General features: G+C 37.4%; 5 protein-coding genes and 1 pseudogene across 19 annotated transcripts; 3 read left to right on the top strand and 3 right to left on the bottom strand.

Moving 5' to 3' along the window:
• Positions 1-324,330: 324,330 nt before the first annotated feature.
• On the bottom strand, positions 324,331-363,895 carry LOC123607757 (V-type proton ATPase subunit S1-like protein). 2 transcript variants are annotated; one of them, XM_045497127.1, is made up of 8 exons: positions 363,511-363,895; positions 360,012-360,323; positions 339,961-340,004; positions 339,646-339,707; positions 337,873-338,108; positions 332,069-332,119; positions 329,467-329,707; positions 324,331-325,077 (listed from the first exon to the last, which is right to left on the bottom strand). In XM_045497127.1, exons 4-8 carry the CDS (start codon positions 339,685-339,687, stop codon positions 324,775-324,777), a joined length of 873 nt encoding a protein of 290 aa, XP_045353083.1. In that variant the 5' UTR covers positions 339,688-339,707; positions 339,961-340,004; positions 360,012-360,323; positions 363,511-363,895; the 3' UTR covers positions 324,331-324,774. The 2 variants fall into 2 exon arrangements, with proteins under 2 accessions (XP_045353083.1, XP_045353082.1); XM_045497126.1 differs by lacking the exons at positions 360,012-360,323; positions 363,511-363,895 and adding an exon at positions 347,060-347,215.
• Positions 363,862-365,768, top strand: RPS23 (ribosomal protein S23). Its single transcript, XM_045497140.1, has 4 exons — positions 363,862-364,096; positions 364,548-364,707; positions 365,332-365,452; positions 365,577-365,768. The coding sequence occupies exons 1-4, from the start codon at positions 363,877-363,879 to the stop codon at positions 365,721-365,723; spliced, it is 648 nt and encodes a 215-aa protein (XP_045353096.1). The 5' UTR covers positions 363,862-363,876; the 3' UTR covers positions 365,724-365,768.
• Positions 365,769-368,281: 2,513 nt separating this feature from the next.
• ATG10 (autophagy related 10) lies at positions 368,282-813,557 on the bottom strand. 10 transcript variants are annotated; one of them, XM_045497134.1, is made up of 11 exons: positions 812,974-813,557; positions 811,738-811,802; positions 728,245-728,381; positions 639,945-640,011; positions 635,230-635,335; positions 618,928-619,047; positions 572,421-572,528; positions 474,857-474,995; positions 459,755-459,852; positions 380,767-380,864; positions 377,303-380,111 (listed from the first exon to the last, which is right to left on the bottom strand). In XM_045497134.1, the coding sequence occupies exons 6-11, from the start codon at positions 619,033-619,035 to the stop codon at positions 380,012-380,014; spliced, it is 651 nt and encodes a 216-aa protein (XP_045353090.1). In that variant the 5' UTR covers positions 619,036-619,047; positions 635,230-635,335; positions 639,945-640,011; positions 728,245-728,381; positions 811,738-811,802; positions 812,974-813,557; the 3' UTR covers positions 377,303-380,011. The 10 variants fall into 10 exon arrangements, with proteins under 10 accessions (XP_045353089.1, XP_045353085.1, XP_045353086.1 ...); XM_045497135.1 differs by having other exon boundaries at positions 811,742-811,802; XM_045497133.1 differs by lacking the exons at positions 635,230-635,335; positions 639,945-640,011; positions 728,245-728,381; positions 811,738-811,802; positions 812,974-813,557 and adding exons at positions 368,282-371,294; positions 630,497-630,575; positions 632,821-632,951 and having other exon boundaries at positions 379,996-380,111.
• LOC123607909 (transcription factor BTF3-like) lies at positions 529,356-532,041 on the bottom strand. The gene has a single exon (XM_045497158.1). The coding sequence runs from the start codon at positions 531,436-531,438 to the stop codon at positions 531,079-531,081; it is 360 nt and encodes a 119-aa protein (XP_045353114.1). The 5' UTR covers positions 531,439-532,041; the 3' UTR covers positions 529,356-531,078.
• SSBP2 (single stranded DNA binding protein 2) lies at positions 812,764-1,126,485 on the top strand. 5 transcript variants are annotated; one of them, XM_045497122.1, is made up of 17 exons: positions 812,764-812,819; positions 904,378-904,450; positions 916,777-916,838; positions 930,983-931,067; positions 1,035,835-1,035,924; positions 1,056,669-1,056,728; positions 1,068,785-1,068,851; positions 1,069,582-1,069,652; positions 1,076,556-1,076,647; positions 1,082,788-1,082,836; positions 1,094,117-1,094,152; positions 1,095,973-1,096,027; positions 1,099,303-1,099,373; positions 1,102,365-1,102,443; positions 1,104,946-1,104,974; positions 1,119,009-1,119,107; positions 1,125,885-1,126,485. In XM_045497122.1, exons 1-17 carry the CDS (start codon positions 812,779-812,781, stop codon positions 1,125,912-1,125,914), a joined length of 1,089 nt encoding a protein of 362 aa, XP_045353078.1. In that variant the 5' UTR covers positions 812,764-812,778; the 3' UTR covers positions 1,125,915-1,126,485. The 5 variants fall into 5 exon arrangements, with proteins under 5 accessions (XP_045353078.1, XP_045353079.1, XP_045353080.1 ...); XM_045497123.1 differs by lacking the exon at positions 812,764-812,819 and adding an exon at positions 813,641-813,931 and having other exon boundaries at positions 1,076,580-1,076,647; XM_045497120.1 differs by lacking the exon at positions 812,764-812,819 and adding an exon at positions 813,754-813,931.
• On the top strand, positions 843,642-845,083 carry LOC123607898 (annotated as a pseudogene).
• Positions 1,126,486-1,153,433: the final 26,948 nt, after the last annotated feature.

Genomic DNA, 1,153,433 nt, shown 5'->3' with positions numbered 1-1,153,433 from the left:
GTCTGACTACAAAAAGGACAAAAACTTCAAAACGATTCCATATCTATCTAGGGTAAAGATGTAGTTTTCAAACACTTTAAAGCCACAGAACTTCTTTCTTTAAGCAAAATCTTATGAGGGAGATAAATATACAAAGCAGATTAAAGCAAGACTGCTGGTTAAAGGCAAGAGGTAGCTTAAAGCCCCATGTGTGGATTCCTCCCCAGTTCTCTGTTCTCCAGCTGCTGTTTCCTCTCCCTCCCCGGCTCCTACCTCAGGCTCTCCACAGAAGCCCTCAGGTTCCTCAAGGCACAGCTGGCAGACTACTCTTCTAAGGAGAACAGATATTTCAAGCAACACATGCAGTCATGTCTTTTCGGTTGAACTTGACTGGAGTGGAGTTTCAGGCACGAATCCAAATTCCCTAAAGCTGCCGAGCTTTTGTTCTGTCACAAACCAGGCACAGACTTTGGCATGTCACTGAAACATTATGAATCGTTTATCACCTCTACCATGATGTCCATAAAAATTGTTTTAACACTTTTTAAAAAAAACCTTGCAAAATTAATTTGCAATAAGCACCATTCAAATATAAAGGGTTCTGAAAATCTGTAGAATTTTCCCTTGATTTATCTGGGGCACAATGCAAACAACTTTAGATCCAGAAAGGTCTGTATTTCAATCTTGGTTCTGCAGTTTACCATATATGTGACTTTGACTGAGTCATTTCATTCTCCTAGACTCTTAGTTTCCTCATTTTCAAAAAATGGAGGTAGTAATAGGAAATAGGGTTTTTGTAAAAGATAAATAACAGTAAGGAGTCCCCACCTAGCCCAATGCTCGGTACGTGACAGGTATCAGATAAATGCTCATCGGATCCAAATGCCTTTATTTAAAAAAAAAAAAGCCACATCATTTCTCTTTAGTATGGATTTTACATCATAGCACTGCACTGTAGCAAATATATTACCAATTGTCTCACCTGAAAAATGGTGCTATATAAATGCAAATTTACTTCCCACAATCACACGTACTCATCAGTATATGCCTCCCCACATCTTTCTTTCTTAAAAGCTATCACATCTACTTCTTTGCTCTGTATAGCAACTCCCTTTAGAATTTAATGGGTAAAATTATTCATTTCTCAGCTTTCTTTTTTTTTTTTTTTGTTAGGACAAGCTCATTTGATCAAAGGTAAGGGTGAAAATTTACAGTCAGATTAAAATGTAGAAATTATCATATCTTTAAAACAAGGAGAACATTTACTGTTTTTTTCTCTTAAATCATTATTTTTATAATATATATTTGTATATTTTCTATTGTATATGATATTTCTATTTTTCTATATCTTATTGACAGTAGACTATCATGGGAAGGCAAAGGCAAAGGAACACAGAAACCAGAGAAAGACCACCCTGCTATCTAGCTCTTCCTTTATTTGTTTGATGACTATTTTTGAAATCTTGAAATATGTGAAATATGTATCTTGCCAAATCTTTATATGTTTTGTCACTTCCAATAAGAAATTAGATCTCACATCTGTTTCTGTTTTGAGAATATATCACTTTTTTTTTTTTTAACAGACTTGAAAATCAGAACATGAAGGGATCAGAAATCTGTGTAGAGAATTTGAGTCTCTGGTTGGGAGAAGGGGGCAGGCTGGGAACTCAGTGGATTTACAGTAGGTTCTTCCTCTGGTAGAGGTTTAACCAATTCCAGCCACCTCTCACTGTCCCATTCAGGGCATTTTTTATCATAAGAGCAACTGGGGCTATCTCACCTGAAAAACTCACTGACTCTTGCACACCAGAAGGAACTTATTTAACAAGTTGCTACCTCATGCCACTAAAATAGGGTGATAATAATTCTATTCAATTAAAATCAATTAAAACTTTATTCAAAGTTTTCTTTATTAGTTCTGCTTGGGAGAAGAGAGAATTCTTATTCCAGCCCATTTAGTTAGTGAGGCTGAACTGAACAGGCAAAACATAGACTTGGTGTAATGCATAGTTTCTGGAGAACAGCTCCAGCAGTCATAACAAACCTAGAATGGGGAAACAGCACATTAGATGCCACACAATCCACCAGCAACAACAATTGCTGTATCCATCTATAAAGGTAGAGTCAATTGACAATGCTAATAACATGTAGAAAATAAGTGTATTTCCATGGCAGGGACTTTGTTATACAATTATAGTTTTTGCATTGATGTTCAGTGGAATAGTCATCACCTAAAAGGATACATATCCTTTCTGTATTCATTCTTGGAGGAGGTGGTAAAGTAGGTAGGCATCAGAATCATCTGTGGCCTTCAAAAGCAAAACTTCCTGAAGTCTGTCTTCTCTCCAGGGAAGTGGGGGATGTAGGAGTGAAATGTGCTTTTGGTTATCACTCCCCAAGTGATGATAATGGTAACTTTACTCCTGTCCTACCCACCTCCTGGAGACTGTTTCATTGAGCACTGCAGAGTATCTACACTATCGTGCTTGGCTTTCCAATATCTCTCTTTTAGAAAAAAAGCAGAATAAGATGATTCACCATGGTTTGTTTAAGTTGTATTTCTTTTTCAAAGGTAAAAAGAAACTGCTACCCACTGGTTGTTTTCATTGTTGGCTTATTTATGCCTCACTATATCCTAAGTAAGCAGTTAAGACCAGAGAGAATTGCTTTATCAGTTCCAAATGCCCAGAAGAGACTCTCACACTTGGATTTGGTCATGTATCCATTCTGATCCAATTGTACAATTGCAGTTGAAAGGGGAGAGGTTCAGCCCTGTGGGCTTCACTACTCAGAGAAAGTGACAAGAGGTGCAGGGTGGGTAGACACCCCAAAACACTACCTACTACTTGTTAAATTTTCTGCAGGCTCTACAGGGATCTGTAGGGCAGACCTAGTATTGATTTATACTCTATCTTCTTTCAGGAAGAATTTTAAATGGTGCAGAAAATGATCACACGAGCAGAAAAGGGCAATTAGGATTGTTCTTATAAGAGATTTTTATGAAATAATGATGAAATGTAAAGAGAAAAGAGATTATACTTTTAAGCTCCTAGGTAATTAGTTAATAGAATTATATGCCAAATTTACATGTGAGTTCCCTAGCAACAAGATAACACAGAAATGTGATAGATTATAGAGTTCTCCTGTCCAGAAAAAGAAGTGATAAAAGGGAAGAATTATTTCCAGGCACTGAACTCTAGAAAGAATTCATAAATTAGGTGTCTACTTATGAAATATCATATGAAATAACTGAAAATAACTTCTATTATAGTTTTACAAATAATTCTTCAAATAGAGATTTCTATTTTGTCTTTGTATGAAAGCTGAAGGAATAAAATTAAACTTTAATTCACTAAACTTACGAGGGTGAAAGATTAATGTGGTTCTGTCTGTAAACACCTTTGGGAACTCCTGATTTTTATATCACAACTTGCTGTGGGGTCTTCACCAGGCCTGAGCTAATCTGGAAGGATAAACTGAGAGGTATGTAGTAATTTTCTAAACATAATATAATATTACATCTTCCAATTACTTTTATTATAGAAGTGTGCAACCATCATAGGTTATTAAAAAAAAAATAACTTCACATTCTCACAGCCCAGTGATCACCACTATAAATTCTTAGGCATATCTTTCCAGATGTTTCTGCAAGCATTAGTATTTTTTTTCAGCCTGCTTTTTTTTTTTGTCCCAATCACCAATCTGAACCTTCCCCTTCCAATAAATTTTTATCTTATCTACTACTAAGACCAAATAATCAATTGTCCCTAAAATAGCTTTATACTTGGTTGGTCCAAAGCCAGATCCAGGAAGATTCATTACACCTGGTTATTAAGGTCTCTTTCAGTCAAGCAGAATCTTTTTATTATGACTTCAGTTTGGTGAAGGGCCAGAGCCAGTAGTCCTGTGGAGGGTAGGGGGATGGGGGGATGCTGTCTCTCATTGGTTAGAAAGGCTCTAGCGGGTGGAACTGCATAAAATTCTAAATCCCGGATGGGTTGTTCTGGGCACTAACTGTCAGAGGAGAATCTCCTCCTGTGATTTTGTGATTAGGATTGCAATCAGCAGAAAGGGGGTGCGCAGCTAGCAGTGGGCCAGGTCTGAATCAGAAACTAGGTGGAGAGCCGTTTATTAGAGCATCTCTTAGAAAACATGCATCAGTGTTTGTGCTGACCAGAGTTTGGCTTTTAGCACTATCCTTTAAATGGAACAATTAGCCATCTGGGTGACAGTCATATTGCAGTGATCCCGGGAAAGGAACGAACTCCCTGTGTTAATGTTTGCATTTTATAGTGGCCATTTCACAAGGGGGTAATTCATTCAAGAGTGGTAACATACACATCTCTGAATCTGCAGTATTTGAACAGTCCTTGGTACAGTTAGGGGCCAGACTTTGGGACTTGTTTGACATCCCTAACATATAACAAGTGTGACTATTCAGAACTGGCATAAGCAAGAAAAACCCTTCGTAAATGCTCTTCTCTGGGCTCCTTCAGTCATGCCTTTCTAGCAGGGTGAGGCATGGCTGGGGCTAAGGGGCATGCCCATCCAGGGCCCCACCGCCATTTCTAGATTAGGCTAAATATACATGAACCCTGGAATTCACTGTGCAAATGGCTCCAAATGCTTTTCGAAGGGTCTGAGTTGACCTTTCTGCAGGTCTGAATTTCTGGGGGCTCTGATTAATCCTAGAGTAATATGCAACCCTAGGCCTGGGGGCTGGTCATGGGATTACTATTTGCAGGAGTTGTAAATGGAGTTTGCACCAGAGGGTTAAGGTGTCCACATGTGAACTCAGGAGATGCCTTGAGATTTGGGATAGAGCTGAGGTTGAAAGAAAGGTAGGACTGCCTGCAGGGAGTAGGAAGGGGAGAGCAGGGCCTAGACCAGCTTTCCTCAGACTGCCACATTCTGTCTGGAAACTTTGAGGCGTCTAAGAGTGCTGAGTTCTAACCTGGCCTTCCAGATTGTTATCAAGGGGTATTTTTCAAGGTATGAGTCAGGAACATCTTACTTAGCAGTATTTTCTCTTAGTGTGTAATGTTTAAGTATTTAAACAAGTGGACTAGGGCCTTCAAGTGTACTCTTGCCCCAGGTTTACAATCACTGGGGGTGAGCCTGTAGCTACTTCTTGCTAACGGAAGTGTTCCTTTATCATTGTTTATTTTTTTCTACAAGTCCTTAAAATCAACTAACCTCTAGAGCCCACTGTTCTGAGTGAGTGGAGCATGAGTCTCAGAAGTCAACCAAATTCATGGGAATCCTTCACAGCTCCTATGTTCCTCTCCAAGACTCTCATTATGGGGCCATAAGTGGATCAAGCTTCAGTCTGAGAAATAGTTCACGGATTATCCAGGCCCCTCACTGCTTCTCCTTTGTTCAACTTTAAAACATTCTATTACCCTTTCCCACCTCCACTGGCATAGTATCGGGAGAAATAAAAAGAAAATGGCTACTAATTTCACTGAGTTAATATCCCTTGTAATGAACATATGTATTGGAAATATAAAAAATGTTATTTTGGTTTTTTTAATTGCCACTATTAAGGATGTATTTCACTGGTTTTGCTCTCCGTTAAAGCTATATAGCCAAAAGTTGACTAAAGACTGATTTTAAGAGAAACAACAAAGAGCTAACACACATCAAAATGAATATTTAGGAAATCATACACTAGAGAAATGCTTTTGCAAAGGAGAAGGGGGAAAATGAACACTTCTATCTTGTCAGCTATGCTATTATTGAGAGAGAAATGAAATATCCTTACTTTCATAAGCAACATTTGTTTTTTTTTTCTTTCCAACCCGAATTACACATCTCAGCCATATCAGAGACACTTCATGCAATAATTTTGTAAGGAAAAAAGATCATGTGCCAGCAAAATTCAATCCTTGGTTTGAAATGTATTTATGCATTATAAGCGAGGTCAGAACAGAATGATTCAGAGAATGGAGGGAAAGTTTCCTTTGAAGTATTTTGAGAATAAAAGAAGCCCCAGTGCCCAGATGGAAGTGCCATTTGCTTTGTATTTTTCATTTTTCTCTCTCCTCTGACAAACTATTGCAGTGATCCTCAGACCTATATTTCATAGGAAGGCCCATAAGTGAAAACATCCGAACCTTGGGAACCTGATCTCCGTTACCAATTCTACATTTCCAAAAGGGCATTTAAATACATCATTGTTTGTTCCCAGTGACTAGTTAATTGCATTTCGATTTCGTAATTGCAAACAGACCCTAGTCTCTCAGCTTTTGTATAAGCATGACAATCTTTAATATGATGGAACCAGAGTTATGCTCACAAATTCCCAAAGAGGTTCATATTAGATTCTCAGATGATTTTTCTGCTCTTCTATTGTTAATGTTAGATCTGGATTTTTTTTCTTTAACTTACAACAATAGTCATTATTGATTCAATGCTGATTTGGTCTATTGGGAAATTGCTCAAAGATGGTGGCAGAAAAGACCACAAAAATGCTCATATTATCACATTTCACACTATAGATTATTTACATTTTCATGCGTTCCAGATCTAGAGAAAGAAAGGATACCTAAAAGAAATGGAAACATTTTCTTTTAAAAAAATGTTTACTTATTTATTTTGAGAGAGAGAGAGAGAGTGAGCAGGAGAGCACCAGGGAAAAGGGCAGAAAGAGAGAATCCCAAACAGGCTCCCCACTGTCAGCACAGAGCCAGATGTGGGGTTTGAACTCACGACTGTGACCTCATGACCTGAGTGGAAATCAAGAGTCAGATGCTTAACTGACTGAGCCACCAAGGTGCCCCAGAAACATTTTTTTTGACTTGGAAAGAAAGGGGAATTATAAGCTGTCTTTGAGAACTCTACTTTCTGGTCATCATGTTTGTACCATCTCTAAAGTGAGATACAGATTATTAGTTAAATTAGTAGGATTGTGAGCAACATGAAACTGACAATAAAAAGTGAAGGAGCTCTACATAGGCAGTAAAAACAATAAACTGCTAACAATAACATGCAACAAAATGGACAAATCTCAGAGACATACATTAAGCAAAGAAGCTAGACATAGTAGCCTACACACCATTATATATAGTTCAAGAACAGGGAAAGCTAATCAATGCTGTTGAAGTCAGAACAGTGGTTATCTCAGGGATAAGGTCTGGACATGTGTGGGAAAGAGCATGAAGGAAACTTCTGGGGTATGGAAATGTTCCATAATTTGACTGAGGTAGTTTTCCAGGTCTGTACATGATAAAGTCATCAAGCTATATAATTCTAAAATTCGTCCATTTTATACACTCTACCGTACGTATTTTTAACTTCAATTAAAAAACGAAGACCGCAAGAGAGCTAGCTTCACTTACTCTCCTCTGTGTAGTTCCTGTTCTATTTTCTTTGATTTAGCTTCCCTCAGCTCTTTTTGTCTCATCTCTTTTTCTTTGTATCTTAAATAGGTGCTGGGAGATTGAAGAATCATTTGAGTTTGTGAGAAAACAAATTGGATTCAAACGTTATTGAATTTGAACCCAAACCAAATTCAAAATATCCTTGAGAGTAAAAGTTTAGGGGGTGCCTGGGTGGGTCAGTCGATTAAGCATCAGACTTTGGCTCAGGTCATGATCTCGGGTTTCATGAGTTCAGGCCTCACATCAGGCTCTGTGCTGACAGCTAGGAGCCTGGAGCCTGCTTCAGATTCTGTGTCTCCCACTCTCTCTTCCCTCCCCTGCTCATTCTCTGTCATTGTCTCTCTCTGTCTCTCAAAAATAAGTAAACATTAAAAAAAAAAGAATAAAGGTTTACATAATAAAATTAGCTAACATTTGTTTATCACTTCATAGTTTACAAAGCCTTCCCATATTCATTATCTCATTTGATCATGAAACACACTATAAAATACATACTCAGGCTTTCATTTTATAAATTAAAAAACGCCAAACTCAGAAAATTAAAATGGCTTGACAAAGTTCACAGTCAGTAAGTGGTAGAACCTTTATTTAAAATAGATTTATGACTCTAATTCAAGAGATCCATGAACTTGGACAAGAAAACCAATTTATATCTCCATTTTATAACTTCTAACTAAGAATTTCTTTCCATTTTAAATGTATGCAACAAACCTCAGTAGTATTCATGATACCTGTGACTATTACTGTCTTAGTCAGCTTGGTCTGTCATAACAAAATACTATAGACTGGATAGACATTTATTTCTCCCAGTTCTGGGGGCTAGAAAGTCCAAGATCAAGGTACTCGCAGATTCAGTATCTGGTAAGGGCCATTTTTTGACTCACAGATGGTTGCCTTCTTTCTGTGTCTTCACATGGCAGAGAAAGAGAAGAGACAGAGCTCTAGTCTCTCTTCCTTTTCTTATAAGGCCACTAATCCCAACATGGGGACTCCTCCCTCCTGACCTCATCTACCTACCTCCTTAATTACCTACCTCCTCCAAATACCATCACATTAGAGAACAGGGATTCAGTATTTGAATGGGGGAAGGATACAATAGTTCATAAGAGTCACTGATAGAAATAACAAATACTTTCATGTCACCTTACAGTTGAAAAAGGTATCTTGAGTGCTCATTTACATACATAACTATTTTATAATCCCTGCTAGATTACACGTGATTGAAGCCTTCTTGCCTATAGATGCTCATAGGCACTATCTAGGAACTACTTTGTGATTTAGTCATCATGATGAATTTGAGGGTTCCCACTCTGGTGACCCAGACATCTTGGTTATTTTCCAGTACTTCATACCTCTAATTGTTGGTGGTCAACAGTTGAAAGGAAGTGAATTAAAGACCACCCCATACATGATGTTCTTATTCTAGACTACACACTGTGCTTTTAAAATATAACATTTAACTTTAACTCTCATATATTTGGGACGCCTGGGTGGCTCAGTCGGTTAAGCATCTGACTTCTGCTCATGTCATGATCTCACAGCTCATGAGTTTGAGCCCCACATTGGGCTCTGCACTGACAGCTCAGAGCCTGGAGCCTGTTTCACATTCTGTGTCTCCCTCTCTCTCTGCCCCTCTCCCACTCACACTCTGTCTTTCTCTCTCCTTCAAAAAATAAATAAACATTAAAAAAGAAAAAGATATTAACTTTAACTCTCATATATTTTAAATATATTGTCTAATTATGTAGTGCATTAATAAAGGAATATATACAATATAGTATTATATTTAAAAACATTCTGATAGCTATATTCCTTATAACTAGTTTTCCTTTGTAGTAATATGAATTTTATTTTATGAATTAAAAACACTTTTCTCAGAAGGTATCCATAGGTTTCTCTAGTCTGCCATTAAGAATCTCTGCTTCAGGCTTGTACTTTTTCCATTATGTGATCACTTTATAATGTTTAAGAATAACAAAAACAAATTTAGGAAAACTATGCTTAAAAAGAAGTGAAAACTCATCATCTATATCACTCATTTTTTCCAGCTATTGCTTAAAAACTAGGTGAAATGTTTCAACTTTTTTCTTCTAGATCTCTGCAATGTAAGGATCCACTCAAGCCAAGCATATTCCATATTGCAAGTTCCCTCCACAGTAATTGGAGGTGTAACCATTAACTTGTCTAAATTTTATGTGTCTAAGTTTCTAATGTTAGTGAAGGCAACTAAACAAAAGTGGGGTGCTATGCCTTCATTCAAACTAGTTCCTTTGCAAGCTAAATGGTGTTATTAGTCCTATGCTGCTTCTTTCTAGAAATGTCAAAGCAGTAGTTTATTTATTAGCCTAGGACTATGAACACTGTGTACAAAGAGTCTTGGAATCTATACTGATGGTACCATCACAGATCAGTGTTTTAGCAGCACACTGCAGAAGCATGTGATTAGATAAGCACATGTGTCAACCCTTACCAATTCTTAAGTATTAGTTTAACAAATAATAATAATCATACTGTAATTATGCTGTGTCTTTCAACGTAAGGAAGGCACAGCTCTATTTTTTAAATGAATCAAATGCTATTACTCCAATTATGTATATGATGGAAATGAAAACAAAACTGGTTAATTTGTTTGAAGAAAAATGCCTAAAAACACTTGAAAATAAAGATGATAGAACCAGCAGCAGGTGCCCAACTGCCTAATTGCACATTTCATTTCTTCCTCTTCACTTTATTGAATAAGCAATTACAAGTTTTGAGCACTTTTAAATGATTAAAATGCATTTACACTGAAATGCTTCCTTAAAAATAAAAGTGTATTTCAAGTGTATTTCACAAGTGTATTTTCAAATCTAGCATTTAATTATTTTATTTCTCATGTCAGTTAACTGTGGTGGTTGAAAGTGTAGAGTTTGAAGCCTTACTAAATCTTAGCTCATGTATATCTAGCTATGTGAAACAGAACAAGTTTCCTAACCTCTCTGGGTCTCATTTTTCTTATAGATTATTTTAAAATTTATCTATCTATCTATCTATTTATTTATTTATTTTTAAAATCTATTTATTTTTTAGAGTTTTTTAATGTTTATTTTTGAGAGAGAGAGCAAGCGAGAGCATGAGAGTATGCACGAGCAGGGGAGGGACAGAGAAAGAGGGAGACACAGAATCCGAAGCAGGCTCCAGACTCCAAGCTGTCAGTGCAGAGCTCTACATAGGGCTCCAACTCACAAAGCGTGAGATCATGACCTGAGCCGAAGTCAGATACTTAACCGACTGAGCAACGCAGACACCCCTCTTTTTAAAGTTAAATTCCAGTGTAGTTAACATACAGAGTTATATTAGTTTCAGGTGTACACTACACTGATTTAACAATTCCATACATTACTCAGTGCTCATCAAGATAAGTATGCTCTTAATGCCCTCTCATTTTAATTAAAGATAACATTAGTACTTCTGTCTTACAACATTGGGCATAGTAAACACTCAACACTGTTAATTATTGTTAACCACTCAAATTTTTAAAAAATAGATGCAAATAAAAATTGATTTTGGTTCCACATAGAAAGTGAAATTTTATAAGGGGTCTTTTTATATATATTTTTGGAATTCATACTTCTAAACAAATATCCAGCTGGTTAATATTAACATTAGGTTCTTAACGCAGTGAATAAAATACCTAAAATATGTGATTTCTACAAGGGAAGACACATTTACATGTCTTTGAAAACTTGATCATTTCCCACTATTCAACATAAATCTTAAAGGGACAAATAACAAAAATATATGATCCATTCTGTCTATATGTAAGAAATCATTTGGTCATCTTGGATATCATAAGTATAATCACCTTTCCCATTGAAATGTTCTGCTATGGCCACAAAAATGTCCTATCATGACCAACCACAAATACCCAGCAGCATATAACAATAATCATCGGTTGCTCACACAACTGGGGTCTGTGGCTAAGCATCTCTGTGATCTAGGCAAGGTTCACTTGCACGTCTAGGGGTTGGCTAGCTAATGGCTGATCTGGGAAATGGCTGTGGCTAAGATGTCTGGGATGATTCAGTTCTACTCCACATGGATCTTATCATTCAGGTTAGCTCACGTGTGTCATTGTCATGGTATCGACGGCAAAGGACAGGAGCATGAATAGAAATGCATGAACATCTTTCCAAGTCTCTGCCTGGTTATATATTCTAAATCCTACCAGCCAAAGTGAGCCACACGGCTGATCTCTGTATCAAGAGGCCAGGAAACATATTACACCACCAGATGACAACAGCTGAAAAGTCACAAGGCAAAGGACATGGGCTTAGGGAAGGGTGAAGAGCTGAGACCATTACCGCTATCAGTCTACCACACCCATGTTCATGTATATCATTGCTACAGAGTCTACCAGGTTAATAGAATTGACAACTCAGATCACTAACTTTCATGCATCATAATCTATTAATGTATGCATGCTTGCCCTTTGAATGCCCCCTTGTACCACCTTCTCCCTTGCCTGAATTTATCAATTTCTCTCACACATTGTCTTACCCAAATTACTGTTTCCATTTCTCCTCTTCTTCTAGAATAAACATTGCCAAATAAAAAATATATACACTTTTCTTTATATTATAGCGTGACTATGTTGACTGCAACCGAAACATTTAAACTTTGCACATCAAATTTAAGTGCATCTAAAACCCAGATTTATTATGAGTATCTAAAGGCAAATACATTTTCTGTTGGTTTTTACTAGGATGAAAGACTCATGAGTGATGGTTTATAATAGTCTCTCATAGTCACAATTGTCTCTCATATTTATATTCTGCTATAAATTCCTCAGATCTGCCTAGTACCACAGCTGACTTCACCATGTCTCTCATGCGTAATGGCCTGGCTAGCAACACCTTCACTTGTAAATAATATATGAACGATACAAATCCTTGTCTTCACGGCAGCACTTTCTGTCGACATGGATTTTCAAAAGTGGGTCAAGACTTTCCCCCGTTCTGTGAACCTTACATCATGTTCTTTCATACTTGGCATTTATGACATTCCTAGTGACTTTCTAATGAAGATGACGACAGGAAAACCCTGAAGGAGGCACTTGATAAATTCTTTCTGATATTGAAATATGAGGATAGTTTTGAGATTGGTTCCTTCTCCCACCAATAATCTTTTTTTCCTCTTTTCTTGGGACAGTAGAAATCATTTCTATCTTTTATTCTTAGTCTGTGGTATATCATTAGCCTGTCAGATCTCACTAAATATATGTTTGTCTGCCTCCAAGAAACATCCTGCAGAGTAAGAATGTTGATAGTAAAAGACAAGTTTTCCAGAAATATCAAATGTATACACTCACATTACAGACCTATAGTAAAAAGTGGAGTGTCAGACACTGGCTTAATTTAAAATGATACAAACTAAGGACAAGAAACAAAATATGACCTTGGATAGCCTTTGTTCTTTTTTCCCTTCTCCATCTCTTCTGCTTTGCTCTCACTACCGTCCCCAGTGAGTCATTAGCATTTTATGTATCACTGTCAGGAGAAAGCATGTCAGAGGTTTGTGCCCACTCTCTTCCTTGTGAAACTTTTTTTTTGTTTCTGTTTCCTCACATAGGTTCTGGTTCCTCCACTCCTCCACTGTACTATACACTCTAATTCTTAGTTTCCTATGGTCTTGAAAGAACTCTTTGGCCGTTTTTTTTTTTTTTTCTTTCTTTCCTTTCATTTTTCAGGTTGTAATGGAAAGCAGACATATTGGCTTATATAAGGTTAGGTCTAACCCTCTCTGTTTCAGAGAAATTTAATTGAAAGTTTCACTCTGGGCTAGAAAAATGGAAACAAAAATCATTTTGTGTGTATCTAATTTATATGTTTGGCCTTTGTTTAATTTTCCTCATATTTAGTTTTGTTGTAAAATGGTCTCCCTGCTATAGGAAATGTTACAGACAGATAGTGACCTCTTTTGCCTTAACATGAAAGACTTTTCAATAACTCAAAATGAAAGGAAAAGATGGCAACCGTAAGAGGGGAGCTAATGGCTAAGAGGTATTACCAGTGATGTGCTTTTGTAGCCTGAAGGACTGAGTGCTTTAGCCCAGAACACTGATTCCTCTAATAAATAATAAGGGTGTATATGAAATTTGAAAATGAGATAGGACACTCATGCTCAATTGCATGGTGACAACAGAACTATCAAAATGTGGATAGGGGTATAAAATAAGTACAAAATTTCTGTTCAAATTATTATTTGTTACCCTATATTATTATTATTCATATTATACATCCCCATAGTCTGCCCTGATAATTTCATATTTGCCTGCCCAGCCTTATTCTTTTTTGAAGTAATAAATAAGCTTTAACTTTTACTTAAAATGAAGGTAATATACGTTCACTGTGGCAATCTGGGATATTTAAGATAAAATATTAAGATAAACCTGGGGTTTTCAGAATAAAAAAAAACAAAAATTAGTATAATTCTAACAACCAAAGATAATCACAATTAGTATTTTAGTTATTTTTTTTGGACTTTACTCGTCTAACTATATGACCCATGAGAGCACCTAAAACTCAGCATAACCAAAATTGAACTTAGTCCATAAGGAGTTCTGATTAAATGTCAGGCATTATGTTAAAAAACAAAAACTAAAACAAAACACTGAGTTTGTGTCCTATGGCAAAGTAATAAGCAAATAGATTAAAAAGAAATCTATCTGTAAGTGTTGTCTTTCCACCCAGACTTCTTTTCATTTTGGGAGAGACTCAAGAAACTTTCTTTTTTCTCATCCTCCTCATCTTATTGTTCTAGTTCAATGAATTATTATCTCCTTAGCAGCCTCCACATCTGATCCTCTTTGTATCCCCATCCCCTCTATCTTCATTCAAACCTTATTGGCTCTTGCCTAAACTATTACAGTAATCTCCTAAACATGCTCCATACCTACAAAGTGTGCTTCCTAAAATCCAAATCTGGTTTTATTGCTTTCCTTCCTCTCTATCAGGTTTTGTTTTGTTTCATTTTGTTTCAATTAGAAAATACTACAACTCTAGCACTTCTTAATTCTTTGATTATATGACACAGGTAAAACCTAACATCTCTGCTATGGTTTTACTACTCAATAAAAAAAGGACAGGACAAAGGCTTGGGAATGTAAAGGATAATTTTTTTTTTGGTAGCTTCATCTTTTATGATATTCTTGGTCCACAATATTCTTCCTGGGCACATTATCTAAGAAAACTGTGAAGTTTCAGATAAGATAGTAATAAATGAAATAATAAATTAATATACTATACTATACTACACTATAATTAATATAGAAAGAAATAAACATGTAATTTAGAATAAATAAGAAGGAAAGGTAACAAGGAATCAAATAAAAAAGTAAGCCTTAAGACCCAGGTAGGTAAAACAATGTAGGTAGAACAATGGTGAGGTTTTAGACTAAGAAAATAATCTATGCTATGAAGAAACAGATGGATTAACCATAACTTTTATAAAATGAAGGCTTAAAATCACATATAATAAACATTCCTGAGTGGAATATTTTTTTTCTCACCTAAAATGTGTTATTTTCTAAAATATGCAGCGTAGCCTTGTAAGGATATCTACATATTCTCACTTAAACAATAACAAATCTTTGCAAACCTGAAAGAAAAAGAATATGGGACTGGCTTATCCAATTCAAAGGAGGGGGTGACTAAGTGGAGCCAGACCAACATGGGTTCAAATCTTGACTGTGCTGCTTATAGCTTGTAAGACTGCGTTAGCTACTTGATTACTGACTGCCAGTGTCTTCATACGGAAAATGGGATCGGTAATATCTATCTTACAGGAATGCTAAAAGATCTGGAAATGCTACATGGCATATGTTTGACACAATTGCTTAGCAGTTTTCTCAATAAATGGTATGTATTGTTAGGATTACTGGAGTCATTGAAAACTCTAGAAACAAGGCAAAGTAATCACATACCAAATCCAAAGCAATCATATGGTTTGGCCTAAATTATAGTATGACTAAAGAAAAGATATGTTAACAGAGAATTCTAAGTAGAAATTACAATGTTAAGAAATAGCTTAAATTAATTATTAAAGCTTTCACCTAGTGTATGTTCTTTAAAGAGGAAATGTAATCTTCAGCATTTATTCTGTTACATGTTATCACTTTTACACTGCATTGTTTGTAAAAGTAGGTTGCTGAGAGAAGCCCAGGGAGAAATGCGTAGAGTATCTGTTTCATTGGAGAATAGGCTAAACACTGTATTTGAAAGACCTCTGCTAAAGTGTTGAAAGCATGGACTCTAGTGATTCATGCTTGGCATGGTAGCTTAGGTCACTTAGAGGTGTTTTGCAACCTGTGTTTTGGCAGAACTGTAACTTCCAGCTTCTTTCAAAGCCCCAGAGAAAAAATATATCCTAACCAAACAATTAAAAAAAAAAAAAAAAAAAGAGGAGAAAACATCTCTCCAAGTAAACACTGAATGAACAGACCAGTGTTTGCGAGGAACTCACTGACTTGTGGCTCATCCAGAAAGTGTGTCAGAACACCAGGTATTTTGTTTCCAAAACATGCTGTACTGGCATGTACCTTTAATAAAAATCACGGAGCAGCCAGCATGCATTCCAGGTGAAGGACAACATGTGCACAGAACCATCAATTTTGTTTCAAACTGGCTAGAAGAGAAGAAGTTTGACTTGATAGGTTCTTTTAGTAGGTTAATTCCCCAAGAGTCTCTTAGCCTTTCCTTGCTTAGGAAGTGAATGCTGTCTGGAAACAAAACCCAGCATTTTTTATAGCCAGTGCACAGCTCTAGCCCAGGGGGGCCTGTGCGGGCCAAGACTAGCAGTGTTTTCAGTATGCGTGTACCTTCCAGTGGCTTTACTCAACACACAATTGAAACTTGAAGGCACTTTGGAGAAAAACTAGAACTAGGCTACTTGAGACCCCCATTTTTCTAAATTTTAATATTTATAAGATTATTTAGAGCATACGAGTACACGATCATCTGTAAAAACATAATCCCAGAAAATATTACTTGACTTTTGTTTCATTTTCCCCTTGTTTCTTTTACTAGGTGTGTGCAGATAAAAATTAGCAAATGTATTGAGATCTTTTGTCAATGATATTTAGCATTTTGCTGCTAAGATTCAATAAATGATTATTCCCAATGATCTATCCTATATCAAATTACTGATAAAAGTGACAATAAAATTTTATATATAAAACTGTATTTCACAATGAAGTATCCCTGTAACAATAATATACATTCATTAATCAGCCTGTTTTTGTACAACTCTCCATTTCAGGCCATATTTCCCCACATTGTCCAATTATCCAATGGGACGTTTTGAGAGATCTTTAAAGTACATCTTAATGAAATCCTGATACAGAGGGTTATAGCATTTCTGAATCTGGTAGATAATAACTCTGTGAGAGGAAGCTAGTCCAATTTGATGTATTTTTAGTAAACTCAGTCTGGGTTCTTACGATCTCTGGTTTCTCTTCCATCTGTTCTAGAACTTATCCTAATGCCTTTAAAAAACACAGCTTTGTTGAGAAATACTTTACATACTACAAAGTTCACCTTTCTTAAAGTATACAAGTCAAAGGTTATTAGTGTATTTATAGAGTTTTACAACCATCATTGCAATCTAACTGTAGAACATTTTCATCACCCCAGAAAGAAATCTTGTACCCATTAGCAGTTACTTCCCATCCCTCCTACCCAATTCCTACCCCCTTCCCTGTAGTCCCAGGCAACTACTTTCCTTTTTATGTATTTGCCTATTCTGGACATTTCCTATGTGGTTTATACAATGTGTTCTCTTGTGACTGACTTCTTTCATTTTATATAATATTTTGAGGATGTTCCATGTGGTAGCATGTATCAGTATTTCATTCATTTATATTGCTAAATAATATTCATTGTATGTAAACACCACATTTAATTCATCCATTTATCAGATGATGGACATCTTGATTATTTCCACTCTTAGCTAGTATGAACTTCTGTGTACAAGTTTGTGAGAGGATGTGTTTTCATCTCTTTTGCCAAAATACTTAAAAGTGAAATTGCTGGGTCATATCTTAATTCTGTATTTTACATTTTGAGGAAATGCCAAACTGTTTTCCAAAGTGGCTGAACCATTTCACATTCCCACAACGAAGAAATGAATTTCAGTTTCTCAACATCCTCACCAACATTTGTTACTGTCTTTTTTATTATAGCCACTCTAGCGGGTGTGACGTATCATCCCATGGTTTTGGTTGGCATTTCCTTAATGACTAATGATGTTCAGCATCTTTTCATGTGCTAATTAGCCACCTCCTTTGGATTAATGCCTGTTCAAATCCTGTGCACATTTTAAAAAATTGATTGTCTTATTACTGTTAAGTTTTAAGAGTCCTTTACATATTCTAACTACAAGTCTCTAACAGAGCTAGGATTTGTAAACATCTTCCCCCATCCTATGGATGGTCTTTTCACTTTCTTGGTGGTATCCTTTGGAGCACAAAAACTTTTAATTTTGATGAAGTCCAGTTTATTAATCTTTTATCACTTGTGGTTTTGGTTTTCTATCCTAAGGAACCATTGACTAACTCAAGATCATGAAGATTTACTCCTGTGTTTTCTTCTAACAGTTTTATATTTTTAACCTTTACATTCATGATCCACTTGGAGTTAACTTTTGTGTATGGTGTGATGAGTAAATTTTTTGTTTTGTTTTGTTTTGTTTTGCATATAGAGATCTCATTGTGTCAGCATCATTTGTTGAAAATACATTTATTCCTCATTGAATTGTCTAGACCCCTCTGTCTAAAACAATTGCACCACAAATGTAAGAGTTTATTTTAATGCCCTTTTTATCTAATTCTGGTATAACAGAATGATAAGAAACTATATCAATTTCATCATATATTTGGGGGGGAATTGCATTTTTTTGTCTTTTTATTGAAAATAGCACATAGTTACCCTATAATTACATACCACTTTCAAATGTCTCAGTCTTACTTACATTTAGAGTCTAAGGATTCTTTTGAATCATTATGGCCTTACCATGTATTCTTTTCACAACCCACACTCATGATCATGTCCTCTTGTTACTTTTAGGCTTGGCTGTTAATAAAATTTCAATATGTATCCTGAAGTTTTTTGACAAGTAGAGGATATGAGATATATTGGTCACACCAAACACTTTGAGCTTTGAAAATTCTATAGTCTATTCCAGAAAACGTGACCATTCTTACCACTCACAACTGCATTCTTTTATAATACGTATTCTTTTCATTCCAGTGCTAGATCATACTTGTTTTTAAGATAATTTGTGTAACAGGAAAAAAAAGGAAAAATTTGGTTTCATATCCAACCACAAGTGTCAAATGCAAAGAACTTAGTGGAAGATTATGTGGTAGCTAATCATCACTAATGCATTTGTAGGTGTAATCTATATTGGGTCTAGTGGGTGGCTAGAGGGTGTACTTTGTCTTTGGTGTATTAGACACTTCCCATTTTCCAAAATGTTAATGTGCTAAAAAGAAAAGGGTGACTTAGAATCAAGGAAATACAATAATATCTCTTAGAATCTTGTCACTCAAAGTAGTTTGTGGAATATATTTTTCTCTTGTTGTAAAACAGCAGATTTACACACACATATCCTTAGTCTTCTAGCAGTTCTCTGTATTCCAAGATTCTAAGATTGCTGCCACTCTTCTTTGAACGTTCTCTTTGCACCTTGTGATTGAATTCATTCAAGACTGTAGGTAGACTTCTTTACAGCTGTTATTTTGTATATATACTGGCTTATTTCCCCTTATCCATATTCATCTCACCATTTTCCATCTCAAGATGATTCTCCTTGATGGAAAAGCAAAACAGAATGCAGAATTCAGCTTTTTGTATCTCCAAAATTGCACCATTGTCCTTGGGCAGCAGACATGTTTTTCCTTTGCTTTTATAGCTTCAAAACGTAATCTAATGCAAGTTTGATTTCTTTCTTTTATTCCATCAACATTTTTACAAAAGATTCCCTGACATAATTCTAATAAGACTATGCCACTCATTTGCACTTGCCTTTAAAGGAGAAACTATATGTGAAATATGTGTACGGTGCCTGGGATATGGTCAGATATAGTCGTAGTCCTTATTGTCCTGATTGTCATCATGATTGTCATTATTAACTGCTATAACTTTTCCTTTTGGAACTGGCTCCTTTAAAACTTGAAATATTTATGCAAATTGAATGCCTTTTTAAAATAGTACAAACCTCTAATAACTGAAGAACCTCTTGACTCTAACCTTCAACACTAATTCATCACCTTAAATTGCCTGTCTCTGTTCCCAGAGAAAACCAGGTTTCTAACAAAGTCTTTGAAAGAGCAATACTATATTTTCAGCAAACAGGAGGAACAAATTAAAAATTGGCTTCCATTCTTAAAGCTTTAAGTGAGTGCACCCTGTTGCCTTCAAAAGACTTTATATAAGATATTTAGACTGGAAAGTTGATCTCACAGGTGTGCACACTGGGTCTACTCAAGCTTTGACAAAGAGGTGGGGAGAGGGGTAAGAGGGGGATCCTGAAAAACTATCAGGTTTAATGCCTAGTCAGAATTGTGGAACCACAGTAAACTAACACAAACTCAAGGCTAAAAAGCAATGATAAAAAGATTCTGGCCAAAAAATGATCCATCACTTTTTTTTCTCCTTAGCTTGCTTCCTTGATCTTCACCATTTTATGAGGTTGCTTTATAAGTAAAAAATACTGGGGTACCTGGGTGACTCAGTCAGTTAAGCGTCCAACTCTTGATTTTGGTTCAGGTCACAATCTCGTGGTTCGTGGGATTGAGTCCTGTGTCCAGCTCTGTGCTAACAGTGTGAAACCTGCTTGGGAATCTCTCTTTCTCCCTCTCTCTGCCCCTCCCCTGCTCATACTGTCTTCTCTCTCCTCTCAAAATAAATAAGTAAACATTTAAAAAATATAGGTTTTGGGGCACCTGGGTGGCTCAGTCAGTTAAGCAGCTGACTTTGGCTCAGGTCATCATCTCATGGTTCGCGGGCTCAAGCCCCGCATCGGGCTCTGTGCTGACACCTCAGAGCCTGGAGTCTGCTTCAGATTCTGTGTCTCCCTCACTCTCTGTCCCCTACCCTGCTCAGGCTATATCTGTCTCTCTCTCTCAAAAATAAACATTAAATTTTTTTAAATACAAAAATAAAACATACAAGTGTTATTGCTATTGATTTGTAAGTGCTTCTACGTTTATAAATTTCTGAATTGTATTCTTTAATGATGATGATAATATTAATAACAATACTAATTATATATACTCATCTTAAGGCAACCTTCTGTACAAACGCTTTTGGACTCTCTTAGGTAATGACAACCACTTCCTCCTTTGTGCCCTCATTGCAACTGTAACGTGTCCATCCTGGCTGCACAGGATAAACACCTCACTGTTTATTTATAGCACCAACCCCCTACTGCTAGATATTAGCTTTTTGTAGTGACAACAGTACGGGAGGATACATGGTATATCTCAATAAATATTTGTAGAATGACTCCAGGAATAAATTATTTCCCCAGCAGTTTACTACTTCTGCATCATTTGTTGTATCTAATTGATACTAAATTTTTCATATAAGAAACTAAAATTTTACACTATCAGGTGTGGATATTTTACAACTCAGATCAGTATTGGTGTAGCAGTTACATCCACTCTTAACCTTGACTTTTTCTATCCCATCAGTACAATAACACTCAGGTAAGTGCTGGTATAGCCCAGGGAATAATTCTCCTTCCCCAGCAATCTGTCTTTGTTACCTACATTCAGAGTAAGCCTCTGAAAATTTAAAAACTAAGACACATGGAAGAGCTATTGTAGTCAACCTACAATTAATTAGCAATTCATAGCATAATTACTAGAGATACATGGTAGGATATGTCAGAGTGCCAGCATTTCTTTTATTTTTTTTAAGTTTAGTTATTTATCCTGAGAGGGACAGAGACAGCGTGAGTGGGGGAGGGGCAGAGAGAGATGGAGACAGAGAGAATCCCAGGCAGGCTTCCTGCTGCACCCACAGAGCCCAACGTGGGGTTTGAACTCATGAAACGGCAAGATCATGACCTGAGATGAAACCAAGAGTGGGATGTTTAACTAACTGAGCCACTAAGGCGCCCTGCCAATATTTCAAATCTTGAAATATCTGACTTGAAGAAATGCTAATAATTCTCTCTAAATCTAGCAGATAATGCTTGCAGGTCTGAACTATTCATATCAGGACTTTTATGAGTGGTGAATTAAGAAAGAAGAGAAATATAAACTTAATACAGCAAATTCTTTGCACATAGCAGGTAACCAAGTCACATATCTCTATGCATACAAAATTGTAACTGTATTACTTTCTTGGTGAAATGAACCTTTTGTCATTATACAGTAACTTTTTATTATTCATGTTTTAGTGTCTTAAAAATGCTTTTGTTTGGCATTAATTTTACATTAGATTTCTTTTGATTAGTGTTTGTCTGGTGTATTCTTTTCCATACCTTAATTTTAGCCTTTTTGTGTTCTTACCCTTTAAGTATATCTCTTTCAAACATTGTAGGCAGACTATTTTTGAAGCCAATATGATAATATCAATCTTTTAAGCACAGTGTTTGGCCTGTTTGTATATAACTTGAATGCTGACCTGTTTGTTATTATTTCTACTATCTCATGTTGTATTTATACTTTGTCCTATTTTTCTTGCCAATTTTTCTACCCTTTTTGGATTGTTCCTGCTATTTTACTTTCATTTTTCCTCTTTTACTATTTTAAGTCATATACAACCTTCGGTACCCCTTAACATTATCACTATCTTTCCTTTATAGATCATTTTTTCTTTTCTCTCCGACTGCTTTCAAAATCTTTAGTTTGGTTTAAGTGTTCTCCAGTTCCACAACAATGAATGGAGACATGGATTTTTAAGAAATTTATCCTCCTTGGGATTTGTTGAGAATCCTGATTTTTGGATTGATGTTTCTCTTGAGCTATGAGACCTTAGCCATTTATCTCTAATATTGGCTCCCATTGTTTTTTCTTTTCATAACTGTAATTAGATATCTTTAAACATTCTCATTCTATCACACTTCCTATGTTTCTTTAACTCATTTTCATATTTTCCCTCAATGTCTCTCTCTCTCTGATGTATGTGTTGGACGATTTTCTCAGATCTATATTCCAGTTTCTTAATTTTTCCTTCAGTTGTATTTAGTTTATTACTTAACCTGTCCATTAAACTTTTATTTTCATTTCTGGAAGTTCTTCTGTGGCCTGATTTTATAGTCTTTCAGTTTCACTCTTATTTCTTTATGTGTTTGAAGATAATCACTTTATGCTTCTTCCATAATATTTTCAAAATTTGAAGTCCAAAGAGGTTTAATTCCTGTGCTTATTTCTGCTATCTTTGAGTTTGTTCTGTTGCTTATAATTTGGGTCGTGTGCTCTTAGGTTGGTCATAATCCTAAACTGAAGAGGCATTCCTCCAGAGAAGTTTTGTATTTGTTTCTTGCACGGACTCTGGAGCATTTAGGGTCACTTTAAATTAATTTCCTATTATGAGTTTCCTCAACTGCACAGGTAGCCCAAATTTTAAACTCCATACTCATGTAATGGTTAGCCTAGGTTACAAATTCTCAGGGGAAAATTCTTTTTTCTGCTGTAAAGACAAATTAATTTGTTGTCTCCCTTTTCAAAATGGCATAAATTTTTATTGCCTACTCTACAGCATTCTTGATACAATCCTCACCTTGCACAGATGACTACATGTTTCTGTCTGGTATGGAGCTGTTAAATCCATAACCCTATGTTTCTGGTGCTGACAAACTCCCTAGCATTAGGACAGGTTTTTGGTTCCATTTTCATTTTTGGTCCCTGGGAATTAAAATATAGCCTTATTTTACTGACATGAAATTAATATTTACACTGATAGAAGAAAGTATATTCTTCATTTGACTTCTTGAGATTCCTTTTCTGTTTCATTTTTATTTGCTTTTCATGTATATGATCCATTTTCATTTTTTTTCTAATGATTACTCATCTTTGAATGGAGTCAGCTTTTTGCTGAAGAATGGTGTCAGGAGCAGTGTTCCTGACTTGGGAATACAAATGCATCTGCATCCCTGGAAAGTAACTAAAGATTGAGATGTTTCTGCTCTTCACTGTCCTATCAGTAATAGACAGCAGTGGCTCTGGTGCAAAATAAGTCCTCAATAAATACTTTTTAAAGTTTTTATTTTAATTCCAGTTAGTTAGCATATTATATTAGTTTCAGGTGTACAATATAGTGATTCAACACTTCCATACATCACCTGGTGCTCATCATGACAAGTGCACTCCTTAATCCCCATCACTTATTTAACCCATCCCCCCACCTACCTTCCCTTTGGTAACCACCAATTTGCTCTCTATAGTTAAGAGTCTGCTTCTTGGTTTGTCTCTTTCTCTCTCTCATTTTTCTTTTTGCTCATTTGTTTTGTTTCTTAAATTCCACACATGACTGAAACCAAATGGTGTCTGTCTTTCTCTGACTTATTTCACCTAGCATTATACTCTATAGCTCCATCCACATAGTTCTAAATGGCAGTATTTCATTATTTTTATGGCTGAGCAATATCCCCCCCTCTCTCTCATATATATATATATATATATATATATATCTTCTTTATGTATATATATAAAATCTTCTTTATGTATTCATCAATCATTGGACACTTGGGCTGTTTCCATAATTTGGATATTGTAAATAATGCTGCTTTAAACATCGGGGTGCATGTATCCCTTTGAATTAGGGTTTTTTTTTTATTTTTTAATTAAATACTCAGTACTGCAAGTGTTGGGTCATAGTGTAGTTCTATTTTTAACTTTCTGAGGAAACTCCATTCTGTTTTCCACTTTGGCTGCACCAGTGTGCCTTCCCAGCAACAGTGCATAAGTGTTCCCCTTTCTCCACATTCTCACCAACACCTGTTATTTCTGGTGTTGTTGATTTTAGTCATCTTGACAGGTGTGAGGTGATATCTCATGGTAGTTTTGATTTGCATTTCCCAGATGATAAGTGATGTTGAGCATCTTCTCATCTGTCTCTTGGCCATCTGCATGTCTTCTTTGGAAAAATGTCTATTCATATCTGTATATTTTTTAAATGGATTATTTGTTTTTGGGTATTGAGTTTTGGAAGTTCTTTATATATTTTGGATACTAACCCTTTATTAGATATGTCATTTGAAAATATCTTCTCCCACTCTGTGGGTTGCCTTTTAGTTTTGTTAATTATTTCCTTCACTGTGCAGAAGCTTTTTATTTTGATATCACCAAAACAGTTTGTTTTCTGTTTTTGTTTCCCTTGCCTCAGGAGACATATCCAGAAAGAAGTTGCTATGGCCAATGTCAGAGAAGTTACTGCTTGTGTACTCTTCTAGAACTTTTATGGTTTCAAGTATCACTTTCAGGTCTTTAATCCATTTTGAATTTATTTTTGTGTAGAATGTAAGAAAGTGGTCCAGTTTCATTCTTTTACATGTTGCTGTCCAGTTTTCCCAAAACCATTTGTTGAAGAAATTGTCTTTTTACCACTGGGTATTCTTCCCTGTTTTATCTAATATTAATTAACCATATAAATTTGGATTCATTTTTTCTGAATTTTCTATTTTGTTCTATTGATCTTTGTGTCTATTTTTGTGCCAATACCATACTGTTTTGATTACTACAGCTTTGGAATATAACTTGAAGTCTGGAATGGTGATGCCTCCAGCTTTGCTTTTCTTCTTCCAGGTTGCTTTGTGATTCTTTGGTAGTTCTATACAAATTTTAGAATTTTTTGTTCTATTTCTGTGAAAAATGCTGTTGGAAAAAAAATGCTGTTGGTATTTTGATAGGGATTGCATTAAATGTGTAGATTCCTCTGGGTACTATAGACGTTTTAACAATATTCATTCTTCTAATCCATGAGCATGGAATGTCTTTCCATTTCTTTGTGTTTTCTTCAATTTGTTTCATCAGTGTTTTATAGTTTTCAGAGTACAGGTCTTTTACCTCTCTGGTTAGGTTTATTCCTAGGTATCTTATTTTTGGTGCAATTGCAAATGGGATTATTTTCTTAATTTCTCTTTTTGCTGCTTCATTATTGGTGTATAGAAATGCAACAGATTTTTGAACATTGATTTTGTATCTTGTGACTTTACTGAATTCATTTACCATTTCTAGCAGTTTTGGGATGCATTCTTTTGAGTTTTCTAGATATAGTGACACATCATATGCAAATAGTAAAAGTTTTACTTCTTCCTTACTGACTTGGATGCCTTTTATTTCTTTTTGTTGTCTGATTGCTGTGTCCATAAGCATTTTTTGAAGGAATAGATGGATAACTCTACAACCAAAGTTTATCTTGGACACTTACTCTCTGTGCCTGTTTTTTCTTCTTATCTGGGTGCATATTTTTTTTCCTTAAGTATGGCATTCAAACATCCAGGCTTCTTCATATAAAATTCCTGGTATGGTAGATTGTTTCTTCTTCGCCTTATCATTTACGTAGGCTAGGAGGCTACAGCAGAGATAATTATCTCCCTGAACATTCTGAGCTTTTTGAGCCAGCTGTCAAGGAACAGTCTTACTTCTAGGTTTGCCCACAACCGAGCTCTTTTGTCTTTATTTAAAGAATTATTGGTGAGGCTTTTCAGGACTGTAACACTTATTTGTAAAGAAATTTTTATCCTGCTTGATGTCTAAAGAAGCTTGCTTGGGCACTCAGCTCCATTTTTTTTTTTTTTTTCATTGGTGTAGAGTTCTTAGTATTTGGAAGGTTTGCTTTATAATTTGGGGTTTCAGGTTGTGTCTATTTCCTTGTTTTATTAAACATGGAACACTTTTCCCTCCGGTTTTCACTAATTTATTATTCACAACTGAGTTTGAGAAAGCATGGGAGTGTTAACCCATGGGGTTCTCTTCTTTTGAAGTTCAATTTACCCATGTATGTCCCTCTCTTTTTGTCATTGTTACCATCATATTTTCACTGCCAGAAAACAATGCATATTTTTCAACATTCAGCTGAGACTTTTCTCCATAACCACATCTCATCCTGCTATCTTAAGGGTTTTTTTTTTATTTTCTTTTTTAAAATTTACATCCAAATTATTTAGCATATAGTGAGACAATGATTTAAGGAGTAGATTCCTTAATGCCCCTTACCCATTTAGCCCATCCCGCCGCCACAACCCCTCCAGTAATCCTCAGTTTGTTCTCCATATTTATGAGTCTCTTCTGATTTGTCCCCCTCCCTGTTTTTATATTATTTTTGCTTCCCTTCTCTTATGTTCATCTGTTTTGTCTCTTAAATTCCTCATATGAGTGAAGTCGTTATTAACTTTAAGTTAGGAACAAGAAGATCATCTGCTGCTTTTCTCCCCGTAATTTGTGCATCAACACATAATATTTCAGTGATTGAGCTCTGGGAAAAATTATACAAAAATGAATCCATGATTATAGTAACGCCTAATGGGCAGCCTAATTGCCTAGATATCTAAGTTGAATTCCTTTATATTATTGATTTACATGCAATAGAGTTTCCAAGTGGTGACAGATTTAAATAATACATAATTTCATAAATTTCCATTCCATTCCATTCTAATACATTCCAAAAGAATGTACTATAACATGGCAGATCTATAGTTTATATTTCCATGTTCTAAACAGGATCAAATTTTTTTTTTTTACTTTGATGAGATCTAATTCATCAATTTTGCTTTCATGGCTCATGCTTTGGTGTCAATGTAAACTAGTTTCAATGGAAACTAGTTAATTAGGCCCTAAGTATCAAACTTATGATCTTTGTTTTATTAAGATTCTGTTTCTACCTAAATGAACCAGTCAACAATGGGCTCAAGTTCCTATTCCATAATAATGTGCTCTAACACTCTATTTATGTTCACATATACTTCAGTAAGTATAATGCTTCCAATAACAAAACATATATAAAATATTTTAAGTTTTAAAAAAGCCATGTCTGATTGTTTTCCACCATGTATAGTTTTTTTCTCTCTTATATCTGTTAGACTAGAGTATAAATAAGATAACCAACAAAATGGAAAAAAAAGCATAAATATTTTGCTCCCAGTATCTCCTCTAAAAGTGTGATAAATCTATGTTCTTTTTACTTTATTTTAGCCTACATCAGATATTACTTTAATACTATCTTTAAGTCAAAATCTAGAAGATTTTATTTATTTTTAAGTGTAACCAATCTACTTTGGGAAAAGAAACAAATCTTGCCAAACTAACATACTTTCCAAGTGTAGAAAGTAGCTTGTAGGGTTACCATGATTCAAAGTTTCTGAAATCTCCAATGGCATTATCTATTGTTGGAAGTGGAATTTTCTTCCCTTTCTAGATAATGTGCAGATAATTATCTGGACATTATGTCACTTTTGTACACTGAATATACAATCAGTTCCACTATAGTGCTTGTTCTGAAAAGTGAAAATTTGTTTCAAAGCAACCAATATATTAGGAAATAATTTGAGAATAACACAGACTTTATGTTTCTTTATGTGTAATTTTGACTGCAAGAAACAGTAGGTAAAGAAATAAAACTGCTCCTAAGCTCAACAACTAGATAAGTAGCAATATACAAAACAAAATACAGACATGTACACATCTCAGTTTTTAAACATCTACCAGCTTCCTCGGTTCCTTGCATGTATTATGAGCCACACCCATACATCATGTGTTACAACTTTTCCTCCCATGTCAATTAACATTCCTTCCTCCACTTCACCGTAACTCACAAGCTGCATCCCTTGCAAAGCCCACTTCCACTAACTAACTTCGGGTCTTTATCAGGGCAAAGAGTCATATTTAGCATGGTATTTATGGGTTCTTTAACCATTTAACAGTGTAAACTGTGCTACTAGCTTTATAAAGTTCTTATTTTTTTTAATACGTCACCGAGTAAAATTTAGAGTGATAGGACCCCCAGCCCATTTTTCACTTAACCCCTATAGGCATTTTGTAAATTAAACTTTTTTTGTTTTGAGATAATTGTAGGTATTTTGTAAATTAAACTTTTTTGTGTTGAGATAATTGTAGATTCTTACAACATGCTGTTGTAAGAAATAATACTGACTTATCCAATGTATACTTTGCCCAAACATCCCCCTAGCCCATAATGCCTTGTAAAACTATAGTACAATATCACAACTAAGGTATTGTCATTGAGATACTCAAGATATAGAATGATTCTAACACCACCGGGATCCTTCCTGTTATTGTTTTTAAGCTATTCCCATTTGCCTCTTGGTTCCTCTTCTCCATCTTTAACCCCTGGCAACTACTAATCTGTTTTTCGTTTCTACAGTTTTGACACTTCAAGGATTTTATATAAATGAAATCTATGGTGTGTAACCTTCTAGGGATTGGCATTTTCACTCAGCATAATTGCCTGGAGAGCCATTAGAGTTATTGCATGTATCAATAGTTTGTTACTTTTTATTGCTGAGAGCATTCTGTGGTATGGTATACCACAGTTCATCTATTCAGGGTTGAAGAGCATCTAGGTTGTTCCCAGTTTGGGGCTATGACAAATAAAACTGCCATGACACCCATGTAGAAGTATTTGTGTGAACATAAGTTTTGGTTTCTCTGGGATAAATGCCCAGGAGTGCAAATTCTGGACATTTTGGAAGTTGCATGCTTAGTTTAAGAAATTGTCAGACTGGCTGTACTATTTTACATTCCCACCAGCACTGTATGAATGACCCCATTTCTCCACATCCTCACTGGCATTTGATATTGTCATTATTTTTTATTTTAGCCATTCTCACAGGTATGTGGTGATAACTTATTGTGATTTTAATTTGCATTTTTCTAATGACTAATGTTGTTGAATATCTTTTTATGTGCTTTTTTACCATCTGTGTACCCCCTTCAGTAAAATGTCTCCTCATGCTTTTTGCTTATTTCCTAATTGGATTGACTTGTTTCCTTTTTTACCGTTATGATTTTAGAGTTCTTTGTATATTCTAGATACTAATCCTTTGTAAGCTATATGGATAGAGAATTTCCCCACCACCCAGTCTATAGCTTATTTTTCTATGTTCTAAACAGGATCAAAAGTTTTTACTTTGATGAGGTTTAATTCATTAATTTTGCTTCCAAGGCTCATGCTTTGGTGTCAAGGCCCTATGGTTTCTGTTAAAACAATTCTTCATAGTGTGTGGTTTTTAGACATGCACATGTCACATTATAGCAGAACTGACTGTACTTTGGAGAAACTGAATAAAAAATATTAGGGTAGCACACTTTTCATCTTAAAATAAGCTGCTGTTGGTTCAATGAAATTCTGAAAGCCCAATTAAATTCTGGGGTTCCAACTAAAACAATTTGGAAAATCCGACTTTAGGTCTGGTTTTGCGTTGCACCAAGTTCACCAGAGATATGGCAATTATCGGCTTAGTTCAACAATACTGCTTAACTCAGGGGAATAGATCTTCACAAGTTTAAATGTGGAGATTCATTCGGTTCACAACAGCACACAATGTTTAGCCACTAGTCCCAGTGGTTAGTAGGAAAATATCTGTCAATGAATTTAGTACTCTTGTTAAAAGATCTTTTTATCTCACGGATTTTCAATTAAGCAAGACCTCTATTACAACAAAAAGCTGAATGTTTTCCAGTCAGCCCCTCAGGAAAGATACCATTTTGGCTCTGAAAGCCATTATGAAAATTTGACCTTTTTACCTTTTCCTGACCAGGGCTTTTCCAGATGCAAATTTAATGGTTTAAACGCTGAATGCTATCGGCCTCATAAAGCATGAAACCTCCTCTCATCAAAGCAGCCATCATAATTTAACTGGTGAGGCTGCCACCGTGCAGTGGGCTCCAGCCGTGTTCCTGCCAGAGAAGCCATCAAATCAGTCCCGCTCTTTCTTCAGCTTTCAGGGGTACTGAGAATTGACCTCGAGTTAGGTCTCTTCCATGTAGAGGAAGGGGAGGGAGGAAAATAAATTATTACATAAAACAAAGACTTCATTATTTGGTACATATGTTATGGTTTACCCCCATTTCATCCTCTGAACAAGGGATTGTCTGCCTTCAACTTTTCCAGGGCTCTTAAAATCCCTCTTTATAGTCTGTGCAGTCAACTTAATGAGGACCATTTGAGGAGCATAAGCGAAATGATGTCATTTGGTCTCTCTCTCTCTCTCTCTCTTTCCTTTCCCCTCTCTAACTACAGGATTTGATCTACCCTGAGTGGGATGTAATATGCACACAGTCTCAGAATTATTAAGATGAAAGCTTTGACTTGCTTCAGAGCACCAAACTAATTCCCGTCTCTTCTACCATTCAGGACCATCCTTCTAGATTCACCCAGAATTCACTGAACACCAATGTGCCAGGCATTATGCTAGACGTTTTCATTTCATAGAGCTTCATCTTACCCTCATGGCAATCTGCAATGCTAACTTACGCAGCTCTGGAAGATTAGTTTTAGACTTGCCTCATTATATTACACCCAGTGGACTACTAGAGCCGGGGTGTGCTGGCTTGTAAGAACTGATGGTTAAATTTTCTGGAATTTTGTGAGCACTTATTCAATACAGCCATTATTAATACTTATATTAAACAAACTTACAAATAAATACATTGTATTTAAAGCAAAGCTAACAAATACTCCTCAAATTCATCACTTCCTAGTTACTTTACTAGTATCTGTTCCCCTGAGGTTGTTTATAGTTATTGTGTCTGTGTGGTAAAAATACTCCTGAATGGTGTGCGACTGAGCATCAACCACCAGTTCCACTTACTGTGATGTGATGATGGTAGCCTGAAATCAGCACTGGTGGGAGTATTTACATTATGGAAATCAACAAATGCTACAAATCAGGGGTTTTGCCTTGCAGAGAGGTGGTTGTTAATAATTTACCAACACACCAACTACACTTTTCCATGGTTTATATGTTATACTATGAAAAATACTTTATTGACTGCAAGTTTTGTGGATAACTGTTCACCAAAATAAATTACCTGCATGACAAAAAGCCTCTCTGTGTCTTGAACTCTGGAAGAAATCAGAACCATATTTAAGTTAAATGCATTCTTTTGTAGTAGAAGAAAAAGACCTCCACTTAGGGACTTGAGCCATGTGCATCACACAAATCCACACTTGTCTGAGCACAGTGGGTGAGGCCTCAAAGACAATGTTGGCATGAGAAAATTAAGAACCCCTATGAACTAACATATTCTAAGGATAGAAAAATGTGATTCATGCAAGTAGGGACCAGCGGCAGTTGTATGAGCACAGGTGGAATGTATACTGGCCTCCAGCTCTTTCCTCCACCTGAGGTTTTGTGCCAAAGTTCTGTGCAATGATGCCTCTTAAAGACAGAAAGCAACATCACGAGAAAATATGCCATTTCACTAAGATCACTATATGATACTGTCAGCATGAGGCAGACCAGCTTTGTGGCCATGTAATAGTGTAGCATGAGCTAGGGTAGAGAATTCTTCTTCACGTCTGCAAGACGCTAAACCAAGATTTAGGCAACCCAACACAAGATACAAAGCAGGAAAGTTCACAATGGCTTGTCTAGTCTGTCTGGTCTACATCTGGAGTTGATTAGAAGTCCTAGAGGACCCACTGCATCATGGAGAATCAGATGGGGTCCAAAGAGTTCAACATCGCTATAAGAGACAAATGGGAGAGGACAAAAAGTGAGAAAGCAAGAGTACTTATGAGATACCTGAACAGCATACCCAAGTGTGTGCTGGAGAAAATGGAAGACTCCACCTAGTGGCCTGGGTATTGTTCACATGACCACATATAGGCCCAAAGGATTTCTTGAACTAACTGGGAGAAATTTAAGAGCGCTAAGGCCCCACTTTTTTCAATATAGGAACCGAGTCAGAAAATACTACCCTTTCACTGTCATTCAGATCTAGTTTTCCTCAGGTTAGTGGGCTGGACTGGGACCAAACTGGTTTCTCATCAGTAGTTCCAATGTCTTATCCATGTTCTAAGATGGGAGGGCTTAAATTCTAAGTGAGAATTTATATTAATGGAATTCTAAGTGAGAAGTATCTGGTACATTCTCTTTGACATTTTCATCATAAAGCATCTCTCTTGATGAGTTAATAAAACAAAGTGTAACAAACTGCAGGTCCTCTGGTTTTGACGAACTGCTATTAAAATATTTAGATTTTAGTCCCAGCTCTGCCCTCTGTCACTGAGTCACCTTTTTCAAGTCACAAAACCTCTGTGTCCCTCCGCTCACCACCAACAATTGGAAGATTCTAACATCCTAGGATTCTAGGGCCAATCCAAAGGAAACCATACCCACAAAGAAAGGTGTTTCCAATTATTCAAATGGCCAAATAGTCAACCACCAGATAATCTTCTTTGGGGAGAAATCTTCATAGAAATCTTTGAAAAACATCTGGCCTAGAGGACAGTGTTAATGACTCTTTTATGTTTTAATGTACCAGGTCTCCTTTTCCATTTGCTACACTGCAGAGAAGACTAATGCCACAGAAACCTCCCCAGTGACTCTCCAAGGTATTTCCATAAAAATGTTTCATACCGTTCAGACTGTACATTTCATGTATGTATGGGAAATACATGTCTGTCTCACAGCTCAGGTCTGAAGTCTTCAAGTACACTTACCCCACTTCATGATTTAGAATAAATCAGGCATAGACTGAGCATTATTTGCATCTTTTCAAGATTCTTTGTCCACTAAGCTTGGTTAAAAATAAGTAAATAGCTTCTAGGTGTGCTTAATTGCTTATTATTTTTAATGTAAAGGAAAGAACTTACCATGGAAGTAATTTTCAGATAAGTTAACATTCAACTGCTGAACCAGGATAAGAAAAACTCCCAGAAAGCTACTACTAATAATAAAGGCATTTTTCTTTTTTTTTTTTAATTTTTTTTTATGTTTATTTATTTTTGAGAGAGACAGAGACAGAATGCAAGTGGGTTGGGACAGAGAGAGAGGGAGACACAGAATCTGAAACAGGCTCCAGGCTCTGAGCTGTCAGCACAGAGCCCGACGTGGGGCTCGAACTCATGAGCTGCGAGATCATGACCTGAGCTGAAGTCGGATGCTCAACTGACTGAGCCACGCAGGCGCCCCAATAAAGGCATTTTTCACACATTGCTACAAAGTAAACAAATAAGGGGTCTGGTACTTCTCTCAAGAGAAGAGCAACTTGTAACAAAAACAAAAAATTGAAGGTAAGTAGCTGTATGGGTCTCCCTCTCCGACCAAGACACTGGGTGGGGCTCATGGGTTGAGCAGTTGCTTGTCTTACCAAGTTGTGTATAGAAATTCTTTACTGATAACTAAATGAGAGAAAGAGATTGTAGTAGAGTACAGGAGAAAAGAGCATATTTATCTTGAGAAAAGCAACAATTTGTAATCCTTAGAGACTGACTACACACCTAACTCAGCCATTCCAAAATACACACTGCTTTGGACATAGCTGCTTAATACTGTGCCATCCATGGCCTCTCTATTTAATCTGGGTGACATTGGCATTCAATCATTTGCTGAGAGAAAATCATGCTGTATGGCCCTTGATGGAAATTAGAGAGGTAAGGGGAACACTTTTCCCTAGGTCTCAGAGTTTTAAAATTTTTTTTTTAACGTTTATTTATTTTTGAGACAGAGAGACACAGAGCATGAACGAGGGTCAGAGAAAGGGAGACACAGAATCCTAAACAGGCTCCAGGCTTTGGGCTGTCAGCACAGAGCCCGACGCGGCACTAGAACCCACGGACCGCGAGATCATGACCTGAGCCGAAGTTGGACACTCAACCGACTGAGCCGCCCAGGCGCCCCTTTTTTTTATTTAATTTTTTTTCCCTTAGGTCTCAGAGGTTTGATTGTGGATCAAAATTTATGGTAAGTAACAGAATAAACACTGGTCCAGGAGTCCAGAAACCTAAGTTCTGGACATATATATCTGCCTACTGTTGGGCTGTGGTTCCTTTGGCAAGCCACCTAACCATTCAGAGTTAGACTAAATAATAATCATGTTCCCTTAAAGTAATCCATATTTTAGAATTCTTGCAAGAAACCATGAATACATTTTGTAGATAAATCATTTTTAAGTCTCTCACTGAGTGAGTGTTAATACTTGGACATTTTGGAATACATATATGCTCTGAGGGCAACTGAAATTAGTGTGATTACCCCACATTCCGTATTAGGAACCTCTGAATTGTTAAAATGGCTGATGGGCAATGAATCTAGAACCCATTTAGTTAGAGAGAAGGAAAAAAAATACAGCTCCACAATCGTCTCAAAAAAATCCTGATTCTTTAATCTCATTCCAGTTTGATTTGAAAAGATAACAGAATGCACAACACAGAATATCAATATGTTATGGGGAGGGGAGAAAATAGAAGTTAAGGATGGGAATTTATATTGGGTCAACTTGTAGTCCTCTACAAATGATTTAGACCTATTCTGTCTAATATTGTGGGCACTAGCCATGTGACTATTGAGCATTTGAAATAGGCCAGTACAAATTGAGATGATCTTTAAGTGTGAATGCACACTGATATTTGAACTTATTATTAAAAGATCAATGTAAAATATCTAAATGATTTTATGTTAATTACATGTTGAAGTGATTATATTTTGTATAAAATATTTTATATTAATTCTACTTTTTCCTTTTTAAAATGTGCTTATTAGAAAACATAAGATTGTATATGTGGTTCCAACGGTATTTCTGATGGACATTGCTGGTTCAGAGATTGTGCTGACCTTTTATGAACCCTGAAAGATTTCTGTTTCTCAGTGCGTAGCCAAGAACCCAAGACTAAGATTGTAGGGTAGAGCTGGGAGTAGAGGAAAGAGGGAGGCAGACTGGAAGGTAAAGAATTTAGCACTGTGCCCAAAACTATAGGTTTGTCATTTTTGTTGTTTTCCAAACATTTTCTCTCTCTTATTAGATTTCCTTTTTTTCTTTTTGAACTCAAGATATCATGATTTATAGACAGGAGTAGGTCTTCATCTCTTCCTCTTATATAATTCCAGAGCAAGGAAACTAGCAAATCATGGAAGACCCACAGGGGCCACGAGCACAAAGTGAGCTTCAGAAACTGACAGGTCCTGATGACTATGGCAGACACTGGGAGTTACCTAACAATTTCCATACCTCCTTACAGCAGTACCGAGTTTGGGTCAGGTATTTAACCTACTGGGCTGTTTACTTTTCAGTATTCATTTGTCAAAGATATCTATTCACAGAGGAGAAAATATGAATTATTAATAAACATATGACAAGATGCTTAAGAGCAGAAATAGTGAGAGATATTTAAGTTAAGACAAAATGAGATGCATTTCAAATTCATCAAATTAAAGTTGTTTAAAGGCTGATAACAGTAAATGTGAGCAAGGATATACAGCCATGGGTAATGTCATGAACTGCTGGTAGACGCATACATTGGTACAACATAGTAGGATAATCCAGCAATATATAGTGTATCATCGTGAATACACTTCAAGCTAGCAACTCCTCTTCTGAAATATTTACCCTGGACACATGGAGAAGAATGTTTATACAGCAGTATTTGCAGTACCCTAATCAGTATAAAAATGTAGTATATTATGTAATGGAACATGATATAGCAATTAAAATAATTAACTGAGATTTCATGTATTAATATTTATATATCTCCTCAATATAGTTGTGATTGAAGAAAACAGTTGGAGACTGACACTTACATGCAATACCATTTATATAAGGTTTGAAGATAATATATTTACTGATATATGTCTGGTATGTATCTGATATATATATATATATATATGTATATATATATATATACACACACACATATATATATACACACACACACACACATACATACACACATATATATGTATATACACACACACACACACACACACACATATGAGATAACAAATTCAGAATAATTCTTACCTCTAAAGAGACCTCTCCATCAGGAAAAGATATAAAGAACTTTCACTTTATATGTAATGTTTTATTTCCTTCGGGGGGGGGGGGGACAAATGTGATAAAATTGGCTAAATAGGGACAAGCTATTCCTAACTTCTGTTTAGCTAAATCAGAAGTATTCACCAATTTCTCAATCATTCATTCATTCATTTATCTATTCATGTAACAAACAAATTGTGTTTGAGTACCTACTCTGTGCTAAGTACTGGGGATGTAAAGGAGGAGAAGAGTACTGGTGAGGGATTTAGAGCGGCAGAGCGGCAGTTGGGGGCATAAAACACAGGCATTTGGTTCTGCCTGGCACAGTGGTTGGGGAGGAGCTCAGAGAAGCCTCCCTAAAGGATCAGTCCCCATAGCTGAGTTTCAGTAATAAAGAGTTAGAGAAGAAAGGGAACACAAGCAATGAGCCTGGACACTTAGGGAAAATGGGCAAGAGAGCAGAAATCCCTGTATGAGCAGAGACTTAGGGATAACAGCAGCACTGTTTCTGATCAGAGACTACATCTAGTTTGGTATGGCTGAGATAGGAAAGACTGGATTGGAAATGGAGGTAGGAGACAGGCAGGTGAACAATGAGGCTGTACGTGGGAGAAGTACAGATTGCTTGGGGCCTTATGGGCCATGTAAGGATCTGTTCTTCACTCACTAGGCAATGGAAGGTCAGTGACATGTTTCATCAGGGAGGGTGCATGATCAGACTTAGATATCATTGTGACAGGTCAGAGAATAAACTGGAAAGGGAGGGCAACCCAAAGCAGCCAAGCAAGTTTAGAAGTAGTCAGCTCTGAATGACAACCTGAACTGGGGCACTGGCAATGTAGGGGATAAAAGGGCATGGGCTCAAGGAACATTTTAGATGAATTAGTATTTGGAAATGAATGGATGTTAGTGCATGATGACAGAGTCAGGGTGACTACTAAGTTTCTCTAATTAAATCCCTGTCATGCACAGATAGCACTTTAGGAAGTCAAACATAATCACATACTGAACCAATCTGGCCTCAGAATCAAGTGTTTCAGCCTCTGTACCACATCCCTGCCTTTACACAAAGATGATGCATTACAAAGGGCCATCAGTATCCCTGGAATCTGTTACTTCTGCCTCAATCCTTTTTTCAAACATGAGGGTAAGTGTAAAACCATATGTGCATGCTAAGACTTCCTTTCTACAGCTGGGATTTATGGGATTTATGGAATTTTCTGAATATATCTGATGTCGTGTAAGGGAAAAGAATCCCAAGATATGGGGTGAATGAAGACCATTAAATATAAATGGCAGAGAAGTTTAATGAACAGGGTTGCTCAAAGTGTCCTTAGCATACTCTACTTGAAAGCCTTCCCCAGTTCTCTTTCAGAAAAACTAAAGAGTGGTAAGTAATTTTAGAAGGACCATAATAAATTACAAATAGTAAGATATTACATAAATAAGATATATGAATTTCCAACATGTGTGTTTGTCTGTTTGATTGGTTCCTTACCAAAAAAAAAAAAAAAAAAAAAAAAAAAAAGACGGGGCAGATATTAACTTGGAAAATATTTAAATGCAATATCCAAATCAAACGTGAACATTTGGTGACTGCTCTCCTTTGGAGATATTTTAGTTTATTTATCTAAGGTTTGAATGTAAAGTTTCATCAGCCTCTCAGAGTTGTTAAAGGTTTTTGCCTTTAGAATCTGTGCTCCATAAAACCCTCCAATCACTCTCTACCAGAGACATAATATTATACAGAGCAGCCTTGTGTTGATTTTTTTCCAACCATCATACACTTTGGGCCAAGAACCACACACTAGGAAAAGCAAACCTCCCCAATGCATCACCAGACTATTATTTTTTAATGTTCCACATTATATGAAAGAGAAAAATGTCTTCATTGTGACTGAATGCATATAGGAACAAAATCTGAAGCCTTCTGAACGGACAAACATCAAGCAAATTCTAGTATGACCAGGAGGAGTCTTAAAGAAGAGACTGAAGCCAGCCCACCCCCACAACTCTGCTTGGCCTTTGATTTCTCTTTCCCACTCCTTTACAGTAAGAGCAATGAATATGGCCTCTTCTGGCTTGAAAGCTGATATTGGAACTGTTTTGTCTGCAATGGAGTGACCTGTGGAAATGTGGATCCGTCGGTTGGAAAGACAGCACTCTTCAAAACGTGAAGGTTTTATAAGCTAAGATGATGAAGGAGACCCTAGTCAAAATCAACTGATGAATCTCCAAGAGTCAAAAGAGCAAGAAGTGCTTGAATATTGGGTATTTACAGTTCTCCCCCTAAGAACTAACAGTCTTCACAGCTGAGAAAAAACTTGGACCAAACTATGAATGTACGTGTCTACAGTGTTCAAACCACCCAAGGCACTTTTCACTGGCTAGCATATTTTGCCACCTAATAAAATCAGGTACTCGGAAGTTACATATTTGCTTTGCCACCTCTTAGTTTACCTACTCCTGATTTGTAATAATCCACTAAAATAATAGGGATAATGATGAAACATTTGGAGAGCTGAGGTTTTCTCTCCTGTCTCTGTGTAGACTATTTTTTCATGGGCCTCTGTGTTTCAGTATCTTTGTGTGTTTCTAAAATTCACTACAATTAGGCTGCCTCTCACCACAGCACCTGTGCCAACACTAGCATTGGCTTTGATTCTCCCTACCTCTGTCTGGGAGCAGGGCCCAATGGAGGAGAGCAGTTTGTTCACTAGAGACCCGGTGGAGTTCTAGACTGACACACTGCTGTTCTGGGCTTATTGCAAATGGCACTGTCAAAGGGCCATTGACCCTGAACTCAGGGTCAGAAATACCTGTGCATAAAAAGCAGCAGGTGGAGAACTGAGACTGACCTAGAGCCTCATATCTCTTATCAAACAAACACACAAGAAAGAGGAACTCACAAATTCCTCTCAATCCACTTTATCTGTGCTACCTCATCTGCAGAGACAGCTCTTCAATTCTATACTTAAAAAGTTAGATATAGGTGTGAGAAAGGGTAGAAACAAGATGAATATTAAATTCATGAGGAAACTAAGTCTTTGTTTTGTCCTGCAACTAGGAGACCTTGAGCAACCAACTGGGGCTTAGACAATGCAGTGAATGGCTCAGGGCTCTCTGGGGCACCACTTGTCACTGGCTTATCAAGTGCCCCTGACTTTTCCCTGGGCACCGATACAACCCTCATGGTTCGCTGTCAGCATGCTTCATGGTCAGAATTCATATTTACACATTGCATCACTGGAGCATGTCAGAAATAGATGTTTTGCACCTGTCTTTTCCTTTTTGGTGCCTCTCTGGCAAATGTCGTTCATTTTTCTCATCTCTCAGGTCCCTGTTTGTCTAACCAAGTAGACAAGCTGATTAGACCCTTAGTTCATAGCTGACAATAGCTTAGAATATTAGTCTTCTTCAGAGACACTTGTACTAGAAAACCTTCACTTATTACCATTTTCTTTTATTTATTTATTTATTTATTTAATTTTTTTTTAATATATGAAATTTATTGTCAAATTGGTTTCCATACAACACCCAGTGCTCATCCCAAAAGGTGCCCTCCTCAATACCCATCACCCACCCTCCCCTCCCTCCCACCCCCCATCAACCCTCAGTTTGTTCTCAGTTTTTAAGAGTCTCTTATGCTTTGGCTCTCTCCCACTCTAACCTCTTTTTTTTTTTTTTTCCTTCCCCTCCCCCATGGGTTTCTGTTAAGTTTCTCAGGATCCACATAAGAGTGAAACCATATGGTATCTGTCTTTTTCTGTATGGCTTATTTCACTTAGCATCACACTCTCCAGTTCCATCCACGTTGCTACAAAAGGCCATATTTCATTCTTTCTCATTGCCACGTAGTATTCCATTGTGTATATAAACCACAATTTCTTTTTTTTTTTTTTTAATTTTTTTTTCAACGTTTATTTATTTTTGGGACAGAGAGAGACAGAGCATGAACGGGGGAGGGGCAGAGAGAGAGGGAGACACAGAATCAGAAACAGGCTCCAGGCTCCGAGCCATCAGCCCAGAGCCCGACGCGGGGCTCGAACTCACGGACCGCGAGATCGTGACCTGGCTGAAGTCGGACGCTTAACCGACTGTGCCACCCAGGCGCCCCTAAACCACAATTTCTTTATGCATTCATCAGTTGATGGACATTTAGGCTCTTTCCATAATTTGGCTATTGTTGAGAGTGCTGCTATAAACATTGGGGTACAAGTGCCCCTATGCATCAGTACTCCTGTATCGCTTGGATAAATTCCTAGCAGTGCTATTGCTGGGTCATAGGGTAGGTCTATTTTTAATTTTCTGAGGAACCTCCACACTGCTTTCCAGAGCAGCTGCACCAATTTGCATTCCCACCAACAGTGCAAGAGGGTTCCCGTTTCTCCACATCCTCTCCAGCATCTATAGTCTCCTGATTTGTTCATTTTGGCCACTCTGACTGGCGTGAGGTGATACCTGAGTGTGGTTTTGATTTGTATTTCCCTGATAAGGAGTGACGTTGAGCATCTTTTCATGTGCCTGTTGGCCATCCGGATGTCTTCTTTAGAGAAGTGTCTATTCATGTTTTCTGCCCATTTCTTCACTGGATTATTTGTTTTTCGGGTGTGGAGTTTGGTGAGCTCTTTATAGATTTTGGATACTAGCCCTTTGTCCGATGTGTCATTTGCAAATATCTTTTCCCATTCTGTTGGTTGCCTTTTAGTTTTGTTGGTTGTTTCCTTTGCTGTGCAGAAGCTTTTTATCTTCATAAGGTCCCAGTAATTCACTTTTGCTTTTAATTCCCTTGCCTTTGGGGATGTGTCGAGTAAGAGATTGCTATGGCTGAGGTCAGAGAGGTCTTTTCCTGCTTTCTCCTCTAAGGTTTTGATGGTTTCCTGTCTCACATTCAGGTCCTTTATCCATTTTGAGTTTATTTTTGTGAATGGTGTGAGAAAGTGGTCTAGTTTCAACCTTCTGCATGTTGCTGTCCAGTTCTCCCAGCACCATTTGTTAAAGAGACTGTCTTTTTTCCATTGGATGTTCTTTCCTGCTTTGTCAAAGATGAGTTGGCCATACGTTTGTGGGTCTAGTTGTGGGGTTTCTATTCTATTCCATTGGTCTATGTGTCTGTTTTTGTGCCAATACCATGCTGTCTTGATGATGACAGCTTTGTAGTAGAGGCTAAAGTCTGGGATTGTGATGCCTCCTGCTTTGGTCTTCTTCTTCAGAATTACTTTGGCTATTCGGGGCCTTTTGTGGTTCCATATGAATTTTAGGATGGCTTGTTCTAGTTTCGAGAAGAATGCTGGTGCAATTTTGATTGGGATTGCATTGAATGTGTAGATAGCTTTGGGTAGTATTGACATTTTGACAATATTTATTCTTCCAATCCATGAGCAGGGAATGTCTTTCCATTTCTTTAAATCTTCTTCAATTACCTTCATAAGCTTTCTATAGTTTTCAGCATACAGATCTTTTACATCTTTGGTTAGATTTATTGCTAGGTATTTTATGCTTCTTGGTGCAATTGTGAATGGGATCAGTTTCTTTATTTGTCTTTCTGTTGCTTCATTGTTAGTGTATAAGAATGCAACTGATTTCTGTACATTGATTTTGTATCCTGCAACTTTGCTGAATTCATGTATCAGTTCTAGCAGACTTTTGGTGGAGTCTATCGGATTTTCCATGTATAATATCATGTCATCTGCAAAAAGCGAAAGCTTGACTTCATCTTTGCCAATTTTGATGCCTTTGATTTCCTTTTGTTGTCTGATTGCTGATGCTAGAACTTCCAGCACTATGTTAAACAACAGCGGTGAGAGTGGGCATCCCTGTCGTGTTCCTGATCTCAGGGAAAAAGCTCTCAGTTTTTCCCCGTTGAGGATGATGTTAGCTGTGGGCTTTTCATAAATGGTTTTTATGATGTTTAAGTATGTTCCTTCTATCCTGACTTTCTCAAGGGTTTTTATTAAGAAAGGGTGCTGGATTTTGTCAAAGGCCTTTTCTGCATCGATTGACAGGATCATATGGTTCTTCTCTTTTTTTTTTTGTTAATGTGATGTATCACGTTGATTGATTTGCGAATGTTGAACCAACCCTGCATCCCAGGAATGAATCCCACTTGATCATGGTGAATAATTCTTTTTATATGCCGTTGAATTCGATTTGCTAGTATCTTATTGAGAATTTTTGCATCCATATTCATCAGGGATATTGGCCTGTAGTTCTCTTTTTTTACTGGGTCTCTGTCTGGTTTAGGAATCAAAGTAATACTGGCTTCATAGAATGAGTCTGGAAGTTTTCCTTCCCTTTCTATTTCTTGGAATAGCTGGAGAAGGATCGGTATTATCTCTGCTTTAAACGTCGGGTAGAACTCCCCTGGGAAGCCATCTGGTCCTGGACTCTTATTTGTTGGGAGATTTTTGATAACCGATTCCATTTCTTCGCTGGTTATGGGTCTGTTCAAGCTTTCTATTTCTTCCTGACTGAGTTTTGGAAGAGTGTGGGTGTTCAGGAATTTGTCCATTTCTTCCAGGTTGTCCAGTTTGTTGGCATATAATTTTTCATAGTATTCCCTGATAATTGTTTGTATCTCTGAGGGATTGGTTGTAATAATTCCATTTTCATTCATGATTTTATCTATTTGGGTCATCTCCCTTTTCTTTTTGAGAAGCCTGGCTAGAGGTTTGTCAATTTTGTTTATTTTTTCAAAAAAACCAACTCTTGGTTTCGTTGATCTGCTCTACAGTTTTTTTAGATTCTATATTGTTTATTTCTGCTCTAATCTTTATTATTTCTCTTCTTCTGCTGGGTTTAGGCTGCCTTTGCTGTTCTGCTTCTAGTTCCTTTAGGTGTGCTGTTAGATTTTGTATTTGGGATTTTTCTTGTTTCTTGAGATAGGCCTGGATTGCAATGTATTTTCCTCTCAGGACTGCCTTCGCTGCATCCCAAAGTGTTTGGATTGTTGTATTTTCATTTTCGTTTGTTTCCATATATTTTTTAATTTCTTCTCTAATTGCCTGGTTGACCCACTCATTCGTTAGTAGGGTGTTCTTTAACCTCCATGCTTTTGGAGGTTTTCCAGACTTTTTCCTGTGGTTGATTTCAAGCTTCATAGCATTGTGGTCTGAAAGTATGCATGGTATAATTTCAATTCTTGTAAACTTATGAAGGGCTGTTTTGTGACCCAGTATATAATCTATCTTGGAGAATGTTCCATGTGCACTCGAGAAGAAAGTATATTCTGTTGCTTTGGGATGCAGAGTTCTAAATATATCCGTCAAGTCCATCTGATCCAATGTATCATTCAGGGCCCTTGTTTCTTTATTGACCGTGTGTCTAGATGATCTATCCATTGGTGTAAGTGGGATGTTAAAGTCCCCTGCAATTACCACATTCTTATCAATAAGGTTGCTTATGTTTGTGAGTAATTGTTTTATATATTTGGGGGCTCCGGTATTCGGCGCATAGACATTTATAATTGTTAGCTCTTCCTGATGGATAGACCCTGTAATTATTATATAATGCCCTTCTTCATCTCTTGTTACAGCCTTTAATTTAAAGTCTAGTTTGTCTGATATAAGTATGGCTACTCCAGCTTTCTTTTGGCTTCCAGTAGCATGATAAATAGTTCTCCATCCCCTCACTCTCAATCTAAAGGTGTCCTCAGGTCTAAAATGAGTCTCTTGTAGACAGCAAATAGATGGGTCTTGTTTTTTTATCCATTCTGATACCCTACGTCTTTTGGTTGGCGCATTTAATCCATTTACCTTCAGTGTTATTATAGAAAGATACGGGTTTAGAGTCATTGTGATGTCTGTATGTTTTATGCTTGTAGTGATGTCTCTGGTACTTTGTCTCACAGGGTCCCCCTTAGGATCTCTTGTAGGGCTGGTTTAGTGGTGACAAATTCCTTCAGTTTTTGTTTGTTTGGGAAGACCTTTATCTCTCCTTCTATTCTAAATGACAGACTTGCTGGATAAAGGATTCTCGGCTGCATATTTTTCCTGTTTAGCACACTGAAAATCTCGTGCCAATTCTTTCTGGCCTGCCAAGTTTCAAAAGAGAGATCAGTCACGAGTCTTATAGGTCTCCCTTTATATGTGAGGGCACGTTTACCCCTTGCTGCTTTCAGAATTTTCTCTTTATCCTTGTATTTTGCCAGTTTCACTGTGATATGTCGTGCAGAAGATCGATTCAAGTTACGTCTGAAGGGAGTTCTCTGTGCCTCTTGGATTTCAATGCCTTTTTCCTTCCCCAGTTCAGGGAAGTTCTCAGCTATAATTTCTTCAAGTACCCCTTCAGCACCTTTCCCTCTCTCTTCCTCCTCTGGGATACCAATTATGCATATATTATTTCTTTTTAGTGTATCACTTAGTTCTCTAATTTTCCCCTCATACTCCTGGATTTTTTTATCTCTCTTTCTCTCAGCTTCCTCTTTTTCCATAACTTTATCTTCTAGTTCACCTATTCTCTCCTCTGCCTCTTCAAGCCGAGCTGTCGTCGTTTCCATTTTGTTTTGCATTTCGTTTAAAGCGCTTTTCAGCTCCTCGTGACTGTTCCTTAGTCCCTTGATCTCTGTAGCAAGAGATTCTCTGCTGTCCTCTATACTGTTTTCAAGCCCAGTGATTAATTTTATGACTATTATTCTAAGTTCACTTTCTGTTATATTATTTAAATCCTTTTTGATCAGTTCATTAGCTGTTGTTATTTCCTGGAGATTCTTCTGAGGGGAATTCTTCCGTTTGGTCATTTTGGATAGTCCCTGGCGTGGTGAGGACCTGCAGGGCACTTCCCCTGTGCTGTGGTGTATAACTGGAGTTGGTGGGCGGGGCCGCAGTCAGTCGTGATGTCTGCCCCCAGCCCACCGCTGGGGCCACAGCCAGACTGGTGTGTGCTTTCTCTTCCCCTCTCCTAGGGGCGGGATTCACTGTGGGGTGGCGTGGCCCGTCTGGGCTACTTGCACACTGCCAGGCTTGTGGTGCTGTGGATCTGGCATATTAGCTGGGGTGGGTAGGCAAGGTGCACAGGGGCAGGAGGGGCAGGCTTAGCTCGCTTCTCCTTAGGTGATCCACTTCAGGAGGGGCCCTGTGGCAGCAGGAGGGAGTCAGATCCGCTGCTGGCGGTTTGGCTCCGCAGAAGCACAGAGTTGGGTGTTTGCGCGGAGCGAGCAAGTTCCCTGGCAGGAACTGGTTCCCTTTGGGATTTTGGCTGGGGGATGGGCGGGGGAGATGGCGCTGGCGAGCGCCTTTGTTCCCCGCCAAGCTGAGCTCTGTCGTCCGGGGGCTCAGCAGCTCTCCCTCCCTTTGTCCTCCAGCCTTCCCGCTTTCTGAGCAGAGCTGTTAACTTATGACCTCCCAGACGCCTAGTCGCGCTTGCTGTCGGAACACAGTCCGTCAGGCCCCTCTGCTTTTGCAAGCCAGACTCCGGGGCTCTGCTTGGCCGGCGAGCCGCCCCTCCGCCCCGGCTCCCTCCCGCCAGTCCGTGGAGCATGCACCGCCTCGCCGCCCTTCCTACCCTCTTCCGTGGGCCTCTCGTCTGCGCTTGGCTCCGGAGACTGTTCTGCTAATCCTCTGGTGGTTTTCTGGGTTATTTAGGCTGGTGTAGGTGGAATCTAAGTGATCAGCAGGACGCGCGGTGAGCCCAGCATCCTCCTATGCTGCCATCTTCCCTCCTCCCCACTTATTACCATTTTCAAAGAAAGTGACCCCTGGTGAACGTTGGGAGGTGGGGGGGAAGGGGCATAATATCAGCATAAGACTGGTTCTGATAGGTATATTTAGAGTGTCCTATACTAACAGAATCAAAAGAAGTCAAAGTTGATTTGAAGCAAGAGCTAGAATGGGGGACTAGACCATTAACCTTTCACCTTCATAGAATGACCTCTCCTTCTTACAGTCTGTGTCATCTTGTGGCTGTCATCTACTCAGCTCCCAGCCTCAAGTCTCCAGTTATGGAATACACTGTCCCAGAGTCATGGTTCTCTTCTCCACTCCCAGCCCTTCTGTCATCCTGGATGACTTCCACAATCATATGTTGGGCAGGGGGCACCTCCATCAACCCCACCCACAGAGCTTCTTACTTCCTCAAACCAACAATCTTCACCTCTACTCCACCCCAACTTCCCATTCTCATGAGCACTTCCCAGGCTCTCTTCATCACTGAGGATTCCTTCATCCAGAAATGCCTGAGCAAAGCCTGAGGCCCTAGCAATCTCACCCTCCTGATTCCCATGTAACAGCTCTTCCATTTGAGGCCTTCAAAGCCTCTTCCTCTCCCTTCTCCTAGGCCATAACCCTCCTCACAGATTTGTCTCCTTCTCTACTCTCAGAGGCCTCATAGAATTACTTCCACTAAATCCTCACTGAGGAGGGGTGGGGAGGGGGTGCCTGGATGGCTCAGTTGGTTATGCAACTAGAATCCTCAGGGTCCTTCTACAACCTGCCCTCCATTTTGGCTCAATCTCCTTATTTACCTCTTAGTTTCTATACACAGAATGCTAAGTATTATTGTATAAGTACACACACACACACACAAACACAGACACACACACACACACACACACAAACATACACAAATACAGAATGAATTCATGAGAAATGCACTGTCTGAATTAACTTGAGTCCAGCAGGCTGCAGTCCTTCTACAGGGTCCTGGTCAGCTTCCTCTACCATTTCTTGAAGTTGCTATCCCAATCATAACCATGTTTTCTAGCCCCTAGCCGTCATCTCTCTGCTATCTGTGTTCTTTGTCCCATCTCTTCTCATCCTTTTCAAAACCAGGACTTTCCATCTTCACTATTTTCTTCCCCATAGTCCATAAGCAGATTTTTCACTATATTTTACATTTTTAAAATGTTCTTCCCACTCTATGTCAGCCTCTAGTTATTTCCCTCATCGCTCTCCTACCCTTTATAGCCAAGATCCTCAACAGAATAGTGTAATATATCAACTTACTCGCATGCCAGTCACTCTTCAAGCCACTGTCACCTGACCTGTCCACATGATACCACTGAAAGAGCTCTGAAAAAAAATAAGTAAAACCTTTAAATTTCACTTTGCAGCATTTGATAACATCAGCTTTTCCTTCTTCTTAGACCCTCTTGTCCACTAATGTCTCTGGCTCCTTCTTCCAGTATTCTTTACCAGTTCCTCTTTTGCTGTCCAACTCTTAAATAATGTTTTTTTTTTCCCTAATGAAACAGCAAGGATCCAATTCCATCACTTCCAGGCTGTGTGACCTTGAAGGGATTTCTTAAACCACCCCAAGCCTTGATTTGCTCCGCTGTAAAATGAGAATAATAGTACCTACCTCCAAGAATTATTTCGAAGGTTAAATTAATTAGCATACAGAATGTGCTTACAATAGCTTCTGGCAAATAGCAAGCACTCAATAAATGCCAGCTATTGTGGTTGTGCTTATTGTGATGATGTACTTGGCACTTTTCCCACCCCATAGCTCATACAGGAAGGTCTCACTTCCACTTCTCCTACAAATATTTGCATCTGATGATTCCTCTCAAACTCAATATGTTAAACACTGAACTTGTTACATTTCCTCCAAAAAATTTACTCCTCCTCTACTAGTGGGAATGTCTATGAATGACATAATTATCATTTATTCATTCTTTCAACAAATATTTATTAGGTGTCTGCTTTCTAACCAGGCACTGATCTCTTTGCTGGGGATAGAGAGGTGAAGGCAAAGTCCCTGCTCTCATAGGTAATAAATAAGCAAACACACAAATGTTCTCTCAGGGAGTAAGGAGGTCTATGAAGAAAATACAGCAAGGGGCAGAAATTGACTTGGCAAAGGTGGAAGACACTTTTTTTTAATAGAAAGGACAGCTAAGGGTATCCTCCTGGAAGAAATTACTTTTGATCAGAGAGGTGCCCAACCCAGGGCACGAATGGATAAGTAAATTCTGACATTCTTGTCTTCTTAACTATCAGGTCAGCGCTCCAATCTCCTTCCCTCTTGCTGCTGTTTCAGGCCCCCATTTCTCCCATGTCAGTTATTCCCAGAATTCCAAGTTTCTAGAATATTTGTTTTTTTTGCACAATGAAACCATGATTCTTTCCTTAGGTGATACATATTAGCATGTTCCAAAGTACATTTCATAGAAAATTCCCCTGGGATCTATAGCCAGATAACTCTGAGAAATATTGGGTTAAAGTTAAACAGGTTTCTTTATAGCAGAACTAATCAGAGTATTTAATAAGCTAAGACACATTATGAATTCCTAAGGTGGGATAATAGTGGCATAATGGAAATCACCATTTCCCAAAAGTATTGTACCATAGAACCCTTTTTTAAGGTGCAACTCATAGGACTAGTGTTCCCTAGGACAAACTTTGGAAAAGGCTTATCAAATGTATATTATGCATCTACCTTACTAATGTAGCCCAGTCCTTAAGAAAAATCTGCACCATTCACCTAGTAAACTCTTATTATTTTATCAATATTTTTGCTGAAAATCCACAATCTAGTTAATTTGATTTCTTCCTGAAGACTATAAATCCATACCCCAGAGTGCTGTCAATAGCAGGTTTCCCATATCTGTCTCTTATCAAATGTGGCCTTTAAAGGTGCTAATCCTTTTCTAATCCGGTTCTCCCTGGAAATATCACATCATTAGAGTGTTAACAGAGCTGTCTATTCTGAATAGACACAATTCTCAGTCATAATTTGTGAAAGATTTCAGTCAAACCCTCAGAATTTAAGTAATTAGATACCGATAATTACGAACATCTATCGGACGTTTTGTTCATTACTTTATCAAATGATCACAGCAACCCGATGAAATAAACAGTATTACTGCTCCCATTTTATAAGTAAGCAAACTGAGAGAGCCTAAGTAACACACAAGTAGGAAGTGACTAAGCTGGGGTTTGAATCTGGTTCAGAGACTATGCCCTTGCTCACTGCACTGGACTGTTGTGCAAAGGAAAAGCTAATGAGATTTGTAGGAATACATCTAAATGTAGACAGCTGCTGGCACAGTCTCCATTTCCTGAATCTCTGCCACGTAGGTATTAATTGGGGCCAGTGAACAGTCTCTAACATACTGGTACTAGGGTTTTTCTCATCCCTCAGGAAGGAGCTGAGCAAAGCTTATTAATATAATGTTGGAGGAGGCCTAGTGCAACTGCATGTTTTCATCCAACACTCTCAACTGCCTCGTCCCATGTTTAGAGTTTGGCTGGACTCAGAGCACACTGAGCCAAGCTTTCTTCTCTTTAATTGCTAAACCCATGTTTATTTGAAAGCAGACTTAATCCATGTATTTCTGATTATCCATCAGAACTCATCAAAATGAGGTCCTGAAAAAAGCCCGTTTGATGTTCAAAAAATAATCTGAAGGCATTGCTCTTATGAACAGGAAGCTGGACTTTGCCAAGAGTGAACTGCCTCCCCATTCTGAAAGACCAGTTTGGTCTGATATTTTATGGGATATTTAAACTTCTTCACTGTAGACTTGGCCCAAACTTCATCCCTTTCTTTTTTCTAGCCCACAAACCATGCTTTTAGTTATTTACCGTGTGATGGTGATTTCTGTCATCAGGGATGAGAACACTGCTAAAAATATACTGTGTAACTAGTAGCAATAAAAACATGTTATTTCCTTCATATGCCAATCCATGGTTTCCACTTTCATGACAGATCATTGTTCTTTGAAGTTTTTTTACTTCTCTTACTTAATACTATATTTTCATCATGGTTAAAGCTATCAACTAGTTAATTAACAAATATGAATATAATAAAGTATTAAACTTATAGGATATTTTTAATAGTAAAGAAAAATCTACTAAATTCAACAGTGTTTTCAACTTGCATACACACACACATGACAGAAGTATATTTATCCCTGGACCTCTATTTTTTTCCATATAAAAAATAAATACACGATCCTACTTTTTGAAATACAACCTTAAAATCCTCTGATTCAGTCAAAAATATTATAAGGTATTAATATAAAGTAATGACACATAAGCCACATTTGAGAATTGCTCTCACGTATAACACTTCAAAATTTTTCTATAGATAAAATGTATAGAATGGCTTCAATACACTTACAAGATAGGTTTGAGAATAAGAAGTTTTATATAAATCTCTTGCAAGGCTACAGCCTCCATAAATATCATGTAAATTTCTGTTTATTCTTTCTTCATTAAGAAGTTAACATCAAATGCTCTGGAGTACAGTATTGCATTTGTTCCTTTAGCCAGTAGGACCTGTTTGGTAGTTTAATTTAATTTAAGGAACATGAGAGTAGATAGAAGATAGTGCAGGTGTATTCATTTTCTTTCTTCACAGAATAAATGTTTCTTTTAGTTCAGTCATCTGTTCCATGGCATGGGAAGGAACTTAATTCTCTCTAACATCTGGATATCTTTATCCTGATGAAAACTACAATTAACTTTCTAAACCAAACTCCCACTTTCACAGAGACCCAGTGTGCCTATGTGCTTTCTGGTGGTACCCAATGCTTTGCAGTCCCTGGTGAAGCAGGAGGCCCAAGCTCAGAAGGGGAAGAAAGGAACCCAGCCAGTGGATGTCCTCATTCAGTGACATCCTAAGTGCCCTTGTGTCTCAGAGGTCTCCAAGTCACAAGGACATAGGTCTGGTGCAGCAAGGATAAGAATTAGGCAGAACATTTCTTGTCTGGGCTTCCTTACTCATCAGGGAAAACAAGGCTCCCAAACCATAGAGAACACTCACGAGAGCATAAGGTGAAGTTGGAGAGGTGAGCTGAGCTCAAAAGTGCCTAGATGGAAGCACCTGGGGAATAGGAACAGGAAGGACAAGGAGCGCCAATCCAAAGGTCTGCAATCAAAACAAAAATGCCCTCCAAGTTGAACTGTGGGGATATGCAGCAGGGCTCTGACTTTAAGACAAAAAACAAGACACATGAATCCCTCTCCAGGCCCTTTTGTCAAAGAATAGGCAGAAAACTACCTTACAAGGTCATCAGTTTTTTGTTTGTTTGTTTATTTGTTTGTTTTTGAGATGGACAGAGAGACAGAGCATGAGAATGGGAGGGGCAGAGAGAGACGGAGACACAGAATCAGAAGAGGGCTCCAGGTTCTGAGCTGTCAGCGCAGAGCCCCACGTGGGGCTCAAACCCACGAACTGTGAGATCATCACCTGAGCCGCAGTCAGACAGCTAACCTATGAACAACCCAGGTTCCCCTTCTTTTTTTTAAGATAACTTTTTTTTTCAGTTATTAAAGTACCATGCTTGTTATAGAAAAGCCTGTACATATAGACGTAAGATGTAAAGAATGAATTAAAAATAACTCCTAATCTCCCTGATAGAGACAAACACGGTAATTTTTTGGAGTATTTTCCTCCACCATTTCTTTTCCATGCATTTATTTGACCAAACTGGCATTATGCTCTATATAGAGTTTGGAAACCTGCTTTTTCACTTACCATAATAGGAGCATTTCCCCCAAATCATTAAATGGTCTTCAAAACATGATTTAGGATAGCAGCATAGTCATTTTCTCTAATGGACCAATGTTGAAATGTTTTTGGCTAGACAAGATCATAGGCCTTTTCTAATAGGCACAAGTAGTTCTCAGATTTTGTTTTATGTATTACATTTTCCATTTTCCATTAGGATTTTTCATGCAATGGGGTGTTAGTACAAGGGCTGGTTCAGCTGGTTCCTGGAGAAGCAAGAGAAGCAGATGTGTAGCCTTCTGGAGATTATAGATCTGAGCTCACCAACTGTGGAATCCATACACAAGTCACTGTACCCTAAAGTAAGAAACAGTAAATGCCAGGCCTCGCCATTTCTCCTCCTCTAATAAGTTTCTGAATTTCTACTTTCTTTTTAGGATGTTATGGAATACTGGCATGTAATGACAAAGTGAAGCAATAAATAAAAGAGCAATCTGAGAATTCACAAGAATTGCATGTATGCTGCTATGTAAAGATGATGACAAACTTGGATTAAAATGATGAATAAATATTCACCATGCAAAGATTAAACAGAGTTTCTATACCGGAAATGTGAAAGTGAAAAGATAAGAATATAAGACAAGACATCGTAGGGGAGATGAAAAAAAATAAGGATCATATTGGCCAAATTAAATTTAATGTATGCACTCATGGATGGTAAAACCATATATTAAAAAGAAATCCAGGGAATAATTAACACAATATTGATAGAGAGGTTACCTATTGGGAGGTAGGAGCTTATAATAAAGGAGAATCCCACAAAGGGTTTTAAGTGCTGGCAGTGTTTGATTTCTTGACCTGAGAGGCTTCACTGGCATGGTAAATAATCTGTAAAGAAGCTTATGTTTATGTACCTTTCTGTAGGATAAATTAATGAGACAAAATTTAACCAATTGTCAGAGCTACTTGGAAGAGTATGTTTGTGTTTGGGCTAATGGAGAATAATTGTTCAACAGGGTAGTATCCAAAGGAGAAACAGCCTTTTATTTAAAGGGAAAAAATGGAAAAAGAATTCACATGTGGGAATTGGGGCTGGGAAGGACAGAGAGATGCTCCTAGTTTGCAAACACTTATATAGGTAGCAAAATTATACAAAATTCTTAAGATTGAGTAAATTAAACTCCTGGCAAAGGTCTTTAAGAATGATACAAGATGTACATACAGCATGATGACTATAATTAATAATATTGTATTGCATACCTGAAATTTGCTAAGATAGTACCAATCTTAAGTGTTCTCACCGTGCACGCACATGCACACACACACAGCAACTATGTGAGGTAAACAATGTGTCAGTTAACCAGATTGTGGTAAATATTTCACAATGCATACATAGATCAAATCACCATGGTGTACATTTTAAATGTGCAAACATTTGTGAATTCTATCTCAACAAAGCTGAGAAAAGAAAGAAGCATTCAAGAAATGAGAAAGGGTCACAACAATGAAGAAGTACTGAGTATATGTGTGTGTGTGTGCATGTGTGTGTGCATAAATATATTTAAAGTCAGCAGTTAATTACTATTGCTCAATCGAATCATTAGTCATAATCATTAATCATCAGCCAAAGCCTGGGAAGGAGAAAATCTGGGTTGCAGTTTACTAGATCACCATGTGATATTTTGCCAGTAATCGAATTTAAAAAATAAAAAGGTAGTATGGTATAGTAGTTAAGCTTTTGCCTTTGCACATGGATTTCTGAGATCAAATTCCACTTCCACATTCACAGATTTGTGTGACTCTGGGCAGGATTCTTAACCTGCTGGTGCCTCAATTTCTCACTGTAAAGTGGGGACTGTAGTCCCTATCTCACAGGATTGTCATAAGGATTAAATGAAATAATCCATGCTATTTGCTCAGCACAGTGTCCATAAATGTTGGCTGTCATTATTATCCTTGTTACTAGTAAGTTTTATGAGTCTTAGCTCTAAAAGAAAGGCAATTGTACTCAATAATGACTAGGGCCCCTTCCAATTAAAAAATGACAGGATTCCATTCCTATGGCTGTGACTTCAATGTGTTAAACTTCCTTGGACTTCCAGGGAGCCAAGTGTGATCAGTAAAACTGTGTTGAAGTGCAAGGGGTTGAGGAAATATGAAGTGGAAATCACTCGCATGATTCTGAGTCCATGATGACATAGCCACCAAGAAGAACCAGAGATGGTTAAAGTTGACGTCCTTCCATGCTGATACCTCCACGACCTCCAACAAACTGACTGAACTAATCTTTCTCTCTTTTATTAAGTTTATTTAGTTTTGAGAGACAGAGAGAAACAGAGTGCAGGTGAGGGAGGGGCAGAGAGAGAGAGGGGGACACAGAATCTGAAGCAGGCTCCAGGCTCCGAGCTGTCAGCACAGAGCCCAACGTGGGGCTCGAACTCATGGACTGCGAGATCATGACCTGAGCTGAAGTCAGATGCTTAATCAACTGAGCCATCCAGGTGCCCCTGAACTAATCTTTCAAAAAAATCTCTGAGAAAACAGAATGCTTGGTGTTCCCTTCCCACAAAGGGTCTGCCAAATAATTCTTTACAAACATATCACTTAAGAAAAAGCAAGCATATGTATTTTAATTTGCTTTAGTTTAATTAAAAGTACGGTCTGAATATTGACTTGGCTTATATTTGCTGGTGACTCACCTTCACCCCATTGTACTGGATGTCCCAGACCCTTTCAGCCACTGACTGCCCATAATACCCTGTAGTCATTGCCATGATACTCTTTAAGGGCGGCTCATAGATTAAACTGGAGATATTTTTCTGTTCCCTACTCTGTGAAAATACTGCTGAATATTTTTGTGACAGTTATGGGTATCTTATGTCTTAAATCATCCAAAGCTAGACTCTATTTGGATAGTTTTCATCTACCTTTTAGGGTAGAACAGGAAGGAAAAAGTGTTGATATCTTTTCTTTAGTCACCCTGATGTTATCCACCTCCAACCCATCCCCTCCATCCAACAACACACAGAAAGCCTCTTACCATATCCTATGTCTGCAGTTCCTTTACAGGCCAAACTAGATCTATGAAGAGCATTAACTGATTTTGGGCTGATGCTCAGTAGGCCACATATAATACAGAACTATTTTTTTTTAAATTATCATGTATATCTTATTTTTTTTGAGGGTCAAAAAAGTGAATGTGTCAAATTTTGTGAATACCGCGTATATTCTTTTGTTACCCTCATAACAAGTGAAAAAGAAAAGAAATAGTGATAAAGATATTCCAGAAAATATAATGAAGTGCATTTTCATGAGTATTTATGTGTCTTATGATTTTTCTAGAGTATATTACAAAGTTTTCTTCAATAAAACAAAGAATTTTTTAAATGGTAAAAAGTAATTTTTAAGTGAAGATCAATCATTTTTACTAAATCACTATTCTTCCAGATAACTTCAAATTGAATCTTGATCATTATCCAAAACCAAAAATACTGTAATTTCATAAATGGAAATCCTTATGAAATACAATATATTTTATGAAAACAACTGCTTCAGTGAAAACATTTGTACAGGCTAATCCAGGGAGGCGCTACTGATATTTTTTGGTGTTGGACAGAGATATTGAAGGTTGTTAGGCAGGAGGTCGGTAGATCCTCGTAAAAATTCAAAAGATTCATAGTGAAGCCTAATAGGGTGAAATGGAACAATCCCATCAAAGGACAAGTGACAGGCAAAGACAATGAGAGCCTCAAAATAAAATCCCCATGAGAAAAGGCTGACCTTGCACCCAGTAGGAAGGTCAAAGTGGGATGGAAATCCCACAGTTGTGAACTACTGGCCCCTAGGACATATTCCAACACCCAAGAGGGAGTCAGCTTATACCCTGAGAACGTGATTTTATGCTCCAAGAAAGAGCTACATCACTGTCCTGACAGTATCATCTCCTTGAACCACCAGCACTGAGGAAAGAATTTACACAGTCTCAATGTCAACCACTGGAACAGAAAGATCAGCCTTAGGCTGAGTACTCAGTATTTAGTATTCAGTACATAGGGCTCAACAGGAGGCAGTGGTGCTTTTTAGTGTTAAAAGAAGTCTTAAGTGCATTTTATGGTGACAGATGGTAATTACACTTGTGATGAGTATAGCATAATGTATAGACTTGCGGAATCGCTATGTTGTACATCTGAAACTATGTAACATTGTGTGTCAACTATATTTCAATTTGAAAAAAAAAGGGCGGTCTTAGTGGTGGATAACTCCATAACCATCTTGGGTTTCAGGGTTTGACCTGAGGTCTTCTGCTTTAATAGCTCCTTCTGAAGCATCCATCTTTAGAGGCAAAGTTCATCAACCTCAGAGATTCACTGACTTAACTGAAGTTGGACCCAGTACCAAGGCAAGGGCGATTCTTTAAAAGACATGACTTAGCATTCTGATAGATATTTGGACACCCAGGGACAGGGTTTGAGAGGAAACCTCTGTAAGGCCTGTTCACCTCCCACACAGGGAAAAGGGACCACAATGTTACATAACACTAAAAGAATACTTAAAGTAAAAACTATTGGTGAATTTACAACATATTTGGCATCACACTGGGAGTCATATTAAGTGAGACAGTTTTGTTGAAACTAGGTTTTTAAAAAAATGTTTATTTAGGTTTTTTTTTTATTGTTTTTTTTTTAACATTTATTTACTTTTGAGACAGAGAGAGACAGAGCATGAATGGGGGAGGGTCAGAGAGAGGGAGACACAGAATCTGAAACAGGCTCCAGGCTCTGAGCTGTAAGCACAGAGCCCAATGTGGGGCTCGAACTCATGGACTGCGAGATCATGACCTGAGCCGAAGTCGGCCGCTTAACTGACTGAGCCACCCAGGCGCCCCAAAAATGTTTATTTAGTTTAGAGACAGCATGAGCAGGAGAGGGGGAGAGAGAGAGAGAGAGAGAGAGGATCTGAAGCTGACTCTGTGCTGATAGAAGAGAGGCTGAGACAGGGCTCGAACTCACAAAACATGAGATCATAACCTGAACTGAAGTCAGACACTTAACTGACCAAGCCACCGAGGCACCCACGAAACTAGTTTTTTTGTTTTTGTTTTTAATTTTTTTTTTAACTTCCTGCTCTCAAGCCAACATAAACAGTATTCAGATTCTCGGTCCAAATATAAATACATGTTCTCACTTGAAGTGAAAATTTAATCATAAACTTCTTGAGATTAAAACACTGATCAACCAGCAAGATTACATAAACATTTTAAGATTTTTTTTTAAGTTTATTTATTTACTTTGATAGAGCACAAGTGAGGGAGGGGAAGAGAAGTGGGAGAGAGAGATTTCCAAGCAGGCTCCATGCTGTCAGAATCTCAGTAACTCTAAGATCATAACCTGAGCTAAAATCAAGAGTGGGACACTTAACCAATTGAGCCACCCAGGTGCCACACCCAGCGTGGAGCTCAGTTCAGGGCTTGAACTCACTACCTTGAGATCAAGACCTGAGCTGAGATAGAGTCAGACGCTTAACCGAATGAGCCACCTTGGTGCCCCTAGGTTTATTTTAAAATGCAGGATAAACATGTTTGTAGTGCAAAAAGATTTTTTTTGACTAAAATTTAGTTTATTAAATCTGTATTAAATATGGTTTTTCTATTACACTGCACCAAAAAATAATAATGTAAAAGGGAACTGTAATGGAATTTTAATCAATCACTGTTACAGTTCATCACTATGTTCTGCTGACACTAAAATTCCTCTATTCCATGGTATCCCATTTTGTTTTTTGACTTGTCACAAAAATAAATACAGTTAGATATTAGAATTTCATTTTACTTGAGTCTTTGAGTGTGCTTTCTAATTTCAAAATTCCTATTATGTTTTCTCCAAAATGATTATCCATCTTCCTCTTAAACTCATGAATTCATTTCTTTCAAGGTTAACCTTGATTTCTGTTTTAAAATAAAATATTCCTCCTTCACATATTTTTAAAAAAAACCAGAGACTGTCCCTGTATTACTGTCCAACATACACACATTTACGTCAAATCCCAGCTAGTGAGGACTCATAAGTTGGTAAAGTTATATAGAACGGCAGCTAGACAGGATGAGTTTGTGTAGTGCATTTAAAGATGCAAAACGGAGAAGAAGGGCTTATTCAGTTCCAGTCCATCAAGTTCATAATAAGCAATTAAATATCTGTAATTAAATCTCCATTTACTCACCAGACCAGAACAGCACGTTCAAATCCAGTCTTCAGGGTAAGTAATAAGCTTTATAAAAACTACATTCATTAATTCTGATCATAAAGAATGTAACAAAAACAATAAAAAATAAATGTGTGTTTAAGAGATCTGGTGGCATTTAAGGTCTAGACAGGCTTAACTGGACTTCAAAATTAATACACACCTGCAGAAATAAAATAAACAACACTAAAAATTAATATGCATTTATTTCAGTACTGGGTAAGGGTAGCAATTAATATGGGCAAAAAGGAGTTTAAGAATGAAACACCTGTGGGCATTAAAAATAGTAACATGCCCCTTTACAATGATTTCTGTTGCTGTGAACAATATTTAAGACATGTGGAAGAGGGAGATTTATAATATAATAAAAGTGTGATTGCTGGACTCGAATAGCATTCTTGGGTCTCAATAATACCCTTCTTCTATATTAGACAAATAGGATTATACAGTTTTCCATCAAAAATAATAAATACAAAATAAAAACAATTTCTAATTCAAGATATATGACTATGAGAGTTACTGATTTAGGGTTTATTGCGTACTTTATGTTTTCAGAGATCAGAATTAGAAACATGGGGTCCAGAAAAAATGAAAACATCACTCCTGCTTTTCAGAAGCTAACATTTGGAGACCCAACATACTCAGAAGAAAGAGAGTAATCACAAAGATGTACACACACATCCATTTACAAGATGCTTTCCTCACATTATTTGACCAGCTCCACAATAATTTTATGATACAAGAGAAGAGTCATTATTGTTATCTGTGGGCTTTTGAGGTTAAAAAACTCCAGTTCTGTCATAAAATAATAATATAACTAAAGAATTAAACACTTTATTATACTAAATACTTCAGGTACTGATATAAGCAGCTGCCAGAAATATCTTAATCACACCTTACAACAATCCTATGAGACAGGAGTATAATGATATGTCCAATTTAGAAACAGGAAAAATAAAGATTATTAAATAAATTTCCCAGTGACACACAGCCAGTAAGTGAGAGAGAGCCAAATAGAGGATTTGAACCTCCACCTGACTGATTCAGAACCCATAGCCTTAACCATTACATCAGCCCACCCTCCTCCATTTGCCTAGGTCTTTGAATTTGACTGGTTACTCAACATCTCTGAGACTCAGTTTCTCCAAGGATAGTATATGGCTAATAACATCTGTCTCTGGGGCTGTTGTATGGATTAAATGGCATGACTTTTGATAAATTCTTGCCTCCAGTAACTGTTGCATTAAAGGTGGGATTCTTTATCACCTTACTCCTAGAGTATTTGCCCAAGGTCACACAACTAGTGAATGGCCAATCTATGGCTCAGACCCATGTCCTCTGTCTCCCTGCTCTCAGACTGCCTTAAACCTCCTTCCAAAATGGCCAGCACTGTACTATATCCACAGTAGGCATTTTATTCTATTCATAAGTGGTAGTGCAGTTCCATTACTTACATGTCGAAAGTCCATGTTACATAATAGGTAAGAGCAAGCAGCTGGTGTTCCTCAACATTCCCTAGGCTCTCATTTGAAATGCTGGTTTCTCTCTAAGCTTCAGAACAATCAATGAGCATTCCATTTTTTTTCTCATTGTTTGGGGGTAAGAGGTAAGATGTGCTAACTAAAATAAAACAAAGTGTTCTACAAACAAAGGAAGTCATGGAGATTAGTTACATGTACACAGATTTGAAAACCATACTGCAAATATATCATTAAAACCATAAGGCAACCAGCTGACAAAGTATTATATCTAAAGGAGCAATAAACTTTAATTTACTTATTCATTGGGGTCTGTCTTCTTTGGGTATTACTTACTGTATTTTAACATTTTTTATTATCTGAAGTGAATTGTTTAGGAAAGTATCATTTAATTGTTAAGCTTGTAAAAGAACACAAAGGTAGTCAAAGATAGCACCATCAGGTAGTAATTTACTGACCAGCCTCATGGGCTAACAGACAGTGAGTTATGTTTTCAAATGCATGAGTTGTGTCTTGATGTCTGAAGACCAGATAATTCAGAATCTTAATAATTACTTGTAAGAATAATCACTTGTAATCACAATAATCACCTGCAATAATGTTAATAACAATAATATTGCAGGGTGACAATTCTTCCAGCTCCCGCAGTAATAGAAAGCCATCCTCCTTTGCTAAGGAACAATAGAAATCAGAGGTGAGAACTCACAGTGGATCTTTGAATTATTTATGAGCTCATACATGTCACTCGCATCTGTATGTTAAAAAAAAAAAAACAGGAACGTGTAATAGCTCATTAGTAATGCAAATTACAAAAAGGCAGACTTTATTCTGGCTTAGTGATGATTTTCGTAATTCAGTCCAAACAGCATTCTTACCAAGAGCTAACTGTCTCTCTTTGTATTCTTTACTATACTACTAGGACTTAGATTGCTTGGCCAGGTCAACATTTTGGGCATCTTTATTTCACTCATCTCTCATTTATCCATTTTTATCAGCTCCTAATGCACACCAGCAACACTGATTAAATCACTGTCATAATGTGTCTGAGATGCAATTCGAGTGAATGTGCATCACCAGCACACTTACAATACAGTTGATTTAATAATATACACACAAAGGAGGGAGAACAATTTTTGAAAACCTACTGTAAAAATACATGAAAGAGAAAAAAATGAAGCGAATGTGTTTAAAATGTTAACCATAGGGAATTCTCTGTACTATTCTTGCAATTTTTCATTAAGTCTGAAATTAAGCCAAAATTAAAAATTAAAAGAAAAAAATTACCATGCAACTCAAATTTGCTATTCCATTTAATAAGCGTAAGCCACAGAATGAGAGAAAGTGGTACATGAGACCCTGAGCTAGCCTCAGTTGACAGGACCCCCAAAGTATGAGCATCATGCCATGCTGAGTGTGGTTCTAGTGTTTTAATATATGTATTTTTGTGTAAAACAGCCTTCAAAAATTTTTGCATATGCATTTTTATTATATACTATGGATTAGTCATGTATGCATACAAATTATTTTCAACAGGATTGCAAAACCCTGTACACCATATTTCAAGGGTGATTTAAGATTTTCAACAGTGATTTTGTCTGTGTGTGATTTTAGCCATACATTGTAACTTTAGGTTTTATCTCTAAGTACACTATAACTCTACTGAACTCTCTCAAGTATAGAAAGAAGTTTCATCATTTAATAAGTTAAGATCTTGTCTTGATGGCTGCTCTATAATTATGAAAATCAAGATAATGAAAATTTGGTTCAGTAATCCTTTCTCCTCTCTGTGCTCTTTGCCCCCTTTTAGATCTCTGCTATCATTGGGAGGCTAAACCCTTACAGTGCCCTCCTGGCTCTGGTCACCAAATGGAAGCATCTGATAAACAAAATGTGCTATGTGTCCCAAGAATGTTTTATTTGGGGAAGGAAATGCTGTCTGGGAAAAGTAACAAACAAAAGGGAATCTGACAAATCTGAGTCTTTAGTGGAGAAGAAGTCCTCAGGCAGGAGCAGTTCCTGTAGATCCATGATTACTAATTATGCTGACATACTTATTCTATTTATTTCTTGACCATTTTAATCTCTACCACCACTGAGTTCACGTTACATTTACTCTAATGTGCCAAGCCTATTATAGGGACTCAACACACATTATAACGGACAAATTTAGCCAAGGAGATTTTCTTTGTCAGAGTATGCATCTTTTAGAGATTTGGTTGTTGTTGTAGCTGTTGTTTTGACTTTGAAGTAAATGTGAAATGTAGTGAAAAGAGTCAAGGACTAAGAGTTGGAAGACCTGATACAAACCGTATGTTTGTTAAGTTACGAAATCTCTCTAAGCCTCATTTTCATAATCTGCAAGAGACATGAAGATCAGAGTCTTAATTACTTATAATCACAGTAACCGCCTGTGATAAATAACCATGTGTTAATGACAGCATGCCCTACCTAGACCACAGGTTGGTAGTAAGGAACAGAAAAAGGAATGTTTATGAAGGCACTTTATGTCTCTAAAGAGTGAGATAAATACAACACAAGAGACTAGCTGTGATGGTTAATTTTATGTATTAACTTGACTGGGCAAAAGGTGCCCAGATATTTGGCTAGACATTATTCTGTGTACATCTGTTGAGAATGTTTCTGGATGAGAGTAACATTTGGATGAGTAGATTGAATAAAGTAGATCACCTTCTCAATACAGGTGTGCCTCAACTCATCCATTCCATTGAAGGCTGAATGGGACAAAAACACTGAATAAGGGAGAGTTTTCTTTCCCTCTCCCTTAACTGTCTGTAAGTTGGGACACTGGTTTTCTCCTGCCTTCAGACTTAGGATTGGACTAAAACTTGTACCATTGGCTTTCTTGTTTCTCAAGCCTTCAGACACAAGCTAGAACTGTATCATAGGCTCTCCTAGGTCTCCAGCTTGCTGGCTGCAGACCTTGGGACTTCTTAGCCCATATAATCAGTGGAGTCATTTCTCCTTATAATAAATCGTATATATATCCTATTGGTTCTGCTTCTCTGGACAACCCTGACACTCTAGCTATGAAAAATATTCATTCCTTACACCTATTAGTTGGGCAAAATAATGGACTGACTAGTGAACAGTTGTGTCAATCAACCAGTTTCGTCATTACAGCCACACTCAATGACTAGTCCGAAAATTCTGCATCTGTCTCCACCACATCTTAAAATTACGAAAAGGGCTGAAGATTCTGAGGTGGTATAAGACCATTTCAGCGAGAATAATGCTGAGTCTATTTCAGGGACAATCCACTCCATGTAGTTTATCTTCTTGGTCTTTAGAGTGTTTCATACTTGCCCAAAGGAAGAAGGAATGAGATTTCATAGTTTAAGAAATGAGAATTTACAGAACACTGTATTAGGCATGAACTGGCATTATGAATCCAATGTATCTTATTGTGATGATGTCTCAAAATGTTCAGCTCCTTTGGAAAAGGTTTCTGTATGTACCTGGACATTAACACTTTCTCATAGTGATACATGTTTTCCATGAACACAGATTGCAATAATCATATGCCATCCAGTATTTTCACAAGCTTTTTGTTGTTTTTATTGTCCTTAAATTTTATCTAAATTAAACATTTAAGATATTAAACGCCCTAAGTCCAAAGTTAAATAAGGCAATTCCATCTGAGGCGCAATCTCCATGAATGACAATGAAATACTGCCACAATTTTAATCACTTGTACGACCCCATTTGTATAATGCATCATGTCAAACACAAAGGATTAAACGCTCACTGGAAGAGAAAAAAAAGTCTAGGTTAGTCTGCCCTCTAGTGTTGCTTACTGGTTCCTAAAATAAACTAGAGAGACGGATCTTGGAAGCCAATTGTGCAATTCTGTCAGCATGGCAACTTGCCAGTCGCCAGCACCAGATTTTCACAGCTCTCCTCTTTGGGAGCTACAGATTCTTCTAGCATTAGGTCACATTTCTAACCTAGTTTTCAAGAGAAATACATACAAAGCCCCACCTTCTTGAACCTATACCTGCTTTAAGTCAATGGACAGCCTTGACCATGGTTTGTGCCATTTGCTACTATTTCAGGAGAACCGGGAGGCAAATAAATAAAAAGGCAGCTCTCTGACTTCAGAAATGAGTGTATTAGGAGAAGCTTCTGAAATGGGGATATTTGGTCTGAGAACTGTTACTAGTGTGAGCTAATCTCTGAGGGACAACCTGGGCTATCTATATAACAAAACACTTTGTCATGGGCTGGCCCTTCTGAAAGTGAGTTTGCAGAGGTATATGCTGGACTCCAAGGTCCATGTTTGCAGTAAAGAAACATCTCTGTGTTCCCTGTTTTGTATCCTTCCTCGAATTCTGCTTTAGAGTTAGAAACTAAAGTGCTTTAGGGGATAGTTTTTTAAAAAATCTGCAGTTTATACTCAACCACATAAACACTCCTTTGTTTTTTAAGAGAAAGTCTAATTCTTGGAATTGGTGGACTTGCGTAGGTTTGAAAGCTTTGTTACACATCAATTTCAAAATTATTTCAAACAAATAACTGCAATGTTGAATTGCTTTCTTAAAAATAATTCAAGCCACCATGTACATATTTACCTGAAAAACTCAAATTTCCTGATTAATTACAATCTGGCCTGTACGTCCTTGCTCTTTCCACAGCCCCTTAGTTCATGCCCCAGAGATATTTAGCTAAGTAGTAACAGTTTGTTTCTAGGCACCCTTAATCAGTACCAATTTCAGGAAATACCGGTCCTGACCTTCACAGATAAAAAAAATAAAGCAAATATTCTTTTTACATATAAATTATACACACACAGAAACATTCTAAACCTACAAAACACAAAAATATCCTCCTATTTATATTTCTGTTGTCATAGTTAGCAGTTCAGTTAGGCTAACAATGAACCAAATGGCATTCCAGCCCCTGAGTCCTCTATCAGACTCCGTGATTCATTGGTGCTGTAAGGGCTTCCTTAAGCCATAAATTTGGGTTCCTTCACAATGGAAGTGTAAATACAACTTTGATCTTTGATCTATTTTCAAATTGTTCATCCCTGACAGTAAGATAACCACAGACATGTAGGCTCTAAAAACATGTTTTAAGCTGAATGGAGAGCAAATGTGAAGTAGTGGACAGAACACTAGGAAATAAGGACCTGATTCTAATTGTGATCATGTCACCAGCTAGACTGTTAACTTGAACACGTCACTTTACTATTATGGAGACTTCTTTTGCTCATCTGTAATAGGTTTGGGCTAGACTTAGATGAAATCAGAGGTATTTAATCTTTCATCACCAAACTGCCTGTTCTAATTACATCTATGCCTTCATATCCACATCTGTGTTGCAATGTGTTTTAGACTAAAAATATAACAAATCTAAGTTTACCAATCAAGAGACAGTGTTACCCAAATACCATGTTCGCAGAGACACTGGTTCTCAGTCTAATCCATACCCAGGACATGTTTGCCATTCGCTGTGCTGATTTTCCTGCTGGTTTTCTTTGCCTAAGTCTCTGAAAGATACTAGGAGCTTAATCACTGTCATAAAAAGAAGATGAAGGATTGAAGGCTTTCTGATTAGCATTTTGCATATTTTTTTCTGAGAATTTTAAGAGCATATAAAACTCACTTGTTCCCTATCAGCATTTCCCTTTACCCCCTTAGTTTGCTGACATGTGATTTTCAAGTCATTTTCTGAAATCTGAAACCTGTTAGAGATCACAGATGCCAAGATCTGCATGACTGCTGTAGTTTTGGCAGAATCTGCTTTTTTAAGACAACAAAGGCAATAAATAGAAATCTGCTTTCCTCTGACTCTATTCTTTTCCAAAAGAAAAAAATGTCTTTGTAGATGCATGTCATTTAATAAGATTTCTAGACTGTCTTGGTTTAGACTGTTTTTGTTCTTAGCTTTGATTCACAATAACATTTGGGCTTTTCATCTTGAGAATTGCAAGCTTATTCCTGTTATCAGCTTTTACTAAGAGCATAGCTTCATATTCTTCTTAATGTCTATGATTATCTTTAATAAAAGTAATCATCTAAGTGCCAATGGTTGGCAGCAGTAAAAATATGTTTTTGCCAATACAATCAAGTATTTGACTAATATGAACCCTAACCCTGGCCAAGTCTCTCAGTCTCCACGCCATTTAAGTCAGCTTCTAAGGGATGGAGCTGGGGGTTGCTGACAAAAGAGGTACAGCCTTATAAATAAGGATAGGAAATGAAAAGGAGATATGACATCTGACTTAAGGCTTGGGGAAATGGAGACACATGAAACCGTCGAGATTGGGTATAACTCTGGTGGAGAGAAATGGGTGAGACAGAAGTGGGGCAGGAATATTAAAAGCAAATGTGAGATGAGAAAAGGACAGCCATGTTGAAGAACAGCCCAAAGTTCAGTTTTGTTATAGATGTAATTTGTGGTAACACGACAAGCTGCGAGACAGAGTTGGAAAGGTGATCTGTAATTAGACTGGAGAGAGTGCAAGAGTGGCCTGGTCTGTCCTTCATCAGTGAACAATGGAGAGTGCCCTGGAGGGGGAAACGGGCCACACCATACCTATCCTGGGTATGAGACACCTTCCAAAATGATACTAATAGACCCAGCCAACTCCAGGAACCAGAGATGGACTTAGACATGCTTAGAGGAAGTCAGTCCAAAGCATAAAGTCCCTGAGATGTGGGTCCCAGAGCCCTGCTCTAAGAGCAGTAACTATGAGGGATGTTCTAAGGAATAAGCAATGGGTTCTAAAGAGTACACAGAAAGTCGAGAGAGAGAAGCATGGATGATGGCATCAACGTTCTGAGCCTGGAGAATGAACTTATCTGTAATGTCCTTTGTCAGGAGCTGCACCTTCCTTTATAACAGTATTTTAGGCCATTTTTACCTCTGAGAACTTTCAACAAAATAAAATAACATAAATGCAACTGCAGCAAAATTACTTAACCTTTCTGTGCCTCAAATTTGTATCTGCAAAATGGGAATAATAAGGCTTTACATGTTTACTAGAAGCATTGAGGGGTGCCTGGGTGGCTCAGTCAGTTAAGCATCTCTTTATTGACTTACAGTTCATGAGTTCAAGCCACACATAGGACTCCACACTGGTGGTGTGGAGCCTGCTTGAGATTCTCTCCCTCCCTGTCTCTCTGCCCTTCTCTCTCTCTCAACATAAATAAATAAACTTAAAAATTTTTAAAAAGCATTGAGTATTTGTAAATAACTTAGAACAGTGCCTGTCACAAAGTAAGTGCTATTTAAGTAGTTGTTAAATACACGTCTTGCTTTTACAGAGCCCTCCTTTACATATAAACAACATAAACAGCAGTTTATAAAGAAGGTTCCAAACAATGTTTATCAAAATATTAGAGTCACAATGTACAACGCAATTACCTTATTCTTCTGGAAGCTTCTTCTTCTTTCCCTTGGGAAGGAGGGCACAGGGAGATGAAATATTATTCTGCCTTAAGTCTCAGACTTCATGTAAATTTGTATCACATCTAATTAATATTTTAGTGGATATCCAGGCTCAAATGCATACTATCTCGTACTTTCAAAGGGCCTCTGCTGTTACAACTCAAGTCTAGAGATCTGGTGTGTCGTTTGTGTCTGTAATGGGACAGACCATAGCATCGATTCCACTTTTCTATAAAGAGCACACCCACAGACATGTCTGTCCACCCTTGTTAGATGGTAAGCTCCTTGCAGCCTGGGGCTGTGTCATTTCCATCGTTCTATTCCTCAGCAGTGTTCAGCATTGTGTTTACACAAAGCACATGTTCTCTAGTTCTTCGCTGAACAAAACTGATTCAGGAAAACCACACAAATGACATGTGTGTACAAACATATTCAAATCGATGAACAACCAGTTTTCTTGTAAAAACCAGAAATGGTCCATGTGCAAGTATCTGGCCAAGACCTCCACTATGACGACATTTGAATCACCTGTTTTGTCTGAAGACTAAACTTTTAACCTTAGTCCCACATCACAGCCCAATGTAACGATGTAAATGAAGCCATGTGGTTGAGCAGGCCTAACAAATAGCAGTCCTATTTCTTCTGTTGCTTTAAACTCTTAAAAGTTTCACATGACTGCAGACTGTTAGAATTATTTGAAATATGTTTCCAAAGTCTTGCCTCTGCTCTCTTTGGAAATAAGTCATAACCAGCTGCAGTTCCTGCCACGTCGTAGTATAGATGAAACACATTTAACTTTGTTGTCTATAAACACAGACAAATCTGAGCTCTGAATCCTGAGCAAGCAACTATAATATCAAAGAGAGTCAAAGCAGAAAAGTCTTCAGAAATCAGCTAGTACAGTTCTTTATTTTTCCTGATGAAGATCTATAAACAGAGGAGTATGGTAGCTAAGCTGTTTATCCGATAGTTCAGCAAATGCCAGTGCAAGGAATATGCAGATGACTGAGAAACTGAATTTTCAATTTAGATATTATATATGAGATTTTTCATCTCAGGATGAAAGTGTTAATATTAAACTTTGTAGGATTTTGTTTTTCAAAGCCCCTTTTTTATTGGTGCCTGCCACCTCATTTTCTCCTGGTTTTCCTCCAACTTTTGGCCCCCTTTTCTAAGTTTGTATCCTTTCCTTCTTGGTGTCTTATAAAGATAGATGATCCTAGGGATGTGTCTCTATCCTATCCTCCTTGTGTCCCACCTTCCCCTCTCTTGGTCAGCCTCCCACATCCATGGCTTCAACAACCACTGTACTTTGACATCTTTCAAATGCCTGTTTCCAACCAAACATTGCCCTCCTGAGACACAGACTCTTTTGTGTTAAAGAACATCTCCACTTGAATACTTTTCCAAAATGCCACATTCAGGATACAGAGAAAAGATCTTTAACTTGGCAGTGAAAGTTCTCATAAATTGACCCTGGCCACTCTCTAGGCTCCTATCTCACCTCCCTTTTGCTGACCTCTACCTGACCATTCTTAACAAACCAACCTGCATTTCCTGAACATGAGGTGTCCTTATATGCCCTCATTCCTTTTATCTGGTACATCTTCTGCCTGGAAGCCTCTGTATCTGGTTAACTCCCACTCCACCTTCCAAGCACAGCTCAAAGGTCATCCCCTTGGAGCATCCAAAATCTGCATATGCAGGGCCTCTCCGGTCTTACATGGTGTCCTGAACCAACTCTGCTACATCATTTATCCCAGATCCATATTTATTAGGTAGTGAATTTCCTGATATCAGAAACCATATATTAGGCTCTATTTCTATAGAGCTGACTGAGCTTAGAACCATTCCTGACACATGGCAAATTTTCAATGAATGGCTGTCAAATTACTAAGAGAATGAAAGATGAAACTAAAAAGAAACCCAGACCTTTTCAAACCAGGTTATTATTATTATTATTATTATTATTATTATTTACAGTTTATGTTGATATAATTTAAAGCATACAGTAGTTACATGACTATTACAAAGAATTCAATGTATACCTTATCCAGACACACTAAAGCTGTGTATTTATACAGCTTTATGATTCTGTGTATGTTTATGCTGTTTCTAAATCATTTGGTAGTAAGTTGAAAACATCATGCTCCTTTTTCTTGATACTTCAGTGTGTATTTTCTAAGAGCAAGGCTATTCTCTTAATTAACCACAATGAAGTTATCAAAATCAGTAAATTTAACACTGATATAATTCTATTATGTAAGTCATAGTCTACTTACAAATTGTGCCTATAATGCCATTTGTTTATAGGTACTTAATAGCTACTATTTTGCCAATAATGTCTTTTATAGCTATTTTTTTCTGACCCAAAGTCCACTCCAAGATCAAAACTTGTATTTTACTATCATTTCTTCTTTGTCTCCTTTAACCCAGACTTCCATTTCCTCAGCCTATCTTGGTTTTGACCTTGATATTTTTTTTGAGACAGAGAAGGGGGTGGGGAGAGAGAGAGAGAAAACATGAGTGGGGGAGGGGCAGAGAGAGAGGGAGACACAGAATCCAAAGCAGGCTCCAGGCTCTGAGCTATCAGTACAGAGCACGACGTGGGGCTTGAACACACGAACCTCAAGATCATGACCTCAGCTGAAGTTGGATGCTCAACGGACTGAGCCACCCAGGAGCCCCTCCAACTCCATTTTAGAAACAGCTTGTCAACTTCACATGCAAAGAAAGGTGCTGAAGTTTTTATTGGAATACCTTGAGTTTATATATCAATTTGAGGAGAACTGATAACTGAAATTTATTTTCTTCTGATTCATGAATATGGCATGCCTCTTCATTTATTTATGTTTTGAAAATATTTCTTCCTTGGGGTACCTGGGTGAATCAGTTGGTTAAGTGTCCCAGTCTTGATTTTGGTTCAGGTCATGATCTCAGGGACATGAGATCGAGCCCTGCCTTGGCCTCTGCACTGATGGTGGAGCCTGCTGGGGATTCTCTCTCTCCCTCTCTTTGCACCTCCCTTGCTCACGCATGCTCTCCCTCTATCAATATAAAATATTTAAATCTTATTTTTAAATATTAAAAAAAATTTTTTTTAACATTTATTCATTTTTGAGAGTGAGAGAGACAGAGCATGAGCAAGGGAGGGGCAGAGAGAGAGGGAGACACAGAATTGGGAACAGGCTCCAGGCTCCGAGCTGTCTGCACAGAGTCGGATGCAGGGCTTGAACTCCCGGAGTGCAAGATCATGACCTGAGCCGAAGTCAGACGCTCAACCAACTGAGCCACCCAGGAGCCCCTATTTTTAAATATTTTTAAAAAATATTTCCTCCTCATTGAGTTTTACTTTTCAGTGTTACAGGTTTCTACATAACTTTTTAATTTTTTTTAATGTTTATTTATTTTTGAGAGAGACAGAGACAGAGTGTGAACAGGGGAGGGGCAGAAAGAGAGGGAAACACAGAATGGGAAGCAGGCTCCAGACTTTGAGCTGTCAGCACAGAGACTGATGTGGGGCTCCAACTCACAAACCACAAGATCATGACCTGAGCCAAAGTTGGAAAATTAACCGACTGAGCCACCAGAGGTGCCCCCGAATTTATCACTAAATATTCTAAAGTTTGATGACATTTACATGGTATTTAAAATTTTCATTTTCCTGTTGTTTCTGACTTATATATAAAAATTAAATTGAATTTTTAAAAACTAATTAATTAAGTAGGCTCCATGCCCAAGAAGTCACACGCTCTACCAACTGAGCCAGTCACCCCAAACTAAACTGAATTTTACATATTGACTTAGTGCCCTTTGATTTTGCTAAACTCAAGGATTATTATTTCAGGTAACTTCAAATAATAGATTGTTTACTTACTGTTTGTGAATAAAAACTTTTATTTCTTTTTCAACTGTTCATACATAAAGATAATCTGTTTTTCAATTAATTTCACAAGAACCTGATATAAAGTGGTGACAGTAGATATTCCAGCTTTGGTTCTGATCTTAGTGGAAAAGTGTTTAGTCATTCACAACTGAATATTAAGTAGCTAAAGTTTTTTTGTAGATGCTTTTTGTTAGGTTAAGTAAATTTCAATCTAATCCTAATTTGCTACGAATATTTTTATCATGAATAAATGTTGAAATTTGTCAAATCCTCATTCTGCATCTCTTGAGATCACACACACACATTTATATATAACCAATTAAATTGATTAATTTATTAATGTAAATTCCCACCTTACATTCCTGGTTTAAAAATCTCTTATGATCTATTATCCATTTTATATATTTCAAGATTTCACTTGCTAAAATCCTGGTGAGGATTTGTTGTTTCTGTTGCTTTTTTTTTTTAACATCAAATCAATATTGGTTTATAGTTTTCTTTGCTTGTATTGCTTTTGTCTGGTTTTAGTATTAGAGTAATTTGAACCTCATAAAATGAGTTAGAAAACACTCTTTGTATTTTCTGGAAAATTTTGTGTAAAAACAATAAAAATTGTATCATTTCTTCACTAACTCTTTACTAAAATTTAACAGTAAAAGTCATTTGAGAATTGGGATTCTTTTCATGGGAAGTTTTTAACTATGAAACCATTTTTTAAAAAATTATATGACTATAGAACTATTTAGGTTATCATTTTTAAGTAAGCTCTGGTAGCTAGTATATTTCAAGAAATTGTTCATTTCCTTTAAGCTGTCACATTTATTGACGTGTTTTTTTCAAATATTCCTTTTAATTAAATTCAATAGGATCTGTGGTGAGGTCCTATCTTTCATTCCTGATATTGGTAAACTGTGTCTTCTGCTTTTCTTCATCAATCTGGATGTAAGTTTATCAGCTTTATTGATTTTATTGACTTTTCAAAGAATCAGCTTTTTATTGTTTCTATTTTATTTATTCCATTCTTTATTTTTTTATATTCTCCTGCTTACTTTACATTTAATTTGTTCTTTTATTCATAGTTTCTGGAAGTGAAATCTTGAGTCATTGATTTAAATTTTTTTTCTCTTCAATTTTATGTAATCCCACAGAGTTCTAAGTGCACAAATTTGGTATGTTGGATTTTTATTATTGTTCTGCTTTAAGGTCTCTCTGATTTTTGGCCCATCAGTTATTTAGAAATGTGTCATTTAATTTCCAAATATTTGGGGATTTTTTTTCATACATCTTTCTGCTAGCAATTTTATTTAATTCCACTGTACTCAGACAACATAATCTGTACAATTTAATACTCTTAAATTTGTTGATTTGGTTTATAAATCAGCATATAGTCTACTTTGATGAATGTTCCATGTGTTTTGGAAAATAATGTGTATTTTTCTTTTGTTGGGTAGAATACTTCGTAAATGTCAGTTATCACTGGATCTTGCTTTTTATAATCCAAAATGACAGTCTCTGCCATCTACTAGGGGTATATGGACCAACTTCATTTAATACAACTATCAATATAGTTAAGTTTTAATCTACCATCTTTGTTTTTGATATTTATCCCATAAGTTCTTTCTTTTTTTCTGTCTTCCTTTGTGGTGAGCATTTTATATTATTTCATTTCTTTTGTTGACTGTCTTAGCTATAACTTTCATTGCGTTATTTTAGTAGTTTCTTCAAGCTTCTTAGTATACATCTTTAACATATCATAGCCTACCTTCCAATAATATTATGTCCCCCTTTCTCTTTTATGCTATTGTTGGTACATATTTCAGTTCTATATGTTAATGAAACTTACAACACACTGTTTATTATTTTTGCTTTATATAGCCAATTACCTTTTAACAAGATTAAAAATGAGAAGTAAAGTATCTTAAAACATACATAATCACTATTTTTCTGTTCTTTACTTTTTTGTGAAGACCCGAGTTTCCACCTGACATCATTTCCTTTTCACCTGAAAAAACTTCCTTTAACATATTTTATTAGAGTAAATCTGCTTGCTATGAATTTTTTCAGATTTGGTTGGATGGAAAAGTCTTTATTTTGCCTTCGTTTTTGAAGGATACTTTTAGTAGGTATAGAATTCTAGGTTGTTGGGGAACCTGGGTGGCTCAGTCAGTTAAATGGCCGACTTCAACTCAGGTAATGATCTCACGGTTCGTGAGTTCCAACCACGCGTTGGGCGCTGTGCTGACAGCTCAGAGCCTGGAGCCTGCTTCAGATTCTGTGCCTCCCTCTCTTTCTGCCCCTCCCCTGATCATGCTCATGCTCTCTGTCTCTGTCTCTCAAAATAAATAAACATTAAAAATAGGAATTCTAGGTTGAAATATTTTGTCTTAGCACTTTACAAATGCTCTCTCACTGTTTTCCTGTTTGTATGTTTTGTGACAATAAGTTCGGTAATTCAATACAACTCAGCACTAGGTTTATCAGAGTTGGTCTCCATGTAGTAGAATCATGGTGAAGAAGAGTTCAGAAGTAACTCTGTTAGGAAATATAGGAGTGATCAGAATTGGTTTATGAAGCCAAGGGCAGTAGAGTCGTTGAGACATACAATTATTTCTTTCATCTGCAGCTTCAAGTCTTAAAAATTCTCCTCCTAAAGACAGGTCCTTTCATCTAGTAACTGAATATAATCACCAGTGTATATGATAAGAATTAATTATACATGGTATCAAGTAACAGAGCCCATGTTGATGCTTCTAGTAGGCACTAGAGACTTATCGAAGAAAGGCTAAAAATGTAGCTATAAAAAATTAATAACATCATGTTATAAAGATTATTTATGTAATCTCCATGCTTCCTATGTGTCAGGTTAATATTTTTGAAAATTCAGTTGTTTGCAATCATCAACTCCTTTCATGACTGCTTATCATATCATTGTTCATATTCTAGTATCTCATATTTAATACCAATATTAAAATAATATGGGAAGAGAACTTTCCTGCTTTAAAACAAAACTATGGTGAATATCTACTGGGAATTTTCCCAAAGAAAATGAAAACATTAATTCGAAAAGATATATGTACCCCTTTGTTTACTGCAGCATTATTCACAACAGTCAAGACATGGAAGCAACATACTCAATAGATGAATAGGTATAAAGAAAATGTGGTATATATAATGGATTATTACTCAGCTTTAAGAAATAATGAGATCTCACCATTTGCAATAACATGGATGGACCTAGAGTGTATTATGCTAGATGAAATGAGTCAGTCAGAGAAAGACAAATACCACATGATTTCACTTATATGTGGAACTTGAAAAACAAAACGAATGAATAAACAAATGAAAACAGAAACAGATTTATAAGTAAAATATAAAAATAGAGAACAAACTGGTAATTGCCAGGGGTGTGGGGAATGGGCACAATAGGTGAAGAGAATTAAGAAGTACAACATTCCGACCATCAAATAAATAAGTCACAGAGATGAGAAGTGAAGCATAGGGAATATAGTCAATAATATTGTAATACCATTGTAGGGTGGTAGATTTTAACTATACTTATCCAGGTGAGCTCTGGGTAACATACAGAATTGTTGAATCACTATGTTGTGCACGTGAAACTAACAGAACATTTATATCTACTAAATTTAAAGAATAAAAATTTAAAAAAATAGGTAAGTCAGGAATTTAAAATAAAGTTCTGCCTAAAATGCCCTAAAACACATGCAAAAAAAAAAAAAAAAAAAAGAAAAGAAAATATAGTGAACATATAAAGATCCTTCTTTTGTGGCTTCAGATACTATGATTTCTCAATGTTCATAATGCCAGTAGCCATTCTCACTGAAGTATTTCAAGTCTAGATGGTTAAGGCAATGGTTCTCAAACTACAGTGTTCATAAAATTACCCGGAGAATTTGTTTAAGATACAGGTTCCCTGCCCTTCCCCAGTCATTCTGATTCAGTATGATAGAGTGAAGCCCAAGAGCAAGTGCCAACAGTAATATTTCTAGAACTTTTTATGCAGGTGATCGTAACAACATGGTTGGAGAAACACTGTTGGCTTTGAACTGATCAAAGGATACATGCAGAGATTCAAGGAATGCAAGGGTTTTTTGTCATTCACTTCTTTCCTCTAAAAAGAAGTCGAAATCAGGATTTGGGAAAACATGGAAGAAAAGCTGTTTATCGTCTCTTATCCAGAGGTAAGTGACTGGATATATGTATGATTAGATGAACTATCAAACTCTCCACATACATTATCTTTGAGTTAGAAATCATTATGTCATTTTGTGGCAAAATATGGCTAGGGATTGAAGGAACTTGTACAAGGTTATGCAACTAATAAATGTGAGGGCTGGAATTCAGCCCCGAAACGTGATCTAAAGCCCATACCTTTCTGCAGCATCTGCTTACCCCTCCTCATGTTCCCTCAGGGCTGTTTGCAGAGACAGCAATCAGAAACTTTTGAGTTGCCACCTTAGAAGTAACTCTGTATCTAGAAAGTCCCATATTCTTATCTTGGAAAACGAAATAAATAAAACCAACAAAAATGTGGCTGTTAGTCTTTGCAGCTTTTTGGAAAGAAAGAAAGCTTTATAGAGCTGTCTAGAATATGCTGATTAATACTTCTCTTTCAGTAGTTATCACTCTGTATTTAATTTACTGTGTAACATATCTATCTTTCCCACTAGAAAATGAATTTCTCCAGTTCAAGATATACATCTTATTTATCTCTGTACCTGGCTACCACTACCAGAATCACATTGGCAAGCTGCCCTGTGATGGATACCAATAACCTACAAGAAATTTCTCTACAAATGTCACTATTTATGTTTAGTAAAACATGTGGTTGAGGACGCTATTCACTATTAACTCAGTATTCTGAGTATATGACACTAATCAAATAATTTTTTTTTCAAATTGAAGTGTCAGGACATTTTTTCCTTTGCCTTAAAAATTAGTATGTTTTCACCTTATAGACAATATGAGTCATACACCTTTAAAATTTATTTTTAGGGGCATCTGAATGGCTCAGTCAGTGAAGTGTCCAACTTCAACTCAGGTTATGATCTCACGGTTCATGGATTTGAGGCCCATGTTGGGCTCTGTGCTGACAGCTCAGAGTCTGGAGCTGCTTTGGATTCTGTGTCTCCCCTGCTCTCTGCCCCTCCCCCCGCTCACACTCTGTCTCTGTCTCTCTCTGAAAAATAAACATTAAATTTTTTTTTAAATTTATTTTTAGAATTGCTTTGGTTTCCAGGAGTCAAGAGCCAAATTTGTGGCTCAATTTAATATTGACGTATAGCCTGAATATTTCTGCTCTAAATTGCCACTGATCTTGGCTTATATTCTAATTTATGTTTTCCTATTTCTATTTCCTTGTTATTTAAATGTGTGTATTCTTAGTAGGTTATATCAAGTATTTTGTGAAACACATAGATTACAAATAAAATCCCAGTGCCTAGTTGTATTACTTAACATCACATCAGTTTCTCTAATAGATAACCCCTCATATCTTAACACAACAGAGCTATATTTCTCAATCCCATTAATTTCCTTGGCTAGTAGCCATCCATATGGTTATTCAGGCTTGGCTCTTTTTACCTTATGGACTCTCCCTCTTCCAGGATCTTACAGACATTCTGATTCAACCAGTATATGGGGATGAGACTGGAGGAGAATACTTCACATCCACTCATGTTTCATGGTCAAGAACTAGAAACTAGTCTCTCCCTATGCCAGGTGTGGCAGAAAATCAAGATCCTAGGTGGGCAGCAGCTTCTTAGGACTCAGCTCTTTCTATGGAGAAGACACACACATTTTTGTTGATCACTTAACTAGCCCCGTTTCCTACTTAACAGGTGTTACAAGATATCTGTTGGGTGATTTAAAGGGATGCTTACAGAGCTAGAACCTTATTGGGCAAAAAATAAAATAACCTCCTTATTTGTGTATAGCTGTCCATGACCTTGCATTAGCATGATTTAATCAACCCATATATAGTGCTTATATGATAGTGTCTATGAGTTGAATTTTTTACAACATAAAAAAATCAAATGTCTTGTATGACCTCAAACTGCCAGTTGAAGTTTCTTGGTCATGGTCATGTAAGCCAACAGAAGGTATTTGTTAATGACCGACTTCCAGTTGCTTAATAGAGAACTATGGCCAGTAGGTTGAGCAGATGGTTGAGAGGGTTTGGGCTACGTGGACCATGAACACAGTTGTAGGCTTGGGGGTAGGAGCTCTATAGAAGTCATCCTGATTCCTTCTCATCCTGCAAAAAACCCACAATGAGGTAGAGGGCCTGAGGCTGATCAGCAAAATTAGGCCAAAAAACCATCAAATTACAACATGAGAAGGACTAAGAGTCCTTGAGTTTTAATATACACCAAAGTTAATTCTTTAAAATGTCAGACTTTTATATTTCAGGTCAGATTCTAAATATACAAAGATACAGCTTGTCTAACTGTGTCATCAGGATCCTCAACATCTCCTATTAATACTTTCCCAAACACAATCTTCTTCTCACATTATGGCCTACTTCTTACTAAAAATTATATTGGTTTAACAGAAAAGACTATAAAAAACAGTCCACTTAATTTAGTTCCTTCAATATTTCCTCAGAGGGGCACCTCAGTCGCTCAGTCAGTTGAGCATCCAACTTTGGTTCAGGTTATGATCTCATGGTTTGTGGGTTTGAGCCTAGCGTTGGGTTCTGTGCTGACAGCTCAGAGCTTGGAACCTGCTTCAGATTCTGGGTCTCCCTCTCTCTCTGCCCCTCTCCTGGTCTCTCTCTCTCTCTCTCTCTCTCTCAAAGATAAATAAGCATTAAAAAAAATTCCCTTAGAAACCCTAATCTTATCTGGGTTTATATCCACAATTGTTGCATTGTTGCTTTCAAATCTCTGCTCTAATCCCAGAAGACATACAGAGATGTTTCTCTGAGAGTTTTCTCCAGCTACAGCTGATAGGATTTATTATCATGACTTCACTTGCATTGTGTATGGTTTCATAGTTCACAGCTCACAAAGTTCTTGTACATATATTATTTCATTATATTTTTACAATAATCCTATAATATAGAGAACTTATTGTTATTTACCTCTTATAAAAGAGGAACTAGAACCTTTAGGAGGTGGATTCGTTTGTCCAAACACACAGTAAGTGGTAGAATGACCATGTATCCCAGTTTTCCAAAGACAGTCTTGGTTTATGCCTATTGTTCTGGTGTAAGTATTACATACCTTTCACCCTCAAGGTGTCATAACTTGAACAATAAATTATTGCCAGTAGTGAATCCAGGACTAGAACACAGTTTCTCACTTATGAATATGAATATCAAGAGGGTGGGGGAACAACCCCTCCTCCGTCCTTCTGGGTTACTAGAAAATTATGGAGCAAAATGTTTACTCACATCAGAATGGAGCCATGAGTCTCCCTTTCTAAGAATTGGGATAAAGTAATCAAATTAGGGTAAAGAAAAAGGCTGTCCTTTCTTTAACCTCAAGGTAAGCTACAACATTTATCCTCAGTTTGGAAATCATGTCAATTCAATTTACAACTAAATTGAAAGAAAGTCCAGAGATTTCCCCCAGGCTCACGAATACACTGCTATTATTCAACCCAGGCTTTTTTTCCTTCAGAAATATGCAAGTAGTAGTCTCACACCACTTCTATCATCTATTGAGAAGATCCTTTAGTGACACAATTTCCTTACTGTTCTCTGTAACGCTGTGTAAGGCCAGAGCATGGCATATTTTTCTTTCCCCAAAAAGTTAGTCAGAATAGACAGTTTAATGTCAATTAATAACCCAGTTATTTGCTGCCATATGTGAAAAAGAATGAAGCTAACAATTTGAGAGTAAATATTAGAACCAGACTATAATGATCTGGAAGTTGAACCCACGCAGGAAGAGGTAAACAGAAGGAATATTCTTTACCTTACCACACATTTTCATTTCTTTATGCTTGTCACTGGTTAAATGTCCTAGAGTTCAATTCCTCTCTCCATCTGTGTACCTTAGGGAGGAAGAGGCTCCTCATGAAGTGGGGGATGGTGAGGCAGGCAGGGTGGGGGTGGTGAGGGGAGACCATCTTGAACAAGTGGCAATAAAAAGCCACTTCACAAAGCCAGAATAGATTTCAGTCTGAAGAAAATGGCAGTGCTTGGGCTTTTTTTTTTTTTTTTTAACAAAAAGTAACTTTGTTCCATAGTTTATCAAGAACAAAAATGTATCTTCACACTTTTGTCATTATATTTATGAACTGTAAATCCTCATTTTATGGAAACACGGCAGGATTTCAAACTCCTAAATCAACCTGGTAAATCTCCAACCTCAGGAGTTCAATTCAAGGAGAACCCCTTCAAAGATACTGACATTTTATAGGGAACTTCAGGAAAAACAAACAATGAGAGTTTTCAGTGTACATTTTTTTGTAACCCTGAAGGCTTGTCATGGGAGACAGCGCACACGTAAAGAGAATAAAGCCTGCTGCTGAGATTGCATTTTCTGAACCCCAGGTCAGTATGACTTAAACAATAACAGTAAGATGGTCTCTTGGGAAATTTGGTCTGGGGCTCCTAACAAACCACCATTGTTTCCTTAAAGGAACATTTTCCTTTTTTATCAGGGTATCATGATGTTTGATATACAAGTAAACTTTTCAAAAGGAAGAAAAATGGCTCTTTAGAAAATCCACTTGCAACTGCAAAGCACTTTATGAATATTGTAGGCTTGAGGCTTTACCTTCCCTCTTACACTATTTCCCATTATTTGCTAGACACAGTCCTGTTATAGTGCTGTATCTTGGTGAACTGTATGCCAACTTCTACTAATGACGCCATTTCAATACGCCCAGCTTTACCAATGTTTAGCCAGCTGGTAGTGCACGGCAGCCAATCCAAATATTTCATTGTTGGATGAAATCGTTTCACAGGCAACCACAGTTCTTAGGCATGTGAATTTTATTAAGGCTTATTCCATACACTAGGACAAAACAGAACACAGAGCAGTTCACTCTGAGTTGCTGAGTGAGACTCATTGCAAACAATTTCCACCCATTCACTGAACAATGTCCAAAAAATTATGGTCTTCATGGAACTGGGAGTTATGGAAGTATGTGAAAGTGCTTAGGTTCCTGAGAGCCAATAGCAACCATGTCTTTTTCTGCTAATGACAAAGTCTTAGTTCACGCGGTGCTTAACAGACATGGAGGCAAATGTCTCTTAATCCCTTAAATAGAAAGCATACATAGAAACTACATAATGAACTATGTCATCTTTTTCTCTCCAATGTATAGTGATAGCTGTGCCAAGCAGTAATGCTCTATTTCTGAAAGTATATACCAAGAGTTTTTAATGGCATTGTCAGCTGAGTGTCCTAGAGTCTCGCCTACATGTGCCATTTTCCACACCCTTAAATGAAAGACTTCCCTTTCATATGCCACTGTGGAAACACATCATTCGCTGCAGCTTGTGCCTCTCCAGGCTGTCATAACTGCTTCAGGGAATATCTTTATCAGCCACTAGAGAATCGGTGCTGGAAAAAGAATTCCAAGGCTGTCCTTGGGTTTACTTACAGAGAGGGTTTTAATGTGCTCAGTGGTGTCACCAACATATAAAAGGGGTCAAACGCTTTTACCAATTCTTTTGGAAAGGGAGTAAAGAATGTTGCAGGGAAGTTGGGCTCAGGCTCAGCCATTTCAAATTCAGAAAGTGCACAGACCACATTGAAACGAAATACTAGTGTCAGCGAGGAGGGGCACAGTCACGGCAAAGATGGCTCAAACAAAACTGACTTTGAAGAAATCAGTGAGGCATTGGCCACAGAGAGAGACTCAGGCCAAGAGTCAACCGTGGGAGATTCTGTTTCCCTCTACCACTACTGACCCGTGAGGTGTCTGGGCACACTCAGCAGGGTTAACCATTCCCCACGCCCATCCAGAATGAGGTCTCAGATGTGAAAACTTATAACAAGGCAGACATATACTCTACACTGTACTGTTCTCTGATTTTTATTATGTGTTCATGAATCTTGTCCCTCCACCCAAATTATAATCACTTTAAGGTCACAAACTACATAAAATATACCCTTTGGATCCCACAGGAAACTTTTCAGAGTACTGAGCACAGAATCAGTACTCAATAAATACTTACTGAAAAATTGAATATAATGATGTTAAAGGAAAGAAATCCATGTATCAATATACTGTGAGTTCCATTAGGAAAATTCTCTGCTCATGGTTTTATCCCCAGTGCATGGCACAAGGACCTTAGTACATTTTTTTATTGAATATGCAGGATTTGTTGAATGAACTCAGGGATGTTAATATATATCTTATAATACTGTGTATTTTTAGTTCTGTTTTAATGTACTAATACATATGACACATTTTTCCAATTAGGAAGTATTCTTTTATAAAAAGCTGACTTTTTAACAGTTGCATTTACTTCATGAATGGATAGTGATCTATTTAATCAACATGCCAGACATGTAAATGCTTTCCTTTTTATTTATGTATTTTTTCATCTCCCTCATCTTGCTTTCTCTTTCCTTTCTTATGATAACTGGACTCTAAAAATTCACCAAGGAAAGCCTGTAGCCTTTTGACTAGACAAAAAAGCCAAATAGCTTCTGAGGACAAGGGTGGGTTTTCTGTTGTTATTCTTTTTAAATGTTTACTCATTTTTGAGAGAGAGAACTGAACAAGGAGCAGGGGAGGGGCAGAGAGAGAGGGAGACAGAGGATCAGAAGCAGGCTCCCATGCTGACAGCAGTGAGCCTGATGTGGGGCTCGAACTCATGAACCATGAGATCATGACCTGGACCGAAGTCAGATGTTCAACCAACTGAGCCACCCAGGTGCCCCTTGCTGTTTTTCAAGAGACAAATTGTATTCTAATCAACCTTTTTGTTTTACGTTATTTGTTTAAGCCTTTTATTTTATTTTATTTATTTTTTTATAAATGTTTATTCATTTTTGAGAGAGAGAGCATGAGTGGGAAAGGGGCAGAGGGTGGGGGCGGGGGGGGGGAGCATGGACAGAGGATCCAAAGCAAGCTCTGAGCTGATAGCAGCAAGCCTGATGCAGGGCTTGAACTCACAAACCATGAGATCATGACCTGAGGTCAGACACTCAACCAACTGAGCCCCTAAGCCTTTTTATTTTAACATAACTATAGATTCACCTGCACAGAGAGAGCCTGTATACCATTTCTCTAGCACTCTCTCCAATAACAACATCTTACAGAACTATAGTACAATATCATGACTAGGATCTTGACATTGATACAGTCAGATACAGGACATTTCCATCAGTCTTTCCTATTGTGCTTTTATAGCTGCATCCTTCCCTCACACCTTACTCTCACCTTAAATCCTGACAGCCACTAATTTGCTCTCCAATTCTAGCTTTTGTCCTTTCGTGAATGTTCTGTAAATGGAATTATACAATATGTAACCTTTTGGGATAGGCTTTTCCATTTGGCATAATTCTCTGGATATTCACTCAGATTACTTCTTGTATTAGCATCTTGTTCTCAGTACTCTCACTGAGTAATATTCCATGGTATGGATCTACTACAGTACATTTAACCATTCACTTATTATAAAACATCTGAGTTGTTTCCAATTTGGGGCTGTTATGAATAAAGCTGCTGCAAGCATTGTATACAGGTTCTTGTGCAAATTTAAGTCTCACTTCTTTGGGATACACAGATAAGAGAGCAAAGTGCAACTATTGGATTATATGGTAATTGCATATTTAGTTTAATGAGAAACTGCCAAATTGTTTTCCAGAATAGCTATGTCATTTTACATTACCATCAGCAATGGATAAGTGATCCAATTTTTTCACATTCTTGACAGCATGTAGTGCTGTCATTTTTTTATTTTAGCCATTCTGATAGGCATGTAGTGATATTTCACTGTGGGGTTGTCTTAATTAGTAAACTTTATTTTTTAGAGCAGTTTTAGGCTCACAGAGAAATTGAATGGAAAGTACAGTTTCCACATACCCTTTGTCCCTACATGTACACAATGTCCCCCACTGTACACATGTACCGTAGTGGTACATTTGTTATAAATGATGAACCTATATTGGCATGTTGTTATCACCTAAAGTCCATAGATTCCATTACAGCTCACTCTTGGTGTTGCACACTCAATGGATCTGGCATATGGACAATGACATGTAACCACCACTGTAGTACCGTGTAGAATAGTTGCAGTGCCCTAAGGTTCATCTGTGTTTTGTCTATTCATCCCCTCCTCTCCCTAACCCCCCTGGCAACCACTAAACTTTTTACTGCCTCTATAGTTTTACCTTTTCCACAATGTCATATAGTTGGAATCATATAGTATGTACACTTTTCAGTTTGGCTTCTTTTACTCAGAAATATGCATTTTAATTTACCTTCATGTCCTTTCATGGACTGACTTCCTTCCTTCCTTCCTTCCTTCCTTCCTTCCTTCCTTCCTTCCTTCCTATCTCTTTTCGCAATGAATAATATTTCATTTTTCTGGATGTACCACAGTTTATTTATCCATTCACCTACAGAAGGACAGTTTGATTGCTTCCAAATTTTGGCAATTTTGGATACATTTTCTATAAATATCCATGTGCAGGTTTTTGTGTAGACATAACTGTTTGATTCACTTTGGTAAATACCACTGAGAAAGACTGCCAGATCGTAAGGCAAGAAACTGGCAAACTTGGGGCACCTCAGTCGGTTGGGCATCTGACTTCAGCTCAGGTCATGATCTCACAGCTCATGGGTTTGAGCCCCATGTCAGGCTCTGGGCTGACAGCTCAGAGCCTGGAGCCTGTTTCAGATTCTGTGTCTTCCTCCCTATCTGCCCCTCTGCTTGCACTCTGTCTCTCTCTCTCTCTCTCTCTCAAAAATAAATAAACAAAAAAAAAAAAAAATCTAAAGGGGCGCCTGGGTGGCTCAGTCGGTTAAGCGTCCGACTTCAGCCAGGTCACGATCTCGCGGTCCGGGAGTTCGAGCCCCGCGTCAGACTCTGGGCTGATGGCTCAGAGCCTGGAGCCTGTTTCCGATTCTGTGTCTCCCTCTCTCTCTGCCCCTCCCCCGTTCATGCTCTGTCTCTCTCTGTCCCAAAAATAAATAAACGTTGAAAAAAAAAAATTAAAAAAAAAAAAAATCTAAAAAAAAAAAACTGGCAAACTTTCTTCCAAAGTGGCTGTACCATTTGGTATTCCATTCAAAACAAATTAGTTCCTGTTGCTCCATATCCTCACTAGCATTTATTTGGCAGTGCTTTGGATTAGGGCCATTCTAATAGGTATGTGGTGGTATCTCGTTGTTTTAATTTGCATATTTCCCTGATGACCTATGATGTAGACCATCTTTTCATACGCTTATTTATCATCTACATATCTTTGGTGAGGTTTCTGTTAAGGATTTTTTGACCCCCCCTTTCTTAAATGTTTATATATATATACATATATATACATATATATATATATATATATATATATATATATATATATATATTTTTTTTTTTTTTTTTTTTTTGGAAAGGGGGAGAAAGGGACAGAGACACAGAGAGAGACCAAGAATTCCAAGCAGCCTCCATGCTATCAACACAGAGCCAAACACGGAGTTCCAACTCATGACCCTTGAGATCATGACCTCATGACCTCATGGATGCTTCACCAACTGATTCACCCAAGCACCCCTGCCCTCTTTTTGAGTTTTTTGTTATCTCATTGAGTTTTAAGAGTTCTTTGTATATTTTGGATAAAAATTCTTTATCAGATGTGTCTGTTGCAAATAATTTTCTCCTAGTCTGTGGCTTATTTGAATATTTCCTTGACATTGGCTTTCACAGAGCAAAGTTTTGTTTTTTTTTTTTATTAATTTTTTTTTCCAACGTTTATTTATTTTTGGGACAGAGAGAGACAGAGCATGAACGGGGGAGGGGCAGAGAGAGAGGGAGACACAGAATCGGAAACAGGCTCCAGGCTCTGAGCCATCAGCCCAGAGCCCGACGCGGGGCTCGAACTCACGGACCACGAGATCGTGACCTGGCTGAAGTCGGACGCTTAACCGACTGCGCCACCCAGGCGCCCTAACAGAGCAAAGTTTTTAACTGATTGAAGTCTAGTTCATCAATTATTTCTTTCATGGATCATGTTTTTGGTACTGTGTCTCAAGAGTCATTGTATACCCAAAGTCATCTAGGTTTTCTACTATATTATCCTCTACACATTTTATAGCCTCTGATAAAATCCCAGCAGGTTAGGCATTGAAAATATAGTTTCTCCTGTGGACAAGCCTTGTTAAGAACAGAATTTTATGCATATTTCAAAATGGTTATTTTTTACTCTCTCCTGTCAGAAGTGCAGGAGATAGGCAGTATGAGAAACTGGAAGTAAAACTCACAAAAGTGTTGGGGCATCCTTCCAATGAGTTGCGTAAGACTTTTTAACTCTCAGACTTTCTCACACTGAACCTCCAGCAATTAGTCAATTAGTTCAGGTATTTTTACCCAGGCATCCAGTCCCTGGGAGGTTTCTGATTGTGGATATCTGCTCCAATAAGTTGTAATTATCTGTATCTGTCTGTCTGTTTCTCCAATACTGGAGGGCAGCAGTTTTTCCTACTATCTTACTTCTTTGATGGATCTAAAAGAAGCTGTTGGGGTGCCTGGGTGGCTCATTCGGTTAAGCATTCGACTTCAGCTCTGGTCATGGTCTCGCAGTTCGTGAGTTCGAGCCCCACGTCGGGCTCTGTGCTGACAGCTGGAAGCCTGGAGCCTGCTTTGGATTCTGTGTCTCACTCTCTTTCTGCCCCTCCCCCATATTCTCTCTCTCTCTCTCTCTCTCTCTCTCAAAAATAAACATTAAAAAATCTTTTTCACAGAAGCTGCTGATTTTTTAGGGTCTTCAGGTTTTAATTTGCTTTTCCCTAATAGCTAATAATGTTGAACACGTTTTCATGTGCTAAAACCAGTTTAAATCATGTTAACTTTTAGTAAACTCAAAATTCTTGGATAAAAATTTTTATCCAAAATATACAAGGAACTTAATTCCTAACTCAAAAGAATAACTGAATTCTCAAAAAGGTTTTACCTAAAGAAACTAGGCGACTGGTATCTTTTCCAGTGAGCACAATGATGTCCACTGAACTTCATTGATCTGTGGAATAGATGACTCAGGGATTGGCAACAGAACTCTAGATAGGAAAGTTTATCACTCTCTTATTTCATGGAAGTAATAGACATCGAAAGGCAAGCCAATGAAAGGTCCCTAAAATCCCCAATAAATTATAGAACTGTATACAGCATTGTGATACAGTTTACTGTTACATGTATCAAGATATTGCCAGTGAAACAGGGGCTTCAACTGCTACAGTTTTTAAAAGCTAAAAATGATTGTATAAGGAGAATGTTTGTCCTACCACAGCCTCGGTCAGCATTGCACATAGCTCTCTGTGCATATGAAGCCAGTACAGCAAATGCTGCATCTAATTGCACCAGGCAGTTCAGTTTTCCTGATGTTAATGACCTAGTTCTCATTTTACCTTGAGTTTCCCAAAAGCATCTTAATAGTGAATTTTTAAGTATGTGATGTTGTTTTCTGACACTTGGAAATTATTTAAATATTTTTCTTGTTATTTTAGAATTAGTTTTGGCTTTTTCATGGATATATACTCATTGGCCTGAATTTAACAACTTGAGAGAGATCAAATCCCTTCATAGAGCTCAGGAATTGCAGTCTGCTTTACCAGACATGCAAAAGCCAGGCTAACCCAAAACACATGCAGTGTCAAATCAGAAGAGGCAGAAGCAACAAGAGATGCAAGCAGTTGTGACTGTCCCCTCCAACCGTAAGGAGATTTTTAAGGGCTCTGGTAGAGCAATCTGTTGTGTAACCATATTAATCACCCATTTCCCACTGCACACATAGTATCTAATACAGTGGATACACTTGGCTCTCAAAGTTCTAATTTTGTTTTGTTTTTGAAGGTTTTGAGGATTACATAAGCTTATAAACATGGGTGATAGACTTCAGTAAGAAAACAAACACGTAAGAATAATATAAAATATGGAGACTACTTTGAGTAAGGGCTCTTGTAGAATTCTAATATCCACGGAGGGTATAAATAGAACAATTAACATCATCTAAGACTAAATGAGATGGCAGAAATATTAGTTTCCAAACTAATGCCTATTTATTCTTTTCTTCTTTTTTTCTTTCAAATAGTTTATTTTTCCGACTCCCTTATAGGTAAGATGACAAATGAGATAGAAGCAGAAAGTATTGCATGGCATTTCAGATAAAACATTTTTGCCAGGAAATGAAAATTGTAACAGGATCTCCAGCATTTCTCTTCATGCTGGAGAAATGAAAGAGATATTAGAAATCTTGGCCAGAACATCCAAGAGGTACTGAACTAAGCCAGCAAATGCCTTCCTGGACATCTTATTACTTGTGTGTGATGAGTTGCTTTTGTTTGAATATTTTGTTATTCGTAATGGAACCTAATCCTTGCTGAAACTATTGATGTTTCAAAGGAATCAAACCCCGTTGGCTGAATCTGAGGACAAAGTTTAACTCTTTCTTATATAAAAGCAATCGATAATAATTTCATACTTACCTTCAGTGGAGAAGAGTATTTGTCACTAATATGTAAAGATATAATAGAGATGCTAGATGCTGACACATACACATTTAGAAATAAGAATAAGGGTGAAGTTAGAACTGAAAAAAACATGGTGGGAGACTCATGAGAGGTCTTGGGAATGATGGACTCACTTGGTGATAGAGATTACACATGGAACTTCTGTTCCAGGAGCCCAAACTAAAATTGTTCATGATTAAATCAACATGACCAAAGTGAAATGAGTATGTTATGTTACTGATAGCGTTTATGAAATAGTCTTATTGATTATTATGATTAACAAATGAGGATATTATCAACAATTTTAAAAAGGGGAGTTCAAAGGTGATTTTTTAAACTTCCTTGATAACTGGTAACAATTGGAAATTATCTCTGAAATGGCTTTAGTTATGTTAGTTAGGTCTTGTTTTGGTTTTATCTAGTCTGTTGGAAGTGAAAAAAAAAATGAACTAATTATGTTGAACATTTACCAAAAGAAAAAAGGTAAAACTTTTATTCAATTAGCAGATATAGTGGGAAGAGAGAAAGAATATAGTTTGAATTACACAAATATGCACTTCAATCTTCTGGGCCAATATTTTCATTTTTAGACAGTTTTCTTATTAGCCTTTAAAACTCTCAATGCAAGATGAAAATAAATTAAACCACAGAATTAATTTCAGAAACAAACAAACAAACAAACAAACAAACAAACAAAAACTGCCACAAAGGGCTCCATAGCCACAGGAGGTAATTTCCTCTGGATAACATTTTCAATGGACTCTTTGTTTTTTGATATAATAAAAAAATGTTAATCTAAACAGGCAACTTTGTCCTTTAACTACTATTATTACTTGTGTAGACATATGAAGTTCAGGTTAAATTATCAGCAATTAATTCTCTGAGCTAGATACCACATCTATAATAAAATATTTTCTACAACAAGGATTTCACATTTTTTTCCTATTAATTGGGAAATTAAGAAGTAGAGGGAGATGGGGCACCTGGGTGGCTCAGTCAGTTAAGCAGCCAACTTTGGCTCAGGTCATCATCTCATGGTTCAGGAGTTCAAGCCCCACATCAGGCTCTTTGCTGTCAGCATGGGAGCCTATTTCAGATCCTCTGTCCCCCCATCTCTCTCTGCCCCTCCAGCACATTCTCTCTCCTTCATTTTCTCTCTCTCTCTTTCTCTCACTCTCTAAAATAAACATTAGAAAAAAAAGTGAGATGAGGGAAGATTATAGTTATAAGTCATTGTTCTCGCTAACAATATTTATCCTATATTGCACATGCACTATGTCCCAGGCATTGTATTAAGAGCTATACTTTTTAAAAAATCTAGTATCAACATCCTTAAAAAGGAGTTACTATTATGATCATCCCCAGATGACTAACGAGGAGGCAGGCACCTGAGGCTCAGACAAGCTTGGTATTTTCCCAAAGTCACATGATTAGAAGTGCCAGAGGGGCACTAAGTGCCTAAGTCCCAGCTGTCTGACACCAAACCATGAAATAATCACCACATGATACAGCTTACACTTTAAGGGAATGTGTGCTACAATGGAAAGAAGGTTTAATACTTCCACAAATGGACAGGAAACCTTAAATAAATGAAAAGGAAAACTTATGGCTGGGTGTACACACTTCCAACTAAAGGATGACTAAACAATTAGTTTGTATTCTGAGGCCATATTGAATGAGGCAGGGCTTTCTGGTTTCATGAAGAGACTCAGTACGTTTCATCATGGATGAAAGATAATGTCTACTTGGCAGAGGAAATAATTTAATATGTAAGATGTAGGCATTTTTTTTATTTCTTAGGAAGTTTTCTCTTAAATAAACTAGTACCTTCCCTCCCTCCCCATCATCTTCCTTCCTATCTTCTGTCCCTCTCTTCCTCAACAGAAGCCATCTTAAAATACAGTGAGACTATAAAACTGAGGTTGTATCTCCTATCCCCCAATAATTCTGGCATCCAAGGATTGATTTAAACAAAAACCAATTCCTAATTATTTTTCTCTTGATCAATATAAATTATTTTTCTACTAACTTTGGCACATTATTTTGTCTGCTCCATAGCCCATAAGTGTATAAGATCACAGTAAGGTCTAACTGAACAGTATAGTGAGCACAAGGAGATCTGTCCGGACTTGGAGTTGAAGTTCTAGCCCTGCTTCTGTACTCAGTAGTTATTTAGCCTTAGGAAAGTAACTTAATTTCTCTGACTTTCAGTTTTCTTATCTTTAAAGTGAAATCCGTGAATTCTACTCCCTCCAGCAGTAAGATTGTGTACTCTCTCTGAGGTGTCACTTAAATTTTCAAGTATCAGTGTGAGTTAGAGAAAAATTTCATCACACACTTTTCTCACCTTGGACAGTGTGTCACCATCCCTCCTAATACTACCTCCTGACACAAGCTCTATCTACATATCCAACAGTGCCCTTTCCAAGCCCCTGAGATGACCATTGCCCAACTATCCCATGTATAAGATCAGCCCCGAGCAAAACCGGCATGTGGTTTGCTGATCAAAGCAGCACTACAACTAGAAATTATCAGAACTTCAATGGAGTATTTCCACAGCACATTTTCTTCCACAATTGATGCCAATTTGCAGGAGCATGAGAAAGGGGGGCTAAGGATATAAAATCAGGTGTCTTCATGATTCAGTAGTAAGTTTAACTACTTCTCAGGGCTCAGAAAGGAGTTATATCACTGAATTCCTATGGGGAAATAAAATCCAACTCACATGATAGAATAGACTTTAATAAAAAAACATTCACAGGGGCACCCGGGTGGCTCAGTCAGTTGAGTGTCCGACTTTGGCTCAGGTCATTATCTCACTGTTTGTGGGTTCGAGCCCCACATTGGTTCTGTGCTGACAGCTCAGAGCTTGGAGTCTGCTTCGGATTCTGTGTCTCCCTCTCTCTCTCTGGCCTTCCCCCACTCACACTCTGTCTCTGTCTCTCAAAAAAATGAATAATGTTATATACATATAAAATCCACTCACAGAGATGCAGGCAGGACTAACAAGCCCCAAATGATGTTGGAATCCCCCAGGAACTAGCAACACAGGAAGCCACTATCATGCATAGACCTGAAGGGGCAAGAGAGACATTAGCATTGAGAAGTCCAGGGAGGGCCATCTAGTAGGACCTCTAGTGGTAGAGGAGTGCTCCCAATACCAGGAGGAAAAAAAAAAAAAAAAAGCCCAAAGTAGGCAGAATCCAGGAAAAAAATGCCCTACCCTTTCTCTTGCTGACTTATCTCTTGTTGGTGCCTGTCATTGGTCAAGGCCATTTATCAAGGAAACAAGAGTGCTTAGGGGTCATTGTTTTGTAGCCCAAAGTAGAGTAGAGAACAGCAGAAAATGAATCTAACTTAGGCAGGAGGCTGGTATCCAAAAAATAATCAACATAGGTACTTAGATTTTCCAAGCCAACTTTTAGTATAATTGGACTATTTTTCATTCCTAATGGAGAGCTGAGTATAAAGAAATGACACTATGATTTAGCAGATAGTCTGTATTTCCCTAGTAATTTTTATAGGCAGATAATTTCCTTTTGATTCATTTTCATTTTGATTTCTCATTTTTATTGGCACTTAGCTGCTAATGAGGAATTGCTCCATTTCCCTCTAATTCTTGCTTTGTCTTGATTGATACATTTCCACATTAGGATCCTGTTAACCATGGTGTAGCTATGGCAGCCACTGGCCAAATTAGACACTTCTCTTCACTCTGTTAAAGCTTAGCATATGAAACTGCAGACTGCTCTCTATCCTCACATTTTGCAAAGTTCTACAAGTTAGCAATTCTGATTTTTAGGTTGTTGAAGCAACAGTGAATTTAGCCTAAGAGAACAACTACTTAATATTTAGGGTGGATACTAGTTCTGAATTTCTGTTTGCAGTCTCTGGAGCATTTACAATGCCATGGGGAGAATGATAATTAAAACATGGACATACCCATGTCATTTGTGAGATGCTCGTACCCAGTGAACCACTATATAGACTGTATAGCTCTTATTAAGCATGATATTTTGGATTATTCTAAAACATGACATTGAAGTGTTAACAGACTGAGAATAAAACTGAGCCCAGTGTGTGCCAAGTCTGGGCAGTTTATAAACCCAATGGAGCATGCTGTTAACATGCAGCTTGGCAAAGTCACTCATGGTCTGAGCTGCAAGTTGGGCTGTTTTCTATCTCATTGCAGCCCTTAAGATTCTGGGATCAGACCAAACCTGTCAGCTTGATTTAGTGAAACAGAATCCAGCTCTCTCTTCCATGCCTTCAGTTTCTTATGAGAAAATTAACTAAAATTTAAACTATATATATTTACATATATGTATCAGAATTGTTAAATGGAAAGAATTTTCAGAGCACAGTAAGACTTTAACATCACCTTTGGATCATACACTAGACCTGTTTTACCATCTTTCCCTTCCTTTACTTTCTGCTCGTGTAAACTTACTTCTAGAAATGTATTCCAATTCCAGATAACAAATTGAACAACAAAGACAATTGAGAAGTGTAGAAAAATATTTACTTTTTAATTTATAGTTTTCTCCCTTAGTCTTATTTGTATCACTACAGCTAACTGGCTTTTAATATAGTACCACAGAAACACACACAAACATATAAACAAACATACAAGCATATGAAACTTTGTGTTCTCCAATTGTAGAGAGGACAGTCAGGATAAATAAGAATTTCTATGTTTACAAGCCAGAAGAAGAGAAATTGAAGAGTTAAAATACCAGGGGGTAAGGGCTATAAAAAACCCCCACATTTCCAAGGAGTTTTGAGGATTAAGTCTGGGAAATCAGAAGTGGCTTCAGAGAGGTAATGCCCTTTGGGATGGGCTTTAAAGGATAAATAGGAGTTCATTTAGTAAACAGGAGAGAAAAGGGATTCCAGACACAGGGAATGTAATCTTCAAGAAATAGTTCTGCTACCTAGAATGTGGCCTTTGCAGAGAGGTTATTATGAGAGATAAGATCAGGGTTCAGTGGAAATCAGATCAACAAGTGTGTTTTGTGCCTGACCGAAGAAGTTGAGACTTATCTGTTAAACAATGTTTAGGTAACTGTGATGTTTTTCAATTATATCTTCATTCGGATTATATAACCAATTAAGAACCTGCAAAAATTTCAAGTTTCAGAATAGTTGAGGGAAAAGGTGAAAATTCACTTATTACAACCTCCACTGCTTACATCCAGAGTTTTTCAATGCTTATATTAATATGAATAAGATCACCTTTTGTACTCCCTCTAACATTGTATCTTGAAGATATTTCCATGTGAGCACATAAAGATCAAACATATTCAATTTAATGCCCATATAATTCCATTCAAAATAATTGCTTAGAAAGGAGGTGGCATACTCACATATGCTTTGGAAAGGTAAAGTTATGGATGGTGTAGGAGGCAAGGATTCAAGCAAACTCATATTGTTCAGGTATCTGGCTTTATCAGTGGTTTTTAAGCTCTCTATATTCTATACCCCTAATGACTGATATTCTTTTTGTAGAACCAAATGCCAGCATCGGGTTCCTGTTGCTAGAAACATACCTGGAGACAATCTGGATTAGCGTCTTTGTTTACCCGTGGGCATTGTCTCAAGAACCGAAGACAAGCTGGGTATATCACAAACGATCTCTGGCTAAGAACAGATCATATATTAGGCCATAACACAAGCCTCAAAAAAATTAAGAAGACAGAAATCATACCATACATCTTTTCTGGTCACAGTGATATGAAACCAGCAATAAATAACAAGAATAAAAAACTGGAAAAAGCACAAACACATGGAGATTGAACATGACACGAAATAACCAATGGTTCAAATGAAGCAATCAAAAAAAGAAATAAAAAAAAATACATGGAGAGAAATGAAAATGAAAACACAATGATCTAAAGTCTTTGGGACATAGTGAAAGGAGTTCTAAGAGGGAAGTAGACAGTAATACAAGCCTGCCTCAAAATACAAGAAAATGATCAAACAAACAATATAAACTTTACACCTAAAGGAACTAGAAAATGAAAACAAAAAAACCCCGAAAAACAAAGCCCAAGGTTAGTAGAAGAAAGGAGGTAATAAATATCAGAGAAGAAATAAATGACAGAGAGATTTAAAAAATAAATAAGTAGAAAAAAATAGATGAAACCAACAGCTGGTTCTTTAAAATGATAGGCAAAATTGGCAAACTTTTAGCTAGGTTCATCAAGAAAAAGAGGACCCAAATAAATAAAATCAGAAATGAGAGAGAAGAAGGAAAAACTGACAATATAGAAATACAAATGATTACAAGAGAATACTACAGAAAATTATATGCCAACAAACTGGAAAACTTAGAAGAAATGGATAAATTCCTAGAAACATATAATCTTCCAAAACTGAACTGGAAAAAACAGAAGATCTGAACAGCCTAAATATAAGTAATGAATTTGAATTGGCAATCAAAAAACTACCAAAAAATAAAAGTCCAGGACCGGATGGAGTCACAGGCAAATTTCACCAAACATTTAAACAAGGGTTAATATGTATCCTCAGCAAACTACTCCAAAAATAGAAGTGGAAGGCAAACTTCCAAATGCATTTATGAGATCAGCATTATCCTGATACCCAAACTAGACAGACACCGCAAAAAAACAAATAAACAAAAAAACAAAAAACAAAAAACAAAAAAAACCTACAGGCCAACATCTCTGATGAACACAGATGCAAAAATTCTCAACAATATAGTAGCAATCTGCTTGCACCAATACATCCACCATGATCAGACAGGATTTATTCCAGGGATACAGAATAGTTCAAAATTCACAAAACAATCAATGTAATATACCATATCAACAAACAAAGGATAAAAATCTTATGATAATCTCAATAAATATAGTAAAAGCATTTGACAAGATTCATGATAAACATCCATTCATGATAAAAAAAAAAAAAAAAACAAAAACCTCTCAACAAAGTAGAGTTAGAGGGAATATATCTCAATATATTAAAGGCCATATATAAAAAAACCCATAGTTAACACCACAGTCAATCATGAAAACTGACAGCTTTCCCTCTAAGGTCAGGAACAAGACAAGGATGTCTACTCTTGCCACTTTTATTCAATGTAGTACAGGAAGTCCTAGCCACAACAGTCAGACAAGAAATAGAAAGGGGACGTTCATATTGGTAAAGAAGTAAACAGTCACTATTTGCAGATGACATAATACTATACATAGACAATCCTAAAGACTCCACCACAAAACTACTATAAGTAATAAACAAATTCAGTAAAGTGGCACGATACAAAATATTCAGAAATTGTTAGTGTTCTGTACACTAATAACAAAGTAGCAGAAAGTGAAATTTAAAAACAACACCATTTACTATTACACCAAAACCAAAACCAAACAAAACAAAAACCATAGAAATAAACTTAACCCAAGAATGAAAGACCTGTACTCCAAAAACTACAAAACACTGATGAGAGAAATTAAAGAGGACACAAATAAGTGGAAAAATATTTCATGCTCCTAGACTGGAAGAATTAATATTGTTAAAATGTCCAAAACAACCTACAGAATCAATGCAATTCTTATCAAAATATCAACAGCATTTTCCACAAAACTAGAACCAGTAATACTAAAATTTGTATGGAACCACAAAAAACCCTGAAGAGCCAAACAAATCCTGAACAAGAAAGAAGGGCAAAGCTGGAAGTATCACAGTCCCAGATTTCAAGATACCTTACAAAGTTGTAGTAATCAAAACAGTATGGGACTGGCTGGCACAAAAAGAAACACATTGATCAATGAAACAAAAGAGAGGCCCCAAATAAACCCATAATTATCTGGTCAATTAATCTATGACAAAGGAGGCAGGACTATACAATGTGGAAAAGACAGTCTTTTTAAAAAATGGTACTGGGACAACTGTGCACCTACACATAAAAGAATAAAACTGGACCACTATCTTATACCACACACAAAAATAAAGTCAAAATGGATTCAAGACCTAAATATGAGAACTGAAATCATGAAAATTCTAGAAGAGAACATAGGCAGTAATTTTTCTGATATCAGTCATAGCATCATTTTTCTAGATATGTCTCCTAAGGCAAGGGAAAGAAGCAAAAGTAAACTATTGGAACTACATCAAAATAAAAACTTTTGTACAGCACAGGAAATAATCACAAAACACAAAGACAACCTACTGAATATGAGAAGATATTTTCAAACAATATAGCCAATAAAGAGGTTAATAATCCAAAATATTTAAAGGACTTAGATAACTCAACACCAAGAAAATAAACAATCCAGTTAAAAAAATGGGTTAAGGACCTGAATAGACATATTTTCAAAGAAGACATACAGATGGCCAACGGACACGTGTAAAGATGCTCAACAACGCTAATCATCAGGGAAATGCAAATCAAAACCACAAGTGGACATCTTACACCAGTAAGAATGACTAAAATCCAAATGACAAGAAATAACCAGTGTCAGCAAGGACGTGAGAAAAAGAAACCCTCAGTCGCTGTTGGTGGAACATAAATTGGTACAGCCACTGTGGAAAAGAGTGTGGAGGTTTCTCAAAAAATTAAAAATAAAAATGTGATATGATCCAATAATTCCACTATTAGATATTTACCCAAAGAAAATGAAAATACTAATTCAAAAAGATACATGTACTTCTATTGCATTATTTATAATAGCCAAGATATGGAAGCAACCTAAGTGTCTATCAATAAATGAATGGATAAAGAACATGTGATATATATACATAATGGGATATCATACGGCCATAAAGAGGATGAGAGAGTGCCATTTGGGAGACGGATGAACCTAAAGGTTATTATGCTAAGTGAAATGAATCAGAAAGAAAGACAAATGCCATATGATTCCATTCATAAGTGGAATCTGCAAAAGAAAAAAGAATACACAAACAAAAAGCAGAATAAGACCTATAAAAACAGAGAACAAACTGATGGTTTGCCAGAGGGGAGTGGGATGGAGGGTTGAGCAAAATGGCTGAAGGAGAAAGGAAGTTATCAGCTTCCAGTTATGATGGAATGAAAAAGTCATGGGAATAAAAGGCACAGAGTAAGGAATACAGTCAGTGATATTGTAATAGCAATGTAATGGGACAGATGGTAGTTACACTTGTGGTGAGCATAGCATAATGCACAAACTTGTCAAATCACTAAGTTGTAAACCTGAAACTAATGTAACATTGTGTTTCAACTCTACTTAATAAAATAAAAATAAAAAGAATATTCTCTGGCTGGACTTATTGTAAATAATGAAGTATAAATAAGCATTAGAAGTAAGTACGGAGAAAAGAAATACATTATAGTTCCAATATAAGAGACAATATTTAGATTAATGGTATAATATTATTTTTAGAGAGTGAGATTAGATCTCATTTTTCCTCATCATGACTTATTATAGAAATGTCTTTGAGACTATTTTTTAGCAACAGCTGAACTGAAAAATTAAGAGATTAAGAAAGTGGACATGAAATGAGAGACTCTGTTCTTATAAGGATGTGCCTTCCAATGCTCCACCATACCATATCATATACCATAGACTAGCGGCAGCCTGGGAGGAACTGAATTCTACCAAGTGAATGAGCTTGGAAGCAGATCTTTCATAGTTGAATCTTTCTTTCTTTCTTCTGTCTCTCTCTCTCTCTCTCTAGGTAGGCTTCATGCCTAGCACTGAGTCCAATGTGGGGCTTGAACTGACAACCCTGAGATCAAGATCTGAACTCAGATCAAGAGTCAGATGCCTAACCAAATGAGGCACCTGGGTACCTCCCAAGTTGAGCCTTTAGATGACCATATCTTAGACCCTGACTGCAGCCTGTGAGAGAAGCAGAAGAGTGATCTAAACCCTACCTGTTTCCTGATCTACACACATGGCAATAATAAATACTGTTGTTTCAAGTCATTAAATTTTGGAGTAACTTGTAACAAACAATATATAACTCTAATACATCCTTCTGTTTCCTGCACAATATTCTCATAGTACATTGTCATTCCAGCTATTGCTATGGCAACCAGCTTTTCACAGGTGTGAACTGATAGCAGCTTACCTTAGCTGTACTGTTTGTTTCTTACTTTGTGCCTTGAATCTTCTGACACTACTGTGTAAGGTGTAAGACTCCTGTTGAGAAGTTACTCAGAATTTCACATAAGCAAATCTGTATACGGAAGGAAAAAATAATTTTCCTCTACCTTTCTAGGTTCTGTGGTTGAAACTCCCTTGTAGTAAAAGACAGATTAACAGGAGAAAAAGATAATTGTAATTATGTACACCCCACAAAGATATGAGATCTAAAAGTGGCCAGATGATTGAGGCTTATATACCATCTTAAGCTAAGGAAAGGGATAAGTCTGAGGCTTCAGGTGGGGGAAGCAAAAAGAGGAAACGTTTGGCAAACAAAGGTTGCCCAGCCATGCAGATAAGTCTCTCAGGTAAAAAAGTTATCTCTGGTAATAGCTCTCTTCCAGGGATATGCCCCCCTTTCTCATGTAAATTTATCTTACAAAATGGTAATTACTACTCCTATTTTCAGAGTTTCTCTTCTGTGTGCAGTTTCTCAAAGTAATCACTTCATATTCCTTATGCCAAAGAGGCATATTTTGGGTGGTAAATTCAGCTACCCTTCTCTTGGAAGTGCAAGGAAGTTACTCCTTGCGGGGTACTTGTTGATCAGTGAAGGACAGACAAGAGCCTGTAGAAATATCTTTCCTCTATGGACACTGCTAATAGTCTACACAGATCCTCAGAAGGCCCCGATAAGATCAAGCACCAGTTGCTTGCAATAACGACCAACTCAGTTATGCATCCGTCTTTGCTTGCCCTCCAACCTGTTAATGTCTCTCCAGAGAAAATTTATTTTGCACAATAAACTCACTGCACTCAAGCCCTTATCCCGGGCTCTGCTTTTGGTTGGGGACTTGGAACCCAAGCTAAGGTACTTTGTCTCCTTTTATCATGGTGTTACCAGGTCAAGGAATTACTAAGATATTTATGTTCTATGTTTCTTATATATTGAAGCAAATTTCTAGCATATTCCAGTAAATACGTACTCTTTCTTTGGGCTACTATTACACATTGTCTTTTACCTCTTATTCATACCATTTCTCACATCACAGACACAAAACCTGTTGAGCCAAATACTCTCTCTGATAGACACGGCCGTAACAGCATGTATACTCAGTCCCAGTTCAAATACACTGTACACTTGGATCAAGATATATTCGTCTGACTTGAAATGTTTGCAGTGCATCAGCCTATCATGTACACTGAAACCCCCAGGAACTACTTTTTTAAAGCTAATTTCACAGTATGGATTTGCATCCCAGTTAATTCTTCTGTCATTTTTACAGAAATGTGAGTAAAAGAACACCTCTGATTACTGCTAGAATCAGATACCAGCACACACTGCAACTAAACTCCAAGATCTCCAGCCCATTTCAGATAACATCCCAAACAACACTGGTTCCTACAGAGCTTGTATAATGTCTGACAGCTTTCTGCAGAAAGAAGGTCAAATCCTAGATCCTAACCCCATGGTCTTTGCCCCAGAATCCAGATAATATTTTTTTTGCAAAAGATGTCTGTGTCTGTATGTGTGAGAGAGAGCATTTTACAAATGCCCTTTCAAGAAATTCCACAGATCTATTCTTTAAGAGGAAAAACATAGTGTCTCCTTCAGCATTTCCTAATTTAGAAAGAAAATTAGTTTTCATTTAACATCATTGGCAAAATTTCTAAGAATGATAAAAGAGATTCCTAAATAAAATGCATTTATTTTTGGATTACATAGCACTCTCTTTCCCTTCCTGATCTCATGCTGAGATAAAACTTCTAATTCTCTCTCTCAACTCTGGAAGATAACTCTTTTGGGATAACTCTTTTATCCCCAAAACCCAATTGATTGGCTCTCAACTCTACTTGGTTTTTATCCCAACACTAATGAGGGATGAAAGCAAAAGGGAGAACTGGGGAGATTTTCCAAAGTAGCCTAAAGAGGCTATTGAAATTACCTCTGAGCCTTTCAGGGCAACTTGGGGCCTTCTAAAAGAATCTAAGTATAAATAAGCAATTTTCACATAGCAACAACCTTGCTGTGGAAACTAAATGAGTTACACAACAGCTTGTGGTCATGTATAAATTTGTTCTTCTCTTATCTTTGTCCTTTGTCTAAAACAGCCAACTCTTTCTTAAAGGGCCAGACACTAAATATGGCTTATAGGCCACAAAGTCTCAGTCACAACTGCTCAACTCTCCCCTTGTAGAGTGAAAATAGCCAAAGACAATACATAAATAAATGAGCATGGCTGTGTTCTAATAAAACTTTATTATAAAAACATGGCCAGCTTGCCAGCTATATTTTTTCCAACCCATAGTCTAGGAAAGGAAATTTAAAGAACTATGGAGTGAGGTTATATCTTTCTGTTTCTATGACATCTTCTTGTCCCATTTCACCACTATATTTTAGCTTATTAAAATATATGGAAAGAGGAGAGATATATTTTGGTACATATGGAAATTGGAACATAATTTTGAAAAACTTCCAGAACAGGAAATACAACTGAAAATAATAAAGGGCTGTCTACACTGATGGATGATCCAAGTTCAGCTTCACAGTATGTCTGCTGTACTTTGAAAGTGCAAGAAAAATGTTATTCTGTGTAATGGATAGTTGTATCAAATGCAGAAATAAATAAAAATGCAAATAGGTCATTGACTCATGCAGATAATGGCTAAATAAGGCTATTTCTAAAATAAGTCTCTCCTTGACCAAAATGTCCCCATCTCACAGTAATCAGTGTGCTATCATACATTCCATAATACAGAGCACAATTCAGTATGTCTGACATGACATTAATAAGCTGAGGTAACATTCAAAAATTCCTCCCTCTCTGCCTTATCCAAAATTTTGTGTAGGATCTTTACAATGTATGAGAACCTCAAAAATCATAAGTGAAAAGTGTATACAAAGTTTCTCAGGAATGTTATACAAATTTTTCTCAGGAGAGTATCCATAACTATCAACAACTTCTCACAGAACTCCGTGATCCCCAAGTAAGAAAAATCACATTGTTTATGAATAAATGAAAAAAAAATGAAACTGTTCACTAAACCTAAATTTTAGTCCAGTTTATAGGGTATGACTGGAAGGACAGCAAGGAGGTAAAAAAATAAAATAAAATCCAAGTAAATAATGTCCTCTCCAATGAAACCTCAAATGTCACCATTACTTGATTCCTTTGTGTTCAGGATTACATTTTGCTTCAACTCCATTTTTAAAACATCTTTTGTTTTAAAATGTTCTTTATATTTGGAACTCGCTTGTGATAGAACGTCATACACACACACACACACACACACACACACACACACACACACACACAGATGATGGAATTTCTACTTCTGCACCATGAATCAGGGAGGCCAAAGTAGGGTTGCTACCTTTAGCAAACAAAAGTATCGAACACCCATTAAAATTTAAATTTTGTATGAGATATACCAAAAAATTACTGCTTATCTGAAATTCCAATTTCACAAGATGTCTTGTATTTTATCTGGCAAAGCTGGAGGGAATGTCACTCCCAACTTTCCAATGAAAAAAAGCTAAAGTAGCTTCAAATACATGACGGTTGAACTGAAGTTGTGGAACAAATAACTGGCTCAGAATTTGAGGGGAAACAGGTACCTACTGGGAGAGAGGAGATGGAAGCATTCACTTACCTGGGTTAAAAGCAACAAAAGTGAGATTCAGCCAGAATAAGTGGTGAATTGGTGAAGGCCAAAGCAGGGCAGGGAAGACAGAATGAAGTCCTCCTTCTCTGCCTTATCCAAAATTTTGTGTAAGATCTTTCCAAGGTAAGAGAACCTTAGAGACACAGAAATTGTGAACGTGCACACCTTCAGCTCCCTTTTCTCTACAAAAACCACCAGATGCTCTCACCCACACAAAAGACAAGGTCTTAAGAACTATCAGTGTTGATGCAAACCTGGTGAGGGGATAGCGGTCATGTGGGGGAAGCACCACACCTCATCTGTTTCCCGCATCTCCCCTACTGAACAAAAGCCTTAATCTTTGGGGAAAGTGGCAGGAGTGACAATGACACCATCCTTAGGGCACAAGTGAAAACTCTGTGAAGCTGGAGAAGGAAAATAGAAAAATAAGAAAGCTTCATCCTGTGTTAGGGGCATGAATACACACTGGGCCCAAAATTACAGCCAGGGAAACAAGTGGAGAGTTCAGAAAGCCATACTCCCAAGATCCTATATAAGACTGAGATTTAATTCCATTCCACTGTCCTCTATAACTAAGAAAAATGTTCCAACAAGTAACAAGAATACTGCGGAGAAAGGGACAACAGAGGAGCAAGAATGGACAAAAAAGAAACTCTTTGAAGCAAAGTAGAAAGAGAAGACCAAATAGACATTGTTCTCCAAACAAACTCACATCTTAAACACCAGGCCCCCCTAAGAAATATGAAGCCCTTGGAACATTGAGGGTAACCATAGCAACAAAAAACCTGAAACCCAGCCCAACTGCTCACAGCATTACCTCCAATCCCCATACTAAAGACCTAATAGAAGGAAAGGTGTGTCCACTTCCAGGCATTAAAAACTATTTACTGCAGTCTCTTCTATCATACATAAGGCATCCAGCTTTCACAAAATATTATGAGGTATGTGAAAACGAAAGAAAGACAGACAAAGAAGAGCAATCATTAGAACCAGACTTAGTTATGACACAGATACAGAACTATCTGACAGGAGATTTTAAAATAACAGTGAAAGGCTACAAACGAAAAAGTAGGCAACATGCAAGATCAGATGAAGAGTCTGATCAGGGAAATATGAATCGAATGCAAATGCTGAAAGTGAAAAAGCACAGTAACAAAGCCAGGAGATGGCACTGCCAAGCTCAAGGAACTCTACCACTGAAATTATCAGTGAACCTGGAGATAAGGCAATATAAATTACCCAAACTGAAACATGGAGGGGGGTGGGGGGGAGGTGGGCGTGGCAAAAACTAAACAAATACCTGTGGGACAATGTCAAACATTTATAACTTACACATTCATAGGAATCCCAACAAGAGAACAGAGAGAGAGAATAATGTAGAAGAAATACTGGAAGAAAAAATGGCCAAGAGTCCCCCAAATTAATACCAGATGCCAGAATGTTCAGAGGAAAGTAAGCAGAATACTAACACACACACACACAGACACACACACACACACACACACACACACACACACACACACTGAGACAGACACATACATCTTCAAATGCTGTATTCAAACTACTGAAAACAAAAAAACACAATTTTGAAACAACCAGCAGAAAAACAAATATTACATACAGCAGAAGAAAGTTTAAGTATTACAACAGATTTCTTATCAGAAGCCATATAAACCAGAAGATGATGAGAGAGATCTTCAATGGGCTTGTGTGGAGGTTGTGGGGAAGCCATCAACCCAGAATTCTACAGTCTATGAAAATAACTTTCAAAACTGAAAATGAAAAAAGGAAGTTTTTCTCGAATAAATAAAAATGAACAGAATTCACTGCCTACAAATCTATTTGACAAGAAATCTTAAAAGAATTTCATTAGGCAGAAGGATATCAGACTGAAACTTGGATATGAAAAAGCAAATAAAGAGCACTAAAGACTGGGAGAAAATATCTGCAGGCCATCCATCTGATAATTAACTTCTATAAAGAATTCTCAAAACCCAACAATAAGAAAACACACAACCCAATTTTTAAAATGAGACACATTTCTCAACAGATTTCTCACCAAAGCAGACATAAGGATGGTAAATAAGCAGATGAGAGGATGCACAACATCAGGAGTCATTACGGAAACATAAGTTCAAACCACAATAAGATACCAATACAGACACTGGTTAACATGAGGGGAAGTGGGGTTAGGGGCAAACCGACTCAATGGCTATGTTTGCAAATCTTCTGTATTACATGATTTCAAAATAAAAAGTGACCCAAAAAAGGCATGGGATGATTTTCCATTCTTGACACTCCAGTAGCAAAGGATAGTGGTTACTAGTAGGGAGGGCATCAGAAGAAAGAGGACATTTTTAGGAGTGCTAAAGACAAACTTTGGCCAGGGAAGACCCTGGTCACAGGACCACCAGTCAGCTCTTCTTATGTGGCCCTTGAGGAAATCTGAATATGTCACCCTAAAATATCCCCCTTTGACATAAAAATTATTTCAAATGGTAGGCAAGTAAGAGGCAACAAATGCAGAAAAAAAGCTACCTCATTTCTGCTTAAAGGCAGGATATAAATTCTTTGAATGGAGAAAGACTCTTATCAGCCCAGAGATGCCTCCAGATGAATCTGCAAACACACTTTACTTCATTGGTTTCCTCCCATATATTTACCTTCCCACAGTTTGCTGCCCTTGGAAAAGCCAAAAACTGTTTCTTTTGATCTGTCATTTCTCTACTAACATTGTTCTTTATTGAAAATGCTATATAAATATAAGCCAGAATTCAAAGTTGCTAGTTTTAGTTACTTTTGGTTTAGGTTTCTCCCACGTGATGTGCACTTCATGCATTAATAAACTGTTTTTTCTCCTATTAATCTTTTTGTTAAATACTCTCAGCTGAAAAGCAAAAGCCTCTCCTCTCCTACACTCTCATAGATTCAAAGATATTCTGGTGGCTCTAGCTGACAGCACAAGTATATTCATGGTAATCACAAACCTGCAAGCTTTGGCAACCACATATGGTCAAATCTGAAGTGATGAGTTTTCCTTCGTTGTTTTCTGCATTGTCCCCCACATTAGGAAGGAAGTATGATAGAATGGAGAAGAAGACAAGGAGTTTCTCAAGGAGAGAACTATCTGGTAAATTTAAGTGACCTCATTGTTGAGTTTGGGTTTATTATAGTGCCCAATGATGAAACAAATTTAAATTAAAAAGTGGTCTATTTTGGTGATGATTGTGCCTGTCTTAATGACTACTTACACTTGCAGTTATGAGCAATTTTCCCTTTCATTTAAGACAATTCTAAGACCCCATGAGGCAGAAGTTGATTTGGGGGCTTCATGTAGATCTGGCATCACTGATTGGGCCTTGGTAAACTCACCTCCTAGACACTTTTATTCATCAGTGATAAGAGTTTAAAAAATTTTTTTTAATGTTTGTTTATTTTTGAGAGAGAGAGAGAGAGAGAAAGAGCATGAGTTGGGGAGGGGCAGAAAGAGAGGGAGACACAATATCTGACAGAGGCTCCAGGCTCTGAGCTGTCAGCACAGAAGCCAACATAGGGCTCGAGCTCACGAGCTGTGAGATCATGACCCAAGCCCAAGTCAAACGCTCAACCGACTGAGCCATCCAGGTGCCCCAGTCTTAAGAGTTTTTTTTTTTTTTAACAAAAATTAAAAATGTTGAAGAATAGCTCTGGATTCAGACTTTAATGTTCAAAATCCTTTTCAGGTGTGCTCACATATAACCACATAACATCTGGTGGATTTCTCAGAAAACGTTGGCCTACACAGTCTTTGAATTCAGCTCATGATTCTATCAATTAAACTTAAAATAACCAAAAATATGACTTATAATTTCCTCCACTCAGCTCCACACATGACCACCTTTTAGGAAAGCCAAATACAACCTTATTTTTGGCTTATGAACCATACATCGAAAACCACATTGCTGCATATGTATAAAATAGAGACCTATGTAAAGAACTTCTAGCAAGTGCTCCAAATAATACTTCCTCACATGGACTAAACATGTAGAAAATCATTCTTTCCTTGGTTGAATTAGTTAGGCATTTTTTTTGAGACACAATTGGCTATATTTCACTCCTCTCTGTATTAGTTACTTTTGCTCCGAAAATGAAAATTATGCCCTGAGAACGATTTCTCCTTTCATCACTCATTTTTTTCTGCACTTAAGAAACACAGGAACAATCTCAATCACAAAGTTCCCAGAGGTGTTCCTTATCCTTCTCATCCTACTTAATTGGCTTAAAATGGATGTTACAGTACTCCACCTGCATGCCACTTTTAACTGCAACCACGCCAGCGACTTTCCCATTCCAGACAGAAAGACTGTCCTGGGGAAGACATCCTCTAACCACAGGCTCCTGTGCCCATGCCTTACTGGGAGCATGAAGAACATCTTGCACATCAGGTCAGTTTCCTCTTCTTAACCCCAAACACGCTCTCAATCGCCTTTCCCATGAGAAGCATGCTTTCACAGGGAGATGCTGCCTTTGGGTATGTCATTTTGTGTGAAGTAGACAGTTACACTGAAATGAAACAGAAAGAGTAGCCAACATCAAGGGCAGGGACCATAACTACTTATTTTACTGTGTGGTGTTTGTCTGTTTATGTCCCTGTTTCTCCCTTTGTATTATGAGGATCTTGAGGGCAGGAACAATGTCTTGGTGTCACTATATTTGACCCAGAATAAATACCCAATACATTACTTACTTAATTAATCATAGTACTGTTTAATCTTGCCACTAACAGCAATAAACATACATGTATATATACAGAAAGAAAGAGGAAGGAAGGAAGGAAGGAAGGAAGGAAGGAAGGAAGGAAGGAAGGAAGGAAGGAAGGAAGGAAAGAAACCCAACAGATAAAAAGCCCAAAGACAAACTAATTGCAGTTTATCTATACTGGGGATTAAGAATAATGAACATTTTGGTCCTCTGGGAAATTTTTCATTTAGATACATGAGATATATTATGTACACACAAGCTTCTAAAATCCAGCAATGGAAAAAAAGCACGAAAAACCAAAGACTGAGGAAGTTCTAACTGCTTCTTGTAAGCAAGACAATGTTTTAATCGTTATGTACCCTATAATAGCCGGTTTGGTCAATTCTCTTTTTCAGCCTGCACTTTGGGCATGATGAGCTTTGCTTTAACCTTGAAATAAGGCAGACTCACCAGGTTTTAAAAAGTAATTATGCACATAAACTTGAGCATCCCTGGTCTTTGAAAAAGAGAAATGAACTCTCAAGCAGGGTTGAACCATAATTTGGTTTTGTGATGAGGAGTAAGAAAAACAACCTGAATGCTGAAGATCCCCACCCATAAATGAAAGTCATTAGCTGTATCTGGAAACCTACTATCCACCTACCAAAAACCTAGTGAACAACTCAATACCTCCGTGATGTGTGCAGTTCTTTAAACAAACAGCCTATCATCCTGGAGAGTACATTTTCACTTGGCTTCTTTAACAGACAGTCAGAGAAGAAAAAATAATATGAAGAACTCCACAGCTCTTCTACATGAGGCAAGGGTTTTCCATCTATACTGTAGTGTTTGGCCCCCAAATCACTTTTTACACTCCACAGTGCGTGTCTGCATAGCAAGGGAGGAAAGGGAGTTGGAACGACATGAGGCCACATGAGAAATGGAATTGCTTCTCTTGGCATCAGGTGCTAGTCAATCTAAGAAACTACTCCCTGGGACACACCAACAGTTCTTTATTGACTTCAAGTGATCTTACTGCTGGAACAGCCAAAGGCGCAATGGATGTTCTTAACATCTTGACACCAAGGGCCCAGCCCTGGAGCTGCCAACAGGAGCTGCCTATTGAACTGTTGGGGCACCCTGATTCTCCTTCCCCACAAGAGCCACTGGGGGGACCCTATAATGTAGTCGTTAATAACTTTGAGGTCAGAGACTTCAGTTTAAATATCAGCTCTACCACTGTCTAATTTATACAGAAGCTTCTCTAAGTCCCAGATTTTTTACCTATAAAAGAGAAATAGTAATATTAACTTTGTAGGCTTACTCAGAGGAGGAAGGGATAAAATGAGGTAAAAGAACCGAAGAGCAAGGCCAGGATATAGTAAGTGCTCAGTGATACTGGCTAATGTTACAATTCCCTCCTCTTTTCCAAGTGTTCTCCAGATTTCTTTCCCTTCTCCTTTCTGTCCCTTTACATGTCTCCCTGGCCATTGCCTCAGGCTTGCCAGACACATCTGAAAAGAACCACTGTCACTGCACAGACAACCTTGCTGCCTGGAGACGCCAGTTCTCATTCAAGACTATCAGCTTCTCCACCACAGGACGCTTTTGCCAACTTGTAAACACCCCCCAAGCACGTTTGCTTGTTTAAAGGGCCCTCTTTTACACTCTTAACTGAAGTTTGCTTTCTACCTGTAGCATTTTCTTAAACAATTTGCTTACAGTGAAGTGCATTGTGCTACCCCCACGGTCATCCAAGTAATAGGATACTGAATAACAGAAAGCCTTAATTTTTTTGGTTTATGCTGAATTTTTAATTATTTCTTTTTACTTTTTGTTTGGAAATACTTTAATACTTACATAAAAGATCTAAGAATAAAAAGAGTATATAGAACCCTTGCATACCCTTTAGCCAAATTCACTTATTGGTAAAATTTTGTACCATTTGCTTTATCATTTATTCTTTTCAGATATAGATATAGATATAGATATAGATATAGATATAGATATAGATATAGATATGAACATATGATGTGTATATATACATCCTATACTCTGAATATTTGTGTTTACATAAAATTCATATGTTGAAACCCAAATCCCAAAAGTAATGGTATTAGGAAGTGGGCCTTTGGGAGGTGATTAGGATTAGTGCACTTAAAAAACGGGCCCAAGAAAGCTCCCTGCTATCAGCACAGAGCTCACTTCGGATGCTCTGCCCGCCCCCCCCTGCCCTTTCCCGGCTTATGCTCTCTCAAAAATAAACATTAAGGGGCACCTGGGTGGCTCAGAAGGTTGAGCCTCTGACTTCAGCTCAGGTCATGATCTCGCGGTCTGTGAGTTCGAGCCCCGCATCAGGCTCTGTGCTGACAGCTCAGAGCCTGAAGCCTGCCACAGATTCTGTGTCTCCCTCTCTCTGCTTCTCCCCTGCTCATGCTCTGTCTCTCTCTCAAAATAATAAATAAGCATTTAAAATAATAATAATATTAAATAAACATTAAAAAAAATAGGTCTGAGAGAGTTCTCCTGCCCCTTCCACCATGTGAAGTTAGAGTGAGAAGACAGCTCTCACTGGACACCAAATCTGCTGGTGTCATGACCTTGGACTTCTCAGCCTTCAGAGCTGTGAAAAATACATTTCTATTGTTTATAAGTCACCCAGCTTATAGTATTTTTGTTATAGTAACCTGAATGAAGACTATATGTGTGTATGTTTGTATTTATATGTGTGTATGTGTATTTATTTATGATGTGTATATATACATTTATGTATAAAAACAGTACAATATTTTTATAATAGCATTTGAATGTAAATTACATACACCATGAATCTTACCTCTAAACACTTTGGTGTATATTTCCTAAGAACAAGGGTATGTTCTTATATAATCATAGTACAGTTTAAACTGAACTATAAATATATATTATTGATACAACTTTGATCTAATCTACTATCCTTTTTCCATGTTTCAAAATTGACCTGATCATGCCCTTTATAGCATTCTTTTCCTTCCACGACAGGATCAAGTCTAGCATTGCCTTAGCTGCTCTATCTCTCTAGACTTCTTTAATCTGGAACATTTCCACAGCCCCTAAGCCTTAATTTTGATAGCAGTGCATTCTTATTCCATTACAGGCCTCATAAACTCAGACTATGTATTGGAGAACAAAGTCTCCCCTCCTCAACCTTTCTCTAAACCTAAGACAATTTAATCAGTCATTTCAAACTGTGTCAGACATGTGATTTCAATTATAGATTATACTTTCCTCAATGTCATCTATTTGAAAGTGAGAGAAATAAAACAAAAAACTCCTCAATCCTATTCTTTAGTATCCCAGAGATAAAAAATAATGAGCATATTGCATGGAATCTGTGAACTTACTGGACCTCATTAGGAATGGCATCATTTAGCATAGTCCTTGAAAAGTTTAAGGTTTTAGGGAACACTTTTTCTGAAAGTCATTATTTTTCAGAGTCTCTTCAGGAAATTTTTAGAAGAGTGATACCCATGTCCCTTTAAATATACTTCATTTGTGTTATAGCTTTAAAGAAGAAATCTTTACTTATTAAAGAACTGTTATAATAAGTGGCAAAAATCAATTGCCAAAGAAATCAAAGATACTGAAGATCAGTAGTACCATTTTTTTTCTAGGTACTAATGAGACAGTCTAAATAACTTATGAATAGCTGCCTTGTTGGTTCTTTCACTGGGGAAAAATCTTCTGGTGACAAATACTAAGCATGTGTTCTCCAACGTCCAGCTCTTTCTCTCATTCCCTCTTCCTCCCTCTCCTTAGGTATGCAAAGAAGGTCTGTTTGCACTGAGGCCTTGAAGTTGCAGCCTGGATACCCATCCACCTTGCAACCCAGAGAGTTATGCCACCCTCCTCTCATGATTGCCCTGGAATGCATGCTCTCTGAGTGAGCCACTCTTAATGAAGACCTGCCTAATTATTCTGCATAGAGACTTGGACAAGAGCCTGTGAGAAAGAGCTAATGGCTTATAAATGTGAATATAAACTTAAATGGGCCAGTGAAACACACAACACTTTCTCAGTCCCACCCAGATTGCAAACAGTGATTTAGAGGTTTCTACCAAAAGAAATATTTTGCCATGACCTAAATTATTTGGCTGTCGTGGCTACACACAAAAGATGAAGAGAGATGCCATCTCTGATGTGTGATACCTGGTTGCATGAATGTATTCTCTCCCTATGGTTTGTGGGTAATAGCCAACACTTATTAAATACTAACCTGTGTCACCTATTATTCTAAGGGCATTTTAAATGGACTAAGTTCTTCAGTGCTCAAGACAACCCTATAAAGGTAGGTAATGTCATTACCCCCATTCTAAAGATGAGAAAACAGATACAGAGAAGTTGAAAAACTTCCCCAAATTCATGACACAATTAAAGTCTCTAATATTTTATTTTTTTGAGAGTGAGGGAGAGAGAGAATCTTTAGCAGGCTCCACGCCCAGCGTGTAGAGCCTGAATGAGGCCTTATCCCACAACAGTGAGCTCATGACCTGAGCCAACATGAAGAGTCGGATTCTCAACTGACTGAGCCACCCTGGCATCCCTCTAATCCTTTCCAATGGAAGGTGCTATGGATGGAGTCCTTGTGTCTTCCACCATAATCCATACGCTGAAGCCCCAACCACTAATGTGATGGTATTCGGAGGTGGGGTCTTTGGGAGGTAATTAGGTTCGGATAAGGTCATGAGAGTAGAGCCCACATGATGGAACTGGTGCCCTTATAAGGGGATGAGGGGACCATAGCTCTCTCTGACATGTACATATATAGCAAGAAGGCAGCAGTCTATAAACCTGGAAGAGGACTCTCGCCAAGAACCCAGCCATGCTGGCATCCTGATCTCAGACTTCAAGCTTACAGAACTGTGAGAAATAAATGTTTACTGTTCAAGCCACCCAGTGTATGATATTCTGGTATAGCAGCCCAAACTGACTAAGACAGAAGGTAAACCTCAACACTCATTAGTCTTTCCAGTCAGAGATGGACACTGAAAGAATGACAGGCTCCAAGAGAACAGGCTCTTAGTAAGAGTCTTGACAAAGATCAATAATGTCTCCCTCTACATATACTTCATCCTGTTATTTTGAGGCCTTCTGACCAAAAGAAAGATTAGAGGACACTAAGAGTAGGGAAGAGCTTCATTTGAGAGTAGGGGCACTGAAGGCCACAGGGGCAAACTGTCATGCCTATGAGCATTGCTAAGTTTTATTTCTAATCTTTTCTCTGAGTGGACCAGATAGCAAATGGAATCAAAATTACTGAACCTGCAATTCTTTTTGCTTTTTCCTTTAAAATTAGTGCTCTTGCATTCTTACTAACCCTTTGCTGTTCCCGAAGAATCTCCATTCCTAAATGAACTAAAAGAATAAGAAATATGGCTAAGGAAGCAGAGTAAGAAAACAAAAAATCTTATAATAGAGACCTATATTGTTCTTAAATTAATTTTTTAATTATTGGAATAAGTGGCTTTTGTAATCCCTCATGGCTTTTCTTTAAATTTTTGAGGTTTGTAATTTATGGGATTGAAGGTTTTTCTAATTATAAAAGTAGCCGTTATGTTTTAACACCTACAAGCATAAGCAATGAACTAAGCTCTGATTGGATTTGAAATGGAGACTTTATACTTATAGCCCAGATATGCTCAAGGGCATTTTTTTTGTTTTGTTTTGTTTTCACAACTTTTTTTCTCAATTCTTGAATGATTCTTTCAATGTCGGATTTTGCATAAAAAACTGAGATTTCTAGTTTCTTATTTAAAAATCCAAACTGGGACAACACTAGAAAAACATTATCCTAGGACAACAATCAAGTTAAGCTGACTAATGGCTGAGTCTATTAAAAAAACTGTTTTGTTCAGTTAAGAGGGCCAGCACTGCTGTGGAGCTGGGTGTGGGAGGTGGGAGAGAAGGGAAAGGAGCAGAACAGCAACCAGGCCTGTGTGATCCAATTTACTTGGTCAGTAGACTTTGGGAGGGAATAAAAATAGCAAACCAGGGAATATTTCAAACAAAACTCTAGGACATGCTCTATGTATGGGCAGAGAAAATAAAAAGTAAGGGACACAGATACTAGACATTCAGGGAGAATGTGAAGATTTTTTTTCTTTTCCATGCAGATTGCAACCAAGTCAGAACTCCTGTCTATTGGACTAAAAATAGGTTGGAGAGGAATAAATAAATTGATAATTCAACTAGAGCCCTTGACCAGTACCTGACACAGAGTAAGCGTTTAATAAATGTAGACAGTCATCATCATCATCCTGATCTAATAGGAAGAGAAGGGAAAATCAGCAAATTGAACATTCTACCATGTAGCTTTACATCAGTAAGTTTAAATATGACCTATGTATTTAGAAATGTTGTCACTTTACATTTAGAAAGCTGACAAATTTTTAGTTTAATTAATACAATCTCCCATGGGTGTTTGGCAACTCAAACAGTATGTTTTGGCTATTTACACACAATTTAAGCTATTGAACTTATAATCTTTCTCCAGCCCACTAATTCTCCCCATCCACTATCCAGAAAAAAAAAAAAAAAAATCACAAAAACCTAATAATCTAGTGAGAAACTTTTCTTCATTTGATGTAAAGTATCCCTTGTAACTCTGCTGTACTGTATAAATGGTGGTTCCCTTCAGTAAATAGTACTTATTAACTGTGGAAACCATATTTACATGCCTTGGTAAACAATGAATTATTCTGAGAACGTGATTTAGTAAATACTGTGGTTTGTGGGATTTCAGTACAAAATTACAACAGCAAATGTAGAAGGAAATCTCTAGAGCTTTTATCTAACTTTCAAGGAAGAGAGAGATTTAAAAGTCCTTTACTGTATACTTGATCAAGTTTCAAAAAATGGAAAATCATTTTTAAATGATATTTAAAGAAAGTAAAACTACTTGGCATGACTTAAGGTTTTAAAAACAGATTTAAACAAAGTAAGGGAAAATTGAATTAGAGATTCCAGACAGGCAACTGACCTCACATTTAATTTCATATTGGTGATTAAAAATAAGAAAATTATTTGTCCAATAGTAATAACACTTATTTTTTAGGCAAAACTTAATTCACAAGCATCATTAATTTATATATAACAAAATGGAACTGTACAGCAATTTAAATGTAACATTTAAAAAGTTCTCTGACATTAACCTCTTTTTTTAAAAAGGCTGAGAAAAAATTTGTAAGACATTCACTTTCAAACAAGTGAAGATTTCAGCTTGGCCTCCTTAAGCATTATAGATTTTCAGATATGGAGATAGTCTTTAACAGATAAGTAAGTTCTCATCTAAATGCACCGCCTTGAAAGTAAATTAAGTGTATTAAATTCACATGTTTATATCCTTTTTCTCTTCTCCAAAGTAATTATGAAATAATGGAAGCAAGTATGGGTTCAGGCATATATGCCTGTGTGAATTTACAAGATCAAAAACTGTATGTGAGAAGAAGATAGCCAGAATCTACACCCCCCTGGGGAAGTTTATCCATAAAAACATCCAAGACACTTCAAAGAGGTCTCTTCTCAGATAATTTCCCTAGCTGTTTAAAAGTTGATAAAGGCCTGTTTTCATCTGAATATGAATTTGTTGTTGCTGTGAAAAGTTGTTATATTTACTTCTATATATTACTATAAGGGCGGGGTGGGGGGAGAAACCTATAATCTGCTGAAAGAACACTATCAGGATATGATTGCTAAATCACCCCCCTCAGCATTTTCCATTTCCCAACACATCATTACATTGAGCAGCATTTTAGGGTAATTGTGAGATACATGTAAAGCCTCTCAGAGTCTCCTTGCTGAATTAACACAAAACACTACCTGTGGTCAATCCACTCCACCCATCATCTTCCAACATAATCATGGGTAACTTGCCCCCAGAGCCACAAGGGCAGCTCCTAGACCACAGGCTCCTGGGGATGCATATTCATTGATGACCCTGGAATGACAATGACTTAGGGAGAGGATTTCATCCTGGTTCCTGTTGGAAAGTGCTAGATTTTATGGGGCAAGGAGGTGAGAGAGGAAGCATAGCATCCCCCAGATGTGAAGGAAAAACAAACTCCTCAATACTCTGGCCAATTTGTGGACAGAAAAGTCAGGCTTTATTCAAGTTGAACAGCTACCAGAAAAGGGGGCTACCTTCTTCCACAGATGGCACACAGGGCTTTCTTTCCTCTGCTGCACTCACTGAGGGCATCAGATGGGAACAAAGCCGGCTCCCCCAGGCCAAATGTTTTCACCCAAGTCCCGCATTGCCAGGAGGTGTGTAAAGCTACACACCTAAACGAGGGTTAGAAAAGAGGAAGGAACTTCCCTAAGTAAGCACGCAAGAGAGGTCTTTTTGCATGTTTGTGACAGGTAACTCTACCTACGGGAGAGTGGCAAGCGTTGTGAAGTTTCCACCAATCCTTCAAAGACATATTAGTCCGTGTCCACAACACTCTGGCATTTCCAGGACACCTCTTGCACATACCTCATCAGACTGATCACTTCCATGAGACTAATATTCTGTTCACATATGAGCATACAAAAACACATTGCTCTATTTTAACCTAATGGCCACTGCTAAACAATTAGTGATTACCTGACAGCATGATTTCTTGACTTAATGAGTTTAACTGAATTGGAACTCAGCCTCCCTTTTATTCACTGACCATTCATGGTAACCTAAATAAATTCATTGGCAATTTACATCAGGGTCCTTTCGAATATTCAGAACACTTATGAAAATCTTTTCTAAAGTCTGAAAACATTCTACAATGCAGACCAAATCTCTTCAGACTGAGAACCTCAAAATCGTTTCACAATAATACAAACACTAAGCAGAGGCATATGACCTTCAAATAAGCTACCTGTGCACAGTCTTCAATTAAAATATTATGTGACCTTATTGAAAGAATGTAGAATTCCTGTTGTTAGTAAGATATAATTTCCCACAGCCACAAAAGCCCTTAAATTCTGGTGATAGTACTTCGGCTTCCCATGGCAAATTAGGAAAAATGAGTTTCCATACAATTTAGAGCCTTCAGTATGTATGTTTGCCTCTGGCAATTTTCAAGAAGTAGAAAAAAAATCTATCCTATTCTGACATAATTAAGATACTCTTGTGTGTGAAGATTTTAAACTTTAGACCATCAGAAGTGTCATTATCATACAGTTAAAGGAACAGAAGTGTCCAAGAGGCCACAATATTTATCTTCTCACATTTGATTGGGTAAGAAAGATCAGATTTTCTATTTCTGATCCCAGAGGCTTCAAACAAAGGTCAAATGGCAAATGTGATAAGGAGACAGATCTGATCAAAAGGATAGTGAGTTGTACACACAAAGTATCTCTGAGAGTGTGTGTGTGTGTTCCGGTATACCTGAAAATAACAGTTGGGGTCAACACAGAACAGATACAGTATTTATCCATTCATTGAGCTTTATTGGAGAACTTGCTATGAGCCACTTGCTGCCTGGAGGAATTGCCAGTGAGCTCCTTTGAGCTGAAGGAGTCCCTCAGAAAATATACATGAAGAGGGGAGTCTGGGTGGCTCAGTCAGTTGAGTGTCTGACTCTTGGTTTCGGCTCAGGACACGATCTCACAGCTTCTTTGTGAATTCAAGCCCTGCAAGGAGCTCTGCGCTGGCAGTGTGAAGCTGCTTGAGATTCTCTCTCTCTGCCCCTCCCTCACTTGCACTCTCTGTCTCTCTCAAAATAAATAAACTTAAAAAAAAGAAAAGAAAAAGAAAAGAAAATACACCCTAAGGATTTCAATGATGCTTTCTCTTTCTACACTTTCTATGGAAATCTATTCCAAATACCAGTAGACAATTTAATAATTGAAAGTATTTATTTTAAACCCATAAGGATCCATCAAGGATCAATAGTATCAGTCTGAATAGAAACATATGTATGTTGAATAAAGGTATTTCCTCTCTCTCTCTCTCTCTCTCTCTCCTCCTTTGCTGTTTCTTTCTATTTTTACATTGATCAACCAACCACATTATAACAAATGTATAATATTTAATAAAAATTCACATGTAATATTTACTTTCACTATTCTTTAGTTTTTATTCAATAAGATTTTCTCTTCTAAAATTTATTATTCTTTTAACTGAAAAAAATCAAAGAACTCAAATTTTCATTTAGCCCTGAAGATATTTTTTGAATGCAGATTAAAAACCAAAATCATGAAAAAAAATTCCAGATTTCCACTTCAAAATTTTTTTTTACTTAAAACATATTCTTTAATTTTTTTTAATGTTTCTTTATTTTTGAGAGAGAGAGAGAGAGACAGAGAGACAGACAGAGTGCAAGGGGGGGGGGGGGAGGCAGAGAGAGAGTGAGACAAAGAATCTGAAGCAGGCTCCTGGCTCCAAGTTGTCAGCACAGAGCCCGACTTGGGGCTCAAACCCACAAACCATGAGATCATGACCTGAGCTGAAGTCGGAAACTAAATTGACTGAGCCACCCAAGTGCCCCTAGTTAATACATATTCAAAAGTCTCTTTCCATCTCAAAGGGTTCTCCCTAGTCCTGGGTAATATATTGGGGCTTTTTTCAGGCAGTATCTTCATGTTATACATTTCTATGAAACAAGAAGACTATAAAACTAGACCTTGTTCTAGACCCATTTACCATCTTGTGTCATGACCTGTGAGAGTTTACACTTTTTGGTTAACATCTCAGATCTTAGATCAGCCTCACAGGACATAAGATAGGTGCTATAATTTTAAAATCTCTAGACAGTGACAGTGGTTAACACGCTGACAGTCTGTCCTTGGAAGGATGAAAATAGAGAATAGCTTGAGTATACAACCTCTTTTCTCAGTTACACTGACAAAACATATGATCTGAAATGTTTCTTAAACTCAGTTTCCTCACTTGTGAACTTGTCCCTTAAGTTCCACATCAGAGTGCTATAAGATAGTAGTCAAAAAAAATGTCTTGGAAAGAAATCAATGTATCCCAGACTCCTGATTTAGATATTTGTGAAGGGAACTATATTTTTTCATCTTTAATTTCATATTAAAGAATTAATGGGGCGCCTGGGTGGCTCAGTCGGTTGCATGCCCGACTTCGGCTCAGGTCATGATCTCGCAGTTTGTGAGTTCGAGCCCTGCATCGGGCTCTGTGCTGCGAGGTCTGAACATGGAGCCTGCTTCAGATTCTGTGTCTCTCCATCTCTCGGCCCCTCCCCTGCTCATGCTCTGTGTCTCTCTGTCTCTCAATAACAAATAAACATTAACAATTTTTTTTTTAAAAAAGAGTCAAAAGAGGGGAACCTGGGAGGCTCAGTCAGTTACGCATCTGACTTCAGCTGAGGTCATGATCTCCCAGTTCATGGGTTCTGCCCCACATCGGGCTCGAGACCACTTAGGATCTTCTGTCTCCCTCTCTCACTTCTCCTCCCCCTAATAGTGCATCCATGCAAATGCTCTCTCTTTCCTCTCAAAAATAAACATTAAAAAAAATAATTGAAAGAATATTGAAACAAATAATGGAATATGAAACTAAAATGATAGAGATGAGCAAAAAAATCAATATAAATTATCAAGAAGCAAATACTAATTAAAAAATTCAAATCATACTAAAAGCAATTCATTAAGAGGGAGATAAACATTTCAAATAAAGTAACCAGTAGGTTCTTAGATTGATAATATAGAGAAGGGTATCATATGAACACATTGGAAAAAATATTTATTTATTTACTTTTAAATATTTATTTATTTATTTTGAGAGAGACAGAGACAGCATGAGCAAGGGAGGGGCAGAGAGAGAAGAGAAAGAATCCCAGACAAGCTCTGCACTGTCAGCACAGAGCTCGATGTGGGACTCGAACCCACAAAACTGTGAGACCATGACCTGAGCCGAAACCAAAAGTTGGACACTTAACCAACTGAGCCACCCAGGCACCCATGGAAAAGTATTTAAATTTGGTGCTGATTTGACTCAAAATTTGATGTCAATATATTTAATATAAAACTCCTAACATGCTACTATAGTAAGGACATTTAAAAAAACAGGTTAATGTATACACTGCCAATTTTAAGAGTGTCTAAGATTAGCCACTGCACAAGTCTTATAGTATATGAAAGAAATTGGATACAGATTTTCCCAAATTGGATGAGAATTCTAAAATTAATATCTTATGACATTAAGAGTAAATTATAAAGCAAACTTTTTGAATCAAATACACTAGAGGAAAGGTTGAATTTTATTTTTATTCTCCTTATAGTCAGTGATACTACAAATTTCATCATGATCAAAGAGTGATTAAAAGCTATTAAGCCAAGGGACATCTGGGTGGCTCAGTGGATTAAGTCCGACTCTTGATTTTGGCTCAGGTCATGATCCCATGGTTCATGGGTTCCAGCCCCATGACGGGCTCTGCACTGGCAGTGTGGAGCCTGCCTAGGATTCTCTCTCTCTCTCTCTCTCTCTCTCTCTCTGCCTCTCCCCAGTCCTCTCTCTCTCTCTCTCTCTCTCTCAACAAAACAAAACAAAAAAACAAAAAAACTATTAAGCCAAAAAATGTTTGAGAAAATTAAGTAAATGTGTCAGGCGGTACACTAATGAAAATATATTATTTTTCCAGATTATGTAATGTTTGTTGAACATCAGCTTTTTATAGAAGTTATGCATTTCAATTTCTGTTCTTACTTTAAAATCTTGTATTTTGTGTCTACTTTTGCAATTGGATTTTTCTTTTTCTTAAAAGGAGCCCTTCAAAATACAAGCTGCAGCCTCACACACCTGGATTTTCTCCTACTGGGAGTCAGGAAAGATTTTACTGGGGAAATTATTTCTAAACTGAGACCATAAAGTTATTGTAGGCATTAACTGGGTGAAGGAGAAGAGGTATGGAAGAGTGCCCTTGCTGTGCAAGAGGAACAGCAACAGGGGATTTTGGAGGAGAGAGCGCCCATAGCATGTTGGAGAAACTGAATGCAGTCCATTATGATAGGGACATGGAGAACATGGAAAAGAAGAACATCAAATGTCGTTGTAACAAATGTGAACATACTACAACATGGATGAATCTCAAAAATCTATGCTAAGTGAAAGAAACCAAACATAAAAGCCATATATTACGTGATTCTATTTACATGAAATACCCGGAACAGGCAGATGTATACAGTCAGAGAGCAGATTAATGGCTGCCACAGACTAAGGGATGGGAGAATGCAGAGTGACTGCTTAGTAAATATGGGGTTTCCTTTTGCGGTGATGAAATGTTCTAGAACCAGATAGTAGTAATGGTTGCACAATATATATTTTTAAATGGTTAAAATCAGGATCCCTGAGGAACTCAAATATCTAAAGTCCAAATAGAGAAGGTAATGCTGAGAAGGAGAACAGTAGCCTGATGGGAGAGGAAACTTAAGGAACTGAACACCGTTCCTCGGAAATGACCACTGAGGTTAGGAGTCCTGGGCAGGAGTGGTTGTGATAAAGTGGTGGAAATGACAAGTCTACTGGAGTTGACTGAGGAATGAAAGGGAGGAGAATAAATGATGAAGTGAAGACAAGACCAAACACAAGGTGTTCCAAAAAGACCAAAGAGAAATGGGGAGAAGGACTGGTGTTCTCCAGGTTGCAGGAACACTAGCCATGTTTTGGAAGAAATAAGAATAGTGTGATTGGGGCCATAAAAAATGGCCAACAGAGAACACTGACTACTTAGGAGATGGTTTCAAAGAATGGAATGTGAAGTAGGTCTCTGGGTCCATACTGCCCAACATAAGTTAAGTCTGGGCTGTGTCATTATGTCTCAGACATCTCTGAAGAGGTGGTGATAACCTCCTGATTTATTTGAAGGTAACATTATTGTTAATAATCTGTCTGCCAGCTCACTGATTCATTAACTAGGATTCTGGGCTTTGCTTTATGCCCCTATTTGCTTTCTACACGTAGGGAGTGGAGAAAGCACAACTTCTAGGGCTGTCTCCTGCCAGAGAGGAAACGGCCTCAGAGCTAACAGAGAAACTCACATTAACATGTGAAAAATTCTGTTGGTTTCTATCCAAATAAATAGGAGTATCATAAAACCCCCAAAACTGTTTGTCACTTATTAAAAAAGCCTTCTATCAGCAGAAAAACTTCTGGACCTCATTTTTTTCTACACAATAGCATGATGTTTCTGCTTTCTTTCCCCATCAATATGTGATTTAATGTAACAGGTACCACTGAAAACTCCAACGTTCATTTGACTGTAACAGCCAAGATTTGCTAATTTGAGCTGCTAAGAAAGGCATTCAGGGGGCCAGCATTCTGCCAACAGTTCTATGGTTTGGAAACACCCCCAAAATTAATCCTTACTCTATTTTCATTCAATAAGCGGCACTGCCAAAATACTGTTCATCTGCTAAAGCTAAGTACTCGTTGAAAGTCAGGGGTAAAATGGCAACCTGGAGAAATAAGAAAAGAATTGAAGTGAGATACACATCTGCCTGGATTGCATTTTTCACTTTTCTCAGCTAGCCTGCCCAATTCATAATAGGTTCATGGTTCACAACTGCTGACCAGTGGGGATTCGATGACATGGCAGTGGCTATGAAATTGAGAGAGTAAGGATGACACTGCCTGCTTTGCTACCCCTGAAATGAATTATATATGGGGAAAAAAGCGGGGGGAGGGTTTCTGCAAGAATTTAGCCCCCATCCTGTGCAGGATTACTTTCTGGTGTGAGGGAACAGAGCTATTCCCAAATCATAGGCTCTAAAGACCAACAATTCACTGTAAAAGTTAAATCTTGACCTAAAGCTCTTGACTTTTTAAATTCAATTAACAAAGGTTTCCCAGTGACATTACACTGAATTCTAGCACTCCACTTAATGCATTAATAGGACATATTGAGAGCCCAGGAGGGTTAAAAAAAAATAGAGATATTTTTTACCTAAAATAAGAGAAATATTAGAATTGAAAGGGGAGGGTAAAGAAGAGTTACTGTATATATTAATCTCACTCTGGATGGACTCAAAGAGATGAATTTTCCCTAAAGTTATAAAGTCTATAGGAGGCTTAGTTTGGGACTGTTATAAAAAAATGACTTCTTAGGGGCGCCTGGGTGGCGCAGTTGGTTAAGCGTCCGACTTCAGCCAGGTCACGATCTCGCGGTCCGTGAGTTCGAGCCCCGCGTCAGGCTCTGGGCTGATGGCTCAGAGCCTGGAGCCTGTATCCGATTCTGTGTCTCCCTCTCTCTCTGCCCCTCCCCCGTTCATGCTCTGTCTCTCTCTGTCCCAAAAAAAATAAATACATGTTGAAAAAAAAAATTAAAAAAAAAAATGACTTCTTAAATGTCAAAATTCTGTAAAAATGATATACCTTAATAATTAGTAAGTTACCTATCTGAGAAAAGTTTCTAAATATTATTAGATTATTGATTACTTTGAATAGGATACAGACACAGTAATTTTATTCTTTCTCATAAATCTCCTCCTTTGACCTGCTTTGTCAACTGTTTTATTCCCACTCCTGGATAAAGCCTCATGAAAATACCTTTGCATTGCTGGGGCACCTGGGTGGCTCAGGTGGTTGAGCGTCCAACTCTTGGTTTCAGCTCAGGTCTTGATCTCACAGTTTGTGGGTTCAAGCCCAGCATCGGGCTCTGCGCTGTCAGTACAGTACCTACTTGGGATTCTCTCTCTCCCTCTCTCTCTCTGCCCCTCCCCCCCATGCTGTACTTGCACTCTCTCTCTCTCAAAATAAATAAATAAACTAAAAAAAAAAAAACAAAAAAAGGAAATACCATCGCATTGTTAAGAAGACCCCACCCAGTTGATTTCAAAGCTTTAATCTCTTATCTAATTTAAAACTTTTCCCCCTCCACAGCTCAGAAGCTTGCAGTGGAGGGAGGAGAGTGAGGCTGGCTGGCTTCTTCACTGCCCTACAGTTCCTCTTGTGCTCAGTACACTTCTTTGGCCCCTCTAGTGTTATTACTAAGGGAGAAAGTGTAGGTGAAATGCAGACATCATACTTGATTAGGACATTCGTCACCTGGTTTCAGGTGGCTATTTGTGTGTACCAAACAGCAAAACATTGTTTGAGCTAGAGTGACATTCCATGTGAATGGCTATCACGTTTTTAAGATTGTTAAAAAATAAAATGTGGAATTTCTCTGTAGAAGAGTTGTTAGAAGAGTGAGAACAATGTAGTTTTGATGATTAAACTCCTTCAGCATTTGTTGATCAAGAGGCTTAGATGAAAACAGAAATGTGTGGGGAAGAAATTTAGTCCAGTAGGAATATACTAAAAATAACATTTACTGATATTATATTCACTTTGTCTAACTAATTGTCATTACCTAAATTGGGTTGTGATTTGCTAAAATAATATTCAGGAAGTATTTGTCATGAGTACCTGCAACATGCAAACATAATTTTTAGAGAATTGTAGTACATTGTTAAACTTGAATAACCTTTTATAAAAATTCACAGCATGCTGTACATACAAGTATAGTCTACATTTTGCTCATTATAAGATTCCCTTTCTATGTATTTCAAGAGAATCTTGCTCCCTTTCCTATGAGAAGCAATTTCAAACCATGGAAAATCAATCCTTCAACCCACCCTACACTCCTGATACTAACACACAGAGAGGATAATTACTGAGAATTCCTTCTATCATGGTTCATATGGTTCTAGCTTCCATTTTAAGTATTGGTCTAGAAAAGTCAACACACTGATAGACATGTATGAAACATGACATGTATGATAGACTAAATGAAACACTTTGACCAAGAACTTTGCTGGTGAAAACATTTGATTCATCTGTTAACAAAGTAAAATGGTCGTTGATTCAAGCCTTTATATAGAAAGAGATACATTGTGTAGAAATTCTTATTTCCTACATTCCAAATGAAATAACTGAATTTGTCCAACTGGAATCATTTCCATGAAGTTGTAGTAATTAACAAACAGTAACACTCAGTTACTAAAGACTGGTCACATTTAAGTACTGTGTCTCCTAGCTCAGAATCAGCTGTGTCCTTCATGCTACCACCACATAGAGGATTCAGTTCCTATATTTCAAGTGTCCCAAATCTTACACAGATACATAATGGTCCATATGTGGAAAGGAAACCCACCAATCTGTAGAATGATGATTCCAGGGACTGAATATAGAATCTCATGGGCAGTGAGTCTTAGGTCCAGTTCTGACAAAGATTCATGCATGGTATGGCATAGGGAAAGTTGCTTCACCTCTTTGGAGGTCAGAATCTTTATCTAAAAAGAAAGTTGGCCAATCATTCCTAAGGATCCTTGCGACTCTAACATTGAACAACTCCAGGAATAAGAGTAAATTTTTTGTACTATTACCAATCAGGAAAATTCCCTGGAGGGATATAAACTAGAGAAAAAAGACAGAAAAAAAGCTGACCAGAATTGTACAGGTTGGCCTTAGAGTTGAAGGAAAAAGCACGCTTCTTTTTGATTTCTAGACAAATGGGCCAAAGTCCTGACATTTATTTGAAAACATCTAAGCCCCTCCAATACTATGGTCAGTCTCAGGCTGGAGTTTTTCTTACAAGTATAATTGAAATTATTAAGTTTTATATTCTTTGACTAAGACTCAGATATCTTTTTTACCAAACATTTTTAAGGATATAGACAAAATGTGACTTCAAAACCCTTTCGCTCCAGAAGAATGTATCCAAACCAAAAAAAAAAAAAAAAAAAAAAAAAAAAAAAAAAAAAAATCTTGATTTTAAAGACAAAAATGTGGGGCGCCTGGGTGGCGCAGTTGGTTGAGTGTCCGACTTCAGCCAGGTCACGATCTCGCGGTCCGTGAGTTCGAGCCCCGCGTCGGGCTCTGGGCTGATGGCTCAGAGCCTGGAGCCTGTTTCCGATTCTGTGTCTCCCTCTCTCTCTGCCCCTCCCCCGTTCATGCTCTGTCTCTCTCTGTCCCGAAAATAAATAAACGTTGAAGAAAAAAAAAAAAAAAAGACAAAAATGTATGCAGAATGGTTTATTCTGCTTAAAATAATGTCTTTCTACCACAAATGAATATATTACACTGAGCTAAGCTATATAAAATATGAACAGAAGATTTTCTTTTGAAAAAAATTATGTACTTAAACTTTGGTGATCTAGTCATAGTTAATAGAAATCTGTAAATATATACCATGTTCTTAATTAACTGAGCACATTATATCCATCTCTTGTTATAACTCTTCTCACCATAGGAAGAAATATTGTTTTGAAATAGAAAAAAGAATTTAATCTAGAAAGATAGCAATGATTATTTTCCACAGTTGCTGATGTGATACTAAGAGTAAATAGTAAGTAAGAATCTGGTCAAGAAAGAGAATGAATTATTGTGGAGATGACGCTTTAGTAATTATCATGCAAAAGGGTATGATCTGTTGCTCTGAATATCTTTAAGAATTAGAAAACTATGTTATTTGCAGTGATGTGGATGGAGCTTAGAGTATAATGCTAAGTGTAATAAGTCAGTCAGAGAAAGACAAATACCCTATGATTTCATTCATATGTGGAATTTAAGAAACAAAACAAATGAACAAAGGAAAGAGAGAGAGAGAGAGAGAGAGAGAGAGAGAGAGAGAGAGAGACTGAGAAACAGACTCCTAACTACAGAGAACAACCTGATGGCTACCAGAGAGGAGGTGGGTGGGGGGATGGGTAAAATAGGTGAGGGGATTAAGAGTACATTTATCATGATGAGCACCGAGTAATGTATAAAATCGTTGAATCACTATGTCGTACACCTGCAACTAATGTAACACTATGCTAACGAGGGGCGCCTGGGTGGCGCAGTCGGTTAAGCGTCCGACTTCAGCCAGGTCATGATCTCGCGGTCCGTGAGTTCGAGCCCCGCGTCGGGCTCTGGGCTGATGGCTCAGAGCCTGGAGCCTGTTTCCGATTCTGTGTCTCCCTCTCTCTCTGACCCTCCCCCGTTCATGCCCTGTCTCTCTCTGTCCCAAAAATAAATAAACGTTGAAAAAAAAATTAAAAAAAAAAAACACTATGCTAACTATACTGGAATTAAAATTTAAAAACTTAATAAAATTTTAAAAATTTCTTTATCAATAAAAAAACAATTAGAAAACTATGTACTGGGTCAGGTGCAATGCCATCTGGAGATGGAAGTATTTAAGCACGACTATATCTTTATGGCTTAAAGATTCTATGTTAGATGGAATTGAAATATAAAATAATTTGGATTTGCTCTGAAAGCAGATTCTAGGGCTCCTTCCTGCAAGGGGGTGAATAAATGGTACATTCTCCAGTTCACAGATTGCCTAAAAGATTCATCACCCTCCAGCTCTACACTGCTTGTCAGATGCTCAAAGGGGAGTAAAGAATAACTGAGCTAACGAAACAAGAGATGTTCTATTTTAATATACGTGACCACTAACAGATTCCAAACTGATATTTCTTTTTCAAAGAATGATTTAAAAGGAAATCAGATAGCATCAAACAACATTTTTAGCAAATGATTCTCCTCTATATTACCTTTCACCAGCTCATTCTCTTGCCCCCATTCCCTCAACCCCCTCAAAACACACCCCAAATCGAAACCACTGGCGCCTTCCCACAGAGGAGAAATGTGTATGCTGCACAGGTGTACTGCTGTCTTTGGGATTTGAATCACCCAAACTATCTGAGTTCATTACATCAACTAATGTAACCTAATTCCTTTAAAAGAGATGTCTGGCTGTGAAGAATTTTGAATGGATATTTAAAGCTTTCCTTAGCCCCCTGGAGAGGATTTGAAATTAGGCAGATATTTTTTGCCTAAGAAAAGCAGTGTATCTTTGGAAATTCAACATTTCCATGCTCTTTACTCATCTTTTTTCTGTATTCTTTTAACATGTTGGACCTTTTATAGAATCCCTTAATAGTGTAGATATGAAACTTTCATTAAAAACAGAAGGGAAGATAGTACTTTGCCAGTAAATCATGTTATAACTTCTATCCCCAGAACCTTAAGATACCCTCCACCAGGAAAAGTCAGTTCTATAAAGCGATTTTTCCCAATTATTTTCTCACAAAGAGTAGGTGATCTCAGTGGTTTCCTGAGCTCTTTTCTGCTGGCTATCTCCAAGTGTTGCTATCAGCTCTATGAATCTGTTTTCTGGTGCACAGATGGTAGGAGTGATTGTTTTGAAAACAATTTCTTGCATGGCCACCCCTCCAAAACCACCCAAAGCAAAATTTATCTCATACTTCTGTATTTACACATTGAGAAAAATCTCCAGAGTTACAAGGATTTATGATATTACCAGCATGTTTTTTGCATAGTGGAGTCAAGCCATCCTAAATATTGCTTAAAACATTTTAATTTGTCTAGCCATGACTGGACTGGAAAATTAGAGCAATGGCCTGGACACTGAACAAAGGAAACAGTATCATTAACATACAATAATTCTATAATTCTGTCCACTAAAACAAATGCATTTTTATGGTACTCAAAATGAAAACCTGCCATGTTGGCAGAGAAGTTGGTGAGAATGAACATGAGCATAAACACGTATCTAGTAAAGATAACTATGGGACTCATCTTGTGAAAATTCCAAACGTGGAATAGGGTTAAATCATAAACACAACTCAGGAGATTCAATTAAAGATAACAGGACATACTTATGTACCCGTAATAAAAAGGGCACAGCTCAGTGAGCTAGGGGAAAGAATGTCAAGTTTAACTTAGCATTCCATGTTTATAATATTCTAAGAATATAGAAAATTTAAAGGGCATCTTTCCTTAAGAAATCCTAACTAATGGGTGGGAGAAGTAGACTGGTGGAAAGCTTTACAGAAAAAGCATTAATGCATTCAGGAAAAACTCACCAATATATAAAGTATAATATCTGATCATACATAGGAGCCATGAAATAATAGGTCAAGAAAAAGTAAATAAATGTCCCATTCAAGCAAAATGACTGGAAAACAGCCAAAGGCAAACAATAACCCTCATTAATATATGATGTTCATGTGTTCGTTTTGAGGGGCTATCAAGGACAGCACCTTTGAGGATATCTGGGCATCTGCTGTTTCGCAAAGCTTCAGGTCAGTTGCCATCTGCTGTGAAGAATGCAAAGATGAGGTTTCTTGAAAATGCTAAGTGACAGTTTGGTGGGGCCGATTTTAGAGCTCTGGATGAATATAATTTCCGGCCATCACAAGCATTCAAATGAAATAATTACCTCACTTTCTGACTTACTTTAAACCTTGGAGGTTGTGGGCAGTTAGCACATTTTTTGTTGCAAGCAACAAAATGCAAGTAAAACCAAGCTTAGGCAAAAATATTTATCAGCTCATATAACTGGGATCTCAAGGGGTAGAACTGAATTTAGGCAAAACTGTACACAGAGATTTCTTGGTATCTCAAATCCAGTTCTCTTTGCTTAATTTTGTTCTGCATGTGGGTTCTCTCCTCTGGGAAGGCAAAGTGATTGCTGATAGATGTAGTCCCCAAATTTTCTAACTTAGCATCAGCTTCCCCTGCCCACCCGAATATAATGAGAGAGGTATAATTCAGTTTTAACTTCCTTTAATTTAGCCTAGCTTCACCTCCACAACTGCACAAAGCAAGAAAAATATACCTCTTCCAAGAAAGGAGTGCTGCCAGTTGAAAACAATAGGTCCACTAGAGTAAGTCTAATGGACCTAAGCCACTTTCAGGACACCTCTTCAGGGAACTAATATCAAGCACAGGCTCAGCATGATTACATCAATATCTCTTCAGAAGAGAGTGGCAAATCAATGCCCCTAACACACGCACCTACACACACACACACACACACACACACACACACACACACACACACACACAGAGGGACACACGTGCACATGCACATGAGTAGGAAATCCCTTGTATAATTGGGCAGGCCACAGTGAACTGTGATTCTCAACAAGATTACCCTTTCCTCCTACTCCACCTTCCTACTTCAACCAGTGAGAAGAGGTGACAAGCAGCCTTGCAACCATACCTATTTTCCTCACAATAATATCTGTACTTACAGGGAAATGTAGAATTCTAAAATTCAACAGTAAGAGTAATTTTGATCTATTGGTGATTAAAGAGAAAAGTGAAAATGTTATACCTAGCGGTCAATTGTGGAATTTGAAATTCAACCTCTATGAAACTGAAAGGCAGAGTGGACCCACATTCCACATGCAGGCAAGAACTTTAGATGGCAAGGTCCCAACACTGCTACTCCACATTTTCAGTTTCCTTTGGGGCCAGATTCTTCCATGCCTTTTCCTAGCCCACAGACAGCTAGTAGAAGCTTTAGCAAACCTATGCATTCAAACAAAGACATTTTTTACCAATGACCTATGATCCCAACAGGTTTACCAGCCAGTTCAGAGAAGGATTTAGATTTGGAATATTTACTTTGAGTCCATCTAATCCAACCAAATGCCATCGAATCTGGCTAGCTAGAAAATCTGCTTCCAGGAAAGATTTGTCTAGCTCAACTATCTGTGGAAAATACCCTGGAAATAGTGTATCTCTAATCAGGATAACAGAACATATCCTCCTGTGTATCCTAGTTCAGGACCATAAGGGATATTTTCAATACTCAGCAGTTACTAGAGTTTTAGGTTAGTGCAAATTCAGTTTTGAGATATGCTCAATTTTCATTCTATTTTGTCTAAAATAATTTCTATCCATTTATGTTCTACCTAATTTCCCTCTTAAATGTCACTACACGCCAGCTTATTTTTTGAGAGGAATTTTTCAAATTAAACTTCTCATTCAGTACTAGTGTAGCTATTCTGTAGCTATGCCTCTACTATTAGTACACAATTCAAAATTAAAATTTACTATCAGAATCGGTACAAGAATACCCAACACCACCAAATCTCATTAAAAATCCCTGAATGGATCAAAAACAAAAAAGAATACAAAAAGCAACTGTCTATAGATAAAGTGCAAAAGGAAAACAATTATATAAAAACTAACAAAGGTTTATTTCATGTACTGGGGAAAATTAATTCTACAACAAAAGTACCCTCAAAATTCACCTTGATAAATGTTTTATTGTGCGGATGAAGAAGGCTTTCTTTGTTACTTATGATACATTAGATTTCAGAAAGGAAGAAGAAGACATTAATGCCTATATGAGGAATTTAACCTGTGTGTGTGTGTATGTGTGTTCATGTATGCCCACATGTGTGTATCTGTCTGCTTTTGCCAATTTTGGCTTATGATATCCTACAAAAATACTATGAGGCAGAGAAGGCTTTTTCTGTGAGAATTTGGCAAAATCAGACCTAAGTTGATGGTCCTATTCTTGGGATTCAGGAGGCATAATCTAAAGTTTTCCACTTTCTAATAAGGCAGTTTTGGAGTGAAATCTGTTATACTTCATACAAACTACACATTCTCATCAAGTTACTTAAGCTCTCTGAACTTTAGTACCTTCAACTGCAAAACAGAGATAAAACTTAACTGATGGTGGTGTTGCAAAAATGGAATACATTAATGCCTTTATGGTGGTTAGCTCATTTTAAATAAATTACTACTATTACTCTTAGAGTTGGCAGAGAGCTCATTTAGTTCTTTTAGTCCAACTTTTGACCCAAGGCAGGAATTACCCACATAAAAATTTCCTGACAGATGATCTTATAACCTCCAGTGAAGGAGAACTCAGCGTCTCAAATGTAGCCATTCCATTTATATAAGTATTTCCCTTGTAATAACCCTCCAAACTACCTCCCTGTAACTCATATCCATAACCCTAATTCAGTCCTCTAACATCAAATAAATAATATACTTAATCCCTTCCCTTTATGATAATTCTTAAAATATTTGAAGACTATCAAATTGGAGAAATTATTAGAGCATTAACTGCCCTAATGAGAAAGTCTTTTCTTAGTAAAACTAAATATTTTTATGCCACTGTTTCAAGACCTTTGGACATCCTGGTTGTTCTTCTTTGGATGTATTCTAGTTGACAAAGTATTTTATTTTTATAATTATAGTATCTTCTGATTAAACATTTTCTCCTTTCTTTTAGTGACTGCACTTAAAAATTTTTGATTTTCATAATTAATGGAGTCTGTGTTATCCACCTTGAAAAACCCACACGTTGGAATATTTTAACTCTATCTCCCTTCAAAGCGTTATGCTTTTATCTGTGTTTTAGTTCTATATTTTCTTAAGCCCACATATTAGGCATTATTGCTTAAAAAAACATTTTGTTTTAATCTTTATTTATTTTTGACAGAGAGAGAGACAGAGTGCAAGCAAGGGAAGAACAGAGAGAGAGGGAGACACAGAATCTGAAGCAGGCTCCAGGCTCTGAGCTGTCAGCACAGAGCCCGACGCAGGGCTGGAACTCATGAACTGTGAGATCATGACCTGAGCCAAAGTCAGACACGCAATGGACTGAGCCACCCAGGAGCCCCATTAGGCATTATTATTGTTGTTGATTTAAACAGTCAGTGTTTCATGGAGTTTTCTGTTCTCCCCATTCATTTTGCATGTCAGACACCCTTTCCGTGACATTTCCTTTCTGGAAGTACAACCTTTAGAGATACCTTTAGTGGTGTTCTATCGATAGTGTAATCTCTCTGTTTCTGGTTTTCTGAATATGTTCTTAAAAGATAACTTTAACAAACAATGAGCATTTACTGTCAGTATTTTGAAGACAGTATTCCACCATCTTCTGTCTTCTACTGTTGCACTTAAAATGACTGTTGTCAGCCCACATAGAATCTTTTTTAAAAACTTCTCTTGTCTCTGATATTCTGTAGTTTGATTGTGATGTGTATGGATATAAATTTCCCTTTATTTATCTTGCTTGGTCTTTTTTGGGGATTCCTAAAGCTATTGACTGATGCCTTTTTCAATTCTGGGAAATCCTCAGCCATTCTATCTTCACATATTTAATTTCCCTCACCTTATTTAGTAGGTCTTTCTGATATTCCAAATTAGATATATATTAAACATTTTGGTTTTCCCCTTTTGTTTTAACCCTTTTTTCATGTCTTCTCTCACTTTGCTTTTCTGTTACATTCTGAGAAATTTCTTCAGCTCTGTTTTGCAATTTACTAATCTCCCTATACCTAATCTGCCATTTAGACTTTCAATGAGTATTTTATTCACTTATTTTTTTTATTTAGTTAGCTTCTAGAGGTTCCACTTCCTTCCTTTTTTATTCTTTTCATATTAAATTCTACCTTTCATTTCTTTAAACATACCAAATATGTATCCAGAATACCAAAAAGTATAACATAATGGTTGGAAGCAGGGCTCTGCTGTTAGACTGTTCAGGTTCAAATACCAACTTTACTACCAAAGCTTTATGGGTCTGGTTCCGCTGTTTGTTATTTCTGCTGATTCTCCCTCATAGTAATTACATTGCTTGTTATTTCTGATTGTGATTACTCATGCAATGAGAATTCACCTATGGAAGTTCTATGAGAGTTGAGTAAAGAGCAGATTCCTCCAGAGAAAATGTTCATTTCCTTCTGACTGGTGCCTGGAGGTTCTACTAATTTGTGGTTATGTTAAAATAGTTCCTCAGAATGGAGTTTTTTTCTGATAGCACGTATTATCTGGCTTTAAACTTTAAACTCAGGTGAGGTAAGCCATTAGATATGAATCATCAGAGGTAACACTTTCCCTACTGCCCTGGTTGTCTTGACATCTCCCTCCATAAAGTAAAATTTTAAGTTTATTCTTTCAATGAAGGTACAGTCTATTACATTTTTGTCATATGAAAGACACTTTAAATTATAATTTTATTACTTAACATATCAATCATCTGTATCAAATTTGTAATATTTATTAATGTCGTCCTCCAAAGCATGGACAAAAACATTGACACTTCTGTTTCGGTCATGGCTAATTATCACTAGATGCCCATTAGACACCCAAATTAGCCTTTATATAAATCACATCAGTAATTACTTTCTTTTCTACTGAATAATTCCCACAATAGATCAAGAGGCTATTATTCTGGGCATCATTAAACACACACACACACACACACACACACAAACGAAAAAAACCTCTTGGGACCTCATACCCCATTTCTCTCCTTTCCTTTATAGCAAAAGTCTGTGAAAGCATTATTTATACCTGTTGTTCTCAACTTATTTGTTCACATTACATCTTAAATCTATTATAATATAATGAACTTTTCCCCTCACTCTTCCACGGAAGTTTCTTTTATGAAAATCATGCATAATCTCCACCTTGTTAATGCACTGTTTTCATTGACCTATCAACTGACTAACAGAGTTTATCCCTTAGTCTTGGATACTACTGTGACCTGGTTTTTTCTAGCTCTCTGCTGAGAGAGAGTCTCCTTTGAGGATTCTTCTGCATCTCCCTGACCTCTGGTGGTAGGCATTGTAAAACAGAGATTTGGGTGTTGATCCTTAATCAAATTATAAAACATTAATTTCATTACTTCTACCATAAGCCAAAGACAATATATAGATTCCGAGGTTTTTCACTATTTTATCTCACGTACTTTTAATGATAACCCAACAAACTAAGTTTTATCAACCCAGTTAATGAATGTTAGCAGATAATTTTGAGCCCTTTTGCAAGCATGTGGTTATCAATTTACCAAGAACAAGTCTTTTTTCCAGGCAAATCTGATCTCCTTTATTGCTAGGTATGTTTGATGTAGAGATCAGAGGAATATTACAGATATAATTAATTGTGTTTTCATCAAGTTTTCACACACTCACTCCTGACATTTTTAGAGAACAAACACTTAAATGGCTAAGAAGTTAAAAAACCAAATGCAATAAATGCTGATGAATGGATATAAATGAAAAACAGAAGGGGGTCTCTAGGGCCATTCTGTGGGTATGTCCTCGCTTTGTTCATTAATTGGTTGATTACTTAAACAAATATTTATTGAGTGCCTATTTCTAGGCACTGTGGTTTTTTAAATAATTTTTTAAGTTTATTTACTCATTTTGAGAGAGAGAGAGAGAGAGCACACGCAGATGAGCAGGGTAGGGGCAGAGAGAGCGGGGAAAGAGAGAATCCCAAGCAGGCTCCATATTGTCAGCACAAATCTAGGCACTATGTTAAGTGCTAGGTATATATAGCTATGAACACATAAAAAAGAAATTTCTGGCTTTAAACTTCCCCACATTATAGTGGGAGAGACAGGCAATAAATAAAACATATCATACATTAGACAGTAATAAGTAGCAAGGATAATAAAAGCAGAAAAGGGTTGTAAGAAGCATGTGTGTGAGGGAGTAATTACAGATAGAGTGGCTTGCATAGGACTTAGTATTATAATACATGTAGGTAAAGAATTGAAGGGAGGGAGGGTGAGACGGAGCTTACTATTGCTTTGCTCACCATTGTACCACTTACCATAATGGCTAGCACAAACTGGTGCTTAGTAATATTTTTGAATAAATGAACAAATAAGTGAAGTTTGTCTACAAAGGCCTTCATCCTATTAACCATATTAGAAACTTACGAGTCATTTCCTATAGAACAAAGTCATCTGGCTTTTATTGTTCACTTGTACTTTCGAATGACTCAACAGAGCCACAGGGTGAAGGAAGTAGTAATTCTTTGGCAACCACACCTGCTCTTGGAGTATCACCTGTTATGTTGTTATTTCCCTTTGTCCTAAAGATGGTTTGAGAAAGGACCCTGAATGCTTTGTTAAGAGCATGTGTTAGCTGGGGGGGGGGGGGGGGGGGGGGGGAGGGTGTGATATACCTTACAGCATGATTCAATAGTAGTGCTTTTATTCTTTTTGAGATTCTGTAGCTGTATCCTGTAGTGATTTGATGTGTAGGCAGTCCTGAGGGTTTTTTGGAGGAGGCAGGGGAGGGGAGGATGAAAGAGGTCTTACTGACTCTACACATTAAATACAACCAAACCAATAACGTCTTTTGAAACAGGGTAAAACAAATATCTCCAATGAATTTCAAAATGTCCTTTAATATCGATAAGATTTTGCCTCAAGTGTTTCACCAAGGTTTCTCAAGCTCACATTTTTTTTTAAAAAACAGCCTGGATTTCCCCAGGAGAGCTGACATGTCCCTGACACTCTTTGTCTTCGTGTCTAGCTCACTGGCAGTACACTCAGCAGGCCCTCTCATTCTTTCTTCTTTGGACTGCTTGAAACGGTAAAAAACTGAAAATGTGAAAAAAAGCTGTTATGACTACCTCTATAACAGTAGCAGCCTTTAGGGAATTATCTTCCATTTCTTGTAATTAAATTGCTTGTGATTTTTTTTTTAAATACACTTACATCATGCTAACCTGCCAAAACAAATCCAACCAAGGTAAATTTTCCTAAAAGACTGACTAAAGATGAAAAGTCAGCAATCCCCAAGCAGGACAAAAGTGACTGAGTTGGCCATGTTGTCTTCCAGAGCTTTACCCAAACCAGCAGAGACTAAGTTGATCCTAAACTGGAGAGGAACAAATCATACAGGTCCTAACACCAATCTATAAGGGCACCGTTCTTCCTGCTCTTTAACATGTCATATGGTCAAAGAACATAAAGGGCTCTTTTCCCTTTAACATATTTATAACCAAGTGATAAATGGTCATTACCCTATTTTATTTCTCACTTTTCTATATCAAACTCCTAAAGAATTAAACAAAAAATTAATGGAAACAGTAGAGTGTGGTCTCTTGCCTAAGGCAGACATTATTAGTCTAAGAATTAGTTTTTAGTGAAACCACCCTATCCATTCCCTATTAGTCCTGACATTCCAATGCCCATCAGCAAAATATAGTCCATAGATAATATTTGTGCTCACCTATTTGTGGCAAAGCATGTTGAGACCTCTGACAGAAATAAATGTTTTTAAAGCCAAAATATTCAAAACTATGTAAACCTTTAAGTTCAGCTCTTCTAAATAAGAATTAGTAGTCTGGAATGAAGTTTAGTTTTGTAATATCCCTTTCTGGACAATTTATACATTCAAAAAGCACAATTTATGAACAAAAAAGCTAATATACTAAGTAATCATCATAGTACATCTCCTTAGGAACACTATTAGATAAATATATTGTTGGCCCAGCATATTTGTTTTATGTACTTGAAGTCCATAAATGTTCTTCCTTGTTCTATAAATTGTTTCTTTTTACCAATTTGGGTTTCTTTCTCAATAAATGAGAGTTTTAGGTGCAATACTAACATTAATATTTTCTACACACTTATGCACTTTTTTTCCATTGATGTAGTCAGAAGTATATTATCAATTTCCATAAAGAAAATTCAAACAGCCTAAACAATGTCAACAATATCACCAAAATTTGGGTAAAGTTATTTCTATTTCACAAGCTAGATGAGGTAAACACTTTAAAACCTACCGGAACATTGAATCATTTATTGTCCTCAGACTTGATTTTTTAATTTTGATTTTAATATATTTGTTTGGAAATTAAACTCTGTTCTTTACCAAGGAACATAGAAGGAAGGGAGGATGTGGGGGAGTAAAGCTTTTAGAGATAATCTGCCAGAATCACTTCATCACTCCTTGAGTGAATTTCTCTAAATTCTCTGTTCTGCATTTAACTACCTCTGTGATTTTGGCCAGGTTGTTTGTTCATGAAATTCTGATCTGTATGATGATGGGATTCATCAATGTACTATCCACGGTTGCTTTCAGCTTCAATGGAAGCTAAATTTGTCTATGTTGTTCTTTAATGAGTTGACATTCAAAGAACTGACAGACCTAAGCAAGCCAGGTTTCTGATCCTACTCTATCCCAAACATGCCAAAGTTTTTAATCACTGCCAGATACATGGCTCCTTCTGAGGGAAAATTCTCTGTTTAGAGCTTTCCAGGCACAGCCTCATGGAACCCAATGTGGACAGTAACTGAATGGTCACTTGGTCCACAGGTAGGAATCCAGACACTGGTTATGACCTGTTGCAGCTAAAAGAGCATGACCGGTAAGAATGTCTGAATACTTGGAAAATTTGAAGCATATGGAGAAAATATTTCAAGTATTCATTTAATTTAGAGATGTATACTCATTACAAGAAGCTCAAGAAATTTAAAACAATTTTATCCAAAGATTAGGGAAGTCTTTCTTCCTTACTTGTACTACCTTAGACTTCTTGGAATTAGCTATCAAATAAAAGGTTTGGAATTCTGAGACAGACATTTTTAGAAGATTAATTCAAAAGCCCCCCACCACATTTTTTTTACTCAAGATAATATTGAAAAATAATGAGTTATTCACCACAAGGCTTGTGATTAGTCACAGTCCTTTGTGGTGAGAGTTCCCTCAATGGCTATTTCAGAAGTGTGAGTACAGACTGAACACATCCCTACCTTAGGAGAATCAAGCTTAGACATGGCCTAAAATGGGTTCTCTTATTTGGAATGACCTGCCTTCCTCTTTCAGACCCAAGATGACCAACAGAAATTATTTCAATTATATCTTCTCCTCTCCCATTTGAAGCATGAAGAGGTGACCTTCCAAGGAGAAATTATAAAGTAACAATATAAAAATTTTCATGACAAGATGTAAAAACTGTCTTTACTATAAACTCCCATTTTCTAAGGCAATCAGTGATTTTCTGATCAGACACTCCCATTTTCTGAGGTAATCAGTGATTTTCTGATCAGACACTTAAAACCAAAAGAGACAAGTTAAAGTAACTCTAAAATAAATAATTTAGGGGTACTTTAATAAGGGAAAATTGAAAAATCATGGACTTAGATGGTCATTAAAGAAATAATTGTTTCCTTTGCCTGCAAACTTACACCATATAAAATGGACGACTGTTGTTCCTATTCTGAGAACACTCTGGTGAGAGTATTCCCAGTGAGTGTAAAAGCTTCCCAAATCATGGTAATTGAAGTGGTCTGGGAAGTGGTCCGGAAGGTCATCTGCCTTCTCATTTCCATAGCTCAGGCTTCCTCCTGCCTAATCCCAAAATGTAGGTCAAGTTGACCACAGAGGTATGAGACTCATCTATGACAACTCTGGGGCTTTGGTCCCAATGCAGAGTTCATCAGTTAAGAACTCAAGGGTTCAAGGCAGAATCCAGAATTACCCTTTATGGGCAGAGAATTTCCTCCATTGCTTCCTTGATTCACTCAGTCAACAGTTGATTGTGAAGTTCTTACACTTTTCCAAACATTGCTCAGAGCACAGCGGGTATAAGATAGTAAGATCTCTGCTATTACAGCTCTTACATTCAACATGTGGATAAAAAAAGAAAAAACAAACAAATGAATACATGAAAATATGTAGAGAATAACACTTATGAGGGCTGGATGTCTTCTTCAGATTATGATGTTGACCTTTTAAGAGGTCAGGGGCTGAAATAAGAGAAAGGCAGACAAGAAAGTTTTAAAATATGCCGTTTGTGTGTGTGTGTGTGTGTGTGTGTGTGTGTGTGTGTGTGTGTGATGTGGTGTTGTGTTTGAGGACCTGTGCCCCAGTGCCTATTTCTAGAGCATCACCTGAGAGCTCCAGGGCAAGTAAGACCAGCAGGCCAGCCTCTTCCCCACAGACACAAATCTGTATATGTCACTAAGATGCCCCTAGCTGCTGTAGACCCCAGAGGACTAGGGAGATGTGAACAAAATGGCTCTTGGCTGGCTGCACACTTTGTGCTCTAAAAGCCTGGATCTAGACTCTCAGGAAGAGGGAGTAAAACAGCACCATTGTCCACTGAAGATAGAGAGGGTACAAAATACCTCTCTAGTTTCTATTTGGTGCCAAACCACCTCGGAAAAAGTAAACGACCTAGGGAATGAAAAGTTGTCCCTTCATTTTCAAGGGTAATCATTTATAATCCCCCATATTAAGGGGCCTACTTTATTATTCCACAACTAAGTTAATTTCAAAATCTTTTCTCCACAGTGTTCCTAATTAGAAGCAGATGTGGGAACCACCTCAGTACCAGGAGAACCCCTCTCTCCTATCTCTCGCAACCTCTGTCTGTTGCAAATAAGCCAAATTTAAACCAGCAATCATGCATGTTTCCAATCAGTCCTCCAACTTTCTCCCCATGGAAGTAACTCCTTGGCTTTGCACAAGGAAAGGAAATGTTTCCTTCAAAAAGCAATGCCAGGACAGGGAGCAGCTTATTCTCACGATATTTAACAGGCTAACCATCCAGTGCAGTGAGAAAAAAAAACCAGTGCAGGAGCAGCCAGAAAAAGACAGCAGAGGCCCCGTGCCAGCAGAAACAATGAGAAAGACAGAATAGGACTGGGGAAAACATTTATAAAGTTTGAGAACATAAAGCTTATCTTCCTAGAAGCCCACCCTTTCGTGGATCCATAAGGAAGTATGTTCATGGTGAGAGGTGCTATCTCTCTTTCATCTGATACAGAAGTAATATTCTGAAATCCACGGAGGTAAGGTTTAGCTTTTGTGATATGTGGAAGAGAGAGCATCACTCTAGTGCACCCAAAAGACAAAAATGTCCTTCATGTGTTTTATGCCAACTCTCCCTCCTCTGTAGTAAGAAAAGGTAAATATCTTGCCATACCATGAAAATTAAGAAAATTCCATGATTGCCCAAAGAAGAGGTCCCCATAAACGAAATCTGTTTGGGAGGGAAAGAAAAGAAAAATGTAGGATATTGCCATTCTCCCTCACAGCCTCACTTATACTTTTTCTCGATCTGCCCCCTTAAATGCTTCTCAGCATTCTTAGGAAATGGATGCACTCATTTGTGAAAAACGTTGAGCTATTAGAGGCATCTGGACAGTCTGTAGAAGAAATAGCCTACATGAAAATACTGTTGTTGACATTGGCTTTTCTTTGGCGTTTCTAAATACACATGCAAGAAAGGGTGACTTGTGAAACTGTTAGAGGCAGTTTCACTGTGGGCAGAGTCTTCATCAACAGTAATTAACACTAAGCTGACCTTCCATTTAACAGCATTTCATTGGAAAAACCGTCAGTTCAGCTGTGTGTGCTTGTCTCTTTCTGACAGCATTTCTCAAAGCAGAGCAAAGCAGCAGCATCCATAGTAACATTCAAAACACCAAGGGGCTGGTAGTTAACTTAATAAAACTCCTCAACACACAAATAGCTAATAGTGTCTAACTGACAGAACAGTGAGTAGCTGACAGTTCTGGGAATTAAACTGAATGTTTATTTTAATCTGTTTAATTTAAAATTGGTACAACATTTTATTGTATGGTAAGTTTATATAAATTTTTTAGAGGTTGGTTAAGTTACATGCTTGTTGTTAGATGGGAATTTTAAAACATTTATCACATGTAGCTTCTTAAGATATTTTCAATTTTCCTAAAGCACTGCAGAAAACAGTTTAATGCAATAAACATAAGAAGTCAACAGACCATCACACTATGTTTAAAAGTCTTCCCGGCAACAAGCAACCTGCATTCAAATCCTGCCTTGGCCACCTACTTGCTCTGCGAGCTTGGGCAAGTTACTCTCTAAGCCTCATTACAACCATCTATGAAATGAGATCAAAATAATTCTGAACTCATAAAATTATTGTGAACATTAACAAAACAAGGCAGGTAGAGCAGGAAGTAGAATGCCTGGCACATAGTCAGTACTCAGTTATTATTACTCACCTCACCTTCTTTTACAACTTGGCATCAGCCAACTAATAGACCTATTTGCCCTGAGTTGTTCACAAACTCTGGCTCTGGAGCCACACTGCTCATCAGAAACCTATCAGCATAGGAATTATTAAGGAGTACATGGATCTTGTCATATACTAAAGTCTAAAATATAGAACCATAGCTATCGACAGAGAAATCTTCCAGCAAGAGCCATTTGGTAAAAAAACATGCTTCAGAACACATTTCGTCTGTATTCTATGCAAGGAGAGCTGCTCATCAAAGACCCGCAGAATGCTAGCCCAGGAAGAGAACTTAGGCAAGCCAAACCCCACCACCCTATCACCTCACCCTCTACTATCTTATTTTAAAAAGGAAAAACAAAAACAAAAACAAAAAACCTCTGAATTGTTATGATTCTCCCTCCTTCATTCATCTAAGTTTAGAAGCAATTCAGAACCAAATCTGGGGTCTCTCAACACATGAGTAAAATTTTTTTGTTTCTCATTTAAAGTGATGATGTTTGATTTAATACAAATGAAAATATGGGATTATTACATACAAACTTGCTCGCTGGCATTACTAGTTAAGTGTGAGCCAGAGGCCACATAGCAGCCATGCCACTGATATGTCAAAGAATCAAAACTATTAGGCTGTCTCAAATTTTCCTTCTCACAAAAAAATAGCATCACCAATGTGGCTGGTGAGGCAGCTTCACAGGTATACCTTCTAGGGGATGAAGTCTGGAGGACACGATTCACTAGACTCCTGTCCCCCTGGCCCCGATTATAGCATGATGTCCCTGGACAAGAGAACCAGACTTCTCTCATTCAAATTCTACCCAGAAACCTGTAGAAATGTCTCTTCTTAGCAGCTCAATGATGCCACCTGCAACTACTCTGGCCACAGGAAAATTTTTAGAAAGAGATTCTTCTGGTTGCATTGGAAATCATCAAAGTTACTTACAGTAACAAAATAATGGGCCCTTTCAGTGAAGCTTTCCCAAACAACTTTTAAAATTCCAAGAAAGAGAGTATTCCACGCCAAGGACCATAATGCAGATATTTCTCCCTGCCATTGTTGCTTTTCTACATAATATGCTCAGAACTCTGATACTGAAGGGATCAAGAGTCTTAGTGTTTCAGGGCACCCATAGCCCTACCTAACCTCTCTACATTTTAGGAGAATGTTCCCTTGAGTGTGTCTCCTGAATTGGCAATTATTAACAGCGCATCCACTTAGACCTTCGCTCGAGTATAGTTAACTAGAGATTTTCTCCACAGAAACCTCATTGCCCCTGCACATCTCAGTAGCCTCTGTACAAAGGCTCATTCAGAAGATGGGGGTTTTGATTCCTCAGTGAGGATACACTTCCTAATCCCTTGTTTACAACACTTGTGCTGTCCTCAATACTGACATCCAGCAGGGCAGACTCCAGACGTCTTCCTATCTCTCAAAACTGGGGAATGGCCACCTTTCTTCTAGGAACTGTCTTGAAGCCACACCACATGTCCATGTAATTACACAAATCTAGGCATACGAACGTGGGAATTGAGTTTGCAATGGAGACTGCAATTGAGGGCAATCTGCTTGCTTTTCCTTCAATAAGAAAATGCCCCAGAGATGTTTGAGGCAAATCTGCTTTCCCCTAAGTATGATTGGAGTATTTAAAAATACATATTTTTGGAAGAGCATGCCCCCACCCCCAAATAAGCCAACCTCTTCATCTGGTGCTCATCTGCTTGAAAACCAGAAGGAAAACTGGCTCTATCTTAGTTTCCAATGGAGCATCTTCCTTAAAGCTTTCCAAGAATTACTCTGCCTCTCTGTGATTCTCACTGACTCACCACCTTTGGAATGTAATCCTCCCTCTAATGTGTGACTCCACTGCAGTCCATTCTTGACCAGGGTTTGATAAATCATTATAGTTCATGACCTGTCATGACATCCATGACAGTCTGATGTCATGAAGCAATACATAAAAACAATCACAACAGACAAGCTACCACTTTTCCCTTCTCAGAATCACCCTGTAAAATCCTAGTGAGTCTGGGGTCTAAGCACCGCCCCCACAGAAGTCCAGAAGTGTGGGTAAAGGACAATGAGTAAACATTTAGAGGTGACATAATTTCTCCTCATTGAAAGAAATGTATCAAGTCCACTCAGCCCTCTGAGTAGCTTTATAACATTTCATAGGTATTGTGAATTCCCTGCTTTCAAAACATATCAGTGCCATTTCTAAATAGCCTTCAAAAGAGGCAGGATTTAGGTGGTTCCAAAAGGCAGTAAAACCATTTTCTGGCTCTTCTCCTGAACTTGGATCCTGAAGTGACCCTACCATGTCTGCTTAGGATTTGCTTTTGTTGTCTCCCTCCAAAAACACAACAGATGGAACCTGAGAATTCACTTAGTTCAGGAGAACGTGAGCAGGATGGATTCTACAATTCAGCCAGGACAGTCATGTGTGAGGAGCTTTATCTGGATCCTTGTGGACATAACCGAAACGTCAAGAAATTTAAAAAGAGAAGGAGAGACAGTAAATGTTGTTGGTACAATAAGTTTCAACACAAACAAGGCAGTGAATTCAAAAGCTTAGCCTGATCAGACTGCACACACCTTTACCATGGCAGAAAAGAAATCTCTTGGGAGATGAGGCTAAAAACTATTATAGACAAAGCCCAAAATGCCTAACGAAAAAATTCTAGGGGTAAAAAGCTTCAATTTGAAAGGAGGAGAAAGCCTCAGCTAATAGAAAGTATTAAGGAAGAACTTCAGTGAGAGAAAGAAAAAAAAAACACATGATATGTCGTTCGCATTTTACCCCAAATCTTCAGCCCAGAAAAACTGTGGTTACTGCATCTGGCATCCTTGCCATTTGCATATTCCTTGGAGCATGACATGAAGTTTGGAGGCTGCAAGGCAGACTGCCTTCTGTCAAACACATAGGAATTTCATGGCCAAGTAGCCCAGGGAGAGCTGGGATCAAAGGTGTAACCTTCCTTTATTGTGATCTAATTTTTTTATTCTTCCTTTTGTAAGAATAATACTGAAAATAGCATTTACTTTAACCCTGAAAATTACTGAGAAAGAAGAGAAGCCAGTGCCAAAGCCAGAACTACCCAATATAGACCATCGTAGCATCTCTTGTTAAATAGCAGCTCTGTCATCCAAGCCATTTCAATGTGGGGAAGCGGTGTTTGCAAAGTTGGCTTCTATGTAAAACATCAGCCTTTACTGGTTGATTCGGAGGGATGGGGAAAATCACAGCATTTATAACACAGTCACAGTTATTACCTATAAGCTACAACTACAACTAACTTTGTTGTTCGTTACTCAATATCCTCAATACTCAACCATCTAAGCATTCATATAAACTTGACCTCTGTTTGAAGGTTCTCAAAGACTGTCATTATAAAGCTGAAATGAATTCCAAAGGCTTGGGCAGGAGTTTACTCCAAATAACAAGTCTGTTTCTAAAAGGTAAGTCCAAAGAGCATATATCCTGAGAATGAGGAGGGCATTTTGCACAAAATCTCCATGTTCTTCAGAATATAAGAGACTATGCTATGTAACGAATAAACACTAAAATTTCAGTGGCTTAACAAAACCACAATTCTTTTGTCTCTCAGGTAAAGTCTGATGTGAATGGGACAAGTTTTCCAGGACAGCATCCCTTCATTCAGTAACTCAGGGATCCAGGTCTCCTCTCCCTTTCCTTAAGCAGAGAACAAGAGACAGAGGAAGAACACTGACTTTTAACTCCTACTCACAGTTCATTGGCCTAAATTTTCACATAGCCCTAAATCCAGGGAAGAGAAGAGATTTAGAAAAGCACAGAAAATATTTAGTTTGTACTAACTGTCTTTGCCACATTCACATTCCTACAGTTATTCACTGATGCTGAGTGAAATTAGGCTTGAGGGAACTTCAAGGATAATGCAAGGGCTCTCTGTATGGTGTAGGTGGCATAGGAGGTCACCTCTATGAGATGGAGATGGTCACCTCCATACTTTGGGTTGCATTTATTACATTATGGTTGCATTTATGTCTTAAAACCACTTTATCAAGGTATGACTGACACGGAAAAAGTTGTACAATTTTTGTAATGTATCTTTTCTCATTTCTGTGTTCCACTAGTGTTGCAACCTCTCATCCGGATTCTAGAGCTCTCATAAATGTATTTTTATACAAGAATGATTGTTAAATAAGTGTTTCTGTGAAGGGATGAGGGCTGGAAACTCCTATTCTGTCACCTCACTGACATCACTTGAGACTGCTTTTAAACACAAATATCATCAAAGAGGAAAATACTTTCAGGTAGGATGCTTACCAAATAAGGACTTTTAGAGTTAAAAATGAAATTTCTCCCTAGATGAGGGGTCATAGACTCACCTTCTGAGATCAAGGCTTATGCTCTGGACACTGGCCTTGATCACACAAGAGCCAAGACAGCAGATCTCAGAAAGAAGAAACACTGGCAGACAAATGGTGGCCCTTCTCCATGCTCTCACTGACTTGACATCAGCCATTAACACCTTGTTTGGAGCTGGTTCATTTGTTGATCTTACCAGACACTCTGCTGGCCTCTGAAGAAGTAAAAAAAATGAAATAGTTAAGTTAGATTGGGAAGCAGCATGTCATGGTAGTAAGCACATGACTGTCAATTAAACAGACCTGGGTTCATATCACTAGTTCCCACTAACTACTAGTGATGTGAGTTGGGTGTTTTGCCTGATATATGTGAGCCTCGTGTGTAACCTGGAAACAATATCTTCTAATATTGCTTGCAGTTTGTTTAAAGAATCAAATCGTGTCAAGCTTCTGGCTCAGAGAAGGATGTAAGATCCTTTCCATCTTGGATAGAAGGAGACAAGGAAGAGTTGAGCTTTAACTAGTTTACTGGGGCAAGACATGACGTGGAGGAATACCAGGTCAACACTGAGTAAGCGAGAGACTAGTCACAGTGAGCAGGGAATACAGAAAAGAGGAGAGGAATTCAGGACAAACTTGGCCAAATTCACGATTTGGGGCAGACCAGTCCAACACTTCAGTCTGATTCTCATCCCCATTCATCATGTTCTCACATTCGGTAACAACTGCTAGAAATGATGATAAATTAGCCCATAGGAAGACTCTGAAGTTTGCTAAAACATTGACAGAGGCTTTTGACTCTATATCCACGTACATTTGACCCTTACTATCTGACACAGAGCGGCGACACTGGGGCATACCTCTTACTATCAGTCACTAGGAAAATGAGGACGGCACTTTGACCAATATAAGACCTGGCTCAAGAGAAAATAATTTACTTCCCAGACTTAAAGATTCTATTTTTCTTGCAGTGTCTCAAATTATGAAAACATAGGGAAACACCCTTAACTAAACAGTGTACTGGCTTAGTTTTCAAATCAAAATTTTATTAAGTATTCCAGGAAATACCTCAAGAACCTTTTAATTTTTTTAAATATCCCATTCTATGATGCTACTTTTGCTAAACACTGTATAAGTTAAAGAATTGTTAAAGAAAATAATCTCCTTTTTGAAGTAAATCCTTCATTATACAATGATAAATTTGATCCAGAAAAATCAGTTAGCCAAAAACAGGTGCTCAAATATATATATGTATTTTTTTATTACAGTTTCAAGTCACCTATATTTAGGAATACTGGATTATACCTAAAATTAAATTATGATAGCCTTTTCTGGAGATACATTTTTTTAGTTTATTAGTTAAAAAACTAATCTATGATTGCCTTTCTGACAGAAATATGCTCTGTTGCAGAATTATACAGAGATCTAGGGAAGGCAAATAAATAGAAAAAAAAAATGGTTCCCTAAAATACAGATTAAAAGTAGCCACAAAGTTTATGTTCCATTGAAAAAAATACATTGTAGTATAAAGAGTTCTGTGTATGCCTTTCACTGGTTACAGTGTCCTGGAACAATGCAAGTCCCTCAAACATTGCTTAAAGGCCAGGGCAGAATTTTTTAGTTTCCTGAAAACAGATATAAAGGCCAAAACAAAAACAAAGAACAAAAAAAAAACTGTTCTCTCTAGAAAAAGTAGATTCATGATTAGATTTAATAATTTGGCTGCTTTATTGAGCAGCTATGTGACACCGGAAAAATTAATTGACTTCTTTGATCCTCGTATTTCTTATTAATAAAGCAAAAATAATAATAGCTCCCTTACAGGATTATTATAGATGAAGTATAAATGTGAAATTCTCGGGGCGCCTGGGTGGGTCAGTCGGCTAAGCGTCCGACTTCAGCTCAGGTCACGATCTTGCAGTTCGTGGGTTTGAGCCCCGTGTTTGGCTCTGTGCTGACAGCTCAGAGCCTGGAGCCTGTTTCAGATTCTGTGTCTCCCTCTCTCTCTGACCCACCCCGTTCATGCTCTATCTCTCTCTGTCTCAAAAATAAATAAACGTTAAAAAAAAATTAAAAATAATGTGAAATTCTCCACCACTGCTTTGGGGCACATAGTAAACATTCAGTTACCCATTATTGCATATTAATCAATCATGTCATTTATATTGCAACTGAACTTTCAGATATTCTCTTTCACCACTGTTATGTTTCATATTGCTCATGAAAGCTACATAAATAAATATGGAGTCATTACATCATGTGAAAACTACTAGGTGAATAGTATGTCTGATGGTCTGACTTATACGCTACGTAATATTTAAGAAATCCACTTTGGAGGGCCTGAGGATGGGAGCTTAGAAGAATGACTCCATGTTTTCCAGAACAGCTGAAACTGGGCCACCAGAGTCCAGCAGGTCTATTAACTGGAAGACATCTTAAGACTGTGGTTTCAAATATAAGCCACAATTGAAAGTCAAAAGCAGCAGTCTCTCAGAATTGGTAATCAAGAGCCTTCTCACATGGGCAAACTGTATGTTTAACAATGGTTAACAATAACTTCCCTTAGTGATGTGGCTAGAGGCAAACATATTCTATTCTATCAAAACATCACTTTAAAGAACCAGTCAACTTTGGGATTGAGGTTACCCCAAATCAAGACCCTGTTAGAGTCATAAGAGGTAATAATAAGAAAGAATGACCCATTCCTCCCTAGCCTTTGAAGGAATATACAGTAGTTCCTCATCAAACACTGCTGGTTCCTTTCAGGTGCCCAGTATGAGAGCACTGGACACACATGCAGTCAGAGTCGCAGACTGTGTCTGTCCATAATTGAAGGCTTTTGACCTAGGCATCACAGAGATTTTTCTAATTCTGTGCCATCTAGAGAGCCACAACTTAAACCTACTTGTGATTTGTTTTGGCTCTTACGATGATGAGCCTTGATTCTTGGTGGGCTGATTCTTGGTGATTGGTTGTTTTTTTCCCACCATTTATTTAGTTTGGTTTGAGTGTGTGTGTGTGTGTGTGTGTTAGGGGCAGGGTGGGGGGCTGTCCTGGAAATGGATGATAAATACACCACATATACCATAATAGCACAAACTCACCACAACAAAAGGTATCTTATTATTGTTATTATTATTAATCATTATTATTAATCATTATTATTGATTGCCTATCCATTATTATCTCCCTTTCCTGATCTTGGATCTTGAAAATCTTCCCTGATAATCCCAACTGTTCATTTTACCCTTCATTGGTTATTCCTTGGGAAAAAAATTAAAATAATTCATATAGAAAAAGGCAATAAGTCTCAATAGAAGAAGTGATGTATTAGAAATTCTTATCTAATCGCTACTTTACCATATTTCTCACATTAAGTTTTCCTCCCTAGATCATAGCTTTTGAAAGCTGGTTGTTCAAATCACTGTGCTATGAATCTACGTAGTCTGAGGCATAAGGAATATTCATGAATAATCACAATAGAATATTAACAATGCTTTGTGTTTTATAAGACATTTCAGGACTCTGGTTTTCATGACCTCCTTGATCCTCACAAAAGTCCTGGGAGAGGATTATGGTACTATTCCCATTTTATAAATGAGGAAATGGAGACTCTCAAGAGTTAAGGAACTTGGTCAAAGGTAGCCAACAGAGAAGTGGGAAGGTCTGGAATAGAACCCAATCTCCCACTCCTAGTCCTATGCCTACAAGAGCCCTGTGTGGGCTCCCCAGCGATCCATTTCGATGACAAAAAACTGGCACAGGGATATGGAGAAGAGAAAAATGACTTCCACCTTGAAAAAGTGGAAAGGAAGGCCTGCTTAAGCACTATTTCATGAATAAATATCCTATTTCCTTACCCAGACTTGAAGTCTGTGGGGCAACAGACTTTAGTAAGGGGGTCTTTAGTAAGAATAGTGGGGTAATTATTTGTTGAGAGACAATTAATAGCAGAGCCATTTTAGGGTAAAATACATAAACATACACACAATCTTATTTCTCATAATAATTCTACAAGGTAAGGATCACTACACCCATCTTACAAATGATGAAACTGAGTTGCAATGAAATGATTCGCATGGGGATATACAACCTACGAGGGACTGGCCCAAATGTCATCACCACGGCCCTTACGAGCCACACTTACCCCACCGCACGACACACCAGTGCTAAGGGCTGAGCACATAGTGTGCTGCACAAACACATGACCGAGGCAAAAACTATAGTGCCTGCTCACTATAAGATGAGTGAAGCTTAATGAGAATGCTGTGTTTTACTCGCACAGAGTTCATTTATTTCCAAAGAGATGCTCTAGAAACCATTGTCCATTTCTACCTTATAGGATTAAGAGGAGTAGTGTATAATTCAGGGTTAACAAAATGTGTAGAAACCACACAAGCCAGAAGAATGGCCCCATTGTTCCTCAGCAGTAGCACGGGACAGCCAAAGGGCTCCTCACCATTTCCTCTCCCACTCTTCCCCACTGGGCAGTTCATGTTCGCCCTGGGGGTTTCCTCAACCAATCAGTACTCCAAGGACTGACAGCATGTGGAGAACAAGGAAGGAGATTTAGGCTATAAGAGTTTTAAGAACTCAGACAGTTTCTAAGAAATGTTATGGAATTACATTCCCTCATTTCAAATAGGACATATTCCTATCTCTAGGGTCACATTGGTTCAATTTGATAAATTGCTCTGTTGGCCCCATACCATACTGTGGTTCATTTTACATATAAGCATTAATTGCTGTTATTTCAATACTGCTGACTGGTAAGTTTTGCCAAGTGGCACAGGTCTGTACATTTAAGGTTAAATTCAGTTTTCTGCTTATTTCCACTGTTTGGCACTATTTAAATGGTTACTTTAGCATTCAGATTTAGAGTGAAAGCAAATTAACCTCATCTTTATTGTTAATGACTACCACTGTGTCTTGTTTCAGATATATCTGGGAATAAGGGAAGTGTGATTCTTTCCTAGCCTTCCTCCAAAAAGTTGATACTGTAATTGAGAGCCTGGCTAATAGTCACTGTTAGTGTGGAAAGCAGGGCTTTGTGCTGGGTCAGCTTATACTCAACCTACTGTTCAGCAGAGACCCAGTTTGAGGGCTACAAGATTTTGCTAGCCATGGATAGGGTGTTAAGTTTTCAAGGAATAGCTTCCTGAAATATATGAAAAGAGACTAAATTTGAGTAGGTTTCTAAGATATAGAGCTGAAAATTCATATCCATTTATTGTCAGATGTAGTACTCAAGACACTTCCATACAGATAAATCCACGAGTATTTTCATTACCTCTCTTGACACCAAGTCCCTTAAAAATAATGTTTGAGGGCTTTCTGCCAGTAATGTGGAGGTTCTTCTCAAGCTTAGTGGCAAGGTTCAGAAAATTACATGCATTGGAGAAGCCACTGCCCGCAATAAAAAATGGTTCCACAAGAACCAAGAGAACATGGAGTTACTTTGCAGAGAGATAGTAAGCACTCAAGCAATTTGGGAGGGAGGGAAGACCAAAGGATCCGTGTCATAGGATTATTTGGATTATTTAATATATTAACACATGATATGTGCTTAAAACGCTGTACAGACGAACACACAATATTAGCTATTAATACTATTGTGTTCTCACAAGGATCCACTTGACCAATGAGGAAACTCAGACATTAAGAAGACAAACAAATGAAATTTTATCTCTTAGATTTTGTCTCCTTTACGAACTTCTTGAGAACTCAGACCTTCAGCTCTGAATCCCAATGTCTAGCACAATCCCTCTGTCTTAGAGCAGCTACTAAGAGAATAAAGAATAGAACCACAACTGTTTTCAGCACTTCCACTTATATTGACTAATACGTAGCTGTAGGTTCTCTGGTCTTTTAGAATTTATAAAATTGTTTTCCTGAAATCTATCTCAGAGGTTATAAAGAAAAATCTAACCAGTAAATTCGAGATCCGGTGATCTACTCAAGTCTTGAGCCTTGTTTTGATATTTGAAATCATATTGTAGGTTGAAAATTAACTAGAAAAAGGAATTTATGGGATATATAGAAAAATTCTATAGCTATATATTTTTTTTCATATAAAAGTTAAGTAAAAACAGTTCATAGGAAAGGTTTGTAAAGTACTTGAATGGTGCTTTTCTTTTCCTTTTTAAAAATAAAAGACAGGAGTAGAATACCAAAATAAGATTTGATCTCTGAGAAATTCCTAACTAATCAGTATCCACAAAACCGGAACAACCCTGGCTTAACAGGCAATGACTGTGATTTTTCCAAAATTTGAAAAAACAGTCCCACTCTGACACAAGGTAGAAGCCTGCAGGTCCCAGGCTTCTTTGAGGAATCCTGTGGAAATGTCACCAAATAATGCAAAGGCTGCCCTTGGCAGAATATTAACATTCCATTTATATCACAAAAAGCCACAACATAATCCCAATCCTACAAGCAAACTACTTTCAACCCCAGGAAAGCCAGAAAACAAAAGCATTTGAAAAAGCCAATGAATGTCTAGGCATCATTTCCTAGGAAAACTGCAAAGATTAAAAGCTTTCAATACTTTGAAAGCTAGCCTGTTCCCAGATTTCATCTCTTTGGCTACATTTTTTTTTATTGTCAGCCTTTTAAAGCAATACATGAAACCCAAAATATGCAAAAGAAAATATTAAATAATCCAACTCTATGAAAATTTAAATTTATTGGAAGTTAAAGAGCAAAAGTCAAAAGCAAAAGTCAAACTATACAGAAATATTCGCAGTGCAAATTACAAGCAAAAGCCCTCTTAGCAAAAAAAGATAACCTGTTATAAAAATGGACAAAGAACACAATTGGAAGTTCATCAAGGAAAAATTTAGATGATTAATAAGCATATGAAAATATTTATAATCTGAACCACAACTAAATATCTACAGATTAAATAAATAGTAAATTTATTTTTCATATTCTAAAATTGGCAAGTATAAAAAAGGATAATATCCAGTATGCTCAATATTATAAAAAAATAACAATAGAAACACATACACTGCTAATGTGACAAAACTGGCATAAATTTTTCACAGATCAACTTGGAATTGTTTCTCAAACTTCAAATTAGAATATTATTTGGCCATCTAAAAATGTGTCTTACTAAAATGCAGTGTGCACAAAATTTGTCCGTATGAAGACATTTATTGCAATACTGTTTATAAAGCAAAATCTGGAAAAGATGAAATGTTCATCACCAGGGAAATGGTTGAATAAAATTTAATCAATTTAAGACACAGATTAGCACATCATTACTAAAAAGAATGAAGCACACAAATATGTTTCTTCAAAGAAATATTTTTAAATTAAAAGGCATGATGCAGAAGAATAAATGTAGCATGGTTCCATTTATATTAAAATACATGTATGTGTATGTGCTATGGATTGAACTGTATCTCTCCAGAAATCCTATGTGGAAGTCCCTAACCCCAGTGTGTCGTATTTAGAGCTGGAGCCTTGGGGAGGTAATTAGGGTTAGATGAGTTTATAAGGGTCAAGCTCTCATGATGGGATTAGTGCCTCATGAGAAGAGACACCAGAGAGCTTGCTCAAAATAGAGAAATCTAGAATATTTCATCTTTGTTTAGAGTTAAATAACATAATAAACCTCAACAGGTTTCTGAAGACATTACTACATTACAGCAAAACATAATCTATGTTGCTTATATAATAATGATCCAAAGTCATAAAGGAAAGGTGAAATGAAGATCAGTATTTTTATTTAAGGGTATACATACATTTATCAGAAATGTACATCAAATTTAGTAAAATTATATTTTTTCATTTGATGGTGATATAAGCTTTGGTTATCTGGAAAATTCATTTTTGTAGAATAGTACATATCCTGACTACCAGATTAAAAAAGCATTACTAAGGGATCCTGGGTAGCTCAGTTTGTTAAGCGACCAACTTTTGATTTCAGCTCTATCTTGATCTTACTGTTCATGAGTTCCAGTCCTGCGTGGGGTTCTGTGCTATGAGTGAAGAACCTGGTTGGGATTCTCTCCCTCCCTCTCTCTCTGCCCCTCCCCCATGTGCATTCTCTCTCTCTCTCTCTCTCTCTCTCTCACACACACACACACACACACACACACATAAAATAAACTTTTAAAATTGTTTAAAAAATTTAAAAGTATTACTGTATTAAAATTAGAACATTTTCAAGAAAGCTACATTGCAACTTCTGGTTTTAAGCTACTTTTTAAATAATTATAAATAAATAAGTAAATAGCACTCACACATAATTGCTGTTATATGATCTCATCAATCCTCATAAAAATCCAGATCACAGGACACTACCTCAGAACCTGTCCCAACCACCTTCGATCACTCCAGTCTGAAGGTAACAGAGTAAAAACCCGTTTCTCCATATTGCCTTGGCCATGTTACATAAAAGCTGAATTTGATAGAAAGTTCTTTCCTCTATTACTTTTCACTCCTCTGATCTACCTTTTACTCCTCTCTCTATACCTTTCTGTGATTCTTTTCTCTCCCTGCTTAACTTTCCATTTATTTATTTATTTATTTATTTATTTATTTATAGTTTGATCTTTGGCTACATTTTTAAAATTACCATGTATGTATCCTTCTTCAGGTCAGGAGTTTGCTTTAATTTTCTGCAGTCTTGAACTTGATTTGGTGAGAAAAAGCGATTAATTAGGATTTTTTAAATAAGAATATTTTTATCTTTCCTCTAGGAATATGGTCCTTAGGGCCCTTGGGACAGTCTCATCTTTCTAGTTCAAGGAACATGAACCCCTACTACCATTAAAAATAAATAAATACCGGCACTCAGATTGGCCACAGCAGGAAAATTACAGAGTTTAAAGACCATTTTTGGATGAAAGAGGTTTTCTAGGTAGGAAATGAATCCACTGGTGATTTATACCCAAATAAGGCAAAGAGGTGCTAATCTAGAAATTCTGTTCTGTCATTAGTAACTGTCCACAGTTATTTGCTCTGCTGCTTGCCAATGTGGTGTAGGTAGAAACTGTGCCATGATGTTAAAGACCCTTCAGTGACACCAGGTTAAAATCGAGGCTCATCCAAGTGGCAGCTTATTCCTCTTTTTACTACTCCTGTACTTAGGTACAGTTCATTTCCTTCCATGGGCCAGAGTGCCAAAGTCAATTTTCCCAGCTCATCTCCACCAGACCACAAGCTGTCCTTTGTCTCTTTTCTGGCTCCACTGAGTTCAGTCAGAGAAATCGATTCTCAAATTACTCCAATGATAAAATCTTTTTGCTGCTAGTAATTCTGGTGAGGTCTCACATTTATTTTCAGTGTTTTTGCACGTGTTGTTTTTAGTAACCCATTCCTGTATTTCTTTCTTAGAATATTAATTTTTCTCTGTTTTTCATTTCTTCTTCAAACGGCAACCCTCCTTCTTTATATCTTTATTTCTGTGGTTGTCCTTATGTCACATATTTCAAACAAGGGGAATGTAACAAAAGAAACTGGTTTATTCAGTGATGGAATAGTTTAAAAGCCAACTAGAGATGGGTGAGGCAACCCAGAGATTAGTAACACAGAAAACCACTACCACCACAAGTAGATACGGAAAAGCTTAGAAATCAGTAAAGCTGGAACCACAGCGGGCTTTCCAGTAGGATGGGGGGCATGGAGGAGATAGAGCCACAGCTAAGAACATTAGCCAAAGCAGAGCCAGGGCAAAATATTGTGGTTCTTTTCTCCCATTCTCCAATCCCTCATTGACCTCTCCTTGGCTGAACTTAGCTGGAAGCCTGGGAAACACAATCTACTGGGTCAGCCTCCTGATCATTCACAGACGACAAGGAATGAATGTGAGGGCAGAAGCCAATGACTGACTGTCACCATTCCTAAGCTACCACCTACTTACTCCACATAACATACAATGCTGCAAATCCCTGCTCACATGTTCACTCTGAACATTTAACTCAAGTCATAAATGGGCCCTGGAGATTGACTAGGCTCCTCCCAGCTCTAAAATTCTATGGTTGTTTGCTTCTAAGACAAAGAAGTAGCCCCTTTTGGCATGTTTACTGCCCTGTGCTAATAAAATATCTTTCCAGGGGCACCTGGGTGGCTCAGTCGGTTAAGCGTCCGACTTCAGCTCAGGTCATGATCTCGCGGTCCGCGAGTTCGAGCCCCGCGTCGGGCTCTGGGCTGATGGCTCGGAGCCTGGAGCCTGCTTCCGATACTGTGTCTCCCTCTCTCTCTCTGCCCCTCCCCCGTTCATGCTCTGTCTCTCTCTGTCTCAAAAATAAGTAAACGTTAAAAAAAAAATTAAAAAAAAATAAAATAAAAAATAAAATAAAATAAAATATCTTTCCAAAATATATTTTATATTTTATATATTTTATATATATCCTTCGAAAATATAAATATATTTTATATTACTAACCACAATACTAGGTACTGTGGGAAATAGATAAGATGACAAGGCCCTTAAAATGTTACTGGTGAGGGGCGCCTGGGTGGCTCGGTCGGTTGAGCATCCGACTTTAGCTCAGGTCACGATCTCGCGGTCCATGAGTTCGAGCCCCACGTCGGGTTCTGGGCTGTTGGCTCGGAGCCTAGAGCCTGCTTCCGATTCTGTGTCTCCCTCTCTCTCTGCCCCTCCCCCGTTCATGCTCTGTCTCAAAAATAAATAAACGTTAAAAAAAATTTAAAAAAAATGTTACTGGTGAAATTAGATAATGCAACTTTATTACTAGTGTGGGATAATGGTTCACAAGGTATCAAAAGTAGTATATGAAAAAAAGCCAAATGAGCAGTGGGCAAACCTGAAGGAGAAATTCTGGAGAAGTAGGGTTTATACTGCTTGTGAAGGAAGGGTAGGATCTCCTGGAGAACTGAAGCTCAGGAAAAAAATGTGGGGGCAGATGACACTAACATTTTAGAAAATTCTGCCTGAAATTTTGACAGAAATTTATTTTGTCCGTTTTGATTTTATTTTCTCCTTTCTTTAGAAATCAGTAAGCTACCAGATATTAACATCTCTACCATACCTAGAGTTGTGCTAGGCTGTTGGCTGGTGACAAATACCTGACAATATAACCACAATTTAAGTTCAAATTTTAGAAAAGCATGGCTGGAGTAACATCCTACGAGTTTTGTGTCACTTCTCTCCTTACACCTTTTCTTTATCCCTGCTGTTCAACACATAGTCACTCAAGGATATTTACTGACCAGCTTAAACCAATGTGGAATACTGCCAAATCCAATGGACACTATCCCATAAGTATTTTATTTGATAATTCTGCAACATTTGACACTGTTGACCTTTCTTCCCTAAAGATACTTTCCTTTTGGTTTCCTTGACACCATATTCTCAGGATTTCTCCCCCACTCTCTAGCATTCATTCTCAGGCTCCTTCAAGATCTCCTTTCTCTACCTGTATTTAAAAATAATAATAACAATGTTGACTTAATTTTGAGAAAGAGAAAGAGAGAGAGAGTGCAAGTGTGAGCGGGGGAAGGGAAGGGAAGAGAGAGAGAGAGGAAGACACAAAAACCAAAGCAGCTTCAGGCTCTGAGTTGTCAGCACAGAGCCCAAACACAGGGCTCGGACTCACAAACCATGAGATCATGACCTAAGCTGAAGTGGGTCACTTAACGAATTGAGCCATCCAAGTGCCCCTCTCTACCTGTATTTTAAATGCTGCTCCCTGGGCATTTAGTGTCAGGACTCTTTTCACATTATGCTACTTACCTCTCAAGTGACCTCATCCCCCACCATGACTTCAGCTACCCCTATACACAACTACAACCTCCAAATTCATAGAGAACCCCAACTTCTTTCTTGAGATCCTGGCCCAAATATGAAACTGGTTAATTGCATGTCTTCCTTAATGTATCTGAATGTCACAAATAAGCCCTGTGGATTGTACATTTTAAATATTTCTCTAACCCACCCTTCCTTTTATTCCCACTGATAATCAATTATCATTGAATTATCAATGACTTTGCATTTCTTATCTGGATTCCCTGTTGTTGCTTCCCTTCCTACAACCTTACCCTTTGATAATCTCACTGCTATCTGATCTTCAAGCCCCTAACCTTTCCATCCAAACATTTTCAGGACCTGTAGGAGTAGAAAACTACATACTGGGGGGCCTGGGTGACTCAGTAGGTTAAGCATCCAATTTCAGCTCAGGTCATAATCTCGTGGTCCGTGAGTTCAAGCCCTCCATCAGGCTCTGTGCTGAGAACTCAGAGCCTGAAGTTACTTCAGATTCTGTGTCTCTTTCTCTCTTTGCCCTTCCCCTGTTTGCGCTCTGTCTCTCTCTCTTTCTCAAAAATAAACATTAAAAATTTTTAAACAAAGAAAACTGTATACTTAACTATTTGAAATCTATAAATCAAGCTAACAAATTATTAAATATATTCTATTTTCTTCTTGACAAACATACTTTCATAATTTGGAATGCCTGGTTCAGATTTGTACTTCTCTGCCAGCACTTAACCTGCACAGGAAGATCCTTCCCCCTACCCAGTTTCCTCCTCCCTTCTTGTCTCATCCCTAGCTCCTGCTAGCATAGCAGGTGTCTCATAGACACTCCACCCCACAATCTCAACTTCTGCCCACATTTCTCTTACATAGCTACCCCTTACCGATCCCTCAGGCCTAGCAGATGCACACAAGTGTCCTCAGGGTATCAAACCCAGGGAAGAGGCTGTGCAGCCCTGGATTTCTAAATCCCAGTGATCCTGAAAGGTCACGTGGTCTACTGGGAGAGGGCCATATGCTGTGGATGAATATACCCCCTTGGCCTTGCAAACTTCTCACCCCACATCAAAGGAAACTGACTGGGTTCTACACCATGATTTACACCATATTCTAGTTTTCTACTTTCTTATCTATCTTCTCTCATTACACTGTGGGTCACTTATAGGGACTAGTGTTATTATTCTGTTTAATACTGTATCTTTCCATTCGTGCTCTTAAAATTAGATTATACATACCACTGAGAGTACACAAAGATTGTCCAAGAAAAATATAGGCATCTGGACCATAATTTCATGGGAATCAATTTCCAGGTCTTCAGCTTCCATTTATGTTTTCTCTAAAATTGATTTGCCTGAGGGCTCACCTGTGTTTTTCTTTTCCATTTTGCCTTTCACAGATGCCTTTTTCTCTCTTTACCACATAACAGTAAACCTCTCTCTCCATCCCAAGCTTTACTATTATGCATCACCTCCAAGGAAAGGTGGTAAATTACTCCAGAAAACCAAACAATGTTTGGTAATTTCTGAAATATAAATACTCTCACAATTTCAAGCCATCAACATGGTGGCTTGACTCAGAGTTGGGAATAGATGATCATAATTAACCCTGCAACTTAGCACACTATAATGCTATGAATATGAACAATTTTAATAGTCCTCTCAAGTATCCCATAATACATGAGGAGGCAGATTCTGTGCAACCCCAGATTCAGTACTTGAGTGCCCTTAGCAACCTACTTAATCTTTCAAGATTTCCACAACAGTATTTTCTGTTTAATAGTATTTACACTGCAGTATTATTTTGTAGAATAAAAAAAAGGTTAAGTATATGAAAATATGTATCACAATATCTGACATAGGAAATTAGTAAATATCGGTGACCTTTTCCTTCTGTTTTTTTCCCCTTCAAATGACTGTCATCAATGCCAGACCAAGCTAATCATGAAAGAAAATGTAAATGTTCCCTTTTCTCCTGTCCTTCCTCCTTCACTCCCTACTGACCCACCTTTAGGCAGGGCATCCTTTCCATGATATCCCCCAAAAGGCCCAGGCTTTGCATATTCCTATCTCCCTTCTCTCATTCAAAAGTCTGAAATTTTGTTACCATTTCTTCACTAAGCTCTGTGCTTAAAACATACTGTGAAAGATGAAACCATTCCTTGATATTCGCCAAAGCATGAAGGCATGGGTTCATGCAAGAGAATTTGGACACCCATACACCACAATTTCCTTTCTGGCCTTGGTAGTCTCGCTGCATGAGAGGAAAGTACAAGAAAGAATAGACATTGGACTTCCCTTAAATAATGAACAAACTGATCATGGCAAAATGTTACAATATAATCTGTCCTACTGATTTACTATTGAGCCACAGATTGGCAAAATTAGAGAGCTATGTGTAAAAAGAGCTGATAACAAAGTTGGAAATGGGTCATACATTTCATAAATCATAAGAGTTTAAATTATAAGGGTATATCAGTGTCCAGAGATTTTTAACTTTTCTTCCAGATTAGGTAACAGTTGGCCCTCTCAAATTGGAGATAAAATTTTTCCCCAGAGTACTGTAACTGGAGAAAGACAACTCCTTTCATCAGTGCTTACTAGGCTTATAAACTTATGCAAGCTTTTTAATATCTCTAAAGCCTCAATTCTATTTCAAGTAGTTGCACTTATATAAAATAAAGATAATAATGGCAGTTACAATAAAAGTTAATATTTATGAGGTATCAGGCATGGTTCAAAGGAATTTATATGAATTGAGTAATTTATCCTCATAATAATTCAGTGAGGTAGATGACTATTATTAGCCCAATTATTTTTATTTTTTTATCTTATTTTTATTTTAATTTTTTTCAATGTTTTTTTATTTTTGAGAGACAGATGAGTATGAAAGGGGCAGAGAGAGAGGGAAACACAAAATCCAAAGCAGGCTTTAGGCTTTAAGCTGGTCAGCACAGAGCCCAATGCGGGGCTCAAACCCACGAACCATGAGATCATGACCCGAGCCAAAGTCGGACACTTAACCTACTGAGCCAACCAGGCACCCCGAGCCCAATTTTTTTTTAGATGAAGAAACTGAGGCACTTAGAGTTTAAGCAACTTTATAAAGATTACACTATTGGTTAAGTAACAGAGCCAAGATTTTGACACAAACTTTACACCTCCAAAAATAACTTTATTATTCAGCCCTACTACATCTCCTAAACCTACTGCAGGTTTACTAAAGGATGTAATGAGATAATCCACATGAAGTAGTTAGCAATGTCTGTAACCTTATTACCCAGGGTCTCTACTTTGAAAACTCAAAGGGACATCATTCACATTGTGTTCTCAGGAGTGCCATACATACAAAATAGGAATTCAGAATGGTGTTGTGTAAAGCAGCCACCAGCTGTTCTCCCAGAGATAATTCTAAGTGATGATAATTTAACAGATAACATACTCCTGTTATTGTGTTTACTCAAGTGTCATCCTCCCCAGCAAGGCCTGTTATATGTGTAAACCAACCAGAAGAGCTTTTTAGGACACATGCAACCAAGGTAGGAAAGCTGTCAAATGGTGTCCTGCTTCACGGCACCACAGCAAACTCAGAGGAGCTGGGGGGTAGGGGAGGACGTATTTTGCAGTATGAGGGAAACCATGATACTCTCCATGTATAGAATACCACAAGACCTACTAACTCGAAGTGGTTCATACTCTCAACAAGAAATCACAATATATTCCTTTCAGTGGCATTAAATCTTTGTGAAGCTGGGTTTTCTGTAAGCACTGTGATAAAAAGCAAGTACCACAGGAAAAACAAAGTAGAACAGGAAATGAAAGTGCAGTGTCTAATCTGATTTCAAAGTGTGTGAAGTTGAGCAGTTCCCAACAGGAACATACATCCTGGTAGGATCCTTGGTAGGAAACTCTGGTTAAGAATGAAAACACTTTTTATTTCAATGTATGTGTATTACCTTTTCAAGCAGCCACTAAGTTGTTGGGACAGAAACATGTATTAAGGTATTTGGACCTAACTACTTAATAAAAGGAAGGTTCTCCTCATGTACTTCCATAATAAGACATACCTGAGATACCCTTGTGTATCCTTACTGTGCCACTGGGTATTTCTTTTGGCTGTGGATAGCATGAAAAATTACTGAGACTCTGAGGACCCTATAAACTGAGAAAGTTTGGGAATATCTAGTATTATCCCTTTACATATTTTATCTTTTATAATCTTTACAGTAACCTAAGGAGTCAAACACTATTAATGTTCCCAATTTACAAATATGGAACTGAGGACTTGAGCAGTAACAGGACTACACTGAGATTATAAAATGTCTAAATGCTAGATCCAGGGTTTAAACCCAGTCTTGTGCTCTGAAGCTACCACACTTAATCACTATATCAAACCTAAGGCTAAATACACAGATAATTTTGTCCAGACAGACCTTTGGGCAAAGATGGCTACTTCCTAAGAGAGCTGAATCCCAACAAAGAACAACCAGCATTTTTTCCTCAGATCTTGTCATAGGACATTAGCTCAGGTTCTCAAAGTTATTTGCTGAAATACCATTTTGCTAAAATTGGAGTCTCTTAAGCTCCTGAAAACTGTGTGTGTGCTCTAGATGAAAGTGACCGTGTATCCAAACAAAGAAAATCAAAGACTGTCTGAAGTGGCAGCTTGAGTTCATCAGCTCTATCAACTTGCTCAACAGACATTACCAAGTACACAGGCCTCTCTCTGAAGGAATTTCTATGGAAATCCCAGATAAAATAGCAGAACTTGGTAAACTGTTCCAAAAGAAACATGACCCATACTTTTTTGACAAGCTTTTAAAATCTGAAATATAGTCAACTCATTGCAAGCTAATGCATAATAGGAGCTACAGCCATAAAAAGTCTCTAGGAAGCTAACAAATGAAGCAGGGGTCAGCAACCTGCAGAGCATATGATTTAGAATTAGACCTCTGCCAGTCTTGGAGAGCTCTAGAGGGACAGACCCAGATTTGAGGTCCTCTAGTGGTCTTGGGTTGGAAGGGGTCCTTGTTAATCTTTCTATCTGAGTCACTACAGTCACTATCTGAGTCACTACAGTTATAACTTATTCTAGAGGTGAGCAAAAGTAGTCAAAGCACTAAGGAACTGACCAATGATGAACCAGTGCCATCCATATCTTTCTACCTTCATCACCCCTGTCTGACATCAGTTCTGATCTCAGCCCATCATGCCAAAGTCCTTCTTGGACAGTCTTTAATTGCGGATATGTGCAAAAGCCAAGTGCACAATGCAAGTATGGCAAATTATTCTCCAAGTAAAACTGCAAAGCTTTTATTTTTTTTTCAATATATGAAATTTATTGGCAAATCGGTTTCCATATAATACCCAGTGCTCATCCCAAAAAGTGCCCTCCTCAATACCCATCACCCACCCTCTCCTCCCTCCCACCCATCAACCCTCAGTTCTCAGTTTTTAAGAGAAAACTGCAAAGCTTTTAAAAGACAAGTTGGATGAAGCCATTGAACATGATCTTGGGGAAACATTCAAATATTACACAAGACCTTGACAAATGAGGATCTGGCAATTAAACTGGTTAGCAACTGAAGCACAGGAAATCAGTAAGGGTTAAAACAATGTAAGTTTTCAAAAGAAAATGGTTTGAATATCAAAAGACTGAAAAGCTCTTTGAGAAAATTGATGACAGTGTCAAAGTTTTTTTGTTGATTGTGTTGTTGTTGTTTTTGCCAAAATGTCTATACTAATCTTTATGCTGCCAAAATCAACATAAAGTCTGTCATATTTCTGTTACAAGTTTAGTCAGATGTATTATGGAAAAAATTCAACACAATATGTCCTTTGTCCTAATAGTGCACAGTTGCAGTTATATTTCATTTTTATTTCATATAATTAAAATTGATTTTTCATAATTTTAGATGAGTTCTCTTTAGGGTAAATGTCAATCAAACTTTTTTTTTAACCTCTTCTATGAAGCTCCTGTTCTGTATGAAATAGATCTGTATGAATAGATGAAGTGGCATTTTACCACCAATAATTATGAGGTACTAACAAAGACCTCTAGGCAACAGCCTATCCAGTCACTCTGAGATCCCTACCCACCAGGTTCTCCAGAGATACAGAACCAATAGGATGTGTATCTATAGAGGAAGAAATGTATTTTAAGAAATTGGCTCATTGCAACTGTGGAGGCTTGGCAACTCCAATATCTGACGCGGCAGGCTGGAGGGCTGAGTCCAAAAGCAGTCTGCTATAGAACCAGGAAGAGCAGATGTCACAGATGAAGTCTGTAAACAATCTGCTGGAAAGTTTCCTCTTGCTCATTAAAGAGGTTAGCCTTTTGTTCTACTCAGATGTTCAGATGATTAGATGAGGCACACCCACATTATGGGGGGCAATCTGATTTACTCAAAGTTCACTGATTTAAATGTAAATCTCTTCCAAAACACCCTCATAGACACATCCAAAATAATATTTGACTAAATATCTGGGTACCATGGCCCACACAAGTTGACACATAAAATTAATCATCACAGCTATTATAGACTGGAAGAGACAAGACCAAATTAATAACCTTAAGTAGATTCTGGGAATCCCAGGGAAGGGCCTGCAAAGAAGTTCTGAGAACCTGATCCAGGCATAACCCCTCCCTCGGATTATGCTTCCTGGCAAATACACCAACTGTAGGTGAAAGAGTGAGGGAGTTTGCTAACGATGTCAGGAGGCAGGTTGTTGGCTTTACGTTAATTCATTAGAAAAATGTACAGTAGTAGACAGCCGGTATGTCACACACTCTTGAGCACCACTTCAAAGTCTTCCTGATCCACCTTACTTCCTACTCCAGCTGCTGCTATAAAGGACAAGGCAGCACAGGCTCTGGACAGCTTCGACCAGGACAACTGCACAGAGACTCTTCCTGCGCCCATAGAGTACACCTCTCCTTCTTGCCTGCAGTTTCTAAAAGTGGACATCTAAGATTGGGCTTAGATCGAAAACCAACTGAGAACTCATGCATGTCCACGTCAAAAGTGAGAGAAAATTATGGGGTGCCTGGGTGGTTCAGTGGGTTAAGTGTCCAACTTCAGTCAGGTTATGTTCGAGCCCTGTGTCGGGCTCTATGCTGTGCTCAGTGTCTGGGGCCTACTTTGAATTGTGTCTCCTTCTCTCTGCCCCTTTCTCTCTCTCTCTCTCTCTCTCTCTCTCTCTCTCTCTCTCTCTCTCTCTCTCAAAAATAAATAAATATTAAAATTCTTTTTTTTTAAGTGACAGAAGATTAATGTCCCTGGGGCCAGCCTTGGTCAGTGGGAAATGGGCTTTCAGACATATTTCATGAGGGTCCCTAGAAGGGAGAGCCACTCGTAGCAGTGGCCAACTTCATAAAAAAATTGCCTCATTTGCTATTTCACTTCCCCTTCCCCACACTCCTGTTCCCCAGGATTGCATTCCCAAATGAACCACCTGCTCTGCAATTCTTAATCTCAGGCTCTATTTTTGTATTTAAATCAGGGTGAACATCTTTCCTCTGCATTTGTAAGGGAGGAATTCAATAAAATATTATAGTCTATTGATTACTAAATAATAGTTTGAACACTATTTTATCCCATGCCACAAAAAATATAATTGAACAAGAAGTACATAGAGAAGCTGGCAGAACTGAAACATGAACAATTTCAAAAGTCCATGAAAAACAATAAACACATTCCATTTTATAAGTGTCTTAGTCCTCCTAGTCTGAGTAACTGTTTTAATAGTCTCCACTTAATTACTAATGCTTATACTGCTACACTCTTTCCATTATTCCTAAATTACATTGGTTTCTCCTGGCTTTTTATCTGGCCAAATTGCTCCCTGATTTAGGAGATTTCCAGGAACCCAATGATGCTCCTAATTATTAATCATTTACTACAAGCCACATCAGAAACAGCTTGTTGTGTTTTTTTCTACAAATGCCCCCAAAGATACAATTATGATCATTTATTAAGGACCCAGAAAAATAGAATTTAAAACACATTTAAAAATTTTTTAATGTTTATTTATTTTTGAGAGAGAGAGAGAGAGAGAAACAGTGCAAGTGGGAGAGGGGCAGAGAGAGGGAAACACAATCCAAAGCAGGTTTCAGGCTGTCAGCACAGAGCCTGACGCAGAGCTTGAACCCACAAACCTTAAGATCATGACCTGGAATTTCTGAGGAGGAGCCAAGATGGCGGAACAGCATGGAAGCTTTTTGTGGGGCTCGCGTCAATGAAATACAGCCAGACCAACACTAAACCATCCTACACACCTAGAAAACCGATTGGAAGATTAACACAACAATCTGCACAACCTGAACCACAGAAGATCATGACCTGAGCCAAAGTCATATGCTTAACCAACTGAGCCACCCAGGTGCCCCTTAAAACACATTTTAAAGGCTAGCCTAAAATATCAAAACTACTGGGAAAGTCACACATGGCCCAATTCAGTCATTCATTCATTCATTCATTCATTCATTCATTCATTCATCATTCATTCATTTATTCATTCAACATTGTGCCAGCCGCTATGCAAGCAAATGAGAGAGAACCTAGGATTCTCCTAGGAACTCAGGAAAAAGATAAGGGACCTCCATGACATGCAGCTGCCTATTATAAAGCCCTATATCTAACTTCAGGGGACAGTAGGTGACACAGCCTGACCATTCCTCCGGCCAAAGAACTGGTTGGGAGGTAGGCATGTGACAAGATGACCAATCAGAGCATCTCCTCATGGTTTTTAGTTGAAAGGTAAGAGAGGGGATTGGGACATCACAGTATGAAGCAAGGCCTGCTTGTGGCTTTTTTTGCCACATGGAGAGAATTTGTGGGCAGTAGAAGAATCTGAATCAGAACAGAATCAATCAGGGATGAGAAACAGAGGCAGATAATTGTGGTTTTAAAAATATCTACACCTTTCACACCTGAGGACTGCTCCATTTAATTCATTTCAGTTATAGGAGTTTGAGATTCTGTTTTCTATTTATGCTAACATTGGATGTCACTGTCAATTGGAGAACCATCACAGTGTCCTATGAGAAAGTCAATTGTGAAGAACACCTCTATACTCCTTGTTTTCTACGAGGGAGGGTTTTCCCTAAATACTCCTGGCTCCTCGCTCTGCCTTTTATTCACTTCATCTCAGAGGATGTAAATCAACTCATTGCATTTGTAAATCTGGTAAGAGTGAATGGGGCAAGCTGAGCTTAGCTACCTTTTTTTGTCTTCTTTGAGGCAAGCTACCTGCAGTGAGGAAATTCTCCTCCAAGCCTCTCTACTGCCTGTGTTACTTGAATAGGCCTCTACTGGTAAGACCTACCTGATCCAGACCTACCATGACTCATGGGGGAAAGTGTAAAATATCCTTAATTCTAGAGTTCAGTAACAGTAGGCCCACTCCTCTACCAAGGTAACCATGTCCTCCAATCGGCACTTTGAAATAATAAGAATAACAATGATAATAGCTAATACTTAGACAATGATTACTATGTCTCAGGTACTTTTTTTTTTTTTTACCTCAGTACTTTCTTAAATCATATACATATAAGAATAAGAAACAGAGATAGTATAAACAACTTTCCCTAGGTTATACCACCAGGAAGTGGCAGACCTGGAACTCAAATGCAGTCCATGTGTCTGGAGTCCTTGATATAAACACTATCCCATATATCATATGTACTAAAGGAGATACATTTGTCACACTCTTTTGTCTTCTATTTGCCTTCCTTTTTTGTTTTAACTCTCAATTTGTTCAAAGTATACTCTTTACAGGGTCTCTTAAAATTTCCAACACTGGGGTGCCTACGTGGCTCAGTTGGTTAAGCTTTTGACTCTTGATTTGGGTTCAGGTCATGATCTCATAATTTGTGGGTTTGAGTCCTGCATCAGGCTCTGCACTGACAGCACAGAGCTTGCTTGAGATTTTTCCTCTCCCTCTCCCTCAAAAATAAATAAACAAACTTTAAATAAACAAACTTTAAAAATTCTCAACACTGATTTGGATGGTCCCTACATTGAAGCCATACATAAAAAAAGAACTATGCCTCAAATTAAAATTCAGCAAATACTGGTCAGCTTCCATTTAATGTATGCCATAATTATAGTATAGTATACCTACACTAGCTAGAAAAATTAAACTTCACAGGCCACAAATTCTTTTCTCTTGATCAACAAAAAAGCAAACTCTGCAATTTTCTTTAGTGGGCTTTAAAATTTTCACTACTGGGCGCCTGGTGGCTCAGTCGGTTAAGCATCCAGCTCTTGGTTTTGGCTCAGGTCATGATCTCACATTTTGTGAGTTCGAACCCCACATCAGGCTCCATGCTGACAGTGGGGAGCCTGCTTGAGATTCTCTCTTTCCCTTGCTCTCTGCCCCTCCCCCGCTCATTCTCTCTCTTCTTCTCTCTCACTCTCTCTTCCTCTCTCTCTCTCCCTCTCTCAAAAATAAATAAATAAACTTTAAAAAATTAAAAAAAATTTTTTTTCACTGCTGGCTTTTATGATGCCCGCCATGAAGTGTCAAAAATTTCAACATATACAATATGACACTATTCATGTACCAGTTAGTTGAGCTTCATTCTGAAGCAGTCAGCTGCCCTGAAGGAGAACAAACAGTCTAGAAATGGTGAGCTAGGAATATATGGAAAGGCTAGACTTCAGAGGTAGCTACTACAAGGGCTTCAGCCAATCCAACCTTGAGCAATACCTCTGTCATTGATAATTAACATAGTGAATATAAGAAACAAATTTCTCCTGATGGAAAAGGGCCTTTTTTGGGGGAGCAGGTAGCATAATAAATGTTGGAAATAGTTTTTCCTTGACTAAATTAAAGTTATTCAAGATATGTCAATTGACTAAAACAATTTAAAGCAAGATATATGAACCTAGCACCAGTTTATGGTCTCCACCTTCAGAATGAACCCTGGGGCTTGATATTTTAAGGCTCACTGACTGATAATAATTTTGCCTCTAGAATGCTGTTGTAGCCACCTTAAGCGAACAGTCCTTATACTGTGTTTCACTTAGAAGAACACAGGCCTACCATTTTATCATGTTAGCTTATTAATGAATGTTGACATAATAAATATCCATTATACAAAATATAATTTATACATGGATATTTATAATTGATATTTATACATAATAAATATCCATTATAACAAAACTTAGAGCCTTGTTTTGATTATAACCTGGTAGCAAGGTTTTAGAGAAACCTGTCACTGGCTACCATAACCAATCCAAAAAAAGGTTAAGAACTGAACATAACCAAATCAGTTTAGGTCAGCTGTAATACAGATAATGGGAGAAAATGGACATTTTCTTTGGTCCTCAAATGAACAAAACACTAATATGATTTCCCTCCCTCACTGAGAAAGAGACGCATGACTCACTACATAGGTTGGTCTTCTTTTTACTGAAACACCTATTGAAAAGAGTTGTCTTACGTGATTTTTTTCTCAAGGCCAGAACCTGAGACATCCTGAAACATCACAAGGAGTTCCAATGAGGGAACAGTTGATAAATTTGAATTCAAAACTGTGTTCAAATGGAATCCTTGTATATCTGTGACAATTTATACCCTACTAGTGACATCTTCATGATTCATTCAGTAATAAATACCAAGAGAGGGAATGCACGAGAATCCTATAAGTATAGTTAGTTGGACTTTTGGTCATTGTTTCATCCCCTATACTCTGAGGCAAAACAAGAGTCATAATATTCCTAAGAAATTTCTTTGAACTAACTAATATGTGATAGATAGAATAGTGGTTCCCCAAAGATGTCCACAACTTAACCCTAGGAATCCGTGACTGTGTTAGGCTACATGGCAAATGGAAATTAAAGCTGTTAATCCAATGACATTCCAATGGGAAAATTATCCTGGACTATCTGGGTGGATCCCATGTAATCTCAAGAGTCCTTATAAGTAGAAGAGGGAGACAAAAGAGGGAGAACCAGGGATATGGTCATGTAAGAAGGACTCAGTCTGATATTGCTGGCTTTGAAGATGGGGGGGGAAGAGGTCATGAGTCAGGGAATGCAGACAGCCTCCAGAAGCTGGAAAAGACATGGAAATGGCTTCTCCCCTTGAGCCTGCAGAAGGAAAGCAGACTCATCATGAATTTAGTCCTGTGAAACTCATTTCAGAATTTTGACCTCAAGAACTGTAATAAAGTTATGTTGCTCTAAGCCACCAAGTTTATAGTAATTTGCTACAGCACCTGTGTTTTAGTTTACTGAAACTAAATAAAAAATAAGGTGAAAAGAAATAAGGAAATATACCCACCTACCCCCAAGAGCCATATACCACATTCTCTACACTGTTATGTACTATGAGGAGCTGACCACCATGACTAAATCATGCAGGTTCCCATGTCTTCTGGCTTCTGGGATATCAGACAGTGAGTAAAAAAAGATGTCAGGATATTTCTTCCCCTACTTTCTTTCTACTTCAGTACCATGATCTTTGCAGTGGCTGTACCCCATGAAGACAACAGTTCCTAAGAGCAGCGCTCATCCACAGTGAAATGTGAATTAATTAACAATAGGATTAAAAGTCAAATAAAACATTCGAATGATAAACTGGAAAACACCTTAGACACAGGGCTATTTGTTTTCTATCTATGATAGGAGAACATTTGGAAGCAGTAGCCATGTATATAAATGGCCTAACTATATGCAGAATCAAGTACCACAAATAAATGAATGAATAATGGAAGTAGCAGAAGGCATGGGTCACAGCCACTTCTGCTCTACTGGTGTTCGCACTGAGCAGTAATATGAATAATACTAAAGACAATTCTATGATGAAAAGACCTTTTATTTGTACAACCTCTTGCTGGGTTCTGGAAGGAACCTACAAATTTATTCATATGGTCACATGTGTCCTGTAATTCACAAAAGTAAGATATCTTAACTGCAGCCAGTTAAGACCATTGTCTTATTTTAATTGTAGCCCAGTGTGGAGTGCCAAAACCCAAGCAAGGGCTCCCCAGAGCAGGAACAGCCTGGTAAGGGTGTCAGAGCACAAGCAGGGTAGAAGGGCATCTATGTACATGGGGTGCCTGAGTGGCTCAGTCGGTGGAGGGTCCAACTGTTGATTTCAGCTCAGGTCATGATCTCACAGTTTCGAGAGAGTAAGTCCCATGTTAGCACAAAGTCTGCTTGGGATACCCCCTTGCCCCTCTCCCATTCACCCACTGTCTCTGAAAAATAAACATTTAAAAAAATATTTTAAAAAAGAAGAACATCTATGTAAGAGGTGTCTAGGCAGAAAATCAGAGCCTGAGCAAGGTGAAGGGGATCTATACAGGAGGACTGCCAATTATGAGGTGTTAGAGCGCCAGCAGGGAGAGGAGGGTGACACAGAGGGCAGGAGGCAGCAATAACAATGGGAGATAGGTTACATACAAAGAAATGAATTACTTACCAAATAATTCATTGTTTTAAGGATAATGGGAGCCAGTTTCCTACTGTCAGTGACTCATGAAGAATGCCAGAGCATCTCACTCATCACAGATGCAATAGATTATCTATTCCATAAATGGCTACGACAGGATTTCTGGACTCACATGCTTGCCAGAACCTCACCACTCCCACCAAAAAATAAAATATTTCCCCTTTCATGACCCTAGGCAGCACTTTGTGACTGAAATATTTTAGGAAGTGCTGCTATTTGATTTTCAAGGATAGATCACAAAAGGCAAAGTGATTTGTCCCTGGCTTTATTTCTTGGGACACCAGCACTTGAAATCCAGTCACCAGGTTGAAAAGATCCCAAGCTACATGAGGCTCTATAGGTTGTCTGGTTGACAATGATAGCTAAGGACTCAACTGACAGACAGTGTCAGGGCCCAGGCACATGAGTGCGTAAGCATTCAGATGACTTCAGGTGCCAGGGTGAGCCATTCTAGCCGATGCTGAGTAGAGCCAGATGGGCCATCCCCACTGAGTCCTGCCCAAATTGCAGATTTACGAGCAAAACAAATGCTGTTATTTCAAACCATTAAGTTGTGTGTCCAGCCACACACAGTACCTATAACAACACTCCAAACTAGAAACAACCCAAATCTCCGTCAGCAGGAAAACAAATAAACAAATGGTGCTATATTGATGCAATGGAATAATACACGACAATAAAAGGAAATGAATTACTGCTGCTCACAGTAATATGGACAATATCTCTAAATATTCTGCTGAGTAAAAGAATTCAGACACATCAGAATATATATCCTATGATTCCACTTACAGGAATTTCTAGAACAGGTAAAAACAGTCTGTGGTGAAAGACATCAAATAATGGTGACTTTTACTTTTGTGGGAGGAGTGAGGAGGGTCTCATGATTGACTGAGAAAGAGCACAAGGAACTTTCTGGAATGTTGGAAATGTTCTATATCTTGATGATATATTGATTTGATTAGTTTACACATTTCTCAACATTAATATAAATATATATACAATATGCATGTTTCACTGTACATAAACTACTTAATTTAAAAATATTTACATGACATTACCAGTGACAATTTGTAAGGCAGAACAAAATTTCCTAAACTATAAATAGTAAAAACAAATTTCACCTAACCATGTTAGAACCTGAGATAGCTTTCTCTTCTCTATATACAAAATTTTGTCATATGAACATGTGATCAAAGTGTATACAGTTAAAAAAATGTAGATTAAAAAATTCTTATACAAGTATAATAGCAGTTAACTATGTTATTTTTTTTCTTTTTTTAATTTTTTTAACATCTATTTATTATTGAGAGACAGAGAGAGACAGAGCATGAGCATGGGGGGTGGGGGGGCGCAGAGAGAGGGGGAGACACAGAATCCGAAGCAAGCTCCAGCACAGAACCCGATGCGGGGCTCTAACTCACAGACGGTGAGATCATGACCTGGGCCAAAGTCAGACGCCCAACCCACTGAGCCACCCAGGTGCCCCAAATGTTATTTTTCTAGATTGGATCTGATGTTTGGTTTCTTCTCAGCTTTTTAAAATCTGCCTTTTATTATTTCTCATTGTAAATGAATATTAATTTTCTTATCTAATTTTGAATTTATAATTTTGAATTGTTTTTTCTTAAAGATGTGTTCCACATTATAAAAGCTTTAGATTCCAAAAATCAGAATCTACTTCTGCTTCTGTTAAATATGTCTCTTGTCAACAGTGTCCTAGATTTGACTATTTAATTGCTTGTGGGAACAATTTTCCATCTCAAAGAAGGCTGTTGTCCTAGGAATCACAGATTCAGGTCATGAAGTAGCAGGCAATTGCAGATCAAACTTTAAATAAAGACAAGGTTTACTTTCTGACTTCACTGTCGTTCTCCAAGCAGAATACTTATATTCCATTCCTTTTTCTTTTCTACAGTTAGAGACCAAGAGACTTAGCTCAGGAAATGGTTTTGAGAGATAGAAATGTCTTAAAGTTTGCATCAAATACAAAAAATCACACTCTGAAAAAGTGAAAAGGTGCAGATGGAGGTGAAAGAAGGGAGGGAGGAATGGAAGGGGAGAGATTGAGAGAGAGGAAGAATGGGGAGGAAAGGAGAGAGAAAGAAGAGAAGGATGGAAGAGAGGGAGGGAAAGAGGAAAGGGAAAGATTTTACCTAGGAACAATAATTGAAACTTATTTCAGTGACAAATCTGACCATGCAGGCGATCTGAAATTCTAAACTCCTGACTTACTTCTATCATCACATGAAATCCTCTCTCAAACAAACAAAAAAAAAAAATTAAGCCTTTCCTGGAAAATGCTACAACTTTATATAAATTTGAGACAATTCCCATCTGTCTGATTAGCCTTAAGGCAGAGTGATTAGTTAATACTAAATCTTTTCTCCTGTTTCTCTTTTAAAAAATTAGCTTAACACCCCCACTAGTAAAACTCCACATGCTGCAGAAATAAAAACAGCGAGGGATTATGCCTTCTTTATTGCCAACACAATGCCAGGGCAGATTCTATTTAAGAGCAACTAATGTGATTGTGAGAATTATTATCAAAGAAAGCCCTACTGCTTTAAAATTGTTCTCTTCTTTTAATTATTTTCTAGCTGTTCTGCTTTGGTTAGTTAAACTTCACCACATAAGTGTTCACAATGTAACTAATAGAAAAGGGCACCCAGATTGTTGTGTATTTTAGTAAACCAATTAGAGAATTTATGGAGAGAAGAAATCAAGTTAACTACCATAGGAAAGAAGAAAGAAAACAAAGTCTTTTGTACTTGAGCCAACTTCTGCATAGTTTTACAGGTGCCCCACAAATGTGATGTCATTTTGATTGGGGCAACCTCTCTCCCACAAAGACAAATGAAAGAGCTCCTTTTAAAATAACCCTCACACCTCACACAGGTGGTCACATCTAAAATAAACCTACAGACTGTGCCTCAGAAACAGTTTTCTAAAGAAACATTCTTTTAGGGCTGCCCAAAGGGCAAAAAAATGATGCCGAATGTGCTGACTGCTCTATTGAAGAAAAATGAAGAACATGGTTTTTCTGCTCTGATCAGAGTGAAAGGCATGTTCCTCAACTAGTAGTTTTATAGTCTACCAAACATGGAGAAACCTTTTCTTGCCTTTTTCAAAATTAATTTCCAATGGGTTTTGAGTGCAAAAATTGGCTCGTGCCCAGAAGCTGGGCAACGGATCATGATTTTTTTTTTTGGGTGACTGACATCAGACTCCTGATTGTCCATCCGTAGTTTCCTTTGATGGTACAGATTCAGTAATGTCCTTTTGGTTGCCCTTTGATTCAGCCTTTAGGGACACCATGTTCTATTAACCATGAGAGTCTAAAGGACTCTCTGTAGGTCTTTTATGGGCCTCCTGTAGCTGCCTCTCTAACTGTGCCACTCATTACAATATGAGCCCACAAAAATATATACTATCACCCTGCCTCTGTCGTTTTGAGGTCCTGTCGTTTTGAGGAAATCAGCTTCAGCAGTGCACTTAACCCACTTTGGCGTGCTACCACTTTTGTGGCTGTGTTGTGCTTTACCTGCTCCTCCATTATAAGAGGTGAGCTTTGTTTCATAGGCTACCAAGGACATCCTCTGGCTTTCACATTTAGCTTTTAATTGTCAGTTAAATGTTTATAGCTTCTCATGTTTTTCCAGAGCATCACTTGAGGTTAACAATGGCCATCCAATTCCATTGTTCTTACACTTACTATTTTTTCCATAGTTTTCAAATGCTGGAAATAGCACACAGACTAATACATTTCCTTCCAGTGGTATGCCATTCCAATTCACCTCCAGGGAAAGTTCTAGCAATTGCACTGCTTGCTATCGCATGCCAAGGACTATCTTTGTTTCACTTACCATCAGGTTTGGAATCTCCAGGACAAACTGAGGGTGGGTGAGACTGCTCCCAAATCTCATCCCCGAACTTGCTTTTCTTGGGTCTTTCTGGTACCATTTGTTGCAGTCTGGGTTTTCCAGGAACCAATGCTGAGACAGAAATGAGTATGTAGGAGATTTATTAGGAAGTGCTTTTGCATTCAACACCTGTGGAAGGGAAGGAAACAGGACTGGCCAGAGAGAGGAGTCAAAATGTGATGTGGTCTCAATGGAATGTCTAAGCTGACCACGTGAGGAGTTCCAAAAATGGACTGACCCTTCAGGGTGTCCCCTGTTGGTCTATCATTTGTTGGTCATTTGTTTTGAGGTGCTGGGGGAAGAGAGTGTGAACTTGGTTAAGGAGGTTCCAATCTCCCTTGTGGACTGATGGCTGAGAGTTACATGCAGATGACATTCTCAGCAGATGAAGTGATAAATCCTTAAATCCTGAAAAGGACTCTATGTAGCACATCACAATCTTCCTCCCAGTGATTTAAAACTTCCATCATTATGTAATGACCCTATAACTCTAGTAATGTTTTTCCCTTAAATTTAAGTCTATTTTATCTACTATAAAAATACCAACTTTCTTTTGGTTTATATTTGCTTGCTATATCATCTCTATTGTTTTACTTAAAACATTTCTGGTCCTTATATTTTAGATGTGATCTTGTAAACAGCACATGGTTGCATTTTTTTAATCCCGTCTTAATGACATATACTTTTTACTGGAGAGATCAGTAATTCACTATTGTTGTTGTTGCTGTTGTTGATATATTCAGAGTTATTTCTACCAATTTAGTTGTTTTTTGTTCCATTGTTGTGATGTTTCTACATTCATTTTTCTCTCCTCTCTTGGCTTTCTGTCTTGGTTTCTTGCCTTTTTAAAAAAAAATATTTTTGTCCTATTGTTTAGAAAATATATATCATTTATATTCATTTAGTTGACATTCATGCAAATTTTAATATACATACTTAATACAATCTAAATGCAGTAAATTACTTTTCCTTTCTCCCAAATAACACAAGAAATTTAGTATGTTTTAAACCTACTCCCTCCTCCTAGTTTACATGATTTATTTTCTTTACTATTTTATCTCTCATTTGTTGTAGGGGTGCTGACAATACTGACTGTATCTCTGGCACTCCACTTCATTCATTTTATTTCTATGACGTCTCTTGGATCTATGTCTTCTGGGCCCCTTGGAGATTAATATACTTACCTTAGAAATGCCTACCAAGGTTGGGATGCAGGAGACTTGTTTTAGCCTCCCATGTATCTGTTAAAGATAACCTAGCCTTACCCTTTCCTGATGTACAGGTCGTACCACAAGACCTAATTCACGGTTAGCTGCCAATTAGCTGCATGGAACCCTTCGACCTTACTACAGGGCCCTCCTACACATCCCCTCACTCAGTAAAATCTGGAACAAGGTCCAGACTTTAAAGAGAATAATTGTGCAGCTGTATCATTATTGCCTGATTCCTCTATCAGTAAGTTACCCCGAATAAACCTTCGTGGAAACTTTATGGAGTGGTCTGCTTCATTCTCTGGTCTCAAATTACCTTCTTATTTTGAGGGACATTTGCCCGTCCCTCCCTCCGGCTTCTAGTATTTTTTAATTACACAAATTAAATCTTAAAATTACTGTTTTATATACTCAATGTAGGTCATTTGTCTTTCATATTTTTTGAGATCTTTGTCTATTATTCAGCTTTACTAAATAATGTCTAGATGAATATGACATTTTACATTTCTTGAATTAGTAGGCTCACATCTTTCATCAATTTTAAAAAGATTACCAGGTGCATCTCTGCATATTTTCTCTTAGTAGTTTTCTCTGTTTTCCTTTTGAAGTGCCACTTAGGTATAGGGCAGCCATCTCTTTTTTTTTTTTTTAACATTTATTCATTTTTTTGAGAGACAGAGAGCACAAGCAGAGGAGGGGCAGAGAGAAGGGGAGACACAAAATCCAAAGCAGGCCCCAGGCTCTGAGCTGTCAGCACAGAGCCCAGTGAGGACATATCCATGGGGCTTCTGAGTGGCTCAGTCAGTTCAGCATCCAAGCCTTGGTTTTGGCTTAGGTCATGATCTCATGGTTTATGTGTTCGCCCCCCACGTCGGGCTCTGCACTGAAAGCACAGAGCCTGCTTGGGATTTTCTTTTCTCCCTCTCTCTCTCTCTCTCAAAATTAATAAATAATATATATGTATATGTATGTGTATATACACACACACACACACACACACACATATATATATATATATATATATATATATATATATATATATATACATACACACATATCTCCAGGCTTCATCATCTGACCTGCAAGGCCTTGAGTGATCAACCTCTAGCCTTGCCTTATAGCACTCTGTGTCTCAGTTACTTGCTCCAAACTCTCTTTCAGTTCCTCAAGGACACAAAATTTTCCTGCATCAGATTCTCTGTTCAGACTGTCCTTTAGGATCCATGCCCCCAGTTCTTTCCCTTTGTAATAGTTACCACAATTTATAATTATGAATTTGTCTCTCTGTTTACCTGTTTGTTGTGTGTTAGCCCAGAATCTCAGTGAGAGTGGAAAAAAGTTTGCTCCCCATTATATATATCTAGTCCTTAGATTTTGATCCTCAGAGGAAATATTTTTGGCTGAATGAACAAGGCGGAGAAAAGATTTTAAGAGATGTTGAGTTTGGAAAAACAAAAGAAGAAGGTACAGGAAATGGTGACATAGAAAGGTAGAGTGTTAACCAGGACAGCCTCAATAAAATACCCTGAGAAGGGATTGGGGGGGCAGAGAGGGGAAGGGCAGGGGAAAGAATCTGGGTTGAAATGATCTGAGGAAAGTGAAATTGTTTTGGGAATTCCAGAGATAGTAGAAGCAACAGATTTTTACATTGCTAATGAAGATATCATTTACCTGACTTAAAAAAAGATAAAGGCAGAGAGAATATGTAATACTCAGATACAAACTGAAATTTGAAAACTTTGCAGGGGCGCCTGGTGGCTCAGTCGGTTGAGCGTCAGACTTCGGCTCAGGTCATGATCTCGCAGTTTGTGAGTTCAAGCCCCACATCCAGCTCTGTGGAGCCTGGAGCCTACTTCAGATTCTGTGTCTCCCCCTTCCTGTCCCTCCCCCAGCTTGCACTCTGTCTTTATCTCTCTCAGATATAAATAAACTTTAAAAAATTAGAAAAAATGAAAACTATCCAAAGTTCACTATTCCTCCACAAAGAAGTCTAGAATGAGACATCAAGATAATGACAAATTTCCACCAGCCTCGCCTGCTGACAACCTAGCAGACCAGACTGGGTGCCATTATCCTGACTTGAGCACCTAACATACTTGGCAGAGGCAGCTGGAATCCTTAATGCTGATGTATTCCTCACTTCCACAGCAGACCACCTCCAGGTGACTCAAGCTGGCCAGGCTCTAAGCCCAGGTAGCTCCAACCAGTCACCAAAACTCTCAGGCCTTGCTGTCCCACTGTGGGAGAGAAAGGGTGGTCTTTTGGCTTTGAAGGGCCTGTTGCCATTTCCCTACGTCAGCCTTATCCCAGGGGTCAGCCTGTACTTGGGCTGCATTAGGCTCCCCAGCCTCCTCCCAAGGGCCAGCCTCTAACTGGGCTGCATCAGGCTCCCCATTTGGCAGAAGAATATCCTATTTAGAGCCTCAACTCTGGTCTCTACTCTACATTTTTTTCTTTGACAATAATATTCTTTAAAAGGAAGTGAAATGCAGTTCTTATTCTTACTTTGCCTTCTCGTTCCTATAACCTTTTCCGGTCTCCTTTGAAGCTGAGGGTTTCTTTTAGCCTCTATGAAAATCATTAAGAAGTTTGAACATTATAAATACTTCAGAAAGTGATTCAACTCATTGGTTAATAATAAAAGTGGTGTAAAATCTACTAAACTAGTGTTTGAGAGTTTAAATGCTTTTATTAGCATCTTTGTTTAAATTTAATGTAGTTTAGGTGTTGGGTTTTGATTTTGGTTTAGTTTTGATTATCTGCAATTAGCCATGAGGTTTATTATTTAAAACCAAAATTAGTTTAGTAAGATTTGCCTTGCTTTAGTCTATGGCAATAAGGAATGTAGTCACAACAACTTATGTTTTCTTTTCTTTTTTCATGTGCAAAGTTTCTGCAAATCCATACGCAGCAAAATGAGGTACAAACCACAGAAGTACTCATTTCTCCATTAAAATGTATTTTTATTTTGGAGTGCCACGGTAGCTCAGTCGGTTAAGCGCCTGACTTCAGCTCGGTCACGATCTCGCAGTTTGTGAGTTCGAGCCCTGCATTGGGCTCTGGACTGACAGCTCGGAGCCTGGAGCCTGCTTTGGATTCTAGGTCGCCCTCTCTCTCTTTGCCCCTCCCATACTCGTGCTCTGTCTCTGTCTCTCAATAATAAGTAAACGCTAAAAAAATTTTTTAATGTATTTTTCCTTCATTCAAATAGTAAATATTAGAATATCTGAACCAACAAAAGGCCCTAAATACTCTAAGGATCTAAAAATACTTTAAAGATATTTCAGAAAAAAAAAAGATATTTCAGTAATCAAATTTTCATTTTTTAATGACTCATACTCCATGAAATAAATTTTTCTTAGAATTTAGTACTGTCAATTTTTAGTAATATTTTAATATTTAGTACCATTTCGTTAATTAGTTTTCCTTTTTGTAGTATCAACTAGATTCTAGTATGTTAAAAGAAGATTTTTTAAAGACACTTTTTTTTTTAATTTTTTTTTCAACGTTTATTTATTTTTGGGACAGAGAGAGACAGAGCATGAACGGGGGAGGGGCAGAGAGAGAGGGAGACACAGAATCGGAAACAGGCTCCAGGCTCTGAGCCATCAGCCCAGAGCCCGACGCGGGGCTCGAACTCACGGACCGCGAGATCATGACCTGGCTGAAGTCGGACGCTTAACCGACTGCACCACCCAGGGGCCCCAAAGACACTTTAAATAAAGTCCAGTTTGAAAGAAATCTTGTTTGAAACAAAACGCTTCATCAATGAAGAGGCATTTGCTAAGTAGACAACATGACATTAGTCCAGTGTTAAGTAATATCAGGCACAAAAGGACAGGTGTCTGACAGGCCATCCCCACTGGCCATCCCCACTGCCACTGCCTGTCTAACCCTTTACCCCTTTACCTCTGCAGGACTGACATAGTCTGATCCTTCTTCCTCCCAGCTCCCGCTGTCACCTTCCAGCTACACCGCATGTGGCAATCTGCATATACTGCCAAACCAATCTTCCTGAAATATTTTTCATTACCTTTTCTTCTCCCTGAAAATGTTTAAGCTAAACTCCCAACTCCTCAGCCTTACATAGAGGGGGAAAGCATTGGTTTTAGAATCAGACCCAGGTTCATACATCTGTTTGGATACGTATGTGAATGACTTAAGTTGCTTGATGTCATGTGTAAAATGGGTATGATCATGATTACCTCACCAGGGTGGGAAAAGGAATCAGTAAATACAGGATGCAAAGCCCTGAGCAAACACCAAACGCTTCTCTAAATTGACTGGCTTCAGACTGGCTTTGCTATGTGACCCTATCTTCTTAATTTATCTCTTTCCATTTGTCTGCACCAACACTCTTTGCCATATTATGTCACCGACACACAGTCTCTACAAGTGCTTTTTGTTTTCCAATTTTCATGCTTTAGTTCATGACTTGAAAAAAAAAACTAACATTTATTTATGTGCTTGTACTGTATTAAGCGGATATATTAGCTCCTTTAATCTTGATAAATAATGTATCATTATAGATGAGGAAAAAGTTTCAAAAGGTTGAGAAACTTAAACTTATTTTTAAATTCAGCCCTTTATTTATTTTTATTTGAGAGAGTGAGAGAGGATGCATGCACGCAGGTGAGAGGCAGAGAGAGAGAGGGAGAAAGAGAATCTCAAACAGGATCCATACTTAGTGCAGAGGCCTACATGGGGCTTGATCCCATGACTCTGGGATGGGTCATGGGATCACAACCCAAGCGGAAATCAAAGAGTCAGAGGCTCAACAGAGTGAGCCACCCAGGGGCTCCAAGAAACTTTAACTGCATTGGTATCCATCATATGGGATGGTACTTTTACTTTTCCCATTTACAGATAAGAAATTTTAAAGAGGTCAGTAAAGAGAGAGAGAGAGAGAGAGAGAGAGAGAAAGAAAGAAACAAAGAAAGAACGAAAGAATAAAGAGGTTAAAAAAAGTGATGAGTAGTAGTTTCAAACAATTTTAATCAGCTTGCTTCAATAACGACAGGATGATTAACCTTTAATTTACATGAAAAAACTAGAAGATATAATTTAAAAATGAAACAGACAACACAATTTTGAAGACAAAGAACAAAATGAGGGTCTTATCCTGCCAAATAACAAGATAGTATAAAACTATAATAATTTGGATGAAGTAGAATTGACAGAGTGATGGGAAATGAGTCAGTGGAACAGAATACAGAGCTCAGAAAATGGGTCCATGCATTCAGAAGAATGTAGTATATGGTTGACATATCTGAATCACTGGGAAAATGATGGACCCTATAATAAATGGTGTCAGGAGAAAAGTGAAATTAAACTTCTACGTGATACTACATGTAAAATAAAAAAATTTCAAGTGTTTTGAAAATCTAAATGTGAAAAACAGTACTGTAAAAATGTGTGTAAGAATATCTTTTTGATTTTGGAGTAGAAAATGATTTCTGAACACCAAAAAGCACAAACGATTTAGGAAAAAAATGTGTTATAAATTTGTCTGAATCAGTATCCAAGTCTGCAAAATTACCCACTTAAAATATCCAACCCAATTTTTTACCTATCTTAAAATCTTTCAAGCAAATAATTCATCATGTTTTTTGATAGGTATATTAGGAGACTATCATTGTTTCCTCTCAAATGAAGGAATATATAGAGCAAGAAAAATAGTAAGATGATTCTTGGATGTCTTACGACTTGGAAACTTTACTCTTCTTTCTGTGAAGTGAACATGTGAAAAGGCATTTCTTTCCAAAAGAGAGCATCTCCTTTCACAAAAATCTTCTGAACTCAGAAAGGAGTTTGCAGCCAAGGAATCAACTCAACACCAGGCCTAAAGCTGGGAAAAAAATAATTCAAATCTCTAGAATTTGTAATGGCTACTCTTGAATTCCCTCCCTTTGGCTCCTTTTAATCCCTCTTCAGAAACATCTGTTTTCTTACCCACACGAAGTAAGATCCAGGCCCATTCACTGGCTCCCAGTTCTGGCCACCACTGTTAACAGTTAGCAGTGGCTTGCTATGGGTCCTCCTCTGTGCCATCTTGGGTTCTAAAACTATTTTTAATAATATAAAATATTTAATTAGATTAAATGTGATATTTATCAATAGAAAAACAGATATAAATAGCATGATTCATGAAATATCAGGCTTTCAATCCTCAGAGTCAGCTTGGAGTTAGTTCTCCACATCTTCAAAGAAGGGCTGATCTTAGTCTCACTTCACTCCAGTCCATAGTACCAATACTGTTAATTACCAATTTCACGTCTAACCAAATGAGTAATCAAAACTTTAAAAAAAAATTTTTTCTGACATTCAGGATCAAGAAAAGGATCAAGAAAACATCTTCATCCTAGAACTAAAGACTGTGCATAATACTATTTGTCTCTATCAATTTTATTCCTTTCCTTATTCATAACCTGCCCTCTTGAGTTCCATATTTTCCCTGATGCTTCACCTCCTATCCAACACGCACTAGTCTTCCAACTTTTCCAAATGCTTTTTGTGTATACCACAATCTTCATTCTTCACCATTCATAATTATTTTCTAATACGTCCTTAACATTGTGGCCTCCACCACAGGTAAAAATTAGCTGGTAACTATTACCATAGTTATCACAAGCTGGAATGCTTAACATGATAGGAATTTAAGTCAAATCAGATCAGAGGATTCTCAAAAATTGGCATCCTAAACACAACTCATTTATTCCCACTACCCAGTGTGATCTATCTCTTCTGAGTCAGAGGATTGTTTGGTGTCTCCACAAGCAATAAGAGCCAGTCAGAATGGATGGAACTCCCATTCATGGAAATGGCTAAAGTACAGCAAAGGAAAACAGCAATTGAGAGAGCTCCTTATGGGGACTTAAACAAGCTTAAATACAGCACAAACATTTTCTGGAAATAAAGAAAATTATCATGAAAATTACTCAGTGGATGAATTGAAAGAGAAGTTAGTCACTTTTGAGACCCATATTAGTGATCTGGAAGAGCATATGGAAGACAGATTGTAAAGCATGGCACAAAAATACAAAAAGATGAAACTGGAAAGAGTAAGAGGAAACAAAGCATAACTCCTGGAAATCTGTACTCTTTTTCTAATTTCTTATGGTGTACATTATGGGTTTTTAAATTTTTTTATCTCTTTAAAAATGAAAGCATATAAAAGCTTAAAATGTTTTTCAAGTCTATTTATCACTGTGTCCCACAGATTTTTTTGTGTAAAGTGCTTTCCTTTTTTTTTTTTTTTAATAGAGAAAGAGAGAACCTGTGAGCTGGGGAGAGGGGCAGCTTGAGAATGAGAGAGAGAATGAATCTTAAGCAGGCTCTACGCTCAGCACAGAGCCTGGCATGGATCACCACCTAAGGATCATGACCTGAGCTGAAATCAAGGGTCGGACGCTCAACCCAGGCACCGCTCCTTTTCTTTGCTTCACAGAAAGTTTTGATTTGACAATTCAATCAAGGGTTGTCTGGGAGTGTGACTCTTATCTTCCAAATAGATAACTTTTTATCATGCTTAATTATTTATTTTAATTTCATTATCTAATGAAGTAAAACAGTTGCCTATAAAGTGTAGACTTTTGGAATTTGTAGCCAGATTTTCAATCAGTTTTTATAAATGTTCAAATGTTGTATTTATGAAAATTTGTATTATGTTTGAGGGTTGTAAGTTTCTTTCTACATACAGCTTATAGGATATATTCAAAATTTTTAAATATAAAGTTCTTTACGTACTTATTAATTTTTAATTTCCATATATGCCTTTATGTATATTTGTCCCATTTGCCTTGTCCTACTATATATAAATGCTTAATACAGTATTAGCAAGTAGCATTCAGCAATATATTTAAAGATTAATAAACTGCAACTAAGAAATTCTGATTTTAGGAAAGCAAGATGTTTTATCAACATAATCTATATTATCAACATAATCAGAAATGTTATCAACATAATCTATTATACCAACAAAACAAAAAATGTCATATCAATAAATGTTGAAACTATATTTGATAAAATTCAACAACCATTCTTGATAAAAAATACTCAGTAAAATAAAATTTATGAGAATCAAGGTATTTATTGAAAATCAAGAATATTATCCATAATGGTAAGCCACTAAAATAACCTTCATTAAAATAACCAAATTATTATTTAAAATTATTTCATAACCTCTATTAATATAAGAAAATTAAATAAATATATAAGCATTAGAACAGAAGAAATAAAAATGTCTCTTGTTGAAATAATTGAATGACTAGAAAATCTAAGATGCTCTTGGAAAAATATAATAGCATTAATAAGAGAATTTGGTAGGGTGTAGAATACAATATAAATACAAATAAAACACTAGTTTTTCTCTACTTAGTCACCTAAAGAAAGGAAATGGTATTCAGAAAGACACTTAAAATAGCATCAAATAATAAAAGTACTTAACAATAAATTTAACAAGAAAAGCTCAAGACGTATATGAAGTAAATTATAAAATTTTATGAACATATGGAAAGTTACACCATATTCATGAATTAGAAAACAACATATTAAAAAGATTAAACTTTCCATAATTAATAAAATAACTTCACTGTCACTCTAATTGAATTTTCAATGGAGGTTGCCATTTCATGTTGTTGGGCAGGGAGCAAGAGGTAGTTGGATAAAATGACCTTCAAGTTTATAGGAAGAATAAAACATCTGACAATAGTCAATAAATTTAAAATATTTTTTAAGTTTATTTACTTATTTTTGAGAGAGACAGAGACAGCATGACTGGGGAGGGACAGAGAGAGGGAGAAAGAGAGAATCCCAAGCAGGCTCTGCACTGACAGTGCAGGGCTAGGTGCAGGACTTCAACTCATGAACCACGAGATCATGACCTAAGCCAAACCCAAAAGAGTCAGATGCTTAACCGAGTGAGCTACCCAGGTGTCCCTTAAATTATTTTTAAAATAATTGATAAGGAACAATTCTAAAAATGAAAGTTTACGATGTTTAAAAATGTTCAACTTTAAGGCAGGATATGGAAAATATCTTCTGTAAAAACAAACAAAAAACATAAACCCATATTTCCACTTCCTTCCTCCTCTTTCCCTCAACCTACCCACTTTGACTTCTGCAGCTTAAAGATACTACCGGCCACCCAAACATAACCCAGTGTAACCCAAATCCATGACCTTTCAGACTTCAATGGCACTACCCTAGTCTAATTCATTCTCATCTCCCCACTAGACTATTACAATAACCTTCTACATGTCCTCTAGCTTCTGCTTTTGCTCCTGCAAACCATTCTCCATAGAGCAAACAAAGTGGTATTTCAAAATCTTCGAGAAGATTTCCCACAGCACTTACATCAGAGCTGAACTCTTCACTTCTCCAAAGTCCTAAAAAATCTTATTCCAGCTATACCGCTTAACTTCTCATTTTAGACCACTCTCTCTTCCACCCTCTGTGCTCCAGCAATAAAGGCCTTCTTTCAGTTCTTACAGCACACTAAGCTTGTTGTTCAGCTGTGGAAACGTTTGACCTGCTGGCCTCTTTGTTTGCCATGCCTTTGCTCTGGTGGGTGCCTGGCTGGCACCTTAAGCATTTCCTCATTGAATAGACATCCCTTTGCCACCTTTCACATTACCCTATTTTGATTATCTGCATAGCACTGTTATTGGACCTTTCTTTTGTCTATTTGTTTGTTCAATGTTTATTCCTACATGAGAATGTAAGCTCCAAGTGTAAGCAATTTATCTAATTCTCAAAAGCACAGTGCCTGACAAAGAGCAAGCACTCAATAAATATTTGTTAAACCAAAGAATGAATTCTTAACCAAAATTTTATTTCAAATAGTGTTTTTCCTAAAAAAAAAAAAAAAAAAAAGTTGAACCTCCAGAATTAGGTTTGCTTCAAAAGGCCATTGAAGGAATATGCTGTATATATCATATACACAGGGCTTTATTATTTCAAAAGGAGGCAATTTTACAGCCTAATTTCAGGAATATTTTAAAAATCTAAATGAAAACACAAAAGCCCTGCCTTAAACCTGAAGTAATCATCATCAAATATAAATTGACTGCCTTCATCTCTCAAATGTCAAAAGACTGATTAGCAGCATCTAACATCTTGACTGTAGGAGACCTTGACGTATATGCTCAGTGGGCTATAATGATTCAAATAAATTAGCTGCCACAAATTGTAAAGACGACATTAATTTCCCACCACCTATTTTAAAATGAACTACTGAATCCTAAATTCATCCTCAATGAGGTGATCAGTCACCCACAAAACTTGATGTCAATGAAAGACTTCATTTGATATTAACATATGTCCTGGCTGAGGACAAATAGGAGAGAAGCCATGATGAACTGGAGGAATGGTTTATCACACTGTGGAATGTTCACCTCCACCAAGATGGCTACTTGGTAAGATTCCCTGTCTTCCTTCTGACTTATAGGTATCAGGAAATGAGTAAGGATTTCTAATTCAAACAGGATTTCTTCAGCCCTGAAGATTTCCCTGAACCTTCCAGGGGCTGACTGACCTCAGTCCCCCAGATAAGTAAGATTATACTCCAAGACTTGGTTTTTCACACAATAAGAAAGTCTAGTTGTTACTCCTGAATCAGGTTACAATTGATTGACAAAGCCATGACAACTGTGAAGAAATGTTGCCTGTGTAGATCTCCATTAGGGACTGAACTATGCCCCACCCCCAAATCCATATGATGGAAACCCTAATCCACAGAATGACTCTATTTGGAGACAGACCCTATAAGGAGGTAATTAAAGTTAAATGAGGTCATAAAGGTGGGGCTAAAATCCAATATGATTAATGTCCATATATGAAGAGAGAGACATACCAGGAATGTGTATATACAGAGAAAAGGCCACCTGAGGACACAGCAAGTAGGGATCTGTCTGCAAGCCAGGAATAAAGGCCTCACCAGAAACCACTGTGCCAGGACCATGATCTTGGACTTCCAGTCTGCAGAACTTCGAGAAAATCAATGTCTCTTGTTTAAGCCATACCCATCCATTCTGGGCCTGGGACTCTAACATTTACCCCATCACCTCACCATATCTCTCTTGTCCAAGGCATATCTGACTTTATTTGGACTGCTACTGTTAGGAAATAGATGCCAGCTTCGGAAAGGGAGGCACAAATAGCTTAAATGGAATTCTTTTTAATGCCATCCTAGAAGTGAAACTGAAATGACAGAATGTACTCAAAAGCTGTGCAAAGCTGTTTTCTTCCAATAACATCTGCTTTAGAGCAATGTTGCAGTTTCTACATACATAACTTCAAATCAAACTTATAGAATACCTTTCCAGTGCCTTTCTTAGACTAAAAACAAAACCTGTTCTAATTAAGTGCTAACAATATGCCTGAAAACACTCTTCTTTCTCCAACTATCAGTGATAGTTATTTAAGTTCTAACAATACAAAATGTATAAACCAGGGGGCTATGACACCAAGTTTGTCTGTCTGCTAAACTACACCTGGAGAAAGGAAGAAGCCAAAACAACAAGAGACATTAGCTATGGGAAAAACAATGAGAGAAAAATACAAATGCACAGTTAAAAAATAACTTGTTCTTCCCTTAAATTTAGCTTTAAAATTTACTTTTGAGGATAATGTAAAATCCTAATCATAACCCTGGGGAATAGGAAAACATGTTCAACTTATATTTCTACCTCTATCATGTAACTCAACGATTAAACTAAAAAATAAAATGTAATTACTTTTTTGGGATATAAGGGTAAAAAGACAACGACAACTTCTACTATTTGGCATCTTAAGGACTAAGAAATTGAGATATCAGAGAAAGCCACTCTCCAAAGAACCAATGGAATCAGAATATCCTCCTTCCCAGGAAGGCCCAGGAAGGCCCAGGAAATGTGGATGCCAGCTATTCACAGGTTACTATACTCCAGGACTCAGAATCACAGCATCCAGATGTTTGGGGTCTAGACCCTGCCTACATGCCTTCCTGGAGTGAGCTGGGTCTTTCAATGAGTCAGAGAACCCTGGAATGTCAGTATTGTTGCCCTATTTAATTGATGAGAAACTAGTACAAGGTTAGGCAGTAAGCAGAATGAGAAACTGTGCCCAGTCTACTACTCCCTTCCTAGTAATGTCAGACCACCTCAATCACTAACTGATACCCAGAAAGAGAGGCTGAAAGCCATTAATAAATCTATTAAAAAGAAGTTCTTTTGTTCTTCATGAATTTAATTTTAATTGAAAAAAATGAAAATCCCCAGCATTGGCATTGGAAACTAAATAGAGAAAATAATATATATACAGTGACTACATCTGACTGAAAAGTCTCTCAAAGAGCCAAACACTGTCATATTTTTTTGGTTTCTTCTACTGGATTCATCCAGAATTTACCTGATTAATCTATATTCTGAAATGTATTTTGAAAGCTAAGAGGAAGCCAATTCCATAGAAAGATGAAAAGGCCCGTCATCAAGTTCTGAAAAAGAAAACCCAGTAACTCAGGCCAAATGACAATCATTCACTTCAACTTCTACACCCCTATGGAATAAAATGACTATTCTCTAAAGGTTCACCCAGTTGTACCTGAGTGCTCTCCAGCTTGTAAAAAGCTAGCAATTCACTATTTACAATTAAAGTTTATTGAAGATTCACTTTATAATTAAGGTAATAAATTATTAAGCAATTGTGCATGGCCGCTGTATTTACAAACCATTAGTATCAGCTTTATCTACCCCATGAGGTACAATGATGAAGGTCAAGTGACCCTAGGGACCCTCAACACACAGTAATAATTTGGTCTGATAAATGGCCTTGAGGTCTTCCTGGCACTCATAGCTGGAACATTATTAACAAAGAGATATTAATGGATTTCAAATTGTTTTCCATTAACTATACATTCCTTCTTGTAAAATAAGAATTTGTTTAAAAAATTAAAAACAGTAAAATGTAGTGTTAAAAATAAAAACACTTACATGGAAATCAGTACCCTTTTATCCCATGTTATTTCTGCTCTTCTCACTAATTCTATGATCTATGTCAAGGCACTTCCCTGGGTGTCATACTCCTCAACTGTTAAATGACAGGGCTAGACCAGAGGATCTCAGGTTTTACTAACCTAAAAATCTTCCACTTGCGTCTCATAATTTGACTTTTTCCCTTTGCTAAAATGCTCCAGGAAAGATCTTTGTATGTTTTCTCCTCTGTGCTCTTTGTAAGAGAACTATAAATGGCATGCTATGCTATAAATGATAGGATGTACTGGGAGAAAGGAGGCTTTTACATGAGTAAAGTTGATGTCGGTCACTTTCAGGCAATTTTTATTTTTTAAGATGCACCTAGTCATTTTTTATAGATTGGTTTTTGAAATTCAAAAGTCAGGGGCACCTGGGTGGCTCAGTCGGTTGAGTGTCCAACTTCGGCTCAGGTCATGATCTCACAGCTCATGAGTTCGAGGCCCATGTCGGGCTCTGTGCTGACAGCTTAGGGCCTGGAGCCTGGTTCGGATCCTGTGTCTCCCTCCCTCTCTCTCTGCCCCTAGCCCACTTGCATTCTGTCTCTGTCTCTCTCAAAAATAAACATTAAAAAAAAATTGAAATTCAAAAGTCAAAGGCTATGTTTAAAATGTTTCATTTTCATTCACTTGACTTTCTCCTCAATTCCATTCTAACTCTCCTTCCTTTCTTGTTCTACTCTTGGGAAAACAAGGACCATGCTTTTTCAGGTTACCACATACATCGGGGGAGCAACATGCCATCTTAGGTCACTCCTTTCAGAACAGTTTCTTAAAGATCTCCCACCAGCTTCAAAGGAATTAGCAAGTGATCAGGATGTATTTACCAAGCACCTTATATGTGCTCAACCCTGTGGACAATAGGAAGCAGGATGTGAGAAACATCATCACTGTTTTAATATCATCAAAGTGCCTGTAATCCAATGTGTGAGATACAAGTAACACATGAGACCAACATGTCAACATTGGCTCCCATAAGATCCTAGTGAAATATATTCATTTTCCAGAGAAGAAAATTTTCTTTTATCTATTAGAAATATAGTTACTACATTAAATGTGCTATATAAATTGTGAAACACAGATGACAAACCTATTTGTTCTCTCATAGTGGGTGTATAACACTTGCCATAAAGATAACAATTTAAAACAACAAAACCTAAACACACTACTGCATAGATCACATATGACCTGTCACCCCCTCCACACACTCTTACCCATTTTAGTTAACCCAAGGCTCTGGGAGAGAAGTTATGAGTGAGCCAACATTAGAGTGTTAAAGTGGAAAGTGGGAATGTTATCAATTAAGAATATTCATCTCTTTTTTAGAGATCCTCTCCAAGTCCCAAATCTAACATTTTATCACTGGAAGTGCTATCTTGCTCCAGGTGATTGCAAGAGAAGAGAGAAGTCAGGAAAGTGAAGTCAGGGTAAGTCATCATTATCTAGGACTTTATGGATATAAAAGGACTTGGAAAAGAAAGGAAGGAATTTACTTCAGTTAAATCAAGTGAAACAAGGAGAGCCTGGATGGCTTAACAGTTAAGTGTCTGACTCTTGATTTGGGCTCAGGTCATGATCTCACAGTTGGTGGCACTGAGCCCCTCTTTGGACTCTGTGATGACAGTGTGGAACCTGCTTGGGCTTGTCTCTCTCCCTCTTTCTCTGTCTGTTCCTACCCCCCATTCGTGCTCTTTTTTTCTCTCTCTTTGTCAAAAATAAATAAACTTTAAAAAAATGAACTGAAATAAGACTGCAGGGGTGCCTGGGTGGCTTAGTCAGTTAAGCATTCAACTTCGGCACAGGTCATGATCTCACGTCTTGTGAGTTCCAGCCCTTTGTCAGGCTCTGTGCTGACAGCTCAGAGCCTGGAGCCTGCTTTAGATTCTGTGTCTCCATCTCTCTCTTCCCTTCCTCCATTCATGCTCTGTTTCTCTCTCTCTCTCACTCTCACTCTCTCTAAACAAACAAACATTAAAAATTTTTAAAAAAAAGAAACAAGATTGCAAAAGTCACAGCAGTATGAATAAACATCAACCTGTCCATCACATCACCTGATAAAATGATAAAAGTGAGTCAACAAAGCTGAGCTGATGAGTGGTTGTAAGGGGTCTTTGTCAATGGGGCTGAGAGGTGAGGTGGGGGCACAATGGGGGAAAGACAGAAGCAGACAAATATGGCAAAAACTGAGTTCAAGAAGGGGTTAATATAAATATAAACACCAAGACCTTTATTAATAAATACCCAAAAGGTGTGAACACTGAATTCACACAAGGGAAAATACAAATAAGAAGCAAATATATGGAAACACATTAAACCTTATAACTTGCAATAAGAAATAAAACTTCAAATGAAAACAATAAGAAAACAGTTAAATTAATGAAAAATTTACAAAAGAAGAAACCTAATCCATGCAAATTTCAGAAAAAATAATATTTACACATGGCTTATGGCATTGAAAATTTGTATAAGCTTTTTAGAGGAGGATTTAGGACTTAGTAACACACATAGACACACACACGCACACACACACACACTGATCATAACCTTTGGCCCATTAATTCTATTATTTGAAATTTCTCCAAAAGAAATAACTGAAAAAAGTCATTTTTGCAATAATATTAGTGGCTGTTACATTAACAAAAAACTGTAACTAGTCCAGCCACTCTTCTGTTATTGGACAGTTAATTACAACACATAATCAATGGAACATTATGTGACCATTAGAAACAAAATAGGAAAACTATGGAATAACATGAAACTGTTTATGAAATATGAAATAAAAATGCATAACACAGAGAAGTGTACACACTTATTATGGCCATGTAAGAATATTCCATGTGTGACTAGATTGGAACATGAATGTTGAGAAAGGAAAAACAATCCCTATTAGGATCCTGGTTAAGTGTGATTTCTTTTCTTAGTTCTTTTAAAATGTTGTTGTAACATTTTTAATAGTATTTTAATAAATTCCCTTTTCTTAAAGACTTGGGGAATGTTAAAAGTTTTTTACATAGGGAATACATATAACGAAAGCAAGGTTGATTGAAGGATTAAGAGTTTAATGTCATATAGTCCAAGCAGGAGGCTGATGACATGCCCTAGACTGGAAGGGGCAAGGGGGTGGATCAGAGTACAGAGTGAGAACAGAAAATAAAGGATGATAATGGAGTTTTATTTTGTCTTGTTTTGTTTTAAGCAATAACAGGGTTGTGTGGTTCTGGCAGAAAAATGAGGAAACTCATCTTTTCTAGCCTTGATGACTAATAACTAGCCTAGATGCTATAAGTTTATTCATTTATTCAACAAACACTTCTTGAGCACATACTGTGTGCCAAGTTCATAGTACTAGGCACTAAAACTTAAAGACAGATTCATGATGTCATGGAGCTTATAATCCATTCCAGTGGAGGAAGAAAGACAAAAAGTAGATTCCTGATAGATTAGAGAGAGAGAATAAAATGGTATTAACTGCTACTGAAAAGATTAGGATAGAATGATTTGTCTGAGAGTGACCTGATGGTTACTTTAGATTGGATGGTCAGAGAGGAAGACATTTGAGGATGTATCATTTGACACAGATCTAAAAGGCAAGAAGGGGCTAGCTATGCAGTATCTGGTGGGGAGTGGGGTGGAAGTAAAGGGATATTCCTTGGCACAGAGAAAGCCGAGTACACAGGTCTAGACTTAAGTTTAGTGCTTTTGAGGAGTCAAAAACAAAAACAAAAACAAAAAACCAGAGTGCCTACAGCACAGTGGTCTAGGAGGAAAGGGGCAAAGGTTGATATAAGATGTAAATCATGCAGGATTAAGAAATTTGAATTTTAAGCTTAGTGGGATGGGAAAAGAAAAAAGAGAGCCATAATTTGATGTACACTCTTTGAAAAGTTGACTACTGCCAAATGAAGAAAAGATTGCAAAGGATAAGAATGGAAGCAGAAATTCCAGTGAGGAAGCTTAGCAATGATTCAGGGGAGGGAAAATCGTGGCCTGAACAAGGCTGATGATAATGGAAACAGAGATAATTAACCAGTCAGGATCCATACTGGAGATAGAGTCTATAGAACTTCAGATGGATCGGATAGCAGGGCCACTGGAGGGAGATGAGTCCTTGAGAGTGGGAGAAGTAGAGAAAATAGACTCAAGGATGAATCTAATTGGATGGAATGCTGCCATAAAGGAAACCCTGCCACAATTGAAGCTGTGAGCAAGCACTGGTAGCAGCACATGAAGGACAGACCAGATTGGGGAGAGTTATTGTTCAGTGTATCTACCCAAGTTAATAATTCCTGAATGCTTTCTCACTAAAAAAAGGAAGAGCTCAATTTTCCACCAGAAAGACTGTTGGGTCATGAATAAATTACAGAGACCTTGAATTGTAACCAGACTACAGCTCCTGGGGAAGAATATGGTCTAGTTTACATAATGCTTAAAGCAACAAGGTCTAGGAATCCATCAGCTTTTTACGCATGACCTCATTGATCCCCACAAAAATCAATCAAGCTTCAGATATCCATATTGACAAGCCATAGAAAATAAGTCTTCCTGTGTTTGTTTTTTCTTTATTCCTATGGGAAATGCTCAGACCAAAGGGTAAACGCTTAAAGACCACCATCATACTATTTTTCCCTTATTTCAATTTTTAAAGGACATTGAGATTTCACAGTGGCCTGAAATTCTCAGTAAATTTTATTGTTTAGAGCTACTCCATGCTGCATTTGGGAACCTTAGTTCCCTGCAAAATAAACTTGTGATTGTTTATGGAGAACAGCACTTGGATAAAATATCTAGACCAAAAGAATCTATCCCTCCTACCAAATAAAAGGCACTTTACATAACATTTGGAAAGTTATACTTGCCAATTTCTTGACTCCTACCCTAAAACTTGCTTTTAAAAAATCTTCTAAAACATGAAGGGTAAAAAGACACTTTCAAGCAGAATTGTTTTATAAATTAATTTTGTATTTGGACATACCAATGTGATGATCAAGACAACCCACAGAATTATTTTTTAGACATTTTTTCAACTTTGAGATTGTAACCAGGCAAATGGATAGATCAAGAGACTGAAAAAAGAGCTTTTTACCACATAAGTCATTGGTTCAAACCCAACCCAACTCACCCAGAAAGCAATTACAATCTGCAGATCTTTATGAAATATACTGGTGGGCTAAATTCAATTTCTAACAGGAAAAATAAACAACTACAATTGTTGGGAGCCTTAGACAGGGGCCAGGGATTAATTTAGTTGTTTCATGTCAGGATTGGTACATAACAGAAATTGCAGGACGGAGATTTTTCATCAACAATACACAAGAGTACAAAAAAAAAATCAAGGAAATTCACATGCATTTATTTACGTGTATATATGTATATCCATGTGTGTTTGTATATATACATATATATGTTAAGTATATACATATATAATGTATGCATGGATATATACATGCATATTTCGAAATATCATAGATCTTAATATTTGTAAGCAACCTTAAAAATTCATGACGGGGTTCTATAGACCCTTACCATTCACAAGGAATATATCCCTGGACATTCAAGAATCCCATATTTACCAATGCACCTCTTGCATAGAATTTCTCCCCTAAAAGCACTATGATACAAATGAAAAAACTGGAGTCACTCCATTAGCCCTTCAAAGAAATATCTGTATGCACTCCTGGATTTTTCCACAACCCATTTCCATTTATGTTTCCTATGCATATCCTTGCACCACAAGTTAACTGTCTTTTCCACTTTCACTGAAGTTTAATCCTTCCCTTGTTGACCAGTTCGTATGCTGGCTGGAGTACTGGCTGGAGTCATTTCATGAAATGTTTTTGTCTTGCTGGCCTAGCAAAATTAATAAATTTCATGGACCTTCAGGGCCATAGTACTTAGCCAAGCCCAGAAAGTTAAATCTGTAAGGGTTCCCTGTAATGTACCATCTTGCTAAGTTGGTAACTTAACACATGCACATTTTCTTGGAAGGAGTAGTTTAGCCAGTGAGTGAGACCAGCTGACTGCCCATGTTTTCCCCTCTGATGCAGCTTTTTATTTTCTCATCTTTAGTAGCATAAAGTTAAATTTGTCTATATTTTATGGGAAAATAATATTTGTAGTTGAAGAGTATTTGAAAACTTACAGGTTATAGAAGTCTAAGGAATCTATCCCAAACAGGTCAATTATCTGCAGATGCAGTACATCATACTCTCCTAACAACTGGCTGGAAGTTGGACAAAAAGGAGATGGCTGGGCGAATGCCTAGATTTCCAAACTGAGCTATTGGAATAATTAAGATGCTATTACCAATAAGACGTAAACTTGTAGGTGGAAGTTGAAATTTCAGTTTTAGACATCTTGACCTTTTTTTTAATGATATGAAGTTTCAAAACTTTATTATTTTTTATATTAAATAGAATTTATTGTCAAGTTGGTTTCCATACGACACCCAGTGCTCATCCCAACAGGTGCCCTCCTCAATGCCCATCACCCACTTTCCCGTCTCCCCCACCCCCCCATCAACCCTCAGTTTGTTCTCAGTATTTAAGAGTCTCTTATGGTTTGCCTCCTTCCCTCTCTGTAACTTCCCCCACTTCCCCTCCCCCATGGTCTTCTGTTAAGTTTCTCAGCATCCACATTAGAGTGAAAACATCTGTCTTTCTCTGCCTGACTTATTTCACTTAGCATAGTACCCTCTAGTTCCATCCACATTGCTACAAATGGCCAGATTTCATTCTTTCTCATTGCCAAGTACTATTCCGTTATATATATAAACCACATCTTCTTTATCCATTCGTCAGTTGATGGACATTTAGGCTCTTTCCATAATTTGGCTATTGTTGAAAGTGCTGCTATAAACACCGGGGTATACGTGCCCCTATGCATCAGCACTCTTGTATCCCTTGGGTAAATTCCTAGCAGTGCTATTGCTGGGTCATAGGATAGATCTATTTTTAATTTTTTGAGGAACCTCCACACTGTTTTCCAGAGCAGCTGCCCCAGTTTGCATTCCCACCAACAGTGCATTTCTCCACATCCTCTCCAGCATCTATAGTCTCCTGATTTGTTCATTTTAGCCACTCTGACCGGTGTGAGATCGTATCTCAGTGTGGTTTTGATTTGTATTTCCCTGATGAGGAGCGACGTTGAGCATCTTTTCATGTGTCTGCTGGCCATCTGGATGTCTTCTTTAGAAAAGTGTCTATTCATGTTTTCTGCCCATTTCTTCACTGGATTATTTGTTTTTTGGGTGTGGAGTTTGGTGACTACTTTATAGATTTTGTGTACTAGCCCTTTATCTGATACAGACATCTTGATTTTAAAGTCTGTTGTGACACCTAGATAAAAGACACGCACTAGGAAGATGAATCTTCAGAAAAAGACTAAAAGATGACTATAACTATAAAAAAGACTAAAAAAATGACTGTAACTATAAATCTGGACATCTTCAGGACAGTGACAAAGGTTGAAATTGGGGTGAAGAGTGTTGAAAATGGCTTTCCCTAAGACAGTGCATGCGAACTCAGCTCTTCATGAATGTCATGTGCATTGACGGTCAGAATTCACAGGCTTAGTCACACACAGTTCAAGATGTCAATTTTGCATTCACTGTTTGTCTTTGTGTTACGCATTTTTTTTTTTTGAGGATATGTGAACTGCATTTTCACACACTAAAGTGACCATTCAATTCAGTAATTTTTTTTAAAAGGCAAAAAAGAGGAAAACACCTTTAGGTGACCATCTAGCCATCTGAAAGCTAAGGCTGAAAGAGAACCTTCTACGAAGGTGCCACAGTCAGTGTCTCTCATCAGTTATGTGTCCACACCTCCATTTAGCTGCCATAGCTGCCATTAAATGGACCTTCATTTTGTTCCAGAGTTGAGGAGAATTCGATTTAACTGCCAAAATACACAAACCAGTTTCTGAAAGCAAAATGTTAATTCATCAAGTCGCGTCCTGTTTCCTTTTCTTTATGGGAAGGTTTTTCATTACAAATTCAATTTCTTTAATAGACATAGGGCTATTTAGATTTTCTATTCTGTTTTCTTTTTATTAAGGGTGGTAGTACAATGATACCAACTTGAGGAAAAAGCTTATATTTTTACAATATTTAACAATAAAGGAGAAAAAGGCTCTCCTTACAAGAAATCTTTTGTTTAAATCTTCCCTTTCTGTTGAAAATTAAGCCACCATGAATGTGAAGCCAAAAAATGTTGGTCTTTCCTTCTAATACAACACAGATGGACAATGTGCCACTCTGAGGCCATGCAGGGGAGCAGCATTTCAGCACTGGAAAGGTCACATTAGAATTACGTTGGTTTCAGTAAAATGAAACCAAATGAAAACTTTGTGTCCACCTCCAAAACTCAGTTTTTTAAGTACTTTCATAAAGGCACAGGGAAGTATAGAGTTGCTATAGTGTTACCACAGGCTCCTTATTCATAATCTGGAAGGATGCAACTGGTTAACTGCCCAGAAAATTTCATCACTAAGCACCTTTAGTTCTTTCATTAGACACTCTGTGTCTCACCCTCAAGAAAGTGCTGAGTGTTGATGAAGCAAACTAATGAATTAAACTACTATTATGCTTTTCCTTCTTGCTTTCTTGCTGAACCTCCCAAAAAGATGTAAAGAAGCTTAGTTTCAAAGTTTTAGTAATTAATATGAGCTCTTTGGTCTGTATCTAATTTAACAAAAGACACCTCAGGTGTGAATGATCCTTCACACTTGTGTAAGGGTTAGGAGAAACAACTTTTGCGGTAAGAAATTATTATGGATCTAACCTCATGATATGGCTGTCAAACAAAAGATTTTAAGAGAATTAATTTTGCTCTCAAAGTTTTTGATGTCATTTGTGGTATTTACTCCAGAATTTATCCTTTGAGGAAATTATTTATAAATTCAGCACCTTCCACTTTTATAGGTAAGCAAATAGTAAAACTCCCTATTATTTATCCTAAAATTACCTCTCCCTTTTATTCAATTATTCCAGAATTTGTATAAATCCACTCATATTCAGCTTACCTAGACTCTGATTCTGTATTGTAATCAACTGTTATAAATTTTTTTAATGTTTATTTATTTTTGAGAGAGAGAGAGAGAGCGACTGAGCGTGAGCAGGGAAGGGGCAGAGAGAGGGGGAGACACAGAATCTGACACAGGCTCCAGGCTCTGAGCTGTCAGCACAGAGCCCAATGCGGGGCTCAAACTCATGAACTGTGAGATCATGACCTGAGCCGAAGTCGGATACTTAATCGACTGAGCCACCCAGACACCCTTGTAATCAACTGTTATAATAAAAAAAGAAGACTTAAGTCAAGACCTAGCTCTTCCACTTAGTGACTATGGATTCTTGTTCAGCCACTTCCTAACTCTAAGCCTCAGTTTTCTTATCTGTCAGATAGAACTAACATGACCTATGCCTCACAGACATAATGTGTGGCAGTGGGAAGTGGTTGAGTACCAATATCAAAGGACTATGTAAACCGTGAAGCCCTTCACAAATACAAAATATTATGATTCTGTCTCCATCAGTCTATCCCCATATCTTGTTATTTGAGAGGTTTCCCTCTGCACTTCCCATGGCTCTAGTAGTCCTTTCCTGGATTTATCTATCAGAACCAGGCACTCTGAGAAATTCACTACTTGTTTACAGTTCCCATTTGATGTTATTAATAACAGTAATGGCTAATTTTTATATAGTGTTTACTATGTGTCAGACGACATTCTAAGCACATTACAGAAATTAGCTCATTTAAACATCATAATAATTTTACAAGCGTTTCACAGATAAGGAAACGGAGGGACATGGAGGTTAGTAACTTACTCAAAGTTACACAGAGAGGGATGGAGCCAGGATGAGGACACAGGCAGCCTGGCTTCAGCACTATTCAACATGTTTTAACACAGGCTCATGTTGGGCACATGTAAAGGAATGAATCACATTCTGTTTTCCAAGTTTCATTTCTTGGATCATAATGTTCTATGCTTTAAGCCAGTAATTCACATCTCGGAAGCCACACTAAAGACATAATCCAAAACATAAAAACTTCTTCATAGCCTAAGATGTTTGTTATAATATTAATAATAATGGTGGATACTTTATAAAAACTAAATGTTTAATAAAAAGGGGTAATTAAAAAAAAGTGCCACTCACAAAATCTCAATGGCCAGTTATATATTCATTTAAAATTATGTTTAGGGACGCCTGGGTGGCTCAGTCAGTTAAGTGACTCTCGGTTTCAACTTGGATCAAGATCTTGGGGTTTCATGGATTTGAGCCCCACATCAGGCTGTGCACTGCCAGCACGGAGCCTGCTTGGGATTCTCTCTCTCCTTCTCTCTCTGCCTCTGCCCCACTTGCACTGTCTCTCTCTCTCTCTCAAAATAAGCTTTAAAAAAATTTTAATAACAATAAAAAAATAAAACTATGCTTAATAACATAAAAACATAAACAATTCTGTTGTCATGTTAAGTGAAAACAGCAATATACAAAGTTTATTATCATAATTATATAAAATACACATGTATACAAAACCATAAAAAAGAATGAGAAATGTGAAATATTTGCTGTCTCTAAGTGATTTTTAAAAATTCCTCTACACTTCCTGTCTCCTATTAATATATATATATATATATATTATATATATATATATATATAATATATATATATACTTTCATAATGGAAATGTGATAAACTTTATTTTTTAATTTTCTGGTGATTTTTTTCCCTAAAATTATTTGTGTTTTCTGTCCCACTCGGGAACTTAATCTGCTATTCTCTACCTACCCTATCAGTGATTAGGAAGGGCAGACTAAAGTATACTTAGTCCTCTAGTCCAAGCTGACACATGGAATCAGGTAAAATGCCTGAAAATTCTTTATTCTAAGTAAAGCATGCAAGCATATGAGACAGAACAATGACACAAGTATTAGGAATCTATGAAGAAGAGGAAGGAAGGAAGCAAGGAAAGGAGGGAGGAAAAAAGAGAGAAAAATAAAAGAGAAAAGAGGGGCACTTGGGTGGCTCAGTCAGTTGAACATCTGACTCTATTTCTGCTCAGGTCAGGATCCCAGGGTCATGGGATCAAGTCCCACGTCAGGCTCCATGCTGAGCGTGGAGGCTGCTTGGAATTCTCTCTCTCTCTCTGCCCCCACCCGACTCTCTCTCTCTCTCTGTCTCTCTCTAAAATAACATTTAAAAAAAGAAAAGAAAAAACAACATGGGAGAATTCTTAGCCGAACTATGTAACAAACGTCTCTCCAAGCTAGGGTCCCATAAGCAGCAAAATGTTACCACTAACAGCAAGGTTCAGAGGACAGGGTCCAAGGATAGACAAGCAAATGACTTGAAAAGACTTGGGTGGGAAATTCCAATAAGTGAAAGCAAAAGGTGCTGGGCGGGGGGGGGGGGGGGGGGGTGGAGAGGAGTATAAACTTCATTATTGTGGGTCTGAAGATCTGTTTTAGTTCAAAGTACAGTCAGAAAAATGGAAGCCACTATGGATGTCAGCCAAAGAAATTTACTGCAGGAATTAAACTGTGAGTTTATTACATGCTTTGTTTTGTTTATTAAACAATAAATGGAAGGGAGTAGTTTAGATTGGCCTCAATATTTCTAACGTCTACTATGGTGATAAATGTTTTAAGAATGCTATCATGATGCAATTATAGACATATAAATAAATGGCTTAGTTTTAAAATCAGTTTTTGGGATGAGATAATGAGAATTTGAGGCAAATAATTACTGAGCCAATTTTACAGGTGAAAAAAGCTGTAACACACACACACACATACACACACACAATTATAACAAAAATAGCTTAAAGTCCAACTCTGCATCCCCAGAGGATCTGCTTCAAGACACTTGGAGAGGCATTTCCCCTAGGCCCTTCAGAACAACCTTAGTAGAGAGTCACTATACCTGGAGACAAGGAGCGATTTTACGATGTTTTCATATACTGGTCAGGCTGGAAGTGCCCTCTGGAGATCAAGTTGCTCAGTACTTCCCAGCTGTTTTCTTTGTGGGACTCACTGGAGAACTCTCCTGAATATATTTATGGAAGAAACACTCCATCACCCAACCCTCACCCAATACAGACCTATAGCAGCCAGCAACTGTCCTTCTGAGTCTTCAGCAGGTCTCAAACTCATGAGGAAACACGAGCTAATATAATAAAACATACTAATAGCCATGGAATCTGCTCAAATTTAACTCCAGTGCCTCAAGTTTTCTCAACCTATAGATTGGGATAATTGAGAAAAACCCAATACTCTGTATTTCCCTAGTATTTCAGTGTTCTTTTACACATCTGTATCCCTCCCCTCACACATGCACACCTAAAAACTCCAAGCCATGAGCTCTTAGAGGGTCATGTCAGTGTCCCAAATACCATGCACAGTCCCTGGTACATGACCATCTCCCAGTAGATATTTGTTGAATAAATAAATGAGAGAAAATAAAACATGTCAGGTATGGGAGAACACTTTGAGAAATGTAATTCCTTAAATGGGACTTTACAGTATCTAAAGTAGATGGAGAGACAGATAAATAGATATGTAATGTCTATATATCTATAAAGTAATATGTATATATTGATTCTCAAAATATAAGCTGGGTAGATATTATTATTCTCATTTTATCAAATGGAAAATAAAGTTCAAAGGAATTGAGTAATTTGTCTAAGCCCCCACTGAGTAACCTATGCTTCACAAACGTAAGGTGTTTTCATTTTTCACATGTGAACATTTTCCTTTCTGGACATTCTCATTGTTTTCCAAAGCAAAGTGAGGAAATGGGAAGATCCCCCACCTCACATTTTCAAAAATGCACTTTACCCAGTGTTATCTACTACATTAACTCCTTTGCAGCCCAGGTTTTCCTTCTGAAGAACTAGAATTTCTAGAATCTGTCTGGAAGACAGGGAGGCACAGACTATCACCCTTCCTTGGTAAAATGGTCCATTATACTTCTGGGTGGTTTTGACTCCAGGAAGAAAAGCTCCGTTGCCTCTCACTAACCGCCTAAGTAATTCTTAATACACTAAAGTCAATACGCCCAAAGGAATAGAGTGTTTTAAGAAGTAACAGTTAAAAGTGCCAAAATACATGGTTGGCATTTAAGGACCACTAATCAGTCACAATCAGTGAGTGGAGGATTTTATCTGCCAGCCTAACTCTAATTGTGCTATAGGAAATAATCTTTGTCTTTTACCTACAAAATAGAGCTCTGGAAATACTGGCAGGGCTGCCTTCTGAACTCATTTATTAGGCTGGGGCATTGTAAAAATGGTAAGAGGACAAAAAGGGAGAGTAGGGGGAAGGACAGGATGGGGAGGAATACAAGTCAACAATGTGTGGCTTCATAGGTGAATGGAGTTTATTGCCTATAAGCTTAGAGGTGGGACACTGAAAGGACAATTGCTCTATGATCCTGGAAAGGAAGGCAGAGACCACTGCCAATCATCTGCAGTAGGGAATGAGGTCATTCAAACACAAGATGCAGTGATCTGGAGCAAAGAACGGGGAAAATCCATGATTGAACTGGTGGAAATTCTGAGCAAAAGGAAGCCTTTGTGAAATGTCCATTGTGACCCGAATGAGAAAAAAGAGTTACCCAACATATCTGCCTACAAATAATTCTAGTAGCTATCCTGTATTGAACACTCCTATGTGAAAATCATTTTAATAACAATCCCATCTTACGACGAGTCAGTTTTCTAAGTACTCTGCTTCTATTATCTCATTTATTCCTAACAAGTCTGTGCAGTAGGAACTATTGTCAGCACTTTACAGATGCAAAAGGGAAGCAGGAAAGGAATAGGTGATTTGGCCAAGGTTCCCCAGCTTGCAGGTAATAGGGTCAGGACAGAGTCCCTGTCCCCAACCCTTTACTATCCAGTCTCTCTCTTGCTCTCATTATCTTATTTAATCCTCACAATGACATGGCTAAGAGGGTATCATAACCTTTATTTTACAGATGAGCAAGCTGAGGCTGAGAGGCACTCAAGTGGGCTCCTCGGACCACGATTCAGATGAGGCCTATGGTAATCCACAGCCCACAAACTTGCTTTCCTCCACATCACCTGCCGGGGAAGAAGTGTCCTTTCCAGAACTAGCGATCTCATAAAGGAAATGGGATCATTCTTAGGTTTTTATGTCTCGGGCTTTTCAGAGCCAGGTTTGATGTGATCCTTTGGCTGAAAAAAGGTGTCTACGTTCCCAAATCCCTGCTCGAAAATTATACTTTTTCCATGTGGAACGTCTATCAGGATTCCCAGGACTAATCAGGAATCAAAGACAAATTGACAAACTCCCTCCTCTTAAAAGGGCTAAGAAAGGGAAGTTAAGGGCTTCTAAGCAGCTGGGGAGAAAAATCTGTTGAAGAAAAGATTCTGTTTTCCATAAAGGCAAACATGGTTGGATTTATTTCAACAGAACAACATTCCCAGAAGTCCCCTTTTTAATATGTTGCAAAACTACTGTTCCCCAAGCTCACTCTTGGATATTTCCTACCTCATCTTTCCTTATTTCTCAACTCAGAAGAATTTAGTTGGAGAATGACAAGAGTAAAATCCAGAAATGAATAAAGGCCCACTTGGGAAAAAATGTCTTTAACAATACAGGCTTATTTGCCTTGGGACTTTACTTTCTCATTCAGGAAGCTCTGACCCCCAATGGTCAGAGCTAGCCCAGACAAAACTATAAATTAGAAAAACTCTTTTTCTGCCCTTATATTGTACCCTTCCCTTCCCTACCTCCCATTTCCAATACCCAGAGCCTCCTTCTATTATCCTCAGATACTGGGTATCTTCATGCTGCTTGCAACTCCTACAGGCTCTTCATAGACTGGAAACCCAGATACCCCTATAAGCGTGCGCATGTGCACACACACACATCAACAAAGCAGCACCAGACAGATGAGTGAGGAATGTACTTTTAATTATATAAGATCATATGATATACACTGCCTAGCTGATGGACTCCTGATCACTGAGTTACCCATTTACACCCTGCAAAGATCAGCCCTGCAAAGACCACATCTCACAGGAAGCCAATAACTAGCTCAGCCTCTAGCCATCTACAGTGGTGAGTTCAGCTTACCTATCAAAGAAGCTGCAAATCTATAGCCAAAATATATAAGGAATCTGACAGTGACTGTGACCCAGTCCCCCATCATCCCATCCTCCCAGCGACCTTTTCTTCCTCCAAGTTTACTCCCTCCTGTACCCTCCTATCTTCAAGCATGTTCCTTTTGTCCAGGAACATGATCCTCTGGACTTTGGAGATAAATGAGCAGCAAACTCTCCCCGTGGCCTGTGATCATGCCCCAAATACTATCAATAGTAGCCGTTGCTCTCCTGTCTCAGAAGAGGGCCCTGCGTTATACTCCTCTTCTACTGCCTATCTTTCTTCTCAGAGTGGCCCATGAGATCCTTTGTGTGTGTGAGCCAGCCAATGGACAGTGAGGGAAGTCCTGGAGTGATTAATGTTTCCCGACACTCTGCATGGACTCATTCACATACAGTAAATCTCCCTGACCGAAGTGCTAAGTTGTCATCCTGGAAAGCTTAGAATATAGCAGACACAGAAAGCCAAGGGTAAGTTCACGAGAAGCCAATGCTTATTTGACATGGAAACTCCTCAAGGATTGTTCCAGAGCACCAAATTCACTGGGTTTAAAGCCAAAACTGTTCCAATTAACTGTGTCTTGTACAAAACTACTGACTACAAGGAAGATATTTTTTACCTATTTAATTCAAGGGGCTCTGCCTTCATGGAAGGGGGTGTGTGTGATTATTTTAATGATTTTGGTATATATATATATATATATGTATATATATATGTGTGTATATATATATATATATGTGTGTGTATATATATATGTGTGTATATATATATATGTGTATATATATATATGTGTGTGTATATATATATATATATATATACATATATATATATTAGAAAATTGCCATTCTTCAATTCCTAATATGTGTTTAATCTATACCAAACCATGGTCTCAAGGAACATCAGTAAATCCTGAGGACTCCCTTGGTGCAAGTCTCTATACTTGCAGGAAGATGGGAAGGTGTTTATTTAATGTAAATAGTCAAGGAAAGAATTCAGACAAGTGTTGATAATTCTGATCCAAAACTAAAACTTCCAGACAATTGGAGGAAGAGTGAGGAACTGCTTAATGTTAAAAAAAATATTCAGATAAAAACGCCAGTTCTATATCTACAAAGCCAAAACTAAAGTGTTAGTTATTCAATTGTTTTGGCTCATGCAGATAATAAATCCAGGCTCCAGGAAACCATACAAGTAGAATGGACCAAAATAAGTAGAAGTGAATGGAAAAGCTGAAAAAATCAGCCTCACCCTACCCACACCCTACCTCCCAAGTACATGCAGTCATCAGTCTATTCTTTCCCCTAGAAAACCTCTCTCCTTTACCCCAACAGTAATATCTTAGTGCGATTACCTAAATAATTATTTCTATAAGTCATTTTTACATTGGTTTTATCTACCCACGCTAAATGAAGAGGAAAAATAATTAAACTTCAAAGTCATCTGTCTAGGGAACTACATGAAGGTGACATTCTGTGCCTGCCTGTATTTGTTATGAAGACCTTGTTTTTGTACTGCAGCCCATCTGGGTAAGGGAACCCCTATCAGACAAGTGGGGTGGGGGGGGGGGGTGTCTGCCATCATGGCTGGAGAAAATCTCTATTGGAAAGCATGCAACACAGAGAATCAAGAATGTCAACATGCCAACTCTATAACCCCCAAGGACTTTTGGTGTGAGCTCCTTTTCTATCTACACTCACTCCTAGATGACCTCATCTAGTTTCATGACTTTTAATAACAAACTATTTCCAAATTTGTGTCTCTAGCAAGGGCCACCCCTAGGGCATTTGGGACCTGGGCGAATGTTTTTTGCCAATGTCTGTCTCTATAAACAATTTGAGTCACCCAAAGTCATACTGTGAGCACCACTCTGGTGGCCCAGTTACACACAATCTGGAAAAGGAAAGAGGCAATAGAGTGATCCTCTTGGGATGATCCCATCCTTGGTGCACTGACATTTCTAGCTGTTCCAAGCACCAGAGAGGTGCTCAGAAAAGCTGGAGAAAGTCCATGCAAAGTCTAGGGCCACTGAGGCACAGGGCTTGACTAGCCCCAATCTTGTTCCAAATTTCCAACTTGTCATAAGTCACTCACTTTCCAGCGTACATCCATCCACCAGTTCAACCACTGGCACATTTATATGTTTTCATTATTCAATGATATATATTCATACATATTTGCATATTGTATGTCTGTCTATCTCTATCCTCTCTCCAATCAGTTACCACTACAAAACTCTACGACAAAGCCCTCATGATGGCAAGACCATCATTATCATGATGGGGACAAGGAGAGTGGTGGTGATGGGGTGGCCACCAAGTACCATTTGATCAATAATCCCTTCCAAAAATAAAAATTTCACAAATCTAGTTTTACCCAAAATCATTGCTTGGAGGAGGGACATTAGCCATGAGCTCTAGGTGGTAGGAGGAAAATTTCCTTTCCTCTGTGCCCTGAATGAGGACACAGCTAATGTTCTCCTGAAACAAATGAGCAAATCAACCTTCTCTTTCAAGATGGTCATACAGAAGTATCAAAAAGAACATAAACCTGAAGAAAAGCTGTTTTCTTTCTCTACCCCCTCCTGCTCTCCCAACTCTATACCATTTACCAGGAAAATTACTGATAGGAAGGACTCACAGCTAAAAGTTATACCTAAGACATCTGGGGGCCACATCTATTGGAACCCAGCAGGTTAAAGAGGGTTGCCACAGTGCTAAATGAAGCATCTGGGGTTGCACTTCCCCAGAAATTAGCATGGAGCTCTTCCAGGAATATTTGATGACTTGGAAGCCCCCCAAAAGAGAAAAACAGTTGTCACAAGTTATAATCAATGGAACTACATAGCATATATTCAGTTAAAACCTCAACTAAAAAAAAAGGACCCCTAATATTTTACTCTCTTGAACAAATATTGTGACCCTTCTGCAGTCTTCAATTCTGCATTCACCTCTTCTGTTTGATGGAGAACAAATAGGCTCCTTTTATTTTACTCAATAAATACTATGACATTTTGCAAATATATGTTATCACTTTCCCCCTTCTTTTTTTTATTTGAGATGGGGGACACTAGAAGGGGAGAGGAGCAGAGGGAGAGAGAGAGGGAGAGGGAGGGAGGGAGGCAGAGGGAGACAGAATCTTAAGCAGGCTCCATGTTCAGTGCAGAGCCTAATGCAGGGCTCAATCCAATGACTCTGAAATAATGACCTGAGCCAAAATCAAGAGTGAGATGCTTAACTGACTGAGCCACCCAGGTACCCTCACTTTTCCCTTTTTTTAAAAAAATTTTTTAATGTTTATTTATTTTTGAGAGAGTGAGAGACAGAGTGCAAGTGGGGGAGGGGAAGAGAGAGAGGGAGACACAGAATCTGAAGCAGGTTCCAGGCTCCAAGCTGCCAGCACAGAGCCCGACATGGGGCTTCAACTCACAAACTGTGAGATCATGAAGCCAGGCGCTTAACTGACTGAGCCATCCAGATGCCCCCACTTTCCCCTTTCTAATGGCCTTTAAAATTGCAAATTTGTGACTCTAGGCCTAGCTTACACACCCCTGTTGAATGCCCTAAGTTTGCCATACCTAAATCCCTAAGTTATAAGGTCCCTCCTCATCTGCTGACTACAGAATAATACTGGGGTGGGAGTAAGCATTCTTAGGTTGTCCATGTATAAAAACAGTCTGTGACTTGCTATGTGAAAAACAGAGGGGTGATCATTCAACTCAACTTTCTCCTGAGTGCAGATGTTCAGAAAACAACCAAAGCCATGCTAAAAATTGAGTCTAGGGACTTCCTTTTCTGAAAAAAAAAAAAAAAATCCAATTGTGTTCCCTTACTAATGACAGCTAATATGCACCAAAAATGTTGTTGACTCACCTTGTACTCCTACCACAGACATATCACAAAAAGAGTTTTCCCTGAATATACTCTCAACAGACTTGCATGACCAGTGACCAGACTTGCAGACTTGCATGACCACTGGACACATTTCTGTTGCTTAATGCTGCACATCCTACATTCCTGTTCATTGATTTTCATATTAACTGTAGAGAGCAATTTGGCAACAGGCCCAGGTAATATTTAACAGAGATCTCGGCTCCCTTATAAAATTCTGACATTCAATAAATAAGAGTAATATCACTGCTCATGAAACACCAACTAATATTCTAAAAAGTGTCCACCCTTCACACCCTCAAAGTCTTTCTTGTTTAAAGAAAACATATTCAGCAAATTATCACACTATGTGCAGACCGTGACTTCATTTATTTTCAAACCAAAGTAAGATAATTGACCTATCCTTGGAGGAATAGGGGACAATCTTGTTCATACTTGTATTATAGACCTTATCACACTATAATCATCTACTTATGGAAAATGAAAATTATACAGAACTTCTTTCACATAGAATTATATAAAAGAAAATCCGATCTAAAGCATATAAAAATATTTAAAAGTATAAAACATAAAACAAAAGACTGTAAAGCCCTTTTCTTTCTCCAATAGCCCATGAGTCTTTCTTCTTTTTCCCTGTGGTTTCTTGCAAGACCTTTGGGTAACCTTTGGCTGATCAGATTTATGAAACAGAGACCAAGGTGGCTGTCTAGCCCCTATTCCCACCCCAAGATCCTGAACCAGAAGGTACCTGCATCACCGTTGCTCACATCCCATTAGCCACACCTAGCTGCAGAGGGGAGAAATGGAGTCTCCAGTTCTATGGCCACAGGCCAAGGTAAACTCAGGGGCTCTCATTCCAAAAGAAGAAGATGAAGATGGAAAAAGATGAAGATAAAGAAGAACAAGAAGAGCAAGAATAAGGGGAGAAAGAGTAGGGAGGAGGGGAGGAAGAAAAAATATATGCTGGAGGATATCTAGTGAGTAACTTAAATAGTGAGAAAAACTAAGGGAGCAAATACAGAAGTTTACAAACACTTAATTCCAGAAATATTTTGAACAAAGTTTCCCATCACCTATTACAGGAAGAAGTGACTGTAGAATTCATGGAGAAATGGAGGAAGAAAATAGAATCAGAACTTGACTATGTTGAATATACTCCTATTTTATAGGAACTGATAACTTATCTCTCAAATGTAAAACATGAGCTTTAGACATAACAGTCTCTGAACTTTTTAACCTCTAGGCTATAATTTAGTAGATATGCATCTACCCTGCTTGTGAAACTTTTCTGTTGGCAGACAGAAGAAGAGCTCAGCATATACAAAGTAGTTTCCTGAGGTTTAACTTAGTAAAAGTAAAGATCGTAACAAGACTACATATGCTGCCAAAACTTAGGGAATTCACTATTTCCCCAATGGCTTCTGTACTTGCTCAGTTTCTGACCAGCATGATCCTAAAAGAAACAACTTACTACCTAAAAATAAACCTTGAGTTTCACAGAAAAATACATTTTGCAATAACTACCCTAAACTTTGATTTCTGAAGTACATACGCATTTTTTTTCTCTTACTGTTGAATATCACAACCATGTCAGAAAGCATTTCCTTTGTACCCTATGTGCTGTTTACTGACCTGGCTCCAAATTGGGCGCAGTCACTATCCTCTAGGAATTAGAGGCAGATCATTACTAGGGACTATACTTGACTTACCTTTAGGAATCACAGAAAAGACTAAGAACAGGAGAAAGGCTGCTATGGCAGAAATCAACTTTAAGATCTACTAGGAGACTCTGATCTCCTGGTTGAAATCCCTGTATTACAAAAGGCCCCGAATAGCCAAAGCAATTCTGAAGAAGAAGACCAAAGCAGGAGGCATCACAATCCCAGACTTTAGCCTCTACTACAAAGCTGTCATCATCAAGACAGCATGGTATTGGCACAAAAACAGACACATAGACCAATGGAATAGAATAGAAACCCCAGAACTAGACCCACAAACTTATGGCCAACTCATCTTTGACAAAGCAGGAAAGAACATCCAATGGAAAAAAGACAGTCTCTTTAACAAATGGTGCTGGGAGAACTGGACAGCAACATGAAGAAGGTTGAAACTAGACCACTTTCTCACACCATTCACAAAAATAAACTCAAAATGGATAAAGGACCTGAATGTGAGACAGGAAACCATCAAAACCCTAGAGGAGAAAGCAGGAAAAGACCTCTCTGACCTCAGCCGTAGCAATCTCTTACTCGACACATCCCCAAAGGCAAGGGAATTAAAAGCAAAAGTGAATTACTGGGACCTTATGAAGATAAAAAGCTTCTGCACAGCAAAGGAAACAACCAACAAAACTAAAAGGCAACCAACGGAATGGGAAAAGATATTTGCAAATGACATATCGGACAAAGGGCTAGTATCCAGAATCTATAAAGAGCTCACCAAACTCCACACCCGAAAAACAAATAACCCAGTGAAGAAATGGGCAGAAAACATGAATAGACACTTCTCTAAAGAAGACATCCGGATGGCCAACAGGCACATGAAAAGATGTTCAACGTCGCTCCTTATCAGGGAAATACAAAGCAAAACCACACTCAGATATCACCTCACGGCAGTCAGAGTGGCCAAAATGAACAAATCAGGAGACTATAGATGCTGGAGAGGATGTGGAGAAACGGGAACCCTCTTGCACTGTTGGTGGGAATGCAAATTGGTGCAGCCGCTCTGGAGAGCAGTGTGGAGGTTCCTCAGAAAATTAAAAATAGACCTACCCTATGACCCAGTAATAGCACTGCTAGGAATTTATCCAAGGGATACAGGAGTACTGATGCATAGGGGCACTTGTACCCCAATGTTTATAGCAGCACTCTCAACAATAGCCAAATTATGGAAAGAGCCTAAATGTCCATCAACTGATGAATGCATAAAGAAATTGTGGTTTATATACACAATGGAATACTACGTGGCAATGAGAAAGAATGAAATATGGCCTTTTGTAGCAACGTGGATGGAACTGGAGAGTGTGATGCTAAGTGAAATAAGCCATACAGAGAAAGACAGATATCATATGGTTTCACTCTTATGTGGACCCTAAGAAACTTAACAGAAACCCATGGGGGAAGGGAAGGAAAAAAAAAAAAAAGAGGTTATAGTGGGAGAGAGCCAAAACATAAGAGACTGTTAAAAACTGAGAACAAACTGAGGGTTGATGGGGGGTGGGAGGGAGGGGTGGGTGGGTGATGGGTATTGAGGAGGGCACCTTTTGGGATGAGCACTGGGTGTTGTATGGAAACCAATTTGACAATAAATTTCATATATTAAAAAAAAAAGAAAAGAAATCCCTGTATTAACTTTTTGAGGTGGAAAAAAAATACATAAATAATAAGTTAAAAAAAATAAATGGCCTGGACAAGATGAGAAAGAAAGTCAGCCACTTACTGGAGAATACGACTTATTGAAAACAACAAGAAAGAGAGAGAAAAGCAGAAAGAAAAAGACACGCAGATAGGCATCTTTGTGGGAAGCTTAGATACAAGAAAAGATAGGTAAACCTCCAGAGCATGGGCATAATTTTGCTCTGTTGGCCAATAAAAAGTCTTTTTTTAGAAAAAAAAAATTTTTAACGTTTATTTATTTTTGAGAGAGAGAGAGGGAGAGAGAGAAAGAGAGAGACAGGGCTGACACAGTTTTAAGAGACAGAGAGGGAGACACAGAATCCAAAGCAGGCTCCAGGCTCTGAGCTGTCAGCACTGAGCCAGGCACGGGGCTCGAACCCACGGACTGTGAGATCATGACCTGAGCCGAAGTTGGATGCTTAAACGGCTGACCCACCCAGGCGCCCCCCAATAAAAAGTCTTGGTAGTAGCTTTACAAAATAATTTATAATATCATGAACTAAATACCCACAGAAACTTCCTGCTTTAGAACACACACACACATACACACACACACACACATTCCCCTTTTAAATGTGTATCTGATTTCACAGACATGTAACAGAAATCTCTAGGGGCCAAAAGTGAAGGAGAAAGTAAAAAATCAGAGTGGTAATCCTTGGAATGATTTGCTGGCCTCAGGAACCCAAAGGGCTTATGTTCGGACAGCTATGCAGGAACAGGAGGGAGACAGAATTAAGACCTTCACATAAAGTTAGAATCTTTAAAGATCTACACCTGCATTGCAAGAGAAAAAAAAACCCTTCTACTAGCTAGGGAAATGACAAGCAAGCTTGTCTATTTGGGCCTAGGATCTGGGTGGTTGAAACAGTCTTCCCTGAAATGCATAACCATAGGCATGCCACACATGGATTTGGGGTTCAAATTTATACTTTCTGTTGGGTTCAGAATCCCCTAAGTCAGAAACAACCTAGACCCAAGGTTAATGATACCCCTGTGGTAACTGGCTAGAAACAGACACAGAACCATTCCTGAAGGACATACTTCCAACACAGAGAAGACAAAAGTCTTTAAGTGAAGCCCCGCTTAAGATTTACTACAATCCAAAATTACGACACACTCAAGAAACTATTCAGAATGAACTAGAGAAGCAGATACAAGAAATATCACTACTAAACATGAAAAACTCCAGATCACAGAACTATTAGAAAGAAACTACAGAATCAGTGTGTTTTTAAATATTTTTTAATGTTTTTTATTTTTTTTGAAAGAGAGAGAGAGAGAGCACATCAGCACGCACAAGCAGGGGATGGTCAGAGAGAGAGAAGGGGACAAAGGACCCAAAGAGGGCTCTGTGCTAACCGCAGAGAGCCCAATGTGGGGTTGAACTCACAAACTGCGAGATCGTGACCTGAGCTGAAATCAGACAATCAACCAAATGAGCCACCCAGGTGACCCCAGAATCAGTATGCCTTTGAAAGGATATATAAAAATAGAGATATAAAAGAAAAATTAAAATCAAGAAAAACATATAAAACAATATCTAAAAGGAATGGGTAGGTTTGAAAAAAAATTAAAATGTACAGAATTTAAAAGTAAAGGCATTGAAATTAAAAGCCCAATCGTTGGTTCAAACTGTATCCAGAAAAAGAATTTGTGAACTAAAATAAGATGTGAGGACTTAATCCCAATTGCAGCACAGAAGGATAGAGAGATAAAAAACATGAAAGAGAGGCTAAGAATCATGAAGGGAAGAGAGAGAAGTTTCAACATAACCAATAATCACATCAGAAGAGAATCAGCGGAAAGACAGCAATTGAAATAACATCTAAAAGTTTTCGGAATTTTTGAGAATTGATAAAAAAAATATAATCCTTGGATATAGCAAGTATAACGAGTTTAAAACACTGATAAATGAAATGTCCCTATGTAGATTTATTATAATGAAACTGTAGAACACCAAAACACATATTTTTTTTAATTTTTTTAAGTTTATTTATTTTGAGAGAGAGAGCAAGAGGGAGAGGGGCAGAGACAGAGGGAGAGAAAGAATCCCAAGCAGGCTCCAAACTGTCAGCACAGAGCCCTACATGGGGCCTGAACTCATGAACCATGAGATCACGACATGAGCCGAAACCAAGAGTCGGACGCTTAACTGGCGCCCCAAAAATGTAGTGATTTTAAGTAACAATCTGAGACTAGAATCACCTGAAGTCTCAACTGGACTACACATCCAAGATGATGTTTTCAATCACATGTATGACAACTTAATTCAAATGGCTGGAACAGGTGAGACTGGGAGAACATCTCTTTCTCTCTACATGGCTAGCTTGAGCTTCCTGTAGCATGGATGTTTTAGTACAGTTAGACTTTTTCACTGGTGGCCTTCTTTCCCAGAACACATAGTCCAAGAAACCGAAATGGCACGTGAGGGGCTTCTTACAACCTTAACCTTGGAAATCATACAGTATCACTTTTTCCACATTGTCTTAGTCAGAAATGAGTCTCAGGCCACCTAGCTTCAAAGGCAGGAAACCACACAGAAGCCTGTAAACACTCAGAAGACATGGTATTTTTTGGGTGAGATTAAGGTATTTTTTGGATGTGATTAATATTTAAGTCAGTACACTGTGAGTAAAGCAAACTGCCCTCCATAATGTGAATAGGACTTATCCAATCAGTTAAAGGCCTTACAGGAAGAAAGTGACCCCCCCCTCTACAGAAGAGGGAATTCTGCCAATAGTCCACCTGCAGATTCTATATGTATATGCATGTATATATTCATTTATATACGTACGTACACACACACACACACAAACACACACACACACACACATACACACACACACACAGTCAGCTCTATATCTCTGGAGAACCCTAACTAATACTATAGCAACTAATATGAAAACTATAGTACTACTAAAAAATAATAACTTACAATAATGAAGGGCCAGACTGGGGGTAAATTGTTATACAGTGGCGTAACATTCATCAGAAATGTAGATACACTGAACAACTTTTGATTTTATTGCATGAATGCAGGTTAGATTTTTTTTCAACCATTAAAAAGAATAGGACTATAATGTGTAACTTCTAAGCTAAGAGAAATAATAAATTGATCAGTATAAAGGATGACAGGAAGAAAAAACACAGAAAATACAGGAAAAAGCAAAAACAAAAATGACAAAAATAAATACATAAATATATCTGTAATAAGTGGACTAAACTTGCCAATTAAAAAGGATTTCTAGGCTAGATTTAAAAATGAAAAAGAGTGAAATTGTTCCTTATACTCTTTAGAATAGACACATGTAAAACATTAGAAGAAAGAAATGTTGAAATTAAAGGCTAAAGAAAAATGTACTGGGCAAATACAAATCAAAAGAAAACTGATATAGCTATAGTAATATTGAACTAATCGGAGTTTGAGTTAAAAAAAAAATTACTGTTCACGGTAAAGATGGTTCTTACATTATGACAAAAGAAACATACACCAAACAGATATAACAATTCTAAGCATACATGCACAGTGACATAGTCTCAGACTATAGAAAGCAGTGAGACTCATACAGATGTCATAGCCACACAGCTAATAATAGAGTTTGAAACATTCTAACATTGAGATTCTTGAGGGAAAGTGGTTAGTCTAACCACAAGAAGACTGAATACAAATGTGTAGAACCAAACAGTTTAACATGGGAATCATGTAGATCCATCTGTGTCGACCCAAGAACCACACGAAGACAAGCTTCCACTGGCTCTGTGAAAAAGCAAACCTTCCTTTTTATTAGCGTTCTGAGGCAGGAGTAAGAAACTTGGAACACAAAGGTCTCCCATCTCCCCAGTCTCACACTTCCTCCCTGGCAATACATCAGACACAAATGTAGGTATTACATTCCTTCAGCAGCTCAAGATAGTCCCATGAGGCACCTGATTCATTTATGGGATGTAGTCTCCACTCAGGGGGACTCTGCTTCAGTACTTCTTTCTTTTTTTTTTTTTTTTTTTAGTTTTAACTTTTATCTATCTATCTATCTATCTATTTACTTTAGAAAGAGGAAGAGTGTGCATGATGGGGGAGGGGCACAGAGAGAGAGAGACAGAGACAAAGAGACAGAGAGAGAATCTTTTTTTTTAATACATGAAATTTATTGTCAAATTGGTTTCCATACAACACCCAGGGCTCATCCCAAAAGGTGCCCTCTTCAATGCCCATCACCCACCCACCCCTCTCTCCCACCCCCCATCAACCCTCAGTTTGTTCTCAGTTTTTAAGAGTCTCTTATGCTTTGGCTCTCTCCCTCTCTAACCTCTGAGACAGAGAGAGAATCTTAAGTAGGCTCCACACTCAGTGCAGAGTTTGACATGGGACTCAATCTCATGACCCTGGGATCATGACCTGAGCCAAAATCAAGAGTCAGATGCTGGGGCGCCTGGGTGGCGCAGTCGGTTGAGCGTCCGACTTCAGCCAGGTCACGATCTCACGGTCCGTGAGTTCGAGCCCCGCGTCGGGCTCTGGGCTGATGGCTCAGAGCCTGGAGCCTGTTTCCGATTCTGTGTCTCCCTCTCTCTCTGCCCCTCCCCCGTTCATGCTCTGTCTCTCTCTGTCCCAAAAATAAATAAACGTTGAAAAAAAAAAAATTTAAAAAAAAAAAAAAAAAAGAGTCAGATGCTTAACCAACTGAGCCACTCAGGTATCCCTTAAGTTTTTGTTTTAATTCCAGTTAGTTAACATATAGTATGCAATATATGTGGTATGCAATATAGTGGATTCCACAATTCCATACATTACCTGGTGCTCATCGCGACAAGTGCCCTCCTTAATCCCCACACCTATTTTACCCATCAGCCCACCCACCTCCCCTCTGGTAACCACAAATTTGTTCTCTATAGTTAAGAGTCTGTTTCTTAGTTTGTCTCTCTCTCTTTTTTCCCCTCTGCGATGAAAGAAAATCGCAGAAACTGAAAGACATTCCATGCTCATGGATTGGAAGAACAATTATTGTTAAAATGTCTATACTACCCAAAGCAATCTACACATTCAGTGCAATCCCTATCAAAATTTCAACATAATTTTCCAAAGAACCAGAATAAACAATCCTAAACTTTGTATGGAACCACAAAAGACCTCACATAGCCAAAGCAATTTTGAAAATGAAAAGCAAAGTTGGAGGCATCACAATTCCAAACTTCAAGTTATATTACAAAGCTGTAGTGATCAAAACAGTATGGTACAGGCCCAAAAGTAGACACATAGCTCAATGGAACAGAATAGAAAATCCAGAAATAAACCCACAATTACATGGTCAATTACTCTTCGACAAAGTAGGAAAGAATATCCAATGGGCAAAAGACAGTCTCTTCAACAAATGATATTGGGAAAAACTGGAAAGCTACATGCAAAAGAATGAAACTGTACCACTTCCTTACACCATACACAAAAATAAATTCAAAATGGATTAAAAACCTAAATGAGAGACTTGAAACCATAAAAATCCTAGGAGAGAACAGAGTCAGTAACTTCTCTAACATCGGCCATAGCAAATTTTTCTAGATAGGTCCCCCCGAGGCAAGGAAAACAAAAGCAAGAATAAACAATTAGGACTACATCAAAAGCAAAAGCTTCTGCACAGTGAAGGAAACAACCAACAAAACTAAAAACCAACCTACAGAATGGGAGAAGATATTTTCAAATGAAATATCCAATAAAGGGTTAGTATCCAAAAGATGGAACTAAAAAATGCTTCAGTACTTTGTAAGATAAAATATAATCAAATGATTTGAAAAAGGCCAAGATCCATTCCAAAGGAAGCTTCTTGGTTCCTTCCTTCAGTTAAGATTATACAATCTGGCTTTTGAGGTAGAATATCATAGTGGCTAAAAGCCCAGGCCTGGCCATCAAGTGGCCATGGGTTCAAATTCTAACTGCAACAAATGAGCTATATAACTATAACTTTGTACTGAAATTTTCCATGCCTCAGTTTCTACATTTTTCAAAAGTGAAGTAATACTTATAAAATACTTAGGACAGTATTTGTCACAGAACAATCATAGAGAGCTATTTTTGCAAAGATTGATTGTAATGATGATGACAATGCTAATGATGATAATTTGACAAGTAGTCTCAGTCTCACTAACATACTCCTTTCCAATTATTCGGATCCAGATGGAATTCTGTAGTCCTACACAAGCTGGGAATATACTTTCTAACAACACCATCCTCCTTTACATACAACTAGTGTGAGTGTTTTATACCAAATCCACTCGTTCTCCCGTTCTCATGCTTTCTCCGTTCAGCACTTGGCACTGCCTTCTGCCCCTGACTGAAGAGAAGGAAGGTCATATTATGATAGCAGAAGTTGCCACTGTGCCCCTTTGCCAGCTAACAGCTTCTGCCCTACAGAAACCAAGCAGTCCTGAGTACTATGCTGTCCCTTTGCCAATAGCAGTGCCTGAAACTTCTCTGCTTTTATCCCTATATTTAGGTCATTCTATAAGAAGAAAAAAATGATCTTCCATTTATCTTTCTTTTGCAGGAAGATCTAGGAAGAACAAGCTATCCTTGGGAAATGCTCCTGGTTCTGGTCAGCTTTTCCTGTGTCTATCTCTTGTCAGCAGAGAAAAGTTGGCTCTTTGAGTCACAACTGCATGGACACCAACTCTTATTCTGATTCACAGCCTTCTGTGAAGGAAACACAGTCAATACAAGAAGATAGGGACATGCCATAAAGTCTGCAGATACCTCTCAGTATCTAAATCCCTTGCCACTCCCTTTCTGTGCTCCAAGAATAGCCCTCTAGTAGGGATGGAGGAAATCAGTTTTCCTCTACAGTACCCCAGGGCCTGTGATTACAGCTCCCCGTGACATATGCAGTCTGTTGACAGAGGCAATAAGTCAAGCTTCCCCATGCCTTGAGTACCCTCAAACTTAAATTCCCTCTGAAGAGTCTCTAGTGCAGGGAGGCCAAGAGGAAGAAAAAAGACCAAGTCTCCTGCTAAAAGAGAAGATCAAATAAATTTCTTCAACAGAATCATTTCTAAATGTATCAAGAAAGAACATTCATTCCGTAGGAGGAAGAAGAATCTATCTTGGTGTGACTACCTCAAGTTCCTTTGTGGATTTGCAATAAACCTGAAATTTTTTAGCTCCTGCTTCCTGCCTTTCTTCCCATTACTTTTTGTTGTTTGTTTGTTTTCTTCATTTATTATTCAAGGTATTTACTTAGCTGACTAGAAAGCAAATCATACCAGAGACATAACCAACTACAGGCAATTGATCGGCTTCCTGTAAACACTATTCATTCTGGCTGCACAGTTCATAGCACAGTCTGTAAGCACAAAAGCCAATTCAGTCTCAAATCATTCTGATATTTTTTATCCCAGCCTTCACTATGATATGAGAACAAGAGAACCTACTTTCATTTTTCTCCTATTTGAAATCATATAAATGCATTCTATTCCCATCTATCTTTGGGAAATGTCCTTTTCTGCTTCTGCATTTCTGACTTTCTTTTACTTGGGCATGGCCCATGAATCAATTAATATGATGACTGGTTTATGAACAGTTGTCTTGAGGCCCTGCAATGGGAATATCTCCCCTGAAACTGCTGCAGCTTCTCAGATTTTAACATGTAGACAAATAATGGTTTGGTTTTTTAGCTGGCTGGAGCTGCGCCCTCTGGGAATTCTATGGGGCTAAACAGATGGAAAGATGGAACAGGCAGTTTTCTTGCAGCACTTTGCCTCTCATATCTGAAAGCAAGGTTATCCATTTGCAGCCCTAACAAGCTAGAACTGCTATTCGGCATACTTCAAATCCCAAAACAGCCAAGACAGGTGAAAATCAGCAAGGGAAAGGGAAAATCAGCAAGAGCAGCAATCTTGAGCTTTCTGCCCAGCTCACTGACGATATCAATAGTGAAGCCTCAGGTGATTCTGGGAAGAAGGGGCATGGAACAGAGGAACAAGAAGATCCTGCTCAGTGCTTCACTGCTCATGCAGGCCTCAGTGTCTTCTCAGGGCACACACAGAACTCCCAAGTTAAGTGTTCCACAGGGGTGATGGAAAAACATGGAAGCCCACACGTATGCAACTTTCTGAGGTTTCCCCAGACATTTTGAATCTGATTCTCTATTTTGCATCCATCCAGATATCAGGCAAGGTCCAAGGGGCTTTGGCCAATTACTCTGGCAGAAGAGCTTCAACTCAAGCAGTTGATGCCAAATATCACATCGTTTCTAACTGTCAGCTGGGCAACCCTCTCAGAACCCAACTCCAAACCTCTGGTTGTACAAGTTGCTGAAATGGGGCAGTTTTGGAATGTGCTGGCCTACCCAGCTCTGATACAGAGAGCCGAAGAGCAGACGGGACTTGCAGGGGTGTCCCATCTGCTTTCTCCTCTGCCCAATGTGGATGAAAAATGCTAGAGGTGAGTCTTGAGAGTCTAATGTCCAATAAATATGAGATTTATCAGGACGATAATAACCACACTTTTTAATTAACAAAAACTAAGCCAGTTAATCAGCTTGAGAATAGCAAGGCACCAGATGAATCACTATTTTAATTAACATTTGTATAGCACCTCATGCTATAACCTCATGCAGTATCTCACCTAAACTGTTCAACACTTCTGAGGCTTTAACGATCATTATGCACTCCTGAGGCATCAGATCCCCAGCTAGACTAAAGGCCCAAGATCGAACAGTTAGTACGTGGCAAAGCATAGACTACAACCCCAGTTTTTGAGCTTGTCAGTCATTATTTCTCTACTTGATCTCAGCTCCCTCACCCAGGAAGTTGCTAAATTTACTTCCAATGCTCCTCACACATTTTACCCCCTTTCATTCTCACACAACTCTGTAAGACATGCACTATTATTATGCTTACTTTTTATAGATGGGAAATTTATGCACAGAAGGATTAAGAGATTTTCCTGAAATCCTCCAACTAATTAATGGCCATGATCCAGGTCTCCTGAGGTGCCAATCCAATGTTCTTTGGGCATTCTGACAACAGCCATCAAATTATTACCCCTCCCCCCTGATAGAATGGGCAATAAAATCGAGCCCTTGCTGGAGCCAGTTAATCCAGAGAGACCACGATACCATCTTTGGCATCAACACATTTGACTTGGAGCAATGGTATTAATACAGTGCTGGATGCATTTTTAAATTCCCAATGGTTCTTGTGCTTCAGATTAAGCTTATTGGCCTTCAAGCTCCACTGCTGGAAACTGCCACCCTGCCAGGCCTGGCCCATGGTTCATATTTCACACCACCTTGTCTCCTCTTCTGTAGATTCAAGAGGTCATAGTATTTCAAAGCTATGGTGATCGGAAGAAGGGGCTTTGAGATTCTACTTCTTGAACCTGGGAGCTGGGCAGAGTGACACATTAATTAGGAAGTACAGATTTCCAGGATCTGTTTCATGTATCATACACATCTAAAATAGTGACCATAACTTTAAAGAATGATAAAGGTTCATTATTTCTAACTAGAAAGCTCCTTCTCCAGTGACATATTTAGCATTAGCCCCTCCATGATCAGGAAAAGGAAAATCTTCTTGGCATCAGGCAAGATCCAACCCAAACAAAATGGCAACCAGTTGCTCCAAATCCCAGACAACCCCAGCTCTGGGTGGATGGAAGGTGCATATGCAGGCTGAAAAAGGAGCCTGTTCACTGGGGACTGGCTGAGAAGAAATCAGCCATGTAGCATCTCACTTCTTTCTCTAGCCTGAGTTATTTCCTTTTCAACAGAACACCTGTGTCACTTCAAGCCAGATGGCAAGTTCTCCAAGTCAGCATCCTGTAGTAGAGTGGTCTAAACACCAGGGACCTTGGCCTTGGGAAGGAAATGCATTTCTTTCTTCACTGGGCTTTTATTATATATTTTTTTCCTGCTGGATGATATCCCAGGTATTAACTATAACTAAAGAAATCTGGGTAGGTGACAGGATAATATGAGAAAGATTTGAGGCAGGGGATAGTTGAGAGTAGACAGTGAAAGCTAGCTTCTACTTTATGACCCTCATGGGCCCCAGGAACTTTCAACTTTGGAAACCACACCCAACCTACATAACAACAAATGTTTTAGAATTCAGCCATGTTTCACATTAATGTTTCACATTGTATGTAACTATGAAAGAGGTCTTATTCAAGATTTATTCAAGAATGTATTATTCAATTCAAGATTTATTAATTTTAATTTTGAAGGTATTTATTTATATGTTATATTTTATAAACAATAAAATTTTTTCAGGACTTAATTTCCTTGTAAGCCTGTGAAAATCTCCAGGTCCTTGATACTGTGCCCAAGGTGCCCAATGGGTTCACAGCCCTGGCTGGAAGAAGGTGGCATGAGATAGGCCATGAGGCAGAAGTGGGTGATGGGCTGGAGGGGCAGGGAGCAGCTACAGTGGAGACGTGGCTGGTGGCAGCCATGAAGTCTGACAGTAGCCAAATTATGACACCCATGGAGAAACAGTTCTGGAGGGGGTCTAAGAATCAGTGGAATCCTCAGTGATCATAGCTCCACAGAGCTAGAAGACAGAGACTTCAGTGGAAGGCAAATAAGATATTAACGTGCTTTCTCCTCTGTGCATTCCCTCCCTTTTGAAATCTGTTATTTTTCCTCCTGTCTATGCAGGTAGAGCCAAAAGAAGGGTTAGGCCAGGCCTCCTTCCACAAAAGGGAGCCCCTCATCCCTTGGAAGACCTAAGAAATCCAGGAGGAAACTCCAAATCGAGAGATAGATGCAACCTAATAATTGGTTACCAGCCCATGACTAGGAAATGAGATTGCACTGCCTTTTTATTCCCAAATCACTATGCTATAAGTTCCCATGATTCCAGTTCCTGGAACCTAGGCCTAGATCTACTTAACAGTGTCCAAGAATGCTCACTAATTTCTGACCTAGCAAAAGTCCTCAGCTTCCTGCACTGGAGACTCTTTGTCAGCTTGCAAAGTTGCTGCCTTTCCTAATCACCCTCAGAGGCTCCTCTACTGGATTCAGCTGTTCTTTGCCGGTGTCCTTAGCCAGAAGTCCCATTCTGGCCTTGTGGAGGAAACAGTGCTCTCCCTTTTGTTAGTCCTTTTGAAAAATGGATCAGGAATCCTCAGTCCCAGAAATTAGCTTGTAACTTTTAATAATACTTTACTGAAGGTTAGGAGATAACAGAAGAATAACAGAGGATGATTCACAGTTCTTGCTCAAACTAGCTTCTCCAGGAGTATGGACCTCAGACACTCTTACTAAGCCAGTTCCCTATCTGGCTCCTGCCCTGTCTCCACACACATCAGTCTCCATGCCTCAGAGTTAGGGCCCAACCTGTCACTGGCCTTACAAAGAAAACAGCATCCTTTCCCACTCAATCTAAGGCTGTCTCATTTTTATTCCAGAAGTAACGTTTTCCTAGAGCGTTTGGCTTTGGGAGTAGACATTCCCTTGGGGTTGTATATCAATCCAAGTGTTTGGTCTGACACCAAAAACTAGGCCAGAAACTCAACAAGAATCTTTAAGTTGGAGAACATATTTTTTAAAGTGTGGCTTAATCAAACTAAGATAAGACCATGTGGGACAATCTAGTGCAGTACATCTCATACCACTTAGTGAATCTCTTGATCTTACCTTTAATAGGAGGTAAGAAAATCAAGTTTCTATGTAACCTTTGTAATAATCAGTTTCCTACTTCCAATTTCTTTTAAGCAAGTGGCTGAATAATGTATATATACAATGTAATACAAACTCACACACACACACACACACACAATACAAATTATAATTTTTAATATATGGTAGTCTTAATCCAAATATAGGAGGAAAAATATCTAATTTTACAGAAGTGAAATTCTTCCAAATGATAAACATAGCATATAAGGGCTGAAGTATCTGTTTTCGGTTATATGAAGGCATTTGGGTTTTGCACCAAAAATTAGGAAAAAAGGTATCTGCCTGAATAAAAGGGCTAACTCAAGTTGCTTTGCCCAAACCAAAAGGTCAGGCTGCTTTGAAAATAAATTATAGTCTGTACTTGAAGAGACATACATGTTCATAAATTTTTAGATGATATTTTTCTATCTTGCGAAGATAAAAATTTTGACGTCAATTTTTCATTAAAATTTTTATTATAAAAAGAGAAAGACAAATCAAGAAACAGACTCTTACCTATCGAGAACAAACTGATGGTTATCAGAGGGGAGGTGGGTGGGCCAATGGGTAAAATAGGTGATGGAGATTAAGGAGGGCACTTACCTCATGATGAGCACCAGGTAATGTATGGAATTGCTGAATCACTGTACTGTACTCCTGAAACTACATAACACTGTATGCTAACAATACTGGAATTAAAATTAAAAACTTAACAAAAAAAAAACCCTTCATTATCATATAGTAGAGCACTTAATCCACCTCTATTTTTGGCCTTATGGGGAAATTTTCTATGTGAACTCACTTTTCTACACTTCCTCTTCCTGAAAAAGGTAAGGTCCACAGGGCTAAGATAAGTAGTGAACCTAGATGAGATGGGCCAAGGAGAGACCTTAGTCAAGAGAGGCAAAAAGAGGGACACCTGGGTGGCTCAGTAGGTTGAGTGTCTGACTTCAGCTCAGGTCATGATCTCACTGTTCCTGAGTTCAGGCCCCACATCGGGCTCTGTGCTGACAGCTCAGAGCCTGGAGCCTGCTTCAGAATCTGTGTCTCCCTCTCTCTCTGCCCCTCCCCCACTCATGCTCTGTCTCTCTCTGCCTCTCAAAAATAAAAGAAAACTAATAAAAAAAATTTTTTTTTAAACAGAGGCAAAAAGAATCGTCTCAATCCACATGAGGTCCTGCCTAGAACCCCAGTGTAACAGGTCCTAGAATTTTCTGGGAACAAAGCTCTCTTGGAACAAAACTCACTGTATAGAAATTGCACCTGGAAAGCATTTTGTATACATGCCTCCTAGGAAAAAGAAACAATGACTGGTGATGGAATGGTGATTTAGAATCTTGGTCAAATATCTTCCTTCAGAGACTCAGTTAACAGGTGGGTAGCATTAAAGCAGGCAATGGTGGTAAGCACACATTCAACAACCAGCTCTTTATTGAGGTGGTCAGGACTGCTTCCCACTTTAAGTCAGTCTTGTGGCCAACCACAACAACTGAGAAGTCACATCATTCCTTTCAATCCAATAGCATGGATAACACTCCTACCACTGCCACCTTAGTTAAGCTACGCAGTAGTTGGTCAGCTATAGGAAGTTGTTTCCCTATATCAGTTGGCCCAGACAAAGCTGTTAACACCAGTATAGCACTTCTACTAATTAGTGCAGTCTATTTCTGTTATCTTATACATCTGGTTAATGTTCAGGCAGTAAAACCACAGAATCAGAGTCAGAAGATTTCTCTCATCAAATGTACCTTCAAGGAAATGATTCTTTGTGTATCTACAGTAACATCCTGAATGGCGTGCTACAAGTAAGTTGTAAATAAGGTCTTATAAGATGCTTTTCCCTGCAAGAAAAGTAGCTGATGGCTAATGGGAGACACTCTTTAAGCAGTCCCCTTCAGGTCTCACCTTGCTATCAGAATACAAGGTTGATATTGTGAGTGGTAGACTAGCGTGCAAAAAAACCCACTGTGAGGCAGCAAAGGACCTAAGTGAATCTTTCTTTCAGTTCTTGAATGTGGATGCTGTTAGCTTAGGATTAGCTTTCTTTATATGCTTTGGAATTTTGGTTTGTAGACTCACCTTCAGTGAAAGGTAAAAACTCTCTCTTGGAGCTCCTGGGTGGCTTCGGTTAAGCCGAAGTCTAACTTGGGCTCAGGTCATGATCTCGCAGTTCATGGGTTCGACTCCTGCATTCGGCTCCATGCTGACAGCTCAGAGCCTGGAGCCTGCTTCAGACTCTGTGTGTATCTCTCTCTACTCCTTCCCCACTCACGCTGTCTCTGTCTCTCAAAAATAAATAAAATGCAGGGGCGCCTGGGTGGCGCAGTCGGTTAAGCGTCCAACTTCAGCCAGGTCACGATCTCGCAGTCCGTGGGTTCGAGCCCCGCGTCGGGCTCTGGGCTGATGGCTCAGAGCCTGGAGCCTGTTTCCGATTCTGTGTCTCCCTCTCTCTCTGCCCCTCCCCCGTTCATGCTCTCTCTCTCTCTCTGTCCCAAAAATAAATAAAAACGTTGAGAAAAAAAATTTTTTAAAAATTAAAAAAAATAAATAAATAAATAAATAAAATGTTTTAAAAAATAAAAACTCTCTCTCTGTCTGTCTCTCTCTCTCTCCCCCCTCTCTTCCTCCTCTAGAGCAGTTTTGCATTGGCCTCCACCCAGCTCCTCAGACCTCCTAGTCTACAACTAGGAAACTTGAGGACTTAAGGCTTTGAATAAAGTTCTTGTCCCTCAAAGACATTAGACATCTCATAGATTTAATCAGAACATTTTGGCTTAATTGCTAATCACAAGGTGGTGTCCACATCCTTACATCGCCCACTCATTGCACATGTAGTAATTAGCACAAATCAATACCTGGGAACAGCTTCCATTAGCGGTCTCCATTCACGAGTGGGTGAATAACTTTCACCCTGGTTTCAAGCACTGAGGTGGCTCTGGTCCTGCCTGGGCAAGTTGTAAGAGGCACTTTTATTCTGTTACCACTTTGAATATATTCATGGTTTGCCTGCTACCCAACTTGACGTTCAGCAGACACGTGGCTTTAGTCCCTCAGACTATTTTGCAAATCTCATCCACTGGGATGTTAAAGAGATGGCTAATTTTAAGACATGGCTAAATATTTTCAGTTTATCCCCGTTCTTTTTTTATTTATCATTTTATGTGTTTGGATATATATATGTGAATGGGGGATGTATTAGTCAGCTAGTGCTGCTATAACAAAGTACCACAGAATGAATGGCTTCAACAACAAAAATTTATTTTCTCACAATATTAGGGGCTAGAAATTCAAGATCAAGGTGTTAGCAGGACACTCTTCCTCTTTTTTAAAAATTTATTTATTTATTTATTTATTTATTTATTAAAAGGTAGAAATGAAAGGGTGAGAAGATGCTGAGAAGGGTATGTGGGGGTTACAATTTTATTTTTTTTTTAATTTTTTTGTAATGTTTGTTTATTGTTGAGACTGGGGAGGGGCACAGAGTGAGGGCAACACAGAATCTGAAGCAGGCTCCAGGCTCCAAGCTGTCAGCAGAGCCCAATACGGGGCTCAAACCCACAAACTGTGAGATTCTGACCTGAGACAAAGTCGGATGTTTAACCAACTCAGCCACTCAAGCACCCCTAACAGGGTATTCTTCTGAGGCCTCTCTCTTTGGCTTGTACATGCTATCTTTTCCCTGTGTCTTCGTGTGGTCTTCCCTCTGTACCTGTCTGTGTTTATATTTCTTCTTCTTAAAAGAACACAAATCATATGGAATTAGAGCTTACCCCAGTGACTTTATTTTAACATAATGACCTCTTTGAAGACCCTGTCTCTAAATTCAGTTACATTCTGAGGTACTGGGAGTTAGGAATTCAACACACAACACTAAGTGGGGATGCAATTCAGCCCTTAAGAGGGGGTGAGGGACAGGATTAAATTGTGAGCTCAGAATGCCTTCTCTATAAGCCTTCCTGGCAAAAGGTTTTACACCACCCCCTAACTATGAAGAGCAGAGGCCTCTCAGCAAAGTAGTTCCATCTAGCTCACAACCCAGATGTCCTCCAGGAGTAGCCATGCATGCCCTTGGAGATACATAGTCACCTTAGTGATGTTGACATAGGACCTTGTAAGAAAATGTTGCCAACAGTCTGCTTAGGCAGCCTCTGTCACAGCAAGAGCCAACCTTCCTTTGACATGAAGGGCCCACAGAGGACTGACTGATGACAAATACTGCCTTCATCTAATACTTAGAACAGGGCACCTGCACTAGGTTATGAATTCTAAGTTTGCTTGTCATTTCAGATTGTTACTGTGACTGTATTTGAAGATAAGATCTTTAAAGAGATAAGTAAATTAAACTGAGGCCCATGGGTTGTTGGTGAGCTAATCTGACTAGAGCCTTTAGAGAAGAAAAGGAGATTAGGACACAGATATGCATGCTTTTGGACACAGGGAACACGATGTGAAGATACCAGGAAAAGATGGCCATCTACAAGCCAAAAAGAGAGGCTTCTAAGGAGAACAACCCTTCTGAAAGCTGGATCTTGAACTTCTAGCTTCCAGGACTGTGATAAAATAAATTTCTGTTTAACCCATCCAGGCTGTGGTACCTTGTTGTGGCAGCCCTAGAAAATGAAGACAAACACTAAGGAGGAATCCACTACTTATAGCATGCCTACTATTCGCCCCAGAGGGAGACACTGCCTCTTCTCTTCAAGTTGCTCTCTGCAAATATAACCTTGAGAAATAGCCCAGGTAGAAAGCACTCAGGGGCTTGAAGTAGGTTCAGAGTGGAGGGGCTCATATAGGACTCCCAACAAGGTGGTGAGCATGCACCTTCCAACATCTCATCTGAAAAATCTCAAAGACTACATTGTTGAGCTAGAAAATTGAATTATATAAATATCCTCATTAGCCTATGGAACCCAACTATAAAATTTAGATCTCTCAATCATAAAGGACTGCCATAGGTGAGCAGTCGTATGTCTTCAAAAATGTTACATCAAAAGTTGTGGTCCTTGGGGAAATAGGAATTGAGAAATACTGGTGGCAGTGCCATAGTGAGGTATGTGCATGTGTCTGGCAGACTGTCAGAAAAATAACAAGGCTAGGTTTATAGCCTTCTATCTTGTTTCAATACATAATGATAGCTCTTTGGGAAAAAAGTACAGGAAGTAGGCAGAGTAAATGGTGCAGTGGACTTGTAATATATCTCCTTGGCTAGGCTAAACTACACTCCCCAGAACCGCCTTTCCTATAAGCAGGACAAGCTTGATGAACATGCAAACAGTGCAAATACACAGAGACATGTGTTCAGAAGGAGAATCGATGCTGGGGTTTAAGGCTTCATGTTGAAATTCTTACTAGTTTTATCTTTGAATTTGTGTTTTATAAGTGAAGTCCACTGGGATAGTGAAACATGTTCTAGAGCCTTGGAGCCTTGGTTCACACGTGTTATCACCTCTTACTGCCTCCCTGCCTCCCTGGGAATACCTTCCCATATAGACTATTGCTACCCCTGGTGGGGTCCAGGGCGTGGGACAAGGAGGCTTGGAAGCAGGCATACACTCTCTGAAGGCCAAGTCATGGGACAGGGCCCAGGGTGCCTGTGAAGTCTGTATACACCCAGTGAGCATCCCATAAGTTAGGGAATGCAGCATTAAATTACAAATAATGAACACCATGACATAACCAAAAAAAGACTTTGAAAGAAAGGAAAAATCAGTTTTCTTGCTCTTTTGAACAGGGGGCTGCACATTTTCAGTTTGTACTGCCCCACAAATGTTATAGCTGACCCTGCCTGTATATTTCATGTACATGATAAAAAGGATGTACCATGAGAGACATATCGTCCCCCACCCCCATGAGAGACATAGCGGCACAAGATTCAGAGCATGGAACAGAAGCAGCAGCCACAATGATTTTCACTTTTGAAAGACAGAAGCAGATGCTTTTGTAGCTCTTGTACATTATCTTCGACCAGCTGGCATCAACGCATTAGCATGTGGCAGCAGGCAGGCTTCCAACTGCTCCACCTCCCCCTAAATTATCGTTCATCGTATCCACTTTCTGGACTCCATGATGAGAGACACCACTTTTCCTACATGACATACACATCATAGCTGGAGACATGAAGAACTGACATGAGCCCCAGTATACGCTTAAAGCTTCCTGTTTGTCCTTGCTTTTCTCCACTCTATATCCATCTTCCCTCCTAGACTGCCCACCTTGGAGACTTTGGGCTCCAGCATCCAACACAAAGACTACTGCTTAACCAGCTACTATAACCGTGAAAAGTTAAATGCCTATAATGACAAGTCTCACATATTATATCTCCTAGTGGTCCTGCTTGTCTAACTGAACTGTGACTAGTAAGTACAGCAAATTAAAAAAAAAAAAATTTCATGTTTATTTATTTTTCACAGAGAGAGGGGGAGAGAGACAGAGTGCTAGTGGGAGAGGGGCAGAGAGAGAGGGAGACATAGAATCTGAGGCAGGCTCCAGGCTCTGAGCTGTCAGCACAGAGCCCAACATGGGGCTCAAACCGACAAGCTGTGAGATCATGCCTGAGCTGAAGTCGGTCACTTAACCAACTGAGCCACCCAGATGCCCCTAGTATGGCAAATTTTTTAAACCTTAGAATAGGTTGGGGAAATAGGACTACATATGTAAAAATGAAAACAGAAAATAACATGATGTCATGAAATTATGTCTTACATTTGCACAATCCTTTGCGATTGACCTACATTGTCTTATTTGGTCATCACCATAAGCTCTATGAGGTAGGTTAGGACAGCTATTACAATTTCCATTTTACAGATGGAAGTGAGACATCAGGGATTAAATGTCTTGGCCAGTGTCACATAATTAGGAAGTGGCAGAGTAGCAAATGGTCCTTTTTTTTTTTAATATTTATTTATTTTGGAGAGAGTGCAAGTGGGGGAGGGGATAGTGAGAGCAGGGCAGAGGATCTGAAGCAGGCTCTGTGCTGACAGGCTGACAACAGCAAGCCTGATGCGGGGTCCGAACTCAGGAACCATAAGATCATGAACTGAGCCTAAGTCAGATACTCAAGTGACTGAGCCACCCAGGTGCCCCTGGAACTGATCTTCTAATGCCTTTCCCAGTGCATTTCCACTGACCTAGAGGGCCTCTTTTAAATATGAAGTAGTAAGACTGACTATGAAGCTCATATCTTTGGTGGAATGAGATCCAATTCAAACAGGAGATAAGGTCTCTAGTTCTCAGTTATGTAATTATATTTTTGCTCCCTGCACATTAGATAAGCAGACTGTGCACCATTCAACGTTTATTTATTTTTGGGACAGAGAGAGAGACAGAGCATGAACGGGGGAGGGGCAGAGAGAGAGGGAGACACAGAATCGGAAACAGGCTCCAGGCTCTGAGCCATCAGCCCAGAGCCTGACGCGGGGCTCAAACTCACGGACCGCGAGATCGTGACCTGGCTGAAGTCGGACGCTTAACCGACTGCGCCACCCAGGCGCCCCATGCTGTTCCTTTTTTAATACTCCCTTCCAGTTTTCAGGGCTCTTTCTCTTTCCCCACAGCCTTCTGTAGTCTCTAGCATCTTCCTGCTGCTCAGGCCTGCCCTTCCTACCTCAAGTACCTGAGTTCACACACCACATACCTCCTGCTTAGTATCAGGAGGAGAAATGTGATTACCAATAAGCTTAGAGGTGTCAGTGGGTAAGAGGTATTTTTCCCTTACAGCTTACTAACTCTAATGGATTTCCTGAAGGAGGACTAATTTTCTGAGTAGAGGAAGCTTCCATGTATGTTTGAAGAACCGGGACCAGCAAGCTTTTATTGCCCTTTGGAAAATGACCTCCTTCAATTTCACATTAATAAACTGGAGACTTCAGGAAACAAGGGGCAAGAAAGAAAAAAAAAGGGACCAAGTGTCAGTCCCCAGGAGTGGTCCCTGCCTCTCCCTGCAGTGATGGAGTCCAGATGGAGAGCAGTGGAAAGGCCTGTATCTTTTTGAAGGATCAGAAGCTCTCTCTTGAAAGTAAGCCATTCAGAATGCTAACAAGGAATGAAAAATATACCACCACTTCTGAGAGTAGGTACTCATATTTTGAAAGATTTCCTTTTGCCCTGATATTGACACTAATATATAAGAAAAAAGTATGCATGTGTGAGTGTGTGTGTGTGGGGGGGGGGGGGGTTGTGTACATTTTTTGTGAGTTGGTAAATGTTCAGAAAATCAATAATTTTCTCAAAAAATTTTATCAAATAAAACTCATGTGTAAAGATTATTGTAAGTAATGGGGCACCTGGGTGGCTCAGTCGGTTGAACGTCCGACTTCGGCTCAGGTCATGATCTCACAGTCCGTGAGTTTGAGCCCCATGTCAGGTTCTGTGCTGACAGCTCAGAGCCTGGAGCCTGCTTCAGATTCTGTGTCTCCCTCTCCCTGCTAAATATCTAAAGGAAGACATTTTTCCTTTCATTCTAAAAGTTCAACAATATATATATTTGATACATTTTATATGACAGCCTATTTTGGAGAAAATCAGGTAGGAGCACCTGGGTGGCTCACTTGGTTAAGCATCTGACCTCAGCTTAGTCCTAATCTCACAGTTCATGGGTTTGAGCCCCATAGTGAGCCGTCTGCTGTCAGCACAGAGCCTCCCTTGGATCCTCTGTCCCCCTCTCTTTCTGCCCCTCCCTCCCTCACTCACTCTCAAAAATAAATAAACATTAAAAATCAAAAAATCAGGTAGAATTCAGGAGATATATATTAGTTCAAATTTATGTCATATTTTAAAGCTATCAAATAAACTACAATTATTTTATTCAAAAAATACTAAATAAGATAAAAAAGAGAAGTGACTGTTATAACTGTTCTGAGCCTTTGAGTAATATATGTGCTACCATTTAGCCCAGTCTCTGCCACAACCTAATAAACTTAATATTTACAGTGCTGGAGTGATGATCCATTAAAGGCTTGATTTTGTTGGTTAGGGCTGCCATAACAAAGAACCACAGATGGAATGGTTTAAACAACAGAAATGTATTTCCTCACAGTCCTGGTAGCTAGAAGTTTGAGATCAAGGTGTTAGCAGAGTTGGTCTCATCTTAGGCTTCTCTCTTTGGCTTAGATGTGACATCTTCTCCTTGTGTCTTCACATAGTTCTCTCTCTCTCTCTCTCTGCACCTATCTGTGTTCAAAACTCCTCTTCTAGTAAGAATTCCAGTTATGAGGGCCCACCTTAATGATCTCATTTTAACTTAATTACTTCTTGAAAAACCCTATTTCCAAGGACAGTCACATTCTGAGGTGCAAGTGGTTAGGGTTCAACAAATGAATTCTGAGGTGATATAGCTCAGTCCAGACAAGAAGCAATGATGCATGAATTAAGAAGAAGCCACTCAAATACATACAGGAATATGGCTAAGAAGCTGTGAGACCAACCTGGGCAGAAACCCACCATTATGTGCCCTGTCCCTGTAGAGACTAAACCCAAAGTATGGAAGAGAAAGCTCAGAATAGCTGTCCAACTTTACTACTTTCTGAATGGGAAAAAAAATACTTTATGGTTACAGGTAGTATACTTGAGAGGATAAAACTGGCTGAAACTCCTGTTTCCCTCCCCTAATTGTGGCCTTAAGTTATTTGATCCTCTTGAATTAGCTGAGAATTCAGACAGGAAGGTCCATCCAGCCGTGCTGATGGTGGATATTAACAAGCCCAGTTCTACTTCTCAGGCTTTTAAAGGACATTGTTTGGCTATATAGGTAGGAGCCAATTCTAGTGATATCTCTGGCATTGTTAACACATTTCTCTTCAGAAACAAATACAGCATGGCTTGTCTAACTAAAGTAAAATAGGCATTAATCCTAAAAGTCAGAAATCTGTGGGTTTTTTCATTTGCTTTTTAAATTAACTATCCATTTTAACTTTCAGTGCTCTTTAAAATATTTGCCAACTTACTTTGCATGAAATGTGTTTTACTTTTAAAATTAAAAAGAAAACTTTTAAACAATTACATCATTCTAAAAGTTCCTTTCTGGGGAAAAAAATAGTCTTCAGTTTTTGTTGTTTTAATTTGCTCAGTAATTTTTACTTCCCCTAATTAAATAAGTATGATCCTAAACCGGGTAAAATAAATTTTTGGTGAGTGAATCACATGTTCCAATTATAACTTCAGAGGAGTGTCTATAAGGGGAATAGTTTGGGGGCCACAAGCAATGTAAACTTCATTCTGTAAATGTCTCTCCTCTTGTCAATAGCAAACATAGCCATTTTTGAAAGAGGAAGACATTATAACAAATACTATAATTAGCACGAGGCAGATACCAGAACTCCTCTCCTGAAGAAATTTTACTTTTAATGAACTGGCTCTGTAGTTTTCCACACAGTGGGGAAAAAAATATTTGCTATACATGCTATACATCTGAGAAAGAAGATCCTTGTGTCTCAACACAGATAGTTCCCAATTTATGATGGTTTGACGTAAAGATTTTTCTGAACTTACCATGGTGCAAAAGCAATATCCATTCAGTAGAAACCATACTCCTAATTTTGAATTTTGATCTTTTCCCAGGCTAGCAATATGTGATACGATACTCTTTCATGATGCTGGACAACAGCAACAAGCCACAACTCTGGTCAGCCATTCCACCACGAGGGTAAACAACTCATCTGCTTACAACCATTCCGTACCCACACAACCATTCTGTTTTTTACTTTCAGTGCAATATTCAATAAATTACATAAGATAGCCAATACTCTATTATAAAATAGGCTTGTGTTAGATGATTTTGCCCAACTGTAGGCTAAGTAAGTGTTCTGAGCACATTTAAAGCAGGCTGGGCTAAACTATGATGTTCAGTAGGTCAGGTGTATTAAATGCATTTTCAATGGTTTATTGGTATGTAACCTCCTTGTAAGTTGAGCAAGATTCACATATGAAGAACTTCCACAATCAATAATAGACAACCCAATTTAAAAAATTAACAAAGCTTTCAACGGTCAGTTTACAAAAGAAAATATACTAAGGCCAATAAGCCCATACTAATATACCTAACACCAGTAATTATCAAATAAGTACAAATTAAAACCACAGCGATCTACCAATTCACACCCACTGGAATAGCTAAAACCAACAGCTGATGGCAAGGATGCGGAACAACTAGAACTCTCAGATATTCACGATGTGAAATATATACAACAATTTTAAAAAACTATTTGGCAGTTTCTTTTTAAACTAAACATAGCTCATGACTTAGCAATTCCAATCCTAGGTCTTGAGAGACATGAAAAATTTTGTCCACAAAAGACTTGTGCAATAATGTTTAGAGTAGCTCTATTCAATAACTCCAAACTGGAAGCATCCCCAAAGTCCAACAATAAAGGAATGGAATAATAAATTGTGGTGCATTCTGATAATATAATACTACACAGAATAATAAAGAATGAATTACTAATAAACATAACAGTGAGGATACATCTCAAAAACAGTGCACTGTACAAAAAAAGCCAGACAAAGAACAGTGCATCCTGTTTAATTCCATTTTTATGACACTCAAGAACCAGCAAAACTAAATAAACTATGGAGAGAGAACTGAGAAAAATGGTGCCTATGGGATGAGGTTTGACAGGAAGGTGGTAAGCGTGGTAAGTATGTAGTGCATAATTCTTGTCAAAATTCATCAAATCAGGCATTTAAGATCTTTGATTTTTATTGTATACAAATTTTATTTCTATTTAAATGTTACAAAGAGCTTTTTAAGGGCCCCTGGGTTGCTCAGTAGGTTAGGCATCTGACTGTCCATTTTGGCTCAGGTCATGGTCTCAAGGTTCTTGGACTCAAGCCCAACATCAGGCTCTATGCTGATAGCACAAAGCCTGCTTGGGATTCTATCTCTCCCTCTCTCTCTGCCCCTTCCCAGGTCATGCTCCCCTGCTCTCTCAAAAATAAATAAGCATTAAAAAAATGTTAAAAAAGATTTTTTAAACAAAAGTCACTTTGCACTTTTCCAACATTTCATGTACACCCCATTGCACTAATTTCATTTGCAACTTATAGAACTTGCCCAATGGCTGCTCATATGTCTCCTGCACACAGTGATACAACCCTTCTAGGGAGGTAAAAGGGAAAGGCACCCGTGAGCCCACTCCAGGGCAGGGCTTTTCCTGTTTGCAAGGCCAATACAACACAGGGCCTGTGACAAACAGATTAAAATCTAAAGACTTTAAGAGCCATTAGGCCCCACAATGAGAACAGAGGCCCTGGAGCCATTCAGACCAGGGTTTAAGTCCCAGCTCAAGCATTCTGCAGATTTGAGCAGGTTAGTTAGCATCTCTGAATCTCCATTCCTTCATTTATAAGAACTGACTATTCTGCAAAATCAAACACCATGTTAGTAACATGCCTAGATTGGGACTTTGCACATAGTAGGCCATTGATAAGGTACAACTGCCACTGGCCAATCAGCTCCTGAAAGGAAGGAACCATGACTGTGTAACACATAGTAGGTATTCAATAAATATTTAATAAATGAGTGAGTAGCCTGAGAAATTTCTATTTTAATTCCTATAAGAAAATGCCAAGAGATAAAACCAAGAAGCAGCAGGACAGATCAAACAGCAGTATTTTTGCCAATATACTGTCTTATCTGAGCATACATCCAGTACTTTATCTGAAATCCTTGGGATGAGATGTGTTTCAGAATTCAGAAATTTTCTGATTTTGTAAATGTAATGGTGCCTACACCATATGTATGTAACCTATCCTATAGACTGGGCAGCACTCCACATCAAACATATTAATACTTCCACAGCAAAACTTACAAATATTCACATTAAATGGCATAAATGAAGATAAAACTAGTCTCATATCAGTTTAGGTTCAGTGTTTGTTTTTTATTTTTTTTTAATGTTTATTTTCGAGAGAGAGAGAGAGACAGAGAGAGAGAATCAGAGTATGAGTAGGGGAGGGACAGAGAAAGACAGAGATGCAGAATCTAAAGCAGGCTCTAGGCTCTGAGCTGTCAGCTCAGAGCCCATCGCGAGGCTAGAACTCATGAATCATGAGATCATGACCTGAGTCGAAGTCGGATGCTTAACTGACTGAGCCACCCAGGCGCCCCAGCTTAGGTTCAATTCTGACATCAAATAAATTTGTTTAAAAATAAAAAATTTTAAAAAGCTGTTAGGATTGTATAATTGTTGGGAACCCTCTAACAGCTAACATTCAGGTAGCACCAACAAAGTACCATGCACTCTAGCCTAAGCACTTTGTGTGTATCAACCCATTTACTCTTCACAACAATGTTACAAAGTAAGTGTTAGTATTATTTCCATTTTAATGGCAAGGAAACTGAGGCACAGATGGGGTAGGTAATTTGACCAAGGTCATATACTTCATCCTGGAATCTTTACTCTTCATCACTGTCCTAGAATACCCTCAGCCTCTCCCTTTGTCAGTATGTGCAATATGGGCTTTGAGGAAGTATCCATCCTCACTCCACCATCATGCCCCCAAATCAAAAAATACTAAAGAAAATAGGTACTCAGCTTTCCATCTTTTCCATCTTTTCCATCCTCCACTTGGAAAACTGAAGGTTATTGAAAGCAGTGACTTTAAAAGATCTGTTCTCCTTAAAAGACTCAAAAATGATATTCTCATTTGCCTGAGATAATCAAACTAAAGCAGAAGCAAGAAATCCAGCTTTACAAAAAAATTATTTCAAGCAGATTACAAATAAAAGGACACATTCACAAAAGGTGAACTTTTTCAGCAATGTAAGCTGTACAAGAAAAGCCAAAAAGCCTACAAAGCAGAATAACACTCTTTCAGCAGCCACCAGGTCATTAAAAAATACAAATTTATGGGTAGCCCAGCCACCTTATCAAGGGAAAACAATATAAAAACCTCACAGCTCTGAGGGGTAAAAAGTAGAGCCTACTTGCAGAAGAGAGGAAAGTTCCTGCATCAATCATGCAGCCCGCCCAGTGTTAACAACTTCTAAACAGTGAAGGTGAAAGAACATTTGTTTGCCAAAAGGTCACTTTCCCAATTCAAGGGGGGAAGGTTTAGGAGCACATGTTGGAAACTTTGCCTCAGCATGCCTGTTATTTTACCCTGGGGCACAGTTTGCCTATGAAACAAGGTTGGTGGTAGAGAGCAATTAGTCTGGTGGCTAATCAGTGTCATTTGGCTGTAACTTTTCAGTAAACCATCCCAACCTAAAGGAACTATGCTTCAACACTGGTTTTGTTTCTATGGAAAATCTCAACCACTGAGGATGCAGCCCCCGGAGTATACACATCCCCTCAGTCAGTCAATATTTACTGAGTCTTTAAGGTACTTAGACTATAATATGTGCTTGGGAACACTTGTTAAACCCAGTCTCCTCCCTACAAATGGTTTAAAATCTTATTTAGGGGAAATTAAAAAGGTACAGAGAATATACATGGATGCAAGAGTTGGCAAATTATTTTGAGTTATATTTCTGTTTCATATTCCAACCTCACTGAACTCTCAGAAAATAGCCAAATATACTTAGGTCAAGTAGGTTCAATTTCCAAACAGTGATGTTTGTCAAAAACAATTTCTTTACTCCTCACACTACCTCAACACATAATAAAGAGCAATTCCTACATACAGGGCAGGGCAAAAAGAAATGCAGGTCTTACTCAACAAGTGGTTGCTGAATTAAATTGAAATCCTGCTACACTCAACGTAGAGGGTTTTGTTCATGCATCTTAACTGGGAATGATTCACTAACCACCAGTGGCATGTGCTTTTACGATTTAGAAAAACATTCTCCTCAATACAACCTACATTCATTCCAGTGGGAAAGCTTCTGAGTTCACAGCCATGATTTCTAAGTTAACCTTTCACATCCACAAAATGCGAAATTGCTACTGCTAAAGGTAACTTGTTTTTCAGTATTGGCCTGGCCTGATTTTTTAGTATTGTTTTCAGAATGCCACCCCAAGATTTTCTGTTGCCTCGGGCATGTTTTGAAGTGGAGAGTGGAAAGACAGTGAGAGATGGTGAGAAGAAAACCAGTTAAGGGATTAAGGTGACTTGGGCAGAGCAGAAAGAACGCGCCAGCCCCCTATCCCCAGTCCCACCTCATGCAGGGTGGGGAACAACTTTCACCCTAAGAAGTTCAGCTCCTTAACAGCTCAGGCTGACTGAAGCAAAGAAAGTTCCTTACCTTTTCTGAGGTGACCCAGCCTTTCTTAAAGCGAGCCAGGTATGAATATATTGATGTGAGGTATCAGGCCATGAACTTCATGTTCTCACAATGTGGTAGAGTACTTCTTCAGTAATTAACGAATTAATTAAGAAGAAAATTTTAAGCCAGATATGAGCTGAAGTCAGCCAAACTTTTAAGGGGTAAGTAAAAAGGACCCCAAATCTATCCTATGACCAGCAAAAATAAACAAACAAACAAACAAACAAACAAACAAACAAATTCCTCTCATCCCCCTGCTTACCCTTTATGGAGTCTTTGCCCCTTAGGTTCCTCCTCTTTCCCAAATCAATTACTATCATAACAAATACTTACAAAGAGCCTAGTAGATGCCTCTTGGGCAGTGGGGGATGTTATGTGAACAAAACAGGTGCGGTGTTCCCACTTTACAGTCTGGTGAGGACAACAGGCTTCAAACAGGGACATTCACAGCCTGTGGGGCTCACAGAACAAAAATGAAGTGACAGAGGCTTATATTGAGCCCCTGTAGGAAGAAAGAAAGCTACAGTAGATGATTTTTCCATGGAAAGGAATGATGCCATGCAGCTGAGAGTGCTAAAGTGGTTTCCAACAACGAAGACCAATGGACCACATCAAAGGCAGTTTGCCAAAAGCACTGCTATGGCCATGACAGCAACCAACGAAATTGTCACCAATATGGACAGTACTTCAAAAATGAATAACTGTATTTGAGAAGAGCTGCTAAATTATGGCCCTGTATTGCAAACCTTTTACAAACAGACCACTTACTCATGATAGATTGATACTGCTTTATACAGTATTCTAGCAAGTATGGTTATCTAGCACTGTTTTCTAACTTTTTTCACCACATGGACATAGTGATAATGACCATATTTATATACTGCTCACTTAGGTCAGCTGACAAAACTGCCAATAAAAGCAATGCCTGAAGGCTCTGACTACCCAGCCCCTCCTATGTGCCCTGAGGAGCAGCTCCAACCTATAATTTACATGCTTCCCACCACACCCTGGTTGCCTGCTTCCTTCTGTTTCCCTCACTGTAACCAGAAAGTCTTGCAAAGGTGGCCATTTTCCCCACTCAACAACAACAAGTTGTTTCGTTTGTGTTAAATTTGCATATACCCTAGTCCCATTGGCATCTAGATGGTAGAGACCAAGGATGCTGCTAAAATAAACATCTTGCAAGGCATAGGACAGTCCTTGCTTCTTGTTATGACCTCTGGCTTATATCCCTTCCCCTCACTAAAGGAATTTTTGGCAGGTTATTACTATGCTCTTGTTTTAATTGTAATTAATCCAAATCATGCTCAGTTTAATATGAGAAGATCACCAACCAGTTGAGGAGGAGGCTACTACAGAGAAATTTACCTGGATATTCAGTGTATGAGTTCAGAATGACCAAGCATTAGGTGACTGACCTGGCTTAGGTGACAAAAAGCCTAGTAGCTTCTACAAAACCTGGTGGGGGGGGGGGGGGAGGGCAGTGCGCGGAAGGAATACGGGAGTAGGAAAGAAAGAAGAGAAGGAAGATGAGGGCAGAGACTAAGTATAGATACAACTAGTAGGAAACAAAACTATTTTTAAACTAGGCCAGGGATGACTGACTTCGTTATGGGATACTATTCTAACTATTCTAACATTATGCCTGTCTCCCCAGTAATTCACTAGCATTCTATCAATGCTTTCAGAATGCTTCCCTCCCTCCTTCCCATCTTGAGGCCTTGCACATACCATTCCTTTTTCACCTTCACCAGTGGCTCTAACTCAGGTGATTTTGCCCCCCAGGGAACATTTAGCAATGTCTGAAGACAATGATGGTTGTCACAGCTAGAGAAGGTACCATTGGCACTTAGCTGGTAGAAATCTCAGATGGTACTAAATATCCCCTAATGCACAGGACAGCTCCAAACCAAAGAATTACCCGGTTCAAATGTCAGTAGTGCAGAGGCTGAGAAATACTGCTCTACCTTCATGCTCTCTTCCCCTACCACTTGGCAATTTACTCAGGAAAGACTTCTGATTCCTCTAAGACACAGCACTTATCCCAGCCTGGATGTCTCCTACACACTACTGCATGTCTCACAAATGTAATAAAAACCCAGTTTGTTCTATCTGTGTTCACTGCAAGGTTGAGAGTTCCATAAGAACCAGACTCATGCCTGTCTTTTTGGTCACCATACATTCAGTGATTGACACATGTCCTAACATTTGTTGGATGAAACAAAAGTGTCTAGGGATGCCACCTGGAGAGCAGTCTTCAGAACAGTTAAAAAGCCACAATGTACCAGTCTCAACACTTACACTCATATCTCCTTTTTCATTGACAATGGCCCTTCGTAACATGATTATCCATCTTCTTAACTGAATTGGCCTACAAATACCTTTGGCTGCTTTAAAGTCAAATACTTTCTCAGAAAACAAAAAAGTTTCTGCATTACAGGCATTCAAGAGAATGGGACTCAGCCCTGTAGACAATATGCTGAGTAATAGAAAGCACATCTTTACAAGATCAACACTTTGAAAGGGACAACACTAGTGTAGACGTGCAAGCTTAAACATGCTTGTTTAGATGTCAGTTTCATTACTTAATAACCGTAACATCATTCTTTGTATCACTCTAGGGGACATGCACAAAAATAGGATGCCTGACTATTTTGTGAATGAAAAGAACAAGAAACAAAAGTGTTGCAGGATTTTTTACCACAATACCCAAGATTCGTTGTCTCACCACTTCAAAGAATGAAGAGGTGGACACTAAACAAGCAGCAGGCAAAAGTTTGTTAAGAGTATAAGATTAGAAGAATAGTAGGAAATCTCTCTTTACAGAGGGGGGACACTTTAAAGTAAATGCCAGAGGACTACAGAGAAGGGGTCCTTGTTTTATAAGGTTCTGATCATCCCCCCTCTTCCCTTCCTCCTTGTTCCTTCTCAGGTTCTACCCTTAATGGCTGGACAACTTTAGGTGCTGGATTGTCCATTCCTGATTGGCTCGTTTCCATTGTATGAGGGGTGGCCTATGGCCAAACTGTTCCTTGTGGGTCATAGGTTTTATGGTCTACTACTTATTTTTAGTTAGGCCTTTTGTCCAATTCCTCGGGGATACCTGAGGGGGAGTAGGTGGTGTCTGTTACATTTTTAAGAGGAACTTTACACCTGGGGGAGGGGGGGGTTGGTGTGGTCAGACACTCCCAGCATCGTTCCAAAATATGTCTTCTCTATTTTATTCTATCCTTTCCTATCAAAAAGGGTATGAAAAACAGGCGATATTTTAGAGGTTTCCAAAGTCTACTGAAAAATACATCCTTTGGAAATCAGGTAGAGCTGGGTTCAAATACTGGCTCTGTCTCTTACTAAGTGTGTGACCTTAGGCAGTTTTCCTAAATTCTCTGACAGTTTACTAATCTAAAATGCAAATGAAAATCACTGTAAGGATTAGTTGAACAATACTCTTAAAGTACTAGCATAACACTTAACTCTATACTCTGAAGAAGCTGTATATGATAAAGGTCTACTTCCCATAAAAGAATTAAAACACCATTGTAACTCCAAAATGATGTAAACAGAGAAGGCAGGCTGAGAATACTCTGCCATTAATTTGGCAAATGTTTATAGAGCCTGGGGTCTTCTACTACGTTACAGTAGTGAAGAAGAGTGAGGATCTTACCACAATGGAAGTTCTCTAAATAGTTGCTGCTCACTGATCCTGATAGTAGGTAGGATAGCAGGTCCAAAAAATAATGCATACCACACCCCACCACAGTTTTCTAGCCTTGAAAAATTGGTCCTAATCATATTTATTCATATATATTCATATATATATTCATATTATTTTGCATTATTTGATTGTAAAAAAAAAAAACCCTACTCTGAGTAATTTTAACAAATGATAATTCAATGCAAAAATGTGGTGTGCCTCAGAGAACCAAAGGCCTAAAGAACCAGGCTCAAGACTGGTAGAGAACAGAGCATGAGTTTTCCCACCTCATCAAAGCTGCCACAGAATGAATCTGTTACAGGCATTGGTTAGTTTAATCTCTGTTCCTGAATCTTCAGGCATCAAGATTTCAGAAGAGAGAGAGTAAACTATTTTAGGACACACACTAACCTCTTAGCTAGGGAAGGTTAAATTACCTTAAATTACAATCCCAGCAAGACTGCCCACAATAGCAGACAGGTCTTTCATAAAATGGAAATTGGGGTAGTGCTACCAAAAGAGAAAGAATGGATGCTGATGGCTACAATGCAACAAATATCACCATCAATGACAAAAACAGGAGCTAGCTTTTTGAGTGCTTACCACGTACTAGATGCTCTATTAAACACCTTTATCTCCTATCTTATTGAATTATTACCACAATTCTATGAGATAGAAAGTATTATTACCACCACTTTAAAGATTAACAAATTGAGCTCATATATGTTAAATAATGTGGCCTGGGTTACACAGCCAGAAAGTGAAATATGATCTGATACCAAAAATGCACTTGACCACTATGGTTTCTACTTTTCCTTATCTCTGGGCAGTAAATGAGTGCTCAACACTCCAAATTTCAGTATTAAAAAGAAAACCCTAAAAACTTCTATGCTATGCTATGGTAAGTATATTTGGTGTTGGCCACAGTGAACAGTAATCTAGTTATAGGATAGCAGGCAACAGCACCCACAGAGCTAATAAATGAAATGTAGAAAGCCAGAATTATGGTATTCAAAATGGGGAGAATAGTGATTTATTGACTACAAATTCTTTCCTTATCTCTCAGTAGCTTAGAAACTGTTAACCTTGGCAATAAACAAACAACTTACTGCAAATTGGATTCCAACCACCAGCATGAGCAGGTTTTCAATGAAATGTCTATGAATTAGTCAAACTCAATAAAGAACTAAGAATACACAAATATCATCTATCATGATGTTAGTTTTACCTTTAAATTGAATTCTCTGATGCTGAATTGATGCAGAGAAGTTGAGGTTTCCTGCAAAATGTGGAATAAAATAGTAACTATTTCTAATTATGTTATACTTTTCAAAATTTAAAATAATCTTATACAACTTCAACAATACTAATAAATAACAGTCAGTGTGCAGAATTGGACACCAGCCACCCCTCCCTAAGTGTCCATTCATGAAGGTCATGCTCACTGTCCTGTCAGCCAGATGCAGACCTGACCCCGGATGCAGTATGTGTGGTGGGGCAGAGCCTTGGCACAGATCAGACTGCCTCCATGTAAATCTCAGCACACAATGAGTTCTTGCATGTGCCAGGGGCCCCTCCTTTAAAATTATGCTGCCCAGCCCTGCTCCCCTCCCCAGCCCCAATCCCTTGTCTTTGCACTCTGGGCCTGTGATGGGAGTGGCAGTCCTGATTATCTCCCAATGACTTCAGGGTCATTTTTCCACTGACTTGGAGAACAGCTCCTGGCTTCTGCTGAGATGGCTGATCCATACTAACTTCCTTATCAGGGGCACCTGGGTGGCTCAGTCAGTTAAGTGTCCTACTTCACCTCAGGTCGTGATCTCGCAGTCCGTGAGTTCGAGCCCCATATCGGGCTCTGTGCTGACAGCTCAGAGCCTGGAGCCTGTTTCAGATTCTGTGTCTCCCTCTCTCTCTGACCCTCCCCCCGTTCATGCTCTGTCTCTCTCTGTCTCAAAAATAAATAAACGTTAAAAAAAAAAAAAAAACTTCCTTATCAAACGGTCACTTGGTCACACCCTTAGTGTTCTCATTTTTTGCAATATGGATAAGCTGATAATTTTCAAATCTTTTAAGTTCTGTTTTCTTCTTGCTTAATTTTTTCATCTTTAAGTCATTTCTCTCTTCTAGAATTTTACTAGAAGAAGTCAGGAGTCAAGCCATCCCTTCAACACTTTGCTTAGAAATTATCCACTTTCACCACTTGCAAATTCTACCTTACACAAAACACCAGAAGATTAACACAATTCAGCCAAATTCTTTGCCACGCAATAATAAGGATGGCCTTTCCTCGACTGTCTAATACCCTGTTCCTCACTTCCATCTAACACCACAGCAGATCTTTACCGTCCACATTCCTGCCACCATGCCAGTCAGGATTACTTAGGGATTGTCTAAGAAGACTGAGGCCTTTCTCTACAGCTCTCCCCTTTCTTTTTGAACCCTCAGCAGAATCATTTTTAAAGGTCATCTGTGTCCATGTTAGCCCTTTTCAGCATGTGCCTCAAACTCCACCCAGCATCCAGCTCCAAAGCTGCTTCCACATCTTTAGATATTTGTTACAGCAGTGCCCCAACTTCTTGGCACCAATTTTTGTCTTTTTTATAAGCCTCTTAGTCTGTGATACTCTGTTTTGGCAGCCTAAACTAAGACAATATCTAAGGAACAAAAGGAAGAAGACAATTTGGGGTGACCTAAAGGAAAACAGTGTTAATATGCTGTAGGAAAATCTCAGATTTGAATAATGTTTACTTACACTGCACTTCTCTTTAATAACTTTTATTGAGGTATTTATATACAACAAGTTTCACCAGTTTTTAGGTGTACAATGTGATGAGTTTTGATGAATGCATATAATAGAGTAACCAACAACACAATCAATATGAAGTACACATTCCCCCTATAAACCAACAATGAAGCAACAGAAACAGAAATCAAGGAATCAATCCCATTTATAGTTGCACAAAAAAACATAAAATACCTAGAATAAATCTAACCAAAGAGGTAAAAAATCTATACGCTGAAAACTACAGAAAGCTTATGAAAGAAATTGAAGAAGACACAAAAAAATGGAAAAAGATTCCATGCTCCTAGATAGGAAGAACAATTATTGTTAAAATGTCAATACTACCCAAAGCAATATACATATTCAATGCAATCCCTATCAAAATAGCACCAGCATTCTTCACAGAACTAGAACAAATAATCCTAAAATTTGTATGGAACCAGAAAAGACCCCGAATAGCCAAAGCAATCTTGAAAAAGAAAACCAAAGCAGGAGGCATCACAATCCCAGACTTCAAGCTATACTACAAAGTTGTAACCATCAAGACAGTATGGTACTGGCACAAGAACAGACACTCAGATCCATGGAACAGAATAGAGAACCCATAAATGGACCCACAAACGTATGGCCAATTAATCTTTGACAAAGCAGGAAAGAATATCCAACGGAATAAAGACAGTCTCTTCAGCAAGTGGTGCTGGGAAAACTGAACAGCGACATGCAGAAGAATGAACCTGGACCACTTTCTTACACCATTCACAATAAGAAACTCAAAATGGATGAAAGACCTCAACGTAACATAGGAAACCATCAAAATCCTCGAGGAGAAAGCAGGCAAAACCCTCTTTGATCTTGGTCGCAGATACTTCTTATTCAACATGTCTCTGGAGGCAAGGGAAACAAAAGCAAAAATGAACTACTGGGACCTCATCAAAATAAAAAGCCTCTGCACAGCAAAGGAAACAATCAGCAAAACTAAAAGGCAACCGACAGAATGGGAGAAGATATTTGCAAATATCTGACATGTCAGATAAAGGGTTAGTATCCAAAATCTATAAAGAACTTATCAAACTCCACACCCAAAAAACAAATAATCCAGTGAAGAAATGGGCAAAAGATATGAATAGACACTTCTCCAAAGAAGACATCCAGATGGCCAACCAACACATGAAAAAAGGCTCAACATCACTCATCATCAGGGAAATACAAATCAAAACTACCATGAGATACCACCTTACACCTCTCAGAATAACTAACATTAACAACTCAGGCAACAACAGATGTTGGCGAGGATGCGGAGAAAGAGGATCTCTTTTGCATTGTTGGTGGCAATGCAAGCTGGTGCAGCCACTCTAGAAAACAGTATGGAGGTTCCTCAAAAAACTAAAAAGAGAACTACCCTACGACCCAGCAATTGCACTACTAGTCATTTATCCACGGGATACAGGTGTGCTGTTTCAAAGGGACGCATGCACATCCATGTTTATAGCAGCACTATCAACTATAGCCAAAGTATGGAAAGAGCCCAAATGTCCATCGACTGATGAATGGATAAAGGAGATGTGGTATAGATATATACAATGGAGTATTACTTGACAATCAAAAAGAATGAAATCTTGCCATTTGCAACTACGTAGATGGAACTGGAGGGTATTATGCTAAGTGAAATTAGTCAGTCAGAGAAAGACAAAAAACATATGACTTCACTCATAGGAGGACTTTAAGAGACAAAACAGGTGAACAGAAGGGAAATAAAAATAATATAAAAACAGGGAGAGAGACAAAAGAGAAGAGACTCATAAATATGGAGAACAAACTGAGGGTTACGGGAGAGGTTGTGGAAGGGGGGATGGGCTAAATGGGTAAGGGGCACTAAGGAATCTACTCCTGAAATCATTGTTGCACTACATGCTAACTAATTTGGATGTAAATTTTAAAAAATTAAAAATAAAATTTAAAAAAAACACCAGAAAATCAAAAAAATAAAGAACACATTCCCCACATCACAAAGTTCCACAAGTCCCTTTTATTTACCATTATGTTTTAAAGCAAGTATTGAGATTGATAGCATTAAGACTGATCAATTTAGCCACTGGTATTAAAACCAAGTAAGCTAAAGACAAATGCTGTTACCTGGAATTGTGATCTCTTAAATTAATCTTTCAATAAATGTACCCAAGATGAATGATAAAAAAATCAAGAGGTGATGCTTAACAACAAAATCACAGATTCAAAAAGATAAACTTTCTCCAGAAAAGTAATAGAACAGTTCACTTATATAATACATCTTAATTTTATCCATATCAGTTTGATCAGTGCCTACACAGTGATATTCTCTTTGGAGACAGAGATTTTTTTGAGGTGGGGGAGTGGTCTAATGACAAACTCTGTTCCCTGAGTAACTTCTTTGAACCAGTACCAACCAGAGAGACCAAAGAAGAAAATGACCTGAACATTCTCGCAGCATCTACAAGTCACAGAAACTTGTATATAAGTTTCTATATAAGTAGTTCTATATAAGTAGTTATCACAGACTCCAGTTCCACACAAGAAGAGAAACCTTACTCTAAAAAACCAACTCGTCATGAGGATGACTATATAAGTTTCAGACAGATGTTTTAAAAAGACAGAGAGAAAGAAAGAAGCCAGATGGGAGTATTAAAGGCAGGAACCAAATTAAGCCCAAGATTACCCAGGAAGATAAAAAGATGACTAGGAGAATAACAGCTAGTGCTGACCAGAGTCGGAGCACAGCCGGCCAGCCCATGCAGACAGACGTGGCTCAGACTTGGCTGGGACCCAAAGCAAGCACAATGCACCCATATCGAGAGCAGTCAGGGAGTGAACTGTGTCCTAAGCAACTGAATCATCGCATGTTACAATAACATCTACATTCTGAGGAAGAATCCTTCAAGAATAAGAAGAAATCTCATACTGTTAGGTAGATGAACCCCATATACGCTTGCCCAGAGGCAAGAGACAAGACAACAATGAATACAGCTTTGACACACACACCCCAGACTGTTTTCAATAAAATTTCAAAGGAAGTAAAATATGTAAAGAAAACACAATTTTAAATTTTCACACCCCCCCCCAAAATAACTAGATCAAAGGGTTTCTATTGTATAGTTTTAAAAATGTTAGTCCCACTTAAACATTTTCTGGCCTGAATGAACCTATTCCATAATAATCAATGTCCTAGAGGTCAAGCCTCTGATGTCTCAGGGAATATCAGCTACCAAAAATCCCTCAGCTGTGAATTTGAATGGTGTTTGTTTCCAGGTTGTTTTCTCATGGGACTGAGACTTAAAAATAAGTGCTAATTTACCTAATTGGTTTGCTTGCTGTATGCAACGCATAGAAACACCACAAAATGCCACAGATCTTGCTAAACATTCACAAATCTGACTATGACCAGTATCTAATGTATTCCTCAGCAATGAACTAGGGAGGACCCAGCTAGAAAGGATCCCTCAGGTCCCTGCCAGCTGCTCTCACCATGAATATCCATCTTCACTCCTCCCAGCTTACCCATCATCCTGCAAGACGTCCTTCCTTTGATTCTATTTTTTTTTTTATTTTTTAACATTCATTTATTTTTGAGAGATGGAGGGATACAGAGCACGAGTGAGGGAGGAGCAGAGAGAGAGAGAGAGAGAGACAGACAGACAGACAGAATCCAAAGTAGGCTCCAGACTCAGCTGTCAGCACAGAGCCTGATGCTGGACTCAAACTCACAGACTGTGAGATCATGACCTGAGCCAAAGTCAGAAGTTTAACCAACTGAGCCACCCGGGCACCCCTCTCCTTCCTTTGATTCTAACTCAAGTTAAACTTGAAAAAGTGGTGAACACCCTCCTGAATGTCAGTGAAAATATTAAAGCCCCAAGAAGGAAGAGAAGAAAGGACAAGAGATGGTAGTGGGAAGCTACCGCCACTGGCTCTGAGTGGATTGCTGTAATTAAGAGCAGCTAGATGGTGTGTTACCAAAAAAAAATGGTCCCAGAAACAATTATAAGATCACCTAACCCAGTGATTCTTGAATCACCTGGAGATCTCATCTCTATGTGTATTGAGACTCAGGAGGTCTGAGGTGGGCCCGAGAGTTTTCATTTCTAGTAAGCTCTCAGGTGGTGTCTATGTTGCTGGTCCATGGGCTACACTGGAGTAGCAAGTTCTTAGAGTCCTTGTTTAAAAATTCAGATCTCTAGGCTCCACTCTGAACAATGCAGGCTATGGAAATCAGTACTTTTTGAACACCTCTGATGATACTCGTACTCTAAATTTTGAGAAGTGGTTCACTCTCACCCCCTGCCTGCTCTCTGCCACCTCTGGGAAAATAACACCTGAGTCTACACCAGTTAACTCTGGTGACAGCCGCCTGCCAAAGCCAGAGTAGCAACGGTGGGATGGAGGAGGTATATTCCACATCCAGGAAGTTTGGATGGCGGCTCAGGAATACCATCAGCAAGCTAAGTTAATCTGCTTTACCCCTCTTGACTACCAATCTTTATCCAGCTGCTGGTAAGTGACTTTTACCTGGTGGTGGTAGTGAAGATGGGAGTTTATTTTATTTGGTACCTTAAGGAAGGAAGTAAAATTAGTGGGGGTGGTAAGGTGCCACATACTAATTAGGTTGGAGTTTCTTTATACTTTTCTATAATTTTCTAATTTTCTACGAGAACATCTATTAGTTTTATAAACAGAAGAAGAAAAGAGAATTAAAGTCTTTAAACGGGGATCTACAACATTCTTAAGAAACTACCACAGAATTTAATACTTCCTAAATCAGGAAACTACCTGAAAATGTCCTTCCCTTGAAGTTTACTTTTTATATACATTCTAACTCGATTTTCTGATTCTTGAAATTTACCTCTGGATTTTATTTACTAGAAATTTTTGTGCACTATTTTCTTCTTCACTCCTTGCCTACTAACCAGGCAGATTTCAGTCTTATAAATAAATGTACCAATTTTTTTTTCATAAGAAATTTTTCAGACTTAGCTACCAGGGGATATTCCTGGTATTTTCTCTCTTTTGATTTTTAGGTGTTTAGTTTTACTAAACTATACTTATTTTAACTAAACTGTCCCACATCATCTCTTCCCCAGAGGTAAGCACTTCTGACCAGTCTGATTCCCTCTGTTGTTTACCTCATTTTTTAACTCATCAAAGATAAGCTTATGAAAAATGAGCATTGAGCTCACTTCTTTCATCCGTTCCCTCATCCTCCCTACATGTTGTTGCTGTTGTTATTACCATTTATTAATTACTCTACTGGTCACATTTGAAATGTTAAAGAGTTTTAAATCTGTTTCTTATTCTGCCAACTTCTGACATGGCCTAGTAACTTCTCACTGTAGCAAGTGGTGAAGATATTAGCCCCCTACTATTTACTTCACTTTTCCCTCCTCCTGCTCTCTTCTAAATCCTGTTATCTAAACCTTTAATTTTGTCATTTATATTCCATATGACCATCCTTGTCTTTAATGTTTTGGGTATAGATGCTAAAAATTAAAATCCGTATTTATTTCATTGTAACTATCTAAATATTATTTACTGCAAAGCCAAGAAACATGCTAGCTTGTCTTTAGTTCTCAACAAGTCCTCTGTCACTTATGTTGGGTGACTCCAAAGACAGCATCACTGTCAAATGGACTCCTTTATCATGTGGCCTTGACTGCCCTAAATCCTGTCACATTTCTGTTTGCTTCATATTTGGAACATGACTCTCTTGTACTTTTTTTGCATTTGATTTGGTTTGGAGGACAGAGAGGAGGAGATTTTTAATTGTCTTATTTTCACCTTGTAAATAGAAGATATATATGTCTCTACCATATCCTGAAATTTACTCTCAACCATATAACAAAATCTGCTTTTCCCAAGAGACACTTCTCCTCTAGACCTGATGACTTGGAGGCCTCTCACCCTTCACTCTCCTTTACTAAACGTGTGGCTGAGAACATCTCCTCTTTCTTGGTTCTCTCCCTCATTTTGCTTTCACTGAGAAAAAAGCCTTCAAAAAGGATACACCTGGTAGCCAAATTTTCTGAATCCTTACATGTCTAAAATTGTCTTTATTCTACCTTAATACTTGATTCACAGATTGGCTATGAAACTTTGGTGTCATAGCCAATAACTTTTCCTCAGAATTTTGAAACCATAACTCTATTATATTCAAACACCCCGTGTGACTGAGCAGATGTCTGATACCAGTGTGATTTGCCATTCTTTTTAGGGGAGCTTTTTTTTCTTTTTTAAAACTTCTTAGGATCTTGTCTGAATCCCAAATGTTCTGAAATTTCATAAGAATGTACCTATGTGGATATTTTTAGTCATCTTTTGAAGTACTTGATGAATTCTCTTAATCTGATATTCAGCTCTGGGAATTTTTCTTTGACTCCTCTTAATTTCTTCCTCTGTCTTTCCTCTGCCTTCCATTTCTGGTATTCTTACTAACCTGATTTTGCATCTTTCAGATTCATCATATCTTTTCTTTCATATTTTGGTGGCTCTGTCTGATTTTGTCTGATGTTCTTGGAGTTTTACTTTTCAGCAATCATTTGTAATTTGTAAGACTCATTTCTCATTTTGCTTATTCTTTTTTTCATGGAATCCTGCTTGTTTTATGGATGTAATATCTATATTACATCCATAATATAAAATATAACATAATATAATATAATATAATATAATATAATATAATGTAATATCTAATTAGATATATGTAATATAGATACATAATATGTAATATCTAATATTAAAGTTTTTAAGTTCTAATTTTTAAGTTTTAATTTTTAAGTTGTTTTCTATTGTCATAAGATCAAGGCCCGCATTGGGCTCTGTGCTGAGCAGGGAGCCTGCGTAGGATTCTCTTTCTCCCTCTCTCTTTGCCCCTCCCTCAAAATAAATAAATAAACATTAAAAAAAAAGGTGTACACTTCCATTTATAAAATAAATAAGACACAGGACTGCAAAGTACAGCATAGGGAATGTAGTTAATATTGTAACAATCATGTATGGTGACAGATACTAACTAGATTATGATAATCACTTTGTAATTTACATAAATGTTGAATCACTATGTTGTACACCTGAAACTCATATAATATTGTATGTAAATAGACTTCAATTTTTTTAAAAAAAAGCTTTCTTCTGTTCCCTAAATGACCTTTATTTCCTCCAGGGCCAATACATATTGTTATATATTTTATATATATTTAACATGTATTTTTATAAATATTTGCTATCTTGATTTTTTTTTTTCAAAACCACTCCTTTTCCTCTACTGCCTGGTATCTTGGATGTCCATTCATATTTAAGAATGAAGACCTGGGTATATTATTCTAGATAAGTGACTGAGGTTGCCTCTGCACCATTTCCACATATGGCTTTTCCCCTGAGTGGGAAGAATGATCACAAACTGTGTGTTCAGGGGCTGTGAGGTTTTTGAATGTTGAGTAGACAGGAAGGGAACCAGAGTGAGGACAGGGATAGAAGCCTTAGTTATCTCCAGACAGTTTCAGTTCTGCAGAGCACTACTTGCTAAACTCTCACATCATCAAATATATGAGGAAAAAATTTTATTGGGGTATTTGGACTGCTCTCAGCTGGAGAGCACCAGCCTGTCTAGCTGCTCTGTACCCCTTAGGCCTCCTAGCTGCTTTACATGTGGAGGTAGGGGAGGTTGGACGTTTGGCATTGCATTGACCAACGTTCAAACCATCACTTCAGTTTTCTGCAGTCCATTAAGGCCAGCCTGAGCCCAGACTTCTTCCTTTTCATGTCCCACATGGCTACCAGTCAGCTATTTCCTCCATTCCATCTCCTTCTTCCCACTTCTCTGTGTTCTATCTTCCAGAAATTTGTTAAACTCTTATCTTTTTATGACCTCTGCATCCCTTTCTCCTGGTTGTTATGAATTTCTAGCCCAAATGCTTTGCTGTGATCTCAGAGGAATTAGAGATAGGGGGCAGGTAAGTAAACATGTGTGGTTTGCTCTCTTGAAATCTCAGACCCAAATATACTAGACTTCAAGCAACCAGAATAACTCTTCCTATTTTGCTTTCTCCATGTTTTGCTTTGTTTTAAGAAATATCTTATCCTTTAGTTAACAAAGACTTATATCATGAAATTATCCTTACTTCCTCCTGAACTTTGATCCCCATATCTGGTCAGTTCTTGAACTGACTATCCGTACACTTGGTGAGAAGTCTAAAACCTATCTCCTATTAAACATTCCCATTGTCCATGCAAGAATTGTGGACTGATAAGAGGCTAATTAAGAACTTAGTAGGAACTATGCAAGGTAAGGATGTGGTAACTAATCTTATTGTAACAATCATTTTGCAATATGTACATATATCAAATCATCTTAAACTTACACAATGCTATCTTCAATTATATCTCAATAAAGCTGAGGGGAGAAAAGAACTTACTAGTTCTGACCCTCATAGACCGCCCCCTTACACTACCATGACAGTTCCTAAGTGTTCTTCTCTTCTGTAACTTCCTCTTTCTAATTCACCCACCCAATCTTCTCCTGCCCTAGTAATTCCCCAGGGTACAGTTCTTTTTTTCTCTCCCTCATTTAAAAGTTTATTCATTTATTTTTGAAAGAGATAGATAGAGACAGAGACAGACAGAGAGAGAGAATCCCAAGCAGGCTCTGCACAGTCAGCACAGAGCCCAAGGCGGGGCTCGATCCCAGGAACCGTGAGATCATGACCTGAGCAGAAATCAAGAGTCAGGTGCTTAAGTAACTGAGCCACCCAGGCATGCCCCCCCTACCCCCAAGGTTCAGTTCTTATCATTCACCATATGTATCAACTACCAGGACATGAACCCCTGGAGGTGCTTCTGAAAACTTAACTGGGGGGTGAGGTCTTTTTTAAGCTCCACCCTCTCCCCAGCCATTCCTGGTGGAGAAATAAGAGGCTATCAATGAAGTTGCTGCATATGTAAATGGTATGGAAGTATGAAAAAAAAAAACACAACAAACCAAGCAACATAGGGAATCCCTGGAAAGAATAAAGAGCAAGCTTCTTAACTTTGCATTAAAGCCCTTCCGTGTCCAGGCCTCATTCCACATTTCTGCCCTTACCTCTCACTCCTCCTCCTTATGCTCTTTGGATTCTAGCCAAGTTAAACTACTTTTTAGGCTTTAATTTGTTCTGCAATTTCCTACTCCTATGCCCTTGGTTTTCCTATTTAAAAAGCATTTTCCCCTCATGGAGGGAAGGTGTTGTCAAAATTTCCTCCATCTTTCAAGGCCCAATTGAAATATTGGTCTCTCTCCTGAAATATTCCTTAATCCTCCCAGCTGGAAATAATTTCTCTTCCCCTGTTTTATCTTTATACTCGGTATACACTTCTCTTACTTGTAACTTCTGTCATATTCTGACTTAGTCAATAGCCATTTGTGTACATGTATTTTCTCCTCTATAATAGACTATAAACTGCTTGAGGGCAGAATTCATAATTGTTCATTTCTTACTTTCTTAAAAACACTTAGCACAGCACCTCTTACAAATAGCTGATGCTCAATAAATGTACTTTGTAATAAACCTTCTGATGAGAAATGGCCATTGTTACCCTTGATAAATTTTCACTGCTCAAGTTCATTACTCTAATATTCAAAGTTCTCCACAGTGTATCTCCAACTTAGCTTCCTGCTCTCCTCCTACAGGAATCTTGATTCAAGCCAAAAGATTCTTTTATTTCATTTTGTTTTTTAATGTTTATTTATTTTTGAGAGAGAGACAGAGTGTGAGTGGGGGAGGAGCATAAAGAGAGGGAGACACAGAATCCGAAGCAGGCTCCAGGTTCTGAGCTGTCAGCACAGTGCCCAACGCAGGGCTCGAACTCACGAACTGCGAGATCATGACCTGAGTCAAAGTCGGATGCTTACCGACTGAGCCTCCCAGGCACCCCTCAAGCCAAAAGAGTCTATTCACAGACTGCCAAGCTGGTAAGCATGCTGTGACCCTCACCTCTACCACACTGATCTTTATGAATCAGTTCAAGTGTTTCCCTATAAACCCAATTGACACCATTCAACCTACAATGCTCTTTCCATCTGCTGATTTTGGCAATGTTCCCATCAACTGTAATTTTTTTCTTGTTACTTAAATTTAATAATTATTAAATACCTCCCCTTTTTATTTGCACATGACAAAGCTTAAGAAATATTTGATTTATTGAAAATTTATCATTCATTCAAAATAATCAGTAATACTAGCATTCTAATATATCCAACAATGTTAATTACATAATTTTAAAGTATGATTTAGTATTTTCAGCTATATTAGCATAAGCTATATTAATGAAGAACAATATACTAGTATATATGCTGATTATTTTAATGTATTTAAATAAGTCTTTTAAATAGGTTAAATTATATGTCATCATTTTGATACTATGTATGTGTTTTGCATATATGCCATAATTAATTCTAGATCCATGTAAGTTATTATCAGCCTCCAATCACTAGTCTATCATATAATTAAAGCTTGTTTGTAAAATAAATCATAGAGAAATCTCTTCTCAATATATTTCTATAATTTTTTCTGGAAATAATTTTATAGCTGATTTGAATTCACTCTAACAGAAAGATTTCATACATAGGAACAAAACACAACAAAATCAAGATATGTTGCAATATACTTTTCAGTATACTCAAGATTCTTGTCACCTCATCAAAAACAAGCTACTTATTCTTGCTTATTTATTTTCCAGAATTTTACTTCTATTTTACAAATGTATTTCTACCCTATCTTAATTCTTTCTTTTATATCATCCTATCATATTGTGTAAGTCAGAAATCCTCTTTAAAATTACTTGAACTATCTTATAATAAAATATAAATATACAAATGGATTATTAATACAAAGACAAAAAAAGTCACATAGTAGGGAGACAGCTTTGTAGAAAATAAATGTACTAGAGAACCTACAGTAAGGATGTTACTATTAGATCCCAGAGGAAGCTCTCAATGGCCAGAAAGGAAAATTGTGGGTCATGTAGTTTTCATCACATGATACAAGTTTTTCACAGAAGTATTAGTTTTTCACAGAGTAAGTCCTAAGAGAAAGATGGCATCATGTAAGAAAAAAAGTCCCAAAAAGAATTTGGTTTTGAAGGTTAACAACAAGGTCATTTCAAACAAGTCAAGTGTAAATGAATGGCGGGCAGAAGTGCACAGTATGGGAAATCTCTGGACTTTATGAGATTTACGATATCTTACTTTCACTTCTTTTTTACTCTGGAGTGTATATAACTCTGACTTATCTCCACAGGGAGAATGTGAGAGACCATTCCCTGAAGACAAGATGCTTGATGTCTCTGAATTTGGGATTCCTATTAGAAAAAACTAAGAGCTAGGGATGTGTGGATGGCTCAGTCGGTTGAGCGTGGGACTCCTGATTTCCACCCATGCCATGCATGATCTCAGGGTCATGAGCTTGAAATGAGCCCCACATCACTCCATGCTCAGCTTGGAGCCTGCTTAGGACTCACTCACTCTCTCTTTCTCTCTCTCTCTCTCTCTCTCTCTCTTCTACCTCTGTCCCCTCTCCCCAACTTGCATGCTCTCTCTAAAATAAAAAAAAAATTATGAGCTAAAATTAAAATGCACTATTTTTTTTTTACAAACACATGTTGTCTAATTATGCTACAGAAATAGAGGTTTTCTTAACAGGTAACAGCCCCTTCACAGTCTATATTCACTATTACATCAAGCACCAAAAAACAAGACAGAGAATGCTCAGAGCCCATGTATATGAAGCTGACCACCAACCCAGCAACACTGAGAGGTGAACAGCTACCCATAGCCCCTCTGGTCAGTAGCGGGGCTCTGCTCCCTAACCACAATCCACCCCCTCTCCTTTCCTCCTATGCTTTCCACGCCCAGGCAGGAGAGCTTCAGCCAACTATAAACCCAAAATCTAATCCATAGGTCAGATAGTTTGGCCACAATTTTCCTTTGGGAATAAAAAAATAAATAAAGGAGGCAAAAGAAAAAATGATAGCTGTGTTACTGTCCCAGACAATGTTCTCAGGCAAAGAAACTGACTCACAGCTGAGCAACTTCCTGAAAGAAATTTTTCCATAAGATAGCAGTGATGCCACAGAATCAAAAAATGAACAAGCAAAAAGTAATAAGAAAAAGTTGTGCCTTGGGGTTCCATAACTCCATCTTTTCTCCCTACCATCTATATGAACCTGATGACTCATCATTTTACTGTCAGATCTAGTGTTTTAAGCACTTTGTTGAAGGAGCACATGAAGGGCAGAGCCTTGCCTGAAATGATGATTTCCCAAATAGCTTCACCAGAACATAACCAATATTTTCAATGCAAACAGATGAGCTTGTCCACACTGCCCTGGGATGAGAAGGATGATCTACAGAAGGCTACTATGTTGGGTCCTCAGATCTGGTGCAGGCAGCATCTCGTAAATATGTTAATGCTGAAGTCATAATGCAGGCTGAGAAAAAGCAAGAAAAACAGCCAAAATGATCCCAAAACATGACTGATGAAAGGAGGAGATAATAAGAAAACACCCAATAGGCATGCAAGTACATTAGACGGCATCAGTTAGGTTGAAAGGCTCCAGCTGGAAAATGTCAGAGGTTAAGAGCTCTCAATTTGGTAACACGGGGTGTGTGGGAGCAAAGTGATCTTCTAAGAGAAGGGGGTCGGTACTCAGCTTGGTAGACCACAGGAGCTTTGAAGAAACTCTCAGGGAGACCGAGAAGGAGTTCAGGGAAGGAGGCTGGCTTGGGGGTGACCACACACTCAGAGCCAGGAGGAGGTAATAAGACCTGGCACAGAAGTCTTGTATGAAGCCAAAGTGAGTCAAAGTCTGGAATATCACGTGGATGAGGTAAAGAGAGAGATACCATTGAATGCGAAAAGAATTTGAAAGATAAATGTGGTCAGAGAGGCAGATAACTTTTATAAGAGCATTCCAGAATGAGCAGATGAGAAAAGCAGTTTGAATAAGTAGGGAAATAATCTATTTATTTTCATGGGCAATTGTAGGCTTAAAAGGAAATGTTGGAGATTTTTAGCCTTAAATAGACAAACAGTATAGTAGTTTCTAGTCAACCACCAAATATAACCTGGTATCTGGAATACAATTCGGCATGCAATTCCCAGAATAAATTATGTTGACCTAGCTATATTTTTGTAGCCTTAGGAAAGGCTATATGTATTTGTCCCTCCAGAAGTACACCAAATTTTTTACTAACTTTCAGCCTCCTGCTTCTCCCTTGCTGTCCGGTGTTAGATGGGCAGTCCCCAAAATGAATCCCAAAGCTCCAGCAAAGGGGCTCATCACTCTGCTCCCCACTGCAAGTGTGCCTTCCCACAGATAGGATTCTTTCCAGTCTGACACTCTTCCTGGGAAGCCAAAGTTGCATGACCAGTTTTCTTGGCACCTAATGGCAACTAAACCATCCCAAAAGACAAATACAAATGGGTAGGACTCACATATGCAGGATTTACACACTTGATACCATATCAAACATAGAAAATGTCTCCCAGTTTCATAATTTTTGTTGAGTTTCATGCTATCACATACCTCAATTCTATTTGCAGGAAACATATTAAAAAATGTCCTACTTCAAAAACCAACAAATTACTTTGATGCTATTTCAAATTCTATTTTTTCGGTTCTCCCACATTTTTGCCTTGATCCTCGGATAAGAAACCAATATATCAGGGTGAATACCTTGTTGTGTTTATCATTGTTATCTTTATGAGAAGACATTAACCTTTGCCCTTTGAGATAGCAGAATCAGTCATCCTCAGATCAAACAAACTGAACTAAAAAACATCTGAGACACTGAAGATTCATCTCTCTGATGTTGGTTTTCGGTGGCCCTATCCAGCTTTGCAAAACTAACCCCCCCCCGATCCCCCAAGGCATTCAGAAATTATTTTATTTGCTCTCATTCACCAGCAAAGGAAAAGTAGCAAACTCCAGAGCCAATGACTGTTCATCCCAGCCTGTGATAACCCTGACCCTAGTAAAGCCAACATCTGTCTTGTGTTTGGGGTGGATGACGGCCAACTGGGGATCAGAAAACAACAATTTCCCTGGTCAGATGTAAACCTTGCCCAGCATGTTGACTTTATAAACCACCCTGTAAGCTCAGTAAATTTAATTGGTAGATAGGGTTGTCTTTCCTTGGCTCACTTCCCACTGATTAATATTACTGCTATGAGTACACGTATGATCAGACATACACTAACAAGACTCTGTCTAGACAGGCAGAGGTTTTTCCTCTTCCCCACCTCCTAGAATTAGGCATTAAAATATGCTACTTGTGAATGGGACAAATGTTTACATAAATCATACTGGCAAAATAAATACGGTTCTCAATTACTTCTAGTGGAGATACTATAGACAGAATCAGGTATAGGAACTACCATGTCAGAGTGTTCCCTGTGTACCTCAAAGTCGTATGAGCCAACAAGAGGGAAAGCAGCAGTATGTTAAGAAATCTGAGTATCAAGACTATAAATCAGTGCTTGTGACAGGTTGATTCCATCTAGCTTTGCTTCAACCAACATTCAACCTCAATTTATGGTTGTGAGGAGGTCTCAAGCATAGCTAATCGTGTTGAAAATGACACTGGCCATTCATACAATGTGATATGAAAAATTATAAAGAATTACTTTGAAAATTACTTGGAAAATCTCAAGTGAGGTATATCATGCAGGAAAATATGTTATTCCAAATCTAAGATTCTTGTTTCCTTAAGAGAATTTTTTCAAAGCACCACCTCAAATAAACAAAAACAAAACAGACAAACCGTTAAATAACTCCTAACATATAAATAAAACTGCAAACTAACTTTCCCCTAACCGCAAAGCCCACTCACAACCTTACCCCATGCTTGTTTAATATTTTCTTATACAGAGCACATTATGAAACTAAATCTGCTAGAGAAGACCAAACCCATAAGGTTTCCTGTAAGTAACCCCAACATTATCCTTGATTATTATATTATGAATCTATCATCACAACTTATCAAACCAAGTCAATAGCACATTTTTAAAACTCTCCTTGCAAGAACAAAGGATACAGAAGTCTTATAAAATGTAATCCCTACCTTCAAGGAGTTTCTAATCAAATTATCTATTCCAATTTAGTTCTTAAAATTACTAATCTAGAAAACTGAAGTGTAACAGATCACTTTGCATTGAAAAGGAAGATTTTCATTAGTTGGATGGACAGTAACAAAATACATTCTTATTTTGAAGGGAGGAACTTCTGCCTGGCTCTAACATAAGGTTCTACTGGAGCTGCCAATCATAATATCCATTCCTTCCAGACCCAAACTGGGCCAATGGTAGTCCTGTCCTTGGATGTTGTTTACATGAAACTAAAGGGATCAGCCATACTCCTGCCCTTCCCATACTTGGATTATATTTGCCAGTAAATTCTCTTCTTGGTAAGCTAGTTGGAGTTGGCCTTCTGTCATTTGGAACAAAAACAAATCTTAGTTATGTTATTAATTGTTCTCCATCTCCATAGCACCTAACAACAGAAGTGGTTTTGGACTTCAGCAAGAGTTACACTGATGAATATGACTACTATTTTATGTATAAATTTTGACTCTAAAGAAGCTCAAACACTAAACTTGCTATAAAGCATGAATGTGGAACCCATCCTGATCTTAATTATCTGGAACAACTGTCTTATATAACCTAACACCCAGACACAGAATGTTACCTGTGTCACCTACAGGAGATGAGTGATTTTCAACCCACTTGTTCTACAAATTTTGCAACTGCTGTAATGATACAAGGGCCACCCATCCCCTTCAGCAATGAAAATTCCTCTTCCTACTTTCTCATCCCAAATGCCTTTCACTTATTGTCATCCTGCTACTTCTACACCTTCACACATAAAACACATTCTAGTGTCAACCACAAATATACATGATAATCATACCACGTTTAGCTTTTTCTTTTTTTTTTTCTTTTTTTTTTTACATGTATGTATTTATTTTTGAGAGACAGAGAGAGACAGCATGAGCAGGGGAGGGGCAGAGAGAGAGGGAGACACAGAATCCGAAGCAGGCTCCAGGCTCTGAGCTGTCATCACAGAGCCCGACACAGGGTTCAAACCCACGAACCGTGAGATCATGACCTGAGCCGAAGTCAGACGCTTAACGGACTGAGCCACCCAGGCGCCCCCACGTTTAACTTTTTCAAAGCAACCTAGTCAAACCCCTCTTCCCTCCTGGCCCAGCTGGGCATCCACATAGCTGGACCTCCAACCATTCCTTCATAGGATCCTCCCAACTCAGAATACCTGGTGTCACAATAAGGACCACATTTTGAGAACTATTAGACACTAAAACTTCTAATATTCCTCGAAACAGTATCATCTCTACAAAATAGGACAGGTTTTTGTGTGTGTGTTTTTTTTCCATGACGTTTTGGGCATTTATATGGTCAGAGTTTGGAAGTTCTCTCCCTTTCCTATCCTAAAGTTACAGAAAACAAAAAATGGGCATTACATGAACATCAACCAAGAATACTGTTTTTTCAGCTGCTTTTCCTTAACCTTGAGATTCCTGGATTGAAATGGGGAGAGGGAGAATAATTAGATATGATGCTGAGAAATTGATTCCTAATAGTTTGTGAGGTCGAGGGTATTCGTCACTTCACCCACTAGTCAAGTATTTCTTCATGGTTTGCTCCACAAAGAAAAGGGTTCTTGGGAGGGAAATCTGTTTGAAATTATTCAGTTCAAGACTGACACGTGAAATTAGAAAGAAAGAGGTCAAATAACCTTATGGCAAAAGTATCAGTGGATTTCCAGAATAAAGTGTGCTCTAGGATCATGTAGAGGTTTTAAGATGGCCACAGATGCTAAAGAGACAAAACGAATTAAAAAAAAACAAATAGAGGGATATTCCTTACAGTAGAAGATATCCAAGTCCCACCCGCACCATTTTCTCTCTCTCTCTTTTTTTTTTTTTTTCTTTGCCTTGACCTTCAGCTGCTAACACGGCATCAAAATTAGTGCACACACAGAAGAGTTTGGAATCTCCCTTAGTATTTACATAATTTGCCACCCAGGCTATGACCCACCCTCCTGCTACGGAATGATAAATTCATCTGTCTCCACTGAGGACTGAGAAGTCTTATTTCACTGGGGAATAAGCATAATTTCTGCTCTACACATGATATGATTACCGTGTCTAGTTTATTAGTCTGCCTATCTCTTGAGGCTACTTCATGGTAAAAATGTATTTAATAAAACTTTGGAATGACCAAGATTATGTAGCTTTCTCCAAAAGTCTTATTTCCTTAGTAACTGTTAATATCACTAAAATTCAAGTAGGCACAAGGCCAATAGGAAACAAGAAGTAACCATTCTACAACACAGGGCCCCCTCTAAATGAGGAATGCACTCAATAGCAGCTAGATGCAGAGATGCATTTCCTCCCAGTAGCTCTCCATTCCAACGATAGGTTATTCTGTCCTTCGTTGAAAAGAAAAATTGAAAACATTTGCTGTTTTGATCATTTTGTTTAAAAATAAACAAATTAGAATCCCTTAGTTTTAAGAACCAAAATCTGTAAGGAAGCTAAACCACATTATTTCTAAGGTCTCTTCCAGATATCAAATTCAAAATAACATGCAGTCAAATGATAAATCTCTATTCGGTATTGATGGGTGCAATGGGAATTCAGGAAAGGGAAGAAAAGTATGGCAAAGTGTCGCCAAATACGGTAGATGTTGGGGCTGCCCACATATATTTTGTTTTTCCTTCTGGCAGAAGAGAGGCTTGCATATTCCCTCTTCCTGAAGTTAGGTGTAGCCAGGTGGCCAGTTTTAAGCAAAATGTCTTAAGCAAATGTGACTTATGTTACTTCTGGGCTACAGCACGTCATTGCCAGTGTTTGCTGTCCTTGTGCCCTCTTCCTCCGACACCATGACCAGCCATATTCCAGAGAGATGAACAGCTGCCAAGCTAGATCCTGGAGTGAAGAAGCCAGAGAGCGGGTCCCTGCATACTGTGGGATGACACACAGTGCCAAAAGAAATAAACCTTTGTTCTTTTCAGCCACTGAAACTTGGGAGCTGTAGAACTCCAGCTCTCCTAACTGAGAAATCAGGGATAGTTTGGTAGGAGTGGTAAGAATTGATTAATTGGTTATGGAGTAGAAACAAGAGAGAACAAAGGGGTTGAGGTTTCTAGAAATGAGATTTAGTCCAGAGATTCTCAACAAATCAAATAAATATGAATATCCAGGGGGTAGGGCTCAGGTATCACAGATTTTATTATTTTAGAATGTTTATTATTTTACTTCTATTTTTTTAATGTTTATTTTTTGAGAGAGAGAGAGAGACAGTGTGAGTGGGGGAGGGCCGGAGAGAGGAGACACAGAATCTGAAGCAGGTTCCAGGCTCTGACCTGTCAGCACAGAGTCCAACACGGGGCTCAAACTCATGAACGGTGAGATCATGATCTGAGCCGAAGTCGGACGCACAACCAACTGAGCCACCCAGGCACCCCTTTATTATTTTATGTTTAAATTGAAGTACAGTTGATGTATAACATTACATTAGTTTCAGGTGTACACCTTAATGATTCAATATCTATATATATTGGGAAATGATTGCTGCAAGTCTGGTTAACATCTGTCACCATACAAAGTTATAGAGTTTTTTTCTTGTAATAAGAACTTTTAAGATTTACTCTCTTAGCAATATTCAAATATGCAATACTATAATATTAACTTTAGTCACCATGCTGTACGTGATATCCCCATGACTTATTTATTTTATAAGTGGAAGTTTGTATCTTTTGACTCCCTTTACCCATTTCACCCCACTCCCCCTCACTTCTGGCAACCACAAATCTGTTCTCTGTTATCTATAAGCATGTTTTGTTATGGTTGTGGGAGTTGTTTGTCTCCTGTTTTTCGTATTCCACATATAAGTATGATCATATGTTTGTCTTTCTCTGACTTATTTCACTTAGCATAATGCCTTCAAGGTCCATCTGTGCTGTCACAAATGATAAATTTTATCCTTTTTATGGATGAATAATATTCCACTATATATATATATATAAATGTATATATATATATATACACACACACACCACATCTTCTTTATTCATGCATCCATTGATGGACATTTAGGCTTTTTCCATATCTTGGCTGTTGTACATAATGTTGCTATGAACATGTGGGTGCATATATCTTTTCAAGTTAGTGCTTTTGTTTTCTTCACATATATACCCAAAACTGAAATTGCTGGATTATATCATAGTTCTATTTTTAATTTTTTGAGGATCCTCCATACTGTTTTCTATAGTGGCTGCACCAATTTACATTCTCACCAATAGTGCACAAGGGTTCCCTTTTCTCTACATCTTCACCAATACTTGTTATTGTCTTTTTGATAACAACCATTCTAAAAGGTGTGAAATGATATCTCATTGTGGTTTTGAGTTGCATTTCCCCAATGATTAGTAATGATGAGAATGTTTTCGGTACCTATTGGCCATCTGTATGTCTTTTTTAGAAAAATGTCTACTCAGCTCTTCCATTTTTAATCAGATTTCTTTTGCTACTGAGTTGTATGAATTCCTCATATAGTTTGGATATTAACCCTTTATCATACATATGATTTGCAAATATTTTTTCCCAGGTGATACTAAAGGGCATCCAGAGTTGAAAACTGCTGGTCTAAATGGTAGGGATAAGAATACAAGAAGAAGGAAAGGACATAAATTTGCAATTTCTATATGCTTAATAAGTCCCAGATTGGGTTTCCCAATAACTTCAACAAAGAAAGAAAATGTACTTGTTAAAATTTTGTACAACCAAAAGAAAAAAAAATATTGCACGATGTTCAATAGGTTATAACTGTCATTTCTCTTTTATCACTTATATTATACGTTATATAAATCAAGTGTAAGCTTTTCAAAAACAATCTTTTTTTTTATTCAAAGAAAAAGGAAGATTTAAAACCCCACCAAAAGCTCCCCTCTATGTGATTCAAATGTCAGTCTATCAGGTTCACATATCCATGACACCAATAACACTATTACTAATAACATTAGCAGCTAACATTTATTGAGCATGTACTATGAGCAAGGCATTGTACTAATTTGTGATTATAACCTCACTTAATACAAACAATAACCTTGTCAGAGAGTTACTACTATTACCAACATTTTGCAGAAGGGGAAACTGACAAGATGAAGTAATTTACCAAGAATACACAATATCAGAAGAGTAGACTATAACAGACAGACAAGATCACAAGACTGACAAACAGGTTAATGACACTACTACCAATTCACTTCAAACCCTTCACAGGTCTGCCACCAAATTTTAATGAATATATATGTAATCCATAAAAATCCAGAAATCCTATGTGGTCCAAGCTTAGAGTAACATTATATTCAAGGAAATAAAACCCAAATACCAAAAGTAATTTTAAAAGTAACTCAAATAATTTATTTGCATTTCCATTCATAATATGCAATGATACATTTTATTTTATTTTAAAGGTTATTTATTTATTTTTGAGAGAGATAGACAGCATGAGCAGGGCAGGGGTAGAGAGAAAGAGGAAGAGAGAGAATCCCAAGCAGGCTCCGCACTGCGAGTGTACAGCCATAGGCAGTGCTCAATCCCCCAAACTGTGAGATCATGACCTGAGCCAAAATCAAGAGTTGGACTCTCAACTGACTGAGCCATCCAGGCACACGGCACCAACAAATTTTACATTTTATTTCTCCCCTTTTCCAATTCTCTAGGGCCCAGGACTACTCCCAGAGTAAGCATCACTAAATTTTTTAAAACTCTCTACTGAAACACAGCCATGAATGCTAGGTTGCATTCTTGATCCACTTTCTCCTTTCTGACTCTTACTCTGTGGGAAGAGTATACTTCCCCATCCCACTCACAATGGGCCTTGGCCCTATGATTTGCTTTGACTAATGAAATGAGAGCAGATACAATGTATCCTACATGCCACAACCAAGCAGCAGCTTTGAATGTACTTGTATGGGGGGTGACTGTGCAGCTCAGTCCGTTAGGCTTCTCCCTTCAGCTCAGGTCATGCTCTCGGATTCTTGAGTTTGAGCCCCATGTCAGGCTCTGTGCTGACAGCTGAGAGCCTGGAGCCTGTTTCGGATTCTGTGTCTCCTCTCTCTGTCCCTCCCCTGCTGGCGTTCTGTCTCTCTCTCAAAAATAAACATTAAAAAAAAAAATTTTAATGTACTTGTATGGTTTGACTTGGTTTCTTGTGCTTACTTCTGTTTTCCTTCTGCCATGAGAAGAGAAAGCCCCAAGTAGCCTCAAAATGAGAGACACATGGAACAGACAGGAATTTGACCCGAAAGCTAGAACACAGCCATCAGAGCTGACCACAAACCTGTGTGTGAGAAATTAATGTTTGATTTTGTAGAACCCTGAGGTTTGGTATTGTTTGTTATACAACATATTACAGCAAAAGCTAATACATAATGTGGCTTTTCTACTTTCCTTGCTTCTTCTCCATGCCCAGTAAGAAGCACTCTGTGTTTTGTTTTTTGTTTTGTTTTGTTTTGTTTTGTTTTTTCAGGAGGAAATAGGAGAGAGAAATTGGAATGGGCAATACAAGGTTAGTTTGGGATAAGGAAAAAGTATTACCTAGGTAAAGGCTGGAAAATGGCATCACACAACATCTAAAATGGCACTCTCTAAGACTGAGAGATACAACAAACATGGTCATCAGTGAGACCTGCAGTCAACAAAAACTTGGCACAGCCAATATCATCTAATGTCTAGATGGAGTACTATAATCATCTCAAGTAAAAATATAAGCCACCTTAGCTTACTTTCTTCTCAGGAAGAAGGGGCATTTAGAGCCTGGTATGAGGAATTACATGGCAGGAACATAAACAAGAGGTGTTTCTGACTACTGTCATACCTACCTGATTGTAGTCTGTGTTAGCCTGAGAACCCTGTGTGGCCCATGGACATGGCCTTAAAATGAAATGTTGATATTATCTCTCATATGAAACTCATATGTAACTAAATACATAATTAAGAAATTGTTGTCTATTAACTAGGCCAATGCATTTGTCACATCAATTGCCTTTGTGCTTCCATTCTGCTGTGTGGCCAAGGACTAGTATAGTCTAGTTCTCAACACGTGAGATCCTTTCGTAACTAGTATGGGATGTTGGTGATTATTATTTAACTGAATTACCAATTAGAATGTTCTTAGAAATGACTGGAAGCTGGGAGCATCTCTGCCTCCACACAGACGGAGGATCATAAACCTTGATGAGCAAAGTAGCCACCTAAAGGTCCACAGCATCCTCACTGATCAGGAGTCACGGTGAGTTCTGAGAGCAGACTGTCCCTTTGATCAGATCCAATGTTGATAAGCCGGAATTTCTTTCAGGTTCCGAAAGGTCAGAATCAATATGGGCCCGGGGTAAAGAACTTTCACTGTTGTTGCTTACACTGACCTGTCTTAGGAACGTATAAAATCCTTTTGAGGCTTTTCTTTGCTATTGTTCACCATGTTAATGCCACCACAGAACTCAAAGCAATAAAAAATTAAACCATGTGCCATTGTTCAAGCACCATGTCCCCCTGCTGCTGTCTCAAGGAGGCCTGTGTAAATGCTTTTGCTTTGTTTTTTCTTAGTCCTTTCCTATTCAAAATACCATGCCTTTCTAACAAATTAATATAGCAAGTCATTTTCACCAATTGAAAATTACCAATATAGGACAACTCTTTGCAAGCAGCTGATAAGGCAATTGTAAGGAATGAGGGATGAATTCTAACATTTATACCCTGTCTGATTGATTAAGATTTATAACTGTAAACCTGCAAGTCTGTGGCTTATGTATGCAAATGTGGGGCCAATTAGCGATTCACCTGCAAGTGCTAATTAAAGGGCCTGGGGTGATGGATTGCCACAAAGCCTGCAGACTGGGCCTGGCTGTCCAGCAACATCTATTCCCACACAAAGGACAGCCCAAGGAGAGAATATCTGAAGATTAGCTCCCTAAAGAGCCATCAGAATTTTATATCTACTAATTTGGAAGGAAAAAAAATAAGTTGTGTGGGAAAATGTAATTATAATGCAGCTAGAAAATAAAAACAGGCAAAGCAAACCAAGCATTGTTGCATCATTAAAGGAGAAAATAACCCTTCTGGGTAATTTTCCCATGGAATTCAGAACAGAAAAAAAAAATTGGAAAAAGGTTTGGAAGAAACCACATGTGATTCTTTCCCCTCCAATTACAACAAATTTCCACAGTTTTCAACTCAGCAAAATGCCTGAACCAAAGCTTGGCAAATAGCAGAGAATAAAGTTGTTAATAAAATAAAAAATTTGAGACCAAGTCTTCTAGACAGCTCTGTTGAATAGGTTCTCATATTACTTAAGTTAGGAGATATTTATTCAATCTCTGACTTCCAGTTTCAGCTGAAATGATCTAATTAAAATTCAGATTCAAATAAACCAACAAATAAAAATGCCCTGCTTCTCAGAGTCCACAGGGTGCATGGACCTCCAGTTCCCTCTGATATCAAGTGCTAGGCTACCCCTTCCTTTTGTCACCCCTTTGGCTCCATCACAGACACACATTACCAAATCACTGCTGTGGCCACAGTGCTTTATGATCTACTGTCCCTCAAACCCACATCTCTTCATGATTCTCATGCCTCAGCCCAAAGCACAACCACAGGATCAGCTACTTGGACCAAGGACCAGGCCTGTGGCCACACAGACCTCACCTTCAAAGGGGTGATAAATGCAGGGTCTTATTTGGTCAGAAGCATTTATTCCAGGCAGCCCTAGAGGGTTTGGGATGTACCAGGGTTCCTGCTGAATGGCTTTCTGCATATGGCATCCCAGAGGTATCAAGAGCCTAATGAGGTGTCATATAAAAAATACTCCTTAATGAGGTGACCTCAGAGGAGAAACAGCAGGTGGGCAATGTCAGTGCGCTCCTGGCAGAAAAATCTAGTAGATGCTCATTAGGTTTACCTCATCAGTAAATATCACTACCTTGGAGAAAGAAGAATAACACTTAGCCAAGGTATGTTGAAATTCTCGACAGCCTCACAGCTACATCACCCGGTCTCCTATTTGCTCAGCCTTATTTACAGTCCCTTATGTCCAACTTGTAAACTATCGAGTCTTATTCTCATTAAGTACTTTTTATAGTAAAAGCATATCTTTACAGCAAAAATATATCTTCCCAGATTAAATGTATTTAAATATTTGCTGAGTGCCTACTCTGTGTCAGGTGTTTCTTGCTGCACTATCTTCATGAATCTTTCCAACAACAAGATAGGATTGTGCCTTGCTTTAAGTCATTAAATTTTCAAGTAGGAGAGCAGGCATTCAAGCTCCAAATCCAGTTCTTTCCATTCCACTGCAGTTGCCACCCACTATTTGGAGACCCATTTTCTCCCCTTGCTTTGTCTTCTATTACTTTTCATTTGAATGTGCTTCCGATGCGTTTTGAGATCATCGTTTTGTGGCTTGCTTCATGCCTCTGTTTTTGCTCTTTTTCTCAGTTTTCTACACTTCTTTCTTTATACTCTTGATTCTTTACCCACCCCCTTCCAATCACTTTCCCTTTGACACTAGGAACCCCAAATCCTCACATCAAGTGAAGATACACAGACTTCCCGTACTGTCTATCATCCTCACCTATATTTAAAGAAACTGGGCAGCGGAGAAGTTATGCAACAAATCCAAAGACCTGTTAATAGTCGAAAGTTGGACTCAGTCAAGAAACTAATGTGAATTCTTACCTTGATATTATTTCTATCTCCGAATTTTTCTCACATGCTTCTTAATCATAATCACTCAGCTCAAGTCCACTGTTCATCACTGAAGTTTTCCTGCATATCTCTAACCCCACCTGTGCTGTATTGTCCAACACTTTTCAACACAGATGCTCCAGACTTGAATCCTTGAGGCCAGAACCCTCAGTTTATTGTCTTAGTTATCTCCAGTACTTGGCACTGAGCTGGAGTTCCATATATGATAATTAAACAAATGAATGGATACTGTTTGTTCTAGATGTCTTCACAGGTCCCAGCATACGCTTCCCTATTCCTACCTATTTTATCTTAAAGTCCTCCCTTACTGGAATACTTGCCCCCAAACCCACCATTCTCATGGTTTATTTTACCTGACTTTAAATAACAAGCTCAAAACTGTTCTCTTTCACAGAGCATTCAGTTAACACTTCATTTTACCTGGATTTTTCTCATCCCTGGGCCCCTACATGAATGACATCTACATAACCCAATTTAGAATTCAATTACATGCCATTTTGCCTCATTCATGTTAGTTTTGTCATTAGATCTTTTGGAACAAGTGCCAATTGTTATGTTATGCTAACTAGAGTTCTGTAGCTTTCAAAGTACTTTTCTCACCTGATAATATCCCTTTAATCCTCTCAGCAACCCCAGGAGATGGGTGAGTCTGCACCTAACTAGTTTTGTGTACCTGAGAACCAGTGCTCTTCCTTCATCTGCCCTTTGGTGGTCAGTACTAATACTCATGTCAAGGATGAAGAACTGACATATACATTCAGTAGCAGTTTACATTTTCTCTTTAAGCATATGTTTTTGAAGGGTAGCAGGAAATGCCACCCCGAAATACGCGTCTTTGGCATAAGGATTATTGTGAGTTACAGACAGAAGCTCTAAAACAGAATAAAATTTACCACTTCATAAGGGAAGTTTACCTTAGAAAGAGGACATGTACCAGAAAGAGAGCTATTACCAGAAATCACTTTTTCACCTGAGAGATTTATCTGCATGGCAAGGCAACATTTGTTTTTGTTTTTTGTTTATTTATACTGAGATATAATTGATTTATAATATGACACTAGTTGCACATGTACCACATAATGATTCAATATTTGTCTATATTGTGAAATGGTCACAGCGATTTATGTAGTTAACACCCATCACCTTACATAGTTACAATTTTTTTTTTCTTCTGATAAGAACTTTTAAAATCTATTCAGGGACACCTTTGTTTACCAAACATTTCTTCCTCTCACCACGATTTTCCTTGCCTTGCCAGGAATTGCCTTCCCCACTCTGAAGCTCAGACTCCTATCCCTTTCCTTGGCTCAAGATGGTATATGAGCCTCAATCTTCTGGCCGTCTTTCAAATATTATATCTTTTGGGGTTCCTTTATGTATGTAATTAACTTTTTTTCCTCCTGCTAATCTATTTTTACAAGGGGCAGAGTAGTCTCAAGCAAGAACAATGAAGAGTAGAGATAAAATTATTTTTCCTCCCCTTCACTTGTGGCATTTATTGTCCTACCACTTTCCTAATCATTATTTTTCTATCCTTCATTTAATCTGAATCCTCTATTTCCCCTTTATCTCTGTCACAACAAATTAAATACATAAGGGGTCTAGATTTCCCAAATTTGGCCTTTAGGTCATCAATTCATTACACAGCTGGAATCTTAGGGTAACTAAGATGACTAACATGTATCCACTGTCAAGTAGACTTTTAGCATTTGGTCAATTAGGCTGCCTAAGATTATCCTAGCACCACTTGGAGAAATTAAAGGTACTGGTGCTTGTTCCACCATAAACTAATATGAATCAGATTGACTGGAACTCATTCCAACGTGAGTATGTTTTGAAAGAGCCTGGGCGACAGAAGTTCAAAAGGAGCTCTTAAGAAATTCTTGTAAAAGCATTTCTGAAGCTGTTGCCTGGTGGCCTCTATTCAGATCAATAACCAATAATGGTCTTGAATTTAAGGAGCCCTCTACTTTGACTGAACACACACCAATATCCTCATTCTGTCAGTGGATTTTATTGTTTGGGAAAACAGCTTTACATTTCAAACTTCTTTTCCTCCTTATTCACTAAGCGTATGCTCTAACAAAAATTTTTAGTCTAACTGCACTTTTTATAAAATGCACTTCTGTACACATTGTAACATGCAATCACCACGAACACTGCTTGGTTTGAAGACAAATCGGGGTAGCCTAAGAGAATAAAACTGATGCAAGAATTTAGGTTTTTAAAAATGAAATCCTGCAACTATCCTGTATGATACTATAATTGTAAATACATGTCATTACACATTTGTCAAAACCCACGGAATATACAATGCCAAAAATGAACGCTAATGTAAATTATGGACTTCAGGTGATAATGATGTATCAGTGTAGGTTCACTGATTGTAACAAATGTACCACTCTGATGCAGGATGTTGACAGCTGGGGAGTCTGTTCATATAGGGGGGTAAGGGCTATATGAGAAATCTTTGTACCTTCCAATCAATATTTCTGTGCATCTAAATTAAAACTGCTCTAAAAAGTAAACTCCATTTAAAAATTAAATCAAACTTCTCTTAATATATATACACATAGGAACATGTTCTAGAAAACTTGTGTTTTTTAATAACATGTCAGAAATACTCACGCACATTGATTGCAGATTGTTTTTACATTGACATCATAACATTTCAATGAAAAGAAAACAATGAAAATTCTGCTCCAATAAAGAAAAAAAAAGCCAAGAAATCCACTGAAAGAATTAAGTCTGATTCCCACTAACAGTGGGGAAACCTAAACAAATTCAGCCAGCATATGGTCAATTTTAAATTTAACAAATACATCTTCAAGATTTACTGGCTTGAAGAGATGAGTTGTAGGAATTGATACTTGCACAGCCTTTTTCAATCTTCGGCTATAACCATCCTTTAGCAAAGAACACTTTCTTTTATTTTCTGCCTTTGATCCACATGGACCCAGGCTTACTACCTGTCAACAACCTCTTCCATGCAACCAGCAAGTGAAAACCCTCTGTTGATAAACAGCTCACAACCCTTGTCTACAGCCTCAGAGCAGCTCCCTTCTCAGGCTCTCCACAGGCATAAAGGACCAGGCTTTATCATGGGCAGTTCCAATAAAGTAGCTGCAACCAATTTATTATAAAATAGCTAGACAATAACCCAGACAGAGTTGTTTCTCTTCTGTTATTATATCTACTCCTCCCTCAGCACTGACTTTCTGAAGCTCCCAATGGTCTAATTTTTCAAGTTATTTGTCTACTTCCAACTAACCCTGGTAGAAGTTTCTAGTGATAAATATATAATGACTGAACTGAGTCTTTCCTGGCTTATTCATTCATCCTGAATTATTAATTTTCCAAACATGGTCTTCCTGGGGCTGCATTACTTATTCTTTCAGCTCCAGGTGGTCAAGACCTCACATCTGTATTATCTTTGGAATTACAACAGTAAGAAGGAACACACAATGGCTAGAAAGTAGAGAGAAGGAAACCTGCTATTCTCAGAAAAAGGTCAGAGGCCATCACTTATCCCAAATACCTAAAGACAGTAAAAGGGAAAAAAAAGGAGAAAGAAAAAAAGTACATAGGCCGTTAATCCATCACTGTAAACACAGTAAAACTATCATAAGAAGGCCTAAGCTTATTTAAGGAAGTTTCTTTGCCCATCAAATAAGAGTCAAGACTGATTTTATTGGAGTAGTGACAAGCCTTTCTCTTAGTCTGGAAGATAATTTAGAATCTGTACCCACAATCATCCTGATTTTTTGTTCCTGTACCTCTGAACAGAAAGAAAAAGCCCAGGGGATAAGAAGTATTTAGGCAGCAAAGAATATTAAGCTCCTTTGATAGGAAACCTGTAACACTTCTCATCTTCTTGTTCCATCACCAGCTCTTCATTTTAGGAGTGGGAGATAAAAAGATCTTGGGATTAATCAGAATACAGATCCCATGTAACGCATTTCATGTGTCTTCAAATGACTCCTACTATTTCCTAACATGTTAGGGAAAGTGGTCACAGCTGCTGTGCCTTTCGTATGTCAGAAACCTTTTCCCCAGTCCCTGGTGAATTTGTTTGTTTGTTTCCTAGGCCACATTCAACATTTACCCAATTAACTAAGTCTTTAAAACTTCCCCTACCTCTAGGGGGAAGGGAATGGGGGTGCAAATGAAACAAGGTTGGCCATAATTTAATAATTGTTACTCTGAGTGATGAGTAAAAGAGTTTATTATACTATTCTCTCAACTTATATATATGTATATATACATAAACATATATATTTGAAATTTTACCTAATAAGTTTTCTATAATAAAAGTTTAACCCTCCATCATCTCAGTGAAATGCTATATTTTAAATAAGTTCTAAAAAGTATCTCCCAGAAAACATTATAGAATCATAGTTTTTCTAAGCAATACAGCAGAGTCCTTCCTTGTCGCTTACTGCAGGTAGTTCCGTTTACATGCTCTTTCCTCACCTCTGCTCTGACCTTCTTTTGCACTTAAAAAACATAACCAGCTGTTTTGACTATTGGGTTGTGAATTATTAGTTCTCTGCCGCCCAATATTGTGCATTTTAAAAGAGGCTAGGAAAAGCAAACCCTACTTGCCAAGTGACAAGTTAGTTTGGGAGATCATCTGTGGGTAGGTCTTCTATAGCCCCAAAGTAGTAGATGCCATTGGTGCCCTTCCCAGATCTCCTTCACCAGCCAGGGCATCACCTCTTAGCTGCCAGGAGTGTTACCCCAGAGGGGTGCTGGTCAGTGTTTAACAACTGGCTCTTGGTGGGGGTATAAGAGCCCCCAATTTGTGGCTTTTGTTGATTTTCCAGGTGCAAATGCTCTCATCAAAGCTATCAGGGTGAAGTCACTTAGTGGGGAGTTGGGACACAATGCACACAGTCAGCTCTTGTGAACTGTAGGAGCTGTGACTCCAGCACATCACTTGATGCACACAATTCACAACTGTTTTTTTCTCTGGAGAACTGCCCCCCTCTTTCCTTCCCACTCCCACTAAAGAGAGTCACCTCCCAGACTTTGTGCAGGAAGAGCCTACAGACGATGACTAACTGATATAGAGGTACAAACTCCCAGCCACCTTACCCCAAGGAGGAGGGTCAACTACATAATGTAATTTATTCACCTTATTTCTTGAGACCACATCATTGCCTTTCCTACCCAGTTCCCCTCACTTATTAGCAACATTTTTGTTTTCCTTAAAGAGCATGCCCTCAGTAAATTGCATGCAGCTGAATGCTTGTCTCCAATTCTGCTTCTAGGGAATTTAACATTCAAAACATACCTCAAGGGTTAAATTTCCCCAAACTTTCCTTCCAAAGGAGTCTTCCATTAGGGGTCTAGTGCCATGAAGAAATACTGTGAATCCCAGAAAATCTAGAAGTATAACTTAGAGCATCCAACTATAAACCCCACATTTTTGAAATATTATTTCACAATAAAAAAATGCATGCAAAAATTTAAATTATGTACCATAATATCTGTGTTTAACATAAAAAATGTGTTTGTTTCCCCCTAAATTCTTAAGTAGAATCAATGCTCCAAAACAGTGGGCTATACTGGTCCCATGGCTGTTCCATCTCTGGGAGTAGGCATGCCCCAGTCTGGAAATCCTATACAGAGAAGTAGGGGAGGTCTACGCTCAAACCACAGGCGTTCAGCTTCCCACTCTACAATGTGTAGTGTGCTTTGCACACTGTCTCTTCAGCACTACAAGCTCTTAACAGACCTACCCCAAACACAGTATTGGTAAAATCCCCATTTCTCCTTTAGTTTAATCAAAAAAGGAAAGGAGAGATGGAGATGGGTCAAAGGAAGGAATTCAATCACTTACTGGTAAAACTTAATCTGTCTAGTCTTCTGTTTTACAGATGACAAAAACTAAGATTGAGGACATGAAGTTTAGTTTGCTGAAACTCCAGAAATCAGTTAAAGCTGGAGCCAAATTCCACATGTCTCTGGGTTTCCAGGCCAGGGGTCTTTCTGCCTGCCCAGCTTTTGAGAACAACATTGGTATCAGTACAGGAACAGAAAGATCTGAAGACATGGCCACTCAGTAAAATGTCTCTGCTGATCCCCCAATGTTGGGTAGTGGTTTATTTAGCAAGGCAGTCTTCAGACTCCGAGTGTTTCCAAGTGAGTTAGAAACTGCCTCTTCATCCAAAAGGAGACCTAAATGAGAAGTGTCTGGTTCATCCCAGCTGTAGTCCCTTGATAATAAATGGTCAGAGTATGCCCTCTAGTGACTTTCTGCTGCCTGTTCAGGCAATTTAGAGACAGGAGGTGGTTGTGGGAGAGGAGGAAGAGAAGCTGGACTCCTGGAAACGGTTTTCTCTCGCAACAAATGTGGTGTGGGTGTTCTGTCAGCAAACTGTGGCAGAAGTCGGGTGAAAACGAAATACAGGGCTACGCCTCTGTTGCATTTGTCTTTTGTTCTGTAACAGTGACTATAATTCTCTTTAATTGCACAATCATTTCAATACTTACTCAACTCCTATTATATTAATACAAGGCATAGAAACAAACAAATTGGTAGGCATAAAAATCTCTAACACAATTTTAATTTAGGCATATCCTTTCCTGGTTTACTGTATAATATGATCGCCATTTCCCAAGCAAATGGGCAAAAGCCCACCCATAGGTCCTCAGAAAGGAAGCCCATCTTCTCAAGGCCACTGCCACTTTTTGGTGACACATATTTGAGAAAAAGAAAACCAACACTTGGGCTCCAGGATATACCCCTTAAAGAAACTGAAAGGAGCACTGAGTAGGAGAAATGGGAAGAAGAGAGACTCAAATGCAATTAAAGGTTTTCTAGGACTAGGGTCCAGATACGTTTGTCCCTTTTAAACCGCATACAGATCAGAACTATAAAATGCTGGGTTTGGAAAGCAGAGCATCTCTTTCAACAGTCCCTCACACCAGGACTAGTAACAGCAGTAACTGTCACTTGTTGAGTATTTGCTAGGTACTCAGTAACCTAGAGTGTACAGAACTTTACATGGATTATTTAACAAGTAAACATAGGAGAAAGGAACTACTATTATACAGATGAGAAATCTGAGACATGGAGATATTAAAGAAATTGCCCAAGTTTCACACAGCCACTAGCAAAACCAGAACCACATATCAACCAGTTTGTCAACCCCCAAGCCCATATTTTTAGCCATCCTGCCATACGGCCTGTACAACCTTCCTAGGCAGCCATCCTGTCCCTTCTTCTTGAATTTCTCCAATAATGAGCAAATCGTTCTATTCTCTAACAGCTCTCACTGCTTAAAGAAGTCCTGTTGTCCCACGTCTTGCACCGTTTGGTCCAATCCACTTTTCTACTGGAACTATGCAGAAGGCCAATTCCTGTTCTGCTTGATATTCCTTTAAATACTTGAAACCAGGTGTCAGGTCACTAGCCCCATCTCCCAGCCCTCTTTTCTCCAAACAGCCCCAGATCCTCCAACTCTTTCTAGTTTCCCAGACTTTTCACTATCGGGGTTTGCTCTAGCTTGTCATCATCTCTCCCGACAAAATGAAAACACACTGTCTAGTGCTGAACCACACTCTCAGTGGTCTTACTATAGCAGAGCAGAGTGAGACTATTATTTACTTGCTTTCAAACCACATTTCTAATTAAAGGCGGCCGAAGATCACTTTAATTCACACAGCAGCTATGTCACATTGACAATCAGACATAGCTCAGAGTCAACAAGAATCTTCACACAAAGTGAGATCTCCCCCAGACTATAAATGCATGCCGCATGTTTCATTGAAATGAGGATTTTAAACTTCATATTCTTATTTGTTCTCATTTCCAAATTTTCCTCTCTATTGAGATCATCCAAACCTCACATCAAGATGTGGAAAAGGCAGGGTAAAAAAATGGAGCCTGAAGACTCCTTCCTGAGTGCCGTTTCCATATCACCATCAACTAGCCATGAATCCTACTAGCTTAACTATCACTCAGCTCACATATCTTCATCTTTCCCACAAGGAGTCACAGAGACTCTGTCAAATGTCTTCCTGAAATCCAGACACATTTTGTCTGTGGCATTTCCCCTCCCCACCAGTCTCTCCTTTCTATCAAAAAAGGAAATGAGGTTAGTTGGGCATATCTTGTTTTTAAGCAAATCCACATTTAGTGAATCCATATTTATATGTACCAATAGGCTCAAGTGGGATATTTATTTCAGAAAATATGAAGTTCCTCCAAGAAACTGAATTTTAAACAGATTATAAAGAATCAGTATTTTAACTACATTTTTTCGTTTCATTTTTAAAAAAGAACTTGATAAAAATGTATTTTCAGGACCATCAATATCATCATGGAACTTGGCACTGGTGAGAGTGAAAACACCACTTAAATACTACATTTCCAAACCACACTCACACTTTGACTACAACTGCCTTAACAGGGTTAGAGCATTTTCTGCATCATACCTCCACCAGAGAGAGAAATCTCACCAAAGCAATTCGCTACTTGAGTTGAAATCTGCATTTAGCACACTTACTACTAAAAGTACATTTAGTACTTTTAGAACTGTCATTCTGGACACAGTGAAAGTTGACCTGGCACTGAAAAATTTCTGTATCATAGACAAAGATTCCATTGTGTAAGCATGCCATACATACCTTAAACCAAAAAACTGGATGAAGACGGTTTAAAAAGTATATTACTTATTAAAATAATATAGCACTTGGAATATATTAGGCATGTTCTGAGAGCTTGACAAATGTTAACTCATTTAATCCCCATAACACCAACAACCCTTTATGATGGTTACTTTTATTTTCTTCATTTCAACAGAAGGGAAAACAAAGGCACAGAGAGGTTAAGTGACAGCTACGAAGTGGCCAGGAGCACCCACAGGCTGCCAAACTCAAACAAACAAAAAATCACAGACATTTCATTACCTCTCTGAGCATTGCCAAAAATGTCCTAATCACTTTTATATTTCTCTTTAAATCAAGTGGCAAGGTTATATTCATCTTCATAAAATAATAGGATTAAAAGGTAGAGAATAAAAAAATTAAGCAACTCCTGGCTAGTTTTAGTTTTAAATTCTTGTATCATTTAGTTTCAATTCATTGACTTTATTTCAACTCGTGATCCCAATGTCTGCTACACTGCCTGGTCCTTGGTACGTACTAAATAAACCTTTACTGAATTCAATTGATTTCTTTTTGAGACATTTTCAAGCTGCCATACGTAAAGGTAGTAATAACAGCCCAACATCAATCTCAAAATACTTCCCAAGTCCTATTAGCTTGCCCTCTTGCTTACAAAATATTTAGACTTGTATTTCTGTAAGCAGGAGTTAGGATATTTGGCCTTACAAATTACACATTAAAAAATTAAAAGGGGTGCCAGACATAAACCCCAATAGAATACTTCAGTGTGGTTACATTTTACACACATTTGAAATGGTGTAATGCTAAAAAAAATTAATAAAATCTCTTCATGGTCAAAATCTGAAGTAAGGTAAATCCCCCAAATTTAAGTTCTTTTCACGATAACATCATTTCAAAGCCAGCAGGCCAAATGAATTATAAAACTGAATTGAGGCTATTGCCTAAATATTGCAGGTTTTGAATTAGGTGAAGTTTTCAGGGCCATATCCTTTTCATTAAAGGCCACGGGCCTCTACCCATTACCAAGGGGCAACACAAATGAAGCACTACTTTACAGCTTGATGGTTGCAGTCTTGGAGGCGAAACAGACTCAGAAGCCTCAAGCCACAAAGCTGCCCTCCACTTCTCAAAAATCTATGGGGCTACAGAGAAGAATGCTGGAACCCATAATGTACAAGGAAAATTAAGCTGAAGAGCCTCAATACTGATTTGCACCTACGTGTCCAAATGTCAGTGGTGACAGCCCTGAGACGACAGGTCTCCGGGAACTCAGAGGACAGTTATCCACCAAAATATCCAACCTCCATAAAATCATAAGCTCTCATACTTCACATGGATGAGAAACCATGGCTCTTTCAGAAGACACACTGTCTGAGGGCAAGAAATGCCAACAGATAAACCAAGTACTAAATGACCAAGTGCACCAAGCCTGTTGCGCTCCACAGCAACGTCTGGAGATGCCCCCGACCAGCCCCACACCACCAGGCAAACACACTCAGAGCCAGCTAGAGAATGGGGAGAACAACAGTCTATCATGTCCCCTCCTTCATCATATGCTCACTGGAATTGTTCCTGGTCCCTATTTCATGGAGTCATGAGAAAGCAAGAACAGGAAAAGAAGCCTAAGAAAGGAACTGGGGTAAAGATTAGGGGTGGCAATGAAACTAATAGGGCTGGAAGTCTTTTACATGTATGCACAAATCTGAAATAACACATTGCTCCTTTTCTTTGGTTTTATCCTTCCAGTAGCCTTCCTAATTAGGAAAAAACTAAATCCAGTCACTTTTGGTGCCTGTATCAACCTTGTAAGACATACTAAATTTTCCCTGTAATGCATAACTGTCAGCCTTCCTCACTCATCTGAAGTGATTTTTCCAATTAACCATGACAGGCATTTCACTCAAGCCCCCTATTCTAACTCAGAGGCCTGGTCCTGAAGAATGAGACCTCAGGCGGCTGCTGACACTTCTTTTGTCATACAAGCTGCTCTAGACAAACAATATTGACTACAAATTTGTCAGGACTTTCTATGACCATCAATCATTCCTGCCCTTTTGCCTTCTTGTGCGCCCCTGAATTTCCTCTCACTCCTACCCTTAAAACAAAACAAAATAAAGCAAAAAAACTAAAATCCCTCAAAGTTTGAGTCAGTACACATCCCAGAATATCTGGAATTTGAAGATTCATTTGCTACAAGTAAATGTACCCCTTACTAGGAAAACCCAAAGTTTAAAATGTTATACTGACTCAGAGATGAACACTCTAAGGTCCACATCAGAATGCTTGGGGTGTTTTTCATTCTCATACAAGATCTCAGAAAGTACAAGAGAAGCAAAGGTTTAATTCACAGATCCCCAAACTGAACATCTTCAATGATCAGAATTATAGATTATAGGAAATAAGGATCTATGGGAAACCAGAGTGTGCGTCCCCACTCAGTTTTTCTCCAAAAAATTCTGAAACACCGTACTGACCAAAGTTACAATGCATTAACCAAACAAAGTGCCCCTGAGGGACCAAATCACGGCAGAGACCCTCAGTTTGCAACCCCTGGCTTGGTGCACACACACACACACATACACACACACATCACACACATCTAGTACTAAAACTCCTCTTTTCTCCCCTATGGACACGTGTAGATATTGTTTTCAGACAAAGTTAGAGTAAAGGAGAAAGAACAGAAAAAATAATAGACTCTCAGTTTATATTTTGCTCATGCAGGCACAATTCAGAAACCCCAGTTTCTGCTAAAAACAAAAACAAAACAAAAAACAACAACAAAAAAAACCCCAAGCTCCTACACCTATATTCCTTAATATTAATCAGGATTCCCACAGCAGTAAAAACTTTAAACTCTGCCCCCATCTCTACTCTATGAGCACTGAAGCAATGCCAGCGGCCAGAACCACAGCTCTCCCTACTTAATCCTTAAACAGCCAGGGGTATAGTTACTCCTTCTTAGCAAAGGCAATGACCATTTCCCAGAGCTCCTCTGCAGGGCTCAGATTAGGACAAGGGCCTCCCCACGGCGGGCTCTTCGGAGGTCTGATTTGTGTCTACTGACAAAATGGCTAATACTAGCACTAGAACTTCCAAAGTTACAACTTCTCTCTTTTGATTCTTTTTTTTTTTTTTTTAATTTTTTTTTTTCAACGTTTATTTATTTTTGGGACAGAGAGAGACAGAGCATGAACGGGGGAGGGGCAGAGAGAGAGGGAGACACAGAATCGGAAACAGGCTCCAGGCTCTGAGCCATCAGCCCAGAGCCTGACGCGGGACTCGAACTCACGGACCGCGAGATCGTGACCTGGCTGAAGTCAGACGCTTAACCGACTGCACCACCCAGGCGCCCCTCTCTTTTGATTCTTGAATGAGAAGGAATTTGGTTGTTTTTGTTCGTTTGTTTGTTTGTTTGTTTGTAATTAAAGTTTAACACTTTCTTCTTTCTCTAAGGTTTTCTCAGTTCACATGCTGGTTGTCTAGTGGCTCAGTTGACAGGTTAACAGGGATGGAACACAGATACCCTTTTACTTACTGCCCCCCTCCTGCACCTCTGCCACTTGTAGACACAAACCGCCTTTTTTTTTTTTAATTTTTTAATGTTTATTTATTTTTGAGAGAGAAAGAGACAGAGAGTACAAGTGGGAAGGGGCAGAGAGAGAGGGAGACACAGAATCCGAAGCAGGCTCCAGGCTCTGAGCTGTCAGCACAGAGTCTGACATGGGGCTTGAACACATGAACCAGGAGATCATGACCTGAGCCAAGGTCGGACACTCAACCAACTGAGCCATCCAGGTGCCCCACAAACTGTTTTGATATGGTGAAACATCAGCTGCTTCCTCAGCACGTTTGGGGGTATAAGCGCAACGTCTGTTTCACAATAAAAGTTAAAATAAAAATATTTAAAGATAAAGCAGAAATTTCAAAGCACATCTAGTTAACAGAGAAGCTAATTTCATCTTTTTCCCCCCTCATTTATGAAAACAACTTGTCTCAAACTGATGTAGATTCAAAGCAGGGGGTAGGTGTGGGGGTAATGGGTCTCAGGATTTGGCCCTTTGGGAGCTGGTGCCTGAACCACAAAGAAAAAGGATCTGGTCTGAAGCCAGTGGCAGAACTGTCATAAAAGACAATACAACCAATTTGTATAATGGGGGAGAAGTTAGGCAACCTACTAAAAACCACAGACCTAATCTACATTTTTAAAACTTATGACCATGCCTAGAAAAGGCATGCTGTGCTGTGTTCTTTTTTTTTTTTTTTTTTTTTGAACGGGGGAGGGGCAGAGAGAGAGGGAGACACAGAATTGGAAACAGGCTCCAGGCTCTGAGCCATCAGCCCAGAGCCTGACGCGGGGCTCGAACCCACGGACCGCGAGATCGTGACCTGGCTGAAGTCGGACGCTTAACCGACTGCGCCACCCAGGCGCCCCTGTGCTGTGTTCTTTTAAGTCTCAGAGGTCAATCTCTGCCCCTTGTCTACTTGAGATATAAGTGATGGTGCCCAAACTGACGCAACTATCAGAATAACACAGAAAGAAAAACTTTTTTAAAAAAATGAAGATTCCCAGATCTCACCCTTGGCCTACTAAGTCAGAAATCTGTAGCATGAGAAAATTTTACCAAGTTATCCCTATGAATCTAAAGAACAACCAGACTTATGAATCACTAGGCAAACATATGGCACAGAAGTCAATTCTCTTACTCCTCTATCCAAGGCAGACATTAATAATCAATACCAGTGCTCCTTCCCACTGAGCCTAGCCAAAGACACAGAACGTTCTCCGTGTGGAGCTCCAGGTAGCCACCACCAGTCAGTGACAGTTGGCTCACAAACTGAAATCTGTCTGCCATCCCCCAGTGAGAGTCAAGCGGCCCACCCACATTTTGTGCTCAGTTGTACCTTTTAGCCCAGCATCTAGAACAGCTCATCGGAAAATTCTTTTAGGTTTACAAAATCTTTTGCAAATACCTGATTTCCTTTGAACCTCCCAAAAACCATATGAGGTGAGATGGGCATGTACTATTACAGATTCGAGAGGTGAGGAAACTGGATGTCACATAGCTTTCTCTTAACCAGGATCAGAGCTGATGAAGAATAAAGACAAAAAAAAAAAAAAAATCAATCCTGATCTCTTGCCTCCCAAGCCAGCATTCTTCCTTCTAGATCAAGCTGGGCATGGGGTGTTAAGGGCAATATTACTACCTGAGCCTAGCAAGAAACAGACAATAGGGTGAATGGTGAAGAAAAGGATACATAAGGCCCAAGAGATTTAATCAATTGGCCAAGGTCACAAAGCTGGAGAGGCAGAACTCTAACCAGGTCTTACTCTAAATTCTGTGCTTTTTCTGCTTACAGTGTAGGGATCTCACACCAGCACATACTAGAGAAGGCCTCTCCTCTTCTCTCCCCTCCCCTCCCCCAAACTCCCTCATTCCTGTTCCTCCTGCCATCCTCTCAGTCTATTTCCCTCTCTTCCACTCTGACATGCTCTCAGCCACAAATACCTCTCCACAGCCTGCCCCTCCTGCCCCCGAACCTCCCTTCCAAATGCAGAAAGGAAACCGCCCAGCTTACTCAGAGCAGCCTCAGCCAACTGACTTAAGATAAGACAAGCACCTTGGCAGTGAGATGCAAATATAAAATTGCAAACAGCTTTTGAAGTTGCAGCTCCATAATCTTCTAAGCCAAAGAAGAGGGCTTTGTGTCCTCTCCCTCTCATCTAAATCAACACACCAAAGGACTGAAAGGAGTCCAGCCAGCCTTCGGATGTGATCTCACAAGCCTGCCTGCCACACACATGCATTTCCAGCCTGTCGCCTGAGCAAAGCTCACATGTGGCTTGTCACCACTTGATACAGGGGACATGTTTCTGTGGAAATCAAAGGGAAGGGATGTGATTTGCTGCTCTTTCATGTGTTCAAAATGCCCTACTGATATGGCTAGGACCTTATCTCTTTAAGAAACTAAGCACTGTCAAGTTTAGGAGAAGGTTGCTGAGGGTTTCAGAACACAGGTGCTGCTCAGAATCCCACCTACCATTTACTAGTGTGTAACCTTGGTCAAATTACTTAATACAATAGCGACCGCCCCCCTTTACCTGCAGGGGATGGTCCGAGACCTCCGGGGGATGCCTGAAAAGGCAGATAGTACTGAACCCTGTATATACTGTGTTTTTTTTCCTATACATATCTATGACAAAGTTTATTTTACAAACTAGGCACAGTAAGAGCTTAACAAAAATAAATAATAAAATAGAAAAATTGGGGCACCTGGGTGGCTCAGTCGGTTAAGCATCCAGTTCTTCATTTCGGCTCAGGTCATGATCTCAGGGTTCCTCAGTTCGAGCCCTGTGTCGGGCTTCACTGACAGCACGCAGCCTCCTTGAGATTCTCTCTCCCGGTCTCTCTGCCCCTCCCCCACGTGTGCTCGCTCGTTCTCTCTCAAATAAACTTAAAACAAAATAAAATAGAACAACTGTAACAATTCATGTAATAAGAGTGACGTGAACAAGGTATCTATCTCTCTTTCTCAAAGTATCTTATACTGCCTTTCTCCTTGTGAGGATGTGAGAAGATAAAAAGCCTACGCGGTGAGACGAGGCGGGGTAAATGACTTAGGGAACATAAGGTAGAGTTAGGATACTATTGACCTTCCAAAGATTCGTCAGGAGAATCACCCGCTTCCAGACTACGGTTGAGGCAAGGCCGGCACCGAAACTGCGGAAAGCGAAACTGCCGATGAGGGGACTGCTGTATCTCTCAACTCTACTTTTCCACCTGTAAAATAGAAATCTACCAATGGTACTTATATTATAAGGTTGTCGTAAGTATTAAAGTACTTAATCCACGTAAAGAATTTAGTACAGTGGCTGGTACACAGTAAGGAATAAGTATTAACTATCACTTTTCAATTTTAAAGAAAAGGGGAAGATTCAGAACATATCACATAACCTTTGGACTTTATTTTTTCAAGTTTGTTTCTTTACTTATTTTGAGAGAGAGAGGAGAGAGAAAATGAGAGAGTGCAAGCAGGGGGAGGGGCAGAGAGAGAGGGAGAAAGAGAATTCAATTCTTAGCAGGCTGCATACTGTCACGGCAGAGCCCATGGTGGAGCTCGGTCATGACCTGAGCCGAATTCAAGAGTCTGACGCTTAATCAACTGAGCCATCCAGGTGCCCCATGGACTTTAGATGGTATCTCAACAGGTCCCTTTAGTATTTTAGGGTCACAAAAAATAGGTATAGATGGTCAACCATAAAACTCATAAAAATGTGTGTGTTAGCATTTTCATTGAAATGATTGCACTGTGAAAATTAATAAAACTTATTTCAGAATTAAGTCAGCTTAAAATAACAGTGCTGAGATTGTGCATGATTTTTTAGCTTCTTTATACATTTCTATACTTTCCAAGTTTTCTACAAAAAGCATGTATTATTATTTTATAACCAGAAAAATTAAAACAAAAATGCATATATAGTGAAATGAAGCAAAATATGTCTTACAGTATATAAACACAGGTATCTACAGGAAATAGCAATTAAAGAATAAATAAGAATAGGATGATTGCATCAGACTTCCCCTACTGGCCCAATTTCTTTTGGAAATTTTTAGAAACCTCAATCTCCAAATCCAAATGGAAATGGGCCTCAGACATTGCTCAGATAATATCGGCAGTACTTTCAGCCCAGAGAAAGGCAAAACAAAAAATTTGTTGTAATTGGAGGCTACCACTTGAGCTAGTTCCATTTGAGGATCAATAAAGCCTCAGCCACACAACTGTTGCACAAAGATACACAGACCAGCACACAGACAGATGCACATACACACACATACTCCTTCTCACACACAGACCAAACACTGTTTCATTTTCATTGCTTTGTTCATACGGAGTACTAGATGGATACTGGCAGACCCCATTTCACTTTTGTGCACTCTGGGAATATCATCCCCCCCCCTTCCTCCTGCCACTTTCAATAGTTAGAAATGTCCCCAACTGAGGCACTGTTTCAATGGGTAAAATATTAATTCTCATAAGTGAAAAAGGTGCTAGTGTCCTATAAGCATGCAGAGCAAAGTTTAAAAGCTGATGTAAAATAAAACATTTTGAAATACTCATACAAGAAAGATCAAGGGGAGCCTGGATGGCTCTGTGGATTAAGCATCCAGCTCTTGATTTCGGCTCAGGTCATGATCTCACAGTTGGTTCGTGAGTTCAAGCCCCACATTGGGTTCTGCACTGTCAGTGCTTAGGATTCTCTGTCCCCCTCTCTCTCTGCCCTTCCCCTACTTGGGTTCTCTTTCTCTCAAAAATAAATAAATAAACATTTTTTTAAAAAGAAAGAAAGATCAAGATGTGTAGTGAATTTAATATGCTCTTTGGATCTATTAACAGAGGGACAAGCTGGGTCATTTGGCCCAGAACAAAAGTCCAGGGAACCTCAAATGTTGGTTGCTGTTTGGTGGTAAACTCAGAACCTCTGGTAAATTCAGAATCTCAGCCAATTCCAAAATTGGAAACTTAACATATTTTTAAAAATGAATAAATGCCAAAACACTGTTAACAAAAATTAGGATATGTTTCGTATACTTACATTTAGCAAGTAAATGTTTTTGACCCAAGATTAATTTTAATAACCATATGTACACCTTCTTTTAGAGCTTCAGAAGTCAAATTTTGAGGCCCATCATTAATGTGAGGCTAAAGCCCAATGATCCCCTCTTCCCAACCCTGTGACAAAGCTGAGCAAATCTGAGCAAAGAATAGGGTGAGGGCTGTCCTTTAAACGTTGATCTGCACTCAACTCCATTACTTTGGGTCCTGGATACATCAGAGGTATGGGAAACTGACAGGCAGGATAAGAGACCTTGAATCAAGGGCTGTGCAGACCTTATTTGGCCCCTGAGCCCGTCTTTCTAAAACTTGGACTGATGTGACATTCAATATAAGAAAAACCTATCCTGAAAGAACTTTCTCTGCTCTTCGGTTACCAAGCTCCCAGTGGCCTCATTCTCTTCTCCCACCTCCCTCTAGATTTTCTAATTTCCATACACAACAGATTTGTTCTAAGGCCCCAGCATCTAAAGACATCAAAGAGGGGAATTAGTTCCTCCAAGATGATGATGAGTGGTCTTAGAACCAGTGTCTCTCAAGTTGCACTGGGGTAGGAAAAACTAAAATGATCACAGCAGCTTATGTAAATGTATGTCCACAGGATGCAGATATAATTACATACTCAGAGCTTTAGTGGACATCAATGTGATGATTACCTGACACAAGGTACCCTGAAGCACAGAAGCAGAAAGACAAAGAAAAGGCCTCTGGAATTTCTAACTTGTGCTAATAATGAAAGCGAGATAGGGAAGGTGATGCACGGGCCTTCTGTGAATGGTCTCATGACAAACTCATCCCTTCCTCTGTTCAGCACATAAAAACAATAACTCGGCAACTATTAATCTCAGATTCCCACATTCTCCATAATATGGTCTCAAAATGCCTAGTGCATAGTACATGTGGTAAATGTTAGCTGACCTACAGTTGAAAATGAGTTCAAGCTTAGATTCAGAAATCCTTTTTAATTCTTGGTTGGTGAGTTACCCACTCAGGTCTCCATATGCATTCAGTTGTTTAATAGGCTGGTCTACATGTCATCAGAACATGAGGGTTATATTTATCCACTGCTCACCTCTCCCCTCACCCATGGCGCACGCTCGCACGCGCATGCACACACACACACACACACACACACACACACACACACACAATCTTCCCAGTTGTAAGAACGCTGTTTCCTGTTGTTTCACTTTGTGGTTTGGAGGTTTGGAAATATATTTTTTCCAGGAAAAGAATCACAGGAAAGAAAATAGAGAATGATGGATCTATTTAATTTTAAAAGGAACAAAAGTGATTCTCCAAGGAAAAAGGGCGGTCTGGGATTAATAAAAGTCCATGCCCACCGAAAAGTAAAAAGTCAAAAGGACTACTTCATTGTGATCTACGTGTTTTTACAAAAATCAAAAAGAGGACGTGAAATTTGCTCTCACATGAAGAGAGCTGAACACAATGCTATTTAGTTCAGAAATAAAACAAGTCCACACCACATCTCAGTAAACGATTTTAGCAGCAGAGACGGCCTACTGAGAAGACTGGTCCCAGAGTGGTGATAAGCATCCACCCCATCTCTCTGCTCAAAGGACAGGGTTTATTCTCTCCCCTTCTGTAGATTCACACTTCCAAATCTCAGACACTCACCTAATTGTCTGTTTTGTAAGCAAGTCTCCAAAAGGATAGGTTACTGAGAGATGGCCACATTCCTTGAAAAACTGCAGAACATAGGCACTTTATAACATTCCCTTCAGTAAGGAATTGTCTGTGTTCCAGCAATACTGACCCAGGATTTGCAGGATATCTATTGTGAAAGCCTGGGCAGCCCCACTGGTCACTGGTCCCCCTCAAAATAGATGAGAGGTCACTGCTGCTCAATGAGTTACACCAGCAGGACTTGGCTAGATTGCTTCTCATACGCTCTCCCCTATCATGCTGTGATCACTGCCTTTTAAAGCAGCTTGGAGCAATTTAAAAATGTATCAAAGGCATCAAGTTTATCATTAGACTAGTGTTCTCTGATAAAAAAAAAATAATAGTAACAACAACAATAACAGATGGTTGCTTTCAAACTAGCTGAGAAAAAGAACTTCACTTTTTTAAAAGTTCTTTTTTCTTGGTCCCAAAGCACTTTGTACTTTTCTATTCATCATGCATTTTCTAACTGCCTTTCCGCATCTGTCTCTCCTACTGGTTGATAGACTTCATAAGAGCCCTGTCCCATGCTTATTCATCTTTATATCCATAGAGCTTTCAGGGTAGGTAGAAAGTAAAAGACTCTCAATAAATGTTTAATAGTTGGAAAAATGTATGAGAAATTAGTGTGCACCAGAGGACATACATCAGGAAACATCCAAAATTTTGAGATAAAAATGAGACAGCATCAAAATAAAATTTCCCACAGCATATAATCCAAAGATGATGAGAAAGGACTCCATTATTCCCTAGATTTCGGCACTGATTCATTCCAAATAATTACAGGAGTATTTAAAAGAATGTTAAAATGCATACCTGTCATCACCAACACTATCAAAAATGCCGGTCACGTCCAAAATAGCTACAGTCTGTGTGACCAGGAAGAGTCAAACTAAGGACTCTGGAGGTGATATTGTCAATGTCCCTGGAAAGTCTGGAAATCATCCTCTCAAACAGGAGGGCTTAAGGAAACTGAGGGCAATTTGCTCTCTTGACCCCAGGGTTAGTATTTTCCTATGGGCAGGAAGTTGGAAGAGGACCCTGAGTGGGCCAGGCTTCTGCAATGGTGTGAAGTGAATGAAATTTGTCTTCACCTCTTAACTGTCCCCAGCTGACTCTGATCTGTCCTTAATAAGCACCCTGGGAAATTCCAATGAAAGAATAAGTCGTACTAAGTTATAAATAACTTATAATGATTGTATAAATTAGTTCCCCATGGTATTTGCCTTTGTGATAGGAAGCAGTATTGTTACTCCAAGAAATAATAGTGAAATCGTACAATTTCTACCATCAATACAGCAAATATACTTGATCATCAATATATTTGAGGGATGACAGTGCCAGCTTGGAATTCAGTAAGTAGCTACCCACTGAAATAGCTACATACAGTTTTTTAACTTCAGGAATACACAATTCAGGCATTGGATCTCCTGTGGCTAATCCTGTTGGAAAAACTAAACACTTCTACCTCTTCCAGGAACTGATAACCAAAAGGTTATCAGGCTTCAGACACTGATCAGTGATTCTCTAGAGACCCCAAGTGGTCAGAACAGGTACTCATCTTTGTAATGAATGGAAAGATGGAAGGACAAAATTAAGACCTATAACTTGGTTATCTTTATTAGAGAAACATTTGAAACTTTCAATATTGGTAAATTTGAGTCATTTACTTTCATACTTTTGTTTCTTTCTCCTTTTTCTTCTTTTTCTATGCTATAATCCCATTTGGCCTAAATGCTTTAGAGGGCACTAGTCCTTGTTGGGCCCTCGTCCATTCTCCTCACTTTACCTGGGTTGTCCACACAACAAAAATCACCTTGCCCTTCAAGGGATCCAATCAAGCCTGAATTTCTGCCATGCATTACAAGGTCTCCTACATCTTGTTTCATTCTGATAGTCACCTGGTTTTTTGTTAGCTGATTCTCATACCAGCATACACTTTCAGGTAAGTACAAGAATATGCTACTGCTGCTTGAGATTTCCACCCTCATTCTGAAATGGACTATCCCAGGAGATAAAATTTTAAGGGCTGGATTCAAATTACTCTAGTTTGTTTGTTCATTGTGAAGGTCAGGAAATACAGTCATATATATATGGAAGATTCTAAAAGAGTAGAATAAACAATGCCAAAATTCACAGGAAATTTAGAGATGACCCTTCCCAACAAATAAAAAATCATTTCCACAGGGGTTTCTGGGTGGCTGAGTTGGTTAAGCATCTGACTTCAGCTCGGGTCATGATCTCACAGTTCATGAGTTTGAGCCCCACATCGGGTTCTGTGCTGATAGCTTGGAGCCTGGGGCCTGCTTCAGATTCTGTGTCTCCCTCTCTCTCTCTGCCCATCCCCCACTCATACTCTGTCTCTCAATGTCCCAAAAATAATAATAAAAAAATCTTTTCCACATATTTATATTAAAAGCAATATAAGTACAGTACCTGTTTTAACATGTACCTTTATTATTTATACATTTTAGTTGGCAATTGTTTTCCTCTTGCAAATTTTCTTATGCAACTACTAAAATTACTTAGATATATATCACATATTAAATATATATGCTCACCAAACTATACTAGGACATTTCTTTGGCGTTATATTATAATTCCTCCCGGCTTTGAACTAATCACACCTCAGTCACTGAAAGAGGTGAATCACATCAATAGGAATAGGTGAGGGCTGAAAGCACATCATGTATAAATCTTATCTAAGCTCCCACTTCACCTTGAAGTTCTAGTCCAGGATCACAAACAGGTTTCTTTAATTCATCTTTGAAAATCCCCACTTCAGATGAAGCTCTTTCCATTTAATTCTGAGTGACCTAGATGTGAAACTGAGAGTCAGGCCAGTGATAGAAGCAGCAGGTCCAGAAGGAACTATTTAATTTGGACCCCCATTTGGGCAATCTGCTCTTAATCATAGAAGTATATGACGTCTCAGAAGACCTATCAAATTAATGGCTGGTCCATAAAATAAATACATACATAGTTACAAATGGCTAGTTAATGGATAGCTGTGTCCTAGATATGTATGGTATCAGAGAGCTTTTTAATCAAAGGCTCAAGGAGAGGGGGTAAAAAAGCATATTGCTTTTTGCTTTGGTTTGCTTCCTCAGATCAGTCCAACTTGGAAATAGCAGAGAGAACTGAATAAACTTAGTAATATCTTTATTGTGTAGTTCAAATCCAAGACGATAATCTTAGTGTAAAAGCAAGCAAGTTTTTCAGCCATTGTTATGGACTGTGTTTTATTCCTCCACTTCATGCATTGAAGTTCTGCCCTCCAAGATGATGGTATTTAAAGATGGAGCCCTTAGGAGATAACGAAGCTTAGATGAGGTCATGAGCATGGAATCCTCATAAAGGGATTAGTGCCCATATAAGAAAAGACACCAGACAGTTTGCACTCTCTCCCCTCCATGTAAGGGCACAGCAAGGAGGTGATCATCAGAAAGATGGCCGTATTGGTACCCTATCTCAGACTTCCAGAACTGTGATAAAGTTAATTTCTGTTTTTTAAGACAGCCATTCTATGGCATTTTGTCATGGTCCAAGCAGACTAGATAGCCAATTGCATACACGATGCACATACCACCAGTCTAGAAGTTAATCCCACCAAGACCTGATTGACACTGACCAGAGACACTGATCTAGATCCCTCTCCATGTAGGCACTTTCTCACTATTAGGTCTTTTGTCTTTGCTCTCAAAACCTAAGTAAATCCTTCAAATCCTATTATTTATATTTATATATAAATAATATATATAAATTATACATATCACAAGATAATTTTAAATTTGCAAGATAAGCCCTGATATCTAATATTCTCATCTTCTGTCCAAAAAACTTATAGCCTGGTGCCCCCCAGTCCCAATTGCCACACTTGAGGATTTTGAGAAGTCAGGGAAGGCCAGACAAAAATCCTTATTTACTAACAAGAGCTTCTGTGTCAGTCCCCTAATCTTATCTCCCAATCTGCTGAGCTCAGTTTTCTCTTCCTCGCCTAAGAACTAGGGTAAAGCCAAGGTTAAGCAGTCTGCTATGACTTTAGAAGGAAGAGGGTAGAGAACTATCACATTATTTCATTACAAAACACAACCCCTTGTTAATTACTAACATATTTGAGTGCTTAATATATGAAGGCTATCACATTGGATTTGCAAAAATTTGAAAAAAAAAAAATTTCCCCAAATTGTAAGAGTGTGCTTATGAGTAGAAAATTTATAATTATTATTACCTGAAGAACTGGTACCATAATTGCTGTTAGGGAAGAAACAATTTTTCCTTTGGATAGTCTTTTGTGGTAGAAGGTAGACTGAAAGTACAAGGATCATCAGAAACAAAAGCAATAAAAGAGACAGCTAAAGAGACTATTCTGCTAGTGCTCTGCAGGAGAAAATGAGAGAGATCTGGTGTTTCTCCAAAATGAGAGGGGAAAAGAGATGAAGAACCAAACAAATGACATGGTAGGAGGACAGGAACTGTGTTAAGTCAAGGTAGCCAGTGTAGAATACACCTTGGTGAGCCTTTAAACACAAGAATGGGAAAACGTAAGAAGTGGCTTAAAAACAAGAGTTGAATAGTCAGAACTGCTCTGTATTTCAGCAGTGAATGCTTGAATAATTCCCCACCCATTTATCTAATGCACATCACAGTCTCGCCAGGGGCGCTCCCTAGAGGCTCCTGTGTGCTACCTGCAGGCCTGTTTCCAGGGACCATTGCCCTGGACTCCCCAGAGCTTTTTCAAGCCCAGCAGACCCAGCCTGTGCCATTTGTTCAAGTCTTTAAAATACATAAACACAATTTGATAAATTAGTAAATTTGGTAAACTGAGCAAATTGGGTGTTCAACAATTGGCAAATTGGTTTTTGGCAAGTTGGACCAATCGTCCTAGTACTAGGAGAAGGAAATCATCTCAGGCTTCAGCAAGTCAGACCACCAACGCATTCAGTACAGCACTTTGATGTTCACTCCTTCCATTCTCCTACTCTCCTCCAAAGTGTCCGAAACTGAAGAACCAGTCCTCATTCTCTGAGAGACGGTCAATGGTTTAGACTTAGGCCTGGAGAGATCACCTCTGACAAAAGATCATACCTACAGGTCTCCTTTAAGCAAAAAGTTAAGAGGAAATGATTAGCTAGGATTTACCTATAAGAAGAAATTTCCATACAAGAGAGTGGCTACTATCAACCTCGGTAAGAAGATCACATTCAGAAGTAGGGCACAGATCAGTGGTTAGAATTCACAAAACTTTGAGATTATAAGTGTGGCCCAGGGCATGATTGCAAAGTGGATATGTACACATGCCAAAGGAGGATAAAAATGGTGTGGTGTGCAGTGAGGGCTAGATGCTTAGCTCCACCTCTCATCTCAAGCGCATCATCTGGGGAATGAAGAAGACATACTACAGAAGAATCAAGCTCATATATGTCTCCTTTTTTCCCCCATCATTCTCCCATTGCATCATTTAGGAATTCAGCTGCAGATGCCCTGAAGGAGGCAGGGTTCAAAATCATTTTTGGTGAAGGCATTCTCTGCCCTTCAGAGAGACTATCCCCTACTCTGTTCTCAATGGGAGACCACAATGCTCCTATGGGGGATTCTCTGCCCATGTATCCAGAGCTGAGCTCCAAAACAGAGCCCGGATGTGGCCAGCCATTTCCCAGGCTTGGACTGCTCAGAACAGAGCTGGTTCCTGCCAGGAAAAACACGGCAGAAGGCATGTTGGTTGGTGGGGGAAGGAGGTGAGAGAGCATCTGCTCTTCTTTCTTTCCTTATTCAGTTCTCTTATAACCAATTATTTCCTTCATCAAGACAGAAAAAAGCTAAACATATACTGAAGAGAGTCCTTATTGCAATCAGCATGAAAACTCCAGCTGGGAACATTAAAATCACACACACACACACACACACACACACACACACACACACACACACTACACAGAACACATGACACCCCTGTTGGCAGCCCCCAGCACTGGACCAGCCAACACTCTGCATCTTGAGAGCCAAAGACACATCTGCAGAAATGCATGCTGTACAGCAGCCACAGTCGAGTCTGATGCTGGAGAAGAGGGTAGAGGTAAGTGTGTGTCTCCTCCAGCACTCCATCCACAGGTCCCAAAGGCTTTCCCAGCACCAAGCCAAGGAGGGGGCTGTCAGCCTGTATCCATCCAGGTAGGGGGCAGTGGAATGACCAATGGACACAACATCAAACCTGGGATCCTCCTCCTACAGGCCACCTGAGAGGTAGGAATTTATCTTAAGGCTGGCTTCCAAATACAGAGTGGGGCTACATGAATGAGGGCTTGCAACTCTATTCTCAAGTTAAAAAAAAAAAGCGGTGCTATCATAAAGAAACAAAGACTCTCTTGGGCCCTCTTACCAGATTTAGGTAGGGAGTAGATTTGCACAACTAAACAAATATGGAATTTAAAACAAAGGCCAAAAGACTGGCTCATGACTAGCTCTCTCCAGCAACCCTTGGAGAGAAACAACCTCATATTAATAATATGCCTTAACCTGCTTCAGGGTATGGCCAGCACACCGGCTGTAGAATCGAGTGCTCAGCACACAGCTATGATAGATACCCCTGGCATCATCTGCAGCTGTATGAGCACTTTTCAGAAACCACCCAATTCAATATCCCAAACAACTAAGGTTGAATCCTCAGGAAGAGGCTGATTCAGCCTGTGGTCATGTTTGATGAGTTGCTCTAATTTGGAAAAGAGGTTGACATTTCTGACACTGAACAGGTTGGAGTGAGCCTGACAGTGGTCAGCAGAAAAAGTCCCATGGCCCTGTGGGGACCTTCCAGAAACAGCTTGCTCTACTATCTCCCAGACTTCAGCTCAATCCACTTCTTGGCTTTGGCAAGAACAAGGCAAGAAAACAGAAGTGGTTCGTATTTCATCTTCTGGCCCTGGAGCTACAAATGCCCTCAGTCACACATCTTCCTCCTGGATTGGCGAAGAGTAGTGACCCTGGATGGGCCTGGATCACCCCTCTGTCACCCCTGGCTAGGCCCTGGTATGGTGTGCAGTAAGGCCCTTCCTATGCAGACAGCTCCTGCCTAGAGTGCTCCCACCCTAATGGCACACTCAGTTTCAATGGTTTCAAATCAAGTCATAAAAGCTGAATGCATCCTCTTCCCCAGGAAACAAGAGTGTGAGTTTGAGAGGGAATCTGGCTTTCTAGGGGGGGCCTTATCTCTCTGTACTGGGAGAGACTTCTAAGTATGAGAGATCATAAGCAAAACCTTTCTCAGGGATTCCTTCTTTGACCATCATACCCCAAACCTCCTTGCTCTTCATCTGGGGATCTGCTGAGTTCCTGTCCCCAAGCACTAAGGACACTCCTGGGAGTAATGCTAGAGTGTGTCAGGGAAAGGAGAGTAAGAGCAGGATTCAGTTTTGGAATGCCCTTGGCTCTTCATGAGGCACCCTCTCACAGAACCTCAAAGACCAAAACCATAACAAGGATACACAGCAAGCTTGCAGATAACCCGGCTATCGTTCTCCCCATGGCTGTGCAGGCAGCAGAAAGGGCAGGAGAGTGGGAGGCTTGAGATAGAAAAGAGTTCATCTTGAACCACCTTTTTCCTCTGGCCAAACAATGTCAGGTGGATGCTAAGACTGAGAAGCTGGTCTCCTTCCACGGGAAGGTAAGTGCCATCCATTAGTGCCAACTCATATTTGTTGATCACCTCTGATGGCCCTCACTGAGGTCTGCCCTGGAAAGAAGACAGGACCACAAGGTATGGTCCTCAAAGGGATGGCATCCACAAGCGACCCAGCACAGGTAAGGCAAGATGGTGTAGGGGTGAGTGCATGGGCTCCAAATCTAGTTGGCTTGGGTTTAAATCCAGATTCCAGCACTTCAGCCAGAATTTAGGGCAGGTTTTTTAGGTTGCCATTTTCTCATTTGTAAAATAAAAATGGCATTGGGGGGTCAACCTTATGTACACAAGGGCACTAACTTATATAAATGTCAGCTATTCATGAGATAAGAAAAAAATATCAAATATAAAACAACAACAAAAAGATAATGTGACAGCCATGGAACAGTCTACAAACCTAGGTGGGTAAGAGGGGACACTTCTCCTATTTTCTTTTTTTTCTTTTTTTTTTTTTTTCAACGTTTATTTATTTTTGGGACAGAGAGAGACAGAGCATGAACGGGGGAGGGGCAGAGAGAGGGAGACACAGAATCGGAAACAGGCTCCAGGCTCTGAGCCATCAGCCCAGAGCCCGACGCGGGGCTCGAACCCACGGACCGCGAGATCGTGACCTGGCTGAAGTCGGACGCTTAACCGACTGCGCCACCTAGGCGCCCCTATTTTCTTTTTTTTCTATTATTTTTTAAATTTTTAAAAATGTTTTTATTTATTTTTGAGACAGAGAGAGACAGAGCATGAGCAGGGGAGGGGCAGAGAGAGAGGAAGACACAGAATCCAAAGCAGGGTACAGGCTCTGAGCTGTCAGCACAGAGCCTGACGCTGGGCTTGAACTCATGGACTGTGAGATCATGACCTGAGCTGAAGTTGGATGCTTAACTGACTGAGCCACCCAGGCACCCCTCTCCCATTTTCTGTCAATCAATTTAAGTACAGCTCAAGCTCCCAGTAAATGTAACACAGTTGCTTTTGGACTCCCTACCACTCAGGGCTGAGCCTTACATAGCTTCAGGACACTGGGAGACCTTCTTCATCTACACTTGCCCTGCTCTGGCACTCTGGATTCTGCTCAGATGTTTCATTTCTCAGCCCAAATGATTCCATCAGGCCAGAAGCTCTGCCACCTCCTGGCCTCTCTTGGGGATCAGCAGACTTTGCCATGGTTGGAGACCTTGTGATAAACAACACACCATGCAGCCTCCTCTGAGGTGTTTCTGCTGGTCCAGGGCCTGCCCATATTTACCAGCCCCCTCCCCATATCCCCTTGTGAGAGTCTCTCTTTTCCCTTTCTGCTTGTCCACAAAGGAGCCTCCACAACTTTCATTTTTGTTACATCAGGATTTCCAGTTAAAAAGAAAAAAATGAAGTGCATTTTTCAAAGTCATCCAGTAATACACACACACATTTCCAACAAAAGATTTGCAAGCATCACTTACCCTCTCTATGGGAGAATCATTGTTTTCTAGTCTATTCTATCCTAATGTATCCTATTTAACTTTCTTTAAAGCTCTGATCACAAATGACTAAATAGATTTCATAACCCACTGATGGGTTCCCACCCATGGTATGAACATTGCTGCCATAATTGGGGTAGAGACATCACAAAAAATTAGCCTGGTTGTATTTGTGTTTGTAATAAATCTCCTCTGGGCTATGTGGAGTTTGACTTTGAGAATGATAAATGGAAGGATGCAGATCAGACAGGTGGTTCTTTTATTTCTCAAGGTGGTTCACAATAAAGGCATGGCACTAAAACAGAAATAATAGGGATAAAGAAGAGGTAATGATCACAAGTTAGGAACCAGAATCAGTAGAATTTAATACTGGATTGGACATAGACCTGAAAAGACTGGAAAAAGACTGGAATGGCTCCCAAGTTTCTGCCTCAGGACTGGGTCTACCATTAACTGAGGCACACACATCTAGATGGGCAACACCTTTGTTCACCTTAAATTTGAGGTTCTTGAGCCATACCTACATGGAGGGCCCAGAAGGCATTTTCATGCACAAGTCTGAAAAAAGAGAACTATAGACTAATATTTTGGAACCATCAGCATAAGGGTAGCATTTAAAGCTTTAAAAGTGTGTGTGCAATCCCCCAGGGAGACTTCTACGTGTGCCTGGTACATAGAAGATTGTTTCATTCTGTCTTTGTATATGTGATTATATGTACACAGTATTTTACACACAGAATTAATTGCTGTCATATTTCCCCCCGCTCCCACACATAACACTTGTTGACAACAAAATTAGCAAGATAACCTCTGACCTCACAATGGAACTCAGAGTGGGCCAGTGTCATCTGGCCCATTAAACCAATGCACATCTCTCCTTTGGTACTTGGCTGTAGCCCCAGGAGACTAAGGGCACATCTGTTGGCTTATTGCTACATTCACACATCCAATCCTGTGCTCGGCATAGAAAACGGGTACATAGTAGGCACTCAGGGGGAATTACAGAGGAATGAGGCAGGTCATCCTGCCTCCACATTTAACCATCACATTATACATCTATCTAATCTGAAGTCAGGATTTGTGCATGGCTGACAAAGGGGAGACCTTTTTATAATAGAAAAAAATGCTCAGAGTATGAATAATAATGCAATTGCTTAGAAATGTGGCCAATTTTTTTGGCAAGATATGACAGAAATTAGTTTTGTATCTAAAATCACATAATGACAGAATAAAAGAATCTTCTACTATGAAAATAGAATTACCATACTCTTAACAAATGTAACAGTCATGCTTGAATGAGTTAGATGAAATTTCCCTGCTGTGACTAAAACACATTGCCTTATATGAATACATGGTTTCACAAAGATGGCATTTTATATCATTTTAAAAACCATCAAAATAACTTTTCAAAAATATTTCATTTTAAGACTTTGAAAATATCTAGGGTGCCTATGTGGCTCGGTTGGTTAAGCATCCAACTCTTGATTTCTGCTCAGGTCATGATTTCATGGTTTGTGAGATCAAACCCTGCATGTGGAATGTGGAGCCTGCTTGGGATTCTCTCTCTCCCTCTCTCTCTGCCCCTCTCCTGCTTGCGCGTGCTTTCCCTCTCTTACAAAATAAATGAATAAACTTCAAAAATTAAATCAAAATAAAATAAACACATAACAAACAGCACATGCCTGAGATCAGTGTGATATTGTTGGGTTTTTTTTAATGTTTATTTTATTTTTGAGAGAGAGAGAGACAGAGTGTGAGCAGGAGAGGAGCAGAGAGAGAGGGAAATATGGAATCCAAAGCAGGTTCCAGGCTCTGAGCTGTCAGCACAGAGCCTGATGTGGGGCTCGAACCCACGAACTGTGAGATCATGATCTGAGCCAAAGTTGGACACTTAACCGACTGAGCCACCAAGGTGCCCCAGATATTATTGGATGTTAAGTTAAGGAACTATGAAAAATCTTCCAGCCAGGGTTCAAAACTGTTTTAATTTACCATTTTAGTCTTTTACATATGTATGGAAGGATCCTAATCCCATCTTTATTGATAGGATCTTAAAAATTATCAGTTTGCAATGCTATGTTATAATGTCTAATTTATTCTAAACCCCTTGCACAAAAACAGGGCAATAGATTTGTATGAGAACTTTAACGTGAACTCCTCAAAGGGTGTTCATTTAATCAGGCATTCTCTGAGAAGCCTACTGTAAGCAGCTTTCAATGTGGCTTTCCAAATCTGCACTAGAAGATATAACCCATGTAAACATGTTAAATAATATTTTCATTGGTGAAATAACAGGTGTTCTAGATAATGGTCAGATGGAAATTGTATGCAGGCACCTTAAACTTTGCATGAACAAAGTATGAAAATTTGTCACATTCCCCCTCAATGTGAGACCCTAGATCTGGTCCAGTGTTCCACCACTTGAGGAAGGACATTTTTGTCTGTTCAAACTAGGCAGCTTTTTTTCCCTTTGAAGAATACTGTTTTATCTGCCTTGAAATGAATATTTATCCAAAGTGTTTGGCATGAGTGCCTAGAAAGCCAAAGACTTCCTCAGGCCAATTACATAACTGCTTGCTAATAAATGTTAAATTATGGTAGAATTCTGCCTGAGACTTGCTTTCACTATTCCTAACACCTGGTAACTAGGGTGAGGGAAAGAGCTATCCAGTTCCCAATTACCTATAACTGTTGGAAGCGACCAGTAATCACCAAAAAAGTCTGACATTGTCATTGGCTAACCTGACTTACATGAATTCCCAAAAATGTAGTAGACACGCAAGTAGGCCAGAAAAAGACTGTATCCCTCTCCCAAATAACCTGAAGCTGAATAATTTCTGAGGCCTGACTATCCTCAGAAAAAGTGACATAAAATGAAAGGTGTAGATATAATGACTGAACTAGTCTAAATATCCCATTACAGAGGTGAGAACTTCAACCCACGGATAAAAGACCAGAATCACACAGGAAACAAGTGGGGCCATACACACTGCTTCAGCACAAAGGCAAGCCAATCAGCAAAGAAAGGTCAGCCTCATTCTGTCCCAAGTGTAGGACATTTCCTACATTTCCCATACTCCCTGGGTGACTGGAGGGTAGTTGAAAGACTTCCACTCAAAAACAATAAAAGAGACATTTGTCATCTGTCACCTCATGTTGTCACCTGGCCTAGGGAAGTGGCATGTTCTCAGTAGGAACTTCATAGGATTTAATTTATCTCAAGTTTTCCTAGACCTGGCCTAGACCTGGGCCAGTTTCTGAGCAGAGGGAAAGAGCTAAAAGTAAATGCCAAAGGGCAACAAGAAGGAGAAAGATACTAAAAGATGTTCCTTTTGGTGGCAGCCTTCCCTGCATCACTACATTACCCTAGGGCCAGCACTAACCCCCAATGAGGAAACCCCCAATGAGTGGCGGGTTAGCTCTTGTCTTGGAAACAACAGAAGCATAATACTTCTCTGAACATTCATGCTCTTTAATATGTTTATCCCAAATCCTTACAATGAAGAGAGACTTCTTCCTTTCCATTTCCTTGACCAGATGAACTCACAGTCGTCCGGGGTTTGCATCACACAATGTCTCCAATGAAGCAGAGGTAGATGAAAGTAAAACACATCCTGTATCTCCTGCCAACTTAGAAAACAGGCCCAGATTGGGGCCAGATGTATAAATCATGCCAAATCATATTTTACCCTTCCAGAGCTCCACTCCCCTGAGACACTTAGAAACAGGAGCAGGTAGATGCTGACTGCTAAAAAATAAAAATAAAAATAAATTCCCTGAGATGTAAGCAAGTGTTTTAGACTCAAGAAAAAAAACCTGAATTTTCTGGTGCTGGGCATTAGATTTGCCCTTGGCAAAGCATTTAGGATGATTTGGAAAAAGTCAAAAGACTTGTGAGACATCAAAAACTGTGAACAATGCTTTAATGATTTAAGTGTAAATGAATCTTCAACACATCTGGATTAAATTTCCCATACAAGGCACATGCTAAAACACTGAGGAAAAACGTTTCTGACAAGCCAAATGTTCCAAATGAGTCCAAACTATGTGATAGATCATCTGTGAAGACCAATGGTGTACCATCCTACAGGATATGTGCTGCCTACAGGTGGATGCATCTCAGGCCCTTACCCAATAAATGGTGGTGGGAAAAATGGATATCTATATGGAAAAGAATGAAACCTGGACCTTTACCTCACACCATACACAAATACACAAAAATCGAGTCAAATGGATTAGAAATTCAAACATAAGACCTAAAACTAAATACTAAATGCTATATAGAGAAAGCCCTAAAGACTCCACCAAAAAACTACTAGGATTGATAAATGAATTCAGTAAGGCAGCAGAATACAAAATCAATATTCAGAAATCTGTTGTAATTCTATATACTACTAATGAAGCAATGGAAAGAGAAATTAAGAAACCAATCCCATTTACAACTGCACCAAAAATAATAAAATACCTACTAATAAACTTAACCAGAGGTGAAAGACTTTGTACTCTAAACACTATAAAACATTGATGAAAGAAATTAAGGATGTCACAAAGAAATGGAAAGATATTCCATGCTCATGGATTGGAAGAACAAATATTATTAAAATGTCTACACTATCCAAAGCAATCTACATATTCAATGCAACAAAATACCAAAAGCATTTTTCACAAAACTAGAATAAAAATTCTAAAATTTGTATGGAACCACAAAAGACTCTGAATAGCCAAAGCAATCTTGAAAAAGAAAAAAAACAAAACTGGAGGCATCACAATTCCAGATTAATTCAAGTTATATTACAAGGCTATAGTAATCAAAACAGCACGGAAACTTGCACAAAAATAGCCATATAGATCAATGGAACAGAATAGAAGGCCCAGAAATAAACCCACAATTATATGGTCAATTAATCTTCAACAAAGGAGACAAGAATATGCAATGGGAAAGAGGCAGGTCTCTTCAATAAACGGTGCTGAGAAAATTGGACAGCTACATGCAAAAAATGAAACTGGATCACTATCTTACACCAAACACAAAAACAAACTCAAAATGAATTAAGGACCTAAATATGAGACCTGAAACCATAAAAGTTTTGTAAGAGAGCACAGGCAGTAATTTCTCTGACATCGGCCATAACATCTTTCTAGATATGTCTCCTGAGGAAAGGGAACCAGAGCAAAAATAAACTACTGGGACTGCATCAAAATAAAAAGCTCTGCACAGCAAAGGAAAAAAGCAACAAAACCAAAAGACAACCTACTGAATGGGAGAATAGATTTGCAAATGATATATCCAATAAAGGTTTAGAATCCAAAATATATTAAAAAAAAAGTGATATGACTCAAGACCAAAAAACAAACAACCCAATTTAAAAAATGAGCAAAATATATGAACTGACATTTCTCCAAAAAAGACATACACATGGCCAACAGACACACAAAAAGATGCTCAACATCACTCATCATTGGGGAAATGCAAACCAAAACCACAATGAGATACCGTCTCATACCTATCAGGATGACTGAAATAAAAAAAACACAAGAAACAACAAGTGTTGGTGGGGATATGGAGAAATAGGAATTCTTGTGCACTGCTGGTGGGAATGCAAACTGGTACAGCCACTGTGGAAGACAGTATGGAGGTTCCTCAAAAAATTAAAAATAGAACTACCCTATGAACCAGAAATCACACTACTTGGTATTTACCCAAAGAATACAAAAACACTACTTCAAAAGGATATATGCACCCTTATGCTTATCACAATATTGTTTACAATAGCTAAATTATGGAAGCAACCAAGTGTCCATTGATAGATAAATAGATAAAGATGTGATACACACACACACTCACACACACTGGGATATTATTCAGCCATAAAAAAGAATGGAATCTTGACATTTGCAACAACATGTATGGATCCAAGAGTATAATGCTGAAAGAAATAAGCCAGTCAGAGAAAAACAAATATCATATGATTTCACTCATATGTGGAATTTAAGAAACAAATGAACAAAGGAAAAAAGAGATAAACCAAATAAATAGATTCTTAACTATAGAGAACAGACTGATGGTTGCCAAAGGGGAGGTGGGAATAGTGGATAGGGGAAACAGGTGGAGGGGATTACAAATACACTTATCTTGAAGAAAACTGAGCAATATAAGGAACTTTTGAATGACTATATAGTACACCCGAAACAAATATAATGCTGTATGTTAATGACAATGGAATTAAAATTTTAAAAATGGGTTAAAAATTTAAACATAAGACATAAAACCATAAAACTCTTAGAAAAAAGCATAGGGAAAAAGCTGATCAACATCATTTTTGGTGATGATTTTCTGGATTTCAGATGAAAAGCACAAGCAACAAAAGCAAAAATAAATAATTGGAATTACATCAAACTAAAAAGCTTCTGCATAGCAAAAGAAACAATCAATAAAATGAAAAGGCAACCTATGCAATGGAAGAAAGTATTTACAAACCATATACCCATCAAGCGATTAGTATACAAAATATATAAAGAACTCATATAACTCAACAGCAAACATAAACAAAAAACAACAATAGCAACAACAAATACCCAGAGTAAAAAGTGGGCAAAAAACCTAAATAGATATTTTTCCAAATAAGATATACAAATGGCCAAGAGGTATATGATAAAGTGCTCAACATCACTAATCATCAGGTAAATGCAAATCAATACCATAATGAAATATCTCCTCACACTTAGTAGGATGATTATTATTAAAAAGTCAAAATATAACAAGTTTTGGCAAAGATATGGTGGTGAAAAGGGAACACTTTTACACTTTAGTAGTAAGGAAGCAGTAAGGAAGTTCCTCAAAAAATTAAAAATAGAACTACTATATAATCTAGCAATTCCATTTCTGGGTATAAATCCAAAGGAAATAAAATCACTACTTCAAAGAGCTATCTGCACTCCCAGGACACAGGAATTGTTTACAATAGATAAGATATGAAAACAACCTAAGTGTCTGTCAACAGATGAATGAATAAATAAAATGTAACACACACACACACACACACACACACACACACACACACACACAGAGTGGAATATTATTAAACCTTAAAAAAGAAAGAAATGGTGTCATTTGCAACAACATGGTTGAACTGAGGACATTATGCTAAGTGAAATAAACCAGAGAGAGAAAGACAAATACTGCCTGGTACCACTTATAAGTTGAACAGAACTTTTTACAGAAGCAGAGAGAATGGTAATTATTCTAGGCTGGGGGGTGGAGAAATGGGGAAATGTTGGTTAAAGGGTACAAAGGCTCAGGTATGAGTACATGTGGAGACCTACTGTACAGCATGATGACTGTAGTTAATGGTAATGTAATGTATACTTGAAATTTGCTAAAAGAATAAATCTTAAGCATCTTGCCACACACACTTCGTGGTAAATCATTTCACAGTATATAAAATTAACACATTCTACTTTAAATATATACTTTTTATTTGTCAATGATACCTGAATAAAGTTGAAAAAAAATAGGGGTCCAATAGGGCAAAACATGAAATAAAAAGTAAGGAAAGGAAAGGAAAGGAAATAGACCAAAAACCCCACCAAAAAAACTCCCCCAAAATATGAGCTATGAACCACAGACTTGTGAATCTTCCCTTTGATTCAGTGGGTCCTGCCATGGTCTCCTTGGCAAGGGAACACTCAACATTTTGAAAACTGATCAGTCTAGGTTCAGCCTGGAACGGAAGCTAAGACTGCCTTATTGAAAAAAATACAGAAACAGCCCAAGGGCTGCCATATAAGCTTAAAATCCATAATTTTGTGACATAATTTGTGCACATAAGAGAAAGTATGCCAGAAATATGAGTCTCAAAGACCAAGAGAGAACAAAATTATTCTGGGTAAAAAATAATTAAATTTTGGGGCTTTTTAAAAATGTTTTATTTATTTTTGAGAAAGAGAGAGCAAGCAATGGAGGGGCAGAGACAGAGAGAGACACAGAATCCAAAGCAGCTCCAGGCTCTAAGCTGTCAGCACAGAGCCCAACATGGGGCTGGAACTCATAGGCCATGGGATCATGACCTCAGCCGAAGTGGGACACTTAACCAAGTGAGCCACCCAGGTGCCCCATTAAATTTTAAGTTTGTAAAAATCCACAATAATTCACAGTAGACTAAGATAGTCAACTTTAAAATAAAGAAACCAAGGTCTCTTTTAAAGTAGCAATAAGGCTGACACATTCCGAACCTGGCTGAGTGACTAAATCCATTAATCTAAATCTAAATCTGAGTCAGGGCAGGAAATGTGGTATCATGAGGTCTACAGACTATTGAAGAGCGAGAACAGCTGCAGAACTGCCCGCCTGTTCTCCAGATTGAGGTCCATAACACTCTTCAAACCACATATAAAAGCTGTGAAAACAAGAAAATGCATTAAGAAAAAAAGTCAGCAATCATTATATATTAAATGGGTTTAGTGTATCATCTTTGGATTCAGCCTGACTTCTATTTCTACATCTTCTAGAAAAGGTAACAGTAACTATCACTAATCCCAAACAGCCTGCCCTAAGAATTTCTATGTTAGTTTGTGCACAAAAAGGAAGGAAAAAAGACAGGGAAGGAGGGAGGGAGGGATAGGAGGGAGGGAGGGAGGGCGAGTATCACACCAGATTTGGAGCATTTGAAGAATTACAAATGATTGGACTGGCTATACAGGGCTTTATCATTAGACTGTGTACTTGAAAATCAGAAGATAAAAAACGTAGAGGAAAGCTGAGTAAAGACATAAAAGGCAACTAAGAATGGTTTATTTTAGGATATAATCATTCTTATGGAATGAACTGGAAGGCGGGGGGGGGGGGGGTTAGATGGAAGAAAGGGTGAAGAAATCCCAGCTAATTGATTTTGATATTTTAAAAAAATTTTTACAGTTTCACCACTAAATGTCAAAGAAATTTTAAACTGCCCACACTATTCCCAAACTATTTTATTCATGTTTCATCATTTGGTGAATTTAATCAGTTCCATAAAGGAAGCAGAAATGATGGTGAAATGAAAATATAAACTTCAAGAGCTTGGGAATCATCATTGAGGAGCCCTGCTTCTTCCCAGTAAGCCTGATCAGCTGTGGGCTTGGATAGAACGAGAATCTCTTCTGAACTTACATAACCTTAAGTTAGAAGATGAGAAGTGGCTAATAGGAGACAGATCGAAAAGGATGAGCTCTCAGTAATTACTCAGCCAAAGTTTTTATAAAAAGTAGCAAGAAAGGTTTCATGTATTTCACACTTTTCCCTAGAATAGGTTTTACCAAATTTTAGCAAAGACACATGGAAAGATTTCTTTCTGGGCATTAACTTAAATCTCATTTTCAATTCTTATTTTTAGACGTCAAGTCCTGTGGTTGGCATTACAGAAGTGTTTCTGGAGGGTGGCCATGTTGCTGATGATTTTTAATGGATGCCAAAGAAGAAAAAACATTCCAACTTGGAAGGAATAATTTAGGGCAGAGAAGAAAGCACAGGCAGTCTAAACACAAACCATCTATGTTAAACAAATGCAGCCATCCTGAAACAATAGTTTGTACTTCAGACAAAAGAAAAAAAAAAAAAAAAAAAAATATATATATATATATATATATATATATATATATATATAGTGATACTCTCATGGGTTACAGAGAATCATATAAGAAATATTATAGAAATGATCCTTTCTGGTACTAGGAAAAATTAGAACATTTGCCTCAAATATTGTGCTGTGGTTAGCAGCAAGGCTAACCATTCCTAGCCCCAAGGCCCTTTTCTCTTGCCAAACTAAAGTGGATAGACACACGAGCAGGAGGAGGAGGGGGACCAGCCCTTGGACACTTAGGTATGTGGGAAAAAATTGGATTAAATAATAGGAATATCACACAAGGAATTCCAAAGACCTGGGGTCTAGTTCAAAATCTGCTATTTACTAAATATGAAGCATGAATAGGTATCTTATCTGAGCCTCCATTTCTCATTAATAGAAATGGGATGATAATTCCTTCTCTTTCAAAGTCCTGGGGAAGATCAAACGCTATATCAGGTGCAAGGTTATAATAAATTTGGGGACTAATCATAAGTCCTTGTAAACTGAAATTCCTAAGAAGAAAACATGTTTTTCTGGCTTAAAGAAGCAAGATGAAGCTTTAACTTTTCAACAAACTGTAGCAGAACAAGTGGGAGAGGTATCATAGAGTACCAACTAATGTTTAAGAAATGCAAGATAGGAGCATGTGATGGCTCCATCAGTTGAGCGTCTAGCTCTTGATTTTGGCTCAGGTCATGATTCCAGGGTTGTGGGATCAAGTCCCTCCACACTAAGCATGGAGCCTGCTTAAGATTCATTCTCTCTCTCTCTCTCTCTCTCTCTCTCTCTCCCTTCCTCTGCCCCTCTCCCCCACTCATGTGCGCTCTCTTTCTCTCCCTTTCTCTCTCTCAAATAAAAAAAATAAGTAAAAAAAAAAAAAAAGAAAAAGAAAGAAAAAAGACAAAAAAGAAATGCAAGATAGTAAAAATGAAACTTTAATTTGATTTTTGGACAGTTCATTAAAGTTGCTTTCATGCCCAAGGAACTGACAGGTAGTCAATTCAGCATTTAGGCATGCCCACAGTCACTTCTGGTCTCATATAGCATCACTCAATGCCATGTCACAGACTCCCAGTCAACCTGAGTCTTTCTCAGACTCCAACCTTCTCAGTGTCACTTGGACAAAGCTCTCAAAAAAAATGTCAGCTTATCTGACTCCAATAGGGTGTTAAGTTCCTCATGTCAGAGCTCTACAAGTAAGACACTATTCTTAGCAGGGCTTACTTGAGGAATATTTAGCAGTGGTTGTTAGCTATTCTAGGAACGACACTGAATTTGGATGGGATCAGGTTGGCGTCTCCACTAGAAGAATGTCTATTCTGGTAAGGAATGGAGCATGGGGATTGTAATTTCAATTAGAATATTTTAAACCATCTTGTGGGTAAACAGAAGTTCTTGCAGTCCAATTCCTCAACATAATTCACCCATGGCTCTGAATTTTCTGATGAAAGGTGAGGGGTACTTCTAGTCAGTATTATCACCTTAACCATCATGGTAATTGGTTACATTCATATCTTCCATTGATAAAGACAGAAACTAGATGCAAGGAGAGTCAGTAGACCCCTTCTCAAAACACATCCAAGGTATCTCCCTGAATAGTTCACCATAATTTTTGGCACCCAATACTGGCATCATTGCATGGTCTAAGCTGGTGTTTCAGGTAGAAAAACTCAATCAGGAAACCAGAATGAGGCACTTGAGAAGGCAAAAAACAAAACTTAGGCTAGTTGATATCTGAGGGCTGAATAACATGTGAACAAATGTTGCTTACCTGACAAATTTTCATAGAGTGGGCTCTGGACATGAAAAACAGTGTATCACAGTCCATTTCTAGGCTTTCGTGTGTTCACAGTATATATCCAACCTTTTGTATTCCCTCTGTTCAAGAAGGCTTATCTACAAAAGTTCTTCCTAAATGCACTTCCAGGGGCGCCTGGTGGCTCAGTTGGTAGAGCATCTGACTTCAGCTAAGGTTATGATCTTGCCTTTTGGGTTCAAGCCCTGCATCAGGCTCTGTGTTGACAGCTCAGAGCCTGGAGGCTGCTTTAGATTCTGTGTTTCTCTCTCTCTCTGCCCCTCTCCTACTTGTACTTTGTCTCTGTCTCTCAAAAAATAAAACGTTTAAAAAAATTAAACAAATAAGTAAATAAATGTACTTCCAATCACTGGGTCATTTAATCTAGATGAATATAGGAGCTAGTATCTATAAAGCACTTAGAAAAATCCCTGGCACATAGTATTATCTATATAAATGTTTGTTAAATAAAAAATTTAAACGTTTAGTACATCCATTTTTAAACAAGTCAACAAAATTATAAACTCCTTGGAAATTAAAAAAAAATTCCTTACAGCTCTATCAGAGTTTTGGGAACATACCAGACATGTAATAAACTGTCTCCTTTCTAATATTTATCATCTGTCAGGTTATCCAATAGGAATTGAACACTTTTAGAGACCTATTGTTCAGTATCTTGTATGTGAACATGCAGACAAACCAATTTGTAAAGAAACCACTGGAGTTTCTTTACTCTTGCAGACGCTCATTATGCATCTTGCATGTCACTTGGCAGGCCTCAAACCTGCATCTAATTCATTTCAGAAGCTGTGTAGCAGCACACCGTCATTGGCAGCCTTGATGCAGTCCTTCATGCCATCAGATTTGAGAGGATGAAGGGGTCAGAAGACAAGGTTCTTGACTTACCCCCAAAAGAAGTCACATGGTGTGTGATCTAGGAGGTCAGGAGGCCACTGTTGCTGAGATGCGTACGGGAAAGCTCTATATGTGGGACCACATGGTGGATTCCTTGATCCCTGATAGTGTTACCTATCATGTGAGCTACAATAGCCCTCCTCTTGAAGGAACTTTACTCTGAGTCTTAAATGCTATTACTCTTTCTCCTTCTTCACATACTTACCCTATTTAAGGTACCCTATTCCTCCTGGGTGGTGGGGGGAAATATATATATATTAATATATATATATATATATATATAAATGTACTAGATTAAGGCAGATAATGAGTTCTTTATGCTCCTATTTTCACCTTTAATTCTTCCATTTACTTGTTTCTTTGAAACACTTCTTACTTTCCCCATTTGAATTGCTTCTTTCTGAAACTTCTCTCTGTCCATTTGCTCTTCTTGGGAATCAAGGTTCAGGTTAAAAGAGTCATTTTCCCAGTACATATAGTTTGCAATTCATCAGTGTCCACATAAGGAACAGCTTCGTTGTCCAATTAATTCATCAAATCTTATCCTGCCTTCCCTCTTCTTCAGATGAACTACATTTTCCAAAAATTATCTCCCAAGCTTCAGACTTTGTTGTCTCCCTGTGCTCACTGACACTAAAAGGCTTTCCTAATGTGACTCTTTACCCAGTATCAGTTATGTGTTATTGACTTCTTTCACCAAATATTTCCAAAGATGTTCAATAAGCCTGCACCTCAGAACCTCTTTAATGACTGAGACATCTCTCTACAATGGAGTGGACATCTATGTAGTCTCAGACCTCAATTCTCATGGTCTGTTTCCACCCATGGATCAGAAAGTCCATACAACTTAACATATCTGTAACTCACTTAATAGGTGATAGTTCATCAAATCCCAAAAAGAATGCTGCACTAAAATCTAATCAAATAATCTATCATTACTCTCTTTAGTCCTGTAACATATCTTCTGTACCAAGGACGGTTCTCAGCATGTCCAAATAAGTTGCTCACTTAGAAACACAACTATGTGCAAGACTGTTACTCATTCCTTTAGTGGCAAGCCCAAGGAATTCCAGAGATGAGAGAGGGGTTACCACATGAATTCCCTTCAGAAAACTGACTTCCTTTATTTCATTGCCCTCAAGGAATCTCCTTTACTTCTCATTCCATGCAATAAAGAGATCTCAGAGGAAACACATTTTTTAGGCAAGGAAAGAAATGCAAAGACCTCAAAACAAAAAGACCTCAGAAGTGTTTTTCTGGAGTTGATATTTTCCAAGCTGGTGCTGACTTTCCTTCAGTCACTGAAAGACAAGGATATTTGAGCTTTGCTTTTCATTAATCTAAATATGACCAGCACCTTCATAGTACCCCTCACACATATATAGCTACCTTCACCCTTCAACAAAAATAAACCCATTCCTACCACCAGCAGCTACCTACTCTTCCACTAACATTGTCATCATGTTCCCTTTCACAGCCCTCTGCTCTCCGGGTGAAAGGGTGTGGGCAAGAAATAGGAAGACTTTCATCACTCTAACACCAGTATTACAGACTCCACATTATAACTGAATAGCTGTTAGATTCATGGATTAGCGAAATTCTCAAGGTAACTGGAGATTAGATGCTTAATAAATGTTACTTACTATTCCACCAGACTCTAGGCAAGGCCTGTATCTACATTTTCTCATTAATGTGTCTCAGCATCTACCAGAGTATTTGATGTATAATAAGTGCTTAATATCTATTTGTTGAATAAATGAACAAATAAATGAGTAAATGAGTGAATGAGTAAATGAGAGATCACTTATTACAAATAAGTATTTTAAGGATGACAAATGCTATCTCGCATTAATAAGAGACATTTCATATTTACTTTGTCTTATGGCATTTGCAGTCTTAAATAATATAAAACTAATTTAAATGACTTGCTCAGTTTCTCACACTTTTTTTTTTTTTTCAACGTTTATTTATTTTTGGGACAGAGAGAGACAGAGCATGAACGGGGGAGGGGCAGAGAGAGAGGGAGACACAGAATCGGAAACAGGCTCCAGGCTCTGAGCCATCAGCCCAGAGCCCGACGCGGGGCCCAAACTCACGGACCGCGAGATCGTGACCTGGCTGAAGTCGGACGCCCAACTGACTGCGCCACCCAGGAGCCCCTTTATTTTATTTTATTTTATTTATTTATTTTTTTTTTCAGTTTCTCATACTTCTAACACCAACTTTTTAGTGCTCTTAAGCTCAAAAAAATGTTGTATCTGGGAATTCAGCTCCAGCAACAAATTATTAAATATAATAATAGGGCCATGTGAATCTATATGAGCTTATAAGCACAGATACTGAAATCAAAAATGTGTGTGATGTTAATAAAATATATGAATATTAACAAAATATGAGTATAATTTATGATATGAACTATAATTTAGATGCTATTTTCCTACTCAGGCATTTGATAATCCCTGACTGCATAATCAATATCACCTTGACATTAATAAGAGAATGCCAAGCTGATGACAATTTTGATGGTTGATCAATGTTTGCTGATGAAAATTTTGCTAGTTGTTCAATATTGATAATTTCTTTCAAATTAGCTATAAAAGCAAGATGTCCTATGGGAAAAATACAAATTATGGGGAGACTAAAAAAACAGAAATAAGATGTTTTTATATCAGCAAGTGAAACAGTTATATCTATTTCAAAATTGCAGGGTTAGTTTCTATATCCACTAAAGAAAAAAGTAGAGAATTTCACCAATTATCCAAGTATTTCAAAGGAGGAACTGTGTTTTGCTTAGTCTACTAAATATCTCATTTTAACTGAGGGCCGGTTTTGTTTCACATGATCTCAGAAATAGCCCCAGTTTTCTCCCAAAAAGCCGGTAGTTAGGTGTCATGGGCAATCTTTATGCCACGGGAAAACTTAGTTTTAGCGTGATTCACTGGTCTCCTATGCGTTGCATTTATTACAAATGGGTTATATTTTATTATATTACTAATTAGAAATTAAAAAGCACATATAATGAATATGTTGATCTAGAGACAGGAAGGAAATAGCACTGCTTATTTACCCAAGTATTACATAAGTACCATTTCCTTGACTCTAAATACAAATGAGTCTGCCTTATTCTAGTCTTTGTTAATTGTCATGTGGACTTTAAGAAATCCACCATCCACACGATGGAGATAAGGTCTGCTTCATCCTGCTCTGAATCAAGTACTAGCTGATGGAAAAGCAATGCATCATTAACTTAGTTTTCTCTGAGTAAGGAAGAAACAGATTGTGTGTGTTAATCCATCTATTTAAAAGGGAAATATTCTGAAATTTTTTAAAACAAGGCTTGGATCCCCAAAACAAATAAACGCAAATTTGGGGGAATCATTTATAGGAAAAGACTGGGTGTGTCTACATTTTCTGTACTGATGACAACCACTTAAATGATTTAATTGGCAAAACTTGTTAGTAGGACAAAACTGGAAACAAATTTACTTATTCTGACAAGTTTTCTATTAGAAATATCAGGAAATAACTGATGTCTCTTGGAAAGGACTAAAGACACAAGCCCTCTTTGGCAATCAATTGTGTCGCCTTTTGTTTGATTTTCCCTGGTTTCCCCATGGCAAACAAAATTTGCTTAAAGACACCTCTCCCTAATCTGTCCCGTAATCTCCATGGGAATCAGAGCTCCTTATGTGGTGATGGGTCTGGTTTCCCACAGCAAATGCGAATGACATCCTGAGGCCTGTTCCTCCAGGGCAATGGGCACTTGAGTATAGGAACCGTAGAAACAAAAAAGGTCTTCTATTCCCGAAAGCAAATACAGAAAACCAGAAGAAAGGAGAAACCCTTAGTTCTGTGGTTGTGGAGGTTTGTTGCAATAATATCTGCCTTGTAAAGAGCATATAATGGAGGACACAATCTTTTTGTCTCAATGGCCATCTCACAAGGCCTACACTGTAAGGTCCCAAAGAAACTGTGAGTATGAGAACACAGGGCAGAAGCCTAATTCAGTTTCAGTTTTGACATTCAAACAAAGAAATGGGGCTGTCTGGGAGAACTTTCCTGACTACAAAGGAATCATCTGGGACTAATTATGACATCCAACCTTATTTAAAACCATCATTTCATTTTGATTTTGAATTCCTCTAATGTAGTTAGTTAAGGTTTCCCCTATCCCTACCATAATCATATACATATATTTCATAATCATATATATTTCATAATCACATATATATTATCTCTAACTATATCTCCAAAGCATTTGTAGACCTGTGTCAAGATTCCTGCTATGAGTGGCAGAGAGTTGCAAAATTCTCCGTGATTTTTTTAAACTGTAAGTCATTTTCTAAGTCTTGTTCAACAGATAACAATAATAGTTCCAGAACAAATGAATGGGTTACATCATTGGAGCATCACATCCGGACACCACGAGTGCGATGCACTCTTATCCTGGCAAGCATGTGAGTTCTTTGCATTCAGGAAATACTGCAGATCCAGATTAAGTGAGGCCCTGCCCCCCCCCCACCCCCTGTCTACTGAAAACCTGTGCGGAAGCCAAGAGTCACTCCATAAAGAGCATGTTTATCATCTCCTCTCCCAAAGGGTCAGGGACTGAACCAGGTAAAATAAAAATCTTCTTCTTGCAGGCTACTAACTAGAAGTAGATGGTTCTGTGGTGGCATTCTTCCCATTCAACTATATTTCAAATCTTCCATTCTTTAGAGAATAGCTTTAAAAGGCTTCAGAATTATCTGAAAACTGTCTACTTCTTTTTTCAGTTATTAACTGAAAACTGAATTTGGAAAGGAGTTAACATGAATTTCGGTGGATGTTTATCTATTAAATCATAAGGTAGGACAAGACGCCTTACCAAAGGAGTAGAAAGCTCCCACCTATGAGTTGTAGTCAACATGTTGAGAAAATCAAATGACCTTTAGATTTGTGAATAGGTCTTTTGATTCTACCCTTCTTTTCTGCTGGCCGTTTCTTCACCCCAGACTCTGGCTGAGCAAGCAGGGGAGAGAAGAACAACTGGACTACTTGTGGATCTCTGGCAGGTTTAGTGAAGAACAAGGTTCAACTTAACTTCTAAAATAACTTTTTCAAATATTATTTGGTACAAACTCAGTCTGTTCCCCATTACCACAGATACCAGGAATTAACTGTAATTTTGCTTCTATGTGATTCCCCGTAGGGACAAAACCACACTTTTAATGCCAACACATGCACATTCTAACATTACAGTAAACGTTTTTCTGACGCATTTGCAGATTCACAAAAAAAGAAAGATAAACTGAAACATTTGGCTGAGGCTTAGTTACTTCAGAGAGAATCACTAATATTTCAGAAAATGGTGCAATGTAGAAATTACTAAATCTATTCTTTAAAAACCCTCAGGTTAGAGTTTGAATTCCTAGAAAAAGAAAGAAATGCAAATTGTTTATTGTTTTCACATGTACAGTAAATTCAGAAACTCATACTTCTTTACAGAACCATATGGGAGAGAGACTTTCTTTTCATCAGGAGTGGTTTTGCTTGTTGTGCCAAGAGCTAAAAAGATGTTTTTAATAGCCAAAGCTAGTTTGTTATACAATCTGTCTGGACCTTGCTTATATAAGAGACATGAAGATCCCTTGGGTAGGAAATAGAGGGTGATGAGGGAGTTGTCAGAGATGACAGAAAAGTTGTGCAAAAAAAAAATAATAATAATAATCCAAAGGGAAGAATCTTTACCACAGAGTTGATAGAAAAATTGGTTTGCATATTTCATTGAGGAGCCATGGGAGGGTACGGAAACTCCTTTTGTAAATGTGACCATTTACTCTAAGAGGGGGAATGTGGCAATGAGCTCAGTGTTGCAAACATGTCTCCCAAATTCCCAAGGTTGGAATCCCAAGTGAAGGATTCACCCAACAGCTTGAGATCTCAGAGAACATGACTGCTTCTTTGAGCATGACTTTGAAGCACGGGTAGGTCAGAACCCTACCTCAGAGTCTAGGAAAAAAGCACTCTGAGGAATGAAAGTGATGCTAGGGGATCACACAGACATATTTGACTAGACCAGGGTTTTAAAAACGGACATGGTGTTAACTAACTGGACTTTAAATAAAAACTTATAACAAATGAAATGAAATGAAATGAAATGAAATAAAAATTGTTTAAAGACACATCAAAAACTAGCACCATGTATGAAGAAGTTTTCATGGTCCATCATGAAACAAGAAAATTAAGGAAAGTATAGTACATTCTTCATAAAGCTAAATAAATTCATTGTAAAGGCTAATCCTTTTTTCTAAGATTATATCCTTTGAATAGTTTTCAAGTTAAAATATGATTTCCTATATCACACTGAACCACAGGAAACTGCCAATATTCAACCATTTTTGACCTATAAAAAATAGCAATTTCCTATGTTTCAGTCCAACATTAAATGATGATGAGTGAATATGGGAGCTTGTAATGACCTTATGTGGCAAAATATAGACCTGGTAACCATATGTCAACACCCAGATTTATTTTTGAAAAATTTCTAGTCCATAAAATCTATGTAACCATAAACTGCCACTAGAGAGTGTGTCAATCAGCAGCCTTTTGGATTTTGACTGTTATAAAACAAAACAAAACAAAACAAAAATAGAATAAAAAAAAGACAGATGCAGGTGCTGAATAGAACACTATAGGCACTAGAAGCTAGTTTTATATGAAGGAGAGGCTATAACTGCTGAATCTTGGGAGCACCAATAAATGCATATGAGGCAGGGTGCTGGGCTAAGAAAAGTGTTCTAATCCCTGCCCCAGCCTGATTAAGAAAGGAAATTGCGGATCATTAGCATTCATATTCCACAAAGGAAGGATACAGAAGTTGATCTTCTACTCAAAGACAAAGGTAAAAATCTATTGGTGACTTGCAGAAAAGGAGTTCCAGAAACTCAGGGTGGTGACTCCTGCCAGCTGTAGACATTAAGTAAAGAAATCCAATCCTCTGGTTCTAACAAAAGATGCTTGCCTGCCCAGTGTCCACAGAAGGGTATTTTTATTGGCCCTGCCAATTACTGTTTAAGCATATGTAACTGGACCACAGAGAACCAAGTGGATTCTCTCTGATTGGGAATTTGAATTTATGGAAAGTGAGCTAAAAGGTCATGAAGACTTGAGGCTGAGGCTGCTATTTCAGAATAGGCATGTCAAAGCTATGTGCAAGCAGAGAACTGAAAAGAGAAAAAGTGAAACAAATGGGCAGAAGTGATGCAATATCTTCTACCAAAGAGAAAGAGATGGAAACACTGCAAAGCAGAGGAAGCAGCTTCCTTGATTCCAGACCATATGCCAGTCCCAGGTTTAGTCATTCAAGACAGCCTGGCTAGATCTTGGGATCCAGACCCTTGAGATCCATGAGATACCCCTGAAACTAAGGTACTTAAGGCAGGGTGGGAGTTTCTGAGTCTTATAAACAAAAGATTTCTCCTGCATTGTAAGGATTTAGTGGAAGAAGAAACTGAATTACAACCAGAACGGGCTGAGAGTAATAGCAGCCTGACTATATGTTCCTTCTTTTATCTCTCTTCTCCTCCATATATGCTTCATCCTCTGTTATTTCTTTCCTTTTATGTGGTAGGTATGATCATTCAGACATGGATTTAACTCCTAATTTGAGAGCACTTCTAGCCTTGATGACAAATTAGGAAGTTTTGGCTGCAAAACAAACCACTCCAAGACATAGTGACTAAAACAACCATTTTCCAGCTCACAATTCCCCAGGTGGGCAATTAGGTAGACTTCATTCAGCTTGGCACTTCTTCAAGTCTCAGTCTCACTTAGACATCTATGGTCAGCTGCTGGGTCAGCTGGAGGCTGGTTAGTCTAGCATGGCCTCAGCTCAGATGGCTCACCTCTCTTCCAGGTGGCCTCTCATTCTCTAGCAGGCTCTGCCCCATAATTGTTTACATGGACACTGAACAGGATTCCAGCAGAACAAGTGGGTACTTAGGCTCAGAATCAGCCCTGCATCACTTCTGCTGCTTTCTATTGGCCTAGGTAAATCATCAGGCCAGGCCAGATTCAAATGATGGGGAAGTAAATATATTCCACTTTTTAAGGGAAGAGATATCACAAGGGATAGAGATGAAAAGAGGGGAATAATAGTGGCAATTTGCAAACAATCTACTACAGATAGCCTTCCCGGCCCAGGGTAGGGTCTATTAACAAAAGAGATGGGGAACGGCAGCTTAGTACATCTCTGCTCTAAGACCTAAGGAGAAGATCTATTTTCCATTTCCCTACTGGCTTCCTGCTGTCACATACTGAGTCACAGGACACAGAGGACCAAAATCAGGGCATAGACTCACAAGGCTGACCTGTGTACTGGGAGGTTGTGAGACTGGAGACTAAAAGCTGGAAAAAATAGACACAGCTGGTTTTAATAGTCTAAGAAAAGACTTCACTCAAAGAGCATGGGGACCTAATGTACATGTTTATTATAGTTAATGATACTATATTATATACTTGAAAGTTGCTAAGTGTTTTTATTCTATTTGTTCTCACCACAAAAAACAAATGGTAATTATGTGACGTGATGGAGGTGTTAGCTAACACTATGGTGATAATCATTCCGTAGTATGAAAGAGTACCAAATCAACACACTGTATACTTTAAACTCACAAAATGCTATATGTCAATTATATTTCAATAAAACTGAAATAAAAAAGAGAGTAAGTACAAAAAAAAAGTATCTCTTTTGTGTACTATTTCTCTTAAAATCCCTTGGCTATAAAGATGGAAGTTCATCTTCTTTAAGTACCTCTCCCATTCCTGCATAAACTCACAGTCCTTCTAGAGACATGATCACAAACTCTACTTTATCCAGGATATCCAGTCTTGAGACCAGCAACACTGCTTTGAGAGATATAGAGCATGGAGCAGCTGAAAATGTCTCACCATCATGTCTCCATATCTTCAGAGTCAAACAAACTACACAAGAAAACTTAGTCATTTCAATGGGTGGTGGATCCTAAATCATATCCCTAACACAAGTTTGTACTTGAAGGACACAAACCTTTGAAGATTTTGTAATCTGCCAGACCCAACAACAGGAAACATTGGTGGGCATCAGGGATAAGCAATAAAGGTCAGATAATGTCCTGCACATAGATAAGCATCTACCTGATGTAATTTGATAGCTTCAAAATTCCTAAGATTGGCCTGCCACAACACTGACATTTCTCCCATTAGAGTAATTCTTTATAAGGCTAAGACAATATGCAAAAGACAAACACTACAAAAACATAAATATGTTCTAAATATATTTTAAAATGTAAGTCACTGCTTCATTAATTAGCAATCATTTTTCCATTAGAGTTCAAATCCTAAGCAATAAAAAAAATTAAAAAGGAAGCTTGATGAAAGAAGTTGATGGGACAAAGGGACCACTTAGTAGGGACCTCAAGTAGCCAGGGGTTTACGTAAGGACATGGGGCACAGAAGAAGGGGTAGAAGGAAAAGACTTGCAATGAGGACCCACTCACCATCCTTCATTAGTTTTCCTAGAGCCAATCTTACGGAGAATGATGGAGACTGGGGAGGGAAGGAAGCATTCACGGTGAGAGATTGAGAGAGAGAGAGAGAGAGGCCTCTGCTTAGGCACTTCATTTTCTTTTGGGTCCAGTTTCACATCAGAGTTTCCTACTGACACTGTGACATAGTGCCACAAACTCAGTGGCTATAAGCAATACAAAGTTATTATCTGATGGTTCTGGAGGTCAGAAGTGCTAGAATCAAATGCATTTCTTCTGGAGGCTCTAGGGGAGAATTTGTTCCTTTGCATTTTCCTACTTCTAGAGTCCATCTACATTCTTGCTTTATAGTGCCTTTCTTGTATCACTCTAACTTCTACTTCTGTTGTCACATCCATCTCTTCCCCTCTCTTTCCTGTCTCCCTTTTCCTCTTAAAAGAACTTTTATGGTTACATTGGGTCCACCTGGGATAATCCCCCATCTTAAATCCCTTAATTACATCTGCAAAGCCCCTTTTGCCATGAAAGCCAACATACTCACAGGTTCTAGGAGTTAGAATTTGGACAGCCATGAGGGAGAGGCATTATTCTTCTTACCACAGGGTCTACATCAAACATACACACACCGAGTGTTTAGGGATTATGTACTCTTCCCCTAGAACTAAATATAATTACCAGTAACAAGGAGCAAAAGTGGCAGTTTTGTGATGTTGTGCATAAAGAATCTGCTCAAAGTGTCAGTGGTGGAGAGGCATGTTGTATGGAGCCTGTGACAGGCCCCTATTAGTGAATCACAATGAGGACCCTAGGAATTTTGCAGCAGAGCCATGCCATCCTATGAAGATAACTACTCTCCTTTTCAGAAACAGCTTTTGGCTTTTTTACTTTCTACTTGACCTTAGTACAGATTGAACATCTGACCATGGGCCATCAAGTTACTAAGTGGCCTGAGGTGCCTATCATGAAATAAATATCATCTGACTCACCAAGCCCACAAAGCTAGACATTCACAACAGCAGCAATCCATCATCAAATGAAAGTTATATATGGAAGGAAGGCTCAACCAAGTCTTTGAGGCACAAGTCAGCTGCATGAGGAAGTAGCCAAGATGCCCATGCCCCCACTCTTACTAACTGTTGTCTCTCTCTGTCAACTCATACCTATGGTCTAATGGGCATTCCTCTCTGAGAAGCTGCTAAGGAAGAAAAAAACTCAAGCTTGGGTTACAGATGGTTATACTTAATATATGCAGGCAAAACCTGAAAGTGGGAGGCTATAACACTAACAACCCATGCCAGGTTAGCCTTGATGGACAGAGTAAAAGGAAATGCTCCCTCTGGACAAGACTTTTAGCAAGGTACCTGGCTGCTCATTTTGCCTGGAAGGAAAATATAGCTAAGCTAAACTGTGTTTCCCAGAATTAATTTCCCTGTATGTTTCTGGTTAAGGTGGGCCACATTAGGAAGACCTATTTGCATGATTTAGAAGGTTGAAGTGAAGCAGCAGCCATATTGTTTTTAACCTTCAAATGGTGGAGTCAAGGTACGTTTGTAGCTCAAGCAAATTATCATTTACCTGCTGGCCCACCTTGGTGGCACACGGCAACACCCAGGCTGGCAGGTGCTCCAGCTTCTCGTGGATCTTTCTTCAACATCTTCAGTCCCTGGGCCATTCATTCAGCTCCGGGCCATTTGTTTTGACAAAGGACACTACTTTATCAACGTTGGAGGCAGTGAAAACGGACACAAGTTCCAGTTCATTCCTACAGTTCTAGCTCCTCTTCGTGGATTCTAGCTTGTCCCTGCTCTCCACCACTTTATATCCATTTTCCCTTTCCAAGTGTCTGCTATGCAAGCTTTAGCATCCAAGTTGGCGACAACAAGCTCACACAGACTGGTTAGCCAGGGTCCACCATTGTGTATGAGGTCAAATCTGTGTAAAAATACACACACACACACACACACACACACACACACACACACTCATTTATATAGGTCTCTTCCATGGCCCTGGAAGGGTTCTTGGCATTACATTCTAATAACTACGCTTTTTTTTTAAAGCTGTAAAAACAAGCTATTTTTCTTTTTTTTTTTTTAATTTTTTTTTTCAACGTTTATTTATTTTTGGGACAGAGAGAGACAGAGCATGAACGGGGGAGGGGCAGAGAGAGAGAGGGAGACACAGAATCGGAAACAGGCTCCAGGCTCTGAGCCATCAGCCCAGAGCCTGACGCGGGCTCGAACTCCGGGACCGCGAGATCGTGACCTGGCTGAAGTCGGACGCTTAACCGACTGCGCCACCCAGGCGCCCCAAAACAAGCTATTTTTCAAATGCAGTCAACTTTCCCTGTTTGCCTGTTACTGCTTGTCTTAGTTTGGATTTTCTGAGAAGCGGATCCTGAGACAAGGATTTAAACACAAGTAGCTTATTCTGGAGGTAATGCCAACATCATTAGGAAATATCACTATGGGAGCAAGGAAGAGAAGGGAGTTTATCAAGTGAACATTATCAAGCACGATATCACAACGGGCAAAAGAGCTAAGTCCTGCTGTGGCGCTCTAGGAAATGGTGTAAAACACACTCTAGAATTATTCTAGTCAAGGGACAAATGAGCTGGGGTGTTTATTCACAATTCCTGAGAGTCAGTCCATAAGGGCTGCCCCTGGGAGAAATTAATTCTTCAGCATTTCCAGCCTGCCATGAACACAGGGAGAGTAGCCTCAGAGGGCAGTAACTAACAATGGAGAGATGGGTCAGGATGCAATACAGGAATATGGGTAGGACACTGAAAGCCAACTGCTACATTTCCAAATTTCTAGTCCAGACCTCTTTATTTTGCCCCAGATTCATATACCAAACTGCCTGCTTGGACCTCTATTGTAGGACCTTGCCTACAAGCATCTCCCATCTCAAACTCCTACCCTCTGCTCTTTCTCCCTGATTGCAGAAATTGGTATTACCATCCACTCAGCACCCCCAATAAGATACCTAACGTCATTTGTGACTTTCCAATTGGTTCCCAAGATTTATTGAACCAACTTCCTAAATACCTCTTCTTGTTCTTTCCTCTCATCCCATTGTCTTAGTTTAGGTTCTATTATTTTTCATCTGAATGATTCCAATTATCTCCTAAATGGTGTATGTATCTCTATTCTACCCACACTTATATGCCACACAACCCTCTTGCTTCATATATTCCAAAATCCCCTCAAGGGCCTCTCCATCGCCTCAAGATTGTAAGGCGTTAGTTGAGCACAATGACCTGTTCCCCCTCTTCATTTCCAGCTCCATCTCTCTTTCACTCCTTGAAATACATTCTATGTGCCTGCCCACAGAAATTTAGTCATAGTTCTCCACACATGATAAAGTCCAGTCTTTGCATATATGTTTCCTTCTGCCACATCTGTCCTTCCCACATTACCTTCCCAGTCAACTCCTACTCAGGTCAAACATTGCCATATTGTTCCAGACTTCCCAGAAAAACCAACATCTCTTAGGCTTACTCCTGCAGCACTAAAAATTACATGGCAATAATCACATACCTGATGGGTTAATAATAAAGATATCTATGGAAATAGCATAAGTTCTTTACCTGAAGTGATACCAAAAAAAAAAAAAAAAAGGCACCTAATGGACAAGCATAAAATTATTCATGATAATGCTCAACATTAGATATGAAACCAAAAACCCTTTTTAAGGAGGTCTGTCTCTTCAGTTAAGAGCTGTCTAATTGAGTCATTACCAGACTCAACTTTGGGAATCCACCATGATGGGTGAAATAAGGCATTTTTATATGAGGATCGATTTTATTATGATTATACAGATGAATGAGTACTGTATGGGCTGCCCTGCTACAGGTGTCATAGATCACTTTACTATTAACAAACATGATCTAACCTGAGTAACATTCCTGCCCTACAGTCCCTTAAGGTTGCTATGTTGCTATCTGACCTCTGCCACTCCAGGATCCTAGCATCCCCACTGAGACTAAGGAATCACAAATAGTAAGTATCTCTTACCTTCATCCACAGCCTGCAGAGGACAGCCACTAGAGCACTTTTCAAAAATGCTAGTGCTATGTTCCCAATGTATTTTTCAGTTCACTGCTATGACAACAGAAGTGTCCTCTGGGCCTTCACAGAAAATAGTTTTGGGGATGGAGAGAAGGACATGCATGATAAATCCATTCCCACATCCCAATTCTCTAAATTGCTAAATTTATTTTCTTCCTCTATATTATACTGATGAATTTCTGGTCTATTTCACGTAGTGCATGTCACTGTTGAGTCCAGATTTTAATCAACCAGATGAGTAAAATGTTAGAAATACTCCCAGCTGCTCAAACCAGAATATTTAACCTCAAAATCGGTAAGAGAACCTATTTAAAAAGTTCAGCCCAAACTAAAATTATACACTTCCCTCTCTGAGCTAGCACCTGCAGAATCCATTCCCCTCATGTATTCCTCCAACTCTTTCGTTGAATAAATTAGAAAAACCTTGAGATTTTTATTCTCCCATATTTGACTTTGCGATTGGTTCCCTGGGATATGCTAGAGTGTGACTCCTATTGCCTACAGACACTGAGGAAAACTGACATCCCCTGGCAAGGTAACTATCTTTGGTGAGGTCAGAATAGCTTCATTTCACACGATTGTTTCTGCTAGCAAGAAAAACTTAGTGGAATTTGGAATTCAATATCCTTAAAGATGTTTAAGTTCTCCCAAAGTTAGCATTCTTATTTCAATTTTCTTCTATTTTGTAATCGATGTGCTCATATTCATTAAGAGACCCAGCAAGGTGGCTGTGAATTCCACCCACAAGGCAGTTTACCAATGTGCAGAATCAGACCTGTGTGTCTGATCTCCAATATGTCAGTTCTTTGGTAAGAGGTAAGAGATCCTTGTAGATCAGTCACAGAAACTCTCTCTGGCTTTTTTTTTTTTTAACTATGCCTTGAGCTGTGAATGTTTTGTTTCTTTGTTTATTAGTAGGCTCCATACACAGCATGGAGCCCAACACAGGGCTTGTACTCACAACCGTAAGATCAAGACCTGAGGAGAGATCAAAAGACAGACACTGAATCAACTGAGCCACCCAAGTGCCCTGAGCCGTGAATTTTAAATCTTAAGCTATTATTTTCTTTCTGTAAGCCCTCCAGTACAGTTAGAAAGAGACAGCTTGGGTGCCTGGGTGACTCAGTAGGTTAAGCATCTGACTTCAACTCAGGTCATGATCTTGCAGTTTGTGAGTTCAAGCCCCGCATGGGACTCTGTGCTGACGGTTCAGAGCCTGGAGCCTGCTTCCGATTCTGTGTCTCCTTTCTCTGGCCTTCCCCTGCTCATGCTCTCTCTCTCTCTCTCTCTCTCTCTCTCTCTCTCTCTAAAAATTAAATAAACATTAAAAAAATTTAAAAAGAAAAAAATAAAAGAAAGAGCCACCTTACCTTACAGGGTATCGCCCTGTATGGTATTATTATATCTAGGGTGACTATTTATCCCAGTTTGTCTAGCACCATCCTGCTTATATCTGTTACACTGGAATTGCTAATGACATGTTCACTTTTAAAAGTGTCTCAGTTGAACCATAAGTTATGTTTACCCTTCAAGTACCTTTGGCCTACCACAACAATCATTTCTACTACCAATGGACACTCAAGGCGACCACAATGAAAATTTCATTACAGAATGACATGATCTTTCCTTTTCCCACTCTCTAATGCTAACAGAGTCCCCAATGGTTTTAGACTAAACAGATAAAATAATCAATCCTAGATTCCTATTCTTGAGGGTGTGTTCCCTATGATCAACTTTGGTATAAATAAGTACATGAATCAAGATTCTTAGTTATAGACCACAGAATTGACTGTAAACTCATTACCAGAGCTGCCCAAAAGATTCAATTTCTCTGTGCATGACCTGTATCCCACATAGTTCCCATCAGCTTTCTAAGTTTTGCGCAGATCACGTATGGAACCCTCTTTAGGGAAATGCAATTTACTCTCTACACATGATATCTCTTTAATATACAAGGCATGTTAGAGAAGCTTTGGTGAAAATCCAGAGCAAGTCAATCTTTAGTATCTGTCAAGAACTGGAAAAGACTATCGAGAAATCCATACGGAAAAAGGTGGTTGTAAGAAGAGTAATGGTAACTGCAGAATTTCTATTAAAGAAGAGTTGGAGGAACACTATTTCATTGGAAGGGAGTTTACAGAATTTGCCTTGAAGCTGTTTGCATAGCAAGCACCCTGTTCTTAGCTCAGTTGTTTATTTCAGGCGGTACCTAGGAGGGTTAATGCAGGTCTGCACCAGACAAACGAGACAAGCCTGGCCACCACAGCCAGAAGGAAAACGTAAGAAACTCCAAGACTATTACCCCTCCTTCACAAATTGAACTGGACTGCCTCTGAACAGCAAAGTAAAATGACAAGACAGCCTTTGAATAGAGCATTCTACCATATTGGCAATACTCTTCCCTAAACATCTCTGTAAAAGAGACTAATTTTTAAAACAAAATTGGGATATAATTGCTAAAAATACAAACTGTGATGGGGTGCCTGGGTGACTCAGTCAGTTGAACATCCGACTTCGGCTCAGGTCATGATCTCACAGCTCGTGGGTTTGAGCCCCGGTGGGACTCTGTACTGACAGCTGGGAGCCTGGCGCCTGCTTTGGATTCTGTGTCTCCCTCTCTCTCTGTCCCTAACCCACTCGCATTCTGTCTCAAAAATAAATAAACAGTAAAAAAATTAAAAATACAAACTGTTACAAAATACTTAAAATTCAGAACTTCCAGATAACCTTTGTTTTTATTATTTCTGTACTTAGCACATCCAAACTGGTACAGACAAGGAGGACCAAATTTGTTTTCCCTGCTCTAAATGGCATCATTGGTTTTAGGTTTTGTTGCTGTTGCTATTGTTGTTGTTGTTGTTGTTGTTGTTGTTTGGGTTTTGGCATGGTTTTTTTTTGTCTTAATTTGAAATACCCCTTTGCTTTCAAAGTACGTTTGGGGCAACAATCATATTTATTTCTGCGGGGTTCCTGGGATAACTTTTTCATTGCCTCAAGTAGGCCAGCGGACGCTCCAAAATGTATTTTTTGCATGTATTTCCTTTTTTTTTAAATCAAGCCATAAGGTAAAAATTTTATATCATAAGTCAAAGAGGACACAACAGAAATCACTCCTTTCATTGGCCATTGTGGACTTCGTGAGGAAGAGGGGTCTGTGCTGTTACACATAAATTTTGCAGATCTGCTGGCTTCTCAGTTCATAGCACTCGACCCCCTGGCTCCTCAGCAGCTCCTTCTCTTCTGCGGCATCTCGAGGTTTCAAGTGGGGGAAGTGGGCCGGAGAGGTGATAAAATCATAGTGCCGCTCCAGATATCGCAGGTAGATGAGCATGTGCAGAGCGTAGGCTAGCACCAGCAGCAGGATCAGGGACATGGCCAGGCCAATCAGAATTGCTGGTGAGAAGGAAGAGGCACAATCTCGGGCCTTGGCAAACTGCTTCCCCTTGATGGTAAAGCCTTGGATCTGTCAAGGAGAAAAACCTGAAGTGACATACTCTTTCTCTCCTAAGATCTACTTGTCAGTTGGGCTGAGGCTTCTGGGCTCCTAATTAATCAAATTTAAGGCACTGGAGCCATACTTCACTGAATGCTTTGAGCACATGATCCAACAAATGTGAGTGTGCTTATGGGCACAGTGAAACAATTTTTAATCAAAACTGACCCAGACACTCTGCGATGTATGTTTACCATAATTAAGAGGCTCAAGAAGTTCAAGGCTCTGAAATAAAACCTCTTGTCATCTGATCCTCATAAATACTCTAGTTCATCTAAAAACATAACTTAGTGGTGTCACTAAAATTTAAAGTGCACTCAAAATTTTATAAACATTAGTTATAATTTCACAAAGAATAATACGTCTCAGTTCCTCTGCCTTTGATTCTGTTGACAGGATGTGGACAGGAAGAATCTCTTAAGAGTAGATATTATGATTCCCAATGAGGCAAAATATAGCTAATAGTAAAGACTAACAGTTACTGAAGATTTTTTATGTATTAGATATTGCCCTAACTCATTTAAAAACCACAAAAGCCTATGAATAAGTTACTGTTTCATGGATGAAGAAACTAAGGCACAGAAAAGTTAAGTAACTTGCCCAGAGTCACTCGGCATTAAGTGGAGTGAAGTTATTTTTTATTTATTTTATTCATGTATTGATTCTTTTAAGTGCAATGAAGTTATAATTCGAACCCAGGAAGTTTGCCTTCAGAGTCACTTCTCAGTTTACAATTCCACAGCTCCTGGTATGTTCTGTCTCTTCTTCCTCCAGACGCTACCTCCCCCTCTTTATCAGTTGTACCATACAGACTTGGTATTGTTTTTGGAAGCGCTGTATACCAGCCCTTGTTTTACATCCTGCCCAGAGCATGGAAAGAAGAGCTTTCTCATATGTGCAGATGAAGTGGCTCAAATAGTTGGAACTACAAGAGGTTCAAATCGACAACTGGCTCTGTATCTAAATACTGTCGCAGTGAAAGAAACTGGGCTACAGACTACTCTAAATAAGACCAATCTTTCGTGGAAGGCAGCTCCCACACTTAGCTGGCTTTTGAAAAAGAATCCTACATAGCATCACCTTGGTCACCTAGTTGGTTTTAAAGGGATACATCAAAAAACTGAATTATCCATGAAGGCTTTAAGTGACAACTCATTTTTATGACTTAAGTAGGTGCTCTTGCATATTTTCATGCTGAAATGACTGTAGCCATAGACTTTAGAGGCCTTGCTTGCCCAGTTATCTGTGCACTAGACTGAATCTAAAACAGCTCCTGAAGGAGACTTTTGGCCTGGTTTCTGGGATCCCTGGCCCGCCTTTCTATGACGAGGCAAAGTGAGGGGCACCTGGGTGGCTCAGTAGGTTTAGGGTCTGACTTTGGCTCAGGTCATGGTCTCACAGTTTATGGGTTTAAGCCCCACATCAGGCTGTCTGCTGTCAGCATGGAGCCCACTCTGGATCCTCTGTCTCTCTCTCGCCCCAGGTGCGTGTTCCCTCTCTCTTCTCTCTCTTTCTCTCTCAAAAATTAATTAATTAATTAATTAATTTAAAAAAAAAAAAAGGAAAGAAAAGAAAGAGGCAAAGGGTCCTCAAAGGGCTAGTGCCTGAAGAGTCAAGCTCTTGACAAAATGACAAAAGATGGCAACACTGAGCCTGCACTCCAAAGAAGCAAAAATTAGCCCGTGTTGAATAAATACACTCCTTGTGATGCCGGCTACACTTTAGCAGTCCTTCAGTTTGCCATGCACGTGACATCACTCTGTACTTCTTAGAATAAGTCAGACGGGCAAAGCCACATCTGTGGAATGCAGCCTTTTGTGTACGTACTTTAACCACTATGGACACCGCCACCTCTCGCCTGCACTGAGCTCGCATTCCGCCATCTGCTCACATTCAGGATGGCCTAGAAAGGCCCACTTCTGACATCCACTGCTGTGTTCACCATAGACTGCTGAAGACACTGGCACATGCGGCCCCAGACCAGGGATGAAAGTGCTCCTCGCAAGCACATTTTCAGTAGTCTTACGGACCTCAAGAACATGTAACTGAGCGATTCTTTCATATACTAGACGCTCCAAAGCTTTAGAGCCAAGTCACTGTGCTGCTTCTAGCCAGGTCAGACAGATGGCCTCGTGGATTTGTGTAATGGCCTCACTGGTGGCTGTAACTAATCTTTTCTTCCTTTTTCTTAAGCCCCATGTCTTTAACCCCTTTTTTGTTTGTAAAATATAAATAACATAAAATCTACCACCCTAACCATTTTTAGGTGTACAGTTCGCTGGTATTAAGTCCATTCAGATTATTGTGCAACTATCACCACCACCCATCTCCAAAACACTTTTTCATCTTGCAAAACTCAGCCATTAAACACTAACTCCCCATTCCCCTCTTCCCTCAGGCCCCTGCAAACACCATTTTATTTTTTTGTTTCCAAATAGGACTACTGTAGATACTTCATTTAAGTGAAATCATACAAATATTTGTCCTTTTGTGTCTGCTTTATTTCACATAGCGTAATGTCAAGGTTCATTCATGCTGTTGCCCGTATCTGAATTTCCTCCCTTTGTAAGGCTAATATTCCATCGCACATATACACTAGGCTTTGTTTTTCATTCATCCATTGATGGACATTTGGGTTGTTTCCACCCATCTTTTGGCTTTTGTCAATGATGCTACTGTGAATACACAAATATCTGTTCAAGCTCCTGCTTCCAATTCTTTTAGTAAATACCCAGAAGTAGAATTGCTGAGTTACACGGTAATTCTGTTTATTTTCTGAGGGAATACCATACCATTTTCCAGAGAGGCTACACCATTTTCAATTCTTACTAGCAATGTACAAGTTTCTAATTTCTCCACATCCTTGCCAACATGTGTTATTTTCTGTTTGGGGTTTGCTTGTTTTTGTTTGTTTGTTTGTTTGTTTTTAAATAATAACCATCCTAATAGGTATGAAGTGGTTTGTACATTTTTCAAAGTTAATTTCCATACAGTGTTTCTGTAAGTCACCTTAAAAGTCACTTCTGAAACAGGTAGAGGTATAAATCAGGCAATTCCTCTGTTCCAATCAGGCAGGATAATGTGTGAATTATTCCATGTGTTCATTATTACTTCCTGCCCTTTGTGCCTACTTCTCTTTCTAAAGGGCAAGTGAGAGAAATCTATATAATATATACTTTATAAACATTGATAAATACATCTGCATTATGTATGCTATAATGTGCCCTTGAAGTCAAATAGTCCAGAATTCAAACTCTGCCTCTAACGTTTACCAGTTATATCACTTTGAGAAATTATGCAACCATCAGAGCTTCAGGCAACTCGTTTGTAAAACAGGGATAACAACAACAATCTTGTGACATTATGATGAGGTTTGAAAACAAAGTATGTAAAATAACCACAACAGTGCTGGCAGACACAGAGGACTCAAAAGTAGTAGTTACTGTTAATCCAGGGCTGACACAGTCCTGGGTGTTGTCACATATCTTAGGCCATGATTTCTTTACATCCGTAAAAGAAAGGTCAGAAATTAAGAGGGTGAAGTAGCTGACCCAGGTAGGTGACAAGCAATTTGAAACCAAGACTTTCTTTCAAACGTTAAAATGCAAGCTCCTTCCCTATCCCAAACTGCCTCTCAACACCACCCGTTTCCAAGCTGGGAGGAGAGGAAGTAAATCTATTTACTTTTGGAAAAGATTGGAAAGTGTCCACAAAAGGGCAAGCAAAACCCTGCCTATTTCAGTGAGTTGGAAGAACAAGGGAAGTTTTTTTAAACAGGTAAACAGGACAGAGGAAGTTGACAGATGTCTCTAAGCCTTTCCCCATGCCTTTCCCCAAGTACTTTCAAGAGGATCTTCTGGGATAGTTGTGACTCCCTGGCTGACAGTTCCATTCCTATGTTAACTGCCAAAGCTGTCACTCAGGCTACAAATGTACTTCTTATCTGTCTGGATAGGATCACTGTTCCACCCCCAGAAGGAAATAAAATCATTGCCCAGCAGCTCCTCTCCCCAGAAGGGCCTCTCCCTCCAGGAAGTGTCAGTCACGGGACTTCACTCCACAGCTTCACTCCACTTTCAACTGCTGGCGTTTCTCATTGGTAGTTATTAGTGACTGCATAAATGTGAATGTAAAGGCAAGTGGGGAGGAGGCATAGGCGTGGGTCGTGCACAGGGAGAGGAAACATTCTATCCGATTCCATTTCAAAACTTAGAAGATAAAGAAAAAAATACCAACATTATTTTAAAGGTATCCATTCCTCTCTTTTCCCTAAACATGTATATTACAGGTGTTTTCAAACACTGAGGTTTTTTGGCACCAAATGTACAGGTGCACTGAGCACCTGTTTTAGTTTATTACCTGGAAATCAACAAAAGTGACCTCCCACAGGCTTGAAGTATCATCCACGTAGCTGGGCAACAAGAGGGCATCATAACGCTGCAGGCTGCTGACATGCTGGCAGTGGTAGGAATAACTCGATGGAGCATATATGCCAGTGGCATTAAAAGTTGCTTGGATCGAATTATTGAAAATAATCTCAACTCTGTGCAAACTAAACCAGCTCTGGATGTACGACTTTTTGTAATTGGTAAGGGTGAATCTGAAAAAGATTACAACAGTATCACTCCTAAAGCACTTGATTTTTGCTACACAGGAAATCATCTATTAACAGAGCAATTGCACCCTCTTTTGTCAGGTAGTAGAACTGGCTCAGTGAGAGTTTACTTCTAGTTCTGGAGAAGAGTTTCCTGATGGGTAGGAATAAAAGTGAATTTTAGAATTTTAGAAGTGAACTCCTTCAAAAAGAAAAACACAAAGAAACCTGTTTTATTTTCTTTTGTAATCAAAACTTGATTTTACTTTGCAAAAGGTTGAGGAAAACTAAATGGACAATAACACAGAATTAGTTAAATAAATAAGGGTCAAAACTAATAATAAAAGCTTTTACTGTGTCAAGCACCCTTCTATTATTTAACATGAGATATACAATATTATTACCCTCATGTCATAGGTGATGAATCAAGACACAGTGGAGTTAAGGAAAGAACCTGTGCAAATTTACTCAGAGATTAAGTATGGGAGCAGAGCTTTGAATCCAATTTGAGACCAGAGCCCTTACTCTTAGCCATTTTGGAATGGAATACTCTCTAGCAATAAAAAAGTTATAATATGTCATGATCATTTCTTCATTAAAAAAATGTATGACTACATAGAAAAAATTCTGGAAGGACAGAGATCAAAATATTAATGATTACAAATGGAGGTTAAATTATGAATAATTTTCACGTTCTTTTCATAGATTAACATTTTCTGATTTTTCTGTTTTCTGGACATGTATTGGGCCCCTACAGAAGCAGACCCTGAGACAATGATGTGAATAGAAGTATTTGGGGAGGTGGTCCCAAACTTATTTGGCAATTTAGTCACTCAAAATATGTCAAACGGGAAAAACAGAAATGACAGAGTAGAAGGCACCCCAAAAGGACACATTGTGAAGCAAGTTTCCACTATGGGCAAGTGGGGTTTGATGCCCATGGGGTACCCTGGGAGACAGGGTAGTTCACATGCCTGTTATCTGATCTGAGGGTGAGGGAGCTGGGGTGTTTATACACTTCTTTCAGTCACTGACTGAGAGCTGCTGAGGTAGGGATAAGAGGCAGTGGACCTCTCTGACTAAAGAAAGCTTTTAGGTAACGAAGGGCTGACAATTCAAAGTTGAGCTGGTGGACTACAGTACTCTCAAATGGAAATGCCCAAAGTGACACAGCTAGGGTACTGACAGTGTCTGCCACATACCCTTATCATCAGAAAAAATAAGAATCATAAAGCTAATTTCCTTTTGGGGAAAAAAAGGTGCTATTTGAATAAAAACTATTCCTCATTCCTATATGAAATAGATGTGTATTTGGGTTTGTATACATGTTTACTCACCTTGTGGGATTCTATTTTCCTCATAAAGTTTCTCTGAAATATAATGATATGTATTTTTTAAATTATGATCAGTGAAACACTAGTGTTCCATGACATGTAGACAAATATTCTGAGGAAAGAGCTTTCCGAGATAAACACAGGAAACATGAGGTTAATCAAATTTACCAAGTGCAGGAATCTTCCTTAAGAGCATGTCTTCATAGTAACTTTAATTTTATACATTAAATTTAATAAATTTAAGTTTAATACAAATTTATAGTGTCAATCTCCAAGAGGAGGACGTGGAGTGCAGTCTTTCTCAAACACATCTGACCACAGAACCCCTTTCCTAGGGATCTTGTAAATATTTTTACAGAGCAGAAGTGTTCCATGGAACACAGCTTAGGAAAGACTACCCTACCACATCCTGCTGGTGTTTCAAGTAATGTTAAAGACACAGCTGTTTGTCTCCATGAAAAGGTTGGTCCTATAGAAATGGAAACATTTCATTATTATAAGAAAAAGTATATAATGCCTTCAAATTGTGCCCCACTCCTGGAGCAGTTCCTAACTGCTTGGCAGATATATTCTTCCATACATAAGCAGAGCAAGATGTAAGCCTGTGTTGTCTGCTGGGAAATTCAGCTAACAGAGACTTTTTTGCTGTTATTAAATGACGTGTGATTCACTGTAAGGTATTATATAGAAAATAACTTCAAACCAGAGTCACAGCTTCGGAGCTTTACATATATTTTAGTCTTTGCTCAGAAGAAAAAGACTATTACATTCTCAGGTTCATGTGATTTCTAGGTCTTAACTGAGGAAAGAAAAACTACACAGATGCTTTGGTAGAAACTGAAGAAAGCATTATGATAGGATCCTACCATAAAATCACTGACTTTGTACAGTTAGTTAAATGTGGCATTTCACGTGTCACAGTGGTTGGCACATAGGAGGTCCTTGATACTTACTACATGTTGAATGAGTAAATTATATGGAACTAAACTAGAGTGCTGAATTTATGACCTTTTAAAGTAGTATCCATACTTACCTTATATCAAGACCTTTGGGACTTTCAGCATCACCAAACTTCATAGATAAACTAAGGAAACAGAAAGAACATAATCCATCAAAATACAAATAACCTTTACATAACACTCTACTACAAAATTACCTCAAAATGGAACAACTAAAGCTATAAAACTTATAGAATAAACATATAGCAGTTTTGGAATCTTGGGGTAGCCAATGGTTTCTTGAAAAAAAAATAGAAGTATGAAATATAAAGAAAAATTGATAAACTGTACTTTATTAAATTCAAAATTTTACTCTTCAGAAATACTCTTAACAGTGTTAAGAAACAAAAAAAAGGCAAGCCACAGAACAAGAGAAAATATTCACAATACATATACACAAAGAACTAGTATCCAGAATATAATAAATAACACTAACAATTCAATAATAAGAAGGCAACCAACCTAATTTAAAAATGGTGAAAAGACAGGCACTTCACAAAGGAAAATACACAAATAGCTAATAAGTACATGAAAAGATGCTCAGCACATTATTAGCTATCAGCAAAATATAAAATAAGACCACAATAAGATAAAAGCACCATGATACAGTAATTGAAATGGCTAATTTTTTTTTTAAGAACCGACTCTTAAGCTTTTAAAATCCATATTTATTCACACTTCTGTAAAAGTTAACAGGAGATTTCTGGGAGCAGAGACAGATTATTACTAACTCATAGCAATAACCATATTGGTTCCCCTTTTTTCTTAAAGAATTTTTAAAAAATATTTACTTATTTTTGAGAGGGGAGGAGCAGAGAGAAGGAGACACAGAATCAGAAACAGTCTCCAGGCTCTGAGCTATCAGCACAGAGCCTGATGCGGGGCTTGAACTCTAGAGCTGTGAGATCATGACCTGAGCCAAAGTCGGACACTGAGCCACCCAGGTGCCCTGATTCCCCTTTTAACCGAATTATTCTGCCTTAGAAACATGATGAGAGCCAGATATCATCCTGTACATACTGAGATTTGTAATACAGATGAGGAACACCAAAATTATGAATCTGGGAGTTTATATAAGAGGGAGACTGTGGTACCCCTTCACCTCCTGAGAGAGGAAGAAAACATTTGCTTCCAAATGTCAAAAACTGTCCTGGAAACATGAAAAGAGAAGGGCACTAGTTACCTACCTCACAATGTAAGCAGATGAGTTTTATTAGCCTTTGAATGGGAGCAAATAGCGCATCTTAAAGGAGACAAACGGCTGCATGTCTAATACCCATGAATGTAAATAATTATTTCTAAGAGGAAGACAAGAAGTCTCTCTGGGTTTCCAAACCCTGCAATATGTCCATGGTCCTGAGGTTCAGTACTCCTGACAGGTAAACACTTTCTTCTAAGGAGATGAATCTAACTAAATTACTAACTCCAAGGCTTATTTTTTAACCCAAGTCCCAGTAAAATTTGTCCAGAAATTGCTAACCATGCAGAAACAATAAAAATATTTTCTTTACAGTCTTACATTGACCATTCCAAGTGTTGGTGAGGATGTAAAGCAACCAGAACCTCCTCACACAAAGCTGGTGGGAAGGTAAATGGTACAAAAAAACAATTTGGTGGTTTCTTAAAAAGCCAAACATACATATACCATATGATCTGACCATTCCCCTCCTAGGTATTTATCTAAGAGAAATGAAAATATATGTTCGTATACAGACTTACACATGAACGTTTAACACGACTTTATTTGGAAAGCTATCCAAAAACTGGGGCAAAAACCAAATTTCCATCAAGAGGTGGATGGATACATAAGTAGTGGTATATCCATACTATGGAGTACTTACTACTCAGCGGTAAAAAGGAACATAACTTTGACACATGCAACAAAGCAGAAGAATATCAAAATAATTATGCTAAGTGAAAGAAGCCAGACTAAACAAGAGTATACACTATATGAGTATATTTATATAAAATATTCTAGAAAATTCAAACTCATCTATAATGATAGAGAGCAGATCAGTGGTTACCTGGAGGGGTGGGAGTGGCAGGAGAGAAAGATCACAAAAGGGCACAAAGAAACTTTTCAGGGTGATGAAAATGTTTGCTGTTTTGATTATAGTAATGGTTTCATGGGTGTACAAACACATCAAAATTGATCAAAGTGTGTACTTTAAACATGTGCAGTTTAGTGTATTTTATTATATTTCAATAAGGTTGAAAAATAAAAATGAGAAAAAGCTAAATAACTGAAATGAGAAAATGTGAAAAATGTAAATACAGAAAGGATGGTGCTGCATCCTTTTATATATTATATATTATAAATATATATTATATAAATATATATAAATATTATAATATATTATGTATTATATATTATCTATATAATAGACATTATAATGTCTAGAAGTTATAACACCTCAACATATGCCATAACACCAAAAAAGCAAAAGTGGGTAGCCATAAAATGTAAAATTACAAACTTGAAAAAAAACCCCACAAATATAATCTCATTAATTTGGTCCTACTTATCAAGAAATAGAAACGTCAGTGATTGAGCTAAAGTTTATCTTCATACTATCTATGGGGTAAGGGATATTTATAAAATAAACCTGGTAAATAAAGTCATTAAGAGAATTATCTTTATTTCCTAACATTATAAGCACAGGCACCTTAAAAGCACTCATTTATAAATACTTTATAAGGTAATTTACTCAGTTAAGCAAGTCTCCAAAAGGCCTTTCTCTAATAATATTCTAATAGTTAACACATTACTTAAAACTTCTAAGAAATAAATTGTACTCCTTGAATAGTATTTTATGAATTTGATTGGTCACTTACTCTAACAGACATTTCTCTACTTCTTCCAAGGAATCAGAATAGCTTAGTTATCTATAAACTGGCTCTGTAGCTGATGAACTAAAATTCAAAGCAAGGCCACACTGAGCCCACCCTAACGGCTCTCCCCTTCTGATGGAGCAGCTCAATGGCCTCTATGCTTCTGACCCTGCAAGAGTTCTCTCCAGCAGTCCTGGTTTTGGTGAAAGCTGTTAACATGCTCTGCTGCAGAGTAAAGAACATGCTTGATTTCAACAAAGCAAATTCGACAATCATTCAGTGAGGCTCTTAACTGCCAGCCACGGCACCATTACCTGAGAACACGAAGGAGAAATACAATCTAGTAAGTCACTCAAAAAAGAGCTGCTTTTACTCTTCCAAGTGCCCTAACCTCCCACGTTTCAAACGGACTCTGAATTCTTCAGACTATAATTAATTGCCTAAACTCAAAATACACACAGATGCTCAGATTATGCTCTATTTGTAGGGCTTTCACTATTTAAAAAGACTTCCGTAGCAAATCTGTCTGCCAACAATTCGCCTTTCCCTGAACATTTTGTTTCCAGGCACTAAAACAAGGTCATATTTTTTTAATCTGTGCTTTTGACCCTACATGGTTATGTCTTTACTTGGGTTTGTTCTTTCAGTTACTCCCTTTCTGGTTCTTGAGAATAGAAGATTTCCTTGCCAGCACAGCAAATGTCCACTAATATCCACAATTCACAGGAATGAGGGACAGACTCAATATCTGGTCCCTGCATGCTTCGTGTACTGGGAAGCCTCCCACTCATGCCCTTGGGTGGGCTGTCCTGGATGTGGGCACACTTGCCTGAGCAGTACTCCAGGAGGTGGGGACTATTCACTCAGAACTTGTCCCAGTAGAATTATTACATTGGTGGCCAAGAAGAAAAGTCAGGTTCCACCCAATTATTCCTTTGTGCATTATGAAAACCAAAGCTTCCCTAGGTCCTTCCACCAGCAAACTAGGCACTATTTTACTCTAGTTTATCATTAGCATGTTAGGAAGATAATACTACCACTTTGAGTAGCCCCTGACAAGTTCTCATGCATACAATTCCCCATTTGATTTTAATGGTTATTTTTTTTTTTTTGAGAGAGAGAGAGAGAGAGAAAGAAAGAGCACTCACATGCAATCAGGGTAGGAGGAGGAGGAGAGGGAGAGAGACAGAGAGAGAGAGAGGATCTGAAGCAGGCTCTGCACTGACAGCTCAGAGCTAAAAGCGGGGCTCGAACTCACAAACTGAGATCGTGACCTGAGCTGAAGTTGGACATTTAGCTGAATGAGCCGGTAACTGAGTCACCCAGGTGCCCCTCCCCATTTGATTTTCATGATGCTATGAGATAGCGCCAAGAGAGAGGAGGTAAAATGCCACTATTAAAAACATTGTAGACCTCAGCTCTACTAGCAAACAAGCTGTATGATCTTATCAAATTTCCTAACCTCTACGAAGTTTGATTTCAGATGGTAATGGTCTGTGACTCAGGGACTTTTTCACAATAGTATTGTAAGGAATAACAAATATTGTGCCCGTGAAGTCCTTGCTCTGTGCCTGATCCATGGCAAATGCTCCAGGCCTGTTACAATTAATAGATGCCATCACCTCCATTCACAGATATGATCCTATGGCAGCTCCTATTTGTAAAGTCACAAAGCTCACCAGCAGCACTGGGCCTAGAAGCCAAGTTGTCATTTTTTCTGTTTCTGGGTTCCCAGTGATCATTAAGATTTCTAAAGCCCAGCAAAAAAACTGTGGTGCTCTGATCTCCCCCACAAATATCCTGTGGTCAGAATAAATGGAATCAAGAAGGGCCAGTCAGCCACAGACAGGCAAGATGATCCCTAGGCAATCAGCCTCTCTCCAGGCAGCTGACCACAAATAAAGAGCCCTGTAGGGAATTAATTAGAGCCCAAGGAACAAGTCCTGAGCTCTCAGCAGTGCTGGAGTCTCTTTGGTAGTCTGTGCTGTAACAGAATAAACAAATCTGGGAGGACTCTGGATGCTTATACTTAGAATCCTCTAATTCTCTAATAAGAGACAATCATTCTGAATGGCAAGATGCTTACTAAAACTTGTAATATAACTTGTAATACTAATACAATCCATTTTCACCCATCATCAATAATTTTTAAATGAAATGTCAAGTTCTGGAGTAAAAATGCCACACACACACACACACACACACACACGCGCGCACACACACACAAATACACAGTATACATTAGCATTCTGCCCATCTCAACCAGGCCAGAACAAATGCAGACAATCTTCCAAAAGCCTTCATTATACCAGCAAATGTTGAAAGCAAGGAGATTTACAGAAAGCAAGTGGGACATGCCAGACTTACTCCTTCTTGACCAAAACAAATACAAGCAAAAAATTTTTGCTCAGATGACTAAAAGCAGAGAAAGGTACTGGACATTGATTTCCTCCTTAAAAGGGATATTTGTTTAATCTGCTTAAATCAAAAGCAATTATTATAATCATTTTGAAGAACTGTTCTAAAGAATTCTCTGAAATTTGGCCATTCAAAGATACCCCTGCAGACTGGCAACGTTCCACAACTTCAGAACACTCTCTAGAATTGGGACTCTTCCTTGGCTAGAGTCAGCCTTCATGGTTTCCCCCAGTGGAAGACGTAGGACTCGGCTTGCTGATACACGATTTCCTCCCTGCTGGGACAAAAGTAGTTGGACACCTCACATCTGGAGGTTGATACCAAGCCTGGGGTCCTCTTCAGTTTTCAGAATGAGTTTGGAAAACCTCCTCTTTCACAACTCTGATTTTCCTTGAGGTATTATAACAAGAAAATAGCTAGGAAAAGTAGTTTTTAAATTAATTTCTGATTTTTCTTTCATTGTAGACCTTAAACATTTCCTCAGAGATGTGTTTCAAGTTAACTACAAATGAACCTACTTCCATCTTCTGAAATGTCAGAAAACTCGAACGCCCAGTTAACAGACTACAATACCCTAATGGCAACTTACATGGCACTTTCTTCACTGCAATTTGAGTTGCTAGTGTCCACTGCTGCCTTCTGGCCAAAAGCTTCATCTGTAAAATCCAGCCAGGTCTGATTCTTAAATTTTATTGTTATTCTTTTGGCCCAGAAAAGAATGCAAGGAATTCCATCCATAGAGACATTAACTGGGCTATGATGGCTGAATGCATTCCAAGCTTCTTTTTCCAAATGTCCTTGTCTGCTCAGAGTGTAGTTGAGAGTCTAGTTAACCAAATAAACAAAATTTAAGAGATGGATTTGTTTCCATGGGACAAAAGGCTTCTCAGAAGTAAAAGGATTAATTCACAACCTATTGAAGCTCTGATCTCTCCAGCTCCAGAGTCCATACTACTGTGGGACAAAGGAGACAAGTAGACCCATCTTAATCATAACAAGCTAAAATGACAGGTATGTCTGAAAAGTATATGAAACTAGTTCCACAAAGCACCCAAATTGGAAAGGACCAAATTGTTAAAAAAAAAAAAAGATCCAATTTTGCAAATGATAATATTAGCAATATAGACTTTAAAAAGTCACCAGGCTGGGAGAGAAAGTGGGGATGAATAGGTAGAGCATAGATTTTTAGGGCCATGAAACAATTATTCTGTAAAACACTATTAACAGTAATAGATAACATTATACATTTGTCAAAACTCATAAAATGTACAACACAAAGAGTGAATCCTAGTGTAAACTATGGACTTTAGTTAATAATAATCTATCAATATTGGTTCATCAACTTTAACAAACATACCAAACTAACACAAAATGTTAAATAAAGGGGAAACTGGAGTGGGGAGGGATTGAGAAAGCGTATAGGAAACTTATATTTTGTTCAGTTTTTTTCTGTAAACCTAAAGCTGCTCAAAAAAAAAAGTCTAGTAATTAAAAACAAAAATTCAACATGCCATGAAAATAAGAACCTAAATAACACAGGACTTTAAAATAAAGAAATTAACATGTTAAACAAAAAAACAAACCAACAAACAAGAGGCTTCTAGATACCAAGCATAATTCTCCAGACCATTAGTGCCCAATAGAACATTCTGCAATACTGGATATGTTTAATATCTGCAGTGTCCAGCGCAGCAGGCCCTAGCTATATATAGCTCTTATGGCACCAAATGTGGCCAGTGCAACTGAGGACATTAATTTTTAATTTTACTTAACTCATTTCATTTGAGTTTAAATGTAAATAGCCACACGTGGCTACTGGCTACTGCTTAGGACAGTGCAGCTCCAGATCATTTACTACACATAAACTAACAGGGTATTCTAATATCAGTCTTCATTTTATGAAACCCTTGCTGATTTCTAGGAAGCTCAAGACAATGCACTTTGGTACTTGACCCTGGAAGTCACAAAGGCAGGTCTATATCTGAAAGAAGATCTACTTATCTACATCAACTATTTCATACCAATTACTCCAGGGTAAGTACAGATAAAAGAGAAATTAAAGAGGCAGCAGCAATCCAAGCTTACCAGTAACCAAAGATAAACCGTTACTATAGTAATCCTGCCTAGAAAGTAACAAAAGTAAAACTGAATATTGTAATGAAAATATACTAGAGCAAGTAAAACTTTAGTTTTTTTCTTTACCATAAGACTATTGTAATGTATTCTCCCACCCAAAGCTTAAGCAAGAATGTTAGTTATTAACAGAATTATTATTTATGTTTTCACAGTGGCTCTGACCTGATTGAAACGTGTTTAATTTTTTTTTTTTAAGATACAATCTAGTTTCCTAACATATCCATACCTGTGTGATTGGTACTGTTGTACAATTCTGGATTTGTTTCATATCTCCATTACTCTGCTGATCTGTCAAATAAATGATACGAATACAAAGGTTAAATGTAACTTATTTATTAATATAACCGAATGACAATAAAATGCTAAGCCATGTGAAATATACCAGGCTTGAGCCTCTTCTGACTGATAATTTAGAATATACTAGTTTAAGAGATTTTACATAAGAGACTGCTGTTCCAATCACCAGTGTTCAGGGAAGCCCATGACAGACAATAACCTTCTCAACTCTTCAAGGAATCATAAGGACAAATACAGATCTTACCGTTTACAACCACTTGTTTATTTGAAGATGTCTGAGAGATGAAACTAGAAAAAAACAAAAAGATGCTGAATAGCTAAATTTCAGATTTAATAAGAAGTTTTAAGGAGGATATTTCAGTTTATGATACATCAAAGTAGAAGGCAAAGTACCTGTCAAAACTGTTTACTTTTCCATAGCAAATTTCTGATTTTAAAAAGTAATACATGTTCGTCAAAGAAAACATGAAAAATTAAGATTTTTTTAAATTTGTAAATATCAACCCTAATCCTTATCCAGTGAATATTATTATTGAAGGCCTACTATGTGCCAAGCAGTGTGCTAAACACTGAGGTTTAACCAAAAATAACCAAATAATAAACCAAATAGTCAAACAATAAAACATAATAAAATATTTTACCATGAAATTTTATACTCACTGTACTCTTAGTATATGAGAGCAAAAATATTCAATCATTTTTATTAAAAAAAAAAAAAAAAAAAAGATGGACTTGGAATGCCTGAGTGGGGTTTGGGCGTCAGACTCCTAATTTTGGCTCACATTATGATCTCACCATTCGTGAAATTGACCTCCATGTCAGGATCCACGATGAGTGTGGAGCCCATTTGAGGCTCTCTCTCCCTCTCCCTCTCTCCCTCGTCCCCACTTGCGCACTCACTAGCTCTCTCAAATGAAATAAGCACTTTAATTAAATAAAAATTTAAAAAAGACCCAATTGCCAAAAAGCTATTTCTGAAAATTATGAAGATGTAAATTTTTTTAAGTTTATTTTATTTATTTTGAGAGACAGAGAGAGAGCGTGCGCATGCAAGAGAGGGGCAGAGAGAGAGGGAGAGAAGGAATTCCAAGCAGGCTCCACGCTATCAGCACAGAAGATCCAGATGTGGGCTGGATCCCACCAACCATGAGATCATGACTTGAGTCGAAATCAAGAGTAGGATGCTTAACTGACTGAGCCACCCAGCCACCCCTAGGATATAAATTATAATATATATCCTTCTGTTGTTTCACTGTACACACACACAAACACAGAGATGCACACACACAACACATATAAGTTACTTTTTATAATACTTAAAAATAGTGCAAATTTTTTTCCACTTAAACGTATATCACAAATATTTTCTCATGTAATTATATATTTTTCTTACGTAATTTTTAAGTTTTTATTTTACTTCCCATTAGCTAACATATAGGGTCATATTAGTTTCAGATGTACAATATAGTGATTGAATAATTCTATATCACCCAGTGCTCATCATGATTTTCTGATATAATTTTGAATTCCATGTTAGTATTTATATCATACAAATGTATCAATTTATTTGACCAAATTCCTTTAAGTATTTAGATTGTTTCCAATTAATAAACAGTACTACACTGAACATTATTGTAGATTGTTTGTTCATATCCCCAAGAAGTTCCTTAAGATAAATTCCTAGAAGTGAAATTGCTAACTTAGAAAATCTACACATCTTTCTAACATGGAATATTATAAACACACATAAATATAATCATGGAATATTGAGAGCACACACATACAAACAGAAAAACAGAAGTCCTCTTCCCACCCGCATGTACTTGTACCCAACATCCAGCTTTAGTAATTATCAAGTCATAAGCAATCTTTTTTCACTTATGAGTTCACCTACTTCTCCTCTGTGGTATTATTTTGAAGAAAATATCAGAAATTATTTGACTTAAGTATGGATGTCTAAAAGATAAGGACTTTTAAAAATAATAGGCCAGTTATATCTAGAAAATATCAATAATTCTTTAATATTAAATATGTCAATTGCTTAAATCTCTAATTGTGTCATAAATGTTATAAATTTTAGTTTATTGCATATTTAAAATTTTTCATAACTTGAACCTATAGTATAGGAGAGTACAGATTAAACTCTATACTTAAGAGACTGCTAAGACCTATATGTACATATGATATTACATAAACTTAATATATTTACAATTAGGGATATATTACATACCATTATCCATATGTAAAACATAATTTTAGCTAAAGAGTTACTAAATCTGTATCACAGTAAAGTGCTTTAAAATGAATTACACGGAACCAATTACAAACTGAATGTACCATTCTCTTGGTAATACAGTCTCTATTAACTAATGAGAATTTCTAAAGAGGACAAATAACTGACCATGCTATCTACTCATTGCTATTAATAAATTCATGCATATATACAACTTTTTCTCACTTTATCAAGTTTACTGAGGTATAATTTAAGTACAATAAACTACATTCACTCAGTGTGTACAATCCGATAAGTTTGAGCATATGCATACCACCATAATAAAGGTACAGAATATTTACATCACACAAAAGTTTCCCCATGCACTTTTGCAGGAGAGAGATGTTCCCTCCATTCTCAGCCACAGGAAAACTAACGACTGTCACTTTAGATTAGTTTGCATTTTCTAGAACTATAAATAGAATAATACATATTCTTTAGTGTTTGGCTTTTTTCAATCTTAACACAATGATAGGGATTCATTGATGTTACATATGTCAATATTTCGTTCCCTTTTATTACTGAGAAATATTTCATTGTATGGATATACCACATTTTGTTTGTCTGAGCATCCACCAATGGACAGATTTAAATGAAAGTAATAATGTAAATAATAATATATTGGAGGGCTGGAGGGGATAAAGAAAGAAAGGTGAGGGAAGTGTTGGAGACTAAAACTTTGTCAATAGTAATTGGAAGTTGTTAGATAATGTCTAAAATGTATTATTTGAGAAATCCGCTATGCATATTTTAATACCGTGGTAGTATGGTGGAGTGTATGATTGTTCCCAACTCCCTGGAAACAATCCCAGAGATGTATATATCCCTGCCCTTGGCCATATACCTTGCAGCATCTCCCTGTAGGTGGAGAAGATTCCCTGCCCCAGAGTTAAGTCTTGGCTATGCATCTTGGTTGAGACAGTGGCATATGAATGGAAGCAATAGTGTGCCAGTTCTCTAGAAATTTTCAGAGGTATTGCATGTGTCTGCCACCTCTTGCCCTTTCCCTCTGCCATGACAATGGCATGCCCAAATAGGGGTGCTCTTTTAATCTAGGTCTTGGAATGACAAGACATGGGAAACAGCTAGAGCAGGGCTATGACAGCCCAGTTGTAGCTATCAACATGTAATATGAGTGAGAAATAAATGTTTGAGATCATGAGATTCTGGAAAGCTGGAGTTGTTTGTTACTAAAGATAAACTGACTAAATTTGTCTAATTTAGTCTTTTTAAAAAGATGCCTTCCTTTAAAAATTTATAAACTTGTATTCTGATTTATAGTAACTCTCATTTGAGTAGGGTTAGCATGAATCAGTCCTCTGAGCCCAATTACACCTAGGACCATTAAGAAATTTAATTTCCTGTAAATTTACTTTAATTTTCCAATCAGTAATCATGTAACCACAATAGAGATGTGCTTTAGCTAAAAGATCTCTATCTTACCTAAACTCCAAACTCTGTAGTGAAAGTTACAAAGTAACTGAATATGTGAAAGAAACACTAATACCCAGGCAATACTGCTTAAAGAGCTTCAAGCTTTCCAATAACATCATCATACACAAACAGACTTTAAAATTTAACTTGAATCTCATTGATCAAAAAATCATATATCATGATACAGGGTTAAGTACTCAATCTTAAAATGTCTTAATGAACAAAAACTGAAAATTCTGAGATATAGTTTACCTAAATGAGATAAAAATGTATTAAGTCATTGTTACCAGGTCACTCGGTTCTCATCCCAGATGTATCAAAGAACTGGAGACCCAAGACCAGACTGGGGAGATAGAGTTTACTGAGTAGATCCGTATAGTACACTTTCAAGAGTGAAAGCGGACCAGAGCCGGAGCAAGGCTGGCAATGGCACCAAGAAGCTCTAGCTGCATCCTTTTAAGCCTGCTTTCTGCACATGTAAGTTTGGCTTGGATTGACACTTTAAAAAAGTGTTTATTTTTGAGATAGAGAATGGGAGAGAGCAGGGGATGGGCAGAGAGTAGGGGGACAGAAGATCCCAAACAGACCCCATGCTGACAGCAGTGAGCTGACGTGGGCTTCGAACTCACAAACCATGAGATCAGGACCTGAGCCGAAGTCCAAGGCTCAACAAACTGAGCCACTCAGGTACCCCTGATTGACATTTTTGATTGACAGCTGGTGGTTATATCGTATTTTGGCTTCTGCGCATGCACCTACCCATGATGCATTCTGTGATAATTGTACTTATTTATGTATTGTATATTTACGAGTGTGTAACGAGTTTTTGTTCTGACCTTAAAGGTTCTAAGGGGCAAGTTACACCTTTTGTGCTCATGCTCAGTGCTTCAAAGTCCCCTTATGGCTTTTGAACCAGCACTGTGGTTAGGCCTTTGCTGTTGTGTTTAGCCCTTAGACTTGGCTCTGAATTTGGTGTTAACCCTCAGGGGTGGCTCGGAAGGTGTGGCCAGCATCTGCTTTACCTCTCCTAGCTCATGCCTAACTAACTGCCTAACAATTTGTAAATATAGTATCTGGTTTGCAAAACAGTTTAATATTCCTGAATAAAAGTATATGAAGGAAGGAAGGAAGGAATGCATGGATGGATGGATAGATGAATGGATAAGCTACCATACTGATAATATGCTTGGCTTGACACTTTGCTCTACTCATTAAGAATTTCCACGTGTTCGCAAATGAAAAACTTTTAGAAGACAACACAGGCTTATTTTCATTTCAATGAATCTATGGTCGTGAATATACAATAGCACTGCTATACTTCTTTTTTAAAATGACTGTAATTTAGATATGCCTTTCCCATACCCATAAGACTAAATTAATCAGGATTTATGGGATACCATAATCTCAACTAAAGATAAAATCAATATGCATTTTCACATCACTACATAATCTCTTAACTAAAATAAGAGCTAAAGAACTACTGGTTAAAGTTACCTATGTGAATAAATTAAGAAATGCTGGTTGAAAAGAAATTAAAAAAATAAAAAAAATAAAAAACCTACACTGTCTCTAAAATATTCAGATCCTTGTCCAGTAAAAGAGATCTCTGCAATACCTTTGAAAAGTAATCAAGAGCCCTAAGTTTGTGGTGAGTGGCTGGTGCCATATTTTTGATACAGCAGGAAGTCCATCATGAGGCTGCCAAGAATGCCTTCATGAAAGTGAAGGTGAAGCAGCCCCATCATGGTTCTATTCAGGATGAAGACCACATTCCCACCATGACCTCTAAGGCCCTGAAAGACCTGCTAACTGTGCTCCCCTCATTTGACCTATTCCCCTGACTGTTCTAGCCAGACTAGCTTTCTTTTGTTGAGTTCCTTGAATGCTTCATCTTCCTTTCTTCTCTCATAAAAGTTTTAGCCTTGTTATTTCCTCTACCTGAAATGTTCTCTATCCTCCCCTTCCCCCTACCTCCTGGTAGTATCCTCCAAATACTGCAGATCACAGCTTAAATGTCACTTCCTTAAGAACACTATTCTTACCATCTCAGAGCAGTTCAGATCCCCCTATTTATATGTGCTCATAGCCTCCCATACTTTTCTTTCAAAATATGACTCACATTTGATTAGTGAGAGAACCTCCCCCACTAGACTTAAAGCTCCATGAAGGCAGGGGCTCTATCTGTTTTACCCACCACTGTAGACCCAGAACCTGGCACAGTGCCTAGCTATTTAAAAGCATCAAGTGTTAAAAATATATGTGTTACATATATGAATAAACTAACAGATTGATGAATGAACAAAGTCTGACAGGGAAGGGGAAAATAGGAGATCACACAGGAAGCTGTGTGAAAAGAAAAATATTTCCTTTTTGTTCAAGGAATTGCTTAAACCCAATTTGAGGAAGCGATATGTAAGGGAAGAGTGGTGACTCCTAGTCTCTCTTAAGCTCAGGAAACAAGTACTAAGCTTAAAATACAATCAACCTTCCCAGAGATGTAAGAACCTTGAATTGACCCATAGGACTGAAAGGTATTTTAAATTTCAGATCCATGATTTGAAAGACATTCATAAAACAGCAAGTGTTGTTTCTTTCATAATGAATTAATATGCTATATTTTTAGATTCAAATGATCATTGATTAATGTGATTTCTAGGATCCCTTCTGAAGCTAAGATTATTTAAACCTAATAAATTTGCTTCAGAAACAGAATTGGGACTTTATAGTACTTGCTGTACATTTTACCAGTGTAATATAGAAATCAGTCATTTCTGTATAAACAAGGTAAGGAAACATTACTAAGCTTTAACAATCTAAGGAGTACAGGTCACCTATTATTTGAGAATGAACTTAAAGCACTGATTTACAAACAATGGGGAAAACAAACAGAAAATGCCTGTACTTCTAGTTTTTATTAGCTGGCGACAAAGATTCTTTAACACAAGTTCTGGCAGACCACCCTGCGTGGCAGTTCACACTAAATTCCCTGATGTATTTGTTGGGATGGCACATAATAAGTAATTAGGAGATTTGACATAAGTTAACTGCTATTCAGATTCTGAATATTCTCCCTTATATATAAATCTCTATAGTTTCCCTTATATGGTATGGAAAGAGCCAAAGGGACAAAGGAAACAGAAATAGAAATTTTGCTTGTTAATTTTAAACGGTATGTAATCTAAACAATTACCATCTCCTACCAGCTAAAATGATTCAACACCTTTTCTTTGAAGGACAGGTTATATATTTCTGAGGTTTTTAAATTCTTCCTTGTTCTATTCTCTCATAATAATGGCAGGAGAAAACCACGAAATCAACATTTACTTGTAAGTGTAAAAGAAACCTGAACACTGATTTGGGTCATTTTCTCATAGATACATACTTTGATACACAATACAAATATTTCTTGTGCATTTTGAATAACTCTTGCCTCTTATAATAAAGATTATATTTTCATCTCTTATTTATAAACTCTGGTTCAATGATTTTATTAGCTACTGAATGATCTAATCTATCCAATTTGAATTATAAACAAATATAGCTATGCAACAATAAAAAGAAATTACAGAACCATCTAGTTCCACACTTGCATCGAAGTTAACAGATGCACTGAATTTAAAAATGTGCAATTACTCACCTTACATTCTTCCTGGCAAGTATCTGGTCAAAAGTTAGAGAAAATCCCATACATAAAAAAATGAGTGAAAAACTAAACAAGATTTTTCTTCCCATCAAGAAATTAATCAGTTTCTTCTAACCAAGCACATCTCCTAATTCATAAATGCAAACAGGGCAGAGGCAGTACTTTCCATGCCTTGTGACTGACAATACATTCAACCAATAAAAAAACCACGTTCCCAGGATGTATTATGTGGGGGAGAGGGTGGAGGGAGGGTCCTGATACTGCTTAATTTAGAGTATAGAGTGAAATCAGTGGGTCTATTTAAGATGTTTGCTTTTTCATGAAAAATTATTGGGGAGCAGATTTTCAATTAACCTCTTTTCAGAAACTGGCATTGCTTTGATACTCTAACTCTTAATAAGAATCTCATACTGCTTTTCAGGTAGCTATTAAATTGCCCTCAAAAATCTATAAGATATACATTATTATATGTATTTTTCAGGTGTATAAGTGAGTAAAAATCTCTGAAACTTATCTAATTTTACACGTGTCCTAGTTCACGGTGTACTGTTAAATTCATGATTCTCCACGTGCTGAGAGATATGGAAGGTAATGGTAAAGAGCACTGACTTTGGAGTCAGACAGCCCTCAAGTGCATTCCCAGCTCCAGTTTCCTCATCTGCTGAGTGGGGACAAAAGTACTTAACTCAAATAATTGTTGTGAAGATATATTGAGGTCCTAAATAGCCAAATCTATCTTGGGAAAGAACAAAGCTGGATGTATCACACTTCCTATTTAAAAATACATTGCAAAGCTACAGTAATTAAAATGGTACAGTACTGCCATTAGAAACTGACATAAAGACCAACAGAACAGAATACAGCACCTAGAAACAGATTCACACATACAGTTAACTGCTCTTCAGCAAGGGTGCCAAGAACACACAATGGGAAAAGGACAAATGGTGCTGGGAAAACTGGATATCCACATGCAAAAAATGAAATCAGAGCCTGATTTCACACCAGACAGAAAAATCAACTCAAAACAGATTAAAGACTTAAAACCTAGATGAAACCACAGGGCAAATCTTCATGACACTGGTCTTGGCAATGATTTCATGGATATGATACCAAAGCACAGACAATAAAAGCAAAAACAGACAAGCAGAACTACATCAGAATAAAAATCTTCTGTACAGCAAAGGAAACCATCAACAGAGTGAAAGGCAACCCACAGAATGGGAGAAGATATTTGCAAAACATATATCTGATAAATCATTACTTTCCAAAATATTTGAGGTACTCTTACAACTCAATAGCGGAAACAACACAAATAACCCAACCTAAAAATGGGCTTGAATAGACAGTTCTCCAAAGATGACATACAGATGGCCAACATCATATAAAAAGGTGCTCAATGTCACTAATCATCAGGGAAATGCAAATCAAAACCACAAAGAGATATGACTTAATGCCTGTCAGGATGTGGAAACAACCAAAGTATCTGCTGATGGCTGAATGGATAAGGAATATGGAGTATATACAAACAACAGAATATTATGCAGCCTTTAAAAAAAGGAAATTCTGTAATATGTGACAACATGGATGAACTTTGAGGACATTATTATAAGTGAAAGAAGCCAGTCACAAATACTACATGATTCCATTTTCATGAGCGTTCTACAACAGGCAAATTCATAGAAAGCAAAGACTGAATGGTGGTTACCAGGGGCTGGAGGTTGAGGAGGAGGAAATAGGTAGTTGCTAATCAACAGGCATAAAGTTTCAGTTAAGCAAGATTAATAAATTCTAGAGATCTGCTGTATAAGATTATACCTGTAGTTAACAATACTGTATTATACACTTTAAAAATTGTTAAGAGGGTGGATCTCACGTTAAATGTTCTTACTACAATAAAATAAAATTTTAAATAAATAATAGAATAGATGAAAGCCTTTCCTTACTTCAATGCCTGGCTAAATAGAGAATATCTAGAGGTGCCTGGGTGGCTCAGTCAGTTGAGCATCTAACTCTTGATTTCAGCTCAGGTCATGATCCCAGAGTCATGGGATAGAGCCCCGCCTAGGAGCTTGAGATTCTCTCTCTCTCTCTCTCTCTCTCTCTCTCTCTCTCTGTCCCTCTTCCCAACTTGCCCACTCTCTCCCTCTCTCTCTCTTTCTCTAAAATTAAAAAAAAAAAGAAAGAATATCTATGGTTATTCTTTCCTTGCCAGCCTCCACTTCCACTCCCTTGCCACCTAAAAAACATGCAAAACACAAACCAAAGAACAAAATCCCTAAGAGTCGTTTTACATTTTAAAAAATACAATTAAAATGCCACAATAAAGAAAATCTTCCAAAATGAACATGTCAGCATTTTCGGCACTTAAGAACCGTGATGACTTTAATGGCAAAGTACTGGTAGCTGAAAGGCATCATATTTTAAGTGACACTTCAGGGATGATGGATTATAGGAAGGCTGGGGACGTGACCCTGAGGACATGTACTTTGTACACACACCATCCTCTAACATGGCTCTAGGAAGCCCTATAGAGAAGTGAAGAGGAGATGAACACACAACTAGGGATGGGGGAGGGGGATGGAGAAATAAGGAAGATGCTAAGAAATATTATAAAACAGAAGAGGTCATCACCATCAATGTGTCCTTTCCATGCTCATCTTATTTCTACTTCCCATATTTCCTTTTCTTCTCTGTTCTTTCACTCTGCCCAACTTCTACTCCCTACCTCTCCTGTCACCTTCCTGTCTTTTTCCTGATTTTGTGGAATTTCTGGTAGTAAGATGGGCCTGGACAGGAGGAGTTTAGTCGTAGGCAGGCTGGCCAAATAATACATAGGACACCCGGTAACAGGTGAATTTCAAATAAACAATAAATAGTTTTAATAAGTATGTTCCATGCAATATTTGGATATGCTGTATTAAAAAATCATTTGTTGTTTATCTGAAATTAAATTTAACTGGACATCTTGTATTTTTATTTGCTAAATCAGGCAATCCTAGTCTTAGGGCTCTGCTACTCAACTCTGAACATGCATACAAATCACATGAGATTTTGTTAAAATGCAAATTCTGATCCAGTCTGGGGTGGGGCATGAGCTTCTTTGTTTCTAACAAGTTTCCACATGATGCTGATGCTGCTTGTCTGTGAGGAGCAAGGACCTAGAATAGCACTGTTCAACAGAAATATAATGAGAGCTATGTATATAATTTAAAATTTTCTAGTAGCCACACTGAAAGAAGCACAAACAGGTGAGGTACATTTTAATAATATATTTTCTTTAGCCTAATATATCTATAATACTATTTCAAACATAAAAATTAATAAGATATTTTACCTTCCTTTTCTGCTCTAAGTCTGAAACCTGGTATACAATTTACATTTATACACATCTCAATTCGAACTAACCAAAATTTCCAGTGGTTAGTAACCACATGTGGCTAACGGTGATCGTACTGGCCAGTGCAAATGTAGTACATTGCCTCCAGCTGCCAGAGCAATAGCTCATAGTCTCCCATAGCAGCAGCAGTAGGGTCTGATCCCAGTGCTCCTCAGATCCCTGGTCAGGGGAAGGTAAGAGGCCAAGCCCATGAAGACCCCAGTACTGTGATAATAATGGTTCAGTTAACACTCAGAGACCACAGTGTTACCTCCTTGGTGCTTACCATGTAAGTTATATTTCCAGTTATATTTTCAGGTGCACAATGTATACACAATTTTTATTTTTAAATCAAGTTTCACTTCAATATATTTTATGTCTTGATTCCTAAATTTTTAACACAGCATTCCTTCTGTTGTTGAAATTTTCCTCCACTTGGTGAAGACTATTTAAGGTAGAATAATTAGTAGCTAGTAGGTTTCACACATGTATTTTAAAATAGAAGTCACACTTAAGATGTGATTGTCAGAGAATAGCTCATCTGTAACTTTAGAAAAGCAATGATAAAAATGTTAATGTGATAATTTGCAGGCTGCAAGGCACTAAGATATCACCTGCTTGGCATTGTACCTCCCCGCTGATATGGCTGAAGGGTCCTTGTCCAGAAGTGTGAAGGGTCTGACATTTTACCCAACAGATAAGCTAACAAGTCAGCTTGTTAGTTTCATGGATTCTGGCAGAAGACACAAGACTCCAGGGCCAGAGACAAAGAAGTTTATTACTCACCACATAGCAAGGAGCATAAGCATCAGTATATTGTGACAATACCCCTTGCCCATAGAGCAATACATCTAGGCCCACATGGACGTTTGTACACACAATGGGTTTCATTTCATGAGACAAATCCTGAGTTTCCAAGGCTGTAAGTAAACCTGCCCTTTGTAAGAGGAAGACACTATTTCTACCTATCAAGGCTGTTCACTATACATACATCCTAAAGATAATCCAAAACAAAACACAGTTTTGGATCCTAAAGATAATCCAAAACAAAACGCATTCTAATATTTGCCTGAAGGAACATCGAGCATTTGCCAGACCACAGTTTCTATTCATCCAAATGCTCTTAAACCAAAAATCACTTTAGTCAAATGTTCAAATCAATTATAGTAGTCTTTGCTAAGTTTGCAAACTGATACAAAATCTAAATCCATCCACCTCCTACAGTCTTGCATGGCCTGGCCCTTGCTGGTCTCTCTTGCTTCATTTTATGCTAACCTTTCTCCCAACCATGCTCCAGGACACTGGCTTAGATTCAGCTTTTCTCAACACCCTCCACATGCCAACATTTTTACACCTCAGTGACTGTACATATTGTTCCTTCTGTGGAGATTACCTCATCCCCTCCTAACCCTCCCTGCATTCTGTTCACCCTCATCATAACATATATCACATTTGTACTGAGATATTTACTTTCTTGTTACCTATTTATGGTGTGTTTCTTCACCAGAAGGTCTGCTCCATGGCAGCAGGGACTGCATCTAATTAACTGATACACCTAGAGTCTAAGGTGCTGCTGGTCCAAGATGATGCTCAATAAGATGTATAGAGTAATGAATAAGCCCAGCAAAAATGTCACATAATTAATTCTCACTTTGTGCACATGGTTGTGACTCCCAGAGCCTGACTATCTAGGCAGCCATAACTAGAAAATCAACTAATTCAAGTATTTCATCAAATTCAGTAGCTTGAAATGCAAATATACAAAACCCAAGTTACATCAGTTCATTAGCAAAATACCAGAGTAGTACTTCTTGCTCTGTATAGGGGAGTGTGATTCTCTAATGGTTAATACATGTCAACTTGACTGGGATACAACGTGCCCAAATATTTTGCTAAACATTATCTGGCCTTGTCTCTGACAGTGTTTCTAAATGAGATTAATATTTGTATCAGTAGACTGAGTGAACTGCCTTCCCTAATGTGAGTGGGCCTCACCCAATCCACTGAAGGTCTGAGTAAAATAAAAACGTGGAGTAAGGGAGTTTTTACTTTCTCTACTTGTCTTGGAGCAGAGAATTCAGTGTTCTCCTGCCTTCACATTTCCTAGGACTGGAGTTATACCATTGGCTCTCCTGGGTCTCCAGCTTGCTGACCACAGATATTGGGATATCTCAGCCTCCATAACTGCACGAACCAATTCCTATAACAAATCACATATAGGATTAATTTTATATATATATATATATATATATATATATATATATATACACACACACACACATATATATACACAAACATACACATATATATGAATTTCATATATATACATACATATATATACATTCTATTCATATACATATATATGTATATATATGAAATTCATATATGTGTGTGTGTGTGTGTGCATATATATATATATATAATTTTTCTGGAAAATCCAGACTAATGCAGACTCTTTATTAAATTCAGAGTCCAACTGTTGCCATGATTTCTACTAATTTTCATCAAATCAACTTCTGAGTTGATTAGAATCAGATTAGTAAATGAAATACTTATAAGTGCTTTTGCTTTAAAATGTTAATTTGTCTTACTTTTGATTCCCCATTGACTTCTTGGAACATAAGTGATATACCAAATTAGTGGCATACATTTCTGTTCTTGGATCTCAAGCTTCACTGAAACAATAGTCCTGCTCTTTCATAAATTTGTCCATTAGACAAATATTGATTGCCATATGCTACCTGCCAGGAATACAAGATGAACAGGACACTGCCCTGATCCCCATGAGACTAGTAGCTCAGTGATGTGCAGAAATGTAAACAAATAATTGGAGTAAACACCTTAGGGATGCTTCACGTAGCAAACCAATGACGTCCACTGATATTGGCCACAACTCCACTCCAGGCAATGGCTGATAAGGACTGGAGGAAGGCAGTTATTTAATAGACTAGAGACAAGAGATGAGACATAACTCTTTTGAAAAGCTGAAGCAGCTTTCCAGTTCTTGACTCTACTTTCTTATGAGGTCAGTGTGTATCTTTTGGTGCTGAAGTGTGTGAGTTATCCCAGTGTCCTCCCAATAACTTGGCTTTTGGTCTTAACACAGCTTGAAATGGGTTTCCGTTACTTATAGTGCAAAGGAAACTTTATTGGAAGGGTTTGCTAAGTACCAAATTTACTGTGATAATTAGAGGCATGGACTAGGAAGGGAGGTCTAAGTGTTAAGAAGGACCTAACAGACCTGGGTTCTAAGGAGGAGAAGGCCTCCACCACTTGAAAAATGCTCTCACCAGGAAGATGCAGGACCCACCTTGACAGAGATAGGGTTTTAATTCACTAAGTAAAACTCATATTGAAAATATGTGCCATTTTGATGTTGCCATATACTTCAGGCCATCATTTATAATAGGCACAAAATAGATTCTTTGGACAAAAATTAACCAGCACAGTTAGTTTCTAAGAGAGTATAGCATACAACCACCTGGTACAAATCCAAAATGTTGTCTGCTAAATTAGTTAATATAAATTTGGAAATTTTAACTGAAAACCTATCTGGGTAAATTTTAGATATTCACTGGCACATAAGCGCATTATTCCATACTATGAAAAATGATACCCATGGTGGGGTTCTCGTTTAAGATGGTGATATTCTAAGATCTTGAACTTCTTTCCTCAGACATGCTGAGTGTACCACTACATATGAAACAATTTCCTATTAAAAAACCTAAAGCCTGGCTGAGTCATGGTTACACATCAGGCAAATGAAAAGAAAACCAAATCAAAGTGGGTAGGAAAAGCTGGGACACAATTTCACCATAAACCCTACCACAGGTGTGGCAACCCACAATCAGGAGGGAACTCAAACCCAGAGCTTCCTCCTGAGTGGTAAAGAGTTCAAAGTCCACATCAGACACCTCAACTTTTAAGATATGTACTTGAGAGATGAGCCCCCAAAACATCTAACTTTGAAAACCAACGGGGTTCCTGTTTGAGACCCACAAGACAGCAGCGATCTAAGAAATGTCTCTTAAACAGCCCTCTCACTTGGACTGACTCACTTCAGGGCCCCCAGCTCAGAGGCAGCTGATCACCTCCGAACTTAAAATGAAGGAGGCTCACCTGCTTATATTAAAACCTTGACGTGAGGGGCAGGCATCTGCTTTAATACACACATCTCTCTATGTTTATATATATTTGTTGATGGAAGGTTTTTAACTATGATGGATAAATGGATAAAGAAAATATGGTATATTTATATGGAATATTATATAGCCATAAAAAATAGTGAAATCTTTACATTTGCAGAAACAGGGATAGACCTCAAGGGCATTAAGCTAAGTGAAATAAGTCATAGAAAGACAAATGTATATGGAATCTAAAACACAAAACAACCAAGTTCATAGATACAGAGAACAGATTAGTGATTGCAAGGGGCAATGGGTAGTGGAGGATGGGGAAAATGGGTAAACTGTGTTGTTTGGGTTTTTTAGTTTCAATAAATTTAATAAAAAATCCTTTAAAAATGAAAAAGACCATATCTATGAACTGGTTTCAGATTCATTCATTTGGGTTATCTTAATAATCAGTAATGTCTGTGGCACCCGGGTGGCTCAGTCAGTTAAGCATCTGACTCTTGATTTCGGCTCAGGTCATGATCTCATGGTTTGTGAGATGGAGCTTCGAGGTGGGCTCCTTACTGTCAGCTTGAGATTCTCTCTCCCTATCTCTCTGCCTCTCCCCTGCTTGTGCTCTCGCTCTCTCTCTCTCTCTCTCTCAAAATAAATAAATAAATAATTGTCGTAGACTCTAAGTCTAAAGTTCTTTTTTGTCTAGCAAAAGAGTGGGACGCAGGATTGAAAGCGAGAGATGGCTAATGTCCGGGAAAAGACAAGAGCGCCGAATAAGGGTCCTTTGCCCGTTTTTATTAGGATCAGAAGGCTTACAAACATGGCGATGGACATGCACAAAGGGACAATGAATCTGTGATCATTAATTTGTGGACATAAGGGAAAGGGAGTCTTGAGGATATTTGTGGTTAGGGGTTTGGGTTAATACCAAACAAACTCCGGGAGCTGGGCAGTCAGGAGGAAGGTTGTTTACAGCGGACATGAGGCAGCAGCTCTGTTTATCTTAGCTAGCCTAGAGGATGAGACAGATAGGGTAGTAACCTCAGGGTTGACAAGGCACCTTTTCTTTTGTTAACCATCTCCACTCTGGGCTGCTTTGCCTGCAGCATAGTGGTGCATAGTCCAATTCACCAATTTACCTAACCTGGCCCTACTGTCCTGTGAAAGCAGCTTTTCTGCTATAGTACTAAATTGGGAGTGCTTCCACCCTGAATATCTAATCTTGTTTATTTCATATACCTATGTACTGGGCACCTTTGCATGGTTTCTATTTCAGGCCTTTGCCTCTCCCTCTTTATTTTGGGGGCTCTGCACCCCCTCTCTATTTTGGGGTGCCTTTGCACCTCCCTATTCCTAGAACCTTTATGCCTCCCTATTCTCGGGGTGTCTTTACACCCCCCTATTCTTGGGGTGCCAATCTGATTTTCCCAAACTCGGGTGTGAGCATTTTATGGCTTTGTATTTCTTTATGCCTTGTTAACCCATTGGTGTAAGCCTTGGGGATTCCTAAGCTTATCCCCCACAAATAATACATACATACACACATACATACATACATACAAATGAACAAAGAAGCTCTTAACAATCAGTACAGACTGCTAGAACCAACAAAAAGTAGTATCAGTGGAAAAATTACTCTTGTCCTTTTCTCTTCTTCCCTCATTTCTTTTCTTCCTCCCTTCCTCTAGCTCCTCACTCCTTTTTCTCTCTTGTTATTTGTTCTTTCAGTTTAAGGGGTGGGAGGGGGGAATCCTGCTTTATCTTATTTAAAGTCCTTTAAGCAATAAAGTCTTAGTGATATAAAATGCACATTTACTTTTATAGGAGTTTTTATATTTATATTATAATAACTTATACATTACACTTAAGTAATCTAGAAATAGTCCTAATGAAATTTCATTTTACTGGGGAATGCAAAGCTGAAGAGTAATCTCTGATGACTCCCCATCACCAAAGATCAACTGGTCTTCACTGAACTCACAGAGAACACAGATCTGGCCCACCTGCCAGACTTTTTAACCTCTCCAGGGAATGAGATTCTAAAACTTAATATTCTAATGAGTGAAAGAAATTATCTTTCTTTTCCTAGTGAGAGAAATGATCCTTTAACGTTTCTTACAACTCAAAGGTCTCTGCTGAAATAAAAGTCTATTTTCTTTTGTTTTGTTCTCAGCCAAGTTAGAGAATACCTGGGGAATAACTTCCAATATGCATAGTAAAATAACTCCCTTCCAGGAACTTCACAAAGGACATCAAAGAGCAGTGTTGTCAAATCCCCCTAGATCTTACCCAGAGGTTTAATTATAGTAACAAGATTTTAAAGACCAGGCCTGATTACTGTTAAGATTATATGATAACACACACATCTTTCTTTAGTTCCACCTTGAAATAGATAGGAGAAGAAATATTCACTGCACCAAAAGTAGTTAGAATGAGAGGATAAGAAATCTCATTCATTTTGGATAAGAGAAAAATTGCATTTAATAATTTAATCAGGAAAAATGAAGCACTCAACATTCATCACTAGTAGTTACACAGAGCAAGTAATCATTGGTCTTATTCTTACTGCTTCTTCTTTCTCACTTAAAGCTGTTATTTCAACTTGTCACATTTCCATAGCAACTAATACCTCAATTTTTATAGTTAAAACACTTGAAATCATTTCTAACTATTCTAAATGCTCCAATATATTGTTAAAACCCTTGGCTGCTCTTCCTAAAAAGCCAACTTCTCTCTCATATGGTACAAAGAATCAGCATCACCCTTGACCTAAATAAACCTCATCAACTTATCTAATTTTTGAAGACCAATCTTTTTTCTTAGTTGGGAGGGTGGAGGGACTCTGAGATAAGTCAAATAATGATATCTTTCTGCCCCACCTGACTGCTACACCAGCTGAGAAATAAAACAAGGGGTAAGACAAATGGAGACCAAAATGCCACCTTCACTACTGTGAAAGGCCAAGATGCCAAAATTTAGTGCAGGAGCAAAACTAACTGAAACTGAACCCCTCCCCACAGAAGCCAGATATGACTGCCTGTCATGTCAGCAGTGGATTCTCAACAGGGAAGAGAGGGCTGGTGCAGAAGAAATGGGAAAGGTCTATTCCAAGGGGAGGCTGGGTCTCAAAAAGGAAAGAAGGGCTGAACATACCCAGACTATTTTTCCTAATTAACCACAGATGTCATCCTTAGCTGGCATGGAATGAGTAAACTGGCAGAGAAATAAGGAGTTACATTAACTTAACTCCTTCTACTTGGAAGGGAATACTAGAAAAGGGAAATACTCTTTTTCTTGCCCTACTCCCCCAACATTTCAAGAACTACTAAACACCATTCTTTCACAACAAAGTGCCTATCACTTTGCACATACCTCTGGTAACCTACAGATAGCAGGTTGCAATTTATAAGAATACTGTAATCTTAAGAATTGCACCTCTTATTTTTCCTGGTATTTTGCTGGCTAGAAAATTGTTTTTCACCATTGTGTGCCTTATTTACTTAACATGCATTAAAATTTTTTCTGAACTACTTAAAAGTCAAAATTTTACTTTATAACTAATCTGAAAACCAACAAACATGCTATAGTTAACTTAAGTCTTAATTTCCTCTTTGTAAAATGGTGTTAATAATAACACTTACCACACAGGTGTTGTTTTGAAGATTAAAACAAATTAGGCATGTGAAGTCCTATGCCTGGCACCTAAATAGTGCTCAATACCTATTAGAGATGGTGGTGGTGGTGATGTCATGATTTCACTCTTCCATCACGGTTTAAGTCCAAATTATATTCAGAATTTTATGAAATCTTCTCATCTTCAATGCTATTTCCTACAATCTCTTATCTGTACTATTTCATCAGCCCCCTCCTTGGATAAACCGACTCCTCTCTTGCCCCTTCATTGTGCCCTTCCATAGCAAGCACAGTGATTTTTTTAAAAAAGTAGATCAGATCGTGTACCTCTCTTACTTGAAGCCCTCCAATGGCTTCTCATTGTACCCAGAATAAAGTCCAAACTCCTTATCAGGGCCTACAAGTTGGACTTGAGCTGGCCCTGTCCAACTCTCTAACCTCATCTTCCTCTATTATCCTGCTGACTGTCTATGCTTCAGCCATGGTAGCCTTCTTTCTTTCCCTCTAATTCCTCAAGCTGATTCTTATTCAGGGGGCCTTTTTAAGAAATTTAGGCCCAAGGTTGAGGAAAATTCTTTCCATTTCCAGGCTTCAAATTAAGTAATAAGCTCTTTCTTTATCAGAAAATGAAAAACTCAAAGCTCCAAAAACAAAAATTAAATCATTTTTTTCTTCTCTTAGCTATAGTAATCAAAAGCTTTCATTCATAACACACTCTGACCATTGGTTCATGCCTTGTTATTTGCTTTTCATAATAATATAATAATTAAACACAATACCAAAAATAAACCATAACCCAACATCCAACTATGACCTTCCCACATCCGCCCTCACCTCTCATCACTATTATCACCCTGAATACAGAACACAGAAGACCTGAACAGCACTATCAACACTTTGGGCCAATGAACATTTATAAAACATTTTTCCCAACATCAGCAGAAAATGCTTTTTTTTCAAGGGTATATGAAAAATTCACCAAGAGTGATTATATTCTGGGCTATAAAGCAAACTACAACAAAAATTTTGTTAAAGTTCTTAGACCATAATGGAATTAAACTAGAAATGAGCAACACAGATATTTGGAAAATCTCCACATATCTGGAAATTAAGAAACATAATTCTAAATAATCCATTGTTCAAAATTAGTAAATGTTTTGAATTGAATTAAAACTAGAATGTAACCTATCAAAACTCAAGGCATGCATCAAGCAGTGCTTAGATATTTATACCATTAAATATATAGAAAAGAACAAAAGTCTCAAATCAATGACCTAAGCTTTAACTTTGAAAAAACTGGAAAAAGAAGAGCAAATTTAAATCCAAAGCAAGCAGAAGAAAGTAAACAATACAGACAAGACCAGAAATCAATGAAATTAAAAACAGAGAAACAGAAAATCAGTTAAAGCAAAAGCTGGTTCTTTGAACAGATTAACAAGATTAAAAAACTTTTAGCTGACCAAAAATGGAGCGGGAAGACACAGCTACCAGTGTCAGGAATGGAAGATGAGACATCACTACGCATCTACAGATATTAAAAGAATTATAAGGGAATATTACTAACAACTTTATGGCCATACATTAGACAACTAAGACAAAATGAACACTTTCCTTGAAAGGTACACAACCAAAACTCACTCAAAAAGAAATAAATAACCCATATAGTATTATATTTCCTAATGAAAACCTCCCAATAACATATATTTTTATAACATTCTTATGTTAATGCGTAATAGAAAGTCTGAACAGCTTTACGTAGTAATTATTAAAACTGAGATGAAATAGACAAACTCTTAGAAAACTGACTTACCAAATATGAATCAAGAAGAAATTGCAGTTCTATGAATGGTTCATTAATTATTAAAGCAATTTAGTCTGTATTTAATATCTTCCCACAAAGGAAACACCACATCCAGATGGCTTTGCAGCATGTTTTACTAAACCTTCAGGTACAGAGCATCCCAACTTTAGATGAGCACTTCCTGTAAATATCAATTCAATTTGTAACTTCTTTTTGCTTTCTTTCAGGTGCTTTTGTGGAGCACAGTTTCTTAATATGGTCAAATTAGCCATTCATTTCTTCTTATCCTGTGTAGTTCATGAAGGTATTCACCTTTGTTACCTATTAAGAAATTAAAAAATTTGTTGTTGACATGTAGGCCCTCAATCTGTCTGGGGGTGATTTTTGTTTTCAGACTGACATGGTGATCTAATTTAATGTAAGTAACCAGTTTTTGTGCAACTCCACCAGTCCTTCCTTTATACATTGATCTGACATCTAGTTCTGTTATTTAATAATATTCTATATATAGGAGTCTCTTGCTGGCCTCTCTATTCTGTTCATTGGTCAATTTATCTACTTCTGTACTAAAACTGCACTATCTTATGTAACTTCATAGAAATTTCTCATATCTGGTAGGGCCAGGTCTTCAGAAGTGTTCTGACTATTCCTAGCTCTTAACTCTTCCAGCTTCAATCTCATGGTTCACTATGATCCTTGCCTTGCAACCACTCTGAACTCCTTTGCCCTTCCTCTGTCACATTCACCTGACTAGACCACACTCCCAGTCCTATTACCCAGCTCTCAACCTACTAAGTCACCATATTAAGTGTGAAGCAAACACAAAACCTAATCCCCAGTGTGATGTTATTAGTAGATGGGTTGTTTGGGAACTGACTAGGTCATAAGGGTGGAGTCTTCATGAATGAGATTAAGACCCTTATAAAAGGACCCCAATATGTCAATTACATCTCAATAAAACTGGAAAAAATATGCAAATAAATAAAACAGACCTCCCCGCCCCGAGAGCTACATTCGCCCTTCTGTTATTTGAGGTTATATTAAAAAGGGATGGATCAAGAAATGAGCTCTCACTAGATACCAAATCTGCCAGCACCTTGTTCTTGGATTTCCCAATCTTCAAAACTGTAAGAAATAAATTTCTGTCATTTATAAGCCACCCAGTCTATAGTATTTCTTTAGATACCAAATCTGCCAGCACCTTTATCTTGGACTTCCCAATCTTCAGAACTGTAAGAAATAAATTTCTGTTATTTTATAAGTCACTCAGCCTATAGTATTTCATTATAGTAGCCTGAAACGACTAAGGCACTATCCCTCAGTATAACAGGTATAATAAAAGTGTTTACATTTTAGTGTTATTAGAATTAAGTTAATAAATATAAGTCACCTAAAACAGTATGTGGCACATAGTATTATTTAATACTAGTAGTGTTATTCTAGATGATGATTTCATACTCTATCCTCTCTCCTCTAATGTCTTTTCCCTACTCTTTCTCTGTACTGATGACCTTACTGGTTTCATTAAGGAAACAGCAATCAAAAGAGAAGTTCCACATTTTCCCACCAACAAATCTTCCAATTTACTTGTAGTGGTACCCCTATAGTCTGCCTTCTCTATTACTATAGATAAATTGTTATTATTCCTAAGGCCAATTCCTCCACTTGGGGACCCTTCTAGTTTCCCCAAGGACTTGTTCACGCAATTATCCCCTTTCTCTAATGAACTATCCATTTTTCTTCTCTATTGGAACAATCCCCTACAAAAATGTCATACAGTCTGCCATCTTAAACGAACTCATCCTCACTCCACATCCTCCTCCAGACAGAACCCCTTTTCTCTGCACATTATAGAAATATGCTCTCCAAAAATATGTCAATAACTTCTGTCTACACTATTTTATTTCCCATATTGTCTTGGCTCCAATCCAGATCAGGCTTACATCTTTGCAACTCCATGGGAACCCCACTTAACAAAATCACTAAAATCCTCCACATTGCCAAATGCATGACAATTCCCAGTCCTCATCTTACTCTCCTTTCACACTTGCTCACTTCTACTTAACTTGGCTTTGATGAGAGTACAGAATTGGGCACTCTTCAGGCTATTTTGCTTCACCTCCCTTTTGTATCCTAAGTTTTAGTGTGCCCAAGGCTCAGGTCTCCAACCTTTCTCTATTCTAACTACAGTCATTCCCTAAGTGATATTACTTAGGGCTATGGCTTTCAATCTGTCTATTCACTCACTGATAATTCCCTTGAACTCCCCCCCATATATCCAACTGCCTACCTCCCATACCTACCTAGAAGTCCAAAAGGCATCTCAAACTGACACATCGATAACTGAACTCTTAATTTCCCCTTCTAAATCTGTTCCTCTCCCAAAATATCCCACTTAATAAAGAACACCACAAATCACCAAGTTGCTCAGGTTGAAAATCATAATTCCTCTCTGACATCCTACAGTCTTCAGCAAATCTTGCCGGCTCAACCATCAGTGTATCTAATCCAACACTTTTTACCACCTTCACTGACAGTCCAAGCTATCATTACATGTCTCAACTGGACTATTACAACACCCTCCCAAATGGTCTCACAGATTCATCTCTTACAGTTTTTTTTTTTTTTTAATAAGTGATCCTATATTTTTATAGGATCAAACCTGTAATATCCTATCATTACTCCCCTGCTCAAAACTTTTCAATGGCATTCAGTCACACAAAGAATAAACAAAGCCTTTATCAGGATCTACAGGCTTCACAATTTCCTGTGCACCTTAGACCTCATCCAGTGCCACCCTAGTCCTCACTCACTGAGTTCCCCCTCCTTGATTCTTCAGTTCTGAAAAAGTGCCCCCTCTCATTCTCCTCATTGAGAGCCCCTTTTCCTGAATGCTCCACCCCATATACTTTGTCTAACTGGTTCCTTTTCTTTAGGATCTCAGTTCACATGTAATATCCACAGAAATGGCTTCTTAAACCCATTCCAGAGTAGCCCCCCATCCCCAAGTCACCACCACCTGACGAACTTTATATCCTCTAGAACACTTATCAGTATTTAAAACTTTCCCACTTAGGAGTGCCTGGGTGGCTCAGTCGTTTAAGCACCTGACTATTTGGGCTCAGGCAATGATCTAAGGATTCCTAATATCACGATGGTGGTGGGGGCTTCCAGCTCATAGCACGGAGCCTGGTTGGGATTCACTCTCTCTCCCTCTGTTCCTCTCCCACATCTCTCCCTCTCTCTCTCAAAAACTCTCTCAAAAAAATAATAAACTGCAAAAAAAACTTTCCCATTTATCTTTAAATACACTTATATATTATTTCTGCCTTCTTGCACCTAGAAAATAATTTTTTTTTTAAGAACAGATAACTTAACTCTCCTGTACAAATGCCTGGAATGAAGAAAACAACTTTAATAGTTGTGTAATGAACCAACATCCCAGAGATCTCTCAAATCTATCTCATTCTACAGGAGAACCTTAAGTTTAAAAAGTTAAATGAATCACCTAAAATGGCATCAGTTAAGTGACAGGTTTTGTTTTAAGGCTTGGTCTACTTCCAAATGTCGGTTTTACAATACATGGCTTCACTGATTTTTTTTTTTTTTTTCCAATTTACGATGCTGCTTGAGTAGGGTTTAAAGCTCAGAGATCTAACTTTCCAAACTACAAGCGTTAAGGCCTCCACTCTACCCCAAACAGCCACAAACCAGGTAGCTCCCTTTAGTCCGACTCAACTCCACTAGATCCCGCCCCTTCCTGGTTTTGCCAAGAGCGCCGGCGCCTCCAGGGAGTCTCAATGCAAAGAATTCTGGGATTGGTAGTCCACTTTCCTTCTGTCTCCAGCCTTGACATAAAACGAAATAAACAGCAATGCAAGTTAGGTGGTTCAGAATTTCACACAAACTGAATAAAACTCAGATTCTGGAAAGTGGTGCAAACTTGTCATTTTCAAAGGGTGCCAGCTTCGGATCAGGCACTGCGCAGACAGTTGCTTGGGTCCTTGGCTGGGCGGAGCTTGTTCGCAGTGGCTTGTGGCTCCTTCCTGTGCGCCTTCCCTCTTTTGCTCGGGCCCGTGGTGCTGGCAGGATGGGTGAGCTGTCCGGGTTTGGGCTGAGGGGCCTGAAAGCTGAACTCGGGGGCTCGGGGACGGGCGGGAGAATAGAGACAGAACGGTGAGGACGCTACCGGAAGGCCCGCTGGGCAAGGCCGGGGAAGCGCTGCTGTGGCAGGCACATGGCCGGGTGCGGAAAGAGCCCATGCGGCGCGGAGCCCGCGGAGCTCGCCTTACCGACCGGCGTTGGGTAGCCGGTGCCGCTCTGGAACTTGACAAGGGGCTCATTCCTTTGGGAAAACGCACCAATCGGAGTACTTGTGTTCACCACTTTGTTGGTCCGAGGGACCCTTTGAGGTTGAGGTTTAGACCATGTGCTACATTGTAATGAAAGAGTCTATTGGCTTGTACTCCAGGTGAGGCTAGGGTTTTAGGAGATGTAAAATGACTGGAGTGCTTGCGGAAGAACTCATAGGATTTTGAATTTTAGGCAAGTGTCGTGGTCTTCGTACTGCCAGGAAGCTCCGTAGCCACCGACGAGATCAGAAGTGGCATGATAAACAGTACAAGAAAGCCCATTTGGGCACAGCCCTGAAGGCCAACCCTTTTGGAGGAGCTTCCCATGCGAAAGGAATTGTGCTGGAAAAAGTGTAAGTGAAAGTCCACACTTTTTCTTCAAGGTTTCTTTTACTATGGTAACGCGAAACAAATACATCTGAAGTTGTTAATTTTAGATACAAATTCTAAAGTGTTTGGGTGGAATATTTGTCTGGAAGTTGGTAACGTGAGGGCTTAGGGGTTAGGTAACTAAGGGTTTTGAATCTCTTAGGGATGGCATTGGAGGGGGGTGGGTAGTAACAATGAAGGGACGAGCTGTCTTAAGTAATTGCCACTCAACCATTTTATTCTTAGCAATCACATCTTTCTAGTTGGGACAATTAAGGTAAAGAGAAGTTTCTTGCCTGAGGTTGCAAATCTGAGGTTGAGCTGCATGAAGGTTGACTTTACAAAATGATAATTTTTAAGGCACTAATCAATGCACTGCCAGTCAGTAGTCTTTGTATCTCTTATTTTTGATTCATATTTTTTACAACTGGTAAGGGCCCAGAGATTTTCCCTGAGGGAAAGCTTGGTTGAAATCACAGGAGTTAACCAATTTAGGATTAGACCGACTAGGTGGAAAGAGCATAATGTCTAATGAATTCTCTGCCTAACAAACTAAAACGTATGCCTTCTCAGAAAGGCACCTCACTGTTGTGCTCTTTATGTTTTAGAGGGGTTGAAGCCAAACAGCCAAATTCTGCCATCAGGAAGTGTGTCAGGGTCCAGCTGATCAAGAATGGCAAGAAAATCACCGCCTTTGTACCCAATGATGGTTGTTTGAATTTTATTGAGGTAAGTGTTTTAGTCTGCTGTTGCTTCTGTTTCTGAGATGGTTTTGCCCGGTTTTTTATATGAAGAACGGGTATTTTTAGTGATTGCCACTCACACCAGAAGTAAACTGTTGATTTTATTCCAGGAAAACGATGAGGTTCTGGTTGCTGGATTTGGTCGCAAAGGTCATGCTGTTGGTGACATTCCTGGAGTTCGCTTTAAGGTCGTCAAAGTAGCCAATGTCTCTCTTTTGGCCTTATACAAAGGCAAGAAGGAAAGACCAAGATCTTAAGTTTTGATGATGAAAACGTGACAATAAATTTTCATATACCAAAAATATGTTTTGTGTCTTATTTTCTTTAGTACAGAGATGCAGTGTATACCTTTCCATTTAAGGAGAATGGGAATACAATTAATTCAGGATTCTCTACAGTAAATGGGATTCATAGTTTTTTTCTACTCTCTATGGAATAATTGTACAGTATTCCTGTATAGAGAGAGGGCTTCAAAAACTAACTGCACTTAAAGCAGGAATCATGTCGGGAAACCCTAGCAGTGTACTTTCTGAGATCCATCTCCCTGGGGACCCAGTATGATAAACGCCCTCAAATTGCTCCCTGCTCTGGTGTTTGAGTATCTAAAGGTTCGCGATCCATGTTGTAATTCTGTTTATGACAGCAAGAAAGGCACTAGATGATTGAGTGGAAGTGTATGCCTGGCAAATTGAGACATAGAAGAAAAACTTGTCTGGGGCTCCTGGGTGGCCCAGTTGAGCATCTGACTCTTGATTTCAGCTCAGGTCATGGGATCGAGCCCCACATTGCATCAACCTCCACACTGAGCATGGAGCCTGCTTAAGATTTTCTCTAAAAATAATTATAAAAATCAAAAGAAAAAAGCAAGAACGTTGAACTATAGAATGATTAACCTAAATGTTCTTTGTACTGACTGTCAGTAACTGATAGTTTGACCTTGAGGTTTATTTCCTGGCACAAAGTAGAAGTGATCAGTTAGAAATGATCTAGAAGGATTGTAGCTTGATAATTGAAGCTGGGTGTTGGGTACGTGGGATTTTTTTGTCCATTCTTGCGGATTTTTATTCCGGTATAGTTAACATACAGTGTTCTCTTAATTTCAGGTGTACAGTCTAATGATTCAACACTTCCATACATTACCTGGTGCTCCTCACAAATGGACTCCTTAATCCCTATCACTTCACCTATTCTACCCCCTACTTCCTGTGGTAACCATTAGTTTGTTTCCAGTAGTTTTTTGAGTTTTTTTCTTGCAGCATGGTGCAGTCTGTTAAGCAGCCAACTTCAGCTCAGGTCATGGATCTCACAGTTTATGGTTTGAGCCCCAGGTCAGACTCTGCTGACAGCTCAGCCTGGAGCCTGATTCGGATTCTGTATCTCCCTCTCTGTCCCTTCCTCGTGCGCTCGCTCTTTATCTCTCTCAAAAGTTTGTTTCTTGGTAGTGTCCTTAACTCTTGTTTCAAAATTTCCATAGGAGAAAAATAATAAAATCTCCTGTCTAAAATGAAGCTTATTAGCTTTCTCAAATTTTATCAGAGGAACTGCTGTTGGCAGCATTAGTAAATGTGAATTAATTTGCTCTTTGAATATCGCCTAGTGTTAGGTTATGTTTAGGATCTCAGAAAATGAAAATTCTTTGGCTTTCAATTTCCCATAAGACCAAAACCATGGTCCTTTCCACAGTATAGCAGATCAGTGTTTTGTCTGGTCCTTTCCTCCTCCAGCAGCAATGAACTCTGCCTTGCTCAAACTTGAATTTCCCAGGCAGTTTCAGGAGACCCCTCACATTCCACCTGCTTCTCCCATCTCAGACCTCATTGATTCCCAAATACATCACACGTCACACTTGTGTTTATGCTTGTCACAAATGATTGTGTGATTTGTCTTTCCACAAGAATGGGGAGTGGCTTTTTTTTTTTTTTTTACTGAAACACAAAGTCTGACATTTAAATTGTGTAAATTTAATAAGTACACATACTACTTTGATACATTTATATGTGGTAATAAGACAAGATGGGCTATCCTTGATTTCTCTTTCAGGGTTTACTAATGTGTGTAGTTGCATAGGTATCCACTAAGTCATTCTCAAAGGCTGACCAGATGCTTTCCAGTTGACATACTGACCCAAGCAGAGAGATCTCTGGGTCTTGTCTACCCGGCCTGAACCACAAGAAGCCACCAAGGGCCACAAGATCTCATCCCTGTGGTCAGGTGCAGTGTAGGGAGCTGGGAGGTGTTGCCTGGCAGTTCAGGAGGGAGGAGGCTTGGGCAAGGTGAGAAGGCGGGTGGCACGGACACCTACCCACCCCTCTGCAGTGTGTCCTTTTTTCTGCCATGTTGAGACCTCGGCCAAGTCTATAGAGAACACACCTGGGAGTTAAGACATTCTGTGACAGTGGCTCACTCTTGTCTGCTGGGTGCACCAGGGATGCCTGTTCTATAGCTAAATGACTGACAGACACAAATCCACCTCATGTACCTCAAACCCCAAGTGTTTGATCTGCTTCCTTCTTAACAGCTCCTTCTGCCTCCTGTGTATTTCTCTCACCCATCCCTCACCACCTTGTGACCCATACTGCCCCTTCTTTGATCCAGCATGAAGTGTGTGCCTGGTCTGTGCTGCATGTGTAAGCTGTAGGGTGAGAGAAACGAAGCACTCACCTTGGGTGCAAAACTTAAGCAAAATCCCAGCAGATTTTTTTCCTGTAGAAATAGAAAAGCTAATTCTAAAATTTATATGAAAAGGTAAAGGAACTAGAATAGCTAAAACAATACTGAAAATAAAGAATAAAGGGTGGAAGAATCACAAAACTTAGTTTTAAGATTTGATTTATAGCTGCAGTAATCGAGAGGGTGTGGTATTACAGAAGAGGTAGACACAGATCACTAAAATAGAATACATTAAAAGACACAGGTAAGACAAACTGATTTTTGACACAGATACAAAAGCAATTCAATGGAGGAAGGATAGTTCTTACAGTATACAGTAGAGACTTTAATTTGCAAAAAGGAACAGACCTCAACTTAAATTGCACACCTTATACAGAAATTAATTCAAGATGGGTCATAATATATGAGTGTAAAATATGAATGTAAAATATAAAACTAAAACTTGAAAAGCCTTAATGACTTACAGTTAGGTGAAGAGCTCTTAGACAATACATCAAAAGTACATTCCACCAAAAAAAAGAATACACTGGCCTTTTTCAAAATTAAAAATTTTATTCTGCGAAAGATCTTGTTAAGAGGGTGGAAATATGGAAACACAGGGGCGCCTTGGTGGCTTAGTTAAATGTCCAACTCTTGATTTTGGCTTAGGTCATGATCTTGCGGTCATGAGTTCGAGCCCTGTGTTGGACTCTTCATTGGGCATGGATCCTACCTTAGATTCTCTCTCTCCTTCTCCATTGTCTGTCCCTCCCCCACTCCCCCTCTCCCTCCCTCTTCAAAAAAAGAGAAGAAAAAAAGGGATGAAAATACATATCAGACAAGCCAAAAATATTTGCAAATCATATACCCAACAAAAGACTTGTATTTAAAGTATATAAAGAACTTTCTAATCTCAAAAGTGATGAAACAAGCAGTCCTATTACAAAATGTATGAATTCCCTTTGTTTCATTCTAGGAACATGTCTGGTGGCAGGATTTGGTCATAACAGTCATGCTGTAGATAACATTCTTGCAGTCTGTTTCAAGGTTGTCCCAGTAGCTAACGTTTCTTTATTAGCTTTGCACAGTCAAGAAAAGAGACTGACATCATAAATTACATATTATGATAAAATTTTCACTAACGGCAGCTTGTATAATCTTTATTTTAACCGATAAAATCTGTTTCAATGGATCATTCAAGTTTCAACTCACATTTCTTATGACATTACAGTTGAGGGATTGTCTTAGCAGGTTGTACTAAGCATTCTTACTTTCTAGCACTGTCCATATTATTTGGTTAAGTGATGTTATGTTTGTTAGTATGTAAGAAAGATGAGTGGATTTCTAAAGCTTATTGTCATGATAATATGACCACAGGAGTTCTAGACCAAAGCATTAAAACATTAAAACCACATGATTTTATGTCTCATTAGGAGAAAGTCATTTTTAGAGTGACACATTTGAAGGGACTCATGACCACAGATAACCAACATTTCCAAATATGCACACATCCAGTGGCCACCTCATTCAGGTTGTCATTCAAGCCTTTAATGTGTGGTGTGTAACTTCAAAAATGAGGGGACCCCTCGCACGCAGAACCTTGGAACTTTAGCCACATATGATGAGCACCATCAGAATCCCTTCCTTTTAACACATTCGGCTTCCCAGACAACCTGAAGCTTTGAACAGTAATTCTAGTGCTAAGGAGTGCTGCTCCCTCAGAAGGGAGGAGGAAATGATGGCCCCATATCACTCTTTCAGATCTTCCAGTCAGAAAAGTACTTTCCACATGTCTACCAAGGATCTGCTTGGTTCTTTGTGATAATATTGACATGAATTCTGTTCTCTACTGATGGCGACAAGGTTTTTTTTGTTGTTGTTTTGTTTTTTAGAGTCTAGTTTTCTAAAATCTCTTTTGCTGTGGTTAATTAGAAACAAAACAAGGGGTCAAGTTACGTGTCTGGATTAAAAGTGTAGGACATATTGAGCATACCCAAATTTTCAAGTAAGTTTAGATGCTATGAATATATTATGCTTCCTTACCACTTTTAATCAGTCAGCTAATGTTTAAATCTGTACAATAGTGGGCAAAGTAAGCCACATTTTAAGTAATATTGCATTTTAATCACAGCTGAGAACAGTTGAGAGAAACACTACTTGCTGAAACATGTTTTGTCTATTAACACTTGCTTTGGAAACAGCGATAGGAAATAGGTTGTTTTGTCATATCACTTTTTTTCCCCATCAGTTTTGTGAATTTATCCAATCTTAATTATGTCTTTATATTTTTTCTATATAGTTTGATGCTCTGTTTTGTGTGTATTTGCAGGTAGTAAGACCCTTTCCCCTTCTCTAGGTTCTCTGTAAGTTCCATTTTTTTACCCAAAACTCTTAATTCCATATACAATAGTTGATCTTGTTCCTTCTGTATTTTATACATTTTCTTATTTATAATTAAGTAGGTTTTTTTTTTTTTTTTTTTTTTTTTTTCTGTCACTATAATCCTCTTTTTCTTGATCAGGACATAATATGGAAGCCATTGTGAATGCAATTTATTGACCAAGTTTCTTGATCTAGGATTTGTCTCATAGATTTTAGAGAGTCTAGGAATCTCCTGCAACTGTGTGCAGAATTTTCTGATATATATTAGGGGTGGGTGTGATTTATGTGGGTGTGTATATGCAAACACACACACACACACAAACACACACACATTTTTCTGAAAATGGGTTCTGCACATTCTTCAGACTTTTAAAGGGGTTCCTTCACAAGAAACCAGCTATTAAATCTGTATAATTATGAATAGATCTTGTCACATATTACAAAATTGTCCATTTTAATCACAGTTGAGAACAGTCACAAGAAGTTGTCTATGGTTTGATATCATTGATGAAATGTCTCCAATGTGGTGAGGATCTGTGGATGGATTGTCCAGTCTGCAGAAATTACAAAATGTACATTTCACCTTCTGCCTTGATGGTACCAGCTGACCTCATGGAACAATGGGCCATTTTAGAGAAAAGTTCTCCAATATCACTGGCAAAGGCATAATCAGAAAAAGGGTGCAAAGCCTCACCTCAGGAGTGAAAGCAGAGGATAAGAACCCAAAGGTGTTATAACATGTAAGACTGCAGTAAAACTTGGTAGAATAGATCAAATAAAAAATGTTCAGTATGCACCTGTAAAAACAAATGACATAATATCTGTAATTTTCTTTAAACTATTTGAGCAAATATAAAGTTTAAAAAAGGTTAAATGAAGCAAATATGGCAAAAATCTTGGTAATTACTGATTCTGCTCTATAAGTACGTGAGGGTTTATTATATATATATTTTTTGCAGCTTCTGCACAGCAAAGGAAACAATCAACAAAACTAAAAGGCAACCAACGGAATGGGAAAAGATATTTGCAAATGACATATCGGACAAAGGGCTAGTATCCAAAATCTATAAAGAGCTCACCAAACTCCACACCTGAAAAACAAATAATCCAATGAAGAAATGGGCAGAAAACATGAATAGACACTTCTCTAAAGAAGACATCTGGATGGCCAACAGGCACATGAAAAGATGCTCAACTTCGCTCCTCATCAGGGAAATACAAATCAAAAACACACTCAGATATCACCTCACGCCAGTCAGAGTGGCCAAAATGAACAAATCGGGAGACTATAGATGCTGGAGAGGATGTGGAGAAACGGGAACCCTCTTGCACTGTTGGTGGGAATGCCAACTGGTGCAGCCACTCTGGAAAACAGTGTGGAGGTTCCTCAGAAAATTAAAAATAGACCTACCCTATGACCCAGCAGTAGCACTGCTAGGAATTTACCCAAGGGATACAGGAGTACTGAGGCATAGGGGCACTTGGACCCCAATGTTTATAGCAGCACTCTCAACAATAGCCAAATTATGGAAAGAGCCTAAATGTCCATCAACTGATGAATGGATAAAGAAATTGTGGTTTATATACACAATGGAGTACTACATGGCAATGAGAAAGAATGAAATATGGCCCTTTGTAGCAATGTGGATGGAACTGGAGAGTGTTATGCTAAGTGATATAAGCCATACAGAGAAAGACAGATACCATATGTGTTCATTCTTATGTGGATCCTGAGAAACTTAACAGAAACCCATGGGGGAGGGGAAGGAAAAAAAAAAAAAGAGGTTAGAGTGGGAGAGAGCCAAAGCATAAGAGACTCTTAAAAACTGAGAACAAACTGAGGGTTGATGGGGGGTGGGAGGGAGGGGAGGGCGGGTGATGGGCATTGAAGAGGGCATCTTTTGGGATGAGCACTGGGTGTTGTATGGAAACCAATTTGACAATAAATTTCATATATTAAAATATATATATATATATATATATATATATATATATATATATATATATATAATGTACATATCCTAATTGTTTAACTCCAGCTTTCTGGTTTTTTTAGAACCAGTATATGGACAGTCAGCTCTGATAGAAGCAAAACAGAGATTTGGGGCAATTAAATGGACAATAAAAAAGCTGGAAAACTAACTCTAGCAACACTGAGAAATGCATAGCCTACTAGGAAGAAGTAAGCTGAGAATCTATGCAAAATTTAGCAAGACATAAAGAAAAAAAGGGTCAGCTCAGTAATAAAAGCAAAGTAAAATAAAATTATTTTCAAAGATTTTAGGGAAAGTAAAGCACAGACTACTGCTGGGAATGTAAATCATATAGCCTTAGTAGTGAAAAATTTAGGGACATGAATCAAAAGTCTTAAGACATTTCATATCCTTTGATCTGTTCATTCCCTTAGTAACAGTATAACCTAAAGCAACTGCTTCTGCACACATTTCTTACTGCATTAGATCTCTGAGGGAGGGGCTTTGTCTACCTTACTGACCACTATATCCCTAGCACAGGTCCTGACCACGCAGGAAGTATGTGCTTAATGAATGTATGTTAAATAAACAGAGAAGAATTAGAAACAACCTAAACGTCCGATAGAATTATTTGGTACATTTTGATACAGAAGATATACTAGTCATTGTAAGTTGGTTTTTCAAAGAATATCAAATGACATGGGATAATGCTGTCAATATAATGTTATATGGGAAAAATAAGAATGTAAAATTATATATGGAGTGATCCTAATTAAATATGTCCAAACTAGTATGAGGAAATACAGCAAAATTTTAATTGCAGTTATCCATGGGTGATTTCCACTTAAGCACATTTGAAATGTTCGCCTTCAAATGTTTCTGTGGCTTCCAAGTTATTCATTAGGACAAAAATCTTTTCTAAAAAATGAATTTTAGGGGTGCCTGGGTGGTTCAGTCAGTTAAGTGCCCAACTTTGGCTCAGGTCATGATCCTGTGGTCTGTGAGTTCAAGCCCCATGTTGGGCTCTGTGCTGACAGCTCAGAGCCTGGAGCCTGCTTCAGATTCTGTGTCTCCCTTTCTTTCTGCCCCTCCCCCACTTGCATTCTGTCTCTGTCTCTCTCTCTCAAAAATAAACATTAAAAAAATTAAAAATAAATAAATAAAAATGGATTTTAGTTTTATAGGCTAAGGCTAGATAAGTGTAGCATTATGAAAAGAGCCAGTCTTTGATTTCTTCCAATCCAAGTTCCCACTCTCCAGTTTGAGGTAACCATTCTTACAAGTTTGGTGTGTGTCCTTCTAGATCATTTTTAATGGTTTTACATACATATACTGTATATGCACTATAAAGAATATGTGGTATTGGTATATATTTTCTATAAGTTGTGTTAAGTTGCTTGCATATTTATCATCTAGTTTTTGCTTTCTGTTTTAACTCAACAATCTATGAGAACTGCCTATTTTGAGATTGGATGGAGATTCAATTCATTCCCCTTAACTGCTATCCAGCATCACATTCGATTTAGCCATTTCCCTATTAGTAGGTAAGGGCCTGGGTATTCTCTCTCTTTGAATCTACTGAAGAAAGGGATGGAGGAGACCACATCCTACTCTGCTGCTGGTGTCAGGGGAAGAAGTCTTCTCAAGGCAAAGAGTGGAATGCAGTTCCCAAAAGAGGAAAGCAGGTCCAGGTCCTCGTGCCTGCAGAAAGACCATGGGAGCCTTCCCCCCTCAGTATTCAGCCACATATACAAATATTCCACAAAGATTTATTGAGTAATTACCATGTGTCAGGCACCATGCTAAACCCCAATCTGGCATGCATGTGTAAATAATAATGCACCAAAGGCTGTGGATATACTGAACTATGAATTCCCATTAACCTATCAGAGTATGCTTAGATTTCTGCCTCAGTTGTAACTGACTTCTGGGTACTGAAAAGCTTCAGGGGCACCTGGGTGGCTCAGTTGGTTAACCGTATGACTCTTGGTTTCAGCTGAGGTCATGATCTTGTGGTTTCCTGAGTCTGAGCCCTGCATCAGGGTCTGTACTGGCAGTGTAGAGCCTGCTTAGGAGTCTCTCTCTCTGCCCCTCCCCGGCTTGTGCTGTCTCTGACTCTCTCAAAATAAATAAATAAACTTAAAAAAAAAAAAAAAAAGCATTGGGGCGCCTGGGTGGCTCAGTGGGTTGAGCATCCAACTTTGGCTCAGGTCATTATCTCACAGTTCGTCAGTTCCAGCCCCGCATCAGGCTCTGTGCTGACAGCTCAGAGCCTGGAGCCTGCTTCAGATTCTGTGTCTCCCTCTCTCTCTGCCCCTAACCCACTTACATTCTGTCTCTATCTCTCTCAAAAATAAATAAATATAAAAAAAAATTTTTTTAAAGCATCAAAGTAATGCAAGAAATCATAAGTCAGCCATAGGATTTATTTATTCTCATGTAAAGTATATTTCAGGGTAGGAAAAAATGTGAGTTTCCAGTTTGTTTTTTATAATTTATAAAATGGGACTTGGTGATCTGTAAAATCACTTTCAGTTTTAACAGCTTACAATACAGGATACTTGCAATAGGGCTCTTGTACCACTAGGTGCCGCTATTGACAACACAAAAGTTAAAATCAAGGGCTTTATACACTGCAGTACTGCTTGAAAGAACACTAGAACATTTAAGAATAAAAATGTGAAAGCACTTTTACAGACAAGCCCTATAAAAGGACCTATGTGCATATTTAAATAGCTCAGTTCCATGGGCACAATAGTAGTTAAGTACTGCCTATATCCTTCTGGAACAACCTTCAGCAACTTACTGGTCAGCAGTATAAGGGGGGAATCAGAGGGTCTTAGAATTGGAAGGGAGCTTATTTGTCCATTAGTTTTCAAATCTCTGTTTCCTGGCGTTAGAAATATATTTCCATGCACGCGCAGAAATACACACCCATATAAACAGATTATATGTATATATAGCTGAAGCCAAAGTTTCACCAAACAGTAATATCCTTACCATGTGCAACCTATTTTTTCCATATATTTGTAAAATAATAGAATATACAAATATTTAAATATATATATTTATTTATATATCTGCCCCCAGTTCTGGCACAGAGCTCCTAAACCCTTGTGATTTCTCAAGCGATGAGAACATGAGGAGCATTTCTTCTAATACTCGGTCTTTGATTCTGGCTCCCGACACTGACTTCCTAAATCCCTTGGAATTTTCTGGGTGATAGGAGTGTCTTTTGATATAAGGAGCTGACTCTTGGTGGGCTCTTGAACAGCTTCAGGATGGGGGCTGGTCATCAGAGAGACCAAGGTCTGATTCGAAGCTTGGGGCTTTCAGACCTGTTCTCCATCCTCTGGGAAGAGGGGAAGGGCTAGAAGTAGAGTTAGTGATCATTCATGCCTTCATGATTACATTTCCATCAAATCCCAAAAGTACAAGTTTGAGAGAGCTTCCATGTGGACAGAAGCTCCTGCACCTGGGACTCTCCAGGCCTTGCCCTACGTAGCTCTTCATCTGTATTCTGTATCATATCCTTTGTTACATAATCAACCGGTACACGTAAGTGTTTCCCTAAATGTTATGAGCCATTCTAGCAAATTGTTGAACCCAAGGAGGAGGTCAGGGCAACCTTGGTTTATAGTTGGTCAGTCAGAAATACAGGTGACAACCTGGGACTTGTGACAACCTGGGGTCTTACATGGGGAGGTCTTGTGGTGCTAATTCCAGGCAGATGGTATCAGAACTGAACTGAATTGCAAGACACCAGTTGCTACTGCAGGATCATTTGATGTGTGAAAAACTTACACATCTAGAGTCAGAAGTGTGGTGAGTGCAGTAGTATGAGAGTAAAGAAAACACAGGGAATGTTTCCCAGACATATTCTATTTCATAAAAAATATACATATATACTAGTCATAAACTAATAACTAATTAGTGATCTAATACACTTCCTTCCATTTAATACATTAGGAAAGAGAGGCTCAGAGAGGTGCAGTGACTTGCCCCAGGTAACACAGCCAGGAAACAGGCATTCCAGGCACTGGCAGGTTTGGTTTTGGAAGGTCCTGGGTAAAAACTGAAAAATATCCTTGGCATACCCCCAGCCCTTTATGCACTCCTACCTTCTAGAGCCTGTGGGCCAGTACCTGCTTGTGATAAAAACTGACAAAGTAGTTGTGTGACTAGTTATATACAATCATCATTTAAAAAATACAGGATCTTTCCAAAATGCAAGAGTGATCATTTCAACTCTTCTACTTGCATTCTCTCAGTGGTTCTTTCTGTTTTTTAGGCCAGATACAAATTCTCAGTGTGGCAATAAATCTCCTCCAGACCTGGCCCCAGTCCTTTGAGCCAGCCTCACTCTTTGCCAGTTCCCCATGCATTTTCAAGGTCTTTCCTCCATTCTTGACCTGGCTAAATCTTAGATTTTTCACAGCTCCACTCACATTCCTCTTCTGCAAACCTTCCCGGGCGCTGGCTTTCCACACCTTTGCCACAGCACACATCCTACTGTCCCTGAGTCTTCTTCTTGTCTGTGTTTTTCACTGGACTGTGGCATTCTTATGAGCCAGGGTCATGTCTTTCTGTTTGTCATCCCTGGCCACTAACACCGGGCTAAGTACACAAGAGAAACTCAGTTGGTATCTGCTGGACTGAGTATTTGCATATTCTTATTCTCACATTTTAATCCTTAAAAAACCCAACTCACTGGAATATCAGCTGCTTGAATTATGTAAGAGCTGGTTCTGACAATGCAGATCTCCATTTTCTAATATCTTGAGAGTATGGATAAAAACTACACGTATCTCAGGAAAAATGGATGCAAAAACCCAGTTTTAACTTCCTTTACTTTAATACATCTTTATTTTAATACATCTCTGTTAGGAAGATGGTTAGTTTGGGTTTTTTATCCCCCAGTCTGTAGGCTATAGTATCAAATGATCAACACAGCTGCTGGCCCAATCCCCAGACTGAGAGCCTTCCCTGGATCACTTACAAAGGGCAGACAACAACTCTCATGTGCATGCTACCTTATAACATACCAAAGAAAGTGGGTAAGTTATTTTATTATCCATCATTAAGGAGGCGATCAGAGTGAAAGGGAGAAAATTAAATGCTACTATGACTAAGTGCAGTGAGTAATGAAGGGAGAGGTTGACCAGTGGGAGCTATGGTGGTCAGAGATGGCTTTGTAAGAGTGAATTATATAGACTAGGTTGAGAATTGAGTAGAGAGATGGAGAAGGAAGCATTTCCAGGTGGGAGCCAGCAAGAACAACACTCAGATAAGGATGTGGGTGGAGACGACTTGCCTGATGGGGGGGTGGGGTCCATTTGTGTTGGGAAACAAGGTGGGAGGGAGGGAGGGAGAATGTATGCTGACACTGGATAGGAGCTGGGGCTAATTATCCCAGATCACCCTTACTCTTGTGGCATTATGTTGGTTATGAAGCACATTCAGGTTGACTTAGCATTTTGATCTCCTTCCTGCTCTTGGTAGGTGAGTAGGATGGATGTTAATGGGCTTTTTAAAAATAGAAATGGCAAAAGCCTAAAGGAGATTAGGAAATTTAGCCCAAGTCACACAGCTGGCAGCTCACCAACCTCACAGTCTAGAATTCAACACTTCTATTTCACAGACCAAGAATTACAGTTGGTCTCACAAATCACATACCTGAGGACCAAGGAGGTGAAGTAAGTGTTCCAAGGCTACACAAAAGCAGTTTAGGATACTGTTTGGTAGTTTTAACCAGCACTATTTCTGATTGAAGGGGTTTTGCATTATATTAACTGGAGAAGAAACCCGGAGGAAAAATCCTCATATTGCAGAGAAAGAGCTGTTACTTTGACAAAACAAAATATTTTCTAATGTTTTATAACTGTTGGGATAACAGTCTGTTATGTAGCTGCATTCTTAAAAATGGAAATTTTTATCAATCAAAAATTAAGTTTTTTTAAAGCAAAAACTATTCTGAAAAGAAATAGAGCTGCCTGAGCAGAGATATCTATCTGGGGGGAGTGGTCTCTACAACCTACAAGAGCTTTTCAGAATTATTTTCTGCCACTGATGAATTTTAAGGTCTTCATCAAGCAGACCAAAAAAAAAATTAACTTGAAAACAACTCTGACACCAACAAAAACATTGTCCCTATGTGATTGATACTATCCCTCAGAATCTGGTAGCAAAGGATAACTAATATTTCCAAACGAGTACATCATCCAGATGACACATTATTATAATTTATTTAGTTTTGTTACCCCAGAAATGACATGGTCTGAGAAATGACTTGCTGAGAAATCTGTGTTTACATTAGGGAGAGTGGATTGGGGGGGGCGGGCGGTGGGTGATGAAAATCCCTGCAGAAGTTGAAAAGATGTTAAGTGGTAAATACCAAAATGCCCAGCAAGCATGTAAGCAGGCTCTCATCCCAGCATGAATATGTGCAGCTCAGCATTTTAAAATTTACTTTTAGCTTTTCTAGCAGTTTGAATTAACCCATTCTCTACTTCCACTCCCAGTGTGAGAGCTCAGCCTCGAACCTACAGACTAAAAGTGCAGGCACAGTCTACTGTGATCGGCCAGTAGATAACCCCCTCACCCCATGGCTTCCTCCAAGTGGGCTGTCTAGTGAACAAATGTCTCCTAGGTGTTCTTAACAACCAGGAGGCCTGGAGCAAAGTCCAGACAAATGGTAGGAAGTAAGTCAGGCTTGCTGGAGCTCATACAGAACTGGAAAAGGCCTATTGGGAGACCAAAACAATACAAATAAATGCCACACTAAAGGTACGTCCAGATCAGAGGTTCTCCAGAAGCAGGTGGGTCAGAACCACCCCAGTGAGGCTGTTTCAGAAGATAGCCCCAAGCATTCATAGTCATAAAAGATCCACAGGTGATTCTAAAGTACATTCCTCATTGATAGACACCGATCTAGATTGTCTAAAGAGACAATTACATTTTGTCTTCGTTTCAACCCCTGGGCAAGTTAAAATGAAAAACAAAACAAGCAAATCCAAACCAAAAATTCTTCCAGATTAGGTATACAGTATATCAGTTACTACAGACATTTGCTTCCAATAGAAAAAATAATCCATGTCAAAGTCTTGGTGAGTCGAAATATTGCACGGTATTTGTCCTATTAAAACCGGGGCTGGCCAAGTATACTTTTGGTGTCCTTCATGCCACAATTTTCTAAGTTCTTTGGCTCAACAGAAGAAAGTTAAGAACAAAAACAAAACAAAAGCCAAGAGAATAAAAGAAAGTTAACTGAGCAAAAAGAATTATTACAATTCTGAAATAAAGCCATCCACTCCTATGTTTGAGTGAGTGTTATTGTAGCAAAGTCCAATGCTTCCTAAACGATGGGGCCCTGCCTGGCTGAAATCCTAAACAAACAGTCCATGTTCAGCCTATTAAAGATGAAAGAAGACTTAACATTTGATGGGGCCAGTGAAGACCCTAAGTGTAACAGAGATAACAGGGTCTTTGTCTTGGCAAACCATTCAATGCGGGCTTTCCTTTTTACCTTGTTGATGGACATTTCATTCATCCTCAGAAGCTGCTCTGGCATAACTCAGAGGTAGATTTAGCCCAACAACTGGCCCTACAACGCTCAGCCAAGATGTGATGTAGTTGACACTCCTAGGAAACAAGTGAAAAAACAGGAAACTCTCATGTTTCCATTGTAGTTGGGTGAGTGGTAGAAAATCAGTTACCAACAGAAGAGATGAGCTGTCTTCAAAGATATGTGCCACCATGTGGAATTCTAGCATTTCCAAATATCAGCTCCATTACTTGACAGGAACTTGAGGTCCAAAGGGACTGAGGATCCCCAGTAAGGTAGTTAAAAGGGGAGTCAAGGCACTGGGACTCCTGACTCCCCTTGATGATTTCAACTTTACACTTAAAATTTACAGCATTTGCTAAGGTAGCACAGTGCAGTGGTTAAGAGCATGGCTCTGAGGCACAAATGCCTGGGTTCAAATCCCAGTTCTACCATCTGACTAGCAGTGTGAACTTGGCCAAGTCATTTAATTGCTCTGGGCTTTAGCTTCCTCTTCTGTAAACTGGGTAAAATAATGGAAATTAGCTCATGGGGTGTTATAAAAATCCAATGTCTTAATATATCTAAAATACTTAGAACAGTGCCTAGCACACAGTAAAAATCAATAAACATTAGCCATTATTATTATTACAAAAAATATTTCTTTTTTAGCTTGGCTTTTAGAGTCACATAAAAAGATTTACACTTTTAAAATAAGAGTAAAAGCCAATGTATCTTGATGGTGTTTCTTACCTATTGATTTTTTGAGAATTCTTTAACACAGGAGTCATGAATTCATCCGTCTTGCAGGGATGAAGTACAAAAAAAGGCTGCCCAAGTATTGGATGCTCCTGTAGGAATCAGAGTTGGTCCAGGATGCCAGTGTGAGTTACTTTGAAAAAGTTAAAACGCACAATCTGGTTTGTTAAAATAAAAGTTTGCTTTAAATTCCAAGTTACTAAATTAAGATACAGATCAATTTCAGTTTTTGAAATATAATTCATAATCCGCACATGATAAGAAGTTATGAATTGATAAAGTATAGAAGAGTACACAGTTTTGTTTACACAATACCAACTGTAGACAAATTTTATCAGTTTCCTCTCTTTGTCAACTAATGTTACTCTATGGCCTGTAATTATTCTCCGGTTTTTCCTCAAGGCTGTCTGTGAAGCCCAGTAGCCTGACCACGTGAACAACGTATTTCATTCGCCTCATTGTAAGGGAACCAAAATCTTTCACACTTTTTTTTTTTTTTTTTTTTTTTTACATAATCTTTGCCAATGTGTTGATTGTTTCAAGCATCACTGCGGTGCCAACAGGCACATGTTCAGTGGGTAGAATGGTAGGGGAGGGGAGAGGAAGCAGGAGAATGGCTTGCATTATTTAAATTGTTGTACTTCTGTCTGTCTCTTTCTGAGTTTCCTCTGTTTATCTGTTTCTATCCTTCTGTCTCTCCCAAGCTTATTGGGCCGTTTCTGTAAATCAAAACTCACTTGATGCAACGCCACTGCCTTCATAGGAGAATGACTGGATCCAAGATACAGGTCAGACCACTGCCAGTGTAGCGATGTGGACATAATTTGGCCAACAATGGGGAGCCCTAGGAGATTTCTATGTAGTGAGTGATCCACGCACAAATTGTACCAATGCAAAAACAATTATAACAATAAGTTTATTGATCGTTTACATTGTAGATTCACAACTACGCCAAAGACTGCAAACTGAAATACTGCTATGGTCTGAATGTTTGCATCTCCCCATATTCATATGTTGAAATCCTAAAGCCCGGTGTGAAGGTATTACAGGAGGTTGGGCCTTTAGGAAGTGATTAGGTCATGAGGGTAGAGCCCTCAGGAATGAGAATTTGGACCTTATAAAAGACATTCCGCCCTCTGATTGCTAGTTCACCCCCTTCTGCCATGTGAGGACACAAGAAGTGTGTGACCCGAAAGAGCGTCCTTATGAGAACAGGCTGGTACACTGATCTCAGACTTCAGATTTGTAAAAAATAAATTTCCGTTGTGTGTAAACTACCCAATCTGTGGTATTTTGTTAGAGCTGGCCAAGCAAACTTGGACAGATACCTACAAAGATCACACAGGTAGCGTGAAGGAGCGAGGTCAGTTAAATACACAAGCAGGTGACAGGGACTGTGGGGAAATGGAGAGTGTGCCCAGCCAAGGCTAGGCTTGCTACTCTGCTCCAGCCAATTGTGCCATGTGGGAATGTAGGTTCAGTGTGCCAGGTCTTCCCATTTGTCAAAATAACCTAGCAATCCAGATTTTTATGTAAAATCTCCTAAATTTAAATTTTGGCACTTTTTTTTTTTTTTTTTTAAACATAGAGTGGGCCAAATAAAACAAGCCTGTTGGCTGGATTTGGACTAGGGGCCTAGCTTCTTCTCCTGGCTTCTTCTCCTCTTGTCAGCCAGTCCAAGAAGAAGCTGAACTCAGAGCATCCATGGAAAGAATTACGTGTGGTTGTTGCTGCTAACTCTACCCTCCAACCCCAAAACACTCATGTTGGTGTGCATGTGCACACACCTGCTCACAGGAAACAGAGGCACCATTCCACCGTGTATTGGAGACGCTGGGTATGGATATTTGGGGATGTATGTGTGTGCTGAGTGCTGGGGTATCCACTGGGTATGGGGCAGTGTATGTCTCCTGAGCACTACCTCCAGAGTCTGCCTAGTGGCCTGACTCTTACAGCAGAGCCTGGGCTCCCTCTTTCCTGCTCTCTTCCCACCCCTCCTTCCCATTCGAATCTAAGCAGAACCTAGGGTCAGAGCCCAAATGTGTTATGCCTATAGCAAGTCTTCCCGTCCAGCTTGATTCTGGCTCTCCTTATATGCCTTAAACTAGTATTTATTAATTCAACACATATCTACTGATCATGTCTTATGTGTCTGCCAGGAACAGTTCTGGATATAGTAATAGAGATCACTGTATTGCAAAGATAAACAAAGTCCCTGATCCCAGGGAACTTTCATGCCAGTGCAGGAGACAGCCAATAAATTTATAGAACAAATAAATAGACAAAATAATCCAGAAAATAATAAGCGTTATGAATAAAATAAAACAGGGTCCCTTGATTCTGAGAGCATTTAGAACCGAAAAGCTCCTTTTTGTTGTTAAATAAATCCCTTAAATATGTTGCTAATCATGGCCACTCTTCTAGCAGTGTGTCAAAAGCATCCATAATCACTTCCATGGTTAAACTGTATATGGCCAACACCCAATGCTTTCTCAAGTGTGTCAGCTTCTCTTAGTTGTGGCAAACTAACCAAACCATTAATTACTTCTCAGATACGGATGGAAAATTAATTTTTAAAATACTCAAAAATCCTGGCTTCTAAATATATAAGACTACTGAATACAGGCCCTAAGTCATTATGAATATAATAATGATTATACAATATAGAAAAATAAAAAGTTTCCCTGATGTGATTAGAATTCGTATCTTCCCTCATTGTTTACTTAGCAAATATTAAGTCTTCTTGTCTGACAATTTTATAATGATTTAACCCTAACTAAAGGCAAATCTATAGTTTTAAAATGTGGCTAATCTTAGGGATATGTTAATGCTGCAGAAGTGACAGAATTCAAAGTGAGCCTTGTGACCTGAGCTGATACTATTTTTTCAGTAACATTCAATCAGCTAATCCTGCAAGCCAAACAATTTATATTCAAAATTACGGTAGAGAATTTACAAATAATTTGAGGTGTCTTATCAGTGTAGACAATCAATCTGGATAATATTCTCCAAAAGCCATTTTTCTGCACTGGAGATTTTTTAAGGTTCATGCCATCAGGAAACATTATCTGCATTTTCTACTTTCTCCTTCAGACAGCCAGAATCAGAGATGAAAGCCGTCTTTCATTTTTAGTTTAGGAATTATGAGCTAGAGTTCAAAAAAATCTAAAACCCTACACCTTATTTGTTTAACATACCATTTTCAGAAATGGAAGAACATCAAAACTGTCAGGATCTTTTTAGTGACATTTCTTAGATCAATTCAGAAGGTAAATTTGTGTGAAAGTACTACCATCTGCTGTCAGTACTAATGAACTGATGCAAATCTGCACTGAGAAAAATGTCAGTGTGGAAATACATGCAGCCAGTGAACTGTGTTAGGCTTACAACTCAATAAACACTTCTACTGGAACAAAGTTCTGCTAAATGGTTTTCCGTGAAAATAGAAATGATGGGTCAGATTTCTATCTCTGTAACTCCAGAGGAGTTATATAGGCACATTCTCCTATGAAATTTAATTTAGCAATGGTTAAATGTCTCATAAAATAAGTCTGACATGAATACTGTGAATTGGTTTCAGAACTATTAGATATGACTATCACAAGGAAATGATAATACTGCACCTTCATTCTTACATCTAATAAAGGAGATGAATTTCTTGGTTCATTTCTTAATTTTCTTGGCTCTCCAGGAGGGCACAAATATAATTTCACATATGAAGCTTTCATCCAGTTGCATATTCCAGACTGATCGAATTTGCCTTCCACTCAGGGTACATTCCTTAGAAATGGAGAGGGATATTTCCCTAAGCCTGCTTCCTCAAGCAGGGAAAGGAAAACGGCTATTGAACGTCTGCAGTATGAGACACTGTACTAAGTGCTTTGCACGGGGTCACCTATCTGAGTAATTCTTTGAGGAAGGCTTTATTGTTGCCACTTGGAGAACGGGTTCAAAGGGATTACACTGAAAGTCATCCATGTAGTAGGGAGCGAAGGACCTCTGAAGTGTGGTCTTACATTGCACCTTCCCACCCCACTGACCAGAGGTGTTGTCAGGGACATTTAATCCTCTCTCTAGTCCATCTCTGCAAACATCTACTTACTTTTATTTCAAAATAATGTGTTTTCATAAAATTGTAAGGGAAATACATACAGAGAGCTCAGAAAATACAGAAAAGAACAAAGAAAAAAAGCAGGATAACCTAAGACTGACCAACTCAGATTTAATCACTATTTGGTGAATTTCAAACCTTTTCATGTACACACGTTTATAGTCTTCTATTGCTTTTTATTCAATGAACAGAAAGATATGTACCAAGTACCCACTATATGCCAGTCCTGCCATATGTGTTTTTTGTTGGTGTTCTTGAAGTTTCTTTGTCTTTTGTTTTGCAGATTTCTATACTTATTTTTATTTTTTCCCTGTATATATTTTGTTCGGATTTATTTTGTTGTTCTTAATTTTTTAATTTTGCGTGGGTACTTAAAAATATGCATAAAGAATATGTAATCTTGAGTTGTTGGCTAGAGTGCTCCCCATGTGCCACTAGATCTAGCCAGGTAATTGTGCTGTCCGTGTTTTCTAGGTTCTTATCTGTTTGATCTACGAATTTCTAAAAGAAGTTTAAATCTCTCATTAAAATAGTTGATTTGTCCATTTCTGCTTGAAGTCTGTCAATTTTCATTTTCTATGTCCTGAAGCTATGTTATTTGAAGGCATATATCCAGAGAATGAGGCTTTAATACAGTGATCATACTTATCTCTGATTATGCTTTCTTCCCCCAAAAGAACTTTTATCTGCTATAAATATAGCCACACCAACTTTCTACTTACCTATTGCATTTTAAAAATTATTTGCTTTTCAATCTGTGTCCTTATGTTGCATGTATTTCCTATAAAAATAACATAGATTCTTTAAGAAATCCACCTTAATAATCTATCTCTTAAATGGAGTGTTTAGTTCACTTGCAGGCTTTGTGATTACTGATATAATTTAATTTTATTTTTTCTATTTTAGACTTTTTTTACTTATTCTATTTATAATGTTTCTTTTCCTTTTCATTTTTATTCCTCTGTTGCTTTCCTTTAGATTCAGTATAGGTTCAAATGTTTTTTCTCATTGTTTTTTTTCTCTTTTTATTAATTTGAAAGTACAGGCTGTATTTCTAAACTTCTAATAGTTATCCCACAATCTTTAAGTAAATGTTTTACTTAATAAAATACAATTACTCAATCTATTTGCCTTTTCCCCAAATAATTCAAGTAACTTGGAATGTTTAACTCTGATCACTCCTTTCTGATTCCTGTACTACTCTTGTATTTCAGTTGTATCTTTGGCTTTTTTAATCCCATAAATTTTATATTATTAATTTTTGAACTCAGTGTTTGTTGAAATTTACTCACATTTGACTATTCTTTTTGCTTCCTATTTTTTTCCTAGATCTTCAGATATTTATTCTGGGATCATTTTCACTATCATTGAACTACATCCTTCAGAGCACCTCTTAGTGAAGATCTGTAGGTAGTAAATGTGCCACATTGTGAATGCTTTATCTTGTCTCCATTTTTGAAAAAATGAGTGTTTGTGGGTATAAAATTTTAGGTTACAATTATATTCTCTCAACACTTTGAATATATAATCCCATTTCCTTGTGGCTTCCATTTTCTTTTTTCTTTTCTGTTTTGAAGTGAACTATCGATTCTAATTGTCACTTCTTTTAAGATATTCTCTTTCCCTTTAGTGTTTTACCATAATGTGTCTATGTGTTGATTCCTTTTCATTTATCCTGCTCAGATTCACTGAATCTTCTGAATCTGAATATCAGAGTCCTTGCAACAGTCCTGGAAAATTCTCACCAACAGCTTTGTGAATATTCACTCTTCATTCTCTCTAGGCCCTCTTTCTGGAACTACTATCAGACATGTGTTTCTCCTCCTCTCTCCCTAGTATCTCTTAACCTGTTTTATTTACCATCTTCCTTTTAGTTTTTGCAACAATGTGTATAATTTCTTCAGAGTCTTCTAACACATTAATGCTTTCTTTAACTATATTTATCTGCTTTCTAGTTAGGCCTTCTAATTAGATGCTTTCCTTTCTGAAGTTTCTATTTGATTGTTTATTACATTTACCTGATTATTTTTGATAGTCTCTTCTTCCTACATTATACTGTCAGTATTTCCTTCCTTCTAAAGAATCATATTCAACATATTTATTTTATATTTTGCACCAAAATTTTTTAACATATGAATTTGAGCATCTGATACTACAGTTTGTGGTTTTTGCTACCTCTCACTTTTAATGGCTTCTTATGAATTCTGTACTTTTTAAACTGTGACTGGGGTGCCTGGGTGGCTCAGTCGGTTAAGCATCTGACTCTTGATATCGGCTTAAGTCATGGGATCGAGCCCCACATTGGGCTCCATGCTGAGCATACAGCCTGCTTGAGATTCTCTCTCTCTCTCTCTCTCTCTCTCTCTCTCTCCCTCTCCATCTGCCCCCTCTCCCCTGCTCAGGCATGTACACTCCTTCTCTCTCTCCAATAAAACATTTTTTTAAATAAAAAAAATAAATTGTGACCTGGTAGTAGAACTATAAATCTAGTATTTCTTTGATGCCTAGGATTAAAAATGCATCCTTCCAGAGAAGTTTACATATGCTTCTCTCTGGTGCCTAGGGATGGAAAGGGAATAAAAGGGATCCTAATTCCACACTCACATGTTTAGGAATTTTCTGGGTCTACATCTTTCACTCTTTTTATATGTTCTATACAGAGTAAAGCAGAAAGGGTCAAATGGTTAAGAGAAAAAAAAACTAATATATAGAGAATAATGGGGAGGCGTGCTATTTTATGTAAGTTGGTGAGGGAAGGCTTCTTTGCAAAGGTAACGTTTCAGCAGAGAGCTGACCAAGTAAAGAGCAAGCCATGTAACTCTTTGGGAAATGAGTATTTTTGGCTTGGGAAGAACAAATGCAAAGACACTAAGATTGTAGTGAGGGAGAGTGCTCGGAGTGTTCCAGAAACAGCATGAAGACCAATGTGGCCAGAAGAAATGTAGGGTAATATTGGCAGAAGTAAGACTGGAAAGGTAACCAAAAAGTAAGATCATGTAGGGCCTTGCAAAGCATATACAAGATTTGGACTTTTATTCTGAGTGTGATGGGGAGACATTGGGGGATTTTGGAAAAAGAAGCGACATATTCTGATTTACAGTTTAAAATATCAGTCTGGATATTGTAGGGGGAGAAGGAGAAGCAGAAGACCAGCTAGGAGGTGTTGTAGTAACTCAGATATGGTGGTGGCCTATACTAGGTGATGGTAGTGTGGATGGGGGAGAATGGTCAGGTTTGGGATTTACTTTGAATAGAGAGCCAACAAGATTTGCTAAAGGATTCAATACGCTGTGTAAGAAATAGGAAAGAACAAGGATGACTCCCAACTTGAAGTGTCTATTCATGTTTTCTTGACTATTTGTCTAGTGAGGTTTTGCAGGGGTTTATTATTAATATGTTTTAGCTCTTTTGTACCTTTTGAGGACACTGATCCTTTTCATTCACTCAACCATCACCGTGAGTCATGCAATGGTTCAAATGTTAGAAATATAGTAGTCCATAAACAGGTAATACCTGCTCCCATAAAAGATGCTGAATTACTAAAAATAATTTAAATTTCCAGATTTCTCATTATCTTTAAATTTTATTCATGATGATTTATATGGGGAATATAACATTAGATAATTTAACATATAATTTTTCTTTCATTTCTTTTATCATTTTTGTGTTTAAAAATCCTATTCAGAATTAGAAAAATAGATATTTACTTATATTTATGTACAGTTTACCATTAAATTACTTGCTGTTCCCCAAACACTATTTTTCTTACCTCCAAACCTTTGTACATGAGGTTCTCTCTGTTAGGAATACCCTCCCACCCTTTCCTCCCTACTAATGTCCATTTTTCTCCTACAGATCCCAGCTTTCTTTAAAAAATTTTTTTTTATTTCTTTATTTTGAGAGAGAGAGAGAGAGCATGAGCAAGGGAGTGGCAGAGAGAGAAGTGAGAGAGAATCCCAAGTAGACTCCATGCTATCAGTGCAGAGCCTGATTGGGGGCTCAAACTGATGAACTGTAGATCTCAGCTTTCTTTTACCCCAATCGTGCATCAGTTGCCCTCCCTCTGTGTCCCCACTGCACCCCATGCTTAAGCCTACTGCTCAATTCCACACCATTCTGCACAGGTAATCGACCATTTACAGGAGCCTTCTGTTACTATACTGTAATTTCTTGAGGACAGAGAAAGTATTCTCATTACTATTTCAATCTCAGCATCCATAGCAGTGCCTTTCACCTAGTAGACACTCAATAAATATTAATGGAATGACTGCATAGACAAATACATGCTACTGTACCAAGATAAATTATTGGCATATGCAACCTATTCTGTAAAGGGGAATGTTTGTGTGGAATGCACCAGTGGCCTACAATGCCACTGTAGGGATGTTAAAGGAAAAGAAACATTCTTTCTCTTTGTCACAAAACCAGGGGCAGAATCTTCTGCACATTTATAGGAGTCTCCAGATAAGATAAAGTCTTCACTATCTGTGTTCCCAAATATTTCTTCCAAAGTACATCTAAGAACAAAGGAGAGGGTCTGAAGGCATAGTCAGGAATAACTCTCCATAGAAACTTATGTAAACTATGCACTATATTCTAAAATCTATCTATTGGCTTCCACACAAAAGATAATATCCTACATTACTACTGAAAAGAACTGATGCACCAAGATGCATATTTTAATTCTCTGAGTTAGCCTATGCCCTGCCACACCACAGTATCCCCCTAAGGTGTGTTATCCAGACACCTTAAGAAACTAAGAAACACTACTAAAATGTATAATAAACTCATCACTTTCTACTTAACTCAATCCCATATTAGTTCATGTGTTTTTCTTTTCTTTTCTTTTTTGCTTTACTAATGCATTCAATAAACATCACTGAACACCTCCTGTGGGTAAAACTTTTGCTAAGTATTCATCCATCTATCCATCTATTCACCATTCATTTATTCAAGCAATATTTGAGGAGCATCATTCCATACGCCAAGCACTGTTCTAGGCACTAGAGATATCAGCAGACTCAAGACAGAAGCAAAATCTACTCTCATGGGGTTAATAGTCTAGCTTTAGGTACTACAAAGATATCAAACAGCATCCCATTATCTCAACTCCTGGGGTTTACAGTCCAGCTGCACCCCTAGCACTAAAGTCCTGAGTTGCATCTCTAGGGGAGAGAATTCCAAAGGTCAGTAAGTTTTTCACCACTCACTCCCCTCTACTCAGGATTTCTAAAGAGAATGGAAAAGCATATCCCTAGGGAGAACAGAAATGTCATTTGGCCTGATGGTGGGGGGTGAATCGTAGGACTTGTGAGCAGAAACCAAAAAAGCTGGCAGAGAGAGATGCGCTCTGTGGGATGGGTTTTCTTTCATTTCATTTTATTTTATTTATTTATTTTCATCATTTGGAGAAGAGGCATCAGGAGGCTTCCCACCCCAGAGAAGATTGTGTGGGGTTCTCAATGACACTAGCAGAAAATGAGATGTTCCCCACTGTGAGATTGAGGGTATCCTGAGGAAGGCCTGCAAGTGCTGGAGGCCAGAGAGGAGGTCGCCAATAAATGAGAATGAAACCACGCTGCAGAGGCGGCCCAGCTGCGAGAACCCATGGATGGAAAGACTGTTTGTTCCCTGGAGTGATACTCATGGTGAGATCCCAATGCCTCCTCAACTCCTCTTGTCATTCTGCAGATCTAATGCTTGCTGTATTGTGAGGGGTTTCCATGACACTGTGTTGGGTGCCATGCAGTTGGAAACACCAGACTGTGCATGGGGTATGTATTTTCATGAGCTAAGAGGGACCTTGAGTCAAATTGAATAGGACATCTTCTCTTCACTCCTCATCTCTCCCCATGCTCATTAGGGTATCCGCAATTCAAGGGTTACAGAAATCACTCTCATACACAACAGATTATGTACCACTCAAAAGGTACAAATCCAGGAATATGGGAACTCAGACAAAGGAGAGTTCAGTTCTGACTGGTGGAGGAGGGGCAGCGAAGATTTCCTGGAGATATGGCACTTCATCTGTTCCAGGCCTTAAACAGTGAGCAGGACTTGGAGAAGCCTGTAGTGGTAGGCTCTAAGACAGAAAGAGATCACCCCAGGTTTAGCGGAAAGGAAGTTAAGTAAGGGACACACAGACTTCTATCTTTTAAGAAAGACTGAGAAGTGTGGTTAGTTAGAGAAGAAAAAAATATTTATTTTTGTTTGTTGTGTTGGTGACATTGTTAAATAATTGAAGCGATCCCTATAAGATCCAAAGAATGCTCTGGAAGTAATCAACACCTAGACAAGGCAAAGAAGCAAGGTTTGAAGTACAAACAATCCCCTCTTATAGTTTTGAAAAGAGATAAAAAAAAAAAAAAGGTGGCGGGGCAGGGGGGAAGAGGTGGGAAATATCCCAGGACAGACTTCTCCCTGCTGAGTGTGTGAGGATAAAGATACAAAGACAGTGAGAGAATATTTAAAAATAGATATATGTGGGAAAGAAATGAAAGTCTTGCCCAAGTACCCTGAAAGTCTCCTCAGTTCTTGGAGAGGCAGAGGGAGCCCAGAGAAGCTATGCTTTGTTCAAGTTGCACCTGTTGATATTTGTTGGCCAGTTAATTAGGAATAAAATTCTAATGATGTTTGGAAAGTCAGATTTAAAAAAAAAAATAGGAGGGTTCTTCAAATTCATATGCTGCACAGAAGCCACCAGGCTTCCCAGAATTTTTATTAAAAATTACAAACATCACAGCAATAGTTCTTAGACACCACCTCCTCCGCTAACAAAAAACTTTCCTTTCATGGCTCCAGAGGGAGTCCAGAAACTAATTCTCCCACTCCTGCCTACATCTACAAAGGGCTCCCTCCCTAAGCTGCTGACAGTCCCAACTCCAACTCCTGGATTAGAAAGCAGAGTTTGAATATATTTATAGACTCTATACGGGTTGTTGCTTTAAGCAACACCGTTAATATGCCAGAATTCTGAGCTCCCAAACTTATTCAGTTATCAATTTGTTGTACATTATTTAATCTCTCAGTATTTTGATATGCAAAATAGAAATAGCACTGCTGGTACTTCACAGGGTGAAAGGAGATAACCAACAAGACCATTATGAAGCTTGCTGGGGGAAAAAGAGCTTATGTAAATGTCTATTAATTAAATAGGAACGGCTGCACAACTAGGTCAGGCATGATGATAAGACTGAACAACCCATCCCAGCCACCAGCATCAAAAAGAAGAAATGAACATTTAATCTGGAAAGCACTTGTTGGTTGCATTTTATAAAGAATATTAAATTGTAATATTCTGTATCATAACACAGAGTAGAGTATTTCAGACCATCCTCAAAGAATTCTTTGATAGAACAGAAACTTATTAGAGACAACAGCCAAAAACAAAAACAAAAAAGCAAGCCAATTACTAATGAAGAACTTGTAAAAAGCTAATCAAAGCTCTCATCCAGAGAAAATGAGAAAATCTGAGGCTCAGAATGATTTTGTATATTGATGAGATTTTTATATAGCGTCACAGAAAGAAAAATAAAGCAGATTTGAATGAAGACAAAAAGGACTCTAAGTCTCTGTTTAAAAGCCTTGTTGTGTTCCCTATCAACGTTTTTATTAAAATGTCCTGTTCCGGTAGAAACATCCATTTTTTAAAAATACCTGATCGGTGATGGTGTCAGTAGAGGACACTGTCAGTGTGTCTCTCTTTAGTCAAACCCCTAAGTGTTGGAAGAATGTTTATTTGGCCTCCACCCATTTTTGTAGAAAATTACTCAGAGGGGTGGCTTATCCAAGGTCATGACACTCAGAAATGATGGAGCTGAGACTCATGTCCAGATTCCAGAATAGAACGTAGTCTCTCCCTGCCATTGCCAAGCCTGCTAAGGACTAAATGTAGCACTTCAGCATGAAACAACTTGCAGGCATTACATTTATTCTATTTTTGTCTTAAAGGAAAACAATTGGGAGCTTGTTCTTTCCAAGCATTAATTCTTTTTTTCCCACTTCCACTACATTACATAATGGTGACCATTTTTGGCTTACCGAGTCTATTTCTGAGATACTCACTAAAACAGTGACCATATTTTAGAGCTAGGTATGTTGGGGCATAATAGAGAGGTGAATCAGCAATCACAAAATTCAAGGATTTTCAAGAACAAACTTAAAAACAACCTAATTCATTGATAATCAGATATTAATGTATGGCAACTACCATCCAGGAAGATGTTTTATGAGCAATACAAAAGAAACTAGCAGTCTGTTAGTACAATCACTTTTTAGAATGGTGCCAAATAGAATTTTAAAGCAATGAAAAGGCATACAGATGAATCTTTAAGATGATTTCTTAATATCACAATGCTCTCTTCAGATAAATATAATCAATATAAATTCCTAATGAAAGCACCCTAGTTTACAGCTAACATTTATGTATTTCCTTCCTGCTTCTTATACAACTTTGGTAATAAAAAGATTCCCTTTACTCCCAGAAGCAGATTTCCCAGTGATCTGAGTTAAAATTAGTTTTTCTTTTTAGAAGATCTCTCAAAAGAGACTACCTGAAGAAAATTCCTAAGGAGGTGATAAACCCATTATAAATCTGTTATTACTTATCTAATAATGAAACATGTTAGGGGAAGATATGACCTACAAAAATTTAGCTACTACTGGGGCACCTGAATGGCTCAGTCAGTTGAGTGTCTGACTTCAGCTTAGGTCATGATCTTGCAGTCTGTGAGTTGGAGACCCATGTGGGACTTGCTGCCCTCAGCACAAAGCCTGATCCAGATCTTCCATCCCTCCCTCTCTCCACCCCTTCCCTGCTTGCATGCACATTCTCAAAAATAATAAATAAATCTTTAAAAAATATTTAAAAAAATTAGCTACTATGAGATATTTTTCCCGCTTTTTAGACTACTAATAATTTGAAACTAGGTAACAAAAACAATGCTACTAACAGGCTATAGTATTAAAAAATTATACTCCTCTATATAAAACTGTAATCACAGATTTTCTTCAGACAATAATTGCATCCTGGTATTTGCAAACACATATTAGAGAGAGAAATAAACTGGTACATATGGGCAAGAATGGCAGTTTCTTATTTTTAAAGATATTTTATTAAAAATGTAAGCAATGTCAGGATAAAAAAATGTATATTTTAATCCAATTTCCCAACCAAATCCATTTTTTTACATTTCTCCATAGTAACTTCTGTTGGAATTTTAAGAACTGATTTTTATAGCTTGGATATAGTTCAGTATTTTCTAGACAAGAAAGTACAGGACACAAAAAAGAGAGTCTAAAACTGAAAAAGAAAACTGGTACTGGGAAATTCACAGGCTTTCCACATGGACTTAAGGCAGAGCTCAGAAGTCACTGTTATTTTCCCACATGTCCTCTCACACCAGCAGTCAATGAATCTCATGATTGCTTCAGACTCAGTCATCCTTAAGTTTTTGTTCTTCCTTTTTCTTAAAGGCTGATTGCTTCCCAAATTTTGGGATTTATTTATTGATATCTATCCTTCTACCTATCTTTCATAGTTATGTACACCATGTATATATAATTTTGTGATTCATTTTTTCTTCTTACCTTGTAACATTATTTCATATATACTTTCCTATATTTTGCATACTCCTTTTAACTTTCTTTTTAGGTATATAATATTCCATCTGGTTGATATAATAGACTTTACAATTATTCCACTGTTAAATATTTAGACCGTTTTCCAGTTTTATACTATTATACATTGTGCATGCATGCATGTGTATTATGGACTACAGATTATTTCCTTATAATAAAATTTTAGGAATGAGTAAAAACAGTGGGGATATCAATATAGCTGTTGATCTATATTATCACATTTCCCTCCAAAATTATAAAACTAATATAATTGCCACCAATACAAACTACTTGACTAATCCCTCAATGTTTTAAATAGCAATGTCTTAATGTTAGAATTAAATCCTCCTTGGGAATATTTCACAAAAACATCGCACAGACTTTACAAAAACTCTAGGCAACTAGCTTAGGATTTATGCCATTTTGGACTTGGCCATAGGATGCAGCCCTTGGGAATTAGTGACTTGGTGAAGGACAGTAAATATATGGAGAAGGGTTAGGGCTCAGGGTGGGGTTTGGTGACTCTCTCAAATGCTTGTAAACACATTATGTTCCTGGATGCTGCTTTTCCGGATTGGCTGGGGCAGGGTCAGCAACTTTTCACAAGCGGCATGCCAAAGCTTCGATGTCTCAGAGGAGGCCTGCATTATCTGACCTGAGTCTCCAACAATTGATACCTGGGTCTCAAATGGCCATTAAAATAGGCCATAACAAATTACATTAAGTAAAGTTCGTGCTCTCCTCAGATTTGGTGGCAGTTGGTATAAATATGACTACAGTATTATCAGATCACTCCTCTAAAAGCTCTGGGCTTTCCTTGGCAAGGGTCTGGAAAATAATGTTAAGTGTAAAAACCCAGCACACAGCCTTGTATATTCATTATGATTACAACCATGGATATGCAGACACAAAACTTGCACACCAAGAAACTGGCATCCAAACTTCCATCTTGAGGCATGGCACGAAATAAGAATGTCAAACTGATGTAAATATAATCGTCAATAAACACACCTGAGGGAATGTGAATTTTCTTCAACACCTTTTTTTTTTTTTTTTTTACATTGAAAACACTCTATTTTTAGCATGTTCCTCATGAGGCCCATTCTTTTTTTTTTTTTTTTTTTTTTTTGGTCTTAGCTGGTGGTCTTCCAGTAGTAGTAACAGCTGCTTTTCCAGCATGATGTAAAAGTCTCAAAGCATTCATCCAGCAGAAGAGACTCCCCATTTTGGCCTCAGGACAAGATCCACTCTGAAAGGGCCCATTCTACAACTACAAACAGATCAAAGGACAAATCCAGCTCCCCCTTCAAAGGAAGGGCCCTCTCCCATGCGTCACATACTAATCAACTTGGGAGTGCATGTGTTGTCCATACACTGACCTTCTCTGTGAAGCACTGGAGATATTCAGCTGTGTTAGTCCACATAGAGTCAATTTGACTTTCTGCCAGGAAAGCCTCAGAATTCTAGAATTTTACTTAGTTTTCTAACTTGATAAAGGAGATGGTATTCTTTTTTTTCTTTTTTTTTTTTTTTTTTTGATGTTTTAGTATTTATTTTTGAGAGAGAGCATGAACAAGAGAGGGGCAGAGACAGAAGGAGACACAGAATCCAGAGCAGGCTTCAGGCTCTGACCTATCAGCACAGAGCCTGTCATGGGGCTCAAAGATATTATTCTTAATACCTATGTTCTTAATACCTAGTGTTCAGGGGCGCCTGGGTGGCGCAGTCGGTTAAGCGTCCGACTTCAGCCAGGTCACGATCTCGCGGTCCGTGAGTTCGAGCCCCGCGTCAGGCTCTGGGCTGATGGCTCAGAGCCTGGAGCCTGTTTCCGATTCTGTGTCTCCCTCTCTCTCTGCCCCTCCCCCGTTCATGCTCTGTCTCCCTCTGTCCCAAAAATAAATAAACGTTGAAAAAAAAATACCTAGTGTTCAGAAAACAGAAATTAAAAAGGTAATTTTATAACACTACTTTCACTTACATCTTTACTCCTACAAGTCAGTGTTTTATCCCAATGTCTGTGAACATTTTTGCTTATACACACCTATTCTTAAAAAATATATATCTTATAGGGGTGCCTGGGTGGCTCGGTTGGTTAAGTGTCCAACTCTTGATTTGGGCTCAGGTCATGATCTTGCAGTTTGTGAGATTGAGCCAGGCATCAGGCTCCACGCTGATGGCACAGAGCCTGCTTAGGATTCTCTCTTTCCCTCTCTCCCTGCCCCTTCCTTGCTCATGTTCTCGCTCTCTCTCACTCTCTCTCAATGTAAAATAAATTGACTTCCAAAATTTTTCATTAAAAAGTTGCAAATGGTATAACTTCCAGTATATTGTAAATATTCACCATTTTAAATATATGCTATTATACATATACACAATTGTAAGGATTATCATGTCACTCTCTTAAATGTAATCAAACATAAATGCCACAGCATTATAATACCCACTATCATTCATTTAAAAAAATATATGAACAATTGGATATTTTACATTTTTCTCCTTGAATTTATCTCCATTCTGCTTCTGTCAAAGAACTTTACCCTAATGTGTATTTTATGCTTAAAAGCTTTTTATTGATCCTATTCTTGTAAACAAAAGCATATAGACAGAAAAGAGTTCATTTTCCAAAATTTCCCATGACCATTCTCCTCTAAGTGCTAAATTAACTAAGATGTCTGAGTTTTAATTGTAATTATTAATATTATTTAGTTAATCAAAACTGAACATTTAAAATTTGGCAAAACAGTGAAATATTTTTGGAAATCATAATAGCACCACTTAGTATGAACTACAGGTCATACTTTTTTCATACATGTATGAACCCACTTAATCCTCACAACACTCTACTATTGTTATCTCCATTTTATAGATGCCAAAACTAAGGTTGAGATAGCTTAGATGACTCTTCCAGGTCGCAGAGCCTGGATCCACACACAGACTTTCTGGCACCATAGTCCAGTCACTTATACACTGTCCTATACTTCTTGGCTCGTAAAAATAGAGATTGAGGGCAGAAGAGGGGGGCTAAAATAAAGGCATGGTCCAGTTGCTCCTTTTAGTGCCCCGGCTGAGCCATATGCCATGGTAAGGGATGCGATGGGTATGAGGCATGCCTTTGTTTTGTACAGTGGCAGAAAGGCAAAAAGGGAAAGTGGGAAAGGAAAATCTTGGCCACAAGTGCCTTTTCAGACAGATGGATTTTATGAGAGGGTGCATATGGAAGTAGAAGATCTGGAAATTAATTCCTTTAAAACTCTCCATAACCCTCCCCCACTACACACACACACACACACACACACACACACACACACACACACACCCTTTGGGAGGTCTTCGTATACACCCAGGGGTACATACGCTCCAGTTTGAATTCAACTGGTCTACTCAGTCTCTGATACAATAAAAATAAATTAGAGGTGGTGTTTTGTGAAACATTTTTAATGCTTTAGAAACAAAATTTAATTAAAATTTAAATTATTTTAACCCTTGAATTTTATTTTAAAATGGCAGTTAATTTTAATAATTTGGAAGGACACAAATGTTAAAATGTAACAGGATAGTAATAAGCATAACTATAATCTACATGGTAGTTTTATAATGATTAGATGTAATGCATGAAAAGATAGCAGGTCAGTAATAGAGCCATGCATAAAACCCTCCTCTCAAAATCTTTATTTGCATTTCTATTACTGAAATCATTTCCTAATAATGAAGTTGCCATGAGAGAAGCTCCATTACTGAGGAATCACTGTTACAGAAACAACATTATTAAAGCATTGCTAGGTACAGGAACTTTTATTAGAATGATACAAGTTGTATATCACTGTAATAAAGCTTCCATTATAATCCTAATTGCATAAAGCTGTGTTTGAGTATACCAATGCTAGAGCTATAGGACTTTTAATAAAGTATCAAAATAATGCTGTGGTAATAGGATTGTTTAGCATACTAATACTTCAGGGAAGGCTGAACTGACTAATGGATGATGTTTACGTCACTGATTACACACACTATACCAAGAATTAAAAAGAACCCTCATGTACTTTAGTAACATGCAGCACAGAAATGTATGTGTTGAGGTATACATACCAGCTCTCTTTGATATAACAACTCAGTATGTCTAATTCACCTTCTGGTACAAAAGTAAAATGGCTAAAATGGACATTTGTAACTGTGATACTTAAGAGGTTTAATGTTCAGATCTCAGAGAGCTGCTTATCAAAAAGTTAATAATAAATTATATACACCCACAGACACCCAAACAGGCATATCTTGAGAACTGCCTGTTAAAAGAACTATTGGAGAATTTGAGTTTTTGTTGGTGGAAGACGGAAGGTGGGAGGGGAGAGGGAGGGAGGGAAGAAGAGAGAGAGATTAAATATTATATGGATAATTCACTCTAAAATGCTACTCTATATCATACATAAATGATACTATGATCCTTCAGAGTTACAACTAGAAGTTACTATCAGACTTAGGTTCATGCCAGAGAATTTTAGTTTATTTGTACAAATGTTTGCTTTTGTGTTTGCTGTAATGGAGTCAAGTATTCAGTGGTTCCCTCTAGAAGCATATATAATATCCACCACCAGAGACCACCAGAGAGCCATCCAATCACTCAGTAGGCAGGGAGATGCTCCTTTATATACCTGCTGTGTGGATACCAGCAAGGAAGACACCAGGCCATCTGGAAAGGGCCTCAGTATAGGCTACAGCAGCAGAGGCTTGAAGGTGGCTCTGACAGGCATATTCAGATAATGGGGCCAAAGCCATTTTGGTTTTGAGATCAATTTTGGCAGACAGATTGACCCGGAGTCTGCTTGGACAGCAAAGTACTTAAACTTTTGAACAGTGTCTCCTTTCCATAGTTCCCCCTTGACCTCTGCCTTACAGATGTGATAAACTGCAAACAGTTGGGTGAGGTTGACTCAAGGGCCCAGAAAGTTAATTTTCCCTACTGACTCAGGTGATGAAGCAAAATGTGAACATTCCCATAGTGTGATGCTTCCCAAATCTTTGTATCACCTAGGAGGAAGGTACATGATTTTATTTTTTACTGTATGGTCAGCTGGGATATGTTATTTTTTAGGATTCTAATACTTTCTGATTAAATATGATCAACCCAAACTAATTTGCACTGAAACAATGAGACACTGTTTCTAAACATTTTTTTTTTCAAAAAAAAATTAAAATCTCTTGAGACATAAAAGGGCTTAATTATCCAACTGGTCAACTAAACACTTGCAAAAACAGAAGCAACCTAAATATTTGAAGGTATTTCAACTTCCATGAATCTAACCAGAAATTTGAAATCAGATAACTTTGAAGCAAAACAAACAAACAAACAAACAAACAAACAAAAACAACAAAAAAAAAACCAACCCACAAACTTTGAATGTTGGCATTCATGTGAGTTTGCAGCTTTCAATTCACTGATGTCCTTATTTTTAACACATGGGGGGGTGGGCATCCCGATCTTTCCAATCAGACCTTGCAAGGAAGAGCTAAACTCTCACTGAGAAAAGAATAGATCCTTACACAAAAGCCTTACATCAATGTGGTGAAGACTCAAGAGGGTTGAATAAATAAATATTGATTGATTGATTTCTTTGGAAACTGATTCTAACTTCACCACCTCCCATTTCCCAATCTTCTCCACAAACATTTTGTTAGTATACCCCAGAGCATAGCTTTCCTTAAACCAACCCCTCTCCCTGCCATTTCCTCTATCTCCTTGAAGACAATCCAGTCCCACATACCACCTGTCTCCCTCTAGCCTGCCGCAGCCTCCTATCTGGTTTCCTTTGCTCCAGTCTCTCCACTCTCTCACCTTGCACAGACACTTGATTCATCACTCCAATTACCAATTTTACGTCACTCTCTTGCTTAAAATTATTCCACATTACTCACTGCCTATTAAGCAGAGTTTATCCTTTTGGGGGCATGAATCCCTTTCAATATCCTAAAAGGGCTGTGGACCTTAAAATAATGCATAATGCACACAGCTTTTTGTCTATAATTCAAGGGGTTCTCCCTTGAAGCCTGGGGGGTTGTGATCCTTAGATAAGAAATCCAAAACTATGAAGCTTGAACTGTGTGCCCTTCTATTCAGTTTCCCTACAAGCTGGCATCAAACTATCTTTAAAGCCTTCTATTTTATCAGAGAACCCCTAATCACAGACAAGTAGAGTGAGGTCTGCACTGAGCCCCCACCACATGCCAGGAACTCCTCTTAAGCCCCAAAGACATACAGCAAATGAAACAACAAAAGTTCTTCTGTTGCTCATACTCTAGAAACCCAGTTATCCTGATATGTCTTGTCACACCTTGTTAATACTGCATATCCTCAAAGGTACAGAATTTCTAGTTTTAAAACCCGGCTCTTCGTGTATCTTATACTCCTTTCAATCAGGTTTGTTCTCAACTCTCAGTATACCTTGTGTTTCCTCATCTCAGTGCTGATGCCCCTAGAATAATCCTTCATCTTCCTCCCCATCTACCAAATAATCACTGACAATTTCAAGCCCTTCTCTCTCTCTCTCTCTCTTTTTAGGAAGTTTTTCTAGAACCATTTCAGCTCACAATAAATCTCTCTTCTTATAATCTCTATCAGTAATCTTGTACGTTTTCATACACTGCCTATAGCACCTCTTTAGAGCTGTCTTATTATAGAACTTATTATTGATTAATTCTGCTGTGTAATCTGTGAATTATCACCCCATCTTTGGAAAGGGAGACCATGCTGTAGATTTCTATTTCCTGGCCACTGCTGTCTATCACAGTGCTTCTCACACACACCACCACGAACTCTCTATTTGTTGGTTATTGCTGATTGATGGCAAGAGAAGACACCGCTGAGATGATAAAACTTCTCTCTAACTTTCAGGGGTGATCCAGAGAAATTTCAGAGAACCTTTATCTGCTTGGGGATGGATAATATAACCAGAGTGATGCACAACTTAGCAAACCAACCCAACCACTGTTATTCATCATTCTGACTGTGAGCCACCTATGTGCAGTCATCAGCATGCAGACAATATGTAATAAGGTTGTTTATATTCTAAATAATAATTTGCTTTTGCCATCTACATATGGCAGAGATTGGATGCATTCTTATCTGAACTAACCTTCATGTTAATACCTTAATCACAATCTTTGAAGGCAACAAAAGGGCATCTTCAAACAAACAAACAAACAAAAAACCAGATAGCAGATGATAATGGTGTACTGAATGCAGTCTTGTTTGGTGCTATTAGTCACTGTAAATGCATTTGCTATCTCTGTCTGCATCTATAACTCTCACCATCATTTCCTCGCAGAGTAAACAAATGTTGCTTATAAACTTCACCGTACAGCCTGTCTTTGTAGGATTTTTAGCCTACCAATGTGCTTAACAGAATCAAATGCCTTGTTAAAACCAAGTATATGGCATACAAATTACAATGCTATTCTTAGGACTGTATCAGAGATGGTGTGACTAAATTTCTTAAGCATGATACTTGTTTTCTTTGAAACCTGAGAGAACAATATGTCTTGATTGTTATCCTGGGATGTACAGTTCTACTCATGCCCATGCAACTGCATGGCTGATGTGCCTCTGAAATCCTGAAGAGTATCTTCTACCTTCCAGAGCCCAGGGCTATCTCCATGTGGGGTGCTATTTACCCCAGTGGCAGATATCCACAAAGCTACAATCACCAAATGCTCCACCAAATGATGATCGTTTGATGGCAAAAAAATATGAGTGTATCTCTCTATAAGTATAATGTTATTTGTGATTTGATCTTATGTCCTATACTAACCACATAGTAGTATTAATTTTGAATTTGCTAAAATTGTTAATGGAGGCTATGTTTATCATCAACTTGAGATAGGATAATTAACAACACTAACAACTAATATTTATTGTGTGGTTGCATACTGTGTGCAAGGACCTATTCTTTTATTTTTAATGTTTATTTATGTGTTTTGAGAGAGAGAAAGCACACAAGTGAGTGGGGTAGAGGGAAAAAGGGAGAGGGAGAAAGAGAATCCCAAACAGGCTCCACATTTAGTGCAGAGCCCGATGTGAGGCTCAATCTCACAACCATGGGATCATGTCCTGAGCCTAAATCAAGGGTCGGACACTTAACTGACTGAGTCACCCAGGCACCCACTGGGACCTATTCTAAATATTTTATATTTATTATTTTATTTAATCCATGCAACAACTCCATGAAGTATTGTCACTATTTTCCAGATGAGGAAACTGAGGCCTACAGAGGATCTGTCCCTTGCTTCACGACTAGTTTGGAAAAGCCAGCAGTTGAATACAAGCAGTTTGGCACTAAATCAATGTTCTTAGCCACTATGTTTGTTATACTATGTTAGTGCACTTGAAATCTGGCCTCTCATTTCCTTGGTTACACAATTGGTTCCAAATTGGGAAGCAGAGGTAACACTAACTCTACCTGTTTTTGCCATGTCAAAGGAAAAATGGTATTAGATATTTATCATGATTCCAAACATATTGTGTTCAATGGGCTGGTCTATAGATGGGTGTCTAGTATTAATAATTCTGATTTTTCCTCCAAGAAACCTTTACCTTGACAACAAAACATGTTCCATGCAAGTGTTTTTATTATTGACTTTATGATGACCAATACTTTGTCTGACTAGATGGTTCCAGCTAAAAGAAGCACAAAATCACCATGAATGTTTCTGTTCCTTCTGTAACACTGGGGAGAGGGTACTAGTCAAACCATCACAGACGTTTTCCCTGATAGCCTCTGCTTCTCTAGCACAGGAAGAGATACACTAATCAATATCACATTTTGGTCTACTTCAAGCATGACTTTTCATGCAACTCTGATACAAGCTTCTTTGTTAACACATTTACTAGAAGAGTAGCTAAACATTTATCTGGTGAATATTCTGATTGGAGTGCAAAATCAGGGTTTCGGGATAGGAAATAATGCTGAATTTGCTGACTACATACTCAAGGACTATTGGCCTTCTGTACTGCCTCTATATTCCTCTAGCATATATTAGTCTGAATCATTTATTTGACACTTAGTATTTACTTGCTGCTATTATTAATTTTACTCACTTGCATCTATATTTTTGCATGCCTGCATCTTATGTTGTCAGCATCAGGTCCATGAACCTTCTCCACAATGTGGATTCAGTCCAATCAAATGGCCCAATCAATGTTGCCTTGGCTCTGGCTTCTTTGTTGGAAGAGCCTCAAAGTGAACAGACACTAAGACAAGTTGCCGGTGTTGCCCCATCCCTGTGATAATCAGACATCTGGGTGGTTTCTAAATTATTAGTGCACTTGGCATCTGATCTACAATCTGAAGGTAAAAAAATGTACGTACATAATTAAAAAAAAACTCTATAAGATCATTTCATGTTAACGAACATTTATTAGCCCTCAGTTATACAAAAGTTACACACTGCTTATGCATGCTACAAAATAAAGTAAAATATAGCCACTGCTGTGGAAGCGGTTGCACTTAAGTAGGGAGCGTATATCTTTGAACAGTTTCCAGTTGGTATTGTAAACAGAAATGCAGCGGCATCAGAGGGCTAGGCATGAAAACTCAGAAAGGATCACTAGGCCAGGTGGGAAAGTGCTCCAACTAGAGGGGAACAAAGGCCCGGAGTTGCAAAAACAGCCTGGTGTAGAGCAGGCCACAGAAGGATGGAGAACATGAGAGAAAGAAGTCACGTGTGTGGGGAAAAGCTGGATCATGTATTTCCTCAACCAGCACTCTCAGCCTCAGCCCCTTCACCGATTCTTACAAACTTTCCCTCCTAATATTTCCCTCTAACATTATTTCCCTCCTAATATTATTACTGCTCCATCCCTATGATTATTAGTCCCCTTGAGTAACCTTCTAATCAAAAACACAGGAATGCTAGCATTTCAAAATGAAGCTGGAGAATCACTGCATACATGTTGAAAGAACAAGCCTTCCATGATATAGCATCTGTTCACTTGTCCTGCCCCATCTCTGACTTTCTCCCCTGTCCTGCACACATTAAGGAATGATTAGAGCCTGTTCCTGGCCATGGCTTTGGGATTCTGCACACACTGCTTACTTCCTTTTACCCTGCCCCCCTTCCCCATGTGTGTGACTAATGAACTCCTATTCAGCTCCATCTAGGAGGCCTTCGCTCATCCTCACAGACAGGAAAACGGCACTTGTTCCTTCCCCGTCTCTTTACACACTATCACGACGACTCTTAACCTACTGTTTTGCAACTGCTGTTTGCAGAGTCATCTCTCCACCAGAATATAAGTTCTTCGAGGGCAAAGACTATGTGTTAACTGTGTCCTAACCTCAGCACTAACCATAGCTCCTTGCTCATAATAGGTGCTCATTTAGTATCTGTGAATGAAAGAAAGAGAAAAAATGAATTACTGCTACTCTCTCCTCAGATTCTAATATTAAGCCCAGAAGTAATAAAGCATGTAGATCAAATCATATAATTTAAATAAGCTGTCTAGAAGTAATGTTCCCATGTGAATTAAGCCTTCTCTATGTGGCCAGGTAGACTCCAGCTAATAGGATGTTGGACTGTTTTAAGTGATTAGCTTAACAGTCCACATGGGATAGTGCACTGACTTGATATTAGGCTGGTAGCCTGACCCCCCAGGAACATAAGGCTCAGTGAAGGTGACTGGTGAAAATCTCTTCACTATCTACAATGACACAGTTGATCAGAGAGAACTATTTGGATTATAAAACCATTACACATCAACAACTGTAGAATCTAGTAAACAGTCAGTGCCTATTAAATGTTGACTACTAGTACAGTCCTTTCACTAAAAAGTAAGAGAATCAGTGGAACCACGGTTCTACCATGCTAATTAATTCTCTGTGTGAAAAGAAATGCTAATCTCCATTTTAAAACATCAATCATGGAAAATAAACTGAAATGTGACCAGATTTTAAAATGCTACTTGTTCTAAAATCAGATGTAAATTAAAGCTTCCAGGATTCTGTAAGAGGCGATTATATGGTGCTAAGAAACTCCATTTAAACTCAATCTTCTAGGAAACTTTAAAATACTTTTTCCAGTTTGAAACTGTTCTCTAATATCACCCTTTATATGCTTTCCTTGTCTAAGAAGCTTTGCTCTATAAAAATTTCTCCCAATTTCTAAGTGAAATATTACAGGATTTCCCAGAAGCATTAGCGACGGTTTCTTAGCAACTGTTGATATGTCTCAAAACAACCTGAGACAATCTTCTCTGAGACATATAGTCTCTCCCTCTCTCTGCTAACAGAATTCCACAATATGGCACAAAAGATTCGTGTGGCTAAAAATAACTGCCGACACACATTTTTAAAGTTGACGGAGTTTTAATGATTTAAGTCTTCCATATCACAGCTTTGGATAGGTGTGCCTCAACAACAGTATATCAAAGGGTTCTGAGCAGAGAGATTTTAGAATCTTTTTCTTTTTTAATCACACCATTAACACCCTTGACATTTCAGAAATAATGTTTATCGATTTTGGTGTTAGCACTCCCATAAATTAAGTGATGTAATGGACGGAATTATTGTGGTACTATAAAGAATGTGTCATTCAGATTGTTAACTACATATTAGAAAAAGCACACAGTCTAGATTCATGTAAAAATAGCCCCAGATCTGGGTAGTAAATAGGAGATGAAGGAAACTGACACATTCCAATGACTGATGGGTCTATCTTCACCATTTCCTCCTGGCTGTTGTACCAAAAACAACTGAATTTGTTTAATAGAAGCAAGCTATAATAGCAATGATCATTCTGCACACACACACACACACACACACACAGATAAAAATAAGACACATAAATTCAAGGTTATTCACCCCAAAGAAGTCACTATAATGAGAAGTATTAGGAATGGAGAAAAAAAGCATTTAGAACCAGTAGCAGAAAAGAACCACATGGTACAGAAAACAAAAATGTCCCCTAATAATCTGTGAGACTACAAGCTTTCACAAGGAATTTGTGTCTTTCACTAGAAGAAAGAGTCTAACCAAATTCTGTGATTATGGTTCTGAGGTAGAGGTAGGTAAAGTTGAAAATGGCAAAATCACCACGTAATGGGCATATTGAAAGAATTTCACTGTGAGTATGTGTATGTGAGTGTGTATGATATGACATATATAGGATATGAATTGCATTTACACTTCCTGGGATTATTATGTGGAGTAAACAAAGTAATGCACAGAAAAATAACATAGTGCAGTATATAACAAGTGTTTAACAAATGTTAGCTGTGATCATCATCATCATCATTACCACCACCAACACCACCATTTGTCCCATTTTATATGGGAGGACACTGAGTTTCCAAGGAAGTTAAGTAACTTACTCAAGGTCACACAATTATCAAGGAACTAGGAAGAGACTGATGTCTGCCTAATTGCAAAGCCCGTGATCTTTCCACCTTCACCACAGGTCTAAATATTTTGCTTCTATGAAATGGGTTGCAAATAAAAACAGACCATAAGTTGCTGCTATGATCTTTATTCTTATAGTTGTAAACTCAAATAAATCTAGTAAAAACTCTTAAAAGCATGAGTTTTATTGGCAAGGCATATTAGAATAATCTATTGGTAGGCTAAGACATTTCCTGGTCATAGGTTAAGTATCTAGAAGTGGCTTGGGCTGAAGTATTGCCAGGCTGTCATTGATCCCCCCATTCTATACATACCCAATTAGCATTCTTGAAGTCATATGAGCTGCTGAGGCGACTAATTTGCGTTATTTCAAAACAATAATAGTACTGTGGATATAGCGAATAATTTTATCAAAATCCATTCACTCAGGAGTCCATCAAGTAAGCCTGGATATAAGTTAATAATATCTGTCTCTGTTCTAGTTTGAATATAGAGAGTGAAAAGTATTTGAAAATAAAAGGGCAGAAGGTTTATTTTTAGCCCAGGATATACTGAAGAGTTAATAGTCCTAAACCAGTGTGGCTCAGGGCCACAGCAAAATTCACTAATTCGAATCTCTTTTTGTTGCCCTTCCTCTCTGCTCTCAAACAGACAAGCTAATAAGCATTGAGGACATATCTAGGAACTACAGAATATTTCTGTAGTTTCTATTTTCTAAATCATCAAGCTGTTCTTTAGTTTTATGGAGCAGTTTTTCAATTGTTGAGGATCTTTCTGCAGAAAGGCAATTTGATTTCTATCCTTGGCTTTTCGATTTTACATTCCATCATCACTAAACATTGATTAAGCTTGCTGCAATACACTCCCTTGTATTTGGGTCTTCAAATACTCTGAAAGTCATTATTTATTACAATGTAACAATCTGGAATTATTTTTAAAGTATGCTTACTGCAGGTGCTGTATTTATCAGTGATAACCTTTGTTTTTTTTTTGTTGTTGTTTTAGGAAAAAATGAACTGCTGTTTCTTAACAAATATGGCACATTTAACTCAAATGTTTTTAAAAAAAGATATATAAAAATTAAAATTCTTTTACTGGGAATATCATTTAAAAAAATCTCAAGGTCTGGTAGGCAGCTTTCTAAAATGGCTCAATAATCCTTATCTCCTGGTATTCATTCTCTTGTGCAATCCCCTCTCCCCATATGTGGGCTGGACCCCATTACTTGCTTCTAATGAGCAGAATATGGCCAAAGTGATGGGATATCACTTTCACGATTAGGCTGCAAAAGGCTGTGGCTTCTGCAGCACTAGCACTCTCTCTCTTGATAACACTAACTCTTGTCCTCTCACTTCCTTACTCTGATGGAGCAAGCTGCCATGTTGTGAGGTGCTCTGTGGAGACTCATGTGGCAAGGAACCAAGGGAGGCCTCAGTCTAATAGCCAACAACCACGTGAGTGAGCCAGAAAGTGGATCCTTCCCAGTTAAGCCTTGACATGACTCCGGCGCAGTGAGAGACCCAGGGCTAGAGGACCCAGCTAAGCCATGCCTGTTTTCCTTACCCACAGAAAATGGAAGTAATAAATATTTTAAGACACTAATTTTGGGGGTAATTTGGTATACAGCAATAAATAACAAATAAAATCTCTAAAATGCATAATGACATCACTCATACTATTTATACATTTATACTTATACATTTATAAGAGCCCCTCATGTGCCAGGCACTTGGCTAGGTTCTAGGAATGCTGTGGAGAATGAAATACATGTGGTCCTTGTCCTCTGTGCCTGGGAGAAGACTGCCCCGTTAGCCTTTCCCTGACTGTCAGTTTGCATTTGGCTCTCCATAGGTACTCTGATGAGTGTTCACCGCATGTGATGAGAGAGGCCCCCTGCCTCAGAGATGCACTCTCCCGCAAAAGGCTGCCTGGTCTGAACAACCACCCCCTGCACCGAGGGGCTGGCAGTCCTCTTCTCAGGTACAACAAGAGCCCTTAATAGGCACGTAGTGACACTTTCTTACTCAGATTCTTTTACACATGAAAGGTAAGAACAAGCCTTGAATAAATTTTTCTCACACTAAAAAAAAAAAAACAAAAAACAAACAAAAACTTAACCCATTAGTCTAATCATAATAGTAATTATAAAGAGAACCCAATTATAATTGTTGCAACAACAATGCGACTTCATATCTTTTGTAAATGAATAGTCTTCATCTGCTTCTACTAAATTATTCCTATCAGGCTTATGGAATTTCATACACTTAGCGCATTATCATGTCTATTTTGTTGTTGTCGTTCTAGTTTTACCTATCAAAAAAGCCAACTATATTCACATTGCTTTCAGATTTTGTGGCACAGTTTTTTGGTGGCAAATCTGTATTCCTGAAGATCAATTACATTTTTAGAAACATCTGAAGTCATTCATATTTAAGTATGTGTGGATTATGAAGTAGTGTTCAAAGATTACCATGTGGAAGTCCATAGGTATGAGCAGACATCTTACTCTTCTAGCTTTGAGAAGTATAATTAGGACAATGAGTAGGTTAGGAAGTACGTGGACGTGACAGTGAGGCAGAGCCTCATAATCAAACTGTGAAATCAGCCCCAAATGTTTGGGATCAAACGTTTTCAAAAGTTACCTTAAAAGACAATATCTAAGGCCCAAAGTGGAGAGAACGCACTCCAGTGCAAATAATTCATAAGAACATGTCAACATAAAAGAGAGAATTAGCAGAGATCAGAGAAGAGGGGAGTCAGAGAGCAGACTTTGGCCGTGTTCATATAGTACTGTCCAGGACAGAAAATTCTGGGAGGATTAATCCATGAGCTAGGCACTAGCCCTAATGGGGAGCACAAAAGATCTGGACTCTGCTATCACAAACTCTACATTTTAGAAGGGCAGATGACTAAGTGACTATTCTAACTGTTGGAGAAATGAATAAAGTACTGCGCCAAAGATGGCCAACGGGACTAAAACAAGCTCTGGTCTCTGGCTTAGAGACCTCTCTTCTGGGTTCTTCTTGCCCTGTTTGCCATGCCCACGAATACACCCACAAATATGGAAGCTGACAACTATAAATTACCCTTCCCACTTGCATTTGGGGCTCAGATCTTTGGAGAAACAGTCTCCTCTGAGCCTGCCGGTGTTAAATAAATCTGCAATCCACCAAGATCTCCGAGTGCCACTTGGTTTTTCTGCCAGTGTTCCAGCGTGGTTCTGTAACATATTTGGTTCCCTGACCAGGAAATCCAACTGCACTGGCCCATTGTTGCCACCAGCTTGGGAAAACCGCAAGGTGGTGATGGAACGAGGGATTGTAAAGAAGGCATGCCCTGCCTGAATTTTGGCAGTCTCCCGCTCAGTTGCCTCGGGCCGGCCCTGCTCCATCATTCCTGCCAGACTCCAAGAGACCTGGTAGGTGAGGACCTGGACCTGATGTTGGAACTGGTAAGGCCGGGGCCCCAAAGTTGTCAGGCCCACCCAAAAGGGTGGAAGGGGGACCTGATCACTCCCCAGAGACTTTAATGGTTTCATAGGTAGAAAATTTTGCGGGAGGGAATGTAATAGACTCTGGTATGTGTGTTTGTGTGTGTGCGTGTGTGTGTGTGTGAGTGTGTGTGTGTGTGTGTGTGTGTATGTGAATGTGCAGCTTGGCCAGGCTTGCTAGTCGAGTTTGAGTTTGTGGCTCCATAGACAGGCACCCTTAAGGTCCCCAAAAGTCTATGGAGTCTGAGTGGGCTCACCTGTGTCATGGTGACAGGCATATGGTCCAGAGCAGCATCAGATTAGACTCCGATCGCAAGTCACAAAGCTGAGGCCACTACCGCCAAACCTCACCTAAAGTTCCCCTCTGGAACGCAACCAGAGGAGTATCCGATTGATCCTCTCATCCGAGGGGATACCCTCCCTTTGTCTGTCTCCACCACACCGAACATGAGAAAGGAATTAGTAATGGGATCAAAACAGAGTAAGCCTATGATTTTAGAGGTCATGCTCAAAAATTTTAAAAAGGGATTTTCAGGTGATTATGGGGTGAAAATGATACCCAGGAAGTTAAGGACCTTTTGCGAACCAGATGGCCCATATTCAATGTAGGATGGCCTCCAGAAGGGACATTAGATGCTCAAGTGGCACAGCAGGTTTGGCTGATAGTCACTGGGAACCCAGGTCACCCTGGTCAATTTCCATACATCAACTCCTGGCTTGAAATTGCCCAAAATCCTTCACCTTGGGTGCGATTCATCCATAGCAAGCAGAGTCAGGCAAAGGTTTTAGCCGCCTTATTCAGAGCCTCACACAGGGAACCAAAGAAGCAACCACTGCTCCCTTAGTGTTTACAGGAGACCCGGAGGAAGATCCTATCTTTCCGTCACCTTATGACTCACCGGGCTCCTTACCCCCTGCCCCTGAGCTTGAAACTCCTCCCCATCTGTCTGTCCTCTAGCCCCGGATGTGCCGCCCATCTCTCCTCCCCTCCCGGACTCGGAGAACCCTCCCTGACAAGGGCCAGCAGCCAGACTGCACCCCAGACTCAGACCTAACGCTTTCCAAATGGCTGTAAGGGAGACGAGAGAACCTGAAAGACAGAATGAGTATGGAACAGTCCAGCCCAGACGTTCCATGATGTATTATCAACTTTTCTCTACAACCAACCTCCTCAATTGGACACACAACATTCCATCATACTCTGAAAAGCCAAAAGCAATGGTCGACTTGATGGAGTCCCTCTTCCAGACCCACCAACCGACTTGGGAAGATTGTCAACAGTTACTCCGTACTCTATTTAATACAGAAGAAAGAAGAAGAATGAGAGAAACACGACAGTATCTAGAAGATCACGCACCTCCAGGGATCAATGACCCTGCTGTCTGGGCTCAAGTTGCCATGCCTGAAGAACGCCCAACATAGGATTTCACCACAGAAGAAGGACAAGCCCACATCCGACGATACCAGGAAGCCCTCTCTCAGGGAATCCGAGCTGGGGCCAAAAGGCCCATGAACATGACTAAACTATCGTCAGTCACACAGCAGCCTGGGGAGTCTCCCGGAGACTATGAAAGACTATGTGAAGAATACTGTGCATACACCCCGTTTGACCCCGAGGCAAAGTCAACAAATGGTAAATACCTCCTTTGTGGCACAGGCTGCCCAGGTATCAGAGGAAAACTCCAGAAACTGGAGGGCTTTGCCAGGATGAATATCACTCAGCTGATAGAGGTCGTCAATAAAGTTTTCATGTACAGAGAAGTTGCAGCCAAAAGAGAAGTGGAGAGAAGACTAAAAAAGAAAGCCACCCTTCTCACAGCAGCACTAAAAGAAACAGACACTGCAAAGACGGGAAGACCCCAACTACCAAAAGGGAAGAAGCCCAGAGCTCCCTTAGCAAAGGACCAATGTGCATACTGCAAAGAGAAGGGACACTGGAAGAATGAATGTCCCAATCGTAAGGAGCCCTCAAAACCCAGCCAATATTGGGAGGAACCTTGAGGCAAGAAACTTGTTGGTCTAGCCGGGATAGAATCGGACTGAGGGGGACCAGGCTCTTTCTCTCTTGGCCCCCATGAGCCCATGGTCGCAATGAAAGTAGGGGGCCAAACAATAGCTTTCATGGTTGACACTGGGGCTGAACACTCGGTTGTTACTGCTCCAGTGGCCCCTTTCAGCCAAAGGACGGCAACCCTACTTGGGGCTATTGGGACACAGGTGATGCAACAGCCCTTCTGTCAAGCTTGACAATGTGAACTTGGGGGTCACAAGGTCCGGCATGAGTTCCTCTACTTACCTGACTGCCCAATTACTCTCCTGGGACGAGATCTGCTCTCCAAACTTGGGGCCCAGATAACTTTTGAACCCACTGGACACACTAGCCTCCAATTAAACCCAAGGCAGAAGGAAACCCTGGTCTTGGTGACTACCCTGCCAAGGGAAGAAGAATGGAAACTATTCTGCACCCAGGCCTTACCCTGTAGCCCCCTCAGAATTCAGGCTTACATTCCCCTCCTTTTAGGCTGAAGATAACCCACCTGGACTATCTTGGAGTCAGGCCCCCATCACTGTTGACCTGGTCCCTGAAGCCCAGCCTCAGAGACAAAGGGGTACTCTCCCTTCCACTTGAGGCTAGAATGGGTATACAAGAGCACCTGACCAAGCTCAGAGAAGCAGGTATTCTAATTGAGTGCCAATCGGCTTGGAATACCCCGGTCTTGCCAATCAAGAAGCCAGGAGGAGGATACCAACCATACAGGATTTGAAGGGCATTAACAAAGTGACTGTTTCTTTACACCCAGTGATTCTGAACCCATATACCCTCCTCAGCCAAATTCTAGGGTCAGCCAGATGGTTCACATGCCTTGACCTAAAGGATGCTTTCTTCTGCCTTCGCCTGGTTCCTCAAAGTCAACCATTGTTTGCCTTTGAATGGACTGAGCCCATTACAGGGCACCAGATGCACCTGACCTGGACACGACTTCCCCAAGTCTTCAAGAACTTGCCCACTCTTTTTGGGGAAGCACTAGTTGCAGACCTCGCCAACTTTCCGAGGGAAACCACAGGGTGTGTCCTCCTCCAATACATAGACGACTTCCTCCTTGCCAGCGACACCCAAGAAGACTGTATGAAAGGTACCAAGGGCCTCCTGCAGCTCCTGTCCTACTCAGGGTACCAGGCCTCTTGGAAAAAGGCCCAGATTTGTCAGCAGCAGGTCCAATACTTAGGTTTTCCTCACAAAAGGAAAAAGAGAACTAGGACCGGAAAGGAAGAAGGTTATCACCGCACTGCCACAGCCCCAAACAAAACGAGGCTTGCATGAATTTTTAGGGGCCATAGGGTTCTGTTGTATTTGGATTCTCGGATTCTCAGCCATAGCTGCTCTATGACCTGTTGCAAGGGCCAGACCAGGAGCCCCTCACATGGACTAAGGAGGCAAGGGCTGCTTTCACAGAAATAAAGTTGGCTCTGGGACAAGCCCCAGCCCTGGGTTTGCCTAACATAGATAGGCCCTTTAGCCTCTTTGTACATGAAAAGGACAAAATAGCCCTTGGAGTGCTCACTCAGAGCATGGAGCCTTGGCAACAGCCAGTAGCTTACCTGTCAAAAAAACTTGATCCTGTGGCTGCAGGATGGCCACCTTGCCTCAGAGCACTGGCAGCCACAGTGCTGCTCATCAAGGAGGCAGACAAACTCACACTGGGACTAACACTTAATGTTAAGGTCCCACACGTGGTCATGTCCTTCATGAGCACCCAAAGATATCGTTTTCTCTCCATTTCCTGGTTGACACAATACCAATGCCTTCTCTACAAAAACCCAAGGGTCACTCTTGAAACAGTAAGGACACTAAACCTGGCCACCTTCCTTCCCATGGAGGAGGGAGAACCCGACCATGACTGTTCCGAAGTGGTGGATGAAATCTATGCCAGCTGCCCGGACATCCAAGATCAGGCTATAACAAGCCCAGAGATCACCCTGTGCAGCGATGGGAGCAGGTATTTACAAGAGGGCAGCTGAAGAGCAGGATATGCGGTAACCACAACCACCAAAGTTCTGGAAGCCAAGGCATTGCCAGGATGGTCGGCACAACGAGCTGAACTGTACGCCTTAACCCGAGCCCTCATCTTTAGCAAAGGTAAACAAGTTAACATCTCTACTGAATCTTGGTATGCCTTCGCTACTGTGCATATACATGGGGCCATCTATAAAGAAAGAGGTCTCCTTGCTGCTGCAGGGAAAACTACCAAAAACAAGGAAGAAATATTAAAGCTTCTTGAGGCCGTATGGCTGCCAGAGAAGACAGCTATCCTACACTGTAAGGGACATCAGAAAGGAGGCAACCCCATAACTCAAGGAAATCGCCTGGCCAACAAAACTGCCAGAGTGGCCACCTATGGTGACCCAGGTGAAGCTCCTACCTACACTATGACTCTTGTACCCCAGAGGGAATCCTCCCCACCCCTGTACACAAACAAGGGAAGAAGCTGGGCCTCAACAGAAGGAGGCACACTAAGCAAAGGGATGGTGGGTCATGCCAAATGGGCACATCTTTGTCCCGTCGTCTATGGGAAAGCACCCAGCGAAGGAATATCACTCACCAACTCACACACCTAGGGAAAACTGCACTAGAGGCCCTCCTCAAAAAGAACTACTATATCAGCCAGATGCTGGCATTACACTGAGCTGTCAGTGAACAATGTGTAATGTGTGCCAAAAACAATGCTTGGTCTGCCCCATGGCCCCTGCCCGGCACACAAAGGATGGGGGCCACCCCTTTCGAAGACAGAGGTGGACTTTACCGACATACAACCAAATAAAGGATTCAGGTGCCTTCTTGTAATTATCTGCACATATTCAGGATGGGTCGAAGCCTTCCCGACCAGAACGGAACGAAGTCGCAAGGTGGCTAAAGCTCTTCTACAGGAAATTGTGCCTCAGTTTGGTCAACCCTTAACCATACATAGTGACAATGGACCTGCATTTGTGGCAGACATTATATAAACCCTAACAAAGTCCCTCAACATTACCTGGAAACTGCACACTGCTTATTGACCCCAGAGCTCAGGGAAAGTAGAGCAGATGAATTGTACCCTCAAGGAAACCCTGGCTCAGTTTCACCAAGAGACTAATCTCCCATGGCCAGGTTTACTACCACTGGCCCTCTTGCATGCCCGATGCATGCCTGGGGCACTAGGATTCTCCCCTTTTGAGGTATTATATGGGAGACCCTCCCCCTCCCCACCCCCCATGTTTAGGAAAACTCCCAGGAGACCTACACCAGATTAGAGACAAGGGAATAAGAGAACAGCTCCAGACCTTGGGGGCAGTCCTAAACAAATTACAGGGATACACCATAGAGAGGGCTCCAATTTCCTTAGGGACCCCCATTCACCCCTTTCAGCCAGGAGACTCTGTGTGGGTCAAAGACTAGAAGAGGGAACCTCTTAGACCATGGTGGACTGGGCCTCATACTGTTATTCTAAAAACTCCTACAACCCTTAAAGTTTCAGGTATCACCCCATGGGTCCATCACTTCAGAGTTAAGAAGACCAACTCAGAAGAACCCGCAACCTGGCAAAGTGATCCAGATCCAGTCAACCCACTTAAACTAATCCTCAAAAGGGACACTGGCGCCTGAGACCTCCAGCCCTGCTCCAGCCACACCCCAGAAGCTAGCTGGCCTGCGCACGGCAGAAGCTTGAGGAATCAACGCATGCACCAAGCCCAGCGGTTCGGATGCAACTCTGCCAGCCCTTGCTCTTTACTGGTATCATAGCCCTGATCTTACTTCTTACTGTTGGGCTGATAGAGACTGTACCAACAAGCTGGACATGGGATAAAAGATACATGCTGGGTCTCACATACCTTCTCTGGATGGGAAGATTATTAAGTATTGCTTGTATATTATGATAACCTCTCTCACCTTCACAACTGCCACTTATCCACTTTGCCCCCAGGATTGTTATATGACAATAAGGGGGTCAAGGGCACTCAGCGCCTTCTCCTCCCTCCACAAAGATTGCTACAAGGGAAAAACACCTGCTTTCTGTCAGTTACCTGGTGCCCCAAGGACTAAGTATTAGACCGTAGAGATAACCCAAAATATTAGGAACCCATGTCACAACAAGGGCCTCCAGAAAGGGAAGTGGGCTTGCTATACTTACCTTCCTCAATGGGGGATCTCTGACGGGGGATGGATGCAAGACAGAGCCCTTCAAAAAGTTACAAAGGATACCCATGATAGGGTAATACAAGCCATAAAGGCGACTACTCCCCTGGCAGCCTAAGAGGGTTTGAACCTTTCAGCCCTCAATCAGATGCTTACCAATTCCCCACTCCAGCATTGGGCCAACACTACTCTACAAGTCCTCCATAAAATAGATAATCAAACCCAAACCTGCTGGATGTGCTTTCCCCTCAGCCAGAGTCCTTACTTAGCCACTCCCATCCCTTTGACCTGGGAAACTCCTGAAAATCTCAAAACCAAAACTTCTGTCTTAATTGGACCCCTGGCCACTGGGGTCTGTCTCACAAATGCTGACAATCTAATCTGTACAGTCCCTGAAGGTATGAATGGTACCTCTCTATGCGGAAGAAATATAACTTTAAAGAGGAGTACAACCCTATGTTCAACCCCTGGGGTGTTCTACCTGTGTTCTAGTTTGGCCTACCAATGCTTAGAGGTCAGCTGGATTCAAATATGTTATTCTGTCTTCCTAACCCCAGAGATATCCATAAACACTGAAGATCAGTTCCTAACAGCCTTTAGCCCCAAGTCCCTGGCTAAATGGGCAATCCTGCTACCTGTTCCGATAGGAGTAGGAATTGCAACAGGAATAGGAACTGGAATAGGGGGCATAGGTTCATCTGTAGGACTATACCATGGACTATCTCAAGAGCTAAATGAAGACATGGAACAGGTGGCAGATTCTCTGATAACCTTACAAAGCCAAATAAACTCTCTGGCAGCAGTGACCCTCCAAAATAGGCGAGCCCTCAACCTCCTCACTTCAGAAAAAGGAGGGACTTGTATCTTTCTGGGGGAGGAATGTTGCTATTTTGTAAACAGTCAGGAATAGTTACAACTAAGGTTAAGGAACTCAAGGAAAGAATTGCAGGTAGACAACAGGAAAGTATCAATCAATGGAAAGGATGGGATCTCACAGATTGGGCATCCCAGATTCCTGCCCTGGCGGGGCCCCTCCTCTCCATAATTTTACTGGTATCCATTGTCCCCTGTATACTGAATGCTGTAGTATGTTTTATTGAAAACACTGTTGCTTGCCAAACTACAGCACGTATCTTACCCTTCTGAGGGTACCAACTTGTAAAACTAAAAAGTGATGCCTACTAAAAGTTTTTTTTAAGGGCATCAAAGGGGGGGGAAGAATGTTGGAGAAATGAATAAAGGACTGTGCCAAAGTTGGCCAACAGGACTAAAACAAACTCTGGTCTCTGGCTTAGAGACCCCTCTTCCGAGTTCTTCTTGCCCTGTTTGCCTCGCGTAAAAACCCGCCGTGGATATGGAAGCTGACAACTATAAATTACCCTTCCCACTTGCATTTGGGGCTCAGATCTTTGGAGAAATGGTCTCCTCTGAGCCTGCCGGTGTTAAATAAATCTCCGATCCACCAAGATCTCCAAGTGCTGCTTGGTTTTTCCGCCAGCGTTCCAGCCTGGTTCCATAACATAACCAGCGGGAATGTGCATGGTGGAGTTGGCCACACCAGGTGGATGTTGCCTTTAAAATCATCAAACTCTGCTTGCTGTGCTTCTAGGCTCACTAGGTAATACACTCATTAAAAGATGGCTTCCAAGAATCTTCCTCAATGCTGATCAGCTAAGATGAGCTTTCTCATTCATCTGCCACAGTTCTAACTTATTACATTGACATCCTAAGCTTTCCCTATCAGACACTTAAATGATTAGAATTCTCTGAGTTTTTCCCAAAGAACTTAAGGAAGGTGGTGGCCAGAGGTAAAAAGGTCACCAAGTAGGACTGGGAGAACCACTTAGAAGCAGCCAAGGTGGGGAGAGATGACAAGCCAAGACCATGGTCAGGAAGAACCAAACCCCTAGCCTGTAAGATGATAACTTGTTTCAAGTCCAAAGGAAAAGGCTGAAATAGAAATTGGAGAGTGAGAAGCAAATTCAATGTCTTTGAGTTAAGATAAGCTACAAATAGAAAAAAGCCAAAGAATAAATAAAGGCAAAAAGTTCAGATCTAAATGTAACAAAATATGTTACTAGTTATTTGTTTGTTTGTTTGTTTGTTTGTTTGTTTGTTTGCCTGAGAAACTGAGAGAATAGTGGAATCATTTACTGAAATGAAAAATGTTTGGTGAGGTGAGGAGTGGACTGGGGAGGAAGAAGGAACATCAATCCTATTTGGGCCGCTTCAAGTTTGAGATGTCATCAAACTATCACATAGACTGTTTAAATAAGTTAGTCTGGAATGAACAGGAATCTCTGGGCTAGACTTAACTTGAACCTCTGTCACATAAAAGTTACTTAAAGACACAGAACTGGATAAAACTCACTTAGGAAGAGAATGCAGACACAGAATGTCTCCTAAGCCCTGGGGGGCACTCTAGCACTTGTAGGTCTAATACAGGATTAACCCCACCAGAGGGAATGATGGGTCAAAGGGTATATAAATTTAGTAATTTTTCTAGATGTCATCAAATTGACCTCTAGTGCAGTTGTGCTTATTTGCTCTCAATAGCACAGTATGAAAATACCCTTTTTTCATATTTGCAAATGACATATCGGACAAAGGGCTAGTATCCAAAATCTATAAAGAGCTCACCAAACACCGTGCCCAAAAAACAAAAAAATCCAGTGAAGAAATGGGCAGAAAACATGAATAGACACTTCTCTAAAGAAGACATCCGGATGGCCAACAGGCACATGAAAAGATGCTCAACGTCGCTCCTCATCAGGGAAATACAAATCAAAAACACACTCAGATATCACCTCACGCCAGTCAGAGTGGCTAAAATGAACAAATCAGGAGACTATAGATGCTGGAGAGGATGTGGAGAAACGGGAACCCTGTTGCACTGTTGGTGGGAATGCAAATTGGTGCAGCCACTCTGGAAAACAGTGTGGAGGTTCCTCAGAAAATTAAAAATAGACCTACCCCATGACCCAGCAGTAGCACTGCTAGGAATTTACCCAAGGGATACGGGAGTACTGATGCACAGGGGCACTTGTACCCCAATGTTTATAGCACACTCTCAACAATAGCCAAATTGTGGAAAGAGCCTAAATGTCCATCAACTGATGAATGGATAAAGAAATTGTGGTTTATATACACAATGGAGTACTACATGGCAATGAGAAAGAATGAAATATGGCCCTTTGTAGCAACATGGATGGAACTGGAGAGTGTGATGCTAAGTGAAATAAGCCATACAGAAAAAGACAGATACCATATGCTTTCACTCTTATGTGGATCCTGAGAAACTTAACAGGAACCCATGGGGGAGGGGAAGGAAAAAAAAAAAAGAGAGAGGTTAGAGTGGGAGAGAGCCAAAGCATAAGAGACTCTTAAAAATTGAGAACAAACTGAGGGTTGATGAGGGATGGGAGGGAGGGGAAGGTAGGTGATGGGCATTGAAGAGGGCATCTTTTGGGATGAGCACTGGGTGTTGTATGGAAACTAATTTGACAATAAATTTCATATAATAATAAAAAAAAGCTACCACTATCAACCTAAAAAAAAAGAAAATACCCTTTTTTCCCTGTATTCTTCTCAAAACCATGTGTTTTCAAACTTGTATATCTTTGCTAATATAGTAGGTTAAAATGGCATTTCAGTATAGTTTTAATTTTCGTTATTCTTTATATAAGCAGGCTTGAATATCTTTTCAAATATTTAAGATGCTTGTTTATACCTGTCTATGAACTTTCTGTTCATAATCCCCGTGGCAGGAAGACAGGATGATGTAAGAAAGGAAGGGCATTACTGTGGGAGCCACATCCCTGAGAAGGAAGAGGATCCAGGGCACAAGAAGGGGCTGGTGGTTAGAAAGGGGCAGGTCCACTTTCCCCACAGTAACAGTAGTAAAAGTGGAGTGTGTGGGTACAGATGTCAGTAGGCTGGAGCACAGGTGCTGAGAAAATGAGGTGGCTCTCTCCTGTTAAGTTTATTTTCACTACAAGGTAAGGGGGTGGTGTCGGGAAGAGGAGTTTGAGCCATGAGAGAAGAAGTTGTGAAATAGGGGAGTAGGAAGGTGAATTTAGTAGAGGAAGGGCATCATATGATGTGGTCACCTTGCATGCTGTGGTTATCAGTTTGAAGTGGGCTTCAACAACATGGCTGTGTGACTTTTTCTCCAGGGATGTTCAGATTACTTGGAGATGGGCACAACATGAGAGAGATACAGGATATTAAAGGGTTTGGAACAGATGATTAATGACTTGGGTCATAGACTGTACACCAGGTATGGAGAGGTGTAAGAACACTGAGGTAAGGGTGGTGAGTATAAAAAGTAAAGGGGTAAAAGGACTGAAGCATTCAGTGCAGCCAGGGTCTGCTGGAGTGCGAATACAGGAGTACATGAGAGGCAGTACATGAAAGCAATCAGGACAGTGGGCAGTGAGCCAGTCGTGGCCACAAGGTGCTGTAGATTTTACAAAAGGCTGAAGGGGTCATGAGCCTCACATGGCCATTTGAGATGTTCGGGAAAGAGAAGCCTACAGGGAAAGAGAGAGCCAGATTCAGTTAAAGACAATAGTGGAAAGGCTTGGAATAAATGAAACTTTCTCCCCCATGGAAGAGGAATTTTGACAGCACGGTGGAAAGTATGGCATGGAGAGAGAAGTGGGAAACAGAGTCGGGGCACAGAAGGGACAGAAGCGAATGAGTCTGAGGATCCAGGAGAAGTTAGATGAGTGGAGGCACTTACATCATGGGTGAGAATAATCCAGAATCTGTAAGTTACATATAAGAAATAATAAAATCATAACACATTGATAAGATATGAAGAAATGAGCCAGGTTCCATAAATGTACTCTACGTAATGATCCACAGCAGATAATATTTCAACTGGTTCCCTTTGGACTTAAGATTTTAGAATCCCATTGTGCACTATGGAAAGAAGCCGGTTCAATGTTTTACAACTGGAAGCTATTGTGCTGAAATTAAAACCTGGAAGTTTTCTTTATGATGATATCCTTATCTCTACAGGAGAAATTTTAAATTCTAATTAAACTTATAAATTAACCTAAATGGAAGCCCAGCTCATTTAATAGAATCCTGGAATTTCAAATTATATGGAAACTTAGATGTCATCAAGTTCAACCAACTCATCCTAAAGAAAAAACATTTATATTGACCCTCTCCTCCTCCAAACTTTCCAACTTTCTCAGCCTCTTCTCAGCCTACATCCTTTAACTTTTGTCCTCACTAAAATCTGACAGCCCCTTAAGACTCTGTTTGCCTTGCAGCGCCTCTCAAATAGAAACTCAGTGCCAGGGCCGGGGCGGGAGTGGGGGGCTCTTTCCTAATGCCAGTTCCAAACAGCCCCCACCTAACCTTCTTCAAAATGTCCCAGTTCAAACAAGTTCCCTGTCCAGCATGGTTCCCACTAGGAACTAGACAAGTTGGAAAAAAATTAACACCTGTTTGAAGGCATTTAAAAATTACAAAAACATGGGATTATAGGACAAAGAATCAGGAGAAGAAGGAAGTCCAGCAAAGTGAAGTTGGAATTTGGAACTGCCTTTTGCCTTTGTGACTCTTGATTCTGAAAGTTCAGAGTCTACCAATGAAGAGGGCTCCTGGTAAAAAACATACAGATTTTGGATGGGATTTAGAAGGACTACACTTCAAAAGTAAGGGTTCTGGAAACAGATCAGTCTTTACAGCAACTGAAACCCAGCTTCGATACATCTCAATCTTTAACTGTATCAATGTGATCAGAACTTGCTAGTGCCCCTAAACTAGCTGCCTGCTTGAAGCAGAAATAAGTCCTCTCTGGAGATAAATAACATTTTACAGAGCCTTACATTATCTCTGTAAGTTTTATACATACAACATCTGGATCCTAATAAAAAGAAGCAATTAAATATATAGATATATGAAAAGACTTGACCAAAACCCAAGAGAAAAAACAGACAATAGAAACAACCCTATGATCTAGATAAGAATTTTGCAGACATGGACTTCAAACTTCTATTAATATATTCAGGACAAGTTTGAGCATTTTGGTAGGAAACTGGACTTTTTTTTAATGAGCTAAATTAAAACGCTAGACCCGAAAATACTATAACTCAAATTTAGATCTCAATGAAAGGCTTTCATAGCATATTTACACAGATGAAACTGGAAGATAGGTCAGGAAAAAAAAAAAACTAGAATGAAGCATAGAGAAACAAAAATGGAAAGGAAAAGAGCATGAAAGATATATGATGTATCGTAAAGAGGTCTAAATACCTGTAATTGGAGTCACCAAAGAGAGCATAGAGAGCCTGGGGCAGAAGCAAAATATTTAAAGAGAAAATGGCAACAATTTTCAAAAACCAGTGGAAAACAACAAGCCAAATATTCAAAAGGAACCAGAATTTCAAGAAGGATAGATATAAATATGATAGAGAAAAAGAGGATAAAATAGGCAGAGAGGGAAAGGTTAAGACCTGAGGTCCCTGGGTGGGGAAAAACACATTATTTTGGAACAATGCAGGAGTGTCTGACCACAGCAAATTCCCTCAGGCTTAAGGTTCCTCTTAAAATGTAACAGACACACCCACTACCCCTCAGGTTCCCCTCAGGAATTTGACAATCAAAATCCCTAACCAAAATAAGTAACCCATAAAACTTATGTTATATAAGGGACAGTATGACCATAGTCTGATTCCTCACACAATGGAATCGAGCCAATCAGGAAGGGACAACCCAGCACCTAGAGTTATCAAGCCAATAACGGTAGAACCTGAGAAGAAACAGGGGGAAGGGGAGGGGAGCGCCAACCAAAACCTTATAAAACAAAGTCCCTTGCTTTTGTCATAGACATTTACTTTCAAATGCCCCCTCTATGGAAAGAGAGCTTTCACACAATTCTTACTTTCTAATCTTATACTCTAAATAAACTTTTGCCTGCTGCTTATTTTATTTTGTGTCCACCTCTTCATTCTTTGAAGCAGCAAAACAACAAATCCTGGGTACTGAGGTAAAAAAAAAAAAAAAAAAAGAGAAAAGAAAAGAAATCCTGCAACATAAAGACTAGAAAACATACATAAAATGGCTAAAAAGCAAGAAGTTAATCCTGAAGACAGCCAAAGAAAAATGAAGGATTACATTCAAAGAAGCCATAATTAGACTGATAGCTAGATAGTACTATATCTAGAGAAGAAATCCTATCTTTTGTTAAAAACCTTCCTATGAAGAAAATTCCAGATCCACTTGGCTTCATTAATTCTCCCAGATATTTAAAGAAGAAATAACATGGGGCACCTGGGTGGCTCAGTCAGTTGGGTGTCTGACTTTGGCTCAGGTATTGATCTCATGGTTCATGGGTTCGAGCCCCAAGTTGGGCTCTGTGATGACACCTCAGAGCCTGGAGCCTGCTTTGGATTCGGTGCCTCCCTTTCTCTCTCTGTTCCTCCCCCACTTGCACTCTCTCTCTCTCTGTCTCTCTCTCAAAGGTAAATAAAGACTAAAAAAAAAATTTTTTTTTAATAAAGAAGAAATAACACAAACATAACATAAGCTCCTTCAGAGAATGGATAAAAAAAAGATCCATTCTCAACCCATTTTCTAAAGGTAACGTAGCCTTGATACCTAAAACTGACAAGAAAGAAAAGAAAGAAAAATTACAGGCCAATTTCTCTTATAAATATGAATGAAAATGTCCTACGAAAAATATCAGCAAACAAAATCCAGAAATATAGTGAAAGAGTAGTATATTTAAACCAAGTTGGATTTTTCCCCCAAGAATGTAAGGTTAATTTAACATTTGAAAATCAATGTAATTTACCATATTAAGAAAGCAAAAGAGAAAAATCATGGATTATCTCCAAAGATGCAGATAAAGCATTTAATTTAAAAAATCAACATCTCAAAAATACCAAGTAAACTAGGAATAGGAGGAAATTTCCTTAATCAGATAAAGGATATCTACAATAAAACCTAACATAAACCTCATACCTAAAGTATTGAAAGATTTCCCTTAAACTGGGAATGAGATGCCCACATCACCACTTCTATTCAATAGCGTACTAGAAGCCGTAGACAAAGCACGAAGCTAAGAAAATTCAACAAAAGATATGTGTGATCTATAAGTAGAATACTCTAAAATGATAATAAAGGAAAAACTTAACTAAATTAGTGGAGGGATATACCATATTCAGATTGGAAGAGTCAATACTGTAAAAATTTCCACTAACTCCAAGTTGATCTCTAGATCCAACTTAATACCCAAATCCCAGAATGATTTAGTGGAAATTGATAAGCTGCTTATAAAATTTAAATGAAAATTATGAGACAAGACTAGCTAAGAAAATGAAGAATGAAATTGTTCAGTTTTTTCTAATGGATATCAAGACTTATTATAAACCTATAGTAATAAAGACAGTATGGTGATGACACAAGGACAGACAAACGGAATAAACAGAGAATCCTGAAACAGACCTACTCACATGTGGAAATTTAACATGCAACAAAGGTGACAGAACAGTGTATAAAGGGCAATCTTCTTGATAAATGATGCTGTGCTGCCAATTGGCTATTCATATGGAAAAAAATGAAATTTGAACTATACCTCATACCATAAACAAACACCAGTTCCCAGTGGCTCACAGAAAATAATCTGAAAGGTAAATTAATAAAGCATCTAGGTAATACAGCTGCCCAACAGCACAATGAACAGGCACACGTGACTATTTAAATTTATTAAAGTTAAATAAAATTTAAAATCCAGTTCCTCAGTCATACTAACCACATTTCTAGGGCTCAAGAGCCACATATGTCTAATGACGACTGCATTGGACAGTACAGATATAAGCATCTGCATTTTGGATTACATTTCTATTGAACAGCACTGGACACAGACTACCTTCATGACCTTAGAGTACACAATTATCTCAGACAGTCTAAAAAAATCACAAACCATGAAGAGTCATAGGTTAGACTACATTAAAACAAAAACCTCTGATTATCAAAAGACACCAGCAAGGAAATCAGAAATCAGACTACCACATAGGATAAGCTATGTGCTACACATACATCCACCAATGAACTCATATCCAAATACATGAAAAATTCCTACAAGTCAGGAAGAGAAAGACAGGTGCCCAAAAGAAAAATAAAATGGCAAAAGATCTGAACAGACACTTCATAAAAGAACGTATCGTCCTCATTATCAGGGAAATAAAATTTAAACCACAATGAAATACTGAAACAACATCCACCAGAATGGTTAAATTTTAAAAGAATGATAATATCAAACAGAGATCAGAAGATGGTGCAACCAAAACTCCTTTGCCGCTGACAGGAGTGTTTATTGATACAATAGTTTCGAAAACTGGTATTACCTACTAAAGTTGAACATATTCATACTCTATGACCCAGCAATTCTATTCTTGGTATATAACTCAGAGAAGTATATATGCATCAAAAGACATGATCATAGAATGATCATAGATAAAACTTGGTGGTGGGGGAATCATATGTCTATTGACAGTACAAAGACAAATAAATTGTGGTGCAGTCACATAATGAAACACTGTACTACCTGGCGATAAAAATCAACAAATTCCTGCTATATGCAACAACATGGATGAATCTCATGAACATAATATTGTGCCTAGGTAACCAGAATTAAAAGAATACAATACACGGTATATGATTCCATTTGTATTTCAAAAAACAGGCAAAACTAATATAAGATTTTAGAAATCAGATAATGGTTTTATTTATAGAAAAGGGAAAGAAAACGATTGGGAACAGGTATGAGAAGGGGGTTTCTGAGATTTCAGAAATATATTTCTTGACTGAATCGTGGCTACATAAGTAGAATCACTATGTGACAATTAATATCTGTATATATCAGATTTGTATACTTTTGTTAATGTATGTGGTACTTCAATAAGAAAATGTTAAAAAAAAATCAGCTCCTTTGATGTATATGCCATCAGATTCCAATATCTTCCACCTCCTCTTCATTGTTCTTATTTATTAATCTGGGCTCTAAAATTTTAGGATTTTATTCAGTCTTTCCTTCTGCCTCAAGTCCCACTCTCATCTTAGGTGACTCAACATCCATATGGATGCCCCAAGTAACACTCTGGCCTCTTTCTTGAATTCCACTTCAGCTAAGTACTCCAACAGCCTCACCGAGGAATTTATCCACGCCAAGAGTCACTCCTCCTCTAAAACCATTGCCAGACCAACAAAATCCTATCTTTTCAGATGTCTTAGAAGATCCCCAAGACTTCAGTTCTTTAACTTAATGGGAATCTCTGGTCCACATTTTCCATGAACTCGCCTCCTCTCTTCCTACTTAAACTTAGATTCTATTCTTAGTCATTTCAATCACTTTCTTACCAATAGTCTCAATTTCTTTGCCTACTGTCTCTCCATTTTAACACCTGGCAAAATCCCACTTTGGCCTGATTCTTTTGCACTTGCACCCAGGTTGCCGAGCACTGCTAGAGAAGATCATATAACTTGGCTTGCCTCAAGTGGACCCTCCATGCCTTCTCCTTGTCCTGACATGTTTCTCTAGTCTACTCTTCCATCCCCCATGGAAGGAAGTCAAATCTTCTCCATTCTTTCTAAAGCTATGAAATCCCTCTCTGTCAGCAGAGGAGTTTGCTTCCAACTTCACAGAAAATATAGAAACCATAAAATATCCTTTTCTTGCCAAACTAAAAATACATCTGAATCCATAACCATATCTTGTTCTTTATAACTTCTGTTAAAAAGGAAGAGCCGTCTCTTATCCCTCTATCGCCCCCAGCTTTTCTGGGACTTTGTTCCTTCAATTCTCTTCTTCCTGTATCTTCTCTCTCCTTTGGCTCTTCCCTATAAGTTTCTAAAATATCCAAGTCCTTTCCATCTTAAAAAGAAATCAATTACAGTGAAAAATAAAATCCTCCTTCCCTTCCATTTCTCTCTCTAAGAATCATCCTATCTTCCTTTCCCAATTAATGACAAGATTATTAATTTTGTGTGTACTCCCTCAACCCCCTTTCAGGCATCACACAACACTCTGTTTACTCACCATAGCTACACAAATGGCCTGGCTGTTGCTGACCCAATGGGCACACTTCAGTGTTTCTTACATGGCTTCTCCGAACAATTTGTATGTTCACAGTGCTGAAACCCACCCCTCCCTAGGCTCCAGGGCCTCAGAGTTTCCTGAGTTTCCTCCTATACTTCTGGATCCCCTTTCTTAGTGCTTTCAATAGACAGTGTTCTTCTCCCCTCTTAAATGATGGAATGCTTCAAAATCCTCTTTTAGGCCATTTTCTCTTTTCTTTTTATATATGCTTGGATGACCTCATCTACTCCCATGGCTTCAGTTACTATTTACTGCTGATAACTTCCAAATCCAAGTTTCTATTTCTGGCATGTCTCATGAGGTTCAGAGACATGACACTTGGATGTCTTACATTCTCTGCTCTCTAAACTTAGGATCTTGAAAACTGAACTCAACCCATCCCTCCTTTGTGAGTGGTGTCATCCATCACCCATGTTCCCCAGCACTGTAAATCTACCTCCTAAAATATAGTTTCTCTCTCTCTCTCGGATCATCCTTTATTTCCACATGCCTCTACCCCAATCTAGGCCATTGTCACATTTTGCTCAGGTTACTTCTTCTTGCTCCTAATTGGCCTCCTTCCTCCAGTCCTGTTCCTTACAATCATCTCCTTATAAGAGCCAGAGTAGGTAACTGCTTGTTTAAACATTTGTCTTCTCATTAAATTGTAAGATTCATAAGAAGAGAGACCATTTCTATCTTGCTAAAATATCAATTACTGTAGTGTGTGTTGCAGTGTAAAAGTCAAGAAATATTTGTGAAAGAGATAAACAAGTTGGTATCATGGACTTCAATAATATGGAAATAAGGTAGAAGTAGCCCTAAAGACTTCATAGGGATGCCACACCTGTTGTTATTCTCCACTATACCCCAGAGTCTAAGGCAAGTCTGGCCCACATTTGTTGAATCAATGAATAAGAAAAAAAATAAAACATGAGAAATTAACTTGCTTTTCAAAATGATATATAAAGTGCTAAACAAATGAAACATACAAAGAATAAAGCCGTAGTAGTTCTCATGCAGAAAAAAACTCTCCAGTTTACAACTGCTACCTCTACCCTACGACTGTTCTATCTAGCCCATTCCCTGCTTTATTTCTCCCATAGAAGACTATGTAGTTTACTTATTTATTTAGCTTATTAGTATCTTGCCCAGTACAATGTAAACTCCATTAGAGCAGTAATTTACATCTGTTCTGTTATGGAACACATACTAGATACTCAATGAATAGTATTAAATTAACTGTATCTGGGAATGTGCTAATTATGTTAAATATCTTATCTTATTAATCTTTATAGTAACACTCTAGTTAGATTCCTTTATCTCCATTTTAGAGATTTAAAGAAGAGTCTCATAGAAGTTATATCATTCCTTAAGATGTAGAAGAATACTACAGGAAGAAACAAAAAGGTAAGACAAACAGGCACAAAAACAATGTAGGAAAAAATGGAAATGTCTCAGTCATCAAAATAAAAGTAAACAGATTAAACTCTCTGGTTTAAAGACAAAAATTATGGACTAGACTTTTAAAGTACAGTAATATTGGAAAACACACATAAGGTACTTAAACACACGAACACTCTAGTTTTGGTGCCAGCCAACATGAAGTAAGCCCACTAAGGCTATGTCTCTCATCAATTAAAACTAAAAAAACAAAATTTAGGGGCACCTGGGTGGCGCAGTCGGTTAAGCGTCCGACTTCAGCCAGGTCACGATCTCGCGGTCTGTGAGTTCGAGCCCCGCGTCAGGCTCTGGGCTGATGGCTCAGAGCCTGGAGCCTGTTTCCGATTCTGTGCCTCCCTCTCTCTCTGCCCCTCCCCCGTTCATGCTCTGTCTCTCTCTGTCCCAAAAATAAATAAACGTTGAAAAAAAATTTTTTTAAAATAAAAAAATAAATAAAAAAAAAACAAAAACAAAATTTAAAAAGCAACTATCCTAGGATTCTGAAAACTTAACAAATAGTAGCATATTAGAAAGAGTAGCAAACTTGAAGAAAAACTTCTGTGGGAGTAAGTTTCCTAGTTTCTCTTCTTCTATCTCCTAGCTTTGTCCCAAGGGTTGTCCCAAGGGTTGTGGAATTGAGTAAGAAGCACAGACAACAAAAAACACTGGGATCAGACCCTGTTTAGTCAGACAACCAGGAAAAGGGGTCTCTGTGAGTTAAAGGTTAAAGAAGATGGGGAAAGATCCTTTGCTTTTTTTTTTTTTTTTTTCTCTTTCCTTCTTTTTTTTCTTCATAGTCCTGCCCCAGGGATGGTCCCAGTCATGGACCTGCACTGCGGTGGCAGCCTAAAACTTTGAGGAAAACAAACAATAAAATCCAAAAAACACGTTTCTGGTCAGCGCAACTGGAAAAAGGACACACTGTGATTTGAAGCCTGTGGAGGCTGTTTGTTTGTCTGTCTGTTTTTCTTCTTGCTTTTATGCCACTGCTTTGTCTCAAGGGTAGTCCCAGTCACATGGAACTATGTGCACAGCAAGAGGTTAAAACTCCAAGAGAAGCCCTGTCTTTCTAGGAAGACGACCAGGAAAAGGAGCCTCTGAGATCCAGAGAGCATGCAAGAACTCCTGGATCATAGAGAGTTGGAGAAATGGATCCCCTCCTTCTGTATACAAACAGATACAAGTCCCAGGCTAACCCCTAAGCTGTGAATGTCCAGACAGATCCAAACCAGCCTAGCAAAAACTCTGAGAACTGCAAACAAAGGAGAGATGCAAAGCAACAAAGCAAATGCTTAGAAAATTAAACTGACCTTGGAAACACCACATACAGAAGATGAGACAGAATGTGCAGTCTGAACCTCATGAGTTGACAGCCTGCTAAGATACACAAACAACAAAATCAACGTTGTCTTCAGGATTTTTTTTGTTGCTATAATTTTATTTTATTTTATTTTTATTAATATATATATATATTTTATTTTTTTTATAATATATGAAATTTATTGTCAAATTGGTTTCCATAAAACACCCAGTGCTCATCCCAAAAGGTGCCCTCCTCAATACCCATCACCCACCCTCTCCTCCCTCCCACCCCCCATCAACCCTCAGTTTGTTCTCAGTTTTTAACAGTCTCTTATGCTTTGGCTCTCTCCCACTCTAACCTCTTTTTTTTTTTTTTTTTTCCTTTTTTCCTCCCCCTCCCCCATGGGTTCCTGTTAAGTTTCTCAGGATCCACATAAGAGTGAAACCATATGGTATCTGTCTTTCTCTGTATGGCTTATTTCACTTAGCATCACACTCTCCAGTTCCATCCACGTTGCTACAAAAGGCCATATTTCATTTTTTCTCATTGCCACGTAGTATTCCATTGTGTATATAAACCACAATTTCTTTATCCATTCATCAGTTGATGGACATTTAGGCTCTTTCCATAATTTGGCTATTGTTGAGAGTGCTGCTATGAACATCGGGGTACAAGTACCCCTATGCATCAGTACTCCTGTATCCCTTGGATAAATTCCTAGCAGTGCTATTGCTGGGTCATAGGGTAGGTCTATTTTTAATTTTCTGAGGAACCTCCACACTGTTTTCCAGAGCGGCTGCACCAATTTGCATTCCCACCAACAGTGCAAGAGGGTTCCCGTTTCTCCACATCCTCTCCAGCATCTATAGTCTCCTGATTTGTTCATTTTAGCCACTCTGACTGGCGTGAGGTGATACCTGAGTGTGGTTTTGATTTGTATTTCCCTGATAAGGAGTGATGCTGAACATCTTTTCATGTGCCTGTTGGCCATCCGGATGTCTTCTTTAGAGAAGTGTCTATTCATGTTTTCTGCCCATTTCTTCACTGGGTTATTTGTTTTTCGGGTGTGGAGTTTGGTGAGCTCTTTATAGATTCTATATACTAGCCCTTTGTCCGATATGTCATTTGCAAATATCTTTTCCCATTCCGTTGGTTGCCTTTTAGTTTTGTTGGTTGTTTCCTTTGCTGTGCAGAAGCTTTTTATCTTCATAAGGTCCCAGTAATTCACTTTTGCTTTTAATTCCCTTGCCTTTGGCGATGTGTCGAGTAAGAGATTGCTACGGCTGAGGTCAGAGAGGTCTTTTCCTGCTTTCTCCTCTAAGGTTTTGATGGTTTCCTGTCTCACATTCAGGTCCTTTATCCATTTTGAGTTTATTTTTGTGAATGGTGTGAGAAAGTGGTCTAGTTTCAACCTTCTGCATGTTGCTGTCCAGTTCTCCCAGCACCATTTGTTAAAGAGGCTGTCTTTTTTCCATTGGATGTTCTTTCCTGCTTTGTCAAAGATGAGTTGGCCATACGTTTGTGGGTCTAGTTGTGGGGTTTCTATTCTATTCCATTGGTCTATGTGTCTGTTTTTGTGCCAATACCATGCTGTCTTGATGATGACAGCTTTGTAGTAGAGGCTAAAGTCTGGGATTGTGATGCCTCCTGCTTTGGTCTTCTTCTTCAGAATTACTTTGGCTATTCGGGGCCTTTTGTGGTTCCATATGAATTTTAGGATGGCTTGTTCTAGTTTCGAGAAGAATGCTGGTGCAATTTTGATTGGGATTGCATTGAATGTGTAGATAGCTTTGGGTAGTATTGACATTTTGACAATATTTATTTTTCCAATCCATGAGCAGGGAATGTCTTTCCATTTCTTTAAATCTTCTTCAATTTCCTTCATAAGCTTTCTATAGTTTTCAGCATACAGATCCTTTACATCTTTGGTTAGATTTATTCCTAGGTATTTTATGCTTCTTGGTGCAATTGTGAATGGGATCAGTTTCTTTATTTGTCTTTCTGTTGCTTCATTGTTAGTGTATAAGAATGCAACTGATTTCTGTACATTGATTTTGTATCCTGCGACTTTGCTGAATTCATGTATCAATTCTAGCAGACTTTTGGTGGAGTCTATCGGATTTTCCATGTATAATATCATGTCATCTGCAAACAGCGAAAGCTTGACTTCATCTTTGCCAATTTTGATGCCTTTGATTTCCTTTTGTTGTCTGATTGCTGATGCTAGAACTTCCAGCACTATGTTAAACAACAGCGGTGAGAGTGGGCATCCCTGTCGTGTTCCTGATCTCAGGGAAAAAGCTCTCAGTTTTTCCCCGTTGAGGATGATGTTAGCTGTGGGCTTCTCATAAATGGCTTTTATGATCTTTAAGTATGTTCCTTCTATCCCGACTTTCTCAAGGGTTTTTATTAAGAAAGGGTGCTGGATTTTGTCAAAGGCCTTTTCTGCATCGATTGACAGGATCATATGGTTCTTCTCTTTTTTTTTGTTAATGTGATGTATCACGTTGATTGATTTGCGAATGTTGAACCAGCCCTGCATCCCAGGGATGAATCCCACTTGATCATGGTGAATAATTCTTTTTATATGCCATTGAATTCGATTTGCTAGTGTCTTATTGAGAATTTTTGCATCCATATTCATCAGGGATATTGGCCGGTAGTTCTCTTTTTTTACTGGGTCTCTGTCTGGTTTAGGAATCAAAGTAATACTGGCTTCATAGAATGAGTCTGGAAGTTTTCCTTCCCTTTCTATTTCTTGGAATAGCTTGAGAAGGATAGGTATTATCTCTGCTTTAAACGTCTGGTAGAACTCCCCTGGGAAGCCATCTGGTCCTGGACTCTTATTTGTTGGGAGATTTTTGATAACCGATTCAATTTCTTCGCTGGTTATGGGTCTGTTCAAGCTTTCTATTTCCTCCTGATTGAATTTTGGAAGAGTGTGGGTGTTCAGGAATTGGTCCATTTCTTCCAGGTTGTCCAATTTGTTGGCATATAATTTTTCATAGTATTCCCTGATAATTGTTTGTATCTCTGAGGGATTGGTTGTAATCATTCCATTTTCATTCATGATTTTATCTATTTGGGTCATCTCCCTTTTCTTTTTGAGAAGCCTGGCTAGAGGTTTGTCAATTTTGTTTATTTTTTCAAAAAACCAACTCTTGGTTTCGTTGATCTGCTCTACAGTTTTTTTAGACTCTATATTGTTTATTTCTGCTCTGATCTTTATTATTTCTCTTCTTCTGCTGGGTTTAGGCTGCCTTTGCTGTTCTGCTTCTATTTCCTTTAGGTGTGCTGTTAGATTTTGTATTTGGGATTTTTCTTGTTTCTTGAGATAGGCCTGGATTGCAATGTATTTTCCTCTCAGGACTGCCTTCGCCGCGTCCCAAAGCGTTTGGATTGTTGTATTTTCATTTTCGTTTGTTTCCATATATTTTGTAATTTCTTCTCTAATTGCCTGGTTGACCCACTCATTCATTAGTAGGGTGTTCTTTAACCTCCATGCTTTTGGAGGTTTTCCAGACTTTTTTCTGTGGTTGATTTCAAGCTTCATAGCATTGTGGTCTGAAAGTATGCATGATATAATTTCAATTCTGGTAAACTTATGAAGGGCTGTTTTGTGACCCAGTATATGATCTATCTTGGAGAATGTTCCATGTGTACTCGAGAAGAAAGTATATTCTGTTGCTTTGGGATACAGAGTTCTAAATATATCTGTCAAGTCCATCTGATCCAATGTCTCATTCAGGGCCCTTGTTTCTTTATTGATCGTGTGTCTAGATGATCTATCCATTTCTGTAAGTGGGGTGTTAAAGTCCCCTGCAATTACCACATTCTTATCAATAAGGTTGCTTATGTTTATGAGTAGTTGTTTTATATATTTGGGGGCTCCGGTATTCGGCGCATAGACATTTATAATTGTTAGCTCTTCCTGATGGATAGAGCCTGTAACTATTATATAATGTCCTTCTTCATCTCTTGTTACAGCCTTTAATTTAAAGTCTAGTTTGTCTGATATAAGTATGGCTACTCCAGCTTTCTTTTGGCTTCCAGTAGCATGATAAACAGTTCTCCATCCCCTCACTCTCAATCTAAAGGTGTCCTCAGGTCTAAAATGAGTCTCTTGTAGACAGCAAATAGATGGGTCTTGTTTTTTTATCCATTCTGATACCCTATGTCTTTTGGTTGGCGCATTTAATCCTTTTACATTCAGTGTTATTATAGAAAGATACGGGTTTAGAGTCATTGTGATGTCTGTATGTTTTATGCTTGTAGTGATGTCTCTGGTATTTTGTCTCACAGGGTCCCCCTTAGGATCTCTTGTAGGGCTGGTTTAGTGGTGACAAATTCCTTCAGTTTTTGTTTGTTTGGGAAGACCTTTATCTCTCCTTCTATTCTAAATGACAGACTTGCTGGATAAAGGATTCTCGGCTGCATATTTTTTCTGTCTAGCACACTAAAAATCTCGTGCCAATTCTTTCTGGCCTGCCAAGTTTCAAAAGAGAGATCAGTCACGAGTCTTATAGGTCTCCCTTTATATGTGAGGGCACATTTACCCCTTGCTGCTTTCAGAATTTTCTCTTTATCCTTGTATTTTGCCAGTTTCACTATGATATGTCGTGCAGAAGATCGATTCAAGTTCCGTCTGGAGGGAGTTCTCTGTGCCTCTTGGATTTCAATGCCTTTTTCCTTCCCCAGTTCAGGGAAGTTCTCAGCTATTATTTCTTCAAGTACCCCTTCAGCACCTTTTCCTCTCTCTTCCTCCTCTGGGATACCAATTATGCGTATATTATTTCTTTTTAGTGTATCACTTAGTTCTCTAATTTTCCCCTCATACTCCTGGATTTTTTTATCTCTCTTTCTCTCAGCTTCCTCTTTTTCCATAACTTTATCTTCTAGTTCACCTATTCTCTCCTCTGCCTCTTCAATCCGAGCTGTGGTGGTTTCCATTTTGTTTTGCATTTCATTTAAAGCGTTTTTCAGCTCCTCGTGACTGTTCCTTAGTCCCTTGATCTCTGTAGCAAGGGATTCTCTGCTGTCCTCTATACTGTTTTCAAGCCCGGTGATTAATTTTATGACTATTATTTTAAATTCACTTTCTGTTATATTATTTAAATCCTTTTTGATCAGCTCATTAGCTGTTGTTATTTCCTGGAGATTCTTCTGAGGGGAATTCTTCCGCTTGGTCATTTTGGATAGTCCCTGGCGTGGTGAGGACCTGCAGGGCACTTCCCCTGTGCTGTGGTGTATAACTGGAGTTGGTGGGCGGGGCCGCAGTCCGACCTGATGTCTGCCCCCAGCCCACCGCTGGGGCCACAGTCAAACTGGTGTGTGCCTTCTCTTCCCCTCTCCTAGGGCGGGAATCACTGTGGGGTGGCGTGGCCCGTCTGGGCTACTTGCACACTGCCAGACTTGTGATGCTGGGGATCTGGCGTATTAGCTGGGGTGGGTAGGCAAGGTGCACAGGGGCAGGAGGGGCAGGCTTAGCTCGCTTCTCCTTAGGTAATCCACTTCAGGAGGGGCCCTGTGGCAGCGGGAGGGAGTCAGATCCGCTGCCGGAGGTTTGGCTCCTCCGCAGAAGCACAGAGTTGGGTGTTTGCGCGGAGCGAGCAAGTTCCCTGGCAGGAACTGGTTCTCTTTGGGATTTTGGCTGGGGGATGGGCGGGGGAGATGGAGCTGGTGAGCGCCTTTGTTCCCCACCAAACTGAGCTCTGTCGTCCGGGGGCTCAGCAGCTCTCCCTCCCTTTGTCCTCCAGCCTTCCCGCTTTCTGAGCAGAGCTGTTAACTTATGACCTCCCAGACGCTAAGTCGCGCTTGCTGTCGGAACACAGTCCGTCAGGCCCCTCCGCTTTTGCAAGCCAGACTCTGGAGCTCTGCTTGGCCGGCGAGCCGCCCCTCCGCCCCGGCTCCCTCCCGCCAGTCCGTGGAGCATGCACCGCCTCGCCGCCCTTCCTACCCTCTTCCGTGGGCCTCTCGTCTGCGCTTGGCTCCGGCGACTCCGTTCTGCCTGTTTTCAGGATTTTAACAGGACCCAGAATTTCATAACTTAATAGTCAAATGACCAGGATATAATTTAAAATCATTTGGCAAACCAAGAGCCAGGAAAATTTGACCAATTCTCAAGGGAAAAGACAGATGCCAATCTCAGAATGTCCCAAATATTGGATTAGACAAAGATATTAAAGCAGTTATTATAAACATGCTATAGGAGGTAAAGTTAAGTACTCTTGAAATTAATGAAAAAATAGAAGTTCTCTACAGATACACATAAAAAAAAAAAAAAAGAACCAAGTAGAAACTCTAAAAAATACAATTATTTGAAATGAGAAATTCATTGGATGGGCTCTCTGAAAGAATGAATAAGACAAAGGAACACATTAGAAAACCTGAATATAGGGGCCCCTGGATGGCTCAGTCAGTTAAGCATCTGATTCTTGATTTCAAATCAGGTCAAATCAGCCCTGAATAAGGCTTTACCTGACAGTGTGGAGCCTGCTTGGGATTCTCTCTCTCCCTTTCTCTCTGCTTCTCCCCTGCTCTCTCTCTCTCTCTCAAGAAGTAAACAAAAAACTAAATAAATTTCAATAAAGAAAACCTGAATATAGACCAATAAAAAAATTACCCAATCTGAAGAAGGGAAGGAAAAAAGATATAAAAAAATTGAAGATCTATATAAAAAGGTCCAAGACTATTCATGTTCCCAGAAAAATATCAAGGAAAAAAACTGTAGATTAATACCCTTCATGAAAATGAATATAAAAATTAAAGCAAAAATATATTAAAACGATAATATATCATGACCAAGTGCAATTTATCCCTGGATTGCAGACTTGGTCCAATATTTGAAAATTAATCAATGTAATTCACCATATTAATGGAGTAAAGAAGAACAATCCTATGACCATTTCCATAGATGCATAGAAAGCATTTGACAAAATTAAACATCAATTCATGATTTTTAAAAAATTCTCATCAAGCTAACAAAGGAGGGAATTTCCTTAAGAAGCATCTAGTAAAGGGCATGCACAGCTAACCTTTTATTGAATAGAAAATACAATTAATTACATTTAATAGAAAAATATTGAATGATTTTCTTCTAAGATCAGGGAAAAGGCAAGGGTGTTGTCTGCTGTACTAATTAAGGTTCTCCAGAGAAACAGAACCAACAGGATGTGTGTGTGTGTGTGTGTGTGTGTGTGTGTGTATGTGTGTGTGTGTGTGTGTGTGTGTGTGTGTGCATTGAGATAGAAAGACAGACAGATAGATAGATAGATAGATAGATAGAGAAAAATTTATTTTAAGGAATTGGCTTACATGATTGTAGCAGGTTTGGCAAGTCCAAAATATGCAGAGCACACTATCAGCTTAGAGACCCATGGAAGAGTTGCATTTAGAATTCAAAAGCAGTCTGTTGGCAGAACTTCATCTTGCTTGGGAAAGTCAGTCTTATCCTATTAAGTCCTTCAACTGATTGAATGTGGCACATGCACACTACGGCCAGTAACCTGCTTTACTCAAAGTCTACTGATTTGTATGTGAAACTCATCTAAAAAGTATCATCACAGAAATATCTAGAATAATGTTTGACAAATACCCTGGTACCATGACCTAGTCAAGTTCACATATAGAATTAGCCACCACAACTCTCATCACGCTTATTCAATGTTATTCTGGAAGTCTTAGCCAGTGTAATATGGCAAGAGAAAGAAGAAAAAAAGCATACAGGTTAGAAAGGAAAAAATAAAACCATCTTTTTTCACAGATGACACAATTGTCAACACAGAAAAGCCTCAAAATTACAACAAAGTTCCTAGAACTAATAAGTGAATTTAGCAAGGTCTCAGGATATATGGCCAATGTATAAAAATCAACTGTATTTCTATTTCTCTATAATAGCTATGAAATTTTTAAAAATACTAATTATAATAGCATCAAAACCTGAAACATTTAGGTAAAAATTTAATAACTATATAGAAGATCTGTATGCTTAAAACTATAAAAAAACACTGATGAAAGAAAGCAAACAAGACATACAAAAGTAGAGAGTTACACCTTTTCACATATTGGAAGATTCATTAAGATGCTACTTCTCCCTAAACTGAACTATATAGATCCAAAAGAATGCCAATTAAAATTCCAACTTTTGTGGGTATTGACAAGCTGGTTCTAAAATTTATATGGAAAGGCAGAGAAATGGCTGACACAGTTTTGAAAAAGAACAATGTTGAGAGACTTACACTCTGATTTTAAGACTTAATATAAAGCTACAATAAGCACGACAGTGTGGTATTGGTGAAAGGACAGAAAAATAGATCAATGGAAAAGAAAAGAAAGCCCAAAAATAGATCCACTCATATATGGCCAATTGATTTTTTACAAAGGTACAAGGTAACTCCATCAAAAAAGAATAACCTCTTAACAAATTTTGCTGGATGAACTGGACATCCACATGCAAAAAATAAAATAAAATAAAATAAACCTGAACCCATACTCATACCTTACACAAAAATTAACTGAAAATGTATCACAGATAAATGTGTAAAAATTAAAGCTTTAAAATATCTAGGAAGAATCTTTGTGATCTTGGGCTAGGCAGAGTTCTTTGATACAATACTGAAAGTACAGTACAAAAATATTTTTTGATAAACTGGATTTCTTATTATTTAAAAACTTTTGCTCTTTGAGAAACACTATTAAAAGAATAAAAAGAGAAGTCACATACTGAGGAAAAGTGTCTGTACATCACATATCTGGTAAAGGACTTGTATCTAGAATATATAAAGAACTTTCAAAAACCAATAATGAGAATACAAAGCATCCACTTAAAAAACGGGCAAAGGTTTGAAAAGATATTTCACCAAAGAAAATACAGAAATGGCAAACAAGCACATCAAAAAGATATTCAAGGGGCACCTGGGTGGCTCAGCTGGTTAAGCATCTGACTCTGAATTTTGGCTCAGGTCATGATCTTATGGTTATCGAACCCCACATCAAGCTCCAGGCTCTGCACTGACAGCATGGAGCCTGCTTGGGATTCTCTCTCTCCTTTTCTCTCTGCTCTTTCCCCACTCATGTTCTCTTTCTCCCTCAAAATAAGCTTTAAATTTTTTTTTAAACTAAAAACAAAACAAAAAGATACTCAATACCATTAGTCATTAAGTACATGCAAAATAAAACCACACTGCGATATTATTCTACACTAACTGATATAGCTAAAATCAATTTTAAAACCGACAATGCCAAATGCAAGTGAAGATGTGGAACAAGTGGAACATTCAGATTGCTAGTGAAATGCAAAATCGATCTGATACTTCAGAAAACAGCCTACTGTTTTGTTTCTTTTTGTAAACACTCACCATATACACTAGTAATCCTACTCCTAAGTTTTATTCAAAAGAAATGAAAACTTATGTCAACAAACAAACCATGTTAATGAATGTTTATAGCAGGGTTATTCTTTTTAGAAAATTTATTATTGGAGTATAGTTGACATACAGTAGTGTTATTCTTAAATGATAAAAAGTAAAACAACCCACGATCCTTCAGCTGGTAAATTAATAAATAAAATGTTGTACTTTCATACAATGGAATACTATTCAGCAATAAAAAGTTAAAACGATCAATATATACATCAACGTGAACGAATGTCAAAGTTGTGCTAAGTGAAAGAAACCAGACTCAAAACCCTGTACAGTATTCCCCCTCCCTTATCTGTGGGGGATACACTCCAAGACCCCCAGGGGATGCCTGAAACTAACTACAGATAGTGTCAAACTGTATATGTCATATTTTTTCCTGTACATATATATCAATTATAAAGTTTAATTTATAAACTTGGCACAGTAAGAGATTAGCAACAATAGTTAGTAATAAAATGGAATAATTATAATAATATTAAAAAGTATGATTGTGATCTCTCTCAAAGCAGAATTTTGTACTGTACTTACCTTTTTTTTTTTTTTTTTTTTTTTTTTTAGTATAGTTGACACACAACATTACATTAGTTTCAGGTGCACAAAATAGTCATTTGCCAGGTTTATGCTGTATGCCATGCTAACCACAAGTATGCTATGCTACCATCTATCAACATACAAGCCTATTACAGTGTCATTGACTATATATCCTATGCTGTACCTTTTATTCTCGTGATCTATTCGTTCTGTAAGTGGAAACCTGTATCTCCCTCTTACCTTCACTCATTTTGCCCATCAGCTCTCTCCTTCTCCCTTCTGGAAACCAGCAATTTGTTCTTTCTATTTATATATCTGTCTGCTTTTTGTTTGTTTATTCAATTTTTTTTTTTTTTAGATTCCACATATGAGTGATATCATATGGTGCTGGGAAAACTGGACAGCTACATGTAAAAGAATGAAAGTGGACCACTTTCTAACTACCATACACAAAAACAAATCCAAAATGGATTAAAGACCTAAATGTTAGACCTGAACACAACCATAGCAACTTCTTTCTAGATAGGTCTCCTCAGGCAAGGGAAAAAAAAGCAAAAACTAACTATTGGGACTACCTCAAAATAAAAAGCTTTTGCACAGCAAAGGAAACTATTAGCAAAACAAAAAGGTGACCTATTGAATCAAAGATGTTTGCAAATGATGTATCCTATAAGGGGTTAATATCTAAAATATACAAATAACTTATACAACTTAATACCAACAAAATAAAAAATTTAAAAAAATTAAGAAAATAATAATATGATTAAAAGTGAGAAGAGGATCTGAATAGATTTTTTTTCCAAAGAAGACATACAGATGGTCAACAGACACATGAAAAGATGCTCAACACACTAATCATCAGGGAAATGCAAATTGAAACTACAATGAGATATCACCTCACACCTGTCAGAATGGCTAAAATCAAAAAGACAAGAAATAACAAGTGTTGGCAAAGATGTGGAGAAAAAGGAATCCTCGCACACTGGTGGTAGGAATGCAAATTAGTACAGCCATTATGAAAACATTAGGGAGGTTCCTCAGAAAATTAACAATAGAAATATCACACTTCTGATGATACAATGCTTATGTGTTGAGATGAACTGAGGTGAATGACATGGGCACTGTGATGTACTGTCAGGTTACTATGACGTTCTGAGGACCTGTCAGAAGGAAGATCATCTGCTTCCAGATAAAGTTGACCAGAGATAACTGAAACCTCAGAAAGCAAGACTATGGACAAAGAGGGGCTACTGTATATTGTATAAATCCATAAATGACATTCTGGGAAAGGCAAAACATAGGCACAGAGAACAAGGGTTGGGAGGGTAAAAGGGTTGACTACACAGAGAGGTGCCTGGAAGTCTGGGGCAGGAGAAGGAACTGTCAAGTATTCCGATTGCAGCAAGAGATACACATCTCCACGCATTTGTCAAAACTCACAAAACTGTACACCAAAAAAAGTCCATTTTACTATACATAAAATTTTAAAATAATTTCCCATTTGAAAAAAATAAGCCAGAGAAAGATGAATAATTAAAAAGGTAGAAAAAGAGAGGCGCCTGGGTGACTCAATCGGTAAGCGTCCGACTTCGGCTCCGGTCATGACCTCACAGTTTGTGAATTCGAGCCCCGCGTCTGGCTCTGTGCTGACAGCTCAGAGCCTGGAGCCTGCTTCCAATTCTGTGTCTCATTCTCTCTCTGCCCCTCCCCCACTTGTGCTCTGTCTCACTGTCTCTCAAAAATAAATAAAAATGTAAAAACAAATTTTTAAAAAGGTAGGAAAAGATTTATCAGACAAATACTGCCCAAAAGAAAGTTGGTGTACGTTGAAAAAAAAAAAAAAAAGAAAGTTGGTGTAGGGATATTAATGCCAGGCAAAATAATTTTTGGGTGACTTTTGCCTGAAGACATACAGCTTGTAAGGGGCAGATCCAGTCTTCAGTCCAACTCTTTCTTGCTATAAAGCCTATGCTTTTTCAGTTTATCTTAATGTCTCAGATTCTTGAGTTACTAAGACTCAGTTATTAAGACTTAGGAAGTTTATTCATTAAAAAGAAAGTTGGAGATAATCCTTCACAAGCACAAAAATTTCACCATCAAATAAATGCAGTTTTCATATTTTGAGAAGAATCAGTAAATATTTTTCCAGAAAAATATTTATTTAACTAATATTGGTGATACTGTTTTTGTTTGATGTGGAAAATTTTCACTTTGTTTTCTTTTAATGATAATAGAAACTATCTCTCCCACCCAAAATTTCAAAAATTTTACCAAGTTCTTTCTTAAAATTTTTTTTTCTGAAGTTGACTTTTTTTAAAGTTTACTTATATTATATTTATTTTGAGAGAGAGAGAGAGAGAGAGATTGAGAGAGAATGCCAAGCAGTCTCTGTACCATTAGTAGAGAGCCCAATGTAAGCTTAAACACCCAAACCGTGAAATCATGATCTGAGCTGAAATCAAGAGTCAGACGCATAGCTGACTGAGCCACCCAGGCGGCCCTCTGAAATTGACTTCTAAAAAATAAATCAATATTAGCATTTAGAAAAAAATCAATATTAGCATTGAAAAATCCCTGTGGCTGAGATAAATGATCAAACGAACCTGCCTGCTTTTAATTGAAACATATGCAAGAAAAACTAGGGGAAATTAGCTATGTAATATATCCATGTGAGAGCTGAACGGGCATATGTACCTGATAATGTTTGGGGCACATCATGCTCCTTACCAGAAACTAAGGTAAATTGCCATATTAAGTAAACACTTCCACTAACAAAATTAGGATGCTCAGTGTTTGGAACATTCAATATGAAAAGTCATGCAAAACAGCAATTAAATAAAGTTTCAAGCAAGTCCCCAAATCCCAGAAACCTATTCTAGTACTGTTCTCTTCTGGGATTTTTTTTTCAATTAAAATACAATAGCTGCCCATCCTTAGAATATTGCAAAGTGAGACCAATAACCTCTCAAACCACAGAATCAGGTTGTGGAATCTCTGCTTTTGAAAGCGAATTTAAAGTTGAGGTCAAAACTATGGAAAACATGTAGAAAATGTGCATCCTAATCCTAGCCTTCTATTTTGGTTATTAAATGCAAACCTGGTTTATTTTGATCACCTATAAGTGGTCTAATTATACTTAGAATGTCTCTGAATAAAATCTAGAATTGGGCAGGTGAATTAAATGAAAACCCCAAGGGAAATACACTGTATTATCAGCTGAATCCCCTTAATCAACCTTTCCTAGGCCCATTCTTTCCCTGTCTCCCAATTTCCCTCATGTTTTCACTCTAAAAAGTGAAGTCTTCTCTTTTCCATGGACAGGGCATGTAACATCACACATTTATCAGGACCTGGACAAAACACTCATAGATCAGGAAACAGACCTTATTTCCTGCTAAACACCACCCCTTTGTAAGAGTTCACAGGGCACTCACACTCAGCTGAGGTCAATCACCTGAGCCCCTGAATGTGAACTTGGTATGGGTGCAAAAATAATTTTATTTATAGAGATAGACAGATAGACATAAAATAAGGGGACTTTGGGGTGCCTGGGTGGCTCAGCTGGTTGAGCGTCCAACTGTTGATTTCAGCTCAGGTCATGATCCCAGGGTCGTGGGATCCAACCCCACATCTGGGTGTGGAGCCTGCTTAAGATTCTCTCTCTCCCTCCCTCCCTCTCTCTCTCCCTCTCCCCTCCCCCCCTCTGCCCCTCTACCCCCTCGTTCTCTTTTTCTTTTTAAAAAGATAAAAATAAATCCATAAATAAATAAAATAAAATAAAATAAAGGGCCCTTAAAATTTCCAAACTATCAAACCATCACCTGGAAAGTCATCAGTGATTTTAGACAAACCTCCCATCTCAGAATGACTGGTTGGTTATGCTATACTTCAGATTTCTTTAGTCTTCATCCAATCCTTGTTGAAAAGAGTTTGGGATGGTTAGGAAGATCCTGACACATTTGTTGTTTGTGGGCCAGAAGAAGAGAGAAATTTTCTTAAGTAGCATAGGGAGCCAAGACCAAAGCCAATGATGGCAAGAGAGAGCTAAGGTTTGTACACCAGGAAGATCACTCTCAAATACCAAAGTCGTGGGACCAGAGGGTGTCATCATTACAGTTACACAACAAAATACTTGAAAACAGGCAGGAATGAGACAAAAGTAAAAGCAGACTTTGCACAAGACAAGAAGAAAGGGCATCCTGGGTGATTTTCCTGAGCTATGTTGGTCTGCAGGTTGGTCATCTTATCTAAAGTACACGTGGGCTGAGTTAGCTGGAAGAAAAAAGGAGACACTACTGGCAGCTATAGAAACTGAAGAGCCTCCATTTCCAAAGTTAACTGGATACATTTTTTTCCCATTATTCTAAGGGAACTCCACACATACCCAAGGGGCCAAAAGTCTGTGCCTTGTGAAGTGGCAGGATGGACAATTAATTCAAACACTCTGATCATCTTCCTTCTGAGTCATATCATTAGATGCTAGAAGTCATTTGTTTGATAGAATGAACTCTGTAACATCCAAGGCTATGGAATCTAAGAACGATTTTTATTCAATCACTCCACAAAATGACTTCAGCAGATGCAAAGGTAGGCCTGGCCACACTGATTTCAGTTAAGACAAAAAGGCTTTTATTTTCTGAGCAACCTGCTAGAAACAATATAGGCTTACATATTCCTGACTTGACTCTCTCAAAAGATAGACCTGGCATGTCTCAAAACTACAATTCCCCTTGTCAAGGAACAGGGCAAGGTTAGTTGCCTAGCTTTAACTTGACAATTGTTTGAATTATATCTATGCAAAATATCCTCTAGCTCAGATGTTTTTGAAAATTTTAAAGCACCAGAACACTTTTTGGAAATAAAACCTTACAATGACCCAAAAAAACCCAGAAGGTGGCATACTTTGACTGAAGTCAGGTGGCAGTTTCCAAAGATCTATCTTGTTTACTTGGCCTCTTCCACATATGGCCTCTCTTCCCCCATGCATTCTCACAAATACTGTAATATACACAGAGAATAGCCCTGAGATAACCCCATTCACACAAGGGAATTTCCAGAAGCCAGTATGAAACACAAATTAGCTGACACAATAATTTCTGGAGATCAGAGTACACAAAATGATCATGATTTGATTAAAGCTTCATCAGTAGGAGAAAGATTTGTTTTGAGATTGTTCTATAAGGTTCACACCTGTAGGGACAGCTGTTTTGATCAATGGTCAAATTTGTGTCAGGTTATAGCTTAATTCTTCTAAATCGAAGTCCATGGGGAAACATCACCCACATATTCAAGAGACCAGCACTAATGATCATTTAGCCTTTCCTGGTGGCAACATTGATGTCAAACATGCCTGTGAAAAATTTAAATAAAATGTGGAAAAGTGCATTTTGTTGATCTTTTCTATGTAGGAGATGGACTTTGAAGGATCAAAAGTGATCATTTTACAGGACTCTTAAATATATTTTCTCTTTTATCGGCTGTTCGAAATTAATTTGATTGTGGGACAACCTGCAAATCAAGTTGGGGGGGGGGGAAGGCTTTAGGAACCTTTTAAATGGGTTATATAAGCACACTTCTGTGATCTAAGGTGTATACTGTTCTGACCGCCCTTTCATGGACTTCCCCACAGGCTGCATATTAACAAATCTAAATTTGAAAAACCTGCCTTACTGCCGTTTGAGGATTTGAGGGACAGGCCACTACATTCTTGGTTATTAACGACTAATTGAATAAGGCTGGGGATGAGCAAGTGGGTAGGGAGAAAGCCTGACAGAAAGGGTCATATTGATTAGAGGAAGCTACTTAGACATGTATTCAATTCACCTCCTTTTACCAGCAAGTGGTTTAAAAAATTGACGACAGTATCTATAGTATTCAATTTTAGATGTATTGTAGGGTATGCTAAGATATATCTATGTCTCAATAGGAAGCTGTAGGCTTAGCCACAGGTCCAATAACAACTACAGATTTTAGAATGAAGCTGCTGACGTCATGGCTCAGGGAGAAGAGCTGTGGAGATGAGTTCTCACAGGCCCAGATGGGCTACTTCTGCTCTCACAGCCTTGGGACACTGCTCCCATGATGTGTCAATCCCATCACATAAAATACAGCACACTGAAATAGCTGAAGTTCTCTCGTGAGGAAGGAGAACTCTTTGAATGCTGTTTTGAATGAGAACTACAAAACTCTTTATTTAGTTGACTAAGTAAATACAACTCCTAAGTACTCTAGGCAGCTCCTTTCTCAATAAACTATCAGTTTGTGCCTGTGAATACACTGCTGTAGGAAACTTGACAACAATTATCCTATTGACTATTGCAGTGCTATATTTTACACAAATCAGAAATTATGTCCACTACTTTTCTTTTTCACAGTATTAATGGATTAATGGTAATAAGAACTCACACCCTTAGTATCAACTATATGCCAAACATTATGCTAAACAGATCACATGCATGAATTCACATAATTCTCACAACAACCCAACAAGGTAGTCCTTATAATGGTCCCCATATACAAATAATCTCCCATTCTGAAAATGAGGAAGGGGAAAAGTCTAACAATTTGTTCTTGGTCACAATGTTAATAAGTAGAACTTAAATAAGAATCCAAGTATTTCTGACTTCAGAGCCAAACTTCCAACCTGTTGAAAAAAACTATCCTCGGGTCCAGCTATACATTACTATAGCAATCAAGGTTCAGTTGCAACAAACATCTGACTAGCTGAAACCCTCATTGGGAGGGTTGAAAAAACAAATTCTAAATGACTTTCCAAGAATAATTTCCAAATCCATACTGGAGAATTGGACACCATGCTTCTTTTCAGATCAGGAATCCGTCATTCTAGAATCACACCTCCACTCCCATGATCAGAAACTTGCCTCTACTGTGGCCATTGCCAGGGCCACACCACACCTGTTGCAATTCACACCAGCAAAATGATTGGCCATCCTCTCCCTCTTGACACACCCAAAGTTAGTGACCAATGCTGGAGCCATACAGAAAACCTCTGCAACCTGCAGTGTTTCCAACAAAGTGCAGCCTCCAACACCTCTACCTTCCAAATCCTGCACAAATGCATCTAATATGATGAACCTAAATCAAATTCAGACACGTCTCCAAAAGGAGATGGAGAATCATGTTTCAGCTTTCCAATGTCTGCAGTACAGGAAGGGGAGAAGAGAAGCAGGATAGGGTGAATGTTGAGTTCTAATCCACAATGGCCACTACAAGTTCCAAGGATTTGGATGTCTTGTGGAGGGGTTTGCTGATTAGGGTTGCAAAATACTATATGTCTAGGAAAAGCCTCCAGAGTTTTCATCAGATTCTCACAGAGGCCCATGACCCAGAAAGGGTTCAGATCTACTTTAACATATCTTCAATATGATAACATCTTGAGAACAAGATTAGCATTGTGGGAGAAACAAAATAGTGATTAACACATGAGCTTTCTAGGTCATTAGCTCAAATTCTGATTCTGTCATTCAGTGATGTTTGACCTTTAGCAGGTTATCTTACGACTTTGTGCCTCACTTTTTCCTTCTCTAAAGTTTGGAGAATAGATTCAGCCTGTTAGGAGAGTTCAGAAGATTAAGTGAAATAATATGTGTATTCAGAAGAATGCCTGGTACTTGAGAAACTCTCCATAAATGTTAGCTATTATTACTAGAATAATCTTTAGGCAAGATAAATTCTAATCTTAAAAGGTTGTATAATAGAGTTCCATTCATGCCCCACACATAAATTTATTTCCACTTTCATATGGCTTTTAGAAGAATTGAATACTTGATTTCCTGTGGCAGGAAACAGAGAGACAAGCACCCGTCTATGTGGTGATGACCTTGTTCTATTTAAAGAATACATTAATCTAGCAGCTAATTATTGCCAGGAGGAACAGTTTAAGCACAACTGTGCCAAAATCAAATTTTTCAGTTTGGAAGATGTTCTTTCGAACCTAAATGGATACTACTTTCAAAGTATTCAAAATGCTAACTTTTAATTGTTTGCAGGGCAGTGTATTGATAGTTACATCACTTGGCAGGCCCCTTCAGATATAGTTTTACTCAATTACATACAATCTTGTTAAATGGGTAGAGGGTAACTGATAATTCTTGCTGGCAAAAATCTTGCTAAGATCCTACCTTCCATACTTAAAGGAGCAAGACTTACAAGTTTCCATGAATTCTGTTCAATCATTTGTGCAAATCTAATAAGACTTACATAAAAATAGAAGCCTCAGCCTTGCTGGCAGGTACTCCTGTGAGCTGCCTCTGGACAGCAGAAACAGTGCTCAGTGTCGGCAAGAATGGAAGTCAGACCCTTTAGTTACGACCTTATGTCAACTTACCTAGTGTCTAAAATGTATGTGCCAGTGAATTGCAAGAAAAATTCACATTTCAGCTATTCATCAGTAACTCAGGGTTCAAGTACAAGACTCCTGTCAGAAGCCTGGTTGACATCAGATTGTACCACTTTAAGAAGAACAATTGTGACCAGTGTCAGTGAGTACTTAGGACAATTAGTTCTCTAATATACTACGGGTAGTAAGAATTAGTACACATGGGAATATTTAACAAAATCTTTAAATGTGAATACTTACTGACTCACCAATTTGACTTCTAAGGATTTATTCCAAAGAAATAGTCTGACAACCACACAGATTATAAATACAAGGATGTTCACTTAGGAATTGTTTATAAGACAAACAATTGGAAAATAACTCAGTTCAAAATATAAAATAGGTTAAAATGATTATGGCATTGGCCTTAGAATGGAATTCTACATAGTTATTAAAAGGAAAATTTAGGGGTACCTGGGTTGCTCAGTTGGCTATGAGTCTGACTCTTGATATTGGCTCCGATCATGATCTCACAGTTTGTGAGATTGAGCCCCATTTCGGGCTCTGTGCTGACAGGGCAGAGCCTGCTTGGGGTTCTCTCTCTCTATCTTCCCCTCCCCTGCTCACACATGTATGCTCTCTCTATCTCAAAATAAACAAAATCAACTTAAAAAAAGGGAAAACTTAGATGTATTTAAGTATTGACATAAAAAGATGTCTGTGATGTAAATTTCAAACACCAGGTGCATAGTATAATCTCATTTGTATTTGTGTATATTTATATATAATATATACATATATGTGAATATATGTATTACATATGTATATATTTAAAATTTTTTTAATGATTATTTATTTTTGAGAGAGAGAGAAACAGAGCGCAAGCAGCAGAGGGGCAGAGAGAGATGGAGACACAGAATCCGAAGTAGGCTCCAGGCTCTGAGCTGTCAGCACAGAGCCTGACGCAGGGCTCGAAGTCAAGAACTGCGAGATCATGACCTGAGGTGAAGTCAGTCACTTAACCAACTGAGCACCCAGGTGCCCCCATATATATATATTAGAAAGCTATGCACTGAAAGGTTAACAATGGTACCAGTGAATGTTTGAGATTATGAGTAATTTTTCATTTCTTCTTGCTATTTTGTATTTTGTTAAATATTATCAGTATGTATCGCTTTTGTTAATCAGACAAAAACAGCAATTATTAAAAATGCAAGCCCAGGTGATAGCACTTTTATCTGAGGACAATCCAAAATACAAACCATGATTCACAAATTCAGAATCATACAGAATCTCTAAGATCTTTCTTTGCATCTTGTATCAATGTAGGAATAGGCAAACACAAATGCCTTTAGAAAACAGGTAGGCAAAGTAAATAAGCGTTGACAAGGTATGAAGCAATAGGGAGGGGAAGTGACCATGGTTAACTACAGAGCACATATCCAGTCCAAAGGCATTCAAATTCAAAGAAATTTCAAAGCACTCAAAAAAACATCTGCAGGCTGACTCTGAACAGTAAGCTGCTAATAAGGGCCTTGCCATATATATCCAAATGTGCAATATATATTACTGTAACTCTCAGAATACCTCAACTGGACTTCATTCTCTCCCCATCTCCTGAAGTTGGTTTATGTGGTATCTATAAAGGAGACTAGTTTTTCATATTTGTAAAATTATCTTACTAAAATTTAACACAAGAGAATTTTGTTTCTCCTGATAAACTTGTCTGCATCCTTCCATAACAGAATAAAAGCAACGGATTTAATTGGCTTTCCCTTTTTGTTACTTGTTGTTCTAGAAAACTCAGAAATGACCCTTAGCTTAGACGTTTCTGTTCCAAGCATCTTTCCACCTCCATCACTGAGTTCTTATTCACTTGCTTTGATGGCTATAGTATATGCATTATTATATTAGACTATATGTGTATATACCACTTGAAATAGTTCTGAAATTCAGATTGGATAGAAGGAAGTAGAAATGAATTAATATACTGAAAAGATAATATTGGCATACAATATAATAATTGTAATGATTTGTACACCTGCTTTATATACTTTGGTATTATCCCTATTTATTGGCCAAATTTTAAACTATAAAATATACACTGCAAATAAAATATGGAGAATATAACAGCTCACATGGAAAAGAATCAGGAAAACAACAGGTGAAAAAAGAATCTGTAAAGGGTAGGAAGTGGAATAAAAAATGTGCAATTATTACATGGTAGAATATGTGTGTGCAGGCACCATGGTGTCAAAAATAAAATAAAACATGGGGTGCCTGAGTGGCTCAGTTGGTTGAGTGTCCAACTTCGGCTCAAGTCATGATCTCACGGTTTGTGAGTTCAAGCCTCACGTCGGGCTCTCTGCTGACAGCTCAGAGCCTGGAGCCTGCTTCGGATTCTCTCTCCTTCTCTCTCTGCCCCTCCCCACTTGTGCTCTGTCTCTCAAAAATAAATAAATGTAAAAAAAATTTTTGTTTTTAAAGATGAAACAAATAGCATCTTTCTTAGGAAGCTTATAACCTTACAGGGGACTCAAAACCTACCTGTGAATATGTGTGTCTGCACAGTCCACTTTCCATCCCCCCTCCAGGTCTTGTGCCTGCCTTTCTGCTCCCCCAGCCTTCTCTACCTACCTCTAGCTGCTTCTTCCTGCCTACCCACCATTAACCTCTTTCTCAAAAACTGGAAATGAGAATACAAATGTTCCTCAAACATAAAGTTTTAGAACTAAGATGTTTATTAAAAATTAAAAATTGATGGTAATTATCAAAATGAAATGTGCTAAGATTAGTATTAAAATTAATTATAAATATTTTAAATCGCATTTTGTTTTTACATTTATGAGCTGCTCCTTTTTTAGAAAGAGAAATTTCAAGGATCAGTGAAATGCTGGCAAATTCCTTAAACGAAGTCTTATAAAAAGTCAAGGCATGTGCTGAGTCAAAAGTGCAACTGTGATGGTAAAAAGCCAAGCAATATTCTGCTTAATCAGATATACATATGACAAAGTACGTTAACCAGTCTCTTGTTTTCATTGCCTAGTGAAATAAATTTCAATTTAAAGAAATAAAACACAAATATACCAATATAAGCTGGTTATTTATAAAAAAAAAAAAAAGCTTTCCTTGCTTATTTATGTGAACTCTCATTTAAATGGAATAAAACAAAACATCTTAGAAATGAATTTAGTAAGACAAGGGTCTTACATAATAAATCACACCTCCCCCAATTCTACTTAGACTATTCTGAACACTTAATTAGTGGTTAATGGCCAGAAAACTTTAAAAAGTAAAAGTTGGATGAGAAAATAATATTATACCATTGCCTAAATAGCATCTAGGATAAAGTTAAGGCTTTCTAAAAACATTTCAGGGTGTAAAATCAAAGAAAATTGTGAGAGAAATTAATTATTTAGTAAAAGATAAAGAGAACAAGGTTTCATATACTTCTTAATCTAAGGAACAAGCAAAACTTATGAAAATGTGTTTTTTACCCCACAAGAAGAAAAGCACAGTGGAGTGTAAGTGACAATGGATATTTCTGAATTGATTAAAAAAATGAATATGGAAAGTGAAGTACAGCATCAGCATTCAATAAATATTAAAAGTCACAATGCATGTGCAGACTGACAATCTAGAAATAATTACTAATAGAGACAGAGAAAAATAGCACTGTCATCATTATCTTAAGATACCAAAGAAAATGAGATACAGTGATGAAAGCATATTCTACTCTCGTAAGATACTACAGTGTGGTAGAATCATTGAGTACTGTGAAAACACTGGAAAGTTTCTACAAAAAGTCTGCAAGCTAGATGCATTTACTACGGCACTATAAAACCTACCCGCTAAAGTTACTTATGAATGTCCAGAATGAATACCTAGAAACCCAGAATCAACAAATTAGCAGCAAATTACAGAGAAAACAATCACATGGTGTCTGCAGTGCCATTTAAATAAAACTGCACCGTGAAAGAGTCTGCAATGGTGCTGGCAGTGATTTTGAAGCAGCAGCAACAATCCATAAAAGGCTTCTTAATTTTCTTGTCATTTAAGAATTAAGCCACTTCCAGTGCACACAGATCCTACCAGGTGCACTAAATTGATGTCATTATGAGCCATCAGGAAATACCCACAGAGACCTGTACCAACATCGAGAAGTTTTGTTAAACAGCTGTGTGTTTTAATTGATTTGTATTATTTAAAATAGGAACAGTTAAAAGTCAGTTATCGGATGTTGTGTAAAAGAGATGCCTAAAGACTCCAGGGAGACTGAGTTCAGAAGAAAGCCAATCACTGGAACTTCACTTGAGCACTTAAGATTATTACTAGAGGAAGCACAATTAAATCATCAGTTTATCAGCCATCATTATAAATCACGAGGCAACACATCAAGCTTCATTATTTAAGACTCCTTAACCAGTGACTTCCTGCATCACCGAGAGTCAAAAGCAATCTCTTCACCAAAAGGTGTCTAAGGAGTTTTGTTTTTTGTTGTGTGTTTTTTTTTTTTTTTTTACCCTGAGAGATTATCATGGAAATACGATGAAAACTCACTGAAATTAATTACCATATTTTTGCATGTTTTAGACATGATGAAGTCTTCAAAATGAAATTAATGGTATTTGGGATATGTAAAATGTGCATTGCACAGGTTCCTCTTAACTCTATTTCCTGCCAATATTTAATCCAGTTCTCATATACTTATAAGGGATCACACAAGGAAACATAACGAGTTTCTTTCCAACTTTATCTACCCAATCCCATTAATTTATTTGTACTCAGCCTTCCCCAGACATGTGGGATCAAAAAACAAAGTACCTCAAAAGTTTTGGTTTCCAAACTTAAAGTACACAGTTCAGATGTTAGAAAATATGTGCAAGGAGATATGGCACAGGATGAGTTTTGTATGCAACCCTCTTTCTTAGTCTTCCCAACAACTCTTGGTAGATGCTGTCATTATATTTAATGGAAAAATAAGACACAGAGAGTTTCTGTAATTTGCCCAAATTCATACAGCTAGTAAGCGGTGGTATTCACCCTGTCTGGCTCCAGCACCTTGATAAAGGCTCTGAAAGAAAGCAAGCCTCCTTTGCAGATGGGGGGGGGTAAGTCTGGGCATGAACTGCATGACATGAATGGGCAACCAGCAACAACTTTTCAAACCAAAAAGCTACTTGGGTTATATCAAAATAACTTAGGGGCCAACTTAAAGAGACTTTCAGTGACCAAACATGAGGCAAATCAAGCAACCATAAAGATAATTACTATAATGAATTGAAATGCATAAAACATTTACATCCACAAGTCCACAAAGATACATAAGAAAAATTTCTTGGTCACCTTAGGATGCTAGAGAACCAGCTCATTATCTTAAATGCTAGAACATTTACCCTGCATTTTCTATACGAAACATACCTCAAGTAACTAAGCTGGTGAAGGAAACTGCTGTTATAAAGCAGTCCAGCTCATAAATAATGGATGATAGAATTAGAACATCACTATTTTGCAACCCCTAATGAGTTAATGGATCTAGGCAATAATCATGAATGGCTTCTAACAACACAAAAAAGAAAGATAACCAAACATTATGTGCCTCTTGATAGAAGTATCCAGAATCATCTATGAAGTATTCATGCCCCCCAAAACAAACCTGAATCTGATCAAGCCTCCAGGTCTAACTACAAGTTTAAGGAAAACGCAGGAAGGAACACACCAAACAACATCACAGAGATACAATCAGAAACAAAACAAAACAAAACAATAACAACAAAACAACAGACTACAAATACTACAGGACCAAAAACCTTGTTTCTCCAACAAAAATTTGTGAGGAAAAAAAGAGAGAGAGGGGAATGAGAATCTTAGTTTCAAAAGTCTTAAGGGTTGTTAACCATTTTAATGTATAAGCCTTATTTGAATCCTGATTCAAAGAAACTATAAAAAAAACAATTATGAGGGGCGCCTGGGTGGCGCAGTCGGTTAAGCGTCCAACTTCAGTCAGGTCACGATCTCGCGGTCCGTGAGTTGGAGCCCCGCGTCGGGCTCTGGGCTGATGGCTCAGAGCCTGGAGCCTGTTTCTGATTCTGTGTCTCCCTCTCTCTCTGCCCCTCCCCTGTTCATGCTCTGTCTCTCTCTGTCCCAAAAATAAATAAACGTTGAAAAAAAATTAAAAAAAAAAACAATTATGAAAATTTAAGCATCAATTGCTTACTTAATATTAAGAAATTATTAATTTATTTGTGATAATAGGAATGTGGTTATGTTATTTTTAAGAGTTCTTATCTTTTTTTAAACTTTTTATTTTGAGATAACTGTAGAATCACATGTAGTCATAAGAAATGATACAAAAAGATCATTCATGGGGCACCTGGGTGGCTCAGTTGGTTAAGTGTCTGACTTCAGCTGAGGTCATGATCTCACAGTTCATGAGTTCAAGCCCCACGTTGGGCTCTGCACTGACAGTTCAGAGTCTGGAGCCTGCTTCAGATTCTGTCTTCCTCTCTCTCTGCACCTCCCTAACTTGTTCTCCCTCTCTCTCTCAAAAATAAATAAACATTAAAAAAAAAAAAGATCATTCATACCCTTCACCCAGTTCCCCAGTGGTAACATCTTACAAAACTATAGTACAATATCACAACCAAGATACTAACATTGATGCACTCAGTTACAAGATATTTCCATTGATACAAGGCTCCCTCGTGTTGCCTTTTATAGCCATACCCTCTTCCTTCCCAGGAACACCTTCTTCTCTAACACCCAACAACCACAGATTCATTCTCTAATCTATAATTTTGTCACTTAAAAAATGTTAGATTAAATGGAATCATATACTATGCAACCTTTTGAGGTTGGCTTTTTGTACTGAGAATAATTCTCTGGACACTCATCCAGGTTGGTCAGCATATCAGTAGTTGGTTCCTTTGTATTACCTAGTAGTATTCCCTAGTAAGGATGTACCACTTTGTTTAATCTCCATGCTCTGAAGGACATCAGAGTTGTTTCCATTTGGGCTATTATGGATATAGCTTCTATAAACACTGGTGCAAAGCCCTTATATTTTACAGATACATACTTAAATTTTTATGGATGAGATATCATATCTAGGATTTGCTTTAAAAAATTCCAGATTGGGTAAGACACTAAAATAAATAAGATTGACCATTAGTTTTTAAATGTATTATACTATTACCTCTACTTTTGCATATGTTTATAATTTTCCATAATATAAAGTTGACAAACAAGAAACTAGTACAAAACAATTATTTATCTGACCACTTACACACACGTACATAAACACACACATCTTCAAGTAAAATTGAAGGTATACTTTCTTATATTATGACTTTTAGTCTGTGCCAAGATCACAGGAGTTCTTTACCTAAAACAGCCCACACCTATGAGTGATCATTATTGTAACATTCATTGTACCAATTTGGGCAGATCCAACCTAGGCATCTGTTAACTTACTTTCAGAAGTTCTTTATTAGGCTACAGGGTTGAGATAATAGGTAATTCGTAATATTGGACAAAACCAGGTAAGTAATCACCATAATCAAATGTATGAGATTCATTAGTGGCTTGTCGTCAAAAGAGAGCATTCATGTCTGACATGAACAGGTCCTTATCATCAAGACAAATGCTGAGAGAACAGAAGTGTGATTACTAAAGATGAAGAGCAACAAACTATATGAGCACAATCAAGCCTTAAAATGAAGTGAAATGCATTTTATATTATGTGAGGGCTGCTTTTGTCTTTAAGCCACTCTGGAGGACAGGATATTATTATCACGTTCAGTCTGCAAGCTAATGGCTCTTTAGTATAATTCTGCAAAACGCTATCTACTGTTCAGTGTCGCCAATCTTCTATCAGCTCATTCTCCCCTAGTGCTGCATCACACCATCCCCATTACCCCACTGAGGACACCCTAATTTTTCTCCAGATGGGCTTTACAAAAATGAAGACCCACTCTCTCAAAGATCTCAAGCAAAAAAGAGCATGCAAATACCAACTCATTAACGAATCTAGGATTAAAAGCCAAGACCTCCAAAGGAGATATTCATGATGACTTTCACATGTCAGGAATGCAAAGGCAACAAAAGAGTTTCCCTGGCAAGGTCTTTAAACACTGGACATGCACCGTGACAAGCAATTCTAAAGCTTAAACAAAGTTTGTTGTCAAAAGTGGGATACCTGTCCACAGATCAATCCCCATAAGACAAGCTCCAAAGGAGCAACTAAATATTACAGTTGTGCCGTACTTTGGTGATACCAACCATCCCTCCCATTAAGTGAGCCCCACGCTTGGGTGTTAACAATCAGCGCTTATTGTGATTTCATCATTACTACTATACTATGACAGGTAGGAAAAAGATGGTCTGTTAATAAGCTGTCTATCTGCCACTTAAGTATCCACAAATGAAAAGATATTAGTCAATTTCTTTAAAAACAATCCATGTACAGATTGGTTCATTTGGCTGGTTTAGCAACTTAGGATTCTACCAATAGAAAGAAATCTGTTGGTAACGTGGTATTAGGAAACTAAGAAAATACAGTTGAGTACAAAGTCTTGTTCATAGGTCACAAGTCAGAACAGAGACACATAGAATTAAAACCCAGAATGACACAGATCACCAGGAATTGTGCTATGGTCTTGCACTGAGATTAATAACAGGGCTGCTAGTGGCAGAAAAAGGAAAAGGATAAGAATTGGGCTCAGGAACAAAACGCAAAATGGAAATTAAAAGGAACAGACAAAAAAGGCACTAAAGTGAAATACATGTGCGTTTCGGGATCTTTGTTATCTATCTTTTGCCTCTACTTTTTGCCATCTTCCTGGACTCTTGTAACCAAACATTTTCTGGGTCCTGTGGATTCTGACACTACAGTATACATTTGGAGACAGTCTGTGGTCACTAGCAGAACAATGGAATTGAAACTCGTAGCACTCAATACTTAAAGGTTAATCTAAAACGCTTTGCATAGGGGCATTTTGTGGCTCAGTCAGTTAAGTGTCTGACTCTTGGTTTTGGCTCAGGTCATGATCTCATGGTTCGTGAGATCAAGCCCCACGTCTGGCTCCAGGCTGGCAGTGTGGAGCCTGCTTAGGGGATTCTCTCTCTCTCTCTCTCTCTCTCTCTCTCTCTCTCTCTCTCTCTGTCTCTCTCTCTCCCTCCCTCTCTCTGCCTCTCCCCCACTTGTCCACACACTCTCTCTCCCTCAAAATAACCTTTAAAAAACAAAAAAAATCAGGGCGCCTGGGTGGTTCAGTTGGTTAAGCATTCTGACTTCAGCTCAGGACATGATCTCACAGTTCGTGGGTTCGAGCCTGGCATCAGGTTCTGTGTTGACAGCTCAGAGCCTGGAGCCTGCTTTGGATTCTGTATCCCCCTCTTTCTCTGCCCCTCCCCTGCTCATGCTCTGTCTGTCTCTATCTCTCAACAATAAATAAATGGTAAAAGAAAAAAAAATTAAGTAAATAAATAAAATGCTTTCCATAAAATAAAACACTCTTGCCAAAAATCTTTATGATTGGATTTGCTTATATAACTCTTTATCCTTCTTCATAGCAACCACCCATGCCTGGTCTACACTACTGGAATTTCCGAGGGGGTCACTTTTGTGAGCTGAAGTGGTTTCAAGAAAGAAACATGAGAGAACAAAAAGGAAATATAAAGATAGAACAGAGGCAATAGGGAAGTCTTTAAGTCTGGAAAGAATTCTAAGAACAAAGTGCACAGAATAGCTTCTGGAAAATGGAAAGCCTTGTTCAGAAGGAGCTGAGGCTATATAGAGTGGAGTAGGAGTAGAAGATCAGCTCAAAAGGGCAGGTTGGAGCCAGGGGATGGCAGCCATAGAGCCCCAGTCAGGCATTTAGACCACATGGCATAGGCTTTTGGAAGCTACTGCAGGTTTACACATAGGCAAGATAAGTGCACCATGGTTAGGAGGATGTGACTAATGGTAGGAGCAGGGAGTGAAGGAGCAGACCTGAGGTTCAAGGGCTTACTAATTGTTCCAGGTGAGGCCACAGGACTAGATCTATGTGTGAGTGCAATGATGGGAAGGGAAAGGAAAGGACTAATTTCAGGGGCTGTGTACTTAAACCTAGCTTTGTCCCTAATTAAAACCTACAAAATGGTCCTTTGGAGTCACTGTCAAAGAACTACTTATAAGATACTAAGGATTCTTATGCTGATTGGGAGGTAAACTGTCATTATTATGATCAAACACATAAGAGAGCATAAAAATTTTAATGGCTGATAAGGTCATTTTTAAAGGAGGCTTTGATTAAGCTTAACAGAAGCTGGGAAAAAAATAAGATTTTTGATATAAGTAAAAATTATTTTTAAGGAGACCATGATTGGTTGCAAGGTGATGAGTATTTTTAAATTTCTAAAATAATTAACTGCTGATTTTAGCAAGGCAGTAATAATGACTTATATGATTGACAGATCTATTTTTCTCTACTTTTACAAATCTACTTTTTATATCTACTTTTGCAGATGCATTTTCTCTACTTTTTTCAGATCACTTATTGCAAACCTATTATTAATCAAAAGTTAATTTTTTGGCAAACGTACCTATGAGTAAAACTCTGAAGCACTGTAGATGACACAAGCTAAATCATGTACTTCTTAGTGAATATGCCAACTTAGTTTCTATTCTCATTTCCTTCATACATTTTTATTGACCGCTCGCTATATGATAAGTACCATATCAGTGCTAGGTGTACCATAAAGAGAAAGAAAACAGGGTCTGCCCACATGGGAGCACACGGTATAATGACAAAGAAAGACGTTAATATGATTTTTAAAAACTATCCAAATATATAATTTAAAATTGTGATAAGCACTATAACGGAAAATTATAGGATGTTTTGAGAGTTTATAACAGGAAGGCTAAACCAACTCTGGATCTGAGAAGGTGTTTTAAAGGAAACTGTTTCTGAACTGAAATTTGTAAGGATATAGGGAAATGAAATAGGCAAAAAGAGTAGGGGAGAGAATACGAGAAGAAAATACGAGCAGAGGGAAAGAATGACATATAATAAAATAAAAATATTCTCTAACCTGTTGGGTAATAGTGTCCCATGGCTCCTGCAGCAGCCTTGTCTTATAGCACTCGTGGATTCCTTCCCATATGTCCTTCAGAGCTAAAGGTCTTCCATCTGCAAAAGTGCATGGTAAAGACTGTCAGTAATCCATTTGACACAATGGTGCTTGGTGTCTATCTAAAACTACTAGAAGAATATTATATTTTTTAAAAAAATCTTTGCTAGTACACATATTACTTATGTATCAAAAGAGTGCTATAGGAATTACTATTTTCTTCCTGAGGGAAATTTAAACAGTCAAGCTTCTCTCCTTTGTAAGCATCTAGCAGTTAAATTATCTGCTCATTCATTGCCTATAGGAATTCTGAAAAATAAATAAAATCCAAATGTATTTTAGAGATGACTAATAGATACAAGCATAGGAAAAAGACCAGGTAGACAGACTTCCATATTCACAAGGGTGCACTATGAATACCTCTGAAATCTTAATACTCCCTCTAGTTCTTAAATCAAAGACCATACACATGCTTCATTCACTCTCTCATTGACTAAATATCTGTAATGTTCAAATCACACTGCTGAGTACCATGGGGAATAGAGAAAAGGAAAGCACACAGTTTCTCCTAGTAAGAAGCGTACCATTTACTAGTGAAACTATGACAAGTATATCGAGAGTATATTGATAGTAAAACACTAGGTAGAAAGCGGTCACTGCCAAGATGAAAACTGCAATTCTCAGACAGTCCAGAGGAGGGAGCCATTAACACCCAGTGTTTGTGACAGGTGGAGAAGGAATAGTTAAGGCTGGAGGGACATGAGAAGGAATCAGTATGAAGAGATTAAGACAATGTCTAGTGAACAAGAGTTCTCTCTTCCTTTCTTTAAACAGCTTTGGCAATTCACCTATATTCGTAACAATCCAAATAATTTATTTTATGAAGGCCACTATGGCATAAGGTTAGTAGAGAAATAGGTGTCTAAATTGGCAAAATAAAGTAGTAAGAGAAAATTACCTAAAGACCTTGAAAGCACAAACTGCTGGCAGAAGGTGGTCTTACTACCAGAATTTAATGCTACTGTCCCACTCAGAGCTATCAAGTCCTCAGAACTTATGAGTGTGCTCCCTTCTTTAGGCAAGTGGAAAATAACACTTAAAGAAAGCTCATCAGTACGTCAAATCATTAGACCCGAAGAAGTATTTGGTCATCAGGTTACAATAAAACTCAGAGAAATAATCTACTCAAACCACACCCCCAAAAGCAAAAGGTATTTCATTCAGACTTATGGAGTTTAAGTAGAGATGGCGAAGTGTAAGAGAAGATCTGTGGACTTGGGAGTCCAGGCTGAGTTTGAATTCTGCTGTTGAATTCTGTTGTTGAATTCTGAGTTTGAATTCTGCTGTTTGAATTCAGCACTCTCTATGTGACTGCAAGCTATCTGGCTTTCAACCTTACCTGTAAATGAGGATAATTATCCTTTTCAAATTCTGTTCACGTGAACAGGTGTGCATCAGTGAACACACCTGGGACTGGGTCAGGCACACAGTCAGAGCTTAATACATAGTAGGTATCTCCTCCTAGCTCCCACTGAACGGCTCCAGTAACTTTCACACTACAAAGCTAAGGGATTCACTTAAGGGCCATTATTTCTTAGAATTTTCTCATGTTCCTACACCATGCACATTGTGTTTGATGATATAATACATTAATACCATAGGCAGGGCATTTCTCATGTTTGACCTGAAAAGTTGAACTTTTCCTCAACCTTTATTTTCAATAAATAGCAATAGAATATTTTGATACATTTTCAATAAGTATCTTCATCTTGGCATTTATCTGGCGGCAGGAGACCATTATCTTGTGATAAATAGTTTTATTCCATTGACATTTCCATGTCTGTAAAATGAACAAGATTTATTCATCCAATTAACATTTGAATGTCATGTTTAGCTACAAGTTAAAAACAAGCTGCCTTCAGTAACTGTGTTATATTGTTTTCTGAACACATTTACAGAGCAGGGCCAAACTTTGCCCTTAAGATAAGCACTACACATCTTCAAAATATATATGTGCACACGTGTGTGTGTGTGCGCGCACTGATGATCAAAGAGGGGAATAGGATCTTAAGTACTTCAATGTTAAAAAGTAAACCAAATAATAAAATTATAAACAGATGACGTGCTTTTAAAATAATTTTCAGATGTCAAAGTTAGAAGAAATCAAGTCGTAGGAGAATAAAATGTTAGAGCTGGTATAATTACTCAATTTATCAATAAGGCAACCAAGGTCTTGGGAACCATACATCAGCCAAAATTATGCAGCCAGTTCATGACTGCACTGGAGGTGGAATTGCCCTTCCTGCTGGAAGTGCCCTTCCTGCTGTTCCCTCAGCCTGTGAGGGGTGTCTCAGTGCCCTTCCTGCTGTTCCCTCAGCCTCTGAGGGCGGAGACCATGTTTATCCTTTCCCCACTATAGTCCCACAGTGCAGTTCCAAGCCCCATCACTCACACATTGCAAATGCTTTATAAATATTTACTGAATAAATGATAAATGAAAGGACACCCTACTTAATCTTATTTCCTCTAAGACAGAGAAAGGCTTTGCAGACCTAGAGAAGAATGCTGGGTTTAATGTCAATAACGATTTTAATTTTACTCCTTAAATTATTCCACCCAACAACCTAAGGATGGGGTAAGTGGTTCAGATATTACCACTGACAAAAACCCACATATTCTGCTGTAACCATTCATACAAAATGCAATAATCAGCAGCTAGCAGCAATGTGGAAAGACCCAGAACAAATGGTATAAAATATTTTCATCAGATTTGATGCTGGAATTGAGGGTATGTGACATAAATTTTCAGACAACACCAAATTTACAGGGAAAAAGCTAACATATTACAACAGAGGAATTAAAAAAATGATCTGCTCAACTTAGAATAACAGATAATTACAGAGTTAAAAATAATAAGTTCAAAGCATAAAAGGATGCATGATACTCCTACATGCATGTTTGTAACAGTGCTACCTACCTGCTAGAAAGAGAACAGTGTTTTTTAAGTGAATAGATGTGATTAAATCCTCTAACACATTTACAGACTGTTTAAAAACACATGTATTAAGACGCCTGGCTGGCTCAGACATTTGAGCATCCGACTCTTGATTTCAGCTCAGCTCGTGATCGTGAAGGTATGAGCTGTGACTGGGCACATGGTAAAGGCTTAGAGAAAAGAACCCACATCATATTTCATTAACTCATTATTGTCTTATGTGTATGTGGGAGGCTTGTGGGATCAAGCTCTGTGTCGGGCTGCACGCTGAGCATGCAGCCTGCTTGAGATACTCTCTGTGTGTGTCTCTCTCTCTTTCTCCCTCTCTCTCTCCATGACTCATGCCATCTCTCTCTAAAATAAAAAAAATATATTAATAATATGCTTTAAAAAAACATGAATTGGGTGCCTGGGTAGCTCAGTCAGTTGAGCATAGGACTTTGGCTCAGGTCATGATCTCATGGCTTGTGAGTTCAAGGCCCATGTCAGGCTCTGTGCTGACAGCTCAGAGCCTGGAGCCTGTTTCAGATTTTGTGTCTCCCTCTCTCTCTGCCACTCCCTTGATCACGCTCTGACTCTCTCTCTCTCAAAATAAATAAATATTAAAAAAAAAAAAAGGATTGGGGCACCTGGGTGGCGCAGTCGGTTAGGCGTCCGACTTCAGCCAGGTCACGATCTCGCGGTCCGTGAGTTCGAGCCCCGCGTCGGGCTCTGGGCTGATGGCTCAGAGCCTGGAGCCTGTTTCCGATTCTGTGTCTCCCTCTCTCTCTCTGCCTCTCCCCCGTTCATGCTCTGTCTCTCTCTGTCCCAAAAATAAATAAACGTTGAAAAAAAAAAAAGGATTAATGATGCTTAAATGAGTGCTTATACTAGCTACTCTGACAAGAGTGCCAATCTCTCCAGCTTCTGCTGACCATTTCCACTGCAGATGATTTGGGAAATATAGCTTTGCCTCCCACATACACATATGACAATAATAACTTAATGAATTATGATGTGGGTTCTTTTCCCTAACCCTTTATCATCAATGTGCCCAGTCACAGCTCTTACCCTCACGATCAAAGACATACAAAAGTTAGTTTTATGATCTTTTATGCAAAAAAAATTTTTTTTGACCTAATCATAAAATATATTCAAAATATTATTGTGACTCTAACTATTTCAAAACCAAATGGAAACTTCAGAAATTCCAGTGAAACCATTAAACTGACATCATCAAATAAATTTAAAAAATCATGTCATAGAAGTAGAGCTTAAATGTTACAGTTCTTTAAAGAACTTTGTGATTTGTTTTTTAAATTTTAGAGCATGCACAAACTGGGGAGAGGGGGGGAGAGAGAGAGAGAGAGAGAGAAAGAGAGAGAGAGAGATTCCCAAGCAAGCTCCATGCTCAGTGCAGAGCCCAACGTGGGGCTCGATCCCATGACCCTCAGATCATGACCAAGCTGAAATCAAGGGTCAGACATTCAAATGACTGAGCCACCCAGGTACCCCTGGACTTTGTGATTTTGAATCTATCTATTTATGAAAACCAAAGACCTGGGGCGCCTGGGTGGCTCAGTCGGTTAAGCGTTGGACTTCAGCTCAGGTCACGATCTCGCGGTCCATGAGTTCGAGCCCCACGTCGGGCTCTGGGCTGATAGCTCAGAGCCTGGAGCCTGCTTCCGGTTCTGTGTCCCCCTCTCTCTCTGCCCCTCCCCCGTTCATGCTCTGTCTCTGTCTCAAAAATAAATACACGTTAAAAAAAAAATTAAAAAAAAAAAAAGAAAACCAAAGACCTGAAACTTTAACTTAACATAAAATCGTGGGCATAAGTAAATATTTAGTTAAGCTCATGAAACACATTATAATGTGCCTTCATGTTCAGTTGCAGGTATCTTCAATCAGAAACTTTAAATCATGCTAAGAGGGTCTATTTTTTCTGTCTGGCCTCAGTCAGATATGACATAAGCATACTCAATCAACAACTCCCTAGTTTTAGACCTAAGATATTCGATAGCACCAATTTTAACATGCTTAGAAATCTCATTAATCACACTGAGGCTGAGAAGCTCAGTAAAATCCCTTGCATACTTGAAAAATTGAAGTAGAAGCTGAAATAATTTCAGCGGCAACCTACAAAGTAAGCATGGTAAATTAAGGTCATTTATTTAACAAGTGTTTATAGAGCGCCTACTGTGTGCCTCTATCTCCTGGAATGACAATACACATCTGAGCTGAAGGAATATTCTGTCAGCAACCTAGAATGTCAATGACAAAAGAAGAAGAGACATTGGATGAAAAATAGAATAATTAAAAAGTACAATCTTTAGCAACTGCCAGTAGCATTTAATTTAACAATTTTCATATAAAATCTCTCAATTGAATAATAACCTACATGTCAAGTAATCTATATATTACTCAAAATGTGTGGCTCTCTAAATTAAATTTCTCAGGGCTATTAGTTTTCATGAATCAAATAACAGCATGAGATATTTCACCGGCACCACCTAACTCTAGCACAAGCACGCAGAAGTCACCTTTATCCTATTGTGCATGGTTTCACTAAAATTTCATAACTCCTAAAATGAAGATTACAGAGAGTATACATTATTTACAGTAAGTTGAATAATAATGTTCTGAACGTGGTCACTAGAAATAAAAAGGAAAGGGTGTATTATTCACAATGAAATCTGTCATTATTCAATATACTGTCTTCAAGAGAGGTTTGAAGGATATAAAATTCATGTCATACTCCACAGTAAGGCAGAGATGATGCTCCACCAAAGGGGAAAATTCATTTTTGCTTCAGTGAGAAAATTATATTGTGATATGAAATGAGTGTTAATTGTTCATGTACATTCATACCAGAAACTATGCTGCCTAATTCTGTAATTTTTATTTATTCCTCTGTACATTTCTATCATTTTGTGTCTTTATTAATCTCAGGAAACCTAAAAAAATATTCCAAAAATACAGATTATGGAAACTTCTCTTTACTTACATACGACATCAGTTAACCTACATGTTTCCTAAATTTTGGTTACTGCATCATGCAGTAAAAAATGAGCTAAAGAGTTTGAGTCTCAACCCCATAATTTTCTATGTACCTTTGAATAAATCATTTAACCCCTCCGAGCACTCAGTTTTTATGCATGTGCACAAGGATAATACCAGCTCCCATTTTACAATGTTATTGTGAGGATCAAGATACACAATACACCTAGCATTATTTTTTTAATGTTTTTATTTATTTATTTATTTATTTATTTATTTATTTATAGCCCAATGCAGGGCTCAATCTCACTAACCACCATGAGATCATGACCTGAGCGGAAATCAAGAGTCAGAAGCTTAACCAACTAAGCCACCCAGGTGCCCCAACACAGCTAGCATTATTGAAAGGTACTACATGCCAAGCCCCATTTCATGTATCAGCTTACAAACCTCAAAACTCTATGAAGTAGGTATTACTACTATGATTATTATTATCTCAAAAAAAATTTTTTTTTGGATGACAGAAAAAAAAAAGTTAGATAACTGCAGTTCGTTAGTAGCAGAGCTAGGAATCAGAACCAATGCTTTCTGGCTCCAGACCCTGCACTTTTACCGCTACACTCTGTCGCTACCCAGGAGCTCTGTGCAAACCATAAAGCAATGCACACATATTGGTTATGCTGTTGTAGTTGTCACTAGTGGTCTCCACTAACACTGCCCAACCTAGGAGTATCTAGAATTTTGCCTTTCCTGGGTTTCTTACTAGGCTGTCCTGCTCTTTCACTCATCACTGCATGGACAAATCCCAAGTCCAGCCAAGATCTCTCTTAATCACTCCAGCTCAAGATAATCTCTGCTCTCTGAGCCCTGGTAGCAGTTTTCCTCCAGCTTTACTGAGATATAATGGACATATAAAATTGTGTAACTTTAAGGTATACAACATGACTTAATATATGTATATATTAGGAAATGTTTACCACAAAAGGTTAGTTATCACATCCATCACCTCGCATAGTTAACCATTTGTATGTGTGTGGTTAGAACATTTAGAATGTACTCTCTTAGTTAACTTTCAGGTGTACAATAAAATATTGTTAATGATAGACACCGTGCTGTATATTAGATCCCCAGAACTACTTATCTTATAAATGAAAATCTGTACCCTTGAGCCAACATTTCCTCATTTTCCCTACTGCCCAGCCCCTGGCAACCACCGATCTACTCTTCGTGGTGGCAATTTTTACCTCTATTATGGCTACTAAATTATTGTCCCTGTTAGTGAATTTCAGACCTGTCTTGTTTCCCTCACTAGACCATATGCTCCTTGAGGGCATCATCCATCTCTGATTTCCTTTATTCATCTCTGTATTCCACAGACACCTTCATGCCTTGTGCACAAATATTTTTGAATGGTTGGATAGATGAACATTCAACATTATTTCTACAGCAATTAGCACAATTACGACTAAGAATAAAGACTGAACAATCATGATAAAAAATCACAATTTATATTAAAAAAAACATGCTTGGGGGCACCTGGCCAGCTCAGTCAGTTCAGCGTCCAACTCATGATTTCCACTCAGGTCATGATCTCACGGTCATGAAATTGAGCCTTGCATGGGGCTCTGCACTGAGTATGGGGCCTGTTTGGGATTCTCTCTTTCTCTCTCTGCCCCTCCCCCACGTGCCTCTCTTTCTCTCTCAAATTAATTAATTAATTAATTAAAAAACATGATTATATAAATCTATAGTATTAAGTAGATTCAGATAGAGTGGATGTTTTATTTTTCAGTATCCAAACATACTTCCAACTTGGGAGAGAAATTCCAAAATAAGTAGAAGGCAGAGCCCTACTTCTCACCACTAAAGCCAAAGGAAGGCAGACATTCCTGTCATTCTAATGCATTCATAAGTTCTATCTTTCCAAGAAATCCTTTTTTGTTTATCATGGTCAGCTCCAATTATTTGCAACCAAGTATACCTAATAAATATAGCCCAGACAAATGGTTTAAAAGACTTGCTTAATCATTATGTATTTTTAAAATTACCAGTGCAAATTTTTTAAATGTTATATATTTGTCTAGTAATTTGAGTAGAAAACAAATATAAGATATCTTTCAATTACATGAGAAAGTGTATGTATGTTGCAATCTATTTTTATGAGAAATATGGCCAACAGGACAAAAAGGAGTAATTTTTTAATGTTTGTTTGTTTATTTATTTATTTTTATGAAGTTTTTTAATATTTACTTTTGAGAGAGAGAGAGAGAGAGAGACACACACACACAGGGCGAGCAAGGGAGGGGCGGAGAGAGAGGGAGACACAGAATCTGAAGCAGGCTCCAGGCTCTGAGCTATTAGCTCAGAGCCTGACATGGCGCTCGAACCCATGAACCACAAGATCATGACCTGAGCTGAAGTTGAATGCTCAACCAAAGGAGCCACTGAGGCACCCCTAATGTTTATTTATTTTTGAGAGAGAGAGAGAGAGAGAGAGAGAGAGAGAGACAGAATCCGAAACAGGCTCCAGGCTCTAAGCTGTCAGCACAGAGCTTGACACAGGGCTCGAACTCATTAACTGTTAAATGGTGCCCTGAGCTGAAGTAGGACACTTATTGAGGTAGGACACTATTGAGCCACTCAGAAGCCCCCAAAAGTACTGATTTTGAGTCACCATAAACAGTCCACATATTGCATTAAAAACTAGTAATAATGCAAGTGATGCTATAATCTCTCATTTAAATTAAGTTAAATACTTACCTAGTGGAAGTACATACAAAACCTTCTTGAGGAATCTCTTAATCAGAAATTGTCCCAAGGGAAGCAACGTTGGGTCCACAACATACCCAAGATACTGATTTTGAATTGATACCTACCTATTCATCAGCACTCCAAGGACCAAATCACCAGATGAATATCTATGAGGTTAGGTCTACTAGTTCTGAAACAGAAGGCACTCTACCCAAAGTTGTCTGAGGCTTTGATTCCAACCTCATAGTCCGGCATCCCAGTACTCAGCATTTTGGACTCCTGGCTCTCTTCAAACCTCGGTACCTCCAGCACTTGGACCTACTATGCCGTATAGAAGTACCTTGAGTATCCATCTAACTTGATCCTCTCCCTACAGAAAAGGCAGTCTCCACCTTCTTAGCATAGCACCTAATATATGGATTTAAAGAACTCTGCTTTGATGACTTTAAAGAAGGAGGAAAGCAATAACCTAGCTTTAAATTGAACAGTGGTATTTTTTCACCAGATTTAGAAAATAGGCAAATGAGTTTTTGTGCTGTGCATACAGTATGCACTCATGTATGTTTTTAAAGGCTGTTTCACATAGGACCCATTTGCCAAGAGTAAGCAAAGAAATGTTTCTTCTTTATGGAGCACAACACAAGCATCCACCTGTCTAGGAAAGCTAAAACATAGTCTCTCACAGGTAAGAAAATAAACTTACCTTTTCATGTCTTCTTTTCATCTCTGGATCCACTTAAAATCTGTTGCTTTTTGTGAATGTGGTGTTTTGTACTAACACAAGTTAGAATGAACCTTTTGGCTAATTAGCTCTCCCTGTAGTTTTGTTTCACATTTCTCTCACATTTTTTTCTTTAATACATTCTTAAACCAGGGCTTGGTTTTTCAATGGGATTCTATTCCCATCATATGTCCTAAGCCAGCATCTTAACTCCCCATATTGTTTCAAGCATTTACATGGTTCAACAAATAATTCTTGTTAAACATCCTCTATTGTTTGGATTTTTCAATTTGAATATCTTTGTATGAGTTAAATAGTTTTTCATTATTTCTTAATAACTTTCACTGTTTGCTCTTTAAATTTCATTTCAATCCCTAGAATCTCTTTTCAACTTACTAAAATTCATGTTCCATTCCATTATCATGGCTGTGGCTAGATTTACTAACTTATATAAATACATGAACTTCCTTAAAGATTCTCTGCAATCAAATAAGACTCTAAATTATCTGTCAAATCATTTTCTAGTTTCTGCTTATTGTAAATAATTAATTAGAATCATTTTTGCCTCGATCTTTAAATACCTCTCTAATCCAACTTTTCTTTACTGTTCAACAAGCTGCCTTAGCTCTCACTGTGCTGGCAACCCCTTCCAACCCATTATCTCTGTCATAATTTGACCTCAACATATCTTTAAAAACATTTCTTCCACAGCTCATCCTAAGGAAACCTGTACTTCAAACTGGCCTCTCACTGTTCCCCAAATATGCCATCCTCTCTCCAGCTCGGTAGCTTGGCACTCACCCTCCTCATCTTCTCCAATGTTTTTTCCAGCCTCTTCAGAAAAACCAACCTGTTACCTTCCCTTCCAAGCTGTTGGACGGAGCTGTGGATATTTTACTTTTATTCCCCAACGTCCTCCAACTCCATCTTTCTGTTTTCCTGCTATTCTCTTCTATGGAATGCATAGAAGGCTATTCTCTTCTGTGGAATGCATTCCAAAGATGACTTCTTGTTCCAGACCATGAACAAGCCTCTTACTCTTCTTCTTTGATGATTTACACACTGCTCTAAGTCCAAACTTTCCATTATTCTCCCTTTATTCTGGCCTTTATCATGGTTTGGTTCATACTGCCTTTGAGAGTGAATCATTCTTTGGCTATTCCTTTCTCCCTGTTTCTCAATAAGCATCCTTTAGGCGTATAACAAGTAGACAAATCTTCCACATGAAATATCTGGGTTACATTTTTAATTCTATACACTTACTCCCTGGGCCAATAATAGAATGGATCTCCAGAAAGAACAGACATTCAGTTGCTGAATGGAAGAAATGTTTCCTTCCCTATTCAAAAGCAGCCCTACTGACTAATTAAAGAAATATGTCAAAACAGTTCCCAAGAAGAACCCATATGTCAGCCAAAGAATTAAATATTTTGAAAATGAGAAGAACCACTTGGTCTATTTTTCAATAGAGATTGAGAACAAAGGAAAAGAAGAAAGACAGAGCAGGAATAAATCAGAATTCAAGCTGAAATAAATATAGAAATCTCTAGTTGTAATGAAAAGGAAAACTATGTAAGCTTAGGACTCTGGTGAAGCCCTAAGACATTATGTACATGCCTAAGGTTTTCACTACATTTCTAACACTTGCCATAAGCTTTTGACCAAAACTAAGCCCTCCAAAAGGAAAAATGGGACACAAAAAGGTCCTGAAATGATGGGCAATAGACAAAGCCTTCTGCATGATACAAATACTTCTCTACCACAACGTGCTTCAAAAATAGTGGTGGCGGGGGGAGGGGAGCGCCTGGGTGGCTCAGTAGGTTAAGCATCTGACATCATGGCTCAGGCCATGATCTCATGGTTTGTGAGTTTGAGCCCCACGTCGGGCTCTGTGCTGACAGCTCGGAGCCTGGAGCCTGTTTCAGATTCTGTGTCTCCTTCTCTCTCTGCCCCTCCCCAACTTGTGCTCTGTCTCTCTATGTCTCTCAAAAAATAAATAAACATTAAAAAAAATAGTGGTTGGGGGGGCCGTTAGTGAGCACTTGAAAATGTCAGTGTTTTTCTAAGAATGGGCTTCATAAACTGCCAAGCACTATTTGAATGTAGAGTATTTATTATTACTACACAGAAGGGCAGTTACCTCTCACCCACTGCTGGGTAACAAATGTATTAAGTGTGTTCCCCTGCCCCCTCCAAACTTAAAATTGGAAAAGGAGTTAGAAAAAGAAGAATACTGGGAAGGACTTAGTTCTTCTCTTAAACCCATGTTACCCCCTAGGGAACTGGGATCCTAAATGCACAAGTAGTAGGAATGAGACGTGCTCACTCAGCAGCAGAATGTGTCATAATTTGGCTGTCTGCCTTCAAGGAGCAAATAAAAAATATGTGTTTAAAGAAGCAGGGCAGCTGCCCAGCGAGTTTGGATGCCCACCCCTTGAGTACTCAGGACTCTTTTTTCCTTAGTCAACCACTCATGCAGTCTCTGAGACGCATCAGACTAAAGAGTAACGATACGTAGTTGTTTTGGGTCCTGAAGTTCCTGGAGACAACAGCATCACTCTCTTCCTTATAACCCTCCAGAGCAGTTCAAATAAGACCCCATCACAAGGTTTCCATCTTTGGGTTGTATGCAGAAATGGTTAGAAATTCTTCATCATTGGTTCATTCAATAATACTTACTGATACTATATCACAGTTGATACTGTGGGTATCAAAATGAGTAAGAGAAATAACAAATGTCATATATGTATTACACACATGCGCACACACACACACACACACACACACACACACACACACCACACTGCTATGAATAAAGCTTATCACTTTGTAGGTTGTAGATGCTCACTATCAATTTCCTTCCTCCCTCTTTTTACCTTACAGCTCCACCTTCTAACTTATTATTTTACAGGGGACAAGCAAACAAATAGTTCTGTTACAGTGAAACTTGTGATATTATATATGATATGATGTGAAATGATATGACAATAAATGACCAGAGCAAGTGCCATGTTAGCTGAGTCCTAGGCAATAGTTGGCATGGTGGTCATTGGCCAGTACAGAGGAATAAGAAGTATTCCCATTCACAATTCAATGTGTCTGCATTTCAAGAAACACAATAAATATTTCTTCTGGAATCTAAACCATAAAAGAAAAGGTCTTATCAATTTAAATGGGAACTATTACTACTAACTGCTTTACCTAAAAAACAAAACAAAACACCAAAAAGAAATATCAGAAGAAAATGCAGATCAGAGCAGAGAAACCAATTTTTACTAACAATCAAATAGAAAAGAAATTCTAAATATCTGTGAAAAACAAGGCTAAGTGAACTATTTCTGAAGCAACAAAAAGACCCCTGAGCAAGAAATTTTATAATCATCCTCTTTCTAGGTCGGAACTCTCTCAGAATGAGACAAAGAAAAATCTGGACCTGGAATATGAGGAATACATTAGGAATCCATTCACCACACTAACAGACATTTGTTTAACAAACAGATGGAGGGCCAGAGTAATCAGATATAACAGGAAATGGGAATGGAATAAGGGGAACACATGAAAAATTATGACTCTAGAATAAAGGGCGAAACATTTTTAGAATGTCCATTAGGTTACGTTAGCAGAAAAGAGAAAAGAAATTCCTAGAATATGATAAAAGAAAGAATCATTTTTCATGTTTCTCTACAGGAAAAAAATCAAGTATGCTTTGAAAAATTAAATTTGATATTTTAATGTACCTGAATAAACACTAAATAAATTCTGGAATTTAAAAATTCCTAGGGCTCATTCCACACAACACAGAACGGGGAGGAAGGAACAAGGAATCCTGCTGTATAAAACAAATGACTTGTTTTGGCTTTCTTTCATTAAGCATACATAAAGGGTGTCTTAAAAGTATATAGGTAGGATCCAAGAGAGTTAGTGGGGTTTTTGTTTGTTTGTTTGTTTGTTTTTGCAGAAAAAGAAAACCATCATAAAGAAAAGATCCTGGGAAGTACACAAATTTCATTAAAATATAATCGGACTTGCAGGAACAATTACTGTGCTGTACTGTAAGGGGAGCTGTTGGCACATAAGAGCAAAGTGCACATATGAGCTCATCCACCGGCCTCGGCAAGACCCACTTCCAGCTAGAAGCAGTCATGTTTCAACACCTCCGATTCCCTAATGCTGACAAGCTAAACAACTTGTTTTGTCTCTGGGAGCTCTTCTCTGGTGATTAACTGCTTATGGTGAATACTAATTATATGAAAGTACAGTATTGAAGAAGTGGTGTCCTATTTCCTCTACCTGCAGCCTTGATATGTCTTTGAATCTAGAAAGGTACTGACTGGGTAGAGACACTGCAAACCAAAAACAAGAAAAAAATGTCCCTCCCCCGTGGTAAATGAATGTATCCCCTTCTACTTTTTAGTATAACAGAGTTCACTGACAAGAACCCTCCTTTAATGTTTGGACTCCAAACCAAATAGAATTACAACATAATAAAGTGGATGTTTTCAAGGCCTTTAATAATCATATGGATAAACCTGCAGCAAGAGTTCACAAATTAGTAACTATCAGTGTCCTCAATTCCCCATGTCCCATGTTGAAAATTTACCCCAAATTGTCAGTTCTTAGGAAGTGCACCTCAGATTAAAATCTTCTCACCAGGGAGTCTATGAGAATTTGTTCTTGTGTTTTAAATCCTAAGTGCTTGTTAAACCGCCAACACTGCAAAATTAGAGACCATTAAACAATATAAGGCAGCAAGTGATTAAATCTACCAAATACACATTCAAAGCAGCTTAAGCTACTTTTTAATTAAAAATAAAATATCACTGGCTAAATTCAGATGTCTTAGCTATCCAGAAAAAGTTAGAAGGCTGTTCAAAATGCAAAATGCTGCAGATAGGCATATAGAAAAGGAGAAATAGGGGAAAGGGTAGGCTGGGGAGGCAGAGCCTTGCAATGCAGATCCGGTTTAGGCAGAGGACAAGAAGGGGGAGTCCTCATGGCACTATGGGGGGAGGACTTCATGTGGCTGCTGATTAAATAAGCTTTATCAGCCAAGTCCTCAGAGGAGACAGGGTGTTTCACCTTCTTTGGCAAGGAGAACGAGTTGAGTAACAGCATCTCAGAAAGCTTAGGCACTGGAGATGTATAGATGGTCGAAGGAAATGTTAGTGCTATTTTTAAACATAGCTTGAACTAACTGATAAACAGTTCCTGAAATAATTATTAGCAATTGGGAAAGGAGGCGTGGGGGCTTTTGAGTTAATGGAATTGCTTACATTGAAAGAAATTTTTACTGTAAAGTTAGAAGTATATAAACATTGTAGCTTTAAGTTGTTCCTACTTGTTTAAAGAAAAGAAAAAGGGCCAGGGGGGCTTAGTCAACGTTGGGCAAGAGGCCAAGAATCTGAAGATCAGACTTAAGGCTGGGATGATATCATTCACTCTGAAGTCTTGATACTCTTTCTAAAGCATGAGAAAATTTACTGGTAAAACCTTACCTCACCCACACTTTTCTTATTTTTAACTCTATTTTTTTTCCTCTCAGGAATAATTTTCTAAATCTGCTTTCTTGCCTTACATGTAAATGTTATGAATTTACATTTAGCTTCCGACATGGTCTTACCTAAAAAGCTTGCCCTAAAGTAAAGCACAGGCACTTGGTAGCTACAGGAGTATAAAACATGATATTCATATTTAATCACTTGGCTTCCCGTTGTGGTCTCAGTCACTTCAGAATCATCCAGGGGTAGTTCTAAAGCCTCCTGAAAAAAAGAGAGAGAGAGAGAGAGAGAAACAAATGTGTTTGTCATTTAAAGAAAAAAAAAAGTACATTAACACAGATAGGGAAAAGAGGAGGTTTTCTTCTGGCAAAATAACAGTTAAACAAATATAGGACTATGAGGTAAGGAAAAGGGAGTTTCCAACATTAATGTTTAACATTTGAGTCGTGGGTAAATAGTAAAACCAGAAAACATTAGCATTAAGTAATTCCAGATTGTTTTTGAGAGACAAAGCAGCTCTGGGTAAAGAAACAGGAAGGGGGGAAAAAAGGCAAAAAGATCTATTGCAACAGCAACTCTGAAAAATCTTTACTGTACAATTTTAGCAACAAGATGATGGCTATACAAGCTACCTTCTTCCCTACCTGTGAAAGCTAAAAACATCCTAACAATTGAACAAGAGGCTGTGAAATGTCCCTAAAGATTCTATTGTACTTGCCAAAAAATGATTCATTGTGTGCTGAACAATTCCCAGTTCCATTTTGAATAAGAAAGTTATTTTGCAAGAGGTTGAGTTTGTTAGGTACATTTCAAAACCTGAGATGAGTCTGTTTTCTTTATTATTGTGCTATCGGTGGTATATTTCTACAATAAATCTTGATATTTATAACAGAATAGATGGCAAATATTAATGTCAACTTAAATACAGTTTTTGTAAGCATAGATGGCTCTAGCCAGCTCACTTCTCACTAATCATTCCTTACTGGTGGATTTTTTATTATTTGTGAGTGTTTCTGAGGAATTTATCTTAATGTTTGGAAGCAATTAATTGGACATGTTGAGTCAGAATCTGGTTCCATCCACACTCACTTATTTATTTGGACTGAAGAATTTCCTTTGAAATTAAATTAGTAAAAGGAAAGAAGCAGGTTGGTTTGGCTCATTTCTACCTCTCATTAAAACAGTAACAACAATGAACAATTGGAAAGAGTTACAGGAAAGATTTCAAACTTTATCAATAAGAAATAAGGTTTCCTGTGGAGATAAGTAAAGCCACAGACTGCTCTCCAGATCCGTATCTGCTTTACTAATTCCCCACTCACAGTCAATGCATTGGGGGAGATATTACACTGGATAAATCACAACCTAAGATACGTACAAAATAGTTTTCACTATACTCCAGTAAACACTATCAATTAAACACAATGAATTAAATAACCAGAGACAAATCACTGAAATATATATTCCAGATACAGAAAGTTAATCCAGTAGCAAGAAAGAGGTTTTTCTGTTTGTTTATTTGAACTGTCATTACGCAATGTTACCTGTACCTCCTTTTAAAGCAATTCTTCAAACCAAATTCTTTCTTTTTGGTCAAAGATTAGGTTGGTCAGCATTTATTTATAATTTCTTTTCTTTTTTATCATTATAAAGCATCATGTCTTTGTGACAAAAAAAATAATTGCAAACACTGCACAAGTACATAAAAAAAAAAAAAAGGAAATCTCCGTCACCCTAGAACTTCTATACCTCAGGTATGTAATAATTTTTAACAGATTAGTGTATACTTTTAGAATTTTTTCGCCTACAAACACATTCACACACATATACCCACTCACCCACCCCTGATTTAATCACAAGACATACACATATTCATTGATTAAATCATGGGCATCCTAGCATGTCCGCCATGTCAGTACTATAGATTTTGCTCTTTCTTTTGATGGCTTCACTGTATTCCAGTACATGACTGTGCCATAGTTTGTTCAGTCATTTGTTTTAGTATGTCCATATTGCTAGATATTTTAGGCTGATTATAATTTTCTGCTACTACACCTAATAATTCAATACATATTTTAGCACACATATCCTTTTATACCTCTTTTTTCTGTGGTACAGATTCCGAAAGGGGGCATTATTTTAAGAAAGGGTATGTGCATTTTAAATTTCAATACATACTGCCAATCTATCCCCAGAAAAAAAAGGCTGTATCAATTTATATTCCCAGCAAGAATGTAGGAGAATGTCTTTTCCATATCCCATAAGTACTTGAACATTATTTGTTATTAATTTTGCCTATGTGATGAATTTTTATTTTTTTTATTTTGTGAGAGAGAGAGAACGTGTGAAAGCAACCAGAGAGAATCTTAAGCAGGCTCTCCACACTCAGTGCAGAGCCTGACGTGGGGCTCGATCTCACAAACCATGAGATCATGACCTGAGCCGAAATCAAGAGTCAGACACTCCACTGACTTAGCCACCCAGGGGCCCCTGATGAATTTTTAAATATCACTTTTTGGTTGTAAATTCTAGTTTCTTGATTACTAGTGAAAGTGAACATCTATTCATATGGTTATTGGCAATTTGCATTCTTCTTTGATTGCCCTGCTCTTATCCTTTTGCCTATTTTTCTGATATCTGGTTTGCATCTTTCTTATAAAATTATATATACTCTTTGTATATTAGAAATAACATTATTGGATATAGATATATCTCTCTGCATCATAGAAAAAACAAAGGTGTGCAAGGATACGTATGATATGTATAAGTACGTATATAAATACGTACATATAACATTTTCATTCAGCTTTCTTTTTAACCTTGTTTCTTATATATTTTATCCTGAAGATTTTTTTTTACTTTTATGTAGTAGAATCTGTACATTTTCTCTTTGCAGCTTCTGAGTTATCTGTCTTCATTAAAAGGCTGCCTACTTAGGCAAACCATAAGAGCCTCTTAAATACAGAGAACAAATTGAGGGTTGATAAGGGTGGGGAGGGAGGTGGGTTAAACAGGTGATGGGCATTAAGGAGGGCACTCTTTAGGATGAGCACTGGGTATCATATGTAAGAGATGAATCACTGGGTTCTACTCCTAAAACCAAGGCTACACTGTATGTTAACTAACTTGGCAATTAAAAAAGAAAGGCCTCCTACTTCACCCCCACCTCACTCTCAAAAATTATAAAAATGTTAAATTTTATTCTGCATACAAATACATGTTTTTAAATTTCATTTAGATCATTAATCCATCTGAATTGTGTTTTCGTGTATGGTGTGAGGTAAGGATTTTTTCCAGATGATTTCTAATAGTGCATTCTTTCCCCCATTGTTTTTCAATGCTACTTTTACTATAAATTAAATGTGCGTGTGTGTGTGTGTGTGTGTGTGTGTGTGTGTGTGTGTGTGTGTTTATTCCCTATTCTTCTGTATTGAACTATTTCTCGTCTTAGACCATCATTGTCCAATTCTTAAACAAATACTGAATTGGGTTACTAATTTCTACATAAAACTTCAGATACAGACTGTCTGAGACTCAGTCCTGCTAGGGAGGATGAAATTCCTAGAAAGAAGTTTCCTTCACCTAAATTCAAATTCATCACTCAGGTATGCGCTGGGGCTGATGCCAGATACATGCCAGTAGTAATCAATTGGGCATAAATCCAGTTTCTCTGGAACAGTTAGGAGACCCAAGGAATAAGAGAGAGGGGACAGAACACACTTTCTGAAGAGCCATGAGAATTCTCACTGTAACCACTATTCTCATCAGCAGGATACCTCTGTGGGGATTGAAAGCTTGAGCACTCTCCTCATTGGGAGTGCTGCTATGTCTCCCAGTGCTGCTCTAGCTGCTCTGGGCAGCTAGCTATGGGCAAAGACATTTTTGTATCCTTAACTCATATTAAATGAATTTCAATCCTTGACCTGTGTCTGCTAGGATCCTTACATCATTCACAGTCACTGTTATGACGCCCATGCAAGTGTCATGCAATGTGGAAATCTCAGACTTCTACATCTTTTCTGCTTTCCCTTCCAAAAGTACCAAATGGTTGTAGACTACGGTTCTTGCCTTATTCATCTTGGTATTCCCAGAGACTCTAACACTGAGTTGAGAACCACAGTAAACAGTACTTTCTAATTCAGTAGCAGATCTGTTTCTTCCCATCTAAGTATTCTACAACACACTTCATAGATAATTCACCAGCAACACTATCCCCACAACAAAGTCTGAAAAGAAGTAAATGGAGGAGTAAAAATGCAAAAGATCACCAAAAAAATAATAAACAAATGGCAAGTAAAGATGTTTAACATCATTAGCCATCAGGGAAATGCAAATTAAAACTACAATGAGATATCACTGTGTATCTATCAGAATGCCTAAAATAACAAATAGTGATACCTTCTAATGATGGTGGAGATGCAGAGAAACTAGATCTTTCATACACTGCTGCTTAGAGTATAAAATCATATGGCAATTTCTTATGAAACTAAACATATAACTACCATACGACCCACCAATGTACTCATGAGCATTTATCTCAGAGCAATAAAAAAAACCTGTACACGAATGTTCATAGCAGTTTTACTCACAACAGCCCAAAACTTGAAATATTTCAAAGGTCTTTCAATAGGTCATGGTTAAACAAACTGTGATACATCACACTACTCAGCAATTAAAAGAGCAAACTATTTTGTTTTTGCTTTCACTTTTTTTAAGTTTTTAAATTTTAATTCCAGTATAGTTAACATACAGTATTATATCAGTTTCGTGTGTACAAAATAGTGATTCAACAATTCTATACATTACTCACTGCTCTACATAATAAGTGTATTCTTTAATCCCATCACCTATTTCCCCCACCTCCTTCCTGGTAACCATCAGTTTGTTCTCTACAGTTAAAAGTCTATTTCTTGGTTTGCCTCTCTTTCTCTTTTTTTCCCCCCACTTTGCTCATTTGTTTTGTTTCTTAAATTCCATATATGAATGAAACCATATGGTATTTGTCTTTCTCAAACAGGCTTATTCCACTTAGCATAGAACTCTCTAGCTCTATCCATGTTGTTGCAAATGGCAAGATTTCATTCTTACGCAATCCTTATCAAACTACCAACAGCATTCTTCACAGAGCTAGAACAAACAATCCTAAAAATTTTATGCTATTACAAAAGACCCCAGAAAGCCAAGGCAACATTGAAAAAGAAAAGTAAAGATGGAGGCATCACAATTCTGGACTTCAAGTTATATTACAAAGCTGTAGGTTCAAAACAGTATGGCACCAGACAAAAATAGTAACACAGATCAATAGAACAAAAACCCAGAAATGAATACACAACTACATGGCCAGTTAATCTTCAACAGAGCAGGATATAATATCTAATGGAAAAAAGACAGTCTCTTCAACAAATGGTGCTGGGAAACCAGGACAGTCACATGCAAAATAATGAAATTGGACCACTTTCTGACATCACACACAAAAATAAACTCAAAATGGATTAAAGACCTAAATGTGAGGCATGAAACCATAAAAATCCTAGAAGAAAATAGAGGTAGTAACCTTTTTGACATCAGCCATAGCAACTTCTTTCTAGGTATGTCTCCTGAGGTAAGGGTAACAAAAGTAAAAATAAACTAATGGAACTACATCAAAATAAAAAGCTTCTGCAAAGTGATGGAAACAATCAGCAAAACCAAAAGGCAACCTACTGAATGGGAGAAGATATTTGCAAATGTTATATCTCGTAAGAGGTTAGTATCCAAAATACATAAAATACTTATAAAATTCAACTCCCAAAAACAATCTAATTAATAAATGGGCAAAAGACATGAGTAGATGTTTTTTCAAAGAAGACATACAGATGGCAGACACATGAAAAGATGCTCAACATTACTCACCATCAGGGAAACACAAATCAAAATTACAATGAGATATCACCTCATACTTGTCAGAATGGCTAAAATCAACAACACAAGAAACAGCAGGTGTTAAGGAGGAGGTGGAGAAAGGAGCATCCTCTTGTACTATTGGTGGGAATGCAGACTGGTGTAGCCATTCTGGAAAACAGTATGGAGGTTCCTCAAATAGTTAAAAATAGAACTACCCTACAAGCCAGTAATCACATTACTGGGTATTTACCCAAAGAATACAAAAACACGAATTCAAAGGGATACATGCACCCGGATGTTTATAGCAGCATTATTTACAATAGTCAAATTATGGAAGCAGACCAAGTGTCCATTGACTGATGAATGGATAAAGGAAGATGCAATGTGTGTGTAGTACACAATGGGTAGTGCAAACATTTTAACAATATTTGCTCTTCCAACCCATGAGCTGGAATGTCTTTCCATTTCTTTGTGTCCTCTTCAATTTCTTTCAACAATGTTTTATAATTTTCAGAGTACAGGTCTTTCACCTTTTTGGTAAAATTTATTCCTAGAAACTTTATTTTTGGTGCATTTGCAAATGGAATCATTTTCTTAATTTCTTTCCTCAACTTTGCTACTAATGTATAGAAATGCAACAGATTTCTGTACATTGATCTTATATCCTATGACTTTATTGAATTCATTTACCAGTTCTAATAGTTTTTTGGTGGAATCTTTAGGGTTTTCTACATATATATCACATCGTATAGAAATAGTGAAAGTTTTACTTCTTCCTTACCAATTTGGATCCCTTTTATTTCTCTTTGTTATGTAATTGCTGTGGCTAATATTTCCAATACTATGTTGAATAAAAGTGGAGAGAGTAGACATCCTTGCCTTGTTCCTGACCTTAGGGGAAAAGCTCTCAGGTGTTCCCCACTGAGCATGATGTTAGCTATGGGTTTTTCATATAAGGCCTTTATTATATTGAGGTATGTTCTCTCTAGACGTATTTTCTTAAGGGTTTCTATCACAAATGGATGTTGTACTTTGTCAAGTGCTTTTTCTGCATCTATTGAAATAATCATATAGTTTTCATCCTTTCTCTTATTGATGTGATGTATCATGTTGATTGATGTGCAAATACTGAACCACTCTTGCATCCTGGGGATAAATCCCACCCACTTGATCATGGTGAATGATTTTTCTATATATTGTTGGATCTGCTTTGTTAGTATTTTGTTGAGGATTTTTCCATCTGTGTTCATCAGAGATATTGGCCTGTAGTTCTTTTTTTTTTTTTTTGTGGTGTCTTTATCCAACTTTGGTATCAAGGTAATGCTGGCCTCATAAAATTCCTCTTCTGTTTTTATAACAGTTTGGAAGAATAGGTATTAAATCTTCTTTAAATGTTTGGTAGGATTCACTTGTGAAGCCATCTGGCTCTGGACTTTTGTTTGTTGGGAGTTTTTTGATTACTGACTCAATTTCATTGCTGGTAATTGGTCCATTCAAATTTTCTATTTCTTCCTGCTTCTGCTTTGGTAGGCCATATGTTTCTTAGAATTTATCCATTTCTTCTAGGCTGTCCAATTTGTTGGCATAAAATTTTTCATAATATTCTTTTACAATTGTTTGTATTTCTGTGGTATTGGTGGTTACTTCTTCAAAAGAGCAAACTATTGATACACACAACTACCTGGGTGACTCTCCCTGGAATCATGCAAGTGATAAAGCCAATCCAGAAAGGTTACAGACTATTTAATTCCATTTACAGAACATTTTTGAAATGATAAAATTTTAGAAATGAACAAAGAACAGATTAGTGTTGGGGGGTGGGCAGAGGGAGGTGAGCTATTGTTACAAAAGGGCAACATGAGGAATCCTTATGGTGATGGAAGGGTTCTATATCTTGACTCTGGTAGTGGATACATGAACCTACATATGATAAAATATATAGGACCAAAAATATACACACACAAATACAAAAAAAAACAAGTAAAACTGGGAATTTCAAATAAGATTAATGGATTGTATCAATGCCAATATCCTGGTTGAGATATTATATAATAGATTCACAAGATATCACAAGATTACCCACAGGAAAGTGGGTATAATGTACACGGGATCATTCTGATTATTTCTGCATGTGTATCTACAATTAACTAAAATGTTTCTATTAAGAAACGAAAAGATAGTGAGGCAATTTGAGTCTTGCTAAAAATAACCCAAAATTTCTAAGACCTCAGATGCTAACAATACAGATGGCAGAGGGATCAGGTTAATAAAAACAGGCTAATGTCTGGGATTTGCTTTACAATAACACAGGAAAGGGGTCAGTGGACAAAGGTATGAAAAGGGTATCACTGGCTATAAGGTGGTAACCACTGAGGTTGCTTATTGAGTTCATTGGTATTTATTAGTATATCATTCTGTCTACTTTTGTTAATGTTTTAAATTCTCCAAAATAAAAAACAAAATAACAAAGGTTTTTGATACCATGTCGCAATATAATGAATCATAGAACTCTAACAGTGAAAGAAACAAGAATCATTTCATATAGCCTAACACTCATCTTGCAGATGGAAACAACAAATCCCAGAAAGGTTGGTAGTTTACCCAATGTCACCCCCAGTTAGAGGCACAGTTAGTTATAACCTATGTGGAAACACTGAAACCACTGATCTTTGTACTGTAGTACGCCATTTCTTAACTATTAGCATACTTAAATTGGACTGATGTTCTGGGGAACAACAGATTAATATTAACATTTGAGTAAATTTGTTAAAATTTTATTACTTTCTTTTATTATGTTTTTAAAAAGGGATTTGGGTATATTTAATTTGATTTAAGAGTTACTAGAAAAAGAAGTCACATGCACTTTTATTTTCTTCAAAATGTTGCTCTGTCATTATATTAGAAGATACCTGTGTTTAGAAAATTACATTCATTCAAGGAGCAAAAAGATTAAGTGGTTCACGTTAATTATAGAAACCTTGATTTTATTGAATTCAATTAACAGTAAGTTTACAGTGATCTCTCATTTAGAAAATCTGATATGAATTAAGCTTTACAACTAAATCCCATTAAAGAGGGATCATGGTGAAGACACTTCATAGATATTTTATTGAAAGCAAACCCAAATAGTGTGTTGGGCTTAAGAAATGAGATCCATATCTCTATTTAGCCTACAGGAAAAAGTAATTGAAGGAAGAAAAACTTTTCTTCTATCACTAAAAATATCTATTACTATCACTGAGCAAACCTAAGTAACGAGCTTTATTCATAATGTCCCCTTGAGGAAAAGAGAGTCTATTTGTTTATCTTCTACCAGTCAAGTTTTTTATTCAAACCTAACATTAACAAGCCAGAATCATAGCCAAGAAGCCAAAGAGTGACAAGGGGGCAGTGCTGGTTCAGAGGCAGTCTGTAGCTGTATCCATCAGTGGACACATAAGCCATCTACAATGGAAAAATGGGCTATGTAACAAACTTCATTTAGTTTCCTTCCTTCTTCCTTCCTTCCCTCCTTCCCTCCCTCCCTCCCTCCCTCCCTCCTTCTTTCCTTCCTTCCTTCCTACCTTCCTTCCTTTCGGAGAAAGCAAACATGCAAGCTAGCAGGGGAGAGGGGCAGAGGGAGAGGGAGAGAGAGCATCTTAAGCAGGTTCCACATGGAGCCGTGAGGCAGGGCTCCATCTCACAACCACAAGATCATGACCTGAGCCAAAATCAATAGTCGGACTCATAACTGACTGAACAACCCAGGCACCCCTCATTTGATTTTCTTGAGCCAACAGCTTTTAATGTCGTCAGAAGTGATAAAAGCTGATGAAAGCTTTTTAACAAACCACTGAAAAGTCAATTCCTTAAAAAAGAAAGAATTTCAACTATTAAAACATTTAAAGTGAATTATAAAAATAATCTAGGTGGAACTCTAAGTAAAAGCAGGCCTTTTTTCCATTTCACTTGTTTTAGATTGGGGTGATCTTCTCACTATCTTCACTCCTAGAATGACTTTTTTCATGATCTCTGTGGCTTTTGAGTGACTCACAACAACGCTTCCAAGTGATGGCATTTTTTCAACAATTGTAAATGTAGTAAGTGGTGTGCAAGAGAGGGTTAAACACAAGGCAGATATCTGTCTTATAGTACCCAGGGTGAACAACAAAGGGTGGTCACCAAGATGATCCCAAGAATAGCATCTCAGTGATGCTCCCCCTGTTTCTAGGTATATTATCACTACTACTCCTGATTTTTTTTTAAAGGGAAAAAAACTACATGACTCTTTGCTCTTCCAGCTTCCACATAGGGGAGAGAATTAGCATCAGCATGGCCAATGTGGGTTCCTACTGAGATAAAGAATCTGTCTCCTGTGTGGGATGAAATCCTCCTCTGCAGCCTGGCAAGCTAAAGGGCAAGGCAGGAGGGAGGGGACCCAGAAACCCACCAAAGCACATCTGGCAGCTTTCTGCATGCTTACAGTTGTCTCCATAGTGCTTCTTAGGCCCTATTTCCTTTAGGACTGTGCAGGAGATAGCAAGGCAGCTTGAGCCTGAAGCTGGACAGCTAGCAAATCGGATGAGTTCAAGGCTGTCTCTTAGACTCCATGCCAGAGAACACAGCTCCCCTGGGGAGAGGGAAGAGTAATGATGTTTAATAGCACCTATCATATGCCAATGACAATTAGCCCTTACATCAGAACAATATATAAATAACATTGTTTTCTGAGGAAAAAAAATCAGAAGGGCTTACAAGGACTTCTTTAAAGAAAAGGATGGTTCTCCTCATCTACGTTTTAGGATTGCTGAGCAGCTACAAGCAAGAAGAGTTAGCAGGATAAGGGATTTTAAAATCAGAAATCCCTAATGGCAATCATGACTAAACGGAGAAAGGGAAAGACTTTCACCAGTATCCTAAGCTTTGGATCAGTCTAACATGTTCAGTTTCCCCTTTGCATGTTACATAAGAAAGACCAGCATAAGAGGCACCTGGGTGGCTCAGACAGTTGGTTAAGCGTCCGACTTCAGCTCAGGTCATATCTCACGGTTTTTGAGTTGGAGCCCTGCATCGGTCTCTGTGCTGACCGCTCAGAGCCTGGAGCCTGCTTCGGATTCTGTGTCTCCCTTTCTCTCTGTCCCTCGCCCGTTCTCTCTTTTTCTCTCTCTCAAAAGTAAATAAACATGACCAGCATCAGGTTTTCTGCTTCACTCTTCAAGGACCATCAGATCTGGGACGTAGGGAATGTTATTAAACATTTGTGTTCTCAGGCGCCATCCCCACACTGTGCCTTTGAACTCAGCACTTCTGGGATGGTACTTAATAATCTACCTTGTTTACAACATTCCAGGTGATGCTAATGCAAGTGGTCAGCAAACCACCCCAGTGGTTGCTCACATATACATGAAGTGCCTACTTTGGGATTCTTTACTTTTAGAGTCTATGGGATTACAGTGCCAAGAAAGCCCAATCACCAAGACTCAAAACTGCAATAAACCAGCTTGCCTTCACTGGCTGCTCATCTATGTCTTAGGGAATATCACTAGCTCATTGGTCTCCTTTCAGTGGGATCCTATGCACCTCTGTTAAACAAAGACATCAGTTCATCACCCCCACTCAAGGTACAGAGTCTCTGGCCTTTTCCTTTATCTCCTCCTATCCAAAAAAAAAAAATCCTTCAGTTTTTCCTTTTTCTTTGAATCAATTCTTGCTAAAAATACCAATGGCCATTAATGGCTTAGTACGGTACTCCTTTATTAATTATTACATTCAGTTGCAGATCTGTGGCTGATAGCCTTAATCACAAGGAATCTTTACTAGTGCAATTTGGGGTGCCAAAAGGAAGTAAGTTTTGCACCACGCATGTAACCACCAATATGTAAGATGTGCCTTAAAAGCCACTCTATGTTTTAAATCCAGAGTCAGAAAATTCTTCCCTGTGCTACAGGGTAAATCAGTTTCAACTAGATTTACCCTTGCAGAGAATTAATAAGAATCATCTTTTATATAATATACTCTCAAAATTATGAACCAATGTATTGTCTTCAGAATTCTCTTTCCCATATTAAACAATCCTAGTTCTTTTCCTTTTTTTTATATCCCTGATTCCAGAGGTCTGCAAAAGCTTTCTTAAAAGGTCGCAGAGCAAATATTTTAGGTTTTGTGGGCCATAGGTCTCTGCCATTGTAGCGTAAAAGCAGCCATTAGCAGCATGTAAACAAAAGGACTGCAGTGAAAACTTTATTTACAAAAACAAGGTATGGCCCATAGACCTTAGTTTGCCTACCCCTATGAGTCCCATCTTAAGGCCTTCTTTAACTTCATTTTATTATACTTTTATAAGTAGTAAGCAGAACCTTATTAAAGGAGGTATATCTCCATTTGGTGAACTTCCCCCCTCTTTTCTATCTTCTTTTCCTATCTTAGGATGTTACATTAGATGTCCTGTGGGGATAAATTCTGAGCCTTAAAAGAATGATGATAATTGAATCCAATAGGCTGAAGTTTGGCTGAAGCCATTTTCTAAAGCAGAGATAGCACTACTCTAATTTAAAGAAGTGAGATTTTTAAATGTCTTGATGAATAAACTGCAAATTCCTTCAGCATATGAATGAACTTCTATACTCAAACCAGAAATGGGTAAATTTCACTGCCAAAGGGTGAAAATGATAAGGTCTTGATAAAGAGTCCCAAAGGCAAGCATTGTAGTAATTTCAGAGGGCTGTGCAGGCTCTCTCACCGTGTGCACAAGAAACAGCACATGTAGGAACAAGCAAAGATCTAGTCTGCAGGACCTCCCAGTAAGCCAACAGCTCATTCCACTTCTTCAAGACCGTGTCTGGGTTATGTGGATGTGAATACGGCTCTATTTGTTTGCTTGTTATTTTTTGTTTTTGTTTTTGTTTAACCAGGACAATCTTTAAAAAGTTCTACGGGTACCTGCACCATGTGCCAAGTCCTGTGATTGTGCCAGGACAAGTCGTGGGGTCCCTTGTAAATAATATTATTTCAGTAGCAATGAGAGCACAATGAAAGTTCTCATCTTTCTACTGGGGTGTAAGAATACATTCAAAATCAAAGATAAAAACACCAGATATTATGGAAACATAGTATAGTCAAATGTGGAAAAGGGTACGGAATTTAAAATTAGATCTGGATTCAGCTCCTGGCCCTGCCACTCAAGGGATAGACAGGTCCCTTAATCCCTCTGAGTCCCAGGTTCCTTACTTGATAAATGAAGGCACTTTTCTCCCACTTGTCCCTTGTTTGAAGTACATTAAACAAGACAGAATGTAAAAATCTGACACATAGTAGGTGTAGGGATTAATTTATTCATTCATTCATCACCAAATGTTAGAGAATATCTTCTGTGTTCTAGATCAAAAGTCAGGAAATATTTTCTTAAAGGGCCAGTTGGTAAATATTTTAAGCTTTGTGCACCACATGTCTCTGTCAAAATCACTCAATTTTGCATCGTAGCACGAAAGCAGCCTAGACAATATGTAAATTGAGCATGGCTTTGTTCCAATAAAATGTTATTTATGGCCACTAAAATTTAAATTTCATATAATTTTAATGTGTCATGAAACACTATTCTTTTTTTCTTTTTCAACCATATAAAAATGTAGAAACCAATCTTAGCTTGTGAGCTGTACAAAAATAGGCAGCAGGCCATAGTTTGCCAACCCTTGTTCCCATACTGTCCTAGGATCTGGGAAGAGAGAGGAGAACAACAGATACTGTGCCCTAAAGGGAAGAAACATGTTAAACAATCACACAAATAATAATAAAATTATCGTCATAATAAATACTACTGGAGAAAATGCTCATAGTCCCCAGAGTGCATATAATTTTACCACATCTATAAATTCAGTGTGTAAGATTTTAACCTTTTTTTGTTTCAGCTCTTTGAAGTATAAACCAATTTATGTAGCACAGACTTTTTAAATATCCTAATCACTATTTCCAAAGGTTTACTTTTAGTTCAATGACCATACCATCCACCTAGATAGATTTTTTAAACTTTTTTAAATGTTTATTATTTATCTTTGAGAGAGAGACAGAGTGAGATCAGGGGAGGGACAGAGAGAGAGATGGAGACACAGAATCTGAAGCAGGCTCCAGGCTCTGAGCTATTAGCACAGCCCGATGTGGGGCTCAAACCCACAAACTGCGAGATCATGACCTGAGCCAAAGTTGGATGCTCAAGTGACTGAGCCATCCAGTCACCCCTAGAGAGTAGATTTTTGTCCCCACATTCACCAGACTGCCTTATCACCTAGAATGTGTCACCTCTAACCATCCAATCTTCTTCCTGACAAATTCTTCTTAGAGCCTACTAAAAAATCTCCTTTGCTCAGTCGGTTGAGCATCCAGCTCTTGATGTGGACACAGGTCATGTACTCAGGGTCATGGGATTGAGCCCCAAATCAGGCTCTGCACTGATAATGTGGAGCCTGCTTGGGATTCTCTCTCGCCCCCTCTATCTCTGCCCTGCTCACACACACACAAATGTTCTCTCTCTTTCTCAAAAAAAAAAAAAAATCTCCTTTCACACTTCATTCTGCACTTCCTCCTGCCCTCAGCAATAGTTTTGACAATGTCCTGCACATTTTTTTCTCAGCTTTACACATACTCATATATATGTGCACACGTGCACAATGTGTGTGAACAGAGCACATACACATTCACTCACTAGTGATTACTAAGCAACTACTATGTGTTAGGCATGGTGCTGCCACTGGAAAGATGTTGGTGAACAAAACAGACAAGGTCTTTGCTCTCAAAAGAGTTTATAACTATAGGAATTATAATTATTTCATTAAAGTCTTGCAAATATTGTAAGAATGTAAGAAACCATCTTGGGGCCTTATCTGGTCTAGGGTCAGGGAAAGGTTTCTCCTGCCATGGCACGCACACATCCTTTGGAATGTGAGTGCTTCATCGAAGGCAGGGCTTATGCCTATCTTGTTCACTCAGGTATCCCAGGCATCCTGAACCACACCTGGCAAATAAGAGACTTCCAATAAATATCTGTTAAGTGAAACAAATGAATGAAATGAGTAAAAACGTTCTGTTGTCATTTCCATCCTATAAATCAGAGGGCTCTACACTTTTTTTGAATGTGACTCCAGCACTCAAAAAATGTAAGCACTCATCTTTAAGATGTGCATATTTACCTTGTGATCAATTATGAACATTTGTTTCTGTATATTACGTATATTATAAAACACATTAAAATTGAAAACCTCAGAAGACAAATATGAAGGAGAACTATTTTTCTAATAATTATTTTACTTAGGGGATGATCTGGGCACTGGCAGAAGCAGCCTTCCCACTCCGTGCTTCACTCTGAGCATCAGAGAACTTTCACTGGCACCCTGCTCTCACCTCCTCTTTGGACTGCTGGACCATTTGGCACTCAGCTTTCTGGGCCAGTGGCTGCGGCTGAATGAAATTGCAGAAATGTTGATTTTAAGGTACCAGTTGCAAAAGTTAGCACCTCATAATGGTCACACACATAAACAGCAGGCAAATGAGCACACTGTTCCTTGCCTTTCATTGGGCTCCCGGCTCCAGAACCAGTGCTGTTAAAAAGCCAGGAACCAATCCTGACAGTCCTGGACAATCAGACAGCTGGACACCAAATGGCCAGATCTCACCTGCCCAGCAGTCCTGCCTCTCTCTCCAGCACTGGAGGCACTGCCTCAACTCAAAACTGACTCTGAAGGACCTTTCTCTTCATAAACAATCCCATTCTAGTCTGCATATAAACAAAGAGCCCTGGGTTCCAAAAGTATAATCAATACAATAAATAAACTGTTCTAGAAAAATATATTTTATTTATTAATGGTGCAAACACCTTTTTTGCCAGTAATATTTTGATAAAACCAATTTGATTGAATTTGTTGCAGTTGTTTTATTTTGTTTTGTTTTAAATCTTAATTGTGATATGGCATTCTAAAGTTCTGGCTTCAGTTCTTTTTCCATTTTTTTTTGATAGGTGATTTTAATAACTGCAATAGCTGAGGAAGATGTACAAATCCATGTGTAAGAAGTTCAGTAGTCCCCCCTCATCCACAGGGGATATGTTCCAAGACCCCCAGTGGATGCCTGAAACCTAGATAGTACTTAAACCATATGCATACTACACAGTTTTCTCCTATAAATACATAACTATGGTAAAGTTTGTTTTATAAATTAGGCACAGAGATTAACAATAATAACTAATAATAAGTAGAATAATTATAACAGTCTACTGTGATAAAAGTTATGTTAATGTGGTCTCTCTCTCTTAAAACATCATGTTGTACTGTTATCACCCTTCTTGTGATGACAGGAGATGAAGCGAGGTGAATGACATAGGAACTGTGACATAACATTAGGCTACTATTGACCTTCTGAGGATCTGTCAAGAGGATCATCTGTTTCTGGACTGTGGTTGAAGGAAACCAGACAAAGCAAACACCAGATAAGTGCAGCTTATCCTTAATGACTGGATGTACTTCATCCATGACACTGACATTTCAATCTCCTCTAGCTTTAAAAGGTTTGTCTTCATGTTATAGATGTTTTTCCGTGAGTTGCTAATCAACACAAATAGCTTCATACTATTGGCAAGCACAGCATACAGATGGGTTGAGGGTCATCTTTAACAACAGTAAATATAAACCCTATCTCAAGTAATCTTAATTTCAAATTTGGACAGCTAATTTGGATCTGATATAAGATCTGATCATATATTTTTTTACATACTGCCGGGTTTTTTTTTTGTATGTTTGTTTGTTTGTTTGTTCATTACAGTTTCTTTGCAGGAATCTGTAGAGCCCCTAGTCTAACAAGTAGGAGATGTGTTAACTGAAACTGGACAGCATCATCCTGGTAAATCCAGGGCACAGAAAACTGAAATGTATAACAGACACCTGAAGGAGTGAAGGCAACCACTATCAGCTCTTTCCTATCGTCTGGCTCCCACTATGCCTTTTAGTGTCTTGAGAAACATACAACATCGAGTCTTCTGACACATAAATTGTATGAAGACTCAGCATGAGGCCATGCTCAAGTATTATAAAGCTTCATTAAAAAAATAAGTAAGTAAAAGTAAATATAAATAGCAGTTCAAACGTTATTTCCTACATCTCAATGAACTGTTTTTGCACACTCTCTGGGGTGCGTGCCTCCACTTAAAAAAACTCTATGCTGGTGACCTAACCCAAAGTTAAAGAAAATATAGAAGACAAATTTTATCCTTGGCATCCTCTACATCTAGTTTTTCATGGCTTTGTTTTCCTCTTTCAGCACAAAGCTCCCAAATTCAGCCCTTCTGATTGGATCTTCAGAGCAAAAGAACCTACTAAATTTACCAGTAAATGTTTCAAGCAAGACTTGTTAATCCAACCAAGAGGCTTTGCCTTTGAAGAGAAGTTTCCCTCAACAGGGGAATCTTAATGAATCACCATTCACCATGCAGTTTCAGTAACAGAACATGACACGGGGTGGGGGGCAATGATGGCTTCCCTGGCACCTTTCAGAACACAGCCTGTGAATGACTGCCTACTGACTGAGAACACCAGCCCTGCCAAGGACCATGCAAAGGGGCATGTGGGCATCACTAGTGATCTGTCTCTCAGGCAACAGAAACTGCTCTGGGAAGGAACTATATACATTTGACTTCTAATTGCTGGATCCCCATTTCTCCCTGTTATCAAGCCTGGGCATTCAACCACTTTTTCCATTTGCAATCGTAATAATAAATCAACATTCAACAGAAGTTTCCAAAGAAGAAAATAAAAGAAGCTTAAGCTGGTAATACTGAATTAATGTATTTTCCTGGTTACTTACAATGGTAAAGCATTATTTGCATAGTAAGAAAAATGCTAATTTTATTAAAGTGCTATTCGATAAGGCTTTCAGACTAACTTGCAGAACCCTAAAAAATTATACAGGGTGACTTGATTTGTCAATTCTAACCTCTTTGGAATCATTTGCCTGCACAGTTGCCACACTTGGAAGAAAAACCAAATCCAGAACTGACTTGTTTCCTAAATGAATTGGGAAGTTGTCGTTAAAAAGCATCTGCTACTTTACTGCATTCATGTAAAAGCATTCTTGTGCGGCTATAACGGACTATTGAGCAGATGTTTTAGAGCACTCTACTCACAGCAATACGTGTATCATAAAAAAGATAAGGAGCTACAACGTAATTAATGATTTCAGTTCCCCTATAAATGCATTTCACTTTTAAAAAAAAAATGGATTTAAAGTTGTGTCAAGAACCTCAACTTTTTACTCAAGCAATTCACTTGCAAGAAAGTGAACACAAAATTATTTACAACAATAAATAACGAATGGCCAGACTTGGCCTTATACCCAATGTGATGAAATCTGAGGTTATAAGAAAGGCTTCTCTAGACCAAATCACCCTAGGACCTCCCTGGGGATCAGCCAGATAATTAGCCACTGGGTAACAACTTCTTTGGTTTTAAATGTCTTCAAGTCAGGAGAATATGTTTCTTCAAGCCAGAAGAATATGCAACACTTAAAATCATTATGAGCTAATTTTTTAATCTTAGCCAAAACTTTCAAACTGACAGTTGGCTCACAGCATGGTCTGTAGAAGCAGAAAACTACAGTATCAGGAAGGCCAGGGCTGTGTATAAACTTCAGCCATGGCAGTTATAAATTGGTAACCTGTTCCTCTTACTCCAATAAGATCCTCTAAGTTATGAAATTTAAAAACATGAGAAACAGTGGTTAACAACTACATCAAAGTCTGTAAGAATATTCTTCTTCAATCCAAGCTCCAGGCTCTATTTGGAGTCCATGTCTTAGAGTGGATTATTCCCAGAGTAGACCTTGAGAGGAAGATTTGAGTGCAAGTAATCTATTTGATGAATGATTTGAGGAGCACCAGTAAGGGAGTAAGGAAATGAGGCAGGATGGGAAAGAAAGCAATACAAATGTGGGCACTGGGGCTCATTCGAAATGGAAACATCTGGGGGGCTGTATGGAACACACTGCACACTTGTCCCACCTAAGAGGGTTCAGAAGTTGGGACGTGTATTCACCAATGCCTACCTGTTACTGATTGAGGACTGCTTTAGGGTGCTAACTGCTGGAGATGCAGCGCTACCTCACATTGGAGCCGAACATGCTCCTGCTGCCACAGAATGCCCTCAGGCAGAGTTACAGGTGCCTTCAATAGACAGTGAGCACACAGCAACAGTAAGTGGCATGGGGATATGGACAGGGCTGGTGGCCACCACTGTAGATCTGGGCAAAAGCCCAACAAGTGCCCAATCTCTTATCCACAATTCTGAAATTGAAAAAGTTCCAAAAGATTTTAAAATACATTTTTTTCATAAATTTGGCACCCAAACTCATTCGGTGGCAAATTCTTACCTGAGTGATATTCTTATATTGTTCATTCATTGCACTTTGTATGAATATTGTTTCACTAAAGGAATACTAATACCACTGCACACGGTGTGCTGCTCAGACACCAATGAGAATGTAACATAATACAGAACTTACTTTTATCAAATTATATTACTTTTCTAAAATTCCCAAAATCTGAATTCCAAAACACTTTGGAGCTCAAGGATTGTGGGAATATAGCTTTTTGGTTGCCTTCCACCTTACTGTTAGATTTGTCTAGAAGATTAACAAAACAGTACAGACAGAAGCATGTTGACCTCCTTAAAAGTCATTGAATAAATTCCTAGTCAATTACCACATTAAGAAATCTGAAAAACAGGGGCACCTGGGTGGCTCAGATGGTTGAGCGTCCAACTCTTGGTTTCAGCCTGGGTCGTGATCTCACAGTTTCATAAGTTCGAGCTCCACGTCAGACTCTGCGGTGATAGCACGGAGCCTTCTTAGGATCCTCTCTTTCTCCCTCTCCACCCCTCCCCAACTCATGCTACCTCTGTCTCTCTCAAAATAAATAAGTAAACTTTAAAAAAAGAAATCTGAAAAATAAAAAAAGAGAGAAAAGGAAATGAAGGGGAAAAGCATAGGAAGAGGAAGGAGGATAGAGGAAAAGAAATAGAGAAGCATACTATGATAAAAAGCTAAAGGCAGCAATAAAAAGTGAGAGCTAAACTAAGACTGAACATAACAACAACACAAGCAAGTTTCATGCTGTTATTCTCCACTTATGTTATTGCCAAAATATAGTCTCCAAAACTGTGATATAAAAAGATAAAGGAGAAATAGACAACAGAGAATATATACATGGATGAAATACAGAAGAACTGCTTGAGGAATTTGATTATAGACAGCTATCAATATTCAAAAGAAAATCACAACCCACACATCCAGTAGAAATAACTCAACTCTCTGTTCCATAACCACCACTGCATTCATCAGCTGAAACTTTGCCTAACCCAGGTCTGCAAGAATGGTCTCCCTTCACCATGAGAACACAAGCTTCCTCCTTATGAAATTTTGTCTTAAAGTTCCTCTGTCCTAGAACATCTTCATTGATTAACTCTATCAATCTAACGCTGACAAAATCTCCTTAACAGTGAAATTTTGCAATTATTATATTTGTATGTGCAAGTCTCTATGACCTGGACTTATAATGGAACGGCAGTTATGGTTCCTAGTAAAGCTTTTCAGCTATATGAGTATTTTTATTCAGCAGGATTCTTGTAACTTTCTCTTTACCACGGTCCACTGTGTTGAATAGTCTTAAACTTCTCATTTCAAATATTAAAGCTTTACATCTTCAAAACCTATCCCAGGAAAATAAACACCCAACGCAAAGGTAAAGATTTCAAAATATGAATATCAATAAAGATCTCAGTATTTTTAAAAAGGTGATCTAAATGAAAAACTCCATGTAAAACATTTAGGACATTCCTTAGCAAGTAAGAACATAATGTTAGATTATTGTTATCATTATTAGTTGGGTGGTGCAGTAATATGAAGCTTGGCTTTAAAAAGAATAATCTGGAAATGAACTAAAACATGGATAGAAACTTATAGAAAACATGGTAAGATATGTTAGAACTAAATTTAAATTCTATTCAAATTCTATTCAAATAGAATGATCCTCAATAGAGGTCATATGAAACAAAAACAAAGTTGAGGGGGGGCACCTAGATGGCTGAGTCCGTTAAGTGTCCAACTTCAGCTCAGGTCATGATCTCACAATTCGTAAGTTCAAGCCCCGCATGGGGCTCTCTACTGTCAGCACAGAGCCTCTTCAGATCCTCTGTCCTCCTCTCTCTCTCTGTCCATCCCCCTCTTGCATGTGTTCTCTCTCTCAAAAATAAATTAAAATTTAAAAAAATAGTTGGGGACCATATTGGGAAAGAGAGAACAAGTGGGAAAGATGTTCCAAGACAGTAGTATTTATTTGTGTAAGCAAATTACAGTTGAATGTAAAGGGCACAAAACAAGCCCATTCATTTAATACCAAGGTTTTGAGCCTGGATAACTGGGAAGATGATGGTGTCATTAACAGTAAAAGAGACATTAGCAGAAAATACTATTTTGGAAATGCCTATTTAAGATACTAGGTCCTATGGGCCACTGAGTTTGTAGGCAAAAGTCGAAAGAGAGATGGGGACTGCAGAAATGGCTTTCATAATAGTTATCACTATTTGATCATTAACTACGTTATATGTATATGTTATATGCATACTATAAGCATAGTTATATGTATAGTTACATGTATACTATATGCATGCCAATGTGCTAAGCAACATTACGAAATAAGGCATTTTTATTTTATCCAAATTAATAAATCCAATTAAAAAATCTTAGCTATATAATATGATCAATTATTAAGAGGTAGAACTAGAATTCTGCCTATGTATACAATTTAAAGCTTGGTTATATTTTGAATTTGAGTCATCAGTGTAAAAACAATAGCTGGAACAATTGTAGTAGATGAAATTTCTAATGAAAACAACAACAACAAAAAAAATAAGGTCAAGGAAAGATCTTGAGGAATGCCATCTGTCAGAAAGAGGAAGAGCAGGGAAGCTAGCAATGCGAATAACTTTACAAAAAAGAAAAAGATAAAAATTACATGGAGATTATAGAAGGAAAAGCTTCCAGCAGATCATGGCCAATAATCTTGGATGTTACAGAAAAATAAAGGATAGTCTGAATAGGCAATTTGAACTGATGTTACAGTTGTCACCACAGTCTTTTAAGAGAGTAATTTCAAAAACATACTGGGAAAAAATGCAAAACTGGAAAGGATGGCACGAACCTGTGATGAGGAACTATAAGTATCGATAATACATAACCCTTATAAAAAAATACATAAAAAATAGAAAGATAACATATAGGTAGCTTGAGGGGATAGCAATGTCAAAGTAAGAGCTTTAAAAAATATATATGCCTATCTGGGCTTATCTGTAGGCTAAATGGAATAAGTCATTGGAGAAGAAGAAAGTTAGGATGCTAAGAGAGCTGCAAACTTAGTGACAGAACCAGAAGATGCCTCAGCAATAAGTAAGGAGTAAGTGCCTAACAGAGTGATCATCCTACAAATAACATGCATACATTCTAGGCGGAAAAACCTATAGGAGACTCTGGAGAGTTAACAAAAGTAGATTTCGGACAGGAGTCAATATCTGGAGCAAGTGACTTGGTTTTTGCAGTGTTTTTCCTGGAGGCAACTTCCTTGGCAGTGGTGGTGGCAGAAGAGATGAAGGAGGACAGTTAGTTAAAGTTCTGCCACCTTTCTGACTGAAGAGAACCACTGCTGGTAGAGAATAAAGAGATGCCCCAGAAAAAAGGGAGCTAGAGAAGGAGAAACCCCAAATTCTATGTTTAAACTTAGGTGAAGTCTCTGGCTGACTCCAGAATCAGGCATGTGTGAAACAGACTGAAAGCAGCTTACAGTTAAAACTTAAAGAACTGAACTGAGATATAAGCCACTGCCCACTACACACATGACAGTTGGCATTTCAGATCTGACCAAGTTAACTAAATGATGAAAGGAAAACATCAACACTCTTTGGAAGAGTACCAGAAGTCAGCTGAGAGAGAGAATGGAGAAGAAAAATAATATATAAAGAAATAGTGGCAGAAAATGTCTCAAATTTGGTGAGAGAAATAAACTTACTGACTCAAGTTTAGAAAACCACAATCTAACACATGCAAATAAACCCATACACATAGGCACATTATAACTAAACTTATGAAAATGAAAAATAAAGAGAAAATATTAAAAGGAGCTAAAGAAAAACAACACATTACATACAGTGAAATCATGATGACAATACTATACTACATATTTCTCATCAGAAACAATGTAAGCCAAAAGGCAATAAGACAATATTTTTAAAGAAACCTAGTCTGGTGAAAATACCCTTCAAGAATATGGATGAAATAAAGATATTTTCTGATAAAGAAACACTAAGGCAATTTATTATCACCAGACCCACACTACAGAAATGACAAAGAAGTTCTTCAAGATGAAGAGAAATGATACCATAGGGAAATTCAGATTTTGAGGAATGATTGAAAGCACTGGAAAAGGTAAATATTTGGGTACGTATTAAACACCGTAATTTTATCTTAAAATTTAAAATAATACACATATTGGAGTGCCTAGCAGGCTCAGTTGGTGGAACATGCAACTCTTGATCTCAAGGTTATGAGCTCACCACATTAGGTGTAGAGATTACTTTTAAAAAAATCTTAAAAAAAATAATAATACATGTGACAGTTTTTAAAGCAAAAACTATAACAGTGTCACGTGAGGTTTATAAAGTAGATATAATATATATGACAACCATAAAATAAACATTGGTGAGAGGGAGCAGCTAAGATGGTGGAACAGCATGGAAGTTTTTTTTGCATCTCACAGTCGTGAAATACAGCCAAATCAACATTAAACCATCCTGAACACCTAGAAAACTGATTTAAGGATTAACACAACAATCTGCACAACCTGAACCACAGAGCTCAGCAGGTACAAGGCATGGAAAGGTGAAATGGAGGAGAGACAAGCCAAGTAGGGCAGAGAGCTGTTTTTGCTTACAGATAGAGGACAGAGACAGGGGGGACTACCGGAAAAGCACCCCCCTCCCAAAAACAGCTGGAGAGAAAGTGAAAAGTGGAAACAGCTGCAGAGACTGAACTAAAAAGGAAGAAAGGAGAAAGGAGAGGGTTTAAATTCCCACTAAGACTCTATAAATAGGGGGAGCGCAGAGCCTGAAGTTCTGCACCTCAGTACCCGGAGGTGCTAAGGTGGGAAGGACAAATCCCCAGGAGTGGAGTGGGGTCCAAGAGGTCCTCAGGCCCCACGGGAGGAAGCAGTTCCACTGCTGGAAGGATATTTGGTAGAGGCTGTGCGGCCACCTGGTCCCAGCAGACACCAGAGAATAACCATATTCACTGGTGCTGGAACAAGGAAGTTAAGGGTGAAGCCTGGTGCCAGATGTGTGTTGTGATTTTCCATAATCCATGAAATGCTGCTGCTACAGGATCGTGTGAACTTTTTCTGGGGTGGGCTGGCACCAGACACAGTCTCTGGGCATTGGCAGCAGCACAGTCCCATGAACGTTGTTGGGTGCACTTGCCACCCAGCCATTGCTCAGTGAGACCCTCCCCCAGAGGATCTAAGCAGGTCAAAGCCGCAGTACCTCAGAAGTGAGGGGTCTGGAAACACAGCCACATCTGAGATAAAACTCAGGAGGGAGGTGCCACCTGGCAACATGATGGCTTGGTCATAGACACTGTAAAAGCAGGGAGTGGACAGAAAGCACAGACAAAGAATGGGTGTGCAATTGCTGGTTGGAGAGAGCATAGAGTTCTTATACTAGAAGATGGGTAGATGGGAGACTCCATTTATACTCCTCCTGCGCATATGCATACACACCTACAAGTGCCACAACAATCCACCCCAGTAAGCAAGGCAGCACCATCTAGTGGAGAACAGAGCTGTTACACTAAGCCCCACCCAACTGGGCCAACCTCATTCTTCAGGAACACCACAAATCTTTCCGACTGCCTAGTGTGCGGACTATAAAGTGCTTCATAGTATCACTTCTAGGGGAAAATGATGTAATTTCAATTGTATTTCAGTCTGTTCACAGGTCCATCTATTCAATTTTCTTTTTTTTTTTAATCTTTTTTGTTTCTTTTCTTTTTCTTGAATACAGAAAGAGAAAACATTTTCATTTTCAGTTTTTATTAAAAATATTTTTATTTTTTTCAATTATATATTTATTTTTTGGTAAAATTTTCAAATTCTATATTACTTCCATCATTTCATTTTATTCTATTTCATTGTATTCATTTTCTCAAATTTTCAAACGTTTTCCTTTTTTTCTTGTTTTTCTTCCCCCCACCCCTTTTTTTTCTATAATCTGTCAAACTCCTTTCAATAACCAGACCAAAACACACCTAGGATCTAGCATCATTTATTTTATTTCTGTGTGTGTGCATTGTTTTTAATTTTTTAATTTTAATTTTTTTACCCTAATTCCTTTTCTTCTTTCAAAATGATGAAACGAAGGAATTCACCCCAAAGGAAAGAGCAGGAAGAAATGACAGCCAGGGGCTTACTCAACACAGATACAAGCAAGATGTCTGAACTAGAATTTAGAATCATGATAATAAGAATACTAGCTGGGATCGAAAATAGATTAGAATCCCTCTCTGCAGAGATAAAAAAAAGTAAAAGCTAGTGAGGATGAAATAAAAAATGCTATAGCTGAGCTGCAATCTCAAATAGATCCCATGATGGCAAGGATGTATGAGGCAGAGCAGCGAATCAGCAATATAGATGACAAACTTCTGGAGAATAACAAGGCAGAAAAAAAAGAGGGAGACTAAGACAAAAAAGCACGATTTAAGGATTAGAGAAATCAGTGTCTCATTAAAAAGGAACAACATCAAAATCACAGGCGTCCCAGAAGATGAAGAGAGAGAAAAGGAGGTAGAAGGGTTATGTGAGCAAATCATAGAGGAAAACTTTCCTAACCTGGGGAAAGACACAGATATCAAAATCCAGGAAGCACAGAGGACTCCCATAAGATTCCACAAAACCCGACCATCAACAAGGCATACCATAGTCAAATTCACAAAATACTCAGGCAAGGAAAGAATCATGAAAGCAGCAAGGGAAAAACAGTCCTTGTCCTACAAGGGAAGACAGATCAGGTTTGCAGCAGACCTATCCACAGAAACTTGGCAGGCAAGGAAGGAGTGACAGGATATATTCAATGTGCTAAATCAGAAACATATGCAACCAAGAATTCTTTATCCAGAAAGGCTGTCATTCAAAATTGAAAGGGAGAATAAAGTTTCCCAGACATACAAAAATTAAAGAAGTTTGTGACCACTAAACCAGCCCTCAAGAAATCCTAAGAGGGACTCTCTGAGGGGAGAAAAGGCAAAAGAAAAAAAAAAAAAAAAGACCAAAAGCAACAAAAACTAGAAAGGACCAGAAACTCCAACTCTACAAGAAACATAATGGCAATAAACTCATATCTTTCAGTACTCACTGTAAATGTCCATGGACTAAATGCTGCAATCAAAAGACATAGGGTAACAGAATGGATAAGAAAATAAGATCCATCTATATGCTGTTTACAAGAGACCAACTAGACCTAAAGACACCTTCAGATTGAAAGAAGGGTGGAAAAAAAGAAAGGAAAGAAAAGAAAAAAAGAAAAAGAAAAAAGAAAGTAAGGGGATGGAAGACCAAGCTAATGGGCGACAAAAAAAAAGGCCCGAGTAGCCATAATTATGTCAGATAATCTAGACTTCAAAATAAAGACTGTAACAAGAGATGAAGAAGAACATTAGATCATAATTCAGGGGTCTATCCACCAAGAAGACCTAACAATTGTAAACATTTATGCTCCAAATGTGATAGCACCCAAATATATAAATCAATAAATCACAATCATAAAGAAACTCATTGATAAAATACCATAATAGTAAGGGACTTCCACATCCCACTTACAACAATGGACACATCATCCAAACAGAAAATCAACAAGGAAACAATGTCTTCAAATGACACACTGGACCAGATGGACTTAACAGATATATTCAAAACATTTCATCCCAAAGCAGTGAAATATATATACTTCTCTAGTACACATGGAACGTTCTCCAGAATAGATCACAAACTAGGGCACAAACCAGCTCTCAACAAGTACAAAAAGATCGAGATCATACTGTGCATATTTTCAGACCACAACACTATGAAACTCAAAATCAACCACAAGAAAAAATTTTCAAAGATAACAAATACTTGGAGACTAAAGAACATCCTACTAGAGAATGAATGGGCTAACCAAGAAGTTAAAGAGGAAATTAAAAAGTTCATGGAAGCCAATGAAAATGATAACACCACAGCCCCAAACCTCTGGGATGCAGCAAAGGCGGTCATAAGAGGGAAGTATATAGCAATCCAGGCCTTCCTAAAGAAGGAAGAAAGATCTCAGATACATAACCTAACCTTACACCTTAAAAAGCTGGAAAATGAACAGCAAATAAAACCGAAAACCAGCAGAAGACAGGAAATAATGAAGATTAGAGCAGAAATCAATGCTATCAAAACCAAAAAAAGAGTAGAACAGATCAATGAAACCAGAAGCTGGTTCTTTGAAAGAATTAAGAAAATTGATAAACTACTAGCCAGTTTGATCAAAAAGAAAAGGGAAAGGAACCAAATAAATAAAATCAGGAATGAAAGAGGAGAGATCATAACCAACACAGCACAAATAAAAACAATAATAAGAGAATATTATGAGCAATTATATGCCAATAAAATGGGCAATCTGGAAGAAATGGACAAATTCCTAGAAACATATATACTACCAAAACTGAAACAAGAAGAAATAGAAAATTTGAACAGACCCATAACTGGTAAGGAAATCGAATTAGTAATCAAAAATCTCCCAAAAAACAAGAGTCCAGGTCCAGATGGCTTTCCAGGGGAGGTCTACCAAACATTTAAGGAAGAGTTAACACCTATTCTCTCGAAGCTCTTCCAAAAAATTGAAATGGAAGGAAAAATTCCAAACTCTTTCTATGAAGCCAGCATTACCTTGATTACAAAAGCAGAGAGAGACCCCACTAAAAAGGAGAACCATAGACCAATTTCCCTGATGAACATGGACACAAAAATCCTCAACAAGATATTAGCCAACTGGATCCAACAATACATTAAAAAAATTATTCACCACGACCAAGTGGGATTTATACCTGGGATGCAGGGCTAGTTCAATATCCACAAAGCAATCGATGTGATTCATCACATCAATAAAAGAAAGGACAAGAACCACATGATCCTCTCAATAGATGTAGAGAAAGCATTTGACAAAATACAGCATCCTTTCTTGATAAAAACCCTTAAGAAAGTAGGGATAGAAGGATCATACCTCAAGATCATAAAAGCCATATAGGAAAGACCCAATGCTAATATCATCCTCAATGAGGAAAAACTGGGAGCTTTCCCCCTAAGGTCAGGAACAAGACAGGGATGTCCACTCTCGCCACTAGTATTCAACATAGTATTGGAAGTCTTAGCCTCAGCAATCAGACAACACACAGAAATAAAAGGCATCCAAATCGTCCAGGAGGAAGTCAAACTTTCACTCTTCACAGATGACATGATACTCTATATGGAAAACCCAAAAGATTCCACCAAAAAAAACAGCAAGAACTGATCCCTGTATTTAGCAAAGTGGCAGGATATAAAATCAATGCACAGAAATCGGTTACATTCCTATATACCAACAATGAAGCAACAGAAAGGGAAATCAAGGAATCAATCCCATTGACAGTTGCAACAAAAACCATAAAATACCTAGGAATGAATCTAACCAAAGAGGTGAAAAATCTATACACTGAAAACTACAGAAAGCTTATGAATGAAATTGAAGAAGACACAAAAAAATGGAAAAAATATTCCATGCTCCTGGATGGGAAGAACAAATAGTGTTGAAATGTCAATACTACCCAAAGCAATCTACATATTCAATGCAATACCTACCAAAATAGCACCAGCATTCTTCACAGAGCTAGAACACACAATCCTAAAATTTGTATGGAACCAGAAAAGACACCGAATAGCCAAAGCAATCCTGAAAAAGAAAACCAAAGCAGGAGGCATCACAATCCCAGACTTCAAGCTGTATTACAAAGCGGAAATCATCAAGATAATATGGTACTAGCACAAGAACAGACACTCGGTTCAATGGAACAGAATAGAGAACCCAGAAATGGACCCACAAATATATGGCCAACTGATCTTTGACAAAGCAGGAAAGAATATCCAGTGGAATAAAGACAGTCACTTCAGCAAGTGGTGCTGGGAAAACTGGACAGCAACATGCAGAAAAAATGAACCTGGACCTCTTTCTTACACCATACACAAAAAGAAACTCAAAATGTATGAAAGACCTAAATGTAAGATAGGAAGTCATCAAAATCCTTGAGGAGAAAGCAGACAAAAACCTCTTTGACCTTGGTCACAGCAACTTCTTATTCAACACATCTCCAAAGGCAAAGGAAACAAAAGCAAACATGAACTACTGGGACCTCATCAAAATAAAAAGCTTCTGCACAGCAACGGAAACAATCAGCAAAACTAAAAGGCAACTGAGGGAATGGGAGAAGATATTTGCAAATGACATATCAGATAAAGGGTTAGTATCCAAAATCTATAAAGACCTTATCAAACTCAACACCCAAAAAACAAATAATCCACTGAAGAAATGGGCAAAAGACATAAATAGACACTTCTCCAAAGAAGACATCCAGATGGCCAACTGACACATGAAAATATGCTCAACATCACTCATCATCAGGGAAATACAAATCAAAACCACAATGAGATACCAACTCACGCCCATCAGAACATTAACAACTCAGGCAACAACAGATGTTGGCAAGGATGCAGAGAAAGAGGATCTCTTTTGCACTGTTGGTGGGAATGCAAACTGGTGCAGCCACTCTGCAAACAGTATGGAGGTTCTCCAAAAAGTTAAAAATAGAACTCCCCTACAACCCAGCAATTGCAGTACTAGGTATTTATCCAAGGGATACAGGTATGCTGTTTCGAAGGGGCACATGGACCCCAATGTTTATAGCAACACCATCAGCAATAGCCAAACTATGGAAACGTCCAAATATCCACCGACAGATGAATGGATAAAGAAGATGTGGTATATATATACAATGGGGTAATACCAGCAATCAAAAAAAAAAAAATTCTTGCCATTTGCAACTATGTGGATAGAACTAGAGGGCATTATGCTAAGCGAAATTAGTCAGACAAAGACAAATATCATATGACTTCACTCATATGAGGACTTTAAGAGACAAAACAGAGGAGCATAAGGGAAGGGAAGCAAAAATAAAATAAAACAGGTAGGGGAACAAAAACATAAGAGACTTAAATATGGAGAACAGAGGGTTACTGGAGGGGTTGTGGAAGGGGGGATGGGCTAAATGGGTAAGGGGCATTAAGGAATCTACTCCTGAAATCATTGTTGTACTATATGCTAACTAACTTGGATGTAAATTAAAAAATAAATTAAATAAAAATAAAAATAAAAATAAAAATAAAAAGTTGGTGAGGGATGTGGTAAATAGATGTTTATATCTGCAGTTTCTACATTTTATGTGAAGTGGTATAACATTAACTTTAAATAGGTTGCAAAAAGTTAAGGATGTATACTGTAACATAATCTTTCATAAAATAATGCAAAGAGATATCAAAAAAGTCAATAGATAAAATGGGATTCTAAACATTCATCTAAAAGAAGGCAAGGAAGAAGAAACAGATGATCAACAACGACAACAAAAAAGGAGGGGGTAACAGAAAAAAGTTAGATTTAATCAATTATATTATCATGTTAAATATTAATGCACTAAACACTTCAATTTAAAAGCAGAGATTATCTGATTGGATTTTTTAAAAAAAGGTAGTCTTTGCCAACAAGAGAAAACTAAGTATGTTGAAAAAGATCATATGAACAATAAACATGAAGTCTGCTGTAGATATATAGTACATATATTAATTCAGATAAAAGATACGCTAAGTTAAAGAGTATCACTGATGACAAAGAGGGATACTTTATACTGATGAATCTATTTTTCAGACAGACATCAATCATAAATGTATATGTACCTAATAACAATCCTTTGACAGGATTAAAAGGAGAAATAGAGAAACAATCATAGTTAGAAACCTTAGCTCTTCTTTCTCAGAAACTGATAGAAAAACTAAACAAACATTTAGTCAAGATATAAAAGTTTATTTAACTTACATTTATAGAATCATATACCCCCATAAGAGCAAAACATCAATTATTTTTAAGTACACACAGTACATTAACCATAATAGGCCATATGCTTGGCCATGGAAGAAATCTCAATAAATCTAAAAGGACTGAAATCATAGAGTAACTCTGACCACAATGAAATTAAATTAGGAATCACTGACGATGAGATATTTAGGAAAACCCCAAATATTTTCAAATTAAACAACACATTTCTAAATAATCCATGGGTCAAATTAAAACATCAGAAAGGTTATTATAAGATATTTCATACTTAAAAATACAACAAAATAATATCTGTGGAATGCAGCTAACTCAGTGCTTAGAGGAAAAACCGTAGCTTTTGTAGCTTAAAAAAGAAGAAAGGTCTAAAATCAGTGACCTAAGTTTCAACATTTAGAAGAGCAAAGTAAATCCCAAGCAAATAAAAGGAAGGAAATAACAAAGATCAGAGCAAAATCAGCAAAATAGCAAACAGAGAAACCGGAGAAAAAATAAGCCAAAAATTAATTCTTTGAAAAGATTGATAAAATTGATATACTTCTAGAGAGACTGATCCAGAAAAACACAATAAAAACAATCAAAACCACAAATTAAAAAGCACTTATCACTAAAGATCCTAAAGACGTTAAAAGGATAATAAGAAAATGTTATGAACAACTGTATATCAAAAATTTTATAATCAGATAAAATGGATAATATCCATGAAAGAGCTGTTACCAAAGTTCACTTAAAAAATAATACTTTATCTAAAGAGCTCTACATCTTTATACAAACTGGCCATCATTTAAAATCTCACAAAGGAGAGGTGCCTGGGTGGATCAGTCGGTTAAGCATCCGACTTCAGCTCAGGTCATGATCTCACAGTTTGTGAGTTTGAGCCCCGCCTCAGGCTCTGTGCTGACAGCCTGGAGCCTGGAGCCTTCTTTGGATTCTGTGTCTCCTCTCTCTGTCCCTCCCCTGTTCACGCTCTGTCTCTCTGTCCCTCAATAATAAATAAATATTAAAAAAAATTAAAAATAAAATAAAATCTCACAAAGGAACTCTTTATATTTTCTTAAATATGTATATTGATTGTGTAATTACCCCATAATAAGAATTTTGGATTTTAAAAATATATATGAGAATGATCCTTAAGAGAGAAGAGACTAGCCTGAGACAAGGAAGGAAATTCCTGACTCTTAGGCATAAATTTTATATAGTCATTATTATTTTCCTTTTTTTTTTCTTTAGCCTCAAGTAAGCTACATTTGCTGGAATCTCTGGGCATTTTGCCCATTTTAGCTTTTTTTTTTTTCTCATCTGTTCAATATTTTTCTGCGTATATTGTGACTAATACTTTTAAATGAAAATTTAGCATTACTTCTTCATTTTTATGCTCCCTTACAAACTAGAATTATGACTGAGATTAAAAGAGGGCATTAAGAAAGAACCATTTTCTGCACAGTCCACATATATTTTATGTAAAGGACACATCAAAGTTGAACCCTCAAAAGCAATTTACTTAATTAGCTTAATTAGTAATGATTGTGCTGAAATCAAGTGTATCAGTTCAAGAAACCCTGTACAGCATAATAGGCTTCAATAACAAAAAAATTTTAATTACAGGTTATTAATTCCTATACCCTACTCTAATTTCAATCCTCATTAGATGGCTTCAACTTTTGTTCTCACCAAAATAAATCCCAAAATTCAAATAGTAACATTCTTATTGATAATACTTTCTACAAACATGCCAAAAAATTTATCTGCTGGATATACTAAAAAGCATCCATGGGTATAAAGGGAATAAAACAAGAATTAGATAGTTTATTTTTAACCCAACCATTTCCTTTCATTTTAACAAGTGATTTGGGTTGGATTAGGTTCTACAAGCTCCACCTCCAACTTCTAAGTATAAAAAGCAGTCTCCATAAATCAAGCAAAGATATCCAAAGGAAACTTGGTGTAATTCACAGCTTTGCAAAAGGCCCACTCTATGCTTCAGGTTTAACTGTGAGCAGACAAATTAGAAAATGTGTGAAGAGGGCATTTGTGTTCTATGTCACTCTCTTAGTGGCTCCTGTTGGCAGGAACACAGTACTGAAGTAATCTACAACCACGTTAGGAATTTCCAAGATCTCTCCCCTGCCAAGTTACAATTCCTTTTACCAAGCTGAAGAATTATCCATTAAAGAACTGGGGGCATGACCTCTTCAGGAAAAGTGCTCAGGAAAAGGTATAATCTTTACTCTTAGGTCCATGTTAGGGTTATTGAACTCTATTTTGCTGAATGCAATTTTATCATTTCACTCATTTAACAAATATTTTGAAGACTTGTGAGCATAGTTCATAAGATTTTCAAACAAATTCAGGGTAATAAATATGGATCTTCCTACCAGAAATATTGTAACCTTTTAAACCTAAATGGGCAGATAACACTTACACTCTCAAGCCTGGTTCAGGCCACTTGACCTCCACACAATCTTACTGACTCTTGTCCTAAATCTTGACTGAGTTTCAGTCATTTCTCTCAGCCAAGTACTTAGTTTTTTGTTCAGCCATGGGAGATAAAAATGTTGCCTAGAAAAGAGTATACTATCAACAAAGACTGAAATTTGTTAGAAGAAAGAGGTGGGACTAATAAAAACAAAACAAAGAGAAAATGTGAAAGCAAAGATTCCCTTTCATCTCCTTTATCCACCACCAAAATCAACCTCCATCAAGAGACCCTGGTAAAGGTGATTAGATGAATTCCCCTTAATTGAGTCATTTCCATCATATTCAAGATTTGCCTAAATTGAAAACACAAATACTCTTTCTACACTTTTCCCAAACCTAAGTCCTAGATATGTATTTAGTGATTTTGTGACTATTTTGTGACTTTTTCCTCATGCCTCAGCTTTTTCCACAGGCTCCAAAAGTTCCTGCTGGGCTAATGCTCCCTGGGAAGACTGCGGCATTGAACATGTTCCCACAACCTGGCCAAAAAACATCAGTGGATCCAACCTGACTACCAATTATCCAGGTTAGCTTCTACTATATAAAACAACTAATGGAGAATCACTAGGCTCTAGATTTTGTGTAAATTGCAATAAGTCAAACATTTCTGAAACATTAGGTAATTTCTAAATCTTGTCAACAATCAACCTTTCCACCTAAACTTACTGATCATCTAGTGGGTGCACACTACAATCCTGGTGGAGTCTATTTACAAGGAAATCTGTCATACTACAGGAGTAGCAGCCCCTCCAATCTATGAATTCAGAGCTATCAAACAGCTCTTCATGAGGACACACACACACACACACACACACACACACACACACACACACAATAAGCAGTAAATTCCTGAAGCCAAATAATTCAAGTGTTTCTATTTCCAAGGAATTTTTTTTTCTTTTTCTTCTTTGGTCTGTTAGTTCTCTCTGACTACTTGAATGTTAAGGAACTATTCTATTGTAAAATAATTATTTTTCCAAAGAAAATCATGGGAATAAAATAGTCATCTTTATTGTTTAAAAAAAGTCACAGTAACTCAGAAAGCCTTACAAATCAAAGAATCACAGCAACCCCATTCTACCACACACTGTAGTATATGCACAAACATTATAATAATATTCTTATGCATTAACAATAATTTATAATGGCTAAAAATTCATTTGTCTTTTAATTGCTTTAAAAGTATTATCACAATTGAAAAGTAAAATTTATTCAAGTGAAAGGAGCACTGGTCCATGAAAATTTGAAGAGAAAATTAGTTTAGGACATATATTTCATCTAAAATAGAAAGCTCCTTCCAAATTTTGGTCTTCTCTTCTTGCAGTTTATAGTCAGGTGACAATCTTAAGGCTTTATTAACTGAACAATACCAGTATTGAAGGAATTTTATTTGAATTTCATATGCATAAGGTAGCTCAAAGTCTCCACAGTTTAGAGTCAGTAATATGATTATCAATTAAAGAGTTCAGACTTGAATTCTAAGGCGAAACAAAAGATAGAATACTTTAGGAATCCATGGCCTTCCTAGAACTCTTCCAGGGATTCAAATTTCACTAATACTGCATCCCAAGACATATGCCTCCTTGAAACTCTCCCCTCTCTTCCCTTTAATGACAACCCTTCCCCCTGACTTTTCTCCTAAAACTATGGACATCCTTCTCACTTGCTTTAGTTAACTCTTTTTTTCTCTACTTATATTTTAAATATTTCTTTCCCCCAGATTTCTGTCTCCAGACATTAGTATGCTTCACTTTACTTACTCTTTCTATTAATCTCAAACATTCCATGACTTCAGGTTTTTTTATATCCCGATATGAATCTCCTACCAAGATCATTCTTTTGAAGTTTAGATAAATGCACATCTCCAACTGGATGTCCCATGGCATCTCAGTTCACTGTGTCCAAAATACAACCCATTATCTTTTCACTGAAACTGCTCATCCTCATATCTTTCATGTCTTAGTTAAAGGTGTTAAAATTCATCTACAAGCATGTCTGGCATTCAGAAGAATTTAAATTTGAAAATAAAAATTTACTGAATTCATGAAACTGGTCAGCTGGTCAAAAACTATTAATTGAGTCTATTACTATAACCAGACACTATGCCAGGTGCTGGGGAATATAGATATAAGCATGAAAGACAAAGTCCCTGCCCTCATGGAGATTAGTCTAATGGAGAAAACAGCCATTAAATAATTACAAGTATAATTAATTTTTTCCATTAATTATACTTGTAATTACAAGGAAAAAAATAACCTGCCCAATCACCCAAAGCAGAAAACTCAAAAATTTGTTCAATAGTTTTCTTTCCTTCAAACTCAATTTCTAATTAGTACCCAGATCTTATTAGTTCCCTCCCTGAAATCCATCTGATTTATAACTTCCTCTCCACCATTACTATTTTGCTCAATTCAAGCTTCATCATCTCTTTCCTTTAACTGGTCTCCCTGACTGCAACCTCTCCTCTTTCTGTTCTAGTAATGACACTGTTATCTTTACACATTATAACTATGATGGTGTCACAATCCTCCTGAAAACCATTTATGGGTCCTATTTAGCATGAAGATTAAAGCCCCAGATCCGTGGTTTTCATGATTCTCAATGTCCAGCCTTCATCTGCCTTTCCAAACTTATTACATCTTTCTCAATCCCTCATACCCTGGTCTCTAGCCATATCGCACCTGCATTCTCTCAGAACTTCTTTTTCAAATACTCGATCTGTGAAAAATGAAATCGGCTGGAAGACACTGGATTTCTGCCTTTAGAATCCTGGCAAAATCATATGAGTAAAATTCCCTTTTCTTGATGCAAGAGGTCAAGGAGGGAGATAGTTACCAAAAGTCATGTACTTTGAGAGTACCAGGCCAGGTTAAGAGTAGACAGCTCAGTGGGGCACCTGGGTGGCTCAGTCAGTTGAGCACCTGACTCTTGACATCAGCTCAGGTCATGATCTCATGGTTTCATGATTTTGAGCCCTGCACCGGGCTCTGCACTGACAGGGTGGAGCCTGCTTGAGATTCTCTCTCTCCCTCACTCTTTACCCCTCCCCCACTCATGCTGACTCAGTCTCTCTCAAAATAAATAAATAGCCTTAAAAAAAAGACTCAAAGCTCAAAGTCAGGTCAGTTATCTAAAATGAATATGATGTCAACCAGGATATGAACAATAAAACCAGACTGGACAGACAACAAACATTGTAGAAGAAAAAGTATCTAAGGCAGACAATGGGAAAATGAAACCGAAAGTAGTAAGTTCAAAGCCAAAGGTAGATGACATCAATGGATTTTGTAAAATCTGATTCACACAGTTGCCAATATTAGTATTCAATTTATTTTTTTAATGTTTATTTATTTTGAGAAGACAGCACACACACACGTGAGCAGGGCAGGGGGTGGGGGTAGGCAGAGAGACGGGGAGAGAGAGAATAGGCTCTGCAGTCACCAACTGCGAGACGGTGGGGCTCGACGTCACCAAACACAAGATCATGACCTGAGCCGAAATCAAGAGTGGGACACTTAACCGACTGGACCCCCCAGGCACCGCACTATTGGCAATTTGTTCTTCAAGATTCCTCTCCATGAAAACCATCTGTCACCCAACCCCATTCTGTTCCCTAGCTAATCCTTTTCTCCACAAGGCTCCCAGATTCCTTTGTATTTGCTGCCATTATGACAATCAGCACACTCGATCACAATTACTTGCTTACAGGTCTGTCAACTCAGGTAAAATATTAGCAACATGAGGGAAGGGGCTATGTTTTATTCATCCTTTCATCCTCAATGGGAAGACACAGTAAGTTTGTTAAATTAATGAATAAATATAATGAAGTTATTAGTGAACAAATAAATGAGTACAGTAGTCCTAATTTAATGGTACCTAATAAGTACAAATATCTATTAAACTTAGAAATTGACTTTAGAAGCTTGTTGCTCTTGATTATAGAATAGTGTGGATAGAGGAGAGAAAAAATACTTTTTCTTGGCTTTAACTAAAGAATTCAGAAGTGAGACTCAAAAAGAAATGTTCACATAACTCAAGAAAGGTGCAAGTAAATACGGTTAGAAAATTATCACAATGTCAATATGAAGCGCAAGAAAGGTGCAAGTAAATACAGTTAGAAAATTATCACAATGTCAATACGCTGCCGTTCAATAATGCCTTGTTTTGCTTTGCTTTTAAATAGTTATATCCTAGTGAGGCAATGATATAACACACATTCCACTCACTGGTTTATTCCTAAGCATTAATGGCTTAGTTGCTGAGGCCACCCTCCCCCTCAACATTCCTGGCATGAAATATAAAACACAAACACTTGCAATATACATATAAAATGTATACTATGTGGCTATTCATTTACTGATAAGAGAAATCCTTGCTTACCATTAGCCCTGAGACTAGAAGCATAAATGTAAATACAATTCATAAATTATATTTCATAAAACAAATTTTATTTTATAAATAAAAAAATTATTCTTCTCTACTTTAACCAATAACCAATTTTAACCAAATATCTGCATCACTTGAATAATCATAACTACTATTTACTTATCTCAAAATCTTCTTGCAAACATACACAACTGAAATTTTATAATCTTTATGGCACATAATTCAATGCCAACTACCCTTTAGAAATGCAATATGAATTTGATAATACTTAGAAATAAATGGGTTGGATTAGATGACCTCAACAGTACCTTCTTGATAGATTCCATATTATTTTTTTTTTAATTTTTTTAATGTTTATTTATTTTAGAGACAGAGAGAGCACAAGCCGGGGAGGGGAAGAGAGAGCCAGAGACAGAATCTGAAGCAGGCTGCAGGCTCTGAGCTGTCAGCACAGAGCCCGACGTGGGGCTCAAAACCACGAACCGTGAGATCATGACCTGAGCCAAAGTCGGTTAAGCCAAAGTCGGACACTTAACCGACTGAGCCACCCAGGCACCCCTGATGGATTCCATACTATTACAATTATTTTATATTAAATAAATAGAGACTATCAGGTAGAGTGTAACAGGCATTTTACAACGAAGAATATCAATCTGGCTATATGCCAAGTTAGCAAACCTGCCTTTAAACTACACAGCCATGTACCAGCAAGAATTATCAGTCAGCACCCTTACTTTTTGTACATGTTATGCTCTCAGTCTTTTGCCTGGTCCCATCTTGTACCCATTCCAAGTCTCTTAGGGAGTCTGACCTTGCTTATTCCTCTCCTGGATCTGCAACTGCTACTGTTCCTCTGATTTCCCTCCCAAACTACTGTCTGTACTTGGCCTTCAGATCTGGATCCAGTAACATCCCAACCTGATCCAATTTGCCATGAAAGACTCTACCCTCTCCTGATCTATGTGACCAGCTCTATGACTAAATTTGGCCTTACCTACCCAAGAGGGAAATGTGCAAGATAACTTGTCAAGGGTCACAGAGTAGGTGGGATGGAGAACCATGTATCTAAAATATGATGCAGTGTGATGTAATAGAAAATCAATAGAACTCAAAGCTGAAGGACAGATTTGAATCCTTACTCTGCCTTTAATGGCTGAGGACATGAACCTGGACAAAATGTTGAACTATATGACATACAAAGAGTTCTCCCTATTCAATACAACTTACTATGAAAACTTTTTATCATATACAAAAGTATAAAACCAGTAAAATGTCCTTGAGCCATCTGTAGAACTATGAACACTGGCCAATCTTGTCTCATCTACTCCCCCAACAATACTTTTTTCCCCTAAAGCAAACACTAGGTCTCATTGTTTATCTGAAAATTTCATTTTTGTATATTAATAACACAAATCAATTGTTATTATCACATCTAACAAAGTTAACACTAATTCCATAAAATCACCTAATGCCAAGCTACGTTTAAATTTCCTAAATTGACGACAAAACTAACAGGCAGCCTATGGAACGAGAGAAGATATTTGTAAATGACATATCAGATAAAGGATTAGTATCCAAAATCTATAAAGAACTTACCAAACTCAACACCCTCCAAAAAAAAAAAAAATAATATAGTGAAGAAATAAGCAGAAGACATGAATAGACATTTTTACAAAGAAGACATTCAGATGGCTAATAGACACATGAAAAGATGTTCAACATCACTTATCATCAGAGAAATGCAAATCAAAACTACGATGAGATACCAGCTCACACCTGTCAGAATGGCTAAAATTAACAACACGAGAAAAAAGAGGTGTTGGCAAGGATGTGGAGAAAGGGGAATCCTCTTGTACTGTTGGTGAGAATGCAAACTGGTGCAGCCACTCTGGAAAACAGTGTGGAGCTTCCTCAAGAAACTAAAAATAGAACTACCCTACAACCCAGCAATTGCACTACTCGGTATTTACCCAAAGGATAAAAAATATACATTCAAAGGGATACATGCACCCCAATGTTTATAGCAGCATTATCAACAATAGCCAAACTATGGAAAGAGCCAAAGTGTCCACTGACTGGTAAATGAATAAAGAAGATGTGTTATATATATATATAATGGAGTATTACTCAGCGATCCAAAAGAATGAAATAGTGCCATTGCAATGATGTGGATGGAGCTAGAGTGTGTTATGCTAAGTGAAATAAGTCAGTCAGAGAAAGATAAATACCATATGATTTCACTAATATGTAGAATTTAAGAAAACAGATAAACATTTGGGAGGGGGGAAGAAAAAAGAGAGAGGGAAACAAACCATAAAATACTTTTTAAATATTTTTTAATGTTTATTTATTTTGGGGAGAGAGAGAGAGAGAGAGAGAGAGAGAGAGAGAGAGAGAGAGAGAGACAAAGCACAAATGTGGGAGAGGCAGAGAGAAATGGAGACAGAATCCAGAGCAGACTTCAGGCTTGAACTGTCAGCACAGAGCCTGACGCAGGGCTCGAACCCATGAGCCATGAGATCATGACCTGAGCCAAAGTCAGACGCCAAACCACTGAGCCACCCAGGAATCCCTAGAGACTCTTAAAGACAGAAGACAAACAGCATTGATGGAGGGAGGCGGGTAGGGGATGGGCTAGATAAGTGATGGGTATTAGGAAAGCACTTGTTATGATGAGCAATGGGTGTTGTTTGTAAGTGATGAATCACTGAATTCTACTCCTGAAACCAATATTGCACTGTTTGTTAACTAACTAGAACTTAAATAAAAATTTAAAAAAAAATTCCTAGATTGAACACCAAATATTCAAACAATTCAATTAAAAAATGGTCAGAGGGCCTGAACAGACATTTTTCCAAAGATGGCCAACAGACACATGAAAAGGTATTCAACATCATTAATCATCAGGGAAATGTAAATCAAAACCACAATGAGATACCACTTTACACCTGTCAGAATGGCTAAAATAAAAAAGACAAGAAAAAACAAGTGTTGGTGAGATGTGGAGAAAAAGGAGCCCTTGTACACTATTGGTGGGAATGTAAACTGGTACTGCCTCTGTGAAAATAGTATGGAGGTTCCTCAAAAAATTAAAAAATACAAATACCACATGATATAATAATTACACAGCTGGGTATTTATCCCCCCAAAAATGAAAACACACATTTGAAAAGATAAATGCACTCCCATGTTTATTGCAGCATTATTTATGATAGTCAAGACAAGGAAATAACCCAAGTGTCCATCAATAGACAAATGGATAGGAAAGATGTTAGGCACACGTGCGTGAGCGCTCATGCACGCACGCGTGCGCACACACACACACACACACACACACACACACACACTGGCATATTAGCCATACAAAAGGATGAGATCGTGCTAGGTACAATAACAAGGATGAACCTAAAGGGTATTATGCTAAGTGAAATAAGTCAGCCTGAAGAAGACAAATACTGTATAATTTCATCCATATGTGGAATCTAATAAAACAAATGAACAAACAAACAAAAAGCAGAATTAGATTGATGGTTACCAGAGAGGAGGGGGTTAGTGGGCAAAATGGATGCAGGGGAGAGGGAGATACAGATTTCCACTTTCCAAATGAATAAGTAACAGGAATAAAAGGTACAGCATAGGGTATACATCAATGACACTGTAATAGGCTTATGTGATGATAGATGGTAGCTACAACTGAGGCAGGCACAGCACAATGTATGAACTTGTCAAATTGCTATGTTGTACACCTAAAACTAATGCCATATTGTGTATCAACCATAGTCAATTTAAAAATGAAATCATGGATTGTCTAAAACTTTTCTTTTAAATTTTTCATAGTTTGTTTTTCCTAAATAGGATCCAACTAAGAGCTACACATTCTATAACATTTTCTATTAGACAGTAAGGGAGAAAGCCTCTAATAGGCATTAACTTGACTTGTTAAATCTGTGATTTGTTATGAAATTGAGGACTTCACTCATCAAAAATCTCTAGATCTATGCTGTTCAAAATAATAGCACTAGCTACCCGTGGTTACTTAAATCAACTAAAATCATGTAATATTAAAAATTCAGTTTCTCAGTCATACTAGCCACATTTCAACTGCTCAATAGCCACATGTAGCTAGTAGCTACCATACTGAATGACCAAGCTACAGAATATTTCCCCCATTAGTAAGTGAATAGTCATATGATATCCATTTTACATCACTGCAGGAAATTCGATTGGGTTATGCTGCACTAGTATCTAAAGAGAAGACATACCTATGCACCAATCATACTTTCACTTCACAGAACTTAGAAAACAAGTCTCAATATAAACCTAATGTGCAGAATTATTGAGGGCTCATTAGAGTCATTTAAGACCAACTAGACCATTTCTGGTCCAGGGTCCTTAGATGTGGCTTCTCAAAAAGACTGACCACCACAAAATAACCTACAATTGGGCTATGCCTCCAAAGTTTACTTGTAACTTCTTTTGAACTTTAAATTATTTTGTTCAGGTTCCAGGCTACTGTTAAAATCTCAATTAACTCAAAACATGGTTGGGACACCTGGGTGGTGCAGTCAGTTAAATGTCTGATTCTTGATTACTAGTCAGGTCGTGATGTTGCAGTTCGTGGGATTGAGCCCCATGTGGGGCTCTGCACTGACAGCACAAAGCCTGCTTGGAATTCTCTCTCTCTCTCTCTCTCTCTCTCTCTCTCTCTCTCTCTGTCTCTCTCCTTCTCCTCCTCCTCCTCCTCCTCCTCCTCCTCCTCCTCCCCTACTTGCTTGTGCACTCTCTTTCTCTCAAAATAAAATAAATTAACTTTAAAAAATGGTTGAGGGGCACCTGGGTGGCTCAGTGGGTTGGGCATCCGCCTTCAGCTGAGGTCATGATCTCACAGTCCGTGGGTTCAAGCCCCGCGTCAGGCTCTGTGCTGATAGCTCAGAGCCTGGAGCCTGCTTCGGATTCGTGTGTCCCTCTCTCTCTCTCTGTCCTTCCCCCACTCATGCTCTGTCACTCTCTGTCTCTCAAAAATAAATGTTAATTTTTTATTTTTAATGGCTTAAATTTTATACAATGAACAGGAGGAAAAAAACTATTATTGATTGCTATTGTGGACTAGCCTGGAAACCTAATAATTGTGTATAATGTAACTTCAGTTTGTATAAGTGCCCTGCAAGGGGGAGAAAAGACAGTGTCATTGGAAACACGTATCCCTCTCCTTTCTCCCCTTCTTCCACAGTGAAAAAGTAGAAACAAGGAAAGCAGGATGTTGGAAGACGTTTTATTTGGGAAAAGCCCTCCCCAGGCTGAGGTAAAATGGCTTGTCATATACATGGGATATATGTAAACTAGGCATTATAAATAAAAATCACAATTTCTAACAAAGGTACTCCCTTATAATTTATTTAAACTAAGGAATATAAAGGCTTTGCCTGATTATTCCCTCCTACATCACAGTCTCAAAAGAAAATTTCTTATTATGTAGGGTTAGTATAGGTCTTTTAAATCTTAAAAAAGATAGAAATCTTAGACTAAAAAGATTACTAGATTTGACTATACTTTTTCAATTATGTATGCCAGGGGTGCCTGGATGGCTGAGTCCGTTAAGCGTCTGACTTCAGCCCGGGTCAAGATCTCATGGTTTATGAGTTCGAGCCCCATGTCGGGCTCTGCGCTGACAGCTCAGAGCCTGGAGCCTGCTTCGGATTCTGTGTCTTCCTCTCTTTCTCTGCCCCTCCCCACTCACACTCTGTCTCTCTGTCTCTCTCAAAAATAAAATAAACATCAAAATAAATTTTAAATTATCTATGCCAAAAAAACATTGCAAACCAAGTTAAAATACAAAACCCAGGCAAAATATTTGTAATGTACACAACAAAGTGCTAACTAACATCCTTAGCAAATAAAGAATCTCAAACCAGCCACAAGTGAGTACCTTCATAGCAAAATGGATGAAGAACAAGAATAAGCAATTTATAAAGCAAAAAATACAAATGGCTAAAAAAACAGAAGAATTTTCTAACTTCACTGATAAACCAAGAAATACAATGAAAAACAAAGAGATACTTCTTTTTCCTATTGAACACACAAAAAGAAAAACTTGATTTTAATTGGTAATCTCTAGCACTCACTAGAAGAGAGAGAGCTGCTGGAGACAGCAGAACTACTGGCACCTCTAAGGTACAACTAGTGTCTTTCTCAGCCCCTAAGAGAGTATAATACACTTGGAAGTAAGTCTTCACCCCAGTAAAAATGCAAAATCCATCACATAAATGTAAAGCATCATTCTCAATAGTTATGGTGGAGAATTTTATTAAGGGAAGGGGCCTGAAAAACTTAAAAACTTTACTTTTTATGTAATATTACTTTATCTCTATTATATTTCACATTAAGGCACTTTAAAGCCCTTTTAGTCTGCTAGTCGGCATCTTCTCTGCAATGCTTCTTGGCACTGACTCATTAAGTATTCTTCATTTGATTCAAGGCAAAATATGCTTCTGATCAAATATGCACTCACATGCTCTTTGGCAAGCTACAAACCAAATTAGAAAAATCATAAATCTGGTGCTAAATGTTCTGGAGGGATGGTATATGCTATACCTTCCTTATCAGAAAAGCACACATATGGATTGCAATATGTCAACAAACCCCGTCTGTGACTTTTCTCACTCCTAATTTTAAAAATCATAGATCAATAAAATAAACTATATTACTATATTTGGGTTAATAATTAACAAACCAAACTCCTTACTTCTCAAATGGAAATCATTCAAAATTACTTTGAAAGACACTTGAAATGTACTTGAAATGTACATTTCAATAACTAGATCTGCATAAAAGTTAAAAATAAATACATTTGATATCCCAAGGCTGGTACCAATTTTAATATCACTAACCACTTATACATATGGTTCTCCAAAGAAAGTTTGCTGTTAAATAGTCTATAAAATCATTCTATCCCTGTGAATATGCCCTTTCATTTAAGAAAACCTTCAGTTTCCCAATTTACATCAATAAAAGAACATAACAAAAATGAACATCACTAACCTTTAACCATATATGCAAATGTGCATTTTCATGCCAGTTTTGTCATGCCAGTTTCATTTCACATGAAAATCATTTTAAAGGTTTTTCAATAATTAAAGCATTAGTGTCAAATAAACCATGTACATGGTAAACAAAATTCTTTGCAATTCATAAGGAATCAGGCAGGGTCTAAAAATACAATTCTGTAAATGATCATCTGGTAAAATGAACAAAGACTGAATTTTGCAAAATGAGACTTAGGTATATACTTATACTGCAAAAGAATGAATCTTTCAATTAAAGTAATAAAATGCATTAATCAAAATTCTGCAAATAAGACTATCAAAAATTACTTTAAAATTATATATAATAATCTATGATCATTAAAGTGTCTATACAAAAGATGGAAAACCTCTCAAATATATTTCATAAAATAATGGTTATCATCAATTTTAGAAAACTCATTACAATTATCATTCAGTAAATATTCACTTCAGGACCTATACATGCAAAGTTCTGAGCTATGCACCATGAAGAGCAGAGAGATGTGTAAGACATCTTTCTGGGACTTGCCAAGGAGAAAACAATCTAACAGTAAGGATAAGACATAAATATCCTAGACCCATGGAATTCACAGCTTAAGAGAGATGTTCAAGTTTATTTAACCCAATATATGTAACTACTCATGAAAAATCTTGTGTTCCAAACAGGAAAATTTCTTTCTGATTTGTTAAAAGTTCACTTTATGCCTACGTAAAATAATCAGAAGCCTTCTCTTCTCTTGAATCAATTATTCCACTTATAAAATATTCTACATACCCTTTACATGCTTACCTTTTATTATGTTGATTTTATCTTGAACAAAACACACATACACATACAGCAAATATTTATCATCCATTATTTGTTGTGAATATTTTACCTGCTACAATTTTTCCTTTAACATTATTCATATTTTGCTATTGTTTTTTGTTTTGTTTTCTCTTTTTGATGCAGGAAAATCTACAGATCATTTCTTCATGGTTTCTATCTTGAGGCCATTCTTAGAAAAATTACAGTGTCACCAGTGTTTTCATCTACTAGTTATATGGGTTCATTTAAAAACTGTGTAACTATTCAGTCCATCTGGGGCTTTATTCTCAGGCATACTGTGATATAAAGGGTTCAATTTAATTATTTTCCACATGCTTATAACATTAACACTGAATAGAAGACAACAAAAATGTTTTTTAAGGGAAAGAGAAAAGAGAAGAAAAGAAACAATAAAAATCATGTCCAAAAACAAGAACAATTAAGCTAGCATCAGATTTCTCCACAGCAACTTTCAACAACAGAGGACAAGTGACCGGTGTTCGCAGAGTTCTGAAGAAAAGAAATTATGTCCCAAGAGCAGTCTGCCTAACCAAGATGACTACACAGGATAAATACAACAAAAGACATTCTCAACATGAAACAGCCACCACTGAGACCTTCATAAAGAATTCTGCTTAAAGGGGTGGCTCAGTTGGTTGAGCGTCCAAGTCTTGATTTTGGCTCAGGTCATGATCTCACAGTTCATGGGTTTGAGCCCCATGTCGGGATATGCCCTGACAGCATGGAGCCTGCTTGAGATTCTCTGTCTCCCTCTCTCTCTGCCCCTGCCTCACTCTCTCTCTTTCAAAAATAAATAAAATATTTAAACAATTTTAATATAATTTATTGTCAAGTTAGCTAACATACAATGTATACAGTGTGCTCTTGGCTTCAGGAGTAGATTCCCATGATTCCTCACTTACATACAACACCCAGTGCTCATCCCAAAAAGTGCCCTCCTCAATACCTATCACCCATTTTCCCCTCTCCCAGCCTCCCCATCAACCCTCAGTTTGTTCTCTGTATTTAAGAGTCTCTAAATGGTTTTCCTCCCTCTCTGTTTGAAACTACTTTTCCCCCTTCCTTTCCCACATCGTCTTCTGTTAAGTTTCTCAACTTCCACATATGAGTGAAAACATGATATCTTTCTCTGACTTATTTCTCTTAGCATAATACCCTCCATTTCCATCCAAGTTGTCGCAAATGGCAAGATTTTATTCTTTCTCATTGCCAAGTAGTATTCCATTGTATATATAAACCACATCCTCTTTATCCATTCATCAGTCGATGCACATTTGGGCTCTTTCCATAATTTGCCTATTGTTCATAGCACTGCTATAAACATCAGGGTACATGTGCTCCTATGAATCAGCACTCACTCCTATATAACCTTGGGTAAATTTCTAGTGATGCTATTGCTGGGTCATAGGGTACTTTTATTTTTAATTTTCTGAGGAACCTCCACACTGTTTTCCAGAGTGGCTGCACCAGTTTGCATTCCCACCAACAGTGCAAGTGGGTGTCCATTTCTCCACATCCTTACCACATCTGTTGTTGCCAAGTTGTAAATTTTAGCCATTCTGACCTGTGTGGCGTGGTATCTTACTGTGGTTTTGATTTGTATTCCCCTGATGATGAGTCATGAGTATCTTTTCATGTATCTGTTGGCCATCTGGATGTCTTCTTTGGAAAAGTGTCGATTCATGTCTTCTGCCCATTTCTTCATTAGATTATTTTCTTTTTGGTTGTTGAGTATGGTAAATTCTTTATAGATTTTGGATACTAAACCCTTATCCGATATGTCATTTGCAAATATCTTCTCCCATTCCATCAGTTGCCTTTTAGTTTTGTTGATTGTTTCCTTTGCAGTGCAGAAGCTTTTTATCTTGACGAGGTCTCAATAGTTCATTTTTGCTTTTATTTCCCTTACCTTCAGAGATGTGTCAAGTAAGAAGTTGCTGTGGCTAAGGTCAAAGAGGTTGTGGCCTGTTTTCTCCTCTAGGGTTTTAATGGTTTCCTGTCTCACATTTAGGTCTTTCATCCATTTTGAGTTTATTTTTGTGTATGGTGTAAGAGAGTGGTCTAGTTTCATTCTTCTGCATGTTGCTGTCCAGTTCTCCCAGCATCATTTGCTAGAGACTGTCTTTATTCCATTGGATACTCTTTCCTGCTTTCTCGAAGATTAGTAGATCATACATTTGTGGGTCTGATTCTGGGTTCTCTATTCTATTCCATTGGTCTATGTGTCTGGCTTTGTGCCAATACCATACTGTCTTGATGATTACAGCTTGGTAGTAGAGGCTAAAGTCTGGACTAAAAAAATTTTTTTATTAAAAATTTTTTAATAATTCTAATAACAGAAACTAAAATATAAATCAAATGTAAAATTCAAGGGTTAAAACATCAAGGAAAAAAAATCATAGTGAGTACTGAATTCTAGTTAATTATATTCCAGTTAAATACAGAACTAGAATTAAACAACTATGAACCTTAATTACAAAACAGAATGTAAATGTTATAAAGCTCAAATAAGTAAAAATAATGTGTAACAACCAAAAATAGGGAGAGGACAGGAAGGTAGAGTATATATGCACATCTTTCAAAACAGATCACATATAAAGTCTAAACAGAAATTTGCATCTTAAAATCATGGCTCTAACCTCATGTATCCATAATCTCTTTACAGATATTCCAAAATATATACTACCTCTTACAGTGAAGTACATATTTGGAAGTTCAACAATTGTTTAAGTACTTTTAGTATCCTTTCCTTTTTATAAATTAAAGTGAAAATACATTGAATCCTTTTTATTTACAGTAACAGACATAGTATGATCAACAGATCAATGGGTTACCCTTTTTTTTTTAAGATTTTAGTTTTAAATAATGCCTATACGCAACATGAAACTTGAATTCAACAGATCAATGGAAAGGAAAGAAAGAGGGAAGGACGAGGAAGCAGAGAGGGAGGAAACTGTATTTCTCACTATCTAATGTATTATGGTGGGTATCTGAGGGGTGATTTTTGAATTTCTTCTTTGTATTTTAATTTTTTATAATGAACTTACATCATTATGCAAGGATAACAGTGATTTTTTTCTCTGTTATAAAAAATCAAACTAAAAGTAGACATAAAATAAAGATAAATAATCAAGGTTACAAGGGTATTACAATCTTCTGGAAGGTACAAAATTGTGTTTGATACACAAACAACAAACCTGGATATCAAGATTATAGTTCATATATTTGAACCAAGAACCTCTCAGATTTTTTAACTTCTTATATACAGAGTTGTGAGGTAGAAGTCCACTTTATGGGGTGCCTAGGTGGCTCAGTCAGTTAAGCCTCGGACTCTTGATTTGGGCTCAGGTCATGATCCCAGGGTCATGGGATCAAGCCCTGCATGGGGCTCAGCACTGAACATGGAGTCTGCTTGGGATTCTCTCTCTCTCTCTCTCTCTCTCTCTCTCTCTAGGCCCCTCCCTAGCCTCAAATTAAAAAAAAAAAGTTTTTTTAATCCTTTGTATTTTAGGACACTACTAAAGCTCTGTGCATGTTTAGGAAGTCTGATCGCCTGAGTAAACAAACCTAGTGACCTCTGCTCAGTCCCATCTTCAACCGTCCTCTGCAACAGTGGACTCTGCAAAGACACCCTCCTTTACATTCTGGACGGTGCCTTGCACACAGCAGCCACACAAACGTTGTTAAGTGACGAATGGGGCATTCTCCTGACTGCTCTGATCTCTGTCAGTGTCTCTGCAGGCTTCTGCCCACACTTCTTTCTCTCCTTGCCCGCCTACACAGAGGCATCCCCCAAGGGTGGCTCTCACTTCACTCCTCTTCTCAGTCTAGTTTCCCTGAATTCTTGCATCCACTCTCAAACTCTAGGTCTGGCTCCTCTTCTGAGCTCCAAAACTAAAATGGGAAGTTTGTGCTAGACATCTTGACAAAGATGCTGTCCAGCATCCTGAATTTGACACGCTGAGGTTGAATTACCTTTCACCCACCCGCCTCCCCCCTGTCTACCTCTCATCCCATTGCCAACCAGCATCTCCCCTTAAAGAGTCTCAAATGGGGGCAGTGGCAACACATTCAGCTTCCTGGTCACAGAGAATGAGAACCTGGCGGCTGTTTTCAACCCATCCTTGTCCTGTGTCCACTCCTTTTATACCTCCATAATGTCTCTCACACACATTCCATCCTTCCTGCCCACACTGACATCATCTAACAAAAGCAGCACCCTATGATGAAAACACTACCAGGTCTGGACTCAAAAGACATAGCGTTTGAGTACAAGCTTTGCCCTGAATTTGCTTTGAGATCTTGTATACACTGACTAACATATTTTTAGTACAAATCTTTAAATCACAGGATAACTCTGAAATATCAAGTTATCTCCAACCTTAGGAACAGTAGTATTGTATATACTATATGTGTGTGAATACACACACACATATATACATAGATGGCTATAGAAACACATGTGCACACACACAAACATGTATGATATCTATACAAACACATGAAAAGCATTATTATTATCTAAGCTGGTATAATATCTCATCTGATCTTGCACAAAAATGTTCAATTTTAATCTCTCGGTTCTCCAGGCAACCTTTTACCCTGAATGAAGGATTATTTTATTAAAACATCATTTGCTTCCTTTTAATGGTCTGCAATTTGTTCTCCTTTGCCAAAAGAATAAAACCAAAACTCTTTATATAGATTTCATAGTGCTCCTTTATCTGACCCGACCTTAGCTTTCTGACCTTATCTCCCAGTACACCCCCTCTATCACCCATGTTCTATCAAGACACAACACTATAACTTCCTTTCCCCAAATACACCCTGCGTTTATACTGTTCCCTCCAGTCTAGAATTTCCATTTTAGGAAACCTCTCCTTCAAGGTCCAATTCAGATATCACCTTCTCAATAATATCTCCACTGATCTTCATCAAGATAAGTGGCCCATATTTTTAACCTTGTAAATAGAAAGATCTTTATAATTCTCTCTTCAACTAGGTTATAAATTCCTGAAGGACCGAGACTATGGCATATTCGCCTTTGACTCCGTTGCCTGTCGAGTCTAATACAGTTTATTATGCATTTAATGAACGTGTGTAGAATGGAAATGCACAAATAAGGCTCCTTTAAGTCTTTTAAATTCAAAGAATTAGAAGCATGTAGAAAGTTAAAACTATATTATATAGGGAAAATGTATAATCAGTAAATGATTAGGTGTACATATCTTTTTTAATGAAAATGGTGAAAAAAATTTAAAAATACATCATTAAAGCTTCAAGCTAAACAAAAAGATTGTTTGGTGCTCCCTCTGCTGGCTTTGCAGCAAGCTAAGAATGTTGAACAATAAAACTACAAAGAAGTAAACACAGATTCAGCTCATCTGCTCCCAGTATATACCTCCTACAAATAACCACAGTTGAAATTTTTAATTGAGTTCATTTGGAAATAACCCTATCTGCCAAAAAGTTGGTCTAAGAAAATTGTTTAAAAAGAGACCAAACCTATCTTACGATTTGAGTGGTAATAATTACTGCCAGAATTCCTGTTCATACCTTTGTTTTTTAACTAAACAACCTACTTTATGTATAAACAATTTTCAAATTTAGCTGAAACTATTGAGAAACAAAGTAATTAATATATAGTTTTTAAGAACCGATGAGGAGCATAAAAGGTTAAATTCTCCCTGTGTTTCTAAACAGAGTTATTCTGAGTACCCTGAAGGCATTTAATTCCAAAACAGGAAGCCACATAGAGGAACACTTGGTTACACTAATGTTATGCAGATCTTTTGGAACATACTTTTCTAAACACTTGCTGAAAGAACCTTTTCTATACTGCACGCTATCACATGAAGTTGGAGAAGGGTCCCACGGATACTGTAGTGCACATACTGCTCAAATTGCCCTTTGTTACTTCTCTATTTTCCTCCACTTTTCTTACTTTAAATGGTCTTCTGCTTGCTCATAGAAAGAGCGGTAAGAAAATCAGGTTGGGGTCAAGGCATGTTTATTCATATACCACAGTTCAGTTGTTTTGGCATATACGTGGCATAAGAGCTATGATACGGCTTATGGCGGTCAACTGTTTTAAAAAATGATTTAGAATTGGTGTCCCAGAAAGATTAACCTGAAACTAGCAGAGACATCTCTGCTAAAGGCTAGTGTCTTTTCTAATAAATTCATGTTTCCTGTGCTTAAGGTTACTATAAAATCTCTTTAATCTAAAACATGTTAAATGAGACCTCACCCTTGTCGTTGAAAAAAGGATAATAGTAAACCATAGGTGAGGGACACAGCAGTGGATTTATGTAATTGAGTCGCATCGATGCTGGAGCTACCTCTGTTACAAAGCAAGCCACTTAACATGGTAGGCTCCATCTCCCAACCTTTCAAGTAAGGGTTAGACTACTAGTGACCAGAAAGATACTACTTGTGATTCTGTGACTAAACAAATGAACTAGATCCTAGGTCCACTTTAAGTTACATGTATAAGGCAGAAAAAAAAAAAAGGTGAGTGCATTTTTCATATGCCATTTGATCTCACACACCATTTCAATGCCATCCATGTTTAAAAATAGCTCTTTTTCTTAGTTTCTATCCTAGTTTATATTCAGTTATGTTTTAAAGAAAGTAAATGATCACTGAGCAATTATCCTTCTGTGTTGGAAATTAAGGTTTCATGCACATTCTTGATTATCCATAAAAGTGAAATGAAGTTAATATTAAAAGCAGCAATATTAAAAGTCTAGTCAGAAGAAGCCCAATAGAAAAAAATAGTCAATATATTTCGATCTGCTTATACTTACTTTCAATGAATTTATGAAAATATTTATTCCATTCATAACATTTAGACAGTAAGAATTTTGTTGAAATCAGCTATGAGAATGTCAAAATAGTATTTTTAAGCTATTCCACAGAGCTTGGAAATTATTTTTCCTTAAGAAATCTCCATGTGAACAAGAACAAGGGTTTTAGCCATGACAGTGTACTACTGACAGCATTCTTGTGCTGGGATACACCACATTTACCCCCACCCTCACTGGGATTGCAGAGATAAGAGACTGGTTGGTGAGCGGGTACCATCCTGTTAGTGCCTCAGGACAACAGCAGCCAGGCCTAAAGGAAGAAGCAGAAGGTCAGAGCACAGAGGATATTCCCAGGCTCACTGTGACTCTGTCATCCAATGCATGGCAAGTTCTAAAATGCTGAGCTGCTGTCTTTTGAGCAGGGCTGTCAAATCATTAGATTTGTTTTTGGAAATTCAGCTCATGAATATGTCCTCTAATGTTCAGAGGGCATCCCTGCTAAAATGTACAATTACATATAAGGCTATAGCAAAGAAACCCTTACAACCCAAAAGATTTATCAGCAATTCATCATACAGTGATTTATTTCACTTTAAATTATTGAATGCTCTATTCAGAAATGATACAAGGTTTCAGAGCTGTAAATTAGCTGGCAGTTAGACAATATCTTAAAAAGCATTCTGAAGTGTAGAAGAAAAATATTCAGAATATGTGATTCATTTTCATTTAACATAATATATATTCAATGTTGAATGAACAGAGGAAACATGATGTGGTTTGTTGTAAACTGGAAACAGTAATATCCAATGAACGTTACGCTTCTTTCATTCCTTATGGTAATCCATTTACCCTATTAGCCAATAGCAGTGCAGTAAACTACTGAACAACTTGTGAACATTTCTGTAGAGAAAATTTCATTCCTGAACGAAATTACTGACATTTTCTGCAGAGAAAATGTCAAGGAAGGCCATTTATCAGGCTCCAGCTGTGTTGATGTCATTATGTGCAAGTGTGTGACATCAAACACTGATATTATAAGGTGTTCATCATAATAATTCAGTCCCTTCTAGACTCCATGGACGCAGTATAAACTGATAACAATCAACTCATGTTATGTCACATTTATTTCATAACACCTACATCAATAAATACTACATATTTTGAAATTAAAATACATATAAACAAATATAACTTTATATCCTAAATGTTTTTCCTATGGGAAATAATAACAAAAGATTTTATTAATGATGATTCACTATAATTTCACATAGAACTTCAGTGATAAAACTTAAGTTCTATCTCCCGTTTAAGACCAGCAGGCCTCTAAAAGTATACTTCCTTAGACTCTTGCTTAAAAGTGAATTTAAGAAAATAATGGTGTTTAAGAAAAAAAACATCAGTTGTTGTTTTTTTTTTTTAAGTAGGCTCCAAGCCCAATGTGGGGCTTGAACTCACAAACCTGGGATCAAAGAGTTGGATGCTCTACCAACTGAGCCACCCAGGCATCCCAAAAACTGTTAGTTTTAAATTGTAACTCTATTCTATTGCCTTTAGCTAATCTCAATATGGCAGCCAAAACTAGTATAGTAACTGGTCAATTTACATCACTATTTGGTTTGACTGCAAAATCAAATGTTAAATCAGTTTCCTGAATATTATACAGCAAAACAGGTTACTTTTATTTAATTTTTTATATTGATATTTTGTAAATGTACAAAGTTAGATCCAAAACCAATAGAAAATATTTTAGTATTATCTAAAAACATGTGGTTGAACAAAATAAGACAGATACAATATGCACTATGTGATATATTTATATAATGTTAAGAAAAAAGAGACAAGGGCACCTGGCTGTCTCAGTCAGTGGAGCATGAGACTCATGACCTCAGAGTTGTAAGTTTAGGTCCCATGTTGGGTGTAGAGACTATGTAAAAATAAAATCCTTAGAAGAACAAACAAACAAACAAACAAACAAACAAAGAGGCAAAATGAGTCTAGTGTAGAAGTCAGATTAGTGTAACGAACGATTAGACAGCAAGTAGTGACTGAAAGTGTCAAGAGGGGGGTCCTGCGTTCTGTTTCTTTATCTGGGTATCGGATACATAGGTATGATCATTTTGTGATCAACACTCATTGAGCTTTAAACAAAACAAACCAAAACCTGTAGGCAGAAGCAATTGGGGAGTCATTGAAGCCCACCCCAGGCATACATACATGCACTGTAATTTAGTATGGATTTCTAAAAGAAAGATGAATCTTTTAGGAGGGAAGTAGGACAAGAGAGACAAGCTGAGGAATGGACCTATTAACAAGCCACAGATATGTGGTAGAAAAAGAAAAAGAAAGGGGCAGGCACATTTATGTAAGACTCAATCCCAATCCCCTAAACACAGCATGCAACAGATAAACTGAGAGGTTCATGGGATAAGGGCTGGGACTATGGACTCAATGGGGTCCCTATTATATTAGGACCTCATTTTAGAATGCAAAAGGAATCATACTTGTTGATCTCCATGTATCAGATACTGTGCTAAAAGGTTTACAAAGAAATTATGTTACCATTTACTAGACCAAGGATACAGAAAGAGCTCAGAAGATGTTTACTAAATTTAATTGCCATAATCCTTACATAACAGATATTATTACCCTTGTCTGCAGATAAAGAACTTGAGGCCTGATGAGCTAGTTATTTGTGCAAGCTTTTAGAAAAAACAAGTGGTGGAAAAGCTCCGTCCTTTTTTCTTTGGGAGAAGTTGGGAAGAAACAAGGAAAGTGGCAAAAGTAATCAACCCCTCCATTTTAATTTAATCTTTCTCCCTGCAAAACAAGTCATGATCTTTAGAAAGCATGACGCAAGTCAGTTCAACACAGTGCCTATCATATGAGTTAAGGATTTCATCTGAGGATCAAATTAGGATCCCTCAAATGAAAAGTTTTCAAATTGAGCGTGAGATAAGGCCTAGAAGCCAAGAAACAGGAGGACCAAACAGCTGGGATCCAATAGTTGCTTTCCTGAAGCAGAGCTGAGCTGTACACCATCTAACACATATCATGAAAGGGCATCAGTTAGGCACTGTGGAGGACCGTCTCCCTAAGAGCTCCCCGCAACCCTGTCCTTCTATGCCTTGAACCATATGAACGCTAGGTTGAAGCAAAATGCTTTCTAAAATTATTCACTATAACTAAAATGAATAGGTACAGATACAGACACAGATATAAATAATCAAAACTATGCCTTGAAAATATGTATAGATAGGCCAAGTGTGGGCAGTGTGTTTATATTCTGGAAAATCCATTTAAGTCTCTAAAAGACCACAATCTAACAATGTCTACCAGAGTACTGTTAATAACATTTGATTTACCTGTTTGGAATCTTGGAAACAAAGTTTCTTTCTTTTCTTTTCTTTTCTTTTCTTTTCTTTTCTTTCTTTTTTTTTTCTTTTTTTTTTTTGCTAGGCAGAGAACTTTACTAACCTTGTTTCAAACTTTATTCTCAGGCTTCTTCAGCTTAATTAGCTGCAAAGAATGAATTGTGTATAACCAAAATCGAAAAGAGCTGCAGTGTCCAAGAGACTTGGGCTTAAAAATATTAGAGATCTAGATTTTATCAGATCCATGAACAATAGTTTTAAAAAGCAGTCATAATATAAAATAGCTCCCAGTAACTCCTTCAAGTTTTATCTTCTTCAGAAGGTGCCTCTGTTCATTTGCTTCCTTCTTTGAAGCTTCATCCAAGTTTTCCACAAGATCTGGAACGTCATCATCGCCCTCCTCTCCGGTAGCAAGCGGTACCTTTCCATCCACACACTGTGTGGGCAGAGCTTCAGCCAGTCTTAAACTAGTCAGACCGTCTGCACCAAGTTGGTTCAAGAAACTGGGTAGCATTTCTGTCAGCTGCTTTGTCTCAGCGTGACCTGTAATGGTGAAAGTTTTCGCTGCCAGGGATGCCTGAACTTTAGGGTTCTTAAAGTGGACCCCTGTTCCTTGGTTTGTGAACATATTCACTTCTTCAATACCAGATATATCGTTTACCCCCAACTTCTTTAAGGAGAACTGAATTTTTTTTTTTTTTTTTATCACCAGCTATAGCTGTTCTAGGAGCCACCTTCTTCTTTGCGTGAGCAGTTCCCTTCCCACCAATGCGCACTTGTGCTTGCAGTTCAGTGAGTTTCTTCTACTTCAGCTTGTTTCATCCTGTTGGAACAGAAATGGGACCGCGTGCAGGGGATGTTTGCACTCAGGGTGCAGGGGGTATTCTCAGGTGGACCAGCTGAGATTAGATACACACATATGGGGACACAAGAGGATACTAGAGCCAGAGTTTCTTTTTTATATGACATTTTTCTAATCTGGCAAGTAATAGATTTTCTCCTTCTGTTTCTAATGGAGTAGGCATCCAATAACTATTGTGTCTAATTTCTCAATCTTATCTGTGTCAGCGAGAATGAGCACGGGCCTAGACATACTAGTAGAGTGTTTTCAGTCTACCTCCCACAGACTTATGGTGCAGACAGGGTAGTATCGTTTAAAATTATAAAACTCGTAACTTTAATATGTTAGATCTCTTAATTATACAATTGTGAATACAAATCCAAAACACCTACCACACACCTACCACATTAATGTGTTAACATGTTAATATGTTAATATCTTAATATTTTCTAAAGAAATTCACACAATTCAAATACCAAAGGAAAATAAAAATCCACCACAAAATGAAAGATACTATATGTTTCATGTGTTACAAATCTTATATCTTGTATCTTGTGATACAAATGTATCTGTCCTATAGCTATATTGAATGAAATCTGCTTTAATCAATTGATCAATACTTCCTATAGCAAACAAATCAGTAAGAAAATTCATAAGGCATAAAACTTCAAGCATCAGAAAGATTGCTAAGTGTGTGGGGTCATTATGTGTCCACAGAATACTATTTCACTAGTGCTTTCCATTAAAAGAAAATGCTGGCTTCTGAAAAACATGAAAACAAGACTTGTGTAGTATTTACTTTAAGGAATATTTGTCATTATTGAGATGTAGTAAGTAAAAATCTAATTTTATCAAAATCTCTCATAAGAAAAGTTAAACTAAAACTCAGTATGGCCTGTGCACACATATATTGAAATAATCCTGGCACATCGTATCAGAAGGAACTGTACCTATCATGTCTCTCCCTAAAACATCCCTGATAGGCAATTTTCTAGTTTGTTTTTGAATGTTCAACAACAGTTACATTGGTATCTCTAAAAAAGCCCATTCAATTTGGGGCACACAAAACTATTAGGAAATTCTTCTCTATATTTAGTAAAATTTGTCCTTTTTAAGCCTCCTACTGCTGCTACCTACTGCTTTTATTCTGCTTCCATGGCAGCCAGGTGTGGCCATAAGACTAAGTTCCCCAAAAAATGTCAGTACAAATTCTGAGAAGGTTTCTTAAAAGAAAGAAGGTGTGGCTTTCCCCCACACCATACTCATCATCTTCTTGCTGTCTGGAATAGGGATGTGACTGCAGGAGTTCCCGTGATTTACCATGAGGTGATCCTGAAGATGGAAATAATCATTCGGAGACGATATTAGAGTCATAGTCCTCAATGACTTTGTGGAAGGGTTGCTCTAGCCCTGGACTATCCATCCCCAGACTCCACTTACACAAGGGAATAACCCTGTGTGTGTATACTCATAACCCAGAACTTAGTTAGGAACTTAATTCCTACTCACATACTGAGTCTGCAGATATGTTTTCAGTATTTGAAGAGCAACATCACATTCTACCTACATTCTCCCTACTTTAAACTTCTAACACTTTTAGCTTCCTCATCATCTAAGTTACCCTCTTCTATAAAGGTTCAAGTTTTTCAGACTTATTCTTAAAAGTTTCAGAACAGAACTCAATGCATCCACCAGATGTGAGCTGACCAACAGAAAACAGATGCATTAGCTTCTTCAGCAGTCCTCAAGACTAAAGATTCATACCGTGGTTATAGGTAGCCAAAAAAAAGATCTAGTTTTTACTTTATTTTGTTTTTCACTGCAAGTACTATTAACCAGACTTTCCCTACTTTGTATATGTTTAGTAATTTGTTTTTTCTCTTTAATCTAAGTGTAAAACTTCAGATTTCTCCTTATTACATTTCTTCTTACAGTCCATTACTCCATGCAATGCAAATAAACCTTGAACCCCAATTTTGAAATTCCACCTAATTAACTATCCTTCTCAGTTTCCATCTTCTGCTTATTTAGTTAGCAAGGTTTCTATGTCCCCACCAAGTCCTTGGCAAGAACTTGACATAATCAAGGTGAAAGAAAGAGCCCTTCAGTGACCCACTGAAGACTTCTCTGCCAGTGGACAAGCAGCAAATGATCAATACTCTAGGGAGGCTGGTCCAACCAGCTGAGTCCCAAAGGTCCATTCCTTCTTTCAAGAACTCAGACTCAAAGACAGGGCCATAGGAGGCCACAGGTGGCGCTCAGGAAGCCTGGAGCCTGACCACCACCACATAGAAAGAGACTGGCAGCATGGGCTGACTCACTGTGCTGGCAGGTAAGTATGAAGAGGTAGAGGCAGGAAAAGCTGTAGCACTTGTTTATATAACAAATAAAAGGAAGTCTCTTTCTTTAAAAAGAAAAAAAGTTTTCTCCTTAAAAAAGAAAAAAATCTATGAGTATATTGAGTGTAGGGGGGGACTTGACTAGTGATTGATTGACAAAGCAGTGTAAATTCCATAACTACCCCATTTGCATAGATATTGATTGCAGTGGGCTTCAAAAGACTGATTATGCGGCTTCTTAGATTTGAAATGAGTGTCTTATACCTTAGCCCTACAGAAAAACCAAGAAGCAAACATTAAAAAACTTAAATATGCACATGTGAAAATGTATTTATGATTAATGATAATTTATTAAGTGCAATACTGTGCTAAATTAATATATGCAGAGTAAGACTGATTGTGCTGATGGAATTATCTTGTTTATGATTACCGTTATTGACTTTAAAAGAGAAACACCACTATTTTCTGAATAAGAGGTATAGTCCAACATACACAATGTAAAACATTACATATTTACTCTACTGTTACTAATCATTAATTTGATGTAGTCTCAGTCATTGTAAATTAAAGGTTCCTATATCTATAAATGTCATTCCACTTATAGAAAAAGAATATACATAAATGATATTTAAATATACACTTATTATTTCTGATTAAAAGAGAAACATACATAGTGAATTATAATACTTTATCAATTAATAATTACACCACTATCCCTTAAATACATTTCATCTTAACTGAAATTACTCAATATATGTAAGCACTTACTGTTTTTAAAGTAATTATTAAATATTGGTAGCAATTAAAATACTTTTTAAATTCATTACACTACCATGAAATAGAGGACAAACTGCATCCACTCTTTTCTCTGGGAAGTTATACTTTTTTTTCCAATTAAATAACATATTGAGGTTGGCTGACAAATCATTTAGATTTTTCTTGTTTTTATGGTGTTTTTCCAATGAGTAATCTAAGAAAATATAAATCTAGGTAGGTTGCAGTTTGAACCACTACTCAGATAGCTTTTTATTTTCCTTTTGGTGAGGGAAAGAAGATCTACAAATTAGTATTGTTTTGTCTAGTTTTTGGTCATGGTTCAGGTCAGTTTTAAGTCCCTACTTAAATCTAAATTAAATTAAATTCAAAATGTAATGCTGCTTTATTGCTCTTATAGATTCATTTTTCTGTTTTACTTCAATGCTGTCAACAAGTCTATGTGTTGTGGGTAGGCTGAACAAAGTTCCATGCAATTTGGTCAGCGTGGCTTATTGGGGACCATTTAAAAGAGAACTATCTATTCAGTTCTTGTTAACTCATATTGTTTTTGCAGCTGACTAGGACTGTTTCCATAAATCTTATTCAATTCTTAAAGGACCTGAAAACTTTTCATTGATCCCACTAGCTAACAGCTTTGTCTTTAGGTAATCAAGTATGGAAGTCTAGAAACAATGATCTGCACTATGTTAAAACTAACATTAGCAAATAATTAAAAAGAAAAGGCTGAGCTCAATAAAAATAAATTAAGTTCACTATTACCATATATTCTATTTCTTTAGGTATTAAAATACTAAACCTAAGGAGAGACTAAATGTTTCATTCTTCTGTCTCAAAACTAATTAATTAACCAAACTAAAAGTATTTAATGCCTTTACCTGATGAAGTTCTGGAGTGATGGGGTTCATGGGGTAAAGAGCTGATGGCCAAGAAAGAATTCTTGAAGATGTCTTTGGTGCAAAAAAGTGATTTTATTAAAGCAGGGGACAGGACCTGTGGGCAGGAAGAGCTGCAGTGGGGTCATGATGGGTAACTCATTATAAACCTCAGGTTGGGAGGGGGTCAGGGATAGAGTTAAGTCTCTAAGGAATTTTGGAAGCAAGGTTTCCAGGACCTTGAGGGGCTAACTGTTGCTAGGGAAACACCATTTTTTTACCATTTAATAAAACCTCAGTCATGAAACCCTTTAGATGTATATGCGGGGGGGGGGGGGGGGGGGGAGGGGGGAGGCATAAGCTTAGAGTATGATTGCTAGCATATATCCTGGGGCAGCTGAGATAAAGGAAGTAGACTTACAGGATCCTCAAGGTTGGGATAATGTTAAGCTAAGGTTCTCTTTTGCCCCTAGCAAACTGTCATCATTTAGGCAGCTGATCTCCTAGAGGGATGCCACTCTGCTGGGTTTCAAGGACTTATCAGTGGGCTGTAGGCAGTAAGGGAATTTAATTTTTCATTTGTCTTTGTTTCTACATTACCATGGCAAGCACTTAAACCCCTTTCCTTTGTTCTTGGGTAGCCAGGAGTGTTTGAGGAATATCACACATATTCCACCTGCGGGGGTGCTGGTGGCAGTGGCTGTGCCAGCCTGTATTTTGCCCCTCAGCCTGCCTCACCCTCCCTCATCATACCTGGACTTAGCTTCTGAGAGCCTGGGCTGAAAGACAACTTTCCTGAACATCTTGAATGAGACAATAAAACTACTGCAGAATCTACACTGAATGTCACAGTGGGAAACAAGATTTCTTTAGAGCAACAATTGATTCATTTCCATATGGTAACTTTATGGGTTTTTGTTTTGTTTTGTTAAACCAGTGTTAAAATGTCAATTCTCTTCCTTCTAGTTCTCCAGATCCATACACCAATTTTCTCCTAGGCCCGCACTACTGTGAACAGGGTATAATAAACACCATCCCAATTTTACAAGATTGGTTTGTTTGGTTTTGTGAACAACATGAATGATAGTTAAGGAAAAATAAGTCTACTAGAGTAGAAATATGCCTATTATTTTACACCTTATAAGTTTGGCATCTTCAACTATTAAAATGGAGCCACTATCATGGGAAATTATTTGAAATGTATTTTTAAATTAAATGAAGAAAATGATTCAAGTTTCCAGTTTGGGTTTAGGTTTTAAAGATGGCTACCTTGTTGCTGAGGTTAAAATTCTTGCAGAATGAATCTGTTGTAAGTTCTCTTGAGACTTCTTTGGGCAAATATTTTGTTGTAATTGGAGATGGTCCTAGATCTTTCGATAAATCTTTTCACCTAATTTAAGCAACTGTAAAAAAGACTTTCTAAATACTTTGATATTTTACTACTGAATCATCACAGCTCTGTGACCTTTGATCTTTATTGAGGAATGTTTGGGTTTGGCAAAAGGTGTTTTTAAATTTTAATACTAATATTTGGAGGGATAAAGGTCATTAGCACCCATAACAACAATAAAAATGCTTTCTATTTACATGATATTTCTTCCTCAAGAAAGAAAAGAAAATTCCTTCTTCAAAAAAAAAAACAATGTTGACTGGAAATTCTGTTTTACAAATTTATAACAACTTTAAGATATTTTAAATATAACTGGCTGTAATTTTGCGGGGGATCTAATTTTGCCATATGCAAAAATAAAATATATTATTGCTTCAAAAACCGTACACAACTACCAAGCAAATGGAGCGAATTTACCTTAATCTTGAGGTAACTCGTAAGATTTCTTTGTATGTAATTCATAGGTATCTCTTTGTATGTGTTTTCTAAGTATAGTTGAAGACATATATATATATATATATATATATATAATAGTATGAATATTAAAGACAGTAGTTAGAAGACAGAAGATATTATTTGATCTGATTATTTTACAACAAAAATTGGGGCAGTGGGGAGTGGCAGAGCACAGTTATAAAAGGATATGGAATTACTAATTGGTTATTTCTTTTGCTAAGGAAGTCCATTAGTCTATGTAATGTGTTCATAGAAACCTTCACTTTAGAATGAAATGCTAAATTACCAGGCCAGCTCACAATTCTCACTAGGATGCTAACATCAGCTAACAAACTTTGTCATATTTTAGATAGATGGGTCTCATTATGAGCTCTCAAGACTTCAGTAATAAAGTTGGCCTAGTGAGCCCACAACCTATAGACCCCTCCCCTCGATGCCTCAGAACCTGGCACAGGCACCCACCAAGAAAATACAATAATGGAAAGGAGATCCAAAGGGCTAGAGGGCAGCAAAACAAATTGCAAAGCAGTGTCGATACCACGAACTGGAAAAGACTGTGAGGTATTAAAACAGCAATATTCCAACAGGGGAAGGGTTCCATTTTGAGCTAATTTTGGATTTAAGTTATTCCACAAAAAACATATCAGAGAGAAAATAGGCTACAAGGTTTAAGCTGTTCTAAAATAAATATGAAGTTAGACTTATAAGAGCTACCTTTTAAGCTCCTCTACTAATAGCAAAAATGGCTGAGATTGACATCTGCAGAAATTTTAAACCCAAATCATATGACAAAATAGACAAATCTTAGAAATAAATGTGCAAGTGCACCTGCTTTTCTCACAGCAGAGCATAAAAATATTCCAAACCCAGACAGACTGTAGAAGTGAAGCTTTAGGAGTCTTTATTGGACTATAGAAATGATATCCATGTGAACGCTAATGTGCCAGTGTTTTCATTTGAAAGGTCAGTAGTATCGTTGATAATAAACCCCGGTTCCTATTGTACAATATTAGTGGCAAGCCAACTACATGTAAGGCAAAGGAAAGAAGCTGACAGAATGCTTGTCTCTGCAAAGTTTCAAGAGTTGGTCTGTCATAAGGGTGCACAGAGATAAAGAAATGTAAGGGTTCAAGTTCATTAATGTCTGTTAATTTTCCCGCTAAAGTAATACACCTTATTGTAAGAAACACAAGGTTTTTTCTTTAGAAGACAGGTTATATCTAGGAGTAAAGAAGTGGTTTAGAAACTGAGAGAAAGCTGAGAGACTCTCATGGGGAAAGACACCAAAACACTGGCCCAACTTCTTCAGCAGTGATACAAACCTTGGCGCTTCCTGTCTAATGTCATCCCTCCCCAGCCAGGAGGAGCCAAGCAGGAGCCACGGTGGGCTGTGATGTGCTGGGGGAGAAAGAAAATACTGGCTGCAAGTATATATACCACTCCTGGTTAAAATAAAACAAAATAATCTGCAATTCTTTATTTTTTCTTTTTTCTTAACGTTTTTATTTATTTTTGAGACAGAGAGAGACAGAGCATGAATGGGAGAAAGTCAGAGAGAGAGGGAGACACAGAATCTGAAACAGACTCCAGGCTCTGAGCTGTCAGCACACAGCCTGATGCGGGGCTCAAACTCACGGACCGCGAGATCATGACCTGAGCTGAAGTCGGACGCTCAACCAACTGAGCCAACCCAGGCGCCCCTGCAATTCTTTTAATCAAAGATCACATTATAGACAAAAATGGAGTTAAAATGAAATCAAAGGCGGCTCACATACAGAGATAATTAGTATCTCCTAATTTTATCATAATAATAATAATAAACTCATCCCATTGTCCAAGTAAATTTGATGTCTGGTAAAAACTATTCTTAGTCTCTTATTTTACTTTTAAAAAATAATTTTAAAAATCAAACTACTCTTTGTTGGATGTTTATTACCTGTGACATAAATATTGTTAGGTGATACGTTAAAAATAATGACTTTAAAAATTATTAAAGTCAAAGATGTTTGGGCACCTGGGTGGCTCAGTCAGTTAAGGAGCCAATTCTGGATTCCAGCACAGGTCATGATCTCACGATCTGTGAGATTGAGCCCCCCATCCCCACCCTGCCAGTCCACCAACAACATCAAGCTCTGCAGTGACAGTCTGAAGCCTGCTTGAGATTCTCTCTCCCTCTCTCTGCTCCTCTCCACCTCTCAAAATAAATAAATAAACATTTTTTTTTTTAAAGTTCACTTATTCATTTTGAAAGAGAGAGACAGAGAGAGAGCACGCAAGCAGGGAAGGGGCAAAGACAGAGAGAGGGAGAGAAAGAATCCCAAGCAAGCTCTACACTGTCATCATGGAGCCTGATGCAGAGCTTGATTTCATAAACCATGAGATCATGACCTGAGCTGAAATCAAGAGTTGGATGCTTAACCAACTGAGCCTCTCAGGAGCCCTCATTTTCATTTTATAAAACCTAGTGTCTCAGAACTTTATAAGGCTTCTCTGTGAGGGTTTCCTTTCTGGTTTATTTGTCTGTCTCTGACTGTAGAAGTTATACATGCTCATTATTTTTAAAAATTTTTAAATATGAGAAGAGAAACTAGAAAATAAAAATCAGGGGCACCTGGGCGGCTCATTCACATCTGACTTTGGCACAGGTCATGACCTCACAGTTTGTGGGTTCAAGACCCGCATAGGACTCTGTGCTGACAGCTTAAAGTCTGGAGCCTGCAGCCTACTTCAATTTCTGCCCCTCTTGCTCTCTGCTCCTCCCCCAGTCACACTCGGTCTCTCTCTGTCTCTCAAAAATGAATAAACATTAAAAAAATGTTTTAAAAAGAAAAATCACCTGTAATTCTATCTTCCAGAGAACTACTGTATGTGTATGTATATGTGTGTATTTATATATATGTATATTTCCCATGGTATCATCTATACATAATAGTTTATAACTTGTCTTCCTCACTTAATATGTTGAAGACATCTTTTTGTGTTAATAAATATCTATCTACCTCATTGTTTGCAATAGACTAGTCATAATCTGAATGTATATACATACCTATATTTAACAACTGAGGAAAATAACTGTAAAAAATTATAAAAATAATTACTGTAGGATTTAAAATAAATAATTGCATATATAAAGATTAATCACTTGACTAATAACTAATACTCAAGTTATTTCCGGTTTTTATCAGTAATTCTACAATAAATTTTTTTGCTTATAAATTTATGGGATTATTCATTAGGACAAATTTCGAGAATTAGAATTGCTAAGAAAAGTAACTATTTTAATTTTCATACATATTACCAGATTGCATTCCAGAAAGGCTGTACCTGTTTTGTCACCAATGTATATCACCATTTGTTTTCTTCCTTGGCAATATGATAGATGAAAGTGGTATTTCTGTGTCATTTCTATTAGTATCTCTTTGATATTATTAGAACAGAAAATCTTTTCACATATTTATTGGTCATTTTAATTTGTTCTTTTGCCAACTGCCCACTAATAAAAGCAAATAAACAAATAAAAATATCATTTTCATTTTTCTATTGGGATTGTTCATCTTTTTCTTATTGATTGACAAGGCCTCTATATATTAGAGCTATTAATCCTTAGCAGGATACGATAATTGCAAATGCTTTTCCCAGTTTGTCATTTGTCTTTCAACTTTGTTTACAGTATGTTCTATAGCATTGTTATTTACTTTTAATGTAGTGAAACACAAATATCACTAGGCAAGAGGAAGTAACAGAGAAGAGATTTATCTTGCCACCTGAAACAACTAAAACACTTAACAAAATATATGAAAGAATGATTTTTCAAGACATTGGACATCAGGCAGCAAAGACATGGGATCCCTGAGATGTGGGAAAACAAGAAAGTAAGTCCTAAGATTGTTCCAGCTTATTGCCTAGAGAGAGTTTTCAGGCCACAGTGCAGGGAGGCATAACTCAGGCCGAGCCAACCAGGCTTCCTGACTGTAGGAGATGGAACTGAGAAGCCAGGGAGGCCATGACTGTTAAGAGCTTTCAGGGCAAACAATCAGAGAGGAGAGAGCAGCACAGAAAAAAGAAATCCCTCACATCTTCAGCTGAGTATGGATTAGCTCATATGTTTGAGGAAAAAACTCAGGTCAAGAAAAGAGCTATCCAAAAGAATTAGAGAAAACTGATACCTGCATAGGGCTGAGAGTAATTTGGGGTCCTCCTAGCCATAATTCATTGGGCACTGGATAAAGTCCTCTGAAGAGGTTTATCTCATTAATGAGCAAAATCAACCCCACACAAAAGGCTGCTCTGGTCCCATCTAACAAAGCTTAACTTTCCGATTTGAAAAGGATCAAACTGTTTCCAGATAACCTAACTGTATCCCAGAACAAGGTTAAAAAATATTTAGAATAAAACAAAAATAGGGGTGCCTGGGTGGCTCAGTCAGTTAAGTTTCCAACTGTTGGTTTCGGTTCAAGTCATAATCTCACAGTTTTGTGAGTTCGAGCCCCATGTCAGGCTCTGTGCTGGCAGTGCGGAGCCTGTTTGGGATTCTCTCACTCTCTCTCTCTGCCCCTTCTCAGCTTGTGTTGTCTCTGTCTCTATCAAATAAATAAATGTAAAAAAAAAAAGAAAGAAAACAAAAATACCCAGCACATACTAAGTAAAATCCACCAAGTCTGCCATCCAATTTAAAAAAAAGCATGTAAAAAAGCAGAAAACTACAAGTCAAAATGAAGCAAAAAAAAAAAAAAAATCAATTGAAAGTAACCCAGAAATGATATCACTGATAGAATTAGTAAACATAGCAAAACAGTTATTATACGTATTCCACCATTATGTTCAAGAAGCCCAGGGGTCAGATTTTTTTTTTTTCTTTGTAAAGGGCAGGATAGTACATAATTTAGGTTTTGCAGGCCATACAGTCTCTGTAACAACTACTCAACTCAGCCACTGTAATGCAAAAAGCAGCCACAAACAATATGTTAATGAATGGACATGGCTGTGCTTCAATAAAACTTTATTTACAAAACAAATCTTGTGGGCCAGATTTAGTGTATGAATATCAATTGTCATCCCCTAAACCAGAGGAAACATTAAACATGTTTAGTAGATTTTCAAAAAAAGACCTTTGGAACATGAAACTCATAGAAGAAAGCATAGGAATAAAGCTTCTTGACATGGGTTTTGGTAATTATTTTTTGGATATGACATCTAAGCACAGGCAACAAAATTAAAAAAAAAAAGAAAAAGAAACAACAGATAGGACTCCATCAAACTAAAAAGCTTCTGCACAACAAAAGAAACCAACAACAAAGTGGAAAGACAACCTACAGAATGGGAAAACAGTATTTGCAAACCATATACCCAGAAAGGGGTTAATATCCAAAATATATAAAGAAGTGATACAATTCAACAGCAAAATATTAATAATAATAATAACAACCCAATTTAAAAATCGGCAAAAGACCTAAAGAGACATTTTTCCAAAGAAGATACACAAAACATGAGATGATACAAGAGAAGATGCTCAGAATATATTCATTAGGGCAATGCAAATTAAAACCATAATGACATATCACCTCACACCTGTTAGAATAGCCATCATAAAAAATACAAATGATAACAAATGCTGGTATTGATGTAAGGAAAGAGAACTCTTGTGCACTGTTGGTGGGACTGTAAATTGGTACTGTGGAAAAAAACATAGAGGATACTCAAAAAATTAAAAAATATAACTATCATATGACCCAGCAATTCCAATTCTGGGAATATGTCTACAGGAAACAAAAACATTGAAACAAAAAGTTTCTGCACCTGCATGTGCACAGCAGCATTATTTACAATAGCCAAGACATGGAAACGACTTAAGTGTCCATCAGTGGATCAATGAATAAAAGTTGTAGTATTAATGGAATATTATTTAGCCATTAAAAATTAAATCCTGGGGTGCCTGGGTGGCTCAGTCAGTTAAGTGTCCAACTTCGGCTCAGGTTATGATCTCAAAGTGTGGGTTCGAGCCCTGCGTCGGGCTCTGTGCTGACAACTCAGAGCCTGGAGCCTGCTTTGGATTCTGTGTCTCCCTCTCTCTCTGCCCCTGCCCTGCTCACACTCTGTCTCTCTCTCTTAAAAATAAATAAATGTTAAAACAAAATGAGGAAATCCTACCACTTACAACAATACAAACAGACTTTGATGGCATTATGTTAAGTGAAATAAGCCCAAGACAAATACTATATGATCTCACTTAAATGTGTCATTTTTTAAAACTCATAGAAAAGATCAGACTTGTGATTACCAGAGGTGGAGGGTGGGAGAAGGAGGAATTAGAGGAAGGTGGCCAAGAGGTAAAACTCTAGTTATAAGGTAAATAAGTACTGTGGGTGTAATGTACAACATGCTTACCAGAACTAACGCTGCTATATGATATACAAGAAAGCTGTTAAGAAAGTAAATTCTAAGAGTTCACATCAGAAGAACAATTTCTTTTTTGTTTTTTCTTTCTTTTCTTTTTATTTTATCTATATGAGAAGATGGATGTTAGCTGAACCTATCATGGTAATCATTTTGCAATATATGTAAGCCAAACCATCATGCTATACACTTTAAACTCATACACTGATATATGTCAATTATATCTCAATAAAACTGGGGATGAGGGAAGAGAGCAGGAAGACCCAAACCAAATTTATAGAGATGAAAAACACATCTGAGAAAGATCAGCACAGAAGAAAAGATTGGTAAACATGAAGACAAAGCAATGAAACTACCCAAAATAAAACAGAAAAAAAAAGACCAAATAAAGAAATGAACAGCGCACCAATGAGCTGGGGCAACTTCAAGTAATCCAATATGTGTGTAAATGAAGTCCCCAAAGGAAAAGAATGGGGTCAGGGGAGATAAGTAAATACTTATAAAGCTATAAACCCACATGTATAAGAAGCCCAATGAATCCCAATCACAAGAAACATGAAGAAAACTATACTAAGGCACATCATAATCAAACTGCTTAAAGTCACTGAAAAAGTTATTTCAATTATGAATAAGGGTAGTACAGATATGGTTGGCAAGTGCAAAGAAAAAGGCTACCACATAATCCAAACCTATTTAGACCTTAAATTGTAGAAAGTAAGCAGTAAATGTTCAGAGGGTAAGGGATATATCTAAAATTTTACCCAAATCTACTTGGTTCCTGTTTTCAGGCAGTGTCTAGATAGCAAGAGATATACTGGGGGAGATCATTATAGTAATGGATGCCAAAAAATTATGCCTCATTATGGCCATGTTACTTTGTAATGAGATACTGCTACTCAGGAAATGGAATCTATTTACTTACCCCCTTATATCTGGTTGACCTTGCAACTTGTGACCAATACAATGTGGCAGAAGTGTGACTTCTGGAGCTTAGGCCTCCTAGGCCACCTAGGATGGGTTCTGCCCCGTACCTTCTGATTTACTTCCTCAGGACCCAGCCACCATGTAGAGAAGCTTGGGCCAGACAACTGAGTAAGACACAACAAAGAGGGAGATATTGCAGCCTCTTAGACCCTTCAGCTCCAGCCAATCCACCGGACAAAAGCAGCCTCATAAATGAGTCCAGGTGAGACCCTGGAGTAACAACCTAACCAATCTACAGATCTTAAGAGAGATACAATCACACCATTGTTTTCAGTCACTAAGTTTCAGCATGGTTTGTTACATACCAATAGAGATCAGTAACATATTTTTTTTTGTTATCAGTGTCATGTTTAGAAAGCCCCTGCCACTTCATATTATAAAAATATAAACCTATAGTTTACCTTTAGCACTTTTATATTTGAATTTGTGCATTTAGCATATGATGTTTTGGCATATGATATGAAGATGGTACACAATCTTGTTTTTCCAAGTAGTTATCTGGCTATTCTAGTAACATTTAATACATAACCATTCTTTCCCTCCATTGGTTTGATAATTACTTTTACCATATACTAAATTTAGAAGATAACTTAATGGGACAACCCAAAATAAAAATGTTCAAACTGATATTCAAATATAAAAGCTATTAACCAAATTTGTAGCATTTCTATAAAAATTCCATATTTCCATTTTAAGTATGTAGATACATCTATTATAAATACAATTATTTTTACATTCCAAGAAGAAAATCAGACACATGTGTTTCAAACATTTTGTTATGGAAATAGTCTTATTATTCAGAAAGCTTTTTAGTATTACATTCTCTATAATATGATTTCACTGGTACTAATTAACCCTGGCCTTATAATGTGGTTTCTACAGCTCCCTGACTATGTATTAACCAAATGACCTTAAGTCAGTATTAATACAACTGAAAACACTTCTTGAAAAGCCTTCACTGCAATCTATAAATAAGAGATATAATTCAAGTCAATTTTGTCCACATTACAAAAATATGGGAAAAATAGATCTTGTTAAATTTTAGGTAGAAGTTTTTCAACATGCAGGTATCCTGGGAATTTCTTAGTTCACACTAAGGTGTGAAATCTGTAAGAAGACATTTTATGGAAATTATTGTAATAGCAAGATTAAATCCTATCTCCCTACCAATAAAGCATGCTAATAATATTAAAGGAGAAATCCAATTCCTAACTTCAAGTGAAAAAGTTTACATTCAAATGATCACTCCTGAGTTGCATCCTTCTAGTGCTACTCCACTGTCAAATTCTTCCTTGAATGTCATGGAAGGCAGAGAATTGAAGGAAGGGAAAAAAATAAAGCTTAAAAAGGCATGGGGCACCTGGGTGGCTCAGTCGGTTCAGTGTCTGACCCTTGGTTTCAGCTCAGGTCATAATCTCATGGTTCAAAGAATCGAGCCCCATGCTGGGCTCAGCACTAAGAGCAAGGAGCCTGCTTGGAATTCTCTCTCCCTCTCTCTCTGCCTCTCCACTGCTTGTTCTCTCTCTCTCTCTCTCTCTCTCTCTCTCAAAATGGATAAATAAGGTTTTTTTCTTTAAGCCTTAAAAAGGCAGTCTGTGAAAACAGTATGGAGGTTCCTCAAAAAACTAAAAATAGAACTACCCTATGACCCAGCAATTGCACTACTAGGCATTTATCCAAGGGATACGGGTGTGCTGTTTCAAAGGGACACATGCACCCCCATGTTTATAGCAGCACTATCAGCAATAGCCAAAGTATGGAAAGAGCCCAAATGTCCATCAATGGATGAAAGGATAAAGAAGATGTGGTATCTATATACAATGGAGTATTACTCGGCAATCAAAAAGAATGAAATCTTGGCATTTGCAACTACGTGGATGGAACTGGAGGGTATTTTGCTAAGTGAAATTAGTCAGTCAGAGAAAGACAAAAATCATATGACTCTACTCATTTGAGGACTTTAAGAGACAAAACAGATGAACATAAGGGAAGGGAAAGAAAAATAATATAAAAACAGGGAGGGGGACAAAACAGAAGAGACTCAAATATGGAGAACAAACTGAGGGTTACAGGAGGGATTGTGGGAGGGGGGATGGGCTAAATGGGTAAGGGGCACTAAGGAGTCTACTCCTGAAATCATTGTTGCACGATATGTTAACTAATTTGGATGTAAATTTAAAAAAATAAAAAATAAAACAAGTTAATTTAAAAAAAGGCAGTCATAGCAGAAAAGCTGATTTCTAAATGAGGTCCCTAGAAAGAACACCTGCCTATATATTACTCCCTTCCCAAAAAATGTCCTACATTACTAAGATTGCTCCACTTGATCTGGTCCTGTTGCCTGAAATCACATCAATTAGAGATCCGTTTCAGTCAACAAGTTTTCTCTTACTACAATATAAAAAAATTCTAAGATGTTAAGTGCCTATTAAACATCAGCATATTTGTGTTAATTTATTTTCTTTGGATTTTTCAAATAAGTTCTGGAAACCACCCACATTAAAGGAATGGGATTTTCCCAGTTATATTAAAAAGCACCTTCATTCTCCTTTTTATTAACTTTGAAATCTAAAATCATTTTTTAACTAAACTTTTAATCTTAAAATGATTATAAAAACACATCAGATATACATGGATTATAAATTAATAATACAAAAAGTCTATCCTTTACTCAATTGCCATCAACTGTTACATCTTGCAAAAATAATGCAAAATTAAAACAAGGATATGAACACTGATACAGGGAGGATACAGAGCATTTCCATCATCACAAAGATCCCTTGTGTTGTACTTCCATAGCCACACTTCTCTCCTTGCTTTCTCTCTTGCCTTAACTGGCAATCTGTATTCCAATCTATAACTTTATCATTTTAAGAATGGTATATAAATGGAATCATACATTACATAACCTTGGGGGACTGGTTTTATCTACTCGGCATATTTCTCTGGTGATTCATCTATGTTGTGCATATCAGTACTTTGTTCCTTTTTATTGCTGTATAGTGTTCCATAGTATTGCTGTGCCACAGTTGTTGTTGTTGTTTTCTAACTATATACCCATCAAAGGGTTGTTTCCAGTTTTCCATTATTACCAATAAAACTGCTATAAAAATGTGTGTGCAGGTTTTTGAATGAACATATGTTTTCATTTCTCTAGGATAAATGCCTAGGAGGTAACTGCTGCATTAAATGACAGTTGAATGCTTAGTTTTTTAAGAAACCACATATCATTTTACATTTCAACCAGCAGTTGTATCAGTGATTCTCTTTCTCTGTATTCTTGCCAGCTTTGACGTTGAAACTGTTTTTCTGTCTATTTAAAATTTTGTTTTAGCCATTTTTTTTTCAACGTTTATTTATTTTTGGGACAGAGAGAGACAGAGCATGAACGGGGGAGGGGCAGAGAGAGAGGGAGACACAGAATCGGAAACAGGCTCCAGGCTCTGAGCCATCAGCCCAGAGCCCGACGCGGGGCTCAAACTCGCGGACCTTGAGATCGTGACCTGGCCGAAGTCGGACGCTCAACCGACTGCGCCACCCAGGCGCCCCTGTTTTAGCCATTTTGATAGGTGTGTACTGATATCTCATCATGGTTTTAATTTGCATCGTTACATCCTCTCCAATGTCCCTTCATTTCTTTTGACTATTTTCTATTGGACTGTTTAAGTTTTGAGAACTCTTTATATATTCTCAATAAAGGTCCTTTGCTGGATATGTGGTTTGTAAATAATTTCCCAGACTCTGGGACTTTTCTTTTCATCCTCTTTTAAAAAAATTTTTTTTAACATTATTCATTTTTGAGAGACAGAGACAGAGTGCAAGCACAGGAGGGGCACAGAGAGAGAGAGAGCAAGAGAGAGAGGCAGAATCCGAAGCAAGTTGAGGCTCTGAGCTGCCGCACAGAGCCCAATGCGGGGCTCGAATCCATGAACCATGAGATTATGGCCTGAGCCGAACTCAGATGCTTAACCGACTGAGCCACCCAGGTGCCCCTCTTTTTATTCTCTTAACTGGGTCATCTGCACAGCAAGAGCTTTTAAGTTTGAGAAAGTCCAAGTTACCAATTTTTCTTTTTATGGAGAATGCTTTTGGTCTCAAGTCAAAGAATTTTTTGCCTGGTCCTAGATCCCCCCAAAAATCTCTATTTTCTTCCTAAAAGCTTTACAGTTTTATATTGTAGTTTTAAGTCCATGATTTATTTTGAGTTAATTTCTGTATGAAGTGTAAGATGTAGGTCAGGGTTGGTTTCTTACCTCTGGGAGTCCAATTGCTCCAGCTACATTTGTTGCAATAGCTATCTTTCTTCAACTGAATTGTTTTTGTATTTTTGCCAAAAATCAGGTGAACATATTTATATGGGTCTATTTCTAGAGCCTCTATTCTATTTCACTGAGAACAATGTGTCTATCCCTCCACTAATACCACAAAATCTTTACTATTGTGGCTACATTAAGTCTTAAAATCGGGTAGGCTGATTCTTCCCATTCTAGTTCATTTGATTTTTCAAAAAAAAACTATAGGACAATATTGTCTATATCTACAATAAATCTTACTGGAATTTTGATAGGAATTGTGTCAATCTATATGTCTAGTTACGGAGAATTGTTATCATCTCTGTCTCCAATCTTCCAATTTATGAATACTTTCTATCTCTCCATTTTATGTAATTTTCTGCTACTTCTTTTATCAGCATTTTATGGTCCTCAGCATATAAGTCCTATTAACATTTTATTAGATTTATACCTAAGTATTTTCCAATTCTTTAGAGCAATTATAAGGGATATTTTTAAAGTCATTTCCACACGTTCATTGCTAGTATACAGAAATATAATTGACTTCTGTATGTTTTCTTGTATCCAGTGAGCTTGATAAACTAACTTATTAATTCTAGGTTTGCTGCATTTTTAAAAATAAACTTCTTAGGGGGCACCTGGATGGCTCAGTCAATTGAACATCCAGCTTCGGCTCAGGTCATGATCTCATGGCTCGTGAGTTTGAGCCCCATGTCAGGCTCTGCACTGAAAGCTCAGAGCCTAGAGCCTGCTTTGGATTCTGGGTTTCCCTCTCTCTCTCTTTGTCCCTCCTCACCACCCCATCTCAAATATAAACATTAAAACATTTTTAATAGATTTATTAGAATTTGCTATATAAAAAATTATGTCATGTCATCTGCAAATTGAGACAGTTGTATTTCTTCCTTTCCAATCTGTATCTTTTATTTCCTCTTCTTGCCTTATTACACAGGCTGGACTTCTATCAATATTTGAATAAGAATGGTGAGAACAGATAATCTTGACTTGTTCCCAGACTGAAGACAATAGCATTCATCCTTTCACCATTAAATAGAATACTAACTATACATTTTATCAAATAAAGGAAGTTTCCTTCTGTTTCTATTTTTCAGTTCGTATCAAGAACAGGTGCTGAATTTTGTCAAATGCTTTTTCAGTGTTGATTAATTTGATATCATTTTTCTTCTTTAACCAGTTAACATAGTGGGTTGTATTAATTTATTTTTCAAATATATAAACTAGTCTTGCATCTCTAAGATGAACCACATGTGGTCATGCTGTATAATTTTTACAATGAATTCTATTTGTTAATATTGGTTAAAGATTTTTCCATCTGTATTCAGAAGGGATATAGATCTATAGTTTTATTTTTTGTACTATCTTTGATTTTAGTATCAGTATAATAACACTAACTTCATAAAATGAACTGAGAGGTGTCCCTCTTCTTACATTTTCTAAAAGAGCTTGCATACAACTGGCACTAATTCTTCTTCATATGTTTGGTAGAATTCTCATATTTAAATCCCTTTTTCTTACACTTCAGCTCTTTCCCTTATGACCTAGGTAACCCAGACACATTACTCAACAGTAAAATGAAGACAGTAAAATTTACCCTACACAGTATTTTTCAGTTAAAAGTAAAGAGCTTAGAACAATATCTGCACAGTGACAGGTATAATTATGATTATGATTATTTCCTGTATCTAATCAGTCACTAAGCCCTTCAATTTTCCCTTTAAATATCATCTCCAGAGTGAAATCTAGGATGAGATAAGAGAGGCACCTAGAGCACAAAATTTAAGGAGGTACTCATCCTAGGTGAGTATGCCTCTCTTGCCTCACCCTAGTACCAACCCTGCTCTTCTCCATCACTTCTTTCTACTCCTGCAATCAGTCTAATTTGCGCCTTTATTCGCCCCTGTGCTTGGACATTTTAACAGCCTTCTAATGGTGAATCTAATTCAATCTCTCCTTGTTCTAATCTAATAAGACATCTCTAAATCGTCTTAAAAATAAAGCTCTCTGTTCAAAAATTGCCAAGAGTGCCTTACTGATTACACAATATAGTTCAAATCCTTTAGGAACCGACATAGGTATACAATACTGTCTTAAGGTTCACTGGCTGCAAGCAATAGAAACTGATTCTGGAGCTAAACTAAACAAAAAGCAATTTATTGAAAGGATAGGTGCTAGTTCCTAGAATTTAAGGAAAAATTTATCTCTGCCTGGGGAAAGACAGGAACCATGTTAGCTCTGGGGATGTAGATAAAAAGATCTAATAGACTCCTCAGGGCATCACATTCAGAATGAGTCTACTCCATCCATTTTCCATCCTTGGGCCTCTATTAGGTTAGTCATATGCTCACCCTAGGCCGGGGGAGGACAGGACACTTTGATTAACTGTCTTAACAAAACAATTCCCAGTTGGGGAACGTAGGGGAAGATACCTAAGGGCTAGGTTTTGACAGTGAGATTCACCACTATATCTCTAGCATAGAGAACAGTGTCTGAAATACAGTATGAGCTCAGTAAATATTCGCCAAATGAATCAGTTGGGAGAAAATAAAAGTACCTAATCAGAGAAGTGAAAAATGAGTGGTGAACAGGGGAAAACAACAGATATCAATATAAAAGCTCTCTGCAATCTAGCCATACCTTACATGGATGTCTTCCATTCATTTGGGAATGGATCTCCTAAGTCCCATTAATAACAATTGCTATTATTACATAGCACTTTTCAAGATATTGAGTGATTCTACATACTTGAGTTTACATCATCCTTGGACTTTTCATTTACCCAAAATTTCACCCAGTCTTCAGTCTTTAGCTTAGTTTCAATTCTGTTATGAAGCCTTTGTAAATAATTTCAGACCATATTTATCTCTCTCTTCCTTGAAAACTTATGTCACTGCTGTGGGTTACTATTTTACTCTTGATGTGTTGCCCTTGCCTCAAAAGCTAATATTTGTTTGAGTTCTGGGTCTTGTAAAGTAGGATCTTATAATTCCCTGTATTTTTCCCCTAATGAATTGGGTAATACTCCGCACCCAGAATATATTCAATATATATTAAAATGAAAACATTAGGCAAATATTTTTGTAAGATTTATTTTTCTCAATGCAATTAAAACCCTTACTAACCTATAGATGAATATATAATTCAGCCATAAAATATTGTTCTTTATAAAATTAGCATGAATTTTAATTTTGGAAGTATGCTGATATAAATTTTATCAAACATATGATGATTATAATGCACTTATGAATGAATACTACACATTGTAGTAGCTCCTCCTTCCTCTTTCTCCTCCTCCACCTCACAATAAGCCATGTCTTCTGAGTACATACAGGCTCCTGTGTGGTTTCCTGCCTTTGAAACTGGGAGATCTGAGACTTATTTCTGACTAAGACAATGTGAAAAAAGTGATGTTGCATGATATATAAGGTTAAGGTTGTAAGAAGTCCTTGAGGTGCCATGTGGGTCTCTTGGACTCTGTGTCCTAGGAGAGAAGGCCACCAGCTAAAAAGTCTACCTACTCTAAAACATCCATGCTAGAGGAAGCCCAAGCTAGCCATGTAGAGAGAAAGAGATGTCTTGTCAGCCTCAACTATTCCAGCTATTTGAATTAAGTTGTCATACATGTGATTGAAGAAGACATCTTGGGTGTGTAGTCCACTTGAGACTTCAAGTGACACTAGTCTCAGATTGTTACTTAAAATCATTACATTTTGCAGGGCACATGGGTGGTTCAAGTAAGTGTCCCCCTCTTGGTTTTGGCTCAGGTCATGATCTCACAGTCCACGATACTGAGTTCCACATAGGGCTTCTCACTGACAGCATGGGGCCTGCTTGGGATTCTCTCACTCCCTCTCTCTCTGCCCCTCCCCTGCTCACACTCATGTGTGTGCACTCTCTCTTTCAAAATAAAGAAACTTTAAATAAATAAATAAATAAAATAAGTAAATAAAGTCACTATATTTTGCAGGTATTTTTAGGCAGAACATATAATCAAAATACATACTTAAAACATAATCACTCAGGCACATGCAAAACAGTATTATAATATACATATATTTTGTATTTCAGTTATATCCCTAAAGCTATTACTATTTTGTCTATTGTTGTTTTTCATGGTTTTATTTGTTAATTCTATTGCCACTTTTAGTTTTATTCCATTATTTAATATTATGAATTATAATTGGCTTATTAATAACAGTAACATAGTAACAGAAATTATTTTCTCTTTGTAGAATCCACTCAAATGTTTATTAAAATATGTAGCTTTTAAATAATTTTTGAAAGTAGGAATAACGTCTTGATTTTTCTTTATACTAAGTAGTACAAAGTAGTTATCCAATAAAAGTTGAGAACTAAATTGATGAGTAATGGGAAAGGATCCTTTGGTGAAAAATTCCTTCAAACGCCTTGTAATGAATCCACCACTGACCCTGTTAATTTTTTTTAAAGACTTTTTATGTGACATCCATAGTCACATCTGTTTAAAATTCTTAAGTTTTTATTCTAATTCAATAGTACCCATTCTAATTCATTATTACTCCCAAATGCATATTGTAATTAACCAACAATCAATTCACAAGTAAAAATAAAATATTTTGACATTTTAAATGCATTTGAGGGCCTAATATAAAATAATTAGAAATAAATACAATAGTCTTTTAACATAGCTTTTGAACAAAGCTAGAAAAACTTTTCCAAAAGCCTTTCTTAAACTTTTTACCAAAGTTTTGCAAATGTCCATTGTTATTTTATAAACTTAATAGAGCAATAGTTTCTTAGAAATTAAGTGAGTACCTATTGCAATTCTCTTTTCTATATGTACCATTAATAAGTTTGAATTTTCTGCTATAACTGTTTATATACCTACTTTACAAAATCAGTCTCTAAGAAAACCTTGATTGTGACTATCTGGAAAAATTACAAATATATCTCTATTTACTAAAACCTCAGTCTTCCATACTTACTGATTTGCTTTCTAGTTCATGAAAGTAAATAGATTTCTAACCATTTCAGTAGTTTAGTTAAGAAAAGAAAGAAAAATCACTAACAGTTGTATAAAAGGCTGAGAACTTATTTATCTCAATGCATTCACAGTGTACTTTTAAAAGAGAAAAATCTAGATGTCCATCAGCCGGAAAATATATTATATAAGGGACTGAGAATAAATTAAACATGTGCAAAGATTCTCAAGAGGGTCTTCAAAATGAAGCTGCCCATGAGACATGATGTTAATCAAGTAATTGAAGGAAAAAAAAAAAACCAGGCTGGCTAAGTACCTATTTACTGAGCTATTTCTGGGTTCAAAAAATTGGGAAGATCTAAGAGATAAGTATTTAGGTATTCCTAAATTACACCTCTCATATTTTTACTACCGTCTTTAAAATTTCTCACACAGTCGCTTTACAGAATTCCTGGAGATACGGATTGCTATGGCCAAGGGGCCTGGGGGGCGGGAAAGTCTGTTTCACCCTTTTTTATCTTCATAAGACAGAAGTTTAATGATTAGGACTGGAAGTCCATCAAAAAACCTGACTGATTGGCTTAGTTCGGATAGAACCATACAGCATCATATCAAACTGCAAAACAAAGGAAGAAACACCAGGAATTTGAATCAAACTACAAGGGCAAGGTCAAAAATAAATGGAGATTCATACAGGACCAAGTATAAGGAAAAGCAGAATGGTGGGCCAATCAAGATGCAAAATTCAGTGTCAGGTTAGGAGAAATAGGTCAGGAATAGCAAATTCAGATCCCAAAGTGGGAAAGTGAGGCACTGAGGTTTGGAGTCCTGGGCTGAACCAGGCTCCCTGGTAGAGAGGGGAAGGTTCCAAATGATCTCTTCAATACACCAGATTGTACTTGATATGAGTTACACCTCTACCTATCCGTAATGCATATGTTAATTCCTAAACACCTAGCCCCAAGGGTCCCAATATAGCCTTTACACACTTTCCACAGCCAAATGTTAAAGAATTTTCTCCTGGCGTTCCTACAGCAGTGGTCACAGCAGACAAATGAATGATTACACCTTTGCATGATCTTTACTTATAACTGCTTATGTAGGAGATGACCAAGTAACTCTGAAGAGGTAAAATAATCATTTTATCATCTAAGATTTCTAGTGTTCTCTTCTTTGGATATAAAAACGTATACTAAAAACCTACACTGGACATTAAGGTAAAAACTAAAAGGAGGGAAGCTATCAATCTAAGAAAGTACAGTGGATAGTGGCTAGACAGAAATATATATCTTTTGAATAATATAAATCATAAAACCTCAGTATTAAAGACCCTTCAGCCAACTGAGATGCATGGAAAGATTATGATGGAAGAAAAATTATTGTATTACACTCAAGTTAGAAAGTCAGTATTCTTCCATTCGTAAAAACTATGATCCCAATGCACCAAGACCTCACTCCCTAATAATAATTGATCAAAGGAGAGTGATTTCACTGCTTACTTGCACTGTAGTCAGTGAAAGATCAGAACCTATAAGAACTTGCCAACAAAATACTCCAGACAAGTGCAAAAATCTATGAAGTGTAAGGAGTATAGCCCCCACACTATAAAGAAAAGAAAATCTTACAGCTTTTTCTAAAGCATCAATCAAATCAGAACGAAGTGCCACAGAGAGGATTTTGCTTTATGAAGTGCTGGCTTCCTTCAAGGTCATTCATGACCGTGATGCAAAGATGTCTGCAATACTGTGCTTTCAGTCTCCGCACCAGAGGAGTGCCTAGGGTCCTTACTTAATGAGTTTACTAGCTGGGCTTCATCTTAATAGAAGCAGTTGAGTTCTAAAAAAAATTTTTTTTAATCTCAGCTCAGTGCAGTCTCTCTAACAGCTACAAAAAAAATAAACAATACTCTTATTATAAAATAATGCAGAGTAAAATAAATGTGACATCCAAAGGGTCACTAAATATTGTCATTACTAACCTCCGTTTCTCTCATTGTGCTCTCTCATTATTCATCACTGTGCTCAAAATCCACAAAATATTTACCTTTTAACATCAAACTTCATAATTGTTGCTCTCCTTTCTCCTGAAGACACTGTTCATTTACTAAACTTCAAATCTTTAAAAGATAATCCAAGTTGCAAAGGATATAAAATGTCTAAACCAATAGATTGTGAAGTAAGATTAGAATTAGGGAGCAGATAAATCTGAAAATGTGTGAACCTAGCATGCAAATTTTTTAAACTATCAGAATGTACTCGTACCTCCACATTAAAAAGGAAGGAGGAGCGACTGGGTGACTAAGACCATTAAGCAACCAATTCTTGATTTCAGCTTAACTTCTTCTTGACTTCACAGTTGTGGCGCTCAAGCCCTGAGTCCCACTCTACACTGACAGTGTAGAGCCTGCCTGGGATTCTCTCTCTCCCTCTCTCTCTCTCTGTTCCTCTCCCACTCACACATGTGCAAATGTGTACTCTGTCTCAAAAAAATAAACCTAAAAAAAAAAAAAAAAACGGAAGGAGATAATGAGTACTCTCCATACATTTAATATATTATTCTATCCCTATCTTATTGAAGGTGTCCAATTTAGTCTATTATTCTATTAATGTGTTTTACTTGATAATGCCATCTGGCCTTGTAGTGTTAGAGTCATCACTGATTACCACCCATATATTTACTAAGTCCTCTGGTTATACTTAAGTAATTCCATGGTAAACTAGCTTCTCTGAGAAGATTATTATAATCAGAGGCCTTCAAAAGGATCACCAAATTTTGCTTCTCCGCTGAGATCCTCCTATCACACTCAGCATATAAGAACTGAATGGCCAGGAAAACCAGGTAAATTCCAGACAGGTTATCAATGAGGACCCTATCCAGGGTCATAAGAGGAGCCACAAAATTCTAGCTGTATTTTTAAGTCTATGTCTATTAAAAACAATCCAAATAACAGTGCTGAAAAGAATTTTATAATTTAAAAGTGCCATAAAAACTAAAGACAACAAATAATACAGTAATCAGTACAACAAATAATAATATTCAATGTTAACAATGAAGAAAACCTAGAAAATCTAACACAGACCATAAAATGCCAGCAAAACTATTTTCATTTTCCAAATTCTCCTAAGAAGTGCATCACTACCTCCTAGGAGTGCTTTATTTCTTTTGGTACCCTTTAACACAATGCCTGGTGCTCAACAGATATTCAAAAAAAATATTTGTTGAACAAAGCAGTGAATGAAAAAAAATGAAATTAAGTAAACTAGGCACTAACTCCCTGAGGTTAGTCAAGTACCATTTAGTATGTGGAAATAATCTTTCACAAATTACTTAAAGATAACCACAGAACTTAGCATACATGGATTAGTCGATATTCAAAGACATTTTTGTTTTGAAAAAAAAGTATTTCACTGGAAAAATTTTAATTTATTAACTCAAAGTCACTTCTATTACACTAAACAATAAACCATCTAACATAAAGCAATATCTGTAACTAAACATTCTTTATTAAAATATAGATTAACAAATTCTAAGTCTACCAAATTTCATATATAATAGAGAATAAAACCTTCCAAATGTAAAGTAAATACAAGCTAAATAACTTCTCTTAATAACCTCAACCATGTTGAAAACATGTAATCCTATTATTTGACATGGTTGTTGGATATCCATTCACAACGTCCTTTAATTTCTCTCACCTGCAATGCTTTCAGGGACTGAAAAAACCCTAGTCCAACCTCTCTATGTTCTCCCATGCAAGTTCTTTATATCTTGCCCTCATGGTATTTCCAACTGTCTGCCTTAAACAAAGAGTCCTTGCTGGCGTTGGCTTGTTGCTAGTCAGTATTTAGCTCTCTCTTTCTGTAGCTAAGAGAGAACAACCATCTGCTTCCCACAGCTTTTCATCCCTATGATAGCTTTCTGCTCTTTCCTCTTCCAACTCAGAAACAGAAAGCAAGAGATAAAACAAAGCGTCTTAGGTCCACAACAAGATGCAGAACACCCAGGAGAGTTCCCTCCCAATCAGGAAAATGCTTCCTTAGCAACCAAGTTACTAAGGCTAATTAACCTCCTTTCTCTACCAATATTCAATTTACATTACAGCCCTTTTTGGGTAAGCCCTTCAGTTTTACAATGAGCTTTCTGGCTGAGAAAAAGGTGTTTCTGTCTTAAAGGAGCCGGGCCTTTTCTTCTGAATGCCTGTAAGGGTGATTTGAACTTAACACAAGCATTAGGGTATTTCTTAATGTGATGGAAGCGTCTGAAAACAGAAATGTCAGAGAAATTAAGTACAATCAACCAACATATGCCTAACGTGAGACTGAGACATTTAAGAGCAAGTAGAGACTGGACACCGTGGAAAATAAGACATAAAGATGCTTTGTAGATGCCATTGCTTCATACTTGCCTTGGCTGATTTATATCCCTTTCCATGACCAACAAAGCCCAGGTTACCACTAAATAATCACAATATCAGTACAACTTCAGAGAAAAAAATGCATGGAAGAGAGGAGCACAGACAGTATAGAGACCAAGAAATTTCATTTCAGGTGAGAAAGTTAAAAATTGGAACTAGCAAGGAAACAGCACTTCAAAGTCATGAACTATTTCAGAAGTAGTAAAAACTATAACACATTTAAACAAAAGGAGGTGGTTTTAGAACCATGTACAATTGTACAATGAAAATTCTCCCCTCTCCAAGATTTCAGGCAGTGAGATTAAGGTTAAATTTTTTTTTACCCTCACAATTACAGTAACATACTGTATTCCGGTTAAGGTAAAGAAAAATTCACAAATATTATACAAGAGGTAATTAGTTGTCTTCTGATATTCATTTTCCAGGTCTTGATGAAGTAAAATCCTTTGTTGACTAATTTTAAAGTTTCTTTAAATTCTACATATGATGTAATATGGAACAACTTGTATACAGCAATTTATAATGGGCTCTGTTATAAATCATCCTTTGGCAGCTTGGGTAGCAGCTCTCCAGTATCAACACACGATACCACCGTATTTCAAAATAATCCTTGCTGCTAACAGTCACAACACAACACAGAAATTCAGCACCAGTTTTGTTTCCCAGTGTTGTCAATTAACCTTGTAGAAGTCTATCCACTTGCACACATTTACTCTGAAACAGTAAAGCTGCCTTAAGTTGCATTAATAAAAATTAACATTTGTTAATCCTTGCACCCATTATCCTATTTGATCCTCATAAACCACCCCTTGAGGCAGGGACTGTTATAGTACCCTTCAACTGTTGATATGTTTGATGTTGAGAAAGAGCGGAGAAAGGAATACAAACTTTATGAAGCACTGTGTTTTATTTTCACAGCGCTGGCCAGTTGTTTCTTCCATGATATCATTTAATGCACACATCAACCCCACTTATGCTCAGCCCCCAATTCCCCACCTCCTGACTCCCTTAAGTATTTGGGGCCCAGGTTTACAGATGAGGGATTTGAGGCTCAAAAAGGTTCAGTAACATGTTCAAAGTACACAGCTAAAATGAGGGAAGGTTGGGATTTAAAACCAAATTTGCCCAACTCCAAAGCCCTTGCTCTTTCAACCATGCCATGCCACCTGCTACCCAAAGCCCACGGCGGCCCCATTACACTACTCTCAGAATCCTTTCAACTAACATTAGCAATCACCAAAAGTCTAGGCAGTATTTTCCAAATAAGAGTCATAAGCCATTAGCAGTTCTGAAATCAAGTGGTGGGCCTCGACAAGCATTTTTTAAAAAATTAAATACAGCAGAATAACTAGTAAAACAGGCTATATTTTTAAAAAAATTGCTTCATAAGCCTTGGTTTCAGGTATGTGCATATGCAATATACTGGGCCCTACTATAAAATGCATTTCTTATTGTGGGTTTATATCAAAAAGTATGAAAGCCACTGGTCTCAAAGGATGCACTCACATAGACACAGGACAGGGAAAGACTTACCAAGGGACTGGAAACTATTCAATGCTCAGTTCTGTTCCCCTAAATAACATCAGGAAACGCAAGACAGGAAGCCCCTTCTCAGACAAGGCAGAAAAAGGATATCTAGAATCAGCATAGGAGGAGGATGCTGATTGTATAATTACACACCTCCTTCACAGCAGCTCCAGTCCATCAAGTAGATAGTATGGTTTATTTTTTATAGCACTAATTATGCAATTATCCATAACATTAAATCAGTTCCACCTGATTCAGTCTAGCACAGGTTTCCTGAAACATTCATTTGTTTATTATTTTTAAAAAGAGCACTAAACTACCAATCATACGTACAAGTATGGAAGCTGTATAAACTTTTTTCAAACAAGATCTTCTGTCGAATATGATATTTTTGGTCTTTTTGGAAAAATCAAAATTTCATGTTAATATACTTTGGAGCTTCTATAAACAACAGATTTCAGAGAAGTATATTCTCACTTTTTTTTACCTTTTTATTTCACAAAATACCTATCATAGAGCAATAATGCCACACTGGATATTTTCTTTTTTTTTTTTTTTTAATGTTTTCCTTTGGAAGTGTCTTCCACACTAAATGTAGAATTAGCTTTTATTTATTTTATTTTATTTTATTTTATTTTTTTTCCCCAACGTTTATTTATTTTTGGGACAGAGAGAGACAGAGCATGAACAGGGGAGGGGCAGAGAGAGAGGGAGACACAGAATCGGAAACAGGCTCCAGGCTCTGAGCCATCAGCCCAGAGCCCTACGCGGGGCTCGAACTCACGGACCTTGAGATCGTGACCTGGCTGAAGTCGGACGCTTAACCGACTGCGCCACCCAGGCGCCCCCACACTGGATATTTTCACAAGAAAAGCCTTTCTATAGAATAAAACTTTCTATTGGTAGTTCTTTATAATATTTTTTCTGGTAGACCCCTCATTCAAAATGATTCTCTGAGAAAATGCTACAAGGTAAGTTTAAGCTATGAATCCTATGCTCAAGGATTTGAGCAGTTGAATAGGGGGATAACACTAGAGACTACAGCTTCCACTAAGTTGCTTCCTATCACCTCTAAGCAAAGATATAAATAACCCCCAGCTACCAACCAATATCGGCAACAGCTGTAGAATATCCAGGAAGACTCACCAGATACCCTCAAACAAACAATAGACTAAAACAGGGAACAGAGACAAGGACCAGAGCTAGGAGAAAGCACATTCAAATTATAGAACTCATCTGATTCTCCTACCCACATATTCACACTGCCTTTTGACTCCTCCTAACTCTTTAAACTTGTCTGACACACTCAAATACTATTCATTCGTGAAATGCAAAGAAGATCCAGCACACTCCAGAATGGCTGGGGCAATCACTCATGTCCTCCTTATTCCCCACCTAACCTTACTGCAGTTTCATCTCTGCCTAACTTCAAACCTGTGACACCATCATTCCCTCTAATTTGGGGGGAAATGTTTGTACTACTCTTCTTGGTGTTTGAATATCAGCTTTCATTAATAGATTCTGACTTGGTCTGTCTCTCTGTTTCTCAGTCCTCCTCATTAACTTGCATGGAGATCCCAGATTCAGGAACCTAACAACGTACCAACAATCTGGTCAAGGCCCTAACACAGACAGCCTATTGCTCCTCAGAAGGGGAGATTTAGTCAAACCATATTAAAAACTCTAACTACTTCTCAAATCAGTCTAAAGTCTCAACACTCACATGTGCAGCCCCAAATTACTTTTAATGCAGAGCCACTCTTGCTTACCAACATTCCCTTCTACATTCACCACCATGTAGATCTCCGACAGCCATTCCCCAGAACCTGAGACGTAATAAGTGGTTAAAAAGAAAGAAAGAAAGAAAGAAAGAAAGAAAGAAAGAAAGAAAGAAAGAAAGAAAGAAAGAAAGAAAGAAAGAAAGAAAGAAAGAAAGAAAGACAAAACAATCAAAAACAAAAACAAAAAATCCCCAAGATACTAGACTTCCTGCCAGGTCAATTCCAACACCTTGTGTCACCAAATGAGTATGATTTGGAAAAACATTTTGGAAGTTAGTATCACACTTCAAGAATGTCCAGCATGTGCTACAGCCTCTTCCCTAAATATTGAAAGTCAGTGTAGAAACAAAGATTGGTCAATGGGTTCATAAGGCAGCCAAAGGGACAGAGGAACAGATGGAATCCCAGCCCTCAAGTTTCTTGTTGCCAGATTCCACCCATGTGTTTTTAAGTCAGTCTGATTTGTCAAAATGCCAGCTGTCAAACTGAAAAGCTATGGGCACTTCAGCTTTATTCGAGGTAGTTGCCCAAGATCCTCTGATTAGTTCTGTAGTCATGACTCTTAACTTGGCTTCTCATTTTCACCTCCACCCTGCCCTCTGGATTCATCTTTGTTTGTATGAGATGACCTTCAGCACTCCCCAAGGATTCTGACTTCGGGAAGATATTAGCCACAGAATAATAGTGATAATAAACTGTTAGAGAGAATAAAAAGAATACTTTGTCACCAGTGTCACAAAGTCAAAAAGGAGAGAGAATTTATGAAGAAAGGTCTTAGTCAATAACGTCAAACGTTACAGTGTGGTCAAGGAGGAAAAGAACACTAGATGTGGTGATTACAAGGTAACTAGTAACTTAGAAGAAATCAATTTCCATAGCTTGATTTTGATAGAAGTCAATAGAAAAAGACTTGAAGTTGAAATGAGTGACAAGAGTGAAGGTATTACAGATTGCTTATTCAAGAAATCAGGTAGTGAAGGAAAGAGGTGAGACAGGATTATAGAACACAGAAGTGGAAACATAAGTGTGGCATAAAAATGTGGGACCATGGAACTTAGGTGTTGTGGGCATTACTGAGATGGCAAGGTCAAGACTAAGTAAGAAAGCAAGAGAAATAAAAAAGGGACTGATATCATGGAGGGTCTTGAGACAAAAACACTGTACAGAGCACATTCAGAGGGAGAAAAGTATAAATATAGTTAAAAATAAGTCTATAAACAGGAGAATTACATAGTTTGAGATCATCATTATATTTTTTCTCTTTTGTTTCACATCTAACAAACCCAAAGTGATGCTGAGGGTGAACTACTTATTTCAAAAATAGTTACTGGAAAGAAAGCATTAATAATAGAACTTCAAGATTAGTCAATGGTCATTTTAACTCTCTCATCCAAGAGTCTTACAACTTTCAGATTACAACTTCTCTTCCTTCAAAATATGCTGGGGATGAGCAACAAAAGAAGAGAGACCACATTTAATTTTTTTTCCAACGTTTTTATTTATTTTTGGGGGGACAGAGAGAGACAGAGCATGAACGGGGGAGGGGCAGAGAGAGAGGGAGACACAGAATCGGAAACAGGCTCCAGGCTCTGAGCCATCAGCCCAGAGCCTGACGCGGGGCTCGAACCCACGGACCGCGAGATCGTGACCTGGCTGAAGTCGGACGCTTAACCGACTGCGCCACCCAGGCGCCCCGAGACCACATTTAATTACCCAGGCTGCTGTACCCTCTGACCCACCAGCCAAAGAAGGCATTCTTGTAGGCATCCATCTAGACATTCTTTATGTAGCACTGCCAGCTTGATAGCCTTCCTACTCTTTCCAATCCATTCTAAACTATAGCTGAGACAAACCTGTACTCTGCAACTAAGACTCCTTTGAGGTCAGCTAGAACTAGATGTAACTTCTCAATGCTTATCACAAATACAAAAGACTAACAATGTGCTAAGAGCAAAGAATACCTCTAAAATAGCAAATTTGCAAGCACCATATGGAAAAACATTATTGAAGTTCCCATGTCCCATTTATGCAATCAGAAGCAATATTGTTAAAAACACTTTGATGCCTTATTCTTAGTTTTTCCTCTTAGCTTTTCACTTTGAAAAACTGTAACAAAGTCCAATAATTCATTTTTTCCACAGTCTACTACCTTAGGCACATAAATCCAGAAATAAACTTTAATAAATATTCCTCAAAACTTTGTAAGTTAATAATGATAAAATATTTATTCTAACAGTGCGGACTTTTAGTTAAGTTAGCAGTATATTAGATGGGAAATTCTAGATAGTTCAATCTACAAAAATTAAAATACAGGCTATATTAGTTTCCAGCATTTATATGCCAGACACTGGGCTAGATTGTAAGGACACAGTGGTGATCAGAGTAATCTAACCAGATCAGTGCTCAGACTTCAGCAGTAGGGTTTGGAACCACTAACCCAATTTGAAAATGTTTTGCTCTCTCCCTGCAAAAAAAAAAAAAAAAATCTATCTGTGTTTTTAATAAAGCTCTTTAATAGTGGGCACTTCAGGTACTAGTGGGAGAAATATGGGGAGCTATAGAGTCCTACTATGTAAGTAGCCATCTATATGCATAACTGTCCCTAGTTCTGAGCAATGATTCCACAGTAAAATAATATTCTGTACAACAGTTAATCTTTATCTGACAGTTAAAAAAAATCCCAACAAGTAACTAATTTCACTCAAGCTACCAAGAAAACAACCCTCTAAACATCTAGAAGATTACAGTTCACCATGAGATCACACATTTCCATTGTAACATTCAATTTCTTTAGAGTATATGACAACATTGTTTTTGAGCCCTGCATAGACAATTATGCTAATGGATATTTCTTTTACTCCAGAAAATAATCTTTTAATTAACTTTTTCAATTTAACTAAGGGAAAAAAAAGGATTTTAAATACAATTAATAATTCTGAAAACTCAAATATTTTAGATTCTATTTAATCTTTTGTAAGATCAAATCTCATTGTAATATATTCCAAGCAATGTATCCTATCCCCAACCATACACTGAGTTTCCACTGGCTTAAAAAAAAAAATTCTGGGGTCCCTGAGTGGCTCAGTCAATTGAGCATCCAACATTTTTTTTTAATTTTTAATGTTTATTTATTTTTGAGAAAGAGAGAGAGAGACAGAGTCTGAATGTGGAAGGGGCAGAGAGAGAGGGAGACACAGAATTCAAAGCAGGCTCCAGGCTCCGAGCCATCAGCAGAGACTGATGCAGCAGGGCTCAAACTCACCAATTGTGAGATCATGACCTGAGCCAAAGTCCAGGTGTCCTGAGTGTCTGACTCTTGATTTCAGCTCAGGTCATGATCTCAAGGTCATGGGATCAAGCCCCGCAAGAGGCCCCAGGCTAGGCATGGAGCCTGCTGAAGATTCTCTCTCCCTCTCCCTCTCCCCCTCCCCTGCTTGCACTCATGTGCACTCTCTTTCTCTTGTTTAAAAAATGAAATTAAGTAAAAATTTTTAAAAATCAAAGGGGGAGAAAGAAGTGCAAAATAATGGTTTCACTTTCATTTATTTTAGATTTGATTGTAAAATCAAGATATCCTGCTCAGAAATTCTCCATGAGAAAGTACCCAAATAAAGTTTGAAACCCTCAATCAATCCATTAAGTATATTTCTTAAAGTATTTGTGGAAAGCATCTCAAATTCATTATAAGAAACAGTAGGAACATACAATTAGAACAACTAAAGTAATACATTAAGTGTCCTTCCTCAGAAACAATTGGTTCCTGTTAGACCTTTATAACTGGACATAAACATTCCACATTGAAAGCTTGTCAGATTTTGATACAGAAATACCAGTTCAGGGGTGCCTGGGTGGCTCAGTCAGTTAAGTGTCTGACTTTGGCTTAGGTCATGATCTCATGGTTTGTGAGACTGAGCCCCACGTGGGGCTTGCTGCTGTCAGCTGAGAGCTTGGGGCCTGCTTCGGGTTCTCTCTCTCTCTCTCTCTCTCTCTCTCTCTCTTTCTGCCCAACCCACAACCCCCACCCCTGCTCGCACTCTCTCTCTCTCTCTTAAAAACAAACATTAAAAAATTAAAAAAATATATATCAGCCCAGTATTCTCTCAAGTACACATCTATGGCTAGAAATAACCTTACTTTTGATTTTTAAAAAGCCTCAATATTAGAGCTATACATAAAGGAAACTTTCCAATATAACTTGCTGCTGAGATAAAATACAATGGCCATGCCAGGTGCCTTTACAAAAGCTTTTCTACTAACTTGATAAATAGAAAAAAAATTAGTTATCTACCTGAATTGACTCAACTTGATTTCTCTCAAAGAATAGATTCTCTCTTTGCCAAGGAAAAAAGAGTACAGAGAATTTCCAGCGTAGAACTAACCTTAGGAAGCCATTTAGGGGAGTGGCTGGGTGGATCAGTTGGATGACCATTTAACTTCAGCACAAGTCATCATCTCATGGTTCATGGGTTCAAGCCCCACATGGGGCTCACTGCTGTCAGTGCAGAGCCTGCTTCAGATCCTCTGTCTCCCTGTCTCTCTCCCCCTCCCTCAGTCTCTCTCTCTTTCTCTCTCTCAAAAATAAATCATTTTTTAAAAAAGACATTAAGGCTATAGGTTCTCAATTAACCTAACACACTCTGAATTTTGCAAAGTAATATTCATTCAGGTACGTAGGGCCTAGAGAAGAAGGAAGATTCAGGAAAGTGAAACATTTCCCTGTACGACTCCCTGGCTTCACAAGAGAACACTAAGTTGCTTTAACCCTAAGATTTCATTAGATCAAGCAGTTCTAGTGCCACATCTTTATATGTACTTTCTGGCGAGTATTAAGAATAACTTAACAAACATAATTTTATAATAAACAATATAAAATATAAAATATTTTATAATATAATATATTTTATAATATAAAATTTATAATTTTATAATAAATACTCTATTTAGTGTAATAATCCACAGTTTAATTACAGCTGCAAATCCTAATCGGACCCGGTTGGTTTTGAGCATATCCTATACTCCCCACTTTCAAATACCACATCACTCTATGGCATATTTACACACTAAATAAAATAAAAATTTGCTTTATCTTTTAATTTTATCAAAATACCTCAAGAAAAACACAAGAGTGCAATTGGATCTGCTGTATTAATAGTTATTTTCTTTAACAACCCATTTATCTATCAGTGTTAAATTCATCATATCAATAAATAAAAACTGACTGACTACTACACATGTGTCCATTTGTATCAATGCACATTAAATATAAAAGGCTTTCTGGTATTCTAACATTGCTTTAATAATTACATCTTCAAATACTAGGGGTAATCATGCTTATTACTCATTAGTTACATTTACCAACAGGTCTATACTTTAGTCTAAAAATAGCAGTTGCTTTACAAAGAAATTGTTAATACTGAGAGCCGTTGTCACTTGTTCCATTATTAAACACACATACACACAACATTATGACATAGGAGTCTATTTTGGACATACAAAATAGAACTCATCCTAGAAGCCACTTAATAAAATCCTTAGGGCAAATGAGTATATTTGAAGACCTGGTTACCTCAGAAGATCATCATTCTCTTGAATATGTTCTTTTGGCAATTGAGATCATCTCCAGTTACTGATTCTCGGCTTTATGCTTCAGGGAATTTATGATAGGTTGTTTTTGTTGAGGGCTTTCTATAATATTCTACCTGCCCTGGACTAAGGAAAGTCCCAGTTAGTGAACTACAAGGCCCTAGGACAAAAATCCTTTCTCCAGTAGCATGCTATTGCTAGCTTTACGACTCTATCATTTTCATAGTTTTAAAAAATGTAATCTGAAGGTACAACCTGAGGCTCTAAAGTAATGAAGATAGTAAATGAATAAATAAAATATGCTCCACACCTATCTCTGACACCATTTCAAGAGGAAAAATTCATTTATATCAAAGATTTTAAGTTGAGGCAATAGATTTCTTTTGGTGACTGCTAAGGAAAATACCTTGCTTAAAAATTTCCAAAGTCTTTGTTGTTATTTCACAAACTCAGAAATGTCACAAGCAAATCATATTAACTACTCTCAACAACAAATGTCCTTTTTTAAAAAAAAAAGAGAGAGAGAGCACAAGGGATGTGCAGAGGAAGGAGAGAAATCTTAAGCAGGCTCCACACTCAGAGTGGAGCCAAAGCAGGGCTCGATCCCACAACCCTGAGATCATGACCTGAGCTGAAATCAAGAGTTGGACGCTCAACCAAATGAGCCACCCAGGCACCCACAACAATAACTGTCTTATCTAATATGACTAACCTATAAGAATTCCTATTCCTCAAAGCCAACACTAAACAGCACGCAATTATATTTCAGAGAATTGTGTATACCCTCTCATTCTCTTAACTACCATTTTGAATTACATTTTAAAAATTTCAAAAAGGATATAGATTGTGATTTTCTCAAATTACTTCACTTATACATTCCATTATATTTCACTTTGATTTTTAAAATCCTATGATTATATACATACCATTGGAGATAATTTTGTAGTCATAAAAATCATGAATCCAGCTATCTTTCTACAATCAAGAATGCTGGTTCTGGTTAGGACAAGGAAGTGAGTAGATTTCCCACATCATACATGGCCAAAAACAAAGCAAAACAAAACAAAACTGAAGCAACTATTAGCAAAGTCATTCCTTTAAAAACTTTTAAATCAGAAGTGTACAGATTTGGAACTTTTGGGCTTTAAAATCTAAAGAGAACTTAGCAGTCCCCTAGCTTAGTCTTCTATACAATAAAGGACTTCTTTCTATAATAGAGGCTAGGTTACCTGCTGGTGGCCTGAGGACCATGTGCAGCCCATAGGTATAGTCTGTGTGACCTGCACAATTTTGTTTTGTTTTGTTTTGTTTTGTTTTAATTAAGCCAACACACAAAAATCCAGATCTTTGCCTTGTCTTGAAAATCCACCTGGAGCTGTATGTCTGCTGCCCCTATTGGACGAGTCATGCCATGTCCACTTCTCCACAGTCCTGCCCCTTTTTTTTTTTTTTTTAATTTTTTTTTTCAACGTTTATTTATTTTTGGGACAGAGGGAGACAGAGCATGAATGGGGGAGGGGCAGAGAGAGAGGGAGACACAGAATCGGAAACAGGCTCCAGGCTCTGAGCCATCAGCCCAGAGCCCAACGCGGGGCTCGAACTCACGGACCACGAGATCGTGACCTGGCTGAAGTCGGACGCTTAACGGACTGTGCCACCCAGGCGCCCCCAGTCCTGCCACTTTTGATACACCCACTTCACTCATTCATCATCTGCCTGGTACTTTAAGCATCTCAACATTTCAGTCAATGACCACTCACTATTCCAGACAGAGGGTTATCCACTCTGTTGCTGAATATCTCCACAAAAGGAGAGGGAGTATACAACTCTGCAAGTTGACTGATTTCACTGTAGGCAACACTAAACATTAGAGAGAATTATCTAGAATATTTTACAAACACAAACTAGTTCTATCCTCAGAAGCAGAGTAAATTTACTCTTTCTTCCACAGAAGAGGCTTCTAGGTATCTGAAGACAACTAACTTGCCTAGGCCTTCATTTGCAGTTTAATGTCTCCAAAGCCCCAGATACTCCTCATAGTAATCTTTGCAAGCTCACCTGTGGCCCCTGAGATGCTTCTCTGCATGGATGAATTCTATTTATGATTTATTTGTTTTAACTCTTACTTGTGTATTCATTTATTATACATTTTAGTTATCAGTGTTCTTCACATGTAATAATGTAATAGTTCCTTGATCTAGATAAGTGGTTCTCAAGCTTTTTGGTCTCAGGATCCCTTTTCATGTTTAAAATTAATTGGAGATCCCAATGAGCTTTAAAGAAAGTTGTATCTATTGGCATTCACTGTACTAGCAACTAACACTAACATTATTAAAAAATATTATATGTATTAGTTCATTTCAAATACATGTTAACATAATGGCGTATTTCTATGAAAAATAAACACATTTTCCAAAATAATATCATCTCCCTGCTTTCATCTAAATACAGAACTTATATAAATATTTCGCTGTAGATCCCATTTTGTTGGTTTCAGGTTACTCTTTGGCAGTGGACACTGCTGAGGCCCCACCCACCTCCCCTTAAGGCCAGTGTACCCATCCCCACTTAGCTGTTTTGATTGTTGGCTGATAACACAAAGCAGAATACCTAGTAACACCGAAGACACCCTGCTTGGGAAGCTATGTCTACCTCTACTTCATCCAATGAATGACCGACAAGCCAATAATTGTCACAGAGTACAAAAAGACCCCATCCCAATGACACAAAGCAGAAGTAAATCTAGGCATAGTTTGTGCTCCAGAGCTTCCCATGGGGTCAGACCCAAGCTAGTTTCTAGCTGAGAGCACATTCTTCCTTAGCTTTTATCCCTTGTCCTATCCTGCTTCTGTCACTCACTCCCTTCTAAAAGTTATCCCTAACAAATCAGTGAATAAGCACCTCCATCTCAAGCTCTGCTTCTGGTGAACCCAACCTAAGATATCTCTCATCTCACCAAGATTACTGCAGTATCGATGCTGTCATACATCAGTTCAACTAACCATCTCAGCTGCGCAGCATCTCAAATATGCTAGGCATTCTATTATAGAGCAGTGCAGTGGTTCTCAAAATGTGATTGCTGGCCCAGCAGCAGTAGCAGCATTCGGGAACTTTTTAGAACTGCAAACTCTCAGGCCCATTCCAGGCCTACTGAATCACAACTGCCATCACAGAGATGTGCCATAATTAACCTATCCATTATTGTTCTGTATTTCCACAGTTTCCATTTTTTGCTAGTATAAATAATGGTGAAATGAATGTACTTGCAGTTAAATCTCTGTGTACATTTCCAATAATTCTATGAATATTTGTCTTCAATTTACTTTGAGGTAGAAGTATTAAATTAAAAAATAAAATGTACTGATAGATGAATAGAGGGACAGACATGTAATAAAGAAAGCACAGCAAATGTCAATGAAAGACTCTAGGTGAGGAGTATATGGATGTTGACTGCTAAATTCTTGCAACCTTTTCATGTTTGAAATTTGTTAGAAAATGTTGAAAAGATTTCTATTTTATGAGGTTAATTCCTAGAATTGGAATAGATTTTTCGTAGTATGTGCCCGTCTTTAAACTCTGTGAAGTTAAAACATCAACCAGAAAGTGTCAGTTCCCTCAGACTGTCAACACTGCTTTTTAGTTCTTTTCAAATCTCTGCCAACTTGTTAGGCATAAACTGGTAATTCATCTTTTAAATCACCATTTCTGTGTGCATTTTTTAAGTTAATATATAATAAATTGAAAAGCTTCCTAATGCGATGTTGGTTATTTGAACTACGAAGCAGTAATCAGGATTTGAGCGCCTACCCAGGGGCACTTAGCTTATTACCAAGCACAATACCCTCAAGAATAACTTGCAAACTGAATTATATTGGCAAGAGTTACTTCTAGACCAGTGTCATACACAGGCAGTGGGGAAAGAGAGGTGGGAGTCTAATGCCGGATTGCCAAACGGGTCTGACTTAACAGGTCCTAGGAAATGGTTCTTTCTTCCTTCACAACAAAATTGTAATCTCGCATTTTACCAGAATGCTCAGAATTCCAAGCATTAGTATTTTCTTCCTTTGTGTTGAGGCAATTAGATCCCCATCAATTCTATTTTAGAATTCAAGTACTTTACTTCAGAATGGGCTCTACAAAATTATGGTGTATCCAAAGGATGAAATGCAACGAAGCCATTTAAAGAACCATGGAATTCTACATTTACTGACATGTAAAAAAGTCTATGATATATTACTTGTGCATTGAAAAAAAAAGAAAAGTATGTACATGTCTATACGACAGAAAATTTGTGGAAAGATATTTATTATAATAGTGGCTACATCCAGTTAAAGGACATATGGCAGTTTTTGTACTCTTTACATATTTCTTGTTTACTTTTACCATAGATATATAAAAATTTCTTTATTAACAATAAAAATATAAGAAGGCTATTTGCATTTTGATAAAAATAAAATTGAAAGTATCCCAGAAAACCACTAAGCCATCAGCACCTTATTAAAATTTAATTTAGGAAGATTTTTAAGTCAAGGTTAAAGTCCCCTAAGGAATGAGACCCAGATCCAGCATAGTTTAAAAGGCACAGAGTTTTAAAGGGAAAAGAGTTAAAGACAGACTAGGCAAAGAAGTCTCCAGCTATGTATTAATCAGCTAAGGGACATGTCTGTGTCGTCCTGGGAGGATTTCACTGGAGAAAAATCAATAGGCAATGGAAGTCATCTGTGGTCTTCAGATCCAAGAGAAACCAAAAGGGTGAAGGCTCAGAGTCTGTAAGGACTCCGTAGATCTTTACACTACCACAATTCCTGCTTTTGATATTATAGAAGAAAATACTTCCTGACCAATGATATTCAATTTTTTCCTTACAGCAGGCCCAGGATCCAATGCCAGTTAATGTTTTCAAATATATGTTTAAGATTTAAATTGTTTCCTTTATACTTCAAAAAGACTGAAAAGGAGAATAAGACATATTAAACCACTTACCTCAATGGGAAGACATGTCTGTACACAGGCAGATGTTCCCGAATGTGACATCAGAGTCTCGGGTTTAATTTGAAAGTGTGTTTTGCACATGTAGCCTTCAGAACAGTCCTGTGTTGCATCACCAAAGAATACATAAGAAAATGCCAATTATTTTAAGAATTCATCATTTTAAGCACTATAGTTTTCCATAAGTTTCAAACTGAGCAATAAAAAACTAAATACATTCAAAGAAATGAGATAATATGGATAAAGAAATTCATCCAATAAACCCTGGACATGGTAGCTACTCATTGAATAGAAGTTTTAATCCTCTACCATTCTCACTTATTAATGATGTTTCCCCCTTCTCTTAGATCTCCCTGCTCCTTCCTAAGCAGTCCATAGCACATAAGTCATAGAGCAAAACTTCTGGTTGGCAGTTGTTGAAAAGCATTTAAACTTAAAGAAATATTTCATCACATATTAATATTGATCTCATGGCCTATATAAAAAGAGAAATTTAAGGAGAACTTGCAACAGATCTTGAAGTTAGAAGGGACCTTCCATTTTGACTTCTTGTTTAAGGCAAGATCTCCATTAAACGTCACAGGGAAATAATTATGCAGCACTTGCCTGAGCACTTCCAGGAACCCACGCTTTACTCCCTTACATGACTACCGCCTCCATTTTCATACATAGTACATTGTTCATTGAGAACGTATTATACTGCATTGAAATGTTTATCTTTAACCTTAACTCAATGGTTTCAATTCTGCTCTCCAGAGTCTAAACTCTTTTCTACAAAGCCATTCATTCTTTAAAACCTTGATGACAATACCACCATTTTCAAATGTTCCATGGGGAAGATAGGATTTCCAAGCCCTTTACCAATTTGTACTGCTACCCTCTTTCTTACATTTGCTCTTAAATACAGTAATGAATAATGTTTATCTAATTGTGGTCAGTTCCATTTTTTTAAGCAAAATTTGGTTGAATTCAATAAGGTTCTGTATATGGGGCGCCTGGGTGGCTCAGTCAGTTGAGCGTCAGACTTCGGCTCAGGTCATGATCTCGCAGTATGTGAGTTCAGGCCCCGCCTCAGGCTCTGTGCTGACAGCTCAGAGCCTGGAGCCTGCTTCGGATTCTGTGTCTCCCTCTCTCTCTGCCCCTCCCCTGCTCATGCTCTGTCTCTCTCTGTCTCAAAAATAAATAAACATTTAAAAAAATTAAAAAAAAAAGGTCCTATATAAAAATGTAATACCTCATGTACAAACATACCTACATATCAATGAATATTAATTCTCCACCAAATTATCATACTAACATTCACATTTTAACAGAAATAGTTATAATTAATGAAGATGAGATTACTGATTCTGACGCAGCAGTTAAGATACAGAATAGCATTCCAACTAAAACAATTCATAATTCACTTAAATACTTTTACTAAGATTCAAAAATCCAGTTTTTATCTATAAAATAAGAAAAAAATTTTATAGTACATTTTAATATTGCTTCTTTTTTAAAATTTTGTGTCATGCCAACAATGTAAGAGCATTGGATTTTAGGTACCTGAGCTAGTTTGAATAATGCTCTTCTAAATTCATGTCCACCTGGAACCTATAAATGTGACTTTATTTGGGAAACAGGGTCTATGCAAATGTAATAAAGTTACGAGGAGGTCATACTGGAATAGGGTAGACCCTGAATCCAATGCAACTGGCATCCTTACAAGAAGAGGGAAATTTGGTTACAGAGACACAGATACACAGTGGAGAAGGCCACAGAAAAACAGAGGTACAAACTGAAGTGGTACATCTACAAACCAAAGAATGCCAACAGTTGCCACCAATCATCAGAAGCAAGAAGAGGCAAGGAAAGATTTTTCTCTAGAACTTTTAGAGGGAGTGTTGCCCTGCCGACATATTGCTTTTCAACTCCCAACCTCCAGAACCATAAGAGAATGTACTTGTTTTAAACCATTCAGTTCATAGTACTTTCTTATGGTAGCCCTAGGAAACTAATACAGGAACTATATTTTCTGAGAAATCTGGCGGCACCTTTACAATGCCTCCCGGTTGCCTGGGCTGATATTTTACCAGCACTCACAAAAGAATGCTGCTGTTTGGTCCTGATCAGCACCAGTTCTAATTGGCTGGATCCAACTTATTATGATTGGTTGATACCACTGCCACAGGTTGTTAAACATTTTGAATATCATTCTTCCCTGTAAAGTAAGCTATTAGGTATCCAATATAATCACCTTTTATTATTTCATTCAAGTTATACATTTTGTAGAATTAATCATTTTTTTTAATTCTAGTTCTGCATCATCTAAACACAAAGTACATCCCCGATGTCCTTCTACCACTGAAATCTCTATATTTAGACAACATAAATGACATTTAATATTGGTTTAAATTGAGAAAGATATATGTCGTGAGTGTAGTTGTTGTTGCTGCTTTTTACATCAGGTATTTATTGCCCCATCTTCTGGAAGAGTAGTCAATTATCTTCTATGGAAGCATTTCCCTATTTCCCTGTCAGTGTGGACATGGCCTCCCAACTATGAGAATGATCAAAGAACTCTGATCTGGCCAATAAGGACATCAGTCCTGCTGACCTCAGAAACTCAGACGGGCAGTCTACTCAGGGCCAATGAAAACAGTTCAGGACTTCAGTTAGGGGACGGGGAACGGTATTCTCTTTTCGACTGGATTTCAACCAGGAAGATGGGCAGCCTTGGCAGTGTTGGCAGCCATCAAGTAATTAAATGGAGCCTGAGAATGAAGCCAATGCAGAGGAAAGCAAAGCCATGAGATGCAGAAAGACCAGATCCTGATTACACTATTTACACCACCCATACTTAAAGTTAGTTCTACCCTCAAATTTTGCAATTACCCGGCTTCAAAAAGCCCCTCCTTGGCTTCACCCAACTTGGATTGGGCTTTCTGTCACTTGCAACTAAAATAACCTTTCTATAAAATGACCTATATTGTGTTTATTATGTTAAAACTAGATGAGTTTTCCTGCTGTTGAGAATGGGCCTCCTATAACCACAGAAAGAGGCTCCTAAATCATGAAATAGTTTGACCTGAAGGACTAAACTAGATGGTTTTCTACTATATTGTATGATCACCCTCATTATACTAGATAATCAATAGTTGATTATATAAAAGATTTACCAAATACAGTAAAACCATAATGATACGTGTTTGTGAGACAGAAAGTACTGGCAGTCCGCAATTTAAAAATAATCTAGCTATAGAGGGAACAAAAAAAACCCTTTAGACATTCAGAGAAGAGTTAGAACTGAACTGTGTGTACTGAATCTGATTCATCAAATGAAGGTAACTATTCTGTTTCATGAGGGCTGATCATACAACCTCTTCTTACGGCAAATTCTAATACAAGGCAAAATACATCTCCTTTGACACCAAGAGGTTAAGTCAAAAATTCCTATACACCTGTGTTATAAAATCTAAATGTATTATCTGATCTCTTATCCAATGAATTAAGATAGAGAGATGTGTCATTTTTAATATTACTTGTAATTTAAGGGATGTTGTTTCTATTGTGGGTACTTTCTGATACTACTTACTGGTGTCTATAAGGAGATACATGGGATTTTTGACACAGCCTATATATACGGTAAATTTCTTTTCAGTATCAATCTCTTAACAGTCAACATTAGCCTTGAAAAATTAAATATAGAAAAAAAAGAGCTTATAGAATATTAGCTTCCTTTCAAACATTTACTTTCACAGAAGTAGGCCTTCTCCTACGCTGTTTTAAGGCAGAAAAATATGTTCTCCTCTTCACTGTTGAAGGTTGCTTTTGTAGAGACAAGCAAACATAAAAGCATGAGGAACTGCCCCCTGAGCTAGTACTACAGTCTGTCTGGCCCAATAAATGATAATTAACTCAAATCTCAACTGACTTTCCTGGTAGACACTCAACTCTAGCTTCCCTGCATTCGTTCTGTAGTTATGATAGCTTACAATTCAATGTCAAGTTTTCTTTAATTTTTTAACATGTGTTAGTTTTATTTTCCCCAAGCAATCCAAAGTTAAGACTAGGCCCAGCCCCTGGGGAAGAAAGGGTCCTAACTACAGAGTCTGCTTGCACATAAAACACTGGTTCCTTGTCTCCACGGAGTCTGAAAACACTCTGGACCAGAATAGGAGAAGGCAGGAACAAAGGAAACCTTGCAGTTTATCCAACTCAACCCTATCGTGTTAGAGATTAGAGGGTGAAGGACTTAAGTACCTTTAAGAGATCTGTCTTACAACTAATTGGGGGAGCCACTGGAACTGGAAAACAGGCCATATGACCCCAGTGCTCTCCATACCACACTAAGCAATTCTGCCAGAGATCAGCATCATGGTAGAAACATGCTTACTGACTGTTGTGGAGTGGTGAAAGCCCAAACTTTGCACACTAGTAACAAGCTGAAGCATTCAAGGGTGATCTGGGAACCAGGAGCCTCCTTGTCATCTGGGAGCTTGTTAGACACACAGAATCTCAAGCTTTGCTCGGGAACCTCTGAATCAGAATCTGTATGTAACAGGATCCCAGATAATTTGTGTGCACTTTTGGAGGCACTGAGGCAACATGTACTGCAATCCCTGATTCAAAGGGATTGAAGACTGATTACATTAAACAATGGTTCTCAACCTTAGCTGGGGTTCCCAGTCACAACTTTCCTGTAGTCTGTAATGCAGCATCCAGGATTGAGAATTACTTCACTTAATTCATTCAAGTTCCCATTTGGAACTCTAAGAACAGAGTCAACCAAGTAATCTGTAGCTGTCTCAGGGGAAATGGCCACAAACAACTCCCAACCTTTAGGAATAGTATGCTCACTTGGAGCTCTCCATGTTCTAAACTGGCCTCTGCGAACACTCATCTTGAGCTGTGACAGGGCTGAGACTGCTTTTCAAGTGGTCTTTACTACTACCTCAAACCTTACTTTCTGGCAATTTGCCCAGCCTTAACCTAGGCCTCTGTAACTGCCATTAATCTCATAACTTAAAACTGTCACTGTCCTGTATCTAACTACACTTCAGCCATCAGAAAATCGTGCTGCCCATCTGCCACAAAGCAGGTTGCTTCATTCCATCACGGCAGAAGAGAAACTAATAGAATGTGTCCAGGTGCTGTAAGCCAAACACCAATTAAAAAGAGAACACTTCCTCCGCACAGTCAAAACTCAAGTTATCTCCACAGAATGCCCTTCACTTTATACCAAAATAAGGAATAAAGACTTAAATGAGAAAAAACAATGCCATAAATGTGCTAGATGAAAACACTAGAAAATATATGTAAATGATTTTATATTTGTATGTTTATATATATATGTATATATGTATATATAAAGATATTTTAAAAATAGACAAAAACTTCACGGTCATAATAAAATATTGATAATTTCCACTCCACAGAAAAAAAAACTTTAACACCATAAAGTCAAAAGACAAACATCAAAATATAAAAATAGATTTGCAGCCATATCATAGAAAAGGATTAATTATGTCAATATATAAATAGCTTTAATTTCTACAATGTATTGACAGTTCCAATAAACCAATAAGAAAAAGACCAGCAACTCAATAGGAAAATGAGTAAAGGATATAAACAGTTCACTGCAGAGGAAGTACATAGGGATAGTAACCATATAAAAATAGGTTTAATGTTTCCCATAAGATAAATGCAAATTAAAACTGTGTGACACCATTTTTTTACCTATCAGATTGGCAAAGAAAAAAAAAAAGCACGAAATATAGCGGGTAGATAAAGATATAAATAAAATGGTAGGCACTGTCCTATGTTGCCAGGGCAGGGTAAATTAGTATAATCTCCTCAGGAACAAGTTGGCAATACCTATACACATTAATAATGCACGTGTCTTCCACCCAGAAATGCATCTTACAAATAGAATTGCACGTGTAGGAAACAGAATTCATGGAATGATATGTATAAAGTATTGCTTCAACAGCATAAAATTGGATATAACCTAAATGCCTATCAGTGAAGTTAAATAACATTATGGTATATCCAAACAATGCAATGTTATGTAGCCATAAAAATTGAGTAAGTTCTACAAGTAGTGATATGGAGTAATAACTAAAATAGATCATTAAGGGGAAAAATGTGCAGAACAGTATGTGTGTGTGTATATTATGTCATCATTTGTTTAAATACAAATGCATACGCTTTTGTGTGTACTGAATATATCTGGAAGGACACCCAAGACATTGGTATCAGTGGTGACCTCTGAAAGTGTGGGTGAAGAGGGTAGTAGGGTTAGGAAGGAAACTTACTTTTTTAGTGTACAAAGCCTTCTGTGCCTATAAGTAACAAACACTTCATTGATTGTTAAACAAATCCTTCATTGATTGTCCTTTGAACATATGTCTCCAGGCTATCACACTGCTGTAATAAATTCCAATCTTGAACTTCTAGGGAGAAAATGTCTTGGAAGCTGTATAGAAAGCTATAGAGACAAGTTTTCTAGTGTGGTTCTGATTGTGTATTGGAAGGGGATCTAAAGATTTCTTAACACAACATGTTTGTGTCTGCTTTCTCACAAGTTGCCATGGGCTATGCCACCCAGAGAGCTGTTATGTCTTTTGGAATCCAGCTATCCAAATAATTATAGGGCTTCTGTTGTTGAATTTTAATAAGGTTTTAATGGTCTCTAGAAAAACACTGCTATCTAAAAAAAAAAAAAAAAAGAAAAAGAAAAAGAAAAAAAAAGGTGGTTACCTAAGGACTTCAGCTCTGCTTTGTAGTAGTCTTGCACACAGGACTCAAACTCAAGTTAACAGCCCAGAATGGCAAGGTTGCTGGGGAGGAATTAAGGGATGCAGAAGTTTCTAGGTCACTGCCAACACTGATCAAACAGTCCCTTCAGGGTCAGTGGAACCCTGAGTAACAGGCCAAACCTAGGCCACAAATCTCAGGTGGTTATTCTTTCCTTCTGTAAGAGATCAAATCAATACTACCAGTAGCTGCCCATAGTTGATTAATCTAAGGGGTGAAAAAAGAAAGTAAAAACTGCCTCTGGAAAGCAAAGATTTTACTGGGTAGATCAGATGTTAAACTAGTACCTGTCCATTTTTTAAAAAGCCAAAGTTGGTGTAGGAAAGTAGTTAAGGATTTAGAGATCCTCCAGAACACAATTCTAAAAATGTTAATGTGTCCCCACCTCGTGTCCACCCCTCACACCCACCCAATCTGACTAACTCTGGTTCCAATTTCTGATATCATTATACCTTCCAAATGCATTTGGAATGCATTTCCAAAAATTTCAAAAGACCAAAAACTCAGAAACCAAAACCCAAAAGTAAAAATGAGGATATAACATATTTCAGCTTTGAAAAAAAGCTTTGTACATCTCTAATTTTCCCTGGTATTTTAGTATTTTGGAGTTTATTCAACATAACACAGTAATTTATTAAATAATCTACCCTTATCTCAAAACTTTCTAGGGCAGAGGATTGGAGATGTACCTCAGCTCCAGCTAAGGAAGCTGGGGCTGTCCTTGTGGGGGGAAAAAAAATTCTGGCTGGGTCCCATCCAATATAGGCTGATACCCCCTTGCTTCACCATTTTCACAACACAACCCATAATTATTGCTTTTTTCTGTTTGACCTAACGTGTGAATGCCTACTGAACATATTTGTTCATTCGCTGGAAATCAAACAACAAAACACACGTGACCACAGGCCCTTGACTGGAGACTCTCTGATTCTTCCCAATTAAAAGAGCTTTCTTAAGCAAGGCCAAGGTATGAAAAGAAAAGATAATCTGTAGGAGTTTGACTGAAATATTCTCTCCAAGGCAGCAGCATATCAGTCGGTTATACTGCCTTCTATCACAATACCTAGTTCAGCAGTGAATCTTGCCTACATTAGCACACTCACTATATACTTTTATTAGATTTAAATTCTAATCCATCTATAAACAAGACAAAGAGAAATAATTACATTATTATTAAATACAATAAACAAAATCTAAATATTATAAATCTTGATGATATAAAAATAATAATATAATTTAAAAAACAGAAGTAGAACAGGAAGGAATGTGGGAGATAGTATAAGCACATTTAATTCCTCATCTATCACAACAGGAATCAATTTTTATTGTCCAAAGATGAGAAATCAGGAAGCAGACGTACATTATTTAAGGTTAAAGGGATAACTATGAAAATAACACAGATGTTCAATAACTCACAACAAAAGATGCCATGATATAATATTAGGTGGAAAAAGTAAGTTACAGAACAATGATCCCATTTACATAAATATATTATAAGTGTGCATTCATATATTTATATTTACATAGAAAACAAACTACATATCTGAAACAGAGGAAAGAAAATATTTTCTTCTGTATTTTATATATCTATGTATTATAAAAGTTTTTACAATGACCATGTACTGTTTTTCCTTGTAAAAATTAAAACAAATAAAGTAAATAAAGATCCAACCCATGTAAGAAAACACTATTCTAGGAAAACTAAATAAGGAAAGTTTTAAACTTTCCTTCCACTCTGACATCAAAATTATTCTAAAAACCACAAATGTGTTTACATATACTAATTTTTGTTTTTCTCTCCTTTTTAAACTAACCCTCTAGTTGGTAAACCAAAACAAGGTCAATACTTCTTTCCTAGAATTCTAGCATATCTTTGGCAAACATCTTTTTGGCTACTTAAAATTCCAATTTTAAGGGTCTTCAATTCTTTGTTTCATTCAATGAAGACATACCGAGAAGCCTGTCACTGTGCTCATTTGCCTAAGAAGTTGGTTTTCTAACAACAGCTCTGCTCCCTTTTCCTGGCAGGACTCTCAGACCTGCCAATTCCCCCCTCTTTTCACCTCCAGCCCATTCCTGACTTCGTAGATGAGCAGGAGAACACACTACCCTCCCCTTCCCCAAATGCAGGTCAAACACAGAAAAGCACACTGGCCCCAAGAAAAAAAAGGCAAAAGAAAACCAGCTACTTGTCAGACCAGAAAAGGTTACTGAACCAATTTAGTGACCTTATCTGACAGAAGCATGCATTTCTGCGTTTACACAGACCTACACAGCCTGCTTATTTCACACACGTTTTTAGACAATGATTACAGTTTAAAGGATGCTAAATCCCTTCTCTTTCTTGGAGCCAAAGCACCAAAAAGTAACTTTAAATCACATCAGTTCCATTTTCCTTATTAACACTTTCAACAGGTATCTGTACAATGTTAAGTTTCACTATAAAGCATTTTGTGGGATTTCAGTCTCTTTTTCTTCTTTTGTTTTCTTAATAATGTTTGCAGGTTTTCCAACTTAGCCATTTGGAGTTTTCAATTTTCAGTTCATAGATATGGGACCTCCATCTGTGCCTCATACTTTTTTTATATTAAACAATTTGGTTTTGCCTCCTAGAGCATTCCGGCTTATCTGTGCCCAAGGAATGGCCAACAGCTACTATAAGTGATTAGAGGGGATGTGGGAAACCTGGTGCAGAAAAATATTTTTTTTCTCTTTGCTTCTACTTCCAATTTAACTTTATAGAGATTTACCATATTTTGTTCGCTCTAGTTGAAATCTTCTTAAAGTTTTGTCATTGCTTTTCTAATATCATAGAATAAAAAACAAACATATAAATGTCACAGATTCTGACTTTCCCTGTCTTGATTTCTAGATTTAAATTTACTCCAAATCTGATTTCTTTCATAAATAATTTCTGTTTTATAACATTATCTCTTCTAAGCAAACCATTCAAGAGAATTAAGAGTACTGAAGTTATTTTATACTGAAAAGTAAACTGAAAGAAATGTGATAGTCTGACAGTAGAAAATTATCAGGGTAGCAAGTTGTCACTTTGATTTCAAAGCATTATTCTTGCAAAGCAGTACAAACAATTTGTTAACTTTACTAGTTTCTCACAAAATAAAATGTGCCTGACCTTAAGCAGTTTAACTCAGAGAAGGCTTCTGCTGTGAGGGTGGGAGGAAGAGAAAGGGAAAGTGAGAAAGGTCTTCCTTTTGTATAGGTGCCATACAAAGTATCACAAAATGGGTAGCTTAAAACTAGAGATATGTATTATTCTCTCACCATTCTGAAACTGGGGGCTTGACGTCCAAAATCAAGGTGTTGGCACAGCCATGCTCTCTCTTTAGGCTCTAGGGGGAGAAGCCTCCCTTGCCTTTTCCTAGGTTTTGATTGTTGCCAACCTGCAGATGCATCACCCCAACCTCTGCTTCTGTTTTCATGAGGTCTTCTCCCTGGTGTGTCTGTATCTGTATGTCCAAATTTCCCTGGTCTTATAAGGACACCAGTCATAATGTACTTAGCACTCTAATCCAGTATAGCCTCATCTTAACTTGATTACAACTGCAAAGACCCTATTTCCAAATAAAGTCACATGCACAGGTTGTGGGTGGACATGAATTTGGGGGGGACACTATTCAACTCAGTATAGATAGCAAAGCAGAAAGAGGTGAGTGAAAGGCAGTCACACAGCTGCTGCACAGAACACAGAGGCAGCTTGCCCAGAAGAACAGCCAAGGTAGGACAGAGTCAATGGTTAGTACTTCAGAAGCCGTTCCAGCCTGAGCACAATAAGCCAGATTCTCACGGCTACTGCTGAAAACCAAAAGGGTTTTGACCAATCATAGGGAAGAAGATACTGACAGCTTTTAGAGAAGGCTGCACAGTACTAGTACAATCACTGCTTTTTATCCATGAGGCCTGAATACTGTGAGACTGAAGACTTTACTAAAATCATTCTACTTGCCAAAAAGAGCATTCAATATCCACTAATTGGATCAATATCAGGAATGTGGCAAACTCACACTGACAGAAAAGAGGGAAGAGGAAGAAAAAGAGGGAAGATGTTATCCTCTCAGTCTTTTTTATTAATGTAACAAAAGTTTCCTGACATATTTCCCAGAATGAGTCACAATCTCTGCCCTCATAGTCATCTCCATTCCAAGCCTGTGCATGTTTAAAGCTTTTCTACTGAATGCACTCTCCTTCTGTATCTTCCTTCTATCAGAACTCCTGCTTCCCAGAGCATAACATGAGTAAATCTCAGAAGAAGGAAGTCTGTTGCTTCTGTATCAAGGCAAGAGCTATGTGAAAGCTGGGCCAACACAATAGCCCACAATGCTACAAATCTTAGGGAGACATCCTTTAATACCTCTTCTTCATTTCCATGAGTTAATCATGTTCTCCCACTGCTCTGCTGCCAATCTTGGTTTGGAAACAAAACAGTTGAACTGATGATCATATATATCTGATAATATCTTAGGTTAGAATCTATATTTATTAAATTTAAATGTTTCATATAATGGCAATACACACTAGTATCCTTCAAGAAGTTTTGCATTCTTTAGTAGTTAGTTCTATAGAATGGAGACTAGATTTACCCTCCCATCTTAAGCAACTAGAAAGCTAAACAAAAAAACATGAAACCAGAATTTTCAGATATGGGGACACAGGCAGTGCAGGACAGTAATCTCTAAGAGATTGGAAATATACAAGGTGAGGTCTACAAGTGTCCCAACTCATTGTCTGGAGAAAGTTCTTATAAAAGAAAAGATAAAATGGCAGACGGTTCCATGGTGTGCTTAAATAATCTAAAGAATCAACAGAAAAAGTAATAAAAATAAATAAGAGAGTTTCATAGAGTGTCCAGGAAGAAGATCAACATATAAAAACAATAATTTTAGGGGCACGTGGGTGGCTCAGTTGGTTAAGCGTCCTGCTTAGGTCATGATCTTGCACTGACAACAAGGAGCCTGCTTGGGATTTTCTCTTTCTCTTTCTCTCTCTGCCCCTCCTCACTTATTCTCTCCCTCTCTCACTCTCTGTCTCTCTCCCCCTCCCTCCCTCTCAAAATAACTAAATTTAAAAGAAAACTTTAAAAACCAATAATTTTACAAATATAGTAGTAATCAATCAAAATCATGAAGATAAAATACACCATTCCCAATATGAACAAAAATATGTCAAATATCCAGGAATATATGTATCATGTCAGGAAAACTCTACAACTTTACTGTAGACCATGAAAAAAATCCCAACAAGTTTTTTATGAAACTTGTAAAATGATTCTAAAATTTATGTTTAAAAAATGCACAGGGTAGTTGATTTTTTTTTTTAAAAGAACAATGAATGGTATATTTATCAGTTATCAAAATCAACTAAAGGGCACTAGTAATAATTAAAATCTATGTTATTGTGACAGACAAGTAAAATAGATCAAGGATTAGAATATGGAGTGCAGAAGTAGATTCATATGTTGGAATTTAATATATAAGAAAAAAATTGGATCATAGATGGAAGAATGGATGAGTCAATAATAAACATGAAGTCATCTGGTTCACCATTAAATAAAGTAAACCACATTACCATCTCACACAATCTCCAAAATAAATTCCAGATGGATTAAAGCTCTAAATATAAAAAAATAATAATAATAAAGGTCTAGAGGAAAATATAAGAGAATATTTTCATAATGTGAAGTTAGGAAGGACTTCCTGAGCAAAACACCAACCCAGAAGCCATAAAGCAAAAGAAGGCAGATTTGTTAAAAATTTAAAACTCTTATATGACAAATGACACTATTAACAAAGTTAAAAGAGAAGTGGCGGTCTAGGAAAAAATATTTGCAATACATATAAGAAATGAAGGATTGATAGTCATAATATATAAGTTACTCCTACAAATCGATATTACAAAGATAAACAACCCTACAGTAAAACAGACAAAGGACATAAACAAAAAATTCCTGGAAGAAATACCAGTGACCAATAAGCATATAAAAATATGCTCAACATCAGTGTAATAAGGAAAATGCAAATTAAAACAATATATCATTTTTTACCTTTTAGAATGAAAAACTTAAAAAGATCAGTAATATCTAATTTTATAGAGTATGAGATAATGGGGATACTCATATACTTTTTGATAGGAAAATCAATTGCTACAGTATATTTGGAGAGAAATTTTGTCCATGTTTTCGTTCATTCAACAAATACTATTAGCACCTACTTCATGCAATATATTGTACTAAGCCTCAGGGTTACAGTAGTGAACAGAAAGTGAACAGGTTCTTTTCCTCATGAAGCTTGCATTCTGGAAAACAGGGAGCAGGGTAGAGGAGATAACAAATAACTAAATATGTAAAGTAGGTGGGATTAAGTGCAATAAAATTAAATTAGAATAGGGATGCCTGGGTGTCTCAGTTGGACCATTGACCATCTCTTAATTTTGGCTCAGGTCATGATCTGACGGTTGGGATGGAGCCCCCCGAGGAGTCCTATGTGGGATCAGGCCCCTGCTTGAGATTCTCTCTCTCTCTCTCTCTCTCTCTCTCTCTCTGCCCTTCTCCCTTCCTTGCTTTCTCTCTCTAAAAATAAGTAGTAAGGGGGTGCCTGGGTGGCTCAGGCAGTTAAGTGTCTGACTCTTGATTTTGGCTCAGGTCATGATCTCACAATTTGTGAGTTTGAACCCCACGTTGGGCTCTGCTCTGATTCATGGAATCTGCTTGGCATTCTCTCTTTCCCTCTTTCTCTGCCTCTCCCCTGCTCCAGTGCTCTCTCTAAATAAATAAATAAATACACTAAAAATTTTTTTTCTGTTAAAAAATAAAAATAAGTAAATAAATAAATTTTAATAAGGGGTAAGGGGGATTGAGTGATAGGATTAGGAAGATGCTATTTTACATTAGGTAGGCAAGTAGTAGCTCCTCACTGATATGGTGAGCACTGATCTAACAAAATAAGGGAATAAGTCATAAAGCTATCTAAGAGAAGAACACAACAGACAGTAGGAATGGGAAGTGCCAAGTCCCCATGGTGTAAATGGCAGGGATATTAGTATGGCTGGAGCAGAATGAAAGAGTGGGGAAATGACAGAACTTGAGACTAGAGAGTAAAGGGTGTAAGAACTGATTAGACCTTGGAAGTCATGAACAAACCTTTGGATTTTATTCTAAAACTGAAAGTCATTGGAGGGTTCTGAGCCACAGACTTATATGACCAGACTCACATTCTTACAAGACCACTCTAGCTGCTGTTTAAAGACTAGATTCTAAATGGGCATTAATTAGGAAGCCACTGCAACAAGCCAGGTGAGAAATGATGCAGCCTGGGCTAATGTGGTGCAGTCAAGGTGGTGAGAAGAGGTAGATTATGGATATATTTTGAAGATGGAGTTAGGATTTACTAAAGGACTAAACATGGATATAAGAGAAAGAGAGGAGTCAAAGGTAACTTCAGGCTCTTCTCCTGAACATTTGGAAGCTAATATTTATTGAGATAGGGAAGTATGTAGAAGAAGAAGGTTGGGGTGGAGAGGGAGAAGCTTTAATAAAAATGAATTAAATGTGCAATACCTTGTACACATTCAAATGGAATATCAATTAGGTTGCTGGAAATAAAAGCCAGAAGTTCAGGGACATGATAGGCACTAAAAATACAATTTTTAAGAGATATCAGTGAATGTATAGTATTTACAGCCAAGGAGCTGGGTAAGATATCCTAGAGAGGGAGTCTAAATGGAGAAGAAAAGAAGTCCAAAGAATGAGCCCTGGGGCACTCCAGTGTTCAGCTGTTGATAGATGAGAAGGAACCAGCAGAGGAAGCCAAGAAGAAACAGTCTCAAGGTGGAAGTTAACTGACAGGTTTATGTCCCAGATGCTAAGCAAAGAGTATTTCAAGAAGAAAGTGATAATTGTGCTAATTTTGCAGTATCCATCAAAATTCAAAGTGAGCACACTCTCTCATTCAGCAATTCCATTTTGAACTATTAATTCTACAGATATATAAGTATATATAAAAATTGTTCTGCATGGGTATTTATTAAAGTATCATTTGTTATAGCAAATTAAATGCTCATCAATAGGGGACTGTTTAAATTATGGTGTATTGGACCTAATGGTGCAATAGGGGACTGCTTAAATTATCTTGCATTGAACAGGAGAATGAAATGCAATAATTTGAAAAAATGGAAGAAGTAAGTTACTGAGATGGAATGACCTCTGAATATTAAGTTAAAAAACTACCTGAAGAATAAGCATATGGAGTAATTGATTCTAGACACAGGGAAAAGAAAACATATATGCGTGTGTTACCTGCAGAATAGGAAGAATAATGTGATGAGAGAAAACATGAGTTCCAAATCACACTTCCTGGGATATAAATTTGGCTTGTCACCTTGGACAAGTTTCTTAACTTTTCTTGGCCTTCCTTCCTCTTTCTATAAAATCCCTCAAGGGGAGGTTATCTAAGGATTAAATGAATTAATATACAAAAAGGATCAGTGTCTGATACATGGCATTCAGTCAATAAGTGTTAGATATTAATAATATCTTAATAATGTACATGATTACATATAATAACCACACATATAAATTCACAGAAAGAGATTTTAAAGTTTACTCTCCACAATGGTTTTCTCTGAAGTTTGGGACTGGGAGTTGGCAGAGAAGGTGAGAAGTGGCCAAAAACACTTTATCATATATATGTTATATTACTTGAACTGTTAATAATAGACTAATGCAAATTTTTACAAAAGTAGATATGCACTCCTTGTGAAAACTTTTAACTTTTTTTTATTTAAAGAGGAAAAAAATAGTAGGAATTTATGAATCTTAATGGCTATTTTTGGTGATTTTCATTCAATAATTTATGGTTCAGCTGACACTAATAAGATAAATCAAAGAATTAGAATAATGTGAAGCAGGCAACTTAACATTTTCTAGTCATTTCCAAGAAATATACACAAACAAAAGATAAACAACAGTGGCAATAAAAATAGAAAAGACAGAGAAAAAGAGCCTGAATAAAATGAAATAAAGGGAAGAGAATGAAATTGAGCACAAATTCATAGACTCTGAGTCTAACCATTCAGGCAAATCAAAAACCCTATCTATCACATTTGAGAGAGGCAGTCACACAGCATCTCTGACACATTTCCAGTGGCATGTATTATTAGTCAGTTATACTCTATATTAACCAAATGTAGTCTTCTGTTGGTCCTACTTATCCCACCTGAAACAATACAGAATTAAGACTCTCTCTTCACCAAGACTGACTTTTGGCTACATATTCTGGCTCCACTACTTTGGATGGGACCAGTCCTGTCCAATGTGAGCAGAGAGGGCATTCCAAACAGCAGGTTGCTACAGTTGCTCCAAATCTAAGGCAAATACAACAAAGATTCTTTCCATTCATTGATACCAACAGATAGAACTGTTAAGACAATGTGGACGTACAACTGCATGACTTCTGATTTTGGCTAAGTTCTGCTTGGAGAAAAGACAGGTATTTGCAGGAGGCAAATGTTAGAGTATGCTCTGTGCAGACTCAACCCTTTTATACATAGCTCAAAGTCTTTATTTCATTACCTCTTTCTTTGTCTTCAATACAAACCCTTCACCAGTTCTTCCCCAGACCTTCCCAAGGTGGAGCTCACCACTCCATGTATGGCTCTGCCTCTAATTACTATTTACTGCATTTGCATGTGTTTTTTTTCTCATTATAATGTCATTAGCATGCGAGGGAGCCTGGTTGCCAGGGCAACCAGGAGTGGTGAATGCACTGCACAGCCTTTAATGAAAACTTAACCCTACTTCATTTAATTCCCACTGTGTTTTTTGGCTCACTTCACTTTTGTGGTTGCAAGAATGAAAATATCCTGTAGTTACCCCTGCTTATGTAGAGCTGCCCCAAGGTCTGGGGAACTTCATGTGTTCTCCTGAACATACTAACAACACTTTATATTTATCGTAAGTAACCTTGATAGCGTCCTCTGATAACAATAAATTATCATTCTGATCAACACTGCTCACTCAACACAGTCCTTTGAATTTCTTGAACAGTCTATTTTTCTCAGATTAAATAGGTTTTTCAAATTTGATATGATTTTTGCAGTCCTTATTCACCAAACTGCCAGCCCCTGAAAACATTCTAAATGATTTGGTTGAGATCAAACTCACTACTTCCATAGCATCCTGCCCATCTGGTAACCGTCTCAAAAGAAAACAAGAGATTAGTTTGATATGACTTTTTTCAGCCAACCTACAAAGGTATGCTTATCAAAGCTGGGTATAATAATAATGATGATGGTTTCTCAGCTGATCAAATCCACATTTAATTTAAAAACAAAGCAAAACCTCCATTACAACAGGCAAAAATGAGATTATACTCAGTATGAATAATAATCAAATCCTAAAATTGGGTTCAAAAATCCAACTACACACCCATACGAGCTCTTGCTTATTAACAGTAATGCACACTTTTAAGCCACAAGAGCTAAGATGCCTTCAAGTTCAACAGAAGCCAAAGTGTGACAGGCTGTCATGTACGGATTTCTTGGAACACAGTTTGTAATTGTTATACTTGCAAAGTAAGGTAAGGACAGCAAGGTCAACAGTATTGTAGCACTGTTTTAAGAAAGCATATCTTGTATGAACCAGCAACTAATGACCATAAAAATCTTTTATTTTCTGGTATCGCTGTCTTTTACAATATGAGGAAAGACAGTGGAGCCAATCACTGAAGTAAGGCAGCCTGAGGAGTAAGAAGCCAATAGGAAATGAGCTCTCACTTCTTATGTAGCTGACCTGGAGAAGAGGAAAGCTACTGTCCAATGAAACCAGCTGTGATGACAGAAAACTTTCTTGTGCTGTGCAAAATGGTAGGCAGTAGCCACTTAAAGTGTGGCTTGTGCAACTTTAAGGGAACCAAGTTTTTGATCTGAGTTGATTTTACTTATTAATTAAAATTTCAATTTGAATTGCCACACGTAGCTAGTGGCCACCATATTCTAAAGCATAGCTACTTAATAAAATGATGGGGTATTGCAAAGTAAATGTTCTGATGACATCTTAATTTTGGACTATATTCATCAACTTTCCCCCAAACAAGCAACTGAGTCATAACGCTAAGAGGAAGTCCTAGTATAGCATCCGTTGTAGGCCACTTCCTCCACAGGAGAAGGTCCAGGACATGAGAACAGTCTGTGTTGAGATCAAAGGGGGAAATTTAGGAGGAGAAAGGTAGTTAGATATACTACAGATTTGAGAGGCAGTGTAGCATAGAGACAGGTACAGAGATTCTACAGCCAGACTGCCTGAGTTCATGTACCAGCTCTACCATGAACAGGAGTGACCTTAGTTTCCTCACCTCTAAAATGAGAATCATAATGGTACTATTACCAGCCAGTGTAAAATTAAACTGAATTAATACATAGAAAACACTAAATATAGAACCTGACACAAAGTAATTACTAGTATTTTTTTCCAAAAAGTAGGTTTCTCCTTCAAAAGTTGACTTGTTTTGATCAATCCCCATGAATGAGTTATAGAAGGCTAAGAAACCTATTTCTCTACCCAAGCCTTTATTCTTCCACATAATTCAGAGACCACCAAAACAGCTATTTGGCTTTAGTCCAGATGAGTCTGGTTCATCATCTTCTTGCCACCTACCCATCCCACTACTGCTGGTCCTTATTCCCCACCTCAGTAAGACATAGGAGACAGCAGGCTCTCCCCCATCACACTTGCCCAGTTAGTAAATGTATTTCCTGAAATCTTACCCTCTCCCAGTCTTTGCTTTGTACTCTATTCTCTGAAATCATTTAATGACTGAATTTGAGACCTGTCACAGTTAACATTCTTGCCTCAGCTTTCCAGACTGTTACAGGTTTCAGTCCAGTGCTTCCTAACCCTTTCAAATCATGACACACATAAAAATTCATATTTGAACAGTATAATGGAGTAAACTTGATGGGATTTGGTGGTATCTATAAGGAACTCAGTGAAAAAAATCTTAAATACATTTTCTTTATATTACAAAATTATTAGTCAATCTCCACCCCTACCAGCAACCCCAAGCTACTTTCCACCTCTACACAGGCAAATGATAGAAACTCCTTTCTCATCACTAACTAGAATTTGGATAATTCAAAGATAAATTGTACTTCAAAATTGTCATCATTCAGTAAATCAAACAACTCTTCCTTTACTTTCATCAACAAGTGTAATGTGAAAATTTCTTAGGATAGCATAAATAAATTGTGAATATAACTGAAATCATACACTTAAATCCATGATGCAGCTTTTCCTTAACTATGCAAGATGTTGCTCTACTCGTCTTAATGATCGTTCTTTACTATTGAAACCATGCAACAAACTAAACGCCACAAATGAATCGTTTTTAACCCCACGTTTCTGAGGCCAAATTTTTGCACTAACTCCATAAATTGTATCAGCACATGTGGAGACATTATCATGAGATTCTGGCAATATTCTATTAGGTTTATTCACTCAGCTAATGAAACTATTTTTTCAAGCCAATAACTACTTTTTAACAAATCTTCAAACAAGAACTGTTTATAGAGCAAGTCTGAATTCTCCTTCTAGCTCATAAACTTTTGACAGAACTCTTCTTTGGACATATACCACCCAGAGTATGAAACAGTGGAAAGCTTATTCCAATCCCATTTCTTCACATGCAGCTAAAAACAGATGTGAATAAAGCAGTTTCAGGTATATTGTATTCTCCATTTAGAATACACCAGACTATGTGAAATTCATATGGAGGCAGACTTTTACAACAGAGCTTCTATGAAAAGAAAATATCGTATTATTTGAAGCTCAGTATTTTCCCAACTTTTGGTGTGCAGCCATTACATCTTCCTGTCCCTGCACTCACTCCATCAGTATACAAACCCAAGCATGTTTCCATAATACCTTATTTGTTTCAAAGTATGAATTCACAACCTTCAATATTTCACCCCCAGTAATTTCTTTTGGTATTTCTTTATAGAGAACTGATATTCTTCCCAGCATTTCTCTTCAGGAATTCTAACTGTTTCAGAATTTGGCAGTTTCTTAACAGGTGTTTATTTTAATAATAACCTGCATTAATAATTTCTTTGTACCATCTGACATATCATCAACATATTTACAAGTGTTACTTGAGAGTACCACTGTTTCCATCTCTTTTGCTTTCCTGGCCTCAATTTCTAGACTGATGGGTAAAATGAGGGCTTCTATCCATCCTACGTTGAGGCAGTTGGCTTTAGCTTCAAATGGTGTGATCTTGTAACTGGTTTATTTAGCTTTATCCTAATAAACTGTAAAAGCTTACTGTTTGAACCAATCTCAAAAAGTTTTGGTTTTTTGTATTACTTGTGCAACACTTAAAGATGGTCCAGTCTCTTCCTGCCCGGGATTTTCTGCGGTGAGGTGCCAGTGCAGTTTGCTGTGTACCTTGTCTTTGCAATCATTTTCCTGCCAGTAAGGCATTTAGGCTGAGGGGGGAAAGTTACTAAGCACACATATCCAAGTTTGAGATAATTTTCATTTCATTACCTAACTAGTAACTTCAATTTATTTTTTATGTGAAACTGAAGGCTTTTCTGCTTTAATGAAAAGTTATCCATTAAACTGATATATTTATATCAATAAATATATATTTATAGATATAGATATTGACAGTATCTGAAATTTAAATATTTTTCAAATATGAAAAACTAACGTGGCCTATGTAGACTTTTACGACTACATGAAATCTATTTACAGGAATCGGGAATTTTCTGTGTTCATTAAAATTTTTTAAAAACAAACTTAATAAAAGTTCAAACAATTCATCATTGATTTTTGTTTATTCCAAAAATTAAAACTTTGGCATATTCACATAATATATATAATATGTAAACTGATGTGGGATTAAAAATACTTTCACAAGGTATTTTATTTTTGAAAGCTAGAAAGCTTTTTAATGAATAAACGTAATTAAATTACATTCAATCATTACTTGATTTTTTTTTAAATATTTTTTAATTTCTAAAAACAAATAATAATTACTAAATTCTATCAAGAATGTGACTTTGGCTAACTATTAACACCAAAAGCAAAAACTAAGTAAGTAAATTAATAAATCTAGAAGTACTAAAATCAATGTTTATTTAGCAACACTCACTATGAGAAAATGGTAATAAAAGTAATAAAAATAATCATATATAAATTCAAAGTCAGCAAAACTATAAAATAAAGCCAATGGTGATAAACTAAACTGAAATTAAAATACAAATATTTTACATAGAGTGAAAGACAAAATTTTTAACGATAAAAGCAATCCAAATATCCAGCAACAGATGAATGGATAAATAAAACATCATATCATCATATATACATATATACACACACATACAATGAATTATTATTCAGCCTTAAAAAGAAAAAAAGAATTTGAAATGTACTATAATATGGATGGACCCTGAAGATGTTATGCTAAGTAAAATAAACCAGTTACAAAAGGACAAATACTATGTAATTCCATTTACGTAAGGTACCTAGAGATATCAAAGTCATAGAACAAAGGAAAGGGGTGGTTGTCTAAAGATGGGTGGAAGGGGGAATGAAGAGTTGTTTCATGGGTACAGAGTTTCAGTTTACTAAGATAAAAAGTCCTGGAGAATGATGGTGGTAATGGCTGTATAACAATGTGAAGGTACTTAGTACTATTAAAATGTTTTACTGAATTGAACCACTTAAAGAGGAATTAAGATGGTAAATTTTGTCATGTGTTTTTTACCATAATTTTTTAAAAATTAATTTAAGTGGTTAAAATGGTACATTTTATGTTATATATACATACATATTTAGCATAATTTTAAAAACTAAAAAAAATACTGATGACAAGTATATCATAAATATGTAATCAGACATACTGGGATGATTCAAGGTCCAATGTCATGGGTATATGCTATATGACAAGGCTACTACAGAGAACTTGCTGGCCACAGGTGCCACACCTGAAGTTTTTTGGTCCAAAATAACTGCTTAATTTAGGGAGTTTACATATGGAGTCATTTAAATAGCACTCAAATATAATTTCAACTACTATAAATTTCTGAATGGTTATAAAAGACATTGTTAATGAATTATGACCATCAGTATCTTAAGCCCGCTTGTAGCTGTTCAAGTATTCAACTTCCAACTTTCTCCCTGATCAGCCTTTAGTCTCTCTCCCAAGCTCAACATATTATTGGATAATCCAATGGGTAAGTCTCATTTTAGCTCAAATAGGGCTTGGGATCTCTAATTCCTGAATGCTATCTCAGGATATCTCCCTCCCAGCATCATGGGCATGAACTCATACCTCGAGTGGCTACAAAAAAAGCTGCCTTACGAGAAGCAGTATCTGGAACAAGGTGAATTATATGACCTTCTACTCTAAACTTCTATTTCTATGACTTATGAACATTTTTATGACTCAAGGTTATATAATACATAAATCTCAGCTTTATATTCTGATTGCTTGTCCAGGTATCAGCAATGGATAAAATGCACACCAAAGAAGCATCCCTTATCATGATTTTCAGTAGCATTAAAATCAACTGGGTAAAACTGAAAAGTAAATGAAACTTGCTATGGATGCTTTCCCGTTTCTACCACCATTTTGTTGTCAAGGCCCACATATTATCCCATGGTGGTTCAAAGTTCCTAACCCTTCAAAAGTACCACAAAGTACATAACTCAGCTTTCTCTGTTCTTCCCTACCCTCCACCTAAAACTTTGCCCTAATTTTTTAAAATCTCAATTTGGCATTAACCCACCTCCATTTGGACACAAATCCTGGTCAGGCTTTCTGATTTTCTTATGAGAATGTCAACACCAATTCCCACTCAGTGGTCACTAGAGCATATGAACCTGTCCTTAATGGGGAACACAGAATATCTCCACTTCAGGTTCTACATCCAACCCTTAGCTCATTGACCATTCAATGTCATCAGGCAGTTTGGTTAGGGTACTGAAATTATAAATGATAGCCTTTGATTTTTATTCAAATTTTAACATGTAATGGTATGTAACGGGGCAAAGGAACATAAATCAACATTTGAAAATCTCATCCTAGACCAAATGCTTTTCAAACCATCTGTGGTAAAAGATCAGGAATTTTATTTCCAATCTGTCATAGACATGCTTTTGTGAAAAACACTAAAACGAATTACTAGGAAAAAAAATGAAATAAAAAAATCCAAAACATATAAAATAGAAGTCCCAATTTAGAAGAAGGAGGAGGAGGAGGAAGAGGAGGAGGAGGGTGGGGGAAGGAGAAGAAGAAGGGGAATTATTTTATTCTTTTAGAGCAGTTTTAAGTCCACAGCAAATCTGAAAGAAAGGTACAGAGTTTCTCCCATATGCTCCCTGCCCCCACACATGCATAGCGCCCCCCGACTACCAGTTTCAAATTTTAAAAATTATATTTCACAGATATAATATTACTCATTCACATTATTTACAAGTTTCTAAGCACTCATTTTCAATTTCTTCACTTACCTGCCTGCACTGGTACCAATCTAGGACCACACTTTGGAGTAGCATGGCCTCTCACATCCCAACCCAAATATCTACCTCTACCCTATCACCAGAGTCAAAAACAACCCTCTCCATAAAAGAACCGGGAAGACACAGAATGGCATATGCTATGGTTACTGAAAAAACCACTGGGGTACATACCCATCTGCCATCTATATATTTCCAATTCATGGAAGCTGATCCTTTTTCATAAGCTATGCACCAATCTAATACATGTTCAGGTTTATGAGAGTAACAGTGTACAGGAGTCTCATACATGCCTTTCACTTGGAAACCTCTCATTTTTTTTAGGGTAATTAAACCCCTATTCTGGTTCTTGAGTATTTACATAATAAAGATCTATTTAAATGCACACGCACTACACCCTCCTGAAGCCAGCAGGAGGTGGACATGAAGATCTGAGACCAAACTTCTCTCTATGTGTGCAAAGCATGTTTCCATTGTGCAATCACTTTACAAATAAGAAATAAATACTGGGTTTATAAGACTTGGAAGAAAAGGTTTATAGCTTTGACTGTTTTCCATTACTGGAAAATTTACATGCTGAAAAGTAGCAAAAACCAGTGCAAAAGAATAAACAGTGGGTGCACTTCAAGGGCTTGTTTCTTTCAAGGATCAGGAGTAAAACTGGGTTTTATTAGCTGTTTCATTAAGTTTTACTTTGAAGAAAAACAAACAGTGAAGGCATATGTGCAACATCTGATGAAAAAGGATTTTATTCTAAACAGTCTCTGTACAAAACTCATTAATGTAACATTAAATGTGAAGACTTGTCTAGCAATTTTAGGATAATTTTACTCATTTTAGTTTATTTATAATTTCTGACACAGTTTATTTAACGTACTCTAATCTGTAAATCACCATGTGTACTAAACTAATATATTAAATCTGTCTTTTCAATGACATTTGCAATAAATATCTACAGCAGCTGTTAAAAGCAATTAGTATATGAAGTTTGTTTCAAATTTAACACCTAAAAGTAAGATAATACAGCTGGATATTGATAACTTGGAAAAGTAATGAAAACAGATCAGTTCTTCTTAATCAAACTCCTAATTATAAATACTTTCCTTATACAACAAGATGCTACAAGTATACTTTTTAAGAAACATCTAAATTTATGTGCTATTATAATCCAGTATCTGGAATCTAAGCATCTAATGTATCAATGTATTAAGTAAAAGTAAATGTTTTTTCCTCAGAGTAAATTTGGTGGTAATTTATTCCTCAGAGTAAACATGGTGGATATTCATCATATTCCCACTGGAAGAATTTACTCAATCGCTATTTTTCCTTCTCAAGACTAAATGTTAAGAAGCAACTAAAGTTTGTTAGTAGGAAAAAAATACATATATCCTAGTTCATTGTGGGGGGTTATATAATAGTGTGAGCCTCTGGTATGGAGAAGATTAAACTTCAGCTTCAAACTAAGTGAATGAATTAAATATTAAACTACAGGTTAGGAGTTAAGATCATAATCTTTGGAAGCAGACACACCTTGGTTCCAATCGTGACCCTGCCTCTTACATAAAAGACTATGTTAACACTGGCTGGACAAGTCACTTAAATTCTCTAAGCCTACACATCTCATCTGAAGTAGAAACAATAATAGCTAACTCATAGGGATATTGTGGGGATTAAATGAAATCAAGTATATGTAAATAACAGGACGGTGATGATGCTATGAAAAAGGACTTTTCTTTTTAAAAAAATTATTACTCATTTTAATCAAAGTAATATAACATACTGTTTTAAAAGTCAAACAGCACTAAAATGCATCCATAACACAAAAATCAGCAGTGTCTTTCTTAGCCCCCCTTCCCCACACACACACTGTAGTTAGTCGACCCAGAGGCAACCGCAACTTTCCTTGTTATATCTTCTGGCATCCAAATTCCATACATTTTATGTATACAGCTTTCTGCTGATAAATCAAATTTAGATATTATCTGTTGACTTATTATGTAGACTATATATATTCAAATCCAGGGTAACCCTCAGACTAAAAAACCATAATCATTAAAAAAAGATTTCTGTTAACTTATACATTGGAAAGAACATATAGAAGAAACAGTCTGTATCTTAGGAGCTTATGTAGTCCAAATCAATTGTATCCTGTGATTAAAAGGTCTCTACTCCTCAGAGTACAGATATGAAAAATTTTCCCCCATAACTGCTCATAACTCTCTTGTGTGGAATCTCCTCTTGCATCTGGTAAGTGTAGCAGACTGACTGCATTAATGACCCCAATTTTTCAAGGCTCCCTATATTCTAACCCTTTGGTAGTGCCTTCCCACAACGACTCTGAGCTTGGCTCCCCAAGGAAAGTTTAATTAGAGGTCTTAAAGAGAGCTTGAGTGTTTCTTTTTTCTGTGTTTGGACCCTTACCACCACCATGAGAACAAGAACAGGCTACTAGCCTGCTAGAACATAGAACCAAGTTGAATCATTCCAACTGAGGCCATCTTAGACAAGCCAGCTCCCAGCCAACCCTCAGCTGAGTGTAGATACATACACAAGCCCTGCAGACATCAACTAAGCCTGTCACAGAATCGCAGAATGGTCTAGCTAATTATAAGCTTCTCAGAGATAATAAATGGTTGTTTTAAACCACTAAGTTTTGTAATGATTTATTATGCATCAAATACCTAACGGATATATCAAGGATCCTTAAACAACATCTTGGTGCCACACCATAACTTCTTAGGTGCTTTCAGTTATTAGAACTGTATCTTTCAGATAATCAGAACTCAAACTTATTATTTTTATGATTTTGAAGACTTCAGACTCAAAATCTATTTGAAGCTCTTTTCTCTCTAGTTCGATTCACACTCTCTGCAGCTTGGAATGTAAAAGTGAAGCAGAGTCTTGCTTAGAGGAACCTGTTGTCCCTCACTACTTCTTCCAGGAACCCATGGCTTAAGAACTAGAAGTAGGAAGGACTGTCATCCCCTGGCTTAAGTAGATGGAGTCACAGTACCCTCTTTGTTATTTGCTCTTGCTTCTCTAGCTGATACTGACCTTGCATATGACAGGCAAGCAGCTGCTAGCTCCCTCAGAGGGTGACTGTATGGGCTCTTCAGAAGACCCTGCAGAGAAACCACCTCCTGGACACTTACCTAATATGGGCAATGACCTTGTACCCTCTACCACTGCAAAGGTCCTTTTACCTCCTGGCTTGAGGAGGACAATAGGAAAACAGGCCAAACCTAGCTACTCTCTGAAGTGACTATATTGAATAGATTTAATAGTGTCCTCCACCTTTGTAGTATCATCCTCAACTCTATTTAGCACTGTTCTAACAGAAAACGCAAGACTAGCCAGTCCATAGCTAAGCAAATGCTCAATGAGACAATGAAATGACCTTCCTCTTGACTTGAAGGCATCCCGTACTCTTTATAAGCAGTTCCTTGGACAAGGAAACGAGGGGAGGGGATTGTTTCTCATTAAAGACTCTGCATTTCTCCTCTGCTAAATCTTATTCTCATACTGCGATGGGGTTCTCTTCAGGAATGGTCTCTGAGAACAGTCTCTACAGGCAGCATTCTGGTCCCAGTGGCTAGTAGATTATTCATAACAATCCAAATACAGAAAATTAGTTACTCAGGGTATTTTGTCTTCAGCTTAGGGCCTTAGCTGCAATTCTGGAACAAGATAAAAAGGTCCCACTCAACACACTGTTACACGGTTATTTTTAAATCTAAAGTATGCATTAAATTCCACTATACTGCATATCATTATAGAAAAATTCCATTTTTACAGAAATGCCAGTTTTATTAAAAAGACTGCCCTGAAGAGGTTATTTGAATGATACTTATTAACTTTTTATGTAAATTTTATGGTGTTTTCATGGATCCTAATTCACCAATTAAGGGATAAAAGAACATCGGCATTTTTAAAAATTTCTCATAATTTTTCAAATAACTTTTCATCTAATTAAGTTCTTCAGAGAAATTGTGAATTTTTATTTTTTATAGAAAACCAGATATTCAATCATTAATTTAACATCATTTGTTTGTGTACCTACTTTATATTTGGTGATATCCTAGTGGCATTGGGCATATTAGCAAACAAAACAAAGATCCCTGTCCTCATAGACTAAGCTGGGAAAGAGAGACTTTAAACAATAAACATAATAAAAAAGTAAATTACAGAGCATGTTAGAAGGTAAATAGTGTGAGAAAAAGAAAACAGCAGAATAAGGGAAGTCAAGAGTGAGGGTGGCAGGTAGGGGCCCAAGTGTCTCAACATGTTGAAAATGTGGTCAGAAAGACTTTATTAAGAAGATGAAAAGTGAGCGAACACATGAAGGATGGGAGGGATGGCAAGAGGAGGGTGGTCAGCCATATCTGGAAGAGGAATGGTCTAGACAGAGGGGCCAGCCAATTTAGAGGCCCCAGGCAGGAGTGCCTGTCTAGTGTTTCTCTAGTGTGTCTGAGGAACAGCAAGGAAGTCAGTGTGCCTGGATAGTTGTGAATGAAAGGAAGGGAATTAGGAGGGGAAGCTAGAAGAGTAAGAAGTGAGGAAGGAGCATATCACACAGTTTACAGTCTATTATAAATGTTTTGGCTTTTACTTAGAGTTGAGAAGTGACACAATATGACTCGCATTTTAAAAGGGTTACACCATAGAAAGGCAATGGTGGAAGCAGGCAGATAGTTAGGAAGGTAACCCTAGCAAGAGTAAATGGTTGTTTATAGCAGAGTGGTAGCAGAGGAGATGATGAGAAATGGTCTGATCCTAGATATTATGAAGGTGGAGGCAACAGAATGACCTAATGGATTGGACACAGGGTATGAGAGAAATAGAGAAATTAATGTAAACTCCAGTAGCTTGAACAACTGGAAAAAATGGGGTTGCCATCAATTGAGAGAAGGTCAGTTTGGGTGGTACTAGGTAAGTTTGGGAGGAAGAAGACTCAGAGTTTAATTCTGGACATGTTGACTTCAGGATCTGAGAGGAGACATTCAAGCAGAAATGTCAAATAAGAAGTTGCCCTTATGGGGCGTCTGGGTGGCTCAGGAGGTTGAGCATTTGACTTTGGCTCAGGTCATGATCTCGCCGTCCATGAGTTTGAGCCCTGTGTCAGGGTCTGTGCTGACAGCTCAGAGACTGGAGCCTCCTTCAGATTATGGGTCTCCCTGTCTTTCTGCCCCTGCCCCCCATCTCTCTCTTTCAAAAATAAATAAACATTTAAAAAGTTAAAAAAAAGAAGTTGGCCTTATGAATCGAGAATTCAAGAGGGAAGTGTGGGCATGGAATATACATCGAAGAGTAACTAGCATTTGATGCAATTTAAAATGATGACATTCAGGTTCATAGAAAGCACAGTCACTAATATTATGAGGCTGTAAAAAAGGAGACTGAAAAAGAGTGAAGAGTAATATAGGAGGTAAAGCACGAAAGTGAGAACACCAAATGAAGAAAGTATATCAAGAACACAATGATAAATCCTGTTGAAAGCTACTAAAAAATTAAATAATTTACCAATGAGCTTGGAAGTAATGAACTCAGAGTTCACTGACGTCATTACATAATAACATTGTATCCAATGGTTCATTCCACTAAAAAGGAGTTTTGCTATTTAGTGAAAATTCTTCTCAAACAAATAGGTTTTTAAACACTACTCAATGACCCACTTATTTCAAATAATTCATTTTACAATGAAATGAAATACAATGACATATATATATACACATATACATATATATGTGTGTATATATATATATATATAAACCTGGCCAAACTCCTAGCAATTTATAACATTTTAACTCAATTAAACAAATACATATGGAGTATTTACTATGCTAATCACCAAGGATATAGAAGCGAGGATATAAAAACAAACTCCTGGTAGTCAAGCTTTCAGACTACTATTGGGGAATCAGGCAAGTAAGTGTACAGATAATCACCACACAGAATTGTGCATCAATTATACGGAAATACAGAGAAGGGGGAATCTAAGTCAAACTTAGGGGTGACAGGTGCCTATCTGAAGAAGGTGATGCTTAAATTTAATCTCAAAAAAATATGTAGCAACTATGTACAAAAGTCACAAAAAAGGTATCAACTAATAAACATATGAAAATATGTTCAAATAAACTAGCTTTTAGGAAAATGCAAATTAAAGTTACCATGTGGCCTCCGGAGGAAGGACTTCAAATACTCTTCCCCCAAAAAATGACTTTGAAACTGTTCAAAATTGCTAAAAACAACCATTTCAGGAATCTGGCAATTAACCAAACTTAAATAACATATTAAGAGGTACTTATTCATGAAACACTGTTGAAATTCGTTCACGAATGGTAGAAATCTGTGGCACTCCTGCTTGTGGCTACTGCCATCCCTTCCTAGTAGTGGTCAGGGTGAGCGTTCTCCCTGGACCACAGCTAGGATAGCTTTAAGGACAGAGAGGCTCAACTGATCCAGAGCCGAAGGTGAAAGAAAATATGCCATTCAGCGGTGTCTCCACTGAAAAAGCCCTCCCACCAGTAAGACTGAGGTAGACATCCCATTTAGGACAAGCAACCAACCAGCAACATAATGAGAAAGGTAACAGAATGATCCTGGTAATAAGAGACCCACAGAGGGACCTGAACTCTGCAAACAACCTTCTGCCTTCCACCCACATGCCTTAAGGAAACCAAGCTGTCTTCGTGTCCTGAGCTGATGGTGAGGCTGCACACATGCACAGAGGACACAGGAGAAACAAGAAGGCAGGTCAGATTAGGAGCCTGCCTGAACTATGAAAGAGTTCCTTAACTCACATATAGATCCTTCAGACAGGTGGAAATCTTACTCCACCCTTTGTGGAATGGGTGTTTGAGCATAACTCTGATCAATCATAGACCATGAAACTATGCATAATGTAATGTTGAGAGAAAGAAGCAAGACTCAAAAGAGTACATCTTTTTTAGGCATGAGCCATGTATGCTTAGCTAAGGAGCCTGAACTGTACCCTGAAATAATGAAGAATCACTAAATGATTTAACCAGAGAGTGATGAACTGGAATTGCATTTTATAAGATCACTTTGGCAGGGTAGAAGGCAGTTTGGCAGAGAGCAAGATTAGACACAGAGAGCAAAAATAACAACTTGAATCAAGACAATGGCAAAGGAAAGGAGAGCAAACGACGCACAGGTAAGCCAGTATGAACGATTTTTAAAGGAGGACTAAACTGGTATAATGATCCATTAGGTCTAGGTATTGAGGAGACAGAGGAAGGATGGTGAACTATCTACTGAAACAAAGCATTCGAATGATGAGGGGCTGAAAGATGATGAGCTCAGTTTTCATTACACGAAGCTCAAGGTTCACAGAACTCTCATATGTGAGACTGCTTATGTAATTAAACTTTGTGTAAAATCTATTGCTTAGAAAAAGATAGCTACTATATGGAAGTATGGAACTGTAGTGGTCTAACACCCCAGGGTCTTGCTCCAGTTCTAGCTCAAACTTGGGCATATCAATTGCTTTCTTGGTTCTGAAGTCTATCATTTATTCAAGTTTGATACAAAATGAAGAAAATAAGACTGCCCCATATACTTACAAGAGTGCCAAAAGCATAAAAAGAATGCTGCAAAACAAGAATACATTTGATTGCTGCTATAACACACAATTTGTTCTGGAAATTGTAACTAATAATATGACCAAAATAAAGCCATAATAAATATTGGAAAAGAAACGATATTTTCACTATGTCAGATGACCTGAAAGCACCATATAATTATTTTTAAAAGTACTAGAAGTAGGGGGCACCTGGATGGCTCAGTCAGTTGAGTGTCTGAATTCGGCTCAGGTCATAATCTCACAGTCATGAGTTCGAGCCCTGCATCAGGCTCACTGCTAGCAGTGTAGAGCCCACTTCCTCTTCTATATCCCCCTCTCTCCCTGTCCCTCCCATGTGCTCACGCACTCTCTCTCTCTCTCTCAAAAATAAACAAACATTTTTTAAAAAATGAAAGTACTAGAAGTGGAAGACAGTTCATTTAGGTAACCAATTCCAGAAGATACCTAGCAATATCAATCTTTAAAGTGAAAACTTACTGTTTTCCTAAAAGGTAAGACAATGTTACAGATATGTAAGTTCACTCCAAATTTATAAACTTAAAAGAACACTCATTAAAATCCCAAATGGGAAATATACATATCAGGGAAATTCACCAAAACAATCACAACTGTACTAGGGTAGTATGATTTTTTATTATTTCTTTCCCTATATTTTTACAAACATCCATGATCATAATAATATTGTCTGTCGTTGAAGGCCTTTTCCAAGGCTTTGGAAATAAGCATTTTTCAAATTCAAACATGAAATTAACTCATAATAGGTCAGAGTACAGATATCTAAAAAGACAGAATGTCTCCTCAACCAGCAAGATTTGACTATAATCCTATGACAACCAAAAGAGACTGGTCAATCATTACAACTTAAAAAAAAAAAAAAGAAATCAGTGAAGGAAACGTCAGCAGTGTCATTACACTGTTCAAGAGAAAGATTCTTACTCTACAAACCTGAAATTACAATTTGTCCTCAGTGCTCTTGCAGAGCAACATGTGTGCCACTCTTAGATTATGCCATTAAATATCTCACTTATACAACTACACATGAGAATTTGTACTCATTCTGTGCTCATACAATTGTGATTGGCCCACCCACAAAACAAAAATGAATCGTCATGATGACAGGAGCAGTCTAGTTCACTTGATAATTCTATTTATTATAAATTAATAAATTAGATTCTAATCTATATATGTTTTTGAACCTCAGGATAAGATTCTGGGCTTTATAAACTGAATACTGTAAAGATAACTCTCCACAAGGATTTTTGAAATACTGCCTGACACCCTGCCCAGTGAACCCAAACATCACTGTTAGCTGAGAATGTACTTTAAATTGTTAAGTGTGCATAATTACTATCACAACTTAAATTTTAATTTATAAATTTGTAAAGTATTATAGTTTTCCTTTCTCTGACACTCTTGATAATCTTTAAAAATGATGTTCGAAAATATTTAATTCATAAGTGATACAACCTGTTCTTCTTGAAATGATTGCTTAAGATTTGCATATGCTTAAGTGACAAATCATATCATAACACACAATAAATTATGAATGAAAAATCTAGTGTAACTGACTATGATTCAATGTTTATTACAAAAACACAGCATGCTGCTCCAAGTGCATTTTTCTCCTAATTGTCAAAGATAAACTTAAAAAAAAAAATAAAAATCTACTTTAGTCTAATCAAGAGACTACACCAATACAATATATTTAATCTTTATCTAGTGACATTCAGGCCCATAAATAATATTTCATTAATGTACACTGGATGGCTTAAGTAAATATAGCATTACACCAATTTAATAGAAGTAATATGCTCATAACTTCCCTAAAAAACAAGTATTAATACAGGGATATATATATATATTTTTTTTTTTTTTAATTTTTTTTTTTCAACGTTTATTTATTTTTGGGACAGAGAGAGACCGAGTATGAACGGGGGAGGGGCAGAGAGAGAGGGAGACACAGAATCGGAAACAGGCTCCAGGCTCTGAGCCATCAGCCCAGAGCCTGACGCAGGGCTCGAACTCACGGACCGCGAGATCGTGACCTGGCTGAAGTCGGACGCTTAACCGACTGCGCCACCCAGGCGCCCCTATATATATTTTTTTAAATAAGCTGGAGAAAAAGAAGAAAAGTTAAGCAAAAATTAAGTATTTCAAACCAACAAATGTATTTTTTACTGACATAAAGCAACATATCTAAGAAACCAGTGAAAAATGTCTTTTAGTAAACATTAAAATTGTCATTTAATTTAGCAAAGAATCGATCGAAGCATATTCTGTACACAGAGATCAAAAAAGTAGGTATTTAATATTTCACTTTTGAAATAAAAATAATTACAGCAACTCAATGTATAAATATCACAAAAGTGAATGGGTAAGCAAAGTAACAGTAATTAAGATACTAATTCCATTATTTACTCTCTAATTTGATTATGTTTCTGATAGAAATATCTAGTTGAGCTTATATATTATCAGCAAATTTGAGACATAGTGAAGAACTAGTCTTGTCAAATATACATGGAAAGCATTTTTAATCTCTCTCTTTTTTTTTTTAAGTTTATTTATTTATTTTGAGAGAGAGAGAGAGCACAAGTTGGGTAGGAGCAGAGAGAGAGAGGAGGGAGAATCCCAAGCAGGTTCTGCACTGTCAACACAGAGCCCAATCCAGGGCTTGAATTTACAAACCATGAGATCATGACCTGAGCTGGAACCAGATTCTTAACCGACTGAGCCACCCAGGTGCCCTTAATCCTCTTTAATAATGATGCACCTCAGAAATAATAGAAGTGAAATCTCTTTAACAGAACGAGGCTCTGCAATTCAAGATTTCATCATCTAATAGAAATTCACTCCCAATTGTCTGTTTAGCTCTCCACTTCATAAAAGTCTAAATCAAAATTTGTAGAAATAATGGATAAACTTGGAAGACATTATGCTAAGTGAGAACAGCCAGTCACTAAAAGACAAATACTGTATGATTCCAAATTCACAGTAGCCAAATTCACAGAGATATAAAGTAGAAGAGAAAGTATTCCAGAGGCTGAGGGAAGGGGGCAATAGGAAATTAGTATTCAATGGGTACAAAGTTTCAATTTTGCAATATGAAGAGCTCTGGAACTTAGTTGCAAAAATATATGAATGTACTTTACTGAGCTGTTAAAATGGTTAAGATGGTATATATTATATATATTATGTACTTCATAATTTTAAAAATAAATTTAAAAATTGTAGAAATAGGAGCACCTGGGTGGCTGAGTTGGTTAAGCATCCAACTCTTAATTTTTCTCAGGTCAGGATCAGAACCCCAAACCCCCTCACACCAGGCTCTTCTGCGCTGACAGTGTGGAGCCTGCTTGGGATTTGCTTTCTCCCCCTCTCTCTCTGCCCCTCCCCTGCTTGCTTGCTGTCTCTCTCTCTCTCAAAATAAATAAAATGAACTTTTAAAATATTATAGAAATAATATTTTATGTCTCTAGAATCTTTTCCTGAGTTCATTCATTAATTTTTAATATATAATGATAAATAAATTTAGAGTGGACTTGAAGTACTGATAATTTGAAGACAGATGGGGAAAAAAGAAAGCCAAGTTAATCATTTATTTTTTACTTTTTTTTTTAAAACCTACTGTTGTATTTGATTCTCATTTAGTGAGCATAGGTTATGTTTCTTTTCTTTTTATCAACTTTATTGTCAAATTGGTTTCCAAACAACACCCAGTGCTCATCCCAACAGCTGCCCTCCTCAATGCCCATCACCCACTTTCCCCTCCCCCCCACCCCTCATCAACCCTCAGTTTGTTCTCAGTATTTAACAGTCTCTTATGGTTTGCCTCCTTCCCTCTCTGTAACTTTCCCCCCCCTCCCCTTCCCCTCCACCCCCCCTGGTCTTCTGTTGAGTTTCTCAGGATCCACATACGAGTGAAAACATATGGTATCTGTCTTTCTCTGCCTGACTTATATTACTTACCATAACACTCTCCAGTTCCATCCACGTTGTTACAAATGGCCAGATTTCATTCTTTCTCATTGCCAAATAGTATTCCATTGTATGTATAAACCACATCTTCTTTATCCATTCATCCGTCAATGGACATTTAGGCTCTTTCCATAATTTGGCTATTGTCGAAAGTGCTGCTATAAACATTGGGGTACAAGTGTCCCTATGAATCAGCACTCCTGTATCCCTTGGGTAAATTCCTAGCAGTGCTATTGCTGGGTCATAGGGTAGATCTATTTTTAATTTTTTGAGGAGCCTCCACCCTGTTTTCCAGAGCGGCTGCACCAGTTTGCATTCCCACCAACAGTGCAAAAGGGTTCCCGTTTCTCTACATCCTCGCCAGCATTTATAGTCTCCTGATTTGTTCATTTTAGCCACTCTGACCAGCGTGAGGTGGTATCTCAGTGCGGTTTTGATTTGTATTTCCCTGATGAGGAGTGACATTGAGCATCTTTTCATGTGCTTGTTGGCCATCTGGATGTCTTCTTTAGAAAAGTGTCTATTCATGTCTTCTGCCCATTTCTTCACTGGATTATTTGTTTTTCAGGGGTGGAGTTTGGTGAGTTGTTTATAGATTTTGGATACTACCCCTTTATCCAATATGTCATTTGCAAGTATCTTCTCCCATTCCATCGGTTGCCTTTTAGTTTTGTTGATTGTTTCCTTTGCAGTGCAGAAGCTTTTTATCTTCATGAGGTCCCAAAAGTTCATTTTTGCTTTTAATTCCCTTGCCTTTGGGGATGTGTCAAGTAAGAAATTGCCGTGGCTGAGGTCAGAGAGGTGTTTTCCTGCTTTTTCCTCTAGGGTTTTCATGGTTTCCTGTCCTTTATCCATTTTGAGTTTATTTTTGTGAATTATGTAAGAAAGTGGTCTAGTTTCAACCTTCTGCATGTTACTGTCCAGTTCTCCCAGCACCATTTGTTAAAGAGACTGTCTGTTTTCCATTGGATGTTCTTTCCTGCTTTGTCAAAGATTAGCTTGCCATACTTTTGTGGGTCCAATTCTAGAGTCTCTATTCTATTCCATTGGTCTGTGTCTGTTTTTGTGCCAATACCATGCTGTCTTGATGGTTACAGCTTGGTAGAGGCTAAAGTCTGGGATTGTGATGTCTCCCGCTTTGGTTTTCTCCTTCAATATTACTTTAGCTATTTGGGGTCTTTGGGGTTCCATACAAATTTTAGGACTGCTTGTTCTAGCTTCGAGAAGAATGCTGGTGCAATTTTGATTGGGATTGCATCGAATGTGTAGATTGCTTTGGGTAGTATTGACATTTTAACAATATTTATTCTTCTAGTCCATGAGCACAGAATGTTTTTCCATTTCTTTGCATCTTCTTCAATTTCCTTCATAAGCTTTCTATAGTTTTAAGCATACAGATCTTTTACATCTTTGGTTAGTTTTATTCCTAAGTATTTTATGATTCTTGGTGCAACTGTGAATGGGATCAGTTTCTTTATTTGTCTTTTGGTTGCTTCATTATTAGTGCATAAGAATGCAACTGATTTCTGTACATTGATTTTGTATCCCACGACTTTGCTGAATTCATGTATCAGTTCTAGCAGACTTTTGGTGGAGTCTATCGGGTTTTACATGTATAGTATCATGTCATTTGTATAAAGTGAAAGCTTGACTTCATCTTTGCCAATTTTGATGCCTTTGATTTCCTTTTGTTGTCTGATTGCTGATGCTAGCACTTCCAACACTATGTTAAACAACAGCAGTGAGAGTGGACATCCTGTCGTGTTCCTGATCTCAGGGGGAAAGCTCTCAGTTTTTCCCCATTGAGGATGGTATTAGCTGTGGGCTTTTCATAAATGGAAAGCCAAGTTAATTAAATTGAGATATGTTACATCATTTTATATATGCTAGGGGTGCTTTAAAACAGTCTGTACCTGGCTGTGACTTGTTAATTGTGGGAGCTAGGTGATAGGTACATGCAAATTCATTACACTATTCTCTTTACTTTTGCACCTTGAAATTTTGTTATGGTAAGACATTAAAAATAAAAACAGCTGTGCAAATAAGAAACGTGTAAAATTCAGGAGGGCAACAGGATTGATGGGAAGAGCAAGATAGATTTTCTACCAAGATAGTGTTAAAGTATGGAATCAAGTAAAGTATAGAAATACTTTACAATCAATTTTTTAAAATATGAATTTTGTATAATTAGCATAATGGTAAAGGATTTTTAAGAAAAGCAATGTGAATTAACCAGAAAGACGAGTAAAGAGAAAGAATTAAAAAATCAGTTTAGGGGAGCCTAGGTGGTTCAGTCTGTTAAATGTCCGACTTTTTATTTCAGCTCAGATCGTGATCCCTTGGCTCAAAGGATCGAGCACCTCATCAGCTGTGGGCTGACAGCACAGAGCCTGCTTGGGATTCTCTTTCTCCCCCTCTCTCTGCACCCCCCTCACTCTCTCTCTCTCTTTCTCTCTCTCTCTCTCAAAATAAGTAAATAAACTTTATTTTAAAAATCAGTTTAAAGAATTATTCACCATGATCAAGTGGGATTCATTCCTGGGATGTAGGGCTGGTTCAACATTCGCAAATCAATCAACGTGATATATCACATTAACAAAAAAAAAGAGAAGAACCATATGATCCTGTCAATCGATGCAGAAAAGGCCTTTGACAAAATCCAGCACGCTTTCTTAATAAAAACCCTTGAGAAAGTCGGGATAGAAGGAACATACTTAAAGATCATAAAAGCCATTTATGAAAAGCCCACAGCTAACATCATCCTCAACGGGGAAAAACTGAGAGCTTTTTCCCTGAGATCAGGAACACGACAGGGATGCCCACTCTCACCGCTGTTGTTTAACATAGTGCTGGAAGTTCTAGCATCAGCAATCAGACAACAAAAGGAAATCAAAGGCATCAAAATTGGCAAAGATGAAGTCAAGCTTCCGCTTTTTGTGGATAACATGATATTATACATGGAAAATCCGATAGACTCCACCAAAAGTCTGCTAGAACTGATACATGAATTCAGCAAAGTTGCAGGATACAAAATCAATGTACAGAAATCAGTTGCATTCTTATACACTAACAATGAAGCAACAGAAAGACAAATAAAGAAACTGATCCCATTCACAACTGCACCAAGAAGCATAAAATACCTAGAAATAAATCTAACCAAAGATGTAAAAGATCTGTATGCTGAAAACTATAGAAAGCTTATGAAGGTAATTGAAGAAGATATAAAGAAATGGAAAGACATTCCCTGCTCATGGATTGGAAGAATAAATATTGTCAAAATGTCAATACTACCCAAAGCTATCTACACATTCAATGCAATCCCAATCAAAATTGCACCAGCATTCTTCTTGAAACTAGAACAAGCCATCCTAAAATTCATATGGAACCACAAAAGGCCCCGAATAGCCAAAGTAATTCTGAAGAAGAAGAAGACCAAAGCAGGAGGCATCACAATCCCAGACTTTAGCCTCTACTACAAAGCTGTCATCATCAAGACAGCATGGTATTGGCACAAAAACAGACACATAGACCAATGGAATAGAATAGAAACCCCACAACTAGACCCACAAACGTATGGCCAACTCATCTTTGACAAAGCAGGAAAGAACATCCAATGGAAAAAAGACAGTCCCTTTAACAAATGGTGCTGGGAGAACTGGACAGAAACATGCAGAAGGTTGAAACTAGACCACTTTCTCACACCATTCACAAAAATAAACTCAAAATGGATAAAGGACCTGAATGTGAGACAGGAAACCATCAAAACCTTAGAGGAGAAAGCAGGAAAAGACCTCTCTGACCTCAGCCGTAGCAATCTTTTACTCGACACATCCCCAAAGGCAAGGGAATTAAAAGCAAAAGTGAATTACTGGGACCTTATGAAGATAAAAAGCTTCTGCACAGCAAAGGAAACAACCAACAAAACTAAAAGGCAACCAACGGAATGGGAAAAGATATTTGCAAATGACATATCGGACAAAGGGCTAGTATCCAAAATCTATAAAGAGCTCACCAAACTCCACACCCGAAAAACAAATAACCCAGTGAAGAAATGGGCAGAAAACATGAATAGACACTTCTCTAAAGAAGACATCCGGATGGCCAACAGGCACATGAAAAGATGTTCAACGTCGCTCCTTATCAGGGAAATACAAATCAAAACCACTCTCAGATATCACCTCACGCCAGTCAGAGTGGCCAAAATGAACAAATCAGGGGACTATAGATGCTGGAGAGGATGTGGAGAAACGGGAACCCTCTTGCACTGTTGGTGGGAATGCAAATTGGTGCAGCCGCTCTGGAAAACAGTGTGGAGGTTCCTCAGAAAATTAAAAATAGACCTACCCTATGACCCAGCAATAGCACTGCTAGGAATTTATCCAAGGATACAGGAGTACTGATGCATAGGGGCACTTGAACCCCAATGTTTAGAGCAGCACTCTCAACAATAGCCAAATTATGGAAAGAGCCTAAATGTCCATCAACTGATGAATGGATAAAGAAATTGTGGTTTATATACACAATGGAATACTACGTGGCAATGAGAAAGAATGAAATATGGCCTTTTGTAGCAACGTGGATGGAACTGGAGAGTGTGATGCTAAGTGAAATAAGCCATACAGAGAAAGACAGATACCATATGGTTTCACTCTTATGTGGATACTAAGAAACTTAACAGAAACCCATGGGGGGAGGGAAGGAAAAAAAAAAAGAGGTTAGAGTGGGAGAGAGCCAAAACATAAGAGACTGTTAAAAACTGAGAACAAACTGAGGGTTGATGGGGGGTGGGAGGGAGGGGAGGGTGGGTGATGGGTATTGAGGAGGTCACCTTTTGGGATGAGCACTGGGTGTTGTATGGAAACCAATTTGACAATAAATTTCATATATTAAAAAAAAAAACAGTTTAAAATTTTTAAAAATTTTTTAATGTTTATTTATTTATTTTTGAGAGACAGACAGAGCATGAGTGGGGGAGGGGCAGAGAGAGAGGGAGACACAGAATCCAAAGCAGGCTCCAGGCTCTGAGCTGTTAGCACAGAGCCTCATGAGGGGCTCAAACCCACAGAACTGCAAGATCATGACCTGAGCTGAAGTTGGACACTTCACCAAATGAGCCAACCAGGTGTCCCAAAAATCAGTTTAAATTTCTAAGAAGAAAATGAAATTGCAAAATTTTACTCTATCTAAATTAGGAAATAAGCCCTTTCAATCAACTATTCCTGAGCTATAAAGAAAGTAATTAAAATATTTCTAGTGTGTTGCTATGTAAATTTCAAAAATATAATCAAGCAGGTTTAACGAGAGATGGGAATTAATGTTGGTGGGGAGGCCCTTTAGTTCTTCTTCAACAATAACATATAAAATAGTATTAACCGTATAAAATCCAATCTCAAGATTAGGTAGAATGGTATTTTGTCTGCAGTATCTGAATATCTCTCTTGCTATTTTTGTTATACAAAAGTGAGAGAAGAAAGTTGGAAACCCACAGGAAATTATTTTGTCAATAACCTGTGAAAGGTCAAATCACAGAACTGAGGTCCTAAACTAATGTATTCCTCTGTAGCAGGTAAAAACAGAAAAACAACAAATTTAGAAGGTAAGTTGCTTTGAAGTTTTAATCTCTGCACAAATCCCGAAAGGGGGTCTAAATCTAAGATAAGGCTAAGAACATCAGTAATTAGTAACAAAGTTTAGGGTAAAGAGTAAATTATGACAAGATAGAAGAAAAGAAAGCATATATGGAACCTACATAAAAGTAGACAAAATAGTACCAAATTCAAAGCTATATATACATTACCCATACTCAATACATATTAAGATTTTGCCTCATTTGTTTCATCTATCCCTGGTTTGTTTTTTATTTTGCTAAGCTAAACAGGTATCATTTTATACTTTATTCCACAATCAAATATCCCTATCTTTAAAAAGGCCCTTTTACAGTTGATTTGTTTGAGTCAGGATCACAAATTACATTAGGTTATGTGTCTTGAATTTTTGAATTCTAGAGTAGTGCTGCTCCAAGTGTGGTCTGAACTGGTGTCTGTTCACATACTGATTATTGTTAGTCCAAAAACTATTATCAAAATCCTCACACTCTTTGCCATAGGTCAAAACGATAAATTCAGAAAAGAAAAGACTTAGAAACTTTCATAGCAAGTTGACACTGTCAAAACATCCAAGTGCATGGTCAGTGGACCTGTGACCCTGAACCAGGCTGGTGGTCGTCACTGTCCCATAGTGACTCACATATGACCTAAGCTACATACTAGTCTTGCACATGGGGACCACTTACTGGTCACTGCCCAGAAAAGATATTTTAATAACAAACTTGCTAGATAGAGATGTAATCCTCTCTTCACTTCTTTATCCAACCATTAAATTTTTAAGGAAATTGGATCAGCTGTCCTTTAGATTACTGTGTTTCCCTATTTGTTTCCTGTGATATCAATTAACTTGGTTCTCTATCAACTGACTTCTTTAATTGATTTCTATTCAGGCTCAACATTTTGAGCAAGAATATTTCATGGACTGTGCTCTGTGATTCAAGTTATAAAACTTCAGCAAGTATGGGGCTCCTGGGTGGCTCAGTTGGTTGGGCAGCCAACTTCAGCTCAGGTCATGATCTCACAGCTCGAAGCCTCGTGAGTTCGAGCCCTGTGTCACGCTCTGTGCTGACAGCTGAGAGCCTGAAGCGTGCTTCCAATTCTGGTCTCCCCCTCTCTTTGTCCCTCCCCTGCTTGCTCTCTCTCTCTCTCAAAAATAAATAAACATTAAAAAAAAACTTCAGCAAGTATATCATATCTGGATGCACTATTTTTAGTAATGTCATAACTAATCACTAGGTTCACGTGATGATAGCTCAATCCCTCCTTTCGAAATTCCCCATCAACTTTTCACCTAACAGTTTCATCCAGTGATTACTATCACTTAATTCATTTCATTAGACATTGAAAAGTAATGATTTTCTAATTCTACCATCATTTCTATGTTTATTAGATGGAATTTTGAAAAAATAAAAGTTCCCTTATCACATTAGTCTATTTAGTTACCATGAAATATAGATCATACACAAAAAGTAAGATAAATGTTTATCTCTTTCCTTTTGACTAATAATTTTCTAACAAAAATCTTGATGCCCTAGATTCTCCCAATAATGTTCAATGGAGACTCTTCTACTCTATTCTCGCCTGTGTCTGTTCATTCTATCATTTTCTCTCTCTGTCTCTCTTTTATGAACTCTTGGATTTTGAAGATACTTGTCTTTCAAGCTGTTGCATTCATTGTTATTTGCCATCTTTTGCTCTTCCTTATCCTAGAAGACTCAGAATAATATACCAAGACCAGTACAGTTGGTGCTAAATACAGTTAAATAGAACTTTGTGAAAAGTTAACTGCAATTTCATTTATAGCATTATTTCTGTAATAAAAGACACTGAAAATTTCAAACAACTAGCTAAAAATTATAACTATAATTTGGCTTTTCATGTGCCAGAAACAGTGCTAAACTCTTTGAATGTAAATCTCATTTAATCTACACAACTACGATGTTGTATGGTGGGTATTATTTTTATTCCTATCTTACAAAAAAAGAAAATAAAGGGTACGTAGGTGGCTCAGTTGGTTAAGCGTCTGACTTCGGCTCAGGTCATGATCTCACAGTTTGTGGGTTTGAGCCCTGCATCGGGCTCTGTGCTGACAGCTCAGAGCCTGGAGCCTACCTCAGATTCTGTGTCTCCCTCTCTCTCTGTTCCTCCCCCACTCACACTCTTTGTCTCTCAAAAATGAATAAACATTAAAAAAAAATTTTTTTTTAAAGAAAAGAAGTTTGGAGACGTTAACTAACTTGGCCAAAATCCAGCTAGTAAAGGGTAAAGGAAGGATTTATAGCCATGTTTAAGTCTAAAGTTAATGCTCTTAAATTGTATCTTTAATATCTGACAAACCATTCTGTTAAACAATGGCTCTCAACAAGAGTGTACCACCTCCCTGACAGGTTTGTAAATGTTGGGGGTACGGAAACAAGAACAGTCCTGTCCAGATGCCAAGAGCATGCATTCCACTGAAAAATAATGACTTGGAACTATTCTCCCTATTCCACATACCTTTAAAATATAAAAATTGAAACTATTTTGATGACTTTAAGAAACTGTTTTATTTTTAAATTTTTAAATTATTTATATGTTTCATTAATTCACACTGCTCTTCTCATTAACTTTGCAGGGGAAGTAATGTTTTGCCTTATCTGTAAAGTTGAATTTAACCAATTCTCTAAATATTGTCATAATTCTTTTAAATTTAAGAAATAAAATGGATGGTGCCAAATCTATTTATAAACAATCCTGAAGTTATGAGTGACAATATGGGTACTCCTTAAAGGAGACGCTCTATATAGGGATAAACAGGATTCTTCTTAAAAAAAAAAATTTTTTTTAATATTTATTTATTTTTTGAGAAGAAGAGAGAGAGAGCATGAGCAGGGGAGGGGCAGAAAGAAAGAGAGACAGAATGAAGCAGGCTCCATACTCTCAGCTTTCAGCACAGGGCCCGACACAGGGCTCGAACTCATGAACCGCAAGCTCATGACCTGAACTGAACGAAGTAGGACACTTAACCAACTGAGCCACTCAGGCACCCCACCAAGATTCTTCTTAAATATAACTTGCAGGAAAAAAAATAATGGTTTTTAGGGGTGGAGGGAGGCATTACGAAGGTATACAAGGATATACAAGGTGATGTATATGTTCACTCTCTTCAATGTATTGAGGGCTCATAGGTCTATATACACATCAAAACATCAAACTGTGTACTTTAAATATGTTCAGCTTGTTGTTTCCCAACTATACTTAAAGACAACTATGTTTTAGCAAATAAAAATAAACTTCTGGAGCCTATAAAGTAAAACAACAGTGTAAGTATTCTCCTCAACAGTCCCACAAAAAAAATGAGATATAATACACATGTAAGGTTTGAAAGAAATAACCAAGTGACTGATTCATAATTTACTTCATAAAACTAACACAAAACTGCAGAAATTAAGTGGCAAAAATACCAACATCCCAAAATTCAGAAGAAAGGTATGTGCTTTGCCTAGAGCCCCCTTTACTAAGATCAACACCATGCACTGAGGCAGGGCGAGGTAAGAAACCACAGTCCTACCACACACACACCCAATCCCAGAAGTCATCAACTGGCCACACATATCCTACATACTATACATCACCGGCATGTTGGATTTGGTCCTGACTTTGAAAAATCTTTTTTAATTAGTTACCAATATTTGAAAATTTAGAGATTTCTCCCCCCTAGATCTTTTTCACTTTTCTTGGAAGATCTGGTAACCCCTGGGTCCATGTTCCCAACCTGGCAATAAGACAAACACTCTGATCAGCTACAGGCCATAGGATTCAGTGTCCATATTGTCTTGTACCTAGCAGCTTGACCCTTTTATGTTACCATGCCCAGATTTCAAGGCTTTTGAGTTTGCAGTTCTTGCCCTAAGGCTATAAAGATTTTCTCTAAACAGTGTTTTGTTTTCTTTTGGTACTATCTATGGGCTCACCCACACATTAAAGAAAACTGCCCTTAATTAGAGGTGCAATTCTCATTCCAAGGGTAGGGAACTTTCCTAACTCAGCAGGCAGTGGCAACAAACAAGGAGCCAAACACAGCCATCCCTATCTATCCCTGAAGCAGAGGCGAGACAAGAATAAAAACAAATCCTGGAAACTAGTTTTTGATGCACTAGTTTCAACAAATTCAATGAGGAAATTTCGAACAGGTATTTAAGGATTATTTTACGAATCTCCCTCCTAGAGACCTACCCCAGCACCCCCCAACATGTGCATGCATGCAAACACACACACACACACACACACACACACACACACACACACAAACACAGTCCCAGCTCCCTCCCTAACCGATTCAGGTCACTGAAATGGTAACTGGAGTATCTATTATTCTACCTCCAGCTTAAGACAAAAGAAAATTTCTTTTTAAAAAAATCTGGTGAGGGACACCTGGGTGCCTCAGTGGGTTAAGCATTGACCTCTTGATTTGGGCTCTGATCATGATCTTGCTGTTGGTGACTTCAGGCCCCATGTTAGGCTCTGAGCTGACAGTGTGGAGCCTGCTTGGGATGCTCTCTCTCCCTCTCTCTTTCTGCCCCTCTCCCGCTCATTCTCTCTCTCTCAAAATAAATAAATAAACTTTTTTTTAAAAATCTGGTAAAAAGGAAAACTTTCGAAGAAATAACCATCAAATTATTATAGGTCAAAAGAGGTCAGAAAGCTATACTCATTCAATGAATAAACAACCAGCACTTTCTAAAATCATTATATATCAGAAACAATGATATTAAAGTTAATGAAGGAGATATGTTATTATTATTACTTATTTTTCAACTCAATTCATAAAATAAGAGAAATATTACAAAGAAGGCAACAAAAATTCCTCATTTGCAGATGACCTCACTCTATCTTAGAAGTCACAAGAGAAATCACTGAGACTAAAAGGAGAACTCAGGTGATGGTATGGTTACAAAGTTGACATACAAAAGCAGCAACTCTTTTATATGTCAATAATCACAGAAGAAATAAGATTAATAAACTCAAAAAGAATAGCAAACAAAATTATAAAATACTCAGGAAAAAGATTAATAATAGGTGCTAATAATAAGGTCATGTTATCCTGGAGCAGGAGATGCCACAGAGGCTTAAGAACTGTCCAATAGGGCTGGAGTCTCCCCTGACACTCCCCACCCCAACCCCCATGAAAACTTAGCTGGCATATGACCCAAAGGAAATCATGGCTTCTCTCTCCAGTGGCACTCTAGACTGAATCAAGACCTGGATTTCCCTGGCCTAGTTCTGAATCATAGGAATCAGTTCAAAACCATTCACATTTCTCAGAACTCATACAGAAAACAGCCAATAAGCAAAAAAACAGGAATCACCACTTTTTTAGGAATGAGATTAAGGCATCAAGCATAGGAAACATCCTCTCTGAAAATTATCTCAATGAACTCTTTAAACGCTTGTGGCAGAGAATCTTAACTAAATGTCTGTGTGGAAATAGATAAGTACATAGACCTTTCACACTGTTATTACCAAATAGAATCAAAAGAAAGAATGTTTTGGAATGTGTTTACGATATTAAGAAATTCCCAATTAATTCAGTTCTCAGTATTTCAGAATTTGTGATTGTTTGACTATGATTTGGTTTCAGGATTATCTTTCCACTCTCTGGACAAAAGTACTTTCCTAAGAAAATTAATAGTGTAAATAAATGGTCTGAAGCACCACAGAAGCCATCTGTTTACATTCAGATAGTTAATATGCTAAGCATTCTTATCTATTAAATTAAAGCAGGTCACCTAAGGACTTTTCTAGATAATACTTCATTAGCTTAATTATAATGAGTATATATAGTTGAAGCAATAAAATGGACATCTGTTTTAAAACATCTTCAATTCAAGCCTTTTACTAAATCAAACTAGCTTTCACATATTAGTTTCAATTACTGAGGTTTACATGGTCAAAAAAAAAAAAACCTTCATTTATATAGAATATAAAAATTTCTGTTCTTACCTTCAAAGTTCTCCATTCCCAGCCATCACCTATCTGCTGTGAATGTCTAATGAACTCTGCACAACAATGCTGGAATGTTTTTTCTCCAAAGAACTCATCTTCTTCCATACTAAATGATAACTGCAATATAAAAACTAAGTATAAGCATCAGCTGTGGAATGAATGCTAAAAGTAATTCTGCTAAATCACTTATTTCTTCAAACCAAAATTTGGGACACTGAACGGAAAATATTCTCAGAGCCATTCCAAAAAAGTGTCACATTTCCATCTTTCTCAGTCTATCCCCATTTTTTAATCAGGAAGAAAATGTGATCAACATGAAAACTGAAAAACTAGATTTATGGGGCGCCTGGGTGGCTCAGTTGGTTATGCATCCAAAAGCGTCCAACTTCAGCTCAGGTCATGATCTCTCAGGTTCATGAGTTCCAGCCGGGTATCAGGCTTTGTGTTGACACCTCAGAGCCTGGAGCCTGCTTTGGATTCTGTGTCTCCCTCTGTCTCTGCCACTCCCCCACTTGTGCTCTATTTCAAAAATAAACATTAAAAAAAAATTTAACCTAAATTTATAACAAATGTGTATCTAGGGTTCAAAAAGTTAATCTGTCCATAAATTTAGTTTCCAGAGCTTAATTTTATCTCACTTCTTCTAAGCTAATGTTTCCAAACAATCTCTTCAGAGCTTCCTTCTCTACTTCCTACCTTACTTAGCCCTTACGTAGATAGCATGGCAGTGCTTAGTAGAGCTGAGCTGTTCTTCACACTTATTAGAGTTCACCTCTCTAACAAATGATGTTCTAAAGCCTGAAAGTATTAGTTCTTCAAGGTGTAAAGTTAGGATCACCTTAGTAATTACCTACTTTATAGAATCTACAAATGTGACAAATCAAGGAATAGCCACATATTTGTTACATAAGTATGTCCAAAACATAAAGTATTTATAAAAAGAGAATTTTAAAGCTAGAAACTGATACATTATGTAATTCAAGTCCCTTAATAAGAAAAATTAGACCAAGTGAATTCCCATGGTCTCCTCTTTGGTGAAAAGCACCATCAAGAAAATTAGCACTTGTTGACTGCTTACTTTGTCAAGCACAATGCTAAATACTTTAAATTCCCATTTAACCCTCACACAACCCAAAGACTATTGTTATCCTCATTCCCCAAATGAAAAGGAGAAAGTAACCTGCTAAAGAAACGCAAATGAGAAAGGATTCAAACCCCAGGAGGGCTCCAGGGCCAATGATCTGTCTATACTAGCTGATTCTCAGTGCAGTATTCTTTCTGATTATTCAAATTTAGTATGACCTATACAAGCATTTGTTCACTCATACAACAAATATATACTTAATATCTATAGTAGGTACTGTGTGTGGTGAAGGTTAGATATACAAAATGAAAAATATGTATATATACAGCCCCTGCCTTGTATGAGCTCACACTGTAATAAAGGGAGATAAGCAATAAAAATCGTTACAGTAGAAACTCCCTTAACCAACTTCCATTCAACCAACTTGCCAGGTTAATCAAAATGGTATCCATCCCCTCAGTAAAACACTGACTGGTGTCTACAACATTCTGATCATGAAGCACCTCCCTTCCCATCAGTTGAGTTTATGTTAACAAACCACATGTGTATATTATAAATACTACTTTAATTAAATACTCCACAAACCAAACCAATAAAATATAAGTAAAAAAAATAATAACTCTTATTTCTATGATTTAATGCCTCAGAAAGACTTTATAACAGTAAGTCTCCATAAGAAAAAGAAACTATCATTGAAGTAGGTATGGACAATGTAACCGAAAAAATCAGTGGGGGAAAAACCAAAAAAAAATGGTGGGGGAAAAACATACAAATCTAGGATTCCATGCTCAGATTGCTACATGAATGGCTTGAATTCTTTCTTTTAAACCAAAATTGGAGGGACTCCTGGGTGAGTCAGTTGAGCATCCAACTCTTGATTTCAGCTCAGGTCATGATCCCAGGGTTGCAGGATTGAGCCCTGCACTGGGCTCTGCACTGAGCTTGGAGCCTGCTTAAAATTCTCCCTCTCTCTCTCTCTCTCCCTCTCCCTTGCTTGTGCTGAAAAGAAAAAAAAAATGGAAATATAGAGGATGCATTCTGGGTTCCAAATTCATGAAGGAAGAATGAATTCCAACCAATTACCCATACTCAAAGAAAATCCCTTAGTCATACATGAGACAACTGGCAAATGAATGTATTTCTGTTCTAAGTATTTTTCTTAAGTATTTTAACTCTAGCTTTAATCAACGTCTTCAATTAATTGCTCAACTCTTAATTCTGACAGCACTGGAAAACAGGACTTCTATTTAAAGTACACACAAATGATGGAGTCCCTTATAAAGAGGGGATAGTGTGGGAGGGTGTGTGGGTGGGCGTGAAGATGAATCTTTAAGGTATATAAGAGTTTTTGTAGAGCAGATTGTCAGTGGGTGAAGCACAAGGGTTAGAACAGTAGTCTAAGCAGGAAAAATGGTATGAACAAAGGCAAGTTAGGGTGTAGAGAACACTAAGACTGATCTCAGAAACATGATGCAGGAAGTATAGAAGGTATAGGGAGATAGAGATAGTCTAGTCATATGCAAATTAAACTTGGCTGCCCTCTACTGGAGCTGAAAGACAGAGTGAAGGCCTCAAAGATACAAGATGGAAGAGTTCTAAACTTCTTGAAGGGAGGTTTGTGTGCCATGCAAGAGTTTGGACTACAAGGTGGTTGTGATTACCTTCAGCAATAATCAGTTCACCACATATGGGAACCAGCAGGGAGCTGCATTGGGCACACATGCAAAGCTAAGGTTTTGCTGGGCGGATTCAGTGTATGGATACATATAGAAGAAGGAATAGAATATGCTAGCGAGAATAGTTCAGAATTTAGGTAGGAAACATACCAAAAGAAGACTGAAGGGGCTATGAAAATATGGTAGTATCAAAGAGTATTAAATACAAAAAGGGCTAACAACAACCATAGTGAAAGGAAGGAAAAGGAAGCCTAGGAAGACTATGAGACTTTAGAACTTCAGGAGAGCTTACCAAGTATATAAAGTAACTTAGAGAAGAAGGTCACTGGATCTCAGTAAGTTTAGATAATTATGAGACTTGAAGTGCCTGGGCAGCTCAGTTGGTTATGGATCCGACTCTTGATTTTGGCTCAGGTCATGACTCTGTGAGGTCGGGCTCTATGCTGACAGCACGGAGCCTGCTTGGGATTCTCTCTCTCCTTCTCTCTCTGTCCCTCCCCTGCATGCTCGCTCTCTCTCTCTCTCTTTCTCTCACTCTCTCAAAATAAATAAATAAACATTAAAAAAAAGAAAACTATGAGGCTTATGTTTGCTGTTTTCCACATGGACACTGAAGTTACTTAGAATTATTTGGAGAGCTGGTGGGGGTGGAGAGCTCTTTAAATAAGGTGGAAGATCAAATGAAAAATTTGTAAATGACAAGGGACAAATGGTAGGAAATGGAAGAGCACAGAGATGATAAGTGATACATGGTGTATAATCCTGAGTTCATCAAGAATAAGCACTAATAAACATACATGTGATCCTGATGAGTTAGAACACAGCCTTGGATTCCTCCTCAAGATGGTGGTAAAAGTAGCCAGTAGGGACAGTATGTAAGGAAAAAAACAAAAACAAACAAACAAAAAACCTAGCTTGCTATGTCTGGTGGAGCTGAATTTCATAGGATATGAAAGTCCTCAAAAAGAGCTTCCAAGGAGCCTCAAAGGAGCAAGGATATTGACAAGAGGCTAGAGAAGCAGTGACCTAAAATTGGCTCTGGGGTAGGTAGTGGAGGCTACCAGCAGACTCCATACCCTGAAATTTATAGGATGGAGGAAGCAGCAGCTTCCACTCAAAGAACTTCAGTTTTTGTTTGTTGTTCTTTGTTTCAAAGCCAAGTTTCCTTTAAAACTAGTTAGTGGAAGCAATGACCTGTGAAGATGTTAACGTCATGTGATATGTAAGTGTGAAAACTGATCCACACCACATCCACTCGGCACCCCCACCCTAGAAATTCACAATACACACTGTGGCGGGGAAACTACTAACTTGGGGTTTCCTGATGCTTTTAACCATAAAATTCTTTTTCTGGGAATACTTAATTTACTTCACAGAATGTAGTAAAGACAATAATGGGTTTAGGATTTATATGTTTGTTTATTGCAGATGTGTGCTCCTGAAATCACAATGGAAAATCTGAGAGGGTAAGAAAACAGTGGGAGAATAGGTTTGGGAAAAGAAAGCAGCAAGTACAGGAATGGAAGTACATAAGAGACAATAAAGTACCAGTACTCAGTACTTCTACTGAGGCAGTCATCAAATGTTTCAGGTACGGATGAGAGATCTCCGGGTTACATACCAAATCCCAGTTAAGGAGCTTCAGTGCATACACAAGTTGAGAAAGTGATACCTAAGAAAGAAGACACTAAAAGGAAGAACGGAAGCCAACTTAGCAAAGGAGGGAGGCAAAGGAACAGGATGCACAAAAATCTGAACGTAAGGGAAGGTCTGGTAATCGAAGAACTCTTGCTTAACTGAAATACAGAGGTAGAAGAGAGGTACTGAGAGAACTACTGCTGATGAAGACAGAAGAGCCTGGTACCCTGAGGGCTCAAAAGGGTGTTGAAAGTGGGGGGAATCTGATCATATTTGCATTCTGGCTTCCAGGAGGGACTACAGGCTTTGCCTGACTAAATGAAGACCAGTTGATAGTCTCTAGCAATAATCCAGGAAAGACAAAATGATGCTAAACAGAGCCAAACACTGGAGGTAGGGTAGAAGAGGGAGGGATTCAAAAGACATTTTGCTGGTATACTCATTACAACTGGTGATCTTGATATGTGAGGGATAGATGAGACAAAAGATTTAAGAGAGATTCACCCTAGGTACCCTAGGTAGTGGTGCACTGAGCAAGAGCAGGTTTGGGGACTGAGATGGGCTTAATTTAACCACACTGAGCTTGAGTTTAAAAAGCCTGTGGAATAACCACGTGAAGGGAATCTAGCAGGCATTTGGAGATGGATCTGGAATTCAGAAGGAAAGAGAGATCTGGGCCAGAAATATTGATTGTAAATCAACATTACGTAAATAAGAGAACACATATGATCACTCAGAGAGAGGATACAGAACTAGAATAGGGAGACCAAAAAGGAGCAGTCAGAAAATTAGGGTTTTTTTTTTAACTATATAATGACCCTGGCATATATTGAGATACTAAATCAAACAAAAATTCATTAAAAAAAATACTAATATATTTTGGCATATTTTATAAATTCCAAACAAACCCTTATTTAACAACAAAATTGAACTAAAGTAAAAACACTCCATTCCCTAAGCCCCCCCGGTTACTTGAGGTTTACCTAACTATTCAAAATGTTAGTTGAAACATAAAATTTCACTCAACAGCCATATTTTATCTAATTAACAGCTCTGTGCCAGTAGCAAGATGACAGCACATCAAAGCACCAATTAATATTTGGTTGAATACTTTTAAAAATCTAAGGACTGGGCTTTGCTGAAGAATGTTACATATAATAATACATACACTTATGGCTTGATTACAAAATTAAGAACTATATTATATTAAAACGATATCCATCTCAATTTGAATCATTATATCATAATGAAATATCACTGAATAATTATTGTCTCTTTGCTCAAGTAAGAATATTTCAACTTTCTAAAAATGAAAACATAATACAATCAACATTTTTATATACACTTTTCAAGCTGTAATACACTGGTCTCTACCAAGTTTATAGACTAGTAGAGGCAGAAATGAGAATATTAGAACTTCCTACTATGAGATGCCTAAAATTATGGCCAAAAATGGAAATAACCACAACTGCAGCTTAATAAGCAAAAATGGCAAGAATTTATTTTGCAAATATAAAACCTTAGACATGTGAACTTCCTCGGTTTCCAGACGTAAGCTTAAAAATAAATTCAGACTTGGGGCGCTTGGGTGGCTCAGACGGTTAAGCATCCGAGTTCGGCTGAGGTCATGATCTCACAGTTTGTGGGTTCAGGCCACGCATCAGGCTCTGTGCTGACAGCTCAGAGCCTGGAGCCTGCTTCAGATTCTGTGTCTCCCTCTCTCTCTGTCCCTCCCCCACTCACACTCTGTCTCTGTCTCTCAAGAATAAATAAATGTTTAAAAAAAATTAAAAAGATAAATAAATAAATTCAGACTAGAGGTGACAACAGAACACAAGTGAACTCTCTCTCAGTAAAAAGACTAATTCCAATTCTCATCTCATCCTAAACAATGAACCTCTCATTTCTTATTATAAATAAAAGTTAGAAGGGAGTCAGAGCTCTTTCGTGCCATAAAATGTAGGTTGTTAATACATCTATTTTGCTGGAGTCTTACTCCTGCTGGAAAGCTATTTGATTTTTTTTTTTTTAAGCTCAAATAATCAAAACCTTTTTTTTTAACTGCTTCAGCAGAGGCTAAAGATTGGGAAGGTAGAATAATTTTTCTCCCCATCAAGTGAAAGCAGTCTTTCTAAACTAGAGGTTAGCCCTAAGACTAGACAGTGTGAAGAAGCTTATTCTGCTGCTATTAAATATCTTTTCAGAAAAACAGCCCCCGTGAATTCTAATACTGCGTATAATCATTGCTCAAATGATCCTTTTTAGTTAGAAACAATTTTTTTCACTACCATTCTCCACTTTTTTCATGTGCTTTTTAATCTAATGTGCGGGGAACTGATTGGTTTTAATTTATTTTATTTTAGTTTTAGTTTATGTCAAAGACATTTCTTTTGATGAACCTATAAATCAATGTACATTAGAATCAAAGTGAGACTAAAACACTTAAAGAAATATAACTAAGTTTCCCCAGAACTCAAGATCATTTACAAAAAATGTGATTATAACAGAATATACCATGAATACCTTTAAACATTAAAGATAATTTTTAACTAATACTAGGAAACCTCCTCTGTATTTGTCCCTCCCTGCAGCAATACCACTTTATTATAAATTTAGATTTAGATTTAGACTCTTTCCAAAAACAAAACAAACAAACCAAACAAAAAATACATGTAATTACTAGATAGGGGTGTTAAACTGAACCCAATACCATTATAAGAATTTGGTTTGAATTCATTTAGCTAATCACTTACCTAGCAAGGCTCTTGGGCAGTGGTCCTCAAATTTCAGAGAGCAAAGAAGCAGTCAGGGTACAAATTTAAATGTGGAATCTAAGGCCCAGATCAGGGAGATTACCTGATTCTGAAGGCCCCCAAACACACATTTGTAGTTAGCACCAGAGATAGTTTCCAGGAAGAAGTATGTTAGGAAATTGAGACAAAAGACGGATTGTTTTGATATGGCTAGCGAATGACCTGGATTTCAAGGCATTTGACAGCCTGGCTGGAGCACAGCAGGGATAGCCCTGGTAATCCAATAAATAGCATGGGGAAGCAGCAAAAGGGAGAAAGTTTGGTTCAGTCACTGACCAGTGACAGCCACTGACCAGTGAGCCCAGCACTCCCTTCCTGCCATCCCACTAAAATATGTATCCCAAATAAAGTTCAAACAGGATACAACATTATACCTGGAATGTAACTGAAGGATGTTAATCGGTATCTGATGCTGGCTGTGGCCTCTAGCAGCAGGAAGTCCAGTTAGGAAGAATATAAAAAAGCATCTCACTCTACCTCATTCTGTATTTCCTCAAAAAAAAAGAGAGCGTGAGGTGCCTCCTCCACTACTGGTTTCCAAGCCCATTAGTGATTCTCTCTCAAGGCAGTTTTCTCTCAACAATATAATGCTCATGACCAGAGCTGGAAGGTAAAGCCAAGTGGAGCACTGCATGCTACGGTGTAAAGTCAGCCCTAGGTAGCTGTGGGGACAGGAGGAGCACTCAGAAGAGTGCGACCTTACCACTATCACTTCCTCTGCAAAAACTCAAAAAACAGTAAACCATTTCAAATCACACAAAATCACTCCCCTTGTTATACACACAGGACAGAAAAATCAAAGAGTAGGAAAGGAAGGCCTCTTCTGAGTACACAAAGATCTGTCATTCATTAATTTGACTATATCTTTGAACACTCTCCTACTTCACACGTAGAGGAAGAGTGCTGCCTTACCTAGATGTAGGGAGAGTGGTGCAGAGAGCTTGCTCACTCTGACCAGAGTCAGACAGTCCCTACACTAGTCCCTCTTCTGTCAAGGTAAGAAAATCAAAAAAATCAATAACAGTATGGGACCAAGGTGACGCTCTTGCACCGTAAGAAAAAAGAACACTGCCAGAGAGAAGGGCACCTGAGTGGTTCAGTCAGTTAAGCATCTGACTTCAGCTCAGGTCATGATCTCACAATTCGTGGGTTCGAGCCCACATCAGGCTCTGTGCTGACAGCTCAGAGCCTGGAGCCTGCTTCAGTCTGTCTCTCTGTCTCCGCCCCTGCCCCACTCATACTCTGTCTCTCTGTGTCTCAAAAATAAAATAAAAACATTTTAAATAATCAAGATGATTGTTTAAAAAAAAAAAAAGAGGAAGAGAGAAAGCTTGCTTCTGTGTTGGGCTTACACTGGGAATCAGGAGAAAAACTTGGAAATTATCTACTTTACATTCCCAATTGAAAAAGAAAAAGGGAAAAGAAAAATACAGCCTCCAAAAGCAAGAGATGAGGGAGGGGAACAATAGCTGAGAGTGTAAAAGAAAGTGGATAAGAAAAAAACTGGGAGTTCAAATATATAATAATAGTAGAGATTTAAATTCTATATGAGAGGCAATACAGAGAAGTACAGAAGCTGGAAAAAATCTAATTAGTATTTTAACATATACATGTGAGTTGATCTCCTAACACAGAAGGAAAAGGACCAAGATGTAAACAAAGAATATTGATAGATTAGAGGACAAAGACCACAAATCCAACCTACAAATAACTGGCATTTCTGAACTGAAATCATAGGCAAACATACCACTGAAAAATTACTCCTGAGCTAGAAAAAAAAAAAATCAAACATATTTACTTTTATAAATTGAGAGGATTCACTGTGTTTCTGAGAAAACTGTTGGGGGGAAATATCCATGCCTAGAGGTAGCAGAGTGGAATATCTTATTTTAAAAAAATAAAAAGGAGGGGCACCTAGGGACCTCAGTCGGTTGAGCGTCTGACTTCGGCTCAGGTCATGATCTCACAACTCGTGGGTTCGAGCCCCGCGTCGGGTTCTGTGCTGACAGCTCAGAGCCTGGAGCCTGCTTTGGATTCTGTGTCTCCCTCTCTCTCTGCCCCTAACCCACTCGCATTCTGTCTCTGTCTCTCAAAAATAAATAAACATTAAAATAAATAAATAAATAAATAAATAAATAAATAAATAAATAAATAAATAAAACAAAGATGCGGAAAAAAGAGTTTATCTACACAGGAACAAAAATTAAAGTAGCCTCAGCCATCTCCTCCACAGCAAGGAACACCAAAAGTCGATAGAGCAATGTCTAAACATCTGAAAATTTCTGACTTACAAGTTTGCATCTTAGCACCTATAACATAGTCAGGCACACTGTAAACAAATAAAAGTTGCAATGAAGAAAAGAAAATTAAAAATTTAAATGAATTTATTTTATATATCTCTACCTATTATACCCTTCTTCTACTTTCAAGTTTATTCACCAATTGGTCTTTTCCCATTCAAACAACAGATTTATATGACATCTAATCTTTCTGATACCAGTGTCATTATTTTTATAAGAAGATTATCATATTTTTATATAAAACAAGACTTTTCTGTAAGCACACAAGAGAAATTGATCCACCATTGGTGATGATTTGAGTTCTCTGTGCTTTTGAATACTGAGTGGGACTTGTAGAGACTAACTTGTCTGCATGTATGCTAATTAGGCCAGAACCAGGAACTAATGGTATGAGTTTGACCAAAGTTATTCCACAAATAAGAAGATACAGAAAAAGTCTGTATCAGAAACTACAGACTCTGCTATTCTGAAAATAGATGATAAAGCCATATATTTTTAAAATATACTACCAAGTGCCATTAAAAAAATAATTGGTGGGGCACCTGTGTGGCTCAATTGGTTGAGCATCTGACTCTTGATTTCTTTCCATTCAGGTCATGATCCCAGTGTCACGGGATGGAGCTCCATGTGGGGCTCCACAGTGAGCATTGAGTCTATTTGGGATTCTCTCTCTCTTAAAAAGAAAAGAATTAGTGTTCAACATTTTTTAATGAAAGAAAAATTCCCTTTTTCTTCACAAAGTCTTCATTAAAAACTAAATGGGGTAGCTGGGTGGCTCAGTCAATTAAATGACCAACTCTTGATTTCGGCTCAGATCATGATCTCACACTTAGTGAGATGGAGCCCTGCATGGGCTACTAGACAGTGTGGAGCTTGCTTGGGATTCTCTCTCTACCTCTCTCTGTCTGCCCCACCCCCGCTCACACATGCTCATTCAAACGTTCTTTCTCTCAAAATAAATATTAAAAAAAAAAAAAAAAAAAAACTAGAGGGGCACTATGTGGCTCAGTTGGTTAAGCATCTATCAATTTTGTCTTGGGTCATGATCTCACGGGAGGTTCATGAGTTTGACCCCATGTGAGGCTCTGTGTTAACCCTGCAGAGCCTGCTTGAGATTCTTACTCCCTCTCTCTCTTCCTCTCCCCCACTTGCATGGGCTCTCTCTCTCCCAAAATAAACTTAAAACAAAAAACTAGATTAGCATACCTTCTTACTTCCACAAGCTTTCACTCATTCACCTGGCACCTGCAATATCCCAGCACTTTGCTGTGTGTGTCCTCATAGAAAGGAATGTCAAATGTTTCCTGGGAAAACCAAAGACTCTAAAAGAAGGAGTCTAGAAGACTTGAATCCAGTTCTTGAAGAATTGAATTTTGATACATGAATGAGGGCTTACCAAGTAGAGACAAAGTCATGTCAAAGAAATGGAAGAGCTCTTCAACAAAGGGCCTGAAAAGTTTGCTAAGTTTTAAAAATGAAGTGCCAGTACATGTGCATAGATTGGGTAAAGCATAGGCTGATATGGTCCAATGGTTCCCAACATTGGGAGGGACCATTCTCAAAGAAGTTGTTTGGAAATGAGTGAGAACATAGTTGTCACAAATAGGAGGGTGTGTAGTTTGCTATTGCAATTTAATGCTCAGGGAACAGATACAAAGAGCATCTACAAGGTATGAGGCAGCTCCATAAAAATGCCAGATGAGCCCCCATTAAGAAACACTAGGAAGTGGGTTAAAAGTAAACAAAGCCTTGAGGTGCCTGGGTGGTTCAGTCAGTTAAGCATCAAACTTCAGCTCAGGTCATGATCTCATAGCTGGTGAGTTTGAGCCCTGCAGTGGGCTCTTCACTGACAGTGCAGAGTCTGCTTGGGATTCTCTCTCTCTCTCTCTCTCTCTCTCTCTCTCCTTTCGCCTCTTCCCCTCCCCTACCTCTCAAAATACATAAATAAACTTGAAAAAAAAATTTTAACGAAGTCTAGAAAACTAACCATAGTGTTTCTTAGCCTATTTTTGAAATCTGAGATCACAACCTGCATTTCTGTCAATAAATATTTACCTCTAAGAAAGCTGTGTTTTTCCTGAGAAGTGGTATGCTTCTTTCTTTCCTTTGACCACCATGAAGCTGAGAACTTAGTCTATAGGAAGGTCAGGCAGTAGGGGAGTGGGGGGGAGGGAGGAAGGGAAGGAAAGCAGTTTACAGATAACTCCAAAATTCTATGAAGAAATTCCATTTAAAACAGTGAGCAATAAGAAACCACTGTAGGTTCTTGAGCTAGCATAGAGATTATTTTAAAAGTTTTCTCTGAAGGCTATTACATGACAGTGATATGAGACAACCCTAATCTCAAAGATAAACTTGTATTAGTATGTTCCTGGGTTCTGCAAGCCTATAAGATCAGCACTTCAAGGACTGAAGTACCAAGCTCTTTAGAGGTACCTCTGGTTTTACAGTTTTCAGCAACCTTTCCCTATTCTGGATGCTTTTAGGTAGGATTTATTCTCCATTCCCCTACTTTCCAATCCTTTTATACCCAGTCTGCTTGGCCCCTGAAGACATTTGTTTTCAACACATAATCACTAAATAATCTCTATGGCACTTTGTTGTTGTTATAGTTCCTGACTGTGTTTATGATTCAAACACTGCCTCTAGGGTCCCAAACATCTCTAGGCTTCAAAGATATTAAGAATCAAATCAAACTCAGACTCGAACAATCTACTTATATAAAGCAGACATATTTTTCCTTAAAGAGTTGCTTATCTTTCTCAGAAATGTATAAGCATTAAGACCTGCTATCAATTTAGAATTTGTCATAAAACGTTATGGCCATCTTGATTGCCTCATCATGTAGCAGTGTCTCATTTAATCCTAAATAAACGGGGAAAGGAACTGGCAAAGGGAGAAGAATGTAAGGAGAAACAATCCTATAAGTCTACCTATATCCAAATGAAACCAGGGTAGAACCAGAAACTGTTTCCACTAACTTCCTCAATTAAAATATCAATAACAATGTTTAATTCTTGTAATTGCAATCCCTTAATTTGCATTTCTCAATATTCAACATTTCTTTTTAGATCAAATTTTCATTTTGTAAATGTTTCCTTTCATCCATATTCAACTCTTCAGAAGCAAGAAGTAAGGATTCTACTTGGGGTTCAATAATGTTGTTGAGGGACTGTGTTTTTCAATTCTGAAAGTATAAACTTAAGCTTTCGTCACTAAAGAGTGAGGCCACTGTTGAGGCGCCTGGGTGGCTCAGTTGGTTAAGCCTCCACCTTTGGCTCAGGTCATCTCAAGGTTCACATTAGGGCCCCATCACAGGCTGGGTGCTGACCGCTCAGAGTCTGGACCCTGCTTCAGATTCTGTGTCTCCCTCGCTCTTGCTCTCCCTCTCTGCCTCTCCCTCACTCACACTGTCTCTCACAAAAATAAAAACATTAAAAAATAAATTTTAAATTTAAAAAAGAGTGAGGCCACTATTAAATTTTAACTTTTTAAAGTTATAAACATGATTCACACAAAGTGAGCCTGTGGCAAAGATTTACTGAACTCCTGATGAAGGAGTAAGCTGAATGGGAAAAATTATAAAAATCTTGGAAATAGGGCAATAAAATCACAACCTTCAGGAGTACTTTTTCTACCAGTCAAAAATAATTTGCATCTCCATTAGACAAAAAAAAAAAAAAAAAGTAACTGCTGAGCCTGGGCCCTAATCAATAAGGGTCAAACAACGGTATAGTCCGCTAGGTAATTAATTCATCCTCAGGTGGGCTTCTTAGACAAGGTTTCATTCTGAGCTATCCTTTTGCTTTTGCTAGATGTTTATAATTTTTGCCATCATAAACGTGTATCTATAAACCAGTTAACTACCCCGTTCATGATTTGATATTATAAGCAGATAATTTGGGAAAAGAAAAATTGTTGGCTATTAAATATTAACTTACTCCTCCTGATCCTTAATGAATATGAAACCCCTTCAAGTTAAGTGGAACTTGGACATTGAAATCACTGGTAATTTAAGACCCTTTGTTTCAAGGTCACACGGACAAAGACTTGCTATCCCCACGCAGGCTTAAACACATGGTAGTAACCACCCACGTTGTCCGTGAGGGCTCTGTAGTGGCCAAAGAGAGGTCACACTGGGTGCGCCCCCTCCTTCCCACTGCGACTCCCCACGCCCAAACAGAAGCTCGTCCCACCACCGCTGGGACGCGGCCTGCATTTCACCAGCAAGCGCCCCGCTTCCCAGTCTTTTGTTCAGGGCTGGGCTGTTAGCCGTCCACCCGCACCCGCCCTTCCACCCCATCCCAGAGTATGATGAGGACCCTACGGTAAGCAGAGCCGGGAAGAGGCGGCCAGCCAAATGCTGTGGGAATACTCACCCAGCTCCGCTCGGCCCCTGACCCCGTCGCCCAGCCCAGGGCGGGCGGGGCAACGGGCATGGGGGAGGGGAGCCGGGGTGAGGTGCCCATCGCTCTGCCCGCTGCCGCCCAACCGGCGGCCTCAAGGAAGAGAATAATGGGCTCCCGAGGGCTACAGAGACCGTAACAGACGAGCAGAGCCCACGCGCACAGAAGAACACCAAAAGAAAGGCCCAACCCTCCCTCGGCCACCGCTACCGAGGCGACCGAGTCAGAGCATGCGCACCAGCACCTCCCGCGCACCACGGGGCTAAGCTCGCGCCCGTGCCTGACGTCGCCAGCCGCGCGCGCAGGGCCCGGGCCAGGGGGCGTGACCTCCCGGTTGCCCACTGCCGCTGGAGCCGAGGCCCCGCCCCTCATCTCACCGGCCGGGGGAACCGAACGGCTGCTTTGCGCTCCGCGTCCACAGAGGCTGCCCACTTGGGGAGGCGCGGCAGGCAAACCCAAACCTGAGAGACGGGTGCCACATGTTTTAAGGGTCGTTCCACCCCTTCTTCCAACAAATAGTCAAATATCTGGAAAATAAAAGGGTAACTAATGGAGAAAGGGTCGAGCAAGAACCTTCACGGAGGTTGGGGAATCAAACCCGCTAACACCCTAACATACACACACTGTAAAACTACTGTAAGCGCCACAATTAAGCACAGGCAGGACTACCTCCTTTAAAACGGAAGACCAAAGTAGAAGTTAGCAATTCGAAAATTGACAATAGTACCATCTGTGATACATATCTCAGGTGAAAAAAAAAAATCTAGCAGCAGAATTAAATTGGGGGTTGGGGACGGTGGGATAAAGAAAAGACCACAGAAAGATGTAGGAGTAACAGGGGTGATCGAACTGAAATACTGAAAATGCAACAGAAGACATCGGAGGGAAAACTAGCATCTGCTCCTTTTAACACAACAGAATTAAATTCGTGTGAAAAGAAGAGAGTAAATACAGGCAAAGAAGTGAAAGGAAAACCTGCCTTCAAACGTACAGGGAATGGTTATGATCTTGTACCACAGTTATGTAAGATATCACCATTGGAGAAAGCTAGGTGATAGGTACATGAGATTCTGTACTATTTTTGCAGTTTCTTGTTACTCTATAATCATTTCAAAATAAAAAGTTCTTAAAAAGGGACAGAACACCCATCAATATCGATCAGGAAAAGGAGTTGACTAAAAAGGAGCTTGAGGAAATTTTGGGGGGTAATGGAACTGTTCTATACCTTAATTGTGTTGGTGATTACACCTGTTGTTTTGTTTGCCAAAACGCATAAATGGGATAGATTTTACTATATGTAAAATAAAACTCAATGTAAAAAAAGATACTGCCAAAAAAAAAAAAAAAAGATACTGCTCATAAATGAATTTCCTAACATACTTGAGCAACTGTGGATATAAATGAATAAGATAGCTGCCAATTAAAGTATTCACTGGCTTTTTTTTTTTTTTTTTTTTTTAAGTATAGGGCAGTGAGTTCTGAGAGAACTTTAGTGGATGGGTGTCTCCTTCAGCTTTAAGCAGTTATTTGAAAAATATAAAACTTTCACATACAAAAATAAGAATGCATTGCTTGGCACTGTATTCAATAATCTAGAAACACTTTCATGCATCAACAATACCATGTTAAAAAATTATGCATTTGAGATTTTTTAGACTACTTTTAAGTGTTTATTTATTTATTTTGAGAGAGAGAGTGGATGCACAAGAGCGGGGAAAGGCAGAGTTGGAGAAGGAAAGAGAGAATCGTAATCAAGTTCCACGCTCAGATGGGAGTCCCACTTGGTGCTCGATCCCCTGCCCGTGAGATCACAACCTGAGCCAAAATCACAAGATGGACACATAACCAACTGAGCCACCCATGTGCCCCTGCATTTGACATGTTTTTAAGTTTCATAGTTCATCTGCCAAAAACAAAAACACAAAAGCAAAGTAAATCAGCTAACTTTGATATACTTCCTTTCATCTTATCACTCTTGGCAAGGAATAGTACTGGCCTGTTTGTGTTTACCCTACAACACTACAGAGTGCTTCAGGGTGGAGTGTGCCATTACATAGCCAGCCTCTAACAGAGTTCCTCACTAGTAATAAGTATTTGCTGAATAAAACAATGAATTAATCACAAAGAGAAGGAAACTAAAATTCATTGAGAACCCTCCATAAACCAGAAACATAGTTAACTGTATGATAACTACATGAAGATACCCATTTTATAGACATGAAAACTGAGACTAATGATCAAATCCCTTTCATTTTATTTCGTTGGATTTCTCCACTTCATTTGGACATGTTGATCACATCTAGAAAGTCTTGTTTCCCTTAGCTTCCATAAAACTACAATCCCCTGAATCTCCTCCAGCTCCCTTGACCTTCCTTTACTTACCTTCACAGGCTTCTGGTTGTCCACTACATTTTAAACCCATGTTTCCCACAGGGCCTCATAGAAGTTAAGCCTTCTGGCTTTTTATTTGTTTTGTTTTATTGAGACACTGTAAAGTAAAAAAAAAAAAAAAAAAAAAAAAATTCAAAATAAGTTTATCGAAGCTTTGCATTTAGCGTTTTCCTTTAACCAATGAATATTTTTATTACCAAAAATTATAATGCAGTATAATTGTGCCTTTCACATTACGGGAATTATCTTGTAATATTAATTCACAATATCCTTAAGGTAGTATGGCCCAAGAATGAGACACAAGTATAAAATTGCATGGGAAATGTCTTATTTTCTCAATCTTTTAAAAAAGTACAATCATATCACTTGTACACAGTCTTTCGGCTCATATCCCACAGGCCACACCAAGATACAAGGAAGGTAGAAAATGCAGTCTCTCGCTAGGTAGCCAAGGGCTCAGTCAAAGCTTGACAGAGTGAGATTGTTTTATTATTAGAAGAAAGAAGGGCAGAATGGATACTGGGGAGAATAGCTCTCTCTGCCACCGCGTGTAGTAGGCAGATCTCTTCCACCACCCTCCAGGAGGTCCTCAGGAAAAGATAAATTATATAAAAGAAAGAGTTAGGAGAGGTAATCTGATTGGATGGCAGAGATAAGAAACATAAACCTGTGTGTACATAGCACTTACCCAAAAGAGTGAGAGAAAAAAAACTGTAGTTGGCAAAACTACAGAGACAGTAAAAAGATCAGTGTTTGCCAGAGTTTGGGGGAAGAGGGCAAAAAGAGAAGGGATGAATATGTGGAGCATACAGCATTTTTAGGACAACAAAATTATCATTTTGACACTAATGGTGGATATATGACATTATGCTTTTGTCAAAACCTATAAATCTATACAACACAAAGAATTCTAATATAAACTATGGACTTTAGTTAACAACAATCTATCAATATTGGTTCATCAGTTATAACATATGTACCACACTAATGCAAGATGTTAATAAAAGGGGAAACTGTGAGTGGCATACATAAGAATTCTCTATTATCTGCTCAGTTTTCTGTAAACAATATTTTCTAAGAAATAGAGTCTATTAATTTTTTTTAATGAACTGAAAAAAAAACCACAATAGTCAATATTAAAGAATGGGGTTTCAGAGAATTGATAATAATTACAGCAGGGTGATTCAAACTGCCCATCATGCCACTTCTTATTTGTTACCTTTTGTATACCCACAGCACATACACATTTGGGGGGGGTCTGTGTTTTATTTTTATTATCAACCTTTTGGAATGTAATTTATATAAAATAAAATGCTCCCATTTTAACTCTACAGGTTAGTACATTTTGGCAAACAGATACATCTATGTAACCATTACTACAATCAAAATATAGAACACTTTCATCATCCCAAAGAGTGAACTACTACTCCTTTGCAGTTAATCACTTCCTTGACTCTCAAAGCCTTAGTAACCACTCATTTCCTCTAGATTAGTCACTCTAGTTTCGCCAATTCTAGCAAATGGTATCATACAGTACATACAGTACCTATGTGTCTGGCTTCTCTTACTTGGCATCTATCTGAGATTCATTGATGCATTTATCAGTAATCAGTTCTTTTTTATTACTAATCAGTATTCCACTGCATGACTATACCACAGTTTGTATATCTAGTCATCTAGGAAGGACATTTAGGTTGTTTTCAGCTTCTGGCTATTATAAATAAAGCTGCTATAAATAATCATGTACAAGTATTTTTGTGGACATATATTTTCATTTCTCTTGGGTAAATACCTGTTAGACATATATTTTGGGCTCAGTATAGAAATACAAATTGTGTTCTTTGACTATAATTCTGTATTGATGACATTCCTTAGCTTAGGGCTTGCCTTATTTCATATTCTAATTTAGAGAAACTTTTGTTGCTGAACTTAAGTTACTGTATGTTTCATTTGATTTTTAGTAGTAGGCATATGTACTCAGAGTACCTAAAGTTGGGGACTGTGGCATGACACTCGTGGATTCAATCATTTGTATGGAAATAGCAATGGAAAATTGTCATTTTTTTAATGACAATCTGTAATTATATCTGTGTTTCCTAAGAAAACTTTCTTAGAAAATTTCTGAAGGTTACTGAAAATTAGTTGTAAAAGTCTTGACGATAGCAAAGCATAAAGTTAACACAGAATCACAGCAACAAGGTACTACAGCTAACAATGGATAGCAGTAGGATTGGATAGCTGTGCTTGTATTTTGAGGATCTTATCTTTGAGGGTCTAGTTTGTATTATGAAAGGTATATATAACACATTTCAGGAAATAAGCCAATTTGAACTGTCTGAACAAAGGTTGGAATACTGTAGTGCATTTTGTTATTTGTCTGTCTTTGTTTTATAATATTCTTATTTGGACATTTCTATCTTTCAAAACACTTGAGGACATTTCGGAACTATACATTTGTTTCAAATTTGTCAGAGGAATTCAGAGTTCTAAAAGAATCACTCTGGCGGTGATCTGATATTACTCAGGTTGCTGGTTTTTTCCCACTGAAATTGACAATGCCCTTTGTTCTTTTATTTGGGGAGGGGGTCAGAAAAAACTCTGCATATCTCTAGCATATCCTTCCGGGTTATCAGATTCTAGCCTTGTTCATTGTCTGTAAGCAATTTTGCTGTTCTTTGTAAATTGTAGGTTATATAGATATAGATAGATACATAACTTCTGTCCTGTCTGATAGTGATTTTAATTGATTCCCCCATGTTACTCATGGAAAAATCAGTTCTATCCCATTTTGCCTGGTTCCCTGATATCATATGAGTAAAATGAATTCTTTAACATATATTCGTTTTTATATCTGCATGAAAGGCATGATTTTATCTTTCTCTAAATGTTATATTTTAATAGAGGCCTAGCAATTTGTACCTACGAACCCCATAGGAATAAATTCTTACTGTACACTTTCAGTCCCAAGTCTCACTGAAATGCTCAGTAACTTTGAAGGGAAAAGCAGTCCAGAGTCCATAACATGGCAGCTGCCCAAGCAAACCAAAACCTTGACCAAGATAATATGAGGCCCAAGAAGAAATAAATGAGGGGCGCCTGGGTGGCTCAGTCAGTTAAGCATCCTGCTCTTGATTTTGGCTCAGATCATGATCTCAAGGTTTGAGATAGGATTGAGTCCTGCCTTGGAGCTCCATGCTGACAGTGCAGAACCTGCTTGGGATTCTCTCTTTCCCTCTCCTTAGGACTCTCCGGTACTCACTCTCTCTCTCTCTCAAAATAAATAAATAAACTTACAAAGAAGAAGAAGAAAGAAATGAGAAAGTAGATAAGTAGAAAACCATGAATGTGCCACACCTTTAGACTACGTGGGGAAAAAAGATTCAAACACAGTATTTGCAGCACCCTGTATCCAGAATACATTGATTTGTAAAGCAATGGGTAGAAAATAAAGAAGCAACTACAAAATCTCAAATTCTTCAGAATTTTTGGTTCAAATTCCCTCTACTTTCTAGGCCATAGGTTAGATTCCTTTGAACTACACAGCAAGATACTCTCCCTTGCTAGACTTTCCACACATCACCCAGCAAAGAACATACCAGGAGGGTAATGAGACAAGATCAATGTACATACATAGGGTCTGCCTTTTTGCTCACAAGGACTTGAATGTCCTGGTTCAATAATGACCTGTTTCTTTTAATGTTCTATGGCTATGTTTACAGATCAGGAATTTATTCTGATTGTAGTATTCAATTGCATATTGATATATTGGTGTGTTATAATGATGTTTTGCATTAAGACAAGTTCAGCCTGCAGCCCTGGAAGCCTTTGTGCAGTTTTAATTCACGAAGCTGCCCTAGATTCAGACCAAATCAGAAGTTGCTCCCAAGGCAATAATTCTCTTTAGACTGCCTCTTAAAATAAATAACAGTAATGTGTGTTTCCTCGGCCCCTTCATCTGCATTATCTTATTAGAGAGATGACAGGCACACTGTGGAAAGGGTACCAATGTGGCATCAAGAAGTCAGAGAGCAAGCTTTATTTCTGCACTCACTTGGTATGTAGATTTCGAGCAGTCACTTATCCTCTCTGAACCTTAGGATCTATGTATCTACAAAATGGAATCAGCAATAATCCCACCTTTGCAGGGGTGTGAAGAACAAAAAGATATACATTTTCAAACTTACGAGATTGATACATAAGAGTAATAGAATAATACAATAATTAATATAATCATGTTTTCTAACATAGAAAGAAGGCCAGGTACAAAACAATATGTTAAAGTATAACTTCATTTATAGTCCTATAGAAAAATGATAAAAGGTTACAACCAAAAATTAACAATGGCCATCCCTAGGTAAGGGAATTATGAATGATTTTTCTTCATCATACATTTTTGGTATTTCAGATTTAGAAAAAATAATGTATCATCAATGTGTTACTTTTCATAATAAAAATAAAGAATGCTACCTCCAATAAAAAAATTAAAATTGATGTCTGTGATTTTTAGATGGGAGCAAATGATATTAACTTTACTGAATATATATATGACACAAAGAAAAGAATGTTATTGATATAAATTATATCCTGTTGTTCTGTAAAGGAAATAACACTAGAGGCAAAAAGGTCAAATTTAAAGGGACAAAAAGCCAAAAGGTGGTGACCAGCAAAAGACGATAACGGGACATTCCAAATGTATAATTTCTTACCTTCTGCAACCCAGAGTTGGCCACAGAGAATGTCCCTTCATTGTTCAGTCTTCCTCAAGTTAAGGAGCTGATGGAATAAATACATAGGCAGAGATAGTAGAAGGATATAAAAAGGCATCCTTATTCTATATGTACTCAAGACATGTCAAGAGGCATATTACAAAACATGAATAATGACAAAAAGAAAGAGGACAAATGTTAAATGTCGAATGAAATAGGCCACAGTTGAGTAGTGTTGCCACATCTTTGATGTAATGTTTGACTGCTTTGTATTATGATGCTTTTAATTATTTATACTGTTTGGTATGTGTGATAAAGAGGAGGTAAAGCTTACTTCCATACAGATTTGTCTCTGATATTGGTTCTTAATACACACAGCACACACCCTACTTATAATAGTCAAATGTTCATTATGGTCAATGAGGAAATTTCACTTGGCTGATTGGTCATGATAGCCTCATGAGGATGGTCTGTAGGGTGATGTAACAGCCACCGGGTGAATTACAGCACTTTAAAAGGCCAGTAAAGAATTGCAATGCCTTCCTAGATGCTTATGAATTCCACTAGTTTCAATAAAGCCGTTTAGCTGGAGGTTACTGGCTTGTGTGATACTTGGCTTGGAGATTCCACCAATTGGCAGCTGCCTAGGGCTCTAGCGAGGCTGTATAATGCTAGAAGACATCTGCCTGGAATAAGAACATCAACCCAGAGGATGAAAACACTCTGCATGTGAGCTATAGCCCTGCCACATCACTATATCCTTCTAATAGGTGCCTTTGCTAAGCAGCATATGAGTATGTCATATATCTTCAGCTCTCGGAAATCTAACTAAAACAATCTGGATTGGTGGTATATCCAAAAGGGGATATTTGATAGAGAGGTCGGGCTGAAAATATATATAATGGAGTTATCTCCTATATCTACTTAACTTATATTAACTCTGCTATATGTGTTTGGCAAAAAAAACAAAAAACAAAAAACAAAAAACAAAAAAAACCCCCACACTTTTCTTATAACACGGACCCTAAATGCAAGCCAACAACTTCATCTGGTGTTCAACTCAAGAAACAACCTTCTGTTCCAATAACAGAGGAAAACTGGCTGTGTACGATTTCTTGACTGATAGTATACACACTCAAAATCATGTATACAGTGTTCTAGAGACTTTTTTAATGTAATTTTAACTCTATTTCTGCCTTTCACACTGATTTTAGATCCTAACCCCTTTAGAAAAAATCACCTCCAAAGCGGTATTTGGGTGTCACTGATAGTTACAGCTATGGTCACAGAAGACACACTATTCAAGGGAGACTAGATACCGTGAAAAGAAAGTTCTGAGGGTGGAATCCTAGAGAACATGAATATTTTAGAAATAGGTAGGAGAGTCCATGAGGATTCTAAGAGAATTAGGAGGAAGACAAGAAAGAATAGATAATAAAACACCAAGAAGAGAGTTTCCAAGGAGTGCTTAACAGTATCAAATAAAAAGCAAAGAAATTAAGGAATATAAATACTGAAAAGTGACTACTGGATTTGGAAATTAAGAAGACACTGATAACTTAGCAAAAGCAGCTTTCATGTTATGGTAGTGGTCTCTTTCCGATGGATTACAAAGTGGATGGGTCTTTAAAAAAAGAAATAAGGGAATCAAGGAAGTAAGGACTCCAGCTTTTCTATTAAGAAAAGAAAAAAGATAGAGTGGCCGGTAGCAGAGAATCAGAGGCAAGGGAGGGTACCTTAGTATTTCACTTTTAAGTGTGTGTGACTTGATCCAGTCTGTAGGCCAAGAAAGAACCAAAAGGAAAGAGGAGACAATTGAGGTACCACAGTGCCTAAAGAAAAAAGAAGTTGAATCCCAAGTACTAATCTGTATTATCTGGAAGGAGGACAAAGGAGACAATGTAATGGTAGGAGTAAAAACATACATCTTTTTTATTTAGGAGAGAAGAAGTGAAGTGGAGTAGGACTTGAGGAAAGTTCATTTCTGATAGCTTCTGCATTCTCTGTGAAATGGGAAATTAGCAGAGCCATTTCTGAAAGTGAGGAGAGGGGCTTAAAAACACAAGTAAAATGTTGTAATTGTCTTTAAAATAAATAAGAGAAGGTGAGAAAGAATATATATGATTTGAGGGTCTAGCTGAGACTGGATTCTACATTTGTGGAGGTACTACTTTCTACACTTTGTGTGATTGTTTTTTGTTTTTTGTGTTCCTTCAGTACCATTCATCCTGCTTGTGTGAAGAAGTATAAAAAGTAGCCGAGTGAAGAGTGAATGAATTGCAGGCTTGCAGGGTGCTGAAGAGATCTATTAGGGTAGAATCAATTAAGGCTGCTGCTACAAGAGTAGCAGAAGTGAGGGTCCGATCAGGATGATAAGGAATTGATGATAAGGGGACATCAATAGAGTTGGAATAAGGAAAGAAATCAAGGGACAAAAGATTATCATGGTGTCATTAAGAGAGTAGGCTTGTGGAGACAGAAGATGACCAGCAGAATAGGAGGGCATGTGTGGAGAAGAAGAGATGGATGTGCAAGGTTTCAGGTGTATGTATCAGTGAGTCCCAGGTAAGGACAAGGCCCCTGAGGTCAATCAAAGGTAGACTGCTGAAGTAGAATGGAAGTGAAGCCATAAGCATTGAATAGACCATAGTAGTCAATGGGTCATTCATGAAGGCCTGGAAATTTCTGCAGGAGTTGTGTTGGAGAGAAAGATAGTGAGCCTGGTACCAAAAATCTAAATAAATGTGGACCATTAAGAAAAATATGGTGATGAGGAGCATAAGAAAGGGTACAGATGGGTGGGTATAGAACCAACTCAAGAAAAATTTTGCTTTATAGGAAAGTAAAATGATCTGGATTTGGCACTTTGGAGCTAGGATAATACTACCATTACTTGCAGGCTATGGGTAAAGGAGCCAGGCTAAAGAGAAGTCTAGGGCTCAAAGAGATACGTGTTTCAAATGGGTGAATGTATTAGTCAGGGTTCTCTAGAGAAGCAGAACCCATAGGATACATATAGATATGCAGAAGGAGAATCATTATGAAGGATTGACTTACAGGATTATGAAGGCTGAGATGTTCAATGATCTACCTCCTGTCAGCGAGAGGCTCAGGAAGTAGTTGAAGTTCAAACCCAAAGCCTGAGAACCAGGAGAACCAATGATGTTAGTACCTGTCTGAGTCCAAAGGCCCAAGAACTGAGGGCTGATGACCAAGATAAAGATGAATGCCCCAGCTCAAGCAGAGAGGGCACATCACCCTTCTTTGACTGTTTTGTTCTATTCAGGCCCTCGATTGTATGAAGCCCACCCACATAGATGAGGGTGACCTTTTTTACGCAGTCTATGGATTCAAATGCTAATCTTTTCTGGAAATACCCTTACAGAACCACCCACAAATAATTTTTATCAGTTATCTGGGCATCTCTTAGATCAGTCAAGATGACATATAAAATTCATCATCCCTGTAGGTCTACATTCATACTGGCTCTCTCTCTGTGGAAAATAGAAACTGTTAAGCCTATTAACATTTATCTATTCTTTTCACAAACTTATAGAGAATCTAGTGTATGCCAGGCACTGTGCTAGGTGCTATAGAAATACAAGAACAAGACAAGCAGTGCCCCTGCCTTAAAGGAGTTTAGAGTTTTTAATTAGTAAGATCTCAGTCAAATAAGCAGAAAAACTTCTCAGCCTGACCATGTTATGAGGTTCTGTAGATCTGGTGGAGGAATGTTAAAAGCTAAATCAACCAAAGGATTCCTGAGAAAAAAGATATGCTCACAATCTGTCAGGCACTGACATCGATAATATTGATAAGCCTGCCCACATCTTTGAAAAAGTTACTGATAGAGCTGTTTACTAAAGAGCAAACACTAGTTTGCTGTATCTTTAGAGGTTATTTACATTACAGCAAGGCATAGAATCAATTGATATGGAAATCAGTTAAGAATGTTTTAATAGCAAAACAACCACAGAACTGTATAATCTTATTCGAAAACATAATACCTAAGAATCACATGAAAGCTAAATTTAAATGTTTTATGCATGCAAGATGGAACATTTCTTAGATGCTTTTAGCAACATCTAAAAGCATGCTGATAGATTGCTATTCTGAGTACCAAATGATAAGAGCTGTGAAAAGAACTACATATGAATTATAGGTAGATAATATGTGGCTTATATGTATACTACATGTAAAATCATTATTCCTTTGACATTGGCAAGCTTTACCCAATAATAATACTTCAATTACTATCAGCAAATTTCAGAAATACTCAACCATTTTAGATCCACTTTGAATAAATTTTCTTATATCACCAAATCTACAAATATAATCAATATATGAATAGTTTTTGATTAAAATAAAACCAATAATGGGGCATGAGGGTGGATCAGTCGGTTAAGCGTCTGACTCTTGATTTCAGCTCAGGTCATGATCTCACAGTTTGTGAGCTTGGCCCTATATCAGGCTCCTCACTGGCAGCATGAAGCCTAGTTGGGTCTTCTCTCTCCCTCTGTCTTTGCCCCTCCCCTGCTTGGCTCGTGCTTTCTCTCTCTCTCTCAAAATAAATAAATAAACTTAAAAAAAAAAAAAACACAGTAGTGTCTTGAAGATAAAAAGTAAACTAACAATGTCAAGCTATCAGAGACAAAACTTTCCTTTAAATAAATGTAGTAAAAGGATAAGATATAAAATTAAAAACAAAAAAAAAATCATCAGAACATTTAAAAACAGATGACTTGTGCTGTGGAAAAGGGGAGAGAATAAAAAGGAAGAAGAACGAACATAAAGCAACAAAAACTTTTCACAATACACCCGTATTCCTAGAGTACAAAAATGTTCAAGCCTCAAATCCTGAAGCCAACAGCACTCTTTAGCCTTCTCAGCACACCCTCACAACCTGAGGCTTGAGCATAAGCTTTTAGGGCTGAGTAAAGCCTTTGGGAGGCTTGCCATCTCAGGTTTCACTGTGGATAAGGCTCAGTGAACAAATACCAGACTGAAACACAAGCTGACCTTCCCTTAGGAGGAGGGATTTGGCTTAGGATGGGTTTAGGGATTTCAATCCTGTGTTTGCTTTCCCAACCTCCACGTGATCGCGCCAGAGGCCCCCTACCTTTCTGCCACACTACAAATCTTTCACTGGTATCACTTGTCTCATAGAACGCATACATTCCAGAAAATGTTCCTTAATATTTAATAAAATAACTGTTCTTCTGCCATATGTTAAATAAAATCAGGATATGGTCAAACAGAAAACATGCTTGGGCAAGCTGTAAAACATGAGAGTCACCTGGTCATTCAACTACTGATTCAGTAAGCACAAAACACTCTTAACAAAGCGTAAAAAGAAGCTCTTGATCACAAGCAATAGAAACTGACTGGCTAATTTTAGCAGGAACTTATGGGCAGAATATCAAACAGCTCATAGAATCAACAGGAGGACTGAAGAACCAGGCTGGGGGGAAAAAACAAGCAGGAACTAACAAGGGCAATCAGGTAGTAAGAACCACAAGGTCACATGCAACTTTGGTTAGGATACTTCTGCTAACCCCACCATAGGTAGACACTACTAGATACCATGCCAGAACCATTGGCCACTGGGAACATACTTGAACCATCCTTACCCACTTAAATGATTCACTTGAGATTCAAATTCCCAAATCTGCTTGGCCAAACCCAGGTTTCATGATCATGCCCTCTCTGCTGGGGTTGGGAAGAAGGGAGATCTCACTAATTGGGCTTTTAGAGAGCGAGTCAGGGCCCTAATGCTCACCAAGACCCACAGAGGGGAATTTCCCTCAAATCGGAAGAGAGTCTAGATGCTCCATGCCCAAAGGAATTGTAAATACTCACTTCAATCCACAACTTTGACCATTCAACATATACTTTTGTCCCTGTACTTCCCCAAAAAGATGCTGTGGGCATCACTGCTACAAATTGTCAGTATGCCATATTTTTCAAGGGAAGTAGGGATGATCTACCAGACAATATCTGATTATTGCCTCCCCTGACCCTCAGAAATTAATTTGTTCTCCATAGAGACAACTACTGAGCCTGATTTTGAGGTAATATTAAAGTACATTTTCTATAGAAGCATCACTACTGAGGGGGAGGGGATTATAATGAGTTAATGTTCCTAGTAGTAAAACGATTAATTTTAAAAAATGCATTTTGGGGGCACCTGGGTGGCTCAGTCGGTTGAGTGTCCGACGTTGGCTCAGGTCAGGATCTCACGGTCCGTGAGTTCGAGCCCCGCATCGGGCTCTGTGCTGACAGCTCAGAGCCTGGAGCCTGTTTCAGATTCTATGTCTCCCCCTCTCTCTGACCCTCCCCCATTCATGCTGTCTCTCTCTGTTTCAAAAATAAATAAATGTTAAAAAAAAATTTTTTTAACGCGTTTTTTGGAGCTCCTGGGTGGCCAAATCGGTTAAGCGTCTGACTTCAGCTCAGGTCATGATCTCCAGGTTTGTGGGTTCCAGCCCCGCGTCAGGCTCTGGGCTGACAGCTCAGAGCCTGGAGCCTGCTTTGGATTCTGTGTCCCCCTCTCTCTCTGCCCTTCTCCCACTCGCACTCTGTTTCTCTCTCTCAAAAATAAACATTAATTTTTTAAATAAAAATATAAAAATAAAAAGTGCATTTTTTCAAGGTGTTGATCCATAGTGGAAAGGCAAACCCAAAATCATACAATAAAAAGAGTATCAAAGGATACTGGTACTAGCATTGTGTTAGAATTGCAAAAACAAACAAGAGACCCCCTGTCCTCCAAAAGCTTAGAGTAGAGCAGAGTGACAGACATTTGAAAAGACCTTTGGAATGTAATGTGAAAAGTACTATAATAGAAATATATGCAGAATTTGATGGAAGAATGTAGGAATGACCCTAATCTCAAATGTGGGGAACAGGGTGGTAAGGGTGGCAGGGAAGACTCCCTGGAGGATGTGAGGACATGACAACTTGAGCTATCTCCTGAAGAATGAGTAGGAGTTAGCTTCTATCTTGTGAGCGTATTTTATAATCAGGAGCAATAAATCACTCAGACAGCAGTTATGGTGCATTTTTATTGAGAGCACTTCCAATAGTGCCCTTTATTTCACCTATCATAATACTTATCATGCTGTATTGTAACCACCTGTGCTCTTGTCTGTCTCTCCACCAACCTTTAAGTGCTGTGGTGACAGGGACCATGCCGGTCCTGGGCATAGCTGCATTTTGGGCTTCCAGCACAGTGCCTGGCCCAGGGAGATAAATATATGTTTGCCAAAGGAAAGAACAACATCAAAACATTTTACATAGAGAGATAATTCCTGAAGAAACACTCTTGACAATTAGTTAAGATACTATTATTAAACTTTAGATGCAACTTGAATATAGCTTACTTTTAGTCAGTACTTATGACAGCAAAGTCATAAATCCAGGGTTATATCTTTGATCTGCTGTAAAAGATCCAAAGATTAAACTACTGCTCACTAAATAAAAATGCAAAAGAGATTAAGAGTAATGGTGTTCATCTTTTTTTAAAAAAAAGAAGGGTTAACTTCCAAACTCTTTCCTTTGCCATTAAATTAAATGACAGGGGTTCTTTAAAAAAACAAACAAAAAACAATCCAGATCTTTAAAAGCAAGTAATACTACATACTGCAGCATAATAGGAAGTTGAAGTTGAAAGGGAATCTAATATTCCTGTCCTAGCTGGAGAGGCAATAAATTTAAGCTTGAGGGTTAATGCTTTACGACGCATGAAAACTTACTATGGTCGCATGGAAAACAACACCCCACTCCGTAAAAAACATTGGTGTTTGCAGTAAATTGAATCCTACATAGTTGATACCAATGGTTCTCAGTTAGGGTGCATCAGAATTACCCAGATTATTAAAACAGAGATTACTGGGCTCCATCCCCAGAGTTTCTGATTCAGTAAAGACAAAATAAGGCCAAGAATCTGTAAAAATATGATCATACTAAAGATATTAAAAATCCAAATCATATTTTCAGGAATGAGAAATTATAGAAAAGAAGAGGTTGATTTGAAAAATAGTATTTTAAGAAGTGAGAAATACTCACTACGATTTTTAACAATGATGGCTAAAGAGAGAATTAGTAAACCAGAAGAAAGATATGAAACAATTACAGAGAATGCAGCTACTATAGAGACAGAAAGTATGAGAAGTTACGAGTAGGGTGACAAACCATCCTGTTGTGCCCCGGGACTTTCCTGGTTTCAGTACTGAAAATTCTACATCCTCAGAAACCACTCAGTTGTGAGCAAACTGGGTGCCTGGCCACTCTAGTTATCAGATATAAAGAAATAAATGAGAAGGACCAAACACAGGAATTCCAAGACGAAAGATATTCCAAGATATTAAGGGTCACCTGGGTGGCTCAGTTCTGTTAAGCATCCAACTATTGGTTTCGGTTCAGGTCATGATCTCACCATTCGTGGGTTTGACCCTGTGTCAGGCTGTCTGCTGACAGTGTGGAATCTGCCCGGGATTGTCTCTCTCTCCCTCTCTCTCCTCCTCCATCTCCCTTAAAATAAATAAATAAACTAAAAAAAAAAAAAAATTAAGAGTGGGAAAGAGGAAGTACATAAAGAGAAGGTGAATGTGAGTTTTCCATAATTTATGAATATGAGTTTTAAGAATAGAGGAATAAGAATCTAAGATCCAGGGATCACAGACACCAAGAAAGAATAAAAAAAAAAAAAAAAAGAAAGGGGGCGCCTGGGTGGCTCAGTTGGTTGAGCGGCCGACTTCGGCTCAGTTCATGATCTCTCAGTCCGTGAGTTCGAGCCCCGCATCGGGCTCTGTGCTGACAGCTCAGAGCCTGGAGCCTGCTTCAGATTCTGTGTCTCCCTCTCTCTCTGACCCTCCCTCGTTCATGTTCTGTCTCTCTCTGTCTCAAAAAAAAAAAAAATAAATAAACATTAAAAAAAATTTTAAAAAAAAGAAAGAAAAAGAAATATAACGAGATGAATCATAGTTAAATCTCAGAACATCAAAGACAAAGAGCAACTATTCAGAGTTACCACAGAGAAAAAACAGATTACCTACAATGGGATAAAATGTAGACTGACAGGACAAAATAAGAATATTATATAGAAGTCCATATGATAATAGTGTTAAAAGCCTGAGATGAAATACCTTGCCACCAAGGAGTCTATACCCAGCTAAAAAATAAGACAATACCTGCATTCCCACCCCATGAAAGTCTAGTCTCACACTCAACTATCATAAAGGGAGGGTTAGGAGTGCCTCAATGGATCGATTGGTAAAGCATGTGACTCTTGACCTCAGAGTTGTGAGTTAAAGCCCCACAATGGACAAAGAGTTTACTAAAAAAAAAAAAAAAAAAAAAAAAAAAAATAGAATAAATAAATAAATAAATAAAGGGAGGTCTAGTCCCACAGTGTATCCTTCTACACCCCAGACTAACCTTGGCTCTTCACCAGATAGTAAGAGATTGGGGACCTATATACCTGTTGAAAGCCTTTGCCAAGTACTGTTGGTGTTCACCTTGAGACTCTTTGTACGACATAGAGAAATTCACACTTGATCTTAGCCAAAAGGCCAGGAAGCAACTGTACAAAATAGGGAAATCCAAAGTAACCAAAAGTGAAAAGAAAGCTGAAACCAGAATGATAAGGAAATCACCATTGGCTAATCTGAGAGATCTGTCAAGAAAAGGAACCTAAACCTTCACAGTGAATAGTAATGTAGGAGACAGGAGAGGATACCTCGAACTACGGGGTGGAGAGTCAGGATTGAGGCCTTTACAAACATTAGCCAAGATCTTGGAAAGGCTACAGTGAGAGGATGAGAGAAAAAAAAATCTCTGTTGGGAAGAAGAACCATTAAAGGAAAACTGTCTTGCACAGTCCTCATCATGCAGTGAGGTGGGGGGATTTACCTGGTGAATTCATAAGCACAAACCTGCCCATACTGGGTTTGGTATGCACATTAATTTGTGTGGTCTAGGAAAGTTTGTTCCAAATGCTTCTGGCTCAGTAATGCCCCAAGGCATCCAGCAGAAGCAAAGGCAATTCCTCACTAGAAAAAATGTACCTTCAATTTGGGTTTTGCCATATTCAGTTCCACCACAAAAAATATAAATGTGACTGTGTGTGTGTGTGTGTGTGCGTGCGTGTGTGTTTTATTGATGTAAGTTAATAGCTCTTCTGATGTGTATTATGGAACTTTGTTATTCAAGCAGCTCAATATATCATTAGTGCTAAAATTGAACTCCTTTTAGAATTCAATAGTTGCCAGCCTATTTGTTCAGGTATACATTCCTGAAATCTCTTGCTCCACATTTTATAAAGGCATTATATGATGTTCAATGAACTCCCTCATTTGTGATAATCAATGTTTGACATTCTAAAAGTTTAAGTCGTTTGATCTATAGTTAGACTTTAATAAAATTATACAATTCCCTGGATCTTTAATTATATACTTACCAAGCCATATATAACCAATCCTTCTAAAAGGCTTCTTTTATTCAAAATAATAGCCTTCTTTTTAGTGTTTCCTCAACAACTACTAGCCTCTAATAAAAGTTGTCATGACTGTTAGGGTTTTTAAAAAAAATTATAATCTGATCCCCCTTTTAATACCTGGCATAGTATGAATTATGTGATGAATTATTTAATGTCTATGTGATTAGAAAAAGAGAAGGGAAGAGGAATTCAGGATATGAATGCAAGTAGAGAGAGGTGGTTGTTTTGAGTATTAAGCATTAGTTTAGCTCCTGAAATTTTTTGGAAATGTAAACCAAATGTTCCAGGCATCATCTACGTGCCTTTTATAACTGTGGGACCTCAACACCTTGCCAATACCTCCCTCTGCCTGAAGTCCTTCTGAGAGCCCCTGGGGTGGTAGTGGGGGGGTGGGGGGGTGGTGTTTCCAATATATTCAAGAGCCTGTGCTCTCCTACTTTTACATCCAATCTTCTCTGTACAATCACCATGTCTGCAAACTCCTGTGGGTCCCACAACCTGCACTGGGATGCTTCTTTTGCTCCTTGGGAAAGAAGGTGACCTGCCTAGAGTGCCATCTCCTTCAGCAATCCTCCCTATATTGGAGCCAAGCTCCTTACATGCCTTTTAGATGTGGAAATGGGGAGAATGAGAATTCCACAGGGATTAGTCCTGGCCTCTGGGCAGGTCTGGATGATCAGATGCCATCTTATACCCTCCATCTCATTGTTGCTTTGCCCCTGGCTCCAAACACACAAAAAACTTCTCTACTCTCCACTCCAATCACTTAATAAATTGATGTCCACACTCCAGTTTAGGCTCAACTGGGACATCTAGCTACAAAACATTTTCTTATTCATTCATAAAACATCTATGGAGTACCTCTTATGTTCAGGGTGCTATGCTAGAAGCTGTGGTAGACACAAAGAGGAAGTAGAGGCAGCTACTTGGGCATGAGACTGACATGTTTCCATCTAAAACAGATGGCCAAGGAGTCCAGTTGTAGTGTCTTCTCTTAAAGAATCTCACCAATCCTAATATCAACCATGCTACATTTTGAAATTTGACATTTAAAAATCTGACTTAGGACAATGGGAGTCAAAGTCAAATAAAGAAAAGCCTACATTGCTCCCAAAGAGTAATGAAAGATGGTGAATTTTATTATTCAGAAAATGAATAAAACTTCAAAGCAATTTAAATCAAATACATACCTGATTATAAAGAGCCATTATCTCCTGGTACCAAAGCTCCCACCAAGTCATTAGATATTTTTGGAAGCTGTACTAATTCTTTGGACAGTGAAGGGCTAGGGTTGAAAAACATGGCTCCTCTAATTAGCATATGCTTTATCACCTTGTCCTGTAATGGCAGATGGCAGCAGTTCTGCATCACTGTGGAAAAACAAATGATTCCTATCAAAAAAGACATCTAACTAACTGTCAGGAGGAACTTAAGGCATAATGATGACATCTAAGAGATGCTTACTACCACAGGGAGAAAAAACATAACAGAAGTAGTTTCCTGCTATGTGAAAATGTATGGGTGTATTTAATATGATAAAAAAAAAAATCTACATCCCGGATTTCTCTTCCCTCTGAAACTGGGACTTATAGTCAGATATGAATATTTTAGACCTGTGCTATCTAATACACTAGCCACCAGCCACATGTAGCTTTTGAGCATTGGAAAGGTGGCAAGTCTGATTTGACATGTGCTGTAAGTGTAAAATATATGCCATATTTCGAAGACCTATTAAAAATAAACAATGTCGGGGCGCCTGGGTGGCTCAGTCGGTTGAGCGGCCGACTTCGGCTCAGGTCATGATCTCGCGGTCCGTGAGTTCAAGCCCCGTGTTGGGCTCTGTGCTGACAGCTCAGAGCCTGGAGCCTGTTTCAGATTCTGTGTCTCCCTCTCTCTGACCCTCCCCTGTTCATGCTCTGTCTCTCCCTGTCTCAAAAATAAAATGTTAAAAAAAATAAAAAAAAATAAACAATGTAAAATACGTCATCAATATTTTAAAATATTTATCACATGTTGAAATAAATATTTTAATTTAAGTAAAGTATATTAAAGTAATTTAGGGACAGCTGGTTGGCTCAATCAGTAGGGGATCCAACTTTGGTTCAGATCATGATCTCAGAGTTTGTGAGTTCAAGCCCCACATCAGGCTCTGTGTTGACAGCTCAGAGCATGGAGCATGCTTCGGATTCTGTGTCTCCCTCTCTCTCTGTCCTTCCCTCTCTCACATTGTCTTTCTCTGTCTCTCAAAAAAATGAATAAATGTTAAAAAATTTTTTAATAATTTAACTTGTTTCTTTTTCATTTTTAAGTGTGATCACTAGAAAACTATAAATTACATTATAGCTTGCATTATAATTCCATTGGATAACACTGCTTTTGACATAGCTGTATTTACTGTATGGAGATAATAACTTAGAGCTGGCCCTTTGGTGTTTAGATAAAATGTCCACTAATACCACTTCCACGGGGTTATTCTCATAAGCAAATGTCACTGCTCAGTATTCTCTGAGACAGATAAACAGTAACTTGTGCCTTAGATAAGATCAACGTTATCTCACTGAATTCAAAGGAAGGCTCACCATGATGAAGCCTACAAAACAGGACCTTTTCATATTGTGGCTTCAGCTACATGAGCTAGCATAAAAAGTTAAATTAGATAAAACTAGAGATGATCCCAACAAGACCTTATGGCCACTAAGAACTCATATTATTTGGCCCAATGTGAAAGAAAACTTCTGCGGAAATTAATAGAATTTATCTGTGCTTCCCAAAGCTGGGGGACTGAAAAGTCAACGGCACTGAAAGCACCCTTGTTTAACTGAATTTTGTCCGGCTCCATTCAAATGTTGAAACCCTTACCCATGGCGTGACTGTATTTGAAGATAAGGCCTTTGTGGGGTAATTAAGGTTAAATGAGGTCATAAGGATGGGCCCTAATCAGATACAACTGGTGTCCTCAAAAGAAGGGGATGGGACACTAGACCAGACCTCTCTCTTCCCACCATGATCCTCAAGTGAGCACAGAAGAAAGGCCATGTGAAGATACAGTGAGAAAGTGTCAATCCACAAGCCAGGAAGAGAGTCCTCACCAGAAACTGAATTTGCCAACACCTTGATTATGGACAAGCTTTCAGAACAGGGAGAAAATAAATGTCTGTTGTTTAAACCAGACTGTGAAATACCACCGTCTGTGGTATTTCATTATGGCAGTCAGAGCAGACTAACACAACCCTTAACAGGAATTCTGGAGAAAAAGTTTGTAAAACCACTTTAGTGGGCCTTTTACTGCCTTCCTTTGTTGCTGGTGTGACGCCACATAATGTAGATTGGGTCCTGATGCCTTAACAGTGACACATCATTACTGAAGAAGTCAGCAACACGGTCAAAGGTTCAAGAGTGGTAACTTTCCCATCCCTGAGAGGATATTTTGAAAATTTTAAATTCTGCAGAAAGACAGCTGAAATATCTGTATGTTCCATGGGACCTTTCTAAAAATTTTCTTGCTGAGAAAGTACCTCAGAAATTTCAAGAGAAGCATAAAATCCTTGCTGTAGATGTCATGCTAATGAATACCAAAGAGATTTTTATCTTGTTCTTTTATCTTGTATTCAAACTAGCCCTTAATTTAAGACATCTTCACCTAAGTAGTTCTCATTAATAAGAATATGCTCTAAAATCAGGCCATTATCTATACTAAATTAATGCAATGGAACATTTATTTTAATTCTAGACAGGTGCGTATCAAACTTTTCGGGCGTTAAGAATCATGTGTGAAGTTTGTTAAAAATACAGATTCTGGGTTTCCATTCTCTGGAGATTTTCACCAGGGAGGTTTGAGGGTGTGGCCAGACATTTAAGTTTACATTTAAAATACACCCCAGGGGATACTGACTTAGGTAGTCCCTAGAGGACACTTTGAGAAACACCATTCTAGGTGTCAAGCAAATTTGAACAACTTACCCTAAATTTAAATGGAAGTACACATAATGTTTTCTGCATGCTTGCCATGAGTATAATTATACTTTGAAATGCATATGGGTCCTCATTTTTTCACTCTCAGTTATATTCTCAACAATGGCAATTTTAATGAAAGGATTTTGTGCATTAGTTTCACTTACTGTTTCACACACAAACTATGAGCTAAAAATCATGTCAACACTCCCATCTGAAGGGGCATTTTTAAAAAGGTGTAAAGAATATTTGCATTCCACAATAAAGTTTTGATCTAAAATGAGCAATGAAAGGAAAAGAAATATATTTATTCATACAAGTATATATTGGTGACAATATCAGTAATATGTATCCATTTAGGCCACAAATACACGTGTGCTTTGTGCTAGCACTGGGGGAGAGGCAAAGATGCATCGGAGAGAGATCTGTCCTCAAAGGGCTTACAGTCTAGTAGGAGAGCTCAGGCGTGGGCACAGGTACCGACACGGAAGATAAGTACTATCACATAATAAGTACAAATGAAACACTATGGGAATTTAGGGGAAGGCGTATTCAGTATGATTGCAACAAAAGCTGATGTTGAGAAATGGTGAAAGATGAAGCAAGAGAGTGATGGGCAAGAGACAGATCATGAAGAGTCTTGTGTGCTAAACTAAGGGCTGATATTTTTCCTAAGAGATATGAGGAGCCATCAGTAGATTTCAAGGAAAGGAATAACGTGTTCACTCCTCCAGTAATTACTGAACACCTGCTACATATCCAGCACTGAGTGAAACTGCCAACCAGAGTCGCCTGTGAAGTTTTAAACCGTCTGTGGGCCCAGACCACATTCAGACCCACCCAGTTAGAACCCCCAGGGCTGGTGAACAGTATTGTGCTATTGAAAATCTCTCTCAATGATTCTGATGCATAGCCAAGTTAGGCAACCACCATTAAAGTGGGTATTTAAATACATATATGAAAAACTCTTTGCCCTAAGGTGTCTTCACAGGAAGAGCATTTGAGCAAAGGAACTGAGCTAGTGATAAAATCACTTACGTGGCAGATGTTGCTGAACTCAACAGGAGGCAGCGAGAGAGAAGCTGGACAGGTAAGGTAGAGGTCAATTGATTGGGTCACTTACTTCTTGAACAAGGAAAAGACAGTCTGAAAAAGTTATTTTAGGAAATTGTTTTGTCTGTGATGTCCAGAATAGATTAGAAGAAGAAACTGGAGGCAGAGACCCAAGAACTGCTGATCCCAGTAATCTAAGCATAGGATTATGGCAGATGGCTAAGGTAACAACAGAAGTGATAAAGAAAAGTGGATGAAATGAGTGACAGTGCTTGGAAACTGCCACATGATTTGTAATATGTCACTAGTGAGAAACGAAGAAAACACAAAAAAGTGGGAGAAGGAAATAAGCCTGATCAAAAGAAAGTGGACCAGATAGTGATGAAACTTGCGTTGCAGAAAAGATATTTGGGTCTAGAGATGTAAACTGCTAGCTGTTTGTACACAACCTTTAATGTAAGGTATCTGAAACTTTACTGAAAGTTGCCACTTTGCAGATGGAAAACTGAAGCATAAAATGACAAATATTCCAAAATGTCAAGTAAAGGTGGCAACTTCTTTTGAGACTCAGACTTGAGGTTTATTATTGTTTTTACTTTAAAAATAAATACTATACCTGCAATCTTGCTACTGTTTCTAAATTATTAATATAAATGATTACTATTTATAGATAAATTTTTTTTCATTAAAAACCTAAAACTACCTCTCTGTTCCTCTATCCCTTGCCTTGTCGAGGTATCTCTCCTCATGCCCACGCTTTGGTTGGAAGTCAATTATGATAACAAGGGTGAAAAGGGAGTAAGAAGCGTCTTGCCAGGGCCTCCTGCCAGGAACAGATGCACTCGCTCTCTGTTGCTTCCTGTGCACAAAGGATGCTTAAGCTTTAAACTGAAAGCTTGAAAGAAAACAAGGCCACATACATGTGTGCAGGCTGTGCACTGCACAGCTCTGGAGCGCTGTTCACCTCTGAAGATTTGTATATTTAATTTCCAGCAGATGGAAATCAAATGTTTGAGGGAGGGCTGCCTTTATCCAATTCTCACTAAGGCACTATAGGCAAGAAACAATGCTAAAGAATCCCCTTTTATCAATGTTTCTCAAACCATGATCTTAGGACTAACTGCATTAGAATCCTTCAGGAACTGACTTAAAAATAAAGATTTCTGGATCTCACTTCAGACTACTAAGAAGGGCCTTGGAATCAGCATTTTAAACAAACTCCCATCAGGCAATCCTCACATTTAAACACAGCTTTTCACTTACATTTCAGTGGCCTCATCTTCCTTCAACAAATCATAATGACATAAAGAACTATATATATTTTAAACCATTTTACTATAAAAGAAAAGAGCCAGCACACCAGTTCCTAACTGCTTTTCTGTTTTAGAATCAAAATGTGAGAATGAAAATACAGAAGAAAGGTTACAACTTCAAGTCAGAGATAAAAAGAGGTGCCTCAAAATGACGTAGGAAATGCCATACTAGGTCATATGTCTGATCTGCTCAACCCAAAATGTCAGATTTATCTCTCTCTATGATCCTAAAAGTCAATATCAAGAGTATCCCTAATTTGTCCATTATGGATCATTGATCAATGTTTATAAACTCTCATCAAACATATTTATGTTCTAAGTCTATACAACCCATGAAACAATACAGGTATTGTTTATTACTTAATGTGTACATTTTCACCTACTTTTCTGTGTGCTGAGAGGAGCTTTGTCAAGCTCTAAGTAGCACTCTTAGTGGCTATGCCACGGGACACGAGGGACAAAATAGTACTTACCCTAGCCTTCCCATTGCTTCTTGATTTACAGGCTGCAGTGAGCCCCTTGCAGAAAGAAGAGCCGTAATCTTTTCAGTCTATTCTTGTAATAAAAACCACCGTTGCCTTTTGGTCATTTTCATTATCCTTACAAGGATATTCTTTTGTTTTATCCGTACTGTCTTTTTTAAGCTTTGGTGACCTGAAGTATACACAGTTGTCTGTGTATCTATATATACACCAACATTTTCTCATAAGCATAAATCATGCATGTGTTGCTTCTAATATAATTCCTCATCATGACATCACTTTCTGACCTTTTGAGCTACTGTTTGAGATCTATAAAAGCCATCCCAGATATTGAAATATCAGATATTGAAATTTGATAAAAATGGAAAATTACCCAGGTAGAAGAGCCAGGATGAACTGAACAACATTAGCCACCTGCTTTCCCATGAGCAACATCACCTTCCATCTTACCTAGACTCACCCTCAGCTGCTTGGCTTCCGCCCAAGACCACAGTTGGGCCAGGAACATCCAAGGCAGGAAACTGTGCTGCAGGGACATGGTGAAAGGGAAACATCCAACAAAGTACCACCTGACAGTGATGATACTGCTTCTTCCATATGCCTCATGATTACTTAAAAGATTTCAGATCCTGACCTCCACGAGAATTCATCCTGTGGCATGCAGGTATTGATAAGTCGTGCTTTGGGGGAGAAATGGCCTAAAGAACAGCACAAAAAGCTCAAAGCTGAGCATTTTTGTGCCTTGCTTTACAGCGAGGCACAGACTTATGTGCCATTCATGTTGAAGGTCACTGCGTGTTTTGCAGTGATCGTGCAAGCCAGCTAAGACAGCAGCAGTGGCATCCTGAAATCCGTCACTGGAGTACCAGATCTTTCTGTCCCACTTTTGATCACCCACTGTTCTGATCTTGGATATCAGTTCTTCAGACTGGTTCTCTTCAAATAAACCCTCTGGTTCTTTATTTGGTTTCCCCTTTCAGACCCCCATCTGGGATGACTTAGGAGACCTTCTTAAATGAATACCCACCCAGGCCCCCACTGTTTGCCTCAGCTGGTGATACCCAATTCTCAAACATAGCTTCAAGAGGAAAAACATACTACCTTCATCCACTCAGCGGGCTCCATTTCTTCTGGGTTTATTTGCTCCTGGATATGACATTTATATGCTATCTATGAACCAGGAAGCTTGCTCTTACCAGACACCAAATCTGCCGGCACCTTGATCTTGGACTTCACAGCCTCCAAAACTATAAGAAATAAATGTTATTTTTAAGCTACCACAGACTAAGATGGATGCTCAAGGCAGAGGATTCAGAAAATTAACCTAATGTTGGGGGAGAGGTAGAATCAGAAGTAAGGAGATTCAACAGTACATAAAAGCACCAAGGCAGTGAATTAAGATAAGGGCAGTGGGAATTGTAGGCACATTTTAAAAAGAGACCCTAGGGATGAGTCCCATGCGACAAAAGCAGTACCTTTCAGGGTTAGACCTCAACTTTCTTACAGTCTGAGTTTTCAATCAGCCTTGCACACTGTGTTCTCACTTATTCCTGATGTCTTCAGCAACAACTCCTTGCCTCATTGTCTTTGTATACCTCTTTCTCACATTTTGCTCTGATCCTGATCTCTGACTCTCTCCATCAGTTCACATTGGTCCCCATGCCTTACTCAGCTGAGCATCTTCTCCAGAACAGCGAGGCTACTGCTGAACAGCCTCAGCTCAGTCTACCGTGACAAGCATTCTCTCTGGGTCTGTGCTGACTTCAAAACCAGAACTCAGTTGTCTGACAAACTGGTCGGGCATGAGTGATAAGACATTAGTAGGGAGGCTATAATCCTGGAATTTAGGATCTGAGGCGGATGATTGGTTGAATGGAATTTCTTTATATAGAAGTAGAAAGGGAAGGAAAAGCCCCTTGTCCTGGAGATAAAGTGAGGCAATCATTTTTCACACACAAATTAGAGGTGATAATGGGACATTCAAATGGAAATGTATGACAAGCAGTCTGACTTACTGGGTAGTCACTAAGGAGAGAAGTCAGGACTAGAGTCATAGCATACACTCAGGCGCTGCATTGCCTACTCCAAGGAGTGGCATTCACCAAGACTAGGATGTACATGGCACCCCCTAGAGTTGTACAAAGCCACGATCTTGGTCATGGCAAGGAATTACCACATGGACGAAATTGATGAAGCCAGGACATAATAACACTAAAGGGAGAGAGCAAACCAAGAGAAAAGCACAACACAAGGATTGCATTTTGGGGAAAAGGTAGGAGGCAAAAGAGAAACTATGTAAAAGGATATAGAAAAATGAAGTAGTATCATGAGTTAGGATTCCAAGGAGGAAATAATAATTGCAAATGCCACAGGAAGGTTGCACAAAAAAAAACATAGAAAAGAATTTAAGAAAAAGTATACAGTAGTCCCCATCTGCCAGGATATGTCCAAGATCCTCAGTGAATGCCAGAAACGGCCAATAGTACTGAACTCTATATAGACAATGTTTTTCCTATACATGTATACCTATGACAAAGTTGAACTTACAAATTAGGCACAGTAAGAGATGAACAACATGGGGTGCCTGGATGGCTCAGTGGTTAAGTGCCTGGCTTCCACCCAGGTCATGATCGCATGGTTCGTGAGTTTGAGCCCTCTGCTGTCATCACAGAGCCTGCTTTGGATCCTCTATCCTGCTCTGTCTGATGCTTCCCTGCTCGCATGCTCTCTCTCTCTCTCAAAAACAGTAAATAAACAAACAAACAAAAATAACTAGCAATAGAACAATTATAACAAGATACTATAAGGTAAGTGATGTCAATGTGGTCTCTCTCTCACACACAAAATATCTTGTCGTATTGTACTGTAATCACCTCCTTGTGATGAGTGAGATGATAAAATGCCTGCCTGATAAGATGACACGAGGTGAATGACAAAGGCACTGTAACATAGAGGTGGGCTGCTATTGACCTTCCAACTAGTCAGAAGGAGGAGCATCTGCTTCCACACAGGTGTTCGCCATAAGTAACTACCCTGTGGAAGGTGAAACTGCAGGCAGGTGGGGAAGACTGCAATGTGGTGAAGAGGATTGACCTGGAAGTGAGGAATCAGGCTTCCAGTCTTGGCACGTCGTGCCTTAGGTAAGGATCCTCACGTCAGTGAGAACTTTTCTTGTCTGTGGGTTGTTATGGATAAAATAATATTCTGGGGCTCCTGGGTGGCTCAGTAGGTTAAGCATGGGGCTCTTGATTTTGGCTCCGGTCATGATCTCACCGTTGAGTGAGTTTGAGCCCCACATTGGGCTCTGTGCTGACAATGCAGAGCCTGCCTGGGAATCTCTGTCTCTGTCTCTCTCTCTGTCTCTCTGTCTCTCTGTCTCTCTCTCTGTCTCTCTGTCTCGCAAAATAAATAAGTAAACATTAAAAAAAACTACTTAAAATTTTTTTTGTTATAAAAATAATAATAGGGGCAGGGCAGAGAGAGGAGAGAATCTCTCAAAATAAATAAATAAACATTTTAAAAACCCAACAATCTTCAATTGAATGTTTCTATGTGCCAGGCACTGCTATAAGCAGTGTCCATATTAACGCATTTATTCCCCACAACACCTTTGTCGTAGGTTTCTGGTATTACCCCCATTTTGCAAGTAAAAAACCTGATGCACAGAGAGCACTGAAATAAAGCCTAAAGTGACACAGCCAGAAAATGGCAGTGCCATAATCGGAAAAATAAGATGGCTTGGCCAGGTGGAGGAGGATCTTCTATCTAATATATACAAACTAGAAGTTTCCTAGTGACCTTCCAGGATGTGTTCTGAAGAGAGGTGAGAGAGAAAAAAAGCACAATGATAATGAAATAAAGGATGTGTGGTGATAAAAAGGAAAGAAAAAGGATTTCGAGCATTAAAAGCAACAGGGTCAAGTAACAATTGTTTCAAGAAAGATGAGACCTGTGTACAGTGTTGCTTGAGGGAAAGGAACTAATGAAGAGGAAGAGATTGAAAATGCTGGAGACTGAAGAAGAATGACAGAGCAGCAGTCTAGAGAAGACAAGTTAGCCTTGAAAAGGGAGAGAACATCCAAGATGGCATAGAGAGACCAGCATTTAGAGACAGGGAATGGGAAAGATGGGAAATTTCAAATCTGATGTCCTTGCCTTAAGGAAATAAGGATTAAAAGAACAATCAGCTAAAAGTAGACATAGGCTCTGCTGGATTTTTTTTTCATATTTTATTATTATAGAAGTAAAATGTACTCACGGTAGAAAATTTATGAAAATTGCAGAAAAAATAGAAAGAAACATCACCTAAGTCCTGGGAGACAAAGATATCACTAGAGTATATTTCCAGACAACTGGGTGCTTTTTTCTCCTCCACATATTAACATTAGCAATTCTAGTTATTATTTAGCCTTCGTAAAGCTCACATTTAAAGGTCATTTAATATTCTACCAAGTGGATGTACTATAAAATCCTTAATTATTTCCCCCATGTTAGCTGCTTCCAATATTTTATTATTTTATAAATAAAGCTGCACTGAACATCTTTGTACATAAAATGTATTCTATGTTTAAAATAATTTACAAAAGATAGAACCCTAAAAGTATAGCCACTAAATCAATGACATTCATATAAATGCAAACATCTTTAAGGCATCTGACACTTCTTATACCAGGTTACATTTTGCCAACATTGGGTAAGAATACTCAATTTTCCTAATCCCTTGCCAGAATTAACCACTTACAAAACAAAAACAAAACAAAACACTCTGTTAATTTGATAGATGAAAAAGTAGTACTTATTATATGACATTTCTTTACTAATAGTGAAGCTGATTAATTTTTCATATCTGTGAGTTTTTTTCCTACTTTGTGAAGTGTTTATTTTTGTCCTTTTTACATTTATCTTTTAGGTTCATAGTGTTTTAAAATTTTAGGAGTTATTTGTATAATAAAGATATTAATAGGTTTCCATTTTAAACATCTTAACTACTAGATTTTAACTTTAATCATTCGTTTTATAAAATTTATTAATTAAAATACCTTTTCTTATTATTATAAAAAGTTGTATTCTGAGCCTGGTTCATCAATCTCTCTTTAATCAAATGAATTTCCCCATTTACTTCTATTCAGTTCCCTTTTGGCTCAAGTTGGTCAGAGTTGGTGTCTGTGGGTTACAACAAAGAACTCTAATAAACCCAGCAATAATCAATTAAGGACTGCAATAAAAAGAAGCTGATATATGTTAGCAACCAGAACCATAAAATATCCAGGAATAAATTTACGAGCAAGCATGTTAGACCTCCAGGAAGAAAACCATAAATCTTTGCTGAGGACATAGGAAAAAATCTGAATGGAAGAGGAGCAAATTCTTTTCCTGGTGAGAACTGATTGTTATGAAGACATCAATATTCCCCCAAAAGGTTGTGTAAATTCAATGCCATTTCAATGAGATTATTTGGAATATGACAAGTTAGTGTAGATCTTAAAAAACTAGTATGTGAGAGTATCCAGAAACTTTTTGAAAATTACAACCTAATATAAGGCAATGGTTAATACAGCAACTTGTTTGTGCTTAGGGCAGAATAGGCAGGTAGAGTAGAAGACTCTGGAGATAAACCTGGCTAAACATTTCTTTTTTTAATATGATAAAAGTGGAATTTCAGATCAGTGGGGAAAGGGATGGGTTATTCAATAAACTGCATTTTGGAATTGTTGCCTCATGGCTTCCAAGACACCACACTCTCGAAGCTTTCCCTGTACGTAATTGGCTGGTCCTTTCTGTCTCATTTCCTGGCTTCTCCTTCTCCAACTTTGTACACCAGAACTTGAACACAGACCTCATTATTTTCTTTTTTAGATCTACCTTACCTGAAAATCTGACTCTAAATACCAACTCTGTACCTATTAGTCATAAATTAGTCTCTCTAGCCCTTACCTAACTCCTAAACTGCCTATTTGACATTCCACTTAAGATATCTAAAATTTAATATTTCTAAACTACCCCCTTCCACTACTACCTTCCCCACCACCATTACCAAACATATAAACACAGATTATAGTATAGATTATAGTTCCCCTAATATTTCCTATCTTAATAAAGAAACCACTATCTACCAAGGTCATCAGTGCAAAAGCCTGAACCATCTCTGATGTCTGCTTTCAACCTCCCACATTCATTCTACCACCACATCCAATGGTTTCTGCTTGAGAGAGAATAAAAATATTGCTTAAGCACATGAGCCCTGGAACCAAGCTATCTAGGTTCAGATCCTGGCTCTATCATTGACCAATTCTGTAACCTTGGGCAACCTACCTACACTTGATCAAGTTATCATCTGTGAAACAAGGATAACACCATTACCTAAGTCATTGGGTAATGGTTGGGATAATAAATTCTTAGGAGATTAGCACAGTAGCTGATGCATTGTATGTGTTCAATAAATGTCCGTTATTATTATTGTCTCCAAAATATACCTTAAATCTGTACAATTCTCTCCATATTCATGTGTACCTCCTGAGTTCAAGCCACTATTATCCCTTATCTACTGCCTTACTATAATCTGTTCTCCACATCATAGTCATATAGTCACAGCTTACATATTTTCAAATATACATTGGACCAGATGTTCTATTACTTAATAACTTTCACTGCTTTCTTTAATGTGGCCTGAAAGTCCCTGCATGAACTAGCCCTAATCTAACTCTCTGCCTCATTTGGTGAAATTCTATATCTCACTCACTTCACTCCATCCATAGGGGAGTTTCATTCTGTTGCCTGAATACACTAAGCTTACTCCAGCCTCAGAACCCTTGTCTGTGCTTGCTTGCTCCTCTACCTAGAACACTTTTCTTGGATCTTCCAATGGCTGGATCTTCAACACAAATGTACTATCTTAGAGGAGCCTTCCCTTACCATAGCATCTAACAAAGCTCTATTATTCTCCATCATATCATCCTGCTTTATTTCCTTCAGTGCACTTCTAGCTATCTGAAATTACCTTATTTATTTTATTATTTAATTTTTTGTTAACTTTTTCTTTCACATAAGTTAGAACAGGGACCTTGTCTGTTTTTTAAGAGTTACATTAATAATGCTTGGAATGGTGTTTAGCATTTTGCAGATGTTTAATAATTTGGTTCAATGAATTTTAATAAATTGTTGAATTACTAAATGACTTTTAAAAAACAGACCATTGGGTCTTCACCTTATAGCTTGTATAAAGATAAATTCCCAATTGATTAACTCTCTACACATAAAAAAATAAAATAAAATAATTATTATATTAAAGAAAACTATAGGCAAAGAGTTTTATGTTCTTGGAGTAGGAATGATCTTTCCCAACAAGAAAAAAAATACTATGAATCCATAAGGAAGTACTGACCAGTTCAGTTGCATAAAAGCTAGAAAACTTTGCACTGCTAAAGACATAATTGGCAAAGTTAAATAGACAAAAAAGCTGAGAGAAAGCAAAATAGAAGAGGCCTTAAGATGTAGATGGAAAAATCCTCAAAATACTAACAAACCAAATCTAGCAATATATAAAAAAGATTATATACCATGACCAAATGGAATATACCCTAGGAATACAAGATTGGTTTAACATATGAAAATCATTCAGTATAACATGCAATATTAAGAGGATAAAAAACAATAAACATACATTCAACTAATTAGACATTTGACAAAATTCTATACATATTCATGATTTTTAGAAAATACAAAATCTATTAACCATCTTGGAATAGAAGAAAAATTCTGCAACCTGACAAAGGGCCTCTACAAAAAATCTACAGCAAAATCATTCTTTATGATAAAAGACTGAACACTTTTCCCTATAATGAGGAATAAGACAAAGATGACTGCATTCACTTCTTCCGTTAAGCATAGTATGGGAGGTTCTAGCCAGTGAAATCAGGCAAAAAAAATTAATCAATCAATCAAAGTCATCCAGATTGAAAAGAAGTAAAATTAGCTCTGTTATAGCTGAAACATCTGATCTACAGAAAATCCTAAGGAATCCACTAAAAGACCAATAAACAAAAAATGTTCAGCAAATTTTCAGGATATAAGATCAATATAAAAATCAATTTTATGTCTATATACTGACAATGAACTGCCCCAAATAAAATTGGCCTAGGCAACCACAAATCTACTTACTGTCTCTATGGATTTACCTATTCTGGACATTTCATATAAATGGAATTATACTGTATATGGTGCTTTGTGACTGATTTCTTTGACTTGGGATAATGTTTACAAGTTTTCCCAGTTTTGTAGCATGAATCAGTTCTTCCATTCTTTTTATTCCTGAATAATACTATATTGTATGGATATAGCACATTTTGTTTAATAGTTCATGAGCTGATAGACTTTGGGTTTTTTCCACTTTTTGTCTACTATGAGTGATGCTGTTATGAAAATCCCTATACAAGTTTTTGGGTAGACACACATTTTCAACTCTTTTGTTATACCTGGAAGTGGACTTTCTGAGTGATATGGTACTTTATGCTTAACTTTGTGAAGAACTGTCAAATTGTTTTCCAAAGTGGCTACACCATTTTACATTTCTAGCAGCAGTGTGTGAGGTTTCCAGTGAGGTAACCAAAACTTGCTATTATCTTTTTTATTAAACCCATCTTAGTGGGTGTGACATGCTATCTCACTGTGGTTTTAATTGTATTTCCTAATGGCTCATGATGTTGATCCCCTTTTCACCTGCTTATTGGCCATTTGAATATCTTCTTTGAAGAAACGCTTATGTAGAAACTTTGTTCACTTTTAGGTTGTCTTTTTTGTCGTTGTGAGTGAGTTCTCTATTTTATCACCTATATAATCTGCTAACATTTGCTCCCCTTCTGTGGGTTGTCTTTTCACTTCCTTTTTTTTTTTTTTTTTTTTTTTTTTTGGCCTTCTGATAAAGAACTTTATTTATCTGATGTGATAGTTATTTTTTTTACCATTTTTAAAAAAATTCAAGTATAATTAACATACAGTTTTATATTAGTTTCAGGTGTCACTTTTCACTTTCTTGATATCCTTTGATGCGCCAATTTTTTAAAATTTTGATTAAATCTAACTGATCAATTTTTCTTTGGTAGCTTGTGCTTTTGGTGTCATATCTAAGAAACCATTACCTAATCTAAGGTCACAAAGATTTGTTCCTATGTTTTCTTCTAAGACATTTTGCTCTTACTCTTCTATTTAGATCTATAACCCATTTTAAGTTAATTTTTGCACATGATGTGAATTAGGAGTCATATTTTATTTATTTATTTTGCATGCGGATACCTAGTTGCCTAAACACCTTTTGCTGAAAAGACTTCTTTTCCCATTGAAGTGCCTTGGCACTCTTGTTAAAAATCTCCACTTTAAAAAATATGGTATTTTGTTTTAATAAAAAGTAGTAGGATAACAAATGGGTGTTCTTTGGCCTCTTGGTGACTTGTGACATTCAGTTGAACACTTGTCACAGGTGTCATCAATATCTGTAGATGGTTTTCATCTAGAGAGACTGCCAATCCTACAACTCATCTAACTAAAAAGGGGATTTTAAATGGGACTCTATCTCAGTTTCAACCAGGACTCCAAGACAATAGGTGCCTGTGCAAATCAGCAAAAAAGCAATCCCAGTGGGTAGGTGAATTATAATAAAGTGCTCCTTCTGGTATCCTGTGTTGCTAGAGGAGCAAGAGCTGAAATTTGGCATTCACTCATCCTCTTAACTTAATACCTTTGTGTAGGATACAAACTGCATAATCACTTGCAGTTGTCTTGGATTTTATCTACAGCAACTTTCCAAAGTGAGTTTCAAGACCATCTAAGCAGGACTTACAGAAGAGTTGGTCAAAACTGCTAACTCCACCCTCAAAAAAGAGGTTAGAGAGGCCAACAGACAAGGTATCTTTGGAGACAGTTGTGCTGAGACTCTAACTCCCTTAAAGGTTAGGTGGGGTGGGAGATACCTCCTCACTTCAAATGTGAGAGGGCCCCTTCTGGGACCACCCAGAAAGTATCCCATGTATTCTCAATAGTATGGGAACTGCATGTCTGACACAGACGGGAAAAATATGTACTGGCCCAAGATTCTGTTAGCTACAGATTAGAGGGGAATCACTATAGTAGTATAACTGACATCAGATCAGCATTTTGTAGACCAGATTAAGCCATGAATGAACGAGTCAGGCCAGAGCTGTCTAAGGATCTTCCCACAAGGACCACCTGGAAAGGTGAGGACAAGCATAAAGGGGTAAAGGTTTTTTCTAGATACTCCAGAGCTAATGGACGCACCATAAAAGACCAACTGGAGAAGACATGTTTATATTGTTAAAAAGTCCCTTCCAAGTAAGAGATCCCCAATGATTTGGGAGAAATCAATCAATCAATCAATCAATCAGTAGATATGCCCATGAGAGAAAAAGTTGGGCTTAAACATTCACCAGTTCTGAAGAGGGCCAACACTAGCTCAGGAGGGTACCAGTCAAGTAAACCTTTGCCTGTTTCCTTACCTCTTTTTTTCTCCCTCACTCACATCCCAACCCTGGAGGGGTCAGAATTCACAGTGTGTGGCAGAAAAGAAAAGGCGGAATAAAGAGAGAAGTCAACTTCTCCCCATTTCCCACTGGTGGCTCAAAGTAGGAAAAGATACTTAACTTCAAGTCAATGTTTTAACTATTACATGGGATCAGAATTAATTATTAACATAAGGCTTGCTTTAGGTTAAAAGTGTCCAAAAGACATTTTATTAGCTAAATGTGTATGTATGTATGTATTTATGTGTGTGTGTGTGTGTATACATACATATATATATATATATATATATATATATATATATATATATATAACCCATCCCTTATGGTCCCTCTCCAAAGGCAAGGGAAAACTACTTTCACAGAGTGGATTTGAATAGGCAGTGTGGGAGGAGGGAGGAGAAGTAAAATTGTATTTGTGTGCACTCTAACAGTGCCACTCATTCAATGTATTCATTTCTGAACTTTCAGAATCAATAAACTACAATATGAAAAGTAGCCATGTCTCTTTAAATCAGATAATGTCATTTTAAGAATCTCTGTAAAAACAAACAAACAAACAAACAAAACCTTGTTTCCATTCAAACAATACTTTAAGTAGTTCCCTAAAGAAATAACTGTACTGTAATTTGGGCATTGATAGCTGTAACATGATTTAAACACGGCTTTACTTTTTTGTCTTAATATGATTCCACCCACTGCATCCTTCTGTGCGTTGTTTTGATGATCCTGTCACTTAAGGCTCTTTGAGCTAAGTCTTAAGGAGTCAACAATGAATGAAATGAATTCAGCATTGGGATACATTTTTAAGAATTCTCCACATAGTTTGAAACCTTCCTATATAATTCCATCATACTTGATTATAACATGAATGGAAATAAAAAAGCTAATCATGACATAGAAGCAACTTCATGTCAAATAATATCCATGAATGAGCCAATTTAGTAAACTCTGAATTTACTTAGCCTATTTGAACATCCACAAAGAGGACTTAGCAACAACAGTATTTCCATATGCCAGGTGAAACCCTCAGAGGGAATAGGCCTCAGTTTAATAATGAAAGAGAAGGGAAAGGGCTGATAATTATTCTGTCTAAACAGTGTTTTGCGGCCTAACATTGATTGTGTCTTGAAATCTCCTTTGGGAATGGAACAGGCAGCTTTTCCTTTGCTTTCACAAACCTCATGCAAATTATTTAAACATTTTTGCAATTATTTTCCTGAAACTGAGTTTTGGCCCAAAGCCTAGAAACACTGAAAAGTGACATCACACTGTACCCAGAGATGTAGGTTCCAAACAATTCTCTGGGGATCCTCACAACTAACTGTTTTGGAGGCCTATTTCCATATCACCATGTAAACATGGGAGTCTATTGGTACTTCTGCCTTTAGAGAGTCTCCAGATAAGGATACCACAAGTAAGCAAATGTTTAGGCAATTTAATTCTAGTTATCTTGTGATAACTTGACTGTATGTGCAGTTTCTTTTAATGTCCTTTCTAACTCTGTGTGAAAAAAATATTTCTGTTGGCACTTCCTTAAATCCTTGATGTGTCTATGACTCCCCTTTTAAATGTTAACCACAGAAAGAAGCCTGCTCCCCCTTTTCTCTATCCCAGACCTTATATCTGGTTATTCATAAGGATAATTTTATAATTAATGCAGATGACTGGCCTAAAAATGATGACCCTCTTTTGTACTATTACTTCATGCTGAGGACAAAGAGGATACAGGAAAATTACTCCTTGGCCCAGGAAGTTTATTAAAATGCTAAATGAAGGTCTGGCGGCAGCTCAAAGAACTTTAAATAACCTTGTGGTGGAAAACCTCCAAAACCTCTTTTTACCGTCAGCTTAAACTAGGCTGGCTGTGACAAAGAGTAAGAAAATAAGTAGTTTCAAGAGTGCAAAAACACATCTATTTTTAAAAGGTAGGTTCATCCAATGGTTGTGGGCAAATGTGACACAGTCTTCTGAGGAATGATGACGATAATTTATCGTACTGTGGTTTTACAGGGTTCACAACCAGTCCTGGGAAGATTCCACGTGTCAGTCGTGAATGAAGTCATGCAGAAGGAAGTCTAATTACGTCGTGGTCAATGCAGCGTTCTCTCTTGGTAGTCAGTGCAAAACATGCCACAAACACACTCTGAGCAATGTTCTTGTGGATAAAATTCCATGAAGTGAAGACAAAGCTACATGAAGTAGAATGACAAACGCTACTCCAACGAACTCTACTCTAGTACCTGGGGGCTCTAACTCCACACGTACTTTGCTCTGTGTTGCTGTGCTGGATCCTTCAAACATTCAACAAGTTGCACACCATCTAAAGGATAAGAATCTGCAGGCAAAGTCATTGAGACATGGTATCTGTAAATTATTACTTGGGCATGTAAAAACTGTATTAGAATTTTCAAAAAACCCATGGGGATCAAGACACCTTATATAGGGGTGCCTGGATGGCTCAGTCAGTTGAGTGTCCGACTCTTGATTTCAGATTAGGTCATGATCTCATGGGTTGTGGGCTCCAGCCCTGTGTAAGGTTCTGCGCTGACAGCGTGGAGCCTGCTTGGGATTCTCTCTCCCTCTCCCTTTGTCTCTCCCCCACTCATGCTCCCTCTCTCTAAAAAAAAAAAAAAAAAAAAAAAAAAAAAAAAGACACTGTATACAAATATACAAATTGAACAGGAAGAGAATCTGACTTTTTAATGTGGTCACAGGGAGAACAAAAGAGGTAAGCTTCCACAGCCTCTGAAGAGCCAACAATGACAGAGAGAAGGCAAGTTTTTCTCAGAGCCTCCATATGGAATACCTGTGTGCTTTCTTTCCAGTCTGACTTCCTGACACACAGATGCACAACCTCAACTAACAGGGCTTGCTTCCATGGCCTTGTTCTGAGCCCCTGAAGCTGTTCTTACTGGGAATTCCCGGGCTCTGTCTGTGACTTAAGGTAACTGAGCCCAGAATTCGATATCATGCTGCTGGCTAGCTAGCACAGGATGTCTGCTTTAGTTCTGATACCCAGGCTTGTAAGACCTGGTCCTACCCTATTCACCGGTCTTGTAACTGGGCCCTGCTATGTTTCTTGTCCCCCTTTTGGTCACTTATCTATTATGAGTTTTTCTAGAACTAAAACCCATCTTGCTTGCAGCCCCAGGCTGCTCCTGAATCTCAGGCCAAAGGCTAATATTCTCAATCCAAGACTATCAACAGCTTCCAGATGGATTCTTCCTTCCCAACATGCTCCAAAGCTGGCAGTCTCCTGACTGAACTACCACCAGGTCAGACATAGAGTTCTCTTCCTTTTGGACTGAACTCCCATCCAGCTCCTGCTGCTGGGCCTGTGCCCTCACTGCCTGCCCCAGCCTGGCAAGGCAGAGGCAGCTTCTGAACCTGTCCCTTCCAGTCAGTCCTGCCTCATTCAGGTTAACTAGGTCATTTCAGGCAGTGCCCCAAGATATGAAGTCAGCTCAAGAGGCTGACTTCTCCCTGCAGAGTGCTAACTAAAGGTAGAAAAATAATTCAGGTAGCTCTGTACTAAGATTGATGCTTCTACCTTTGTAACTGCCATGCTTTTCAAGCCTTATTTAGGATAGCTAATATCACATATGCTATTTACTGATCAAATCAAGACTGTTATTATAGAGTCACTGGAAAGTCTTAATTTTGGAAAATACTTCATGTTTTAGGAAAATAGTCATGATTTAATGTTTGAGAGAAAAGCAGGATACAGAGCTATATAAAGCTGTATGAGCTCATTGTAGCAGACATCATGTGTGATTTTGGCTGCTCAGCATCTAAACTCCCATCCCAAGTTTGGGGAATTTCCCACCATGTGATTCTTCTTGTGAAGAAGAAGATGTCTTCAGTGAAGGCCTCTTACCTTTACAGAAGCAGAGGATTAAGAACCTACATGTCATTATTCCCTGATAGCTGGAGTAGGCGTATAACCTGGACTTGATCAAGCACCCAGAGAGACCCAGACTTGGAATTGGGGGCCAGTGACCCCAGGAGCAAGGATGGCAAAAACTCCATTCCATCAGTGAGACAAAACACTTTCTGGGGCAGGAGGGCCAGCAGGACCCCCATCAGTGTCTCGACTGGCAGTAGCAGAAATATTGGCTTCAGGGAAAGATCTTTATCATGGCAGCATGAGAGCCTCCCCAGAATAATTCTATGGTATTTTCTGGTTATCAACCTCCCTTGGTCACTTCTCCTCCTACTCTTTTCCAGGACTGGTCTTCCAGGCTTTCTTGTGAATTTCTGAGCTACCAAATATCTTTTCAATAAATTCCTTTCTACTTAAAGGAGTGACCACTCTTTCTGTTGCTTGCAGGCCAAGAATCCTGATTAGTATACCAATGTTATTTAAAATACAACAACAACAAAAAGATGTACACCAAATGTTAATAACGGTTATCTTTAGGTGTATGCAATCACAGATCATTTTAATTTTCTTCTTTCATGTACATTTTCTAAAAATTTTAGTAAAATGGTATTACCTTAGTAGTCAGAAAATAAGTAAATTTTAAAATTTGAGATTGCTTTCGATCTCTTATGTCTTTAATTGGTAGAAAGCACTTAACTTGATTAGTCAGATGGAATCCATTTTGCTTCTGTCAGGGCACCCAGGGCACCTGGGTGGCTCAGTTGGTTGGGCATTTGACTTTGGCTCAGGTCATGATCTCGTGGTTTGTGAGTTCGAGCCCCGTGTCAGGCTCTGTTCTGGCAGCTCGTAGCCTGGAGCCTGCTCCCGATTCTGTGTCTCCCTCTCTCCATCTCTCTCTCTCTCTACCCCTCCCCCACTCACGCTCTGTCTCTGTCTCTCAAAAATGAATAAACTAGGGGCACCTGGGTGGCTCAGTTGGTTAAGCGTCCGACTTCGGCTCAGGTCGTGATCTCGCAGTCCGTGAGTTCGAGCCCCGTGTCAGGCTCTGTGCTGACCGCTCAGAGCCTGGAGCCTGTTTCAGATTCTGTGTCTCCCTCTCTCTGACCCTCCCTCGTTCATTCAAAAATAAATAAACATTAAAAAAAATGAATAAACTATAAAAAATTTTTTTAAATAAAAAAGAATAAGGTACCTGATGACTTCCACATTGACTGAGGCAAATCATAGGTACTGGGGTAAGAGAAATGCCAATATATTTTATTAAGAAAAATTCCTGAGACCAGTTCTAATTTCTCAATTTTGATCTACACATTGTTTGGCCTATTTGTTTTAGAATTCAACAATCCTCTGGAGGGTGGCGTAAGAAAAATGGACTGTGTTTAGGGAACTTTAATATAATCGGAAGCCAAAAGGAATTTCTTTTTTAGCAATGATGTTCACAAAAGTGTGTATAAGCCCAGAAATGCCACTCTTATGATTCTTTGCTGATTTCCGTTAAACAGACACCCCAACAGTTTTATGAATACTAAGAATAACAGTCTAGAATACTAGGGTACTGGACCTATAGTAATTTATGCAGTGTTTACCAGCAATTGTGTGAGTAGCACAGAGGAAAATATATAATAGTGTCCTTCCTTAGAACAAAATCCCAGCTACCAAGAGAAAACACAGACCACCATTGTTAGGGAGCAATGATAGTCTCATTCCTCCACATAAGGGCACACAGAAGTTTTCAGTACCCCTCACACTAGAGACTGCCTGCTTTGGACCATGAGTAAAAGGTCAGAATTACATGGGATAAGGGTCTCTTGCCCTTCCATCAACATTACTGAGAAACGAGTCAAGAGAACTCTGTGAATCTGAACAAGTTAGGGTCAGATGTACTGATCATGTCAACTGAAGCAGCAACACACAGTAGAGTGAAAGGGATAAAATTTAGTCCAGCAGACTTGGCATTAGATCTCAGGCCAAACATCCATTAGTTGATTGCATGAGTTATTTGACCTCTCTGAGCCTCAGTTTCACCACAGAATGCAGATAGGAGAAATATCTCGTGGTGTTAAAGGAAATAATGTACATTAAACTCCCAGCACAGTTTCTGGCTTATAATTGGTACCAGCAAATATAAGTTCTCTTCTATCTAAGAACTTGCCCTCCTTATTTTTCTGGGAAAATCTTTACCTTTTACAAATTTACAAAGACTGAGTTCAGATGTAATTTTTGCATTAAGAAAGTTATTTTTTTTAAATCTCCCAAATGTGGTAAAGGCTATGGTTACTTTTTAATTATTCCTTGGAAGGAGATACCTTGCCAAACCATTAAAAGTTATTGGTAAAGGGAAACATTCTCAATTAGCTGAGTAAATTACCTATGCCAATATCACATGTGACAAATGGATCATCATTTAACATGTAGGAATCAGAATGAAAATTCAGGAAAAAGGTATTAGAGCACACAAGGTTAAATAGTGTAACAAAAGAAGAATTGAATTTGCTTGGCAAGCATACCAAGCTTCAATAGATAATCAACATGTTCTTCTGCTTATTGAAGAAGATAAATACTCCATATTGAGCAAAATGCCTTCATAAATTGTTTAGGTGTGGCTAATTAGCTTGGACATTAAGATACAGTTTCCCATATTCTTTCAAACAGGATTTTCTTGCCAACATGTAAATGGGACTCCATTCTCTGAGAAGGTGACTCAAGAATAGAAGTGCATAAAACAACGGAAACCCAAACTAGAAAAGAAGCTCTGTACAAAAAAAAAAAAAATCAATAATTTTGCTACTGAGAAATTGCTACCATCCTTATCCAAGAAGGAGTGGAAAGGTCAGATAAGCTAACTTGCATGATAAATGAGTTTATAAAGTAGCCTATATCAAGAGACTAATTTAATTGGCTGCTTTAAGTGTGATAATATACCGTACTTCCTATAGATATTTTCATTTATTAAAATCTTAAAATTAAACTAAGTATAAGGCACCAACTGCTGCTGGGCATAAGTATTCAATATTATTATTATTATTATTATTATTAGCAATACCTACCCAAAATATTTTTTAAATGAGATATTTTTTTTCTTCTCGACATTTTAGATAATTGCAAGTCATACAGAGACAAAGAAAATATATTTTTGCTCTATCCCCCTGGGATATCACTAAATGCCCACTGTTGTTACTCCCAAAATACAAATTAGAGACTTAAATTAAGGAGTTTTGACTGTATATACTTACAAACACCTACATATGCATTCTCAGGTTTAAAACTCAATTTCCCTCGGGGCACCTGCGTGGCTCAGTCGGTTAAGCATCCGATTTTGGCTCAGGTCATGATCTCGTAGTCCGTGAGTTCGAGCCCCACGTGGGTCTCTGTGCTGACAGCTCAGAGCCTGGAGCCTGCTTTGGATTCTGTGTCTCCCTCTCACTTTGTCCCCTCCCCCACTCGTCCTCTGTCTCACTCTCTCAAAAATAAATAAATGTTAAAAAAAAAATTTTTTTTAACTCGGTTTCCCTCATCTCTACTAGTTGTATGTTATCAACGTAATTCATATTCCACTGGTTGTCACCCTCAATGTTGAGAGAAAGATAAGGTATTTGGGAGACGTAATTTTAAACATAATTTTACACAAGTTCCCCACCTTTTTTTTATAAGAATAACTGGTAGATAGAACAGCTCTGGATTAGGGAAACCATTAAAAACACTATAGAACAATGTAATCTAGGCAATATTTGCCTCCTAGAATGATAACAGAAGGGATAAAAAGACAGTGTTAGGTTAAGTCCTCATGAAGTCCTCATGAAGAACTGTGTTGGTGCACTCAGTAAATGATCTGGGCTTAGAACCTGAAAATCTAACTTTTATGTGTAAGGGAAATAGGGATGAGAGGGAAAGATCTAATACAGTATTAGATCATGTTTTCTGGGGATAAGTGATAGAGATGGTAATAGATATTATACAAAAGAACCATCAAAAAGGAAGAAGGCCAGGGGTGCCTGGGTGGCTCAGTCAATTGAGCATCTGACTTTGGCTCAGGTCATGATCTCATCGTTCATGAGTTTGAGGCTTGCATCAGGGTCTCTGCTGTCAAGACAGACCCTGGAGCCTGCTTCAGATCCTCTGTCCCCCTCTGTCTCTGCCCCTCCCCTGCTCACTCGCTTTCTCTCAAAAGTAAACATACATTAAAAAAAAAAAAAAGAGGAAAAGGTCAACTACAACTAAGGTTAGGAAACTGTTAAATAGGGTGGAGCAGGTTTTTCCTCTCCTGTTTTTTGTTTGTTTCTAATTTCAATAATCTTCTAAGCTTCTAATAAGTAAAGATGCACTAAAATTTTCAAAAGGGTAGCAACAATACTCAATAATGGTAAAGTTCTCCTTGTGCAAGAAAAAGCTAGGTTAACATATTAAATGTAAATCATATTACAAAATAAAACAGGTAGCCTACTGAACATTTCCCTGAATTTCCCAAGCTTTCTATAGTAAACACGTATTAAAGTTTTCATTAGGGCAAAATAAAAAACTCTCTCCTTTCCTCACTCTGATATTCAATCCAACAGTAAGTCCTGTCAGCTCTACCTCCAAAGTGTATCCTGACTCCAACTACTGCTTACTAGCTCGCAAGAGCACAACCCTAGTCAAACCCCATCTTCTTTCTCCTCGATTGATGGAGCATCCCCCTGATGTGGTCACTGCCACCACTTTTGTCAACCTTCAGTCCATCTGATTCCTCCACAGAGCAGCCAGTTAGAGGAGTATTCCTGAAGCATAAATCAGACTACTTTTCTCCTGCTTACACCCCTCCAAAGACCTCTCCCTGAACCAGAATAAAATCCAAACTGGGTCCACAAAGCCTTACTGATCTGGCACCAGTCTGTCTTTCTGTTCTCACAGCTCACCCTGCTCCCTTGCTCCTGTACTACAGTCACAAGGGATTCTCCCTGTCTTCATACAAACCAAGCCCATTCCACTCTTGAAGCCTTTGTTCCTGCAGTGCCTTTTTACTAAGAATATGTTTTTGGGGGGCGCCCTGTGTGGCTTAGTCGGTTATGAGCCTAATTCTTGGTTTCAGCTCAGGTCATGATCTCATGGTTTGTGAGTTTGAGCCCCACATCAGGCTCCATACTACTGGTGCAGAGCCTGCTTTGGATTCTCTCTTTGTCTCTCTCTCTCTCTCCCTCTCCCTCTCCCTCTTCCTGCCCCTCCCCAACCTGGCACTCTCTCTCAAAATAAATAAATAAACGTTTTTAAAAGCAATACATAGGGGCGCCTGGGTGGCGCAGTCGGTTAAGCGTCCGACTTCAGCCAGGTCACGATCTCGCGGTCCGTGAGTTCGAGCCCCGCGTCAGGCTCTGGGTCAGGCTTTGGGCTGATGGCTCAGAGCCTGGAGCCTGCTTCTGATTCTGTGTCTCCCTCTCTCTCTGCCCCTCCCCCATTCATGCTCTGTCTCTCTCTGTCCCCCGAAAAATAAACTTTGAAAAAAAATTTTTTAAAAAATAATAATAAATAAAAAAAAATAAAAAAAAATTTAAAAAAAAAAAGCAATACGTTTCTCTGGGAGGAGCCTGGGTGGCTTGTTGGTTAAGCATCCAGCTCTTGATTTGGGCTCAGGTCATGATCTCAGTTCCTGAGTTCAAGCCCCACATCAGGCTCTGCATTGGCAGAGTGAAGCCTGATTGGGATTCTCTCTCTCCCTCTCTCTCCGCCTCCCCTGCTCGTGATCTCTCTCTCTCTCACTCTCCCAAAATAAGTAAATAAACATTAAAAAAAAGAAAGACTAGTTTTCTCTGGATCCTCACCTAACTTCCTCATGTTCATCATTCAGATATCAACTTACGAGTCAGCTACTCAGAAAGCTTCCCCCTGACAACTCTACCCATTTAATCCTCTTCATTTGCATCTATTGCAGCCTGAAGTGATCATATTTACCCTAGCGGGTTTATCATCTCTCTTTCTTTACAAGAGTATAATCTTCTTGAGAACAAGGACCCTTACTCAGCAACGTGTCCATAGTGCTTAGAATGAAGCACAGCACATTGTAGGTCCTCAATACATCTCTGAAAGGGAAGATTCAGAGAAAAGGATATTTACTGTACCTCCCATGATACAGCGCTAAAAATCTGATCCTTTGCATAGAGGATTCTCATTTTATAGAAAGGAAAACTAAGATTAAGAGAGGTTAAGCAACTTGTCTAATGGCCCACAGTGAGTTCCTGTGTGTTATACCAATAGTAACTGGGGAGAAGATGTAGCTATTTCAAAAGTTTTACTTCCTAGCCCCCCCCCAAACCTTAGCAGTGTAAACTCTCCAACTCTTAACAACTACTACCACAACAAAGCCTGCAGCTTCACTCTTTATTGCTACTGCAAAATATATTGATATTTCACTTACAAGGCTCTTGACTGTTCTAAACAAGTGAATTTGTCAGATAACTAAAGCTTACCTTTTAAATATCAAAATCTCATTTATTTACATCAGGTTTGGCAAGATGTTTCTAAAGGTACTGTATGTTTCTCAGTCTTCTTAGAGAATATTTAGCAAGATTTAATGTTTTCTGAATAACACATAGTAATTTTTAGAAATATCAGTTATTATTCTGAACAAAAAGAATTTTCTAGTCATCAGAACAGAATTGGCTACATAATGTGCAGAGCCCAGTGCAAAATACAAATGCAGAGCCTCTTGTTCAAGACTTAATAAGTATTTGAAAATGACGGCAACAGAACATTAAATACAGGGCTCTGTACGACTGCACAGGATGCACACCACGAAGCTGGTCCTGCATCATACCCCACATAGTATCTTATACATAATAGGGATTCATAAGCATCTACTGAATAATGAATAATACCTTTAGGGTCTACTGAGTGGTATAGGGCTCATTGCTCTAAATGAATCCAAATGTGATAAAATAGTAATAACATTAATTGAGGTATGTGTCAAGCATCATGCTAAGTGTTTTACATTTCTTTTTCTATCTGATCCCCAGAAAACCTTGAGATTCATTTAGGATTTTATGGCTGCATGTAACGAACACAACTGGAGCAGCTTAACAAAATTAGTTCTATTTTCATATATTTAATAAGGATCTAGTATCCAGAATATATAAATATACAAAGAACTTTAACAATTTATATAAGTCATGGTTCTCCAGAGAAACAAAACCAATAGGATATATATGTGTATATGTATATATACATATATGTGTGTACATATATATATACATATATATATACACACACATACACAGTGTATGTGTATAATGTATACACATATGTGCTTGTATGTAATATACAAACATACTTACATATATACACATGTGTTATATATATAATATGTATATATAATACATGTATATACATACTTATACAAACACACACATACATATAAAGAGGTTTATTTTAAGGAACTGGCTCACATGATTATGGGTCTGGCCTACAGGCTAGAAACTCAAGCATTACTTCTAGCCTTGAGGCAGAATTCTTTCTTCTTCAGGAAACCTCAGCTTTTGCTCTTAAGACCTTCAACTGATGGGATTGAAGTCCACCACTATTATCAAGGGTAGTCTCCTACTTAAAGTCACCTGTAAATGGGGAGCTCCTGGGTGGCTCAGTAGGCTAAGCATCTGATTCTTGATTTCAGCTCAGGTCATGATCTCATGGTTCAGTTTGTGGGATTAAGCACCACGTCAGACTCCATGTTCATAATGTGAGGTCTGCTTAGGATTCTCTCTCTCTGCCCCTCACCTATTCATGCACATATTGTCTCTCTCTCTCTCTCTCTCTCAAAATAAATACATAAACTTAAAAAAAGTCAACTATAAATGGTAATTATGTCTACAAAATTTCTTTACAGAAATATGTAGACAAGTGTTTGAGTGAACAATTGGGCACCATAGCCTCTCCGTGTTGGCATATATAATTCACGATCCACAACTCAATAACAAAAAGACAACCCAATTTAAAAAATGACAGATGACTTGGCAATAGACATTTCTCCAAAGAATGTTTACCATGTAAAAAAGATGCTTAATATTGTTAGCCATCAGGGAATGCAAATCAAAACTACAATGAGGTACCAAGTCACAACCGCTAGGACAGCCATACTTGTTTTGTTGTTGTTGTTGTTTGAGGAAAATAGCAAGTACTGTAGACGATGTGAATAAATTGGAACCCTCATACAATGGTGATGGGAATGTTAAATCATGCCACCACTTTGGAAAACAGTTTGGCAATTTCTCAACAAGCTAGCTATATATAGAAAAACCATATGATCCAGCAATTTCACTTCTAGGCATATACCTACAAGAAGTGAAAACAGATGTTCAAATAAAAACTTGTACACAAATGTTCAGAGCAGCTCTATTCACAATAGCCAATAGGTGGAAATGACCCAACTGTCCATCAACAGATGATCAGATAAACAAAATGCAATATACTCAGACAATGGAATATTATTTATCTATTTTAAAAAATGATGTACTGATGCACGGTACAACATGGGGAAACCTTGAAAACATTATGCTAAGTGAAACAAACCTGACACAAAAGGTCACATATTGTTTGATTCCATTTATATGAAATATCCACAATAGGCAAATTCATAGAGACAGAAAGTAGATTAGTAGCTGCCTAGAGATGAAGGGAGGGGAGTAAGGAGAGTAACAGCTAATGACTCTGGGATTTATTTTTGGGGTGATGAAAATGCTCTGGAATTACATAGTGCTGATGGGTGCACAACAATGTATATAAACTAAAATTCACTGCATTGTACACTTGAAAGATCAGATTTTATGATATGTGAATTATATTTCAGTAAAGCTGCTATAAAGAAGAGTCAAGGGCCTAAACATTTTGATAAATTTGGGAGTTTAGAAGCCTTTTTATTGCTCAACTTCTGAGTACAACAAATAAGCCAATTGATTGATGTAACCACATAAGGGGGCTCCAGATAAACAAATTCTTTCAGAATAAAAGCAGGAAATTCAGACAGAAGGGGCAAGGGAAGAGGAGAACAGTTCCTTATGCTGGAGTCCTTGTCTCTGCTCCTCTGATTTCTCTAATGACCTTTCCAAGTCCTAAATTCAATTTGAGAAGCACTAGTCAAAGCTCTTTGGTAAAGCCAAGATAATGCGTATCAGTGCCTCATATTTAATCCGAAGGACTGTAACGGGTCATCTGAAAGTATTAGAAAGGGTCTGGAGTGCTTTGACACTCTTGTTAGAAGCCTAGTGATACAGAAAGACACGTTGAAGAAATCTAGTTGCCTAGAGGTGTTAAATGCTTTTGTAGATAAGTATCTTGGTTCTATACTTTAAAAATAAAACAACTTGCAGTCATTCACAAGCTTTATAGAGAAACTTTAATGAACTGAACCCCAGTGATATTGCTAGAGACTCATAGCAAGTGAGGAAACAGAAAAGCTCTTTTTTCATTCCATAAAAAAGCTCAGAAAAGCTTATAATAAGCAAAATCTTCTACACCAAAACCAAGGTCAAGGAGAGAGACGTGTCATCAAGAAGGGAGGAGGGGAAGAAAAAAAAAAGTTAGAGAGGGAGGGAGCCAAACCATAAGAGACTCTTAAAAACTGAGAATAAACTGGGGGTTGATGGGGGGGGTGGGAGGGAGAGGAGGGTGGGTGATGGGTATTGAGGAGGGCACCTGTTGGGATGAGCACTGGGTGTTGTATGGAAACCGACTTGACAATAAATTTCATGTTAAAATAAATAAATACATAAATAAATAAATAAATAGGTTGAAACTAAAAAAAAAAAAAAAAAAAGAAGAGAGATGTTTAAAGGTCTTCTTCTGGATGCTTACTTCTACTGCCCCAGCAGAAGAGACTTACTTCTGATATAGGGCAATCTTGATTTTTTGCAAATTAGAATTAAGGCAATTTGAAAATATGTGATATAAAATAAGCAAGCTTTCATGCCCCAAATGGAGAGAATACAAATTCTGAAACTGCTTCTACATTTATCAAGAACCTCAATTTTTCTTTTTCTTTCTTTTCTTTTTTTCTTTTTTCTTTTCTTTTTTTTTTTTTAAGAATCTCAATTGCAAAGCTAGTATGTATGAGATTTATAAACTGGGTTTAGGCTATCACTATAGTGGTGCTACCTTGAGCTGATAAGTAGGAATACCTGTCCCTTTTTGTCATAATTAGGCTAGAATTAAAGGAGCATTGGATTATACAAGATCTTTAGAAGTTCTTCCTTCCTGAAATGCTACTGCCTGATACCTCAAACAAGAGACTAATCATGGGAATTCTAAACTCTTGGATCTCAACAGAATAATGATGAAAGAGGAAGTTCCACAGAGACCCTTTTATCAAATGCAATAAGGACAGGGAATTGGTTGGCTAATGGAAGACATTGGTTAAAGAAATGAATCATAAAAAAAATTGTAGACACATACATTGAAATTTTTATTTTAAATTAAAGTAACTGCATTCTTTTGCCGAGTTTTTGATATAAAACCCAGGCTTTTTCTTTGAAAGTTAGTCAGTTGATTGGAGTTTGGCCTAATCTTTCTGTCATGAACCATGCCCATTATACATCCTTTACTATTTCCAATGATAATTTCTTTAAAAGGAAGCAAAAACATTTTGTTAGGCAAACTGAGTGCAGAGTCCTTCTAGATTTTTATAATTGCTTTTCTACTTTAACCATTGCTCAGCAACTTATTTTCATTGAATCTTTTCAAAATATTCAACCAAATTCATAGGAAAAACTCCTTTTTGCACTCGCATGTTGTATGTTTATGTAACATTTAATTTAGATTATTAATAATAATGACAAGTTTAACTGGTACAAGGCAGGCTGAGGAACAAATAACCTGGGTCTGGGTAGGTACAGAGCTCGACAAATGGTAGCTGAAGGGCATGGGGGTTCTAGAGAATGGCCTTCTGGCTGTGGCAGCTATCAGTTGGTATGTTTCCCTGCAATATGGGGAACACTCAGTAATATGTCTCAGGGACAAGTGGAGCTGCTCTACACCACCACCTCTGCCCTGCCTCACTACCTCCCTCTTCCTCACTACTTAAAGTTCATCTGCAAGCTCAGGGACCTCCTCAAATGCCTTAGTGATGGCCAGACCTGCCATGCTCAGTGCCTCCTCAAGATCAAGGCCAACGGAGTATATGACAGCATGTGTCCATTTGGTGGTCATCATCATGGTGTTGTGGTATGACAGTTCATGTACATACCCAGATGTTAATATATTATCTGTGGATGGTTTGGCCACATAGCTCTGTAACAGAAGAAACTGCTTCTGAAATCTGAATGGTTCCACAAGCCCAGAGCAGGTTTAGCCACCATATAAAGTAATTTGGTTGGAGTCTCAAGATGACATGGTAGAGGGTACAAAATGTAATGAAAGCCTTCTTTTGATGCTCCCCCTGCCTAGCAGACTTCACATCCTGTAGAGCTGACCCTCATCAGCACCCTAATACATCTTCTGTGGTGGAACTAGGGAAAATAGATGCACATTCATTGAATCATGACAAACCTGATATCATCTCTTATCTTCGTTGACAACTGTATCATTTAAATTTGGAAGGGTAAAGTCAATTTGCATAGTGTTATGTGACAGAGTGTATGGCCTCAACCACCCTGAAACCCTGGGATAACCAATTCCACAGAATACTAATTTCTTTTTCCTTCCTTTCCTAATCATCTTGCTGGTCAGCTATCCTAGATTTTTTTTAGGGGTGGAGGTGGTAGGGTAAAAGATGGGAATACAGTTTTTTAAAGGTTTAATGTGAACACTAAGGGAAATGGGAAATCAAAGGATGTGTTGGGCCAGAAAATTCTTGAGAATCACTAATACTAAAAATGGAATCAAAATTCAAAGTGATGTGTGTATAGTAGAAAAGAGGTTACACATACATAGGAGTTATCCATTTTAGAATTTCAGAGAAGAAATAACAGACTTTGAGGAAATAACATTTGGAAAATGTCTATGAAATAATTAAACCAAAAAAGGAAGGGTTACTGGGCAGATAACCAAGTCAATGGATCCTGAGGGCCCCATCCTCCATGGTGACATAAAGAGAACAGCTTCCAGGTTATAGGTTAGGATGATGCTTCTTTCAAGGCTTCAGGTCCTCTTTCTATGTTTTCCCTTTGTCAACTTTATCAAACCCTTTTCAAATTACAGCATGATTTCTATATTGTCCCCAAAAAGGTAACACTACATTGGATTTGTACTCATACACATCTCTTATGTTCCCAGAGAATACTCCCCCCAAATGTTCAGGTGCTTGTCCTTCTAAGGGCAACCATTTCTTTTTTTTTTTTTTTTTTAAGTTTATTTATTTATTTTTTATTTTTTATTTTTTTTAATATATGAAATTTATTGTCAAATTGGTTTCCATACAACACCCAGTGCTCATCCCAAAAGGTGCCCTCCTCAATACCCATCACCCACCCTCCCCTCCCTCCCACCCCCCCATCAACCCTCAGTTTGTTCTCAGTTTTTAACAGTCTCTTATGCTTTGGCTCTCTCCCACTCTAACCTCTTTTTTTTTTTTTTTCCTTCCCCTCCCCCATGGGTTTCTGTTAAGTTTCTCAGGATCCACATAAGAGTGAAACCATATGGTATCTGTCTTTCTCTGTATGGCTTATTTCACTTAGCATCACACTCTCCAGTTCCATCCACGTTGCTACAAAGGGCCATATTTCATTCTTTCTCATTGCCACATAGTATTCCATTGTGTATAGAAACCACAATTTCTTTATCCATTCATCAGTTGATGGACATTTAGGCTCTTTCCATAATTTGGCTATTGTTGAGAGTGCTGCTATAAACATTGGGGTCCAAGTGCCCCTATGCATCAGTACTCCTGTATCCCTTGGATAAATTCCTAGCAGTGCTATTGCTGGGTCATAGGGTAGGTCTATTTTTAATTTTCTGAGGAACCTCCACACTGCTTTACAGAGTGGCTGCACCAATTTGCATTCCCACCAACAGTGCAAGAGGGTTCTAAGGGCAACCATTTCTTCCTCTGGATCGTTTTGATACTAACAAGCTACAACCTCCCTAGCCCTAATGTTCCTAAAGGTTTTACCTTTGTCCCTGAGTGAAATCCCTCCAAAAATGTTCCTTCACACAACATTTCCCTTCTAGCCTACCTTGAGCTGGACTAGACTCCTTGGGCCTCGTCTGGTGTCTTTTGAGGACTCTCCTAAACCTGCATCGCCAGCATACCTCTGTGACATGTTTGAACAAAGTAATTTCCATTCTCTATCCCAGTCTTACATACCTACAAATTCCCCACTAATTGCATAATCCATATAGCAACTGTCCCTTTCTGTGCATGGGATAATTTAGCACAGATTACACTGATGCAGTGGTCAACCCTTCCCTCAGTAGCTTCCAGGAGTCTGGAAGCCAGCACAGAGTTCCCTCCTCATACACTGCCTCTACGCCCAGGCCTTTACTAGCTCTATCCTCTAGTTATTTTCTCCAGCTTGCAACCAGGAGCTATTTTCCCCAGCTTACAACCAGGCCTTGAGGCTGCTTTCTCCCCTACTGTGGTCTTAAAACATCTTCTCAACAAAGGATGGTCTCTTTCTAGAAGGCAATTCTCTCCTGGCAGCTACTATGGGAGAAACAAAATTGAAAACTTCATACCTCTGATTCTCACTGGTTGCCCAGCTTCTGCTTTGCCCACAACTCTTGATGGATGCCTGAAATGAGGTTCTGTTGCTCCCTCTGCTGCAGCAACCCATCTTCTTTTCGGACTTCTGATTTTTGGCAGCTGTCTTTATAGGCCTACCGTGACCTCAACCCAACCTATCACATACTGCTACTTTAACACATTCTGCTACAAGAGTTATCAGCATTAAGAACTATCACTCAAACAGGACAGCAAAGCAATTCTCCAGGGGTGTCATTCTTGGTAACAAAAGAAACTGTTTCATTTATTTTGCAATAATTAGCTTTTCCACTCCACCATCATCCAGGTTATCTCTAATGTTCTCCTTGAGCTATCTTCTGGGGTGGTCTGGTATAGTTCTAGATTTCATCCTGGTTATCTGGTTAGATTCTTTAATTACCTCAGATTCAACTGAATCCTTGACCATTATACATCCTAGGAAACCACAGTGTGATTGTTCTAAAACGTTAGGCTGTACAAGAATTTCCTGGAGAGTGTGTTTAAAAGGCAGGTGTCCAGGCCCCTCTGCAATTCTGCTCAAGTAGATCCAGGAAGCTACCTCTTCCTCTACTACACCTAAGTGATTGTGAAGCCAGTATAGGAGGAACTTATTCTTTCCCAAAGTGGGCCACTCATACTGTGGTGGCCCAAGACATTTTAATAGTTATGTGTTTAATTTACATTTTTAAAAATCCATAGAATAGTAAAAACATGCTTTCATAGACACTTCCTAGGAGGCTAAGTAAAAACAATGAGTTAATTTAAAGGATTATTAGTAAATAATGAGTAGAACTCATGTGGCAAGAAATGTGGAAGTGGCACATGATGAAGCCAGAGAAACACTGTGTCAAGGATTAGGACTGCTTCTCTGAACCCTCAACATGGTTATTTTTTAAACTTCCAGGATATTTCTTTGATATATAGCATGTACTTTTTTTTTTATTATAAAAGCTACATTTTCACTACAGAAAGTTTGAAAACTTCACAAAAATAGGCAGAAGAAAGTAACAATTACTGCCATTGAGAGATTACCACTTACATCTTGAAACTGCCTTCCTGTCTTTCCTCTCTCAGGCTTGCTCATGCTTGCTTTCTCTCTCTCAGTCTTGCTCAGTCTCTCTTTCTCAATCTTTTATTCTTCAAGCTTCTAAAATTGGGGACATGCTGCACATACAGATTTGCCACTCTTCTTAATTTTTTTTTAACACTTTGCTGTGCCATTAAATAGTCTCCAAAAAGATTGTTGTAATGGTTTAATAACATTCCAGCATGGAGTAGTCAAGAGCACGTGGGCCAACCTGCCTGGCTTCAAACTCTGGTTCTACCTTGGGTACACCATTCAACGGTTCTATGCCTTTGTTTTGCCATTAATGATAAGGGAATAATAGCACACCTAACTCACAGAATTGAAGTAAATGAGATAGAATACTTAGAACACAACAATACTTGAACAGTTTAGATATTATTAACCTACGTGTATTACCATATTTAAAGCATTTCTGTATTTTTTTTTTTTTGATGTTTTATATCCTTTAGAATGTTTGTGATTCCTATAGGCCCTAATCCTAGGGTCACAAAACCCATATATACTAATGTAGGTGGAGCAACAGCTCATATGCTCATGAATTTCCATGGCCTGTCTACTTTGGCTCTTTGGTTTTTATACTTCTCCTAACACTGACTTTTTCTGCATATTCAAAATGTCTTCCCCTTCTAGGTTTAAGCAAATATGACCATTCTTTCACACCACAGGTAGGTGGCTCTGTTGCCATCATATACAGTTCTTATTACTTTGATCCTGTGACTACAGGATAAACCAACATGGGGGGATTATTGTCTCGAATATAATTTGTTTCTGCATTTTCTCTTTGACTAACAGCAAAGAAAGCTATGTGTTTGAAGAAGAGACTTACTACACACAAACCTAGTCAATCTCTAAAACAGTCATTCTCAGTTATTCTGCTTAAGAGCTGGATGTGTCTCAATCAACCCTGTAAACAGAAAATCAGCTTTAGCCTCTCTGTTATACCTTCTCTCCTTTGTGAATGTTCTGGCTTGTGGTTTGGACTGTACCTTAATGGTTAGTGGGGATTCTAGCAAGCACCCTTCAGGCCCTGTCAAAATTCTGCTCTTCTCCATGTCCTCCTGCCATGACCAAGTTTCATTACAATCTAATTTACTTAAAGATATTGCGGCTGCTTCTGCTTTATTTTGCAAGAGAAAATCCTTAGATACCATTATGTATTACACAAAAAATCTTAGTGTTTTGCTATAGGTAGTGACTTTGTGAGAGAATGAAAATCACAAAGCAAACTTATTTCTAGATGACAGAGGACAATTGTGCAGTCTGCACTGAATGGTCCTATATTGCATAGATCTGTGTAACAGCAAATTAGGAAGAGCAATACCTAGAGCTCTGGATATACCTTTACTTCCCTCAGCTTCTATCTAAAAAAATTACAAACCTGCAGAGAGTTTCTAAGAAGAGTACAATGAACATACATGTAACATTTATCTAGGTTCCCTGATTATTAATATTTTACCACATTTGCTTTGTCTGTCAGGATATGTGTGTATTTGTTTATATATGTGAGTTAAATAAATATATATGTGTTTATATATATATATACACACATAAATATATTATTTTTACCATTACTATTTTGCTGACATCGTACCCCTACTAATAAAGATATACTCTTATATAACCATAAGACTGAAAACATTTAATATTGATAAAATACCATTATGTGTTACACGGGCCAAATTCCCCAAATATCTCTGTAGTGTGTTTTTACCTAAATTAGTTCCCAGCCCTCCTTTCTCTTTTGCAATATTGATGGGCATATTTTGTTGTTGATGATGATGTTTTGTTTTACAGAATGTTTTTCAATTTGGATTGCTTTGATTGCTTTCTTATAATTAGATTCAGGTTAAACTGGGATTTGGGGAGGTGGGACAGAAATACTACACACATGACCTGGTGTACATCAAATAAAAACCTCATGATGTCAGTTTGGTATCTCATTGGTGGTGCTAAGTGTGGTCTCTTGGTTAAGGTGATATTCATGAGATTTCTGTATTGTTAAAAGTGTATTTTCCTTTTTTGAAAAATTTTTTAACATGTATTCAATATTTTTTGAGAGATAGAGCGCAAGCAGGGGAAGGGCAGAGAGAGGGAGATACAGAATCCGAAGCAGGCTCCAGTCTCTGAACTGTCAGCACAGATCCAGACATGGGGCTCGAAGCCACAAACCGTGAGATCATGACCTGAGCCAAAGTTGGCCACTTAACCGACTGAGCCACCCAGGTGCCCCAAAAGTGTATTTACCTTTTGTGGTAAATATGAATGCATGGGATTAAATTATTTGAATATCATATTCCCCAATGTTCTTTCATCCAATGGTTTTAGTATCCATCGATAATTATTGACTAAATAATTGTAATTACTACGGTGGCTGTAAAATGATAATTTCCTATGTATATTATACGTTATACATATATTAATTGGCATCTTTCCCAAAGAAGAGCTTTCCCTTCTCCTCTTCTTAAATTTATTTCCTAACCTGTATGAATTCATAGATATTTTAAAAATTCAATGTTCACTCAATTCCTGTCATTGTTCATTCTGATGCATGGGTTATTCCAAATTTGGCCAGAGGGAACCCCTTCAAGTTGGTCGATATGTTTTTTATGAAGACTCTGTACTCAAAGTCTGAATTTTGGACAATTATACTCAGGAGCACAAGGGATAGAGGGGACTAAAACTCATCAGCTCTATGGTAAACACTCTACACATATTGTTTCACTAATTCTTACAAAAGCCTATGAAGTAAGTACTATCTATAATTTATTGAGATATTTTAAAGTTCTGTAATTAACATAAAAGTCCTGATACATAGATATTACAGCACAGATGGACATTCAGGATAAAACTCAAGGATATAAACAGGTAAACAAATGGAAACTCTCAACAGAGCCAGAACAATGCCTTTATCCACAACTGATGGAAATATTTTTGCTTTTAGGTATGTGTTTGTGTGTGTTTAACCAGTTCTCCAGTGATATTAATTCAGAATCACATAGCATATTCTGGGTAGTTAAAAACACATAATCTAACTCCTTAGCTAACTTTATACAGTACAAGCTCTTAACTACTTACACTTAACTAACTTGCCAGATCCACAGATGCTCTTCCATTCCCTGCAAACTGAATTTTCTGCTACACACAACATGTTGAGCACTTGAGGGCAGTAACTACTCTTCAATATACCAAGGACTTCTTTCCTTTTTTAAGTTTATTTATTTTGAAAGAGAGAACACACATGTGCATGCATTGGAGTAGGGCAAAGAGAAAGGAAGAGAAAGAATCCCAAGCAGACTCCGAGCTGTCAGTGCAGAGCCCAGCATGGGTCTCGATCCCACAACTGTGAGATCCAAAACCAAGAGTCTGACACTTCACTGACTGAACCACCCAGGCACCCCTATACCAAGGATTTCTGTTCCCACTCTGCTGTAGTTTACTACCCCAGAGTTAGTTGTATTTGTTCCCAAGCCTGTTTGGGTTCATTAGACTTGTGATTGTAATATTTTAATTAAATTAAGCATATTTTAATTAAATATTATGAAAATTGACAAACAAGGAGAGCAAAGAAGAGAGTACTTGTTATGCTGAAAATGAAGCTGAGTGCTTGGGACTCAATGATTCCAAGTCACTTTTAAAACAAATTACTAGCACCATGGGTATGAGCAAGAAAAGTTTCGGGTGCCTGAGTGGCTCAGTCGGGTAAGCGTCTGACTTCAGCTCAGGTCATGATCTCACAGTTTGTGAGTTCGAGCCCAGCATCGGACTCAACGCTGACAGCTCGGAGCCTGGAGCTCGCTTCAGATTCTGTGTCTCCCTCTGTCTGCCCCTTGCACTCTGTCTCTCGCATTGTCTCAAAAGTAAATAAACATTAAAAAAAAAAAGAGAAAAGTTTCAAAGACTACAGTAGGAATCATGAGGCCTATCAGGTTCCAGATTTAGGTTGCCTCAGAAATGTCTGCTTTAGCTTAAATAAATTGAAACTAGAAATAGATGCAGTATAAATATGATTTATGCAAGAAAGTCTCCAAAATACAGATCTACACTGGGGGGGAGGGGAGATATGGACTCTACATCAAAATATTGTCAAATGAGGAATCATGCTTTATTATTGCATTTTTTAGGATTCCAGGCTTTAACTGAATTTTTTGATTAATTGACTCATTACTGCTTTTGGTCTTACCAAATAAGAGTTTCTACATTCTACAAGGGTTTCAGTCATTTTTATTTAAGATTTCTATGTCCTTAAAAAGTCTCAAGTTAAAGAACCATTTTAGGTTCTGTTAAAAATCAGTATTTGGTCAGGGTGCCTGGCTGACTCAGTCGGAAGAGTATGCAACTCTTGATCTAAGGATTGTGAGTTTAAGCTCCATGTCAGGTATAGTGATTACTTAAGTTGAAAAGAAGAGAAGAGAAGAGAAGAGAAGAGAAGAGAAGAGCAGAGAAGAGAAAAGGAAAGGAAAGGAAAGGAAAGGAAAGGAAAGGAAAGGAAAGGATAGAGAGAAAGAAAGAAAGAAAGAAAGAAAGAAAGAAAGAAAGAAAGAATGAAAGAAAGAAAGAAAGAAAGGGAGAGAGAAAGAAATCTATTAGGACTACAGGGACCCAAATGACCACTGCAGCCTAGCCTCTGATGCTCAGAATGGATCCCCCAGTAAGGTGGCGTCTAAACAACATTTATGTCTACTGAACATAACCAAGCAGAAAACCTATGGAGTCTTTATATACTATCTAAATATCACATTATATGTTGTATATTTTTTATAGGTTAAAGTTTCTACTGAACATCTGTCTTTCAGGAATGGCTATCACTTCTTTTGAATCTCCCTAAACACCTAAGGCTGTTCCTCCTTTTCCTAAATCAGATCTTCAGAAAAATTAGCTGAGAATATAATGTCCAAAGGGGGTGTCTCTTGATCAGATGGGGGCCTCCAAATGTGGGGCAACGATTGCATGGAACTCAAAGGCATGGGAGGTGAAAGAATTCATCTGATGCAGAACAGAGGAGAGAAGTTTGTAGAATACACTGCAAGGGAGTGGCAGGCAGGATAGCAGAGAAGAGGCTGTGTGCCATGAGGTAGTGGGAGAGGGCTGTTTTTAAAGGGGGAACATGAGGAGGTATGGCAGTGTTCCCTTTTTTGGTAACCATGCCTAGCTGTAAGTAGCCCATTGGTTAGTTAGGGCCTATGGATATTTTGAGGTGGGTCACCTGATGGGCCTGTTTATATTCAGCCAGGTGGTTGCTGTGGCCTTTTCTATGTTCCATTGTTCAAGCCTATTTGCCTAAAAGCAGCCTCTACAGAGAAGATACTATATAATAGTACAGCATTCAAAGGCAGTACTGGAAATGGCCTATCTACTGGGTGGACCATCATTAAAATTAGCCCTTTCCTATTTTGATGTGAGTTCAAGATTTTATTTGACTTCTGGCTTTGATTGCTAATTTATTGCCAATCTAGAGCAGGGCAAAACTACTGCTGGTCATGTAGGAGGCCCTTAACAAATATTTATGGAAGATAGTGTTTCTGTCTTTCACATCTGAAAATATTCAGGAGCTCAAATGATGCCTAAATAGCCAGGACACAAAGGACACACTCAGCAGCTACACTGTCCCTGGGGGGAAGGAGGAACACACCCAAATGACCTTTACTGTGCTCTGCCCTCTAAATAAATCTGTAGTACAGAACCAATCTCTCCCACAAGGGCTGGAGAACCAGCCTCAGCCTTTCAGAAACAGAATGAGATGAATACAAAAGCATGGGCATTAGAGCATAAACAGAGCAGTGTCATGTCACATCATGTCACATTGATTTGGATAGAGCCCCACTGCTGACTGAGTCTAGTCCGGACTCCTCAGGCTGACATCCCACCTTCCCAACTTTAGTCCCTCAACTCCCATGGTGTACATACACCATGTTCCAGCAAAACAGGAAACTCTCTTCTCAAATGAGCCCTGTCTTTACTTGAATTGCTTTCCCCACCCTATTCAAACCAACCCATTTCTGCCTATTGAAATCCCACCCATCCATCAAGATCCCTGGTCGCAAGTCACTTTTCCTTGAAGCCTTCCTTGATTTCTCTACTCATGGTTATCTTTCTCCTTTGAACCTTTAGGCCACTGAGCATATTTTGCACCATCTTATGATCATTTTTTTTTTTTTTACTTTACCTGCTATGCTCCTTGGGAGAAGACACTAGGTTTTACAAGCTTGCATTTCCTGCAGGACCTTGCCCAATCGGAGTCTTGCACATAGAGTTGTTTAACCTCTAAATAAATGTTTGATAGCTGTTAGTTGAATTGTATAAGTTCTTGACTCTATAACCAGGCAGTGTGGTGCTGGAAAAGTTTAGGACATATTTTTAGGAGGTAAAAGGCACACAGATTTGGAATGAAAATAGTCTACTCAAACCATGAAATCCTCTGAGCTGAAAAATAATACTTAGAATTCAGATAGAATATTTGACTTCCAGAGATGTTCCTTTACCTATGCTATAAATAGATTGTGTTTATTCTAAGGCAATATTTATTTATTGAGCACTAGGAAAAATATTACCTCTATTTTCTTGACACTTCTAAGTTCTTGTCTTCAATATTTTTTACAAGTTTGATTATTAATTATCAAAATATCAATAGCCTTAAAAAATGATTTAAGACTGTCTACTTTTTTTTGGCATTGAGTGGTCAAATATACAATCCTAAAGACTGATACTTCAAATAAATACAGGGAACTGCTTCTTATATATGTATAAGTCATCTTTATAATTTATTATTGATATATTCTATAATGACATATCTATTTCCTCCTTGTTTTTCTGCCACAGAGTTGGGTGGCAGGCAGCTGAACAAGCACTAAAGAACTTTCCCTATTAACTTTATTCTGCTGTTCAGGATGGATTGTGACATTGACAGCATTATGGATCACTCAGCATCCTCTCCTCCCCTTTATTTTTTTCTAGTACTTTGTTCTCTTGGGGCTGTGGGGCATTTCAAGGTGGGTTCAGTGCATTAAATATGTGTTTGGTCTTATACAGTATCAGGATGGTATACACTAATGATCTCATTCCAGATTCTGGCTTCATTTTTATCTCTCTGTGTGCAATGCACTCAGCTAGATCATGATCAGCCAGACACAGTCCCAATTCCACTCATCTTGCTTATTTGCTAAAGGGGTTCCACATGTGCCATCCACACCACTGTATTTCTTAGATTTGGGGGCAAGTTTCCTTAAATGTGGTCACAAAGTACAGATTTGGAGCATCTGAAAATGAAAGAAATGGATTAAAACTACAAAAGAGAAAAAGAATTATATTCTCTTGGCTTTAGCATGATGACTAGGCTTCATTGCATAAATGCAAAATTGCCAGTCTCTGAGTGATAGCAGAAAATAGTTTAGTAACCTCTGTCCAAAATTTTGGCCCCACAATGATCTATAAAAGGAGATCATGTTTGGTCAAACTCAATACTTATAGATAAACGACTAGAGGTTCTGAATGATGTATAAGAGATGATCAGTCATTTTTTGGCTAAGTGCCCCTTTTCATATAAATATGGGAGTTTAAGTCTTAAACCCTTCACTTTTGTCATCTCAGGGTTTCCAGAGCTTTCATATAAGACAGAAGGCTTTGTATTTGCTGTTCCTTTTGCCTAAAAGTCTCTTCCTGCAAACATGCACATGTCTTGTTCTCTCATCTCCTTCACATCTGTGCTCAAATGTTCTCTTCCTTCTCAGTGGGAGCTTATGTTATATATTGCAAAGTTTATATCTCTCTTCCTTCCCTGTTGTACTTTCTCCATATAGCACTTACCACCACCTGAATGATTATACACAATTTTGTTTATAGGCTGTCTGTCTCCCTCCACCATTGGAAGGGCAAGAATTTTTGACTACTGCAGTGTCGTATCCCCAGTCCCAAGAAAAAGCCTGGCATATAATAAGTACGCAATAAATATTTGCAAAGTAACAGTGAGTAAATTTAGTCTTTTCTCCCTTTCATTATTTTAATATCACCTTGCCAGAACATAAATCCAATCATGTTACTCCCATGCTTATAAACTTTCAATACTTCCTCATTACCTACAGAATACAAATCCAATGCCTTTCCTTGGCATAAAGAATTCCAACCCAACTCTCCAATTTTTCCTCTTAGCACTTAACCACTCAAGATTCCCCAAACCTGCCTTGACCCTTATATCTCCAAGCTTTTGTACACACTGTTCTTTTCATCTACAATGCCTTTCCCACTTTCCTATTTGGACAACTCTTAATCATTCATCAGGATCCAGTTGAAATTGGGGATCCTCTAGGAAGCTTTCCTCATCTATTCCAGGCAGAATCAGCTTGTCTCTTACCTGGTTTCCTACATTTATTATAGCACCAATGACATGAGGTTACAATTATTTATACATCTGTATTCTTCTATTAAAGTGTGATATTAGCTTTTGTCTTTCTTAGTCTCAGTCATTAATAAGATTATATATGTAAAGCTTTGCAGACTAGTTAAAATGCAGTTGGTGTTTAATCTCTCTTCATTTCTTTCTTCCTGACCATGCCTCAAAACTGAGCCTGCTTAACATGACATATAGAGTCTTCAAGAACTGTAAATATTGTATAATAATCTTTGAACCCTAGTGAGTTCTACAGAAACTGACATTTTACAAGATTTTTGAATGGAATAATGGATGGAAGGATGGATGGATGGAAGGATGGATGGAAGGAAGGATGGATAAATTGATGATGGATTGATGGTTAAACAAATGGGCCTCCAGAGGCCAAAGTTTCATGTTCTTTCTATGACCTCATGGTTTTTGTTTTTGTTTTTGTTTTTGTTTTTTGCAATACTACTTTTCTTCATAACCACTTCATTACCATTCTTTTCATATGTGCCCAATTAGGTGATTCCACATATTGCGGGGATATAAATGGTTAATTGCAATCTCAAATAATTCACTTTGGAGACCTAAAATATATGTTAAAAAAAAAAAGGTTCATCTGAGGCCAGGCTGAAAACCTGGACAAAAAAGTTAAAGGTACTGTGTACAAAACAGCAGCTTGCAATTTTTCAACTTCTAAATGTATTATTCAGTCTTTGGGGAATAAACAATGAGCAAAGAAAGTTAGAGTTGAATGCATTGGAAATTGTTTTATACTTGATTCCAAAAAAGGATTAAAAGGACTTGACATAGAATAGAGCGATTTTATCAAGGCAGAGGACACTGTGGAAGAAAGGTCATAGAATGTAGCTGAATACGGCCATAAATCACGTTAGCAATCAACACACCCAGTGTTCTATGCCCACCAGCAGTGGCCTGTATTTGAAAGAAAAGTGTAAATCCCTCACCCAGCACTAAGTTTTGCAATCCTAAACTGTAAAAAACACTTCTTTCTAAACCCATCCAGGGATCAGAATATGACCTGATAAAGAGCTTCATTTTATTTTAGTTATAAAATACATGGGATGGGAAAAGCAATAGCATCAACAGTGCAGGATCATGTGACAACAGCCTTCTGTACCAGTGGTTTCTACATGTAGGACTTATAGCCCTGTGTTTTCTATGTCTCTTTTATTCTGGGAATCTCATCTATCATTACTCGACTCACCAAGCCAATTCCTGCCCAAATCCTACAATAATACCTTGAACATCAAAATAACTCTCTCTAGCCACAGAGTTCTATCCTTTTCTTCTATCATGCCTTCCCTCCTACTGAACCCATCCTCTTCAGGACCTCTTGAACCTCACTTTGGAAAGACAATAAGAATGCCAGTTTTCCTCCAATACTCCCTTCTCCACCCTCAAAATAATAGAAGCCCCAAATTTTATCAGGGCACATAATTGTTCACAAAAAAGGCTACCTTTTCTTGCTTTCCTTGCAATTAGATGTAGCCTTGTGACTAAGTGCTGGTCAAGAGAATGGTAACAGAAGTGACAGGGCAATCTCTAAGTTGTTCCTTAAAAGGAAGAGAGCGTGCCATCTTGCTAACTAGAATATGGACATAATGGTGAGTTATTCTGAAGCATGTGAATGAGAGAAAAGCAACAGGATAAAAGGACCTTGGAATTCTGACAACTTTTCAGAGCAAAGATGCCATAAGCTCAGTGTATTATATAAAATAGAAATAACTTTTACTGTGTTTAAGCCATTGGTATTTGGGACCTCTGTCATAGCAGTCAACTTATAGCCCAACTAGTACAATCCTTCACAAACTGACCTGTCCACCAAACACATTTTTCCACCCTTGTTTTACAAAGTTTTCCATAACCATTGGTAGTTCTCAATGTTGGCTGCATATTGTAATTACCTGGGACATTTTTCAAAAATCTTGATACCCGGGGCTTACTTCTAGATCAATGACATCAGAATTTCTGGGAAAGACTCAAGCATCAGTATTTTTGATGTTATCCAGGTGATTCTAATGTACAACCAAGGTTTAGATACTTTAGATGATCTACTGGTATCTTGAGAAGTTGGAAGCTGGTATCTTTGAAGTTGGAAAAAGTAAAGAAGGTAGTAGAAAGTATATAGAATGAGGATTCATCTTATTTTTTTTTTTAATGTTTATTTATTTATTTTAAGAGAGAGAGTGGGTGGGGAGAATCCCAAGCAAGATCTGTGCTGTCAGTGCAGAGTCCTATGTGGGGCTCAATTGCACAAGCTGTGAGATCATGACCTGAGCTGAAATCAAGAGTCTGATACTTAACCAACTGACCCACTGAGGCACCCCTCCTCATATCTTTTGCTGAAAAACTTGATAGAGCTACCCATTATCTTGCTGGAAGTTTTGAAAACTCTCAGTTTACCACAATGGGAACTAAGTAGGAAATACATTCCAATTAAAAATAGATCTACTCTATGACCCAGCAATAGCACTGCTAGGAATTTACCCAAGGGATACAGGAGTGCTGATTCATAGGGGCACTTGTGCCCCCATGTTTATAGCAACACTTTCAACAATAGCCAAATTATGGAAAGAGCCTAAATGTCCATCAACTGACGAATGGATAAAGAAGATGTGGTTTATATATACAATGTAATACTACTTGGCAATGAGAAAGAATGAAATCTGGCCATTTGTAGCAACGTGGATGGAACTGGAGAGTATCATGCTAAGTGAAATAAGTCAGGCAGAGAAAGACAGATACCATATGTTTTCACTCATATGTGGATCCTGAGAAACTTAACAGAAGACCAGGAGGGAGGGGAAGGGAGAAAAAAAAGTTACAGAGAGGGAAGGAGGCAAACCATAAGAGACTCTTAAAAACTGAGAACAAACTGGGGGTTGGCGGGATGGGGGAGAGGGGAAAGTGGGTGATGGGCATTGAGGAAGGCACCTGTTGGGATGAGCACTGGGTGTTGTACGGAAACAAATTTGACAAAAAATTATATGTTAAAAAAAATCATTCAGTTAAATAAAAAAAGGAAATACATTCCAAAGCAGTGTTTTGATAACTCTTTTATTTACTAACCTTGATTTTTTTCCATTTTTTTCTTTCATTAGTAATATAGAATTGAACCCCAAATTAACATCTTGCAGAAAAGTGCACAGATAGAAGACAGGGGCCACAGGGGAGCACCAATCACCAAACACCGCACTGTATAAAAAAACTAAAGTTGGGGCGCCTGGGTGGCGCAGGTTAAGCGTCCGACTTCAGCCAGGTCACGATCTCGCGGTCCGGAAGTTCGAGCCCCGCGTCGGGCTCTGGGCTGATGGCTCAGAGCCTGGAGCCTGTTTCCGATTCTGTGTCTCCCTCTCTCTCTGCCCCTCCCCCGTTCATGCTCTGTCTCTCTCTGTCCCAAAAATAAATAAACGTTGAAAAAAAAAATTAAAAAAAAAAAAAAAAGTAAAGTTTAGCCCAAGGAATGACTTAGGTACTTGGTAGAATTTTTCATTCACTGTTTAAAATACACAGACCACTTACTATATTGTACACCTGAAATTATATAAACACAGCACTGTATGTTAACTATACTGAAATTAAAATTTAAAAATGTAATAAAAATTAAAAATAAAAACTAAATTTACAAAATACACCGTCCCAACAGTCACCAGGCCTGAGAGATTTGTAATCAGAAAGACAGACAGAGAGAGAGAGAGAGAGAGAGAGAGAAGAGAAGGGGAATGTGGCGAGGGGAGAGAGAATGAGAAAGATGGGGTGGGAGGGAGAGAAAAGACAGAGATAGTGGCAGAGAGACAGACAGTTATAGCTCTTGAGGGGCCATTAAGGTTCAATTCCCTTGCCACACACCTCTCCCTCCATTCACTCAGCTCCTGTAAATGACTTTTCTGATTTACAGGGCAGGGAAGGGGTTATTCATTTCCTGTGTATTATTCCATTACTTACTAATATCTGAAACCAGACTGAAAGATGGTATAAGCTGAATGGGAAGAGAGGGTGGGGGGGAAGTTATAATTGTATGAATTATTCTTTTGGATTTCTTTCTTTCTTTCTTTCTTTCTTTCTTTCTTTCTTTCTTTCTTTCTTTTTGCCAATGGGGCTCATTTAATCTGATATTTGGTATGGCAAAAATACCATTGTAATTTACTTAAACTATGAAGGAGGGAAAGGCAAGATTTTTTATTTTAAGTGCCAAGGAAATAGCCCGTAGGACTTGATCACTTTTTAAAATTTAGTGGAGATCCAAAGTCTGAACTAATACACATTGTCATCACCTTTCTAGGCTGTCCTTGGCTAATGTTCCTTTTGAAACTAATGTTCCTTCTAAGAGGATATTCAGTGGGAACATGAAATAGTGTGTCTCTGGCTAGATCTAGTGGGGGCTCAAAAGATGTCATTTATAAAAAAGCAATTTGTCACAACTTAGACCTAGTTTTAATGAAACAGAGAATGACATAAAGTCAGCTATCAGTGAGATATAACATGGAAAGAAGGCAATTTGCAATAGCCTTCATTGGAGTTAGAAAGTACGAGTTGGTTCTTAACTGTTTCTGTTTGTATCATCAAAGTCTAGCTTAGGTTAGGAAACTAATTTTTAAGTGGCTTAAGAGAAAAGGCTGATAACTTGACAAGAGCTGTATACCTTGCAATTAATCACAGAATTTATACTTGGGTGGATAAGAACTTGTTGACTAAAACATTAAAATAATCATTTCAGAGGATCAGTACTTCACAAAAGAGAAAACAACCACTGAGTTATAGATTGGACATTCTTCAGAGGGGATAGAGGCAATTGGCTTTTAATGTGACATTTTTTTTTTTTTTGCTATACTATATAATATTTTATTTGCTGACCTACTGGGTTTTTGGTTTGTTTGTTTTACCATAACCTTACAATTCAGACTATAGTTTTTAGAATCTCTCTTTTAAAAATCAAGGATAATATTTCTTTTGTATAAAGGCTAGCTCGTGAACTATTTTTTTAATGTTTTAATTATTTTTGAGAGAACACATGTGGGGTAGGGGCAGACAGAGAGGGAAATAGAAGATCCAAAGTGGCTCTGTGCTGACAGCAATGAGCCTGATATGGGGCTTGAACCTATGAACCATGAGATCATGACCCAAGCCAAAGTCAGACAGACTGAGCCACACAAGTGCCTCTCATTAACATTTGTATATATACATTCGAATATCTCAGAGCGATACCATCAGGGAATTTTCCAACAGTCTTCCCATCCTCCTTTATTCTAATTTTTAAAATGCTGATTTTGTTTGGCCACATGAAATGAACCATGATTGGTCTAAGATTCTTATGGTACAGCAAGGACCTCTTTTGCTGGCTATTTATTTTCTCAGCAGTAGGTGGTGACCATGTGATCCAACGCTTGTCAATCAGATGTAAGAGGGAATCTCCAGGGGCCTTCTGGGTAATATTTTGCTTTCTGACAAAAGGGATGGATATTTAAGGAGATTTTCTTGGAATGCTGCTATTCTTCCTGTCTGCGATATGGATGTAAAGGCCTGATGCTTGGCACTGAAACATACATCTAATTACTGACTGCCCACGAGGCAAGAGCATGACAGAAGATGAAGATAATGTCAAAGATACTGAACCAAGCCCTAACACTGCTTTATTGTTACTGTTGTTGTTGTTTTTTGAACTTTAATATTGTTGAGCCACTGAATAAACTCTGGAATTGCCTAAAACTAGGCTCTTATTAAATAAACAATAAAGGGGTGCCTGGGTGGCTCAGTCGGTTAAGCGTCCGACTTCGGCTCAGGTCATGATCTCACAGTCCGTGAGTTCGAGCCCTGCGTCGGGCTCTGTGCTGACAGCTCGGAGCCTGGAGCCTGTTTCGGATTCCGTGTCTCCCTCTCTCTCTGACCCTCCCCCGTTCACGATCTGTCTCTCTCTGTCTCAGAAATAAAAATAAACATTAAAAAAATAATAATAATAATAAAAAAATAAATAAATAAACAATAAATATCCCTTTGATAAACCCATGTGTATTGGGTCTTCTGATATTTGCAATCAAAAACATCCCAACCAACACAGTTCTTCTTCTTTCAGGTCATGAGGTTTTATTACTTTGTCATATAGTTATGGAGATGATTCTTCATTAGTTTCCCTTTTTGGTTTATTAATCCAAATTTCATATAACCGGTAACCTCAAGAAAAGAAAGAGAATCGTTCTTTCCCTGAAATCAAATAATTACTACTTCAAAATATTAACTAGCTATATGGTAATATTAACCATTAATACACAGAATTGCAATCATTTCCTGTTGAGAATTCTGACAAATTTGACAAGCATTCATCTGAAAGGTTAGTACTATGACTACAATAGTACTGTTTCCATGTTGAATGGACATTGTTGTGTGTTGCCATAAAGAAGCAATTTTTTAAATTTATTTTTCACTTGAGAGAGACCGCACATGAGCTGGGGAGAGGAGCAGAGGGAGAGAGAGAGAGAATCTCAAGCAGACTCCATGCTCAACACAGAGCCCAATGCAGGGCTCAATCCCATGAGCCTGGGATCATGACCTGAGACAAAATCAAGAGTTGGACACTAACATGATGGAGCCACTCAGGCATTTCAAAAAGTAATTTTTTGGTTACATTTCAAAGTTTACAGACTAGTTCATATTTCACATATTAGCTCAATTGATTTTCACAAAAACCTCACAAGGCAGGCATTATTTTTAGCTTAGTTTTACACATAAGGACACCAAGACAGAAAAACTAAGAGAACTGTTCCTGCTAACTCAACTAATACCTGGAAGAACTTGGATTTAGAGCAAAGACTATGTTTTCCACAATACCATGCCATGGGGAACAGTCACTTGGACAGTTCTGGGGCTCTCAGCCATCAGCCCAAATATTCCCAGATCTCATGATGTGTTATTAGTATTTATATGGAACTTTATAGAACTTAAGAATAGATATATATCTGCCATTCCCATATAATTGTTAGCCTAATGTAAGTTTTGGTAGAACTTACCAAAGTTGGCTTAAAACAAATTTTGCAAAGTCCCAAGAGGGTACCAGGGTGATACCTTCTTCGGTTCACAATGGGGTTACATCCAATAAACCCATTTTAAGTTGAAAACATCATAAGTGAAAATGCATTTAATATGCCCAACTACTAAACATCATAGCTTAGACTAATGTACCTTAAACATGCTCAGAACACTTACATTAGCCTACGGTTGGGCAAAGTCATGTAACACAAAGCCCATTTTATTATAAAGTGTTGAATAGCTCATGTAATTTATTGAATACTGTACTGAAAGCGAAAACCAGAATGACTGTATGGGTACAGATGGTTGTAAGTGTATTGGTTGTTTACTCTCCTGATTGCATGGCTGATGGGAAGCTGTGGCTCCCTGCCACTGCCCAGCATCGTGAGAGAGCAAGTATTGTGTCACCTATTGCCAGCCCAGGAAAAGATTAAAATTCAAAATTCAAAGTATGGTTTCTACTGATACTGAGTATCCCATCCTAGAGTTGAAAAATTATAAGCTGAACCATTGTAAGTCAGGGACCATCTGTATTTACAGGCATTCCTTCTCCTGACACTTTCATAGTAATTTTTCTTGCTATTATAATCTTAGGTCAAATTACAATTAATATGTAAGCCCATCCAGGGCAAAGACTCTCGACTGGTTGTTTTTGTCTAGCATAGTGCCTGCCACATAATAAGAACTCCATAATATTTATTTTTTAATGTTTATTTTTTTTAATGTTTATTGAGAGAGAGAAATTGCATACACATAGGGGAGGGGCACAGAAACAGGGAAATAGAGGATCTAAAGCAGGCTTCACATTGTCAGGCAGAGCCCAATGCGAGGCTGGAACCCACAAACTGTGAGATCATGACCTGAGCTGAAGTTGGACGTGTAACTGACTGAGCCACACACGCACTCCCTCCATAATATTTATTTAATTAACAATGAATTACTAATCTAATTATGCATAGACAGTGAAATACTTTCATCTTTTCTTTCTTAAGCATGTTAGTGTATTGTCTCAAAAATTTACTTTGGAAATACAAAGCTCTCAGCAGTTTCAGGAAAGAAACCATTATAAATAGAAGCAAGGTGAAGTTTCTTCACACTTTGTCCTTCTTGAACTGGTGCAAATATCCAAAAACAAGAGGAAAGCAATTAGTTTTTTCCAGTAGTAATGGTAGTTTCTAGAAATAGCTTATCCATCTTCCATTGGGACCTGTCTTCTTTCTAATCACTTTCTTCTCATGCTGGATTCGTTTAGAAACATCATTGCCAGAGTTTAGTCCACACCTTTGGGTTTTAATATTGCAACCACATCACCACAGGTAGTGAAGTAAAACAGCTGGATTGAGGAAAGTTATACATCTCTTAAAGTGTCAATGGAGCACATTTATAGCTCCAGAAAATCTCAATTCTCTGTGAAAGTTAAAAAAATTTTAAGGAATGGGGCACCTGAGTTGCTCAGTCTGTTGAGTGTCTAACTTTGGCACAGGTCATGATCTTGTGGTTCACGAATTCGAGCCCCACATCGGACTCTGTGCTGACAGCTCAGAACCTGGAGCTTGCTTCGGATTCTGTGTCACCTCTCTCTGCCCCTTCCCTGCCTGTGCTCAGTCTCTTTCTCTCAAAAATAAATAAAAACATGTAAATTTTCTTTTTTTTTAAGTTTTAAGGGAAATGAATGGTATTTTTGAAATGCGCTTCTGTTTTCATAGAACTTAATTGCTCTAATAAAGGGAAGTTCATAACTGGAATTCAAAATGTTTGTGAATTATCACTGTGCAAACTGAGTTTGTCCCAATGGGGAGAACAACCACTCCAAGAAATATTCACACTTGGATTTTGTTTTTTGTTTTTGGTTTTTAAATTTTTTTTAATGTTTATTTATTTTTGAGACAGAGAGAGACAGAGCATGAACAGGGGAGGGGCAGAGAGAGGGAGACACAGAATCTGAAACGGGATCCAGGCTCTGAGCTGTCAGCACAGAACCCTAAGCGGGGCTCGAACTCACGGACCGTGAGATCATGACCTGAGCCGAAGTCGGACCCTTAACTGACTGAGCCACCCAGGTGCCCCAGGATTTTGTTTTTTTTAATAGTCTACTCAAATTTATTTTGGCAATCAAAGTCTTTTTAGAATTAAGGACAGATGAAATGAAATGAATTTTTCAATGAAAATTTTCACACAACAAATAGTCTAAATTAACTTTGAAAATATCAGTTGACTAGAAAGTCAGAAAGCCTATAGGGACTAAAATATATACCATTCCATGACCCCAGGAAGACATGGGTAGCTATAGTCACCATAATATTAGAACAGTGACTCTTACTATATTAATAGCAATATGCAAGGAAACTGAGGAAAATGTGTGCTGTCATTAATTAGCTATTAATCAACATTTGCATTCCTAGAGAAGAAATTCTTGAGAAGGAATAAACTGTGAAAATAAATGTTCCTGCTACATAACAGTATGAATCTCACAGGTTTCTAGCCATTTATGTACCAATACATCAGGTTCCCACAAGGTGACTTGGGTGTCAGTTATTAGAAACCTAAACTTGCTTGTTTTTTATTTCATCTCAAGACATCCACCATATTTTATTTCTCTTCATTTTGAAATAGCTATGTAGCATGGTGGCAAAGTCAATGAGAAGGCTGCTGATGGTGAAGACAGCAAAAAAAAAAAAAAAAGTATTTGATTCAGTTTATCTATATCTCCATCTGGAGCAACATGTATGATGTGTTTCCTTAAAGAACGAATTTAAATAAAAATATATGAAGTGAACATAATTTATAACTTCATACTAGTATTGAGTAGTTGCTACAGAGAAAAACAATTCAACCACCATTGGATGGATAAGGCATGGTTATCAATTTTTTAAGTACATATGTTTTAACACTGGGATCCTTTTCCTTAGTTTAAATTTTTAAGTAGAACTGCAATATTTAAGATGTTCAAAAGTAGTATCGTTCTAATTGAAGAAGATAAGGAACAATCAACTCTCTCCCCCCAGTAGTTTTAACACACCTCCAGCGATCCCTAAAGCTCCCAGATAGACAGTTGGAAAATCACTGGAAAAGTAGCTAGACTTTAAAGCCAGACCCTATATCTGGCTCAATCACCAGAGCTATAGGACTTTGAAAAAATTTTTTTGCTCCTTTGGGCCTCAATTCTCTCACAGAATGAATGATCTCTAAGAGTCCTTCCAGAGCCAGTATTTTTTTCTGATTACTAAATATAACTATTCACATTAAAAACTTGCAAAGAAATCTATTGGAAGTAATACAGGAAGAAAGGCACACATGATTTACATTAGCATTAAAAGCATGTTGTTCTGAAATATGGTGTACTTATTTACTCTTGAAAAATACAACAAAAAGTCATCCAAACCCTTAGGGTCACATTTCTTGATCTACAATCATTATATTCCATCTCCAGCTTAAACCATAGCACATCACTACACATCAGAGAAAATATTTGTTACCTCACATGTCTACAGCCCTTAATGTCTTACAGCCTTTAAGATTACATATGTAATATTTTCAATTTCACATTAGCAAGTTGGCAAGTATCTCATTTTCACTCGGAAAAGTTGCCATTATCATTCTATATGAACAGCATATGATTTGGTCAGTGGTATTTGCTTGATTGGTCACCAAAGTAATTACATATTTTTATTCAAAAAGTCTACGCTCACCTTATAGCTTTCTTCACAAGTTGATTTTTTGTTTCTCTGCACAGCTGTTCTATATTATGCAACTATGTTGTGCAGTATTTCACATATAAATAAATGTTCAAGTACACCTGGTAAAATTAGAAATGCTGTGGGTGTCGAGGAAGTTGTAAGGGCAATGCTGAAGTGATTGCCCAGGCTGGGTAGAAGATAAATATAGTTATAAGGAATTGGTAGGCTAGATAGAGAGGAAGGAAAGTATCAAGGGATTTTACATCCTAGTGTTATTCAAGAGCAAGGAGGAGGGTAGAAGGGATGGTCAAAGGAGAGAAAACCAAATGTCTGGTTCTCAAAGGCAGAGAAGAGCTGAGCTATGAGTTCCAGGTATAGATTCACAGTGCATTGTTGAAAGGGAGAGAAGGAAGAGACATCTGAGGTCAAGAGAAGGTGAATGCTAGAGACTGAATATTTGTATCCCTCCTCTCCCTCCAAATGTATATGTTGAAATCTGAATGCCCAATGTGGTGGTATTAAGAGGTGGGCTTTTGGGGTGATTAGGTCATGATGGTGGAGCTTTATGTATTGAATGTGATTAATGCCCTCATAAAAGAGACCCTTCCTTTCCCCATGTAAGGATACAGTGCCAGCTCAAGCTATGAACCAGAAAGAGAGCTCATATCAGGCCACAACCACCCTGATCTTGGTGCCTGATCTTGGACTTCCCAGCCTCCCAAAGTGTGAGGAATAAATGTCTATTGTTTATAAGCCACCCAGCCTATGGTATTTTGATGTAGCAGCCTCAACAGACTAAGATAGTGAGTCTGGGGGTGTCATAGATCATCAGGAAGGATCTAAAATGGTTGAGGCATAACCTCAGAGTCCATACATGGAAACATTGCCTCAATAGTTACTACCACATCACCCAAAGTGTTCAAGCATGTCCAGATGGCCACCAATAGGATGTGTTTTTCACATCATGTGGGAGGTTGAAAGGATAATTCTCATAGCTCTTTCTTAGCCCTAATATTCCATTATTTCCACCAGCAAAGTAAATAAATAAATACATACATACATAAATTAATTAATTAATAAGTTAACCTGATCTTGCACAAAGATAAGCATTTATGAGTCAAATTATAAATAAACCTTTAAACTGATAGAAACTGAGAGATCCTAAAGTCCTGTTTCTCCATTACACAGAAGAGAATACTGAGGTCCAGGAAGAACACATGATTTGCTTAAGGTCATTAGACAGGTTGATGACTCTAGACTCTGGATTAATCTCTTTTTTTCCACTATATCATGTTGCTTTTAAGCCATTTAAATTTTGTGCTGATTTGTGAATTGAAGATAATAGATGCCATTAGCTGGCCAGATCTCTTTGAACAAAGAGAATTGAAGATTTGAGACAACTATGCAGATAATTTTGCTTCCCAAGATGTTATAAATGTTTTAATGAAAATATCCAGATAATTGAAACCTGACCATTTTATTTTAAAATTATTTTTAAAAATAAATACCCTATTGTCCATTTCACTTTACTAAATGCTCAATGAATGGAGATATTGGACTCATCTCTCTGAAATTCCCATAATAAATGATTCACTTGAGAAGTGCACTAAAAGGGAGGTAGATAGAGACAGAAAGAGAGAGGGAGAGGGAGAGAATTGATCAAATTTAGCATCACCATTAATGGAACAAGTTTTTCATGTTCTGTACTAGGAAAATATCTCATGTAGTATTCTTGCCAAAAATGTTTAACCTGAATCCAACCATAAGGCAACTATCAGATATATACTGTGGGACATTTTACAAAATGATGGGTCTGGATTCTTCAGAAATACCAATGTCATGAAAGTTTTTAAAAAGTAAAGGGACTGTTTTAGAGAAAGGAAGACTAGAGAGACATAACTAAGTACAATGCACGATTCTTGATAAGATCCCAGTGAGAAAAAAAAAAAAAGCTAAATTATACTTAGGACAATTAGGGAAATTTGAATATAGACTTTATATTAGATACTTTTATTGTATCAATGCTAAATTCCTTGAGTATGACAATGATATTGTGGCTGTGTAGGAGAATGTCTCTATTCTTAGGAGATACATGTGGAAGGATGAAGGGATGAAGGGATGATGTCTGCAACTTATTTTCAAACTGTTCAGCTATAATAGTGTGTGTCTGTGTGTGTGCGTGTGTTCATGTTGGGGAAAGATAGAGAGCATATGTGGCAGAATGTTAATGATTGGTGATCTTAGGTGAAGGGTATGGTGAGTTTTCACTGTACTTGAAAATTTTCAAAATAAAAAAGTTGGGGGGGGTGGAATTGAAGGCTCTGTAAGCTGTTTTCCTTTATACAAAATATATAGTAGGAAATGAATAAAATTAGAACCTTTATACCTTGTCCAGTAAATTATTACTTGCCCTGGGCAAGCATCTATTAACAAGGCTATGATGAAGCATTTTATAATACTTGATAACATGCTAAATAAATGACAGATCTAGTTGTGTATATTTCCTTAAGAGAGTCTCTCTCCAGTTATAGGAGTTCAAATGCATTTCAGAAATGATGTAGATAAGAAAATCCAACTTCTAGAATTGCAGATCACCAACATTCCTCAGTCACAACTAATCAGAGGCAATGAATATGGCCTTTTCTTCCCTTTTAAAAAAATCCCACCATACCCAAATAGGTCTACATTTAGCATGTAACAAGTATTTCTCCCCCTAAACTGTACAAATAACTATAGAAAGCATCATCTAGTACCCAAACATTTTTGAGTTACTCTTTGACAAGAATTATAATGGTTAGTGTAGAACAGACAAATCAAGACTCATCCTTTGGAACTGGAACAAAGATGGATGCCAGCTTTCCTTCAAGCATATATCTTTACAGAATCATGTGGATACCTGAACAAAATTGGAATTCTGTTACTAAGGAAGAAGACAGGGAGAACATTTGTTGAACAGGTGGCCATCAGTGTCTACTACAAGGAGCAAATCAATTCGGTAAATATTTTGGAAGACCAACAAAGTGTTGGGAGGTGAAGGTCAGAAGACAAAAATGGTACTCAAGACTTTAGGCTTGCATCTCTGGAAAATCATGGCACTATGAACTGAGATAGAGAATATAGCAGGGAAAGCAGACTTAGGAGTAAGATAATAGGTTCTGTTTTTGTTAAGTTGAATTTGAGATGCCCTTAGAACATCAAGATGTAAATATATAGCAAATATTTGAAATTCATTTCAGTGTCATCAGTATATGGTAAAAATGAAAATCATGAAGCAGTTAGATTACCCAAGAGAGTATGTAGCATGAAAAAAGCAGTGGACAGAAGAATAACTTATAAGAGAATAGAAAAGGAGTGTCTAGGAAGGTTTTAGGGGGACTAGGAGAGAGCAGTGTCTCATCTCAGAACCTAGGCCAGAGAGATGGCTTTGAGAAGTAAAGTGAGAGACATTGTCAAATGTAAAAGAGAGGTCCAAAGATGTTAATGGACTTGCCAATATGAAACCACTGGTGACCTAAAGTGACTGGAATATGAAAACAGTATGCAGAGAAGGGAATGGAAGTGGAAGTAGAGAAAGTGATGTAAACTAATCCTTTGAAAAGTTTTGGTGAAAAAGGAAAGATAAAGATGGAACATGTTAGAGAAGGGTTGGAAATTAGTGCATTTTAGGCTAAGAGTAAAGAACAGAAGGAAGAGAGCAGTTGGGGATACAGGACGGGGGGCAAAAGGGTAAGGAGTGAGCCTTGAACCAGGGGGTGGCATTATTTTCTGGGCCAAGAAGAAATGACATAATATTGAGAAATGTACTGATGAAGAAAATATCAAGGAAAGAAGTTCACTGTCCTTCATTGTATCAGTGATTAGGAAGTATCGTAGTCAGGACCTTTTCAACTGCAAGTGATACAAACCAATCTCAAAGAATTTAAGAAAAGAAGGACATACATTAGTTCACATAACTTAAAAGGAGTATATGATCATCACATGTAGTTAGAACTAGATACTCAAGTAGCAGAATCAAGATCTGTCTTTTTCTTGGCTCCCTTGTCCTCTGTTGATTATATTTCATTTCCAGGCAGGCTATATCTACTTAGCACTACTTAGCAGCAATAACATCAAGAAAGGAAAATGTCTCTTTTACATTCATGCTTCTGAGGTCTTAGGAAAGGTTTTGATTGGCTTATATTGGGTAAAATGCCTACCACTGAAACAATCACCATGGCTAAGAGGATATGGCCATCCACATAAACCAGACATGAGAATGGTGAATGGGGGGGGGGGGGGATGGGGAGTGGTAATTAGCAGAGTAAAAGGGGCTTGGACAGTGAGCAAGCAACAAAAGATGTCCACTATCAAGGTCATTTGCCAATGGCAAGGGTATTAGGAGTTGAGTAGAACACTTCTAAAGAATAGAGATTTGGAATAGTCCTAAAAAAAATAGATGTGGGCTTAACTTTGCCAAGTAATAAGACTGACAGGCAGGAAACATTGAGGATCCACCTGAAGTTGATTAAGTCAGTACAGACAAGATTTTCTCCAATAGTGCTTAGCTCTCAGGGATAAACAAAAACAATAATACTATGTATGTGTGAGGCATTTCTCAGAAAGTGCATGTACTGACTTATTAAATCTTTATAACAACTCTCTGAGAGTGATGTAGGAATCAGGTTGTATGTGAGTAGAGGAGGCTGATCATAACACTGAGATTTCACTGATGGATGCAGTGAAAGTAGAAGGCTCTGAGGGAGTCAATCCTTTGTGAAAGCTAAGGACAGAAGTGGGGCTGGAAGGAGGCCAGTGGATAAAGAGAGTAAGAAGTTGACAGTCTCTGTGAGGCTGATTGGGATTGGGAGTGAGAGAAAGACAGACTTGGATGAACAAGAAATTGTGGTCAGAGAGCAGAACATTAGAGTTTGAGATTTTAGGGGGATTTCAGATTCATTTCTGCCTTTCATTTATATCTCTAATCTACAAAAGGAGAGTCTTAAAAATCATCTATACCTATGTCTGATTGAGTCCTGGCTTTAAATGAGTAAGCTTGAACAAGAAATTTAACTTTTCTACACAAAAAGCAAAGAGAAAGGAATACAAACATAATACTAAAGAAAGCCACCAAATAAAAAGAGAGAAATAGAAGAAAGGAACAAAGAAGAACTACAAAAACAACAGAAAACAAGAAATAAAGTGGCAATAAATACATATCTATCAATAATTACTTTAAATGTAAAAGGACCAAATGCTCCAATTAAGGCATAGTATGAATGAATAGATAAAAAAACAAGATCCATCTGTATGCTGCCAACAACAGACTCACTTCAGACCCAACGGTACATGTAGACTCAAAGTGGAGAGATGGGAAAACATACACCATGCAAATAGAAGTGGAAAAAAAGCCAAGGTAGCAATACTTATATCAGACAAAATAGACTTTAAATTTTTTTTTTTCAACGTTTATTTATTTTTGGGACAGAGAGAGACAGAGCACGAACGGGGGAGGGGCAGAGAGAGAGGGAGACACAGAATCAGAAACAGGCTCCAGGCTCTGAGCCATCAGCCCAGAGCCTGACGCGGGGCTCGAACTCCCGGACCGCGAGATCGTGACCTGGCTGAAGTCGGACGCCCAACCGACTGCGCCACCCAGGCGCCCCAAAATAGACTTTAAATAAGACTGTTGCAAGAGATAAAAAAGAGCACCACATAATGATAAAGGAACAATCCAACAAGAGGATATAACAATTGTAAATATCTATGCACATAACACAGGAGCATATAACTGCATAAAGCAATTATTAACAGACATAAAGGGAGAAATTTACAGTAATATAATAAGAGTAGGGGACTTAAACACCCCACTTACATTAATGGATAGATCATCCAGACAGAAAATCAATAAGGAAACAGTGGCTTTGAATGATACAACAGACCAGAAAGATCTAACTGATATATACAGAAATTCCATCCCTAAACAGAGGAATCCACATTCTTTTCAAGTGCAGATGGAATATTCTCCAGTAAAGTTCACATGTAGGCCACAAAAAGTCTCAAAACATTCAAGAAGACTGAAATCATATCAGGTATCTTTTCTGACAATAGTATGAAACTGAAAATCAACTACAAGAAAAATTCTGCAAAGAACACAAATACATAAAGGGTAAACACTATGCTACTAAAAAATGAGTGAATAAACCAAGAAATCAACGAGGAAACCAAAAAAATATATAAGGACAAATGAAAACAAAAACACAATGGTCCAAAATCTTTAGGTTGCAGCAAAAGCAGTTCTAAGAGGCAAGTTTATAGCAATACAGGCCTACCTCAAGGAACAAAACAAATCTCAAATATAACAACCTAACCTTACACCTAAAGGAGCTAGAAAAAGAAGGGGAAAAAATCCCAAAGCTAGTAGAAAGAAAGAAATAATAAAGGTTAGAGTCAAAATAAATGTGAAATAGAGACCAAACACACACACACACACACACACACACACACACACACACACACACACATACACTCACACTAGAAAAGATCAATGAAACCAGGAGCTGGTTCTTTGAAAAGATCAACAAAATGGATAAACCTTTAGCCAGATTCAAGAAAGAAACAGAGGACTCAAAAAAACAAAAAACAAACAAACAAAAAAAAAAACAGAGAGAGAAGAAAAAGAAAAGAAACTTAAATTTTCTGAAACTCCCATTTTTCAACCATAAACCAGAGGTGATAAAATTCTTACCTCATAAGTTGTGTGAAAGTCAAGTGAACTGATAAATATACCTACATTTTATTATATCTGATTTGCCATAGATGCTAAATCTACTCTGAACATTTACTATCCCTTTTACATTATCATCATTGTCATCAGCTTATACATAGTTAAGAGAAGCTTTAAAGAACTCATAAGAGGAACAGTCAGTGTCTTATTCATCATGTATTCTTAAGACTTAGCACAGTGTCTGGCACACAGGAGGGACTCAATGAATGGATATGGAACCCAAGTTATCTGCTGCCTTCCATTTCAAGGATCACCTACCTCTAATGCCTTTGAAGAAAAATAGTTTATTCTCATATCTGCTTCTGATTCAGTCCACACAAAAACTTGCTCTCTGCCTGACTTAATTGAACAATTATTTGTTGAAACCCACTTTGCATCTGGCACTAGGAATATAATGCTGCAAAACAGCTCTCATAAAGTTTCTGACCACAGGGGAGGCAGACATTACTGAGATAATCTTACATATAAATGTAAAATTATAACTATGATATGTGTTTTTAAGGGGAGGCTATCGATAGCCTAGGAGATTGACCTAGTCAGGGAGGTTGGGGAAAGTTTCCCAATGTAAATGAAACTCGAGTTAAGATGAGAAAGAATTTGATGAAAGGGAATGGAAGAGCTCCTTTACACAAAGAAAACAGCATAATTTCTGTAATAAGGAAGAGATGAAGAATAAGCCCTGTGTGATTGGAGCAGAGAGAAACAGAGGATATGTTGTGTTAGATAATGCTGGAAAGGAAAAGTGGTATCTCCATTCATTCTGCCACTGGTGACCACATGGAATTATAGGACACCATGTAAAAATGAAGAAAATGTCTTACTTCACTATACTCTTTCCCTTAATTTTCCATTCACCACTAGCCCAAGACTCCTCTGAAGAGTAGAATTTTTATACAAAGTTTTGAAGTAAAGGAGGGGGTAACATGATATAGCTTAGAATAGAGGACAACTGAAAACTGGATAGACATTATTAGTCTTAAAGTGTTCCAAGGCCATCTTTCACTTCAAACTCAGCTAGGATGGTAATTCAAGGCCATCTACTCTGGGTTCCTACTCCTAGCAATGCAATTGCGGCCATTGTTTCTGCTGGTGTTTTTTCTCTTCAGCCTCTCCAAAGTCAGGCTCTTAAGCCTGACTTCCACCACTACAGATGAGAAGAGACAGTATGTACATTCGTGAAGGAAGGTTCATTTCTTTGAGTTTATTTCTTCCATCACAGTGAATAACCAAGAACTCCTAGGTTAGCACACTGAAAACCAGTCAGATGACTTTGTACAAGCAAATTCCCTTTAACAAAACAAAAAACAAAACACAAAACAAAACACACCAAAAAAACCCCAACCTGCTCCACTTACAACTTTCCATTCATTTAACGAGCATTTATACAGCACCTAAAATGTGCCACCAAATGTGCCAGTTTCTGACATACACAAAGATGCATAAATTGTGGTCCTTGGCCTGGAAGTGGTCACAAGACAAATCATTTCAATATAATATCTTACGATGGTGCTATAATGGAGGTTTAACTCTGTGTTGTGTAAGCACCCAGGAGAATGATTATCTCTGGGGAAGTGGGATGGAGGGACTTCATGCAGACAGCAACATTTGAGATGTGGCCTTGAAAAATGAATTGGAGCATTCCAGGAAGAGAGAGAAGGTATATTCCATCACAAAGAACATGTGGGAAGGCGTACTGGATGTGTTGGAAAGTCTGTCTAGGGAGATGAACCAGGCGAGGTAGACAGACTTTATGGCCTTAATAAAGCAATGATGTAACCAAATCAATTTCTTAAAATGGACTTCAAAGCTCTGGAAATGCCATGTGGCATCATAGCTGCTTTAAGAAATTTTCCTTAGATGTTGTATACATTAGTCAAGAAAAATTCAGCCAGTTATCCTGGGTGTTTAGAAAATATTTTTAGATTCTATCCAGATTGGCATTAGAAAAGCCAGCAATAGATTTCTAGCCTCTCTGTGGTTTGTTCACCTCCCATTTACTGTAGTCCCAAATCAGAGCACTGGACAGACTAGGAAAAAACTTTCTTGTACAAAATAAGGATGCAGTAGGTATGCAGGTGAAATTAAATGTAATCATGAAGCTGATTCAGAAAGTCCAGTCAATTACTGGTTACCTCTGTGTGGATTATCCATTATTAGATTTACTCCATTACTTGGTAATAGTAAAAGCGATAATTTATTGAGTGACTATTAATGTGTCAGGAGCTTTATTTATGTTAATATGTAACACACATACCTTCTTGAGGTAGGTTTTGTCCCCATGATAGACACAAGAAAACTAAAATTTATAAAGATTATATAGCTTGCTCAGAGCAGAATGATTAGGAGGAGGGACTCTAATGCCACAAGTTTGTGTTTTAAACCTGGCCCTGCCACTCATCTTGACCTTGGGAAAGTTGCCTGACCTCTCTATGGCCAAGTTTCCTCATCTGTAGAATGGGGATACTTACCTAAGCACTTAGAAAAGTTAACGTCTTCATTTACCTTCATGACTGAGGATAATGGAAGGATGACATTATTCTTGAGCTATATGACTGTAGCTCTCAAAATTCAGCATGTATAAAAATCACTAGTGAAACTTGCTGAAGCTTCAGATTCCCAAACACACTCTCCCCTTCCCACCTAAAGATGCTGGTTCAGGAGGTCTGAAGTGACTAGTGTGTTTCACTGTCATGTCTTACTTAAGTAGAGAAAAAAAATATGCTTTTGTATTTTTGTGTTTTTCTTTCTGTTAATTATATAAGCCACTAGCTGAAATCCCCTGTTATTAACCTGAAGCCCATTTGGATTTCTGCAAATCCAAGGCTTCAGTCTCTTTCTTGTTCTTTTGGCCCCAACACAATGCCTGTACTCCCCAGCGTCCAGAATTCTTTAATAAAGCTCAGAACTATTTTGCCTTCCTCTAGGAGTATGGGAGTGGCACTAATTTACCAACTTTTAGCCCTTAAGAAATAGCTGTCGTGGTTTAACACATCAAAAATACGAGTCTACTATAGTAACAGGATGGGAATTGATCACAGTCCTCAATGTTTATTTTTCTTATAAACACGGTAAGCACTAAATAGAAGGAATAAAATAAGAGGCTAAGAAAATTTTGCTCTTCACCTTACCCTTTCAAAGAAACTTCTTGAAATAAATCCCGGGGCAAGGAAGTTCTAATATTTTACAGAAATTATAAAGTGTTAGGACTCACTCTCACAGCCAAGACAAAGCTGGCCTGGGAATTGTAAGTTGATGAAGGGTTTCTCTCCAGCGGGGATATGCCAGACCTCGCCTCTGTGCCTTCCTGAGCTGGGTCCTTGTGCACTGCATACTCCCTGGACTCAGTCCCACCTCCACCAGCCCCCCAGGCAGGAGGAAAGCCAGAATCTGCTCTATCCTGGGTTGCCACTGACAACTAGAAACTGTAGGCCTGGGAGACAGCCTCCTGGGCAGCCTGTTTTTGCTCTTTCCCAATCTGTTCAACTCAGTTTCCTGCCGGCAGGAGTGTTCTTTTTGTGCCAGCTTTAAACCACTGAGTGCCCTGGGCATGGGCCCGGCCTCTGGAGCCTCGCCCAGTGCTTGGCCCAGAGCTTGGCCCTCTGCCCAGGAGTTGTCAAGTGTCTGCACCGGTTATCTGTCCCTACAGTCGCCTGTCCTCCAATCTTCTCCTTGGAACAGTGGGATGAGAAACATCCATTCTTGTCATTTTTCCAAGCCTACCCAAAAGCTACTTCATGCCCTTGTTAAGGGAATGGGCCCAGTGTGGTTGCAAGCACTGGCTAAATGAGAAGGGAGGGTGCTGGATTTTTAAAGGCATTTGGGGATTCCTCCACAGACCCCAGGGATCACAAAACATTTTAAAGGGCCTTTGGGCCCTGGACTGTGGATTCTTCAGGAACCAGAACCTGAACGCAGCCTCAGCTTACAGGCCTCTTGTAGAACTTCTCCATCCTTCAGATCCTTGGGCTAAACATAGCCTTTTAGAAGAAGGGAGGGGGAGCGGACCCTGGCTAATTTTAGCCTTAAAGAGCTTGTATGTGAGGTTAAACCTGTCAAGCTATACCCCTAGGATGTTATACAGCCATTCAACAGCTGCCTTCTGGGTGCCCTAGACAGGCCCAGTGGGTGCACACTGGGAGGGGATGGCCTAGAGGGAGAGAAGAGTCAAGTGTGTGGGATGGAGAATAAAACATGGACTTGGAACAAAGACTGACATGAACTGGAGTCAAGGCTGGAGGCTCTTGTGCCTTCAGAGTTTCCACACCAGGTTCCTGAGCACAGAGATTTATGCCATATTTAAATCTCCAAAGTCAAATGGGTTCAGGAAATTGTAGGAAAGTAAACATATTATTTAACCACTAGGTGGGTGGTCATCACATATGTTACATATCTGAAAATTTAAGTCAGAACAGCTTGAACCTTTCCATATCTAATTCCCAATAGTAGTTTAGCTGAGTTAGTCTTGTTTATTAACAAAACCAAGACTTCTTCTTTCCTCTTACAAAAGGCAGCCCTTTGATATAAATCTATATATAAAAAAAAATAACCCTTGGTTTCCAGAATCGTAAGGAAGAGAGCCAATTTTTTTTTTTCTAATTCAAGATTCTTTGTTTCCACGTGTAAACAGAAAAAGATGACTATCTTGATTTTTAGAAAGTAAGTTGAGTTTGCAGAAAAGGCAGTTGGAAAAATCTCATTTGTACCTTTATATACAGAAAATTTGGAAAGAAAAGCACCGGTGGACCAAAAGTCATATTGAGTGCTAAATGTGATTGTCATGATGACCCTGACTATACCCACAATCGAAAGATATTCTAAACTTTAAGCTCACAGTTTAGTTGATCGCTTCTTTTTCACATCTACCCATTATATAACAAGTCATAGAGTAAATGGTCATTTCAAGCACTATTTATCAAATTCCCACATTCACAATAGCTGGACCTACTTTCTACATTCCACTTTTAAAAAGTCACTAAAAATTCTTTGGCTAACAGGAGTAAAACTAAACATCCTGCCATGGATAATGGTAAGTGAAATTGCAATCTGTAGTCTTAGGTGTAAAGATTAGCTTCACTCCAAACCATCTCCAGGTAAAATAACTTCAAATGATAAATTTTTCTTTAATATTCCTTATGGACAAAGAAATTCCATAATAACTTTAGAAAAAAATTATACTTCCATGCAGTATTAAAATATTAAAAATATTTTTATCCATAAAACTACAGTTATTATCAGGGGTTTACTAAACCATTAGAATTTTAGAGTCTTTACTGTCTAATTTAGCATAACTTTTTGGCTAAACACATAACCTCATAATATCAACACAGAATTTTTACAGCAGTAACAACAACACTCCTAAACATGTAAAAACATGTTACAGGTTATAAAACAGCAAAAGATTTCAACTGTAGTCAAAGTAATCTTAGATTAAAACTGGCATTAAGTTCTTATAAGCACATTCACTTACCATATAACACTAGAGATTGGACTGGCTATTAAAAACAACGAAGGAAAAGAGAAGTAGGACACTAGAGTATAGTGTGAGTGTGTGCATTTAAATATGCATATATGTATATTTATACATGTATATGTGTTCATATATATATATATGTGTGTGTATATATGTATGTGTATATATGTATGTGTGGGTACATATATATGGGTGTATATATATATATACACACATATATATGCATATATATATTTTTTTTTTCTTTTTTTTTTTTTAGTAGAAAATTCCAACCAGTCCTATGGGGAAGCAGGAACATCTCTCTCTCTCAGAACTGCTTTCATTTTGACCCAAATTTGCTGGCTTGCTTGAAATGATTCTACCTTTTGCATTACAAATTCATTTGAATCTTAGAAGTTTAGAGCATCAAAAATTATTTATCTTATTGAATGGATGCCATCATTATTTAATTTTTATATACTATTTCTTTTCTTTTTGTCATTCATTTGTTAAATTTTGTAATTTTAGTCTAATGCCAATCAGTAATCTGCCTGGGCACTTGCCTTAGTAGGCACGTGTCCAGATCAAAAAATAGCCTATCTTATGGAAGAAATGTACGCAAACATTTACACATCATACAAAATAAGGTTGAAATGGGTAGGGCCACTGGACTGACACCCATTTGTCACTTTCATTGCAAAATGCTGTGAGCAGCTTTCAATGCTTGGACAAATTTAGATGAATGGAAGTGCTGACTAATGATGCCATTTTCTATATACCAAATATATACGAAGGCCTGAAAATCCTGAGTCATTCATGTGAACTACTAAAATGACAGAGGAGGGGAACTTAGAAAAATGATAACAAAATATCATGAGATGGCAAATTAATAAAAAGAAATAGCATTCAGACATGTAAAAAGATAAAATATGTTTAGTTTTGGGGAAGAGATCTAAGTCTAGTAAACAAGGCCAAGTCTTATTAATTGCAAAAATTGCATTATGTACAAGCTTTTTAGCAACAAAACTATTTTAACCATCAGAAACTAAGGGCTGTTATTTTAGGAAAATGGAGTCAATACATTTGTTTTTCCTAAGGCAGGCAGGGGCAGTACTGTGCTATTCATGAACTTCATTAATATTCATTAATTTTTAAAGCAGTTTGGTTAGCTTTGGCCATTATCTATGCAGATAGTTTGCCTTTAAATAAAAATAATTTCAAGAACATCATTATTTAAAAATGTAATTAGCATGAAATTTGAAACCTATGTTTTCATTGGCAGATATTATATATTGAAGGGTATATATTTTTCAGAAGGATATGTTTTAAATGAATTCCTGGGGTAAATTCTAAAAATCATAGTGACCAAAATAACCTAAATGTAACCAAAAGTAAACTGGAAATACTTTTTAAAATTATTCAAATTAATTCCCTCTTTAAAGAATACCATAGTTGACCCAATTAGCTCTGCAAACCAATTCAAAATCAGTTGTTTGACATTCTTTAGCATTTCACAGTAGAGTGTTTTCACCCGTCCAGCACCTTAGATCCCCAAAGATCCCAGTGCACATTTAGTGATATTTACCTTATGAAGTAACTAAATCCAGATGAGCGTAGCGCTCACATCACTGTAAAAAGAAATTGTTTCCTCATGCTTACGGCTCCCATTGGGGAACTAGAATCTGAAAACTCTGAAAATTATCTTTGTGCAACCAGGAAATTATGGGCAGAAATGGAAAATAGTTTTATTTGTAAAGAAGTCCAACCATAGAAACCATACACTACCTTGTTCTGCAAAAGTCCTCTAGCCTTTGTAAATCAGGTTTTTTACACTATGACAGATTAACAACCAGGGCAAATAATTCATGCATGTGGAGTTGGAAATGGAACCCTCCACGTGTCCTTGTTGATTCATGTCCACACAGAGGTATAGCAATGTTGAGGAGCACTTTGTGGATTACAAAAAAATGAATAAATTAAAATTAAAATGCCACCCGAAGAAAAGAAGTCTAAATAATGCAGGGGAAATTTTGAGGCATGGCCAACAGGAAAATTCACTGTAGGGAATAAACTTTCAAGAAAACACATTTCTTTGTGTGGGTTTTTATTACATTTTATTTTATTTTATTTTTAAGAACTGCCTGCTTCATAAGTGTATTTGAATCAGTTTGATTTGTGTTTGTCAAAAGTATCTTCCAGTCCCTGAGAAACACCTGAATTGCATTTTCTTTAGATTTTGTTTTTGGCCTTCTATTTTTGTTTTGTGTTTAAGGTAAGCTGGTCCCTTGGGAAGGGTACAATTTTTTTTTTTTTTCCCCTGTTAAGGACATTTTGAAAAAAAAGAAAAACTGCCTTCCTTCTTGTTATCATAGATACATGACTGTAGATATAATTTTTCTAAAAACATGGTTAATAACAGCCAATGAACGAGAAGAGTAAATCAAGTGTTTAGCTTCCTAAATGGATCAAACTTGCCTCCCCCACTCCCCCACAATATCCTAGTGGGATAATGGGTAATAATCTCTTCAGAGGCATTCACTTTGACTTATTTTTGAATAGAAAAGAATTTTCCTGCACCCATAAATGGACAGATTTCCAATTCAAGGGAGCAAGGTTGGGGTTGCCTACTTTGGGTATACTGAACCCTCTCAGCCACCCATTCCAGACTTTAGGTTAGGTCGGGGATACAGCAATTCTCTTTCTGATCTCTCGGCACTGAATGCCCCTTATGTGATCTTTCAAACCAGATACAAAGTTACTATCACTGCCTGAGGTTCCAGCTCCTCCTCGAAAACCTGTGGCCCTCAAGTGGCACTGCTTCGTGAATGCGTAGGGTCACAACTCTGCAAGTCAGGCCTTGTCCTCTCCAGCAGTCTGTGAAGGATTGATCAGTCCAGATAAAAGTATGGAATGGAAAGGGTTAATCAGCATCCCCTTCTTCCCCTCCTCCCCAAAGCTGGGCTGGGGGGGTGGGGGTGGGGGTGGGGGACACACGCGCCAGGAGCACCTCAGCGGGGAGCAACTGGAAACCACAAACACCCAAACCGGGTAGCAGCAACTTGAACTAAACCTGGAGACCTGGCTTAGGGAAAGGAGTTAGTTTAGACCGAATGGTTTAATCAAGATATCAGAAGAGACCTATTAAAGACAGAAAAGGTAGTACACCCCTGCCCTCAAATCTCAAGGATTTCTTTTATGTAGCAGTTGAAGCCTCAAAATACATTTTATGACCCTAATGCCCTTTATTCTGAAAGATCCCAAGAGGTGTCTACAAAAATGTCCTACAGGAGTGTAGAAAGAGCAGTGAGAGTGTAGAAAGCTTCCCCTCCCCCGGCGTCTTTACTTGTCCAGAGATTCCAGGTAACCTTTGTTGCCGGGTCTGGGGACGCAATGCAACAACCTTGGCCCCAGTCGGTGTAATCTCCAAAACAACGGCAGTCGAGAGACTGCAGGACCAGTTCTCCAGTCCCAGCCCTCCACCCACCTATCCAGCGCTCAGCTCCAACCGTCCCGCAAGCCCCTCCGCAGCCCCTTCCCCACTCCCCACCCTGGGGGCCGCCCCTTATCTCCCCCAGAAATCCGCAAGCGCTCTTAGCACCCACCAGCAAATTTCTAACAGCCCCAGCCTTCCAGGAAGGGGGAAAAAAAAAAGACCATGACATCACGGGCAGGTTTATTTGGGTTTGTTTGTTTGCCTGTTGGCTCGATTAAATACTCGTGGAAGGTGAACGTACCCCACACAGGAGAAGTTTGATGTTGACAAACTTCTGGTGGCAGCGAGACTGTGTCAGCACAACTTCCGGGATAATGAGAGCTGCTTTGCAGGGAGCACGGCAGCGGCGGCGGGAGGCGGCCGCAGGACGGAACAGCAAATGCTATTCAGCCCGAGCAGTTTCAAGCCGCCCGAGCTGGGGAATTACTGTAGTCGAGCTACGGCTCTTACCACCGGCGCTGGATCTGGGCGCGCGTTAGGGGGGGAAGCTGCAGGCACAGGGCGCCGAGAGGGGAGCTTTCAAGTTACTTTGCTCCATCCCTGCACCCGGCAGAGGCTTGCAGGCTGCGTAGTAACTGCAAACATCTTGTTCCCTGCTTCTTTGGGCGGCCTCCCTGGAACCAACCAACTTTTCTCTCCTCAAAAACTCCCTCTTTGTTTCAAATAGGACTCTCCAAAATTTATTCTTGGGAAGACTGACAGCCGGGGTCAAGAAACAGCTGTTGAAGTTAATGTTTCTTCCTCCCACTTCGTCTGATGGTTGTGCCCTGCCAAGACAAAGTGAGAGGCACTGCCTGGTGGCTCTTTAAACAGACATGCATTTAGCCAAAAAAGGGTGGGGGGAAGTTGTTGAGGGGGTATATTTTCCTGCTTAACATACAATCTGATCAGAAATGCGACAGCATGTGCCTTTCAACTTGTGCTGATTACTTGCTGAAAAGATGTTGCAGCTTGTAGTTTTGAACACTTTGAGCAGCGGGGGCAGGGATGGCGGGAGATGGGGCTGACACTTGCCATGTTTTGATAAAGGGGTAAAAATTTTAAACCTTCCTGAAAGGCACCTGGCAACCCCTAAGAATAGTAGAATGGCCTGCGGGAGGGAGAAAGAGTTGCATTCCTTTGCAGGGTTTAATTCACATTTCAGAATTCAAGTCATTATGCAGAACAAGGGCTTGCCTAGAGCTAGGCAAATTGTTTTTATTTGGGGACCTAGGCCAAACCTGGCTGGTGCTACTAGCTTGGTGTCTTTCTCCAGATTTGGCCTGCCTCCTCTCCCCTTCTCCAACCCAAATGCTGTGCCTTTGCCCAGAGGACTTACTCTGGGGAAAGCTACCTTCTTTCTGCTGCTTGCTTCATGAAGGTTGGTTAGCACAGCCCTTTCCCTGCTTGCTCTGCTTTTTAGAATGCCCTGTGGACTGCTGAGGGGCCCCTTGGGGCTGTCCTCCTGAGACTTCAGCCCCTGACTGAGCCCTCCCCAGGTATCCAGGCTCTGCAGTGGGAGTGGGTGGATGGGAACTCACTCTGTTCTTCCACATCAGAAAGCTTAACCACTGTTCCAGCTGACCCATCTTCCTTTGGGAATGCTCCGATCACCTGGCCTCTCTCAGACACAATCCTATGAAGACATAAAAGACCCTCCTTCCTCACCATCAGGTTATCCTGTCACCACATCGCAATGCAATGCCATCACAAAGTAATATTGCATCAGGCCCGTGGATATTTTAGGAAGCTCTCAAGCTAAGTCTAACAAGCCTTCCATGCAGGCATCAGGGCCACACTGCCAAAATCAGGGCTGTGGAGCTGTCGGACAGGTGGCAGTGATGCCCTCTCTATTCTAAGCTCCATTACCCACTTGCTCCTCCATCCTCCAAACCAATCAGATCCACTTGGTGGCTTCCTCACCCCTCTCTTTGCCTAAGTCCCAAATGCCGCCACCTTTGTTTTCCCTCATCTCTCTTTACAAAGTATTCAGGTCCACTTTCTGATGCATTTCCTGTTTTTCTGCCTATCATGGTCATTCACTGAGATCTTAATTTGTATCAGTTCTCACTATAGATCAACTGAATTACACATGGAGTGGCACTGGCTGCTACACACACAGCCTCCAACTTGGGGGTCTGCAATCCTTCCTGTGGCTTGTTTGACTTGGGTGAACTTTTCTCATTTTCTCAGACTCTGGATACCCCAGCTGGGTTGGCACAATGGTAGCAGCCAAGAGTCAGTGCACCACCCTCAGCAAGTGCCCCCTTCTCTAGTCCTGCTAATGCAATCCAGCAGCCAATTGACTTAAATTCCTTCTGCTTTATTGTTCTCTGTCCTCAGAGAGGCCAACTCTCAGCATAGAGCAAGGCTGTGAGGCAGACCTCCGCTGATCCTGGAGTTGTAATTCCCCACTGCTGGCTCCTGCAGTTTTATTACGGCCTCCTTTTTTCTGAGATTGACAGACATAAACCTCCAGTGTAGAGGCCTGCAACAGCACCCTTAAAAGACTTCTTTGTGTGGAAATGTAACCTTAGGGCAAAGTCTGCCCAACTCCAGGAAAGGCACATTATCCTGCTACAGGGCAGCACTGTGCTGGGAAAATGCCAGATTTCTCCTTCTGGATGGCTACCGGCAGCCTCTCAGGGACATTTTTTTTTTTTTAAGTTGGGGCTGGGGGGGGGTGGGGATTGGAAATACTATAAGTGGAGACCTGTAGTGGCTGTCCAGGGAACTCTACATGCAATCAGAGGAGTCAGATGTCTTTCCTTCAGTCAGGGGGTCTCTAAATACAACCACTCCTCAAGGACCCACACACTATCCAGGTCAGGATGTCCTCTGGTGGGGTGGCAGATAGCACCATTTGCTCTACCTTGCCTAAATGGAATGCCTTTGGATTGCTTAGAGAATCTGATCTATTTATGCAGGTGCTGGGTTAGACAAATTACTCCAAAAAGCAAGGGTGAAAAGATACAGAATCTTAATTTATCATGCAGGATTAAAGTCAGATTTAAATCAAGTAGAATTATTAAGGGATTTAGAGCCCCAGTCTTTTTCCAAAGAGGCAAAAGGAGTAAAGAATCCTCTTTGTTGAAGTAAAGTCAGGAATGTAGCATCTTATTTTTGGAGTTTTTTTTTAAATCTACCTTTTAAATGTTCACTTATATTTTCAGTCAACTTGATTATCAAATGCATATGATTAGGCATTAACTATTCCATATAGACAAGTACTAAAAAGGTGAGATGGGGGCGCCTGGGTGGCGCAGTCGGTTAAGCGTCCGACTTCAGCCAGGTCACGATCTCGGGGTCCGTGAGTTCGAGCCCCGCGTCGGGCTCTGGGCTGATGGCTCAGAGCCTAGAGCCTGTCTCCCTCTCTCTCTGCCCCTCCCCCGTTCATGCTCTGTCTCTCTCTGTCCCAAAAATAAATAAACGTTGAAAAAAAATAGTAATAAAAAAAATAAAAAGGTGAGATGAAGGTATGCGCTTGTCATTACAGAGGGTTCCCTGTAGGAACTGGGACAGTGCCTGGATTAAGGGACAGGTAAGATATAGCTAGTTAGAGAAGATGAATTTGGAATCAGGAAAAAGGTTGGAATCTAGTTGAGGTGTTCAGTCCTGTAGCCCCAGGAGCTGGAGTTATTAGGATTGAGAGTTTAACACAATGGTTTTAGTCAATGTTTTTGAAAAATATATTCTCAGAGTCAAAAACATGGATAGTGAAGGAAATGAAAAAAAGAGATGTCCTTAGATAGTGTCTGAGATTACAGAATGTGGACAGAAATAAAAATACACAATGCAGTTATTTTCCCCTTTCCATTTTCCTCCTAAATTTAGGCAGTATTTTAATTTAGAATTAAAAGCTTAACTGATCTAGCTTCTCCTCTGGTTATCCCATCCACACTCCAGTTCTGGTTTTGGGCAGAACTACAATTGTCCTTTGTAAGGAATTGCATGATCTCCTGTGCTGGGTTTCTAATGTGGGAAAATGTCTACTAGGGAGGCTAAGACCACCAAACTAGTTTCATTATGACCCAAGGTACCCTTAAATCCAGCCTTTCAGTGGTGGGCAACTGGCCCAGCCCAGTCTTCCTCTATAGGGCTCATTAAAATGCTATTTACATTTTACAGTATGGTCCTAAGCCATAAGTTGGGATTTTATCTTGGCAAATAGAAAAAGAATACTCTTGTGATATCTGGGCCTGCAAAGTTTTAACTTCTACTATGGGCCTGCTGGTGATTTGCAAAACAAGGTGGTAGCATATGAAAAAGGGATCTTCCATTTTAGTTCAAAGGAGTTGGCAGGGAAGTGAAGAACAAAAGAAAAACCCATGATCACAAAATTAAACTTATTAGCCAAATAAATTTTAACTTTTGCCTTCCTCTTAAAAGTGAATTTAATGTTTTCCAAAAGTATGCAATCAACAACTCTGAAGAAAGCAAACTTTATACTTTAGTCCTGAACCTACTGCAAAGGCGTACGTAAGCGCATCTTCATAACTAACCTCCATCTCCTTGCCTTGGAACTCTCATTCATGTGACCAGAATTATTCTAGATCAAAAACAGTATCATTAATCCCACTCACTTTTAGGTGAACCAAACTGTCTGGATTCTTACCTCAACATGCCAAATTAAATTAACATTTTAATGATGTGTTCCTGGCATTGTTCAGGCTTCATAAAGAGTAACTCACTTTATCTAACTCAAGGCAATAAGACTAAACAAGTGATTCAAAGATATGAATCTTTTCCAGGTTTGGAAATTACATTTCCTTGAGTTCTTCTGAGACAACAAATATTCTTCAGAATCTACAAGTCCAACTATATGATGTTACCACCTTTCCACAACAACCATTAGGAATTACAGTTAAATAAAAACTTAAAAAAAAAAAAAAAAGAATTACAGCTAGAACCAGTTATGAGAATAATGTTTTGCAACATCCTCATGAAGGCCAAATGAAAATCAGAGGTCATCTCTCAAATGGCATTAGGCCAGAAATCTAAGACCTCTGAAGATGCTTGACATCTTGCCATGTATCATCATAATCAAATCCTGGACAGGGTATTCTCATCTGAGTTTCACCGACTACCAGTAAGGGGCATGTGCAGAATAATAAGTGATTCAACTTCAGTCTCCAGTTAGAACCTAACAGACCTAATAACATGGCATAAAATATAAGCTCTTCACCTATCAACAGCCTGGTGATATCTGCTTGGAGAGCCATCTTAATTCTGTGGTTTATAAAATTCTAGGATTATTGTGATTGCTATGTGGAACTCTCAGTTAAAAACAATGAGCCCTTTCTCAGCTGCAGAATGGTGAACAAGGTTAATTACAGAGAGTTTTTTAAAAGCAAAATTTAGAGGAAAGCAACTACTTCATGGACCTAAGAGAGCTTTTGTTGACAAACACCAATCTCAGACCCTGGCAGTTACATAGTACATTTAGGTTCTCAAGGAGTTTATCCCCCAAAAGATCACAGTAATATAATATATTCTTTTTTTTTTCTAACCAACAGGTGAAACCAGAAGGTGTCTTCCCATCTCTATTTACAGAAGTCATGTGCCAGTCTGCAGAGAAATGCCTGTATACGCAGGGAGACTTCAAATTTATAAGTATATCAAGAGGCCTCCAATGTCATGCATCTAATTACAATATAAATATAATCTAAATATAAATATATTTTTAAATATAAAAAATATGATAATGAAAATTAATAAATGCCATCATTTTTTAGCACTGCACTGGCAGTTGACTTTCTTTTCAGGGCCATTTTTACAAAGAAACAAAGTTATTATCTCTTCTCAGGATTTATTGCAGATGTGGCGATTATAGAGAACCATAAGATCTTGCTTAAGATGTGAATACCAGGTGGATGGCTGAGCCCACTCACTAATCAAGTGATTTGTTCTCAGACAATAATGTTTGGGATTCTGATGCTTGCCTCAGCAAAACTGCAGATTGTTTTTTTTTTCATAGACCTTTGAGGTTGTCCATAAGTCATTGCTATGTTCAATGCCAACTCCTCACATTCTCAGAGAAAGAGGGCAAAGAAGAAGAGAATGTGTAGCTCATTATACACAAGTTATTTTCCTATTGTTTAGGATGTTGAGTACTTTTTAGAAATTTTTCAAGGCAGTGACTCCCAGACATTTTCCATTAGAAGGGGGTATTTTTGCATTTCACATACTAGTTTGTTTTCACTGTGCAACAAGGGAAGCGACCTATATAATTTGTCTTCTATTTTATAATGATCACAGTAGTGAACTAAAACCTTTTTTTTCTATATCCAATTCTTCTATGATACTATTTTGCAAGGTAATACATATAATAAACTTTTCCTAAAAGATCAAATGATTTTTAAAAATTTTTAAAAGTTTATTTATTTATTTATTTACTTACTTACTTACTTATTTATTTTTGAGAGACAGAGAGAGAGAGAGGCAGAGAGAGAGTGAGGGAGACAATCCAAAGCAGTCCCCACCCTGTCATCAGAGTGTCTGATGCCGGGGTCCATCTCACAAACCATGAGATCATGACCTGAGTTGAAATCAAGAGTCAGACACTTAACTGACAGAGACACCCAGGCGCCCCACACAAAGGATTTTTTTTTTTAAATATACGGTTTTTTAAAGTTTTTAACTCTCACTCTAATAAGGTCATACTTTCCCTGTATTTTGAAGAGCTGTAAAGAACAAGTTGGTACAATTAAGTGGTAAATACTACAGCACACTACATTATCGCTATATGTTATATAGCACATATAAAGCACTTTTATCCTATATATTGAATATGCCATACAAAGTGAGTCTGTAATTGAAGTGTCTCAACAGCATATTTTTCAAAGTGAATTTTGTTGCAACTAAATTGAGAATCCAAAGAACTGCTGATTGTCTACTGCTTAAGCAGAAGAGAGGCAGAAGAGAAAGTATTACTCTGTTTATGTGCTTCAACTCTGCCCTAAATGGATTATTTCCAGGAGTGAAAAGGAAGACCAAGTCTACAGAAATCTTGCCAACTTCTTATCCAGGAAGACTATAGAGATTTCATGGATCTTGTTGTTGTTTACAAGGAGGTCTTACCTTTCTCCAAATTCCATTCACACAGCTGGTTTTCTCTTTTCTCCTGGGGTAAACTTCCCAGTAAATATACACATTGATCAGTGCCATGCCAAACATCTCTTCCTTCCACAAGTAGCAGGTGACAATTAGACTATAACCTGCAATGAGAAAGGAATGGATTATAAAAATTAAGACAGCAGGCTCTAGAGTCACAAGTGCTAGGCTCAAATCCTGATTCTGTCCTTAGCAGCAGCGTAACCTTGAGTCAGCCTCAGGTTTCTCATTCATAAAATAGGGCAGAAGAGTAAAAAAATAAATACCCCCCCCCACCGTTGACCACCTCATTTCAGTATCCCCATCAAAAGCCCCCTGAAGCCTTCACAAGATCTGAATGGAGCTCTAACTGGTCTTTAACAAATCTATGTATTTCTCTTCCCATGGAGAATGAAGAAACTGCATTCTTCTCTGAAGATGAATATCTATGCTCAGTTCTGACACTCACCCAATGCTTGGGCGCCCAGAATTCTAGGCAGCAGCAAAGGCTCTGAAAACTCAACTAATCACTGTCTCCACCTTGGCACAGGTGTACCATCTTGCTGAGACCTTGGGTCCTGGCGATCAGGTGCCGTTGCCTACTTCGTTCAGTCAGGAGCCTCTTACCAAAAAGCTGTTAGCTTTTTGAGGGCAGGCTCCGGTAGTCTTATAGATCTTTGTATTCCTCTGAGCGGTTAAGTGCAACGCAGTATCATGAAAATAACAGATTCTCAGTAAATGTTTGTGGCTTGACTATTGTGAGAATGAGTTCTGGGGTGTTTATAACAAAACAGGTTTATATTGAAGAATCCCATTATGCCCCTTCAAAATGGGTCTGTAAAAGCTCTTTCTAAGACTATACTCTTTGGACATTAATGTAGTGGCAGCCCATCTTTCTTTTCTTTTTCGTTTTTTCTTTTTTAACCTCTGGACATTTCTAAGCTGTATTAGTTAAAAATATTTTTAATTGGCTTTTATCAGATTTAAAAGTGTAATAAATTACTCATTAAAAATAAGGCCACCAAGATGAGCTTTCCTCCCTGCCCCACACCTCTTGGAAATGACTGCTAATACAGTATACTTTTCTAAGTTGTTTTATTTATTTATATTTTTGATGCATTCGCTAACCTTTACTATTACTATTTCATGGAAACATTGTTATGCTATTCGTATCCTTGGAACTTGCTCTTTTCATTTCACCATGCATTGTGAAACATTTTTCCATGTCAACACACAACTCATTCCTTTTTAGTGCTGCATAGTAATTTCTTGTTATCCAGCTATTCATTATCATTATCTGAATCACTAGTTGCTAAGTTGTGTAGGAAAGCAAAAATTGGTCATAACAGAAAATATCCATTAATAAACTGACCACTTACTAAATTAGTCTCTACTTAAATAGTCCTCCTGACTTAATACCAGCATCTATCCCCACTGATGGTAAATATTACTGATGGTAAATTTTACTGATGGTAAATATTATAAACATCTAACAATACAATGTAAATAGAATGCATTTCAGTGGCCATGTAAGATTGCTAATCTTGCAAAAGATGCAGAATTTTATGAAGTCATTGAAAGTGATTTTGGAGAACTGTTCCACAAGCAAATGAGTATCTGGCAGTGTTAGACCAGTTAACAATTAAAGATGAGAAAAACAACAAGGATGATAAGAGGATAAATTCTTCAAAAGGAGAATTATTTGAATATCAAAGGATTAAGAGAAGCTCTCAGGAAAACTGATGAAGACTTCACATCTTTTTTCAAAATGACCTTTGTATGATTCTGCTCTAAAAGTCAGCATGAAGTGAAGAGTGTCAAAATTTGCTATCATACAATTTTGCTGGAAAAATTATCCCTAACCAAATCAATACTTGATTCATTTTTTTGTTTATTCTAAAAATTAGAGCATTGTTGCAATTAGAGTTGTTATCTGTATGTCTTCAAAGATAAATCACATTTACAGATAAGATAATCTTTACTTTTACTTTTTTAAAACAAGTCTCAATCAAACCTTTTTTTTTTTAATCTTTATTTTACAATGCTAGACCCTATTTATTACTTTTGCAGCTTTCAACAGTCATATTATGGCAAACAGAAGCAACAGACACTGAAAATAAGGCTTGTAATAAACTAATCAGATTCCCTAGTTCTCTCTCCATGAGGCATTTAGAAGCAGGACCGGCCACTTTGCAAAGAGTAAAGCCTCAGGGTGGTTGTATAATTAAGGGGAGGGAAGAGGCCTTAAGAAAGGAGACAGGCAGTGGACTTCCTCTGGCACTAATCGGGCATATAGATGTTCAGGCCTAATAAAATTTGAAAAAAAGAGAAACGATGTAACCTTATTTGTGTCCAAGCTGTTAAAGCAAATTATACCAGTTAAACGTGGGTATATCAGGAATTATTTTTACCAGTTACCTACTGGCTGTTATTTGGGTTGTTTCCAGTTTTTTGCTACTATAAGCCATGTAGCAACGCACAACAGCGTACAAATATATATCTTGGTGCACTTGTACAAACAACTCTGTAAAAAAAATCCCTAGAAGTGAAACTCCTGAGGTTGGAAAAAGGTATATTAAAAATGTTAACAAGCAGTAAGTAAAACCCTCCTATCATGCCACCTACAGTATCTGAGAATGTCTATTTTCCCACACCCTTCACAATGAGACTACTACCTTCCCAATCTGATTGCTGTATACATTGTTGTTTTCATTTTCAATAACATAAATTCTCGATACACAAGATAAATATTGTTCACTGCCTGCTTAGAATCTTTAGGAAGAGCCTCATTACAGACTCTGGAAAATCTGCATGATAGATACAGGGGGAGATCCTCTCATCCCCTGTAATGGGTAGGGTAAGAATGCAACTTAGCTCAACATGCATTCTTCTGCTTAAAAATCCCTCTTTGAAGCAACTATAGTCATTGCTTACACAAGCTTAAGTGTTTATAGTTGGTAGTGGAAGATGGAGATAATTGTTTTTGCAAATTCCTAATTTCAGGACTGTGAGATCTTTTACAGATTTCAAAATATGAGAATTAGTAAGGTCAGTAGATCCTGAAAATGAATGCCTGGTGTCATATAACACCACACTCTTTCCATCAGGATTCTGGTCACAGAAAATGTCAGCATTCTAACTGAAAAATTCTTACATATATTAAGGACCTAAAAAAGAAACAAAAAAATATCCACTAGAGTATGCATTTGCTGCAACCCATCAAACTGTAGATTAAGATGTGTGTATTTCACTGTGTGTAAATTTTACATAAAAAAGAAACCATAGAGTCCTCAAAAAATTATATATAGAATTACCATATGATCTAGCAATTCCACTTCTGGGAATATACCCAAAAGAAGTGAAAGCAGGGACTTGAAAAGACATGTGTACACCCATGTTCATAAGAGCATTATTCGCAATAGGTAAAAGGTGGAAGCAACTCAAGTGTCCATCAGTGGATGAAATGGATAAACAACATATACTATGCACATACAAGGGAATACTATTTGGCCTGAAAAAGGAAGGCAATTTTGACATACGCTACAACGTGGATGAACCTTGAAGACATTATGCTAAATGAAATTAGCCAGTCACAAAAGAATAAGTATTGTATGATCTCATTTATACGGGTACCTTGAGTAGTCAGATTCACAGGGACAGAAAGGAGAATGGTGGTGCCAGGGGCTGAGGTGAGAGGGGAGTGGGGGGTTCTTGTTTAATAGATACAGAGTTTCAGTGAAGGAAAATGGCAAGTTCTGGAGATGGACAGTGGTGATGGTTGTACAACAATATGAATGTACTTAATGCCACAGAACCGCATATTTACAAATGATTCGAATGCAATTTTTTTATGTTACACATATTGTACCACACTAAAAACATTTTTAAACCCATAAGCAAATATTGAACTCTAATGATATGCATGCTGAAGTGTTTGGGGGGGTCGGATGCACTGATGTCTGCAACTTCTTTTGAAATGTATCAAAAAATGAATGTGAAGTGATAGGTTAATAGAGGAATAAATGTGTACGTGTTAAAGTAAATATAGCAAATGTAAATCATATAATTTGGATGGTAAATGTACGGGTATTCATTGTGTCATTCTTTCAACTTTTCTGTATGTTTTCTTGGGCACCTGGCTGGCTTGGTCAGTACAGCATGTGACTCTTGATCTCCCCATGCTGGGTGTAGAGATTACTTAAAAGTAAAATCTTTAAAAAAGAAAAGAAAAGACAAGAAAAGAAAAGTTTCCTTAATAAAATGTTGGAGGGAAATGACCCAGGCTAAAAACATTACTAGCAAATGAGAGACTCTTTTTACCACAAATTCATCTTTTAGCTTTTGTTAATTATGGGGAATAATTGTGCTGTGAAGAGATTTTCAAGCAGAGTTAAGGAAATAGGACTGATTTTTTGTTTATTTTTAATAATGACCAGATAAGAACATTGATTTCACAAATATCGAATAGGTATTCATTTACAAGTGACTCCATGATATTAAAAATGAACTCAGTATCACCAAAGTTGATAAGTATCTCTCTATATATATCAAAGGCCAGTGTCATGTTTCAGCCTTTTCTTCCATTGGTAGGATTGGAGCATGTGTAGAGGGGAAGAGTCCCAGCCTACTCAATCCAATGAAAAAAAGACACAAATAGACTGGCTATGATGACATATAACTTTAGAGCACTGGAGAGACTGGAGGTCCTCCTAATAAATATCACCTCATTGCAGAAGTAGACTATAAATAGCAGCTCTTCATGTCCTCATAGAAACATTTCAGAGAGCTTTACATTTTTTCCTTCAGTTCATTAAAAGGTAAACAGAGAGAGATGGCCTTCATTTCTGGGATCTCTACATTGTAGGCATGCTTAGGCAGTTTTTTATAATTGTCAAAGCACATGATCATCCTATACCAATAACACTCTTATTGCACTGGAATAAACATCCAGAGTTTCAGAGGTGCAAACTGAATGCACCCAGGGGCAAGGAAGTAGCCCTAGTGAGTAACACAGGCAAGTCCAAGTAGGAATTGTGGTCTCTTGGAAAACCCTTATCCTGACAGAAAGAGGAATCCATAACACTGTCCAAGCCAAGTGACACAAGATAGCCAGATATGTCAGTTTTCTAAGAGCAGTCTGAGACCTGTATTTTTATATAAAATCTTCCAAGTTTAAATATGGGCAACAAATTCAAATGTTTTTCAAAAACACTGTATGGGTTAAAGGAAATACCTTTGTTGATATTCTGGGGTCTATAGGATCCCTGTGTGTGACCTCTAATGTCTGTGTGCAGGATGCAATGGTCCAGCTTTCTTTGATGTTAACGTCCAGTACAATTCAGATTTAGCATTGTTTCAACTCTTTGGGATTACATGCGCATCTCCACTGTCCCCAGTTTCTCCCCTGTAAATATGAAATATGTTCAGGTCTTTATCACTTTAAACAAAAAACAAATATTTGATCACTGCAATGTTTGCAATATTCATGCACTAAGTATGTTTTAAAAGTCTGTTTTGGGTCGTGGACCTTTTGCAAAGAAAAGGTAAAACAACAAAAACATAGAATTCATGGAGCCCTCAGTTTATTTACATTGTAATGATCCCAAGATATATATGTTTGGAACTAGGAACATATTTTTCCATACAATGACAGTTAATGAGTGCCACCTCTGGATCATGCACTGTGTAAAGCCCTGTTTAATTCTCTATCATTATCTTGACTGTACAGATGAGGAAAACAGGCTGGGAACAGGTGCACGACTTGCCAAGCTAGTGACTGTCAGAGATGGAAATCACACACACGTGCGGGTCAAGCTCCAAGGCCTGTTTTCGTTCATTCATCAGTACAGCGCCCGCAATGCAGTGCTGGGCCTGATGTTAAGGCTGTCAGGACAGACTATGAAATACTGTTGTATCCATAATGTACTTGTAGAACTATATTCCTAATACTCTGCTTCAAAAGAACCCACACTCAGGTACAATTATGCTTCTTTTTTACCCCTCTTGCTTTTACGTGGGAAAATACGTTTAATTACCCAGGTGATACATAGATACGTTCTCAGTGTGAAATATCTTAACAACACAGTAGTCTACAGGGCAGGAAGGAAAATTACCCTAGGCTTCCTCCCGCACTCCTAATCCCACTCCCTCTCCTATTTCTGGTTCTACCACTATCAACAGTATGGCTTGTTCCTTCCAGACTTTTCCTATGCATTTACATACATATATGTACATACATAAATATGCATGGAACTATGTTTCTATGGTAAATACATTCAAAATTCCACCTTGGGATGTCAGAACACTTTTCTGTTGCGGCCCTGGCAACTTCCCCAGCTCCAAGCCAATGTGGGAGGGTGGGGATGAAGGCAGCTTTATTAGTTATCTGTTGCTACATGACAAACTACCCCACAATTTATCAGTGTAAAACAATGAACATTTATTAGCTCACATGGTTTCTGAGTGTCAGGAATCTGGGAGCAGCTTAGGAGGATGGCTTGAGGTCAGGATCTCTCATGAAGTGGCATTCAAGACGTCAGCTGGGACTGGAGTCGTCATTTTGAGGATTCACTGGGGCTGGAAGATTCACTCCCAGTTTGGCTCACTCGGTCATTACTTGCTGGAAGGCCTTAGTTCTTCACTGGCTGTTGGCAGGAAACCACATTTCCTTGCCATGAGATCTTCCCCATAGGGTTGTTGGAGTGTTCTTATGGCATAGCAGCTAGCTTCCCCCAGAGCGGGCAGTCCACGATTCACAAGACAGGACAGGGAGGAAGCGGCAACCTCTTTTAGGACCTAGTCTTGGAAGTCCCAGACCATCTCTTCCACCAAATTCTATTTAATAGGAGCAAGTCACTATATCCGGCCCACATCCCAAGGGCGGGGGCAGTTAGGCTTCACCTTTTGAAGAGAGGAGTGTCACAGGATTTGTGGACATATTTTAACACCACTACTAGAGCCATTTTGTGTGGGAAGAAAAATGAGCATGGCAGAGTCTAAGATCAGAGCAAAATAGTCTCAGTAACAGGGCGGAGGGGAGAGGTGCAGAGATAATGAGTTAACAGGATAGTGAGAGGTAGAAGAGCTGGGTTGGCAATCCTGGCTGCACATTAGAATCACCTGGGGAAATTTAAAAAGTACTCCTGCCCCCAGGCCCCACTACAGATCAATTAAATCAGTATTTCTGGGATTGAGGCCCAGGTATCAATATTGCTCAACAGCTCTCCAAATGATTCTAATGTGCAGCCTGAGTCGTGAACCATATAAGAGCAGGGGTGCTGGAGTCCAGCCGTGCCTGGGCTCAAGTCCCAACTATGTCAATTAAGTAGCTGTGTGATCTTAGGCAACTTAATTAGCTTTTCTGTGCTTCATCTGTAAAATGGGGGTATTAATAGTACTTCCTTATAGGGTTGTTGGGAGAGTCACCTGAGTGAATAGCCCATGTAAACTGCTTTGAACAGTTCTCTGCACAGTAAGTGCTGCGTAAATGTTACTGCTGTGATGATGAGCGGCACTGCTGGACTTTTCCTCCCTCCTGCTGCCCCTTTCCAAGTGCCTAAGCCAGGATAGGAGTGTGGCTTCCTGTGCTCCACCTCCCTCCCTTTTCCCTTGAGAAGGGTACTCTTCAACACTCTTCTCAGTCTCTGCAAGCCTTGCCAGCCTTAAGGCAGATAAACTGAGAAGCTGAGCTGTTGCCACTGACACAATGGGTATAGCTGCAGAAGGATCTTCTGCATCTTTAGAGGTGGTGAGACAGAATAGCACCTGGGGGCAGTGACAGGAAGGGAAATCCCCCTTCAGCCTCAGAGAGAATTGAGAGACAACCTCGTATATATCAAAGGAGCAGAATCTGCACATATGCGTTGCAATTCCTTCAAGAAGCCTTTCCTTATCTATTTCTCTGAACTCCTATACTATGAACATGGCCCCTAAATTACCTGCTGCCTTGTATATTTATTTATTTACCTTCTATGTTTCCTCTCCTCCAGATAGTAAGTTCTTTTAGAGGCAAGGACTGTATCTTCTGGGAGAAGTATCAGTAAAAGCAAGGAGAGGAAAATGAAGGAATAAGGGATATCTTGTTTGGATTATAGATACCACTTTAATCCTTAAAAATGTATATATGTGTAGTAGAAAATGACTCTGCTTCTTTAACTGCCTCCCCCTCTCCCCCAGATTACTTTATCCCTAAAACACCCCTAACCCTAACCACCATTTTCATGAAAGAAGGGCATGAGTGTTACTTCTGCCTTTACAGCAGAGGTTAATAAACTGCCACTATTACAGGGTATTCCAGTTGATATTAGTGATGCAGGTACAGAAATAAGTTAATGAGTTAGTTCCTATAAAGAAATATGTTTCCTGCCACCCCCCAGACTTTTAAACACGGAGAACAAACTGGTGGTTGCCAGAGGGGAGATGGGTGAGGGGATGGGTGAAAGAAAGATTAAGAGTACACTTATCTTGATAAGCACTGAGAAATGTATAAAATTGTTGAATCATGATGTTATACACTTGGAACTAATATAACACTATGTGTTAATTATACTTGAATAAAAAAGAAAACCTCAGTAAAAAAAACAAAACGAAACAAAAAAGAAATGTGTTTCCCAAGCATAAATGCACAACTCTGTAGATTTAGCTTTTTTAAGCTTACTAGGATAGACGGGGTGGGGAGGGGGCATGCAGTAAATAAAATAACTAAACTATAAAACAATTGCTGACAAAATTTCTACAAAGTTTTCTCCCTGTTTTCCAACATTAAAATAATAATGATGTGGGGCACCTAGGTGGCTCAGTCACGTAAGAAGCTGACTCTTGATTTCAGCTCAGTTATGATCTCAGGGTTCGTGAGATCAAGCCCCGTGCTGACAGCTCAGAGCCTGCTTGGGATTCTCTCTCTCTCTCTCTCTCTCTCTCTCTCTCTGATTCTTCCCCACTAGAGACGAGACAGAGACAGAGAGAGAGAACCACGCAAACTTCAAAAAAGTCACAATGATCTGAACAGACTCTATCTTTTTTCTTTTTACCCATATTTTCTGCAAGTTTATAATTTGCATCCCAAAAGTTAAAGATCTTTTTAATAAAATGTATTAAGCAAAAACATATTTGGGGCTCAGCTGGTTAAGCATCCGACTTTGGCTTGGGTCATGATGTCACGGTTTGTGAGTTCAAGCCCTGTGTCAGGCTCTGTGCTGACAGCTCAGAGCCTGGAGCCTGCTTCGGATTCTGGGTCTCCCTCTCTCTCTGCCCCTCCGCCACTCATGCTCTGTCTCTCTCTCTGTCAAAAATAATAAACATTAGGGGCGCCTGGGTGGCGCAGTCGGTTAAGCGTCCGACTTCAGCCAGGTCACGATCTCGCGGTCCGTGAGTTCGAGCCCCGCGTCGGGCTCTGGGCTGATGGCTCAGAGCCCGGAGCCTGTTTCCGATTCTGTGTCTCCCTCTCTCTCTGCCCCTCCCCCGTTCATGCTCTGTCTCTCTCTGTCCCAAAAATAAATAAACGTTGAAAAAAAAAATTAAAAAAAAAATAATAAACATTAAAAAGTTTTTTTAAAGCATACTAAAAGCTCCTGCTGTTTATTAAGTTAGATAACATGGTTTTAACAGTTAAAATTATGACAATAAAGGGCCTAATTTCAATAGCACTTGAGCTTAGTTTTAAAATACAGAAATGAACATCATGGCTAAAAATTCCATGTAGGTGGGGCCTGATCTCATGTACATCAGTGGTGTCAAAACATGAAGCTATCTTGTTAGCAAGTATGTAGATGCCAGAAAGGGGTCATTCTAGATTCTGATTTCTCCTGGCTGAGTTCATTCATTTCTGCCAAAGAAGGGAATCCTGAATTTTAAGCCTTATAAGCTAGAAATAAAATTATCCTTAAACCTAAAAATTATTGTAGAGAAATATGGCCTTGGTGGTTGAGGTTACTATAACTGTTACATACATAAATAGCTTATTTTATTGGTCTGATTAAATGATTCCCATGCGTCCTTCTGAAACTTTCTGCAGTCATTCCTCATTGACTGCCATCTCAGCCAGAAGAAAAGAAAAAGTGAAAAACTCAAGGCTTCTTCATCAAAGAGCTCAGCCAGTAAGCCAATAGAGAGTTCAGTAGGCAACACTGACCTTCCCAGGAAAGCTACCAGCATGAAAACTGAAGAAACATGGCACAGAAACACAGCAGTAAAATTCAAGAGACTAAAATAAACTCAGTGAGCCTGCCTGGTCGCTAAACACTGAATACATTTAAGTGCTATTTTGACAAGAGAGCATGGCGGCTTTTTAAGAATTTCATTTTTAAAACTCTAATACGATTTTGTTCTTCTAACAGCATCATCCTGTGTCTGTGTTTGTTCCCAGTGAGGTCATTATTAACTGAATTGAATTATTGTTCTGTTCAAATGACCTGTGCATTCAACGTGTGCCGAGCTCTAGCAAGAAATGTTTTATGTATTATTGGGAGATGGCCATCTGGGGCACAAGCCGGGCCTCCTAACATGCAGAAATGTGGGGAGACAGTTTATGTTCAGTCTTATCTATGATCAGAATTCCATTTATAAGCTTTTTTCATCCACTTGTCAACACTGTTCACTATAGCAACACTGAAAATGGCCAGAAATGAACAGATTTATCAGAACAATGTGAGGTCAGACTGTATGTTTCAATTACTGTATATTGGATTTTTATCATACATTTTAAATTTTGCCCATAAAAATAGTAACAATGTAATAAAAAGTAAAAAGGGAAATAGTTTTCTTTGATCAACTTCCAGTCAGTGTAAGTTACAAAGTGAATAAGATAGATTTCATGACTTTTATTAGATAATGGGTCTCACATTATATATGTATATTTTAAATATAACATTGGTTGTCCATGCCAAGAAACATGGATTAATTTTTTCAAGTCTGAAAAATACTACTCTTCCCTCTCCTGCATATTTAATGAAACAGCATGGCAGTATGTAAAATTAAATTTTAAACTTGAAGATTATATTTAAGCCACATCCTCCCAACCTTTTCATATATTTTTCAAGTGAACTTTTGATAATGCTAGAGGCATGCTGGACCAAATGAATGATTTTACATTATCTTACATAAGGTCTCTGCAAGATATGATTTTATACTATCTTGCATAAAGTATATATCTTACATAAATATACCCAGATATTCTGTATTACAAAATGAAAAGATTTTTAGGTATCTTTTTCTCGCTTTTTGTTGTTGTTATTGCACTGATACATCAATTAACAATAGGAATCAATCTCTTTTATAACGAAGTATAAAATCTTAAAAGGAAAAGACTTTTACAAGTCCTTCCTTCTTCCCTTCCTCCCTCCCTCCATACTCCTTTTTGCTTTCCTTCCTTTCCTCCTTCCTCTCTTTCTTTTTTAAAATAAAAATCTTCTAAATTGTGTAAAGTAGTATTCACTTGGCACATATAACTGTATAGTTTAAATATATTAGGATTTTAATTTTATTTCTAAGTGGGAGATATTTGTTAGAAAATGACTAGTATCAGCAAACAGGTAGAGAGATAAGCTTTGTTCACAAATGTATCCCTGGAGTCATATTACACTCATTCACCTTGAAAATATTATAATGAAAATGATAATGATGATGATGATGATGATATAGCAATGATAACTAGCATCCAATGAACACTTTGTGCCTGCAACTAGGCTAAGTGTTTCACAGGCATTGTCTTATTTGTTCTTCATAAAAACCCTTTGAGGGGCGCCTGGGTGGCGCAGTCGGTTAAGCATCCGACTTCAGCCAGGTCATGATCTCGCGGTCCATGAGTTCGAGCCCCGCGTCAGGCTCTGGGCTGATGGCTCAGAGCCTGGAGCCTGTTTCCGATTCTGTGTCTCCCTCTCTTTCTGCCCCTCCCCCATTCATGCTCTGTCTCTCTCTGTCCCAAAAATAAATAAAAAAACAAAAAACAAAAAAACGTTGAAAAAAAAAAACCCCTTTGAAAGCCAATAATGTCATCTTTAGATGAGGAAACTAAGGTTTCACAATCTAAGAAACTTGCCCACGGCCAATTACTAGAACCCCACTCTGGATCGGTGTGACTCCCCCCCCCCAACAACGCCAGTCTTTTGGAGAGACGGGGGAAAGGGAAGAACATGTGGAGGCTATCCCCATTTTCCACCAGTCAGAGTGTAGAGGTCAAGCCAAGTAGAGGCCATAGACTTTGCTGTGGCTGTGAGCAGTCTCAGCCTTCTGCGCTTAGAAGTGTCCACCCTGGTCTTGCTTTTTCTAGGACCTGAAGCCTTTGGCTCTGACCCAGATCACTTTAGCAAGTCCTTGACCTGTATCTTCCCCATACCCACCTCTCTGGTGCACTTTCAATGTTCTGTTGCAAATGTGTTTATTTAATATTTGCTTGATGTTGCATGCCATGATTCTTCATTCCTCCTGTTCTGGAACACACATCTCCTACAATGGACAAAATGGAGTGTCTGCCTCCTCCTAAATTCCCCTGCTTTTTTGTTATTATTCAGAGGAAGGTTCTGATGGGACTAGAGGTTGTGCCTCACCCAGAGAGGTTGGCTGGCCACCCACAAGTGGTCAGGAACAAGGGGCCCTGCGCAATACGAATAGCAGTGTCATTAGCCGACCTCCTGGGATTTGGACTGGAAAACTGGCAGAGTACGGCTCAAGAGGAGTAAATGGAGAATGGAACAGACACTCTGAGAAGCAGCAATGACACGCAGGAAAGGCTAGAAGAAAGAGACCTAGAGAGTAGCTGGCCCTAAACCTGTCTCAGCTTTTTGGTGGCATTCCTCTTTCAGTCTCTGCATATGTGTCAGTGGACTTTCTCTTAAGGAGACCTTGGTGAGGCTCTGCTCCTTGTAGCTGCAAGATCCTGGCAGTCTGTGTGAGCATCCTATCACTAACACCCTTCTGTGCCTCTTCCACCTCTGTCCTTCAGAGTTTAATTAAGGGGGATAATAGTCAGGATTCTCCCCTTTGCAAGTGACAGAAAACCAATTAAAATCACTCTCAGAAAGAAACAGACAATAAACCAGGGTGACAGTAAGGAGATGAGAGTTAGAGAGACACTGATGAAGAAATTGTTGCAGAACCCAAATAGCTCTGAGCCCTTAGTGACTGACTAGGTGCAGAGATTTATTGCTGACATGGTTCACTTCTCTTCTTTCTTTTTGACTTTTGTCTTTTTCATTCTCTTGAATATTCTCCATGGTGGGCCATATGGCTAACACATTTGAACATATTTGCAGAGTTCTGCGCAGAAATCGAGTTAGAACTTTCCTGACTAGTAAAATGTACAAATTCCTGAGGAAGAACTCTGATTGGCTAGACTTTGGTCATGTCCCACAGGAATATTTACTAAGGGAAGAAGGTTATGCACCCACATTTATGGCCCAAGAGCCTAATGCTCTGATTCTAAGCCCACCAGCAATGAGTGACTGGAGTGGAGGAAGAATGGATCTGCAAGGGAGCAGGAATGCTGCTTGTGCGGACAAAACAAACAGGATGTATGAAAAGAAAAGAGGGGTAGCTATACAACTTTACTTTACCATTTACAAAGAAGGAGGAGAGCACACTACTCTCTTTGTCTAATTTCCCGAGGTCTTCATGCAGACCTATTCCACACTCCCTGCCCCATCTCAGATCGCTGGCTCATCTTCGTTACTTGAAGGCATTCACTCATCTCCACCTTGCAGTCATCCTCACCACTGGGCCCAGCAACTTGAATGAATTTGAGGACCTCAGAAGAGAACAGTGAAGGGTCTCTTTCCTTTAGGCTCTTAGTGTGTGACCCCTGGACTAGCAGTAGTACCTGGGAATTTGTTAGAAATGCAGATTTTCAGACTTCACCCCAGGCATGCCAAATCAGAAACTCTGGGGATGGGGTCCAGGAATCTGTGTTTTAATAAGCCCTTAAGTGATCCTGAAACAGGCTGAAGTTTGAGGATTTCTGCTTTAAGCTATCCTTTCAACAGCCCCTTGTTCAGATGGTTTATCCAAAGCATTCCTGAGTGAAGACTGTTGGGTCCAAAAATGTTGGCCTATCATCCATCACCACATGTATTTCAGCAGATCTCTGTGTGTCCACTGTGTGGTGCCACTAGGCACTAAGCTACTACTATTCATCCATTCATTGCCACCTGGGTCATCCACATAGATCCCAAAGAGAATTTGAAGGATACAGGGAGGGCATATAACAACATTCTATAGGGTTCTCTCATATGGCTCATTCATGGAAAGGTACACTTGCAATGAGGATGTGCACTTTCCTGTGTGGATACAAACACATACATCTAAAGTACACTTGGGGGCACTACTTTGTGTCAGCTACACAGGCTCATTATGGGCCCCGAGACTTTAAGGGTGGTTTCTTGGAGAAATGTCATCATCATCTCGTGCATCTAATAGGACTTGCTTAAGAAACCTCACAGGCTTAAAGAAGAAAACTGAACACCAACAGTCTTCCTGCCCTATTTTCCTTTTCATATTATTAGAAACCTGAGAGAATGTTTTTTCTGCACTGTGAACATCATTATAGTATCTTGTAAGTGCTATGCATACAATGAGTGTGAAGGAGATAAACTCTGGTGGCCCCCACTGCTCTTGCTTCAAACCAATTCTGCTGGTTTCTGGCCTCTTCATTTGGAAATAGCTATTTGCACATTTTAAAGTTCCTAACATTAAAATGTCCCTACTTACTACTTAACTAGAAAATATTGCTAAGATTTAAAACAGTTTTATATTTAGAACATGACGTTATCAATATGTACAATATAGACCCATGTTTTGAGCAAGTAAAATTATTCAAAAACCCAACGATCGTAAGTACAAAAAACAAATGAGTTTTAATTTTTGTCCTTAGGGTGCAAGAATTCTTGTACAAACATCTAATCCACAATTTCACCTTTAAGCCGAAACTGCTTCTGCCAGGAAGGAGTTCTCATCCCAGAGTAAAAGGATTTGCAAGCAAGGATTCATAACCGGAGTGCCATTTCAGCCTTATTGGTGGGATTGCAAAGTGATAATTTAATTTAATTACATGATAATTTAATATCCCCCGTGTTTCCCTGTGAGTACTTTGAGGACAGTGTTTGGAGTGGCAGCTAGGTCTCTGAAAGCATAGTTACACGAGTCGAAGGTGAGTTGTACCCACAATTCCTAGCTAGGTTTTTTTTTTTTTAATCTCAATCTCTGAAAACGTCTACCTCATGTTAACTAATTTTTTTAACATAAAATAACAACATTATTTTTCAAGGTCATTCATTTTCATTCTTATAAACAGAGTTAGACTTCCAGAAAATAGTTGAGAATTTATTTGCCTGACGACCACTGACTCAACCTTTCTTCTCTAAAAGAGAAAAAAAAAAAAAAAAAAAAAAAAACCCGCACCTCCTCATTCCTTAGTTATATCACCAGTTTCCAAACTGCCTAGAAATCTGTTGTCTTGGCTTCTTCAGTTAATTCAGGGAGTAAAAGACAGATAGGATTTATGCCAGATTTCATTTTGTAGTGAATTATTTAAAATTGTTTAAAAGGATAAATATGCTGGAAATTAAATGTGACAGACTGTTAAAAATCGCCCAAGGCAATTTTTAGAAATCTTCAGATTTCTACTCTACTACCTTGGGTAAGGAAAAATGGTGATGCTGATTACAAAGAGAGGAAAGTCAGAAGAAAAATTTAACTTGTTAAGAAGAGACTGAGTTTAACTCCCACGTGGTGAATTTGTGGTATAATTCAGGGGAGTGGGCTCTATGATGTGCCACCTAAATTCCACCTTCAGGACCTAGGCACTTATTCTCCCAGCTATTAGGATGTTACCTGTTGATGACTCAGAGCTGAGTCCCTCTTTAGAAATGGCCCTCGGCCAAAAAGAACTGTCTCGCCCAATGTTATGTTTCTTTCTGCAGAGGTAGCCCACATCCCATGACTGGTCGATGACAGGCAGCAAGTCCAGGCTCCCTTGCCTCAATCTGGGGATCTCTCTCAGGGGCAGTCCACATTCAGACTTCAGGGATTGGCCGCAGGCTTGTCGCAACAGAATCACAGTTCAACTTTGCCTTCTGCTCCATCCTGCTTCCCTCACCCACTTACAAGTGTTGTTTTCCAAAGCACATCCTGATAAAGATCCTCGCACACTTATTTTCATTTGTATCTCCTGAGGAATCAAATCTATGATACCCAAGAACTAAACAAAGATGTTAATATAGGAGGAGGGGGCAAGTATAAGGAGTTACTCCTTCAATTTTAATAAAGTAAAGTTCTTTTAAGTTATAAGCTTTCAATTTGTAGCATCCCTTAGGACTGATTTGATGTATTAATGTGAATAACACCAGTGTAAATCAGTCAAGCGTTTACTAACCACCCATAAGATAAGTAGTTTCTGACTGGCAATCTCCATTAACACTGTAATATAGCAGTGTAATTTGCCTATAATACAATATAATATAATTGGTACTATTCAGATGATTTTTCAGTTTTGATTATAAGCTCATTTTATTTTTTATTTTATTATTATTTTTTAATATAATTTATTATCAAGTTGGCTAACAGTATATACAGTGTGCTCTTGGTTTTGGGGGTACATTCCCATGATTCATTGCTTACATACAACATCCAGTGTTCATCCCAACAAGTGCCCTCCTCAATGCCCACCACCACCCATTTTCCCTTCTCTCTGACCCCCACCCCTATCAACCCTCAGTTTGTTCTCTATATTTAAGAGTCTCTTATGGTTTGCCTCCCTCCCACTCTGTTTATTTTTTCCCCTTTCCCTTCCCCCATGGTCTTCTGCTAAGTTTCTCAAGTTCCACATATGAGTGAAAACATATGACATCTGTCTTTCTCTGACTGACTTATTTCACTTAGCAAAATACCCTCCAGTTCCATCCACATTGCTACAAATGGCAGGATTTCATTCTTTCTCATTGCCAAGTAGTATTCCATTGTATATATAAACCACATCTTCTTTATCTATTCATCAGTTAATGGACATTTGGACTCTTTCCATAGTTTGGCTATTGTTTGTTGAAAGCAAGTAAGCTCATTAAAAAAAAAAACAAAACTGCATAGATTATAAGACCTTGTGATTCAAAGAGCATAAATGTAAATTGCTGACCCAGTGTGGACCTCATCTGATAGTTCCCCATAAGCAATCAAAGCTATGCACAATTAGCTCCTCATGAAACCTATTAAAAATATATATTTTTTTTGTTTTTTAACAATATAATGGGACAAAGTCCAAGGTCAAAGTCCTCCATGTAATGATTACATCCAGTGTGATGAAGACATATAGTTCAGTTTTATAGATAATATTGTGAGAACCAAGTTGGATTCATTGAAAGGCAAGTGTCTGAATACAGTACCCCTCATCCCCATGCTTCTTCCTCATTAACACTCATTCCAGAGCAACAAGAGCTGCCCTACTGTTCTACTGTTACCTATGCCAGTGAGAACCCAATGCAGGTGGCCCAGCAGGTCTAGGGGAGACCACAACATTGACGCCCAAAACATACAATGTACAGAATGGCTTCTGTGATTCATTTCATTTTTTGTAAGCCCAGATGTTCAGGATTTGCTCACTTTCCAGTGATGTCCTGCAGGCGTGGGTTTAGGAATCCAGAAAAATAGCTAATTATCCCAACTTTTTAAAGTGATGAAGACGTACATATTTCCTAGAACTTGTCATTATTTCAACTCTGGGACCTTCAAAATCTGTGGTGTTTCCTGTATAATGCAGCACCTCTCAACCATGACAGATCACATGTACTAAAATGTTGAAAAAATACACTGCACAGAAGACAAATTTTAGCATTTTCTATCTTTCTGTAATTTGATATTAAAATAGTGATTTAACATTTTAATGTGACATAGTTGACAACACAGGTTTGCGCAATGAAAAGATAATTGCTATAACATTTTAAAATATTTCATTATTGCATTTTTAATAATAAAAACAGTAAAATGCTTTTGCATTTTAGTCTCAGACTAAACTTTAATAATCATTCTTATTCAAATGACAGGATGTGGAACTGTTGAATGTTGTATATATACCCATGAATGATTTAGGGGAACTATGAAATTATATTAAATTTGAAAAATACAGTTTTGTGTAGGGGGGGATAAAAACCCTAATGACTTCACAGGAGAAATATTTATTGGAATATCACGTTACCTTTGTTTGTAGCATAATGGTCTCAGAGGGGCCAAGTGAGATTATTTTGATGGTAAATTTATTACACGGTTTTTAGGGCCTGGGCCTGAGGGATCTTGTTGAAAAGGGTTTTGTGGTCTCAGAAGCTATAAGGAACTTTGGCCTCTGGCACAGTCTCCACAGAGTGAATCTGTGTCCTTGGAGAAACAAAACAGATGCCGCCCAGGGAGGGGAGCAAATGTTTCAGGTTGGTGTCAGCTCACCAAGGAAGGGAGCAAACAGCACATATTTCACTTCTGTCAAAAATGCTGTATTTCCTTCCAGATAGAAACTCCAAAGCATTCTTTGTCTCTTCACATTAAAATATCAGGCTCGAACACAGAGCTACTTGAACTGGAATTCTGGCTCTACCATTTGCTGGCTATTTGATCTTAGAAAGTTACTGGATGCTCTGGAGCCTGTTTCCTCATCTGTAAAATAGAAACGATAATAAGATGTGCCTCCACAGAGTTGTTATGAGGACTGAATGAGGCACTCACTATGTGGCACACAGGTATATACAAAGAGCCTTGGCACATGATTAAACTCTCCAACAATGGTAGTCATTATTATTATTGTAAATAAACTCTTTAAAATTTTTTCTAACGTTTATTTTTGAGAGACGGAGAGAGAAAGAGAGAGAGAGGGAGCGAGAGAGAGAGAGAGAGAGAGAGAGAGAATGAGCAGGGAAGAGGGGCAGAGAGAGAGGGAGACACAGAATCTGAAGCAGGCTCCAGGCTTTGAGCTGTCAGCACAGAGCATGACACAGGGCTCAAATCCACGAACTGCGAGATCACGACCTGAGCCAAAGTCAGCAGCTTAACCAACTGAGCCACCCAGGCACCCCATAAACTCTTTTTAAAGTCCTGTTTTGTCTGCATGTGTGAGGAACAGAACCATGAAGGCATGACTTGTGAAATAGGGTCTGTATTTTAATGTTCTAAGTTCCAGAATAGAGCCAGCATAAAGGCCAGAGGTGCATGACCTCTCTTGTAGCCACTGTACAACCTGGAGGTTTAGAGGAATCAGCCTATACCAGAGAGCCTTTCAGACTCATCTCTCACTATTCACATTTCTAGTATGGGTCCCAGGGAGCCCAGATATTCTAGACTGGTTACAGGACACAATGACCATGTGTCAGAATTTGCCCCACCCCCACCCCCACACCCCATCCTCCAAAAAAAGTCATTCTCCCAACTGTACTTGCAAGAATTTGCCTAGTTCCTTCCCTCTACTGCTCTTTTCCACACCAAGACCCCCATCCGGAACCGTAGCCTTACCCCAGATCTGTGACCAATCTTGTCCTTACTCAGAGAGAGGTGAAGAATAAGGATAACTTTGATGATTTGACATCAGGACCACCCTGTTGATTTGTGATTGATTTGTTTACTTGTGCCACTTCTAATAATAATAATAACAATAATTAACATTTTTTAACACTTAGTCTGTGCTAGCCCTGTTCTCAGCACTTCACATATATCAGTTCATTTGCTTCGCACAAAAACCCTATGAGGTAGGCATAAGTAACTTGACCAAGGTCATACAGGTAGTAAGTGACAGAATGGAACTTTGAACCCAGGCAGGCTGGCTGTACAGCCCCACCACTCAATCACTTCCTCCTTAACAAGCTTCCTTTTTATTCCATTACAAAGATCAAGTCTCCAGTTTGTTCTATCTGCCTAAGGGCTGTGGTGATGAGCCACCTGGGGTCTTAGGTCCTCACCACAAACCGGTGGGGGCTAAAGCCCTGCCCCTGAGCCCTAAGCCAGTACTTTGCTCCTTCTACCCAATTTTAGGCCTCTCTGCCCTAGATCCCTGCTTGGGATTCTACCTCAAGTCTATCTCCAAACATCTGAGATGCCACCTTTCTGGCAGGGTTCTCTCCATCATCCACTGGGACTTTGTTCTCTAAGCCTCTGCTTATCTACATTGGATGTCTCACATCTGGGGCTGAAGCTCCTCCAGGCATAGATCTGACTAAAGGGCCAAGCTCTGTGCCTGATGTGCCACACTAGGGTAGTTTTTGCAAGGAGTGCTGTGAAAGAAAGTGGCCACATCATTTGCACACCTGCCAATTCTTCTCCCTCCTTCCACAGCTGAGTCTGGAGAGGGCCTTATAAAGAACCAGCATTTGAGCTTTCTTAAGATATAGGGAATGTGGTGAGAATCCCCTAAAAACTTCTCTGTACTAGCACATGTTAAGGTTATTGGTCTGTCCAACAGGTGTGGACAGGTTTCTAACTTTGTAGACAAGAAGACCAAAGATGACTAAGCCCCTCAAAAGATCAATAAAAAAAATATTCAAGATGACCTGAAGACTGTACCATATTCCTCTGAGTAGGAAAGGGGAATTTAGGATTACCATATGAAAATGATCCACTAGATGCTTTTCAATTTAATACCTAAGATATCAAAATGTCAAGTATCCCACAACGTTTTGCTAGGCCAATTGAAACTAACTGAGCAATAAAATATACCGAAAGCAGTAGGAGAGTTAGGGGACTCCTGAGTCATGAAAGCACATATTTGATGAACAGGTCAAAAAATTCCCCTGTCTAAAAGGCAGAATGTTAAACATTTTGAGAGGTAATAGATTCCCAACCTAGAAGGTGAAAGGGTCACCACCTAAGATAATTAGCCTCCAGAGCAGAACCACACATGTCTCAGGGTCAAGCACATCTCTGACATGAGAGGAAGATCTGGGACATCAGAAGCTGCCTAAAAACTCAAAGGATAGTCTGTAAAACCCTTGGTAAAGGCACGGAAAGTCCTTAAAAAGAAAAAATGCAGGCCTAGTTCATTCAGCAGGGAGGTTGCAGGAAGGTAGAGAAGGTAAAGGTCATGGCAGAGTTGTTAAGATTGGAAATCATAAAAGAAGACATTTTTAGAAAATTATACTCAACAAAAAATTAAATTCTCTGTAAAGCTAAGAGCACTACAGAGAAAAAAAAAAAAGTTAAACAACAAGCTAGTTATAAGGGCCTCTCTACCCTGCCCCCTCTCTCTGCCTGGCCTCTGACTTCCCCTTCCTATGTTAGCAGAACTGTCCACTGTATGACTCTAGATTAAACCAGGACCTCCTTACCACTGCAGGAGACGAAAAGCCCCCATAGTCAACTTTTCAACTCCTAGGCAACTAGGATGCTGGCTGTGACAAAAGTTTGGCAACCAGACACTGGCCCAGGACTCTGAATCAGAGACACAGGACAATCCATTTTGGTGGTAGTAGCTGCAAGTCTCCAGGGCCAGTGAGGGCAGAGGTGCTCAGAGTGGCTTTCAGTGCCTAGCGTCAGTGTCAGCAGGGTCCTTACCAGGCAGTTCCTAAGTGTGGTTTGGGCCACAGTTCACCCTGCCTCCCTTGGTGCTGCTCTATTTTCAGAATCCACTTTCCTAGGTTTTCCGGTGATTCTGTGATCTACCAAATATCCTCTCAAAACATTCATTTTCTGCCAGAATAAGCTAGTTACCTTCTGTTGCACACCCTCCAGAACCCCTGACAATACAGTGGGAAACCTACCTGTAGTGTTTGAAGGGCAAGAGCAAAAGATCCTGAAAATACACATGGTTCTATCAAGCCACTAAGGAAAGATGAGTATTCCAATAGAAAAGAGGGCAAAGAGAATTCACTAAAAAGGAAATACAAGTGGCCAAAAAACATAGGAAAAGACATTTACCCTCCCATTTCCAAGATGAATATTTTCCAAATACTGTTGAGAAATCATTCTTCCCATATCATATTGACAAAGATTAAGAGTGCCAATACTCAGCATGGTGAGCTTGTGGGTAACAAGTGGTTTGGGGTATATATTGACATAACTGTTCTGTGGGGAGGGGAGACATCTGATATTGTGTATCAAAATTTATTTTATTATTTTTTATAATATTTATTTATTTTTGACAGAGAGAGAGAGAGAGTGTGCACATCGGAGGGACAGAGAGAGAGGGAGACAGAAGACCCAATTGAGGGCTTGAACTCACAAATATGAGATCATAACCTGAGCCCAAATGACTGAGCCACCCAGCACCCCCTCACCACCACCCCCGCCCAGGTATCAAAATTTAAAGGGTTCCTTTTGGCCCAGCAATTTTGCTTGTAGGAATCTATTCTGAAAAAAAGGCTATGGCCCATGAATCTCAGGTCCTAAATCTCAGGTGTATTAAAATATATAGTTCAGGTGCGCCTGGGTGCCTCAGTCGGTTAAGCCTCTGACTTTGGCTCGGGTCATGATCTTGAGGTTCGTGAGTTTGAGCCCTGCATCAGGCTCTTTGCTGACAACTCAGAGCCTGGAGTCTTTGAATTCTGTCTCCCTCTCTCTCTGCCCCTCCCCTGCTCGTGTTCTGTCCCTCTCTCTTTCTTTCTGTCTCTCTCTCAAAAATAAACATTAAAAAAAGTTTTTAATGTATAGTTCATAAACTCAAAATAAATTCATAGTTCAAAGTAATTTCAAAATAACTCACACTGTTGTTTACTTATTGGCGTCAAACACCATGGAAAGGATGGGCTCACAGAATTATATATTAGATCCCTTTTCATTGTCTTCCCCAATCACTATCCCTGTGCTTTGAAGCTGCACTCCTCAAATACTCTGCCCTAAAGTACTCCTCCTGCCTCTACCCCAAGTAACTCTCCTCTCTTCCTCTGGACCGAGAAGACCAAGACTGTGTCTTCTTCCATGGCAACGGACCAGGAGATATGGAAGGAAAGAGGTAAAGAATGGTAACATTCACAAATTGATAATCCTTGTTTTAACCCCACCTAACATTAAGTACAGAAGAGTTTCAAGAACTGTATATCAACCCCTATCATCCTCCCTCTCACTCCACGCTAGCCACCCTGACTGCTCACTGTTCTTCAGGCCTTTGCACTGCTGTTGCTCTGACCACACTGCAATTCTAGATAAATAAATAGGGCTTGCTTGACCTCCCGTCCCAGTCAGGTCTTTACTCAGATGTCACCGATCTGCCCTGGACACGGACATCCTATTTAAAATCGCAACACGTGTCTCCTCAGTACTTTCTATCCTCCTTCCTGGCTTTATTTTTCTCTGTGGCACTTATAAACTAACATCCTATACATTTTACTCATTCATTCATTGCCCATGTCCCTCCTTACCCACTAGAATATAATCTCCCTGAGGGAGATATTTTTGCCTGTTTTGTTCAGGGCTTTATCCCTAGTGCCTAGAAGAGAAGTTGACACACACATACCAGATGCTCGAAAAATATTTATTAACATTTATACTAAAGAATAACAGAACACCCTGAGAGTGTTCTGTAAATTGTAGATTAAGTATATTACACTATGTTTACACAATGGGGGTTGCTTAGCACACTGTGGTAGGCAGAATAATGTTGTATTCTGACAATAAGATACCTGATAATAAGATATCTGGCCCTAATTTCTAGACTGTTAATGTAACCTCATTTGGAGAGGATCTTGAATGTGTGATAACCTTAAGGAATTTGAGAAGGAGAGATTATTCAGGATTACTCAGTGGGGCCTAAATGCTATCACACATAGTGGCTTTACAGGAGAGAGACAGAGGGGGAATAAACATACACACAGAGAAGAAGATAACATGAAGGCAAAGCAGAGATCTGAAGATTGGAGTGGTGTGCCCACAAGCCAAGGAAAGCCAGCAGCCACCAGAAACTGCTGACACCCTGATTTCCGCGCAGTGATACTGATTTTGGCTTTCTGGCCTCCAGAATTGTGAGAGCATATATCGATGCTGCTTTGAGTTAGCCTGTTTGTGGTAACTTGTTAGAGTGACCACAGAAAACCAATACATACTCTTAACTTTTATTTTAATTTAATTTAAATTTTTTAAGAGAGAGCATGCAAGAGGGGGAAGGAACGTGAGAGAGAGAGAGAGAGAGAGAGAGAGAGAGAGAGAGAATCTTAAGCAGGCTCCATGCTGAGCATGGAGCCCAACATGGGGCTCAATCCTAGGATTCTGGGATCATGACCTGAGCCAAAATCAAGAGCTAGACACTCAGCTGACTGAGCCACCCAGGTGCCTCCCCCCAACGTTTAAATTACTATTTTGGATTGTCCAAGGAATGAAATTCTTTCTCCCAGTATAGACAACTCAAGTGTCAAAAATGCCTCAACTCCTTTAATTTTTTAAACTTTTTATTTTGAGATAATTGTAGCTTCATATGCAGCAGTACAAAATAATACAGAGAGATTTTGTGTATCTCTTACACAGCATATAGGGGAACATCTTATTCTATTTTCACAGTAAGGTCCAGCACTAATGAATATCCTGACTCTGTATTTTGCCTTCTTTAACACTGCTTTGGCTGTTGTTGGTGTGGGTATAGGTAGGCTACAGTTTTTTCTTCCGTGTTTGGCTAGAGTAGAACAATTATTGTGTAAAAGGTTTGCTTTCCTGGCTGCCCCTTTCCTTGTCCTTTGGCTACAGAGAGTAGTCTTTTTGTGGAGCTCTCTTCATCTGTGCTCATTAGTGTTTGGGGGTTGCTGGCTTCTTCAGTTACAAGCCTAGGATACATGTGCATAAGAAACCCAGGGCACTCACCACATTGTTCCTCATATCCTGAGGTCCCTATCAAGTCTACATTCTCTCTGTCTTTTAGAGTCTTCTTATCTTTATATATAATATCTGGTGTTTTCAACTGTATTTAGTTGGAGGAATAGGGAAAACTACATCTACTCCAGCTTCTCAGCAGTGGAAAATTCTCAGTATCTTTTTTTAAAATAGATTTTATTTTAAATCATTTTTTTTTTTTTTTTTTTTAGAGAGAGAGAGCGACAAAGAGAGAGCTAGCAGGGTGGGGCAGACGAAGAGAGAGAGAATCTTAACCAGGTTCTATGCCCAGTGCAGAGCCCAACGCAGGGCTTGATCTCACACTCATGAGATTATGACCTGAGCCAAAAGCAAGAGTCAGACGCTTAACCAGTTGAGCCAGCAAGGCACCCTAAATTCTCAGTATCTCTGAGTGTGAACAAGTTCTATTTTATTTGGGGTTTTCCATGTATAGAAAGAATGAAGGAATAAAACATTTGGAAAGCTCCAAAAAGCAGAGAAAGCTACTTCTTTTTAAGCTTTCCAGTCCTATAGTCATGCTGACCCTCTCTTAATACTTCATGCATAGTTTCCTTGTATAACATTATGTTTGCACATATTTTCAGCTATTTCTTGTAAGCCTGATTTCACTGTTAAGTCTTTGGCAAAGAATACATCTTCTATTTCTCTTTTTTCAACCTGGTTAACTACATAGGAGGTGTCTAATAATTGTTGATTGAATACATAATAAGAGGAACTACCACAGAACTAGCAATATGGGAGTCTTAGAGTAGTGTACAGGAAAAAAAAAATCACCATGTACTCAAGGACCTTACAGTCTAGCACAGAATGAATTACCCCTGGCATATCTTTTATGTCAGATCCACCAACTTAATTTTGTATGACAGAATGAAAAGTTTGGTCACTGTACAGGACATGGAACCCAACCCCTATCATACCATGTGGTATTCTGGACTGTTTATAAGTTGACTGGTGCTTGAAAATGATCAAGTCTGGTAGATCTTATAGTTTCATTTGCTCACCCATTTCTTTTTTAGTTTTTGCTCTGGAAAAGGCTCAGATACTCTGTGAAATCTGGAATAGGCAATCCTTACAAAGTTAGCTCTTTACCACACAGTGAGGTATATGTGTAGGCTAATCCATATGTTAGTTCCATAGAATACTTCTGACTAGCCCTGAGAAAGACCAGGGAAGATGCACCTATATGAAAACTTTGCACTTGTATATTATCTAGAAGACTGAATTCTTTCAAGCAGTGACTAACAGCTTCAACAGGCTGTCTGAAGTGGACAGAGATGGTCGTAGGTCTCTGGAACCACCATTACTATTGGAACACAGAAGTGATTACGGCCTTCAAAGTTTCTTTCTTAATACCAATACTCCATGGACAATTTAAACTTAGTTTCTCTGAGTCTTTAAGACTGAAATATCTCATCCACCATAGGCTTTAACATGAATGGATAGAGAAACAAAATTATCTTTGCATCTAGAATACAGATAATGCCAGGGCTGAGGCCATCTTTTTCTAATTTTGACTCCTCCTTGACTTTTTTATAAATTGTTTAACCTCTTTGCACCTTCTCATTGCGATGTCATAAAGATTACCTCTTTACTTGAATGTGGTAAATGAGACGTTTATATCAGCAGAGATTTTTTTGATGTGAGGTACACTCATAAGAAAAAGTACTGTCCTTGGGTTTCTAAACTATAAAGTTTAATCTTCAGTCCCCAGTGTCTGAACTCTTGGTTGATTAATTCATATAAAATCTTCACACTTTCAACAGTTTTCTCCTTTTCATTCCCAATCCAAACCTCAAGGACAATATACAGAAATTAATTTTTGAGTTAGAATGGGAGAAATTGTGTTAAATTCCTTCAGAGAATTAATGTGAAGTTAAATGTAATATTTGCCGACTCTACAATGCTTTTTCTAGCAGTTGTCCTTGCCATTTTCATTTTAATCCTTTATGTGCTTTTACAGCAACTATTTTAATTTAGATTTTCTAGTATTTTACAGTAATGTTAAGTAGAGAGGGGGAAATGGCCAGTGTTACCTACATTGGTTGAACATTGTTGAGTGGGTTGCATTGTCACCACTGCAACCTGGAATGTGGAGCTTCTAGGTGACTAATATTAAGAGACACTTTCTGTGATGGATAATTCATAGTCCTACAAAAATAATACGGTTAACTGTACTTTTTAATAGCAAAATCTTTGTTCCTCAGATATTTAAGTACATTCAAAGTTGTGATAATCTGAAAGAGTTTGGAAAATTGGTATTTGGCATCCTCTCTCCTCCCCTGGTTCTAATACTGACAGCTTTTTGAATGAATTGGGTTGTTGAGTTCTAATGATTTGTTTACCATCCCTATGTACCCCCAGAGTATTACAGGGAAAAAAAGTGAAAGGACGAAAATGAAAGTAATTTATAAGTTATGAGGGTAGTTTAACGTTATACTCTTTATAATCTTGGAAATCATTGTCATCATCACCAGTGTCAAGTTGCACCTTCACTATTGCCAACTCATTTTCCTTCCTCTCTTTGCTTTAGTCAGTTCAAAATCCTCTGTGAGTAATCTTTCTCTCCCCTCACTCCAGTCTTATCTCCTCCTTCAAAGCCCTCCTCTGTCTTCCAGATTAAGCAACCTCACATCTTTCCAAAAGATTCATTTTCCCCATTATAAGGCTTTTTCCTTGACCATCACAACAATCTCAAAAATGCCCACTGTCAGCGATGACTGATGGCAGAAACTAATCTCTCTCCCTGTCTGTTGGCTTTGCCTTTCACACATCCCATTCTTCTCAGCGCAAATGCTATTTGCATTGAGAGTTCCAGAGGAGGACTGGCCTCCCTCATCTAATTTATTATCAGTAGTATCATTGCTACTTATGGGTGAGGCACGGTACACATCAACATGTCATGTTTTTGCTCTAGAAAGATGGTATTGAGGACCAGATTCCCTGGGCTGCCCACTGGGGTTGTTTTCTCAGTTAAAGAGAAATGGTGATGAGCCATCACCCTCGCTCTATCTCCTCTTGCCCATAAGCACACATTTAAGAAACAGGATTGTAGGTTCCCTCTGTCACTGTGGGATAGTTTCCCTTTGGCTTCTTTTCACACCCCTTTCCGTACCTCTCAGCTCCTGGAATGCCTATGCTAAATACCCCATTTTTCAGAAAGTGGCTGGCTCCAACTTTTGACCTCTGATAATCTAAACTGTAGGTGCTTAAAAGTTATTTGCAGAGTTGAAGCTTATTTAAATGTATTGCAATTCAGAATTTCCCCCAAGTCTTTTTAGCTATCTTTTCTTGCTGTCCGAATGATAACTACTATTTATTGCATAGTCACTATGTAAGAGGCTCTATGCCAGATGTTTTACGTATATGTCTTTACAACAATCCTGTCATTTATTCAATCCCTATTTTATGGTACAGGAAATTTGGTATCTGAGAGGCTAAGAAATTTGCAGTAGGAAGGGAAAAAAAGAAAGGCAAAGAATAGATTCATATCCAGGCTGCCTTTTCTACCAAACCACTTAGAGACCCCTCCCCTCCAACCAAATTTGGTGCCCCAAACCACAAAAACCTTTTTCCTCCTCCCTAGTTTTCCTATTCTTTATAGTTTTTATTGTAAGGAAAAAAGTAAGACAACTGCCCATCCAAATTAATTTATGCTAAGGTATTGATGACTCTTACCCTTAGAAGAATTTGTCAGGTAAGTTAATCATTAATTTGTGGAACATGTGAGAAAATTATCTTGGTGTAGTGCCTTTCTGTCCTACTTTACACAGCGCGAGTCACCAAAAGCACCTCCACCCAACATTTGCATATGCTCAAGCACACACACACACACACACACACACACACACACACACACACACCTGGAGAATAAGAGGTTAACAATTTGAAGCTTGTTTTGTGCTGACCCAAGATTTAGCCAATTGAGTTAAGTAGTTCCGTATGTATTGACAAACTAAGACCTGAGCCCTGGCTTATACATGGAATTCAAGGTTCATTTTAATATTAGTCTAACTCAAAAAGCTACTGGCATTTCCAATTAACCAGAGACTATAAGACATTTTATGTTCAATACTACAATTTTAGCCACTAGAGAGAAATTATTTGAAAAGAGAACTGCTGAGCGACCTGGCAGAAGAGGTACCGCATCAATAGATGGTCTTTTTTTCCCATGTCTCTCTCTCCCTTTCTGTGACACTTGCCAGACCCCTCTGAAGCCCTTTGAAATTTTTGAAATCATATATGTTAAGGCTATATAATTAGAATCTGATCATATCCTATATCTCTTTGAAAACTTTTACTTTAAATTACACAAGGAATACATAAATACAGGCTCTGTTAAAAAAAAAAACCTAAAATACAGAAATATAGAGAACTAAAAATAAAAATTATTTGTCATCTTCATTCCTATTTCATTGCTTTCCCCCAAATAAATCAGTATGCATAGTTTGGTATATAGCCTGTCTGGACATTTTTCTATCATTTATGTGCAGTTAATTTATACACAGATGTATTTCTTTTTATGTGACTGAATTTATACTAAATATAATCTGAAATTTACTTTGTTTAGTGTATCAGTGTATTCATGCTTATATGTTCTCAGTCAAGTCTTTTAATCTCTTAAACCTCAGTTTCTTCCTTCTGTCTGCTGTAAAAAGGACAGGCTCACATTGGCAACGGCTCTTGAAAGCTAATTGTGTGCATCTATTCCCAACTCCTTGTTCACATGTCAGGTTGGAAGCCTGAAGTTGACCTTGGCTGAAGTATTTACACCATGGATATCGGCAAACACTACAAATTAGGGTTCCCCTAGGCCAACATGCCAACCTTAACCTCCTGACGTTCATGAGCATGGCTAACGCTAATCCCTCCCTCTCCACTTCTGATGAACACTACATTACTATTCCAATTCAAATTTGGTTCTTCCCCTTCCACTACATCTCTTCCCCTCCCCCACCTGCCCTTATCTCCTCAGATACCTGCTTTTTTCCCTCACCCTTCCCAAATGCCCTGGGGTAGGGGAAGAAGAGAAATGGAAACAGAAACCTGTAATGTAATGCCAACCACACTTGATCGAATATATTTTACAACGTGAATTAAGCAAAATCTTCTATTAATCCAATAGAGGTGTTTATGAGAAAAGCAGGTACCTGGATCATCAAATCACCATTCTTCATAGGAAAGAAGTAATTAGGGTGTACACTGCTTCGCACAGGCAGTAGATTAAAGTGGTGTAGTTATTCTGGGGCTTGATGTCCTGTTCTACAATATAAGTCACATCCATGTGACTCGCCTGGACGAATTCGTCTCTGATTGTTAAGCATTTGCCATCGTGCAACTGCTTACGCTATAAGTTGTTAGGAAGATTCTATTAAATGCTATATACACCATGCCTGACACACAGGAGGTGTTCAACAATATGCTAATTTCTTTACCGTTTAGGTGAGGCACAGCTGGTTACTGACAAAGCAGAGATGAGGGTCTAGGGCCTCTGACTCACAGGTAGAAGTACTTCTATAAAACCAGTAGTTCTCAAAATGTGGTCCAAAGAGTCCTGTGCAAATCTTCCCTTTTCCAGCTACATATTAGTGTGAGGTTAGGTTTTCTTTATATACTTTAATCAAAACATAGCACAGCAGGTCAAATGCAGAAGCAGATATGATAATCCTACCATCTTCTATTAACTCAAGCATTAAAGCGACTTGCAAAAATGTAAAAGAGTGCCACTCTTCTCACCAATTATTTTTGTTTTGGAAAACAGTTGTTTTTCATAATATGTTATCTATGGCTAACATATTTGTTAGCATTATTATTTTGAAATAAATTCAAAAATATATTTTTAATGTCTCATTTTCATTTCTAATATGATACACATATTTCTGTAAGGTATAGTATCAAGAGATATGGCCCTGCAAACAAGCTTTTTTACATTCTTAATTTTTAAGAGTGTAAACGGGTCCTGAATGCAAACAAATTGAGAACAACCATATGAAACTACCCTCTCCCCCCAAAATATTACAATGTTTCTGTGTGTCTAATAAGGGGAAGGAATTACAACCATGATCAATCTTTAAACACTTGAATAACTTGAAATGTGTTAGAATATAACATTTTGAATCTGGGAATTTTGGAAGAATGCCAGAATTGGGAAACAGTTGGATTAAGGTTGGTATGTTGGGGAAGGCCACCTCTGGCTGTATAGAAGACATGATGAATTAACCATGGCTGGGCCATAGCGTACCCAGATATTTACTCAAACGTTATGCAAGACGATTCTGTGAGGGTGTTTTTGGATGAAAATTACGTTTAGATTGCCGGACTTTGAGTAAAGCAATTGCCCTCCATAATATGGGTAGACCTCATCTGCATCGCACAACCCAACAATCAGTTGAAAGCCTGAACAGAATGAAAGACTGATCTCCCAAGAGCAAGAAGGAATTCTGCCAGCACACAGCCTTCAACTATAACATTGGCTGTTCCCCAGGTCTCCAGCCCAGTGGTCCACCCTACAGATTTTGGACATGCCCACCTCCATAATCATGTAAACAAATTCCTTAAAATAAATCTCAATCTCAATCTCTCTTCCCTTCTCTTCTCTTCTCTTCTCTTCTCTTCTCTTCTCTTCTCTTCTCTTCTCTTGTCTCTCTTTTCTCTCTCTTTCCTATCAGTTCTATTTCTCTGGAGAACCTGATAAAAAGAAAACCTCAGGCCGCAAATGGCTTCATTTGGGCCAAGGCCCCAAACTGGGGCTTCATACCTAACCTAATTGCAGTTTCAACCTCCCCTAGAAATGTAGTCTTAACTGGTCAGTCAAGAATTTTCTGATCAGCAGGGCGTAGTCAACCCCCCAAAGGAAATCTGCATGATAAGATTCCCCTCTTTCCTCTAAGGGAATGGGACCTGGCCTGGAACAATCCTTCTTGCCCCACCCTCCTTCTATAAAAACCTTCCATTTTATACAACTGCTCAGAGCTCCCTTCTACTTGCTAGATGGGGTGCCGCCAGATTCATAAATCATTTAATAAAGGCAGTGAGATCTTAAAATTTACTCAGTTGAATTTTTCTTTTTTTTTAATAACTCTGACCAATACAACAGTAAAGTGGGGGACAGATTGAAGCATAATGACCTAGTGGGTTGAGGCCTGTCAGTTCCTGTTAGGCAGGCAAGCTTTGGTGCTGAGAGGATAGAGGCATCTTTATCTCAGTTGCTTCAGGGTCAGGTGTGCCCTGTAGGCAAGCCAGACTAAGGGTCCTTTACCCCTGCCTCTCCCCCACCAATTGCTATGCCACATTAAGGGATTAAATTAAGGTTCCTTGAAGTCCCTTGATCCTGTTGGAAATTTCTTAAAGAAAAAAATTACATTAAAAAATATTACACATTAAATATATATAATAAGCTAAATTAAATTGTGTATAATATTTTATATATCGCATAATATATATAATTTTATATATTATATATAATGTATATAATATAATATATATATTATATATAATGTATATAATATAATATATTATATTATATATATCCCCCACAGGAACACTTCTGTGAGAATGGGTTTTATGTGAGGTGTCACTTATTTTACATGCTATCAGAATCTTGTCAGGGGGGTTGGGGGGTTGGGTTGAGAAAGGAACATAAGGACAACCACATGCTCAAAGAGAGGACTGTTACCAGGTTCTGACAAGGGAGCAGAGCAGGGAGGCAGGGGGCTTAGGAACAGACATTTTTTTTTTTTTACCCTTTTCAATCATGCTTACAGTTGGTTAGCCCTGCCTGTGCCCATGCAGATTAATTTAGTATGGTATACTTGTGTTTTGTTTTGTTTTTCATCTGAATATGCTGGAGCTAGTTTCCTGGAGGATTCATCAGTTGAGATATCTTAGACTCTTGGTCATGAGCCATAAAACACACTTGACCTGAGTATGATATAAATACCTTCCACCCCATTGATGTATTGATTTGTTTTCATTTTGCTGTCTCTATGTACCATATACATCCATAACCCAGCCTACATTCCCAGAGACAAAGGGCTAGCTTAGAGCAATTCTTTGAGCAATATTAAGAACCCAAAATGGGAAAGACTTCATATTTATCCAGTACCTAAAATGTGGCAGACAATTTAAATATTAAGCATATTCAGCATGTTTAATAGATATGGAAACTGAGGCTCTGACAGATTACATGTTTAATGTAGAATGCTATTTTAAAAAGCATTTCCTGGGGCGTGTGGGTGGCTCACTTGGTTGAGCATCCAACTCCTGATTTCTGCTGAGGTATGGTTTCACTGTTTGTGAGATAGAGCCCCGTGCTGGTCTCTGTGCTGACAGCCTGGAGCCTGCTGGGGTTCTCTCTCTCTCCTGTCTCTCTGCCCCTCCGCAGTTCTCTCTCTCTCTCTCTCTCTCTCAAAATAAATAAATAAACGTTTAAAATAAATACAAGAATAAAAAGCATTTCCTGCTGTCTCTATTTCTTGGTAAGTTAGGGGTTTACTGTTGCTTGGTCTGTCTTCTGGAAGCTCTAATGCCATCAAGAGATGAGAGATGAGACTGAGGCTGTCCAGCCTAAGGAAGGGAGGAGGAGCACAAGAAAGGGAGAAGCAGGTAAAAGGGGAGGGAAGAGGGGACATAAACCCCCCCAAATAGACACTTTGAAACTGAAAATGCTGAGTAGGGTTTAATGTACTATTTTAACTTCTTCCCTACTTCTGAGTGGGAATGGGAGCTAGAAACTAAGTCATCAGTATTTTTCAAACTTCTTTGATTACTACACTACCCACAATAAGCAATATATTTGACATTGTGACAGTAAACCTATCTGAAACAAGTCTCATGCAACAACACTTAACCCTTACCATATGCAAAACAAAACAAAAAAAACTGTTATTTTCTATTCAATTCTTTTTTAAAAAATGATTGTCAAGCCTATAAATTGATTTCATGACCCATTAATGATCACCAATCTTAGAAAAACACAGTTATAGAAAAGTTATTTTTTGACCAACTTAAGCAGTTTGCTCAAGGCCATGTAGTGTAAATGGTAGATCTGGGATATTCTCCATGTTTATTATGCTGAGTGTGAATGAGCCTCAGGGAGAAGTCCCACCTGGCATTCAGAGATACCCAAGACACAACCAGTTCCGCATCTCACAGACTTTCCCAGTTCGCAGGGGTTATACACTTTATCCTCTCACTACTAGGATCCCATCTGCTTTTAGCTACAAAATGTTTCTTCCTAGACAAATTAGGGAACTACAGAGCTGCAAGCAAAATCTGAAGAACTTTAATCAGGAATTATCAAACAATAAAACAAAAGGACATTTTCCCTATTGCAAAGGGAACTTCCCATGTAGTTGTGCCTTTGTTGAGGAGTAAAATATAACATTAACCAAGTTGAAGGAGGATAGGAGGTAAACTCTTCCCTCTGAGCCACCAAATTCCACACCCAGCTAATCCAGTCTCCATTAGGATAAGGATGATGGATGATGGGAAGCACTGACAAAAAAGGGGCAATCTTCCCTTCTAAGCTCTGTACCTTCTTGGCAGCTTTTTCCCCCTCTTTCTTTATTTCCTTCACATTTTTCAACTTGTAAATTTTACTTTGGGGTAGTCTATAATGTTGAAGGAAAAAATGAAAACCAAAACCCCTCTCTTTCCATGAGGCAGGTGAATGATACTTATTAGGGAGAAAGCCTGGTTGCCCAGGAATGTGACTTCCCAAGCATCTCCTTTGCCCAAGTTGAAGTCTTTATTCTCAATGTACACATTCCTTTCCCTGTAGAGTATTTCTAGGCTATGGTGATTCCTTTGGGGAAGATCTAGAATAAACCTGATCTGAAATCCTCCTCATACTTTCAGTTCTCATCTGTTCTGCTACCTCTCTTAGATTCCTTTCATTCCTCCTGCTGGAATAGGGCTGGGGCTGGCTTGACAAAGCTGTCAGCTCCTAATATGCCAAGCCCTGAGTCATCTGGCCCTGCCTGTTGCTTTCTTGCTCAGGCTTTGAGCTAGTCACTCTGGTCTTCCAGTAGTGTTTGGAACAAAATGAGCCCTTTTCTGCCTCAGAGGCTTTGCGTAAGTTCCACTTCTTGTAAAGCCCATACATTGGTTCTTCACATAGATAGCTCCTTATCCTCCTTTGGGGCTCAGCTTAAATATCACATTCTCAGAGTTTCCTCTATCATCTCCTCTAAAATAGGTCTCCTCACATCTCTAAAGAAGACATCCAGATGGCCAACAGGCACATGAAAAGATGCTCAACATTGCTTCTCATCAGGGAAATACAAATCAAAACCACACTCAGATATCACCTCACGCCAGTCAGAGTGGCCAAAATGAACAAATCAGGAGACTATAGATGCTGGAGAGGATGTGGAGAAACGGGAACCCTCTTGCACTGTTGGTGGGAATGCAAACTGGTGCAGCCGCTCTGGAAAACAGTGTGGAGCTTCCTTAAAAAGTTAAAAATAGACCTACCCTATGACCCAGCAATAGCACTGCTAGGAATTTACCCAAGGGATACAGGAGTACTGATGCATAGGGGCACTTGTACCCCAATGTTTATAGCAACACTCTCAACAATAGCCAAATTGTGGAAAGAACCTAAATGTCCATCAACTGATGAATAGATAAAGAAATTGTGGTTTATATACACAATGGAGTACTACGTGGCAATGAGAAAGAATGAAATATGGCCCTTTGTAGCAACGTGGATGGAACTGGAGAGTGTGATGCTAAGTGAAATAAGCCATACAGAGAAAGACAGATACCATATGTTTTCACTCTTATGTGGATCCTGAGAAACTTAACAGAAACCCATGGGGGGAGGGGAAGGAAAAAAAAAAAAAGAGGTTAGAGTGGGAGAGAGCCAAAGCATAAGAGACTCTTAAAAACTGAGAACAGGGGCGCCTGGGTGGCGCAGTCGGTTAAGCGTCCGACTTCAGCCAGGTCACGATCTCGCGGTCCGTGAGTTCAAGCCCCGCGTCGGGCTCTGGGCTGATGGCTCAGAGCCTGGAGCCTGTTTCCGATTCTGTGTCTCCCTCTCTCTCTGCCCCTCCCCCGTTCATGCTCTGTCTCTCTCTGTCCCAAAAATAAAATAAACGTTGAAAAAAAAAATTAAAAAAAAAAAAAAAACTGAGAACAAACTGAGGGTTGATGGGGGGGTGGGAGGGCAGGGAGGGTGGGTGATGGGTATTGAAGAGGGCATCTTTTGGGATGAGCACTGGGTGTTGTATGGAAACCAATCTGACAATAAATTTCATGTATTAAAAAAAAAGTGATTTAAAAAAAAATAAAGAAAAAAAATAAAATAAAATAGGTCTCCTTTGTTCTTCCCTATCCTGGCCCTTGGTTTCATGATACCAATCATAATTTGTTAATAGTTTACTTAATTGTCTTTGTGTCTTCCTCCTCCACTATAATAAAAGTGTCCAAAGACATAACCAATTCTATGAAGTAGACCCCATCCCCTCCTGCCCCACTCCCACACACATACATTAGGAAATCTCATTTGTCTTGCAGTGAAGATAGTGTTGGCAACCTTCAACAAAGTGAGCTCTTTGCCAGGCTCTTCTTTCTCCCCAACTAAACGCATCCATTCACTCATTCATTCACTCATCCAGTCAACAGGTATTTACTGAGCTCCTACTTACTTTACTGCAGACACTGCGACAGTGATGGACAAGGTGGTTCTTGCTCATTTCTCCACGCTACACTAGCCACAATGCTCATTTTCAAGTGCATTTCTCTGCTAAAAATCTTCATCAGCTTCCACACGCCTTCTGGATGAAATCTGATCCAGCAGTTCAGGTCTTCTGTGACCTGACCTCTCTCTCCTCCCCAAACACATCTTTTGGTGTTGTCTCCTGCCCTAGGCTCGTGGTAAACTAACTACAGGAGCTCCTCTGGAAGGAAAACAGGTAGCAACAACAAAGATCCCCTGGGCTTGCTTTTTCTACTTCTCTCTTGCTCTTTCTCTAGCCACCCATCCCCTCACCCCTCCACGCACACAAGGCCTGGGACAATCACTTACAACAATGGGTTCTAGGCAGCTCATGGAGAATCTCAGCAGGTATATTTCTCTGCTTGTTGGGTCAGACAGCCTTTTGCTACTACCTGCCGGGCTGTGAGATTTTTCTAATTGAGATCTCGGTCCCAGAGCAGCAGGTCAGGGGTTGAGTTGGCCCTATAACTCTAGGGCAGATCTCCATAAAGGAACTCCACTTTGCCAGGTCACTCTGTGGCTGGTGGTGTCAAAAATGGCATGAACTTCACTTGCTCCAAGGATACTAAATGTCTACCAAGTGCTAAAGAAGAGAATGCCAGGAGTTACAAACCTAAGAGCTTTGTTACAAAGAAGCTTTTCCTCTGGAAAAAATCAGCACCTTTAATTCATGCCTTATTAGAAGGGCCAGAGAAAAGGGGAATTTAAGTTTCTGCAAGTTAACATTTATTTCTTACTTTTCATCCCATGTCTCTTCTGGATTGCCACTATAGACCATTATAGCACTTTCCCCTTTTCGTTTTGTGCTACTTGGGACTTGCTTTTATTTATTTTTCTTGTGGGAATATCATGAACAAAGGACTAAGAAGGAAGGAAAGTCTTCAGCTTTTCTGGAAACTTGCTATGGCTTGTCTTTTAAATACTTTATGCTTCAGTTTCTTCATCTATAAAATGGAGAATTAGCAAAATTAATGAACCTTTGTCTTTCATAAAATGTCTTATAGGATAGGTGCTGTGCAAGTAATATGCTATGGAATGATAGCATTTTGTTAGTGTTTATAAACATAATTTGAATTTTCCACTAATTGGAATTAATCCTGTTTATAAGGAAAGACCTTTCCAATTAAATCACTGGTGTGAGACTTTGGGTGGCTGAAGCCTTCATTCTGCTTTACTTCTGATAAAATGGGTTCCTACTCTATTTTGGGTAAATTCTTAATTTGGATCTTCCTTTGGTCACTTTCAATGAAGAAGTCTCACTTTTTATTTAGTCTCTCTAAACACTCTTATTTGTATTTGAAAATTTTCTTTGATATTATGCCTCATTATTGAAAATCATTTTACAGCTGAAGGTTAACAGCAAGTTTATTCAAGGTAATGCTACTATGTGCTTTAAGATTTTAAAATAAAAACAAATAACCTTTCATTAAGTCACTATTATAGTAAATTATATTTTATTTTCATACTGGACTTATGATGTTCCTTGTTCTTAATTAAAATTATTTTGAATACTATTAGCCAAAATGGTAATGAACTACAAACCTATTCATGCTTTTAATTTTGTCATAAGTAAATATTCACCTGGTTCTAACGCTGACTTGTTTTAAAGCTATTTCCCCAATTACAAGCCTTTTAACCCGTGTAGAGGCTTTTTTTCTCTTGAAAAGTAGAAGATTTTTCAACACTTCCTTGGATCTAAATCTGTTACTTTCCAAATACTGTTAGTCGCTGAAGCCATACATATATTATATAACCTGGAGTATCAATTTGTCCATTTCTAAGTGCCAAAAAAAATTACCTACACAGTGGGTCAGAGTATGTCCTGACCTCCTGTGGCCTATTTACTAACTTTATGGCTTTGGGATACCTTGAATTTAAACCCATTTGGCTTTGGATCCAGGCAATTCATTGCAGATGGGAACCACCACCGATTTCTTTTGACTCGAGAAGATCATTGGGCAAAAAAAAAAAAAAAAAAAAAAAAAAAAAGGTTCTAGATTATCCCTCCCCCATCTTAAAATGAGAAGTTCCAAAGAACTCAGGGAAAGGTACGAGCTCTCCTCTACGAAACTCTTCTGTTTCCCAGGTACCATGCTAAATTGATTAAAATCCTGGGAGTGTATTTTTATAATGATATTTAAGGTATTTAGTCTACAACCGTCAATTAGTAAGGTCTTAATAAGTAATAGCCCCCCTTCTCTGAATCTCTGGGATTGGTACAAACTTGAACTAGGTTCTCTAGGATATCTCTAAATCAAGATGGTAGTTCAAACTCAGTCTAAACAAAATTGATTTCATGCCTCAAATAATCTCCCTGTAAATCTTTATGGCTGGGATGCTATAGATTTAAGCAAAAGTCTGAATGGCCCATAACCAGGTAAGGTTCCTTGGTCCATTGTCTCTTTGCTAGATAACTATGGAAATACATGTGTCTGAAGTTAACTAATATTAAGTATTTAGCATGATAGATGGCTTGAAAATGCTTAACACATATTAGTGTTTTCTTTTGTTCCTTCTTTTGAGAGGATTTGAAGTATAAGAAAGCTAGGGAATATGTGGCAGGAACATGGCCAATAGACCCCACATCAGGCAAAAGGTATTTAGCTTCATTTTCCCTCAGAGAGCAGAAGAATCCCAACATACATATCTGCTAGCTGCCACCCAACTGTGCTATACTAGATGTGGGAAGAAGAACAATACTGAGTATAAAACTGCCCCAGTGCAAAGTCTGGGGTACTGAAGATCAGAAATCCTGCAAAACAACAACAAAAAGTCGGAAATGTGTGATTCTGAACAGTAATTTTATGCAGTCTGAGAACAAAAGGAATTGAGGAATAAATACTGCTACAATTGCCCCCGCATAAAGCCTTCTGCATAGTCCTTACAGTTACTTTCAAGTCATTTATAAACACTGATGGTGTGAGATAAAATCCACTCAAACCAAATATATTAATCAGTCATACAGAATTTATTAGTTTGGAAGGGAGATCAAGGAAGGTTTTACACTGTACCTTGGACATCATACACTGTCATAAACCCTTTTTCCCAGAGGGCCTCTCTGTCTGCATCTGTGTGGCATGACCCATGATGCATTAGACCCACACCACAGCAGACCTCCTTTTCTTTTCTGACCTACTGTCCCAATGTAATATAATGCTCAGGCTTCCAAACTCCACCCTTCCTTTCCCAATCTCATAATTGCTTTAGAAATAGCCATTTCACCAAATTTCTCCACTTTCTCCAATCTTGCCTAGCCACATGCAGTACTTAGCACAATATAACTCTTCAAAAAAACGCTGAGCTATGTATGGTTGTATGATAGGCTGGGTGGGTTTATCTCTCAAGATGTAATCAAGTGAGCCAGCTGATCCTTGCTGAATCCTGTCTCCTCAGGGAGGATAGATCTATATGATCTAAAGACAACTTTGGGTTACTAGTACCTTCAAATTACAGGCTCTTAGGAGCCTAACTTGCTTGGAAGTCAATAGAGAGACTCGGGAAGATGTATACTTTAAAAAATGTATAATAACCATATGTTGATTTCCCTTTTGTTCTCTTTGAACTTCCTAAATCACAAAACTCTTTACACAAAAGCACCACCTAGGAAACAACTTAATAAAGCCCCCATTATGCATTTTCTCCCAAAGTCTCTTTATGAGTGGACCATCAACTGAGATCTTTTCTTTGACCCCTTCCCCAGGAAGCCCTGCATACTCTCCAGCAGGGACCTTGCACCTACCCCATATCAGGCTTGAAAGAGTGTGTATAGCAAAGCAAACCTCTTCGTACAAAGGAACTCTTACCAGCTGGCAAGAAGATAGTGTTTTCTCCGCGTTTCACATCCTATATTATTTGAAAGGTGGTATCATGTTTATTGAATTTAAGCATGTAGATTCAGATTCATCTTTTCAACAGACAATTAGTAAGGGTCTCTTACCTACCAAGCAATGGGCTAGAAGCTGGGGCTATAGCAATGAGCAAGTCACAGTACCTGCCCTCAATGAGATTATCGTCTATTATGGAAGAAGGAAAAGAAAATACATATTTCAACTCAGAGTGGTAAGTGTGATATTGGGGGATATATTGGTTGTTATGAGAACACTTTCAAGGGGCACTTGGGTTGCTCAGTTGGGCTTTACACTGGTTGGTGTGGGGCCTGTTTGGGATTCTCTCCCTCTCCCTCTGCCTCTCTCTCTCTCTCTCTCTCAAAATAAATAAATAAACATTAAAAACAAAAAAAAAGAGAACACTTTCAAGAGTCCTACCACCCCATTTTGAGGGAGAAAGTCTAGGAAGGCTTTCCAGAAAAAGTGACATTAGCACCAACCAGCCAAATGAACAGTGTTTAGCGAAGGAAGAGGGTGAAGGCCGCATTCCATTAACCAAACAACAGGCCCAAAACCCAGGAGGAGAGGGAACATAGTCTGCCCCAGGCTGGGATAGTTCACTGTGGCTGCAGCTACAAAGGGCTAGCAGAGGAAGAGTGCAAAAAGATAAGTGTGCAAAAGGAAGTATGGCTGATCATAAATGGCCTGGGATGCCACATCAAAGAGTTTGTGCTTTTCTTTTTCTTTTTTCGTTGCCTGAAGTTAGTGGGAGAGGTTCTGAGCAGACAAGGAAGCATATTTAGATTTCAATCCCTTAGAAAACAATCTCAGTGGATGAAATACAAGCCAAACTAAGCCAAGCCAAACCAAACCAAGGTATACGTGTGATAGCTGCTACCTCTGAATTGTGTACAATGTGCCATGAAAAAGCTGTGAGGGGCTAGGTAAATCCTGTGGCTGGGGCGGGGGGAGGGGGGCTCAGGAAGGCCTTCTGGAGCAGGTGGTCTGGTAGTGAGGGGGGATGTCAGCAGTGCAAATGCCCCGCCTCCAAAATGTATTGGTTTTATTCCAAAGCACATCCTTTATTGTTGAGAACTTTGAAGACAGTATTACTCAAGCATCTTCTAAAGTCACAGTCCCATTTATTATTTATCTGAAGCTCCTGATGGCTTTCTTTCTTGTCAGGGGTATGAATCTGAAGGAATTTTAGAACCCAGATGATAACTTCCTTGAATAAATTATTATAAAAATTTCAACTCTGAGGAAAATTATCAACTATAGAAACAACGTTAGGAGCCTTAATCTAATTTTGGTGTTATTTCTTGAATGATCTACAAAATCCCCAAATCCTACAAAAACACTGAAGAATGAAGTTTGCACGATCATTAATTTATCTCTTTAAAAGAGAAAGTAGCTTCTCCCCTCTAATGAGAGAAATATAATTAAAAATTGACTCTATTAAGAGAGATTTGGGCATGTAAAAAAATAATTTTGAAGAAATGGATGTCAAATTTTAATTTGTCAACAAAGAGCTGTTAAAAGGAATAATAATGTTGAACATTACTCGGTGCCAAGTATGATGTTTGTATTTTGTCACTTAATATTCAGAACAGTCCCATGAGCTACATACCAGTAGTACCAGCATCCCTGTTTTACTAACAAGGAACATTGGCTCAGAAAGGATATATAACTTGCCTAAAGTTATGCAGTTACTAACTAGAAGAGCTGGGATTTTGATGAAGTCTGTCTCCAGAGGTTACCTTTTATTGTTTGTTGCAGTGATTCTTGTGGTGGTGATTAAGGGATTAGGTTCACTGTCTCAAGCTGTCATCTATAAAATGTGTCTATAAGAATCAAATGTCCACATAGCTCTGTTTCATGCTCAAAACTAGGTGATTTTTTAGTAATATATCATTTGCTAGAACCCTCGACTCCATCCATTCACTCTTCTGTTCACAGGTCTCACTGTGGGCTTGAACCTGTGCCATAGACTCAGAGGTTATATTTGCCTTTATAGCTCAGGAAATGGGTTGGTTTTTAGGCACGGTGCCAAAAGCTCTGAGTGTAATACACACTTGAACTCAGACAAATGACAAGTTTATCCCCTTGTTTGCTGGTTTATCTACTGATTGATTTTGAGAACACACGGCTTCTCTCAAAACCAGCCAGTCTCCCTCAGTGGCAGCCTGGAACGGGTGACTATTCCTGCCCATGCACAGTGTTGGGTCTATGTGTAAAAGACTCAGTGATTCCCTTCTTCTTTTACATATAACTCACATGCCATAAAACTAATTATTTTAAAAAATATAATTCAGTGGTTATTAGTATATCCTCAAGGTTGTGAAACTATTACCACTAGATCTGATGGAAAAACAACATTTTTGCTTACTATCTATTTACCTTTACATAAGTTGCTGGTGCAAAAAAACCCCAAAAATCCAGATTTCTGACTACAGGGATTTGCTCTCAGTTCACTTTAGTTTGTATATTAAAGTTAAGTTCATTGATACAAATTACGGGCATATTCCTTTTTATTTAGATGTCTTCTCCACTTCCAACGATGAAAGGAATGATTTTGAAGTATAGAGTCTACACATTTCTTCTCTTTTTGTACACTGAATTACTTTTCTTCCTGAGTATGTATAACATACACCCAGAAAAACATCCTTCCATAGGATAACACTCTAGTCCCCCATTTCCATTACCTGCTAATATTGTCTTTTCTTATCAAGTAGAGGTAGACACATTAAGACTCATATTGCTTCCTTATTTCAGTGATCCCACTCATATATGGTAAAAAACAAACAAACAAAAAAAGAAAAAAAATAATTTTTTTGCTTCTCTTATTTTTTCAAAATTAAATGACACTATCTTTTTTTAAGATGTGGATTTTTTTTAAAGAATTTTTTAAAGTAATCTCTATACCTAATGTTGGGCTCGAACTTAAAACCCCAAGATCAAGAGTTCTAAGCTCTACTGACTAGGCCAGCCCAGTGCCCCTAAAATGTGGATTTAAAAAAAAATTTTTTTAATGTTTATTTTTGAGAGAGAGAGAGCACAAGTTGGGGAGGGGCAGAGAGAGAGGGAGACACAGAATCTGAAGCAGGCTCCAGGCTCTGAGCTGTCAGCACAGAGCCCGAGGCAGGGCTCGAACTCATGAACCGTGAGATCATGACCTGAGCCAAAGTCATATGCTTATCCGACTGAGCTACCCAGGCGCCCCTAAAATGTGGATTTTTGAAAGAGTAGACAAATATATGCCATGTTTTACATATAAAAATGATACTATGGACCACTGGTATCCATGTAGAATTGTTTTCCACTTGTAATGAAGGATTTATATCAATGATACTTTTATAGGGAAACATAAATATCCCAGGCCAGAAGAGTATCAGCCAGTTATGCCATTGCAGTCAGCATCATGTTGGCACAAATAACCTTTCTGTTATTGGTTGATATTAAGTTGGTTGCTTTTTTAAAAAGTTTTATTTATTTACTTATTTTGAGAGACAGAGAGAGAGAGAGAGAGAGAGCTCAAGTGGGGGAAGGGCAGAGAGAGGAGAGAGAATCCCAAGTAGGCTCCATACACTCAGCGTGGAGTCCAATGTGTGCTCCAACTTCATGCACCATGAGATCATGACCTGAGCCGAAATCAAGAGTAGGACACTTTACTGACTAAGCCACCTAGGCATCCCTAAGCTGGTTGTTTTTTGAAGAAAGCATCAGGGATGAACAAAAGATTTCACAAGACAGGCTTCAGTTTCACACTTGATTCCTTCAAATGATGATAAAAAATGGTGATGAAGGATAAAGGCCATGTTAATTGCAGTTCAACAATTCTAATGGTGCCATTGCTATATATTAAGACAATTAGATTATATTTCACATCTAATTCTATTGCAAATTATTCACTTGTTCTAGTGTTTATTAAAAATCTATGATGTATAAGGCTTTGTGTTGTAGACTATTTTGTTAAGGATCTGACATCCAGTGGAAGAGCCCATACACCTTTACACAACAGTTATAGTTATAAGGTCAAATTCCATTACTACAGAATTGAAGGAACCTCCAAATTATTTATTTCACTAGAATTGTATTGTGTATGCTTGAAATAAGTAAGTTACTGGCTAAGGCTGGGAAATCTTTTTATAATAGTGAGGTTTTCATTATGATGATATTTATTGTAAGGGGATCTGAACTGTAATATAATACAATTACAATCATAAATATAATTATGAGTGTGTAAGTGCTGAGGGAATACAGTAGAAAAGATTAATTAGAGACAGGTGGTTCTAGGACTCCTCAAAGGGCTTCTGATTGATTCAGGGGTGATCCTGGTTCTCTCTAGACTTCTCTTTGCTCCCAAGGGACCCTACTACACTGAGTGCTTATGATGAAGAATGTAAAGATCTTTGCATTTGCACCCAAATCAGAAGGATCTTTGGCTTGAGCTTTTAAGAGTCTCACTTTATTTCTTTAAAATAATATTATTAGAAAATATTCTATTAACCATTTAAAAACTTATCTTTGAGACCTCTGGTTACAGAAGTTTCCTCCAATGTTGAATAATAATAGCCTTTTGAAATGAAGCTACATGCAGAAGACTGGGTTTAAATCCCCAAACTCTGTTGAGGAAGGCATGCTTCACGACAGACCCTAAAGTTATGAAACATAAATAGATCCTGACATGGCCCTCACTCGGGCACCATGGTCACTCTCATGCATATTACTTAGAGTAGAGATATAATCACTCCACATCTTTTTGTCTTCCCATACACCTAACACATTTCACAACCTTGCATTTTGATAGAGACTCTCCTAACATTGACCTATGGCTGAACTGCTGAGTATAAAATCTGTTTAATAGTAAGTTATTCATGGGGTGCCTGGGTGGCTCAGTGGGTTAAGTGTCTGACTTCATCTCAGGTCATGATCTCACAGTTCAAGAGTTCGAGCCCTGCCTCGAGCCCTGCCTGGGGCCCTGCCTCGAGGCCCTGTGCTGACAGCTCAGAGCCTGGAACCTGCTTCAGATTCTGTGTCTCCCTCTTTCTGCCCCTCCCCTGCTTACCCTTTGACACACACTGTCTGTTTCAAAAGTAAATAAACATCAAAAAAAATTGTTTAAAAAAGTAAGTTATTTGGGTGGCTGTAAATGTTTTGACCATCATTGTCATGAAAGATAATTTAACATCTAACTCAGGGAAACAAAGGTAACACTAGGTTTTGCTGGGTACTCTTAGCATTCAAAGCTTCAGAATGCTTATGCACAATGAGCAGCAATTAGAAGTTCCTGTATGACCTTACTTATACTGCCCTTGGTCTTGGGATTGTTTTAAGGTATCGATACAGGTTTAATCACCATCAATAAGAAGTTGAAACAGAACTAGTCAAAGCCCTAGTTAAACCAGAAATGAGAATTTTGTGGAGTTCTAACTCTAAAGGAAATATAATCAAATGTATTGTGCTGACCATCAACTGTCAGGAGCAGAGTCCCAGCTTCAGCTTGGTGATGATCTCAGGTGAATCACTTAAACCCTCTGCTCCTCAGTCTCCCCACTCATCAACCTTTAACATGTATGCAAAGACCTTGCAGAAGAAGACATTTTAAAAATGACCTGTTTTCAAGCATGTGAGTGGGAAATCATTTTACAGGAACAAAGAAAAGAAACTTTTCTTTCTTTTTTTTTTTTAAAGCAACTTCCAGCCCGGGTTGATTTTACATCAGAACTAAATTACAGTCTGTTGCCATACAGGGTTAGAAATCAGTGGTCAAGCAAAAGTGAAGTTCCAAGAATCTGCATTGTTAAAGTGCCAGCAAGCAAAGGTAGCCTGTCCTGTTTCTAAACAGCCAGCAAGATGGGAGCAGGCTGAAGCAAGCAGCTAGGAAAACTAGGCAGGATGTAACAGAGCCCCAGGGTTAAAAAGAGGAGGTAAAGATGAAATGCGATGTATGGTTTAACAAAGTGGTTAACTGTCATTATATGATTCAGATATGTTTATTTCTTAAACTTTCACCCCAGACTGAAGTGGGTAAGAGAACTCTTTTTAGCTACAGATGACTATTAACAAAAAACAAGGCAGAAAGAAAGAAAACAATGAATGAAAAGAAGAAAAGGATTGTGATTATTTGCATTATCAAAAGTGATCAACAAGCGATTCTTTAAAGGCTGTCAGCACAACATTTTACCATTATTTTCCAGCTCCAGCGACCAGCATAAACTCTGTATAGAAGGAAGCTCACAGCAGCTACACAGACAACAGAGAAGGAAGCTGCTGGCTGCAGCCGGCACCTTCAGGACGACAGACAGCCAACAGGGCATTTCACCCCGAAGATGTATGTGTGATTACACAAAACCTTCACTTGGTCATTTTTTAGATGTTTTAATAATGCTGATGCAAAATAAGAGTAAAATTACAGGTGCCAGTTCCCAGTGTAGAATGCTGATAAACAACTTACCATTTTGCAGTGGCTGGTCACATCTGGAGCCTTTTGGGATGCAAAAGTACTGGAAGGATTATTGCAAAACTTAAAGACACTTTTGCTGCCATTACTTTGTTTTTAACCTAAATTAGTGAGGGTTTTGGTGGGGGGGGGGGATGGAGAAGGAATGCTTTTTTAGAGAGTCATAATGCTTATATCATGAACTTATTTAGTTAAACACTGATCAAATAGCAAAATGGAAGGGGGGGTTAGGTTTAGGGTAGTTGCTTGAAAACTTTTCTAAATTGACCTTAAATAGACAGAGGCTGGTATAAAACTATGGGCCAGTGGATTATGGTTTATTAATTTGGGTATGCTATCAAATTTCCCAATTTAAATAACCTGCTTAAACTTGATTTGTCATTGTTGATACCTTTCCTTACAATGCTGGATTAGCATGTAATGTACACAGTGTAGGAAAAATAATATAAATAAAAGGGCATTGTTCTTATTCTTTATGGAGTTATGGTTTTCCATAAGCACAAAAGAACATTAACATAAGAATATATTAGAGTATTTTGACTCATTTTTAATAAAGTTCTTCTTTTAGGATATAAATGTCTATATTTTATTTTACTTCTTTAAGTTTACTTATTTTTATGAGAGACAGAAAGAGAAAAAGAGACAAAAAAATTCCCAAGCAGGCTCCATGCTGTCAGCGCAGAGTCCAATGTGGGGCTTGAACTCATGAAGTGTGAGATCATGACCTGAGCCGAAATCAAGAGTTGGACACTTACTGGACTGAGCCACCCAGGTGCCCCTCTATATTTTACACCCACTTTAAGATTATTTGAGCCTGACATCAGGACTACACATGAATGGAGAAAGTCTGGAGGGTACCCTTAGAAAAGTATTTCATCATTTTTGCATGTTTTCTATCAGGTTGTTTGAGGAATAATTATTAATGTATATAGCTAATAGTGCATCATCTTTTTGCCCTCTTTTCTTTTTGTGTCCTTCCATTGAAAACATGCCATCTGCATCTTAGGCAGCAAATTGGTCATAGCTTCTGAAGTCTCGCTTCCAGGAGATTATTCGCTATAGCTATCGCATAGGAAATCAGACATTTTAATGATCACACATGTTTTTCTATAGTGTTTCATGGACTGACAGGGCTGGAGATGTCTGAACTGATTCGGTTAGACTCATCACCATCCTCCAGAAATCATTTCCTGTGATATCATGTAGTACATTTCTCATAGGGCTTCCTTGTCAAAGAACATTCCTGTTTTAAGCTAAATAATAACTTATGGAGCTGAATAGATTTTATTACTGAACAATGAAGTAGTGTGCCCAGTATGTGAAGCATTCTAGTTTTCTTCATGCAAATGAGCAGGTATGCTTAACAAGTCAATCTTGAATTTATGTGATGAAAAAAAACCACTTTGTCGGCTGTGCCCTCTTAGTACATGTAGACACAAGCTCACGCCAGCTTGGACATGTATTAGCATCAGATGTATTGCAGTGAGAAAGTAATTTGTTGACCAAATATGCACTTCTGAATTCAAGGAGGTCTCTGTGGTTCTCTCTTCAGTTCCAGTCACTCTGCCTAAAATCTGATTTTAAGCCCTATGTATTTCCTTTTTTACACAAATGTAAGAAACTTGCTGGCTAAGTAAAGAAGTCAAAAATAGGTTTGTTTTTTTTTTTCCTTTCTAGTTTCCATACACTGCTTATTAATTTGCAGTAGTATTACGTGGTTGGTTGTGAAAAAAAAAAAAGACTCACATGGTGAATGAAGGGAAGGAGATGAACATTTGCTGAGGATCTGAAATATGTCAAGCTCTTTCCATAATTTATTTCATTTATTCCTTACAACAAACTGAAAGAAAAATATTATTATTCTCAATGTATAGATGAAGAAACTGAGGCTATGAGACATTAAATAACTTGATCAAACTCATGCAGCTCTAAAGGAGCCAGAACTGCTATCTGGATCTAACTCTAAAGTTTATGTTATTTCCACTATACTGTGCTGCCTTCTTTGGATTCTGAAACTTCATTTAAGGAAGACCAGTAGGAGAGACTTCATTTGGAGGGTAACTTCTCAGAATATGTGAAATGTATTTTCAAACCCAGTGGGTAAGTCCATGCTGCAAGTTAGGCCTGTTATTGAATCTTCTGCGGTCCGGTTTGCCTTTTACAATTGGAAAAGCATAATCTGGAAAGAGTTTCATGTTGGTAGCTACAAAGGACAGTTGGAAACTTTTGGTTTTCATACAATAAAATCTACAGTGTTCTTGGTAATGACCTTTTCAATTGTGGTATTAATGTTTCAGCCAAAGTTCTATTCATTGCCAAGAAGAGAAAGCCACTCCAGGGGAGTTTATTGTGAGGTGGCCATCCTAGAAAATAAAATCAATGCACAGTCCATGGATAGACTAAGAAATAGACCTAGATCCAAGGTACTTTCCTCTGCCTTCCCTGTTACCTCATAATTTCCTTTTTGCTTATCTCTGTACATCTACTCCATTCTCTAGCGTTCTCTGCCTACTTCAGCATGCTTGTGGTTGAAAATGGCCACCATAGATCCCAAATTCTCATGATCACCAGACTGCCATCTGGTATTAATGTGCCATTAAAGGACACATTTAACTCTCTTTAATTTTAAGAGAAGATCTGATTTGTCATTGCCATTGGGTATCCTTTGCCAGGTGTCCAACAGTGTCACCAGGGAAGGAAAGGCAAACATGTTTGCTCTTTAGTAAGGGTTACAAGTATGGGCATTTCCTAGAGAAGGGGATTCTGAGTGAAGCTGGCACTCCAAATACATCTCTACCTGTAAACAAAAAGTGTCACTATGACTTTACAGTTTTTGGAGTGTTTTCATATAGTCTCCTTTGATCTGAAATTACTTATCCTCATTTGATCCTTAGCAAAACTATGGTTTTTGATCTGTTGAAGGTCATTTAGCAAAGTAAATGGGGGTACCCAGGCTAGAGACCAAAGCCTGTGTCTTTCCACCAAATTCGGCTGCCTCTTTGTCCATGAAAATGAACACAATTTTCAGAAGAAAGGTGTGGTGTGGTTTTAAATCTACTGTTTAATTCATAATTAACATTCATAAATGAATTTGCTAATCTGAAACTACAATGGGTTTGAGCTTCCTTTTGTAGTACTACATTTTTTGTTGTACCTAAGATTGGTACTGTACTCTATCAAAAGCTTATAAATGCATTTTCTTATATTGGCATAGATGAACTTGCAGGAATTATGGAGACCATGAAAAGAATAAGGTGAATAGATAGTTTGGGGCTGTAGAGTAATTGTAGTTCAATATTTTACGGGAAATAGAAGATGTCTTTGAAATGTCATGTGACAGTTTTGTGGAGCTGGAACATTTTATGGAGGTGCAGGCTCCATAAAGGTGGGGATGCCTTTAAAGAGCATAGATAAATGAATCCTTAGTCAGATCTACACCCAGACACACTTGCAGTAGTTTTTTTCAATGACTCCTGAAGCTCAAACCAGAAATCCAGGAAAAAAAAAAAAATGAAAGAAAATGCTTGGAGTTATCCTCTTGGCCACAGAGATAATGTAATTTCCCTATGCTAAATTCAATTAATTTTTCCAAAATTTAAAGAAGGGATAACATCTTAAAGATGAAAGGAATTTATTCCTGTTCTCAAAAAAAAATCTAGTGTAACAGACATATTGAAATGCATCAAAATATAAAACATTTCTTTATTTCATTGCTAATAGACATATCTGTTGGCAATGAACCAGGATGGCAAGGAATGGATGGTAATTTTTCATGCAAGAGTATTACAAATAAATGCCTGTAGTGCTTTAAATGTCTAGAAAAGTCTCTAGAAATGGACCTTAAATGGTTACACAGTTAACATTCAAATATCAAAGAATTCAGCAAAATAGAAACTGTTTAAATATTAAACACCAAATTTTCCTTCTTTCAAAGGACTAATAACTTAGCAATAAAAAATTGTCTTTGAATCTTGACATCACAAGGTCTCAGTCAGGCAGTGGATTTTTAAATAAAAATCTGCAAGCAGTTCCTATTTAAGCAAAATTAACAGCTGAGCAAAGAGGAGTGAATTAGGAGCCTGCCCCAAACTCACCTTGACCAGACAACAGTCCACCTCCTTTGCAGCATAAGCTCCTCCTCTGTGGAGCTGCCTGCAAAGCGAAACCGCCCAGGATCGATGCTGTCAGGGAAATGTGTCTGCACAGAGGCAAGGCACTAATCAAGTTCTCCTGCAGCTGCTGACCTAGCCCTCAACACTAAGTGAAGAAACAAGCAGCCATGAAAGAGAAGCAGATGGTGGACAAGGGATCAGAGGAAATGGAAATTATAAAGGAAGAATCTCTGGACTTGAAAATAATGGGGAACCCCAAAAGCAAAATCCCTTTGTCCATAGTGATGAGGAAATAATTCCTTAAGATGTTCTCACCCATGTAGAGTGAGAAGCAAAGGGTAAGGTGACTTGCTAAGGGTGTTCCTGGTTATCAGTTCCCAAGTGGCAGCCCTGTCACTAAACCAAAGAGGGAAGGTAGGACCCAGTCGAAAGCAGTAGAAGGAGTCATAAACTGGGGAGAGTGGAAAGTGAAAGAATGCCAACACAGGTTTTCTGTACTTGTGCTCCTGTGAAAATTATTGACTACACTCGATTCTCAAGAACACTCATAAAGAATCACAATGTCATAGAACCTTGAACCTGACAGTAAGCTAAGGCTTTCTAGATCAAATGCCTTTCTAGACAGGGAAAGGGAGATTCAGGAGGATTCAAGAGCTTCCTCAAGGTCACATACAAATTAGGGGCAGTGAGCTAGAAAGAACCAAAATCAATTTCTCCTAAAGCTTAGGACAGTGCTTTTGGAGTTCCAGTAAATCTCCCACACTTCTGAAGCCCTTTTAGCTACGGGCTCATGTTGGAACACTTCTTTTCAATAAGTAGACTGAAATGAAACACTCTGGGATAATTAACAATAAAACTCGTTTTTATAAATAATGACCTCTATAGGAAATATGACCCCTATCAATTAAGATATGACCTGCATTTTGGTTTTGCAAATGATGAGGTAATTGTGTCCCTGTTGGGTATCAGGGATCCTTTTCTAGTTCTTGTCACCAACTGGGTTAGGTGTTCTAGCACAGACTGATATTTGCACCTATAAATTTCTACAGTGAAACAAGGAATCCAGAGAATCCGAGCAGCAGTATAGACAGTACCATTGCTTCCAAAACCCTCACTTTATTCCCCTAATTTATTTTATTAATGCATACAAAAACTGTAAGAATTGTAAGATATCACAAGAGTGGTTTGGCTGAAGTAGCTTGCATATTAAAAACTTTTGCTCTGGAGGTCTTTAGGCAAGTATCATGTTTTTATCCCTAAAAGAACAAATGGATCACTGTAGAGGCAACCACTTTTTTTTTTTTAAACACATGTCAAAGATTTCATTTAATTTGTTAATTAATAAGGGAACCACAGGGCACCTGGGTGGCTTAGTTGGTGGAGTGTCTGACTTCGGCTCAGGTCATGATCTCACTGCTCGTGAGTTCGAGCCCTGTGATGAGCTCTGTGCTGACAGCTCAGAGTCTGGAGCCTGGCTCAGATTCTACCTCTGTCTCTCTGCCCCTCCCCTGCTCACGCTTTCATTCTCTCTCTCAAATATAAAATAAAAAAACATTTAAAAATTTTTTAAAAATAAGGCAACCATTAAGATGTTACAATGGATTCAAAGGAAAATTCATAATACCACTTATATGTGGCCACATAAGGTATGGTGAAATGAATTTTAAAATAGATGCAAAAAGAAGAAAACTGTACTAAGGTTCACAAGCAAATAATTGATTTCATTCTACCAGATACAAGTTGAACTTTTATCATCAAGAATTACATTTTTATCAGTTTTCTACAAGTTATAGAATTATAAAGTAGCTCAAAGACAATGAAAAGTGAGAGATTATAAATCATATAATGTAGAAGAATATGCTAGACATATATGCCTTTTTTTCAACTGAAAACATTCAGTAATCTTTGGGCCTACCAAAATTCTTTGACAATTTTCCCTTCAACTCACATTTTACAGATTAAGTAACTGACCACAGAGAGGCAATAGCCTAACCTGGATCCCTGAGTGATAGAGCATGAATGGGAACCAAGATCAGGGACACTCGTTTAACCTACAGGGCAGTAGTTCTTACCCGAACGTGAGTATATGTCTCAGTATATCTGGCAATGCCTGAAGACATTTTTGGTAGTCACAATTTGAGAGTATTTCTAGCTTCTAATGGATAGAAGCTAGGGATCCTGCTGAACATTATACAATGCAAAGGACAGCCCCCACAACAAGGAAATCACCTATTTTTGAAAAGTTTCTGCTCTTAAAAGCTGATACTTCCTTTGGACATGTATAGGATATAAACAACTGAGAACCCACATGCCAAAGCCACTCTAAAAAGCAAAAAGCACACTTTTCAGAGAAGAATCTTCCACTAGCATGTAAATCATTAAAGAATTGAAAGGACTAAGAACAACTGGTAAAATGCAGTGAGAACTTGTGATAATTGGCACAGCATTTTGACTAATATCATCACAGTAGTATTTATTCAACTTTCCCACAGGCACTACTTAGGGGATAGGAGGTCATGCCAAGGAAAGTATTCAATTGGCAACATTATTATGAAACTTACCAGCATTTGGCAATAAAGGTAGATGAGTAGTATATATTTCAGCATTAGTTACAGAATAAGTTAGATTCTGACATATATGTAACAAATTTTCTTGTAACAACTATTGTGTGCTAGGTGCTAGGGATATATGAAGATAGAAGTTTATGAACTAGTAGAGAAGATGAATATGCACATAACAGATTATAATGCAACATGATCATTCCATGATCCTAACAGAAAGCAAGCTTAAGACTGCAAAGAGGGGGCGCCTGGGTGGCTCAGTCAGTTAAGTGTCTGACTTTAGCTCAAGTCATGATCTCACAGTTTGTGGGTTCGAGCTGTCGTGCTGACAGCTCAGAGCCTGGAGCTTTCTTCAGATTCTCTCTCTCTCTCTCTCTCTCTCTCTCTATCCCTCCCCCACTCATGTTCTGTCTCTGTCTCTCAAAAATGAATAAACGTTTAAAAAAAAAAAAGAAAAAAAAAAAGACTGCAAAGAGGAGGGACAGAAGACAACTCAGCTGATCCTGAGGGAATAGACTAGGAAAACCAGAGTAGAGGGAGGGGGAATTCTGGGCAGATGGAATTGCACTTTCAGAAGCATAACGTGACAGAGATTAGTGTGTTTTGAGAGTATAAATTGAAGGATGGTAAGGGCAAGGTGATTCATGCAAGATGACATGACAACAGAGAGATCTCATCAGGAAGAGCTTCCCCTCTGAGTTGTTTCCACTTTTTTTGGCTTTAATGAATAAAGCTGCTATGAATATAGCACAAGTCTTTTGTGAACATATTTAAAAAAAAATTTCTCTTGGATAAACACACTCAGGAGTAGAACTGCTGTATCACAGAGTAGATATATATTTAACTTCATAAGAGATACCATACAATTTTTCAGAGTAGTTGTACCACTCTATACTCTTACCAGCACTCATGGCAATTCCTGCTACTACATATCATGGCTGAAACTGAATGTTGTCAATCTTTTAAATCTTAAGGTATTTTAGTGGATCCATACCAGTATATCAGTGGATTTTACTTGGCATTTGATTAATGATGTTGAGCATATTTTCATGTACTTATTGGCCATTTATAAGTCATCTTTGTGACATGTCCAAGTCTTTTGCCTATTCTTTAAGTGTGTTGTCTTTTTATTATTAAGTTGTAGATATGCTTTATGTATTATGCATGTAAGCCTTCAGCCAAATACATGTGTTGTGAATATTTTTTCTTATTCTGTAGACTATTTGTTTTCCTAACAGTGTTTTCTGATGAGCAGAGGGGTTTGTTTTTGACTTTGATAAAGTCAAACTTATTGATATTTCCCTTTTACAATTAGTGCTTTCTCTGGCCTATCTTTGCCCACCCATCATTGCAAAGATTTTCCCTTATATATTTAGGTCTATGATGCATCTTGAATTAGTTTTTTGTGTATTATGTGAGATAGGGGTACAGGTTTTTTTGTTTTTTGTTTTTTGTTTTTTGGGGTTTTTTTTTTGCATATACAGGTATCCAATTGTCTCAGAATTATTCACTGAACAAAACCATCCTTTTAACCATACCACTGAATTTCTTTGGCACGCTTGTTGAAAATCATTTGACCCTATAATTGTGAGTCTATTTCTGAACTTCTCTATTGTCTTCTGAAGATTTATCTGTTTTACCTTTTGTCATTACTACTCCATTTTGATTATTATAACTTTAAAATAAGTTTTGAAATAAAAATCCAGTAGATTAAGTCTTCCAACTTTGTTATTTTTCCTGCCCAAAATTGCTTTGCCTATTCTAGGTCCTTTGGTTTTCTATATATATTTTAGAAATAGCATGCCAATTTCTACAAAAAAGCCCCATGGAATTTTGATTGGGGTTGCACTGAGTCTATAGATCACTTTGGTGAGAACTGACATCTTGACAATATTGAATATAATCCCTAAACATGTTTATCTCTAGTTAGGTCTTTTTTTTTTTTCAAAATTTTCAGCAGTATTGTATATTTTTTCAGCACAGAAATCTTGTACCTCTTTTATTAAATTATCTCCAAATGTTTACAATGTTTTTGGATGCTGTTATAAATTTTATTTTCCAATCCTATTTGCTTAAAAAATGAAAAAAATTCTCATTGTTTTCTCATTATGGAAAAAAAATAAAGATATAGAGAAGAAAGTACCAGTTATAATATGACCACCCAAAGATAATTATTATTAGCATCTTTGTGCATATTCAATAGTCTTATTTATATGCATATCTACATACGCATATTTAAAAAACTATAAATAGTAAGTCTGTTCTTTAGAAATAAAAATGAAGTCAAACCAACACCAGTATAACCCAAGAGGCATTAAAAGGCAGCCCTAGACCTACATCGGGTTGTCTTTTAAAAATCTTTATATACATTCATTGTTTGGAAATGAGAACACATTTTTCCCATAGAAACAATGTGTAAATGACAGATTACCAATTCAGGCCAAAAAGAAAAAAAAAAGCAAACAAACTCCTACTTACTCCATAATGGCTTTTAGCCCTCCTAAAAGGGCTTAAAAAAAGCCCTAAAAGGGCTTTATGAATCCCCTAAAGCCCTATAAGGAAAGAGACGCAGGATGGAGCTGGTAGACAAGGGCGAAGAAGTTTTACCAAGAGCAGGAGATCAGAGTCATACAAGGAGTCCTGTATCAACGACTCTGGGGCTCCTGGATATAAGCTTCAGAAGTCAGTTGGGCTCTGGCAGCGGGAGAACTGTGTAGTAAGACAAATTTATCTGTATTCATCATCCCCAAAGTAATGTACTGAGGCTGAAACTCAGGAGGTCCACTCTTATGCTGTCATCTTGTCCAAGAAACCTGACCCAGTGACAAAGGTAATCTCAAAATAATTTAAATAGTGCCTCTCTCAAACACCGTGCTATCAATACATAGCCTACAGAACTGTTTTTGTTTAAATCTTTTGCATTCCTATTGGCATCATCCTGTAGGTTTTCCAGAATTCTCTTCTCCCAGTTACGTAAAACTTTTTTCCTAGCCACATCCCAGAAGACTTTTTTCTTCTCCGATCCTCTTTCTCCCAGGTCTGTATTCCCTAAGCCCAAAGAAGCATCCTGGTAATGGCAGAATACTTTCTGAATAGACAGGGTTAAGGAAAATGCTGGAAAGGACTCCACATTACATCCTCTATTGCATCTCTCTGAACAGAAGTTTTCTAAGTCAGGAAGAGCCCATGTCACTGGGAAGATATCTGGAAAGTCCTGGAAGCTGGGAAAAGATAAGACATTCATAAGGATGGGTTTTTATTCTTACATGTAAAGATAACAGACACATAAGAAGGTACTCTAGAAGCAAGTCATTTTCAGAAACTTTTTATCCTATTCCCTTTGAGCCTCTATTGTTTAACCACCCAACACATTGGCTCAGGCTTGTTCTCAAGGAGGGCCTCCGTTTGGAATTCCTGAGGAGTCATGCAGACACAGGTCAGGAGGGAGCTGCTTTGGCAATGCAAAACAGGGAAGCTGGCACAGTGGCCATCCACACTGTGTTGATCTTTGGTCTGATACTTGTTTTTAGTTTCACTTTCTTTTAATTATGGTCTCTCTATATCTGACCTGAACAGCACTATTCTTCTGGTTTGTTAGTTAATTTTAATGATAACAGCATATTACCATTAGAGTGGTTTCTCAGGTCACAGTGTATTGCAGAGAGCAGATTGTTAATTAAATAGTAATGTTTTCTGAATTTTGAAGTAATTCCTAAAGTTAATAGTTATTAGTTACCTTGAAATATAAAAAATTAAATCAGTATATAAAATAAGTACATAATTAGCAAGCTGCCCTCCAAGAAGCAGATCACATCACACTCTGTCCAAAAGGAACAGCTTTGCTGACGAGGCACTGACACAGTTAAGAGAAACCATGAATCACGAGGGGCCAGGAAAATGGTGCTGCCCAGCTCACATTCAGAGGCAGCATAATTTATGAAGCACTGAGGACAGTGGGAGGTAGGCTGTCAGAAATGCTAAGTTCTCTGCGGAATTATTACATTCCCTTTGAAAGATTCGATGTCATTGAAACGAGGTAATCTGGGGAAGCTTGGAGGTTCTATGCAATTGGGAAAAGTGCAAAGATACTTGGAAATGAAGCCAAATTTCTTCAGCCTTTTTCCCACTGGAAATCAGACCCAAGGTCTTATGAAAACAGACTTTCTTTTCAAGCATCAGGAAGAAATAAAAAGATGCCCATGGCACTTGAAAACTTCCAGATTCACCAATACCAGAACAGTCAGAAATTGCAGCGACTCTGTGTTTTCTTTAATCCTCAGCACACTCTTTTTAATCACTTAAGATCAGATATTGTCTATGGGTTCAAGGGAAAGAGAAAAATGTAAAAAATAACAATATATGTTGATGACTTGAACACACTTATTATTAGTTATTACATTTATTATTCCTTTTGATAAGTAATAATTTTTACAATCACTTCAGTACTGAAGCTAAGTGCTTTGCATGGGTTATTTTATTTAATCTTGACATAAAAATAAACACCACCTTCAGTTTAGAAATGGAGAGACTAAGGCTGAGAGAGGCCAAGCAACTTTCCCAAGATCACACAATTTATCAGTGGTGGAGCCTATATTCCAGCCATTTCCTTTAGCTTTTATAAAGGTATCAAGTTTTAATCTAATAAAAAGATTAAAATGACTAAATCTACTTGACATTTTGGAATGGAATACGATTCACCTTGAAGAAGAGCACTCTGGATTTTGGCATAGCAGACTGGCTATTTCTTTTTGTCAAATCATTTTTATACATCCCCGTCTGGTCCATAATGGCTCTGTAGCATGTACTCCCTGAATATAGATGAAATCACTCCAGTGTTAACACCTCAATGGAATGTTCCCTCAACAAGAGAGGAAGTTTATTTAACTTTGGAAAGTGGTATTTGCAAACTACTCCAAAAGCACCTCATACTACTTCAGATCCCTTTTTTATCCCTACCTGTCCATATACCTAGTTTGTCCAATTGGAAGGACTTGGATCATAAAGAGACTTCTTTTAATGGGTTGTATTATTTTCTGACAAGCAGCCATTTATTTCCTTGGGGGTCCATTATACCCACTATCTATGTCCATGGGAGTAGGTAGCCCTGTTTCTGAGATATTTATATGAAATTTTATAACAGTTTCTATGGTGACAGAAGATGAGAACTTTACCTCAAACCATTTAAAATGATAATTCACCCAAACAAGTGCATACAATTTAGTTTACTACCTGGCCATTGAAAGGTCTAAGGTAACTTTGTTGGCAGTTTGAAGAAACCTTTTATTCCACACTTTTTTTGTACCAGGTAGCTACCTGGTCAGAAAATTGATTTCCAGAAACATGAATGGCCACAGACCAATTTTAGCAACAGTTTTAGCTGAACTTTTGCAGTAAACAATGCCATTTCCTAGGTGCAGAGTGATTGGATTTCAAAATGAACCATCAAGCCCACAGGCAAGCTTAGTACAGCAAGCAGGCCTGCTTTCCAGGCTAGAAGTTAAGCTTTTCTCTTCTGAATCAAATATCAGAAATAAGCCTTTCCCATTTATGTATGATACCAAAATAAATAGAGGTCCTTCACAAGAAAAGCCTTTTGAATGAGTTCAGTTCAACAGATGGTTATGGTTATGGTTATGGTTCAGTTCAACATGATGGTTCAGTCCCAACATCATGGAAAGACAGCAGGCTGGGTGCCCATCAGAACTGGATTCAAATCCTAGCTTTAGTTGTGGAGCCCTGAGAGAATTAGTTATCTGCTTCATGGCTCTTACTTTACCTGGAAATTAAAGACAGTAATGCTTCCATTGGCAGGGTGGTTCAAGGATTAGAAATAATATATATGTAATCTGGGACTGCATGTTCCTATCTTGGGGACCAAAAAGAAGTTAGAAGCAGTTAGAAATAAATCATATCCTTTACTTGGGTTTCTCAGAGCACAACAAAGGCGGTCTCATTTGTAATCGACCACAGTATTCCCTAAATTAACCTCTCCCCCATTATCCTCCCCAAAGTCCTTCCTTCATAGGGCTATCCTTTCTTTCTCTCTCTCTTCCCCCTATCTCATTAGTTCTGTTTCTCTGGCTCCCAGTCTCTCAATTCTTTATCATACATGTCCAGGAATCTGGCAATAAAGTCTGATTCTCCTCAGAGGGCAGATAATAGAAGCTATATAGAACAAAATCCAGAATTCTATTTAGAAGGTAGAAGGGGTGTGGCAAGGGCTGTGAGCACACACTATAAGGAAATTCACTCTTGTCATATACATATAACACTTAATTCAGTGTCTGGAGCCCAGTTGGTGCTCAATAAAAACTTCTAAATTAGTAAGCATCTACAATATGTCAAATACTTGTCTCATGACCTTGGGGGTTAGACCCCAATTTTAAGTAAGGTAAGATCCCTGCTTCAAGGAGTTCACAGTGAAGAAGTTATTCTTGAATTTAGGTGTCTGTTTTAAGCATCTACGTCACCACTCAAGTAATGAACCTGTGTACCCTGTGAACCCAGTTATTTCCATCTAATATTTTAGGCATAATAAAACATTTATATAGTAGAAATGACAAATTAGCATATTAGTTATATTCCAGGGAACTAATTGTAAAGTGAACAGACAACACTTCTTAAAAAACAAATAAACAAAAACCCAAAACAACCCAAGGAAAGCAAATTATTTAATAAATGCATTTACTAGTTTTAAAGTTAGCAACAAATGCTATTTGTGGGTTGCATGGTAATTGAAGTTTATTATTTATATATATTTATATTTAATTTATATTAATATATTTATATTAATTTATATTTATATATAAATATATATATATTTATTATTATTTATTATTTATTATTGCTGTCATACTAATTTATTATAGGAGCTGGGCTCTATGAGTTGCAAACAGGAAAAAGCATTATTTTTAAATTTCATTGCCTTCAAACATGTTTGTCTTATCTTCCTTTTCTGCCCTGGATGATATCTCAAGCAGATACTGTGTACTTTTTTGTTACTTTAGCATATTAGACAACAGTCTCATTTTCAGAATTTAAAAAGCCTAGTCCAATCTAAATCAAAACTTCCATTTCCCATCCAGTTTAAAGCTTCTCCCCTCACTCCAGCTTAGGCCTGGCCAGGGAGTCCCCAGATCACTGGTGGGAGTAAAACAGAGTCTGTTCCTTGGCCCTCCTTACTCTACTTTCCCCATCACCTGCTTCTACTGGATAGGGGTGGAGGGGACTAGAGGAGATGGTACCTACTGCTTCTTGTACTTCCTTCCTCGTGGTATACTCTCTCTCGTGGTATACTCTCATGGTTCTCTCGTGGTATACTCTCTCAAATGGTCTCAGTCCTAGCAGCTCTCCAATACTGGCCCTTTCTTTCATGGAGTATTTTTGTGTGTTCTTCAGCAACAGTCACCCCTCCACCTCCCTGCTGTCAAGAATGCCAAACACTGTTCTGTTCTCCAAAAAAAAGTGATATTCTGGCCCAGATTGCAACCCTGGAACCCAGCTCCCTCCCATGCTATATATTTGGCTTGGGGGAAAATTCACTCCCCTTTTCTGGTCAAATTCCAGAAGGTCAGACTTTCCATTGCTATTCTCTCTGTCCTTACCCACCTTCAGGTAAGGGTCAGTTATCAGCCTCTCTCTTTCCCAAACTCTAGAGAACATGTATTTGAGAAGAGTGAAAAACCAATGCACTTCCAACTTTTGCAAATCCCCTTATTTCGCAGACTCTTCTCTTTAATGATTCAGTAACTTCTCTTATATAGGATGAGGCCATGATAGAATGGGCAGTCAAAGAATCAGCAAATCATGCATGGATGTGTTTAGCAACTTTCTTTAGAACGTGTGAACTCTTATTGCCTATTGTCCTCAGCTGTGGAGCTTTGGCGGAAACCCTGAGACAACAGGAAAAGTCCCATCTAGCATCCTGTTACATTTTTATTATGCCTGAACTTTTACAACAATCTCTTAATTGGTTTTCCTGCTGCCCATCGCCTGCTATATCATTCCATCCCATACCTAACTGCTATATTAATCTTTCTCAAAACACACTGATTCCTGTCATGTTTTTCTTTTCGGTCCATCATTGTAGCTGGCATGGGTTGTCTACACCCCATCAGCCCTTTCAAAAAAAAACAAAAAACAAAAAACAAAAAAAACAAAGCTTAAGGTCTCTAAACTGAATGTAATCCCGGATGTTTAATCCAGATACCACAGGAGTAAAATTTCTGGGAGTCCCAAAATCTCCTGTGACACTGGTTTGCTTTTAACTGTTTATTATGTCAAATAAGCTCCTAGGCCACAAACATAAACTCCACTAATTCATTGAGGTATTTACAGAATTTTGGAGAGAACATCTAACTCAACCTTCCTGTTTTATACTAACAAAATGGTGACTCAGAGAGGTTGTAACTTGCTGAAAGTCACCAGGTCATTTGAGAACCTAGAACGAGCACCCAGGTCTCCTGATTCCTAGAGTCAGGTTGATTGTGGCATCCCAGGTGACAGCTCGCCACTTTGTTTCATTTCTTTGTAAACCACTGGTCCAATGACTCCTTGTACTACAGAAGGTAACCCACCAATAATGGAAAGGGAACATTCTTTCTAAAATTGGTATTAAAGCTTTCTCTAATAGCATGAAGGGGAAGATAATAATTACTATTAAAAATAACTAAAATGGACTGCAGACACAGAATCTGTCTCAAAAAAGATGCTGATGGATCTTTTTGGTAATGAAAGGGAAGGCCGAGGACATATCCTGGAGGGGAAAGGCTGAGCCAAACAAGCCAAATTGCGTTAAATAATAAAAGTAACAGGAATTTTCCATTTCCAGTGAGGATTCGGAGAGAGGTATTTTGGCAGGCCTGAGACTCAAAGAAGAGAGAATAAGGGGGGAAAGGGTCCCTGGAGATGAGGAGAGTGGGCAGACCAAAGGAGAAAACAGCTAAAAAGAAACTCTCTATGGTCAAAAACATGAGAAGCAAAGAAATTTTATATTAAAATTTAAGTGCTTTTCTATACTGTACTGTGATCACCTGTTGCGATCCACAAATCTTCAGTAAAAGTCTGTTATGTACACAATGAGTATTAGAGCTGCTTTGAGAAATAAAGGATGATGCCATGCGCCTATGCCTGGGCAAAGGGGACTGGGGAGAATAAAAACATCACGGAAGGTCCTAACTGTTACATTACTGTGCTAAGCACAATAATAACTCCCCAAACATGTCCATGTCCTAATCCCAGGAACCTGTGAGTATGTTACTTAGATGACAAAGGAAAATTAAACTGCTTGCTAACTAGTGTATCTGGGTGGCTCAGTTCATTGAGCATCTGACTCTTGATTTCGGCCCAGGTCATGATCCCAGGGTGGTGGGATTGGGCTCTGGGATGAGCATGGAGCCTGCTTAGGATAGTGTCTCTCTCTTTCTCTCTCTCTCTCAGAAAAAAAAAAGTAGTTGCTAATTAACAGATAGGGAGATCCTCCTGGATTATTCAGATGAGCCAAATATAATTACTAGTATCTTTAAAAGTGTAAGAAAGAGGCAGAGGAGGTAGAGTGATGCAGTGTTAGGATTCCATCTACCATTGTTACTTTTGTGGACAGAGCAACGGGGCTATGAGCCAAGGAATGTGAATAGCCTCTAGAAGCCTGAGAAGACAAGGAAATGGGCCTTCCCCTCAACCCTCTAGAGAAGAACGTAGCCCTGCTGCCACCTTGATTTTAGCCCATTGAGACTTATGTTGGACCTCTAACCTACAGAACTGTCAGATAGTAAATTTCTATTTTTTTTTTAGGCCACTATATTTGTAGTAATGTTTTATAGCAGCAATGCAAAACTCATTATAATGGCCTACTTTGGATTTGATAAGAATCTTAATACATACTTATATTTAACCCAAATGTTTCCAAGTCCTTTAGCATTCTGGGTTCAACCTTATGATAGTGCAAAACTGGCCCCAACTTTTCCAAAGATTTCCAAAGTGGCAAGTGGTTGTGGTTGTACTTGTGGTTGTCTCAGGCTGCTACTATACAATCAAAGCTCTTGATTATTTCCTGAATTATTTCCACTTGATTTACATTGGCATTCAAGTCCCTATACAGGCTTGCCGCAACTTGCTTTTCCCACTTATCTGCCACCATTTCTCTTCACAAATCCTAAATTCCTGCCAAATGGGACCATGCTCCTCATGCTACCACAAACAGGCTTCTCTCTACTTTTGCTTGGTGTTGTCTTATCACCCAGAAAGCTCTACCTTCTCCTTCCTGCACTCCAGGCCTGATAATTAATCTTCTTTTTTTTAATGTTTATTTATTTTGAAAGGGAGAAGGGGGCAGGGGCAGAGAGAGAGGGAGAGAGAAACCCTAAGTAGAGAATGTGCACTAAGAAGATGGAGCCCAATGTGGGGCTTCATCTCATGAACCGTAAGATCATGCCCTGAGCCAAACCCGAGAGTCAGACACTCAACCACCTACTAAGCCACCCGGGCACTCCCTGATAATAATCTTTTTGTCCTTCCCACATTGCCAAATTTCCAGAGCCTCTAAGGTTAGCCCTCTTCAGAACTTCCCCAGCATATGTTCTTAGCTCTCTAGATGACCATCTGTGATAATTTACTTGCAGCTTTGGTCATTTGAATCTCTTAATTCATTGTGTTGACTGGAGGCTCTTTGAGGGCATTGATGTGTATTGCTTATCTACAACCTCCACAGTGTTGAGCACAAGGCTTTCCACACCACAGATGCTGAATACATGTTTGCTGAATGGGGTCATGAGAATATTTTGGTCTAAACAACTTATTTAAAGTAGAACCCATTATAGTTCACACTATTACCACAAACATACATACCTTTTATAGCTTTTTTTCTCTTTTTTTCTAAATGCCATGGTTCATAGTTCAGAAAGGAACATCATATAACTTATCGCAGGCACTAATTTCGTGTGCCTGGGATGCCCCAGTTTACATATGTTGTTCTCGCATGGTTATTAACAGTGCCACTTTCACTCCAAAAGTGTCCCAGTATGGATGATACATTGGATGCTCATCTGACTCTTTTTTTTTTTTTTTTTTTTAATTTTTTTTTTCAACGTTTATTCATTTTTGGGACAGAGAGGGACAGAGCATGAACGGGGGAGGGGCAGAGAGAGAGGGAGACACAGAATCAGAAACAGGCTCCAGGCTCTGAGCCATCAGCCCAGAGCCCGACGCGGGGCTTGAACTCACGGACCGCGAGATCGTGACCTGGCTGAAGTCGGACGCCCAACCGACTGCGCCACCCAGGCGCCCTGCTCATCTGACTCTTGGAGGGCATAGGCTATAAAGGGAGTCTTAGGCTTTCTTCCTTTCCTTAACATGGTAACTGGAAAGTAGTTGCTTCTACTAGGTACCCTCTTTGCTCCACCTCTATGGCATGTCTCTATTCTCTGTTTTTTCCTTCCATGGCAACCATTAATGTTTGGGTCCACCCCTCCTCTCAGCCTCATCTCTGCTTCCTACCCTTGGTTTGGTCTAGGAAAGTGTCTATAGCAGCAGGATTTGAGAAAGAAGAAAGAGGAAGGTAGGATAAATTTCCAAGTTAGCTGCTCCCTTGTCACTCTCATCATTCATGTGTCCCAGCCCCATCATCTTGGTTTTATCTCAGTGTTCCCAGGCATCATTCCTATCCTTTATTGTTCTGTTCCTTATCCTTAAGTGTCTGACCCTGCTTTATGTCTCAACATCCATGGCTGATTTTAGCTCCAGACTGATATTATGGGAATGATCCACAGAACCTATCTTATATTCAAGGTAACCCCCAATTTCAGAGCAGCAGAGATGCTCCTAACATCTTAAATTGTGACAACATATTTTCCTACAGCAGTAATGTCCAAAATGTGTTTTGGGGAACTCTAGTTTTGGGTGTTAATATCTGTTACTCAGTGAAAGGGTTTCAAAGTCAAAGAAGGTTGATGAATTCTCAATGGAACAATTTTAAGCAGTTTTCTTTCCTGCAGAACTTCTTAAAGCCTTTAATATGCAAATGTACATTATGAATCTCTGAGTGGGATATATGATATGCTGTGTTTCCCAAACTTATTTGGCCTTAGAACTTTTTTTCCTTGAAACTTTCTTAAGGGAATATTGGTCTGTGAAACATACTTTGTCTTAAAGGAACATATTTAACTCTTGTGGGTTAGGCATAGGTTCTTATGAAATGACATAGGGGTCTATGGAAAATAGACATTACTGTTCTAGTGGGACAATGCATTCTAAGTTCTACAGCTGCATTTTTGGAATACAGCAGGTTATGAAGTGGACAACAGCATGTAAGAGCCTTTCAGCTATGAACTTTTGTGACTGTCCCAAAAGCAGAGGCAGATGACCAAGTAGAAGGGATATGGGATCATAGGTTAGAAGACCCGGTATCTAGTTTCAACTTTACCACTATTGGCTGGGTATTCCTGAGCAACATTTAACATTGTGCCCTCAGTTTTTTCACCTATAAAATGGAGTGATTAATGATGGTGTTAAGATAAATAATACCTGTTTAACATCTCACAGGAATTTTAGGAGGATCTAGTGAGATGGTAGCATAAAAGCATTCTGAAAACAGTAGACTTTTCCTAGTAAGTATATATTAAAACACCTTATTAGTGCTTAAGTAGCTTGGTTTTGCAATAGGAACAAGTATACAAACCCATAGATAACTTTCAAACCTTTTTCCCCCCAAACACTTCAAATTATTCTCCTCAACCCTGGTAATAACAAGTATTTCATAAATTTGAATTTCATTTTTTTTCTTCTTTCTAGATCTTCTCTCTGGTGAAGGGAAGTGTAGTGGTCAAAAATACAGATCAAGGAAGTAGAAGTCCTCCATTTAATAAACTACATAACCAGTATAAGATAGATCATTGTCACATTTGGGCTTCAAGTGAGACCTGACTGATTTGGAAACAATGCAAGTGGGGCAAAGTCCATCCTCAGATTTTCAGGCAACTTTGGATCCAAAGTTATTAGTTGCCACTTAACATTCCCACTGACAAAAACAGCATGCCTCAATTGACAAAGCCTAAAATATCACCTGTGATATACCATGAACATATCATTTCACAAAAAAGCGGGAAATATTAGTTACCACACTTGTCCACTATCTCTCTCTAGTGGTGGGGCAAAACATGTCACTGGGTCATGGGCAACAACAACATGGGTCTGCTTCTTGGTCTTCTCAGCTTTAGGACACAGAGTGATCTATTAAATTATCACACTGAATTCTGGGTATTCTTGAGCAATATTCAACCTTCCTGCTTCAGAAACTTAGAGGAGGGGAGCTCTGAGTAACCTTTTAAAATATAATTTATCTGGAAGATTCTGGCATGTTAAGCCTGAGTTAGCAATTAAGTTTAATTCCTTGCTCTATGTGTTTGAAATGGAACCTGTTGCAAAAGTGAATGTGCTATGCTGACAAGTATGTTTTTTAAAGTAATCTCCATTGTTTATTACTCTAATGGTAGAAATCATAGATGATTCTAGGCAGGCGAATTATAAAGGCAAACATGCATCCAAGGAAGGGCGCTTCCTACCATAGTCACAAATGCATTTATGTTTAGTGGTTACTTGGGGAAAGGGAATTTCTCTGTAGATAACACAAATTAGCATCCAATTTAGAGGCATTTTCTTTAAATTATCTGGTTGCTTCCTCTTATCAGAAACTGTACTTTGAATACTCCCTTTTATTTTTTTTCACTTTTATCATTTGATGTGAAGAAAGTAACATTTTATGAGCAAGCATGGCTTACCTGGGACTCCTTCTAAATTGTTTTATTATATATCACTATCTTTACTTGTTGTCTTTCTTCTTAAACAAAGGATCTCCAAAAATATTATGCAAATTCATCATTATTATGAATAAATGGGGAACTATTTGCCATTTCATAGGTATAATTTACTCTTGGTTTTATCCACAGTGACTCAGTGTTAAAAAATGCTAACTAGAACCTAAGTACCCTTTACTTCTCTGCTTTAGGTTCTACTTTGGCCACTTCTTTATTTTTTTTTTTAATTTTTTAAACAATTTTTTTTTTGTTTTTATTATTTCTGAGAGAGAGAGAAAGGGAGACAGAATGTGAGTGGGGGGAGGAGCAGACAGAGAAGGAGACACAGAATCCAAAGCCAACTCCAGACTCTGAGTTGTCAGCACAGAGCCCGATGCTGGACTCGAACTCATGAATCATGAGATCATGACTTGAGGTAAAGTCAGACGCTTAACCGACTGAGCCACCTATGCTCCCCCTGCTTTTCTTTAATAATTTTTAAAAATTTTTATTTCTTATTTAAAAAATTTTTTTAATGTTTATTTTTGAGAGAGAAAGACAAAGTGTGAGCAGGGAAGGGGCAGAGAGAGAGGAGACATAGAATCTGAAGCAGGCTCTGGGCTCTGTGCTGACAGCTCAACGTGGGGCTTGAACTCACCAGCCATGAGATCATGACCTGAGCCAAAGTCTGATGCTCAACCAACTGAGCCACCCAGGCTAAAATTTTTTATTTTTTAAGTTTATTTGTCAATCTGTAGAGAGACAAGACAGCATGAACAGGGAAGAGGAAGAGGGAGAGAGAAAAAAGAGAGAATCCCAAGCAGGCTCTGCACTGTCAGCACAGAGCCCAATGTGTGGTTTGAATCACAAAACCTGAAACAAAGAGTTGGATGCTTAACCAACTGAGCCACTCAGGTGCCCCCCACCTTTTTTTTTTAAGTTTATTTATTTTGAGAGAGAATGCATGTGTGAGCACGAATGGGAAAGGGGGTAGAGAGAGAGGGAAAGAGAGAATCCCAAGCAGCCTCCCCACTGTCTGCACAGAGCCTGATGCAGACTCGAACCCATGAACTGTGAGATCACAACCCGAGCCAAAACTAAGAGTCAGACACTTAACCTATCAAGCCACCCAGGTGCTTCCTACTTTGGCCACTTCTTAGCACATGCCACTAGTTCTAGGCATTAGGTTGAATTTTTCAAGAGTGAATTAAATAGCACACATTCCTTGTTGTGGTTAAGGATGGAGAGCAATTGAAACACAGAAATAAGATTGAGAAGAGTTGAGGGAAATAGATTATTTCATCTTTCAAAGACAAAGTTCTGTGGAAGGAAGATTCTTGGTGCTCATCAGGAACACAAACCTCTATGTATGGAAGAATGGGGAGCAAAAGGAATTTCAATTATTTCTTCATGAAATCTGACCCAGAGTTGAACAAAGAGAATTTGAAAGCTCTTGCATATGCCATTTGTGGGGGGCTGGGGGGGGGGGACATCAGTATTTCCCCCATTTCTCTGGTATTGCTTGAACAAAAAGAATTATTGAAATTGAACTTGTTCAGGTTTTTTATAAATCAAAATGTCAACAAATACAAGCACTAGTCTAGTTACAACAAGAGACTGTAGTTTACAGAATAAAACTAACCCTGTTTCTTTTTTTTTTTTTTAAGCTCTACAAAGAACACATTGTTTATTCTTGTGTAAAAACGTCATGTAAAGAAGCTCTCTGTCAGGTAGTCTATTTTTATTTAGTTGTTTCATAACTCAATTATCATGTTCCCCTCTGCCTAATAATTAGCATACGCATAGTAACAAGGCTTGAAAACCTGTTCTTTTCCCCACTGTGTGTCAGTTATATTTCCAGGGTGTTTGGAGAACGGGTTGTGCCTGTGTAGGTGAGTCGTCTTTCCCTGCTGCTCTGGCAGCTTGCCCCCGTGCAGTGTTGAGGGTCAGCTTTTGGAGAAAGTCCCAGCCAGAGGCCTGAGCAGGGACTTCCTGCCATCTGGAACAGTCTGGAGCACAACGAAAGATGTCAGCAAGAAGTGCTCAAATGACTCCTCTCCAGCTCCCTGGGGATGAGCAGTATTTCCCTCAGTTCCATGATTGGGGAAATTTAACCATCACTACCAGTAATTTGATGCACACATTTTGAGCTCTGTATTTGGTTGCCTTCCATGTTCTGGTTTTTCTGGCTGCTTATCACCTTTCAGATACTTTTTCTATGTTTGAGGAATTCCCCATAGCATGAGTCCTCTCTTCCCACCGCATAAGGCCCAAATGCGTTTTCCCAGCTTCTTTTATAGCAATGGCGCACAAGTTACGACCTAGGCTCAGGCAATCCACCTTGCATGTAGGAGAAATTGTTTTGGAAGAGAACAATGAGAGGAAGTAGGTGTCTTACAGAACACATTTTCTGGCAAAAGTGGCAGTGGAGGCTTCTGGCTTTGGAGGGAGGACAGCAATGGAGGTTCTGGCATTCAATGTCCAGAACTAACAGTGAACACTGAGATGATGGAGGTAGGGCCACAAGGGTCTTCTATGGCAATTGTGATGGATGCAGTGTCAAGATCTTCTCTGCAATAATTAAAAAGAATTAAAAAAAATTTTTTTAACGTTTATTTATTTTTGAGACAGAGAGAGACAGAGCATGAACAGGGGAGGGGCAGGGAGAGAGGGAGACACAGATTCTGAAACAGGCTCCAGGCTCTGAGCTGTCAGCACAGAGCCCGACGCGGGGCTCGAACTCATGGACCGTGAGATCATGACCTGAGCCGAAGTCGGACACCTAACCGACCAAGCCACCCAGGCGCCCCAAGAATTTTTAAAGACATCTAATGTAATTGCTGATTAGACACATACAGTCTGAAAATCAAAGCAGTTAATTTGATTAGTGGATTTTTTTTTAAGCTATGACAACTTTTAGGAATGACAACTTTGAAGTGCATTATTTTCCATAGGCAAGTAATATAGTTCGTGAGGAATAAACTCCAAGACCAAGGTGTTTGTGAGAAACTAGTGAGGGGTGGTTACTCTTCACATGTTTTGGGAGCATATTCATTTAGTTTGCATATTGCCATTTACCCATTTCAGAGCTCCCTTCTCCCTCTTCTTCCACCTTCTTCTCAGATCTATATTATTGCTCTAATCTGGTAGGGTTGGATGGACAGACATTCTCTGGTATATAGGAAGGAATGCAGAACCCCACTAGTTGGGGTAGAGAGAGGGGTTACAATGAAAGAGGAAGACAAAGGGGTGCCTGGGTGGCTCAGTCAGTTGAGCGTCGACTTTGGCTCAGTTCGTGATCTCAGTTCGTGGGTTCGAGCCTTGCATCGGGTTCTCTGCTGACAGCTTGGAGCCTGAAGCTTGATTCAGATTCTGTGTCTCCCTCTCTCTCTGCCCCTCCCAAACTCACGCTCTGTCTCTCTCAAAAATAAAGAAACATTAAAAAATTTAGAAAAATAAAAAAAGAAGAGGAACAGAAAAACCCATCCAAATCAATAGAAATATATATATTTTTAAGTAAAGGCTATTTATTATTTATTTTCTAAATAGTTTGCATAATGTAAGAAAAAGTGGTATTTGTTAAGAATAGGTCAATTAGGTTTAAAAATGTAAGTCATTATTGGCCCATGGTAGTGGGTCATGACCACAGCTGACATTATGGAAATATATGCAGGCCCAAAGTTTGAAGACATGCTTGGACAATATTAGTAGGCTCCTTCTTTTCAGGGAAAAAAAAATCATTATAAAATATTTTCTCAGCCAGAATGACACACTACAACTGTATTACTACCGCAACATGACAAATTTATGGAATCTAAATCAGTAAGTTTTAACCATAGAGATAAATTCTGAGGGATGAGGAATTTATGAACTCAGTGCATAGTCCTAAATTATAGGAATTACAATGAAAGATCCTATTTTCTGCCCCTCACTCTGCCATAATGTTGAAAAAGACTGATATTCTAAACTCTGATGAGCCATTTTTTTCTTTAGTCATCCTATTGGCTTTTAAAATTATCTCCCCTTCCATCTTGTACCTTGTGGCATAATTTCAACATGATAGTATTCCTGTTATGAGTACTGTTCAATTATTAGTGACTCAAGCAAAGAGAATTTAAATGCCTTCATAAAGGTCCCTCAGGTAGGCTGTAACTGACTGGATGGAGAAAGGAAACCACAGTTGACTTGCATAGTTCAGGAAAGCTCTACGCCAGTTTCTAATGTGCTGGATTCCATGAAGTGATGTAATTGCTTAGTATATTTTATTAAATCTGTGATTTTCCACTGTACATGTAGAAAGGTAAGATAACAATAACCTCACATCATTTTTTTTCTTTTAATTCCCACTGGTATTTTATTATTAATAAATAATTTTAAACTCAGCTTTCAATTCTTTTCTCATTTTCTCATTTTTCTATAATTCTGAAAATAGCACTTATAAGGGTAGGAGATCTAGAGATATGGTTGAGGTGATGTAGGTATGCAGACTTAGTTCTACCAAGGCCAGGAAGATGGCCTGGTCTGTCTTCAAGCTCTATCCAAACGTTAGTGTGCAGGTGTGGCATCCACAGAGGTCTCCTTTCAAAGAAGGACCTGATATCAAGGGGGAGTGCCAGCATCTTCAGGGGTTGCCTCAGCTGCTAAGAACCACCTCTCCAGAGATCATGTCCTCCCTAAGGCAGCTCTCCTCAGATGAGTGAGACTAGGGCATAAAAGCCAGGCCATTTTGGCAGGGCCACAGGAGATCTCTCTAGAGATCTGCAGTATATTGGCTGAGGCTTTGTAAGGCCTGCACTGGGGCTGGCTTCTTCCTTTACACAATCCTACTTCTTTTTTTAAAATTTTTTTTTAACGTTTATTTATTTTTGAGACAGAGAGAGACAGAGCATGAACGGGGGAGGGGCAGAGAGAGAGGGAGACACAGAATCGGAAGCAGGCACCAGGCTCCGAGCCATCAGCCCAGAGCCCGACACGGGGCTCGAACTCATGGGACCGTGAGATCGTGACCTGAGCTGAAGTCGGATACTTAACCAACTGAGCCACTCAGGCGCCCCATACACAATCCTACTTCTTCCCCTCTCCTTTCATGGAGTTGGTGCCTAGTAAACATGGTGTATTTCATACTCATCTTAGACTCTGTTTTCAGAGAACCTAACCTTCAACAGTAGGCAAGTTCTATAGGATCTGGAAGCTTTTCCAGTCAAGGTCTAAATGATCTAAGCCAGAATTTTGAAATGTTCCTTATCCTGAATCTATCAATGTATCTATGTAACTTTTAAAAAAGATGTTAGTTTATTTTGAGAGATAGAGCACCAGCAGGGGAGGGGCAGAGAGAGAAGGAGAGAGAATCCCAAGCAGGCTAGGTGCCCATCAGCACAGAGCCTGATGTAAGGTTTGATCTCAAGGACTGTGAGATCATGACTTGAGCAAAATCAAGAGTCAGACACTTAACCAACTGAGCTAACCAGATGCCCTTCTGTGTATCTTTTTTTAAAAATAATTTTTCTTTTGGGGAGCCTGGGTGGCTCAGTTCGTTGGGCATCCAACTTTGGCTCAGGTCATGATTTCACAGTCCATGAGTTCGAGCCCCACATCAGGCCTGTGCTGACAGCTCAGAGCCTGGATCCTGCTTCAGATTCTGTGTCTCTCTTCTCTCTGCCCCTCCCCTGCTCATGCTTTGTCTCTGTCTCAAAATAAATAAATAAATAAATAAATAAATAAATAAATAAATAAATAAATAAATAATTTTTCTTTGGTTTGGTTGTGGTTCTAATTTTTGGTTTATTTTTGTCTGTTTGGGAGTTTGTTGGGAGGAATTCTAGGAAGCTCTTTATACATTAGAAACCTGAAGAGAGGGGCACCTGAGTCACGCACATGCTCTCTCTCTCTCTCTCAAAATAAATAAACTTAAAAAAAAAAAAACCTGAAGAAAAGAAATAAAAATGCTGATTTCCCCAACAACTTCCATTGTTATTGAAAAGATGTATTCTCACTGAAAAATAAAGTTGGTTTTATCACATTAAGTAATTTATAGTTAAAGGACTTGTACATGCAGTATATGGAGTAAACTGTCCTTGTCTATGTGAAAGATATGTGAAGATGGTCAAATAGATAATCTTTGCCCGATCTTATGAAATGTATACACAGTAGTCCCAGTTCTCCTTTTTCTCCATCTCTATGTCATATGTGATTCTCTCTTCTCCATTCCTTACTGCACCTAGCTTGGGTCCTTCCTGCATCAGTTACCACCTGGATCCTTGTAATAACCCCTCCACTTCCCTGCCTCCATTGACTCTCCCATCTCTCCTTCACACAAAGGCAGAGTGATTTTTCTAAATTACAAATCTGATCAGGTAATTCCTCTGCCTAAAATCCTCTAGTGGCTTCCCAAGGCTACTCAAGGATTTAAAGCCCAGTCTTTTTCATAGTGCTCATACAAAACTCTTCATGAATCAGTCTTTGCTGACTCGCCAGCTTTATCTCCACAACAGTCTCCAGTCTTCCCACTACAGGCAAATTCCTTGTAGCTTCTGGAATGTGCATGATCTCTCTTCTGCCTTAGTATACGTAGCTCCCATTGTTGAAATGCCCTTCCCTGTGTTATTTTTTAGGTTGTTATTATTATTATTATTATTTTAATTTAGCTAAGCTTTATTCCTTAGTCCAGGCTCCTCTCACCTGTCAAGCAAACTCCAGGTAGAAGTAGTCCTCCATGACCCAGAATACCCAGTGCCACTAACATCCTTCATAACACTTAAAATGCCATATTGAAATATAAGGCTGGTATACTCCTCTCTAGATTATGAGCTCCTCAAAGAAACTTTAAATGTGCATCCTCAGCACTTAGCGCAGTGCCTGGCTCATGGTAAGTATTTAGCAAAGCTTTGTGTCTTTCTTTTAAGTTCTTTACGGTGGCTACTGCTTCTAACAGATTCTTCCATCACCCCCACCTATTGCTTAGCAAAATACTATGTTGCTCTATACTACATACGGTAGGTATTCAATGAATGCTTGTTGAGTGGATGACTATACTGCTACTGTTTTAAGTATTACCATTCTACCTTTAACAAATGCTTAAAAGATTCCAATTACCAGGAGTAGCTTAGAAAAACATTTTAAGTGTTGATTGACCAGTAGAAGTCTCTGAAGATTTTATTTCACTCTAAAGCAGTTGCCTAAACCATGAACTACAAGCTAATAGTATTCACAGGAGAGAGACTTTGTCTATTTGCCTAGACCGTCTGTGATATTAGCTATGCAAATAAATATTTTGATTGTTCATTTGGGAGAAGAGGATTACTTGATGACGGTCTTGAAGTATATGCAGGCTTATTATGAGGAGGAGGATGACTTAATTTTTTTCCCATTGCATTGTCAATTCAATGAGGAAAAGTACTTAACATTGTATTAACAGTTAAAGATAAGAGTTTCTTCACTGAGATTAAGGAACACTGTGGAACATCCTTCTTTGCAGATTTGACTAAATGGCATCAAAATTCTTGTTTTCACCCTTGAATCCACGAAACTTGGAATGACGTCATCACAGTGACCAACTGCAACCAAGACAGAAGCTGTTGAATTTGGCATCACGTTTTCTAGTTACTAAATTCAGATAAGAGATAGCAGATGCATGCTATCAATATAGGACCATCTTGGGCTCTGCTGAAGAATCACAATTATTATCCTTACAGTTATACTCATTTCAGAGATGAGACCCAGGAACTGTTAAGTTCTAGTAAAAGGCCACTTATTATGTGTGATGTAATTATAAGAGCAGAGAATGTCTTTCAAAGGAGTTAAGAATTGGATAGGACTAGGGAAAGTCATGCAAGGCAAGAGGAACTCATAGTACTCATGATATGATATGAAGTAATACAGTGTTGACAGATGTGCCAGGTATATTTGAAAAGTAACAGACCACAAAGGGCACGCCCGAACTCTGAGGAAGAAAACATTCGCTAAGCACGTATGATATGCCAAGCTCTTTGCTAGACCCAGTATGTGCATTTTCTCATTCATTCCTCATTATAACCCTAACATACAGTAGTAACATCTCAGTTTGCAACTGATAAAACTGAGACACTGAGAAGTTAAGCGACTTGGCTAAGATCACACAGCTAATAATGGAGCAGGGAATCCAAATCCAGGTTTTTAGACTGCAGCTACTGGAACTAAAATTTAATTCCAGAAACATTAGTAATCATTTCCCAAAGGCAAAGTAGAAACTGGGGTAGGAATTGTAGGGCTTGAAAGCAGGGAAACATCTTTTTCAACAATATATTCATATATTCATATAAGGCTCATATAAGGCTCAACATGTAGGTATTCTATAAGCGTCTGTGAATGAAGAGGCTGTTTTCAAGGAATATATACTCTGGTAGGGAAGACAGACATGCATAAATAACTACAACATAGTGAAGGCTGTAGGTACTGATGGATCAGATTAGATTAAAATCTGAGGGGAGAGAAAGTTATCCTATAGGCAGTGAGGAGGCATTGAGGTTTTTGAGTAGGAGAGTAACATAATGAAAGCTTATTACTGAAAACTAATCTGCTGACTATGTGCTACTTGTTTCCTTATTGTCAGCAACATTAAGCCACTTGGAACTCTAAGTAAGTTACATCTGTGGAGATACAAAAGAGGAGAAAATACTTCTCTCTCTCATGTCCTGCTCACCAAGATTCTGCTAAATTGATTTAGATGCTGGAACAATAAATTGGAGTAAGAGCAGAAGCCTAAAATCTGAAGGTGTGCTGGTACTCTCTGTCCAATCACTATTGTTTCTAAAAATATAAGGATCCCCTGCATTGGAGCGGTAGGGCAGAGGGCTGGAAAGATTGCATGTTGCAAATATTTAAGTGAGCTAGGATCTGAGGTTACTCATGTATGACTGTTTTATTAGATTCATTCATTTATTTATTCATTCATTCATTCATTCATTCATCCATCCAGTCAGTCCATGAACATTTGTTTAGTGAGTGCTGCTGGGTATCTGGTACTGTTCCAGGTCTTAAGACATAGAGATCTAGTATGAGAAGAAGGATAAGACGACTGCCCACATGGACTATGCAAGCCAACAGAGTAATTCAAATCATGGACATTTTCAAATATGACATGTGATTAAAAAGAAAATAAAACAGAGCAGCAGGAGGAACAGTGACTGAGGATGGGGGAATAAGCACTTTAAAAAGGACTCTTAGAGAAAACCTTTCTGTGGAAATGACATTCCAGCAGACTTAAGTATGAGAAAAAAAAAACAGCCATGCAAAGAACAGAAGGAAGAACGTTCCAGGCAGAGGAAACAGCCAGGGCAAAGGCCCTGAGGTTGAAAGTTAGAGGAAGAGACAGCAGAAGTTGTGGCCTTTTGTTATTAGCCACATTCAGAACTCTGAAAAGCATATCTGAAATACTTCCTTTTCAAATATTACACCACTAAAATATTTTAACAATTAATAATTTGATGATTCTCATTATTAGCTTTCTTCTTAATAACCAATTAAAAATTTCCATCCGAAAAAATAGATACTAAAAATATTAATTTGAGTATAAAATGACAAACAACAAAAAGGAAATAGAGGTCATAGATAATAAGGATGAAGGATTTCAGAAGATCACCTTGAGGAGTGGGGTGGTGGTGACGGTTGGAAATGAAAGGCTGAAAATCATGTACTATTTATTAATTTAATAAATCTGTCTTGATGTCAATGTAATCGAATGTTGCCACAAAATAATGGTCTCCTGCTGCTACATAAATGTTGAGGCCAAGCTCTGATGTTTATTTTCAAGACAGGAGACATTGATCCTTCACTAATAGAATATTACAAGTTTATTTCTATTATGCTAAGTAACCAAAGTTGATTTCATTGTTTGATTTGATGGATGTTGGTGCTGTCAGAGTTCAGAATGGTCTGGGAATAGGAGGCCAAAAGGATGAATTTTTTTCCCCCTAATTAGGCATCCTTGGATTTCATTCTAACATAAAATCAATAAAGGAAAATTTTAGGGATACTTAGTCTCTGGGATCTTTCTTCTGATGCCCCAGGGATTCTAACTATTTGGCACAAGATTGTTTTCCCCTGGGACTAAAGATACTCTAGAGCCAGATAGTGAGTGAATTGGATGGGGGCCCCACCCAATTGGAAAGGCAACAGGAAAAGTGATGAGAGGAAAAAGACATTTACAACAATAGAAGGAGGAAGTGAAGCCAAAAAAACAAAACAAAACAAAACAAAACAAAACAAAACAAAGAAGAGAAAGAAAGGTAACATGAAATACAATAATCTACCAGGAAACAACCCACACTGGGGGGGAGAAAATCCCAAAACAACAACAAAACACAACCCTCAAAGGAATCGCAATCTACTTATTTAGATGCAGGGAGACAGTTTGTGATCATTTCCAGAGGTAGGGCACATATTTATAGTGATCCGGTGACTGGATGGTGATGTGACCCAGTGATCCAGGTCTCCCTTAACCTAAGCAGAATGTGAATTAAAACAAAGATCTTGGTTTTCGGGTTTTATCCACTACAGATCTCAGAGCCACCTAGATCTGGGAAATGTGATTAACTGAAAGAGAAATGAACAAGGTGAAGATTGGAAAGAAGACATGAATTGAGCAATCTAGTAGGAATACAGAGAATATGTATCTCTTTTAAATATCAGAAGAGAAATAGATTCATACCAAATCACTTCTTCTTTTAATATCCTACAATAAGCCAAGGTATTTACTTTACAATAGTCAAAATGGGAGGAAATGATGTACTTGATAAAGTCCAAGGCTGAAATAAAGCAGGGTGTGGCTTGGTGTTTCTGATTTTGCCTAATCAGGATGTTTAGGTGTAAGAACAGAATTCACTGCCGCTTACCATGCTGAAGTAAGATCCCATAAACCCTGCTTGAGTGGTCTTGCCTGTATTTAATCCAACCTGAATTCACAAAGAAGCTTGCATTTCTAGAATTGAGTACATGAAAGAGTAAATATTAAGGGGCAAGAGTGGTTGGAAGGATCTCTGTATTGGATTCTGAGAAGGCCTGAACAGATAGGCTGCATGGATGTGAATTACAATCCCATCATTCACTAGTTGTGTGAACCAGCAAAATATGTGAATAATAAAACCTACCTCTAAGAATTACAAAGATCACTGAGCGAGATACTCTGTGTAAAGCACTTGGCGCCTGGCATATTATAAAGCTTGATAAATATTAGTGTTGTTAATACCTAAGAAGTCTGTGATGTGGCTTGCAAGAACTGAAATTCTTGCATAGTTGAAGTTGAACTATGTAACACTGTTAAGCAGTCAACATTTTTGACTTACAAAAATAGCAGTTTCATATATTTGCAATCTAATATGTTTCCACGAAACTTCCCTATTTCTCTCACCTTTGTCCTTTTGTCAGGGATTGGGGGGAAAAGAATGGGAAGAGGGAAGACAGAACAGGTAAAAGAAGGAATGGAAAGATGGGAGGTTATGTGGTAAAACCCTTTGGAACAACCAACACAGGCTAGAAGCTGCAGAGATGTAGTTCTGTTGCCCATCTCTTCCCCCTCTCCTCCGCCTCCTCTCACAGCCCTTTAGTGAAGGTCTTTAGAAGGTTCCTGAGACATGTATGTGACATATGCCTCCTTGTGCCACAAACAACAAATGCTCCTTTAAAATGAAGAAAACAACCAAACTAGACAACAGAGCTGGTACCTCCTAAAAAGGCACAAGAGCCAAGGCAAGAACAACGGAAGCAGTGCAAGAAAGTTGGGATATGGGGATAACTCTTCCAGAGGGGTGGGTGAAGGTGCCCAGAACTGGATTCTTCCTTGGCCACCCTTCTCTGCAGACTACCTACTTTCATTAACAGAGTGAGCTGTTTGTCTACTTCCTTCCTAGAAGAACCAGACAGAAAAGCCAGAGTAAACGTATACAGTATTGCTAAAGACTCTAATTTCTGGGCACCTCAGCCTCAAACACTGTGCCAAAGAACAATATTCCATGGGTCAGCATCCTTGGCCACAATTCTCCTTAACTCAGAGCAACGAACTTAGCAAAGCAACAACTTTAGCCCTAAGTAGTGTTCATAGGACTATAGACAGTGATCAAGGTTATCCTCAAAGAAGTAAAACTCCCATGAGTGTTAGAGGGAAGACAGGGTAGAAGGTAAGCAGAGTAGTAGCAGACCATATCACAAAAATGTATTCTTTCTTAGCTTTCTTAACACTGGCCCCCAATACCACAGACAACTTGGATCTTAGAAGCTGAGTGAGGCTAATGGAGATTTGCCATGCAGTAGTCAATAGCTCAGCACCATGTGGCAGGGAATCTGTCTATCCTCTGCTTCAAGAATTTAGGTCCAAGGAAAAACACCTGGAGAGTTTGAAAAGCTGATGATAACAAGATTATAGAATTATGTGTCTGACGAGGAATCTGGTTTATACATGTATAATCTAATGATGATGATGCTAACAGGTAGCAATTGCCACCACAGAATACTTACAAATCTCCAGATACTGGAATATATAGAAGGAGCCCAACTGGTTTCAAAGACTTTTTGAGCACACCAAAATAAATAAAATGTAAGTACCTTCTGTATCTTTGACAAGTATACATGACCCTGCTTATTATTGGCAATGGCTATATTCAGTGCCTTTTTTTTTTAATGTTTGTTTATTTTTGAGAGAGAGAAAGAAAGAGCCTGAGTGTGTGCAAGTGGGGGAGGAGCAGAGAGAGGGAGAGAGAGAATCCTAAGCAGGCTCCTCGCTGCCAACACAGCCCAACACAGGGCTCAATCTCACAAACCGTGAGACCTTTACCTGAGCTGAAATCAACATACACTTAAGTGACCAGGTACCCCAATTCAGTCCTTGTCTTAAACATATTTTTAATACAGCTAAAGAGGTTAAAATATGTATCTTAACCCCTTATAGTCAAACTATTTCAAGATAAATAAAATATAATAGTGGAATAATTTATCACCTTCTTTTTTTGACATACTTCGTTGAGAGGACCCAATAATGTTGGAAAATAATGAAAAACAAATGAGTAGTTATTTTTCCCCCTATGTTTCCATTTCTAACAGGAGGAAATGACACTGTCTGGAATGTTCACAGCCTCCTTCATGAGACTGGGGCCTTTGTCAAATCCAAGAGTGCAAAGACATCATATTGGCATAACCTTAGTAGGTGAAAAACCATTGTGAAGATTTAGGAATGCACTGAAAAAATAGTAATACTTTTGAATAAAGAACACTCTTTGGCACACTTTCTATTACATAACTTTCAACATTTAATGACAAAAAGCCAGCCAGTGAACACTGCAACACTCGGGATTTGTTTTGCAAAATGTGCTAAAGTGTGTGAAATTGCAATACATGGTAGCCCCACTTTTTTTCATTTTTCATCATCTTCAGCTTATGTGCAATTTTTTATATCAGGATTATTTTTTTCTAAGTTATTAAATTTGAAATCTTGATGGTGCTAAAAAAGACTAGGCACTCTAGAGATGGAACGGTTTAGAACCAGTAGATCTGTACAGTCTCTCCTAACCCATTGGTAAATGTTTATGTATAGCTAAATTGGGATTTTAAAAATCTAGGGCAATAGGTTAAGAAAACAGTCATTGCCTCAGATTAACTGATGTTAAACCAATAACAGTGTGTCAAATAATGTTAATTTGAGGCCCCATTTCATTTATTATTCTGGTATAAGAGACCACGTTGCATAGTATTACAGTTGTAATGACTCTATTCATTCAATTACTTTGGTACATGGCATGTAAGCAGTTTGTGAATCTAAGCATGCTAGTCTGTTCTGCCTGGGAGTGAAGTTTCATACAGTAGTTTGAGTGACAAACATCTCAGAGCTTGCTCACATTCCTCTGTGGAATAGTCACTTCTGAGAGAAAGAGGTGCGGCTCCGTGGTCTGAGAACAGTACTGTCAGCCAGGAACACAGAGTTCTCATCCTGGAACGAGTTCTGTTCTCTTTATGGATCAGATCATGCTAATAAATCTTTCTAGGACTCAGTTTACCCAGTTAAAAAAGCTGGTTAGGAAAATCTAATTAACAGGTGTAATGACTATTCACAAACAGATATCTGCTAAATGATTTGAAATGAAAAGTGATATGAATGTAAGATATTTTTCATAAACTAGTTTATGAAACAAATTAATAATAGAAAATTTTCGGCCTTTGAAAAAATTACCCCAGAACAAGAAAATTAATTTTAATACATTTCAATGTTTATTTTAATTTTTCTAAACATTTTCTACTCTAAGTGTTTTTTTTCAAGTTAACATGCTAAGTATACTCTGTGATGCAAATAATTAAATTCACCATTAGTTTCTATTTAAACTTAAAGAGGTAGCCTCTTTGTTCTATATAGCAAAGGGAAATCTTTTCTAAAGTTCCATGCACTATAAGAATATGGACATTATTAACCTTAATGTTTTATAGAAAAAATGAGGATCAAAGAAATGCATAGTTAATCTAGAGCAGGGTGGTATACAAACTGCCTATTTTAAAATGATAAAGACTTCCGAGAATAAGATGCAATTTCCAAAAAGAGAAAATTGTGCATTTGTACACAAACAAAACCAGGGCAGGGGAGAAAGACCTAATGATTGAGTAATTGTAGTGTTCTATATCTGAAAGAATAAGAAAAAAAAAACCCCTCAAATACATGTGTTTCATTCTGGTGGCTCAGCTAGTCAGCACTCTCTTTCTCTCTTCCAGCCCCCCCAGATTAATCGGCCTTATGTGTGAGGTTAAAAAAAAAAAAACGATTAACTTCTAAAAAATATATTGTGGTTATTTACAGGAAGACTTAAATCTCCTGTCTTCTCCTTTCTTAAAAATGAAAACAAACAGACAATGGATCTTCAATTCTGTGTCTGGGATCTCAAATTTGGCTGTGAATATGTGTTTCAAATCTCATTAATTACAATATTGGCCCCACGAGATACAGTTGCTGATGCAAAGAACACTCTTTGTACTCAAAATAATTTGAACAAGGGCAAAGAAGCATTTTATTTACATGTGTAAACATTAACAAGAAAATAAAATAGAGATGGTTCAGATAGCTGCTGAAATGTTTTAATGACAATTGATTTGATTACTACTGAAGCTTTAAGGTTACCACGTATAGGGATAGTCATGTTTTCACTTAGTGTTATTTGTTGGATAATAACGTTCTTGTAAAGTTAACTCTGACATTAACTTGGCAAGTTCTGAACTAAGACCTTTTCGCATTTTATTCTTTCTGGATACTAAAACCAACCATATTATTCTGAATTCCACACCCTACTGTGCAGATTTACAATTTATTTATTTCTTAAATATCAGAAAATATGTCATTACTCAAAGGACTTTTCCATGTAATAAATGTGGGTGAAAACCAATCAAATGAATACATTGCAGCAGTAGACAGGAAACAGCTTCTCTTGTTTTCTTTTCTCTTTAGGAAATAGTAAATTAAACCATAGCTATTTGTGGTCTTGTGCTATAAGATCACATGTGGTCATACATTTTCATCCTATTAACAAATCTGTTGGCTCAGTGGGTAGAAAGTAAAGTCCACTGTAAAGATGTCTTAATGCCTTATGTAGGGAGGGTCGTCTGCTGTGTATAGCCACAACCTAAAAATCTTGCTTTGAGATCTGATTGTGTTTATTGGCTGTCTTTAAATGGACACTGAAGAGCATAGTTAAGCAGTCTTAATTACATATAAGAATCACTTGGAGCTTACAAAAAAATACAGAGGCCAGGGTCCATCCACAAAGTTTCTGAGTGAGTTAGTTGGGGGGGGGGGCGGTGCAGGGGATGTCCCAGAAACTTGTATTTAAAACCAAACCAACAAAACCCGACAAAAAATAAATCCTCTTAGGGCAATTCTAATGTGCCATGACTGAGAACCATAGAGAATCCCAACACTAGTGCAAGGATAATAACGAATTTGTTTTTAGATAACAGTACAAAGCCCACTCTTGATCTTTAATGGAAACCTTACCTTAGTCCAGGTGTGGGCATGGATTGGCAGCTGCCATAGCTCCCTCCTTGACAGCATTCTCAAAGCAGTCCCTTATAGGGAGTGTTCTATGGGTCATGGAGCTTTGAGATGCTAATTTTCTGGGTTAAAGCCAATGAAAGTTGATAACTGAACAACAAATTATATATGTTAACTCTGAAGGTAGACTCTGTAAAGAGTGGCAGCCTTACACACATGTGAGCACTTTGAGCAAAAGTTCATTAAAAGAGAGAGTTACTCACTCAGCATCACTCCTTCCCGTTCTTCTGAGTCCATGAATGTCATGTCTCCACCACCAAATCACTATAGTTCATTGTAAACAGAAAGGGGGATTTTGAATTAGAAATGGCAAATTACTTCCCTTGGAAATTAATCAACGTAAGCCTATGTGATTTCTCACTTTCTTCATTCTTCTATGGGATGGATTTTTGTCCTTTTAATAACAGCACTTTTATTTTTCTTGCATCCTTCAATAGTAACTTAGGTCCTTTATTGTTTTTGCCATCTTTTGCTATCATATTCTATGGTTTCATTTAATCCTATTTCTTTTATTCTTCTTTCCTACCTTTTTACACTTTACCTTTTCCAATTAAAAAAACAAAACAAAAAAACTTCTCTAACACTAGAATAGCGGGTTTTTCTTCATTTTTTCCAGTTTTTGATTTATGTTTGGTTGCCAATCTGTCTTCTGAGTCTCTTTATTACTAACTGCCCTTCCTTAACCTTCTGTTGATGTTTCATTCCTATCACTTGCTGATGTTGGTCATAAAGCCCATTTCTTTCCATTCCATTTATCTTTGTATCTCCATAAGCATTTTTAGGGTCCTACTACTAAAAGCTTAAAGCTCTGTGAGAAACAGAAAGGTAGCTTTCCCCATTTAAATCCTATTTCCTTTCCCCTCCCATAGCCGTTCCATGTCTATTCACCCTTTCCTGATGTTTCCCCCAGTCTGACCCCCACCTGCACCCATCTTCCTCTGTCACTCCTTATTTGATGCCCATGTCTTCTTTCTAACCCCATTTGCACTCTGATTTTGCATCCAAGGATCTCCACAAGATAAAGGATGGAGTTCTATCGGGAACCAGATTGTGTTACAGAAACTTTCTGCACATTTACTGAAATGGGATTAGGGGCTTTGATCCAGAAATATTCTCAGGCAGCCTTTCAGCTCTGGCACAATTTTGTACACCTTGAAGGAGGGTTGGGGCCTACTCTGATGGACAACAGCTGAGCTGTCTTTAAAGGCCATCTGGGGCCCTTTCCACTTCAAAGGTTAGGATGAGTAGGCATCACCGACCAAGGCTGGAAAACCAGGCCAGGTGGGAATGCCTGGGGCCCTTTTCTGCAGCATTTCTGGCAAGGGAGCTGTTGCATGGCGTGCCACAGAGCTTCGAGGGTCCCGTGCAGGGGCCAGGGTAGGGGGCCAGTGAGTCCCCAGGAATCACTGGGCCATTTTGGGAGGGGGAGGCTCACCTCTAAAGAGGGGAGGCAGGCCTGAGGCAGGGTGTTCCCCAGGGAAGCAGGGTGCGGCCCCGGGGGCGAGGCGACGCCACCCCAGCGGCGCCCGCCGAGGGCGGGAGGGACAATCTCTACCCAGGAGGGAAGGCGAGACGCTCTGGGTCGCTCAAACAGAAGGTTCAGGGAACTGCGCGTGTGTCCCCTGCCTGCGGCCCTCTGGGAGCAGGGCGTGGTGGGGGGACGGGGGAGGGGGGTCGACACCCCAGGGAGAACGGCTGAGGGCTGTAGAGATCAATCCAGGGTACTGGCGCGGGCTCACAGACAGGAGAGGAGCAGGTGGGGGCTCCCACGAAAGCTGGGGCCGTATGTCTGTCTGTGTACTCGGCGGGCGCCCCAAAGTCTGGGGCCGCCACAGCTCCAGCTCCGCCGGCTCCTACCAGCGATTCCAGGCCGCACTTTCCCCTCCTCCCGGCGCCTTCTCTCCAGTGAGGAGCCGAGCGCGGGCGGCGCGGGGGGAGGGGCGGCGGCAGAGAGAACAGCCAGTTGTTTAAAATCCTTCTAGAGCAGTTTCTAATTCCCCCCTTGCGCCGGGGTTCGGAGGGGGGAGGGGGGAAAGAGAGCGGGAGGAGGGAGGAGAGCGGAGAGGGAAGGAGGGAGGGAACCCGGGAGGGAGGGAAGGAGGGAGGAGACTGCCGCTTAGGCTGTAGCCGCCACCGCGCGCTTCGGAAGGCCGGAGGGAGGAGGAGGCCTGTCAGTCTCGCGCGTTGCCTGGGCGAAGGGGGCGGAGCTTTAGCGTGGGGCGGCCAATAGTGGGGGTGGCTGCGTGGGTCGCCATGGGGACGGGGCTGTTCCCGGGGAGGCTGTGATGGGTTGACAGGTGCGTGACAGTGGGAGCTGCTCTCGGCACAAGCATGTACGGCAAAGGCAAGAGTAACAGCAGCGCCGTCCCGTCCGACAGCCAGGCCCGGGAGAAGTAAGTGTCTCCGCTTCTCACCCACCTCCGCCTTCACACGCGCGCACACACACGCACGCACTCGCACACTCTCTTGGAGACACACAGACCCAGACACTCTCCGCCCGGGGAGAGCCGGGGGTGGGCTGGCAGGGGGAGGGGTACGCGAGGTGGGGGCGTGCGGTGCGGGGAGCGGCTGTTTCCCAGGAGGTGCTCGCGCGGGGCGGGCGGCCTTGGGGGGCTGCCGGCGGGAGGGAACGAGTGTGCTGGGGGGCGGTGGCGGTGCTGGTGCCGAGGACGGAAACTTGTTTGGGTGATTGGGGGAAATAACCTACGGGTTCACCTCCTCACAAAGTAACTTTAGAGCTGGGGTCCGGGGCTGCGGGGACCCAGAGCGCTGCCGAGGGTCGCGGAGGGGGCGGGAGGGGGCAGCTGCGTGGAGGAGGGCTCGCGGTGGTAATGTGGGTGTTTGGAGCGGCGGGCTGGGGTCGGGGCAGGCAGCGCGAGGGGCGCTGCGGCCGGGGCTCCGGCGCCGGGATTTGGGGCCGGGATCGCCGGACGAGTCGAGGGCGGCGGTGCCGGGCGCGCGGCGGGCGGAAACCGGGCGCGGAGCGACCGAGCGGGGCCCCGCGGGGCGCGGAGACGCGCGCTGGGCGCGGAGGGCGTGTGCGGGCGTGGGCTGGGTGGGCGTCCGGGCTTTTTCCAGCCCGCGGAGGGACTGGGCGTTCGTGGTGCCCCGTGCCTAGCGGGACCGGGGTGGTCGGGCGCCGCTGAAGTTTGGGAGACTAAGAAGGACCGAGTTCTTGGGGGAGGAAAAGTGTGCTGGCGAGGAGCGGGATCTGCTGGAGCAGGCTGGTGTTTCTGCCTGTCGCAGCAGACCCAAGTCCGTGGCGGCGGTTGGAGAACTTTTTTTGGAGACTTGCCGCCTCCCTCCCAAACGTCTGGGGGCCGCGGCTGCCTCGGCACCGGGCGGGGCGGCCCCCGAGGGGCGGTGGTCGTGGGGCGCGTGGAGTGGGAGTTGTGTGAGCTGCAGCGGCCGGCGGGAGGAGGTTTGTCTGGGGGTGCGCTAGGAGCAGTGGTCCGAAAAGGGATTTGCCGGAAGGGGAGAAGCGTTGAGTGGGGAGACACAGGTGTTAACTCCGGTGGGAGCCCAGAGGAGGCCTGCGAGAAGAGAGCCCCTCCCGTCCCGGGATGCCACCGTCACGGCACACTGCGAAGCAGAGCTGTTTGCTGCTATTCTTACGTACTTGTAACGGTGATTTGGTTGTTACTAAAAATGAGAGCGAATAGTGACTGTGACCACTGAGGAAGAACCCCTCTTTTCTGTGCAGCAGATCAGTGACTCCCAGTAACCACCTCCACTCTGAGGTTTGAGGCTTATCCTTGTCATTGAACGCGCTCTGCCTTTCCGAGGGGGTTCAGACTGGGGGAAAAGTCTGAGAGCATCTTTCAAGAGCTACTTTGGTTACCTTGCGCTCGGAAGTAGCTGCCTGAATAAAAACCAAAAACTGAGACGACCGAGTTTCTCTCCTTGCTTTGGGGAGTTAGTAGGCTTCTGAAAGTTTCTTTTGCCCTAGGGATGGGAACGTTTCCTAATCTTCGTGTTGGCAGCAACACACACAATTCCTGTAGGATTTAGGGGTGGCAGGCCTTGATGTAGCAAAACAAACAAAATTAACGGAGCGATGCTGGTTTTGTTTTGTTTTCCAGAGGTATTTTCTGAGGAGATAGATTTAGAATTTAGTTGATGTGCCATGAAAAATACAAAAGACAGTATTCTAGCCTTGTTAAGAAATAGCAGTTACTAGAACTTAACTTTTGAAATAACAGCCCAATTTATGTGCATTAATCATTTGGTTATAATAGACCTGAAAAGATAAAAACAAGATGTTTTAATGATTACAGAGTATTGGGATCTCATATTACTGAGAGTGAAGGAATTGAACTGTATTGAGACCTTTCGGGGTGGTTGAATTTCAGAGTCAAAGTAATGATGGATTTTAGTTAGGTTTCCAGGAATAGTTGAATCTAATCTGTATCCTGATAACTTTGTAAAAAAAAAAAAATATTATCTGAGATAAAAATGAGAATGTGACGTATCTGTGGTCCTTTCTAGCCTAATTCTGTGATTCTGCCATGAAAAATAATTGCCACTTTTGCTGTCCAATCTACCAAACTGAACACCAAGTAACATCTACTCTTGTAAGCAAAGTGGTGAGGGTTCTGCTAGATGGTGCTATTTGATTTAAATATGTTTCTTCCATTCATTACAATTGGCAGCAGGAATCCTGGACTAGCTTGCCTTATGAACTATATATAGATGAAGAGGCCACTTTTGGGGAACTGACAATGACTGCTCTGAGTTAATTGTTGTTGCATTAATTTCTGGGTGAACACTGTTTAAATCTAAGACAAACATTGAGGTAGATTCTATTTCATACAATAAACTTAGTTTCATTTTGATGAGAGCATTGATTTGATCTCTCAGTTTCCCCTTTATTATTATTCACTTGGGACTTTAATGGCACTGTTGTACAACGGTGTGCTAACTTCTGAAGATGAGAATCTTGAAGTTGTCTTTAAAGTGGATATTACCAGATTAAAAATAAAACATAAGGTGGCATATTTAAAAGGTACCTGAGCAAAGAAGAGTTCTCTTTTAGTAAGGAAATTAGAATTGTTCTGATCTTAAAAATCACAGACATAATTTGTTTTTCAGTTATAAATATGTAAGTATTTTAATAAAAACATTCTTACAAATGAGTTAAAATGAATAATGGGATGTATATGAAAATACTGGTTTTGTAATGTGTCAGGAAATGCATTTTCTAATGAGTTCATGGCCTGATAGCTGACAACTGCTTATTATATCTTTGCTTTCTCTTTCATTAAGAACCCACTATATGGAATACTTGAAATTAATTTGTAGGTTTTAGATAGCAGGTATAGTTTCAGTATATAGTTCTGAATATAAAAATGGCCAGAGTCAGGTTAATTGTTTATTTTGTTGTTTTAAAGATGGGACAGATCATGTGTATACAAAGATTTTGATTAGGTTTAATTGTAGATGGAGTGATTGAAAACCCTTGGTGGGAGGTGGGATGTTTGTATAGAAATTTAAATTCTGATCCTGTTAGGTCATTTCCCACTTTATCAGGCTTTCTTTGTAACACTGATCACAATTGTAATTAAGTAACTATGTAATTGCTTGCCTAATGTCTGGCTTCCTCTAAAATGTAAGTTTTTTGAGGGCAAGGGATGATGCTTCTAATTTCTTCTCTAAGGTATCCTTGACATTAAGAATAATGCTTTCATATGTCTGAAGCACCAAATAAATACTGTTGAATAAATGAAGATGTTAGACTCAAAGGAATTTCTTTCAGTGTGGAAAAAAAAAAATTATTTCAGTGACCTCCGAAATAGGGACTTTGAAAGTTTGAGTTCTACATTCTCTAGGTTAGTTGTATTTCAAAAATAGCCAGTGGCAACAAAACAGTAATTATTATTTATTTCTTATTCTATGTGCCTGTCGCTGTGCTTGGCGCTTTTTGTATATTTTCTGTAATTCTCCCAACAATTCTGCAACATAGTAGTGTTTTTTGTTTTGTTTTGTTTTGTTTTTAATTAAATAAGAAGACCCAGGGACACATTGCTAGTTGGATTTCCAGCAACGATTTCTCTAACTTTAGAACCTGTGGTTAAAGCTGAAAGATACATTTTTCAGTGTACCAGATTGCCTTCCTGATCTAGGGTTGGATGCTACAGGTTTAGAGAACAGTATTACATAATCATATATAACACACTTTAGAAATTTAATCACATATGAATTCTCAACCTTAGGTGCACCTTGATGCTTATAACTTCCATTTTGACAGACTGTGGGCAAGGCATAGAAATTTTAAGAGTAAAAAGTTGGAAGCCTGAAATAATGAAAGATGTTTGTTCATTTTTTTTTTTCATCTAGGAATTTTGTTTTACCATTCAAGTTTTGAGATAAGACATTGTAGCTGTGAACAATTGGTGTATGAAATGTTACTGAGCTTTAAGCCCCACTGTATGCCACATTGCCACTAAAAGAATAACTGGCACCTGTAAATAGATGAGTAGTGATACTACTCTCCTCGTAAACTAATTTTATCTTATAAAATTATATAATAGAACAGAGAGATGAATCTTCTATAAAGCAAAGTTGAACATAAGATGCACATACCAAACAAACAATGACATCATATTAAGTAAACTTGTGAGAAACTACAGAAATCAAGCTATGCATCTAACCTGAGTCTCTGTCTGAAAAGTAACTTTGGTTTTTCAACTATGAATCTTTTCTTAGTTGAATATACCAAGAAACAAATACCATATGCTCATTTTTAAGTGGTTAAAGTCTAATGAACATTTAAATACTGCTCCATATAGTGAAGTGTTTATAGGAGTTAGTATCTGCCAGCATCATTTTGTTCCTCTCTCTTTTTTTTTGTTACTCCCCTAAAAAAAATATAAACTTTTTTTTTCTTTCTTCCTTTCTGACAGAAATAAAGTTAAGACAAGTGAAGTTATACAAATCTCTTCAGAAACTTGATTGATGGGCAGTTAACATAGTTCAATCAAGCCTTTTGGGGAATGAAATTTTCTGTATTTTATTGACTCCCCCTTCCCAATCCTCAGGATGTTTCTTCCAGATACCTATGAGAATTTTTCTTTTGATTGATCTGTTTTCCATTATTGTAGGAAAATCTAAAAACCAATTTTTGAAGGAACAAACCTAAAGAAAAAAATATGTAAGATGTTGAGAGTTAAAATTTAGTATTGTTTATCCAGAAATTTATTTTGGCTCTTAGAAATAGTATTAATATTGTAATGTATGTTTTCACTGCAACGTGAAAAGTCTTTAGAACCAGCTCGCCATATAAAACCAAATCAGGATGAAAACATCGTTAAATTTTAGTTGCTCTGCAGTAGTGGACCAAAGGTATCTCACATTCTCAATTATTACTAGAAAAGAGAATTATGTTGTTTTAAAATTAAAACACATTCTGTGGGTAGGGGTTGAAATACTTAGGTTGCGGTTTATTAACATTTCAACCCAATAGGTTAGAGTTAAAAGTAAACTTTGGGAAAAAATAATTTTGAATTTAGAATCTTTTTTTTCCATAGAGATCACAACTGTTACATTAATGTTGGGGCTTAGGATTGAGGGTTAATGTACTGGATTTAGAAGACATGATCATACTTCTCAGAATATATAGCTTAAAAATATGTATTGAAGATAATTATAATTTTATTTTTGAAATATGTAGTGATATTCTCTACTAGGGTAATGTACATTATTGCTTTGACATTGGTATGGGAATGATGAAACATTTGCATGCTGGTGACGTTAGTTTGTAATTGTAATACGTGAACCTCTGTAAACATGCTAAAATATTAATTTTATTAATAACTTATTGTTTCCCTAGGGAAGGACTTAAAATAGCATTGGAGCAATAGAATAAGATATATTTGTTAATACCTGAAGAGAGTTTGGAATAAAAAATAAGTGCTTGGATTTAGATTTTAAAATTTGCTTATCCAATTTTGTATATATTTTACATATTTAACATCTATTCATGTAAGGTTTTGTTAACATCTGTGTATAACTTCATATGACTAGGACTGTGAAAGTTATTTGACTGTTATACCAAAATCCTATGTGTACTACCAAAATGATCTGAAGAGTGGTCCATCAAAATTTATGTCTTGTTTTCAGTAATGGTAGAGTAATAGTAGAAGCTATTCTTACCTCCCCCAAACTGTTTATCTTATTCACTGTGTGAGGACATTGAAAAACAGGTGGAAAAATGGTCCAGCCAGGGAATAATAGGGTTTTTCCAGGTGACTTTTAATAGCTTTGCAGGCTGTCCAAATTTATGGTTGGTCATAATGGGTAACTGGTAATTTTTGTCAGAGTAAGTTAATAGTTAAAGATTTTTGAAAAGTGGGGATAATAATGTTATTGGAATATTGATACAACTAAAAATTTATCTGGACTCAGAAGCACCTGGACAGTTCCGACGCAATGAAAGAATTAATATTCATTTCCTGTTCATCTTTAAAAGAGAAACTTCAGTTGGTGTCACTTTTAGTAGTCACGAAACTACTCTCACATTTTACTTTAAGAATTTTGATGATTCTATTTCATTTAGGACCTAAACAGCTTTCCAGCAGTAATGAGCCATCATAGCATTTCACATCACAATTCAGCTGGAGTGAGCTTGAACCAATGACCTGGCAATCTCCTGTTTTTGATCTGCATTAATTTTGCTTCATGGAATATCATATAAATAGTTCGGCACAGAAAAAATTATAGAGACTGATGTATAATATTTTATCCTTTTTTCCCTGTTTTTAAGGATTTTTTTGTAATTGTAAGTATAAGACAGTTTTAATACCTATTATAGTTTTAAAATAAAATTTATTGAGAGAGACAGAGAGAGGGACTGAGGGGGGGAGAGAGAGAGAGAGAGAGAGGGAGAGAGAGAGAGAATGAGTGGGGGAGGGACAGAGAGAGAGGGGGAGAGAGAGAATCTCAAGCAAGCTCCACACTGTTGGCACAGACCCCGATGTGGGGCTCCATCTCATGAATCGTGAGATAATGACCTGAGCTGAAATCTAGCAGATGCTTAACCTACTGACCCACCTAGACACCCCAATAACTAATATAGTTTAATTATTAATTAGTATAATCTAAACCATATTAAAATACTGATGAAATATTTGTGAAGGTAAGAATAGTAGATGAAAAGTTATATGTGGCTCTGTCCATGTAAGCTCAGAGAGGAGTTGGTGCTCAAAACAGGCTCTTGCCTGAAATTGATATGGTTATTTTTCTTTAGTGATCTGATATTTGGCTTGAATCTTCTTTTATTTACCTACTTCAGGCTTGAGAAAGAACCAAAGCTACTTCACTGTTAGAAGAAAGCTAGGTAAATTCATTATTCTATTAAATTTGATTTTATTTAAACAGGATTAAAATACATGTTTTCTGTAAAACAAAATCCTAAATACTTCATGAAGAGCTTGTGGAATTTTGCCATAGAAAGTTATTTTTTTAATATTAACAATGACAGCAGTGCTATCATTTGTGTATTTTGTTTGTTTTGGCCCTTTACTTGCATTGTCTCATTTAATCCCTCCAAGAATCCACTAGATTGTAGGCGCTATTTTCTGTTAATGTTACAGAAGAAACAGAGGCTTAGGAGTTTGTCATGCTTTTGGCGGCAGGTATTAAGACAGGAGATAGAAAATGGTTTAATTGATCAGGGTTTAAAAATAAATCTCACATAACAGGATGTCTGGAAGAGGTAGTTTCAGAGTTGATTCAGTGCCTCAAGAATATCAGAGATCATTTTCTTTATCATTCCTCATCGTTTCCCTCCAATCAACACAACATCCCTGCACCACATTCCCAGTATCACTTCCTCATGCAGCCAAGTCAAAGGCAGGAAGAAGGGTAAGGTTTTTCCTTGTGTCTAATTAATTAAGGAAGAAAACCTTGAAGTTACTTAGCAGATATCTTCTTAGGCCATATGGAAGAGAATTGCAACATTTCCTACCCCTACTTTAAACCAATTACTGGCAAAGGTAATGGGATTATTATAATTGGCTTAAATAGGTCATCTTCATCCTCTGAATCGGAAACCTTGTCTCCTTTGTGCCTGAACTGCCCAAACAAAACTGGAGATCTTTGGCCAGGAAGATGTATCTTGAGGATATGGAGAAAATACAATGGGTCCCTCCGTTCATGGGTCTTACTTTCAAGGTTGAAGGAAAAACATATAAAAATAAACAAGTAAATAAATGTGGTAGGCAACTTCAGATAGTCAAAGGAGCTAAAAAAAAAAAAAAAAGTAATAAAGTAGGGTAATATAGACCGTGAGTGGGAGGCGATGGTAGACTTGGTAGTCAGGGGAAGGTTCTTAGAGAAGGAGACATTTAAGTAGGTTCCTGAGTAATATTTAAAGTATCAGTCATGAGAAGTTTAAGGGTTAGAGCATTTCAGATAGGTCTAATAATTGAGGAAATCTTTTAGCATCAGCATAATTAATCAAAGATTTATAAAATATTAGTCAAATTTGGAAAAAGAACTACTGCTTCCTAGAGCCTGGCTTTGTTTTTTACTGAGGAATTGCATGGTGGGTCTAGTTTTTCTGGGCTTTCCTAGCTAATAAGATTGACGGTCTTTCATTTCCTGCACGCAGGGATGTACTTGTTCTAATAAGAACAGTGGAGTGTATGGCTTTTATAATAATGTTGATAGAAATAGCAAAGATTTATTAAACACTTAAAACCTATCGTTTTGGCAAAGGATGGTACAACTGGTGTAATTATTTCTCATAAATTTCCCAGGTTGGATTAGACCCTCTTATTTATGCAACCTCTCCTTTTCCTTTTCACATCCATCATAAATTAATGAATTATTTGTATGATGTTTTGTTTAATGTCTCCTCTCCAGGTTAGATTGGAACCTCTCTGAGGCCAAGAGCCACAGTGTCATCTTCTCAGGTGTATTCCTACTGCTTAGCATAGTGCTTGGAATTCTGATTAGGTATTTGGAATAAATGGATTCAGGATGTAACCAATTATAAAAATATCATAACAGGATGTCACTATATCTGGTTTATTTTCTTTTCAATATTCTAATATTTGGTACCAGTATTGTGAGGTAATTTCTAAAGAAGAGTTTTCTATAATGTGGGAATTTAGTGGTCATTTTGTGAATTTCAGGACTATAGGAGACTACCTATTGTATTACTCAGAGAAATGTGTGTATTTTTAATATGAATTTTTAATATGAATTTTTAATTAATAAGGAGAATAATCTCCTTGTTATTTCAACAAATTTAATAATATAAACAGAATTATACTTTATAGTTTCAAGGTATTTTAATATACATTATTTTATTGAAGTCTCATAATAATTCTGTGAAATAGATGATAATTCTCATTGACTCTTGATATTTATAGGTAGAAATTCTTACTCAGGTAGGGTAATAGAGATGTGGGAGAAGTGAGGCATATTTAGATTTTCTTTTGGTTCCAGGGTCAGTGTTTCTTTTATTATACTATGGCTACCTCTTTTAAAATGAGAGATTAATGTATATTTTAAGAAGGCTTGGGGCGCCTGGGTGGCGCAGTCGGTTAAGCTCCGACTTCAGCCAGGTCACGATCTCACGGTCCGTGAGTTCGAGCCCCGCGTCAGGCTCTGGGCTGATGGCTCAGAGCCTGGAGCCTGTTTCTGATTCTGTGTCTCCCTCTCTCTCTGCCCCTCCCCCGTTCATGCTCTGTCTCTCTCTGTCCCAAAAATAAATAAAACGTTGAAAAAAAAATTAAAAAAAAAAAAAAAAAAAAAAGAAGGCTTATGTATGGGTTTGATGAAACCTAGAATCATGGATTAGATAATAGTTGAAAGTATATGTCAGTAGTTTGGTTAAATGAAAAATATTGTTATAGTATGAGTTAAACACAATCTTACACAATTATTTAACTCCAAGAATGCTACATTATAAATAAAATCTGATTTTGGTTTGAATCCTTATGCTTTTGTTATGGAAGTTGGTTTGGAATTTGGGGTAGGTTGGATTTCTAATTTATGAACGTTTAGGCTCTTTGATCAAGGAACTCTTCTCTATTCCTTTACCAGTTAGTTTTGATTTGGCGAGCTGGAATAGCAATAGGGAAAGGGAACCTCTGTAATAAGGAAGGGAAAGTCTTGATATGGATTAATGATAGACTATTCCCTTGTTGTTGTTTTTTTATTGTGATAAAATAGTACAACATAAAATTTACCATTTTAACAAGTTTTAGGTGTACGTTTTAATGGCATGTTCACATTGTTATGCAACCATCACCACCATCCACCTCTAGAACTTTTTCATCGCCCCAAACTGAAACTCTGTACCTATTAAATAACTACCCACTTCCCCTTCCACCAGCCTCTGGCAACCACCATTCTATTTTTTGTCACATGAATTTGACTACTGTAGGTACGTGTATGAGTGGAACCATGCAATATTTGTCTTTTTGTGTCTGGCTTTTTTTGTTTTTGTTTTTTTTGTTTTTTTTTTGTTTTTTTTTGGTTAAATCCTTAGCACCTTCATGAAGTAGGTATAATTTTCATTTTACATATGAACAGAGTCTCAGTGAAGTTATATACTTTGTCCAAGGCCTTAGTAAGTTGCATCGTCTGGATTCAAATTCAGATTTCTTCCTTCAGTGCCAATTTTAACCATTTTGCCTGAGTGTTTCATTGCTTAATAATGGGAAAAATAATGGGAGTTGTGAGGGTGGGGAGTGGGAGGGAGTTGGGTTAGTTCTCTTCTCATATATCCATCATTTTTAGTTGGGGTGGGATGCAATAGAAAAGAGAGACGTTAAGGAAAGCGTTTTACATCTGCCAAAAAGGTGGGCAGAATTATATAGCTACCAAAAGTACTCCACAGATAGATCCAAATTCTTTATGTGGTATCTGAGATTTAACAACTTGAATGTAATGCTTGTCAGAGGAAGATGCCAATTAGGCGCTCAGGTTATAATTTCAGGTAAAGCATTTTCTCCATTCTTGTTGTATGTAGAGGTGAAGTAATCTGGCATAAATTGCTTTCCTTAGTAAATTTTACAGTCAGAAATAAACAGTTGAGGAATATGTAATGTCTCAAAAAAAACTTTCTTCTCTAATTATGAGTCTTCCAACCAGCATATGATTTGTTGGTTTTTTGTTTGTTTTTTTGGCTAGGGCATCTGGAAAGTTCCATGTGCTCTAGGAGCAACAGTACAACCATACTGAGTCTAGTACTATAGTACTATAGTACATTTCTATAGTACTAAATATTAGAAAAATAGAAACATTTCCTTTGTTCATTTTTTTACAGCATCATGAGCTGCTTGTCATTTATAACTGGATTAAAATTATGTGATGATTATGCTTTATTCAGTGCATTTAAGCAGTAGTAGTTATTATGAAGCTATTAAAAGTATTTCAATTAGCATTTTTAAAATCTTGATTTAAACTGAGAGACTGATATGGTTATTCTTTCATTTAGAAATACTGTAATGAAAAAACTTAAGTGAAGTTTCTTACCATCGAATACATTACATGCACACAATATATATGTGTGTGTATGTGTATATAGTGGGAATAGTTTTTAGGTAGTTCATCTTGGGAAATGACTTAATAATTCATTTTGAATTCAAATTGGTGCTGGGTCAATTAAGTGAGTTGGATTTATAAATTCAGGACCAAAAAGATTTGAGTGTAGGCAAGTCTGTATTAAACATTAAAGGGTGCTGATGCTTTTCCATAGGATGAGTATATCATTAGCCAGAGAACTCATAGCAAGTATTGGCAAATATTGTTAGTTGCCAAATATTTCTGTGTTTGTATTAGCTCGATCCCCAGCAGGATTGCTCCTTCAATAGGAAAACCAGACAGAGTTTAAAGCAAGTATGTTTAAGATTAAAACCCACCAGGGATGGAGGGACACCCAGGAGTTAGCAACAAGGGAAGCTTTACCCCTCTTAGTTCTTTTTTAAAAAAAAAAAATTTTTTTTTAACGTTTATTCATTTTTGAGACAGAGAGAGACAGAGCATGAACGGGGGAGGGGCAGAGAGAGAGGGAGACACAGAACCAGAAGCAGGCTCCAGGCTTTGAGCCATCAGCTCAGAGCCCTAGGTGGGGCTCAAACCCACGGACCGCGAGGTTGTGACCTGAGCTGAAGTCGGACGCTTAACCGACTGAGCCACCCAGGCGCCCCTACCCCTCTTAGTTTTGAAGGGGAAAGGGGGCAGACTACCACAATCTGGTGAGTGCTATGGTCATTGCAGGAAGACCACCCTCCTGGACCTGAGATTTTATGAAGAGGGCCACAGCCGCTGTCAAACCCCCTGTAAATAGAGGCTGAAGGCCCAGCAGGGAAGAGATCTTCTCTCTATTCCTGCCATCTGATAAGCTGATGCCTCCTTTCTGTAGAACCCAACTGGAGTCCAAATGGCAAGGGAAATGAGATAATATACTCTTTAGAGATCAGCCTCTTAGGTCACAGCAGGACAGAAAGGGTAGAGAGTAGATCTGTTTGGGGTGCTTGAGTGGCTCAGTCGGTTAAGCGTCTGACTCTTGGTTTCATCTCAGGTCTTGATCTCATGGTTCATAAGATCCAGCCCCGCATTAGGCTCTGCACTGACAGTGTGGAACCTACTTGGGATTCTTTCTCTCCTTTTCTGCCCCTAACCCCCTCAAGCTCACATGCTCTTGCTCTCCTCCTTTCTCAAAATAAATAAATAAACTTAAAAAAAAAAATGAAAGAAATGTTAACTGTCTCTCTTTGTCAGCTTACCTTGATCCTCCTGAATCAGATCTGAATAACAATGCAGTCTCTGCCCACCAGGACTTTACTTTCCAGATGGGACTCAACTATTGGTCCCGTTTTTTTGTTGTTTTTTTTTTTTTAAGTTTATGTGCAGCTGAAGCAATCACATGAAGGAACTCATGTTACCTTGCTAGGAAACAAGCACTATGCGTATGTAGAAGGTGCATGGGAATTCTGAAAAGAGGCATGAATCCAGCATAGGGCTATGATATTCTCAGGAGATATTCCTAAGAGGATGTTTATTAAACAAGAAATAAGCATTAGCCACATTTGAGTTCAATGGGGGCACAGAGTAAAGAGTATTCTAGGAAGTGAGAGAAACACGTACAGAAGCAGGAAAGTATTAAGGAGTACGCTATATTCGGTGAACTATAAGAAAGTTTGGTATGACTGGATATGCTGTAGAATAGGTGTAAGATAGGCTGCCAGATATGTCTGGCTAGTTAAACAGGAGCTATTTCAAGAATGACCTTGAATGACAGCTTGACCTGAGAGAGAAGCAATTTTAAGCAGAAAAGTGACATCATCTGAGGTACATTTTAGAAGAATCATTCTGGAAGTAATATGGAAGGTGGGGTAAAGGGTGAGACAGAAATGTTAGAAAGCTATTGTAATAAGTAAGCCGTGGTAATAACACATCATGTTTCTACCCTAGTGGCAGTCCAGCAGATGTCTTAGGATATAGAATACAGAGGGGGTGCCTGGGTGGCGCAGTCGGTTGAGCGTCCGACTTCAGCCAGGTCACGATCTCGCGGTCCATGAGTTCGAGCCCCGCGTCAGGCTCTGGGCTGATGGCTCAGAGCCTGGAGCCTGTTTCCAATTCTGTGTCTCCCTCTCTCTCTGCCCCTCCCCCGTTCATACTCTGTCTCTCTCTGTCCCAAAAATAAATAAACGTTGAAAAAAAAAAATTTTAGAATACAGAGGGCTTGGTGACTTAAATGTGAAAACATTAGAATTTTTAAGATGGCTGTAATTATGGATAGAAGTTTCATTCATAGCCTTGGAGGGACTATAGAAGGAACAACAGATAGGAGGTGTAAGGAAGAAGATGATGAGTTCAGTTTGAGGTGCCATTCATACCTAGAGATGGAGCATATTCAGAGGAAATCAGATGTGTCGTTCTTGAGCTGGGCTGGGAGTGTAGGGAGGTTTCTAGGCTGGAGGTACAAAATCAAGAAAGGATGGGGAAAGAGAAGTAACAGTTGTAAGCATAAGGTACCTGTGTTTCAAGCATTGTGCCAGACACCTTTGTTTATATTTTATGTCATTCTTTAACCAGTGCTGTGAAGTTGGTAGTATTATCTCCATTTTGATGAGGGAACTAAAGCTTTAATAAGATAAGTAAGTTAGCCAAGTCACACATGTCAAACCAGGAATCTGAACTCAGGTATAGCTCATTCTTTGTCTCTTAAAAAAAAAAAAAAAAAACTTTAGGGGTGCTTGGGTGGCTTAGTGGGTTAAGCATCCAACTTTGGCTCAGGTCATGATCTCATGGTTCATGAGTTCAAGCCCCCCTTGGGGTAAGCATGAGCCCTGCTTTGGGTGAGCCCCAGTTCTGTCTTTCTTCCTCTTCTTCTCTCTCTGTCCCTCATTCACTTGTGCCCCCCACCCGAAAAAAAACTTTATTGAAGTATGACATTCATGCAAGAAAAGTGCCCATATCATATGTGTATAGGTTGATGAATTTTCACTAACTGAACACACCAGCATGACCAAATACCCACATCAAGAAAAAACCACCAGCACCCCAGAAGCTGCACACGTACTGTGAACCCTCAGCCCCTCAACATTTAGCAGCAGAAATTGGTTTTCTTCCTTATACATAGCCTAATTTTCTTCACTAGTATAATCAGTTAAAGCTGTGGGACGGGAATGAAATCATCCTTCATGGGAATGTCCAGGGAGAAAGTGTGAAGAGACCACAGATGGAACTTTAGGGAATATTTAAGGGACAAGTGGAAGAGGAATTTGAGGTAGACTGAAAAGGAATACCAAGGAGATGAGAGGGAAACTCCTAAGGACTGGTGTCACAGAGGTCAAGGAAGGGGACTTTGGTGAATGGAGGCCTGAGTTACTGAGTTATGCCAGCTATATAGTAGAATGAATGAGGAGGTTAAACGAGGGTCCAATTTGTAGAATAAGAGATTATCTGTGAATTTAGGGAGAATAGTTTCACTGGAGTGGACCTAAGCTAACATGCAGTGTTTTAAGGAATTGAATATAAAGAAGGAAGGTGGAGACATCAAATGTGGACAGCCTCGCTTGAGAAAGGAAGCAGAGAAAAGACTAAGTACAGAAAGATTGAGATTTTTTACTTGGCTAATTTTGTATGTGCGGGTGTTAGTAGGGGGACGCTATTTGATTCTGTCATCTTGTAAAGAAGTTTTCTAGAAACAAAGTTTCATTAGTACTGTAGTTGTGTGGGTGGGGAGGGGTGATTTTGGAGAGGTGGGGGAAGCTACATTGATCAGCTAAGGCAAGCTTCTGAAAGCTAGGCTAACAATTCTGTGTTCATCCTGAGGCTATTTGGGATCCACTATAAGGTTTTTTACTTTATTTTTGAGAGAGAGAGAGAGAGAGAGAAAACATGTGTGAGTGTAAATGAGTGGGAGAGGGGCAGAGAGAGGGAAAGGATCTGAAGCAGGCTCTGTGCTGACAGCAGTGCAAGGCTGACCCTCACTAACGGTGAGATCATAACCTGAGGTGAAGTCATGACCTGAGCTGAGGTCAGCTGCTTAACAGACAGAGACACTCAGGTGCCCCTCACTGTAAGGTTTTTAAGCAGGGAAGTAACTTGAACAGAGTTTACTCTCTACCCTTGTGAAAACAGGAAATAAGTCGTCCGAGATGTTAAAAAATGTCAATTCCATTTTACCCAGATGTAATAACGCACAGATGAGTTGATAAATATGTTTTGTTAGTTTTAACAGGACAAACGTAAGCTCAGAGGAAAGCAATGGACATATTGAAATGATATGAAGTATGGTTTATTATTGATCTTCCATTTTTATGTAACATTTCACAATAAAATTTGTAACACTTTTGCACTGTCAACAGGCAAGTTTACAAAATATGTTGTGAAATATTTGTAAAACACTAATTCCATATTATTACTTATTTAAAAGTATATTTCAGTTAATTTTTATTTATTTTATTTTATTTTTTAATTTTTGATACAGAGGGAGACAGAGCGTGAGCGGGGGAGGGGCAGAGAGAGAGAGACACACACACACAATCTGACAGGCTCCAGGCTCTGAGCTGTCAGCACAGAGCCCCATGCGGGGCCTGAACTCACAAACTGTGAGATCATGACCTGAACTGAAGTCAGACGCTCAAGCGACTGAGCCACCCAGGCACACCTTCAGTTAATTTTTAAAGTATAAGTTAGAATAAGTCCTGTGTAACATATCATTAATAGCGTAATTGCCTTTTACATAAATCTCATTACTGTTTTCTTAGAGGTTTGAAATGTAACTGATAGGATTAGGGTTGTTATTTATTTTTTTGTTATATAGTTAAAAGATATATTAAGTTTTGTCAATATGTATTTTATATAATTCACAACATCCAGCATGAGATGAATTAAAGTTTACAACCATTGCTGTTCTAAGCAAAATCCCAAAGTACTTTCCCTTGGTCGTTAATATAGCAATGCTTGCATTCAGGTAAAATCAACAATGAAGAACATATGCAGGTCAATTTGATTTTTCTTGTGGGAACTTGAATAAAGTGGCATTTATTTGAAAGATCTTCCAGTAAGGGCAGTGGTCTTGATATGAATTAGAAAGTAACCAATTATTGACTGGAGAGGCAATGATGGTCCTGGCTTAAAGATTGTATAGCCTACCATCTTTGAATGTTTTCTTTATAAGTGCTTATTAAATATAGAAAAATCTACTTAAATTCATGGGGCTCTGTAGTAAGTCCATTTACCTTTGCTGGTTGGTTGCTTATATGGTGCATAGTAAGAATTTATACTATGGATATACTTCTTATTATCTGTTTTGCTTCTCCTCTTGCCAAGGCTAGGAACTTTGAAATATGTAAGTTACTTATGTTGTGTAGTAGTAGCCTGCTGTCATTTAAAATACAGTTGAGGGAGGGAGATGCTTGCATTGAACTAAACAAAAACCAAGGTGAAAAATATCTTATTTTAGGTTTACCAGGCCTTTAAATTATTAAAGATGGCTTTGAGATGCTTTGCTATGTTGTCTATTTTATTACATTTTTTTTCTTGCTTACGGTTATTGTGGAAGTAATACATAAATTAAACAATGATCTTTTTACCTATGTGTTGAAGAAATTATAAAGGCAAAGTAACAGGTACAGGTAAAAAGTAACAGGATTTTGCTTCTCCGTGTTATCTACCAACTCATTTAAGTAGCTTTAGCCCAAATAAAATAGTCTAAATTATCAATTCTAATCAGAAAATGTCATTCTTGGGGCCCTGGGTGGCTCAGTCAGTTGAGCGTCTGACTTGATTTTGGCTCAGGCCCTATTCTGACAAAATATAGCCACTGTCACATGCTTTGGGAGATCTTTCAGTTTCCTAAGCTATATTGCTACTGGCAAATGCTGCCTAAAATTGTGACATTTGGGCAGATCAGAATGAGTTATATAGAAAGAGGAAAGGAATCAGTAAAAATCTAGGGTTAATAATTACTTAGATTTCTTAACAAATAAGATCCATTAGCAAAGTTGGAAGACACTATAAAGGACAATTCTTGAACTTGTTTGATTTTAAATAAAATAGTCTACTTTAGGTAAATTCTAATAAACTGATATTATGTGAAATATATAGCTTATCAGTGAGAATATTTCAGTTTTAAGTCTAATGAATTACTACTTGTGTGGCTGAATTGGGGGTTTCTGACCTTCTCTTCCAGCTGTTGATGTATTGGTGGGGATCCCTATAATCATAATTTATTATGAGCAAAGGAGACTCATTTTTCTGATGTCTGAAAGTCATGGGAGCCCTCTCTATTCCCTCTATGTCTACTACTATATGACTAGTTCTCCTCTGGCTGACTTCCAAGTTACATTTTTCATTCAATGGAATACTGAGATTGTTGGGGTGTTTAGATATCTATATCTATATCTATATCTATATCTATATCTAGATATATATATATATACACACACACATATATACACATATATATGTGTGTGTGTGTGTATATATATATATATCTATCTATCTATATATATATATATTGTATATATTGTGTTGGTGACTGATAGTATTTTATCTTGCTGATTGATAGTATTTTTATCTTGTTGTTTGACATTAAAATGAACTCAGGAAGACCTTTGTCTATTATTGGGAGATTCTAGATGTATTTATTTTGCTTGACAAAGAAGGCTACAATTTTAACAAGTTTATTAGAATATTTTAGAAATTTAAATATTTTGATCCAAATTGGAGGGTCTTATAATTTAGAATTACTTTCTAAGACCTCTTTTCTTCCAGTTATGAGAGAATTATTCATTTAACTTTTTTAAAGGCAGAAGTTGAATGCTTTTTGAATGTGCTGTTTCCTAATTGTCTAAAATGACAAGAGATAACTTATAGCAATGTACTAGGCTGCTAAAATAGCTGACTGGAGGGAGTGCTTTTTTTTTTTTTTTTTTTTTTTTTTAACTACAAAGGGCATAAGATATTCTATTTTAGTGATAGGTGTATCTGCATAAAACTCAATTTTACCTGTAGTCAGGGTTTCTTATATATGAATCTTTCAAAGTAACCAGGCTGCAGAGCTTTATGCCAAAAGCAGCTTTGTGGTTTGACAGTGTTCAGATTGCTTGTTTTGCTTTTATTTATTTGTATATGTAATTTATTGTACCTGTAAAAAGGGAAGTTCTTATAAAAAGCAACAAAACAGGAAAAACAAGCAAGTTGTCATTTCTTCTGGTAGATCGTGATGTAGAGATTAGTTCAAAAAATTAAGTTTGAGAGATTCCATTTAATCTTGGTAGAGTTTTGATAGGAAGTTGAACATGTAAAAGTAAAAGTATTTTTTTAAAAATTAAATTAAAAATTAAGCACATTATTTACAAGATACTAAGAGTAAACTTACAGAGTACATTGGCATCAGTATTTATTGCATGTGTTGAATTCCAGAATATAAATTATAACTTTGTTCCATAAAGGCCAGTAATTTTTAATACGTTTATATAGTATTTATCCATACTATGGGTCATGGATTACCACTTTATTTTGAAAAAAGAGAATTATGTTTTCATATTTACAAACTGAGAAAAAAGAATTAAGAAAAAATTGAAGAGCCAAATGGTTTAACATCATATATCATTGATTTTTGGATGTTCTTGTTTAAAATAATTTTATATTATGGTTCTGATTATGTTTTTCTACTTTTGATGTAGCTTTGTAAGGATTACTATTAAGACTTTCTAATTCACATAAATGAATGATATCAGAGATAATCTTGATTTGACATAAGATCAAATCAAAGACCATTTTTTTAAGTTTATTTACTTGTGGGGAGGAGGGTAGAAAGCTGGGGGGCTGAATGTGAGCCAGTGAGGGACAGTGAGAGAGGGAGAGAGAGAGAATCCCAAGCAGGCTTGGTACAGAGTGCAGAGCCCAAGCCTGACTCAGGTCTCGAACCCAGGAAGCATGAGATCATGACCTTGAAATCAAGAATCCGATGCTCACCCAGCACCCCTCAAAGACGATCTTTTGGAACCAGTTTTAAATCCTTGAAGATAGAACTTCTCATTTTTCTATTTAAATTAATGTTGTAATATAAGAAAATTCTGTTTTGGGTTTTATCTTATCATCTTCCCAAGTTACATAGAACCAACAGGGAGGAGAGAAGCAAAGTCGTGGATATTATCCCTCCCAAGTAATCTACAAATAACTGGTTCATTGTTTCTAAAGGAAGGGGAAAGGATATGTTCTAACTTGGATGATGGTTTCTTCTATAGATGTGTTGAAACCTAGAAATGGAAAAAAATCACGTTAACTGAACTGTGTTTGGATAAGGTAGATGACTTTCTATTTTTTAAAGTTCTTTACTGGAATGGTTACTGGAACACTTGAAATGGATAAGCATTACTGCCTGAAGCTTATTTAAGGCAGCCAGGAAATCTTTCACCCTTGCTTGGCATAAGTAAAGATACTTTTCCATAGGATATTGCCAAAGATTCATTTGGCTTTGCAATCACCTGGACTGTTGTGATTACTTCTTTAAGGCAATAATTATACTCTATGAAAATATCAATCATTACTTTTAAAATCTGGTCATCTAAAAAAGGTAAAGGGTTAATGTATAATTTCTTAATAAACTATTAACATACTTGAATGACCTAAGGAAAATAAGATATTAAAGTAATGACTTCATCATCATCTTGCAGTCCGAATGAGGTAGATGTTACACTGTTTCATCCACAAAGAATCTGAGGATTAAGCAGTTAGAAACTTAAGGTCATACATTTCAGTATTTATAGAATATATGTGAACACTTTTTCCATCAAACATTTGTTTTTTAATGGATATAAAATTTCAGTGTTACTAGATGAAAATATTCTGGAGATGTTTCACAACCATGTGAATATACTCAATACTACTTACTGTACACTTAAAGATGGTTAAGATGTAAATTTTATGTTATGTATTTTTTTTTACCACATGCAAAAATACTAGTTAGAAGCGATTTCATTTTTGTTTATTAAATACATTTTCAGTGAAGAATAACAGGATGTAAAATGTTCACTATTTTAGTTTGTCATCCAAAGTGAAACTACTGAAATTTTATTGCTTAAGAGTAACCTGAGTTTCTACTAGTTTTGGCCTGAGCTATAAAAAATCTAGTTTTTTTTTTTCTTTACTATCAGAAGATTGTTTTTCTTTAAAAAATCTAGTCAATGATAGAAAGTTAAAAGATAAGCTACAAATGAGAATTGTGGTAGCACGGAATAAGTGTATTTCAGTTTGTCACTCTGAATGAGAAGTACACTTTTTTTTTTTTTTTTTTAATTTTTTTTTTTTCAACGTCTATTTATTTTGGGGACAGAGAGAGACAGAGCATGAACGGGGGAGGGGCAGAGAGAGAGGGAGACACAGAATCCGAAACAGGCTCCAGGCTCTGAGCCATCAGCCCAGAGCCCGACGCGGGGCCCGAACGCACGGACCGCGAGATCGTGACCTGGCCGAAGTCGGACGCCCAACCGACTGCGCCACCCAGGCGCCCCCTGGATTAGCATTTTAACATCAAGGAAGTAATTCAACTTCTCTGGGACTTGATTCTCATTTATACAATGAGGGGAGTAAGTGCTTGTAAAGTGCCTGCATCATTGACTAGCATATATAGTTAATTATCATTCATTGTCTCTCTCTCTCTTTTTAAATGTTTGTTTATTTATTTATTTATTTTAAAGTTTTATTTGTTTTTGAGAGAGAGACAGAGAGAGTGAGTGGGGGAGGGGCAGAGAGAGGGGGAGACACAGAATCAGAAGCAGGCTCCAGGCTCTGAGCCATCAGCCCAGAGCCCGACGCGGGGTTCGAACTCACGGACCGCAAGATCGTGACCTGGCTGAAGTCGGACGCTTAACCGACTGCGCCACCCAGGCGCCCCAGAAGTACACTTTTCAATAGAGATAAAATTCAAATAAGCTCGCGCACTTTTAGAATTACAGGTTTTTGACTATGTGAAATGTCTTTTTTTTTTTTTTAAGTTTATTTATTTTGAAAGAGAGAGAATGCACGCATATATGGGAGAGGGGCAAAGAGGGAGAGAGAGAATCTTCAGAAGGCTCCTAGCTGTCAGTGCAGGGTGGGAAGGCTTGATCCCACAAACCCCTGAGATCAAGACCCGAGCCAAAACCAAGAGCTGGTTGCTTAACCCACTAAGCCACCCAGAAACCTCTGTAAAATGTCTTTTAAAAATACAATTATTTGGGGGTGCCTGGGTGGCTCAGTCATTTAAGTAACCAACTCTTGATTTAAGCTCAGGTCATGATCTTACTATTGTGAGAACCAGCCTGAGTTGGGCTCTGCACTGAGTGTGGAGCCTGTTTGAGATTTTCTCTCTCCCTCCCCCTCTGCTCCTCCCCCATGCACTGGTGTGCTCTCTCTCTCTCTCTTTCAAAAATATACAATTATTCTGTGGCTGTTTTTCAATAGTGAGAGTAAGGCATTTGTTTTCAAATACACTGAAAAGTGTGTACTTGGTAGGTGTTGTATAGTTTGGTGATGCCAAGTTAATTTTGATGCCTTTTCATGTGACAGAACAGGAATACAACATCTCACTCAACTAAAAAACAACCAACCCATGGAAAAAGCCAGTCTTTTTTTTCTTTTTTTTTTTTTTTTTTTGGTGTCTCTCTCATGACTATCAACATTTATTTTATGTACCTATATTTTCTAAAACTATTACCCTTTTTAAAAAATCTTTTAAAAACAAAGATTGATAATATTGAGCCAATCATTCATTTAGAATTTGATATTTTAAATTATAAGATTTGGTGCATTTATCTCTGTAACTGTGCATTTTTTAATTTTGGCCATAATTATAGAGGTCCAAGTTAATAATATTCCTCAGTTTGTGGCACAGTATCATCTTTGGTCCATCTCAGGCCTTTCTGCTATCTAATTCACATTCATTCACTCATTCATTTGTTCTTATCTACTTTCATGCCCCATTTCTACAACTCCAGCCCCATAGGTCTATCCAACTTGCCATCCACGTTTATATGCATGTATACACACACACACACACACACACACACACACACACACACACAGTCTCTATAACTACTGCATTGGAGATTTGTTATTTTGCATTGTCTAACTGCTTGAGAATTTCTTTGAGGTATTTCTTTTTTCCTTTTTTTTTTAAAGAATTATTTATTGTCAGATTGGTTTCCATACAACACCCAGTGGTCATCCCAACAGGTGCCCTCCTCAATGCCCATCACCTACTATCTCCTCTTAAAAAGAGAGAATCTAACGTATCTGAAGCTAGGATAGTTCAGATGAAATATTTAAGGACAAATACAACCTAACTCAGTGATTTATAGGAAGTAAATAAGTTTAATGTGTTGAAAGCATTGAGAAATCTAAGAGAGATATTATTTACTCTTTTATTAACTCATTGACTTTTTGTAACTCACTAATTAAAAGATAAATAACATTTTCCATTAAAAACCAAATTTGGTTATTTGCAATTGGTTATAACATTGCATGGGACCTCATAGGATTCAGTAAATGTATGGTTTCTGTTTAATGCCACACCTACCAATTTCCTTTCTTTTCTTTCTTTCTTTCTTTCTTTCTTTCTTTCTTTCTTTCTTTCTTTCAGATTTTATTAAGTGATCTCTTTACCCAATGTGGGGTTCAAACTCACAACCCCAAGATCAAGAGTTGCATATTCTGCCAACTGAGCCAGCCAGGTACCCCCACATCTACCAGTTTATAAATTGCCTTGACCTTTTGCAAAACTTAATTCATGCTTGGGGGCCTTAATTGTTCAATATGATTTGGACATCAATCAAGCAAAAAGAATTTATTTCCTAAGCAATAAAATATGTAGTTTCCAGTTGATAGTCTGGTTGGTGACAACCCTCCCCCTTCAACATTATCACTTTTTTCTTTTTTTCTAATCTTTTATTTATTTTTGAGAGAGAGGGAGAGAGAGAGCAGGTACATGTGAGCAGGGGAGGGGCAGAAAAAGAGGGGAACAGAGGATCTGAAGCAGGCTCTGCATTGACAGCAACAAGCCCAATTCAGGACTTGAACTTACGAACCGTGAGATCATGACCTGAGATGAGATCATGACCTGAGCTGAAATCTGACACTCAACTGACTGAGCCACCTAGATGCCCCCAACACTGTCACTTTTGATCCACACTACTATTGTGTGTGGTAAGCATGTCAGATTTATCTCTCTTTTAATAAAGGAGAAGTTGAGACTGAAGACTTTAAACGACTTGCACAAAGTTACTTTGTTGTGAAGTCATTGTCAGGACTAGGACAAACCTTCTGATTTCTAGGCGAATGTTCTTAATTCTGTAGCTGTGTTTCCATACTCTTTTCCTGAAAGAACTGAAGGAGGTGACATAGTATGAAATCAGGCCATCTTAAAGTGGCTCCATTACTAATGTTTCAATTTAATGTGGCATAAGAAATGGTTTTTTAATGTTTATTTATTTTGAGAGAGAGAATGAGAGGGAGAGAGAGGGCACATGTGCAAATGGGGGAAGGGCAGAGAAAGGGAGAGAGAGAATCCCAAGCAGGTCCCTGCTGTCAGCACAGAGCCTGACATGGGGCTCAAGCTCATGAACTGTGAGATCATGAACTGAAATGAAGAGTCGGACGTTTAACTGACTGAGCCACCCAGGTGTCCCAAGAAATGTTTTATTAAAAAATAAAAGTGCTATTCCTTTTGACAAAACTTTGAAAATCATTGCTGTGTATCATTGTTGCTGCTGCTTTTTTTTGGGATGGAATCTCTAAGTCTAATCAATGTTAACTCTACAAAATAATAAAAAAAAGTCTGTGATTCCTGATATACTTGGTGAATTTAAATCATCTATCTTGTCATGTCACACTCCTCATTACATTTAGATTAAACTCAAACTTTTTATTGTGGCCTGTAGGATCATGAATGATCTGATCCTTGCCTAAGTCTCTTTCCTATAAGACAGAGTGAAATTAATTAATAATTAGTAGACTCCAAACTCCAAGAATGCAGAGACTATGTTTATCTTATTTACTCTTGAGTCCTTAGTCACTTTGCACATAGTTGGTCCTTGGTAAGTATGTATGTATGTATTTATTTATTATTTTTAAAGTTTATTTATTTTGAGAGAGATAGAGCATGAGTGGGGAAGGGCCAGAGAGAGAGGGAGACAGAGAATCCCAAGCAGGCTCTTCACACTTGGCACACAGAGCTTGACATAGGACTAGAACTCATGAAACCTTGGGACCATGACCTGAGCAGAAATCAGGAGTCGGATGCTTAACTGACTGAGCCACCTAGATGCCCCTCTGTTTATTTTTACATGTCTTGTTATCCCAGCATAATTAGTATAGTTTTTCTTCTCAGCTTTATGGAGATACAATTGACATATAATATTATGAAAGTTTAAAGTGTACAACATGCTGATTTTATATACTCATATATTGCAAAATGATTACCACCATAGTGTTAGCTAATACCTGTATCACTTCATATAATTACCATTTTGTGAGAACATTTAAGATCTTCTCTCTAGTAACTTTCAAGTGTGTAATACAGTATTATTAACTATAATTACTGTGTTGTACATCAAGTTTCTATAACTTATTCATTTTTTTAAATTTAAATGAAGTTAGTTAACATACAGTATAGTATTGGTATCAGTAGAACCCAGTAATTCATAACTTCCATATAACACCCAGTGCTCATCTCAACAAGTGCACTCCTTAATACCCATCACCCATTTAGCCCATACCCCCACCCACCTCCCTCCCAGCAACCTTAGTTTATTCTCTGTGTTTAATAGTCTTTTATGGTTTGCCTCCCTCTCTTGTTTTTATCTTTTTTTTCCCTTCACTTATGTTCATCTGTTGTGTTTCTTAAATTCCACCTATGAGTGAAATCATGTATTTATCTTTGACTTCACTTAGCATAATACACTCTACTTCCATCCATGTTGTTGCAAATAGCAAGATTTCATTCTTTTTGATTGCCAATATTCCACTGCCAAGTAACATTCCATATATGTATATATATATATATACACACACACACACAATGCAATTTATATATACATATACATATACATATACATGTATGTACATATATACATATATATATATATACACAACGGAATATATATATATATATATATATATATATACATATATATATATATATGCACACGCCACATCTTCTTTAACCATTGATCTGTTGATGGGCATTTGGGCTCTTTCCATAATTTGGCTATTGTTGATAGCACTGCTATAACATGTGCCACTTTAAATCAGCATTTTGTATCCTTTGGATAAATACTTAGTAGTGCAATTTCTGGATCGTGGAGTAGTTCTATTTTTAATTTTTTGAGGGACCGGCATACTGTTTTCCAAAGTGGCTGTACCAGTCTTCATTCCCACCAACAGTGCAAAAGTGTTCTCCATTCTCTGCATCCTTACCAACATCTCTTGGGTCCTGAGTTGTTCATTTTAGCCCTTTTAACAAGTGTAAGGTGGTATCTCATTGTGATTTTGATTTCTATTTCTTTGATGATGAGTGTTGAGCATCTTTTCATGTGTCTCTTAGCCATTTGGATGTCTTCTTTGGAAAAGTGTCTATTCATGTCTTCTGCCCATTTCTTCACTGGATTATTTATTTTTTGGGTGTTGAGTTTGAGAAGTTCTTTGTAGATTTTGGATCCCAACCCTTTTTCTGATATGCCATTTGCAAATATCTTCTCCCATTCCATCAGTTGCCTTTTAGTTTTACTGATTGTTTCCTTCGCTGTGCAGAAGCTTTTTATTTTGATGAGGTCCTAGTAGTTCATTTTTGCTTTTGTTTCCCTTGCCTTTGGAGATATGTCTAGTAAGAAGTTGCTGTGGCTGAGGTCAAAGAGATTGCTGCCTGTTTTCTCCTGTGGGATTTAGATGATTTCTTGTCTGACATTTAGGTCTTTCATCCGTTTTGAATTTATTTCTGTGTATGGTGGTAAGAAAGTGTTCAGTTTCATTCTTCTGCATGTTGCTGTCCAGTTCTCCCAGTATCATTTGCTGAAGAGACCGTCTTTTTTCTATTGAGTATTCTTTCCTGCTTTGTGGAGGATTAGTTTGCTATATAGGTTCTGGGTCCATTTCTGGGTTCTGTATTCTGTTCCATTGATCTATGTGTCTGTTTTTGTATCAGTACCATGCTGTTTTGATGATTATAGCTTTGTAATACAGCTTGAAGTCCAGAATTGTGATGCCTCCAGCTTGGTTTTCTTTTCAACATTACTTTGGATATTTGAGGTCTTTTGTGGTTCCATATAAGTTTTAGATGGTTTATTCTGGCTCTGTGAAGAATTCTGGGATTGCATTGAATGTACAGATTACTTTGGGTGGTATAGACATTTTAACAATATTTAATTTTCTAGTTCATGAGCATGGAATGTTTCTCCATTTTCTTTGTGTTTTCTGTAGTTTCTTAAAATTTTTTTTAATGTTTATTTATTTTTGAGAGAGAGAGAGAGAGACAAACAGACAGTGCGAGTGGGGAGGGGCAGAGAGAGAGAAGGAGACACAGAATCTGAAGCAGGCTCCAGGCTCTGAGCTGTCAGCACAGAGCCCAAGATGGGGCTCAAACTCACGAACCATGAGATCATGACTTGAGCCGAAGTCAGATGCTTAACCGATTGAGCCATCCAGGTGCCCCTCTTCAATTTCTTTTATAAGCTTTCTATAGTTTTCAGTTTTCAGATCTTTTACCTCTTTGGTTAGGTTTATTACTAGTTATCTTAGGGTCTTTGGTGCAGTTGTAAATGGGATCAGTTCCTTGATTTCTCTTTCTGCTGCTTAATTATTGGTATATAGAAATACAACCAATTTCTGTATGTTGATTTTATATCCTATGACTTTACTAAATTCATGTATTAGTTTTAGCAGATTTTTGGTGGAGTCTTTTGGGACTTACGCGTCGAGTATTGTGTCATCTGCAAAGAGTGAAAGTTTGACTTCTTCCTTGCCAAATTATATGTCTTTTATTTCTTTTTGTTGTCTGATTGCTGACGCTAGGACTTCCAGTACTATTTTGAACAACAGTGTTTAGAGTGGACATCCCTGTTGTGTTCCTGACCTTAGGGCCAAAGCTCTCATTTTTCCCCATTGAGGATGATATTAGCTATGGGTCTTTCCTACCTGGACTTTATGATGTTGATATATGTTCCTTCTGTTCCCACTATCTTGAGGGTTTTTATCAAGAAAGGATGCCTACTTTGTCAAATGCTTTTTCTGCATCTGTTGAGAGGATTATATGGTTCTTATCCTTTCTTTTATTAATGTGATGTATCACATTGATTGGTTTTTGGATATTGAACCAACTCTGCAGCCCAGGAATAAATCCCACTTGGTCCTGGTGAATAATTCTTTTAACGTACTATGGGATTCAATTTTCTAGTTGAGAAATTTTACATCCAGTTTCATCAGTGATATTGGCCTGTAATTCTCCTTTTTAGTGGGGTCTTTGGTTTTGGAATCAAGGTGATGCTGACTTCATAGAATGAGCTTAGAAGCTTTCCTTCCATTTCTATTTATGCAACAGTTTGAGAAGAATAGGTATTAACTCTTCTTTAAATCAATGGTAGAATGCCTCTGGGAAGCCATCTGGTCCAGGATTCTTATCTGTTTGGAGATTTTTGATAACTGATTCAATTTCTTTGCTGGTTATAGGTCTGTTCAAAATTTTTATTTCTTCCTGTTTCAGTTTTGGTAGTGTGTGAGTTTCTAGGAATTTGTCCATTTATTCCAGATTGCCCAGTTTGTTGGCATATAATTTTTCATAGTATTGTTTTATGATTGTATTTCTGTGGTGTTGGTTGTGATATCTCTCTTCTTCATTCATGACTATCTATTTGGGTCCTTTCTCTTTTCTTTTTGAGAAGTCTGGCTAGGGGGTTATCAATTTTGTTTATTCTTTCAAAGAACCAGCATTTAGTTTCATTGATCTGTTCTACTGTTTTTGTTGTTGTTTCCATGTCATTTATTTCTGCTCTTATCTTTGTTTTATTCTCTTCTGCTGGTGTTAGCTTTGCTTGCTGTTCTTCTAGTTCCTTTAGGTGTAAGGTTAGGTTTTGTATTTGGGACCTTTCTTGCTTCTTGAGATGGGCCTCAATTGCAATGCATTTTCCTCTTAGGACTGCCTTTGCTGCATCCCAAAGGGTTTGGACTGTTGTGTTTTCATTTTCATTTGCTTCCATGTTTTGTTTTGTTTTAATTTCTTCTTTAATTTCTTGGTTAACCCATTCATTCTTTAGTAGGATGTTCTTTAACCTCCATGTATTTGAGGGCTTTCCAAATTTTTTCTTGTGATTGATTTTAAGTTTCATAGCATTGTGATCTGAAAATATGCATGGTAGGATCTGTCTTTTTGTACTTGTTGAAGGCTAATTTGTCACCCAGTATGTGATCTGTTCTGGAGACTGTTCCATGTGCACTCGAAAAGAATGTATATTCTGCTTTAGGATGAAATGTTCTGAATGTATCTTTTAAGTCCACTTGATTCAGTGTGTCTTTCAAAGCCATTGTTTCCTTGTGGAAATTCTGCTTAGATGATCTGTTGTTGTAATTGGGGTATTAATGTCCCCTACTATTATGGCATTACTATCAGTGAGTTTCTTTCTTTCTTCCTCTTTCTTTCTTTCTTTCTTTCTTTCTTTCTTTCTTTCTTTAATGTTTATTTTTGAGAGAGAGAGACAGAGACAGAGAGAGACAGAGGGTGAGCAGGGGAGGGCAGGGATAGGGATACAGAGAATCTCAAGTAGGCTGCAGGCTCTGAGCTGTCTGCACAGAGCCCAACATGGGGCTCAAGCTCACAAACCATGAGATCATGACCTAACCTGAAGTTGGACACTTAAGCAACTGAGCTACCCAGCTGCCCCTCAGTGAGTTTCTTTATGTTTGTTTTTAATTCTTTTATATATTTGGGTGTTTCCAATTTGGAGGCATAAATATTTACAATTGTTAGCTCTTCTTGATGGATAGACCCCTTAATTATGATGTATGCCCTTCTTCCTCTCTTAATAGAGACTGTTTTAAAATCTAGTCTGTATGATATGAGTATGGCTATTTCAGCTTTCTTTTGACATCCATTAGCATGATAGATCGTTCTCCCTCCCCTCATTTTCAATCTGCAGGTGTCTTTAGATATAAAATGAGGCTCTTGTAGGCAGCATATAGATGAATTTTGTGGGTTTTGTTTTTTTTTTTCTTTTTAAATTTTATTTTTTTAGTTTACATCCAAATTAGTTAGTGTATAGTGCAACAATGATTTCAGGAGTAGATTTCTTAATGCCCCTTACCCATTTAGCCCATACCCCCTCCCATAACCCCTCCAGTAACCCTCTGTTTGTTCTCCATATTTAAGAATCTCTTATGTTTTGTCCCTTCCCTGTTTTTATGTTATTTTTGCTCCCCTTCCCTTATGATCATCTGTTCTGTGTCTTAAAGTCCTCATATGAGTGAAGTCATATGATATTTGTCTTTCTCTAAGTTCACATAGCGTAATATCCTCTAGTTCCATCCATGTAGTTGCAAATGGCAAGATGTCATTCCTTTTGATTGCCGAGTAATACTCCATTTTGTGTGTGTGTGTGTGTGTGTGTGTGTGTACACACCACATCTTTATCCATGATGAATTTTGTTTTTTAATCCATTCTGATACCCTGTGTCTTTTGATTAGAGCATTTGGTCCATTTACATTCAGAAATATTGTTGAAAGATGAGCCCCTGCTTCAACTGAAAGTGGCCATTGACCTTTCAAGCTTTTGAGAAGATGCAATAGAATAGTATTTCAAAGAAAAATGGTTATCGAAATTTGGGATCTGTTTTTCCCTCCCTGTGGCGCTAGCCCTGCGGGGGAAATCGCCAAGAGGAGAGCTCTTGGGACTGCAGGCACTGAGGTTGGCTGTCCAGCACCACCTGAGTGCATAGGTAAGGGCACCCCTTCAGCAGTCAGAGCCGGCAAACTGTGCGTGACCGCGCCTGAGGGGGACTTTGCCATCCGTCCACCTTTGATCTGGGGAGGAAAAACCAGAAGCTCCACATCCCCTCCCCCTCCACCAATTCAGATACTGCCCAGAGACTCGTTTTGGGGTTCTCACTGACTTCCAAGAAGGACGCGTGCCCCTCTCTGGTCCCGGCATGGGCAGCTACTTGTTTTTGCTGCGCTGACCCCTTTCCCATGACCCTACGGTGCCTTGAGTCCTCTGGGAATGGAGTGGAAGGGACGCAGAGCCAGTGTGGGACCTCAGGGTCCGCGGAAGAGCCGTCCCCGGAGGCGGCACGTCTGGTGAAGGCTCTATAGGAACGCAGTCAAACAGGTTGGTACTGGGGAAGTATGACTGTTAATGAAGCCAAGGAGAAATTTAAAAAGGCACCAGAAAGAACTTTCTTGATTAGAGATAGCTCTCGTTCAGACCACCTACTAAAAATATCTGTTAAAAGATCAGCTGGACCAACTAATCTGCGAATGGAATACCAAGATGGGAAATTCAGGTTGGACTGTATATCATATGTCTCAAGTCCAAGTTTAAACAGTTTGACACTGTGGTTAATCTGATCGACTACTATGTTCAGATATGCAAGGATAAGCGGACAGGTCCAGAAGCGCCCTCGAACGACACCGTTCACGTTTATCTGACCAAACCGCTCTACACATCAGCCCTACCTCTGCACCATCTCTGTAGACTCTCCGTTATGGAGATCCACCAGTATCATCTGGGGACTGCCTTTACCAACAAGACTAAAAGATTACTTGGAAGAATATAAATTCCAGGTATAAGTGTTTCTCTTTTTCTAAACATGCCTCCTATAAAGTATCTCCGAATGCAGCTATGTTAAAAAAATAAATAAAATAAAAAATAAAAGAACCAAAACTTGAGTCACTACTCTGGATAACTATTCGGAATTCTAAAAACAGCTGAAGTCCATCTAATTTAAATGTGTGAGGAGGTAGCTAGGTATTTAAAGTTTCTCCAAATGTTTTCACCTGAGTGATGCTTGCCTTCCTAAGGCTGACCAAGACCAGCAGATCCTTTTAAGTTGAAAGCAAAATGCCGCAAGTGGAGGCTGAAGGAACGTTTTATCAGAATGCCTTGCCTTCCCCAGGTTTCTGTTTGTTAGGTGGAAGGCCCAGGCCCTGGTAGTAGAGAGAGAACTCCATGCAGGACCACTGAAGAAGTAGAAGCAACAAACTGATGCAGGCTTAGCTTTAATTTCACATGCCTGGTGATCAGAGTCTACTTGAGGACATTTTCTGTTTTTGCGTTCTGGATGTACCTAGGTGTTTCGTTAAACAGATACTGCTTGTGAGTATTTATCCTTCTTTTTATGCAGTTAACCAAATCAGCCAAAAAAGTGACCACGAAATCCTGAATTTGACTTTTTACTACATATATGAACTCTCTCATGTGAATGAGTACCATAGTAATCCATTTTAAGGGAGCCTTATTTCAGAAATATTTCAAACTGGTGCAAATGGAAAAGACTTTGTTTTTTCCTTTAAGGCTAAAGACAAGAAGGTTGTGCTCTACAGATGCAACTCAATCCCTGTTAATAAAACCATGTAGATACAGGCATTTTATCCTTTGAAGTAGCTGTATCCCAACCTGTTGCCATTGACTTTTGGGAAATGGCTTTAGAAATTTCCAAGTTGTCCTTGAATTGTGTGACCAGGTAGAATACTTCAACTTAATTTTCTTCCAGAGATAGGGGGATACCTGCCTGTTTTTCAAAGTGTTTATTTACTGCTGTTACTATTTGATTAGAATGTATTAAATAAAAATACTTGGCTTAAAAAAAAAAGAAATATTGTTGAAAGATGAATTTACCATTCTTACCTGTAGAGATGTTGTTTCTGGTAATGTTCTCTAATTCTTTGTAGTTTTTGTTGCTTTGGTCTTCTTTTTATTTTTCTCCACTCACGGAGTCTCTTTCTTGCAGAGCTGCATTAATGGTTATGGACTCCTTTAGCTTTTGTTTGTCTGGGAAACTCCATCTATTCTGAGTGACAGGCTTGTTGGATAAAGAATTCTTGACTGCATATTTTTTCCCATTCAGCACATTGAATATTTTCTACCACTTCCTTCTGGCCTGCCAAGTTTCAGTGGACAGGTCTACTGCTAACCTTATATGTCTATTCTTGTAGGTTAAGGGCCTTTTGTCCCTGGCTATTTTCTGAATTCTTTCTTTGTATTTTGCAGGTTTCATTATGATATGTCATGGTGCTGACTTGTTTTTGTTGATTTTGAGGGGAGTTCTCTGTGCCTCTGGGACTTGGATGTCTGTTTCCTTCCCCAGATTAGGGAAGTTGTCAGCTATAATTTGTTCAAATAAACTTTCTGTCCCTTTTTCCCACTCTTCTTCTGGGACTTCTATGATATGGATATTGTTTTGTTTATGGAATCACTAAGTTCTCTAAGTCTCCCCCTTGTGATCTAATAATTTCGTCCCCCTCTTCTTTTCAGCTTCATTATTTTCCATAATGTTATCTTCCGTATCACTTTTCTTTCCTCTGCTTCTTCAACCCTTGTTGTGACTGTATCCAGTCAGTATTGCCTCTCAGTTGTAGCATTTTTTTATTTCAGCCTGACTAGTTTTTAGGTCTTTGATCTCTGTAGCAAGGGTTGTCTGATGTCTTCTGTGCTTTTTTCAAGCCCACCTATTAGTCATATTACTGTTGTTCTAAATTCTTGTTCAAATATTTTGCTTATATCTGTGTTGAGTAGGTCCCTGGCTGTGATTTCTTCTTGACCTTTCTTTTGGATTGAATTCCTTTGTCTGGTCCTTTTGGTTAAGTTTCTGTCTTTTACATGTTTTAAAAGCTTGTTATGTTCCCTGCACCTGAGTGTACTTCTGAGAGTCATACACTGTCCGGGGCCTGGCCCTTCAGGAAGTGTTTCTGGTATATGCTGTGTGCACTCTGCTGTTGTGTTTTCACTGCTCTTTCCCACCAGTCAGTCTACTGCAGAGCTCATCCTTGATTGCAGTGGGGACTGTTTGGACCTTTAACTAGGTGTGCTTTGATTCGTTTTTTTGAAGTAAGCCTGGAAAAAGGGGGGAAAGAACCCAAAAAAAGAGAACAGGAAAGGGAACAACAATAAGAAAAACCAAACAGAGAATCAAGAACTTATGGTTTTTCCAAAGAAAAGGGGAAAAAAGAAAGAGAAAGAAAAGAATAAAAAGGCCTGATCCAAAAAGAGAGGGAGAGAGAAAAGGAAATGAAAAAAACAAACAAGAAACTATGAGCCTGATTCCAAAAGAAAAAAGTAAGAAGAAAGAAAAAATAGGAAAAAAAAAAAAGAATTAACCTTTGTCCTATTTTCACCAGAACTACAGGTATCATTTTGAAGCACTCGATTTTCAGTACACTTGGTGCATGGGGGGTGCTGGCTGTGCTAGTCCTCTAGAGGAGACACCTGCTGTGTTGGCTCAGAGTAAGTCTTGTCCCAGTAAATAAGCAGTTGCCAGGCACATGGTGGGGGAGGGTGGGGTGATGGGGGAGGTGGGGGGTGTGTGGCCTCCATTGGGGGCCATTGTGTTGCTCTCTGAAGTTATACTGTATTTGTCTTGGGGGAAAATGGTGCCACCCCAATCTCTCATCCCTGGACAGGTGATCTCACAGCTCTCACTGTTCTAGCAGCCATCACAGAATGGCAAAGACAGTCAGCTTGCCCAGTGCTACAACTCTCCTGCTTTTTTCTTTGGCACGCGGCTGGGATTCAAAACCTGATGTCTTAAAGGACCTGCCCCTGCATAGATCTGCCCCCCTCCACTGTAGTAGAATCTCTCCACGCTGTCTGAAGCCCCCTGAACCTGAAAAACAGTCCCATGCCTGTATAGTTTGCAGAATCAATAGTGTAGCACCGCTAAAGGCAGCAAAGTTAACTTCCTTCTGGGTGTGCCTCTGTCCCCTATTGATGAAAGGCCTTTGGTGCCTGCAGGGTCTTTTTTTTTTTTTTTTTTTTTAAATATTCTTTTTTTTTTCTTTTCCAACGTTTATATATTTTTGGGACAGAGAGAGACAGAGCATGAACGGGGGAGGGGCAGAGAGAGAGGGAGACACAGAACCGGAAACAGGCTCCAGGCTCTGCGCCATCAGCCCAGAGCCTGACGCGGGGCTCGAACTCACGGACCGCGAGATCGTGACCTGGCTGAAGTCGTGACCTGGCTGAAGTCGGACGCTTAACCGACTGCGCCACCCAGGCGCCCCCTGCAGGGTCTTTTATTAGGGAGGCAATATACCCTTTTCTAAAAGTACTCCAGGAAGGGGAAGCCTCTCTCTGATTGTACCCCAGGGACCAGGCACTACAGCTCCCCTCCAGAGAAAGTTGCTCACTTCTAAAACCTCAGAGTTTGTGCTCCAAATGCTCTTTGCAACACAAAGACCCCTGTGGCACTCAACCTCCTGTTCCCAGTTCCATGGTCACTAGAGATTTCCTCTTGTGTGAACTGGATGCCACACTTTCTCAACCTCTGTCTTTCTCTCCCTTTTGTTTCTCCATGAAAAGAGTTCCCTCCTGTCTGTGGCACCACCGTTTTCCTTTCCCCCAACTCACATCCACACACTGTACACCTGCCATGCTGTCTCCCTCCAACAGTGGAGATCCTTTCTCCATTCCACAGATCGATTTCCTGGGTATTCCAAGTGATCTGACCTCAATATAGCTGTGTTTGAGGGATGAGGAAAGCCCAGTCCCCCACGTCCCCCACTTCTCTGCCATCTTAACCCCTCCTAACATTTTCATCTTACAACTGGACATTTGTAACTTTCGAGCACCTTCACCCATTTAGTCCAACCTCCACCTTTGGCAACTGCCAATCTGTTATCTGTGCCTATGAGTTTGTTTTTGTTTTTATTTTTGTTTTGATTCTACATGTGAGATCATACAACATTTGTTTTTCTCTGTCCTCCTTCACTTAGCATGATGTCTACAGTGTCTGTTTATGTTGTTGTAAACTGTGGAATGTCCTTTCTCATGGCTGAATAATATTCCATTGTATATAGATCTTTATCCATTTATCTACTGACAGACACTTAGGTTGTTTCAGTATCTTGGTGATTGTGGTTAGTGCTGCATGAATATGGGAGTGCAGATGATCTCTTAAAGATCCTGTTTTGGGGGCACCTCACTGGCTCAGTTGATAGAGCATGTGATTCTTGATTTTGGGATTATAAATTTGAGCTCCATGTTGGGTGTAGAGAATATTTAACAGTAAAATCTTAAAAAAGGGGGGGTGCCTGGGTGGTTCTGTCAATTAAGCGTCTGACTTTGGCTCAGGTCAAGATCTTGCCATTCATGAATTTAAGCCTGCCTCAGGCTCACTGCTGTCAGTCAGTACAGAGCCCGCTGAGGATCCTGTGTCTCCCTCAATCTCTGCACCCCGCCCCCCTCCCGCGCTAATGCATGCTTTCTCCCTCTCTCAAAAATAAACACACATTTTTAAAAAGATTTAAAAAAATAAAAAATAAAGATCCTCTTTTTATTTTCTTCAGGTATATGTTCAGAAGTGGGATTGTTGGATCATATGATAGTTCTATTTTTAATTTTTTTAGGGTATACATTTATTAAAAGGGTCAAAATTCAATCTGTTTTTAAATTTTTTTGAAAACCTCCATTCTGTTTTTTTTCTGTTTTTTTTTTTGTTTTTTTTGTTTTTTTTTTTTAGTAGCTGCGTGAATTTATATTTCCACAATAGTATATTCTCACCAACACATTTTATCTCTTGTCTTTTTGATAACTATTTTAACAGGTGTGTGGTGATATCTCATTGTAGTTTTGATTTGTATTTCTTTGAGGATTAGGATTCCTTTTCATATATCCCTTGATCATTTGTGTATCTTCTTGGGAGAAATGTCAGTTTCAGTTCTTTCCCATTTTTAAATTGGTTTACTTGGGGTTTTTTTTGCTATTGAATTTTAGGATTTTCTTACATATTTTAGTAGTTAATCCCTTATCAGGGATATGACTTGCAAATATTTTCTACCATTTTGTAGGTTGCCTTTTCACTCTGTTGATTGTTTCCTTTACTCTGCGGAAGTTTTTTTTTTAGCTTGATGTAGTCCCACTTGCTTGTTTTTGCTTTTGTTGCCTTTGCTTTTAGTGTCATATCCAAAAAAGTTACTTCCAAGATCGCTGTCAAGGAGCTTACCCACTGTGTTTTGTTTTAGGAGTTTTATGATTTCAGGTCTTAAATTCAAGTCTTTAATGCATTTTGAGTTGATTTTTTTGTGTATGGTGTAAGATAAGGGTCCAGTTTCATTCCTTTACATGTGGCTATCTAGATTTCCCAGCAACATTTATTGAAGAGACTATCCTTTTCCCTTCTATATCTTGGTTTCTTGGTTGTAAATTAATTGACCATATGTACATGACTTTATTTCTAGTGTCTCTAGTCTCTTCCATTGATATATATGTTTTTATTCCCATACCATACTGTTTTAATTACTGTAGTTTTATAATATAATTTGAAATCAGCAAGCATGATGCTTCCTTTCCTAGGATTCCTTGGTTATTCAGGGTCTTTTGTGGTTCCATACAAATTTTAGGATTTTTTTCTATTTCTGTGAAAAATATCATTTGAATTTTGATAGGGATTGCATAAAATCTTAATTTTTTTTTTAACGTTGATTCATTTTTGATAGAGAGAGACAGAGCATGAGCAGGGTAGGGGCAGAGAGAGAGGGAGACACAGAATCCGAAGCAGGCTTCAGGCTCTGAGCTGTCAGCACAGAGCCCGACGTGGGGCTAGAACTCACAAACTGTGAGATCATGACCTCAGCTGAAGTTGGATGCTTAACTGACTGAGCCACCCAGGCACCCCTGGATTGCATAAAATCTTAGATCACTTTGGGTAGTTTGGACAGTTTAGCAATATTGATTCATCCAATCCATGGACATGGAATATCTTTGCATTTATTTGTGACCAGTTTTTTGAGTGATGTGTGATAGTTTTCATTGTAGAGATCTTTCACCTTCTTGGTTAAATTTAGTCATATGTATTTTATTCTTTTTGATGGTATTCTATTATTATTACTTTTATTTATTTTTAAGATTTTAAGTAATTTCTATACCCAATGTGGGGCTGGAACTTACAGCCCTGGTGTCAAAAGTCACACTCTCTGCTACCTGAGCCAGCCAGTCACCCCTCAGTGGGATTACTTTTAAAAGTTTCTCTAACAGTTCATCATTAGTGTATAGAAATTATTTTTATACATTGATTTTGTATCCTGTACCTCTACTGAATTGATAAATATTGGATGAATGAATGTTAAATGAATGAGTTTCTAAGTGGTGGTTTATTTACATTCACTGTCCTCTAATAAAAATCTCAAAGTACACATATTTGATGAATTTATTTTGTTTTAGTGCACAATAGCAGTTGGAGTTAATTTGTAGCCATTATTTAAAGAAGGTTGTACCAGATTTTTTCGTGTGATTTCTTTAATAATCCACAACAATTTTGTGAAGTTAGTATATCCCCTGTTTACAGGTGATGAAACAGTGTTGACACTTACCCAAAGCCACTTAGCTAGTAAGTGGCAGAACTGAGATTTGAACCTACATCTATCTATAACTAAAGTCAACACTACTCAACTTTGCTGCTTCCTAAATTAATGATTAAGTTGTCTGGAAAATTTGCTTCTGATGAACACTTTCTTTTCCCAATGATGCTGGATAAATGAGGTGTTACTGTAATAGGTGTTAATTGAATGGTGCAGAGAGTAAGTGCAAAAGATATTAAAGAAGGGAAAGGTGTTTGCCGAAGTCATCAGGAAAGCTTCTTGGAGTAATTGTGGGACTTTAGTCACTCAATTAGTGTTGTGAAAGTGTTCTCAGTGCCAGAGCTTTTAGGATATATGGGATACAAATACGTATAGAGGAGAGTAGAGGTATTCAGTTTGGAGAAAGTTCTTAGGGGCTTGGAGGTGTTGTGGGTATTTTGAAAGAAGTAAGGAGGACTAGTGTGGCTAGAAGAGAGGACTTATGTTGGAGAAAAGTGGGATGTTGAAAAAGTGGGTGAGGATCATTGGGGATAGTATATAATCTATACAGAATTTAATTTGGGGAGAGATGCCAGTAACAGTGGCATTGTGGCATAAAGTTATATTTTAGGAGGGCCAATCTGTTAGTAGTGTGCAGGTTTTAAATTAGAATAGTGCAGCATTGGATGCACAGTGACTGAAGAGTGGCACTTCTGGTCCTGGGCTTGAATTGCACCTTTCCTACTTGCTATTTTATGAGCTTACAATGTTATTTCACTCACTGTCCTTCCGTTTGTCCTCTGTGAAATGGGAATTGAACCTTTTGCCTTTTGCTTTTGCCTTTTGGGTCCTAGGTATGGGGAAGAATTACTCCCTTCTCTCAGTTCAGATTTGTATTTGTTTAGTGTTTTCTTTTCTTTTTTTTTTTTTTCAGTGTTTGTTTATTTTTGAAGGAGAGAGAGAGAGAGAGAGCGCGCGCGCGCGCGAGCGAGCTTGGGCACATGCGCTAGCACGAAGGGGGGAGGGGCAGAAGAGAGCCTGAGACAGAATTAAAGCAGGCTCCAGGCTCTGAGCCGTTAGCACAGAGCCCATCGAGGAGCTCAAACTCACAAACCATGAGATCCTGACCAGAGCCAAAGTCGGTTGTCCAGCCCACTGAGGCGCCCCTGGTGTTTTCTTTTTAAACCTCAGATGAAACAAATTCAGTTAATCAGATTTCTCAGATAATGGCACAGTATTAGCTTTGGCAAGTACAGGGCTTTCTTTTGTTTTATTTTATTTAAAGTAGTTTGCATTTGGGTTGCCTGGCTGGCTTGATTGGTGGAGTGTGCAACTCTTGATCTCAGGGTTGTGAGTTTGAGCCCCGTGTTGGGTATAGAGGTTACTTGAAAATAAAACATCTAAAAAATAAAAAATAAATTAAAAAATGTAATACCCCTACCCCCACTCCCCTTAGGAAAAAAAATTCTCATATGTCCACAATTTCTATTCTCATTCTTTGTCTCCGTAGACATCCATACTAATGTTTTTGGATATGTCTGTGTCTTTAAAAAAATGTGGTGTTTTGTGCACATAATTGTTTTTAATTTATATTAGTGATATTCTGGTATAGATCTGTTTCAGTTTTCACTTAACCCTCTAAAAATGCCTTTTTGATGGAAAACTTCATACAAGTGTGCAGAAAGTACTATAACTCCCATGTATCCATCATCCATCATTGGCAATTATCAACTCATAGCTAATCTGGCTTAATAAATATTTCAAATTACTCCTCCCTTTGCCTCCCAACCTCCACAACTTCACCTCTACATACTATATTATTTCAAAGAAAATCAGAAAATTTTTTTCTGTGTTTCAGTGTTCAATACTTTAGAAAAATCTGTTTAAGTCTGTATATATTTCATAACTTGTGCCTGCTGTAGCTATTTCAGAGTATATATCTACCATATATATCTTCCTCTGGTGATGATAACCTAGATTGCCTTTAATTTCCTGATACCACAAACAACTATGATTTCCATTTTCATACAAGTCTTCTTTCATACAAGAACTTCTTGGAGAACTCTGATTTTCTAGAGAAAGATCTCTGGATCACAGGGTAGAACATACTTCATTTCGCTAAGTGCTGTCAGCTTGCTTTCCAGAATGGCTGTAGCACTTTACACTTTCACTAACAATACATGAGAGTTCCCCTTTCCCTCTACTATCTGATACTGATACTACAAGTACTACTGATACTTGATATTATCTCACATTATATTTTTGCTGGCCTGATATTTATAAAGTGGTATGTCATTACTTACTTTTTCATTTCTTTGGGGTTTTGTTTTTTTGTTTTGTTTTTTTTTTGTTTTTTGTTTTGTTTTTTGTTTTTTTGAGAGAAAGAGCGAGCAAGAGGCAGGGAAAGGATAGAGGGAAAGTGAGAGAGAGAATCTTAAGAAGGCCCCATGCTCGTGCTGATGTGGGGCTCGATCTCACGACTCTGAGATCATGATTTGAGCCAAAATCAAGAGTCGGACCCATAATAAGACTGAGCCACCCAGGTACCCCCAAACTCTTTTTTCTTATTCACTTTGTTCACCCACTTTATTTGGATTTCTGCTTAAATATTGTATCCTTGACCATCTTATTTAAAGGAGTACTCTTCATCATCTTCTATCTTTGTTTTGCTTTATCTTTCTTTATACTGTTTATCATAAAAAACATCGTATATGAATCTTATTATGTATATTTCTATAGGTATTTCCAGTGCTCAAGTGCCTTCCTTTGACGGATGGGATCTTATCTATGTTTTATATACCTGTAACTCTTGCCCTTAAAATGTAGATGCTCAATAAATATTTGCTGGGTGAATAAATGTGAATTCACTGTTCATATCCTTTGCCATTTTCCCCACTCAGCAGGATTTCCTTGAATATTCTAGACACTAACCTTGTTGATTTTAGACACTGTAATATAGTCTGTTAATTTTGTCTGTGGTGTCCTCCTTTGATAAGGAATCCTTAATTTTCTCTTTTGTTTTTTTTGAAGTTTATTTATTTATTTTTGAGAGAGAGAAAATGCAAGTGGGGGAAGGACAGAGAGAGAATCCCAAGCAGGGTCCATTCTATCAGGACAGAACCCAATGCAGGGCTCAAACCCATGAAGTGTGAGATCGTGACCTGAGCCAAAGTTGGACACTTAACTGACTGAGCTACCCAGGCACCCCGGGAATCCTTAACTTCCACGTGGTTAAATTGTCTTATCACAACACGAAAATCAATACATTGTGATTCGTGTTGTTGTGGTCTGAAGAAATCCTTTTCTATCCTGATATCACACATTCCCCTATGTTTTCTTCTATTTGCGTTACAGTTATATTTTATATTATTTGTATTTTATATTTGTTGTATTTTACATTTGAGTCTCTAATCCCTAAGGAGTTTACTTTTGTGTAAAAGTAAACATGTAAAGTATCGTGTTTGATTTTATTTTTCTTCCTGTAGAATACAAGCACTTTGTATTTTTCCTATTTACTTGGAGTACACCCTTACCATATATGAGTTCTTTCTCACATTTCATTGATCATTTGTCTGTTTCTGTCTAGTATCACAATGTTTTTATGACAGTGGCTCTTTGCATTATGTCCTAAAGTCTAGTGGAGCAATTGACCTAGCAATGTATACAACAATAGCAACCAATACCATCAAATAACTAAACTGAAAAAAATTGCATGAGACTATTATAGAGGAATTTTAAAGCTCTATTAAAGGATATAAAAGAAGACATAACTAGTAGGAGAGAAATACCATGGGATGACTTAATGTAACAAAGATGTCATTTCCCCCAGATTAATCTATAAACTCAAATGCAACTGTAATAAAAATTTCAGTAAGATATTTGAAGACCTCAGCATATTTATTCTAAAATTTACTTGGAATGTTTTATAAGTAAGTGTTGCTTTTTGAGATAAATGTATACTTTCATAGTACTTTGTATACTATGTTTTTTAGTGACTAGTTTTTGCATTCTTACAGATGGGCAGTTGATTGTAGACAGCATAGGAGGGAAGAAAGCAGCAGAGATAAGTGTTTGGATTAGCAGTGATAGAAATTGTGGTAGTGGCAGCAAGCACTCTTAGCAGAGAAACAGAAAAGATAGAGAAAGAAAAGTGAGTTGGAGAAATATATAACCCTTCCTTGGCTCTGGGAAAATGAATGTGGTAAGACCAGCCACCTGTACAAACAGCACAAACAGCCACCTGTAATGCTCCTCAATATTGTGCCTTATCTATGCCATGCTAATGACTCATATACCGCATCCAGTTCAACAGTCTGTGTGGAATACTTAACTCTCTGGGGTATAGTGTCTGTAGCAGGTTTCTGTGAGATGTAGCTTTATAATAGATGCTCATAAATCATGGTGATCGTGTGTGTGTGTGGGGGGGAGCGTATTTATATGTATACACACATATATATAAATATACATATACACACACACACATATATATATAATTTTTTTAATATTTTATTTTCTTTTTAAGTAATATCTACAGCCAACGTGAGGCCTAAACTTACAACCCCGAGATCAAGAGTCACATGCTATACTGAGTGAGCCATCCAGGCGCCCCTCTCAATGTTGTATTTAACATGTTAGGGAAATAGATGTTAGTTTCAATAAAAACTAGTTAAAGTAAAAATAATACCTGTACTTGGGTACAGGTTTCCATTTGGAAAACAAGGGCATCTAAAGCTATTCATTCCTTCAGTTTTCAGAGTCAGACTTTTACTTTGACTTACCTGTATTTTGTATACATACAATTGGATATACTCACAGCCTGAACATAGAATAAAAGCACTCTATATTTTTATGGAGACCATAAGTTGAAGAAGAATGGGGTTGAAGGAAATGAACCTTTATATTCTACTACCAACAATAATCAACCATATTGATAGCCTTCTGTTAACTGGTCATTATGAATCTTTCCTCTTCCAGGAAACTGAGAACCTTCTTAAAGGACAAATTTATGTACACACACACACACACACAGAGTTACATATAACTCTTACTAACAGTCTGTAACAATTTGGGTAGGAGTAACGTAATCTCAGACAAGGTGCTAACTATTCATTTGTCACTCATATAGAACCTTCTTTCCGTTATTCAGGATAGTTCTTTTTTTTCTAAATGAGTGAGTGTTAAAAGAGATTTGTTTTAGTTTATTTTTAAAAACTTCCTCATTTAACAAAAGTAATAAAGGGTTTCTGATTTTTAAGTTGATTTTTCACATAGAGGACATAAAATTTGTGTACAAATAACCACAATGTTGGGGTGCCTGGTTGGCTCAGTCGATTAAGCACTGACTTCAGCTCAGGTCATGATCTCATGGTTCATGAGTTCAAGCCCTGTGTCCGGCTGTGTGCTGACAGCTCAGAGCTTGAAGCCTGCTTGAAATTCTGTCTCCCTCTCTCTCTGTCCCTCCTCCACTTGTGTTCTGTCTCTGTCTGTCTCTCAGAAACAAGTGAACATTAAAAAAATTTTTTGATTAAAAAAACCATATAATCACAATGCTATTAGAGAGGGACTAGCAAAGTGTTACGAGGTTTCAAAGGTGGAAGAAAACACTTGCTGGATATGCTGGGGAAGGATTCATTTGAGCTGAACATTTAAAAGTAAATAAACTTTTGATACTGTAATTGTGTATGCACTTGAGAAGGTAGGTGAGTGACAGTTTTTGTCCATTCTTCCATTTTGCACTTTTATGCTTTCTTAAAGGGAAGAGACCTACTGTGTATTTCTACCACATAGCACACATCATACCAGGTCCTTCACTTACACTGGTATACTTTACACTTAGAACAGCCATGTGAGGTACATCTTATTAACATATAAGTAAACAAAGGTTTAAAGAAATAAAATACCTGCTCAAAGTCATGTAACTAGTGCCTAGAGTTGTTTCTATGTTACAGAAATCTTAGGATATCATTTGCTAGCTATTATCTCTGTGTTTCTGGTTATAGTTAAAATGATTACTACTTGAAGAATAATACACAGACTCTGCCTCATTACTGCAGTTATTGTTAAGGCTGTTCCAAGTTTTAGTGTTTTAAAAGGTTCACCACTGGCTGATAAAAGCCCATTGTTTCCACCCTCCAGCCTCCCTTTTCCTCATTTCTCCACTGCCTCTCTTCAGCAGTGTGTTGCATTCTTGTGAAAGAGTGTTATAGTTACTAAATAGGAGAAAGGTAGGTCTTCTAGTTTGGAAATGAGAATTAAGTGGAAGGATTAGAATTATGCTCTTGGCTTTGATGTGAAGAGAATGAAACCATACAGAGAAGAGGAAGAAAATGACCTTCAGCTGGAAAGCATGGAACTCTCACAATGTACTTGTATAGTTAAATTACAGATTTGGCGTGCTGTAATATATTTATCTTAGCAATATCTCTGACAAGACCTTCATGTCATGGATATTTGCTAGCTCTAGTAAGATCCTAATGCTTAATTAGAATGTAAGCAATGATATTTTATATATTTTTTGTTGTTTATTTCCCTTTTATTTTCTATTGATACCTGATAAAGTCTTTTTGAAAATTCCAATGAATCATATAGTACTTGGTGTTTAGTATTTGTGCAGTAAATATTTGTTGGATGAATACTTGAATGTGTCAGCTATGCTGATAACTGAAGAAAGGGAGGTATTTTGTGTGTGTGTGTGTGTGTGTGTGTGTGTGTGTGTTGAGACCATAGTTAATTAATTAATTAAAAGTTTATTTATTTATTTTGAGAGAGCAAGAGAGAAGGAACGGGGAGGAGCAGAGAGGGAGAGAGAATCCAAACTGTAAATAATCCAACTGTAAATAAGGATCAGTATGCCCTGATGGATCAATGTAGGGGTAGAGCAGCAGGGAATATATAAAAACCCTAAAAAAGGAAGTGATATCTGTGGGCATAGAGTCCAATTTTGTTGGAACAACTGTCCAGTTTTCATCAGTGAATCTTGGCAATTTTTCATTTTAAGTTTTACTAAGGTATTTGATTCCTTATGATGATATTGATGAACTGGTTTAGGAAACCAAAATGTCATATCTGTGATCTTGCACTCTATTAGAGAGTTCCATTGTTTTCTTGTCTGAGTTGTCTGAGTTCTCCAGAACTTAAGAAAGATATTTGGAAATGTTTTTTAGATACTGGGATTCTCAAGGCTGTTAGAAGGATTAAATAGCTGATTTATGATGAAGTGTAGGGATTAGATCGTCGTGTTCTGTTGCTGGTTGCTGTGACTAACCATCCCATCAAGTAGGAGTCACATTATTTTCTTATGGTACCCATCCAAACTGGATTAGTTGCTTTTTTTCCCCACTTAGTTTTATTTCTAAACTAGTATTCTACCTAATATTTTTTTTCATGACGATTATATTACCTAGCAAGCATGTCTGTGATTGTGAAAAAAAACATAGCAAAAAGAAAATCCCTGGTAATTAATGTTACTTGTGTATGTGTTGTAAGCAGATCTAGTTTTACTTTTATGTTGAATAATCAGGCAGCGTGTTCCACAGTGAAATCACAGTTCAATAGCAAAATGCATCTAACCAGTTAAATCAGTATAAAGATTGAAGTTTTCCTATGGTTAAACATCTGTACTGAACAATGGTTAAAGCCAAATTATGAATTCTTACAGTGCATGACTGATAGCTTTTTGAAGTAAGACAAAAATCTTGTTCAGAAGCTTAGCAGCAGAGGAGAGGGGGAGATGTCTTGATATTTATCTAGTCAACTTTCTTGCCTTTTTTTCTAGAAGATGATAAACATTAGTGGTGTCTTTGAAATCCTGAGGTATTATTTTTGTGTTCCTTTTGTTGAAATTTTATGCAAACATCTCAACAGTAGCTAAAGGTCTAGATCAAAAAGCTTAGTATGTATGCTTTTTTAGTACATGAAACTTTATTGTTCTGAATGATTCTAACGGCAATAGTATGACTTCTTCACAAGTTGTAGCAAAGACCATGCCATCATTTTGATGGATTGTAATACACATTTCAGATTGTGATGTAAACAATCAGTTTGAAACAAGGGAAGATTATTTGGAGTAACTACTTTGATATATTTTCCATCAATGCATGCTAGTGGTGACATAAGGGAGAGGTGGGTTGGGGGTGCTTCAAGGAAGAAGTGCATTAGTTCAAGGAAATTCTGGAGCTTAGACCAGGCATTTATTTAAAAAATGCAATCTAGATGAACTCTGACCTCAGAAGTACATTCTGGGCTGTTAACCATATCTATATGTATATCTATAGATATTTTATTTTCTGTATTTTATGATGCTTTAGCAACTTGAGATCTTGCAGGCTGGCGATGGGTTGCCCCTCCCAGGGCTTGCTAACTGCTAAAGATAGTTGGGATTCCTATAGATAGCACTCCCCTGGGTGTGTGCCTTTCATATGCAAACCGAGGAGTCCTGGGCCACTACACGCCACCTTTGTTGCTTTCTCCCAGGCTGAGCCACCTGCCCTAACAACACCTCAGGGCAACTAGCAGTCAACTAAGGGGCAGTCCCTACACCCCAGAGCCTGCTGAGATTATTCAAACTAGCTAATACAGAACTAGTTACCCTATCCTTCCTTGCCTTTCCTGAGAAAATGACATTAAAGGCTGTGCCCATGTTTCCCCCTCATTCCTTTTGTGCAGACCAAACTGGTGCTTTCCCATGTGGCCTTGTATGAAGTGGCTTGTCCTCTCCTCCTGGGAATTATGAATTATGAATAATAATAATAATAAGCTCTTCTTTCCAAGTCTCTCTCACTATACCTAATGAAAACAAATCCTGGGTACATTTTAAAACATGGGCCCAGCTCTCTTCTGGGGTCTCCTTAACTACCTCTCAATTCTAGCTTCTAATCAGGATGGGTAGAAATAAATTGGGCTCCTATGGTGGTTCCATTGTTTTTGCGGTAAGCCATGTTCTACACCTTTTTCCTTCACCTCCCCTCGTTGTGGATACTGAGAAGTCTATGAAAGGCATTTCTTTTGAGAAAAAAGTAACAGAGTTTGTTGGATGAAGATAGTAATCTGCCCCCTTCTCCCTTGAGATTGGTTTTAACTCTTGGAGGATGAGGTAGGGAGTTACTGTGGGGGCAAGGAGGAGCAGTGGTGGCTGTAGTCCTGGAGAAAGGATGCTGAGTGACCTGCAACTGCTTACTGCTAAAGATGACACAGAGCAGACTTCCCATATTGCTGCTGCTTATGACCTGGAAACAGCCTATGGATTTCTGTAGCAGGAGGTTACTATCCTACTTTGTTTTGAAACCTGTGGTGACCTCATCTGGATCCTAATGTATAAACAAGGATGCTTGAGTAGAAAAACATTTACTCAATAAAGGATGATATTATATAATTGAGTCAAAGATATATTCATGTGTTAAAAAAAGTTGAGGAGGGGCGCCTGGGTGGCGCAGTCGGTTGGGTGTCTGACTTCAGCCAGGTCACGATCTCGCGGTCTGTGAGTTCGAGCCCCGCGTCAGGCTCTGGGCTGATGGATCAGAGCCTGGAGCCTGTTTCCGATTCTGTGTCTCCCTCTCTCTCTGCCCCTCCCCCGTTCATGCTCTGTCTCTCTCTGTCCCAAAAATAAATAAACGTTGAAAAAAAAAAAAAAAGTTGAGGGGAAATGGAGAAAAATCATAGATCTAGTGTTCTTTATATATCAATTGTATTTTAAGTGAAAGATTTAAGTAAGTGGTTTATAGCAATGTCTAGATTAGAAATGGCCTTAGAAGTTTACATGAGAGTTTCTGTGGCCTCAAGTGCTTTTATGTGTTAAGGAAGCTACAGCCCTATTTGCTATGGCATTACTTGTAGCTGCCTATTAAGGAAGACCCTTGTGAAGGTCTTCTATAGAGATTCCCCTAAGGATTTAGGGAAGATTGAATATTGACAAGTTGACATATTCTTTTTTCATGTGTGGCACTCCTGGGAATATCTGAAATGTAAAATTTATATTCTTGAGATGGTTGTGTTAACATATAAAACTACTGTAAACGTCAGCGAGAGCTTGCTGCGTGAAGCTGGTGAAACCCTCAGCCTCCACCAATTTCCTGATCTCAAGTCTCAGTTGCTTCCTTTGCATGTGGGGAATTTTTTCACTTAAGTTTGCCACCAGTATGAGCTCTGCTTCCAGTAGAAGGCTTATTGGTAGTTGCTGGATGACCTCTTTTGTGAGCTAGCTAGCCTACTTTGCCTGTTTTCAAAGCTAATTAATGTCTCTGGGTTTGTTGTTTTTTCCTTATCACTGTTACCTTTTATATTTCTCAGCTTTGTATGGGTTTTTCTTTGCTAGTCAGCCACTTTGAATCTACTCATTCCAGTTAGTCCTCTGAATTCTATCTCTGTGTGTGGGACATAATTTATATTATAGCCACAATGAAAAGCCTTGATAGTTTCTTCCTCCATCCAACCTTTCTTATGTAAATTCCTAAAAAAAAAATTTCCTTGTTGATAATATGTCACTATGAGTTTCCCTTGTCGCCTTTCCTTGTCTTTTTCAGAAATATAATTTCATAGTTAATTGCTTAATGTCTGGGAGGGTGGGAAGGTCTATTATCAAAAAGGAATACTTATAAATAAATGATGAAAAAAAGCCTCTTTCCATCCGGAGGGTGATGCAAAGAATTCTCAGGGGCTTATAAGATTAGAACTCAAATTAGAAGAGATACCAACATGCTTCAGCTATCTACTGACAACCTTTTATGTGGAAAGATGACAACCATGTATGTTCCATTAATTGGTTCTGGTAACTTTTCAGCAGGTTTTGTGAATTGTTTGGTTGTGGGTTTTATAACTTATGTTTAGAGAGACCATAGACTGGAAAACTCTTCTGCTTTAGGGAACATATAGAATACAAGAGGAAAATGAAAACACAAGTAGAATTATGAAGTTTATTTGGGGAAAAATAATTGAAACAATAAAAATAAGCTGGTAGAAATCTTGCAATGTACAGTAAGTTGAATTTTGTGGGGACCCTGGATTTTCATATATTATTTTGTGTAACATGAAGAAGAAATGGTAGTATCATTCAGGTTTAAATGAATATTTGATTGTAGGTGTCTGTAAATTGCCAAGAGGCAAATTGGTACGTTTTGGATTTGTTTTCAGTCTACTTATTAGTAGCCTATTAATGTTTCATAGGTGCTGGTAGAAGACATGAGACTCCTAGGTCAGAGACAAAGGACTCTATTTACTCCTGGCACAGCAAGCAGCATAAGCATTAGCATATTTGTTTTAGTTTTCCTTGCTTCCATGTCCCATGGGAGTGATACAATATGGTCAGATAAATGTACATATAGTGGATTGCAGCGGAGGAGCAAGACTTTTCTTTACCTCATCCCTCAAGGTTGCTTACTGCACACACAACCCAGAGAAGTGGCCCTGCTAGAGCATGCTCAAGATCTTGAATTTGTCGCATACCCAGGAAGATGGAGAGGAGTGTGAAAGACCCATAGCAGATGGTCTACCTACGGGTGCTATGAAGAGTCAGAAAATATTCTTCTGTTTTTCTTCAATTTTGGAACTTTGAATATAGTATTTAAAGAACAATTAAAGGAGATTTTAAAATGGAAAAGTCTTCTAGTGAGGTTCAAGGTATATATTGCCTTAATTGTATAAAAATTACAAAATTTATACCAAACATGTCACCAATGATGTCATTACATTGACAGTCATGCTGCAAATTATTTTGGGGGCTTACTACTTAATAGATTTTGGCAATACAAAGATAAAACAACATGTAGCACTTCTGTGTAATTAGGATCAAATGGAGAGGCAGGTAAGTTATGTCATTGTGTAATAAATGCTGTGATACCCAGGATACTGTGGAAACACAGAGGAAGGGCACCCAGGTCAGCCTGGGGTGATGTGGTCAGGAAAAAGGTCAACATACCTTTAGGTTGAGTCTTAAAAAGTTAGCAAATTGAGTAAGAGAGGATGGGCATATTGACAGAGGCACTAGAAAAGACAAATGCACAAGCAATAACGGAGTTTATCGTATTCAGCAACCCGCCCATAGTATAGTAGTATTGCAGCAGCAGTAGTTCACATGTAGGGAAAGATCATTGAAGAATTCTAAGTGTGGGATGATAGGACCAAATTTGTTTCAGTTTAAAAAAAAAATCATTATGTTGGTCCTAAGGTTAGGAGACAGATGAGTTTCATGCTGGATGTGTGGAGACTCCGTATTAAGCTATGTAATAATTCAGATAAGAATTGGTAAGGGACTGAACTTACAGCTGTGACAAAATAGGTGGAAAAGAGGGGACTAATCTAAGCAGATTTGAGGAACAGAATTGACAGGGTGCCATTAGTGAGAAGACAGCAGGGGAACTAGATATAGAGGAGGTAATATTTGACAAACTAGTTAAGGCCTGAATATGTTGAGTCTGAGAAAACTATAGGAGGTACAGGTGGAGATGGTAGTTGATTGTATGGGTTTAGAATTTAGAAGAGTTTTGAACACCAAGATAGAGGTTTGGGAGTCATTGAACCATTCAACAAATGAATCTACTGCCCAAAAGGTACTTTGCTTGGTGCAGGGGGGCCAACACTGAACAAGACTTGTTCTTGTCCAGTTTATATTCTCATGGGACACAGACATTAAACAGAAATATTGCAAATTCTTTTATTACTGTACTCCCTATCTTAGATTTCAGTGTTGTCTGGCTACAGAAGCAGTGTTTCCATAGTATAAAACGAGCAACTTGAGGGTCTTGTTCAGGGTGAGTAGGAGTTTGCCAAGAGGTGGAGAGGGAATTGCTTCAGGCGAAGTGAGTAGCATGTGCCAAGGCCTCCAGGCAAGAGAAATCTTGAGATGTTTGAAGAACAAAAAGACTAGTGTGGCTGGAGCATGGAGAACCAGAGGGAGAGTGGTGTGGAATAAAGCTGGAGAAGTTGGCACAGGCCAGATTATATAGGACCTTATAGGTAGGAAAACATTTTGGAATTTGTTCTAAAACAACAGTAAGCTACTGAAGGGTTTTAAACAGGGTGCTATGAGATTAGGTTTCTGTTTTTAAAAGATCATTCTGACTGCTGATGTGGAGACTGCTTTGGAAGGGGGCAGAAGTGGAGTCCAGAGATGAGTTAGGAATCTAGGTTGGTGATAATGACGGTTTGAACTAGATGGAAATGACTGATAGAAGCTGGTAGGTTCAAGTTATTTAAAAGGGAGAATTAACAAAACTTGGTGATTATCATTTATCAGGATATAGTGTTGTTATTGGAGTCATCCAGGGTGAAGAGAGAAAATGAAGGATAAAATTGTGTGGGACACCAACATTTAACGGGTAGGCCGAGGAGAAGGATTCCACAAAGGAGAAACAGAAGTGGCTAAAGAGAATCTGGGAAGACACCACAAGTCAAGGTATGGGAGTTTGAGAAAGGAAAACCTTATTAACTATATGCTAAGGAGTTAGTAGGAAAATGGTTAAATACGTGATGCCTGAGGATGAGGAGGAATGTGTTTTTAGAAAATACTTAAGGACATCAGAAATGTTAATGATATAATGTTCATTAAAAAAGAGCATGTAAATTTGCATATTCAGCAAGAATCTGAAGCTTTGTTTTTTAAAAAAATTACATGAGTGTGTGTTTATGCAGTAAAAATATTCAAAGGCAATACAGCAATATATTAATAGTTTTATCTGGATGGCAGAATTCTTTCGTTATTAATTCCTGTGCAGTTTTCAAATTATATGAACATCTATTAATATTGTAATTAGGAAATTATATTTTATTTTGATTAACTTTATCATTATATGTATTCTATTAATATCTTACAGTGTACAAATATATTGTTGAAAGAGTGCCAAATAGTTCTGTGAGGCTTGTAATGAGAAACTACATTGTCTGCTCTCACCCTTATCCCATTTCCTGTTTCTTAGGATCAACTGTGGTTAACTCTTTTAGTTGATTCTTTTGCTATTTATTTTCATATCTGCAAATAACAAACTTATATTGCTGCTACTTGATTTTTTTAGATACTGTCTATGGACTTCCCACAGTGGAAGATAAAAATTTTGTTATTCTAATTTTGGTTACAGTAGTATTTACTTAATGTTTACATTATTATAACTCTGTAAATGCTCTTCATAGCTCTGCCTGTAGTGGTATTCTGTGACTGCTTTTTCTTTCTTGTGTGGTTTTATTTTCCCCCGAATACATTTATTTGTGGAAAGGCAGCTTAATTTTCTATGTACTTACCATGAATTTACCCCCAAACTCTCTCTGGTTGTCTAAATATCTTCTTAATTATTTTATTAATCTCATTTTTTTAAAGATCTAGCTCTCAGACTCTTCTGACCTGTTCTAATCTGCACTGGATATTCTTGTGGTCTTTGGCATAGGTATTTTAGACTTTACTTTTGCCACCATCCCTGTCATCCTAGGGATTCATTTTGCTTCTTTTTTTGTGTTGGATGCCCTATTACCTGATTTCCTCTTTGTTGGGCCCTCATTTCAGTGAAGCACGTTCTCAAGTAGCTTCTTCTGACATAGGAAATCATGTGCAGTTCTGGGCATTTTTTTGAGTTAGTTCTTTTATTTCTTTCCTTTAATTCTCTGTCTCCACTCACTCACTCACTCACTCACTCACTGTTTTTAGAATTCCTATTTTCTTTGGATGTTGTAGGAACTTTGTGGGCTGGTCCTCTAGTTATTTTATCTTTTTTCTTCAATTATTTTCCACATTTTGTTTTGTTTTACTTTATTGGAAGATTTTTTTCTGTTTTATTTTTCAATCTTCTGTAGATTCAAAATAATTCTCCTGTTAATAGACCTCTACTTTCATTTAATGACATTCTGTTTTTGTTTAATGCATTCTTATATTCTTTTGTCGCTTTGAAGGTTATTAATGATAGTTTTGGAACATTTTCTTCTCTTTACGTGTCTCTTTCTTCTAAGTTACTCTTTTTGTTTGCTTGATTTGGTCTTTATCTTTCCTATTTCAGGTTCTCTTTAAATGTGTGACGGTTTCTGGCTAATCTGTTCACTTAAGCATTCTAAAAAGAGTTTTACAAAGCTGCAAATTAGTTCTTTGTGGATGAGGCTTGTAGATTTATGAAGTAAATTTCAGTCTCATTAATCTAACTTTCTGAATAATCTGACTGGACTGTCCGAATGAAGACTTTCTGATATCCATATTTTTAGGTGTTTTATTTTAGTGCTTAGATTCCCCTGAGAAGAATCTTTGTTACCTGCCTGGAGGGTGTAAGCCTGTCTCAGTGTTTTGCAAACCAAATATGGGAAGAAGCACATAGACTTTCTTTTTATCCCTCTCTTTTTTTGTGTGCGTTGTCTGCTCTAAACTTGCCTTATGTCATCCAGTAATGGTAAGACCTTTTGAAAAATGAGAATAGGGGCACCTGGGGGACTCAGTGGTTAAGCGTCTGACCTCGGCTCAGGTTATGATCCCTTGGTTGGTGAGTTTAAGTCCCATGTTGGGCTCTATGCTCACAGCCTGGAGCCTGCTTTGGATTCTGTCTTTCTCTCTCTCTCTCTCTCTCTCTCTCTCTCTCTCTCTGACTCTCTCTGACTCTCTCTGCCTCTCCCCTCCCCGCTCTTTCTCTCTCTCCCTCAAAAATAAACATTAAAAAAAATTTAAAAATGAGAATAAACCCCTGGTGTTCTGCAGGGGTGAGGAGGGGCCTTCGTCTTGAGTGAGGGAGAGGGAGGTAGAGTTGGGAATTGGGAATCTAACAGCTTTTCAAACAGATTTTTAATCGGTCCTTCTGTTCATCTTTCTCACTTCTAGAAGTACGTGGTACTACCAGTTTAGTCTTTCGGAGATTCCATCATATAAATTGAGTTGCTTTTACTTAATCTTTGCCTGGCTAGTATTCAGATTTCTGGGATCTGAGAAGTCATTTACCATGATTTTGTTAGTGTTGTCTCATCTTTGTCCTTGTGGATTTACACCTTAAATATCCTTTTACTGTCATATGGTGGGAGAATGTACCTATAAATATAAGATCAGATCATAACTTTTGGTATTTTGCATGAGGAGCTAGTGGTTAATAATAGCTACAGTAGGCAATCTCCAAAGAAATGTCTGAAGCTTCAGGATAGCTATTTAGTCTATAATAATAACAACAGTGATAATAAAAATAGTTTAAATAGCTTACAGTTGCATTCCAAATGCCGGGCACTAAGTTCTCCATTTATGTATTAACACATTTAAGCCTCATGCCAACTTAGCAGTTGGTCCTATTATTACCACCCCTTGTATAGATGAGGTAATTAAGGTATAGAAAGATTATAGAACTTTTAAATTTTTTTTTTTCAACGTTTATTTATTTTTGGGACAGAGAGAGACAGAGCATGAACGGGGGAGGGGCAGAGAGAGAGGGAGACACAGAATCGGAAACAGGCTCCAGGCTCTGAGCCATCAGCCCAGAGCCCGACGCGGGGCTCGAACTCACGGACCGCGAGATCGTGACCTGGCTGAAGTCGGACGCTTAACCGACTGCGCCACCCAGGCGCCCCGAGAAAGATTATAGAACTTTTATATAGACAACACAGCTAAACCAAGAAGCGGAGGAGTAAGAATATGAATCTAGGTAGTGTCATGCTCCAGAACCCACACTCTTAACCAGTGTGCTGTACTACTTCTATATGCTGCTGGAGTTATCTCTTTTGTTTAAGAATAAGATTTCAATTTTCTCCTATCAGGCAGAATGATCAAGTTTATTTGTCTCCTACAGTTTATATATTTCTTTATATATCACAAATAGTCTACAGACGTAAAACTATTTTCCTTTTGGTGATTTATCTGAAGATAAATTACTTGTTACCTTGGATTTTTCTGGCATGTCTTAAAAGGCTTGACTTTTTCTCCCTTATGCAATGGATATATTTTTGATAATCCTTTTTATTGAACTTTCATTGATAATAACTTTTCCAAGACTACCTTCTGCTTCATTATACTGTTATCCAAGCATATGGTAAATTTCTGGCAAAGTGATAAGCTATAGAAAAATGTTTCCTTTTTAAATTATAAATATTAATTATCTTGAAGGAATTATTCATATTTTGGTGTATTTAGAAAAGATATTTTCTTGAGAACTTACAGAGCAGAATCAATTATTTAGCTGAGTTTAGTCCTTTAAAAACATAATCAGGCTGTTTGTTTCCTTTGTTTTAGTAGGAGATATAAGAAAGGTGCTCTTAAAGACAAGCGCCTAATTATTTAATTCTTTTCCTGTATCAAGATGTGAACACTTTATAGAGTTAAACTTGCTCTACTTTAGGTTTTCACACCCTCTTAACTATTTCGATTTATGCTTGAAAGAAAGAAGAATCAAGTTAATTTTTATTGTTATTCAATGAATTTTGACATCAGTGAATTTTGACAGCATTAGATGTAGTCATATTCAAATGTATGTATAAAAATATATATTCTCTTGCCTTCTTCTTTAGGATTTATTGGGGTATGTTAAAGACATTAAAATTAATTATTTACATAAAACAAATGCTAGAATCAAATTTAATTTTTTTACTTGATTTACAGATTTTTATTCTTGTTCTCATGACTATAATGTTCTCTCCTCCTTGCCCATTTTTGCCTGTTTCCTTTATTAAAATATACCTGTCTCATTTCTTCTTAGAAATTTTCACTCATTCCTATTCCCTCTTGTAAGAGTGATGCTTGGGATCCCCTCATTGTTTATGTATTCATACTATATTTGAGGCAGTGTTGTGTTTTTATGGAAGTGTGCTTTTTAGTTTCCTGTTGATAGGTTTGTATTCTTTAATTAAGAATGAGAGGCTGTTTTCTAATTGAGGTCTTCCAGTTCTTTTTTCCATTCATTAGTCCCTCATATTATAGTTTGGCTTCTAGAAGATGATCAATAAATGTTGATGTAGAAATTTTGGAAAAATTTGACTAAATCTCATAATTGTACAGGTCTTTATCATGTCTCATCATCATTTGTCCGGTTCTTACCAAGAGCAACACTAGCCAATGCTAGTCTTGATTACACAGGTCCTTGTTTGAGATGACTTAGGACAAAACTGATGAAAGATGAAAAGGCATATCAAATTAGAGTAGAATACGGTAGTAAAGGCATATCAAATAAAAAAGCACTGCCTTGGGGCACCTGAGTGGCCCAATAGGTTAAGCTCCAACTTCTGCTCAGGTCCTGATCTTCCATTTCACAGTTTGTGGGTTTGAGCCCCCTAGTGGGCTATGTGCTCACAGCTCAGAGTATGGAGCCTGCTTCGGATTCTATGTCACTGTCTCTTTCTCTGTCCTTCCCTACTCACGCTCTGTCTCTCTATCTCTCTCAAAAATAAATGACCACAAAAAAAAAAAAAAAAAAGCAAAACCCAAAATAAAAGCACTCCCTTTGTGAGAAAGCCACATTTTTCCCTCAGGTTATCTAGTAGACAATCCTCATTTACCCACCTCCATTACTTAATTTACCTTTTACATTCCATTATAGTTGGGCCATAATTACTTTTGTATCTTATAATCTTACCAATTCATGGCAGGCAGGATCAAGGGGGTTTTGTCTGTCCTGTTTTTTAAAGTTTTATTTATTTAAGTAATCTCTACACGTAATGTGGGGCTCGAACTCAGTGGGGCTCAAACTCACTACCCTCCCCCACAGATCAAGAGATGCATGATCTTCGCTCTTCTGTTTTTCTGACTGAGCCAGCTGGGGTGCCTGTTTTGTTTTGTATTGTTTTTAAATCAACAGGGTATTCTCAGTTGGAATTCTTTTAATAGATTTTTAAAATTCTCTTGAATTTTTTTCCCTTCTAATTTAATAGAGTAGGTTTGCTGAATTTGAGGACACTGCAAGAACCAGCTATTAGTTGAATATTTGAATTAATAGTGTAAAATTAAAGGCATAACCAAAAAGTCTTGGTAAGAATTTATGTCTGCATATTTTCCTGTCTTGATGAATTTTTAATTTTTTAAATTAAAATTCTGAATTGAGTGAAAACTACCCAAACTGACTCCTAACATATACAAAAGAATAAGTCTCTAAGTGTTTTACATCTGGTTATGATGGCTTTCATATATTTCTTTTCATTTGATTATTTTTTGCATTTTTTTTTTTTTTTTACTTTTGGAAAGAAAGGTTTATAAAGAAACTGTTTAATATGAGAAAATGGCCATGGTTTTAAATTTTCAGGAAAAAATACCTACGTTAAATTCGTGGAGATCACAGGTGATTTTGTGTGTATATATATATATATTTTCCTTTCTACATTTATCATTGAATTGCTTGATTTTTGGAGATCAAATTAGGCATAATATGGTAGATTTCTAGGGTTTCTCTTTTCCTTCTTTATTACATTTTCATATGTCTGTATTTTGTATGACATATGAGCTAGATTAATATTTGATGATATGAGTTCTGATTAAGATATTATTAAAGAATTGATAGTAACTGCATGCAGTGGTGAAGAAAATGAAGGAGACTATGTGTTTAAAAGGTATTTCCTTAACTACACTATAAAAGAGAAAGCAGGAAAGGGGAACGGGGTGTATGGAAAAGAAAGATAAAGAGATCAAGAGAAAAAATGGGAAGAGAATTACCCACATAGCAATAGTTGATTATGTAATTGCTTCTGTTTCAATTTACGTATTTTACTTGTTCTTTTCTCATTGAATTTTAAACTTCCAGAAAATAGGGGCCATTACTTCTGTTTCCTTTGCAACTTCTAGATCCTAATAGTGTCAACTCAATTATCCATGGAGAGATTATCTGCTTTGTATTTTAGCCTTTGCAAATATAACTTTCAAGTTCTTACTGACATAAGTAAACAAAGAGGGTGATAAAGGCTTTTTGAGTCCTTTCACTATTTCATGCTTGGGCTTGTTTACACTCTGGTATAGCTTGGCTCTTAGACCAAACTATTCATTGTCATTCTTTAACTTAGATTCACAATGGATCAGTTATCTCACATATTTTTCCTTTATTTTTTTTTTTTTTTTTTTTTTTTTTTTAAATTTTTTTTTCAACATTTATTTATTTTTTTTGGGACAGAGAGAGACAGAGCATGAACGGGGGAGGGGCAGAGAGAGAGGGAGACACAGAATCAGAAACAGGCTCCAGGCTCTGAGCCATCAGCCCATAGCCTGACGCGGGGCTCGAACTCACGGACCGCGAGATCGTGACCTGGCTGAAGTCGGACGCTTAACCGACTGCGCCACCCAGGCGCCCCGATATTTTTCCTTTAAAAAAAAAAAAAAAAAAAAAAAAACAACTATTGACAAGAAAAGTTTTTTTTTTTTTTTTTTTTTTTTTTTTATCTTAGTAGATTTAATTGACTTTAAATTGACTTTTAGCCCTAACCTTTCCTAGCTGTCCTTCACCTGGGGCTAAAGATCAGCCCAATATTCTGGTCTTTCGTATTTAGGGTTGCAGAACCATGCCCAGATCACTGATATTCAGTTGACTCCTATAGACTTGAAAAATCTTTTGCCATCTAAGACAGCTTTAATTGGGATACACTATCCATATATGCAAACTAGAGAAGGATTTTAGAAGGATTTTCAGTAAGAGTTGAAACATTAATTTTTTGCTTTTCTCTTAAGAAAATAAATATCCGGTTAGTGAGGTCTAACTATAATCCTCTTCCTCAACACAAGAGAATAACACAAATGAGGCACATTTAAAGAAAAACAGTTTTTATTTAAGCCTGCTTTATTTATTTATTTTTTAAGTTTATTTATTTTGAGAGAGAGACTGTGAGAGCCAGTGAGTGAGGAAGGGGCAGAGGGAGAAAGAGAATCCCAGGCAGGCTCCATGCTCAGTGTGTGATCATGACCTGAGCTGATATCAAGAGTCTGAGCTTAATCAACTGAGCCACCCGGGTGCCTATAAGGCTGCTTTAAAAAATCTGAGAGATGATGTTCTCTGTCTCTAACAGGAAGCAACGATCAGCAAAAAGCTAAGGAGGAAAATTGAACAACTTCAGTTCATTAAGGTGTTGTTATATATGTTGTCTAAAGCATTGTCAAATTCAGAAAATTAAACATCCTATTCAAATGTAGGCACTAAAATATGTTTCTTTTCTGTTGTACTATGTACTTGTCATAGCTCATATGGATCTTTATGTAATCACTTCCTATTTCCTTTGTTATAGAGGGAACTCCTTGAAATTAGAACCCGTTTCTTTGAGTTCTGTATCTTGAAGATTTAATCCGGTTTCAGGAATATAGTAGATACTAAATAAGTGTTAGATGAACGAATCGTTTTGTGAGCTGCGAATGTTTCTGGGTGTTGTTTGTTTGTTTGTTTGTTTTGGGGGGGGGTTGCAGGTTTAAAAATTAACAAATAAAGAAATGTTGACCAGGAGGCGCTTTAACTTGTACTGTGCATTTGACATAGTTTTTGATTAAACATCTGAAGTCATTATTTTCTCATTTCTGAGGAAAAAAATGTGGGGATAACATACATACTTTGTAATTTTGCTGCTTTTCTCACCTAAAAGCTTAGTGTGTTAAGTAAATTTTAAATGTTGGATGATAACACCCTCTATTTGTTTAATGCTTTGTACTTTTCCAAGGACATTCACACACATTATTAAGTCTTATCCTCGCAGCAACCTGAAAGAGGTAGAGATGAGAAAATGGAGGCAGAGATTTATGCCAAAGCTTGCAAATTTAAAACCTAGGTTCTGAGACTTTTGGGTTTCTAGTTCAGTGCTATTTTGCAATTACACTATAGATGCTTTTTTTAAAGTTTATTTATTTTGAGAGAGAGAGAGAGAGAGCACAAGTGGGGGAAGGGCAGAAAGAGAGGGGGAGAGAGAGAATCCCAAGCAGGCGCATTGATGTCAGTGCAGAACCCGACGCGGGGCTCAGAGTCACAAACCATGAGATCATGACCTGAGCCGAAATCAAGAGTCGGACGCTTAACCAACTGAGTCACCCAGGCACCCCACTTTATAGACACTTTTAAAATTATTTATTTTTTTAAAATAAAAAAAAGTTTATTTATTTTTGAGAGAGAGTTCTTGTGTGCATGAGCAGGAGAGGGCCAGGGAGAGAGGGGGACAGAGGATCTGAAGGGGGCTCTGCCCTGACAGCACAGAGCCCAATGTGAGGCTTGAAGTCACGAACCATGAGATCATGACCTGAGTTGAAGTCAGAGGCTTATCTGAATGAGCCACCCAGGCACCCCTAAAATTATTTCTTGTTGCTTATTGTATTAGTTTGCTTGGGCTGCTGTAACAAAGTACCACAAAGTGGGTGGCTATAAGAAACTTTTTGTTTTTGGAGGCTAGAGTTTGAACTCGTAGTGTTGGTAAGGTATGTTCCTTCTGAGGGCTGTGAGGGAAGGATCTGTTCAGGCCTCTCTTTTCGACTTCTACCTGTATCTCTTCACATCATCTTCCTTCTACATGTGCCTGTCTAGATTTCCTCTTTTTGTAAGGACACCAGTCATATTGGATTGGGGGCCCTCATTGTAACAAATTATATCTGCAAGAAACTTGTTTTCAAATAAAGTCACATTCTGAGATAATGGGGCTAGGATTTCAACATATCTTTATGGGGGGAGGGTACTATTTAACCCAAACATTTACCTTTTAGTAAAAGAACTATGACTGGAGATATGGACTTTGTTTCCAGTAACTGAATAGAAACTCTCATTTGATCCTCACTATTCTGTTACCTCTCAGATTAAATTAATACCCAGGAAGGCATTTTTGACAGAATCATCCCTGTTGTGCTTCTTAGAGCCATAGAATTATCTAATGATTGGTTTGTGGAAATGCCCATATTGATAATTTTATTTCCCTGGAATTTTCTTATGTTGGAATACACAAAGTTAACTGAGAGCTAAGCACTTCTCTTGGGGCTAATCTCTTAAAGTTAATCTATCTGTCACCTCATGCTACAGCTGTTCTCCTGTGCTTATAAATGGCCACACTTCCCTGGAGAATTTAGGCAGGTGATAGAAGAGTCTCTGAAGGAAAGTTTAGGTTAATCAAACTATCAAGTAGCTAGCTTTTTTTACCCCTAAGATTATTCCATAAACAAATGGTGAGAAGACTTCTTGAACAGTAAGATTCAGAGGGAGTCAAGGAACTCTTTACAGTTATTTAGATAAATTCTTATTAACTACAACTTGGGTAACTGACTGTTTAGTTTGAGTACCGCCCCTTCCCCCCCCACCCCCACCCCATCATGCTTTAAAAAGGAAGAAGTAAGTTACACAAAATAAAGGCTGTTTTGGGTCAGTAGACATTTAACCAAATCACTTATATATTATGTGTAATATAATATGTGTAATCATCATTACTGACATTTTCAGGGTGGGCCAAGGATTAATACTGAAGTAAATGTTAATTTTTAGGCAACGCAAGGTTCTTGGTTATACACACAGATTAGCTTTTTGTACTTACCCAAACTGGAGATTGATCAAATATATTTTAGCACAGTTTCTTTCTTTTAACATGGGCTAAAACAAAGAATACTAGGTTAGATTCCTGCACTTGGATTCTTGCCCTGATTCAGTTCCCAACTGAATAACCTTGTGCAAGTGTTTTCACCTTTGTAGGCTTTCTTTTTTATTTGCAATGAGAGATTTGCAGATTCAGCTGTGAAACTTGATTATTCTGTGAAATAATTTGAGTGCTTACTCTATTGAAGGTTAGTGCAGCTTTCAAAGGAAAGAATTATTCCTTGCCTTCAGAAAGATTACAGTGTAGACAGATGGAAAGCTGTGATATGTAAAAAGTTAAACAGTAGTATAAAGTAATAATATGAGGTATAATATTAATACATGCTGTGAGTGATGTGGACTGTGAGCTATGCATTCTGAGGTGGGTGAGTATATATCTGTAGGGTAGAGTCATCTGAAAATAATTGCACAGAACTGGGGATTGAACTGATTTCAGGAGGCTGTGTTGACCATGCATACATGAAGGGAAGAAGATAGGGGATTACGTCAGAGGTGTAGAGGCCCTAACTGTAAATAATACTGACTTGAAACAAGACAGTGTGTCTCTAAATTCCAGCACAGACTCAACACGGGTGTGTTTGGTTCCCAACATGTCCAATTTAGAATGTCTTACTACTTTAAGGTTTTACTTTCTAGGAGCATTTATGGTCAAAGAATTTAAAGATTTCCCCTATAGTTCTGCAGTATAGAAGTCAGGAATAAGATGAATGAAATGAAAGAAGAACTTGACTTACAAAAATTCTGAAGTACAGGCAGTGGTTTTACATAATTGGTTTTGCAGAGTTGTTGATTAGTTGAATCTAATTAGGGTACATTTGATGGTCTTAATGTGTTTATGGTTTTTAAATCCTAAAGTATATATTTAAGTGCCATTTAATTTTTAGACTGAAAAGGGTCAGTTGTTATTTTTTAATTCAGTTGCTTTTGGAAAATTGTATATAATAAAAATAATTTGAATATATTGGTGAAATTTAGTATTAAAGTGCTTTTGTAGAATAAATGTTTCCTTGGTTTACCACTTATAATTTCTTAAGGGGGACCAGATATGTTTTCTACTAACAGATTCTTTAAGAATTTTTATTTAGTGGCGTTTTTAACTATATATATATATATAAAATATAAATATTTTATAAGGAGAATAGTAAGAAAATAATAGGAAATGTGTTAAACATATTTCCAGATTTCTTTATCTCCTCTAGCACCAAATACAGAACTGTTCACAAATATAATCACTCTATATACCTGATCTCTGTTGGCTGGCTGGTGGGATGGGCACATAAATGGGTGAGTGAATAAATTAATCAGATTTGTTTTTATCCATATTTACATACATATTATATAGATATGCATATTTGTTTTATAAGTTAGAATTATAATGTTTTGAATAGTTTGGATAAGAGTTTTCCAAGGTGTATGCTGTGATAGTGTTCCATTAAAAAGGTCACTAGCTGAACAGATTTAGAAATGTGGCATATTATATTTATGTCAAGAAATTTTTATTTTTATTTTTATTATTATTTAAAAAAATTTTTTTTAAACATTTATTTATTTTTGAGACAGAGAGAGACAGAGCATGAACAGGGGAGGGGCAGAGAGAGAGGGAGACACAGAATCTGAAACAGGCTCCAGGCTCTGAGCTGTCAGCACAGAGCCCGACACGGGGCTCGAACTCACCGACCGTGAGATCATGACCTGAGCCAAAGTCGGACGCTTAACCAACTGCGCCACCCAGGCGCCCCATGTCAAGAAGTTTTTAATATAGATGAGCATGTTAAAGGTTTTGAGTGGTCCAACAGTAAAGAAACTCCTCCAAATTTAGCCCAAAATTTCTAAAACAAAGATGGCGTATATTTAAAATGCTAAATTGCGTGTGTATGTGTGTGTATACTTACAAAATCTGAAGAACAGTGGGTTTTTAATGTAATGAAAGTAGTAAAACTGAATAGATGGTGGTAAGCTGGTGATGGCATTTCATAAGACCTATAGGTAACTAGGAAAGCATATGTAAGATTACAGTTTTCCCAGGAGTCAGTGAAATAGAGATAGTGAAAGCCTAACATACTTTTCACACATTGTAATCATGCCATCATTAATTGTAAACCACAGTGGAAGGATTCAGAAAGGAAAACTAAGAGCACCAGATTACTATGGAGGAGAATCCCCAGCCCTCTACCTCATTGCTTAGGTAACACAAATACCAGCGCTACTTTGTGACAGTGGTCATGTGACCATTCCACATAGCTCAGATTGCCTGGGTTTTGGCTTGGCTTTGGTGTTCACTTCCTGCCTCAGCTCTCAGTTTTCTGTGTGAATGTTGAAGGAACTAAAGCAACAGGAAAGCTCCATAGCCAGTACTACTGGCATTTATTCATTTTAGGTAGCAAATATTTTCAGCTCTACCACGGTACATTTATTACACAGTAATATATAATAAAATATAATAAAGAAACACAATGTAGAATTTGTCAATGGGTACTGGAAAAATTTGAACCAAATTCTGGATCTGTGGATTAAATAAAAACGTATTTAAATTAAACTGAAAGATAATCTGAAATGAGATGACGTTACTAGGGTCCTTTTTAGGTTGTTTCCTTTAAGAGAAATCCAGTTTTCCATTACTGGGAAAATAAACACAAGGCTCAGACTCAGTATTTGACAATTAAGTGAAAGAGGAATTGAATTGAAACAATTTAATTTAAAAATAATCATCTTGGGGCACCAGGGTGGCTCAGGCAGTTAAGCATCCGACTCTTGATTTTGACTCAGGTCATGATCTCACCATCTGTGGGATCGAGCCCTGTGTCTGGCTCCATGCTGGCAGTGTAGAGGCTGTTTGGGATTCTCTCTCTCCCTTTCTCTCTGCCCCTCCTTGATCTCTCTCTCTCTCTCAAAATAAATAAATAAAAACTTAAAAAATAATAAAAATAAAAATAAATCGTCTTGACTTCTTTTCCTGGAAATACGTATGGTGAAATATTCCCTCTGAATCTCCTTAGATAACCTGATGTGCTTTCCTGTCACAGGGAATCACTATATCAATGCCAAGTTTTGTGTGTTCATCTGATGGACACTGAAGATTATGGCTCAGGATGCCTGAGCTTTGGGAATCTCCTTTGGTTACTGGCACTATACGTATATTCTATCATTACCGGTGCGTATATTTTGTCATGGCTTAATATCATCAAAATAACTTGTATGTTCTCAAAGCTCACTTTGAAATCTAGTTTTTAAACTTCCATTATGTTATTTAATTAATTTTAAAAGTCTATGTAAACAGTGAAGGTTTTTATAATTTAATGGGCATACTGCTTTACCATTTAATCCTTAATCAAATATTGAACCACTTTAATAAAGTAGCCACCGCACAAAGAATACTGAATAAGACATTTGGGGAATAAAAGGGGAAAGAAATGACCATCTTGGGGTGCCTGGGTGGCTCAGTTGGTTAAGCATCCAACTCTTGATTTCAGGTCAGGTCATGATACCAGGGCTGTATCCGGCTCTGTGCTGACAGCACTGAGCCTGCTTGGGATTCTGTCTCCCTCTCTGTCCCTCGCCTGTTTGCTCTCTCTCTTTCAAAATAAATAAAAATAAACTTTAAAAATTATTTTTAAAAAAATGATCAGCTTGCCTGTTATAGTAAATAGTAGGGACTGTATATAAATATCTCATTCCCAGTTATTGGAGCCTGAGTACATTAAGGTTTAGCCATAGCACAAGAAATCAACATTCTTTAGTAGTTCAATATGAGATGTAAATGACAGCTTGGAGTGGGTCACAGGTAGCTCTTAGTTGGCTAAAGCCTATTGTAGCTCTTTAAGGGGACGTAATGGAAAGAGACAAAAATAATGATCTATCCTCCTATAATAAAATGACAGAAAAATGTAGTAACCCACCTTGAATAGGCATTTGGGTCAGGTGACATAAGGGGTAGTTACGACTGGGACTGAACACCTGAGAGCTCATGCTCAAAAGACTGAATGAAAGAATAAAGTAATAATAAAAAAAGAAGAAGAATAAAGTAATAAGCTCAGTTAAAAAAAAAAAATAGCCTTCCTGCATTTGTTCAGAACTTACTGGCATTGTGTTTCATATACTTTGTATTTTCAGATTCCTATTTTGGAACTTTCATTGCTTTGCTTCTATTGCTTTGCATGAAAGCCCTGTATATGAGTAACATTGAGTAGCAGGAAGAATCTATCTATAGTTTTTCCTCTTCTAAATATTATAAAATCTTTTATGATTATTTTTATTATTATTTTATGAAACCTTTTATTATTAAAAAATTATGTTGATTTCTTTCAATGTATACCTTATTAGTCTTATATATCTTTAGAATTAAGTAACAAAGATGTCTAATGCTTTAGTACTATTGTATTTTGGAGGGCTTGTTTTGATATGACTAAAATATAAGAGATTATGAGATTAGCCTAGTCAAAAAGTTCTTTTTCAGTTGGGGCATGTCTAGTAGAATCATTTAGCATAGTGCTCGGCGCGTAGTAGATGCTTAATAAAGAAAATTTTTGTCAAGATTGATCTGGGATAGACAGTGTTTAGAATTAGATTGGGTTCTTGTAGTGTTCAGTTTTGTTTTGTTTTTAGAGAGAGAGAGAGAGCACGAGTGAGGGAGAGGGGCAGAAGGAGAATCTTAAGCAAGTTCCATGCCTAGTGCAGAGTCTAACATGAGGCTTGATCCCATGACCCTGTGATGAGGACCTGAACTGAAATCAAGAGTTGGATGCTTAACACACTGAGCCACCCAGGTGCCCTGTGTTCAGTATTTCTCTAGAATACCTCCTTTCTTGATTAATCCAGGAATTATTTTTTTTCTAAACTATCCCTCTGGCTTTGTCTGGTTTCATGTATAAGGTTGTGAGGCTGAGGGTAGGAGACTTAGCAGCGCGGAGACCCAGGAACTGAGGAATTCTGAAATCCTGAACCCAGCTTTGCCTGGGACTATAGTAGAGCTTCATCTATGGAAGAATTTTCCTTTCTTCTCATGCATGAGGTACTTTGTCTGTGCCCTTATAGTTCCACAGCTGAAGGTGCTACTGGATTGAAGTAGGCAGGCCAATTGAATTTACCTCCATAATATTCCTAAACTTGAGAAATCTTGAAGGCTTTTACATCTTGGTGGGTTATATTTCTGCCTTAAGTCTTCCTTGAAGGAGAATGAACTATATTTTCATAATGTGGTCACGTTTATCTGTCTATCAGTATATCCAAAGTACTTACCCACAATAATAATCGTTAGTATTTTAACCATAATGTGCCAGGCACTGTGCTTTGCACTTTATGTAGATGATATGCAATTGTCACAGCGACCCCAAGTGATAGTTACTAGATAGTTCAATTTTGTACACAAGATACGATCTCTGAGAAATTTATATTGTTTTTGTTGCAGTTCTTTCCATAAATTTGTCTGTAATTCATTTTTCTAAACTTGTTTTTAAGTCTTCAGTGAGGATCCAGTGGATTGGAAAGTAACAGTAGGGAAAAAAACCTACTTACTACTCTTCTTTTTAAACTCACTCTTATTTTTACTCATTTACGTATTCTTATTTTTTACTGACCCATTGGATTAATCAGTTTTTGGCTTCGTGTTTTGCACATATCTTGCGTAGAGGTAACCCAGTGGAACAGAAAGATGCTTGCCGAGGCCTGTTTTTCCCTTGCCACTTCTTTCATGGAGAGGGAGTTAGGCATAGACAGGGCTGTGGGGGGTTGTTTCAAAGACCACAGTTATTGAGGGAGTGTAAATCTGTGATGGTAGGATAATCATTTTAGGCAAAACTAGTGGCACCAGAGAGCTGCCTGGGAGTTCTTAGTGGTTTTTTTCAGGGGATTTTTTTTTTTTTTTTTTTTTTTTTTTTTTTACGATGTGGGAGTCGAAGAATGACTGTCCAGAGCAGTTTCATTGAACATGAAGTAAGAAGACCAACATTACATCTTACATCATTATACTAACAATTATTTATTTGCACTGTTGCGGTATTTTTCCTGTTTTGATCTTGAATCTTAGTCTCAATTTAATAATGTGTCATGAATAAGGACTCTGTAACTAACGAAGTGTTATGTTAGCTTAGTTAGTTAAACTAAGAGATGCCAATGTCAATCAAAGTACCTAAACCTATTTAAGCAGAATTCTTTTGCCAAATCCTAGAAGCTTAAATTATGTGCCGACGCTCTTTTTGCTATATTATTCATTGAACTTACTCCTGGCAGACTAAAGTTGTAAAGGTTTGTTAGATCCTCCTGTCAACCATTGGATATTTCATTTTTTTACAAGTTGCACTATGGAGTTTGGCATTTATTAATTTACTGGAACTTGGCAAAAACCTGCGCAGTTACAATTTTTTTTTAATGTTTATTTATTTTTGAGAGAGAGAGAGGGAGGAAGAGAAGGAAACAGAGCACGACCAGGGGAGGGGGCAGAGAGAGAGGGAGACACAGAATCTGAAGTAGGCTCCTGGCCGCTGGAGGGGCTGGAACTCAGGAAATGTGGATGGAGATTGTGACCTGAGCTGAAGTTGGGTGCTTAACTGACTGAGCCACCCAGGTATCCCATGGTTGGTATTTTATATTTAAAACCTTTTACTTCATGTGTATTTATCTTTGTAGTTCATTCATAATACATTGCTAGTCATAGTCATTATTTTAAATAGACATATCAATTTCCTGGTATCATCTTAAACTTTTGAGGAGAGAATGGTGTCTGGAAAAAGAAATTTAAAGTAAATATCTGTTGGGATATAAAACACAGTGTGAAGAACTTCTTTTTCAGAAGAATATATAGATAATATTTAAAAAAAATTTTTTTAACTTTATTCAGTTTTGAGAGACAGAGAGAGACAGAGCATGAGCGGGGAAGGGGCAGAGAGAGGGAGACAGAATCCGAAACAGGCTCCAGGCTCTGAGCTGTCAGCACAGAGCCCGACACAGGGCTCGAACTCACGAACTGTGAGATCCTGACCTGAGCCGAAGTCGGACATTCAACCGACTGAGCCACCCAGGCACCCCGTGTAGATAATATTTTTAGATAAATAATTTTACTTGTGGGGCAAATAATTATGGTTATATTTTTGTAATGTTGATATTTGTTCATTTGATACATTTATTCTAGCCTCTTACTATATCATTTGGATATTTGAGTAATTATTACTGGATATAAGGGATTTATACTTATAACAATATAATATTATAACTCAATTTTTATCTTGCCTATTTTGAGAACTTTATTTCTTCTTAAAAAGTTTTTAGTGGTCAGAGAACCTGCGTGGCTCAGTCAGTTCAGTATCTGACTCTTGATTTTGGCTTGGGTAATGATCTCCCAGTTTGTGGGTTCAAGCCCTGCGTTGGGCTGTGTGCTGACAGTGGGAGCTGCTTGGGATTCTCTCTACCTCTCTCTCTGCCCCTCCCCTGTTCACATGTGCTCTCACTCTCTCTCAAAATAAATTTAAAACATAAAAAGTTTTTAATGGTCTCCAGAAAAAATAGATAGCAGCCCTGGGACCTTAGATCTTGCTTCGCTTTCTTCTTCAAAATCTTTTCCTAGGTCCTTTGAGAGACAATAAGATTAAAAATATTTGGGCCAGTAATCATGATTGTTAACTATCATATTTACCTTTTTTGCTTTATTTCTTGAAACTGGTTTTATTTCTTTTTTTTTTTTTAATTTTTTTTTTTCAACGTTTATTTATTTTTGGGACAGAGAGAGACAGAGCATGAATGGGGGAGGGGCAGAGAGAGAGGGAGACACAGAATCGGAAATAGGCTCCAGGCTCTGAGCCATCAGCCCAGAGCCTGACGCGGGGCTCGAACTCCCGGACCGTGAGATCGTGACCTGGCTGAAGTCGGACGCTTAACCGACTGTGCCACCCAGGCGCCCCAGAAACTGGTTTTATTTCAAATGATGTTAATCTAATTAAAATAGAAGATCAGGTAAGCAATGTTAATGAAACATTCTATGTAAATAAACACTAGGTTGTAAATTCCAATAAAGCTGTCATAGTCTCTTATAATAAAAACACACCTAAGAATATAACTATTTGAGTGAATAAAGTAACAAGTGGAACCAAAAAACAATCAATCTGAATAATTTAATCTGAAGAAGTTTTCTACTGTAGCTAGTCTTCTTTCTCCCTTGCTCCTAAATTTTATATAGAAAAATGTCATCAACCTTCCACTTTATTTTTCTGAGTGGTTAAAATTGAAAGCATTTATCACATTATTTTGTAGTGCTCCCAGTGAAAGATGACTTAACATCTCAAGTTTCAACTGGACAGATGTAATTTTTGACAGTCTGTCCTGGGAGGATAGGATTTTAACCCATGGATAAGTTAGGATTATTCAAAAAGGAGTCCTTACTTATGTCATGTAACCTGGATGAAGAAGGTTCCTTTCTTCTAGATCTCTGAAATATCCTGCATTCTCCCTTACGTAATCATAGGCACAAGTTCATTATGGATGGGTTCTCTTGGGGATGTTGGGCTTTTCTTCATCCCCAACCTACCCCCACCTTTTTTCTCCAGATATTTGTTGAGTGCTTAAAGTGTGGCCAGTGCTGAGTGTAGTATAAAATCTGAAACAAGGGGCGCCTGGGTGGCTCAGTCGGTTAAGCGGCTGACTTCGGCTCAGGTCATGATTTCGCGGTCTGCGAGTTTGAGCCCCGCGTCGGGCTCTGTGCTGACAGCTCAGAGCCTGGAGCCTGTTTGAGATTCTGTGTCTCCCTCTCTCTGACCCTACCCGGTTCATGCTCTGTCTCTCTATGTCTCAAAAATAAATACACGTTAAAAAAAAAATCTGAAACAAGATATGCGAGGCTCCTGCTCTTCAGCCGCTTACAGTTTTCTCTCTCCATAGTTTTTATTTAGTAGTATAGGAAAATATGAATAAATAACTCAACATGCTGCTCCCAGTGTTTTAAGTAGGTTGTCTTTCAAAATGTGGTCTGTAAATTGTCTTGTTTGGTACAGAGAAATATCCCTAAAGAGAAAATTGTAATTACATTCCCAGTGGTTCCCATAATATGACTGAATTACAGAACTAACAATATTATGGTTTCCCATTGTCTTGGGGATATGAACTCCAACTGTAAATCTAAAATTTAGAGAGTCTATTTAGGTATACAAGCAATTCTAATAACCAGAAGAATGCCCCCCCCCCTGCCTTTTTCCTGACTTCCATACCCCTAAATACAACAGGGAGTGTTTCCATTTCTTCTCCAAGCCCCATTGGCAGTGAGAGGATATTTCGTCACTCTGTGGCAATGAGAGAATGAGTGACCTCTGCAGCTGTGACAGGAAGGAGACAGGGGCTTATGCAAGTTAGGGAAATGGGTGAAGTAATTGTACCTGGAGACAGATATATGAAAGATCATTCTAGAGGTGGAGAATCTTGGCACCTAGAAAAGGAAGGATGGCAGTTAAGGAAGGTGGAATATTATTGGGATGGGGTCAAATTGGCCTTACAAGAGCAGGGTAGAATAAGTTGGAGACTAGATGGTTGAACAGGGAACTGTAGGGGAATGTTTAACAATAGCTGCACAAAAAGGACCTTGAATTTTGGCAGTTAGCCTAGCCAGGGGCTTGCATTTCTCAGATGTGGTAGATTTGCCAGATCAACCTTTGCAAGTCAGGTTCTGCCTATACACCGTTTCTTTCTTTCTTTCTTTCTTTCTTTCTTTCTTTCTTTCTTTCTTTCTTTCTTTCTTTCTTTCTTTTTCTTCTTCTTCTTCTTCTTCTTCTTCTTCTTCTTTTTTTTTTTTTTTTTTTTTTTTTAGTTTATTTATTTTGTGAGAGGCAGAGACAGCATGAGTGGGGGAGGGGTAGAGGGAGAGGGTGACAGATAATCCCCAGCAGACACTGTCAGGGCAGAGCCTGATGCTGGGCTCAAACTCTTGAACCATGAGATCATGACCTGAGCCCAAATTGAGAGTCCCATGCCATTGGACTGGCTGGTTGAGCCATCCAGGTGCCCCTACACCATTTCCTTTTATAGACACTTTTTTTTTTTTCTATAATATCATTAGGAAATATTTAAATGTCCATAGAACACATGGGTTTGTTTTTAAAATGTTACTTTCACACACTTGAAATTCTTTATTAAATTTTCCTTTAAATTACATAATCTTTGGAATCTTTTCAAAGATAAGTATTATATTGTATAGCATAAACTAAAAACAGTGTAAAATAAATTCCATTAAAAGAAGAAAGTACTATTAAATAAGAAAATACACCAAATAAGCCTCTTTTAATCAAAGTAAAGAGAGAAGTTTTTAGCAATAATAATCTGGTTAATTTATATTAATTATCCATTTCTGCATGTTGTCTACCATTCCATTAAAGCCCTCAGCAATAGTAATCCTATTTTTAAAAAAATTCTGGCCTGATAATTCCAATATTCTTGCCATATCAGACTTTGGTTCTGATGCTGTTCAGTTTCTTCAACTTGTGTTTTTTTGCCTTTGGTATACCCTGTAACTTTCTGTTGAAAGGTGGACATGATGTGCTGGGTGTAAGGAACTATATTAAATAGGCGTTTGGTAACACAGTGGAAGGATGTATGAAGGGGGCAGGGAGGTGGAGATATTCATTCTGTAGTCCTAGGATTAGGTCTTGGTCTTTTGGTGATCCTGTGCCTCTGGACTCTGAATGTCCTAAGTGGTTCTCAGGATTATCCCCTCTTAGGTGGTGCAGGATGCCTAGAGGAGACTGGAGTTCTGTGTTTCCCTTCCCCCACTTAGAAGGCTAGAGATAATTGCTGGATATGTCACTTCCAGTTGGTTATGCTGTGATGAAACTCCAGCAGTTTAGACTCTAGCAAAATAGTTTCTCCTGAGAGCAGCCTTTAAAGAAAAATAGGGGCACCTGACTGGGCTGAGTCGGGAAAGCATGTGACTCTTGATCTTGGGGTTGTGAGTTCAAGCCCCACGTTGAGTATTGAAGAGATTACTTAAAAATAAAATCTGAGAAGAAAAAAAGTAAAGGAAAAATAGAATGCTCTGGAGTATTTCAAGATGATTGCTTTTCCCCTTCTCATGCTTGAAGCATGAGGGGATTTTTTTCTGATACTTACTGTGAGAACCAGGTTGGGCTCATGGAAATAAAACTCACCATCGTATGGACACTCCCTGAGATTGGATTCTCTGGAGTGTTTGTCTCTCAGACTTGCCCATGCTGAGCCTCTAGCAATTTGTCAGTTATAATTCAGGTTTCCTACCCACACATTGGTTCCTGAAGAGATTCCTACTCAGGGGTTTCTGCTCTGATTAGTTGTATTTTTGTATATCTGCCTGTCTATCTCTACAGTTTGGGGGCAGTAGTTTGCTCTGTGACCTCTTCTCTCTTAGAGATCTCAGCACAGTTGTTGATTTTTCTCTTTGTTCAACTTGTTGTTAAGATGGAGCGTGTGACTCTTGATCTTGATCTTAGAACACCTCTAAGTTTCTTACTTGCCAGAACAGAAGCCAGACATTTGATAGGCAACTTTTTATGCTTTTAGGGCACATTAAATTTATGAATAAATTCCCTGCCACTCTTACAGAAAGTGGAAAGTATTGAAATATTGGGGAAAAAGAGTAGACTTGAAAGGAAGAGTATTGTACTAGGACTGAACTAAACTTGAGAGACAGATGGAAGGTCATACTTTTTATCCAATATTTTATTTTTTAATTTTTATTTTTATTTTAAAGTTTACTTATTTATCCCCAGAGAGACAGAGACGGTGTGAGTAGGGGAAGAGCAAAGACAGAGGGAGACAGAGAATCCCAAGCAGGCTCTGCACTGTCAGCACAGAGCCCAGCATATGGCTCAGATTCACGAAACTGTGAGATCATGACCTGAGCTGAAACCAAGAGTCAGACGCTCAACTGACTGACCCACCCAGGCTATCCTACATTTTAATTATTGGGTTATCATGAATAAATCTTGAAATCTTCCTGGGCCTTAATTTTCCTCTTTTGAGTCATTAGGAGGATTAACCAGATGGACTTTTCCCCTTTTTCTTTCTTTCCCTTCTCTTTTTTTCTCTTCCTTTCACATCCCTCCCTCCCTGCCTTCTTTCCTCCCTTTCTTCCTTCTAATACCTACCAGGTGTCAGAGATATACTAGGAATGCAAAGATGATTAATATTTTTTTCCAGTCTCAAATTCTAAAAGAGAAACTAGATTCAATATTCTGTGCTAATTATTTGCATAATTTCTATAACAAAGATACAGTGGTGTCACAGAGGGAAGGAAAATTAAGAGAGAAGATGGTGGTCAGGAAAGGTTTCACAGTTAGGAAATATTGAATTAAACTTTTCAAGGAGGAGGAGCCATTTTCCTAGTTTAATAGGAGGGGAGAATTCCACACAGTAGAATTGTACAAAGGCAAGTAGTTGTGAAGCAATACCACCCATTTGTAAACTCTTCCATTTGGTTTCTATATAGGTGTGCTAAGTGGGTTGACATAGATGAGATTGTAGAAGAGGGTATTAACAAATCTGAACAGGCCACTTTCACCATATTCAGGTATCTGGCTAGCCCTTATTCCCTGAGAATGCACTCATGACCAGGGAAGCAACTTTAATAGTTCAAAACTTTGTAATGATCTTTTCATTTCACTATGGAGAAGAGTGAGGATGGGTGGAAAAGAAGACCAGTTACAGTAATGTGGGAAAGTGGCTGTGAGGGGATTGCCAAAGGAGACAGATATGAGTCACAACCTGTAGCATCTAGAATATTTAGTGACTGCATATCAGGCAAGAGTAAGGAACTGAGGAATGACCATCATGTTTTTCATTTGGACACAATGTATATGTGTCATTGAAGAGGTGGAAGAGAGAGGAATATGGCATTTAAGTTGCCAGGGGGAGAATCAGGTGGGTTTTCCCAGTAAACAGTTGAATAAATCCATCTGGAGCTTTTCCCAAATTGTGAATTGGAGATATAAGTTGGGTAGTGTAAAGCATTGACTCTTTTCTATTGACTGGCCTAGTCAGTCTGAGGAAAACCTGTAGAATGAGAAGAGGACTATGAAGTAAACTTAGGGAATGTCAGCAGTTGAAGGGTAGGTAGAGGAAGAAAAGCTTGTAGGAAAAAAGCAAATCAAGGATTTAAGATATGGAGGAGAATGAGTAGAAAGTGATTTGATGGTTTAGGTCTAAAGGAGGAGTTATCACCAGAATCACATACATTAAAGAAGTACACTAAGATAAAGATTGTGCAGTGACCACTTGTGACCCTGTGGTTTGGGTTGAGTTGTGAGGAAGTCAGTATGGTGGGAAGGCTAGACAGGAGGCCTGACTTGTCAGCACATTTACTCCTTAGGAATTGGTTAGGTTGTACATGATTGAAAACTCTAAATAATAATAAGATAAAGTTTATTTCCTCTCAAAGAAAAGAAGTGTGAAGATTGAGAATTGAAGGCTGCAATGGCAGTTCCATGAAGTTGTCAAGGTCTCTATGCCCCTTCTACCTCTTGACTGGTGTTTTAGTCAGCTCAGGCTGCTATGACAAAGTACCATAGACTGAGTAGCTTATGAAGAACAGAAGTTTATTTCATACAGTTTTGGAGGCTAGAAATCCAAGATCAGAGTGCCAGCATGGTCTGGTTCTGATGAGGACCCTCTTGATGCCTGTAGATTGCCAACTTCTCTGTGTCCTCACACAATGAAAAGAAAGTAGCTAGCTTTCTGGCCTCTTCTGTCAGAGCACTAATGCCATTTATGAAGACTCCACCCTCCTGTACTAACTCACCAAGGTCCTACCTCCAGATACTATCACATTGGAATTAGGGTTTCAACACATGTATTTTGGGGGTGGGGTACACAAACATTTAGTGCATTGCATCTGGTATTCCTAAAGTAGTCTCCTTTCCATGATCCAAGATGGAGGCTAAGAACCCTTGTATCCTCCTTACCAGCTGCGAGCAGGATAAAGGAACTAGAAGAATGTACCTCCTTGTATAAGTCTTCCAACTTCAGTCCATATCTCTTTGGCCAATCTTCAGGCAAGTGAACATACCCAGCTTCAAGGGAAATAGGGGAGCAAAAACCAACTAAAAATGTGGTTTCTTACTCTGATGAGAGAGCTTGAAGCAACTAATCTCTGCTATAGAAGAGGTTAAAATTATTTGTGTGTGTGTGTTTGGGGAAGGAGACTAGAAACTTCTGAAAGCTCTGTAAATTTGGTTAATTTGCTGTTTTGGCACTTTCATGGTATTTCTCTTGTACGCTCTGATAATCAGAAGGGAACTGTTTAAAGACAAGGAGAGATTATGCATTTGACAGTGTTTGTATCTGCAGACCATTCTGCTCTCAAACACATTTAGTTTTGCAGACATTTAGGGAAACCAATTATGGAAGGCAGACCTTTGCTAAAATATTTTACTTACAATTTATAAATTATATTTTGATATGCCAAGAAAACATTGCAGTGGCATAGTAATCTGATTTAACACCATGAACCTATTATAACACATTTTCTATTTAGCAGGCTTTGTAATTGTCAATATTAGTGTAATTTATCCCCTTCAACTGTTTTGGAATAAAAAACATGGTTTCTCATTATAGGGTGGATTAGGTTAAAAGGATTAAACTAATATAGGATGTAACAATTCTCTAAGCTAACATCTGGGGGAATTTGGAAAGAGTAAATGGGTTTAGAAATTACATATTCTCTTAGAGTTGTCTGGTGATATACCTCTTTCTATTTATTGATTGGAACTCTGCTTGCTCTGATTTTACCCACTGAACCAACGCACATGGAGTCAGTTGAGTAATTTTTGATTGGTAGGGCTAGATTTTTCTCATAGGCATATCTTTTATCTTACATTTTTGGTTTGGAAACGGGAGTATTGGTCCACGCTGATCTGTAGGAACCACACAGTAGTATATTATGGAAAAACAGAGTTTATCTTCTTAACGTTTGCACGTAGGAGCCGGGTGGTGGGAGTGGTGGTTGTCCTGGAAGTTACCTTAGGTTCAACTTTGACAGGTGAGCTTGCCACTTAGTCCTTTACTTGGTCACAGAATGATATTTCCTGGATAATAAAATTTCTTTGAGGATGATGTTGAATCATATTATACAGTATTTTTCCTAGATATAGTAGTCTAAGCTTTAAGAGTGACACATCTTAATCTCAACTCTTCTAAATAGTTCTCTTGTTCTGGAAATTGTTCAGTTGCTCTGGGCCATATTTTAGTAACAATAGGATTATATAATCTTGCACTTGGGAAGTAACTTGAAAGGTCATCGAGTCCAAACTTCTGTTCAATGAATAAACCCTCTTCAGTATCCCAGTATTCTACCTGTTCCTTTACTTATTGGACACAAATTTCCCATTCCCGAAATGGTTCTTTCCTAAACCATAACAGTTTTGGGTAGCTCTAATGTTTACTTTGTTACATTGAGTTAGAATTTGCCTTCCTCTCACTTGAATCATTGGTTTTAGTTCCACCCTTTGTAGCCATATGAAATTAGACCAATCTCTCTAATAGTTGATAACATATTAAGTTAAGTATTTGGGCCTTTTCTTTTTGCAGGCTAGGCATCACTGACACTTTCAGCCATTGTTTATTATTGTCTTTCTTTTTTTTCTTCCTCATCTTTCTAGGAATATTACCTCTCCTCTCTAGTTCTATACTTTATTAAAACCTTTAGAGATAAAATTAGCTCTTTTGGCAGGGCAGTTAAATATGCTATTAATTCATAAACTTACAGTCAACTAAAATCTGTCTTTTTACATGAGCTATTATTAAGTTATATTTGTCAATCCTGTACAAGTTTTTTGATTCAAGCACAGGATTTTACATTTATTTTTGTTGAACTAATCTTAAAAAAATTTTTTTTATAATGTTTATTTTTGAGAGAGAGAGAGAGAGACAGAGTGCGAGCAGGGGAGGGGCAGAGAGAGAGGGAGACATGGAATCCGAAGCAGGCTCCAGGGTCTGAACTGTCAGTATAGAGCCCACATTGGGGCTCGAACTCAAGAACTATGAGATCATTACCTGAGCTGAAGTTGGATTCTCAACTGACTGAGCCATCCAGGTGCTCCTTGTTAAACTAATCTTAATCAGATTTAGTGCAGTGTTTCATAGTGTCTCTTCTTTAGGGATGTGAATTCAGGAATCTAAATATTTTAGTTATCTCCTAAATTTTATTTTCAAATTTGCTAATTATACTATGATTGCTTATCTAAAGTTAAGGAGTTAGTTTGCTTATTTCTATCTGGACTTAAGGAAGTCAGGATTTCTTAGCTCACTCTCTTTTCTTTGATTTAGGCACTCATGAATGCTAAATGCTTTCTTAGTGCAATTGATTAGAAATTGACTATCTGGAGATGAATTTAATAGAGCTTCATGTTGTGTTTTATCTTGTTTTTTTTCCCTCCTGCTTGCTTTTCTTTTTTGGCTTCTTATGTAGAGATACATTTTAAATATTTGTCTTAGATACAAATATAGCTGAAGCATAAAAATAACATTATCTAAATTTGAAAAATATAGATTCTACTTTCTGATATTAAAAAAATAAAAAGTGGGTTTTTGCTCATGTTTTTGAATAGAAAGTAAATTTCTGTATTCTAAAGCTTTTCATGATAACCTACATTTCATTTGGGAGATTCTATAGGTAAACATTCTTCTAGATAAACATTTTTTCAATTACAAATGTCATAATAAGCCTCATTTTAATATAAGCTGAAAAAATAATTAAAAGAGAATTATGTAAAAAAAATTCTTAATAAAATAAAATTACTATAAATGGCTAATAATAAATGACTTTCATATGTGAAAGCATTTTATAAGCTATAAAACACTATAAATATAAGTTGGTATTGTTACTATATTATATTCCATAATACTGGAGTAAAGTCTTTCTATTGTATATTGAAATGTAGAAATCTGTCTCAGTAATAGAGTATCTTACAAAACCATTTTATTACTTTCAGGTACATAGAGAATTTTATTTTGACTACCAGTATTGAGTATAATACAGATAATTCTTTCATACTATTACCCTTTTCTTTAAAATCTCCTTTTCTTCCTGCTTATCCCATTTCCCTTAATACCTAGATTAAGTGCTATTTCCTCTGTCAGTTGAAGCCCTTTTGTCAAGAGTCTCTTATAATGGTCTCTTCCTATTCTGGTTTCTTTATGTTTTGTTGCTTGCATACCCATCATATGCTCCTTTATATTACCAATCTTATTTTTAATTATATGTTTCATCCCATTAACAAGTCTGAAAATTACCTGAGAGCAAAATTTGTATCTCTCTCCCTGTCTCTCTTTTTTTTTTCTAACACCTAGAACAATAGTAGGAGCTTATTAACTGTTGGTGGTGATTAGCATAAGTGTTCATTTGTAAAGTTTCTCAGGATGTTTGAAAATTGTTTTTGTTTCTAACATCAGATATTTAGAATTATTTTTGCTACTAGTTAAACTCTTTCTTGATGTAAAGATGCATTCTCTGACTCTATTGCTACAGATTCTACATTAATAGATCTTAATGATATTTCATTGCTTCTCAGTACTTTACACAAAATAGATACGTAAGAGTTGCCTAAGAAAGAGATTAATAAACAGTCTGAAAGACCAAATGCTGTAAGTGTTTAAATATTTCAAACCAATGCTAGGAAATAGATTAAGACCTGGGGGTGAGGGGGAAACATAAAGTTCTGATTATCTTATATGGATCTTTAAAAAACATTAACTCAAAAAAATTAAAACAATTACCGTGCATTTATATCCACTGAAAATCATAGGGAAAGAATTATCCTGTGTCTTTCCTGAGTTGGAGTTTTTCCTTTGAATGCCTGCCCACTTCTTTCTGTAGTGTTAAGAGTTCTGGGTCCTTATGTCTGTGGCTGTATTCTTCTGAAGCCTTTCTTTCCTGTTCTGCCTATACCTTAAGGAGTACAGATCAGAGACATTGCTGGAATTTGTTATGAGAAAAACTCTTCCAGAATTATTCTAGGGAAAGTGGAAAATGGATCATAAGCACTAGCCTCACTTAAGGGTGCATATTAATGTGTATGCTTTAAATATGACAATAATGAGTAGGTCCAAGTAAAGACATTACCAAGTGTGTTATAGCTAGATGATCATAGGGTTTGGCTGAGGATAAAGAAGTTGGAATATGGGGAAACATTAAAAAAGAAGGTGCAAAAAGTAGTGGGGAATGTAAAGTGAATGGGAAAAGAAAACAGATATAAAGTAGAATAGGTCTCAATGCCAAAATGGCATGTGCAAATATAACAAAAGAGAATTAGTAGGAAGAATTAAGAAAAATAAGAGTGGTAAAGCCAGAAAAAAATTCTGAATAAGTTATTTTTGGTGCTTAGTAACCAGCAGGAAAACATCAGACATCTTTTAAATATTTTCTAGATATCTTAATTTCTTGGATATATAATTTACGTTATTTAGAAGGAAGATTTTCTTTGTTATAATATATTGAACTAACATTATTAAGCTATTACTGTTAATCTTTACTTGAGGAAGTGTTACATGTAGATAATAAGCTTGGGGAAGGAGCTATGAGCTCATGACTAAGTTTTAAAATAATTTTTTCTTGATTATAGAAAATTTGCAAAATACCGAACAGTACAGGAGGAGTAAGGTACAGGAGAAGGAAGTAAGAAACTGCATTATCCATCACATCCACCTTTTTGTTTTAAAGAGCAGTTTTAGGTTCACAGCAAAATTGAATGAAGTACAAAGATTTCCCATATACTCCTTGCACCCACTGGCCAAGTCATTTACCAACCTTAAAGCTATCTTAATATCTCTGAGTTGATAACCAGTATCATTTTTTTTTGTTTTTCGTACTTATCTTTACTTAAAGCTACTTTCTTTCTGGCCATATCAATCTGGCTAGACTTGTATACTGTTAAAACCTTGGTTTAGGGGCGCCTGGGTGGCGCAGTCGGTTAAGCATCCGACTTCAGCCAGGTCACGATCTCGCGGTCCGTGAGTTCGAGCCCCGCGACAGGCTCTGGGCTGATGGCTCAGAGCCTGGAGCCTGTTTCCGATTCTGTGTCTCCCTCTCTCTCTGCCCCTCCCCTGTTCATGCTCTGTCTCTCTCTGTCCCAAAAATAAATAAACGTTGGGAAAAAAAATTAAAAAAAAAAAACAAACCTTGGTTTAGGTGGTTAAAATTACTCACCATTGTGCGGCTTCAGTCTCCTTTTACTCTAACACTAGTTTAGTCCTACCTCTGATGTGTGACCCGTGGTATGACCCATGGTTCTCTAATGAATGTTCTTGAGCAGTGTTCTTTCCTTGGCCTGGTAAAGTTTCACCTCACGCATGGGCAACAAGATGGTTGGAGCTTTTTCCTGTGTAGTTCCCTCCTGTCTAATACTCTGCCCACAAATTCCAGCTGCCTAAATCCCTCTCAGATTTGATCAGATATTATATCCAGTTTTCTAGTTGTTTAAAGAAAGAGAACAAGTTCAGTTCTACTTACTCCTCCATGGCATAAGTTGAGGTCTGGTGTCTATGTTAATTTTGATGTTAAAACATTGAAATAGAGTACGAGAAGATTTCCATGGTTAATCAGCAAGGATTAAGAAGCTACTAGTATTCTGGGTGAATGTAAAGGAAAATCTACTCTGTAAGGATAACACCAACAGATAGTAAAGACTTAAATTGTATATATCAAGATTCCGTAAGCAAGTGGGAGCCTGGGTATAAAGTATAAGATTTTCCAGCTGGATTGCAGTGGAATAAGTACTGTTATCAAGTACAGTCAGTACTGTATTTCTAGTGTTTATAGATTAGATAGAAGATTGGGTGGAAAATTTTACTGTGAATTTTCAATGAGTAATTGTATTTCTACAAACTTGATTAATTATTTTTTTATTAATTCTCATTTTTACATCTTAGGCTTTTTAGTTCCCCCAAATTGATTGTAGTCACTTTAATCCTGAACTTGCCTGTCTATATAAGACAAGTGTGTTTTTTTTTCTAAGTACACCATATCACTTAATTTCAAATCATATTCCCAAATATTACTTGTCTCATCAATGAGACATCAGCAGAGTTAAATATTTTTTGTACCCAGCTACTCATGTAATTGTTTAATCTTTCCTTCCTGTCCCTATCTTAACTGATTCATTTATCCCTGCCCTAGAACATTTAGTATCTTCAGTATCTGTATATATATCATGTATCTATTTCTTTATGACTGATATTGAGAATATTAAAAATAATAGGAATTTTAGTGTGCTAAAACAAAGACTGGGTGTTAGTCAAATGAAGTCTCATTGCATAGACAGTTTTGACACTCTAAATCAGTTTTTTAGCTTCGCTGTTAATGATGAAGAACTTTTAAAAGACAATGTTAGAAAGAGATTTCTAATTTTTCACACCTCCTTAGCACTAGGTTGTAAACTCTGTTGAAAATTTGATCAGGCTGATCTAGTGTCACTGCTAAACTACTTACAGTCTCATGAGCAGCCTGTCAGTAGCTGTCAAATGCTCCTTGCTACTTGTTAGGTAGCTGTGATCCAGCTAACTACTGGCATTTTATCACCTAGGAGTCACATTTGGACACTGATACATGTCTTTGGTCAATACTGGAATTATACAGTGGCTCAGGAATAAGAGAGATCTCTTTTGTAGATCCAACGTGACTGGAAAAGACAGAACTTAATTTGCTTTTGGTCTGCTTTCAGTTCTCTATATCTAAATCTTATGCTTACTGACATTGGGATTTAAGGACAAAAGATGGGGACTAAATTTTGGATGCAGCATTTTGGATACCTATAATTCACTGGTGTTAAATGGCCATAGCTAGACCATTCTTTACAAAATACCCCTCTTGTAGTCCTCTACCATCTTTTTGTTTTTTTATTTCCTAACCTTGACTTCTTTTCTTTTAAAAGGAAGTAAAGCAGAGAGAAGGAGGTTTTTGTCATTGGGGATTAATTTTATTAAAAAAACAAACAAACAAACAAACAAATTTACCACCCATAACTAAATGGACTAACTTATTTCTGTAAAAAAGTATTTTTTTTTTTTTTTTTTTTTTTTTTTTTTTGCATATAGGGATTAAATCAGTGTGAAGGAATTGTTTTGGCAATGTTATGTTGTCAAACTGTAGTATTTTATTTGTTATTTATTTATTTATTTTTAATGTTTATTTATTTTTGAGAGACAGAGAGAGACAGAGTGTGAGTGGGGAGGGACAGAGAGAGAGAGAGAAAGACACAGAATTTGAAGAGGCTCCAGGCTCTGAAAGCTGCCATTTAATATAAGAAAACATCCATCCATTCCAAACTTCAGTGATGAAAACTGTTCACATTTTCCCATCTTCTTACATTTAGCAAGGAAAAAGAAAAAAAGATTCAAATAAAGCCTTCATATTAATAGACTCCTATTTGTAATTTTAAAATTCATTCAGTTAGGCCCCGAAAAAAAAAAAAAGAAAAAATTCTTATGGTTAATTCACTGTATGTATAAAGGTGGAAGGATGACAAGATTGTATTACAACTTAAAAAAAAAACAAAAAACACAGCTTATTAGGGTACCAGAGTGGGTCAGTCGGTTAAGCATCCGACTTCGGCTAAGGTCGTGATCTCACAGTCTGTGAGTTTGAGCCCTTTTCAGTTTCAACACTACATCTTTTTGGAATATTAAAAGGATAGTGTGAAAAAGACAGGTTCTCTAATTGGTAATAGACCTAAGTTTGAAAAGTAGATACAGGATATTACGGGCAGACTGATAGACATGGTCATTTATTGGTAGTTGGACTTTCCACTATATAGACACTTACCTAATAATATTTCTACATAGTTCATAACTCTGTCTCCCTCACAGGAAAATCGTGAGGCGTAATAAAATGTTATCCACACATTACAAAAATGTGGTACGTATTATAGTATTTATTCCTGAAAAGTTTTGTAAATATTAAATTACTTGTTGGGGTGCCTGGTGGCCCAGTCGGTTAAGTGTCTGACTTCGGCTCAGGTCATGATCTTGTGGTTTGTGAGTTTGAGCCCCATGTCAGGCTCTGCTGGCAGCTCAGAGCCTAGAGCCTCCTTCAGATTCTGTGTCTTCCTCTCTGTGCCCTCCCTCCCTTGCTCACGCTCTGTCTCTCTCTCAAAAATAAACAAACATTAAAAAATCTAAAAAACATTATATGTTATTATAACTGGCATATGTAATATAAAGGAAACTTGATGAATCCTGTTCAGCAGATAAACATGTCCTTTCTATAATATCAAGTCATATCCACTTTTAACTGTTTTATAAATTTAGATTTAAAAAACATTAGGCCATTTTTATTAGCTGACTGTTGTGAAATAATGATTTTTTTAAATTTTATTTTTAATTTTTTTAAATTTACATCCAAATTAGTATATAGTGCAACAATGATTTCAGGGGTAGATTCCTTAGTGCCCTGTACCCATTTAGCCCATCCTGCCTCCCACAACCGCTCCAATAACCCTCAGTTTGTTCTCCATATTTATGAGTCTCTTCTGTTTTGCCCCCCTCCCTGTTTTTATATTATTTTTGTTTTCCTTCCCTTATGTTCATCTGTTTTGTCTCTTAAAGTCCTCATATGAGTGAAGTCATGATTTTTGTCTTTCTCTGACTCATTTCACTTAGCATAATACCCTCCAGTTCCATCCACGTAGTTGCAAATGGCAAGATTTCATTCTTTTTGATTGCTGAGTAATACTCCATTGTGTGTGTGTGTGTGTGTGTGTGTGTGTGTGTGTGTGTGTGCATGTTTATGTATATATATGCCACATCTTCTTTATCCATTCATCCATCAGTGGATATTTGGGATTTTTCCATACTTTGGCTATTGTAGATAGTGCTGCTATAAACATGCGGGTGCATGTGTCCCTTCGAAACAGCACACCTGTACCCCTTGGGTAAATGCCTAGTAGTGCAATTGCTGGGTCATAGGGTAGTTCTATTTTTAGTTTTTTAAGGAACCTTCATACTGTTTTCCAGAGTGGCCGTACCAGCTTGCATTCCCATGATATAATGATTTTTAAAAATTTTTGTAAAGTATATTTATTTATTTTGAGAGGCAGAGAGAGCAAGTTGAGGAGGGGTAGAGAGTGAGGGGTACAGAGAATCCCAAGCAGGCTTCACACCATCAGCACACAGAGCCTGATGCAGGGCTTGAACTCATGAACCATGAGATCATGAACTGAGGCAAAACCAAGAGTCATATGTTTAACTGGTTGAGCCACCCAGGTGCCCCAAATAATGTTTTTTAAAATAAAGATGTATTAGAGGTGCCTGGGTGGCTCGGTCGGTTAAGCATCTGACTTCGGCTCAGGTCATAATCTCACGGTCCGTGAGTTCGAGCCCCGCGTCGGGGTCTGTGCTGACAGCTCAGAGTCTGGAGCCTGTTTCAGATTCTGTGTCTCCCTCTCTCTCTGTCCCTCCCCTGTTCATGCTCTGTCTCTCTCTGTCTCAAAAATAAATAAACGTTAAAAAAATTTTTTTAATAAAAATAAAAAAAAATAAAGATGTATTATACACACACACATAGATAATTGATATATGTACATATACATGTATGTAGAAAGAGAGTTAGGAATTAGCTCTGAACTATAGAACACATTCACCTTTTATTTATGCATACCTTGGAAACTTGTTTGCAAATTAACAATCCTGTCTTAGAAATCTTTTTAATATCTTGCCTGTAGGTCCTTATTTTCTACAATTTCCTTGGAGGAAGAGATTTAATATCAAATTAGATTATAGAAAGAATTGAGTGAATTTAGGTCTTTACCCCTTTCTCAGACCGTAAAGTACTTCATTTACAAGGATAGTTGAGAATTCACTATAAGACTCATGAGTGACAATATCTCTTGTAGATGCTTTATTAGTATATACTTAGTTGTTCTAGTACTGTTAAATGATAGGTGTGTAATAGAGTTCGTTCATATGAATGGTAAAAATTTGTTTCTTTGTTAGATTTTATAATTTTCACGAAGTAAATTTGAAATAATTTTACTTGCTCATGTGGTAGTGACATTTTCTTAGATTTTTTTTTAATGTTTATTTATTTTTGAGACAGAGAGAGAGAGCATGAATGGGGGAGGGTCAGAGAGAGAGGGAGACACAGGATCCGAAGCAGGCTCCAGGCTCTGAGCTGTCAGCACAGAGCCCGACTCGGGGCTCAAACTCACGGACCGTGATATCATGACCTGAGCCGAAGTCGGATGCTTAACTGACTGAGCCACCCAGGCACCCCGACAGTTTCTTAGATTTCTAAGTTCAGGAGTTAAGCAGAGAGAATTCACTTAAGTGCTTATTGAATAAATTTATAATTAAATTCTGAATTATATTTTCAAACATGAAATTAACTAATGTAAAATATTTCACTGTAACTTCAGCTAGTTTCTTCTTCATTTCTTCATTCATTCATTCATTCATTCTCTGTTCTATATAATCTTTGGCTAAAAATTATTGTGCATTAAGCTTTTCTACATTTAGGATAATTTCTTTAGCTAGATTCCAGTAATAGAATTACTGGGTCAAAGTTTATAAATTTTTTTTCCAAATTCTTGATGCATATTTATTGCCAAATTGGTTTTGAAAGCATAATACCAGTTTATTGTCCTCAGCATTATTTGAGTGTCCATTTCCTCACATATTATGTGCTTAAGTGAGAATTTAAATCCTATTACTTCTTTAATATATATTTCTTTGATTCACAATATTTAACTTCTCCATGTTTTATTTTATTTTATAACTTATTTTAATGTTTATTTTTGAGAGACAGAGAGACAGAGACAGAGTGTGACTGGGGGAGGGGCAGAGAGAGAGGAAGACACAGAATCTGAAGCAGGCTCCAGGCTCTGAGCTATCAGCACAGAGCCTGAGGCGGAATTCAAACTAATGAACTGTGAGATCATGACCTGAGTTGATGTCAGACTCTGAACGGACTAAGCCCCCCAGGTGCCCTGACAGTCTCCATGTTTTAAAATTAGTCATGATATTTGTTATTGTCCCTGCCCATTTATCTATGTGTTGGGCATTTTTTTCATATTAGTTATTTCTATATTTTCTATATATCAAAAGTACCTAAATGCCCCTGCCCCGGAAAAAAAAAAAAATCACTACCCAAATTAAGTCAAACAACAAACTGGGGAAAAATGTTTGCAAAAAGTATTACCAGAGGTTTAATATTTTTATATAGCCAAATATCTTAGATTTTTGTGTAGTGTGAGTGGCACCAAGTTTAAACTTTTGTTGGAGACATAAAACTACCATTATGATTCTTAATTAGAGGACCATGCTATAAGAAATGTTGCCCTCAGGCCTTCAGAAGGACGTATGGGCGTGTTTGTTCCCACCCTAAGTAGGCCATAGGTCTTAATGCTTTCTTTAGGTTTTCTCTCCCCATCTGTACTAATAAGACTTAATTTGTTACTTCTTATTGTTATTAATGTTTCTACCAGTAGCTGTAATTCATGTTTCCTTCTATTCTTTTTCTATACACAGTATGTATACATATACGTATGTATATGTGTGTATAAACTATTATTGGATGATTCTTAATTTTTTATGTATTTGGATCACACTATAATCCACTAGGTTAAATAGCCACTCTAAATCATCAAAAATTATAAATTTTTCAAGGATTCCCAAAAAGGAAAATGAAGTTAATTTGAGAGTATACATGGTTTAAATATTTGCATATTCAATATTTACTTTTAAATTTTTACTGTTCAGTAGAAATTGAATCAAAATGTTGTCTTATGTTTGGTAATATCATGCCAGCAGGCAAGGGACCATGCCATGATTTACCTGCATGGATGGGTAAGTGTTACTCTCCAGTCTTGGAATCATCTGTGTTCAAATGTTATCTTTAACTGCAGGGCTTTCCCCCAGAACCTTCTGGAGTTTCTTATTTCTAGTGGCCCTGACGCCTCTACTATGAGAGCTAATTGGAAATACACAGTACCTGTATCTGAAGCTAGAGCAAATGATTCTGCTCTTGCTGTGGCTCCTAGTGGTTCCTCAGGGGTAGGCAGGGGGATAGAAAGAACTGGCAAATGTGGGAGAGATTGTGACATTAAGGTCCATTACATGACTTGGTAATATATTACTGGATGTGAGAGAATTATGTGAAATTTTAACAGTCATGGGAAAATATTCTTCCCATTTTACAAATGAGGAATTGAAGACTCACATTCTATTTCACTCAAGGTGAGCATGGGTACTATAAACAGGTGGAGAAGATGAATTTAACTTTGGATGTGATCAATTTAAAGAGAAGTATCATGTTAGGAACTTCAAACAGTAATTTAGAGCAGCAGGTTTGGAGTGTAGTAGAGAGGATAGGGCTAAAGAGATAGGTTTGGGAAGTCTTTTGCCCTGAGGTGATAGTTAAAATATTGGAGATTTGCTGGTGATGTATTATGGAGTGGTCATGGTAGCAGAGCCACTCTTTCTGGAGTATAGATCTTGACTGCCTGGCAGCATTAATTTTGTTCAAGGGAGGCTATAGAACTTGGACATATGAGCTAACATTATGGATAGGTTTTTTTCCTGCCCTATCCCACTGTATCACTCTGTTGGTGGTGATGTGCTTGTACTGCACACATTCCAAAGGTAGGAGGACAAGCATACCACTTAGAAGATGCTTCAGAATTTTTAGTTATGTAGTTTGAGACACCTTTTCTCCATTGATTCTGTGACTCTTCCAATAGTTGTTTTTTTTTTTTTTGCTTGTTTGTTTGTTTTTGAAAGTGAGAGAGGAGAGGGGGAGTGGGAGGGGCAGAGAGAGAGAGAGAGAGAGAGAGAGAGAGAGAGAGAGAATCCCAAGCAGGCTCCATGCTCAGTGCAGAACCACACGAAAAGAGGCTTGATCTCAAGACCTCAAGAAATCACGGGTCAGATGCTTAACCAACTGAGCTACCCAGGCTCTCCAGCCAATACATTTTTTATAATCACTGTCTTAGATCCATAGAGAAAGACTAGAGATTGTTGCTTTTAATTCCACTTGTAAAGAGATATTCATTTTATTACATAATTGAGAAAAACATAGTAGAAATATATTAGCCCCTTTAATATTACAAAGAAGAGATTACGAGGAAGTGATTTGCTTAACTTGGAATGAATGGTGTTCATTGCAAGGACGCAGCAACACTTGTGCTGTTCTGGGGTCCATTCCCCTTCCTCCAAGGCCCACCTGCTGTCTCTGCTTCATGCTCTGCCTCTTGCTTCCTACTTTTCCAAGCTTGGTGGAACATCCTTATTGTTCAGCCTTTTCTTGTTTAGTGGGTAACACTGGTTTGGTGCCAGGCCCAAGATTTGACCAACTGTAAGAAATTGCTTTGGGGCCAGGTTTCTTCTCAGGCAGTAGGGTGACACTGTCACTAGCAAGCAATTTTGAGGCTTCATAGTCTCTCCAGGAAAAATTCACAATTCTTTTTTGAGGTGAGATTTGCCACTGTGGTCAGAGAATCATGTGACAGGTTTGGGAGTAGTTAGTGGAAGGACAGGTTGTGTGGGATACGTGTATTTAAAGAACATGTAGTAAGAATCACTAGTAGGTGGGTGCGTGGGTGGCTCAGTCGGTTAAGCGTCTGACTCGGCTCAGGTCATGATCTCTCGGTTTGTGGGTTCGAGCCCTGTGTCGGGCTCTGTGCTGACAGTTCAGAGCCTGAAGCCTGTTTCAGATTCTGTGTCTCCCTCTCTCTCTGCCCCTCCCCTACTCACGCTCCATCTATGTCTCTCAATAATAAATAAACATTAAAAAAAAAAAAAAGAATCACTAGTAGGGATTGTTTGCAACTATAGGAATATTATTATTCCCATATTCATTATGTACTTTGGGGATGAGCCATGTTTCCACAGGAGATAAGGCAATCAAAAGGAAGATATCATGTTCCTCATGTGTGTTAGGGTAGAAAAAGTGTTGAGAAACACGATCTAAGAAGTGTCATTCAACTTGAAGAGGTTAGGAGATGTTTCTAATAACATACTTTTTATCTAAGTGTAATTTTAACAGATGTCTACTCTCTTGTGGTACTTGGTAACCACGGAGTAATTCTCATTTTGAGTGTTTGGCAATTCTGGAATGGGGAAAGAATTGAATGGACAGAGCAATTGAATTTCTACTAGCTTTCTCTTTTCATGTCACGCATGATATTTTTCGTGAAAATGAAGAAAATATTCATTTTTGCAAATGCTATCAGTCTTTAACAATCAGAAATTCACTTGGCAAGAGAAATGGTGTAGCTCTACAGAATTGTGGTTATTATTACATTGTTTTGTTTACTGTAAACCTGGCTTAATATTGGTAAATATAGTGTAGCAGAAACTGAACTGTTGTGAGCTATCTGGGCATCAGTCCAAGATATCATTAAAAATACTGCCTCAGACTAATTTGAGTTTATGAATAATATTTTGTTAACAGCTCAACTGAAATTGAGCCACATGGTGTAGCTTAAAATTCTGAATCCACAAGATAATGAGAATAGTACAAGTGTATAGTGCATACTTAATATTCTATATTTAAATGATAAATTTATATGTAATTTTGTGTTAACTTGTAAACTATAAGCATCCAAATGCTTAATATGATTTGCTGTTTTTAAAGTTTGCTTAATGCTGTGGTTTGCTGATAATTTGAATTCTTACAAACTAATATACTATGTTATTGGTTTAATAATCATACCTAAAGACTAAGGACAGGTTGCCTGAACAAATATTAAAATGGACTTTGAGTACCCATATTAGCATAGAGATGTGCAAATAGCTGGAGTTTATGTTAATATTCACCAAGAAGATTGGAGGATATAAAGTTGTTGGAAAGGTCCAATTACTTAATTCATTTATTTTAATAATGAAAGATAATAATTATAACAATAGGTTATGGAGATTATTAATGTTGAGTTATAAATTATCAATTATATTAGGCATGACAAAGGGAACGAGGTTATGATAAGTGACATGATCAAAGACAAAATCCCCTTTTAGATGTTTCTTGTCAAGAAAAGCTATATTTGCTTTTTTTCTTTGTGTGCTATTTTAATTAGTTTAAGTTCTTTCTGAACAGACATGTATAAACTCCCATTAAATAGCAATGGGAAGAGTTGTTTTTCTGTCACTGTTAGTGTGTAAGATATTTTTGTAATGAAAAGGTATGTGCATTAAAGAGTGAATTTTAAATATACATCTTCTCGGGGTGCCTGGGTGGCTCAGTCAGTTAAGCTGCTGACTTCGGCCCAGGTCATGATCTCGCGGTCCGTGAGTTTGAGCCCCGCGTTGGGCTCTGTGCTGACAGCTCAGAGCCTGGAGCCTGTTTCAGATTCTGTGTCTCCCTCTCTCTGACCCTCCCCCGTTCATGCTTTGTCTCTCTCTGTCTCAAAAATAAATAAACGCTAAAAAAAAAAAAAAAAAATTAAAAATATACATCTTCTCAATACATACTTTATTTATTTTCCAGGTTAGCACTCTACGTATATGAATATCTGCTCCATGTAGGAGCTCAGAAATCGGCCCAAACATTTTTATCAGAGGTATGTTTTCTTTATTTTTTATATTTTATTTTAATATCTTATAGAAGTGGATGCAAATATTCTGTAACAATTATTTGGAAAAACTGTCATTACATACTATACAGAGAATGCTCAAGTTATCAGTATGCCTCATACTCTTTGTAGATTATTTGTAAGCATTTTTAGTACTGCATTTTCATGCCAATAAGCTTCTACTCAACTTTTTAGCCATTTATCCCCCTGTAGAAATAGAAACTAATATTAGCCTTGGCAACAGTAATCAAGAAAGCAAATTTGCTTTAAAAAAAAAAAAAAAGACAATTATCACCATATCTCTAGTTTTAGCAGTGTCTTATTTTGGCATTATTCATAATTTTGGAAAATATGAGTTTTGTTTGTTTTTATTTTGTATGGATAATAGTGGATTTATGACTAAATTTAGTTAGAAAACATTTTGATAATCTTATTTCAGGTTTTTGTTTCTTTGTGTATTTTTCTCTTCACATTTTTCAGTTTAAATTTCAGCTTTCTTACAATGGTACTTTTTCTTCTTCAATTTATATAATGATGAGGATGAGGAGGATTTTACTGACTTCTGTTCCATGTCAGGCACATAATATGCCAAGGTACTTTACATATATTATCTTGAATTCTTTTAAGAAATTTGTTAGGCAGATGGTATTATTCCTGTTTACTGATAAGAACAGCAGGGCTCAGAGAATTTATATAACTGGCTCATAGTCATGTAGCTGAGTGAATTGCAGAATTGGAATTCAAACTTAGATCTTCATTTATTCCAAAGCTTCTGGTGTTCCCCCCATATTGGTTCTGTCCAGTTTGCTATTCATTAGCTTTATGTGGCTTTTTCAACGCTTGAAATACGACTAATCCTGTACACACTGGATTTTGAAGATTTAGTGTGAACAGAAGAATATAAAATATCAGTCATTTAAAGTTTTTGATCGCACATTGGAATGATACTATTGTAGATATATTGGGTAAAATAAATTACTAAAATTAATTTTACCATTTTCTTCTTTTTTAATGTGGTCACTAGAGAATTTAAAGGTACATATGCAGCACTTATCTGTGGCCTATGTTTGTATTTTTATGGGACAAGTCCTAGTCAAAATAATATTTCTAGTGATCTCGTTAGTTTGACCTCCACCAGATCAGGGACACGACAGGCTATTCCTTGACCAAAGTGCCTTGCTAGAGTACAACCTTCTTGAGAATCACTTATTCCTAAAACAAATACACAAGTAAACACATATAACCTCCAATCTTTTATCTAATTAATTAGTATATGTGAACTATTAGGGCCTATTTGCAAATAAGGAATTTGAGAGGTATGTCCAGAACATATAAGAAGTCAATTATTTTAACGTAGAATGAATATATAGAGTGTAATAAAATTGGATTTTAAAGTTTATTCAAATCAAAACAGAAGTTTAGTGTATTTATATCTTCTTAAATCATTAATTAGAAGACTTTGTGTATGACCTTTCTTGCCACATTGACTGCTGGTTTTTTCAGAGGCAGTGACTGAGATTGTAAAAAGGATGCTCCTAATATTTGTATGCTTAATCACTGCCAACTTCCAGTATGTTTAAAAGAAACTAAAGACAGCCATGCAGATTTAAAATTATTATTTTAGGGGCGCCTGAGTGGCTCAGTCGGTTAAGTGTCCAACTTTGGCTCAGGTCATGATCTCAAGGTTTGTGAGTTCGAGCCCTGCCTCATGCTCTCTGCTATCAGCACAGAGATTGCTTGGGATCCTCTCTCTTCCTCTCTTTTTCTCTCCCTCCCCCACTCACATGTGTGTGCTCTTTCCCTCAAAAATAAACATTAAACAATTATTTATTTATTAAAAAATAATTTTTAATATTTATTTTTGAGAGAGACAAAGAAAGAGTGAGAGAGGGGCAAAGAGAAAGGGAGACACAGAATCTGAAGCAGGCTCTAGGCTCTGGGCTGTCAACACAGAGCCTGACACCCAGGCAGCCCCCAGAAAAATTTTTTGAAATAAAATTTTTATTTTAATGCAGTTGAAAACATGATGAAACTTTAATGAAGAGATTTACTGATCTCTTTCCTTAGGTCAGGAAACATTTGGAATTGACTCATCTTGCTGAATCCTCAGGGGTCCCCATGACTATATTTTCTTACCAACTTTATAACATGTCAGATGCAGTGATTATTAAACTTCATCAAAAAAGAAAAATGTTGTTGATTTATTTAAGGAAGTTCAGCTGTTTTGACTCAAATGGATCATGTGGATTGAGCATAACTAGGTTGAGATAACTAGATAATGTACTGATACACCTTGAGCTCAATGGAAAATGGATATATAAATTTTCTAGGGCTATTTGGTAAAAATAAAATTACAATTTCAGAAGACATTCACACTTTTCTGACAAGTATTTACCAAGATTTTATTTTCTCTGGCTTCATTTGGAATACAAAACTGAAGTTTCTCTGAATTATCAGTCTGGTTCAGTTTCACAAGAGGAATCAATTAAGCTGAAAACAAACTATTGTCACCAAGAAGATACATTATTTCTGGATTTTGGAGATGAGTGTGTGTGATTCTGAGAACCGTTCTTTACTTTCTAGCTTGCCAAACTCTGAGTGGCACTGTGAAAATACATTCTCATTACCTAAATATCCAATATAGTGTTTGCCATATTGTAGGGAATGGCTAGATTAATTGAGGTGTAAGTTTGCCAAAATGTAAAAGAATAAGTTAGATCTATTTGGACTTAATATGGATAGACTTCCAAAACATTTTCAAATAAAAGAAGCAAGCTGAAGTATGCCATTTACATGGAAACCTTTGAACATCAAGGAACATGATGCAATACTGTGTATTTTTGTGTGTACATATTTATGAGTGTGAAGTATATTGAGAGGTCTGAAAGAATATACATGCCAGACTAGTTTCTGAGAGTAGGAATTTTAAAGTGATTAGAGGGGAATTTTATCCTTACTTGCATATACATATATGCCACATATGCCGTACACACACACACACACACACACACACACATATAGTTTGTACAGTTATTTACAAGTAAAAATAATAGAAAATACAAAATTATCTCAATTTTAAAATGGAAGCCTGGAGGTTGATTTGTGATAGGCCATTTGAGTGCACCCTAAAGTTCTAAATAATTTCATTTGGTTAAATTTCGGTACTTTTCTATCTCATACTAAGTACTAATTTCGGTACTAATCTCTCTCATACTAAGTTTTCACAATACCTAGCTGCTTGTATTTGCCTATACATACTATAGATTTCTATCTCTGGGCTTTACTCTACCTAATCCTCACCCTCCTCACCTGACTAGCTTAGAAGTAGCTTTTCCTAGGAATGCTTTCTTAGGCTTCACTTCTTTAAGTTGATAGTGCACTCCTACTGAAGACTTCTGACACTGTTTCAGGAAGCTTGGACTTGATCTTCTTGGAAAAGGGAGCTTTTGAAATGTTGTTGTTGTTGTTTTTAATTTTTTTTTAAACATGTATTCATTTTTGAGAGTGTGAGAGACAGAGCGTGAGTGGGAGAGGGGCAGAGAGAGAGGGAGACACAGAATCTGAAGCAGGCTCCAGGCTCCGAGCTGTCAGCACAGAGCCCCACGCGGGGCTCAAGCTCACGGACTGTGAGATTATGACCTGAGCTGAAGTTGGACGCTTAACCGACTGAGCCAGCCAGGTGCCCCAGGCTTTGGAAGGTTTTTAAGTAAAAGAAAAACATAGTTTGGTTTGTACTCTGGTATCTGTGTGAATGGTGGTACCCCTTCCCTCCCCTCCCAACTATGGTTTGTAAAGAAAGGAGAATGTAATCTTTTAGAGCTTTGTACCCTAGTTAGCATTGCTTTCTCTCTTATTTTTACTTGGATCATATGGAAAATTTAAGTCGGCTTGTTGTAGAACCAGTTCTTAAGTAATTTGAGAAATAAAGGACCATCTTATCTAAATTCTGGTGAGTCTGTCCCCAAGTATTTTTACATAATTCACAAGAGTTACACAAGGAACTTAAGGAAAAACTAGGGAGACCTGTTTATTTGGGTTGGGTATTGTGATAAAAAGGAAATGATTGAAATAGCACCAATTACTCAGATGTTCAATGTTCCTATACTGAAGAAGTTAGAATCATGAGGGTATGGATGACTATGACGTTAATGAGCCCTTTGGCACCAGGATTTGCTGTGCTGGGCCATCTCTTTCCTTAGTATGGGTTTACTTATGCATGAAGTTGCGAGAAAGTCAAATTGGAACTCTCCGTATCATCTGAACAAGTAAACCGTGTATCTCAGCAGCCCAGGCTGTCACGGGATTTGGCCTTTCTGATAATGCCCTTTGCCTGGTCTGTCAGAAACTGAACTGCTCTTGATAGTTTTTATTATCAGCCAGAAGAATAGGGCACTATTAACCCAGCATTTTTTTTTTTTTTTTTTTTTACTAGTTAAAAGAGGTAGCATTGAACTAATGATAGAAATCAAAACATCTCTCTACCCAGGTTATGTTAACTAGTTCATTGTTAGATCTGATTCATGATAAATTCTAAATCATTACCTGAATGTTGTTTTCTAAGGCCTTAACGTTTCTACGACCTTAAATATTTTTACCTTCAACAGGACAAAATTGAAAATTCTTTAGAAATGTTTTCAATGTAGAGCTCTTCTTCACCTTTATCTTTTATTATCCTTCAGTATTCAAAAATTACATACAGAATGTTAAGAAATCTTTACAATTTGGGGAGGGGAAAGAAAAGAAATCTTTACAATTCTGTATCAATTTTTTGTTACTTTGAGTTCATTGGAAGCTATCCTTTCTTGGTTATCTCATTTCATTATGCAAAGACAATTCCAACTCATACCTGAAATTTTGCATGGTATTTATCATGCCTCCGCATAAGGCTTGGTGACCTCACCAAATAAGTTAATTAGAATGTTGCAGAGATCAAGATTTTTCCCCCTTCTTAAGAATTTTACATTGTTTAGATTTCTAGCCCTTATTTGCCATAAATTAGCCTGTAAGTTAGTCAGAAAGAGAAGCTTGAAAACATCCAACAGATTGCTTCTTCAGATTTTATTAGGAATGCTCAGTTATTGAACATAACAGATTCTAAAATACTTTTCTTTCTCTTTACCTTTCACTGAGAAGAGAAAATAGCAACAATTTCCTAAACAGTTTCTTGAACTATAACTTGGAGGCAACATAGTATTGTGGGTGAGAGCAATTTCTTTGTGGCCAGACTGCTGAGTTTGAATTATGTTCTACATTTTATGTACTTACTCAGTTTTCTTTTCTTTTTCTTTCCTCCTTCCTTCCTTCCTTCCTTCTTGAGAGAAAGTGTAAGCAGGGGAGAGGGGCAGAGGGAGGGAGGGAGGGAGGGAGAGAGAGAGGGAGAGAGAAAGAGAATCTTAAGCAGGTTCCACATTCAGCACAATTCCCGTTGCAGGACTGGACCCTACAACCCTGGGATCATGACTTGAGTGGAAATTAAGAGTCAGATGCTCACCTGACTAAGCCCCCCAGTGCCCCTACTGGTTCAATTTTCTTAATTATAAGAAGAAGGTAATTGCGATAATACTTTAGAATTGTGCTGAGGTTTAAATGAATTAGTGCATGTATATATATAGTACTTAGAAGGGTCTAGCATGTATTACACACTCAAACGTGTTACCTTTAAAATTCTTGACCAATTCTTTTTTATCTTGTGTAGTTTCTCTACTACAGTACAAGTGTAAATATATGGCTCTGTACACCTGTGTGCTCCAGGTATCTCCACTTGAATGGCCTGCAATCCTCCTGCCTTGTGTGGTTACCTTTCCTATCAAAATAGCTCCAGCTCTCATCCCTAATTTATAGGTTCCCACAAGTCTTCTCTGACATCTCCAGGCCTTCCTAGGGGGAGAGGGGGCTTGAGGTTCTCTTTGCTATAATTTCTTGCCCCCACCATTACAGCCCCACTGCTTCTCCTTCTGTGACTGCTGCCTTTTCTTTGCCTGAAGTTTCCTGTTTCTCTCATAGCCTCAGAGCTCCACTGATTTGTTGCTCTTGTGTATAAAAGATTCTTATTGAAGTTAGGGGAAAACTGAAGGGTATTCAGCCTTGTACTGTACAGGCAACAACATCGACTTGAATATCAGACACAACTATTCTTAAGCTTTTTGGTCTCCTTGCCACAGGGAATGTCTTACTCGCTGTTTTCCTGTGGACTCCATTTGCCTTACGTCTTGTTGATTCCTCACAACCTCTCCCGTTTTCTCCTTTTCTGAATCCTTCCAGACTCCTCAGACATCTTCTTCCTGAGAGACTGTCAGCAGCCTCTTAAACTCTTGTTACTTTATCATGTAGTATATTAGGTCTTCGTTCTCTACTTTCAAACCATTCCCAGGGGCCTCTATCTTTCTAGGCCAAAAAATAAAAACAGAAGTTAGAAGGAATCCATCAGGGAGTTTTCCCAATAAAAGGCATCATCTTCGAAAATGGGATGTGTATCTCAGCAGCCCAGTCTCTCACCTGGGTGTAGCCTTTAAGACGACTTCTACCTTCTAGAATGGAGCACCACTATTCAATAAAACTTTATGTGATTAGGAGATGATCTCTAATCTGTGCTTCTAATAATTTCTCCACCAGTATCATGTAACTATTGAGCACTTGAAAAGTGGCTAGAACAATTGAGGAACATTCAGTTAACATAATTATAAATTTAAAGAACCACATATGGCTAGGGGATACCATGTTGAATAGCACGGTTTTGGATTATGTGCTTTAAAATATGAACAGATTTTGGGGTGCCTGGGTGGCTCAGTTGGTTGATCGTCCGACTTTGGCTTAGGTCATGATCTCGCTGTCTGTGAATTCGAGCCCCGCATCAGGCTTGCTGCTGTTAGCCTGTCAGTGCAGAGCCTGCTTCGGATCCTCTGTCCTCCTCTCTCTGCCCCTTCCCTGCTTGTGCTTTCCCAAAACTAAATAAATATTAAAAAATATATATATATGGACAGGTTTTTCTTTCTGTCTTATGTCTATTTGGTTAATTTTTAAAATTAAAATGTCATTTTTTTTCCTTTTTTTTTTTTTACATTTAGTATATTGATGCATCTATACATGGAAGATTTTAGAAAATCTGTCAGAGAGACAGGGAGAGAGAGAATCTGAAGCAGGCTCTGCACTCTTAAGTGCAGAACCTGATGCGGGGCTTAACACTCATGAACCGTGAGATCATGACCTGAGCCAAAATCAAGAGTCAGATGCTTAACTGACAGAGCCACCCAGGCACTCCTACAGGTTTTCTTTTTCTTTTTCTTTTTCTTTTTCTTTTTCTTTTTCTTTTTCTTTCTTTTTTTTTTTTTTTAACCTTTCTGTTTTATTTATTTATTTTTTTTTGAGAGACACAGACAGCATGAGTGGGGGAGGGGCAGAGAGAGGGAGAGAGAGGATCCCAAGCACTCTATGCCTGTCAGCACAGAGCTTGATGTGGGACTTGAACTCATGAAACCCACAGATCATGACATTAGTTCTGGCCAAAAGTTGAATGCTTAATGCTTAGCTGACTAAGCCACACAGGTGTCCCACAAGTAGTTTTTACTTTTAATGAGAAATCCTGTGACTATTATCTCAGACTTTAAAGGCAAGGAATTAGGAAAAGTATATGACATGTTAAAAATGGCTAACACATTCTTTTATAACTGAATTTTTTTCTCAAAGAAGATTTAAAAAGCACTACAGGTTCTTTTGTTAACACAGAAATTAGCTCTATCTGTTTATGGTATTAATAATTTTGAATATTGGTTCTCAAGAAGTATGAAAGGATTTAGGAATACTCTGCGAAGTTTGGAGCTCATAAGCTTCAAAACTACTGCTGTACTATTGGAGATGCTGTCGAAGTGGGTCTGGATCATTCAAAAAGGTCCCACATTGACAAGGCTGGAACCTCTGAAAAGGTGCTGCTGACATCCAGAATTGTCCCCTGCTGCTGCTGCTGCTGCTACAACAGCAGCTACTTCACTTCTGGAGCCAGGGGCAGGAAGCTTCTCTTCTTCCCCCTGCTCTTTGGTCTCCAGCTACTGTCCTCCTGCTGGCAGAACTGAACAGGAAACTAGCTGGCAGGGAGCCCAAGAACTGTAATTTTCAGAGTCCCAGCACCTAGTGTAGAATGGAGTATAGAAGGGTGAGTGTGGGGCCTAGAGATAATAGTTGAATTACCAATATCCCTTGCCAGAAGCAAATAATGATGAAAAGTTAAGCAAGTGTGTGTGTGTGTGTTTTTGTGTGTATCAGTTTTTATTTATACAAGTACTAATTTATTATATATACTGTTACATGCTTTGATTTTTGTTTCGTTTGTTTGACTTCACTTTGTTTGGTTCATGAAACTTCATAATTTTTTTTTAAGTTTATTTATTTTGAGAAAGAGAGAGAGAGAGAGAGGCTGGGAGGGGCAGAGGGAGAGAGAGAATCCCAAGCATGCTTTGCACTATCAGCACAGAGCCCAATGCAGGGCTTGATCACGCAACCCTGGGGTCATGACCTGAACCGAAATCAAGAGTTGGGCATTTAACTGACTGAGCCACCCAGGCGTCCCACTTCTTCGTTCTTTTTATGATGCTAGGGTATTTCTTTCTATGAAATGTGCTGTGATATATTTTACCATCACATTTAGGTTGTTTTGCAATTACAAACAATGCTTCACTGAAAATTATTATATTTATGATTTTGCACACACGATCATAGGATACATTCCTAGAAGAAGAATTGCTCTTTCAGATAGTATGGGCACTTGTAAATTATAATTCTCATTTATAAACCATATGGCATGTCTTACCCCTACCAATTTACTTTTTGTTCATTCAATATTTGGTGCTACACCTATATAGAAATGCTGAAAATCCCAGGTCATATAGTAGAGACACAGCATAACCACAGACAGGGCCTTTAAATGTAGAAAATGGCAGTGGGAATGGGCATCATGATTTATGCATAAGTTACCAGAGAATAGAGCTTTCAGCTGGGCAAATGATGGAAGGAAGGAAGGTGGATGATTCAACAACAAAAAGCCCTAGGACAAAGAATACATATTGGAGCTAGGATAATGGAAGAAGGAAAAATAGAATTAAGAGAGAAAAATTATTTGCATAGATGTCATTCAAACACCAAAAAAGCCTGAAGCCTGTGAAACTCAATACAACAGAAAATGCCTTTTCATAAAAAGCAGAATTGTTTCTAAAATGACTATTGACATTTAGAAGTATTTTCTGGCCATTCCTCAACCATATCCATCATTAATACATGTTTGCTAAAAAAAATTAAATTTCAGAGATGAATATGATATTAAAATAAAAGTCACCCTTTACCTTTTTCCAGAGGTAATAGTTGTAAGTTTGGTATGATTTCTTTAAATGTATACACTGAAATGCACATATACATATGCATACATTTTTTTAAAAGAAAAGGTTTATATTATATATATTATTCTTCAATCTTCCACATCTCCCACTTGAAAAACCAATATAGCATGGCTGTCTTTCATTTGGTATGTTGTATTCTTTTTAATGATTGCACACTCTTCTATAGTATGCAAGTATCAAAATATATTTTTATATTCACTATTGGTGAATGTTTTCAGGTTTCATTTTTTTAATGTTTATTTTTTTTGAGAGAGAGAGCACACGTGTATGTGAGTGGGGGAGGGGCAGAGAGAGAGGGAGAAAGAGAATCCCAGCAGATTCAGATCTGTAGATCAGCATCATCTCATGCTTCCTATAAGCAAATAATACCTGGAGTAGTAATTAGTTTGGAGGCAAAAAATAGCATTCACTATGGAAACCTATTCCTATGTAGAACCCTTTCTTCTTTAGAAATACCTAAAGCATTGATTGTTTATTCAGTAGTTATCAAAGGATGGCTTTTGTGTTCATTTCAATACGACGGACCAAAGTTTTACCTGTTTCTGTCACATACCTGAAATTTAAAGTGAGAAAGATGAACTTTACGTAGTAAAGAATTTTATAAGGATGAAAAAAGATGATGTATGTGAAACATTTTGAGCTTCTCTGATGAACAGTAAGATGTAATAACTGTTTAAAATATAAATGCATTAGTTTAGATTCCTTTCACAAAAGTGCCTATTGAGTGTAAACCATGTAGGTATTTTCCCCAACTACTTTATCTTGTGAAATTGCTGATGGTTGGTTGTGGAAGTCCAGGAAGGAAACTGCTGAGCACCAGATATGGAGCAGTGGGACTCATGTTAGACTGTGAGACTAATCCTGCTGCCAGCACAGTCTGGCATTGGAACCTAGTCATGCCACTTTAATGTAAGTCATCACACCCTCTCCTTTTAATTGAGAATAGTGCTGTCTGCTTTTTTTTCATAATCCTATCTGTAAGTCAGGATGACCTGAGATGAAATGTAAGGATGCTACTTTAAAAAGCTCGCTGTTCATCTCATTAGGATGATTCCAGGAATTAGGAATATTTGTGTGTCTGGGCACATCTGTGAGGGTCATTATTATGCCCTCTCAAGAAGACATCAAAAAGTGAACAAAAAGAGAAAAGATTGAGAGATATATGAGACACAGGTTTTTGACTAAATTATAACTTTAGCAGGACATCAGAGTTTTGTTATCCTAAGACTCATTATGTACTACCATTCCTTTTTTCATGAACTAAGAAGATACAATAAATGATTAATTGGAATTCAGATAAAAAGTAGTATGGATTTAAAAATTGTTTGTGTTGGGGTGCCTGGGTGGCTCAGTCAGTTAAGTGTTTGACTCTTGATTTTGGCTCAGGTTATGATCTCACAGTCATGGGATCGAGCTCCATATCAGGCTCCATGCTGGGTGTGGAACATACTTAAGATTCTCTGTCCCTCTCTCCCTGCCCCACCCCTGTGTGTATGCGTGTGTGAGAATTCAAGTTCGGATTTGGCTTTTATTTGTATAACATAATCTGGTTCATTGTTCATATATAGATAATTTCTTTGTTTTTTGAGAGCAAATTACTGCAAAGCTTACATTGGTTTACATTTTGTATATTTAAGAACTCTAAAAAAAACGATGATTTCAGTGATTTTAATTATGTTTTTTCATCTTTAAGCAGTTACTTTTTTCTTTTTTTAATTTCAGGCCACTTTCTGAGTTCCTATCTTAAAACTTTTTTTTTTTTTAAATCCTTTAGAACAAAAATTTCTAAGTTCTTCCATAGTAGGTGATAGAAAGAATTCCTTGTTTTTTTTTTAAATCTATAATTATGTAGTTTTTTACTTCCTCTTTATATTAAGGTCCTATGGGCATATTTTGCTAATTGGGATATTGTTAAATAATTTTTAATTATTTAAACTAAAAAACTAAATCATACTTATACATAAAGATAGAACCGTGGGTTTGTGACCCCTGAAATCAAGAGCCCCTTCTCTGAATGAATCAGCCAGGCACTCCTACATAAAGATTGTTTACGATACCTTTCTGGATCACCTTAGTTAAAATTACAGCTCACTTCTTACTTTTTTCCTTTTTTTTTTTTTTTTTTTTTTTTTGTCCTTCTCTGCTTTGTTTTCCTCCTTAGCATTTGTTGCCTGCTACTTTTAATATAAATACAATCTCCTTTTTTTTCTTTTTGCTTTGTTTATGGTCTGTCTTCTCTATAAAGTATAATCTCCCTGAATGCAAAGATTTTTATCTTTTGTTTACTCCTATCAGTGCTTAGAAAAGGCACTGTATAAATCCTACCCAGTTTTCAAATCTCTAAATTTAATTTGTAAACAGTATTTAGTGAGAAATTTTAATTTTTAAGAGATACTGACCTTGTTTTAAATTTTTGGTAGTGAATGCCAAGCCATCTGAAATATAAATATTGGGAAAGTTAATATCATCTTTTTTAAACTGTTATTTTATGGAAGACATATGCCTTCTTACTCTCATCCCCTCAAATCAGGAATTTGTTTAAAATACCAATCCTCAAGGCATCATTGGGAGTCTGCACATATTAAGCCCAGACATTTGCACATTTCTGGATTAGTGGTGATTAATTAAAATGCAGTTTTGATGTGCCTTAAGATCCTGAGATACCTCAAATTCCAGAAGTCTCTCTTAAAAATCGGGCACAGTGGGAAGCAAATTCAGGAAAATACTGCTGGCATCTTCTCTCATGAACCACCAAATCAACAAATAACTATGTAAAATGAGCTCTTGTAAAACTTGAGTAAAGAATACTATCAAAATGATTAAAATCTCATATATTAACTTAGTGTTTTTAATGGGGAAATATTGCTTTGTAATATGTGTGGGAAAAGGTATTATTAAGAAAGTATTTAATATCTCTTTTATTCATTTTAGATAAGATGGGAAAAAAACATCACATTGGGGGAACCACCAGGATTCTTACATTCTTGGTGGTGGTAAGTATCTTTTATTCCATTTTTATTAGATTGATGATGTATTCTTGTAGGCCTGCACTATACCTGTTTATTATTTCATGTTTATTTTTAATTTTTTTTCATTTTCTATAATTATTTTCTGAAAGATAGCACTTAAAAAGCCAAAGTCAAAACCAGAATTAGTGTTCTTTAACTTAAAGACACTATTATTAAGTCAAACTGGAGTTGGGTTTGGTATGGAATCTCCAACTGTAAGTATGATTTGGTATGAGTCAGGTTGGGCTGCCATAATACTAATTTTATTTATTTATTTTTTTTAACGTTTATTTATTTTTGAGACAGGGAGAGACAAAGCATGAACGGGGGAGGGTCAGAGAGAGGGAGACACAGAATCTGAAACAGGCTCCAGGGTCTGAGCTGTCAGCACAGAGCCTGACGCAGGGCTCGAACTCACGGACCGCGAGATCATGACCTGAGCCGAAGTCGGACGCTTAACCGACTGAGCCACCCAGGCGCCCCGTGGGCTGCCATAATAAATTACCATAGACTTCTTGGCTTAAACAACAGAAATTTATTTTCTCACATTTCTAGAGGTTGGACATCCAAGATGAGGCTGTTAGAATGATTTCTTTCTGACGAGGTCTCTCTTCCTGGCTTTTGGATGCTGGCCTTTTTACTGTGTCTTCCCATGGCAAAGAGAGAGAGAGCTCTCTGGTGTCTCTTCTTATAAGGGCACAAGGTCATCATGAGGGTCCCACCCACATAAGCACATCTAAGCTGGGGATACTGAAGGTGGAAGTGGTGGTAAATTTTTAGGACAGTGAGGAAAAGTCCAAAAAAAAACTGAATTAGTTCAATATAGACTCAGGGATAGAACTGTGTAGGAACACAAAAAAGACTCTCAGACTTCCCTGAAGACCCAGTTGATACCAGAGCTTATCAATTTCATTGTAGTACCAGGATGTCCAGATATGTGATTTTTCTGCAGCAGCATTGGTAGTTCAGGTGTCTGCATGGACAAGCTAGGCTGTTTGTTTGTTTGCACTTGTTCAATTAGAAGTATTTCCTCTTGAGGGGTACCTGGATGACTCAGTTGGTTAAGCTTCCAACTCTTGATTTCGGCTTAGGTCATGATCTCTCAGTTTGTGGGATCGAGCCCCACATGGGGCTCTGTGCTGATGGTGCACTTGGAGCCTGCTTGGGATTCTGTCTCTCCTCTCTGCCCCTCACCTGCTTGTGCTCTCTCTCTCTCTCAAAATAAATAAACTTTTTTTTTAAAAAAAGAAGCATTTCCTGTTCAGTGGTTCAGTTATTTAAAAGAAAAAACAAAAGCTGTCTTCTAGTGTCATGCACATGGTATCCTTGGTACACCTTTTAAACGTCGCTCCTGAAAGCATGCCTTACTAGAAGTTTTGTGGTAAATGGAAACACACTTGCTCAGTTGTGGTTTTGGGTTTCCCTTGTTTGTCTCACATATGTATAGCAGAAACAGGTGTGGTCCTTTGGCTCAGAGTTGTTCCTGTATTTGGAACAACGGTTTGTTGCAGTTAAGCGCTATCATTGTGCTGTTTTCCTGGAGATTAAGACTGAGCTCTTATAATGTATAATATTACAAAAGTCAACTTTTCATTTTACATAGTATGCATTTATAAGAGCTAGATCTAGATAGTAAATATTTAGCTGTTTGCTGAATGTAATTGAGTCCCCTCACCTGTTGACACCTTCTATTTTTTATGTTTCTAATTAGGTCTACAAGGTAGACTAAGAAACCATTTTAGGAGTCTGTGTCTATTGGATTAGTAGGCTGAGTGAGGATTTTGAAAAATTTCCATTAAAGAATTAATTTTATTTCTTGCACCTGTTTCTCATTTGCTCCACTTCTTATGAATGTAACCTGTTTTCATACAGTTGACGGTTAATATTACCTTTAGCTTTTTTGGTCTTAACTGTCAGAAGATACAGCTCTTAAATCTGCCATTGCTCTTCCTTTTTCTTGGGCTTTTAGATTCAGGGAAGCTCTTCTTCTGTGGTTTTGGTATTTAACTAATTTTAATTTATGCATAGTTGGAGATATCAAAGAAATGATAAATGGACACATATTTTTTTAGAGTATATTTGTTCGGTTTAAATCTAGCACATGCAAAATATATAGGTACAGTATTTTCAGTTTTTAAAAATGTCCTCCCTTAAACTACTAATGTACCCTTTGAGGTCCCTATTTCATCTTCGTAAATAAGTGGTTCTAAATGATTTTGAGATTATGGGATCCTCTGAGAACTGATGCAAAGCTGTGGATCCTCTCCTTCAGAAAGCTGCCCAGATCCTAAGCTTTCTTGATCTTTGTGTGTAACCAGCCATGACTGTGGGCCTTAAATCCAGCAGATGCTTGATCTTTTTTTGTTGTTGTTAACTGTTTCAGAGGTCTTTTTGGTTTTCCTTCCCCCCCCCCTTTTTTTTGATAGGATTTATTTTTTTTTTTTTAAGAGCAGTTTTTAGTAGTTCACAACATAGTTGACAGGAAGGTACAGATATTTCCCATATATCTTCTACCCCGACATAGGTATAACCTCCCCCATATTAACATCCCCCATCAAAGTGGTACATTTGTTATAGTTGATGAACCTACATTGATACATTTATAACTACCCAAAGTCCACAGTTTACATTATAGTTCTTGGTGTTGTATGTTCTGTGTTTTAAAAAAAATTTTTTTTTCAACGTTTTTATTTATTTTTGGGACAGAGAGAGACAGAGCATGAACGGGGGAGGGGCAGAGAGAGAGGGAGACACAGAATCGGAAACAGGCTCCAGGCTCTGAGCCATCAGCCCAGAGCCCAACGCGGGGCTCGAACTCCCGGACCGCGAGATCGTACCTGGCTGAAGTCGGACGCTTAACCGACTGCGCCACCCAGGCGCCCCTGTTCTGTGTTTTAAAAAAAAATTTTTTTTTAACATTTATTTATTACTGAGAGACAGAGACAGAGCATGAGCAGGGAAGGGCAGAGAGAGGGCAAGACACAGAACCCGAAGCAGGCTTCAGACTCTGAGCTGTCAGCACAGAACCCAATGCGGGGCTTGAACTCACAAACTGCGAGATCATGACCTGAGCTGAGGTCGGATGCTTAACCGACTGAGCCACCCAGGCACCACTTTTCTGTGGGTTTGAACACAATGTATAATGACATGGTCCATCATTATAGCATCATACAGAGTATTTTCACTGCCCTAAAAATCCTCTGTGCTTTGCCTTTTCATCTCTCCAACTCTGGCCCCCCTGGCCACCACTGATCCTTTTACTGTCTCCATAGTTTTGCATTTTCTGGATTCTTTTAGTTGGAGTCATACAGTATGTAGCCTTTTCATATTGGCTTCTTTCACTTAGCAAAATGCATTTAAAGTTTTTCTGTGTCTCTTCATGGCTTGACAGCTCATTTCTTTTTAGTGCTGAATTATATTCCATTGTCTGGTGGTACCATGGTTTGTTTACCTACTGAAGGACATTTTGGTTGCTTCCAAGTTTTTGCAATTATGAATAAAGCAGTTAGGAACATCCATGTATAGGTTTTTATGTGGACATAAATTTTAAATTTCTTTGGGTAAATACCAAGAACCATGATTGCTAGGTCTTACAGTAAGAATATTTTTAGTTTTGTTTTTTTTTAAAGTTTTTTTAATGTTTATTTACTTTTGAGAAAGAGGGAGAGACACAGTACAAGCAGGGGAGGGGCAGAGAGAGAGGGGGACACAGAATCTGAAGAAGGCTCCAGGCTCTGAGCTCTGAGCTGTCAGCACAGAGCCCGACATGTGGCCCAAACTCATGAACCGTGAGATCACGACCTGAGCCAAAGTTGGATGCTCAACTAACTGAGCCACCCAGGAGCCCTATCCTTAACTCTTTAGAGCTGTGCTTTATTATATGTGCTCTAGGTTAGGGATTCAGGGCTGTACTAATATATATATTTTTTTAAACCAGGAAAGCAGTTACTGCTGTTGAATTCGAGATGATTAAGATAATAGGTATTCTTCTAAAACTTACTGCTTGCTAATTTGGTCAAATGCAAGGTCCCTGTTGGATGGACCAGTTGCAATTTTATGACTTCTTCTCACTTCTGTATTTTTATAGAATATTTGAAAATGGAGTTGTCCTGTTGTTTAAGCCTCTTCATCAAATATTTACAAAGTGTAAAACTATGCTGCCCTCAAGGAAATAAGTATAGGAGAGATAAACAATTAATAGTATTATAACTGAGGTATATATTAGTTACAATAGCAATTCAGGGGGAATGCTTACTTTAGTTGTGAGATTTAGGAAAGGCTTTATAAAAGAAAATCTGAGCTGAGCTGGAAGTTGAGTGAAGGAACGATATTTTGGGCAAGGAATAGTTAGAATGAAGCCTCAAAAGGAATGATTGTGAATCCACGACATGACTGGTAGCTTGGATCAGCTGAATTGCAAGTGCAGTACTATGAAGCAATAGAATAAATGGATGAAGACAAAGGCAGTGGCCAAATGATAAAGTCCTAGAGTACATCAAGGATTTTGGATTAAAACTCAAAGATTTTAAACATAGTATATGACATGATTAGATTTGTCCTTTTAGACATTCACTTGGGATCAACAGAGATGGATTGAAGAGGGTTGAGAACAGAGATGGAGTCTAGTTACAAGGCAAGTTTAATTGTCCAGTTGAAAGGTGATAGGTGATTGATCCCACATAGGAAACAATGAGTAGAATAGTTGGCATGTGAAGGATGAGTTTCCTAGGTTTTAGATTTGGATGGTGGGATGAACAGTGATATCATTGACTGAAAGAGGAAATATAGAAAGAGCAGCAGGCTTTGGGGAAAAAATGCCATAATTTATGTTGTACAGGTTAAATTTTGAGATGCCTCTGTGACACTCAGATAGTGATGCCCTAACACAAAGTCAGAGGTCTGGGTGTATAGCTCACAGACAAGTCCATAATGGTTTGGAAATAATGAGCACAGACCATACTGAAGGTGAAAAGTGCTTACAGATTCAACTGCCCAGTATAACCAGTGAGACAGCACCTGGGGTTAGAACCCTGAGGAAAGTCAACATTTAAGCCTGGATGGATGAAGAGCAGCCTCAAAGGAAAATAATTGGAGAGGGAGAAGGGTAATCAGGAGAGGATAATGCATGGGAACCAGGAAAGGCATTTAAGGCAGAGATTAAAGTTTATAACACTTGTAAGTAAGAGGACATAAAGATTTTCCTGAATTGAGAAGTAAGGTGAATTTTGGTGGTCTTGAGGAAAATAGTTTTGGTAAAGTGGTGAAAGAAATTCAGAAAGCTTCTGTAATTTATTTTTCTACCTCGAGGGTTACTGAGAGTAGCCGAAGTGTGTGGTGGCATATGTAGTCTCCAGATTAACAAGAGAACACGACCTAACATTTTAGTTTTTAAATTTATTTTTTTATTTTAAGTTTATTTATTTATTTTGAGAGAGAGACAGGGAGAGCAAGCAGGGGAGAGGCAGAGAGAGAGGGAGAGAGAGAGAGAATCCCAAGCAGGCTCTACGCTGTCAGTGTGGAGAAAGATGTGGGCATCTAACCCGTGAACCATGAGATCATGACCTGAGCTGATACCAAGAGTCGGTCTCTTAACTGACTGAGTCACCCAGGTGCCCCAATAGCCTTGTCAATGTGTATAATTTATTTATTTACTTTTTAAAATACTGACTTTTTATTTTATTTTAGAGAGAGAGTGTGAATGCTGGCAGGGGGAGGGGGAGAGAGAGAGAGAGAGAAAGAGAGAGAGAGATAGAGAGAGAGAGAAAATGAATATCTCCCCTGAGCTGAGCTTGGAGCCTGACTCTGGGCTTCATCCCACAGCCCTGGAATCAATGACCTGAGCCCAAATCAGGAATGGGATGCTCAGCCAGCTCAGCCAACTGAGCCACCCAGGACCTCCTCAATTTGTGTAATTTAAATTTAAGTCTTCTTATTTAATGTTTTAATGGCAGGAAGTATGCTTTATTCTTATTTAATTTTATATATAAAACACCTTTTGAAATAACTTTGTTTCCATGTATTTATATACTGAAATAACTATATATGATATCACAGAGAAAATAAACGAATAGCTAAGATTATCATGAGAACTCAGTTTCTTTCACCTGGGAGTGAGAAGTCAAATCTTAACAGTATGCTAACACTCTAATGATTTTAGAGTCTAATGGATGAATATCAGGTATAGCTAAGAATAACCAAGTACCCATGTAAAAACAGTAGCTTGAATTAGTCAACTGGTCACCTGAATGGTATAATAATTATCATTGGCAGACTAATTCTTACTCATGTTACATGTCTCTCCTGTAATAGGCATGGCATAACTTTTTGAATTGAGTTAACATAGGGTGGAGGGATGGGTGAAATAGATGATGGGGATAAAGGAGGGCACTTGTGATGAGCACTGGGTGTTGTATGGAAGTGTTGAATCACTATATTGTACACCTGAAATTAGTATTACACTGTATGGTAACAAGCTGGAATTTAAATAAAAACTAAAAAAAGAAAAAAAGTTAAACAGCAATATAAGATAGTGCAGGTGACAACTAAAATAGGAGTATAATCATGGTGAGAAGGGAGTAAAAAGTATTACAAGAGAGAAATAAAACAGAGGTGATTAGGCTAAAAAGAAATAGCAAAATGTTCCTGGGAGCAAAAAAAATGTAAAAAAATAGGAAAATTTGGTGGCGAGAAGATACTATAAATAAATGATGGAATTTTCCACTAAAAACAAAGGATTAGAAAGGAAACTGAGGCAAATTTTACTCTGTTAATAGGAAAACTTCTTTTCTTGCCATACTAGTTTTGAGACTTTTCTAGAATATATATTTTTTAGTACCTTTATTCTTCTTTTAAAAGTACTTTTGCATATACCATCTCTTGTATCTGTACAAAAGCCTGTAAAATACATTAACAGATACTGTTTTCTCTCTTTTTACATAAAGAAGCTAATGGAAGGAAACTATTTTCTCAAGGTCAGATTTAGAATTAGAGCTGAAATTTCCTGAATTGTAACCAGTGCTCATCTCAGTAACAGATGATATTTCTTAAACACAGAGCAGAATTTAGTGGCCCACTATTAATAAGACATTAATTACAGTTCCCTTTTGAACATCCTGAGTGGCTAATTCTAGACAGTACATAATGGGACTCAGAAAAGTTGTCTCTTCTGAGTCTGGTCTATATTGAGGCATCTGTACATCACTGGCAGCTGCATGTAGGGTGAGGGGGTGGTTGCCATAGGATACTCAGGAAATGAGTTGGAGTATGAGAGTCAAAGGTAGGATAACAAAGTGTTTGCTGTCTTATCTAGGACAGGTATCTACTACACTTGTAACAGCTGATGCTGCTTGGCCTGCCAGAGCTGCATAAACTTGCCCATAATCAGCATGAGCCATCTTGAAATGAAAACTCTTCATACCATACTCACATTAGAGGTAAAATAATGTAAGAATGAAAAAGTTCAAGCCCAGCTCTGCCACTAACCAACTGTGCCCCTAGGCAAATTATTTAACCTTTTTAAGCTTTGGCTCCCTCATTGATAAAACAGGCATAATAATGGGAGGATTAAATGCTGAATGTATGATGCTTAATATATGATGCTTGAATTTAGCACATAAGCTATTTTAATGATATTTTAAATTATTAATTTATAATTAACCCAAGAGTATTGTGAGAATGATGGTAGTGGGACAAAATGTAATTCATACATTTTGTAAACTATTAAATAATGCTTTGGAATAAGACATTGCATGTATGTCTTCATGCTCTTCATCTAAGATGATTAGCAGGTACATGTATATTTTACATAAAACCCTCTTTAGTGTTATGAATAGTTTTCTTCAGTATAGATTATGAGGATCTAAGAGTCATTTAAAATACATTTTTGGGTCAAAGAGAAATAAGTTCCTTAGCTATTAACAATTTGAAATTAAAGTAACATGGCATGCTCCTTAGAAAAAAAAAATTCCCCTGTGTTCTTTTCTTCTTTTAATTTTTATTTTCAGGTAGTCCAGAATGTGGCCAGTGGATTAAGGTTATATAATTATGTTAGCATCCCATCTTCTGGACACTTCTGACATGATTATTCACCCTTGTAGACTTTTCTGACAACCATTTTGCGTTCCTTATTCCTTAGAGATATTGACAGCTAGTGAAGTCATCTCCACTCACATCCTCAGAATAGAAGAAAAACAGTTAATGTATTAGTGTTGAAGAATCCTCAACTTGGAAATCTTATGTTTTCCTTTGATTTATGTGGGGGAAATTTTAATAATTACAAATGGTACAAGAACAAAGATTTTAATACTTTGCAGGTTTTGATTCCTGTAGTTGGTCTCTAACCTCTTCATTTGTAAAATACTTATTTTTCACTTGTTTCTACATAGGAACAAAGAGACTGTGTAAATCTCAACCATTACTCATGATGATGAATCCACTGCATTTCAAGGATAATATTTTCATGTCCAGCTTAATAGATGATCTGTAAAGATTTGAAAAGCTCCTTAGCCGCTAGCATTTATGGTTGTTAAGAGAAGTCTGTGTCTATAGAAGTCCAGAATTTTCTACCCTTGGCCCTCATGGGAAACAAGGAACCAGTTCTGTGGGTCATCAGAAAAGCTTACTAAAGTAATTAATGAAATTCCTCCAGCTAAGAACAAATCAAGTATTGCTATGACTCTTACCTACTTAAAAAGCCTAATTTTTCCTCTAGGACATACGTCCACATTTTCATATGGTAAATGTCATATTATAATATCAGCCAAAAGTCTTTGCCCAGAGTATTGTAAAATTTTAATAATATATGAGAAGTAACTTCCACATTGGGTTGTATTTGGGTGCTTTAGGAAACTGAGTCTCAATTTTCAATTCAACTCATCACTAGTTTTGGATCCACGGTCACATATGTGCCATGAATTTTATATCTTCTTTTTTCCTCTGTGAAGCATATGACATAGCATATTGCATAGATTATGAGTTAATATACACTTGAAATATTAATAGGAGAAAATCATAGTTTAAAATGTTAATTTATGAAGGGTTTATAGAGGTCTTCTCATTTTAAGCTTGTTATTTTCTAAATTAGGTAAGTGATTTGTCTACTGTCCCACAAAACCAAGCATGGAATAATTGCAGAATGTGAACTCACATTTTGATCATCATGCAGCTTTGTTGTTGTTGTTATGATTATAACTAATTCTTCTCAAATATTGCAATGATATTGTAGCAATCACTATACTCTATGAATCAGATAAACTAGTGCAAAACATGGGTTGGATTTTCTAGAAAAGGTAAACTTTTGAAATATCTTTCCCATTTGTGGTGACTTCTTAGGTAAGAACATATAAATACTTATAAAATAGATGAAATGTGTTTAACATGAATATCATAACACTAAAAATAAATTTGTATTTAATTTTTAAATTCATTTTATACTTAGAATTTTGTAACATATTTTACTTTAATTGTGAAACTCCTAATGAATAGGGTTTATAAATTGAAAATTTACCTTATTTTTATGGTGAGTATTCTTTATTATTAGTATCTCATAGGTTCCTGGTGGTCTCCTTAGCTGTATGGTCTTTGAAGTGATGGAATAGAGATTGCGAATACACAGAAAGAATTAATATTTGTTTTAGTCACTGTAAAATGGTACCTAAAACAGGGCTGGCCAGGATACTTTTTTTTTCCTCATTTTTTTCAAATTGTGGCAAAATACACGAAACATAAAATTCATCATCTTAACCATTTTTAAGTGTACAGTTCAGTGGTATTAAATATATTCATAATGTTGTGTAGTCTTCACCTGTCTATCTCCATAACTCTTTTATTTTGTGAAATTGAAACTCTGTATCCATTAAACAATAACTCTCCATTCATTCCCCACTCTTCCATCCCCTGTCAACCACCATTCTGCTTTCTTTCTTTATGATTTTTGGCTACTGTAAGTACCTCATATAAGTAAAATCATGTAGTATTTGTCTTTTAGAGACTAGCTTCACTTAGTGCAGTGTCCTTGTGGTTCATCTGTATTGTAGCATATGTTAGAATTTCCTTCCTTTTAAAGGCTGAGTAATTTTCCATTGTATTTATATAGTATGTCTACTTAACTATCAATGGGCACCTGGGTTGTTTCCATATTTTAGCTATTGTGAGTAATGCTGCTATGAACCTATGTGTATAAATATCTCTTTGAGACTCTGCTTTCAATTAAAAAAATTTTTTTTAACATTTTATTTATTTTTGAGAGAGAACGACAGAGCGCAAGTTGGGGAGGGGCAGAGACAGAGAGGAAGACACAGAATTCGAAGTAAGCTCCAGGCTCTGAGCTCCACCACAAACTGTGAGATCATGACTTGAGCCAAAGTCAGCCACTTAACCAACAGAGCCACTCAGGCGCCCCTGCTTTCAATTTTTTTCTAAGTTTTTATTTTTATTTATTTATTTTGAGAGAGAGAAGGGGAGAGACAGAAAGAGGGAGAGAGAAAGAGGCACCAGGGTGGCTCAGTCAGTTAGGCCTCTGACTCTAGATTTTGGCTCAGGTCATTATCTCCTGTTTTGTGAGTTTGAGCTCCACATTACACTCCATGCTGGCAGTGTGCATCCTGCTTGGTATTCTCTCTCTCTCTCTCTCTCTCTCTCTCTGCCCCTCCCCAGATTGTTCTAAGAAAATAAATAAACTTAAAAAAAAAAATGAAGAGGAAGAGCAAGAATCCCAAGCTGGCTCTGTGCTATTAGCGCAGACCCTGACGGGGAGCAGGGCAGGAGGCTCGATCCCACAATCCCATGAGATCAAGACCTGAGCCAAAACCAAGATTCCAATGCTTAACCCGCTGAGCCACCCAGCACCCTGTGCTGTCAGTTCTTGTGGGTATAAACCCAGAAGTAGAATTGCTAGAGCATATGGTTAAATTCATTCCTGGGTATGTTACTTTTTTGATACAATTGTGAACGGAATTGTTTTCTTAATTTTGCTGCCTGATAGTTCATTGTTACTTTATAGAAACACAGCTGATTTTTATGTATTGATTTTATATCCAGCAACTTTACTGAATCCATTTATTTATTAGTTCTAGCAGATATTTTGTTGATGGTGTCTTTAGTAATTTGAGTCTTCTATGTCTCTCTCCCTTTTTTTAAAGTTTATTTGTTGTGAGAGAGAATGTGTGTGTGTGAGCAGGGCAGGGGCAGAGAGAAAGGGAGAGGGAGACTCCCAATCAGGCTCTGCACTGACAGCACAGAGCCTGACATGGGGCTTGAACTTAGAAAGCATGTGATCATAACCTGAGCCGAAATCAAGAGTTGGATGCTTAACCAACTGAGCCACCCAGGCACCCATTTCCTCCTGTTACTGATCTCTAACTTCATCCCATTGTGGTAAGAGAAGATACTTTGTATGATATCTATCTTTTCAAATCTACTGAGACTTAATGTGTGCTTTAACATATGGCCTATTCTGGAAAATGTCCCATGTGCACTTGAGAGGAAGGTATATGCTGTTGTTGCTGGGTGGAGTGTTCTGCATATGTCTGTTAAATCTAGTTACTTTACTGTGTTGTTTAATTTCTGTTTCCTTGTTTATCTTTTGTCTGGTTGTTTTATCCAGTATTGAGAGTGGAGTATTAATATCTGTAATTATTATTGTAGAACTGTGTGTTTCTCCCTTTGGTAAATGTCTTCAAAGGGTGTATTTCTTTAACTTTATTCAAGGAGATCATGTATGGGTAATGTATTATTGTCAGAAAAATACCATATAAAAAGTTATCTCATTTTAGTAAGTTGTTTTATTATCCCTCATCTTGATCTTGTAAACTTTTAACCTTACATTAAATCCATAAAGGGAAACTTAAAAATAGAAATAGAGCAGTGTTACTGTTCCAAGGTAAATATTTAATTTAATAATATGTGTATAAATAATTATTTATTGATAGTTATTTAATAACTTTTAGGACATAGTCTGATAAGAAATTATTAGTTTTTTTCCAGTCCATTTTGTAAGACAACATTTTAAAAGTAAAAATGTAATAATTTCCAAGAGGGTTCTTACAGCATTTGCTAGGAAATTAGTGAATAAGAAGAGATATTAAGATGTTTGTCATAATATTGCACATAGTATTTTCTGTTTAAATACAATTTAAAGACGACCATTATAATTTTCTTTTTTAAGAGCTTTGAAGTTCCTTAATAACATGAACATAAGAAATAATAATTACAATATACTATAACTCGTAACACACTTGATATAGGCAGAAAACTTTTACCTGTATCTTTGTATATCTATAATTCGTATACTTTTTGTCCCAAAAGAAGACCAAGTGCAACTTTTAATTGCGTTATTGTTTTCCTTATTTTCCTTGCTTATTGTGGAAACTTCAAAGGAAATTAAATGGCAGTACTCAATCATTCATATTTTTTACTGTTGAAGATAATCTTATTTTACTGAACTAGTTGTGTTATAAGGCCTACAGAATGCTTTCTCCTAGCTGTGGAGAGAGAGATTCAGGCTGAGTCTCCAAGGGTCAAACCAAAGAGGCCAGGTTTAATTTATCTTTTTTTTTTTTTTTTTTTTTTATGCCAATACTTAACCATCTATGTTCTTTTTTCTTTTTTTAATTTTTATTTAATTATTTTTTAAAATTTATATCTAAGTTAGCATGTAGCGGCAACAATGATTTCAGGAGTAGATTCCTGAATGCCCCTTACCCATTTAATCCATCCCACAACCCCTCCAGTAACCCTCTGTTTGTTTTCCATATTTAAGAGTCTCTTGTGTTTTTGTCCCCCTCCCTGTTTTTATATTATTTTTGCTTCCCTTCCCTTATGTTCATCTGTTTTGTATCTTAAAGTCCTCTTATGAGTGAAGTCATATGATATTTGTCTTTCTCTGACTGACTAATTTCACTTAACATAATACCCTCTAGTTCCATCCACATAGTTGCGAATAGCAAGATTTCATTGTTTTTGATTGCCGAGTCATACTCCATTGCATATATATACCATATCTTCTTTATCCATTCATCCATCGATGAACATTTGGGCTCTTTCCATACTTTGGCTATTGTTGATAGTCCTAACAATATGTATGCATTTTAAACTTTAATGCAAGCTAATCATAGTGTTGATTATATTATTGATAATATGCTTACTCTGTCAGATGCTGGATTTATGTTATATAATTTAATTTTCTCAACAATCCCATTTTATAGAAACAATCCCCTTAATAGAAAGGAGGAAATTGTGTTTCTGATCTATTTAAGCAATTTGAGCTAGTAATTAATTTACAGAGCTGGCTTCTGAGAAGTGTCCTGTTCCAAAACCTGTGCTCTTAACCAATTGGTTAGTCTATTTTCCATTTCTGTAGAGTGGGAAATGTATAATACAAAAAGATTTCTGTTGATCAGTATAATTGCCTTTGTTGCCAGTGTTTGTAGATATTTGCTTTCCTGCATTTGAATCCTTTGCTCATGCTCATTGTTAATTTCATTGATGGAAGGATGATCAGAGACATAATTTTGTAAGCAGTATAATTATTTTTCCCAACCAGTTCCACCTTACTTATTCCCATTGTTTTTGAAAAGGAGGGGAAAACAGAGACCATGGATTTTTTGAATTTTCAAAATTACTAACCTATTTTGGTAATTGCAAGGACAAAAAAGAGAATATTTTAGGAAAATGTATTTGTTTGAACAGTGTGATTAAATGGTCAGGATATTGGCCTGGTAATTGGAAAACAAAATTACCTTGAAAAAAAATAATGTGTCACTTTATTCCTTAATGATTAAATTAGGATATTATTTACTGTTTTTTTTTTTTTATGGGGAAGCTGTGAAAGGCATTGTAATTATTTCAATCATGTGTTTAAGCTATATAAACAGATAATTTAAAATGACAGTTTAAAAGATGTTTTAATTTTTTTTTAGAAAAAAATCTTAGCATTTCTGAAACATAGCTATTTCTGAAAGATGTTATTGCAGGAAGAACCCTGCTTGATTTAAATCTTTCATAGAAACATTTGTCCTGAAGAAGAAAACACATTTTGTATAAAGAGTAATACATGTCTTCTATTTTTGGAATTTTGATCTCTCATTTGGTGTTATCTGCTTTTCTTAATGTTACCATAATTACTTTTTTAGTGTATTTTGGGATCTCTACTGTGCAGCTCCAGAAAGACGGGAAACATGTGAGCATTCAAGTGAAGCAAAAGCCTTCCATGATTATGTGAGTTAATGTTTAATTGCACTAAGTTATATCGTTAGTTTTCTTTTTAACCACTACTCTTGAAAAATTCATTGGACCATCTATTCTTTTTCTTTGGTTTTAAGAAACTGGGTGTTATTTTTTCTTAAAAATTAGAGTTATAACTTCATAGCGAAATACAAATGAGTGTTTAAGTCTTGTTGAAAAGCTTAAGATACAAGGTTAGTCTTAATTCCAAGTTGTTAAACGTATTTTTTTACCTTTAAGCATGCCTGATTTGTGAAATTTCAGATTTATAACAATGAAGTAGTAATTCTTTATTCCACAAAAGGAGTCATGAGAATACTACAAATGATAAGTTTCTCTTTTGCACATAAGATTTAAAAAGTACTTAAAGATACTATTTTCTTCTTTTTTATACCTTTCGGTTACATATCAAAACTATCCTTTATACTGAATAAATTTCTACAACTAAAACTTATTGTGAATTAAGGGAAACAGCAAAAGATGCTATGCAAAAATGAAAATGTGATTTTTAAAACTTTTTAAAATTTTTTAATTCTGAGTGGAGGACAGTAGATTGTCCCTGGCTAAGTGATGTATATTGAGAATTTTGTTAGAATAACTGCAAATGTGATTTTAGAGAGTTGATGGTATTAGGAAGTAGAATTGTAGAAAATAGGAGGGGAAAAAAAACCAAAATTTTTTTTTTAGGGAAAAATTGCATTTAAGAATAAGATAGTATTGTGACGGGTCTGGGAAAATACTGTTTGTAGAATTGACCATAAAGGAAGGACATCTTGAGTTTGGGAGGAAGGAAACACAATGTCCTTAGCTTGGAGGAGGTGGAAATGGGGCTGGAACCTGAGGAGATATCTGATGGTAACTACCTAAAACTTAACCAGAGGGTTATTTGTTATTTGTTTACTTGGTAGAAGGGGGACATCATTCTGTGTGAATAGCCTTAAAAACCAAAACCAGGACTCAAAAGGGAAAAAGACCTTGTTCTTCCAAATGACATACTTCAGTCTCAGACTAAAGAGTTGAAATAGCCAGGAGAATTACAGCCCTAAAGTAGCACTAGGAACAGTGTGCAGGCTGAAGAGAAGGGAAATTTTGGGCATCTGGCAGGGACTGTGTAATACTTTAACCGTGTACTAAGCTGATTAAAGTGACTGCTTGTGCTTGCCTCATCTGACATTGATTGTATTCATAAAGCTTGCTCCGTACCAAACAATAGCTCTTGGGTGAGTGAAACGGATGCTTTTGCATGTAAAGAAAATGTAGAGAAAATCCAGGTAAGGCAGAATCTAGGACACAGTATTTATGGCGGAAAGTAGAGCAGAGATCCAACCATGATGATGATAAGGAATCTGGCTAGAGTGGGATACTTGCATCTCATCTATCTCCTACACCAAAAAGACACGTCTAGCTTTGACCTGCCATTCATGGGAAACATTTTTGAAATACCCAATAATTTTGACAACTAAATGGCATTCGATAGTGCCAGTGTTCTACTCCAAAGGACAATAATATTTGTGAAATCTACATTTTAAGGAATTAATTATGTAAATAATTTTTCAAAATTCCATTGTATAGAAAAATGCACCCTACTGTTTACCATAGAGATCTTACAGGGAATACTGAACTAATTTAGCATGTCTTAGAAGCATTAGATAAATCATCATTGTCATAGCCTCCTCCTCCACCTCTTCCTCATCATCATCTTCATCATCATTGTCCTATTCATTTTGCATTCATGAGGCATTTTCAGTATTTCAGAGAATATTGACACTTGTTAGCTTTAGAAACGCACTTAAAATTCCAAAGTTTTTGAGCATGAGCATTGGCTAGAAGTACAATTGAAAGTAGAATAGATTTTCAAGGAAGAATAATCCCTTAGCATGTAATTTGGTCCTAAAAAATGTAGTTTAGAAAAAAATTAAGTATTTGGATTTTATAATTCATTATGAATGTTAGCACATGCTTTATCAGATGTTTTCTAATTTTATCTTAAATATTAGTTTTAAGAGATTTGATTTATTTTAGGCAGCATTTTTATTATACCTTTAAGCCAGTTTAGTTTCAGTGATAATATGTCTCCAAAATTGTCTTTTAAATGAAGGTTTGTGAAGAGGTTGACTTACATAATTTTATGTTATAATTGGATTTTTAGAAATACATTTTTTTGTAGCATAATTTTATGGTAATTTTCATGAGTAGGATTTCCTGACTTCTTAATAGTAGATAGTTTCTGAAAATAATCAACACAATTCATGTTTAATGTGCAGATATAGAAATTTGAAAGACTCAGGGAAGAAAATGGGAAACAGGAACAAACAATAGGATTGTGGCAAAATTCTAGAATTCTGTATTTCTTTATTAGAGTTCATGATGGGACCATTTCTGTAATAGTAATTAATATGTATACCTACTGCCTTTCAAGGTAGCTCTCAAAGGAGCATTCTGAAAATATTTTGTTCAAGAGCTTCATCTTTAGAATAAAAAAGTACTTGCATGCATAAATTCTCATATGTTTAAAAAATAGTCTTGTTACTTTATAGTCTTTGTTTATATGATTGATAATGGATAATGAAAAATAGACTACTTTTTTAAAAGAAATGATAGAGGCGTAATGAGGTGAATAATGAATAATCTTTTTAATTAAAAAATAGCCTAAAATGTTAAAAATGATTACCTTTTGATATTGGGATTATGCAAAATACTTTCTGTATTTTCCAAGTACTTACAGTTAATTTTATATTCGGGAAATGTATTTTAAAACAGAGAAACTTTTACCTTTCAGTGACTACCTTACAATGTCTCTTCAAAATTAGAAAATAACTAATTTAGTAAAATATCACATATTTGAGGTGGTTCTGTGTTTTTATATGCTGTAGGCATTTATGAAAGACTTTTGCTTTTTGTATGTGCACATATACACACACATATGTATGTGTACATATGATCTATAAACTGAATAGATGTAACTTTTAGGCCATTGTATAACTTTTAATAAACTATTTTTTTTGGTAATTATTATCCCAGAAACATTTTTGGCTTTTATTTTAATATTTTTTTGGGGGGGGGGTTGTTTTTTGACCTCATTAGAATATGGATTTTTGTCACTCTATTATTTTATTTGCCAAGTGATCATTGATGCAATGTTCATACCCTTTCCCTCAAAAAATTACCTGTTCATACTTCCTGTGAGAAAAAGTGAAAACAAAATAAAACATTTAAGATGAGTAAAACCTTGATCTTCTTGGATTTATATTTAAAACGTATTAAATATTTAGCATCTATATGCAGTGCTATTTGTAAAATAATGACACATTTGGAAATCAACAGTAAATAGTATACAGGCATGCACTTTTGGGTGACAAAGAGAAAACACAAGGAAATGATTATTATACAAGTTAGAATATGGGAAATGGGAAGAGGTTATGATTGGGATGGGGCTCATGGAAAAGGCTTTTGAGATATTTGGCAAAATTCTATTTTGCCTGACCATGGTGATGATTAATTTATAATAACCATGTGCTTGCTTTATAATATTTCATAAAAATTCCATACATTTATTTTGTATTTTTTCTGTATTTGTAATTTTGAAAAATGTTAAAATAGCAAGATATTAAAATATAGTTAAGGTAATTAACTTTAGAAAGGAATAAACACAGTATTTTCCAATGTATTTACGGGTATTGCTAAGGTTCCTCTTTGAGAACTGATGGCAGGAAAATACAGTGATGATCTCCAAACAAATCTGTTTCTTCTCTGCTATGGTAGATAGTGTGAAGTTATGTCTACCTGTTGATTTTCTGGAGGGGAGTGGAAAATAAGATCAGAAATGCTGGAGGAAAGTTTAATAATTAGGAATTTATCATATGAGAGAGTATAGAGATTTTACTACGGAGCCATTATTTTGCCACATGACTGGGAGATAACTAACTTGGTACTGTAATTTTTATCCTGAGTGAGAACTAGGTTTATCTGAGCTGTAAAATTATTATTAGATGCTACAATATTATCATTAAAAGTAAGCCATCACCTCACATGATTAAAACTAATACATGCTAACTTGTAATGTTTATTGAACTAGCTTTTCTTTTCTCCCCATTAGTATGTTTCTGTTTTACTCTGAAATCACAGGCAATGCTTTTACGTGGAGTTAATTAATATTTACTAGATTTTTTTTGTGCTTCAGATTAACATAGAGTTGTTTTATTTAACAATTCGTTTCTAATTTCATTCATTTCCTAAGAAAAGTATCAATATATACTATTAAACTTAATGAGAAATGTATACAGTGATTATAATTTTAGTTCTCTGGTATGAATGAAGATTCCTTAATTGTCCTAAAGCAGTGATAGAGCCGAAATATATCATTGCTTTAGTGTGGTGGTAATGAAATCACATTATTACAATGAGCTCTTGGAGAGCACAGTATTCGATTTGTTTTTCCCTGGGGTCTGTCAAATAATAGATAGTTCGATAAATGTTAACAGAATATAGTAGTCTGTAAGTCTGGTAGACTGGAGAGGTTTTAAGTTGTTCAAATGTTCAGATAAAGTTGTAGGCTTAAGTTGTGATTGTTGATAACATGATGCTGATTTTTGTATTCTTGCCTAAGAGAATGTTTATAACATCTAGAAAGGATTATGTTATAGGTTTGTCATGATAGGATACTTTTAAAAAATGATACACAACATGTAATATTATGTAAATCAAACAATAGGAGAATAATGTTTTTATTCATACCTTATGAAAATTGTTTTTGCAGATAATCATATATTATATAGGAAAATACTTCTGTAGAAAGTATAACATAGTGAATATAGTCAATAATTTTATAATAACTTTGTATGGTGACAGATAGTAACTACACTTATGGTAACCATTTTGTAATGTATATAAATGTCAAATCACCATTTTGCACACCTGAAACTAATATATTATATATCAGTTATACTTCAATTAAAAAAATACATTTTTCTAAAAAGAAAAAAAACTATTGCAGAGAGTTAAGTACACCCTTTGCTATGATAACATCTTCTGTGTACCTCCCTGATATTCCTGTATATTAGATTTTTATAATGGAATGTTTTCTCTAATGATTGGTGAGCTTTCTCAGGGAGGAGGCTTTGTCTTGTCTTTTTCATCCCCTGTGCCCGGCATGGTGCCTGACATGAGATGTTCAAATAATGTGTGGTGTTTACATAAATGAATGATTAAATAAAATATTATCTAAGAAGTTTTTGTTATTTTTTAGTTCAATGTAACTGGATATGTAGTTTTAGGAAGGTCATTTAATACTACCTTTATTCATTTTGTATTTCAAAACAAATTTAGATAAGACAGTAATCTGTAAAGACATAACAAATGAATCAAAGCAGGTAGCAAAGCCTTTATATCTCAGGAGGCACGGCACTAGGGAATCTAGCTGTGAACAAAATAGATACAATCCCTATTCTCATGGGCTACCATCTAGTGAAAGAGATCTTTTCTCAAGAAGTTTGAAATGTCAAGTAGTAAATTACATGGAGAAACATATTATAGTCTTAGATTGTTAGATCAGTCAGAATGTGTATTTAAGACTATGGAGAGAGCTGGCAAGTACACATAACATCGGATGGGGGTTGTTTTCAGTGTATAGTAGCTGTAATTAGTACCTGCTCAAATTAATGTATCACATTAGGCTATAATTCTCCTACACAGTGTAAAGTAGAGTTGTTGTTTTTTTAATGTTTATTCTTTTTTTTTTTTTTTTTTTGAGAAAGAGAGAGTGTCAGAACATGGGTGGAGGAGGGGCAGGGAGAGAGGGAGGCACAGAACCTGAAGCAGGCTCCAGGCTCTGAGCTGTCAGCACACAGCCTCATGGGGTGCTTGAACTCACGAACCGTGAGATCATGACCTGAGCCACAGTCGGATGCTTAGCCACCTGAGCCACCCAGGCACCCCTAAACGAGAGTTCTCAACAGGATAGGAACAAATAAACTTAGATTTAAAATCCATTAAGATAATAAAAACTGTTGTAGGTGTGTATTAATGTTTATCAGTCAGTATATACGCATTTGTTCACCTCAACAGGTTCACTTTTCACCTTATATGCTGTCTTGTTTCTACCATTGTTTTCATTTCTGATAGGATCTAGTTTAATTTCTTTTGCAATGTGTAAACTTTATAAACCACCTTATATTCTTTCTAGCATAAGGTAAGTTGTTTATTTTTGTTTTTGTTTTTGTGTAAGCTGTGTCCATTTGAAGAAGCACGTCTACCGCTTTACACGTGGTATCTGTGTGTCTGTAATCCCAGCTTGTCACTGTGCCTAGGAATGCTTCTGGGTGGCTTCAAAGTACTGCAGATAACTATATCAGCTATGTTTCTTATTTCTTTTGATCCTGGGGATTTCCTGTAGGGCAATATGTTATGTCAGTCATTTGATAGAAGACATGAATAATAGGAGACAAGCAAAAAAAGTATAGGCATTTTGGAAGAAATCTACTTAAAAATATTTTATAACATGGGTGGCTCAGTTGGTTAAGCGTCGGACTCTTGATTTTGGCTCAGGTAGTGATCTCATGGTTCATGAGATTAAGCCCTGAGTCAAGCCTGGCATTGAGCTCAGTGCTGACAATGGGGAACCTGCTTGGGATTCTCTCTCTTCCTCTCTGTCAGCCCCTACACCCCCTCAAAATAAATAAATAAACTTAAAAAAATTTACACCATAATTTCTAGCATTAGATAGATACTACAAAATCCTTAAAGAAATAAATGGAGAAACTAATATGGAAAAGAGATAAACATAGTAAGTATGACTTTATTGACAGCTTGTTTCATTGTGAAAAATAATTTATTTTTTCAAAGTATATGGTTTAAAGGAATTTCATCTTTTTTTTTTAGATATTTATTTATTTTGAAACAAAGAGCACAAGCAGGGAAGGGGCAGAGAGGGAGGGAGAGAGGGAGGGAGGGAGGGAGGGAGGGAGAGAGAGAGAGAGAGAGAGAGAGAAAGAAAATTCCAAGTACGCTCCATGCTGTCAGGACAGAGCCTGATTTGGGGCTTGAATCCACTAAGCACGGGATCATGACCTGAGCTGAAGTCAGACACTTAACTGACTGAGCCACCCAGGTGCCCCTTCTTTACTATTTTTGATGCTGATATTATACTACCTGTGATTATGTTGCCATAGAGTAATAACATAAAAGCAAAACTGATAGAAATAGGATACTCTTTCAAAAATAATATATAATTCTAATGTACTATTAGAGATATGAAATTCATAAATTTAAAAGTCATATGAAATAAATTATTTTAGAGGTTTTTAAAAGGAAAAACAAAATGTGTCTAAATACTTTAGATTTGTAGTGTAATATTTCTGTAGCCACTTGGTTTTCTGTTTATATGTTACACAACTTGATTTAAAATTGGTATATTTTGGGGGGCATCTGGCCGACTCAGTTGGTAGAGTGTGTGACTTTTGGTCTTGGGGTTGTGAGTTCCAGCCTCATGTTGGGTGTAGCAATTACTTAAAAATTAAATGTTTACACAACAACAAAAAAAGTCCTCCCCAAAATTGCTGTATTTTGTAGACAACTTAATACAACTTTATGAAAGTCTTACCTTGTTTTTATTCCTTTTCCCTTTGATAAGAGGGAAAAAAATTAAAAATACTGGAAAAAATCATGTTTAATTTACCCCAATCTAGTTTTTAATTATTATTGTATTTCTTGGATTTTGTGGGCATTGGTAGTGAGGTTAGGGGTCCACATCTCTGTTGTAAAAAAATAAGTGCCTCACAAATTTAGGTGTTGTATCTTTGAATATATACTAGAAATTAAAAAAAAAAATAGTTACTTAGCCAAGAATTAATGGGCAGGGCTATAATGATGTGACATGCTATTTTGTATGAATAAGAATGTGTTATCTGTTTTCAGACTTCATGAAATATTTACACATTTGATTCCATTTATTTTGAGTATAAAGGTCTTCTCCCCCCCCCACTACATAAATATGACCTGATACTTTACTCTGTCTCTTGGGTTTAAAACCACAAACAACTACTATTATAATACAGGGAGTTATTTGCAGCCAGCCACAGTAGATAGATGTTGTCAGTTGTCAAAGTTTAGGTGCTAATTTCTGAATCTTTGAACTTTCTAAAAGGAAATTGTCACAATCTCTTCAAAAAGAAGGTACAGATATTTTTTAAGTGGTTTTTATGATTTTTCTTATGAAAGTCAAACTTTAACTTTAAAATGTGTGGTATTTTGGAATGCTGGGGTGGCTCAGTCAGTTGAGCATCTGACTCTTGATTTCAGCTCAGATCATGATCCCAGGTTGTGGGACTGAGCCCTGCATCGGGCTCTGTGCTGTGCATGAAGTATACTTTGGGTTCTATCTCTCTCCCTCTGCCCCTTTCCCCTGCTCGCTCTCTCTCTCTCAATAATAAATGAATGAATGAATGAATGAATGAATGAATGAATGAATGAATAAATAAATAAATAGATAAATAGATAAATAAATAAATAGTGATACATTAAAATATCTAGATTTTTAAAGAAGAAAGGTGTACAACTATTCATCAGTGTATTTCTATGCAGAATTATCACTGAGACGAGTGATTTTGGTAGATATAACTTAGAATCATTCTGTCATTTCTTTATTAACTCTTTTTTGAGAACCCATTTATATACAAGTTACTTTGAGGCTGTGTGAGAGGCAGAGACATAAATATTTCTCTCTCTAGGGATTCATAATTTGGACAGGTATATGAGCTGTATATCATGAGTTAGTTGTTATGAGTATAATATAGATAATACCTGTTATACTGTATGAGTTTAAATAATCTGTGCACTGACTTTTGAATGACAACTAGGATTTGGATGAGAAGAGATGTGTGTGAGAGGGTATATCAGAGAAACAGGTTGACATTGGAAAAATATAAGGTGTATTTAGGGAATAGTAAGCAGAGCTGTTTGACTATGGAGTAGAAAAATCAAACACAGGATTAATGCTTAGCTAACAGATAGTAAAATTTTAAAACTGTGAGAACACTATGAAATTATCCTCTCATTGCTTTTATGTTGAGTTTCCCAGACTCTTGGCCTAGAGGTGAGAAGGAAGAGAACACCCTAGAGGAGAGGCTCTTGGCCTCTTCTGTTTTACCTGAAGCAGTTTAGTTCTCCTTTCCCATTTCTTTCAATTTTCTCTTTCTGATTAAATGGAATGAATCTCCATTTAAGTCATTATGCATGCCATAAATGAATCTTTTTTTAATCCCAGTGATTGTTCTCCTTTGTCCTTGACTAGTCATCCAAACCAGTCAAATCTATTGCCTAAACATTCCTTATGCATGTCTTCTCCTCTCTAATCTCACTGCAGATGCTTAAGTTCAAGTCTTTATCATGTCACAACAGCCTTTCACAGCTGTTTCTGCATCTGTCTTCCTTTACCCCCTGCAGGGTTCAAGAACTCTTCCTTATGGGTTCTTGGTAAGACTCTTAAATAAGCATCTCTGTCTCTCTATCTCTGTGTCTCTTTATTTTTTATATATTGCCAGTGTCAGAACCCAAAACAGTCCAACAATTTAAAATAAAAGAGTTCCAAAATGCTTATTTGGTCCAACCTACTTATTTTACTAGATAGGGAATTTGGTACCCAGAGAAGTAAATGATATGCCATTGTTTAAAAGTTGAGCAAGGTTTTGTGAGGAAAACTCAGGTTTTCCAAATATTCACTGATAACTATTTCAACTATACTAGATGAAACTTCTGTTATGCCTGCAATGGAGAATCATTTTTTGAGCATATTCAAAAAATAGTAAATTATCTTTTAGGACGATTAATATGAGGGCATTGTGTGAGAGGAACTGAAGAAAGGGAAAGGACTAAAGGTGAAAACTGGGGAGAGGCTTTCCTAACAGTCTTGGTAAGAGCTGAAAAGCCTTCGAATGAGGGTAGCAGCAATTGAAATTGAAAATGAAAGATGAAAATGAAGGATAATAAAGAAGAGTTGTAAGAATCAAGGAAGACATAAAAATTTTTTAAATTTGTAGTCAACACTACCGATGGACTTTGTGATGCCATTAGCAGAAATCTGAAATTTGGAAGGAAGAACATAGAGAAAGTGTATTCAGCTATAAGAATGGGTTTAATAATGAGAGAAAAAAGGTGAGTTAAGAATTGAGGCCTGGGCTCACAGTTTGTGAGTTTGAGCACCACATCGAGCTCTCTTGCTTCGGATCCTCTGTCTCCCTCTCTCTGCCCTTTCCCATCTTGTTCTCTCTCTTTCTCTCAAAAATAAATAAACATTAAAAAAAAGAAAAAGAATTGAGGCCTGGGGGTGGAAATTTATTAAAAAAAAAAAAAAAAGCTCACATTTAGGGGGTGATAGGAAGGAAGGAGCTAACATTAAGACAAGGGGAAAGTACCACTCAGTGAAAGGTAAATACTTATCACACTAAGGGTAGACTCACTTAGATAGCTTGCCTGGTGTTTTCTATATAGCCCAGGAAATTTCTCAGATCTGTTCACTAGTTCAGGTACTTTTAATTTGAACTCTAGGGCAACTAATAAAATTTGTTTGGTATTAATGTACTATGTTGAGTTCCTAAGATATTCAAAAGCTGTTTATGGTTTTTGAAGCAAGACTTAAGACTCAAGCATTGTCAATGCCTGAATGATCTTTATAGGCCACAATTTCATTTTAGAAAGCAGTCATGTATTGTATAGGGGGAGAAGTAGATTCAGATTTAGGAGGAAAACTAAATGGACTTAAATGATCCATGACTTCTTCCAGAAGTTTTTGAAACTTAGAGTAATAGGGAAATCTCTATATGTTAGCTCTCTTTCTTCATTACAACTTTGTTTTAGCAATCATGTATTGAATTGCTTATTAAGAGCAATGTAAAAGTTCTCATACCTAAGGGAAGTAAACATATAGGCTGTAAAAATATATCATGTTCAATTTTGTAGTCTAGTATCTTATACTTAATTGGTACTCAATTAATATTTGATGAAGGAATCTAAATTCTTGAGGCATGCTATTTCTAAATGAAGTGCCCTACTTCCATGGGAACATTGTACTGCTCATATATGACCCATTCAATATTCCTTTTTCTTGCTTTTCCTTGATCATTGCCTTATCTTCCGTATCACCTTATCTTAGCCCTCCTATCATCATTATCCTTGGTTTGTCAGCTCTGAGATAGATATGAAAAGAGAAAATAAAGGAAAATATTTCAGAGCTGAATTCGTATTATAATTTTTATTATGGACAAAAGCCCAAATACATAAGAGAAATGGAAAATCTTTAGATATCAAAAATGACTTCTGTATTGCTTACAATAGGATACTTTAATGTGTATTAGAAATTATGGGGATGTTTTCCTTGTGCAAATCTCATCAACAGATAGCCCCATACACTAGACTATCTTCTTTCCTTTTTTCTCTAACCTGGGATATTCTTGTGAAAGGACATTGGGAGCTTGCTATAAATTAAATCTGTAAACCTATCCTATCACAGGTCACCTTCCTATGTACTCTTCTTATCTTTTCCAGACGATAAACATAACCTTTGATCTTTTTTCACTATTTTCCTTTGTCAGTTTTTCCTTCCACAGGGCCTACTCCTTTCTTTATGTCTAGGATTTTAATTTTATTCACTACAGAGACATACATAAAGTAACAATATGAACACTGGGAAGTTTGCAGAGAATTGGGAATCTCAGCAGGATTTTATGTTTGAAATATAAATAGAAGTTACTTGGTTTCATCTCCATGTCCACATTCCCAGTGAGATTACTTATTTACATTTACTTACTTGAGGGGCTGGTGAGGTGAGGGAGTGGAGTGGGTGGGGCATTTTAAGTCTCCTATTTGGGAATCATTCTTACCTAACTCCTGTCTTGATTGCTTGAGAGCTCAAGTTCAGACCAAGGTAGGTTTGAGCTGGCACCTCTGCCTGGTCCTTTAGAACTTGTGGTGTGCTTGGAAACCTCTCACTTTCTAAGTGGTCTCTCCTGGAGGGCGCAATGAATAAGGAGGGCACTTTGCTAGCTGATCGTCCCTCAAAGGTTCTTTTCCTGCCCCTTCAGCTGCCTAACATTTAGTTTTCCATCAGCTTGTTCACTTGCTGAGACTTCCAGGCTAATTCTGCTGGTGAGAGAAACTAGGCTTTTGTGTTTTCAATGAATGTTTGGTATTAGTTTCTTCAGTTTCTTGGCAGTGTTACTGAGGGAAACTTTCTGCTTTTTATTACCATCTTCACTTGCTCTTGACCAGCTCCTATATTTTCCTGTGTCAAAGTGGTGCATCCAGTTAGATCATATACTGAGGCCTCTTTCTTATCTGAGAGATGCTTGTTTCTAGAACAAAAATGATTCCTCTTGCTTAGGGACCTTCCTGTTCTGATTGTTTCCCAGACATTCTCTGAATCAAACTCCTGGGCTTCTTTTCCAAATTTGAATTCTATTAAACATTGATAAACTTAAGCAGTTTCTACCCATGGAAAAAGATAGGCTATCCTCTTAAATACTTTGCATGACAAATCGTACAAGTAAAATTCTGCCTGTTCAATGAGGACTTTCCTAACTATTCCAACGTAGGTAAATTGTCCACATTATATATTTAAAATTTGAGATAGGCTGTCTGCGTTCTGATTTTCTTTTGAATCAGATTATTAGCTTAAAATATTTTCCCTTTCTTATTGTTTTTAAAAACTTTTAGAGTTAAAGTCATACCAAGGCTGAATTAAAACAAACAAAAAATTTATCTCAGTAATTTTCTTTGAAGTAAAAAAGAGCCAGTAGGATTTTTTTTCTTCTTTTACGAAATTTAAGAAGTGATAATTATATATAGTTTTCTGTAATTTAAATGTGTATGTCATTCTCATGGGCTTTTAATATCTATCTGGAACAAAAGCAGCTGTTGCTTACCTTACTCATATCAAAAGACTAAAATAGCAATAATGGGAGGTGTTTAGGGAAATAGAGTTGATTTACTTAATTTGGATTTAAAAAAAATTGAGGACTTTTTAAAGACTGCAATTTCGCTAAAGCCCTTTTAATTAGTTAGTTAATTAATTAATTTTTACCCAATAATAGAAATTAATTAGAAATCCAAAGAAGGAATAATAGATCTTGTTATTAAATATTTGTAGAGAAAAAATTGTGCATATTTTTCCCTTGAGTAAAGTATAAGTAGATAGATACTTACTTTACTCTAGTGGTGCTGTCAAGGATAAAAATATAAGAGCTGTCTTTCTGTTTTGGAGAATCAATGAGTTGAGTCAGAGTTAATTCATAAGGTAATTCAATTTAAGGTTTTTATTTTTGTAATTTTTTATTTAAAAAGAGGAAGTTGTGTTTTTTTTGTTTTTTTTTTGTTGTTGTTAAAGAATCTCCTGAGGGAGGATCACCTTTTAAAATAAATAACAAGAAATACAAATTCTACTTAATAAAATATTTTTTAGAAGATTTAATTCCACATAATGAAAATTAGAGAAAGGAAGAGAATAGGAATCAAGGATAAGACCTTGATATTTAGGAAAGCTCTGAAAGTCAAAGGTTAATTTATATATTAAACTAATGTTCTAATGAGAAAAAAATTTTCAGCCCTTTAATTCAAATATATAGGTAAATATTGATCAGATTCATTTAAAATACTTAAAATTCTTATCACATGAGATCTTTGTATCTTTTCATTTTAAGGGAAAAAAATGCTCTTTATTTATTTTTTTTTTTAGTTTATTTATTTATTTTGACAGAGAGCATGGGCACAAGTTGGGGAGGGGCAGAAAGAGGAGGGAGATTATTCCAAGTAGGCTCCTCACCGGCAGTGTGGAACCCAGGTGGGGCCCAGGAATCGTGAAATCAGACCTGAGCTGAAACCAAGAGCTGGACATTCAACCGACTGAGACACGCAGGTACCCCAAAAATGCCCTTTAATTAACCTGGTCCAGAATATTAAAAGATAAGTAAAAAGTACATTTTTATCATTTGGAAAGATTGGAGGAGATACTGTTAGATTTCTCAGTTAATATTTTCATTTTCAAGGAGAAATAATATATATATATATTATTTACTATATGTATGTATATACATACATATACATATATTCTTGAGAGAGAGAGCGTGAGTGTGTGCACATGCCTAAGCAGGGGAGGGGCAGAGGGAGAGGGAGAATCCCAAGCAGGTTCCACACCCAGCATGGAGCCTGACATGAGGCTCTATCTCAGGACCATGAGATCATGGCCTGAACTGAAAATCAAGAGTTGGATGCTTAACTGACTGAGCCACCCACGCACCCCTACAATGTATTTTATAATATCTTGTATATTCAGTGATGTCATTAAAAAGATCTGATCATCAGTGCATATCTGTATGAAATATTTAAATTTTAAAGCTGTTGAGATATTTTGTTTTGTATTATGAATTAAAATATTTAGTGTTTAAGGCCTTTGTTACCACTTTACCTAGATTTGAAATTATGGTAGCTTTGTGGCCAAATTTATTTATTTGGCTTATTAAAAATATAAGTAAGACTATGCAAACTAATACACCATGTTTATACTTGACATTTAGTTTATAGAGTTTAATTTACCATACCTATGCCCTGTGCTCAGAAAAAAAAAAAAAAAAAATAGAAAAGATTTTGTCTTTGGAGCATCTACAATTTTCAGAATGAAAAAGACAATCTGTAACTTCCTGCCTGCTAGTCATTTCCAATAATTTTAGAAAACTCCTCTCCCCTTTTAATTTTAAAGCTGTTTTTCTCGTGGATTTTCCTGATAATTACTTTAATAAGATCAGTAGAAACGATACCACATTTTATCAAACTTATTTGATGATGTATTAAGAATGTATCTAAAATTTAAGAATTTCTTCTCAGGTTATAAGTCAAATGATTTACCAAGAAAAATCTTGTTTTTTGCTATATCAACACACTATGCAAAAACAAGTAGAGATATCACAACATTTATACTCACGATCAGTTGAATTGTGAAGATTTTATATAATAGCATCCTTCCTATTAAGTCAATGAGCACCATATTTAAACATTAATGTCTTTAAAAAAATACATGTGTTTTTAAACAGCTCTGAAATGGATATGCATCTCATGAACAACTAAGAGAGTTTCATGCCATGATCTAATTATCTGGCAGTATTTTTCTCTCTTCCTAATGATACATAAAATAATTGTGATCATTGTGAGTATTAAGATAATGGCCATCTTATTGATGAATTGTGATTATGGTAGATATGTAGTGTTTCTGGACAGAGAAAATAGTAGTAAATTATATTTTTTCAATAGTCCACTCATCTTTTATACTTTACAGTACATGTTTTGGAGTGCCTGCCTCGCTCAGTCGGTAGAGCATGTGACTCTTGATCTCAAGGTTGTGAGTTCAAGCCCCACATTGGGTGTAGAGCTTACTTAAAAAAACAAACAAAAAAAAAACAGGCAAACAAAAAACAAAACATGATTTTTTCCTCATGTGCAATGTGGTAAATTATTTTGAATGATGGGATATACATATTTTCATTACTAGGTTCAAATTTTGTGTAAATTGTTTAATAACATTAAGCTATTCAGAAGAACACTTAGAGCATTATTTGTATATGTTCATTGTATATACTTTTTCAAAATGATAGTATAGAGGCCACAGAAGTGTTTTCATAAAATTTAACTAATAAAAACAGTTTTACGTTAAATGGTGAACCCAATAACAAATAATTGTCATAATTTCTAGTTTTTAAGTTTTTTGAGAAATGATTGTAGTTTTGTTTTTATTGTACATATTGTTATCATTTCAGGAGAACTGTTACTGGTTGAAGCCTCAACTTTTTTCCTCTTGAGCCTGATCAATCTTTTCATATCCATTGTGACTTTTTACATTTTTCCCAGATGGTGACAGTATCTCCCATCCCCCATATTCTTCTGCTTGTGACCTTGCCACTCTTCCATCAAGAGGTGGAGTCCAATTTCCTTTCCCTTGAATCTGAGCTGACCTTAGTGACTTGCTTGTAATCAGTAAAATATGAGGGAAGTGATGCTATGTGGCTTCTGAGGCTAGGTCAGAAGAAGTCTTGCATCTTTTGCTTTGGTATCTTGGAATGCTTGCTTTTCAGCCGTTGCTTCTTAGGATGCTCCCTCTTAAAGCTGTATCACCATTCTATAAGAAATGCAGTCCCAAGATTAGCAGTGTCTCTACCTTCCAGTCGTCTGAGGAAGAGCCATTAGTGAAGAAGCCATTAATGAAGAAGTCCTTAGCTGTTTGAGTTTTCCCAGCTGAGGCACAGATATCCCAGAGTCTGTAGAGATGGCCATTTCTACTGTTCACTGTCCAAAGTTCTGAACTATGTTCTAAGTTCTGAACCCATGAGCATAATAAAAAAGTTGTTATTTTATCTGCTACTAACTTTGGGAAGGTTTGTTATACAGCAATAGATAATGAGAATAGTACTTAGTATCTGGAAGTGGGGTGCTACTGTAACAAAAAGAAAAGGACATAGTATCAGCTGGTGGGTGGACAAGAAATCATGAAACTTGAGATAAATTCATGGAGACTATGAGGGCTTGAAAGAAAGTAATGCCAATATTATTTGAAACTGGAAATAAGAATATCTTTGTTATCTAGTGGCAGAAAGTTTAGGAAAACTGTCCACCTATGGTAACATGGAAAATAGAAAGTGTACTTAGTGAACTGATGCATCTGGCAAAGGAGGGTATGATAAAGAATGTCCAAAGTGTTTTCAACTGTTTCTTTTAGCTATACCTTATGAAATGTGGATGGGGAGAGAGGAGTTAAAAAAGAAATTCTTGTTTTCAAGCAGAATTTGGAGGAAATGTAAAGGGCTCAGGAAAGTTTTTTCCAGCCTGCAAAGGTTCACAAAGAGCCTAAGAATGAAGATCAAATCCAGAGCAAAGTTTGGAAAATGTGGTCTCAAGGTAAAAATGAAACTAAGGTGTAACTATAAAACCTTTTTTAAGATCTCAGAAAAATTTGAGGCGGCCCTCATAGATTCTCTTAGACACAAAAAAAAACCTTTCAGGAATCTTAATGGCACAACTTCCAGTTTTTCTCTGGTAAACAAAAGGGCTTCCAAGAATCTTCAGGACCTTGTCCCACAGCAGCCTCACAGAGGGCCCAAGGTACAGAAGGACTTATTTCAGTGACATCTGTGGGCATAGCATTTGCCTGAATGAGTGGGCTTATAAAATATGTTTTTGAAACATAAGAAACCTATAAAGCTTTTTAAAAGAATTCTATCGGGGCACCTGGGTGGCGCAGTCGGTTAAGCGTCTGACTTTAGCCAGGTCACGATCTCGCGGTCCGGGAGTTCGAGCCCCGCGTCGGGCTCTGGGCTGATGGCTCAGAGCCTGGAGCCTGTTTCCGATTCTGTGTCTCCCTCTCTCTCTGCCCCTCCCCCGTTCATGCTCTGTCTCTCTCTGTCCCAAAAATAAATAAACGTTGAAAAAAAAAATTAAAAAAAAAAAAAAAAAAAAAGAATTCTATCAGCCTGGGGTGCCTGGGTGATTCAGTTGAGTGTCCAGCTCTTGATTTCTGCTCAGGTCATGATCTCACAGTTTGTGAGTTTGAGCCCCACGTGGGTCTCCATGCTGACAGCACAGATCCTGCTTGGGATTTATTCTCTGTCTTCTCTCTCTGCCCCTCCCTTGCTCGTGCCCCTCCCACCCCATTTAAGCAAAAAACACTGATATAAATACTTAATTTGTTGCGGTCAAGTTTGTAGAAAGACTCAATAATAGTGTAATGCCTTTTGCTTTTATATTTTAAATATGTATGCCCTAAATGTTGATATTTTTTATTTTGTATTGTTTAGCATATTTAGTTTGAAAAGTTATAAGGAAAGCATTTCTGAAGGAGAGAATTGCCTTTCTGTACTAGTCTAATGTCTATTCTACTATACTATTTTGTTGCTATGGTAAGAAAAATAGGCAAAATAATTTGTAAGGAATTTAGTATTTTTCCTTTTTAAATTTGTGATTACTAGATTATATCTGGTTTCTCCCTTCCTTTTTCCTGTCTCATATACTCAGCTGTTCCTTACAATCTTTTCCTGTGATTCTGAATTATTTATAACAATGCCTAAATTGTTATAGAACATTGGTGTGGATTTTATTTTCTAACTAAGATACATGTAGGATCTTTAACTTTGTAGTTCCTTAGTATATGTTATGCATTATTTGTGATCCATGATAGAAATATCTAAAAATTATTACATGTGGTTTATCTTAGATTTCCAGCATCTAATCTATATCTTTTATTTTTAAAAAGGCAGACCATCTCAACACTTTTTAAAAAATTTGTTCCTTCTTTAATTAAAAATATATTTATTGACCTTGCCAGACACAATCCTTAGTGATGAAGATATGGAAATAAAACAGAGCCCCAGTGTTTAAAGAGCTTCTGTCTCATAGGGGACATAAGTCAAAAGATGATTGACAATAAAATGTGCTCTGCCAAAAAAAAATAAACAGCATATTATGGAAACATTTGGGGGATGGGCTTAAAAACCTAGCCTGCACAGTTGACAGAAGGCTTTCAGGAGGAGCTTTGGAGGAGATTAGAACTGGCTAAGTTTCATGAGTGCAGAAAAATTGAGATCATATTCTCCTCTGTCTCCTCACTGCCTACTACAGTGCCTAGAATGTAGTGCATATTTGATGGTGATTAAAAAGCAGGGATATCTACCTGAATTTTGATAGAGCATTTTGGGATGAGTTGAGAGAATAAGTGAAAGACACAGCCTGTAGAAAAGTTTTTGTCCTTGGAAAAATCCTCTCCTGAACCAGAGGCAGGCCTATTCATTCTCTCTCCCTCTCTCTCTCTCTTTCCCTTTCTTTTTCCTTCCCCACCTTCCATGATATCTACAGGCTTTGACCATTCACTCACTGTCTATTGTTTGTAAGCAAATTGCTATGACGTCTTGGTGACTTGTCCTAGAAGTTAAACAATAAAATTTAATATTTTCAGCATCCCTGTGAAAAGGCCCTTCTGGTCTAAAAATTATGTTCATTTGTTTTTGTTAAAAGTGTTTTTATTGAAGAATAGGGGGGAAATAGAAACTTACTCCTTTCAGTCTTGAATAAAGTAAAAATGATGTAACTGTACTCATCATAAAACCTTTAATGATATAACTGGCTAATAACATCCATTAGCCTGGAATTTTTGGCCTGGGCAAAAAGAGGTTAGGCATCTTCCCCTTCTCCTAACAGTGGTCCCATTAGCAAAAGCTCACCTTCAGATGTCAGGTTATCAGGCACTCCCTTTGCCATACATTCCCAAATGGCAACCCCACTGTGGGGTCCTGGATCTTTCAGATGATTTAAGATTTACTCTCCTCAGAAGAGTAAGAGCAACGGTGTTAATACCAGGTTACTGCTTGGTACTATACATGTTTAGAGAATAAAGACAGATTTCTTTGCATTTCTCATGAAGGAGAGGTTACAGTTTTTGTGATTAAGGATCTAAGTAGGGTTTGACCAGACTCTTTTTTTTTTTATTTTTTAAATTCATTTTTGAGAGACAGAGAGAGACAGAGCATGAGTGCGGAAGGGGCAGAGAGAGAGACACACACAGAATCTGAAGCAGGCTCCAGGCTCTGAGCTGTCAGCACAGAGCCCGACATGGGGCTCAAACTCACGAACTGCGAGATCATGACCTGAGCCGAAGTCGGATGCTCAACCAACTGAGCCACCCAGACGCCCTAAGCACCTGACTTTTGATCTCAGCTTAGGTCATGATCTCACGGTTCCTGAGATAGAGCCCCCCATCAGACTCCATGCTGACCGCACAAAACCTGCTTAGATTCTCTCTCACCCTCTCTGCCTCTCCTGTGACTCGGGTGCACATGCACATGTGCACTTACTTTCTTTCTCAAAATAAATAAATAAACCTTTTTTTTTTTTCTTTTTAAATTCTGAAACACACACACAAAAAGTCCACTCAGGTATCAGGGTGGGTTGGAGGAAACAAAACTAGAGGTAGGGATGTACAGACTGTTGTTTCACTTCCTGTGTCTGTGTAACAAAATTATACCAGGAACATAATGGTGTAGAGCTTTTGTTATGCTGCTGGATTCCTTCGTTGAGGAATTTGGATAGGGTGTAGTGGGGATGGCTGGTCTCTACTCTGTGATATTTTATACCTCTGTAATAAAAGATATCACTCCATTATCTTCTGTATGGCAAATTATTATCAGAAGTTTGTTGTAATTCCTTTTTTTTTCTAGATGCCATCAATATATATATATATATATATTTATTATGGGATTCGAATATAATACATCTATGTATGATACTTATCCTACTTGATGCTTTCTGAGCAAGTCGAATCTGTGTTTTGTTACATTTTACTAATTATGAAAAGTTGTCAGCTATTCAAATATCTTCAAATATTTTTTTCTGTAATCTTTTTTACCTCTTTTCCTTACAGGTGTGTTACAATTTTATATTGTCACATAGTACTTGAATGATCTGTTCTCTTTTTTATTCATACTTGTGTTTTTTATTTTTTTTAATTGTGTGTTTTGTTTTGTTTTTTTTTTTAGTTTACTCTTTGTGTTTCACGGTGAGTGATTTTTATTTACTTATTTTCAGGTTGACTGTTGATTTCCTCACTGTGTTGAGCTTACTGATGAGTTTGTCAAAGGCAGCCTTTATCTCTGTTACCGTGTTTTTATTTCCATCTTTTGATTTGATTTGATTTGATTTTCTTTTATAGTTTCCATCTCTACTGAAATTTTCCATCTGTTCTGGCTTTTGGTCAACCTTTTTACACTGGAATATATTAACATATTAATCACAGATACTTTAAATTTCTTGCCTGGTAATGCCACTAACTTTCTCATATCAATTTATTTCTTTGTTGGTTGACTATGTGCTTGTTTTTTTTTTTTTTTTTTTTTTTTCCTTCTTTTTCATATGGCTTGTACTTTTTGACTGAAAGCTAAATATCTTGTCTAGGACAGTGGAGACTGAGATAAATTTTATTCTGCTTAAAAATTGACATGCCTCTTTTTTTCCTAGTCCTTTCATGTATGGAGAGAGCAGTTAAGTTAATATAGTCAGGGGTTTTGCTGGGGTCGGGTTTTGTTGTTGCTTTGGTATCACTGCACTGTGGGCTTCAGATTTCTCTAGCATTATTTTGTGTTCAGAATAGAGGCTGGTTTGCTCAAGGGTTTAACCCAATATCTGGTCTGTCTTCACCCCAAAATCTTTAATTTGTTTCTGAGTCTTACACAGGGTCTCTTGTTACTATCTGGAACCTCCCCTAGAAGTAGACTCTTTATTTGTTACTTGATAATTACTGGCCTGGCAGTACAGGACATGGGGTGACATTCTTTGTTCTGAGTCAGCCTCAGTGTTACTGGAAGGTTGTTTCCCTGAGTCTCTTGGGTGTCACATTGTGAGCAATCCTGTCTTATCCCAGTGGTGGAGGACCACTGGTAGTAAATTCCAGATGTTTTTTTCTTCCTTTCCCTCCAGGGATGGAGGGCTTTTTTTCTGTTCTTTTCCTTCGGCTTGACTCTTCACCTGTGCTCTGAGGGCTACAGGGGTTTTTGACCTTTCATCCTTAGTTTCAGGTTTTTTGTTTTTTGAGGGGAGAGGGACTAGGTGGGACTTTGTGCTTTTTTCACAGTAGCTGCTTTTCCGGTCCTCCAGGTCTTCTATTTGAGGGAGGTCTCTCCAATCTCTTCTTCCCCCCCCAACTTTTTTTGCCCTCTGAGGAATGTGAGAAGACTTACTGAGTAGATGAGCATTCATTCCCCTGATGTTTCTGGCTCCCAGGGATTCTCTATTCTCATGCTGGTTCACACTCAGCCTTTAGCAGTTTGTTAGAAGTTTTAGCTGAGTCCTTATCAGCCTGTATCCCATCTGTCATCTGCTTTAGGTAGCCAAGTGCTCACGTCCTGTTTCTCCTTGGAGGTGTCTGTCTTACTTAGATGAGCTCTCTTAGGGGCTCAAGAAAATTTGTAGATTAACTGCCTTTTTTGTTTGTGTGTGATGAGGTTGGAAACAATACTGTTTCCAGCTTTCTACATCTTATGTGGAAAGCATATGAGTAGGTCCCTCAATACATAATCACTATTAAACTGCATCACTTACAGTACTTACTGGATTACACATATGACCTGAGAGATCCACAGTTAATTACCACTTTGATTTTCCTTCTGATACATTCCTTTTAAATCTCTGGCAAGAGCCCGATAATTCCTCTTTGCAACACTTCCCTCCTCATTCCAAACATATCTCTAAGTCCTCTTCTGAGAGACACAGTTTGAAATACATTGGTGGGGAAAGGAAAATCTCGTTTTTAAGAAGTAGAGAAATCTGGGCCCTAATATAAGCTCTTCTTTTATTGATTCATCTGACATCAATCACTTATCCAGATGAACCTCTTTTGTTAACTTTTAGAAGGGGATGTTAAAATGTTCACTCCTCTTACAGGATTGTTTTACGAGTCAAATGACTATGGTGTGTAAATGATCTCTGAGAAATGTAAAAGTCTATGCAAATTGTGATTTTTATTATTGCCTTTTCCTATATAATTTCTACTCATGAGTGCGTTTATTTTTACCAAGATTAAGTGGACCAGCTATAATCTATCTGACTTCCTGTTTTTGATTTATTTAAAGAACTTTTTATTATTGGTTAAAGGCATGGTAAGGGCTTGAATTGTTTTTTTTGTTTTAACTAACTTCTAATTTGAACCTCTCATGCTCTATTACATAGACTTCCCTGTTTTTCTTTGTGGTCAGAATTTTCTTATCTCAAATTATAACTTTTTACCGTTAAAGATCTTTTTCAACTGTTAGTTGTCCACGTAAAATTTCATTTGCTACCATTTGATTTTTTTTGAAGCTCTGAATTTTTGATATGTGATCTTATTTCTTTTTTGTTTCTAATAAGTTTGTTGTAAAGTTTCTAGGCATCTTGTCATTAGTTGTTTTTTAAAAACTTCTTTGAAAAGACTATCTCACTTATTCATAATTTTTTTGGAAAACTTGGTGACTCCATGGGTATTTTAGGAGAAGATTGAGCGTGGTTAACAAGTATTTACTAAGTACTCATCTACTTGCACTTCAGATGTCAGTAATCGTCCTTCATAGGGACTTAACAACCAACATGTTCTGCACCCATATGGTGGCAAACACAGAGAATCACTGGACTTGGCATCTCCCTCTACCACTGCTTTCTTTTTCATAGAAAATTTGTTCCAGGTTTCCTTCCTTTCCTTCCATTACCTTGAACCCTTTTTGCAACTCACTTTTCAGTTTATTCTATTTCAAGCAGTATTTTTCCCCTCATATGTACACACATCTTATTTAAATTTTCTTCTTTTCTAAATATGGTTTAGTTATTATACTAAAATATCTCTCTTTTGCTCATACTCTTACGAAGAACCTCAAACAACCTTAATCACAAATGAGAAGGATCAAAATGCAATTACTACTTTACTTGTATTAAGAATGAAATATTCATACATTTAATGGAAATGAAACAAAATATAGTAATAGCCTGGGGCAGGGGGCCCCAAGAACCCCCAGAAATACAGTGAGTTACTAGAAAGATTCACAGAACTCAGCATATAGCCACACTTGCTGATATAATTATTATAGCAAAACTTATAAAGAAAAAAAAAAAGGCAAGGGAAGGATGGAAGAAAAAGCAAAAGGCTCACAGGAGGAAGTCTGGAGGATTTCAAATTTAAGCTTCCAAGAGCCCTTTCTTTGTAGGGTCACACAAGTTGCACTGAATTACTCCAGCAACTAGTTGTGGTCACAAATGTGAAACATCTACCAGGAAGCTCATTTGAGCTCAGTGTCAAAGGTTTTTATTGGGGGGGGGGGGGGAGGGGGGGGCTAGTCATGTAGACACCCTGTGCCTAGTATATACCAAAATTCAAACTCCTAGAAGGAAAGCAGATGTTTAGTATAAACCATATTGTTTGTGCAAGCAGTTTAGACATAGTGAGCCACCATTTTGTGAATGGTGTGAACCCTCCTGAAATCAAAATTCCCAGCAACCAGCCCAAAGGCTGTCCTTACACCCAGGCCTTTCTAAGGATGTCAACCTAAAGCCTGCGATGTTAACTTCTCTCTCTCTCTCTCTCTTTTCTTTTCTTTTTTTTCTTTTTTTTTTTTTTTTTGTATACTGCAGTTAGACTTTGAAAGTCCGTCCAGAAAGCATCCAAAAGTTGTATTCAGAATCAGTACAGAACTCTGGTATGTTTCCTCATGTTCTGCTAATTGAATAAACACTAGCATTTATTATAAGCTATAAGAATCTTAGGAAATAATTTTCTATTACTTTTCACCTCAAATAGTATTTCTATTATTGTAAATTTAAAAGGCTTTTTTATTGAAAGCCTGGAAATTTTATAACATGTTTTCTTACATAAAAGAAATTCTAATTTTCAAACAACTGATTTGCAAATGAAATTTTATAATAAAACCTAGTTTTAGGATTTTCTTAATTGTAGTTTACACAGAAGGAAAAAATTTGAGTAGATTGTATTCACTGGGGAAGGCTTTAAGAAGGAAATTGAAATTGAACTGAAACAGGGTGGGGGGAAAGGACAAAGAATATGCCAGGGAAACCCAATAGCATGACTAAGGGAAGATTGAGGATGAGTGGCTTGAAGAGGAGAGGTACTCGTGTATTACTATTCAGAAGCAAACAGAAACTCACAATTATTTTTTGCATCCATGCTCCTGAGGCACAGGGTATATGTATTTTATGTTTTTGTTCATTCTAAAACTATAGGATGATCTACTTTTCTTATTTTTTTTAATGAAGCATATTATTATTTCTTTTGTTATGTTTCATAATCTTAAACTATTTAACTCACAGGGTTGTTTTGAAGATGCAGTAAGATGTGTGAAAAAGATATGTGAAAGTACTTATGGCCATCATTTAAAAAAATTTTAACTGTCTCATCCTAATGAGTTAAATTAGGCATATACTTCACATATAATTTTATTATGTCTGGAATTTCTGGGCACAGCACTTTTACATATCTCCCTCAGCTTGCTCTTACTTGTTCTCCTGCTACCTGACTGAATATTCATGCTGTTACAGAACCTAGTCTGGATCACCCAGCGGAAGAACCAAGCAGCACTCAGAGATCTTGGGAGGCGGCAAGTTTATTTCACACCAGCAGGCTCAGAGGAGATCACTCTCCAGAGGTCTGAGCCCTGAGTGTGTAAGCAGAGGGAACAATTTATAGTCCGTTACTTCTGCATTCCTCATTAGTCATAATTTGGCGTGGGCAAGTGGGGTAGGAAGAAGAACCCGGAAGGGGAGTCTGGTCAGAGACTGGAATTTCCCTATCAGTCCTGTTGGCCATCTAATAACAGATTTTTTCCCTATCAATGCCAGAAGGTCTTCTTGCTGCTAAACATTACAGTTCTTTAATTCTATAGTGTAGCATAGGTGTCTAGTATTTATATATGTGTTGGTTTTGGTTTTCATGCTTCTTCATATCATATAGTTTCCTTATTTGGCCTTTGTTTCCTGTGTTTTCCTCTGGCACACCACTCAACTATTTGGAGAGCAACTTTTATAAGATCCAATCTTCGGTACTTTAGTTTCCTTGCAATATTTTTTATGGTTAAAATAGAATTTAAAAGTGTTGTCAATTCCAGGATAGCAAAGCTATATAACAAAAGTCCTTTCTTTGTGCTAATAAGAGAAGTAAAATATTTCATGAGTGCCTAGTGCCTAGCCTAAAGCTGTCTTACACATTGTTGTTATGTATGACTATTTGACTCATTATGAAAAATTGAGTATATTATCTAATTCTTTCAAATGTAAGATATATTGCAAGAATTATTAGAAATTCAGCTAAATAATCATTGCCTGATAATACAATAAAACTCTTGGTAAATATCTAGATAAATCATTAAAAATTTTAGGCCAAATATTTGAATATGTCACTGATCACTCCAAAAAAACCCACATGGTTGTTAACAATAGCTCAATAATTGGCTGATTTATTCTCTTCTCTCCAGATTTCTGATGTATGTAGAAATATCCTTAAAGTTCATTAAATAATACCTATTAATGAGCAGCGGAGGGGCAGACAGAGAGGTGGACACAGAATCTGAAGCAGGCTTCAGGCTCTGAGCTGTCAGCACAGAGACAGGTGCAAGGGTCGAACTCACGGACTGCAAGATCATGACCTGAGCTGAAGTCTGATGCTTAACCGACTGAGCCACCCAGGTGCTGCCTCCCCGCCCCATTTATTCTGTTTAAAAGCCAAGAAGCTGTGACTTGGTAATAGTTTTTATAATTCTGTTCTCCTTAATCTAATAATTTCTAAAACTCATTGGGCAATGATAGGAAACCATATTTCAGATGGAAAATGTGTCAAGTGTCTACTTTTTAGGATGAAGTAGAAACATACATGAGGATAGCACCTATTTATGTGTTTGATTAACTAGTTTTCAGAATAGTTCCTTTGTTATTTATATTTTGAAATGTTATCTAAATATTAAAACAGGATAGTAGTAATACATCTGATCATGTGTTTACTATCAGATTTCAATAATCATTACAAAATTATCTTTACATTTGTGTCACTTGCATATATTCTATAAATGAGAAATATGTGTTAGAGAATTATACTGTGTAAAAGAAGTCTAATACCAAACTTGAGTACATACACATTAGGTTTAATATAAATTATTTTCAGAAGAATGCTTGCTTTTTGTGAATTTACAAGAATACTTATTGAACCAAATATTATTAAATGATTAAAATGGAAGAAGTCTCATCTTTTGTACCATAAATTGTTTAAAGTATAATTTCATTAAAATAAAGAGAACTTAATTTTGTTAATGAGCTTATTTTATTTTTAATATTTTTTAAAGTTTGTAAAGAGAAAGAAGTAGCAACTCGTCATAGAGCTAACCCCTAAACTAAGGCAAATACTTTTGTCTTATGAAGATGGCTTTTCTTAGACAAAACAACCAGAGCTTTAACTTAATACTTAAACAAACTGTGTTTATATTTCAAGGGAAAAGCTATTTACTTTGAGATTCAGTTTAAGAACTCTTCACAAAACTGGGAAAAAGCAAAGCCTTAGCTGAGATAGAACTTGATTGCTACTGATAAGGACATTTCTGTTTCTGATCTAGTGAGCTTTACATCTAAATTTCTGAATAAAAAAAAAAATTAGTTAGAATTTATAGCTAGAATGAAGTTAAATTAATCAAGGTATTTGTTTTTGAAGCAATTATATAAGCTTATGTTTTAGATTGCTTTTCAGTACATATTCTTGCTTGAAAGGAGCCAATCAAATGGGAAATATTGAGGAGACAAGGCACAGAAAGATATTGTGTTATAAGAATAAGACTATTCTTTTTATAGTTTTCTACAAAACATAAAATACACTTTATTTCCTTGTACTCATATACTTAAAAATCATTGTACTATGCTCAATTTTAGGCAACCAGTAGCTATAAGTAATAGATTACCCAAGCAGAAACATTTTCCTCTCTGTCTTCTATGGGCCAAGTCATTTTTCTGTCTACTATCTTTTAAAAGGCCAAAATTGAATTTTTCAACTTAGTAGTTACTCTTACTCTCAGTGGATTCTTTCTTCTTGGTTCTGAAGGTTCCTATTAACGTGGTACAGACTCCACAAAATTGTAAGGTATAAAGTAACTGATGTTTGGGGCTGAAGGTGACTTTTCAGATCATTTAGTCAAACACACAGTCATTTTACATTTAACCCAGGTGTCACTTGAAGCCTTCTACCAATCCTGTGGCCTCTGTAGTATTGCTGCATATATGCCCTCAGGGATTATATGCTCGTAGTTACTTCCAGCTTCAAATTTGGACTCAGGGGACTTTTCATCTTACTTGCACTTTATCTACTAATCATTTTCTCTGTGTTTGTTATAGACCTTGGCAATAAATGGTATGATTGAATTGTAATCAGTTGGTACTAGGTACTAATACTAGTACATTAGGTACTAGACCATTCATGTACCTATGAGAACCAAAGTAGTGGACTGTGTATTTGACCTATAAAATTTGTGTTTTTATTTAATTTTCACCTGGATTTCTTGGTGTTCTAGGTAGAAAAGCAGAATATTTTGTATTTGGTGTATATGTTGTCCTTCATTTTTAGATCTGAGATATTAAGTGATAATTAAATTGAAGATGACCTTTAATCATTTATACCTTAAAAATAGGGTACTGGGATAAAAAATAGACCCAGAAGCTGATAGACCCAGAAGCTGAGCACTGTAAAATTACCATTGGATATTAATATATGGTGTCATCGTATGTTCTTGCCTTCTGTTCACAAAACATTTTTTATCCTCACACATGAAGTCTTTTTTTTAAGGAGAATCCCAGTTAAAATATTTTGCATCATAAATGCCTTGACATGGAACACACTTGTACTTGATATAATATGCTTGCCTGAAAATGTACTTAAGATATCTGGGTTGTTATCGTAGCTGTCATCATCTCTGATAAGGTATCAGTCTTTCTCATCCAGAACCAATTTATCAGGGTTACATAGTATTTCTAATACAAATCAGAAATTTGTGGCTTTTGTATTTTTAATACAAATCAGAAAAACAATAAAGTGTGGGGATATGAAAATCCCAGATTGGGACACTAGACACCGTGATGCCGTTTCCCCAACCAAAAATTAAAATTTGCAGTCTGAAATTAGAGCTAATGTAGAAAACTAGTGCGTGTCTTGATTTTGCATTAGATATCTTTTGGTCAAATTGTCAACTTATTTATCCTTCCCTACACGCCTGGCTCAGTAGGTGCTCAGTAAATATTCATGAGCTTGAGTTGAATTTGGAGTTAACATGGCTGATGGTGTTTTACTGCCCACCTGAGCAAAGCCAAGAGTGTGACCTAATATACTTTTCCACTGTTTAGGATATATCACTCTGAATCTGTTTCTTCTCCTACCAGCACAGCTTCTTTTTCTTCTAATTGCTGTACAGTTAGATTTTTCTGAAAAAAAATTCAACAGTAGTAAACCATTTCTTTAGTTCTGCTTTAGTATCTTGATTTATAGAGACTATACTTTGATGGAAATACAGGCATTTCTATTCTGTGAAAAGCCACTTAGCCCAACCTCATACCACTCCTTCCCCAAAATTCAAATTTTCAAAATGGAAACCAGGAAGCAGTAATTTTTGTTTGTTTTACAGAAAATTTCTTCAAGGCCTTTGAAATAGTAAGCTTTCTTAAATACATTAAATGTTATTTCTAGAACATTAACTCCTTAACTGGGCTGGAGGGTAGATAAACTGAAAACTAAATTGTTGAATTACTATCAAATTAAGATCAGAAATTAAAATAAAGCATCTCTTAAATTAAAAAAGCATACCTACTGGCAAGTTCTTATGAATACGTGGTACAAAATATATAATTATAATTATATATTTATATATAATTTAAAATATATATAAAATATATATGTATAATTATAATTAATGTAAAAAATTGTTGCTGGCAGTTAATCATGACAGGAACTGGCAAAACCATTCACCAGGTAGTATCTAGGGGCTCTTTGACAGCTTCCTTTCCTTATTGTGAAAGCCTTTATCCAGTTACTTAATATTGTGCATGTGTGTTTGTGTGCTCGCACATGCATGTATGTGTCAGTGCGTGTGCATGCCTGCTCTGAAGGGCCAGGTGCTATTTTTGCTGTTAGTTACTTGAAACTATAGGGTTGAACGCATATATTTTGTAACCAGAATATGTCCACTCCTATCTGTACAGTAGATGAGGACAGAAACAGCTAAGGTTAAAATGAAAAACATAGTGAAGTTACTCATCTTTAAATCATCCATAATGAGGTCTGTACATATTAATGTAATGTGATCTCTTTTTCCTTCGTCAGTCCTCTTCTTGCACCTTAATACTCAGAACTGCTTCCATGCTAATTTTTCTCTTTTGCCCTCATCATTGATTTTGTTATCCTCAATAGGATGACTCTCCAGTCCCTCTCAAGCTTTAATCTTCTCTCTCCATTTGGTCTCTTGGACATTTACACTTGTATATCAGTCTGCCACTTTCAGTTCAGGGTTTTAAAAGCAAAATCACCCCACCCCTAGCCAAACCTAAACAAAGAAAATGTGAAAAAACAATAAGAAACTTGTTTGTCCCTTCTAGATTTCACAATTCTTTTTCTGATGTAATCTTTCTTCTATCCTCCCAGGATTTGAAATGAATGTTTGACTCCTCCCCTCTCTGCCAACATCCTCCAAATGATTTTTGCCTCTTGCTACCTTCCCTGATACCAGACTAACAGTTCCAAAATTATTGCTTTAATCATGTAATTCCTGTGCTCAAAAATGTTTAATGATTTCTTAGTACTTTCAGGAAGAAATCCACATTTCTTTACCTGGCATCAAGTTTCATGATTATCTGCTTCTATTAGTTCCATTAGTTTCTACTCCCATCTGCTTCAGTCATGTTTGCTAGAATGTTTTCCTGTGTATATACATTAAAGCTATGCTTAAACCCAGTACTTTAAAAAATCCAGCCCTTTCTCAGTCACATGGCTTTGGAAATGTTTCCCTGATGTTTTCTAACGGTCAAACCTGTTAAACTTAATCCATCTTTTGAGCTATCCTAGATACCATTTTCTTCATAAAGCCTTTCTTGATTCCTTCAAAGGATATACTTCTGTATAGGACTTACCTTTTATTTATGCATATATGGCAATGGCTAAGATCAAAAATAAATTTTAATTATTGGCATAATTTGTTACCACTATACAGTTACAAGTTTCTAGTACCCAGCACAATGCCTAGTGCATTTCATATAAGCATTTAATATATATGGAATGATTAATTATTTTGGTGCACTTCATTTGAGTGGAAGACAGTATAGTATAATCACCAAAAGCAGCCAGTGTCTTTGGAGTCAGAGAGATGAATAGATAGTTTGTATCCAGGTTCTACCTTTTCTATGCCATGTGAGCATGTAACATAAGCACTATGTTAATGAAACTTTCTGAGGCTCATTTCCTGATTTTTAAAATAAGTGAATTTTTATTGAAGTATAGCACACACACAATGTAAACATGTATAAATATTTTTAATTCATTCATCCTGTTACTTTGCTCTAATTGCTTTTTTTAAAAAAAGATTATATATTTTGGGATAGAGAGCTAATTTATTTCACTGAAGTTGATTGATTGGCCCATTTTCTATTGAGATACATCTCAATTTTCTACTGAGAGTACGATCGGAGAGGAAGGCAGTATCAGAGAAAGTAGTCATAGCTTTGGAGTCTGTCCATTGCCAAGAGGTGATGGCAAGAAATTCATCCCAGGTCACAGTGTTATTCCTTGACTGCCTCTTTGTATTTTCTTCCTCCTCACCAGACTGAGTGGAGCATGCATGGGAAAAGTATAAGTTGGTTTTTTTCTAAGGTATTAAGATAATAAGTAATTAGAAATTAATTTTTGCCTGAAATGTTCTAGACTCTATTCCTAGAGTGTTCCCAGATATCACTACCTTTAATGACCAGAGTTCTTTTTATTTTTTGTTTTGTTTTTTAACAGCAATTTATCAACAGCTCACCTAGGTGATTATTTAAATAGGTTCCATTTTCATTATTCAGTACCTTTTTTGGCATATTAAAATTTCTTCTCAATTTTTAAAAACTGAAGTGATGTCTAAAACCAGTTGCAGTGACAGGAAGGTTATCACCTTTTAATTTTGTGCTACAACAGTTCTGGATGACTCAAGAACGTATTCAAGCATTCTTGGTAACTAGTTTGACAGAATGGATGGCTGTTCTTGAACATGTATAAAATGAAGATTTTTTTTCCCAGAAGAAGTTGCATTTTATGTGTTTCCACTTAGGTTCCTTGGATATATTTTCAACCATTCAGAAGTTAATTTATAAATGTATTTCCCCAGTTGTGAATCAGTGGGTTTTTGAATAGTTTAATAAAGGCAGTTTTTATTTGTAATCAAATTTTCATTTGCGTTAGAAGGAATTCCAGTGATGTTTTTGAGTGAGCTGTGGTGTATCACACATTCTTTTAATCCTGTGAAATAAGGTATCCTTTTGGTTGAATTTGGGTTTGTATTAAATACTTAGGGTTAAAGCATTGTTCTTAACTTTGTTCATAAGTAATAAATTGCAGATTTTAGGGTGAATGGAGGTATTTATATAAAGTTATTTATTTAGGGGCGCCTAGGTGGCTTAGTCCGTTAAGCGTCCGACTGTAGCTCAGGTCATGATCTCACTGTTCAAGGGTTTGAGCCCCGCGTCGGGCTCTTTGTTGACACCTCAGAACCTGGAGCCTGCTTCAGATTCTGTGTCCCTTTCCCTGCTCCTCCCCCGGTCACACTCTGTCACTCTCTCTCAAAAATAAATAAACATTAAAAAAAATTTCTATTTTTATTTAAATTTATTTATTTAAATTATTTATTCATTTATTTAAATTTGTATGTTTATATTTATATATATTTACATATAAATTATATTTATGTAAGTAAAGGAATATTAGCTTGCAAAAAAGACCACACAGAAAAACGTCATTTTTTAAAATAGAGGTATAATTGACATGTAACATTATATTAGTTTTAGTTATGCAGTGTAATGATTTGTACATAGTTACAATTTTTTTTTCCTTGTGATGAAAACTTTTAAGATCTACACTCTTAGCAACTTTCAAATAAGAAAACATCATTCTTGGGGTGTCTGCTGGTTGGCTCAGGGGCTTAAGTGTCTGACTCTGGGTCTCAGCTCAGGTCATGATCTCACACACAGTTCATGAGTTTGAGCCCTGCATCCGGCTTTCTGCTGTCAGCTCGGAGCCCACTTTGGATCCTTTGCCCACCTCTCTCTGCTCCTCCCCCCACCTCAAAAAGAAACAAACATTAAAAAAAATTAAGACAGTATCATTCTTTTTTTGTTGTTTTATTATAACAAAGATCTCATTGGCAGGTTGGAAAGAGCTTCTACCTTTGACAATTGTAAGTAATACATTTAACTTTGAAAGGAGGTATGCTTTCTAATGTTATATTGTGGAAGAGTGATATAAAGTGATAGTATATTAAGAAAATATATTTAAGGATAAAATAAAATACTTTTAATATTTCATATAACCATTTAGGCTCTTGAATTTTAGTCTGTGTACTTAAAAAAAAAGTTAACAGAGAAAGGTAATGTGAGTAAATGAATAGGGTATCAAATTAGTATTTTCCTGATCTACAAAATAGTGAGCACTGTCTGAATAGCTACCAAAGAACAGAAATCTAAAAAAACAGTAATGAGACCTATAGTAAGTAGATGCTTACAAAAAAAGAATGGTCATAGACACAGATTTTTCTGTTTTTGTTTCTTATTTTTGCTATTAGTGTGTTTTATTATTTACCTTTACTTGTGTAAATTACTTTTGTACATTTGCAATTTACTTTTGTCACTTTTTGTAATCTTTCTCATTCTTAAATACTCTACTTTTCTCTTTATCTAGTTTCTTCTCTTTTCCTTTTTTGTACAGGTTCTCTTTCATGTTCTTTCTTTTACATTGTTTTCTGCACCTTTTTAAAAAGTTTGTTTATTTGTTTATTTTTACTAATCTCTGCACGCAATGTGGGGATCAAACTCATGATTCTGAGATCAAGAGTCCCACACTGTTCTGAGTCAGCCAGGTGCCCCACTTTTCACACCTTTTAGTACTTTTATCTTTGGCCCCTTCCTTTGTTCTTATTAAATTTGCACACATTAAAAAAAAAAAACTAGAAACAATGTAAATTCAATCATATAGCATCTCTTTATAAGTAAAATTTATGTTCTAAGTAACATACTAGGTCATTGTGGTTTTCATAATGCCACCCTGATCCTTTCCAAGCACTGAAATTCTTCAGGATGTTGGAGTGGCAAGGAAGAACAATACCAAGAGTGCTTCACGGGGTGGCGTCAGTGTGGGTGGGGCTCTGTGGCTCTGTATTTCAGGCAGCATCTGATTGTTATTTGGAAGTAGTCACTGATGTGGTATCCTTAACCTGTTATCTAGGCTATTCATATGTAATTGCTGAATAAAGGAAAATTTAATTTAAATGAGTAGTTATAAAATTACGACATGCTCTTACTATATTTTTGAAAAGTTTATAAGTGTACTCTTTGCCTGTCTTCCTGGGTTTAAATCCCATTTGAATCATTTACAAGCTGTCTCATTTTGGACATGTTTCTTAATTCCTCTAAAGCTTTTTCTCTATTAAATGGGGCTAATAATGATATGTATCTAATAGAGGTGTTAGGATTAAATATGGTAATTGATATGATGACTATCGTATTGTGATGAGCATGAGGTAATGCATGGAATTGTTGAGTCATTATATTATACATCTGAAACTAAACACTGTATGTTAATTATACTTCAGTAAATATTTTTAAAATATGATAATTCATATAACGTTTTTAACACAATCTGGTGTGTAGTAAGCATTTAATAATGTTAGCTGCTGCCTCTGCTATTGGTATTATAACTAATACCCTACTATTTTTATTAAGTTCTTGTATTGCATTTGAAAGTTACTCTCAACATGAGGCATAAAAGTTGGAAAAGGATATAATTTCTGTGGGGCTGCTGTTAAACTTTTTTTGGCTCAACAAGTTATGTGGAAATTGTAATTTTATATGGGAAAATATGAATGAGTTGTACTGCAAGACAAATGACTTTGCCCTCCTAATTTTGTTATACTTTTTTCTTTTCTTTTTGCAAGCTACTACATTGGATATTTTAAGTTTATTCTTCTCAATTCTTACTTTAACTCTAAACTAGTCATTGATGGCCACTGTTAGGGTGAGAGCCATGTAAAAATAAATAGCATAGCATTTATGCTATACAATATTATTTTGAAGAAATCATATTGTGTTTTCTTTATAAATAATCTATAACTTTTAAATAATCCTTAAATGTTGAGAAGTTTTTCACTTAAAGGCATATGAATATATCATCTGATTTGATAAATATTTATCAATATAAAAGATTTATGGTAAAAAAAGGAAGGGAGGGGCTCCTGGGTGGCTCAGTCTGTTAAGCATCTGACTCTTAATTTCAGCTCAGGTCATTATGTCACATTTCATGAGTTCAGGCCCCTCATAGGGCTCGGCACTTGTGGTGTGGAGTCTGCTTGGGATTCTCTCTCTCTCTACCCCTCCACTGCCCTTTCAAAAATAAATAAATAAAACTAAAGAAAAAAAGAGAGAAAGAAGAGAGTCTCCTTAGGCCAGTGAGTCAGTGACAATGTTAAACAATACAAGAAAAGAACACGGATTAATTTAGCATGACAATATAACACTGGGAAACTGAACACCCTATTGATGAATGTAGCTCCAAATGAAGAATGACGTTTTGCCTTGCTCAGTAGAGGTAGGTGTTTCTCCTGCACAAATGCCAAGAGTCAGAGATAGATGAAAGATAAGAAAACTTCCAGACTGAATTAAAAGTAGAAAAAATTTCATACATTTCACAGTGGACTCATATAAACGGAAAAGTTTGAGGGGAAGAGTTCTTAAAGTCAGTGTCCATCTAGACTTCTAGACGAGGGTGAAACCCACCGTGCATGGCTCAAAAGGGAGTCATATAAGGCCAGGTTAGGACGTTGCCTCTTTGCCTTAAAGCTTTCCTTTTTTCAGTCTAGTGTGTAAGGTTTTGTGATTGGTTGCTAGATCACAGCTTGGAGATTTGGCAAGTAATTCTAAAGAATCGTTTTGGTTCCTCTCAGTTAATCTCGCGAAGAATTTTTTTTAAAACCTTCTTCAGGTGTTCATTAGAAACACACAAATCCAGGTGGACTCAGCTACTTAGATTTAATGTAATTTCATTTAGAACTTTGGTTAGTATCCTGAATTAATTACCCATGGCACATCAAGTTTGTCATCAAAAGCCATACTAAAGGGTAGTAAAGAAGAAGTTCGGGATCCCTTTCCAAAGTACAGCTGTCTAGTCAATAAAATGATTGTATTCAGGAAAGTATTTGAGAGAGGTTTATAGGTTAAGCTTCCTTGGACTGATTTTTAAGAAAACAAAGGAATCTCACATTAAAAAAACAGAAAAACAAGAAAAACCCACATTAATTAAGTTCCGAGAGGGCAAGCAAACTTATTAATTAAATGTTTAGTCACATCAAACCTGACATGTTAATCTTAAGTCACATTTCTGATATGCCGTGTGTAATTGCAATACATGTATTTTTATGTTTACATATAAGCCTGTATAATCAATGTGCAGAACGTATTTATATGTATTTTTAAAAATTTTTTAATGTTTATTTATTTTTGAGACAGAGAGAGAGCATGAATGGGGGAGGGTCAGAGAGAGAGGGAGACACAGAATCTGAAGCAGGCTCCAGGATCTGAGCTGTCAGCACAGAGCCCAATGCGGGGCTCGAACTCACAGACCGTGAGATCATGACCTGACCCGAAGTTGGAAGCTCAGCTGACTGAGCCACCCAGGCGCCCCTGTATTTTTATATTAAATGTATCATAGCTTTGTATTGTAAGGGAGCTTAATGGTATTTCTTAAATTTTGTGGCTTTTTAATTTATATCGCATTGTACTTTTATATTTACTTCGAAGTTGACAATGGATAGGAACATGTTTTTTAATTATAGCTTTTTGTGTGAAAACATAATCCACTTTATGATAATTTACTTTCCAGTTCTAAGTTAGGTAGGATTCATGGTCAGTGTCTGAACTTGAGAGATCTATTGCCCCCACCTGCCCCAAGAAGATAGAAGTTCATTTTTCACTCATAAAAATATCTGGGGTAATTTGAGGGCCCCACAAATGCAGAGAACCAGCCTTCTCCTTTCTTCTTGCTGTGCCAAGCGTCAACACAATCTTTATCTAATGGCCCAGTTTTACTTGTATTCCAGTCAGCTAGAAAGAAGAAAGAAGGGATAGGAATGGGCATACCCTTTTCATTGAAAGGAATGACCTGGAAGTTGTATATACCACCAATGTTCAGATTTCTTTGGCCAGAACTTAGTCATATGCAATATCTAGCTACAGGAGAAGCTAGCAAATGTAGTCTTTAGCTATAAGAACGTGTGTTCAATTGAAAATTTCTATAATTTTATAAGAGGGGAAGGAATTTGGGGAGAAAACTAGAAATGACTATTAGAAGTATATTGAAGCCTAAAACAACTGCTTTTAACTATATGGAGAGGTCTGATAAAACTCCTCATTTCTGTGTATTGGGAAGTAGACATAGAAATGGGAAATGTCTTGCCAAGGTCAGACAGAATTCTGGTTTGTGGTAAAGCCCACCTAAATCCCAGTCAAGAACTTCTTCTAGTTGCTTAAAAGCACTGACTCTGAAGCCTAGGTTCCATTCCTAGTCTCTCTTTATCTATGTGATCTTGTTAATTAATCTCTGTGTGCTTTATTGTCTACACTGATAAAATAGGGATATCAAAAATACTGATTTTGAGCATTTGATGAGTTAATATTTATAAGATACATAAAATAGTGCCTTACATATCCTAAGTGCTATGTGTGAGTTATATGCTATACTTGTTGATATTTTAGCAGATTAACCTTAAATATTTCACTTGAATATAAAAGTAGTCCAGAAAAAATGCATGAGAATTTTTAAGTTTTTGAGAGTAGTGGAGAATCAAAATTATTCTTTTAGAATCTCTTTTTTAAATTTTTTACATTTTTTTAACTTTATTTTTAAGAGACAAACAGAGCACAAGTGGGGGAGGGGCAGAGAGAGAATGAGACACAGAATAGGAAGCAGGCTCCAGGCTCTGAGCTGTCTGCACAGAGCCCGGCGCGGGGCTCAAACTCACAAACTGTGAGATTGTGACCTAAGCCGAAGTCAGATGCTTAACTGACCAAGCCACCCAGGCGTCCCTTTTTAATTTTTTTAAATGTTTATTTATTTTTAAGAGACAGAAACAGAGTGTGAGTGGGGGAGGGTCAGAGAGAGAGGGAGACACAGAATCTGAAGCAGGCTGCAGGCTCTGAGCTTTCAGTGCAGAGCCCGATGTGGGGCTTGAACTCACAAACAGAATTCATGACCTGAGCCGAAGTCAGAGACTCAACCAACTGAGCCGCCCAGGTGCCCCTCATAATTATCCTTTAATAACAAATGGCTGAGAAAGAAAGAGAGAGAAGGAAGACAAGGAAAGAAAGAAGGGAGGAAGGGAAGAATGAAGGGAAGGAAGGAAGGAAGGAAAGGAAGGAAGGAAAGGAAAGGAAAGGAAAGGAAAGGAAAGGAAAGGAAAGAAGGAAGGAAGGAAGGAAGGAAGGAAGGAAGGAAGGAAGGAAGGAAGGAAAGGAAGGAAGGAAGAAAGGAAGGAAGGAAGGAAGGAAGGAAGGAAGGAAGGAAGGAAGGAAGGAAGGAAGGAAGAAAGGAAGAGGAAAGAAAGAAAAGGAAAGAAAGGAAAGAAAGAAGAAAGGGAAACAAAGACCATGCAACTTGGCATTGGGGAGTTTGAATGCTAATATGAACTAAACTCTCCACTAATTAGTGATGTAACCAGAATCTGGGCATACTGTGATCTCTTTGGAGAGTTTTTAAAGAGAAAACCTCTGTTTCCTCTTTTTTTCTTTTTTTCTTTTTTGAAGAAAAATCTCAATGTCTTCTTTTTATTTCCATATGGAAAACTGAACTGAAGCATCTCTAGCATCTCAGGTCTGTTGTGAAGGTATGTGTTATGTGCATTGAATTGACAAGAATGCAAAGAAGTAGAATTCTTGCACAAATTCTCCTTTTACCAGTGCTTTATCTCCTATCAGCTTTTATATTTTGCCTTAAACTCTACTTTCTCTGGTATTACACCAGTTTTTTTTTTGGTTAACATCTACTTAATATATTTTTTTTCTTTTTACTTTCAAATTTTCTGTATCCTTATATTTAAGACTTGTTTCTTACTATTTACATATACAGTTGACCCTTGAGTAACCCTCCCCCCCATAGTTGAAAATCTGCATGTAACTTTTGATCCCCCCAAAATTTGACTACTAATAGTTAGGACTAATAGTCTGTTGTTTACCAGAAGCCTTATAATAACATAAATAGTAAATTAACACAGATTTTGTATATGTATTATTTACTGTATTCTTATAATAAAGCTTAGAGAAAAAATATTAAAAATCATAAGCAAGAAGAAATACGTTTACAGTACTGTACTGTAAAAATCTGCATGTAAGTGGATCCATGCAGTTCAAACTTGTGTTATTCAAGGGTCAACTGTAGTTGGATCATTAAAAGATCTACTATTATAATTTTTTATTTTTTTTATTTATTTTTTTAATTTTTTTTTCAACGTTTATTTATTTTTGGGACAGAGAGAGACAGAGCATGAACGGGGGAGGGGCAGAGAGAGAGGGAGCCACAGAATCGGAAACAGGCTCCAGGCTCTGAGCCATCAGCCCAGAGCCCGACGCGGGGCTCAAACTCACGGACCGCGAGATTGTGACCTGGCTGAAGTCGGACGCTTAACCGACTGCGCCACCCAGGCGCCCCTATAATTTTTTATTTTAATCAGAGTATTTATTTATATTTAATGTAATATTTGAGTTTAAATCTACCATGTTACTATTTTCTTTTCATTCTCGCCATTTTGTTACTTGTTCTTTTTTTTGCTTGTTTTATTTCAGTTTGATTAGTTTTTCTTATGGCATTTCTTCTCCTACTTCCTATCATTAGCTTGTTTGTTATATTTAAGTCTTTACCTTTTTCTTTTCATGGTTACCCAAAAGTCTACACTGTCTATCTTGGATTTATTAAAGTATGATATTAAGTAGTATTATTACAACTTCCTGGGCTGTGAAAGAATCTTTCACTTTATTACATTTAACAATCCCTTCCCCCAATTCAAATGTTGTTGTGTATCTTAAAATTTTATACATATTTTAAACTCCAGTAAACATCACTATTATCACTGTTTTTATAGAAGACATTCCTTAACTGCATTTCAGCTTTCTTCTTGAAGCATTTTCTTTCTGCTAAAGAGTATGCTGTCGTTAGTATATTATACTTTGTGTGGATATACTGGTGATATATTCTTTTAGCTTTTGTTTGCTTGAGAAATGTCTATTTTGGGACACCTGACTGGTTCAGTTGATTAAATGTCTGACTTTGGCTCAGGTCATGATTTTGCAGTTCATGATTTTGAGTGCCACCTTGGGCTCTATGCTGACAGTTTGGAGTCTGGAGCTTGCTTCAGATTCTGTGTCTCCCTTTCTCTCTGTCCTTCCCTTGCTTGCTTTCAGTCTCTGTTTCTCTCAAAAATACATGAAACATTAAAAAATATCTATTTCACCTTTTCTTATGAAGAGTGTTTTTGCTGGGTATGGATTTCTAGGTTGACAGTTTTCTTTCAGTGTGTTATAGATATCATTGTAGTATATTCTGGCTTTCATTGTTCATCTTTAGATTTCTGCAGTCAGTATACTTGCACCTTGTTTTATTTCTGACTGCTTTTAAAAGTGTTTTGCTTTTGTTTTCATCGTTTTTTATTGGTTTAATTGTTTTTATTGGTTTTTACTATTAGCTATTGTTTATTATTAGCTGTTGTTTTCTTTGTATTTCTCCTGTTTGAAGTTTGTAGTGCTTTTTAAATCTAGGGCTTAATGTCTTTAATCACTTTTGGAACTTTTTCACCAATTGCCTCCCCATATACTGCTTCTGCCTCTATTTTTTTAATCCTTTCATTCTGGGGCTCCACATTCCTGTATGCTAGATATTTTACCCTATACCAAATATCACTTTTACTCTTTCCTTTCTTCCATATTTTAGTTTGGATATTTTTTTCTCACCTAGTTTATGGTTCACTAATTTTTTTTCAGCTGTTGCAAACTATTAAGCAAAATAGTTTGCTATTAAGCCCATCCACTATTTTTTTTAAATTTTTTAAAATATTTATTTATTTTTGAGAGAGAGAGAAAGAGAGAGAAGATGAGTGGGGGAGGGGCAGAGAGAGACAAAAGACACAGAATCCAAAACAGGCTCCAGGCTCTGGGCTGGCACCACAGAGCTCAATGCAGGGCTCCAACTCATGAGTCGTGAGATCATGACTTGAGCCAAAGTTGGACGCTCAACCAACTGAGCCACCTGGGTGCCCCTCCACTATATTCTTTAAAAAAAAAGTTTATTTATTTATTTTGAGGGTAGGAGGGGTAGAGAGAGAGGGAGAGGGAGAGACAGAATTTCAAGCAGGCTCCACACTGTCAGTACAGAGCCTGATGCAGAACTTGAACTCACAAACGGCAAGATTGTGACCTGAGCCGAAGTCTGATGCTTACTTGACTGAGCTACCCAGGCACCTCATCCATAAATTCTTAAATTCAGTGATTGTATTTTTAGTCCTGTATTTTTTAGATGTTTTTATTCCTCCTTTTTGCTGATGTCCTCAATATTGTTGCTTAATTTATTGGTCACATTAAGCAAAATAGTTGTTTTTAATGTTTATTTATTCTGAGATACAGTGCAAGCCAGGGAGGGGCAGGGGGGTGGGTGGAAAGAGAGGGAATCCCAAGCAGCCTCTGTGGTGTCAGCACAGAGCCCAGTACTGGGCTTAAAGTCACAAACTTGAGATCATGACCTAAGCTGAAATGCAGAGTCAGATGCTTAACTGACTGAGCCACCTAGGCACCTGGAGCAAAATAGTTTTTAAGCTCACATCTGAAATCCCCATTTTCTGAATCCATAGTTGATCTGATTTCTGTTTTGTTTTTCTTGGCTTCCAGATACTTAGTATTATTGTCTTCTTATATACCTGGGTATTTTTTTTTTATTGTGTCCTATATGCTGTATATGAAAAATAGTATAGAACACTTGAGAATCTTCAATGATATTTCAAAGAAGATTTATTTTTCCTTCTGGCAGGCAGCAAGTTTAGGGGCACTACCAATTCCAGATCATTGTAAACCAACCAACGGAATGAAATGATTTCATATGGCTTTATCTCCTGTGAGTGATGCTCTGTATCTAGATTTATACTTCTTACTGCAGGGTATAATCCTTTGAGTTCCTAACCCGTGCCAAGTTTTATATTCTCCTTGATAAGCTTTGAATGTTAATTTTTATGCCCCAGCACTATAAATTTATTAAAAACTCTGCTCTCCTTTTTGGCCTCTCAACCATGTTTTTGATGTTGACAGAAGCCTTGAGCACAAAATTGCCTTCAAGTGTCTCTCTGAGTTGACTTCCTTTCCTAATCATGATTTGTTTACTACCTCACTAGCCTCTGGTGCCTTAAAAGCTTTTTTTTAATATTCTATGCAACTTCTTAAAGCATGCTTTTGGTAGGATTGGTCTAGAGTACCTAGTTTGTTAATCTGGAAGTACAGCTCTCCAAAGAGTTTATTTTAATAATGATGATGAGTGTGATAATGATAGCTAGTACTTTACTGAGCACTTATGTGCCAGGTATGGTTTTCATGCATTATTTTATTTAACCTTTATAGTACTTAATATAAAGCAACTAATTGTTCTTCCCAAACGGATTTAAAGAGCCAGTGTGCACGGTTAATATATGGCAAAATGGTTTTGAACCTAAGGCTGTTTAACTCTAGAAACCACAGTCTGAATCAGTGCTTTATATTACAAAGTACATATGCCATCTAACTAAATCCATGATAGTAGTGACTCCATGATTTATAATTTCAGGCATATCTGTAATTGTGTATTATCCCTAATCCCATATGATTAGGGATTCTAGCTTTTTAAATTTTATTACCAAGTTTTTATGTAACCTTTAAGCCATTCAGTGTATATATATCTCCCTTTAACATTAACACAGAGGTTCTCAAACTGGCTCAGTTTACAGATCCAAGTATCTTGGTTATTTCTTTATGCAGCCCTTTGGCAAAAATAAACAAAACCATAACAGTTCTGTTATATAGTTAGGTCCAAACAACTAAATAAGTGTTTATGATCTAATAATTTAATAGCCATTAAAAATAGACATAAATTAAAAGAAAAAAGGTATTTTAATTTCTTTTTAAAATAATCATAATTACTTACAGGATCTGAGCACCTGTTAGGCACTGTACAACTTTTCAAATCTTGGCATCAGATTGGATACCACCACCCTCATATCCTGTTTCACACTGATTTTCATACAGTCTAATGTCAGAAATGGGAACTGGCTTACGCTACTAGTTCACATAATATTTAACATACATTGAGTACTGCTGTGTTTCCCTCAAAAATGTAAGATATTCCATGGTGCAAGTTTGTGGGACGTGGCATTGACACATTTATGTTTAGAAGTTGTAAGTCTGAAAAAGCTCCTTAGTCCTCAGATTTTGGACTCAGGGAATATGCCTTTATCTTCTAGATGAGAATCCAAGCATTGCAGGGATTAGTATTCAGTCTAGTTTTTGGTAAAGGTAATTACATATTAAAACATTTAAGGGGTTCCTGGTTGGCTCAGTTAGGTGTCTGTCTTCAGCTTGGGTCATGATCTCACAGTTCATGAATTTGAGCCCCACGTTGGGCTCTGTGCTGACAGCTCAGAGCCTGGAGCCTGATTCAGATTCTGTCCCTCCCATTCTCTCTGCCCATCCCGTTTGTGCTCTGTATCTCTCTCTTTCAAAAGTAAATAAACATTAAAAAAATATTAAAACATTTATAAGAATGCTTTTGGAAACAATCTTTTGATAATCTTACTAATGGCCTACAATAGAGGTGACTTGGGTGGCTCAGTCGGTTGAGCGTCCAACTTCAGCTCAGGTCATGATCTCGTGGTTCATGGATTCGAGCCCTGTATTGGGCTCTGTGCTGACAGCTTGGAGCCTGGAGCCTGCTTCAGATTCTGTGTCACCCTCTCTCTCTCTGCTCCTCCCCGGCTCACACTCTGTCTCTCTCTCAAAAATAAATAAAGAATAAAAAAAGAACAATAATGGCCTCCAATACATTTGTTTATAATGTTTGGGAATAATGAGCAAAGGAATTTCTTAGGCTACTCAGAGCAGTCTGTTTTACATATGCCAGGTAGATGTCCATGAAGTACAAGACTGTACTTTAAAATTTTTTTTTTTAATAATTAAATGATTGACCTTTGAAGGCGCCTTTATTTCTTGGGGAGTGGGAGAAAGAGGCTGTCATTATGGCTATTTGTCTTGTTCCTTATTCTTGCTTGGGGACACAGGCTACCAGGTCATAGAGGTGACAGGGATGATAATAGTGTATATGTTGCATTCATATACTGAAAAGCAACTATGTGACAGTCTGTGATGGTGGTATTGTCTTGTTAGGATGTTGTTTTATATTTACTAGAGATGAGGCAAATTAAAAGAGGAAAAGTGTAGAAGTCCAATTTCCACTTATGGCTGTGATCTTGGTCTTTACTTCTATAAAATGAAGTATTTCTACGTACCTCTTATATGAACTCTGAAGTTCCTTTTCAGCTCTAAAATACATTGAGCCTACAGTTCATCTGAAGCTTTTGCTATATTCTTTACTATATTAGGCCATTCCTTTACTGCTAGAATTTATTTGTAAATTTGTAAATCTAATGTAAATAAGCTACCTTCTTAATGACCATTTAAATCTTCCTCCTAGATTCATCCATGGTGCCATAATGTTTACTGACATGCCTTCCTGTGATGTGGTTTTTAATTGGAAAGCACATCTTATAAGAGAATTATAGTCTCCAAATGGGATAATTCCTGTGGTTTAAAAGTTGCCACAAAGGAATTCACTGGCATTAGAAACCAGAACAGATTTACTCCTCAATACTTGTCCTCGAGGCTCTAAAATGTTACTATAAACTCAAAACATGTCTATAGTTACCCATATTTATTTTCAGGTTAATTGGTGATTCAGTATTTTCCTGAAAACCCATTAATTAATATCCTTTAGAAAGTACATATGTACTGAGCCATCAAAATGATGTGAGAAATTGAATACATTTTTCTGAAAATGTCTCAAGTGATATTATGTGCAGAGATTTGTAGTTGATTTTCCCAAATTGATGTTTTGCTATTATTTTTTTAATTGAAAAAATTTATTTTTTATTATGCAACTCCTCAGTTTTATTGAGGTGGGAGAGTTAGCACAGAAAAGTGCAAAAGTTTACTTTAAATTAGAAAAATTGTCATGACCATTTAAAAAACTAAGTTCACATTTTTTTTCTGAAGGCATTTTTCATTTGTAATGTTACTAAAATTTAAGTCCCTTTTAGTTTGTTAGAGCTCTAATAGGAAAAGACAGCCAGGAAAATAGGGAATATTCTACTTGTAGGACTTCCTTACAGATACTATTATTGAATATTTTAATTTATGGGGCGCCTGAATGGCTCAGTCGGTTAAGTGTCAGACTTTGAGTCAGGTCATAGTTTCACGGTTCACAAGTTCGAGCCTGGCCTTGGGCTCTGTGCTGACAGCTCAGAACCTGGGACCTGCTTCAGATTCTGTTTTCCTCTCTGTCTCTCTGCCCCTCCCCCGCTGATGCTCTGTCTTTCTCTCTCCCTTTCACAAAAATAAAATAAAAACATTAAAAAATTTTTAAAATATATTTTAGTTCACTTTATTTACCCTTAGAATCTTTAAAAAAGAAACAGTCTTTCATCTACCTAATTGAATTGTATTTGACTTTTTTAAAAATACGTAATTCAACATTAGTTACATAAATAAAACCAAGTTTATATTTAAGTTAAAAAATGAAAGGTACACACATCTAGAGACGTAAGTAGACAGCAGCTTGTTAGGGAAAATATAACAGAGTTTTCAATCATTGTGAGTTAAATACAACATAGTAGGTCAGTGTTGTAAGAAGGATTAGTTCCACGCTAATTTGTTTTTGTTTGTTTTGATTTCTTTCTGGAATGGCCTTTTAAGGAAACTAGCCCAGATTCTATTAGCTCCAAAATGTATTTTTGTTCCCTGCATTTCTACCTCAAAGCCTCACTAAAGCCATCCCTCACCAAAAAAAGAAATTAAAGAAAAAAATAAAATCAACAAAGTTTGTTTAAAATCCACAAGCCAATGCCTCAAAGCTTAATTTGTGGCAGAAACCAAGTGAATGCCATTATCTATCTTTGGTATAATTGGACAACTAATAAGAAGACAAAAATCGTGTTATATAAAAGCTAAGTAGAAACGGGTATGTTTGCTCTACAAAAGAAACCTAAGTCCTCTAGCTTGTTCCGTGTAGGAACTCTCTGGAGTAGCCACTGCATAGAAATATGTCATATAATAATGAATGAAAGGAACTGAACTTATTTGCAGTGAAGAAGAGGAGAAAAACATATGATAGCTGTCTTCACAAGTCCTTTAGGATTATCATGTATAAGAGCAATAACTGCAAAGGACAGAATTTTCAGGGTGATATAATTTGGCTTATAACATGGAACAACTTAATGGTCTGTTTATGGGCATGGATATGTCCAAATATGATAGATTTCTTTAGGGGGAATTGGTAAGTCAATGACCTAAGATTAATTCTGACTTTAAGATTCTACCTGAGACTTTCCTCCAATAGTAGTACATTGAGATGCTTTAATGATGGGCAATGTAATATTTTTGAAAGATTTTTTAATAATATTTTACTTCACATTTTCTGTGGGTTACCCTGCGGGAAAACTAGTGAAGTGGGTACAATTTCCAGGCTCTTCTGCTTCCTCAGCCAGGTGCCCTGTACAGGGAACAATGTACATACCTGTACATCCATACACAGCATCTCTCTTGAGTGGTCAATGTACTTAGGTCATTTCTTTGTAGATTGATTGCTGGTGTAATGTGATCTTGTTAATGTCTCTGATTGTTAGAGTAATTTACAAAAATAATTAAGTATCATTACTCAAAGGTTTGCTTTCTCTGAATGAAAAGTTACAAAATTCGCCTGACTTTAGATAACTGGAAGATTTAATTTTAAAGAACTCTGGCATTAATTCATTTTACTAATGAACAAAAAAATATTAATTGAGCCACTATGTTTGATTATAATTATAACACCAATTATATTATTAATATTAGAAGTAGTTGCAGGGACTTCCCTCTCCATATATGTGAGTGCAGGTATGTGTACATGAAAAAAATATATATATTTAATATATATAAATAAGCCTATAACTTCATTTAGGTAAAGTGAATATACAAAAAACTGAACATATTTAATATATAAAATTTAATTAATTTGGACATATGCATACACCTTTGATCACTGCAGTTAAGGTAATAAACATATACCTCACCTTCAAAAGTTTCCTTGTGTCCCTTTGTTAATAAGAAAATTTAACATGAGATCTGCCTACTCTCAACAAATTGTTACATGCACAATACTGTATCAGTAACTATAGGGGCTATGTTATATAGCAGATCTCTAGATTTATTCATCTTGCATGATGGTAACTTTTTTTTTTTACATTATGAAATTTATTGTCAAATTGGTTTCCAGACAACACCCAGTGCTCATCCCAACAGGTGCCCTTCTCAGTACCCATCACCCACCCACCCCTCTCTCTCACCCCCCATAAACCCTCAGTTTGTTCTCAGTTTTTAAGAGTCTCTTATGTTTTGTCTCCGTCCCTCTCTAACCATTTTTTTTCTTCCCCTCCCCCATGGTCTTCTGTTAACTTTCTCAGGATCCACATAGGAGTGAAAACATATGGAATCTGTCCTTCTCTGTAGGACTTATTTTACTTAGCATATCACTCTCCAGTTCCATTCTTGTTGCTACAAAAGGCCATATTTCATTCTTTTTCATTGCCACATAGTATTCCATTGTGTATATAAACCACAATTTCTTTATGCATTCATCAGTTGATGGACATTTAGGCTCTTTCCATAATTTAGCTATTGTTGAGAGTGCTGCTATAAACATTGATGCACAAGTGCCCCTATGCATCAGTACTCCTGTATCCCTTGGATAAATTCCTAGCAGTGCTACTGCTGGGTCATAGGGTAGGTCTATTTTTAATTTTTTGAGGAACCTCCACACTGTTTTCCAGAGTGGCTGCCCCAGTTTGCATTCCCACCAACAGTGCAAGAGGGTTTCCGTTTCTCCACATCCTCTCCAGCATCTATAGTCTCCTGTTTTGTTCATTTTAGCCACTCTGACTGGCGTGAGGTGATATCTGAGTGTGGTTTTGATTTGTATTTCCCTGATGAGGAGCGACGTTGAGCATCTTTTCATGTGTCTGTTGGCCAACATGATGGTAACTTTATAGAACATCTCCCCATTTCCTCCTCCCTCCATCACCTGACAACCATCATTCTGTTTTGTACTTCTATAACTTTGGTTAGTTTAGATACTTCATTACATTAAGTATCCACTTACAGTGGAGTTGTGCAGTATATGTCATTCTGTGACTGACTTATTTCATTTCGTATAATTTCCTCTGGCTCTATCAATTTTATCACAAATAGTAGGTTTTCCTTTTTTTTTTTTTTAAGGCTGATTGATATTTCAGTGTACATATATACCACATTTGGCTTTATCTTTACATCTGTCAGTGGACATGTGGGTTATTTCCATATCTTGGCTGTTTTGAATAATGCTGCAGTGAACCCAGGAGTACCTATTTTTTTCATATCCTGATTTCAATTCTTTTGGATGTGTACCCAGAAGTGGTATTGCTGTGTCGTATGAGTTTTAATATATTTAGAAACCACCATATTGTTTTCCGTAGGAGCTGCACCCTTTTACATTACCACTAACAGTGTAAAATGGTTTCCGTTTCTCCACAACATTGTCAGCAATGTTTTGTTTTGTTTTGTTTTGTTTTGTTTGTTTCGTTTTGTTTTTTGAAGATAGCCATCCTGACAGGTGTGAGGTGATATTTTATTAGTTTTGATTTGCATTTCCTTGATTACGAACACCTTTTCATATGTCCATTGACCACTGACTATGTCTTTGGAGAAATGTTTATTCAAGTCCTTTACACGTTGTTTTATTCAGGGTTTTGGGCTATTGAGTGGTAGAAGTTACCTATTTTGGAATGTAACCCCTTATGATTTATGGCTTGCAAATACTTTATCCTGTTCCATAGGTTGCCTTGCCCCTCTTTTGATTATTTCTTTTGCTGAGAAGAAGCTTTTTAGTTTGATGTGGTCCCATTTGTCTATTTTTGCTTTTATTGCCTGAAATTTTGATGTCATATCTATGAAATCTTTGTCAAGAACAATGTCATGAAGCTTTTCCTTTATGTTTTCTTCTGGGAGTCTTATAGTTTGACTTCTTTTGTATATGTTTTTAATCCATTTTGAGTTGATTTTTGTGTATGGTGGTCAATAGGGACCAACTTCATTCTTGAGCATATAAATACCCAGTTTTCCCAGCATCGTTTGTTGAGGAGACGGGTAGTTCCCTGTGGTGTATTCTTGGCACCCTTGTTGAAGATCAGTTGACTGTATATAGATGAGTTTATTTCTGGGTTCTCTGTTGTGTTATATTGCTCTGTATATCTGTCTTTGTGTTAGTACTATACTGTTTTAATTACTCTAGTTTTGTAATATATTTTGGTATCATGATATGTGATGCCTCCAGGTTTGCTATTTTTTGCTCAAGATTGCTTTGTCTATTTGGGGTCTTTTGTGGTTCCATATGCATTTTAAGATTATCTTTTCTATTTGTGTAAGAAATCCCATTGAAAATTGATGAGAATAGCATCGAATCTGTAGAACACTGGGCTTTTGTGGACATTTTAGTAACATTAACTCTTTGGGATATCTTCCAATTTATTTGTGTCTTTAATTTCTTTCACCAATATTTGTAGTTTAAATGTACAAGTCTTTCACCTACTTGTTAAGTTTATTTCTATATCTTTTATTCTTTATGAAGTCATCATAAATTAAATTCTTAATTTACTTTCTGAATAAGTCATTGTTAGTATACAGAAATACAATTTAATTTTGTATGTTGGTTTTGTATCCTGCAACTTTACTGACTTGTTTTATTAGTTCTAGCAGTTTTTTTGTGGAGTCTTTAAGGTTTGCTATATATGATCATGCCATTTACAAACAGATAATTTTACTTGATCATTCCCAATGTGTTTGAATTTTATTTATTGCCTGATTGCTCTAGCTGGGACTTCCAGTACTATGATGAATAAAAGTGGTGAGAGGGGGTATCTTTGTCTTGCTCCTGACCTTGAAGAAAAAAACTTCAATTTTTCACCTTTGGGTATGATGTTAGCTGTGGGCTTGTCATATGTGGCATTTATTATGTTGAGGTCCCTTCCTTCTTTACCTAGTTTGTTAAGCTTGCTTTTATCGTGAAAGAGTACTGAATTTTGTTAATTGCTTTTATGTATCTATGGAGATGATCGTGTGATTTTCTTTCCTTCATGACGTTAATATAGTATATCACACTTACTGATTTGCATATGTGAAACAATCCTTATACCCCATGGAATAATCCACTTGATCATGGTGTATGATTTTTTTAGTGTGCTGTTAAATTTGGTTTGCTACTATTTTGTTGAGGATTTTTGCACCTATGTTTATCAGGAATATTGGCCTGTGGTTTTCTTTTTTGTGGTGTCTTTGTGTGGCATTGGTATCAGGTTAATGCTGGCTTTGTAAAATGAGTTTGGAAGTGTTCCCTCCTCTTAAATATTTTGGAAAAATATGAGATATTAGCATCAATTCTTTAAATGTTTGGTAGAATTCACCTGTGAAGCCATCTGGTCCTGGGTTTTTCTTTGTTGAGAGAGTTTTAATTACTTAGATTCAAACTCCTTACAGACCTATTAGTCTATTCAGATTTTCTATTTCTTCATGATTCAGTTTTGATAGATTGAATGTTTCCAGGAATTTCTTCTAGATTATCCAATATATTGGCATATAATTGTTCATAGTAGCCTCTTACGTTTTATTTCTGTGACGTCGGTTATAATGTCTCATCATTCATTTCTAATTTTATTTATATGAATCTTCTCTCTTTTTCTCTTAGTCTAGGTATAAGTTTGTCTATTTTGTTTATCTTTTCAAAAAAGCAAGTCTTAATTTTGCTGATTTTTTAAATTGTCTTTCTAATCACTATTTCATTTATTTCTCCTCTAACCATTATTATTTCCTACTTTCGCTGATTTTTGGTTTGGTTTGTTCTTCTTTTTTAATTACTGTAAGGGTTATGTTAAGTTGTTTGAGTTGTTTTTTTTCTTAATGTAAGTACTTATTGCTATAGAATTCTCTCTTAGGACTGCTTGTCCCACATCCCATAAGTTTTGATATGTTTTATTTTCATTTTTGTCTCAAGATATTTATTTATTTTAGTTGTTTTTTTTAACATTTTTAATCTCTTTATTCCTTCATATAAAAGAAAATTAAGCATTGACTAGAATAATAATATTCTAATATTTGACAGAGTTTCTGGCGTATAACTCAAAGGCTTCTGTAACAAATAAGGTGGCATATGGTAGTATACCATTTTTGTAGTGGGAGCATGTCAATCTCCAGAATTAAAGTATTGCAAATAGCAAAAGTTTCAAATGCTAGAAAAATTTGGGTAAGGTTGTAATGAGAGAAAATCAGGAAAGGCAATTATGATTGCTTCTGATCTGTATTTTGTTCAAAGGCATTTTTTATCAGCCATTGAAGTTTTAAATATTTTATTTTAAAGTAATCTCTACACCCAATATGGGGCTCAAACAGACAACCCCAAGAGCAAGATTTGCATACTCCACTGACTGAGCCAGCCAGGTGCCCAAGTTATTTCTTGATTTCCCTTTGGATTCTTTGGTCGCTTAAGAGTGAATTGTTGAATTTTTTATATCTGTAAATTTTCCAGTTTTCCTCCTGTTTTGATCCTAGTTTCGTACCATTGTGGATGGAAATAATACTTGCTGTGATTTCATTCTTTTAAATTTTGTTAATACTTGTTCTCTAGCCAGCATATGATCTCTCCTGGAGAATATTCCATGTGCATTTGAGAAGAATGTGTATTCTGATGCTGTTGGATAGATTGTTCTGTATATGTTTATTAGGCCTATTTGATTTATAGTGTTATTCATGTCTGCTGTTTCCATATTGATTCTCTGTCTGCATGATCTATCCATTGATGAAAGTGGAGTATTCAAGTTCCTTTCTATTATTGTCTTGCTGTCTATTTCTCTTTTCACTTTTATTAATATTTGCTTTATATATTTTTGCTCCAGTATTCAGTGCATGTATATATGCAATTGTTGTATTTTATTGATGAATCGACCCATCTGCATTATACAGTGACCTTCTTTGTTCTTTTTTTTTAATTGAAGTATAATTGACACAGACTATCCTGTTAGTTTTAGTTGTACATCATAGTGATTCGATATTTTTATATATCACAAATGATCCCCACAATAAGTCTAGCTACCATCTGTCACCAATTATTACAATATTATTGACTATGTTCCCTATGCTGTACATTACTTCCTCCTTGCTTATTTATTTTGTACCTGAGGTTTGTATGTCTTAATCTTTTTCATTTATTTTATTTATCCTCCCCAATATCTCCCCTCTCAGGTTAGTTGCCTGTACCCATGATTCTGTTTCTGTTTTGTTTAGTTTGCCTGCTTATTTTGTTTTTAGATTTCATATATAAGTGAAATCATATAGTATTTGCCTTTTTTTTCCTAACTTATTTCACTTAACATAATACCCTCTAGGTCCACCCCTATTGTCACAAATGGTAAGATTTCATTTTTTTTTCTTAAGGCTGAGTAATATTTCAGTGTGTGTATGTATGTGTGTGTGTGTGTGTGTGTGTGTGTGTGTGTGTGTATATGTGTGTGTAGCACATCTTCTCTATTTATTCATCTATCAATGGATACAGATTGCTTCCATATCTTGGCTATTGTAAATAATGCTGCAATGGACATAGGGGTATATATATCTTTTTGGATTAGTGTTTTCATTTTCTTCAGATAAATACCCAAAAGTGGAATTGTTGGATTGTTTAGCAGTTTGGTTATTTTTTTATTTTTTAAGGACCCTTCATACTGTTTCCATAGTAGCTGTACCAATTTACATTCCTACCAACAGTGTATGAGAGTTCTCTTTTGTACATTGTTGCCAACACTTGTTATTTCTTGTCTTTTTTATTCTAGCCAATCTGATCGGTGTGAGATGGTAGCTTGCTGTGGTTTTGATTTGCATTTCTCTAATGATTAGTGATGTTGAGCACCTTTTCCTGTGCCCATTGGCCAACTGTATGTCTTCTTTGTAAAAAATGTCTATTCAAGTCCTCTTCCCATTTTTAATTGGCTTGTTTGATTTTTTTAATATTAAGTTGTATAAGTTCTTTGGATATTTTGGATGCATGATTAGCAAATATCTTTCATTCAGTAGGTTGCCTTTCATTTTGTAGATGGCTTCCTTCTCTGTGCAGAAGTTTTTAGTTTGATGTAATCCCATTTGTTTACTTTAGCTCCATCTTTATTGTGACTTATTTTGACTGAAACCTTATTTTGTCTGATATAGGTATTGCCAACTCTGCTCTATTTTGGCTACACTTAGCAAAATATCTTTCACCATCTCTTTGTTTTCAGTCTGTATGTGTGGTTTGTTTTGTTTGTTTGTCTGTCTGTGTTTTTAAAGCCAAAGGAAATCCATTGTAGGTGGCAAATGGTTTGATCCTGCTTGTTTAATCTGTTATTCCACACTCTGTGTTTTTGTTTGGAAAATTTAATCCATTTACACTTAAAGTAATTATTAATAAAAATTTACTATTGCCATTTAGTTAATTGTTTTCTGGCTATTTTGCCATTCTTTTGTTCCTTTGTTCCTCTCTTGCTGTCTTCCTTTGTGATTTGTTGATTTTTTGGTATAGTATGCTTTGATTCTTTTCTGTATCTTTTGTGTGTCTGCAAGAGGTTTCTTTGTGAATTTTTCAGTTCAGTTATTCTGTACTTCATTTCCAAAATTTGTTTGGTTCTTTTCTTTGGTTTCTGTTTTTGCTCATATTCTCATTTTTTTCCATGAATCATTTTTTTTTCTGATTTTATTGTCTGTGTTTTCTTGTAGCTCACTAAGCTTCTTTAAGATGATCATCTTTTGGTCAGGCAATTCCTAGATCTCCATTTCTTTATAGAGTTTGTTATTGGAGATATATTTTGTTCCTTTGGTAGTATTATATTTCCCTTATTCTTTGTGTTCTTTGTAAGCTTTACACTGGCATCTGCACATTTGAAGAAACAGCCACCTTTTTCAGTCTTTATGGAATGACTTTGGCTGGGAAATTCTGGGAGTTTCTCCAACCTTTATTATGAATGTGTATATTCCACTCTTCTTCCTCCCTCCTGGAGGGAATTCTCAGTATTGTACACTTTCTTTCAATCCTACAGATTCATTATTGGTACAGAGAGCCACCTGCCCCTTCCTCCTAGAGCAGTACATGGAGATCCTGGGGTGTTAAGTGCAAGTTCCACATCTTTCTCTTCTCCCTTTTCCCTGAAGAAGCCTTAGGATTGTCTACCTCCTCTGAATTTCACAGGTCAGATCTACTCTGGATTTCTGCCACCTGCTGAGACCACCTCTGGCTGCTGAGATCTCTGCTGGCTGCTGTGGTCCACACCAGTTGCTGAGGTCTGTGCTACCTGCTGTGATCCATGCCATCCCCTGGGGGCCTCAGAGTCTATTGCAAGCCAACTACCCCTCTTTGTTGTTCTTAGCTACCCTGAGGCACTGTAACTATGCTGGGTCTTTCAGTAGTACTCTGAATGAGGCTAGATAGGAACGGTTCTCTGGGGCATTGCCTGAAGGGCTGGGGATGTTGGATTCACCCCTGACTTTCTCTTTCCCAGTGGAAGAAATTGCATGTTGAAGGGATCTTTTTTGGCATTGTCCTATGCTGACAAGGGCTGGGGGAAGACACAGGTAAAGTGAAGCTGCTCTTTTTACCCATTTTCAGTGCACTTGTTCTTGTTTTTTTTTTTTTTTTTTGTTTTTTGTTTTTTTTGTTTTTTTTTTTTTTTTTACTCTTCTAGGATGTTGCATCTTCTTAACTGGATTCTGAGATTCTCATAAGGGTATTCCAGTCTGTATATGGTTGTTACTAAATCAGTGTTTCTGTGTGGGGAAGAGGACTGGAACTTCCTATTCCTCCATCTTGCTAATGTCACTCTTATATTATTTTTTAATTGTTGTGAATGTCAGAAAACCATAAAGTTAGGTACCCCATCCATTCCTCTGTTGCGAGACGAGTAGTGTATCATTTTAGTGGAAGGACTTATTGTTAATTTATTATGTTTATGGAATGTCTTTCTTTTTTAAAAAATCAAAATTTTAAACATTTTTAAGTCATTATAGTTTTATCTTAAAGTAAGATTTGAAACTAGCCAGAATCGACAGTGACATAATTGAAATCATATCTGAAGACTCAGACTTTGGGTTTTTCTAAACCACTTTACACTGTCATGATTATTACCATAACAAGCCTTAATTTGGTGTCACTTTGAATTTAGGTCATGATGTCAAAGTGTGCTAAAAGAAATTCTCCAGTGGCTAGAACTATTCAGTAACAGCTGTTGTTCTACCTGCGAGAGGATTTTTTAAAACATGCCAGCAAAAGAGCAGTTTGATATGCCTTCTAAATTATTACTATACTAGTTGTTGCTTATATATGTAGAGGTTGACTTCAATTGTGGAATTTTTTTTAGGATATTCTTTAATTCTGTGGAACAAAATAGATTTGGTATGACGGTGTCAGCAGCGGGGGCTCTCAGTATTGGAGACCAATCAGATGTTTAGAGAAAATCATCAGTCTGATTTTGTATTTTATTTTTCTGTGTAACATCATGGAGACATGAAGGATTTCTTCTGGGATATAAACGTGTCTCCCATATAAGTGATTTTTAAGAGTTTAACTAAAAGTAGTTATCTCCCCACTCCCCAGTCTTTGTTAAACTTTTGAAATAGTTATTAGAGGACGATAATCAACAGATGCTAACTTCTGATTAAGAGGCCAGTTTCAGATATTGTGCTCCATAATTGGACTGTTTGCAGGAAAAAAAAATTCCAACTTTTTTATGTGGAAATATATTCCTAGAAGAAACTGAAGAATTTAATAAATTGTTAATATTATATAGTAAAGTATCATTAAACATCACATATGGAAAGGAATATTGAGAGGCATATGTATACAGAAAACTGAGACAATCAGCTGCATATAGTCTTTAGGGATGATGATCCCAGGAGAGAGTTTTTCTTAAAGTGGTTAAGGTTAGAACAAGCAATGAAACATGTTTAATACACCATTTTAAGAAAAAGCAATTGCATTAAAGAACTCATAAACTGAATAAAGAACCGAAACTAGAAAACTGTTAGGTGCCAAGGCAGCTCTATGTTCTAGCTAGCCTCTTTCTCTCTCTCATCACCCAGCCATTTCACGCAGACACTCTCATGACAAATATGTTCTCTCCTCACACACACTCACCCCTTTCTCCTGCATGCCTACCATCATTCACATTACACTTGTCTTTTCCTTTTGCCACTGATTAGCCAGTTTTCTCTTGTTTATATCTGAGAATATTCAGTCTAACTGGCTAAACAAATTACTATCACTTTTTCTACGCAGAGCTCTTCAAGCCTGCCTACTTCACAGATCACTGATTAGTGATTGGCTACCCCTGAGACAGTAACTACTCCTTGATAATAATGGATCAATGGTGCATCACCAATTGAGGGCTGTGGCAATATAAATGAGATGGGGAAGCTGATGAAACTAATTCATGCAGATTTTCTAAATGAGAAGACTATTCTTTTGAGAAACAGTTACCTTATATTCTTAGATCTGGTACTTTTAGAAAAACTTTGGTTTTCAGGAAGGAGAAGAAGGAAGAAAGGAGGGAATATTCTTGGAACATTTAGAAGCCAGGTGATGATCTAGGTGCTTTTTTGTTACTTCTGTATAATCAGCTAAGGTAATTCAGTGACATTACCTAATTTAAGTGAGTAACATAAATAAGATTTGAAGTTAGGCCTGTGTATCTGTCTGTCCCCAGAGTCCATGATTTTTTCCCCAGACACACTCTAGTGTCTTATTACTTTGACTATACATTGGTGACATATCTTGTTTTATGTTGTTACTTTATTTTTTTTATTTTTATTTTTATTTTTTTTAAATTTTTTTTCTCAATGTTTATTTATTTTTGGGACAGAGAGAGACAGAGCATGAACGGGGGAGGGGCAGAGAGAGAGGAAGACACAGAATCAGAAACAGGCTCCAGGCTCTGAGCCATCAGCCCAGAGCCTGACGCGGGGCTCGAACTCACGGACCGCGAGATCGTGACCTGGCTGAAGTCGGACGCTTAACCGACTGCGCCACCCAGGCGCCCCGATGTTGTTACTTTAAGTAGATATGTATTTAATATATGAGATGAGATGGTTTTGAGAATAGGGAGCATACATGTTCTATTCACTCTTTTATAAAACCTGTATATACAGTAGTTTCTCAGTTTTTTAATTTTATTTTAAATGTTATTTTACCTACTGAATGATAGAATATTGCCTTATGGCCTTAAGGTAATATAATAATAATAATATGCCTTATAAAATCTTAGTATCCAAGACTAGTTGAAATGTGAGATGAGGTATTTAAACCTACATACATAATACTAGTTGATATTTGAGATCATGCTTTTAACTTATATTTATAATTATTAATCATAATTCATAACCTCCATTCAATGTGTAAAGTTAGTATTGAATATTTTTCATTGCCCCATTATAGAGGGTTTGTTTTCCTACTTTTTATATTAATGCATGATATAGTAAAATTCACCCTTTTTGGTGTACTACTCTGAGTTTCGATAAACACCTGAAGTAACGCAATCACTCCTACAATGAGTGATTGTAGTGATCACTCCCCCAGCCCTTTGTACTTAACTACTCCCCCATCTCCAGCCACTGATAACCACTGATTCATTTTCTGTTCCTATAATTTTGCTTTTCTAGAATATTATATAAATTGGACCATACATTATGTAGACTTTTGAGTCTAGCTTCACTCACTTAGCATAACGTATTTGAGATTAATCCGTGGTGTTGCATCAGTTAGTAATCTGTTCTTTTTTACTGCCGAGCAGTATTACATTGTATGAGTATGCCACAATTTGTTTATCCATTCCTTACTTTGAGAGGCATTTGAGTTGTTCCAGTTTGGAGCGTTTATGAATATAAACATCCTCAAGAGTTTTCTTTTCTTTTTTTTTTAAGTTATTTTATTTTTTTGAAAGAGAGAGTGAGAGAGAGAGAGAGGGCTAGCGAGGAGGGGAGTGGCAAGAGAGGGACAGAGAGAGTCCCATGCAGTTCCACAATGGCATCCAGACATGAGGCTTGAACCCACAAATCATGAGATCATGACCTGAACTGAAACCAAGAGTTGGACACTTAACTGACTAAGCCACCCAGGCACCTCCTCAAACAAGTTTTCATGTAAACATAGGATTGTTGTGGTGGGGTTTCGTTTTTGTGTGTTTGTTTCATTTGAATAAATACTTAGGAGTAGGATTTTTGTTTCAAATGGTGCTGTGTTTGACTTTACAAGAGACTAGCAAACTATTTGCCCTAGTGTTTGTATCATTTCACCTTACCAAATGTATGAGAGTTCTAGTTGTTCTGAATCCTCATCAGTATTTGTTATTATCAGGTTTTTTTCTTTGTTTCTTTTAGCCATTCTAATAGATATGTAGTGATTTTTTCATTGCAGTTTTGTTTGCATTTCCCTATTGACTAATAATGGTGAGCATATTTTCATATGCTTATTTGTCATCCCTATATGTATGGCAAGGAGTCTGCTGAGATCTTTTACTCATTTTTAAATTTGGGTTATTCATTTTCTTACGTTTTGAGAGTTCTTTATGTAATCAGAATATAAGAATTTTATCAGAAATGTGATTTTCATATATTTTCTCCCTGCTGTGGTTTGTCTCTTCATTTTCTTAATAGTGCCCTCCAAAGAGTAGACTTAAATTTTTTAAGTGGTTTTATTTATTTTTATTTTTATTATTGTTTTAAATCTGAATTTCTTACTTTTGATGAAGTCCAAGTTATCAGGTTTTTCTTTTGGCGATATATGTAAGGAATGTTTTTTTCCTGTTTTCTCCTAGCAGTTTTTATAGTTCTGGGTTTTACATTTCATTCTATGATCCATTTTGAGTTGATTTCATATGTGCCTCCAAGGTTTGGATTAAGGTTCTTATTTTTATTTTTTGTTATATTGATATCTAGTTATTCCAGCACCATTTGTTAAAAAGACTCTCCTTTCTCCACTGAATTGCATTTGCATCTTTGTCAAAATCATCATATATGTGTGAATCCTCTGTCCTTTCTCCATTACCATGTTGTCATTGCTGTGCTTTATAGTTACGTCTTGAAATCAGGTAGGGTAGACTCCCATCTTTGCTCTCCATTTTCAAAATTGATTTGCCTATTTTAGTTCTTTTCCTTTCTGTATAAATTTTACAGTCAGCTTTTGATTTCTGTAAAACAGTCCTGTTGGGATATTGGTTGGAATTGTGTTGAATTTATAGATAGTTTGAAGAGAATTGAAATAGTAACAATATTAAGTCTTCCCATTCGTGAGCACTGTATATCTTTCCATTTGTTTAAGTCTTTTTAAATTTCTTTTGTTACTGATTTATAGTTTTTGGTGTGGAAATGTTGGAGTTTGGTGGGAATAATCAAGAAAGAATTCTTGAGACATCTTTGGTGCAAAAACGTAGTTTTATTAAAGCATGGGGACAGGACCCATGGGCAGAAAGAGGTGCCCTGGGGTTGTGACTGGTGACTGATTATATACTTTGAAGTTGGGAGGGGGTTAGGGATGGTGTGAATCTCTAAGGAATTTTGGAAGCAAGGTTCCCAGGACCTTGAGGGGGCTAGCTCAGATCATTTATTACTGTCTAATAAACCTTAGTCATGAGACCCTTCAGATGTATATCAGTGGGCCATATGCTTGGAGGATGATTGCTAACATATATCTTGGGGGAGAGAGATAAAGGACGTTTCCAAAGGAATTTTTATATGTTAAAGGAGACGTACAGGATCCTGGAGGTTGGGATAATGTTAAGCTAAGATTGCCTTCTGCCCTTAGCAAAGTGCCAACATCAAGGCAGCTGAGTTCTCAGAGGAAGGTCACTCTGCCTGTCTCAAGGACTTATCAATGGGCTGTAAGTTGTAAGAAAATTTTTTTCTTTTCCCTTTTTTCACCACATCAGTTTCCAGTGCACGTATTCTTGTTAAATTTAGGGCAAAATATTTTTATAATTTTAGTGGTATTGTAAATAGTACTAATATCTAATTGTTATTAGCCATATACAGAATAGTGATTTTCTAGCTTGCTATGCAACTAAATTTTAGTTTTAGTAACTTTTTTTTTGTAGTTTCTTTTTAAGTTTGTATATAAGCAATGATACCTATTTAGGATTCCAAAAAAAGTACATTTTGTTTTGTTTTATTCATGATAACCTTAACTTGTTCTGATATATATACCATATGGTTAGGTAATTTTTGTGGTTTGTTTTGCTTTTTTATGTTTGAATGTTTTTAGTGTCAATAATTTGGTATCAGAAACCAATTTAATGAATTATCTCATATAAAATACCATATTCTTATATAGTTAGCATGTGTGTTTGCATGAAAGGTAACATAGGGAAGTGAATGTTTCTTACAGTCTTCCTGTTAATGGGTTTTGAAAGAATGTGTATCTTACTTGCTGTAGGCAACTTAGATAAAATAACAAAAATGGAAAAATACCTTCTTGCTGCTTGGTACTTCTTTTTGCACTGTTTAGTCATTATTGTTCTATAAGTATAAAAAGGTGTAAGCATTTTAATCATGTTAAAGACCACTTTCATATTTTACATTATTTTAAAAAAGAGTTGTGACATTGCTTTAGTGAGTCCTCAAGACCTTAAAAATGAACCTTTAATTTGGGTAGATTATGATGAATGAGAGATGTTTACAGTGTACAGTGGCTATCTAGATGAAATTCTGCTCCATAGTGTTTTATTGATTTCTTTCCTTCTGCTACTGCTACAACACAGGATTTCTTCTCAGTACTACTGTAAGGTCGTTGAAAACAAAATGCAATTCATTCTAACTAGTTTTTCCCTCCCTCAATCCAAAGATTTTTTTATGTTTATTTACTTATTTTTTTTTTATTTTTTTTAACGTTTATTTATTTTTGAGACAGAGAGAGACAGAGCATGAATGGGGGAGGGTCAGAGAGAGAGAGGGAGACACAGAATCTGAAGTAGGCTCCAGGCTCTGAGCTGTCAGCACAGAGCCCGACGCGAGGCTCAAACTCACGGACCGCGAGATCATGACCTGAGCCGAAGTCGGCCGCTTAACCCACTGAGCCACCCAGGCGCCCCATATGTTTAGTATTGAGTAGAAGAGTTTTATCTAATAACTTTGCTTGCTTATTCATTCATTCATTCATTCATTCATTCATTCATTCACTTACCTGCCTATTTATTTGTGGGCATATATCCTAAGCCTACTGGTTTGGACTAAAAGTTATTAAATAGAATTATTTTTTTTAGGATTGATAAATGGAAAAGCATGAACTGTCTTTTTCAGAAAATTACATTGCTATCTCTTATTCCCCAAAATAAGAGACAAGATACTTTCAAGCCACATTTTAGAGATAATACTCATTGTTTTTTAGGCTTTAAGAGACTATTAGCAAAATTTCTGCTTTTATTTATTTATTTATTTATTTATTTATTTATTTATTCTGTTCTCAGTCTTATTTTCCTTGTCTGGTATTGTATGATGGTCTTGTACTAAAACAGAATAGAGACATTCTTGGGGAAGGATTTTTCACAGGATTTATATTATTTGGTGTGATATTTTTCTCTAGCACTTTTGGGTGTTTATTATTCAAGTAAAAGAGAAAACTAATTTCTGAAAACATTAATTGTAGAAAAATATTTCTGGGAATAGGAAAAATTATTTTGATCAAAGAACGCTGGTGTGAAGTCTGAGGAGTGGATCCTGGAGGATTTGTTTACGTTTTTGTTTCTAGAGTGTTCTGTAGCAATTGTAGTGGTGCTTAAAAGTTTTAAAATTTCTTAAACACGTTCTTCTCTTTGGAGAACCCAAAGAGAATACGTTACTCTTTGGAATACCCAATAAAAATATAACTTAATTATGGAATATAACTTCATAGTCAAGTCTGCTAAAATATGTCTTCATGAAATCTAAGAATTCTTAGACTTTCCAACGCTACTTCTCTTCAGATGGAGTGTAATGAGACTAAGGAGTAGAAAAATATGTACCATGGTAGCTTTCCGTTCACATCTAGCAAGAGTAGTACTTAGGCTACCTGCATAACCATAATACTCACTCTGTCTACAAGTGGATTTTGAAGTTCTTCCAAAGAGCTTTTCCTTTTTTTTTTTTTTTTTTGTCAGGAAAAGATTAAACTCTGGCTGTGTCCCCCTCCCCCCACCCCCAAACCTTTTGGCAGTGAAGAGTTTATGGTCTCATCTTTTTCCCTATTAAACAGGGAGCAGAGCAGTGAAATGTAAAGGTTTTCTCACTATTAATCTTGGGGCATGATGTTTTATAACCCAAGAAAATTATTGATGCTCTTGCAATGTAAATACAACCTTGAAAAAAAAAAAGGAAATAAAATAAGAATCTAGTAGCAATATGACTCTTGTTTGTAACTAAACAGGAAGTGTTAATTAACCATGGCACTTGATGTTCCATTGTATTCTTTTATTTAGTATACTTTATTAAAGTTTTATTTTTCAGAGGAAACCATCTTTTTTTCAGTTGCTGATTGTGGGAATTTTACATGTTGAAATCACAAAATAATTGAAAGAAGTTGAACATTAGTATAATCAAGATAATTTTGCTTTCTTTCAAAAGCAAATTAAAAGCTTATTTAAGAATTTCAGGTTATCTGTGGACAAATGAAACTAGACTTTGGATACCTGACACCATACTCTATCAGGATAGATTATTTTTTGTAAGTCAAGTGTTTTTACAATCTTTTATTTGAGGAAACTCAAGATTTTGATAAGTTGCTTTATGTAAAGGTATAAAAATATAGATGTACAGACTTAAGTATACAAAAGGTTTCATTATTACTACAGTGACATGTATTACAATGAAGGATCCATTTTAGAAATGTGGTTAAGTGAAATTTTGATAGGAAGGCAAGTTGATTATTTAAGGCAGAAATAATTACTAGTTTGCACTTCATTTCCATTGTTTCTTAGAACATTATAAATACATTTTTAAAAAACATCTTCCTAAGCATACTGAATTTCTGGGATGTTGTTCTGATCATTCTAGGCATCATTACACTGTTTCAGAGACTAGAGGTCCAGTTCTGACAAGCAGTAAAATACAAGTTGAGGCAGACTTTTACACTCAAGTATGCAGGTGGTTATGATTTCCTGAGGAATTAAAGTATATCACTATGTTTAGAAAGTCATGTGAGTTAGAGAAAGGATAGTTCAATATTAAACCATTGATTTGTTTTTTTTAAGTTTATTTGTTTATTTTGAGAGAGAGAGTGAGCACTAGAGCAGGGGAGGAGCAGTGAAAGAGGAAGAGAGAGAATACCAAGCAGGCTCCATGCTATCAGTGCAGAGCCAATCCAGGGCTTGATATCACAAACTGTGGGATCATGACCTGAGCCAAAACCAAGAGGCGCTTAACTGACTGAACCACCCATGTGCCCCTAAACCATGGATTTCTGGTACAAATTTAGTTTACACATGTAAAATTTTGTATTTTGTCCATATACACATATGAATGTTCTTATATGTTTGACTAACATCTATGCCAGGATTATGCCAGGTATTAGGAACACAAAATATGCATTGCTTAAGTATGAGCTTGAAAAGCTACAGTGTAGAGAAAGAGCTACATAATGAAAGGACAATCAGATAAGTAATTTCAATGAAGTATGTAAGGGGTGTTTGTTTAAGAAAAAGTACAAGGTTCTATAAAAGTTCATATCAGAAAGAATGTAAAACCTCATAATTCATAGGCCATGGGGTAACTTACTCAGAAGAGCCTTGCTACAGTAGTAGAGAATAGACTATTTGCTACTTTACTCCCACTTAAAGTATCTTAAAAGTGAGAATGTAGCACTCTGTACTCAGACATATGAAAACTAAAAAATTCATCACTAGCAGACTTATCTAAGAGAAATATTAAAGGAGGTACTTTAGGAAGAAAGAAAATGAAAGCAAAAGGAAGTATGGATCTACACAAAGAAATGAAGAAAATCAGAAATTGTAACAATGTGAATAAATATATGATATTTTTATTATTCAAATATCATTAAAAGATAAATGACTTTCAACAAAATTATAACAGTACTGTCTGTGATTTATAATATATACAGATATACAATGTATGACAAAATGTATAGCACAAAGGCTGGGGGGAGAAAAATGGAAGTAGACTGTTACAATCTTTTTTTATACCATACATGAAATGGTATTCTTGAAGATGGGCTGTGAAAAGTAAAACATGTATACTATAAACCCTAGAGCAACCACTAAAGTAAGGAAACAGAGTTAGAGCTAATAACTCATCAAAGTAGATAAAAAAGGAATCAGTTAAAAACTTTCAGTTAATCCAGAAGAGAGCATCAAAGAGGAAAAAAAGTACGAAGAATAGATGTGACACATCATAAAGTGACAGAATTAAACCTAATCACGTTAAGGGTCATGTTAGATATAAAAAATCTAAACATCCCACTTTAAAAGCAGAGTTTGTCCGATTGGATGAAAAAGCAAGGTCCAACTATATGCTGCCTACAAAATCCCACATTAGATATAAAGAAACAAATAGATTAAAAGTAAAAAGAATGGGGGGCACCTGGGTGGCTCAGTCAGTTAAGCGTCCAGCTCTTTTTCTCAGCTCAGGTCATGATCTGGTTCCTGAGATGGAGCCCCAGACCCGCATGGGGCTCTGCGTTGACTGCACGGGGCCTGCTTGGGATTCTCTCTCTTCTTCTCTCTCTGCCCCTCTCCTCGTGCACACATGTGAACGTTTCTCTCTAGGTAGATAGATAGATAGATAGATAGATAGATAGATAAACAAACTTAAAAATTTTTAAGAGTGGAGAATACTATTCAAAACAAAGTTTCAGTGGCTACATTAATGTCAGAAAAGGATTTCAGAGCCAAAAAATAACCTGGGATATAGAAATTTATTTCATGATAATTAAAGGGGTGGCCTTTATCCCCTTTTTCCTGCCACCAAAATGAGACGGCATTCCAATAAAGAAAACTAAGGACCAGTGTCTCACATGAATATAGATGCAAAAACTTTTAACAAAAATTGAACAAACAGAATCCAACAGAAAAAAATAAAAGAAAAAAGAAAAAGATGATGTATAAACTGTGAGCAAGTGGGGTTTATCCAAGGCATTTTAAGATCAGTTTAACATTGATGGACGGTGGGAGGGAGGGGAAAGTGGGTGATGGGCATTGAGGAGGGCACCTGTTGGGATGAGCACTGGGTGTTGTGTGGAAACCAATTTGACAATAAATTAATAATAATTAAAAAAAGATCAGTTTAACACTTGAAAATTAATCAATGCAATGTGTCATTTCAGTAAACACAGAAAAGACGTTTGATAAAATCTAACATTCATTCTTTAGAACTCGTAGCAAACTGGGAATAAAAGGAACTACCTCAGTTTGATAAAATCCTACCACTAACATATTATTTCATGGTAAAATACTGAATGTTTCCCCTCTACCATAAACAATAAAGCAAAAGTGTCAACTTTTACTACTTCTATTTATCATACTGGCACTTCTAGCCAGGGCACTCAGACAAGAAAAAGGGAAAAGCAAACAGAAAGGAAAAGGTAAAATTGTAGATGACATGATTATGTAGAAAACCTGAAGTGGGGAGAAGGTGGAGATGTGACACGAGACTCGAGGTAAATAAGGGCCAGGCCATGAGGGCTTTTTAAATCCACATTTAGGAGTGCCAGAGTTTTATAAGGACAGTGTGTAACCATTAAGCTTTTGTTCTGCATTAATCAGCTTGTAATTAGAGGGTATATTTTGATAGCATTATAGAGCCTGTGTTGAAGAGGACTTTAAGACTCTGGGCAAAGACTTTAGTTAGAAGTTTATAGAGTTTATAGAGTTTAATGGAGTGAAAGATAATAGTTGCCTAGTCTAAGGTAGTAACAGTAGGGATAGAGAAATGTGAACAGATTTGATAACCACTTAAAAATGTTATTGACAGGACCCTTACTACATGTGGAAGATGGTGTGTGATGAGGAATCTAGGACACCTCACCTGTTTCAGGCTTGGTGAACTTGATGGATAGCAGTACTATTCACTGAGCTAGGTAACCCTGGAGAGGGAATAAGGTTAGGGGTAGGAGCTGAGAAGGTGAGGTAGGTTTTAGATATGTGTAACATGAGTGCTTTTTGATAGCCAAGTAATGATGTACTAGAGCCACTTTATACAGGTATCTAGAAAAGGAGGGAAATTTTGATAGGAGATAATAGATTAGAAGACACCAGGTGGAAACTCAAGCAGTGGGAATGGAAGAGATTGTCTGAGGAGAGGATAATGTGAGTAGGACAGTGGGCTTGGAAGAGAACTGCCTTATAAAGGAAGAGTAATATGAAAGGAAGATTAGGAAAAATGAATCCAAAGGGCAATGAAATAACATAGGTAATGTTTCAATAGAGATCCTTTCAGTAAGGGGAGAGAGGGTAATTGTATCAAATGCTGCTAACTAGCATCTATATAGAGTTTACTATGCACCAAGCACTGTTGTAAACAGTTTTGCACTCATTATTTAAATTTTCACAGTAATCTTTTGATCTAGATATTACTATATCCCAATTTTGCAGATGAGAAAAGTGAGGGTACAGAGACGTTAAGTGACTTGCCCAAGAAAATGCATAGCTAGTAAGTGACACAATCAAGCCTTGAACTCATGCAGTTTGACTCTGTAATTTGCACTCTTGACCAGCAAGGTAAAAGGTGAGCTTAAAGGTAGATTTAACAATAAGATTGCACTGATAACATTAGTCAGTTTTAGTGGTTGAATGGGGCAAAACCTGACTGAAGTGAAATGAGGAATAAATAAGAAAAGGGAAGTGTAGACAATTCTTTCATGAAACTTGGGAATGAAAAGGAAGAGTAGAAACAGTAGGGACGGTACTATTTTAAATTTAGGAAGGGCTTTCTTAAGATAGGCAAATCCTACATAAGTTTAAATAGTGATGAGAGAGCAAGCGAGTAAAGACAGAGGGATGGGGCTTGAAGAGACATGAGAGAGAGAAGGATTAAAATGAGAGGTTCTGAACCATGGTGAAAAGGCAATAAGGAATAGACTCTATAGCAAAAAAAAAAAAAAAAAAAATTGGAGCCCTAGGAGGAGAAAAACCTCTTTTGTTGTCGCAGTGGGGAAGGAAGACAGCATGGATATGGATGCATATAAACTTACAGGTGTCCTGCTATTCCAACTCCTTCAATATCAATTTCTCTCTCTTTCATAGATTTGAAACAGGGATGAAAATTCTCTGTGTCAGCAAGTTACTACCCATTTAACTTGGACCTCTGTTGGCTAAAGGGGAGAGGGAAGAGCACCCTTCTACTTTGCTATTGAAATACAGGTTTCTAAGACACAGACTGGGGAAGTCTTTCTGGTACCGTTCCAGCATGGAGGATTTTCTACCACTTTTGAAGAATCACATTTGCATGTTACCACAGGAAATGAACATATCCTTGGGATTGTGTGCTGGGGTAAATCTGTACTAATAGAAAAAGTTGAGTATAAAGATAATCTGTAAAATACTCAGCTAGAGGTGATAGTAATCATGATGTGCAATATTTTTTATACACAATTGTCTAGAATATTGGGTCAGCAAACTACAGCCCACTGCCTGTTTTTGTCAATAAAGTTTTATTTGAAAAAAAATATTTGATTTTTAAATTTACTGGGACATAGCCACGTCGATTCTTGATGGATGTTTGTGGCTCCTTTTACACTTAAATACTGGAATTAAATAATAGTAGCAGAGACCACATGGCCTGCAAAACCTAAAATATTTACTGTTTTGCTCATTACGGAAAAAGGTTTGCTGACCTCTCATTTAGAATTATTAAGTAGTAAAGACTTGGAAAAATTGTTTTGAGAAAGAGAAAAATTAAAATACTAAAAATGTGAAGGGAATGAGACAAGTAGAAGATATTCAGGATATATTACTCAATGAAAATATCACTTAACAAACCCATAGAAATTATACCTTAATCTCATTTTTATTTTAAAAATTTGTCTTAAAATGTTAACAGTAGTTGTTTCTGAATAGTGAGATTACACTTGATTTTTATTTTCTTGTTGGTTCTTACTGTGTTTCCTGATTTTTTTCTACAATGCACCTATGTTCCTGGGTTAATAATAAAACCAACTAGTAGTAGACTGGGATGAAAACATAGAATTCAAAGCAAATCAGAACATGAAGAATGGAGAATTTGGCAGGGTCAGGCAAAGATGAGGCATCTTGGAAGAATGAAGAAAATCCTTCTTGCTGGTTACCAAGAAAGTTGGAGAAAGTTTTTGATGATGCCAGTGAGAACATTTTCAGGTCCTTTAGTTCCTTCGATTTAACCAGCATCTAATATGAGCCCTGTCTAGAAACATAGTTTGCCACAAAAAAACAAAAAAGAGAGTTATGGAAGTTATAACTTACCTATACACTTTGTTTCTCATTTCCAAAGATACAGATTTTTGAAGTTTATGGAGATTTTCTTAACTTTTTGTGACTTGTAGATAGTGCTTTATAATGGACATTTATTTTTTAATCCAAAAAAATTAAATTCCATTATTAAGCTATAAAGCCAATACTTTTTTTTTTAATTTTTTTAACGTTTATTTATTTTTGAGACAGAGAGAGACAGAGCATGAATGGGGGAGGGACGGAGAGAGAGGGAGACACAGAATCGGAAGCAGGCTCCAGGCTCTGAGCCATCAGCCCAGAGCCGGATGCGGGGCTCGAACTCATGGACCGCGAGATCATGACCTGAGCTGAAGTCGGACGCTTAACCGACTGAGCCACCCAGGTGCCCCATAAAGCCAATACTTTAATATATGATAGAAGTTGCAGCTTTGTTTTGTTAGGTCCCAAATGTGCCTTAAAAAAAATGGTGAACAGCCTTTATTTGGGCAAAAATAAGTCAGAAATTGCAGAAAGTAATGTTTTCAATGAAGTAGTGTTATTAACCAGATGAATCTTGAAGTAGTTTTACTGTGGTATTCTATTCCAACATCTGTATTGTGCCACTACCCAGATGCTCGCTATAAAGTTCAATGGATCTTGACAAGCATTAAGTTGATTTCAGTGGCTTTATTATATTAGGAGTCATTGAAACAGAAGAGAAACCAGTTTTTTACCAAATCTCATCTCTCAACTTGACAGTTTTTTTAAATTTAAATTGTCACTGTGAATGATATTTATTATCTCTATAATGACCAAATCAGTTGTTAAAAATCCCAAGATTGAAGCTTAGGGTACAAATTACTTTGCCAATAAATTGCCATGTAGAAAACCCAGAAAACCAAATCAAAAAATAAGCCCAAAACCCTTGTCCTATTTGTCCTTTAAATATTTATTAAATAGGCTGATGATTCATTGCCTATAAAATGTAATTTGTAAGAATAATTTTTATGTAACCTTGTTTAAAAGAAAAAGAATTAAATTAATAGATAATGAACCTCAGAATAAGAATATATGTGAATATATATAGCATTTTAATGTAAAATGTAAAATTTGAGCCCATGTGTCAATTAAATATGTAAATAATTATAAAAAATTAAATATATTCAGTTTATACTTATAATCAAACACATATGCAGATGTGCATATGTGTGTATACATATGTGTGTATATGTGTGTATGTGTATAATTATATCCATCCAATACACTGACTAGTATGACAATGAATAATGGAATGATTTTGAATGAAAAATTTCAGTGTTCAGTATATTTAAAAGAAATTTCCTCTTAATAGAATTTATAATGTTATGCAGTTATCTTAAAGGGAAGTGGTAGAGGTCCCACTGCTTGTTATTTAACAATGCACTGGAAAAAATGCACACAATTGTTGGGAGCAAATGTCATTGGCCATAGATATGCAAGATGTCCTAATAGATCTTATCCATATCAGACATTTATTTTTCAAGTTGATTTAATCATAATGTAGACCGGAAACTGTTTTCATTGCTTATGCAAGTACCCTCTGGTTTTTTGTTTTTGTTTTTTTTAATTAATGTGTTTCTTATTTCTTCAGGAAGTTTCCAGTGGCATTTGAGGGAGGAGAAACCTATTAGCTTCTGCCCTGAGTAATGCAGTTTTATTGTTGAGATTGTGGGCTCAGCCAAAAACCAATATTGAATGGATAGAAGGAGTAAGGAAAGGAGGGTGGGAGACAGGGAGGGATGAAGGGAGGAAGGAATAGGAAAAAAGGAAAAAACAAAAAAGGAAAATAAAGTTAACTATCTAAACACTTAGTTCACTTGTATAAAAATAATAAGAAATTGTGAAACATTTTGCTAAAACAGCAAGATCCTGTCATTGTCTCATCTCTACTCCCTGCTGCCCTGATGATATAATTTTATTCATACATAAATAAATGAAGCAACAAGTATATTTTTGGTGATGATGTTGTTACTGAATTTCTAGGTAACTGAAACATAAAGGAGAGTTGTTCTGGTTATACTTTTTTCTGAATTTTCATATGACTAGTGGAAAATAGCTAGGCATCACATAGAGCTCTCTAAGTTTATTTCAGTAATGATGTTTATTAATGTTATGAGTAGCAAAATATCCTGCCCAAATTTGGGATTTGAAGGACAGTTCATAGGACTGAGTGGAAAAGTATAGGGAGGAATGTATCAAAATCTGGTTGGGGAAAGAGTTTAGGCAGTTGAAAATACATATTTGATATGACTGTTTTTATATTAAAAGCTATAGAAGATAAAATTTAACAAATAATCTTGATAGGGACAAACAAAAGACAGAGTGAAAAGGTCCTGCAGGAGATAGATTTTAGAAGGCTGACAAGCCCTACTCTGAGGTATTAAAGGGACACTTTCTAAATCATTTTTAGAGTTTTTATTTCAGTTTGTTTGTCAAAGAGCCAGTGTCTAGTCCCTTTTCACAGCTTTCAAGCTAGTCCCTTTTCTCTTTTAAGCTTTGTTTCACATGAGGTGAAGAAACAGTAAAACCAGTATTTTGGAGGGTTTCCTCCTCCTCTTTCTTCTAAAATAAACCTTTTTCTTGAAAGATTATTTTTATTTTAGAATTAATCTCTCAGCCTTTGTGGTTTATGTAAATATACAAGTTGTTATAAAGGGAACAAAACATAAAAAGTCTTTACAAAGACTAGGGTCATGAGTAAAGGAATATGTATTACATTCACATCTCATCAGGGCTCTATGTAAACTTACAGTAAATTTGCAAAGCAAGTAAACTCAATGTTATTTTTTAATACATCACTGAGAGTTTAAGTGACTCACCCAAGGCCACATAGAAAATGGGTGACTGGGGCTGGAGTGAGAATTAAACCTTCTCTTCTGATTCTCAGCAGTAATGCAGTCTCATTATTATCATCATTTCTTGAACCCCTACTGTGCTAGTTTTCCTGGCAGTTTGTATCCTCCATCAGAAGCTGTGACCTATTTTTAAAGTTGCCTTTTCAAGTGAAGAGACAGTATTGCATGCTGTGTTTTATACATTGTTGTGAAAAATGGATGAAGTCAATTTTATAAATTCCAAATATACTTGGCATTTTTATGCTGTTTATAATTACTAAAAGTCTATCATCATTTGAGTCATAAGTTAACTAAAAAATTAAACCCCAAACTGTATTGTGTTCTACCCCTCCTCTCAACATGCACACCTTTACATTATTTTCTCTAAGTCTTGTTTTACTTTGTTCTGACTGTGTAAATCTCTGGTTTCTTCGTATAGTTTCTGATTATTATTATTCTTTTAAAAAAATGTTTAGTTGTTTATTTTGAGAGAGAGGAAGCATGAGAGCCAGAGCAGGGGGCGAAAGGGGTGGTGGTGGTGGAGGGAGAGAAACTTAAGCAGGCTCCATACTCAGCACTCAATGTGGAGTCAAACATGGGGCTCGATCCCATGGAGCCCAACACCGGGCTCAGTCCCATGACCCTGGGATCATGACCTGAACCAAAATAAAGAGTCAGACACTTAACTGAAAAATCCACCTAGATGCCCCCTTTGTGTTTTGTTTTGTTTTGTTTTGTTTTGTTTTGCATGGAGCCCAACATGAGGCTTGAACTCATCACCGTGAGATCAAGACCTGGGCTGAAATCGAGTCGAATTTAACCAACTGAGCCAACATGGCACCCCTCTGATTATTATTAAATATGTGGTTTATCCTGCTTCTTAAATATGGATATCCTAAAAATAACTATGTGAAACCAATGGAGTCATAAGGAAGGAGGTGACAGCACTAAACATACTCTATAGACTCTTAGTAGCTTATGTATCTCTCAATACAGAATTAACACAAATATTCACACCTTCAAGGACTTACCCAACTAATGTTATTAGCTTCATGCTACAAAACAAAATAAATCTGTATCCAAGTTTTCCCTAATCCCCAATGAATATAATTGGAAAAGGAATGTGAGAGTATTCATAAATATTTCTAATATGTACTTAGTAAAATGTGAGTTGACCACTTATATCTTTTAATATTTGTTTCTGTAAAGTAGCCTGCTCCAAGTTCTTAGAGACTCTCTGAATTGTGTAACTAGCACAAAAAGCATAATTACTTTAGAAATATTTTATAGGTATCAGCATTTTAAAAGAATAATCTTGCAGGTATTTTTATAAGTACATTATCTTCAAAAGGAGAATGACATAAAAATAAGCATAAATTCTAACTGTTTCTAAATCTGATAAAATATATAGTTTTTAATTCTAGAAAATTCTATTTGATACTGTTTTCAGTAGTGAAATATAATTATTAGATTATTTCCTTGATTGTTAATCATCACAAAATTTAAGTAAGATTCAAGTTGAGAGCTTCGCTGAAAGAAATTTATTACATTCCTTTATGTAAAAAATACTTTAAACAAATAGGTAAAAGTATATAGTAAGTGTAAGGTTTATAGGTAGGTATAAGTAGAAAATTTCCCTTGGAGGGTCATTTGTTATTCAAGCTTTCCCACTGAGAAAGAGTGATTCTAGACTTCCAGAATTTTATAGGTTAACTCTGTATCAAGCAAGCATTTGTATTTCTAAAAGTTTTTAAATTGTGACTATAATAAAACTGCAACAATGGGATTCTTCAGGTACCCATTCACTTCACTTGAAATATCATTAATTAGGAAGCCTATGCTTATGCCTGTGTTAAATATCTTCTGAATACAGAATTGTCAAATTTATTGTTATGAAGCAAATGTGTATACTTAAGAAAAATAACATCTCATTTTTCTAATTCCTAAAACCAAATGTATTTTGTAATGAAATGGGATAATACAGAAGAAGAAGAATCGTAGAGGCTAGTTAATTAGCTGTTTTAACAATAAAAAGTAGATTTGTAGTTAATTACAATAATAATTAAGGTTTTTCCCCTATCCTTATTATACTTCTCTTATAGTAAAGTATGATGCTTGTGTTTTGGGAGCTCAGAACTAGCTTGATAAGTTTTTATCCATGATTCCATATAAACAAGAAGCCAATCCTGAAGTTCTGTCTATGTGGCTAAGTCAAGTAGAGCTTTGTAGATCATGTTAGATTTATGTAGAGAATCAAATTTTCTTATTCAGCTCCATTAAAAACAATTAAAGATTATTGTGAAGTTTTAGACCATTTGGGCAACTTGAAAATGAAGGCTAAATAATGACTCATTGTGATTTTTTTCATCCCCCTCTTTTTTTCTTTTATTATTTATTCTGAGAGAGAGACAGAGACAGAGCGTGTGCATGTGGGGGGAAGGGGCAGAAGGAGAGGGAGAGAGAGAATCCCAAGCAGGGATTCTCCATTCTCTGCAGAGCGCAACTAGGGGTTCAATCTCACCAACTGGGAGATCATGACCTGAGCAGAAATCAAGTGTTGGGACACTCAACTGACTGAGCCACCCAGGCACCCCTCATCCCCCTCTTTTTAAAATCTTTAAATTCATTAATAAAATTATTTTGATAAAATTTTGGGATAATTTAATATGTTCTTATAATACTATTTACTGAACACCTATTAAATGTAAGGTGCTGAATGGAGTTTCATTAGTTAGAGAATATAAAGCATTATTGTAGTCTTCAAGGAATTTGCTATTTATTTTTTTACAGTCTCTTCATTTTGAGAGAGGGAGTGGGGGAGGGGCAGAGAGAGAGAGGGAATGAGAAAATCCCAAGCAGGCTCCATGCTGTCAGTGTGGATCGCAATGAAGGGCTTGCTCTCATGGACTGTGAAATTAGGACCTGAGCTGACATCAAGCTCAATTATGACCTGAGCTTAACCTACTGAGACACCCATGTGCCCCACGGAATTTGCAATTTAGATAGAAAGTCAAGACCCAAATACATGGAAGTTTAAATACACACACACACACAAAAATGAATGTTAGGTAATATCAGAGAGAAAAATAGTATCAAAAGCATAGTTGGGCTTTCCAAATATCAGAAAGAAGATTTGGAGTATAAAATATAGGTTAAGTACTACAAGTACTGCAACATAGGCTAAAAGTCATTTACACTGAAGTTTAACCAGCTCACCAGCAAGCAGGAGTACGTATATGAAAGTTTGAACTGTGAATCTGGACATCTGTCTTTAAAATGGGGAATGGGAAAGAGAGTATAACATAAAAAAAGAAGGGCATATGGTATCCTCTGGAGAAAAGATTGGTATTTAGGAAACGAGAGCACAAAAAGAGAGGGTAGATATACCAAAACCCAACTGACCTTAAGATTATGACTTCTTATGATACCTAAATAATTATATTGCCATATTAGCAGTGAATCAATATTCAGTAAAATTACTGTCATAACTCTTTAACTGAAATAATTTTTTGTATTAACCATTCATTCTCTCAAATGGATACTATCATATCCCATTGTATATGGAGAATATTGAGGTAGGCACAGTTGTTTCTTCCAAGGTGCCTACAGTTTTAGGTTGATGAAATAAATGCATTTAAGTACACAAAACTAACAGGATGTAGGATACATGTAGGAAGGTAGTGGAAATAAGGCCTGGAAACCCAGTTCACTTTCAGAGAATGGAAGGTTTTATTATAAGGTTAAGAAATGTAGAATTAGTTTAGGTAAATGGGACTCATGGAAGGTATTTGAATATATCAATGACATAATTAGAGATATTTGACAGTGTGGCTTGACACTGTTAGAACAAAATGAAGCGTTGATTGATGGCACAGATAAAGGCAGCAAGGTAGATCAGATGCTATTTTCTTTCAGTGATATAGTTAAGGTATGATAATGGCTGAATTAGGCCTTAAATATTATAGATTAAAAGTAGAAAGATGATTGTGAAAAATTTGCAAATTTAGATTTTTTTAAGCTTTGAAGTCAGGTAGTAGCTTATGAGTTAGAAGCTTACTTTGATAATTAAAAAAAAAAATGCTTATTAAGCATTTAGGTTGCTCTTCCGTAGATAAAAATAAATTCATATAATGCTAATTAAGTGCATGAAATTTCAGTTTATAAAAGTTTAAACTGCCTAATAGTATATATTTTAATGTTTATTTATTTTACATTTGTTAAAGTTTATTTATTTGTTGAGAAAGAGAGAGAGAGCAGAGGAGGATCAGAGAGAGAGAGGCAGAGAGAGAATCCCAAGCAGGCTCTTCACTGTCAGCATAGAGCCTGATGCAGGGTTTGAACCCACGAAGTGAGCTGAAAACAAGAGTTGGACACTCAACCAACTAAGCACCCAGGAGCCCCAATGTTTATTTTTGAGTGAGGGAGAGAAAGGGTGAGCAGGGCAGGGGCAGAGAGAGAGAGGGAGAGAGAGAGAGGATAAGAAGCATGCTCTGCACTGACAGCAGAGAGCCAACCTGGGGTTTGAACTCATGAACCATGAGATCATGACCTGAGGCAAAGCCGGATCCTCAACCAACTGAGCCACCCAGGTGCCCCAAATGGTACATATTTTAAAAACATTTCATGGACCCCCAGTGGTAAATCTAAAGGAGGAAGAAACTGCAAGGACTATTTTTTACTCATTTCCCTTTAATTCATACAAATGTCATGAAGTATCATTTGGGCAAATTATTGTACATTAGATCTATAGTTAGAACATCTCCTTCAGAGCTCTAAGCCTCACGTAATGTTGTCTGAACATGTATTTTGTGACAGACCCCATGTACCTTTTTTGGTCAAGATTTGCCCTTTACTCTGAAAGCCCAAACTATGAGTGGTGGTTAGTGAGCTGAAATCTCCTGCCAGTCGTTATCCCAAGAAATTCCAAGAGAATTTGTAAGTGGTTTTTGAGAAAATGTGTATATTCAGACTCCTGAATGTATTGTGACATTTAATATTTTATGTTCATAAAATTGGCATTGTGTTACCAGGTAAATTGCTTTTGAAAAGTCATTTTTATGAAAATAGTTGATCAATAAATCTGCTGATTTTTCTCTTTGCCAAGAGCCTACCCAGAAGTTAGCTACAATGGATTAGTAGTATATACTAAAATTAATGGAAAGGAGAAAAGGAAATGACACTTGTTCTAAGAAGATCAGGGCCTTTTTAACAAAGAGTAGCAGTTTTATCTTTAGACCTGTATGAAGAATTCTGTTAAGAATTTTATCCTTTAGACCTCAAAGACCTATTGTTATGAATGTAATTTAAGCATAAAAGGACTAAAGGTCTTGAAAGTTAAGGTTTATGACACTGAAAAAGTATTCATACATCTTATGGTAGCAACATTCTTTTCCTAGTTAATGCTCTTACATGGAAAAAAAAAACATTTTTGAAATTTACCTAAATATTGACTTCTGTACCTGTATAATAACTTCACCTGTATAAATAACATGGATTAAAGGTTTGATTGGGTTGAGGAATAGATTAATCGGTCTGAAATGGATCATTATGCAGCATAACTTAGAGATGAAGAACACAAGCTTTGAAATCAGAACTGAATTTAAAGTTGTGGTTTTGTCTGAGGGCTGATAGGGGTGGGAGGGAGGGGAAGGTGGGTGATGGGTATTGAAGAGGGCATCTTTTGGGATGAACACTGGATGTTGTATGGAAACCAATTTAACAATAAATTTCATATATTTAAAAAATAAAAATTAAAAAAATGTGGTTTTGCTACCAACTACTAACATGGCCTAGATAAGGTAGATAGTGTATTTGTGCCATAACAAGTGGAAACGATAATGATATTTATGGCTACTGTAATGATTAAATGAGATCACAGAAAGTACTACGATGTCTATCACCCAGTAGAGGTGCTCGGTAAATGATAGACTTTGTTTTGTTTTTAATAAGATCAGCTAGGCTTATACTTTCCCTTTAAAGTTAAAGACGTTAAAGGCAAAAGGAAGGAAAGGGAATTTCATTTGCTAGCTTGCCAAAAATGGAATGGGTATTAGATTCTGAGAACATAGATTTATGATAAATTGAAAAGAAAATATTCTCTCTGCCTTCTTGCAAATCAATTTTTCTCTTCTTGACGCTTGGATAACACCTTTTATGGTGTCATAATTAAAGATTTTGCATTAATACTGTTTTCCCTCCTAATGTGGCATGTATTGCTTTTTGCATTATACAAGGGTTATTTTAACACTTGCATAAGCTGCCCTGTTATGCTCCTCAAAGCACAAAAATGTGTCTTATTATTATATATCCCTGAGTACATCACACCTAATATGTACTCAACAAGTATCATAAATAAATTCCCTGAATCTCGGTTATTTTGTATACTTGTGTGAGACTTTGGGATACTTGGTTATTTTAGCAGCTTAACCACAATAAACAATGTAGTGTTATTTTCAGACTTCATTCACAAATCTAATTAATTATAGGACTGTAATTAGTGTTATTGATACTAATTATTTCTATTACAATTCCTTAAAATATTTTTATGTTTTATACTAGTCAAGGTAGGCAAATAGTTGGAAAAATAATCTAAAATCTCAGTGCCTTAATACAAAGAAAGTTTCTTACTTATATCCATCTAGTGCGGGTAGGATTGTCAGAAGAAGGATGCCCAGGGACATCGATATTAACATCATTGCAGCGTAAGACAACCCTTTTTGTCCCTCCACCCCTTCAACAACAAAAATTTGACATCTATCCACAAATAAAAGTGTCTTTGTGGCTGTTGTGGAACCTAGTGCTATATGCCAAGGGTTCTGAGAGGAGCCTCAACTACCAGTTTGTTAGGTAATAGGCAAATGGACTTAGGCAGTGGCTGTAGAACCTTATGTGAACTGATTCTGGCTCTCTCAGCTGTGTTCTTGGAGCACCTGTAGAACAGTGACTTGGGTAGTCACCTTTGGATGAGAGAGCCTTTGTGGAAGTACAATTTTCCAGAGAAGTTACAGCACTCTTTTAGAGAAGAGGGGGGAAAAACCAAGTTTGGACAGAGTGAAGTGGGTAAGAGGAGCAGCTCGGTATTGCTGGCATCATCCCTCCCCTAAGATGGTACAGTTTAGGGCTAAACTAGAGAACCTCTGATTTCTTCTTCAGGGAAAAGGAAGAGTCCATGAGTGAATGCCTGGCTTCCCCAGCTGGGTGTGCGAAACAAACTCAGCATCCAGAGGATTAAAGAGGGAGTTCCATGACTAGGGGAAGGAAGTAGAAATTTTATTAAAATTTTATTTTGCAATGATTTGTTCACAGCATATTGAATTTAATCAGCTTGTGTGTGTTGTCCTTGTATCCCTTATTCGTGTTAAATTCACTTATTCTAGGTACTTTTTTGAAGATTTCTACAAACATGATCGTGTTGTTTGTAAATAAAGACAGTTTTATTTCTTCCTTTCAATCTCTATGCCTTTAATTTCTTTTTCTTGCCTCACTGTACTGGCTAGGGCCACCAATAAAATGTCAAGTAGAAATGGTGACAGTGGACATCTTTGCTTTGTTCCTTACCGTAAGGGGAAAGCATTTAGTCTATCATCATTAAATATGACTCTTACCTATAGGTTTTCAGATATAGGACTTTACTGGATTCAGGAGGTTCCTTTCTGTTAAGTTTTTTGTTTTTGTTTTTTCTGAGAGGTTTTTTTTTTTTTTTTTAATCATAAACAGGTCTTGAATTTTGTCAAATGCAAATGCTTTTCTATACCACTGAATTGATCATGTGTTTTTATACCTTTATTCTGTTTAATATTAATTTTTAAATATTAAACCACCTTTGGATTTATAGGAAAAATCTCACTTGGTCATGATATATTATCCTTTTTATATGTCACTGCATAAGAGATATTAGTGTGTACATTTTTGGGAGATACTGATTTGTGTTTTCTGATATTTTGTTTTTGATATTAGAATGATACTGGCATCATAAAATGAGTTACAGAGTTTTATTCAGGCCTAAAATTTTCTTGGTGGGAAGATTTTTATTAACAACTGAATTTATTTATTATGTGTAGAGGTATTTAGATTTTCCATTTCCTTTAAGGCCAGCTCTGGTCATTACTTTTTCTCTCAAAGCATTTGTTCATTTCTTCTATGTTATCAAAGTTATTGGCATACTATTATTCAGGATACTTCCTTTTCACTTCAGTAGGATAGCTTTTGCCATCACCTTATAAAGGTGATTTATATCCTCTCTCTTTTCTTGAGTCTGGTTTATCAATTTTGTTGAATTTTCAAAGAGCCTGTTTTCTGGTTATACTTTTTTTTTTCTTTTTTTCTACATTTTGATTTCTGCGTTTTGTTGTCTCCTTGCTGTACCATTAATTTGTTCTTTTTTTTAGTTTTTTAACATGGAAAATTTTGATTGTTGATTTTAAATCTTTTCTTACATAAAATTTAGTGCTATACATTTTCCATATAGCACTGCTTTAGCTACATCCCACAAATTTTGATATATTATTTTTTTTGTCTTCATTCAGTTTATACTTCCTAATTTCTCATGCAATCACTTCTTTTATTCATATATTATTTAGAAGATTGTTGTTTAATTTCCAAATATATGCATGGAGATTTTTTAAATATATTTTTAATTACTAATTTAATTTTATTTTATTCAGGTAATATATGTTGTATTTTATCTTTTAAATTTGTTGAGGCATTTTACAGCACAGCACATGGTCTCTTTTGGTGAATGCTTCAAAAATACACTTTGAAAAGAATGTATATTTTGCTGTTATTGTGTAGTGTTTCATAAATTTAACTAGATCTAGTTAATTTATAGACTTATTATAGTCTTTTATATCCCTATTGATTTTCTGTATACTTATTCTTTCAATTAATTGAGAAGTGTTAAAATCTCTACCTATAATTGTGAACTTGTCTATTTGTCTTTTCAGTTCTGACAATCTTTGTTTCATGTACTTTGAAGCTCATTAGGTGCATATACATTTAGGATTGTTTTGTGTTTTTGGTCCATTAACCCTTTAATTATTATAAAACTGTCCTTCTTTATCTTTGATATTCCTTGTCCTGAAGTCTAATTCATCTGATATTTATATAGGTACTCCAGCTTTCTTATGATAATATTTACAGGTATGTCCTTTTCTATGCCTTTGAATTTAACTCATATATATCTTTGTGTATAAAATATGTTTTTTGAAGTAGCATGTTCTGGGTCTTGTTTTTTTTATTATCTGAAATCTGTGCCTTTTTATTGCAGTGTTTAGGCTGTTTATATTTAGTGTAATCTGTATTTTGGGGTTGTCTTATATCTTATTTTCTGTTTATCTCATTTAATCTTTGTCCCTCTTCTTCTTTTAATTTGACCTTTTTTCCTGCTTTTTTAGTATTTAATTTTGATATGGCACTTTATCTCCACTATTCCACTATTAGCTGTACTTTTTTCTTTTTTCTTGTCTTTTTTCCTTTCTTTTCTTTTTTCCTTTTTTTTGTTTCATTTCTTCTCTTTTCTTTTGATGCTATAGAGGTTACAGTATCTGCAATATACTCTTCCTTAGGAAAAAAATTCAGAGTTTTATTGCTGATGTGGTCTGTGTGCATCATTGACTAATCAATTACCAGAATTTTAAACTAATGAGGTTGTAGTTTGAAGGTGGCAGTTTTAAAGCAAGAATTAATGAGCATTACTTTATAAAGTTCCCTATTAATCTTTCACATATGGCTTTGATTGTATTACCACTTGTTTCCTTGCATTAAGGAACATCCTTTTTTATTTGAGTTTATTTATTTATTTGTTTGGGGGGGGGCACAAGTAGGGGAGGGGCAGAAAGAGAGAGAGAGAGAGAGAGAATTCCAAGAAGTTTCTGTACTGTCAGTATGGAGCCCAGTGTAGGCTCATTCCCCCAAACTGTGGGATCATGACCTCAGCCAAAATCAAGGGTCAGATGCTCAACTGACTGAGCCACCCAGGTACCCTAAGGAATATCCTTTTTTATCAAAGAGACTTTGTTTTTCAGTTGTAATTTCCCAATAAAAAACTTGGCTCTGTATACACTTGGCAATACTACTCTTTACTCATTAGTTGATAGTTTTACTTTTCCTAGCAACTGTTTCAAATATCTCATTTCTAAATGCTGTCAATTTCAGTTCCTCTCAGTAACAATGGATAAGGTCATATCCTTTTTGACAGAGAAGAATGAGGCCATCTGGAATGAGCTGCATGATAGACTGCTTTCACCTCAACCTATTTCTATGTTCTTTTTCTTTTTCCTTTAAAAAAATTTTTTTTAATGTTTATTTATTATTGAGAGAGAGAGAGAGCATGGGAGGGGCAGAGAGAGAGGGATACACAGAGTCTGAAGCAGGCTCCAGGCTCTGAGCTGTCAGCACAGAGCCTGAGGTGGGGCTCTAACTCACAAACCATGAGATCATGACCTGAGCCAAAGTCACATGCTTAACCGACTGAGCTACCCAAGTGCCCCTAATTTCTATTTTCTTTAACAGAAAGTGATGATAATCTCATCTTTACTTGCAATCTCAGAAGTGATGCCTTTTTCCCTTCCTAGATTGTGCTCTGAATTTAATTTCTTTGTCTCTTAGAGACCCAACTCTCAAAATGTATCATCATATTGAACTCCTTCCCCAGCTGAAAAAAACCTCTACGTGACTGCCTTGTTATTTTTAACTACTTTTTGATTTCTGCTCTTTCTTAGCCAACACTTCTAAATGAGCAACTGTAGCTACTCCCTCTATTTCTTAGCAACTCACATCCTTCTTCGTATCTTGTAATCTAGCTTCTACACTACTACCTCACTGTAACTATATTTCTTGGTCTGGTGAATACTTGCTTACTTCAACACTAAGTTGCAGAATAATCATTCAAGAAGCCTTCTCCAAATGACCAAGATGGACTCCTTATGAATATTTTTTTTCTTATTACTCTGTGTGTGTAGTTCCCACTTTATATTATGTTTACTCCTTTAGATCTAAAATCATGTCTTATTTACATTCACATTTGCAGTATCTGATATATAAGCTCATAATTAATTTTTTAATTGAATTGAAAGTATCTTTTGCTTTCCTAATGTTTTTTGATCAGTGTGTCGTTCAGGATTTTTAACGATCTACTTAAAATTGTCTTCTCCCTTGCTTCTAAACCTTTCTGGTTTATTTCCTCAACATTCTTTTTTGAGAGCCTATTTGCAAATGTTTGCTTGGCCCTGTAAGTTATCATTATATATGTTTATGTAGCTTCGAGTGAATGTAACTTTAACGCCTCTCATGCACCTAGGCACAGGAAATTCAGTGATTAATAAGGGAAACTCCTTCAGCTGAGAATTTTGTTGACTTCAAGGAGAGAAAAACACTCCAATAATCATAATAAGTTACACAGTAACACCTTGGTTTGTGAGCATAATTCATATGGGAAACACCCCTGTAATCCAAAGCACTTGTATTATCAAAGCCAATTTTCCCACAAGAAATAATGGAAACTCAGATGATACGTTCCACAACCCAAAAGTATTCATATAAAAATGATTACAATATTGCAATATAATACAAAATAATAAAGAAAATACAAAATATAAAGAAAAACTAACAAATTCACCTACACTAACCTTTGAAAACCTTCATGGCTGGTGTGAGGGAGACAAGAGAGAGGAGGGTTATTGTGTAGGATGACTTTCACTATCACTAGTGGAATCACTGCTATCTATTGGCTCAGTTGAATCTTTTTCTTTTCGTGCAACTTTAACAGGGAACCTATCCAGTGATGTTGCTTTTGCCTCCTTTTGAAGATTTCATGGAAATATGACATTGCACTATTGTTAGACTCATTGCTCACACTGCTATAGCATAATTTGGGTGGTGCTTTTCTACAAAATTTTGCACTGTTCCCACATCTTACACATCTCTCTAATCTCATTTGAAGTGAGGAGTTCCTCCGCCTTTTCCTCCTCCTCCTCTGCAGATGAGATACAGATGCAGAGTTTATAAAATCTTGCAATTTGGGCCACTCGCATACCTTGTTCATACTTCTCAGTGATTTCCTTCTTAACTTCCACCATAATCATCTCCTTCTTCTTACTGTCTTTCTTTTCAACCTTTGTCTGCAGTGGGCCATTGTATATGCTTGTATGGATGTTGACTACAGTACAGTATTAATAAGCTCTTGTCAAATACTGTATTTAATGTAACTGGCAATAAGGCAGCAGAGGAAAGGGTCTATATCTGCAGGCACCCAGACCTAGAATGAAGCAAAGCATTCCCAAGCTTACTCTTCCGTGGAAAAGCAAGGGACTGTCCGTAGGTGCTTTGAAGTAACAAAAAATACACTAGTGCCAGTTGTGAACACCTTCCAATGTTCTGAAAAATCACTGATTTCTGCCAAACACTGTGGCCTGAGACCAAGCATCTGAGCATGGAAGATGATACTGGCAATCCTGCAGTGAGGGAGAGAAGAACCATTGGCATTGGCTCAGTTGTGATCATGTGACATCTGGTGTCACGTACTAATATTGCAAGACATCACTCGTTTATCAAGTTAAAATTTATTGGAAATGTTTGCTTGTCTTGCAGAACACTCACAGAACAAGTTACTTGCAATCCAAGGCTTTACTGTGCATTAGACTCTGATGAGTAGTCTAGGCTTTCTCCTTAAAGTTTTCATGTGAAGCAGTGATGACCACATTTGTGCTTATTAAATGTTAATTAGTGGGGCGCCTGGATGGCTCAGTTAAGCGTCTGACTGTTGATCTCAGCTCATGCCATGGTCTCATGTTTATGAGACCAAGGCTTGCATTGGGTTCTGTGCTGACAGTGTGAAGCCTACTTGGGATTCTCTCTCTCCCACTCCCTCTCTGCCCTTCCCCTACCTGTACTCTCTCAATCTTTCTCAAAATAAGTAAACTTTTAAAAAAAAAGTTAATTAATGCCTGCCTAAAATGTGGACCTGAATAGAAAGAGACGTGAGAGAAATGTTGTTGGGTGTTTTGTTTTGTTTTTTAATTTTTTTTTTGACATGTATTCATTTTTGAGAGACAAAGAGCAAGTGTGAGAGGGACAGAGAGAGGGAAATACAGAATCTGAAGCAGGCTTCAGGGTCCAGGCTGTCAGCACAGAGCCCGACACGGGGCTCGAACTCACAAACCTTGAGATCATGACCTGAGCCAAAGTCAGATGCTTAACTGAATGAGTCACCCAGCTGCCCCTGTTGTAAGTCGTTTGTAAAAGATGATAAAGACTTGATTATGACAATGGCAACAGGATGAAAATGGGGAAAATACCAAAGATATTTGTGCAGCTTTGTCGTTTCATCCATGTTTGATTTGTGTGTTTTCCCGCTGGACTCTCAGACACCTCTACTAGTATATCTACTAGTATTTCTAGTATGTTACTAGAAATAAGTAATGATAGTAATAATAGCTAATATTTACTGAATTCTTACTTTGTGCCAGATATTATTCTAATTTCTTTATCAAAGTTAACTCAATATTCCTTTGACAACTCTAAAAGGTAAGTAGTATTATTATATACATTTTCTGAAGAAGGAACCATTGTACAGAGTTTCAGTAACTGAATAATGTCACACAGGATCCATATTCTTTTCTTTTGTTTTTGGGGTTTTTTGTTTTGTTTTGTTTTTACCTATAGTCCTATATTGTCTGAAACCCGAATTATTTCTCTCTTAAGTTCTTTTCTATGTGCTTTCATTTCTCTGTATCGCTATTTCTACCATCCATTTTTCCAGCCTGAAAGCCCGAATTATTTAGAGCGCTGATGTCTCTGCTTCCAGTTTTTCCTTGTGCTTCTTTCTTCTTCTTACTGTAGGAGAAATATCAATATCATCATATTATTAAGTTGCTTCATATCTTGGATACATATAATAACTTCTATCACTTGTTGAATCAAATATATCTTGGTGTTTAAGAATTCCCAGCAACTGTTGTTATCTTCTACATGCAGTTCTTTTGTACCCTGATCAAGGAGGGAATAGTTTCCTATCTTCTGTAGTTCTTTGTAATTCATTGTTTCCTTTGCACGTTTTCCCATGTTCTTATTTTGATCCACATTATTTTTATTATTATTGTTCCTTTCCATACTATTAGCTTTTCTTTAAGATTCAGTTCAACCAATACTACCAAAGTGAAGACTACCCCAACGTTAGGTTGGTTTCCTGTTAATGTGATTTCCTGTAGTACTTATAATAAGCTGTGTTCTGAATTACCTGAGCTTTTGGTGGGGTGCTGGTCTCCTGAGTATTATAGAGATGAATGAGACTACTCTGGTGATCAATTTACATGAACTGCATCAGGGAGTTAGTGTCTGGAGAATAGGTGACAATGCCTCTGCTTAGGCATAAATACCCAAATATCTCACAAACATGGAAGAAATAGGTAATATTTTTACCAAAGCAATGCAATGCATTACAATTTATGATCAATTTTCTCCCAAACTAGATGGTGTTTGTTTCCTTCTGGAACATTTCTCTTTACTATTCCCTTTCATGCAATTTCAGGGCTTAGAACACACAGAATGGTTGGCTTTACCCAATAGTTGTGTTTTTACTATTCTATATTATACTTGATTATATGTATTGCCTTACAGTATGTAATAATCATTTCTCTCTTTTTCTGTTCTGCAATAAACTTAAGAATAGATTCTTACATTCTACTTCATTCAACTGTATCTGGAAAGTACCACACCCAAGCTAGAAACATAATAAATATGTTTGTAAATTGAAATGGAGCACAAACAATAAGCTCCCTATATTTATTACTCTTCAGGGATAAATGTAGAATATCTAATTTTCTAACCTTTCTATCACCTAATATACACATTTAAGCTATGCACTTTCTCTAAGTACTACTTTAGCTATACATTATAAATTTTGATATAGAGGGTTTCTGGAATTGAGATCTAAATAATTGTCTATTGTGATTTTATATATTTAGAAAAAATGTATTTTCACTTTCTGGAAGTATACAGGTTTGAAATAAGTTTTTTTTTAATTTAACTTCTAATTAAGTTTCTAAATTAATTAATTTCTAATTAAGTTTCATAATTTTATAGCATTATACTCAAAGAATATCATCCATATATATATTCTTGGCTATTTTTTGTGCTCTTGTGGCCTAGTTTGATCTATTTTTTATGAAGATTCTAGAAGTGGTTTTAAAAAATGTATATTTTTCTATTTATGAATGCTAGGTCTTATAAGTGTCCTTTATTTTTTTAATTTTTATATTTTAATGTTTATTTTTAAGAGAGAGACAGAGAAAGAGTGCAAGCAGGGGAGGGGCAGAGAGAGAGAAGGAGGCACAGAATTCAAAGCAGGCTCCAGGCTCTGAACTGTCAGCACAGAGCCTGTTGTGGGGTTTGAACCCACAGACCACCAGATCATGACCTGAGCTGAAGTCAGATGCCCACACAACTTGAGCATGTGCCTTTAAATGATAAGGCACCATGATAAGTGCCTTTAAATCAAGCTTATTAATTGTGGTCAAATCTAATTTTTAGCCTGTTTAATATACAAGTTTTTGAGAAGTCTATTAATCTCTCATTGTGATTATGGGTTTGTTCATTTCTCTCTGTAATTTTGTCAGTTTTGGTATATATATTTTAAAGTTACACTGTTAAATGCATTAAGGATGCATTATAACTTGCTTGTTATAAATTGTCCCTTTTATTATTAAGTAAACATTTTTGTATCTCCAAATGCTTTTTGCCCTAAACTTTACTTTGTTAGACAAAACATCTAGTCTTATCTATTTGAATAATCAGTAATAGTGATTTCACAGTGAAAGAAAGGATTATTTTATGGCTCCATTTTCAAAATGGTGTTTAAAATAAAGTTAACTTAATGGCATATGTGATTGGCAACCATATATTAGAATTTGATCTTGAAAATTAATTATGTGGTCATCTTTTAGTAGTCAAATGATTATTCAGATGAAATGATACTAAAAATAAGTTGACATTTCCTATGTAATAGCACCATTGATTCACCTACAGCAAGTGCTAACATGAAGATTGTATAACTTATTCTATTTTAGTGTCCTTTAAAACTATCTAAACTTATTTAAAAATAGTGAAGCAAGTATCAGCTACCTTGACTTCTGTCAGTTTGTCACCCAGGAACTTGATATGCTTACCTGATCTAAAATAAAACCGAGGGGCTCCTGGGTGGCACAGTCGGTTGAGCGACCGACTTCGGCTCAGGCCATGATCTCACGGTTTGTGAGTTCGAGCCCCATGTCGGGCTCTGTGCTGACAGCTCAGAGCCTGGAGTCTGCTTCACATTCTGTGCCTCCCTCTCTCTCTGCCCCTCCCTCACTCATGCTCTATCTCAGAAATAAATAAACATTAAAATAAATAAATAAATAAATAAATAAAATAAAACCGATTACTATAGATTTAAGATACTTACTAATTCTATTTCAGCCAGAAACAAAACATGTAATAATAGCAGTGATTCCGTCCAGCCAGTTTTTACTGACCACATGCCAGGCACTGCCAAATGCTGTATATACAAAGGAGGAAAAGAGACCTGGCCCTTTAAGGCTAAGTATTTTCAGTCTGAACAGAGAAAATCTCAACATAATGTGGTTGGTCCTACGATAGAAGTTGTACAAGATTACAGAAACCATAAATTCTTACTCATCTTTTGCTGATGAAGGTATATATTGCTAAAATTACATTCCTAAGATTGGTCATTGTTTTCTCTGTAATATAAGAAAAATAGAATAGAAGGGTCTTAGGTGAAAAGAAATGGATTTAAAACAGAAGTTCAATAAGATTGTTAAATAAGTTAGGGGGTGTGGAATTTCCTTTCTGAAAATAGTAAGGATTGGCTTGTTAGTAAACCTTTTTAATGTCTCATGCATTCTAAAGTGAACATATGCTTCTTTTTCCCTCCTTCCACACTTGATATAATCTCTGTACCCCCTCGTAGGACTTGGACTCAAAACCCTGAGATCAAGAGTCGCATACTCTACTGACTGAGCCAGCCAAGCGCCCCTGAAACATTTTTTATCCATCCGCATATATTTTCTATTGCTGTCCAAGCAACTCAGCCTATCATTGTGCTACTTCAGAAGACATCATTTCTTACCCCCTTTATTTTAGTTTCTCAAGGGAGCTATCATAGTTATCTATTTAAAACAATGTATCTGATGATCATGTGCTTTTTCCTCAAAACTCTCTGATAACTTTATATTGATCCTCTGATAAAGTTAAAATCATGCCACACTTTGAAATCACTGTGACTTAGCCATATTGACCTTTCTTATTATTTCTTATATTCTGCCACTCTTGCTCACCATAGGGTCTTTACTTTTGAATTCTTTTAGTTTATAATATTTAGGTTATAATGGCTCACTTTTTCTTTTTTACCCCTTTGTCACCAACTCTTTCTTCAGCTTCTCTGTGTAAGTGTTACTTCTAGGAAACATTCTGTAGCCCTCCAAAGTACATTTTTCTCTCACTTTTTATTTTTCTCTTAGCATTTGTCACATTGGTAAATGAATATGTGTGTAGTTATGTTTCTTCCTCTAAGATGGTAAGCTCTTGAGAACAAGAATAAGGTTTCCTTGGTGTAGTATCAGATATCTAGTAGGCACAAGTATTTGTTGGTTTAAAAAAATGTACTCATGAATGAAAAATATTAAGTAAAAAAACTGATTTAAAAATATATAAAAACCTGGGGTGTCTGGCTTACTCAGTCATTGGAGCATATGACTCTTAGTCTCAGAGTTGTAAATTCGAGCTCCACATTGGATACAGAGATTACATAAAAATGAAATCTTTAAAAAACATAAAATAAATTTAAAAAATGAAAATATATAAAAATCTAAAACATTTCAGTCATGGTGTCATTTTTAAACTTCAGATTTTGACAATTGAATTTCAAGCCATTTTATATTAAAAGGCTCTCCTGTTAAATTTTTTTAAAAGTTTATTTATTTTCAGAGAGGGAGATAGCCCTTAAGAGCGGGGGAGGGAGGGGCAAAGAGAGAGAGAGAGAGAAACCCCAGCAAGCTCCGCACTATCAGTGCAGAGCCTGATGTGGGGCTCAAACTCACGAGCTGTGAGATCACCCCCTGAGCAGAAGTCAGACACTTAACTGACTGAGCCACCCAGGTGCCCTTCTGTTAATTTTTTTTTTTTAATTTGAAATCTTTTTATCTTTCCTTACTATTCACTGTTACAAAACCCTAAACCAAATGAATTTTGCCTGCTTCCACAAAGCAAATTAACTGTTTAAAGATAAAGACTTCTTATCTTGAGAATACCCAAAAGAAGGTGGTACAATGTCTGCAGCCATATAGCTGCAAACAGGAATTCCAGGTGTTTTGAGGACTGCTGGCGTATTCTAGAACCCAATACACCTTTGTACTATAAGATTTGGTATAGTTGTTTTTAAAAAATACACTAACTCTTTTTGTTGAAACTATACCATCTTTCTCTGATGACTGAATGTGTTACAGATATCAAAATGATGAACATCAGTGATTACTATAGAGCATTATAGTTGGAGGTTAAAAGAAATGATGGGTGAAGCTTGGTCAAATGGGTCTCCACCACTCTCTCATAAGATTGATTTATTTTTTTCTTTTAAAGTAACTTTCTAATATGATCTTTACTTTTGCCTCTCTCTTCCAACAGAGAGTTATCTGCTGAATTTCTCATTTTTTTTAGTCTAATTAACTGTATTTTTATAGGTGTTATCTGTAGATCTGTGTTAGGACATTTTTTAGATGATCTCTCCACCAAAACATTACACAGATGGAAAAGCATCCTTTGCAGGTATTCCTTAATCTGTATGCGCCAATATATAGTAATGTTTTGTTTTGCCTTATGGCTGCAATTAAATAATTTCAAACCCAGTAACAGGATAAAGCATAGTTATATTCTATATTAATAACAAGATATTGGGGCACCTGGATGGCTCAGTCGGTTAAGCATCCGACTTCGGCTCAAGTCACGATCTTGTGGTTCATGGGTTCGAGCTCCACATCGGGCTCTGTGCTGACAGCTCAGAGCCTGGCACCTGCTTTGGATTCTGTGTCTCCCTCTCTCTGCCTCTCCCCGGCTCATGCTCTGTCTCTCTCTCTCTTCAAAAATAAATAAAATGTTATAAAAAAAACAAACAAGCTAGCCCCTGTTTGCAGTTTGCAGCCTTTGTAAACAAGTATTTTCATTTATTTTTTTATTTTAATTTTGTACTTTTTTATAATTAGTCTATTATACCACTTTTAAGAAAACAGTAACATCTTTTAAAACCAAACAATAGAATTTCTGCTCAAATCATTATCAAGTTCTTTTTGTTCATAATAACTTTGGGGGGATATGAGATATTTTAAATAACTAAAGACAATTAAAGATTGAAACTTTAAAAATTAATCTTAGTATGGAAATCATTCAAAATTATTGTGATGTCATGAAATAACTTGAAATTTATTTTGTTGATCCTATTAAAATTCTGAAGTATATTTAGTTATTTGTTCTAGGTAAAACTTAAGAACTTTTAGAAGTTTGTTTTACTAGATGCATATTGTTTCAAGTCTATGCCAACAATACTATTAAAAGAAAAATCTGAGAATTATTGACTTTGCACTTCTCCCTACCAAAGCTGTAAATTTCAAAAGAAATAATGTATTTCAGAGGAGATATGCCTTTTTGCAAAACTTTTTAACTGACTCACAAGTGATATGACTTTTTTTTTAAAAAAATTAAGTTTACTTATTTATTTTGAGATACAGAAAGACGGAATCCCAGGCAGTCTTCGCACTTTAAGTACAGAGCTCAACATGGGACTTGAACTCACAAACCATGAGACCATGACTTGAGCTGAAACCAAGAGTTGGATGCTTAACTGCCTGAGCCACCCAGGCACCCAATGTTATGACTTTTTAAAAGATGAGTATATAATGATTACCTTCTTCCTGGAAAAATCAAACATACAACCAAAAATTAAGATGATTCATATTATCAATAAAGAGCTATACCTCAATGACTATAATCTGTTCTGTGACAAAGATTTTTTAAAATAACTTAAAAATAGAGGTTCTCTGGTTATGTGATCAGAACAATTATGCCTTGGATTCTAAGACAAGGCCATTTAGGATAACAGAGTTAGCAACTGAGAAAGGTCCTAGTACAGAGCATTGAGAGGAAGTCAAGAAAGGTTAATAGATCTGCCTTGGAGATCTTGGAGGCTAATGCAGGCAATAGGTGGATGTATGTGCAAGTGGTTATCATTAGGATGGTATCAATGAATAATGGAAATACTCTTCAGGTGGCAAATGCTAGGCACGAGGGGTTCGTGGCAAGAAGTAATGAGTAGATATTGAGATGGGTGAACTCTTGGTATCTAAGGAATCCAGTTGCAAATGGTGAGGACTCAGCTGTGGAAATGGAAGTTCAGTGACAGACCATACCCCCTCAGAATTAATATAAGGAAAGAACCCAGTAGAATGTTTTGCTCTAGTCTCTGAGACATTGAGCTGCTAGTTAGTTGGGAACTGAGGCTGGAAGCCCAGCAAATGGAAGGAAGAAATGGACCTTATGCCGCAGGGATTGAGGCTGGATCCTAGTTACTTTGAATCATCGTGCAGGGTCAGAACAGGGACCATTAGCAAACTCGGCATTATGGCGAGCCCTAAACTCTGGTTTCAGTTGTTTTTATATTTTCTCCACCAAAGAGCTAGCTTGGCTAGAGTCTAGATGGCTTTAGTGGGACCTGCAGTTAACATTTAAGGAGCCATTTCTTTGTGGATAAGAGGAAAGGCAGAGTTGGAGCCTGGCACACAATTAGAGTTGAAGAGGAGATACTGCCTTTGCCATTCTTCTCCTTTCTGTGCTTCTCCACTGCGGAAGAGGAAAAACTGATTCACATGCGTCATGCTTCAAAGCCACTAAAAAAATTGTGGAACCAGGAAAACTACAATACCTAACCTAGGGGAGCTGTATGTGTGTGTGTGCGTGTGTGTGTGTGAAGTTTATTATTGAAGTATAGTTGATATACAATGTTCTTTTAGTTTCAGCTGTACAGCATAGTGATTTGACAATTCTATGCATTACTAAGTGCTTACCATGATAAATATAGTTACCATCTGTCATCAAAAAAGTTATTACAATATTATTGACTATATTTCCTGTGTGTACTTTTCAACCCTATGACTTATTTACTTTATAACTGGAAGTTTGTACCTCACGATCCCCTTTACCTATTTTTCCCATGTTCCCACACACCTTCCCTCTGGCAGCCACCTGTTTTGTTCTGTTGTTTATTTTTCATCAGGACAGTTAATGTAATCAAAATGGTAGAATTAGCAAGTGCATATTATGCAACACGTCAGGTATAGTAACCTCTAAGGGTTGTTAGTGTTCCCTAATTTATAGATGCCCATGAAAAATGTTCTTCAAAATGAAGTAGTCATTTTAGGGGACACTTGTATTAGTTTTCCATTGCTGATGTTACAAATTGCTACAAATTTAGCATCTTAAAACAACATAAGTTTATCATCTCACAGTTCTGTAGGTCAGAGGTGGGAGTTGACTGGGCCAGTTTCTCTACTCCAGGTCTCACAAGGCTGAAATCAAGATGTGGGCCTGCTGGGCTCTCCTTAGGAGGCTCTGGGAAGAATCCACTTTCGAGCTTATGTAGGCTGTTTATAGAACTCAGTTTCTTGAGGTTGGTGAAGTCACCCAGGGCCTCCTTTCAGCTTATAGAGGCTACTGCATTTACACGCCCTAGGGATTAGAGCATGGATATCTTCGCGGGGCCATTCTGTCTACTACAGAGAGAATTTTTTTCCAAGGGATAACCCTGATAATTCAAATTCCCTTACTAGGTGCTAATAGGAATAGTTAAAATACCTAGATTCTCAGACAAGTAGAAGCCCAGGGATTTTTATATTGAATCAATAGTATAAAAACAAGACAAAGGCTTACATCTGTATTTTTTTAAAGTTTATTTTTATTTTTGATAGAGAGAGGGTGGGGGAGGGGCAGAGAAAGAGGGAAACAGAGACTCTGAAGCAGTCTCTAGGCTCTAAGGTGAAAAAGGAAAAGTAGGGCAGTCTACTAGAATCTATAATGGTTAAAAACTTGTGAAAGAGGTTACAACATTAATATTTTTTTTTTTCAACGTTTATTTATTTTTGGGACAGAGAGAGACAGAGCATGAACGGGGGAGGGGCAGAGAGAGGGAGACACAGAATCGGAAACAGGCTCCAGGCTCCGAGCCATCAGCCCAGAGCCTGACGCGGGGCTCGAACTCACGGACCGCGAGATCGTGACCTGGCTGAAGTCGGACGCTTAACCGACTGCGCCACCCAGGCGCCCCAACAACATTAATATTTTTAACATCTTTTTCTTGTGTTTTTCTTTAAACTGTGTATGGTATTTTGAAATACTGGTGAAGGCTACATTATTAAGTGACTAAAATGTTTGTGGGTGGGGAGGAGGAGTATTAATGAAAAAGTTCAGATAGGTCTGTAGGTTGACCATGTAGTCATAATGCAGGCTTATTGCTTTAATAATAAGTTACCTAACTTCTGACATTCATATGAATGTCAGATGAAGTCATATGACAGATAATGTCATATGTCAGATAATGTCATATGTCAGATAATGTCATATGAAGACAATACTTCTTGAGGGCTGAATGTATACAAATGCTAAAAATGCTGTCATAGATATCCCCATTACATTTTATTTAAAAAAAATTTTTTAATGCTTATTTTTGAAAGGGAGACAGAGTGTGAATGGGAGAGGGGCAGAGAGAGAGGGAGGCACAGAATCCGAAGCGGGCTCCAGGCTCTGAGCTGTCAGCACAGAGCCTGACGTGGGGCTCGAACTCACAAACCATGAGATCATGACCTGACCCAAAGTCAGATGCTTAACCAACTGAGACGCCCAGGTGCCCCTTTATTTTATTTTTAAACAAAAATTTTATATACTATTTGTATGTTTTCCTAGTAATTCATAGTTATCATTTTGAGGAGTAGTCACACCAAGTTCAAAATTTTGTGTCACAAAGAATCCGTGAGTCTTAAAACAGCTCCAAGCACAGTGAGCACCTAATATTTGGGTTACATATATAGATGGAAAGATATCACCTTGAACTTAATTGTCTCAAAACAGATCTCTTATGTCAGCTCTTTTTCCTTATAATCTACCCTTTCTAATAAAGCTGAATATAGAATTCAAGGAACAAGATCTCTGACCCATGGTTGCTCTTGTGAAAATTAACAACTAAATTAAAGACTGCCTCCTGAAAGTTTCCTTTAGGAATAAAATCATTTTTGTGTTTATCAGGATCCTTCTGCATTTCTCTTGCACTTAAAAACATTTTTTAGCACCAGTAGGTAATTCTCTTCTGTTGCCTATCCATGCTTCTTGGCCTTCATATGAAAAAGTTAGCTTTTTGTCGAAATTACCAGGCAGTCAGAGCACTCTTTTACTTCTGTATGGCAAACATCAGCTATAATATTTATATCACCAACTCTTCATCACTTTCTATATTTCTAGGTGTCAGGGTCTCACTGAAGTTTGGTTTTTGTTACTTGATTTTGCTTTTAATGCTATTTCTGAGTCTGTCCCTCTTTTGGAAGCCCAAGAAATTATAATACTATTCTTTGGATGATTAAGGTTTTGCAAAAGCAACAAATAAAATATCTTTATAATTTAAAAACAGTCAGTGATCTTGGTTCTCCAGACTCTACGAGGGTGACTGAGGAAGGTAGACTGGGGTAGACCATATAGTGCTAAGTATGAACTTGTGTAATCAATGTAAACAAATGCCCAGTAATAATGTAAGTGATTTTAAGATTATAGCTAGGATCTAACTTTACAAAACAGAAAAACTTTTTCTTTGTAGTCTCAAATTTAAAATATTTTATATTTTATTTTATTGAAATAAGACTTCATGTTTAAGTTAGAAATATCTACCTGTTATTTAACCTTAAATTTTAGGGATTAGGTTTAAGTAAAGTTATTAGCATTTGGTCCTTTTTTTTTTTTTTTTTTAAGTTTCTTTTCTTTTGAGAGAGAGAGTGTGTGTGTGGATAGGAGAAGGGCATAAGAGAGAATCCTAAGCAGGCTCTGTCTAAGGGGAGACAGAACCCCATGTGGGCTCAGTCTCACAAACCATGAGATCATGACCTGAGCAGAAATCAAGAGTTGGATGCTTAACTGACTGAGCCATCCAGGCACTCAGCATTTGGTCCTATTATATAGCTATTGACAAAACTGGCAGTGTGTATATTTAACATATAAAAATTTTTTATGTTATAAATAGAAATAATATGACATTTCAGAAAGTTTGTAGGAATTTTATTCAAATATCACTTATATAATTCTAACAGTTAACTTTATGCATCCACCCACAATATTTCATGGGTTATTTTTTATCATTTGCGTAATTATAGTCATGCTATACTCAATTCTGTATTTGGCAGGTTTCACATAGCATTATATCATAAACAAATTCCTATGTTTCCCAAATAATTCCACTTGTAACCATTATTTTTAATAATTGAATCATGTTTCATCGCTTAGATGTACTACAATTTATTTAAGCATTACATTATTGCTGAATTTTTAGGTTACTTTGAATATTTCTTACTATAAATATATGACCATGAATGTATTTTATGCATACTATTTTTCTCATAGTTCAGAATTTAAAATTGAATAGTATCTGAAAGGAAGGATCACTTAGTCAAAATTTATTAATTTTTTATGGCACATGATATATACACATAAAGTGCTTTCTATAAGTGTACCAGTTTTCCATGCCACCAATAACTTGTGAAAATCCTTTCCTGGCAAGATTCCTCAACATATTTCCTTAGTTATTAATAATACCTTAACTGTTTACTTAGTAACTAATGACATTTGCAAAGAATGACCCTTTGAGGTTTGTCGGATCTTACACCTGTTAACTGAAATGATTTCCCAACTTTCTAGCATTAGAAAAGAATAACCCAGGTAAATGATCACTGAAAAAGTTCACATAATTCTAGGCAAGTAACTTAGAAATAGAGTACCTAGATATGGAATTGAAACATTTGGGAATTATAAAAATCAAGAAAACATCCTCCAAATACCTGGAAGAGAAAAATAGATTACATCCCTAGGAACAAATATCTGGACAGTATCAGACTTTTGCAACCCTATTCAGACAACAGTGGTATCTGTAGTTTTGATGAGAGTCAGCAAAGACATTTGCATATATAAGGATTTGGAAAATAATATTTATATATCCTCTAGTCACCCTTGAAATGTATAAGAATTAAAACTCATGAGTAGCAAATGTTTTGTTATTTTTAAGAGACTAATAGGGAAAACAATAGATAAAATTGGAGTTCTTTATTTTTAATGCTGAAAGTATGGTTGCAAAACTGAATGTAGAGGTCAAAAATTATTAGTGAAAAAAGAGGTGATGGAAACAAAAAGTTTATGCCTAAGACTCCAAGTGTTTATAACAAGAATTAGGAGGTGGAAGAGGGAGATGTAGAATAGGAAGATAAGCTAACTTCATTTTTCACTGAGAAAGGTAAATGATACTGTTCGTCTTAACTTTAATACCTTGAAAGCTTAGGATAAAGAGAATTTGTGGGGTTTTTTTCAATTTTATTTTAAAGGACATCTCATTAGATTCATATTACAGGGCTTTTCTTGCTCACGAGTGAGAAAATAAAGCATAAAATTTAAAAATAAATGGATAGGAAATTTAAACACATACAAAAAAAACTTACAACATTAATTTCAGACAAAGTAGACTCAAGGCAATGATTATTAAACGTGAAAAATAAGTGAGAAATGGACAAACAACAATTGTAGGGTATTATATATATTTGAACAGGCAAGGGGAGAAAAAATAGAGACAATATAAGGATATTACACAAATGGATAATAATGTAGACTATGGATATTTTATTAAATATCCATGGGAAATTATGAAAATTGATCATTGGTTAGACCACAAAAAATTGTTCAACAATATCCTCAGTATAAAAATTGTATAGTACATCTTACCTAGACATAGTTGGGAAAGCTAGACATTAAAAACAAAAATAAAGCCTTGAATTAAATAAAGCCTATAAATTAAAATATATCTTTGCTTACATCTATAAGATTTGATGTTGGTGTTCTCATTTTTTTTCTAAATCATCTAATCAGTATAATTTTGGTTTCCAGTTATATCCAGTAACTGTTTAGGAAATCAAAATTATACTGATTAGATGATTTAGGGAAAAAATCATAAGCATCAACATCAAACCTTACAGATTTAATCAAAGGTAAATTCAGAGCCAAACTTTATAGTTTTATATTCTTTGCATTTAAAAAAAAAAGAAAAAATTAGTTACTAATTTAATTGAGAAGTTTGAAAATAATAAAGCCTAAAAAAAAGGCATGAGAATAGAGATAATAGGAGAACAAAAGAAGTTAACAAATTAATAAAACAGAAAAAGAAGTAAGCAGTTTCTGGCAAAAATAATGATGATAATGCTAATTCAGTTTAGGAGAGAGAAAATGAATCCTCATCATCTGTTTTAGAGCCAACAATTCAGTAAGACGGTCCATGGCAGGTGAAATCCACTCCACAAAGTCATCCAGACACTGAGGTTAGTGGCACTCTGCTGCCATTGTACAGGGCATTGTTTTTGTCAGCGTGACAGCAATTAGAACTCTAATTAAAAATAAGTAGGATGGGGCACCTGACTGACTCATTTGGTAGAGCATGTGACTATCAATCTGGGGTTGTAAGTTCAAATCCCACACTGGGTGTAAAGATTACTTAAAAATAAAATCTTAAAAAAATAGAAGTAGAATGTGTTCCAAACTACTTAAGACCAAGGTCTGGATGTGGCACATACCTCTCCTGCTCACATCCCATTAGTAAGAACCTTAATTCTTGGTGAGAATAAGGGAAACAGAAGTATGATGTAGTTGGGCTGCTGCGTGATTGGCTACATTTCTAATACCATGGAAAAAGGAGAAAACAGATGTTTGTTGTCTGCTAGCAATCTCTCTCACAGCTGCTACAGAGGACTTTTTGTAAGTATGTGAAAGTAGTGTGTATGTGGATAAAACTAATAATCTCAATGCAATGAAGTGTTCTGAGAAAAATGTAAATGAACAGAATTGAAGCAAATAGAAGTTTTAGAAAATATAAAAAGAATAATGACCATAATTATTTCCAAAATTGCCTTTGTATTCAGGCAGTTTTATTGCTGAATATTTTTTTAACTTTCAAAAAGCAGATAAACACCATACTATAAAACTTCTCCAGAGCATTATAAAAGATAGTTTGCCATCCAATTCATTTTGAGAAAGTAGAATAATCTGGATGTTCAAGTTTGAAAAATATAATACAGCAAGGAACATTCTCAACCTGTCTCATTTAGAATATAGATATAAAGATCCTGAATAAAATATTGGCAAATATAATTATTAGCCTTATTAAAAGAAGGATCACCCATGATGATCATGCATGGCTTATCTCAGAAATATGATGATGCTTTAAGAAAACTATCAATATATGATTACTTATATCATGCTTCCCACAAAAACAAAACAAAAAAATATCAAATATAAAAAGGCAAAGCATCTTTTTTTTAATTTCTGACTTCTTTAAAAATTGTTTTTAGAATACTAGGCATAGAAAGATTTCTTAGTATAATAAAGAATATGTTTTCAATCAACAGTCAAATATTTGACTGTGCTTTGCATTAAAATTCTGAAGACAAGACACCAATTATAACCATTTTAAATGTTTCTCAAAAAAACTCCCACATATGGCTTAAAAATAGTACAGATAGCTTAATAGTAAAAGTCAACAACTCCCTGACCAATCTCTTCCTACTCACGCTTCCTTTTTTTTTTTTTTTTTAAGTATTGTTTTCTTTTTAGGGACTCTTTTTTTTTTTTTTTAAGTTTATATATTTTTGAGAGAGAGAGAGAGAATGAACACAAGTTGGGGAGAGACAGAGAGAGAGGGGGATACAGAATCTGAAGCAGGCTCCAGACTCTCAGTGGTCAACGCAGAGCCTGATGTGGGGCTTGAACCCATCACCTGTGAGATCATGACCTGAGCTGAAGTCGGAAGCTTAACTGACTGAGCCACCCAGGCGTAACTACTCACTGTTTCCTTTAATCATCTTTCCAATTTCTAATAATTTTGTCACTATTTTAGTTCTTATGTCATTACCTTAATAATTTTTCATATACTTAAATATTTTTTCTATTGTACCAAACAGACTTCATATTTTGATTCCCTGATAGGCAACTGATTCTCTAACATCCTTATTAAATAAAACTATTAGTTATTTAATCTTGATAAATGCTAACTAATTTAGTAATCAATTATATCCTAATTTTATTTTTAAACAAAATTTTATTATATGCCTGTTGTGAAACCTCCATATCAAACTATATATAACTTTTTTTTTTCCTACCAGAGGCCACTAATGATAATGACTAAGATTAAAATAAGAAGTCTTTGGGCTTTAATTTCAGATTTTTATTTAAGAAGATAAAATATAAAATAACAGTGTATCTCTCTATTCTCTAAATTCAGAAATAGGGAATTAAAGAGAGAACAAAAATATTTTTTAAGTGCAGTTATACAACAGCATTTAAGAGAAAGCGGAAAATGGGAAATGTTGCTGGACATATATACAAGGGAAAAATAAACACCACAAAAAGAAGAAGGAAGGGACACAAATTGACTTATGCCTTCTTAAAGGGTAGAATGATATAAGTATAGGAAGTCCAAGAGAGGAAAGTGGCCACACAGACTTAAACAAAGATAAATATATAACAACATGTAAAGATTTCATGGTAACTCTTTAAAGTTCATTTTTGTATGTCCTTGGGAAAGCAAGTAATTCCCCAAATTTAATATATTGGATACATAAAAAGTAGGGACAATTATATTAGTGATTTGGGAAAATATAAAAGGAAAAGTAAAATTGTCACTCTCAAAAAAACCTTGAAATTTAAGTCATGTGACAAAATAAATGATTTAAGAGCAGTTAGAAAATATCTGAAAGTATATACTGAAAGCATATAAATTAATCCAGTGAAGAGACAAAACACTTTTAATGATGATTTTTTCACGTTTTCCCGAAGTCTTATGTATTTAGTTTAGTAAAAAGAAATATTTTAAAACCATAATATTTTCATGTTTTTCTTTTTTTGAGAGAGAGAAAATAAAAAGTCAAACCTAAATAATCATGCATATATTATATAATAAAGGATTCTCCATGTTATTCTAATGGGAATTCACACAAACCCAGTGAAACTAATACTTTCTAGTAGTTCTTAATATAGTTAAACTACTTTCACTTTTTCTGTGATTTAGTCACAACTGTCAAGAATAATACATACTTTATCAGTTAGAGCCAACAACTTTCTGTGGATCCTCAAGTCAAGAGATAAATTTTTTTTTTTAATTTTTAAATTTATTTTTGAAAGACAGAGTGCAAGTTGGGGAGGGGCAGAGAGAGAGAGAGGGAGACACAGAATTCAAAGCACACTCCAGGCTCTGAGCTATCAGCACAGGGCCAACATGAGGCTCAAACCCTCGAACTGTGAGATCATAAACTGAGCAGAAGTTGGCGCTTAATATACTGAGCCACCCAGGTGCCCCAAGAGAGATAAATTTCTTACAAGTTGGAAGTAAACTTGAAATAAGTCTCAGAAATTGTATCAATGAAATGAAGAAATTTTGTATTTCTTTCTTCTACATAAATTACTAATTCTCAAAACTTGATTCTCATTTTGCTTGCAGTTTGAAAGCACATATTATTTATATTGCTATAAGTGAGCAAGTTAAGCAATTTGATAAATATACTCTTTCACAATGCTTGAAGTGCCACTTAGTGTGTGTACCTCTGTAGTATTTATTATCAGATTAGTATTTGTTAATGATTTACATGGTGTACCAAATGGTACTCTAAGCTTGAGTCCACACAGTACAATAAACAGTGAATTATCCTTTGTCAATAAATCCCAGAAGACTGGATGCATAATTTAGCTCAAAAATGTGGTCCACAGAGTGAAGTTTGGGCTGAAATGCTCTGAACTAGTGCTTTCTATGAGGTAAACAAACTGGGTAATTATTAAGATTCTGTTCACATCACTTTGTATTCTTAAGCCAAGGATAGAAATTACTATCACACCAGAAAATGAAATCATGCTCTATACTATAAATCATCTACCTATAAAACTCTTCTGTTTTCAAGACACTTCTATTATTATGCCCCAAGTATGATTATTTTTTTTTCAAAGTATGATTATTAAGAAAGAAAAAATTCCACAAAATTTTTGTGCCACTGTAAGGGAATAGGTACAAATGAAGAATTTGCACATCTTGAAATGTGGGAAGACATCCTCAACAACAAAGCAAGAGTCATATTTAAATAAGTTGATGGGGCACCTGGGTGGCTCAGTCGGTTAAGCATCCAACTTTGGTTCAGGTCATGATCTTGCGGTTTGTGAGTGCGAGCCCCGTGTTGGGCTCTGTGCTGACAACTCAGAGCCTGGAGTATGCTTAGGAATCAGTGACTCCCTCTCTCCCTGCCCCTCTCCCACCCAAGCTCTGTCTCTCTCTGTCTCTCAAAAAATAAATAAATGTTGAAGTAAAAATTAAAAAAAAAAAATAAGTCACCATAACATGATCCATTTGTTTATGTGATTTACTCATTCATTCCTAAATATTCTATTTATTTTTTTAAGTGCTTGTTTATTTTTGAGAATGAGAGAACACAAGCAGAGGAATGCAAAGAGAGTGATTGAGAAAGAGACACAGAATTTGAAGGCTCCAGGCTCCAGGCTCCATGCTGTCAGTGCAGAGCCTGATAAGGCACTTGAACCCACCAACTGTGAGATCATGACCTGAACTGAAGTCTGACACTTAACTGAGGAATCATCCAGGTGCCCCCCCAACTATTCTATTTAAATTTATAATCCCTATCCCTTTATTGGGAATTCCCTATTCCTTGCTCTTTTTTTTTTTTTTCTACATAGCACTCACCATTATCTTTCTTCTTTCATTAGAATGTTAACTTCCAAATAGCAAGGATTTTTTTTCCCTATAGTGTTAACTGCTGTGTTGCAGAACTTAAAAGACTTCTTGGTAATTTATATTTTGACTGAATTTATTCTATAATTTTGAAGTCATAAAATGAAAAGGCATTTTAAAGATTTAATTTGCTTAAATCTTCATCTGAATCATGTATTTTGTTTCACTTTTAAATAATAGCTGAAAAAAAAAAAAAACAAAAGGGAGCACATATAATGCAGAACATAGAAGGAAAAAAACCTAGCATATTATATGCCTTTAAACAATATAGTCCCCAAAAAGAAAACAAATAAAGGAGCCAACGATGACCCAGTATTTTTACTTGTTGAATTTTAATTTGGATGCAGACAAACTTTTTCTTTTCCTTAGGGGAGGCAAAAGCTTCTTTCATGTACTTTCTAAGCAATTAGAACTGAGGGGAAAATAGCATCTTTGAATTACACTAAGACATTGCAGTAACCCATTGAATTCTATTTTATTTTTTTGTAAACCTGCTCAAAGTTGTAATACACAAATACAGTAGTATTTTTTCTATATAATGTAGTATATTTTTTCTATAAAAATATAGGTGAGAGTAGTTTACAAACTTGTCTCAAAAATATTTCTCTTCTGCAATTAATTAGAACAATAGTGACATCTTATCTCTAGCTCTTAGTACTGAGAGCAATTTGCCCATGACAGTAATTCACTGTCACAGGATCTAGATCAAATCTTTCTTCCTAGATCAAGCTGTAATCATATATATTTAAACTGTCACTGTAACATTGTATATTAAAATTTTATACCAGTTTAGTTAAATGAAAAAAAAAGATTTGCCTTTCATTTTTTAAAAATATGAATGTTGATACATAAAGCAAAATAGAACACTATCTGTCAAATAGTGGGTATTTAATGTACATTAATGAAATTGCATGCTTTTGCTTAAAATAGAATAACAGATAAATGTTTCATCTTAATATCTAAGATATATTATTTCTCCTTTTATACTTATCTGCTTTATCAGAAGCTTAGAATTTTGGCATTCATAGGTAAGCAACATTTTAGATAACCACATTTAAATCTACATTTTCTCAGGAAACACTCAAATCATTGGCCTTCATTATTAATAACTACTAGTATTATAGAATAAACATGTGTTAGTATTTTTACAAATTTATATACCAGGAAATGTAGGCTATAAATATATTGATATTGCATCTTCTAATGGAATATTAATGCATGAATGACTACCCTGATGTAGGGGCAAGGACAGTGGGACAGATATACTAGATCCATTATTTGTTTTGAGTTCTTTCATAGCAGAACTGTTGGATTCATACTGATCTTTCTTCAGCACATTTCTGATCTCTTGACTGTTCTTAGGATTTATAATATGTCTAACCAGGTAGAGGAATGAAAACCCATGATTATAGAATAGTGATATTTATTACTGTTCTGTGTAAGAATTAAATCTAAAACTTATATTTAATTACAAAGAATCTAACTCAAAATTTTTCATTCTCCTATTTCATGAAGCTCTAGTGTGCCATGAAATAATTTGTAAGTGAAGTAGACTGAGTTTTTCAATCGTTTTTTTTTTTCATAATCTGTTTATATGAGACTAATCTCTCTAAATCGAATTCTTTTCTTTTATTCAGTCTCCTAATTACTTTTTCATCCTCACCACTTTGTTTTTGCTAACAATTCTATTTTGGCTGCCAGTTATAGCATATCAGAAATTGAATAATGTGTTACCACCTATAAGCAGAAAATTAATTGTATTTGTCTGTGACAAAGCAAAGCATAATCTTAAAAAAGAGTTCTTTTTTCCAACTTCTGTAACCACCATTTTCATACTTACTACCGACATATCTCCATATTTGTTATTAATGTTGTCATTTCAGATGCCTGTGCCTTAAATAAAGCATTTACTTAAACTTTTATCTTTTTGTCATATTATTATTTGCCTTTTATATATCATTGAAAGATACCATCTTCTTCAAATCCTGTGATTTCAGAAAGTTTTAAAACACTTGTTTAAACCAAATAACTTAGTCATATATAAACTAACTGTTGTATCTTTGTTTACCTCTGGAGTGGGGGAAATTACTAATATTTATTCCTGGGAATGAAAGCTTCCCTTCCTACAATCTGTGATCGTTAGTCTGGTTTTGTGCCTTCGTTGTAATGATATAGGTTTGTTTCTCCTTTATTCTTTGCAGAGTGCTGCAGCAGCTCCCAGCCCAGTGCTAGGAAACATTCCCCCAGGAGATGGCATGCCAGTAGGTCCTGTACCACCAGGGTTCTTTCAGGTACTCAGAGAAACTCTGACGAGGAATGTTAAGGCACAGGAACTCCTGTTTGCTTTTATTGAAAGATATGAACGAGAATGAGGCTATTTTGATTCTTAAGGTAAACGTAATGTGTGCAGCCAACTCTTGATTATTCAGAGACCGGTTATTTAGTGTATAGATTAGCCCTTCCTTCCTGTGTTTTTATTTGTTGTCAAATTTTTATTCATTTATTTATTTTGACATTTCCTTGTTCAAGTAAGAAAGAAAGAGAGTGGAAATGCAAACTGGCCCCTTGAGTTAACTGTGGTAAAGATGTGATGGGAAAAGAGGCTGAAGATAAAGTTCTGTAATCATATATAGATTTCAACTACTCCAGCCATCCAGATCTCCACAGACCAAAGATAATCAAGATTTGGCTGTAATTTCAAAATATGGCTAAATCATAACCTTTTCATTTATCAAAATTACAGGCTATATCGAGATATTTTGATAATCATCTTTTTGGCTTTTAAGCTAGAATTGTTATTAATATTATTATGTGACATTTTAAAATCAGATTTTTAAAATACAAATGCTAGTATTTTAGAATTTCAACAAGGCCACTTATTTTAGCAATGATGGTAATGATTTTAGAATTATAATACATCCACTTTTAAATTTTATTTTATTTCCATTTAATTCTAACAGTTTTCTAACACAAAGAAGTATAGACTCTGAAATTTATTATTTTTTTACTACATAGTTAATTTTATAACATCCTTTGAGAAAATTAACAAGAACTTAGGAGTTAAGAACCAGAATTGGAAGGCATTATGGGAATTAGTGTAATGTGCTATATTGTTAATGAATTACATTAGGTACTTACAAACTAATCTGTCACTTTAGTGTTTTTATATTTTCACAGTCTTTGATAGTCATTTGCTACTTAATCCATACCATCATTACATTTCTTATAATCTAGGAGCATATTATAACTCTTGATTAGTAATTAAACAATCTCCATTTAAGATGATAATACTAGCTAACACTTATTAACCACATACTATACGTTATGCTTTGTTCTAAATGTTTTACATATATAAACTCTTAATTCTCACCGTAACCTTAGGTATGAAGTATGTATTATTACTGTTCCTATTGCACAGATGGAAAAACCAAGGCTTGGTAGATAAGTGGCTTGCACGAAGTCAGAAAGTGACAGGGTCAAGATTCAAATCAAGGCTTTGTGGACTTCTGCCACAGAATTTACCTTTTAAAGTTCATAACTGATCATTATTCATAATATTTTTAGCTCATTTAATTTTTTTTCCTCATGCTGTCTTTCTTTTGCCAAGGAGGAATTAGAGTTAGTGAATAAATCAGAAGGGTTTATTTACATATAAGAGTTAATAGAAGCTCTCTAAATGGCACTTTTAAAAAGAGGGGTGGGTTGGGAAGGAAGCCAAATACTTCTAGGGTAAAACAAACATGTATAAACCCATACATTTTAATTTTCACATTTTGTTAAATGAACCATTCTTCTCTTACCTGTCTTGTGCCTGATTCTTGGTAAGAGGAGTTAAAACAGAGTTAACTTTGTTTTAATTATTCCAGTGTGATACATACTTAAGAACTACTACATGCCAGGTACTGTGGTAAGCATCTAAAAATGAGTATGGTAATATGTACCTTCCCAAAGTTCATTGTCTAGCCAGAGGCTTTATTAAAAATAAATAACTGTAATATAGCAAGGTATGTGCTGTAACAGACTCAAGTGTAAGGTTCTGTGATAACCTAGAAGAAGAGCTGTTAAGTCTGCCTGAATTGAACCTGGGAGTGGTTTAGAAAACATTTTCCAGGGTAAAAAACAGAGGAATGATATTCCAGAAAGTGGAAACAATATAAGCAAAGGTATAAAGGCCTTCAAAAAAGCATATATTGTGGTTAAGGAGAGAGAGACAAGGGAATTAGAGTATAGAAAAAAATGGCTGTAATAAATGAGTGGAGTGTACTCTTAGAGCAAATTAGGAGGCCACCAAACCCAATCTTGGGAGGGTCATTGTCAGGGAAGTATTCTCAAATTAGTAAATGAAATCCAAAGTGGCATCTAAGGATGAGTTAGGCGAAGAGACAAGGAGACAGGGAAGGAATATTCCAGGAAGAGGGAAAAGAGTTTCCAAAGGCCCAGAGGGGAAAATAGAGAAACTAAATATTAAAAAACAACACAATGGAGCTTAATTGGCTAAAGGGAGAGTAGCTGGTGATGAGGCTCCAGAGGAACCTAGAGGAGCTTGTAAGTCATGTAGGAATTTGAACTTGATTTTAAGGACAGTAATAAACTATTGGAGGATTTGAAGCAGGAGAGAGGCATGTTAATATTTGTACTTTTAGAAAAATCACTCCAGTGTGGCCAGGATTTCTGAAGCCAGGTCTGAAGGTAGGAAGACTACTTAGGAGGCTAGTACAGTGATCCAGGTGGGATTTAATGATGGCCTGGACTAAGAGAGTGGCAATGGGTGTGGAGAGAGATGAACAGATTTAAGAGAAATAAATGCAAAGGGTATGAGTAAAAGAATTCAGAAATAATACCCTGGTTTCCTTCTCTAACCTGGGCAGTTGGGGATTTTATTTTCTGACATAGAGCCCACAAAACAAGGAGTAGGTTTGAGGTGGGACAGATGAAGTTCCTGTGGGACCTCCAGATAGAGATATCCTTTAGACCAGTGAACATACAGGTTTGAAGCCTAAGGCAGCAATCCAGGCTAGAGATAGTCATATTAAGGGCACTTGAGTCCACAGAGGTAGATTAATTATCCAGCAAGAAAGTATAGAATGAGAGAGTAAGAGAGTATGCAACTGAAATCCCAGAACACTAACATTTAAAAGGTAAACAAAGGCAACAGAATTCATTAAAAAGAATGAAGCAAAGGTATCACTTGGTTGACTAGTACAGTAGCCCAGGGAAGAGATCTTGTGACCCTTCAAAGAGTAGTGGCAATAAGATTGGAAAGGAAGAAGCAATTCATAGTTATGTTTGATAGGCTTTAGTTGATTAACAAAATTAGGGTTAGAGGAAAAAGAGTTGGAAGATTCAAGGATCGTTCTGAGGTTCCTATTTTGGACTTCTGGAAAGTTTCAATGTCTTTATCTGAGTTAGGAAAGACAGAAGGTAGAAAAAGCTAAATACATTTGAGTTTGGTATATGTCATTCCCCTTTATCCAGGGAGACCATTCTACCTAATCCCAGATACTCTTTTACCCCATTCAATGGGCTTAATGTCCAGTCTCCCTAGGAATACCTCTTTGAAATAATGAATAACTCAAACCATCAAACTTTTAAAAAAGAAATGGAATGTTATTATCTTTTGGTACATATAATGATGGAGTTAGTCTACTCAAATGTTTCCTAAATATCAGCCTTGGTTTCCTACAGTGATTGGTCAGTACTTCAATGTGATCCTGGCCATAATGCCTGTTGTTAATGAAAAGTACTACCTTATGTGAGTAGAAATAACAGCAGACAACCACAATTCAAGCCCAAATACCAGTTTCTAATTCAATTCTGAAGAGACATTCAACTCCAAGAATTATCCAGAGTAAGAGAAGAATAGTTTTGAATCCTCATTCTTAGTGAGGAAATGCAAAACTTATTTGGGCTCACCTGGAATGGGAGTAGGTTAGGAAAGGATTGAGCCTATTAAATGTAATAAAAAAATGAAACTAAGGAAAGAAGAGGTTGTCATTAGCACATAAAGCACCTGCATCAGTAGTTTTGAGTTGTTCGCTATGTGATGATATCGTAAAATTTAGATTAGTGTTTATTTGTGACAGATATTAACATGGTTCATACTTCAACTTTGATATTTTTATTGAAATGGGAGAGCTTCTGTTATTTTGTTGGAGGTCAGTTAAGTAAAATCTAATTGGAATAATAGGTCATGCAAAAGGAAGTATCAATTTAGTAAAATAAAGCCATTTAAAGTAAGATACATATTTATTTAGAGTTTTTTTCTCTAAGGAGTAATTGGTATACAGACCCCTATAAATTTTCAAAGTGACCTGCCATGGAACCGGTGAGTGACTTTAGAGCAGCTTTTTTTTTTTTTTAATTATTAAAAATTTTTTTCATGTTTATTTATTTTTAAGAGAGAGGAAGACAGAGCACAAGCAGGGGAGGGGCAGAGAGGAAGACACAGAATCCAAATCAGGGCTCAAACCCACAAACTGTGAGATCATGATCTGAGCCAAAGTCAGATGCTTAACCGACTGAGCCACCTAGGCACCCCTGCAGCAACTTTCTTAAATTGGCAAGTCTTGCTACTGGGTCAGAGGGAAGACCATAGAAGCGGCCATTGATCTAACTAGAATCTGGCAGTTTTAGTGGAAGAAAATGTGTTATTGTGGCATGGTATGGGTACACATAGTAGGCACTCAGAATGAGTCTCTACTTTGAGTCTCCTATCCCTGTACTAGAATCTTACTCAAAGTTTTCATTGTATGCTAAGAAATATTAATTACGTATTGACAGCATCAATCTGCTATTCATTCATTTTCATATCATTCTTATGAAAAGACAGGCAAAGTTTGATTCCTGCAATTTATTGAATAGGTAGGATTGTTCCTTGAACCAATTAGATTTCCTTCTTGCTTAAATATAACAATCAAAATGGTTTAGTAAAATGCATAAAACAAAACAAAGTTCTTGTTCTTTTGTGTTTAAAAAATTGGACTCTTTGTCACCTTATGAAGTTCTGTAATTTTATAGATTTGAGTAACAAGAAAGCCTTTCTTGTGAATTTATTACAACTTGTGTACCACATTGAAGACAGGGGCATTTTATATTTCAACCAAGAAAATTTGAGGGGGGCGGGTGGTGAAAATTCTTTATTTTTCCCTCCTTTCTGGTCTTTACCACAAGACAACTTTTAAGTAGGAAACTATATCTTGTATTTTTGTCACTATAACTAAACATATCTTTATCTTTTATATAAAAACATAATCTTTTAATAAGTGCTAATGTAGATATCTTTAAGTATGCAGTTAATGTGGGATATGCTTGTAAATTTTGAACTCTGTAGCCTTTGGTTCATTTTTACCATGTGTGATGTTTTGTTTTGATTTTTATCTTGATAAATTTGCAGTACTGTACTCACTAGATCTTTAGTTTTCTTAACTGAAACAGTTGAAAACGAATAATATATTGATGTTGGGTTATAAATTTAAGATTGTGACATCAATAAGATTATAAATATTTGTTGAAGATAAAGGATACCAAGCAATTTATTTGCAGACTGAGGTGGTCGTCCATATTTTAAAATCTGAATTGATCGCAACTCTGATATGGTAGAAAACATGTTGCAGCAGGTTTGTAAGTCATATTTTGTTTGCCTGCATAATGTTAGCAATGGGAAAGCTGCTTTGCCATCTAGTGGTGGTTTGCAGATGTCTCTCCTGGTTCCGGGTATATTTTCCAAAGGTTCTATTTTTAGCAAGACTGCACTGTAGCAAGCTGACCTAATGCTTTGACATAGTAATAACGCAATAAGAAGAATGAAAAATAGAAAGAAATCTTCCCTTTTCTCCATGGTGTTGCTATTGACCTGAAAAAGCTGAATATAAATGACATTCATAAAGCAATGAAGACAAAAACAAAGCTCAGGGTAATACAATATTCTTGATATTTTAAAAGAAAAAGCTTCAAAATGAATGAAAAACTCAGAAAAAAAAATAATTATTTAATTTAACAATCTCATGGTCTTGAAACTGAAAAGAAAAGAAAAAGAAAAGAAACGAAAAGAAAAACACATTTACAAGCCCTCGTTATGTTTCTTGAGGTCGATATTTAATTTATTTCTGGAGATAAGTCGTGTATTTTGAAGATACCTTTTGGGGCGCCTGGGTGGCTCAGTCAGTTGAGCGCCTGACTTCAGCTCAGGTCATGATCTCACAACTCTTGAGGTCAAGCCCCTTGTCGGGCTCTGCGCTAACAGCTCAGAGACTGGAGCCTGCTTTGGATTTTGTGTCTCCCTCTCTCTCTGCCCCTCCTGCACTTGCGCTCTCTCTCTCAAAAATAAATAAACATTAAAAAACGTTTTTTTTTCAAACTAAGTACACTCATCTGCTGTGCTGTTCCTATCCAAACTTCTATACAACTATTCTAAGCAGTGGCACCCTTTTTACCCTGTTATTTATACAGAAAGTTAAATAGTCTACATGCTTTCTCAATTCCCTTTTATCATTAACCTTCATATTGTCTTTACTCCCAGCGATTTTCCTTTCCTCTTACCGTTCCTGACCATGGCCATTTCAGAGTTAGTTTTAGGTAATAATCTAAACCAGGAGAAACTCCCCTTCCCTCTCCCTACAAGTTATAGATAGCATCTCTAATCTTAGATAATGAGCCAAAAAATTAGTATATCTTTTCTTAGTTTGAATCAGTAGGGTACTGAAAATCTCAGGTAGACTTGACTTACTGAACTGCAACACCTAACATTTCCAGTATATATAGTTTAAAAATCCAAATATCAAAAATAGTATTTTTCATAACTAAATACACTGGGATTTGGAGCATGGAAGTGGGAAGGTTGCTTATTTACCAAAAGTCAAGACATAAAAATTAAGTTTAATTTTATTTTTAAAACACAATTTTGAATCTTTAAAGAACAGAGATTCTAAACATCAAAACTAAAACAAGTCTTTCTCTAATACAAAGATAAAAGGAGCCTGAAAAAATAAAGGTGTCTAATAGCTGCTGGCTTTGATAATGCTTTCCTGCAGTTGTGGTAATAGACCAGGTAATGGCAACTTGTTCTGGCCTCAACTATTAGAACAAATTAAAACTGCTCAGCTTGAGTAACCAAATAAGCTTTTTTTTTTAAAATCACAGTTTCAAACAACTAAGGATCCTATAGCAGTAACTAGATGAACAGAGAGCAAAGAAGAGTGTATCAGGGCTTCAGAGTTAATCCATGGGTTTCTAGTTAGGAATGAAACTGTTTCCTGTTAGAAACCCTACTGTTTGGGTTTATTGACCAAAATGAATATTTAGGAAAAAGTTAACTTGGCTATCATAGACCAATGTTGGTTTTCCTTTCACTTTAATGCTCCTTCTGCTGGCTAAAGGTGTCAGGATATTTTGTGTGAAGCAATAAAATAACATATTTTAAAGTGACATCTGTGATAGCTTATCTGTTTTTCAGCTAATTTGAGATGACGATTTTTCTTTTGAAAAGATCTCTTTATTGAAAATCCTTCCTGGAGCGCTTCAGTTTTTATTATAGCTACTTTGGTGTGTGTTGCGGGGGGGCGGGCATATATAGCAAATTGCAAATATACAAAGGCAGTTTATAACAATTTTAGTTTTTTATTTAATGTTGGTTACAGAAACAAAATGGTCACCATTCTTTGGGGAATTAAAGATAAGAATAGGTTATTAGATATATTATAAATCCCCTCTATGGGTAGGATAGATTTGTCTTAACTATACATTAGGATGCCTTCAGCCTTTTTAAAAGGTAGCTTCTCACTAGGTGGTGTTCTGAAATAATGTATCGCTATATGAGGAGTTGAAAGATTTTTTCTGTAAAAAGCCAGAGAGTAAATATTTTAGCCTTTGGAGGCTTCGAAGTCACAACTACTTACCTCTGTTGTAGTGTCCTTGTAAGGTAAAAAGCAGCCATGGACACTGTGTAGCAAAACTGTTCAGGGAAACTTTATCTACAAAAACAAGTGGTGGGCCACATTTAGTGGGTAAGCCAAAATTGCCCACTCCTCTTCCATCTGAATATGGTCACCACTAGATAGCTTGTAAAAAACCTAAAAGGTAAAGACTAAGAACAATGTTCTTCCAAGTGTGTTCTTTGTAGTACTCACAAGAGAGTTCTGGAGCCTCCCCAGCTTCCTGTGTGTCAGAATCCTTGGGGATGGGGAGAAGTGGAGCTGGAAATCTTTTGTGGTTTTGCTGTTGTTTGTTTGTTTTGAACAGATGAGTCTTACAAACTAAAATTTGAGAACTACTGGCAAAGATGGCTGATGACATATAGCAGCAAACATTTACTACAACTCAAGGAAGTTGGTGGCAGGGGTGAAGGATGAGGGACTGAGGCTGCAGGCACACAGCTCAGTGAGAGGTGGGCTCCTAGAGACAGGACTGGGGCCTGTGAGGCTGAGTGCTGTACCAGGGCCAGCTGCAGAGCCCTGACCTTGGGCCACCTGCGCCCTTATGTATTTAAAAAAAAAAAAAGAAAAAAAGAAAGAAAACAAAAGATAAATAGAAATCCCTGTCCGCATAGAACTTAAAGTCTATTAAAGGAAACAGTAACAAAATAATTATTTTTTTAAAATATGATATATTAGATTGTGATAATGAGGGAGAAAAATGAAACCTAAAAGGAAAATAGGCATTATTGCCAAAGTTCTGGATAAGGTGGTCAGATATATAAGATCATTATAGGAATTTTGGGCTTTACTCTGAGTGGAGGGTTTTAACAGTCTTATTCTGGCTGCTCTGTTGAGATTAGTCTATAGGAGGGAAGGGGGGAAATGGGGAGACTACAGGGAGATTGCTATGTTCGGGACTAAGGTAGTAAGAGTGGTGAGAAGTGGTTGGATTCCAGATATATTTTCAAGCTTGAGCCAACAGATAGTGGTGATGGTTTGGATATGTGTTGTGAGAGAAAAAGACTACAAGGGTGACTACAAGGCTTTTGACCTACTCATGTGGAAGAATGGAGTTGACATTTACTGATGTAAATCAAACTTCAAGAGGAGGTATGAGGGAGAATACCTGAAACTTAATTTTGAACTTGTTAAGACTAAGATGGCTATTAGAGATTCAGGAGATGTTGAGTAGGGAACAGAATATCAGCCTGCAGTTTTATGGTTCAGGCTTGGGCTAGAGTCATTTAGGAGTTATTAGCATGTGGATAATATTTAGAGCTCTGAGCCTGGAAGAGAACACCAAGATAGTATAGATGGAGACAAGAAGGTCTACAATGAACCTAGTGCACTCTAATGTCAAGAAGCTGGGGAGATGAGGAGGGATCAGTGAAGAAAAATGAGAAGGAGCAGTCCAAGAGATAAGAAAACCAGGTAATGTGGTATCCTGGAAGCCACATGGAGAAAATGTTTCAAGGGGAGGAATATTCAGCTGTGCCAAATGCTACTGATAGTTTAAATTAGTTGAAGACTGACAATGGACCATTGAATTTTAACAAGGAGGTAATTTGTGGCCTTGATAACGCCAGTTTCAGTGTAGTGATGAGCATGAAAGCCTGCTAAAAGTAGATTCAGGATAAAGTGGGAAGAGAGAAAGGGGAGACAGCAAGTGTGCCCAACATTGAGTTTTGCTCTAAAGGGAAAGCAAGAGATGATGCTGTAGTTAGAGCGAGAAGTCGGGAGGCCAAAGAAATGCTGCTGGGAGTGAAGTGTTGGCTATTATAAACTGTTCATCCCTGCCGAGGAACAAAGAAAACAGCTCTGCTGGTGCCTGTGAGAAGAGCATATAGGCTTTTGCGAGATATCATCCATTACCCCCAGCAAGCTGGTGTAATCTTGAGTCGAAGATAGAATGCCAGGGAATAGACTAATCGGAGCAGTAGGATGCTTTTCAGAGAAAGTAAAATAGAATTAATTGTTTGCAGTGCTTGCAAATGTGAATGCTACCTGTTATCTGTCATTGTAATATTCTATAATAGATTGTAGATACTTTGGCATCAGTAAATATATTTTCCAGTTGAATTTATCTTATCAGTTTTGTGTACATATATCTATATAAGGCTTGTACATAAAAATGTATATTTGAAATTGGAGATGGAGAAAAAACTTTGTGTAGCTTGAATTTTCTCATAGTGCTTACCTCTATAGATTTTAGCATTAGTCAAATTAGTAAGCTCTAGTTTCAAAACAGACTTTCTGATGCATTAACAATTTCTGTAAAAACCTGTTGTGTAGAAAGACTATTTCAAATAGTTTAGACATGAATTGAGAATAGAGATTTTATGTTTATAGGTAAGTAACCAAGTGAATATGAGAGTATCATTTCATTTTTAAAGAAAGCAAATATATATATATATATATATATATATATATATATATATATATATAATTCGCCACTTGTATTAGAAGACCAAGGTTATAGGTCAGTTTGTTTAACAAACACTGTTATTGCTACTTGAGAATTTGAAAAGACTACTGCTTGATCAGTGGAAATGTCCCTACCATATTATCAGAAGAATAAGAACGAACTAGCTAATTTCTTTCCTCTTCCTTCCTTCCTTCCTTCCTTCCTTCCTTCCTTCCTTCCTTTCTTTCTTTCTTTCTTTCTTTCTTTCTTTCACAATGGTACATTAAGGTACATTAAAGTACCTCTCTCCTATATTGTCATGTGAAGCAAATTTACCTGTAAGTATGAATATAAAATAGGGGAAAGGAAGAAGGGAATCCTTTGGCATTCTTCAATGAAAAACTATGAGTGGTTTTGAAAAATGATTGCTTTAGCTTCTTTTTTGATGGAGTCAGTGTGATACTTTATCCTAAATTATAAATCCTAAATTTATATACATATAAATATGTATTTTCATACCCATAGTGTCATTTTTTAAATATACTAATATAGGTTGATCTGTCAGGGACTTTAGTTTGTAGCAGGAGGCAGTACAGGGCCAGATTTAGCTTATGTAGGACTCCAGCTACTTGCCTCACAGACACACACACACACACACACACACACACACACACACACACAAAAGTGTGTCTGTATGTATTTGTGAATATAAACTGATCTAAAACAAATTATTAAAGGTTTTTGTAAAATGTTGTCAAACTTTTATAGACCAGCAGACAGCATGGTCCCCTTTCAGAATCCAGAAGTCCATTGCCATACACCTCTAACATAGGTAATGAAGGGTTGAAAAATAGTCTCATCTTCTTGAAAAGGCCCATAATGTAAGTGAGCAATTTTTATGCTTAGACTAAATCCATATTAAAAGAATCAACCTGCTTATAATTCTGTGCTGAATTGGATTAGCCTTGCCAAAATAGCATCTAGAAAACTGGATCTGGTAATACTTTACAGTTATTTTATATGAGTTATTTTAATTAAGTGTTGATGATGATAGAATATCTAAGATGTATGAGAGATAAGCTACATATTTATGCTTATCAGCAGAATGCGCTAGCACAAGTATGTCATTTTGTGAGCTAAATTAGTTTAATACTGGTTGGAATTAAAATGTGTTAATCAAGAGTATCTTATCCACTGGGGTGTCAGTAATGTCTGATGGAGGTTTTTATGGAAAACAGAAAAGAAACTAAACAAATTAAGATATATGAATTGTAAAGTAACTTTGACGAAATTCATTTGATGTATAATTTATGCTTCATTACTTTTCTACAGAAAACTCATGAAGCATCTCATGGAATTATAAGAATTGAAATATGTGAACACTTTTACTATATGAAAGATGGCTGTAGTGAAATACAGAAGTTACAACCCTAATGGTTATTCAAAATAATAATCTCAGTATTATTTATTATTGATAGCTCATGACTTTAGGAAAGTTAGAATTAAGATAAAAATTTACTTCTGAGTCAGTTAAGTGTCAGACCCTTAATATTGGCTCAGGTCATAATCTCATGGTTCCTGAGTTCCAGCCCCACACTGGGCTCCCGTGCAGATGGTGAGGATCCTGCTTGGGATTCTTTCTCTTTCTGCCCCTTCCATGCTCTCTCGCTCTCTCTCTCAAAAATAAATAAACTTAAAAAAAAAAGATAGAGATTTACTTGTAAGTAAAATATGGAATAGCAAAGTAGAAAAATCTACATAGGAAAGTTGTATACAGTAAAGAGAACTAAATTAATTAAAAAATAGACACAGAATGAGTAAAAAGTAATATTTAGTGTTTAAAAGAATGTTTATTCTTTGGATAAAATAGTATAGTGAACATATTTTTTACTACCTTTCCAGAAGTATAAAAAATAATTATAACCTACTTTATTTATCATTTCTAAAAGTTTTGTTTCAGAAAAGTTTTTTCCTTGAAAGATTCTAGAATAATTTTCATGTCATAAAATTGTGTCTTAATCCCTTTGTCTGCTTAAAACAGTGCATTAAAAATAGAAGAAGAAAGATTAAATCTGTCTAAAGCCATATCTTCACAGGACCAAGTGAGCTACATATTTGATCTTTATGTAATTAATATAATATTTTTTCTGTCTATATGTAACTTTGCATCTTTTGTTATTGCCTAAATAGTGATAGAAGCAAATTACTCCTTGGCAAATAACCATTTTCTTACAGATTTTTGGACTAATGGTTATGTGCTAAAAACAAAGAATGTTAAATGTTCTTACTCAAATGCTGAGCTTTTCCTTAGTGGGAAAAAAAATCTGTATGCTTAACCATGTTGTTTCTGAGACCTGAGGATTATCACTCTTTGAATATATTTCAGTCTAGAAAGAGGAGGTAAGGTTCCCTGTATAAACACAGCACTGTATGAGACAGCTGAAAAATGAACTGCAAATGAATTGTTAGCAGTTCTCAAGGCTGGTCTGAGCTTCAGGAAAAGTTCAATTAAGTCACCACAGTTTTGTTCTGTTTTGTTTGTTTTGCCAAATTGTATGTAAATTAACCTGATATCCTTTTATACCAAAAACTGGCAACGAAATACTGCTAGTCTATAAAACTAAGAAACATTATTTTTAACCCTGACACCCAGAAACAGTAAAAGAAACCCGAAAGTGATAGGAGGGAGTAAAAGGCCTTATTAGTCATCTAAATTATAAATTCTCTTAGATGTTGATAGGGAAATTGTAATTATAATGTAATATCTTGTTGGGGTCAACACTTGGCTCCTTACCTGTCCTCTGGAAAATATAAATTATCCTATTTAATCAAGCAGAATTCTCCCCCCTAATTTATAACTATGTTCTCACTAGACAAAGCAGATATACTGTGCTAATACTGTGGCTTACTGTTTACATTGTCAATAGATATTGTGTATTTAAAAAAATTTTTTTTAATGTTTATTTATTTTTAAGAGAGAGAGAGAGAGCAGGGGAGGGGCAGAGAGAGAGGGAAACATAGAATGCAAAGCAGGCTCCAGGCTCTGAGCTGTCAGCACAGAGACCAACGTGGGGCTTGAACTCATGCACTGCAAGATCATGACCTGAGCCAAAGTTGGATGCTTAACCAACTGAGCCCCCTAGGTGCCCCAATATTATCTATTTTTAACAAGACACATTGGTCAGGGGACATTTTACACAAGGGAACGAAACTTTATTTTGTGCTGGTTTTTAGTCTTCCATCAATGTTGTTCATTCTTTTAGTCAATGAGCCAGCTATGGAACCAACCAAATATTTACTGAATGCAGCTCTGTGCGTTCTCTCTTAGAATGTGCTAACTGCTTCCTTTCCTTTCTCATGAACCTCACTATAAGTTATCATATTATAATGAACAGTTTGATTATAATGGTGATACACTTCTAATCATTCCACATCCATTTATCACCATTCCCCACTCATCTTCTATTCCCTTTTGGCATGTGACTTAAAAACATTAATAAGTGCAGTCAAGACAACATATATTATCAAAACCCTACCGAAAGTATTTAAGAAAAGAGAGCTAGAGGTTACTAAATTTATTTTATTTCAATTGTTGCATTGCTTTTAGTTCAGCGAATCAAGAGCACATGCTAATTAGTGCTTTGTATGCAAATAAACTTACTTACCTGATATACCACTGCCTTTTCAACTTTTCCTGGTTGAGTGGTAACTAGCAAGGGTAAAGAATTCTGCATTAAGTGAATGGTAGCACCATTGCTAAACTAAAGTGGCAGGTAAAAAATTAGGTCTTTGGTTTTCTTTACAGAGTAAGGAGGCTGATCTAGTAAACTCTAAAAAGTACAACTTTGTGCTATAAAATGTGTCAAAAAGTTACATTCAAATAAAATTTGATAAGTCAGATTTTATTATAATTGTACAATAGAAAGCTTATAAAACTTCCATTGAGTAATTTTGTGAAGAAGTCACTGTTTGAGTATTCATTTTTTAAATATTTTTAAGTTCATATTTTTTTAAACTTGGTAATTGTTTCTTTGTATTTTAAAAAGATACTATTTCTTTCAAAATTATAAGCAAATCTTACATGAATAATTTTGTCCTAAAAAATTTCAGTTATTTTATGTTAGATAAGTCCTGTAAAATTGTATGTTTTAGAACAATCTTCAGAAGAGCAATCTAACTTCCAGGTAGTATGAGGAAAGAGAAAGAGCTGGTTTCTTCTAATTCTTGTTCTAAATGTTACATTTGTCCATTCTAAAGAAATCAGTATTATCTTCCCTTTGTCACTGATTTTTTGTAAATTGTGGTTTGAAAATAAAATGTAGTATATAGAAAAATTGTATAAAGAATATACAAGTATGTAGTATATATAGTATATAAATGGTACACAGAGAATGCTTAAGTGGGATTTTAAAGACACTCATTTTTAATGATTTTAAATTTTCTTTATTATCAGTTTATTCTCAAAGGCTAATATTTAAAGAGTTTCTAAAGCCATTCTGAAATATTTAAAATAAGATATAAGGTGATTTATGTATTGCCACCTCAATTTTAAGGATTCTTGTGAATACCAGTTTTATTTTATGGATTAATTTCCCTAGCATTAAGATAATGACTTGCTCTACTATGGTTTTGTGTTCTTTCCTCTGAAGTGGGTTTCATTCACACCAGGGCACACATTATACTACAGTGTACTGAATCCTCTATGATGATGGTGTGAACAAAGTGCTGAAGAAATAGAAGGAAAGTCTTGATTTTTAAACAGACCCTTGGGGGATTACTAGAAATTTACTTGACAGAGAAAGAATACACGGTAATCTCAAGAAGGAGAGAATATTCTGGTGTTGAAAGTCATATTTATGTTTTCTAAAAACTATTAAAATATTAGAAAATATTATGGTGAGGGGTGCCTGGGTGGCTCAGTCAGTTAAACGTCCAACTTCGGCTCAGGTCATGATCTCACAGTTTGTGAGTTCAAGCACCATGTAGGGCTCTGTGCTGACAGCTCAGATTCTGTCTCTCTCTCTTTCTCTGCCCCTCCCCCACTCACACTCTGTCTCTCTCAAAAATAAACATTAAAAATTTTTTTTAAAGAAAATATTATAGTGACAGATGGTAGTTGCACTTGTGAGCACAATATAATGTATAAACGTGTTGAATCACTATGTTGTACACCTGAAACTAATGTAACATTGTATTTCAACTATGCTCAAATACGCTTAAAACTATACTCAAAAAATAAACAAATATTTTTAAGTGTTTGTGTTGAGAGAGAGAGAGAAAGAGAGCACATGTGCACAAGCGAGGAGGGGCAGAGAGATAGAGAAGAGAGAATCCTAGGCAGACTCCATTCTGTCAGCACAGAGCTTATTGCTAGGTTCAGTTTCACAAACTGTGAGATCATGACCTGAGCCCAAATCACGAGTTGGACGCTTAACCAACTGAGCCACCCAGACACCCCTTACCGTATATATATTGAAAGAACTTAGGGCTTAAGTGGTTCTTATCTTAGCACCTGTAATTTCAGGACAGGTAAATAAAACAATTCCATTGGGGACACTTGGCACCTTCAGAGAAGCAAAGAATCAGACTGAGCAATCTAACTTCCAGGTAGTACGAGGAAAGAGAAAGAGCTGGTTTCTTCTAATTCTTAGGGAATTGTGATAGAGCACTAGGGTTTATGAAAGATCAAATAAGAGAGGCAGACTACCCTCCACGAGCAGAAAGGGCAAAGAATAAAGGAAAATCTCTCTTTTAGGGAAGCAGAAGTTTAAAATTCCATGAATAATTCTTGATATAATGGATAATAGTAATCCTTTAAGATTGAGTGACATTCATTCTGAAATAAATTCTGATTCTCAATGGTATGATCTTTACTTAGGGGAACTGAACTGGACACTTGGTTGGTATTTCTATTGGAGGGTTGTTTTTGTTTTGTTTTGTTTTTTTCCTATTCTCTTAGTCACCAAATTTTATTGATTTTTTGGATTTGTGCATGCATGCTTTTATTCCTTTTACTTTGAGTTATTGCATTCTTTCTGGGAAGATGGCTGAAACATGTAGAAAGGAGAGTTTATGCCTTTATGGAAATGTAGTTTCCATATGTCAGAATACTAACAGTGGTACTCATTTTATTTTGTGTTATAAAGAACCTGACTGCGTGAGTTTTGCCTAATTTGGAAAACTTTTTAAAAGCATAGCCTTGACTTTCATTCACTCACAGCACTACATGTTCTATCAAGTAAGGATGATGTAATATGACTTCTGAGTGAAGGCACCAGATTGAAATACTATTTTTTGTGGGTTTTCACTGGTACTTGCCATTTGGTGAAGAGAACATTCTATTTCTTTAAATTAGTGGACTAATAGAGAAAACAGTTTTTCCAGAAAATTCTTTTTCCCACTAATTATAGTAGTAGAACCTTAAAAATTCTAATCCGAGAGCAGTGATCTTCATCTGCTTTCTTCACTCATATGTCCAATGACTTACTCCATTACTGCCTTTGTAGGTATTTAATATATATTTGTTGAATAAAAGAATCACTAGTATACTTTTTAATTGATAAGTTGAGTTTTTTTTATTCTTCCAATGGGCCTTTGATCGGAACCAAATGCATCCTTGTCTGTTGGAGTATTTTTTTTTATGTTTTCCTTTTCTCTGGAAAGCATAGGAATAAGTTTCTCCAGCTCCTTGATGAAGATGGTTTGTGAGTTGTGCCCATCCCACCCCTACACATTTCAAATATTTGTAGCTATTTGCAATATAGAAATCTGTATACTTAAGGGTAATGCTGGAAATAACAGAATAATGGAGTTTTGTTTTTCTTTTTAATTTTCTATAGGACTTTAGAGATTATCTAGTCCAACTCTCTCATTTAAGATGGAGAAAATTAAAGGCCGAAGATTTTTTAGCTCAGGGCCCCTCTGCTAATTAGTGTTACTACAAAACTAGAACCCAGTCCCCTGACTCCCAAATGTTTTTTTTCACACACCTTATAAATAGCCTTTTGAAGGTGAAGACTTTTTCCATTTAAAATATTGATTCACCATCATAACATCTTCAAGCAAATATCTTAATGCCCAAACTATTAAAAAAAAAAAAACTTTCTCCCCCAAGTAAAAGAGTATTTCATAGCCAAAAATTCTTTTCAAAAACCTGTTCTTCCCAGGCTATTAATGCAGAGAGTACTAACATGTCTGTCAGTAGATACACTCTATAGTATCAGTAGGCAATCTCTTATATCAATAACTTAAACTTGTTTTCATATCTTGAATTGTATTTGCAAGGAAATTGGCTTCTGAATAGTGGAGTACAAATATTATTACAATATTCTCAGTTGCTAATATGCAAACTCTTTGGGGTTCAGTTGCTGTGTCTCTGTCTCAACAAGCAGGCAAGTGAGGACCTGTGTGTTTAACTAGATAACTTAAGGTAAGGATCAATCTGAATATTAAGAGCTTATGTTATAACAGCACTAATTTGTTATCAAAAGTACTCTACCCATAGCAGTCTTTGTATTTTAAGTAAAAGTAGTAGATTTTTATGTCATCTAGCTTTTTTGTCATTTTTGCTTTAAGTGGATTGTTATTGATTAGAATTTATAAATGGTTTTCTTTTCTTTTTTCCAAAAACACCTGTAAATTTGAACTTGGAGGAGGAGGGCATGCATAAGAACTAAATTAACTAAAGAGAGAATCTTTTTTCTCTCCCAGTCTCATTCTGTAGAGTTTTGTAGGTTCCTAGGTACCACATGCACTCCCTGTCCTCAGTAGTCTCTTGATGGGTCCTCACAGTCAGATAGGAGTGTATGACAGTCCCATTAAAAGACACTTTTTCATAGTACCATTGATGAGAGAAATTCCTCTTTTCAGATAGTCCATTAAATTAACACTATAACATCATTTTACATTCGGACCAAAATGCAAATCTCAAATGCTCTATTTCAAGTAAGGTACATCTCAATTTTTTCCTCAGTATTTGATAGTTAGTAATATTTTTAACATAATTTCTACCTCGTATTCCATTTCAGAGTGAATTTAATAGACAGGAATCATCAGTAACCTATTTTTATTTCTCCATGTCTCAAAAAGTAAATTCATAAACTTTGGATTCATGAGTATGTCATAAAACATCACTTTGTGAAAGAAAGGCAAACATTCCAAAACCAATGACACAATACTTAATTTCCTAGTTTTTAAAATTAGTCCAGAATTTAAAAGGCAGTTCCATAAATGAAACGGGGTGATTAGAAATATAGCAGACGGTGTGTGAGTATTGGGATAAGCTTCTAGTTGGCAGTATAGTTAACTAACTAATTCAATTTAGAGTAGAGTTTAGAAAGGATTAAAGAGAAACAGCTTTGATCAAATATGTGAAAACTAACATTATTGAAATGTTAAAATTGGAATACCCACTTTGTCACCAGAGGTGACAATAATACCTGAATGAACCAGTATTTCTGTCCATTTAAAATAATATCCTATTAACATAGAAGATTAGGATGTAAGAATATATGATAATTGTATGATTAACATATAAGAACACAGTAATAAAAAAACTGAATTGCTTGTTTAACTCTAAAGTTCCTCTTGTTGGAAATTATTATTTCCAACAATTACTATTGCTTGTCAAAATTATCTAAAATAAAATCTTCCAAGAGATATTATAGAAGTAGTCTATACAGCATTAACTTGTTAGGATTTTATTTTTCAGATGCTGCTTTTTAAAATAACCCTGCTTTTATTTTATTTTTTTTTCAATATGTGAAGTTTATTGTCAAATTGGTTTCCATACAACACCCAGTGCTCATCCCAAAAGGTGCCCTCCTCAATACTCATCGCCCACCCTCTCCTCCCTCCCACCACCCATCAACCCTCAGTTTGTTCTCAGTTTTTAAGAGTCTCTTATGCTTTGGCTCTCTTCCACTCCTACCTCTTTTTTTTTTTCCTTCCCCTCCCCCATGGGTTTCTGTTAAGTTTCTCAGGATCCACATAAGAGTGAAACCATATGGTATCTTTCTCTGTATGGCTTATTTCACTTAGCATCACACTCTCCAGTTCCATCCACGTTGCTACAAAAGGCCATATTTCATTCTTTCTCATTGCCACGTAGTATTCCATCGTGTATATAAACCACAATTTCTTTATCCATTCATCAGTTGATGGACATTTAGGCTCTTTCCATAATTTGGCTATTGTTGAGAGTGCTGCTATAAACATTGGGGTACAAGTGCCCCTATGCATCAGTACTCCTGTATCCCTTGGGTAAATTCCTAGCAGTGCTATTGCTGGGTCATAGGGTAGGTCTTAAAATAACCCTGCTTTTAAAATGTAGCCAAGAACTGCAGGTTCAGTTTCTAAAATGTTTATAGAAAATACATTATAAATGTGGAATTTAATTATGTAAAATACTAAAGATTTGGCTTGCCCAAGCTTTTGTTAAATTGATCCTTAATTTATATTACTTCATTCTTAATATATTACTTCATGATATGCAACCATTTAGAATGGATAATTTACTTATGTTACATGAAGTAATAATCTTGAATTTAAATTAATTATATAGTGTGATGTAAGTAGACAAAATTATAGAATTTTTCTATAGAAATGAAATTTTGAATAATTTTAGGAATACACTGAAAAATTTGATACACATAAACTTTGAAAAATTTGGTGCCCATATCTGAGTGATCAAAAATATTCATCCACTCATTGTTGGGATGATATTTTTAGGATATTTTTCAGACATTTTTTGAACTGGATGGAGTCAACATATCTTAGCAGAATCTGATTCATCTAACAAGATAAACTGCCTTGAGTTTTAATATAAGACCATTTTTTTCTTTCTTTTAAATACACAGCTCATAATCTGCTAAGCTTAAAATATGCAAATAAATTATTTCAACTTTAAAATTTATAATCTATTTTGAATTATAACAAACACTTGAGAAAGGAGAGGCAAAGCTCTTTTTAACCACAAAGGACATACGGAAAAGAAATTTCTTTACCATTTTAAAAAGCCACCAAAAAAAAAAAAAAAGGTAAAAAATTTGGCAACTTTAAAATTATTAAAGGAAATTGATAACCAAACTGGATAATTCAGTCCAAACTATATGTTCAGAACCCAATTTACATAATGATATAGCCAATAAGTCTGTTCCTGAAGTCTTTGCTAAGATTCAGTTGCCTAAATCTCCTAATCTTTTTTTGCCAATTAAATGTCATTATCTTAATAAAATTCACATTAAAATTTTTTTTTTGCTTTAGTCATCTTTTTTTAATGTTTATTTCTGAGAGAAAGGGAGAGCGTTAGTGGAGGAGAGGCAGAGAGAGAGGGAGACAGAGGCTTGGAATCAGACTTTGCGCTGAAAGCAGAGAGGGCCTCATAGGGGCTCGAACTCATAAATCATTAGGTCATGACCTGAGCCGAAATCAAGAGTAGGACACCTAACTGACCAAGCCGCCCAGGAGCACCAGCTTTACTCATCTTTGATGTTTTTATATTTTCTTTGGAAAATGTTCTAGATATTCTACAAAATAAAAAAATAGGACGGTAATTTTTCTTAAAAGAGTTTATTCTACTGAAAGCAGCCACATAGGGAAATAAGTTGACTTATGTTTTGTATAATTCTCCAATTCTTTAAAACAGTTTATTTTCAGATCTCTATTTTACATTGTGTCATTTATATTTTGTTTTATTTATTTATTTGTTTTACTTCAATAGCCTTTTATGTCACCTCGGTACCCTGGAGGTCCAAGGCCCCCATTGAGGATACCTAACCAGGTAAGATTCGAGTGCTACTTAAGTTTCTGAGTTTTGTTGTTGTTGTTATTGTTATTGTTTTTAAGATTCAATAAAGATCTTAAAATTTTCATGAATATTTATTACCTATAAAAACATTAAATTATTCTTTCTCTATCCCATTTAATGCTACTTCTAGTAACATATAATCTATTTCAAAAATTGGCAAACTACTGTCCATATGTTGACTGACTGTTTTTGTAAATAAAGTTTTATTGAAAAATAGCCATGCTCTTTCATTCATGTATTGTCTGTGACTTCCTTTACACTGCAGTAACAGATTTTTGAGCAGTCAGATATTTACTATCTGGATCTTTACAGAAGAAGAGTTTGTTGAACCTTGGAGTCTACTCTATACCCTGAACTTAATTGTATATGTATGTATGTGTGTGTGTGTGTGTGTGTGTGTGTGTATGTAGTTTTGGTAAATGCTAAATACTTTTATTTAAAGATGGTAATAAAATTTTCTATAGAATGAACATACTTTGGTTTATTTTTGTATAATATGCTCTCAACATCATGGTTGTAATACATCAGTTTTGCCCAAATATAGTGATATCTCGGGTATATAAATACCTGCTTGTGGAAGGGTTAGATCTATTAATAAATACATTGTTAGCAATAGATCTCCCAACTTTTTTTACCTACTAGAGCTCTGCGATTTCATTAGCTTTTATCCTTACATAGTTCTTTTATCAATACCATAAATACTTATTTGCTAAAGAGAATAATGCACAGTTTTTACTTGAAAGGAGTTTATAGTTTAGTTTCAGGATACAGAACATGTGCATTTACATAACACAAGAAGAAATTAAATGCCTAATTTTATGGAATAGTTATGTCAAGATAATTGTTTTGTTACTTTCTTTAATTCTGTTATTGTATACCTCAGCATTTTCCGCAATAAAGTAAACCCTGTTATTCCAGAAAATTCTTTTTCATTCTTACTCTCTTTCTGTCTCCACTTCCTTTCTGACCAAAAATACAACAAAGTTGTGCTTACTAACATATTTCATAGCAACAGAGTTCTGCTTCTCCTCTACTAACTCTTACTGAAATTATGCTGTGTCCTTGAAGTGTCCCAGTTTGCTGTTTTTTTTCTGCTTTTAGTGCACAGCAAGGAGTGCCAACACCCACATCCACCCCCAAGGGAGAACTTGAAGCAGGCAGTGGTGCTGGATGATCTCATGGTTATAGTGCTGGGAGGCCTCACATTAGCAGCTGGAGGAGTTTTTTCCTTCAGACTGAATCTGCATTCAGTACATAGGGCCAGGGAAACACAGCATGAAATAGGAAAAGGAAGTGCACAGATGCCAAGTGTTCTAACATATGGAGATTTTATTTTCTCTGTGGGTGAACCTATGTATATTGACAGTCAAATCCCCTTATATAGGTGCCCGAATCTTTTAAATTTCCTTCTAAAGGATGGAAAGTTGTATCTTTCATTGGGGTCTTCATAATGTTTCAGACATCCCATCCATAGCTTTGAATGTTATATAGATCTAAGAGGTTCCTGAAAATGTGAATTAGGGAAATGTGAATTTCTTGTACCAAGTATGTTATCAGAAATTTTGACTTCATATATTCTGTATCAATGATGAAATTCTTAAGGGATTATTGCTTTCGCATCCATTTGACATTATTGAAATGCCTGCCATGTCTAACATACAATGCTAGGTTCCATATGTACAGAGACTTATATAATGAAAAACATACTTTGTGAAAGAGGAATAAGTTATGGAATTGTAAACCTAGACTGAATTTGTTTTTAAGAACAAGTATAGGTTGCTTTTGGATTTATAAAAATGTTTTAAAAATTTAAAGATAATAAACAATTATCATACAGGCTCTTTTTCCTCAAGAATCTTAAAGTCTTTACCTAAGTGTTTTTTAAAATAATTGTACTCATATCTGAGTGGCTCTTTTTTGTCTACTCATCCCCCGCCCCACATTTATATAGTTAAACTTTATTAATTCAAACATCTATCTTTCAAATTTATAATTTTACATTTATACTATTTTAAAAAGAATTTTCTGAGCAAATTAATTGTGTTAATAGTGTAAACATAATGTTTTACAAAATGTTGAACCTAGTTAGGAGCATGACCTTTCCAAGCAACAGAATGTTTCTTCAATTTCTTTACATAGTCATTAACGTAGAATCAGAAAAACTATATTTGGTGATTAATTGGAATGTTGCATATAAAAACAACACAAATATGTTTTTTATTTCATCTTCATTTAAAATGATCATAAAGTAATTAAAATTTGTTTTATTGATAGATTATATCTAAGAAAATAAAAAGTGAAATATTCTTCAATGGTGTTGGCTAGTCATTTTGAATATGTAAAAGATATTCCTTTAATAAACAGATTCTTCAGAATTTATAATTACTAATGATTAGACTGTAGATTTTTTTTAAGATTTTATTTTTAAGCAATGTCTACACCTAACACGGGCCTCAAACCCACAAGCCCAAGATCAAGAGTCACACACCCCACCAAATGAGCCAGCCAGGTGCCTCTAGACTGTAGATTTTCACTTGAATTCTCCTGAGATGGTTTTAATGGTTCTCAAGTAACTTCACAACGGTTTATACTATATATATATTTATAGTACAGGGTATTTGGAACTTGTTATAATATCACTCTGCCAAAGGAAAAAAAATACAAGAAGGGGTAATGGTCTCTAAAATGATGGAAGAAAAGTGGGGCACCTGGTGGCTCAGTTGGTTAAGTGTCTAACTCTTGGTTTTGGCTCATGTCATGATCTTGTGGTTCATGAGTTCGAGCCCCTCATTACACTCTGCACTGGCAGTGTGGACCCTGCTTGGTATTCTGTCTCTTTTCCTCTCTAGCTGCCTCTCCCCTGCTCACTCTCTGGCTCTCTCAAACAAATAAACTTTAAGAAAAAATTTTTAAATAATAATAATAAAATGATGGTAGAAAAGTAAAATGATAAGCATATGCAATGTTGTAAAGAATAAATACATATTAAAACATATGAAACATAGAAATTAAGTCCAAAAAGTATATTTGACTATACAGTTTTACATTGGAATTGGTTCAACCATCAGAAGAGATCATTGGTGTTGAAGCATCTGTAAGCTGGAATAGAACAAGTCTTTATCCTTCTCTTAGGTAAAACGTTTAACCAGAAAAATTCACAATGTTTATTGAACACTGTGCTGAGGAAACCAAGGCAGCCAGAATACAGAGACTGTTAATGAGTGATACCAAGCATAAACTATTGATTTATTGATCCTATAGAATTTTGAATTTATACTGTATTTTTGACCATTCCTGAAACTCTGTAAACAGGTATGTGACATAGTTAATGCTGTTGACCATTTTATATTCCAAAGCTGATTTGGTATTCTAAAAACACAGTGCGTCTGACTATTCTACTGAAAGTCTCAAAGATATTTCTCCATTAGCAGATGAATAGTTAAATTATGGTATATCCAAATGGTGAAATAATATGCAGCTATTAAAAAGCATATTATAGAATTACATTTATTGGTATGATAAAATGTTAATGATCTATTACCAACTGTAAAGAAGGCATAAAGGTCATGTAGTATATCACCTTTTCTTTATCACTATACAAACTCAGTTTCCCCCACTCATCACACACAGACACATACACACACACACACACACACACATTTGTCAAAGATTATCAAGATATGTCCTTTATTTCTGGATAGTAGAATTATGAGTGCTTTCTTTGTTTATTTCTGCATATTTTTATTTAAAAAAATTTTTAATATTTATTTATTTTTGAGAGAGAGAGACAGACAGAGAGTGAGCGGGGAAGGGGCAAAGGGAGACAGACAGAAACTAAAGCAGGCTCCAGGCTCTGAGCTGTCCACACAGAGCCCAACATGGGAGTTGAACTCACAGACTGCAAGATCATGACCTGAGCTGAAATCAGATGCTTACTGACTGAGCCACCCAGGTGCCCCTATTTCTTCATTTTTAAAGTTTGCATTGAAAAAGTATTTCATTTGTGATTAGAAGATATTACTAGTTAATTTTGTACATAGATAAAAGTATAGATGTTTTATTCTTTTAGTTATTCAATATATAAGATTATTCTCCATTAATATTGGATATATAGTTCTTACATGATGAAAAGAAAAACATAATATATGCTAAGGATAGGCAAATCTTTAAAAAAAAGACTTCATCACTTTTCATAGAGAAACTATCAACAGGCATTTGAACAGAAAAAAATTCTTGGGATGTTTTCTCAGATACTGAAAATAAATTTTACATTTCCTGTATAACAAAGTATCTATATTTTAAAATGCAGTTTATGTTCTATTTTCAGGATAAATGCCATTTATCATGGCTTTTCCCAATAGTTTTGTCTTGGTAAAATTTTCCATATACAAAATCCTACTTTTGTTTAATGATATCAGTGTAAGAACATAAGAAAGACCTCAGCTGCATAAGGCAAAGTATGTTCTACCTTGAGTAAATAATAGTAGTCTTCTAGCTGCAATTGTAAGGATGACCGTAGTAAATCTTTAGCTATAAAAATTAAATGTTGCACCTGTCTAATATAAATCAGTGATTAATAAAGTATAGTTTTTTTGGCCAGTTCAAAATTTTCCTTTCTGTCATTGAGATCTTATTTCTTTGTTGTTATGATAATTACACTATTAATGTATTTAAATTATTATTTGAAATCCATTGAAACACATTTAAAAACCTATTTTCCTTATAACTTTGAATTCTGAGTGTATCCTGAGATATATACCCTTTCCAATTCCTACCTTTGTAAGACACAGGAAATTAACAAATTCAAAATGTCTGGAACAAAATAAACTTCATTCTCCTTCCCAAACCAAGAAAACTTTACATAGCAAATGCTGTGCAGTCTTACTCAATTTAAGTTACAGGTATATAGAGCTTTTTGGTATAATAATTACTTCTTTTGCCAAAACATCTTATTATCTTATAATATTTTTATCACAGATACTCCCTTTTTAGACATAAACCAATACAAAAAGTGCATTGCCATGTATTTGATTGGATACTTCTTTGGACTATATGATCTCTCTCAGAAATATTCAGGGGCACCTGGGTGGCTCAGTCATTTAAGTACCCGACTCTTTCTTTTTTTTATTTTATTTTTTTTAATGTTTATTTGTTTGGTAGGAGAGAGAGAGAGAGCATGAGCAGGGGAGGGGCAGAGAGAGGGAGACACAGAATCTGAAGCAGGCTCCAGGCTCTGAGCTGTCAGCACAGAGCCTGACATGGGGCTCGAACTCACGAACCATGAGATCATGACATGAGCCAAAGTTGGACACCCAACTGACTGAGCTGCCCAGGCGCCCCTAAGTGCCCGACTCTTGATTTTGGCTCAGGTCACAATCTCAGGATTGGTGAGATCGAGCCTGGCGTCAGGCTCTGCGCTGACAGCTTGCAGCCTGCTGGGGTTTCTCTCTCTCTCCCTCTCTCTCTGCCCCTCCCCTGTTCTATCTCTCTCTCAAAAGAAATAAACATTAAAAAAGATTCAGTCATTCAACAGATATTTGTTGAGGTTTAGTATGTGCCAGACACCGTTCTACTTGTGGGCAAACATCAACAAACTAATGAGAATCCCTCTTATTGTGGAGTTGGCATCCTAATGCAGTGCTGCCCAATGGAACTTTTTAAAACTTTATTAATTTTAATTTAACTGGCTGCATGTGGCAAAGGGCTGTATATTGGATAGTGTATTTGCAGTGGTTAATACATAGAAAAAAGAGGGCACCTACATATCTCTGACTGATTTGGGCTCAAGTTGTGGCATCAAGTCCCACACTGAGCATGGAGATTCTCTATGTCTCCTGAGATTCTCTCTGTCTCTCTCTCTGCCCCCTCCCCTGCTTGCATGCACTCTCTCTATTTTTTTTCATTTATTTATTTATTTTGAGAGACAGAGTGAGCAGGGGAGGGCCAGGGAGAGACAGACAGAATCCTTAGCAGGCTCTGCACTGCCAGGGTGGAGCCTGAGATGGGGCTTAAAGCCACAAACCATGAGATCATGACCTGAGCCAAAGTCAGATGCTTAACCAACTGAGGCACCCAGGTGCCCCATGAATTGTGCTTTGAAGACGAATATCTTTCTATACTGAATGTAACATTTCTGTATTTTGATATCTTTTCTACTGATAGTGCCTTTTTCCAGGAAAAAAAAAAAAATGACCGTGGTGTTGTTGAAAGAACCTCAGTTGTGTCAATCATCTTAGGTCCAAATGCCACCAATGCCCAGAAATGCATGACTTCGAGCGAGTCATTTAACCTTCTTGATTTTCTTAGCAGTAAAATGAGAATAGACTCAAGTATTTTTAAAATCCTTTTTACTTTTAAACTTTCTTAATTATATGATTTTACTTCATTTCATATAATTGAGGGGGCCTATTAAAAATGTTGTAGTTCAAAATTATTAACTAAATTATATCATAAAAGCCTTGATAAATTCACCATTTTTAAAATCATCAGTGAACATCTAGTCTCTATGAGTAGACAGTATATGTAATGATATTCAAGGAAATATGTACCAGAATCTTAAGTTCCTTGTGGGGTTTACCACTGGAATCATGTAATGAATCCTTTGTAAACTAATTTTTTTATGAAGCAAGAAATTCTTCCATTTAATTGTTTCTATTTAAGTGAAATTTCATATTATTTCATTTATTTTAAATCCTAGGAGTTAAGGCCTATATTTAGAACTTTTGGAGTATGTTGACCTGATTTGAAGCCTTGGCTCTGCTACTTAACAGTAGTATAACCATCAACAAATTAACAAATTATTTACGCATAGTGGTGCTCCCTTATCTATAAAGGATATCTTCCAAGATCCCCAGTAGATGTGTGAGAACCACGGATAGTACCTAATTGTTTATATACTATGATTTCTTCCTATGCAAACATACCTATGATAAAGTTTAATTTATAAATTAGGTAGAGTTGTATAACAACAATAATAATAAAATGTAACAAGTATAAAAATGGTAAAAGTTTTATGCATGTGGTACACTCTCTCTCAAAATATCTTATTGTAGGGGCGCCTGGGTGGCGCAGTCGGTTAAGCGTCCGACTTCAGCCAGGTCACGATCTCGCGGTCCGTGAGTTCGAGCCCCGCGTCAGGCTCTGGGCTGACGGCTCAGAGCCTGGAGCCTGTTTCCGATTCTGTGTCTCCCTCTCTCTCTGCCCCTCCCCCGTTCATGCTCTGTCTCTCTCTGTCCCAAAAATAAATAAACGTTGAAAAAAAAAAAATCTTATTGTACTTTACTCACTTTTTTTATGATGATGTGAGATGATCACATGCCTACATGATGAGATGATGTGAGGTGAATGACGTGGTCACCGTGGCATAGCTTTTAGGCTGCTCTTCTGTTTCAGGACCAAGGTAGACCATGGTAACTAAAACTACAGAAAGTGAAACCATAGATAAGGGAAGACTCCTGTATTAAATCTGTTTCTTCTCATCAGGAAGGATTAATAATAATAACTTCATGAGATGTTGTAAGCATTGAGTTAAATAATAAATATAAAGAACCACAAGTGTATATTATTATTGATACTGTTTGTTATTATTAAGCATCCTTATCATTAGTGTTATTTTCTCTATCAGAGTGAAGATCTTTTATAGAACAAAGACTGTGTGCCAAAATTTGTAACTAGTTAAACAAATCCTAATAGAATGTAATTAGCATGGTAGAAAATATGAAAATAATATCAACCCCAAAATGTATAAATTTATTTTTCCTGACATTAAAGTTTTAAGAAATGTAACAATTATGGTCTTGTTTATACCCAAAACCATCATCTGGTAATCCCAGGACTGATAAAAATTTTTTAAAAGTTAGAAATCTGACTTAACAAAAGACAAACACTGATGACTAAAGAGTTAAATTTAGGAAAAGGACACTCATTTTGAAAGACAACTTGATGTTGATCGAGATTATCTGTATTTTTAAGTGATGAATAGAAACTAAAAGACTTGTCAACTATTCTGATATTCTAAGATAAACAACAAAAAGTAAAATTTTGAAGAAAATGGTTTCCAGGGCTAAAATATGATGCCTTTAATGAGATTTAGAAATTCAGAAATCAAAGTCCAGAGTATAACCATTTGGGGACCTAAAAAAAAGCAAGAATTCCAGACTCACAGTTGAAGATAATGCTAATTAGTCACATATTTCCAGTGTTCCAAATTCATTTTTTACATAACTTTTGACAGTGTTGACTACTTCTGCCTTTTTAAAACTTACCTTGTGCATTCTGGAATTTTGGTCTTAGTCCACTTTCTAATTTCATACCTATTCAGTTTCAGTTTTCTTTCCTACCTCTCCTTGGTATTTTTTTTTTAATTTTTTTAAATGTTTATTTTTGAGAGAGAGAGAGAGGGAGAGACAGAGAGACAGAGAGACAGAGTGTGAATGGGGGAGGGGCAGAGAGAGAGGGAGACACAGAATCCGAAACAGGTTCCAGGCCCTGAGCTGTCAGCAAGAGCCCAATGTGGGGCTTGAATTTATCAGCCATGAGATCATGACCTGAGTTGAAGTGGGATGCTTAACCAATTGAGCCATCCAGGCCTCCCTCTCCTTAGTATTTTTAAAGAATTATATTGTTGACCTTTTTTCTTCTTTTTGAAATTAGTTTCATTCTTAGGATTTTATCACTGATGATTCCTAAAATTGCCCAATCTAAACTTTATTTCTTTTATTCCTTCAGTAAATACTTCTCTGAATCAGAAGGCACAATAGGTTCTACACTTCCTCAGAGTTTACAGTCTTTTGGAGATACAGAAAGAAAAATGAGCTGTGATTGTATTTAAGTTCTATGAAAGTAAAGTATAAAATCCTATAAAGGCACATAAGTGGCACCTGGATGGCTCAGTCAGTTAAATGTCCAATTCTTGATTTCAGCTCAGGTCATGATCTCATGGTTTGTGGGTTTGAAACCCACATCAGGCTTTGAGCTGCCAGAGTGGAGCCTACTTGGAATTCTCTCTCTCCCTGTCTCTCTCTGTCCCTGTCTCTCACTCTCTCAAAAATAAATAAACGTTAAAAAAAAATTTACGCATATAACAAGCCCTTACCTCCCCTGTATGCTAAGACATTCAGGGAGGAAGGAAGGAGTGGCCCAGAGGTGACAAAAAAAAGAAATGGTTGTTATAGTTGGGAGATCTGTTATACTGAGCAAATAAATACTTTCAGCAAAAAAAAAAAAAAAAAGATATTGAAGACAATGAAAGCCTGGTTTCCCACTGTTAGAGAAAACATTTGAACATAAAAACGAAGAAGATTAAATATAATCCTGAGGTTTTACATTGGAATTGGAGCTGTTGACTTGGTGTTGGAAAATATGAATTTATGGTATGTGTGTACCACATACACACAGATATGGAGTTAGAGATGTATATATGTATGCATATAAATGTGTGTACATACACACATAGATTTTTGAGTGTAGCATCTACTAGCAGAGCCAAAAGGCAATGTACCAAAGTTACAACGAGCACTCTGAGATCTCAGATCTTGATGTCTACATGTTGTCCTCCACTAGAAGGAATCAGGGCCCTGGGCCCTTTGAAGTAAGGTCTGATTTCAGAGCTAGGCTAGAAAAAATATGAGATGAACTTGAACCATCTTGTGCCAGGAAGAAAATGCTCAAAATATGATGAGGTTGTGTCAAAAGATCACCAGAGCCATCTTGAATATTTGAACACTGGGCAAATCTTGAATATTAAAATAAGTGATGATAGTAATAGATTACAAACACTGAGTAAAATAGGAAGAAAAGGAAAAGAAAGAAAGAAAGAAAGAAAGAAAGAAAGAAAGAAAGAAAGAAAGAAAGAAAGAAAGAGAAAGAAAGAAAAGAAAGAAAGAGCTGTTCCTTACAGTATATGCCAATTAAACAGCATAGAAAGAATGATAGACATGGGATATCTCCATTTGGCAACTATCCTAGTACTTAGGAGTTGTCAGTGGATGCTGGTGGGTTGATAAACTATTGATGATGAATGGGATGCTGACAATCTTGGAATAGCTCTAACATTAAAATTAATCAATTACAAAGAGTAAAAGTAATGACGTTATGGTGTACAAACCTGGGAGACACTGACAAGATTAGATGAGAAAGGTTAACATCCCAGTAATGGGATGAGTAAGCATGATGTGCCTCTGATGAGTTTCACTGAGAAGAGCACAGCATCATTGCTGCAGTATTTCTTTTAAGAAAATAGGACCAAAGTCTGGAGCATGAACAGGCATCAGAAGATCACCCATAGAATTTAAGATCCATTCTCTAGAACTGTTAACACGACAGAGACTAAGGAATAATTCTTGCTTGGAAGAGGGTGAAGAAATATTACAGTTAAATGCAACATGTGGTCCATGAGATCCTGGCCACAGAAAGTAAAAAGGAACATTGCTGAGACACATGGAAAAATTTGATTGAGATCTGTGGCTTGGATGGTAGTGTTATATCAATGTGAATTTCCTGTCTTGGAAAGTTGTGTTATGGTTATGTACAGGAATGTCCTTGTTTAGAGAACTATACTCAGCAGTACTTAGAGGTGATGAGGCATAATGTCTGTAGCTTGCTGTCACACAGTTCTGAAAAAGAGTGAGGATAACAAGTGTATAGAGAGAAAGAGAAAGGGTAATGGGGCAGATGTGGGGAAATGTTAACAGTTGGGCAATTGGTGTCAGAATATATGGGAATCCTTTGTACTGTTTCTGTAAATTTGAAAATTAAAAAAATACATATACGTTATCTTAAAGCAAATGGAGAACTTATACCAGAATGGGGTTAAATGGAAGAATTTTGTTAGGAAGTGATCCCTAAACTGAGATCTGAAATATGTCAGCAAGGGGCACCCTTTATTGAGCTTCTTGAGAAGAGAGATTGTTTCGTTTTAGTTTACTTTCGTTTTGTTTTTAATGGTTGGCATTTAGGTATTATTGATTAAATGCATGAATTGAAAAAACACTGAAGGAAGTTTTCTATGGCTGGAAGTTAGTAAGTGTGGTAGTGGCAAGAAATTAGGCTAGTAAGGTAAGCAGAGAACAGGGCATATAGTAGCATATATATTCGGTACGCTTGTAAGAAAATAAAATTGAAAGAATTTCAAAAATGGCTTAAGAAATGGCAGCTCTCTACTGTATCCCAAGTGATAACAATTAAGAAAACAGTTCTGATCAGATATTTTTTTTTATGTTGAATTTCTTTTGAAATTTTTAACTAATTAGACAAGATTTATTCTGCTCTAGGTTAAATTAGTGGACCTTTATAGAAATTCTTGCCAATTATCAGGCTTACATGTACATATGAATGAATACACGTATACTTCATAGGATCAGAAAATTTGAATCATGTACGGTTTGGCCCAGCTCTAAGTGCTGCTCAGACAACTGTTAGAAACTTTTGATTCAGTATATATCCAGTAGCACACCTTTCATAAAATAAACCCCGTCTGTTAATCTCTCCACCTTTTTCAGTTCTAGTTCTCTTTTTTCCATTCGGCCAAATTGTTTGAACTTAACTATGGAGTATTATTTTTCTAAATAGTTTCTTAGGGAAAATGTACCCCCCCCAAAATTCATTGGCCCCTTGGTATTTTAGTCCTGCTGCTATTATAATTTCAAATGAGTAACATAATCTGTAGAATGTAGAGAGATTACATTCAAGAAGCGAAATCATTTATTTTCGTACCATTAGTAAATTAATTTTGGGGAAAGGCATAATACTTCTCAGGAAGAAATAGGGCAATTTTTGCCTAGATATTTGTTCCCAAGAAGTACTTACTTTATTTACCACAAAATTGGGCAAGGTAGAATCTTTTTAGAACTAAGAACTTATATAGGGATATAGGGCTATAAAATTTATAAATTAATGTGAAATATAAGAAATCTTGCAAAATACTCAAATGTATTCTGTAATTATAGGAATTTAAAAAGAGAATTGTTAAAGTGTGTATTTTATAATTATTTACAACATTTCTTTTTGTTTTCTTTTACAAAATATGCTAGGCACTTGGTGGTGTCCCAGGAAGTCAGCCATTACTTCCAAGTGGAATGGACCCAACTCGACAACAAGGTGATTACTTTAAGTAAAAAAAGTGAAATTGACATGCAGAATCTCAAAGGAAATCCTTTATTTTTTAAGGACAGTCTTATTTGTATATATGTTCTATAATTATCCCAGTTGCATTTTTGCAGGTAACATGGCCAAATGACTTGTATTTTCAGCTTACTCTCACAATTATGCATGATAGTGAGGGTAGTAATAATAAAAGAAATAGTAATTAAATATCTAAAATCCATATTTTAACTAATAACTTCTAAAACCTTTTATATAACTTCTAACAAATGGAAATTTAAATGATTACATCACATATGATATCTTCTGCCTTTTTCAGATAGGTTAGTCCATCTGAAAGATGAGCAGGAGGAAAGAAAATGCTAAGCAACAGTAGCTTGATTATTTTAACAAATTAATAATTCGGTCCTTCCAACAGAGATGTTTAGGTACCACAGATAGGTATGGCTCTAATACACTGTTCCAAGGTAAAAGGAGCAAATCATATGAGAGATGTATTTCAGTACAGACTAGGAAGAAGAATTTAATCTCAGTGAATGGAGAGTGTAGGCAAGTAGCAGTAAGAGGCAAAAAAGTAGCCATGGAAGCCAAGATGAGATGATGTCAATAACCCAGTCCCTTACTAAGTAAGATTTAATGTCAAGCAGAGAGGAGGCTACTGGCTCCTGGTTTAGCACTCATGCTCATTACTTTGCTAGTATCTTCATACCTTTTTTTTTTTTTAAAGGACATCCAAATATGGGTGGGCCAATGCAGAGAATGACTCCTCCAAGAGGAATGGTGCCCTTAGGACCACAGGTAAATAATCAGCACAAAAAGCTAGATGCTGAGTTTTTTGCCTTCATCTTATATAAACAAACTATGTCATTTGCTGGCTTTTATTATATGCATTAAAGGCTTGATATAACATAATTATTAGGTTCTTGAGGAACAGAATATCTGTGACATGTCCAAAATGATGTGACAAAATATCTGTGACATGTCCAATGATGTGACAAACCATATTTTAAGAGTGCTATCACATATGCCTTTAGTACATTTGAAAAAATATGTAGAAATACAATAAAGTAATTATTATAAAAAATAACTATTAATTACCTTTTTGTTAACTTTGCTGAGGAAATATAAAAATATTGTAATAATTATTATAAAAGATAAGCGTATAAGTTAAATAAAATGCAATTGAGCTAAGCTATTAAATAGAATAAGCAGCATAAAATATATTTCTAGAAGTCTTTTAAAGAATGCCATTGGCAATTTATTATATTCATATTCATAGAATATGAACATAATAGCTATTTAGAAATAAACATTAAAATGGGTGTTAGTGAACAAGCATAATCCTATCAGTGTATATCAGATGTTAGCCTTCTTCTCTATCAAAATTTCCCAGAAGTACACAATATGAGTTTGAATCTGTCCTACCTGTTGGTGACATATATTTTTTTAAAATATGGTGTTATAGAATAGCAGTTATTTTTGGTAAAACATCCTTTTGTTTCTCTTGGGAAAACTGCATGAAGTAGGAATTAATGTTATAATGTTATGTTTCAAGGAAGCTAGCCCTAAATCCAGAATTTTAAATTTCTATCTGATGGGTCAGAGGTTAGTATGTCATAATACTGGCTAAAAGAGTGAATTAATTTATTTTCTTTATTCTTTCCAAGAATAGCTTTATAAGTGACAGTTTTAGGAACTTGTTTTATGTATCTACTTTTTAAAAATTAATATTTTGTTGTGTGCCCAAAGGAGTCAGAAAATCAAGAATCTAACACTGAGATAATATGAGTTAGACCTAGGAGTTTCCAACCAACATTATAATTATATAGGTATATATATATATATATATATACACACACACACACACTCATATATATATATATCACATACAATTATATATATGTATAAATATATATGTATATATATATATACACACATATATACATACAATTATATATATATACACACAGTTATATATATACATGTATATATATAATTATATATATATATATATATATATAAGTGTATTGAAACACAAAGACCATATAACCAAAATTTTCAGATACTATATTTCATTAAAAAAATAAAACCTAATATGTAAATATTCGACACCCTCAGAGTCAGAAAGAAATTATTTAGTCTCATTTATTTCCTAGTATTTTCTTAAGATCTTATAAAACTGATTTAGATATTTAAATCATTTTCCCCTATGTCTATTCATGTTAGGGTTGATGATGTATGTGATCAACCATCAGAAGCTATTAATATCAATTAGAATTCATAAGATCTACAGGATATTTTATTGACTCAATATATATTTTAGTTTTTAATGAACTAAGCCAGTTTGACTATACAGAACTTGAAGGATTTTCCCCCCAAAATTTCATAATAGATACATTTTTTTTTTTATTAAATTTTTTTTTTCAACGTTTATTTATTTTTGGGACAGAGAGAGACAGAGCATGAACGGGGGAGGGGCAGAGAGAGAGGGAGACACAGAATCGGAAACAGGCTCCAGGCTCTGAGCCATCAGCCCAGAGCCTGACGCGGGGCTCGAACTCACGGACCGCGAGATCGTGACCTGGCTGAAGTCGGACGCTTAACCGACTGCGCCACCCAGGCGCCCCGATACATTTTTTTTTTTTAATGTCTATTTATTTTTGAGAGAGAGACAGAGATAGAGCACAAGTAGGGGAGGGACAGAGAGAAGGAGACACAGAATCCGAAGCAGTTTCCAGGCTCTGCACTGTCAGCACAGAACCTGACAAGGGGCTCAAACTCATGAAGCATGAGATCATGACCTAAGCTGAAGTCGGACACTAAACCAACTGAGCCACCCAGGTGCCCCTAGATACATTTTAAATATACATAAAAATGTGGTGCCTGCAATTTAGTTACCGTTCTTCATTCAGTTCACTGATTTTTAAACTAGTGGCTCTTTAAACTTTTGTCCTCCCAAACCAATATTTTCAATACTTTTAAAAACTAGAGTCTGATTTAAGGGTCAGTTTTGCAATGTTTGAAAGATAAAACAATGGTTACTTAAGTTATATGCGCACTTAGATCTCATTTGGAAATGCAGAAGTAGAAAGCATACTGGTCTTTATGTTTTATAAATACCTAGCTGTTTATGTGTTTTGTGTTATAAGTAAATTATAATAAAAAAGTAAATGAGTAGATTTCTGGTATGTAATCTCTTATTGATGAGTTTTAATACCCAAGTTTATCATGTAAGTGTGAATTCTTTCTTTGTATTTTCAAAATCAGAGTAGTTTATTTCTGCCATTTGGATTAATATCCTTGCTATTTATATCTTCATAGTTTGAGGTAGATAAAATGTTTTGCTTTGAATTTACTTCAGAAACAAGAACTACCTACATTAACGTCTTTAAATCACAGTATACAGAGTGTCAATGGTTAAAGGAAATTATTTATATATGCCATTACTTGAATGAAAAGGAATCCTATTAATATGAGTGGCAGAATAGGTAAAATGTGAGGTAACATAATTTGGAATGAAGGATTCTTTTGAGATATTTATCTATAACACCTGACATATGAAACATAGGCATTATAAACTATGAGGTTTGTAAAAGTTATCTGTGTTTCTTGAAAGATAATGAGAAAAACAATTCTCATAGCAGGGATTTAACCATACAGATGCTACCCAAGAACAGAATGCATCTGCTTTTTTCTAGTTGAATTATGGAAATAGTCTCTGTAATATTGTTTCTAGTCTTTTACACAAACATAAAATACAACTCTTTTTTTTTTTGTAGATCTCATTTCCATAATATTTTGAGCTTAAGACAAGTATAATGGAGAAGGACAGTAGTTATCTGTTAGAACAATTGAGTTCCTAAAACAAAGAAATATATATAATCTAAGGATTCTTAGATAAGGCTGATTTAGGCTGATCACACCTACATTATAGTAAACATGTGCTTAATGTTTATCACATGAATGAAGAAATAACATCAGCTCTAAATCTTGACATATTTTTCCCACCCCTTTACCTATTTTATTTTTTTATTTTTTTTATTTTTTTAGTGTTTTATTTTTATTTCTGAGATAGAGGGAGAGACATAGCATGAACAGAGGAGGAGCAGAGAGACAGGGAGACAGAATCAGAAGCAGGCTCCAGGCTCCGAGCTGTTAGCACACAGCCCGATGCAGGGCTTGAACTCACAAGCCATGAGATCATGACCTGAGCCGAAGTCAGATGCTTAACCGACTGAGTCACCCAGGCGCCCCCCCACCCCGCCCCGCCTTTACCTATTTTAAATTTAAGTTCAGGGATAATATATACAGTTATCTATTTAATCAAGAAAAATATCTTAATACCATATCTGAAGATGTTTTTCTACTTGCTTTTGTAATAAGATATACTTAGCTTGTCTGTGTTCTTATGCTCACCAGGTTCCATATGACTAACAGAAAAATTTGCCAAGACTATATAGTTAGTTCTAGTTCCTCCAGAAATCTGAAGGATAAATGAGTTGTATACAGGTGGGAACATATCATGATTTCCAAATCAAATACCTGGCTGGAGTGGAGAAATAGTGAGATGGGAATACATAGTAAGTTGTCATGTAAAGAGAGTTAACTTTTTCTTTATTTTCAAATTTAAGATAGGAGGTAGAATTCAGTTCAGTAAAGGGAAGAACTTTCTAGAAAGTAAACTACCCAATCATGGAGAAACTCTTTATAAACTTTCCAAGCAGAATCTGAACAGCCATTTTGTCAGGAACATTGCATTGGGAAAGAGATTAAACCAGATGGAATTGTATAGCTGCCATCCGCTTTAAAATTCAGTGATTCTAAATTAGCTCTTACCATTCTGCCTTTGTTGATACCACTTGAAAAGCCAGTTGTTATTCTTTCTTATCTTCCTGTTTTCTTTTGCTTCAGATTATTCTCAAAATGAAAATATTTTGTAAATCTATCAAATTATGTATTGGATAATTTCTTACTCATTTCCTGTGATACTTGAGCACTGGATATACCAAGATGAATAAAACAGATTCTACCTTCAAGGTACTTATTGTTTACTAGGAGACACAAATACATAAAGAAAAACTATCATATAGTAGAAAAAAAATCTAGAAAAGAAATATGCATACTCTGTCAGGGAATCATTACACAAACAAGCATATAATTCTGTTACAGTTGAGGGCTCAAGAGAAGCTGGTGAGAAGAGGTCTCATTTAAGTTGGTCCCTTATTAATGGCGACAAGCAAGAACAGCTACAGTGTTTGAGCATGTGGTGTCATGCTTTTAATGCACCGAGCACTATGATAGCTGTTTTAGATGATTTTGTTTTGTCTTCCAACAAGCTTTTAGAAGAGATGATAAGGAAATTAAGGCTGACTGGACAATTGGGACAAGTATTGGCCCATGATCACACATATAGAAAGAGGGGCAGAGGAAATGGGGCAGTGGCAACAGACGTTCAAACCAATATCTTTCTATATCCAGAGTGATAAAGAAAACTAATGTTTCCCTTGATAAAATGAAATAGATCTTCTAAGACCAAAAATGAAGGGATACTTTTCTTTTGAAGCATTTCTATTATACTTTACCATCCAGATTTTATTTCCAATGGCTAACTTTCTTCTCAGACTTCTTGCTAATATTGCTGGTGCCACTGCCATGCTTGGTCCAGAGGTTAAGGGAAATGACTATCATTTTAACTAATGACTCAAGTATGGATAGAAACCTTTCTGTCCCATAGCACATACAATTGGGATGTTTAAGTAAGATTTCTTGAAATTAAAAGGTAATAAACAATGAGAAGAACATGTCACTAGGTCATTTATACACTGTGGTTTACTCTCTGGAGTTAACAGTCTCATTGAGTATTTCCTTGTCATCTTAGTACCTACTACACAAAAGGCCATGCTAGGAGTTACCATGAGTGTAAAAGTGTATTGCGTGTTTCTGAACTACAAGAAATCCAGTAGGCTGGAGGGTATAGTTGGGAGTAGGGGAAGAAGGTGAAGATAATAGGAAATGAATACAGGAAATACAGGCTAGGGCTGATCTGCAAATACCATGATAGAGCCATGCTAAGGAATAAACATTTGATAGGCAGTGTGGGTCATCATGGCTCTTAAGTGACATAAATAGGAATGAGTTTTAATTTTTTTTAATGTTTATTTATTTTTGAGAGAAAGAGCGCATGCATGTGAGCAGGTGGGAGGTGGGGGGGCGGGTTGGGCAGAGAGAGGGAGACACAGAATCTGAAGCAGGCTCCAGACTCTGAGCTGTCAGTACAGAGCCCGACGCGGGGCTTGAACTCACAGACCACGAGATCATGACCTGAGCTGAAGTTGGACGCTTAACTGACTGAACCACCCAGGCACCCTTAGAAGCATAGTTCTGGAGGCAGCATGAAGAATAAATTGGGAGAGGGGAAAGGCTAAGTCAGAGAGACCAATGAAGACAGTACATTAGTCTCAGTAAATGACAAAGATTAGTGATATGAAGGAAGGCACTATTTCAAGAACTATTTCACAGGTGGAATCAATACACTTTGGTAACTGACTGGATTCGGGAATTGAAATAAAAGGAAGAGACATAATTGAGCTCCCAGAGGTTCTTAGCCTAGACTGTTGTACAGCAGGTGATGCCACAGAACTGACTGAAGAAACAGTGGGAAGAATGCAGTTGTGAGAAGAGAACATTGAGTTTACTTTTAGATATGTTGAACATGAAGTGGTATCCAGTTAGAAACAGTTCAGTATAGGAGTTTTCAGGAGTTTAGGAGAGATATCATGACAAAATTTAACACATTTGGGATTCCCAAATCATTGTTGAACTAATGGTACCAGATAAAATTACCTATAAGTGTGTATTTATTTAAAGGAATGCTACGGCTAGAACTTGGAGAAAAGCAACTTTTAAAGAGTGCAAAATAAAAGGAGCCAGCAAGAGAAATTGAAAAAGAGTAGTCAGAAACGTTGGAGATAAAGTGCTGTGAGAAAGCCAAGCATGAAAGCAGTTGATAGTGTCGAAATATATTAACGTAAGAATGTTAAAATAAATCTTTTGGCCCTAATGGAAACTAAAGTAAGCTAATATGATATGCATGTTAAAACATTAAAATGTTTTTCTCCTTTGAATATACATAAGAGAAATTGACAGAAGCCTATTGAGTGATATGATTCATGTATACATACTTTAGTTTTCATATATTGTTGTATATGTTTGTATTAGTGCATTTCTCTATAGGATGTATTATTTTGTAAGCAGAAATAGTTTGCATTCAACTTTCTTGTTGGGTTCACCAGTCTGTTTTTTTTTCCTTCAGATTTTATGTAATTGTTCTGGGTCTGACAGTTTCAAACATGTTCACTAAGTCTTTTCTTTAAAAGTAGAGTTTTGGATTTATAAAATGTTTTATTTGTAAACATTCACTGTTACACAGATATTAGGACCTTAATAAAGATATATTGAATATTATAATTGCAGTTGTACCTTAATCATTTAACATGCCCCAATGATCTTACATAGTCATGTAGTTTTTAGAAGACACAGAGCAAAGTAATTGTTAAAACAGAAGCATTAGTACAAGAGTGGACCCTTCAGAGAAAGAATTGCACAGGCCTTATCCAATCAGGAGTTATGTAGGGAAATCATTAACCTGCTCTCCTTTCTTTCCCCCCTCCTCTTTGGTTTTGTTTTTTTGTTTTGTGGTAGTCTGACCCTTGGTTATCATTACAGAACTATGGAGGTGCAATGAGACCCCCACTGAATGCTTTAGGTGGCCCTGGAATGCCCGGAATGAACATGTAAGCAAAATGCCATATTATCCTGTTTAGTATTCTATTTTCTGTCTTCTGAAGTCACACTAATTTGTAACACACTTTCAGCTCCTCAATTTCTGTGTAGTATAAAATGGAACTGGTGTAAATGAACTAAACATGAGCAATAGTGTCTGCCTCATTTTCAACAACATATTCCCTTTTTCTTCCTTCCCTTGCAACCTTTAATTTTTTTTCCATTTTCAAATGCCAAATGCCAACTTTTAGCTTGGTTTTCATGGTTCATTTATTTAATTAAAAATGAGTCTTTTATGTATAAACACAGCCTCCAGATAGTCTATACAAAACTGTAAAGAGATGCGGACACGAGGACCAGGACTTCACTCCATAGAAGCAGACAATTGATACTAACTTCATTTTAACAGATACTAAATGATTCCTAAAAGATCTTAATTCTTATATATGAGTCTTTACTTTTGCTTTGTTGGGATCACTCTTAACCCAGGAAGCATTCTTTCTGGTATTATCTTCTATATTAAAAAAACTTTCCATACTATAGGGTCATTTTTTAAATTTTCTTTTTAAGTTTATTTATTTTTGAGAGAGATACAGAGAGAGAGAGAGCAGGCAAGGGGCAGAGAGAGAGGAGAGAGAATCCCAAGTAGGCTTTGCACCATCAGCGCAGAGCCCAACTCAGAGCTCAATCCCACGAACCATGAGACCATGATGTGAACCAACATCAAGAGTCAGACACTTAACCAACTGAGCTACCCAGGAGCCCTGATAGGGTGAATTTTTGTTTGAAAATTAAGATGTGCAGATAAGGAGTAAACTAACAGTATTTTGGTTTGTTTTTTACTGAAAAGTCCTTTCAAGCCCAAAGAGCATGGTTGTTTCTGTTACACCAAATAACGCCATCTATTAAGGAATTTTAACTTATTTTTCAATATCTAACTTGCCCTCAAAGTTCCATATACACCAGGTGTTTGTGACTTTCATTAATTCACTAAAGGGTCAATTCTATGATGTGGCCTAAAGAAAGCTTACCAGAAATAATGAAACCTTTCCATATAGGGTTGTGGGTAGTTTCCTCTAATATATTTTCCCATTAGTCCTTTGGTTACTTACATATCAAATTAGACAGCTCTGCCATCATTTAATGGCATTGAAGATATAATGAGACAAGTTCCTTTGATATAGATAGGGATTTTTTAAGTTTCTGAAACCATTTTCATGGAAAGCAATTTTGCCTAAAATAGAAAATAGGTTAATAAGTGGCTACCAGCCAGACTCAAAACTAACAGAACAAGGGGAAAAAAGTAGGTCAAATTTTCCTATCACATCTTTTTACTTTTAAAGTAAAAATGGGTAGACATGAAGTCTGACTTTTCTTAAATCTCTCAAAGGCTTAGCCTTTATTAATGGTTGTTACAAAAAGGAGTGATATTTTATGCTTAAATCAAAAGCTGCAACTCTTACCAATAGGATTTAGATGTATATAAAATTTACCTACCTGAGATTCTGACTTTAAAATGCAATAGCTTTTAGGCAATATAATTTTAAATACTATGTATAGATGTAAGGAGTATACATTTTGAATATTATGATCAGTTAAAAATTAGCATTAAATGGTAAGATTGTACCTAATGTCATTTTGTGTACTACACTTCATTATAATTAGCCATGTGGTCAACTTTAGATCAACCTGTTTTTGTTAATATAAAGAAAAAAGTTATTTTTATGTGACCATTAAGAAACTCAGCTGCTTAAAACTGTCTGGTTCTTTTCTTACATACACTTAAATAAACACATATGGGTACGTTAAATTCCCTAGACTATGGACACTAAAAATATGGTTGGAGTTTTTAATATTATTTTTGCTGACATTTGCATTTGGGTTTCTCACTTAAATACACTCAGATCATTTAAAATATTTTTATTACCTAATATTGTATTATTCGTATAATTTCTGTTTTTTAAAGTAACTGAGCCTTAACAGACTCAGATTTCCATTATTTCTTACTATTGATTTATTTGTGGTCTTATGTAATTTTCAGTTTTCTATAAATTAGTATATTCTTAAAGAACAATGAAAATGTAAATATTTCCTTTTAACAAGGAAGTTCTGAAGTACGTAAGATCCAAACAGACAGAATAATTCATGTGTTGATATTGGCCCCAACAAAGCAAAAGTAAATTTAAAGAGACATAAAAAAATAAAATGTATTATCTCCTTTGTACTCAATAGAGTAAACTTTTTTGAAATTCACTTCATAATTTAGTATCTTTAAAACATATACTAAATTCATGTTTTGGCAAATAAGTATTTCTAACTAGCATTTGTGGCTTTCTTCACGTCACTTTTTTACATGTTGGGTAATTTAAAAATTAAAGGTAAAGGCATTAGAATAGTGTTACTTTAAGCTATGTTTGTAACAGTCTTAGATATTTGCATATTGGAGTCAGGTGAGACCTGCCGGCGAATCATATCTGGATGAGTTTTCTTTAGCTTGTCACTTTTTCCTGTTTGCCATGAAAATATAATGACAGTGAAAAATAATACCCAACTGTGCTCACAAAAGTAATTAAATACTGTATACCAACTGGCAAACTATTTGGAACAAAATTTTGGTAGTTTTATTTTTACAATTATTGGTTGTCTCCATAGAACATAGTTATTCTGACATAATTTTTATATTTCAGTGCTCTGAACTCAAGTTATTTATAGTATCATCTAAAATTAAAGAGTACACTTTTAATGTTTCTCTAACTACTATTGTATTTTTACAAATAAAAGCCTAATATCAATTTCAGTACTTTAAAGTAGAATTTACAAACTACAGCCACAATGTAAATGTTTTCAAGTGCATTATGGATAAGTTTTTTAAAAGAAACTATTTCTAAATTAACCACATTTTTATAAATTTCCAGAGAGTTTAGGATTCAGCATTATAGCATTTCTAATTCAACTTTGTATACATTGGTATTTTGTAAAACTAAGAGGACAAATAATTTCAAAGGATCTAGACCTTCTTGTTATCCTATAGAATGATAAATTTTCCATAGTTATAGTCTTGAAATAAAATGACTGTACAGCAAAAAAGGGGATTTTTCTCTACAGTAACCATAGTTGCTTTTATTTTATCAAGTCCATATACGCTTACCAAAAAATACATGCTTCTTTTAAATTACATTTTTCTCTTTGTTTTTTAAATGAGGCTACCCTGATTCTACTTCAGACTATACCTATATAGAAATCTCCATTCAAAATAACTCCTGTATTATAGTGTGTAAATTACTTTCTTGATAATACTGATGGTCCTCAAAAGGAGTGGGAATTACTGAGCTTATGTGGTTCTTCTAATAGAACTTCTCGCTAATATAACACCCATTTTATTTAGCACTATTTATGAAACTTTGTTTTCAATCACAACGGCAGTGTTGGGAGAAATTTGGCTTATCCACGTGAATTTTTGTTTTTAGTTTTTTTTTAATGTTTATTTATTTTTGAGAGTGAGAGAGAACATGAGCTGGGTAGGCACAGAAAGACAGGGGGACAGAAGATCTGAAGCAGACTCTGTGCTGACAGCAGAGACCCCAGTGTGAGACTCGAGCTCACAAACTGTGAGATCATGACCTGAACCGAAGTCAGTCGCTCAACTAACAGAACCACCCATGGGCCCCCTCCCTGTGAATTATTAATACTTAACCTACCATATTAAAATGCAATGGGGGCACCTGGCTGACTCAGTCGGTTAAGTGCCTGACTCTTGATTTCGGCTTAGGTCATGATTTTATGGTTCTTAAGATAGAGCCCCATGCCAGGCTCTGTTCTGGCAGCTTGGAGCCTGGTTGGGATTCTCTCTCTCCCTCTCTATCTGCCTCTCCCCTGCTCATGCTCTCTCAGATGGGCTCTTTGTCTCTCAAAATAAATATATAAACACTTAAAAAAAAATAAAATCCAATGTCATATGAAATACATAGTGTGCTGAGAATAGATTAGTATTTGTCAAATAACTGAAATGTGTAAAGGTATTGTTATTGATAATGTAATATTTAATATTTAATTTAATGCTGTTATTTAAGTAAAATGTTTAGTTATTTAACATTTAATTTAGCATGTTAATTTAACATTAAATAATTTTTAAATGATAAATAACTATGATATTTAATCTTATACAGTCCTATTTTTAAAATTATGAGATCATTATCAACTTAACATCATTGTATACAAATTTTTGCCATGATTTGTATATAGCATTTTTTTTAGATAGAAAGCATGAAGGTGGGGGAGAGGGAGAAAGGGGGAGAGAGAGAGAGAGAGAGGGAGAGAGAGAGAAAGAGAGAGAATCCCAAGAAGGCTCCATTCTCAGCACAGAGCCTGATGTGGGGCTCGATTCCATGACCCTGGGATCATGACCAAGCCGAAATCAAGATTATGATACTCAACCAACTCAGCCACCCAGGCACCCCTGGATATAGCATATTTTTTATGCTGTTTTAAGATAAGTATTTCCCAATTTCTTTACTATGTTTTATTTAACATCACACAAATTATGTGGATTAACATCAAACAAATAAAATGTTTCGCTTGGTAAATACATACCATATGTTTTACTCACTTTCTGTCCATAGGGCATTGAATCCTGTATGTAAGATCATCTTTCTAAAGTGTTCCTATAATTAAGTGTAAAATCATCATCATCAACCCTATCTTAATGAGGCAACAGGTTCCAGAGACAGTACAAGTACATGCCCCTAACCTCCTCCCTGTGCACAATACTTTGACCAACTCCTCTTTGGCATCTCATTTTCTCCTTTACTCCTCAAGCAGAATAGGAGAAAATTGTATTTGGGTACCCTAATAGAACCCAAGGAAAGAATTTTCATGTACTTCCCTGCTGTTTACATCCCTGGGGAATTCCAAACAAAATGAAAAACAATTCTAAATAGTCCAAGCTAACATGGGTAATATAGCTAACTTGGACAGCTTCTATCTAACATATAAGAATTTCAGGGTTAAGGTCTCTGCAGTAAGAATCAGGGGACATGTTTTTTTTTTTTTTTTTTTTTTTTAATTAAAAATTTCCTCTGTCTTTTTGCTGCAGTTAGAAGGAAAAGGGAATCTTGAGTGACCCTAATTACAGAGGACCTGCTAACAGTAGTCTACTTTTTATCAAGCAGTATTTATTTAGGTATACTTAATACTGAAGCATGAGTACAAGAGACTTTTTCACTTAATTTTGTTTTAAAAGATTCATGTCCTTTCAAGCTATAGAATACAAAACCTTATCCATCACCCTAAAGTGAAGTAATATACTGACGTACATTGGATTAGATTATTTCCTGTTTATCTCAAGATTTACTCTGGCCACTGTCTTGACCTACAATTATGAAAACAAAAAAAGTGATCCCTTTTTTAAAAAGAAAATTGTCTGGGCACCTGGGTGGCTCAGTTAGTTAAGTGTCTGACTGTTGATCTCAGATCAGGGCTTGATCTCAAGGTCGTGAGTTCAAGCCTTGCATTGGGCTCTGCACTAGGTGTGAAGCCAACTTTAAATAAATAAATAAATAAATAAATAAATAAATAAATAAATAAATAAATAAATAAATGTAAATTGTCAGTGGCACTGAGAGATAGATTAATACATGTATAAAGTAATCTGATAGTCTATGTGTGTTTTAAAAAAAGTCAAATTTAGTCATCTTTTATGTACATATATATATTTGTAGTTTAGTAAAAGCAATCATTTTATAGATATTGATATTTTAAAAATAATTTCACTTTAATTTTTAATGATATACAGGTGGCAGTTATCTTTGTGTCAAAGGATTATACTTTATATTTATTTCATAATTAGTAATTTTTACCCGTGTTTTTACTGTTACAGGTGATTATCACTTTTAGTGGTTATTACAATAACTGAACTTAAAATAAACTTGGACCGACACAAAGTAGTTTGATTTGGGAAGAAAACTATATTGTGAAATGATCAAAATTTGTAATTTAAGAAATAAAAAATCTGTGAAAATACAGAGTAATTTCAGTGCCAACCTAGAACTGCATGGTAACTAAATTGTAAATGTTGTATTTTATGATTTGTTATTGCTTGTTGTGAAACATTCAAAACATAAGTTAAAATTTCATTGATCATATTGTCTTATAGGGGTCCAGGTGGTGGTAGACCTTGGCCAAACCCAACAAATGCCAATTCAGTGAGTATATATATATATTTTAATTTTCTTTGCACTTTCTAGCATTGAACAACAAAAATCCTGTTGCTTTTGAAAGCCCTGCAATTGGTTATATTAACTTTTTTTAAAAAAGTAATCATTCAAAAAATATATTTCGCATATATATTTTTAAAATATGTATAATTTTTGAAATGATGAAGTTTTTTACTTCACAGTCTATTGTAAACATGCGTTCTATATGGATAAACAGACTTCAAAATTAAAATAGAAAATGTGATTTAGGTATACCACAGTAGCCTGTATTTATTATAATATATATTTATCATAAAATGATTTAATCTTCTAAAATAATTATGGTAATCACTAAGTTGCCAGATAACCTCAATCTCTATCAGAGTTATTATGATTGTATTTATTATACTAGTTACACCTAGGTTTGCTCTCTCACTATTCCTGGAGGCAAGTACACATTTGCCCTGTCCCTATTGGCTGAATTGGTGTTCCTACACATATATCTGTGTATGTGACATGCTGTGAATTTTCCTTACATGTTTTGTGATAGTGGTTTAACTGCACAAATATTTTTCTCTCTTAATAATAACACATGAATATATGCATAATATGAAAATTAAGCTTTCAGTCTTAAAATTAATATGATTTAATTTAATGATCCTGGTAATGTTTTCCCTTCTTGACTTTGAACCCTTGAGTTTCTTCAGTATACAGAGAGTTCTGCAGTATACCTTTGTGTAGTGTGTGCACTGCACAAAGGTTCCTGACTCAAGGAAGTTGGTAGGGTACTAAAATACAGATTGTGCTCCACTTGTAAAGTCTATGAGTATCTGACCCAGCAAGGATGCCTTTTGCTACTATGCACAGAGGTACTCCCGTTGACTAGCAATGACCTTAATGCTAAATAAACATGAAACTGATCCAATGTTTAAGGTTAATTTAAATTTGAAGTGAGGTATATGTGGTATAGAAAGAATTATCCTAATCTTATAGCTATTCTAAAGCTGAATCACTTTCTTCTCAAGTAAGCAATTATCATATTTTTAGAGAAAAAAATAATTTATGTTATCTTCCTGTCTCTTAGTTTTAATAGCTAATTGAAATAGAATTTGGAGTGGAGAGAGTGATAATCTTGCTTACATTTGGATCTTCAGTGTACTATTTAATCTTAACCAATCTTTCTTTTTTTTAATTGAAATTTTTAAAAATATTTGAGAAAGTGAGTGTGAGCAGGGGAGGGGCAGAGAGAGGGAGAGAGAGAGAGAGAGAGAGAGAGCGAGAGAGAAAGAGAGAGAGAATTCCCAAGCAGGCTCCATGCTCAACACGGAGCGTGATGCGGGACTCAATCACATGACCGTGAGTGACATCATGACCCAGGCCAAAATCAAGAGTCGGTCTTCCAGTCTACTGAGCCACCCAGGCGCCGTTTAGCAAATCTTTCTAAAATACTTTTTATCCAGATTATGTTATAATGTGAATGTGAATTCTTTCCTCTTCCAAAATTCTTTTAGTTTGCTTATATCCTTTTGGAGAGTTTACATTTCTATTTGCTTCTTGCTACATGCCTTTCGAATTCATTCAAGATTTCACTTTAAAATGGCATCTGGCTAGCAGCTCAACATACAGTTCTTTCAACTCCCTATTAAAATACCCATAAAGGTACAGGAAAAAACAATTTTTTATAATACTGAAAACTGACTCTTCCTATTGCCAGAATCTGGAAAGACTTTCTATTCAGAATCTGCATTTCTGTCGAAACTGGATTAAAAAGCACAATTAATGGCACACCTTAACTATGTGAGCCTTCCCACCTAGAAGCAAGAAGACTTTTCTCTCCTTCCTTACTGTCAGCTCTATCAGTTATCCCTCTACTGCCCCTTGCAGACAGCCACGTGTAATTCACACCCGCCACAGCCTTCCTCCAGCATTACCTCCTTTTACACACTCATCTGGAGACTCTGTCCTCCAAAAACTACTTGGGAAGGTGAGCAGGATTTGATATTGAGGATGGTGCATTGTACCAAGCAGGTATATTATCCAAGTAAGAGTATTGGATAGAGGCAGAGATGAGGAGAGACTTCTGCATTCTGCTCATGTTTAGTCTTGATGCACTCCACCTCTTCAGAATTTCATGGAGTGAAGCACTGTGGATAGGAGAACATACAATATTGGGTCAGCAGGTCTGCATTACTTTAGACCCTGAGAAACACTAGGGTAGGAGGTATGCATATCAAACTGCCATCCTATAGTCAGTATGAAATGGGCATTTAACTAGCATACACGCGAGAAATAGAGTTGAAAATAATCCCTTGTGTTAATATATATCACGTGTGGATATATCTCCCCCTCACTGAAAGAAATGTGAATAGGGAGGGGCACTTGGATGGCTCCGTCGGTTAAGTGTCCAATTTCAGCTCAGGTCACAATCTCATGGTTTATGAGTTTGAGCCCTGCGTCAGGCTCTGTGCTAACAGCTCAGAACCTGAAGCCAGCTTCTGATTCTGTGTCTCACTCTCTCCCTGCCCCTCCCCCACTCATGCTCTGTCTCTCTGTCTCTCTCTTTCTCTCTCTCTCTCAAAAATAAGTAAACATTTAAAAAAAAAAAAGTGAATGGGGAAAAAAAGTAGGGAGGGCCCAAAGCTTTCTTTCCAGAAACGGAAAGGGGGTCATCATCCTGAATACAGAAAGGCAAAGTGTTCCTCTGAGAAATGATTTATTATGAGAACAAGAAAAAAAATCGTAAAAAACTGATGACTTTTCTGGGAAAAACATAAGGCTTAAATGAAACAAAGCAAAAACAGTTTAAGAGGGATTTTTTCTCCCTAAATGCTATCGATTATATTCTAGTGACAACTTACCTATACTGTTTTGATTTCCAAGTTCCTTAGACTTCTTGTCCATGTGTGTAATTACAAATACTTTTTGTTTTTTATCAATACAATAAGTCTCTGACTCTTGAGGGTTGCATATTAAAGTGGTTAGTTGTTTTGTTTTTTTGCTGTTTTCAAATATGTCTTATATTTGTTTGATCTTATATACTTTTTTTTCATTTTAAATGTTTATATCAAAGTAACCTTAGATTTATAGAAAAGTTACAAGAATAATACAAAGAGCTTCCATACAGGCTTCATCCAGATTCCCAAGTTATACCACTTTTGCTCTATGATTTCCTCTCTCTGCATGTACATATTTTTTTCTGAATCATTTGAGCTGTATTTGAGTTGCTGACATGATGACCCTTTATCCCCAAATATGTCAGTGCATGTTTACTAAAAACAAATACATTATCTTTCATAACTACAGTTAAGATCAAAATTAGAAAGTAAACATTAATGTAATGCTGTTCTTTAATCTGCAAACCTCACTCACATTTCCCCAATTGTCCCAATAATGTGTTTCATAACAAAAGAAAATCCCAGTTCACTTGTTACATTTAACTGTCAGGACTTTTTGTCTTTAATCTAGGACAGTTCCTCAATTTATCTTTTTCTTAACCTTGCAGTTGTGTTTAATGCAAATCAGTTCTATTGTAGAATATGCCATAATTTGGTTTTATCTCATGTTTCCTCATGATTAGATCCAGGTAATACATATTTGATAGGAATACCACAGAAGGAATGTTGTGATTTTCTCAGTGCATCATTTCAGAAAGCATGTGATAAAGATTTGTGCCATTGCTTTTACTGTTAACTTTGTTCACTTAGTGAAGGGTGGTGCTTGTCAGGTTTCTCTACTATAAAATTACTGTTTTTCCTTTTGTAATTATTAATTTGTGGAGATATACTTTGAAACTACAGTAAATAAATACCCTCTTCTTCCTCATACTTTCATCTGCTACTTTTGGCATCCATTGGTGATTCTTGCCCCAAGTGTTTTTTTGCTATGTTGGTTGCCAAATGGCTGTTTTCTGTCTTTTCTTCTTCATTTATTAATTGACTCTACTACAGAGTTTTTCTTTCTTCATTCATTCATTTATTCATTCACTGTATATCAAATATGTCTGTGGACTCATTTTATTCAGTAGGTTTTTGATGCTAAAGTCACTCCAGATTTAGCCAATAGGAACCCCTTCAAGCTGGATCATGTGTCCTTTTGACATGTTTCCATTATTTGAGCATTTTGAAACTCCTCTTGTATTTTCCCAGTGTTGGCTCTGAAACAGCCATTTCTTTAAGGAGCCATGGTTCCTTTAAATGGAGAGTGGTATTTAGAATCCATCAGAGTGATACAGATTCAAGAGCCTCCCCACAGAAATAACTAAGATACAGATGGATGTTCATACACATTCCCATACACATGTATATCTTTCTGTATCTATCTATATGTACTAAAACCATTAGTACACACTATTGCTTCAACTTCAGTACAACACAACAGGATATATTGTAGACTTTCTGCTTTTTTACTTCTTTGAAAGTAAGAAATATGCCTACCATTATGTACAGTATATTCATTTGTTTGCTTAATCTTTATAAATCCACAGTTTTCTGTTATAAAAGTATTTTAATCAAAAATGTTTTTTGTACCCTTTTACATGACAGTACAAAAAAATTTTTTAAGGAAAATTCATGTTTTTAATTCAGAATAGAAGTATGATTTTCACTTTTAACTTCCTTTGACCTGAGCATTACAGTATTAGCCTCAGATTCTTATTTGGAAGTTTATTTACAAATCCACCAATGAATTTTCCTTTTTTATATTTTTCAAGAGCTGTGCACTTGAGTTTAGTTATGTACCACATTCTAATCATTAAGTAGCAAGCACTTTTATTGAAAATATCTTAATTATCTTTGTCTGGAGAGACTTTTAATTATAAGGTACAGAAAAACAACCAAAGTAGGCTCATATTGAGAGCATATCACTGGATTATGTATCTAAAAAGTACAGATATAAATTTATTTTGGGGCACATTTGATTCCAAGGGTCCAGATCATGCCATCAGCACCTGGTCTCTATCACTTGCCTTTGTTTTCCTTGCCGTGACAAGAAGACTGTGTGGATCTCCAGACTTATATCCTCAGAGCTCTCAGTTGAGTACAAAAAAGCACAACTCTTTATCAGGTAAATAGAGGTATTGGGAATAACCAGCCAAACTAGATTTGTGTAGCTTGGGTCATATGTTCATTCATGAATTATAACCTGAGGGTACAGTGCTCTTTCAGCTAGGTCAAGGTCACACATATCCACTCCCTGAGCCCCACCCAAACCACATGGAAAAATAAGAGGTATGGTTCACCAAAGAAAATTCAAGGAGTTGTCAGCAAAAGAGGATATAGGCAAAACAAATGTTCAGTATAGCATTGTAGTAATCAACTGTATTAATGTGACAGGAAAAAGAAAGGAGAAACCCCTTGAAGGGAAAAAAATGACAATCTATCATAGTGATTAAACCCAAGGGAGATACAAATATCTTACTCCAGAAGGCTCTGCTCTAAACAAATGTATGCTCTTTTTTTTTTTTTTTTTTCCCAAAGCACTAAAGGGGCTCTTGGGTGACACAGTTGGCTGAGTGTCCAACTCTTGATTTCAGCTTAGGTCATGATCCCAGGGTCATGGGATTAAGCCCCACATTGGACTCTGTGCTGAGCATAGAGCCTTCAGTTTCTCTCTCTCCCTCTGGTCTGCTGCCCTGCTCATACTCACTCACTCTCTCTCTCTCTCTCTCTCTCTCTCTCTCATCTCATCTCATCTCAAAATAAATAACCTTTAAAATAAATTTCTTACAAAGCACTAAAGATAATAGAATATTTTCAACTTTACAGTGGCACAGATAATGTCTTAATGTTATCCTCTCTGGTTTCTAGTAAACCAGTTCTTCTAAGGTAGTTTTAAACTTCACAGTTGAAGAAAGTTACTTAACAAAAATGTTGCTAATCATTAAAAACAAACAAACAAAAACTCAGGGACACCTGGGTGGCTCAGTCCATTGAGCATCAAACTCTTGATTTCAGCACAAGTCATGATCCCATGGTTTGTGAGATTGAGCCAGCATCAGGCTCCACATGCAGTGTGGAGCCTGTGTGAGATTCTCTCTCTCCCTGTTCCCCTCCCCTGCTTGTGCTCTCTCTCTCTCTCTCTCTCTCTCCAAAATTAAAAACAAACAAACAACTCCAAATCTCTAGCTACTTTGCTCTTCCCCTGCTCCCACACCACTGTCATGGATATTAGGAGTCAGAATATTTCAGAATATCTGAATTATCAGTCACAGCTCTTGAATTATCAATCTCTTGAATTATCTGTCTAAAGGATTCTTCTAATTCTGTGATTCTGATCTTTAGCTCTCTGATCTTATCTTCTACATCTGCATTTCATCTTTCAATTCATGTTAATGGATATTTTGTATCGAGTCTAGAGAAGGCAAGGAGGTGATTAATTAGATTGGAAGAATTTGGACACTAGAGGTAGAGAAAATTTTGTAGAAAACTAAAAGAGGAAATACCAAAAATGTTTGAGGAAAAATTATTAGACTGTTAGCTGATAGGGAGAAAGATTGTTTGGGAAGGCATAGAAGGTGACAAAACTGAAAGGCAAAAAAGGGAGCCCTGGTGTGTACAGGGCTTTGGAATGGAGAAATCTGAAATTTATCACCTATATGGGAGGGAGCTATGTTTTAGGAAGATAGTTTACAAAATGGATGAAAAATAGGGAAATGAAGTTAGGAGATAATAGTAATGGGCTTTATAAAATGTTATCAGACCCTGAGGTAGAGTGGTGATCAAAGGAATAATGAGGATGCATTTCACACATAGAATAAAAAACACCTGATGACCTTGAATTTGGGAATAAAGAGAAAAAGCTGAAGGTGATTTCAAGTCTTTGAATTCAGGTATCAGGGAGAATGGGAAAACACAAACTCAGCTAGAAATACAAGAGAAGGAAGTTTAGAGGGTAGATGGTGAGCTTTGTTTTTGGAATATTAAATCTATCACTAAATATAATAGAATCCTAGATCAACTGTTATGTCCAGCACAGAATGGAAATGTATTCAATTGAAGCTTTATCTCTAGTTCTAATCTCTAGTAAATTCTTGATCTGTATTTCTAAAAATCTGTTGATCGGTCTACTTCACTGTGCACTAGTGCTTTAAAATTCAGCATGTCAGATATTTCCCCAAACTTGCCCCCCTTCCTGAATTCCCTACACATGAATTAGTGGCACCATCATTCACCCACTCACCAAGTTGGAAACCTAGGTATTACCTTAACTTTTGCCTTCCCTTGTCCACCACACCTAGTTTGTCACTATGCTCTGCCAAGTACATTTGTGAAGTCTTTCAAACTTTCTTACTCCTACTTATCTTAATCAGTGCTTCCTCGAACACTCTATCATCTCTTGCCTAGACCTTTTGCAATAGACTCTTAACTTGTATTTGTATTCTGTGATACCTCTAGGGTTATCTTACTAAAATATAAATTGCAATATGTCTCTCTAAAACCTGTGACTTCCTGTTTCTACAGTATAAATTCAACAGTCTGACCATATATGCTTATCATTTATTTCAGTTTCCTATAAGTACCACATTATAGCAGCTGGGTAAAATTATATGCCATTTCCCTAATAATCTATGTACTTTTATATTTTGTGTTTCTTTCTTTCTTTCTTTCTTTCTTTCTTTCTTTCTTTCTTTCTTTCCTTCTTTCGATCCTTCTCTTTGACTTTCTGGTGATAATCTATTCTCTATAAGTCAGCTATCCAGCTCAAATATGTCTTCTGTACCCATATAGTTCTTCTACCTATATTGTCATATTTTATGTCACTCACACTAGACTGTCAGATGCTACTAGTAACTTCCAAGAGTGTGTGTTCAGTAAAGTGCTACCAGGAGTAGCAGTCCAAATGATCTTTTACTTTTAATGAGGGCATCAAAAAATATGAAGTAGAAATAGTGACTATAAGCCAAAATTAAAGACTTTGTCAGGACAAACATGGAAAATAATTGAACTACAAGAAGTAACAATTTTTTTAAGTATTTTTAAATGTTTATTATATTTAACTGTGTTTGAAGGAACCATGAAGAATGAGAAATCTAAAACTATAAAAGGAGCAAGGTGTTAGGAGGATGAGATGGGGCTAGCTTTGGAAGCAAATAGAAAGATTATCTTATTTTCTACGTGGATGAATGGATGAAAATTTTAATCTATAAGTTTGGAGTGTTGAGTTGAAGATGAAGGTATAGTAAGAATTTGATAGCTTTAACATATGACACAAGGGCAGACTACCAACTCACCATATTATAATCACCATGACAGCCAGCTCATGAAAGTCACTTGTTAAGTAATCAGAAATTTTTTGAGTTAATTGTTAAATCATTCGTAGCTTACAAATAATCCAGGGAAGAAATGGGCATAAGACATGAATAGACACTTCTCCAAAGAAGACATCCAGATGGCGAACAGACACATGAAAAAATGCTCAACATCACTCATTATCAGGGAAATACAAATCAAAACTGCAATGAGATAACCATCTCACACCTATCAGAATGTCTATCATTAACAACTCAAGCAACGAGAGATGTTGGCGAGGATGCAGAGAGAGAGGATCTCTTTTGCACTGCTGGTGGGAATGCAAACCAGTGCAGCTACTCTGGAAAACAGTATGGAGGTTCCTCAAAAAATTAAAAATAGAACTACTTTATGACCCACCAATTGCACTACTAGGTATTTATCCAAGGGATACAGGTATGCTGTTTTGAAGGGGCACATGCACCCCAATGTTTATAGCAATGCTATCGACAATAGCCAAAGTATGGAAAGAGCCCAAATGTCCATCGACGGGTGAATGGATAAAGAAGAAGTGGTATATATATTCAATGAAATCTTGCCATTTGCAACTACATGGATGGAACTTATTCTAAGTTACACTAAGCAAAATTAGAGAAAGACAAATATATGACTTCACTTACATGAGGAATTTAAGATACAAAACAGATGAACATAAGAGAAGAGCAGCAAAAATAATGTAAAAACAGGGAGGGGGATAAAACATAAGAACCTCTTAAATATAGAGAACAAACAGAGGGTTACTGGAGGGGTTGTGGGAAGGGGGATGGTCTAAATGGGTAAGGGGCATTAAGGAATCTACTCCTGAAGTCATTGTTGCACCATGTGCTAACTAACTTGGATATAAATTAAACAATAAATAAATTTTTAAAATTAATAAATAAAAATTTAAAAAAAGAATCATTGGTAGCTTGAAATATTTCATGTGGGAATATTCATACCACATAAATTGATAAATGCTACAGATTGGGACCTTTTTCCCCCCTGAATTTATTCGGTTTATTGACACACCACAGAATGCTTCTAGGCTTCCATGATGGCTGAGCCAAAATGCTTCCAGTTATTAGTGAAGACTAAGTAGAAATTGGAGAACATGATTATATTTTGGACCTTGTCCCTTATTTTGTGTTTCTCTCTGGTAAATCTCTACTGTGAAATAGAAAAGGTGGCTAGGGGATGATCAAAGGGATGGAAACTAAGTAGGCTTTGAGATAATGAATTTAAAATATTGGAAAGAGAAACAAAATGCCGACAGTTTAGCAGGAAACTAATAAGGAATTAATGGACTTACAGGAAATAAATACAGAAATAATAGGGAACATGGAGGAATTGTAATGGAAGAAGATTCTTGTTGGAATATAGAATAATATATTTGTGAGTGTCAGGAATAAGAAAGATGTCAGGCAAAGGAGTTGTTTAGATCTCTGTGTAAAGAGTTCTGGGATGTGGTCATACTCACAAATGGAGGAGAAGGAAGTATATTGTGAAATGAAGGAAGGCAATAAAGTATAAATTCCAAAGATTTAAAGGGTGGTTAGCTCATATGTTAAAGTTGGTAAAGAATGATGCTAGACAATAGAGAGAGGCAGAAGAACATGAGCATGATGCTAAAGTTATAAGGAGATGAAAATTGGAGCCAACAGATAAGGTAGTGATTTGGAGAGAGTAAATGCATATGTTTAAAATAATAAGAATCAGAAGATGGATGGTGGATCATGCACTAACAGCGGCCCAAGAGAGCAAAGTTGATTTCTAGCACCGAGTTTAGTGTGTACTGGCCATCACATCTCACTGCTCATAGTGGAAGTAATCCCCATCATTAGTGATACTGGGCAGCCTGGTAAGGACCCTCTGCAGGGATGAATTAGCCATAGGCAGAGCAAGCAGGGGCCGCAGAGGCATGTGGTCTGTGCTTAAGGCAAAACGTGGACACCAAACAACAAGGAGACAATTTTCAAATAACTTAGAGGAAAATCATAACTTTGTTATACTTCCTTCTACTGTATAGTTTCATATTATTTTTATGTTTAATTATATGGAAGGCGTTGGGCTAGAAGGAGGGTTTAGGGTAAAGGAACTATCATCTTTTCACTACTGTAATGGTCCTAATCTGGCTATGTACCTGCAAGAAGATAGTAGTTTATGGCTTTTTCTAGAACAAGACAAAAATATCTCCTCTGGATGTGCAGATTCTTCATGCAAGTGAGCTAATGAGCTTCTTTGAAAAAAAATTAAATATTCGGATTTAGCTTTCTTTATTAATATCAACACTCAAGTGTTTAGTTTTTAAATATCTGTTTTCTACTTCTCATTTTTAAAATTATAATAGCAATGTTGTATTAATACTATGTAATCCCTAGAAAAGAGTTTGGTTAAGAGCTTGATTTGAAGGGAAGGAGAGAATTTGTTATCCATATCTGATCCCCACAAGTTAGTAGTCTTTGGAGACTTATATTAACGAAAACCTTTTGCATTTGTTATATTAGTTTCTAGTAGCTAATTAGAAAGGAAAGGGGGGAAACATGAGGTCTATAGATCAAGTACTGACCTGTACCACATGAATGTAGTAGCCTGAAACCCATCTTAAAAATAATAATAATGCATCCCAGAATGCACATAAATTGGAAGTTGTATCTGTAAAAGCTATTAATTTGAAAAACTCTGGTTTCTGGTTTTTCACTGCACAAATATATATCTTTCTAATTACAGAATAAGTGTCATTAGTATCAAGCAGTGAGTATAACTGCTCTAAAACCAGTATAACTTAAAGCTAGAAATCTGTCTAAATTTCTCTTGACCTAAATCCACTCTTTTTTATAAATTCAAGATAATGTTGCATTTATTCATTTTCCAGCACTCAGACAGATATAAATGGCTTTATTCTTTATCATCCTTTGTGATACATTTTAAAACTTGATAAAAGTCAGAATATAGATTCATTGTAGGTAAGTTTCCGTATTGTCACATGAATCAAAATATATATTTCTTTGTCCTATTCGTGTTCCAGATACCATACTCCTCAGCATCTCCTGGGAATTATGTAGTAAGTACATTTGGGATTGTTTGCTCATAAGAATTGATGTTATGTTTTATTTGGGCAATGAAATAGTTGTCCAGATGTTAAGAAGAGCCCCTGTGTATTGGCCAAGAAGTGAACATCTGATATGTATTGAGTTTTTCGTCTGCCAACCTCAGTACATATGTTGATGTTCATTAGTGAGACAGTTATCAATCTGGCCAAAATTGCCCTGAGTACTGTGTTTTACTTTAGCATATGTTTCTGTAAACCAATACAATACACTCTGTCCAATCATGAAGAAAGCCATACCCAGTTACACAATGCCAAGCTTGAATTTGCAGTTCTCCAGGAGAATGAGGTACACCCCCTCCCTCATACCACTCACCACACACAAAGTTTAGGAAGACATTAAACTGTTTCCCGATCACAAAGGGAATCATATCGCAGAATAATGACTAGTCATTTGGGGGCCGTGGGCTTTTTTATACTTTGATATTAAAAGCACTTATTTTTCTTCTTATCATTATTTAGTACATGTTAAAATTTTCCAATAATTCATTTACTCCTAAAGTCAAATTAGTAGGTTTTACATGAGCTCTTGAACTTACAAATGACCTTTTAACCCTCATAACATTATAATCCTTGCTACATCTCAAGGCCACCATGGAAGATAAATTGTTATAATATTTAGGAGTAAACGCCTAACAGAAGAGCAAAGATAAAATGGTAAAAAGGAAAATCTTTCCTAAAGAAATTTTCAGAGGTGGTGGCTAACTGGGGTAGGAAAAAAGGAGTGCTTAAGAAGATCAATGAGCATTTTACTCTCCGTAGAAATAGTGTTTTATGAACATAGTAAAAAGCACATGCTGTTTTGGACCTGTGAACTTAGTGCTCAATGTTCTCTTAAGCTATACAAACTAAGAGGCCTAACATTTTTCACATTCTCTATGAAACAAAAATGAAAGTAAGATGTGGGTAAAACCTATTTTTTTCTCAAATCACTTAAGAATAAGCCTAATACATAGTTTTATGAAATTATAGAATTTTATCTGAAAGGAAATTTAAGTTTCTTATTAAATAGCAAATATATATATATATATATATATATATATATATATATATATATATAATCTGAAATAATTAGTGGGCTATGTCTACTCAGAATGAAATACAAATTTATCCACTTAGTAATTTATACAGATTACTTTAAAGCTAAAAAATTCTAAAACCCTTTACCTGAATTGGTTGTCTGAAATAACTGAGTTAACCTTAGAATCACCTAATTTCCATTTCCAGTTGATTAGTAACCCACAGCATTAGTCAATGTTGCCCCTCATTTCTAATTGATATGATAGCAGAAGGTTCCATGCTCTAGAAGTGTTATAGTTGATACCAATAGAAAAAGAAATAGCATCAACGTATTTTTTAAGCATATGAATATCTTTGAGTTTTTAGTTTCCTATAAAAAATGATGATACAAAATATAAGAAAATTATAGTCACAGATACACATGAATGATTCTGTTTTATGGATTTGTAAAGGCCCCAATAAATGGTTTCTCCTTAACCTCATTATACCTGATATGATTAAGTCCTGAATAATACATCAGTGTTACAGGCTCATTGTTTTTGGAAACTTATTAAAACAATCTTAACATATTTAAGCTAAATCATATCTTGCATAATAGTGAAATGATTCTGCACTCAAAGAAAATAAATTATGGAGAAAATTCCTCTGTTATTTTCAAATTGGACTATTATAGATAAGCCTAACTTTTCTTCTGTTTTTCCTTACATTGTTTATGAAATGCCTTATTTTTACTGAAATTTTGTATAATTATTTAGGGTCCTCCAGGAGGTGGAGGGCCACCAGGAACACCCATCATGCCTAGTCCAGCAGGTATTGTAATCACACCAACCACACGGGCATTTGATTATTAGAATAAAACCACAAAATATAGAAATTGTTATGACAGAGAGTCAGTAGTATTCATTATCTCATTGATGGTAACAGGAAGTAGACTAGAGGTAGCAAGTAGGAAGAAGTAGTGTTCTTAAAAATAACTGTTGTCCAGTTACTTTAAGTCTGTAGAAAATTCCTGTCGTGTGAGTAATAGATATAATCAGATTGCAAATGGTGTTGATCTATATGAATTGCCCAATAATTTATCTGACGCAAAGATTCCTTGAGACTCTGAAAAAGAATCCAAATCTCACAACTTAGAAAAATTCTGCATAACACATGAAATACATGGATGGATCCGTGTAAAGCCAATGGATTAGCTTTAATCAGACCCACCATTTCTATTATCTCACTAAGATATCAATAGATATCAATATGCTTACATGTCCGTATGTACTTATTAGCTAATAAATTCACTGTGTACTGGAGGAAGATTTTTTTCTTTTAATATTTTTAAACTAAAATGCCTCAGTATTTCTGTGATCATTGAATATAATGATTTTAAATAGCTTTATCCTTTCTTTTCAAGACTTTAATATAGACTATTAAATGTGTTGCTTCTTGAGGACTGTAATGGTGGAAGTTTACATTGGTACACCCCTCCTAGAAACTGCTCTGGCAACATGTATCAAGAGCCATGAAAAAGTTCATATTCACTTTTTTCTATCATCCTGCTATGAGAATAATTAGAGATACAACCCGAGATTTATGTAGAGGGTGCTCATTTTTTTATAGTTAATAGTGAAATAGTAGGCACAAACCTAATCCAATTTTAGCAAAAGTAATAAATTAATTTTTAGGAATATAATGTAGCCATTAAAATTATTATCAAAGAATTGTTAATGACATGGAGAATAAATGTTCATGATTCAATATAATATGATTACAATTTTATTGTAAAATATTTAATACAAAAATGTAGAAAGACAAAGAAATAGGCTCTAAGACTTTATCAGTGTTAACCTCTGGGTAATGAAAGAGATGGGAGATTTTTATAATAAAAAAATACTGAATTATGTTACAATATTAAATTCATATGTTTTTAGCTGGTTTGTTGAAATCTAAGATGTGTGGAAGCTTGAACTTAACTATCATTGATCATATCAATAAATAATAATTTTTAATTTTTGAATCTTCTTAATTTTGAAAAAGCATCAATCTGATAATTAACACAAAATTTTGCTTTGCTTCAGTACTGATTTGGAATATAGCATAAATATTTCATGGATCTCTGTCCTCAGAGCATCTTCATTGAAGTGAAACAATTCGTTCAAGATAGAATTAGGCGAATTGAACATCTTGCGCACATTTGCATTCTTATATGTGAAGTTAATGTTTAATTTATGAATGAAGGTAGCATGTGATTAATAAACACTTCACTACAATATAAATGAAATTTTTTGGAGAAACCACTAAACTTTTCAGGTGATAAGTAATCTGATTACTCTCCATCCTTCCAAGCCAACAAATTGCCACCAGTATGTCTTCCTAGCCTTGTGCGTACTCCTGTGGGCTCATCTTTTGCATAGTCATTCCTAATTTGAAGCCAATGCTCTCCCCACCAAAAACAGGTTCCATAAGGTCTACTTTATTGTAAAGTTTTTCTGTATATAAAAAGAAGTCTGGAAAATACCAACCTTACTTCTCTTGGTGTTTCTATAGATGAAAGTATGTTTTTGATTGGTGTTAAAAACAACAAATTTTTTTTCTTTCTATATATTTAAAATATACAGCCTATTTTCCTTCCAAGTTAATTATTAAAATTAGTTAAGTAAAATTAGGCTAATAAAGATGAAAAACCATTTGAAGATCTCCTGTGTTTAGTCATTAGTAATGACTAATTTTCTGAAAGATACATTTTTATGGGATAAAGTGTATTCCATTAGTTAAATCTCAGCAGATATTTATTGTCTGTGGCACATAGTATAAGACATGATCTCTTTCCTTCTCTCAATGAACTTACTATAACAAAGACAAGAACAAGACAAAATGTTAACTAGAATGCAAAGCAGAATTCAATGATGAGGGGGCATGCATGAATTCAGAAGTTTCAGAAAACAAAATCTCATGAAAGAGGTAACATTTGCAGTGGGCCTGGGGTAGTGAGCAGAATTTCAGTAGATGGACACTGGGGAGAAGATACTTGGAGGAATTAAGAACAAAAATATGGAGATTTAAACGGTTGATCATACACAGGAAAGAACAAGCAGCCTGAGTTGACAGGAATATAATGTACATAAGGATGTAAAATAAATAATTAAGGCCACAAAAGTAGATCGGGACCTTACTTGGTATAAACAAATAGAGATTCATCTGAAGTGGGCATTTCTGCTTTTTCAGCAGTAGGATATATTAATGTAGATTTGAAACACTTTTTTTTTTCAGAATAGAGAGGCCTAATACATTATATTTAAGAAAATTATATAATTGTGGGAAAATAGAAAAACATATTTCCTAAATGTAAAATATATGGCCTTTTACTATAGATAATACATTATAAAAACATATGTACTCAGAGACTTTATTAGAATTAGCTAATAGACATGAAATGTAAATTTTTTAATATTATAAAATGGTACTTATTTTATATGGATACACACTACAGTTATTTTTACTATAATGAATCAAGAATAAAATGAATAAAAAAAATTCATCAAAAGCTGTACTGGAAGAAGCTGACTTTTACTTTAAGCAAGAGAATTTTTCATTCTAATTGTATACTCTCTTTATGTTAGAATTAAGCCAGGATATCCCACCAGCTATTAATAATTATTAGATAAATAAACTGTTTTAAATTAGTATATAAGAAGCCTAAGGAAACAATGAAAACTGAAAAGCTACTGAATTTGAATTTTTGGAGATTTTTGTTATACACATTGCTTAATGAAGTCAAAAAGTATCCATGTTTTTTAGAAAAGAAAAACTTTACTGTAATATTTGAGATTTTTAAAGTAATGTTCCTTTTGACCAGAATTATTCAAGTGATTACCCCTTATATATTAGGTAAATATTCTCATTTACAACCTCAGAATGGTAATTTCTGAGTTGGAAAATGACTTACAAGTATTTGTTTCTGAACATTAGTAATGACTATTTTAAGTGCTGCAGCTATTAATATGTATGTGTGTGCAGATCATCTCTGATTATTACTTTGTGATGACTTGGGTGTAAATTATAAAGAAAGATATTAATTAGGTAATGTTTTGTTTCAGATTCAACCAACTCTGGAGACAACATGTATACTTTAATGAATGCAGTACCTCCTGGACCTAACAGGCCCAATGTAAATATGAATTTTTTTTTTAAATTTTGGAATGTATTTCAAGGCTCAAACTCTAAGTGTAATGAATATTCCTAGATACTATTTAAGCTTTCTCTTTTACTATCCAGAAACTTACTAGATATCCAAAAATAATCAAATCCCTTCTATGTTCTGGATTGACAAAAAATATAAAATACAAAAATGTATAACAAAAGATTGCACATCATTATAACTTAAATGTAAAACTGAACCTAATCAATTATAAAATGTTGGTGTGTGGTTTTATCTAAAATCTCAAATAGTTAATAATTAACACTATTTGAAATGATAGTTAATGTGTAATCATTGACATTCGCCTCATTTTTAGCATCACTAAATTTTTCATTGTGATTGTTTATTTCTTTTATCCTGATAAACTTGAAATAAATCAGGAAGTTGGATTTGCTTGTTTTTCTTTAGATTTTTGAAATCTGGAGTTTAAATATGGAAATGCAGCAGTTCTACATAAAGAATTTGGGTGTTCTTAATAATGCATCTGGTTGTTATTTTTCCATGAAAGCTTACAGAAAATTATTTATCTATAAGACCTACATATTAACAAAAATATTTATAACAAGGTATAGTTAATACACAGACATATATGAATATAAGGCTGCTTAGTTTAAATAAAAATCAGAAGACATAAAGGAATTTCCATAAGTATACCAAAAAACAGGAATGAAATAATTATTATAATTGAGCTTCTTAGCAGTAAAGACTTTAAAGGGAAACTTGAAATCCATCCAGTATAATATGATACTTGAAATATGGCCAGTCCAAATTGAAATGTGATGTATAAAATACACACTAGACTTTGAGGAGTTAATATGAAAAAAATAATGTAAAAGATTTTATTAAAATTTTTATACTGAATATATGCTGAAATAATTTTGATACGCAGGATAAATGAAATATATTATTAAAATTAACTTGACCCGTTTCTTTTTACTCTTGAAACATGGCTGCTAGTAAATATAAGTTTACTTATGTAAGTTTGTGTTGTAGCTCGTATATTATTTCCCTTAAGCAGTACTGCCTTCAGTTATCACTAGCCTCTTTATATAATCAAATAAATTGGTTTTCAGGAGAAAAGAAACAAGTTCCTATCAGTAATGTCTAAAGGGTGTTTCCACAGTGATCTTAATGAACATTGAATATGATAATGAACAATGTTCATTTTAGAAATTTAGCAAAAATATAGAAAAGCTCTTCATAGTGCAGCTTCATATCTTAGAACTTGATATTTAAAATGGAGGGAGTGCGAGAGGAAACCCAGAGCATATGGCACTGAAGACATTTCTGTGGGCAGCTAAGCTGATACCATCCAAGTATGTTCCATTCTGGTTCTCTAACTCAATACAAAGATAAGAGATCCAAGAAAAGTAGAAGCTGATCGTGTCACTTTTTCAAATGCCATTCATCTCAGCCAGAGGTAGTAAAAGCAAATGCCTGCTGAGGGCTAGGACTGCAGTTTTTTGTGCTTCAAGCATACATACCAATAGTCTTTGTGTCTTTTAAAACACTGTGGGGGCCAGATGAAGGGACCGAACCAAGTAAGTTCAGAGGGTGTTGGCCTTACCAGCACTAGTTTTTCAGCCCAGATCTATACTATGCTTTTGACAAAGGCTGAATAAAACAGTAAGTTCAAAGTTAATTTCTTTAAGCTATCATTCTTAAGCTACCTCAAATGATAGCTTAAAAAGTTAATGTTTCTTTAATTGATTTATAAATTAAATTTCTAAAATTAATTCTAAGTAAACAACTTAGAATATATAGAATCTATATATAGAATCTATATAGAGAGAATCTATAAAATATTTATAAACCAAATAGAATTTATATAAATCAATCTGTATGCTTTAAGGCTACAAAATTTTAGGCAACAGAAATGACATTATCCTGGGAAAATGTATAAGCATGTGGCTGTGTGATCCCAGTGATAGAAAGCCATCTTATTTCCTAACAATCATATATATATTATATACAGTTACTGGTTGTCTGTTGAGGGCAATTGTTTTTCTCCCAAAAGCCTATTTGATTAGTAAGCATCACCACCCCATCTACACACGTAAATACACACACACCACATTCAGTATTCTGTACCATACAACATGGAAGAAATGCTTTTGGCATCAGAAATTTTAAGAACAAGTGGTTTTCAGTAGGCTATTTTAACTGTAAACATAAGATAATTATAGATAACTTGTCTTCAAACTGGGCTCTAGATTTCCTCAGGAATATTCCAGGGAGATAAGGAAAAGACTGAGTGGGCAGGCCATGGCTTCTCCACCACCTGCTCCACCATCGTATGTCAGTTCACATCTGTTTTGTACTGGGCTTCCAACTTAAAATAAAATAATCCCACTACTTTTAAAGTAGTTAAATGTTAAATATAACTGCTGTAGAACGTCCAATTGTCATTGAACTGACATAGTTGAGACTGCCAAGAATTAACTATATTGAGCTGTCCCCAAGGAGCTAAATGTATTTAAACTACAAGATGGAATTATTTATTATGTCCATTTGAACAAAGATAGATTGGCTGCTAAGAAAAATCTTAATGTTGGCATAATAATGTTGAATTATTCTTATTAATAAGTCAATACTTTTAGCAGCTTCCTAGGAATCATCTCTGGCTTATATAGCAAGATCTGTCAATAGCAGAGAAGAGAATGTTTATCCTCTAATTTGCACTGGAATGTATGTGCTTTCTAGTTGAGAATATCTGAAGAAAATATGGATATAAATGAGGATTAACCTGAAGATCCAGAATATAAAGCAGATGGTATGAGGAAAGTAGGGCAGTCAGTTTCAGAATCTGTAAGGCTGAAAAAAATCTAGGAAAATAACCTCCATTATTTGGAAATGAAAATAATTTGTGGAAGTGTCTTACAATGTTAAAGATAGATATTGTAACATTAGATAAATACTTGTTTTCAGTGTGATCATAGAAATTCTCTTCATTTTTTAAAGTTTCCAATGGGCCCTGGGTCAGATGGTCCCATGGGTGGATTAGGAGGAATGGAGTCACATCACATGAATGGCTCTTTAGGTAAGGATATGCAATTTGATGTTTAGAAATCAAAACAAAACTTTTATTCTACAGAGTGGATATTACAGTTTGCAAATTGCTTTTGTATACCTTTATTTACTTTGAATTTATTTTAAAATGCTTCAACTTTCACTTCAGACTGAGACGTTACAGGATATTGGTTATGATAACTGGAGATCATTTGAAAATCAGAAATGTGAGGATTGTTCTAACCTAGCTCTTATTCACAGGTATTTACTTTTCACCTATCAAAATCTGAGTGTTTTATGATAAAAGGAGATATTGCTGCTCTGAGCACATATTACATATCCCTCACCTGGAGAGCTACAGTATCTTCTGAGCTGGTTTGTCTACGAAGGTCTATAGATGCAGTCTCAGAGGAACTTATGTTCTCTGCAAGCATTTCTTAACTTTGTTTCTGTATTTTAATGTTTGTCTCTTTTAACAATAAAATTTAATTATATTCTGGATTATCTGGATGATTTTCTTAAAAGAGAGCAGTGCCACATACTCGTGGCAAAGCAGATTTCGAGTACTATGACTAATAGTTGAAAACATACCTCATAAATGATGCCTTCTTACCAAATGAAGCCCAGTGTCTTCACGGAGAACAAAGAGTTTCACAACAGTGAGAAATAGAGATGAGTGGCACAAAACCAATTAGATCACACAGTGCACTGTACATATAGGCAGGCCAAATGCAAATCCAAAACAAAACCCATAAAACAACAACTACACTTATTTTATGTTTACATATGTGTTAAGTAACAGTAACATAAGCTAAAAGTTGACAATGGGGATAGACGCTTATGATTTTTTTCTTTTGAAAAAGAACCATCTTTTACTTAAGTTGGAATAACTATGCCCATGAGTAACTTAGGTTGTACACAGATTCCACGACTCCGCCCAAACACCAGCCTCTAATACTTTGAAAAGCTCTGTAACTTCAATAATCAAGAAACTATTTGCAACCTGTTGCTAGACTTTTGAGCTTTTAAGGTCCATACTTGTTTTATATACGTACATGTGTTGCCTAGATATCAAAGCCTTAATTTGCACTGTTCAATTATGGTAGTGACTAGCCATGTGTGACTATTTAATTTTAAGTCAAAATTAAATAAAATGTAACATTTACTTCCTCAGCTGCACTGCCTCCTATCAAATGTACATGGCCATGTGTAGCTAATGGCTACCATAATGAAACATAGAATAGAGATACATCTCCATCATCACACAAAGCTCTACCTGTCAGCACTGTTCTAGAATTTTATTTTTTAATGTATTGCAACATAACTCACTTTCCAATCTTTTAATTTGTAAAATTATTTTTGAAAATATGACATTTGGTCATAGAAAATTTTCAGTTATTCACTAGAATAGAATTTGAGGAAGAGTTTCACATATGCTTGGCATGTGGCTTATTACTTTTTATAATAAACATTGTTACACATATTTATATCTACATAATTACATATGTGCATTCAATATGTATCAATGTATTATGTATGTTTATAAGCACTAACTTTATTTGTGACTATAACTGAATGTTTTACTATTAAAATAGTAGAATATGTTTATGCCAAAAAATTAATTGTTAAAATGGTTAAAAATAAAGCTAACATGTGGCAAAGATCTGATTATTGTTCCTTGTTACCTAATGTATGATTCCACTTCTTAAGTAAGAAATTAGTATTGATTTTTCATTTCTCCCAGGAATCTACTTAAAATTACAGTATTATAAAGACATTCTTACTTCTGATGGATTGCCATGAATATTGATTGCTGTCAATTTTTTAATGTTATTAAAAATTCTTCACTTTGGTTATTATAGTAAAATATGGCTCATAATATTTTTAAATATTGCAGATGTCCATCTTATATTTTGTCAGATTTAGAAGCATCGTTTCAGAAAATATATTTATCTCTTGCTGTCTATATATACATATACATACATACATTTTAAAAATTTGAATTGAATAGGATTTATAAGTGATCTCTCTTACATTTCATTTTCAGGAATTTATGATAATGATACTTTTCTTAATTCTACCATTACAAAAATAAACAAAAAAAATGGTTCAGAGCGAGAGGTATAGCTCATCCTTGCATTGCCATCGATGATACTTACTCACCAGACAGTATAAGAGAAAACGAATTTTCTTAAGTTTATTTATTTTGAGATAGCATGAGCAAGGGAGGAGCAGAGAGAGAGGGAGAGAGAGAGAATCCTAAGCAAGTTCTGCACTGTCAGCATGGAGCCTGATGCAGGGCTCAAACTCAGAAACCGAAAGATCATGACCTGAGCCAAAACCAAGAGTAGGATGCTTAACCAACTGAGTCCCCCAGGCACTCTGAGTAAATAATTTTTTAAGATTAAAAAATTAAGGAGATACATACTGGAAAATACAAGGAGTGTACTGCATTTATTTATATTAAAGGAATACTTAATTTGTATATGAAATTATTATCTAATAAACATTTTCTTTTCATATTTTGTTTCAGGGTCAGGAGATATGGACAGTATTTCCAAGGTGAGTATTGTATAATCTCTGGGTTTTTTGTGTTTTGGGTTGTTTATGTTTGTTTTTTGAGAGAGAGAAAACAAGCACACATGAGCAAGGGAGGGGCAGAGAGAAGGAGAGAGAATCTTAAAAAGGCTCCATACCGAGAGAACAAATAGAGGGTTACTAGAGGGGTTTTGGGAGGGTGGATGGGCTAAATGGGTAAGAGGCATTAAGGAATCTACTCCTGAAATCATTTTTGGACTATATGCTAACTAACTTGGATGTAAATTAAAAAATAAAATTAAGTAAAAAAAAAAAAAAAAAAGGGGGGGGGGTGGCGCTCCATACCGAGCACAGAGCCCAGACACAGGGTTTGATCTCATAACCATGAGATCATGACCTGAGTCAAAATCAAGAGTCAACCAGGCAACCCTCTGTGTTGTTTTTTATTTGTATTTCATTCCACATGGAACTTATTAAGATTATTAGAATAACCTTATAAATTTTGTTTTTGAACAAAGTGTTTTTTTAATATGAAATTTATTGTCAAATTGGTTTCCATACAACACCCAGTGCTCATCCCAATAGCTGCCCTCCTCAATGCCCATCACCCCACTTTTCCATCCTCCCCACCCCCATCAACCCTCAGTTTGTTCTCAGTATTTAACAGTCTCTTATGGTTTGCCTCCTTCCCTCTCTGTAATTTTTTTTCCCCCTTCCCCTCCCCCCCTGGTCTTCTGTTGAGTTTTTCAGGATCCACATATGAGTGAAAACATAAGGTATCTGCCTTTCTCTGCCTGACTTATTTCTTTTAGCGTAACACTCTTCAGTTCCATCCATGTTGCCACAAATGGCCAGAATTCATTCATTCTCATTGCCAAGTAGTATTCCATTGTATATATAAACCACATCTTCTTTATCCATTCATCCATTGTTGGACATTTAGGCTCTTTCCATAATTTGGCTATTGTTGAAAGTGCTGCTATAAACATTGGGGTACAAGTGCCCCTATGCATCAGCACTCCTGTATCCCTTGGGTAAATTCCTAGCAGTGCTATTGCTGGGTCATAGGGTACATCTATTTTTAATTTTTTGAGGAACCTCCACACTGTTTTCCAGAGCAGCTGCACCAGTTTGCATTCCCACCAACAGTGCAAGAGGGTTCCCATTTCTCCATATCCTCTCCAGCATTTATAGTATCCTGATTTATTCATTTTAACCACTCTGACTGGCATGAGGTGGTATCTCAGTGTGGTTTTGACTTGTATTTCCCTGATGAGGAGCGACGTTGAGCATCTTTTCATGTGCCTGTTGGCCATCTGGATGTCTTCTTTAGAAAAGTGTCTATTCATGTCTTCTGCCCATTTCTTCACTGGATTACTTATTTTTCAGGGGTGGAATTTGGTGAGTTCTTTATAGATTTTGGATGCTAGCCCTTTGTCTGATATGTCATTTGCAAATATCTTTTCCCATTCCGTTGGTTGCCTTTTAGTTTTGTTGATTGTTTCCTTTGCAGTGCAGAAGCTTCTTATCTTCATGAGGTCCTGATAGTTCATTTTTGCTTTTAATTCCCTTGCCTTTGGAGATGTGTCAAGTAAGAAATTGCTACAGCTGAGGTCACAGAGGTTTTTTCTTGCTTTCTCCTCTAGAGTTTTGATGGTTTCCTGTCTCACATTCAGGTCCTTCATCCATTTTGAGTTTATTTTTGTGAATGGTGTGAGAAAGTGGTCTGGTTTCATTCTTCTGCATGTTTCTGTCCAGTTCTCCCAGCACCATTTGTTAAAGAGACTGTCTTTTTTCCATTGGATATTCTTTCCTGCTTTGTCAAAGATTGGCTGGCCATACATTTGTGGGTCCAATTCTGGAGTCTCCATTCTATTCCATTGGTTTATGTGTCTGTTTTTGTGCCAATAGCATGCTGTCTTGATGGTTATAGCTTGGTAGAGGCTAAAGTCTGAGATTGTGATGCCTCCTGCTTTGGTTTTCTCCTTCAATATTACTTTGGCTATTTGGGGTCTTTTGTGGTTCCATACAAATTTTAGGATTGCTTGTTCTAGCTTCGAGAAGAATGCTGGTGCAATTTTGATTGGGATTGCATCGAATGTGTAGATAGCGTTGGGTAGTATTGACATTTTGACAGCATTTATTCTTCCAATCCATGAGCACAGAATGTTTTTCCATTTCTTTATATCTTCTTCAATTTCCTTCATAAGCTTTCTATAGTTTTCAGCATACAGATCTCTTACATCTTTGGTTAGGTTTATTCCTAGGTATTTTATGCTTCTTGATGCAATTGTGAATAGGATCAGTTTCTTTATTTGTCTTTCAGTTGCTTCATTATTAGTGTATAAGAATGCAACTGATTTCTGTACATTGATTTTGAATCCTGCAACTTTGCCGAATTCATGTATCAGTTCTAGCAGACTTTTGGTGGAGTCTATTTGGTTTTCCACGTATAATATCATGTCATCTGCAAAAAGCGAAAGTTTGACTTCATCTTTGCCAATTTTGATGCCTTTGATTTCCTTTTGTTGTCTGATTGCTGATGCTAACACTTCCAACACTATGTTAAACAACAGCGGTGAGAGTGGACATCCCTGTCGTGTTCCTGATCTCAGGGGGAAAGCTCTCAGTTTTTCCCCATTGAGGATGATATTAGCTGTGGGCTTTTCATAAATGGCTTTTATGATGTTTAAGTATGTTCCTTCTATCCCAACTTTCTCAAGGATATTAAGAAAGGACGCTGAATTTTGTCAAATGCTTTTTCTGCAGCGATTGACAGGATCATATGGTTCTTATCTTTTCTTTTATTAATGTGATGTATCACCATTGATTGATTTGCAAATGTTGAACCAGCCCTGCAGCCCAGGAATGAATCCCTCTTGATCATGGTGTATAATTCTTTTTATATGCGGTTGAATTCGATTTGCTAGTATCTTGTTGAGAATGTTTGCATCCATATTCATCAGGGATATTAGTCTGTAGTTCTCTTTTTTTACTGGGTCTCTGTCTGGTTTAGGCATCAAAGTAATACTGGCTTCATAGAATGAGTCTGGAAGTTTTCCTTCCCTTTCTATTTTTTGGAGCAGCTTGAGAAGGATAGGTATTATTTCTGCTTTAAATGTCTGGTAGAATTCCCTAGGGAAGCCATCTGGTCCTGGACTCTTATTTGTTGGGAGATTTTTGATAACTGCTTCAATATCTTCACTGATTTGTCCAAATTTTGTATTTCTTCCTGTTTGAGTTTTGGAAGTGTCTGGGTGCTTAGCAATTTTTCCATTTCTCCCAGGTTGTCCAGTTTGTTGGCATATAATTTTTCATGGTATTCCCTGATAATTGTTTGTATTTCTGACGGATTGGTTGTAATTCCATTTTCATTCATGATTTTATCTATTTGGCTCATCTCCCTTTTCTTTTTGAGAAGGTTAAAAAAAACCTGGCTAGAGGTTTATCAATTATGTTTATTTTTTTCAAAAAAACAACTCTTGGTTTCATTTATCTGCTCTACAGTTTTTTTAGGTTCTATATTGTTTATTTCTGCTTTGATCTTTATTATTTCTCTTCTTCTGCTGGGTTTGGGGTGTCTTTGCTGTTCTGCTTCTATTTCCTTTAGGTGTGCTGTTAGATTTTGTATTCGGGATTTTTCTTGTCTCTTGAGATAGGCCTGGATTGCAATGTATTTTCCTCTCAGGACTGCCTTCGCTGCATCCCAAAGCATTTGGATTGTTGTATGTTCATTTTCATTTGTTTCCATATATTTTTTAATTTCTTCTCTAATAGCCTGGTTGACCCATTCATTCTTTAGTAGGGTGTTCTTTAACCTCCATGCTCTTGGAGGTTTTTCAGATTTTTTCCTATGGTTGATTTCAAGTTTCATAGCATTGTGGTCTGAAAGTATGCATGGTATGATCTCAATTCTTGTATACTTATGAAGGGCTGTTTTGTGACCCAGTATTTGATCTATCTTGGAGAAGGTTCCATGTGCACTCAAGAAGAAAGTATATTCTGTTGCTTTGGGATGCAGAGTTCTAAATATATCTGTCAAGTCCATCTGATCCAATGTATCATTCAGGGCCCTTGTTTCTTTATTGGTCCTGTGTCTGGATGATCTATCCATTGTTGTAAGTGGAGTATTAAAGTCCCCTGCAATTACCACATTCTTATCAATAAGTTTGCTTATGTTTGTGATTAATTGTTTGATATATTTGGGGGCTCTTGTATTCGGTACATAGACATTTACAATTGTTAGCTCTTCCTGATGGATAGACCTTGTAATTATCATATAATGCCCTTCTTCATCTCTTGTTACAATCTTTAATTTAAAGTCTAGTTTGTCTGATATAAGTATGGCTACTCCAGCTTTCTTTTGAGTTCCAGTAGCATGATAGATAGTTCTCCATCCCCTCACTTTCAATCTGAAAGTGTCCTCAGGTCTGAAATGAGTCTCTTGTAGACAGCAAATAGATGGGTCTTGTTTTTTATCCATTCTGATACCCTGTGTCTTTTGGCTGGAGCATTTAGTCCATTTACATTCAGTGTTATTATAGAAAGATATGGGTTTAGAGTCACTGTGATGTCTGTAGGTTTCATGCTTGTGGTGATGTCTCTGGTACTTTGTGGTCCTTGCAACATTTCACTCACAGAATCTCCCTTAGGATCTCTTGTAGGGCTGGTTTAGTGGTAATGAATTCCTTCAGTTTTTGTTTGTTTGGGAAGACCTTTATCTCTCCTTCTATTCTGAATGACAGACTTTTTGGTTAAAGGATTCTTGGCTGCATATTTTTCTGTTCATCACATTGAAGATATCCTGGCCTGCCAAGTTTCAGCAGATAGGTCTGCTACTACCCTTATGTTTCTACCTTTGTATATTAAGGCCAGTTTATCCCTAGCTGCTTTCAGAATCCTCTTTTTATCCTTGTATTTTGCCAGTTTCACTACGATATGTCATGCAGAAGATCAATTCAAGTTATGTCTGAAGGGAGTTCTCTGTGCCTTTTGGATTTCAATGCCTGTTTCCTTCCCCAGATCAAGGAAGTTCTCAGCTATTATTTGTTTAAGTAAACCTTCAGCCCCTTTCTCTCTCTCTTCTTCTTCTGGATTTCCTATGATACAGGTATTGTTCCATTTGATTGCATCACTTAGTTCTCTAATTCCTCCTTCGTACTCCTGAATTTTATCTCTTTTTCTCAGCTTCCTCTTTTTCCATAATTTTATCTTCTAGCTCACCTATTCTCTCCTCTGCCTCTTGAATCCATGCTGTGGCCACCTCCATTTTATTTTGCACCTCATTTATAGCATTTTTACTTCATCATGACTGTTTCTTAGTCCCTTGATCTCTGTAGCAATAGATTCTCTGCTGCCTTCTATGCTTTTTTCAAGCCCAGCGATTAATTTTATGACTATTATTCTAAATTCTTATTCCGTTATATTGCTTAAATAGGTTTTGATCAATTCGTTAGCTGTCTCTACTTTCTGGAATTTCTTTTGAGGAGAATTCTTCTGTTTCATCATTTTGGCTAGTTTTCTGTCCCTTATGCATTTTAAAAGCTTGTTGTGTGCTCTGCACCTGTGAGCACTGCTATATTCAAGGAGGGTCATACACTGTCCAGGGCTTGGGCCTTCAGGAGGTGTTTTTTCAGGGGTTGTTACTTGCTCTCTATTGTTGTGACTTTGGTTACTTCATTATCCTACTCGTAGTAATGTTTTGGAACCTCCAACAGGTGTGCTTTGATTTGTTCCTTGGAGTAGCCCTGTAAAGGAAAAGAGATAGACAAACAGGAGGCAAAAATGAGCAAACACACAAACAAATAACACGAACAAACAAATAAACAAAAACAAAAACCTAAAGACTAAAAACAAAAAACATCAAAACACCAACTACAAATAAAGAAGAGGGTGGAGGCAGTGCTGATGGAAGAGCACATACAAAGAGTGAAATGACAGGAGCGGGGTTGGGGGGGGGGGTACAAAAAATAAACATTGATTAGGCAGAGAGACTAAAAGGCTTAATCCAGAGAGAGAGGAAACTAAAGAAGGAGGCGGGGAAAACGAAATGAAGATAAAGTTACCCAGACAGAGAAACTATATGGCTCGATTATTCCAGAGAGAGAGAGAGGAGTGTAAAGCAGGAGGTGTAGAACATGTATCAAGAAAATGGATTAAATATGTCTGTTTAGACAGACCAATAACCAGAGTAACGAGCCTACAGGAGGGAAGAGATAAGGAGAAGAAATGGAGGGGTGGGGGTGGGGGGAGAATATATCTGTATATCCAGAATTGACCTAGAGTTAATCCAGGTAATGCTGCATCGCTTGTAGGTAGTAGCTGTCTGCAGAGTCTGTGCCGCTCCGGTGGATATGCAATTACCCAGTGCAAAGGGTCATGGTTTGGCATATTCTGGACCCACCTCCACTATGGGCCCTGGGAGTGATCCCTGAGGCCCCACCTTGGTGGTGGTGGTGGTAGTGGTGGTGGTGGATGGAAATGGTGGTTCCCCAGTCTCTTCTCCATGGAGACGACCCAGTGGACTCAGTTTGAGTCGTCCTCTCTGTGCCGCGGGCACAGATGGGGCAGTCCTTCTCTCTCCACCAATCCCCTGACCCTGCACTTGGCTAGGATTCAAAGTTCTGCTCCTTGCACTCTGGTGCTGGGGAAGCACCTCTCAGTGTGGTGATACGTGGTCTGGCTGGCTTTGTCTGTGCCACAGCACTTCAGGGAGGACAGCCTTCTCCTACTGCAGACTGAGCCTCCGCCCTTGCCTCAAGCCCCAGGGGTGGCAGATGCAGGCAGCCTTTGTCTTTTCCCACAGCACTCCAGGGAGACAGCTGCCTTTTCCTCCTGCGGAGTGCGCCCTCAGCCCAGCCACTGCACCCAGGGGATGGTGAAGGCAGGCAGGTTCTGTACTATTGCACAGCTGTCCAGGGAGGGAACCACTTTCTCCAGCTGCAGACTTAGCCCCTGACCTACTACCGCACCCATGGCTGGCTCCCCTCCTCCCCAGGTGCAGGAAGAGGGAGCCAGCCCCAGTCCGAAGAAAGCCCCGTGGTTAGAGATTGGATCCCTCTGTCTCAGTCCCAGGTCTTTCTCCTGTCCAGATATGGTCCTGCACTTCTCTAGCCACTCTTTCTCTTCCCTTTGTCTCTCTGCAGAAGGGGGTCCCTCCCCTCCGTGCCCACGTGGGCTTTTTTTGTATCTCCCCCAGTTCACAGTTAGGCACCTATCTTTTTTCCAGCTTTCCCATTTTCTTCCTAGTAGATTCGGTCTCTTTTCCTCCCAGGCTCTGGTGTTCAAAGTCCTTTGGCTTCTACACTTATTTGTTTGAGAGATGCTGGAAGTATGGATTCCCCCTACTTCACCATGCTGGCCCCTGAACAAGTGTTTGAAAATAGAGGTCCAGATATAATTAAGTGGAAGTTAAAAATGATCAATGCATATAACGGGAAAGGGTAAAATTAGTTTTTTAACATGGTAAGATTCATTTACAAGACATACTGTGTACATGATTAATTGATACCCAAGTAATAACCAATTTAACCACCTTTATTATGTCACTCATTTATAAAGCAAATTGACATAGTGTAGATAATCTTTTGAAAATGTAAAGAAGTCTAGAGCAACTTAAGGAGAGAGGGACTTGGAAAGATGTTGTTATACGTTATATGTTATAAGGGCATTGCATTTATACATCTCATTTGTCTTTCAGACCTTTATTAGGCAATGCTGACATCCTCAATTATTATTCTAGTTCCCCAGAATAGAATAGGAAAGTAATTAGAAGAAAATTATATTAATACAAGTAGGAAAGAGAGCCTTCTAATAGCTTCTGTCTGTGTTTTTCCTCCTCCGATAGTTTAAGTATTTAAAATTAATCCTTTGCTAAGATGCCTTACTTTTTTTTATGAAGAATACCTAAATACTTTTTAGGTCATGATAAATTTAAAATAGTTCTCTGTGGGTCAAAATATATTTAAAATGGCTGATAAGAAATAATTATTAACTACCATTAGAATGATTCTCTTAGAAGTCTGCTTTATATCAATAAATACCAAAATTCATTAAAGGGCAACTTCATTTTTAATCCTACTTCTAATTTATATTCATGTATAATAATTGGTGCCAAGAAAAATAAAGTAAGATTGATTGAGCTACAAAACCTTTTAAATGAAGACTTCAAGCTAAAAAGAAAAAAGAGAGAGAGAGAGACAAAGAGAGTGTAACTGGCATGCCAACATTACGTCTACATTGCCTGGCAGCTTGGCCTTACAAGTAGTATATGCACTTTGCATATCTATGTTTAGGGACCATCAGGAAAGTCTTTTTCTTTTCTTAAAATAGATAAATATTTGTTGTCATAAATATCATTATAAAGAAGCACTAGCTTACTTATGTGATGAATGGGTAAAACTGTCAAAAGGCCTGTTTTCAAAATAAGATTCACTGTATAATTCCATTAGAACCATCTCTCTGGGAAACACCTTTACAAGTCACATGACCATGATTGTATTGTCTGTCTTCGATATCTAACAATTGGTACTAGCTGAATTATGCTTTGTGGTCACAAATAAAATTTCTAATTTTGTATTTGAGAAGTGTATTCTAGTGTCTAAAGATGATTTTTTTTATTACATGAAGGTGGGATCATCCAGAGTGCTTAACATCATCTTTCTGAAATTTCCACTAATGACCAGTATTTTTGTACACCAGACAGATGTAAACAAAATTCTATATGGGAAGGTACACTTGGCTAATACATTGTTAGATCCCTAAGACAGCCAATACAATTTGTTTTTTCAAGTTTTTATTTAAATTCCAGTTAGTTAATATATAGTATAATATTAGTTTCAGGAGTACAGGTTAGTGATTCATCACTTACATATAACACCCAGGGCTCATCACAACAAGTGCCTTCCTTAATACCCATCACCCATTTAGCCCATCTCCCTGTCCACCTCCTGAAAAAGTACTTTGTAATTTATAAAGCACTTTGGAAATTTTAAAGATTCATAATGACAAATTAAATACCATCTTCTAATCTGCCCTCATATCAGATCTATTGTGATTCCTTCCATGCTAATTTTTCCATTCCTATTTCCGGAGACAAGTTTTTCCACTATCCTGTGCCTACTGCTGATAACATTCTCTTGCTTAGTGATGTAGTGCTTATTCTTTAAGCATTAATTGACTACCAAGTGTGTACTTTTGTAGCCTTGTGCACTATGTGGAGATATAAGAGACTTCTTCAAATACCAACATAATTTCTGTCCTCAAGTGGTTAGGCAGGAGTTCCTTCACTCAGTAAACATTAATGTACCAAGGCATTATGTCTGCCAGGCTCTGAAAACCCGAAGTTAAACAAGGTATGATCTCTGCCCTCCAGGAGCTCAGTATAACTGAGCAGACCAAAGACAATAAGGAAAAACTTACACAAAGCAAAGTTCAAATACATTTCACTTAACATAAGAGTCTGCCCCAAGTAATAAACATGTCATTTAACAATATTCTAGAAATGAGTAGTTGTGTCTGCCTTCCGATGAGCTCCTCTGCAGCTCATTTCTGCACTGCCCCTGTTACAGGTTCGTGGGGTTCAGGGCTCTAACTGCATGATGATACCGCTGGTGTCTCTTGTATGTCTACTACCCTTTTTTCTTTAATCAGCAGCATCATGTATATCTCCATCACCCCCAATTATTTCTCTCCCTACCTCTTTCCATTCACAGCCTAATTATTTCAGATTTTTATTCCATGCTATCCACATTATCACTAACTTCATTCCCCCACCTTCTTCCTTTTCCAGCAGAAGACCAGTTCTCTCAAGAAACTCTCCTCCCTTTTCTCTTGTTTCCTGGGTTCATTCCTTTTCATCCTATTCTTTTTCTAGCCATTTTTATTTGTGAATCATAAGACAGTTTGGGCCATTACTGCTTAACAGTTTTGTTCAAAATCCCTCTTAGGTTTCCAGCTACATCTTTTTTTGTTCTCCTTTTAGACCTGTATTTTGTTAAGTGCCAGTATTACATTTTTTAAAAATTTCTTACTCCTTTTTTAATGTTGTTTACTAGTACTACTTATATCCCTTTTCTACCTTTTTATTGGAAAACACTCTATATTATCCTTCTTATATGTAAGCTAATAAAGAGTATTGAACCTCTGAGAATCAGAAAATTTGGTTCTCCTACCTAAAAATTGGGGTAACATGTTATTTCATTTCTCTTAGGCTTAGTTTCCTTAGCTATAAAATAGAGCTTGTAGCTCATCCCCTGTCTTCTTCATAAAACTGTTGAGAGCAAAGTGTGAACATATGCTAGGGCTCTAAAGCAATATACAGATATTAAATATCTTCCTCCTCACTAGTTATGCTATCTTTTGTCAGCAAGGCTAGACACACTGTCACCTGCATTTTTGGTAGCACTGTTTCAGTGGCACAAGGAGCTCAGAACTCCAAATGGAGAGTTTTAAAATTATTTCTTGCTCGGTTGAGGATTACTAGTAAAACTCACATGCATCTCTCTCAAAATGCAGAATTCACCTTTAATTTAGGAGTCCAGAAGTCACCCATTTAATCAATAGGACAAAAATATTTTCCCTTGGAGTTCTTTTAGGAGTTGGGGATTGAGACGAGCATATGGTTTATTTTCTTAGAAGGAAATAATGTAAATAAATTCTGCAGTTCACATTAACATACTTAACACTTATATATTTAGTTTGAAAAAAAAACATATCAGAGAAGGCCAGATCTGATCATATCACACTTAATGAATTATCCAAGAGGTCTTTTTAACCTAAAGGTTTCTGAGTCAAGAACCTCAGTTGCAGTTAAAGATCCCACACCCTTCACAGGGGAGCTATTCAACACCATAGATCTCTGCCATCTTCTCAGTTTGGCTTGGGCTCTAGCTCCCTTTTATCCCCTGGGAGAACCATGACTGACATTTTGTTCTTTTGGGGGGCTGGCAGAGTCAAAACAACACTCCATAAAACTTGTTATTGGCAGGCTCTGAGGAAGTGATTCAAATCCACCTCTAGAGGGCTTCAAATAATATCAATATTATTTTATTCCAGTTATGGGCCGAGTCAAAATTTATGTACATGTGCACTTTTTTTAATAGCTTGAAAAGGCTGGAACAATTTCTGAGGGTGGGTAAAAGAAAGGACAATAACTTACTAATTAAGAGATGACGTGGAAAAATACTTGCAAGATAAAATGAGAGAATAGAGGGTCTAAGAGAATTAAATGTGTTAGCCAGAGGAAATGTGTGTGTGTGTGTGTGTGTGTGTGTGTGGATGTGCATCCTCCCTCATATAACATTCATATATGAAGTTATAGCTTAAGAGAAAAACATTCCAGTTTGAAGAAAGGGTAATTGAGAAAGTAATAAAATCCCTTGAAGATGGGATCAGTATAATACTAATTATACTTTTATAAGCTAAATTCTTAGGGTGTAAGTAGGAAATACAGTACATTGTAACTGAAGTAAGAAATGTAAACAGAGTGCCTAATGTAGTTAAAAGTGATCTTTACTTGGATTTTCTTGTACTCCCTTCTCCCTATGTGCTCAAGCTATCAGAGTGCCTTTTTGATCTAAGCCCTTTTTGTGTGTATTATGTTCTTGCCTTGATGAAATCTACTGGAAACACTGCAAACAAACATAGCTATTGTTAAATATAACATACACACAGTTCATGGAGACACACACTCATAACCTGTTTCGAGCTGGTGTTTGGAACCACTGTCTTGTTTCTTAGACACCAGTAATAAGTGTGTCTTTTAGCCTGTATCATTATCAGGTTATTCACTGATCATGGATAGTACAATTTTCATAAGACTCGGCATTAATAAATTTTTGTTGTTTTCACATTTTGCAGATTACTTTAGGTTAAAAAAATAATAATAACAAACAAAGGTTTGTCCTATCATTTGAAGATTTTCAAATATGCTCACTGAGCTGAATAAGTTTCAGAGATCTGATATTAGCTGTTTTGTATGTTGAATGTGTCCTTTTAATCTTCCTCTCAGTGTTCTTATATATCTTCCTCCCACACCCAAAAAGCATATACTGGTGAGCCACCATGCGATGAATAGATTGCATGGAAAACAGAAACAATAAGAGAGGTGTTGTGTAAATATTTAAATAATAATGCAGTGTCATTTTCAAATTTTAAATATTTTGAAATCAGCATTTTGAGTCAAGAATTAGACTTGAAGTTAGCTAACTTTCAAAATTGTAAATCAAGAAGTGATGCATGGGACAGTATGGAAGAAACAGGGAGCACCCTAACTGCATCAGAGATGTGCTGCTCATTTCAGGGTACCTCGGGTACCACGGGAAACATGTTAGTTACACAGGAATGAAGAAGTTTGCAAGTGCATCTTTAAATACCCTTATATATAGAATTATTTTTTATTCTGGGATTACCAATTTCTTAATTATATATAAATTAACAGACATCTGCTTTCACCAAATAGATTTTGGCTAAGGCTTACAAAATTGGTATAAATTTAGTTTTCTTTTTGAACCAAATCAGCATTAACATTCCTGTTTTCAAGGAACAGTTGATTATTCAGTTAATAATTTTAATAATTAATGAGCTATGAAATAATAATACACTTATTTAAATTTTACTTAAATTTTTTTTCGGGAAATGAAGTTATCTATGTTCATTTGAAAGTAGTTACTTTTCTGTATACTTGGAGAACTAACATATTCAGGGAAAAATTTATCCAAAAAAAAAAAAAAAAGAATCCTCTTTATGCTATTAACTGTGGTTCCCCAGCCCTTGGGGTTCATTGGCAAATCGAGCTCCTATGGACTTCAGAGGATCCTTGTTCTCAGATCTTCCCTGTAGGGTGCACAGCAGGACAAGATATAAGCTGTATTTCCACCAGTTCATCTGCCTGTCTCTGCTTTACAGTTTAACTATATTCCAAAACAGCATATATTCTTCTGGGAATAACTCATTCATGAAGTTTTAATTTTTATGACATAACTTTGTTTTAGTTAAGTCAAAATCTTCAGAGCAATTTTCTTTTAAAAATCTAGAACTTATTCAAAAACAGAATATAAAATAGAAATGGCTTAGAAAAACTCTAAAATCTGTCTTCCATTTGAAATAACAAATAAAAAATTTTAACCTTGAAGTTGGTTTCTACAAGTCAATAAATTAGACCTTGAAAGAGTCCCTCAGTCACAGTTGCAGTGCTGTGTGAACATGCTTTATATGGCAGTGCCATTCTGTATTTCCTGTTGGTGTGGAGTAGCAGATGACCTCCCATAGCTAACATTGCACAGTAATAACAAGACTAGCAAATTTAAGTAGAATATGAAGCAATATGCAGCTAACTTATTAGTGTTTGATTAGATTGCTCCTATCAGCCATTTTATCTTAAAAGAGCATTTCAAAGTAAATCTACTCAAACTAATGATAGGAAAAGATTCTAAAGCAGTTTACTTTGGGCCTTCTTTTCCTCTACAAGTGCACATTGGATTCACAAGTCCTCAGGTAGTTCTCTTGTTCCTAACTATACTTGTCAACCATCTTCCTTTTTCCCTACAGTTCATATAAACAAAAATAGTTGAAATAGTGTTACTACGTAAGCCACATGTAGAATTAAGGGGAAATATTCTCAAACAGTGACCTTTTGAAGTTTGTTTAGTAAAATCACCAAGGCAAGTTACTGTTCCATCATTCCTGATCAGTGGGTAGGCTCTCTTCATCATGCCCCTGCTGAGAATGTTTTTTAAACTCTATGGTTCTAGGAACTCTATAAGCTGAGGGTGGGAAATTGAATAAACATTGATTCTGAGACGAAGAAGAAAGTTGTGGTGGGTTATTTTGGGGTTTTGTTTGTTTGTTTGTTTGTTTTTTAATTTCCATTTGGGAAAGCATTAGTACTTGTCAAGGTGTAAAGAATGAACTAGGATGCACAGTAGAAGTCTAAGATTAGAATTATAAGTCTGCTTTGTCCTTAGAGATGCTGCTGTAGATTTCATTTTTGAAACACTACAATGCAAGAGGGAAATTAAAATCTTTAACAATGCCTTGTTTTCTAAATCTTGTTTACAGAATTCACCCAATAATATGAGCCTGAGTAATCAACCGGGCACTCCAAGGGATGATGGCGAAATGGGGGGAAATTTCTTAAATCCTTTTCAGAGTGAGAGTGTAAGTATTCCTTTGCCTACATTATTATGTCCAAAATTGGTTTCTGAAGGTTTCCTTTTAGAATTATTCATAAAGCCATTATTATGATTATTTATCTAGAGCTCAACAGGTTGATATTTCAAAAGTTAGAAAACTAAGTGAAATTTCTTTGGAAAAATTAAAAAAATAAACTTGTTCTTTTTTGCTCCTATTCTGTACACATAGTTACAAAAAAAAAAAAACTATAAAACAAATTTTCTTGTAGAGAACATCCACTATAAAGGAACAATGCTGGAAACAAGTTGCATATTGGATAGTTTTTACAAGTTTTCACATTACTAAAATGGCTTGAGTCACTGCAAAACCAGGTCTGTTCTCAGATCTAGACTCTGAATGTCCTCTGTAAGATATCTACTTCATGCACTAGACATCACTCAAGAGAAGGCCAGTATTGGTGGTCATTTAGCCTGTTATTTCCTTGTAACCTGAGCTGGACACCAGAGTCATTTTTTGAATATGATTACTGCGTTAAGCAAAGGCAGTATTCCATATCTCCATAGAAGCAGACAGGAGCAAAAAGAGAAGTAATAAAATTCATTCACTCATTTAACAATTACTGAGCACTTAAAAACAGGCCAAAGCAATATGCTACACACTGGAGAGACCAAAAAGACAATATGGTATCTTTTCTCAAGGAGTTATTACATAAAACAGTGATTTTTTTAACCTAATATTTCACACCAAAAACACCTACAGAATTTTTAAAAAATACATTTTCCCAGGACTCTCCCTAGACCTAGTGAATCAGAATTTCTAGGAGTGGTACTGGGCATTCTTGAAAATGAAAAAGCTTTGTCAGTGATGCTAATGTACATTCTCTGCTAATAACTTCTGAATTGGAATATAGCATAAAGGATTTCAAAATCCAAACTAATTTCATCTTTATAGCATCAGTGCCCACACATACGGATTTCCATCATTAAAATCAGAGGAGAAAACTTCCCTCATTTTGCCCTAACACAACCTTCTCTAGAGGTGATACTATTAGAATTTGAAACTGTGGCTAGTAACAAATATGCTTTTGCATGGAGTGGCTGCTTTGAGCCTAAGATTGGGTGTTCTGTGGGTTCTTTTACTTTTTCCTATCAACATAACACCTCTGTGTGGGATAAGACTTTCCCTGTTTTTAGACTTTAGTTCTGTTAAAACTAGAAATAAAATTATACTAATCTTTATCTGTATAAATCTTATACTGATCTTTATCTGTACATGATTAGTGAGGACAAAGAATGTACACATAAAAATTCATATTAAAAAGTCAGAAGACTAGCTTGTCATAATGCTTAGGATTATAGGAACCATTTTTTAGATACTGGTTTTCACTAGTTTGCTTCAAGACTATGGACAAAAATTAAATGGACTACCATTTTAATTAGTTAATGTTGGCTTTATCTAATTAGAACATTTATTTCCTTTCTTGCTAATTCTTTCAGCAATAAAATGGTATAATTCAGTGAGGTATGTGATACTTAGTTCAGTCCAACATTTCTTGAGCCTCTAATATGTAACGTGCTTGGTTAAGGACAAAGTATTCTGAGATAAATATAACACGTCACTAACCTCAAAGAATGCCATTGGATGGGAAGAACATGGTTAAAACTAATTAAACCCTAAGTCAGATTAATAGGTGTTATAATAGATATAAGCCAGTTTGTTTTTTAAGTATAAAGGAAATTATTAATTTGGGATTGGAGAAGAAAACTTTTTTAAAAGGTCCCACATGACTGTTGTTTCGGGGACGGGACAACAGACCTCTCCCCTCTCCTTTCCTAGATTAGTCCTTGGTGACTGCTGCCTTGTTATACATTCAGCAGAGAGGTGCCACTTTAGAGCTGGCATCAGAGAGCTCTCCATGGGGATCAAAGAATCAGATATCACAGGACCTGAAAAACTTCTTTGCATGGAATAAATAAGAGCCTCATCCTTTAACCTTAACTGGACTATGCACATGCAAAACAGTCAATCTTTTTCTAAGTATGTGCATAGGAAAGAGAGGATCTGGAGCTGGGCTCCTCCCATCCCTGACTCCTGGCCCAGCCTCACTATTCCAGAAGCCAAGAAGAAGGTAAAATGCCAGACTGCTGTATAGAGTTAGCAGAAAACAAAAGCTCCCTCCCATCCCTTCCTTCCCTCTGTCCTGTCCCCACTTGAAAAGCCCCCAAAGGAAAAACAATTGGATGATGATTGAGGAACTGTACCACCACCTAGAGACAGTGCAGCCTTGTAAGCATGTCCACACTAGCTGCTCCACTCTTTTGTCTGCCCGTTGAGGACTCTGCTGTATTATGAATGATGCAATTGTTATCCATGGCTTTCTGCATCACATCACCACACATTTTTGTTTAGACCTTTTTAAAAGTTCAAGAAATGAGGAGCGGAGAGAAAGGAAGACAAAAGACAAATCTGAGGCATTAAAGTAAATTAAAGTGAAAATAGGCTAGGTATCCAATAAGTTAGCTTTCCCGTAATCAAGGAAAAATAGAACTATATAAAGAATTCAAAAAGAAATCATTTTTGAATGAATGAACATGTATGTTCTAGTGTTTTTATAATGTATATAACTCTGAAAAGCACATACTTTGGAGCAGTCTGCCTTTTGAGGATTTGTCAGTCCTATCTTGAAGTCAAACCACATAAGGAGGCCTGGAAAGAGTGAACATCTACTGAGTGCTTTTTATGTAGCAGCCACTATCCTAGTCACTTCACACATGCTACTTCATTTAATTAATATTTATAGAAACAAAATACCCAACCCAGAGTCAGAAACCTTGCAGTGCCAACATGCAACTCATAGAAAAATCTGAATCAAATGTTTCACTACTCAGCCTTTTTTTGGAATCCTAAACAAGACCATTATTTCAAGAAACAAACACGCCCCCTAGTGTTCAAATTCTGTAAAATGTTTGTTTTTGAAAATCTAGAATGCAAAAAGCCTTATTTCAGAAAGTAGTTTTTCATGCTTCTCCTGTAAAGAAAGCAGTTAGTCTTATTTACTGAATTAATTTAGCAGAGTATTTTACTCCATGGCAATGAACGGTAATCAATTGAGTAAAAGTGATATTAAAAATCATGGTCTCTACTAGGAATTATAAACAAGATGATAGGTCGTCTCCTATTACCCTTACTCCCCTTAGTCATTTTCTGTTATAAAGGTATCATATACATCCAAATTTTCTTTTATACAGTCACATAAACATTGAATTTATTTCACTTTAGTTCAGTTCAGAGTCGCTGCACTATTCTTTATCTCTCATTAAGAAAATAAAATATATCTAGATGCTTAAAAATAGAAATGATGTAAGATCTGAAGTGTTCTCGAAGTGTGTAAACAGGAATTTATGCACACTGTGCAAAGACTGAATGGGTGTTTGGTGGGTACCATGCTTTGGGAACTGTGTATAGTAAGGGGAAAATCAAATTCGCTAGTTTATACCAAGGCATGCCATTTCAAAATATATTTTACATAAAAAAGTAAAATCAATTAGTATACATTTGAAATTATATCTTTAGGGTTTTGTTTGTTTGTTTGTTTTTGTTAAACCAAACAGTTAATGACTTTGTAAGAGCCATTATATCATCTGATTAAGGAGAACCAGACTCACAGAATAGTCTGGAAGCAGGGCAACCTCATATCACAGCATTTTGGCACAAACATTACAATACATCATCCCATATTGATGCAGCAGTACAATAGAAACATTGTAGTGTCGTCTCCGGACAGTACACCATGAATATTTTATGTCTCTAGATACGAGACGCCATTTAACACCTACTCTTCCTTTACTTTAGGAAAACCGTAAGCCACTTCTCTTACATGTTGAAGAATAGTAATCAATACCCAAATTCCTTTTTGCTTGCACATTCTGTGAGTCTTCCTAGAAATTTGTAATTTCCCTTATTTTACTTGGATGAAGCAGTTTCAATAAAAGCAGTAGCAGATGAGCAGTTTACAACCTCAGCAGTGCAAACAGCACATTGCCCATATGGACTCTCACACATCTATACATATCTACCAAACCAAATACACTTAGAGCATCACTTTACAGTTACTGGTACTATTCAAAAATTATATTAAATGCTTGGGACTTCTTCTGAGTTGTATTGCGTGAAGCAGATGCTTCTATCTTTTCTGACTGAATCTAGCCCTTATTTTTTTTTAATCCTGATCATTCAGAATGTGTATGAAAAGAGATAGTTTCTAGAGTTAATTATGACTTATCTAGAAATTTTTTTTTCAAAAACTTCTTTTGAAGTGCTTTCTGAAATGCTTCAGTATCTTTTACTGTTTTTAGATGATTGCCACCATATACCCATAAAATCCTTTTTCTTAAAACAGTGATTGATGATCTTGCTATGGTTTTTAAATTTAAATTAATTAAAATAAAATTTTAATTTTAAAATTTTCAGCTCCTAAATTGCACTAGCTACAGTTTAAGAGTTCCGTAGCCATATGTGGCTAATGACTCTTACATTGAACAACAAACACAGAATAGAATGTATCCATCATCACAGAAAGCTCTATTGAACAGCACTGATGGGATCACCACTTTTATTGTAATAGTAGCCATAGAAAGCATAGATTACACTTTCCCATGCCCACTTTGCCATATTCTCTAATTTCTTCTATTTAATAAAAGCTTGGTATCCACGTATTTTCTTTTTTAATTCTTCCCCCTAAAGGTCATATATACAAATGTAATTCTGTTTGTAAAAGGCTGTGGATAGTTCACTGAACCTTGCTGTCATTATTTATAATGGGAGATTTGCATGGTATCTTCTGTTGAAATGAAGGCATATCCCCCTCTGGCACAGGGGCAAGGTGGGCTCCATTTCATCAGGTTTTGTCTGGTTGCTTTGGGATTTAGGTATTGCTTTGTTCTGCTGTGCTTTTTTGCTGCCACTATCAAGGGTGAAGACGAAGAGGTTTTTCTGTCAAACTGCATCCCCTTCTCTTTGGAAGTCTCCCCCTTTTTATCACCCTACTCACAATCCAACATTAGAGTCAGTGACATATATAATTTAGCTTTCCTAAAAGGAAATTTGAGGCTATTAAGTGATTATCAAGTAGATTTTCCATGATTTGACCTGCATTTAAAGGATTAACAATCATCCCCCTATGATCCAGTGACCCGTTTTCAAGCCCACTCATCCACCTTTTCTCAGGATCAATGAGGGTTTTGGCTTGAGCCTAGATTTACCCCTAATGACTTTCTGTCCAGACTTCTACCAGCTGAGCCATTCCCCAGGGCATCCTGCTTTCCCTGTAAAATCCATCCTTCTCTCAGTACACACCTTACACCTCATTTCTGGTTCCTGCAGTACCTCAGCTCATCTAGAATTTACTTCATTCGGTTTGGCCTGCTCTCTTTTTTAAAAGTTCACACTCCCCTTTCCAAGATCATTACTTTTCCTTTGGAATGCCCTGCTGCCTGGAACCAATGTCCTTGACTTCACCTGCCTCTTTCCATGAGGCACAGTCCTTATTAACATGTTTAAAGGAATTCTCCTTTGGCCTGGTCCTCAGCAAATATTTTTTTAACAAAACATTTAAAATATCTAAGGGTTTACACTTACATTTTCATCTAGAAACCCTGTTCATCTGGAGATCATTGCCGTTTGGGAGTGGATGCCCTCCCCTCATCTCAGACAGTCTGGCACTATGCTGTCCAAGATGGAACCCACCAGCTACATGGGAATATTTAAGTTTAAATAAATTAAGTAATATTAAAATTACAGTTCCTCAGCCAGACTAGCCCATTTCATGTGCTCAGTGGCCACCTGTGGCTAGTGTCTTCTGTGTTGAATGGCACAGAAGAAAGTGTTGAAGAAAGTTCTGTCAGACAGTATTGCTCTGGAGCTTTTCTGTCACACACAGTCCATTCCTCAAGAATACAGGTGTAGATAGGCATAATTATCACAATAATTGCCATCTGTTCCTCTCTCAATAATTTCTGAAAGCCTCACCTTTTACCAATGGTCAGCCTCATCAAACTGAAAAGTTGTGTGTAACAACAGTACCCCCTGCTCCCACCCTAAAAATACTGTGGACTGAAATTGGAACCACAGATTAGAGGAAGACACTTACATCCTTAAATGTAAATCAGACTCTTAAGTATTCTAAACACTTTATGAGAATGTCCTAGGGCCAGCTGGGAGTTGTTTTTTGTTTTGCTTTATTCTGTTTCCCTTACACTATTAATTAAACATTTACTGAACACTTTCTGTATATTCAGTAAATACATGGTTTTAAAGATTTTAGATTTAATACTCCCCAAGTTCCTTTAAGATAAATGCTATTATTAAACCCATTTCACCCATGAAGAAACTGAAGCACAAAGAGGTCAGGTGATATAGTTACTAAGTTTACATAGTTAGTAGGTAGTTAGGCTGTCCCTCATACTTATTTCATTATGGATTGGATTTACCCAGATTGTTACAAATGCCCACAAAACATGAATCTGGCTAGAAGGAGACGACTGAGGGCCTGGGTAATTGTCAGCCATCTGAGTGCAGAGAGAGAGGGAGACTGGTCGCTTTCCAGAGGAAATATTATAAATTTCAGGACTTAGTCAATTCTATATAAATTCACTCTTTTATAGCTTCTTATTTTTATGTTAAAGGCTTGAGCATAAAAGATTTCAAGACGTTAAAATCCATGGTTACTACTGTTTACCAAGAAGAACATTAGTGGTCTGTAAAAGAATTGTTGTTAAAATATGGATTCTTTTTTCTTTCTAGTACTCCCCTAGCATGACAATGAGTGTGTGATCCATTACCAAGTCTCCTCATGAAAACCACAGTGAGTCAGCCCTTCACAGAACTACTACGGAAGAAAATTATTCATCACAGTGTACAGTTAAACAAAGGAATCTCAGTCACACCAAACCAACCTTTTTATTTCCTGCTCTCTCCCCTATTTTTTGAAGAAAGCGGGTCCAAACGTGATTCAAACAACTGTACAGAGCGGCATATTAGAATTGCCCTAAACTGAACTGCAAATAATTATCTGTGTATGTATATGTGTGGGTCAGAGAATGTATTGTATATGTGTATGTTATACGGACATATGCACATACATACATTGACCCACAGGACATTGTAAAATATTATTACATGACATCTTAAGTAGAAGTAAGTAGGGACTTTTATTCCATCCTTTTTTTCACGTTTACATTTTAATTATTAAAAGTTGCTCCTGCCCCTCCCTGAACTATTTTGTGCTGTGTATATCACTGCTTTATATAAGTTATTTTTTAAGGTGAACTCAGATGTTATGGTTTTGTAAATGTCTGCAATCATGGATAGGAATAAAATTGCTTATTTGAGAGCTTTCATTAAATTGCGTCTGATGCAAGTTACCCTGTGAATCACAAAGTGTACTGTCTCAAAAAAAAAAAAAAAAAAAGAAGAAGAAGAAGGTGTGTCCTCATCCTCTGTCAGATCAAACAATTTCTCAGTTACCTTTAGTGAAAAGTATTTTGTAGTTTTTATTTAGGAAAACTACTTCAACTGGGGCCCAACACCATATATTTCTGCAAGAATTGCTTTAGATGGAATTCTTGATTTGTCTTTGATGATACAGAAAATCATTAATTAGCCCCACCTGCTTAGACCATAGCAATAAAATGACAGGGGTCGTCATATTTTTAGAAATATATTTTCTGTCTAACATGATGGAGCCCAGAAGTGATAACAAAACCATTTGCTTGAAATTGTCACTTCTCACCAGGAATAGTAGAGCTAAATTTTTAATAACATGCTAATGGAAAATGGTATCTGATTTTTACTCAGACTTCTTGTGAACATTTCCACATAGACACTGCAAAGAATATACATTCAAATGACTGAGACTTTCAGCAGAAGGGGAAAAGAGTTTTTACTGCACCCAAGGGGCTCTGAAGTGCTGCTTTTCTATCTGGGTAACTTGCTTACTAGCTGCAGAACTGACTGGTAACAGTCCCATCTGTGAATACCTCACTAGCAGCAAAGCCCCTGCTCTGTTCCCAGGATATAAGACTTTTGTTTAGAGGGAAATCATTTGTAGTAACTATATTCATCTGGCCATTGACTTCAGCAGGCTAAATCTGCCTTGTGTAACTGTTCAGAAAAGAATGCATAAATGTTAAAAATTAAAGAAAAAAACAAAACACTTCCCTTACGCTAAAGCACATTGTTCTGTGGCACTTTGCATATCTTTTGGGGGTTTTGTGTTCAGTCTTACATACAGACACCGAAATTATAATAGAAAAATGTGAAGACTTTAATTTTAGACTCCACAAGATAAGTTGGCGATCCTTTCTGTTAAAATTGTGATACAAATAACCATTGGTAAACATCAACTACATATCCAAACTCCAGAGCAAAGAATTTGAAAAAGTATTGTTTAATCGCAGGTAAGAGGAATCCTCCTTCCTTTAGGCTTGTGGTCTCCAAAGTGAAAATTTAGCAGTATATTTGCTAGTTCCTTGTCCCAGATGACTTATTTCTCTCAAATCCATAATGATTTATTCCCTCTGAAAATAAGATTTTGCCTGTGCATGACAGGGATGCTGGGCAGAACTGTTGAAGGGGGAAAAAGATGCTGAATTAAATTTATGTCCCAGATTTAAACTCTAATCAAATGAGTCACCATTAATCCAACAGTGTGGGGGAGCCTAGGACTGCACACTGGAGAACAGCTTCAAGTTTTCAAGCTGCAGAGAACTTTCATGAAAAAGTCAAATTAGAAAGTCTTTAACTCAAGCCAAGGTAGTCTGAAGACACTTCTTATAGACATGAGAATTTACCAAGAATAATTTTAACTTTCACTTTTTATAATTGTGTGAACATTTTCAACCCTGTGATTATTAAGTTTAATCTTAACAATGCTAGACATTTCAACGTTTTTTGACTATTCATTCCATTGTTACTGATCTTGAATTTCTTTTATTTGCCTTCTAAGAAGGTATTGTTTCTTATTATCACAAAGAATCATGAACCCAATTATACTTCTCCTTATTTCAGGGGTAATATTAGAATATAAATGGCAATATGGATTTCATTACTTCTAGCCCACTTGGTCAAAAAAAAGTAAAATTGGATTTTTCAGCATATAGCAATTTATCATAAGTATTTATTTCTTTTTCTTTCTTGGAGTCCAGATTACAAATAGCTATTGCAATTTTTTTTTTAATTCCTGAAATAGTTGAAAATTTATTTTTGAAGAGAAAATTGTATTTAAGAAAACCATAAAATAAGAATACTTAATTTTAATATCAAATAACTTTCTCGTGCACCAAATGGAGGATAGTAAGTCTGTACAGTAATTTTTGTTTAGGTTTTGAATTATCTAAACTTTATCTTTTTCTCTTGTAATAATACCGTTTAACCCTGTTCTCTTATGTTGGTGCATCTCCATCGATGAATGTGTGTTGGTCTTGATATATACTACCTGTTCCTGAGTTATTTTTACATATTTCACCTCACAGGAATAGCATCAGTAATTCTTGCCTACACTGAATACATAAAATACACATATGAAATGTGAAAATAAATAAGTGAAAACATTAATTTTCGTTACTCTGCCTTGCATTCTGGCAAACTCACTACGTTAAAAATACATGCCAAGTTTTCTCCAGTCTTACAGCAAAATTGCCTGTGGGAACAAAGGCTATGGAGTGCCCTTGATCTGGTAACACCCCACACATTTGACGGGTGAATCCTAGCACTCTGTTACAAGTGTTCTAGTTTGGACTCAATTACTGATGTATAGGAATTGTACAACTGGGAATCTGAGGTTAATATTTCTCTGCTGCCCAAAATATTGACAAATCACTTCTGCTCCCTGTGCCATGAAAAGTGCCCAAAACACCCTTTTCCTTCGAGGAATATAGAGAAAACTTTGATTTCTGTTCTTATGATTCTCTAGGACAGCTGAACTCTGGTGCATTTCATAGGATCATTCAGTTAACTTTCTTCCTATAGCTTAAAAGTGATAAATAAAAATAAATGAGTTCACTTTGGGACATGAGGAAGCTCTACATCTGCCCACCCCTTTTCTTTATAGTATTCTGGGAATGTGCAGCAAAGCATTCAAAACTGCTCCCTGGCATAGAGTGTTACACAGTCCTTAATACCGTGAGGTCTTAATTGGCCTCTTCCATGTCTTCCTACATTGCCTCCTTCCCAATCCCTGCATCCTCCAATAGAAATAAGGTACAGACTGCACATTTTTACCTTTTCAGCCCCTGCAGTTTTCTTCTTCGTGCATTGTATAGTTTTTCCAGGGGAAATAAGTACAATTTCCTCTTCTTGATTATCACTGTTAATTAGAAGCAGTGCCACAAATCATAGCTACTTGATTTTGGAATGCTTTATAGTATTTTAACACTGGTTTTGCCTTCATTTTTATTTTTTATGTACTATAATACTCTTTTCTTGAAAACACTAATTGATGCAAGTAGTGTATGAGTGTGTAGTGTGGTAGTGAGAATATGGGAGTGGGGGGAGAATTGCCACGTATATTCCAAAAGGTAAACTAGTCTTTTTTTTTTTTTTTAACTCCCTGTCCTAGTGGTATAAGTTTCTTGTTGACAATGAGGAGCAGGAGTCTGCATTTGCTTAAAACAGTGGTGCCCAATCATAAGCGTGCGTTAGAGGCACCCTGGGTCTGTGAAGTATAACTTGAGAAATACTGGAAAAGTCAAAGAAAAAATGGTGAACCACCATTGGTACCCTTCTGTTTTGCATACTAAACACTTGTGTGGGGGGGGGGGGTGTGGGGGTGTGTGCGTGTGCACACATGTGTATATTGGACTGGTATGCAGTTTGCTCACAAAACACTCCCACTATGATTTACATTATGTTATACCATAACTGGTAATTATTAAACATAATTCTTTCCTCTGATTGCTTTTTATTTCATTGGTAAAGTAGCTGATAAAAGTGATTTGGGATGAAAAGAGAGTAATACAAGACCTAAGCAGATGGAATCTCCCGTGCCCAGCTTTAACATACCCATGTTAGCTTTTCCACCTCAGACCTTCTTAGGAAGGCACTGCATCTAAAGGTAAGAGCATAAATGATCTTTTATTCCTTGGTTACCTTAATGCCAGGAATCATACAATAATTATAGTTTTTCTATGTAGATATTTGTTTATAAGAAATTGAATGAACATTATTAATTTATTTCACCAAAAGCATCAACTTTATCCTTGAACTCTAAGTCAGATTGAAAGAGATGACCTACAGATGAAAAACACCTTAGACCCTTTAATTACTTCTCTAAACTGTATTCTAAAGAGAAATTCTCAGTTGAATAAGTCTCCTAAGGAGAATTTCTTGTTAAGTTTCCTGTTAATGTAACTGGTCTTCCTGAAAGAAGAAAAATAATTTCTGTAAGTAGTTTAATGTGACTGGTCTTGCTAACTACATCCTTAAAAATGAAATGCAGTACTATCCATAGATATTGCAAATTTTGAAGTGGGACTAAGTGTTTTCATGTATAGAATTACAGTTTGTCTCTTCCCCCTTTGTGAATTTACTCTCCTCGGGATAAATTGCACTTGTTTTGATTATCCTAGTCATTGAAATATTATGTTCCTAGAAATATTTAGCACTTCATTTTTTAAATAAAATGTGCAATTAACATGAGAAAAGTATTAACATTCCTAGAAAAAAAATGATATCGAGGATTTATTCCTAGTTAATATTAAAACTTTATCCCACATTGTCTTTTGCATCATATGACCTCAGGACATTGCCAAGGAAGTGAAATTTGGATTCCTCATAATGTTCTCAGAACACAATACAATATGTTGTCAGCTAAATTTCCATCATGTCCTGGTAAAATTGCTCAGTAACATTTAATTAACCATCTACTTATTAGGAAACAATTCAAGTAATCTGTCCAATTTACATAATTTGAAAACAAATCAACTTTACATTTAGCAATACCTTAGAAATTTTCTTAATAAAAACTACTGATGAAAATGTGTATATTGCTTTCTGTCAAATCATATTTCAAGACGTTTTACTTTCCATGCATTGGGACAACTAAAATCTTCACAGAATGAAGATATGATATATAAAGGACATGCTGTTGTTGTCAACATGGAAAATGGAAAAGACTTTATTCATAGAATTCTTTATTTATGATAACTATCAGATTATTGAGGTATTTAATTTATCTAATTATGATTTTAAGAACTTAATATTTTTTTTTTACCACATGTATTAAATTGTTACCTATAATGTCATCCTGGGAAAATAGAATTATTTGTAAGATTTTTACAAATGCATAATTAATGTATAAATACAATTGGAATCTGGGATGATTCTCAGTAATCTACTATCCTTAATTCAACCGTGGTCATAAGCTACCTGACCCATTCTGTAAATTTAGCGTACACGCATTTGCATGTGCGTGCATGCACACGTGTCTGTGATTACATTTATTCTCAAATGGACTTCTCACTTAATGTTTTTGTACAAATACTTGAGCTATTCATGTAATGTGAAAAGTTGCCATAAAAATGTACATAAATGGCCCTTGATTTGGTACCTGTTTTCACATGTAATTTTAAAAATACAACTTTTCATTTATAGTTTCTACCCTTTCATTTCTAGACTCTGCTTTATTACCCATAGAAAAAGTAAAGAAAATTGTTTTGTATGAAGCTAGCCTTAAGTGTTTCTGAATTATAAATCAAAATATAGCTAATGTGGATCTGTGTATATGACTGAAGCAGACATTATGCCTGCTTTACACAGGCATTATGCCTGTGTATATGACTGAAGCAGACATTATGTAAAAACCAGGAGTCTATACTATCAAAGAATATATATGCCTTAAGAAATGGCTATGTGTAGCTGGTTCTATGTGGTCAGATAACTAAACCAAATACCAAAAATAACTAATATTGTTAGCAAATATCCGTTAATGGATAATAGTTTTATATTTTGTTCCAAATAATATTATACATGATGTGGAAATCTGAAGCAATTATGCAGATAATCCATGCAAAACTATGCTTCTCCTCAAGTGCATTTATCTTTCTGATGAATTGTACAGATGGTTGTCTCAGTTCACCGTTGCCCAAATAAAGATTCTGAAGTAGGTTCTGTATACTCCTCTGTAGATAAATTAAAACTTAGGAGGAGGAAGATCTATAATTGAAATTAAAAATTCATCCTAGATTTAAATTAAATATAGAAATCTGTTTTCAATAAATTCTTTAATACTGGTTACACAGTATTTAAGAGTATTTAAATACCAAGTGTTTTGAGTATTACGGTTTTGATCCAAATGAGGTTTTCTAGTTCAGCGAGGCGGCACATTTGAACATAGTGATTAGAAAGAAAAATGTTATAAATTCTAATGGCCAGACACTTTACTGAGCCAAGGGTTACCTAAAGTAACTTGTCAGGCAATTTTAGCAAGGTGTCTGGATTTCTGGGAGATGGAGGGTAGGTAGCAACGCAACTGAATAGTACCTGAATTTAAGACAGGTAAAAGTCCTGTAACTAAGGACTTTTCTGCTATTTTTAATTGTGCAAAAATGGTTTTTAGTGATAGCTGCATTATGTAGATTCGGAGCAAGATTGGCACAGAGAGATAAAAGCCAGCAGAATTAGTTCAGTTCCCCCTCAGCAACTCTTGGTGAATGAAACAACAGTATAAGAGTCCAAAATGAAGGAAAAGAGGTTAGAATGTCTGCATATCCAGCCCCAAATAATATGAGTAATCAAATATTTGTTCTCATAGCTCAATATGTTCTTTATGTATTTTAATAAAACTTTATTTACAAAGGTAGGCATGTGATTCACAATGAAGTGAATTGTCAACTATAGGTTGCTGACTTCTATATAAATAACATTATTATCACAACCAAAGTTAACAAAAATTCCCTAATATTATCTAACAACCAGTTGAAATTTTTACAGTAGTCCCCAAATGTCTGTGTTGCAGCTGTCAGGTTTTTCCCTACTTTTACTGAGAAATAATTAAAATACATCACTAAGTTTATGGCATATATAGCATGACAGTTTGATTTACATATATTGTGAAATGATTACCACAATAGGTTCAGCTAACATATAGATATAATAAAAAGAAAACAAAGGGAAAAAAATGTTTTCCTTGTGATGAGAACACTTAGGATCTACTCTGTTCATAACTTTTCTATGTATTATACAGCAGTGTTAGACACAGTCACCATGTTACACATCGCATCTCCAGTACTTACTGATCTTATAACTGGAAGTTTGTACCTTTTGACCACCTTCCCCCAACTCCCCCTCCCCCCTAACTCTCAATATATTCTTAAAAGTAAAGAAACCCTATACATCAAAAGAGGCATAAAGATTTATTTACTTATTTATTTTAATCTTGTGTCACTGTACTTTAAAACTCGTTTATTTCAATCCTTGCCAGTTCTGACCAGAGCCATGAAGATTTATAAGGAAATTCCGGAAGTTTTACTTCCTACGCAGATTGTCTGATAAGAAACATGGCATCCCTTTTTGGAAAGATCTAGAACCAACAGACATGCTACATATAAATGTTTAACTGTCTCATTTAGTTTGCAAAGCTTCCCTCACAGTGCGTATTGGCTCTGCTTCACTAAGCGGCCCTTCTCAATGTACGTTGATCTCAGATAAGAGAGGGAACTCTTGACGTCTAGTCATGTCACATGAAAAAAATTTGCATTTAAATGTGCTTGCAATATAATCTCATTTATCACATATAATATATAAATTAGGATAGGTTGCATAAAAGAATTCAACATTGCTTATTTACGTAAATATTGTTTCAGAGAAAGAAATGACTTAAGAATTGTAAGTATCATATGTATTCTCTATATAGTCTTTTGTGGTGCTCACTGTTTTGTCATCAAGTTGGTTATTATTCACTTGTGATTAAAGGGACATTACACATACTTAATGGTCTCAAAATTGGTTCAACAGAACATATTGTTAATCATCGAGAGTGATTTTAATTTTGAAATTAAAACTCAGCATGCTATTATGACAAGCAGTTACTAGTCAAAGATTTTATACATTTACTTCATCTTTATTTGAGAAGTATTTACCTAAGCATTCTTTTTGATTCAATGAAAAACCCCCAGAGAGCTAAATTGATACCTGTTGAAAAAAGAGAATCCAGTTAACACTTTAAAAAATATAAGGCATATATGAAAGTGTTAAATGAAAATTGGAGCATTAGCAATTGCAGGAGATCTGTCTCACCATAAAAGTTCTCATACTAATATCCAGATTCACACCTGAAATGCTCAGTATAACAGTTACTAATAAGAAATTTGTTGGACCAAATAAATAACCAAATCAAAACCAACATAGAAGCCAAGTCTAATTTACACCAAAGACAGATTTGTACATCCACTGCCGGTATTTCTAAGGTAATTACTCCACAAAATCAGGCCATAACCAAATTCTCAGTATTGACTCATCAGAGTTTAAAATTCAATCCATTTAGCAAAAATACCATGTGAAATAGAGCCAGCACAATAATCTCGGGCTCTTCTCAAAAATAGTAATCTTGCTGAAAGATTTCTGGGTGCAGAATTACATGGTCCAGTAAAGCTCACTTTAGAATGTAAAGCATGCAAAGCCCAAATGTCTACAGAACTTGTATGCCATGAGTATCTCTAAAATGAGCTTCTTAAATCATCTCAGAGGGGAAATGGTTCAGGGTGAAGAGAGGTCTGGCAAGCTGTCTGATTGCCTCACTTCCCAGATGATTTAAAACCTTGTTTGGAAAGGTATTTGCTACCATATTTTCAAATGCTAGAAAGATTTGCATAATGTTTCTGTGTAGGAGAGAGTTACTGAACTGTGTATTTGCAAAAATGAATAACTAATAGCGACAGTTTTTCCTTCAAGTAACCAGAAATATTGTCTTGTTTTGCTCTGGCAACAGGCACTTCAGAAAACATGAAATACAGATTGGAAAGGTATATGTTCTAGAAAACATAAATGTTCATTTGAAATCTGTTTAAATTATCTTTCTGGTTTACTTGGCAGGACTGCTTCTCATCAAGTTTACCCTGGGCCTCAAAAAGGAGGTTCTGTTCATCCTACTTATGCATTAGAGTGGCACTGGAAATGTATGAGTTTATCCAACTGAAGAGGAGTTTTGTAGCAGGCAATGATTAAGTCAGATAGTCTTCCCTGTCGTTTCACAGATAGATGTTCTTACTCCTGTGAAAATTAATGATAGGAAACTTCATTTAAGAAGGGGGAGCGGGGACACCAACAGGGGGAGCTCTCGTGTTTTACTGCTAGTGATCGATTGTAGACCCTTCCTAGGTCTAGAATACCTTGCATTCCTGACAGAAAGAAGCCTACACTTCACTACCCCAGCTGAAGGCAGGAAGGTTTTCTTCTTGCTTAGCAACAGCCCAGCCAACGAAAGACTGTCACAATGCAGCCAGTGAAAAGCCACTACCCTTCAAACTCCCAGTCTATTCCAATGGATTTTTTGTTTATAAAGGTCCCTCCCAACCACCCTCTTTCCTCTAGAAAAAAGAGCTTTCCTCTCCTCTGTTCTCCAGGCTTGCCTTTGGTTTTGCCATGACTTGTAGGTCCCAAACTGCAATTCTCTCCTATTCCCAAATAAACCATTTTTACTGGTAAAATAACTGATAGCTTTATTTTTATGGTTAACACTCCTAATGAGTAGAAAATTGGCATTTACTAAGACGAATGATTAATCATAAACTGCCACATAAACTTCAGTTCAGAAGTTAAAGGCATGGTGTCAATTCCTAACCTATTATGCAGCATTTCTTCCAGCTGTAGATGAAAATGTATACTCTAGGCTTTATATTATAGAACCCGTTGTGGTGATCTTGATTCCACTTGCCAAAAATAAGCTACATGGTTTCAACTGTTTTTAGATGTAAATGTCAATAATTAACACACTTCAAATCTATTTCTGGCATAAAAACCTATACACAAAAAATATACAGAATTCAGAAACTAGGAACTTGACCAAAAGAGATTTTTAAAAAAACACCTAAGTAATTTTGGCTTTGGAGAGAGTATATTTGTGCAGTGACTTATTAACATATTTCAACTTTCAAACTCTTCAGAGTAAATGCTTCCTTACTTTATAAGTTGAATTTATATTTTACCATTTGTTTAAAAGATGAAAATGAACTTAAATATTCAAAATGTGCTTAGAGTTCAAGACATTCCTTTCATAGCTACTTGGCTACTAATTTTTATTTTCAGTGATTATGTTAAAAGAGCATATAGAGGGGTGCCTGGTGGTTCAGTTGGTTGAGCATTTGACTCTTGGTTTTGGCTCAGTCATGATCCCAGATTTGTGGGATCAAGCCCCACATTGGGCTCTGTGCTGAGCGTGGAGCCTACTTAAGATTCTCATTCTCCCTCTCTCTCTGTCTCTCTCTCTCTCTTTCTGTCTCTCCATCACCCCCCCCCACTGTCTTCTTCCCCTTCTGCCCCTCTCCCCAGCTCATGCTCTCTCTCTCTCTCAAAAAGAAAACAAAAAGAGTATATAGAAAAAAATTTCAAACTCAAATATAAGACAAATCAGAGATGTGAAAACCTGTTTTCTGAGAATCTTTGTATGTAGAACTGTTTGAAATGGAAAATAGCACAATTCTGGAATGCAAACAAAGAATTATAAGTTTAGTTTCTCATTAGGAGTTCTTTATTCTCCTCAGATATTTAGCCAGTACCCTGAGATGTAAAGGTGACTGTGTGAAGTTTCCTTTGACCTTGATATTGCAGAAGAAATGAGGCCAGAGGAGGAGTCTTAACTGCAAAGGACCAGGGCATTTATTTGCAGGGTTGGCTCCTCCATCCATCTTCCTTTGAAAGAATTCTATTCGCTTACCTGGCCTGAGCACAACACTCCTTTTCCTGTGGCTAAAAGTTGGACAGCCTCTGCCTGTATCACAGGACTCATTTCTCAAGCCAAGTCTAAGGCAAAGGGTGTCATTAGGGTGGGAGTGGGAATAGACACATCTAAAACAGGACTAAAAAAGACATCTGTTTTCCTTTCACAGTAGTAGAGTGCATAGAAAATATTCTTGCAGGTCAATGAAGAAATATAAGTTATCCAATCATGCATTATCTTGCAACTGAAATCTAACTTGCTCAGGAAGAAGTTCACATAAATTTCATGAGTAGAACTGCATTAAATCCTCTCTATGTATCTACTTCTCTCTCTTTCTAGTTATCACTAGTACCTACAGTTAGTCCTTGTAGTTAAGGTATTATTTAGAATTATTGAAAAGTTAATGCACCTACTTTATTCCTCAAGAAGTAACTTGGGCACTGGGGGAAAAAAAGTCCAGTCTTTTTTGAAATATTATAAGACAAAAAAAGACTCCAGGAAAACATAGTTAACTAAAAGCCAAGTCGATCAGATCTTAAACTACCATAGTAAGTGGTAATGGCCTCTCACACAATTACTGCATTTTTTTCCTGTGGTGAATGATTACATTTTGATAAAAGAATTCATTTCTCCATGAAGCAATTTTTCAAGATGTTTTGCTTTGGCATAACCCAAACTCCCCATCTCTACCACAAGACCCACTGTTTACATCCAAGCCAGTTGACAATAATCTTTCTCAATCTCTTACTACTTGTGTCTCTCCCCATTGGTCCCTGGAGTCCTATTATAGAAACAATGTTAGTAAACACTTATCAGGTTGCTCCTTCAGTCAATACAACACAAGTTAGCAGCTACTTAGCCTCGCTTAGCATCACTGCCTCGCTGGCACCAATGCCCCTCTGTTAGTTCTCACAGAAACCTACACAACCTGTTGTAAATCTTACCTTTGACTTCTAATTCCTTATTAAGACATTTTTAGGAATTTATAGTTTATATTGTATAAGCTTGGTTTTATTTCTTGGGGTTTTGTTTTGTTTTTACTTTTATTTGCCCACCTGGATTTGAGCAGTTTTTAGGGAAAGAAACAAGGGAAGTGTTCTGTGATTGGTAGAAAATGAGAGCTCAACAATGAGCTGGTTACATTTTGTTTTTCTTAAACAGGATTCCTGGTTTCTACAATAAATGTTAGGTATGTAATATTAGGGAGGCATATGATTTTCTGAAGGTCCTGAGTTCTCTCTGCCTTTTAATAGCATAGTACAACATTGAAACAAATGCCTATTAATATTTTATATCTTGTCTGTAATGGAATATTATGAAAGTGTGGTAACACTTATCAATGTTTTGAAACAATAGGAGAGACCAGAGGAGAGAGAGAGCATGCCCTCTCATCTGTAATTATTGGTCTTTTACACGAATGAAGTATGACCTGATTGCTTTATAAAAAGCCACACTCGCCTCTTCAATCAACAGCTCCTAATTATGATTTACAGTAAATGTATCTAGGCTTCTAAGACTCACAAAAATCTGTACATATAAATAATCTAAATCTTTTTGAGATGCATGCTCATTTCACCTATGAACATTTTTTCTGTAAATCTATTTCATCAAATCATGCTATTACAGTATTTTCATGCAAACACATTCATTCAGTTACTTCAACACCTGACATAAGGGGAAGGGGCAGCTGTTGGCAGTGAAGCAATCATACCTAGTTACAACTGATTAATTGTTTGGCTTTCAAAAATTAAAATAGTATGTTCTTAAGGAAAATAATTAAACCATATTCCTGAAACCTGATTATTTAATGGTTGTTTACAATAACTAACTCCTATGTCCATGAGATAAGACATCCTCCTTTACAGATAGGCAAGTAAAATTAACTAGGGAATATGCTGATTAAAATGGGATGAACTTATTGCGTCCCAAATGACTCACATGTACACTCAAAGGCTAAGGTTAAAGGGTGAGGGGTAGGCAAGGTAGAGAGTGCACGCAGACAGCACCTCTGGCTGGTATTGCAGACACAGCTGCTGGGCAGCAAATGAGTATGCACACACTCACTGCCAAAGTTAAGTTTCCTCTCCCTGAACATAAAAGGTATGTGAGAGCACAGAGGTCTCGAGACATAGCACCATTTGTATATTCCCAGTGGGTGACTGACATCAAAAAGCGGTAAAGTTCTTAAAACTTTTAACGCTTACAAGTTTTTTTTTTCTTTTCGTTTTGCTTGTTTTAAACCATTTTACTGAGGTATGCTTGACAGGTAAAAAGCTGTACATATCTAATATATACAACTAAGTGAATTTGGAGATAAGTATACACTCCTCCCACCCCTTGATTATTATTATTTGTGTGTGTGTGTGTGTGTGTGTGTGTGTGTGTGTATGTGTGTGTGGTGGTAACAACAGTTAACAGAAGATATACCGTCTTAGAAATGTTTAAGTCTATAATACAGTATTGTTAGCTATAGCCACTATACTGTGTATCAGATCTCCAGAACTTACCTTGTACAATTACAACTTTCTACCCTTTGTACATCACCTCCCCATTTTCCCCTTACCCCAACTCCTGGTAATCACCATTCTATCCTCTGTTTCTATCAGTTTCACTATTTTAGTTTCCACCATAAGTAAGATCATGCAGTATTCATTGTTGTTAATTTCACTTAGCATAAAATTCTCCAGATCAATCCGTGTTGTTGCAAATAGCAGTATTTCCTTCTTTGGTTTAGCATAAAATTCTCCAGATCAACCCGTGTTGTTGCAAATAGCAGTATTTCCTTCTTTGGTTAAGGCTGAATAATTTCCCATTGTATATATAGATAACATTTTTTAAATCTAGCCATCCGTGGATGGGCATTTAGGTAGTTTTCATATCTTGGCTATTGTGCATAATGCTGCAATGAACATGGGAACAAATGGATGTCTCTGGAATCCTGGTGTCAATTTCTTCAGATAAACAGAAACAGGATAACTGGATCATATGGTAGCTTTATTTTCAATTTTCTGAAAAACCTAAATAATGTTTTCCACAGTGGCTGCACCAATTTACGTTCTCACCAACAGTATACAAAGTGTTCCTTTTCTCCACATCCTCGTTAACACTTTTTAGCTTTTGTTGTTGTTTTTTTAATAAGGTACATCCTAACAGGTGTGAGGTGATATTTCACTGTAGTTTTGATATGCATTTCCCTGATAATGAGTGATGTTGAGCACCTCTTGGCCATTTGTATGTCTTCTTCAAGTCTGCCCATTTTTTAATCAGGTTATCAGATTATTTTGCTATTGAATTATAGGAGTCCTTTTATATTTTGAATATTAAATCCTTATCAGATACAGTAAAGCCTTGGTTTGCAAGCATAATTCATTCCAGAAGCATGTTTATAATCCAAAGCACTTGTATATCAAAGCGAATTTCAAGAACCATTGGCTCAGTTGTGACAATGTGATGTTCAGCCTCGTGTACTACTCATATTGCAAGACATCACTCGTTTATCAAGTTAAAATTTGTTAGGAATGTTTGCTCATCTTGTGGAACACTCACAGAACAAGTTACTTGCAATCCAAGGTTTTACTGTATATGGCTTAAAAATATTTTCTCCCATTCTGTAGGTTACTTTGCCATGTTGCTGATTGTTTCCTTCGCTGTGCAGAGGTTTTTTAGTTTGATATAATCCCTCTTAATTATTTTGCTTTTGCTGCCTGTTCTTTTGGTGTCCTAACCAAAAAACACTGCCAAGACCACCGTCAAAGTGCTTTTACTCTGTTTCCTTCTAGGAGTGTTATGATTTCAGGTTTTATGTTCAGGTGAAACAAAACATAAAAAATTGACTCCCCCCAAACAGGAAGATGGAATATGTGTAACCTCTAGGAAAAAAACAAAAAAACAAAAAAACCTTCAGATACTGACTTTCTATATTACTTTTGCTTATTAAGAATATCTTGATTACCTAAAAATTAAAAAAAAAGGAAAGATCTCCTATTCTAGCACTACAGGTAGTGTCACAGAGAGACAAACCACAGTCTCAGCAGAGAGAAAATGTGGGTTATACTCTGAACAGGTTATTTATGTTCCCTCCAAGCCTCAGTTTGTTCAGCTCTAAAATAAGAACACTGGTTTGAAAAATCTCTAAGCACCATCTCAAGGAATTAAAAGTGATAAAATACTTCTTAGTGCTATTACATTTTGATACTATAATAATGCTGTATCTAACATAATTAATGTGAAGATAAGATCTTATAAATAGCCAGAAAATTGTATTGATGTAGAAAAATAATCAGAAAAAAAGTTTTAATCTTTTTTTTTATCTCCTAATAAGAGCAAGTTTGGGGGTCTGGTTTATTGAAAATTTACCACTTAATTTTAAATTTAAATTTACCACCTTAATTTTTTAAGGTCATTTTCCTGTATATAACAGTCAATTCTCATTGAAAATGCCAAGAAAATAGTCTAATAATACCAGTTTTTTCAGATAACTAGGTTTCTAAATAAAGAATCACTTAAGAAGTGATGAGCCGGAAGTGACATGATTAAATATGTCCTCTGCCCATTGCATTAAACCTAGTCACATATTTAACAAGAATGAAAAAAAAAATGCCTATGTCTGGACAAGGATTGTCCCCTTGACTATATTCTGAACTTTTATTGTGTCTAAGCTCTAAAACGTTAACCTGGTGAAGTTGCTAATAATATTTCAAGAACTGAGGTATTAAAGCATAAAAATACATTTCTGTGATGTCATCTTGTTCTTGTGGAGATTGCCTATTCTTTTTCATTCATGTGAAGAGAACTTTAAATGTCCACTTCAGGGAAGAAAACTCCCTGAAGAATATACTGATGTAGTAATGAGATTTTAATACCTGAAATGTTTAGAATATGAAGAAGACATACTGATGAGAAAAAGATGTCACAGGAGAGTAATTTTAATGAAAAAGTCTTTAAAAAACCCAGTGTCTAAAAGGCACGCAAGTGGTTAACATCAGACTTGACAGAACTTGATTTTGTACATAGGGAAAGAGGAAGAGGGAGGCAGTTACCAGATCATGTAATCGTTGACAGTCATTTTATAAAATCTTTGATCTTTTGTGCATGATTTGTTATGGACATTTTTCCTTACTTCGTTGTGCAATTTGTTCTGAATTAGACTACAGTTAATTTGGTGCACTCTATATCTGCACAGATTCGTTAAAGGTAGATATATACGGGGTTTTTTTGTACTTGAATTCACAGTTTTTGTATAGTTTTGGATTTTACTTTGACTATGTTTTGGGAATTACACAAGAATTAATGTACATAATTTAAACTGTTTTAAAGCAAAAATTTTCAATTGGGTTTTATTGATGAAGACTTCTTTAAAAGGCTAAAGTTATATTTTGTATGTTTAACCATTCTCTATTATACATTCACCTGTTTCAGTGATACTTGTGTCTTGCAATTTTGGATATGTTTTAGAATAAAGGTTCATTTTACAGAAAAAAATTGATAAATTATGCTGAATTTCTGAAGTTAAAATAACTTAAAAAACCCAAACTCTTAGGGATGAAATAAGTTTCAAATTAATTATTAAAATAAGAATACAATCATGGCAATATTATAAAGAATAATAAATAAAATAGTACAAAATATCCAGAAAACTATTGTCATAATCTCAAGCACTAAGTTGACTCTGAAGTCAGTTCAATTGCTGGCTCTACCATTTCCCATTATGTAACAAGGTATTAACTTGTGCTTATTTTCGATATATAAAATAGTAATTATTAACAGTACCTACAAAACTCCATGCAGGGCCTCATGACAATTATATGGAATCATGCATATAAATCACTTTGTATACTGGCTGGCACACACAACTATAAATATTGCTAAGATTACTAACAAAGTCTACTGATTCTTTAATTTTTTTTTTTTCAACGTTTATTTATTTTTGGGACAGAGAGAGACAGAGCATGAACGGGGGAGGGGCAGAGAGAGAGGGAGACACAGAATCGGAAACAGGCTCCAGGCTCTGAGCCATCAGCCCAGAGCCTGACGCGGGGCTCGAACTCACGGACCGCGAGATCGTGACCTGGCTGAAGCCGGACGCTTAACCGACTGCGCCACCCAGGCGCCCCAAAAGTCTACTGATTCTTTATAATTAGAACATTGAAAATTCTTAGGTTGTTTTAATTATATGAATTAATATTTATTGTTTATCAAAAAAATAATTATACATGCATATTTCTCTTAAAATCAACTGGTAAATTTCCTTTTAATTTGAAAAAAAATAAGATTTTGCTTTATTTCAGCCTATAAGATAAACTGGCTAAGAACTTACAACTTCAAGTATCTTTAATTAAAAATCTCATGACATGTGTATAGGACTAAAGAATCACATTCTAAGTAGGTTTAGCTTTTTAAAAATTTACCTAGCTAAGTTGTTATAGACAATCAGTTATAGACAGAAGTCTCAAAGACATAATTTGCTATTAAGTTGCTGCTTGAGAAAGAGAAGCAGAAAAGCAAGCTAATATAAAAATATCTATTAGAGCTATGTATTTTGTAAGGTATGTTCTGGATTGGTCTCATCACAACATAATCTACATCTACATTCTATGCATTAATCAAGGTGGCACAACATCCATAAGAATGAAAGATTTTATATTTGCGATACTATAGACTATACCAAGAAAGTGGGCCAAAGTACTTAAGTTCAGCAAGTACTGAAGTTTAAAAAGTGGTTTTTCTTAACCCTCTAATATCAAGAAATCCAGTTACCTTATCTGCCCAATGTTTGCATTATTGCTTTCTGTTCTTATTCTGGGTCTCAGCCCAAAGGTCACCTCCCCCAGAGAGCTCTTCCCTGACCACACAGCCAAAGTTGTCTGTTCCCACCCCCATTTCATGCTTTATTTTCTTTTTAGCATTCATTTTGATGTTAAATTATCTTACTTATTAGTTAATCTGTGTGTTTGTCTTTGGTCTTTTCTCATTAGCATGTGAGCTCTCTGAAAGCAGGAACTCTGACTGCCTTGCTCATTACTGTGCCTAGAAAAGCTTCTGGCACATAGTAAGGGTTCAATAAATGAAAACAGTGGCTGAATATCAATCACTAAACAGTAGGTTTGCATCCTCATCATTGTTCTCTACTGGGGTTTGGGGGTTGGAGGTGGATAAAACCCCACATAGATTCCCACCATTGTTTCCCAGATACCTGTCCCTATGTCATAGAACAATGAAGTGACAATGCCCTTACGGCAAAAGGGGCCTCTGCCTTAATCCTGCACTTAAAAAAAAAAAGGTGTTAGTGTTTATTTTTGAGAGAGAGAGAGAGAGAAAGAGAGAGAGAGAGAGAGCAGCGGAGGGGCAGAGAGAGAGAGGGAGACAGAGGATCTGAAGCAGGCCCCGTGCTGAGAATGGAGAGCCCAGTGCGGGGCTTGAACCCACGCACCGTGAGATCATGACCTGAGCCAAGTACGACGCTTAACCAACTGAACCACTGCACTTTAAAGGGCCCCACATATCACAAGTTCACTCACCTAAATTAGTATTAAAGTATATGAGATACTCTGCCTCGGGATCTGGCCTTCGGCACTGACATGGCATTATCCTTAAGCCTAAATATCCACTCTGATGGTAATACTCTTCAGGCCCTAGGAAAATGCCTCTCCACCTTGTTTGCCTTATGTTCTCAATCAAAAGGGGGCTGTGTTTGAATTTAATAAAGGTTTGTTTTTTTTCAGTGTCAGCGATAAACACTGCTTTAGAGAGTATGAGAATCTGAGTGAGAGAATTTCTCAGGTAAGTGAAAAGAGAAATTAACTCACTTGCCAAAACTTTACTGTGGGATGGTTATATATACAATAGACTCTATAGCATACCAAGATATTTCCCAAGAATGCTATCTCTGCCCTCCGTCCTCATGTTCTAATTCCTGACTCAGGAGATCCTTGGGAATTAAGGCAGTACTTATAACAGTGGCACATAGTAGCCGTGTAACTTTCTGCGACATGGAACAGTTATTCATCCAAACATCACCAGCCCATCAACAGAACAGACATGTATATCATTAATTAAATTCAGTTGTGTTTTACATTTTGCCAACTTTCTATTTTGTCATCATGAATGTATATTTTTAAAATGAGATGACAGCACAAATTTTATTTAACAATTCACTCACTTGATGTATAGTCTTAAATATTTAGACATATGGTATATGGGGCTCCACGTGGACTTTTGCTCTAAGACCCACAATTTTTAGAGACAGGACTACAAGTAAATAGATTATGCTCTGCCCTGGATCCCTGTTCTGGTTACTATTACTGCCTAACAAATTACCCCCAAACTCAGCAGCTTACAACAACCATTTTATTATGAAAATAATTGTGTGTATCAGCAATATAGGAACTCTTTGGCTGGGTAGTTTTTGCTTGGTGTCTCTGATGCATTTGTAAGAAGATGTCAACTGAGCAGTGTCATTCTCAAGGCTTGACAAGGTTGGTTATCCAAGAAGGCTCACTCAGTTGACTGGCAGTTAAAGCTGGCCATAAGCCTGGAGCTAAGCTGGGACTATTGACCAGAGGCCATTATATACCTCTTCAACATGGCGATTGAAAGGAACTTGGATTTTACAGGTTGGCTGCCTCCAGAAAGAGTCCCAAGAGAACCAGGCAGAAATGCATGGTCTTTTATGACCAAGCCTAGGAAGTCACATAATATCACGTAGTCACAAAGTATGTACCCTGTTGTAGGAAGCTGTCACAGTCCTGACAGATTTAAGGAGAATGGACAAAGACCCCATCTTTCAATGTGAGAAGTATCAAGTCCCCATTCTTCGTAGGTTACTTTCTTAGTCTCCCGTAGGGGCAGGAACTGATCTGGATCTGTCTGACACTGCCTTCCATACCCAGTAGCACCCATGTACAGCTGGTGAGGTAAAGCCCAGTGGAAACTGACCATTTGCCTGATTTGAGGACACACGGATGACTGTGTAGGTTCCTGCATCTCTAGCACGATTAGCTACATGGTTGAAAAATTGATTTCAAAATTGATGTAAGAAAAAACAATTTCCAATATAATGTTTCCTTTGTTTTATTAGGATACTACACAGGGTACAATCCAACATCATTATACAAGTATATCACCTATCTGAGACAATTGACCTAAAATGAAAGTATGATATTATAAGCTAGATTGATCACTCACCTGATATGAGCTAAAAATGAACAGCCTGATGTCACTCAGAGATTGAAAAATAGAAATGAATATTTTCATAGGAAATAAAAGAACAGCAATTATAAGAGCATTGTGGTGGTGTATCAGCTAGAAATCTTTTGGTGACACATGACAGATAACCAAAGGCAAATGGTCTTAAAGGACTAAGAGGGGGAGAGAGAGTAGAAGGGAACATAGGAAAGATTTATTTGTTCATGTAACTGGAAAGCTCCAAAGTGATTTCAGGTGAGACTTGATCTAGCAGTTCAACAAAATTATCAAGAACTTGCCTTTCCCTATAGTCTTCCACATGCTTGAATACCCCTGTATGGCTCATTGGTAATTTTAAAAATTTGTCTTGCTTCCACTCTCCATTCCCATTCAGAGCTCAATCTCCTTTTAGGAAATAATTGTTTAATCTTAGTGAAAAGGCAATTCTAGTTACTTGTCTCATCTCTACTGAAACTGAGAGAAACTGATTTCACCCCTTCCTATACTTTTTTCTTCCTAAGCCCTAGGGTCATGAATAGGCATATGACCTAAACTTGGTCAGGCAAATGTTCTCTCGGGTCTTTAGATCTTGACCAAGGTCTACCAGGAAGGAAAACGGGCAAGACAATACCAGAATCTTGTGGTATAATAAGCAACTTTGCTATGCTTCCCAGTCCTGAAGCACAGCCTTTGTTTCTGCCTGCTGTCAAGCCTGGTTTTCCAAATCTAGTCAATTCTGGGAGCAGCAAAAGCATCTTCCTTGCTTAGGATGCTTAGGCCCTGCTGCTTGATTACCAAAGCAATGAAGACTTCTTGGACATGGCCATCCAGAGGAGAGCTTCCCATCTCTGTGTCCCCATGGCACTGTATATCCTATCCTTTGATATGCCCTCACCACATTACACTACTGACTTATCCACCTGTGTTCCCTACCAGACTGACAGCTCCCTGAGAACAGGGGCCTTGGCTTATGCTTAGCCCAGTGTGTGGTCAATATGAGGTATATAAAATAATGTATTTAATTAATTAATCTATTTGGAGAGAAAAGACATGTCGGTATTAAATGATTCTAAAATTTAAGGCAGTATATTGTTAAGCAGAAAGCATAAGGGCTCTTTACAAAGTGTGGAACTGCCAGGAAGAACATTTTTAGGCTGTTTTGTGAGAAGTCATTGCACACTCTTTGTTTCCCACTAAAAGGAACCAGTCTTCCTTAAAGAAATGCCTAGTTTCAGGGCTGGGGAAGCAAAAAATACAAGATGAGCCTGCAACATCTGTTTGTACTGGGAAATGAAGAATAACAAAAGGAGAAAAGAGGTATTTCAACAACAACAACAACAACAACAACAACAACACAGAAGCCAGCTTGGGGGGGGTTCCCTCTGACCCAACTGAGGACAATTTGAGCTTCAAAATGAATAATGATAATAAGAGAGTATAGCCCATTGAATAAAACAGGAACCATGAGTCCACAGAGATATAAATAATGTATAAATTGAAATTTTAATGAAGAATGAGATATTTACATAGTTTCAAAGTACCTCCACACAAAATGCTTATAAATTACACAGCCTGGAGATACCACCTCAATCAAATGACCAAAATGAACATCATTGGGGCAACTGGCTGGCTCAGTCAGTTGAGCATCCGACTCTCGATTTCGGCTCAGGTCATGATCTCACAGTTTGTGGGATCGAGCCCCATGTCAGGCTCTGCTCTGACAGCACGAACCTGCTTAGAATTCTCTCTCTCACCCTCTCGATGCCCCCTCCCTTTCTCTCTTTCTCAAAATAAATAAACTTTAAAAAAGTTATTTTTAGAAATGAAAATCATCAAAAATGGGACAGACTGAAACTGTGCAGGGGCACCTGGGTGGCTCAGTCAGCTGAGCTTCCGACTTCAGCTCAGGTCATGATCTCATGGTTTGTGAGTTCGAGCCCCGCGTCCGGCTCTGTGCTGACAGCTTGGAGCCTGTAGCTGCTTCGGATTCTGTGCCTCCCTCTCTCTCTGCCCCTACCCTGCTCACACTCTGTCTCTCTCTCTCAAAAATAAATAATAAACATAAAAAAAAGAAATTGTGCATTACCTGATAAAATGCACAAAGAATGCAGCATCGTTTTGTGCCATTCCTGCTGAAGATGCATAAACTCTATCTAGTTACAAGGAGACATCAGACAAACCCAAATCGAGGATCGTTCGACAAAACTTCTGGCCTGGAACCTTCAAAAGTGGCAAGGTCATGAAAGTCACAAAAAGATCAAAGACTCCTGGACTGGGGGAAGACGACAGAAATGACAACTGAATGTAACACAAAGCACTGTCTCCTTTGGGACCATCGGTGACACAGAAAGGAGCCCAAGGATCAGTGGTAATGAAGTGTAAATGTTAACTTCCTCACTTTGGCAGTGTATTCTGGTTAAACAGGAGAATGTCTGGCTTACAGGAAATTCAAACTATAGTATTTAGGAGTAATAGATCATCAAGTTGACAACTTACTCTCATATGTTTTAGGGAAAACATTTGCATGGGTACTTCAACTTTTCTGTAAGTTTGTGATTATTTAAAAGACATGGAAACATGGGGCCCCTGGGTGGCTCAGTCAGTTAAGCGTCCGACTTCATCTCATGTCATGATCTCACGGTTTGTGAGTTCGAGCCCCATATCGGGCTCTGTGCTAACAGCTTGGAGCCTGGAGCCTGATTTGGATTCTGTGTCTCCTTCTCTCTCTGCCCCTCTCCAACTTGTGCTCTGTCTCTCTATGTCTCTCAAAAAATAAATAAATGTAAAAAATAAATAAAAATTAAAAAAATTTTAAAACATGGACACAAATCAAGATTGATCTTTAGTCTAGTAAATGGTCAGTGGAAGGATGCAATCTGAAGAGTTGCCCACAGCCAGCTTCCATCCATATTTATCATTCTGTCTCATCTTTATTAGAATGATTTGTGTTTATGTAGCACTTTCACATGTGCTGTAAACTCTAAAAACTCTATAAACTATAAATTCTATAAAGTCAGAGATTCCATCTGTCTCACATACCATTTCATTTATCCAATGCCTAGAATAGTCTCCGGGTCACAGTAGGCAATCATGAATGTGCACCAGTTGAATGATGAATGAATGAGTGAATGAATGAATGAATGAACGAAGTAGCTTAGACTAGAAAAAGCATGACCTTTGGAGTAGCTGAGACAACAGCTAGACTAATGCGTTTGAATCTGGGATCTACTACTACCTTATATGGTCTCGGGCAAGTTGCTTCAGTTTCCTCATCTATGAAATGGCAACTATAATAGTTCCCACACTTCACAGGGCTGTGTAGCATGTTATGAGTATTGATGAAATTATCTGGGCTTGAGTTCTTAACTCAGATCAAATGAGTGACATATTCAAGGTCAACACCAGTAAGAGGAGAGTCCACCTCAGACACAAACACATCTCCCTGGACCAAGACTGTGGCTCTTTCTCCTGCATCACTGCTTCCTTTAGTGATTGTAAAGGGCTCTTGTTAAACTGAATACATGCTCGGGAAAAGATTGCAATGAAAGTTCTATCTCCTGGACAAAAGACAAAAGCAAACATTAGTGTGCAACAGAATCACATGCAATTTTTGTTCAAACACAGGTTATTGCCCCCACTCCACAGTTTCTAATTCAGTATTCAGTATTGTATTCAGTATGTATTCAGCATGTCTGGGAAGGGCCAGAGAATTTTGCCAGAGAACAACTGCCAGGGAGGGAATTAGTTGAGAGTCAGCTTAGAAAGCAAGGAAATGCTGAGGGCAGGAGATTGAAGGATATGCGTGAACCGAGAGGCAAAGGAAGGTCAGCTTCAGGGGCTAAGAAGAGATGGGAGGGCTCTGCCATCAGATGTTAGCTCAGTCTCTACCTTTGTCTCTGAGACAAAACAGGCCAATTCCTCTAAACCCACAAACTACCAAAACTCAACCCATACCAAATAACATTAAGTCGAGTAGCTCTAAAACTATTTATAAAATTTGAATTTATAGTTTAGAAACCTATCAAAAAAAATCTCCAGCATTCAGATGGTTTCACTGGAGAATTCTAGAAAACATATAAAGAACACCAAATCTGCACAATGTCTTCCAGTGCATATAGAGGGAATGCTTCCTGATTCACTTTATGAATGTAACATCAAAACCAGACAAAGACAGTAGCAAGCAAGCAAGCGAGAGCGAGTAAACAAACTATAGACCAGTATCAAAAATATAGATACAAAAAACCCTTAACAAAATGTTAGGAAATAGAATTCGGCAGTATATAAAAAGAATTATACACCATGACCAAGAGGGATTTATTCTAGGATGAGAGCCTGGTTCAATATTTGAAAACAATCACTGCAGTCCCCCATATTGACAGGTAGTGTTGGTGGCATCCAGGGGACTCCACTAAGCAGTGCCTAGGATGTAGGTGGGGCCCAGCAATTTTGGGGAAGTGAAAAAATTAGTCTGTATATACACGGCTTGTGTTCAAACAAAATAAAGTGCTACACTCCACATGCATAGGTGACTCCCAGGTTTCACACCTAATGCTTGTCTCTCTGAGAGCTGGGGCCACTGGAAGCACAGGGACAAACAGGAGAAAGGTTGGCTTGAGGCCCCAGGTGCTAAATGGGACAGCCCAATGTCCCCAAGGGGAGACTGATCCCAAGAGTAGAGTCCAGGAGTGAAGAAGAGGAAGAGACCCTGGAAAAAGTTGGCAACTGAAATATAAGAAAGCCCATTCTGGAATTTTTGCTTAGGAACTCTGTGTTTAAACTTTGAACTGCATCCTTATAACTGAAATTTGAACTTGAAAACATTGGCCTGACACCATGTATAACATACCAAAGGTAGAATCGAGTCTGATAACTAATAAAGTTCATTTCCATATGAAATTCTTTGAGTTACCAAACTTTCTGCCTGGGATTTATCTCCTAAAATGAGAAGACTCCCAGCTGCCTCTGATATTCAGCACAGTGTAAGTATCATGGCTTTCTGTGCCTTGCGTGAATTCCCTCAGCACCCACTATGCCAGTGCCCAGTACACACTGACAGTGTCTTAATGCCTACTGATGCAATGCTCTGAGCGCCCTTGCCCTGCAGTCAGCATAAGTGCTGGGGAGTTAATGCTCCCCAGAGCAGCCCTTAGTCAATGAAGTCTTTATCCTCCAGCTCCCCTTTCTCCAGGAGGGGTAACTTAGGCTGTTCTTCACAAACTTTAATGTGCTTATGACTCACGTGAGAGTCTTAATAAATTTCAGATTCTGATTCAGCAGGTCTGGGATGAAGCCTGAGATTCTGCATTTCTAACAAGCTCCCAGGCAGTGCCCATGCTGCTCGTCTGGGGACCACACTTTGATTCCCCTATTAATGCCCTCTGCAGTTTCCTCCCAAATAAACTGTTTGCTTTCAAATTCTTGTTGGAGGGTGTGCTTCAGGGGAAGCAGTTTGTTCCATCTCTCTTCTTATATTTTATGTCCCTTGTTCTCAGTTTTCTAAAAGGCTGACCTCTACCTCTAAAAGGCTGACCGAGGGCAAACACTTCATTTCCTCATCTCCAGAATGAGGGGGTTAGACTGTCTAGTTTCCTTCCTACTCCAACATTCTAAACAAGTTCTCTTTATTCTAGTTATTATCATACTTTCCACACTCCTCCCGATCTGCTTTCCTGCTCTTGTGCACGACCTTTTAAAATCAAGCTGGCTTCACATTCGGCTCATCTTCAAAAGATGGCTCTAAACAGAAATGGAAAATGGAAGCCTTTTCTTTAAACATAATAGCAAAAATCCTTGACAGATAAAGGATACAGCAAATGTTCACACATGCAGATGACATTTTCATTGTGTGGGAGAAAAAGAGACCATTCAGAAAAACATAAGAATAGTAGTTTCAGGCAGAGGCTGAAAACAAAACTCAGTGAGAAACCAACAAAAGATATGAAACCATAATCAAAGGACATCTAAATAGGAGATAATACACATAGAAAACACAATAGTGAGTGTGTGAACTTGTCTGCTTTTGGATCAAACATCCCTTCACATACATATGCAGATACAAGCTGCCTGCCTCCGATAGTCCCTTTGGAAAGCTACCTTCTTACACCTATGCTTAAAACAGTTTGAAATTCCTCTAGTTTACAAGAAACCAAAGAAATGAACACATATATAATATTACCACTTTAGTCGCCATTTTTTAATGCAAAATAAACCAACAGGACAAAAACCTTATTTTTGGTAACTTCAGGCATTTCCTAAAATATTAATACATGAAATTCATACATGTAACCGTCAGTTATGGCTGTGCAACAAATAATCCCCAAATCACAGAACCTAACAACAATAAGTAGTTATGTCTCATTCATGAGTGTGTGTGCCTGCTGGGTAGCTCAACTTCATGCTGCAAGTCTGTAGGTTGGGTGCCTGGCTCTGCAATAGGTGGATCCAGTATAGCACCCAGATGCTGATATGGAAAGCCGCTCAGGCATATGAACTTCCCATGGCAGAGGTAAGACATACCCAAGAACAGGTACATGTGGTGCTTTGAAGGCTAGGCTTGGAACTGGTACCCCCTTAACTCACTGTGTTTCATTCCAAAGCAAGTCATGTGGCCAAAGCCCAACATAAATAAGTGCCTCCTGTGAAGTTATCAGCGAACAGAATGAATATGTACTGAATACTGTGATCTGCCAAAATGGCATTAACAACTCTAGAGGCATTTTCCAAGAAGGGGTGATACGAGTAATAACACTGTTATTGAAATAAGTATGCAACTGCATATGAGGACCATCTTGGAGGCATGGGTTTGACTTTGTTTTAAAAAGTCATTTTTATCTGTCCAACTTCGGTTCAGGTCATGATCTCGCAGTTCACGAGTTCCAGCCCCGCGTCAGGCTCCATGCTGACAGTTCAGAGCCTAGAGTCTGCCTCTCTCTGTGCTCATGCTCTGTCTCTCCCTCTCTCAAAAATAAATAAAAACATTAAAATAAACAATTAAAAGTCATTTTTATGCTTTATATAAAAGCCAGACTTAATTCTTGCCTAACAATGCATCCAGTTTGTATGTATGCTTATGTGGGACGGAAACCTCTTTCAAAACATATTTTTTTTTTAGATTTTTATAGCCCTGTTATTTTTTTTAATATGAAATTTATTGTCAAATTGGTTTCCATACAACACCCAGTGCTCATCCCAACGGGTGCCCTCCTCAATGCCCATCCCCCACCCTCCCCCCTCCCACC

The sequence above is a fragment of the Leopardus geoffroyi genome, chromosome A1, assembly GCF_018350155.1.
Source record: "Leopardus geoffroyi isolate Oge1 chromosome A1, O.geoffroyi_Oge1_pat1.0, whole genome shotgun sequence".
Lineage (NCBI taxonomy): Eukaryota > Metazoa > Chordata > Mammalia > Carnivora > Felidae > Leopardus > Leopardus geoffroyi.
The sequence above is the reverse complement of the archived record's forward strand: the minus strand, read 5'-3'. Positions and strand labels throughout refer to the sequence as shown.

What these genes read in the sequence shown, in the direction of transcription:
- SSBP2 (XM_045497120.1), top strand. Translation starts at nt 813,870, where the DNA reads ATGTACGGCAAAGGCAAGAGTAACAGCAGCGCCGTCCCGTCCGACAGC. An exon ending in GACAGCCAGGCCCGGGAGAA is followed by an intron (nt 813,932 to 904,377) that starts GTAAGTGTCTCC and finishes TTTATTTTCCAG; the next exon opens with GTTAGCACTCTACGTATATG. An exon ending in TACCACCAGGGTTCTTTCAG is followed by an intron (nt 1,035,925 to 1,056,668) that starts GTACTCAGAGAA and finishes TTACTTCAATAG; the next exon opens with CCTTTTATGTCACCTCGGTA.
- LOC123607909 (XM_045497158.1), bottom strand. Translation starts at nt 531,438, where the DNA reads ATGTTCACAAACCAAGGAACAGGGGTCCACTTTAAGAACCCTAAAGTT.
- ATG10 (XM_045497129.1), bottom strand. Translation starts at nt 632,910, where the DNA reads ATGGGCACCTCACCCCGGCTCCCCTCCCCCATGCCCGTTGCCCCGCCC. An exon ending in CTTTAGGGCAAGCTTTTTAG is followed by an intron (nt 459,853 to 474,856) that starts GTAAGACCATGT and finishes GCACTTTTGCAG; the next exon opens with ATGGAAGACCTTTAGCTCTG. An exon ending in GGGACACTATTACCCAACAG is followed by an intron (nt 380,865 to 459,754) that starts GTTAGAGAATAT and finishes TGATTCCTACAG; the next exon opens with GAGCATCCAATACTTGGGCA.
- LOC123607757 (XM_045497126.1), bottom strand. Translation starts at nt 347,154, where the DNA reads ATGGGAAGAAAAATCTTGTTTAGTTTTTCACTCATTTTTTTATGTATG. An exon ending in CAACAGTACCAATCACACAG is followed by an intron (nt 338,109 to 339,645) that starts GTATGGATATGT and finishes TTGGTTAACTAG; the next exon opens with ACTCTCAACTACACTCTGAG. An exon ending in CCCAAAGGTCTTGATATAAG is followed by an intron (nt 329,708 to 332,068) that starts GTAAGTATGGAT and finishes AATCTTTTTCAG; the next exon opens with ATTCACCCTTACCAATTACA.
- RPS23 (XM_045497140.1), top strand. Translation starts at nt 363,877, where the DNA reads ATGCAAGTTAGGTGGTTCAGAATTTCACACAAACTGAATAAAACTCAG. An exon ending in CCGTGGTGCTGGCAGGATGG is followed by an intron (nt 364,097 to 364,547) that starts GTGAGCTGTCCG and finishes TTTGAATTTTAG; the next exon opens with GCAAGTGTCGTGGTCTTCGT. An exon ending in GGAATTGTGCTGGAAAAAGT is followed by an intron (nt 364,708 to 365,331) that starts GTAAGTGAAAGT and finishes TTTATGTTTTAG; the next exon opens with AGGGGTTGAAGCCAAACAGC.